The following is a 1,131,588-nucleotide window of genomic DNA, read 5'->3' as shown; positions in this document are numbered from 1 at the left end:
CGGGCGAGACAGGAGAGGTCTTCCACGCCATGTGGGTAGCTCCCTGGCCGGGGATCGAACTCGTGCTGCGGAGGCTGTGGACCGCCCCATAGTGTGGTGCTGAACCTCTTGTGCCACCAGGGAGGCCCAGAATATATGCATTTTCATCTTGGTTAGAGTCCCCATATAATTCCCACCCCCTTGTTTTGATCCTACTCCCTCCTCCCCCCAGTGTAAGGGACCAGGAAAAAGACTAATTATAATAAAGTAAAAGTCAAAATCAACAAGCAACTATTTTTTTATAATTTTTTGTTTTGTGAGTGTAGGGTAAGGTAAAAAATCAGGCTTTTCTGCCCTCCCACCATCAGGATAGATGAGGGAACCCTGTGATCCTGAATGCATTCCTGATGCCATCTGAAGTGGGTACACCTGTGCAAAGACTGTGCTTTTTTTTAAGGGTGGTGTCACGGGGACACCAGTAGAAGCCAAAAGAGAAGAAGCCCGAAGCAGAATCAGAGAAGGCCAGAGAGCCCAGATAGAGTGAGGATTTGCTGGGGGCTGGGAGGACTGCCAACCTCCCAGCCCCCCAGCACTCCTACCTGCCACGTACCCGCTGAACCCCAATAAAAACCTGCAAAACCACTGTGGACTCTGACTCCTCCTTTACCCGGTCTGCATGGGATCAGAAAATCTGCACTGTGTCCTGTCCTGCCTTTACAGTGAGTTAGCACTTTTGGCCTTATCCACAGAATCACAAACCCCTGAGTGCTCGCAGGGGAACTTCCAGCTCTGAAAGTCCTCCCTTCTGTTTGTTTTCTTTGTCCCTTTACTGTTTTTGCTTCAAAACCTCAGAAAACAAAACCAAAAAACAATTCAAAGTATAGATCCTGTCTTTTCACCTCTCTCTGCTTTCTTAAAAACTCTTCTAGCAAGTAAACAAAATCACACACCCTCAACTTTAAATCTCCCCCTTTCTCTCCTGCACACGTTCTCAATTTTGCCTCAGTAGCTTTATTGCACCCCGGAAGCACCTGCTTCCCCCAGACACAGCTGAGTCAATTCGTCCTTCTGTTTCAGGAAGTCTAGTGAGGCTTCTGTGCCACCCCTTATCATATGTCACCTGTTTGTTACTGAAAAGCTTGTATGTGTTGTGATTAATGCTGTTGTTTTAATGCCATTGAGAACTTCCTAATAGGGAGGAACAATGCAGTAAATAAAAATATTATTTAGCTTTTAGTTGAGGAATTTTTTCCTTAGTAGTAAACATTCAAAAATTAAAGGTTTGAAATATTTTGTGTCCCACTTTACTTGAACCTCCATATATATATTCATATATATTTGTTAAGTATATTCATATACATTTCTAAAGTGCCAATAATGTGCTGTGGCCATCCATTCAATATAAGTTGTTTAGTTACTTTGTTTTCTCTAAACAACAAATGGGGTTATGGGGTAAAATTATTAAATACTTTGCAAAAGCAGGAGAAAAATAAACTACCACCGATTTTGTTTTTTTAAGCATGGAGATTTTAAAATTAAATGGACAAAACAATTTTGCAATTTGTGGCACTTTGAATTCATTCCCAAATAATTTCATATAAATATTAGGCCTGCTTCTTTTATAAGAGCCTGGGCTCATGATCAAAAATGTACTTTTCCTTATCATTTATCTTTCTGCAGGTTTTTCTTGTGGTGTTTGCCAGTCAGTGGGTAAACTGTGAGGCCAGATGAAAACCATTTGCAAGTTTCCTCATTTGAACTTGAATTTCTATTAGCCTCGCCAGGTAGAATGATGCAGTAATTGAGGTAAGAGATTTTCTGTGGTAGAAAAAGCCAGATATGTTGTCTTATTTTGGCGAAATCATAGAGAACCTGTTTGGTATGAACAGTTGCTAAATTTCATAATTAAAAAAACCTCCACTTATTTTTATTGAGAATCACTACTTGTACAAACAGACCCTAAGGTAACCAACTAAATGTATTTATAAATCTCACAATAATTTCTAGAGAACTCAGGTGGTCATGAACCTGTTGACTCTGCAAACTCATTCAAACTTCTAGGAAATTAGAAATTTTACTGACAACAGTTAGCTTTGAAAAATAGAAAAATCTTGCTATAACCTCTTCAAACTCCTTTTTTAAAAAAAGATTTATTTATTATATATGCATACAAGAACTGGGGTACAGGCCAGAGGTGTAAGAGGGTGAGCGGATTCACCAGAGACAGAGCGGGGAACAGAACAGGCAGACTGACTGAAATACACTGCTGAGGGGAGCAGCGGCGAGACAGGAGAGGTCTGCTGCACCATGTGGGTAGCTCCCTGGCTGCCCAGGGATGGAACTCGTGCTGCAGTGGTGGTGGATTTCTTCATAGGTTGCGTCTTAACCCTTGTACCACCAGGGAGGCCCACCTCTCCAAACTCTTTCTGACAAATTTGAAAAAAAATAACCAAAAACAAAACTTGTGAAGCAAACTATTATCTTGAGAAGAAAGTTGACCTTTAAGAAGATAAGGTAAATAATTCATACTGGGGCTTCTGTTTTGACCCAACTTTGTGAGCATGTGGTAGTATTATAAAATGGGATCATTCCCCACTTTATTTATAAAGGTCATAGTTTTTTCCTTTAGGTCAGAGACACAGGAAATCCACCCTCTTCAACTATTCAAACCAAAATGAGTTTGACTAACCAGAACTCTGTCGACAAGAGATCACATCTCTGTTTTCCCGTTATCTCTTCTGCTTTTCTAAATTTTAAAATTACTTTTATGATCTCTTGTTTTCTTTAAGGGAGTGGAATCCACGGAGTAGAACCCAGAGTATCATGTCCCAGGAACTAGAGCCAGGTGATATGGCCTATGCCTGAGGACTTTAGTGTGATGTCATGAGAACAGTTCAGCAGCAGTGAATTTTGACATGTTTTCAGAAGTTTTGAAATATGACTACTTATGACAAACATATAAACATATAGAACATGACCAAAAATCTAGAAATCTATATATGTGTATACATTAATGTATTTATTCAATTATTTCAGAAGCTAAGATAATTAAATGAGGAAAGGATAGTATATTCAACAAATGCTGCTCTAACTATGGTATATCTGTTTGGAAAAAGTTGAGCCTTGACCTGATCATGTATCATATAAAAATTGAGCACCAAATGAATCCTAGAACTGAACATAAAAGCTAATACTTCTAGAGTAAAACATGGGAGAAAATATTTGTGACCTTGGTTAAGCAAAGTTTTTTTTTTTTTTATATATGTGATATAAACAGCACAAGTCAAAAAAGAAGTAAATGATTATTTGGATTTCATTAAAGTTAAAAATTTCCACTCTTGGGCCTCCCTGGTAGCCCAAGGGGTTAAACACAGCACTGTGAAACTATCCTTGAGGTATAAGATGAATACTCATCAAACTACTACCCAGTTGTACACACTGAATCCCAAGCCTCCCATCACAGTTATAAAAGGAACCCCCTGGGCCTCCCTGGTGGCACAATGGGTTAAAACGTAATCTATGAAGCTATCGGCAGCCACCGCAGCACCAGTTCAATCCCCGGCCAGGGAGCTTACCCACATGGCACAGCAGACCTCTCCTGCCTCACCCTCTGCTCCCCTCAGCAGTGTATTTCAGACAATCTGCCTGTTCTGCTCCCCATTCTGTCTCTGGCGAATCCTCTTACTACCCCCCTCCCCACACACACACCTCTGGCCTATACCAGTTCTTGTATGCATAAATAAATAAATCTTTAAAAAAAATTTCTGCTCTTTTGTTAATTTTAAGATGAAAACGCAAGTCACAGTTTAGAAGGAAATGTTTGCAATACATATATCTGACAGAATGCTGGTATTCAAAATTTATGAACAATATCTAGAGTGTAATAAAGGGGAAATAAAACAACCAATTACAAATACCAAAAGATTTGAAGGGTTATTCTACAAACGAAGTTATATGAATGGCCAATTAGTACTTGTGAATGTACAATTGCTTAAAAATCTGGGTCCAATTATAAGTTTGTGTGTGTGTGTGTGTGTGTGTGTGTGTGTGTGTGATGCTTCACACCATCTAACTGGGTACTTACAATTCAATTCAGTTCCTACTGTCTACCCCAAGACAGCATCTGATTCCATAAGCCAAGGGCTCAGTCCCATAAGACTCCCCTCACTTGAGATGCTAATCACAGGTACAAGTTGTCACCTGCATTTCTGACCAACTGGTTATAAATTCCATCATTCCTTCCTTGAATTTTAATGATTTGCTTAAAGGGATCACACCACTCAGGAAACTAGGTTACAAGATTGTTACAAAGGATGTTAAGGATACAAATCAATAGCCAGATGAAGAGGTACATAGGACAGGTCCCCAGCTGAAGAACTGCTGTGGTGGTGCTCCAGATCTGGCTCAGGAGCACAAGTAAACCCTCTGCTCCCTCTACCTGCAGCCTCACTGAGCCTCCTCCTTTTGGGTTTTTATGGAGGCTGCATTAATATAAGCATGGTTGGTTAACTCATTGGCCATTGGTGATTAAACTCAACTTATTTTATTTTTTTAAAGATTTGTTTATGCATACAAGAACTGGGGTACAGGCCAGAGATGCAGGGGGTGAGAGGATTCACCAGAGACAGAGTGGGGAGCAGAACAAGCAGATCTACTGAAATACACTGCTGAGGGGAGCAGCAGGCGGGACAGAAGAGGTCTGCGGTGCCATGTATGTTGCTCCCTGGCCAGGGATCAATCTCATGCTGGGGAGACTGTGGATTGCTTCACAGTGCTATGCTTAACCCCTTGCGCCACTCGGGAAGCCCTAAACTCAACTTCTAACCCCTCTTTACCCTATTGTGGTTGGGGTGGGAGGCAGTGGGGCATGTGACTAAAAGTCCCTCTGACCGTGTGGTTTGTCCCCTCAGTAACCCGCCCCCATGCTGAGGTCATCCAGGGCTTACTGAAAGTCACCTCACTAGCATGACAAAATAAACAACTTTGTGGAGGTCTTCACTGAAGAAATTCCAAGGGGGGAGTTTTGTGTGAAACGGGGATAAAGACCAAATGCAGGTGACCCTTGAGTAACACAGTTTTGAACTCTGTTGGGCATACAATCCTTTTCCCATTCTTCAGGGTCTGCATTCATGATTTAGCGAGCTGAGGATGCAGAACATGGGGATATAGGTTGACTATAAGAACTTCAACAGATGTTTATGTCCTGGGGAGTCCTGATCCCAGTCCTCATCCCCCCCAGATACCAAGGGGTGACTGTGGTTAAGTTTTAGGGAGTCAAAATTTATACACTGGTTTTTGACAGTGCGGGGCTTCATGCTCCCAACTCCTGCATTATTCCAGAGTCATCTCTATATACAACTCTCTCTCTATGTGTGTCTCTCTCTGTATATACAACTGTCTCTCTCTCACACATATATACATACATACACATACACTCACATATATGGCTTTATATATATATATATGTAAGAATGCTATATGTTTGTATATATAAATAGTTAATCTTTTAATTTTTTGAAAAAAGTATCCTCAAAATATCACAGGTGGGTTTTTTTTACCCACATACAACAAACCACACAAACATGTGTGATGAAATCAGTGATCAAAGAGCTAAAGTTGAGTTGAGTAAGGGTTATTCCTAGTTCATGGAGCATGGTCTGTATGACCTTGTGGTTGATCACTGACCATGCAGACTTTGGCCTCATCTTCACTGAATGAAACTCCACCATCAGCAACAGCTAGGCTGATGTGTTTGAAAGAGGCCTACAGCTTCTTTAAGTTCCTTCACTTAGCTGCCAGGTACTTTTTTAAAATTGTATGTATTTTTACATCATTTTTCATTTTTGCACAATGTATGCATTTACATCTTGGTTATAGTCCCCATACAATTCCCAACCCCCTTGTTTTGATCCTATTCCCTCCTCCCCCATTGTGTGTCTCTGGTTTGTAATTGATTGTTGATTTTGATTTTTACTTTACTATAGTTAGTCTTTTCCTGGTCCCTTATTTAGGTTTTCTAGATTCCTGCTATGAGTGAGACCATCTGGTATTTTTCTTTTTCTTTCTGGCTTATTTCGCTGAGCATGATCCCTTCCAGCTCCATCCATGTTGCTGCAAATTGCATGAGTTTATCTTTTTTGATTGCTGAGTAATATTCCATTGTGTATATGCATTTAAAGCATCACAAAGTGTGTAAATCCAGGGGGTCCTTTTATATATTTATTTAAAGATTTATTTATTTATGCATACAAGAACTGGGGTACAGACCAGAGGTGTGGGGGGTGAGAGGATTCACCAGAGACAGCGTGGGGTGCAGAACAGGCAGACTGACTGAAATACACTGCTGAGGGAAGCAGCAGGCGAGTCAGGAGAGGTCTGCTGCACCATGTGGGTAGCTCCCTGCCTGGGGATTAAACTCAGTGGCTGTGGACAGCTTCATAGGTCATGTTTTACCCCTTGTGCCACCAGGGAGGCCAGGGGGTTCCTTTTATTATTGTGATGGTAGACTTGGGACAAGGGCATCTGAAATATTCCTTTACTGTTTCTGGAGGCAATCCGAAATTGCTTCATTATATTGTGTTATATGAACAAAAGCCTTCAAGGCTAACTGGAATCTAGTTTCCAAGGAGGTGCTTTTACTGTCAAAGCTCTGCATCTGCATGGGCACAGCCTCAGATTCCTCTGTTCACACAAGACTGTTACTTGAGTGTGGTTGTGGCTGCTGTCCTCAGTAGGATTACTCCACTGATGTTGATCTGCTCAACAACCTCTCCAACAGTTACATCTGGAGAAGCCACTGTCTTTACAAAGGGGTACAAAATCCAAACCACAGCTCTCATAGATTGAAATCAAGTCTGGCCATGTCAGCATTATCTTCTTGGTTATTATGAGTCAGGATTCTAGCATGGATTGCAGGATACGAGGCTTTCACATGCTCCCTAACATTTCAGGAAATTGTCAGCTCAGAGACATCTTTCATGGCCAGACCAGTATCCTTGAGAGCTTTTGTAGTCCCTCCAGAAACTACCAGATTCAAACCCACAGAAGTTAGATTAATGGCAAATTCCCTAAGACCAGTTTTGTCAGAGAAACTAAGGAAGGCAAGTTGGCTCAGCACCATGACTGTAGGCGGGTAGGGTTCCAGGGAGAGTGTGTGTGTGTGGGGGGGCAAAACCATGTAAAGAGGGAGACAAGTGCAGGAAGCTATATTTCTTACTATTAGTCACAAAATCACAATGCTCGACATCATTAGTCGTCAGGGAAATGCAAATGAAAACCTCAGTACGTTATATATCAACTGTACCTCAAAACAAAACAAAGACAAGACCAGTGAAATACCACTGTGCATCCACTGGAATGGACACTCTAAAAAGACCAACAACACCGTGTATTAGCAAGTTGGAACAAGGATGTGGCTATATATGTATGTCACTGGTGGTGAAACTATGCTAGTCGTGATGGTTCCTTCTTGTTTCTGTTTATCTTGCAAGAATAGCATGGCTTGTGAGAATGAAACAGTGGGGCAAAAACACACTAACCTAACTTAAATGAGGAGAAAATAAATTTTTTTATGAGTTGACAAGCAGTGTTTCAAAGCACAGGCTCAAAAGAGTGTTCACTGTCCTCAGGGTGACTGCTCACTCAATGGGAAAAAAAATGCCCCAGGAAAAAGGAACTAAGATGCCCAGTTTATGGTCAAGTTCACAACAGTTAGAAATGGGGGACATTTTTGTTGCAGTTATGGACCCAAAATTTGAGCAACTAATCAGACTCTATCAATTTGCATATTTTTTTGTACTTTGTATATTTCCCAACCCTTAAACATTGCCCAAAGCTCCACATTTACCTGCCTCTACTCTCCTTGCCAGATGACCTTTCAGTGAGCTGTTTTCTTCCTCAAATGTTGGTGGTGTGTTTGTTGGCTTCTGTGCCATTGGACAGTGGGCCCACTCTTGGCAATGGTGGGAAAGTATATCGGCACAACCGTTCTGGAAACAATTTGGTAGTCTCTTACAAAGTTAAATATATACCTACTCAGCAGTCCTACTCCAAGATATGCATTCAAGATAATGACAATGAATGTTCATAACAGCTTTATCAAAATGACATAAATCTGGAAGGAACCCAGATGTCCATCAGCAGATAATTGCATAAACCAAAAGGTGTATATCCATACAATAGAAACTATTAGCAATAAAGAAGGAATGAATGATGCATTCAGCAACATGAAGCATATTAAAAAGAATTTATGCTAAGTTGAAAAAGACAAGTTGAAAACCCTATATACTGTATCATATGACATTCTAGAGAAATCTGAAAGTACATCAATGGTTGTCCAGTGCTGAGGGGGAGGAGGGGAGAAACTAACCAGGAGGTGGGAGGGGCCAGAAGAGAACTTTTTGGGATGGAGCATATGTTGTGTATCTTTTTAAAAAATTTTTATTTATTTTTGCATAGAAGAACTAGGGTGTAGGCCAGAGGTGCAAGGGATGAGAGGATTAATCAGAAACAGAGTGGGGAGCAGAACAGGCAAATTTACTGACATACACTGCTAAGGGAAGCAGGAGGTGAAACAGAAGAGGTCTGCTGCACCATATGTAGGTTAGTTCCCTGGCTGGGAATTGAACTTGGGCCACAGAAGTGATAGTGCTAAGACTTAACTCCTAGGCCATCAGGGAGGCCCATGTTGTGTATCTTGATTGTGGTGGTGGTTACAAAGATGTATGCCTTTGTTAAGACTCACCAAATTCATATATTCTAAATGGAAGCATTTTATTGTACGTAAATTATACCTTGATTAATTTGATTATATAAAAATAAATGCAAATTTGTCAATAATTATCCCATCAGGAAGTGGGGTCTCTATTTCCTTGAATCTGATATTCAAGTCTTCTGACTACTTCAACAATACAGTATGCAAACATGGTTCTATGTTACTTCAAGGTTAGGTCTTCCTGGTTATTTCTGGTTCATGGCTCTGAGGAAAGCTCTGTCTTGTAAAGTCTTTTACATGCTGGAGAGGCCAAGTGCCCACTGTTCCCCTGAGCCCTCCCTTCTAGGCCACAAAGTGCCACACGTTGAAGTCATCCTGAACTTACCCAACCAGTCCAGCCACCCACTGAGTATTACTGAGTTGATCTCTGTTGATGTCACCAGGAGTGAGAGATCGCCATTACTAACCTACAGAATCTGTGAAATATAATAAAGCGGTAGTTGTTTTAAGGCACTAGCTTATGATAGTAATATATATAGTTATCTATCATGATATAACAAATTACCCCAAATTTTGTGATGTAAGATAACAATAATCACTTAATATGGATCAGGATTTTGGAGCAACTTGGCTGGGCAGATCTAACTCAGAGTATCTCATGAAGTCAAATGTTGGATGGATTTTTGTCTCTGATAAGGCTTTCAGTGCCAGGGAAATGAAAGGCAGACAAGTTAGCAGGCAAGAGCAACACAGTAGGGGTAAAGCTCAAATAGGGGTAAAGCAGAATGCTATGGGGAAACCTAACCCAGTTTTGAGTTCCTACTTCCAGTCCACTTCCTAGAGGAAGTGAGGTCTAAGTTGAGACTTGACAATGAGCAGGAGTGGTCAATTAGGAGGTTTGGGTATGAGAGAGGCAGGCACATGTGGATGGTCATGTTCAAAGCGCTGGAAAGAGTGAGTGTCTTGTGGAGCTGAAAGGAATTTTCTGTGGCTAGAAAACAGTGTTCCAGAGAGAAGGGAGGAGTAAGACAAGAGGCTGGAGAAGCAAGTAGGGAAGAACCAGGTTCTTTCAAGATGACAGAAATTCATTCTGGTTGCAGACTGGAGGAGGGCGGGAGGTCAAGGCAGGGACAGATTGCAGGGTGAACACCACTAACTTCAAGTCCAAGCCCTCTGCTGCCTCAGTGTCTCTTACTTAGGTCTGGTTTCTGGTACAAGGAACATGTCTTTGGCTCTGCCCTTTTTGAGATTGCAGTGACTGGCAAAAAAGAATGATCTCATCTCTCTGACTCAAATTATCAGCTTCAGTTTCTAGAAACTTCTATGACTCAGGTGAGAGTCCCACTCCCACTGTCAGGAAGTAGTCTGAAACTCTAACATCAACACAACTCCAACACACAATTTAAAAGAATTAGAACATATGGAGTAACACTACCTCACATCTAGAGAATGAGACAATATAGAGGCTGACTTCCATCTTTTAAGAACTATTTGTACAATTGTTTTCCAGTTGATTTTTAAAATAAACTTTGTGCTTCCCTTAAAACTTCGATTACATTAAAACATTCCTTTTCATATGTAGTATATCTCATTGTAGTGAATACATGATAATATTTATACATGAAAACTTACCAAATTCTTCATTTAAAATTGTGACTTTGATTATTTGTAAGGTATGCCTTAATAAAGATGATTTTTAAAAACTGAATTAAGGGCCTCCCTGGTGGCGCAGGCGGTTGAGCGCCACACTGTGAAGCTGTTCGCAGCCTCTGCAGCACTGGTTCAATATCCACCAGCCAGCGAGAATTCCACATGGTGAAGCAGACCTCTCCTGTCTCGCCCGCTGCTCCCCTCAGCAGTGTATTTCGTCAGTCTGCCTGTTCTGTTCCCACACTGTCTCTGGTGAATCCTCTTACCCTCCCGCGCATCTGGCCTGTACCCCAGTTCTTATATAAATAAATAAATCTTAAAAAAATTGAATTAAGTTCAAAACTATACAGAGATGAATCCAGGCAAATAAGGATACACATATATGACTCCATTTATTAATATATAAGACTCTAGAAAACACAAGAATCATCACAAATTAAGTTAAATAGAAGTGAGAACCCTGGAAGAAAATGTGAACAACATATGTAAGAGATAAAGGATTATTATTATGTCATCAATTTTAACATGTATTTGGTCCTTAATCATACATTTAATTATTTATTCCTTGAAACATATCAAACACATGTGTTTTATATCCTGAATCTGCTAATTCTAATATTTGCAGGCTGTGTAGTTTTGATTTATTGTTTCTTGCTTCTGGTAATTTGCTACCTAGTATTTTGATTGCATGTTCATTGAAACCTTATATAATAGGTCTTCCAACACTCTTGTTTCATTATAATGTTGAAGAGAAAAAAATCCGATTCTTGGACTGTGCCGCTGTCTATGTGGAGTATGCATGTACACCCCTGTCTGTGTGGGTTTTCTCCAGGTTTTCTTCTTTCTTCTCACATCACAAAGACATATGCATGTAGTTCATTAGCATTTCATGGTCGTCCCAGTTGGAATGAGTGTATGTGTGACGCATCCTGTGATCAAAAGCACCCTCTCTAAGGTTGGGTCCCCACCTGTGCCCTGAGCTGCCAGGGTGGTCTCTACCACTGTGAACTGGAATAATTGGGTGGGGAAAGGAATGAACAAATTAATACAAATTATTGTTTAATATTAGAAGGGTCCTGGGTCTTTACCTAAAAGTCTGGTTATGTTTTTGTGACCAGAAATATTCCATAGGAACCAAACGCTTGTTTATGTCAATTAGCCTGTAGTAAAATTGGTTTTGTTATATGTCATTTCACTTACAGTCATAGTTTCCAAGAATCTACCATGACTTTATGTGAGGACTTACTATATGTGATCACTTTTGGAAACTTGGGTTAATAGTTTGCTTTTAGTAACTAAATGCTTGAGATCATTAGCCAATACAGAATCACCTTGAATGATATTTAGGCACAGATTTTCTTGGGCTACAAAGGCTTGTGAATTCTGGTTCCAAATGTGCCTGCAGGTTGAATTTGCAGCTCACACTTCTCAGGCAAGCTCCTCTCCAATCCCCTACATGACCCTTTACTCTGTATAGAGCTTTCCCATAATAAGTCTTGTAAGTCTGATTATGTCACCTCCCCTACTTAAAAAAATTAATGACCCACTCTATTTCTTAGGTCTCAGCTTAAACATTACTTCCTCATGGATACTTCCTCGGACGCTCTGTCTTAACACTAGATCAAGTCTCCAATCTTGTACCTTGTACTTCTCATAGTCTTCATAACAATTATAACCAATTATTTGTGTAGTTGTATTTCAATGAAATGGTAAATATCTTCCCACTAGCTGTAAACTCTATGATTTTGGGAATCATACCATTCATGGATGTATCTCTGACATTTAACTTAGGGTCTGGTGTATATTTATTGAATATATTTAATAATGAATACATTAATAATTTGGGAAATATTCCCATAGTGAAGGAATCTAGTTCCCAGCTTTGTCTAGCTCTGTAAAAGCCTCCAAGTCATGTGGCATCTCTAAGTTTCAAGTACTCACTTGTAAAATAGAACTAATAACAGTTGCTTCCTAGGATTGTTGTGAGAGTTACAAATGATGTATCTAAAGAAATATAAAGAGGACATTGTGATGACAGATGCTCAGTAAGTGGTAACTTTTTATTGTTATTTGCCAGATAAGTTGCTCATAACTTCTGGGGAATTTTGCCAGCCAACTATTTTAAGCATTCCCATATTAGATATTTCAAATATGGAGTAACGTAAAGGAAGCCTATAATGAATCACTGCATAATTATGACAATTCATGATTTAGAAATTGGATTTTATAGACACTTTTCCAAAGAAGACAAACAGATGGCCAACAGACACATCAACAAATGCTCACCATCACTTATCATCCAGGAAATGCAAATTAAAACCACTTACACTCCGTGAAAATGGCCCAAATAAAGAGACTAGAAGTAAGTGTTGGCAAGGGTCTAGAGGAAAGGGAACACTTGTACCCTGTTGGTGAGAATGTAGACTGGTCCAGCCCCTATGGAAAACATGATAAGAGGTTTTGATACAGGGCAGCAGAGGGCTATGACACTGCCCAAACTGGCTATGACACTGCCCAAATAGTTTACCGGTCACTGTCTGAGTTCTTCATCCGTGGGCACAATTGCAAGACTGCTCAGACTCAGGGGACAACAAAGGGATTTATTTAACAAACCAGGGAAAAACAAAGAGTTACTGAAGCCAATAATGACCTTTATCTCACCCAAAGCCGTGTCCAGTGTTTCTCAGCTCTGCACAAAAACAGTTAAAATGGCATCTTCCCACCACTGAGGATGACGAACAATAGGCCCCGTGTCTAAGATGGAGTTTTCCTGCCTGTGCCAACCTGGAGCACACAACAGCCAGACTCTAGGCCAGGATCCAACTCACAAAGACAACAGAAGACACAACAGGAGATGCTCTCAGTGTTGCAGAGATGCCCCAATGTAGCACCAGGCAAGCAACACTCAAAACAGGAGCTACAACAGCTGAACAGTACGACAAATGGCCACACTCACGCAGCTCAGTGAGGCGCCCGACTCCGGATCTTGGCCTTCTCTGCCAGGCTGCAACAGCAACAAAACCAAAATCAGTTTCAGCTGCTCAGCTACTTGCAAAACCACTGAACTTTTCCTCTCTGAGGTTGGCTGTTGCAGACCTCCACCTTCAGAGGCCCGCAGCAGTCTTCTGGAAGATAGGTACAGTGGGGGCCCAAATCTGCTGACCCCAAATGCTAAAGATCTGAAAATGGCTGAAATCCTGAAGACTAAATGAATCTGTGCCCCCTTCTGCAGTCACTTATATTTGTTATCTGTTGCCTCACCCCACATTGCAATACTTTTTAGCATTTTCCCTGGGGCTCTCTCTCCTCACCAGCAACCCCCTCCAGGGGGCACCACCGATAACAGTCTATGACTTTAGCCCCTGGTTACAGTTTCTCAAAAATTTTAAAAATAGATCACCTTGGGCTCAAGCAATCCCACTCTTGGGATTGCTGGGGTAGATTTGCATCCACCTGAAAGATGCAAAACTGTAACCAGTAGCTAAAGCCACAGACTGTTAGGGGTGGTGCCCCCTGGAGGGGGTTGCTGGTGAGGCTAGACAGCCCCAGGGAAAATGCTAAAAAGTATCACATTTTGGGGTGCTGTGATAGATAAAAAATATAAGGGACAGCAGAAGTACCTGCAGATCATTCACTCTCCAGGATTCAACGTTTGAGCATTCAGTCTTCAGGACCCAGTGTTGTGGATGTAGAAGGCTGTTGTGGGCCTATAAAGGTGGAGGCCTCCAGCAGCCAACCTCAGAGAGGAAAAGTTCGGAGGCTTTGCAAGTAGCCAAGCAACTGAAACTGCTCCTGGTTTTGCTGCTATTACATCCTGGCAGGGAAGGTGAAGACCTGGAGCCGGGTGCCTCGCTGAGCTGCGCAAGTGTGGCCGTTTGTCAGGTCATTTGACGGCTGCAGCTGCTGTCTTGAGTGTTGCTTATCTGGTGTTGTGCGGGGGCATCGCAGTAGCTGAGGGAGCATCTCCTGTTGCGTCTTCTGTTGTCTTCGTGAGTTGGAACATGGCCTAGAGTCTGGCTGCCACGTGTCTGCAGTGGCAGGGAGATGCTACCTTGGACACGCGGCTTGTTTTTCGGGGGAGGATCTCCACATCCTCAGTGGCAGGAAGCTGCCATCTTAGCTAATTTTGTTTAGGATTTGAAAACACTGGACACTTGCTTCAGGTGAGGTAAAGGCCATTTTTGGCTTTAGTAACTCTTTGTTTTTCCCTGGTTTGTTAAATAAATCCCACTGTTGTTTTTCTCTGAGCCTGAGTAGTCTTGCAATTGTGTGTGCGGGTGAAGAACTCAGAGAGTGACTGGTAAACTATTTGTACAGTGTACCCACTGAGGGGTTAAAGTCTTAGTGCTATCAAGCTATCACCAGCCAGTGCAAGCATGAGTTTGCTCCCCAGCCAGGGAGCTACCCACATGGCACAGCAGACCTCTCCTGTCTCACTACTGCTCCCCTCAGAAGTGTATTTTGGTAGATCTGCCTGTTGTGCTCCCCACTCTGTCTCTGGTGAATCCTCTCACACACAACCCCCCCCCCCACCCCGCCCCGCATCTCTGGCCTAGATCCCAGTTCTTGTATGCATAAGTAAATAAATAAAATCTTTTTTAAAAAAAGTAAGCCTCTAACAGCGAGTGGAATAACTATTATTTAGGATGAAGTTTAGCTCAATTAATTGTTTTTAACCAAATGGCTTTGTCTCTGTGATTTAACTTAAGTTTGGGGATAATTATTCTTAAGTTCTTTCCCTTTTCACTAAGATTTGCACTGCAGTTTGATGCTAACACTGTTGGAATGCTGCTCCTCAAATGTAAATATTCATTGAAGTTTAATCTTGCTTTAATAGTACAAAAAGAAACTTCTGTCCATTTCAGAATTAACAGATACTTTTTATAATGATGCCCTGAAAAATATGCATAATACCAGTTTTTCAGTCTCACATTCTTTATCTGATTCAGATCTGATACAGATGAACTTGGGCCTTTTTCTGAAGCATGACTACTTAAGTACACAATAAATGAATCAGTATCTGCACATGACTCAACCGTCTGCATATTTGCCACTGTTAAGGCAGCAATAATCCCATATTCTTGTTCATGTTCTTGTTTGCTAACACCCACTGAGTATACACTCTCACTTAGAAGACCTGAGAATAAGAGTCCAACGAATAGAATTGGCAGATGAGAAAAGGCAGAAGGGGTTAGCTAGAAAATGATGCTTCCCTGAATTTGGCTAACAACTTGAGATAGATTGTCTTAGTTTGTGTTGCCCCCAAAACTGACTTTAAACAAGAACTTGGAATATAGGTAGTTTATTTAGGAAGAGATCCCAGAAGCACAACTGAGAGAGTGGGGGGAGTGGAAAGGAAAGGGAGAAACACCAATAAGGGGCACAATAACGAGCAAGTTACTGTGGTAGGAAACTGGGGCTCATTCTCGTTAGGGACTTGAAGGAATCCTCTGGGGAGTCATTTGAAGGCCGACAAGATAGTCCCACAGCACAATAGGGAAGTTGGAGTATTTATGTGTGCACACACTTTCTCATTGTTGGAAGAATGCCCTGGAGAGTGAGGCATTATACACACACACACACACACACACACACTGCCTGTAAGCTGAGAAACTTCTTGTCAGTTGGAGAAAGTCCTCAGATAGAGACACAAGCACTAAGAGATGTTTTGAGCTGTCAACCTGGCCATGTGTATGGAAACTGCCCACTGTGAGCGGAGAGAGACCCAGAAGTTGATTGAGAGGCTATGGGGGTGTGACTGTGCCATCTGCTCCACGGGGAGGTTAGGATCTCCGATGTGACAGAACATCAGGGCTAGTGTTGAGGAATGTGTAGTTGCATTGTAAAAGCAATGGATTTGTCGATTCTGAAGGAAGGATTTTTTTACCCTCTTCCCATAATGATATAAAACCAATGAAATGCACAGTTAGCTGGCCAATTCAGGCCACTTTTTGGTTGTTTTGTGTCCTGTAAAAAAATGGCTCTCAAAATATTGTCTCTGACTCAGCAACATTAGCATCACATGAAATGCAACTTCTCAGTCCTCACATGAGGCCCCTTGCATCGGAACCTGTGCAGGTGGGGCCCAGAAGGCTGTGACAAGCCCTCCAGGGATCCGGATACAGCTGAAGTTGGAGAACTTCAGATGAAGACACGGGAGGGGAGGGATTGGGGTCAGAATGGGGGGGTTGCAATTGTATGGGGAATATAAAAATAAAATTTATTATAAAAAAAAAAACAAAACCCTGTACTAAGAGACTTCATTTTTATTCCCATCACAGAGAGTGGGTATAGAGAAGCATATCAATTCATCTTAGTTGAGTGTGAATATGGATAAATTTGTTTTAAAGATTAATTAATTAATTAATTAATTTATACAAGCACTGGGTACAGTCAGAAGCCGGGAGGGTGAGAGAATTCACCAGAGCCAGAGCGGGGAGCAGAACAGGCAGACTGACAAAGTACACTGCTGAGGGGAGCAGCGGGCATGGCAGGAGAGGTCTGCACGCCATGTGGGACCCTCACCGGTGGCCGGGGATGGAATTGGTGCTGCAGAGGCTGCGGGCAGCTTAGCAGCCCAGCACTCAACCACTGTGCCACCAGGAGAGGCCCTGAATATGGATAAATTTTCTGATCTTTATGGGCCTTTTTCAGTCTGTAAAGTGAGAAGTTTGGAATTGAATGCTGGTCTCATTTTTTTTCTTATAAGAGTGGAATACTTTCTTCCAAAGAAATTTACATGAAACACCAGTATATGAGACATAAAGCAGAGTTCCTTGATCTGGATAGTAGCCCAGAGCCTTGTCTTCTCATCGTCCCTCTGCTGGTTTCCCAAGCCCCTCTATGGCCATTAGGTTCTAAGAAGTATAGTTTAACAACTCCCGTGGCAGGAGACCTTCTGATTCCTCTGCGGTATGATCTAACACACCAAGCACAGCTAACTGTAATTTGCCTGATGCTGATAATTCTGGGATCACGAACTTGGGTTCAAGACTTGGCTGTATCCTGTAGCAGAGTGACGGTGAGCAAGTAATACAGCTTCCATAGCATCAACATCCTCGTTTATAAGATAAAATTAGCTCTAATTCCTGTTACACCTGCCTTTCTGGGCTATTAGGAGGATCAAATGAGATCATATATGTGAATATACTTTAGAAATTGCTAAGCCCTGTCTAATTGGAAGGGATTATTGTGGGAGAAATTATCCTTCCAGGTTGCTTTCCTTTGTAACTGGTGCCAAAGATAGGTAGAGATAGACAGAGCATATAGATAATCTATAGTTTCTGCTTTATCTTCTGTGGGTGCAAATATAATTTTCGTTTTTAATTAAAAACTTGTTGGGCCTCCCTGGTGGTGTAAGGGGCTAAGCACAGCACTGTGAAGTAGTATGCAGCCTTTGCAACACAAGTTCGATCCCCAGACAGGGAGCTACCCACATGGTGCAGCAGACCTCTCCTGCCTCCCTGCTGCTCCCCTCAGGAGTGTATTTCAGTCAATCTGCCTGTTCTGCTCCCCACTCTCTCTGGTGAATCCTCTCACCCCCGCATCTCTGCCTGTACCCCGGCTCTTGTTTGCATAAATAAATAAATCTTTAAAAACAAAAACAAAAAACTTGTTTGCCAGGAAGTGTCACGTTAAATAAAATGATGCTAACCCAGAGACTTGCATTAGCATGCAGAATCATTCTACGGAGCTTGTAAATGTAATGTTGGAGGTGATACTATCTAAAGATTTAATTAGTTTTTCTTAACAATTTACTGCCCACATACTAATAGGAAAAGCCAGTTTTGCAACATGTTGACTTAGCAATTGTATCTACTTGCATATTCAGAAAACTTTAGTATAATATTGAATTCATATTTATTCAAATTTTTTTTCTGTCAGGCGGTCTTCTGGAAGAGATTCATTAACTTACCACAGAGTTACTGAGTATCCTGCATGACTGGATACAGAGTTATCCAGTATGACTGGATTTTGTCATCAGAGAAGTCTTAAAATTTTCTTGTGGAATTTACGATTATCTACTAGGAATGTCAAATAGAATTACTGGAACTAGAAGGTAGTCAGATTTAAGACCTATTAACTTCCAAACCCCCAAAATGTCAGAAGTTCAGAAAGATGTCTTAACACTATCCTCTTAAACAGATACTTGCCAATAACCCTCCATAGCCATTTTGGAGGTAGCTATCATGTGGACATACTAACATTTTCTAAGTGTCTCTCATTTTTGCATTTCCTAAGCAAACTTTCCCCCATTACCTGAGTCTCCAATCTAACACTCATAATCAGTGAGAAGTTGCTGAGAAGAAATCAACACAGACTGGATGAAGATTTACTGACCACCACCCCATATTTGGGTGGAAGGGCTGTCAGCTGTCCTTAACCTCAGAGAGGGCTAGGAGCCAGCAAGACTCCTGTATGTGTGATTGAATAGTCATTAAAAAAATAGATACCGCCCAAATTTAATTAATTAATTAAAAATTAATTAAAAATTAAATACTCAGTACTAACAATTGGTTAGGGTGCTCTGGGCTCCGCAAACAGAATAAATAAGGCTCTGCTGAGATTTGGGGGTGTCCGAGGAATCAGGCAAGCAGGCATGCAGGTAAGAAGACAAGACCTCTCTGAGGCCCCACTCCTGGTCAAGGCCACTACCCCCTTTGTGCCCCTGGATTTGCCCCACACCCAGTAACCCACCCAAGGTGCAATGTTCCCCCATCCCCATCACCATGACACTGCAAGGCAAATGAAGGAGAGCAACAGGTTGAAAGCACCCTGGACTTTCTATGCCTTGGCCTGGGGTGTTCACCGCAGGAGTACTTCTGTCTGGTGCTGGACAGCTTCGTGAGGGACAACAGCATGGAGGACTAATTTCCCCTTGGGGCCACTGGATAAAAATGCTGCTGCTTTACTGCTTTCACTCTAAATCTGGTTGATGCAGACTTACTGGAGATGCTGTGGTTTGAACAGGAATGAATCTGTTTTGGGGGTAGTCTGTCCTGCCTGCGGCAGCCCTGCTGAAGCTAAGTAGTTGTCCTTGGAGGCAGGGGAGGAAGGGATGCTGTGCTGGAATTTATCTCAAAGTGTGACATGGCAAGACCTTGTAAGGTAGCTAGGGAAGGAAGCAGGACCTAAGCTAACTGATGGCCAACATATGCAGCACCACAGGACAAACCTGCGGGGGCCCATCAAAGCAGTACCTGGAGAGCACCTATGAACTACAGGGGAGAATGACTTTCAAATCACCCTGGGGGACACTGCCACTAGATTAACATGGTGATTTTTACACCCCCTCCTGCAGTTGTGCACAGCTGATGACCATGACGGTTCTGCCAACTCTCTAATAGGGCCTGAACTACCCCCTCCAACCCAAAGGTGGAACTTGGACCAGGTGCTGGGGGCAGACTGGGTGGCTCTGGGACCCCGTGTGCCAGGGATTTCTTGCCTTTCAACAGTTCTTTTTTTTTTTTTTTTTTTAAAGATTTGTTTATGCATACAAGAACTGGGGTATAGGCCAGAGGTGTAGGAGGGTGAGAGGCTTCACCAGAGACAGAGCAGGGAACAGAACAGGTGGATCCACTGAAATACACTGCTGAGGGGAGCCGCGGGGAGACAGGAGAGGTTTCTGTGCCATGTGGGTTTCTCCCTGGCCGGGGATCGAACTTGTGCTGCAGTGGCTGTGGACAGTTTCATAGGTTGCATCTTAACCCCTTGCACCACCAGGGAGGCCCCTTTCAGCAGTTCTTCCGTGGACGTTGCCTGCGTGGATGCTGCCTGTATGGAACCCCTCCCGAGTGTATTATGGTGAAATAAATTGCCGTTTTGCTTTGCCTGGATGCGGCTTTGAATTCTTTCCTAACCATGGTCAAGTTCCAGAGACCTCTGAAGCCCGTAACAACCTCTCTGCAGACATTGACCAAGAATAATCAGTCACGGTCAGGCTTGAAGGGAAGGCAAGTGGAAAGGACCATGAAAAGATGGTTTAGTCTCTTGGAATTTTGCTTTAACTGATTTTGGTTGTATTACGATTGTGGGGAAATGTTCCACTGAAGGAGTATTACATTGATTGCTATAATTTGGGGACTTAAAAAAAAACAGCAGCGATACACACACACATATGCAAAGGTATTCACCTTCTGCTCTGGTGTCCTCACTGTGTGATAAACAGAATGCACAGTGTCCTCCTGCAGACGGACAGGACAACTTATTAATTTTTTTAAAAATAAAGTTTGAGTCCTGTGAGCAGTAATTTATATTGCTGCTCATGAAAGTGAAAGTGAAGGGAAACAAAGTGATTGCGCGTGTCTAGATGAGCGGCCTCGGTTCACCTGGGGCCTGGCACATGTTTCTGTTTTTCATTTATTTGCATATATTTATTAAACACTACTTGTGGGCATTGTTGTGCTGCTAAGATCGCTTCTTTGCTTCCAAGGAGCTCACCATCTAATAGAATAAGCATGTTTATTTGAGCCTAAGTACTTTATTTATATTTTTAAAGATTTTATTTATTTTTGCATAGAAGAACTGGGGTATGGAACAAAGGTTGAGTGGGGAGCAGAACAGGCAGATCTACTGAAATACCCTGCTGCGGGGAGCCGCGGGCGAGTCAGGAGAGGTCTGCCCCGCCATGAGGGTCAACCCCGTGGCCAGGAATGAACTCAGGCCATCGTGGTGGTGGCGCTGAGACTTAACCCCAAGGCCACCAGGGAGGCCCTCATTTGAGCCTATGTACTTTATATACCTTAATTCTCAAAACATCACAATAGGGTTATTGTTATTCCATTTTTACCGAGGAAATAGAGCCTTTGAACAGTTAAGGTGCTTGTCAAAGGTTACGCTAAGGGGAAATCACAGCCTCGATGCTTTCTAGGCACCTTTTCCTTAACCTTGTGTTGCCCAAATCCGTACTGTGGGGCTCCTGTCTTGGTTGCCTTGCCTGCTGTCTTGCCTACTATTTTAGTGTCTGTCTTAATCTGGGCCATGCTCCAAACCCCAGAGTCAAGCTTGGTTTGATATCATGCTCCAGCCCTTTCTAGGTCTCCTCAGAGCAGACAGCTCCCCCAGTTTGGGTCCTATTATTAATAGTCCAATTGTCTGGAAACACAAAGCATTGTTCCAAATTGCAAAATAGCTCCTAGAACTACCTAGAGGAATATTCCCTTTCCTCTATAGCCATCCTCACGGGTCTTTGTAATTCCACAGTCAGCATCAGATACTTCAAAACATATATAAGCTACATTAGAGGCACAGTGAAGAAGAAAGTGCCATTAATTTATTCAAACTTCATCCTCAAAATCTCTAAACTCAGGGCTGTACACCTAATAGCCCAGGCACCCTTTCTCTAAGGATAAACAGATGAATATAGCATTTAGTATATATGACTGGTCCCACTGCTACTAGCTCAGCTTTCTGCCCGTCTCTGCCACGGCTTTGGGGAGAGCAGAAAGTGGGGTACAGTCTGGTCTGGCATAGTCATCTGCACGGGATAGGAGGAGCCCTGCTCTGTGGCCATGGCTTTGGGTCCTCATTGTGCTTCCCATTGTGTCCCCCTTCCCCTCCTGGGTAGGGTCTGCTTCTCGAGTAAGCAAGAGATTACTTCCTCTTGCCTCGTTTGTTCTTGTGCAGGGGAGGGGTAATATTTGATCATGCCTCAGATGCTTGATTTTTCTTAGAGTGGTGGAATTCAGCTAGTTAGGAATTGAAGTGCATTATTACCAGTTGTCACTGACAGCTGCAATATTTGCTCTGTCCATTACTTAATTCAAGTATACCAAGCTACTCAGTAAGGCTTAGTGAGAAATCTTTAACAAATTTCTGCAAACCATTTCCCATGCTGAGACTGATACTTTTCATAATCATAAACCACTGTAGACTGTCGCCTGCAGCTCTCATGTCACCCTGCGTGACATCTGCTAATTGTTGAAGTGGCCCTTCCTCTGCCCACATAGCCCACAGATCGTGATACCATCCCAGCCCATGTCCAAGTCTACCTTGGACCTTCTGACCCTGGAGCTGCGTGGAGCTGGATCCTTGATTGAATTTTCCCCCCATCCTTTTCCTCGACATTACTAAGCTGCTTTAACCACACCAAGGGCAACAGCTCCGTAAGTGACTCAAACTCATGGTCAGCAGTGGGTGGGTTGAGGTTTCCTATAATTCAAAGTTAGAGCCCCCTCGAAGTTTACCGTGGTTTCTATGCAAGGCCCATAATCATTATTTTTTACTCTTAACATGAAGGTGACTAATGGCAATTCAGCCTGACTAACCACAGCATCCTGCAGTCAGTGTGGCGTTGATTTGGGGCTTACATAGACTTTAAATGAATCTTGAAAACTTGTCAGTGTTATTTGATATGGTGTTCTAAGGAGTTGTTGCATCTATAATGTATTTTCCTCCTGGGACTCCATTTGAGACTAGACAATGTATGCTCAAACTATAATTTCTGGCAATTTTTGAAACCAGAGACAAATGCTTAGTAATGTTGACAGTATTAACCACAAATTAGTTTTGAAGTTTAAAATGGAAAAAATAAATTATTTCATTTTAGATTTTCTAAAACCTAATTAATTAAAGTATATTTTTACCTTCTCTCAAACCCATGTTATTTCTTGTCTTAGAAAAATTTTAATGCTCTCAACATGGGATGTGTTTGCCTAAAGGCTATGCAAACTGATAGGTACTAGCCTACCCAAGTCTCTAACTTTATTGTTGGCAAATATCAGCAGGCACATGTGCTTGACGCTCTATTTCAGGTTATTGTCACAACTGAGAAAATATTCTCAGACCCAATATATTTTTCAAATTTTCATGAATTATTCATTCATCAACTCTTGTTTATCTAGTGCTTACTCTGCGCCAGAAACTGTTCTCAGCTTTGAGTCTTAACAATAGACAATGTTTCTGTCTGTATGGAGGTTATATTCTAGTGGAGGTTCAACTGTCTGTTAATTGAACAAGCAAATGAATTGAATGAATGAAGGTTTAAGGAGGAAGGAGGCAATGGTTGGCCTGGATCATGGTTAGAACAACTGACAATCCCTGTTAGTGCCTGAGGATTTAGACAGAGCCAGAAGGAGGTCAGTGTCAGGTGTCTACTCAGCCTAGTGACCTTACTCAGTCTCTCTACACTCCTGAACCCTGTAAGACCCCTGTCTCCACATTTCAGTGCTTGGGAAGCTTTTGCTGTTTTTAACTCCATCCTCCTTCTGTACCCACTTGTTTAATGTCGCCTCTGGTTACACTGCTACACCCTCTAGCTCTCTGCCAGGATTGATACTTCATTGGCCTGGCTATTGGTTCTCCTCCTTTGCTTCAACCCTAGATACTCTCTTTCTTACCTTTACATCCCACCGCTATTGCCAGCTCCACTTCTGTTTGAGTCCTGCCCCAGTTTATAGTTTGCACCCATAGGCAACTTCTGATCTAACAAGGGGAAACCACACATCAGGAATTGGGGCTCAGCAGCAGCAGTTTCATAACAGTGGTGGTGCTCAGATCCAGGCAGACAGCAAGGTTAGGGTTGCAGGAGGTTATCTAGTTGGAATAGAACTATGATTTGCAGAGGAGACAGGTGGGAGACATTCAAGGAGTTAGGAATTCAGGGTAGGCTCTACCTGGGAGAGTAAAAAGTACAAAGCACGAAGTCAAGATATCATCCGATTTTAAAATCAGGCATGCTAAAGAAGAATTAGGGGCAAAACTATAATTTGGTGGGTACATGGTTGTAGTAGTACTAATTCCAGGTTCCTGGTCTAGGTGTGTGAACCCACTGCCCTGACTGGCTAGGGTTGAGACTTGCTGAGAGTAGTGGTTCAAAGCATAAAGTTTGAGAGAAGAGAAGAGGATGTGAATCTCTACTCTGCTACTTACCTACTCTGTGACCTTTAGCAAATTCCGTCACCTTTCTAATTCCTAGTCTCCTAACCTGTAAAATAGGGATGGTATCATCCACTTTACATGGAATGTGGTGAGGATTAAATGAATGAACTTGGGATGACCCTGAGGTCTCTTCATAAAGAAAAGGAGATAAACAAATCTGTGAGTATCGAGAGTTCCCATGAAGCCCAAGTAGGGAGAAGACTATTGTTAGGTTTCCAAAGTTGCCATGACTGACTCTGCTTTCAACAGTAGTCTAGCACAGTCATTTAGGTCTGTATACTGGAAGGCAATAACACCCAGAGGATGAGTCTCTCACTGGGCCTGAGGAAGTGGTTTGTGTTGACTCATACTTCTCTGACACTTGCTCCTGTGTATAAAAACTCATATTTGCAAGGCTCTGTTGCGAGCTTATAATCCCCTTGAGTGTACTGACGCAGTGTGTCTCCTTCTTTGAGCTCAAATGATATTGACCAAAAATTGAAAACAGACATAAACACGTGGGCGTGTTGCTGAGAGCATTCCACATACAGGAGTTGAACTTAGCCTTTCATCCTCTTGCTCAGAAGGTTTCAGTTGCTCCTTATTTTTGACTGCATCATTTACTCACTTTCCTAGGACTTTATGATTTCAGCTTATTTGTTCTCAGCTTCCTTTGCTTATTAACACTCCTTCTCTGTCCTGCACCATCCATGTCTCTCAATTACAACTTGTCCCTTCACCTCCAGTTGTCCTTTACATCATCTCTTCAAAATCCACTCTTTCTTCAGCTTGGCTCAGCCTCACCCCTGTTCTTGAAGACCCTTTTGACTACTGGAACTCATTTAGAAACACATACCCCTGAATTCCTATAATACTTAATTTAGAATTGATCAGATTCTTATGACTCTTATGGATGCATATTTTTAAGTTGATATATACCAAACATCAAGAGCACCAATCATTAAGTAAAAAGCCTAACACATCTTTATATATGTATAAATCTGAATTATAAACACTCCAATTAAGATATAGAGCGTTTTCTTATAGTACTGCTCCCAATGCTGAGGAAATAGGTGATATCTATCAATATTAACTCATGCTTACTGATTGATTAAATGATCTTCGGCTACATTTGTATACCTCGGTTTCAGTGGTTGTCAAACTCTAGCCTTCATCAGCTGGAGGGCTTGTAAAACCAGATTACTAGACCCCACCCCCAAAGTTTCTGTTTTAGAAGGTCTGACAGGCCTTAGATTTTTCTATATGGTAATCTGATACTGGGGAGAAGGTCTTCGTAAGGGTAACAAATGCCCCCTAGCTCAGGTGCTTATTGTGGGCAGGTTGCTTCACTTTTTCTTTGCCATGGACAGCTTGGGCAGTGTGGTGAAGCCCATTTACTCAGTCTCAGTATTTCTTAAATAAATGAAATAAAATACAAATTCTAGGGCTACACATAAACCAATTATATTTAAATTAAATTTATTTAAAAATTATAATATCTGCAACAAGTCAATTGTAATGTGATATGAAAAATTTGAGTTTCTAATTGGTGATAAACACACACCTACTGATAATATTATTGTGGTTTGTCACTCACATTTTAAGGGAAGAATTGAGATCTACGTCAGTAAAAATACAAAGCCTCGCTGCAGGGGCGGGAAGACCACAGGGCAGGTTTTCTCACCCAGCGGAACGGGTAAAGGAGGAGTCAGGGTCCTCAGTGGCTTTTGCAGGTCTTTTATTTAGATTCACCAGGCACACGGCAGGCAGGGGTTCTGGCGGGCCGGGAGGCTGGCAGGCCTCCCAGCCCCCAGCACATCCTCACTCTATCTGGGCTCTCTCTGGCCTTCTTCTTCTCTCGGCTTCCATTCGTTCTTGGCTTCTGCTGGCGTCCCCGTGACGCCGCCTTTATAAACGCAGTCTCTCAGCCCAGGTGTACCCACTCCAGGTGCCGCCATCAGGCATGCATTCAGGACCACAGGGTTCCTCATCTATCCTAATGGTGGGAGGGCAGAAAAGCCGGATACTTTTACCTTGCCCTACACTAGCTTAGGAATCTACCTTGGCGTGGTTGTCCTTTACATCATCTACATGTTCTACATTTTGAGTTTGCTGAGGTTGCAGAGAATTCTCAATTTGACTTGGTTCAATGTTATTAATGAAGTGTCTTCTATGTGTAGACACTAGTGCTAGATACTTGGCCTTCAGAGAGGAATAAGGCACTGTCTTTTCCCCTATTCAAGAACCTCCCATTTGGGTGAGAAAAGGTTGCACTACGGATTGATGGCTAAAGTGGTATTTGCAGAAAGAGAAGAATGCATGACATCCCAAAGAAAAGAATGGAATTATTTACTCAGAAACCTGGGCATTCATGGTAGGAAGCTCTGGTACCTGGAACTCCACGGACTGTGGCAGTGGGAGACTACTCCTTTGGCCATCTGCAGTGAAATGTGCCTCCAGGTGTGCAGACTGCTCAGATACTGGCAGTGAATGTGACCTCAGAACTGGTTTTGGCTAAGGGGCCATCAACAAGCATGACACAAATATTTGCACACTGAGGCTTTTCTCTTGTAATACTTGGGCTTTGACCTCATAGATTCGGCATAGATTATTGAATGAGGAGAGGATGTGTGGAGGGTAACTCTGGAGGATGAGAGATCATCTCTATGTTTCAACCTCAGCTGAGCTCTCAGTTGAATGCAGTTGCATCTTAGTAGCAGGAACGCAGCAGAAGAACCACCCAACTCCAGAATCCTGAGGAACAACCAATAATTTTAACCACTGTTTTGGAGTATTTTGCTACATACCAATAGATAACTGAAATAATTGTTTTCAACTTCTTTAATATTTCCCCACTAACACTTGGCTTTTAAAGATACAAAGAGAAAAACGCTTAAGCAGAGATATTTCTGCAAACAAGCATAATTTCCTAGTGAATTTTCACTAGGAAATTTTCTAGTGTTTCATACATTTTAATCCTATAGGATTTACGACTACAAAATTGAGATTATAATTATGACTCTGGTAAATTTAAATACTGATGTTCATAGAATACTTTAAAACCACTAAACCCTTAAAACATAGGATTTTGAGCTAGAAGACATCTTGGAATCTATACAGCCTAAACTTTTAACTTTAGAGAGGACACTGAGGTCTGAGCGGATAAAGTCACACCTTATGTTGTTAGTAGGTGTCTGGAAGGGAAACCAAATTTCCTGCCTTTTAATGCAATATCCTTTAATAAGTAAGAAATAATAATTTGCATATAATTTTTATTATCTTACTTAATTTTCACAATAGACAAAGAAGAATTTTTTCTTTTATCTTTCCCAAATTCTCAATTGAAAAACTTGAGATTTCAACTTGAAGATAACTGTTCACTTCACGTAACTCATAAAACTCGTAGTTTCTGGGCCTTATGACCTCTGATTTGGGACTCCTTTTTATTATATAATGCTGTCTCTAAGTTTCAGTGTAAAAAACAAGGATGTGAACTAATATATTTTTGAAAGGGAATCATCAGCAGACCCTAATCTGGTTCATCTTTAAATTTCTCATAGCAATATACCATGTACATAATGGTCACTCAGTAAATGTTTGTAATATTTGTTAATACATGAATGAATGAATGAGTAACTGAATAAATAAGGGCTGGAACAAGATTGGGTTTCAGTTTTATAGGCATTCCATTCTTGAAGTGTACAGTAATCAAGAACCTCTGTATTTGAAAAGGAATAGGGGATAACTTCCCCTTCAATAAGCAATTATTGTAACATTTTGTTATATTGTGCTTTGAATTCTAAAGCAGAGTCATGACCTCAAAGGTAAGTAAGCTCTTCCAGTGTGTTTCTCTCATCCTGTACATAAAAGCTCAAAAAGCCCCTCTCTGGACAAGGCCCAATGATGGGAAATAGGTGAAGGCAGAGGTTTCCACTGACCAATAAAGAAACAAAGGTCACTACCCTTCTCCAGAAGGGAGAGAAAGGAGGGGGGAGAAAGTGACCCAAGGAGCGTAAGCAGCCTTGTCCACTAGAGATAAAATGAGAGTCACACATTTCATTTAAAAACTGTTAGTAGTCACACTAAAAGAAAAATAAAAAGAAACTGATGAAATTGGTTTTTGCTATTTTTTATTTAATTCTATGTATTTAAAATATTGTATTTCCAATATGTAATCAATACACAAGTTATTAATGTAATATTTGGTCTTTTGGGGTGGGTATTTTACACTTACAGCACATCTCAGTGAGGACTAGCCACATTTCTAGTGCTCAATAGTCACACATTACTAGCTGTTACCATTTTGTTAAGAAGATTTTTTTATTATTATTTTATAGAGGCATGTTTTTATTTATTTATTTATTTATTTATTTGTTTATACAAGCACTGGGTACAGTCAGAAGTGCGGGAGGGTGAGAGAACTCACCAGAGCCAGAGCGGGGAGCAGAGCAGGCAGAAGGACCGAAGTACACTGCTGAGGGGAGCAGAGGGCGGCAGGAGAGGTCTGCGCGCCATGTGGGACCCTCCTCTGGTGGCCGGGGAGCAGCCGGGTATCGAACCGGCGCTGCAGAGGCCGTGGGCAGCTTTGCAACCCAGCGCTCAACCGCTGCGCCACCCGGGAGGCCCTAGCTGTTACCATTTTGAAAAGCACCAGACTAGTCACAGAGAACAGTGATTATGTAAAGAGAATGGGATCATAATGACAGCAGAGTAAGTACAGTATGGTAAAGGATGCTGAGAAAATGAGCTTGTATTATTCCAACTGTGTAACCCAGACCACTGCAGCCTGAAGGGAGATTGTGCTGCTTCCTGGGGAAGTTAGCCTGGCTTCAGCAGCCTTCTGGGAAAATGTTTGGCTGTGTGGTCTTGGGCAAGTAATTCAGCCTTCATATAACTTGGTTTCTCATCTGTTACTATGGAGAGCTGCTCAGGCAATTGCGTGGAATAACTGGTAAAAAAACAAACAAACAAACAAACCACAAAAAAACATTCAGTCAAGTCCCAGACAAGTAGGAACCACTCCATCAGCAGTAGCATTAATACCCTGATAGGATTCACCTTGTCACACAAAGTTCAACCCTGTTTAAAAAAAATATATTAGCAGAAGACAGATCATTGTCTTCTCTTCCACAGGAAGCAAAGAGTGGCTCTTAGGTAAGATGAATTTCAAAAAAAAACCAGCAAAGTAAATTCAACAAAAATGTTGATGAGTTGCATTAAAACTAGCTTTCTTCTACAAGAGGAAATCTCTTATAAATAAAATAAGATGGTCTTCTACTTATTTCTATTGTGGTAAAATGTCTTAACAAAATTTACCCTTTCATTTTTTTTTATATATATTGTTTTATATATTTTTTTACATCATTTTTCATTTTTTTGCACAATGTCTGTATTTTTCATCTTGGTTATATTCCCCATACAATTCCCACCCCCCTTATTTTGACTGTAATCCCTCCCACCTCCCCCCAATTTACCCTTTCAATTTTTTTTCTTGTACAGTAGCATGTTGTTCTGTGGCATTAATTGCCTTCATATTGTTCCGCAACCATCACCATCAAATGTCTCCAGAACTTTTTCAAAATCTCACGATGAAACTCTGTACCCCATAGCTCAGCAGTACCCTCCTCTCCACCAGCCCATGCAACATCCATTCTGCTTGATGTCTCCTTATATTTGACTATGTAGGTTCTCATATAAATGGATGTCTTCTGTTTTTTGAAGTTACATCTGTTCTTTCTTTAAACATTATAATAGGCGTATTTATTCTAATTCTGGTCGTGTAAGCCCAGAGGTTTTTTTAAAAAAGAGTAGTTAAAGTTGGAATTCATGTTGACATGCACAGGCACCTGGCACTGAACTAAAAATAAAGATTATTACACAAGTTTATCTGAGGGAGGTGATCACTATAAAGACTTTTCTTTCCCTTTTAAATTGAACTTGTATAGAAGTATATCCCTGTGAATTTAAATTAAGACATGTCTGCATAAGATCGTTGTTCATAAAGATCTTTAATAATGATACCATTGTCTTCATGTATATCAAAAATCTCCTTGGTAGACTAGATGCTTGGATTCCAATATTGACCACCTCACCAGTTTGCCATTTGGCATGGGCTTAAGGGCTTGGTCCTCTCATGTCCCTTCCTATCTTCATCTGTAAAATGCAGATACTAAGAACTGCCATTCCTACATCAGAGGGTAAACATGAAGATCAAACAAGATAATCAAAGTAAAAGAGCTTTGAAAAATACAAAGCCTTGTAGAAATGCAGGCATTATTAAAGACTGTGCAGAGATTGTTAACACAGTTGGATTCCAAGCCAAGGTTTTGTACTTCCAAAAGTTAGAAAAGCTATTCAGTATTTGCAAATTATTTAGAAAACCAAATTCCTGCTTTGGCAATCCAATACCACAACGGAATTGTGTCCTAAATAGTGTACATTTGATATGTACTGCTGTAAGTCATCCAACCACATTACCACACTAGAGGTAATTGTACAACATTTCAGCAAGATCCACAATTTTTGGTGGGTAAGAAGTTATGAATCCACATAGTTTAAAGACAAAGTAATGTCTTCAAAGGGAAGATTGAAGAAAAAACTTTTCCATGGTGGCAAAAGTGCTGCTCTCTGTGACATGTCTTCTATGAGCTTGCCAGTGCAATTTAACAAAAATTTATTGAGTGCCTTTGGCAGTCAAGTCATCTGAGGTAGAGACTGGGTTGGAAGAAGGACGGAGATGGTGGGAAGAAACATGAAGAGAAATACAAAGGGTTCCCTGAATTGGGTGAAATTTAAAAATAGCAGGGCATGGAATGTTCTGTGACAACCTACTACAAAGGTGGAATGATATCAATGCCAAGACAAGGATTGAGAAAAACACCATGGAATTGGAGTGCTGGGGAAGGTTACTTAATTATCACCAGAATCTGGTGATGATTGTCCAGGGTCTTGATACGGAAGAAGACTTGCTTGGGTCAGACAAAGGAGAGGATATTTTAAGTCTGAGGGAACCACACCTAGCCCATTTCACAAATAAATATTTACCAACCACTAAATGATAGAACTAAGTAACTTGGCAATGTGCCTGTGACTCTACAAAGTCATGACTGTGTGAAGTTAAATCTCAGATCCTTATTCTAAAGCACCGGTCTCCGGGCTCCACTATTTCAGAGGGACAGCTCAGAGAGCATTCATATATGACCCCACAAGTGACACTCCATTTTATTTAGTTCCACGGAGTTGTGAAAATTTTATCTTTGCCCAAACAGAATTTTATCTTTGTTCCAAATTCAACTCCAGAGCACTTCCAGGTCCACCTCCATTTGCACATCTGAATTCTGGGATTACACACTTTTCTTTCAAGACTTTACACTAAGGTTACTCTTCCTGCTCCCAAAACTAGAAGACCTACCTTCTAATCATTATCATTTCATGCTGTTAACTAACATTTATTAAGGTCTTACTTAATAACATCTTAATACATTAAGCAATGTGTAGAAGAGGAATAAAGACCTAGAGAGGTCAAGTGCATTTTAACCTTCACAGTAACTATAGAGAATATTGTTATTATTGCCTCTTTAATAGACGGAAGGAAGTAACTGGCCCAAGGTCCAGTTAGAGAGTGGCAGGACCAGTATTTGAACCTTGGACATTTGACATCAGAGCTCTATCTTTTACCTTCCAAGCCATACAACTCTTGGATGAACTGAGGTCCCCATTAAAACCCTGTCCCTGAACCTGCAGTAAGAAACCTTAGAACCTCCCTAACAGTTAGGCAACGCAGTTCATTTCCTTGCAGTGTGACACTGGGAATCGCGAGTATTGAGTTCCTTTCAAAGCCTTGTGTTAGGTAAAAAGGCACATGAGAAATTCCTCAACATTACTTAGTATCAGGGAAATGCAAATTCAAATCATGGAGTGTGCTGTACAGTGCTGCTACCAAAATGCCGTGAGGCCCATGGAGATACTACCTCACACCTGTGATGATAGTCTATATCAAAAACACCAGTGTTGGTGAGGGCATGGAGAAAAAGAAAACACTGTGGATGGGATTGTAAATTGATGCAGTGTCTGTAGAAAACTGTATGGAGATCCCTTAAAAAACTAAAAATAGAATTACTGTGTGATGCAGCTATTCTATATTCCACTGGCAGGTATTTGAAGAACAAGAAAACACTAATTCAAAAAGATTCACGCACCCTTATTTTCATAACAGTATTATTAACGACCGCCAATACATGGAATCAAGCTGAATGCCCATCAGGGGATGATGGGTCACGAAATTATTGGCTAAGCAATTCCACTCCTAAGTATTTACCCAAATGACACAGAAACATTAATTTCAAAGGGCACCTGCACCCCTATGTTTATAGCAGCACTATTTACAATAGCTAAGCTTTGGAAACAACCCAAATGCCCCAAAACAGATGACTGGATCAAGAAGATGTGGTCCATATACACCATGGAATATTACTCAGCATTCAAAAAAGATAAACTCATGCAATTTGCAGCTACATGGATGGAGCTGGAAGGGATCATGCTCAGCGAAATAAGTCAGAAAGAAAAAGAAAAATACCGGATGGTCTCAGTCATAGCAGGAATTTAGAAAACCTAGACAAGGGACCAGGAAAAAGGCTAATTAATACAAAGTAAGAGTCAAAATCAACAAGCAACTATAAACCAGAGCGGGGTGGAGGGGGAAAGGACTGGGGTCAAAATAAGTGGGGGTGCAATTGTATGGGGAATATAAGCAAAATGAAAATACATACATTGTGCAAAAATGAAAAATTATGTAAGAATTATATAAAATAAAATATAAAACATAAAATAAATAAAATATTGGGGCAAAAAAAGAGAAATTATTGGCTATATACTCAATGGAATACTACTCAGCTTTAAAAAAAATTAAATCTTGCCTTCTACAACAACATGCCTGGAACTTGAGGTGATTATGCTAAGATAAGTCAGAAAATAAAACACAATTAATTGGATGGTTTCACTTATGTGGACTACAAGTAAATAAAGCACTACCAGAACATAACCAAAGCAACCAGACTGTAAAACCTGTGGTGGCCACTCCAGGGGAAGAGGTGGCATGGTGTCTACAGGGAGCTCAAATTGATTGTGACAGCCCTAGAACATTGGTTGTTAGTGCTGAGGTATAACCACAAACGAAGGTGTGAAGTTGCACTTTGCAAACTCATGCGTAGTATTGCAGCCTACGCAGGGCTCACAAAAACAACTGCTGCAGGGGCCTCCCTGGAGGCTCCAGGGATTACGTCTGAGCACTATGAGGCTATTGTCAGCCTCTGCCACGCGAGCTCCAGCCCTGGCCAGGGAGCTACCCCCATGGTGCAGCATACCTCTTCTGTCTCGCCCGCTGCTCCCCTCAGCAGTGTATTTCGTCAGTCTGCCTGTCCTGCTCCCCACTCTGTCTCTGGTAATCCTCTCACCCCCACACCTCCGGCCTTTACCCCCGTTCTTGTATGCGTAAATAAGTCTTTAAAAACAAAAACAAAAAAACAAGTGCTGCATTTTTCTTCTGCACAGTAAAAAAAAAGTTGTTTGGGGCAAGATACACTTGAGGACAGGAAGGGGCCGGCCGCGGGCAGAAGAAAGGCTGTGGTGAGCTGTGGCAGAGGGTGGGGCAGGGGCCTGGGGCCCGCCGTGCAGAGCTGGGGTACGCGGTTGGGGTGGGGCGGGGTGGACGGGGCGGGCGTGGACGGGGCGGGCGCAGCGCCATTGGCCGCACGCCCCGGGCGTGGCCCCGCGGGAGGAGCCCGCACGCGCGGCCCTGACAGCGGCGGCACCTGGACGGCGCGCAGGGGCAGGAGAGGAGCCTGCGGGGCCCGAGAGACGCGCGCGGGAGCAGGGGTGCCGGCGCCCGCGGAGGAAGGTACGACGCGCCGCCAGGGCTGGGACGCGCCCCGGGCGGGCCCATCGGGGAGGAGGACGCGGGCCGGGAGACCGTCCCGCCGCGCCACCCCGCGCGCATCCTGGCCGCCGGTCCCTCGCGGCCGCTCGGCGCAGCTCCGGCCCCCGCCCGGGTGCCTTCTCCGGGCCGGCGCGGCGGGGCTCTCCGGCCGCCCGGGGCCCGCGTGAGTCGTGGCCCCGGCGCGCGCGCTCCTGCCCGTCCACGCGGGGGCGGCTGCGCTGTCGGGGCGCGGGTCCCCTGGAGGCTGAGGCGCGGGACAGCGGGGTTCGGGGGGGGGCAGCCGCGCGTCCTGAGGCTTTCGAGGACTGGCGGGGCCCGGCGCCGGGCGCGGCCGGACCTGGCGGCGGGCAGGTGCCCCCGGCTGCCCAGGTGAGGCGAGTTGGCGGGGCAGGGCCCCCTCGCGGCGAGTGTTGAGGCGAGCGCTCCCGGACGGGTGATTTGTGCTTGGAGAGTAGCATTGGTTTTGGAGTTCCTTCCCTAACCTGTGTTACAAACCACAGTGAGATTTATTTGACGTTCAAAGTGAAATCCAACAGCTTCAGCCCCTAAAGGCGCCACCAGCCTGGGGGAAGCGCGTCTCCCGCACCCATGCGCCCCCCCCCCCACCCCCGTGAGTCTTGCGAGGACCTCCGCCTCCTGCTCCTGTCTCAGTGAAAGTCCTTACTTTCAAAAATGCCTCCCAGTCGGTGGGGTTTCTCTTTGTTTTGGTTATTGTCTGTTTTGCTGTGCAGAAGCTCTTTAATTTGATGTAGTCCCAGCTGTTGATCTTTGCCTTCACTATCACTGCTTTGGGTGATGTGTCTGTAAAGATGTCTTTTATGTGCATGTCACGTAGTGTTTTACCTATATTTCCTTCTATATAATTCCAAAGAGCACCTGCACCCCTATGTTTATAGCAGCACTGTTTACAATAGCTAAGCTTTGGAAACAACCCAAATGCCCAAAAATAGATGACTGGATCAAGAAGATGTGGTACATATACACCACGGAATATTGCTCAGCATTCAAAAAAGATAAGCTCATGCCATTTGTGGCAACATGGATGGAGCTGGAAGGGATCATGCTCAGCGAAATAAGCCAGAAAGAGAAAGAAAAATACCGTATGGTCTCACTCATAGCAGGAATCTAGAAAACATAAATAAGGGACCAGGAAAAAGAATAACTATAAGAAAGAAAAAATCAAAATCAACAAACAACTGTGGACCAGAGACACACCATGGGGGGGGGGGGCGGCGGGGAAAGGAGGGATTGGAGTCAAAATGAGGGGGTTGCAATTGTATGGGGAATATAAAAATAAAATAAAAAAAAGAAAGCCCCTATTTTCATTCAGTGAGGGGCTGTAACCTGCAGCCTTCAGGGGGTGGGCCTTTACTTGAGATACAAGCCTGAATAGCAACACGCTGAATCCAAGTCAACTTTCTGAACTGTGCAGGCTGGCAGGGGTGTACAGAGCAGGTGCAGCGAGGGTTAGACAGACAGACAGACTGGCAAGACAAGACAGGATAGTTTCAAGCTGCTGTCCCCTTTCCTGGCCCCTGGAAGCCGGAGTGCTGTCCCTTGCTGTCAGCTGGATGGAGCAGCCACACGGAGGGCGGCTGAGAAGAGCTTAGGACTTGGGTGGGTTTCCCTGGGAGGTCTCCAGCACTGGCCTCCTGTCCCCTTTTGTAGTTCCTCTACCCCACCTCCCCCTGAGGTGGCATCTTGAGTGAATTCAGATTTCAGGACCCATTAAGAGAGGGGGGTAGGGCTCAGAGCTATAGCACTATTGACTATCTTTTACTAGATACTCACCGGCCAGAAACTCCTCTTTGTGCTCAGTATGTCCTCAGGCCTGACAAGGCCACAGGAGGGGCGGTATACTGTCATGTACCCATTTTACAAATGAGAAGCTGAGGCTCAGACAGATGCTTCCTTTAGACGCAGGGCTAGTAAGTGGTCTCAGTCGGATTCCATTTCAACCTCTCTGATTCTAAAACCTGTGTATTTCCACTTTTCTGGTGTTCCTTGAGTAGGGGCAAACTGAAATAGGAACAAAAATAACCACTATTGAGTTCTCACTTGGTGCCAGACACTGTTCAAGGCCTTTTAGGAGTGTTGTGGCATCGGTGGGGTAGGCTTTTTGGTCCTTTGGTGGGACTCAGTGACTGCCTTAGCCTTTCTTACACAGCGTTCCTGTTCCAGGCCTGCTGGGCCCCACCCATCTGCAGAGGCCCTATTCATCCTAGAGGTGGTTTGAGGACCAATGAAAGATTGATCATCCTCGGCAGATCCGTTAGACCTGACCGTTGGCTTGTGAATGATGCTACTGTCTCCTCCGAGGCCTTTCTCAGGCTTCATTCAATAAACATTTGTGAAATGAATGAATTAGCAGCTTGTGCCGAGTAGACTGCTGGCCTGCAGAAATAGGAACAGCCCAGGGGGAACACAGGACCCACCATCCTCAAACTGGGAAGTTAAGCCAGGCAGTTCCCCCCTTAAGCAAGGGCACTAGGGGCAACTGTGCCCCTGTGGCCTTCTGTATTTTCCTGTCCACATGTTTGCTGCCACCTTGTTTTAATAAAATTTCAAAGATAGAGTGGATAAAGAAAATTGACTTAAAAAAATTTTACAGGATTGACTTAGTGTTAATGAAGTTGATGCACAAAAGGGGTTTTGGTTTTTTTGGTGGGGAGGGGTAAAACAATGCTGTTTGCTTTAGGGCTTCCCAAAATTCTTCATAGAAAAATCCCCAGTAGTGCAGAAGGCCAACAAATGCTTCTGGGGCCTGGGGTATAGCTCAGATTGGCCCCAGCAAACATGAAAATTGCTTTAAGGATTTATGAATTTTTTCACTTGATTTCATATGTTGAATTTGGTTTAAATACATATAAAAGTTTTTTCCCAAAATATTTGCCAAAAAAAAAAAAAATGGTGTTCTGGGCTATTGTTTTTATATTCTTAGGGACTGAGAATATCCAGATGGAGCAGGGCAAAGGTTCTGGTCTGGGGACTTAGAGTGTTGTTTGAATTTTCCTTTTACTTAACTCTCAGTAATAGAGCCCCCAACCCCCAGTGAACATAACCCCTTTTCCTGTTTTGTTTTGTTTTTTTAAGAATGAATGTTTTAAAATTGAAAAAAAGAAAACCTTTACTATTTGTTTTCCACCCCCAACTCCAGCTTTGTGGAGATATGATTCACATATAACATGTAAGTTTAAATTATATAATGATTTGCTATATATATGTATATGTTATATACATGTGCATGTATCCACACGATTACTTAACACATCTATCACCTCACATAAATATTATGGTTTTGTTTTATTTTACTTTTTTATATAGTAAGAAGATTTGAGATTTGTTCTCTAGCAACTCCCAAGCATATAATACTGTATTGTTAACCACAGGCACTTTGCTGTGTATTAGATTCTCAGAACTTACTCATCTATGGAACTTGTACTTGTAATTTGTAACTCATCTATGTACTTCTTGACCAACCTCTTCCCCTCTGTCTCCTGCCCCCAATTCCTAGAAACAAGATTCTACTCCGTTCGTCTGTACATTCGGCTTTTTCAGATTCCTCATATAGGTGAGATCATTATTGTTCTCTTATTACCAAAGTTATACATATTCTTTGCAGAAAAAAGTTAAACAGAGATTAGCATTAATAATAATAAAATCAATACATCTGTAGTCAGAAATAACTAATGATATACTTAGTTAGGATATAGACTTTTCTCTTTGTCTAAGTTCTTAAAAAAAAAAAAACCAGGTTGCTGCGCACCTTACTTTTGATTATTGTTAGTGCTTAGAGCCATGTCAGATTATTTTTAAAAGAATGTAGAGAATAAGTTATGAATAATTGAAAACATCATGCAGGTAAATCCTGTTTGTGTACCCCAAATGTCGTCCCATAGTTCTGTTTCATGTAGTTCTAAGCAGAGAAAAGTCCCTGCCTTGGGCTACTACTGAATTTGCAGAGTCCATATGTGCTGCTTAATACCAACTTAAGTGTTTAATACCTCAAATGCAACAAAAAAGGTAACTTGTCAGTGTTGTTGATGTGCAGGACACGTGAAGGTAGTTTTTGCTTTCATCGGTTTGCTACTGTTCATCTGGAATCTCATATTGTTGGGAGGGAGAACTGCTTTCTGGCAGCTTTGGGGAAGGTAAGTTGACTGAAGTTGACTGAAGGGCAGAAGGTTTCAAAACTCAGTTGCACAAGAAGGAAAAAGGAGACTTAGTTAAGGCCCTCAACTCCAGCATTTTATTTTATTGACTGAGTGCCCTAACAAAACAGGTGGTTTCTGTGGCTCTGCTTTCCCTCCCATTAAATTGGGAGTAATGTCACCTGCTCTACTTTCTCCTATTAGAGTCATTCTGAGGCCCCGCAGGTGTTGTTCCCTGAGTTGCATGCAATGTGTGTGCTTAAGCATAGAAAGATCAGAAGTATTCTTTGTTAAATACTGGACTGTAACTTCTGGGTTTAATGCTTGTGGGCCTTCATTTAGCACATGCTCTGTTGGCTCCCTACTCAATGTTTTCTTCAAGGAATATAGAATTCCTTAAAGGCTGACTTCTCATTAATCTTGATCACAATCTTGAACCGAAGAAAAGATAAAAAATACTCCCATTTCACATGCAGTATGCAGCAACATGGATGGAGCTAGAAGGGATCATGCTCAGTGAAATAAGTCAGAAAGAAAAAGAAAAATACTGGATGGTCTCAGTCATAGCAGGAATTTAGAAAACCTAAATAAGGGACCAGGAAAAAGACTAATCAATACAAAGTAAAAATCAAAATCAGCAACTATAAACCAGAGACACTACTTGGGGGGAGGGGAGGGAGGGACGGGAAGAGGAAGAACTAGAGTCAAAATAAGGGGGGGGGTGCAATTGTATGGGGAATATAACCAAAATGAAAATGCATACATTGTGCAAAGATGAAAAATGATGTAAAAATTATATAAAATAAAATATTTTAAAAAATACCCCCATTTCACAGAATAAAAGCAGGCTTGCCATGCGAGGAAGCTTTTCCTTAGCACCAGGCCTCCCAGAGCTCCTAAGCACTGTCTCTCATTGCTGTAAGCCAGGCCTGCAAGGAGGAAGCTAGGAGAGCAATTGAAAAGCGGTCTACCCAGGGGGCATGGCTCAGTACCAGCAACCACTGCCCCCAGGCTTGCTTCCAGCAGGCACCAGGCTCCCTGCTGCTCTGGGAAAGAGAGGCCCTGCTTAGGGAGGCTGGTGGCTTGGCCCCAAAGACAAGCTGTGCAGTCTGGGTTCAGTCATAACCTCTCCCTGACCCTTGGTTTCTTTATCTATAAAGTAAGGGAGTTGAACCAGTCCTAGTCATAAAAATCTATGATTCTGAGTTATTTTCCGTTCGTATCAGCTCAAGTAGAAGTTTAGTAATTACCCCGCCAGATGAGTCAGGTGTCAGAAAATGTTTCCATTTTATGTGGCTTAGAGTTTCTGGTGCTCCCCAGGAATGTCTGAGGGTCTCCCAGCTGACTTAGGGGGACACATGCAGGACACGTGAGGGTAGTTTTTGCTTTTATCGGTTTGCTACTATTCATCTGGAATCTCATATTGTTGGGAGGGAGAACTGCTTTCTGGCAGCTTTGGGGAAGGTAAAGTTGACTGAAGTGTAAAGAAAGCCTACTAGTAGGAATAAATCTATCCCAAAAGTCTGGGACATTTCTATCACCACAGGGAAAGTAATGATTGCCTTGACATAGTCTTTCAGGGGAAAAAAAAAATAGTTTCTCTCAGCGCACTTGCCTGAGGAGTTAGCGGCCTGCCGCTGCAGTTAAGAAGCAGCACTACCCAGACGAATATAATTGAAACGAAACTCTGGAAAACTGACAAGTCCTCTTTTCTTCTGGCTTTATTTCCAGAAGACACCAAGTATGTTTTGTTTTGGGGTCCTCTATCACAACTTGATGAGTGACGGGTACTATAGTGAAGAGCATGTGTAAAACAAAATTTGTCTTCCTGTTGTGCATGGTGAGCATTTATGAAAAGCAAGGGATTCTTTGTACAAGTTGCCCTTAGCAGACCTCTTAAATGTGGCACTTTTTGTAAAAAACCAAATAGCATTGGTTTATAACATTACATAGGTTTAGGTGTACATACCCCAAATCTACCTCTGCATATCCTGCACTCTGTCTACCACTGCATCTGTTTACTTTGTTTCATAGTATGTGCTCTTGAATCTTTTTGAAATAGCATCATACTGCCTTTCTGCAAATGGAGCGCCTGTGTTCTTGCTAGAATCCTAAGCCACTTTGCTGTCTGAAGCTTAATAGCAGATGGTTATCAGGTGTGGTACTGGTGAAAAGTCGGAAGCCAGAATTCTGTGAAGCGCAGTGACTCCCATGGTGGTGGGGGAGGGCTCTAGCAGGTGGTTCTGGCTGTGTCCACAGGCAAGTGGGAGTCTGAAAGCCCACGTTTCCTATAGAGAGCCGATAACCTGGGCTTTGGCATCAGAGTTTAAACCTTGAATTCACTTGCTAGTTGTGTAATTAAACAAGTAACCTGTCTGTTTCTTTTCTGAAAAAACCTATTCATTATCTCTCCCTCTCACAAAGTGGCTCTAAGGAATAAATAAGATGATGAAATATTTTTTATTTATTTATTTATTTATTTATTTATTTTAAGATTTATTTATTCATACAAGCACTGGGTACAGTCAGAAGCGCGGGAGAGTGAGAGAATTCACCAGAGCCAGAGGGGGAGCAGAACAGGCAGACTGACGAAGTACACTCCTGAGGGGAGCAGCGGGCGGCAGGAGGGGTCTGCGCGCCATGTGGGACCCTCCTCTGGTGGCCTGGGAGCAGCTGGGGATCGAACCGGCGCTGCAGAGGCTGCGGGCAGCTTCGCAACCCAGCGCTCAACCACTGCATATTAAAGTGCCTAACACTGTGTCTTTCACAGAGAAGCAGTTCGATGAAGTCAATTCTTTCTTCCCTCTCCCTTCTCTTTCCTTCTCTCTCCTTCCTCTGTTGGCGCTTGAGAATTTCCACACTACAGCTTTGCCATTTTCCAACCACACTTCATCAAGTCACTTTAATTTTACAGATGCTTTTGTTCCCACCTGTAGAAAACAGGGTTGATGATTCTTGTCCCAGTTTTATTGGATTTTCATCTAATCATTAAGATGACAAACAGATTCTGGGGATTAAAAAAAAAAACAGGAAAATTTAAAGTAATATTTCCAATACAATGTAGTCAATGTTCTAGGAAATAAATACAGCTTATTATGAGATTCACAGCTTGAGATGTTAGTGGATGACAGAGCAGGTAGAACTGCGGCTCAGAGGAGCTGGCTAGGATAGGAAGGGGCTGCGGTTGAGGGATGTTCACGGCCTGGAGGCAGGAAGGGTCTGTTCACTGAATGACCCAGGGAAGACCACTGAGGGGTTACCTAGGGCAGAGAAGGTGACTAGAGGTGGTGTTCGTGTGCTGGCTTGAAGCCCAAAGATGAAATGAGGCTTAAAACTTGCCCTTTACGTAATGGAAGTGTCTCAATATTGTGAAAGAAACAACTACATATTTTCTTTAGGAGAACAGCACTGTCCAAAGTATGAAAGATAGACTTGAGGTTGATTGAAGGCATGCTTGTTCAGGCTTGTGGGTACAGATTTGACACTGTACAGTTTGTTTGTTTTTACAAGAGATACTTATAGGATGGTACTGCTGTTCAAGATTTCTGTAAGAAAGACTGGAAAACGGTGACCCCATGTGCTAATTTATGTTCTAGGCCACAGGGGAGCCAACTTGTTGCAGAGCTAGATATGCCTTGCTTTGGAGTTCAGCATATTTACAAATTTTCAATAAAGGACCCAGCTGTGCTTTGGGTAAAATGATTGCCATTGGAGCCCAGAAAGAATGTTTAGGTCCCTTTTTTATATCTTCAGAATTGAGTCTTTTCTGGGAATAGTTGACACTCAATGCATGCTGAAATTGAGAAGTGCTTTGTAGAATTTATCCTGTGTTTAGCATACACTGCTGTGGTTAACACACTGAGTTTCCTGCGGGGAGGAGGCTTGGGCTGCAAAACTATTATCTTTGGGCAAATTGGAAGAAAATGGGTGGCTCTTTTCCCCAAGCAGCTGGGGTCAGACACAAGTATACAAGTGTGTTGTGTGTTTCTAGGTCTGTGTTTATGTTTTCCTGAGCGTTGTCTGCTCTGTCCAGACCAGAGGGAAAATCTGACATACACTCACGTTTCCTCAGGGACAGCCCCTGGGGAGATTGGTCTTGGTTACTAGAGGTACCTAGTGAAGGGTAGATCGCCTGCTTTCCCAGATGAACTGGGTAGTCCCCAGGAGTCAGGGATATGGAATACAGGTGGCTCCGCTGGCCAGATTCTGCTGGGGACAGATGAGACCAAACACTGGTGTTTGCTGGGTGTGTTGAGAAAGTGAGAATGCGGTAGATGTCTTGCTTTCGTTTTCTCAGATTCTGTTTTCCCCAGACTCCCTCTCTGATCAGGCAGCAGCTGAAGGCAAGTCTTGATTGATCTATGGGGTACAGGGAGCAAGAGGTAGGTTTTAAATTCCTGGAGGCCTTTTACCTGGAACTTGGAATAATAGACTTCTGAACCTGTCCTCCTTCTTGTGCCAAACCTCGGGTCCTTCTCACTGAGATGAATCCTTTCTTAGATTTGGGTTTGGTCTCTTGCCTTTGAGACCGAAGATACCAAGGTAGATAAACTGTGGGTGGGAATGGTCAGGTCATTGAAGGGTGTGTTTGTGTGCAGACGATGACCAAATGTTTAAACTTAGTTTAACTTAGTATAAGGACAGTATGACTAGTTGATCACAGGTGAAATTTGTTGCTACTCTTTAAAATATTATTAAAGATCAACCTTTGTTGATAAAAGGGGCAGCAGGTTCTAGTGAAAAGAATATCAGATTTGAAGACAGGAATTAGTTATTCAATAAATACTCAGTAAGTATTTACTGTTTACTGTGCACCAGAAATTGTTTTAGGTTCAGAGTCCATGGGGAAGACAATGTCTATAATTACCAGGCAGGGAGATGTTAATAGACATGAGCATAGAGGAGGGAGGAGGTAAAGTGGTGAGAGGGAAGGAACATTAGGGGCCAAGGACTTCCTGCAAGAGGTGATGCTTGAAAGGAGATTTGAGGGAGGAATAGGACCCAGATCAAGTTAGCAGGACTGAGGTCAGAGGGCAGAGGCAGCAGGCTGGTCTCAGAAAGCTTTCTGCATCTCATTCAGGAGACGAGGCAAACATTTCTTCTCTGAGCCTCAGTTTCCTCATTGGTGAGATGAAAATAATTACCTGATCTTATCGCATGGTATTGGCTTAAATAAAATAATAATCCCTACAAGTACTGAACACCTTACTATGTGCCAAGCTTGAGTTAAGCTCTTACATGAATTAATTCATTTAATCCTTACCACAACTTTGAGATAGGCATTATTACTAAGCCCATTTTACACATGAGAAAACAGATACAGAGGTTAAGTAACTTCAATCATAATGCTAGTAAGAGGTGGAGTCAGTCAGAATGGTGTCTGACAACATTGTGTGTGTGTGTGTGTGTGTGTGTGTGTGTGTGTGTGTGTGTGTGTATGCGGTGCCTCCTCTCTGCCAAGCTTAAGAGCTGAGTCGCATTTGTTCTAGGCAGAAGTGTATAGCTGTGGACTCCCCAGGTGGTCTTTGATTTCTCCAAAATGCCTCTTACCCATGTTCTGCGTGTCTGGGGAACAAATGTGCCTCCTCCTGGATACCAGGCAGGTAAACTCTGACAATGGAATGGATCTCTTTAAGAGAAATAGCAGTCACCTGGAAAGGACTCATTCTGGAGTGGAATGAAGCATCTGCCTGAGACAGGGAAGTTTTTCTCTTTGCATGACTATTACTGTGAATGGGGGTTTCACTGCTTTGAAATTCATGCGGTATTGGAGAAGCCCCTTTCCATAGTCAGCTCCCCCGTGGCTGGTGGGGGGAGCTAGCAGCCTTGCACAATCATCACTGTCCTTTTGGATTGGGAAGTGCACCCTTGATGTCCCTGAACGTCTCCCCCTCTCTGCCCACCAAGGGAGAAGGGACAGGCATCTGCTCTTAGCACCTGTTAGTTCCACTGTTGTTCAGACACCATCCTGCCCAGCCATCTGTTTTGAGGGATGGGCCTCCTTTTTATTCCACTTTCTCTACCTTCAGCTTCCAGAATTTCATCTAATTTCATCTCACCTTCTTCCTCAGTGATATGAGCCCTTGGCTCACAAACAGTTTTCTGCCCATCCCTCCCTTTGATTGGCAAAGGGTGATGTGTCAGTTACTAAATTTATTCACCTGTCTCTGCCCTGGTCTGCTGGTCTGCCTCCGTTCCTTGTAGCAACCGGCTGCTTCCTTTCCTGAAATTCTTTACCCAGCTTTGTGATATATCACTGTTCTGCTTTTCCAACCTTTCTCTTTTCAGTTGGCAAGTACAGTGCCATCTACTTTATTCTCTGTGCTTCCTCCTTGCATTCTCCTTCTCTCCGACATCAAGCACCCCCACGGCTGGCGCCCAGCCTCTAAGCAGGCCAGTTCCCTAGTTACCGTTCCTGCCACTGCCTCTTTCCTCAGCAACGGGCTTCTCTTGCCATTGGCGTTCCCGACAAAGCCTGAGTTTTCTGCTCTTAGTTTATCCTGTAATCTGGCTGCCTTTCCAGGCACCCCAGTTCAGTTCACTACTCCTCCAGCTAACTCTGTTCAAGAATTCTGAGTCTTTTTTGATTCATGTGTCTCCCCAGGAGCAGTGTTACTATTTCCTCCCCAGTATTCCCAAATGGCACTTATATTTTACCCCTTCCTCTTGTTGCCTTCTTTGGCTTTTGTGTGGTGTGCTAAGAAATACTTGTTCATTCTGCTTGTTAGCATTCCTTTACCTCTTGCTAAAGTACTAAAGTAACATGGTTAAAGAACGAAAACATACGCACACAAACAATACACTATGGTGGTTACCCACCCCCCACTGCTAAAAGACAACTTTTTGGGCCTCCCTGGTGGTGCAAGGGGTTAAGTCACAGTGCTGTGAAGCTGTCTGCAGCCTCTGCAGCGTGAGTTCGATCCCCGGCTGGCCAGGGAGAAACCCACGTGGTGCAGCAGACCTTTCCTGCCTCGCCGCCCACTGCTCCGCTCAGCAGTGTGTTTCAGTCAGTCTGCCTGTTCTGTTCCCCACTCTGTCTCTGGTGAATCCTCTCACCCCCGCACCTCTGGCCTATACCCCAGTTCTTGTATGCATAAATAAATAAAAAAAAGACAACGTTCTTAGTCTGACATTTGAGACCTTTGATGATCTGATTCTGGCCTCTGTTATTAATTTTGGCCTTCTATTATATGCTTCGCAAACCCTATCTTCCAATCAAGCCATATTTCCCTTTCCCTATAGTAGCCTCTGTTTATCTAGCTGGGCATGGAATCCTTTTATTCTCCCTGTCCCTTACCCTGTTCCTTACTCACAAATCCTGCTTGTCCTTAAAACTGTAAATCTGTGATCATTTTTAACCAAATCTTCCTTGTTTATCGCGGCACAGTTTCATCTCCCTTCTCTAACTGGCTCAGTGTTTGGCTTATTCCTCCTTTAATGGCCCTCGTTGCATACCACCTTGTGTTATCACTATTTATATACCTATATTCTCTTCCCTGTTTGTCTGAAAAGACTTGTTACTTCCTTAATGCCTGGGGCTCAGGAGACTGAGACAGTACAAATGTGCTGAATGGATGAATATATTTTGAAGCACTGAGTTGTGTTTGCTATGTTTTAAGAAAGAATGTTAATGCATTGATTGGCTTTAAGAAGTGAGTGATGGATGGGCAGTTATAAATAGAAATTTGGTTTTTGTTCCCATGTCTGCAAAAAAGAATTAACAGAGCAGGTCTGAGACTGCTTATCCTTAGAAGGGCCTGCTGACAAGTTTGGTCCTTGACTAGTGTCTGAGAACTTAGCTTTCAGAAGGGCTCCCAACACTTTAAATGATATGAGTAGTTCAGCAAAGCTAAACTGTTTGTACAAATAACTCAGGTTATACTGAGTACTGGTTTGCCTTCTGGGAGTCTGAAACTTGGGCATGTGCTAGGCAGAGGGTATCTAACCAGTTCCCAATTAGCACTGAGGACCCTTTATAGCTTCCCTAGTGGGTGACATTTCACATATGATGTTACATGTTCTATGTGAATTTTGTTGCATGCCCTATGTGTCCTGTGTGAATCCCCTGGGGGAGAAGTCTTAGGAACTCACTGGTTTTCCCCAAATTTCACCCTATGCAACTTTTTTCTTTGTTGATATTGCTTTGTTTCTATAACTGAATAACCCACAGTTGTGAGGATGAATGTATGCTGTCCTGTGAGTCCCCCTGGTTGAACCATCAGAACGGAGGCCTGGTCTTGGGGAGCCTCTGAATACATCATGAAATGTTGAACCAGTCTTCTTTGTTTTTTAATTAAAATTTCAGAGATACTAATGACTGAAGAGGTTATTGGTCCATACAAAGGAGCCCAGTTCTTGAGACTATGCATATGGGCAATTGAATGAGAACAGTTCTCTGCAGGATAAAGCTGAGCATCTGTGATGGCCCACCATAAAAGTTGGAGAAGGTTTGGTTGGACTTATCATAACATTGCAAGTCCTCACAACATCAGTTATCAGAATGAGGTTACAGACAAACGAGGGACAATATTTGCCTTGAATCCATTCTCACTATCCCTCTAAATCAGGAGTTCAGTTCTTTGGAATATTTTTCTTCCTGAATATGAGGGTGGACAGGTGTCTATTACGCTGAGTTTCTGTTGTGTCAGAGACCAGTGAGGTGATTGACAAGAATTATTTCCTTTAATCATCACAAAGATGCTCAAAGATAGGATTTTTAAGTCATGTAATATAGACAAGAAACATTTAACTTAATGGAGTTAAATATTTGCCCAGAGTCACACTGCTATTAAGTGGTAGCTCTGAAAGTCAAACAAACTCAGGTCTGACTCTGAACGTCATAAAATAATCGATCATGACATCAATTCTTTTACAAAAGTGGGAAAGTCTTACCAGGGCCTCAAAGACAAACAAACAAACAAAAAACATTAAATTTTGAGACTTTCACTTTTGGGACCTTGCTGGCACTGGAAAGTTTTAGCAATAGAAGCTAGCTTACTCCCCGGCTGCTCTGGGTCTCCTATCATGACAGTCTTCTAGCTCTAGTCATCTCTCTTAACACTATGCTGGGAGGAGGGGAGGGTGGGGTTGGTCTGCTCTGTCGTTTTGTCAGCTTCAAAGCACATTAGTGCCTGAGTTCTTCCTTCCTGACAGATTTTGGGCAGACTTATCTGGGAATAATCTGCTTTATTAAGTTTGAAAGTAAATGAAGATTTTTTTAAAAAAACAAAACAAGAAAAAAAGAGAATAGATTTGTTGGGTTCATCCTGGGAAATGTGTTTATAGAACACTTCTTTTAGATGATCAGCACACTTCAGCAAGGAAACAGGCCTTGGGCTCCAGAGAGTGAGCTGGGAAGTGCTGACTGTGGGAAAATAAATCCAGCATCCGGTACAGTGCCCAACACTATTAACATTCATTGAATGAATGTGACGGTGTAAGTATCTTACCTATTTTGCTACCCCCAAAACAGAGTGACCTGGGCTCTACTTCTGTGAATGCTTTGCTCTGGATGAGGAAGGGAAGGTTCTGTTTTTTTAGATCAGATATTAAACCTGGGGATTTCATTCATTTCAGAGAATAAAATGCAAATGGTTTCTCCTTGATGTGATACAATTTTACTCAGGCTGCTGAGAATCAGACTTAGTGGCTGGGTAGTAATAATAATAGCTCAAACATAGTGTTTACTCTGCTGGAGCAGATACTTCACACATACAAACACATATAATCCTCACACTATACTATCTAGTAGACATTTTAACAGTGAGGAAACTGAAATTTAGAGAGGGTGAGTAACTTGCCGAAGGTCACACAGTAGGTGGTAATTCTGACAATATAAAGACATAGGAACATAGGCATTTTTATTCCAATTTTTGAAATTTTGGTTAACACATAACATAAATATGTGTTAACCTAAATCATAAATCATCTTAACTTTTTCTGAGTGTTTAGTAGCATCAGACACAGTCACAATGTTGTGTGATCATCACCACTATCCAACACCATAACTTTTCTTGTAAAACTGAAAATCTATATCCATTAAATAATAATTCCTTCTCCCCCACCCCCTACTATTAGCCCCTGGAAATCACCATCCTACTTTCTTTTTTCACTTAGTTTTTCTTTTTTAATGATGTACATTATTTTACATTTTAATGATGTACATTATTTGACATTTTGACAATATAGGGTTTCTCCCCTCAGATGTGGTCACTGCAGCTCTCCCACCACAGTCCACTGTAGTCTCCCTCCTTCTTTTTATGCCCTTGCTCATCCCCTCCTGGATGTCTCAGATCTTTGGTCAACTTTCAAGGGTTTGTTTTAAACTTTGTCTTTGTCTGATCCTTTGTTGGGTTTCTCTATATTTCACATATGAAACCATATGGTATTTATCTTTCTCCTTCTGGCTTATCTCACTTATCATGGTCCTTTCTAGCTCTGTCCATGTTGCTGCAAATAGCATGAGTTTATCTATTTATTTAGTTAGTCTTTAAAAATTGTTTTCTTAGAATTTGACATTTTTGATTGCTGAGTAGCATTCCATTGTGGATGTACCTCATCTTCTTGATCTGTTTTTGGGCATTTAGGTTGTTTGCATATCTTGGCTATTTAAATAGTGCTGCAGTTAACATAGGATTATACATTTTCTTTTGAATTAGTGTTCTTATATTCTTTGAGTGTATGCCAAGGAGTGAAATTGCTGAGTTATATGGCAGATATACTTTTAGTCTTTTGAGAAACCTCTACAGTGCTTTCCACAGGAGCTAGACCAGTGTGCATTCCCCCAACAGTATAAATGGGTTCCTTTTTTCTTCACACCCTCCCCTGCACCTGTTGTTTCTGTTGTTTATTTTTTTTTCTTTTTCTCAATATGGACCATTCTTAATGGTGTGAAGTGGTATCTTACTGTGGTTTTGATTTGTGTTCCCCTGATGATAAGTGATGATGAACCTTTTTTTATGTGGCTGTTGGCCATCTGCATGTCTGGTTTGGAGAAATGCCTACTTAGTTCTGCCCATTTTTTGATTGGGTAATTTGTTGTGTTTTTTGCTAGTTGTATGAGCTCTTTGTAGATTTTTTTATATCAGTCTCCTCTCATATGTACAGTGTGCATACATATGAAGGCACTACTAAATGGGTAGTGCCTTCATTTTGGTTACTGTCTCTTTCTCTGTACAGAAGGTTTTGAGTCTGATGTGATCCCAGTTGTTTATATTCTCCTTTGTTTTCCTTGTTATGGGGATGAATCCACAAAGAAATTTCTGAAGTTTATATGTCACGGAGTGTTTAGCCTATGTTTTCCTTTATATATTGTATGGTTTCAAGTTTTGCATCCAAGGTTTTTATCCATTTTGAGTTGATGTTTATGTATGGTGTAAGACAGTAGTCCAGTGGCATTTTTTTGCATGTGCACAGGCTTCTTCTTTATGCTGAAGGAGCACACTGACTCAAACAATGTAGAAGAATGATTACTTACAAGAGTCCAACCAAATTCCAATCACAGATTGTCCAACACTTTTGTCAATAGGATTTTTCATTTCTGTAGAACCAAATAATGTGACAGCTGTGAGCCCTTAACCATGAAAGTGCCTTTTGGATCCATTTCTATGACAAAAAGCGTGGGGAGCATGCCCTTGATTTTCAAGGACAGGCTTATAAGGCATCAGTTATAAGGTATATCAGTTTACATTTCATTGGTGTTATTAAAATTTTAGGTGGCTGAAACTTTTCTCCATTTATGTCTCTTAGAGAAAGTTTATAATTCAAAGCCCTAGGAGAGATGAAAGGAAAACTGCTAATCCCTGAAATATAGACTGTGATTAACTACAAATTTCTTCCTTCCTTATAGGCATTTGTATTTTGTAATAATGAAGAAAATTTAATCAAAGCCTTAAAATGAAGACTTAAGGAAGATTTATGAGCACTTTGCTTTTATGATCATTTCTTTTGTGAAATCACTTTTACTCTTTTTCTTATTGTTTTCAAAAGACACTTGTTTGAAAAGGGGAAAAATTCTGGAGACTAAAGGCACTTAGAGTGACATATTATAGGATCTCCATTCAGAGAGGGTTTGCGTTAATGAATTAGAAAGTTAAAAAGAGAAATGAGCATCCCTGACTTGGAATAGAACACGTAACAGCAAAGGGCATTTGACTGACAGTTGCCTCTAATACCCTATCAGAGGGTTGATTCTAAGCTACCCCTGAAGGGTTTGAGGGAGTCCTATAGATAGATCCCAGGGTTACCCCTAATTTGAAAAATCACTAAAGGCAGGTTGGTGTCATAGTTTCCCTGGTGGGTTATGTCTTTCTCTGAGTCAAAGATCTAATTTCCCACAGAGTCAACTAATCTCCCTAGAGCGTATAACCTGATCTGACTTTGTTCATCCAGCTTCCTATGATTCTGACCGGGTACATACTCAAATTTAGAAGATCATAATAATCTGCTGTATCTAATTCACTAATTACGTACTATATGTGTGTCTGATCCTGACTGTCAGAACATCAAGGATATTAATCCCTTCTCTTGTAGTTTGTGTATTTTGATAGCTGCGTCTAGAATTTCCAGGTAATGCGGCTGGGATTTATGGGTCTTCGTCAGTTTCAAGAAGTTGAGAAAGGAAGTATTCACTTCCTTATAAATGAAAAATTTAGACATGCGACCACCCATGTGAGTTACTCCCAACATCTTGCTGGCCACAGTTTCATTTGGGACTTTGATGTAAGCCAGAGGAGAGGGAGTAAAGTGGGCACTCTAAGAGTCCTCAGGTATGTATTTAAAGAACTATAGTAGGTATGCTGGAAATCACCTGTTTGCTGTGTCCACAGTTGTCGGTGAAAAAGGTCACAGAAGACAGATAAGACAGTAAAAATTTATATGATAAAGGCTTGGTCAACCTTTAGAATGAGAAAGGCCTAGAGGTTCATCTATCCTTGTCTTTATTCTGCAGATGAGGAAACTGACAAGTGGAATGATAAGACCAGATTCACAAAGCCAGTGTTGAATCAGTGTCTTTAGGCTTGCCATTTGGGTTTTCCTGTAATCTTCTCTTCCCAATCCTTGATCACCCCAAAGGCTGTGACTAGATGTTAAAGTGCAACTACCCATAAAAGCTGAGGTCTCTTCCTTTCTGGATTTTTCTTTTTTTAATTTAAAAGGCTATATGTGCATCAGAGTGCTTTAATTTAATAGCTGACAGCATTATTTATGAAGGAAAAATACATAAATATGAAGTACTTATGCTGAATGTTATTGTACCGTATTTTTAATGTAACAGTGCAGATCTTGTTAGACACATGAATGTGTATAATCATGTTAAATGCAAATAAAAATAAAACTGGTTCATAGTTTTTAAAAAAAGGCTATATGACTGCCTTCCTGAGGAGGTACAAGTGAAGTCTGGCAAGGAGTGAAATATTTTTGTTGAAGTCAATATGCACCAGAATATTTACTGAAAATTCTGTTTTGGATCATACACATTTGTCTACACAAACCATGTTTCTCTTCTGCTCCACATCATCTCTTCACCTGAAAGTGGTTTCTAGGTCCTATGGGTTTCTCTTCTGCTGTGGAATTGTGATAGGGCAGGAGCTGCCCCAAACTGAGGCACACCTCATTTTCCATAGATGGCAGACGAGCAAGAATCCTCAAGTTTGTTATTTATCTCTAACATGTGGGAGCCCAGGGCTCATAGGGAGATGCTGGAAGGTGTCCTTGAAATTTGTAAATTTAGGATGAAAGAGAAAGTACAGTATTTGGCACATAGTAGGCATGTTGCATTGTAGACAATCAATGATTATTAAACAAATGAATTATGGTACTTTTTCCCCATCTTCCTTTGTAATTATAAAGCCTTAAGGGAACCTAAAGACTATTTCATTTCATCCTCTTTATTTTAGGAAGTGAAGCAAGTGAAGACTAAAACCATAAGTAATTGGCCCAAAGTCATACATCTATTCAGGGCTTGTGCTGGGGCAAGACATATTTTGTGTCAGGATGTTGTGTTAGCCAAGTGAAATGGTCATTTTATGAGTCAAAATGGTTGTATTTTGACATGTTTTTTCTTGCATATGTGTGTACGTAGTCAATCATATATTGGAAGACTCAACATTGTATTCATTCTTATTGCAATACTAGTAGTAATAATCTTGCCTTCTTTCTGAAGCGAGCATGCAAGCAAGCACAAAGTAGCTTAGCTTAGTGTGGGAATCAGGAATGCTGATTCTGACTCAGATGGTTCTGGTTTTATTTTTATTTTTTCAAAGATTTATTTTTTTATTTATACAAGAACCGGGGTACAGGCCAGATGTGCGGGAGGGTGAGAGGATTCACCAGAGACAGAGCGGGGAACAGAACAGGCAGAATGACTGAAATACACTGCTGAGGGGAGCAGCGGGCGAGACAGGAGAGGTCTGCCACACCTGATACTGGTTTTATATCCTTGGTCTTGCTAAGTTGAAATTTCCTCATTTGTAAATTAGGAAAACTATCATATGCATCACTCTTAATATTGCTTTAAAGTAATGGCTTAGTTTAGTGCCCAGTATATAGTAATGGCTTAATAAGTATTAATAGGGAAGAGAATTAAACTCATGAGACCTTAAAAACTTAGGCTTCTGGACAGCTTATTCATCTTTTCTGAAATCTCTAAGATGTGGCATACTTTTGTTATCTATGTGGTCATATCTTTATGTTCTTTCTAGTGCACAGTTTTCTTCTAGTTATAGGTAATATGCTTGGAATGATAGTCTCTCCATTTTGAAGACCTTTACTTTGATAAAATGTGCTGTTGTGCCTTGACAATCATTACAGTAGAAGTAAAACAAAAAGGCATATGTATGCAGAATTAGACCTCGAGCTCCATAAAGGAAGGAGACCATTTCTTTCATAATCTTGGATCATTTCTTCTCAGTATCTAGCAGAAGTCAGATGTAGAGTTAGGGCTCAAAATGCTGTTGACTGACCAACTGACAAAGTCAGTATATTCTTTTAAGACCTGGACCTTGGAACCATATTTGCTGTTTGTCCATCCCTGCTTCGTGGTCAGCAATATCTGCACTGCCTGGGCTTGGAGACGCCCATGTGTAAAGTCTTTCTCAGAGGACTCCTCATGACCCAGTGACACATCAAGAGCAAATATGTTTTCAGACAGCTGCACACTTAGGGGAAAAGTTATCACCCTGTGGATAAGAGTGGACTGAGGCACTCCCAGCCCTGAGAAGGAAGTAGCAGACTTACCCTGAAAACAAACACTTCGTTAGCAGAGAAAATAAACAGAGGCCCTCCCTCCTCCTCTCCATGACCATCAACCCACAATTCCTTGGCATCAGTAGACTTTGGGTATCTTTCCCCGGAGTCTATGCTGCCTTTAGACAGGACCACTGCATGAAACCATTGGGGCGGAGAGCAGATTCAAGTCAAACTTTCCTTCATAGTGATTTTTTTTGAGATTATTTTTTACATCATTTTTCATTTTTGCACAATGTATGCATTTTCATCATGGTTATAGTCCCTCCATAGTGATTTTTCAGGGAAAGGGATTTGCAAAACATTGTTCTAACAACTACCCATAAATTCCTGTATTGTCTTGTATTGCAATAGTAGTAGTAGTAATCTTGTCTTCCATTCAAACTGGCTTCTTCCCTTTTACTCCATCATGTATCTCCATTTATTTTGTTCACATTACTTTTGCCATTGTGAGGCAGTGGAAGCAGAGTTGATCTGTAAAGAAAGGTACTATAACAACAACATGCTGATCATTTATTTAAAAGACAAACTTATTGAGAATTGGCTGCCAATTTGAACTATGAAGGGAGCATTAGTGCCTGGAAGTATCTATGAAAGAATTACAAATATTTATGGTGCATCTACTTTGGTTGGCACTAAGCTAAGCTATTTGTGTGTTCCATGTCTCATTCACATGGCAACCTTGCAGAAACAAGTATTACCCCTCATTTTACATATGGAAAAATGGAATTTTGGAGAAATTAACTGATTCAAGATCGAACTGCGTGTCATTAGTAGAGCTCTCTGACTAAAGCTATGTATGCCCTTGCTACTACTGCAGGCTCAGGTGGGAATGACCTTTAACTCTCTGTCAGCCTATAAGGCTGGTAGACACTGCTATTATTGACCTGTTGAACTTTTAAAATTGACAAAATTGGAGCGAAGGTATTGTGAATTTCTAGTTTATCTATCTCTGCTATGAGGAGTAGTAAATGTACACATTTGTTCATGCAGTTATCCATTTATTAAAAACACATTTATTCATTCTGTACCGTATGTTCACCATCGTGCCAAGCACTGAGAAGTTATAAAAAGTAGAAAACATGAGCTCTGTCTCAGGAGCTTTTATTTTAGACAAGGAATTAAGAATCCTAAAATATTTTTTCTTGAAGTAAGAACAGGAGTTAGATGCATTGTAAAAAACAATCGGTGCCTTTGGAGTTTAGAGTTGGGAGAGAGTATGTAGATGGTTAGGAAAGGAATATGCATTAAATACATACACGCACACTGTCTAAAGTTGGTGGTGCTGATGGTGGCAGAGGAGAGGTTGCTCCAAAATATTTTTTAATTAAACTTTACTTTGAGGTATTGTAGACTCTCGTGCAGAACAGGGAGATCTGTGTACTTATCCAATTTCCTTCACTGGTCAATTCTTATACAACTAGACTACAATTATTATAAGGCTATTGACATTAATGCGGTCCAGGTTTCCCCAGTTTTATATTAACTCCTCTGTGTGTGTGTGTGTGTGTGTGTGTGTATGCGCACCTAAGCCTGTGTCTATTAAGTTTTAGTTCTCCAGTCATCAAGAAACTGATTGGCTCCATTTTCAACAACGGTTCCTCTGAATTTTCTTTCATAAACCTCGCTTCCTTTTTCCTCTTGCCTCCCCTACTGCTATCCCTGTTCCCCAGCAACCACTAGGCTGTTTTCCATTTGTGTTGGTTTGCCATTGGAAAAAATGCCATAAATGTGACCAGACAGTATGTAGCCAGCTGGAACTGCCTTTTTTATTCAGCATAATTCCTTTGAGGTTCTTCCAAGTTATTGTGCAGCTATAGTTCATGCCTTTTTTTTTTTTTAAGATTTATTTATTTTTTATATAAGAGCTGGGGTACAGGCCAGAGGTGTGGAGGGGTGAGAGGATTCACCAGAGACAGAGCAGGGCACAGAACAGGCAGACTGACAAAATACACTGCTGAGGGGAGCAGCGGGCGCAGCAGGAGAGGTCTGTTGCACCATGTGGGACCCTCTCAGGCTGGCTGGGATCGAACCTGTGCTGCAGAGGCTGCGGACAGCTTCACAGCGCTGCGCTCAACTGCCTGCACCACTGGGGAAGCCCTCATTCCTTTTTATTGCTGAGTAATATCCCCTCGTATGGATATACCACAGTTTAACTATTCATCTGTTGAAAGACATCAGGGTTATTTCTAACTTCTGTTTGTTACAAATAAAACTTCTATGAGCAGGATTTTTTTTAGTACATTATTTATGTAGCATAATTGGATCTAACCTTAGGCAGAGCGTGATGTGGGAGTTCATGTCACTCCTTTCTTGGGGGATATTTTTTCTTTCTCTTAGCATTCATTCAACAAGTACTTTTTGATCTAGGTGTTGTAATACCTACATTCTACCAAAAGACAGAGGAATTAAAATTACCTTTGTTGACTTTTGGACTTCAGTGACCTGTGGCTCTCAGTGTATAGCTTCTTTGGAGAAAGATAAACTAGAACTCCAGGTCGTGGACATTTCAGCTCCTATTAGCTCAGCTAGTCCTCAAGAATTAAATCCTTACTCTCTTTAATTCTCTAGGGCCTATTCAGACTTACTGTAATTTTTTGTGATGATTAAAAATCTCATTTAAAATCTTAAAACTCAGTCTTTTGAATTATTTTGGAAATAGAAGTGTAAGAAGCTTCTGTGTAAATTGTTTAAAGATTTTTTTTTAAAGATTTATTTATTTATACAAGCATTGGGTACAGTCAGAAGCGCGGGAGGGTGAGAGAATTCACCAGAGCCAGAGCAGGGAGCAGAGCAGACTGATGAAATGCACTGCTGAGGGGAACAGTGGGTGGCAGGAGAGGTCTGCGCGCCATGTGGGACCCTTGCCGGCGGCTGGGGATTGAACCGGCGCTGCAGAGGCTGCGGACAGCTTCTCAGTCCAGCGCTCAACTGCTGCGCCACCAGGGGAGGCCCTAAAGATAATTTTATAAATTCTTTTCTTTTTTTAAAGATTTATTTATTTATGCATACAAGAGCTGGGGTACAGGCCAGAGATGAGGGGGTGAGAGGATTCACCAGAGACAGAGCGGGGAACAGAACAGGCAGACTGACGAAATACACTGCTGAGGGGAGCAGCGGGCGAGACAGGAGAGGTCTGCTGTGCCATGTGGGTTGCTCCCTGGCTGGCTGGGGACTGAGTTCGTGCTGCAGAGGCTACAAATTGCTTCATAGTGCGGTGCTTAACCCCTTGCGCCACCAGAGAGGCCCCCTATAAATTCTTTTAATAAAAACCGGTAGACAAGGACTTTTACTGCTAGGAAGATATTAGACATTTGCCAGATAATGCCTTCTTAAAGGAAAAGGTGAAATCTCACCTTCTTTTCTCCATCCCTGAAGGGGACTGATTTTCTGTTGCCCTCAAATAAGTAATGTTGTTAACTTGAGCCCATTCTGAAGCTCCGTCCTCTCCATTCGCGTACTTTGTAAATGTCTTTTGTTTCAGTTATGTTGAGAATTATAAAACCTCTATCCTCAGGTGGGACTGAAACCCACAGAGTAGACTTCATTAGTGGTTGACCTTCCAGCTTTTAGATAGGAGGCACTTTAGCAGGGACCATGCATCCTGGTGACTTCAGTGTGGAGTGAGTGGGTGTGGGATTTCTCTAGGCTTAAATTGCCCTTTTTTCATCTCCCACTTTTTCCCTCTCTATTTGGAAACCTCTTCTGATTTTTTCAAATAAAAGGAACCACCCAAGTAAGATACTGCATTAAACACATGTGAATGCTGATGTGCTGCAGGGTCAGGAGCCTGAGTAAGTAGTGATCCCCAGGGCCAACAAAAACTGGTTTATAAATACAAATGATGGGAAGGTTTTTTTCCTTATCAGTTCTATGGAATTGTGGCAAGAAACTGAAAGCTAAGATTGAAGATTATCTACTTTTTTATTTTGTATAATTTGTGTGAATGTTGAAGATTGGTAATTTTCAATGCTTCTGATGTGCATAAAATTTGATAAAAAGAATATGTAATGAAGTCCCATGAAGGTGTTTATTTCCCTTGTATTTCAGCCTGGATAGTAGTAGCATTTGAAAGCCATTATTTTTGGAGGATAATGTATGGGCCCATAACTTGAAATGAAAACACATCGCAGACTGACTAGTTCTCCTTGAAGTGGTGTTTATGTCCTTTTTTTTTCCCCTTTGTCTCTAAAATGCAAAGAAAACACCAATGAGGCAGAGAATATGATATCTTTAAATAAGATTTTCCCCTTTATAACACTGTAAGGTTCACATACTCTTTTTCTTCTTGGTGGCTTTGCCTTCCTGATAAAAGAACAAAGCAGAAGAACTTTGAGGCTTTTTGTGGTTAAGCTGCTTTGAGGCTTTCTGTGGTTAAGCTGCCCTGAAAGACCAGCTCTATTTTCAGATCATTGTGTTGCACCATCTCCACGATTAAGCTTTTGTGAAGGGTAGTCCCAATTTATGTGAGATCATCAAATGCTTTTCCAGAGGAAATATTTCTTTTCTGCTCTAACTGGGTTCCTTGGCTTTGGTTGTGAGTTCTCCCTGGATTTAAGGAAGGTGCATTTTCAGTTATCTCGTGAAGGTTGCTTTTAGGACACTGTGTCAGGTACATCGAGCCAAGAAGGCTTTTGTGGCTGAAGAGTGACCATCAGGCCTTCCGGGACCCCTCTCTTGGGCTGCTTGGGGACGTCTGGTCTGATAAAATCTGTGGGTAGAATTTGCCAGGGGTTGAAAAATGAACCAAGGCAGAGAGTTTTCAGGAAGCCGAGAGAAAGGGGAAAAGCCCCACAGAGCTACAGCCCTGGCCACTGAGAGAATGAACAGACTGTGTGATAGGAGAGGCCGGGCAGGGTGGGGGTCAGGATGTGGATGCTGGGGCTGGGCTGCTACTTACTGGTTAGTCAGTCTCTCTAAGCCCATTTTCTTTTCTTTTCTTTTTTTTTAAGATTGATTGATTGATTGATTGATTTATACAAGCACTGGGTACAGTCAGAAGCGCGGGAGGGTAAGAGAATTCACCAGAGCCAGAGTGGGGAATGGAACAGGCAGAAGGACCGAAGTACACTGCTGAGGGGAGCAGCGGGCGGCAGGAGAGGTCTGCGCGCCATGTGGGACCCTCACCCGGTGGCTGGGGATTGAACCAGCGCTGCAGAGGCTGCGGGCAGCTTCGCAACCCAGCGCTCAACCGCTGCGCCACCTGGGAGGCCCCTCTAAGGCCATTTTCTTATCTGCAAAATGCTTGCTCAGCATGTAGTTGTGAGAAATTGAGTTAAAGATGTCAAGTGCTTGGAACTGTGCCTGGCATATTGTTAAACGCTATGGAAGCCTTCCACATTAATAGTAACGGATAATAACTAATTTTGCCCATTTTACCGTTTACTTCCAAGAATAAGGGATTTGTAATTCACTTGTAAATTATCCCACTCCTGAAAGAATGACTATGTTAATTTGCTGCTGCAAGACGGGGATAATGTTATTTTGGGTCTGGAGTCGGATGAGAGGTGCACTCCTGAGTTGTGGGTCCACATGCCTTTGTAGCCAAATTTTGCTTTTTCACAATTTGAGTCAGACAAAGGTCTATAGGAAGTCATCTTTTTCAGTGTCCTCATTTTGCAAATGAGAATAAACCCTGGAAGTTTCAGGGATTTGTCCATATCGCATAGCTAGGGAGTGACTGAGTGGGAAGTGAAATTAACCTTGTCTAATCTTCAGGACGTGGTTTATCTCCAGTACCCATGAGTTTCTAGAAGCTCTGCCCTCTCTCTGGATTCCTGTAGCTAATGAGTCTCTTCCACACAGTTTGTCCTTTGGAGGTCTTTATTAAACAAATTCTTTGTCTATTAAGAATTCATAAAAAGCATGTTTATCTTTTTCTGCAATCAAGTTATGGATAATATTATTTTACCTAAATATTTTCACTTTTCCATTATAGCTTGACTTTTTAACATCTGTTGCTGCTTGGAGAATAGTGAAATTGTATGAGTATTACTTGGTTTTTGAAGTGAGCATGTGAAACTGTATTATCTCAGTTTGTAGAAAATAACCAGTATCTGTACGATATGCTCATAGATACTTACCTGTGTACAACATAGCAATTAAGACGGCAGACTGGTTAAATGACTATACTTCTTTGAGTCCAGTTTCTCTTCTGTAAAACAGGGGCCATAGTGATACTTTCCTTACAGAGTTGGACTGAGAATTAGTAAAGTAGCTTATGTAAGTGTTCCAATATGGAGGCTCTTTGTAGAAACAAAAATACAGTAAATTTGCATATAATTCTGCTACTGTCCTAATAAACAACTACATCTGAATGAAAATCAGCTATGTTAGGACTTTTTTTTTTTTTTAAATGGGAAAAGGATGTCTGATTTTACCCACTGGTTGGAAACCAGAATCCCAGATCTGTATTCACTTAACAACCACACTGTGTAGTTTTCTCTATGTAATGACAGGGTGCGGAGTTCTCAGAATGTCATATGTTGGATGCACATAACTGAGAACTAAATATGTACATCTATCCATATAAACATAAGCCCTTCTGTAATTAGAATATGTATTTTATATATTTTATTTTATTATTTTTTAAAGATTTATTTATTTATTTATTTGTTTGTTTGTTTGTTTATTTATTTATACAAGCACTGGGTACAGTCAGAAACGCGGGAGGGTGAGAGAATTCACCAGAGCCAGAGCGGGGAGCAGAGCAGGCAGAAGGACCAAAGTACCCTGCTGAGGGGAGCAGCGGGTAGCAGGAGAGGTCTGTGCCCCATGCGGGACTCTCCTCTGGTGGCTGGGGAGCAGCCGGGGAGCAGCCGGGGATCGAACCGGTGCTGCAGAGGCTGCGGGCAGCTTCGCAATCCAGCGCTCAACTGCTGCGCCACTGGGGAGGCCCTATTTTATATATTTTAGATGGGAAGAATGTGTGTCCTGTTCCTTTTAACCAGGCATAGATATTTTTGAGCATTAGCTCAAGGGCAAGTCTTCAAGGCTTCATTAGTGGATGTGTCCATTGGTAGGTCTTGCTGCCTTTTGATGAGCTCTTCAAGATGCCAGAAAGACAGAGAAGATGATGGAAGTGGTTCTGTTCTGTAGCTTGGAAGCTCTGTTTCTCTTTGATCATTCCTTTGCTCTATGAATAGCACTTGGTTCTGATGTGATGGAATAGGAGGTTTAAAATTTCTTTGGTGGGAAGAACCGCTTTTGGCTTCAAGTCTAAACTCAAAATCCACTTCTGGGATACCACCAACAAATAGCCCCTTCCTTTGCCTACTCTCACTGCTTGCAGTTTCTTGTGGTTGGGAGTAAGGGAGGATTGTTTAATCTTATAGAGTATAGTATGTGAATTATACCTATGGATTTCATCTTAGAACTCTTGAAGAAATAGGTATTGTTTGAAATGTTACCTGCTGAAATAAAATTGGAATGACAATTCTGGAGGGTTGACTATCACCTACATCGGCTATCCAATCAGATCTGTAGTTTAACTTCAATCTCACTTGCTATGTCTGAGATTCCTCCTCCCAAGGACCTTCAACCTGATTCCACAGTCTCCCTGATTCCTGTGTTTTGGCTTACATCCCATTCTGTGTGCTCTGCAGAGTCTGGGCCTGTTTTATTAAGCCCATCTGTAATTTTAAGGCTCTATCATCACATTGAAATCTTTCCCAGCCTCTATTCTCCTCATCTTCCTTCCCACCTAATGAGCAGGTCCAGGTTGCTCACTAATTACATTCCTGAAACTTGGTAGCATTGAATGCAGACTGTCAAGGCAGGCTTGCTATACAAGGAGGTGATTCATCATGCCCAGGGAGAAGGATACTTTGAGGTCAGTGAGCACAAGTAATTACAGTAGTGGTCAAGAGTACCAAGGCTAGGGGTTGGCCTCAGTGGAACAGAGGCCCCTAACCCCATGTGGCCCTCTCCCTGACACCTACTGTGAGTGCCAAGCAAAAAGGTTCAGGGTCACCTGTTTTGACTCCTGGGAAAAATACTTAGCATTACACATGCTGATTACTGATGGCGACTAAAGTCGCTTCTGAAATGAAAGACAGTGTGTATCTCTGTGTTTATAAATATAGACATCCTTTAGTTTTTTTCTACTCCACCCGCTCTAAAGTAATACTGTTCCATCTTCTGCATTGAATTCAGGGAGTGTAGGGTATAAATTGTCTAAATGATACCCCATGTGCAAAGCTCAAGTCTCATCTATTCCCAGTTCTTGCCCTGATATCACTTCCTCACTTATCACAAAATTGATGATTAAACACAAACTTTCAGGGCCTCCCTGGTGGTGCAAGGGGTTAAGTGTCTCACTATGAAGCTATCCACAGCCACTGCAGCACGAGTTCAAGCCCCAGCCAGGGAGCTACCCACATGGTGCAGCAGACCTCTCCTGTCTCGCCCGCTGCTCCCCTCAGCAGTGTATTTCGTCAGTCTGCCTGTTCTGTTCCCTGTTCTGTCTCTGGTGAATCCTCTCACATCCCCCCACACCCCCCCACAGCTCTGGCCTGTACCCCAGTACCCCAGTTCTTGTGTGAATAAATAAATAAATTTTTAAAAAAATAAACATAAACCTTCATCTGTAGTCTTTTCCTCCTCTACAGTGTGTTCTCTTCCCAACTTTGTCACTTAGCAGCTGCATGACCCTTTCACCTTGCTAAGCCTCTGTTTTCATATCACTAAAAGGGGGGTTGTGATGACTGATGTTCTTACCTGCCCTCCTGCCTCACAAGGCTCTTATGAAGAGTGCATGTTCCAGAGTGTGGTGTAAACCCCAACACTATGCAATAGAAGCTATTATTGCTATGAGTCCAAATCTTCTTCACAATAGGAACCAGATCTTACTGCTTAATAGCTTGATCCATAATTCCTAGCCCAGTTTCCAACAGGGGACACTCTTGGTGAGAAAGGAAGGAAAGAGGGAAGAGAGAATGGAAGGGGAGAAAACTTTACCATTTTTGTGTCCTCAATTTTTCCTAATTATTGTTCTCTCCTACAATACCGCTACCTGATGAAAAATGTTTTGTTTCTAAAAGGCATTTTGTGGGCCTCCCTGGTGGCTCAGCAGCTGAGCGCTGGGTTGCAAAGCTGCCTGCAACCTCTGCAGCGGCGGTTTGATCCCCGGCTGCTCCCCGGCCACCAGAGGAGGGTCCCACATTGCGCGAAGACCACTCCAGCCGCCTGCTGCTCCCCTCAGCAGTGTACTTCGGTCCTTCTGCCTGCTCTGCTCCCCGCTCTGGCTCTGGTGAATTCTCTCACCCTCCCGCGCTTCTGACTGTACCCAGTGCATGTATAAACAAACAAACAAACAAACAAATAAACAAACAAATAAATAAATAAAGGCATTTTGTGCTATTTTTACAAGTTGACTTTTTCAATAGTCTTTCTCCCTCAATTACCTTACCTTGGTACTGCTCTTGGAATTTATTCTGGCCGTTTGCTTCAGTGCTCATGAGAAAAAAATTATTATACAGTCAGAAGGTATCTGAGAGATCAGAAACCAAATGCTTAATTTTACAGGGGAGGTTACCCCAAGAGGTGAATAAATCCAGGATTCCAGTCATTAGTGGCAGAGCAAAGACCAGATCCTAGGTCTTTGCTTCTGATGTTTGCTCTGAATCAGGCAGCCTGCAGGCTGATAAAGTGTCAGTGATTACTTTGGCCTACCTTTGGAGGGTATTTTACGGATTGACTAGTATGATAAAACTCTTTACCAGGTCAGTGCAGATTTTTGCTTTTATGAGGACTTATGAAAAATAGATTTGCTGATGCTGTAAGATCATACTCCCTTCCTGCTTTCCATACTTTGGGTCTGTCTATATGTGCTGGTAAGTCCAGAACACATAAAGAATAAAAATCCCTTTGTCACTGGTTTCATTACACATCAAGTTTAACGACACCACATGTCAGGGCTCAGTGTTTGGAGTGTGTGGGAGCTTGAGGGAAAACACAGTTCCTCTCTGCATCCTTGGATTCCTTCATAGGACTTGTATGCCTGGCACTTCCTTCCGCCATTACCACTGCTTTTCTTGCCATGGACAGCATTTTGGAGTTAGGCAGGTCCGGGTTCAAACCCCATCTCTGTTGCGTAGAAGCAACACGGGTTTAGGCAAGTCCCTTAATCTCCATGAGCTTCAGGTTCTTCATCTGCACAGGTGTTTTTCTTGCTCTGCTGTTTTGCCTTATAGTATAGAGGTAGTGGGTGTAAAATGGAAAGATTTTGAGGAAGCTCTTCTTGCTATTTTTTATCTGATTTTCCAGGGCTTGGATGAGAATTTTCAGAAAGTTTAGTGTATAACTTAGCCCTTTTGGAGATTTTCCTTCCTCATGGTAAAACACACACAGACACTCACACACCCACATTGTGTATCATTTCTAAATTTGAACCTCCTTTTTAAAAGCTGTGGTTCTGTTGGTTTACAGAGAAGTTTCTCAAGGACACATGTAACATATATTTTAGAAGTCCATAAAGATTGTGTCATAATTCTGAGCAGCAATATACATTTTTTTCCTAATAAGGCAAAGACTTGGAGATAGTTACTTTCTTACTTTTTGATTAGAGAAAACATTCCTTTTTAAAAATAAATTTGCTTCTGGTCTTTTGAAAGAACACTATAAAGTGAACTTGGTCCTTTGGTGGAATTTGGTGTCGCATTAGCAAGCATAAAGTGGCAGCCCCAGGTCAGGAATATAAAGAAGATGGAGCTGGAGCTTTCCCTCAGGAACATCTTATCTGTCTCTGATAAGGGAGAGAGTTGCTATTTAATGCCAAGTCCTGTGAGACCAAAAAGGAGGCAACTCTAACTCAGCTTGTGAAGAAGGGGCTAGACTCACCTTTCCAGAGGAGGTGACACCTGGACCATACTTTGAAGAGGAGGAAGGAGTTTAGTCAACTGAGAGAGGGCATTGTAGGCTGAGACAGCTGTGTGTTCTAAAGGCACAGGTGTGTGAGAAGTAAAATTAAGGAGCCTCAAGATATGATATAGGGAAACTGAAAAGGAAGGCAGGGCCAGATTGTGGAGGGGCCCATGGAACCCTAGGAGGTTGAATTCGATCCTGAAGGCAGTGAGGAACCATTGAATGCACTGCCCCCTTCCTGTGCCCAGGGAGACCTTCACCAGGAGAAGACCTCAGCGAGGTCAGAATCTAGTATTTCATTTTACAGTTTTCCAGGCCAAGGAAGGGAAATAATTTCCTCCTGGTTACACAGGTAATTAGTGGCTAATGGTGTATGTTTTTGTACAGACATGGTGGTGCTTGGGAGTATGGCAAGGGAAGCCTCCAAATGACATTTCAATGTCGACCACGTGAAGGCAGATTCTCAGAGTAACATTTGAGCAAGGATTTATCATGGGGACTGCATGGTTTGAGCTCATGACCCTAGCATGCCTTTCTGCATACTATTTCCTTTAAAGGAAAAGCCATTGCAAGCTAGAAATGCTGCTTGGCTATTTTTAGGCCGTGTGGTAGGGGGGATTAGTGGAATTCTGAAGGTCAGCTCCAGCTGTTTTTCTCCAAAAGACCAGCTGAACTCTTCATGAAATTTCTCACTGGGGCTTTTGCCCTTCTGTGAGCTGTTGTACTGAGTGTGAGTCAGACTGGACTGGGGAATAAGTAAGGGGACAAGAATTCAGGGAAGACAAAACAGGTCAGGTTGCTTGTTGCCCTTTTTACTGTTAAACGCTGTCTTAGATGTTGTAGGTCTTTTCTCATTCCTCAGTCATAGTGACAGTCCTTCTGGATGACATCGACCTTGAAGGAAGTTTGGATTTTGGAGACTCAGAGGTGTCATATATGTGAAGACTCGGGCCTCGTGTCTGGTCAGAGGTGGTACTGACTAGTTACGTGGTAGGTGCGCTGAATGACACCTTTCACTCAGGACTCGCACCTTAGAACACTTTCCAGCTATGAAGTCAGATATTCCTGAAGACTTCTGTGAGAGGAGCTCTTGGTGGTTGTTTGACACCTACAGTCAAGACTACTCCCCGCTGCGTCTCAGGGACTGTATAAGGAGGCTGAGTGGAAGCACTCTCCCTTCTGTGTGTCTACACTGTGACCCTACCTCTTACCCATCAAAGTTGTTCAAGTGCACTGTACTTGAGAGCACTTGGGAGTCTCCTCACATGCTGTGCCCTAGGTCTATCTGAAGGAGCTCTCACTCAGAGGGTGCTATCGATACAGACACAACCTTGTCTTGACCTTTGAGCTACAGGAGGGTGGGGAGCACCAACCCCTTCACAGTCAAAGATCTGCAGAGAACCTATAGTTGGCAGTCCGTAGACACAGGCTCCAAGTTTGGGAACTCAGCCAGCTGATGTCTGTGGCTCTTTAATCTGCGAATGTAGAATCTGCATACAGAAAAAAAAAAAAATCCATGTGTAAGTGGCCCCGCGTGATTCAGACCTGGTGGTCCAGGAGTCAGCTGTGTTTTGTGCTCTGGGCACTGTGCTTGCCTCACCCTGAGGTCCTGGACTTGAGTAGGGCCACAAGGAGGAGTTCCAACATTAGTCCAGTGGTCTCAACACTGGCTGCCCATGGCAACCACCTGAGCAGCTTTCTAGAAGCTATCCCTGGTGGGGAGCCAGTGCTGCTCAGCTAAGTCAGAAGGGCTGGGGGGAGGAGGAGATGAAGGGACTGGGCATGTGTATATGCTGGTTTTGTTTTTGTTTGTTTATTTATTATTTTCTTACATCATTGTTCATTTTTTGTACAGTATTTTGTTGCTCCCCTCACTTAGTCCCTGTGGTTCTCCTACCACGCTGTCGCCTATGAACTATGTGATTTTTTAAATTAACTTTCCAGGTGACATTAATGCACTGCCAGCTTTGGGAGCTCCTGTTTTAGTAAATTTGGACAGAGTCCTTCACTGCCAGGCTGGGTAGGAATGTGCATGATTATACCAAAAGTGGAGCTCTGTGTAGTCCTTTTAAAGGCTGTGCTGGTGATTGCTGCAGTTCAGTTAACTTTATGATCCTGGGTTTAGTCCCAACCTGATTAATAAATCAGCTGGTTTTACTCCCTTCCTCTGAATTTGAAACTTGGAAAATAATTAAATCTCAAATTCATCTGTTGCACATTGCTGTCAGTGTGCTGCTTTCAGTGGTACTATGACCTGCAGCCCTGCCCATGTGCAGCCCTTATCTAGATCAAAAGTGTGTATGTCCTAGATGATAATGGAGGCCTCCTCTGGGTGGCCTGCCTCTTATTAGGTGGCTCCATGACCTTAAGCAGTTGGCTTAAGCCCTTTGCTTCTCAGTTTCCTCAAAGGCACAAAGAACTAGTTATGATTACAAGTCAGCAGTTATTTGTGTTTGCTCCAGCTGGAAAACAATTTATATCAAATGAACATGCTTACCTTTGACTTACGGTTGTGCTCTATAATGTGACATCAGTCATGCCTCACCTAAAGGAATCCTTTATGACTGTGATCCCCAGCCCTGGCCAAACATCTGCATCTGGTGGCAACATTTTAGAAAATGCATGTTCCTAGGCGTCGCCCTTGAAGATTTTGATTCAGTCTTGAGCAATGTCAAGAAATGTGCTGCTGCTTGTTAGTTAGATATGGATACAAGCAATAATGAATGTAACTGAAATGATCCACTCTCAATTTAGATACCAAGTTTACAGTTGGTAGAAATCCTGTTTTTTTCAAGGAAGCCTTCCTGTACACCTTTTCCCCAAATATCTGTCTAAGATTACATTACCCACCCTGGTTAAAAATTCTATAGCATGCTGCTCTTGTGCTTTGTGGTATTTCTCTGACCTTTCTTCCTTTGGGGACATACAAGGTACCCTCTTCCAGAATTGAGATCTGGGACTATGGCAGATGCTGCTCTCCCAAGGTTAGAGGAAATTTCTGTCTGGCATTCTGAACTTGGGCAAGGCTCCTGCTGTAACCAGGAGCCCCCAGCATGCTGGCTTTTCTAGCAGCTCCGTGCACCTTGTTCTACTATGTCTTAAAGATGCTCCTTGATCTGTGTCAAAGGCAAATCATCCCTTTTGCATATTGTCATCTTTTTTTTTTTTTTAGATTTTATTTGCATTTATAGCCCAGGTAAGAAGTTTAAAATGAATTATCAGCTGCCTCTTTCTCCAGTTCCTTTCTTCACCATTTTTATCTTCTGAAATCCTGATATGCCAAGAAAATATAGGTTAAAAGCATGGTTCTGGCTTATTTATGAAGACTAGAAAGTGAAAAATTCATGTTCAAGTCCCCTCCTTTGGCATTTTAAATGCCCTAGGGTCTGACTGTAGCCACAATTTTCTATATATCTTATAAAGAAGTTGTCGATCTTCGTTTTGAACACCCCTTTGCTCAGAATGCCCACTCTACCTCATTTTATCTTTTTCTTCAATCCCTTGATTTTGGTTTGTGCCTCCTATATCAGTACTTAACATAGTACTTGTACAGGTTAGTTATGTATAATACTACTTCACTTGGGTAGGGTATGATTGAACATTTGACTTCTATGGTTACCATAAGTCTGAATTTGTAGCCTAGGAATGGCAGAAGGGTGAGCTTTTCAAAAATCCGAAGATAATATTGTTAGGTTGAGTATGAGATCAAGGAGTAGGGGGAACTGTCACATTTAAATTGTTTTTCCTTCTCCCTACCTCCTACATTGTTAGTTTGAATCAGTCACTAAGTCAGTCTCCGGGAAATATTAATTTCCACCTCCATCAGCCATATAGCTGTGTACTATGGAGCTGGAAGAGGTAAATGAAGTTGAAAAATGGCCTCCATCTTTGGAGGACTCCTCGCTAATCGGAAGCTTGATATATTGAGGGTGACTATTCATTTTGATTTTTTGGTTTCTCCTCTATAAAAAAAAGTTTATTGGATAATTAATTTATTCTTCCTTATCCTATCTATATCATTTTACTTATTCACTTCTCTATAGATTCACTTCATTTGTCATTTTATTTATTCATTCAACTTGTACTTTAAACAGGCTAATCTGAGCCTGTCTCAGAAAATTGTTCTTTCTCTTCAAGAAGCCCAATTTAGACAACACATTAGGTTGGGTAATTTTCATGTTTTAGGTTTTTTATTTTGGTAGAAAACAAATCTTTTCAAAAATAAATATATTCAATAATAGCAAAAGGCATTTAGAAACTGAATAAGTAAACTTGCTTTTATATAAAACATTATTCTTTTTGAAGTTTTCACCTGTGTAAAAGCTCCTTTTATAAAACCATTTTGATGGTTTCAAACACTTTCTTGGTGGTAGATGATGAAAACCTAATTTTCGTGGCTCTTTATAATAGAGCGATAGAAGCTCTGACTGTGTGGCGACAGGGAAATACTCATGTAGTGATGTTTACTAACAGTGTTATACACAAGTTTCTTTTTCATATAAATACATTTCTGTGTAAGCATTTAACTTTCCGATTGAGTTTCAACATAGGAAATAGGTTCTTTTAGCTCTACTTTCTGGTTTCCGGTGTCTCCAGCATTCTAACAGGTGAACGGGCTTGTCTAAACACATGCATGTTGACACAGGTGCTTTATTCCCTCTACCCCATGCTTGTCTTTTCCATTTCTAGGCATAAAACAAACCCAAAGAGCCTAACCATTTTCCTACTCCTAAAAAGTGGCGCATAGGTCCTCCCGTTGGCGCAGCGGGTTGAGCACAGCACTGTGAAGCTGCCCGCAGCCTCTGCAGCACTGGTTCGATTCCTGGCTGGCCAGGGTGATACCCACATGGCGTGGCAGACCTCTCCTGTCTTGCCTGCTGCTCCCCTCAGCAGTGTATTTCAGTCCTTCTGCCAGTTCTGCTCCCCGCTCTCTCTGGTGAATTCTCTTACCCTCTCACACCTCTGGCCTGTACCCCAGTGCTTGTATAAATAAATAAATCTTTTTTAAAAAATGGGGCATAGAAGAGCGTGCCATGCTTTGTGGGTGAATGTTGTTCAGAGGAAATAACAAAGAAGAAAATCCAATGGACTGAAGGAGAAACAGCAGGGTGAAAATAGGCTGGACTAGCAATCAGGAAAACCTGGGGTCTAGTCTCACCTTTCTCCCTAAGTATCTGTGTGATCTCTCTGAGAATAAGGAGGTGCTGATGTGGTGAAAGATTAAAAACAGTAACTTTTGAATCTATTGGATTAATATCAGGTTCTGGTTGAGTGACTATAGGCAGGTTATGCAACTCCTCAAGCCCAATGTGGAGAAAACTTGGCTTCCTGGCTGGTTAGATGATTAACTGAGGCCATACATGTAAAGCGCTTTGCACCACTACTCAGTCTTCATTTCATTCCAGAGAAAAATGACCAAGATTATAGAAAACATCAGCTGGGGGAAGGAGGAAGTTCCTATTCCTTCAACAAAGAACACTCAGGCAGAACACAAATGTTTTCCTTTCAAATTGTCATGTGGAAGGGAGCGGGAGCTGAGGAGGCAGGGCAAAGTGGAGGGGAAGGGTAGGACTTGTGGGCAAGTTCAAGCAGAGTGCAAACTAAACCTGAGAATGGGAGCAGCTTAGCAGGGCAGTTAATTGCTCTGGGCCTGGGCACCCTGGCAGTGTGGCCTGCTGGTCTAGTGACCACTCATTTGGGCAGAGGGTAAGATCTCTCCATTGGGAGGGAAGTGAGCAAAGATTTTCTCATTGCCTCCGCAAGACTTTTTCCTTCCTAGGTTTCTCCGGAACCTTCTGTGGGTTATTTCATTTATCCGATGGTGTCCGTATGATCTGGGAAGTTTCCAAAACATTTGGTTTTACGTATGAAGGTTTGTCACCATAGAAGTGAACCTCTTACTTGATCAGGAATGTTTTTTTTCTAACACTTTTCTCAAGCGTGCCCAACTCAAACATACTTTTTTTCTGCTTTCCTCTACCTTTCAGCTCCCCCCCGCCCACCTCAAATCTACATTTTTGATGTCATGGGACTGTCAGAACAACTTGCTTCTCTTCTGAAAATCTTACATGTGAGAGTTATTATTTACTAGTGTTTTCTTTCCCTTGCTTGAGGCCTTCAGGCTTCATATAACGACAGCCATCTGGGGAAGGAGAAGGTGCCATCTGGGTCCCTCCTTGCAGCAGACTATGTTGGGGTACCCAGGCTCTAGTCTGGATTTGGTCTGGCAAAATTAATTAGGGCTATAAACCTACCTTTTCTCTGTGCTGCAACCTTTAAAAACAAGTGCCCACTGTTTGAGGCCTTGGTTTCTCTCTCTAGCTCAACTTTTATACAATTGATAAGAAGAGTATTGATTTTTATTGCCTATTGACATAGCAGGGATGGCACCTGGAAATTGTGAATTAAGGTCTGTCCGCTGTTGGGACCCTCAAATCTCCCCTTTGTGCTGCTGCTCCTATTGTCGTTCAATTCTTATCTGTCTTTATCAGTGTCCTACATTTTCGCCAGCACCTCACAGTAGTCTCCATAGGAAGGTAAGGCGGGAGTGGATACAACCATCATACAGATGAGAAAACTGGGACTTGGAAAAAGCATGCGACTTATTAAACTACCCAGTCATGTGAGGGACCTAGAAGTGGAATCCAGGGGGTAAAATGGACCCGATTTTTCAATCATGGGCCTTTGAGTCAGGTTCATGGTAGGGGAAGTGGAGACTCAGCCCCCTTCCACTGTGTTCATGTCTTAAATATGTGAGTGCCGAGTAGCTACAAGGCATGCTGGCTGGTGCTGGGAACACAAAGCACTCTGAGGCCTGGCTCGTGAGCTGGTGGGGACAAACATGAATAGGGAGGGATTCGATGCAAGCCCTCACTGAGGAGTTAGTGTGAATGAGCACACTGGAGCACCTGGTCAGCCTTGCCGCTAGTGAAGGTTTCTGTGCAGCAAATGGTATCTTACTTGAGACCCAAAGGGTATTAGCTCAGCCAAGGGAGCTGCAAGAGGAATGACTCATGTATGCAAAAGCCCAAAGGCAAAAGAAACTGAAAAAAGTTGAGTGTGAAAAAAGCTTTAGCCTGGGCCTCCCCGGTGGCGCAGCGGTTGAGCGCTGGGTTGCGAAGCTGCCCGCAGCCTCTGCGGTGCAGGTTCGATCCCCGGCTGCTCCCAGTCCACCAGAGGAGGGTCCCACATGGCGCACAGACCTTTCCTGCCGCCCGCTGCTCCCCTCAGCAGTGTACTTCAGTCTTTCTGCCTTCTCTGCTCCCCGCTCTGGCTCTGGTGAATTCTCTCACCCTCCCGCGCTTCTGACTGTACCCAGTGCTTGTATAAATAAATAAATAAACAAGTAAATAAATAAATCTTTAAAAAAAAAAAAAAGCTTTAGCCTAAGGAGAAGAGCTTAGAGAAGAAAGTGGGTGCTAGTCCACGTGGCCTCTGCGTGTGAAGGGCTTTGACTATTAGCAATGGACAAGGGGAAGCTGGTGATACGAGTTTTAGAAAAATCACTTAGCAGCCTCCAGATGGTGGGTGGGTAGGAGGTAAGACTGAACTTGAGCAGAACCTTTTGCTCCTCCCCAGAGCTGCTCGTTCTGTGAACATGTCAGGATTTCCCTATTTCCAGAATTTATCCCTCTTGTTTTTTTGCACTGAGGTTGCCCTCATGTTGTGGCCAGGGATCCTTTTATGCTTAAGAAGAGAATGTACACCCAGAGCAGACACAAGAGTTTTGTTCTGCACCTTTAGCTGGAGGAATCTATGTGTGTGTGGGGGGCAGGGGGGAGTCAGTGAGACATCACCATCCGGATAACTTCATCTGACAAAGCCTGTGACCATTTTCCCACATGTAAGCATGGTGGCAAACACCTTCCTGAGACTCACTCTCTTCATTTGAAGAGCACAGACAATAAAATATACCTCCCTCAGATCTTTGTGGGGATCCTGTCAATGATACATGTAGGGCATGTCGGAGGTACCCAGTATAATTTTATTCCCTTCTCTTTTTTCTGCCTTCCTCTAATGCTACTCTCTCTCTGAGTAAAAGCCAGAAATCTTCTGGGCCTTCAAAAGCCTAATTCATTCTGACCCATTTCCCTACTGACCCCCTCTGTTCCATCCTGCTGCTCACACATCCTGGAGCTCAACACTGGTGTCCTTGAATGCTTCAGACATGCTCCCACCTCAGAGTACTGCAGTGCCCACATGACTTGTTTCCTCGTCTCTTCTAAGTTTTTGTGCAAATGTCATCCTCATGAGACCTACCCTAATGCTCGCTTTAAAACTCTAGCTCCCCCTCACCCCACCCCATAGCTCTTGTCCTTCCATTAAGTTACATAATTTAATTATATTGTTTTTTAATGTTATTACTATTTAGTTTGATCATTATCTCCTCCAACTAGCAATTAAACTTCACAAGGACAGGAAGTTTTATTTATTTATTTATTTATTTATTTATTTATACAAGCATTGGGTACAGTCAGAAGCGTGGGAGGGTGAGAGGATTCACCAGAGCCAGAGCGGGGAGAATAGGCAGACTGACGAAGTACACTGCTGAGGGGAGCAGCGGGCGGCAGGAGAGGTCTGCGCACCATGTGGGACCCTCGCCGGCAGCCGGGGATTGAACCGGCACTGCAGAGGCTGCGGGCAGCTTCGCAACCCAGCGCTCAACCACTGCGCCACCAGGGGAGGCCCAGGAAGTTTTTTTTTTTTTTTAATTTCTTTTTTTATTATTATTTGATCAGCTTTCATTTTGCAGATTTCTTTTTATTTACTTTTTTACCACCGCCATCTTTTTTTAAATATTTTATTTTATATAATTCTTACATCATTTTTCATTTTTGCACAATGAAGTTTCTTTTATTTATTTATTTTGAGGCAGCATTCATTTGTAACACCCAATAAGATTCAGAGGATAGGTTTACAACTCTTCAGATGTGTGTTACCAGACCACACCCACCACTCAGACACCCACAATCCTCCACCACAGTCCCTTGGGCTCCCTCCACACTTTGCTCCAAGAAGTTTTTTTCTGTCTTATTCATTACCATCTCTTCAGTGCTTAGAACTCAGAGCGCTCACTGGGTGTTTGTAGAATGAATGAATGACATGTTCAGTTCGCTGTCTGATCTCAGGGATGGTCTCATCTACAATATTGGGAGTCGGGCAAGCACCTGGTACTGAAGGGTCTCACTTGCTATCTGAGGACTCTTCTGCAATCTGACTGTGGAGAGAGTCCTGACTATCCAAGCAGGAGTCAAGGGTTCCAGCCTTGTACTCCTTTGTCTGTAAAATGAGAATGTTGCCCTTTGACTCAGTACCAGCCTATTTTTATGAAAATCTTTTAACTCTTAGAAGCTTCTGCACAGAGGTACTGGCTAGCTTGCAGTTCTACTGGAAGGTGTGGAAACCAACTCTTTCCTCTCTCCTTTTCACACCTTCTACTTGAAGGTGTGGAAAACCAACTTTTTCCATTACCACTGTTGGACAGCTTAGTTGTTTTTCTCCTTCTGTCTGCTTCTCATTGACCTTAAAGACCATCTCATACTGAACCATATGGGGTGTAATCCTCATCGGGCACATGGTCCCCTTAACGTGGCCAGCCTTTGAGATCTAAGGAAGCTACTGGGCATGAAAGAACTAGGAGATCTGTCCTCTGAGGTGGTGTATGTTTGAATACATTCATGTATTCAGTCCCTTATTTATTCACACACTGAAACTCATAGTCAAATGAAAGACTAGAGGCAGGCAAGTAATCATAGACGTGAACGTAGGTATATGGAAGAAAAAGTTTTTGTACTAGTCATGTTCCAGAAGTGTTGTACAACCTCAAACCTCAGTGGCTTCCAACAACAAATACCTGATTGTTGCTTCCGTATCTGTAGGTCAGCTTAGGTGGCCCTGCTTAAGGGGGGACAGGCTCTGGTCTGTCCTAGCATCTCTCTGTGTGGAACCCCAACTTGAAAAGGCATTGGGTGCCTGAAGCAGGCACTTTTTTTGGCACACGGCATGAGTCCAGGAATCCAAGCCACTCAAGCACATCCACAGCCTATGTCTGCATCACATTTGAACATCCCATTAGCCAAAGTAAGTCACAGGCCAAGCCCAACATCAGGAAGGCAGGGATGATACTCTGCTAACTCTAGTGGCAACGTGGGGGTATAGTTTTGTTGTTGGGCAATGAAGAGTTAGGAGTGATAAGCTAATCTACAGCATTTAACTCTGGCTGTGGAAGTAAGAAAAGGCCTCCTGGAGGTGGTAACTTTCATCTTGAAGGATAAGTAATTTATGAGACAAAAAAGAAGTTAGTAATGTATACAAGTGCATACACATTAAAAACAAAGGAAATATTGTCTATTGTCTTCATATTTATTTGTATTGTCACTGTGAGCTATGGAAGGAAAAAACAGGGGCCTCCCTGGTGGCACAAGGGGTTAAGACATAGCACTATGAAGCTGTCTGCAGTCACTGCAGCATGAGTTCGATCCCCAGCCAGCAAGGTGACCCACATGGCGCAGCAGACCTCTCCTGTCTCGCGCCCTGCTCCCCTCAGCAGTGTGTTTCAGTCAGTCTGCCTGTTCTGTTCCCCACTCTGTGTCTGGTGAATCCTCTCACCCCCCACATCTCTGACCTGTACCCCAGATCTTGTATGCATAAATAAATAAATCTTTAAAAAAAAGAGAAAGATAAAACCTCACCTATCCATGAAGTCCATACTTTATAGCAGAGATCAGGAAAAAAAAATAATGCAAAAGAAAAAAGGAAAATACATTACCAAGAACAAAAGTATGATTTCAGAAAGGAAGCTAGCATTTATTTTTAGCAGCTATTTTTGATGCAAGGTATGTGCTGTTTAATATTCATTATTTCATTCCTCACAAACTGTGAAGAATGTCCGAATGTTAAGGACAAATGACAAAACTGAGCCTCGGAGTGGTAGATAGCATGTCTGGCGGTTCAGATCAGCAGGTGCTAGTCCAAGGAGTACCTGCTGGTAGTTCTATTTGTGCAAAAGCAAATAATTCATAAAAATTACCACTAATGACTCACTGTGTTTTATTAAGCGGATCTGTTTGAAAATTCACTAAGCCCATGGATTTTAGTCTCTATTGTCTACGCGGTGCTGCTTTTGTTAAAGGGCCCCAGCCCTAGAGCAGATCATGTCTGGGGTGTTTTCCACATCTTACCTTCTCATGGCACATGGGTTTAAGATGCCACAAAGACAGTATGATTCTCACTCTTCTACTCCACAGTGTTCACTTTGGATGGAAGGGTGTTTTGAAATTCTGCTACTTCCTTTCTCTCAGTTTATATACTCCTACCAGTAAGCGTTTGTCCTTGGAAATTAAGGGAGACAAGCATGATGGGTTGTTCCAAGCCTCCAATAAAGGTTAGAGATGCGACTGTGTGAACGATAATAATCCCCACTATTTTCAAATAACTTCTACCTAATCCTCGCTCCCCTGTAACTGTGAACACATATACTCCAGTGGAACATTCCTGCTCATGAGGGAGGGAGCATTTGTGAGCTTTTATTTCTTGTTTTTAACGCATGATCACTTGATAGCGGGAATCCTATTTCTGGGCCCTTACTGACTTTTGCTGTGACTCTTTAACCCAGTATCAGTTCGAGTTTGCAGAGAAAGAGCCAGTTCTTGTAGATAACCATCCCTTCCCTCGGCGGATCGTTAGGCATTGGCAGGCTGTTTGTGTGCCCTCAGTCCTGGTGGCCTGGAAGAATTGCAGGATGGTTCACGACCCATTTGCCATTTGCTCAGGAAGCCAGCAGACCTGGATTGTCTGATCTCAGAGACCGTCTCACTTTGCAGTGCTTTAAATCTTGTAATAATGAGCAATGCTTATAGGAACTGCCTCTCGCTGTCTAATAGTTATTGTCTTATGCTTCCTCAGGTAGGTGGTCGTTTGATGCTGCTATCTGTCATGGACTTGATGATGAAGACGGAAGGAGAAGAAACTGTCTAGACTGGTCCAGAGAGAAACCTGGGCAGGAATGGTGCTGTAGGGACAAGCGACCTGCTTGGAAAGGGCTGCAGCATCCTTCTGAGAGCCTCTACTCCACACCGCCCCATAAAACTCTACTTCCTCACTGGAAAGGGCACCTAGGATTTTGCACTTGGCCACCTAACACCTCTGCTGTGCCAAAATAAGACGTTTGCTGCTGAGCTGAATGAGATATCACTCCATTTTGGTTTTGCAACTTTCAATCATCTGAACTTCACTTACAGTTGTTTTGCTTTAAGAACTTTAAGCCAGATTTGTACTGTTATTTTGTGTACACTTTTCAAAATGATCGACTTAAGCTTCCTGACAGAGGAGGAGCAAGAGGCCATCATGAAGGTTCTGCAGCGAGATGCGGTCCTGAAGAGGACAGAAGAAGAGAGAGTCAGGTAAGGCACCAGAGAAGATCTTGGCTTGGGGGATGGAGAGACAGTCTCTAAGGAGATGAAATGCTTTCTCTTTCTCAACTCTAAGTAGTAGTTCTGACTTGGAGCCTGAACTTGTGGCTTCTAATTTTAGGTTTCCTTCCTGGCTGGAACTCCTCCTTCATGTCTCTTAATTTATCCCATAGGCTCCTGCCAGAAATAGAGTCTTGATTAAAAACCTAACTAAATTCCTTAACTTATTATGCTCTGAGTTAAAAATAAAGTATATACAAACATGTATCTGCAGCTATATTCATGTGCAGCTATATGGATGTAGGTGTATATATATTTTTATCCACTTATTTTAACTGAATCATGAGCCAAATTAGGAACATTTTAAATTTCTATTTTTTTAGAAAAAAAATAAAATCGAGAAGTACCACACATTTCTGAATACTTTCAGAAATGTTTGAATTGGTCTCAGAAGCAATTTAAATGAACGCTGACCGAGCCAAGTTATTTTTTTGCATGTGTGTCCCACAAAAAGGAATGGCAACTTTGACACAGTATTCTCTTTGGAAGGACTCCAAGTGTTCCATGTCAAATTTCTGCCACTTTCACTCACCTGTGAGGTAGAAAGAGAACAAAGCAGGTTGCTGAAAAGTGGGTTTGAGTCTAGGTCCTGCCGCCTATTACTTGTGTAATCTTGAACTTTGAAAGGCTTCCTGTCTAACTGCATTCTAACTGCATGCTCCCCATCCTAGTTGTTATCTAAAAGGAGCATAAGCCAACTTCTTATTTCCTAGGATGCGGCATTTCCCTTATTTTTACCCTACTTGAACATGCATACATCATAAAAGAATATGTTAAAATTATTTGAAGTTCTCCAGATTATCTGATTATGGCTATTAATAATAACCTTGTAATTGGCAATGCTTCACAAATTGCAAAGGGCTTACCCACCCATTGCTGCTGAGCTCACGGCACTCATGTGGGCATGGGGGGATGGCATATAATCATGCCCACATGATGTGTGAGGACATTACTTTGAGACAGGTCAGGTGACTTGACTGAGCTCATAAAACCCATAGATACCAAAGTGAGAATCAGATCCTGGTCTTAGGCATTTAATTCGCTAACTCCACCTCTTTCCCTTGAGGAGACAATAGCATATGGACCATTTGGAGGCTGACACAGAGAGGGAAGTGACTGTCTTTTTTTAAAAAGATTTACTTATTTATTTATACAAGCACTGGGTACAGTCAGAAGTACGGGAGGGTGAGAGAATTCACCAGAGCCAGAGCGGGAGCAGAACAGACAGACTGACGAAACACACTGCTGAGGGGAGCAGCGGGTGGCAGGAGTGCTCTGTCGCATCATGCGGGACCCCCACCAGTGGCCAGGAATCGAATCAGCGCTGCAGAGGCTGCGGGCACCCTCACAGCCCAGTGCACAACCGCTGCACCACCAAGGGAGGCCCAGAAGTGACTGTCATGATGCGATGCAGGACACCGGGTAGTAATGGTGACAGGAAGTGGCTGCAGGTAGTGGCGATGAGAATGGGTTTCCATACTTGGCATGCTCCTCCCACAAGTCAGTCTGTGCAGCTGGCTGGACCACTGCTCCCTGTTCTCAGCAAGCAGGGTACCTTGAGCAGTTTCCCCAAGAAGGGCAGGGAATTTGCCTTTCTTGGCCATCAGGACCTCTTGGTAGCATTAACCCCTTACCTGCTCACAATGTAGAAAGCCCTGTCATTCACGTGGTCCGTTGATGCTTCTCACAACTCTGGGATTTGCCATGGCAGGACCATTAATGCCCATTTTAGAAACAAGGGGAGGGGGAAACACAGAACATATTGCTTTTTTTTTTTTTTTAAAAAAAGATTTATTTATTTATTTATACAAGCACTGGGTACAGTCAGAAGCGCGGGAGGGTGAGAGAATTCACCAGAGCCAGAGCGGGGAGCAGAGCAGGCAGACTGATGAAATACACTGCTGAGGGGAGCAGCGGGCGGCAGGAGAGGTCTGCGCACCATGTGGGACCCTTGCCCGGTGACCAGGGATCGAACCGGCGCTGCTGAGGCTGCGTGCAGCTTTGCAGCCCAGCGCTCAACCGCTGCGCCACCAGGGGAGGCCCAGAACATATTGCTTCTTAAAGGTAGTGGAAAATGGAAATTCCTTTAGCCTCTCACAAGGCAAGGTAGCGGGACTTAGAACGAAAGCAGGATGCTGGCATGGCATTGGTCCCTCCAGCCACCTCAGGTGAAGGTCTGTGAATATTGCAGAGCTATGAGTACCATTGAGTCTTCCACTTACATGGTGTTTTGTAAGGTTTGCAGTTCCACCTCCTCTATCTGACCAGGTTACAGAGGTATCTGTCCTCGCTCCTTCTACCTTTACTTCACTGGCAACTTCCGTGTAGTTTTGTGATTCTGTATGAGTGGAGAGACCTGCGGTAGCTGAAAATGCCAAAAATGCAAAGTTCTGCCTGGAACTAGACCTTGTAAAGGGTGTGAGTGTGAGCCTCTGGGGCCTGCCAGTCTACACCACAGCAGAAATACTGTGCACCCCTTCGTGGTGGCCAGCTTGGTGGCTCCTTCCACCTGCTGTTTCTGAGGTTGCCCCAGCTGCTGCTGTTGGCTCTGTACTTGGTTTTTACTTTTGTAAGTGAATAGGAATAAAGCATGGGAGGTGAGAAGTCTGGTGTGAATCCAGCCCTATCTACCACCACCATTCTGGGGAACTTGCTAGTAGACATCAAGCAGCTCTTACTGACTTGGGCACCGCAGGCCCCAGCCCCTGGGGCCACAGGGGAGTGATGGTGGACAAGGAGGGCAGTGTACCCCATGGCCTGTGAACACTGAAGGAGGCCCCACCGTGGCCTATTCACATAAGAGGAGTCGTGCTCTCTCCTCCTCTTTACTGCAGGACTGAAGGGACGGGATAGTTCTGACACTGTTCTGGACCGGGAGAGCCAGAACTACAGCAGGCCTCTGCTCTCTAAAAATGCTCTTCTGTGGACTTTTATTTTTTAGCCTTTTTTGTCATCTTCCAGCTGTTCCTCTTTGTTTCTCTTGTGACAGAGTCTGACAGCCTGGAAAAGAGATGTTTCTTTCGTATCAGTCCCTTTATAGATAAAGATAAGGCCCAGAGAAGGGCAGTGACTTGCCTGGAATCACAAGGCTAGTCATGACAAGAAAAATTCTTGATCCAGTGCTTTCCCATCTGCCTGCGCTGCTCACTGGTGCTCTGAGAAGAGTAGGGTTCTGTCGTGACATCAGGGAGCTTTTTAATGACCTACGTGAACCTTAGAGTCAAAACTGATATGAGCGTGAATGTGGTTCTCACCGTCGATCAGCTGTGGTTCGTGGGTAAGTGACTTAGTCTCCTGGGCCCCAACTAAGCCCCAGGAATGACCGTGATACTAAACTCAAAGGATTAAAGTCAGGATTAAATAAGGTAATTTTTAATCTTCTTAGTACATAATAGGTGATGACTACATTTTAATTCTCTTATTCAACATTCCACTTGTCTGTAAAAGGATGCGATCTCTGGTGAGTAGACTCATTCCTCAGGGGGAGGTTACTCCTGAAACCCAATTATTTCTGTGAAAAATTTAATTGAGCACCTAATAAGTATTCCTCTAAAGTGCACATCTCTGTGCAATGCTGTGAAGGGAAGTCTGGGGCAATTGAAACATGGTCCCAGGCCTCAAAGAAAGATAAAGCCCTTTTCATTTATTGGGTTATATTTTGCAAATTTAAATCTTCAACTTTGTTTCCCTCATGTAATTGTGCAATGCCGCAGTCCTCCTCAAAGCGGCATGTGGCTGTAGAAAAAATAAACTGTATAATTATATTAACTTAGGCACACTATAATATGGACTTAGGCCACAACTCTGAGATAAACATGAGGAGCTCACTAATGGATATAGCATTGTTGCCTACTAAGAACAAACACCACCCCAGAATCCTTTTCTGTATGATTATAGATATAATTTGGCATTCAAACCTAGATCTCCTTGCCGTTTGTGGTATTAGGGCTTGGATTTATCCATATCCAAGCTCATTTAAGACACTTTGGAGGGCCTTCCCGGTGGTGCAGCAGTTGAGCGCTGGGTTGCAAAGCTGCCCACAGCCTCTGCAGTGCCAGTTCGATCCCCAGCCACTGGGCGAGGGTCCCACATGGTGCGCAGACCTCTTCTGCCACACCCGCTGCTCCCCTCAGTAGTATACTTCGTCCATCTGCCTGTTCTGTTCCCCGCTCTGGCTCTTGTGAATTCTCTCACCCTCCCATACTTCTGACTGTACCCAGTGCTTGTATAAATAAATTAATTAATCTTTTAAAAAAAAAAAAGACACTTTGGAGATGGTTTATCTATAGGTTACTATTGGACCAGGGCTGCAAGCCCAGCAAGTTACTTCCTGGATGCCAGCAAACAGGAGAAGAGGCAGGGAGCCCTGGGCAGGTCTAACAACATCTTTATTGCAGCAGCAGGAAACAACACACACAGATGGCAGCAGCCAGGAAGCGTGGGCTCCGTGGGGAGACGCCTCCTGTCTTTTTATACTGTTCAAGGACAAAGCTGGCTCAGGGCCAGATTTATGCTTAGGTTACAGAAGTATATTTTCACACATGTAAACTATGCATCAAGTTTGCATGTATTTACTAACTTCCATGCATGGAGACTACATATCAAGATTACATGTCATGATGAAACATCAAGGTTGCATGCTGTCTGCTAAGCCACCTGAGTCTGGAGGCCACAGTGAAAACAGCCTGAGAAGCTCTGTTTTGTTACTAGTCCTATAATTACCTTCCGTTCTGATTTCACGGATGAGAAAAATAAGTGTCACACCAGGGAAGTGTCCAGTTCTCAAATCACCCAAACTATTAATGGTATAGGTTGGATTTGAACACAAGGGAATAGCCACTGGTGTTGTCTGGGGTAGGTTAGAGGATAACAGTCCTAGGTCACTATTGCCCCTGCAGCTCTCTCATGTTGGGCCTGGTTATTACCAAGCACACCAGCTTGTCTCTCTACCTACCAGCTGGACACAGTCACCATCTTGTGCAACATGCATCAAGATGGGTTCTTTTTCTATCTCACCTTCTCTCTTTTAAAGCAACACCACTATAGATACAGATGCATAATTTTAGTCTTTTATGGTTTGAAAATTACACAGTCTAGAGATGGTGTTTCCTGTGCTTTGCATCACACTGGCCGCAGAAAATTGTTGCCCATGTGCATCTGTATACCACCTGTACCCCCACACCCACACCCCCCCACAGCACTGGGCATCCACATAGTAGATACCATCTCAACCACAACCACATCTTATGATTCTCAGCTGCTTCCCTAAGGCCTAATTTCTTTTAGATGGAGGCAGTTGTCATTGAAGAACTGCTTTCCAGGACTGGTGGTGGTGTTTTTTGCCAAAGCAAAGGGGAAAGACACCAACCTTTGTTCAGGGAACTAAATTGTACACGGAGCTTTATGCTTATTTACCCCTTTTATCCACAAAAGAGCAGCTGCACCCATTGAACAATGCAGTAGTGGGGTGAAGAGGTTTGTGCCCTGCAGTTTTGAAGCCTCACTTATCAACCAGCCAAAGCTGCGCCTCCCCACGCTGTACTGATGTGGGGATCATGATGTAGTCACACAAGGGCGGCACCTTTCCTCTCGTTTTCCACCTTGTAAGAAAAGTGTGCAATTTAGTTCATTTTCCCATGTGTTGGTTTTCAGATTTTCTGTCAAATATTGAATTCCTCTGTGAAGTGTGATTACCATCTTAGGAACCAGAGTCCTGTGTGGCTGAGACCAGGAGTCAGGCTGGTTTCCTGTCTTGAGCTCAGGCAAACCTCTTAACTTCTCTGAGGCTCAATTGTTTCATCTATAAAGTGAGACCGTTTGTCATTTTTCTTTTCATCTTTGCACAATGTATGCATTTTCATTTTGGTTATATTCCCCATACAATTGCACCCCCCTTATTTTGACCCTAGTCCTTCCTTTCCCCACCCCTCCTCCCCCCTCCCCCGTAGTGTGTTTCTGGTTTATAGTTGCTTGTTGATTTTGATTTTTACTTTATTATAATTAGTCTTTTTCCTGGTCCCTTATTTGGGTTTTCTAAATTCCTGCTATGAGTGAGACCATCCGGTATTTTTCTTTTTCTTTCTGGCTTATTTCGCTGAGCATGATCCCTTCTAGCTCCATCCATGTTGCTGCAAACTGCATGAGTTTATCTTTTTAAGGGCCCTTCCAGCACATTCAAAACAAACATCTAAGCATACTTTCAAATCACATAGTTTAACCATCTTGCCCAGAATATACTGAGAGGTTAAAAAGAGAGAAAAAAATGTCGGGGATTGAACCAATCAACTCTCTGGCCAGTCTGCTGATCTCCTTATCCACAGTGGACTAGATAGTATCAGCTCGGCACTGCCTGTGATATTAGGACTTTGGCTAATCAGGATGAACAGCTGTGAGCTGGGGCACAAGGGGGTTAGGGAGTTTGCGGGAAGAAAAGTGTGGAAGCCAGGATGGAGGGTATCACTGCTCTCTGGCTTTCTCCCTATTCACACTCTGCACCACAGGAGTTGACAGTGGCAGTTAGGGCTGTGGATATAATTATTTTATGCACAATTTCAAACCTATGCCTGATAGATGACAGGGGGTTAATGAATTAGTGAATGACCAAATGAGCAGATGAGACCTTTAACATGTAGAGAAGGCAAGACAGCTATCTTTTGCTTTGTACATCTTGATGAAACTGTAAAGATTCAATGAGGGAATGCATGTGTAAAACGTGGTGTCTGAGGCAGAACGATGCTTTTTATGTGTTAGCCAAAGGAATGGGGAATGACTGTTGTGTGTGCCTGGAGGGCTGCAGGACAGTGGCTTCTCTGGGCTAAGTGCTCTCCTGCCTTCCTGCTGCCCTCCAGCTCTTGGGTGTTTACTGAGCATCTCCTCTGTCCTTAGCATTAAGGTGTGATTAAGATGTGCTGTCTTCTAAGCACATTGCACAGAATAGAGAAGATGGCGAGGGATAAAATGTGTGAATCCCTAGACAATCTCCCTCTTCCTACTTTAACTAAATGTCATAGCAATTAGAGAATTAATTGCTAATTTGATTGGAATGATTAGAGTTGAGGATGAGAGATCAACATGGGCTGATAGAAATTTTAACATCTCATAGGTGGTAGAATTTTTTTTTAATGGTCTTCATTTTTACAAAACTTGTGTTTTCATGTTACACATATATGAATTCATTTGTAAAATATTCCAAATGACTATGATAGAAAAAAATTGATGAAGCTTAGCAGTGATTATTACAGTGGGAAATGCATAAATGACACTTAATGGATTTGAAATCATTTCTTTTTCTTTTCCCACTTTAAAAGAAATGAGCCAGAAACCCAACTTTATGATGTACTCTAATGGCTCCCAGCCTTCCCAGAGGTCATGTGCTCCAGTGAACTGGTCTCACAGCCTGTGCTTGTGGTAAATTGAAAGTGTGAACAGAGGCTTGTGGACAGTCATTTAGGCAGAAACAGATCAAGAATTGCACAAAAACCATTACAAAATGTGCTTCAGTTGAACAACAAAAATAAGTAAATAAATAATCTCTTGAAGAGATATCAAGAATTCTTATGCCATGAGGATTTGTGGTCTTTTTCAAAAAGATGACTAGTTGATCTTGTTTTTACTAGTCTGCCTCTCAGGAGAAGGCACAGGCACTGGGATGGAGTGTAACTCACTTCACCCCAACAGTGACGGGATATCTCTTATCTCTTTACTGACTCAGACTGCATGATGGCTGAGCATTTCTTTGTTCATTGATTTATTCATTCAACAAACAGTTTTTGAGTATCAGCTCTGTGCCAGGCTCTGTGCTAGGTGCTGATATTACAAAGGTGATTAAGATATAATTCTCACCTTGAAGGAGTTTGCAGAGTTCACAGATCAGTGGGTAAGACAGATATGCAGATAGAGTATTGAAAAGTGGTGGGGCAAGGGTTATCATGGAGCTGCTGCCTGCAGCACGGAGCAGAGCAAGCTAAACTGTGCCCCGGGAGTCGGGATGGGCTGTCCTGGTGAGGGGATGCATTCACTGGACCTGAAGGGTGAGGAACAACATGGTATACAGAGAAATGAGGGAAAGCTGTCCTAAGGGACTTCAGATTCCTTGGCTTCTTACCAGGATTCAGATACTATTAGGTACTTTCAGGCAAACACCTCATTGAGTCATCCCAAAAGACCTGCAGAGTTGATCTTATTTCCCCATTTTTACAAACAAGGAGACTGGGTTTAGAAATGTTCGTAACCTGCCCACTGTCACTTCTAGAAAATGCCAGACAGGGATAAGGACCTAATTTAGGGAGACTCCAAAGCCCGGTCTCTGTTTCTAATGTTTACAGAGTTCATGAAAGAGCAATTTGGAGAACAGTAACAAGTCTAGTGTGTCGGCAGGTGGGGGCCAGAGGGTAAGTGCAGGAAAATGAATCCGAAAAGGTGACCTGAAGTCAGGCATCATGGGGCTTCATAGGATACTCCTTCATTCCACAAGTATTGGATCAATTCCAGACCAGAGAGGAAGATGTACAGAGCACAGGCCCTGCCCCGTAAGGCCCATTCTCTAATCTGGGAGAACTGGAAAGACTTCTTTCTTCTGGATTTCACCTCCGACTTGATCCTTTTGGGAAAAGAAAGGCAAAAGCTCCACCAGCAACCCAAGGGGACTGTTTGCCCTGGTTAAACCTTAGGCAAAGGGAGAGCATATGAAATGTTTAATAAGGAACCATGACTCCTCTGATGACTCAGAGCCTTGAGGTGCTGAGACTGTCCCTGACAGGTTTGGTGATGGGCTGTCATTACAGTGTCCAAAGGCTGTGACCAGCCATGTTTGGGAATGGGTCAGTGCTTCCTGGTACCTGGGAGAGGAGGAAAAGTCCCACGGGAGAGCTGGCCTCTGGGTAGAACGATGCCCTTCAGGCACCACTCTTATCTCCTCTGTCCTGAGTCTGCTTGTGTGCAGCCTTACATACTCTCTGGTTAAAATACCTCGATTGGCTACTTTAGAAATCATGCGCACTGGCTTGAATGACCTTCATAAAACTCTCTTGGATTATTGTAGCATGCTATCATCTGAGAGTTCAAAGTGTCCTTAAGGGCTTTTATTCTCTGTAAGAGAAGATAGATTTCGTGATTCTCATGCTATTGAGATGTATTTTTTTCCAGCCAGGGTAAATTAGGGAGGTTTTCAGAGGGCGGCACTTGGTTTATTCTCTAGGTTTAAGTTTCTCGGTGAGCACGAATGATTGTGGAACCCTTAAAACATGATCTGCAGAAATGGGATTTGCTTCTGCTTCTGTTCCCTACCCACCATACATTTGATCTCCTCTAACTCCAGCCTGCCTTTCAGGGTACTCATTTGCCTAATATTAAGCACGAGGGACATCTTGCTTTCTCTCTAACTGGTTACTAAGTCTCTAATAAGCTATTTTCACTGAAATAGTAAGACCTGTTAATTAATTACTCCCCCAGGTTGTCACTGCGTGCTTATGAGGTGCCGGACATGTGCAGAGGGCAGTTTACCTGCAGTACCTTATTTAATCTTCATCACCTCTCCATGAGGTGGGGTATTAGTATTACCCCTCTTCCAGATTAGGAAGCCAAAGCTTACAGAGGCTTCACATGTCATCTCTGCGTGGGATATTTACATTTGGACAGTAGATACAGAAGACTTCAGCCAAAAAGTCAGTCTGCTTTTGAGACATTTTAGGCATCATCTGGAGATTGTGGCTTAAATCTTTGAATTTTCAAAAAATGTTGGTCTTGGTTTCTCTGGCTTTAGTCAAAGCAGAACATATACATGTTAGTTATTGTGGGATCTTCTAAAGCAGCTTCATTTTGGCAGTTTGTTTATAAATTTCTCTATGCAGTTTCACAGTGAACTCATTTATTTACTGTGGTGCTCAGCAAAGTGACGCTCTTTTCCTTTTGTAGACATTTGCCTGAAAAAATTAAGGATGACCAGCAGTTGAAGAATATGAGTGGCCAGTGGTTTTATGAAGCCAAGGCAAAAAGGCACAGAGACAAGATCCACGGGGCAGATATCATCAGGGCATCCATGAGAAAGAAGAGATTACAGGCAGCAGGTGAGTTATTGATTAGTGTGTGGAGTCGACATGTACTTGGGAGAAGGAATCAGGGCAAGGCAGGGTGTTAGAATTGTTGAAGTGAGAGGGAAATCAGTAGAAGGTATGCTTTGCATAATGCGTGCTATTCCTCCAGCTCAAAATCTTAATCTGGATTCACGCTGATGACAGTGGGGGAAGTGACTCAGTGCCACAGGGGGACATAGGAGGTTCTTTATTTTATTTTTTTTTGAAAAGATTTTTTTTTAATATTTTATTCTTTCTTTTTTTTTTTTTTAAGATTTATTTATTTATACAAGCACTGGGTACAGTCAGAAGCACGGGAGGGTGAGAGAATTCACCAGAGCCAGAGCGGGGAGCAGAGCAGGCAGAAGGACTGAAGTACACTGCTGAGGGGAGCAGCGGGCGGCAGGAGAGGTCTGCGAGGTCTGCGCGCCATGTGGGACCCTCCTCCGGTGGCCGGGGAGCAGCCAGGGATCGAACCGGCGCCACAGAGGCCGCGGGCAGCTTCGCAACCCAGCGCTCAACTGCTGCGCCACCGGGGAGGCCCAAGGAGGTTCTTTAGATGCCAGGTTGCATTGTAGTAGATTAAACCATGGGGGTTTCTAAGGGATCTGCCACTTTGTATTTCTTCTGCTCTTTGAAGATTCAGAATCTCCCGAGTAGATCTTTGAAGATTCAGAATCTCCGGAGTAGAATGAAGAGCTTTGACAGAAAGAGATTAGTCTCCTGTTCAGTGACCTTTAACATCTGTTACTTCTTTACATCAGGACTGTAAACAGTGTTTTGAGGGCTTCTTTAGAATTCTTTTGAGTTCATTAAACATTTATAGGATAGCTTCTCTCTAATAACTCTTGATTAGTCATAAGCATTTACCCCAGAGGGCAGCCCCAAGCTAGCGCTAGCCTGTAATCAATAAGGCAAATACCTATCACCATTTGAGCATCTAATATGTAATAGGCATTTACTATCTATTATTTATAATTATACCTTCAAACTTATAAAGTGATAAGATTATAGAGTGATATTGTTATCACTTATAGAATCTTATAGAGTGATATTATTATTCCATTCTATGTATGGGGTATATAAAGTTCAGAGAAGTAAAATAACTTGTCCAAAGTCATAGTGGGCACATGGAAGAGCTGGAATTTCAGTCTTTCTGATTCAGAGCCACACTCATTGCAGATATCAGCTGACTGCTTAGTAGTGCCATGCGCTGCTTGTGGTCCTCTTGACTTTCAAAACCATCCAGACCCTCATAAATGTTAAAGGATACAAGCTAGCACTGTGGACTTCTTTTGCAGTTGAAGAAATTAGACTTATTGTAAAGAGAGCTGTGGGGAACACTACCCAGGAATGTGTGTTTTTAGAAATTAGGAGCCCTTAAATATTGCTTCACCTTCTTACCAGGGATGAAAGTATTCCTGGCTTTTACTGGCTATATAGCCTCAGGCAAGTTTCTTAAATTCTTTGATCCTCAATTTCCAAATCTGTAAACTTGGAAAATAGTCCCTCCCCATAAGACAATGCATGCAAAAATCTCAGCATTGTGCCTGCCACTTAGTTATCACTTAGTTGATGCCAGTTTTCTAAGAGGTGCAGGTAAAGAGACCTGGGTGTTCAGAGACAAAATGGGCTATTTCCTGAAGAGGGAGTACACAGGGGCCCTGGTGCCTAAGCTGGGTGTTGACTCTAGAATTTCAGTTAAAGTGCACAGATTGGGGTGAGGAGGAGGCAGTAAAGAGGGATACTCTAGAACAGAAGCATTTGTTTTCCTTTCTTTGTATCTCAGAGCCCGGACCTGAGTTGAACACATTGTTGATATTTAGTAAATGCTTAGTAATGATGACGCTTCTGTTCCAATGAGCTCTACTGGCCCTGAGCATTCCCTGGCCACACACATTTGATCCTGAATCCCACTTAAGTCCGATTTACCTGCACTTTTAAAGGTACACACAGGTACTCAGGAGACTCTGCCTGGGTGGGAGTCTACTGATTTCTCTTACAAATGTAATTCTGATCCTGAGTATTCAGACTCATTAGAAATTGCCTTGGCACTCAGGAAGGCCTGAACTTCAAGTTTGAACAATCTGTGATAAGGAACAATGTGAGAGTTGTAGTTCATGGAGTTAAGAGATAACCTTCCTATCTTCATTGTTTCCTGTTTCAGCTGAGCAGAACAAGGACAGAGATAATGGGACAAAGGAAAGCTGGGTGAATAATATCAACAAAGATGGTTTCCTTCCCCCGGAGCTAGCTAGTACTGTGGAAGACCCAGAGGAGGATGTGGCACTGGCAAGCCCAAGGTAAGCCAGAGCTCATGGGGAGCACTGCAGCCTTTGGGGTCCACTGCTTGGTGTATGTGGACTGAGTGCAGGTTCCAGGCTGGGCTCATGGACATGGGGAAGGAGCAATGCATGGGAGAAGTCTGGGTCCTGATGTAGACAAAGTTGTAGTATGACTCTTTGCTAGCTTCTAGAATTTCTAACATTTGAATATTAGATAAAATTAAAACACTAAGTGATTTTTTAAATCTACCAATGATAGCTATTATTTATTTATACTAAGGATTTCTCCTTAGAGTAGAATGTTGAGGTACTCCAATGTGAATATCATCATTTCACAGAAGAGATGACTTATGATTAAATTGTAGCGGCCTTGTAGAATGAAAGAAACCCAAGCCTGGAATTAGACACATGAATTCAACACTTGGATATGCCTTTAGCCCTTTGAATGTGGGGAACTCGTGCAACCTCTTTGAATCTATTGTCTTAGCTGCAGATGAGAATTGCAATAAAATCTGGGAGAGGCTAAGGTGAGAATTAGTGATACTGGCTGTAGACTATCTGACACATAGTAGGTACTAAGAAAAAGATTCGTTAAGATGCAGATTGACCTTAATATTTGTCTTGATTTTTGGTGCTTTCCATACATGTTATTATCTAGCCAATCAAAATGTCCATTTGTACACTCTTCCTAAGGAGTAACTGATTATGGGGCTACACTGATATAAACCTTCTGAGTCATGATGATTTCCTTTTAGGTAGTTAAGGGTCTTCCCATTGATATCCATCCCATAGAGAAATGGTGTTACCCTTTGTTGGGAAGGCAATTGCATTTTACCTCTGGCTCCTCCATGAAGACAATTCAATTTTTTTTCCAGCTAGTTGATGCATTTGCTGATGGTATAGCCATTGAGTCAGAGGCTAGTGCTGAGGCACCTGGGGAATAGTGATATTTCAACATAGTTTATAAATGAGGAAGACGGTTTATACTATAGGCACTAATAGACATTTTAGAGCTAACTATGAGTAAAGTTATGCCACATAGATAATGGAATGCTGATTTCTATTAAGGTGCCGTTCTTCATACATTTCCCTGTTGGAGAGCACTTGCTTTGTTTCCTGTGCATGGTAAATTGTACCATTTCCATTCTGGAATGATTTATGACCTTCTGTTATGTCTGTGGAGACCATGTTGGCTAGAGGTTAAAGCAAGTGTAATCACACACTGATTCTGTGACCTTGCATTAGAAGTGACTTAACTCTTTGGGCCTTTGTTTCCTCAGCTGTAAAGTGGGAGTGATAATAGTTCACTAGCAAGATGATTGAAAGTTTAATTTACTGGTGAATGTAGAATTCTTAACACAGACAAAACCACATAACAGGTGCTCAATAAATGGAAAGATGGGCGCTTGTTATCTCTCTCTCTCTCTCTCTCTCTCTCTCTCTCTCTCTCTCTCTCTATCACACACACACACACAGACACATGTCAAGAAACTCAGGAAAGGATGTGTGGAATACCCAACCCCACTTCCTTTGGTGAACCCCCATTTACCTGCCGCGTGCGATCCCCTTACTTGGATGAAAGCATAATTATACCATGGCGGGGAGTATAGCTGACAAGGTAGGAATAAAGGTGTTCATTGTATCCAGCATGCTTGGCTCATTATTGGCATGCATGGCAATCATCCAGAACTTGGAGGGAGCTATGTTCACTTCCTCATTTCCATGCGGAAATGACTGCTTTGCCCTGTATCAGCTTCCTGCCGGTTTCTCACCTCTACTTTAACCTTTGAGAAAGGGGTGTGTGCGTGTATGCTTGGGCCTGTGCTTTCAGAGTAAGTGAGCTTCAGTAGCATGACTCAATGTCAATATTTTCTTAACCAGGAGGCAGATTATGAGGCAACAGTGACTGGATATTGCTGTTTCTGAGGGAGCTTTTCTGCTAAGCTCTGTGATCATCTTCCTTCTTTCTGTTGTGGACACAGCTTTGTGGGGCTGTTCCTGTAGAGAGTTGAAACACTGTGAGTTCCCAGCATATATGCAGGCATTGGGATCTATCTGTGTTCTTTTGGAATGCACCTTTGCACCTGGAGCATGAAGAAGCAGAGAGAGGTTTGATGAACAGAGGAGCAGAGACCAAGGGTCCCGCTACAGCAGTTAAAGGGAAAACTCCCAGCTGCTCACAGTTCTTTTTACTGCCATTCAGGAGGACAGTGTTGGCACAAACTACGGTAATGAACAAGTGGTTCATTTCATTATAATCATAATTATAATTAATTATAATCATCATGGATTGGTACTTTTTATAAAATATATATTAAAAATAGATAAAGTATAATAAAAAATATATTTTTAAAATGAGGAAAACACCAAAGACATGTAAAAGGTAAGCCCACAGGTCATGTGCTGGGAAGTCCCAGCAAGTTGGTATAAATGATTCTAAACACTTACTCAAGTTATATACTTATCTCATTGTGAACCAGTAGTAAACAGTTCACGAACTAGCACTGGTCTACCAACCACAATTGCTAGCCCATCGTGATCCCCCACAAAATTATAGTGGATCATGTGCATGTACACAATAATCCACAGGACATGGCTTAGCCAAGGTGGAGAGTACATAATGAAGATGTGAAACTTCCCATGTGGGTTAGGTACCCAGGACTGGGGTAACGTGTTATGAGCATAAGGGAGGCCTGTGCTGGGATGAGAAGCCCCTCCTTTGTTAGATGATGAGCTTCGTGAAACAGGTTTGGTTGCTCCAGGCAACACTGAGAGTCTAGAAGCCTCTCTGCTAACCAGGGCCTTATATGTCCCTGCTATTGGTTTTTCCTTGGTCTGAAGAAGCCTACATTTGGGCAGACCTTTTAGTTTCTCTTTCTCTATTCTCTTCTTTTAATAGTGCTTCTTGAGGGCTGGTTTTCCTACTCCTGGTATTGTCTTGGCTCTGTGGCTGTCTCAGGTCTCTAAAAATATGATTGTTTTCAAGTGTATTCCAAGCTTCTCCTCCTTTTTCCTTCCTAGTGGCTCCTCCCACACTCCCCCATCCCACATCTTTCATTTGACCGATAGCCTCCTTTCTCCTTTGAAGGGAACTGACTGGCATTCTACCCCAAGAAATATTTGACTTTTCACAACACACCTGTGTGGATGGAAGTTTTTAACTCTTTTCCTTTCTTAATAGTCACCTTACTGAAGTGAGTCTGAAACGTTTGTGTCACCCTACCATATAGTCCAAGTAGTCCTTAGCATCTGATATTTTGCACTTGTGAGTATATTACAGTGAAACAGATCAGAGGTCTGTCATATTCCTGGCCTCATACTAATTCCTGATGATTTCTAAAAGATTAAAGAATTACCCTTACAATGCATCCTTAGAATGCAGAGCCATCAACCAAATGAAACAAGCTCTTAGTGCAAGGAGGGTTATTTTAGAGGTAATAAACATCTCAGTGCCCTGACATCACAGTAAGAAGGTGGTAGCCTTCTCTGACTGTCTATAAATCAGCCCCAGTAATAGATATCATTGGTCAGAGGTCAGTGACTACTTTTGCAGAAGTAGCAGGGGATATTATAATCCAGCTTGGAGCCTAGAAGAATAGCAGTTTAACAGTGAGATATGAATATAAAAAAAAGTGGCAAGAATGAAATTATTAATCCAGGGCCTCCCTGGTGGCCTAGGAGTTAAGTCTTAGCACTATAACCATGATGGCCTGAGTTCGATCCTCAGCCAGGGAGCCAACCTGCTTGGCACAGCAGACCTCTCCTGTCTCTCCCATTGGTCCCCTTAGCAGTGTATTTCAGTAGATCCACTTGTTCTGCTCCCTACTTTATCTCTGGTGAATCCTCTCACCTCCCGCACCTCTGGCCTATACCCCAGTTCTTCTTGCAATAAACAAATCTTTAAAAAAAAGAAATTATTAATCCATAAATTGGCTAGATTTATTTTCAATATATTTATTGAAAATAAAGTGTTTAAATGCCATTGTTTGCAATTTATTGAAAACACTGACTTCATGTTAGCACCCATTAGAAAAATCTGTTTGTTGGGCTGCTAATGCATTCTTCATTCAGTCAGCAGTTATTGAGTACGTATTGTATACACGATGGTGGCAAGGAAATCAAGATGAAGAAGAGATGCTTCCTGTCCTCGAGGAATTCATTGTTTGGAGCAGGGACTGACATGTGTAACCATAAATAGTGATACAGTGTGATAAGTGTACTTTGGGAGCACCAAAATAGCACACTGACCGAGTCCAGAGTGCTTGGGAAGGGTTTCAGGGAAGCATCTAGACATGAGTCATGGTTGATATAGTTCTTAAAGGATTATGTTAGCTAGACGTGGGGAGAGGACAGTCCAGGCAGAGGGGCCTGATAGGGCCTAAACCTACAAACGGTTTAGTTTGGCAGATGTGAGTGGTAGGCAGTGCTGTTGAAATAAAGACTGGGACCAGGCTGTGAAGAGCCCTGGATGTTGGGCAGAAGGCTGAACTTTTCCTTCTAAGTCACAAGGAGTCGCCAAATGACCTTTTGTGTAAGTTTACTTTTTGGAGTGATCATTCTGATGACTGTGTGGAGGGTGAGGTCAGACAGTTCAATTAGGACATTATAGCAAAAGTTTAGGTGAGGGAGAGTGAGGACCTAGTCAAGGAAATAGAGGAAAAAGGAAGCATGACAGTTTAGATATAAGATTAGAGGAAATGTGAGGTACTTACAGTACACGTGAGATATCTAAAAATCGGTGTAGGATGTGTAGCATTCTTGAACTGTGACCTACATATCACAAGTTCCCAAGGAACTTGTAAAAATCCACACTTCTAGGGCTGAGCATCATTACATTGCTTTCTCGGGGTTGAAGACCCGAGTCCTGTTTATCACCTTGTCCCCAGTCTAACAATATATGTGGCACATGGTGCACATAGCAGTCAGCAGCTAGGGAGTAGATGTCTGTATCCTCTCTTATTGACCTCCATCACTTGGCACTGCCTGACATAATATTACAATTTTTTACTCTCCCTCCCCCCCAGATCCATGAGGAAGAGTTCTTTCTGTTTACTGCTAGTTTTTGCCTCATTCACTACCCCATTCTGAATAGTGCCCAGGAAATGTCTTATGAAATGAATGAGTGAATCTACATGGAGAGTGGGAGAGTGACCAGCTCTGTGAGAGTGTTTAATGAGATAATGAAATATAAAATAAAAAATGGTTAATAAGGGGTTAATGAATAAGCAAATGAGTGAATAAATGAATGAGTGAATGAATTAACTTGGGCCCCCCGAGAGAGGAGAAAAAGAGGAGGAGAAAAAAGTGAAAACACAAGGAGCAAACAGCATTGATAGCAACAAGATCCTTTGACTTTGTGCTTCGAAGCATCACCATGGTTTCTGGTGACCATAAATGTTGAGGGGCATTCTCAAATTTGGACAACTGTGAAAGGAACATTCAAGATTAGAAACTGGAAGGTAGCTGGATGGGTGGGAGCTTGACTACTTCAGAGGTTTGTGATGTTCATGAACCAAAAGCATCCTTGACTGTCTCCAAAATGAGTTCAGGGAAGGCAGAATAAAGACTTTCCTGTGGTAATTCTTTCCAGGTTTTTGGTAGGTTTCCTCTGGGCACTTCCCTGTGACATGGTGAGAAAACAATGAGTTTTCTTACAAGCAAAACTATGCCTCCTCACCTCACTTTATTTTTTGTTGAATTAAATAAATTTCATAAACCATTTCATAAATCGTCATAATGAGCAAAAAATGCTCATCTTCAGGCTTTATTGCCTGTGATTCAGTGACACTCAGTCTGACCCCAGCTTCCTTTTCTCAGTCAATTAAATCCCAGTCTTTAGCCCTGGAATACTTTTTCTCTAGTGTTATTTTTTTCCTTGAAGGCTTCCGTTTGTATATATCTCCCTCTCGCAGAAAGACTGGCTTGGCTACTTGCCAGTTTGTCTAGCAGTAAAAGCAGTATGAGGCACCTACATCACTTCCAAAGGCAGGGCAGAGAGGGACTAATCTATGGTCCAATATATTTGATCTTTAGTCCTGGGATTGTAAATCCATTCCTTGGAGACCTGCCACATAGAATCACTTACATCGAGCTCTCAAAAGAATCCTTCTTAATCCTATAGGAGCTTAGATTTGCCCAAATCTGTTGTGGTGAGAAGTTCCAGTGTGACATCAGAATGCCTTGGACTTGCATGGTGATGCTTGTGTTAGCTAATCCTGTGGCATAAAGTGTGATAGCTCTAGAGAACTGTGTGTGCCCGAAGTAGTATTTCACTTAAAAATACTAACTTGAAAGTCTTACAGCATCAATACTGACGTGCCCCCCTCACTATCCCTGAGCCATTTCTCCATGTGTGTGTTCGTGGCTTTAAGCGTCACTGAGTATGATGTGTGCAAGGGCAGTACTGGGCACTGGGGTGGGAAACAACATTAGCTTCCAGGGAATTCACAGTCCAAAGGGAGAGATCAGCAACAACAACACATGAAAAAATTCCCTTGCAGAATTTGCTTTTGGTTCTAATACTGTTCCCTTTTAAGCTGAAAAATACCTCAAAAGAAGGTATAGGATATCTGTTGCTATTTTTAACTGTTTTAGAGAGAAAGGCTGGTTGAGGTTCAAAAGCTTTTTGGAGTTGCTGCATGTGCTCCCGAGCACTTTATGAACATAGAAGCAGGTGCAGTGTGTGGCTGCTGCTGTGTGCTGTAATTTTAAGACTTGCTTTTCCCCAAGTGTCCCTGCCAAAGTATCTAACATTCTTCTTCATCACTAAGGCTTCAATGGCTTGTGTTAAAAATACAGACATTTTTAGGAGGGAACCCCCACTCCCAGTATTATAACTTAAATTTTGATAATCTGCTTAACAAAGTAAACATATTTTGTCGAGTGTTGCTTCTAGTATTGTAGGTAGTTTTAAAAGGTGCCTGAGGCAAGAAATTATAGGTCACAGGATGCAGAATTTGACTTGCTGTATAGTTTATTTTTAAAGATATATTTTTATTTATGCACACAAGAACTGGGGTACAGGCCAGAGGTACAGGGGGTGAGAGGATTCACCAGAGACAGAGCAGGGAGCAGAACAGGCAGATCTACTGAAATATACTGCTGAGGGGATCAGCGGGCGAGTCAGGAGAGGTCTGCTGTGCCAGGTGGGCAGCTCCCTGGCTGGGGATCAAACTCATGTTGCAGTGGCTGGCGATAGCTTCATAGTGCTGAGACTTAACCCCTTGTACCACCAGGAAGACCCTTTCCCTTTCTTTTTAATAGTCTTTGCTCCCCTGTACTTTTTTATTTCTTGAAGTTTTTCAACTATGTATTTCTTTCAATCCACATCCCATCCACACAAGTGTTGCAACATATTATTAGGTGATGCTTGAGGTGTTGCTGATTTACTATTAAAGAATAAACTCTTTGGCGAAATTATTTTTCAAAATTAAACCAAATTAGAGCATGTTGCTAGCTATGTAACACAGTAAATGAGAAAGATGTACACAGAGGTGTCATAGTATGTTGGGTAGGACAAGACAGAAAGACTGGAAAATGAGCTTGCAAATCCTGTTGGAAAATGGACTGGAATTATCTGACATAAATAATATGAGCAAAATGAAAAAGAGAATTATCTTTCGCAAGCCTCTGTGAATTGCTCCTCCCCCAATCTCCAAGCATCCTCCAAGGATTCCCAGGTTCTTAGATTTGCGATGCCTAGAACCGGTGCTCTCTAACAGGGCATAGGTTTGGCCAGTAGCTACAGTCACTTCTTATGCACGAGACAGGCCACCAGAGCAGGACATCTGAGCAGCAGTTTTCCTCTCCCCACTAGGGCCACTGTGACACTCTTGTCCTTCTTTTTTGTTTTTATTATTATTTTCTTTATTTTATAGATTTTTTACATCATTCTTCAGTTTTACACAATATGTGCTTTATCATTTCAGGTCTAGTCCCTGTGGAATTCCCCCCCGCCAGCTCCCCCCTGCACCATCACCATGGTCCCTTGTGTTCTTCCCACCCCCTGTTTTGATCCAAATCCTTCTTCCCCTCTGCTGCAGAGTGTCTCTGGTTCATAGTTTCCTGTTGATTTTGATTTTTACTTTATTATAATTACTTTTTTCCCCCTGATCCCTTATTTGGATCCGCTACATTCCTCCTATAAGTGAAACCATCCACTATTTTTCATTTTCTTTCTGGCTTATTTCACTGAGCATGATCCTTTCCAGCTCCATCCATGTTGCTGCGAATGGCATGAGTGTGTCTTTTTTGAGTGCTGAGTAATATTCTATGGTGCCCTTCTTACCCAATAGCCACTGGAGTGGTTGTCAGGAGGGAGCCTGGTCAACTCACTTCTCCATTCACTCACACTTGTCTCACTATCACCCGGGGACTGCCTTATTTCTGGCTAGGGAGTCATGGTCTAGAGAACCTTCCTCACACCTTACCACCCTCTTCCAGTGCCCTGCATGTTCAAATCCCTCTTGGAGGTGAACAAGAACTTGCCTGGTCTACCTGGAGATGTGGGTTGAAAGTTCCTGGTATGTTGTCCAGGTCCCCACATAGCATCACCTGTTTCTTCTGTTCCTTTACTGAGTCATTGTCTCACCTGAGTCTTTTCTTGAGTTATTTCCTACCTGAGTTTGAGTGTACACTGCTATTCTGGGCTTCTCCTATGGAATCAGGCCCTAAAACTCACTGGGGCTTAATATTAGTCACAACATTCCCTTCTTGATACTGACCACCCACTTTGTAGTCTACAGCTCATGTTAGCCTCTGAATTTGAGACGAGTTTATTCTACAGATTTAAATTGTAAACCTGTGTGCCTGGTACTGTGATTTCTTAACAATTTCAAGACTTCTGATAGATGGCTTGTCTTATCTCATTCTTGTCTTTCATTTCTGTTCTGCCATTGCCTTTGCTTCCTGCTGAACATCCCTAAACCCAACTCCCTCTCCTTTCTTGGCAGTTCAAGTTTACAGATTTCTACTCCACTCCTTCCTTAATAGTTTTTGACTTCATGATTTATGTTTCCTCAAAGGGTGAGGTTTATTCTCTAAATTATTGTTTCTTTTTCAGCTCCAATGTAGTCCATCCAGCTTCAACCATGATTGATGAGTCCCAGGAAAGCACAGGGAAGTCAGCTGGGTCTCCAGCCAAGGTAGATTGAGCTCAGACTTCAAAAATCTCATTTTGGGTGGTGATAACATTTCTCCTATTTTATCAAAGCACCAAGAAATAAATGGTTTGGTGGTTCATGTTTGAACTAAATAGAGAAAATTTTTACTATTAAATAAAGATAATTTTTACTATTTAATGTAAGAAGTCATTCTTACGGTGGAAAAGTTAATTAAAAAAAAAAAAAAAGCCTGTTACAGCATTGCTGAAGACCCAGATTTCTTGCCTTAGAAGACAAAGATCTGAAGCTACTGGGTGCTGCTTTTGTTCAGCATATGGAATAAGGCTTGTTACTTCCACGTCAGTCCTTATTTCTGCTCATGGCTTCCTGAATCTCTGTTCAAGGTCTGCTTGTGGGTGGGAAATGCTGATTTATGAAACTCTAGATAGTAACATTGGTATCCAGTCTTACATTAATTAAAATTAATTTTAACAATTGTAATTAAAAACAGTTCTATTTACTGTACCTTTCTGTCATTAGTTTATCATGATAGTGACTTTGAAGCACTTTAAGATACTTTGATGTGTCTTTTACATCCTTATAGAAAAGATAATTTGTAATTATGTTTAGAACAGCTTTAATCTAGCATAGTGATGGTCTCCTGAGGTGGAAAAGGGACTGTGGGAATCTGCCCTCACTATGGTCTCAGCTTTACCCTGACCTTGATCTACTCTTTGATATATGCAGGCCCAATTTTCTCACCTCTGTAAAGTATGGGACTTCAATCTGCATACATGGTTGTAGTTTAACTTTGTAGGACCGTGGGATGAGTGAGTTTACTTTATACAGTTTTATTTTCATATATGGTAATTCTCTGCTAACCAGACAACCATTTCAACCATTTTTCAAACTTACCAGATAAAGTTTACTAGATAAAACCATCAAATATTGGACATAATAAGCATTTGCAAATACTGAATTACTGTTATAACATTTCAAATGAGTTTTAATAAACAATATTTTTCCCTAGCAAAGGAAGAATCCATTTAATAGCCCAGAGTTGCCAGAAGATTACTTACCGCAACAAACCAAAAATGAGCCTTCGAGAAATGGAAAGACTGGTTTCTTTCAGACTTCAAAAGAAGGTAAATATTATTTTTATGGACTAGATATTTTTAACTTTGTTACCTGTGGGCTAAGGGAAATTCTCAGTGTTCTTTTGACTAAAATATCTTTCAGGAGAAAGTGAAAAGTCCTGCTGGTTTTCTTATTCCATAATATCATTGGTGTCCTGCCTGAAGGAAGGAAACACACATTTTCAAAACTGGAAGTTCTGCTCTTGGTGCTGACATTTATTGTGTGACCATCATACCTTTGGGTCCCTGTCAATGAATTGGAAAATGTTTTTACTAGAGATCATTTAACGACTTTTACTGGGAGTCTACCACGTGCAGACACAGTTCTCTGTTTAAAATTAAAAGAGTTTTCTTCAAGAAAAAAAATATGGTCACTTGACAATGTTATATGATTTTCTTAATCTGTAGTTATCAACTCAGTTCTGCAGGAACATTTGATCAGATTTGTGGCTGCCTCTTATGGAATCTTACCATTCTTCCATACAATTCAGAGAAAATACTAGATGGTTCACTCTCTTCAAAGGCAACTGTAAAAAGATTCCACAAGCATTAAAGGTTGCATAAAGAATAGAGAATTTACAATTAAACAATGTCATTGGGAGTTTCAATTAGCCTGTCTTAATATTAGTGTATTTTCCCTTCTCCATTGGATCTACTTTATGTAGCATAAAATATTTTTCAGACAAAAAGACATTAGAACATGTTACCTGGATTTTGTTTTTGCTTTGTTTTTATTACTTTTTGGCAAAATCAATTTGTGTGAGTGTGTGTGGTAAATTGGTTTACAACACTGTATGTGATTCAGAGGCGTAGGGTCACACATCCACAGTGCAAGTCCCTGCACCACACCCACCACCAAGGTACCCAGAGACCTGGACCATAGTTCATTGTGCCCCCTCTGCTTTGTAAACACAAAGTTCATTGTGCCCCCTCTCTCTCGTAGCTTTAACAATCAGTTTTCTAGGGTTTGTTATTGGATTGGTTTTAACAAAATGAACTTTTGTTTTAGGTATTAATAATTCTTTCTAAAAAGGTGAGTTCCTTTTTGTGGTTTCAGTCTTTGAGTTTTAGAAGTGACTTCTGTGTTTTTTCTTGAGTCTTCTTAAGGATTTTTCTTAAAAAAAAAAAAAAACCCTTTGTATTGAGTATAAAATACCACAAAGCATATACATAAAAGACAATAATCTTAGATGTACAGTTCAATTTTAAGGACTTTTTAATTAGGTCTGCAGTTCTGCTACATATTTCATTGTGTTTAATGTTTTAATATTTTGCTAAATGTAGACTAAGTTTGTGATAGTCATGTTAAATTATAGAATCACTCTTCATTTTTCACATCACTCTTCATTTTTTACATCACTGACAGGTGAATTGTCAGAGTCAAAAGAAAAGTCATCTACTCTGACTATTTCAAGCCAAAAGATAGAGAAACCAAAGCAGACTTTCTCAGGCTCTGAGGATGGGTCCCAAATCAAAACTCCAGTCCCCAAAGCCAGGAAGATGATGTACAAATCAAGTGATCTAAAGCGAGATGAGAGCCAGTCTTTTCCTAGACCAAGAACAGACTCTCTGAATGCAAGAGGAGCACCAAGGGGAATCCTGAAGCGCAACTCCAGCTCCAGCAGCACAGACTCAGAAACAGTGCGTTTGCAGCAGACCTTTGAACCCAAAAGCAAAGCTGTGTCCCCTCGCCTGACCATCCATGAGAGGATTTCTGAGAAGGAGCACTCTTCAGAAGATAACTCCGCAAACTCTTTGGAGCCATTAAAGCATGTGAGATTCTCTGCAGTGAAGGAAGACCTCCCTCAGAGTCCTGACCAAATCCACAGCCGGGAAGTGGGAGAATTTAATGTGTTAGAATCTGACAGGTTGAAGAATGAAGCTGAAGAGGCAGGGAATGTAGGTACAGTTTGGAATGACCATACGCCTCCCCTGGACAGAAAGCCTTTGCCTTTCCATCAGTCACCCTCAAGCCCAAGTGCATCAAAAAATGAAACACATCAGCCAATGACTTTTCCAACTAGTGAGCACCATTCTCCATCAGAAGTGTTAACTACAAGACCACAGTCCATTGAGAGTTCACCTGTCATCAGTGAGCATAAAGTTAAATCACCAGAATCATTAAAGCTTGAGTCAGAAGTACCCAAAAGGCCTGCTGGTAAGAGAATTGTCGCTCTGAGTATATAAAAACTGACCCAGTGAGCTTGGAATGGTCAGGCCAGCCAGCCCTGAAAAAGTTCGGTATTGCTTCTTAGGCTCCCCAGGGAGAGTTCAGGCAGATGCCACTGAGGGGATGCTTATCCTTCCTGATGGATTTGGAGATTTTCCTTAATCACCAAAACTGAATAGAACCAGGATAGCACAGTATCTGGCCTTTTATGCTACATGCTAAATAATGTACCTGTGTCAGTTAGTTAAACAAGAATTTAGTTTTGGGAATTATAGTGTATATACAGAGTTAGAATGAAAGAGATGCAGAATAAAAATACTTCTTACCTAATGCAAACTTAACCAAGTATCATTTAACCAAACTCTGGTTTCTCTTCATGTCAGGAGAGCAATGACAATACTGCTTCAAGCTGCTTTCCCACACCCATGCTTCCCATACTCATAGCTGTACTTGATAATTCTTATGTTTTATAAAACAGAAACAGTGGGGGAAACCAGGCTCTCTCATCTTCAATAAGTCCACATCCAACACTATGACAGTTGCTTTATAATCAGTTTACAATAGCCACAGTCAAGTTTCACTCATTTGCTCTACCCTCCGGTGTTAGTATTAAGTTAACCCTCAGTCACTTTTGCTCAGCCCTAAGGTTTTTGTACTTGTTTAGCTCAGTCCACTTCTTAAAGGACAGAACACTTTCACCACTTTTCCCCCTGGACATTTTAAATCACGTGAACAGAATAAGATAAAAAATTAGCACTTGCTTTTCCAAGATATAAAGGAACTCATATTAAAGGAAAAGATGAAAAATTGTCTTTGGCAATATTTTTCTTTTTTATAATCCATATTAAAAATGTGGTATGCCTTTCCTGTTTCGCAAACTGCACCTGTTTTCCCACAGACTATAATTTTATTTTGAATGTGTATTTATGCTTTCTAATTTTTAAATCCCCACTGACCATGAAATTTGGGAGGACACTATAATCAACTATACCCATTTTGATTGGCAGGACTCCTGGCCTTGGAGCTTATACACAAAGTTCTGCTTATTCTTTAATGCAGTGCTTTTTTCCTTGCTTAGGGAAAAATATATTTATAATCATAGAGCATAAAAAAATAAGGACTACAAAAATGTTGAACTCAGTGTACAAATTATGAGGGTTTGACTTTAGTTCTGAGTTTCAGTATTACATTCATCATTATATGGAAAAAAAAAAACAAAACACAAGAATTTCTCAGGGGAAAGGAGATATTGCCAGGCATCCAACAATTTAAATAACTATTCTTATTTTACAAGTAATGTACTTTCATTGTAAAACATTTGAACAGAAGAAATGTACACAAAATAGAACAAATATCATCTGTGATATCACCCAGCATTAATTATTGCTGGTATTTAAATTGTAGAGTCTTTTGGTAATTATCAGATTATGAATATAATTTTAAATTTATACTGCCAGGATCCTTTTTATACTGCCAGAATCCTTTTTCCACTAACAATAGTTACAAATACTTTTTCCAGAGTTAAGTCGTCTTTCGGTAAATGGACTAACAGAATTCCTAAAGATTTCTCAAAGGAACTTCACTATTATTGACATATATTTTTCAATGTGCGGTTAAGTAAGTGAGCTAGTATCCACTATGTGCTAATTATTATATTAGCTTTTGTTTTTATATTTAGCCAGAGTTGATGATTAAAATTAAAAATAGAACTTTATGAGCTGACATGTTCTGTAGCACATTTATTTTTATTTATTAAATTTATTTTTATATATTTTTTACATCATTGTTCATTTTTAAACAATGTTTGCTTTCCCCCCACCCAGGTGTAGATCCCACAGAAGTTCCTTAACCAGTGCACCTGTGCGCCATCACCTCAGTCCCCTGTGCTCCTCCCTCCCTCCCTCCTTTCCCTCTCCCTCCTTCTCCCCTGCAGGATGTCTCTGATTTATAATTGTCTGTTTGTTTTGTTGTGTTTTGTATTGTTATTTTTCCTCCTGATGTCTTATTTGGTTTCCCTATATTCCTGTTATAAGTGAACCCATCTGATATTTTTCTTTTTCCTTCTGGCTTATTTCACTGAGCATAATTCCTTCTAGCTCCAACCATCTTGCTGTGAATGGCATGAGTTTATCTTTTTTGATTGCTGAATAGTATTCTATTGTGTATATATGCCACATCTTCTTGATCCAGTCATCTATTTTGGGGCATTTGGGTTGTTTCCAGGTTTTACTTATTATAAACAGTGCTGCAATAAACATAGGGGTACAAGTTTTTTTTTTTTTTTTTGAATTGATGTTTTTGTGTCCTTTGGGTAGATGCCTAGGAGTGGAATTGCCGGGTCATATGGTCACTGCATTTTTAGTAGACTGAGGAAGCTCCGGACAGCTTTCCACAGTGGTTGGACCAGTTTGCACTCCCACCAGCAATGTAGGAGAGTTCCTTTTTCACCACATCCTCGCCACCATTTGTTGTTGCTGGGTTGTTTTTTTTTTTTTTTTTTTTGATATGTGCCATTCTTACTGGTGTAAGATGGTATCTCATTGTGGTTTTGATTTGCATTTCCCTGATAATAAGGGATGTTGAACATTTTTTCATATGCCTGTTGGCCATTTGCATTTCCTCTTTGAAGAAATGTTTTTTTTAGTTCTTCTGCCCTTTTCTTGACTGGATTGTTTGCTTTTGTTGAGTCGTGTGAGTTCTTTGTATATCTTTGTGATCAGTCCCTTATCAGTTGTATGGAGTGCAAAGATTTTTTTCCCAATAGTGGGGTGTCTCTTTGTTTTGGTTAATGTCTCTTTTTCTGTACAGAAGCTTTTCATGTTGATGTAACTCCAGGTGTTTATCTTTTCCTTGACTTTCTTTGCTTTGGGTGATGAGTCTTTAAAGATGTAACTGAGATGTATGTTTTGCAGTGTTTTACCTGTATTTTCTTCTATATATTTTATGGTTTCAGGTCTTATGTCCAGATCTTTTATCCATTTTGAGTTGATTTTTTATGTATGGTGAGAGGTAATGGTCTAGTTTCATTCTTTTGCATGTGGAGGTCCAGTTTTCCCAGCACCATTTATTGAACAAACTGTCTTTGCTCCATTGCATATTCTTTGCTCCTTTGTCAAAGATTAGTTGTCCATATATGTTTGGCTTTATTTCTGGGCTTTCTATTCAGTTCCATTGGTCTATGTGTCTGTTTTTGTTTCAATACCATACTGTTTTAACTATTATGGCTTTGTAGTATAGTTTGATATTTGGAAGTGTGATATCTCTATTCTCCTTTGTTTTCATCAGTAGGGCTTTGGCTATTCGCAGTTTTTTGTGGTTCCATATGAATTTCATCAGTATTTGTTCTATTTCTTTGAAGAATGTCATTGAGATTTTTATTGGAATAGCATTGAATCTGTAAATTGCTTTTGGGAGAATGGCCATTTAAACAATGTTAATTCTTCTAATCCACAAGCAGGAGATGTCTTTCCATTTCTTCATGTCTTCTTTGATTTCTTTTAATGGTGTTTTATAATTTTTTTGTATAGGTCTTTCACCTCTTTTGTTTGGTTTATTCCCAAGTATTGGATTTTTTTTTTGTTTCAGTTATAAAAGGGATTTTTTTCTTGATTTCTTCTTCAGATTGATTGTTTGTGTATAGGAAGTCTTCTGTAGCACATTTAAAATGTAGTTCACTTCACAAAAATTCAGCTCATGTAATTTTCAGGAACATGAATTGTGTACTTTAGGTATAAGGAAGAGTTAGAAATGTTTACACATTTGAGCCTTAACTAAAGGAGAAAAATTCTTGAGTCTCCTCATCTAAATGTACCATGAACCCTATAGGTTAAGGTTCTAGTAGGACTCTCTACTTTCTTTTTTTTTTTAGATTTATTTTTTTATTCATACAAGAACTTGGGTGTAGGTCAGAAGAGCAGGGTGAGGGTGGTGGTGAGAGGATTCACCAGAGACAGAGTGGGGAGCAGAACAGGCGGACCTACTGAAATATACTGCTGAGGGGAGCAGCAGGCGAGACAGGAGAGTTCTGCTGCGCCATGTGGATTAACTCCCTGGCCATGGATTGAACTCATGAAGTGGCTGCCAATAGCTTGATAGTGATGAGACTTAACCCATTGTGCCATGGAGGAGGCACCCAGGAATCTCTACTTTCTTTGTAGCTTAGAAAGAACTTAAATATCCTTCTGTAACCTCCACCCTTAACTGACATCTTGGAACGGGTAGAGATCATGTTCTCCATCACTCCTACTAATTATTTTTAATTTCAGTTTATTTTATTTGGCTCACAGAAACTACTTATAACTAACAGACTATAGAAAGGATCTGGGAGATTATGGGGAAGGCATTTGCGATCATGCTCCTCAAGCTGTAGTGTGCAACAGTGACAGGGATAGTTACTACTGAAGAATCTTGGGCCCCATCTTCAGAGATTCTGGTTCAGTATATCAGGAGTGAGACCCCAAAATGTAAATGTCCTCATTGTGACTTTGTTATAGTCTGGAGGAAATACCTTATTTTACTTTCGTGAATGTTGTTTTTCTAACTTCTAGAATCACCTAAGTCCATGTTCCTCAAACTTGGGTAAAAGCCACCTCTAGGGTTTATGAGTGTGCCAGTGGATGGCTGGAGTTATGAAATCAACATGATACATCTTATGGGTGTTGTTTTTGTACAAATATTTGAGAGTAAGAGAGAGTTGTTTAAAATGCAATCTGGAACAGAATACAAAATTCGCACAAAATTTTAAAGTAAATCAGAGATTTCAAGAAATTTCCCAATTCAGTATACACTCCAGGGATCTACATTTACCATCCTTTATTGCCATTTGCTTTCCTTTGGTAGACTATCTCAATAAGGGGGGCTTACTTTATAACCCTTAGCAATGGTGATAGAAACAGCTAGTGTCAGGGTAAATGCAAACACAGTGCCTTTTAAAAATAAAGTGTAATTGAATAATAATTTTTTAGCATTCTTTTTCTTATTTTGAAAAGCATTTCTGTATTGCAGATGAACTGTCTCGTGTTGGACCTGAGTCATGTCAGGTGCCAGGTGGCAGTTCTAGAGACCATCAGCAAGGTAAGCCCCCTCTTCTCACCACCCCAAAAGCTAAGACACCCTTACGCTTTGGTCCATATGCCACTGAGATAAGGAAGACAACTGATGATTCCATATCTAAAGTCCTCGACTGGTTTAACCGAAGTTCTCATTCAGATGACAATAAGTTATCTCTCCATCAACCTGAAGGAATAGACTCCAAAGAAAATGACTCAAAATCACAACTTGCTATTGCCATGGTGACAGATGACACCAGTCTGAAAGAAAATGACTCAAAGGTGCTATCACCCACCACAGTTGAATTGGCACCTGTGGGATCTGATTCAACATTTCAGGCAGAGGGAAATAAGCCACCTTCTGGATGCATCCAAGATAATGTGAACAACAAAACCGAATCTATTCATTTGTCTCAACAAGGCAAGGGAGGTCCAGGCATATTGCAGCCATTTGAAATCTACAGTCCAAATGAAAGGAGTAAAAATATGGACTCGAGCCAAGCTTCCAAATACATAGTAAAAGGAAATAGAGTATTTCCCCCAACCAGTAACCACTCGTATAGAGCTCTCAAAGAAAACCACGTTCCAAGTGAAACTAATGATGTTGGTAGCTTGGGTGAAGAGCCCCAGCTTCATGTCTATGAAAAACATACAGGAAACTCAGAAGTGAATTTTGAGTCTTCAGTTGTCAAAGAACCAAGTTTTAAAGACAATTTAAAGACAAAGAGAACATGCAAAGGAGATACTTGCACCCTGAATGCTTCCTTAGAGCAGGAGAATAATGAATCACCATCTGGGGCTACCAACAACAGCTCTCCTTGGAAGAAATCTGAGGTTCCACTACAGCAAGAAGCTGGTGAGGCTCCCCAGAGCCAAGTGCAAAGAGAGAAATACAAAAGAGTGAGTGACAGAATATCCTTTTGGGAAGGTGAGAAAGCTGCTGCCAAGTTAACTCATAAAGACCTAATAACTTCACATGGCCAGGGACAACCTTCTAAAGGAGATCAGCCTTTGAAGACACAGTGTGTGTCCATGGAGCATTTGTCTATGGACCAGAGTGAAGATGATCAAGTCACTGCCAAACAAGTGGTCCTGGATGAGGATGGTCCAGCAGCCCATCTCTCTGGTCATTACTCCTCAAGTAAACTTAAAGACACCAGGCCTCCTATATTAGGTCCACACAAAAATTATCCTTCATCTGAGCAGCCAGTTAAAGTGCCTCTGTTTCAGAATAAGATAAATGAGCCTATACAAAGATTGCCAGTGGCAGAGAGTTTGCATACTGAAGGGGAAGTTACTTTACCAGAACTCCAGCATCCTTCAAATATTGGGAGTGAAATATATGCTCCTTTGGAGAAAGACAGATCTCTAATTGGTGAATCAAAACCCAGCTTTAAAGTTATGTCCCTGAAGGAAAGAATGGATGAGCCCAATACAGAACAGGTCTATAATCATTCTCAGTTTGAGAATTTGAGAAAGTTTTGGGACTTAGGAGCCAATTTGAACAACAAGGAAAACGTTGAGAAGAATACCACAATAAGTCAAAAAAACTCCAGACCTTTTAATAGCCAGAAGCACAAAGAACTCAGTGACATTAAATCCTCAGAAAGAGACACCCATGAAATAGAGACATGTCTCAGCCAAAAAAAAGTTCTGGCAAAAGAGGAAATGGAGAAATTCAATTCAAAGTGCATACCCCATGTGTTACCAGGTGAAACCACATTTCCATTAAGAACACCCAGAAAGTCTACTCATCAGTTGCCAGGAAATGAGTCATCAAAGGAAAATGTGGAAAAGAATACCAAATGGTTTGAGACTCCAGGGTTCAAGGAAGAAAAGGATTACTCAGACCAAGAGATTCAAGAATCCATAGTGAAAACAAGTGTTTTGTCTAAAGACTATAAAGACACTTTTAATGACAGCTTACAGAAGCTGCTTTTGGAAGTTTCATCATCAGCAATCCAACTTTCCAGTGGAGAAGTTCATGGACAAGTGCTTGCACCTGGTGTTTCTGAATATAGGACAAGGCTGCAAAAGACAGATTTTGCTGATTCTGATGAAGTTGCTAGAGGACCTAAGGAGATCATTGATGAGCATGTAGACAAAACAGTAGCTCCTCCAAAGTTCAAGCCAAACACGTTGACTGCTAGTCTTGACAAACTTCTGAAGGAAGCAACTGGAACATCACCCTCTCCCTTGCAAATCAAGTTGGAACCCCTCACCTCTAGGGCCAATTCTGAGCCTGAAGAGAATAGTGTTTTTGAAAAAGAGGTAGAAGGAAGTCATAGCACATCAGCCTGTCAAAGAGAGATAAGAGCTTCTTTTCCAGAGGGCGAAGAAACTTTGGGACAGACAGCTCTCTCCCAGAAAACTGAAGGTAGTGAGTGCCAGCCAAACAGGGAGAGCTTGTTGCAGATGACTGCAGGAGATGCTTGCCCACTGGAGCCACCTTCCCATCTTCGCAGAAAGGGTTCTCTTGGGGATGTGGCCAACTCTCCCCAAGACACATCTTCCTTCCAGTATACTCATCTTGCTCCCCAGGATAAGTCACTATCTTCTCAAAGAGAAATTTCAGAGACTGTAGAAAAAGTCATTCTTCTACCCAAACCTCCGTTGAAGGATGTAAATGCTGCATTACAAAAGCTGCATAGAGAAGCTTGGTTGACTGGAAGGGAAGTCATTCCTGGAGAAGTAAAAGAAGAATTTCCTGAAATAGTCCAGGCAACAGGTAGCCCCCAAAATTATTTGGGAGATACTGCACCACAGACTACGCAAATGTCTCCATCAGTCCAAACCCTTAGCTCATCTGTTTCCACTGTTGCTCAGTATGGCAAAGCGTTGCCTCAGGAAGTAGCAGAAATTGTGAGAGAAACAGTTATTCAACCTAAATCAGATCTCCTTGAATTCAGTACTGGCTTAGAAAGGCTATTAAAGGAAACAATTGAAACCCCCTCCTCAAAATATGAAAGTTATAGAGAGACCCTTTCTCCATCACAGTTAAAAGGTAGTATTGAGGTGACCAGGCAAGCTGCTTCTGAATTCCATGCTAAGGAAATAAAAGAAACTGTAGAAAAGTCTGAAGCTCCATCAATAACTGAATGTGCTTTTGAAATTGGTTTTGAGAAACTCCTCAAAGAGGTACCTCAAGTTGCTGCTTATCAGCCCCAGGTGCCAGTGAAGGAAGAAACTCCTGAGAAGGAGCCCTCCCAGTCAGAGCAGGCCAGGTTCTTGGGCACAGTGACCCATCCTTACCAGACAACCTTCAAGGCCTCTGACATGAAAGTTGCCAGTAGTGTTTGCAAATCTCAAGCCAACCAACATGATAAAGAGTTGGGAGGAGACAAAACTGTAACTAATTTATTAGTAGATCCCTATGGTTCTGAAAGTGGGATTGAGATCTCTGGAACCCCAGAGATGGACTATGATATAAGGACCACAGAAACCATAAAGCCCCCAGAGAACAGAGATAGTAAAAGTGAGATTGCAGGCGTTCAAGAAAGGGAGCCTGGCTTTGAAGAGGCTCCTGAAGTAATGAGTGTGTCCAGAAGTAAGCAACCCATGCCTCTTCTGATGAACAAAGAAAACCCTCCCAACCCTCTGACATCACTGTATAAGAGACGAGAGAAAGACGAAGATAAAGGCTTCTCTGACTCTGAATTTTCGGATGGGAACACAAGTTCTAACGCAGAAATTTGGAGAAATACCTCCAGTGAGCATATTTTAACTCATTGGTTAATAAGTTAATTTGTGGAATGCTTATGACAAAGATACATTTTTTAATTGGGATTTTTAATTCGGATTTATTTGACACTCCCAAATGGTGCTAAATTCTTTTTATTACTTCAGTTTTCCCTAGCCTTTCTTTAAAAAAAAAAAAAAGCAACCTACATTTCCTTTTATATTCTTTAATCAAATGAGGTAGAGATGGCTTTACCCACAAGACAATATTTTAGAACTGACCTTATTCTCATTAACCTACCAATACAATTTTTACATTTCAAAAATATTTTTAAAGAACTTTTGAGTTCAAAAAGTACCTTTAAAACACTCAAGATAATATTCCTCCTGAAAGTAATCAGAATTTCTTTCTTAATTGGCAGTCTACACAGAAGTCTCTAGTAAGATTTGTGACCAAAAAAGTGCTACAAATTGGCACAAATTTCCCTTTTAGGGGAAATATTTTACCACAATAGTGACTAAATACCAAGAACAAAGTGCAAGGCTGGAACTTCCTTTTCCTCAGAACCCTTGTGCTGTGATATCTTTGTTGCCACTCTCTCCTTCTTGTTTTCAATTAACTGCAGACTCTTCCCCTTCTAGAGTATGACTTTGGTCAGATGACTTCACCTGATTCCACCTAAGGGCATTGCCTGGCCTGTTGCATTTCTTTGCTTCCAGGTTTGGCTATATGGCTGAATATCTTAAATGATTCCCACATTCTTCTTAGTGGACCTGGGTCCTGGTTTCAGTCAAGCTATGAAACAGAGGGCTTGTCTGAGTTGGCTCTTCTGATTGCTATCTGGGCATGAACCTAGAGGCAAAGAACCCAGAGGCAAATAGGAGCGAAAAGTCACCTAATTAAAGTGATGAAATGGTAAAAGATACTCTCTGGCTGGGACATTTTAACCAAAGTTGCACAGCAGCTAGTTTCGATTATTCTAGTATCTTGATAGAATTTGTCATTCTCACTCCCTTCGGTCTCTGTGAGGATAAGTAAGCTTTTACTGAGTGTCCTCTAAGGTTTGGGTTCCTTTGCATGTAACCCTTCTTGAAAGCTGATTAAAGCATCTGTCCTTAATCCTATTTCATCAGAGTGAAGCCATGTTAACAAATGTTGCTGGTAAGAAAAGGATAGTGAAATATTAGTGTTTAGAGTCAAACATATGCCAGCATATAAAACTTGTTGAGATAGACTCTTACTAACCCACCCCATGAGTCACTGGGATAAGTCTTACTAAACCACCCCATGAGTTACCTGAGGAGGAGAGGGCCTCACAAATTTCTTTTACTTTTAGAGACTATTGTCTAATGTGTATAGCCAACATTTTGATTGAACAGCAAAATATACTTTCTAAAAAGGAAATAATAAGTATTATATAACCACCCAGACAGAACTTAAGGAAGATATTTCAAAATTATGAGCCAAGTAAGAGGTGTAAAATGATATATAGTTTTATATATTCTGGCCTAAATTTTTATTTTAAAGCAAACTGTGGGCTGAGTAGGTGGCTAAGCAGGCACAGAACCTGACTACAAGGGCAATATAATTGTGGGGAGCAACCTGATATGCTTGCCTTGTGCTTGAGCTCTTAATCATCTCAGCCAATCAATATATTCCTTTAAAGGGGGAAAGAAGGACAGGTCTCATGGTCACATATTTGTAGAAATGTGGGGCGATTATTCATATAATTATCATATTAATGTTTTTAATAAAGTCTCAGGAAGATCCTTTTTAAAACAGAGCATCCCAAATCTGATTCATTTAAAATCATTTGCTCTGGAATATCTATTAACATTGGGCTGGCGGGGGGGGGGGACTGGGATGCATTTCAGGAAATTATTGTCTAGAGAAGTGGTTTTCAAATCCATTGACTCATTAATGGAATCGTTCATTGATTTAGCAAACATTACTGAAGTGCCCACTGCCAGATGCTATTCTAGGCGCTGGAATACAGGGGTGATGAATAACAGCCAGGGCTTATCCATCATGGAGTCATCACTGTCAAAATGGGTAAACTAAGCACTGTCCAGAGAATTTCTTCTGTTATGTTATATGTACTTAAAGGGTAGTTCTTATTCTGAAACAGAGTTATGCTCTGTTTCTTTAGGTCCTAAAATACCTTTCTTTTTGTAAAATAAAAACAATAGATGATAGAATCATTGAACCCCTTTAAAATGCCTTAGTAAAATGTCACTTCCCAACAATTTGTTGGTAATTTCACTGACACATGAAACCAGACAGCCTGCATCAGTTGCTCTAGAGAGCTCACCCATCTGCGCACCAAATTACACACAGATGTTAAACATCTGAATCTCCCTTCCATGGTTTTCAGCTAATTTTTTTAGTGCCCCTAAAATAATTTCATGGCAGTCCTCAAAAGCTAGAATGTGACACAAAGTCTCACAGAGAACAAATCCTGTGCCCAAAATAGAGGTATAGAAAACTAAGGCTCACATTTCTATTACGTGGAGTCTTATTTCTGTATGATTTATGCTTGCACTTTTTTTTTTGACCAGACAGGTTATTTTTTTAAAGCACATGCTAGCATGGCAATTTTATTTTCTTCCAGGAAATGCTTCATACAGTAAATAAAACTATAGAGGCTTACAGCACAATACCCCCCTTCAGCCTAACATTTCAGTGTCCATTGGTTACTAAGGGGTTAGGTGGTTGTGTTTTGTTTTTTTTTTTATTGCATTGTGCGGTGTTCATCAATTTTGTCTTGTAACAGGTTCAGAAGAAGAACCCAGTCCTGTTTTGAAAACATTGGAAAGGAGAGCTGCTAGGAAAATGCCTTCCAAAAGTTTAGAAGACATATCATCAGATTCCTCAAGTGAGAATAAAATTTGCCCCATCCATTTGTGCTCCCATCTAAGCTTAAACATGCTTATTATGTGCTCTTCTGTGGCCTCACTGCATGCTGTTGTGCACTGGAACCCCTCAAGGGGGGAGGTTAACAGATGAGAATAATCTTTCCCATGTGAACTGAAGAGACGCACTCTAAAGTTGCTGGAACTTTGCTTTAAAAATAGTACATGAGGTTACGAACACTAGGTTTTCTTGAATTCAAGAACCCCAGTTTGAGTGTTTACTCAAGTTTTTAAAGATTGAGGTAGCTAGGAGTACTAGTGGTCCTAGCTGACATTTATAGAGCACTATGTGCCAAGATGTGGCTGAGTGTTTTACTTGAATTACCTCATTTAACTGCGTAAGTATCCTTGAGAGGAACCAATTGTTATCCCATGTACAAATGAGGAAATTGAAGCTCCGAGAGGTTCACAGAGCAGGGCTGGCACTCAAAATCAGCATTAATGAGTGACCATGCTAAGTATTACCATGTTGGATGTCTGAAGAATTTTGCACAGTGTGGAGATGAATTAGTCACTGGTTTCAAGGACTTCCTTTTCTCTTGTATCCTTTCTTTTGTCTTCACTGTAAGCCTGAAGACTCTCTGCCGTGCACTACTTTAGGCACACTGTTCTCCACTGGCTGCCGCTTTAATTGAGGGATTTCTTGAGTATTAATAGAGAGCACAATGTATAGAGGACTTGTAGGCCAGAATAATGAACTTAGAATTCATGATTTCTAGGGCTTTGTTCTTCCTGGTTTTAAGTTGAAATGCACCCATGGGACTAGAGATGATCATGAGAAAATATATTGAGTGCAAGTTAATCACTGCCAAACTCACATAATTTAACACTGACCATTCTCATAGTTAGAATACTTTCTATGCATCCACAGTTGTAACTAAAAATGTCAGAATTTAAAATGGAAAAGAAAAAGCCACTCCACTAAACATGAAAACAGTATTCTCGATTTGGGGTGCACTCCTAACCTTTCCAATTGGAAGGGACTTTGAAGGTCATCCGTTTCAAATCCCACCACCCCCCATGCAGGAATTCCCTCTAAAGCCTCCTCAACAGGTGGCCAGCCCCCACATTAGCCTGAATGCTTCCAGAGAAGGCAAGTTGATCCTTTCATTGTTCAGCCCCAATTGTTCTTCCTGATGTTAGTGAGGGGGGTGAAAAAAAGAATTTGACAATTGGCCTATTTGGCAAACCTCTTGTCTTCTTGAAATGGGGGCTATTTCCATGGTGCAGTTTTAAGTGCTCAGGAATGTGTAGGGTTAAAAAAAAAATCACCATCAGCTGACGGGTATTCCTGCATACTCCCTTCCAAATACCAATACCCACTCTCATACTAGCTTGCCAAGATTCCACTTAGCAGCTGGTCCCCAGTTACATCTCTTCAGTTGACTTCCCAAGCAAGACTCCCAGAGGCATACACAAATGATGATGCATGTACAGAAATATTTGTTAATGACCATGGGCTTGGGAAGGTGTTAGTCATGGCTAGGATCTTATGCTTTCCAAAAAAAAAAGAATAAGGAGGTTTTTCAGCCCCGTGCTGTGCTGTCTCCTGCTGCCAGCCAATTGCTTGCTCTGAGCTAACCCTCTAACTCTTGGGAGTCTGTGTGAAGCAGTGTGCTGATGTAAGCTGCATCGAGGCTGAAATGGGAGCTCCCGCTATGGCACTGGCTCAAGTAGCTAAAGAAAACGTATTTTGGGGGAAGACATCTTGGTTGCACCCCTCACTGCATCTTAACTAATTGCTTCCAACTCCTGGGGCTTCCACAGCAATCTCGTTGTTCTTTCTCAACAAGGGTCATCAGTGTTAACCATTTGTTAATTTCTCCTGAACAGATCAAGCAAAAGTAAATAATCTGCCAGAAGAATTAGTACATAGTGCTGAAGATGGTAAATATCTTTATGTATTTGCATGTCTGTCTGTATTAGCTTCTGGGGTGGTTTGGGCAGTCACCGGGACTGGGACGCAGCTGTTGGATAAATAAAAGAATGTCATTTGCCATTGTACGGTGAATGCTGCTTAAGTTCTGACTTATAGGGCAGTTAATACTAACTGTTTGTATTCTTAAGACTTCTGCGGGTGGTAAAATTGTGAGGATCTTATTAGAGACCTTTGGGAAGTGAGGGTTTCTATAAATAGCAAATTGTATTTTGGGGTATCAGCTGTGTTTTGCTAGTCTGACTTGCAGAAGTTCTCGTGAAGGCAGGAAGAGTGCAGTAGGTTTCTGGGTTATTTCTCTGTTTGATTCTCAGTCTCAGTCAGCAGTTAGATCTTTCTGGGCACAACTGGTAAAGGAAAGGGTCTCAGAACAGGAGTGGGATTCCTGCTTCTGTTCATATAGAGAACTAAATATAGACTGAAGATAGAATTAATTGTTCTGATATTTAGGACCCAGAAGATCTTCAAGCTTGTGAATGAAACAGGTATTAGTTAGTTCGATTATAAAATGCATAGGGTGAATAATATCTTAGTGGGGTAGAGCTGAAAATTAGTCTGATTTTTATAGTTCAGCATTTACTCAAATGTGTAATTTATATTTATGTGGTAGATTTTTCTTTTACTAAATTGCCTTTACCATGATAATGTGTATTCGTGTAAAATGCAGCAACACAACTCCTCAAAGTTCATCGCTTACTTTAATGTGATAATTTTGGTTTTTTATTATGTGTTTAAAACCTCATGGAAGTAGATGGAGCAGGGATTTTTATCTTTACTTCACAGATAAGAAAAGCTCCAAGAAATTAAATGACTTGTATCTGATCCTGTAGCTAGGCAGTCAGAGGGAGGGTAGGGAATAGAATCTCAGCTTCATTACTTCTAGTTCAGTGCTCCTTCATGGTCCATGCTGTGGGTTAGTAATCAGGGGAGAGATACAGAACATCTCCCATGCCTGCTCTTAGAGTTGCAGTTGAGCAGGTGATCTTAAAGAGGCTAATGAAGAGTCACAATGGGGAATGGATGAAAGCGAGCTGAAAACTTGTCAGACATATTCAGCAATCTCAGTTGTGAAACTAACATATGAGTTGTATTTTCATGTCTGTTTAATCTTCTGTTAAAATGGTATTTATTCTCAATGTTGCTCTTCTGAGTAGATAAAAAAGCAGATCAGGAAGCAGATACAAATGAATGCATTCCAGGAAGTGAGTAGCAGGATCTTTCTTATAAATGACTAAATGTTGCCACTCTACATGGTGTTGAATATACTGAAATAACTAACCCCTTAATAACAGTATTTATTATTGGTACTAAATGCCTGTAATTTACAAAACTATTTCATTCTGACAAGGGTTCTATTAAAAATATTTTACTATTGCCTGTCTTAAAAATTTTTATTTTCTATTAGAAAGAGTTATATATTTTCAAATGGTTTTATATTTTCAAATGGTTGTATATTTTCAAATGGTTTCATGGTTCCACTAGCAAGATTTATACATTTTCAAAATTTATATGTATACATATATGTTAAATATATTTGTTATTACCGAGTAGTATTACATTTTGTCAGTCTCTCAGCTCTTTGTGCCTAAAATCAAGTTGGTAACTTCTAATATCACTTGACTTTTATGTCACATTATGGTGTTGAGTATTGTGTTTCTCGTGGCCTGTACAGAAGACTGCAGATGTGAAGCAATTTACAATTTTTTAAGACCAAAGAAACTGTACTTTGATGATTATTATGTGGTATGGCTGTATGTGCCTCTCTACATATCTGTGGAAGCAAATTTTATGATGTCCAGGGTTCTTACAAATATAATATAATATATTTAATAAGCTATGAGTTCAAAGCTGAACTTGAACAGTATATGTTCAATATATAAAGCAAGTCAACATCTGAATTTTAAAAAAATAAATGTGTATTTGTGGTGGCTAATGTCTATCAACTAATTAAATCCAGCAAACAAAGGTGACAATCATTCACTCTTTTCTGTTCCACCTTAAGGGTGATGTGCTTAGCTGTCACTGCTGTCTTGAGGACAGATACACATTTAAAAAAGGTGTCTGTGGGTCCCAGCAGAGCTTTCCAGTTTCATAACCCTAGGCACTTGATGGAGGGATGGGAAGGGGGTGATGATAAAAGTGCCAGCCCTCAGGAGTCAATAGGATTTTTTATAACAATTTTCCCAACAGTCTTTGGATGTGTTAATAGGTGTTAATGAGAAGAGCAGCTAAATGAAGGGACCTGAAGATAGAGAAACAAAGTGCTGATGCTGGCAGGCAGTGATAGCTAGTCTGAAATCTGAACCCTTCCTCATGAGGTCCTCCTGCTTCAGAGATGGAGGTGCTGAGCTTTGGCACCTGATCAACAAATTCTTAAGAACTACTTAGGGAAGAAAACAATACAGGCTCCCGCCTTTGTGGATGTCCTCTGTCTGACTGCTGAGGAAGAATCAAGACTTCTGTCCCTTGAGAGTGTTGGGTAAAGAGGCTTTTCCAGTTGTATTTGAACTGGCAGACACTTAAGTTGCGGCATCTTATTTTATCTTCCTATGTCTTATTCAACATTTAGCCTGAGGAGTGAAAACAAAACATAGTAATAGACCATATGTGCCTATATATCCGTATCTTCATTTACCACCTCCTATTTTGCTGAGTTTTTGGTCAAGGTCATTAAACTAATCATTAATTATTAATTTCTTCTTATCATATTTTCTAAAGTGACTGATAATGTCTAAACCAGGATTATTCTTTTCCTCTAGTGAAGAGTGTATTCTTGCCACAAGACAAAATCAAACACATGATCAGAGCATAAATAACTAAAGCCAAAAAATGCACAGTTGACTACACTGGGGTAGTGTGTATGTACTTTGAAAATGAAACAGAGCAGAGTAACTTGTTTGCATACTCTTTGGGCTAACTGTGTCCTCATGGGACCCATTCTTACTTCCCTGCCAGTGTAAGTCACCCAAATACACACACACATGCACATTATTGTTTAATGGGAAGTGATTAAAGCAGGTATATTGTAAGAAGTCATGTGACTTCCACACATATAACTTACTGGTATCAGAAAGAAAGCATACACTACATTTTCATATTAATGCAGAGTAGCCTAACTTGAATCATTTAAACTTGGTATGGTGACATCACTATTGAAAATTTTCTTGCTTTGACAGGTTTCTGAATAATTTCTACTTTCAAAAAACAGATTTGAAATTGTAGTCTTTCAATAAGTTTGAGTGATAATTGCTATCAGAGAAGTAATCCCACTACTAAGCAAACCTTCTCTTTAGACTCAATAGAAAGACATTTTTGTTATGAGTTGGAAAGATCCTTGCTGTCCAATGAAATAGTTTTTCATCCTATAGCATGTTAAAAATATATCTCAAGGAGATGAACCAGAAAGTTACAGAATTTGTGGTTTGAAACTCTGATGTGAAAAAATAAGTTAAAAATGGTTCACATTGACTGTATTCTTTAATATAATACAAATCCAGCTCCAACTCAATAAGAACGAATAGTTTTCAAATACTCATTTTTCTATTTGGTTCAACTCCTTGCTAGTTCAATTTAATATATGAACACTGCATGTTGCTTACCTATGATCTTCTGCATGTGAATTACTTACTGTACCTTTAACTTGTTTATGAAACAAAGTGTGTTTTCAACTTATGCCTAATGTTGTCTGACAATTGTAAGAATAATTTTGAATGGAAATGCTGCCGTTTAGTTTCCACAGTGCCTTCACAACCTGATAATCAGTTTTCCCACCCTGACAAACTCAAAAGGATGAGCAAGTCTGTTCCAGCATTTCTCCAAGATGAGGCAAGTTTGTCTTTTTTACCTTCAGAAAAAGGGAACCAATGTAGGTTGGATTTGCTATGCCAAGGTTGGTGTGTGCCAAGACAGTGGCAGAGACTAAAGTGTCCCTCCTCCCCTGCTTTCTGGCCACCCTTCTGTCCATTCTTAGACTTTAGATGAACTGACCCTTCCCTGTCATATGAGTAGCGGTAGTGTTGTTGACCCTGGAACAAGGCAAGGCATTTCTCATTGACTCATACTGTAGTTCCTTTTGGTCAATGAAGTCAAATCACATAGATTTGGGAATGTGATTTTTGTTTTAAAGTGGTTACAAAGTAAGAAATACAGGCATAAATATGTTGGCATGAACTAATTATTGGATGTAGTTTAGAGTAGAGTTGATTTGTGAAAGCTTAGTCTAGGTGGTGTAACTAGATTGAAAACATTTGTTAAAATAATGAAGTAGCGATGACATAATTCAGAAGGATCAACTGGGTATAGGTGCTTTGCATACATGATCTCATTTAATCCTCCAACAACCCAGGAGTGGACACCTTCATTATCCCCTAATATTACAGATGAGGAAACTGAGATTAAGAAAGGTGAAGTAAGCTCACTCAGCTAGAAAGGGGTTGAGCCAGGACTGAAGCCCAGATCTGATCCCCATGCTATGAACTACTAACCTACTCTTCCCTGAATATCTAGTATGCACCAATCATTTAATTTTGATTCTGATAATCATTCTCACTAGTTAAACATAGTAGGCAATATGTTCTCCATTTTATAAAAGAAGAAATGCCTCAGAGAGGTTACGTAACTTTCCCCAAATTCAACAGTTACCAAAAAGTAGATAAAAGATTCTATCTCAGATTTCTTGACCGAATTAAGATCCCATGTTTTGTGGCCCTGCTGTGAGGAAAGAACCTGAGCACTTGAGTCAGATAAGCCCAGGCCTGGCAATGCCACTAGTTTGTTGTGTGTTTATGAACAACTCCTTAACTTCCCTGAACCTGGTTTCCTAATAACTATTGTATAAGTAGGTACATGAGGAGTCTGAGAGAATGCAAGGAAAGTACATAACACTGTGCCTGATACATAGGAAGCACCCAGTACATGTAATGTTACTATTTGTGGTTTTGGTCTGATTTTTGATGTTAAAATATAAGACTTCATCCTTAATAGATGGATGTAAAGAAAGCTCTTTACTATGCATAAATTATATCCCTTCTCCCCTGTTTGCTGGCCACCCTTCTGTCTATTTTTAGACCTTAGATGAACTGTATCTGGAATACTCAGCCCCTGGATGTGCTTAAGAATCCATATTATAGCTTCCTTTGGGACAAATCTCTCATTTTTTTTTGTGACTAACTCATAGTGGAAAGCGAACCTTAGGCATCTCATAGAGTTCTTATGCATTCAAAGTTTTATAAATTGCTTTGTTCTTGGTTGGTCATATGAATAAATCATATAATATTTGAGAAGCAAAGAATAACAGTTTTTGCTTTTTACTTTTCTCCTCGCTTCAGTTTTAACACTCTCATTGTGCCACATACAAGAGTCCAATTCCTTTAAATTTGTGCATCAGAGATAGCAAATAAGCGGTATCATTTTACCTTTCGAAGTAAATGGGGATGAACTGAGCATTAAAGAAATAGAGATGAAGTAAGGCCCTTTTCCTTTGTCAGCTGTCCACTGAGGCTTAGCATCAGTCATATTTGTTGAATGCCAGCTATGTGAAAATCGTTGTTCCAGGTCAACAAGACAAGGTTCCACCAGTACTGAATTCCTCCAGTAATTCACTAATGAACTGATATACTAGGCAGATTGTAGTATGTGCTACAACAGAGAGAAGTGGACTTGGTAAGCATTGGGGGAAAGTGTGACAATAGAAACATTAAAAAGGGATGAATTTTTTTTATTCCTTGAGTGGAGAATTCTTATTTATGAATTTATAAATTCTATGTTATAAATTTTGTTTTTCTTTAACTCCTTTCTTAATCTGCATTAGAATTGGCATTCATTATATTGATACATAATTGCATGGCCTGGAATAACTTGGCACGAACTAACTACTCCTCCATAAATGTGTTTCCCTAACCCCAGGAGTCATTGAACTGCATCATAAACTCTAATCCCAAAAGGAACGCATTATGAATCATGAAAATTTTAAGTTACCATATAATAAGCTTTGATCTAAATATAATAAAACTTATTGTTGCCACTTTTCTTTCTTGATCTAGATAAATATTTCCTGGGATATATTTAAAATATCTTACTGATTATTTTTTTTCAAAAGCATGTTAAAATGGCTAGAATATATAGTTGAATGTACTTCCTCACAGCAGCAAAAAGATAAGTACACCAACACCATAGAAATACATAAAAGGTGTTTTAAATCCATACATATATAATGTATTCATGCACATACATGCATGAATGTAAACTCTTAGCTGAAACAGATCACACTAGCATTTCTTTATCCTAATTTAATAGTGTATTAACTGAAAGGTTGGATTTTTAGGGAAATTAAAGCCATGTTAATAATGAGAGGAATTAAGCATGACATTTGATGTCTGACATTCCATCTTAAGGCTTTTATTTTCTGACTTAAGTTAATTTCTCTCATATATCAATAAAATCCTCCAAACACTATAAATATATAATGTTAAGATCATAATAGTGCAGCCTTGTGTAGCACCTTGGGTCCACCTTGTAGGTGTAGGAACATCACATTATTTAGGTGGCTAAACTCTGCCCTCACCCTTAGGTGAGGTCCAAGGCCGACCACCCACCACACCCTGAATCCCACAATCTGGCAGTAAGCACGAGTGTGTCCTCTGACCTTGGGAAATATCATAGGTCAGTGGGAGACCGAGATATATGCTCTTTGCCTAAATAGAGATTCTGATCTTGACTCATTCTGAATTTAAATTTTGTGTATATGATGTTTTTTAGAGTGATGACAGAGAAACAGACACAGCATCAGAAAGCAGTTACCAGCTCAGCAGACACAAGAAGAGCCCCAGCTCTTTAACCAATCTTAGCAGCTATTCTGGCATGACGTCATTGTCTTCTGTATGTAAACAAAAGCTCTGTGTTAATACCTCTGCTTCTGTGACCCTTACCCTGCCATGCTCCCACTACTGTAAAGGGCCTCCTATTGTATTTCTCAGATTCCAAAGGCACCAGCCTTTTTCTCTAACCCACAATTAGCTTCTGGCTAGCTTATCTTCCTCTCTCCTTTTTATTAAGCATGATGAGTTCATTTATATTATTTTTTTTAAGTAAGTACTTTAAAAGTACAACTAAAGTATCAATAAGACAAACCACTACATTTTTCTGTGCAACAGATTGCATAACTTTTATAAAGTCTGTTTATGTCAGATAAGCTTTTGTATGCTTTTTGCAGATATAGAATTATACCTGTATTTTAGCAAGACTGGTGAATAAAATTATAGTTATTCACATTTTAAAAATAGGACTGATTCTTCACTTAAACTAATAGAAGGATTCAGAATAGGATTTTATAAGAAAAATCTCTGAAGTCTAGTTAATCATATTTGATTTTGAAATTTACATAGAACTTTCTTTCACAAAGTGAGCTGGTTATTTGTGCATGCAGTCTGAAGCATGTAAATACGTATGTAAATATATCTGCATTTCTCAAACCTTTTTTGGAGCCTATTTTAATTGAATTTCTGGTAATAAAAATCTAATGTTTGGCTTTGAAACGGCCTTGTAAGTCATCCATTTTCTTCTGTTCCTGACCTCTAAAAGCTGATGACTCAGAGTATGCATTTTTCTTAGATTCGCTGGATAGATAAAAGTAAAATTCCTTTTTATTTATCCATTTTGTAAAAATTGGACTTTTTTTTTAAATTTGCAGTAACAGTGGCTAACAACACTGTATATGATTTCATGGTAAAGGTTCACACTTCGCATGTATGTTACATCATTCCCAGCACTCAAGTACCCAATATCCTTCATCATGGTCCACTGGGCTGCCTCCCTTTAATGCCTGCCCACACCCTCCCATGCTGGTAGCCTCGTTGAGTGCTTGGAGTAATGTGGCACTGTGATTTGTACAACTGGGTTTTCTCATATACTTTTTCTTTAATATTTTAAATACTAAGCATGCCTTAGAATGGCACTCTGACTGCCCCTTAGCATAAAGTCAACCTGCTTTGAAACCAGCATCTAAATGACTTTGCATTTCACTTTTCATCTATCTCTTTTAGAGGCAATTTTTTTTAAAGATTTATTTATCTATTTATTTATTTATTTGTTTGTTTGTTTATTTATTTATTTATTTATACAAGCACTGGGTACAGTCAGAAGCGCGGGAGGGTGAGAGAATTCACCAGAGCCAAATTGGGGAGCAGAGCAGGCAGAAGGACCGAAGTACACTGCTGAGGGGAGCAGCAGGCGGCAGGAGAGGTCTGCGCGCCATGTGGGACCCTCCTCTGGTGGCCAGGGAGCAGCCGGGGATGGAACCGGCGCTGCAGAGGCTGCGGGCAGCTTCACAACCCAGCGCTCAACCGCTGCGCCACCGGGGAGGCCCTAGAGGCAATTTTTTAAAATTCTAGAGTCGTCATGTATATCATGTCAGAGTGTCTGTGTTGATATGTCTTTATGCCATATCAAATTAACTGCTTTTATATGCAAGATGGAGAATTAATGGCAAGCAAGGATAACATCCTTGATCCTGTGTTGAGTTCAAGAATGAGATAGAGACGAACTCTACCTATTTCCAATGTTTTCAGGTGAGTGGCAGTGTGATGAGCGTTTATAGTGGAGACTTTGGCAATCTGGAAGTGAAAGGAAGTATTCAGTTTGCAATTGACTATATGGACCCCCTGAAGGAATTGCATGTCCTTGTGGCCCAGTGTAAAGACTTAGCAGCAGCAGATACTAAAAAACAGCGTTCAGACCCGTAAGTACATTTTGGAGTCACCACTTCACCTTACTTTTCAAATTCTTAATCTTACAGAAATTGGGAAGGAAAGAAAGTAATTGAAAGGAGGGTATGTGTATGACTGTGTTAAAAGGAATGTTTGAAAAATTGGGGGAAATGCTATTTTATTTAATTCATAAATTCATATGCCAAAATTATCAAATAATGAAAATGTTAGATGTTGATTTATAATGATGCACACCTGAAACTTATATCATGTTATCATGCACTGTTATTGCAACAAAAAAGTTCTAAAAAATTAAATGTCAGAGAAGCACAAAATATTTCAAATTAGAAGAGACCGCTGAGGTCATCCTGTGTGTGTGTGTGTGTGTGTGTGTGTTGGGGGTTGGGAGTTGTTACATTTTTTACAGACAAGGAAACAGAGGGCAGCAAAGATAAGCCACCTATTTAGATAAATTCAGATAACAGCAAAATGAGGAATGAAAACTTTTGTTTCCCTCTCCCTCCCCTTGCTTTGCTGTATTCCTCAGATCTATGGTCAGCTTGCTAGTTTTGAATTTTTCTTGACCTTTTGTTTGGCCTTCTCTGTGTTCCCCATATAAGTGAGACTATCTGACATTTATCTTTTTCTTTCTGACTTATTTCAGCCTGCATAATTCCTTCCAGCTCCATCCATGTTGCCACTAATGGCATGTGCTTGTCCTTTTTGATTGCCGATTAATATTCCATTGTGTAAATATACCACAGCTTTTTGATCCATTCATCTATTTGGGGGCATTTAGGTTGTTTCCTTCTCTTAGTTATTGTAAATAATGCTTCAATAAACATAGGAATGCAGGTTTCCTTTTGAATGAGAGCTTTTGTGTCCTTTGGGTATATTCCTAGAAGTGGAATCACTGGATCATATGGTAGATCCATTTTTAGTCATTTCAGGTCCTTCACACAGCTTGCCATAGTGGCTGGATTAGTTTACATTCCCACCAGCAGTGTAACAGGGTTCTTGTATTGCCACATCATCTCTAGCATGTGTTGCTTCTGGTGGTGGTTTTTCATGCAGGCCGTTCTCTCTGGTGTGAGGTGGGATTTCATTGTGGTCATGATCTGCATTTCCCTCATAATTAGTGATGTTAAACATCTTTCCATATGCCTGTTGGCCATTTGCATTTCTTCTTGGGAGAAGTGTCTTTTTAGCCTTTTTTTTTTTTTTTTTTTTTTGTGTCTTGTTTATACATGCACTGGGTACAGTCAGAAGCGCGGGAGGGTGAGAGAATTCACTTGCTTCTGCACGCCATGATCGAACCGGCGCCGCAGAGGCTGCGGGCAGCTTTTGCGTTTAGCCTTTTTGCCCATTTTTTGATTGGGTTTGCTTTGTTTTTCCTTTTCTTTTTTTTAAAGATTTATTTATTTATTTATTTATTTATTTATACAAGCACTGGGTACCGTCAGAAGTGCGGGAGGGTGAGAGAATTAATTCTCCAGAGCGGAGAACAGAATAGGCAGAGTAATGAAATACACTGCTGAGGGGAGCAGCGGGCACGACAGGAGAGGTCTGTCGCGCCATGTGGGACCCTCGCTGATGGCTGGGGATGGAACCGGTGCTGCAGAGGCTGCGGGCAGCTTCGCAGCCCAGCTCTCAACCGCTGTGCCACCAGGGGAGGCCCTGCCTTGTTTTTCTTGAGCTGTGTAAGCTCTTTGTAGATCTTGGCTATCAGTCCCTTGTCAATCATTTGCTGTGCAAATATTTTCCCATTCAGTGGGGTATCTCTTTGTGTTGATTAGTGTCTCCTTTTCTGTACAGAAGCTTTTAGTCTGATATAGACCCAGCTGTTCATCTTCCCCTTTGCTTTCCTTGCTTCTGGAGAAAAATCCTCAAAGAAGTTTCTGAGGTTTATGTCGTGGAGTGTTTTGCCCATGTTTTCTTCTATGTAATTTATGGTATCAGGTCTTACATTCATGCCTCTTATCCATTTGGAGTTGATTTTTGTGTATAGAGTGAGATAGTAGTCTAGTTTCATTCTTTTGCATATTGCAGTCCAGTTTTCCCAGCACCATTTATTGAGGAAGCTTTCCTTGTTCTAGATCCTTTATTGTAGATTAGGTGACCATATATGTGTGGTTTTATTTCTGGGCTTTCAATTCAATTCCATTGGTCTGTTAGTTTGTTTTTGTTCCAATACCATGCTGTTTTTATTATAACGGCTTTGTAGTATTATTTGAAGGCAGAGTGTAATACCTCCAGAATGAGGACTTTTAACTCCAATTTCTTTCTGTGACAGTCTCAGACTTTCTCTGAAATTAGGGACTTGTGGGGCATACTTCATAATGTGCAGTGATGCAGAAATAGTTTAAGATTCTAGAATGAGGCAATTTTCCATATTTAAATTATATCCTACAAAAGAACTTTAGGGGGATTTACCAATTCATCTTTTTAAATCACTGGTTTTAGTTGTATTTCAGGTTATTTGCAAAAGGTGAATACTATTACCCACTGGTCCCTATGCAGAAGTCTGATTCTTAATTATTTTGCTAGCATATGCCCAATCCTTTGCATTTTTATAAAAATAAATGGGTTCAATATCTTTCTTTTACATGGAATATGGTTTGATTAGATATGTTAAGTATTTTTTTCAAGAGACTAACAAAAACCTTTTATAACAAAGTCTGCAAGCACCAAAGCCTTTTCTTAATAGGAAATAAGCCAGGAGAATGATGTTTGTTGGCCCTCCTTCCCCAAAATAGGTGGGGTTAAAGGAAAAAAGGAATTCAGTTAGCATTGTTTTAAGATTTACAAAACAATATAAAATGATCAATTCCACTGAAAATCTAAATGTTTAAGTATAAAGATGTTGGTGAGAAGATTTATTACTTACTGCTTTTCTCAGTGTCCTAAAATACATATTTCTGTCAATTTCCAATGTATTTTTAAAGGTAAGAGATGGAAATATCACCTTAATTTTCTCTGACCTTTTTATCTGTTCAATTCTCTTTTTAGATATGTAAAGAGCTATTTGTTACCAGACAAGGACAAAATGGGCAAGAAGAAAACAGCTGTAGCGAAGAAAACTTTGAATCCTGTGTATAACGAGATCCTACGGGTATCTATGAACTAACTCTCTGGGAAAATCCTACATGTGACCTATGCATTTAAGTAGCTGTCTTAAGAGACTGGGTAGTGTCTCTACGGATGAAATCTTTCACCAAGAGAGAAGGAAGAAATAAATGTTTTCTGAGAATCTGCTTTGTATGAAACTTAACGCTGTGAATGTGGTATACATTATCTCATTCACTCCCTAGCTGCATCTCACAGATGAGGCAAATGAAACTTAGAAAAATAAAGTAACTTGTTCAGTTTACACAGCTGATAAAGTTGAGCATTGCTACCAAGATGAAAAGCACTATTCTGATCATGTTATTTCTCTGCTTAATCTCTTTTAGGATTCCTTTACCTTTAGGGTCAAGTCCATCCTTGTTTCCATCCATCCCTTCACAACTTGAGCTCCAGCTCATGTTTCCATTTCATTGTTTTTGTCCAGTCTGACTCCTTTCTGTTCCTTGGAGGAACTACCTTTTCTCACACTGCTAGGACTTTGTTCCTTGAAGCTGGAACATTCTTCCCCATAGTCTCATTAACATGCTTCTTCCTGTGATAAGTTGTCATAACCTTTTAGTTCCCCTGCCATCTGCAACATCAGTCATCTTATTTCAGCATAGGGTAGATTAGCACTCAGCACTTAACAGGTAGTTTAACTGTCTGCTTTCCCACTAAATTGTAAATTCTGTGAGGGCAAGGGACCAACTCTTATTTATAAGCATTATACCCTTAAGTTAGTGACCTTACCTGTCTGTACTTGAAATCTGCAAAAGAGAGATAATAATAATACCTACCTACCTCAGTACTGTGGACATCAAAGAGTTAATATGTGTGAAGTCATCAGCATATATTAAATACTTAGTAAGTGTTGACACTTGTACAGTGTCTGGCGTGGATTCAAAATAGGAAAGACAGGTAGTTGAACAGCTAAATACAAAGTATGTTTGGCTCAAATACGCATATTATGTCCCAAACTGCATCACGCTGAAAATTTAAAACCAAAAATATAAGAAGTGTTATTCATTCCCTCTTTCTGAAAATTCCATCCAAGTATTTTATTTGATTATCTTTGGAGGAAAGAAGCAACAGTTAAACTAGCTCTCACTCATCGATGGGTAAATTTTCTGTAGCAAGTATTTAATTACAGTTTGACTATGCTATATCCCAGCACCCCAGTTATTACTACTTCAACCCTGTATTCAAGAAATGCCAACTGATTTAAATGGTAAACTCAGAGAAAGGCAAGTCTGCTCTAACCAAAATGGATATTCAAGTAGTACATCAAATAGAGATTATTTTTAGATTAGAAGTATCATTATCCTTTTCATGATTATATGTAATCATGGATTGCCTACATTTAAGATGAAAAATTGTTAGGACGCCAAATATTTTCAACTTTTCCACATGAAGTAGGAAAAAACAAGTATTTTTCTTTGTAAAATACTTGCCCACGCAGGATATTGATAGCGGGAGAGGTTGTATGTGGAGGCAGGTGGTGTATGGAACTCTGTATCTTCCCCTCAATTTTTTATGAAACTAAAATTGCTGTAAAAAGCAAGTCCATTAAAAAACACTTTGTTCTTGGATAGAAAATAGATCATTAGATTAAGCTTCATTTGTATTTTCAAATTAAATTAAATTTGATTTATGTTGTAGATAGGTGTGTTGATAGAATTGACTTACAGTTAAATATAGAACTATTAAAAGCCTACCGAGTAAAAAAGTGAATAATTGGCTTTGTTTTTAGCAATCTATTACTGCTATGATACGATCTATTAGCTATGATATTTGATCCCCAGTTGGCTTCGCACAAGGGAAAAAGAAATCCGTTTTGTGAAAGATGGATTTTAGCTCTTTGAAACAAGATACTTAGAATATGGTGACTTTGCAATATTCCTGAGACTTGAAACCTAACAGATGAGAATATCTCATCCACAAAGATGACTTTTATTTTTTTCACTTTTCATGTCTGTGTCAAAATTTTGACATAAAGTAATATTATTTACCACTTGAATTTCCTTCTTTGACCTGCAGTATAAAATCGAAAAGCAAATTTTAAAGACACAGAAGCTGAATCTCTCCGTTTGGCATCGGGATACTTTTAAGCGCAATACCTTTCTAGGGGAAGTGGAACTTGATTTGGAAACTTGGGACTGGGAGAACAAACAGAACAAACAGTTGACGTGGTACCCCCTGAAGCAAAAGGTGAGTCTGGAGTTTTTTGGTTGGTTGGTTTGGAGTCTCGTAAAGGAAAAAGCTACTATTAAATTGCACTTTAATTCAGAATGCTTATCCATATTGTGGGACTATGTATCTTTTCACTCTGTCCGTGTTTCTCATGTCTTTTTTCCCGTTTCTGTGCTTCAGCTGCTTGTTTTTTGCTAACCCATCTTCAGTTCAGTCATTTTCTCATCTGCTGTGTCTAATCTGTTACACCCATCTATTGGTTCTCAGTAATTATACTTTACAGATCTATATTTTTATTTGATTCTTTTTATAATAAAGGTTCTACTTCTCTGCTAATGTTTTCCATCTTAATATTATCTTTATGAATATATTAATCAGTTATTTAACATGTGTATCTGAAAATTCTAATATCTTAAAGTTTTATAGGTCTCTTGTCTTTTCATATAATTTATATTTTTTAATATACTTGTTATATAATTTACAAAATTATACTAAATTAGAAATGTAATTGGAAATTATGTTTATTCAAGTATTAACCTACAGCACTGTGTGTGACTTAGAGGTATAGTTTCCCACCTCTCTGAATGTCTGGTACCATACCATGCCCACTGCTAATACCTAATAATGTACCATAATCCCTTGGGTGACTTTCCCCTTCTTAGCTATTTTTTTAATCTTAGTTTGGTAATTTTATCCTTTATCCTGATATGCCTGCTCGTTTTATTACATGCTGGACATTTGTCTATGAAAAATTCTAAAGATAGTTTGAGAGGATTTACTGTTTCTTTTGACACACAGAGTCCCTCTCCCGCCTCCTCCCCTGCATGATGTCTCTGATTTATAATTGTCTGTTTTTGCTTTGCTGTGTTTTGTACTGTTATTATTTTTTTACACTGATGTCTTATTTGGTTCCCCTATATTCCTGCTACAAATGAAACCATCTGATATTTTTCTTTTTCCTTCTGATGTATTTCACTGAGCATAATTCTTTCCAGCTCCATCCACGTTGCTGCGAATGGCATGAGTTTATCTTTTTTGATTGCTGAGTAATATTCCATTGTGTATATGTACCACATCTTCTTGATCCAGTCATCTATTTTTGGGCATTTGGGTTGTCTCCAGGTTTTATCTATTGTAAATAGTGCTGCAATAAACATAGGGGTAGAAGAGGCATTTTTAGTAAGTTCCCAGGCATTGCTGATGCTGGCCTAGGTACCATACTTTGAAAACCACTGACTTAGGGTATTTTCTAAGACCATTCTTCCTTACCTGCCCACAATCCTGCCTCATGAGAAAGCCAAAAGTCCTGCTAAACTTCTTATTCTCTTTCTGCTGGGAATTTTTTGCTTTCAGTTTGGGTCTACTGAAAAATCAGCTAGCGCCTCTAAGTAAAAAGCAGAGAAGAATATCAGTCTCCAAGATCTTGCCCATTTGAGTCCTATCATAATAATTATAGGTTTAAAAATTTTTTTTTGATCTAGGTTTTTCGTTCTCAATGTGCGGGTCAGTGTGATCCTAGCTAGTCGATCATAGCTGGAAGTGATAAACACAAACAATTGATAAAAACTTCATTTAAATCTCCATGATCATAATCTTAAGAAATGATTCCCAAATATTGCATCCAAATCATTTGAAGCACTAACACTTCTCAATTACTTGTTGGATAGAATTGCTCAGAGGATGTCCATAGAATCTCATTTTTAGGGCCTCCCCGGTGGCGCATTGGTTGAGCGCTGGGTTGCGAAGCTGCCCGCAGCCTCTGCAGCGTCAGTTCAATCCCCGGCTACCAGGCGAGGGTCCCACATGGCGCGCAGACTCTCCTGCCGCCCACTGCTCCCCTCAGCAGTGTACTTCTTCAGTCTGCCTGTTCTGTTCCCCACTCTGGCTCTGTGAATTCTCTCACCCTCCCATGCTTCTGACTGTACCCAGTGCTTGTATAAATAAATAAATAAATCTTTAAAAAAAAAATCTCATTTTTAACTAGTTTTTCTTGTGCTACTAATGCATAGCAACGTTTTAGATATAAAACTGTAAAGGGGAAGAGTTTGAAAGTAAAACTATCTCTCTTATACTTGAAAATAATAAGTATTTTAAAATAATTGTCCAGCTCTTTTGTGTGTGTTTTGTTTTTAACAGATATTTACCCATTTGTTCTAAAATAATTAGGTTAACACAACTTTGAAAAATGTCACATTTGACTCTCTCGACCCCCATTCCACCCCTCTTTACTTCTTCAGAGAAAGATAAGACAAATAAATTGCTTTTACGCTGGCTGAATGACTAAAAAAAAGAAAATAACATCCCAGGCCACCTCTAATGCCTCCATTATCTTTGAGACTAAAGATTTTTAAATGTTTTCTGAGTTTTCCAAGATGCACACTATAGTTCTGCAAGATATAAAAGCAATGGTCAAGCTCTGATGGGGAGGGAATTAATCCAGGGTGCTCAGGAGTAACTTACAGCCCTAGAAATGGGGAAGGTATGGCCCTTAACAGAGTGCTAGCAAATAGGGTAAATGGTTTATGCCTTATACCTCCTGACAATCCTTTATTTTCCAGACAGCACCCGTTGTCCTTGAAGCAGAAAACAGAGGTGAAATGAAGTTAGCTCTCCAGTACATTCCAGAGCCAAACCCTGGTATGTAATGATTTTCTGTACAGATCTGTGCCCTCTTCTTACCCTTTCCCTCTCCAAAGATTTCTTAAGGTTGATTGATATTTTCAAAGGCAGGAAATTCCTAAACAAGCTTCTTAACCTAGTAATTGTACAGCCCAAATGAGTCAATATTTTTTATTATTTTTTAAAAAATTTATTTATTTATGCATACAAGAGCTGGAGTACAGGCCAGAAATGCGGGGGATGAGAAGATCACCAGAGACAGAGTGGGGAACAGGACAGACAGACTGACTGAAATACACTGCTGAGGGGAGCAGCGGGCGAGACAGGAGAGGTCTGCTGCGTTGTGTGGGTCACTTCCCTGGCCTGGGATCGAACTTGTGCTGCAGTGATTATGGCTAGCTTCGCAATGCTGTGTCTCAACCCCTTGTGCCAACCAGAGAGGCCCAACTCAGTTTTAAACTAGAACATTCACATTATTTTGTGCAGTAAAGAATATAACAAAATGTACTGTATATGATTTAGTGGTAAAGGTGTACTTTTAGTAATGTTAAGTATATTTACCTTTTTGAAGCAGATATTTTCATTTTGCAAATACAAAACTCTATACCATTGAACAATTCCCCTGCTCTCCCTAACCCCAGGTCCTGGAAACCACCATTCTATTATCTATGAGAAAAACTCTCATTTTTTTCCAGTCTACCTTATAGTCCTTATTTGTGTTGTTGTTTGTTTCCCTGTTTTTATTTTTATTTTTTTAATTGAGATAACACTGGTTAACAACACTGTATATAATTTAGGGGAACAGTTTCATATCTCCTTAGATGCATGTTACCATACTACACCCACCCCAAAGCCCCCACAATCCTCCACCATAATCCACTGGACCCTAGGCCCCCTCTCTCCCCTCCTCGTAGTGTCGTTCTGCAGTCAGATTTCTAGGATTTGTTTTGGTTCGACTTTGTCAGTTCCATTGTTTTGTTTCACTATATTTCACATGAGTGAAATCAGCCAGTGTTTGTCTTTCTCCTTCTGTATATTTCTTCTTGTTTTATCTTTCACTTCACTTTCAAAGAGTTTATATCTACACATTGTGAATGACACTTCCTGTATTTAGAATTTGGACCTATACCTGTACCCCTATGTTTATAGCAGCACTATTTAGAATAGGTAAGCTTTGGAAACAACCCAAATGCCCCAAAATAAATGACTGGGTCAAGAACATGTGGTACATATACACCATGGAATATTACTCAGCAAACAAAAAAGACAAACTCATGCAATTTGCAGCAACATGGATGGGCTGGAAGGGATCGTGCTCAGCGAAATAAGCCAGAAAGAAAAAGAAAAATACGGGATGGTTTCACTTGTAGAAGAAATGTAGAGGATCCAAATAAGGGATCAGGAGAAAAAAAGGCATACATGGTGAAAAAAAAAAATGAAGAACGATATACGAAATATATAAAATAAAAATAGAATTTGGACCTATTGGCAGCACCGTGATAAGACTGTTCTTTTCATAGGTGGGAATTGGAAAGTTTCATTTAAAGCTCCTAAAAAATTAGAGCTCATTAGTCCTCCAATCACAAGGTCTCACTGGGAAAGAAAACTTTTCCCTCAAGGTCACTAACTGCATTCTTGATGTTAATACCCCAGGTCTGACTGGAAATGTTCAGTTCTGTGTGCATGACTATTAATCAGGGGAAGGGGAGGGAGAAGGTTCAAAACAGGGGAGGGAAAAACACAAGTTCTATGGTGCTAGGTGATGGTGCACGGGTAAATTAGTATTTGGAATTTTTATGGGGACTATACCTAAGAGGAGAAAGAATGCATTGTACAAAAAAAGGAAGAATGATGTAAAATATATATATATAAAATAGGAAATTTTTTTTAAAAGTAAATAAAAAAAACAAAAAACTGGTTGTGCCAGGCCCATACTGTCCACCCCAGCATTGCTGGTTGGCTTGCTCTGGGCCTTGTCTCTCTAATAAAAGCTTCTTTAATCACCCCTACCCCCCAAAAAAGACTGTATGCATGTAGTGACTGAAGTCTGTTGTTACAAACTTGGTAACTTTCAGTAACTAGGCACTGGAGCTAGTGGGATGTGAGAAATAATGGCTAGTGTGGGTAGTGACTAGAATGGTATTCTAATTCAATTTTTAAAAGTTGCAGGGAAAGCAAAGCAGGTCTTTAGGCCAGGTGGCTGCTAAACAACCATCATGTTACTTCAAGATCTTCCTAAAAGGCAAATTCTTTTAGTACATAACTTGTATTCTATCATTTATAGTAAACATGCATAGAAATTCTTCCACTCTCATTTCCCAGTTTGCCTACTGTCATTTCTTGGTTGTAGGGGCTACGCATAGTGTGTATTGTGATGGGCTCCACCTTGTCTGAGTCAGAGATCATGTATTTTCTACTCCGTAATGGCCGCCTCTTCTCAGCCTATCCAAGTCTTAGATGAAGTGCTTCTACCTTTTCCATAAAGCTTTTCCAGACTGTATTTACCCATTCTGGTCACATCATGTTATAGTAATAACTTGGCAATTCATTTTATATTTTTTTTATTTGAATTACTCTCTCTAGCTTAACTATAAACATTTCCTAAGGACATGAATTTCTTGTATTCCTTATATACTCTGTAACAATCCTGGCATCAGGATTGAGCACATAACTGAGCTCATTAAATAATGGTGGGTGATAGCTGGGTTAACCCATTTTTGAAAAAATGGTAGTATTCCTCTGTTCATATGCACTCAGCCCAGAAAACAGCTTTACACTCTGTCAGCTCAGTAATTTCCTGCCCATAATTTTAGCTATTAAATGTTTAACCACTTTTAACAAGAGCCAGTACCTATTTGCTTATTTTCTGCTTAAATCTTGTCTAAAATGCCTCCCATAATTCATTGAGGTGTTTTGAATATAACTATAAATGGATGATTCACTTAGCTGATATGTATATTTGATTTTGCTGAACTGAGCAAAACCCAAAAAGAATGATGTAATACTCTCTACTTGGAATCAATACATATTATTTTCATAGAGTTATCTGAGTTCAGTACAACCAGACTATGAAACATAAGAATGTGTAGATTTAGCAGTTAGGATCATATATGTTTATGTACTACCTCATATCACAGCACAGGACCATTTTAGGTCGGCACTTCTGGATATAATAGTAAGAGAGGAATGGCAGTGAAAAAATGTACTTTCTCGCTTTTTTTTGTCACAGGTAAAAAGTTTCCTGCAACTGGAGAAGTGCACATCTGGGTGAAGGAATGCCTCGATCTACCACTACTAAGGGGCAGCCATCTAAATTCTTTTGTCAAATGGTAAGACAATTGATAAGCTTGCCTCCCTCATTCGGGAGCAGGCTGGCCTCTGCTGGTTGTTTCAGTTCTCTGTGATACTGAAACTCATCATTCATCGTTTAAATGAAATAATTTGGGGCAATGATAACGTGAATTAGAAAGACCTGTGACATAAACCCCCAAGACTTCATTCAGTTGTAAAACCATAAAGATACAAATGAAAGCAGAGCCTTCATACTTAGATATATAATGCCATATTTTCTAGGCAGTACATCTGCTGATGAGAACCTTATTCAGTATAAGGAGTGGATCAAATTTAATGCTGGACTGCCACGCTCCTCAGTTCCCTAGAGGGGAGGAAGAGAGTTCTTTTTTTTGTTCTTTGTCCCATGTTTATTTTTGACCATTTGCAAGAGGCCTTTTGCACCATCTTGCAAATATATGGAAAATTATTTGCTAAGCAGATCCCTACTAATTATTAGCTCAAAAGAGCTTAAGACAATATCGGATGGTTTCACTTGAAGGAGGAATATAGGGGAACCAAATAAGACATCAGGGGAAAAATAATTACAATACAAAAGAGCTTAAGACAGTTTGGATTTTAAGAGGTAAGGTTTTTTTTTTCCTGTTACGCATATAAATGTCTGGTATCTAGTAAATACTATATAAATAGATATTAGTGTGTAATCCTAACTCCCTCTGAAATATTTTATTTACATAGGATCAGGTTTTTTCCTTATACCGCATACTTCTTTGCAGAAGTCTGCTAATAAGATTTTTCAGCTCAGGTCAATCTCCTGTTCTATGACCCTTGCAGATCTTTTTGCCTCTCTAGATGAAGTATGGCAGGTTAAATTCATTATTATCATAAATATAATGTAATGGTTGCCAATATATAATTTATTCCTAAAGTCAAATTAGCACATTCCAGAGGTTTTCTTTCTCAAGTCTGTACCACACTAATTTCTTAGGCTTTACAGATAGTCAAGAATAGACCATGCTTCCAAATTTTAAAGGAATCCTCAAGAAAGTTCTACCATGGTAAGCACTGAATTAGATGTAAGTATTGAAACAAGTCATTTGCTTAATGTGTAATTATAAAATTAACCTTAGGAGGCAGACATCATTGGCCCCTTTTTGTAGACGAAGAAGCAAGTATTTGAAAGGTTAAGTAACTTTCCCTATAATGCAGCGCCAATAAGTGGCAGAGTCAGGATTCAAAGCAAGCCTGGTCTATTTGCCATACAGAGTTTCTCCCATAGGAGGCCCCCACCACCACCACCAAAGCTCTCTCTTTTTTCTTCCTTTGCCAATCCCCAGGATCTGTGTTGAATTGCACTGAAAGCATAAATGTTCAAATGTCCACTGTCATTAAAATGGTCTCTCCATGATCTTTTCTTTTATAGCACCATCCTTCCTGATACGAGTAGGAAAAGTCGCCAAAAAACAAGAGCTGTAGGGAGAACCACCAACCCTGTCTTCAACCACACCATGGTGTACGATGGGTTCAGGCCTGAAGATCTGATGGAAGCCTGTATAGAGCTTACTGTCTGGGACCATTACAAATTAACTAGCCAGTTTTTGGGAGGTCTTCGGATTGGTTTTGGGACAGGTAACATTTGCTCCACTTTTAACTCTCTATGGGCCAAAGTCTTCTAAAATTTTAGAGGTTTGTTTGTGTGTTGCTCTGCTTCTTCCTAATGAAAACAGATATTCTATTTCTGCTACCTATAATGAAATGAACAGGTAAGAGAATGTCAGGCTGTGTGCTACAAACTCCAAATGTGAAAATTAATAGGATGCTGTGTCAGTCCGCACAGAGCTTAAGGTATTGTAGAGGAAATTGAAAAGCCTTCATTGCTTCTCATTCCTGAAAAAAACAACTTTGGCCCTTGAAGAGTAAAAGACTAAAAGACTAAAAGTATGTTTTCAACCATAGCAATCTTTAAAGTAACTAACATTTATGGAGCACTAGTCACTGTACTGATTGCTTTGTTTGCATTGTTTCAATTAATCCTCACAGCAGCTCTCTCAGTAGTTACTAATGTTATCCCTAGGGGAACTGCTGTTCCATGAAATTAAGTAACAGAACTAATGGTGGCAGAGCCCAGATTCAAATTCGAGTCTGTTAGATACTAAAGACTTAACTGCACTTCCTTAGAGATGATCCAGTGTCACTTCCAAACCAATGGAGGAATCCACCCCACTGCTCCCCTATGCTTGGAACAGATTGTTCTCTAGTTTTTATGTTAACATGAAGAGAAATCATGACTTTGGAAGTAAAGGCAATAATCTCAATTATGGAGCATCCCATTATCAGACATTTCAGATGATTAAACAATTCTGTCTTATGTTGAGTCCTGTATCTGCCCTCCTGTTGATGTTAAAACTCTTCTTAATTGCCTTCTTGAGTGATTATAATCAGGAAATGACTCATTCCCCCTCTTCTCTCCCCCACCCCCAAACTGAGGTATTCCTTTCTAAATGCATAGCTTCCCTTTTTTGCAGGCAAAAGCTATGGTACTGAAGTGGATTGGATGGACTCTACTTCCGAAGAAGTTGCTCTTTGGGAGAAGATGGTAAACTCCCCCAACACTTGGATTGAAGCAACCCTGCCACTCAGAATGCTGCAGATTGCCAAGATTTCCAAGTGAACCCAAAGTCCACTGACTCCTCTACTGGAAACAACTAAATAGGTGGATCTGATATGAAAATCTGACTACAGACAGAGATTCTTCCCTTCTCTCTCTTGCTACAAATGAATGCTACACAGCATGGGAAAGTCAGCCTACATGTGTTTCTCTGGCCATAAGGCATAAGAGATTGAAATAATAACAAAAAGTGTAACTTATTTGGAATTGCAACATTAGAAAGGTTTTTGGGGAAAATAAGAAACTTTAACTGTTGCAGCTGCTTCAAGGAAAAAAGCTGCCAAATGTGGGATGCTGTAAACCAGTAAATTATTGTAGTTTGTGACCATGCATTTACACTACAATCTAGTGCACAGTTAATAGGCTGCCAATTGATCACTGAAAACCCTTGCAGGAACTGAAAATGTATAAGTTGTGGAAAACAGTGACAGAAAGATATTCCTACAAAAGAGGGGTGGGGAGAGGCGACTGTCATTGACAGTAAAGAATTTGACCATAAGAAAACTATTTACTCTCTAATCTATGTTAAAACATGGAATTCCATATTAAGGCAATGAGACTAAATTTACAGCATGCATTTCTGCCTTCAGAAACTGCGTTCTCCCTTTCCCAGTGTTAAACAGAAGTCTTAAATGTGCTTTGGTGCCACCCATTGGCCATAGATGGAATCCAGCTTGTGGCTTAATGTTCTCCTAAAATAGATGTGTCAGCCTGTATTTTATAATAGAGTATATGTGTATATATATATATATGAAAAAAACCACAAAAACCTTGCATATATAAGGCTCTGTATTTCTTAGAACTCTACAAAAGCAGCATGAGAGTTGTCACAGACATGCTTTGCAACAAAGTTTAATTAAAATGCTAATTGTTAAATTTATACTATACTTCCTATGTTATAAGTTTCATATTTTGTAAAAACCCTTAGTCAAAATAAATTACCATGATTTAACTAGGGTGGCAAATTAACCTGACTTCTGATTTTTTAATTTTTTAAAGATTTATTTATTTATGCATACAAGAGCTGGGATACAGGCCAGAGGTCTGGGGGCGTGGAAGGGATTCACCAGAGACAGAGCGGGGAACAGAACAGGCAGACTGACTGAAATACACTGCTGAGGGGAGCAGCGGGCGAGACAGGAGAGGTCTGCTGCACCATGTGGGTAGCTCCCTGGCCGGGGATCGAACTCGTGCTGCAGAGGCTTCGGATTACGTCATAGTGCGGTGTTTAACCCGTTGCACCACCAGGGAGGCCCCTGACTTCTAATTTTAAAAGAAAACTCTACATTAGGAATCCTGAAACCTAAATTCCCTAACAAGGGTAAAGAACTACTACTCGGCTTATATTTTCTCCAGAATCTTTCTTGCAACTCTGAGTATAATTTCCTCTAAGTGGGAAGCTCTAGCTATGCTATTGAGAATAGTACAATGTTTTATTTTTATAATATAATTCAAGGGCTTTGAAGATAAGTCAACAGTTACCTTTGAAAGATTTTTGGGTCATAATACACACAATATTTCTCTCTCTAAGAACCCAACCAGATTGCCTTTCTCAAAACAAGCACTAATCTGATGTAGGTTAGCAGTCTAAATGGTGGGGGAATGGGATCTTATAACAGACAGCTAAACAAATGTCAATGGAAGCAACTAGATGCTTCTTCCTGTAAACAGATGCTACAATCTTCTACGTCTTGCAGGTAAGAGCCCTCAACAAGAAAATGACTCTTCCCATTGTGTTTAGCAGTGTTTCCTCTTACTGCTATTCTTTTATTTTTTTATTGAAGTCACATAATATTTTATAAATTTCAGGTGAGTGTCATTATAAATCAATGCCTGCACCCAACATTAAGTTTACCACTATCCTCAGCCTACTAGCATCCCCCTAGCCTACTCCCATCCCAGACCTCTCACCCTCCACATGCAGGAGTGGATTATAAAACCACCCTCTTTGCATGTGCCCACAGCACACTGCCTCAGGATGTCCAAGGGGGTTTCATGTCACATTTTTTCTAAAAGAGAAAATAAAAATTGTAAATTTAATCTCACTTAACTACAAAAGGAAAATTAAGTGGAACTTCTATGCATTATATAGTATAAACAACCTCAATTCTTTAATGAATTAAAGTTGACAGACATTTTTAAAAAAAGATTTATTTATGCATTCACAAACGGGTCTAGGCCTGAGGGGGTGGGGGGTGAGAGGACTCACCAGAGACAGAGTCGGGAACAGAAGAGGCAGACTGACTGAAATACACTGCTGAGGGGAGCAGCGGGCGAGACAGGAGAGGTCTGCTGCGCCATGTGGGTTGCTCCCTGGCCAGGGATGGAGCTCATGCCACAGTGACTGGTGATAGCTCGATAGCACTGTGACATAATACCTGTGCCACCAGGGAGGCCCCTCAAGTTGACAGACTTGAATCAGGGGGATTTTTAGGCAGTCTCTTAAAATTTTGATACATATTTTCTTACATTGGTACCTTTCCTTGAACTCCATGTTTTAGGGCTTTTTTTCATTGTTTAAGCCAGAAACCCACCTAGAAATAATCAAAAAATGGTAGACATGTTAGAAATATACTGGGTTAACACACAATTAGAGTAGTACCACAAGAACCTAGGTTATGTCAGGGACTTGTAGCCTAAAACCAGGAACTCAATGCTCTGTTCATCAGGGGTAGAAAACAGTACCAGAGGTGGATAGAGAAAAGTCTACAATTGGCCCCATCTGCATTACGTGCCTTCTTTCTGACTGGGAAGAAGTGATGCAGTATCAGAAAAATGCAATTTTTATGTACATATGGACACTGGTGCGATCAAGAGGTGGGAAGTCACTCAGTATGTGTCTCCTTGAAGTGAAAATACTTCAGAATTCACACAATGGAATATTACTCCACAATCAAAAAAGATAAACTCATGCCATTCACAGCAACGTGGATGGAGCGGGAAGGAATTATGCTCAGTGAAATAAGCCAGAAGGAAAAAGAAAAATATCAGATGGTTTCACTTATAGCAGGAATAAAGGAGAACCAAATAAGACATCAGGGGAAAAAATAACAGTACAAAACACAACAAAGCAAAAATAGACAATTATAAATCAGAGACATCCTGCAGGGGAGGAGGCGGGAGAGGGATCAGAGGGAGGAAGGGAGGAGCACAGGGGCCTGAGGTGATGGTGCACGGGTGCCTTGGGGAAGGAAACTCTATGGGGACTACACCTGAGGGGGTGGGGAGAAGCAAATATTGTTTACAAATGAACAATGATATAAAAATTTTTTTAAAAAGTAGTATTTCAAAGAGTCACTCCCAACTATTTCCAAAGAAACCTAAATTTCCCCATCCACCATGACTGTTGCAGCTTCTAAGTGGGTGATAAGAATCTTGGGACCCCATGACCTGCCCAACTGGCCTAGGAGTCCACCAAAGCCTGCTCACTGGTGCCCTGGTCTAACGCCTTCCAGAGAGGCTTAGCTTTGTACACCAGGGAACTTGCTAGGACTTTTCTGCACATCTCTGGCATCCATACACACCAAAAAACACCTGAACATCTTCCTTCTCTGGACCCTTGTGGCTAGTCTGTTTCAGGATTGCTCTTCCATCCCCCATTTTCTTTATCCCTTAGTTTTCATAACATTAAGATGATTCTAAATTTTAAGTTTTTTATCTTGTATTTTTTTTTAGTTGCCTCTAACTAAAGCAATTTCCATGTCATTAAAGTACCTGTGTGAAGATGATAATGTTTAATGGCTGCATATTCTGTTGTATGAAAATATAATTTTCTTAACATTCTTTTTTGGACCTTTACATTTCCAACATTTAGTTGTTATAAACCATACTACGATGAAAAATGTTGAGCAAAACATCTTTTTTTCCAGATTAGTCCTGGAACAAAGATCTCCCCAGAAAGACAATTATTAGTTCAATATTTACAATATATACTATATCCTAAGTTCCCAATACATGCTGTTACTGTGTTTCATCAACACTTTTTCATTATATCCTTCCCGGTCCTGGATATTCTTTTTTTATGTTTAATATATTTTTTTTTTATAAAATTCTTACATCATTTTCATTTTGGTTATATTCCCCATACAATTGCACCCCCCTTATTTTGACCCTAATTCCTCCCCCCTCTTCCTCTCCCCACCCTCCCCATAGTGTGTCTCTGGTTTATAGTTGCTTATTGATTTTGATTTTTGTCTTTATTATCATTAGTCTTTTTCCTGGTCCCTTACTTAGGTTTTCTAGATTCCTGCTGTGAGTGAGACCATCCGGTATTTTTCTTTATCTTTCTGGCTTATTTCACGGTGCATGATCCCTTCCAGTTCCTGATACCTGAGAATTATATCTAAGAAATTTTTCTAATATAAGTAATTTGATAGAAGAAATGTTATCTAAATGACACTTAATTTGAGATGGTCAATGAAGTCAAATTTCTTAAGCTAAGAAGGTCTTTCTTGTTCCAGAGATTTGATGCTTACCTTTAATTTCTTCTAGTTTCCATCTTTACTACTTTGCTTTTATTGCACTTTACATCTAACTCATTTGGAATTGACTTTGGTATATGAGGGTAAGCCTCATTTGGATCGCTTTCTCTTTTAATGTTTATATTATTGTTCATTAAATTTCTGTTATCATTTTTGCTAGTGGGTAAAAACAAGGAGTGCTGAATTTCTAATAAAATATATTCCCAGCTGGGGACAAAGCTGAGAGAAACAAATGACATTTCAGTAGGATTTGCTCTTTTACTGAGCTACGTGGAACACACAGCTACCAACTCAGCTGTTAGGGTCCTGACTCTGAAAGTACAACCACTACTTTGCATACTACAGAAATACAACGTGGTTCTACAAAGCAGCGGTGGTACAGATTGCTACAGTGATGTATTCTCATGGCAGCTGACATGGAGGGAGGAGGAGGAGGAATTTGTCACCATCAGCTTGATTTGTTTACTCCTACCAGACCTTAGGTGGGGCAAGCTTTCTTCCCCTCCTGCTGGCTAGAAACCAAGAAGGGTTGGCATCTTTCCTCTGTACAGTACCGGCCAGACACTGGCTGGTGAGCTAAGGGTTGTGCTTGGCTACAAGGGCAAGCACCACATGACCAGACCGGCTGTGGGCTCCCCGCAGGCCCCTTGTTGTTACTTCACCGCATTCTAAGGGTGGCCCTCCAATCACAGGGCGCCTTACTGGGGAACCCAACTGCGGGGCTGTGCCAGGAGTCCCTAGCAACACCGTGGCTTTTGAGATCTGAGGAGGAAAAGACTGTGGTCAGTGGACAGTGCAGGAGAGTGCCTATGCCCCAGGAAGAGCAGGCGCTCGGGATGGACACTCCACCCATTAAAGAAGCCTTGGAGAAGAAGCAAAATGAAAAGCTAAAACACGAGGAAGAAGAGATGGAGTTTAAGGAACTGGATGGTCTGAAGGAAGCTTTGGCAAACCTCCGGGGACTGTCCCAAGAGGAGAAGAGCGAGAAAGCCATGCTTCGCTCCCGCATCCAGGAGCAGTCCCAGCTCATCTGCATTCTGAAGAGGAGGTCGGATGAGGCCTTAGAGCGCTGTCAGATCCTGGAGCTGCTCAACACAGAGCTCGAGGAGAAGAGGGCGCTGGCGGCTGAGAAGCTGAGGGCCAAGAGCGAGCATGCCCGGAAGCTGGAGGACCGTTTCCTGACCCTGGCAGCCAACCATGAGCTGATGATCCGCTTCAAGGATGAGCACAAGAGTCAGAATGTCAAATTGAGGGAGGAAAATGAGAAACTGAGGCTGGAGAATGACAGCCTCTTCAGCCAGGCTCTGAAGGACCAGGAGGCCAAAGTATTGCAGCTCACCTCCCGGAGTGAAGCTCTGGCCACCGAGCTGGAGACTCTGAAAAAGAGATGTGCTCAGGATGCCTGCCAAGCACTGGCCCGAGAGAAGGAGCTCCTGGAGCTGCAGAGCCAGCAGGCCTGTGCCCACACCAAAGAGACAGAACAGTTGCGCAGCCAGCTGCAGAGCCTCAAGCAGCAGCACCAGCAGGCAGTGGAGCAGATGGCCAAGGCTGAGGAGGCCCACAACAGCCTGAGCCAGGAGCTGCAGGCCAGGCTGCAGGCGGTCACTGGGGAGAAAGAGGAGCTGCTGCAGTTATCCATGGAGAGGGGGAAGGTGCTTCAGAGCAAGCAAGCGGAAATCCGCCAGCTTGAGGAGAAGTTGGAGACTGCAGATATGGCCAGAAGGCATGCCCTAGAGAGGTTTGAGTTAGAGGTAGTGGCAGTAGACAGCAACTTGAGAGTCCGCGAGCTTCAGCGCAGGGTGGATGGCATCCAGAAGGCCTATGATGAACTCAGGCTGCAGTCTGAAGCCTTCAAAAAGCACAGCCTGGATCTTTTAAGCAAGGAGAGAGAACTCAATGCCAAACTCCGCCATCTCTTTCCATAAGATGTTTCTGCTTCCTCTGACCTTTAATTCAAATATTTGTGCTTTAGTATTAATGGTGAGAGTAGAGATGGTATTCCATATATCACACTTTTAAGCACAAAAGGCAACTCAAAACTACTTTATTATACCGTTGTTACTATTGTAAGGCTAATGCTAACTTTCAGCCCTGTCACCTAGAATATACAATATTTACCAGATTTTCTCTGTTCTTGAAATGATCCGAAATTTGCTATCAGGATTTCCACTTCCCCCATAACTTACTCACTTTATCTTCAAATCTATTAAGATTTTAAATGAGCAGCTTCATTGATTTAGTTGAATCTTAAATGTGCAATGAGATGTGCTAATGTGAAAAAAAGAATCAGCACCATTAGCCCTTATGGCTAGGTAGGCTTAGAGTCTTCTGTATTTGAGATTGTAAGCTATGACAGTCAATAGCATAATAGCCTGTAGAACTCACAGGAAAAGGTGATTTTACAACTGACCAAACAATTGTGTGTTTCATCTCTTTTATCCAATATCCTTTTTATTTTATTTACACCAGCTTGGAAAAAAAAAAAAAGATTGAGATAATTAAATTCTTTACTAAAGTGGGAAAACTTCATTTTAGTCATTGTAAGCGTGTGATAAGATTCAAATAAGTGAAATAGCCTGTTTTTCTTTCTCCCACAATCTTAGATCACATTCAATTTTTTTTGTTTTCTCTTTAATAAAAACAAGATTTAGAGGTATTGTCATGCAAAGATCAATAACTCATTTAGTATTTCAAAATATGCCAATAGAGAAAAGCGCCCAATTTGGGGTAACGAGTCATAACAAATTGGGTATGATCCATATCGCAATTCATAGCAAATGTTTGTTTCTGTTAACATATTTTCTTGCAACTAACTTTTCCACCTTTTAAAAAAAATTTATAAACTGTATGTATTTATGTATACTTACAGAATTTTTGTAGGAATAGCTAACTATGTACTTATAAAGACACATAATAGTTATATATAAGTATATATATATTTAGGCAAAGCCCTTGCAGAAGTCATCATAAAAATATACTTTGTTTATTTCTGGTTTTAGTTATTGATATCCCAAAATGTTATAAATACTTGTCAAAATACTGTAATTTGTATATTTCTCACCCATTTGGTACTAAATACGAAGTAACCTAATAATTTGGATTTATTAAAAATATAACTTAGCACCTACTTAATAAACAGCTTTCAAGCAAAAATTGTCACTCAGATAATTTTTAAACCTATTTTCTCACAATTCCGCTAAGATTATGGTATCAAAAGCAAACTTTTCTCATCAAAACAGGAATCACATTTCTGGTTAGAAAAGACTATTTCCTTCTTCTTAGACATTACCAAGAGTCAGAATATTGGAGTTAATTTAATCATTGCTAGCCTTTATCGAATTCCTATTATTTATCATTGTGCTGAAACACTTCAGATAGTTTTATTTAACCTTGGGGCTATTTAAGAAGGTAATGTTCATTTCTATTTCAAAGAGAAATCTGAGATTTGATAATTTTCTCAAGGTCACCAGGTCATTGGCAGAATTAGGATTTGATGATAACACGACACTGAAAGATATGTTGGCTGTCCACTAAGTGCTCTGGAGGTGGCACTGAGAGCTTGTGGAAGCGTGTTTTATGCCCTGGAAGAGCTGTCATACCATCTAGTCTAAGGGCAAAAAGCAATTACATGCAGTGAGATTTGTTTGTACTGGGGGCGTTATGAGATCACAGCAGGTCACATACACACACACTCTAACTGCTGGGGGTAGGGGGTGAGTATTGGGACAGTAGGAAAGCAGCCAGGATAACTGACACAGGATGTAGAAGCTGGTTCTTACATAAGCAGTAGGATTTCATCAGATGGAGTTAGAGTTTGAGATATCATCTTAGAGAAATTCAAGGTTTTAAAAAATATATGTAGCATATGTGGGGAAATCATAAGCTGTTGGGCGGAGGTGCAGAGAACTACACCTACAGCCAGAACTGGAAGAGGAGGTTTTAGACAGACTATAGAGAGCCTCAAGAGCCAGAATAGTCCTTGCGTAGGGGAGTGAGGAGGAGAAGGGAAGAGTATAAACAGGAGACACAGACCAACCCGACTCCCCTTTCCGCACAGGATCAGGATGCTCAGCCAAGGGCTTGCTCCTGGCTGCCAGCACCCCTTCCTTTCCCTCACCTGCTAGCCCATACCACCCCTCCAGCCCTCAGCCTGTCCAATTCCAGCTGTCCTACCCCAAATAGCCAACTGTGGTGGTTTCTTTTCAAAATTTTGCACCCAGCCTGCAAGGAGAAAGCTCCTAGGCAGCGACCAAGTGAGCCCTGGAAGCAGGCCTTTTGGACAGGAATCCTGGGGTCCTGGTACTGCTAGGGCCTATTAAGGGGCTTTGCCCGGGAATTTCCTCCTCAGAAAGGGGGCGAGTGCACCTGGAAGAGCAATGGGATTGGATAATATAGGACAAGTACGCAAGGACTAAGTAAGCAAGGATTTAATAAGTAAGGAATTAATAAGTAAGCAAGGAATTAATAAATTAAGGGGACAAGGCACAGGTCCCCTAAAAAGTGAGTACAAGGGCTAGGTCCCAGTCACCTGGAACTAAGAAAAGTACTGCTCGTTGTAATGCTAAGGAATTTGTGTGAGGTTGAACCCTATGTTTAGTGGGCCCCAAATGCTCAGAGAGGGGTGATTTCACAAGGTTCCCTCTCGTACTCTTGAAAGATATTAAAAGGAACCTGGGTAGTTAAAATAGGACAATGATGGATGCCTAGAGAACAGCTGAGGAAAAGAACCCACAACACAGACTAGGAAAATAAAAGGAATATCCATCTGTCATGTTACCCTCATAGCAAGTACTTGAGACTCAATTGTCAGTGATTTTATTTTTTTTTATCCAGCATTTTATTGTAACAAATTATTGATGTTGAGTTTCTTTCACTGTGTTCATACATACAATTACGCTGGCTCTTGAATAATAATTAAAAATTAAATCTTAGTTTGCCTCATAGAACAATGTAGTATTCATAACAATTTGCCATAGCATTACAATTGTCAGTGATTTTACAGATGAAAAATGTGAGCCTCGGATAGGGTGACTTTGGGATGGAGAAGTGACCTTTGAACCTATGTACCTCTTGATGTGCCATTTGCGCAGGGACCCCAAATTAATCTGATGCTCCTCTGTCATTGCATTGGGGCACTCAGCAGTTGTTCAACTACCCCACATTTCCACTTTGTGCTGGGCACTGCAAATGATGTAGCTGGCCTGATTTCTGACCCTAAAGCCTGTGCTTTTTCCTATTATACAAACTACCTTCTTTTCCTTCCAGGTACAAAAAGGCATTGTTTTTATTTTTTCTTCTGGGTCTATGTTTGATTCCTGGAGGCTTATTCTCTTTCTGAGACTCCATGTTGCAGTCATCTTTTTCGATTCTATTGATTTACCATTCATTTACAAAACAATATAATTGGGGGCTACAGGTTCATACCTGAACGTGTACATGTTTCCCAAAGCTCCAGTGCCACTGCTCTATGACATTTACCCCCACTGTCTTTGCCTTCCTCCCCCGTGGTAACTACCATATTTTTCAGTCTATGAGAGTTATTTTGGTTGTGTTTTGCCAGATTGCTTTCTTTGGTTATCTATATTCCACAAATGCACGAAAACAGTGTAACTGTCTTTCAGTTTCTGAGATATTTAACTTAGCAAACTCACCACAAGTTCCATCTACCTTTTCCAAAGGGCACAATTTCATCTTTTAATAGCTGAGCAGCATTCCATTGGCTATATATACCACTGTTTATTCATCCGGCAATACCATGTCTTGGCAATCATAAATAATGATGCTATGAAAATAAAGTTGCATCTATTTGTTGGTATTTTCATATTCTTTAAATAAATTCCTAAAAGTGGTGTTGCTGGAATCGTCACACAGTTTTCCACATAGACTGACCAATTTACATTCCCACCAACAGTGAGTGAGTGCTCTTTTTTCTCCACACACTGGCAGATGCACTTGTTTCCCTCTTTTTTGATATAGCTCATTCTCACAGGGGTGAGGTAATATCTCATTTGAACATTTCTAGTCACTTGCCCATCTCCCAAAATACTAAAACAACTTATCTAATTTTCTAAATACTGAAAACAACTTACTAAATTTTAGGCCTAGGGCTATACGTATGAGTCTCCATATTTGATGTTGTTCTCTCCCAAACCTTCTGTTTATTCCACCTGGCGAAAACTAATCCAAGAAAATTTTTCCCTTGGACAAATATCTTTGATCATTCATTACACACTGAATTGAGCACAGTGGCCCCAGACCCAAGCCTCTCACTTCCCAGTCCCTTAAGGGATTCATCTTAGTTATTTGCCAGACCACCCTATTTAATGCTCACATTCACTCTTACTTGTGCTACTCTAAATTAATCTCTTCTTTCATGTTTAATATTATTCATGACAACATTTGTAATAGCAAAAGATTGGAAATAGCTTACACCACCAATAAGGAACTGGTTAAATAAACTATGGACCCTTCATAACTTGGAATACTCTGCCAATGTTAAAAAGAAAAAAAGTAAAGGCAAGGTCCTTATATATTAATACAGAAATAGCTTTAAAATATATACAGGGGGATGGGCCTCCCCGGTGGCGCAGCGGTTGAGTGCTGGGTTGCAAAGCTGCCTGCAGCCTCTGCAGTACCGGTTCGATCCCTGGCCGCTGGGCGAGGGTCCCACATGGCGCGCAGCCCTCTCCTGCCACCCGCTGCTCCCCTCAGCAGTGTACTTCGGTCCTTCTGCCTGCTCTGCTCCCCGCTCTGGCTCTGGTGAATCCTCTCACCCTCCCGCGCTTCTGACTGTACCCAGTGCTTGTATAAATAAATAAATAAATCTTTAAAAAAACAAACAAACAAACAAAAAAATAAAATATATACAGGGGGAAAACAGGATGCAGGATAATATCTATAGTATACCACCTTTTGTATAAAGGGGACAAGAGTAGAGAAAAATAAGAATGTAAACATATTTACTCCCATCTGTATAAATAAAATTGGGAAAAATAAAGGCTAATAAAAGTGATTATTAGTGGTGTGGAGGGATGTGGGTGATGGATAGGAATAGGAAAGCTACTTAATTTTATATCATTTTGCTTTTGAACCACAAGATAGTGTTTCAAAAAGGTGATAAAGGAATTATCCACATAGTCACTTTACTTCTCAGTAAGCTCTATTTCTGTGGAGATGACTCAGAATGCCTGCAGATTTTTCTTTCTTCAAGAACTAAGTAGATGAGGCATATTTTACAGAGTCAAATACAGCCTGACAGATTTGGGTCAGGTCATTCAGCTGGAAGTTGCTGCTTTCACAAATGTTCAACAACATACAGATAATGATCATATTTTTTTCTACCTGAAGGCATGCCTCCCCATGATTACTATTTCTCTCCTAAATTTAAAGATTTGAATGATTTTTCTCATGGATTTTTCACATTTATGTGAGACCTAAATTTTAGATTTTAGAAAGTTTTTTTTAATACTTTCAGACTTTGGGTTTGGTTTTTGTTATTTCCCTCATAAACAAAACAAAACAAAACAAAATGGTAGAAGTAGGCCAAATCATTCCAACCTTTTAATTTGAATAACTCATTCATTTAATATACTCATTTACATAATATTTACTGAGAACCTATTATATGAGGAAGACAAAACCCCTCATTCTCACTGCATATGCATCCTAGAGTATGAGAAAAATACTGAAGATCAGGATGACACAGGTGTGCATAGCAGGCTTTTCCAACATAGAGTAAGAGATTAAGGAAAGGTCTCTCTAGAAGTGGCATTTATGCTAAAGCATGTAAATATGTAAGAACTGTCCAAGAGAAAAGATGAGGAAAACATGGGAGTACAGTAGTTGGGAACATTCACACCACCCTTTGTTCTTGGTAAAAAAAAAAAAACCCTACTTTTCCAGTCACCCATCCACAGCTACAGAATAAGTAGTCACAATAGACTGTAATAAGACACTTTGGCCAGATTAATTCCATCATGCTCTCATCCGTATTTACTGCCATCCCTGTCAGAAGTCAGTTTTCATATCTAGTCCAGCCTTCCCCTCTCCCTACTCCCATCCCCATACAAATCCATTCACTAGGTCCTTTGGAAATCCAGATCTGTGGTCAGCAACTAGCCAATGTATTAGTGCAGTGCCTGAGGTGGTGCACTGGCTCCACACTGCCTAGATTCTAATCTTGTCACCTACTGGGTGATAGGTCTTACTGGATATAGAGGAAATCAGAGAGCCCAGACTTTCAGTGAGTGAGAACTATAACTAGGTCATGGCATGAATTGCACATTGGTATAACTATATGGAGAAAAGAATTATTCAAATGAACTATAAGAAACAACATTTTTAATGTCTTTTTTTAAGATTTATTTATTTATTTATACAAGCACTGGGTATATTCACAAGTGCGGGAGGGTGAGAGAATCCACCAGAGCCAGAGCAGGGAGCAGAACAGGCAGACGGACAAAGTACACTGCTGAGGGGAGCAGTGGGCGGCAGGAGAGGTCTGCGCCATGTGGGACCCTTGCCCGGCTGCCAGGGATCGAACCGGCGCTACAAAGGCTGCGGGCAGCTTCGCAGCCGAGCGCTCAACCGCTGTGCCACCAGGGAGGCCCCATTTTTAATGTCTTCAATGGGATATATTACTAGGAGAAATAGATCTGCGAAGATATAGTAAATTGCATTTATTAGTTTTATGGCTACCTATAATATTGGCATTGATTTAAAACTAATATCTACACTAGTAATACAGATATAGTAATATATATAGTATAATTGTGTTATATATATTATAGCTACATAATTATGTATATATAGAAAATCTAAAGAAAAAAAGTTATGCTAATATTCCTAAGGACAAATTTGTATAAATTCAGACATTAAAAAGTTAAAAAACACTTAATGTTAAATCTGATTTAAAATATCAGACTAAATCCATGACAATTTTTCTTTAGAAAAATATATTTTATAGCTCTGTTAACTGAAAGGCCTAAAGGCAATGATAATCCTGTAGCAATGAGCATCTCTAAGACCTCCAGTAAAATGAAGAAGGCCTAATTCCAGGTCCAGAAGAGAAAATGTGTAAGATGAACCTGATACAGTTAGTTGTGTCAGAAAGAAAATAAACTATCAAGGACTAAAGGAGTTTCATTAAAAACAAAACCAAACACCAAAACCAAAAACCCATTAAAGCCAAATTGGAGGGGCTCCCAAAGTCCGAATGGCAATAATAATTCCAATTGAGAGAAATATGTGGAATATTTTAAAATCTATGAGTTCATTTTGGTACACCTAAAAAGGAAAAGGCAAACAATCATAATAACAATAAATACAGAGTCATTCATCACCAGCTCCTTATTCTGAAAAATTACTATGAAAAGGAATTATTTAGGCATGTGTCCTCATTGTCCTCTTCCCTATATTTTAGGGTAACAAAATGTCCCATAAGTGATGAGATACAGTTGTTTTCACAGAATAATTCCAGATAGCAAAAAAAAAAAAAAAAAAAAGGAATGCAAAAATTTAAAACCATCATTTCATGACTCCTAAGGGAAAAAATCCTTCAGGCACTCAACATCATTAGATGAAACCGCAGGAGAGACACAAACTGGGATTTTATGGAGGGATCGTCTTGTCACCATTTGAAAACATCCATCACTACTGGTATCACTAACAGGAAAGTTGGTGCTTCTGATGTGATGCAACATAAAGAACAGTAGTATTTCCTGGGAAGTGTTCTGGATCAAAAAAATTGAACCTGAAGCTAACTAATCTCTAAGAACTAACTTCCCTTATTAAGAAATATGAGGCTAGTTAGAAAAGTAAAACTGCATGGCAAAAAAGCAAGCAGATCTTGTTGAACATGAGACATTCAACAAAACAAATGGCATATTCTTTTCAGAAAAACAAATGCTATTGGGGAAAGAAGGAAGAGTGATGCCATAGATTAAAAGAGAATTAAAAGGCTTAACAGCCAAATGGAATATATAGAATTGTTTGGATCCCAATTCAACCAAGATATCTGTAGATATAAATTTTTGAGACAATTGAATGTGGACTGGGTTTAAATGACACCAAGAAATCCATGACAATTTTACTAGCTACAATCAGTTACAGAAAAAAAGATTATAATTAAAAATACTGACATGTGTAGGGATAAAGTGGCATGAAGTCTAGGATTTACCTATAATACTTCAGCAAAAAAATTCAAGCAGATGAAACAGCTGTGCCACAGCAGTGGCAAATTTTAATAATACTTAAATCTGGATGGGGAGTCTGTAAGGATTCAGTATACCTTTTTCTATACTTCTGTGTATGAGAGCCTATTTTCAATATTTAAATTTTATAATTATAAAGGGCTGAGGTTTCTGAAGGACACAGGTGGACAAATAATTTGGAATTTGGTATTGGGAAGCAAGATCTGCTTAGCCATGTTCTGGTTTTGGTTTGCTTGGACTGAGACATAAGACAACATTCACTTGAAATATAAAGTCCTTCCTACCAAACAATGGAAAGCTTTGCTCCTGTCCTTCCAAATTTCTAATACTCAGCCTCTACCCTTGTTATTCCCCTACCAAAGCAACAATTCTTAACTTCAACGGCAGCAATTGTGGGCTATGATTAGTTGGGAGGCACACCAGTAGATTGTTACTATTTTAGCTGATTGCAAATGTTGGTCATTTTAAAATAAATAAATCAGGATTCCAGGTTAGTCCACAATAGTTATAACTCTCATTCATTTGCATTCAGAAATGCTTTCTTGAAAGAATAAATGGAAATACAAACAATACCCTGACTATTGCACATAGTCCATGTGATTACGTAGTGCTTGTAAATACAACCCTATTGTGCCCTAGACATTGCCAATCCCCTGAGTCATCCATTTTCAGCCAGTCATAAAATCCCCTCATGATCTCACTTCTTCCTCTGTACAGATTATACCTTAAAAGTGAACAGCGAAATTCATTCATACACTCTGGCCTCTGTAGTGCCCCCTCTTATCCTGCTGTATCCTTTCAGCAAAACCCCAACCCTGACTCTACTTCATTGCTTACCTTCTCAGCTACAGAAAATAAAACAAAGGTACTTATTGGTACTAAAGTAACATAAGGTCATCATCTTTGTGGAGCATTTGGTATGTAGGTATTCCGCATGTATTTCAACTCCACTTTTTTTTTTTTTTTGGTAAATATTTATTTATTTATTTATTTATTTATTTATTTATACAAGCACTGGGTACAGTCAGAAGTACGGGAGGGTGAGAGGATTCACCAGAGCCAGAGCTGGGAACAGCACAGGCAGACTGACGAAATATACTGCTGAGGGGAGCAGCGGGCAGCAAGAGAGGTCTGTGCGCCATGTGGGACTGTAGGGTAAGGTAAAAAATCAGGCTTTTCTGCCCTCCCACCAACAGGATAGATGAGGGAACCCTGTGATCCTGAATGCATGCCTGATGGCGGGCACCTGAAATGGGTGCACCTGTGCTAAGACTGTGCTTTTAAGGGCAGTGTCACGGGGACACCAGTAGAAGCCGAAAGAGAAGCCCGAAGCAGAAGCAGAGAATGCCAGAGAGCCCAGATAGAGTGAGGATTTGCGGGGGGCTGGGAGGACTGCCAGCCTCCCGGCCCCCAGCATCCCTGCCTGCCATATGCCTGGTGAACCCCAATAAAAGACCTGCAAAAAACCACTAAGGACTCTGACTCCTCCTTTACCCGGTCTGCATGGGATCAGAAAACCTGCACCTTGTCCATCCTGCCTTATAATTGGCGTAAGTCGGCAAGATGATCCATGCAGACGGGTATGGAGCCCTCCGAAGACCTGGAGGGGCTAAGGAGTAAAAGACTGCCTGTGACGACGCTAGAGGTGTCATGGCGACCCAGGAGATGGACAAGGTCCAGGATCTACAGGGCAAGACCACACCTGGAGGAGGAGACGCCCAAGAGGACCAGCCAACGACGCCTGAGAGGACTAGCCAACCACCCCTGAGGCAGCAAGAATCGTCGGAAGACAGGGCCACAATTTGGAGCTCGCCAGTGCTGATAGCAGGGAGAGGCCTAATGGACTTGGACTAATGAAGTTGGACTGACAATCCCGCCAGAAGGCGGAGGACCTTGCAGGTTGATATGTTTTGGGACCCTGGGGGTGGAACAGTTTTGTTTGTAAACCCCAGGAGATGGAAATCTGGGGGTGGCCAGTGGGCCTAGATGGCCAAAAGCAGCCTGTGTATGCCCAGCAGCCAGGTGGAGGAGAAAAGCCAACTGAAAAGGCAAAAGCTGGTACTGATGCTAAGTTGAGAAGCCCTGAGCGGCTGTTAAGCAGCCTGAGTATGCTGAAGCCCTGTGAGTCTCGTAAAATCACCTGCGGGTGATGCCCTGCTCATTCTTGAGTGAGGGTGAGGAGCTGAGGAGCCCGTCCTTGGGGGACAGGTGGGGAACGTGGCTTGGGGTGGAGCCAAAGCCGCATGTACAGTTTGGATCCCCGACCCATGTGCTTGTGCAGTGGGTTGGCCTGAGTGCTGGGGTCTGCGAGTCGCATGGGTGGCTGTGAAGGCCGAGTGTTGGAGCGACTGCAGACAGAAACCCTGAGGGTTGGCGATTACCCCCAAAAGAATAGAATCGCCAATCCCAGAGCTAGTGCATCCTGGGGGTAGATGCAGTGTGTGGCTTTTAGCCGAGACCACAGCCAGAGAAGGCCAGGAAGCCTGACGGCTCCTGGTGTGTGACAGTAGATGCCGTGAGTGATTCCCCTCCCTTGTATGAGCAGTGCCTTCGGCAGCAGATTTGGTGGCTCATCTGCTGGTACCAATAATTGTCTTTTGCACTAGGTTGGGGCCCTGCCTGGACTTACTTGTGTTCTGTTGTATTTTGTTATATTGCGATGTATTTGCTTTTGTGGGCCATGGCTGCATTGTTTGTGTTTGCTAACAAACAAAGTTGTGTATGTGTGGATTATATGGCAGAAAACCCTGAGGGGGTGGACTGTAGGGTAAGGTAAAAAATCAGGCTTTTCTGCCCTCCCACCATCAGGATAGATGAGGGAACCCTGTGATCCTGAATGCATGCCTGATGGCGGGCACCTGAAATGGGTGCACCTGTGCTAAGACTGTGCTTTTTAAGGGCAGTGTCACGGGGACACCAGTAGAAGCCGAAAGAGAAGCCCGAAGCAGAAGCAGAGAACGCCAGAGAGCCCAGATAGAGTGAGGATTTGCGGGGGGCTGGGAGGACTGCCAGCCTCCCGGCCCCCAGCATCCCTGCCTGCCATATGCCTGGTGAACCCCAATAAAAGACCTGCAAAAAACCACTGACGACTCTGACTCCTCCTTTACCCGGTCTGCATGGGATCAGAAAATCTGCACTGTGGCCATTCCTGCCTTTACAGGGACCCTCGCAGGTAGCCAGGGATTGAACTGGCGCTGCAGAGGCTGCGGGCAGCTTTGCAGCCCAGCGCTCAACCGCTGCGCCACTGGGGAGGCCCTCAACTCCACTTTCTAAGTGCATTCCTGTATTACAATAATGGAAAAGTAAAAACAAAAGCACAAAGCAGACTATACTTGTCAGACTCCATAGTCATGTTTGTAAGATACAAATGAAGCAGGGACACTTTCCTCCTGCTTTGGCTGTCCTTGCTGATAAGCACATTTTTGAAGATATTGGGTTTTTTTTTGTTTTTTGTGTTTTTTTTGGCAATTGCATGCCAGTTTCATTCACTGGTTTTATGGAATATGATATTCAACCCCGACTAATGACTCTTGTCTCCTGGTAGACACATCCTTGGATAGTTTCCCCCAACCCCCCCCCCCCCCCCGCAGTGAGTAAAGTCTGTCTCGTGACTATAGAATACCACAGAAGTATTCCCGTGTGACAGCTGAGGCTAGGCCATTGTGGAGCCAGGAAGGAAAAAATGGTTATTTAGGGTCTTTTGCTGTGACCTGGGGCAAAAGCTGTTATCAACAGCCTGTAGCCATGATGTGCTCTTTGCATGCGTGGTTAAGGTCCTTCTTGTGTAACTGTGAAAACACACACCTGGCGTTGTGCTGGCTTTCTCTATAAATCATGTAAAGGCTAATAGGGCTCCTGCGGGCCACTGCAGCTGCTGTCGCTGCTGCTGTTGCTGTTGCCACCACTGCGGCCATAACAGAAAAGGTCCCAAAGTGGTCCAGAGGAGTCCAAGGGGGCCTTCAGGGGTATATGTGCTGCCGCCCCCTCTTTTGTACCTAGCCTCCTGTTGCAGCAATAAAGCACGTCAAATTTGCCTATGGCTCCTCAAGTCTTCGCCAGTGTGCCGGAATCCAGAACCTGGCATCAAGCAAATGCACAACAGTCATAAATACACAACATAAATACACAACAGTCATAAAGAAACACGTTGCCTCTGCTTGGGCCTCATGAATCATTCACTCTGGGGAAAGCCAATGATCATGAAATGTAGACCATGGTATCACCTGTGGAGAGGCCTAGATAGAGGGCTAACTGCGGACCCCCCAGGACCAACTTGTCAGTCATGTTGGGAGTAGATCCTGTAGTGCTTGTCAGGCCTTCAAATGACTAGAGTCCCAGACAAAATTTAACTGAATTCCATGAAAATTCCAGGGCCAGACCTGCCTAGATAGCCAAAGCACTAATAAATGTCTCACCAACAGAAACCATGAGCGATAACAAATGTTTATTGTTGTTTTAAGCCACAGAAAAAGCAAATATTTAATGTTGTTTTATTGCTGTTTTGAGGTTTGGAGTAACTTGTTAGGCAGCAATAGGTCATTAATGCACAGACTTGAGAGTTTTTGGCAACAGCCCTTTCCTTGAAACCAACATTTCAGATTTCTTATTCTATCATGTTCCCAAAGGGGGCAGAGATAGCTGCTCCCTAACAGGCCTGTTTAGCCACACTGTACTAAGAAGCACTCTTGATCACTGGGCCTAATGCCCACCTTTGCTAATCCGTCCAGTGACTTTGTAAGCATGCACTTCTCTGTATTAAATCTCCTTCTGCTTAAAATAGCAAGATTGGTTTCTGTTTCCTACAGCTGAGCACTGAACAGATGACACAATCTCATCACTCAGCTGGATCCTGAGCATATTTGGTCAGTCCTTCCTCATTTTCTTCAATAATTTTTCCACATCTTCATAATTCTAAGTCTCCCAACTGAAATCCTGTAGTAGTTTTTTAGAGCTGCCATAATAAAGTGCCAAAAACTGGGTGACTTAACAGAAATTTGTCATTCCATGGTTTGGGAGGCTTGAAGTCTGAAATCGAGATGTGAGGCCATATTCTGACCCTTTCAGGGAGAGAAATCTTCCTTTGCCTCTTCTAGCTTCTGGTGTTTTGCTGGCAGTCCTTGGCATGCCTGGGCATATAGATGTAAGTTGCTATTCCTCTCCTGTGATTGGAAAAAATCTATGGTTAAAGAACTTAAGATCTTACCTGGAGAAAAGGGGTTAAAACTGTGTAGTGCCAGGATGGAAAACTAAGGTTTTCTATGATCCGAGCAGACGGGTAAAGGAGAGTCCTGGAGCCCTTGGTGGCTTTCTCAGGCTTTTATTGAGCTTTTACACGGCAGGCAGGGGTGCCAGGCGGCCCGGAGGACGTTAGGCCTCCAAGCCCCTGCCAAGTCTTCACTTTGGGCTTCTTTCTCCCCTTCTCTCTCCTGCCTCTGCCCTGCTTCTTCTGCTTCTCTTGGTGACTCTCTCAATACTCCTCCCATGGCCCACTGAGGTAAACAAGAGAGCTTACAACAATGTAACAACTGCAGATGCCCCATCAGGCAGGGCAGAAAAGCCATCATCTTAATGATGGCAGGGCAGAAAAGCCTGAAAACCATTTACCCTACAACCTGTTGTGAGGAAATTAAGAATACTAGGGCCTCCCTGGTGGTGCAGGGGTTAAAGACAGGGCTATCTGGCTGGCCAGGGAGCAACCCACATGGCACAGCAGACCTCTCCTGTCTCATCTGCTGCTCTCCTCAGCAGTGTATTTCAGTGGATCCTCCTGTTCTGCTCCCCACTCTCCCTGATGAACCTCTCACTCCTGCCCCACCCACTCCGCACCTCTGCTTACACCCCAGTTCTTGTATGCATAAATAAATAAATCTTAAAAAAAAACTAAATACTCAACAAAGACAGTGTCAGTGATGCACTATATGCCTTAGAGTTTTCACTTGTATTACATGCTCACTAGAAACTTTTAAGGATTTTTTCACCTGCGTTTCAATGAAATGTTTGTATACTTATAAATAATTCAATAGCAGATAATCTGTATGCTAAGATATTTGCTATAATTTATTTTTTTGTCCACGCTGCTCCAGTCATTTTGCCTTCTTTTCTGAACATCAAGTTTTGGTTTCAGCTTAAATCTCACCAACTAGGGGAATCTTCCATTGACCATCTACAATGATAGTTTTGTTAATAACTTCTTTTTGTTAATTGTTTTCCTCTACTAAAAAGTAGGGCCCATAAGAACAAGTATCTTATCAACTTTGTTCACATACACCATGCTGTGAACAATACCTAACTCAAGGTGGGCCTAGTGCATGTGTGTGTGTGTATGTTCATGTGGCTCACGTTTTTTTGCCTTTCGAGGCTACATCTTAAAATCTTTCGCCTCTTTCAACTTCCCCTTTTTCTCTTAATCCAACTGAAGAAGCTCTTAAACCATATATATTTGAAAGGAAATTTCATGATTTAAGGAAAGTATAATAAATAAATTCATGACCTTGAATTTTGCTAAGAAGAAAATGTAGTTGAATGGGATCACCAGCCACATGAAACTCTAGTAATTCAAGGCAGATCAGAGTTCATCTTGAACTGTGCACTGTTTTATTTTAGCAAAACTTTAAAGGGAAGATTAAGGATAGGAAGGCCATTTATTTATTCTTCTAGATATCATAAGTTATACTTAACTTTTGTCCCTTGCAGAATTGTTTTCATTTATTGAGTTTTATTGTTTTGACATAGGCAAAACTAGAGACTTTCAATCATTCATTCCACAAATATGTATTGAAGCATCATCAACTGTGCCAGGTACTGCTCTGAGTATTTGGGACTTATCAGTTTCCAGCCATTCTGGAACTTGAGTTTTATTTTATCCCTTTTATCTAGAAACTGACATATAGAAGTAGTTGTTGTTATGGTTACCTGCTACTTATTCATCATCCCACAGAGGTTTCTTTGCAAGAATTGAAAAAGTGGTCAAGGAATTCATAAATACTTTATTCATGAGCAAAATGAAAGTTTGTTTCTCATTTTCGGTTTGGGTTGTTCAGGAAGTTTAGTTTGTTGTTAGTAAAGAGTGCTCATTTCTCAGGATTTTTTTTTTTGAAGATTTATTTATGCATATGAGAACTGGGGTATAGAGATGCAGGAGGGGTGAGAGGATTCACCAGAGACAGAGCAGGGAACAGAACAGGCAGACTGACAAAATACACTGCTGAGGGGAGAAGCAGGCAAGACAGGAGAGATCAGCTGCCCCATGTGGATAGGTCCCTGGCTGGGGATTGAGCTCATGCTGCAGAGGCTGCAGATAGCTTCAGAGTGCTGTGCTTAACCCCCTGCGCCACAAGGGAGGTCCTTCTCAGGATTTTTTTATACCATTATGATCATGGAAGACACTATGGGCTATGGTGGAGGACTACAACTGTTTTGGTGGTGAGTGTTGTGTGGTAACAACATCTGAAGGGGGATGTCCTATACCTCTAAATCATACACAAAGTTGTAAACCAATGTTAGCTCAATTAGAAGACAGAGATCACAGAGCATAATCCTTACTTTTAGAGATGCATACAGGAATATCTTGGGGTTTTGTGTCTTGTCAGCAACTTTGGGAGAATCCAGCAAAAAAATAATATTTTAACATACAGAGTTCTTTCCCATCTTGCAAGATAATGGGTGAAAAAGCTGAGAAGGAAGCCTGTGTGAAGAGAAGAAACCTGAAGCCAAGAAGGCTGATGCTGGCGGCAAGTTTAAGGGCAAGGCTGTAGGGTAAAAGGTTTTTCAGACTTTTCTGCCCTCCCACCATTAGGATTGTCCTGCCTAATGGGGCACCTGCAGTTGTTACATTGTTGTAAACTGTCTTGGTTACTTCTGTGGGCCATGGGAGGAGTATGGAGATAGTCACGGAGAGAAGCAATAGCAGAAGAGAGGCAGGAGAGAGAAGGGGAGAAAAGAAGCCCCAGAAGACCCGAGTGAAGACTTGTGGGGGGGCTTGGAGGTCCCCCTGCACCCCTACCTGCTGTGTACCTGTTTGCCACACTAAATGTAAAGCTCAATAAAAGCCTGAGAAAGCCACCGAGGGCTCCAGGACTCTTCTTTACCCACCTGGTCTGCCCAATCATAGAAAACCTGCTCTGTACCCATCCTGTCCCTACAAAGGCCAAAACCTCTAAGAAGGGGAAGCGATGCTACAGCCAAACTCCTGCTTCAGTCAGAGGATTTAGCAGCTATTCCCAGTCTGCTTCGTACTCCAGAAAAGCCATGCATAACAGTAAATATTCAGCAGCTAAATCCAGGATTGAAAAGTAAAAGCAGTTTCTTGCCACTGTCACAAAATCAGTTGGTGGTAACAAAAATGACAGTACTGAGTAGTTAAATTTTGCAAAATGCCTACATATTATCTGATTGAAGATATGAAACAGGCTGGTGGGGGGTGGTGAGAGCCTCCAAACGACAGTGCTCAATAGAGGGCAGGTCACTGTGGGTTCTTTATCCAGGTGGACAATTTCAAGACCATTCAGGCTCAGGGAACAACAACAATGGGATTTATAACGAACAGGGGAAGCAAAATGTTCTCAAGAAGTTCTCAAGGCCAGAGTGGCTGGCTACCTCACCCCAGTAGTGTCCCATAGTGTCCAAAAGTCCTACACAAAAGGCTGCTCATCCAAGACGGTGTTGTCCCATCAACAAAGGCTTAGAGTGCGTGGCCAGAAGGAGATGCTCTGAGATGACACCGCAGCAGCTTGAAGCAAGTCTGATGTCAGTATGGACAGCACCGAAGGCTGGACCAGACAGCTACAGAAGCGGCAGCACTGGAAGGTGATACTGCCTGACAATCAACAGCTCGCAAAAGGTGACCCGTACACAAAGTGTCAGTCACCCATCAACAGTATGGACAGCATTGGCCAGTAGTGCTGGTCACTACCATTACAGTTCTTTGTGAGATGTTGGCCCACGACAACTTTCTGAGGCCTGGTGCTCCTTTCAGGTGATGTCAAAGGCAGGCCAGAGGCAGATGCAGCCAGCTCAGCTTCTGTGAAACTCTTTGGCCTCTCTGTAAAGCTTTCGGCTTCTCTTATTCCTTCAGAGGTTGGCTGCTGGATGCTTCTGAGAGCATCCAGTCCAAGTGTGCAACTGTCCAGTCCAAGCAAGTAAGTCCAGTAAATGCCAGCGAACTAGTCTCAGAATGCAGGAGTGCAGCTAAGTAAGTCCAGGGCCTGAGAGTCCAGCCAGCACAGGTGTGCCAGCGTTCCAAGCTCGCTTCTCTCCCCTTCTCAGGGTCCCCCACCTATGTTGGGGCTATCCCCATAGGGCTACAGAGGCAGCATGCCCTGGATTGTCATGGTAGGGGAACCACTTCCATCACCCATCACTGTTGGCAAAGGCCAGCAACCTGAACCCCAGTGGGGTCACTGGTGGCAGGTGGTAAAATACCCACCACCTGTTGCCACTTGCACAGCCTGCAAGCAGTGCCTGGAGTCCCAAGGGGAGTCTCAGGTTTCAGATATACCTCAAAGCTGTTGAACCACAGGGAAAATAACCCTTTAATCAGCATGTGAGAGAACTGCAAGGTAGCATTACTCCTGGGACCATTCTGATCACCCTAACAGCAACACAGAGGCAAGAGGATAGTCTTCTTGATTCAGCTGGCAGTGGCTTGCTACTTGTTGTTACGGAGCAATCCCAATATAAAATGGTCTGCCTGACTGTGGGTCTTTACCTGCGCACTTAAAGGGGACTTATTAATGCTAAACTGCAGACACACACAAAAGGTTGATGAAAGGTTTATTTACAAGGGAAGGGGAAATGAGTAACCCAGGGAGAAAAAGAGGGAGATAAGTTCATAAATGCATCCTTCCTGTTCTGCTGACCTGGAATCCCAAAGGCCTGTGGAGCTGGTGAAAAAGCCGAGTGCACCACGAGGCCAAGAGAGTGACACCTCCCAGCCAACATGGCTGGTTAAATACTCAAACAGAGAACATGGCTGCTTTACTCCACCCTGAGGTCCTCGCAACCTTCCCTTTGGTGATCATGGGATTTATAGTTCCCAGTGTCTTGATGGCGTGGGGGTGCAGCCCTCATAGCCTGTATGGAGTTTGCTCAGGACATCCTTTCCTCCTAACATTGTGACTGGCCCTCAGTGGAGTTCCCCCAGGCAGTCCACACCAGAAATTTGTCATCACAACCTCCTCCAAAATTGGTTATCAATGGTGTTACTATCCCCAAACACCTCACTGATGCTTACTTCAAAAAGAAGCTGCATAAGCCCTGACACCAGGAAGGTGAGATCTTTGAAACACAGAAGGCGAAACAGATTACAGAGCAGCTCGGGTGTGATCAGAAAGCTGTGGACTTGGAAATTCTGCCAAAAGTCAAAGCTACTCCTCAGCTCCAGAGCTACCTCTCACAAGTGGAATCCCCTCACAAACTGCTGTTCCACACTGTAGAGCAAATGATTTTCAGGCATTTCTGCCCTTCTGCCTTTAGGATTACACGCCTGATGGTGGGCACCAGCATTTTGCTACATTGCTATTTTCAATGGTGTTATTTATTCTTGTGGCCATGGCTGCGGTATTATGTTCCCTGAGAGAAGCAGAGGCAGGAGAAAGAACAGGAGAAGGGGAGACAGAGCACCAAAGAGTACAGAGTGTACCTGGTTGCTGCACTAAGTGTAAAAGGTCAATAAAAGCCTGAGAAAGGCACCAAGGGCTCCAGGACTCTCCTTTAACCATCTGGTCTGCTCCAATCACAGATGAACCTGCTCTGTCCCTGTCCTGGCACTACATCCATTTACTACAAAGAAATTTTTATTTTATTTTATATATTTTTTACATACTTTTTCATTTTTGCACAATGTATGCATTTTCATTTTGGTTATATTCCCCATACAATTCCCACCACCTTTATTTTGACCCTAATCTCTCCTCCCTCCCCTGTAGTATGTCTCTGGTTTATAGTTGCTTGTTGATTTTGATTTTTACCTTATTATAATTAGTCTTTTTCCTGGGCTTTTATTTAGGTTTTCTAAATTCCTGCTATGAGTGAGAACATCTGGTATTTTCCTTTTTCTTTCTGGCTTATTTTGCTGAGCATGATAATATGGAGCCACCAAGAACCCTGAATAGCCAAAACCCTCTTGAAAAGAAAGAAGGCAATGGAGGCATCATTCTCCCAGATTTCAAACTATACTACGAAGCCATAATAATAAAAACTGCATGGTATTGGAACAAGAACAGACACACAGACCAATGGAACCGAATAGAAAATCCAGAAATAAACCCACAGATTTATGGTCAACTAATCTTTGACAAAGGGGCAAAGAATATGCACTGGAGCAAAGAAAATTTGTTCAATAAATGGTGCTGGGAAAACCGGGTCGCTATATGCAAAAGAATGAAGCTTGACCACTACCTCACTCCATGCACAAAAACCAACTCAAAATGGATTGAAGAAGTAGACATAAGACCTGAAACCATAAAATATATAGAAAGAAATATAGGCGAAACACTCCATGATATGCACCTCAAAGACATCTTTACAGACACATCGCCCAAAGCAGTGATAGTGAAGGCAAAGATAAACAGCTGGGACTACATCAAATTAAAGAGCTTCTGCACAGCAAGAGAGACAGTAACCAAAACAAAGAGAAGCACCACCAACTGGGAGAACATTTTTACTATGAAGAATTTAATTGAGCTATTAAATATTTTTTAAAGACTAAAACCCATGGCAAAATGTTAGTTGTCAAATCGCTCAGTCATCCGGGTACTATGTAGTATTGTTGAATGTAGAATGGATTTTGTAAATTTTTTTCGTATATTTTGGAAATTTTTATAATAAGAACTTGAAAAGAAAACTAAGTCACCCGTGAGCAGCTTGCTCATGTCCTCCTCCTTTCTCTGATGGTCTGTGAATGTTTGCGTGACAAGATCATCAGTTTTATTTTTTAAAAATATTTATTTATGCATACAAGAGCTGGGGTATAGGCCAGAGGTGCAGGGGTGAGAGGAGTCCCCAGAAACAGAGTGGGGAGAAGAACAGGTGAATCTACTGAAATCCACTGCTTAAGGGAGCAGCGGAAGAGACAGGAGAGGTCTGCCGCGCCATGTAGGTAGCTCCCTGGCCGGCCGGGGTCGAACCGGTGCTACAGAGACTGCGGGCAGCTCCACAGCCCAGCGCTCAACCGCCTGCGCCACCAGGGAGGCCCCAAAAAATCACCAGTTTTAAAAACCAAACAGATCAGGGTAACTTCTAAGGTTAGTCAGGCCTTCAGCAGCGAACGACCCACTTCAAGGCAAAGGGCTTCGTAGGCGCGGCGGGCGGGGCAGGGCGAGGGGCGGGGCGAAGAGGAAGGGGCGGGGCGGGGCGAGGAGGCCAACAACTCCCCACTCGCCGGACCTCGCGCTTCCGCCTGGGTCGCCGATTCCCGTCACCGAGCCGCGGAACAAAGCCACGCCCGTTCGCTGAACTCTCGCGATACTAGACCAGGGGGAGCGCGAACGCCGTGGGCGGGGCCGCGGCGAGCCCGACAGACTTCCGGCCCGGCCGTTGTCTGGGCGGCGCGGCCGAGTCGTCTCCGGGCCTCGCGGCGCCGGCCTCGCGTCCCTGCTCCCCCCGCCTTGGCGCGGGGGTCGGCCCGCCGAGCCGGGCGGGAGGCGACGCGGCCCGGGCGCTGCCCTTCGCCCCGGCGGCCGCCCGCCCGCGAGGCCCGGCGTGCGCGGAGCCCGGCGGGCCCTGCGGCTCATGCGGCACAGCCTGACCCAGCTGCTGGCGGCGTCGGGCGGCGGCTCCCCGGCCCGCAGCGAGAGCCCCGCGCCGGCCGCCCCCTGCTCGCGGCGCGCGGCCGCCGCCCCCGCGCCCCCGGGCCGGCCGCCGCCGCGCGGCGCCGAGGGCGAGCGGGAGGCCGGAAGGGGCGGCGCGGCCGCGCGCGCGCCGTCGCCCGGGGCCATGGAGGAGCAGGCGGGCGCGGCGGGCGCGGGCGCCGAGGACATGGACTTCCTGGCGGGGCTGGAGCTGGCGGACCTGCTGGACCCGCGGCAGCCGGACTGGCCGCTGGGGCCCGGGCTCGGCTCGCCCGCGGCCCCGGCGTCGGGCGGCGGCGCGGAGGGCGGCGGCGCGTGGCGCGCGGACGATGACGCCGAGGCCGCGGCCGCCGAGGTGCAGCGCTTCTCCGACCTGCTGCAGCGGCTGCTCTCCGGCGGCGGCGGCGGCGGCGAGCGGCGGCGGCGGAAGGCGCCCGGCGGCGGCGGCGACCCCAGCCCGGCGGCGGCGCGGAGCCCGCGCAAGGCGGCGGCGGCGGCGGCGCGGCTGAACCGGCTGCGGAAGAAGGAGTACGTGTCGGGGCTGGAGGGCCGCGTGCGCGCGCTGGCGGCCGAGAACCAGGACCTGCGGGCCGAGAACCGCGAGCTGGGCCGGCGCGTGCAGGCGCTGCAGGAGGAGCGGCGCTACCTGCGCGCCGTGCTGGCCAACGAGACGGGCCTGGCGCGCCTGCTGAGCCGGCTGAGCGGCGGGGGGCTGCGCCTCGGCACCTCGCTCTTCGGGGACGCGCCCGCCGGCGACCACGACTACGCGCTGCCCGCGGGGAAGCGGCCGGACCCGCCCGAGGACGACGACGCGGCGGGCGGCGTGTGCCTGCACGTGGACAGGGACGCCGTGTCCGTGGAGTTCTGCGCGGCCTGCGCCCGGCGCGCGGCCGCCCTCAAAATGTAGGCGCGGGACCCCACCCCCCGCGCCGCGGCGCCCGGCACCTGCCGCCCCCCGGGCGGGACCCTCGCCGGCCACGGCTCAGAGGAGGAAAAACGTAATATTGCATCTTTACGTCTTTAGCTAAAAGCATGAATGTGACACTGTACCCCGCTCCTGATGATGACATGTGACTATTAAATCTCTCTGACAGTTTCTTTTTTAGGTGATTTCCTTCCTGCCAGGCTCCGTTGTAGGGGTTACAGAACAGTCGTGCCCGCCTCACCTCCTGGTAAGGACCCATCTCTTCACGTAACGCTCATGCTCTGCTGCTTAGTCCACTTTAATGGGCACCATCTCAATATGTGTGTGTGTGTGTGGGGGTTTCTTTTTCGGAAGGCGGGAGGGGAATCTGATTTGGGCCCTGTCCACCCTGGAAACAGACTTGTGCTGGTCGATACTGTATTTCAGATGTTTCTTTGGCTGAAACAGCTGTTACCGTGTCCCCTTGTTCAGACTTGCGTGTGTACCTAGCTCTTCTGTCCCCAGTGTGGACAAGGCCTTGGATGACATCGGTTCCAACTGTACACTGACAGCTGCTAATAGAGATGCAGTTTGGAGACAGTGAAACAGGTGAAGTTGAATGGAAGTTCCGAGTTGTACAAGGTGCAAACTGGAATTCCAATTTCAGAGCAACTTTTCAGAGGTTGACGAGAAGTGTTTGGGGCATGCACAAATGGGATAGTTGTTTTGCTGGAGATGACAGATCTCATTAGGTATTCAACAATGCCTTTTAGTTTTCAGTAGAGACCTAGAAAAATAATCTTCCTAGATGAACATACTTTATTATCTCATTAGTAGAGAAGTTGGAAATTAAAATGCCTGTCAGACTCCTGTGTTAGTTCATTGAAGGAAGAATGAAATGGTTAATGAAATGTTTTTATGGGGACCAGCACAGTGATTATTCTATCACTGAGTATGAATCAATTGTTGAACACCTTTATTTTTGTTGTATTAAAATTCTAGGTTAAATTTTGTATGATTAAATATTGAAGGTTGTGAAATGTGAATGAAAACGTGTAAAGTGAGGCTTCACAAAGAATCTTACTCATATTTCAGAGATATTTGTCCTGTTTCAAACAGAAATGTTAAAATTGAGCGATTCTCACTAACTTAATAACACGATTGACATTCTTCCCAAAGATGGGACATAGTCTTCCCTTGAAAAATTCTTCTCTGTATTTCCCATCATCCGGGTGTATAACTCGAGTTACCGGTGTTCTTCAGTGTTAAGCATGATGAAATTCTTTGTGAAACATCACTGTTTGATAAAGTATATACATATTTAGCATCCTTGTTTTTCTTTGTGCTAAAGTGGATACAGCTGTTGGGGCAGAAGAGACGGGACCAGCTGCTGGCCACATTTCCTGCTTTATTTTAAAAGGTAGTATAAGAAATGAGGAAAAGAGGTAATATCAGGGCTTCTGCTATCTTTTACTTTAAAATGTTCCTAATTAAAAAATATTTCCAGCAGTCCAAAGATGTACATTATCTTACCCGTAACATGTTTTATTTTGTTATTTGCTTATGAAAATGGAATCCTTGTTCTTGAACAACTTGTAACTGTTTTGTTGCCACTTAATCCAATTTGAGACTTAACTTGGTCTCTGGTTTCCAGTGCATCACAGCATATTTTGTAAAATCATCTACTGCACTTGAGCATGAATGGGTAGTAGCCAAACTCAACCAGGAGTGATGAACCTGCTTATACGTGCAGGAGCAAGCCCCTCACAATGCAGCTGCATGGATTTTTAGTGCCTACTGAATTATATATATCTATATATATATAAACCAAAAGTAGTTGGGAAGAATTATTTGAAGCGACTAATTTGTGCTATCTTTATGGAATATGTTAAACGTAGTTTTTGAAGCAAAAGCCTTGAATTGAAATTTAATTAATACTTGAACATTTTGTATATATTTCTTTGTATATAATTTTGTGCAGTACCAATGACAAATTTATGGTGTCATAATAAAACCAGGTTTGTTGATCTTTCAGTTATGGGCTCAAAGAATTTATTCATCTCTAACATGACATTGGAAAATAATGGATGAAAATAGGAAAAATGATTGTTGTTAATGCTGACTGTGGGTCTTAAAAGGTTCTGGAAGCAGTAAGTGTGTTTTTCTAAAAATTATACTATCCCCTTGGAATATTTTCTCCCTAACATCAGTGCTTTTCCTGCATTATTTGAATTTGGGGGTTGGGGAGAAACAGTAGTCAAAGCTTTCTGAATTGGGATGCTTTGAAATTGCAAGTGTAGATTTTTAGGATGTCATTTTATAAATGGCAGTTTGGAGAAATACTTGATTAAGAACTTCTGAGCACGGAGACTAGTTTTGCTTATTTTAAAAGCTCCTTTGTTAGGTTCCTTATGTTTTAAATGTTTTTTCTTAGTTTCCATTTCATTCTTTTTTTTTTTTCCTGATTTCGGTAACTTAATGATTTTGTCATTTTTTTACATCAATTTCATGGTCTTGTTTTTACATGGTATTGCATGTATTTAGGACCTATCTGATAGGGGTTTTAAATAAATTTGGTCACTTATGTGTAAGCACATTTTGCTGTACATGTTTGGGTTTCTGAATTTACAACAGATCTGTTTATTTCATTATGTAGTAAATATCTTAAAATGTCCTATTCACAACTTGTAAATTAAAAAAGATATTAATATGAAACCGTTGTCTTACTATTTTTAGAAAATTGTGTTCTGAGTGATTAGCTGGAGAAAGGAGATTTCTGGACTATAATCCGTATTCTTTTGAAATTGTCAGGCTTGACTCTGCTGTAATTAATGAGAACAATTCAGTATTGGGGGGAACTTGTTTTTTATATATTGTGCCTCTATGGCAGAACTAAAGACGTAGCTTTTAAATATTTGTTTTCTGATGGTGACAGGAATTCATACATTGATAGAACACATCATATTGACCTATTTCTAGCAAAGTATTGACTTAACTGTTTCTGCACTTCGTTGACCAGACATATCTAAAAATTTCACATTTGTTAAAATGTAGTCACACCTGATATCCGACAAAGTGTTCAGAATATTTTAAATATTTGTGCATTTTATAATCACTAAATTAATTTTTCTCTCTTCTCTTTAAACAGCTTAGCAGTGTCTGCAAAAAACGAATCTTTTCCTACAACCTGTTAACTGACTGGACTGATGGTAACAAAGTAATTGTGGGAGCCATGTCGGTCAAAAATTTGGCATCTGCTGAAAAGAGAGTGCCATTTTCAAGTTCCCAAATTACTTCTATACTGATTTCACTTTCCAGAAATGGAGATATGAAAAGATTCTCTGGAATCCTTGAAAGACTTACTAGAAATACATCAGACTTAAGTTAAATTTTGGAGCAAAATTACACTCTTTTTGTCTTTCATGGGAATGATACACAGTTCTTTGCATACCTTTTAAAAGTTGTAACCATTGGAGAAGAGAATTTACAATATTTCATTAAGGAATATGAGATTATTTACATCAAGAACACATTCTGTGGGATTACATTTAGTGAAGTAGAATTAAAACATAAACAGGGTATCAGTAATAAGGCATGAGTTGATATTTTCTGGAACATGAAAGTAATCTGAAGTATAGACAGACCTTGCTGAGTAATCCATGAAAGGTAATGTAAAGCCCTTAATTATATAGGGTAGCCTTTCAAAATAGATGCATTGAATTGTCTGTTTCTCTCTGAAAAAGTTGATTATGATTAAATGTGTGGGCAGTTAATTGCAATTCAGGGTGTGTAGACTGTTAGGTTTTGGCTGCTTTAGCTTTCTCTGACTGCTTGATACTTGAATGGTATCCTAGTTCTATATACATTAAAACTTCTCTAGTGGTGTAAAAGGGCTATAATGGTATTTTGCATGATGGAGGTGGTTTTTCTGTGGAGTATGTTTTACTTAAATTGAAACATTTTCTAGTTTATTACAAGTATTAAACAAAAAACTCTGGATTGTTTTCATTTTTGTTGGATAATGTTAATGCATTCTTTTATCTGGTCTAGATGGACATTGTATCGTACTGACTTCTTTGGGACTGTGTAGATGGTAGAAGTGGAGGGGTATAGGTGATAGGCCCTTTTCGCTCCAGAAAGATTCATCGTATTCACTAAACTGTTTGGTTATTGTGTTGGTATTATACAAAACTTGTTAAATTCATGCAGTTTCTTATAATGTGAATGTATTCAGTGCCTGTGAAGCCAGGCAGCAAAAGATTCCCAATGGCCTATATACTTAAGTGACTGATGGATGCTCCTACAGCATTAACAGTACAGCTGGTTGTAATGGAACAACTAAAAATTAGGCATCAGTATTACGTGGTGACAGTAACTACTGCTTTGATGGGACACAGTGGGTAATTCACTGATAGGAGTTGCCAGCACCATATTAACATATTTGAATTTGGATACCTTGGTACTCTGCCAGACAGTACCCTGACAGTCTTATAATACCATATATGGCCTAGACTGAAAATAGTCATTTACATTGTTTTGAAGTGCAGACTATATCAAATGGAATTTTTGAAGTGCAGACTATATCAAATTTAAATTTCATTCTGAAAGTAAATTATTAGGAACATACATTATATAATATTAGAGAAAAATTGGATTTTTCTTAGATGTACATTAACAGAAAGTTGCTTGTTAGCTTGTTACCTTTGTCATTGGTTATAATAGAATTTTATTTCTAGTTTTTTACCTTTCCCCAGTTTGTACATTCAAGATTTTAGATCCATTTTTCTCCATGTTTTAAAAAGAAACCAGTTTACAACAGATTTTTTGGATTTTGTTGACCCCAATTACTTGTTTTGTTGAAGATACTGTACTCAGTTTTCAGTGAATCTAAAAATCTAGCCAGACTTTGTTTTCAACTATTTGTGTAATTCTGGTAATATGCATGGATGTGAATTTTCCTGGTAGCCCAACTTTTAGAATGTGCCTCCAAATTCTGTACCTTTACTGTGTTCTACTGAGGTCAGTTTCCAAGACCCCTGTGGCTTTTGTAGCCTTCTACAGTTTGGGGCATAGGGGTGGTCTGCAAGTTCTATTAATATATATCCTCTATTTTTTAAAGTTATATCAGTACAAAATAAATTGTAAAAGAGCTAAGTAGTTTTACTTTGCACTGAAATATTAAAAAACTTTTCCCAACTAAGATGGCCTTGTTTAGGTCTTAACTATAAGTAACAAAGTTTCTTTAAATTGTAATCACATCATGGTAGGTTCACATGTCTCATCTGCCCCTTCACCAAAAATATTGGTAGATTTGTAGCAATAGATTTTAAATAACATGTTCTCTGAGAAGATAATACATGGTGGAGGATAGGTATCAAGGGAAAGATCCTTCTTAGTCATACCATTGTAAATTCTTACATCCATTTATAGATCGTATGCTAGGGATTAAATACTGTGGGAGTGTTTAAAATAGGGCAAAGAAACAACTGGTTTTACTAAAGCATTATTTAGTTATGTCAATGGGTTTTGAATTACCTAATTACAACATTTTTTAACATTTTCTATTAAGGCAATAAAAGTCTAGTAATTTGTGGTCTTAAGTGGAGCTAGCCTTAAATAAAAGTGACAGAATGCAGATAAAATGGATTAATTATGGGTCAGAGAACTTTATCTTGCTATTGTAGATTATAGAATTGTTTTTTCTTTCTTTCCCCCAATCATTTGAATTAATGTTTTTTCCTATTTGTAAAAGTAAAGCATGCTCACTTTAGAAAACTGGGGAACTCCAGAAAGGAATCAGGATGAAAAAAAACAGGAAAATACACAGTGTAATATGTAACCAAAAAAAAATACAAAGATAGTACCTGGAAAATACAGTGTAAAACATTGGTTCTTTGTCCTCATCAGGACCATCTCCTTACATAAGTTTGGCTGGGCATACCTTTACTTGCTGAAAAATTGAAAATGTATTTTGATAATTTCATTTAAATTTTAAGTCTTTAGCTGCACAGCTTTACTTTTGTAAAGAGAAATGGAAAGCCTGTTTTACCTGCAAAGCAGTCTTCTGTAGGTGAGAGGAGAAATTCTCCTTTCATGTAATTTTAAATAGCTAAGTAATTAAAAATTTGCACTAGTCACATTTCAGGTACCCCATAGCCAATACATGGCTAGTGACCAACATAACTGACATTCAGCTAGGAAACATTTTCTTCACAGAAAGTTTCTGTTAAACTGCTGGTTTAGATACTGTCACAAAAAAAGTGGTTTAAAGAACTGGGATGAAATGCTTTAGGAAGGAAAACAATAGGTCAATTAAAAGAATGAAAATGATCTATCTTTTGGGGATTAGACTAGGTTGTTTCTATAAACAAAACCAGGAATTATAGAAAGAACATGCTACCACTTGAATGCCTTAAATGTCAGGTGCTGAGTTATGTAACTTGAGATTTTTGCCTCAATAATCTTTTAAGAATATAGCTTTCCAAAGATAGAAATAAGATGACTTGAAGCAGGTAATTATAGCGTTAGAGTAGGCCAAGCCGAGCCTAAATAACCATTTTTCAAAAATACTGGAATCCTGTAAGAAAGGTCATTAAATGTGCTCTAAAATTCTGTGACTTAATACCTATGGAACTGAGTTGGGAAAATGAAGTGTAGCATTTGCTGTTTAATATATATGTACTTTTTTCTGTTAGTTTTCATTCTTGTTGGGCTTCTTTTAAGAGGTCTCCATTGAAGAGTGTTGTATGCTATTGTGTGCGCGCGCGTGTTTGTGTTATAGGCCAAATTGCTTTATGTAAAGGAGTGGAACAGCAAAGTAGAAGAGACAAGGTGAATTAGAGAGATGACACTCTTGTTTAAGAGGTTAGCCCTATTTGTTGCCCTGGGCAGCTTTTTGTCATAGGTCCCAAAACTGTACCTCATGTAATACAAATTACAAGTCTGTGTTTATTCATACATTAGACAGCTTCATTGCACAATTTTATTTTTGCATACACATTTGCTTAACACTCATTGAATTTCTAGACCAGTTTCAGGCAACTGGAGAGCCTTTATAAGTAATTTATACTGTCTAGACCCAAGGTATGCAGTAAACACAGTCTGAAGCAAAATGGGAAACAGCATCTTTCTAAAGACAGGTTTAGAAATTCTAATCCAGTAATTTAAGATGTTTCCTTTCTCTGGTAGCAGAGCTGAGTTATACCTGTAAGAAAACATGGATTCAGTTCACAAGAAAGGAAGTTATTTATCAAGTAGCAAGTTTAATACACTATATATTGGGGCCTCCCGGTGGCGCAGCGGTTGAGCGCTGGGTTGCGAAGCTGCCCGCGGCCTCTGCGGCGCCGGTTCGATCCCCGGCTGCTCCCCGGCCACCGGAGGAGATCCACATGGTGCGCAGACCTCTCCTGCACCCGCTGCTCCCCTCAGCAGTGTACTTCGTCCTTCTGCCTGCTCTGCTCCCCGCTCTGGCTCTGGTGAATTCTCTCACCTCCCGCGCTTCTGACTGTACCCAGTGCATGTATAAACAAAACAAACAAATATAATAAATAAATAAAAAAAAAATACACTATATATTAATTCCAGAAGTCTTAACATGAAACTAGTTTCATGTTAAATAGTAAGGTAATAATACTCTTCAGTGTCTTTTAGTCCCCAAAATTTTTTTTCTCTGTTTTATCTCTAGCGGTTCACGGAGCATAGACTATTTAATGCAAGAGTTCATCTGAGAATAAGATATTTTAGAATAGCAGGCTTTTAGCTACTCATTTTTTGATGGAGTTTTCCTTTAGTGGAAGTGCTCAAACTAAAAATACGGTGTTTATAAAGTAGCTTTCATGCCAGACATCACGTTTGCAGCTTTGTAGCTGGCATTCAAAACACGAAGTTAAGAACCTAAACTACATACCAAGAGACACAGTATAATAAATTTCTAGAACTCTTCAAGTTCTTGAGAAGTAATTTTTGATTATGTATAAAAAAGTTTTATTAGCTCAAAGTTATGACTTTAAAAATAGAAACTCCTTTGAAGTTCAAAGTTATACATTTTCCAGGCAGTCATTTATAAAAGTTTCTCAGTGATTATGAGAAAGAATCCTACCTGGCTGCTAGGCCTCCATTCACAGGAATAGCCAAGAAAACAGGGTAAAGACCACCCAAAGCAAGACCAACCAATCCTCCCCGTGTTACGGTACAAGTTTCACAATTCAAGTCACCTAGAAAATAAGTTGTGGAAATAAGGGTCATGACAGTCAAGCAAACGTGATTTAAACAACGCAAGGTTCCCTTTTATGTATCAAATTTTCAGGCAGTAATAATGGCAAATGCAATTCTACTGTGCATGTTAAAAGGTATAAATAACTGCATGTATACAGAGCCTTAGCCAGCCAGGAATAATATAAAACCATCTTAGGAAAAGTTCTCTTAATATGTTCTACATTTGAATATAATCATATTGATTTGTACTTCTAGCTTTTTGCATTTATACTAGCAAACTAGAGCTAATATTTCTGTTAAGAAACTTTAAAACAATTCCTACGTCATCTTATATTACATAGTTTGATGTCACTTTATTTTTATAAAATTATTCAATTCCAAATTGTTTATTAAAAATGGCTGTTTTCACTCAGCCTGTTCAGTTCATTGGGTAGTAGGTCTCTGGATCCTAAAATTTCTTTTCATACTGAACATGGTCAAGCAAAATACAATACACATACAGTTTACACAGCATTTAATTTGGGATAGCTATGGACTGTCTCCTTCCTCATAATCTCTAGTACTATTTTGAAACCATTAATTAGAATTTTTTTGTGATTAGCTATTCTCAAAGCACTCAGCACACACAATAAGCTGACAAGAAATCAAGAAACCATGTTATGTTTGGTAATTATTAACTACATAAAGAGTGTTAGTAATATAAGGATTTTTTTTTTCCCTTTAAGGAAATTTTTTGTTTTTAAAAACCTAATGCAGTCAGCATTTAAATAAGTATTTCATATATTTTTTACTCTGAGCACTGTGGAAGTGAGATAAAGGAAAATATTTAAAACTGCTGGGTATGCTTTTTTAACTTGTTTCGTAAGTGATGCTAATATGAATAAATTGCCACTTACAAAGAGGCTAGAAATTCTAGTTCAGTCGTACCAAAGTGCTGAGACTATATTATAGCAATGTAGCTATTTGATATATAAAATACTTAAGGATTAGTGTAAGGCATACAGATTACGAAAACAAACTCTGCGATGATAGTGATATAGAACTTACCTGTATTCAAAGGTAAATTTACAAAACCTCTGTAAGATAAATCCGCTGTCAGAAATGGGATCACTGCCATCGGTAAGCCAGATGCTATACGAGCCTGTGTCACATGTAAGACACGCCGGAAAAGACTATTTGCTATTAGTCCACAGAGAGCTGCGTTAATTCCAACATACGTTGACCCATGTTCAAGTAGATTCCTGAGTGGGCGAGGGAAAAAACCAGTAACGTTTTCTTTGGTTTTATGGTGTGTGTGAGCTCTCCAACAATTCTGGCATGTTACAGAATTTATCAGGATTTTTGGAGCAATAGGATAAAACATTTATCCTCTAACATAAAATAGAACCTTTTAAAATCATGTTTTACAAGATTTTTATTTTAAAGATTTGAGAATGTAAACACAATAGTCAGGTCTTACTAAATGTATTTTGTGATTTTGCAAAGGATATTAGTATAAAAAGTTCCCGCAAACTATACAGCAGGGGAGAAGTTCTGAAGAGTGATTTTGATTTGAATGCCTCTCTGGTATCTACAATATCTAATACTTAACCTCTCTAACTCATCATGGTATAAAATGATCCTATTTTATAATTATAGTGATTTACACATCAGGTTTCCCATTAGCCTGTAAACAACTTGAAGGTGAGATAGGATATATTCTTGGCTTCTCTAGCACCTTGACTCATAGAAAGCATTCAATGAGGTGTAGAGTTAATGTTTCTTTTCACACTTCCCTGAAGCTTTGGCATTGGGTTGGAGGTGTGGGTGGGGTTGAAGGAGTACTAACATTTGAGGAATACATATTGTAGGTGCTTTACAGCAACCTATTGAAATGCTGATAACGCAGATAATTTAGTGGTATGTCTGGTTGAGTTTAAAATTCATGTCCTATGCATTCATCAGCTTTGGAAAAAAACAATACCAACAGGTATTTCTGGGTAATGAAAATACTCCAAACTCTTCAGTCTGCCCTTTAGTTTTTTAACCATCTGTCCTGCCATCTGCTACACAAGTATCAACTACTTAAATTTCTCATTACTTTTCATTTGGACACACTAGCCACACCACAACTCCTGTAACTTCTGCGGTAACACCCATCTTAAAGTCATTTTCTATAGAAATTCTAGTTGCGTTTCCTACATTGTGTAAGGTAGTAACCTTTCAAACTTGTCAGGTTTTACTGACAGTCAAAATAGTGTTTGTCATTCAGTCACTGAGTACCCACTATGTGCAGCAAGCTTGGTGTTGAAGACAAATCTACCTTCACTTTTTCCAGTTTGCTACTGGAAGATCAGAGAGATGTAAACTTGAGATGGAACCTCTCAAGTTTACAGTATAGGAGGAAAGGCAGTTTAGAAACAAAGGATTACACAAGATACTATTTAGGGAATGGTGATATTCTAGAGAACCTTTCAAATAACATCAGAAAATGAATATGAAAGATGTGTATTTTTGTGTAGGCTGAGGGAACTGGGAACTTGAGCACTTTCTATAAAATATTAATTTTATCTTCATAATCCTGAGAAATGTTCTACCCACATTTTCATCAAAATGGAACCAATACTCGAGATTTTTGTCCATAAATTTTTCTATATTACATAAACAATTTCTAAATTACAATTACATATGAATGTTAAAGACAGTAAAAAATTGCCAAATACATAAAACAAGCAGTGCAACAGTCTGAATAGCAAATTTGCTGTTAGCATCTATTCTATTCTGGCTCTCCCTACTAGTACGGGCCTGGAAACAGGGCCTGCAATCTTGCTTGAAAGGCTTTTCTGTTCAGGAAAACCATCCAACAGCATGTATATGTGTTGTGGGGCAGTGGGGAGGGTGTGGGATAAACAACCTGTGAAATTTCACCAAGTTCTCACTACTGCCCTTGGTTAATATGTTCTCCTTTGCTGAAATGATTAAGTAGCACTGAGAGTGGAATTTGGCTAAGACAGTAAGATTATACCTCCAAAATGTATTTTAAATCCAGCCTTTTCTTCATCTCAGCCCACCATCCACCACCATCTCTCACCAGGATTACTATACCTGTTATCCTACTGTACTTCCCCATTTCTCCTATCTTAAGCCTAATTTCTAAAAAGCAAGTGGAGTGTTCTTTAGAAAGGTCAGCTGGATCACTACATCCCACGCTTAAAAAACCCGTTCCTCCAATATGTCCACTTCCCTTGAACTTCAGTAACTCTTGGTTCCTCAGAATGACAAAGTGCTGCAGTCCTGTGGCCTAGCATATACCTCTGCCTCTGGATCTGTGGCGCCCCCCCCCCCCCAGCTGGCTCCTTTTCATCCCTTTTAGTCTTAGATTTTTAAGTTGGAGAGGCCTTCTTGCCAGCGAGGTCTAAACATTTCGTAGAAGTAAACTAATTCACTCCATGTTGTCTTAGAAGATCGGTGTGTTTTCTAGATCTCCTTTTTCTGTTTAATGACCCCTTAAAGGTCTTTCAGCAATACCCATTTTGCTAACACTCCTCTTCTAGCTGTGTGGGTAACGGGCCTCTCAGGCTGTAAGCACAGTGATAGAAATGAATTGAGAAGGACGACAAGGGCTATTTTCAAGTTTTGTTATTTGGAGTCCATTTCTTAGTGTGAGTCCATAAATGCTCACATTTGACTATATGCTGAGCCAAATGGGAAACATTTGCACCATCATACAATTAGGAATGTCCAAACGTGAACACTTGCAGTGACTGAGAGCAAAATGATTATTAATCTTTCTGGCCCTTAGTTTTCTCATCAAGGCAAAAGACCATTTCCTTCTGATACTTTGTTTATACTCAAAATAATATGATGTAATAAATTAATGAAAACCCACCTGGCAAATAAAATATTTTTAATAAGGGATCTTACCTGTCTGCTTCTGGAAGTTGGTTAATTTTTCTGGCTATAATGAAAATTAAGTTTTCTTTGGCAGTATCACCTGGTTCATGATTTTCCATGTTGAGTAGTAAATTAATTTTTCAATAATGTGTATCTATAGAAAAAGAGTGTTTATAAAAAGTCTTAAAACCATGACTTTAAAAACAAGTAGTTATAAATTGAATTCATAATCTGAAAAATCAATGCATATACACCACAGCGAAAAAATAATTTCCAAGTGATACAGAAACCAGAACATGAAAGGGACAAAATACAGAGCTAGGAAATAACAGAATATCTTTATAACCTTTAAAAATAATGTAGCTTGAAGGGCCTCCCCTGGTGGCGCAGGCGTTTTAGCGCCGCGCTGTGAGGCTCTCTGCAGCCTCTGCAGCGCTGGTTCAATCCCTGATGGCTGGGGAGCTACCCACATGGCACAGCAGACATCCCCATCTCGCCCGCTGCTCCCCTCAGCAGTGTATTTCGTCAGTCTGTTCTGTTCCCCGCTCTGTCTCTGGTGAATCCTCTCACCTGCGCATCTGGCCTGTACCCCGGTTCTTGTATAAATAAATAAATAAATAAATCTTAAAAAAAATACATAGCTTGGAAATAGCACTAAATGTAAAAGAGAAAACTGATAGTAACGAAAACTGATTTGCATTCATCAATTAGATACTTTAAAGATAAGCTGATCTGAGTATTTGCAATATAACTGGCAAAAGAGTAATTAGTATGCAGATAGAATAACAAGAAAAAAGGCAAACAACACAAGAAAATTTGACAAAGTTTGAACAATCACTTCGCAAAGAGTAAAGTGAAAACTTCTGAAGTATGCTTGACCTATCATAATCAGGGAAACAAAAGGGGAAGATGCTGAAAACTGACAATTGCTGGCAGGAATGCTGGGGGTGCTGCTGGTGGGCGTGTAAACTACCCGACTTGGCCACAACCACGCTGGACAAGAATTCGGTATTTAGTAGAGAAGAGTCACCCCCGGGCCATCTTAGTTCTAGTTCCGTCCTGGAGCAAAGGTCAGCAAACGTCTCTTGGGGCCAGACAGCGGCTACTGTGGCCTCTGCGGGTGCAGGGATGGTTCCTGCCCGAGGCCGCTCCACGGCACCTCAGCGTTCTCCGCGGGGTGCCGCGCGGACGCCCCCTGCGGACGCGGCCCGGGCGGCGGCGCCGATCCCCGCGCTCTGGGGAGAAGGCCCGCGAGGGGGGAGGCCTTGGCCCGACACTTCGTCGAGCAAATTGCCGGGCAGCAGTTGCGAGAAGCCGAAGCTCGGAGCTGACGCTGCGGGGCCCGGGGGCAGGAAACCAGGCGTTTCTGGCCGCGGTTTCCCGCGGGGGTTGGACGGCGGCTGCCGCGCGAGGGGCCTGTGGGGAACGCCGAGGCGCCGGCACCCGCGCCCCTGCCTCGTGCGCACCAGGTGGGTCTGGAAGGGTCTGTCTAGGTTTCCGGGGTTCCAACTTTTGGGGGGCCCGGGTTACAAAGACAGGGTAGGCCGCCCCGCCCCGCAGGAGCTGTCGACGCGCGCGGGGCGGGCGCGGGCCGCGGGCCTGAGGCGAGTCGTTTCCTCAGGAGCGTCCGCGCGGCCGCCGCCGTCCGCGCGCCTCAGAGCGGGGCTCGCCAGAGAGGGGGCCGGGGGCGCGGGGGGCCGGGGGGGAGGGGCGCGGGGCTCGCCGTTGGGGGCGCGCGGGGGAGCCCCGAAGCGCGCCCGCCGCGGTCCCCGACCCCCCCAGGCCAAAACGCTGGTCAATGCCGCGGGGCGTCGGGAGGCGGCCGCGCGGGCTCCCCCGCGCCACCCCCACCGCGGGCCGGAGGGGCCGAGGGCGGGGAGACGAGGCCGGTCGCGGAAACGGCCGCGCGCACGGGGCCCTCGCTCGCGCCCCCTTGGACGGAGGGTCCCGGCGGGGAGGCAGCGGGCGCCTCGGCCAATCCCCCGGCCCGGGCCCCTCCCCGCGCCGCCGAGCCCGACACCGGGGCCGGGCCGCCCCCCGCCCCCAGCCCCCACGCCGGCCCCTTACTCTCGCCCCGCGGCGGGCGCCGCCTCCGAGCTCCTCAGCCGCGCACACGCCCGCGGCAGCCTCCGCTCGGCTCGCAGGGCGCCGCCATGCCGGACACGTGACCGCCGGCGGCACCGCCCTCTGGGGGCTGGGCGAGGGACCCGTGGGGGGCGGGGCGGCTGCTTCCTAGGGGGGCGGGGGGTCGCGCTGGGGGGTGGCCTCCGCAGAGGGCGGCGAGCTGGCGGTGCTAATTATCAGCTACTCCCACCTCCCGCGCCAGGCATTACAGTGATTGTAAAACTTCGGGTGAAAGTTGCGTGACCCCAAACCTGCCCTTCACTGCAAAACCACCTTGTGCGCCTGACTGCTGGGCCAGCACAGCTGCTCTCCAGGTGTTGGCCGGGAGCAGGGGAAAGCTGCCCCGCTGCTGGCATACCCTGGGTGCCCACTACCCCAGTCTCCCAGTCTCCCAGTCTCTGTTCTTGGATCTCAGGCTAGGCCACATTTGAGCCAGTATCTCACTGTGATAGGGCAGGGAGAGGAGCGCCCCAGAACCCCAAACCTGCCTGCTCTAGATAGATTCTGCCATCTGCCGCATCAACACAAAACATGAGACTTTAATGGGAAGGAGCTTTAATACAATTAGGAACCAATACAGGAAAGGCAAAGACTCTAGTTTCTAAATCAAGCACCCAATGTTACCTGTCCCCTCGTGGGTAAAAGTCCATCCAAGCAGGATTGGCCCGGAGCAAGGCCCCAAAGCCTGCCCCAAGTCTAAAGCACCTTCCAGTGGGGACCCACAGAAAAGGGTCAGAAACAACCAGACAAGTCTAGAAGGAAAAGAGCAAAATCAAGACAAAACCCACCACTGTCACCTCCCCACGGGTCTCTCACCCACATCTGTGTCACCCAGTCCAGGACTGAGAGGCAAGTGCAGCTTCTCCACATGTCTCTTGGCTCCATGTGCCTCCTCCAGGCCTCCTCTGGCTCCATCCTGCTTCCTTTCTTCTCAGTCTCTTCTGCAGCTTCTCTTCCCTGCTCAGCCCCTCCCTCCTGTGGGTAGCAAGGAAACCTGAAAACTCCCCCTTTCCTGGGGACCACCCTGTTACATCACTATAATCCATCCACCTCTAGAGCAGGATCTTTTTTTCCCCCCTGAGGATCCCTGGTGCCCTAATGAGTACTGACTGTAACAGGAACGACTGAATGGCAAAGAAAAACTAAAGAGTGAGGGTGTTTGTTGGCTCTATCAGTCTGGACAATTTAAGAACCAAAGTCTTGGATTAGTACTCTGAAGATCTCCAGCTCTTTTTTTATCCTCGCGGCCTCCTTCCTCATCTATAAAACAGAAGAGGAAATAATACTGGAGTTTATTAATTTGTGATGTTATGAGGATCTGATAAAAATGCTGAACGAGGTTGTTTTGAAAATCAGTGGGTTTTATCAAAGACGTAAACTTGATCCATAAGATAAACTGAAGAAGAGCTGCTGCAACTCCTGGGCTGAGAGAGATTTATCTGATGTCAAATCTTCTCCAGTCAATATGCGAGAAAATTAATACAGGTTCTCAGATTCTGAGGCAAAAGTCAACACCAGCCCCAATTGGAAATTTGAAGATAGATGCAGAGAAAGTTGAGGAAAACCAGTTTAGTAATTCGCTAACAATAATGTGTGTGAGTACTTTGTTTCCTAATACCCCACTCCCTTTTATACTTTTATTTCAGGTTCATTTTTAATGTTTTGAAGCTAATTTTGAAACAAATGTTAGTTCGGTTCAGGATCAGTAGCCCATTTTGGAATAATAAAGGTAATTTTAATATATTTGTGAGAGGGCAGGGTGAGGGGCATCCCACAACCCCTAAACCTGCCTGCTCTAAATAGGTTCTGCCATCCACTGCATTAAGAAAAAACATACTCTAGTGTGCAAGGTCATTAATGGAAAAGAACTTTCATACAATTAGTGTGGAATTGTTAACCTCCCAATGTGTCTGTCATCCACATCTGCTTCAACCAGTCCAGGGTCAAGAAGCAAGCACAGTTTCTGTTATAGGGCCGCCCTGATATGAAATAGGTTGCGTGACTGTGGGTCGTCACCCGCGTGCTTAAAAGGGATTTATTAATGCTAAACTGCAGACACACACAAAAGGTAGATGAAAGGTTTTACAAGGGAAGGGGAAATGAGGAAATGAATAACTCAGGGAGCAAAAGAGGGAGATAAATTCATAAATGCGTCCTACCCGTTCCTCTGACCTGGAATCCCAATGACCCACTGAGCTGGCAAAAAATCACGCACCATCAGGCAAAGAGCACGACCCCCCCACTACCCCCTCCCATGGCAGGTTAAATACTCAAACAGAGAACATGGCTGCTTAACTCCACTCTCAGGTCCTCGCAACCTTTCCTTTGGGGATCATGGGATTTGTAGTTCCCAGTGTCTTGATGGAGTGGGGGTGGCATCCACAAAGCCTGCATGGAGTTTGCTCAGGACATCCTTTCCCCCTAACATTTCTTTACGTGTTTCTCAGCTCCGTGTGCCTCCTCCAGGTCTCTTTCTGGCTCCATCCTTCCTCCTTTCTTCCTCCATCCCCTCCTCAGCTCCACCCTCCCTGGGTGGGACAGGGAACCTGGAGCCTCCCATTTTCCTTGGGACCACACTGTTACATATTGAGATTAAAAATATTAAAGGGAATTCTGAACTGGACACAAAGAAATGGTAAAATTTTAAGTAGGTAGAGGACCTTACAGGTAAGAGGCAGTTATCAGAAAGTTTAAGATACTTTAGGAAATGGCTAATATGGCTTGGTTAATGTTTAATATTATGGAAAGAAAATGAAATCATCTACAAAATGAATATGTTCAGTCCCAAGATATAGAGAAAATTAAAAAGTCTGGAGATGAAGCAACAGAAAATGACATTACTGGTCACCATTTACTCTGTGACTTCTAATGAAGTGGTACCTTCAATCCATTCTCCACAAGGACTTTATAGTACTGAATATATTAAATTACATATTAAAATCAGGTTATATTACACCCTACTAAAAACACTTTAATAACTTTAATGACTTTGAATAAGAGAGTTTTTGTGCTGTCTCTCCAATTCAGGGTTGTTTAACCTTTAGGCTCCATAGTGCCAAAGAGGTCATAATTGCAGTTTCTAGATTTGCACAGCTATAAAGATTTATTTTCATAAAAGTGTGACAGAAGGAAAATTCTAGTGTTCCCTTCACACACTTAATCTTCCATTTCAAAGTTTTAAATCAAACTCCCAAATACAGTGTTCTGCTCAGTAGGCTGCTCACCAAGATGAAATTCCACTACAGCTTCTCTACATCTGTCTGTATCTTAGTTATGTAGAACTATGAAACCAACTGATGCAGAATAATGGGAAGCAGGGAAGAGGTAAAAATAAACCAGAATACTATAAATTCAAGGCTAAGGATTTTCTCTCTTTTGTATGCTGTATTTTCAAAGAGACATTCGTTATTGAATATGGGGGTGAAATATTCATGGCTGCACTTTGATAACATTCACTTAGCATTGGAAGAGGAAGCATAGAATCAGTGATACTAGTTAGTGGGTCCACATCAAAAAGGCAAAGACGAAAGGCAAAACTTGTACTCAAAAGTTGAAAGGTCAAATTCCTGTTTATATCTGGACCCCTACTGTTTCAGAAAGGTCGTGGCAACATTATCCATCTCTCTGGTCATGGCAACACTATTTATATTGCTGCACAAGCCAGAAACAACGGTCCTACATCACTGCAATGTAGACTAATCAACCTTCCATTGATAGCCCTCCTACATATCCTTGACACCATTTATCTCTCACACAAGCACTCAGGGTACTCTTTAGTCTCACAGCCTCCACTCTGTCTTCCTGTCAAGTATTCTTCATGTCGCAGTTAGGGGAATTTTAGGTGAGTTTTAGCTGTGCACTGAAGGGAGAAGGGATAGAAGCTATAATGCCCCCGACAAGCATAGCTGTTTCTGGAACTAGCAAATAAAGAACTATTTGTCTCTGTTCATAAAAATGAAAGCATTTGTTTTGACTTCACGGAAGCTTTGAGAAATAATGAAAGACAAGAGATAATTTTACTTTCTCATAGTCTGCCTGAACTTGTTCTAATAATATATTGACACAAAGTAGCTAATTCTTTCAAAATAAATGTAATCTGACTGTTTATCACCACCATTACTATGCTAATTTAAAACCACTATCATCTCACACTTAGATTTATATACAATTATCTGTCATAAAGACAAATTCAAGAGATAGCATCCTGACTTCGATGCTACATGAGTCTCCTGAAAATCGTTGATGCAGGAAGAATTTTTCTTTTCTTTTTTTTTTTTTTAAGATTTATTTATTTATTCATGCAAGCACTGGGTACAGTCAGAAGCAAGGGAGAGTGAGAGAAATTCACCAGAGCCAGAGCCGGGAGCAGAGCAGGTAGACTGATGAAATACACTGCTGCAGAGGCTGCAGGCAGCTTCGCAGCCCAGTGCTCAACCGCTGTGCCACCAGGGGAGACCCAAGAATTTTTATTTTTCAAAGATGATTTTTTTTTTCAAAGAGCAACATCCAGCTTCTGAACATCTCAGGCCCTTCCCATTGCTCATAACATTGTAAAATGCTGAACAAAGTATATAAAAGTGATTTTTTTTGGTAGATACTGGAAAACAATCAACAGTGTACAAACACAGTAGTGATTGTACACAATTCTTGAAGGAAGGGAACATTCTGGGTGAGATCCACATTTACCTAGCTTTTTCCTAAAGTGTGTTACTCTGGCTGTGTGGTACACTGGGGATGAATGCAATATAAAGTAACATTCTTTCCACTCTAAAAATTCAAATCTTGAAGTTTGGAAATGCCTGAACAACTGGATGTTAAAAGGCAAAGACCTGGAAAAGGGAGCCACAGGAAAGAGGTGGGGGGGTTAAAATCTGTGCAGAAAATTCCCTCAAATCTTTGGCTGACACAACTCCACATGCATGGGATAGACCTTAAGGAACCCAATGGACAGCAACAGCAAAAATATGGGAAGCGCTGAGTATTTCAGTAGCTGTCTGATACTTACTGTTTTAATTTAAATATTTCCAAATTATTGCTGGTGGTGCAAGGGGTTAAGACGCAACCTATGAGGCTGACCGCAGCCACTGCAGCACTAGTTCTATCCCCGGTCAGGGAGCTACCCACATGGTGCAGCAGACCTCTCCTGTCTCGCCTGCTGCTCCCCTCAGCAGTGTATTTCAGTCAGTCTGCCTGTTCTTCTCTGCACTCTGTCTCTGGTGAATCCTCTCACCCCCCACATCTCTGGCCTGTAATCCCGTTCTTGTATGCATAAATAAATAAATCTTAAAAAAATAAGTATTTCCAAATTATAGAGACTGAGCGAAAACTTTGGGTATTCTATTGAACACTCTGAAATATCACATCTAAGAAGTACCAAGAACTAAAGCCTATTCCCTAAAACTAAGGTTAAAAAAAAAAACAAAACCTAATCAATTATACTAAAAAAAGAAAAGAAAAATAAAATTAAACAATAAAAAGTAGAAAAATGAAATACTAAAGGCAATAATGGAAATCAATGAAATGGAAATGACAGAAACAATAGAAAAATCAATCACAGCTGTTTGAAAATGTTAATAAAATCCATAAACCCTAGAACTATTATTCAAAGGCAGATAAAACAACTTTATTGTTTCTGTACTGAAAGAGGGAGCATCGGTTCAGATTCTACATGCATTAACAGGATAAAAAGGGATTGTTATGAGCAACTTTAACTCAATGTGTTCAACAACTTAGATGAAATGGACAAATTGTTTTGCTCAGTTGTTATCTGCTTGTAGAGGGTTACACTTTATTTTTACAGTACATCTTATAACTTGTATCCTTGCTAAACCCAGTATGAATAAAGACAATGATTTTCAGATGTTTAACAGTCCTTATGTTCCTGATACAAATCTTATTTGGTCATAGTGTATAATCCTTTTATTGCATATTGATTTTGATCTGCTAAGATTTTGCTTAGGATTTTTGCATTTATGTTCATTGGTCTATAGTTTTCTCTTTGTGTGTTGTCTTTGTCTGGGTTTGATATTAGGGTAATGTTAGCCTTATAAAATGTGTTTGGAAGTATTCCCTCTTTCTCATTTTTTTTTTTTGAAAATTTGAGGACAGATATTAGCTCATCTTTGAAGGTTTGGTAGAACACACTTGTGAAAATGTTTGGTCCTGGACTTTTGTTTTTTGGAGACTTTGGTAACTGTTTCATTTTCCTTGCTTGTAATTGTGTTTTTCAGGTTTTCTCTTTCTTTCCTATTCAGTCTTGGATGTTGTATAATTTTAAGAATCTATCCATCCAATTCTAGATTATTCAGTTTGCTGATATACAAATGCTTGTAGTAATCTCTTATGAACCTCTGAATTTCAGATGTCTGTTGCAATTTTTATTTCTGATGTGAATTTTTTGAGTCTTCTCCCATTTTTATTTTTTTGTGAGCTTATTTAGTTTTTTTGTTTATTAAATTTTGGCTTTGTTAATCTTATCAACTGCCTTTTTGGTTTATTTTCATTTATTCCTGCTCTAAATTTAGTATTTTCTTCCTGCGACTGGATTCTGCTTTTGTTGTTCTTCTTTTTCTGTTCACTACGGTGAGAAATAAAAATATTTATTTGACCTCTTTCAGGTTTCTTGATGTGTTCTGATATTGCTATATGTTTCCCTCTTAGTACTGCTTTTGCTGTGTCCATAAATTCTGGAAGGTTGTGTTCTTAGTATCATTTTTCTTGAGGTATTTTTAGATTTCTCCTTTCATTGCTTCATTAACCAAATAGTCATTCAGTAGTGTGTTGTTCAGTGTGCAAATATTAGTGTTTTTTCCTGCTTCCTTTTTTTGTGAGGGTGATGATTTCTAGTTTGATACTTTATGCTTATTGTGGTTTTGAATTGCGCTTCCCTTATAAGTGATGTTGAGCATTTTTTCCCCCATGTATCTGTGTGTCATCTGTGTGTCTTTTTTGGTGAACTATCTATTTAGGTCTTTTGCCTGTTTTTTAATTTGGTTTTGTTGTTGCTGAGTTGGATGAGCTCTTTATATGTATTGGCAATTAATTTCGTGAGATGTAAATATCTTCTTCCAGCGTAGAGGTTCACGTGTGTGGATGTGTGTGGTTTTTTTTACCATAGAAATGTTGTTTTAGTTTGATGTAGTCTTTTTGTTTATTTTTTGCTTTTGCTTTTCTTGCCATTGAAGTTACAGAACTCAGAGGCTGATGTCCAGGATTGTACTGCCCTTGTTTTCTTCTTTGTATGTTATATTTCAGGTCTTGCATTAAAACTGTAATCCATTTTAAACTGATATTTCACATATAAAGTTAAAATAATAATCTAGTCTGTCCCCCCTCCCTCCCTCCCTACCTCTTCTCCTTTTTTTTTGCATATGATTGTCCAAGTTTCCCAACACCATTTGCTGAAGAGAATTCTATTCTTCATTGTATGGTCTTGACTCCGTTGTCATAGATTAATGGTCCATATTTATGTGGTTTGTTTCTGGTCTTTCTATTCTATTTGAGTGATCTATGTTTCCGTTTTTTTTCTTTTTTAATTCCCCAATAACATACTGCTTTGTAGTAGTGTGAAGTCAGGGAGCACAATACCTTCATTTTTCTTCTTTTCTCTCAGGGTTGCTTTGACTATCTGGTGTCATTTGTGGTTCCATACACTTTTAAGAATTATTTATTCTGCATTTCTCTGCTTACAAGTGATGTTGAACATTTTTTTCATATGCCTGTTGGCCATTTGCATTTCCTCTTCAGGGAAGTTTCTTTTTAGCTCTTTTGTCCATTTTTTGACTACTGGGTTGTTTATTCTGTTTTTGTTGAGTCTCATCAGCTCTTTGTAGATTTTTGTGATCAGTCCTTTATCATTAGTGTTGTGTGAAAAAATGTTCTCCCAGTCGGTGGGGTTTCTCTGTTTTGGTTATTGTCTCTTTTGCTGTGCAGAAGCTCTTTAATTTGGTGTAGTCCCAGCTGTTTATCTTTGCCTTCACTATCACTGCTTTGGGTGATGAGTCTTTGAAGATGTTACTGAGGTGCATGTCATGTAGTGTTTCGCCTATATTTCCTTCTATGTATTTTATGGTTTCAGGTCTTATGTCTAGTTCTTTAATCCATTTTGAGTTGGTTTTTGTGCGTGGTGTGAGGTAGTAGTCAAGCTTGATTCTTTTGCATGTAGCAACCCAGTTTTCCCAGCACCATTTATTGAACAAACTTTCTTTGCTCCAGTGCATATTCTTTGCTCCTTTGTCAAAGATTAGTTGACCATAAATTTGTGGGTTTATTTCTGGATTTTCTATTCAATTCCATTGTCTGTGTGTCTGTTCTTGTTCCAATACCATGCACATATTAAAAAAACTAGCAACAACAAATGTTGGAGAGGTTGTGGAGAAAAAGGAACTCTCCTGCACTGTTGGTGGGAGTGCAAACTGGTCCAAACACTATGGAAAGCTGTGTGGACATTCCTCAACCTGCTAAAGACGGAGCTTGCATATGATCCAGCAATTTCACTCCTAGGTATTTACTGAAAGGACAGAGAAACATTAATTCAGAAGGGCACCTGCACCCCTATGTTATAGCAGCACTATTTACAATAGGTAAGCTATGGAAACAACCCACATGCCCAAAAATAGATGACTGGATCAAGAAGATGTGGTACATATACACAATGGAATATTCCTCAGCAATCAAAAAAGATAAACTCATGCTATTTGCAGCAACATGGATGGAGCTGGAAGGGATCATGCTCAGCGAAATAAGCCAGAAAGAAAAAGAAAAATACTGGGTGGTCTCACTCATAGCAGGAATTTAGAAAACCTAAAATAAGGGACCAGGAAAAGACTAGTTATAATGAAGTAAAAATCCAAACCAACAAGTAACTATAAACCAGAGACACACTATTGGGGGGGGGGGTGATGGCCAGGGGGAGAAGGGAGTAGGATCAAAACAAGCCCAACCTCGGGGGTGGGAATTGTATGGGGACTATAACCAAGGTGAAAATGCATACATTGTGCAAAATGAAAAATGATGTAAAAAATATATAAAATAATAAAAAAAGAATTGTTTGTTCTATTTCCTTGAAAAAATGTCATTGGAATTTTGATAGGCATTGTATTGAATCTGTTCATTGCATTAGTAACATCATTTTACCAATATTCATTCTTCCAATGTATGAATGCAGGATATTTTTTATTTCTTCGTGTCTTTTTAAAAAATTTATTTTGCCACCATTTTAAAGTTTTCAGTGTAAATATCCTTTATCTCCTTTGTTAAATTTGCTCCTAGGTATTTCATCCTTTTAAATGGGATCATAGGACCTTCCCGGTGGCGCAGTGGTTGAGCCCTGGGTTGCGAAGCTGCCCGCAGCCTCTGCAGCGCTGGTTCAATCCCTGGCAGCCGGGCAAGGGTCCCACATGGTGCGCAGACCTCTCCTGCCGCCTGCTGCTCTCCTCAGCAGTGTACTTTCAGTCTGCCTGTTCTGCTCCCCACTCTGGCTCTGGTGAATTCTCTCACCCTCCTGTGCCTCTGACTGTACCCAGTGCGCTTGTATAAATAAATAAATAAATCTTTAAAAAAAAAAAAGTCAAAATAAATAAATAAATAAATGGGATCATAAATGGAATTTTCTTCATTTTTCTTTATTCTAATTCACTGTTAACATATAGAAATGAAACATATTTTTGTGTATTGATTTTGTGCCCTCCAACTTTTTTCATTTATTTTTTTTCTATAATTTTTTTTGGTAGAGTGATTAGTATTGGTTTTCTATGTCTGTGATCTACAAATAATGTTATCTATAAATGTTATCTACAAATAATGATAGTTTTGATTCTGTTCCAATTTGAATTCCTTTTGTCTTCTTCTTGCCTAATTTCTCTAGCTAGAACTTCCAATGCTACATTGAACAGTAGTGCTGATAATGGAAATCCTTGTTTTGTTCCTGATCTTGAGGCTGACATTTTTACTTACACCATTGGGTGATGTTAGCATTGGATTTGTCATTTGTGGTCTTTATTATAAGATATGTTCTTTTGGGCCATTTTTATCATAAATGGGTGTTTAATCCTCTGATACTGACTTTTCAGTATCTATTGATGCAATTATATAATTGCTTTCTTTTTTGTTGATGGGATGAATAATGTTGGTTGACTTCCATGTGTTGAAACTTCCTTGCATCCCTGAAATGAATCCCACTTGGTCATAGTGAATGGTTCTTTGAATATATTGCTGGATTCAATTTTTAAGATTTTGTTGAGAATTTTTGCATCTATATTTTTCAGAGATATTGGGTTGTGGCTTTCTTTTGTTGTACTTATTTTGCCTGATTTCAGGATTAGGGTAATGTAGCCCCTGTAAAATGTGTTTGAGAGCTTTCCGCACTCTTCAGTGCTTTTGAAGTGTTTGGGAAGTTTAGGTATTAGATCTTTGAAAGTTGGGAGAGTTCACCGGTGAAGCCAAGTGGTCCTGGACTTTTGTTCTTAGTGAGACTTGATTATTGTTTCACTTTCTGTGCTTGCAGTGAGTCTGTTCGGACTGTTTTATCAAATTTCACTCTTGGAAGGTTGTATTTCTGAAAGTTTGCCAATTTCTTCCTGGTTGTCCAATTGTTTGAACACAGATGTTCATAGCAGTATTTATGTCCTTTCCGCTTCTGTGGTATCTGTTATTACTTCGCCCTTTCCATCTTGCTTTTTTTTTTTTTTAATCAGGGTTTCTCTTATTTTCTTAGTGAGCCTAGTTAAGAGTTTGTCAACTTTGTCCTTTTAAAAAACAAACTTTTGGGGCCTCCCTGGTGGCGCAGCGGTTGAGCGCTGGGTTGCGAAGCTGCCCGCAGCCCCTGTGGCACCGGTTCGATCCCCGGCTGCTGCTCCCCGGCCAACGGAGGAGGGTCCCACATGGCGCGCAGACCTCTCCTGCCGTCCGCTGCTCCCCTCAGCAGTGTACTTTGGTCCTTCTGCCTGCTCTGCTCCCCACTCTGGCTCTGGTGAATTCTCTCACCTTCCCGCGCTTCTGACTGTACCCAGTGCTTGTATAAATAAATAAATCTTTAAAAAAAAAAAACAAAAAACAAACTTTTGGTTTCATTGATCTTGTAAACGCTCTTTTCAGTTTGTGTTCCACTGTTGTGCTCTAATTTTCATTATTTACTTCCTTCTTCCTCACCAGAGACAGAGCAGGGAGCAGAACAGGCAGACGGAACCAAAGACACTGCTGAGGGGAGCAGCGGGTGAGGCAGGAGAGAGAACGGGAAAGAGAGAGAAAAAGAGAGAGAACACTGGAGAGATCCCAGTAAAGAGGGAAGATTCGCCTGGGGCTGGGAGGCCTGCTGGCGTCTTGGGCCCTGGCTCCCCCTGCCTACTGTGTACCTGTTTACTGCATTACATGTAAAAGCTCAATAAAAGCCCGAGAAAGCCACCAAGGGTTCCAGGACTCTGCTTTACCAGTTTGCTCCCATCATAGAAAACCTGCGCTGTGCCCTTCCTGGCACCACACCTTCCTGGCTTTTTCTATTTTAAGGGCAAGGTGATATTAGGAGTAAGGTACAAATCTTTTCAGCTCTCAGTTGGCAGGGGAGGTGGACACCAGTCAGTCTTGCTGTGTTTTCTAGATTATTGCTTTAGGATAAGAAGAAATATAATACCCAGAACTTAGTTTCTACAAATCAGATGGGCCAAACACATGAACAGAAAATTCACCAAAGAAAATAAGAGATCAATATGTTGAAGTATTGTTGGAATTGTGGCATGAGAATGAATGAATTGGAAGGACAGGATTGGAAAATGGAATTTTAAAACTGATGATGTGGAAAATTTAAATTTATTGACAAGGTTGAAAACAAATAGTACAATGAAAGTATGAGTAATTTAAGATTTCCTAGTAGCTATATTTAAAATGCAGATTAAAGTTTAGTGTATTTATGTGCACCCGTGAAGGCAGTGTAAAAAAATATTTTATTTAGCTTAGTATATCCCAAAGAATCACATTTCAATATGTAACCAATAGATCAATAAGATATTTTATTCTTTTTTTATAGCCACATGTAGCTAGTGGCTACATTGGACAGCATCGGTCTAGAATACATAGAAAACAAGATGTTGGAAAGATCATCTATGTGAATATTAGAGTCACTAAGAATCTTATTCAATCACTAAAAACAATGTGTTAGACCTACGTGTATAATGAGTCCGAGTTTCCAAGGCATGACGATAAGTCAATTTCCAGTATATATAGAATGCCAATTTTTTACTCAATTGTTTTCTTTTTTCATATATTTTTTACATCATTGTCATTTTTAAACAATGTTGGCTTCTCTCCCACCCCAGGTGCAGTCCCCATAGTTTCCTTCCCCAAGGCACCCGTGCACCATCACCTCAGTCCCCTGTGCTCCTCCTTCCCTCCCTCAGATCCCTCTCCGGCCTCCTCCCCCAGGATGTCTCTGGTTTATAATTGTCTGTTTGTTTTTATTTTGTTGTGTTTTGTACTGTTATTATTTTTCCCCCTGATGTCTTATTTAGCGCCCCTATATTCCTCCTGTAAGTGAAACCAACCTATATTTTTCTTTTTCCTTCTGACTTATGAGAATGCCATTTTTTTTTTTTTTAAGATTTATTTATTTATTTATACAAGCACTGGGTACAGTCAGAAGCACGGGAGGGTGAGAGAATTCACCAGAGCCAGAGCGGGGAACAGAACAGGCAGACTGACGAAATACACTGCTGAAGGGAGCGGCTGGGGTGGCAGGAGAGGTCTGTGTGCCATGTGGGACCCTAGCCGGTGGCCGGGGATCGAACCGGTGCTGCAGAGGCTGCGGGCAGCTTCGTAGCCCAGCGCTCAAACACTGCACCACCAGGGAAGGCCCTGAATGCGATCTTTTAAAGAAAACTGTTAAGTTACAAAAGAATATGGTAAGGAAAGAGGTATGCTAACTTGATGGTTACCTCTAGAGAACAGAGTAGAAATAGGATAGCGTGGAAGTGAAGGGAGATTTTCAAGTGTTGCTTTCTGTATTTCGGATTACTTGAATATATCACAATGAGAAGGAATTAATGTATTTGTTATATCATAATTTCTTAACAGTATGGTCTGGTTACATATTTGATTTGATCCTCCCTGTCTACCTCCCCAACCCCATCATCTGCCACCTATCTTTCCTCAGTTTCAAGTATCATGAATTATTCTGAAAGTAAACAGCTGGATGGCTAACTAGACTTGTTTTTCTTTAGAAAAACTGTGTATATATTTTATTTTATTTATTTTTTATTTTTTTTGAGATTTTTTTGCCTGTTTTTTTTTTTTTTTTAAAGATTTTTATTTATTTATTTATACAAGCACTGGGTACAGTCAGAAGCGCGGGAGGGTGAGAGAAATCACCAGAGCCAGAGTGGGGAGCAGAGCAGGCAGAAGGACGAAGTACACTGCTGAGGGGAGCAGCGGGTGGCAGGAGAGGTCTGCGCGCCATGTGGGACCCTCCTCCAGTGGCCGGGGAGCAGCCAGGGATGGAACCGGCGCTGCAGAGGCCGCGGGCAGCTTCGCAACCCAGTGCTCAACCGCTGCGCCACCGGGAAGGCCCTGTGCATATATTTTAGCTTGTTATTCATGATGCTATAAAACACCTTTCTGCTTTCTATTTCTTGGGTGTCTTGGAATCTCAAATGACCAAATCTTTAGTTCAAGAAAATATGGTTGAAATAGGAGAATGAACTGAGCAGTTCCATTTAGTATCTTTTTCATCAGACAATGTTCATTTCCTGAATTAAGAATATTTGTGTAGCTCAAAAATGCTCTAGAGCACTCTGGAAAAAAGCATGCTGTCATCTCTCTCTTTAGATTTTACACTTGAGGGTAGGGAGTCTGATTGTTGTATTGGTGCTGCCTATATGAATGCACAGCAAATAGGTATTCAATAAATTGTTTTTTAAACAGGGCCTCCCTGGTGGTGCAGGTGGTTGCACGCTGCACTGTGAAGCTGTCTGCAGACTCTGCAATATGGGTTCGATCCCGGCTGGCCAGTTGGCCAGCCGGTGAGAATCCCACATGGCACAGCAGACCTCTCCTGTCTCGCCCGCTGCTCCCCTCAGCAGTGTATTTCATCAGTCTGCCTGTTCTGCTCCCGCTCTGTCTCTGGTGAAACCTCTCACCCTCCCACACCTCTGGCCTGTACCCCAGTTCTTGTATAAATAAATAAATCTTTAAAAAAAAATGATTTTAAACAGCACAGTGAAGACAATGTCAATGGTAAGAATTTAGTAAGTATAATGAATCAAAGTTTAGAGTAGAGGAATGGGCTGTAAGTTATTTTCATATTTTGTTTTCTTATGAATGTTCAATTTCTCCTTCAAAATTTAGTCAGAATGTCACTTTTTTTCCTCATGGGTTTCCCTGCTGCCCAAGCATTTATCACCGACATCCTTAATGCGCCCACTTAGTTTTATGTGATACCTCTCAAGCCATATCTTGTTATGTGTTCACATTTTCTATTCCTCTTCAATTGTGACTTCCTTCTGGGTAAAGAGCACTTTTTATTATACATAAAACAGTGCCTCAGATGGAACAGATATTCAACAAATTTTTGATGAATATAAGTGTACAGAAAGCCCCAATGAGGAAAGAAAAACTTATTTACATTTATTGATTAAATTACTAAATATTTATTGAGTACCTTTTATATACCAGAGAAAAGGAACAAGAACAAATTGCCCAGAGTTACTTTTTAACTCTTTCAGCAGTACCTGAGTCCTCATCATAAAAAAAAAATCCATTCCATGGACTTAGCATTCTTTGATTAATCTTCATGTACAGTTTTCTCAAGTGTACTTTCAAATATTGCGTAATGACGCAGCCCAGTAAATATTGCAAAGACTGTTTGAAAGACTAGCGGGATTGCCATTGCCTTTATGTCTGTTTGACAAAGCAATAGCCAGTGAAGTAAAACCCTTCCTTTTGGCGGCAGCGGAACAGTATGATACCTAAAAAGGAAAAAGAAAGTTAGTAATTTCCATTCTAGGCTTTCATGTAAATAGCAGAAAAGGTTAAGAGTTAGCTGCTTGAAACACCAGACTACTATAGTTTGATTAAAATGTGCCAGCAGTAACTTAAGAATAAGAAGTTTACTAACCTAAAAGAAAAAAAAAAGGAAGAAAAGGAACAAACGGATGGACTCACTTGACTGCCAGATGTCCATTTCTAGAAAAAGCCAAAGCACTGGGATATAAAACACCACATACTATGCCAACCAGGGAACTTCTCAGAACACAGTTTTCCTGGCTTATATTACCTGGGAACAAAAAATTTGGTTTTCATCTACAACTCAGGATAAGGACTATTAAGACAGTTTTGTGTCCTCATACAATAACTATATGTATATATGTACTGTCTAGTACCACAGTGAAACAGTAGAAAGAATATTTTAAAAATGTTTTTATTATACTTTATATAGTGAGAATTATGTCTTACATATGTGGTTGCTGCAAAGCAATTTAATAATGAAGAATATTAAACTACAAGCCCAGACATGTGGATTCTTTGTTAATACATTTTTATTATCTCTGTGCTAGGCATGTGCCAGGCCCAAGGGATATAGTGTTGAATAGCAGAGACCCACTCACTCATCTTTTGGCCAGTCTTTGAAAAGAAATACATTAGACAAATATTTAAATAATTAATTTTAAGTGTACACAATGCTTTGAAGGTAAAATAGGGAATGTTTCTAGAAACCTAACTTATCCTGAGGGGATCACAGCTTCTTGGGAAAGATTAATTTATGTAGGTATCTGATAAATGGGGGGTAGAAGTTCCATCAATTACTAGTTGTGAAACTTAAGGTAAGGGGAAGAAGAGGCAGGAAATAACATTAGAAGTCCTGAATATGCCAGATACTGTAAGTACTTGACACATAGTTTCTTTTAATTCTCAAAATAATCATGTGACATAAGTACTATGGTCCTAATTGACAGATAAGACAACTAAATCTCAGAGGGTAATTGATTTGTGCAGTGTCACAAAACATACATGGTGGGAGGCAGAATCTGAAATCATGTGAGTACTGTGCCAAAATCTGCTTTCCCCCAATAATAAATTATGTCACTTCTTAGTCTATTTATACATATCTCAGCTTTGGTTTCTCATATGTAAAAAAGAGACAGATGAGACTTGCCCTGCCTAATTAGAAAGAATCTTAAGGGGATGAAATAGTACCATCTATATAAAGGCACTTTGTAAATGGTAAAGCAATACACACATGTAAAGGATTTTATCAGCAGTAGGGACAGTATATATTAATGAGTAATTTTACTTAGACATACTTTTATATAGAGATAGGTGAATGAAAATTTACCTGAATTCAAAGCATCAGTTACAAAGAGCTTGTAAGCTACTACAGTAGACAAAAATGGAAGTGTGGCTAATGATGTGTATGTCTTCAGAGCATCATGTTGAACCTTAAAGCAATTTCTGAAAATGAAGTTTGCCAACATTCCAGAGAAACTAGCTGTTGTTCCAAAGAACACTGTTCCCTTTATATTTAAAGTCCTAATAGGGATGAGAGAAAAATTAAGTTCAATAAAAATTCTAATAGATATACCTTTCCTATGTAACCATTGGTTACTACATATTTACTCAACATTAAATATAGAAATGTCTAAGGTTAAAAATGAAAATCCTTCCATTTTATTCTTAAGCTCTTTTAATCTAAATGTCAAAATGGATTAAAGACTATATGTACATGGGGGAATTTGTATTCTTTTTTGCCGAACTATCACTGTGGCCGAGGAAATCAATTCTAAACTAAATCTAATTATAACTGACCATCAATTAAATATAAGTAGCTCCTGAAAGAGTGGTCTTCTAATTATGCTTAATTAAAAAATGTATTTATTGCAGAGATAACATTTGAACAACAGTTTTGGATATTTTTTTAAAAGGACATGATTCACATGGGCCTCCCTGGTGGCACAAGGGGTTAAGCACAGCACTGTGAAGCTGTCCACAGCCTCTGCAACATGAGTTCAATCCCCTGCAGGCCAGGGAGCAACCTACATGGCGCAGCAGACCTCTCCTGTCCTGCCTGCTGCTCCCCTCAGCCATGTATTTCAGTCAGTCTGCCTGTTCTGTTCCCCACTCTGTCTCTGGTGAATCCTCTCACCCCCGTACCTCTGGCCTGTACCAGTTCTTGTATACATAAATAAACAATTCTAAAAAAAAAAAGGAAATGACTCACATTCCCAATATTCCAACAAACCACTATTTTCATCTATTCATGTTTCCTTCCAGTTTTTTTCCTAAGCATTTTTCATAACCAACTCAATAAGGTTAAGAGGATCTTAGGTACTCAGAAATACTGACAGATCTAGAAATAAAGTTAATGATTCTATTAAGGTATGTCTCTTACGTTTCTTTTGTAAGATATTCAATTTTTTTTTCTATGATTTCGCTGATCACTGATCTTCTTAGTTTTGCATCTACTAGAAATGGATTGGGTTGACCATATGTGTATGTTGCCACCTTGAGGTCCTGCAAAACAGAAATTCCAGCCCATAGTAGCTAATGATGTTAACATTACATTGTACAAATTCCACAGATTCTGTTTAAAAAACATTGTTTAGTAATACCGCCACATACTTTACATCAATGATCAATCAACATTTAATAAGCTCTTATGTGTTTTCAATTCATATAACAACTTTGAGAAGTTGATAGGATGATCTCTACTTTTACAGATGAGAAAAATGAGGCTCAGAAAGGTAGATATATCTCAAGACCTAGTGTAGAGAGACAGCTTAATCAAAATTTTGTTTTCCCTCAAGGTCCTTTGTAGTTTACCCTTCAGAGAAAAGGAGATAGATGGCAGGTGGAAACAGTACCTACTTGTTGACAACTGACTCTATCCTGACTTCCATGAAAATCTGAGCTCTTTTTGGAGATAATGTTGAGTTTTCCGAAGAGATAAGAGAGAACAGGCCTTCCTTGGAGAACAGTCAGATAGAACAAGAGAGACACTGTTTCAGGCAGGAAGAGACGGTAGAGCTTGGCTCTCTTGGAAAATGTAAGTTACCTATTCAGCAAGCAGCACCTGCAATGGAAGCATGGCCTGTGCTGGAAAGTGCTATGTGGCATACTGAGGAGCCTGGTCCCATGGCACTGAGCTCCAGTGCAAGTTCGATCCCCGGCCAGGGAGATACCCACATGGCGCGGCAGACCTCTCCTGACACGCTCGGTGCTCCCCTCAGCAAGGTACTTTGGTCAATCCACCTGTTCTGTTCCCCACTCTGTCTCTGGTGAATCCTCTCACACCCCCCCACACCTCTGGCCTGTACCCCAGTTCGTGTATGCATAATCTTTAATAAAAAAATCTGAAGAGAACAAAGAAAAACAAAAGCAAATACTTCACAGATTACATTTTCTAAGGGGTAAGATGTAATCTTTTGCTTCTCTCTCACATCCAAATGGAAAATGGAAGAGAAAATTAATACAAAAGAAGATTCTATATCCAAACCATCTCATGCAGTATGAAGGCAGATGTCAGGCACTTGACAATTAACCTGAAACCTTGAATAGATTTTCATTTTGCTGTCATCCTATTCCTTAAAGCACCCAACTCCCCGGAAAGAAAACATCCAGGTAATGGGTGTTCCAAACTCCGCCCCCCACACCCCAAGTACACAGGAAACTGACACCCATATTCGCGTTCCTAAAACACAGAAACAGCAGCAAATGCGGCCTCCTTAGAAGGAACTGCTATTAAATCAGATAAACCGGACAGCCTTTTAACAAGTATTGAAATGTAAAAATTCTACTCTCACCAAGATGTTACCTAGAAATCGGGCTGCCCAACCAGTCACCCCGATTGCCCAGGCGGGCGCGCACAGCACCCGCGTGTAGTCTCTCACTCCCGGAGCTCCTCCGCGCCCCTCCTGCCCCGCCCGGGGCTGCCCGGCCTCACGCGCCAGGCGCTGCCAGCCCCGGGCGAGGAGAGCCGGGGCCTCTCGGGGCCCGCGTCAGGCCAGGCCGGGGAGGAAGGAGGGGTTCACGCTTTGGTGGGGGGCGCCGGCGGGTAACGACGCGGTCATTAGGGGAGCCACGCGGACCCTGCCAGGGGCGCGGGCAGGCTCTCCGGAGGGGGAGACTTCGCGGGGAGCGGGCGAGGGGCGGCTGCCCGGGGCCGGGGGTGTCCAGCTCACGCCTCCTCCCGCCGCGCCTGGGGCTCGGGGGTCCCCTCAGCGCTCCACGCCCCGCCACGGGCGCCGAGCCGCGCCCCCCGCCCGGGCCCGCAATCTGGGGCGCAAGGCGCGACCCCCACCTACCTGGGGCGCAGCCCCGGCTCCCTCGAGCGCCACGCCCGCCGTCCCCGGGCAGCCCCGGCCTCGCGCCCGGGCGCCGCCATCTTTGCGGCTCACGTGACCGGGTGGGCGGGGCCGGCGCGGCGGGCGGGGGGCGCTGGCTCGCGCCTCGGGGCGCCCGGCCCCGCGCCCGGCCGGAGCCGCGCCCCCAGTCTCTGTGGCCGTCCGCTGGCCCCCAAAGTGCAGCCGCGGCGGCCCGCGCTCCCTGCCCCTGGCTGGCCTCCTCCCTCGGCCCGCAGCGACCGCAGGGGCTGGGGCGCAGGCGGCGGCCCCTGCGCCGCGGGCGCCCCGGTAGCGGGGCCCAAGCCCCCCCCCACAAGCCCTGAGGGGCGCGCCCTGCGCCCAGCTGTGTGTTGGGGAGCGGACCCCTGTGGTGCCCCCGCGCCCCCCAGCCCTCCGAGCCCCCAATCCAGCCCCCGTCGTCCAGCCCGGGTCCCGCGCGGGGCGGCCGGGGAGAGGCGCCCCCTCTCCACGGGGCTCCCCCACTCCACGGGGCTCCCCGTCCGCCGGGGCCGGGGCGGGGCGCTGCTCGGGCCGGCGCCCCTCTGTGCGCGCCGAGGGCCGCGGCGTCTCCGGAGCCTCGGAGGAGCGGGCGGCGGGTTATGTAACCCCGCGCCGCGCCGAGCGGGAGACGCGCCGCCGCGGGGGGCGCAGGACGCCGGGGCGCCCTAGGGTCCCGGGCCGGTGCGGGCGGGGGTCCCGGGCTCCCCCGGAGGCAGGCGGCGGCGGGGAGAGGGTCCGCGAGGGGCCAGCGGGGCCGCCGGGCGCGCCCGATCGCAGCCCGGGCCGCCGCAGCCGCGCCCCGAGCGCGCCCCGCGAGCGCTGACCCCTCGGCGTCCGGCGCCCCCCCGGCCAGGGCGGCCCCAACGACGCGTGAGCTACCGGGGAGACCCCGGCCGCCCGAGCATCCGCACCCGGGCCCGCGGGGCGCGCCGCCTCCAGGGTCCCCGTGCCGGAGCGCAGCCCCCCGGCCCCCTCTGGCGCCGCGGGGACCCGGAGGCGCGAGCGCAGGGCCTGCGAGCGCGAGGAGACGCTAAGGGGACGGCACCGGACGCCGCCTCCCGGGCTGAGGTCGGAGCTCGGGGTCCCCCAGACAGACGCGGTCCTTCAGGTCGGCTTCTGCCGCGGAGACCTGGGCGCACCTCCACCTGCGCGGAGACCACGGGCTGAGGAGCGCGCGCGAGTGCTGTTTTTGGAGGGGACTTCGCTGGAAAGCCTGGAGGAGCTTTGTCATCAGTCACCCCATCTTCGAATCCCATGCTGTGTAGAGTAACGAGCCAGCTGTATAAATCTGGGTGGTGCCTTAATTAAGTTAGTCACTGAACTCCAAAATTGCTGCCTGAAGAGGAGTTTTACTAACGTTTTCTATGCTTGCCATACTTTTCTCAGCTTTCAAAAAATAAATATTTTATAAAATTTGAAAAACTTAAAAGTTATTTTTCTCTAAACTGCGGACGAGGTTAATTGTGGACAAGCCACATTACTATTTTCTTTATTCGAAATAGACAGCTGGGATTTCAAAGCTGCACGCTGAAGGGGTTTGCAACAGTTCCCTGGCTTTTGGCCTCAGTCCAGCTGGATCAAGTTGATGTCTGAAAAGAGATCTTGAATCCTGGAATCTGGAGAGACCCAAGCATGCCAGTCAGGAGGAAAGGTGGGCTCTGAGGCTTCCTATATGTTTCTTTCTTTTCTTGGATCTGGTATTTGCCATTTTATTCGTATTCCATTTGAGAGTAAACTTAGGTCTGAGAAAATAATTGTTGTAAAAATCTTTCAGTGGTACATTATTCATCAATATTTTGTGAAAGTAAAATGAAGTAGGACTAGTATTTGATAACAGGCGTTGATGATTTAATAAATCAGGTGGTCTGAATCAACTGGAATCAGAGTAGACTTAGTAGCAAAGATTTGGAATTTTGTAGCTGTTTCCTTAGCTTGTGAAAATTACTTTCAGACCATCTTAAAAAAAAAAGCATCCTGTGGAGCTCTTCATCATTTAATATTTAGCACATATCAAATAGTTACATCGTTGTAAAAGTGATTTTACTTGCACTGAAGAAAATTAAATTATTTTTCTTTTGAATTAAAAATAGATCTCATATTTGGGTTTACTCTAATGTAAATCTTCACTTTTATGGTAACGCACACCTTTGGTAACTGTGGAGCTATTCCAAATGCATGCATTAGCCAGTAATGTGATTGGCAGGTCCCCAAATATGGTGAACACCTGACCCTGACTCCATGACCACCCCCCCCCCCCGCCCCAGTTGCCCTAGATCCAGGGGTTCTTGAAGTGTTGTAGGTCAATCCTTGTGGCATTCACTTTAGCTGCATCTCCTCCACCCCCAACCCCCCCCCCCGTTAATTTTTTTTTTTTAATTTAAAGAACAGGTTTATTAGGGAAAGGGACCAAAGAGATACTTGCATAGAAACAAGCGGGCAGAAAGAGCTGCCCTGAAAAGGACAGGTTTGCTGAGAGGCCTGCATGGCTGCAGGTGGGCGGCCTTCAGGAGAGTGGCCTCCACTGAGGGAGGTGAGTGAAGAGAAGTCCTGGCAGGTTCAGGTCACGGGCAGGCAGGAGGCTGCTGCCCTGCAGAAAGGGACAGAGTTGGTGAAAAGAGGCACCTGCATAGGCACAGGTGGGCAGACAGAGTGCTGCTACTGGGTTAATTTTGTTCCTAAGAATCCTAGTGACAGGGGCCTCCCAGGTGGTGCAAGGGGTTAAGAACCGCACTATGAAGCAATCCGCAGCCTCTGCAGCACAAGTTCCATCACTGGCGGGTCAGGGAGCAACCCACATGGCGCAGCAGACCTCTCCTGCCTTGCCCGCTGCTCCCCTCAGCAGTGTATTTCAGTCAGTCTGCCTGTTCTGTTCCCCACTCTATTTCTGGTGAATCTCTGGCCTGTATCCCAGCTCTTGTATGCGTAAATAAATAAATCTTTAAAAAAAAAAGAATTCTAGTGACAACCAGTTTGTTTTTTTTTCCCCACATGATTTGGAAAAGGGTATCAACTATTGAGAATTTTGAATCAAAATTTATGTGAATACCCTTTAAATCTCCTATCCCAGGTCAGCACAGATCTGAAAGTTAATTGAGTTGAGTTGCTACAATCTGAAGCTCAGAGTGAAGTTTAAAGTGCAACTTGGCTCTGTATGATGTTTAAACCTTTACAGTGGATTTGGAAGTTGCATTGAAGAAACATTAGTAAGATGCTTTATGCAATTGCTATATGTAGGATGACAATGATACATAAAATGTTTGGGATACCTAGAACTGTACCTTTGTACGCTAGGATTTAAGGCTGGGGTGGTTTCCTTCTGCTCCCCCTCATATTATCAGTGAGAGAAATAAACTCTCTATGGCATTTTGGTGCCACACCTGTTCAGACCTGAAACAACTGGCTTATCTGAAACAAGAATGGTGGTTGTTGGGCATGTAGTCAATAAATGATTACACTCTTAGACTTACTTAGCTTGTTGTGTGTTTTTATTCTTTCTACTATTTATCGTTCTCTATACAGTATCCTTTTTGGACTACTTTTATTTTAGACTAATAATTGCATTAAGCATATTTAATTCGTATGTGTGTATGTTTGTGGTGTGTGTGTGGGGGATTGTATCTGGGAGGTAGGACAAGGAAGGGCAATTAATGTTATAGTTATTATTTAACAGGAGTGAATTTAAGGTTTCTAAACCCTATAGATTGAGTTTCTTAAAAGTTCCTACCTTTAAAGAGAATTAGAAAATTGCTGATACATTATTGAAAATCATACTTTACAAGAAAGAGTGTTAATTTTCTTCCCATTCTCCCTCTCTACTCTCCTTCCTTTCTCTTCTTTCCTTTCACAGTTAATTCACTGTAGTAAGTCAACATTTTTAAAGAATGGACAAATCTAATTAACAAAACAAGTATATATTTGCATCATAGTAGGGAATATGCATTATGCAATTTACAAATTAATAAAATGGGAGAAATTGTTGACCTCTTAAAACTATTAGTATGAAGATACATACTTTTGAATATTATAAACAACTAGCCAAGCAAGTTTTGACATGTGCATTACATTTTGAATTGTCTCAGCTTATTTGTACTGTGTCTATACTATAGGTGAAATAAATATTTTGAATTAAAACCTAGACTATTTTGCAGAAATTGTATCCATTATCACCGTGAATCCTTTTTCTTTATTGTTAAGTGTGGTAGATATGGTAGAAGAGTTTAGACTTAATGTTATCTTAAAAAATAACTATCCTCACTTAGCCAAGTGTTTTTTCACTGTTGAATATATATATATATATATAAATAAATTTTCATAAGGCAGATTTTCGTTTGGTATTTATTTTGTATGTTATTGTAAAAATGGAGTTTCTCTAACTGATAACAGTCATGATGGGAATGGGTGTGATACCACTCACTAAATCCATTTTTCGGTGCTATTCTTGACTGTTCTTAGATGAGCTGCACTGTTATACTTCAAACCCATGTATTCACTGCTGATTGCATAATGGCATTACTTCCTACCTCTTTCACCACACTCTCTACACATTTTTATAGATCTTAGTTTTATCAACAGAAGACTTTTCATCCCCCACCCCCAACACTTGCTTTTCATTCAGGATTCTCTTTTCTACAGTAGTACCTTGATTTGTTCTCAAATGTGCCTGAGGAAACTCAGGTTGAATCCAGGATAAGTTGTATTAGCATTCTCTGATATGATGCAAAGATCATAGCGTATTGGAAGGTATATTTCAATAAGACTTTTTTTTTCTTAAGATTTACTTATTTATACAAGAGCTGGGGGACAGGCCAGAGGTGTGGGGGGTGAGAGGACTCACCAGAGACAGAGCGGGGAGCAGAACAGGCAGACTGACGAAATACACTGCTGAGGGGAGCAGGGGGCGAGACAGGAGAGGTCTGCTGCGCCATGTGGGTTGCTCCGCAGCTGGTTGGGATGGAACCCTCACTGCAGAGACTTTGGACAGCTTCACAAGTGCTGCGCTCAACCCACTGCGCCACCAGGGGAGGCCCTATTTCAGTAAGACTTGATGAATTGATCCCATCTGATTTCATTTGGGATGTATGTAAGAAATAAGTTAAATGATAGTTAAGTTCTTCCCGGGATTTTCAGTGGGAAGTTGCTGTTTTAAAGATAAAATGTGCTGCTCAAGCATTTTGTAGTATGTTGTAGTTTCTTTGTTAGCAGTTTTTTGTTCATTGTCATTAAATATGTGAAATCAATGCTTTTAGTTAATACTCATTTCATTTCTGTATTTTAAAAAAATTGTACTGTTCTGACTTTCTTTTAAATTGATATAGACACCTGTCTAACATTATTAATTTACTTTATGACACTTTCAAGTTTGTCAAACCAGTGTAATATTCACGTTTTTTTCCTGTTTTAAAAAACTTCATGGTTTTGTAATTTTCCCAGCCAATAAAACCCAAAATTGAGTTAAGCACTGAATTTTCCAGAGAGGAATGGGAAAACACAGTTTTCAAACTTTTGCAATTTCTATGTATCAAAGTAAAATAATTTGCTAAAGTTTTTTTTTTTTATTATTTTAAATTTCCTCAAAGGGACGTCTTGACCTTATTTGACTAGTTGGAAATCATGAGGCCAGCTGATGTTGGAAAATACTCATCAACCCAGGAGGGATAAAGTGAGACAGCCTTTTGGAAAACCAGGATGCTTTTTGTATTGAGCTACTCATCTGGAGTGTTATGAAGCAAAAACAATTCCTGATTAGGGGAATGCAAACAAAGACATAGTGCTAAAATGATGTTAATTGAATTTATTTTATAGGACTTATTGGGAAATGATTTGATACCATAATATATTTGAACTGTTAGGTTTTTGGGAGACAACCCAACTGCTTCTTTCATGACAGACTATTTAATTTTTCCTTTATATCTATGATTGTTTATGTCTTTGAGTAGTGAGAAGATATACACTAATTATTAGATTTTTAAAACATTGAATTAAAGCATCCGATTTATTCATGCCTTAATCATCAATCTATCCCTTGCTCTTCTAAATCTCACTCTTCTATAATATATTCGCTAAACTACAATGCTTTTTCTTAATTGTTTAATTATATATTTTCTTTTTTGTTCTTTTATTTTCAATATTTATTATGTCATCATTCAGTGGTTATTAATTTTTTCCTTTTTTTTTAGTATAGGCTGAGATGTATATGTGTGCAGATTTTTTTCCTTTTTTTTTTTTTAAACTGGTGCAGAAGGGCCTGTTTCTTAGCTACACTCCTGCTCAGGAATTTGTAGTTGTCAAGGCACGAGGACTCTCCAACCTCAATATATAGGTTGCTTTGTCAGCAAAGGATCATGAGTTTTACCCAGTCTCTTTTGTCCAGTCATTCAGAATTCCAAGTAGTAAGCTTTCTGCATAGGTTCGATTTTTAGTAAGTTTCTCAAAGCTATTTCAAGAAATACAGCCAAATCACCTCCATTATGAAACAGTTCTCACTCTGTTTGTTTTAGGATTTAAGATCAAGGAGAATGATGTAAAGTAGGAATTCCTATTTAAGTGATTATTAAGTTTTAACTTTCAGCAATTATGGATAAGATTAGATGCATCATTTTTTCTGATGATGCCATTTTGCTAGGCACTGGGTCCTAACTTTGTTAGGGTAAGATTCTGATGTTTCTATAGGGAGTATGTCATTTTTGAGAGTTGTGACATCTTTTCATTGAAAGTGTTGTGATGTCTTTATCATTGAAAGTGTGGTAAGACTTGGAATAAGCCTGTTAGGTTCTGTTCCATTTAAAATCCAAGGGACTGTAGTGGAAGATTATGGGTGCCCTGGTGATCAGTAACATACATCTAAGAGTTGTCATCCTGTATCTCTGAATCAGATACAGTGTTATAAACCAGGTCAAAAAAAAAAATCTCTACAGGTAATGATCTATAAACGTGTATATCTTTAAGGCAATAGCTTTATCTCCATTTATTTCTTCCATCACTTATATACTAGAAGATTTATTGAGTGTTATGAGTGAGGCACTGTGCTAGGTACGTGTTTTCAGCAAATTCTATACAGTCTTTAAGATGCTTAAAATTTGTTAAGGTCACAGTTATATAAAGGGGTAATTTTAATGCTGTGGTGAAGTTAAAACACTGCACCATGTTCATTTATTTGAATTATATCACCGCTATATCCTATATCATCAGCATCAGTAAAAATGTCAGAATGGCAGTGATGCTGTGGGAAAACCTAGACCAGTAGTCAGAGGACCTGACTTCTTGGAAAAGGAAAGAGATCAGATAATTATTGAACTGGACTGATAGTCTATATATTTAGGTAAGTAAGGAATATGCATTATTCTCTATAGGTCAACTTTATTTCCAACCACTCCCATCATTTTTGAGGTTTTCCTCACTTATTTGGGACTATAGAGGTGTTCCCTCTGGAATGGGGGAGAACTCTACTCACCAATCATCTGTATTTAATAGTTTACTTCTTACAAATGAAATATTGTGGCTAGATAGTTCTTTCTGGTCTGGCAGTGATTTCATACTTCCAGGACATGGATTTTTATTTTATTTCTGTTTGCTGGATGCACTATGATGTCTTTCCTCACTGGGTCCTTTCTGCCTTCCAGGCAATGCTGCCAGAAAACACAGCCTAGACCCCTTATGCCTTGGGATCCAAAGACTTCTCTTTTTTTCAACCGAGAAAGTCTCTTTCTAGCCTGGGGAGAGATAGGAGATGTCCCTTGTCCCTCTTTCTGCATGTACTCAAGAGTCTCTCTTTTAACTCTGCATTATTATTATTTTTTTTTTTGTTCTGAGGTCTTAGGCTTTTGGAAAGCAAAATTGGAATAACTTAAAAATCCTTTCTGTTTTCTGACTTGGTACATACCTCCCCTGAGGCAGTGAAGTATAAAACCGTTACCTGCTTGACTGAGAAGAATAGAAATGCAAAAATTTAGGGAGAGAAAAATTAATATCCCATGTGTCATTCTTCCACATGCACAATAGAATTTGCTTTCTTATGATCATGCTACCAGATTACCTTGTGAAAATCATGTAATCCTTCTGAACTTTGGTTTCCCTTTCTGAAAGGGGTTTAATATTCCCTCCTCAGCATGTTACTTCTTTCTCCCCATCAAATAAGGTACATAAACTTCACTTTATAAAGTTGGTAACAGAATCAGGATCGGAAGCTCTTCCAGTACTCTTTTTCCTTTTTAAATAATAAATTTTATTTTTATATTCCCCATACAATTGCAACCTCCCCATTCTGACCCCAATCCCTCCCCTCCCGCCCCCCACCCCCCAAAAGTGTCTCTGGTTCATAGTTTTTTGTTGATTTTGATTTTCACTTTTAGTTATTCATTTTCCTGGTCCCTTATTTAAGTTTTCTAGATTCCTGCTATGAGTGAGACCATCCGGTATTTTTCTTTTTCTTTCTGGCTTATTTTGCTGAGCATGATCCCTTCCAGCGCCATCCATGTTGCTGCAAATTGCATGTGTTTAGCTTTTTTGAATGCTGAGTAATATTCCATGGTATATATGTACCACATCTTCTTGATCCAGTCATCTATTTGTGGGCATTTGGGCTGTTTCCAAAGCTTAGCTATTGTAAATAGTGCTGCTATAAACATAGGGGTGCAGGTGTTCTTTGGAATTGATGTTTCTGTGTCCTTTGGGTAAATACCTAGGAGTGGAATTGCTGGATCATATGGAAGCTCTATGTTTAGTAGGTCCAGAAATCTCCACACAGCTCTCCATAGTGGTTGGACCAGTTTGCACTCCCACCAACAGTGCAGGAGAGTTCCTTTTTCTCCACAACCTCGCCAACATTTGTTGTTGTTAGTTTTTTTGATATGTGCCATTCTCACTGGTGTAAGATGGTATCTCATGGTAGTTTTGATTTGCATTTCCCTGATTGCAAGTGATGTTGAACATTTTTTCATATGCCTGTTGGCCATTTGCATTTCCTCTTCAGAGAAGTTTCTTTTTAGCTCTTCTGCCCATTTTTTGACTCTTCCAGTACTCTTTTTGAAACCATGCAAAGCTGGGGGATGTTGTGGTTTGTGGGTCCTCACTCATGTGCTTTACAATGGGAAGATATGACTCATACTTGGGTTGCAATAGCAATAGGGTCTATTAACAAAGGGGAAATAGGATAAATGATGAGTTTATAAGGCCACAAATGGCTGATTGTCATAACCCAGATTGTGTCTTCAGTGTTCTGTAGTTCATAACAAAGGCTGCTTGTGCAAGTTGGTATTGTGCCTTTGGTGAGAGCCTGGAGCTGGTGGCACATTGATAAGGGGTTGACCAAGACCCAGCTTACTGTGACAGCTTGAGGTAATCACAGGTAGTAATGCTGATGCAACACCACAGCAGAAATCTGAAGGCCGGGTTGGATAGTACTGATGCAGTGGCATTAGGAGGTGATGCTGGACATGCTAGAGGCTGGGGCAGTGGTCAAGTGGTGGTTGCAGAGGATCAGAAGTGGTGGAAAGTTATTACAGGCCAGCAATGCTGGTCAGGTCAGCAGTACCAGTCAGTGCTGGTCAGCAGGCAGCCAGATGAAGGATCAGGCACCAGGTACAGGCCAGTGGTGCAGAGCTCTTAGAGATAATGCGCACAGGGCAATGGCAGACAGCTTGTTCAGAGCTGGTGCTAGAGGAACAGGCACCAGCATACAGCTGTTTCAGAGACGCTGGATATAGGCCAGCAGTACCGTCAGCAGATGATATGGAAGCAGAACAGGAGGCAGAAGCAGTGGTCTGGTGGCAGTTCCAAGTAGGGATTAGATGCATAGATCTTGATGGATGAATTTCCAAGAGTCTCCCAATCAAATGAATGAAGTTGGCTACTGCATTGGGTCATATTCCTTTCCAGTGCCCACATTTCTAACCAGATTAATCTATTGTCAAAACTGTTGCTGTTTGCAAGACTCGATTGGCACCTTTGAACATTCAAACTGGAATGGCACCATGCGAGCTGGAATCTGATTGGTCCTTTTGTAAAACTGCACAGGCTTTAAAACCTGCTTGGCATTGATTAGGTTCAAACCTGACCAGCATGTCTCCAAAAGTGCCACAGTTTTTCAAAGCCCAAACCTGGCTTGCACTGGGGTTAGCTGTCAAACTTGACTCACACTGGGTGTTGTAGTGGGCACAGGAGCTCCTCAGCAGAGCTGGTGAAGTGACCTCACAGTGGGGCTGGGTATGAGTTCTGCTGCATCTCCAAACCAGGAGTTGTGGTGGGGAGTGGGGGGTGCACCTTTTGCATTTTCACTGCATGAGTGTGGTGTTCTTTCATCAAGTGAATGGCCTCAAAGGTGCAGGGAACCCAGGGATGGAATTTAGATTGAAGTATCTAAAGAAAAAACAACAGATTAAACTTCAAATTTTTCATTATAAAACATGACTATACTAATGATATTCACTGCAGGGTTACGTTGAGAATCAAATAAAAATACCCAGTCCTTGTAAAAATCATTTGTAAATAGGAAGTGCTACCCAAATGCTTATCAGAAAATTTATTTACGGCCCAAGAAGGAGAAAAGTTGTATTCAGAGTTCTCTTCCATCAATGTTCTGGCTCCAATTTCCTGGTCGTCTTCTGGAGCAAGCCTGCCAAATATGTCAAGGATGTATTTGCTCACAGACAGTAAATGCCAAACTACTTTTTAACATTTTAGATTATGATAATTTCTTTTGCATATTGTTTTTTTCAGTGATGCTAAAACATTTGTAAACCACATAATATTTACAAACTGATTGCAATCTTTAGGTTTGCTTTAAGTCTGTTCAGTCATTTTCTCTACTATTTACATCCCAAGTTTTACCTGTTTTCATTTTCTCTGTCTAGTTTGTTGTAAATGGAACATGCATAATTCAATATTCAGATGAAGATGCAATTTATTCTTTTTTCCTTTCTCTTTATTACTGCTTAAACTTGCACTATCTTCATTCTTCCCTTCAAAAATTCAGTAGAAAATTTTAAAACATGGTTTATGTACAAGGTGATAATATAAATTCACCTTTTAATACAAATAACCTTTTGTTTCAATAAGGAAAATATCCCAATCAACAGGATATTTGTTGAAGAAGGTGAAAAAAAATTATTTTTGGGGGGAGGATATAGAGGGTAAGGTATAAATTATTAAGAATAATTACAGAAATAAGAAACACTGTGATCCTTTTACTGTTTTGTTTTTTTAAAGATTTATTATTCATGCATGCAAGAACCGGGGTACAGGCCAGAGGCGCTGGAGGGGGAGAGGCTTCATCAGAGACAGAGCAGGGAACAGAACAGGCAGGCTTACTGAAATACATTGCTGAGGGGAGCAGCGGGCAAGACAAGAGAGGTCTGCCGCGCCATGTGGGAATCTTGCCGGCTGGTGGGGATCAAACCCGTGCTGTAGAGGCTGCAGACAGTTTCACAGTACTGCGCTCAAACGCCTGCACCACCAGGGGAGGCCCACGATCCTTTTACTGTTAAGTCACTTTCAGTATGGCATAGTTCTTAAAAGTATGGGCTTTGGTGCCAGATAGACCAGGGCTTGAATTTTGGTTTCAGCATATGGATTGTGTAACCTTCCACAAGTTACTTACTTTCTCCCAGTTTAAGTTTACTCATCCCTCATTTGCAAAATGTGTATAATAGTGTTTCTGAGGGTTAAGTAAGGTGATCTTTGCAGACTCCTTAGCATAAATCTACAAATACTACCTATTCTTATTATTAATGAAATGATACCTTTGTTGTAGTACTTTAAACTGTAAACTATAATATTTTTAAAAATTTATTTATTTTATGCTTATAAGAACTGGGGTACAGGCCAGAGGTACTGGGGGTGAGAGGATTCACCAGAGATAGAGTGGAGGACAGAACAGGCAGATTGATTGAAATACACTGCTGAGGGGAGCAGTGGGCCAGACAGGAGAGGTCTGCTGTTCCATGTGGGTTGCTTCCTGGCCAGGGATAAAACTCATGCTACAGAGGCTGTGGATAGGCTGTGCTTAACCCCTTGTGCCACCAGGGAGGCCCCTGTAAATTATAATACTAAAAAACTTCTTTTAAAAGATGATATGAGGGTAATTTCTATTGACATTAATCATTTTATTATTTTCATATGAATATTCTTAATTTACATAGTAGCAACAACAGTAAGAATCAAGCATTTATAAATACTTGCTAACAGAATATTTTATTGGCTTGTCAGTGTCTTAACAGTAATGATCAAACATTGTGACTGTTGAATTTTACATATATACATTTAAAGTGGTATGAGAGAAAGAAAAACGAAATTGTTCTTCCTTGTTTCTATATATTTATACATATGTGTGTGTGTGTGTGTGTGTGTATACACACACACATCTTGCACTGTAATTCAAGTGTCTTTCTAAAACTTTTTTTTTTTAAAGATTTATTTATTTGTTTATACAAGCACTGGGTACAGTCAGACGCGCAGGAGGGTGAGAGAATTCACCAGAGCCAGAGCAGGGAACAGAACAGGCAGACGGATGAAGTACACTGATGAGGGGAGCAGCGGGTAGCAGGAGAGATCCGCGTGCCATGTGGGACCCTCGCCCGGCAGTCGGGGATGGAACCAGCGCTGCAGAGGCTGCAGGCAGCTTCGCAACCCAGCGCTTAACCACTGTGCCACCGGGGCGGCCCTGTTTCTAAAACTTTAAAAAATGTTCATTTATTTAAAAATTTTCCTTGGCTTGTAATTTCTCCTTGGGTTTAAAACCAAACTTAAGATCATCTATATGGGATCAACCTACTTCTCTGCTCCTATGACACCTGGTACCATTATGACACTTTTAATATTTCACTTTATTGGAAGTTCCTATGTAATTAGCTTTACTTTTAGATACAAATTTCTAAGAGGGTGGGATATTGCCTATCTTATTCAGTATTCAGTCTCCAATATCTGGTACATAGTATGATATTCAATATTTGGTTAATGATTGAAAGAACATATTATCTCTATCAGAATTTTAAAGGCAGGATCATTTTAAATTTTATGTCATGAATACAATTTTTATTTTAATAAATGGAAAAATTAATGATTCAACATTTAACCCTAGATAATAATATTCAATGATACAATTTATTGTCTAATTGGTCAATTTTTTTCCCCATAGATATGTACTCAATTCTATTTCTAGATGACTAAGGCTGGTATTTGTGGAGAGAACACTATACTAGAAATCAAAATTGTGAGGAATTATTTAGTACCTCTATAATTTGAGACTATGACCTTCAGTTTCATGTACAATAGACATAATGACTAATCAGTTATGACATTCAGATAAGACAATGCATGCAAAATTCTTTCCAAATAGTAAAAATGATGCATACGTTTATGTAAAGAAATTTCATTCTAAACGCTTTGTTCTCTAAGATTTGTGTGTTAACTTCACCCTTTCTTCTATATAACTTGATCTTAATTTCCTTAACTCTACCACCATATGTTCTGTAATTCATTCTTTCTTTAGTTGTGGCAGATCATTTTTTTCTTCCTCCTTTCTAAAAGTTAATTTGTTAGCACTATTACCACTCAGTATTTCAAAAAAATTAATTTTCTGTCCCAAATTATTTATAACTTTTCAGCAATCCTAGTCTTAAATACAAAGAGTTGAACCTTAATTAGCAGATCTGATTACCTACAATTCCAATTAAATAACATTCACTATGTCCTTTGGATTGCCTATTCTATATGAAAAATTTTTATTTTAAAAAGTGATTTCTTCTGCTTTTTCTCCTGGGCCTGTCTTCAGGCAATCTGGATTTAGTATCATTCTTCCAGTAGATTCAAGAGTTATGAATATAGGTTTCTCTTGACAAAGAAAGTAGGAAAATTGTGGCCATTACTTTGGCAACTCAGATGAAAGATCCTACTTACAGCTGATTATTTAAATGTTGATTAAAATATTTATCCTTACTTAGATAATTCTCTTCATTTTCCATTTTATTCAACTTGTTGATGTTTGGCTGGGTATTTTTGACTTTTTCAATAGTACCCTTATCATCTTGTCCTTTTTTAGGGGCTTATTTTATCAGTTTTACTTAGGCATCTAGTTTTCAGTTTCCTTAAATCTCAGCTTTCATTAATCAGAATTAAGAATTTAAGGGAGAGGGCATATGGTAGAATTGAGACCAGGTGGTGATCTTTATCAAAAATTAAAGGCATAAAAGGGCAGAACAATTACAGCAGTAGGTTCTGGTATGCAAAAGCCTAACTTGTCAGAGAGAAATGAACATATGTGACTACTTCTACACCTTATACTACTTATGTGTCAGATTTTTCTCTTTTATTCTTTTTCTTTTTATATTTTTTATGCCAGATTTTTCTCATGCAGACAAGCTCTTTTGGCTTATAAAACATCTAGATGCTTTGAATCAATACCTTGTCTTCCCTGGGTACTCAGTGAGTATGTGTAGAATGAATTAGGGAAAGTTCCCTTACCTCATAAATTATTTATATATCTGTGGGTGTGATTATGGGAGTTCTACTGGTACATTTTTGAGAAGTGCTGTTCACAAGAAGATCAGGATGAAGGGTCACCTAAAAAAATGCAACAGAAATTAAAAAAGATCTCGGAAGTTATAATTAAAAACAGGGAAACAGGAAGGATGCCTAGTACTTAGTAGATATTCAGAAATTATGTGTTTAACAAATGAAGGAATGAAAAACACTAAAATTTGTGGCATTAGAGAGAATCATAATTGGGGACCACAGATATGTATAATTAGTGAGAAAGTGGAATATAGTATAATTATGATATTGTTGATAACTTACTCTAATAGGAATGGGTTAGAAAGTGGGGTCAGTAAGTCACTATAATTTCAGGAAAACTGCTGATAAATGTTAATGCAAGTGCATGTTAAAAGTATCTTGTGTTTATAGGGCCTCCCTGGTGGCGCAGGCTGTTAAGTGCAGCACTGTGAAGCTGTTCGTGCAGCACTGTGAAGCTGTTCGCAGCCTCTGTAGTGCCAGTTTGATCCCTGCGGGCCTCGGAGCAACCCACGCGGCTAGCAGACCTCTCCCGTCTCTCCTGCTGCTCCCCTCAGCAGTGTATTTCCCCAGTCTGCCTGTTCAGTTCCCCGCTCTGTCTCTGGTGAATCCTCTCACCCTCCTGCGCATCTGGCCTGTTCCTTGGCTCTTGTATAAATAAAATAAATCTTTTTTTAAAAAAAAAGTATTTACAGCTATTACATTATAGTAAGCATAGAGATTGAGGAAATATTTGTTTACCTCAAACATCTAATTCAGCAAGGAAATCATGTAATTGATGAAGGAGTGAGTGAAAATATACTTAATATTTGTTAGTTAATTTCATCTTAATAATGTACAAAAACATCAGCCAATATTCATACTGGAACTACTCATTAAAACCCTGAGTTGGCTATTATTACGTGGATTTTGCAAAAGTAAAAATATTCTTGAGAATCAACTGACTATATTGAATTTGCAATAAAAATTGCATATCATTATTATTTGTTGATTTCACACTACAGAAATTCCTTATATCAATAGTAAAACTTACAATAAATTCATAACAACCTCACAGATACTTGTATGTATATACATAATAAGCTCTTGATGTATTTTGTTTTCAGTATTTTGTTTATTTTTACTAGCATGGCCCTGCTTGGAAGCTGCCTATAGAAAGTAATTCAGGAGTGAAGCAGCATCAAATGCTGATGAGCCATCAAGTGAGATGGATTAGAATTGTTCAGTGGATAAGGTACTATGGAGATGAGAGCTAACTTTGACAAGAAGTATTTTAGTGGAACTATGGGGAAGAAATGTCTGATTAGAGTGGTTTTAAGAGTGAATGAAAAGAGAGGCAATGGAGATAGTATTTCAAGTAATTTTGTTCTATAGGGAAACAGAAGTGTTTGCTGGAGAGGAAATAAGGGTGATGGAAAATTTAAAAAAAATGCTAATTTTGCACTTTACTTATATGCTTATGGGAACGACTGAGGGGAGAGGGAAATTATTGATTATGAAGCCATATCCTTGAGTACGCAAGAGAGAACAGGGATAGGTGTTCAAATAATCAGAGTGGCTTCAGAACCACTAACATTTTATCCATGTAACAGAAGGGAAGGCAGACTATAGGGATTTAGTTACAGATAGGTCAGTATATATATATATATTTTGTTAAGAGCTTGTTGAGACGTTCTTTGATATTCCATGAGATAGGGAGCAAGGTCACAAATTGATAGTGACTATGAGGCAGAGGAGTTGAAATATTCAGAAGGAAGGAAATAAAGTGCTTAATAATTATGAACAATTATAATTGGTTATTGCTCTGTAAAAGTAGTAAATTGGAAGAAAGAGGAGGCTTTTAAAATTTCAAGACAACTGTCTTGTGGTAATGATTTCACAATGTATCTGATATACCAAAACTTCACTTTGTACACTTTAATACATACAGTTTTTGATTTGTTAATCATACCTCATTGAAACTAGAAGAAAGGGAATGAACTTCAAAACAAGGCATTTTTGATGAAGGTCCATTATATGATTTGAAAACTTAAGGAACGGGGAAAATTCTGGTCAGGCAGAGAAGCACCGGGAATATCAAGAGCAACCACTGAAGGACATGAAATTCACTCAAACTAAAATGCTTATTTGTGAAAGAGTGAAAATAAATCTTTAAAAAAAGGATGAATTTATACAAAAAACAATGATAATTCTTGTTGACTTTCTACCCAAGTTGATACCCATAGAAAACCATTTTCGTGTGTCTTGTATATTAATTAAGGTTTTACATAATACTCTCTGTCGAGGAACTCTTCAAACAGAGTGAACAGATAAAAAAAATATGTTATAAAACCAGGAAAATTACTCATGTAATACCTAAGACTGGTCTTGGTAACTGGCTGGCTATTGCCCTTTTTTTCAGAAGCTTTCTAAAAATAGTCTTATAAAACACAAATTTGTGTTTGAAGCAGTTGCTCACTGGTTAAGGCAAGTTTAGCCCTCAGTGCATTTTAGGTCTGAGTAAATCAATGACTGTATTTTATATCTTTGTGTTTCTTAAGTACTGTTTAGTTAAAAATATGTACCTTGAAATTCTCCAAGTAGGTCTTCATGTTGGAACATTAAAGTTGAATCTTCCCACTAGTAAAAAAAAAAAAAAAAAAAAGGTAATTGTCACCTACACACAATGGGACTGTCACTGGTGATTTTTTTCAAGGCTATTTTGCCTTACAGGGCATGAAGACATGTATTTAAGATTCTGTAATATCACAGTATATATTAAGCATGTCTAAGGTTTTGTGTGGGCAATGTGGTTTGGAAAAAGGTGATGAATTTTAACTATCAGAGGTGACATTATGGAAGAGAGAGTCCTCTGGATTAAGAAAGTTAGTTTTCCAGTTCACTTACTGACTGCTTTCTGTGAGCTGGTTATTGTACTCAGTATTTTGTAATTTAATCTTACTACCTGTGAGGAAACTGAAGTTCAGAGAGAGTAACTGTTTAAGACTAGCTTCTTAATCAGCTAGTAAGTAGGTTTCAGACCCAGATCTAGCTGATAACCAACTCATGATCATATAGCAGCATGCTGGCTCTAGGAAGAGAAAGTAGAATGGGGAATGATTTTCTTATACAGGAAGTCGTAGGAATAAAGAAAAGTAGAGGTAAGAAAAAGTAGAGAGGGCCTCCCGGGTGGTGCAGGGGTTAGGACATAACCTATGAAGCAATCTGCAGCCTCTGCAGCATGAGTTTGATCTCCAGCTAGGGAGCTACCCACATGGCACAGCAGACCTCTCTTGACTCGCCCCCGCTGCTCCCCTCAGCAGTGTATTTCAGTCAGTCTGCCTGTTCTGTTCCTTACTCTGTGTCTGGTGAATCCACTCACCCCCTGCACTTCTGGCCTGTACCCCAGCTCTTGTATGCATAAATAAATAAATCTTTAAAAAAAAAAAGAAAAAGTAGAGAAAAGTGTGTGTGTGTGTGTGTGTGTGTGTGTGTGTGTGTGTGTGTAGTGGCAGCGGAGGGGAAAAGTGAGTAATTCAATGTGTGGGTGTCTGTATAGAGGAGGTGGAATATACAGTAGGAAATAAGATTGAAAATATAGAGGAACCAAGTAAGACATCAGTATAAAAAAAATAACAGTACAAAACACAACAAAGCAAAAACGGACAATTATAAATCAGAGACATCCTCAGGGGAGGAGGCGGGAGAGGGATCAGAGGGAGGGAGGGAGGAGCACAGGGGTCTGAGGTGATGGTGCACGGGTGCATTGGGGAAGGAAACTCTATGGGTCTACAACTGAGAGGGTGGGGGGAAGCAAATATTGTTTGAAAATGAACAATGATATAAAAAAATTAATATAACAAACAAATAAATATATAGATTATGAACACTTGATGGGTGTTTAAAAAGTCAGTTGAAGAATCTGTAGATTATTTTGTAGGAAGTCAATTTTAATTTTAAGTTAGTTTTTCTGACAAGAGAGAATCACATTTACTATGTGAACATTTATTGGCTAGCATTACATTCAGGACTCTTTTTTTCATAGGTGTGAATTTTTTCTGAAGATAGGGCTACGGAAAAAATGGTTTCTTAAAGTTAGGATTTGGGTGTAATTATAAATTTCAGATGGTAGTTTATTGAATTTATGTTTATGTTATAAAGTTATTTTGTGTTATGAAGTTAGGAATACAATTATAGAATAGTTTAATGTTAGTTCACAGTTTCTCTAAGACAGTAAGATAACATTTGAAAACCATGTTTTTCAGATACTGACCGAGCATTATCATTACTGGAAGAATACTGCAAAAAGTTAAGGAAACCAGAAGAGCAACAGTTGAAAAATGCTGTTAAGAAGGTGATGTGCATCTTTAAGAGCAGCTTATTCCAAGCTTTGCTAGGTATGTTTAAAAAGTTATTTAATAACTTAGTGGTCATTATCTGGCTTAATAGTTGAATACATCAGAGAAACTGATGTATTCTATTTGGGTCGCTAAATATTGAATTATTTGAGTATTTGAGTGGTATCACTACACATTTTCTTAAGGACACAGAAGAAAAAGCATTTGACCGTATCCATACTAAAGGGGATTCTACTTTTATAAAAAAAATAAGTAGTACATAAATAGGTAGTCATTGACAAAGAGGACATTGTGTATGTTGTATAATTTGTTGTGTGTTTGAACCAAATTCCATCCCTTATTGCTTTGATATTCAGGTAGTCAGTACTTTGAAACAATACTTCGCATGAATCTCAACTGAAGAAATAAAAGGGAATCAAAATGGATAGTAAAGTACAGTAACTATTATTGCAGAATGTGCTGTAATATTTACATGTGACTAGGAAACCAAATCATCTCTTTACAGATTAAAAACCTCATTTTGGAAAGGAAATAGGCTCCTCCTTTTGTAGTGCTTCATAAATGCCTAAAAAAACCACAACAAACCAAAAACCAAACAACCCAAGTACTTATGTGTATTATCTGGTATAATTTTTGAGGACAGAATTCTATCTGCACACCTTTGACTATTATTACAGTGCACAAAAGCATTTTATGAATGGGTCCTGTGATAACAGGGTGGAAGGTGGTAATCGAGGTAATGTTTTTAATTTTTAAAATATAACTTTATGTGATTATAAAAGTAATATATGTTCATTCTGTAAAACAAAAAAAAATGTGAGAGAAGAATATAAAATTCAGTGATAAATTGTTCTTGTGGTAAATATATGTTGCCTATGTAAGAATGTGGAAATGGTGAACTGTTTAGCTTTCTTCCTCTTTGCTTTCTACAGTTCCTGTATGCTTTGTTTTGGTTTTTCATTGACCACTAAATGACATTAGAGAAATATACTTCAATTAAAAGTAATAGTAACATTGTTCATTAACGTAACAGAGAAAGAAAAATGTCTAAAACAGCAATATGCTGGTAGCTGAATATTTACATGTTAGGCTTAGGGTGACATCTTGTGGTAATACTAAGGAAAAAAATTTGCCCTGTGGATTATTACAGTTCTATAATGGTTGTGTGAATTGGAATTCCATGGTACTTTGCAAAGTAATTGTTTCTTTCATTTCATATAGCTAAAACATTCAGATTTTCATGACACTATTAAGTTATTGATCTTTATTTTGGCAGTGAAGGAGCAAGATGGAATGTTTTTATTATTTTTGTACTTTTCTACCAGATCTACTTTGAAAAATTAAAGATCTATGTTACCGCTATAATTATTTTAAAAAACTAGTTTAGTGGTATAATTGTTTCATATATGTATCGTAAATGTTCTCATACAAATGTGAACAGAACTATGTTTATATATTTAATAGGTTTCAACCTCTTCTAAAATTGTGTTTACCTGGTTTATCTAATTTCATTTCCTCTTATTTCACTATAGTGTTTAAAGAAGTGTTTTTGAGAAAGAGAAGTGAAATCACAGTAGAGTAATATTTTCCTTAAAACCCTGCCAGTAGCAACATCCTAGAATACTTACTTTGCTTTTTGGAGGCTTGCATGTCAGATTTTGTGTTAGAGTAGGATATTTTTCATTTCCATAACATTTTGTATTGAACCCTATGGATATTTGAGATTATTAGAAATAGAGGTGACACACTGTAATGTATAATTTTTGCCACGTGATCATAAGAAAGTCAAAGAATTCCTTATAGATTACGTTAGCATGAAGTCCCATATAGTTATATGAATTTGGAACAACTTTGTACTAATTCTCCAAAACAGATATTCTCAAAGAGTGGTTTTGGTACCAGTCGTACCAGCATCATTGAGAACTTACTTGGCAGATAGTGTTTTTATCAGTTTTTATAAGTTTTATAAGGTGATTTTGAGTTATCTTAAAATTTGAGAACGGATTTTCTAAATGGCTAGCTATTTGGCCATTCAAGGAAAATAGTGACTATATTAATAACTGTGGGAAATATAATAGTGAAAAATCTTTATCTTGGGTTTCATAGAGACATGATATGATCTTTAATAAGTATAATGAACCATTATCATTCTGTGATATGTCTTGAGTCCTTTGCAAATCCATAAATAAATGAATAATATTATATTTAAGTTTCTTTTTAAAATTTGATAGTATCATTCTTCCTTTAGATATCTAAAGGTGGTTTCTTTCTATGGGGCAATGGTTTGAGAATAGTAAAGTTACATTGAGATGCGTTGTTGGTATGTGAGAAGCTTACTAACTTGCTGCTGCAACTCACAGCTTCCAAGAATGTGCTCTGGGGAAACAAACAAGATCCTGTTGTGGCTCTTCAAATAAGTCTTGACCAGTAAAAGTGGTGAATGTTAAAATCTTAAGTACTAAGGTCTATTATGTTTTTACATATTTATAATACACATTTAAATAAAAAGAGTGAGTAATAATGAATGAAATATTTATGAAGTGTTTATCTGGTTACATCTAGGAAGATGAGCATTATTAAAGACTAAATCCCTACCCTAAAGGAGCTTAAGAACAATTAGAAGGTGGGCCTCCCCAGTGGCGCAGCGGTTGAGCGCTGGGTTGTGAAGCTGCCCACGGCCTCTGCAGCGCCGGTTCGATCCCCGGCTGCTCCCCAGCCACTGGAGGAGGGTCCCGCATGGCGCGCAGACCTCTCCTGCCGCCCGCTGCTCCCTCAGCAGTGTACTTCGGTCCTTCTGCCTGCTCTGCTCCCTGCTTTGGCTCTGGTGAATTCTCTCACCCTCCCGCACTTCTGACTGTACCCAGTGCTTGTTTAAATAAATAAATCTTAAAAAAAAAAAAAAAAAAGAAAAAAAAAAAAGAACAATTAGAAGGTAATATTAATATGCATACAAACAGGTATAAGACAGCATAAACCAAGGACTAAATTTTGGAGTCTACACCAAAGTGCTATAGGAGTTCAGAGAAGAATGGGATCATTATAGATTGGTGTTACTAGGGAAGCTTTATGTAAAAAGTAAACTTGAGCTGGGTCACTTGTCACTTAGAGGATTTGGGTAAGAAGAAAGAATAGAGAAGGACATTTTATCCATCCATCCATGTATCTCTCCAGGAGACATTTGTTGAATACCGTGCCAAACACAATTACATGCACTGAAGAGATGTGCATTAAGAAATAGTTTATATTTTCAATTTTGATAAATGCTACAAAGGCATGAGAAGTATTATTCTAAGAGTGGAAATAAGGATAACTTTCTTAAAGAAGTGGCATTAGGGTGATTACATTATACAGATTCATAGAGACAGAAAGAGAGCAAGGAAGTAGATGGGACGGGAAGAGTCATTCTTGATAAATATTGAGATGTTCTTGATATTTATGTTTCTAAAACATCCTCTAGACATTGGATGAGGCACCATATTGGACCTGATCTCTTACAGAAATTGTTTAAGCTTGAAGGTAAACTTCAAAAACAAGTAAGCATAAAATGTGGTCCAAACAACACTTATAATTACCTTTGCTAAACTTTCATAAACTAAATATAATTGGTTGTGTGTTTCATGTCTGGCAGGATCAAGTATTTCTTAAGTTAAATTTGACATTTTGGTTTGGATGCCATCAAGAGGGTTGGATACCATTCTTGGCTTTGGACTTTGTATACTTGTTACAGAATTTATGTCACCAGATGGCACCATTTAACTAAATTTATATACTTTGTGTGTTTTATAATGCTGGTGGTTTATATACTTTGTGTGCTTTATGAGACTATATTTTATTGTTGTTACAGCTGAAATAGGAAAAAATACTTATTTCAATGGCATATGAGACTTTTATACAGAGTATGATAATGAAACCCCTAAAATGTGTTGGAGAATAAAAGGTTTTTGTGTAATAAATGAAAATTTCGTGATGATTATTATCACTGATATATGATAGCTGGCAGAAAAGCAGAATAGAATAGTTTCCTCCACTCAAGTTTTCCTACAGTCAGCATAGTAATGTTGTGAATATTTTAGTTATGAATTTAACTTTTAGATGTAGGGAGTTGACATACATAGTAAAAAAAAACAGAGAAAAATTCTAAAAGAATATTTTAGGAATAAAACCATTTAAGATATCTTGAAATATTCTGGTAATAACATTAATTTTTTTTCAGTAGATTATATGTTTTATTGAGCTGTAAAACTAGTAAATTTAATAGGACATGATATAGATGCTCTTTCTTAGCATAAACATTCATCTCAAGGAAATTAATATTTATTGCTTTCTTGGTTAAAGCTTCCTTAATAATCCCTTGCCTACTAACACATAAGCAGAATTAATCCCTTTCTTCCTTGTGTCTCTATAGTATTTGTTCATATTTCTGGTGTAGCACTTATTACATTATTTTATCCTTTAATGATTGTGAGCTTCTTGATTTCAGGGATTGAACACACTATCTGCCTTGAAATACTCTATCATTAAGTGACTTTCATTTGACAAAATATGTATTTTGAAACCCTGTTTTCTAAGAGACACTGTGTTAGGCTTCAGAAATTGGGTGATCATAGCGAAGTTTGCCTGTGGAGTCATGGTCTACTAAGGGAGACAGACATTAAACAAATTAGTAAAATTGTGATAAGTACATCGAAGTAATAATTATTTGGGTGAAATCATGAAATCATAAGGAATTACTTGAACTAGTCTAATGCATATTATTTAATTGTATTTGTTTGAAAATGTTAAGATAATATTTATTAATTTATACCTTCTTGTATTTATTTATTATTCTTGGGATGAAAACACATGTCTTACCTGGTTCCCCATAATATCTGCTGCCCTCTCTCTCCTTATCTCTCAGCATGCCTCCTTGCTCACCATATTCCAGGTACACTGCATTTCTTTCTGTTTCTAAATTCTTCCTAGGACATATTTACTTGTTTTTATTTTGAAATATCTTTCGACCCAGATCTTTGTCTTAATTGCTTATCTTACTAGGTCTCAGTGCCTCTAAAGTGCCTTTCTATCTGACTTCCACCCCATCGTCAAGTCATATGTATCATTTTATTTTCTCACTGTCACTATGAAATTTTGTTTATGTGGTTTTTGGTGTGACTTTCTTAACTAGAATGCAAATTCCATAAGAGCAGTAATCTTGCCTGTCTTACTCATTGTGGTGTCTTTTATATTAGTTTAATGTCTAGAACATAACAGCCACTAAATAAACATTTATTAAATTAATGGATGCATGAGTGGGTGTGGCTTCATGCCTGGTACTGTATTAAGTTCCAGTTTAATTTAGAAATGTAGTCATGGGCCTCCCCGGTGGCGCAGCGGTTGAGCGCTGGGCTGCGAAGCTGCCCGCAGCCTCTGCAGCGCCTATTCGATCCCCGGCCCCAGGCGAGGGTCCCACATGGCGCAGACCTCTCCTGCTGCGCCCGCTGCTCCCCTCAGCAGTGTATTTTGTCAGTCTGCCTGTTCTGTTCCCCGCTCTGGCTCTGGTGAATTCTCTCAACCTCCTGCACATCTGGCCTGTACCCAGTGCTTGTATAAATAAATAAATAAATAAATAAATCTTTACAAATGTAGTCATTTGAAAGGAGTAGAAGCTTCAATACTTAGCATTTTATTTTCACTTACATAAATAGAATTCCAAAGGTAGGCAGTTTCTGACATTGAGTCAGCATCTCAGGGAAGTTCTGGTCCATGTCTCTGAATGGGAATTACAGCATGACCCCAGGGAAGAACGTTGAAATGTGCCAGAAGAACTCAAGGCAGGTGTTGAAAGCCAGGCAGAACACCTGGAGTGTTGCCTCAAACAAAAGAATGGACATCAGTTCCCACTGTATCAGAGAGCAAAAGAATACCCAGTGACTAGGTAGATGGGGACATTGTTCAAGGACTAGAGACACCAATGGATAGCATGTCCAGCCAAAGAACTGAACCTATTTCTGCCTCCAAAACTATTATAGCAAATAAAATGCATGCCCTCCCCTAGAACTTTGTACTCCTATGTAACTGTATGTTATTTTAAAGAGCAAAGCAGAATGAGAGGTAGGCTATATGATGAGCACTTTCAGCAGACAGAGGCTATTAATGTTTCTACTAAATTATTTAATTGAGGCAACATTAGGATCTCTCATCAACTATCGCCACGATAGTGGCAGTCACCTATAGTCCACCACCATAGTCTCTGTGCTTCCCTTTGTCTGTCTACCTAACTGTCCCACTTCTATTCCCCCCTCTGGATGCTTCAATTTATAGTCAGCTTTTAAGAGTTAGATTTTAAGCTAAGACTTTATTGAAGGGTTTTTTCCTCATACAAATATAATTTTAAAAATAACTTTTACTAGAAATGGAAGCCCTGAAGACATGGAAAATTAAACATATTTAACAGTGCTCCTGCAAATACTAAATAAACTTTATTGCAGTATTTACACTAAATAATATTGCAATAAACTTCCATTTCCTGAGTTTGAGTATTTATAATTGTAACATGGACTAGTTGAGCTAATGCAAAGACTATAATATGAATGATTATGAAGAGGAAAAGTGACTTTGAATAAAAGTGAATATTGAATAAAAGATACAGGGAAATGGACAGAAATATTCAATATGATAATTTTACATTTTTGAATTTGAACTGTTGTCATTATTTGGCTTTGTTTGTGGAAAATTCAATTCGTTGAATCAGTTTTTTGATCTCCTTTCTAGTAATAATCTTTAAAAAAAACATTTATTTTTAAAATTCACATTTAATTCAGTTGATACTGATGATAAATTTTTTAATTTCTTAATAAATTTAGCTATAATTGACATTATTTCAGGTACACAGAATGATTAGATGTTTTTATACAATAGGACATTTTCACTACAATAAGTCCAGTTACCCTTTGTCATCATAAAAAGTTACAATTTTTCTTTGTAATGTGATTTTTTTTTTAAATTGAAGAACAGGTTTGCAGCACAGTGTATGATTCAGAAGTACAGGTTCACACCTCCTCAGATGTACAACACCACATCATACCCACTACTAGAATATCTGCGTTCCTTCCCCATACACCATTGGGCCCCAATTTGCCTTTATTCCCAGCTTCCCCCACTAACATTCTTAATTCTGCTGTCAAATTACTAAGCTTTGTTTTGGGTTAGTTTTGTCTGTTTATTTGTTTTATTTCCCTGTATTCAACATCTGCATGAAATTATCTAGCATTTGTCTTTCTCCTGCTGGTTTATTTCACTTAGCATAAACTGCTCTAGTTCTACGCACTTTGCAAGTAGCAAGGTTCATCTTTTTTTTTTTTTTTAATACACATCATGTCTGTGTATCACATCCTGTTAATCCACTCATCTGTTGTGGGGCTTTTAGATTGTTTCCATAACTTGGCTATTGTGAATAGTGTTGCAATGAACATAGAAATACATATATCCCTTTGAATTAGTGTTTTGCATTTTTTTGATAAATGTCATGTTGTGGAATTGCTGGGTCATATGGTAGATCTATTTTTAATGTTTTGAGAAACCTTCGTCTTATTGTATATATATATATATATATATACACACACACACACACAAATATATAATTTTTTGATATGGAACATTTTTTCATGTACCTGTATGTCTTCCTTGAAAAAGCATCTATTTAATTTCTCTGCCCATTTTTTTGGATTGATTTGTTTTCTTTTAGTTGAATTATATGAGTTTTTATATATTTTGTATATCATCCTTTTACCAGATATCTGAAGTGTGAATATTTTTTCCCATTTTTGTGGGATGTCTTTTCATTCTAATGACATTTTCTTTAGATTTACAGAAACTTTTCAGTTTGATTTAGTCCCATTTGTTTATTATTGCTTTTATTTTCCTTTCTTTTGAATTCGAGCACTCAAAGACATCGCCAAAACCAGTGTTATAGAGTGTTTCACTTAAGTTTTCTTTTATATATTTTATGGTTTCTAACCTTTACATCCAAGCATTTAATCTATTTTGATTTAATTTTTTTTGTGGTCTGAGAGTGCAGTCTAGTTTCCTTTTTTGCCTGTGCCTGACCGGTAGTTCTCGCACCGGCTTTCTCCAATGTATACGTTTGATTCCTTTGTCATAGATGAACTATTAATATAAATGTGTTTATTTCTGGGCTTTGAATTCTGTTCCTTTGTTCTGTACATTTTTTTAAAAGTATAGTACCATATTGTTTTTATTAATATGGCCTTATAGTATAGTTTGAAATCTAGGAATGTGATTCTTCCATTTATCTTCTTAGTTTTAGCAATTTTGTAACAAACTGCTGTAGCAATTTGGGATCTTTGATTTCTATCTACATTTCAGTAATGTTTGCTCTATTTGTTTGAAAAAATCTAAAAGAATTTTGATAGAAATGGCATTTAATATGTAAATTGCTTTGGGTGAGATAGAAATTTTGACTATGTTAATTCTTCCAATCCATGAGAATGGTATGTATTTCTTTTAGCAATGTCTTGAGTTTTTGTTGAATTGATTTTTCACCTCTCATGTTACATTTATTACTGGGTATTTCATACTTTTTGATGTCATTGTAAATGGTATTGTTTTCTTTATTTTTTTCTCTTCTAGTTAATTATTATTTCTATTTTCTGCTCATTAATTTAATTTCTCATGTCATTGATATTTTTTATACTTTTTGCCTTTTTTATTATATTATTATTGTTTATATATTTTACATCATTGTTCGTTTTTCTTTCTTCCCATAACTTTTTTAAATTTATATATATTTTACATCATTGTTCTTTTTTTTTTTTAAGATTTATTTATTTATTTATTTATACAAGCACTGGGTACAGTCAGATTGCGGGAGGGTGAGAAAATTCACCAGAGCCAGAGCAGGGAGCAGAACAGGCTGACTGACAAAGAACACTGCTAAGGGGAGCAGCGGGCGACAGGAGAGGTCTGCTCGCCATATGGGACCCTCGCCGGATTGAACCAGCGCTGCAGAGGCTGTGGGCAGCTTCCCAGCCCAGCGCTCAACTGCTGCGCCACAGGGTATGCCCTGTTCATTTTTTTTTAACAATGTTTGCTTTGTTTTCTCAGGTGTAGTTCCCATTGGAATTTCCACCACCAATTCACCCATGCACCATCACCACAGTTCCCTGTGTTCTCTCCCCCTTGTAAGTTTTTTTTTCCTCTGATTAGTTTCTATGCATTTCATTCCATCTTTTGATTATCTTCATTATGGCAATGTTGAACTCTGTATCTGATAGGAATAGAACATTTTCCATATCTTTGTAGATGGATTTGGGAGAGTCGTTCTCACTTTATGATGTCATATTTTCTTGAGGCATCACATTGCCATATATTGAGGGTTTTTTTTTGTCTGCTCATTTTGTTGCTTTAGTTCTCTCTCTTTTTTAAAGGTATATGTACCAGTAATAGATTTGAACTGCTTCTGCCTTCCCTGCTGGTGGCGTTGTGGTGTTTACATGATTTTAGATTTTTGACCTTTCATATCTGTGGCTTGGAGATCTGATCTTTCAACTGGTGAGTCAGATGATGGGCGAGGTAACTGAAGGGTGTCTAGCTTCTGGTGTGAATGCTGGGTAGGAGGGCTAGCTCATTTGGTGGTACCTTCTTCTGCCCTCTGTATTTTCAGTTCCAAGACTGCTGTCTGTGTGCTTCAAGAGGTTTAGTTCCAGTCCTGAGCGGTGAGCCATGGGATAGGCCACCCAGCTCATTGTGCTTGTAAGAGCTGTTTGCTTTTCTTCCCACCATTCAAGACTCCCCTCCCGAGTATTGCTGGCTGACTGGCTGGTAGAGTGACAGCACTGAAATTTGTACTGCAGCCTCCCACTTCTGATCAGTCTAGCGGTGTTTCTCTCCACCCACTTCTTGTTCAGTGAAGCATGAATCTCCTCTGTTCCCTTCTGGTGCTCTCTGCCTGGTCTCTGATGTTCCAGTTTTCACCAAACCACAGGGCTTGAAATGTGCTATTCCACTGGATAACCTAGATGACCCTCTGAGGAGTGAACCTAGGTACCTCTCTGAAGCCATTTTGGTCTGACTTGATTTAACTAACTGTGAATACTTAGTACTACTTAACACTAGGCAATATAGTTGAGACGAATACTGGATCTGATTTGGCTTGTTAGATTGCTGGATTCCCAACTATTTTTATGAGGAAAAATTCTGGATAATCTCTTCAGAAACTGAGGGGGAAATGTGAATGAAGACAACAAAGAACATTGTTTTCAATCCATGGTGTCCTCAGGAGTTTCGTTTTAAAGGTATGAAATTTTGAGATGCCTTCTATTACTAGGCACCCATGTACATGTGATAAATATTCAGCTATACATAGAAATTTATGGTACAAAGGAGATATAAAATAGGTCTAAATTTGGGGGAAGTCAGTGTTGATGTTTTTTAAAACCATGAGACTGGAGAGAGAAGCATGATGTCATGACATGCTCATTATGAAAAATATTCATTAAATTTCTGAAGCTGATAATATGTATAATGGGTGTTAAACTTATTTTCTTGCCAAATTTTATGCAAGAAATTTCCATTAAAATTTCATGCAGAAACCAGGTAATAATTGGATATGGTACAGCTCTTTATTGGCTTTTACATTTTTAAAATTAAAAAATGTGTCGACTAACTTCTGGAAAGTATAAATTTCTAGATAAAAAATTTATTACAACTCACCTGATATTTAATTTCTATAAATAGTAATGTTATGGGGCTCAATTTCCAATTAAAAGAGGTCATGCTTCTTCAAGCATATTACAACTAGCACATGTGAATTTAACTTTAAATTTTCTAGAATTGATTTTTCAAGATCAATTTTAATGTGACAGAGGTTAAGAATAGAAATAGTTGGCCCTTGGATTTAGAGTTCTTGATTGAAAATTACAGACCGGTCTTAGGAAATTTAAATAGAAAGGGATTTAGTGGAAGGATATAAGATATCTTACAGAAACTGCAGGGAGGTTAAAGGTCAGAATCTGAACTAATAAGCTAGAACCAAAAAATACAAAGTGTAGTCAAGATTGTCCCATAGAAAGAATGTTCTAAGGATTGTAACTGCTAGCCACTACACTGTTGGGTTCTGGTTCCTTAGTACTCATCACTGTGCTATCATTCTCAATTCTACCTTAATCTTTATGAATTGTTTTTCACCATTCCAGCATTCCTAAAAAATATGTAAATATGACTGTTACACAATATTTGGCCTCTGCCCCCATCTCCCCTTCTTAGTACACAGTTTCTAAATATGTTGGAATCTCCAAACTGATTTATTTTTTGTATTCAAGTGAAATCACAGGTGATTGGGACTTGTGGCTAGCTTCTGGATGGGGGCTGGTTCCAAGGGAGTCAAACTTTTGGCTACAGAGTTGGAAACTTCAGTCCTACCTCTGACCTTTAGGGAGACAAGAAGGGCTAGAGATAAAGTTCAATCACCAATAGCCATTAATTTAATCTGTCATCCCTGTGTAATTAAGCCTCCATTAAAAAAACCCTAGTGTACTGGGCTTGGAGAGTTCTGAGTGGATAAACATGTGAAGATTCTGGGAGGTTGATGTGCTAGATGGCCAAGGAAGGTCAACACCCCTTTCCCCATACCTTGTCCTATGTATCTGCCCCTGATAATAATAGGAATATTATTCCCATAATCTAATAAATAAGCTTTTTCTGAGTTGTTCCAGCAAATTATTGATACCAAAGAGATCATAGGGGCCTCAAATTTTTGACTGGTTGGTCAGAAGGACAGGTGACAACCTGGATTTCTGGCATCTGAAACGGAGGAGGAACAGTGTTTTGGGATTAAATTCTTAACCTGTGGCATCTGATGCTAACTCCAGGTAATATAGTATCAGAATTAGATTGAATTGTGGGATACACAGTATCAATACAGTCCTGGAGAATTTCTTGGTGTAGGAAACCCCTATACACTTGGATTCCAAAAGAATTTAATGTGTTGAGATAAGACGCTTTAGGGGTTTTTATTTTTCTCACAATGATACTCTACTTTGATATTTGCTTGTGTAAATAGCTGTCATAAAGATTGTAGCTTGTTAATTACTTTGAATTAGTAGAGAGTGAGTTATTTAAAATCAGAAAGAAAGATGTGATATTAAATGTGTGACTCATAATACATGCAGTGAATTAGATGTTTGAATTGTGGGTATATATGTATTCTTGAGTGGCTTGGCAAAATTTGATGCAATTTAGTCCATTCACTTCATATTTCTTGCAGTGAAAAATGTGATGGGTTTCCCAGAATGAAGTCTTCTAATAGGAACTTGAGTGGGATATAACTTCTTGGTTATGCAAAGAAGGGTAGGTTTATTGGTGACCAGGAGGAAAATGTAGAAATTGAGGCAAACAGAAGTTGAGGAAATTGAGGAAACCATAACTGGAAAAAAAAAGATGGACTTTTTTTTTTTTTTTTTTAAGAAATAAAGATTTAAAGCATTTTGAATTCTTGGAGGACAGATTTTTTTCTTTTTTTTTTATTACATTTAGCACAGATCTAAATTCTCTATGCAATAGAAGTAGTCTTCAAAATGTGAAGGCAAAATAAAGATTTGTTTCAGGCAAACAAAAACAGTTTGATAGAGTTGATTGTAAGAAGAATTACAAAATAAGATATGCCAAAGAAAATTCTTTAAAGAGGAAGGCAAGTTAATAAAAGATTAAAGTTTGTCTCTGTGCAAAATACTAAATGAGTCAGTAAATGTTAAAAATTTACTCCTTATTTTAAAATAATTGATTATCTAAAGCGAAAGTAATAACAATAGGGCCTCCCTGGTGGCGCAGCGTTTGAGCGCTGGGTTGCAAAGCTGCCCGCAGCCTCTGCAGCGCCGGTTCGATCCCAGGCCACCGGCGAGGGTCCCACATGGCGCACAGACCTTTCCTGCCGCCCGCTGCTCTCTCAGCAGTGTACTTTGGTCCTTCTGCCTGTTCTGCTCCCCGCTCTGGCTCTGGTGAATTCTCTCACCCTCCCGCACTTCTGACTGTACCCAGTGCTTGTATAAATAAATAAAAAAAAAATAAAAATAATAATAAATCTTAAAAATAAATAAATAAATAAATAAATAAATCTTTAAAAAATATTAAAAAAATAATAACAGTATATTGTGGACATAATACAATAATAATAGGGAAAAACCAAAGGAAGTAAATGAAAGCGTACCATTGTAAGACTTCTTTTATGCTTAAAGTGGCATAATAATACTTGAAGATAAACTGTGATAAAGTAAAAATACATATTGTAAAACTTGAGAAGTTACTAAAAGAATAAATCAAAGAGATATAGCTAGTAAGCCAATTGTTGAAATAAATGTGGTAGCTTCCCTTTGTTGCCTTTAAAACAAAGAGATTAATGAATCAAAAAGATGATATAAAATATGGGCATAAAAGATCAGGGAGCAGAAATAGAGCAAATAGAAAAAATAGCAACAATTTGACTGCCAGAAAGGTTAAAAATGAAAAAAAAATTTATATGCTGTTTGCAAGAAATCCACTTTACACATCGACATTGATGGGTTATAAGTTAAAGCAAACATTGATGGGTTATAAGTTAAAACAATCACCATAAAGAAAGCTAAAGTGGTGGTTTATTAATATCAGTTTAGGGATCTAGATGAAAAATATTACCGGGAACTAACAGAAATATTTCCTAATGATAAAATATTTTCTAATGATAAAAGGACAAATTCATTAAGAAAAATGGTAGCCTTATATATGTAGGTGACTGCTAGCAGAACTTCAAATTTTGTAAGAAAGGAGAAAGAAAACTGCACAAAATGAATAATGATGTAAAAATATATATACATATCAATAAAAATTATTATTATTAATTATTTTATATAATTTTTTTATTTATTTTATTTATTATATTATTATTTTATTTATTTTTATTTATTTATTTTTATTTATTGTAAAACAGTGCTGCTATAAACATAGGGGCTCAGGTGCTCTTTGGAATTGATGTTTCTGTGTCCTTTGGGTAAATACCTAGGAGCAGAATTGCTGGATCATATGGAAGCTCTATGTTTAGTAGGTCCAGAAATCTCCACACAGCTCTCCATAGTGGTTGGACCAGTTTGCACTCCCACCAACAGTGCAGAAGAGTTCCTTTTTCTCCACACCCTCGCCAACATTTGTTGTTGCTAGTTTTTTTAATATGTTCCATTCTCACTGGTGTAAGATGGTATCTCATGGTAGTTTTGATTTGCATTTCCCTGATTACAAGTGATGTTGAACATTTTTCATATGCCTGTTGGCCATTTGCATTTTCTTCAGAGAAATTTCTTTTTAGCTCTTCTGCCCATTTTTTGACTGGATTACAATAAAATAATTTGAATAGAAAAATAATTTGTGAAGCAGAAACTGAAAGGAGAAAGGTAGATGAATATTTAATTTTAGTAAGATACATCTACAATTTAGTAAGATACATCTAAAATTACTTTTAGTAATTGCTAGAACAAATAGAAAATCTATAAATTGTATATATATATAAATATATAATTGGCAAACAGAAGATCAAGATCGAAACTTTAAATAAGAAAATAAAGGAACTAAAGGAAGTTAAAAAGATCCATGGAGGAGGTAAAAAATTCTGGAAAATGCATGGAGCTAAAATAGACAACATGGAAGAATGACTCAATAATCTTGAGGAAACATATATAAAAAGAGACAAGAAAGAAAAAGAGACAAAGGAAAGTGAATAAAAAAACACTACAAAAATTATCTGATTCCATGAGGAAAGGAAATATGAATCCTAAAAATCTGAGAAGAGAGAGACAAGGGAACTAAAAAGTTATACTAGGAAATAATAGAAGAAAACTTTCCAATCGGAAGAAGAAAATGAACACCAGACATATAGGAAGCTAGATGGATGCCAAACTATCACAATGAAAACTATAGTAAGATGTGTAATAGTAAAGCATCCTTCTTTGAATTGGGAAAAAGAAAAAATAATTAAGCTGATGAAGGGGCAAAAACAACTTACAAAGGAAAACTGTTTAGGCTAACATCAAACTTTGCTGAAGAAACACTATGGGCAAGAAGAAAACAGAGTGACAAATTCAAAAGCTCTAAGACAAAAAATGCCAACCAGGAATACTTTTTCCTGAAAAGCTGTTCTTTCTATAAGAGGGAAAAATAAGAAATTTATTAGACAAACAAAATCTTTGGGAACTCACTACAGCTAACCCACCATTCCAAGTAATGTTACAAGAAGCCTTAGGATTTATTTTTATTTTTTAAATAAATTTTATTTTTATATTCCCCATTCAATTGCAACACCCTTATTTTGACCCCAATTCCTCCCCTCCCCGCCCCCCACCCGCCATAGAGTGTCTCTGTTTCATAGTTGTTTGTTGATTTTGATTTTCACTTTCTTATAGTTATTCATTTTCCTGGTCCCTTATTTAGATTTTCTAGATTCCTGCTATGAGTGAGACCATCCGGTATTTTTCTTTTTCTTTCTGGCTTATTTTGCTGAGCATGATCCCTTCCAGCGCCATCCATGTTGCTGCAAATTGCATGTGTTTATCTTTTGAATGCTGAGTAATATTCCATGGTGTATATGTACCACATCATCGTGATCCAGTCATTTATTTTTGGGCATTTGGGTTGTTTCCAAAGCTTAGCTATTGTAAACAGTGCTGAAGAAGCCTTAGGATTTAAACCAACAGAGGAAGGAATATGAAGAACTGAACAAGGAATTAAATAGAACTAAAAAAAAAAAAAAGAGAACAAAATGGCAGTAACTGATGTCCATATGTTAACACCTACCCTAAATGTTTATAGAATAAACCCACCAATTGAAAGACACAGAGTAGCAGGTTGGATTAGAAAACAGGATCCAACCTTCTCTTGCCTCCAGAAAATGCACCTACATTCCAGAGATAAACAGAGATTGAAAGTAAAGGGTTGGAAAATAATTCTACTAGCAAGTGGCCCCCAAAAGAGGACAGGGGTAGTCATACTTATATATTTAAAATAGACTCCCAGCTAAAAATGGTGTCAAGACATGGATGGACACTATAGATAATTATCAAGGGACAACACAACAAGGACATACCACTTATCAATATATACTCACCAAATGAGGGCGCACTAAAATACATTAGACAATTACTATCATCTCTGAAAAGAGACATTAGAGAAAATACATATATTATTGGAGACTTCAATACTCCACTCTCACCAATGAACAGATCAATGAGCAGAAATTAAACAAGAACACAATAGCACTAAACAGAGATTTAGACCACAGGGACTAACAGATATTTATAGGACACTGAACCCCCCTAAAACCAAGGACACATTTTTCTCAAGTTCACACAGATCGTTCTCAATCGACCACATACCGGGCCACAAGACAAACACCAGCAAGTACATGAAGATTGAAATCATACAAAGTATCTTCTGTGGCCCATAATGGTATCAAACTAGAATTTAACAAAAAGAAAGAAAGGAGATTCCCCCATTACGTGAAGACTAAACAGCATGTTACAGAAGGACCACTGGGTTAAGGAAATAAAGGAAGAAATAAAAAAAAAAATACCTTGGGACAACTGATAATGAGCACAAAACCTCCTGGGATGTTTGGGACACAGTAAAAGCAGTATTAAGAAGAAAATATACAGCACTACAGGCCTACATCAAAATATAAGAAAGAACCCAAAGAAACAACCTAATCACATTTTTTTTTTTTAAGATTTATTTATTTATTTATTTATTTATACAAGCACTGGTTACAGTCAGAAGTGCGGGCGGGTGAGAGGATTCACCAGAGCCAGAGCGGGGAACAGAACAGGCAGACTGACGAAATACACTGCTGAGGGGAGCAGCGGGCGAGACAGGAGAGGTCTGCCCGCCATGTGGGACCTCGCCGGTGGCCAGGGATCAGAACTGGCACTGCAGAGGCTGCGGGCAGCTTCACAGCCCAGCGCTCAACTGCTGCGTCACCAGGGGAGGCCCTAATCGCACATGTTGAGGAACAAGAAAAAGAACAAAACACTCAAAACTAATAGAAGCAAGGAAATAATAAAAATTAAAACAGAAATAAATGAACTAGAAGAAGAAAGGTCCAAAAGATGAATGAAACCAAAAGCTGGTTCTTTGAAGAAATTAAAAAAAAAAAATAGATGGGCATATAGCTAGACACACACACACACACACACACACACACACAAACAGGGAGAAAACTCAAATGCATAGCATCATAAATGAAAGAGGAGAAATTACAACAGAAATCCAGAGGTTAATAGAGATTACTATGGACATTTATATGCAAACATGTTCAACAATCTCTGGGAGATGAATAAATTCTTAGAATCATACACCTACCCAAGACTGAACAAAGAAGAAATAGAAAATTTGAGCAAACCAATTATAAGTCAGGAAATTGAAACAGTAATCAAAACCCTACCAAAACACAAAAGCCCAGGACCAGGTGGTTTCACAGAGTTCTAGCAAACATTCAAAGATGAATTAATGCCTGTACTGCTCAAGCTCTTTCAGAAAATTGATAAAGAACAAATACCACAGAATGCATTTTACAAGGCCAACATCACACTAATACCAAAATCAAACAAGACAATACACAAACAAGAAAACTACAGATCAATCTCCCTAATGAACTCTGACACTAAAATCCTCAATAAAATCTTAGCAAACTGAATCTAACAATGAATCACAAGGATTATACACCAGAACAAAGTTGGATTTATTCCAGGGACACAGGGATAGTTCAACACTGAAAATCAAATAACATAATTCACCAGTTCAACAATGATTCATGATAAAGGACCTCAAAAAAGTTGGGGTAAAAGAACATGTCTTAACATAATAACAGACATATGTGATAAACCCATAACTAACCTCATTCTCAATGGTGAAAAATGGAAAACCTTCCCTTTAGACTTTTGTTTGCTTAGAACTTTTTGCTTAGGCAGACCAAGTAAAAATTTGGTATTTTATGATCAGTCAGGCAGCCATAGCTTTGTGCCAGTCTGACTATTCTGATTGCTGCTTTTGACTTTGCTGTTGATAATGAGAGCTGTGCCTACCTTCCTTGCCTGTGTTGGGTCCTGATGCCACTTGGATCACTGTTAACTCAAGATCTGATTACTCCCATTGCATTTAAGTTTCCCAGTTTAGTCACTTCATTTCCCCTTTGAGGTCTAACTTACAGAGAAACACGATCATGGACCAGTACAAGAATGCTGGGCACCCTTCACAAATTTATCCTTCATGGCAATGTTAAAAGATATGTCTTTAGGATACTCCCTATGGGATGAGTAGGTTTTAAATGACACATTTACTCTAACATTCTAATTTTTCTAAGTCTTTGAATACCTTCTTTTTATGTTAAACCAAGACATGTCTGGCGTTTCCAAATTGATTACCTTTTGGTTCATATTTCAGCTATTGTACCCCCAAAACTGTTCTTTCTGTCTGTTATAATATTAAATGCAGAATCTCTGTTTAACAAGCTCATGTTAATCAATCTGGTTTGATCCCACGTTATGTTCCTTCCACCATTATCTGAAACCCTTAGTATCTATTATCACTCATGTTTTGGATTTCTATATAAATGAGAAAATGCAAGTACTTCTTTTGGAGTATAACTAGCATATCTTTTCATGGGTCACACACTGTACTCATCTTTAGAATCCTGCTGGGATTTGAGTCTAATTACAGGTCTAGAAGTGAAAAAAAAATTGAGTCTAATTACAGATAGTATGGTATGGTATGGGAGTCTTTTTTTTAATATTTATATATATTTAAAAATTTTTATTATATATATATATAAATTACATCATTTTTCCTTTTTGTAAAATGTATGCTTTCTCCTCTCAAGTGTAGTCCCCATAACATTGGAATGGGAGCCTTGAGGAGAATCGGCATTATCTTACATGACATTTCCTTTAGGGAAGGCCATTGCAGTTTCTTACACAATACAGGGTTCATCCCCTCAGTCAAAGATATTGGGCCTCCCCAGTGGTGCAGTGGTTGAGCACTGGGCTGCAAAGCTGCCCGCAGCCTCTGCAGCGCCGGTTCAATCCCCAGCCACTGGGCGAGGGTCCCACATCGTGCGCAGACCTTTCCTGCCGCCCGCTGCTCCCCCTCAGCAGTGTATTTTGTCAGTCCGTCTGTTCTGCTCCCCCACTCTGGCTCTGGTGAGTCCTCTCACCCTCCCACGCTTCTGACTGTACCCAGTGCTTGTATAAATAAATAAATAAATCTTAAAAAAAAAAAAAAGAAATACTATATTACTGGGATAGGATGCCACTGCCATTGTAGGAGGAAAGTCTATTTCTGGGAGTGAGGAGGCCTCTTATATTGGGTGTGGGGTGACATTTTCCACTAAAGAGAAGAGTCATCAGAATTTTGAGGTTCAATGTTATTAACTTCCGCAGTGTCTTCTGACACATCCCCTTTACAATTTACGGGATCCCTTTTTCCCAGTTATTTTCCTCACTTTAACAGTACACAGCTTGTTGGACTTGTGTTGCTCAACTTACTTTATAAGTCAGTCAGTTCCAGGAGGAGGTTCTTGCATTTTCCTTTCAGCAACTTCAACCCTGCTGCTATAGGAGATGAGGGTTTCCTTCAGGGTACATAATGGGAACTTTTATTTCTGTTATGCTTAACCTGGGAACCCTGAACTCATACTTTGCTTTCACCAATTTGTCCAGTGACTTTAGGTGTAACCAACCAATATCAGTCTACTCAGTTTTCCAACAATGTTTGATAGTATAAATATATTGTTTCCTGATTCTTTCTTCTTACCCTTGCTTGATTAAAAGTATCCAGAGCAGATCTTTTGCTTATCTCTGTAAACAGTTCACACTTCACACTATAAGAGCTTTCTTTACTAATGAAAATGGAGTCATTAGAGTCTCTAAATCTATATTAGAAAGCCAATTCCAGAAACCACAGAACTAATTGAGAAAATGCATCCTTAAAAGTTTGTGCCTCTAGAACCACTCATGCACTGAATTGTGAAGGACAAGAAGTTCCACACTCTGCTGTCTACAAACTAGAGACTCCGGAAAGCAAGTGGTATAATTCATTCCAAGCTCAAAGGTCTGTGAACCAGGAGAGCTGATGTTATAAATTGTAGTCCAAGTGCAAGACTAGATGAGTTTAGATGTTCCAGTTCAATTAATGGGGCAAATTCCTCCTTCATTTGCCTTTTATTCTATTCAGGACTCAACAGATTCTACCCCCACTAGGAAGGGTAATTTACTTCATTGAGTTCACTGATTCGAATGCTAATTTCATCAAGAAACACTCTCAGACACACTCAGAAATAATAATTGATCTGGATATTCTCAGGCCAGTCAAGGTGACATATACAATTACCCATTCATAGCTATTAAGCATGTGAAAAGATACTTAACATCATCAATCAATAGGGAAGCACAAGTCAAAAGAAAAATGTGTTACCACTTCACACCCACTAGGATAACTGTAATAATAAAAAAAGAAAGAACAATTATTGATGAGGATGTGAAGAAAAGTTAAGCATAGAGCTATCATCTTATTCAGAAATTCTACTTTATGGTATTTACTCAACAGAATTGAAAAGATATATTTACACATAAACTTGCAAATAAATGTTCATAGCAACCATATTCATAGTCACCACAAAGTAGAAGCCACCGAAATGTGCACTAACTAATGAAGGGATAAACAAGATCTGGTAGATCTTTACAATGGAATACTATTTTCAACCATAAAAATAAATTACTGCTATATGCTCCAACATAGATAAACCTTGAAAACATCACTGTAAGGGAAGGAAGTCAGTTACTAAAAGCTACTTATTATGTGATTCCAGTTATATGAAATGTCTAGAGTAGACAAATCTGTAGAGATTAAAAGTGTGTTAGTGTGTGCCAGAGTAAGGGAGACAGGGAGATGGTGGAGACTGCTTAATGAATGCGGGTTTTTTCTCTGGGATGATGAAAATATTTTGGAATTAAAAGTGGTGATATTTGCTCAACATTGTGTATATACTAAGACTTACTGAATTGTATGTTTTATAGTAATAATGATGAATTTATTTCACGTTAATTTCATTTCCAGCCTTGGTCCTCCTTCTCCCAGTTCATATTATGCTTAGTCATGAAATGATTGCTTAGCTGCTTTCTCCACTTCTGTTCGTCATTGTACTGCAGAACTTAGTCATTGTAGTAAGTGAAGAAAAAATATTTAAAGGTTTTATTTCATTTTTAAAAATTGCATCATTTTTTACTGAGGAAATGTTAGGCATGTTGAAGGGCACCCTGGACTCCCCAAACCTGTCTGCTCTAAATAGGTTCTACTATCTGCCATATCAAGCCAAAACAAACTCCACTGCATAGGCCTTTGATGGGAAGGAACTTTAATACAGTTAGTGTGCTATAGAGAGAAGGGCAGGGAAAGAAAGGATAAAAGTTTCCAAATTAAGCACCCAAAGTTACCCATCCCCTCGTGGGTGAATGTCCAGTCAAAGCAGAGCCACAAGGCCCGAAAGTCTGCCACAGGTCTGAGGTACTCCTGGTGGGGACCCATAGGAGAGTGGGAGAGGGACCTACCACAACTGGGACAGACGAGGCAAATAAAAATCAAGCTAAATGCGGGTCTCTCACCCACATCTGTTTCAACCAGTCCAGGACTAAGAAACAAATGCAGCTTCTTCATGTGTCTCCCTGCTCCACGTGCCTCCTCCAGGGCTCCTTCTGGCCCCATCCTCCTCTTTCTTCCCCAGTCCCCTCTTCAGCTTTTTTCTCCACAGCTCCACCCTTCCTGGGGTTGGGCAGGGAACCTGGAGCCTCCCCATTCCTGGGGACCCCCCTGTTACAGTAGCATTGGGTTACAACACTGTATGTGATTTGGGGGTATAAGTTCACATCTCTTCAGATGTGTGTTACAGCATTATGCCAACCACCTATGCGTCCATTATCTTACCATAGTCTATATATTTTTGTTTCTTTACATTCCACATGTGAGTGAGTTATCTATTATTTGTCTTTCTCCTGCTTATTTTGCTTAGCATAATCCCCTCCAGTTGCATTCATTGTGCTGCAAATGGCAAGATTTCATCTTTTAAATAGCTGAATAGTATTCCATTGTTTATATATACTATAATACACCTTCTTTAACAACTCATCTGTCATTGGCTACTAGATTTATTATTTTCATAACTTGACTTTAAATTGTGCTTTAATGAACATAGGAGTGGATATATTTTGCATTCTTTGGACAGATATTTATAAGAGGGACTGCTATATCAAATGGCAGATCTAGTTTTAAAACTTTGAGAAAACTCCATACTGTTTTCCACAGGGGCTGGATAAGTCCACATTCCCACCAACAGTGTGTGGGGTTCATTTTTCCCATACCATTCCAGCACTTTTCTTTCTAGTCTTTTTCATGTTGACCATTCTCACAGGTGTGAGGTGATATCCCACTGTGGTTTTGATTTGCATTTCTGTGATGATAGGTGATGGTGAGCATTTTTTTTTTTTTTCATGTGCCTCTTGGCTATCTGTATATCTTCATTGGAAGAGTGCCTATTTAGGTGAAACACTACATGAATGAACCTCCAAGACATCTTTACAGACATATTACCCAAAGCAGTGATAGTGAAGGCAAAGATAAATAGCTGGGACTACATCAAATTAAAGAGCTTCTGCACAGCAAAAGAGACAATAACCAAAACAGAGAGACACCCCACCAACTGGGAGAAAATTTTTGCACACAACACTAATGATAAAGGACTGATCACAAAAATCTACAAAGTTGATGAGACGCAACAAAAACAAAGAAAATAATCCAGTCAAAAAATGGGCAGAAGAGCTAAAAAGAAACTTCTCCAAAAAGGAAATGCAAATGGCCAATAGGCATATGAAAAAATGTTCAACATCACTTGTAATCAGGGAAATGCAAATCAAAACTACAATGAGATACCATCTTACACCAGGGAGAATGGCACATATTAAAAAAACTAACAACAACAAATGTTGGTGAGGTTGTGGAGAAAAAGGAACTCTCCTGCACCTCTGGTGGGAGTGCAAACTGGTTCAGTCACTATGGAGAGCTGTGTAGAGATTTCTTGGACAACTAAAGATAGAGCTTTTATATGATCCAGCAATTCCACTCCTAGGTATTTACCCAAGGGACACAGAAACAAAGGGCACCTGCACCCCTATGTTTATAGCAGCACTATTCACAATAGCTAAGCTTTGGAAACAACCAAAGTGCCCCAAAATAGATGATTGGATCAAGAAGATGTGGTACATAGACACAATGGAATATTACTCAACAATCAAAAAAGACAAACACATGCAATTTGCAGCAACATGGATGGAGCTGGAAGGGATCATGCTCAGCGAAATAAGTCATAAAGAAAAAGAAAAATACCGGATGGTCTCACTCATAGCAGGAATTTAGAAAACCTAAATAAGGGACCAGGAAAAAGACTAATTATAGCAAAGTAAAAATCAAAATCAACGAGCAACTATAAACCAGAGACACACGATGGGGGGTGGGGGAAAGGAGGGGTGGGGAAAGGAAGGACTAGAGTCAAAATAAGGGGGGGGTGCAATTGTATGGGGAATATAACCAAAATGAAAATGCATACAGTGTGCAAAAATGAAAAATGATGTAAGAATTATATAAAATAAAATTTTGAAGGAAAGAGTGCTTATTTAGCTCTTTTGCCCACTTACTGATTGGGTCATTTGTTTTTCTTTTTGTTGAGTTTTATTAGTTCATCATAGATCTTGGCTACTAGCCCCTTGTCAGATGTTCAGTGTACAAATATTGCTCCTGGTGAGTTTGGTGACTTTTTCTTTAGTGATAGTTTCTTTCACTGTACAGAAAATTTTCAGTTTGATGTAGTCCCATTGGTTTATTTTTGCTTTTGTTGTGTCTCCAAGATGCCCATGAGGTCAATGTAATAGAATGTTTTACTATATTTATTTTATGGTTTTTGGTCTTACATCCATTTTTAAAATCCATTTTGACTTAGTTTTTGTATATGGTATGAGAGGGTGGACTAATTTCATTTTTTCTAAGATTTATTTTTATTTATTTATGCAAGAACTGGGGTGTCATCCAGAGTTGTCTTGGGGTGGAGTGAGAGGATTCATCAGAGACAGAATGGGGAGCAGAACAGGTGAATCTACTGAAATACACTGCTGAGGGGAACAGGATAGGTCTGCTGAGCTCATATTGCAGTGGCTCATATTGTATCAAGCTCATATTGCAGTGGCTGGTTGTAGCTTGATAATGCTGAGACTTTAACCCCTGTGCCACCAGGTAGGACCCAGTTTCATTTTTGTGCACATGGCTGTCTAGTTCTCCCAGCACCATTTGTTGGAAAGATTTTCCTTTCCCCTTGTATACACTTAAAGCTATGTTGTTACAAAGTAGCTGTCTATATAAACGTAGGTTTATTTCAGTGCCTTCATTTCTATTCCATTGGTTTGTTAGTCTATTTTTATTCCAAAGCCATGTTGTTTTGATTACTATAGCCTTATAGTATAGTATAGTTGATGCTTAGAAGTGTAATACCTCATTCTTCTGTTTTTTTTTTTTTTTCTCTTCCAAGATTGCCTTTGCTATTCAGGGACTTTTCTGGGTCCATATAAATTTCAGCATTTATTTTCTATTTCTTTGAAGACTGCCATTAAAAGTTTGATAGAGATTGCTTTGCATCTGTATATTGCATTGGGTAAGATCACTATTTATTTTTTAAGAGTAAGGTTTTATTTAGATTTATTTATTTTTATACAAGAACTGGGGTACAGGTCAGAGGCATGGGAGGGTGAGAGAATTCACCAGAGACAGAGCAGGGAACAGAACAGGCAGAAGGACCGAAACACACTGCTGAGGGGAGCAGTGGGCGAGACAGGAGAGGCCTGCAGCGCCATGTGGATATCTCCCTGGTGGGCAAGGAATTGAACCCATGCTGCAGAGGCTGTGGACAGCTTCAGAGCACTCAACCCGCTGTGCCACCAGGGAGGCCCTGAAGCTTTTATTTTTTTAAATACCCATAACATGGGCTTGATCAATATTTAATTGAAAATAAATGTGAGTGCAATAATTAAATGCCTTTTAGGTGAAGCAAAAGTATATACTTAATTCTGATGATATTATAAGTAGTTAAGAATAGGGGATATAACAAAATACTCCCGTATTTGCTTTGTGTTTTTGGCTTATTTATCACATTTTATTAAACTTATTTTATACATATCTCTTTAGCACTAGACTGCTGTTTCTTTAGAGAAAAGAGCTTTATCTGACATCTTTTATTCCTAGCTCTCACTGTGATATAAAGGATTAACAAATGGAAATAAATGAAATGAGAAGTATATAGTAGAGATTTCGGGAATACTATTTGTTTGATGAAACCTTAACAGGAGACCATTTTGGGATTGGAGGAAAGTAATACTAAAGTAAGTAATAGAAGACTGAAATTTGGGCAGGTATAGTGAAAAAATGTGAATTTTTGGATTAGAGTCTGGTTTAGTCACTTGCTGTATTTTGGAGAGTAAATTACTTTACCTTTAATAGACTTATGGCTTTTATCTGAAAGTTGAAGATAGTAGCATTTATGGAAATGGTTTTGAGGATATATGAAATAAGAAATGTAAGGAGTGCAGCTCATTCTCTCTCTGAAACTGGATGATTGATACAAATGACAAAACATTTCCCTTCTTTCATTTTCTTTTCTTACTGGTATCCAGAAATTCTTACCTCTAAATTGAACTCATCATTAAACCTGTTCCTTTCAGTTTTACAAGAACTCTAGGCTGAAAATAGTTAAAAGTTATTTAAAAATTGTCCAGATCAATATATGGTGACTTTATTTTATATGTGACTTCAAAATTCACAGTAGAATTACACCAGCTACAATGGGCACTTTTACTTGTGAACAGGAGCCTGCAATGTGAAAGTCAATTAAAAATAACGGTTTGCTTTTTTTGAAGATTTAGAAAGCATCGTTCTGTGGTTAAGCAAATGGACCAGTAAATCATCTTGGGTATGTCACTTAATAATCACTAACCTTGAACCTTTACTCAAGTTCTCTGAGCCTGTATCTGTGAACTTCACTTAATACATAAAAAGATTGTTGTAAGGATTAAATGCAATTTTAAATGTGAAATACATAGCAGAGCAACTGGCGTATTGTAAGTGCTCAATAAAAATCACTACTATAAGTGTCTTTATTAAATTAGTTAGGAGAGAAATCACAATGATATTTATAGATCTAAGAGAACTGCACTAGAGACCAATCGAAATATTTGCAAAGTTTGTAGTACAGTAAAGTCTGTATGTAATTCTATCAGAGTAGAACCACCTGTGCTAACAGCTCTATGGAGCTAATTTTAAAAAAGTCAAGAAGATGTGGTACATATATACCATGGAATATTACTCAGCATTCAAAAAAGATAAACACATGCAATTTGCAGCAACATGGATGGAGCTGGAAGGGATCATGCTCAGCAAAATAAGCCAGAAAGAAAAAGAAAAATACCGGATGGTCTCACTCATAGCAGGAATCTAGAAAACCTAAATAAGAGACCAGGAAAAAGAATAACTATAAGAAAGAAAATATCAAAATCAACAATCAACTGTGAACCAGAGACACTCTATGGGGGATGGGGAGCGGGGAAAGGAGAGATTGGGGTCAAAATAAAGGGGCTGTAATTGTATGGGGAATATAAAAATAAAATTTAAATAAAAAAAAGTCTTCCTTTATTTTCTGGTTCTAATAACTACTGAATATGCTCTTGCCTTCATCATGCTTTAGATTACTGATTGTCAAATGTAAGGAAAATCTTGAAAACTGGTAAACTGTAGTTTAAACATTAATTTGAACAGGTATATAGTTTCCCTATTGTAATGTTGGTATGAATTTCAGGATTTCTTAAAGTATACTTGTCATTCACTGTCCGAAAAAATACAAAAAAACCACCAGAAACTTGAACAGCTTAAAAGATTTATGAAGTTAATTTATAAAATATATTTATTACAAATGTACAATTAGCAATTCTTAGTAAATTTATAGAGTTGTGAAACTATCACCACAATCCTGTTTTGGAACATTCCCATCAACATAAAAAATATCTTCATGCTCAGCTCCAGCCCCTAGTCCAGAACTAGTTTTCTTTCTGTGTCTATTAATTTACCTTTCCTGGATATTTCATATAAATTGAATCTTACAATATTTAATCTTTTACATTTAGTGTCTCTCTGTGCATAATATTTTTAAGTTCATCCATGTTACTTGTGTTAATAGTTCATTTGTTTTTTTATTGCCAAATATTATTCCACAGTATGGATATGTAGCACTTTAAAAATAGTCATAGTGTTGTAAATACATCCCTATAACTTATTTATATTTTAATGGGAAATTTGTACCTTTGACTACTTTTTTTTGGGTTTGCTTGTATTAATTGACTGTTTATCCAAATCATTGGCTTGACTTTTCTCAGTATCATGACAGCCTTAAAAACAAATTGTTGATTTCATGTTTGTGTGACACAGTTTAAACAGAAATTAAAAGTTTAAAAATCTCTCACTAGATGGAGATTGGGATAGGTTCCAGTTTGGGGTATTACAAATGATGTTTGTGGGAACATTTTTATAAGTAGCTTGATGTAAATCTATGTATTCATTTTTCTTGGGTATATTCTTAGATATGATGTTGCTAGGCTATACTGTATGTTTACTTATGTATTCTTTCTTTGTCTTAGACTTTTGATAATTTTATTAATATGTATCTTGGTATAGGATTCTTTGTACTGAGATAACCAGGTATTCTGTCAGTTTCTTGACCTTTTGTATTCAGTATCTTTTTCAGATTTTGGGAGTTTTCAGTTATTGTTTCTTTGAATAAGTTTTCTGTTCCCTTATCCTTCTCTTCATATTCTTGGATAATCAGTATTATTATTTTTACTCTCCTAATGGAATCAGATAGCACTTCACTTTTAAAATGTCTTGTATCTCTTTTTCTACCCAGATCATTTCTGCATTTCTGACTTCAATCTCATTGGTCCATTCCTTCATAAGGTCTATTCTGTTTCTGCAATTCTACAATTTAGATTTCAAAGACTTTTCTGTTTCCAAGGAAATCAGTCTTTTACCACCCAAAATATGTTGTTTCTAGGAAATACAGTACAGAAAACAAGAATTACTTGAGCATCTAATTAACAATTACTTTGTTAATTAGTTGGAAAAACTAGTTGCTTATTTTTTTTTAACCTAACAAAACCACAGCATTAACAGGATATTCTGTTTAAGAGTAAAGCAATCTGGACCTTCCTGGTGGCACAAGGGATTAAGACTAAACCTATGAAGCAATCTACAGCCACTGCAGCACGAGTTCGATCCCCGGCCACGGAGGTGACCCACATGGCACAGCAGACCTCTCCTGTCTCACCTGCTACTCCCCTCAGCAGTGTATTTCAGTTAATCCTCCTGTTCTGTTCCCCACTCTGTCTCTGGTGGATCCTCTCCCCACACCTCTGGCCTGTACCCCAGTTCTTGTATGCATAAATAAATACATCTTTAAAAAAAAGAGTAAAGTATACCTATTTATATTTAGTCAAAGGAATAATTTATTTGGAGTTGGGAGCAATATGAGTGTATAAGTATACATACACACATATATATATATATCTTATATATACACACATATCCATCCATTCAACTTGTGACATAATGTGCTACATAAGTGAGATCAGATACATTTATTTTTTGTGGGATCCCCAGCCCTTCTTGTTCTTGGGACTATTGTCTTGCCTCCAGAGTTCTTGCCGATCAGCCAAAATGTACAATCAGGTAGGAGGCCTCTCAGCAAGGACAAAAGTCCTGGTATGAGAAACATGCTGGGAAACCAATATCTGCTAAAAATTGCAGGTAAACATTATGGCCAGATTAGTAAAATCAGCTAAAATACCTTACTTGTAAGGATTAGCAGAAAGTGAGTTGAGAATAGAAATTAGAGATAGTATGTTTTGCCTAGCAGAAACAATGAAGCTCCCCAGGCAATAGCCCCTGGTTCCTCCACCCTAGCTTACATCCCCTATAATGCATCCCCACACACATACACTGTCTATGTGCTTGCCCCACCTTCATACTTGATTCTAAATAAATATGAGACTGCTTTCAGATTGGGGCTTCACATTACTTCCCAGTATAGTCCCTCTAGGCTTCTCGTTGCTCCAACCCACCTGGACTTTGAGTCATCTTTCCCTCTACCCGTGCCACTCCCAAATGCTGCTCTGCGAGAGGCAGTTCTTATATATAGGTTCTCTCTTTATTTGTTACTACTAACTTGTAGTCCCTTATCTATAATTCTGTCCTTTTATTTCTTAAATGTACTTTGGTTCATTCTACTTTTGATATTAGGATTTTTCATTGATAAAAAAGTTATACTCCTTACCATAGCAGGTACTTTTTAAAAAAAGATTTAAGATTTTCATATTTGGAACACCTTGACTTATGTTCGTGTAAGTTCTCTACATACAAGCATAGCATCTTCAGGACTTAAGAACATTTATATGTATCTACCTCTTTTATATAGTTTGCTCAAGTTTTGACTTTCCACCATATGAAATTTACTTTTCAAAGGACAGGTGTGACATCAATTAAATCATCTTATGAATAATATTTCCTTCCTTTCTACATTAAGATGACTACATGAGAGTTTTGTAGCAAAGCTTTGATTGAAATTAATAATTTAAAGAAAAATGCTGAAGGCTCTAATATTGTGAGGGCTTTTCAGTTACTTTGCTGTCATTCCGATTACTTAGTACACCTGGGTGGACTTATAATATTTCCTGAGTTGATAAATCTGATCATCTGTCCACTCATCACATCTGCTACCACATCTGTGCTGTAGATTCCCTTAGGCATTTAGATTTTAGAGAAATGAATCTCCCTTAGTAAGAACATTAGTTATACAAAAGTAACAAACACCTGATTGTCTGAAGAAGTGCTTTAGAATCAAAAATCCTTCTGCTATATTTATAAAATTAATTTGCAAACACTAAGAAGATCACATGCAACATAGTAACCAGCTTGACTTTGAAGATAACAATTTTCAGACTAACATTTTTATGATAGGTTTGGGTATGTCAAGGGAAGTTACAAACCATGAAGAAGGCATGGTAAATTTTATTTAAAAGCTATTTTGCTTAGCTACAGTGGTTTTCAAAATGAATTTTGACAGATTCCTAGAGTCATTGGATGAGTGATTATAGACAGACTTGGGGAGGATGCTCAGCAAGTGAGGGGATAGTTTCTCCATCCAAATTTCAGCTGGACTAGATTTGCTTGATTTTGTTTTTTTTTACATAATGAGATTTCATATAAATGACTGTAAATACATAGTGAAGGTTTACTTTTTGTATCTGACTCCTAGAACGTTGTATTATATATCCATGTAATGCTCATTTCAACAATATTTTAATGTAAATTTTATCATTAAGTCAGTAATAATTTATAAAATTATGTGACAACTTATTGTTAGTTTCAAGAATTGTTTACTGGACATTTGGTAGCTAGCAGTAAATTTTGCAGTGCTTTTGATTTTTGATCCACATACTTGGGAGTATAGGGATTCTCTGATGTACTTTTAAAAATACAACCCCAGGGTTGCTTTGCTAATGTCTTATTTTGAATTTTGGTGCTTATGTTTTTAAATGAGGTTCAATTGTAATTTTCTTGAACAGTTCATGCCCAGTTTTTGTACCATATTTATATTGGCTTAATAAAGAATTAGCAAAGTTCTTTGTCATTTTCTGTTCTCTAGAATATTTTGTACAAGAAAGGGAAAGTCAATTGCCTGAAGGTGTGCGGAAAAGTTTGCCTGTGAAATCATCTGTGAATAATGCTTTTTTGGTAGGTTGATTTTGTGATTTTTGATTCAATGTCTTAAGTAGTTTTAGGTCTGTTGAGGTGGTTTATTTCTCTTTAGTTTGAGTGAATTGTATTTCCCCAAGTGATTATCTATTTTTTCTATGTATTCAAATTTATTGGCTTAAAGTAGTTCATGGTATTCTCTTATTCTTAAATCTATATCACTTAATATTTTGTTTTCTCATTTTTTCATTACCAGTATTTTCAGAAGTTTGGCAACTTTTAGTTATTTTCAAAGACTATTTTTGTTAATTTGTCCTATACTATACTCTGTTTTATATTTTTAAAAATTTGATTCACATTTGTTTGTTATTGTTCGTATGCTTTTTTTTGGGGTTAGTCTGTTGTCCTTTTAAAAACTTAAGTGAAATCATTGTCACCACTTTTCTGTGTGTTTTTTCTCTAATAGATATTTTTGACTTTATTTTTCTCCCTGTTAAGTTCTTTATTTTCATCCCACATATTTTCATATACCATCTTATTTATTTTTCAATATTTAATATACCTATTATGAAATTAAAATTTAAGCAATGTATTATTTAAAAGTATAATTTATGGGTAATATATAATATTTTCTTAATTGATTTTACTTTTAATTTCCAATTTTATTGTGCTATTTGTAAATACTAACTCTTAGTATGGCTACATACAAAATAATGAAACTAGACCATGACCTCATACCATACAGCAAAATCAGCTCAAAATTGATCAAAGACTTGGATATAAATCCTATATGACAAAAACTTGACCAGTGCCTTTAGGGATTCATCCCCAATAGCAAGGAAAACAAAAGATAACATAAACAGCTGGGACTACATCAAACTAAAAAGCTCCCGTCCAGTGAAAGAAACTATATCTAAAATGAAAAGACACCCTACTGGAAGGGAGAAAATCTTTGCATATCATTCTGGGAAAGGACTGATATCAGAAACATACAGAAGAACTCATAAAACTATAAAAGCAAAACAAATAACCCAATGAAAAATGGGCAAAAGAACTAAACAGGCATCTGTCTAAAGAAGACATTGGAGTGGTTAACAGGCATATGAAAAAATGCTCACAATCTCTTATTAGAGAAATGCAAATCAGGACCTCAGCGAGACACCATCTCACACCTACCTGTAACAATGGCCCAGAATGGAAAGATCAGAAACAAGTGCTGAGGGGAGAAGGGAACCCTCCTACACTACTGATGGAAATACAAATTGTTCCAGCCCTTATGAAAAGCAGTATGGAAATGTCTCAAAACATTAAACTTGGATCTTCCGTTCAACCCAGTAATTCCACTCCTAGGCATTTATCCAAAAATTTCAAAAACACTAATTCAATAGGAAACCTGCACGAACATGTTTACTGCACTACTATTTACTATAGCTAAACTATGGAAACAACCTAAATGCTCCAGAACAGATAAATGGATCAAGCAAGTATGGTACACAAATATACAATGGAATACTACTCAGTGGTCCAAAAAGAAAAATTCATGCCATATATAGCAACATGGAGAGAGCTTGAAAGCATAATGCTAAATGAAATAAGTGAGGAGAAAGATCAATACTGGATGATATTGTAAGGTGGCTAAAGCCATACAGTGTTGGGGCCTCTCTGGGGGCGCAGGGGGTTAAGATTCACCTTATGAAGCTGTCTACAGCCACTGCAGCCCCAGTTTGATCCCCAGCCAGGGAGGTGACCCACGTGGTGTAGCAGACCTCTCCTGTCTCACCCACTGCTCCCCTCAGCAGTGTATTTCAGTAGATCTGCCTATTCTGCTCCCCACTCTGTCTCTGGTGAATCCTCTCACTCCCCACACCTCTGGTCTGTACCCAAGTTCTTGTACGAATAAATAATTTTTTTTTTTTTTTTTAAATAAAGCCATACAGTGTTACAGGTGGTGCCCCCTGGAGGGTGTTGCTGGTGAGGCTAGATAGCCCCAGGGAAAATGCTAAAAACTATTGCATTTTGGGGTGGAGCCACAGATAAGAAATATGTGACTGCAGAAGTGGGCGCAGATTCTTGCAGCCTGCGGGATTCAAGGTTTTGGGATCTTGAGCATCTGGGGTCAAGGGATTACGGCCCCCACAGGGCCCATCTTCCAGAAGGCTATTGCTGGCCTCTGAAGGTGGAGGCTTCCAGCAGCCAAACTCAGAGAGGAAAAGTTCAGAGGCTTTGCAATTAGCCGAGTGACTGAAACTGTCCCCGGTGTTGCTGCTTACAGCCTGCCAGAGAGCAGAGACCGGAGCTGGGCGCCTCGCTGAGCTGCGTGAGCGTGGCTGTTTGTTGGGTCATTCGGTTGCTGCAGTTGGTGTCTTGAGTGTCGCTTGTCTGGTGCTGTGCTGGGGCAACCTGGCAGCTCCTAGAGTGTCTCCTGCTGTGTTGTCTGGTGTCTTTGTAAGTCAGAACCTGGCCTGGAGTCTGGCTGCCGCATGCCGCAGGTCAGCAGAGGCGGGGAGACGCCATCTTGGACACGAGGCCTGTTGTTCAGGAGAGGAGCTCCGCGTCCTCAGCGGTGGGAGGACACCATCATAGCTGCTTTTGTTTAGGACTGAAAAACACTGGATACTGCTTCAGGTGAGATAAAGGCCATTTTTGGCCTCAGTAATTCTTTGTTTTTCCCTGGTTGGTTAATTAAATTCTGTTGTTGTTCCCTGAGCCTGAGTAGTCTTGCGATTGTGCGTGTGGGTGAAGAACTCAGACAGTGACCGGTAAACTATTTGGGCAGTGTCCATGGTTTTAGCGCCCCATTACTGCCCTGTATCAGCTCACTAATATGTGTAATAACCAAATAAAGACAAGCTGGAACACTAGCCCTTGATAGTTGACTACAGAACTGAGACACCAAGGGTGGGGATGGGAAAGAGCAGGAGGGAGGGAGGCACGATCTGTGGTGGTGGAATGTGGGTGTGTTGGTAGTGTACTATGGTGGTGATAACTGATGGGGATACCCCAATGTTATTTCAATTAAAAATAAATAAGTAAATTAATTAATTTTAAAAAGAGAGGTGATTGTGACCTATTATCTGGATAATTTTTTGGTTAAGTGTTCAATATGTACAGGAAAAGATTATTTTTCCTCAAAATTGTTTTTTTTTTTTTTTTTGGCCGGGGGATAACATTTTTATTGAGGTAACACTTTTAGGTGATTTAGGGGAATGTTTCACAGCTTTTCAGATGTATGTCACCACATCACACCCGCAACCCAAGGACCCATAAGCGTCCATGAGAGTCCACTGGGCCTCCTCTCTCTCTTTTACCACACTCCCTTCTTGTAGCCTCAGTTCTGCATATTTCTAGGGTTTGTTTTGGTTTAATTTTGTCTGTTCCTTTGTTTTGTTTCCTTGTATTTCATGAGTGAAATCATCCGCTGTTTGTCTTTCTCCTTCTGACTTATTTTACATAGCACAGTCCCCTTCAGTTCCATCCATGTTGTTGCAAATGGCAAGATTTCATCTTTTTTTTTTTATAGCTGAGTAGTTTATATACATCTTAATTCATTCATCTGTCATTGGGCACTCTTTTTCCAGAGTGTGGCTTTTATAAAAAGTTCTAATGAACACAGGAGTGCAGTGATTTCTTCGAATTAGTGTTTTTGCATTCTTTGAATATATGCTTAGCAGTGGAATTGATGGATCATTGGGTAGTTCTATTTTTTTTTCTTTTCCAAGTCTCAGGTATTTTATTTTATTTATTTTATTTGATATAATTTTTACATCATTTTTCATTTTTGTACAATGTATGCATTTTCTGGATCAAGAAGATGTGGTTCATATACACAATGGACTATTACTCAGCAATCAAAAAAGATAAACTCATGCAATTTGCAGCAACATGGATGGAGCTGGAAGGGATCATGCTCAGTGAAATAAGTCAGAAAGAAAAAGAAGAATACCGGATGGTCTCACTCATAGCAGGAATTTAGAAAACTTAAATAAAGGACCAGAAAAAAGACTAATTATAATAAAGTAAAAATTAAAACCAGCAAGCAACTATAAACCAGAGATGCACTATGGGGGGAGGAGGAAGGAAGGAGGGATTAGGGTCAAAATAAGGGGGGTGAGAGTTGTATGGGGAATATAACCGAGATGGTGGGTCTATTTTTCATGTTATGAGGGACTGGACTACACTATACATTCTCAGCAACAGTGTACAAAGATTCCTTTTTTCCCCACTTCCTCCCCAATATTTGTTGTTTGTGTGTCTTTAATATGTGCCATTCTCACAGGTGTGGGATGTGTCCCATTGTGGTTTTGATTTACATTTCCCTGATGAGAAGCAACGTTGACTTTTTTTCATGTGCTTGTTAATTTAATGATGTTTAGTTCTTTTTCCACTTTTTGATTGGGTTACTTGTTTTCTTTTTGCAGAGTTATATGAGTTCTTGGTAGATTTTGGGTATTGGCCCCTATTCATATGTATTATATGTAATTATTTTCTCCCATTCAGTAGGGTGTGTTTTCCCTTTAATGATGGTTTCTTTTGCTGTGCAGAAGCCTTTCATTTGATGTCTTTTTTGCTTAATTTTAATTTTGATTCCTTAGTTATTGGAGTTGAGTCCCCACAGACATCTGTGAAGTCAGTGTATGGAGTGTTTACCTATATTTTCTTCTATGTATTTTATGATTTCCAGTCTTACATTAACATTGCTTTTTCATATTCTATTCCTTTATTTGTATATCATTTCTGTACACATCTTGTAGGATCTTTCAGCAAGTCTATCAGTGTCATTTTTTAAAATATGAAAATATTTTGTTATTTTATACTATTTTATTTTTTAAAATTATATCTCATTTATATACTTATTAATGTATTATACATATACATTATATAATATAATATATATAATTTATATATATACTCTTATATAAATAGTCCTCTGTGCTGTCCCCTCCCTCATTCTTATCTCTACTCCTCTACTTCCCTCTTGCTCTCCTTTCTTGGATATTTCAGATCTATGATCAATTTAAAGGATTGATTTATAGTTTGTCTTTGTTTGGTTTTTCTATATTCCCCATATAAGTGATACCATCTGGTGTTTGTTTTTTTTCATTCTGCCTTATTTCACTTAGCATAATCCTGTCCAGCTCTCTTTTAGGCTATTTTAATGAAATCTTTCAAGTCCTTACTCAAAAATTTTATTATTGAGGTTAAATTTAACCAATTTAAAATTCAACCTACTCTAACTTCAATTCTAACTCTAATTTTCATCTTATTTATCTGTTTTAATTAAAAGAACAATATTTATTACAGTTTAACATGCATGTTTTATATATTTTTATGTTTATGTTTTAAGCGCTCTGATCTAATAAGTTCCATGAAGACAGGGATTTTTGTCCTGATGTTCGTTGACATGTTCTAACACCTAGAATAGCATTTGCTACATAAAAAGCACTTAATGTGGAGGAAAAAAATAATAAAAATTACTATTTTTCTATCTTGACATTTATCTTATTTTGTTTTTTATTGAGGCAACGTTAGTTTGCCTCAATAATGTTATATATGATTTAGGGGTATAGGATCTCCCCTACCACAACATGCCCACCACCAAGACACTAGTAGTACTCCACCATAGTATATTGTACCTCCTCCCCAGTTAGCTCTCCCCCTAAGGATTGTTATTTATCAAAAAGTTTTTCATTATTTTTTACTTATGTCTAATTGAGGTAATCTTGGCTTACTCCGATTAGGTATTGCCCCATAGTGCACCCACCACCAACTGACCCATATTCTACCATCATAGACTGTAGGGTAAAGAAAATGTCAGGCTTTTCTGCCCTTCCGCCAACAGGATAGATGATGGATCCTTGTCCTGAATGCATGCCTGATGGCGGGCACCTGGAATAGGGTGTGGGGCATAGGTAGATGGGATTCAGCTGAGCTAAGACTGTGCTTTTTAAGGGCGGCGTCACGGGGGGATGCCAGCAGCACCAGTAGCAGCAGTAGCAGCAGAAGCCGAAGCCGAAAGAGAAGCCGAGAAGCAGCAGAACGAATGCTAGAGAGCCCAGATAGAGTGAAGACTTGCTGGCCTCCCAGGCCTCCCAGCACCCCTGCCTGCCATATGCCTGGTGAACCCCAAATAAAAGACCTGCAAAAACCACTGAGGACTCTGACTCCTCCTTTACCCGGTCTGCATGGGATCAGAAAACCTGCACTGTGGCCAGTCCTGCCTCTACAATTGGCGTAAGTCGGCAAGATCCACGCAGACGGGTATTGGAGCCCTCCGAAGACCTGGAGGGACTAAGGAGAACAGACTGTGTGTGCCTGTGATGACGCTGGAGGCGCCATGGTGGCACAGAAGGTAGATACGGTCCGGAGCTGTGGGACGAGACCTCGTATGGAGGAGACGCCCGAGAGGACCAGGCAACGACACCGGAAAGGACCAGCCAACGACACCGGATAGGACCAGCCAACGACACCGGAAAGGACCAGCCAATGACCCCTGAGGCAGCAGGCCGCTGCTGACGCAGGGAGAGGCCAATGGACATGGACTGATATAAACTTGGACTGACAATCCTGCCAGAAGGCGGAGGACCTTGGCAGGTTATGTTTTTTTTTTGAGAATCTGGGGGTGGCCAGTGGGCCTAGATGGCCAAAAGCAGCCTGTTATGCCCAGCAGCCAGGTGGAGGAGAAAAGCCAACTAAGAAGGCAAAAGCTGGTACTGATGCTAAGTTGAGAAGCCCTAAGCTGCTGTTAAGCAGCCTGGGTATGCTGAAGAACTGTGAGTCTCGTAAAATCACCTGTGGGTGATGCCCTGCTCATTCTTGAGTGAGGGTGAGGAGCTGAGGAACCTGTCCTTGGGGGATGGGTGGGAACGTGGCTTGGGGTGGAGCCCAAGCTGAATGCAGAGTTTGGATTCCCGACCCAGGTGCTTGTGCAGTGGGTTGGCTTGAGTGCAGGGGTCTGCGAGTCGCATGGGTGGCCGTGAAGGCCGAGTGTTGGAGTGACTGCAGACAGAAACCCTGAGGGTTGGCGATTACCCCCAACAGAATAAAATTGCCAATCCCAGAGCTAGTGCATCCTGGGGGTGGATGCTGTGTATGGCTTGTAGCCGAGACCACAGCCAGAGAAGGCCAGGAAGCCTGACGGCTCCTGGTGTGATATAGTAGATGCCGTGAGTGATTCCCCTCCCTCGTGTGAGCAGTGCCTTCGGCAACAGATTTGGTGGCTTATCTGCTGGTACCAATAATTGTCTTTTGCACTTGGTTGGTGCCCTGCCTGGACTTATTTGTGTTCTGTTGTATTTTGTTATATTGTATTTTGTTATATTTGATGTATTTGCTTTTGTGGGCCATGGCTGCATTGTTTGTTTGCTTAGAAAATTGTATATATATGTATAGACTATATGGCAGAAAACCCTGAGGGGGTGGACTGTAGGGTAAAGAAAATATCAGGCTTTTCTGCCCTTCCGCCATCAGGATAGATGATGGATCCTTGTCCTGAATGCATGCCTGATGGCGGGCACCTGGAATAGGGTGTGGGGCATAGGTAGATGGGATTCAGCTGAGCAAGACTGTGCTTTTTAAGGGCGGCGTCATGGGGGGACGCCAGCAGCACCAGTAGCAGCAGTAGAAGCAGAAGCCGAAGCCGAAAGAGAAGCCGAGAAGCAGCAGAACGAACGCTAGAGAGCCCAGATAGAGTGAAGACTTGCTGGCACCCCAGCCAGCACCCCTGCCTGCCATATGCCTGGTGAACCCCAAATAAAAGACCTGCAAAAACCACTGAGGACTCTGACTCCTCCTTTACCCGGCCTGCATGGGATCAGAAAACCTGCACCGCGTCCAGTCCTGCCTCTACATAGACTATTGTGCTTCCTTCTCTCTGCTCTTTCCCCTCTATCACCCACTTCCCAATTCATGATTCAGGTTGTAGTTAACTACCTAGGGTTAGTTTTTTTAGCTTCTGTTTATCAATTTAGTTATTTTATAGTCCACATATTAGTGACACTTTAGTATTTATCTTTCTCCTTCTGACTTTTTTCACTTAACGTTATACTTCCGAGCTTCATCTGTGTTGCTGCAAATGGCATGCATTTATCTTTTTTGTTCTCTGTGTAGTATTCCATTTTGTATATGTACCACATCGTCTTGATTCACCCATCTGTTCTAGGGCACTTAGGGTGTTTCCATAGTTTAGTTATAGTAAATAGTGCTACAAAAACACAGAAATGCAAATTAAAACTACAATAAGCTAGGGCCTCCCTGATGGTGCAGTGGTTGAGCGCTGGGTTGCGAAACTGCCCGCAGCCTCTGCAGCGCCGTTTCGATCCCCGGCTGCTCCATGGCGCGCAGCCCTCTCCTGCCACCCGCTGCTCCCCTCAGCAGTGTACTTCGGTCCTTCTGCCTGCTCTGCTCCCCGCTCTGGCTCTGGTGAATTCTCTCACCCTCCTGTGCTTCTGACTGTACCCAGTGCTTGTATAAAAAAAAAAAAAAAAAAAAAAAAAACCTGCAATAAGCTACCATTTCACACCTGTAAGAATTATCCATATGGAAAAGACCAGAAGCAACAAGTGTGGGCAAGGATGTGCAGAAAAGGGAATCCTCCTACATTGATGGTGGGAATGCAGACTTGTCCAGCCCTTATGGAAAGCTGTATGGAGTTGTCTCAAAACATTAAACATGGATCTGCCATTAGACCCAGTAATTCCATTCCTAGGCATCTATCAAAAAAATTCAAAAATACTAATTCAAAAGGAAACTTGCACTCCCATGTTTATTGCAGGGTTTGTTTTGATTTGACTTTATCTGACCCTTATTTTGTTTCTCCATTGTCCACATATTTGACACCATCAAATATTTTTTTCCTTGTGATTGCTTAGCACAATCCCCTTGGTTATATCCATGTTGTCACAAATGACAATTGTTTCTCTCTTTTAATATCTGAGTAGTATTCCATTGTGTATATACACCACTTCTTTCAAATCACTCATCTGACTTTGGATACTTGGGTTGTTTCCATAACTTCACTACTGTAAATTGTGTTAATGAAAACAGGAATGCATTCTTTGGATAAATATCAAGAAGTAGACTTACTGGATCATATGGTAGATCCATTTTTAACATTTTGAGAAATTGCCATACTCCATGGGGCTGGACTAATCTACTTTCCTACCAAAGTAACTAAAATTCCTTTTTCTCAACATCCTGGCCAATGCTTGTTGTGTCTGGTCTTTTAGACAGAGGCCGTTCTCACAGGTGTGATGTGGCATCTTATTATAGCCTTGATTTACATTTCCCTGGAGATAAGGGATCATGAGCATTTCCTCATGTGCCCATTGATTGTCTTTATGTCTTCTTTGGAGAAATGCCCAACTCTTCTGCCCATTTTTCATTGGGTTATTTGTTTTGTTTTTGTTGAGTCAAATTAGTGCTTTGTAGATCTTACATATCAACCCCATGTGAGATACATGGTGTAAATATGTATTCTCCTAATGAGGTTTTTGGAGGTAGTACGGGACCTTGGGTTCACCCTGGGAAAAACTTCACTGCAGCTCCTGTTTTGGTGGCATGCGGCGAGTTTCCCCACCAGACAGAGACATTAGTTATATTTAAAGAGCAGGTTTATTAGGGAAAGGGACGGAAGAATGAAAGACACTTGCATAGACACAAGCGGGCAGAAAGAGCTGCCCCGAAAGGGACAGGTTTGCTCAGAGGCCTGCATGGTTGCAGGCGGGCAGCCTTGAGGAGAGCAACCTCTGCTGAGGGAGGTCAATGAAGAGAAGTTCTAACATGGACAGGTCATGGGCAGGCAGGAGGCTGCTGCCCTGGGGAGGGAGAGAGTTGGTGAGAAGAGGCACCTGCATAGTCACAGGTGGGCAGAGGGAATGCTGTCACAGGTGGGCAGTGGGAGTGCTGCCCCAGCCAGTGCAGAGACTGCACTGATATAGTCCTTTTTTCTTTGGGAGGGCTCACTCCTTCATGGAGTGGCTGCTTGTTGCTGATGTTGGGTAACAGGCAAAACTAGAAAGGGACCAGAGACTCCAGGGTGGGCCCAATCTCCATATCTTTCCCCTCAGGTCTGTGCTCCACTCCCTAGAGCATCTGCTCCTGCTTGGGCCTTATGCCTTGTGATAAGGCTCTGGTGCCTGAGGATCACAACCTCTACAGCTGGGTTAATGGTCATATTATTTCCCTCCATCCCCACCTCCTTATGTGAGTCAGGTTTTAGTCTTATAAGGCCTCCTTTCTAGTTTTTTTTCACTCTTGTCCTCCATTACTCCATTCAGTAGGGTGTCTTTTTGTATAGGTGATGTTTTCTCTCACTGTCCAGAAGCTTGATGCTTGTCCCAGTTGTTTATGTTTGCTTTTGTTTTCCTACTCTTGGAGAGGAATCTATAACATTTTGATGGATATGCTTCCTAAAATTTAAATTCACTCATACCCAAGCAAGATATATGTACACTTGTATCTTATATGTGCTAACTCATACATTTGCATATTTTCACTCCTTTTTAAATGTCCTAGAGCTAAACTGACTTTTACTCTTTGAAACATTGATTCACTGTTGAAATTATTTACTTAGACATTTTTGGCTATGAAATGTCATGTCAAATGATTGTGCTGTGATACAGAAAGGTATAAAGAATAATGAATTTGTAGTATAAAAGAGGAGTTTGAAAACTTTAAATCCTACTTTCAAATCCAGAGGTAACCCAGTCAGCCTTCTTTCCAATGTCATGTTGTCATTTATGCAAACTTACAAAAGGAAAAACAAAGCTGATGCTGAGGATAGTACTGTTTCAAGGAGGAAGCCTCCCTCATGAGACAGGGCAAGCTAGGGTTATTAGGCAGTTTTAGGGACAGTTCAGGAGGGGACCTCTGAAGAATTTATCATAATTTTCCTTTTGACATAAAGTAAAATTTCTCATTTTGTTAAATCTTAGCTTCAGAGGACCTTGCACAGTTATTGAGTGGTCAAATACTTAGGTATCATTTCATTTGTTTGCAAGTCAATTTGTACACAATTTTGTGTAGGTCTGTGGGGGTGTCATTCTTCAACATGGTATTTCTAGGAGGTGGCTTAACAATGGAGGTGGTACCCTATTCTTTAGTTGTAATTCCTAGTTAGATTGAATCTAGAAGTAAATTTAGAATTATAACTGGAATCTTGTTGAAGTTACCTGAAATGAGATGAAAAGAAAGGAAAGAGAAATGAAAAGAAAGCACAGCATATCAAAAAGTAGGTGCTGTTTGGAAAAGAATTTATTTCTCTTTCTCTGTAGGCATACATGTGTGGGTGGGTTTTCTCAATTCTCAAGTTGTTGTAAGTAAATTGGCTGTAAAGTAGTCACCAATTTTTTCCTAGTCCTGTAAATTACTTCAGGTATCAAGCTGAGAAGTCTGTGGGGCTTTCAGTAATAGCACATTATTTCATATTATGGCTTTTTAAAAGCAGAGTCAGAAACGACCCAAATAGTTCCATTTACATATGAATTAAATTCCTTGGGCATTTCCTGGATTTTATTAGCAATTCAACAAGAAGCCTAGTATTAGTAGATATGGAATAATTACAAAAGAATGGGAGGGATAGAAGAAAGAGGCACTGAGTTGATAATGTAGAATTTGGCTGAAGTGTTCACTTTTTTTTGTGATTAGAGGGCATGGATCAAATTTTAATCCTTTAAAGCAATTTAACTTTTGTATTTTTTGTATTTTACTAACTGTTCCATTGCAAATGTCTAATCAATAGTTGTTTTGTAAACCATCTTGAGGCATTTAAGTGGCATTTTCTAAATCATGTATTTTCATGGAGCCCATTAGTGTATATTATAATAACATGCTTATAAACAACGATACCCCTTAACTGTATGACAGTAGGCAACTAAGTTACTTTTTGAGACCTAGTTTCCTACCTGTTTAAAAAGGGTCACTAAGGCTTTGTAACAATATGCCCAGACAAGACTCTTCTAAAAAAGTGTCACTTGGTTTGTGGTGACTAAGACCAGTTGAGGTCCTGTGGACTTTGGGAAGTTTGTTTCACTTTGCGAAATGTGTTACCGTTATTTAAAGAACGCATATTGTTGGTTTAAAACACTGTCATTGAATCAAAGCTACAGATGTGTCTTTTCAGGTGTGTGTTGGCATACCACATCCAGCACCAAAGCACCCATAGTAACCGCACTGTGACCCTTCTCCAATTTGTTGCCCTGTGTTCCCCACCCCTGCTTCCCCCTAATCGGGTAGCCTCAGTTTTATAAGATTTCCACGGTTTAGTATGGGTTTGGTTTTGTCTGACACCTTGTTTTGTTTCTCTACGTTGTCGCACATCATCCATTAGTGTCTTTCTCCTTCTGACTGTTGGCCTCAGCATAATACCTTCCAGACCGTTCATGTCACAAATTGCAGGATTTCATCTGCTTTAATAACTGCATAGTATTCTATTGTGCATATATGCCACATCTTCTTTATCCACTCATTTGTTTTCCAGCACTCAAGTTGTTTCCATAACTTGACAATTGCAAATAATGCTACAGTGAACATAGTAGTGCATATATCCCTTCAAATTCATGTTTCTGCATTCTCTGGCTGGAGACATAGTGAATTGGGCTGGGGTCCAGGAGCAGAACCCCAAAATCACAGTCCTTGTGATACCGAAGTTGCAGGTTTTCAGGTCTAGCCTCCCAGCCAGGAGCGGATGGATCCCAGGCTGCAGGGGCAGTGCCGAGTCCCAGCCACCAGACCACCGCGGGTTGGTGTCTCACGAAGCCGCAGCAGGAACTTTGCTCACGCTCAGGCAAACAAGCGAGAAGAGGCAGATCTGTTTAGAGAAAGAAAAAGTTTATTGAGGGAACAAAGGAACAGAAATAAAGTGGGACTCCCAGGCCACGGAAGCAGGCAGGGAAGGCCAAGGAAGCCAGAGTGGAGTCTGCCTCAGGGAATATAGACCTTCTTTCCCTCATTATTCTAAAGGTCCAGCAGGCCCTCCCTCTGTGATTGGTTAGTTCTCGGGGGTCTCACTCACTGCCTAAAGATCTCTGTGCCCAGAACTAAGTCTCAGTGTCCCAGCCCTGATCTTTTTTCTTTATTGTCCTTGTCCAGGAATGTCCTGGTGTCCCCTGTCTTGGGGTGTGTGATTAGTCCCCTTTGGAATTTGTTGCCCTTATCTCTGGAGCCTTCCATAACTCTCCTGAAGTCTTTCCTATTCTGTTCTAACCCCGAGGGCTCTCGCTTGCCTGTGTCTCACTTGATCCTTGTGTCAGTGAGGGAAGAATTCAATGTCAAGAGCAGACTTAGACAGAAAAGCAAGAAGGTGTTGTCATCTAAGGAGAAAGACAGGAAAATCTGTCTGAACAGAGAAGGGCGCCCCTTGGATTCTGACTTACTGCCTGTTTCCAACTAACTTCCTTCTTCAATAGGAGTGGGATTGTGCAATGGTAGATCTCTATTTATTATTTTGAAAAACCTCCTCCATACTCTTCTCCATAGGGGCTGGACCACTCTAAATTCCCTAAAACAGGGAATGATGGTTCCTTTATCTTCACATCCTTGCCAACGCTTGTTGGTTCTAGTCTTTTTGACACAGGCCATTCTCATAGGTGTGAGTGGTATCTCTCAGTGGTTTGGATTTTTGTTTCCCTGGTGATAAGTGGTGGTGAGCCTTTGTCATGTGTCTATTAGTTATCTGTATGTCTTCTTTGGCGATGTACCTATTAAGTTTTGTCTATTTTTTGGTTTGGATTATTTGTTTTCTTTTTGTTGAGTTGTATGTTTTCTTTGAGGATCTTGGATATCAGCTCCTTTGTATTTTTACTTTTAAAATTTACTTAGATTTATTTTTATTAACATTGGTTTACATCGTTGCTTCTATTTTAAAGGTGTAGATCTCTCCCTTCAGGTGTTGTTACTATACCACATCTACCACTGAAGCATCCAGAGTCCGTTGCCATAGTCCATTGTGCTCCCTACCTACATAATTCTTGATCCTCCCCCTTTCTGTCTCCCTCTGTTAGCCTCAGTTCTATAGTCAGGTTACTAGAATTTGTTGATAGTTTGGCTTTATCTGGCCCTTTGTTTTATTTCTCTACCTTCCATATGTAAGTGACAACATATGATAGTTGTCTTTCTCCTTCTGACTTTTTTTTCCCTAGTGTGATTTACTCTAGTTCCATCCATGTTGTTGCAAATGACAAGAGTTAATCTTTTTGATAGTTGAATAGTAGTCCATTGTGTGTGTATGTATGTATGTACGTATGTATGTGTATATATTTATACACACACACACATATATGTATATATCTATATCTCACTTCTTCCTGACCCATTCATTTGTATTTGGCAACTTAGTTGTTTCTGTAACTTAACTATTATAAATAGTGCTGCAATGAACCCCTTTTTTCTAGTTTACCATTGTGACCCAAGAAAATAGTTGATATGATTTCAGTCTTTATGAATGCATTGAAACTAGTGACCCAACTGTGGTCTTTCCTGGGAAATATGCCATGTGCCCTTGATAAGAATGTTTACTCAGCTTTTTTGGGGAGAGTGCAGTGCCCTATAAATGTCATTGAACTCATCTGGTTTAATTACTTATTTATGGCTGTTGTTTTCTTGTGGATTTTTTGTCCAGTTGATCTCTCTATTGATTCTATGGGTGTTAAAGTCTCCAAATACAATTAAAAAGAAAATTAAATCAGAAAATAAGTAAAATCTTGAGACTAATGGTAATGAGCAGGGAAGTTATTAGAATTTATGGGATGCAGCAAAATAAGTTTTAAGAGTGAGTACAATTGCATTATAGTCCCACAGTAAGAAACAAGTCTAATCCCTTGTAAATCATTTAATATTACATCAAAAGAAACTTGAGGGAAAGGAGCAAATAAGACCTAAATTTAGTAGAAGGAAGGAAATAATAAAACTAGGAAATAATAAAACTTAGAGCATAAATCAATGAAATATAAATAAAAAAACATAAAAGATTAGTGAAACTGAGTTGGTTCATTGGGAAGATATATAAAATCAATAAATCCTTAGCTAGCTAAGATGAAGAGAGATACCATTAATAAACAGAATTAGCAATGAAAAAGGAGAAATTATTGCAAATAGCATAGACATGCAAGGATCATTATATAAATCATAATAACAGATCCTTTATAAAAATAAAGGATCATAATAAGTCACTGCACTAACAAATTGTATAAATTGTCAAATTTCTACATTACACTACACTAACAAATTGAAGAAATTGACAAATTTATGAATCAAGACTAATCCAGGAAAATACAGAAGAATTCAATAAGCTGATCACAATCATGGAAACTGAAGCAATAATAAAAATCTCCCCTTAAACAAATGTCCAGAATCAGAAAGATTTACAAGTTAATTCTATGAATCCTTTAAAGAATAAATTAGCTCATTTACTCAAATTATTCCTAAAAATCAAAGCAGAAATGCCTTCTGTTTACATTTTATGGAGTATTACTCTAGTATCTAAAGCAGACAAAAAGCACGAGAAAGTTTAAACATGTTCAAGAAAATGCTAGTAAATTGAATTCAATAATACATTACAAAGATGATATTCTTGGCCATGTGGGACTTATCCATGGGCTGCAAGGATAATTGAATCTATGCAAATTAATAAACATAATTACATCAACAAAGAAAGTATAAAAATAAACACATTGTGTATAGATGCAGAAAAAGTGTTTGACAAGACAGTGCACTGCATACTAACACAAAAATCTGTTACACTTCTATGTACAAATAAGGAGCAAGAGGAAAGATTAATTAGGAATTTAATTCCATTCACCATTATATCAAAAAGAGTCAATGCCTAAACATAACCTAACTAAAGAGGTGAAGAATTTATGCAATAAATACTACAAGACTCTAATAAAGGATATTAAACATAAGACATAGGATATAAGGCATAAAATGATAGAAAGATATTTCATGTTCATGGATGGGGAAAATCAATATAGTCACAGTGACTCTTATTAAAAGCAATATATGATTTACTGTAATTCCCATTAAAATCCCAATGATTTTTTTCAAAGAAAAAAGAAAAATGTACTAGAATTTCAATGAAACCATGAAAGAATAACTATGGCAGTTCTGGGGGAAAAGGGGAGAAATGGAGGCATCATGTTACCTGGTTTTAAACCGTAGTATAAAGCAACAATAATTAGAACAATATGGTATTGGGTATATATTAGATACATGGCTCAGTGGACCAGAATAAAGTCTCCAGAAATAAATCCATGCATATATCAATTCCTAATTTATGACAAAGGAACTGCAGCTATACAATGTGGAAAGGTGTGGGATCCTATGAGCTGACCACACATGGGCAACTGTGACCTATTTGCTATATGTGAATCACAGCAGAGCTGTCCTCGACTACCTTCGGACAATACCCCTTACCACGAGGCAGTTCTGGGGAATGCCTGGGACACCTAGGCTTGATTACATACTAGCTCCAGGGTGGTCTCAGGATAACTCTGCCTGTGATAACATCAGCAGGAGAATTTCTTTAACAAGTGGAGATGGAAAAGTTGGATGACCATATATAAAAGAATGAATTTGGAACACTAACTTTATACACAAAAATGAACTCAAGATTTATTAAAGTCCTAGATGTAAGACCTTCATTAATAACATGCATCAAAGAAATCATTTCATATGTTTCATGATATCATTGCTAGAGATGTTTTTGTAGACTCAACCCTTATTATAAAGGAAATAAAAACACAAACAATTGGGATTAGGTAAAATTGTATAGCTTTTATATGGTGAAAGAGAATAAAAGTAGATTAAAAAGACATCCTACTGAATGAGAGAAAATATCTATACATAATACAACCAACAATGGGTTAATATCCCAGACATAAAAATAACCTCATCCAACTTCACAACAAAACCTACAAAAATGGGCAGCAAACTTGAATAGACGGTTCTCCAAAAAGGTTATACAGCAGTTATATATCCAAAGGATATGTAACAAAATGCTCAACATCACTTTTAAAAAGTAAGATGACCAGATGGGGGTAACATGGGGAATGGGAAGCAAAGCAGAAAGGGGTGCCATGGTCTGTGGCAGAGATTATGTATGCTTTGGTGGGGGGTACATTGTGGTGACACACATCTGAAGAGGTGTGAACCTGTTCCTCTAAGTCATATACAGCGGTGTAAACCAGTGTTCTTCAAAAAAGTATTTTTTCAAAAATGAATATTATTGTGTAACAAGTATTTTTCAGCTCTAGTCTGAATTAATAAAAATTCAGCTGCTTGAATTAATAAAATTTGAACAAGGAAAAATTCACTCATATATATTTTTCCTTTATTTTCCAAGTCACATGAAATCCAGGTCATTTGAATTGCCTTAAAATACTCTTGAATAGAAACCAAAAGAAAAATAAGATAAACACTATGGACTTAAAACAATCAAACCTTTTTTTTTTTTTTTACTTAGGGTGTCAAGTTTGAGATATCAGTTCCTGATCAATCTGTTACAGGGCAGGGAGAGGGGCATCCCAGAACCCCCAAACCTGCCTGCCATCCACTGCATCAACATAAAACATATGAGACTTTAATGGGAAGGAACTTTAACACAATTAGGAAATAACACAGGAAAGGCAAAGAATATAGTTTCTAAATCAAGCACCCAAAGTCACCCAGCCCCTCATGGGTAAAAGTCCACCCAAGCAGGATTGGCCCAGAACAAGGCCCGAAAGCTGCCCCAAGTCTAAAGCATCTTCCAGTGGGAACCCACAGAAAAGGATCAGAAACAACCAGACAAGTCTGGGAGGAAAAGAACAAAAACAAAACCAATATAAAAACCACCATTGTCACCTCCCCACAAGTCTGACCACATCTGTTTCACCCAGTCCACGACCAAAAGGCAAGCGCAGTTTCTTCGCATGTCTCTCTGCTCCACGTGCCTCCTCCAGGTCTCTTTCTGGCTCCATCCTACTTCCTTCCTTCCTCAGTCCCTTCTCCTTCTTCTCTTTAGCTCCACCGTCCCTTGGGTGGGGCAGGGAACCTGGAACTTCCCCTTTTCAGGGAACCACCCTGTTATGAAACCAATAGTTTATCACATGAATATATCAGTAGCAACTTGCAGAAGAGTTAGTTCTGTGAGCTTTTCTGTTAAGGGCATGTCTTTAATGAGTACTCGTCTTTTATTAGTAATGCTTTTGCTCCCTCATCAACTCGCACCATCTCGGAGTATGAGCTCCCCTTTGAGGCTCCTTCCATGTGTGCCCACCACCAGAGAACCTGCAGCCAACCAGAAACCCTTGTTTTCCCCCCTCTTTGCTCTCATCTCTCCCATCCCCACCCCACTGTCCACCTCAGGTTGCCCCCATCCCACAGCCTATTTATATTCCTAAATAGTTGAATTATCTGAATTATCTGAATTATCTGAATTATCATTATCCAACAACCTTCCATATATAATTAGTTACCATGTCCTATCAATTAGTTTCATAAATATCTTTCATGTACATCATATGGTCCCTTTTGAATGATTCCATTATTAGTTGATGTATTTATCTGTTTAATTTAAAATTTTTTAGCCAGAATTTAGTTTTTTTTTTTTTTTAAGATTTATTTATTTATACAAGCACTGGGTACAGTCAGAAGCGCAGGAGGGTGAGAGAATCCACCAGAACCAGAGCGGGGAACAGAACAGGCAGACTGACGAAGTACAGTGCTGAGGGGAGCAGCGGGTTTGGCACGAGAGGTCTGTGCGCCTTGTGGGACCCTGGCCAGCGGCTGGGGATCGAACCGGTGTTGCAGAGGCTGTGGGCAGCTTCGCAGCCCAGCGCTCAACCTCTGCACCACCAAGGAGGCCCCCAGAATTTAGTTTTCTTGTTTTCCCAACAACTACTTTCTTCTTCCTGGTAAAATACACGCCATGCTCCTAAAGAGTACGAAGTATGAACAAACCAGATTTGTTCATGTATTCTGTATTCTTATTCTATAATGATAGGTGCTATTTATTGAGTGCTTTTTTGTGTTAGGCACTGTGCCAGATGCATTATAAACATCATCTTTAATCCTTATACCAAACCTGTAAGATAGGTACAGTCTTCCATGTTAAAAGAATTGATCAAGATTGAAGCTTCCTGGTGGTTGCATAATCTTTCCAAGTTTTGTATATCTGATTAATGGGTGCAAAGTAGGGCTCAGGTATGCCTGTATCTAAGATTGTTTTCTTTTTATGCAGTTCATTCCTATTAGGTAAAAATATTTATTCCTTCACCTATCATATGAAGACTTTCATTATTGAGTGCCTATGTTCCTCTTCTGCTACTTTTGCTGCTGTCTTTATTATCCCATAAAGTAATATTGAGCTTATCATACTTTCAGCTTTTACCGAATACCTAGTTAGATATAGAGCCAGGGACTGTTTTCAGTGATAGATATAACAAGAAGAATAAAGTTACATCTAAAGAGAAGAGATGTAAACTACTAAATACAGTATCATATCATAGATACAATTGGAAGAACATCATATGAGACACAGTGATAGTGCAGAGTAGGAAGTAGAGGCTGGGCTAAGGAAGACTTCACAAAAGAATAAATTTTGATCTGAGTCATGAAGGATAAGTCACAATTTTCCAGCATCTTTTAAAAGATTTTAAGTGGGCAGAGCAGAGGAAAATGAAAATAAGATTTTAGGGAAAGCCCATAGGGTGCCAATAGGCTGGGAGAAGGAGGTGGCATAGGAAACCAGACTGAGAATGGGCATCAGAACAGAGGGATAGTTCTGGTACCATGTTGATACCTACCATGTTGGTAGTGTGTATTCTCTGGTGAGAAAAATACCTGCAAAGCAGCCCTAAGTATACATTCATTTTCTTCAAACCACCAATTTTCCCCCAAAATATTCATGATAATTTTTGGTTTTATATTATACAGAATTTTATATATATATATATATAAAATACGCATAATATTATATAAAAATTTTATTATCTTTCTTTCCTAATATAATTGTTTCTATATTTTACCTGTTTTGTTCATTTTTGTGCACCTAGTATCTAGAATACTGCCTAACATAAAATAGATAAGCACAAACATTTCTTGAATGATATCAAGAGATGTGAACAGGCATTTTAAAGATCTCTTAGTCTCTACACATTGATCATTTATTTTTATTTTGTTTATTTTTAAAAAAACTTTATTTATGCATACAAGAACTGGAGTGCAGACCAGAGGTGTGGGGGTGGGGAGAAGAAGTGAGATGATTCACCAGAGACAGAGTGGGGAGCAGGCAGGCGGATCTACTGAAATACACTGGTGAGGGGAGCAGCAGGCGAGACAGGAAAGGTCTGCTGTGCCATGTGGGATAGAAATCACACTGCAGGGGCTGGCGATAGCTTGTTAACACTGAGACTTTAACCCTTATACCACCAGTGAAGCCCTCCTTTTTTAAAGAACATTGATCATAATTGGAGAACATTGATCATTTAATAGAGATACAATTTAGAGTATATTTTGTATGTAGAAATTATTTAACTCTATGGAATGAGTGGTTGAAAGCATGGGCTCTGGAATTAGCCTTCTTGGGTTCTGATTCTGATTTTACCACTTTCCATGTGTGACCTTATAAAAGTTATTTACTTTCTAAACTGTGTTGTAAAATGGGGAATAGTTATAATATTCATTTTATGGTATTGCTGTGAGGACTGAGATAGTAATGTAAAGTGTTTACAACAGCTTTTGGCACATAATTGGTGTGCAGTACCTGTGAGATACTATTTTGTTACAAATTCCATGAGCACTAGAAATTAGGTAGTCATGTAATATTGTCAACTGACAATACTCCATGAAGGAAATTACATTTGGGAATTTTATTTGTATAAAATAGTGAATCAACTGTTATAAAGTAAATAAATATTTCATCCATGATATAAATAGGATAGTTTAAAAAGAACTTCTCCATTTATAACACCGAGTAAATGTTTGAACAACTATTTTCTAATTTCAATGTCAAATTGAATATAATGTAATTTTAGCCTTTAATTTTAAAAATATTTAAGCTTGTCCAGTGAAGCATTATCAGCAGCGTATTTTGGAAATATTCAGTGTAGAGTCTAAATTAATATCTGACTCTAACTTGCTATGAAAATGAACATCATACTAGATTTGCAAATGTATTTGTCTGATTGGGTTTTTAACATTCCACTTGTATTGAATATAATCATAACCACCTCATATTTATTCTGGCCCAAATATTAATTTATTTAAAATTTTTAACTTTATAATCCTCCTCTCTCCATCATTTAAAGTATTTATTTTGAATAATCTACTGTGCCTGCAGAACCTTGCCAGAATGTTCTTTTTAAAACACATCTGTATATACTAATTCCCCTACTAAGAGGCTTACCATGTTTTACCCTTTCTTCCAAAATAGTATATACAGATTCAATGCAATTCCTATCAGATTTTCAATGGCATTCTTCAAAGAAATAGAACAAATATTACTGAAAATCATATGGAACCTCAAAAGAACCTCAATAACAAATCAATCTTGACAAAAAATATGAAGAATGGCAGAATCACATTCCAGACTTCAAACTACATTATAAAGCTATAAAATTAAAGCAGCATGATATTGGAATAAAAACATACATACAATTTAATGGGATAAAATTGAGACCCATATATAAAGATTTATTTATTTATTTATACAAGCACTGGGTATAGTCAGAAGCATGGGAGGGTGAGAGAATTCACCAGAGCCAGAGCGGGGAGCAGAACAGGCAGAAGGACTGAAGTACACTGCTGGGGGGAGCAGCGGGCGTCAGGAGAGGTCTGTCGCACCATGTGGGACCCTCGCCCGGCAGCCGGGGATCAAACCGGCATGCAGAGGCTGCGGGCAGCTTTGCAGCCCAGCGCTCAACCGCTGTGCCACCAGGGGAGGTCCAGACCCATATATAAACCCACATCTGTTTGGACAGTTAATCTATGACAAAGGAGCCAGGAGTACACACTGGAACAATGAAAGTCTCTTCAATAAATGGTGTTGGGAAAATTGGGCAGCCACATGCCAAAGAATGAAACTAGACCACTATGTCACAACCTACGCAAAAATCAATCAAAATGTATAAAAGACTTGGACAGTAAACTCCAAACCATAAAATACATAGAAGAAAACATAGGTAAGACACTTTGCAACATAAGTTTCAGTGATGTCTTTGAGGATTCATCTCCAACAACAAGGAAGATCAAAGAGAATATTAACAATTGTTAGTACTTCAAACTCAAAGCTTCTGAACAACAAAAGAAACCATAAGTAAACTGTAAAGGTACTCTACTCAATGGGAGAAAATATTCACATACTATACATTTGATAATAGATTAATATTAAAGATCCACAGAGAAATTCATGCGACTCAATAAAAAGGAAACAAATAATCCAATCAAAATGGGCAGAAAATATAGGCCAAAGAAGATATACAGATGGCCAACAGGCACATAAAGGTATATACCCAAAGAATACAAAACACTAATATGGAGATAGCCCTGAGACTTAACCACTAGGCCACTAGGGAGGCTCCAAAAACACTAATTCGAAGGTTCAGTGTTGCTCTGTTTATAATGACCAATGATGGAAACAGCCTAAGTTCTCCAGAGAGGATGAGTGGATCTGGAAGGTGTGGTATATCCACAATGGAATATTATTCAGCAATTAAAAAAAGATAAACTCATACCATTTGTGGCAATATGGATGAAATTGGAAGAGATTATAAGTGAAAAAATTCTTGATATTTTGGGATTATGTGATCTGGTCCTCATCTGCCTCTTGAGTGTGATTTACCAATGGTCTTCATGCATATGTTTTCTTACCTGGTAGTTTCCGAGTTTCATCACTCTTGACCTTTCCTTGGCCTATGTTGATTTATCCATCTGGATGTTCTTTTTTACCTTTGAGTGCCTAGAGTGCTTTCATTTGTTTTTTAATATAATTCAATGTTCATATTTTGAAGGCTTCTCTAAATTTCATTGTGAAAGTACTTTTATTTTTGGGTATTGATGCTTTATATATTCTTCTTAGAACATTTTCTACAACAGATATTCTTTGTATATTTTAAAACTATGCTGTTGTTTTTTTACACATCATTTATTTTATTTTATTTCATTTTTTTAAAGATTTATTTATTTATACAAGCACTGGGTACAGTCAGAAGCACGGGAGGGTGAGAGAATTTACCGAGCCAGAGCGGGGAGCAGAACAGGCAGAAGGACCAAGGTATACTGCTGAGGGGAGCAGCGGGCAGCAGGAGAGGTCTGCGCGCCATGTGGGACCCTCCTCCGGTGGCCGGGGAGCAGCCGGGGATTGAACCGATGCTGCAGAGGTTGCGGGCAGCTTCGCAACCCAGCGCTCAACTGCTGCGCCACTAGGGAGGCCCTATACATCATTTATTTTAAATAGAGTTGATAAATGTTTTAAACTTGGTAGTGTCTCTTTCTGTCTCTGAGTTTTATTTCCTTGTGTAATTGGTTTTTGAGTGGGAATCATTCTATTGATCAGAGGTCCCATATTGGACTAACTTTCTGGACTTGCTACAAAGAATTGGAGATCTCTGTGGAGATGCAACCTGTTAGCCACATTTCCACACTTAAGAATCATATGAGGGCCTCCCTGGTGGCGCAGCGGTTGAGCGCTGGGTTGCAAAGCTGCCCGCAGCCTCTGCAGCACCAGTTCGATCCCCAGCTGCTCCCCGGCCACCGGAGGAGGGTCCCACTTGGCGCACAGACCTCTCCTGCCGCCCGCTGCTCCCCTCAGCAGTGTACTTCGGTCCTTCTGCCTGCTCTGCTCCCCGCTCTGGCTCTGGTGAATTCTCTCACCCTCCCGCGCTTCTGACTTACCCAGTGCATGTATAAACAAAACAAACAAACAAAATATAAATAAATAAAACATGCCTCTATAAAAAAAAAGAAAAGAAAAAAAAGAATCATATGAAAAGATGTAATTTTGTTGTACATTCTTCATTCTTTTTAATTCTTTGATTGGAAATTTTCTTGGAACTGAGGCAAAAAATTGAGCAAGGAGCTATCCTTAGGTACATTTATATTTTTGAATTGCGTAGACTTTTAAGGCAATATTGAAAATAATTTGGTGGGTATGACTATATTCAGATGACTGGAGTTGGTAGAATATATGACTTGATTATTATTGTTAGAATATAGAAGAATATAGAGAAACTAAACATAGAGAAACCAAACAAAGGGTCAGATAAGAGTCAGATAATGTGAAGTCAGATTTTTAGTTTGCTTACATATCTTAATCTGTTCCATCCACAAGAAGACTGTAAGTATAGGTGTTTATAATCTTAGTATGAATTCTCTAACTAAGGAAGATCCTATAGTCAGAGGACCTAGATAGATTTTAGGGTAACAAGGACTTTGTTAGGTGTGATTAATATGTGATCAAGAACTTGGATTCTAGTGTCAGACACTATCCACTAATTAGCAGATGTGTAAATTCACTGATCCCTAAACCATCACCTCTTTTTAGTGAGCTTCTTAAATTCTAAGCCTGATTTCCCCAGCTATCAAATAGTATCTCTCAAATAGTATCTCTCTTAGTGCTTAATTCATAGTGTCTCATACATAGAAAGCATTCAAAATGATAAGGGTTATTATTAGCATTGCATAATATTATATTATGTTTTGGCTTCTCAGTGAGATAAACAAGATATTTTCACTAGCACCAAATAGGTACTTGTCATATGGAAGTGACAAGCTATTTCATTAGTGAAATAATGTAAGAAGACTATCTAAATTCCATATGATCAAGCAATTCCACTCCTAGGTATCTACCCAAAGGACACAAAAACATTAATTCAAAAGGACACCTGCACCCCTATGTTTATTGCAGCACTATTTATAATAGGTAAGCTTTGGGAACAACCCAAATGCCCCAAAATAGATGACTGGATTAAGAAGATGTCATATATATATATATATATATATATATATATACACACACACACAATGAAATATTACTCAGCAATCAAAAAAGATAAACTCATGCCATTCACAGCAAAATGGATGGGGCTGGAAGGGATCATGCTCAGTGAAATAAGCCAGAAAGAAAAAGAAAAATACTGGATGGTTTCACTTATAGGAGGAATGTAGGGGATCCAAATAAGGGATTAGGGGCAAAAAGTTATTATAATAAAGTGAAAATCAAAATCAGAAGCAACTATAAACCAGAGATACTCTGCAGGGAGGGAGAAGAGAGTAGGATCAAAACAGGGGTGGGAAGAGCACAAGGGACTATGGTGATGGTACAAGGGTGAATTGGTGGTGGGCATTTCATGGGGACTATAACTGCAATGAGAAAGCATACGTTGTAAAAAATAAAGAATGATGTAAATATGTATAAAAAAGAATAAAAATTTAAAGAAAAAAAGACTGAAGAAGAAAAAGAAACATAGAAAATTGATGTTTGTGGTTCCTGCTTTACAATGTTGTTACTTTTGTTTTGTGTAATGATGGCTCTGCTATCCTATTTGTTAAATGCTTACCCATGTAGTAAAAGTTTGTGAGGTTTTATAGATCGTCTGTTGACAAATGAACCAAATAATTTAGATATGGCAAGTTTATTGAGACAGAGAACAGATTGGTGCTTGCTACAGTGGAGGTGGGAGTGAATGGGTGAATTGGTGCTGGGGATCAAAAGGTACAAACTTCTAGTATAAAATAAATAAATCATGGGGATGTAATGTGTAGCATGGTTACTATAGCTAATAGCACCTATCCTGCATATTTGAAAGTTGCTAAGAGATTCTATCTTAAAAATTCTCATCACAAGAAAAAAAATTGTACCTATATATGGTAACAGACATTAACTAGATTTATTATTGTGATCATTTTGCAATTTATACAAATATTTATGTTGTATACCTGAAACTAATATAATGTTATGCCAACTATGCCTAAGGAAAAAAAAAAAACAGAAAAGAAAATTTAGGTTTTGGAGATCTGATTTGTGATGAGTTATAGCACCATAATAAGTCATTATGACAATCTAGATATAGATCACATTTAACAGAAGATAACAAGAAATAGAATCAAGTCTTGATTGCACAGTAAGATTGTGTTAGCATTAAAATTTTCTGTAATTTGTTAGGGTGAAGTTCCAATAATTTTGCTGATTGAATTCCTTTTTACATTTAGTTATCCTAATCAAACACATTGATTCTTACTAGTAAATCTTAATATAATTTGTTTTTTTAGAGAACATTACCAAAAATTTTTAATGGAGGCTTAATCAAGGAAGAAAGTCTAAATATGTTATTCTTTTCTGTCCTGCATGGGGAAGAATGTTAATTTATTCTCTCACTGATTTCCTTCCCCTATCCAAATGTACTGTGTTCTTTTTTTTTTTTTTTTATGTTTCTTGAATGTTATAGACCTATTTTACACCAGCTGTCTTTTGGTATTAATTTGAATTTAAAGTAGAGTTTCATTGGACAAAATTTATTACTAGGGTGATGGCACCCTAAGACCCAGGGTTTTTGCTTACTCACCTTTATATTAGTATGTGACTGGTGGATACATTTTCCTAATGGTTGAATGATGTTTTCAGCAATTATGTGTATTTATGTACGGAGTGTGGAGAGATGAATTAAGAACGATGGGCTCTTAAATAGTAGAAAGTAAATTAATAATTATCATTATTGTTTAAAATCTTTTAAAAAGGACAATCCTTAGATCTAACCATGATGGTTCATTTAGAATATCATCACTGAACAATAGCAAAACAGAATTAGACTTTTGTAGAAACTTAAATAGAATTGACATCTATGGCTTAAGTGTTTTGTGTTATCAGTAGACTTTGTAGAAACTTAAATAGATTGTTATGGCTGTTTTGTGTTTCAGTGGTGAAATTTCATTTTATGTAAGAGATAGGAATATACTTCAATGTAATTTATTTGGTTTCAGATGATTTGATTAGATAATCATGGATACTTTATAACTGAAAAAAAAAAAAAAACAACCCGTATGTAAGACAAAGTACTGGCTATTTGCCACATACATCCACCTTTAGTTTCAATTATAAGAAGTTGGGGAGTGTGATTCCTCCATTTTTATTTCTTCCTCTCAGGATTTTTATAGCAATTTGGGAACTTTGGTCCCAAATTTTTAAATTATTTTTCCTATTTCCTTGGAGAATATCATTGGGATTTTGGTAGGTATTACTGTGAATCTGTTAATTGCTTTAAAAAGTATGACCACGTTAGCAGTGTTTTTTCTTCAAATTCATGAACACAGGGTATCTTTCCAGTTCTTTGTATTTTCTTTTATTCATTCCTTTTATTTCTTTTATATCCTTTGTCATATAGTTTTCAGTGTATGAATCCTTTACCTCCCTTGTTAAGTCATTTGAAGTATTTAATCTGTTTAGTGTGATTCTAAATTGGATTGTCTTCTTAATTTCTCTTTCCTTTAATACACTGTTTGCATGTAGAAACAACATATTTTGTGATTTTTATATCCTGAAACTGAACTATAGTCTTTTATCATTTCTAGCAGTTTTTGGTAGTCTTTTGGATTTTTCTCTGTATATTATCATGTCACCTGCAAATACTGGCAGTTTACTTTTCCTACTTGAATTCCTTGTATGTCTTTTTCTTGCCTAATTGCTCAGGCTGGCATTTGCAATAATATGTTGAACAATAGTGGTAAAAGTAGACATCCTTCCCTTGTTCCTGAACATATGGGACCTGCTTTCAGTTTTTTACTATTAAGTATGATGTTGTCTGTTGGTTTGTCATAGATGGCCTTTGTAATGTTGAGATATGTTTATTTGATTCCCATTTTATTGAGAATTTTTATCATAAATTGGTGTTGATCTTGTCACATGCTTTTACATGTTTGTCATATAGCTATTGAAATAATCATTTAACTTTTGTTTTTCATTTTGTTGATGTGAATGGCATTGGTTGATATGTGTATTTTGTTTTTTTAAATTAAATTTTTTGTTTTGAGATAATTATAGATCCACATGCAATTATAAAATAATAATACTGAGAGATTAACATATTCTTTATACTCATTTACCCCTCATGGTAACATCTTGCAAAATAGCTTGGGAAGGGACTCCTTTCCATAGCCCATAGTCCAAAACCACCAAATCTACTGTGTTTCCTTCTCTCTTTGCTCTCACCCCTACCCCAAAGCCCCCCTCCCCCTCATGCTTCAGGTTTGTAGTCAGCTTTCAAGAGTTAGTTTTAGGTTTATTTTTATCTGACCCTTAGTTTTGTTTTTCTGTATTCCAAATATAAGTGATACATTCATTATTAATCTTTCTCCTTCTGACATATTTCACTTTGTAATATCCTTTCCATGTTGCCACAAATGGCATGAGTTCATCTTTTTGATTGCTGAGTAACATTCCATTGTGTATATATACGTCATTTTTTTGGCCTGCTCATCTGTTTTTGGGCAACTTAGGTGTTTCCACAGTTTGGCTATAACGGTTTTAAAGTGTGCTACAAAATTGGGAGTGCAAGTTTCCTTTCCAATTTTATTTTGAATTTTTCAGGTGTTTGCCTAGCCTAGGGGTGTAATTACTAGGTTGTATGGCAGATCCATTTTTAACCTTTTGAGACATATTCATACTGCTTTTCATAAGGACTGAACCAATCTACCTTCCTACCAGTAGAGTAGGAGGGTTACCTTTTTTTCCCGTTTGTGCTAGTGGTGGTTGTTTCTGCTATTTTTGATAAGTGTCATCCTCACAGGTGTGAGGTGGTTTCTCATGTCCTGATTTGCCTTTCCTGATGATAAGTGATTATGAGCATATTTTCATGTACCTGTTTGCCATCTGTATTTCTTCTTTGGAGGAGTTCCCATTTAGTTTAACTGCCCATTTTTTTGATTGGATTTTTTTTTTTTTGTGTGTGTGTGTTGAATTGTATGAGTTCTTTGCAGATCTTTGATATCAGTTTCTTATGAGATATATAGTGTGTGAATATTTTCTCCCATTCATTAGGGTGTCTTTTCATTTTAATTACAGTTTGTTTTGCTTTGCAGAAGTTTTATAGTTTAATGGTGGCCCAGTTGTTTATGTTCACTTTTGTTTCATTTGCTGTTGCAGACAAGTCTATAGATATCACTGAGACTTTTGTCATGTTTTACATATTTTCTTTTGTATGTTTTATGGTTTCAGGTCTAAAAACTTTCTATTGAAGTTTTCTTTGTTCTTAGACCCTTTGTCATAGATTAACTGTCTATATAGGTGTGGGTTTATTTCTGTGCTCTCAATTCTTGTTGATGTGTTTGTGCACCCATTTTATAAGTTTTTTAAATTATTATTTATTTTATATATTTTTTACATCATTTTTCATTTTTGCACAATGTATGCATTTTCATCTTGGTTATAGTCTCCATACAATTCCCACGCCCCCTTGTTTTGATCCTACTCCCTCCTCCCCCCCCCCGTAATGTGTCTCTGGTTTATAGTTGCTTGTTGATTTTGATTTTTACTTTATTATAATTAGTCTTTTTCCCGGTCCCTTATTTAGGTTTTCTAAATTCCTGCTATGAGTGAGACCATTTGGTTTTTTCCTTTTTCTTTCTGGCTTATTTTGCTGAGCATGATCTCTTCCAGCTCCATCCATGTTGCTGAAAATGTCATGAGTTTATTTTTTTTTGATTGCTGAGTAATATTCCATAGTGTATATGAACCACATCTTCTTGATCCAGTCATCTATTTTTGGGCATTTGGGTTGTTTCCACAGCTTAGCAATTATAAATAGTGCTGCTATAAAAATACTTATTATGTGTATTTTTATGACTTTTTTATGATTTTTTATGATTATTTATTTTATATATTTTTTACATTACTTTTCATTTTTGCACACTATATGCATTTTCATCTTGGTTATTGTGCACCATTTTAATGCCAATACAAAAATGTTTTTGTTACTAAAGCTTTGTCATGTATTTTGAATTCCAGAAGTGTGATACATCTATTATTCTCTCTTTTTTTTTTAATCACGATTGCATTGACTCTGTGATCTTTTGTGCTCCCATATCAGTTTCAGTAATGTTTATTTTGTTTTATTTCCTTAAAGAATGCCATTGAATAGGGATTGCATTGAGTGTATTTTGCTTTGGGTAATATCGCCATTTTGACAATGTTAATTCTTCCAGTCCCCAGGCAGGAAATAACTTTCATTTGCATCTTCCTTTTCATTTAATAATATCTTATTAGTTTTCATTATACCAATCATTCACTCCTTTTCTTATGTTTACTCCTAGTTATTTAATTCCTTATGATGTGATTAATAATGGAATTGTTTTCTTTGCTTACTATTTTATTGTTTGTATATAGGAATACTGATTTTTGTTTTTTTAACATTAGTAAATGGTTTATTGACAATATATTACAATGAACAACAAAATATTATTATCTAGATATTCAGACTTAATGACCACCATATAGAAAGCATCTTTGCAATTAAAAAAAAGAACTTGTTTTCCCATAACAGTAAAGTTGTCATACTTGGACTCGGTATAGTTAGTGCAGCATTTCCTTCAAACCCACAGGTTCTAATGCCTTTAACCAGCTGTTTATAACATGCTTGGGTCACTGTCAGGAGTTAAATACTCTCAGCACCAATATTTAGCAGCATTTTCAAAACATTTTCTTGTCTTGAATAAAAATAAAAAAATATTCTTTTAGTTCAGTAATTCCATACAGTCTTTCTTATTACTTCTATGCATAAAATGTGATTGTTTAATATTTATGTAGATGCAGATTTCCCAATTTCCCAAAGACATTGGGAATCTTTTCCTCCTACAATTAAAAAAAGATAAAAAAAGGAGAAGTGCTGATCATGCATTAGACCAGCAGTTAAGGTGTGACCCTTCCACAGAGTTCAGTTCCTTTTGCATGAAGAGATTCCATATAACCCTTAGGTTTCAGTTCCTTTCAGCTATAACTATTTTATTTAATAGCATAGGAGTGGAAAAACAGATGCCAAAAATACAGTTTATAAGTAAATTTTTATTCCAGGATATCTCAAAAGGGATATTCTATGGAGTGTGGATACAGAAAAGAAGGTATCATCCCTAACAAAAACAAATGAATTGTGCACACAGACACTCGGGGCCAGAGAAACAACCACTGAGAGCAACTGGCTTCAATCCCATGGTCACCAGGAGGGTACATACTGGAGAACCTGGGAGAGGCCCAAGCTATAGTATAGCCATAGGACTCTCAGCTTTCTGGAATTGAGATTCAACAGCTTTTGGGGGATGGGGAGAACCAGATACTGCCACCATCACACATAAAAAATGCTACCTTGGCAACATCATGGTGGTTAAAAATCAACTAGAGCTTGGGCTACACCTCATTTTAAATCCAGTTAGTACTCGCTTTCTTGTCCAGGGCTTGGGACATGTGCAGAGAAACCTTGAACATATATAGGTGGTCCTTCTTTTGAAAGACAGAAGAGTCTCTTCCTCAACTCTTTCTACTCATTAATTTTCATGTCAGTTCACCATTTAAATTAGGAAACTACTGTAGCTAGTTTCTAATTGGCACATGGCACCAAGACTGCATGTACAATTAAATCAATGACATTTTCCTGTTTCTTTTGCTGGACAGGCTCAGTATACTTCTTTGGATGGAATAACCTGATCTTGTTTGAGAAAAGTGTGTAAACTTGGGCCAAATTTTGATGGTCTCCATACCAGAAAATTGGTGAAGCACTCCTTAGCTTTTGTAGAATTCAATGACTGTCTGCCACATCCTTGTATTGCCTCAATCTTGCTGCAATTGCTTCAGGTCTTACTCTTCTTTCTTCAGAGGACGAAACAGTGTCTCTCAGCTTCCTCTTACCCTGGTTTATATCCTCTTTGAGGTTGCCCCACGCACAATTCTGGTTGGACTGTTTTTCTGATCCTGTGGCTGGTTGGACCATTTAGCACCTATTGGCTCATAGCTTGCACCTGATTGGTCCATTCTACAATCCAGGAAGTACACGTACCTGAGAGGTTGCTGGGCTTGGAGAAGCCACAGCTAGAACAGGCTCATGTTGGAGCAGCAGGATGAGAGACTGATATTGCTGCTGCCAGCTCCCACTGCTGAGGCAGCTCTCTCTTCAGTTCTACTCTCAGTTTTAGCTGATATCAGCTTTTTTTCTTTTTGCTTTTTCCAGTTTCTGTAGGTACTGAAACATGCTTTCTTTGCTTATACAAAGGAGAGGGAGGGGCCTGCTGGACCTAGCGGCTGATTTGAATGTGCTAGGGCCAGGAGGGCTGACTTATGTTTGTGGCACTGCCAATATCCATCCTTTCTTGGGTTCCAAATTCAAGGATCTATATAGTCTGTGCTGTCGTTTTGCTTCATGAGGTCAGTATCAGTCCTGAGGTTTGGGGGAATGGAACTGCTGTCCACTGCAGCCCAGAACACAGACATTGTTTTCACTGAGTTGCAGCCTGTTGTGTGGGGAGTAATCTAGCACCTCTGTGTATAATTCCCCTAAGTTAAGGGTGTGTCCCTCTATACCATTAGGTTTTCCCCTGGCGGAGCAGTTGTTCCACAATCATTGATGGCTTACCACAGTATGGCCTCCACACATCTTTTCACCCACCTCCTGTTCAGTGATGCATGGATCTCCAATGTCCTTTCTGATACAGTCGTGCTCGTCTCTGAAGCTCAAGCTGTGTTCCAGTTTTTCCCCAGACTCAGGACTCTTTAGTAAAGAGTCCCTGCATTTAACTATAAGATTAATCTCTCAGGAACAGAGTAGGAACCTCTTCTGTTACCATCTTAGTCCCTGTTATTCCTCTGACATGTTCTTCTATTTACTTCTTTGCTGAGGGAGAGATATAATAAAGAAAGTAATGTTTGCTGGTATAATCTTTATTTTTGTTATCTCTTTATCTGATCTCTTCCTGTTTTTTTCCAACAGATTTCTTTGACTTGAGCATTCTTTCCCTTATGCTTACACTCAGCCTCTATATCTTGGCAGTGGACATGGAGAAAGATCCATTCCCTACTGCAGTCCAAACTGAAAATAGATCTCCTGTTGTGTAATGTTATGATCCATCATGAGAAACGCCAGGTAATAGCAGTATAAAATTAATTCTGCATGTTGGCATGACCAACAAATATTCTAATTTTAAACCTCAAGTTTTAGACTGTCTTCTAAAATTTATATTTCATTTTTAAATAATTGAATCATTGAATCATTGGGGTGAAACCGTAGAGCTAACTTTTCAAGGTATACATAAACTTCTCTGTAGCATTCTTGAAAGATGATCATCCAGATTCTACTTGATGACTAGCTATAATGGAACGCTCAATCTTTGAGGCAGTACATTTTACTGTTAGATAACTTTAGTAGTTAAATTTTTATAATATTCTTAGATGTCTTTGAAGTCTTGAAATTAAAGACTCCAGTCTATTGGTTTCTTAGCATTCTTAGATAAAGACAGCTCTTTGTGGTCTGACCCTGTCTGCAATTTCTGCATCACGTTTGTATTATTCTTTTTTTAACCATACAGTTCTAGCCATAGTGGCCTTTTAGGTTTTCTTTTATTTTTCCATAGAGTCAGGTTTGCATGTGAAGTTACTTCAGCATAGAAAACTCTTTTCCAATCTCCTTTCACATTCACCAAATTAATCATTATCTTTACATTCAGTGAATTTTTTTTTTTCAGTTAATTTTTCCATGACCTGTGTGATTAGATCAAACTCCCTTTTATAGGCATGGCATGCACTTTTGATACCCTGCACCATTTTTTGGGTAGCTTATGGTGTGATTGTTATTTTATTTACTCAATGATTAATATTATGTTGTAATTGTTATTTTATTTACTTAATCATTAATAAGGGAATATCTTTTTTTACCCATAACCTCATTGTTTTGGTTCACTATATGTTGCTAACACTAATTGCAGAGTCTGACACATGGCAATTTTGAAGTAAATAATGAATGAAATGGATGAAACAATAGTAAGATTGCTTTTTGGATACAAAGGAAAATTTCACTTCTACATTATAATGCTTCAAACATGTTGCAACAGCTAGAATGTTTGTCTTTTGGAAGAAATGGCTGTGCATATCCTGCCCTTTATGTCTTTCATCGAAAAAGCAGAGCCTTTCACCAATCTGGTTGCTTGCTTTCTGCTGCATGCATCCAGATTGGTCAATATATTTCATGTAATGAGGCGATTTATTTTGAAAATAATACTTCCAAATTGTGAGAATGCCTTTAGGTTTTAGACATTCATGTCAGAATAAGAAATGACATTTGTTTACTGAACTCTCTAGAGTGTGATAGTCTAAGCTTTGGGTTCATCTTACATGCATTAGCTTAATTTTCATTTATGTTATCTTTTGAAGAAAACAAGTGGTTCTTGCTTTCTGTTAGACATGTTTCTTTCCAGGACTCAGGTCTTGTCTGGTATGTGATTCCTTGAACTAGGCGTAAAAATATCCATCTCTGTAATCCTTTTCAATCATTGTGAAGTTTTTCAGGTAAGCAAAACCACAAGCTTCAAAATCAGTAATATAGAGCAAACATTTTCTGGACAGCACTTTACAGTAAAACCCACTTTCAGTCTTTTGTTTTTATAAGAAGGTGCAAAATAAAGATCTTAAGTAAAATACATTACTACGTACACATTTCATCATCACAGATATAGTCAGTATACATATATGGGTAAGTCAATCATTGTTAACCTTCCTCATCTACATTAATTAACAAACTAATAAATGTTTATAACTCTACTATTTGTCAAATGCTAATCCATGCACTATTATGTCTTTCTTAATACAGTAACTTATTTTTTGTGATTATAAAGTTAATACAAATTTAAGGTAGATCATTTGGGACATACAGAAAACACAATGGTATTTAACAGCCACTCAGATCGAAGCATTGTTAAAGCTTTGGTACATTTGTTTTCATTCTAAAGTTAATTCAATATTTTTGAGTGCATTGTTGTAGAAGCTAGAGTATATCATTTCACAAAACAGAACACATTATTACTCTCATAGAACTCAGAGCCTAGTGAGGGGAGATGCAACATAAATACATATTAAATATGTCAGCTGATGCAGCATAGAAAATAAAGCTGAGTAGGGAGCTAAAGAATGCTATATCAATCTCTAGGTAGGAAGAAAAACAATTCTGAAAAAGTGACATTTGAGGAGTGAGAGGAAGGCATCTTTGAGCAAATATCTGGTTCTATAGTGGATCAGCTAGTAGGAATAGCAAGTGCAAAGGCCTTGAGGCAGAGATATGCATGGCGAGTCAAGAAAACAGTAAGCATTGAGGAAACAATGTGATTGCAGCAGCGTATTTGAGCAGGAGAGGGACAATGTCTCAATTTATGTTTTAAAAGACCCTGTATAGATACTTTAGAATAACTGGGTATAGAGGAAGAGAAAAAAGCAAGGAGATCAGTTAGAAGGCTACTACAATGGATCAAGAAAAATGATATATAGGCTTAGATCAAATAGATGAGAAGTGCTTAGATACTGTATATATTGTGATGATAGGGGGTTTAGGATTTACTGATATATTACAGATAAGAGAATGAGAGAAAGAAATCATAAATAAAGCTATATATTTTTCTCTCTTAAAATTTAACTTCAAAGTTTGAAAATGGAAAAAAATCATACAACATAATTGGGAAGTATAATTTTTATGAAGCATATTGCTGTAGAACTGTCATACAGATTAAAAAATAGAATATTAAAACTACCTCCAAAGTTTTAATAGAATATTAAAACTACCTCCAAATTTCTAGCTTTTTTCTTACTCAAAGCATCCTGAGTTTTATAGTTACCACTTCCTTGGTTTTCTTTAAAGCTTTATTATTTCTGTATGCTTCACTAAAATATATAGTTTAGTTAGCTTATTTGTTAATGTATACATTGAATAACATTTTATGTATTCTTTGAAGTCTTTCGTCTTTCATACGGTATTTTGTTTATGAGATGTCTCTATATTGTAGGGAAAAGTGTTTGTTCATTTTTTTGCTGTATAGTATCATAGAATTATCCATTCTTCAACTAATAGATACTATGCATGTTTTTGTGTATTCTAGTGCACATGGGGTTTTCTAGGGTATTTCTAAGTGATGAATTGCTGGATTTCAGAGGCTGTGATTTTTCTTTATATATCTTGTTACAGCCGAACTGTCTACAAAATGGCTATAAAACTTTATACTTCCAATAGCATTTCCTTCCAACATTAGCATTTAAAACAGCATTAGGCTTCTAAATGATTTCACATTGTTCCATATCTTTGCCTGAATTTATAGTTAGTACTTTTGTCAATCTGAGAGGTAGGTACTGCCTCATTATGGTTTAATTTGCTTTTAAAAAATTAGCAATTGAGATTAAGACTGCTTATTGGCTATATGTATATACTTTCAAATAAATTGCTTATTCATCCTCTTGACATTTTTCTACTGGGGTGTCTTTTTCTATTGATTTGTGGTCATTGGTTATTAAATTCAGGAAGAAGCCCTTTGTTGTTATTTATACATAATACAGGTATTCTCTTCCTTGACATGTTTTTCACTATTTTTATGATATCATTTTTACTTTATGTTTGGTATTTTTGTGCCTTGTTAAAAATAACTGCAACCTAAGGTCATAAGTATAATTACCCTACCTAACCTTGAAGAGTTACATAATTTTTTCTTTCACATCCAAACTCAACTTTTCTTCAGCCCAAACTATTTAATGGTTTATTTTGCAAGTGTGCTTTTGAAATAATTTATCATTTTTATGAGCTTCATTAATCTTTGGGCTCTCTAAAGATAAATCACATTGAAGGCATTTTTCAGGAGTATTTTATAAGCTTATATAATAAGAGAAAGTATGTTACTACTTTAATTCAGGACACTGCCTCATTTTTAATATTAAAAAACACTTAAATTCAAGCCTTTCTTGCATTCATTTTTTCCTTTTTGTTTGTGGTTTTTTTTTTTTTTTACTTATATAAATTACATGGATGAAATAAAAGTGGTAGTTCAGTTTTTTCCTAGTGCTCACATTAACCTTGGTTTTAGGTTATTTATTTGACATACTTAAAGTGAGCTATTTCCCCCAGAAAACTATCAATATTAAGAAAAATTAGTTTTCCCCAAGTGTTTGTTTTCCCCCTCATTTGGAGTATGGATAACTTATCAAAAAAGTCAATAAAAGTTATAAAGGAACATGAAACAGGGTAAGATAAAAGAATGGTAGGGTTATTTTGAATGATGTCAAAGAAGGTCCCTCTAAGGCAGTGGCATTTACGTCAAAATTGAGTGAAATGAGAACTAAGGCCTATGGAAGATCTTGGAGGAGAGAATTCCCTTCAGAGGGTGCACAACTTCAAATGCTCTGAGATGGTGGGGCTTGTGGAGTGTGGTTGCAAATGTATAAATTTCTAGTTACACTAGAAAATGTTTTAAAAACTGCTTGTAAATCTACCGGCTTTAGGGCCTCCCCGGTGGCGCAGCGGTTGAGCGCTGGGTTGCGAAGCTGCCCGCAGCCTCTGTGTCTCCGGTTCGATCCCCGGCTGCTCCCGGGCCACCGGAGGAGGGTCCCACATGGTGCGCAGACCTCTCCTGCCGCCCGCTGCTCCCCTCAGCAGTGTACTTCGGTTCTTCTGCCTGCTCTGCTCCCCGCTCTGGCTCTGGTGAATTCTCTCACCCTCCCGCGCTTCTGACTGTACCCAGTGCATGTATAAACAAAACAAACAAACAAACAAATAAATAAGTAAAACATGCCTCTATTAAAAAAAAAAAAAAGAAAAGAAAAAATCTACCGGCTTTAATCTATTGTGATGTACTCTATATATTGCTGTTATATAATCTTTCTCAAATACTTTTACCAATTCACCAATAGCCTGTTCATACACCTCCGTTTACTAGTTGTTTCTAATTATTTATTGATGTCTTTATTTATACTTGACCTGTTATTGTGACTAAGGAAAGTCATTAGCCATGGTAAATTAATTTAATCCCTGATTTTTTTAATTTGGCAGAATATTTAGAAAAGCTACTCCATCAAAAATCTACATCTTCAGTTCATCTGACCTTGGTATTTTTAAATTATGGGTTTATATATTTTTTTCCTTTTTTCACCTTAACAATATAGCATGTTTCTTTCTCTCTTGGTGATTGTTTGAACCACTTATGTCTAGTTGCTTAAAAAAGATGTCAGGGTATCTCAGGACCACTAAGTAAATTTTGGTATGCTACGTGGTCTATATTTTAATACATGTAAGTTTTCATATGACATGGAAAAAGGCAAAAACAAACAGAAACTTCATTATATATATTTACATGTGTATGTATGTATACTGTATTTTTGTTAAAGGAATTTCAGAACTTGAAAAACACAACCAATTTAAATGGAAAATCAGTAGTGAAGGCAAATAGGGATACAAATGAGTGGTGAGTTCTTCACTTATTTTTATTTTTTTAAAATTTTAATTAAAATTTTTTTTACATCATTGGTCATTTTAAAACAATATTTGCTTCCCCCCACCCCCTCAGGTGTAGTCCCCACAGAGTTACCTTCCCCATTGCACCCGTGCACCATCACCTCAGTCCCTGTGCTCCTCCCTCCCTCCCTCTGATCCCTCTCCCTCCTCCTCCCCTGCAGGATGTCTCTGGTTTATGATTGTCTGTTTTTGCTTTGTTGTATTTTGTACTGTTATTTTTTTACACTAATGTCTTGTTGGGTTTCCCTATAGTCCTGTTATAATTGAAACCGTCTGATATTTTTCTTTTTCCTTCTGGCTTATTTCACTGAACATCATTCCTTCTAGTTCCATCCACATTGCTGCAAATGGCATGAGTTTACATTTTTTGATTGCTAAATAATAGTCCATTGTGTATATATGCCACGTCTTCTTGATCCAGTCATCTATTTTTGGGCCTTTGGATTGTTTCCAGGCTCTATGTATTGAAAATACTGCTGCAGTAAACATGGGGGTACAGGTACAGTTCTTCATTCAAAACACCTGATTTGAAAATGTGCACTGCAGTGTGTTTAGACATGTTCATCCATTTGGATGGTTCATTCTCAGTAGGTATACATTAAAAATATGGCAGGCAGCCCAATCAACAATCAAGAGCACTTAGCATCTTGGTTTCTGTTCTATTGATCAGACACCATTCTACAGATACAGGTATACATTATTGAACATCTACTTTGTGCTGGATATCAAACACAAACACAAGCTTTTTCAGAATACAATAGAGTTTTACAAATGAAGAAACAAGTTTATAAAATTTTACAGGTTAATAAAGTAAGATGGACATAGATTAAGTGACTTTCTAAGGTCGTGTAACCAGTGAGGCAAAGTCAGCATTTTAATGCAGATGTGAGTAAATTTAAGTCTTTTTCTACTATAATGTCCTGTTTTGCCTATTTCAAGGAAGTTTTACTTAATGTGCATGTAGCATTTCTAGCATGTATGCAGTATAGTTTAAAAACAATTTAAACCTAACATTAATTTTTATTCCCATGTGCGGTTGAAAAAACACAACTTTAAGGCTTCAAAATAATATACTTTTTATTTAGTTGGCACTACCATTTACAGTTCAGTTGTCTCCTAACCACTTGTGTGTGGCTTTGATATGATCACTTATTCCCTGCACCTAACTAAGAATTTATATAGTTGAATATTTCAGTGGCAAAATATAACATTTGGGATTTTTTTTGTTTATTGTTTGAAAGTACTTAAGTGTACATTATATTCTCATTACACATATATTAATAAACATGGGTTTTATAAAACATATTTTAAGCTCATTTAAGTACAATCACATTTATTTTTTTAAATTTGTCTTTTGCACTTAATATTGTGTCTATGTGATTCATTTTTTTTAAAAAGATTTATTTATTTATTTATTTATTTATACAAGCACTGGGTACAGTCAGAAGTGTGGGAGGGTGAGAGAATTCACCAGAGCCAGAGCAGGGAACAGAACAGGCAGACTGACGAAGTACACTGCTGAGGGGAGCAGCGGGCGTGATGGGAGAGGTCTACCTCGCCATGTGGGACCCTCGCTGGTGGCTGGGGATCGAACCGATGGTGCAGAGGCTGCGGGTAGCTTTGCAGCCCAGCGCTCAACTGCTGCGTCACCAGGGGAGGCCCTATGTGATTCATCTTATGGATACTCACAGTTCCTTTCCATTATATTTTCCTGTGTCATAATATTCCATTATAAGAGCTTTCCAACATTTACTTGTCTGTTCTGTTTTTGATGAACATTGAGGAAATTTCTATTCTTTGTTTATTTCAAGTAAAGGAAGGGAACATCCCTGCACATGTTTTGAGATTCATTAGTGTTTCTCTAGACTAAATACATAGATGTATTCCTAGATTATAGTGTCTATTTTATACAGTGGAATAGATTACCATAATAAGGTTAGTTGACACATCTCTTACCTCACATAATTATGATTTTTTTTTGTTTTTTTGGTGAGAACATTTTTGTTTTTATGGTGAAAACATTTAAAGTTTAATGTTCTTAAAACTTTCAAGTTTCCTACGAATGTTAGCAATAGTGACTATTTTGTATATTAGATGATCAGAATTCTTCTTCTTCTAACAAGAAGTTTGTTCCTGTGGACCAATATGTCTTGATTTCCTTGAGAGTTGCTAAGCTGAGTCAGTCCTTCAGCTTGAAGAACTCCTCCAACAATTTTTATTAGGTAGGTCTAGTGATAAAGATCTCCCTCAGCTTTTGTTTGTTTGGTAAAGTATTTCACTTAATTTCTGAAGGCCAACTTTGATGGATGAAGTATTCTTGGTAATCAGTTTTTCTCTTTTTAACACTTTGAATGTATTATCTCACTGTTTCCAGGTCTGAAAGGTTTCTTCCTTTTCTGAAAAAAATTTATATTTTATTTAGGTAACATCAGTTTATTTAGGTATGTGATCACATTGTATGTGATCTAGATGTATAGGACCATAGACATATAGGATTAGACCCGTCAGGGATATGTTACCACACCACATCGACCACCAAGGTGCGGAAAGTTCCCTACCATAGGTCCTCTTTTCCCTGTGCTCTCCTCCATTTGGTTGTCTCAAATTCTACAGTCATGTTTCCAGTGTTTGTTATTGGTTTGGTTTTATCTGACTCTTTCTCTCGTTTATTTATATTCCTCATATAAGTGACACCATATGATGTTTGTTTTTCTCCATCTGACTTATTTTACTTAATCACCTTGCTTTTATCATGTTTCACAAAAGTCAAAAGCTAGTGATTTTTTTATTTTATTTTATTTTATTTTTTAAAAGATTTATTTATTTATTTATACAAGCACTGGGTACAGTCAGAAGCGCCAGAGGGTGAGAGAATTCACCAGAGCCAGAGCAGGGAGCAGAGCAGGCAGAAGGACCGAAGTACACTGCTGAGGGGAGCAGCGGGCGGCAGGAGAGGTCTGCGCGCCATGTGGGACCCTCCTCCGGGGCCGGGGAGCAGCCGGGGATCGAACAGGCGCTGCAGAGGCTGTGGGCAGCTTCCCAACCCAGCGCTCAACCGCTGTGCCACCGGGGAAGCCCAAAAGCTAGTAATTTTTAATAGTTGAGTAGTATTCCATCATGTATATATATCATGTCTTCCTAATGCACTCATATGTCTTTGGGCACTTAAGTTGTTTCCATAACTGGGCTATTGTAAATAATGCTGCAATGAATGTAGGATAACATATATCCCTTTAAATTAGTGTTCTGGCATTTTTTGGCGTAGATACCTAGGAGTGGAATTGATGGATTATATGTTGTTACATTTTTAATATCTTGAGAAATCTCCATACTGTTCTCTGTCAGTGCCGGACCTGTCCACATTTATACCACCAGTGTACAAAGGTTCCTTTTTCTCCACATCCTCATTAATGCTACTTTTTTCTTTCTGGTCTTTTTTTTATTTTTTAATTTTTTTTATAATAAATTTTATTTTTATATTCCCCATACAATTGCAACCCCCTTATTTTGACCCCAATCCCTCCCCTCCCGCCCCCTGCCCCTCATAGAGTGTCTCTGGCTCATAGTTTTTTGTTGATTTTGATTTTCACTTATAGTTATTCATTTTCCTGGTCCCTTATTTAAGTTTTCTAGATTCCTGCTATGAGTGAGACCATCCGGTATTTTTCTTTTTCTTTTTGGCTTATTTCGCTGAGCATGATCCCTTCCAGCGCCATCCATGTTGCTGCAAATTGCATGTGTTTATCTTTTTTGAATGCTGAGTAATATTCCATGGTATATATGTACCATATCTTCTTGATCCAGTCATCTATTTTTGGGCATTTGGGTTGTTTCCAAAGCTTAGCTATTGTAAATAGTGCTGCTCTAAACATAGGGGTGCCGGTGCTCTTTGGAATTGATGTTTCTGTGTCCTTTGGGTAAATACCTAGGAGTGGAATTGCTGGATCATATGGAAGCTCTATGTTTAGTAGGTCCAGAAATCTCCACACAGATCTCCATAGTGGTTGGACCAGTTTGCACTCCAACCAACAGTGCAGAAAAGTTCCTTTTTCTCCACACCCTCGCCAACATTTGTTGTTGCTAGTTTTTTTTTAATATGTTCCATTCTCACTGGTGTAAGATGGTATCTCATGGTAGTTTTGATTTGCATTTCCCTGATTCCAAGTGATGTTGAACATTTTTTCATATGCCTGTTGGTCATTTGCATTTCCTCTTCAGAAAAGTTTCTTTTTAGCTCTTCTGCCCCTTTCTGGTCTTTTTAATGGGACATTCTCACAGGTGAGAGGTGATATATAAATCTGGTTTTGAGTTGCATTTTCCATAAGTTAATGAGCATTTTTTTCATGTGCCATATGTCTACATTGGAGTGTGTCTGTTCAACTATTCTACCCATTTTTATATTGGGCCATTTGTTTTCTTTTTGTTCAGTTGTCTGTTTAGAACTTAGATATTAGCACCTTTGTCAGATATATAATATGCAAGGGTATCTTTTTGTTTTAATTGTAGTTTCCTTTACTGTGCAGAGTTTTTTAGTGTGATATAGTCACATTTGTTCATTTTTTTTTTGTTTCTCTTGCTGTTCAAGTCAATTCCACAAAGACATAACTGACACTAATGTCAGAACTTCTTTTGCCTAACTTTTAGTCCATGTATTTTGTGGTTCAGGTCTTACATCCAGTGGTTTAATCCATTTTGAGTAAATTTTTGTATATGATGTTATGTAATGATTCAGTTTCATTCTTTTGTATGTGTTGCCCAGTTTTCCCAACACTATTTATTTAAGAAACTCTCCATTCTCCTGTGTATACTTTTAACTCTTTTGCCATAGATTAATATTCATATAAATGTGGGTTTGTTTCTGGACACTTTATTATATTCCATTAGTCTGTATGTCCATTTTTATTCTAGTATACCCATACTGTATTGATTACTATAGCTTTGTAGTATAATTTGAAGTTTGGGATTTAGTACCTTCATTTTCTTCTTTTTTGTAAAGATTGCTTTTGTTATTCAGGATCTTTTAGGGCTGTATAAATATTTCAGCAACTTTGGCTCTTTCTATTTATAGAATGCCATTTAAATTTTGATAGGTATTGAATTGAATGTATATATTGCTTTGAGTAAGTTGGAAATTTTAACATTTAATTCTTCCAATCCATGAGCGGGATATTTCTTTCATTTACTTTGTGTCTTCTATTTCTGTCAATTATTTGTAGTTTCCACTGTACAGGTCTTTCACTTCCTTGTTAGGTTTACTCCTAGATATTTAAATTTTGTTGATGTGATTATGGAGTTTCTCTCTTAATATTTTTCTCTTCTAGCTCATTGTTTACATTTAAGAACACAGATGAATTTTGCAAATTGATTTTGTAACCTGCCATTTTCCAATACTAATTTATTGTTTCATTTAAATTTTTAATGACTTTTATATCATTGCAAATAGTGAGATTTTTGCCCATTTGGATTCCTTTTATATCTTTCTCTGCCTTATTGGTTTTCTCTTTCGTTTCTGTAGCTGTAATGTTAGATTTTTAATTTTATATTTCTTTTTTCTTGATGTAGGCCTGTGTTGCTATACAATTCCCTCTTAGTATTTCATAGGTTAGGTTCTGGTAATTCATGTCTTCATTTTCATTTATTTCCAGATATTTTTTAGTTTCTTCTTTGATCTCTACATATTAGAGGTTTTTCTGGCTTTCTTTTAGTGGTTGATTTCCAATTGTATATCATTGTGATCAGACAAGATTCTTGACATGATTTAAGTCTTCAAGAATTTATTCACATTTGTTTTATGACCCATCATGTGGTTTGTCCTGAAAAATGTCCAATTTTTTTTTTAAAGATTTATTTATTTATTTTTAATACAAGAACTGGGGTATAGGCCAGAGGTGCGGGAGGGTGAGAGGATTCACCAGAGACAGAGTGGGAAGCAGATCAGGCAGATGGACCAAAGACACTGCTGTGGGGAGCAGCAGGCCAGACAGGGGACGTCTGCCACATCATGTGGGCTGTGCCGGCTGGGAATTGAACCCGTGCTGCAGAGGCTGTGGACATTTTCACAGCACTGCACTCAACCTGCTGCACTACCAGGGAGGCCCTCCATCTTGTCTAATTCCTTGTTTAGGGCTGTTTTTTCATGTTGATTTGCTCTGGTTAATTTGTTCATTTGTAAAAGTCAGGTGTTGAATTTCCTTACTGCAGTTGTGTTGTGGTCAATATCTGTTTTCAGATTTAATAAAGGTTGCCTTAAATATATTTTCATGCTCCTTTATTTGGTGCATATAGTGATTGTTATGTTTTCCTGATGTATTGATCCCTTAATCAATATATAATGTCTAAGTCTCCCTCATTTATATATACATTCATAAGATTTTTTGAGTTTTCTTTGATCTCTTTAAAATATATAAATATAAATAAATATTAATACATGTATAAAATATATATGGACCTTTATTTTATCTGATATAAACTTGGCTCTTCCTATTTTTGTTTCCTAGTTGGTTGTACTATTGTTTTCCAACCATTTACTTGTTTTTTATTAATTTTTTTATTTTTATTTTTATATTCCCCATACAATTGTACCCTCCTTATTTTGACCCCAATCCCTCCTTTCCCCCAACCATTTACTTTTAACCTTGTGGAGGAGGTCTAGTATTTGCAAACTCATTCAGCTTCTGTTTATTTAGGAAAGCCTTTATTTCTTCCTCATATCTGATGGACAATCCTGCTGAATATAATATTCTTGGCTTGCAGTTTTTATTGTTTTGTATTTTGAATGGTATGCCATTTTCTCCTTTGCTTGGAGGGTTTCCTCAGAGAATTCTGAGGTAAGCCTGATGGAAATACCTTTATAGGTTACCTACTCCCCCCGCCCCCCCGCTCCCAGTCTTTTTCAATATCCTTTCATTGTGTTGAACTCTTGACAGTCTCACACAATTATGTGTCTTGGTATATATCTTGTTACATGTGGATAGCCATGTGTTCTTTCAGCTTCATGGATTTGTATATTAGTTCCTTCCCAGTTTTGGGAAGTTTTCCTGTATTATTCATTTGAATAAATTTTTTGTCTTCCCTCTATCTTGCCCATATCAGGTACCTATTATCCTTATGCTGCCTAACCTAATGGAGTCTGATAATTCTCAAATTGTTTCTTCATTTTTTTTCTTTGAATTTGTCTTTTTTCTTCTACCTGGGTTCTTTGTTGCATTTTATCTTCAAGGTTACTGTTTCAATACTCCATTTGGTCTAGTCTACTGCCATTGTTTTTGTAGGATTTTTATCTCCTCTATTGATTTTTTATATTCTATAGCTCCCTTATTTTGTTATTTAGATCTTTAAATTTTATAATTTTATTTTCTGTTTATTAGTTGTAGCCTCATGGCACTCATTGCTTTTTATTTTTGTACAGAAGTGTTGGGGCCAGAGGTGTGTGGGGTGAGAGGATTCACTAGAGACAGAGTGGGGAGCAGAACAGGAAGATTTACTGAAATACACTGCTAAGTGGGTAAGATAGGAAAGGCTTGCTGCGCCATATGTGGGTTAGCTCCCTGGTCTGGGATCAAACTCAGGTGGTAGAGGTGATAGCACTGACACTGAGATTTCACCCCTAGGCCACCAGGAAGGCCCGTCATTTCTTTTACTGAATTTTGTTGTATATCTTTGATTAGCTTTTAGGGGCTTCTTATATTACTTTCACTTGCTTTTCTGCAGTTTCTTTAATTTGTTTGAATTTCTTTACATAGGAAAATTGAAGACTCTATTTGATAGCAAGATAATATTTTCCACATCTTTGTGGTTGAATTCTGGAGAGTATTCTTTTCTTGTGGTATCATATGTCCTTGATATCTCAAGTTGCCATGTTTATGTTTTTTTTTGTCTGCCCATAGTAGTGTTTAAGATCATAGAGACTTAAACTACTCTTACTTTTCTAGCAGGTGGTGATGTAGTTTTTACATGATTTCGGATGCTTAGTCTTTCTGGGCTTCCATAGGCATCAGACCTGGTCTTAGAGCTACTAAGTCACTGGGTGCAGGAGGATTTTAGAGGGATGAAGCAACTGATGTGAATCTAGGGTTAGAGTGTAATATCGTGTTTTGTGGCCCTGCTGCTTATTGTCACCCTCTCTTGGTTTCTAGAGACTCTATTGTCTCTGTATTTTCTCAGTGTATCTCATAAGTTCTAGTCTTGGGGTGGGGAGGGTGGGCACTGTCCTTGTTACTCCACCCCAGTTCCTCTGCATGTATTTTCCCTTTATTATATCTGTGTTGTTCATACTATTCAGCTCTCCTCTCCCCAGAACTGCCTCATTCATTTTTTTTAAAGATTTTTTATTTATACAAGAACTGGGGTATAGGCCAGATTCGCAGGAGGGTGAGAAGATTCACCAGGTACAGAGCGGGGAACAAAACAGGCAGGCTGATGAAATAAACTGCTGAGGGGAGCAGCGGGGAGACAGGGGAGGTCTGCTTGGCCATGTGGGATTCTCACCGGCTGGCCGGGATTGAACCTGCACTGCAGAGGCTGCGGACAGCTTCACAGTGCAGTGCTCAACTGCCTGCGCCACCCGGGAGGACCCCAAATACTTAACTTTCTTCATCTCCTATAACAATCTTTTTTTCTTGCATTTTTCTTTTCCCACAAGACTTAGTTTTCCAGGCTGATTTCTACTCTTCTCTATTTTCAAATATTGATGGTTCAAGAGTCTTGGGTCTGTTTTCTTTTCTTTACACTTTTGCAAATTGATTGCATGCTTTCATGAATTTAGATTCTGTTTATAAACTGATTACTACTCTTCTTTGAATTTCACTCATTCAACAATGCATTTCTTAGCTCCTCTTATATGCATAATAATTTGGCATTATTTTAGGAACAGTTAACAACACACACACACGCACAATTCTTATAGAACTTGTATTTGACTGAACAAAGAGGAGAAATAAAACAAATAATTAAACTTCATAAAATGTCAGATGGTGATTAGAACTATAGAGAATAAATCAGGGAAAGGGGAGCATGCCAGGATAAAAGGAACACTGCAGTTTAAAATGGGATGGTTTGGAAAAGACTTGCTGAACAAGTCTTTGTACAATATGTCCAATATGTACAAAGACCTAACAGCAAGCAAGTGACTATCTGGGAGGAGAGTACACAGAGAAAGCCAATGCAAAAGCCTTAAGGTGGGTTGTTATTCTGAGTTATGTCTTTAGCTAATGGGCTTGGATCTGAAAATTGACTGAGGTCCAGAGACTGAATAAAGATTATGACTTTTATTTTGGACAGTCATCGTCAGCATCCTGCTCCTCTCTTCTGACTGACCTTAGCTATAACCACCTGCAAAATTCCCTGTGTATCAGGCACTTTAGCTTTTCCTCTGGCAATGCTGCTCATTGCAGTGGTTGTGGTATCCTGCATTCTGGCAATTAAGTATTACCACTTTGCCAATGCTGTGGCCACCTCTCATCCATCATCCTGACCCATAGAGAAGAGCCATTGCTGAATTTCTTAGTGATGCTGGTGCTTCTCTAGCTTGTCTTGTCTTGCTGAATGACATGTTCTCTGGACCTTTATATGGCTCATAATCTCGTATGCTTTAATCTTTTGAAATATATCCATTCTAGCATGCCTGCTTCCCTTAACTTTTTTTTTTTAATTATTTATTTATTTACACAAGAGCCGGGGTACAGGCCAGATGCAGGGGAGGGTGAGAAGATTCACCAGAGGCAGAGCGGGGAACAGAACAGGCAGACTGGTGAAATACACTGCTGGGAGCAGCGGGCGAGACAGGAGAGGTCTGCCATGTGGGATTCTCGCCAGTCGGCAGGGATTGAACCTGCGCTGCAGAGGCTGCAGACAGCTTCACAGCGCTGCACTCAACTGCCTGCGCCACCAGGGGAGGCCCTTCCCTTAACTTCTTTATTCCTATGAATATTAGTATTTTTCTTAGGCTTCAAAACTTTCTCCTACAGAAAGTTTTTCCCATCCTTGGAGACCATGGGTACAGTAATAAACACCATCTGAGTGTCTCCAAGTTGGCAAATTCTTCCTTATTTACTCTTATTCAAATCCTTTGTTCCTGCTAGTATATGTGAGTTAGTTTTTAACATTCTTTAGATGTATGGTCTCTCTCCTCCCTTACCAGGCTTCCTTGTCAATGGTCATGCAGTGAGGGGGAAAAGGTGGTGTCAGTTTTGAGTGGGGCATTTATTTCCTTGTGGAGGAGAAGCTTAATCCATAATCTGGTGACCACAATTTAGTTTTCCCACTGCATCTAACTCCAAAAAAAGCTTGGTAACAGAACTGTGTGCTGAGAAGACAGAGGTAACAGATTTGTGAACATGAAGCCAATTTTTGCCAAAATGATTCTAGGATTTAAAGGGACATATTATTCTGGGAAAAAAATAGATAATTTTAAGCTTTTTATATGTTGTCTTTTATGCATAGAGTAATTCCCCTAGAATTAATTTTCTTCTTGTGTATCTTTAAGTGCAAATGTTTGGCTAAGTATATCTCCTACCAGTGCTTGTACCCCCATCCCTGTTCACAATTTTAAAGCATTTTTTCCAATTTGTAATTTTAGATTGTTTAAATGTTTTAATTATATTTTATTACATATTTTCATATTTATAAAATATTTTCTATATTGGTAAATTTTAATTGGGATAAAAATTCTCACTTAAAAAACAAATTGAGGTAGTAGGTGAATTAATTAGAACCATTGAACATATTGTACAATGGAAGAAAGATATAGTCTTTTTTTTTTGAAAATTGAAAATCTTTTTAATACAAAATGCAGAATAGAAGATGAAGCATGAGTAAAATTAGCTCTAATAAAATAAATAAATTTATATAATAAGCAAACTTTTTTCTTTTCTTTTTTCTTTTATATATTTTTTACATCATTTTTCATTTTTGCACAATGTATACATTTTCATCTTGGTTATAGTCCCCATACAGTTCCCTCCCCCCTTATTTTGACTCTAAACCCTCCTCCCCTCTGCACCCCCCCCTGTAGTGTTCCTCTGGTTTATAGTTGCTTGTTGATTTTGATTTTTACTTTATTATAATTAGTATTTTTCCTGGTCTCTTATTTAGGTTTTCTAAATTCCTGCTATGAGTGAGACCATCTGGTATTTTTCTTTTTCTTTCTGACTTATTTTGCTGAGCATGATCCCTTCCAGCTCCATCCATGTTGTTGCAAATGGCATGAGTTTATCTTTTTTGATTGCTGAGTAGTATTCCATTGTGTCTATGTACCACATCTTTGTGATCTAGTCATCTATTTTTGGGCATTTGGGTTGTTTCCATAGCTTAGCTATTGTAAATAGTGCTGCTAAAAACACAGGGGTGCAGGTGCCCCTTTGAATTAATGATTCTGTGTCCTTTGGGTAAATACCTAGAAGTGGAATTGCTGGATCATATGGAAGCTCCATCTTTAGCAGGTTGAAGAACCTCCACACAGCTTTCCATAGTAGTTGGACCATTTTGCACTCCCACCAGAAGTGCAGGAGGGTTCGTTTTTCTCCACATCCTCACCAACATTTGTTGTAGCTATTTATTTTAATATGAGCTATTCTCACTGGTGTAAGATGGTATCTCACTATAGTTTTGATTTGCATTTCCCTAATTACAAGTGATGCTGAACATTTTTTCATATGTCTGTTGGCCATTTGCATTTCCTCTTTGGAGAAGTTCCTTTTTAGCTCTTCTGCCCATCTTTTTTTTTTTTTTAAGATTTATTTATTTATATAAACACTCGGTACAGTCAGAAGCGCAGGAGGGTGAGAGAATTCACAAGAGCCAGAGCGGGGAACAGAATAGGCAGACTGATGAAATACACTGCTGAGGGGATCAGCAGGCACAGCAAGATAGGTCAGCACACCATGTGGGACCCTTGCTGGTGGCCGGGGATCAAACCAGTGCTGCAGAGGCTGCGGGCAGCTTCGCAGCCCAGTGCTCAACCACTGTACCACCAGGGGAGGCTCCGTTCTGCCCATTTTTTGACTGGATTATTTACTTTGTTTTTGTTGAGTCTGTTCAGCTCTTTGTAGATTTTTATGATCAGTCCTTTATCATTGGTATGTGCAAAAATTTTCTCCCAGTTGGTGGGGTGTCTCTTCTTTTGGTTATGGTCTCTTTTGCTGTACAGAAGCCCTTTAATTTGATGTAGTCCCAGCTGTTTATCTTTGCCTTTGCTATTACTGCCTTGGGTGATGAGTCTTTAAAGATGTTGCTGAGGTGTATGTCATGTAGTGTTTCATCTATAGAACAAATATTGATGAAATTCATATGGAGCAACCAAAACCCCCTGAATAGCCAAAACTCCCCTGAAAAAAAAAGAAGGGAATGGAGGCATTTCACTCCCAGGTTTCAAACTATACTACAGATCCATAATAATCAAAACTGCATGGTATCGAACAAGAACAGACACATGGACCAACGGAACCAAGTAGAACATCCAGAAATAAACCCACAGATTTATGGTCAACTAATCTTTGACAAAGGAGCAAAGAATATGCAATGGAGCAAAAAAAGTTTTTTCAATAAATGGTGCTGGGAAAACTGGGTCGCTACATGCAAAAGAATGAAGCTTCACTACAACCTCACACCGTGCACAAAACCAACTCAAAATGGATTAAAGAACTAGACATAAGACCTGAAACCAAAAAATATATAGAAGGAAATGTGAGATATAGTCTTGAAAATAGTTTCCAATCAAATGACACTTTGCCACTGGTAAATATTTATAGAATAATATTTGAGATTTTGTGCTATGATAATATGTAGCATAGGCCAGTGAAAGAAATGTGAAGAGCCAGAAAAATTTATAAACTTGTGTTGAATCTTCCAGATACACTCTTGAATGAATACGGCATACTTAGCTGTCCTTATAATGATTCACACACAAAAGAACAGCTTGATAAAAGATGAAACAAAGAGAAATCATTAGTTGTGAACATATCCTTTCAAATTGCAGTATACATAATTTAGCAGGTAACGAACCTCATCTCTTATCACAAATCATTTTAGAAAAAGTTCCTCATTTGTAGAATTTTCTTTACTAATTTGACATTTAAATAGGGTTTGTATCATCAATTTTCTATGAAGTGAAGCAATATTTTAATTTTTATTTCATACAAGAATAAATGAAGGTATTTTACTGTGTAACACATTTAAGAGTCACATAAGGCTGCATTGGAATATAGTCTTCTGGCTCTCAGGTTACTGTCTCGTTTGCTGTTCAGAAGCTTTTAATTTAATGTAGTTCTAGCTGTTCATCTTTTCCTTCACTTTCTTTGCCTTGGGGTATGATTCTTTAAAGATGTTACTGAGGTGTAAGTCATGTAGTGTTTTGCCTTTATTTTCTTCTATATATTTTATGCTTTCAGGTCTTATGTCCAAGTCTTTTAACCATTTTGAGTTGGTTTTTGGGCATTGTGTAAAGTAGTAGTCTAGCTTCATTTTTTGCATATAGCAGTCCATTTTCCCTAGCACCATTTATTGAACAAACTGTCCTTGTTCCATTGCATACTCTTTGTATAATTGTCAAAGATTAGTTGTCCATAAAAATGTGGGTTTATTTCTGGGTTTTCTATTTGACTCCATCGTCTCATAGAGAAATTTTAATCATAGACTATTAAAGCTGAAAGTTATCTTAAAAGATGCCTGCCCTTTATAATTGCAGAAAATGATGCTCAAAGAGACCAAGTACTTTTACTATTATACAGCTTGTTCACGTACCATTTAATACATGGGTATGTTCTATGTAACAGTTACTATCCTCTCATTATTATCTTAAATTCTGAATGAATGACAATGAATCTGGCTTTCAAAAGTCTCATTTTATGATAGAGGAAATTGACATCTTAAAGGGCATTGAGAAGATGTGCTATAGTTGATAAAATTCAGTGATGGAACTTAAGCAGGTGGATTTTCTAATTCAGTTTGTACTGTAAAAGATTGTACTGCCGTATTACAGCAATTCTTCCCCCTCCTTCTGATTTTTTTCCATTCAGGACATTTATGGTCTTTTTTCCTATGGGAAGTCTTCTTTGATACCAGCTTATATTATTTGCTCTTAGAGTACTCTGTGACATTACTGTACTTCACCTAATAGCTCACCTTGCCCGAAAGAAGACTTGATTTTCTAGTTGCGATATCTCAGAAATCTTTGTCTGTGTCTAATTTTTTCATCCCAATTAATGTTTTTGTTGGAGTAAGGAACAACCTTGGAGCCCAGGAGTGACTTCCTGAATGAACTCCTGGAGTCTGTGCACTTTCATCTCTATGCTGAAGAGATCTCAGCTGCAAAGGACTACCACTCCCAACATGTCATGTATCTCACTTCCTCAATGGGGAGGGGACAGGCTACTGGAAACTCTGAGTGGAGTTAGGCAACCAGACTTGGTTTGTAACTAAATACATTAAGGTTTTGCTCTTGCTTTTCCAGTTTTGATGTGCGCCAAGGAACTTGGAGAAGACATGTGGGGGAGAGACATATAGAGACACTTAGAAGAGATACTTGGCAGAGACATGTGGGGGAGACACATAGGAAGGCCTTCCTTATCAGAGACAATGGCAACTGCTATCTTGATTTGTAATTTGATTTGATTTGTGTCTCTCTCCTTTAGCCCCAGCTCTCTGGGACCAGTCTAACCCCTTTCTTGTCATTCCCCACCAGTAAGTACCTTGGACTTGATAATTAAAGGGTCCCTCTTTTAGTGTTGGCACTGCTTAGAAGTTTGGGATCCCTGAGTACCTCTTATATGTGCACTAACAGTTTAAAGTCAGAATGAGAAGGAATCGGTCGTGAAAAGATCCAGAGGCAGAATAACCTGTATCTCATGCCCCAAATTCTGATGAGTCATTTTTGATTTCTCATTCTGCTCATTCCCACATCAGTCTGTCAAGTCTCCCTGTACCTCTAAATATACATTGAATATATTTGCACTTCTTGCACATTTCGTTATTGCAACTCTGGTCCAAGCCATCACTACCTCTTGCTTGGATTGCTCTTGCAGTTGCCTTACTGGTTTACTTACGTCTGCTTTTGCTTCTGGAATACATTTATCACAGGCAGATAGAAATCTTTAAAAATGTAAAATTGAGGGCCTCCCCTGGTGGCACAGCGGTTGAGCGTTGGGCTGTGAAGCTGCCTGCTGCCTTTGCAGAGCCGGTTCTATCCCTGGCCACCTGAGACGGTCCCACATGGCGCGCAGACCTCTCCTGCCGCCTGCAGCTCCCCTCAGCAGTGTATTTCGTCAGTCTGCCTGTTCTGTTCCCCACTCTGGCTCTGGTGAATTCTCTCATCCTCCTGCGCTTCTGACTGTACCCAGTGCTTGTATAAATAAATAAATGAATAAATAAATAAAAATGTAAAATTGATCTTGCCATTTCCTGGGTTTAATCTTTCTAATTATCTTCCATTACATTTATGATAAAATCCAAATCTTCTATCATGTTCTGCAAAGCTATACATGATGGATTCTCTACTGTGCTTTCTGACTTCATCTCCTATTACTTTCTTCCTTGCTCATTGTGCCTCAGCTTTTCTCTTTCTGAGGGCTTTTTCACTGGTTCTTTCTCCTGAATAGGATACTCTGTTTCTCTATCTTTTGTTGGCTATCCCTTCATGTCATTTGTTGGCTGAATGAATAAATGATCAATTAATTGATTGAGACTGGAGTAACAGAGGCCAGTTTGGAGACACGTGCAGTGATTAGTTGAATGATAATGAGGGCCTTAACAAAACCGATGGCAAAAGGGATGAAAAGGAAGTGAGAGATTTAAGAAACACATAGAAGATATACTAGAGAATACTCAAGATTGGTGAAGAAAAGGAAGTGTTCAAATTTTGGTGAAAATGTAGATGATGGTAACTATTTACAAAGATAAGGATAAGTAGAGTGGGATAAGTAGAAGAAGTAAGGTGAGATAAAGGAAGAAAGTGGTGAGTTTAGGTTTAGATTTAAACTTGATACCTGTGGTATAGCCAGCAGAAATTTTAATTACACACAAACATACACACACATGTGTGTATACATATACATATGTATGTATGTATGTATATATTACACACATATAATATTCAGGAGAAATTTCTAAGCTGGTTTTAGAGATTAATTAGTATTTAGGCATTAAAAACTGATATGGCTTTAGAGGCAGGTTATGTTTTTCTTTACTGGTAACTCCCTGCTAAGTCTTATTGAGGGAGGATTAAACTAGGCATGGCCATGTTACTCTCCTTGACCTATGAAGTATGAAATGATGTGTCACTTCTAAGTTTTAAGAACCATCTTGTGTACCATATTTTTCTCTGTCCCTAGACCAGAATATTTCAGAAAGGGGCTGTTCCTTCAGCAACAAGAAGATGTGGAGTAGGTTACTGTTGACCTAAAAAAAATGTAATGCATTTTTTTAATATGTTACTGATGTTTTTGGATTGTATGTTGCTGCAGTATCAACCAGTAGTGGCTGACAGTATAGTATCTGGATTGAAATAGAATGTGATAAAGGACATAATTTCCAGGAGAATTTAAGGGTGAATTCAGAAAAAGGACCTTACAAAGAAGAGTAGTCTTCTGTGTAGGAAGAGAACAAAGGGAGAGGGAGAAATTATAAGAATGAAAACGTAGCTAACAGTAGCAAATGATACAGAAAGGTTTATTAGGAATTTAAATGAGAAGTGTTCATTGCATTAAAACACAATTAAATCCCTCAGTGACTTTATGAGAGCAATTCCAGTTGAGTGGTTCTGCAACTATTTAGTGATAGAGAGAAGGGTAGAATTTATTATTCAGATTGTTGCAAATGCTACTTCACCTTTGATGCCTAATCTGATCCTCCTCTAACCTGATATAAATGACTTTTTTAGTCTCATTGTATTCATTATATTCTGTACTAGTGTTTCCTTCTGATTTCTAAACTATCGAGGAGATTTTCATTTAATCATTTAGATTTTTCAAATGGAAAATGGAAAAAAAAGTATGTTACTAAGTAATCAGATCTTAAAAAATTATAAATAACCATTTCATAATTTAAAAAGTCCTAAGTTTTAGGATGTAAATACTAATTTATCAAAACAAAAGCAAAACTTAGAGAATGGAAAAATTGTGCTTAAAATTACAGAAATCCCTTTCTGAGGCAAGGAGAATAAATATATTTCCTTTCATTTGTGACTCATCTAATAGATGGTGCCCTATCTTTACCTCCTCCTTCTGTTTACCCCTCATTCCATCTCTGAATATCCTCCCATTACTGAGACTTATTCCATCCTTAAATTATGCCTTCACTTAATTTATCTCCATCTTTAAAACAATCTGAATGTTAACTGATTACTTACCTCACCTCCTTTGCCTATCCCATCCTTGACCTTATCTCAGAGGGTTGAGACTTAATACATAGTACACAGTAATCATAAAAGTGGAAAGTTTATTCATTTGCTCTTTGAAGGAGTCAAAATGACCCAGTATCAAAATGTCCTTGAATCAAATCTCCTGAGTAAAACGTACATGTCAGGGTGCCACTGTGCTTCTCAGACAGATCTTGAATCTGTTTGTTTTGAGTTAACAAAATCCTATTAGTTTTGAGTTAACAAAATCAAATTATCCATTTCATATGGTCACCTAGATTCAGTGTTTCATAGACTTTATAATACCAGTGTCTGTAAATTCCTCCAGGATTTCCCATTCTACCTGCTGTGCTTTTATAATCATTTGTAGAAGGTCTATCTCTTCCTAATACTCTTTTAGATGAGATGAGAATATGGCTGGCTATATTTACTTAATTTATTTGACTCCTGAAAAAATAAGTAATTATTATTATAATGTTGCCTGATTTAGGGACCCACATTTTAGAACTCTATTTTCAAAAACAGTTTATATCCACAAATTGAGGATAAATGCACGTTTGTGTTAATATAGTTTGCTTAATCTCCTGCAGTTGAAACTTGTAGCAAATTAAACATCTGTACAAAGGTGTATTATTTGGAGAATGACACATGACAACCTAACTTATTGGAGAAATGAGGTAAGCATTTGTCTCACAACATAGTAAAATAGTTGGTGATTAGGAAAAGAGGGGCATTTTTATATTTTTTTATCTTTTATCATCTCAAATATTTTGTTTTATTTAATCCTTCTCATATAACTAAACTGTTTTGTTCATTTTGTACAGCTAAGACATGGAAACTGTCATGGGATTTGTCCAAGGTCATTCAGCTAATACAGAAAATAAAGTACACATTTAAGGTAGACACCTAAAATTGATAATACTAGACATTTAAAAGTGATAATAATAATCTCTAATAATTATATTGTGGCAGGATGATTCTAATGTATGTATCAATAATTTTAATTTTCATCACATCTTGGTAAAAATAAATAGTAGAATCAAAATTTTTATAGATGAGGTTGTTAAAACACAAAGAGGATAAATAATTTACTCAAGTTGTGCAGTAAGAGATGGAAAAGGAAATCAAATCCACATAATCTGATTTTAGAGTCTAATGCTTTTTACCTACTAAGATAAAATGCCTTTGCCAAACATTATGATCTTATTAAGAAAAGAGCACTAACCTATAGTTGTTATTCTCCTTCCTTTTGGATTCCAGCCCTTTCTTCTTATCTCCAGGCATTTTCTTCCTTCCCTTAAACATTTGTTTATAAAATAAGGCATTTTAATATGCAGTCTTTCTTCTTATAACTTTATTTTATACTCTTTGTTTTTTGTTTTGCTTATACTCTTGTTTCCCCCCACCCCCACATATGTTGTTTCCATTAATCCCATTAACAACTCTGAAAGCTTGATTTGTCCTTGTGTTAAAAACTAGGAAATAAAAGCTTAAACTGATAAAGTAAGTTGCCTAAGTAAATGTGGCCAACATGTGGCAGATCCATAATTCAAAACTAGATTTGGATCATGCATATATTGTTGCTGCAATGCAAAGTGGCACAAATATTATGGGAGAGGGCTTAATGCTGTCACATAAAATTTAACATGCAGTTACCATATGTTCACACAAAATCTAGTACATGAATGTTCACAGCACCCATATTTTACAAATAATAGCCAAAGTACTACTTTTAGCTATTAAAAGAAATATCCAAAATGAAGCCAACCCAGTTATCAGGTGAATATTTAAACAATATAAGGCACATTCATATCATAGAATACTATTCAGCATGAGAAAGCGATGTGCTCTGTTATATACACAATCATTTGGGAATTATACTGAATGAAAATACTCAAAATCAAAAGGTATATAATTACATGATTCCATTTACATAATATTTTTTTGGAATGAAAAAATTTAGAAATGGATGATGGATTGGCAGTTATTAGGGGTTTAGGATGGTAAGGGGATGGGGTGAGGTGAATGGGGTTATAAAAGGGCATCAAGAGAGATCCTTGTGACTGAACTGTTCTGTATTGACTCCGGTGATGGAAAAAGGAATATATATTTATAAAACTGAATAATGTTTACATGTCACAACAGATGAATAAAAGTAAAACTGAGGAAATTTCAATAAAATGATGTCAATGTCAGTATGCTGGTTGTGACATTGCACTGTGTGTGATATTGGACTATAGTTTTGTTGTTAACATTGGGGGAAACTGGGTGTAGTACAGAAGGTAATAACTAAGTTAAAAATATGTTACATAAAATTATTAGTGTTGTATATGCTTATACATTCCTATAAGATAATATGATTAAGTACATCTAAAATGTCCATAATAGTTACATACAGATGAATAATAAAAAGTGCCATTTTCTTCATTATTCCCTTTTTGATTGATTAAGTATATCTTCTGTTTTTAAAAATTATTTTAGGGCCTCCCCGGTGGCGCAGCAGTTGAGCGCTGGGTTGCGAAGCTGCCCGCGGCCTCAGCGGCGCTGGTTCGATCCCCGGCTGCTCCCCGGCCACCGGAGGAGGGTCCCACATGGCGCGCAGACCTCTCCTGCCACCCGCTGCTCCCCTCAGCAGTGTACTTCGGTCCTTCTGCCTGCTCTGCTCCCCGCTCTGGCTCTGGTGAATTCTCTCACCCTTCCGTGCTTCTGACTGTACCCAGTGCATGTATAAACAAACAAAGAAACAAACAAACAAATAAATAAAACATGCCTCTATAAAAAAAATTATTTTATATTGGTTCTATTATTAAAAAAATTAAACATGTCTGTGCTGATTATAAAAAACAAACTAGATTTATCTCATTCTAAAATATGCACTAGTAAGCATTATGTAAAGAAACTAATAACTGGGTTATTGCATAGAGCTTTTAATATATAGGCTTTTTTTTGAGTGGTATATATTTATTTCACTTACCACATCAGTATGGACATGTGCATGGTCTTGTCAGTGGCTCATGCTTAACACTTAGAAAGAGGCTGGGCATAGTAGATGCTCAATGAATAATTGGTTTTGCAGGATGATATTTCCACATAAGCTCAAATGAATTAATGCTTTGATGTCATGTGATGTTTTGGTAGCAAATGTGTGACACATCTTATGTGGTCATTAGAAAATGTAAAGTATATTATTGCTTTGTTCCTACAATAAGTACTAAAAAAGTAGTAATACATAAATAATAGGGGGACGATGGTGTCAGAGTAAAGTCCCTGCATAGCTATAAAGAGAATAAAAAAGTAAGCCCAGATAGTTACTGAATCTGGAAGACTTGTGAAGAGAGATGATGTCATAGTACTTTACGATTACCAGGGATGAACACTGACTGAGTGGAGCAGAAGGGATATTGAGAAAATTCATCTTAAGGGAACAGAGGGTGAATGGAGGGAGAGATGGCTGTTGGGGTGGAAACCTTGGTCCATATCTGTACCCAGGAAGGCAAAGCCTAAGTTAGTGTGGAAGAGATGAGTGTGAATGCTGTGGGGACACGGGAGATGGGAACCCTCAGAAAGGAAAAAGAAAGCTCTTTCCATTTCCCCTAGGATATGGGTAGATAATGGGCTGAGAAGATATAATGAGGCTGAATTGGAGCACAGTGGGCTTGCACAAAGGCCCAGCCCACATACAGCAGAGATGTGGGTCTGAATGCTGAAGAAAAGAACCAGCAGCATGGATATGATTCAGCATCCATTTATAATGAAAACCCTTGAAAAACTGAGGATTAATGGAGCATACCTCAACATAATGAAGACCATATATGACAAATCTGTAGCTAGCATCATTCTCAATGGTGAAAGAACTGAAAGCTTTTCCACTAAGACTTGGTACATAACAAAGATGTCCACTGTCAGCAATTGTATTCAACATAGTATTAGAACTCCTAGCTAGAGTAGTTACACAAGAGGAAGATTTAAAAGAAATCAAAATTGGGAAAAATAAGTAAAGTTATCACTATTTACAGATAATACACACAGAGAACCCTAAATAAGCCACTAAAAACCTAATTGAAACAAAATTAGTTGAAACAAAATTGAAACAAAATATCAGTTTTACAAGGTAGATGACTACAATATCAATAAAGAAAAATCAGTTGACTTCCTGTATGCAAACAATGAGCTAGAAGTGGAAGGAATTAAGAAAACAAGCCCATTTACAATAACACCAAAAAGAATTAAATACCTAGGAATAAATTTAACAAAGGAAGTGAAGGACCCATACAGAAAAATGAGGCATATGAAAAAATGTTCAACATCCCTGATAATCAGGGAATGCAAATTAAAACCACACTGAGATACCACCTTACACCAGTGAGAATGGCACATATCAAAAAAACCAGCAACAACAAATGTTGGTGAAGATGTGGTGAAAAAGGAACTCTCCTACATTGCTGGTGGGAGTGCAAACTGGTTCAACTGCTATGGAAAGCTGTCTGGAAGTTCCTCAGTCTACTAAAAATGGAGCTACCATATGACCCGGCAATTCCACTTCTAGGGACACAAAATATTGATTCAAAAGACCACCTGCACCCCTATGTTTATTGCAGCACTATTTACAATAGGTAAAACCTGGAAACAACCCAAATGCCTCAAAATAGATGACGGATCAAGAAGATGTGGACATATACACAATGGAATATTATCAGCAATCAAAAAAGATAAACTCATGCCATTCGCAGAAATGTGGATGGAGCTAAAAGGAATTATGCTCAGTGAAATAAGCCAGAAGGAAAAAGAAAAATATTGGATGGTTTCACTTATAGCAGGAATATAGGGGAACCCAATAAAAGGACATCAGTGTAAAAAAATAATAATAATATAAAACACAACAAAGCAAACATGGACAATTATAAATCAGAGACATCCTGCAGGGGAGGAAGAGGGAGAGGGATCAGAGGGATGGAGGGAGGAGCACAGGGGACTGAGGTGATGGTGCACAGTTGCATTGGTGAAGGAAATTCTATGGGGACTACACCTGAGGGGATGGCGGGAAGTAAAAAAAAAATGAACAATGGTGTAAAAAAAAATATAAACAAAAGTTGACCACAGTTACATCTACAGAACTGTCCAGAAAACATTTAATGACAGATTTTATAGTTTGACAGTTTGGACCCATTTTTTTTTTTTGTTTTTTTAAAGATTTATTTATTTTACAAGAACTGGGGTAGAGGCCAGATGTGCAGGAGGGTGAAAGGTTTCACCAGAGACAGAGTGGGGACCAGAACAGGCAGACTGGCAAAATACACTGCTGAGGGGAGCAGCGGGCGAGACAGGAGAGGCCTGCCACATCATGTGGGATTCTTGCCAGGCAGCCAGGATCGAACCTGTGCTGCAGAGGCTGTGGACAGCTTCACAGTGCAGTGCTCAACCACCTGTGCCACGAGGAAGGCCAGTTTGGACCCATTTTAAATGAAACCCAATGACATGAGGTCAAATCTGAGCTACCAAGCTACTAATTGGGGAACTCTTTGGATTATACAGAATTGTTATATTTTGATTCTTATAATTTAAAAGATTGCATCACAAACATTTCTCAGCTTTATGAAAGTTTTTAAAATTATATTTTTAATAGATTCAGAATATTATATTTAATAAGTATGTAATGATTTTCAAAACTCAACTGTTAGTGTGGGGTTATAAGATTTTTTCAGTTTTTCTTTAATTTTTAATTTTTCATTGTTTAATATAATTTTTATATCATTGTTCATTTTTAAACAATGTTTGCTTCCCCCCACTCAGTTGTAGTCCCCATAGAATTTCCTTCACCAATGCTGACACCATAGTCAACATTCTGAATCACATAGATTTTTCCCTCTTTTGAGTTATTTTTTTGGGATAAATCCTACAAAGGATATAGATATAGTCATGGTTTTTACAATGTTTTTCTAAATTATACTCTTAATTTTTTTCAATTTGAATGTTACCTGTAATATATGAGTATGCTAATTTTACCTTAACCTCATTAACATTGAGCATTAAGAATCAAAGATGGAGTATTGACAACACTTTTTTGCATTTCTTTTTTTTTTGTTGGTTTTTTTTTTAGATTTATTTATTTATACAAGAGCTGGGGTACAGGCCAGAGGCATGGGAGGGTGAGAGGATTCACCAGAGACAGAGCGGGGAACAGAACAGGCAGACTGACGAAATACACTGCTGAGGGGAGCAGCGGGCGAGACAGAAGAGGTCTGCCACACCATCTGGGCATCTCTCTGGCCTGCCAGGAATCGAACCCGTGCTGCAGAGGCTGCAGACAGCTTCACAGCGCTGCACTCAACCCGCTGTGCCACTGGGGAGGCCCTTTTTACATTTCTTTACAGTAAATTTTCTATGTACGTTATTGTTCATATAACAGGTTGTACCTCAACGGTTTTTCATTTATCTTTGCTAAAAACTGGGTGTTTTGTGTGTCATCAAATTCATATGTTGAAACCCTAATGATAATGTGATGGTATTAGAAGGTGAACCCTTTGGGAGGTAACTAGTTCCTTCACAAATGGAACTAGTGCCCTTCTTGAAGAAACTTGAGAGAAAACTCCCTTGCTCATTCTACTATGTGAAGATACAGTAAGTTGGCAGTCCGCCCAAGAAGAGGGTTCTCACCAGTACCCAACCCTGCTGCATCACTGATCTTGAATTTCTAACCTTTGGAAGTGTGAGAAATACATTTTTACCGTTTAAAAGCAATCCGTTTATGCTGTTCTTTAATAGCAATAGTCTAAGACAGAAGTACTTAAATAAACTTGAAATTAAAGATAATAACAGGGTCTCCCCAGTGGCGCAGTGGGTGAGCGCAGCACTGTGAAGCTGTCCACAGCCTCTGTGGTGTGAGTTCAATTTCCAGCTGGCCATGGAGAAACCCACATGGTGCGGCAGACCTCTCCTGTCTCGCCCGCTGCTCCCCTCAGCAGTGTCTTTGGTCCATCTGCCTATTCTGCTTCCCACTCTGTCTCTGGTGAATTCTCTCACCCTCCCGTGCCTCTGGCCTGTACTGCAATTCTTGTATAAATAAAAATAAATCTTTAAAAAAATAAAAATAAAAAACTATCACATTTTATAGTTTATATTTTCCATCTTTTTCTACAGAGAGGGTGATAACATTGATATTTTTAGAGATGAGCATCACACACTATTTATATCTTACCTAGTAAACTATAAACTGTTTCAAGGTAGAGACTGTGCAATATATAATTTTTCTTTTTTTCTAATTTTATTTTTAACTTTTATTTTGAAAAATTTCCAACTCATAGTAAAGTTGAAAAATAGTATACATGGACTTCCTGTGCATCTTTGTCCCATGTCCCCAAGATATTAACATTTTACCATGCTTACCTCATCATTCTATAATATCTGTATCATTTTTTTCTGGTTTTAATTATACATATAATCCTTATCCCTATATTCTTCAGTGTGTATTTACTAAAAACAAGGCCTTTTTCCACATATTCACATAAGTATCAAAATTAGTAAATAAGCTTTAATATAATGTGATTATCTAATTCATAGATTTTGTTCCAATTTGTTATCATCCCATCAATGTTCTTTATATTAAAGAAGAGAAAATCTTGTATGGAATCCAATCCAAGTTCACATATTGCTATTTAGTTTTTATCTCCCTATTCTTTAATCTAATGATTGTTTTCCACAAACTTGACATTTTTTGAAGACTGCAGGCCATTTATTTTGTAAAATTCTTTTAGTTTTAGCTTGCTTGATCTTTCCTTGTGATTAAATTTAGGTTATGCATTTTGGCAGGAATACAGCTAAAACGATGAATCCATCATATTAAGAGACATATTGTGCCATCTTTGGACATATTAGCATTGATCGCTTGTTTAAAATGATTGCAGATTTCTATAAGGTTACTGGTTTCCCCTATTTGTTGTTCATAGTATTTTGTGAGGATATATTTTGAGACTGTGGAAGTATCCTGGGTTTCTTATCAAACTTTCACCTACCAGTTTTAGCAAATATTAAAAATTTTGCCTGAAACTGGTATTACTACAGTGGTTAAAGAACTTTCAGTTGTTGTCTTTTAGTATTTATATAATTTTTTTTTTACATGTAGAATTTCTGATCCATTTGGGGCTTAATCATTTTTTAAAATTAAAAATTTTTTTTTAAAGATTTATTTATTTACACAAGCACTGGGCAGTCAGAAGTGCGGGAGGGCGAGAGAATCCACGAAAGCCAGAGCGGGGAACAGAACAGGCAGTCTGATGAGGTGCACTGCTGGGGGGAGCAGCGGGCGTCAGGAGAGGTCTGCGCACCATGGGGGACCCTCGCCCGGTGGCCGGGGATTGAACTGGCGCTGCAGAGGCTGCGGGCAGCTTTGCAGCCCAGCGCTCAACCGCTGCGCCTCCAGGGAGGCCCTTCTTATTTGAAACAACTTTGGATTATAACACTAACAGTTTCAGGTGTGCATTATTAAGAGCCAGGTTCAGTTAAAAGTACAATTTATTTTTTGTATGTATAAATATACTTTGTTTTAATAGAATTGATATTTTTTCTGTAACAGTATTCTTAGTTCTCAATTATATTTCTTGAGGTAAAGTTAGATTGCATCATTTTATTTGTTTTAAGTTCAAACTTCAAAAATGAGTTTTCAAACGATGCCCACCATCAAAATCTCAGTTCTCCTCTACCTTGCTCCACTGCGTCTCCTGCCTCTCCTGCTCCTGCCCAGTATCCTCCCCTTCTGGCTCCCTCAGTTTTCCAGTCAGATGTTAGCATTTATCATTGGTATGATTTTTTTCTGAACACGTTTTGTTTCTCTATATTCCACATATAAGTGAAATCATCTGGTATCTGTCTTTCTCCTTCTGACCTAGTCCTTCTGACCTGTTCCATCTTCTTCAGTTCCATTTATATTGTCACAAATGGCAAGAGTTCTATCTTTATTTTTTAGCTGAATAACATTCCATTTTGTGTGTGTGTTTACCAATTTTTTCTTATCTAGTCCTCTTCCTTGGGTACTTAGGTAACTTCCCTATTTTGGCTATGGTAAATAGGGTTGCAATGAATATAGGAGTGCATATATCCCTTCAAATAAGTGTTTTTATATTCTTTGGGCATCCAGTGGCTCCTAATAGCTTCATAGATTGCATCTTAACCCTTGCGCCACCAGAGAGGCCCTCTTCCTTCCTTCCTCTCCTCCCCTCCCCTCCCCTCCCCTCCCCTCTCCCTCCCCTCCCTCCTCTCTCCTTCCCCTCTCCCTTCCCCTCTCCTCCCTCCCCTCTCCCTCCTCCTTCCTTCCCTCCCTCCCCCCCTCCCCTCTCTCCCTTCCCCTCTCCTCCCTTCCCTCTCCCCTCCCCCTTCCCTCCCTCCCTCCCTCCCTCCCTCCCCTCCCTTCCTCCCTCCCCTCCCCTCTCCTCCCTCCCCTCCCCTCCCCTCCCCTCCCCCCCTCTCCCCTCCCCCTCCCCTCCCCTCTCCCCTCCCCTCCCCTTCCACTTCCCTCCCCTCCCTCTCCTCCCTTCCTCCCTCTCCCCCTCCCTCCCCCCTCCCCCCCTCTCCCTCCCCTCCCCTCCCTGTCTTTTAAGCCCATGTGATCTCATTCCTTGTTTAAGGCTATTGTTTCCTCTTTATTTTCTGTCTGGTTGCTCTATCCTTTGGTGAAAGTTGGTTATTAAAGTTCCCAACCACTATTGTGTGACTGCCAATATCTGATTTAAGATTTGATTATAGCTGCCTTCTGAATTTTTATACTCTTTGGTTTGGTGAATATATATTGATATGTGTTATGTCTTCCTGATACTGATCCCTTAATAATTAAATATGATTGCTTTACATCATTGCGTGATATAATCATTACATGCCCATCTCTGTCTCTTGTTACCTTTTTTAGCTAGAAGTCTATTTTTATCTTATATAAGTTTGGTTTCCTCTACCTTTTTTCTGAGTCCCATTTGCTTGTAGGATTGTTTTTCAACTTAAAAGTTCAATTCGGGCCTCCCCTGGTGGTGCAGCGGTTGAGCACTGGCCTGCGAGGCTGCCCGTAGCCTCTGCAGCGCTGGTTCGATACCCAGCCACTGGCGGGGGTCCCATTAAAAAAAAGTTCAATTCTATCCTTTATTATACAATTATCTTATTTCCTGAATAGTTTTACAGTCCAAAAGTTTATGTTTTTAAAATTTAATCTGTTTATTTTCTCTATATTCCACAAATAAGTAAAATCAGACATTATTTGTCATCATTCTCTCTTTGTGATAAGTGAAGCCCAGTTCTCTTTAGGGCTATCCAGTTGTTGGAAATGGCAGGACTTCATCTTTTTAGATAACTAAATACTATTTCATTGTACATATACCACAACTTCTTTACTCATTCATCAGTTGATGGGTACTTTGATTGTTTCCAGTACTTGTTTATTATAAACATGTAGTGAACATGGGATTACACATATCTCTTTGAACTGATATTTTCAAAATTTTCAGGTAAATATCTAGAAGTTGGATAAGTGGTTATATTTAATCCCTATTTTTATTTTTTGGGGATTCCCCATACTGTATTTCCATAATGGGTATGTCTATGTACAATCCCAGCAACAGTGTATAAGGGTTCCCTCCCTCCACATCTTCAACACAAGTTTCTTGTCTTTTTGATCAGAGATAACAATTGTGAGGTGAGATCTCACTGTTTTGATGTATATTTTTCTAGTAAGTTAAGATGAAAATCTTTTCATGATCCCAAATCTGGACATTTGGGAAATGTCTATTCAGATTCTCTGCCCATTTGTTTTTTTTATTGTTGTGCTTTATGAGTTACTTGTATATTTTGGATATTACCCCTTGTTGGAGACACAATGTGCAAATATCTTTGCCCTTGCAGTAGAATATTTTTTTTATTAATGTAAGCTGCTTTTGTAGTGCAGAAACCTATTAGTTTTATTTAATTTCATTTGATTTTTTTTTGTTGTTGTTTCTCTTGACATTGAGTGAACTTCCCAAACACATCTCTATAATAGATGTCAAAGAGCATATGTTTTACATGTTTATTCACAAATTATTTCCCCTCTCCCATTTTGGTTGATTTCTGGTTTCATATTTTCATGATCTGAAAAGATGTTTGATACAATTTTAATCTTCATAAATTTATTGAGATTTGTTTTGTTCCCCAAAATATGATTGTTCCTTGAGAATGTTCCACAAGCGCTTGAAAATAATGTGTATTCTGTTGTTTTGGGATAGAATGTTCTATAACTATCTATTAAATCCATCTTGTTCAATTTGTCATTTAAGTCTATTGTTTCCTGTTTTATTCTGTCTGGAACACCTTTCTATTGCTGTAAGTGGGGTGTTAGAGTCCCCTACTATTATAATGTTGCTGTCAGTGTCTTATTGTAGGTCTGTTTATATTTGACTTCTATGTTTTAGTTTTGCTTCTGGGTACATATGTATTGATAATTATTATGATTTCTTATGTTATTTTATCATTAGATAATGTACATCTTTGTGATTTGCTGTTTCTTTGGAATGGAAGTCTATTTTATATGAAGAAAGTATTGTAGTTATTTATGTCTTTTATATTTTCATTGGTTTGGGAAACAATTTACATCTCTGGAATTTCAGTCTGAGTTTGTCTTGATAACTTGAATGAGTATCTTTTAAGCAGATTTTGTTGATTTCTACTTTTTAATCCACCTGACCAATCTGTGTGTTTTGATTGTTGTGCTCATTCAATGCATTAAGAATTATTGTTATGAGGAATTCATGCTGCCATTTTGTCTTTAGTTTTCTTACTCTTTGTACCTATTTTCTTTATTCAATGTTTACGGACTTTCAACATTTCCTATTGGGAAAGTCAAGTGTTGACAAATTCCTTCAACTTTTGTTTGTCTGTGAGAGCCTTTATTTCTCTATCATATCTGAAAGAAAGACCTGGCTGTACTTTTGGCTAGAAGTTTTTATCTTTGAGTATTTTGAATATGTCATCCTATTCTTTCCCTATATGAAGAGCGTCTGCTGAGAAATTTGATATAACCCTGATGGAATTACTTTTATAAATTACCCATTTTTTTTTCTTTTTAATAGTTGCCTTCTTTCTGTGTCTTGAATTCTTGAGAGTTTTACTATTATGTGTCTTGGTGTAAGTCTCTTTGCATTTTGATTATGAGATATTCCATTAGTTTTATCAATTTATATATTCAGAACCTTTCCAAGTTTTAGAAGTTCCTCTATTTTTTCCTTTGAAAAACTCTCTGTCTTCTTCACAATTCCCCTCCTGGGAAACTCGTTATCCTTATGTTGCCTTTCCTAATGGAGTTGGCTAGTTCTTGAAGTGTTCCTTCATTTTCTTTTTTACTTCACATTTCTCTCTTCTTACATCTGTAATATCCCTTTGTGCATTACATTGTTGGAGATCACTGATATGATACTCCATTTTATCTATTTGTTTCCATAGTTTTCCCTACATTTCTTGTTCTCATTTATTGAGTTCTTTAAATCCTCATTCTTTAAATAACATTTTTCTTATTTAAAGCTTTCTTTTATTTTCTTTAATAAATCTTTTATTTGTTAATCTTATTTCTGATCTCAGTTATTTGATTTTCTGAGTTTTGTTGTATCTCTTTAATGTTATGAATTATTTTGTATAACTTTGACTTGCATTTCAGAATTTTTTCTCTCTCTTTCATTTTATTATAATTTGAACTACCTGTATGAAGGAGAAATATACTTTTCTATGTCTTTGTGGTTTTTGGAAATTTTGGAAAGTTGTTTTCTCCTTGTGATATTATAGTCTCTTTCAGTCTCACATTGCCATATATATTTTTCTTAAATCAGTCCATTTTCTACATAAAATTTCCCTATTGAAAAAAAATTTCTGTTAACTACTTAAAGAGTTGAACTACTTCTACTATTCCAGCAGGTGGCATTGTGGTTTTATTTATTTTTAAATAATTTTGGCTTTTATTGGCTTCCATAACTACTGAAGCATTTGTGTTTTCTATGTCAGCAGGGTGAGTAAGGGGTCCAATTTGAGGGGTCCAATTACTGTGGCAAATAAGCTGGAGAGGCCTGGTTTGTGTTTTTGTACTATCCTTCCTCTCAGGGAAGAGACTGAGACTCTGATCTGAGAGTCTGATTCCCAGATCTGAGACTCTGCTGTTTGTCTAATTTTAGTTCACTTCATGAGGACAGTACAAGTTCTAGGAGCGAAGGAGGGGTATAGTAATCTAGTTTTTCCTTCTCTGCTTTCTTCTTACTAGGTTCTTGGCCTTGTGGAGAGCCCTAGTCCTTCATATGGGTTTTACCTGGATCAAAGTTCTGTGCATTCACACCTTTTAGCTCTCCCTCCATAGTACATCTTGCTGAGCTGGCAGCTCAGTCAACTCTGTTGCCTGCCCAGGAACCCAGCATCTAGGCATTTCCAGTCACTTCCTGTCCACCGTTCCTTCTGGTGCAGTCTGTTGTGATGTCTGAAGTAGAAGGGGTGTTTCAGTCTTGCCCCAAATGATGGGATTCTTCTGGTGTAATGTCCTTCTAGTGAAATGTTAAATGTTCCTTTTGAGAAAGAGCACGAAACTTCTTTATCATCATCTTGGTGATGTCATCTTTTAGAACGCTCTCCCAGTTATTTTTGTATTCATTTACATGTTCTTATTTTATTCTATGGTATGTAATCAGCTCCTAACATTATTCATTTTCAAGTTTAATTTGTCTTAAATTTGCCACTGGGAATCTCCTCAAATGGTCTCAAGTCATTTAGACATACCTTTTTCTGCTATAGCACTTCTTTCTGTTTACCTCAGTAAGAGGTTCCAGGCAGGACTATTTTAAATATATTTGTACTCCTCAGTGTTTTGCAGCTAGTAGATGAATAAATAATTTATGAGTGAAATGAATACATGATTTACATAAACTACACATGTACAAATGGATATACTGTTTTTTCTTTCTTTCTTATTTTATATTTAACTGTAATCACTCTTTCTATAAAAAGTAGGCCAAAAGAAAGTCTCTGTAGAATTTTTCAGAAGAAAATCATTTTTTATTAAGAAGTACAAAGTTAAGGTTTTTTCCTCCTTTTTTCAGTTTTCAAATTCTATGACTGACATCATGGATGCTACAGTGAACAAAATAAAATAGATATGGCCCTTGGCTTTATGGAACTTACAGTCTACAATTAATAAAACCCTTAGAATTAATAAATACTGCAGAAATGCTTAAAAAGTCTGATTTCAACCTTATTTGCTTTTAGTTTTCTTTGTCAGTATTCTGTCAAAGAATATGTAGAATGTTCATGAAAAAATAACAAAATATATTTTGAAAATCTACACTCAAAATTTTTATGCAAGGGCCTAATGTTTTACCAGAATCCCAACGATATAAAAATAATCCCTCTAGCTTCTATAGGAATCAAATCCAGTACTATAACATAATAGAAAGAATATTGGTCTTTGAATCTCATGTCTGCGTCCTTCTTACCTCATCAACTTTGAACAAATTATTTAATCTCTTCTGTGCTAATAATATCTAGAACTACAGGTATATAATACATACCTCTAGGTATATCATATAGGAAATTAATGATGTCTAATTCCTGAGCTTAATTTCAGTCATATATTTTCATCCTCCTAATAAAAATTCCAATGTAAACTGTTTTAAATAACAAAGAAATGTATTTAGTATAGATGTCTGGTGAGGTAGACTTCAGGGTTGTTTTATTCAGTGAATCAAGAATGTCATCTGTAAAGATATCTTTGAGGTGCATGTCATGTAGTGTTTCACCTATATTTCCTTCTATGTATTTTATGGTTTTAGGTCTTATGTCTAGTTCTTTAATCCATTTTGAGATGGTTTTTGTGCATGGTGTGAGGCAGTAGTCAAGCTTCATTCTTTTGCATGTAGTGATCCAGTTTTCCCAGCATCATTTATTGAACAAACTTTCTTTGCTCCAGTACACCAGTAAGAATGGCACATATTAAAAAAACTAGCAACAACAAATGTTGGCGAGGTTGTGGAGAAAAAGGAACTCTCCTGCACTGCTTGTGGGAGTGCAAACTGGTCCAACCACTATGGAGAGCTGTGTGGAGATTTCTAGACCTACTAAACATAGAGCTTCCATATGATTCAGCAATTCCACTCCTAGGTATTTTACCCAAATGACACAGAAACATTAATTCCAAAGGGCACCTGCACCCCTATGTTTATAGCAGCACTATTTTCAATAGCTGAACTATGGAAACAACACAAATGCCCAAAAATAGAAGACTGGATCAAGAAGATGTGGTACATATACACCATGGAATATTACTCAGCAATCAAAAAAGATAAACACATGCAGTTTGCAACAACATGGATGGAGCTAGAAGGGATCATGCTCAGCGAAATAAGTCAGAAAGAAAAAGAAAAATAGCGGATGGTCTCACTCATAGCAGGAATTTAGAAAACCTAAATATTGGGCCAGGAAAAAGACTAATCAATACAAAGTAAAAATCAAAATCAACAAGCAACTGTAAAACAGAGACAAATTATAGGGAGGGGCGTGGAGAGGAAGGACTAGGGTCAAAATAAGGGGGAGGTGCAATTGTATGGGGAATATAACCAAAATGAAAATGCATACATTGTGCAAAAATGAAAAATGATGTAAGAATTATATAAAATAAAATATTAAAATAAAGAATGTCATCTGGTGTCTTTCTGTTTCACCTCCCTATCATGCTATGGGGTATGGTTTTCAGGCTTTTCTGCCCTCTTGCCATTAGTATTGCATGCCTGATGGGGCATCTGCATTTGTTACATTGTTATAGTTGTGTTGTTTACTTCTGTGGGCCATGACTGCAGTATTGAGATATTCCCCAAGAGAAGCAGAGGCAGGAGAGAGAAGGGGAGAGAGAAGGCTAGAGAAGCCCAGAGTGAAGACTTTATCCACCCAGTCTGCTTGGATCATAGATATCCTGCTCTGTGCCTTCCTGCCACTGCACATACCTAGTGATGCCTTATCTCCAGGCTGTCCCTCCTCATGTTCTGTTGGATTACCTGCATGTTTCCTTGTTCCAGCCTAGCTCTTGAGCAAATTTGTGTTGGTGGGGCAAGTTAGATTATACACCATCTCTAATTCCAAAATGTCACCAGGGGAGTGAAACAGTTTGATTTGCTAGGCCTGGGAAAGGGGATTAGATGGCCATTTTTGGTTTAAACTAATCAGAGCTCAAATTGGACCTAAGAGCAATTATCTAAAATATTTTGGTACTACAACACAGGGGAGGATGGAGTAGGTTGGGAGAAAAGCTTTCCATTTAAATCTTAAATGTCAAAATGGCGAATGGAAAAGGACATTTAAGGCAGAAATGTAGAAGAGGGCTTTTTCTTACATATTGCAGTATGGATAAGGAAGGTAAATGCTCTACATTGTTCTTCTTATTTTAGACTGGAAGTAGAGCTGTCTTTTATGTTAGAATTTGCATATTCCTACCTAGAAGCTAAAATTGATGTTTTCCTTAACACCACTTCTCACTTCTCCCAATTGAAAAACATATTTATCTTCTATAATTTTACAGCTCTATCTAGTGACAGCATAATTATCAATTGCCAATGCTCAAAATGTAGATGTATGCATAGAATTGAATGGTACTATCACAATTAGGTCCAATTTGCTGTACCCCTGTATTCTAGATTGTGAACAATAGATATTGCAGCAAAGCAGTATATTGTTGTACCTTAATGAAAAGCTGCAGGCAGAATATTTTAACACATGTGTCACTTGCCAATTCAATATAATAATCTTGAAATCCAAGGTAATTTGAGAATTCAGAATCACAATTTTAGTTGTTTTCTTAAAGTGACGTGAAAAGTCATTCTGAAATTATCGTGATATAATTTGGTAAATGAAGCCTGACTAGAGATGAAAAGTAGATTTTTATATTTCTCAAATTTTCTAAGAGAAAAATTGCTGAGGTTGATACTATTTTTTATTTCTCTTATCTATGTTTTACTTGTAGGAAAAAAGGGCACAGGAAGTCCTAACCAGAGAGAGTTCTGTGCCTTAGAGCAACTGAGTGCAGAGATGGGGTTTCTGGGTTGAATAATTTGTCATGATTTTTGAATTTTAAATAGACAATCAGGCTGTTTCTTGAAAATAACTCAGAATATACAGTATAAATAGAATTCCAGACTTAGCAAATTAAAATATTAATATTTACTTAATTATAGGGCATAAACTTAACTGTATATTTTTATAAGTTCATCATATCTGTCCTGCTAATGTTGGTCCATCATTATTTCCCTTCAGTTTCCCAACTTGTCTTCAGCCTCCCTCCTGGTGCTCTCTTACTGTGTCTCTGTTCCTTTGTATTACAAGAACCACATAGACGTCTTTTGCCGGTGTTTTGGAATCCATCCAAATGCTATTTTCCCATTTTTGTTTCCAAGATTTCTTTCTTTATCATTTTTTGCTTTCCTTATTTTTCCTATTAATTTTCTGTAGTTATATCATGCATGTCATTTCTTCTTGTCCTTTTCACTGTTTATCTCCCTTTGTACTAATCCTCTTATCTTATGCATTCTTGGTTTTTGTTCTAAAAGAATATTTTATCAGCTATCTTCCTATCCATTTCCCTTTTCTCTTTAGAGTGTAATAAATTATCTCTGTCTTCCTAGCAAGTCCACTAACTTTAAGGAGTGAGCCTCTGGAAGCAAGCCTGCTTTGGCTTATTTTTTTCATTTAAAACCTCTCTCACTTGGAGCAACAGTGACATTGTGAACATCAACCTGCTCCAAATGACTGGACTTGCTGTTTCAGTTTTTAAAATCACTGCTGTTGAAGTATGGTTAAATATTCTTCATACTTCTTCAGGCAAGGTTAGGAATCACAGCCATGTGATCTCATTAGTATCCTGTGTTCGTCTCTCACAGAATACTTACTATACTATAGTGTAACCATTAGTTAGACTGTGAGATTTGTGAGAGCTGGAATTATATTTTCTTAAACATTAAACGCGTTTAGCATTTATCACAGTGCATTTTATTATCATTTAGTCATCAAACACGTTAATAGTTACTGATGTACAGTTGTCCATGTTTGCACTACACAAACCTAGGGGACATTGTTCACCTTACAGACATTTTAAACTTATACATGTATTTATTACAGTTTTCTGGAAGATGGTAGTAAAGTGTCTAGCAATAAGAAAATCATTATATTATGACAATTTCCCAACAGATAAAAGTATTTTGTGTGTGTGGGTGTGGGGGGAAGGCACTTTTTTCTAGTTCACTCAGAAGTGACTTATGGACTAGTGGTAGCCTTAATTTATTTTAATTTATATTTATAATTATCCATTTACCGAGGATTGCATCTGGCTTATTTTGCTGAAAGCAAAATAAATATAATTTATTTTAATTTATATTTATAATTATCCATTTACCGAGGATTGCATCTGGCTTTTTTTGCTGAAAGCAGTTCATTCATTTTGAAATGTGTTACAACTTTATTATAAATAATCAGGTGCTAATTTTTATATTGGTAGAAAAATACCTTTTCTATCGCTTTTCTTTTCATATAATTTTTAAAATTTTTCTTTGATTTGCCAACATCTTGTTCCTGTCTTATGTGTCAGTCAATCTGGCAGTTTAGTTTTTTATTTGAGCATATACCTATCAATGTTGCTAAGAATACCAAGCTCTAACACTATTCCATACCATACCCAAACCGATAACCCATCCATATAAACATCCATATAAATATCCCTAGGATCATATTTTGGTTACTGTCATATTCTATTATAGTTCTATTCTTTGATTTAATATGCATTTAATCAAGTAGCACCATATATCCAGTAATAACAATCAACAGCATTTACTAGTTACTTTCTATGTAATAGACCCTATTTTAAATCTTTTAAGATACTTTTGTTGTTCCCATTTTGTAAATGAGAAAACTTTGACACAGATATTTTAAATAATTTGCTGAAAGTTGGGTAGCTATGGCAGAACCAGAGTTCAAGTGTAACAACCTGTATTTTTCTCCAAAAATATATACTGCTTTTCACTGGCATCATTCTTGATAGCAATCAGAACTGTGGAAAACAATTTCATAATTTGTAGTATATAGACTACACTAAAACCTTTTCCTTCCAAGATTCAACTGTCCCCTTACTTGTAAACCATTTCTTTTCTCTGTCCATTTATTTCTTTTCTGTTTTACAATATAATATTTGCCTAATAATAACATACAATTTTATGGCAATTCCAACTGGACTTCTCATATGTTAATTATTTTAGTTTTCATGGTACCCTGATTTAGATATTTTCATAGTTTTCATTTTAAGGAAAAGAAAATATCCAAGGTTATGCAGTTAAAGTGACTCTGAAAGTCTTCAAGCCTATGTAGTGTGGGAACAGATTCCATGTGCTTAAACTTTGTTTAATGTGAGCCAGATTCTAGGTATACCAGAGTGCTGAAGTTCTGGAGTCTTATCTGGCTGTGTGATCTTGGGTTAATTACTTTATACACTACTTTTCTCATTTGAAAGATAAAGAATTTTGGTCTATGGATAGGAAAATGTCATAGTAATAAGCCGCCTGCAGTCCAAAGCCTCTTGATGAATAACTCATGGAACAACGTTGAGCAATCTATTCAATTTCTTTTTTTTTTTTTTTTAAGATTTATTTATTTATTTATTTATACAAGCACTGGGTACAGTCAGAAGCGTGGGAGGATGAGAGAACTCACCAGAGCCAGAGCGGGGAGCAGAGCAGGCAGAAGGACCGAAGTACACTGCTGAGGGGAGCAGCGGGCGGCAGGAGAGGTCTGCGCGCCATGTGGGACCCTCCCCCAGTGGCCGGGGATCGAACCTGCACTTCAGAGGCTGTGGGCAGCTTCGCAACCCAGCGCTCAACCGCTGTGCCACCGGAGAGGCCCTATTCAATTTCTTCAAGACTCAATTTTCTTTGTAAATTCATCTCTGTTTTTACCAAGTTGTAATAAGACCTCAATAAGGGAACAAAAATTCTATTAATGACTTCTATAAATAGTAGATATTGTATGTCAAATATCTTATTATAAAAGTAGCAACATATTTACTGTCAAATTATAAAAATGAGACGTGTACACAAAAGAAAATAACATGACAATTTTTACCATTCTGCAGTAATCATTATTCACATTTTGGGATACATACTGTCTATTTTCCTGTTTTGGATATTTAGCAGTTTCTGTCAGTGACTGTAGTGCCAGGAAGGGCACAGGGCAGGTTTCCTATGATTGGGCAGACAGGTTAAGGAGAGTCCTGCAGCCCTCAGTGCCTTTCTCAGGCTTTTATTGAGCTTTTACATGTAGTGCAGCAACCAGGCACATGGCAGGCAGGGGTGCTGGGGGTGGGAGGGTTGAGGTGGGGGCCAGGAGGCCAGTGGCCTCCAAGCCCCCAGCAAGTCTTCACTCTGGGCTTCTCTCTGGCATTCTTTCTCCCCTTCTCTCTCTTGCACTTTCCCCTGCCTCTCCTTCTCTTGGTGAATCCAATATCTCAATACTGCCGCCATGGCCCACAGAAATAAATAACATGACTTAGAACAGGGTAACAACTGCAGGTACCATCATCAGTCAGGGCAATCCTAATGGTCCGAGGGCAGAAAAGCCTGAAAATCATTAACCCTACAGTGACTCATCCATATCCCTTAGATACGACTGTTGTCCTGTGCTCCAGAAGCCTTCTAATTGCCAGTGTGTGTCTCTCTGTGCCTGAGGGCTTTTTCAAGAACCGTAGAAGGCCAGTCTGCTTGTGAAAGACAGAAAAGGACAGGCTGCAAGTGCCTGGAAATTAATACCTCCTAGGAGAAGCCTTTAAACCATAACTGACCTAATTTGGAATATAAATATTATTCCATATTTTTTGTTCCTTGGATGGGATATTTCTAGTTCTGTATTTCCCAGTATCTCCCAATAATTTTTTAGTGTATTTCCTTGCATCTCCCAGTATGTTCTAGTGTAATTAAGTTCCAGTTTTTCATTGCTGTAGTTTGTTAACATTTTTATAGGTTGCCTTTCCTTGCTTGTCATTTCCATATACTTCTGGTGTTATACTGTACTTCCATAATAAATATATGGCACTCAGTTCTTCTTTCCTGGTCGGCTTCTGAGGGACTCCTAACAGGTGGACATAACAGTCTGATACATAGTGGTTGTTCAACACCAATTTTATGATTTCTTGTTTTTCACAGGAAGAAATCTAGGCATGGGTATATAGTTAAACAAAGATTTGAACCCATAAATTTTACTCTCTAGCTTGAACTTTAATTGAATAAACTTGTAAGAACAGCTTTCTAACTGATCCTCTTCTATTTTTGCTGCTATCACCTTTGAACATATAGATTAGTTATTTCTCTGCTAAAATTTCTGTGAAAGGTTTGCATTTCATTTTATAGGAAAAGCCAGGTTCATGTAATAACCTAAAAGGTCATACATGATTTGGCCTTTCTACCTCTACTACATTTTTTTTCTCTGTAAAATGTTTTGTTTATTTTAATTATTTATTTTTACATCATTGTTCATTTTTAAACAATACTTGCTTCCCCCCACCCCCTCAGGTGTAGTCCCCATAGAGTTTCCTTCCCCAAGGCACCTGTGCACCATCACCTCAGTCCCCTGTACTCCTCCCTCTCTCCCTCTCTCCCTCTGATCCCTCTCCCTCCTCCTCCCCTGCAGTATGTCTCTGATTTATAATTGTTCATTTTTGTTTTGTTTATTTTTGTATTATTTTTTTACACTGATGTCTTATATTCCTGTTATAAGTGAGACCATCTAATATTTTTCTTTATCCTTCTGACTTATTTCACTGAGCATGATTCCTTCTAGCTCCATCCATGTTGCTGCAAATGGCATGAGTTTATCTTTTTTGATTGCTGAGTAGTATTCCATTGTGTATATATGCCACATCATCTTGATCCAGTCATGTATTTTTGAGCATTTGGGTGGTTTTCAGGTTTTACCTATTGTAAATAGTGCTGCAGTAAACATAGGGGTACAGGTGTCCTTTTGAATTAATGTTTTTGTGTCCTTTGGCTACCTCTATTATATTTTGACCTCATTTCCCCTATTTTCCCCTCTCTCATTTTTCTCCAAGCATGTTAGCCTCTTGACTTTTTCTGTAATTTGCAATAATACTCTTGCATCAGGGTCTGCATTGGCTGTTCTGTGTTCTTACACCAATATCTGCATGACTTGTGCCCTGCTTCTTTTAGGTTTCTGTTTAAATGTTAACTGCTTATTGAGGCCTCCTCTCTCAGTTCTGTTTAAAACAGTATCTCAGGCCTCCCTGGTGGCCTAGGGGTTAAGTCTCAGTGCTGTCACCACTATGGCCTGAGTTAAATCCCCAGCCAGGGAGCTAACCCACATATGGCAGTCCTCTCCTGTCAAATCTGAAGCAATAACAAAACATAAGAATGTATCTAAGAGAGGTCCTCTCTAGTGGTTCAAGGGGTTAAGTCTCAGCACTATGAAGCAATCAGCAGCCACTGCAACATGAATTCGATCCTGGGTCAGGAGCTAACACACATGGCTCAGCAGACCTCTCCTTTCTTGCCTGCTGCTCTCCTTATCAGTATATTTCAGTAAATCTGCCTGTTCTGTTCCCCATTCTATCTCTGGTAAATCCTTTCATGCCCCTGCACCTCTGGCCTACACCCCAGTTTTTCTACTCATGAGAAAATAAATAAATCTTTAAAAAAAATTAAAAAAACACTTTATCTCCCCTGTGTATATCTCTTATGCTCTTAATTTCCCTTACTTGTTTTACTTTTCTTCATATCAACTTAGCATCATCTGATATACTATATATATCATTTAAAACTTGTTTATTGGACAAAATACAAGCTATGCAAGAACATTATTGTGCATTATTCCTAGTGCCCAGAACGGTGGCCTCAATAAATATTTGTTGAGCACAGAAGGAATAAGAGTCATGCTCATTAGTGTTACTGTAGAATGCATGAGGAGAAAAGATTCCATACAAAATACATTCTCTGAATCTCAGCATTTTTCTTGTTCTCACTAGTCATAGTGTCTTTATGGTTTAACCGTAAAAGTTGTAATTGGGATTTCTGTCTCAGTGACATGATGACACATCACAGCAGCTGCTTGGACTTAAGAGAATTCAGTTTTGATAGGTTGTCCAATACTGTTGAGTATGCATTCAGTATTCTAATTTGTTTTGGGTTTTAAGAATTCCTTTGAGAATTTCCTCCTCTTTCCTAGAATGCTGACTCTTAGATTCTCTCATGCAGCTTGACTTTCTTTCCTCAGCCATGTTTATCTCAATTTACATAGCGCTTTATTTGACTTCTTTCTTTTTTGTTCTACTGTCTCTGTCAGAGGATTTATTACACTTCAGTCCAGTTTCTCATATGCTAACTGTCATGCTAACTGTCACACGTGTTTGGATATAATTGTCTAATGGTCTCATGAATAAGTTTTTCATTTGAAATCTGAGGGTTGCCACTCATCAGTCTACCCTCTATAAATGCCTAGTATAGCTCTGTAATTGAAGAATTAATTATGTGGAAATTCAGTACTGCCTATGACTATGAAGTATAATTTATTGAATTGATCAGATCCCAATTGTTGACTTAAAATGAATATATTCTATTTAATTTTTGTTTTCATGAAAATGAGACATATTTGGATCAGTTAGATCAATGCTGTTGTAGTGCATCTTGATCATCTAACTTTAAATCACACATTTAGATTTATTTCTTTCATGAACTTTTCTCTGCTTCACTTCACATTATTTTCAATTTGTTGTTACAATTCTTGACTCAGTATTTTCCTTTTATTTTTCTTTTAGTTAAGAGTGTTTATATATTTAGTATTGTAGAGTGGCAAAGGGCATGAACTTGTGGATTCAAGTGAATTGTTTTTGAACCTGTTACTCTAAGTGATTAGCGCTGTCACTTTGAACAAGATATTAAATCTAAGTCTCAGTTTCCATCTCTGTAAAATGAGAATAACTAATAATCATTGAGTTGTCACAGAAATTAGTAACAGTGCACATGAGATATTTAGCATAGTATCTGGTAGATGGTAAAAATTCAATGTGTATCAATTGTTTTAAAATACAGAATACATTACACGCATGTATATATCTACACACAGAATACACATGTAAAATATACGTGTCTACTACTATTAGCCATATAAACTTTACTTTTCCCCCATGTTATTTAGTTGTTTTAGGTCTGTAACTATTGCTATGTGGAATTGTTTTAAGCAAGTAATTCGTAGCAGACAAAATCTTATGCACAAGGACTTCATGTCCATATTTATAAGCTTTTGTATATTATTCCCTATTCTTTAGAGACTGTCTTTTCATTACCTACATCAGTCTCATTGAGCTACCAAATGTTAGGCATTCTATACAGATCACTCATTTTAAGAAAGGAAAAAAATAAAATCCATCATGTAAATGGAGGAGCTAGAAATGAGCACAAGTTTTATGATGCATATGAATGCCAAACTCAGCTACCTGTCTCAGGGAATGCTTAGTGGATGACCAAATGTAATGTGGCGGCTCACTAATAATAATAATAAAAAAAACCCAACTTAATATATTAGTCATTGTTTTCTGTTTTCCAGCACACTGTTCATTTAAGGGAAAATACACACATATTATATATGGAATGAAATTTCAAACAATTTTTAAAAGAAACTCTTACAAGTCTCAATAGTGTTCATTTAGACGTGATTCCTATATAAGAATTGTTTTCCTTTTCACATCATCTTAGATATGTCTCAATTGCTGAGTGATACTCTCAGATGGAACAGAAAGTACGTTGAGGGCTAGGAGTTAGCATGTTATACTGGAAAGACCAACTTGATATAAATTCTAAATAACCAGCATTCACATTTTAATGTTTGAGGTCACCTTTGTCAGTTCTAATGTTCTCTGTTTCTTGAGAATATCTTTTCTTCTTGGTTTCATTGGTACAATTTTTCTTCTTGAGTATTCTCTAAAGTGCCATTCCTGTGAAGTACATTCCTGTGAATTTCTCTATTGTACTTGTGCAACCGTTTTGCAAGCATCTCTATTTGTCTATAAATCCCATTAGACAACATCCTTATGCAGCTACTGCCTCATATTAATATTAATATTTCTACTTCCTAGCACAATGACTGGTCCAAAACAAGTGATCAAAAGTAAAAGAACAATTGGGATAGTGGGAATAAATTCTTGTTCCTTTCAGTCTCTTTTGGTGGCTTTGCTTATAATTCACTCAGTGTTCATGTTTCCAGAGTCTGCATATTTATCTTCTTAGTTCACCTCTGCATACTCTTCTTAAGTCATCATGTTTTCTCCCATTTTATGCCCATATCTGACAACTCCCAAATATTTATCTTTAACATTTGAAGCTGAGCTCAAACTTGTATTTTTATCATCTCTATATCTTTACTACCCTTGTCTCTAATCCAGAATATGTCAAGCAATATAATTCCATTTCTTCCTACTCTGAATGTCTTTAAGCATTCATTAGTACTTTAAACTTGAAATATGCAAATTAGAAGCTTAAAGATTTATATAGTTCTCCCCCACTCACCTACCACGGAACTCTTTAAACCCTGTTACCTTTGCTTTACAAATATCTCTTGCATTATCTCTGACTCCCTCTCATTGCTATCACTGTCTCATTTCAGACTTCCATCTTCTTTTGCCTGCATATCGCAATGGCTTACCACATTTGGTCTTTTTGTCACAAGCTTCTTCCCACTGCATCTGTCTACTACATGTTTACCTGAGGCATCTTCTCCAAAGAAACAGGCTCATGTTATCATCTCGCTAATGACTTTTGCAGTTTCTCACACTATCCTTTTACAGCATGATATTAACCTGCTCCTCCAACTGCATTTCTGACACACCACCAGCACAAGCTCTAGACCCTAGTCATACTAACTGCACTCTTCCCCTGAAGTCAGTTTCTTTCAGGCTCTGTGCCTACACCTGGCAGGCCCTCCCGCTTGCTTGTTTGACAAAATAAGATTAAGGAAGATTAAACAAAATAAGATTAAACTTACTTCTCAGTGTTTTCCACCCACTTAAAACATTACCTTCTTAAATATCCCAGTACTTGGTTGATTATTAGTAACTCTTTTTCATTTATAGTTTTATGTATCTGTCTCATAATGATTGTGAGAATTTAGAACTTGTCTTTTTCTATTTTTGAATGCCTGGACCTTGTTCAGTGACTCATTGCACAATAAATATTTGTTCAATTAATAAAGTAATATCTGAATGTTAACTCACACTTTCTCCTCTTTTCATAATTTTGTAATTATTTTAACCATCTTTAGTGCTAAACCAGAGATTGCCAAACATTTCAGTATGTTTTGGCAAGGTCAAGACTAGACATCTGTTGTGGGTGGCACAGACAACAGCATTGTCTTTTGCTGTCACTCACCTGCTGTGTGTTGCTTTAGCATTCAAAGCTCTACTATTTTCATCTGAAAATGTCTATTGCCATGCTTTCAGGTTTGTAGGCAATTTTAGCTGGGCTGTACCTTTTAACTGACTTCTTTATTTTTAAGCTGTCTTCAGGTATAAGACAGCTTAAAAGTTTTCTAAACTTCTAAGTAGAGGATAAAAGAATATGGATAAAAAAGGATAAAAGAAATGTAAACAATTTGTCTTGTGATAACACTTTTCTAGAATTATTGTTTGAAAACATTAATTTCATATCCATTATCCTCGATTTATTGAATTCAGAATAATATCTTCCCCTTCAAACACTATTGGCTTGGCAGAAAGTAAGAGAATAACATATGATGGGGAGTAATTGTCCAGTATTTATGATTCACTATCTAGTTCATAAAACACTTGGATTCATGACAGACACATAGTTGTACTGTTTACCAACCATAGCCTCCAGTCATAGAATGGACTTGGTTTCTAAAAAACCTGGACTCATAACAGTTGCTCTTCCCTAAATATTACTTTTGAAAACATTATTGAATACAAATTGGGAACTCACTAGTATATTTAAGTAGAAAATATAAAACTAATACTGATTTTTTAGAAAAATTGCCCTAGTTTGAGGCTAGCTAATTCTGAGATAAAATGGACTAAATACTGTTTTATATTTTCTTTACTGGATAGAAATTAGACAAATATATCAAAAGGGTTTTGGAGTGTATTTTATAGTAGTTAACGTATTAATGTGCATTAGAATGTTCTTAACAAAGAGAAATTATATTTTCTGGGGTGCTAACTCAGTCATGGGCCTGAAGCTAAAAAGAACAAACAGAGCAACCAGGTTGATGGGGTCTTCTCCCACATTTTTTACACAAGGAATGAAAAAATAAGAGAGAGAGAGAAAGTGAGAGAGAGAGAGAGAAAGAGAATGAATGAGAATATTTGTATTTATAGGCTGACATGTGGCCAGATGTCTGCCCAGATGAACAGGTGAACAGAGGCAATTTTAGCTGGGCTATACCTTTTAACTGACTATTTATTTATTTTTATTTATTTATTTATTAATCTAAGATTTTTTTTTTTTAAAGATTTATTTATTTATTTATACAAGCACTGGGTACAGTCAGAAGCGCGGGAGGGTGAGAGAATTCACCAGAGCCATAGCGGGGAGCAGAGCTGGCAGAAGGACCTAAGTACACTGCTGAGGGGAGCAGCGGGCGGCAGGAGAGGTCTGTGTGCCATGTGGGACCCTCCTCTGGTGGCCGGGGAGCAGCAGGGGATCGAACCGGCGCTGCAGAGGCTGTGGGCAGCTTCGCAACCCAGCGCTCAACCGCTGTGTCATCAGGGAGCCCCTGACTTCATTATTTTTAAGCTGTCTTCAGGTATAAAATTCTTATACTTTTCTGAACTAAGTAGAGGATATAAGAATACGGATAAAAAAGGATAAAAGAAATGAAAACAATTTGTCTTGTGATAACTCTTTTGATGAACAGAGACTGAGGTCCAAGTCAAAGATGTACATGGCAAGTGACAACTTCTTCACAGACAGTGAAATCCTAGCTATAGAACTTCCAAAACTCTAGCAGCTTAACTACCAAAAGCCCTAGCAATTTAACTTCCAAATGTCCCTGCTCAAGGGGTGGAGTCTCTGAAACTCCACCTTCTATCATGTTGGCTATGAGTGTCACCCTCTGCTCAGAGGTTTCTCCTCCAAATTCCTCTTACAATTTCCCCACTTTCAATTTTTGTCTCTATTTCTATTGGGATGCAAGCTGTAGGCTAAGATGTGGTCTCAGAAGCCAGTTTTCATCAGAGTTTACTTGTATTAAAATGAATTACCAGTCATCCTTAAGTTAGGGATAGCCTATCAATAGCCGGTATGGCAAAATCCTCCATTTCTAGAAAACAGTCAGTCCAAAAGGGAAAACAAATCTCAAAAGTGGTTAAGAGAAGCTACTATTCATTTTCTCTCCACTTTTATCCCATTTCTGTCAAATAGTGCAACAAAATGCTTTTGTAAACTAAATCTAATTCCAATCTATTTGATATATTTTTCCATACACTCATGGAACAGAATATCCAAGAAGAATTTTCTTTTTTTTTTTTTTTTAAGATTCATTTATTTATACAAGCACTGGGTAAGTCAGTCGCGCGGGAGGGTGAGAGAATTCACCAGAGCCAGAGCGGGGAACAGAACAGGCAGACTGACGAAATACACTGCTGAGGGGAGCAGCGGGCATGGCAGAAGAGGTCTGTCGCGCCATGTGGGACCCTTGCCGGTGGCCGGGGATCGAACCGGCACTGCAGAGGCTGCAGGCAGATTCGCAGCCCAGTGCTCAACCGCTGCGCCACCAGGGGAGACCCTCCAAGGAGAATTTTCATTGGCTTTGTTGGAACTTTTGTAAGGTCTCTTGTATCGAGCACTCAGTGTAGACCTCCCTAGGTTTTGGTAGTCATACCATGAGATGATCTCACCAGATTTGACCTGCAATATTTTTACCTTCAGGTAGATTTACTTTTCTGAGGTTCTCAAGACTTGGTTTTTCACCCTGGAGGGACGCTTTCTTATTCTCCTGGGAGGTTTTTGTAACCCTGTGGTCAAGATGGCAGGGAAGTTTCTTCTTGGCTCTGCTCAGTTTCAACTTCCAGAAGGTCTCATTTGTTGTATTCCAATGAGAGCCTGTTTAATATAACCATATTTCTAGTTCTCTATTTAAGAAGAAACAAATTGAAATTATGCAAAGATAGACACATTGCCACAGGTAATAAAAATACTTTCAATCATTTTTCATATGATGATGGCATCAAGATAAGAGAAAATGCAAACACACACAATTAGTGCTGTTCTCAAAAATGCAATTTAGTTTTGCTGCAGATAATGGTCATCTATAGAAAAAAAAATTTACCTTGAATTAAAAAACAAACTGAAAATAACACTAACAGTTCAACAAAAACATACCAAGTTTATTCAGTTCTTGATAGAATATTCAATTTTGATTTCTAACAATTAGCATGAAACTTAAGATATTGTCAAGGTCTTCCTCCTGTCAATTTATCCAGAGACAGTTTCTGCATATGTTAAAACTCTGAAATAACCAAAATTAAAGATTAGATAACATAATAGACAATGAAAATTTTTCATCATTATGATTTACAATATTCTAGGACAACAGTCAGACTTGAAGAAAAACATTATATCAGTATATATCAGACACGTAAAATGTTTCACATGATGATTTTTAGAATACCAATATTAATATTCATGGATATATCAAGGTGAAAGATCTCTCTCAAGCAGCAATGCTTCACATTAAGTTACAGCTTACCAGGTAAATACTAAATAGGTTTAATTTGTCAAATGTCTTTCCCATAATTAAAGAGAAATTTTATGGACTGTCTCAGGAGATCTGCTGAGATTCTATAAAATCTCCTCTGCTTAATCAAGCAAAAGACCACCTATTTTTTCAAATTTAGATTTATAGGAATTTTGTCAAAAGTATTAGTAAAAAACATTTAATTGCCCAATAGTGGCAATTTAAATGTCAAAGCTCTAACTAGATCCTACCAACACAATGTAAAATAAGTTACACCCTGTCCCTCTTTTTTTTTTTTCTTTTTTTTTTTAAATTAATAAATTTTATTTTTATATTCCCCATACAATTGCAATCCCCCATTCTGACCCCAATCCCTCCCTCCCGCCCCCCACCCCCCAAAAAGCGTCTCTGGTTCATAGTTTTTGTTGATTTTGATTTTCACTTTCTTATAGTTATTCATTTTCCTGGTCCTTTATTTAAGTTTTCTAGATCCCTGCTATGAGTGAGACCATCCGGTATTTTTCTTTTTCTTGTTGGCTTATTTCACTGAGCATGATCCCTTCCAGCGTCATCCATGTTGCTGCAAATTGCATGTGTTTATCTTTTTTGAATGCTGAGTAATATTCCATGGTATATATGTACCACATCTTCTTGATCCAGTCATCTATTTTTGGGCATTTGGGCTGTTTCCAAAGCTTAGCTATTGTAAACAGTGCTGCTATAAACATAGGGGTGCAGGTGTTCTTTGGAATTGATGTTTCTGTGTTCTTTGGGTAAATACCTAGGAGTGGAATTGCTGGATCCTGTGGAAGCTCTATGTTTAGTAGGTCCAGAAATCTCCACACAGCTCTCCATAGTGGTTGGACCAGTTTGCACTCCCACCAACAGTGCAGAAGAGTTCCTTTTTCTCCACAAACTCGCCAACATTTGTTGTTGCTAGTTTTTTTAATATGTGCCATTCTCACTGGTGTAAGATGGTATCTCATGGTAGTTTTGATTTGCATTTCCCTGATTGCAAGTGATGTTGAACATTTTTTCATATGCCTGTTGGCCATTCGCATTTCCTCTTCAGAGAAGTTTCTTTTTAGTTCCTCTGTCCATTTTTTGACTGGATTATTTTCTTTGTTGTTGTTGAGTCTCATCAGCTCTTTGCAGATTTTTGTGATCAGTCCTTTATCATTAGTGTTGGGTGCAAAAATTTTCTCCCAGTTGGTGGGGTTTCTCTTTGTTTTTGTTATTGTCTCTTTTGCTGTGCAGAAGCTCTTTAATTTGATGTAGTCCCAGCTGTTGATCTTTGCCTTCACTATCACTGCTTTGGGTGATGTGTCTGTAAAGATGTCTTTGATATGCAAATCACGTAGTGTTTCGCCTATATTTCCTTCTATGTATTTTATGGTTTCAGGTCTTATGTCTAGTTCTTTAATCCATTTTGAGTTGATTTTTGTATATGGTGTGAGGTAGTGGTCAAGCTTCATTCTTTTGCATGTAGCGACCCAGTTTTCCCAGCACCATTTATTGAACAAACTTTCTTTGCTCCAATGCATAGTCTTTGCTCCTTTGTCAAAGATTAGTTGACCATAAATCTGTGGGTTTATTTCTGGATTTTCTATTCGATTCCATTGGTCTGTATGTCTGTTCTTGTTCCAATACCATGCAGTTTTGATGATTATGGCTTTGTAGTAGAGTTTGAAGTCTGGGAGTGTGATGCCTCCATTCCCTTCTTTTTTTTTCAGGAGAGCTTTGGCTATTCGGGGTTTTTTGTGATTCCATATGAATTTCATCAATAATTGTTCTATTTCTTTGAAGAATGACATTGAAATTTTGATTGGAAAGCATTGAATCTGTATATTGCTTTTGGTAGGATGGCCATTTTAATAATGTTTATTCTCCCAATCCATGAGCAGGGGATGTCTTTCCATTTCTTTGTGTCTTCTTCTATTTCTTTTAACAGTGTTTTATAGTTTTCTTTGTATAGGTCCTTTACCTCTTTTGTTAGATTTATTCCCAAATATTTGATTTTTTTTGTTTCAATAATAAAAGGGATGGTTTTTTTGATTTCTTCTTCTTCAGATTTATTGTTTGTGTATAGGAAGGCTACTGACTTTTGCGTGTTGATTTTGTATCCTGCCACTTTACTGAACTGATTGATGAGTTGAATTAGTTTTTCTGTGGAGTTTTTGGGGTTCTCTATGTATATTATCATATCATCTGCAAAGAGTGATAGTTTGACTTCTTCTTTTCCTATTTGGATTCCTTGGATGTCTTTCTCTTGTCTTATTGCTCTGGCTAGGACTTCCAGTATTATATTGAAAAGCAGTGGTGAGAGTGGACATCCTTGTCTTGTTCCAGATCTTAATGGAATTGCTTTCAGCTTTTCACCATTGAGAATGATACTGGCTGTTGGCTTGTCATATACGGCCTTTATGATGTTGAGGTACGTTCCTTGTATCCCAAGAATTTCAAGGGCTTTTATCATGAATGGGTGTTGCACTTTGTCGAAAGCTTTCTCAGCATCTATTGATATTATCATATGGTTTTTATATTTCTTTTGTTGATGTATTGGATAACGTTGATTGATTTTCGGATGTTAAACCATCCTTGTGTCCCTGGAATGAATCCTACTTGGTCGTGGTGAATTACCTTATGGATACACTGTTGGATTCTGATAGCTAAAATTTTATTGAGGATTTTTGCATCAGTGTTCATTAGGGAGATTGGCCTATAGTTTTCTTTTTTTGTGTTGTCCTTGTTCGGTTTTGGTATTAGTGTAATGTTGGCTTCATAGAACGTGTTAGGTATTATACCTTCCTTCTCAATTTTTTGGAAGAGTTTGTGAAGGATAGGTACCAATTCGTCTCTGAATGTTTGGTAGAATTCATTTGTAAATCCATCAGGTCCTGGGCTTTTGTTTTTGGGGAGGTTTTTGATTACCATTTCAATTTCGCTCATTGTAATTGGTCTGTTTAGGTGTTCTATTTCTTCTTTATCTAGCTTTGGGTGATTGTAGAGTTGTAGGAATTTGTCCATCTCCTCTAGATTGTTAAACTTGTTTCCATATAACTGTTCATAGTAGTTATTAATAATTCTTTTGATTTCTGCTGTGTCCGTTGTGATTTCTCCTCTTTCATTTATTATCCTATTTATTTGTGCTTTCTCCCTTTTTGCCCTTGTGAGCCTGGCAAGGGGTTTATCTATTTTATTTATTTTTTCGAAGAACCAGCTCTTGGTTTCATTGATCTTTTGGATTGTTTTTTTAGTTTCGATTTCATTTATTTCTGCTTTGGTTTTTATTATTTCTTTTCTTCTACTGGTTTTGGGGCTTTTTTGTTGTTCTTTTTCTAGATCTTTGAGTTTTGAGATTAGGTTGTTTCTTTGAGTTCTTTCTTGTTTCTTGATGTGAGCATCTATTGCTATATATTTTCCTCTTATTACTGCTTTTGCTGCATCCCATACATTTAGGAAATTGGTGTCCTTGTCATTCAATTCAAAGAATTTTTTAATTTCTTCTTTTATCTCCTCGTTAGTCCAGTGGACTTCCAGTAGTGTGGGTTTCAATCTCCACGAGGTAGGAGAATACCTTGCCTTCTCTTTATGGTTTATTTCTAGTTTGATGCCTTCATGGTCAGAAAAGATGGTTGGTATGATTTCAATCTTGGTGTATCTGTTGATGTTTGTCTTGTGCCCCAGTATATGATCGATCCTAGAGAATGATCCGTGTGCGCTTGAGAAAAATGTATACTCAGATTTTTTTGGGTTTCGTGTTCTATATATGTCTGTTAAGCCCAAGCACTCTAGATCCTTATTTAGAGCTTTAGTGTCTTTACTTATTTTTTGTCTTGTTGATCTATCCATTGTTGATAGTGGTGTGTTGAAGTCTCCCACTACGTATGTGTTTTCTCCGATGTCTGTTTTCAGAGATGCCAATAGTTGTCTGATATATTTTGGTGCTCCTTCGTTTGGTGAATATATGTTAATGAGTGTTATTTCTTCTTGAAGTATTATCCCCTTGATCATAATGTAATGACCACTGGGGTCTCTTTTTATCTTTTTAAGTTTGAAATCTGTTTTATCTGATATGAGTATAGCTGTTCCTGCCTTCTTTTTTGGTCCATTTGCTTGTAGAATTGTTTTCCATCCTTTAACTTTGAGTCTGTTTTTATCTTTTGCAGCTAAATGTGTTTCCTGGAGACAGCAAAAGGTTGGGTTTTGTTTCTTAATCCAGCCTGCAACTCTGTGTCTTTTTATTGGAGAGTTTAGTCCATTTACATGTAGAGTTAGTATTGATATGTTAGCATCTGTATTTGCCATTATGTTTGTCTTTCCTTTGATTTTATTTATTTATTCTTTTAATAACTTTCTTTGGCCTTCTTTTGTTGTTATTCGTCCCTCTGAGGTTCTGGCTTTAGGACTCCTTGTAGTATTTTTTGGAGTGGGGGTTTGGTCGCAATGAAATTCCGGAGTTTCTGTTTGTCTGGGAAGGTCCATATTCTTTCTTCAAAGAGGAAGGAGAGCTTTGCGGGATAGAGTATTCTTGGTTGGCATCTGTTTTCTTGGAGTCTGTTGACTATGTCCCTCCACTCTCTCCTTGCCCGTAGTGTTTCTTCAGAGAAGTCTGATGTCAGTCTGATTGGTTTCCCTTTGAATGTTATCTGTTTCTTCCCTCTTGTTAGTTTCATTATTTTTTCTTTGTCTTGGATTCTTGGGAGCTTTACTATTATGTGTCTTGCTGTATTTTTTCTTTCGTCATGGAAGTTTGGTGTTCTTCTTGCTTCTTGTATATCAATTTTCAGATCCTTCTTAGTGTTTGGGAAGTTCTCTTCAATTATATCCATGAATATTTTCTCTGTTCCTACATCTCTCTCCTCTCCTTCTGGGATTCCTATAACTCTTATATTTCCTTTCCTCATGGAGTCAGATAGTTCCCGAAGTCTTTCTTCGGTCTTTTTCCCTCGTACTTCTCCTTCCTTTTCTGTTTTAGTTCTTTTTATTTCTGTGTCTTCAAGAGTACTTATTCGTTCTTCCATTTCATCTATTCTGCTTTCACTGCTTTTCCCAGAGTTCTTTAGCATCTCCATTAATTCTTTGATCTCCTGCATTTCTTTTACTTCCCTCTTTAGGGACTCAATTTCATTCTTCTGGTCATTAATTATTTTCCCCTTATCATTGTTTTCCTTTATGACTTCTGTCAGTTTTTTAATCACAGCAATTTTAAATTCTCTATCTGGAAGGCTCAGAAGTTCTTCCAAGTTACTGTCGTTGCAATCTGGTAGATGGTTTTCTTTTGTGGTGTGCTATTTTGCTGAGGAGTTGCTGGGTTGCATGTTGTTTTTCTACTCCCTACTGCCTGTTTTCTAATTTGCCGTATTCCTTGTGACACTGTGTTGCTGGTACTGGCCAGCATCTTGGGCGACCTTCCCAGCTCACCACTGGCTCCTCTGGGGAACTTCTGCTGGGTTCACAAGTCTCCAGCAAAGACAGGTCCCTGCTCTGTCTCCTCGGTGAGCCTTCTGCTGGGTTCACACAGTCTCCAGCAAGAACCTGCTCTGCCAGAGCGGGGAAGCGCTCCCCTGCAAGGGCTGGAACTGCAGGCTAGAAGGTGCTGGGCAAACCTCCCAGCTTAACCTCTGTCTCCTCGGTGAGCCTTCTGCTGGGTTCACACAGTCTCCAGCAAGAAGGGTCCCTGCTGCAAAATGCCGGTGCTCCCCTGCACGCCTGGTCTGCCCCAGCGGTGGGTGCTGCTCCCCTCTGGGCTGGAACTGCAGGCTAGAAGGCGCCCAGCATGGGCAAGCCTCCCAGCTTACCTCTGTCTCCTTGGTGAGCCTTCTGCTGGTGCACACAGTCTCCAGCAAGAAAGGTCCCTGCTGCAAAATGGCGATGCGGGAACGAGCTCCCCTGCACGCCCGGTCTGCCCCAGCGGTGGGTGCTGCTCCCCTCTGGGCTGGAACTGCAGGCTAGAAGGTGCCCGGTGTGGGCAAGCCTCCCAGCTTAACCTCTGTCTCCTCGGTGAGCCTTCTGCTGGGTTCACACCGTCTCCAGCAAGAAGGGTCCCTGCTGCAAAATGCCGGTGCCGGCGACGCGCTCCCCTGCACGCCCGGTCTGCCCCAGCGGTGGGTGCTGCTCCCCTCTGGGCTGGAACTGCAGGCTAGAAGGCGCCCAGCATGGGCAAGCCTCCCAGCTTACCTCTGTCTCCTTGGTGAGCCTTCTGCTGGTTCACACAGTCTCCAGCAAGAAAGATCCCTGCTGCAAAATGGCGATGCAGGAACGAGCTCCACCACCCTGTCCCTCTTACACTATCTCATTCCACAAGTAACAATTTTTCTACCACCAAACCTTATTATTTTATTCCACAGTTGGAGATATTAACCTTCAAAGACATTTACTTTCCCAACTACCATTTTACCCAACATTTGAATACTTGAGCAGTTCACTTCTCTGCAGCATATACCCAACACAAATGATACAGAGAAAAAGGAAAAAACTTTAAAGATATACATTTGAAAGATATACATAACTTTAAGATATACATTTCAACCAAAACCACTAAATTTACCATTATATCTCTGAGCTCAAAATCTCTATAAGTACTGTTTAAAACCATTTTTATATCATCATCTGGAGGCTAGAACAATTAAAAATAAATGGGAACACATAGAGACATACGACTATGGACACAGAGAGTTCCCTTAGTTTTTTTCATTTAACCCACATGAAATAGCTTATGTAACTTCAGTTGTACTCATATCTGCAAAGACACAGAGCTTTCTCTCTGTGGACAGTTTTCTGCAGCCTTATTTTTTCATCATTGCCTTGTGGGGAAGCAATTTTATTCACTTTGAAATAGTCAGGTTGTTTGTTCAACTGGAACATATATATACTATAAAACCAGTCTGCAAAGAGATAAAAGGGCAAAATCAGGCACAGGTCCATAAAAAATTCATGAAAGTCAAAATTATAGCAATCAAAAAATAAAAGCAAAAATCAAAATCAAATCTTTTCCTCCATGGAGTCAAAATCAGATTCCCAAAGTGGGGAGTGTTATCAGCAGAGATCATATGGTTTCAGTGCCATCCTACATACTTTAGACTTTGGAAGGAGAAGAAATAGTTTCAGTAGTGCCATTACCAAGGAAAACTCTTAGCCTTATTCTTCAGCCCAGTGTTTCCAGTGTTCACCAGAATTTAATCCTAGAATATCCTGTAACAGAAGAAAAAAAATACATTTTAAATTTTTGTCTTTTTCTTAAACAAAAATCTCAGGTTTTTGACAGATTCATAAGAGCATTGGGTTTGGTTTCCAAGTCATTGTCTTCTGGGAAATTCTTTATTCTGGAGTGTTGTACTTAGGATTTTAAGTCTTCAAGTTTTAAAGAAGTGTGATAATAAGCAAAACATTATTAAGGACCAGACCCTTTTTTTCTGATGGTTGAATTTGGGCATCTCTACTCTGTCAGGTCTTAAATAAGGCCAAACTACCTGATCTGAAAAGATACAGTAGTTCACCTGGAGGCATAGAGATCCGGAAGAGTACAAGTTATCAGTTATAGCTTAAACTTTCTGAATATATTTTACATACTGTTTGGGCCCACATTTTTTTGTTCCATATCTGGTGCAATGTTCAAAATTGAACCTTGGAATGATCTTCTAAAGAGAATTTGAAAGGGGCTTCAACATAGCCCACTTCCAGGAGGCACTCTTATCTGAAGGAGACTGATAGACAATATCTGATCCCAACTCAGCTGGGTTTCTTGGCATAGTTTGCCAAGGTCTTCTTTAGCTTGTGATTCATTTTCTGATTACACAGAAGAGTAGATTGCAGCCTCCAGGCAGCATCTAGCTTCCAAGTTATCTATAAGGCAGCATTTAATTTCTGAGTGATTTCTGAAACAAACTCTGGTCTATTGTTACTCTGAACAGAGATGAGAAATCCAAAGCAAGGAATTATTTCTTTCAGCAATTTTTTTTGTAACCTCTGAAGCTTTTTCTGTCCTGGAAGGGAATGCTTTCACCCATCCCAAGAAGCTATCTGCAAAAACCAAAAGATACTTGTAATTGCCAGTGGTTCTGGGTTAATGTGTGAAACCCACTTGTCACTTCTCAAAATAGCTACGCCCTAATTTTGAACCCTAGCACTTTTAAGAAGGCTAGCACATGGCCAGAGGTATCTCTGCTATCCCAGATAGTGAAAACATGCAAAGATGTGGGGGCAAATGTCATGGTTGGTGGGTCCTCACCCATGTACTCACAATTGCAGCACATGACACAGGTCCAGGGTTCAACAAACAACAGGGCCTATTTATAAAAGGGTGAGCGGGATAAATAAATTGGGGGAAAGGAAAGAATTAGAATCAGGAACCAGTGTTACAATTCTTAGAGAGATGGCAGACTTAGGCCATTGATAGGCAGTTCTTTCAGAAGAGGTACCAGGGGACCAGAAACCCGTACACAGCTCTTTCAGTGATACCAGGTATAGGTTGGTGGCACCAGTCACCAGGTGGTGTTGGAGCCAGAGCTGGAGGCAGGAGCAGCAGTCAGATAGCAGTTTGGAGTGGAGATCAGATGTGAAAGTCTTGAAGGTTTGCAAAGGTCTCAAAGGTTTCTGAAGTTCTTAAAGGTCTGTGAGAGTGTCAAAGGTGTTGGAGGTGTTAACTGTCTTGAAGGTCTCATCAGGAGAGTCTAGACATGTCTATCTGTTCAGGCCAGCTGAAGCATGGCTCATATCCTCTTCATGATACCCATCTTTCAAGCCCGGTTGGTCTATTTTACTTGATTGGCATTGGTGTGAACTTGAAAATGATTGGTGCTGGTGGGTACTCAAACCTGACTGGTCTATTTTCAATAAATATCATGTTGGTTTCAAGACTGAAACTGCACCAGTGCATTCAAGCTCACCAATGCTGAGGTTGGGCCATCACCAGGAGCTGTGAAGGTTGGAGCTCCTCTGACAGTAGTATCTGCTGACAGAGATCATGGTCCATGCTGAAATCATATATGTCAATCTGGTGATTTCTTATACAGACACTCCTCACCAGTGCTTGAACTGTCCAAGCCATAGCAGATTAATTGAAAAAAAAAAAACCAAACAAACACCCAGAAACTTAACTGCCAAAAGTTCCCAGGAGTTTAACTGCAAAATATACCAACTTTTTTAATTGCCCAAAATTCAGCAGTTTAACTGTCCAAAGCCAAACTCCACCATACATCCCAACAGCTTCCACTTGGGGTAAAGTCTGGAAAGGTTCACTTTCACCATTGAGGTGACTATGAGCACTATCCACTGACTTGAAGGTTTTTCCTCATTGCTCCTATCCCCTTAAAGGAGAGAACTAAACAGAGTAGAGATGCACATACTTGGTTGAGGGGAAACATGTGCAGAGGAGATGGGTAGTAGGGGGAACTCCAGAAAATCCAGGTCTCTGTAAAGAACAGAGAAAATAATCTGGAGGTATTCCTTAGCTTTCTCTCCTGAGACTGGTACTTATTGCACATAATGCTGTGTCTCAAATATGGAATCCCTGAAAGGAGAGATACCATTGACATTACATGCATGAACCAGCCCTGTACCCCAGTACATTCTAATCAGCAGCTGGATGACACCAGCCTCTCCACAACCTGATTTAGTAATTTCAAAAATAGGTCTCAGTAACCATGGGAGCCATTAAGGCAAAAGACCTTAAGAACTACCTTCTGGAAAATGGAAAATAGTTCAACTTTCTAAGTACTGCTATATATAATATATATATATATATATATATATATTGAAACATAGAAACAGCAGCAAAAATGGGTAAACAAAAATTATAACACCTGGCACCTTGAGATCTCTAGAGATTATGACATCACAATGAGAGAACAACTCTCCAGAATCCAGCCACAAGGACATGGAAGAGTTTCTCTCTATCTCAGACAGAGGGTTCAAAAATCTACAAAAAGAAAATCAAAGAGATGGAAGAAAACACAGAAGGGCAAGTCAAAGTAATATGAAGGAACATAGAAAAGCTAAGTAAAGAGATACAGAAAAACATAGAAAAACCAGGAATGATGTGAGAAATAAAGTAAATGAAGAAAATAGAAAGTGAAGCTTGAAATAAATAAAAATTCAAGACATAAACATTAACTTATAGAGAGTTTTTGAAGAAGAATGGAGTGTCTAATAAGGGACCTCAAAAGTAATAATGCACAAAATAACCAAGTGGAAGTGAAATAGGGGCAGACAAGGCAACAAGGCAGGAGTCTGTATGGGAGGATAGAACGTCCACCCACCTGCCCAGGCTCTGGGGCAAGAGAGCTGCCAAAAAACCACCAAAGGCCAGGTGGCCAAAAACCAAAACCAAGGGCTATAGCAATACAATACCCACACAGTAGGGGCCTATGGGTTATATCCTAACTAAAGACAATGCCTGATAAGAGGACAGGTCACTCTCTGTGTGTTCTCACCTGCACGCACAATTGCAAGAGACCTCAGTCTCCAGGATCAACAATCATGGGGTTTATTTTACAAACAGTGGAAACAAAGAGCTTACTGTAGCCACATGTGGCTGGTTATCTCACCCAGATAGTATCTGTGATGATTGCCACTGGTCATCAGGAGGGCTGAACAGCACTGACCAGTAGTGATGGTGACTACTGGTCCTCCAGAGGTGATGTCAGAGATACCAGATGTTAACGGCTCTTTCTGAGTTGGGCTACACCAACAACAAACAGCATTTGGGACACCAGGTCCAGGGCCTTTGGTGCTCCTTTCAGGTAGCACCAGAGACAGAACCCCAGGCCCTGTCTCTGACAGAGATTTTTGGTTTCTCTTCTGTCCTCAGAGGTCGGGTGCTGGATGCTTCTTTCCTTCTTTCTTCAGAGCCCAGGAATGGATTCTTCCCTTCTTTCTTCTTCCTTTGGAGACTGGAGTCATCTCTCGTTCAGGCACTGGGGTTGTCTCCCTCTCAGCTCCCTCTGATACTGACTTACATCCTTTTTCAGGGTGCCCCACCCACTAGTCTGATTGGACCATTTTTCAATCCTGCGGCTGGTTGGACCTTTTGGCACTAATCAGCTCATAGCTCACACCTGATTGGTCTATTTCATGAGCCAGGAAATGTGCTGTTACATAAAAGGGCTCTGAGGAGCAACTGCCACAAGTGACAAAAGGGTAGTTACTAGGCTCTGAGGAGCAACTGATACAACTAACTTGTGGAGCAACAGGGTGAAATTATACTAGGTGGCTGGGTTCTGATAACAGAAGTAGTGAGAAAAAGAAAGTAAAAAATAAAAAATAAAAAAAATGAAGACTTCAAAAATTATACAAAACCATTAGAAAAGGCAAATAAGGATAATGGGTGAACCAGAAGGGGAACAGAGAATTTATTTAAAGAAATAATAGAGGAAACTTCCAAACCCTTGGAGAAGAGCAAAATATACATGTCCCTGATTCTAAAAGACTACCTGGTAATCTAAGTCTAATGAGACCTACATTAAGACACATAATAGTGAAATTATCAAGCATTCAAGATATAGAACAGTGATAGTAACTATGGGGGGGAGAAGCAGGTAATTTATGAAGATACTCCCATCAGACTTTCATCATATTTTTCTGAAGCCATGTACCAGAACCCTGCCTCAGTGGTGAGAATGCCTCAGTGGTGGGAACTGCCTCAGTGGTGGGAGCTGGGGTAGCAGGTCTCTCACCCTGCTTCTCCACCACAGACAGGTTGTGGCTCTTTGGAGCTTTTAAATGCAGTGCTGTGATCATGGAATGGACCAGTCAAGTGCGAGCTATGAGCTGATTGATGCCAAATAGTTCAATCAGCCATAGATTGAAAATTGGTCCAATCAACCTGTAGATGGGACACCCTGAAAGAGTATATAAGGCAGGGCTGGAGGGAGCTGAGAGGCTGTTCCAGCTTCTGAAGAAAGAAGGGGAGTCTGTTCCAGCCTCTGATGAAAGGAAAAGATTCTGTTCCTGGCCTCCAAAGAAAGAAGAAAGACCAGCAGTTGACCTCTGAGGAAGGAAGAGAAACTGAAGACCTTTGTCAGAGACTGGGCCTCTTGTCCTGCCTTTGATATTGCCCGAAAGGAGCACCACCAAAGGACCTGAGCCTAGCATCACAAAGAGTTGTATGTTGTTGGTGTAGTTAAAAACTCACAAAGAGCTGTTAATACTTGATGTCTCTCATTCTTTGGGAGAGAGGGGGAAAAGTAAATCAAAATGGGGGGTGGAGAGCACAAGAGACTCTGGTGATGGTGCATGGGTGTATTGGTGGGAATTTTGCAGGGACTATACCTGAGAGGAAGAAGCAAACATTGTACAAAAATGTACAATGATGTAAAAAATATATAAATAAATAAATTAAAATTAAAATAAAAAGTAGATAGAAAAATAAAATACTTGATGTCTCTGACACTGGCTCTGGGTGACCAACAGCGACCATCACTACTGGCCAGTGCTGTTCAGCTTCCTTTAACAAGTGACTGGCACTCTGTTTATATCTGTACTTCTGGTGGACACTCTCTGGGGTGAGACAGCTGTTCATTTGTGGCTATAAAAAGCTCTTTGTTTCCCCTGTTTGTAAAATAAACCCCACTGTTGTTTTTCTTTGATCCTGAGATATATTACAATGGGGCAAATGGGTGAGAACCCATAGACAGTGACCTTCCCTCTGTTAGGCACTGCCCTTTGATTAGCTATAGCCCTCTATTTTATAGGCTTTGCTATACCTCTTGGGTTTGCTCTTGGGTTTTGACTGTTCTTTTGGCTATTCTACCCTGTTTCAGTCACACAACAAACATGACAATAGTGGAGCGACATGTTAAAAATATTCAAAAACTGCCAGCCTAGTGTACTATATCCAACAAGACTTCTAAAAGCATTCCCAGACAAATAGAAGCTGAAGGATACTGCCAACACTAGCCATCTCCTATGAGAAATGCTGAAATAAGCTTGACTACCTAAATTGAAGAAAAGAAAGTCTTAAAAAAAAAACTGAACAAGGAAATAGATACAACCAGGAAACGAAAGACAAATGACATTAGTATATAAAATCACCTAAACTTCCAGCTAAAATGGTAACAAGAAATAGGGATGTATATTATGCAAATGTGTAAGGGAGCTGTATATTAGAAAGATGTAACTTTTGTCAATTATACATGTGCCAAAAGAAGGAACATTAAAATGTATAAAGCAACAGACTTTGCTTTCAACAGGAGACATTGATAGCAACACAATAGCAGTATTGTGGGAGTATTCTTGAGGATAGACCACATGTTGAATCATAAAACTATTGTCAATAAATTTATGAAGCTTTAAACGAAGTATTTTCACAGATCACAATGGTATCTAATGAAAAGTCAACCATAAATAGAAAGTGGGGTGCCTCCCTTGGTGGCGCAGCGGTTGAGTGCTGGGCTGCGAGGCTGCCCACAGCCTCTGCAGCACTGGTTCGTTCCCTGGCTACCTGTGAGGGTCCCACAAAAAAGAAAGTGGGAGGTGGATCAACATGGCGGTGAGGAAACACTGCGAGTAAGATCTCCCATTAAAAACAAAGTTAATAGGGAGGAAAAGCAGCAGGTCCCAGTGAGAACTGGGACATGGAAGATAAACAGACAACTCCAGCAAACTACCCGAAGAAGAAAGTTGCCATAAAAGAGGACTAGAAGGGAAGAAAGCTCAGAACCCTGCTACCCTCCCCCACCCACAAAGTCGGCACTCTCCGACCAACAGAAAGTAGGAAAAAACAAAACAAAACAAAAAAAAACAAAACAACCAACAAGAACAAACTATGCATCAAGCGAGACTGTGAGTGGAAAGGAACTATTTCAGCCACCACACACCATGAACTGGAGCTGTGGAGAACCCTGCAGGAATCTCTGCGGAGGTGAGCGAACGGCTCCAGGCGCCATTAGAGAAAAACAAAGACCCCCGGAGACCTACACACAGCCCCAGGCCAGCCGGTAAGCTTGTGCAGAAAAGCAGTGTGCTTGAAAAGCAAACGCGGATTGCGGCTGCCCAGGTCCCCATGCCTGCGACCTAGGCTTGTGGGGAGACGTGCAGGGGCCCTCACTGAGGTGAAAGTCCCTCACTGAGTAATCAGAAACCAGGTGCCTGGACACAGGAGCGGGGTGCAAAAGGTGCCATTTCTGTGGACACTAAACTGGGCTACAGCCCGCGTCCTGGACCTGAGGGCTTTGGAACTGAGACCCAGGGCACGAAATTCGGGGCGTGGGTTCCTGATGGTGGGGCACAAAGCAGACACAGCACCCCAAAGCTGTAGAGGTTTTCCCCACCATTCCCACTCTGTTCCCCGTCCCAAGGGGTGAAAAAGACAGCTCCCTAAGGACACTAGGAGAGATCTCTGGTGCCACCTAGTGACCAGGAAAAAAATCACCAACACCGCATAGAACAGGGACCTTTCTTCAGTAAAGACTGCTTGAAACCAGCAGAAGGCTCCCGGAGGAGCCAGTGGTGAGCTGGGAAGTTAGCCCCCCCAGGCCCCTTCCAACCAGCAGTCTGAGCCCAGAGGGGGAGCGGGCATCCACGGTTGGGGCAGACTGGGTGCGCAGAAGAGTGTGCCTGAGACCGACACTCAGGGAGTGCGTCCTGCATCGCCATTTTAAAACAGGGACATTTCTTCAGTAAAGACTGCCTGAAACCAGCGGAAGGCTCTCTGAGGATCCAGAGGTGAGCTGGGAAGTTTGCCCATGCCAGGACCCTTCTGGCCTGCAGTCCAAGCCCAGAGGGGGAGTGGGAACCCACCGCCGGGGAGGACCGGGCACGCAGGGAGTGCATCCCGCATCACCATTTTAGAACAGGGACATTTCTTCAGTAAAGACTGCCTGAAACCAGCAGAAGCCTCCCTCAGGAGCCATAGGTGAACTGAGAAGTTTGCCCATGCCAGGCCCCTTCTGACCTGCAGTCCAAGCCCAGAGTGGGAGCGGGAACCCACCACTGGGGCAGACCAGGCGCGCAGGGGAGTGTGTCCCCACATCGGCATTTTAGAACAGGGACCTTTCTTCAGTAAAGACTGCTTGAAACCGACAGATGGTTCCCAGAGGAGACGGGGGTGGGGGGAGAAGTTCACGCAAGATGCCGGCCAGTCCCAGCAACATAGTGTCCCAATGCATATGGCAAATTAGAAAACAGAGAGTAGGGAGTAGAAAAACCACACGCAACCTAGCAACTACTCAGGAAAAAAGCACACCACAAGAAGAAAACCACCCCCCAGATTGCAACAACAGTAACTTGGAAGAACTTCTGAGCCTTGCAGAAAGAGAATTTAAAATTGCCATGATTAAAAAAGTGACAGAACTCATAAAGGAAAACAATAATAAGGGAAAAATAATCAACAATAAGAAGAATGAAATTGAGTCCCTAAAGAGGGAAGTAAAAGAAATACAAGAGACCAAAGAATTAACAGAGGCACTAAAAAACTCTGGGAAAAGCAATGAAAGCAGAATAGAGGAAATGGAAGAACGAATAACTACTCTTGAAGACACAGAAATAAAAAAACCAAAACAGAAAAGGAAAGAGAAGTATGAAGGAAAAAGACTGAAGAAAGACACTGGGAACTATCTGACTCCATGAGTTAAGGAAATATAAGACTTATAGGAATACCAGAAGGAGAGGAGAGAGATGTAGGAACAGAGAAAATATTCCAGGAGATAACTGAAGAGGAATTCCCAAATGTGAAGACGGAGCTGAAAATTGATATACAAGAAGCAAGAAGAACACCAAACTTCCACGACGAAAGGAAAAATACAGCAAGACACACAATAGTAAAGCTCCCAAGAATCCAAGACAAGGAAAAAATAATGAAGCTGACAAGAGGGAAGAAACAGATGACATTCAAAGGAAAACCAATCAGGCTGAAATCAGACTTCTCTGAAGAAACACTACGGGCAAGGAGAGAGTGGAGGGACATAGTCAACAGACTCCAAGAAAACAGATGCCAACCAAGAATACTCTATCCCGCAAAGCTCTCCTTCCTCTATGAAGAAAGAATAAGGACCTTCCCAGACAAACAGAAACTCTGGAATTTCATTATGACTAAACCCCCACTCCAAAAAATACTACAAGGAATCCTAAAGCTAGAACCTCAGAGGGACGAATAAGAATGAAAGAAGGCCACAAAAAAAGTTATTAAAAGAATAAATAAATAAAATCAAAGGAAAGACAAACACAATGGCAAATACAGATGCTAACATATCAAAATTAACTCTAAATGTAAATGGATTAAACTCTTCAATAAAAAGACACAGAGTTGCAGCCTGGATTAAGAAACAAAACCCAACCTTTTCCTGTCTCCAGGAAACACATTTAGCTACAAAAGATAAAAATAGACTCCAAGTCAAAGGATGGAAAACAATCCTACAAGCAAATGGACCAAAAAAGAAAGCAGGAACAGATATACTTATATCAGATAAAACAGATTTCAAATTCAAAAAGATAAAAAGAGACCCCAGCAGTCACTACATTGTGATCAAGGGGACAATACTTCAAGAAGAAATAACACTCATTAACATATATTCACCAAACGAAGGAGCACCAAAATATATCACACAACTGTTGTCATCTCTGAAAACAGAAAGAGAAAACACTTACATAGTGGGAGACTTCAACACACCACTATCAACAATGGATAGATCAACAAGACAAAAAATAAGTAAAGACACTAAAGCTCTAAATAAGGACCTAGAGTGCTTGGGCTTACCAGACATCTATAGAACACTAAACCCCCAAAAAAATGGAGTACACATTTTTCTCAAGTGCACACGGATCATTCTCCAGGATCGATCACATACAGGGGCACAAGACAAACATCAACAGATACACCAAGATTGAAATCATACCACCTATCTTTTCTGACCATGAAGGCATCAAACTAGAAATAAACCATAAAAAGAAGGCAAGGAACTCTCCTACCTCATGGAGATTGCAAACCACACTACTGGAAGACCACTGGACTAATGAGGAGATCAAAGAAGAAATTAAAAAATTATTTGAATTGAATGACAATGAGGACACCAATTACCTAAATGTATGAGATTCAGCAAAAGCAGTAATAAGAGGAAAATATATAGCAATAGAGGCTCATATCAAGAAACAAGAAAGAACTCAAAGAAACAACCTAATCTCGAAGCTCAAAGATCTAGAAACCAGTAGAAGAAAAGAAATAATAAAAACCAAAGCAGAAATAAATGAAATTGAAACTAAAAAAAATCCAAAAGATCAATGAAACCAAGAGCTGGTTCTTTGAAAAAAATCAATAAAATAAACAAACCCCTAGCCAGGCTCACAAAGGAAAAAAGGGAGAAAGCAGAAATAAACAGGATCATGAATTAAAGAGGAGAAATCACAACGGACATAGCAGAAATCAAAAGAATAATCAGTAACTACTATGAACAGTTATATGGAAACAAGTTCAACAATCTAGAGGAGATGGACAAATTCCTACAACTCTCCAATCACCCAAAGCTAGATAAAGAAGAAAAAGAACACCTAAACAGACTAATTACAAGAAGCGAAATTGAAATGGTAATCAAAAACCTCCCCAAAAACAAAAGCCCAGGACCTGATGGATTTACAAATGAATTCTACCAAACATTTAGGGACGAATTAGTGCCTGTCCTTCACAAACTCTTCCAAAAAATTGAGAAGGAGGGACAATACCAAACACATTCTATGAAGCCAACATTACACTAATACCAAAACCAAACAAGGACAACACAAAAAAGGAAAACTACAGGCTAATCTCCCTAATGAACACTGATGCAAAAATCCTCAATAAAATTTTAGCTATCAGAATCCAACAATGTATCCATAAGATAATTCACCACGACCAAGTAGGATTCATTCCAGGGACACAAGGATGGTTCAACATCCGAAAATCAATCAACATTATCCAACACATCAACAAAAAGAAATATAAAAACCATATGATAATATCAATAGATGCTGAGAAAGCTTTTGACAAAGTGCAACACCCATTCATGATAAAAGCCCTTGAAATTCTTGGGATACAAGGAACATACCTCAACATCATAAAGGCCATCTATGACAAGCCAACAGCCAATATCATTTTCAATGGTGAAAAGCTGAAAGCAATTCTATTAAAATCTGGAACAAGACAAGGATGTCCACTCTCACCACTGCTTTTCAATATAATACTGGAAGTCCTAGCCACAGCAATAAGACAAGAGAAAGACATCCAAGGAATCCAAATAGGAAAAGAAGAAGTCAAACTATCACTCTTTGCAGATGATATGATAATATACATAGAGAACCCCAAAAACTCCACAGAAAAACTAATTCAACTCATCAATCAGTTCAGTAAAGTGGCAGGATACAAAATCAACAAGCAAAAGTCAGTAGCCTTCCTATACACAAACAATAAATCTGAAGAAGAAGAAATCAAAAAAACCATCCCTTTTATTATCGAAACAAAAAAAATCAAATACTTGGGAATAAATCTAACAAAAGAGGTAAAGGACCTATACAAAGAAAGCTATAAAACACTGTTAAAAGAAATAGAAGAAGACACAAAGAAATGGAAAGACATCCCCTGCTCATGGATTGGAAGAATAAACATTATTAAAATGGCCATCCTACCAAAAGCAATATACCGATTCAATGCTATTCCAATCAAAATTTCAATGTCATTCTTCAAATAAATAGAACAATTATTAATGAAATTCATATGGAATCACCAAAAACCCCGAATAGCCAAAGCTCTCCTGAAAAAAAAAGAAGGGAATGGAGGCATCACACTCCCAGACTTCAAACTCTACTACAAAGCCATAATCATCAAAACTGCATGGTATTGGAACAAGAACAGACATACAGACCAATGGAATCGAATAGAAAATCCAGAAATAAACCCACAGATTTATGGTCAACTAATCTTTGACAAAGGAGCAAAGACTATGCATTGGAGCAAAGAAAGTTTGTTCAATAAATGGTGCTGGGTTGCTACATGCAAAAGAATGAAGCTTGACTACTACATCACACCATGCACAAAAACCAACTCAAAATGGATTAAGGAACTAGACATAAAGACCTGAAACCATAAAATAAATAGAAGGAAATATAGGCAAAACACTATATGACATGCACCTCAGCAACATCTTTAAAGACTCATCACCTAAAGCAGTGATAGTGAAGGCAAAGATAAACAGCTGGGACTACATCAAATTAAAGAGATTCTGTACAGCAAAAGAGACAGTAACCAAAACAAAAAGACACCCCAACAACTGGGAGAACATTTTTGCACACAACACTAATGATAAAGGACTGATCACAAAAATTTACAAAGAGCTGATGAGACTCAACAAAAAAACAAAGAAAATAATCCAGTCAAAAAATAGGCAGAAGAGCTAAAAAGAAACTTCTCTGAAGAGGAAATGCAAATGGCCACCAGGCATATGAAAAAATGTTCAACATCACTTTTAATCAGGGATATGCAAATCAAAACTACCATGAGATACCATCTTACACCAGTGAGAATGGCACATATTAAAAAAAACTAGCAACAACAAATGTTGGCCAGGATGTGGAGAAAAAGGAACTCTTCTGCACTGTTGGTGGGAGTGCAAACTGGTCCAACCACTATGGAGAGCTGTGTGGAGATTTCTGGACCTACTAAACATAGACCTTCCGTATGATCCAGCAATTCCACTCCTAGGTATTTACCCAAAGGACACAGAAACGTCAATTCCAAAGAGCACCTGCACCCCTATGTGAATAGCAACACTATTTACAATAGCTAAGCTTTGGAAACAACCCAAATGCCCAAAAATAGATGACTGGATCAAGAAGATGTGATACATATATACCATGGAATATTACTCAGCATTCAAAAAAGATAAACACATGCAATTTGTAGCAACATGGATGACGCTGGAAGGGATCATGGTCAGCAAAATAAGCCAGAAAGAAAAAGAAAAATACCGGATGGTCTCACTCATAGCAGGAATCTAGAAAACTTAAATAAGGGACCAGGAAAATGAATAACTAAAAGAAAGTGAGAATCAAAATCAACAAAAAACTATGAACCAGGACACTCAATGGGGTTTAGTGGGCAGAGAGGGGAGGGATTGGGGTCAAAATATGGGGGTTGCAATTGTATGGGGAATATAAAAATAAAATTTATTAAAAAAATTGGGATAAATCTCTAGTTCATAGAGATTGAATATCAAACTATTGAACTATTATTGGGTTAATGAGAAAAAAATCAATAAATTAAAAAATATCTGGCTACAAAGAAAAAAAAAGGTTATAAGCTATGGCACAATAAAAGTAGTACTAAACAGGAAATGTATGTCAATATAGCCTTACATTAAGAAGCAAGACAGCTAACAATCTAAATTTGTACATTAAGGAATTAGATAAAGGACAATTAAACCAAAAGTCAATAAAGGGAAGGAAATAATAAAAATTAGTGTGAAAATTCATAATATAGAAGTCAAAAAGTTAATCCAAATTATCATTGAAACCCAAAACTGGTTCTTTGAAAAATTAAGAAAAAAGGGACAAACTCTAATAAAGAGAATCTGAAATAATGGGAAAAGTTTATTACAGATATATCAGAAATACATGGGCAAAATATGAACATCTTTATACTCCTATTTCAGATAACTAGCAGAAATGGCCAAATATTAGAGCACACAACCTTGACATGAAAAATTTCCCACCATTACTTATCATCAATATTGAAATGCAAGACAAAGCCACAATGAGATACCATCTCACACTTGTGGTAAAGCCCAAATAAAAAAGTTTAGAAAAAATTTTAGAGAGGATGTGGAAAAAACTAACCATCATTCACTTTTGGGGAACGTTTAGACTGGTCTGTTTCTCCAGAAAACAGTGTGGAGACTTCTCAAGCTATTAAAAATAGATCTACCATATCCAGCAATTTCATTCCTAGGTATCTATCTGAAGAATACCAAAACACTAAATCAAGGGATGTATAGAGTTTATGTTCATTACAGCACTATTTATAATAGTCATGCTACAGAAACAACCCAAGTGCCCAACAACAGATGAATGAATGAAGATGTGAATGGAGTATTACTGTGGTATAAAAGAGATGAAATCTTGGGTCTCCCCTGGTGGCGCAGTGGTTGAGCACTGGGCTGTGATGCTGCCCGCAGCCTCTGTAGCGCTGGTTCAATCCCTGGCCACCGGCAAGGGTCCCACATGGCGAGACAGACTTCTCCTGCTGTGCCCGCTGCTCCCCTCAGCAGTGTATCTCATCAGTCTGCCTGTTCTGTTCCCCGCTCTGGCTCTGGTGAATTCTCTCACCCTCCTGAGCTTCTGACTATACCCAGTGCTTGTATAAATAAATAAATGTCTTTAAAAAAAAGAGGAAATCTTAATCATTTGTGAAAACATGTATAGAACTAGAGGGTATTATACAAAGTGAAATAAATCTAGGAGAAAGCCAAATGCCAGATGACTTCTTTCATATGTGAAATATAAAGACACAAAAGAACAGACACAATTAAAGCAAAATAAAATCTACAAAGCTGACTATAGAATTGTAGTTAACAGATGGGGAGGAGACCCAAGAGACTGTGATGAGAATTAATGGGTGCTTTTGTGGTGGATATAGTGTGATCTGTGATCCTATACCATTAAAAAGTTCTGTGATCCTATACCATTAAACTATACAACATTGAAAAGCAACATTACCTTAATAAAAATTAATACAATTTAAAATATAAGTAAATAAATAATGTGTTCAGATGTAAAACTTCCCCAAATTATATATTTCAAACTAGAACAGTTAGTGGAGGGGCTATTTTAACTTAATGTTTATTTTTATTTGTATAAAATGAGGGCAATTTAATTAATTTCAATATAAAATAGAACTTTCTGGAAACTAAACTGTGTATAAGGATGAATAACATGATGAACAAGATTGAAATATGAAAATAAATATTGAAAATTTTAGGCCATGGATACTGTAGAATGTATGTCTACTACAGCCCCTAATTTTGATTAAATGAACCCCTTAATTATTCAACATGTCTTATTTTATGACCGGCCAGTAAGTCAGAAGAATTAAAACTTAAGTTGGTTGTAGTTTGTTAATCTTGTCATATACATAAACTATAGAACAATTGATATTAAAATTCCTCTTAACTTTTTACATTGTCCTGCAAAGTTTCAGAAAATTGTTTATTTTCCAGATATTGATAGGGCCTTGATCTCAATCAGTCTCCTTCTCTCTCTTTCAGAACGTGTATGTCTTTTTCTCTCTGTATGTATATATTTTTTGAATATAGAATATATACAGTTATATGTAGGTATACATGAGTTATATATAATTATACATGCTGGGAGAGACCATGTGCTGCTTCAATTTTAGCATGTGCTATGTTATTATAATAGAATGTACTTATCATGTATCTACTAGTTGCCAGGAATTGTGCTTTACATATATTTTATTTTTTTTATAAATTATTTTATTTTATATAATTCTTACATCATTTTCCTTTTTTTTTTTTTATAATTTATACAAGCCCTGGGTACATCAGAAGCGCAGGAGGGTGAGAGAATTCACCAGAGCCAGAGCGGGGAGCAGAACAGGCAGACAGATGGAGGACACTGCTGAGGGGAGCAGCTGGCGGCAGGAGAGGTCTGCACCATGTGGGACCCTTGCTGCTGGCCGGGGATCAAACCGGTGCTGAGGAGGCTGCGGGCAGCTTCGCAACCCAGCGCTCAACCGCTGTCCAGCGCTCAACCGCTGTGCCACCGAGGAGGCCCCATTTTCCATTTTTGCATAATGTATGCATTTTCATTTTAGTTATATTGCCCATACAATTCCCACCCCCTTTTTCTGACCTCTTCTCCCCCCACTCCCATAGTGTGTCTCTGGTCTATAGTTGCTTGTTGATTTTGATTTTTACTTTATTGCAATTTTTCCTGGTCCCTTATTTAGGTTTTCTAAATTCCTGCTATGAGTGAGACCATCTGGTATTTTTCTTTTTCTTTCTGGCTTATTTCTCTGAGCATGATCCCTTTACATATATTTTCTTATTTAATCTTTACAATGTCCCTCTGAATTGATTCTACTTTACAATAAAGTAGATCTGGAATTAGTTGGTTGTAATTTGTTAATCTGGAACTAGGGCACACATTCAAATCATAGTTCTGTTACTTATTTATTAATTGTGTGTTTTGAACAAGCTTACATCATCTCTCTAAATGTCATTGTTTCATCTATCAAGTTGAATAAATTATAATACCTACATATAGAGCTAGTTAATATGTTAAAGAAGTTAGCATATTAAAGTGGTTAGAAAAACAGATGGTATATACACATTTTTATCACAAGTCTGAAGTTGCACAACTAGAAAACTGTAAAGCACATTTTTCAGATTTCAAAGCCCATGATTCTTGCACAGTTCTACATAATGTCTAGCAATCACATAATTTAAAAAATTGTCAATAATGAACTAAATTTCTGTTTGTTTCCCTAAGAAAAAAAATATATATACTAGGGATTCTCGGTTGAGGTAATGTTTTTACTAGGGGGTGAACTCTTGCATGTCAGAGCTTATTAGTACTAAACAGTGGTGCACTCCTCAGGGACTTTGGGGTGGAGTAAAGAGGAACTATTCTCTTGTGGGTTAGTTACTTGTGCCTCTTCTACAGATTTAAACAATTGCTAGTTCTTAGTAGCAATTGTGAAATATAACCATCTGTGAAATATAACCATCCCAAGGAGTTCAGTTTTCTCTCTCAGCTGTTCAGAACACCTGTTGTTTTTATGACTTTCAAAAATCCCTTCTGGCTTCAGTGTGGGTGATAGGTGTGGGTTAATTTTTTAAGCAATCAACTTCATAGCCTTGGTATAGCTTGCCTGAGTGCAACTTTAGGAATGATAACATGAAGAGTATGCTGATATGAACAAGCTAAACCATTATTGTTCGTTTTCATCTTGGTTGAAACATGTGTGAGAGAATCAGATCACTTTTGGATTCTTGAAGTTCACCTTTAGATTGGAGTTGCTCCATATAGGAATTCACTTGTGTTTTTTGATTCTAATGCTCTTTTCTCTTAATTCTTTCTAGTATAGAGCATTATTAAACTTGAGAGGGAATTGAATACCCCCACTCTTTTATGGATTAAATCAGGAAGCTAAAGAGTTGCAGAACTGCCATAAAGATAATACATCTTGAAGAACAATCGTGGCATCAGGCACAGGCAGAAAGAGTATGGATGGAAGAAAACCTGTTTTTATTGATCTTCGTAATATACTAAGAACTTAACATTTCTTATTTAACTCAGTAATCCAGCCCTGTAAATATTTTAATGTTCATTTTACAAGTGTGGAAATTGGTATAAGCGTCAGTCAGTTATCTCAGCTCAGTATATAAATAAAGGAGTTGAAATTTGAACCAACTTAAATCTGAATATAAAGTCTATGCTCCTCAACAGAAAGGAATAGGCAGAGTACAGAGGGTTTTAGGGCAGGGAGAACAAACTGTATGATATTGTAATGATGAATATAGACATTAAATATTTTTCAAACTTATGGGATGTATACATTCTAGATTTTTTTCAGATTCAGATGATATATAACAGTAGAAGTGAATCCTAAGATAAAACATGGATTTTGGGTGATTATGTAGGTTCAGTGTAATTTATAAATTCATAATAAATTCATAATTTATAAAAATTGTACCATTTTTGTGAGAAGAGTTAAAACATAAGTTGATTATAACTTGTTAATCTTTTGATAGTGGAGGAAGCTATGTGTACGTGAGGGCCAGAGGTATATATGGGAAATCTTGTACCTCCCTCTGAATTTTATTGTCATCCTAAAACTATTCTAAAAATGTAATTTTTTTTTTTTTTTGTGGGACCCTCGCCTGTGGCCGGGGAATGAACCGGTGCTATAGAGGCTGCGGGCAGCTTCACAGCCCAGTGCTCAACTGCTGCGCCACCAGGGGAGGCCCCTAAAAGTGTAATTTTTTAAAAAAAGTGAAGAAATAAAGTCTATGCTCATTACATGACTAATATTTTTGCTGTTAATTCTAATTAATTACCTAATTGATCATCTATGAAATGATTGTATTATGTACAATGATCTATGTTAAACACTTTGGGAAACAGATAGCTCCAAATATGAACAGTGTCACATTTCAGAACTTTCACCTATTGGTAGATATTGAACCAGGGATTTATCTTCTCTAAACTTCAGTTTCCTCATCTGTGAAATATAACTAATAATCTATCTTCCAGGGTTGCTGTGAAGAATAGAATTGATATAACTTGTTACATGTTGGAATTTCCTACATATTTCAATTATGGGACTCATATTGGGGTAGGAGCAAAAGAACACAAGTACACATATAACTGTGAAAGATATCAGTAAGAAGTATCTACAGAGGGAGAAGTACTAAGAGACCTGATCCTGATTGGAAGGGGAGAATTAGGAAGGACTTCAATCAGGAGCTGCTATTTTAAGCATTGCAGAACGTATAAAACTCAGATATGTTTCCATGGGAGAAGGGCCTTCCAAATAGAAGTAAACTGTTTTTAAAAAGTATGAGGTGTTTTTAAGGCATCAAAAGGGTCTAAGTTGACATGTTTGGAGCTTATACAGAATTTATGAGTTGTAAGAGAAGAAAAATTACTTTGTTTTAGATTGTGAATGAAAGGAAATAGACATGTATTCAGAAGATAGGATATACTTCTAGTCTTGAAATATTCTTTTTGTAAATCACATTATTATTACTAAAATTTAAGTGCTTTTGAAAATTCTTTATTTTTATTTATTTATTTATTTATTTATTTTTAAAAATAATAAATTTTATTTTTATATTCCCCCATACAACTGCACATGCCCCATTCTGACCCCAATCCCTCCCCTCCCGGCCCCACCCCCCAAAAAAGTGTCTCTGGTTCATAGTTTTTTGTTGATTCTGATTTTCACTTTCTTATAGTTATTCATTTTCCTGATCCCTTATTTAAGTTTTCTAGATTCCTGCTATGAGTGAGACCATCCGGTATTTTTCTTTTTCTTTTTGGCTTATTTCGCTGAGCATGATCCCTTCCAGCGCCATCCATGTTGCTACAAATTGCATGTGTTTATCTTTTTTGAATGCTGAGTAATATTCCATGGTATATATGTACCACATCTTCTTGATCCAGTCATCTATTTGTGGGCATTTGGGCTGTTTCCAAAGCTTAGCTATTGTAAATAGTGCTGCTATAAACATAGGGGTGCAGGTGTTCTTTGGAATTGATGTTTCTGTGTCCTTTGGGTAAATACCTAGGAGTGGAATTGCTGGATCATATGGAAGCTCTATGTTTAGTAGGTCCAGAAATCTCCACACAGCTCTCCATAGTGGTTGGACCAGATTGCATTCCCACCAACAGTGCAGGAGAGTTCCTTTTTCTCCACAACCTCGCCAACATTTGTTGTTGCTAGTTTTTTTAATATGTGCCATTCTCACTGGTGTAAGATGGTATCTCATGGTAGTTTTGATTTGCATTTCCCTGATTACAGGTGATGTTGAACATTTTTTCATATGTCTGTTGGCCATTTGCATTTCCTCTTCAGAGAAGTTTCTTTTTAGCTCTTCTGCCTATTTTTTGACTGGGTTATTTTCTTTGTTGTTGTTGAGTCTCATCAGCTCTTTGCAGATTTTTGTGATCAGTCCTTTATCATTAGTGTTGGGTGCAAAAATGTTCTCCCAGTTGGTGGGGTTTCTCTTTGTTTTTGTTATTGTCTCTTTTGCTGTGCAGAAGCTCTTTAATTTGATGTAGTCCCAGCTGTTTATCTTTGCCTTCACTATCACTGCTTTGGGTGATGTGTCTGTAAAGATGTCTTTGATATGCAAATCACGTAGTGTTTCACCTATATTTCCTTCTATGTATTTTATGGTTTCAGGTCTTATGTCTAGTTCTTTAATCCATTTTGAGTTGATTTTTGTGTATGGTGTGAGGTAGTGGTCAAGCTTCATTCTTTTGCATGTAGCAACCCAGTTTTCCCAGCACCATTTATTGAACAAACTTTCTTTGCTCCAATGCATAGTCTTTGCTCCTTTGTCAAAGATTAGTTGACCATAAATCTGTGGGTTTATTTCTGGATTTTCTATTCGATTCCATTGGTCTGTATGTCTGTTCTTGTTCCAATACCATGCAGTTTTGATGATTATGGCTTTGTAGTATAGTTTGAAGTCTGGGAGTGTGATGCCTCCATTTCCTTCTTTTTTTTTCAGGAGAGCTTTGGCTATTCGGGGTTTTTGGTGATTCCATATGAATTTCATCAATAATTGTTCTATTTCTTTGAAGAATGACATTGAAATTTTGATTGGAATAGCATTGAATCGGTATATTGCTTTTGGTAGGATGGCCATTTTAATAATGTTTATTCTTCCAATCTATGAGCAGGGGATGTCTTTCCATTTCTTTGTGTCTTCTTCTATTTCTTTTAACAGTGTTTTATAATTTTCTTTGTATAGGTCCTTTACCTCTTTTGTTAGATTTATTCCCAAATATTTGATTTTTTTTTCGATAATAAAAGGGATGGTTTTTTTGATTTCTTCTTCTTCAGATTTATTGTTTGTGTATAGGAAGGCTACTGACTTTTGCGTGTTGATTTTGTATCCTGCCACTTTACTGAATTAATAGGATATGCATGCTGTTTGATTTTAGAAAACTTCACTTATACTGCACTAATTGTTTTAACGATTTATTTATTTATGCATACAAGAGCTGGGGTATAGGCCAGAGATGTGGGGGGTGAGAGGATTCACCAGAGACAGAGTAGGGAGCAGAACAGGCAGACTGACTAAATTACACTGCTGAGGGGAGCAGTGGGTGAGTCAGGAGAGGTCTGCTGCACGGTGTGGGTAGCTCCCTGGCCTGCTGGGGATCAAACTCGTGCTGCAAAGGCTGCAGATTGCTTCATAGTGCGGTTCTTAATCCCCTTGCACCACCAGGGAGGTCCCAATTGTGCCAATTTTTTTTTTTTTTGGAAAGATTTATTTATTTATTTATACAATAACCGGGGTACAGGCCAGATGCGTGGGAGGGTCAGAGGATTCACCAGAGACAGAGCAGGGAACAGAACAGGCAGACTGACTGAAATACATTGCTGAGCGGAGCAGCAGGTGTGACAGGAGAGGTCTGCCGCGCCATGTGGGACCCTCGCCAGCCAGCTGGGATCTAACTGGCACTGCAGAGGCTGTGGACAACTTCACAGAGCTGCACTCAACCACCTGCACCACCAGGGGAGGCCCATGAGCCAATTTTTTAATAAAAATCTTTAGTATTAATAATAGCCATTTTGATTTAGAAGTCCTCTCATGCAAAAGTTGCAAAATGGGTAGATTGTGTCTATTTTTTTAAATAACAGTTTTATTGTGATTCATATACTATAATTCATATAGTATAGGTGGTTTTTAGTTATATTCACAGAGTTTTAGAGGTGTCATTGCTATCTAATGCCACATTTTCATGAACATAAATTCCCCTTCTCCCACCCCAGCACCTTGATAACTACTATTCTATTTTCTATGGATTTGTCTATTCTGGACATTTCAGATAAATGGAATAATAAATGGTCTTTTATGATTGTCTTCTTATATTTAGATCAATGTTTTCAAGGTTCATCCATGCTGTAGCATACATCAGTACTTCAGTCTTCTTATTGCTGAGCTATATTCCATTTTGTATGGCCCTACTAATCCATTCATTTCTCAGTTGATGAACATTTGCTTGTTTTTACTTTTTGACTATTATGAATAATGCCACTAGAACATTTGTGTACAGATATTTTGGTGTGAACATGTGATTTTAATTCCTTTGAAATGTATATCTAGAAGTTGAATTGCTGGTGACTTTAATTTTTTGAAGAACTACCAAATTTATCCAAAGCAACTGCACCATTTTTGTTTACATCAACAATATATTTAATTTCTCCACAATTTAACCAACAGTTGCCATTATTTGTCTTTTATTGTATCCATGGTTTTCTGTTATGAGCTGTAAAAAGTATCTCAAGTCAGTTTTAATTTACGTCTTAATAACAAATGATGCTGAATAACTTTTCATGTGCTTATTGGCTATTTGTATATTTTCTTTGGTGCACTGTCTGCTCAAATCTTTGCCCATTTTTAAATTGGATTGCCTTTTTATTGTTGAGTTATAATAGTTTGTTTCTATTTCACATTAACAATTATCAAATACATCTCTGAGCTGCCTCTTTATTTTCTTAATTTTTCGATTTATTTTCTAATGAAGGACCTTTTTCTCACATTCCTGTTAATTTTTTCACAATAAGGGATTTCTCCCTTGTGGTATAGTCACTGTAGTTCTCCCACCACCAAAGCACCCATAGTTCATCCCCACAGTCCATTGTGCTCTTCCACCATTCTTTCTACCTCTCCCATTTTTCTCCCTCTCTCTTTCCTACTGGATTCCTCATATCGATGGTTATCTTTAAAGGATTCCTTTTGCCCCTTTTTTTGGTTTCTCTATATTCCACACATGAGTGAAACCATCCAATATTTATCTTTCTCCTTCTGATTTATTTCCCTGAATGTAATCCATTCCAGCTCTATCCATGTTGCCACAAATGGCATGATTGCTGAGTCGTATTCAGTTGCGCATGTACACCGCGTGTTCTCAATTCAGTTATCTGTTTTAGGGCATTTAGGTTGTTTTCATAAACATAGTAGTACAAGTTTCCTTTCAAATTAGTGTTTTTTGTGTTCTTTGGGTCGATACCTAGGTATGAAATTGTTGGGTTGTATGGCAGATAAATTTTTAGACTTTATAGGAAACTCCACACTACTTTGTATATGGGCTAGACCACCAACAGTGTGAGAAAGCTATTTTTTTCTCCACATTTTGACCAATACTTTGCTGTTTCTAATATAGGTTGGTCTCACAGGTATGAGATGATATCTCATTGTAGTTTTGATTTGCATTTCCCTGATAATAAGTGATGGTAAACATTTTTTTATATGACCATTGACCATTTGCATGTTTTATTGGAGAAGTGCCTAGTTAGCTCCTCTGCCAATTTTTTTGTTGGGTTGTTTGTTTTGTTTTTGTTGAATTGTATGAACTCTTTGAAGATCTTTGATATCAGTCCCTTGTCAGATATCTGGTGTGCAAGTATTCTCTCCCATTTAATAGGGTGCCATGTCGTTTTTGTTACTTCCTTTTTCACTGTACAGAAGCTTCTTACTATTGAATAGTCCTATTTTATTATATTGTCCTTTGTTTCTGAAGTTTATATCCTGGATTGTTTGCCTGTGTTTTCTTTTAGGTATTTTATGGTTTCAGGTCTTACATCCAAGTCTTTTATCCACTTTGGGTTGATTCTCATGTGTGAAGTAAGATAGTGGTCTAATGTCTTTCTTTGGCATGTGGCAGTCTAATTTTCCAGAAACCATTTATTGAAGAGTCTTTCCTTGTTCCAGTGTATATACCTCACCCTTTTGTTATAAATTAGTTGTCCATAAATGTGTGGATTTATTTCTGAGCTCTCAATTCGGTACCATTGGTCTGTGTGTCTGTTTTTGTTCTAGTACCACACTGTTTCAATTATTATGGCTTTATAGTATAGTTTGAAGTCTGAAAGTGTGATACACCATTTTTAACCATTTTTAGACAGGGGAGGTTTGGCTGTTTGGGTCTTTTGTAGTTCCTTATGAGTTTCACTAATATTTATTCCATTTATTTGATGAATACCACTGGCATTTTTATTGGGATTACATAAAAACTTTAAAATGGATAGGATGGCCATTTTGACAGTGTTGAGCAGGGTATATCCTCCCATTTATCTGTGTCTTCTTTAACATTTTTAATGTTTTATATTTTTCTTTATAGGTCCTTTACCTCTTTTGTTAGATTATTCACAGGCATTTAATTTTTTTGTGAGATTTTAATATGAATGAATTTATTTTATTTTTTGTTCAATCCCATTGTTTGATTATAAGAGGGGAACAGATATTTGTGTGTTGATTTTGTATCCTGTCATTTAGCTGAACTAGTTGTTTTAATATGTTTTTCCATGGAGTCTTTGGGCTTCTCTATATTATTACAACATCTGCAAATAATGATAGATTTAATTCTTTTCCAATTTGGATTATTTTTATATCTTTCTCTTAACCAAATTGTCATGGGTAGGACTTATAATATTATGTTGCATAGTGGTGGTCACAATGAACATCCTTGTCTTATACCAGATCTTTGTGGAAAGCTTTCAGGTTTTCACCTTAGAATAATGCTATCTGAGTTTGTCTACTATGGCTTTTATTATTATGTTAACTAACATATGTTAATTTACTCCATTTTCAAGGGTTTTTAATCATAAATGGATACTGAATCTTATTAAATGCTTTCAGCAGCTATTGATATAATCACATGGATTTTAGCTTATTTTTGTTGAATTATTTCTTGATTTTTGAATGTTAAACTTCCTTGTGTTCCTATCATAAATCCCACTTGGTCACGATGTATAATCCTTTTAATGCATTGTTGGATTCTGTTTGCTAAAATTTTATTGAGAATTTTTATATCTGTGTTTATTAGGGTAATTGGTCAATAGTTTTCTTTTCTTTTTCTTTGTTTGGTTTTGGTATTAGCATAATGTTGTCCTCATTAGTTATGTTTGGAATTATCCCTTCTTTCTCAATTTTTCGAAAATTTCTGACTAGTATACATACTAGTTCATCTTTGAAAGTTTTTCAGTTTGAGCTCACTTGTGGCATCATCTGATTCTTGACTTTGGTATTTTGGGAGAGTTTTAATTACTGTTTCAATTTCCTTACTTGTAATTGGTTTGTTTAAGTTTTATATTCTCTATTCAGTAATGGATGATTGTATAATTCTAAGAATTCTGTCCATCTCATCTAGGTTGTTGAACTTGTTTGCATATAATTGTTGATAGTAATCCCTGTTATCTTCTGAAATTCTGCAGTGTCTGTTAAAACTTCTCTTCATTTTTGACCCTATTAATTTGAGTGTTCTACCTGTTTTTCTTAGTGAGTCTAGCCATAGGTTTGTCTATTTTGTTTATTTTTTCAAGAACCAACTTTTAGTTTCATCGATCTATTTCATTTATTTTGCTCTAATTTTTATTATTTCCTTCCTTCTATTGATTTTTTTTTCTTTTTATAGTTCCTTGAAGTGAGAGACAAGGTTGTTTATTTAGGCTCTTTTTTATTTCTTTAATTTTAATTTTTTTCCTTTTTAAAATTAATGTATTTGTTTGTGTATATTTTGTATCATTGTTCATTTTTGTACAATGTTTGCTTTCTCCTCTCAGGTGTAGTCCCATAAAATTCCCACCACCAATTCATCCTTGCACCATCACCACAGTCCTTTGTGCTCTTCCTTCCCCTATTTTGATCCCTCTCCCTCCCCATACCCTGCAGAATGTCTCTGGTTTATAGTTGGCTGCTAGTTTTGTTTTGTTTATTTATTTATTATTATTATTATTTCCTGATCCCTTTTTCAGTTCCCCTATATTCCTCCATAAGTGAAACCACCCGATATTTTTCTTTTTCCTTCTGGCTTATTTTAATGTGCATAATCCCTTCCAGTTCCATCCATGTTGCTGCAAATGGCATGAATGCATTTATCTTTTTTGAGTGCTGCATAGTATTTCTTTGTGTATTTATGCCACATCTTCTTGATCCAGTCATCTATTTTGGGGCATTTTACTTGTTTTCATATCTTACCTATGTAATTAGTGCTGTAATAAACATAGGGGTGAGAATATCCTTTTGAATTAATGTTTTTGCATTTTTTGGGTAGATTGCTAGGAGTGGAATTTCTAAGTCATATGGTAGCTCCATTTTTAGTAGTTTGAGGGATTTTCACACAGCTTTCCATAGTGATTGGACCAGTTTGCATTCCCACCAGCAATGTACGAGAGAGCTTTTTCTCCACATCTTTGCCACCATTTGTTGTTGCTAGATTTTTTTTTAATATGTGCCATTTTCACTGATGTAAGGTGGCATCTCATTGTGGTTTTGATTTGCATTTCACTGATGATAAGGGATGTTGAACATTTTTTTTGTATACCTGTTGGCCATTTGCATTTGCTCTTTGGAAAAGTGTCTTTTTTTAGCTCTTCTGCCTTTTTTTTTGACTGGATTGTTTACTTTGTTTTTGTTGAGTCATGTAGATGTTTGTAGATCTTTGATATCAGTTCCTTATCAGGTGTATGGAGTGCAAAAATTTTCTCCCAGTCAGAAGGGTGTCTCTTGGTTTTGGTTAATGTCTCTTTTGCTGTACAGAAGCTTTTTAGTTTGATGTAATTGTAGATGTTTATCTTTTCCTTTACTTTCTTTGCTTTGGGAAGTGAGTTTTTAAAGATAGTTCTGAGATGTATGTCATGCAGTATTTTGCCTATATTTTCTTCTATATATTTTATGGTTTCAGATCTTATATTCAATTCTTTTATCCCTTTGAGTTGGTTTTGTACATGGTGGTGGTCCAGTTTTCCCAGCACCATTTATTGAACACACTTTCCTTGTTCCAGTGCATATTCTTTGCTTCTTTGTCAAAGATTAGCTGTCTATATATGTATGGCATTATTTCTGGGTTTTCAATTCTATTCCATTGGTCTGTGTGTTTTATTCTACTACCATACTGTTTTAATTATTATGGCTTTGTAGTATAGTTTGAAATCTGACTCCTTATAGGATCTCTTATACTGTGCAGAGTATATGTTACCTGCATTTACACTCACTAGTCCTCCTTTTCTGGTAGAGAAATACTATTTTTTACCTAACTATTTTCTGGGAAAATAGAAGATAATTAAAGAAAGCAAGGTGAGTTTTCTAACTTTTGGCTTATGTTACTCATTTACCTTTTCTCCTGGATCCTGTCAGAGTTTTCAGTTTGTGGCTGCTGCATTAGGTGATCTATTAGTATTATTAGAAATCCAGAGGACTTATAAGATTAGATCAGTTTAGTAAGAATTCTGGCTTTCATTAAGCCATGTCATTCATAAGGTTATCCTTAGTAGCTTCTGTAGAAATGAACTGACCTTCAATATGCAAATCAAATTTGATGTGTAGTTAAATAGTTGTGATGTTTATCTGTCACTTCTACCATACTCACCTCTATATATGCCTATAATTAGTATAGTTTACCAGTATTTACCTTTATGAAACAAAGCAAGCTCTATATGGAATTCATTTGAATGAAGGGACATCTGAAAAGGAAATATTAATGGAAAATTTCAATGCAGTAACATTATTATATACTACTAGTAGAACCATAGTATATATTATATATATTATACATTTTTCACAGAGAAGCATATCTGAACTTTTTTTGTGTGTCTCTGGAATCAAGCACAGTGGCTGGCACATGGTCGATTCATTAAATTTGTTTTAGGTGAATTTAAGTTATTGGTTATATTTAGATGAGAAATTCATAAGTGCATAAAACTCCTAGGGTCAGTATCTTGTGAAAAATCAGTTGTAGTACTTTGTTTTGATTAATTCAATAATCATAGGGAAAAATTCATCTTCTTTTATCTAACAATTTCACAAATATAATTTTAAGCAATAAGATAATAAGCAAAAGATGATATTTTGTGACATGAAAAGAGGGAGGAGTGATTTTTATGTGATTAAAATTATTTTCTGTGAGTAAAAACTATGACCATAGATCATTAACACCTTAGCGAATTAGGTAAAGTAATTCTTTTTTTGTGTCCTACATGGCACTGCAGAAAAAACAGCAGCCAGGAGGTATCTCTGGAATCCCTTTAATATTTTTAACCACTGACTCCATCATTTTGTGCTTTGGGAGAGCCTGGATGGAAAGTGTTTATTTCCTGGAAGTAATATACCTTGTTGCCCTATTTGCCTTTATAACATTAATGTTTCTTCCTCAGTGACTCCCAAATGACTTCGATATTTGTATTACATCCCACAGTGCTCATCTTCCAGCTCAAAGAAGATAATTGTGTCAGGCACTTTTAATATATTCAATGGAGCTATGGATGTGAAAGTAAATTATATAGTTCAGCTCCCATGTTGTCAGTCTTCTTTTCTGATAGAGCTAGGGAATGATTTTAAAAATATTTTTTTCCCTTGGTGGTTTCAGTACTACATTTTACATATTTTTGAGAATATCTTGTTTAAACTTAAGGACAGGATTAAAAGTCAGCTGTTGTGAAGGAGTGTGTGTGATCATATGTTTGGTAAGGTGGTATGAGCACACAAAGAGCTGGAGATTTTACCAAGTAGTGGCAGACATCTGTGTAAAGAAGTGTAAGTTCACTCCTTGTAAGCATTTTCATGGAGTCAAAGGAAATTCTTGTTAACTGTAAGTTAATTTACTTTCATATTGACCTAATGAAGGTGAATGAGGTATGACTACTCACTTGAAATATTTTCTTAATGATTTGCTCACAAATTATGAATTCTAAAGATTTCATATTGTTTGCTTTGATTGTTTTCTTTACTACTAGTCATTCCTATATTTATGACTAAAATTCAGATATTCAAGTGTTGGCTAAGAACTGCAAAATTGACTGGTAACTTGTAGGGTTACTTAGAAATTATGTGTATTACTCCTCTCAGAGTCCCATATTATAGTGTAGTTTGACTATTAAGCACATGGAAAGAGGTATTTAAACTATTGTATGTATAATATGTACATATTGAGAATTAATATGTAGTATTTGCTGTCATTTTTTGTGTTTGGTTTAAGTACTATTTTGACAGATATTTAATGGATACATTAAATTTCAATATACCTAATTATAAACTTGGAAGAAAATGGTGTCTATTTTTAAAAAATCTTAAGTGATGTTTCCTGTATGATTTAAAATGGAATTAGATGCAAACACTAGCTTCCCTGGTACTAAAATGAATTAGTATTTGTTTATAGTAAAATGGCTTAGTTCATTTTTTTCTTCAAGCATATGTTTTGATTTTTAATAGTGAGGATGAAAATAAGCTTAATGGATTATTCACCTTTAATTAATTATTAGTCATCACATAAAGTGCTATGTAGCAAGCATTTTATGAGCTTTTTCTCAGTAATGTTAGGAAATAATTATTATAACTTTAATTTTATATATGAGAAAATTGAGGATCTAATTGGTTAAAGTCTCCTAGTTTGTGTTAGCAGTAGTATTTATATCTCTCTGTGTTTATATCTGTCTGTCTCTGACACCAAAACCGATGCTACTATTACTGAACTGCATTCCATGACTAATCACATAGCTATGTCATGTCAACAAGAGGTGGGAAACACATTCAAAGTGTGGATATTGGTTCTCAGCTTCTGTATGGATTGTTTAGAATTGTCAACTGAGTTCATCTGAGAGTAAGAGAAGACAACATTTACCACTAAGTTTCTGTAAATCTTGTTGATGGTGCTATTGCAGTGGCTCAGTAGTGGTGTCATGAAATAATCTCCACAGGAAAAAAATATGCCTCACGAAGAGAATGTGGCGACAGCTGGTGGGCAGCTGTAGGTGATGACTACAATGAGACAAGCTTGAAAATTCAGTTTCTTCCTCTTTATGCATACATTCCTTTCACATAGCAAAAGGAAGATATGATATATATATCTATATACATATATGTATATAGAGACACATGAAATTTGCATTTAGCAAAGAAAAGTATTGATTTTTTCAAATTATATTTCAGAATCATAGAATGTTAATGCCAGATAGTGCCTTTTCTTGGGTTTTCATGCAATCATTAAGGACACTGATAAATTTTGAATGAGTTAATTTGCTGTTAAAGCAATAAAGAAAGTCTTCTTTATTATTATATCTCCCGAGTTCTTATAATAGAACCTTATACATATACATGGGTTCAATAAATATTTCTTGATTGATGGATTGATTGATCTATTTCATATGACTAGTAGTAGTTGAAGCTATAATTTGAGTCTCTTGACAAATATTTAAGTCCAGTGCTTTTGTTAACATACTGCCCTGCTTGCTCCCATTCTCATCTAAAAACAATTGCCATGTCCTTTTGAAAGGAGGAAATTAAAGCTCTGAAGGGTTAAATAACTTGCCTAAATTCCACAGGCAGGCCATAGCTGAATAAGTTTTTGAAATCTGGTGTACTTTATGCCAAAGTCTGTGTTTTTAGATGCTGTGTAAGCTGCTGCTTTCTAGAACACAAACTCATATCATATCTAATGTATATAATTTGTACTTGTATCTAAGAGTCCTTTACAAAAAGAGAACATTTAATGTCATATATATATAGAAATAAATACATATATACATATATATTACATAAATATATATGTATTTATATAATACATATATGTATTTTACAAGTGTTTATATATATATATATATATATAGAGAGAGAGAGAGAGAGAGAGAGAGAGAGAAATAAATAAATAAAAAGAAACACTTGTATGGATAAACTTAAAAAAAAGAACCACAAAATAAGAACTGACTGATTTAATATATAACATTTTCATTAGAAATTATGGTCAGATAGGGCCGTTTTAGATTTGGGTATTTGGTAGGAATCTTCATTTCACTTCTTCTTAAGTGGGAAAAGCTTTGTGTTTAGAACTTTTCATAAGGTTTGACATAGTCCCTGGCAGCTACGTAATATATTTTGCCTGTACTATAATATTCTACAGTATAATAAAGTTAGTTTTCCGTGACATTTGATCAGTTGAATCCAATCTTTGGATGTTACTAAGCAGTAGCATTGCAATTAAAGTTTCAATACTTTACTTGCAAATGTAGAAAAATATTCTAGAATACAAAACCTAAAATTAAGAAGGAAGAGTGAAAAAAATATTAGGGAAACATGAAAACAAAGTTAAGAGGAAAATAAGTGAAAAAATGCCTAGATAGATATATTTGTTAACAACACCCTACTGAATGACCGGTGAATAAATGAGGCAATCAAAGAAGAAATTAATAATACCTGGAAGTTAATTAAAATGAAGACACAATCTGTCAGGACCTATGGATGTAACAAAAGTAAGGCTGAGAGGAACATTTAGCAATCCAGTCCCACATCAGGAAACAACAAGGAGCTCAAATAAATAATCTTACCTATCTCTTAATTCTTAGAAAAAGAAAAAATGAAACAAAAAAGTTTTATAAAAGGATGAATTAATAAAAATTAGAGTAGAAACAAATAGAAAAGAAACAGCCCAAAGGATCAGTGAAACCAATAGCTGGTTCTTTGAAAAAATTCAGAAAAATAGTCAGACTTCTAGCTAGACTCACTAAGAACAATTGGAAGAAAAATTTAATAAATTGAATCAAAAATGAAAGAGGAGAAAGTACAATAGACATTTCAGGAATACAAATTAAAAGAGATTACTACAAAAAACTATTTGTATACAAATTGAATAACATAGATGAAATGAAGAAATTTTTTATAATCTACAACCCTCTAAGACTGAGTCAGGAAGAAGTAGAAAATCTGAACAGACCAATCATAAGGAAGGAAATTGAAACAGTAATAAAAGTCTACAGGAGAAAAAAATTCAGGACCCAGGTGGCTTCACTATTGTATTCTACCAATCTTTCAAAGATGAATTAATACCTATCCTACTCAAACTCTTCTAAAAAACACAGTTAAAAACTTCAGAACACATTTTATGAGTGTTTTAGAGTGAAAACTTCAAGACGCATCACTCAATACTAAATCCTGAAAAAGACACAAAAAACAATTACAGACAAATCTTCCTAATGAATATAGATGAAAATAGCCTCAACCAAATATTAGCAAACCAAATCCAATAATACATCAAAAGGATCATACATCATGACCAAGTGGGATTTATTTCAGAAATACAGGGGTGGTTCAATATCTGAATATCAGCCATTGTAATTCACCACATCAACAAAAGGAAAGATAAAAATAATATGATTACATCAATAGCTAAAGGGAAGTAATCTGATAAGATTAAAATTCCATCTATACGAAAAATGCTCAAAAACCCTGGGGATATATGGAACATTCCTCAATATCATACAAGCCAATTATGAGAAATCTACAGCAAATTTCATATTCAATAGTGAAAGTGTGAAAGCTTTTTGTTTAAGGTCTATTACAAGACAAAGATGTCCACTCTCACCACTACTACTAATTATTGTATTGGAAGAAGTAGTTAAGGCAATCAGGCAAGGGAATGATATAAGCTAAATCTAAACTGGGAAAGAAGAAACAAAAATATTATTTGCGCTTGAAATGATAATATACATGGAAACCCTTAAAACTTCCACCAAAGAACTAAATGAAATAATAAATCATTTCAGTATACTGACAGGACACAAAATCAGTCTGCAAAAATCAATTGCATTTCTATATACTAACAATGAGTCAGAGGATAATGAAATCCAGAGACAATCCCATTTACAATTGCAGCAAAAAGAACTAATTACTGTGTAGTAAACTTGTCAAAGTAGGCAAAGGACTTATATATTGAAAACTATAAGAAACTGTTAAAAAGAAATAGAAGACACAAAAAATGGAAAAAGCATTTCATCCTGCTCAAGGATTGTAAGAACATTGTTAAAATGGCTGTTCTACCCAAAGCATGTACTGATATACCATCTCTCTCTCTCTCTCTCTCTCTCTCTCTCTCTCTCTCTCTCTCTCTCTCTCTCTCACACACACACACACACACACACGCACACACACACACACACACACACACACACACACAAGAATGGCCCACATCAAAGAGGCCAGAAACAAAGGAACCCTTGTACATCATTGGTGGTAATATAAAGTTGCCAGTGCCTATGGAAAACAAAATGGAGAATCCTCACTATATTTAAAATAGACCTCCCATGTGACACAGCATTTGCACTCCTAGATATCTACCAGATAAAAAACAAAATCATGATTTCAAAGGGATACATATTCTCCTATGTTCATTGCAGCCATGTTTACAATAGCTAAGCTATAGAAACAACCTAAGTGCCCAAGAACAGAAGAGTGAACCAGAAAAAAAATGTGGTACACACACAGTGGAACACTATTCAGCTGTAAAAGAGATGATCTTCAGCATAATGGAACTGGAAAGGATACTACAATATGAAATAAGGCAGAAGGAGTAAAACAAATACTGGATGTTCTCCCTTGTATGTGGGATATAGAGACGCAACATAAATGACCATTCAAAACCAAATAAATAATAAACTCAACATTTGACGGTGGATCTGGGGCAACCAGAAAAGAAGGGAGGCAAAGTGTGAAATTGGGAGAGAGGCATCCCAAGGAACATGGTGCAGGATTATTGGGACATTGGTGGGGGGTTTGGTGTGACAATATACATTTGTAGAGGTTTAAACCTATACAAATATGTAAAATACTTTACCTCAATAAACATAATTTGAAAACAAAGATATATCAGGTAGCTGGAAAAAACAGTGGAATACACAAAATAAAAACTCTTTTGTGGTGGAACACACACCTGAAGTAGTATGAATCCGTATCTAAATTACAAAGTGTTGTAAAACAGTGTTAGCTCAACAAAATATAGTACAATTAAAAAAATATAAGCGCCCCCCCCATAAGGGTTATAAATGATTGAACGAGATCTTGTTAGCTCAATAGCTAATATAGCATTGAAGTCCTAAAAATATGTAGAAGAGCTTTGGGGTTGTTATTTACTTTTCAGATTCTGTGCATTTGAGTGTGTGTGTAAGAAAGAAAGGTATAACACAACTATGTTTAACAATTGACAGTCATTTGGATTTTCTATAGACTATGCAGTTTTCTGAACATTTGTCTCCTTTTAACCACCTTGAAATTTAGGTGCTATTATATTGTCCATTTTATAGATGAAGAAACACGGAAGTTGAATAACTTTTGCTGAAGTCTCGTAAGTCATTAAGTGTGAAGTGATGAGATGAATCCAGACATTCTGAGTTTTAAACAGATGGCTGTTTATATATTCTTCTTTCTGATAGCAATAAACTTTGATTGCAATTTTCAGTTAGGGTCTACTCACCCTGAAATCTGTCTCTAAATATTCTTGGAGATGTTTAATAATTTAGCATTTATAAAATCAACAAAAAATAACTCTTCTCAATGAAGTGTGAAGCATAAATTGCTTATTATGGAATCTTGTATAATTATATACAGTAAATCCTAAATAATACGTTACTTTCATTACCACTAAGGAATTGGTGAAATTGTTTCATTATGTCTGATTGAAAAAAGTGACTCTGTGCTGGCCTGGTCTAGGGTTCACATTGCATTGTCCACTTTACATTCTATCCTGCTCCCTTATTATTCTGCAGTGACCTGAATGCTTCCGAGTATCAGAGATATCTGTAAAAACACAAAGGGAACATTTTAGCCTCTGTATTTGAGTTCAGATTTCTGCTTCCATTCCTTATGAAAAAATTTAACCTACAGAGAAATTTAAAGAATACTATAGAACACGCCTATAAATTTGACTAATTATTATGCTTGCCTGGCCACCACCCACCTTCCTCTCCATTCTCTCTTCCTTTATTTACCAGTCTCTCTCTCTCTCTTCCTGCTCCCCCTCCTTCCCTCTATAGTCTAAGAGGTGGATTTAGTCTTCACAATTTCTATTATTCTTATAATTAAGTCCTACATCTGACCTTCAATTTCTGCCTGTAGGAGATGAAAGTGTGGTTATATACTTGTAAGGATTTCTGAATTTCACAATTTGCTCTAATTGGTGATTAATCTCCCTTACTTATGCATTATATTTCTCCAAAGCTTTGATCATGCTTAGCAACATCCACTCAAATCTTTTGTCCCTTTAATAATTATTTCCTCTGAACCTGAGATATTATACTTGCCAGTTTTTCATTCTATTGATGGTTCATGTCCATCTGGATTACATTTATAACTTTCTTTGGCCTGCTTGCTCTAGCTAGGACTTCCAATACATTGACTAGTAGTGGTAGAAGTGGACATCCTAGTCTTGTACCCAATCTTAAAGGAAAAGCTTTAAGTTTCTCACCATTGTGTATGATGTTAGCTGTAGGTTTGTCATATGTGGCTTTTTTTTTTTTTTTATTAGATAATAAATTTTATTGTTATATTCCCCATACAATTGCAGCGCCCCCATTCTGACCCCAATCCCTCCCCTCCCGCCCCTGCCCCCTAAAAGTGTCTCTGGTTCATAGTTTTTTGTTGATTTTGATTTTCACTTTCTTATAGTTATTCATTTTCCTGGTCCCTTATTTAAGTTTTCTAGATTCCTGCTATGAGTGAGACCATCTGGTATTTTTCTTTTTCTTTTTGGCTTATTTCGCTGAGCATGATCCCTTCCAGCGCCATCCATGTTGCTGCAAATTGCATGTGTTTATCTTTTTTGAATGCTGAGTAATATTCCATGGTATATATGTACCACATCTTCTTGATCCAGTCATCTATTTTTGGGCATTTGGGTTGTTTCCAAAGCTTAGCTATTGTAAACAGTGCTGCTATAAACATAGGGGTGCAGGTGTTCTTTGGAATTGATGTTTCTGTGTCCTTTGGGTAAATACCTAGGAGTGGAATTGCTGGATCATATGGAAGCTCTATGTTTAGTAGGTCCAGAAATCTCCACACAGCTTTCCACAGTGGTTGGACCAGTTTGCACTCCCACCAACAGTGCAGAAGAGTTCCTTTTTCTCCACACCCATATGTGGCTTTTTTAATGCTGAGGTTTGATCCTTCTTTATCTATTATTTTGATAGTTTTTATCATAAGTGGATGTTGAATCTTATCAAATGCTTTCTGCATCTGTTGATGTGATTACGACTTTTCTCTTTCCTTTTGTTGATATGGTGAATTATATTGATAGACTTTCAGATGGTGAAATGTCTTTGCATTCTTGGAATAATTCCTACTTGCTCCCGAAGTATGATCCTTTTAATGTATTGTTGAATTGAGTTTGCTATGATTTTTGTTGAACATTTTTGCATCTATGTTCATCAGGGATATTGATGTGTAGTTGTTTTTTTTTTTCCTAACGTCCTTGTCTGCTTTTGATACCAGTAGTGTTGGTCTTCTAAAATGTGTTTGGGAGCATTCCTACTTGCTCAAATTTCTGTAAGAGTTTGAGAAGGGGAAAGATAAATATTAAATTTTCTTTGAAGGTTTGCTTGAATTCACTAGTAAAACAATGTGCTCCTGGGCTTTTGTTTATTGGGAGACTTTTGGCTATCGCTGTATTTCAGTTTCCTTTGTAAAAAGTTGGCTTGTTCAGGTTTTGTATTTCTTCCCAGTTCAGGCTCAGAAGGTGGTATGCTTCTTAGAATATCTTATGTCCATTTATTCTAGGTTATCCAACTTATTAGCATATTGATATTGGTAATCACTTGTAATCCTTTGTATTTCTGAGATGTCTCTTGTAATTTCTCTTTTGTGTCTGATTCTATTTATTAGAGTTTTCTTCCTTTAATTCTTCATGAACCTTGCTAGAGGTTTGTCTAGTTTTTTTATTTTTTCAGAGAAATAGCTCTTGGTGCCACTGATATTTTGGAATGTGTTTTTTGTGTCTATATTATTTCTGCTCCAATTATTATTTTTTCCTTCATTCTACTGCCTTTTGGGTTTGTCGTTCTTTTTGTGGTACTTGAAGGTGTAAGATCAGGTTGTTTATTTGAAATCTTTCTTATCTCTTCTTATGGTCCTGTGTTATCATATATTTCCCTTTTAGTACTGCTTTTGCCGAGTCAAATAGGTTCTGGTAACTGATGTACTTCATTTGTCTCCAGGAATTGAAAATTTTCTCCTTTGATTTCCGTGTTAAACCTGTAGTCATTCAGCAGTATATTGCTATGTCTCTGCTATATTAGAGTTTTTTTCCTGTTTAATTTTTGTGGTTGATTTCTAGTTTGATGCCATTAGGATCAAAGAAGATACTTGAAGTTATTTCAGACTTCATGAATTTGTTGACCCTTGTTTTGTGATCCAACATGTGGTATCATTGAGGATGTCCACATACATTTGAGACAAAAGTGTATTCAGCTTTTCTTTTAGTGAGTTCAATGTCTTATAAATATCTACTAGTCACATCTAAGTCATCTTTTAAGGTTATTGTGTCTTTGTTTATTTTCTGTCTAGTGGATCTGTCCATTGATAATAACGGGGTGAAGTCTCCTATTGCTATTGTGGTGCTACCAAACTGTTTTCAATTTTTTTTATTGTTGCATTAAATATTTTGATCCTCCTTCACTTGGTGCATAAGTATTGATGAGTGTTATGTTTTCTTGGTATATTGATCCCTTAATAATTAATGTTTAACCCTTTCTCTTGTAAGCTTTTTTTTTTTTTAAACTGGAAATATATATTATGTGGATATGGTAGAACCTGTCTGTTTTGGGGTCCTGTTTGCTTTTAGCATTGCTTTCCTATTATTTACCTTGGACCTATGTTTGTCTTTGTAGCTCAGAAGGGTCTTAGAAACAACAGAAATTTGAATTATATTCTGATCCAGCTAGTCATTTCTACATCTTTTGAATTTTGAGTTCATTCCATTTATATTAAGGGTGATTATTGATACATGAGTTCTTGCTACTGCCATTTTGTACTGAATTTTCTAGTTCTATCTATTTCCTTTCTACTTTTGTTTCTGAATTTTATTCTCTTTAATTGAGATAGAAGAGCTCCTTTCAAAATTACTTGTAGAGGATGTCTAGCAGATTTTACTTGTAAATAGTGCTGCAATAAATATAGGGGTACAGGTGTCCTTTTGAATCAATGTTCTTGTGTCCTTTGGGTAGATTCCTAGGAGTGGAATTGCTGGGTCATATGGTAGCTGCATTTTTAGTAGACAGAGGAGCCTCCAGACAGCTTTCTATAGCAGGGTTGGGCCAGTTTGCACTCCCACCAGCCATGTAGGAGAGTTCCTTTTTTACCACATCCTCGCCAACATTTGTTGTTGCTAGTTTTTTTGATATGTGCCATTCTTACTGGTGTAAAGTGGTATCTCAGTGTGGTTTTGATTTGCATTTCCCTGATGATAAGGGATGTTGAACATTTTTTCATATGCCTGTTGGCCATTTGCATTTCCTCCTTGGAGAAGTGTCTTTCAAGTTCTTCTACCCATTTCTTGACTGGATTGTTTACTTTGTTTTTGTTGAGTTGTGTGAGTTCTTTTTATATCTCTGTGATCAGTCCCTTAACAGTTGTACGGAGTGCAAAGATTTTTTCCTGATGGGAATAACTTTATAGGATACCTGCTTTCTTCCCCATCCCCACCACTTAATCGCTTTTCAATATCCTTTCTTTATCTTGTACTTTTGGTAATTTTGCTATTATGTATCCTTGTGTAGATTGTGCAGATCTCATGACACATAGATAAGCTAGTATTTATATAGCTTTGTGTATATCCAGTTACTTCTCCAGGTTTTGGAAGTTTTCCTCTATTATTTCTATGAATAAGTTCTCTGTTCCCCCTGCTTTCCTTCTACTTTTGGGGTGCCAATTATCCTTATGTTGCCTTTCCAAATTGAGTTGCATAGTTCTTTAATTTTTTTCTTTGTTTTTCTTGCTTTTATTTCACTTTGGTCATTGTGCATTACCATCTTCAAATTCACTAATTTTTCATCCTTTTTTTCCCCCCCACAGTATAGGATTTCTCCCCTCAGGTGTGGTAACCATAACTCTTCCATAGCTTTCTCCTTAAAATTTTGAATCTCCTCTGTTGAGTATCTTGTATCTCCTTTGTTGAGTATTTTATATTTTTGTAATTTTCTTACTTAATACTTTGGTTTCTATTCTGTTCATTAATTTTATTTCTCAGGTCATTCATTTCCTTTCTGAATTTTGTCATGTCTCCTTGAATAGTTCTTTTGTACTTTCTTGTATGACTTTTCCTTGTGTTGGGAATTTTTTCTGTCTCTTTAATTTTATTATGATAATTTTGAATTATGTATCTGAACAAAAGATAAAAATCTTGATGACTTTGTGGTTGGATTCTGAAAAGAACCTTTTCTTGGATCTTGGGAAATTGCTGTCTTTTTGGTCTCTCCTTTAGTTTTCATGGTACCACTGATACACTTTTCCTTCCCATTTTACTGACTTACATTTACATATTTTTTAAAAAAATATCTATAGCAGTAACTATATATTTCAACTACTTTTCCAGCAGTGATGCTATGATTTTAATTTTATGAACTTTGTCAACTTCTGTGGTCCAGAGATTTGATCGTGGAGCTAATGAATTATGTGTGTGTTATGGCCTATTGTGTCTATCTGCAAGTTTAAATATGCTGGTAGAATTTTTTTTTAAATTTGTATTTGTAGCTCTACTAATATCTCTCTTCTTTGGAATTTCAGATCTGAATCTGCAGTCTGTGTGCTGTCAATGGGCTTCCTGAAGATATTACTATCTTTAGGGCTAGGAGAGCTGGAGAACTATCTAGAGTATTGTTCTTTTACTTTTCATTGGGGGCTCAGCCTTTGGGGACCACCCCAATTCCTCCACATGAATTTCCCTTTGGTCAAGGATGTATGCTTCTACAATATTTGGCTTTCCCTGCTCCAGAATTGGTGACTGCGTTCATTACTGCAGTTTGTACCATAGTCTCTCATCCCAGACTACAGTGTTAGTTATTTCCATTACCCAACCTCTTTTTCAGTGAAGCTTGAATCTCCTCCATGTCCATTGTGGTGCAGTCTAGGCTGTTCTTTTATGTCTAAAAAGTGCTTCAGTTTTGTCCTGTGCCATGGGTCTCTCTGGATGTAGTGACCCTCTGATTAATATTTGGATGATCCTCTATGCAGTGAAGAAAGGAACTTCCTTGATGACAACTTGGTGTGGATCATCTTCAATTTTATTCTTGTCTTCAATATGTCCAAAACTTTAGAATGAGTTACTTTTATACAACAAAATAAATCCATAGTCATTCTTTTATTTTAATTAATTCAATAATTTAATTTATTTACTAACTGGGGTGTTCAATGAAGAAATGTCAGTGGACTAAGAGGGAGAACATCTTGAGGTCTGAGGTTTAGTATGACTATGCACTCAACTAAGCAAGCTACTCAAACTCTCTATGCCTCTGTTTCTTGATCCATAAAAAAGAAGTCTATGACCCTTTTCCACAAAGTTGTGAAGTTGCAATGAGATATTACTGGAATGAAATTTATAGACAATAAGGCTTTCTATCTGTGTAAGGTATCACTAATTACTATTCTACTATTATTTCCCCACAATCATTTGCTATCTGGTGAACTTAACTGAGTTACTTAATCTTTTTAAAAATTTTTAACTTAATTTAATTTTTATTTGTAAGTACTTGTTTTTTCTTACTTTATTGTTAACTTTTATAAAGTATTTTATTTCTCCCCTCAAGTGTAGCCCCTGTAGTTCTTCTACCACCATAGCAACTGTGATCCATCACCGTACTCCTCTGTGCTCTGGCCTCCCCTTCCCTCTCATACCATCTTCCCCCTCTCTTGTATGCCTCAGATCTATGGTCAGCTTACAAGTTTTATCTTTTTCCTGATCCTTTATTTGTTTTCTGTATATCCTGAATATAAGTGAAACCATGTTATGTTATTTTTCCTTCTGACTTACTTTGCTTAGCAAATCCCTTCCAGCTCCATTCATGTTGTCACAAATGTCATGAGTTTATCTTTTTTGATCACTGAGTAGTATTCCATTGTGTATGTATGCCACATCTTTTTGATACGTTCATCTGTTTAATTTTTATTAGCTCCCATTTCTTCTTTTGAGCAAAATCAATTCTGTGTTCAGTTCTACCTTGGCATTAGTAGAGATTTTTGTAAGAAAGGTGTTCTAAAGGAGAATTTTGAAATATGAGTCACTTAGCTAGGAGGAGAGAACATCTTAGGTAGTTAACAATATGAAAAAAGCTTGAAGTGTTCTGGGGTGAGTCATTCAGAATTGTAAGCAACTTGGCAGTGGGATGCAAGTAAATGGGATGGTAACCTTAATGTGCCACTACCAACCAGTTAACATTGCATTTCTCAGTGATATAGCAATCTGAATGATTTTTAGCAAAACTAAGTCTTGTAGGTATAAGGAGAATAGACTAGGTCATGGGAAAATAATAGTGAAGGTAAGACCAAATGAATAAAAGCACTTATTGTGTACTAAATACTAGTGGAACATTGTGCTAAACCATTTGCATGTATTATATCACTCAATCCTAAGGGCATTATTGATTTAGGTCCTAATGTTATCCCCACTTCATTTATGAGGACATAGAAGTGAGACAGCCTAAGTAAAAGAAATTGCAACCTGTTAGGATAAGTTGTCCCAAGTCGTGTTTGAATAGGTGGACTGAATTGTGGACTGAAGAGCCATGTCCAGATAATTTGGTACACTGCACTGATCATGAGGCACCAGAATAGACAAAAAGAGTCTTACTTAATGATTATCTCATAATTTCCTGAAGGAAAAAGGCCAAGAGCTTTCATGCACACTTGGAATGTGTCCCTTCTGCACATTGAATATATCCCAACCAAGAAGCAGCTATGTTGCTGCTCACCTATTCCCTACCATGTGGTCCTAACTTTTCAATATCTCCTAACTCTCTTCAAGGAAACAGGCTAAGTTCTTCTTTCCTACACAAACTTCCCTCATGCTTGAGTCTCTGGTAAAGCCTTGCTTGATTCAACTGCTGCAACTGTCAGTTGCTAAACTATACTGCATATCAGCTGCATAAACTATACTGCATATATTCTAAAGCTCTTGTTTTCTGAATATATTTCAAAAATGCCAAAAATTATGTTAAAGTTATATCACAGGATCTTAAAGTTGGAGGGAACTTTATCCATCTAAGTAAACCCTTCCAGTATAGGTATCCTATATATAATGATTCCCATGAATAGCTTTTGGTTCTGCTTTAGCACACTCTGAAAGTGAGCTCAGTACTGAGAGAATGGGTCTCTGATACTTTCCTCATTTAACTGAAGTATCTTTTCTACTCTTAGCTCCTTCCTCTGGAAAATATCTGTTTGTATTATTAACCTTTACTTCACATGACAGATCTTCAGAAACTATTATGTTTGCAACTCAATCCTATTTTCTTCAATAGATGCATTCTTAGTTCTTTCAATTCTTTCTCACATATTTAGCTTATTCCGTCTCTGCTGTGTATGTACAAGTTAGTAAAATCTTGTGCTCAAAACTGAACTCTCCATGTGATGTAAATTGTGCAAAGTGAAATGATGTACTCTTCATCTGGATACTGTTTTATAAAAGCAACTTCTATTCTTGCTTAGGTAATAATAATTTGTGTTAACAGTGTGGACTCTTGTATCAGACTACTTGCTGTGGATTTTGCCATTTTCTAGAAGATAAACTTGATGTGATTTTTTAATTTTTCTAATTCTCTATTTCATCGTCTATAAAATGAAGTAAATTTAATGTCTTATTCATAACTAAATCATGGAGTATGTAGGGTTTAATGAGATAATTATAGGTAAATCATTTTGTACATTACTGTTTGATGGGTCCCCGTCTGAATAAAGTACAATCTGATGTTTATTATGTTGTATGCTGTCCTCTGTATTGTTTAGCCTCTCTTATCTCTCAAAATTAATCTCCTACAGTTCTCTTCTTTGTTTACTGTGTTCCACACATACTGGGCTCAGTTGCTCCTTGATTCATAATACAAACTTCCCCCTTTACTCTTGGTATTTCTGCATCTGGAATATTCCCCCGGATACCTGCATGGCTCATTTCCCTACCTCCTTTGGTCCTTTGCTCAAGAGTCCCTGTCTCAAGGAGGTTTTCCCTGGCCATTATCCTATTTAAAATTGCTAACTTTCACCCTTCTTACCTTCCCCAATTTTCCCTATCTCCCTTCCTGGCTTGATTTTTATTATTGGTGTGTAGCAATTCTCAACAATATGTTTTAATTATTTGTGTTTATTGTTTGTTTCCTTTCCCCCTGATGTTAGTTTTATGAGGGTAGGGGTTTTATTTGTATTTTTCACTGCTGTGTTCCTTGTACTCAGAACAATGTCTGGTGTATTATTGATACTGCAATAAATCTGTGCCTGTGGTGTCAGGACTATACTTTTAAAAGATTTATTAACAAAGATATATTCACTTACATACGTTCTTTTCCATTGCTTAGATTTAAATGAGTAAAAATCCAATCTCTGTTAGGTGGAGGTTTGGATGTAAGGCTCCTGAGAATCTTTATAGAATAATACCAAAATTTATAGATTTTTCTCAGGACACTTTGATATCGCCTCATGCCTGGAGTACCTGGCACAGGTGGGAATATTTTTAATCTTTAAGCTCAGACTCTTTTCATCTATTGTTGTCATAGTCTTAGTGAATTGAGCTGAACTTCTTTAAGATACTTCTGTCAGGTATTTCATCTCTTCAGTCATTACTTTTTATAGGCAAACAAAAGCATGCTAATATTTCTCCAATACTCTGTGTTCTATTCACTACATATATATAGAAGGAAAGTGAATAGAACACAGAGTATTGGAGAAATATTAGCATGCTTTTGCTCTGTATCACTGTTCCTGTAGTTCCTTGAAATGATTCTTGCTACCATGCAAATTCTATATCATAAGGGTCAATTCTATGCTATATTCCCTCAGAACTTTTTTTATCCAGCACCTCCTATAAGTAATTTCAATTACTTATAATCCCCTATGATGATAATCACTTTACATTTGCATAGTAAGGACACATAACTCAGTAGACTCTTCAAGTTACATGGAATGGAATAATCTGTTTCAGCAACCCTTACTTTAAGCCCCACTCTTATATACCTCATTTCTTACCCTTTTCTGTCTAGCTCACTGCCTTCTAATTACTCTGGCTTTCTTTCCATTCCTTGGACATCCCAATATACTTCCTTCTCAAGGCCTTTAAACTTGCTGTTTTACTCACCTGGAACTATTTTCCTTTAAATATCCTTTTGATTTCCTCCTTCATTTAACTTGGAATCCTCACTAAATGTTCATTATCAGAGAGGTAATCTCTGAAAATCCAATAAAATAGTACCCCCATATAGGGCCTGTGGGAAACATAGAGTTTTTTCGTAGTTTCTAAGAGTGTTTTTTTGTGTGACCTTCCAGCACAGATGACCTTGTAGATAATACTTAGCCTTGAGGTGTCGTCCACAAGTGCAGAAAGCAGGGAATGATATGTTACCTTAATGTGTCGTTCACATGTATGAGACATACTCCTGTAAACTAGGTCTAAACTTGGCCATGAGCTGGCTTTGTCTATAAATCATATAAAATCTAACAGGGCTCCTTTAGGGGGGGACCTCTCACTGGCCACTCAAGGCAAACAGGGTAACTGCTGAGGCTGGAGCCCAGGGGGGTTGCTGCTGCTGGACACTGCTGCTGTTGCTACCTGTATATCTCCTTGCTGCCTCATAATAAAGACTTGTTCTGTACCCCACATACAGGCTTTATGATTTGTTTTCTCATCTGCTGCCATTGAGAACTGAGCAAGCTTGTAGCTGGGGCCCTACACCCCAGTATCACTTTCATATTTTTAACTCTGTTTTATTTATCACTGCCTGATATTGTGCTGTATTTTGAAGCATTTTTTATGTCCATTATGTGTCTCATAAATAGAATTTAAGATCCAAGAAGATCTGGATATTGTTTGTTTTGTTTATGATCTAATTCTTCAATTCTAGCAAAGTACATATGACATCTAGTAGGTATCAGCCAATATTCAGTAATGAATGAATGAACTTATCAGTGCCCTTATTAAATCATATTTTGATTTACAGAAATTGTATATAAAACCAGCACTAGGGAAAAAATTAACATAGAAACTGTGATTTCTTATTCTGTTCAATTCAAATTTTACCCTGTTGGATGTCCTTCTCATACTCAGTAGTTAGTGAGTGTAACAGATATTGTTAATGCCCCTGTCATTGTAATTTAATTTCCAACAGCCATTATCTGTGACTCTGTTGGAGAACAGCCCTCCAGAACAGCTGGAAAGGCCCCACCTCTGCTTCCCCTCCCTCCAGGGATAACTTAACCAATCACCTAATGGTATGGAAATGTAAAATACTCCAGCCCTTGTCCCTCACAGGACCTTCTTACTTGTTTGCAATACTGTTTTCAGAGTCTCCTATGACTTTCAAGCAAAGATGTCTCCATCAGATTATGCTAAATACTGCATCCTTGCTTAAATATTTTCCTTTAAAATCTTTCTATTCTACTACTATTTTTTTCCTAGGAAAACATTTTCTAGTAAATAACTTCCACACGATTGTCTTCTCAGGGCCTGCTTCTGGGAAATCCAAGCTAAAGTGAAGAGAGATAGTGTCTTTTCAAGTTGGCTTTCCTTTTGGCCTGTGCCAGCTAGCACTGAGCTTCAACTCTTATATCTTCCCTCAGAGCTCAAATGTGGGTGGTATTGGTGGTTTTTCTAGGGTCCAGAGGCAACTGGATATATCTTGGTCAATGTACTTACCTCCCAAAATAAGTTTAAAATATGGTTTGCCTACAAATTTAACAGGGAAAGCAAGAAAAAAAAAGGTGTCTGTGTGCAGGGGTTGAATAAAGAGCATCTCTTTTTTGCTCTGTAGTAGACTTCTTTATATTACTTACTCTTCCTCACCTCTACTTCAGTTCAGAAGTCATAGTTTTTTATTCTTCTGTTCACGTTGCTTCTCTCTCCCTCATAATATTTCCTCTGTCATGCCATGTCCGTTAGTAGTAAAGAGCATTGCCTAAGTTGTCAGCACTCTAATTACAGTACAGTATGATTAAAATTATATTAAGCAATTATTTGTGTGCCTGTCAACCATAGTCTAGTTGGTTGTGAGGTGGTTATGGGCAGAGTCCATCTCTTATTGATCCAGTTTTCCCACTGTACTCAACACAGCAACGTGTGCATCTTTGACATGCAATTTAATGTTTCTTGAACAAATTATTATGACCAGATTCATATTGAAAGGTCATACATTTTAGTAAGGTACTCTTTTCTGATGTTACCTTGCTCTCAGCTCCAAAAAGAACAATTGTTTTTCACATTTAAATTAAGGACTTATGATTTGTTTTGTTAATTAATTGTTGAAAAGTAGGTTTAAATTAATCTGCTTATACTTGGGCAATTGGTAAGAGTTTTATAGGGTGAGCACTCATTTATTGAGTGAAGAAGATTCTTTGTTTCTTTAATGCTAATTACCACCCATCATTGAACGATTTAGAGCTTGAAGATTTATTCATTAAAGAAATTCTAAAGTGAATTTCACCCATTGGCACATCAGATTAAAAGCCAAATAATGAAACAATGTGTGATAACAATGCAATTGCAGTTTGAAGAAGAGAAAGGTTTCATCCTCAACTCATTGAATAATTTGCTGAAATTGCATTCCTAGAGGTTGTCAAAATTTTTGATTCATATATGAACAAATGTCAGATAAATTATAGATTTCAGATAAAGTGCAGAGTTCTAAGTTCTGAATCAGAAACTTAGATAAGAATAAGGGTAAGACTCTCCGACCAACAGAATGGAGGAAAAAAAAAAAAAACTAAAACAACCAACAAGAACAAACTACACATCAAGTGGGATTGTGAGTGGAAAGGAACTATTTCAGCCACCACACCCCGTGAACTGGAGCTGTGGAGAACCCTGCAGGATTCACCGCGGAGGTAAGTGAACAGCTCCAGGCGCCATTGGAGAAAAACAAAGACTCCTGGAGACCTACACACAACCCAGGCCAGAGGATAAACTTGTGCAGAAAAGCAGCGTGCTTGAAAAGGATACACGGATTGTGGCTGTCCATGTCCCCACATCTGTGACCTGAGCTTGCGGGGACACATGCGGGGGCCCTCACTGAGGTGAATGTCCCTCACTGAGTAATCAGAAACCAGGCGCCCAGACACGGGAGCGTGGTGCAAAAGGTGCCATTTCTGCAGACACTGAACTGGGCTACAGCCCACGTCCTGGACCTGAGGGCTTTGGAACTGAGACCCCAGGCACGAGATTTGGGGCATGGGTTCCCCACAACAGTGGTGCACAGGGCAGACACAGCACCCCAAAGCCGTTGAGGCTCTCCATGCCACTCCCACTCTGTTCCCCTGTCCCACGGGGTAAAAAAAAACAGCTCCCAAGGATACTAGGAGAGATCTCTGGTGTCACTTAGCCACCAGAAAAAAAACCAACACCGCATAGAATAGGGACCTTTCTTCAGTAAAGACTGCTTGAAACCAGCAGAAGGCTCCTGGAGGAGAGGTGAGCTGGGAAGTTCGCCCAAGCCAGGCCCCTTCTGATCAGCAGTCCGAGCCCAGTGAGGGAGCAGGCACCCATGACCGGGACAGACCGGGCGAGCGGAAGAGTGTGCCTGTCTCCGAATCGCCATTTTAGAACAGGGACCGTTCTTCAATAAAGACTGCTTGAAACTGGCAGAAGGCTCCTGGAGGAGTCAGAGGTGAGCTGGGAAGTTTGCCCATACCAGGCCCCTTCAGGCCAGCAGTCCGAACCTAGACGGGGAGTGGGCACCCACAGCTGGGGTAGACTGGGCACGTGGAAGAGTGTGCCTGTCTCCAAAGCATCATTTTAGAACAGGGACCTTTCTTCAATAAAGACTGCTTGAATCTGGCAGAAGGCTCCCTGTGGAGCCAGAGGGAGAAGGTTCCCTGCGCAGTCAGAAGTGAGCTGAAGGCCCCCACAAGCCCGGTCCCACCTGGCAGGAAGTCAGAGCCCAGAGAAGGATCCAGAGATTTGGAACCCAGAGTGCAATCCAGCTGCCCCACCTCCAGGGAAGGCTGTGGGACTTCAAGACGCACCTTTGTAACTAAACACAGAAGGAGGAGAGATTCTGTGACAGTGACCATTAACATACTCAAAGTACCACTGCCTCACTAGACTTCTAGCATAACAGTTTTTGACTCATTTGGTGATTGCCAGTTTCTGAAACTCCTGAAAGAACACACCAAAAAGATGCCAGCCAGTACCAGCAGCACGGTGTCCCAACGCATAAAGCAAATTAGAAGTCAGGCAGCAGGGAAAAGGAAAACTACAAGCAAAGTAGCAACACCTCAAAAAAAAAGACACACCACACACACACACACACACACAAAAAAAAAAAAACCCACCCACAAGCTTGCAACTACGGTGACTTGGAAGAACTTCTGAGCCTTCCAGAAAAAGAACTTAAAATTGCCATGATGAAAAAACTGATGGAAGTCATTAAGGAAAACAACGCTCAGAAGAATGAAATTGAGTCCCTAAAGGGGGAAGTAAAAGAAATGCAGGAGATCAATAAATTAATGGAGGCACGAAAGAACTCTGGGAAAAGCAATGAAAGCAGAATAGATGAAATGGAAGAACAAATAAGTACTCTTGAAGACACAGAAATAAAAAGAACCAAAACAGAAAAGGAAGGAGAAGTACGAAGGAAAAAGACTAAAGAAAGACTTCGGGAACTATCTGACTCCATGAGGAAAGGAAATATAAGAGTTATAGGACTCTCAGAAGGAGAGGAGAGAGATGTAGGAACAGAGAAAATATTCAAGGAGATAATTGAAGAGAACTTCCCAAATGTGAAGAAGGAGCTGAAAATTTATATTCAAGAAGCAAGAAGAACACCAAACTTACACGACAAAAGGAAAAATACAGCAAGACACATAATAGTAAAGCTCCCAAGAATCCAAGACAAGAAAAAAATAATGAAGCTGACAAGAGGGAAGAAACAGATGACATTCAAAGGAAAACCAATCAGGCTGACATCAGACTTCTCCGAAGAAACACTACAGGCAAGGAAAGAGTGGAGGGACATAGTCAACAGACTCCAAGAAAACAGATGCCAACCAAGAATACTCTATCCCGCAAAGCTCTCCTTCCTCTGTGAAGAAAGAATAAGGATCTTCCCAGACAAACAGAAACTCTGGAATTTCATTATGACTAAACCCCCACTCCAAAAAATACTGCAAGGAGTCCTAAAGCCAGAACCTCAGAGGGTTGAATAACAACAAAAGAAGGCCAAAAAAAAAGTTATTAAAAGAATAAATAAATAAAATCAAAGGAAAGACAAACACAATGGCAAATACAGATGCTAACATCTCAATATTAACTCTAAATGTAAATGGACTAAACTCTTCAGTGAAAAGACACAGAGTCGCAGGCTGGATTAAGAAACAAAACCTAACCTTTTGCTATCTCCAGGAAACACATTTAGCTACAAAAGATAAAAATAGACTCAAAGTTAAAGGATGGAAAACAATCCTACAAGCGAATGGACCAAAAAAGAAAGCAGGAACAGCTATACTTATATCAGATACAACAGATTTCAAACTCAAAAAGATAAAAAGAGACCCCAACAGTCACTACAATGTGATAAAGGGGACAATACTTCAAGAAGAAATAACACTCATTAACATATACTCACCTAAAGAAGGAGCACCAAAATATATCAGACAACTGTTGTCCTCTCTGAAAACAGACATCAGAGAAAACACATACGTAGTGGGAGACTTCAACACACCACATCAACAATGGATAGATCAATGAGACAAAAAATAAGTAAAGACACTAAAGCTCTAAATAAGGATCTAGAGTTCTTGGGCTTAACAGACATCTGTAGAACACTAAACCCAAAAAAATCTGAGTACACATTTTTCTCAAGGGCATACGGATCATTCTCCAGGATTGATCACATACTGGGACCCAAGACAAACATCAACAGATACACCAAGATTGAAATCATACCAACAATCTTTACTGATCATGAAGGCATCAAACTAGAAATAAACCACAAAAAGAAGGCAACGAAGTCTCCTACCTCATGAAGATTGAAACCCACGCTACTGGAAGACCACTGGGCTAATGAGGAGATCAAAGAAGAAATTAAAAAATTCTTTGAATTGAATAACAATGAGGACACCAATTTCCTAAATGTATGGGATACAGCAAAAGCAGTAATAACAGGAAAATATATAGCAATAGAGGCTCACATCAAGAAACAAGAAAGAACTCAAGAAACAACCTAACCTCAAAGCTCAAAGATCTAGAAAAAGAACAACAAAAAAACCCCAAAACCAGTAGAAGAAAAAAAATAATAAAAACCAAAGCAGAAATGAATGAAATTGAAACTAAAAAAACAATCCAAAAGATAAATGAAACCAAGAGCTGGTTCTTTGAAAAAATCAATAAAATAGACAAACCCCTAGCCAGGCTCACTAAGGAAAAAAGGGAGAAAGCACAAATAAACAGGATCATTAATGAAAGAGGAGAAATCACAATGGACACAGCAGAAATCAAAAGAATAATCAGAAACTACTATGAACAGTTATATGGAAACAGGTTTAACAATCTAGATAAGATGGACAAATTCCTACAACTCTACAATCACCCAAAGCTAGATAAAGAAGAAATAGAACACCTAAACAGACCCATTACAAGCAGTGAAATTGAAATGGTAATCAAAAACCTCCCCCAAAAGAAGCCCAAGCCCTGATGGATTTACAAATGAATTCTACCAAACATTCAGAGACGAATTAGTGCCTATCCTTCACAAACTCTTCCTAAAAATTGATAAGGAAGGGATAATACCATTCACGTTCTATGAAGCCAGCATTACACTAATATCAAAACCGAACAAGGACAACACAAAAAAAGAAAACTACAGGCCAGTCCCCCTAATGAACACTGATGCAAAAATCCTCAATAAAATTTTAGCTATCAGAATCCAACAATGTATCCATAAGATAATTCACCACGACCAAGTGGGATTCATTCCAGGGATACAAGGATGGTTCACCATCCGAAAATCAATCAACGTTATCCAACACATCAACAAAAAGAAATATAAAAACCATATGATAATATCAATAGATGCTGAGAAAGCTTTCGACAAAGTGCAACACCCATTCATGATAAAAGGCCTTGAAATTCTTGGGATACAAGGAACATACCTTAACATCATAAAGGCCATCTATGACAAGCCAACAGCCAGTATCATTCTCAATGGTGAAAAGTTGAAAGCATTTCCATTAAGATCTGGAACAAGACAAGGATGTCCACTCTCACACTGCTTTTCAATATAATACTGGAAGTCCTAGCTAGAGTAATAAGACAAGAGAAAGACATCCAAGGAATCCAAATAGGAAAAGAAGAAGTCAAACTATCACTATTTGCAGATGTTATGATAATATACATAGAGAACCCCAAAAACTCCACAGAAAAACTAATTCAACTCATCAATCAGTTCAGTAAAGTGGCAGGATACAAAATCAACATGCAAAAGTCTGTAGCCTTCCTATACACAAACAATAAATCCGAAGAAGAAGAAATAAAAAAAAAAAATCCCTTTTATTATCGAAACAAAAAAAAAACAAATATTTGGGAATAAATCTAACAAAAGAGGTAAAGGACCTATACAAAAAAAACTATAAAACACTGTTAAAAGAAATAGAAGAAGACACAAAGAAATGGAAAGACATCCCCTGCTCATGGATTGGAAGAATAAACATTATTAAAATGGCCATCCTACCAAAAGCAATATACAGATTCAATGCTATTCCAATCAAAATTTCCATATCATTCTTCAAAGAAATAGAACAATTATTGATGAAATTCATATGGAATCACAAAAAACCCTGAATAGTGAAAGCTCTCCTGAAAAAAAAAAGAAGGGAATGGAGGCATCACACTCCCAGACTTCAAACTATACTACAAAGCTATAATCATCAAAACTGCATGGTATTGGAAAAAGAATAGACACACAGACCAATGGAATAGAATAGAAAATCCAGAAATAAACCCACAGATTTATGGTCAACTAATCTTTGACAAAGAAGCAAAGACTATGCATTGGAGCAAAGAAAGTTTGTTCAATAAATGGTGCTGGGAAAACTAGGTCGCTACATGCAAAAGAATGAAGCTTGACTACTACCTAACACCATGCACAAAAACCAACTCAAAATGGATTAAAGAACTGGACATAAGAACTGAAGCCATAAAATACATAGAAGGAAATATAGGTGAAACACTACATGATATGCACAGCAAAGTAATCTTTACAGACACATCACCCAAAGCAGTGATAGTGAAGAAAAAGATCAACAGCTGGGACTACATCAAATTAAAGAGCTTCTGCACAGCAAAAGAGACATAACCAAAACAAAGAGAAACCCCACCAACTGGGAGAACATTTTTGCACACAACACTAATGATAAAGGACTGATCATAAAAATCTACAAAGAGCTGATGAGATTCAACAACAACAAAGAAAATAATCCAGTCAAAAAATGGGCAGAAGAGCTAAAAAGAAACTTCTCTGAAGAGGAAATGCAAATGTCCAAGAGGCATATGAAAAAATGTGCAATATCACTTGTAATCAGGGAAATGCAAATCAAAACTACAAAGAGATACCATCTTACACCAGTGGGAATGGCACATATTAAAAAAGCTAGCAACAACAAATGTTGGCGAGGATGTGGAGAAAAAGGAACTCTTCTGCACCGTTAGTGGGAGTGCGAACTAGTCCAACCACTATGGAGAGCTGTGTGGAGATTTCTTGACCTACTAAACATAGACCTTCCATATGATCCAGCAATTCCACTTCAAGGTATTTACCCAAAGGGCACAGAAACATCAATTCCAAAGAGCACCTGCACCCTTATGTTTATAGCAGCACTATTTAGAATAGTTAAGCTTTGGAAACAAACCAAATGTCCAAAAATAGATGACTGGATCAAGAAGATGTGGTACATATACACCTTGGAATATTACTCAGCATTCAAGAAAGACAAACACATGCAATTTGCAACAACATGGATGGCGCTGGAAGGGATCATGCTCAGCGAAATAAGCCAGAAAGAAAATGAAAAATACTGGATGGTCTCACTCATAGCAGGAATCTAGAAAACTTAAATAAGGGACCAGGAAAAAAGAATAACTATAAGAAAGAAAATATCAAAATCAACAAACAACTATGAACCAGAGACACTCTATGAGGGGTGGGGTGTGGGGACAGGAGGGCTTGTGTTCAAAATAAGGGGGTTGTAATTGTATGGGGAATATAAAAATAAAATTCAAATTAAAAAAAAGAATAAGGGTAAAAGGGAAAAACTTATTTCCAAAATAAGTTCTTAATATTCTACCATTATCTTACATAGAGAAAGACAACTTCTCCTTAGTTGTATCACTAACCACTATTTGTGAAATATCTATTAAGTACCATATATTGCTGTGTTTTAAAGAATTGAAGATCCTGTGCCTGGTTCCTGTTAGAAGTTTATAATCTTGTTGGAAGGCATTACTGATATTCTTGAGGCAATCTTGAACATTCTAAGACAGTACATAGATATGGTGTATTATATTGACTCTGATATTATATATCCTTTCTCATGAAGAATCTGTTCCTTTTATGGCACTAGTTCAGTACTCTTTACCTTTTGCATTTTATATTGCAATTGTATACAGTATGGAGTGTAATTAGTACTCATGTTTTTGTTTTCTGAGTGAATAAGTAAAAAAATGACCCAGAATCTAAGAATTATAGAAAATTAATTAACAGTGGAAACTGATGTAATTATTGAAGACTGGTTATACAAGGTATTAAGTTGAAAACCTCTTGAGAAACCTGGTGGAAAGATGACAAAGGTAAGTTCAGGAGGGAACTGTGGCTGACTATCAAATTTCTCAGAACCAGGTATTATAATAGCAGTCATATTTATTTTGATTGCCAAGCTTCGTTTACAATGTGAAATTTAAATTTATAAATACAATCACTTTATTCAAATGATCTAAAAAATTGTAAGCTGTATGTTAATTTAAAATAGTTTTTGTATGTTTGTTGAACTATTTGTGGTTGATAATCTTTTCAGGTATAAATATTTGGAAAGAATAATTTTTGGATTCCTTTCTATCTCCCTTCTGCTTTAGTTGGAGGCAGCACTGTTGTAAGTGTTCTTATTCTTTTCTATGACAACTCTTCTGATATGGTTTATTGGCATCCTCTTTGCCTGACACTCTTACATATCCAAAATAACTAATTCATTATTCAAAAGACCTATTTCTTATAAGCATTTGAAGGCTTATAGCTACTATTATTGTAGTCCCTAGTTCCAGGCACTATCTTCAGTGTTATGCATACATTATACAATTTATTTCTTACAGCATACCTATGTAGTAGACTATGTTGTTAGTCCCATGTGTATGGAGGAAAGTAACAATTAGTCATATTGGTAATATGTGATGATGCTAGCTAGTATTCACATCAAATGTGTCTAGAAACTCCAAAGAGCAAGATGTTAACTACTATATTATATTGTCTCTTGAAAGGAGATCAATGAAATGTTTAATGGCATCAGGCTAAAATATCTTGCTACATCTGTCATATCATATGAAGACCATCAATCAAAATGAAAGTTGGGGACTGTCATTATTTACTTTTGTGATTCTTTTTGATAAACTACTTGGCTAATGACTTTCATTCTTAAAAAAAATATTTTACAGTCAAGTGTCATGATATCAAATTCCCTCCCTCCCTCTTTTCCTTCTGTCATTCCTTCCTTCTAGGTGATTTTCATCTCTTCTCTGATTCACTAATATCCATATTAGGGTTTAGTCCTTAGATGCTGATGCTTTCCCTTTATTTCTATTTCTTAGAGGAAAACTCTGTGCCTTGATATCTTCATTTGTACATTGGGGGTAGTGATAATAATACTAATCTCCCAGGATTATTGTAAGGATCAAACAAAATCTGTAGAACTGTGCCTAGCATACAGTAGGGATTACAATAATAATAGCTATAAAGTCTTCAAATGCTTATAAGAAAGAGAACCTATAAACATAGGGGTGCAGATGCCCTTTGGAATTAATGTTTCTTTGTCATTTGGTTAAATACCTAGGAGTGGAATTGCTGGATCATATGGAAGCTCTATCTTTAGTCGGTTGAGGAATCTCTACACAGCTCTCCATAGTGGTTGGACCAGTTTGCACTCCCATTTTTTTAATATGTGCCATTCTCACTGGTGTAAGATGGTATCTCATTGTAGTTTTGATTTGCAGTTCTCTGATTACAAGTGATGTTGAACATTTTTTCATATGCCTGTTGGCCATTTGCATTTCCTCTTTGGAGAAGTTTCTTTTTTAGCTCTTCTGCCCATTTTTTTTTTACAATAGCTAAGCTATGGAAACAACCCAAATGCCCCAAAATAGATGACTGGATCAAGAAGATGTGGTACATATACACAATGGAATATTACTCAGCAATCAAAAAAGATAAACACATGCAGTTTGCAGCAACGTGGATGGAAGCTAGAAGGGATCATGCTCAGTGAAATAAGTCAGAAAGAAAAAGAAAAACACCGGATAGTCTCATTCATAGCAGGAATTTAGAAAACCTAAATAAGGGACCAGGAAAAAGACTAATTAATATAAAGTAAAAATCAAAATCAACAAGCAACTATAAGCCAGAGACACACTATGGGGGGGGTGGGGAGAGGATGGACTAGGGTCAAAATAAGAGGAGGTGCAATTGTATGGGGAATATAACTGAAATGAAAATGCATACATTGTGAAAAAATGAAAAATGATGTGAGAATTATATAAAATAAAATATTAAAAAAGACTGATAAACAGATAACTCATTTAACTCAGCAACAATGGATTTTTGAACTTCTGTAAAAAACATAGTTTAGAATATGTGACATTGTCAATCTCCAAATAACTAAGTAGAGAGAAGAAACAAATATCCCGTCTTTAATTGCTGACCCTATCAAGTTAGCTGCCAACACAAGTGATATGATTGTGGTGGTGGTGTAGATATGGAAGCTAGATTCAAAAGCCTGTTGTCATTATTAGAACCATGTGATAAGATTATTTTTTGAGAAGTACTATAGGTATTAAATGAATAGCAATGGCAACAATGTAATAAGCCAAAAAAAAAAAAAAAAAGAGATCCTTTGACTGAATAATGAATGAGTCATTTTGGATATATAAGAGTGTCAGGGAAAGAGGAAGCCAATAAACTAAGTATATCAGAAGAGTCGTCACAGAAAAGAATAAGAACACTTACAACAGTGCTGCCTCCAACTAAAGCAGAGGGGAGATAGAAAGGAATTTAAAATGTTATTCAAAACTCCATTTTTTGAGGGGTATATACAGGGGAAAGAAAACCAGACTGCTCCACAACTTTCCCTAAACTTCCAATCCCAATTAAAATAATCAAATAACATTATTAGTTCCATATTATTGAGTTTTTGGTACCTTTTTCCTGTAGTAGACTCATGCCTAAGTAGATTCTGTAATCTGTCAAATATATATAGAATTTTGAAACTTGTGTTGACTTCAGGATCCAGAACCTTTTCAGTAAAATCCTCTATTTCTTAAGTCCTTTAACTGCATTATAGAAACACACATTGCAGGTATAGAAAAAGTGAGTGAATAAATTCCTAGACATACAAAAAGATATAGATATGGATAAAATATGTATGCTTTCATCTTGTCCCATAAAATTTATCTATTTGTCCTGTTATCTATCTATCTATCTATCTATCTATCTATCTATCTATCTATCTACTATCTGCCTACTGACCTATTTATTGTTTATTGATTATCTATTCTATCATCTACCTTTTGTTGTTAAAAAGATTTCAAGTGCTTCAGTGAATGAATACCTATTCAATAAGCTCATATTTAGGGACTACAATATGCTGCTCTGGATATGTGCTATTCCACTATAAACAAAATAGACATGATTCCTGTCCTTCTGGACCTCATAGATGGGAAACATAAAATGCTATCTCCTTTGTAAATACAAAAAACTTTGAGATGATTGATTACTAGGACATGTGCAAGGAATAAATTGCTCCCAACAAAATCCACATCATTTTTTTCATTAATAAAAACTCTGTGATTCTCTTGTTATGAATGGCTCACTCATGTAGGTCTGTTTCAGACTTACCAAATTGGACCCCTTTCTCATAATAATTCCACAAATATATTTCTTTGTTCTCTGAGAGCTTACATTTTCTTCTTGAATTCCCATCAATCACTTTCAAGTATGATTCCCTTTCTGTATCATGTTAAAAAGAGACAAATTCTATTACTCCTAAGTTTGAAGCAATTCACACTATAAGGTATCATACTGTGTTAGTGACAAAATATCTCTGGAGGGGAAAAATTATTCAGCAAGGACATTGTATAAACAAGAACAAAAAAGAATATGGAATTAAGATGACCCAAAGCAGACTAAGAGGACTCTCTCTATTTACACCATAGTTTGTCAGAGAAAGTAAGTGTGAGTTTGTAGCTCTCCTCCCCCTTTTTCTTGTAACTTGTTGTCTGCAATGTGAAATTGGCTTTGATATGACTAACTGGATAGCTCAGGAAGTTTGTAATGAGATTCAGATTCTTTCATCTCTATGCTTCTGGTTCTAAGGAGTCAAAACCATTATTCTCTGATGGGTGTTTTGTGATGTGTGCAAGATGGGTCACTGCACAGCTTCTCAAAAGGCAGAAAGATAGATCAGTAAAAAACTGGTAAGTGGTAGGAAGGGACAATCTCATTAGCTTGCAACAAAGAAAATAATCCAGTCAAAAAATGGGCAGAAGAGCTAAAAAGAAACTTCTCTGAAGAGGAAATGCAAATGGCCAACAGACATATGAAAAAATGTTCAACATCACTTGTAATCAGGGAAATGCAAATCAAAACTACCATGAGATACCATCTCACACCAGTGAGAATGGCACATATTAAAAAAACTAGCAACAACAAATGTTGGCGAGGATGTGGAGAAAAAGGAACTCTTGTGCACTGTTGGTGGGAGTGCAAACTGGTCCAACCACTATGGAGAGCTGTGTGGAGATTTCTGGACCTACTAAACATAGAGCTTCCATATGATCCAGCAATTCCACTCCTAGGTATTTACCCAAAGGACACAGAAACATCAATTCCAAAGAGCACCTGCACTCCTATGTTTATAGCAGCACTGTTTACAATAGCTAAGCTTTGGAAACAACCCAAATGCCCAAAAATAGATGACTGGATCAAGAAGATGTGGTACATATATACCATGGAATATTACTCAGCATTCAAAAAAGATAAACACATGCAATTTGCAGCAACATGGATGGCACTGGAAGGGATCATGCTCAGCGAAATAAGCCAAAAAGAAAAAGAAAAATACCGGATGGTCTCACTCATAGCAGGAATCTAGAAAACTTAAATAAGGGACCAGGAAAATGAATATAAGAAAGTGAAAATCAAAATCAACAAAAAACTATGAACCAGAGACACTTTTGGGGGGTGGGGGCGGGAGGGGAAGGATTGGGGTCAGAATGGGGCGTTTGCAATTGTATGGGGGAATATAAAAATAAAATTTAATATTTAAAAAAAAAAAAACAATGTCATTTTTAGAGAAATTCAATGGTGACTATACAAGGAAATTCAACTTATTCTTGCCCAGAAAATAGAACCACATTAGCAAGTTACCATGGGAAATTTATATCCTACCACTGCCTGTAATGGGGTGGGATGGGTCAATATAGTATTATATAGAAAAAAAAATTAAAAAATAAAGCTTTTTATCTTTATAACACATGCTTCAAACAGAAGTACAACTTTTCTTTCATAGTCTCACAATCATCTCCCTGGAGAAAACTTATTTTACTGCATCTACTTTTTTTAATGTTCTGAATAGGAACAATGAACTAATAAAATTTAGCAAGAATCTGGATTATTATCCTTTAATATATTAAACTCAAAAAGATTGTATTTAAAGTTTTTAGAAAAAAGAAAGGCAAACTAAAGAAAAATAAAAGGCAAAAATCCAAAATTTCAAAATATTTGAAGTAATTGATCATCCTCCTATCCTCCACATATTGGGTTATAATTTCAACAAAGCAGCAATCAAAATTTATTTTAAGCAAGTATATTTATTTATTTATTTAATTTTTTAAATTGAATTTTCTACATCATCTCCATTTCTGCATAATGCATGTACCTTCATCCCACACAATTCCCACCCCTCCTATCCTCACCCTAATCCCGCCTCCCATCCATACCCCCAAACCCCGTAGTGTGTCCCCGGCCCACAGTTGCTTGTTGGTTTTGATTTTTACTTTATTATATTTAGTATTTTTCTGGTCCCTATTTAGGTTTTCTAAATTCCTGCTATTAGTGAGACCATGCGGTATTTTTCTTTTTCTTTCTGACTTATTTCGCTGAGCATGATCCCTTCTAGCTCCATCTGTGTTGCTGCAAATTGAATGAGTTTTTTTTTTTTTTTGATTGCTGAGCAATATTCCATTGTGTATATGGACCACATCTTCATGATCTAGTCATCTATTTTTGGGCATTTGGGTTGTTTCCACAGCTTAGCTATTGTAAATAGTGCTGCTATAAACATAGGGGTGCAGGTGCCCTTTGGAATCAATGTTTCTATATCCTTTGGGTAAATACCTAGAAGTAGAATTGCTGGATCATGTGGAAGCTCCGTCTTTAGCAGGTTGAGAAATCTCCAGACAGCTTTCCATAGTGGTTGGACCAGTTTTCACTCCCACCAGCAGTGCAGGAGAGTTCCTTTTTATCCACATCCTCGCCAACATTTGTTGTTGCTAGTTTTTTTAATATGGGCCATTCTCACTGATATAAGATGGTATCTCATTGCAGTTTTGATTTGCATTTCCCTGATTACAAGTGATGCTAAACATTTTTTCATATGCCTGCTGGTCATTTGCATTTCTTCTTTGTAGAAGTTCCCTTTTAGCTCTTCTGCCCATAATTTATTTATTTTTTTATTAATTAATTAATTAATTATTTATATTTTTATATTCCCCATAAAATTGCAACCCCGATTTTGACCCCAATTCCTCCTTCCCCCACACCCCAAAGAGTGTCTCTGGCTCATAGTTATTTGTTGATTTTGATTTTTTTCTTTCTTATAGTTAGTCTTTTTTCCTGGTCCATATTTAGGTTTTCTAGATTCCTGTTATGAGTGAGACCATCTGGTATTTTTCTTTTTCTTTGTGGCTTATTTCGCTGAGCATGATCCCTTCCAGCTCCATCCATGTTCTGCAAATTGCATGTGTTTATCTTTTTTGAATGCTGAGTAATATTCCATTGTGTATATGTACCTCATCTTCTTGATCCAGTCACCTATTTTTGGGCATTTGGGTTGTTTCCAAAGCTTAGCTATTGTAAATTGTGCTGCTATAAATGTAGGGGTGCAGGTGCTCTTTGGAATTAATGATTCTGTGTCCTTTGGCTAAATACCTAGGAGTGGAATTGCTGGATCATATGGAAGCTCTGTCTTTAGCAGGTTGAGGAATCTCCACACAGCTTTCCATTGTGGTTGGACCAGTTTGCACTCCCACCAACAGTGCAGGAGGGTTCCTTTTTCTCCACAACCTCGCCAACATTTGTTGTTGCTAGTTTTTTTTTTTTTTAATATGTGCCATTCTAACTGGTGTGAGATGGTATCTTATTGTAGTTTTGATTTGCATTTCCCTGATTACAAGTGATGTTGAACATTTTTTCATATGCTTGGTGGCCATTTGCATTTCCTCTTCAGAGAAGTTTCTTTTTAGCTCTTCTGCCCATTTTTTGACTGGATTATTTTCTTTGTTTTTTTGTTGAGTCTCATTAGCTCTTTGTAAATTTTCGTGATCAGTCCTTTATCATTAGTGTTGTGTGCAAAAATGTTCTCCCAGTTGTTGGGGTGTCTTTTTGTTTTGGTTACTGTCTCTTTAGCTGTGCAGAAGCTCTTTAATTTGATGTAGTCCCAGCTGTTTATCTTTGCCTTCACTATCACTGCTTTAGGTGATGAGTCTTTAAAGATGTTGCTGAGGTGCAGGTCATATAGTGTTTCACCTATATTTCCTTCTATTTATTTTATGGTTTCAGGTCTTTATGTCTAGTTCTTTAATCCATTTTGAGTTGGTTTTTGTGCATGGTGTGATGTAGTAGTCAAGCTTCATTCTTTTGCATGTAGCAACCCAGCACCATTTATTGAACAAACTTTCTTTGCTCCAGTGCATATTTGCCAAAGATTAGTTGACAGTAAATCTGTGTGTTTATTTCTGGATTTTCTATTCGATTTCATTGGTCCATCTGTCTGTTCTGTATGCCTGTAAAAATTACTTTGCACATAATAGAAATTCAATAAATATTCAATCTTTCATTTAGTTATTTTTGAACATCTTCTATGTGCTGGATACTAAAATGTTTGGTATATGTTGCATGGACAGCCCCCAATTTTCATGTGTTCTATTAAAAAATCTTATTTTTTCAATGATGGGTGGTGAGTAGAAAGCATATTGTTGAAATCTTTGTGTAAAACATAAGATATGTAGCATTATGTAGAATATTAAACTGAAAATCCAGAGTCCTGGGTTATAACATTTAGGCAATAAGCTTCATATTTATGTTTAATTTTTCTCTTTGTTAAAGGAAGAAACAGAATTAATTATTATGTTTTCTTGCATCCTCTATTCTAAGATGTGAAATGTGGGAGAGATTAGGTAAAAATATTTGAGAAATGAAAATTCGTAAGCATATGTAAGCATATGTGTGTGTGTGAGAGAGCGCAAGAGAGTATAAGTAAAGGAACTGATGGTGTGTATGTGTTTGTGTGTGTAAACTTAATATACAGTATAAGGTTTATAGTATAATTACTATGTAGTATAATATAATTAGTTTTATATAGTATAATATAATTACTTTTAATATTTGCACTGATTTTTTTTCAACCTAATACTAATTTTTTTTTCATTTCCTTATTTTAATGTACTAATTGCTATTTTATTTCAAACTGTCAATTCAGTTTCATTTCAGTTCATTCAGGCTAATCAGATATTTAGATATTCTACCAATTTTATCTACATGGATTAAATCTCAGTAGTTGTCTAATGCTTTCCAATTTAGACTGCTTGCTATTTATCCCTATTACATGATTATTTCTTCTGTGATCTTCTGTGATTATTTCTTCTTATTTTACTTATTATGTTAAGTTGGAATTCTTACTTTCTGAATATCATATCTTCTCCCTTATTGGGTTATTCTTATTTGTGGTGTGGCACCCAGTAACTTCCTTATTAATGATTTATATATGATACATTTTGTGAAATCTTCCATGTCTGGATGTGACTTTACACTTATTTAATAGTCTGGCTGAATATGGAATTGTAGAGGTTTGAAAATATTTTTTCTTTGAAAATCCTTTGAAAGTTGGAGGTATTACCTAAAGTTTTCTAACTCAAACATTACTACTGATTTCATTGTCATTACAATTCCTGTTCCATTGCATGTGACCTCCATTCAAGTCCTTCATTCCTCCTCTAAGATTCTCCTGGATATTATCTTATCACTACTCTAGAATTTTATGATATTGTTCTTTGATGTGGATATTCATCCATTGGCAGGGTACTTGATGTGCTCTAGTCTGGAAAGAATGCCCTTAAATTGAAAAAAATGTCTGAAATTTTTATTTATTCCTCTGTTTTCTCTGATATATATTTTTATTAATCAGATAATGGATCTGTTGGATTGTTCATCTGATTTTCTCTTTAAATTCCATCTCATTTTTCTCGCTTTCTGTTGTACTAAGCTCTTTAATTCTGTCGTATTTACATTATTATTTTCCTTTATACCAAATTTATAACATCTTATTTTATTCATGTAATATTCTCTTATCTGTTAGAGACTGGTGATGATATTTTAGTTTTCTTCTTCTATTTATGTTTCACTGAAGTTTTCATTGTTTTTTTACTCTATGTTTAAGAACTATTCATCATATGTTTGGTGATTTTTTATCTTTGTCTGCTCATATGTGAATTTAAAGCATTTAAAACTGGGGTAGAGTACTTGAATGGGACCTGCTTTAATCATGGACTTCACAGAAAGGTGATTTGACTGAGTTATTTAATTGGGGAAACTCCAGTGTAAGCATCCTTCTGACCTTGTTTTGGAGTTAATCACATGCTGCAGATAACAACATTCTATTACTTTTCCTAGAAAATGCAAACCTTTCTGGTGACCTTGTAGTTAAGATGGAAAAGAGGGCTCAGGTATAATAATGTTAACATTAATTTCTCTGTTTAGTGACAATATCTCACTCTTGCCGTCTTCTGTGTCCCTTAGTCCAGAAACCGTCCAATTTTTTCCATACAGAGAATAAAGCTTCAATTTTCTGATGGGGGAAGGGACAATCTTCTGGTACACAGAGTAAAGGAGGAGATCTAAGATTCTAAATACTTCTTTTTAATATTTATTTATTTATTTTTTAATATTTTATTTTATATAATTCTTACATCATTTTTCATTTTTGCACAATGTATGCATTTTCATTTTGGTTATATTCCCCATACAATTGCACCCCCCCTTATTTCGACCCTAGTCCTTCCTCTCCCCGCCTCCCTCCCCCCCGTAGTGTGTCTCCAGTTTATAGCTGCTTGTTGATTTTGATTTTTACTTTGTATTAATTAGTCTTTTTCCTGGTCCATTATTTAGGTTTTCTAAATTCCTGCTATGAATGAGACCATCTGGTATTTTTCTTTATCTTTCTGACTTATTTCGCTGAGCATGATCCCTTCCAGCTCCATCTATGTTGCTGCAAACTGCATGTGTTTATCTTTTTTGATTGCTGAGTAATATTCCGTTGTGTATATGTACCACATCTTCTTGATCCAGTCATCTATTTTTGGGCATTTGGGTTGTTTCCATAGCTTAGCTATTGTAAATAGTGCTGCTATAAACATAGGGGTGCAGGTGCTCTTTGGAAATAATGTTTCTGTGTCTTTTGTGTAGGTCCCTAGGAGTGGAATTGCTGGATCAGATGGAAGGTCTATGTTTAGTAGGTCTGAAATCTCCACACAGCTCTCCATAGTGGTTGAACTAGTTTGCACTCACACCAACAGAGCAGGAGAGTTCCTTTTTCTCCATATCCTCGCCAACATTTGTTGTTGCTAGTTTTTTTTAATATGTGCCATTCTCACTGGTATAAGATGGTATCTCATTGTAGTTTTGATTTGCATTTCCCTGATTATAAGTGATGGTAAACATTTTTTTCATATGCCTGTTAGCCATTTGTATTGCCTCTTTGGAGAAGTGACTTTTTAGCTCTTCTGCCCATTTTTTGACTGGATTATTTTCTTTGTTTTTGTTGCATCATCAGCACTTTGTAGATTTTTTTGTGATCAGTCCTTTATCATTAGTGTTGTGTGCAAAAATTTTCTCCCATTTGGTGGGGTTTTTCTTTGTTCTTGTTAGATTTTTAGCAATATTTTCCTGTTTTAGCCCTATATCTACCCAGTACTGGCAATTTTTGATGCTTTTGGAGGTTCTTCAAGGTAAATTAAGTTATTTCATTGATTTCTCCATTCCTTTATTAAATTTTCTAGATTAGTGGGTTAACCCAGTGAGTTGCCTCATTGCCCATTCTTACAGCCTCTGTGAATTTTATGGAAATTGAAAAGCCCAATACCACTGTCTTATCAAATGGGAAGAAAATAAATGCATATATCCTTTTATTTTCTTACAGAAGTACCATTGATTCTTTATACTGGAGTTCAACTTACAAGAAATACAATTAATTTGACAATAGTCCAGTGATCTATGGAGGGAGGGTGTATTTCCCCATACAAATCTTTAAATTCCAACTTCATTGACCTCCCTGAGCACCTTCCTTTGATGTTCTTTCTCTAGAATTCATGTGACACATTGTTACCCTCTTTCCTCTCTCCCTTTATCATTCCATACCCTTGATTCATGACCCCAAACTTCTGAGCCTAGCACTTGAAGCTCACCATCACATATTACTTGGATGTTATTCTCTCTCTAATATAAATCCGTTACTTCAGCTAGTCTTACTTTTCTTCCTTCCCCTTCTTATTTCTTAGTTTATCAACCATCTCTAAAATCCTTGTTATATGCATCTGAATTTTGCGTATTGTAGTCTCCCATTTTACTGTATTCTTTTATTATTTCTAGTAGTTTTTTGTGGAGCCTTGAATTTTCAATATCATCTGCATATAGTGGTAATTTTAGTTCTTTTCCAATTGGAGTCTTTTTCATGCTTAATTGCTTTGGCTACTATTTTAACATTGTGTTGCATGGTAGTGATGAAACTCAACATCATTGTTTTGTTCTTGATATTCAGGGAAATGCTTTCAGTTTTTCACCATTGGTATAATATTAGCTGTGGGTTTTATATATAACCTTTATTATGTTAAGTTTCTTTTATTCCCATTTAGTTGAATTTGTGTTTAATTTTTCAAATGCTTTTTCAGCATTATTATTATATATTAATATAAATATTATATTATGTATGTTATTATTTCAATAGATATTGAAATGATCATGTAATATTTTTCATATTAATTTTTATTGACCTAGTGAATGTCATTGATTAATTCATTTATTGATCCAATCTTATATCCTGGATTAAAACCTACTTGATCACACTTGATTCCCACGAATACATTGCTGGATTTGATTTGCTAAAATTTTGTTGAGGATATTTGCATCTATGTCCACTAGGGATGTTGGCCTATAGCTTTTTTTTCTGTGCTGTCTTTGTTTGGATTTGGGGTCAGGGTAATGTTGGCCTCAGAAAATGGTTAGGGAGGATTTCACCCTCTTCAGTTCTTTTGAAGAGTTTGTATAAGGGAGGTATTAGTCTCTTTTTGAAGGGTTGTTAGAATTTCTAGAAAAACCATCTAGTGATGTAGTGATGTACTTCTGTTCTTAAGAAGATATATATATATATATTCTTAAGAAATATATATATATATATATTTTACATCATTATTCATTTTTAAGCAATGTTTGCTTTTGCCCCACCCCAGTTGTAGTCCCCATAGAATTTGCTATACCAATGCACCCAGGCACCATCACCACAGTTCCCTGTGCTCCTCCCTCCCTTCCTCTGATCTTTCTCCCTCCTCCTCCCCTGCAGGATGTCTCTGATTTATAATTGTTTGTTTTTGTTTTATTTTGTAGTGTTACTGTTTTTTCCCCTGATGTCTTATTTTATTCCCCTATATTCTTGCTATAAGTGAAAACATCTAATATTTTTCTTTTTCCTTCTGGTTTATTTCACTGAGCATAAATCCTTCCAGCTCCATCCTTGCTGTGAATTACATGAGTTTATCTTTTTGGATTGCTGGATAGTATTTGATTGTGTATATATACACATCTTCTTATCCAGTCATCTATTTTTGGGCATTTGGGTTGTTTCCAGATTTTACCTATTGTAAATAGTGCTGCAATACACATAGGGGTACAGGTGTTCTTTTGAATCAATGTTTTTGTGTTCTTTGGGTAGATCCCTAGGAGTGGAATTGCCGGGTCATATGGTAGCTCCATTTTTAGTAGACTGAGGAACCTCTAGACAGCTTTCCATAGTGGTTGGACCAGTTTGCACTCCCACCAGCAGTTTAGGAGAGTTCCTTTTTCACCACATCCTCGCCAACATTTGTTGTTGCTAGTTTTTTTGATATGTGCCATTCTTACTGGTGTAAGGTGGTATCGCAATGTGGTTTTGATTTGCTTTTCCCTGATGATAAGTGATGTTGAACATTTTTTTCATTTGCATTTCCTCTTTGGAGAAGTGTCTTTTAAGTTCTTCTGCCCATTTCTTGACTGGATTGTTTACTTTGTTTTGTTGAGTTGTGTGAGTTCTTTGTATATTTGTGATCAGTCCCTCATCAATTGTATGGAATTCAAAGATTTTTTCCCAATCAGCAGAGTGTCTCTTTGTTTTGGTTAATATCTCTTTTGCTGTATAGAAGCTATTTAGTTTGATGTAACCCCAGGTCTTTATCTTTTCCTTCACTTTATCTGCTTCAGGTGGTGAGTCTTTAAAGATATTACTGACAGTATGTCTCGTAGTGTTTTACCTATATTTTCTTCTATATATTTTATGGCTTCAGGTCTTTTGTCCAGATCTTTAATCCATTTTGAGTTGATTTTGTGCATGCTGAGATGTAGTGGTCTCTTAGGAAGTTTTTATTACTTTTCTATTACTGTACTTGTGATTGGTCTGTTTAAGCTGCCTATTTCATGTTGGTTTAATCTTGGAAGGTTGTATGATTAAAAAATTTTTCTATTCTAATTTGTTTGCATAGACATGGTTATAGCAGGTTCTTCTGATCCTTTGTATTTCTTTACATCTGTTGCAATTTCATTTCCTTGATTTCTGATTCTTTTTTATTTGATATTTTTCTCTTAGTGAGACAGGCTAGGTTCTTATCAATTTTGTTTAGCCTTTCAAAGGGCAAGCTGTTGGTTTCACTGATCTTTTGTATTGTCTTTTGCTTTTCTATTTCATTTAATTACAATCTAATTTTTATGATTTCCTTCCTTCTATTGATTTCTAGTTTTGTTTGTTACTTCCTAGTTCCTTCATTCACTTGAAAGTTAAATGGTTTATTTGATTTCTTTCTTTTTTGTAATATGGACCTATATTGCTATGTGTTACCTTAATAATAACAACACTGTCAGAGCACCCCCTGAGATCTGGTAGTTTGTTTTTTCATTCTTATTAGTCACTAGATATTTTGAAATTTCTGCTTTGACTTCTTCGTTATCCTAGATGTTATTCAAGAGCAATTTGTTTAGTTTCCACATATTTTGTTATATTTCAGGATTCTTTCTGACTTAATTTCTGGCTTTATTTAATAGTCATCTGGGAAGATGCTTGATATAATTTCTATTTCATATAATTTTTAGACATGTTTAATGTCCCAGCATATGATATATCCTTGAGAATACTCCTTGTACATTTGAAAAGAAGAGTGTGTATTCATTTCTTTTTTTTAAGATTTATTTTTATTTATTTATGCATACAAGAACTGGGGTATAGGCCAGAGGTACAGGGGTGGGGAGGTGAGAGGGTTCACCAGAGCAGGTTAGACAGGAGAGGTCTGCTGTTCCATGTGGGTATCTCCTTTGCTGGGGATTGAACTAATGCTACAGTGGCTGCTGATAGCTTCACAGTGGTGAGACTTAACCCCTTGTGCCACCAGGAAGGCCTATGTATTCATTTCTTCTGGGATGGGTGTCTCTGTAAGTATCTATTAAGCCCATCTGGTCCAACACTTCATTTAAGGCCTTTATTTCCTTGTTAGACTTATGTCTGGGTGATCCATCCCTTTTTGTAAGTGGTGTGTTGAAGTTTCCTACTATTAATGTGTTTTTGTCAACGTATTGCTTTAAGACTGTTAATAGTTGTTTTATGTAATTAGGTGTCTCCTGTGTTAGGTATATAAAGGTGACAGTCATATCCTCTTGATAAATTATTTCCTTGATCATTATATAGTGATCACATGTATATATGTATCCCTGATTATACTTTTTAACTGAAAATCTAATTTATCAGATTTAGAATAACAGGTCCTGCTTTTCTGTGTTATTGGCTTGGAGTACTTTTCTCCAGTCTTTTTCTTTACATTTGTTTTTGTCTTTATGTTTTAAATGAATTTCTTGTAGGCAAAATATAGATGGCTGATACTTTTTGACCCAGTTTTTCAATTTGTGCCTTTTTGTTGGCGAATTGAGAACATTCACGTTTAGGGTGGTTATGGATATGTGAGTCTTACTTATTGTCATTCCATCTTCTGATTTTTTTTCTTTTAGTCTTTCAGTTGTTTCATTTTTCATTTGTTTTTCTATGAGTTTTCATTTGGGTATGCTTTCCTTGGTTCTCTTTTTCTTCATTTCTTCTATGTGGCTCACTTCTAGATTTTTCTTTTGTGTTTGTCATGAGGGTTATCTCAAAATTTCTGTGTAAAAATGTCTTATGAGCTGGTGTTGACTTATAATCATATAACTATATAGGTTCTAACCTTTTTTCTCTTCTCCTTTAGTTTTTTATTGTTGTTTCTTACTATTGTTTATTTTTATTAGTCTGTATTCCTGTTGTCATTTTGCTTAAGCTTTTCTGTTTGGTTTTCTCATTTCTTATAGTAGCACTCCTTTCAACTTTTTCTTGTAGGCCATGTCTGGTTTGTTAAACTCCATTAGTTTTTATTTTTCTTGGAAAGCTTTCATTTTGTCATCATATTTGAAGGATAGTTTTGCAGAATAGAGTGTTCTTGGCTGACAGTTTGAGTTTTACAATTGTGAACATTTCATTCCACTCTTATGGCTGAAAAGAACTCTGGTGAGAGCTTATCTGGCTTCCTTTGAATGTTGCATTCTCTTTTTGTCTAGCACCTAAAAATTGTTTTTTTTTCTTTAACTTTGACTTTTGATAATTTAACAATGATGTGCCTTAGTGAGGTTGTTTTGCATTGAGAGATTTGCATGCTCTTTCTGCTTCTTGGAATCCTTAGGTTTGGGAAGTTCTCAGCTAGTATTACTTTGAGTTGGGTCTCTCTCCCTCTGTTTCTCTCTTCTTCACCTTCTGGAATACTCATTATCCTTTTATTTCCTCTTCTTATTGAGTCTATATTTTTCATAGAGTTTCCTTATTTTTCTACATTTGAGTGATTTGTAAATTTATGTTGTCTATTTCTGCAATTCTTTTTCATGTCTATCAGCTTAATTCTATTTAAATTGCTTTTCATATTCCTCTTTATTTCATTTAGCATCTTTTGTTCACTTTTAATGTCTTCAATCTTGATAGAGAACTCTTTATGTTCTTGGATCTCCTTTCTAAGATCCTGTACCTGCCTTTCTGCATTTGAATGTCCTCTCAGTACTTCCGCATTAAAAATATTATTCTAAAATCTTTCTCTTGTAGGCCCCCTGCTTCTATTATATATGTATATAGTCTCTGTACTTCTATATTCTTTCTGGTTTCCTTCTTATCTTCTGTTCAAATGTACTCCTCCTGGACATATATGATGCTTTATTTGCTTTATTGGGGTTGGATCACCTTGGGTTTAGTTTATTTTGTTTGTTTCTCTTAATTTACGTTGGCAATAGGCATGGGGGGAAGGGCGGTAGGGGGAGGCAGGGCTCAAATACAGTCCTGGTGAAGAGAGAAGAGAGGGCAGGTCCAGGCCAATATATCATCTCTGCCTCCTTTACTCTCTCTTCAAAGCATGCTCAATTCAATGCCGTAGGGGTCTAAATTCTCATCCTACCTCCTTGCTGCTCCCATCTGTATTGTGGACTGTTTTCTACCATGTTTGAGTCACCTGGCAAGGAGCTCCAGATGTGATACACAGAATATGAGCATGCAGACACCAGCCACATTGTGCTGCCCAACAAGTTCACCAGGTGTGAACATTGTGTGCTGGATTGCCTGGTAATGACAGGGAGGCTGGAAATTCAGGCATTGTTCACTCATATCTTTTTTTCAGGGAATGGGGAGAAGTTTCTCCAACCTGCTCCACCCACTGCCCAGCTCTCTGCAATTGAGTCCTAAGCAACTCTGCATTGCACTAGTGCCAAATTTCCCTTCATCTGGTTTTTCTGATGGGAAAAGAGGGAGCTTTCCTTTCCCAAACTGCTCACTGCTATTCACCAAATTTCCTGTGACCAAACTTGCAGTCCTGTGCATATGTGTGCCTATTCACACCATTCCCTTTCTGAAAAGTTCCTCTTGTAATATTCACTTTGCCTGGTGGGATCAGAGACTGATCTCCAGCCTGTTCCATGGCCAGGGATGTCTATGCCTTTTCACTGTCCACACAGAAATGCACTAATATCAGTGCAGAACATCTGGGAAATTCCTCCGTCTATGTCAGTGAGCCTCCAAATATTCCTTTGAGCTAATTTTATTTTTCTTTTAGTTGTATTTAGGGACGGGATAAGTCATACCTCTCTCTTCCAACATGTTGTGGGTAGAGTCTTTTGTATGCATTCTTTATATATTTTGGAAATTAGCACTTTTATTGGATGAGTTATCTGCAAATACCTCCTCCCTGTATTACATTGCTAATTCATTTTTGTGGTAGTTTCTTGTGTGTGTGTGTTAGATTGTTTTTAATTTTTTAATTTTATTTTATATAATTCTTACATCATTTTTCATTTTTGCACAATGCATACATTTTCATTTTGGTTATATTCCCAGTACAATTCCTACACCCCCTTATTTTGACCCTAATCCCTCCTCTCCCCTCCATCCTGTTAGTGTGTCTCTGGTTTGTAGTTGCTTGTTGATTTTGATTTTTTCTTTATTATAATTAGTCTTCCTCCTAGTCCCTTATTTAGGTTTTCTAAATTTCTGCTATGTGTGATTTTCTGCTATGTGTGATACTGGTGGTTTCTTTAGTAGAGATTTTCATTTTGAGGTAATCCCATTTGTGTGTTTTTGCTTTTCTTTCCCTTGTTGAAATAGTGTCCCTAAAAACATTTCAGCAGTTGATGTCCAGGAGTGTATCACTTATTTTTTAAATGTATGTTGTGATTTCAGGTTTTATATATGAGTCTTGAATTAATTTTTATGTATGGAGTTAAGTAATGATGTACTTTCATTTTGTTGTTAACATAACTGTGTGTCCTAACACACAAATGTCCCGTTTGTTAAAGAGGCTGTCTTTCTCCATATATGGTGTGGCTCCTTTGTCAAAGATTTACTGTGCATGGTTGTGTGGGTTTATTTCTGAGCTCTTTATTCTTTTCCAGTAGTCTGTGTTTCTGTTTTCATTTTTCCTGTATCATACTGTTTTGATTACTGTTGTTCTTAATGTAGGTTGAAGCCAGGGAGTATAATACCTACACTTTTTTTCTTTTCTCTCAGGATTGCTCTGGCTATTTGGGGTTCTTTTGTGGTTCCACACAAATTTTACAATTTATAATTTTTTTTCTGTTTCTTTGAAAAATATGTCATTGCAATTTTGATAGATGTTGCATTGAATCTTTAAATTATTTTGGGGCAACGTGGCCATTTCAACAATAAGTATTCTTTCATCTTTTAACACAAGTTATCTTCTCATTTCTTTGTGTCTTTTATTTACTTTGATGGGTGTCTTACTGTTTTCAATGTATATATCCTTTACCTTTCAATGCATATGTCCTTTGTTAAATTTACTTTCAGGTACTTCATTCTTTTTGGTGCAATTGTCAATTTTTTTTGAATTCTCTTCTAATTCATTATTTGAATGTAGAAATGCAACAGATTTTTGAGTGCTAATTTTATATCCTGCCACTTTACTATATTCATTTATTATTTCTGGTAGTTTTTAGGTAAGGGTCTTTTGGATTTTCTTTTTTAAAATATTTATTTATTTATGCATACAAGAGCTGGGGTACAGGCCAGAGATGCAGGGGAGTGAGAGGATTCACCAGAGACAGAGTGGGGAGCAGAACACAGGCAAACTGACTGAAATACACTGTTGAGGGGAACAGTGGGAGAGTCAGGAGAGGTCTGCTGTGCCATGTGGGTTTCTCCCTGGCTGGCCGGGGATCGAACTCATGCTGCAGAGGCTGCGGATTACTTCATAGTATGGTGCTTAACCTCTTGAGCCACCAGGGAGGCACCTCTGTTGGATTTTCAATGTATATTATCACCTCCAAATAGTGATAGTTAATCTTGTTTCCCAGTTTGAATTCATTTTATATCTTCTTCTTGCCTAATTGCTCAGGCTAATATTTCCAATACTATTTTGAACAACAGTGATGAAATTATATATACTTGTCTTATTCCTAATGCTTTTCGTTTTTCATCATTGTGATGTTGGCTATGGCCTATTCATTCATATATGACCTTTATTATCGTGAGATAAGTTTCCTTTATTCCCACTTTATTGAGAGTTTTTCTATTAAGTGGGTGTTTAATCTTATCAAATGCTTTTTTTTTAAGCATCTATGGAAATAATTCTTGATTACTTTTGTTGATGTGGTGAATAACATTGAGTGATTTGCATCCTTGCAATCAACTCCACTCGGCCATGTTGAATGCTTTTCTTAAGATATTGGTGGATTCAATTTGTTGAGGGTTTTTGCATTTATGTAAATCAAATATAGTTTTCTATTTATTGTATGTGCTAATGTTGGGGCTATGGTAATATTGGCTTTGTGAAATGTATTTGGGGGCTTTCCTCTCCATAATTTTTTGAAGAGTTTAGGAAGAATATATATTTAAGTCTTCCTGGAGGGTTGGTAAAATTCATTAGTGAAGACATTTGTTCCCACCTCCATTCTTAGAAAGTCATCTGATACCACCTTCATTCTTATGAAGACTTCAATTTCTCTATTTGTAATTGGTCTTGCAAAGCTATGTATATCACGTTGGTTTAGTATTGGAAGGTTGCATGATTCTAAAATCTGTCAGTTTCTTATGGGCTGTCCAATTTATTTGAATTTAAATATCTAAAGTCTCTATAATAATTTTTATTTCTGTGGTACATGCTATGATTTTACCTCTTTTGTTTCTGATTATTTTTGTTTGGTGGTGGTGTGTTCTTAACGAGCCTGGTTTATGTATTTATCAATTTTGTATAACCTTTTACAGAATCAGTTCTTGGTTTCATTGATAATTTGAACTGTCTTTTTGTTTTCTATTTCATTTACTACCACTGTAGTTTTCATTATTTCCTCCCTTCTGGTGATTTTTTTGTTTCAGTTGTTCTTTTTCTGGTTCCTTTAGCTGTAAAGTTAGATTGTTTATTTGAAGTTTTCTTTTGGTGTTGTGGGTCTGTAGCACTATGTACTTCCCTCATGACACTGATTTTAATGCATTTAAATAGCATCTGTTAGCTTGTCTCTTCATTTTTGTTTTTCTCCAAATAATTTGAGTGTTCTTTCTGTTTTCTGAACATTCATTTTTTAATTGTTTTCTGAGGTGTGGAAAGTTCTGTTACTATTTCTTTGAATAGGGCCTCTGCTCCCTTCTTCTCTCTTCCCTTCAGGAATAATCATTATCCTTACGCTTCCTTTTTCGATGGAGTCTGATATTTCTCATAAAGTTTCATTTTTTGTAAATCTTATTTCTCTAAATTCTTCTACTTATTACATTTGTACATTTCTGTCTTAAAATTCTGAAATTCTCTCTTTTCTCAGTTGTGTCTATTGTTTTCCATATTTGTTTTCATTTAATTCAGCACCTCTTTGGGTGGGTGGGAGAGAGATTGAGAGAAAGAGAGAGAGATAGAGACAGTGTTTGATATCTTCAATCTCTTTAGTGATTTTTTTTTTTTTTGGTGAATTATGATCCTGAATCTGCCTTTCTGTGTTTGATTGAAATGCTGAAGTTTCATTGAGCTCTTTAAGATTTTTATTCTAAAATATTTGTATGTTGTATCCTGAAATTCCATGCTCTTTATATAGATCTCTAGACTTCTCTTCATTTTTTTTTTTAATCTTGTGTTCAAATGCCCCTTTTCTTTCTAGGTATATGTGTTACCTTATTAGATTTTCTGGTTAGGGTGCTGTGGCTTTAATTTTATTTATCTTCTTTGTTAACTTGATGTTGGGTGAGGACACAGACGCTGGAGTCCAAAGACAGTCTCAGCCTTAGTGGGAGGAAGGGTACAGAACAAAGCCAGTATTTTTCTCTCCCAGCAGGAAAGGATAATTGGTGTCTTTCACCTAAGCTGCTGGCAGCCTGGTTCTCCAAGATTAAGCCAACACTGCTAGTGTCCATGTGTAGGTAGTTCCGCACTCCCCTCTCATTGAACAAAATTCCCTGTGCATAGTCTTGCATCTTTAAATTCTCAGTCCTCAACTTGTTAGTTTAATTGGTATTACTGTCACCTTACCCCTTTAATTTACCACCCAAACAAGCCACCAACCTCAGAGTAAAATGTCTGTCATTCAGTCTGCCATTGCTGGCAATGAACTGGTGAAATATCAAATTAGCAAAATATTAGTTTATCCTAGTTGTACTTATGGAATTACTTTATAACAACCCCCTTATTCTGCCATGTTGTGGATAAAATCAACAACCTTCTAAAAGAAATTATCAAAACTTCATTTGCTTGTCAAGCTCTGCTTTCTAGGATACCTGAGCTAAGACATGCCATCATTTGAAGTTTTATAAAATTTGGGGATTATATATATAGATACACACACACACTGATTCCCTTCTATTTTTCAAATTGAATCCAACTGAGCTATTATTTGCTCATTAATGTACCAGCTAATCAAATCAATAATTTTTTGATTTCCAAAAGATGTCTTATTGAAGAAGTGAGCTTGGAATTTGCTTTATTTTCCTTTTAGACTTCAGATACTGAAAGAAAAAAAATGTCCTTCTTGAATTTGTTTTTATCTTTTATATTATCCTTCATCAAAAGCCAATTTTTCAACCCTCAAATTGTTTATAAGAGAACCTGCCACATTATATGTTATCAGTAAATGTTTATTGAATGAAGAAATGATAATAACATCAGGCCATTAAAATCTAGAAGCAACCAATTTACCTTAGTTTTCTTTTTTTTCTTCTGGGTTATTTCTAAGTTTTCTATAAGGTTCATCCTTAAAGACAACATTTGCAATTGAAAGTGTTAGCCAGAGGAAGTTGGTTATTTTTTTTTTTTTTCAGGAATTCTACTGACTTCTTGTTATAGATCAGATTAAATTTAAATTACTTTGTAAAGACCCAGTGAGTTTTGCAATTGAGATCATGTATTTAGAGAAAGGTATTATCTCAGTAGAGTCATAGTTTGTCCTTAAGATTTTCCAGTTGCTGATTAAAAAGAAGACACACCAACAGGCCAAAACAAATAGACAACAACAAAGAAGTAAATTCTTTTTTTTCTAATGATATTGTAGTTTGCAGTGATGAGTCAATGGAGTAATTAATATTTTAATGTTAGCTATTTGATGACCTTAGTACAGATTATTTTTTACTTCTGCCCATGTATTACACTGTTGGAATGATTTCATGTGAAAAACACTGTAAACACACTGGTTATTTGAACTAATCTTTGTATATTGTTTTAATTTCTCATTCTACTTAAATTACCATGAGAAATATGGAGTTCTTTTCATTGGATGGGAAATTGTATAAGTTGATCATCTTTACATTAGTTAAAACTAACTGCTGTCATAGTATGCTCCAAAATCTCAGGGGCTTTACATAGAAAACATATATTTCTTGTTTGCATTAAAGCCCACGGTAGATGTATATGGTCATATAGTTTTCCTTTTTTTTTTTTAAGATTTATTTATGTATACAAGAACTGGGGTATAGGCCAGAGGTGTGGAGGGTGAGAGGATTCACCAGAGACAGAGTGGGAAACAGAACAGGCAGATCGACTGAAATACACTGCTGAGGGGAGCAGCAGGCAAGTCAGGAGAGGTCTGCTGTGCCATGTGGGTAGCTCCCTGACTGGGGATCAAACTCATGCTGCAGAGGCTGTGGACAGCTTCATAGGTTGCTTCTTAACCCCTTGCACCACCAGGGAGGCCCCTACTTTTCAATATAGTAATGAACTCAGGAACTTAGAATCTTTTATCTTGTGGGTCTACCCCCTGCCATTTTCAGCAGTGAGGTAGTAGAAGGATTCCACGATTATCTGTTAGATCTTTTCCATTCTAGCCACAAAAATGATAAACGAGGAAGGACCAACCTATGAAAAGTTTTTGTTGCCCAGGTATGATTATGATATGCAAACATTTCTGACCCCATTCCACCAGCCATACCTCAGTTTTAGAGCCTGACTATGTGTCCAAAGGTTTTGATGATGACTGGCAACCTGACATATTTGAATATTTGATCTTAATGAATATTTGATCACAAAGGCCTTGAGGGTAGCTCAGCTATATCAGTTGGTAGACCATGGAATCATTAAGAATTTGAGGGTATTTTTGAAGATTAATTTTTTAGAAACATTCCTAATGTTCTCCTTTCCATATTTTATTCATCAATTCAATGACAAATTTTGCTAGCTCTATGGAAAAAAAAAATGAAGTGAGTATCAAGGTGCATAGGTAGAAAATAGTCTTTAGCAAGTATGTGGATCTTGAATGATTTTTTCTTTTTGGCTATAAAATATCAGATATTTTGTTTTTTAAGGATTATGCTCAGCAAAATGTCAGAAGGAAAAAGAAAAATATCGGATGGTTTCATGTATAGCAGGAATATAGGGGAACAAAATAAGGCATTAGGGAAAAAATAGTAACAATAAAAAAACAAAAATAAACAGACAACTATAAATCAGAGACATTCTGAAGGGGAGGGGGAGGGATAAGGATCAAAATCAGGGAGGGAATTGTACAGGGAATTTTTCATTGTAAAAAATGAAAAATGATGTAAAATATAAATAAATAAATGGAAGAAAAACATCATATTTTATAATTTTTTAAGTGATGCAATTGTTTTTTAAAAATGTGGATGAAGACATTTGTATTTGAATTTTCCCGGTCAGAATTCCATTTGCCACAGTCAAATTGCAACTTTAGGATCTGGGGACTTAGGAACTTGGGAATCTTTTCTTGCTCAGCATGGAAAAATCATATCTCAATAAAAACAATGGCTGGTATAAAATTACTATTAATATCACCTAAAAGAAATTTAAATAGGGCTCCCTGGTGGCGCAGGGGTTAAGACGCAACCTGTGAATCTGTCCAAAGCCACTGAAGCCCCAATTCTATCCCCAGCCAGGGAGCAACCCACATGGTGCAGCAGACCTCTCCTATCTCACCTGCTGCTCACCTCAGCAGTGGATTTCAGTCGGTCTGCCTGTTCTGCTACCCACTCTGTCTCTGGTGAATCCTCTCACCCCCCCACACCTCTGGCCTCTACCCCAGTTCTTGTGTGAATAAATAAATATAAATCTTAAAAAAAAGTAAAAAAAAAGAAAATTAAATATGATAATTGCATAAGTGTAATTTAAAATTTACAAATACATGAGATATTCCCATCTTTAGGATTTTCTTTTAGTTTTGACATTGGCTGCTTAAAAATATGGGCTAGCTTCAGATAGTGTTATCCCTAGATGGGATATTATCCATTTTTTTCTTTAAAGTACAGTTAACATTGAAACTATAAGATATTTAAAATGTACAATATGATTTGAAATATGTAGGCTTTGTGAAAGGATTACCTCCATAGAGTTAGTTAGCAGATCTTTCACCTCATATATTTAAATTTTTTCTGTTGAGAACATTTAAGTTCTACTCTTAGCAAATGTCAACCTATTCATCATATAATTGAAAGTTTGTGGCATTATCTATTCTTGATTCATAAATATATTCATCCATACAAAAATGAATATGGCACAGTCTGTTCTACAAAACCCTAATCTTGTGTGGGGGACAATTTAGAAATACAACTCAGTGTGTATTACAGAAATTAACAGAGTATGGCTAAAACATGGAGATGTTTTAAGTTTTGAAAGATGATTTGCTCATAGAAAAATTTCCCTTATCGCAATAAATAGCATATTCAAGAGTGTAGTGTTATGAAGAGAATGGTAATATTTAGTGAAAGTTAATCAGGTGTGTGTAGCTAGAGAACTATAGAGCTACTAGCTGTTTTATAGTTCTGCAGTAGTGCTCACCTAATAGTGTGACCATGTGGTGAGAAGACCTTGACATTTATTAAGTGAAAAATATAAAGATTATTTGTTGATTTCATAGGGAGATGTGTAAGAGCAAATAAAACTTTAGAAATATATGAGTTATTCTGAAATACTTGATGGGCATGCATAAAGGGTACATATTGTCTGTGTGGTCCAGAGGAAATAAATAAGATTAATGGATAAAAATTTTCTTCAGGTTGCTTCTTAAAATAGAGAAGATTTACAGGTTTAGGGTTGTATAATAATTTACCTCAGTGTGGGTAACCAGAGGCCAGATAATCCTTTGTCAGATTATTGTAAAGGGGATTGTATATTGACTCTAAGATGTTATGATTCTGTTGATTCTGGGAAGTACCATAACGTGTGCACTTTAACCTGACTGGATTTTAATTTGGTATTCACAATTTACTGTATAGATGTGGCCATGGCAAGTTATTTAAACTTTTCACATTTATACATAAAACAAATTATGACATTGACCTCAAAGAGTACTTTTAAAAGTTAACTGAGAATCTGTGCAAAGTGTTTAGCATAGTTCCCAGAAGATGGTAAACATCTTCTAAATATTAATTATCATCATCACCATCATCATCAAGTAACAATAACTCCTTTATGTTTTTTTTTTTTTTTTTTTTCAATATTTTCAAAATTCTTTAATCCAAAGTACTTTGTCTTTATGTTTAATGACTGTGATCTTTAATGGACAACACCGATATAGAGCAAGGATTGGCAAATACTTTTTACAATGGGCCAGATAGCAAATAATTTAGGCTATGTGGGTCACTTATGTTTTTTGTTTCATATTCTTTGGTTTTGTTTGTTTATGTTTTTACAACACAGTAGAAGTGTAGAAACCATTCTTAGTTCATAGATCATGTGAAAACAGAATGTGGGACAGATTTGGCATATGGGATATATCTGCTGACCTCATTAATAGAGAAACCAACATTACATTACATTGATAGAGAAATCAACCAAATAAATAAACAAACAGTATATAATTAAGAACACTCAACTGTGTTCATTAAGAAGTTAAGATAAAAAAGCTGCTATTTACAGAACCTATATCTATGAGTGGGACCTTTCAGGTTCAGAGTTGAAATAAGAAAGGAATACTTGAATATTAGAGCTACTTAGATGGCAGAGGAAGAAAGTAGGATCACAAAAATGCCTATTATAGCATCAGATATAAATGTTATGTAAGAGTCCCAGAATAGCACGATGGCTGTAAACATGTCAGATATAAAAGCCAAGAGCCTAATTACAGTTCCCATCTAGTCTAATCCTGTTACCATTAGCAACAGGGAGGACAGCATCTGGGGTTGCTATCCCACTAGTCTGATTATTCTAGTTTCTCTCTCTACTAGCAGTTGCTACCTCTGTAGCGTACAGTAGAAAGGAGATCTCCAAAGACATTTTCAGGTTGTTTTAGGCCAAGTCTCCTGGGATGAAGGGACAGTCCCTTGGTGGACTTTTTATAGGTCAGGATTTTTCCCTAGCTTTGGATATTCTACAGTAAATTTTTAGTTCATTCAAAAGAGATTAACTTCTGGAAATAGACTCATCTAACCTATTTCTCTAAAGTGTGGTTGACTACAGAATAAAGCATTAGTTGTTTTCACTATTTTTTTCTTCCCTCCTTCCTCCTTTTCTTCTTACCATTTCCCCCTCCACTTGCCAGTATTACTTCCTCTCAGGAAACCAACTTAGACAGCACAGGTTGCTTGGTTAGCAAAGAATTAGACCAAGAGGGTTAGATATTCATGTACGTACACACACACACACACACACACACACACATATATATATAAATAATAGTTAAGGAAACTGACAGATTGTTCTCTGCTCTAGGGATATTTTTGTATCAAGAACTAGGGTCAAAGTACCTTTACTTGTAGATAGTGTTGAATTCAGACTGACAACTCTTACTCCCTAATTCCCCTTTCTATTAGTCATCAGAGCACCATTTCCTCCAATGCAAGCTTATAACTATAAATTTGCGCAGGAAGCTATAGTTTATAGCTTTCTGAAATGATTGTGTGAACATTCTAGAGCCTACTCTATGCCAGTTAGCATGTTATGTAGTGAAAATATGGTGATTAGCAGAAAGCAAACCACTAGCAGTCAGAATTCACAGTTAAAAACACAATACTAAGATGGCTGGGACAGGCAGGCACAGGCAAATGCAGAATACAGAACAAGGCTACCGGACTCGACTTGGTGGAAGCAGGATAAAATGACGTCAGTGTCACCTTAGTCAAACACGACTCATGCTGGTTTCCATAGTTTTAAAACTGTTCCCTGGAATGTAGTATTTCACAAATATGACTCTCATAGGATCTGATGAATCTGATGAGTAGAGTTCCTCCCTACCTCCCTCTTTTCCTTTTCAAAGATTATGTTTGACAAAAAATTCTGATCACAACCTGAACAAAATATTATTTTTGAAAACCCTGAGTAAGCTAGTTTGTATAATGGTTTATTAAATCCTAGAAACTGACCAGTTTATCCTTGAAAGATTTGCCTGTTTCTCTGTGGCCAAGGGGAAGCAACTCATTTTACCTTTTGTTAACAAAAGTGAATAGAAATTAAATAGTTAAGCATAACATCATGGTTCCAAATTGTCTTGGATTTTTTTAAACTACATGCTTTTTTTTCCCTATTGGAGAAATTCTGAGGGATTCTCCAGGGTATGTATGCATGTATGTATGTTTGTATTTCTGTATATTTATTTATTTTCCAATTCACTGGCTCTGAGTTAGGAGCCAGATATTCTAAACAACACTGCCCACCATGATTTCTTGCAGAGTGCAAGACCCAGCCAAGGGTGGGTTAGTTGAGAAAGCCCAGGTGTTTGGGAGATACTTTTCCATGGAAGGACCAGAATCACAAATGTCCCTTCTGTGCTGGAACAGTGGACCATAAGTCCCCACCACTGGAGACATTTATTTATTTATTATTTTTCATTAGCTCCACCAAACTACCCACGACTATATACCATTTGCTTCCTTTCCCGTCCCCTCCACCCATTCCCCATTCTCTCTGATAACCTTTATCTTCTTTTTTTGTTGAGCTGAAATTTTTATTTCTTTTATTGTTTGTATGTAATTTTTTTTTTTGTATTTATATTCCTCAGATGAGTGAAACTGACACCTGTCTTTCATTGTTTGGCTGATTTCACTCAATATAACCACCTCAAGCCCCATTCATTTTGTGCCAAATGCCACCACTTCATCTTTCTTCACAGCTGTATAATATCTTGTTGCTACCACAGGGACTGTACCAACTTCCATTCCCACCAACAGTGGATGAGAGTTTCCTTTTCCCCATGATCTCGCCATCATTTGTTGACTTTTTTTTTTTTAAGATTTTATTTTATTTAATCATGTTTGCAAGAGCTGGGGTGTAGGCCAGAGGTGTGGGAGTGAGAGGAGTCACCAGAGACAGAGTGGGGAACAGAACAGGTGGATCCACTGAAATCCACTTCTGAGGGGAGCAGCGGGGAGACAAGAGAGGTCTGCTGAGCCATGTGGGTAGCTTCCTGGCAGGGGATTGAACTTGTGCTGCAGTGGCTGCCAATAACTTCATAGTGCAGAGACTTAATCCCTTGCGCCACAAGGGGAGCCCCAACTCCATTGTTTCTTATATGGGCCATTCTCACAGGGCTGAAGTGTTACCTGAGTGTGCACTGTGACTATTATATCAATATGGGTAACGCTAAATAAGTTAATAGATGGGGGCACACACAGGTACCCATGTATATCGCTATCACTGAATAAATATTTATTGAATCTCACAGAACAAGATATTTACATGCATGTCCCCATACTCTGATATTCCTCTTTCTTCCTGTTACAATTATCACCATTTCCCTTGGTCAAAATTAAAGAATGATGAGAAAACTGATAACTGATGGAGTGATTAAGACAAATCTTTGAAAGGTTGAAAAGGGAAACATTTGAAAGGTTGAAAAACATAATTCTAGTTCTTGGTACTCCAAAATCAACCCTGAACATACTTTCTTGTCCAGAGCTCCACCCTCTCTGTGTTGTATTCCTTTAGTAATGAGAACTTGCTGTGAAAATTAAGAGCAAGTAAAGAAGGCAGAGACCTCAGATACTTATGAGGAATTTCAACATCAAATAAATTTGGGATAGAATCCTGATTCCATTTGGCAGAAGAGTAACTTTAACTCCTCTCTGCCCCAGTTTTCTCATCTCTGAGTGAAGTTAATAATAGAAGCTACCTCATAGGCAGTTGCAAGGTTTAGGTGGAAAAATGCATGCGAATTTATTATCATGTCCGGAACATAATGAAGACTCAAAAAGTTTTTATTATTGGAGTTGTTTTCTTATTATTAATTACTAGGTTTTCTTGTGATAACCTTGGCAGCAAATGCTTCCAACATTCATCACTACCACTATACTAAATGAAATGCTCTTAGCTCAGCTTCTGTTACTGTGTTAACTGACTTTTCCTGGCCTTTTTAAAATTTCTCAAGGATGTGATTAGTTTAGTCTATCACTACTTTTGTAAGGTAGAACTCTTATATCAGGTCATTTGATAGCCTACTGGCTAATCTCACAATAGTTTGATCTTGGATCAGGTGCTCAGCAATCACCAGACAGGCCGGAATAGCTTTTGGGTAGTAAATCATTTCAGAAAGGGAAGCTGGGCCAGACAGGCATTGGACTGCTTCCCAACAGAGCCTTCTATAGCTTGGATCTACTGTGTTGCTTGACCAGTACAGGGGAATACAGGAAATAAAAGGGACATGTTGTAAAACGTGGATTAACACCACATGATGCCTAAATGAGTGAAATATATGGGTTTGCTTATGTAATAGTATTATTAGTGATTTTGGGCAGCAGAGAAAAAAAGAAGGTTGAAAATAACACAGTAGACCCACAAAGGTCGCTTAGGACAAAACCTGCATTTGCGATGTCTGCATGGAGTCTGTTCAAATTTCTGACAAATGGTAGTTACCTGAAGAAGAACAGAATGTGGAGTCAGCCTTTCAGAATACTATTGACTTTAACCTCCTGTGAATTATGGGCAGTTATTGCAGCTGCTGGGAGAGATTTCTTCCCATGACAGTCTGACCTCAAGTGCTCTCAAGAGCGTTTTGTGCTGAGTGTTTCCAGTATACCATTTACATCAATTGTATTAATCTTTTAAAATAAAGGTAAAAAAGGAAATAGTAACACTGGTTAAAAAAATAAGTAAATCAATTTGGTAACGGGGAAGAATGTGTGTTTTTCTTGTAGCCAAAAGCTAAGTCCTAAAACTCTAACTGGAAAACTGTGGCAGCTGCCAGTTGCTAGGACTCCTTTAGGGAAATGGTTGTCATGTGCTTGGCATCTGCCTTTGCAGTGACTGTTAGAGGCTTATTCTTATGCTTCTAGGTATAGAACAAATCATATTTTTAGTAGGAAGCTTCTTTGGGAATGAGGAGATTCAAGTTCTGATTTAGTCACTACTAGCTTTGTATTTTTGAAGTCACCTTAATTCACCAGTCCCAGTTTGTTCATCGTATGGTGAAGAGTTAATAAGATGTTTTTTTCAGTCTTTTTATTGTTTGAGCAAAACTGCATGATTCAGACTCACAGGCTCATTTTCTTTTTTGTATCAGTCCATTCAATGTTTTGTTTCCGGACTATACCATGCAATTTTATGCCTGTATTTTGCCACGTGTGTACTTTTTTCTCATTTGTGCGTTAAAGCAGGTACCATCTAGTCACTTGTGGATCTCTAATTCCACATTTAGTGATCATATGCTATCTCCCTGGCTCTCTTGATATCAAAATACACTGACATGATCTTTGTTCTCAAAGTCCTGAAAGTCAAGTTCAGAATACTACAGTGTCGATGCCCACCTTCCCAACAACCTCTCATACCATTCTCTCTTAGTTGGATTTCTCTAATATCTTTGCTATGGCTTCCCTTACCTTAAGTTTTTGCTCATTCACTAACCTGCCACTTCCTCATCCCCCAATTCCCATGCCTGAAAATAGCTATTAACTCTTAGGTCCCAGCTGAAAGTTCTCCCTACTTGGGGAAATAAACTGCATAGAATTGGCTTTCTATCACGTGTTCTTATTACACGTTATACTTTTTTAAACCTGGAGATCATGACACTAACGCAACACCTTACAACAACCTTAAATCATTACATGTATCTATAATATATCCGGAAAGAAAATTTTACTTTTGGACAATATGGTTCCCATATAATGTATTTGGATTCCTGAAGGAAGCTGCAAAATCCTTGTTTTCCTTTTCCATTTATGTATGTTTCCTTACATTTATGTTCATATAGATTGCACTGTTGACGGGCAGAGGCTGTCTCTACATTATGGTTTTTCTATCTTTCTCCTTCCATTCTGCCTGTCTGTTTATTTTCTCTTCAGATAGTCCAACTATTTTGCCCTGAAGAACAGGAGGGACAGTGCCATGTTTTCAGGTATACACATCCTTGAAGATTCATTTAGACACCAAATATTTCAGATTAGAAATACTTCTGTGCCTAATCTATTTTTGGAGGAAATCATTGAAAGGCTGTGACTGCCAGTTGACTGTGAGCTGGCCCAGGAAAATTGATGGCTCCTCATTCCCTCCCTGTCCTTGGAATGTGTGTTCAGCTTTCCATCCCTATGTGAGAAGCTTCTTCAAGGACACAGTCTTGAGATAGTAATGCTTTATTGAAAACTCTAGACAGTATATGTGACTCAAACTAGGTAAGGACTCTGTATAAACTTTTCAGATGCCGATAAGCTGGTATAGCCTTGTACTTGTCCGATGGCCACGCAAGATAAGCCTCATAAATAAGTTTCCTTCCTTATTAAAACTCATCTACCAATCTGCATTGTGGTCTGGCTCTTTTTTTGGTCTTTCTTTCTCTCTGTGTATAAGGGACTGTTCCAGATTTCATCCTAAAAGCCTGTGGGTTTTTGATTCAACTCCTATTATAGCATAATATCAGTGTGTTACCTACAATAAGTGTTTTGTTTCTTTTCAGGGAAATTTGTTTTCTTCATGTGGTTAGTATCCTTTTTTTTTTGTTTTTTAAATATCAGTTTTTATCAGACCAGATATCATTCTGTTTTATTTACTATTGTAATTTCCAGTGCCAGAAACATCATACATATTTAATAAATATTTGTTGAATGAATGAGTGAATTAATGAAAGGTGTGAGAGACCACTCAACAAATTGATTGTTTCCATAAATGTGAAATGATCTATAGTATAAATATAATGTATCCTATTTGGGTATATTTATTCAAAGAAGATAATGTATGTATTATAGTTTTGAAATCCTAAAATACTATAGAACTACTTTTCAAGACATTGGTAAATTCTATAAAGCAATGGTTCTCACAATCTGGTCTCTGGATCAGCACCATCAACTTCAAATGGACATTTATTAGAAAAATACATTTTGGTTCCACCCTAGATCTACTGAATCAGAAACTCTGTGGTATGGTCTAGTGACCTGTTTTTGAATCATCTCTTCAGGTGATTTTGATATAAATTGTTGTCAAATTTTATTATATATATTATATATATTTATATATATTATATTTATTATAATTATTATAATATAATTATTATAATTATAATTTATTATAATATATATTATATATAACTGTTGTCAAATTTTATTATATATAAGGAATACAAAGTAGAGTGTTACTTAGCTTTCAACTTTTCAAAGATTACATTTACAGAGATAAAATATATATATCAGGGGCTTCAGTCTATAAGAATCACAAAATAAATATAAAGTGGAAAGGCAATAAAAGGGGGGGGCCTCCCCGGTGGCGCAGTGGTTGAGCGCTGGGTTGCGAAGCTGCCCGCGGCCTCTGCAGCGCCGGTTCGATCCCCGGCTGCTTCCCGGCCACCGAAGGAGGGTCCCGCATGGCGCACAGACCTCTCCTGCCGCCCGCTGCTCCCCTCAGCAGTGTACTTCGGTCCTTCTGCCTGCTCTGCTCCCTGCTCTGGCTCTTGTGAATTCTCTCACCCTCCCGCACTTCTGACTGTACCCAGTGCATGTATAAACAAAACAAACAAATAAATAAACAAATAAATAAAACATGCCTCTATTAAAAAAAAAAAAAAAGAAAAGAGACTTCCCTTTAAAAAAAAAAAGGGGGGGGGGAAGAAATGACTTTTGGTGAAAGATGCTTCAGGGAGAAAGAACCTTTGGGGTGGAACTGCTGAGTCATTTTCTATAAAACATTCTAGATGAAAAGAAAAACAAAACCCCTGCAAACCCAGAGCAAAATCAAGAAAATCCAACAATTACTCTGGATAAAAAGTCAGTTTTCGATAGTTCAGATCAAAGGCTTTGGAGTTAGATACCCTGATTTCAAGAGTTACTATGTAAGCAAACTGGGCAAATATCTAAACTGATCTCTTTTTAAGTTTCCTCTTTTTAAAGTGGGTAAAATGATAGTATCTATCCCATAAGACTGTTGGTAATGATAAATGAGATAATGTACACAGTCGTACTTATGATTGTTAACCAACACAAAAACACATTATTTAACTTGAAAAGTTGAGTAAGGGGAGTCTTCATCTAGACAACCAGTAGGAATTTAGATCTTCCTTTTCCTAGGTCCACTTTATTTTATTTTTTTTAATTTTTAGTATTTTTTAAATTTTATTTTGTATATTTTTTACATCATTTTTCATTTTTGCACAATGTATGCTTTTTCATCTCGGTTATAGTCCCCGTACAATTCCCACCCCCCTTGTTTTGACCTTAATCCCTTCCCTCTCCCCACATAGTGTGTTGTCTCTGGTTTATAGTTGCTTGTTGATTTTCATTTTTACTTTATTATAATTAGTCTTTTTCCTGGTCCCTTATTTAGGTTTTCTAAATTCCTGCTATAAGTAAGACTATCCGGTATTTTTCTTTTTCTTTCTGGTTTATTTCGCTAAGCATGAATGATCCCTTCCAGCTCCATCCATGTTGCTGCAAATGGCATGAGTTTATCTTTTTTGATTGCTGAGTAATATTCCATGGTGTCTATGTACCACATCTTCTTGATCCAGTCACTTATTTTGGGGCATTTGGGTTGTTTCCATAGCTTAGCTATTGTATATAGTGCTGCTATTAACAGAGGGGTTTTTTTAAGGCATGTAGAATTTTTGAAGCAAACTTGAAATTATAGTACAAAATGTTTTTTTCTTTTTTTTTTTTGTTTTTGTTTTTATATAGAGGCATGTTTTCTTTCTTTCTTTGTTTGTTTGTTTTGTTTATACATGCACTGGGTACAGTCAGAAGCGCGGGAGGGTGAGAGAATTCACCAGAGCCAGAGCGGGGAGCAGAGCAGGCAGAAGGACCGAAGTACACTGCTGAGGGGAGCAGCGGGCGGCAGGAGAGGTCTGCGCGCCATGTGGGACCCTCCTCCGGTGGCCGGGGAGCAGCCGGGAATTGGCCGGGGAGCAGCCGGGAATCGAACCGGCGCCGCAGAGGCCACGGGCAGCTTTGCAACCCAGCGCTCTACCGCTGAGCCACCGGGGGAGGCCCCAAAATGTTTTTTTCAAAAAAAAAATTATTCCTTGAATCATTTGGGAGTTAACCAGTTGTTCTCTCTTCTCCTAATACATTAATGTGTATTTCATGGAATCAAAAACACTTCCCCACATAACTGCAATGTATTCATCAAAATCAGGAGATTAAATGCCCCCAAAAAGTGTGTTTTATAGCAAGGAATTCAATTTAGACCACGTTACCTTTTGTTGTCCTGCCATTTTAGTTTTCTTAATTCTGGGATGGTTCATCAGCCTTTACTGTTTCTTTCTGACTTTGAATCTTCTGAAGATATGATTGTCACAAATGTGAGGCTATGTTCTTTTTATCACTTCCCATCAGGTAGCATAAGATTAAACTCTTGTTTTTTTTTTTTTTTTTTTTTTGGTTTTGTTTAGGAAAGAAAAAGCTTATTAAGGAGAAAAGGAACAGCAATAAAATGGGACTCCCGGGCCAGTGGAACCAAGATTAAACTCTAGATTGAGGTTGTTTTTCAGGTTCTAGTGTTCTTTACTCAGAAGTTAGTCTTTTTTTTGTGTGTATCTTTACACGAATACACATTTATAATATATTAATACCTATATTTATCAAAAACCACAAGTTCGCACTGCTATTTCCAACTTTATATGGTTTTCTCTAGTTCCATATTTCAAAATATACCTTGAGACAAATGATAAAGAGGATACAACTTCCCAAAACTTTTGGGATGCAACAAAAGCAGTACTAGGAGGGAAATATATAGCAACGCAGGCTCACATCAAAGGAACAGGAAGAGCGCAAATAAACAACCTTCTTTCTCATCTTGAGGAATTTGAAAAAGAAAAAAACAAGTCCAAAAGTCACTGGAGGAATAGAAATAATAAAAATCAAAGCAAAAATAAATGAAATAAAAATTTAAAAAAAGATAGTAAAAAAGATTATCAAAACCAAAAGCTTCTTCTTTGAAAAAATAAACAAAATATACAAACCTTTACCAAGGCTCACCAAGAAAATAAAAATCTCAAATAAATAGAATAAAAAATGGAAGATCATACAGATGAATTTCTAATCCTATTTACTTATAACAGAACACTCCAGACTTTTCCCCAGTATGTGTCCTCATACTTCACAGACTTTGATCCCAATGCTGAAACAGTATCTAATCTGTTTGGTCCTCTTCAACCTGTTCAAGCTGTTGGGTTTCAACAGCTTGTAACAGGCAGACTCTGTGAGAATTCTTTTCACGTATTGTCAGGCTCTGTAACTCTGCTCAGGATCACTTTCACACATTGATGCTTCCTCACTTTACGTGAATTTTGGCACCCTGCTCTGAGCTTTCAGTGTGCTTTTCCTAAGCTCCTTCTCTGGAATAGGCCTTGTTCTGCTTTCCTGAATGGCTGTGGAATGGAATTGTCCAGAAAGGGAATGAGAGGGAAAATAAAAGGAAGAGGAGAATGGGAAAAGAGATGTGTGAGTTTCCCTTGTCTAGGAACAGGCAGGATGGCTTTCAGGTTTGACTCTATAGTCTGGTGTAGCTTTCCATAAATTCAAGATTATTGCACATTAGGCTGTCTATGAGAGAGAAAAGCACTTGTAGACTGCAGTGATTTGGTTAGTTTCTGTGCCATAAAAAATCAGTCATCTCCTGGTTGGTTTTCCACTTCTACTTAAGAACAAAAGACAGTATTCTTTATTTAATCAATACAATAATAACTTAAATACATAGGGTAACATATTTTCTAATTTGTATTTTTGCATTTGAACATACAATTTTCTCTTAAGTAAATCCTTTAGATATTGGGGAGCATGGAAAAGGAGGTGAAATTTAAAAACCCTATATATTTTATTTTTCTGCATTTTTATTTAAGATGGCTTATCTTAATGGGTTACTTACCACAGGTCATAAACTTAGTATAATGGATATGATTATACCTATGCTATAATGATATGCATATGATAATTATATTTATATAATTAATTTTATACTATGTAATATAATTGTGTCACTTATTTATAATGATATAATAATATATAATGAAAATTATGCCATCATTATAATAAAATGCTACCTTAAACTTTACAAGAATACATTTTTAGTAATTTTAAAATACGAAATTAATTTCTCAGATAATTGGGTATACTGTGCATGAGAACAACATTCTTTTTGAGGTTAGCCATCTGCTGTCACTTCTTGGATCAATTCCAAATGAAGTGATTACAGAATGCCATTTAAATCAATCCTTTGGAGCAGTGGAATGTGACACTTTTCTCAAGTGGTAGTTGACATTAGGTATTTAATCTGTCAAAGAAACAGTATTTAACTTCATATTACATCAGAAAGGATTGGTATTGATGAATAAAAGTCTATATAATCTTGTCTTATGATTTTGAACTCTATGTCAAAAAAATAAGTAAAGAAAAAGTAAAAATCAAAAATTTTCTAAGTTGTTATGAGTCCTTTTATTCTAAGAGGGATTCTTTTTGCATTTTAGAGAGAATTCTGTGTTTCTACTTAGACATGTTTCTATGAATAATTTCTCCCTGTAGAATTAATCCCTCATCTGAATTGGGTTAATTGGATTGATTATGAAATTACATAAAATCACCATTAAACAGAATATGAAGTAAATCTATAGTTATATGACTGACAGTAAAATTTCCCTTGAAATCTGCTTTATTAGTTCATACTTATCTCGCCATTCTTTTCTGCTTCTTATTTTCTGTTATATAGTTAGCTCCAGTTCCACAGGAACAATTATTTGCAATATTATTGTGTAACTTATTTATTGGATAGCCTGTGTTCATGGCATGTGTAAAGTGAAACTGAGAAGTTGTTGATACCAAAAAAGTTGTCTTTAATAACCTCTTTTTAACATTTAATTGTCTCCAAGCTTAACTTTGCTGACAATCTGTAGCTATCTCTATACAGAAGCTTTCTTGCCTCCCCTTGGCAATCTTTTGCTAGGAAGATATGGTCCCTGGAGCCCAAACTCATTCTGTTTGAGTTTTCGCTGATGGAGAGAGAAACAAAATAGCTTCTGCTAAGCACTGTGCAGTTGAGATTAGTTAAAGTATTCTTTGTAACAGGCATTGGAAAGTTTTTGAAAGTGTTCTTTAGATTTGATTTTCCTTCCATCTGGTGATCTGAAGAATTTCCTAAATGATATTCTAGTCTTGGATTTATAATGAGATATCCTTGTTTTAGTGTTGCTATCATTCCATTAATCCCAATTGTTCTACTAGGCATAATGTTGTAACATGTTGTAGAACAAAGAGTATAGATTTTAGTGTTAAATATGGATTGCAATCCTAGCCCTACTGCTACCCAGTCTGGTGACCTTGAGCAAATCTTAGTTTTTCCATTTCCAAAATAGCTGTAATAATGTAAGTGAAATAAGTGAGGAGATAAATACTGTATTCCATAAATTTATATGGAATATAAAGAATCAAACTGGTCAGGTGGTCAGGTAATGACAAGCTTAATTAACCCTTGACTGTGGAAGTGGATTTTCTCAGCAAAATTGCATGTTTAATGTAGCTAGGTACCTAAACAGACAGTTGTTCACTACCAAAAATTGTCTGAGTAGAATGCCTAAGCATTTTTTTGGTCTTAAAAGAAATTTAGAAGCCTCTGTCAGGATCCTCCAAGCAGTTCAATTGTCAATCACACCATCTGAATTCCTGAGTGAATAAAAAGAAAAACCCTGCGGCCCACAGGACAGTCATTCTGTTATAGGACAGGGAGAGGGTCAGCCCAAACCCCGCAAACCTGCCTATTCTAAATGGGTTCTGCCATCCGCCGCATCAACACAAAACATATGAGACTTAAATGGGAAGGAACTTTAATACAATTAGGAAACAATACAGGTAAGGCAAAAAGTCTAGTTTCTAAATGAAGCACCCAAAGTTACCTGTCCCCTCGCGGGTAAAAGTCCATCCATATGGGATTGGCCCAGAACAAGGCCCCAAAGCCTGCCACAAGTCTAAAGTATCTTCCAGTGGGGACCCACAGAAAAGGGCCAGAAACAACCAGACAATCCCGGAAGGAAAAGAGCAAAATCAACATCAAGATAAAAGCTGCCATGGTCACCTCCCCACGGGTCTCACCCACATGTGTCACCCAGTCCACGACCAAAAGACAAGCCCAGTTTCTTCACGTGTCTCTAGGTTCCATATGCCTCCTCCAGGGCTCCTTCTGGCTCCATCCTGCTTCCTTCCTCAGTCTCTTCTCCAGCTTCTTTTCTCTTCCTGCTCAGCTCCACCCTTCCTTGGGTGGGGCAGGGAACCTGGAACCTCCCCCTTTCCTGGGGACCACCCTGTTACAATCCCCCCTTTTAGTTTTTATTCCACCATATCTATGGTGGCACAGATCTCATGGTGTAATCTTAGGAGACAGTCTTTTTTCAGGGTTACAATGTGTGTAAGAGAAGCAACAATTAGTCAGCAGCATTGTCCATGAATGTCCAGTATGACAGTTTCATTACTTAAAAATAGTCCATTATCCAAGCCAAAAGAAAAAAAATTTGGAGCATTGGCTAAAACAAGATAGCAAATATATCAAAATCACAGGGAAAAAATGTTAAAATGGTTCAACTTATGCAAAAACGAATTCTCTCAACCTTGATCCCAAACTTTAACAGCATAGCAAAAGTTTGCAAACTAAATCTACTTTTAAACCATTTTTTCCTATTTTTGCATAAAATCACAGGGCAGAAAATAACTAACAGCAATTTTTAGCTGGCTTTGTTGAAATACTCCATATAGGATCAGAGCGAACCATTGGCATCCGGTCCATGTAGGCTTCAGGTACAAAGTTGGTCTCATCAGACGCCACCTGGGCTTCCTCTTCTCGAGGGTACCAGGGCTTTTTCGTTGGCCGGGTTGTCCAGTCCTGCCAATGGAGTCAAGCTTCCTCACCTTCTTTGGAGGTCTCTGGAACCCTACAAACAAGGCAAACACGTTCTCCTCTTCTTGGTTCAGCTCTTTTTCAACTTTCTGGAAGAACTCCACACAAAGCCACACAATCAAACTCACGTCCAATTTTTTTGTTTAAGCAGACAAAATCCCTATGGAAGTTATGTAAAAACAGACTCTGAGATAAGTAGCAAAAATTACTACCACTATTTGTATGCTGTGTTGGTATCAAGGGGAGAGAAAATGTGACAAGTTAGCTTTGCTGGAAAAAAAATTGCAACCTTGATGCAGATCCTGGTTACTCAAAACAAAACAAAACAAAACAAAACAAAACAAAACAAAACAAAACAAAACAAAACTTTGTGGATTCAGGACAAAATGCATACAAAAATTGCCAGTATTATGTCAAAGAAAACTTGTAAATGTCAGGTGTATTCCCGCAAACCTGCCTATTCTAAATGGGTTCTGCCATCCGCCGCATCAACACAAAACATATGAGACTTAAATGGGAAGGAACTTTAATACAATTAGGAAACAATACAGGTAAGGCAAAAAGTCTAGTTTCTAAATGAAGCACCCAAAGTTACCCGTCCCCTTGCGGGTAAAAGTCCATCCATATGGGATTGGCCCAGAACAAGGCCTCAAAGCCTGCCACAAGTCTAAAGCATCTTCCTGTGGGGACCCACAGAAAAGGGTCAGAAACAACCAGACAATCCCGGAAGGAAAAGAGCAAAATCAACATCAAGATAAAAGCTGCCATGGTCACCTCCCCACGGGTCTCACCCACATCTGTGTCACCCAGTCCACGACCAAAAGACAAGCCCAGTTTCTTCACGTGTCTCTAGGTTCCATATGCCTCCTCCAGGTCTCCTGGCTCCATCCTGCTTCCTTCCTCAGTCTCTTCTCCAGCTTCTTTTCTCTTCCTGCTCAGCTCCACCCTTCCTTGGGTGGGGCAGGGAACCTGGAACCTCCCCCTTTCCTGGGGACCACCCTGTTACAATTCAACTGTAATAAAACAGACGCTTAAACAAGAAAAAAAAAAAAAACTAACCTGTGAAATTTGACTATAGAACTGAAGCATCTAGAGGGAGATGTGGAGGGTTGGGCTCACGGTGGAATTGGTTGGGGGCAGTAGAGAACGTGGTGGTGTGTGCACTTTGCTGACTGTCTCTGAGAGGGGGATCCTGCCTTATACCTTATATGAGGTAGCTGATTTGTATGAACATATCTTGAGTTTACTTTGTGCCTACTTTTGACACTAAAATCTACACCCTTTTTTCTATAACCTGTTGTGGTATTATATCTAATAGAACTTTAGGAGTTAACTGAATGATATAAATGCTCAAACAGGGCTCTCTCATGATAAATACACTCATCAATGAGAGATTTTGAATTAAAGTTTGTTTTAGAGGTTGAAATATTAAAAACATTTTTGAGGTAAAAATGACTCTATATTGCTTTATGCACATCTTATTGCATTCTATTAATTTTGTTTCATTGGTTACTTTTATTTATTCATTTATTTTTATATATCCAAATGGGCATGCTTATTATGAAAATAGGTAGAGAAGAATAAAGGACACTTGCATAGACACAAAGAAACGAAAAGAGCTGCGCTGGAAAGGGACAGGTTTACTAAAAGAGAGGCCTGCGTAGTTCCAGGCAGGAAGCCTTGGGAGGAGAGCTGCCTCTCCCCTTTGCGAAGGGAGAAGGTCAGTGAAGTGAAGCACCCACATAGTCACAGCAGGGAAGGAATGCTGCTGCAAGGCAGAAGGAAGGCAAAGAGGAACACCTGCTTTTAGTTACTTTAAAAAAAAATTTATAAATAACAACTTTCTGACTCCTTCTCCAGGATTAACTCCACTTTATTCTCTTGAATATATGAACTCTAGATCCTTCTGGAAGAAATGATTCCTAGCTAGGCATGTTCTGTGTTCACATTTCCAACATTTAACAGTACCTTCTATGTACATAGCATTGTTCAAAGACAATGTAGTAATCAAAAGACAATAGCTAAAATTCATTGAGTATGTTCAACTGTTTGAAGTTCTTATATATGTAAATTTCTTAGGTGAAGGAACTAAGGCTTAGAGAAGTTAACTTACAATGGTCACACATATAGTAAGTAGCAGAGGCAGACCCTGTCCATCTGACTTTATCTTAGATGCTATTATTACACTTAAAATTATGCTCTACTGACCTTCCATTTCTTCCATCACAGTCTGCACTTTGTTCTTTGTTATTTGCTTAGAGTCGGTTTCCTCTAGATATTTCTTACAAATGTTACTGGATATTTTTCTGTTCCATACTTACCCTAATATCTTAGTCATGTTACTGTTTTTAAAACTTTGTATGTGGGTATAATTTCAAGCTTATGGGAATGTTGCAAGAATAGTCAAAGCACACCTGTCAAGGTATTTCCCCCTTTTTAAAAGTTCCCATTAAGTCACTTTGCTTCTATAAAAACCATCCTTAGTATCTATTTTTGCTAACCAAAAGAAACCCAAGGAGGATTTTTGTTTTTATAACAAAAGGCAAAAAGCAACAATAGGATTCAGTGTTTGTTTTTGTGAGATATTAGAGATTCAGTGTGTGCCCTTAGCAGCCAAATGACCCCACCAAAATCCTTTCCAAGGAGCTACTTTATGCAGATTGTGCATGTTATATAATTCCTGCTCTTAATATATATTTAGTGTTCTTCTAGGTTTTAGGTGCTACTTGCAGTCAAATGTTCTGCACCTGAGCTATACCCCCTTAGGTGATATTTGATATGATTTGGTAGGTTACATCTTTGTGTGTGAGCGTGCCAGAAATATTTCCATATAAATTAATGGCGATGCCTACTTTGCTTTTTGCCATTTTGGTTTACAAAAGATTTCATAGTTAAATTCTTCTTTTTGCTACCAGGATAAAACTGTATTCACCTTACCCAGATTCACCAATTGTTTACATTTTTCTCTTTTGAACTTATCATTCTTTCAATCTCTCTGTCACTCACTTTTTCCTCTCTGTATCTGTATGTACACAGACATCCATATTATAAACACACAGACATAATATATACAGACAAAGGTGCATATTATTAGAGTCCATGTGAGTGTGAGTTGGTAACATCAGACTTCTTTATCACTAAATATGTCAATGTATATTTTCTAAAAACAAGAATAATCTGCTAAAAATAGTAGTTATAAGAATCAGAAATTTACCATTGCTACAATACTATTACCTAATAAACATTCCATGTTCAGTTTTAGCAGTTGTCTCCAAAATATCTTTTAACCTGTATTTCTCCAGTTCAGGATCTTTCTAGGATCACACATTACATTTGCTACACCTCTTTGTGAGACCCCTCCGGCACCCACCCAGACTGACAGAGGTATTGTGACCTCACATAAGACCCCACCAGTGCCCACCTGCTGAGACCTTGTGACCTCCTGTGAGACAAGGCCAGTGCCTGCCCACACCTGCTGAGAACTTGAGAACTCTTGTGGGACCCTACAAGCACCCATATACTGATAAGACTCCAGAACGTTGATGGGGAGGGTGCCAGAGTGACCAGAAGATTTGCCATTTCCCAAGAGACCCTGAAAGCTGCTTGTTCACATAGGTGAGGCCCTGACCAGTGGGAGGAGGAGCTGTGCCCAGAGGAAGCCTGCTGTCCAAGAGGCTGGTTTCCAAGCTGGGCAGAAGGAAAAGCCCAACCAACAGCAACATGAGTCTTGAAGGGAATAGTACAACACAGAACAAACACCCAGAACCCAAATTTATGTGGGCTATGTTTCCCCCATCACATACAGTTTAGAATTGAATGATAAAGAAATTCAAAGACATGGAAGAAGACTCAGGAAAACAAATGAATGTACTTAGAAAAAAAAGATCAAGGTACTGAAGGCAGAAAATGAGGTTCTAAATAAGAAAAGTGGAGTTTCAGGATATAGGAAGAGAAATACAAGAGATGAAAAACTTAAAGGGGGCCTCCCCGGTGGTGCAGCGGTTGAGCGCTGTGTTGCGAAGCTGCCCGCGGCCTCTGTGGCGCTGGTTCGATCCCTGGCTGCTTCCCGGCCACAAGAGGAGGGTCCCACATGGCGCGCAGACCTCTCCTGCCGCCCGCTGCTCCCCTCAGCAGTGTACTTAGGTCCTTCTGCCTGCTATGCTCCCAGCTCTGGCTCTGGTGAATTCTCTCACCCTCCTGCACTTCTGACTGTACCCAGTGCATGTATAAACAAAACAAACAAACAAACAAACAAAACATGCCTCTATAAAAAAAACAAAAAACAAAAACTTAAAAGAATGTCACAGAAGCAGAATAGCTCAAGTGGAACAGTAAGTCAGTGTAAATAAAGATGCAGATATACAAAGACCCCTGGTAGAGAAGAAAAGAGAGAAAACTAAGTTTAAAAAAAAAAATGAAACACTCTAGTAAATATCTGACTCCCCGAGAAAAGGAAGCATAAGAATAACGGGAACCTGAGAGAAGCAAGAGAGAGAAAGGAACACAATGTATATTTAAAGAAATAATGGAGGAAAACTTCCCCAACCTAGAGAAGGAAATAAATGTACAAAATCAGCAATCTAAAAGATCCCCAGCTTGCCTAGATAAAGCAAAACCAACAGTCCAGAACAAAGAGAGAATATTGAAGCTGGCAAAAGGGAAAAGCAGGAAACCTATCAAGGTACCCTGCGCAAGCTTTTCTGTGGAGACACTATGAGCAAGGAGAGCATGGAAAGGTGTGTTCCAGATACTTACAAAACAGGTGGGGAGGGCCGCAGACAGGCAGCAGGGCCCGGCGAGGTGGGAGGGAGGAGCGGTCCCCGCCTGCCCAGGCGCCCAGACCAGACGCTTCCGAAAAGCCCAAAAGCCCAAAAACCAGAACCAACAGCTATGGCCAGACACAGGCCGGTGCCGGGAGGACAGGGTGCTGTCCCGGGTCTCCCCGTGGGGCTGCAGGCGGCCGCGGGCTCCAGGAACCACCACCATGGGGTTTATTTTATAAACAGGGGAGACAAGGAGCACCCACGAGGGGCGGCCTCTCCCCGGAGCTACCATCGTGGTCACCCCGGCCGCAGGGGGTCGGGGCCGTGCGGCCGGTGCTGAGGCCCCCGGGTCCATAGGCGGGTGAGCACCGCGTCCAGGCTCTCCAGGCGGTCGGGCTGTGCCCACACACACCCCTGGAGACGCGGGTGGGGCCTCTGGCTCGCTCAGGCCTGCGGGAGCGTCCTTGGCTCCGTCCCCTCCTCGGGCGGCTGCTGGACGCGGCTTCTCCTCTCCCCAGGGGCTGGTGCCGTCTCTCCCCTCAGTGAGCACTACCCTGGCTTATATCCTCTTTCAGGGGCCCCGCCCACAAGTCTGATTGGACCATTTTTCAATCCTGTGGCTGATTGGGCCATATACCAGTCAGCCCACAGCACCTGATTGGTCCATTCCACAACCTAGGAAATGTGCTTTATATAAAAGGGCTCTGAGGAGCCACTGCCACAACTGACATGTGGTGAGAGGCTGGGTCCTGGTAACAAAAGTCTGATTGGACCATTTAGTGCCAACAGCTCATAGATCGCACCTGATTGGTCCATTCCATGATCCAGGAAGTACACTGTGACATAAAAGGTCTCTGAGGAGCAGCTGCCACAACCAACTTGTGGTGGAGCAGCAGGTGGTTGTTTCCTGCCAGCTCTCTCTGCTGAGGCAGCTGGGTTCCAGTAACAATTAAAGCGGTAAAACTGTCAGCTGTGAATACTCTATCTGCAAGATTCTGCTTCAGATATGAGGGAGGAATAAAGGCCTTTTCAGACATAGAGAAACTCTAGGAGTTTGCAAACACTAAACCACCCCTCCAAGGAATGCTGAAAGGAGCTTGCTTACACACTGAAACTGATGAGAGGAACATACACCAAGAACTGAATAAAGAAATAGTTTGACCCACAAAAATTAAGAATAAAATGGCAACAGACTAATATATATCAATAATCATTTTAAACTTAAATAGACTGTACTCACCAATTAAAAGACAGAGTAGTTAGTTGGATCTGGAAACAGAATCCAAATTTCTACTTTCTCCAGGAGACACACGAAATTCCAAAGAAAGATAAACATAGATTCAAAGTAAAGGGCTGGAAAACAATTCTACAAGCAAGCAGGACTTTAAAAAGACAAGGCCACCCATACTTTTGTCAGATAAAATACATTTCCAGTTTTAAAAGGTGGCAAAATGCAGAGAAGGACACTATGTAATGATTAAGGGAACAACACACCGACAAGACAGGGCACTCATTAATGTATATGCATCAAATGAAGGAGCACCAAAATACGTTATGCAATTACTATCAACTGAAAACAAACATTGGGAAAAACACATTTGTGGTAACCAATAGATATATAAACTGGACAGAAAATTAATAGGCATACAATAACCTTAAATCACCATAAACGTTTATAGGGCACTGCACCCCTAAAAAGTAGAATACACATTTTTCTTATGTGCACACAGGACATGCTCTAGAATAAAACACATTCTGAAACACAAAAGAAATATTAGCAAATTCACAGTGATTGAAATCATCCTAGCCTCTTCCAGACCATAAAGGTATCAAACTAGAAATAAGCTATGAAAGTAAAGCAGGGAAATCAATACATGAAAGTGTTTCCACTAAGATCAGGTATAAGACAAGGATGTATAAGACAAGAGCTTCTACACAGCAAAAAGAAATCATAACTAAAATGAAAAGACACCCTACTGAATTGGAGAAAATATTTGCATACCACACTTGCCTCTGCTATTCAACATATTATTGGAAATTCTAGCTAGAGCAATTAGACAAGAGTAAGATATAAAAGAAATCCAAATTTGTAAAGAAGTAAAGCTATTATTGTTTGAGGATTACATGATAATACACTAGAGAATGCTCAAAATTCCATAGAAAAACTAATCAAAGTAGTAAATCAGCTTGTGGCAGGGTATAAAATCAACAAGTATGAATCAGTCACCTATATACAATGAGATAGAAGAGAAAGACGTTAAGAAAGTGATTCCATATACAATTACACCAAAAAAAAAGATTCCTAGGAGCAAACCTTAATAAAGAGGTAAAAAGTCTATACAAGGAAAACTATAATACATTGCTGAAAGAAATAGAAGTCAAAGAAATGGAAAAATATTCCCTGCTCATATATAGGAAGACTCAATATTTGTTAAATGGCCATCTTACCCAAAGCAATATACACCTTCAAAATAATCCCAATAAAAATATCAATGCCATTTTTTTAAAGAACTGGAGTAAACAGTATTGAAATTTACATGGAACAAAAACAATCTTGAAAAAAAAAGAATGGAGGAGTCACACTTCTACATGTCAAACTATACTGTAGACCCATAATAATTAAAACAACCTCGTATTGGAACAAAAACTAACACACAGGCCAATGGAATAAAATTGAGAACCCAGAAATAAATCCACACAATATGTACAGTTAATACTTGGTGAAGGAATAAAAACATATCCTGGAACAAGGGTATCCTCTTCAATAAATGGTGTTGGGAAAATTGGATAGCTGCATGTAAAAAGAATGAAACTAGATCAGTCACACCATACACAAAATCAGTTCAGCATGGATCAAAGATTGGCTGTAAAGCCTGAAATCATAAAATACATAGCAGGAAACATAAGCAAACTATTTCATGAAATAAGTTTTAGTGATGCCTTTAGGGATTCTTCCCTAACAACAAAGAAAACAAAAAAAGAACAGAAACAGCTGGGTCTACATCAAACTAAAGAGCTTCTATACAGCAAAAGAAATCTTAACTAAAATGAAAAGACACCCTACTGAATTGGAGAAAATATTTGCATACCATACTTCTGACCAGGGACTGATATCGAAGATATATAGACAATTCATAAACCTATACAAAAACAAAACAAATAACCCAATAAAAAATGGACACAAGAACTAAACAGACACTTCTCCAATGAAGAGATTCAAACTGCCAATAGGAACATGAAAAAACATTCACTATCACTTATTATTGAAGAAATGCAAATCAAGACCACAGTGACTAACTATCTAACACCTACGAGAATGGCCCATTCTGAAAACAGCATAAACAACAAGTACTGGCAAGGATATGGAGAAAAGGGAACCCTCCCACACTGCTGTTGAGAATGCAAACTGGTCCAGCCCTTATGAAAAGCAGTCTGGCATTGTCACAAAGCATTAAAAATGGATCTGCCTTTCGATCCATTAATTCAACTCATAGGCATTTATTAAAAACAAATCAAAAACACTAATTCAAAAAGAAACTTTTGCACTCCCATGTTTATTGCTGTGTTATTTACTATAACTACATTATGTACACAACCTATGTGCCCTAGAATGGATGAGTGGATCAAGAAGATGTGGTGTAGATACACAATGAAATTACTTACTTTCAAAAAAGATAAAGTCATGTCATTTGCTGCAACATGGATGGAACTGGGAGGGATAATGCTAAGTGAAATAAGTCAGGGGAAAGATAAATACTGGAAAATAAAGTCACTAAATCAAGAGTCAGATAAGTCATACTTAAAAACTAACTTGCTAGCTGGCTAGAGAGCTGAAGTAGCAAAGGAGAAGGAGCTGGGGGAGGAGTAAAAACAAAGAGGAAGGAAGCACAATGGACTATAAAGTGGCATATGCGTGAGTTGTTGGTGGGCGGACTACAGTTGCAAAACCTGATGAGGGCACCAAAATACAACCTCAATTAAAAAAAAAAAGTCACACCTCTTGTTCGTTTTAATCTGCAGTAGTTTACCAACCTTTCTTGACTTTGCCATCTTTGAAGATGTCATACAATTTGGTTTCTCATGATTAGATTCAGCTTACCCATTTTTGGAAAGATGATAACAGAAATGATGCTACGCCTGTCATGGTAAATGATAGCATTATACTTTCAATCAAAGTTTTACATTCTAAAAACCAAAACAAATAAACCCAAAGTTTTACACACAGGTGGCAGCATCTACTGATGATTTTCTAATTCTAACATTTATTCCATAATTTTTACTGGAATTCTAGTTTAAGGAAGAGAAGAGTCTCTTCCATTGATGACTTGTCTAACTAGGATGGACTCTACATTCTTCTTTTATTCAATAAGATATAATCTATTATTTTTTAAAATTTATTTTACTATTCAAATTGTTCCATGTCTCAGTAGGAACCCCTTCAAGCTGGCTTTCATGCTTTTTGATAGAATTTTCCAGTAATACCTTACTTTTCTGGTGCAAGCAGCTATCCCAGTTTCTTTTTATAATTTCCCTGCTCTAGCACTCAAACAAGTCTTTTCTCCAAACAAGTCTTTTCTTTTTTCCTTTTAGTAGAGGAAATTATTTTGAAAACAAGATCTCCTCTCTCCCTTCCTCTCTCTCTTTCTCCCTAATGCTTTCCTTCCAGTTTGTGATTTCTCAGTACCGGAAGAAGCCCAATCACATCAGAACATTGTGGAAATTTTGTTGACTCCTGTGTGTGTCAGCATTTTCTTTTTTTGTCTTCAGTATTATTTGGCTTGATATTGTATTCATGTTTGGACTTTGCATTTCACACTCATCCCTTCTTTAATTTGGCCTTTTTTGTTCCCTAACTTGGTACTTCATCTACATCTAAGACTGATCTTGCTCTTACTCTATTTTTGAGTGTAAAATTTAATTTACATATTTTTCATCCATGCTTAACTTCTGCCCACACCTCCTATTCAACTTATTCTTCTAGCGCCAGGTGATATCCTTAAATCATATTGTCTGGCAGGATGCCTAAGATTACGGCTTTTACTACACTGATAAGTGTAGGAATGGATCATGGTAATGATCATTTTTTATTTTGTGAAAGAGAACATAGGGCATCTGGCTGCAGTATATGGAAATTGGATATTTATCTGGCTATCCAAACAGAACCAAGTGTTCAGGAAACACTAATGGACCACCAAGATTGTATTTTGCAACATCTTTATAACAAGATCAACTGTGTCATACTGTTATACTGAATTCATAATTAGGTGTGTGGTATGGAAAACCCTGTAAAGAACAAGGGGTGCTAGAAGCACAAGGCATTTGTTTAAAAGCAGTCACATTTTACAAATATTATCTGTCATCTCTTTATTGAGGCTTTAGGGGGAGGCTCTTCACCTTATTTCAGTGAATTCTTGAGATTAAACAGCTTTGGTGAGTTATTGACATATGCGCCAATCTCAAAAATGTGCTAACAATAGCAAACTTCAAAGGAAGTTCTGGTTAGCCAGGAGGGAGAGTCTTTCCCCAGTCACTTTTCTTCCCCAGCCTGTGAGATAATAGATAAAATAGTATGTAAATATGTTACACTTTCTGCATTTTGGTTTCTTTTTTTGGTGTGTTTTACTGTGTTTAGTAGATAATTGCAGAGAAATTTGTGAGTCATAGAAAAAAATGTGATTTGAGTCATATTTTCCTATTTTAATTCAAGTTATATGAAAGGAAATCCATTTCTCTACTATATTCACATCCTTTACAATGATTTTGGCCATGTCAGGAAAGAAATCAAATCTTCAAATGAAAAAGATTGTCCACTATGAGGATATTAAAAATGAGTTCCTCAGATACTTGGTTTATCTAAAAGAAGAACTCTCTGGGACTTTTGTGGAAAAAGAATCATAATTGAAATGACTTTGTCAGGTATAGATTGTCTTCTAGGAAGAATAGTAAATATTTTTAGTATAATGAGTTAAGCGTGCTTGAAAAAGTAATCCCATTAATTATGGATCCCTTGATCATACTGTTTGATAACTGAAGATCTAATTATGCCAGAGTCATTGCAAAGGCCAAATCTCAGCTAAGGTGTGAAGGTTAAAACAAGAGATTGTGCTGACTAGGGACTGTCTCAGACATCATCTGGAAGTTGATATTTTCTATTTTAATATGTCCTATAGGCAGAGTATTAAAATATAACTTCTTTTTTTTAAAAAAAGATTTATTTATTATTTATTTATACAAGCACTGGGTATAGTCAGAAGCACGGGAGGGTGAGAGAATTCACCAGAGACAGAGGGGGGAGCAGAACAGGCAGACTGACGAAATACACTGTTGAGGGGAGCAGCGGGCCCCAGGAGAGGTCTGCACGCCATGTGGGACCCTCGCCAGCGGCCGGGGATCAAACTGGTGCTGCAGAGGCTGCGGGCAGCTTCGCAACCCAGAGTTCAACCGCTGCGCCACCGGGGAGGCCTTAAAATATAACTTCTTTCCATTGGATTTCTATTTAGTTGAATCTGAATCAATTTAGCCAATATTATTCACTAAGTATTTAATGTTTTTCAACCAATGGACAGAGTTTGTCTCTTGCCAGTTTGCTTATTTTAATGAGAATTTATTCTTCCACTATCACTCCAGAGAAGAGGATTGTGGTAACTCAGCAATGAATGTTTGATATGAGGGTCTGAAACCTTAAATTCTAATTCCATAAGTGCCATTTCTTAGGTCCATTGTTGCTGCTTGGACATCACCTGGGAGATAGTTAGAAATGCAGAGATTCAGGCCTTACTCCTGATTTTAGCCATAAATTGCATTTTAACAAGATTCCCTGGTGATTCAGATTTGTGTGTACATTAGAGTTTGAGAAGCACTTATTTGTAAATTTGACAGCAATTTATAAACTATTTCATCACCTAATTGTGAAGGCAAAATGGGTATGTCTTCATATTAGAGGAATTAATATACAAAATAAAAAATGCTAGCTTTTATGATCAAATGAAGTAGTCAAGTCACAAAGAAACAATCCTAATAATGCAAGGTTTTCCACAGTTTTAAGCGTGAAGAGATTTTATTTTACTTAAGTAGAAAGTATATTAAAATTAGCAAGCATTTATTGTGTACTTAGTGAATGTGAGGAATGATGATTGTGGAGAGTTAGCACTGGTCTGGACATCATCTTCATTCCTATGGGGTTTGTTTGGCATTTCAAAATTGCTTATTGAATTGAAATGTTGAATTGAGTGTAAAGTGTGTAAACAACTATTTCTAATATAATATAAAAATAGAAATGACTGTGAAATAGATATCAGTGGGCCTCCCTGGTCATGCAAGGGGTTAAGCACAGCACTATGAAGCAATCCGCAGCCTCTGCAGCACGAGTTCAAGCCCCAGCTGGCCAGGGAGCAACCTACATGGTGCGGCAGACCTCTCCTGTGTCGCCTGCTGCTGTCCTCAGCAGTGTATTGCAGTCAGTCTGCCTGTTCTGGTCCCCACTCTGTCTCTGGTGAATCCTCTCACTCTCCGCACCTCTGGCCTATAACCTAGTTCTTTTATGCATAAATAAATAAATCTTTAAAAAATGAAATAGATATCAGTAATATTTTGTGGGAACAGGAGGAAAGAAACAAACCCCCACAACTCACAGATTTATTTTCTTTTGGATGCTAGCTCTTTGGGTGTTCTTGCTTTCACATAGATCTTACTCAATGTTAGTTTTAGAAAGAATAAAATCTGTGCTGATGATATTTCATAGTTAAAAATTCTGATTTCAAATGTTTAATTTATTATTATTATTATTTTTTGCAAAGGCATAGCTCTGGGACTGAGCAATGAAAGATAAGGAGAATTCTTTTTTTTTTTTTTTTCCAGATTTATTTATCTATACAAGCACTGGGTATAGTCAGAAGCGCGGGAGGGTGAGAGTTCACCAGAGCCAGAGCAGGGAGCAGAGCAGGCAGAAGGACCAAAGTACACTGCTGAGGGGAGCAGCGGGCGGATTCTTAGTGCGAGGAAGGGAATCTATTTGTGGGCGAGGGCAAGGAAGAGGTGGTGAGGGCCTGAACTCTGGCAGAGGGCCTGGCTGGGCAGAAAGTGATGGTGCTTCTTGTGATAGGGACACAAGAGGGCATCACAAAGAAAGGCTTGGAAAGTGACAAATGGTTATGTGTTAGGTATTAAAAAGTAACGCTGACTAATTAGTTTGACATTTATCATAGAATTACCTTAAATTTAAAACATCTGACTTAAGCTTACCATTTTAGTAGTTGCTTGGACACAGTGATAAGTAGACAAAAAAAAGAAAATAAGCTTTGAGCATTTCATCAGGTTTGGGGTATTATAAATTCATTAATATTTGAATATATTATGTTAAAAAGGAATTAGAACAAAACAAAAAAAGCACATGAAAAGATATAATTACCTCAGTGAAAGAGATGGGCAAGACAAATTGTAAGGGAAGAACACATAGATGTAAATTAATTGTGGTTTGGGTGATAATTTCAGAAATCTTTATTTTATTGTTGCTATATAAATTATATAACTTATTAAATATTCATGCATTAAATAAACTTTTACTTCACAAACATTAAAATTTATACAGAAAAGTTATAAATTCTCAAATTTAAAGGTAGCTACAATTTTATTTTCACTAGTAGTAACATAGTTGTAAAATTGAGATTGGAAATGTGTGAGGATACAAACTAAAAGTCATGTAGATAGAAATAACCCACAGATGTTAATACAGTAAAAGTAGGTGGTATGTGTATCCTCGTTGACGAAAGTCAGAGGAACAATGAGTAAAAATTGTAAGATTCAGAAAATAAGATATGTTTACATTATGTGCTCCAAGTGGTAATTAAAACTAATAGCGAAAAACTTCTGTAAAGATTTGAAGTTTATAAAAATATATAACTGAGCTTTATTTTTTCACTAAATATTGTGTTGCTAAGATTTTTCATGTTATTGTATTATAGTTCATTCATTTTCATGGCTAAATAAATTCCATTTTAGAAGATATCAATATTCATCCATTTTCCTTTTGATTGACAGAGTGCTTTTAGTTTTTTGCTATTGTCATCTCTGCTGACATGATTATTTTCGTTTGTTTCCTGTTGTGTATCTGTAATAGTTTAGTATGTTTACCTACCACACTGAGTAGCAGAAATGCTGGGGTATAGGAGAAACAGATGTTCCATTTTGCAAGATAATACAAAATTATTTTCTAGGGTGTTTTTTTTTTATCAGTTCACATTCACTAGCAATAAATAAAATTTGACGTTGATCCATATCTTTTAAAAATCATGTTAGATGTCATTTTTTTGCCTATGTTATTGGTATAGATGTTATTTGACTATAACCTTAGTTTGCATTGCATCACCAGTGAGGTTTAGATTTTTTTCCCAGCTTGTTAGTGATACATGTTTCATTTATAGTGCAATGCCTGTTCATTCTCTACTTATTTTTTCTTCTAGCTTGTATATATTCCCTTTTTAATTTATGGTTCTTGCATATCTCAATACATTTCCTTTGCTTATATGTTATGAAAATATCTTTTCTCAATTTGTGTCTTGTATTTTTCACTTTATTTAGTGAGGTAATTGATATGTAGTAAGTTGCATGTATGTGAATTGCATGGTTTTGAGATAAGTATACACCATCGAACTATTAGCACAATCAGTATTGAACATCTGCATCACTCACAGTTTTCTTTTGTCTCTTTGTGAGTCTTCCCATTGACCCCTTCCTGCCAACAATATCCCCTCCTCACTCATTTCATTCCCAGGTAACCGGTAACCACTGAATTGTGTTCTGACAACTTAGACTGATTTATTTTTCTGGAATAGCCAGTATTATCAAGATGCATTGAAAATCATTCCTCCACTCATAGCTTATTTTGTGATTCATTATATTGTATGTATTTCATTTTATTTATTTAATTTATTCCTTTTTGTTGCTGGGTAATATTTCATTGTGTGATATGCCACAATATGTTTATATATTCATTATGATGGACATTGGGTTGTTTCTAGATTTGACATTTCATATGGAAATACAGATTTACTTTTCTCTTATATAAATACCTAAAACAGGACCGACTTTATCATATTGTAGCTCTATGTTTAAGTTTTTTTTAGATTTATTTATTTATACATACAAGAGCTGGGGTACAGCCCAGAGGTGCAGGGGGCGAGAGGATTCACCAGAGACAGAGTGGGGAGCAGAACAGGCAGACTGACTGAAATACACTGCTGAGGGGAGTAGCGGGCGAGACAGGGGGATCTGCTGTACCATGTGGGTATCTCCCTGGCTGGGAATCGAACTCTTGCTGCAGTGACTGCAGATTGCTTCATAGGTTGTGTCTTAACCCCTGTGCCACCAGGGAGGCCCTCTATGTTTAAATTTTTTAAAGAAACTATCATATTGTTTTTCCAAGTGGTTATACTATTTTCCGTTCTCATCATCAGTGAATAAGAGTTCCAGATCCTTCATATCCCTGTCAGTGCTTGATATGACTAGTCTTTGTAATTTTAGTCATTCTGATAAGCTTGTAGCGGTATCTTATTGAGGTTTTCATTTTTTATTTTTCTAATGATTGATGATGTTGAACATTTTTTCATGTACTTATTTGCCATCTATTATTTTATCTGGTGAAATGCCTGTTCAAATCTTTCCCAGTTTTTCTTTTTTTAAAAAAACCCCTTTTTAAAATATTTATTTTTATACAAGAACTGGGGTACAGGCCAGAGGCATGGGAGGGTGACAGGATTCACCAGAGACAGAGCAGGGAGCAGAACAGGCAGAAGGACCAAAGTACACTGCCAAGGGAAGCAGGAGGGAAGCAGGAGAGGTCTGCTGCACCATGTGGGTATCTCCCTGGCCAGCTGGGAATCAAATCAGTGCTGCAGAGGCTGCAGACAGCTTCACAGCACTGTGCTTAACCCACTGCACCACCAGGGAGGCCCACTTTCCCAGTTTTCTATGAACAGTTTGTTTCTTACTGTGTTTTGAGAATTCTGTATAGATTTTAAACTCAAGGATTTTTCCTTAAATCAAGTATATGATATTGAAGGGAATACTATTCTATGTTAATAGTTATTCTATCTCAAAAATTTGGAAGTCAGGGCCTCCCTGGTGGCACAGTGGTTGAGCACTGGGTTGTGAAGCTGCCTGCAGCCTCTGCAATGCCACTTTGATCCCAGGCCACAGGGTGAGGGTCCCACATGGTGCGCAGACCTCTCCTGCTGCACCCGCTGCTCCCCTCAGCAGTGTACTTCATAGGTCTGCCTGTTCTGTTCCCTGCTCTGGCGCTGGTGAATTCTCTCACCCTCCTGCGCTTCTGACTGTACCCAGTGCTTGTATAAATAAATAAATAAATCTATAAAAAAAAATTTGGAAGTCAAAATAAATAAATAAATCTTTAAAAAAAAAAAAAAGGGCCTCCCCTGGTGGCACAGGCGGTTGATCACAGAGCTGTGAAGCTGTCTGCAGCCTCTGCAGCACCAGTTCGATCCTGGCTGGCCATGTGGGGGTCCCACATGGCACAGCAGACCTCTCCTGCCGTGCCCAGTGCTCCCCTCAGGAGTGTATTTCGTCAGTCTGCCTATTGTGTTTCCCGCTTGTCTCTGGTGAATCCTCTCACCCTCCTGAGCATCTGGCCTGTACCCTGGTTCTTGTATAAAATAAATAAATAAATCTTTAAAAAAATTGGAAGTCATTTATCTACAAGTGGCTGGGTGCTGTTGGTGCTGTTGAGAAGTCTGATTCGCTTTTTCTCTAAAAATTTCATTTTAATTTTTGCCTTTGATATTCTGCAATTTAATTATAATATTGGTTCTAGGCATGACTTTTACTTATTCTCTTTAGGGTAAGCTGTTACATTTAGGATCTTTGAATTCTTATTTTCATAAGTTCTAAAATTCTAAATAAGTTCTAAATAAGTTCTAAATAAGTTCTAAAATGTCTATTATCTCTTTAAATTTTGTTGTAATTTATTCTCTCTATTTGGGGCCATATCTATCATCTATATTTCCTAGTATTACTTTCATATTTTCCATTTTTATTTTCTCTTGTGTTATATTCTGGTTCATTTTCTCTTGTGTTGTATTCTTGTGTTATATTCTGGTTATTTTTTGGGGGGGATATATTTTTTAGTTATGCTTTGATATGCTGTTTAATCCATCCATTGATTTTTTAGCTTTAAATATTTACAAAATTTTCCAACATTTTATTATGAAAATTTTCAAGCATAACAGTGAGAATATTACAGTGAACACCTGTATGCCTATTACAAAGGTTCTGTGATTAGCATTTCATTAAATGTGTTATATGTCATGTCTATCCATTCCTATAGCCAACTATTAATTTATGTTTAAGTAATTGTAATTTTACAAGTTACATTTATTTCTCCTATTCTGCCTGTTATTTTTTCTTCCTTTCTTTCTTGTTGAAGTACCATTGTTCGCCATCTTTGCCAGTGTTTTGATGGTATAGGATCTCCCCATTCAAGATGTAGTCACTGTAGCACTTCCACCACCAAAGTCCACTGTGCTCTCCCCACCAAGGTCTCCCCTTCTTACCCCTCCCCCTTCTCCTCAGAAAGCTGCAGATCTGTGGTCAGATTTCAAGGATTGGTTTTAAAGTTTGTCTTTGACCCTTTGTTTGGTTTTTCTATATTACGCTTCTAAGTGACACCATCTGGTATTTATCTTTCTCTTTCTGGCTTATTTCACTTAGAATAATCCCTCCAGCTACATCCATATTGCTGCAAATGGCTCAAGTTTCTCTTTTTGATTGCTGTGTATTCCACTGTGCATATACTCCTTAGATTCTTGATCCACTCATGTGCTTTTGGACACTTAAGTTGTTTTCCTATCTTTGCTATTGTAAATAGGGCTGCTATAAACTTAGGAGTGAGGTTTCCTTTCAAATTAATGTTTTTATATTTTTTGAATAATTACCTAGAAGTAGAAGGGTTGGGTCACACAGCAGATATATTTTTAGTCTTTTGAGCAAACTCCACACTGGAGTGACTGGCCCAGTCTACATTTCTACCTACAGTGTAAGAGGGTTTCTTTTCCTGCACACCCTCACCAGCACATGTTGTTTCTGTCTTTTCCATGTTATTTTCAAAGGTGTGAGATGTCATGTCATTTTGGTTTTGATTTGCATTTCCCTGATAAGTGACGATGAACAATTTTTCTTGTAGTTATTGGCCACACTTCTTTGGAGAAGTGTCCATTTAGCTCCTCTGCCCATTTTTTAAATTGGGTTATTTGTTTTCTTTGTCTGAGTTATACGAGTTCTTTGTAGCTCTTTGATAGCAGTCCCTTGTCAGATACATGGTATGTACCCCATAAAGTAAGGTCTCTCTTCGTTTTAGTATGGTCTCTTTCCCTACGCAGAATCTTTCTGATCTAATGTATCCCAGTTGTTGATATTCTCTTTTGCTTTCCTTGCTGCTGGTGACAAATCCATAAAGATATCTCTGAAGCCTATGTTATGCAATGTTTGGCCTATGTTTTCTTCTATGTATTTCATGGTTTCAGGTGTTACATCTAAGTTTCTTATCCATTTTGAGTTGATTTTCTCTGTATGGTGTGAGATTCTTACTAGATACTTGTTTGTTAATCTTTATGATTGTGACCATTATTTCTTTAAAATTTTATAGCCCTTCTGTGTCCTATATCAGAAAATTTCAAAACCAACTATCCAGTGGGCACCTTAATCTATTGTTTGTTTTTCCTGCTGAATTTAATCCATAGTGACACGATGCCTTCTTTGTTGGTTTACCATCTTGATTGTGAGCTCATTGCTTGATTCTAAAAACGGGAGTTTCCCACCTTTAAAAGTTCCTCTACATAAGATTTTCTTATGCTGCTGCCAGTAGCCATGTAGGAATCACTGACATAGAATTACTTTGTCCTCTCTTGAGGTGCTTGTCTCTATGATAATGATGAAGTCCCAATGTCATCTTATTTACCTCTCGCCACTGGTTTAATGTACAGCAAGCTGATCGCAATTATGCCATCAATATCTACTCTCAGAACCACCCCATCCTTGTTGTCTGTCCATTACAATTACTCCAAACTTGCAATAATTCTGATCTCAACTCAGCTTGTGTGTGTGCTCTCGTGTGCGTTGCGTGTGTGTGTGTGTGTGCGTGAGAGAGAGAAAGAGAGAGAGAGAGAGAGAGAGAGAGAGAGAGAGAAAGATAGAAAGAGAGAGAGAGAAGTGTCATTCTTAGAGAACTCCATCTGCTGAAATATCAGTAATGCTTCATAGTCTGTTTTCTATACATTGCCTAGTTTATCTGAAGAGCATCTTGTCAGCCATAATATCAGAAGCAGATGTCTTCAAAAACATTATTTCATATATTTAAAACATACAAAATTTAACATTGTGGCACAATTAACCCTATATACCTCCCAAACCCAAATAATTTATGAAAACATTCGTTTTTGGAGTCATTTGGGAAGATTTCTTACAATGATTGATAACTTTTAAAAAGACCATTGAAAATAACATTTTTACTTAGGAGTAGTTTTATGCTTATGGAAAAGTTGCAAAGATGTCACATTCTATTTTTCTCATGATTAGACTTGGTTATGAGTTTGGGAAGGAATTTCATACAGGTAAATTGTCATAATCATCAAATTTACAGGTTACCTACTAGCAACTTTACTTTTGTTTTTTATGTTATTTATATCCATTTGTATAGCTATTAAGTTAAACATGAGTGTATATTGAGATTTGAAATCTAATCCAATTTCTGAAATCTAATTTAAGTCCCCAATTTATTAGGTTGTTGCCTTTACTACAAGTAATCTGACTTATACCACCCACTCTCCATTTATTTAATTGTTCAGTTCTGGTATATGTGCGTCATGATTTCAAACTTATTAACCTGTACCCCATGGGAAATTAGAGTTTTTACAAACTAGAGTATAGAGTAGGATGCTTTCATATAGCTTCTTTGTCTTTGATTTTACAGTCTCTATTCGTTTTAAAAATTATTTAGGTCATCACCTATTTTTCCTACTGCCTTCAGCGAGTTTATATCATATGTTTGTCATACATAGTCAGATTCTTTTGTCACAGTCTGCATTTGTTCCTGGGATTTCCTGACCTCCTTAATGATTTAAAATTTGTACACCTTAAGGCTTACTCTTTGTGTTGTAATCTTAGATATAGGTTTTGGCAAATGTTTCAATGTTATTTATCCAGTACTACAGTAGGATTACAGAATATTTTCATTAGTATGTGCTTTACCTACTCAATCCTCTGCTCCTTTCCCTGAACCTCTAACAATCACTGATCATTCTTACAGTCTCTTTAATCTTGCTTTTTTTCAGATTGTCATATAAATTGAACCACACCATATGTTACATTTTCAGACTGGCTTATCAAACAAAGCAGTCAATAATTTAATATTTATCCATGTTTTTGCATGATTTTGTAGGTCATTCCTTCCTATTGCCAAACAGTATTTAATTACAGGTATGCACCACCTTTTGAAAGTTCAAGTTATGCCACTCATTTTTATGAATGACCTACATTAATGCTTGTTTCTGATAACCAAAAATTCTCAAAAGAGGATTTTTGCTTTTATGACAAAAAGCCAAAACAAAAAATAAGCATTCAGTGTTTGTTTTGTAGCAGCTATTCTACAGGCAGCAGGTACCCCTAGCTGTGAAAATGGTACCACCAAACTCCTTCATGGGAAATATTTGATGCAAGCTGTGTATTTGTCATATTATCCCTTTTCTAACTATATGTTAGCATTATTTTAGGCTTGTTGTGCTATTTGGCATGTGTCAGCGGTTATATTTTTTGTGCTGAGAATACTCAAAAAATTTTTCCATGTAAATTTATCATAATTGCTTATTCACTTCTCACCATTTTGGCTTCTGAAAGAATTCACAGGAAAGCTTAAGGGATACCAGTATATGGATTTACTAGTGTTTTTTTTTTTTAATCCATTTACTTACTAAAATACATGTTGATTGCTTCTAGTATTTGTGACTATGAATAAAGTTACTATAAGAAGTCTCATGCAGGTAACAATTCAATTTTCAGTCTTTCCCCTTTTATTGTTATTTTTCTTTGGAATACATATTTATGCAGTTCTTTCAATAAGCAATTTTTTACACATATGCATTTTTGTAGAAGTTATTTATAAGGTGGTACATGACATTTTGATTCTTTCTTTCACAGATATTCAAGAATTTTATGAGGTGACATTATTAAACTCTCAAAAAAGTTGTGAACAGAAAATAGAAGAAACCAATCAAGTTGCACAGAAATGGGAGAAGACATTCCTTCTCGCTCCATGCCATGATAAGCTTCAAAAATCTGCAGAGGTATATTATTGAAATTTCTGAAAACACTTAACTTCTTACTTAACTTATGACATGGGCCAGTAAAGAAGTAATAGTGACAATGGTAGCAATTATGATCAACAAATGACAACAATGATAGGAATGTAGTTAAATCACACCATGGCCAATTTATATGTGAAAAATCCAGATTTTGCCAAAAGATTAAATAAAATAAGGAGTTGAAGGATATGAGTCTTCCTTTAGACAAGTGAATTCTATCATAAATATTGTCATAGTTTGAGCTGATTTAAGTCTAAGACATTCTGAAATTTCGGAACATGGTACAGTGTGGGGAGAAGGTGGTGAGTGGGAGAGGAGAGTGTGGTCTAATGCTGTGATTTCCACAGCAGGTATATATACAGGGGCATGTTTTAAATGATCCACTAGGGTATAGGAACAAAATAATAGAACTCTCATAATATTTCTTTTAATTACATTCTTTACAATTTTTAATATTTGGATAATTTATATCATGCACTATGTTAACAGTAGCACATAAATACTTAAAATACATATAGAATATTAAAGTTGTATGTTAAAATTGTTTTTATAGCTAGGATTATGGGATCAAAAATTTAAAGATTATTGTTGGAATGATATCAACAGCTATTAAAGAGTAAGGCAAGTTGCTGCATGTCTCAGGTTCATAGCTGAGGGTTAATATGTAAATAGGGGAAGATAAATGATATTTTTAATAAATAGTCATACTCTGAAGGCAGGTAATAATAAACACACACACAAACACACAATCTGGCATGACTGGGTTTTATAGCTGACTTGGAAGCTACATGGAATCCTAATGCTCATCAGTGGCACTTTGCTGATTTTTTGGATTATGATTGAAGTCTGTGATATACTTTCTGTCCTGCTCTGAATTGATTTGGAAACTGGATAAGACTGAGTTTCATGATCACATTAATTAGTTGCTTGATGAACAAGTTAATGATGACAGCGTGCTAATTAATAGATACCAATTATATGGCATTTATTGAATACTAAAAAACATTTAAAAATCTTAATTTTAACATCGAGAAGTTGTTAATGTGACTTTTTAGTCTTTTTTCTAAATGCACATTTTAGGACAATGGATGTGGAGTGTATTTATGACTTTTAAATTTAATTCTATACTAATGTTATTTACATTACAAATTTTCAAAAAGTTTTAATAGATATAAAATATTCTGTCACTTGGAACTTACTTGATAAGCAGTTCTCTATTCAATAGTTAGACTATTTCTAATTTTCTCTTATGAATAATGCTATATTGGACTTTCACACTTGTAAACCATTTTGTCTTTTCCAATTATTTCATTTGTATTGATATTATAAATGAAAGCACTGAGTCAAAGGGTTGGCTTTTTAAAGTTTATTTGATATAAATTGTTGAAGTATCTTGTAGAAAGTTAGTGTGAGCAATGTTTGAAAAAGCATATTTTTCTATATCCTTAGTATCATTAGTCATTTTAAATATCTTCTCAAACTAATAGATAAATTTGGTAATCATTGCTTTAGATTTAAATTATTTATTTATAATTAAGACAACATTTTTAATATTTATTGACTATATTTTTGCAGTGATTCACTCAAGTATTTGTCCATTTTTTCTAAATGGTCCCAAAATTCTTATTGTTTTGCAAAAGAATTTTATTTTTGGAATATGTCATCCTGTTATAATTGTTACACTGTTTCTAGTTTGTCAATTATTATTAATTTCATGTACTGTGTTTTATAACATTCAGATTAGTATGGATATAATCTACTACATTTTTATTTTTTTCTTTACTTCTCTATTGCAGGGTTTTCTAAACTATTCTCATATTTTCTCTAGGCTCTGTTTACTTTGATATTTCCTCTTTTCAAAAATTACTCTTAGTTAAATTTTAGTCATTTATAGGTATGTGATCCTATACAGACGTAGTTTAAAGTGAAATAAAATACTTTATTTTAATGCAACTTAAAAAATCTTTTCCATATTTTGCATATTTCCCCTTTCATTCACTTCCTACCTGTGCCATATCAAATGTAATATATACAAGGTAACCCCTCCTAACAACTTCATATGTTTAATCTTGTTGCTCTTGTACATATTCATATGTAAGCTATAATATGGGCTATATATATTATATAAACACACATTATATACTATACATATATGTACATATATACCATATTATATACATGTATACATATATAATATCCATACTGGAGTCTGGAGAGGATGCACATTCACACACATACACACAAATATTGAAATTTTGGAAAAGTGAGTTTCTCAAGAAGTGTTCATGTTATATGAATTTCTTCAAGTTGTCTGGTAAAACTTTAATTTGTTCTGAGGCATTCATAGTATGGGTACATCATAATTTATACATTCAGTCCTCTCTCAGTGGGAATTTGCTGTTTCTGGTTTTTCTACTGCTATGATAAATGCTACAATTTGATGATTGCATGTATGTCAGAATTCACTGACACTTATATTCTATAGGATAGATTCTCAGGAGTGGCATTATTAGTTCCAAGGATATGCATATCATTGATTTGAATAGGCATTGACAGCCTGATTTCACCATCTATATTTCCATTGATAATTCATATTGTTGTGATTTTATATCACATCCATTCCATGTAATAGGTGTTGCAACTATTTTTAATTTTTTCCAGTTTCATAAGCATAGTGATAACTCATTTTAAGTTTAATTTCAAATTCTAGACAATTAGCGAACTTGAACATTGTTTCCTGAGTGACTATTTAAAAGACAATATTATTAAATCCATACAAATCTGTACTTATAATACCAACAATATAAACATGTATGAAAAAATGTTCCACGTGGATGTTAGACTTAGTTCTTTTTCTTTTTCTTTTTTAAAGATTTATTATTTATTTATGCATACAAGAGCCGAGGCACAGTCCAGAGATGCAGGGGGTGAGAGGATTCACCAAAGACAGAGTGGGAAACAGAACAGGCAGACTGACTGAAATACACTGTTGAGGGGAGCAGCGGACGAGACAGGAGAGGTCTGCTGTGGGTATCTCCCTGGCTGGCCGGGGATCGAACTGGTGCTGCAGAGGCTTCGGATTGCTTCATAGTGCAGTGCTTAACCCCTTGCGCTACCTGGGAGGCCCAGACTTAGTTATTTTTCAGTGTCAAAATAAAAAATGGCAAAACAGTATTGATGTAGTGTTGATTTCCCACCTGCAATTTTGATTTCCCATGCGTGATTTTAGGGTTTCTTTTAATTCTGTTCTATGCACACTATTTTTTTTTTTTTTTTGGTTTAGTACGACCTTAGTCTTACTGGGTCTTATGCTGATTTTAATATTGTCCAATTATATTCAGGAAATCAAAACATGAACACACTCTAAATGTGCTTTAAAATGAATCTAACTGGTCTTCCTTAATGAGATATCTGAGGTAAAGGGACTTGTCTGGCTGGTCTGTCTGAAGATGGTAATGGGCACAGGGAAAATGTATGTCATATTTGGGGTGTCAGTGTACTGGACCAGGACAACTAAGGATCTTGAACTGTGGGTGTTGTCTTTCCAAGGTCAAAGTTTGGAAAGTGAGTCCAATTTAAGCTGTTGTGAAAATAGTCCAAGTGAACAAAAATAATATAGAAATGGGGTAAAAATGAAGTTCATAACCAGAAAACTTGAGGATAAGGGATAAGACTTGCTGTTTTTTTCATGTGCCCACCTCTCACCAGGCCACGCTAGAGCTGGCAGAGTGAATGGCATTCTTAAAATGAATAAAGAAAACATTATTAAAATTTATATGGAACCACAATAAATCCTAAATATCTAAAGCGATCATGACAAAAATGAAAGGGGTACTACACTCCCAGACTTCAACTATATTATAAAGTTATAATAATAAAACTATGTGGTAATTGGAATAAAAATAAGAACACTGACCAATGGAATAGAACTGAGAGACCAGAAATAAACCCACACTTATAGGGTCAGTTAATTTATGAAAAAAGAGCCAAGAGTACAAAATGAAGAAGGGAAAGTTTCTTTAACAAATGGTTTTGGAAAACTAGACAGCCACATGTTAAAGAAACTAGACCACCATCTCCCACCATATACAAAAATTAACTCACAATGAAGTAAAAAAGTTGATGTAAGACTTGAAACCATAAAATACATGTTAGAAAACATAGGCAAACTCCACAGTATTGAAGTTAGTAATTCCTGTGGTGATGTGATATGGGACTATATCAAACTATAACAGCTTCTGCATTTAGTGAATGATACTATCACTGATAGTATCAAAAGAAACTCATTAAAACAAAAGACACACTATGAATATGAGAAAATATTAACATGTTATGTTTATATCAAGGAGCTGATATCCTAAATCTACAAAGAACTTATACAACTCAACAATAAGAAAAAAATGAAAAAATGGACAAAAGAACTAGATACTTCTCCAAAGAAGACATACAGATGTCCAATAAGCATATGAAATAGTGCTTATCATCATTTACTGTAATAGAAGGGCAAGTTGAAACCATGATGTGAAACCATCTCACACCCTTGTGAATGTCCCATATCAAACAAACAAACATACAAAATCCTCAAACAGATATTGATGAGGGTGTGGAGAAAAAAGATATCTTCATACACTTTGAAGTGGAAAGGTAGATTTGTCTCATCCCTATGGAAAGATATATGGAGGTTTCTCAAAATATGAAAAAGACTACCCTGAGAAATGCAAAAACACTAATTTGAAGAGAATTATGCTTTCCTATGTTTATTACAACACAATTTAAAATATTAAAGCTTTGGAAACAATCCAAGTGTCCAAGGACAGATGAGTGGATTAAGAAGATGGAATATTACAAATGGATCATTACTCAGGCATAAAACAGTGAAATCTTGCCATTTGCAATAACCTGGGCAAAAATGGAGGGTATTAGGCTATTTGAAGTAAGTAAGGAAAGAAAAACACTTGATGACTTCACTCATATGTGGAATATGAAGAAACAAGACAAAGGAACGGAAAAATTTAAACCAAAAAACCCTGTAGAAGTATAACCATAAAATTCTGGGTACCAGATGGAGAAAGTGGAGGGTCAGAAGCACAAGGGAAAGGAGACCCAACGGAGTAAGGTGAAGGATTAAGGGTGCAATACCTATATCTCTCTATAGGTAATGATCACATAAATTAGCTAATTGAACAAGTTATTAATTAATAAATACCAGCTATGTGAATTTTATAAAATACTAAAAAACATTTAAAAATTCTTAATTTTTTAATTAAGCTATACCTCTGAATCATATTAAGGTGTTGTAAATCAACATTATCTCAGTAAAAATTATGAAATTAAAAAAAATTAACATCTGTGTACACCACCACTTGGATATTACTTTCTAGTCAGTTATATATATGTTGGTGCATTTATTTTATAACAAGCTTTATTAAAATATCCATTAGTCTTTAAAAATCTTTAATAAAGCAAGAATCAACTACGACTACTAGTATGAAGCAAAAGTGAAGACTAGTGATTGAAATAATGACTGTAATTTATGGTTTCAGGGTTTGGCTTAGTTATATATAAGTGTGTGTGTGTGTGTGTGTGTGTGTGTGTGAGAGAGAGAGAGAGAGAGAGAGAGAGAGAGAGAGAGAGAGGAGAGGTGTCAAGTCAATATTTGAAGTATTTGGCAATGTGAAGACAAAAACATTAGAACAAAACAGCATGAGATCTGGTAATTTAAAGACAGGTAGACATCAAACAATCAAACAAGTTTTGGCTGCAAGATGTCACTGCTATTTTGTTGCCAAAGAGGTGTTGACAACTCTAGTAGAAGGTTCCACACGAAAGGGCACTATTGTACACTCCACGTCCATCACATTGCTTGGCACAGAGTAATCTAAAGAATTATAAGAATGCATAGTGCAGAGAATTTTAAACTTTATTTTTTCTGTAAATCAACATGATCTTAGTATTAAGGTTTGAATCTTCTTAGAGACAGAAAACATCTTAGTCAATTCTGTGTTTTTGCAAAGCATTGCTGCTTTACATATATTCAATAGCACTCATTTTTCACTTCACCATTCTTTTTCTTCTCAGAGGGAACAATTCACTGGTGTATATATTCAGTCAGAGCATCTAAGTAATAGCAGGGATATGGTGTAATACAGTACATTATACTATTGAAAATACTGCCTAAAGATTTGGTTGGGTTGAATGATGTTGATGGGAAAGACATGTAGGGAAGCATGGTCATTAATTAGATATCTCAACTGTGAGATAATACCTAGTGGGAATTTTCCCTTCTAATCTTCTAGAGTCTTCACTTCTTATTTGCAGCAAAGATGCTTGTGTCTCTACCTGATCTCAAACTATGAGGTCCACTCCACCACCTGCTCCTTCTCATACACTAGGGTATGGCATCATGTTTGATATAACTCACATTTAATATAACTTTATGTGACTTTTCTGTTTCCCTATTTTCAAACAGTGTACATGCAATTTAGCAATCTTCCGCAAGGTAGGGCTTTAGTATTTCTAGTGAAACATCAATCAAAACTCCAGTTCCTTAAAAAACATTGTGACTCCAGCTATGTATCTGAGCTACTAAATCCTCTAACCCTCCTTATTCATGCTTGTCCAGCTTTCCTAGCTTCATCACCAGTCTTTAAATACATAGCATCTTAAATCTGTTCTCTCTCTTTTTTTTGAAGATTTGTTTATTTATTTATACAAGAACCGGGGTACAGGCCAGATCCGCGGGAGGGTGAGAGGATTCACCAGAGACAGAGCGGGGAACAGAACAGGCAGACTGATGAAATGCACTGCTGAGGGGAGCAGCGGGTGCGACAGGAGAGGTCTGCCTCACCATATGGGACCCTCTCTGGCCGGCCGGGATCGAACCCACGCTGCAGAGGCTGCGTGCGGACAGCTTCACAGTGCAGTGCTCAATTGCCTGCACCACCAGGGGAGACCCTTAAATCTGTTCTCTTGCATTGTCCCTGTCCTAAAATGCTACTCCTCCAAATATCTGCATTTGTAGGAAAGTGACCCCTTCCTAGTCTCTGCTGTCATCTTTTTAGATATTCTTACCCATGCTATTTAAAATACCTTGTTTTCTTCCTGAACTCTGTTACTATTCCTTCTATTTTGTTCATAGCATTCATCATCAACTATCAGAGAGACATATTATTTAGTTGTTAAAAACAATCACTGTACAATCAAACAAGTTGGCTAGAATCCAAGCTTGTTCATTTATTGACTGTGTGACTTAGAGGAAAATATTTAACCCTTCTATATCTCAGTTTCTTCTTCTAAAATGGAGTTTTCACAAATGTCAGTAAATGTGCATTTTCCCTCACAATGAAATATAAGCTTTATGAGAACAAAAATTTATTACCTTTTCCCTAATGCCTAGAATATTAATCCTATTTTATCAGTCATTTGTTGACAAGTTTAGTTATTTTGGCTTATGCTGTTTTTTTCTTGAGAACAAATAAGCTAAAGTTGGGACTGCTTTTTTAGCTAGGGCCATCTGAATCTTCCACAATAGTTAGCTGTGATTTTAGAATAAATGCAAAGTCCAATGATCATTGAAGGAATGACTCACTTATCCACTAAATCCTTCATTTCAATGTTGTATAAACCACAGTATTTTTAAGCTCTTTACTAGCATGGAAAAATACTGAAATTAAAAAAAAAAATCAATTTGACCTTGAACTCAAGGAACTTACTTTCCAGTTCAATTTTGGTCTTTTAAAGATGATTCCATAGAAATGGTAACTGTAGCACTATCTTCTTAATCAAACAAATCTGGGTTTATTTATCTCACTGCTTCCTCATAAATGATAGGATCTTGAATAATTTAATCAACCACTCTGAACTGTGGTAGCCTAATTAATAAAACAGGGATAATAATTGTATCTATAGGGACTTTGAACTTAAGATCATCTATATAGTGGGCTCAATGTCGTGCCTGGTACATAGTAGATACTCAATAATTCTTAGCTGCTATTATTATTATTGCCTAAAGTGTGCCTTGAAGGAAGTATATATGTAGATATAGGCAAAAAATGCAATCCATGCAGAGACAACAACTTGAGATAAGTCAGAGAAATTATATAGCATGGGCTGTACCAGCTACTTCTCTTTGACCAAGTGTAGAATGCATGAAAGTAGGGCCTCCCCTGGTGGCGCAGTGGTTGAGCGCTGGGTTGTGAAGCTGCCCTCAGCCTCTGCAGCGCCAGTTAGATCCCTGGTCACCGGGTGAGGGTCCCCACATGGTGCGCAGACCTCTCCTGCCACGCCTGCTGCTCCCCTCAGCAGTGTACTTCGTCAGTCTGCCTGTTTTGTACCCACTCTGGCTCTGGTGAATTCTCTCACCCTCCTGTGCTTCTGACTATACCCAGTGCTTGGATAAATAAATAAATAAATCTTTAAAAAAAGAAAAGAATGCAGCGAAATAAGCCAGAAAGAAAAAGAAAAATACCGGATGGTCTCACTCATAGCAGGAATCTAGAAAACCTAAATAAGGGACCAGGAAAATGAATAACTATAAGAAAGTGAAAATCAAAATCAACAAAAAACTATGAACCAGAGACACTCTATGGGGGGTGGGGGGTGGGGAAAGGAGGGATTGGGGTCAAAATAAGGGGGTTGCAATTGTATGGGAAATATAAAAATAAAATTTATTAAAAAAAATAAACAGAAAAAAAGAAATGAACAATGATGTAAAATATATATAAATAAATAAATTATTTTTAAAAAAGAAATGAACAATGATATAAAATATATATAAATAAATAAATTATTTAAAAAATAAAGAAAAGAATGCATGAAAGTAGATAGGAAAATTAGGAAAGAGCTAGGATCAATCATATAATTTTTCACCCTTAAGTAACATTTCACCCTAAAGTAACAGGTAACATTTTGGTATGTTTCTTTCTACTTACTTTTTTATACAATATAAATTTTTGTAAAAGATTGCTTATTATAGCATAGATGTTTGAAATATAGACAATGAGTAAACAAATATATAATGCTACTTGTATACCAATCACTATTCTAAATGTTTTACATATATTAATTGTAATTGTTTCCCTTCTGTCTCTGCCAAATGATCTACTATACTTCTAAAGCAGGTTTTTACAAATAAAAAGAAAAATATGAAAAAGTTATATTGAAATTTCCCCAAGACAGTACCGCTCTCCTTATGTAAGATAATCCTGTTTTACCTACTCCACAGCTGTTCATTTGGCAGTATTTCTGCAGTAGTTTTTGATAATGTGATTATGCCTGAAGAAGACTGCTTCCATTCCCATAATAGGAGTTATTATTGGAGTATTTATTTCTTTGGAATCTTTCTCCTAAATGGGGGAATAAGGGCTGGCTAGACTTTTGCTACAGAGGTATATAGAATGAAGTTTATGTTCTAATTTGCTGTCCCATTGACCTTATTTCATAGTGTGGGCTTACTTTCCATATTACCACTTCCAAAGGAGAGGTCTAAAACTCTTTTTATCATCTCTCTCTCTCTCCCCTTCCCCACACATTCAGGGGAAGTCTCATAAGGCAAAAGGAAGTGACCAACATTAACTTCTCTGGTTAGCCATCTCTGTAATCTATCAAGAAGGAAACTACTCTGGTGATACTAGAATGCCCAGGAGGTGGAGTTAGGGGTAATTATTCAACAGGCAGGACTTAAGGCATAAGGATAAGTTCCATCAGTTCGCTATAGGGGTCTGCTATTTTCAGCCTTACAAAACAATATTTTTCCTTAGATTCCCAGCTAAATATCTTATTATTCAAGCTATCCTTCCTTATTTTCTGATTGTATTTTTCGTAATTATAGTTTATGAAATTTGTCTTTTTCTAGTTGATTCACTGAATTTCAAGTCTTAATAAGAATAACATCAACAATTCATTCTACCAATATTTATTGATTATATATTATATGCCTAGTGTTAGATATATATCAACAAACAGAAGAATTTCATGGACCTTATATTCTAGTGGAAGGAATGGACAAGTCATTGTCAGAGTTAAATAAATTATATAACATACTGACTGCTTGTGGAAAATATATTTATTTTATGGGGACTAGGAATGGTGGTTGTGAGGATTACAGTTTTGATGGAGTGATCATGGTAGGCCTTGATAATGTGATATTTGAACAAAAGCATGAAAAATATAAGGGAACCATTTGGTTAGAGAAATTAGCCAGAATGAAGGTCCTGTAGTGTGAACATACCCTGTATTTTATGGAATAATGGGACAAGTGTGTTGGATTGCAGCTGAGGAAACAAAAGAAGAATGATAAAAGGTGAGGTCAAAAGGGAATGGGTAAGATTATGTGCAGCCTAATAAGATATTAGAAAGATTTTACTCTGAGCAAAGTAGGAAACCATGGGAAGATTTTGAGTATTACTTGATCTGAGCTTCCATAAAGGAATGTATAATCTCCTATTAAAAAATTATAAGTATTGTATTTCTTTCCTGAAATGGCTTGACTTATTATTTCCACAGACATTTTTACTGTATCTACATTTAGCACATACTGAAATGTAGAGCAAGGGCAATTGGGTTTGTTTTAGATCCTGTGCATTCCTGTAGTGTGACTCCCAATGACTGATATCTCCATCGAAACAAAAATTAAATGAATTTTTCAAGTTAAAGGTTTGCTACAGTTTTATAGTATGATGTTTTAAAATTACTAGAGATAAAGGTTTTTGTTTTCTTGAAAGAAATGTTATTTACCTGCTTGAATTCTGGGATAACTTTAAATATAAGTTTTACCTACTTCTTGAAATTTTCATCTCAGGTGCTGAGAGGAAGGTAACAAAAATTAGAAGTTTTTCATTACTAAATTATTCTGCGGTAACAACATTGGACCAGAAAGGAGGCAATTTGTCATAATGGATAAATCAAGAGTCATTTGAGAGCCCTGTGTTTGATTTGTGGACTTATCATTTACTAATGGTTTGGACATGGACAGATTACTTAACATCTCTGAACTTCAAGTCCTTTATTGGTAAAATGTTAAAATAATAACATTTACCTCATAGGGCTGTTGTGAAATATATATAGTATGTAAAGCATATAAAATGCTTAGTACAATTCCTGAACCGAGTGAAAACTCTATATAGTTAATGACTGTATTGATAATGATACTTTGAAAATTCCTTTCACATCTCTGAACTTCACTTTCTTCATCAGTAATGGAGAAAAACAAGTACATGTTAGAGAGAATCAAAATGAAAGGATATCATATAATTGTGTAGAAAGAAATATAAAATTTGTAAAACTGAATTCTATAGAACTATATAATATTAAAAATATGTTAAAATAGGATTTTATTTTACTATTTTATCATCCCTACCTTGGGAATTGAGTTTAGATGAGAAAAATTTTTGCAAAGCAAAACCAGTTTATGGATTTAACACAAATCTCATCATCATTACTATGTGGTGATAAAATATTTTGGTAGTTTCATGAATAAGTGTCTTGGTGTGGGCCTCATTGCATTTAGTTAGCCAGCTATTGTTTTCAGCTCCATGACTTATTTAGTTCAATCTCCAGATTTGGGAAATATCCTTATATTATTTTTTGAATAAGTTCTCCATTCCCTTAGCTCCCTCTCTTCCACCTTCTGGGCTATCCATCATCTTTAGGCTGCCTTTCTTAATGTGTTCAGAGAGATATGTCCATCGCTGTTACTGACATACTTCCCATGGATGTTTTTGTGGGGCTGAAGAAGACAAAGAGTGATAGGAGTTCCTTTTGAAACATACGTGTCCAGTTATCCCACTTCAGTATACTTACCTGAAAACCATAAAACCAAAAGTTCAAAGAGATGCATGCACCACCATATTTATGGTAGCACTATTTACAATGGTTAATAACTGGAAACAACTTAAATGCACATGGATTAACAAAAGAATAAAGAAGATACGAGATAAACACACACGCACACACACATAGGGAATACTATCCAGTTAGAGGATGAAATCCTGCCATCAGCAACAACAGGGATGGAACTACAGGGAATTATGCTTAATTAAATAGCTAGACAAGAGAAAGACAAACACATGTATCAATCTGGCAAGAGGCACAGAAATGTGCCCTTATAAGGGATGATCAAACTGACTTTCTGCTTAGTGCCCCTTTCTTTCCTATTCCCTGTTTCTTCTTGTTCTTTCTCTTCTTCCTTTCACTTTCCCTATCACTGCTCACTACTCAGACAATGAGCCAGAAGTTAAGAAATCATCACATTTAAAATGTCACATACAAAAAATTAGAAGATTTTTGAGAAGGCTAGGTATTAGTTCACCTTTGAAGAGTTGATAGAACTTACTATTGAAAGCATCCACTCCTGGGTTTTTACTGTTTTGAAGACTTTTAATTACTGCTCAATTTCTTTGCCTGCAATTGTTTTGCTCAAAATTGCAAAATGGGAAAGAATCAAAATTGGGATACAAGAAGGAAAACTATCACAATTTACAGATGACATGAAAAGATACATCGAAAGTCCTAAAGACTCCACTGGAATCTATGCTAAAGGTGGAGCTTCCATATGATCCAGCAATTCCACTCCTATATATTTACCCCAAGGACACAGATTCATTAATTCAAAAGGGCACCTGCACCCCTATGTTTATAGCAGCACTATTTACAATAGCTAAGCTACAGAAACAACCCAAATGCCTAAAAATAGATGACTGGATCAAGATGTGGTACATATACACAATGGAATATTACTCAGCAATCAAAAAAGATAAACTCATGCAATCTGCAGCTACATGGATGGAGCTGGAAGGGATCATGCTCAGTGAAATAAGCCAGAAAGAAAAAGAAAAACACCAGATGGTCTCACTCATAGCAGGAAATTAGAAAACCTAAATAAGGGACCAGGAAAAAGACTAATTAATACAAAGTAAAAATAAAAACGAACAAGCAACTATAAACCAGAGGCACACTGAGGGGGGTTGGGGAGGGAACAGGGGGGAGTGATTAGGGTCAAAATAAGGGGGATGGGAATTGTATGGGGCCTATAACCAAGATGAAAATGCATACATTGTGCAAAAATGAAAAATGATATAAAATATATAAAATTAAAATAATAATAATAAAAACATAAAAAGATATTAAAAAAAGACTCACTGGAAATTCTATTAAAAATGGTAAATCAGGGCCTTCCCTGGTGGCACAGGTGGTTGAGTGCAGCACTGTGAAGCTGTCCGCAGCCTCTGCAGTGCCGGTTCCATCCCAGCCAGCCAGGGAGACACTCACATGGCTCAGCAGACCTCTCCTGTCTCACCTGCTGCTCCCCTTAGCAGTGTATTTCAGTCAGTCTGCCTGTTCTGTTCCCCACTCTGTCTCTGGTGAATCCTCTTACCCTCCCATGCATCTGGCCTGTACCCCAGCTCTTGTATAAATAAATAAATAAATCTTTAAAAAATAAAAATAAAAATGGTAAATCAGTATGTGACAGGCTACAAAATCATTCTATAATAATTGGTTGCTTTCCTATATGAAAATTATGAACTGGAAGAGCAAAAAGTCAAGAAAACAATCCCATTTTTATCACATCACTCGGAATTAAATAACTAAGACTAAATAAAGTAGATGGAAGAAAACTGGAAAGGCATTGTTAAAAGAAATAGAAGATACAAAGACATGAAAAGATATTTCTTGTTCGACATGAAAAGATATTTTTTGTTCATGGATTATAAAATCATCATTGTTAAAATGCCCACATTATCTGAAACAGTTTTCAGATTCAGTCCAATTTATTAAAGTTTGAATGGCATTCTTCAAAGAAATAGGTCGAACATTACTGTAATTTTTATAGACCCCCATAAGACTCTAAATAGCCAAAGCAACTGTAGCAAAAAAAGAAAAAGAAGTTACCATACTCCCAAATTTCATACTAAAAAAACTGTGGGTGCTTTTGTGGTGAGTAGGATTTGATAAGAAACATCTGAACAAGTGTGAACCTATTTCCCTAAATCTTATACAGTAATGTGAAACAATGTTGCCTCAATAAAGCAAGCAAGCAAACAAACAGAATCGAAATAGTATGGTATTGGAATACCATATTCCACACTCAATGAAATGGAATTAGTCTAGAAATAAACTCATACTTCAATGGACAGTTAGTTTAGGAAAAGGAGTCAAGAGCATACAATGAAGAAAGGAAAAGCTCTTCAATAAATGTTGTTGGGAAAACTGGATATCCATATGCAGAAGAATGAACCGCCACTACTACCTCACATCATACATAAAATCAACTCAAAATTCATTAATGAGATGGATGTGAGGCTTGAAACAGAAATACAGAGAAAAAAATTTAGGCAAGACACTGACTTCAGGCACGTCTTTGGGGAGTCTGTAAGAATGACGAGAAAGCCAAAAGCAAAAGTAAACAAATGGGACTACATCGAACTGAAAAGCTTCTGTATGGTGAATGAAAAGATCAGTAAAACAAAAAAGCATCTTACCAAGTAGGATAAAGTATCTGCATATCATACATTCAACAAATGTCCAGGATTTGTAAGAACTCATACAACTTAACTACAAGAAAACAGATAATCCAATCAGGATATGGGCAGTAAAACTAAATATGTACCAAGATGAAAATGCATACCTTGTGCAAAAATAAAAAATGATGTAAAAATATATAAAATTAAATTAAATTAAAAACTAGATATGTCCTCAAAGGAGACAAATATACAGATGGTCAACAGGCATATGTAAAAATGCTCATCATCGCTTATTATAAGGAAAATATAAATCAAAACCGCAATGAATTCAGAGGGAAATATGTATAACACACACGCTGGAATTCTACTCCACTATAAACTAAGGTGAACTCTTGCCATTTGCAACATCATGGATGGAAGTGAGTGAGATAATGCTAAGTGAAATAAATCAGAAGGACAAAGACAAATACAGGATGATTTCACTCATGTGCAATATACTGAACAAAAGAAAAGGAATAAACCAAACCAAATATCCTCTAGACACTCTAAATATAGAATTTAGGTTACCAGAATAAGATTGAGTATAGGTTGCAAAAGGGGGGGTTAGAGCCTATGGACTATGGTGGAGAATTACAATTACGTGTGCTTTGCTGGGAAGCGTGTGTGGTCACATACATCCAAAGAGGTATAAACCCTGAATCATATACAGTGTAAAAAATGATACACTTACAAATAAAAAAAATTAAAATATCTTATTCAACATGTTTCAGATAGCCAGCTGTTTGTTTTGATTTTACTTGTCTGATCACTTGGTGAATTGACGATTTTTACCTGGATCTCTGTTGGCTTTTCTGGGAAATATATTTGAGTGAGACCAGATTCTTGCCCTCAAGGAGGTAACAATCTAGAAGGGACAGATATAGCCTGTCTATAGTCAGATAGTAGCACTCAGGCAGGTTTATATCAAGTGCTAAAGTACAGCTGGTTGCAAATTTTTATGGAACTACAGAATAGGTGTACTCAAAATGAGTTCTATAACTGCTGCCAAAGGAAATCATGAAAAACATTGTTATTACCTAGGACTGAAAGTTCCTGCTCTCTTGAGCGTGTAGTATGATGCCACATGACAGGTTCTTAACATTTTACTGATTATTATTTGTGTTAAAATGAGTCCCTGTGAGGTATATATTTCTCCATCAGAATTGATTATATCTGAGTAAAAGAAAGCAAATAGGCATAGGAAATGTTTAAGCAATATTTCTCAACTCTTGCAAACCATTTTTATAGAGTTGCTAATGTTTTACTGAGTATCTACTAAGTAGCATGTATTAGGGATACAAAGATGAATGAGACCACATTGCTGCAGTGAGAGCCAAAGTTCTGGATGGAAGAAACACCTCTCAGTAGGCTGGGGTTGAATTTTGCTTCCCCTGCTTATATTGATGTGGTTTTGCAATGAAAACAAAAACATTTGCCTTGCCACTTGTTTGTTTATAATGTGGAGCTGTATGCATAAAGCACCAAATTTTTGTTGTTTGTTTGTTTTGGCACTTAGTATGTGTTCAATAAATGAAAGCTATGAAAATGGCAGTGCTTTTATTTCAGAAGTATATAGTGTAGTGGGAGCAAACAGTTATGCAATCTGTAATATAGTCCTGTGTTACAGATAATGAATACCTAAGTTTGTTGAAGAGGAATAGAGGGCTTGAGAAAATCTTGAAGAACTTAATGGCAGTAAACAGTTCCAGGAGTTCGTAGGAGGAATAACATTTAAAATGCATACATTGTACAAAGATGAAAAATGACGTAAGAATTATATAAAATAAAATATTAAAATTAAAAAAAATAAAATGGACTAGCATTTGAAAGAGAGCATATCCCTTTTTCCCTACAAACTGCAAATAGCTCTTAGTGGCTAGATCTTAGGGTATCTAGCTAATAGAGTATAGACTTGCTCAGATTGTTAAGAACCTTACATGATCTCTAAGGATTTAGGTGTTGGGAAACCTTGGAAAGATTTGAAGCACAGAAATCAAGCAGAGGCTCAATGGCACTAGTCTGTGGACTGTTGGGAGTCTGTATTTATAAGGTCTAAACGAATGTAACTTTCTGTAAAAGCCCTGAAGCAAAATACAGAATTTGAGAAGGCAAGAAAGCATATTGGATTCAGCAGCTGTATTCTTGAAATCCTCGGCAGATTCCATGGAGATGCAGTGCTAGATCCTTGGTGTGACTTTTGGCTTTCCTTCCTTCCTCCTCTCTTTCACTCCTTTGTTTCTTTATAAGTTAAAATGATGCTCTATCAATAATGGTTAACATCCTTATCTATGTGGTTGGTGAATATAATGTAATAAAACTGTATATTAAATCACTTTCAAACAAAAATGTACCTAAGATAAAATATGCCTGGCATCCTAAACACTTGAGTTGAGCTGTTGATTAGCTCCCTGTTGTGGCAACTGTGGTATCCTTAAAGTTCTTTTGAAGATTCTGATTTGTACCAAGGGCCAGAACAGGCAAATAGACTTTTTTTTTTTTTTGCTAGCTGGATTCTGACCCCAGGCTCCTGTTTCTCTACTGCAGCTAGTATCATGGAGAGTTTAGAAGTCGTCTCCCTTTCTTATAGTTAAACCTAAGTCCTACAAAAAGAATTGTCTAAACCATATTATTTGTGCCTTTTTGTTTTAAGCCTTCATTCTCATTTAGCCTTTGAACTGCTACCAATTAGATGATGAAAATAGGCAGGATTAGACAAAGCTAAGGGAAAATTGCTAAAGAAAGGAAAGTATTTCTCCAAAGGTCCTAGAACATTAAGCTTAGGCTTGATGTTTGTATCCATTTATTATTTTTATTATTATTATTATTTTATGTATTTTTTACATCATTTTTCATTTTTGCACAGTGTACTCATTTTCATCTTGGTTATTAGCCCCATACGATTCCCACCTCCCTTATTTTAACCATAATCGCTTCTGCCTCCCAATCCCCCATAGTGTGTCTCTGGTCTCTGGTTTGTAGTTGCTTGTTGATTTTGAGTTTTACTTTATTAGAATTAGTCTTTTTCCTGGTCCCTTATTTAGGTTGTATCTATTTTCTTTTAAAACATATCTCTGATTTATGCTTGATTTCTATGGGCCAGGGTAAAGAAGGGAATCTTACTCTCAAGAAAATAGAAGTTATACCCTTTTTGTTTATTTTTGCACTGGATATGAGAGACAAGTCATTCCAAACAAGTGAATGCCTCAAAGAAAAATCTCAAGAAACTTTGAATTTTAAAAATCAACCATTTGTGTTGAAAAACTTCTAATCCCTTCTCTTTACATACCACCCCCACTTTGGTCCCTGTGGGCTGGGGTGGGACTATGTCAGAATGAACAGATTGATGTGTTCCAGCCTCCGGCTCGCTCAAGTCTAGAGACTGATGTAACAACAAGGATGTTGCCTTGTTGAGTGGGTTCTTGTGTCCAAGAAATTGTGGAATAATCACCAACACACTGGAGTGAAGATTAGCAAGCTCAGCTTTATTGCCAGAGAGACTCCTGACAGCAGGAGGGGTTCCAAGAGAGGAACCTATTAATGTTGGGGGTAGGTTTACTTTTTTAATCTCTTATGGGGACTTTCCCCATTCTGGTGCTTTTCCACTACCCACCTTTGCCTCATTGTTCCATTTTGCCACCTAGATTTGTAAAGCCACCACAAGCTACTGTGTGCCTCTATATGCCACTTGTGGTTACCAGCCTCTGCCTGTGAGCTCAGTGGCTAGCAGCCTTTGCCAATCAGCTTTCTGCTCCCTCAAGCACCGGCCTCAGTCTTAAAACCAGCCCTTGCCAGTCAGCTTACAGCCAGCTCTTGCAGGCCAGCTCCCTAGCCAGCGACTTCTCTACTCCCTCAATGACAAAATGGACTTGTTTTATTCAGTGATGATCAGAGATTCCACTCTTTATTTGGAACTCTTAGGAGGAATATAGACACACTTGAGGGCATCCAAAGGAGCTAGGCCAAGAGGGCTAAAAGACACAAAATCTTGTCCATCTCCTGCATTAAATGCATGTGGTGAAGCCAGAAATTCCATCTACTCACCTCTGTTATCTAAAAGAGTGCCTGGTACATTGTATGACTTAATACATGGATATATTTTAGCAAATGAATGGATGAATCAGCGAATGAGGGAATGTATAAGTGAATTTAACTTTAAATTATTAGAGCTGCCTAAATAGAAAGTAATGACCACGAGGATATGAGCGTTTTGGCTTTCACATGGAAGAAGATCCTCTAAAGAGAGATCTAGAATTAAAGTTTTAAGGTTATATGAATAGTTAATATAGAGCCAATGGAAGAAATAATTCACAAATGATCAATTTCCTTTTATCATATTCATGGATTTTCTATACAGTAAAAATCAAGAAGGAGAATTCTATTGACGGTAGTCCCATTTTTTAGAGCATAAGTGAAGAATGATATAGCTGAGTGCTAAATGCTGGCCAAGCTTATTAAGGGGTGTCACATAAATTCTCTCATTGAATCCTCATATCTATGATGTATACTGTATCATTGGCCCTCTTTTTACAAATTAGGTGTCTAAGACAAAGAATTTAAGTAACTTGCCAAAGGTCACATAGGATTTAAACCTCAAAATTCTCATTTTGAGGACTGCATTCAGATATAGGCATCAGAAAAAATCAGAGAATCAGTCCTAGGCATCTTAGCTAGTCATAGGCTAGTCAGTCTTAGCCCAGTGTTCACAGATACATTCAGTCCTGTATGCATTCCTTTATTAGTTAAAAAAGAGAACCTGGGGCTTACCTGTACCAGATATTATGTTTGGTACAGGGAATATTACTAATGAATATGAAACAATTTGTACCTTCAGGGAGCTCATTCTTTCAATACCTCTGAATTGTCTGAAATATACCTGAAAAAATAATGAAGGAAAGACTCATGTTTATTTATTTATTGAATAAGCTACCAGCAGTTGCAATGGATTCAAGGAGAGGGTAAGTTAAAGAAAGTATTTGAAGAGAGAGGCTGACATGGTGAGTTAGGTAGTAGCACAGTGAGGGTTTGGACCAGAGTTAAACAAGCTGGGTCATTGGTAGCACCCAAAAAATATGTGCAAGTGTTATGTGAAATCTACATTAGTATCCACACAATCCAGGAATGGCTTCTTGAGAGGATCAGTTGTAATTTCTGTGGTTGACATGGTGGAACAACTCTCAATTTGAGGTGACATAGGGCTGTGACAAAACCTTGAAGGCGGCAAAATAAGCCAACTGATTTTGAATGCCAATGATGCCATATGTTAGGTAAATTATCTTCACTCTCTGTGCTCTTTGGCCTTCTTATCTGTGAAACAGGGATTATAATACTTATATCAAAAGATAGTTGGAAGGATTGAATGAGATTTAATGCAGTTAAAGCGTATCAATACCATATTGCCTGAACAAAATAGGCACTCAATAAATGCTAGTTTCCTTCTCCAGTATTCAGCTTTGAAAGACAGAGCTTAAACCTGTCCTCCTCCTCCCAGCCACCTGTTCCTTCTATTCTAAAGAGCTTCTGCTGCTTTGATAACTTAATTTCTTGTGAGTTTCACAAATTCAGACCTTTGGATACAATACAATTGCCTGTTATGAACATGATTTGGAGAGAATACATTGCTCTTTTCATCTTTTTTTCCCTTAAGAACCTCTTCAGTACTATTGTTATACATGCCTATAAACATCAAAAATAGATAACTTGTTTTTTAAATTTTTATATATTTCCTACTACTTTCAAAATCAGTTGAGTAAAAGGTGTTTTGAAATTCATTGTGGTGCACTAAGATCTTCTGGCGTTTTTCCTTCTCACAGCAAAGTCACATATTCTAAAAATAACATTTCAGTTCTTTGAATTTTGTTCTTTAAGCAGAATGCTAGATCTTATATCTTGACTTGAATATTTTCTTAAAAGCCTATTGAAAATAACTCCTCAACCATGCCTTGATTTAGTGACCCTAGTCACTAAAATATTACTTATCCCAATAATAGGAAGTACACACAAGATTATACTTTTTCAATTATTGTACTAAATGGAGAGGGAATATAGTGAGGGACATGAATCAAAATAATCCATATACAGTATTGCAAAATAATTTGTATGCAGAAAATTTTGCTATGGAAGAAATAAATGCAAGGAGACAAATTATATGTTACTCTAAATGTGGTCCTTTGGGGCATGATTTTTAAAGGAAATGACTTTGCTAATCTGACAGAGAGTGAGATCCTCTCTTAAACTATAAGACCATCACAGTATCAGTTCCTCAGTCCTCAAAGGAAAAAAGGCATACGAAAGTGCTCTTATAGAGTCTGGTTGTAGCTATTTAAAGTCTCAGATCCTGATATAATATTTTGTCTTGAGGTCTTCGGCAAATTTCTTAATCTCTCCCAAATATCAATTTCTTTATTTGTAAAAGTCTTCAAAAGATCAAATGATTTTATATATGTATATATGAATGCAGTTTATAAGCCTAGATCCTCTATAATATTGTCTTGTTTTAATATTTTAAAAGTGTTCTGCTCCTGGGAGGTAAACTCAACCAAACCTATGAACAAATCATTATGTAACATAAGATGGCATTCTCCAGTGGTTCATTCACCACCTCATTATTGTACAAATAGGTTTAACTGAATATTGCCTAAGTGTTTTCGTGATTGTTTCTCAGAATTGCACACACAAAACAGCAAGAAAGCTCATTCATCTATTTCATCTTTATTATTATAAAAAGACTTTGCTGCATTGTTATTTAAAAATTCTAATCATCTTTTTTGTCAATCGGAAAGACTGATGGACTATTGAAAATAAAACTTACCATTCTCTCATTTAATCCTAACAACTATCAATCATGAGGATTTTATCATTATCCCCCTTTTTACAAACCAGGAGTTCTCATTATGTTTACCTCGTTGTAGAAAAATCCTCCAAATATAAAAACCTAACATTTATCCTCAAATGTCTGATATTTTGCTTCTTATAGTTATATCATATATATTTTTTCTTTATACGCTTCTATTTAGAAGACTGCACTTCTACGTCCAACTCATCGACACTTTTTGGATCTGATTTCATCTGACCAAGAAATAGGGTGTCTCCTTTGACTAGATGTGTGCATTTGCATACTAGTAAAAGGAATGTGATTTTTACCTCATGACTGTTTTCATTTTTTTTTGGCTTCTCAGAACTAAGTAAACATGTCTAGATGACCCAGGATCTACTTTCTATATCATTTGGTGTAATAAACTTACTCATTCACTATACATAGCATGGATCTTTATCTTATGTCAGTGCTTTCTTATGTACCTCTCTGTTACTACTCTTTACTTTTCTAAATTTAGCTTGCTATGCATTGCTTGCAAATTTTCCAGTTGGAGTAATTTATTGTCATGTATATTTTTAGTCTGTTTAATTACCTGAGTCATTTTGAATTAATGTTATAGGGCAGGGAGAGGGGCACCCCCAAACCCCCAAACCTGCCTGCTCTAGATAGGTTCTGCCATCTGCTGCATCAAGACTAAACATATAAGACCTTTAATGGAAAGGAATTTTAATACAACTAGTGAACAATATAAAAAAAAGACAAAGAATAATAAATAATAAATCAAGCGCCCAACGTTACCCTTCCCCTCGTGGGTAAAAGTCCATCCAAACAGGACTCGTTCAGAGGAAGGCCTGAATGCTGCCACAAGTCTAAAACACCTTCCAGTGGGGACCCACAAAAAAGAGTTAGAAACAGCTAGACAGTTTGGTAGGAAAAGAGCAATATCAAAATCAAGATAAAAGCGGCCATTGTTAATCTCCCCACGGGTCTCACCCACATCTGTGTCACCCAGTCCACGACAAAAGGCAGGTGCACTTTCTTCACGTGTCTCTCAGCTCCATGTGCCTCCTCCAGGTCTCCTTTTGGCTCCGTCCTGCTTCCTTCCTTCCCCAGTCTCTTCTCCAGCTTCTTCTATCCCTGCTCAGTTCCACCCTCCCTTGGGTGGGGCAGGGAACCTGGAACCTCCCCTTTTCCTGGGCACCACACTTAGGTTGTGTAATAATTCAGATGATTGTAAGTTATTTCATATTACATAGCTCCTTAGAGTAATTTTTCTGATTGTCTTTTGATCTGCTGATTATTTAGCAAATAATAGTATTTAGAGAACTGAAAATCATACACCAGCTTTTTGTGAGGCTTACGTTGTTCTAAAGAACAAAGGCATAAATCACCTTCTTATCCAGTTCATTGTAACTTAAAATGCTGATAATATTCCTGAAAATTCTTTGCCTAAAACTCCTGGTTATCGTTGACAGTAGTTATAGAGAGAGTCTGGCCAGATTTCCAGGTTAGTTGTTACTAAAGATGTCTATTTTATTCTTCTTTTTCAGCTCATTCTCCTTCCTTCCCTTATCCATCCTTCCTTCCTTCCTTCCTTCCTTCCTTCCTTCCTTCCTTCCTTCCTTCCTTCCTTCCTTCCTTCCTTCCTTCCTTCCTTCCTTCCTTCCTTCCTTCCTTCCTTCTTTCCTTCCTCCAGCAATGAACAAATTAGCAGTCAGTTTTGGATTTAGAAATTTAAGAGATATATTTGCACCCTAAGTATTTGATATTGCTCTTCAGATGTACTTAAGATTCTAGTCATTTAAACTGCATTATCAGGGGAATAAGGTAGGGAAGATGTAACTAGACAATTAAGTGGCAGACTCTAAATGCTTCTAAATGAATAATAACTCTCTAAAAAATTCCACTGAATTCTCTGGATTCTTTGGGTTGCATGCACAGCTGGATTTCCCTACCCAAGTCAATTAAGGCTGAGATCTCACTTAATGCCTTTTTTTCATCATCTCTGCTTAGTATTCCTTCACGCTATTGGCTTTGGCCTTAGGGAACCCTTTCATCAATCCTCAGTGACCTTTGCTTTCTTATTACAAAGGAACAGAAAGGAACATTTGGACAAAACAGACAAATATTTTAGCAGATCCAGGTTTTGCATAGCCCAAAGATTTTATAATTTGTGAGTCTCTCTTTAATGTAGGAAATATAAAATTACCATTATAAAATCAGGTAAGTAATTGAATGTTTGAATGAAAATATATATTAAACTAAATCATAAACTTTAAAAATTGGAAAATAACTGTAAATATCACAAAAACCACGAACTATTACATAGTATTTTAATGAATTATGTACTAATACATTTTGTAAAACTTTCCCCCTATTTTTACTGCATAGTCATTAATCTCTTAATAAGACTAAAATTAAAAATTTGTTCTATAGAGATAATAGGAACATATTTTAATCTTTTCTCTGGATGAATGATCATTTTATTTTTTATTGATAGTTTTGAAGAGTCTCAGCTGTTGATATTTATAATTTGATAGTAGTAAAATTTTAGGATATTTTAGGATTTTCAAGTTTGAAAAAACATGTATCAAAATGCCCATACATATATCTTCAGATCTTTACAGCCACCACAGAGATAAAATCTGTGGAGATGCAATATAAAGCCATGTCTGAAGCCCTGCTGGCTGACAACCTGAGCTTCAATGTGAAGAACTTGTTGGTGAAGGAATTTTGGAAAGGGAACATGGCTGGAGATATGAAAAATAAAGGGCCCCTTCCCCCTCCATAGAGGGATTGTCTTGAGCCACTTGGGACATATCCACCTCTACTGTGTCCTGGACTGCCACACTATGTGCCACACTGCCACACCTACAAGTTTGCTGAACTCAGGGAAGAGATCCATTAGCTTACAGGCAAGAAGCTAGAGGCAAAGCCCACGTGCCTGAAAGACAGGTGAAATGGCCTTTGTGCAGATGATTTCTGGCAAGGGCACGTGTGTGGTATCCTCTGAGTGTCTCCATCTGGGCCATTTTGCTCAGAGGGACAATCTGAGCAGTGAGGGTGATCACTATGAAGGAGGTGGGTAGGAAGTCTCCTCTGATAGCAAGGTCAGTAAGAACTTGTTGAATGCCAGAAAGAAATGCAGCATGCCCTTCCAGCCCACAACAATCTATGTATTTATTAAGTTAATAAAAAAATGTTTTTTATATGTGTTCTTAGATATTGTATTTTTCATGTTTTATACTTTTTTAAATTGAGGTAATGCTGTATATCATTATTTGTATTTTGGGAGTATAGCACACACTTACTCCTTTCAAGTGTTATTACCATGGTATACCCACCACCAAAGCACCCCTGGTCTAGCACCTTAGTCTTTTGTGCCTCCTTCCCCATTTTGCTCTACCTCTTCCTTTCCCCTCTCCCTATGTGTTTCTCAGTTCTATAGTCAATTTTCCAGGGTTAGTTTTTATGTTTGGCTTAATCTGTTCCTTTGATTAGTTTCTCTATATTCCAGGGATAAGCGACATTTCCAGTATTTGTCTTTTTTTTTTTAAAAGATTTATTTTATTTATTTTATTTAGACAAGCCCTGGGTACAGTCAGAAGTGCGGGAGGGTGAGATAATTCACCAGAGCCAGAGCAGGGAGCAGAGCAGGCAGAAGGACCGAGGTACACTGCTGAGGGGAGCAGTGGGCGGGCGGCAGGAGAGGTCTGCACGCCATGTGGGACTCTCGCTGGAGGCCGGGGATCGAACAGGTGCTGCAGAGGCTGCCAGCAGCTTTGTAGCCCGGCGCTCAACCGCTGCACCACCGGGGAGGCCCCAGTATTTGTCTTTTTCCTTCTGACTTCATTTGCTTATCATAATTAACCTTTCCAGCGCCATTCATGTTTGCCAGGGATGGCATGTTGGTCTTTTTTGATTGCTGAGTAGTACTCCATTGTCCTAGATACATTCTTTTTTTTAAAAAAGATTTATTTATACATACAAAGAGCTGGGGTGTAGGCCAGAGGTGTGGGGGGGGTGAGAGAAAGAGAGACAGAATGGGGAGCAGAACAGGCAGATTGACTGAAATACACTGCTGAGCAGCAGTCGAAGACAGGAGAGGTCTGCTGAGCCATATTCTGGCCAGGGATTGAACTCATGCTGCAGTGGCTGCAGATTGCTTCATAGTGCTGTGACTTAACCCCTTGCACCACCAGGGAGGCCCTGTCTTAGATACATTCTTATGATTTGTTATTGCTTCAGATTTGTACTGTGTAAGCACAGGAATTCTGATAATGTCCATTTCACTCAATTCCCATAAAAAAGAAAAAAAATATGGAATATTTATAACATTATCAGGTATAATGCTGACAAATTGAAATTTTCATTTGAGTAAGTGTTAATAAAAACTGACTCTTGTACTTATAATATTAAGTCTGATGACTGGAAGAATTTTCCACAGATTAACTTTGGCTCCATATATTGACTCATTTTTTTTTTCCTCCACTTTGCACATATTTCCAATTCCAGACACACAGCTCAAGCTCAGAACACAATTCCAACTCTGATCCTGCCGCATTGAATGGTGTGAATGTACCTAGAAACCATTTTCACATTGAGATGTGTAGCAATCCCACTATTAATGGAGATGACTGTGAATTCTATAATGCAGCACCACAAAACTCAAACTGAATGTATCTACAATAATGCTTTTGGTAAATCTCTAATATGTTTTTAGTTACTCTAAGAATAGTTTGTACATGAAAAATTTAATGGAAAAGGTGGAATGGAAAGACACAAGATATAAATATTTGTGGTTAAACAATCTTATTTTTAAGTAACTATTACAAAAATATATGATCATATGAAGACATTTAGGGCACCTACAAAGGAATTAGAGGGAACTCATCTAAGAGGGAGGTTCTGAAATTTAACATGTATTAACTAGTTGTGATTTTGATTATTGATTTTATCTCAATTAATTATAGTTTGCTTTTTATATTTCTTCTGTACTAATTGTATGCTCCATTTTCTATTTATTTATTTAAAGATTTATTTATTTATACAAGTACTGGGGTACAAGCAGAAGCACAGGAGGGTGAGAGGATTCACCAGAGACAGAGCAGGGAGCAGAACAGGCAGAATGACCGAAATACACTACTGAAGGGAGCAGTGGGCGAGACAGGATAGGTCTGCTGTGCCATGTGGGTATCTCCCTGGCTGGCCAGGAATTGAACCTGCGCTGCATAGGCTGTGGACAGCTTCACAGTGCTGTGTTCAACGTGCTGCGCTACTGGGGAGGACCCATTTTCTATTTTACTTTGTATTCCCCAGTGTCCAATATGCTGAATAACAATATGATAAATACTGGATGGATAATAGTCTTTCAAGAAGAAAATGCAGTCAGCATGACACTCCTTTAAAATTGGGCAGTGAATTACCGCAAGATAAGTGCATGCATAACTTTCCAAAGTGTTAATTTCTCTACCCTTTCATTTTAGATCAGTACATTAAGTGTGTACACATTTTGAGGGAGGTATACTGCTATAAGAAATTATTTAACAGAATAAAAATGTATATTTCAAGATCTCAAGTGTGCATAAAACTAATCCAGTGATTGATATTTAGCAGATAGGTAATAAGTGATTAGTAAGTGAATAAAACTGATACATAATTTATTACTATAACTTGTACATAGCTGATTCATCTGGGTATGTAGAGTGAAAATTGTGAATTTTAAATAGATATTAATTTATAATACATAAGTTTAGGGTTCTTTAACTTAAAACCATCAATGGCATGCTGAGACCATATTCCCTGCTGTGTGAAACTTTTTTCATTCTTTGTTACCCAGCACATATAAACACTCCCTCCTTTGGGTACCATACAAATTTCTGTCTTAACCTTTTAGTATTTCATTATAATTTTTGTTAGCATATTTCTGACTTAATCTAGATTTTTTAAAAAATATTTATTTATTTATTTATACAAGCACTGGGTACAATCAGAAGCGCGGGAGGGTGAGAGAATTCACCAGAGCCAGAGCGGGGAACAGAACAGGCAGACTGACGAAGTACACTGCTGAGGGGAGCAGCGGGCGGCAGGAGAGGTCTGCGTGCCATGTGGGACCCTCCTCCGTTTGCCGGGGAGCAGCTGGGGATCCAACCGGTGCTGCAGAGACTGCAGGCAGCTTCGCAGCCCAGCGCTCAACCACTGCGCCACCAGGGGAGGCCCTTAATCTGGATTTTGTGGGGTGATGTTTCTCTTTTTTATAAATCTGGATGTATATCCTCTATGTGCCTAGCATTCTGCCTATCTTAGCTCAGGCTGACACAGCAACATAGCGTAAATTAGGAGGCTTAAACTATAGCCACATCAACAACTGTGATTTATTTCTTCATAGCTCCTGAGTAGAAAGTCCAAGATCAAGGTTCTGGCTGATTTTGTTCTCCAGTGAGGACTCTCTTCCTCCTCCCTTCTTTTGCAGATGATGACCTTGACCTTTTCCTTCTCCATATGGTTACATTGGGAAGGAGGAACGAGGAGAGAAAGAAGAGAGGAGAGCAGGAGGGGGGAGGAAAAGTAAAGAGAGAGAAAGAAAATGCTATTTAGTGTCTCTTATAAGGGTGCTAATCACATGATGAGAACCCCACTCTCATGACCTCATCTAATCCTAATTATCCCAAAAATACCCTATCTCCAAATAACATCACACAGTGAGACATGCCTTCAACATATGAATTTGGGAGGGAGGCATAATTCTGCCCATGGCACTGCATGAAATAAAAGAGGTTCTCAATCGCTTAAGAAGTAAGACCCTACAATAAGGAAATGTACACATCCATACCACAGCAAAGTGCTTTTGTTTCTTGCTTTGATTCCCGATACATTCTCTCAAGATTTGATTTTAGATTTGTTTCTAGACTCAAGCTTGCATTTTCTCTATAGTGTTGAAAATAATCTACTGGATATTAGTTAAAACAGTAAAGCAGATTTTAATTTTTTTTTCTTTTTTTCATTTTATATATTTTTACATCATTTTTCATTTTTGCACAATGTATGCATTTTCATCTTGGTTAAAAATCAAAATCAACAAACAACTATAAACCAGAGATATACTACAGGGGTAAAACAGATTTTATTGAGGAATTACTCCATAAAGATGTGTAGAGGTGATTGGTTGTTTATAGGGAGAATGAGAATAGGAGGATAGAATGGACTCAACAGTGTCAGAGAACTGAAAAACTTCAAAGGGCTGGTAATGTGATTAGACCAGCTCTACTTGCTACCTGGCAGTCATTGAAGTCAGCTTTCTATCGTTACTCGTAGACTGGGATACAGAGGCCCTTTGCTTTCTTTCAAAGGCATAGTTCTCAGGTCCAGGAGAGGTCTTTTTTAGTTGAGGTAAAATTGGTTTATAAAATTGCAAATCAGGGCCTCCCTGGTGGTGCAAGGGGTTAAGCACAGCACAGTGGAGCTATCCCCAGCCATTGCAGCACTAGCTCGATCCCCAGCTGGCCAGGGAGTAGCCCACATGGCCCAGCAGACCTCTCCTGTCTCACCCGCTGCTCCCCTCGGCAGTGTATTTCATCACTCTGCCTGTTCTGTTCTCCACTCTGTCTTTGGTGAATCCTCTCACCCCCCACACCTCTGGCCTGTACCCAATTCTTGTATGCATAAATAAGTAAATAAATCTTTAGAAAAATAAAATTGCATAGGTTTCAGCTACACAGGTTTATCCCTCAGCATCTGTCTATATTAATTATGATCACCACCAAAACTTTTCTAGCAACTACTATTTACCCTTAGTTTTAATCCATCCTTCTTAATCTCTAGTGACTATCATTCTGTTGTCAGTTAAGAATTTGTTTTTGATTAGTTTGCTTGCTTTGTCTCTATATCTTCTACTGATGAGTGAAATCATATAGTATTTTTATGTTATCCCATCTGATTTCTTTCACTTAGCATATTTCCGTCTAGGTGCATTGATGTTGTCACAAATGGCAGTATTTCCCTCCTTTTCTTCCTTCCATTATTCCATTGTGTATATATACACCATATCTAATTTATTCACTAATCTGTTGATGGGCACTTAGGTTGTTTACATATCTTGGCTATTGTAAATAATTCTGCAGTGTACCTTTAAAAAAAAGATTATTTATTTATGCATACAAGAACTGGGGTACAGTCCAGAGTTGTGGGGGGGTGAGAGGATTCACCAGACACACAGTGGGGGAACAGAACAGGCTGATTAACTGAGACACACTGCTGAGGAGAGCAGCGGGTGAGACAGAAGAGGTCTGCTGCACCATGTATGTAGCTCCCTGGCCAGGGATTGAACTAATGCTACAGAGGCTGCGGACAGCTTCACAGGTTGTGTCTTAACCCCTTGAGCCACCTGAGTGTCCCTGCAGTGTGCTTTTGAATTAGAGTTTTCATATTTTTTGGATAAACACCCAGAAATGGGAGCTGGATCATCTGATAAGTGTATTCTTATTTTTTTAAGGGCCCATCATGCTATTTTCCATAGTGGCTGCACCAATTTATGTTCCCACCGGCAGTACAGAGGGAGGCTCACTGTTCCCTTTCTGCAAACACTTGGGCTTTCTTGTCCTTGGAATAAAAGCCATATTCACTGGCATAAGGTGATATCTAATTTATGGTTTTTATTTGCATTTCCCTATTTATGAGCATCTTTCCATGTACCTGTTGGCCACCCACATAACTTATTTGGTAAATATCTATTTCACTCCTCCGCCTAATTTTTAATTGGGTTGTTTATTTTTATTGTTTAGTTGTATGAATTATTTATATATTTTAGATATTAGCCCCTTGTCAGATTTATGATTTGCCAATATCTACTCTAAATTCAGTAATTATCTTTTCATTTTAATCCAGAAGCAGCTCAGTTTGATGTAGTTCCATTTGTTTATTTTTGCTTTTGTTTCCTGAGAAAGGCACTTCAGAGTTGCTAGAGATACATATTCAAAAGTATGATTCCTTTTTAGTAAATGCTCTAACAGAGGAAGATTACAAGCATGAATGAGGTGTTAGCTAGAACAGCAATCATTTCTCCTGGCAGTGTTGAGTTTCTCTGGCATTTTAATGGAAGATTGGAGTCAGCGTTGGACTAGAGGCATCCCAGGGACATAATATTCTGTTACAAGAAGACATACTAGAGTTTTGTCAAATTTTTTAGTTCATTTGGGTAGAGTTGTTATATCCTGAGAATTATGCAGTTCTCAGAGGGATCTTTGAGTATTTACTAGATAAATGACCTCAGTCTCTCATTGATTCTGCTTTTGACATTCTTACTGCATTCCTTCAGGGCTTCTTTTTTAAGATTTATTTTTTATTTTTTTATTTATTTATGCATACAAGAACTCAGGGGTAGGCCAGATGTGTGTGGCGGGGGTGAGGAGATTCACCAGAGACAGAGTGGGGAGCAGAACAGGCAGATCTACTGAAATACACTGCTGAGGGGAGCAGCAAGCAAGACAGGAGATGTCTGCTATGCCATGTAGGTGAGCAACCTGGCCAGGGATTGAACTCATACCACAGTGGCTGGTGATAGCTTGATAGTGCTGACACTTTAATCCCTGTGAGACCAGGGAAGCCCTCCTTCAGGCCTTTGACCTCTGCTCATTTCTTTTTATTTCTACTAACTTAATGCTGTCAACTTGTAAGGAGCCTACCCTGTTAAGTATGTCAACATAGAGAACTCATAGAACACTTAGCTTACAGGAAAGGTATTCATCTTATTAGACAGTATGTGCATTATCATATATAACTAGTATATGTTTGTGTGTCTGTATGTATATTATACACACAGTGTAAACAGAGAAAGACAAAATTTATGCATAACAATATTTCATTTATTCAGACAACCTTTCTGGATTAGTTTTAGGGTCACAGAAAAAGTGATGGAAAAGTACAGAGGTTTTCCGTATACTTATCCCCCAATGGTGTAACAACCCCCACCTAAATGTAAATTTGTTACAACTGATGAAACTACATAATTGCTCAAAGTATATAGTTTACGAAGGGTTCGCCTTGGTATTGTATGGATTTGGACAAATGTATAATGGCATGTGTCCATCATTATATGTATCCATGTTTCTCTTTATGTACATGATTATTTTCACTAAATATCTTAAATATCTTCTGTGCTCTTCCACCTCCCTGCCACTGATCTTTTTACTCTTTCTATAGTTTTGTCTTTTCCAAAATTGGCTTCCTTCACTTAATAATATACATTTAAATTTCCTCCATATTTTTTCATGGGTTGAAAATCTGTTTCTTTTAATTGATAAATAATGTTCCATTGTCTGATGTCCCACATTTCAAAACAATTTCTTAAGCTGGGGGGGCGGAGCAACATGGCGGCGAGGAGACGCTGCGAGTAAGATCTCCCATTAAAAAAAGTTAACAGGGAGGAAAAGCGGCAGGTCCCAGTGAGAACTGGGACACGGAAGATAAACGGGTGACGCCAGCAAACTACCCTAAGAAGAAAGTGGCCATAAAAGAGGACTAGAAGGGAGGGAAGCGCAGAACCCTGCTCCCCTCCCCCGCCCACAGAGGCGGCACTCTCCAACCGGCAGAGAGGAGGAAAACAACAAACTAAAACGACCCACAAGAACAAACGACGCAGCAAGCGGGACTGTGAGTGGAAAGGAACTATTGCAGCCACCACACCCCGTGAACGGGAGCTGAGGCGAACCCTGCAGGATTCGCCCTGGCGGTGAGCGAACGGCTCCGGGCGCCATTAGAGAAGAACAAAGACCCCGGGAGACTCGCACACAGCCCGGGCTGCCGGTAAGCTTGCGCGGAAAGCGGCGCGCTCAGCGCGCTTGAAAAGCAAGTGCAGACCGGGATCACAGCTGCCCAGGTCGCCGCGCCTGCGACCTAGGCTTGCGGGGAGACGACCTAGGCTTGCGGGGAGACGCGCGGAGGTCCTCACTGAGGTGAAGGTCCCTCCCTGAGTAAGCAGGAACCAGGCACCCAGGCACGGGAGCGGTGCAAAAGGCGCCATTCCTGCGCCACTGAACTGGGCTACAGCCCGCGTCCTAGAACTGAGGGCTTTGAACTGAGACCTGGGGCACGAAAATTCGGGGCGTGGGTTCTCCACGACGGTGGGGCACAAGGCAGACACAGCACCACAAAGCTGTTGAGGTGTACCCTACCATTCCCGCTCTGTTCCCTGTCCCACGGGGTGGGGGGAGGCGAAAAACAGCCCCCCAAGGACAATAGGAGATATCTCTGGCGCCACCTAGCGACCAGGAAAAAAAAGTCACTAACACCCCATAAAACAGGAAATTTCTTAAGACTGCTTGAAAAGGGCAGAAGGCTTCTGGAGGAGCCAGTGGCCAGCCGGGAAGTTATTCCACGCCAGGCCCCTTCCGACCAGCAGTCTGAGCCCACAGAGGGAGCAGGCACCCACGTCCGGGGCAGACCGGGTGCGCAGAAGAGTGTGCATGAAACCGGAGGCGCAGGGACTGCATCCCGCTTCGCTATTTGAGAACAGGGACATTTCTTCAGTAAAAACTGCCTAAAACCAGCAGAAAGCTCCCCCAGAAGACAGAGATGGCTCCTGGAAGAGCCAGAGGGGAGCAGAGAAGTTCACCCAAGATGTCAGTCAGTCCGAGCAACACAGTGTCCCAACGCATACTACAAATTAGAAAACAGACAGTAGGGAGTAGAAGAACCACACGCAACCTAACAACTCCTCAGGAAAGAAGCACACCACAAAAAGAAAACCACTCCCCAGATTGCAACGACAGCAACTTGGAAGAACTTCTGAGCCTTCCAGAAAGAGAATTTAAAATTGCCATGATTAAAAAAGTGATAGATCAGAAGAAGGAAATTGAGTCCCTAAAGAGGGAAAACAATGGTCAGAAGAATGAAATTGAGTCCCTAAAGAGGGAAGTAAAAGAAATGCAGGAGATCAAAGAATTAATGGAGGAACTAAAGAACTCCGGGAAAAGCAAGGAAAGCAGAATAGATGAAATGGAAGAACGAATAAGTACTCTTGAAGACACAGAAATAAAAAGAACCAAAACAGAAAAGGAAAGAGAAGTACGAAGGAAAAAGAATGAAGAAAGACTTCGGGAACTATCTGACTCCATGAGGAAAGGAAATATAAGAGTTATAGGAATTCCAGAAGGAGAGGAGAGAGATGTAGGAACAGAGAAAATATTCCAGGAGATAATTGAAGAGAACTTCCCAAATGCGAAGAAGGAACTGAAAATTGATATACAAGAAGCAAGAAGAACACCAAACTTCCACGACGAAAGGAAAAACACAGCAAGACACATAATAGTAAAGCTCCCAAGAATCCAGGACAAGGAAAAAATAATGAAGCTGACAAGAGGGAAGAAACAGATAACATTCAAAGGAAAACCAATCAGGCTGAAATCAGACTTCTCTGAAGAAACACTACGGGCAAGGAGAGAGTGGAGGGACATAGTCAACAGACTCCAAGAAAACAGATGCCAACCAAGAATACTCTATCCCGCAAAGCTCTCTTTCCTCCATGAAGAAAGAATATGGACCTTCCCAGAAAAGAGAAACTCTGGAATTTCATTACGAATAAACCCCCACTCCAAAAAATACTACAAGGAATCCTAAAGCCAGAACCTCAGAGGGACGAATAACAACGAAAGAAGACCAAAAAAAAAAAAAAGTTATTAAAAGAATATATAAAATCAAAGGAAAGACAAACATAATGGCAAATACAGATGCTAACATATCAATATTAACTCTAAATGTAAATGGACTAAACTCTTCAATAAAAAGACACAGAGTTGCAGACTGGATTAAGAAACAAAAGCCAACCTTTTGCTGTCTCCAGGAAACACATTTAGCTACAAAAGATAAAAATAGGCTCAAAGTCAAAGGATGGAAAACAATCCTACAAGCAAATGGGCCAAAAAAGAAAGCAGGAACAGCTATACTTATATCAGATAAAACAGACTTCAAACTCAAAAAAATAAAGAGACCCCAATGGTCACTACATTATGATTAAGGGGACAATACTTCAAGAAGAAATAACACTCATTAACATATACTCACCAAACGAAAGAGCACCAAAATATATCAGACAACTGTTGTCCTCTCTGAAAACAGACATCAGAGAAAACACATACGTAGTGGGAGACTTCAACACACCACTATCAACAATGGATAGATCAACAAGACAAAAAATAAGTAAAGAAACTAAAGCTCTAAATAAGGACCTAGAGCATTTGGGCTTAACAGACATCTATAGAACACTAAACCCAAAAAAAACGGAGTACACATTTTTCTCAAGCGCACACGGATCATTCTCCAGGATCGATCACATACTGGGGCACAAGACAAACATCAACAGATACACCAAGATTGAAATCATACCAACCATCTTTTCTGACCACGAAGGCATCAAACTAGAAATAAATCATAAAAAGAAGGCAAGGAACTATCCTACCTCATGGAGATTAAAAGCCACACTACTGGAAGACCACTGGACTAACGAGGAGATCAAAGAAGAAATTAAAAAATTCTTTGAATTGAATGACAAGGAGGACACCAATATCCTAAATGTATGGGATGCAGCAAAAGCAGTAATAAGAGGAAAATATATAGCAATAGAAGCTCACATCAAAAAACAAGAAAGAACTCAAAGAAACAACCTAATCTCGAAGCTCAAAGATCTAGAAAAAGAACAACAAAAAAACCCCAAAACCAGTAGAAGAAAAGAAATAATAAAAAGCAAAGCAGAAATAAATGAAATTGAAACTAAAAAAACAATCCAAAAGATCAATGAAACCAAGAGCTGGTTCTTTGAAAAAATAAATAAAATAGACAAACCCCTAGCCAGGCTCACAAAGGAAAAAAGGGAGAAAGCACAAATACACAGGATCATAAATGAAAGAGGAGAAATCACAACGGACACAGCAGAAATCAAAAGAATAATCAGTAACTACTATGAACAGTTATATGGAAACAAGTTCAACAATCTAGAGGAGATGGACAAATTCCTACAACTCTACAATCACCCAAAGCTAGATAAAGAAGAAATAGAACACCTAAACAGACCAATTACAAGCAGCGAAATTGAAATGGTAATCAAAAACCTCCCCAAAAACAAAAGTCCAGGACCTGATGGATTTACAAATGAATTCTACCAAACATTCAGAGACGAATTAGTGCCTATCCTTCACAAACTCTTCCAAAAAATTGAGAAGGAAGGGACAATACCAAACACGTTCTATGAAGCCAATATTACACTAATACCAAAACCGAATAAGGACAACACAAAAAAGGAAAACTATAGGCCAATCTCCCTAATGAACACTGATGCAAAAATCCTCAATAAAATTTTAGCTATCAGAATCCAACAATGTATCCATAAGATAATTCACCACGACCAAGTTGGATTCATTCCAGGGGCACAAGGATGGTTTAACATCCGAAAATCAATCAACGTTATCCAACACATCAACAAAAAGAAATATAAAAACCATATGATAATATCAATAGATGCTGAGAAAGCTTTCGACAAAGTGCAACACCCATTCATGATAAAAGCCCTTGAAATTCTTGGGATACAAGGAACATACCTCAACATCATAAAGGCCATCTATGACAAGCCAACATCCAGTATCATTCTCAATGGTGAAAAGCTGAAAGCAATTCCATTAAGATCTGGAACAAGACAAGGATGTCCACTCTCACCACTGCTTTTCAATATAATACTGGAAGTCCTAGCCAGAGCAATAAGACAAGAGAAAGACATCCAAGGAATCCAAATAGGAAAAGAAGAAGTCAAACAATCACTATTTGCAGATGATATGATAATATACATAGAGAACCCCAAAATCTCCACAGAAAAACTAATTCAACTCATCAATCAATTCAGTAAAGTGGCAGGATACAAAATCAACACGCAAAAGTCAGTAGCCTTCCTATACACAAACAATAAATCTGAAGAAGAAGAAATCAAAAAAACCACCCCTTTTATTATCGAAACAAAAAAAATCAAATATTTGGGAATAAATCTAACAAAAGAGGTAAAGGACCTATACAAAGAAAAGTATAAAACACTGTTAAAAGAAATAGAAGAAGACACAAAGAAATGGAAAGACATCCCCTGCTCATGGATTGGAAGAATAAACATTATTAAAATGGCCATCCTACCAAAAGCAATATACAGATTCAATGCTATTCCAATCAAAATCTCAATGGCATTCTTCAAAGAAATAGAACAATTATTGATGAAATTCATATGGAATCACCAAAAACCCGAATAGCCAAAGCTCTACTGAAAAAAAAAAAGAAGGAAATGGAGGCATCACACTCCCAGACTTCAAACTACTACAAAGCCATAATCATCAAAACTGCATGGTATTGGAACAAGAACAGACATACAGACCAATGGAATCAAATAGAAAATCCAGAAATAAACCCACAGATTTATGGTCAACTAATCTTTGACAAAGGAGCAAAGACTATGCATTGGAGCAAAGAAAGTTTGTTCAATAAATGGTGCTGGGAAAACTGGGTCGCTACATGCAAAAGAATGAAGCTTGACCACTACCTCACACCATACACAAAAATCAACTCAAAATGGATTAAAGAACTAGACATAAGACCTGAAACCATAAAATACATAGAAGGAAATATAGGCGAAACACTACGGGATTTGCACATCAAAGACATCTTTACAGACACATCACCCAAAGCAGTGATAGTGAAGGCAAAGTTAAACAGCTGGGACTACATCAAATTAAAGAGCTTCTGCACAGCAAAAGAGACAATAACAAAAACAAAGAGAAACCCCACGAACTGGGAGAACATTTTTGCACCCAACACTAATGATAAAGGACTGATCACAAAAATCTGCAAAGAGCTGATGAGACTCAGCAACAACAAAGAAAATAATCCAGTCAAAAAATGGGCAGAAGAGCTAAAAAGAAACTTCTCTGAAGAGGAAATGCAAATGGCCAACAGACATATGAAAAAATGTTCAACATCACTTGTCATCAGGGAAATGCAAATCAAAACTACCATGAGATACCATCTCACACCAGTGAGAATGGCACATATTAAAAAAACTAGCAACAACAAATGTTGGCGAGGATGTGGAGAAAAAGGAACTCTTCTGCACTGTTGGTGGGAGTGCAAACTGGTCCAACCACTATGGAGAGCTGTGTGGAGATTTCTGGACCTACTAAACATAGAGCTTCCATATGATCCAGCAATTCCATTCCTAGGTATTTACCCAAAGGACACAGAAACATCAATTCCAAAGAGCACCTGCACCCCTATGTTTATAGCAGCACTGTTTACAATAGCTAACCTTTGGAAACAACCCAAATGCCCAAAAATAGATGACTGGATCAAGAAGATGTGGTACATATATACCATGGAATATTACTCAGCATTCAAAAAAGATAAACACATGCAATTTGCAGCAACATGGATGGCGCTGGAAGGGATCATGCTCAGCAAAATAAGCCAAAAAGAAAAAGAAAAATACCGGATGGTCTCACTCATAGCAGGAATCTACAAAACTTAAATAAGGGACCAGGAAAATGAATATAAGAAAGTGAAAATCAATATCAACAGAAAACTATGAACCAGAGACACTTTTTGGGGGGTGGGGGGCGGGAGGGAAAGATTGGGGTCAGAATGGGGCGTTTGCAATTGTATGGGGGAATATAAAAATAAAATTTAATAAAAAAAAAAACAATTTCTTAAGCTGTATCTACAATCATAGGCAAATATTAGCATCCAAGTTGTAGTTGATTAATATACATTTGTACTTAGTTTTCAGGCTCAGGGTACATGAAGTTACACATCGTCTCCTGGGCATAATACACTAGAAATAAAGCAATATGAACAATAATTCACAAGAGAATTGGGAAGATCTAAGGTTTATTTCCAACATATAAAGAAAGAATTGTTCTTTTTTAAAAAAATAAATACTTGTCATACTTAAAAATCACTAGATCTATATTACCTCTGATAACAAATTAATATCACTGAATACATTTGAAATTTTGAAATATCTTCCAATATCATTGTCAAACATGTATAGTAAAAATTATCTCTAAAATTTTTTCCTTAGCCAAAATATATTCAAGCTAGAATCTAAGGAAACTTGTCTTTGGTTACCAAACTATCCACAAACTTTCCAGAGAGGCAGCAGGACAATGTGAGATGCTGTTGTAGCTGCATATTCTCAGATTGGGTACTTTTCACTGCTTGGCTTTCTGACATTCTCACACAATAGCACATACTCATATCTTTTCCTATTTAGACTTAGTATCCTTTCTCCAGACTGTCTGCTCTTAATTGAATGGTGGTCTCCATTGAATATTTTCAGGGATGAAAGTAGAAATTCTATTATTATAAATGGAGATAGAGGAAAGCAGAATGAACATATCATAAGGAATTTTTTCTTTTCACTCTTACTGCCACCTTCACTCTTGTTTCTTTTTCTTTTCTTTTTCTGTGTGTGATATTTAAATTATGTATCATTATCTGACATCCTTGTTCATTTTTTCATAGTATAGTATTTCTCCTCTCAGGAGTGATCACCATAGTTTTCCCACAACCAGAGCACCCAGAGTCTTTAGCCACAGTCCGTTGTGCTCTAAGCCCGTTTTCTTCTCTCCCTTGCTTCTTCCCCCACTTCATCCCCTGCTGAATGTCTCAGATGTACAGTTTGCTTTCCAGGTTCGGTCTTACAGTTTGTCTTTGATCCTTTGTTTAGTTCCTCGAGATCCAACATGTAAGTGAAACCATCCAGTATTTCTTTCTCCTTCTGCCTCACTTCACTTAGAATCAACCATTCCAGTTCCATCAGTATTGCCACAAATGGCATGACTTTATCTTTTATAATCTCTGAGTAATATTCCATTGTGTATGTATACCACATCTTCTTGATCTACTTATCTGTTCTGGGGAACTTAGGTTGTTTGCATATATTGGCTTTTGTAAATAGTGCTGCAATAAACATAGGCATTCAGGTTTCCTTTAGAATTAGTGTTTTAAAGTGCTTTGGGTAGATACCTAGCAGTGGAATTACTGGGTCATATGAAAGATCCATTTCAATCTTTGAAGAACCTATATGGATGGTACTTTCCATAGGGGCTAGACAGTCTACATGCTCAGCAATGACATAAAAGTCTTTTTCTCCACACCCTTACCGGCATGTGTTTCTTTTGTTTTTGTTTTTTAATACGTGCCATTCTCACTGATATGAGGTGGTATCTCGTTGTGGTTTTCATTTGCATTCCTTGATGATAAGCGATGAGGAATATTATTTCATATACCTATTAGCCATTTGTATGTCTTCTTTGGAGAAGTGCCTATTTAGCTCTTTTGACCATGTTTGATTGGGTTTTTTATTTTCTTTTTGTTGAGTTGTATGAGCTCTTTGTAGGTCTTTGATATCAACCTCTTGTTAGATGTTTGATGTGCAAATATTTTCTTCCATTCAGTAGGGTGTTTCTTTGTTTTGTTTAATGTCTCTTTCTCCTTTGTTTCCTTGCTGCTGGAGATGAGTCTGCAAAGATATTTCTGAAGTTTATGTCATGAAGTGTTTTGTCTGTTTTCTTCCATGAATTTTATGGTTTTAGGTGTTACATCCAAGTATTTTATTCATTTTGAGTTGATTTTCCTGTGTAAGTGTGAGATAAAGTTTCAGTTGCATGCTTTTGCATGTGACAGTTCAATTTTTCTAGCGCCTTTAGTGGAGATAACTTCTTTACTCCAGTGTCTATACTTTGCTCCTTTGTCATAGATTAATTATCCATTCATATGTACTTTTATTCCTGGGCTCTCAATTCTTTTTTTGTTTGTTTGTTTGTTTATTTATTTACTTACTTACTTATTTTATTTATTTATACAAGCACTGGGCACAGTCAGAAGCGCGGGAGGGTGAGAGAATTCACCAGAGCCTGAGCGGGGAGCAGAGCAGGCAGAAGGACCGAAGCACACTGCTGAGGGGAGCAGCGGGCGGCAGGAGAGGTCTGTGCGCCATGTGGGACCCTCCTCCGGTGGCCGGGAGCAGCCTGGGATGGAACTGGCACCGGAGAGGCTGCAGGCAGCTTCGCAACCCAGCGCTCAACCGCGGCGCCACCGGGGTGGGCTCTCAATTCTATTCCATTGGTCTGTGTGCCTGTTTTTGTTTCAGTAAAATGCTATTTTAATTATGGCTTTTTAGTGTAGTTTGAATTCCAGAAGTGTGATACCTCTATTTTTCCTGTTTTTAGTCAGTAGAGCTTTGCCTTTTTGGACTTTTTTTGTAGTTCCATATGAATTTCAGTAAGCTTTGTTCTATTTCTTTGAAGAATGCCATAGGGATTTTTATTAGGATTACATTAAATCTGTACATTGTTTGGGTAGGATGGCCATTTTGACAATGTTAATTCTCTCTATGCATGGGCAGGGAATTTCTTTTCATTTCTTTGTGCATTCAGTTTTTAAAACTGTTTTGTCCTTCTCTTTGTATATGTTATTTATATCCTTTGTTAGGTTTATTCCCAGGTATTTAATTTATTTTGGTGAGATTGTAAATGGGATGGCTTTCTTGATTTCATCTTATTCTAGGAATGCAACTGATTTTTTTGTGTGTTGCTTTTGTATCCTGCACCTTGCTGAACTGTTTTATTTATTGTTCTAATTAGTTTTCCATGGAGTCTTTGTGGTTCTCTATGTATTATATCATATGCAAAAAATGATACTTTACTTCTTTCCCAGCTTGGATTATTGTATTACTTTCTCTTACTTAACTGCTCTGTTTAAGACTTCTTATACTATATTGAACAGTATTGATAAAAGTAGACATCATTTTCTTGTCCCAGATCTTAAAGGAAAAGCTTTCAGACTTTCACCACTGAGAATATTAGTCATAGATTTGTATATATGAATTTTATTGTATTAAGGTATGTTTCACTTCTTAATTTTTCAAGGGTTTTCATCATAAATCAATGCTGAATCTTTTCGAATACTTTCTCAGTATCTATTGAGATGATCAGAAAATTTTTTTTTTTGATGTGGTTAATTACATTGGTTGTTTTTCAGATGTTGAACAATGCTTGTATTCCTGGTATAAATCCCACTGGAGCATCAGAAGGTTAGATCTTTTTCCTAATCCAAATAAATACCCTGTGTCTGTATTGGCAGGTTTGGTTCATTGGCTTTTAGAGGGATTATTGAAATATGAGAAGCTGTAACTTCCATTGTGTGCTTAATTTTGTTGTTCTACTTAATTTCTTATTTAGTTTGTGTGTGTGTGTGTGTGTATTCCTCTCTTTGCTTTAAATATTAAAGCTCCTTTTAATGTTTTTTGAAAGGGCTGTTTAGTGGATGAAAACTACCTGAGATTCTGTTTGTCTGAGAAGGCCATAATTTTCTCCTCATATCTGAAGAAAAGTTTTGCAGACTAGGGTATTCTTTGCTGGCACTGTTTATCCTGAAGTATTTTGAGATTATTTATTTATTCATACAAGCACTCAGTACAGTCAGAAGCACAGGAGGGTGAGAGGATTCACCAGAGCCAGAGCAGGGAACAGAACAGGCAGACCGACGAAGTACACTGCTGAGGGGAGCAGCGGGCACGGCAGGTGAGGTCTGCGCGCCATGCGGGACCCTTGCCAGCGGCCCGGGATGGTACGTGCTGCAGAGGCTGAGGGCAGTTTCTCAACCAAGTGCTCAACTGCTGCGCCACCGGGGAGGCCCAATCCTGAAGTATTTTGAATTATCATCCCATTCTCTTCTTACCCATAGTGTTTTTCAGAGATGTCTGATGTTAGTCTAATTTGGTTTTCTTTATAGGTTATCTTTTTCCCTTCCCTCCACCCATCAGCTTCATTATTTTTTCTTTGTCCTGGACCCTTGGAAGGTTTATTATTTTATGTCTTGCTTAGGTCTCCTTTTGTTTAGGTAGCTTGGTGTCTTTTAGCTTCCTGTATTTGTATGTTTAGTTCCTTCTTCAAGTTTGAGAAATCTTCTTCCACTATTTCTTTAAATATTTTTTCAGTTCCCTTCTCTCTTTTCTCCTAGGATGCCTATGATTCTTATCTTTCCTCATGGTGTCAGATAATTCTCAGTGTTTCTTCATTTTTTTCCCCTTTGCATCTTTCTTTCTTTTTGTATTTTGGTTCTTTCCACATTTATATTTTCAGTTCACTGATTAAATCTTTTTGGTTTATTCTACTTTCTTGACTTTATTCAGAAATTTTCATGTCCTCCACTGATCTTTCTGCATCTTGGAAGTCCATTACTTTCTTAGTTTATGTTCATTTTTAATCTTCTGTTCATTGTTTTCTCTTAATATTCATTTACGTTTTAGAGTTTTCTTTTTCTTGTTACATATCTTTGATATTTTTTGATTATGGCAATTTCAGATTCTTTTTCTGATAAGAGTAAAGGCTCTTCCTCGCATTTTTTTGTTGGGCTCTGTGTTGTATAGTTCCCCTGAGGACTTGCTTGGGCATTTCTATTTTTCTTTCTTCCTATTGTTTTCTATTTGCTCTGCTGTAATTGGAGCTTCTGTTGTGTGATTCCTTCTCTTACACTGCTCTGGGCATTTACCTAATGGTAGGCACAGGTACAGGGGCTTTGTAGGATCTGTGGCTGTGATAATGTTTCCCTCAGACCACTACTAAGTCTGGCTCTGATGGCCAGGAGGGGTAGAAGGGTGCTGGCTCAAGGGAACAAGTTACTGTGGTCTTGCCCCACCTGGAAGCAGTGGCTCCATGCCTGGTTGTAGTCCACACTCATTTCTGCCCCTTCCCAAACCATATTTTCATTTCTTTATAGCACTGGCTACAAATAAATACTGTGTGTATAAACTATGGCTATCATTTATGGTTACAAAATGTTATAACACATATCCATGAGAAATGGCTAACCAGCAAGAAGGTGAGACATTTTCTGTTAAATTTGAAGGATATCTTTAAATCTTCTAAGTTTTAACATATATAAAAATCTTTAACTTCAAAAAATCTGTCATATTGAGAACTTATCTGAATCAAGTAAGAAAAAATAAGCATACTACCACTTTAAAATAATAAGTTTGCAAGAGTTACCTAAATTAAAGGTGAGAATCAGTGTTCAATGATGAGGCAATGCAAACGCTAACAGGGACTTTGGATTACCTTGCAAAACACCTGATCAGTGTAGGTTTCAGTTCCCTTGGTCACAAAATGGCACAGTAACACTTATTTTTGCCATCTTACACCCTTCTGTGAGATGTGAAGAATGAAAAGTGTTTTGGTGTACATTTCTAGGGTGGGATGGCAGGACATAAACCAGTAATAATACATAGTAGGTCAGCATTTTAGTTCAGAGAGCTGAATAAACAAGGCCTTTAACTCTTTTGGGGTGGCAAGTTGTAGGAAATGATAAATGTTGGGAAGACAATTGAATTTGGAAGATAGCCAAAACAATGATTGGAAAATGTAATTCTGAGTTGCTGAGACATTGAAATAGAAGGACCAACAGGAATATATAATATAATTTATAGTCCTGTTATTTAGGAATATGATGAGCTAGTCTCTATCTTATTGTTCATGCTTAGGCTAACAAAAAATGTCTTAATCTCTTTCTTGAATTCAGAAAATGAGTCTTCCAGGGAGAAGGAAAAGTTTGCTTTGTAAATTCCATGAATATTCTTTTTGAACTGAAGGCAACCTCTGGGTATGAGAGGGAAAGATTGCATCCCCTGGAAAATTTTGAAAGTTCTTTTTTTACCTATACTACAGTGAGAAAATTGAATAAGAAAGCATATTATTTATTAATAATAAGAATCAATGAAATAAATGAGGTATGAAGAGAAGAGTCTGTAGAAGTATCTAAATAATTTTGGATAGAATGATCAGGAAAGACTCAGTGCAAATATATATAAATAATGACCTAACGGATATTCTTATGGTCTATACATAAATAATCTACTTCTTCCTATCCTGTTCCTCCAATTCATTGATAAATCCACTGTCCTCAGGTATTGGAGAAGGTAGATGCATAAAGCAGTGGTATAGTTATTATTTAGCCATATATTTAGGATAAATGGGGATAAACTTCTACACAATATTTTTTAAAAAGTGTGTGATGAAAATAGAACTTCTATTATTATAAGTGGAGATAGAATTAAGCAAAATAATCATTACTTGGTTTGAACATTAAATTTCATTATTGCATATTGCTTGTTGTGTTAGTGAGTGATCCACATTAAAAAGTAGAGTTTCAGAATGCTAGTCTAGCTTCCAAATATTTTTTAAGAATACTCTGGAATTCCTTCTAAGGGATCTCCCATCAAAAACAGCATTAAAAAAAAAGATAACAAGAAACCAAAAAAGAAACAGGTAGAAGAGTGACATATTTCTCTAAAGAACATACAGATGACCAATAGGCACATGAAATAATGTTCATTATCACCTATCGTCAGGGCAATGCAAATCAAACCACAATGAGCTGCCACTGCACATCTGTGAGAATGGCCTACATTAAGAAAGTCAGAAACAACATGTACTGGTAAGGATGTGGAGAAAAAGGAACCCTCATATACTGTGAGTGGGAATATAGATTTGTCCAGTCCCTGTGGAAATCATTATGGAGATCTTTTAAAATTCTAGAAATACATCTATTATACAGTCTAGGCAATTCCACTCTTAATATCTACCCCAAAAATGCAAAAACACTAAATTGAAGGGATATATGCACGTCTATGTTCATTGCAACACTATTTACAATAACCAAGTTATGCAAATAACCTAAATGCCCAAGGACAGTATTGTAGCTATACAATGAATACTATTCAGCTGTAAAAAATAGATGAAATCTTATCATTTGCAAGGACATGAATGGAGGGGATTATGCTAAGAAAGTCAGAAGAAGGAAGATACTTGATTTCACATATGTGTGAAATATAGAGAAACAAAACAAAAGAAGAAACAAATAGGGTAAATGTCATAGAGAATGCAAAAATTGACAAGTCTTCAAGCAGGTGAATATATTACTGATGTGGGTATTTAGGGGAAGGACATTACAAGCAGAGGGAATGACAATCTGAAAGTTCTAAGGAATATGCCTTATTATTTTTTTTTTTTTAAGAAAAGCAGAGAAGACAGTGAATGAATGAGAGAGAGAGAGTAGAAGAGTGTAGAAAGTAAAGTCAGAGAGGGAATGGAAAGTCATTTGAGTTTCTTTTGGTTTTTTTTTGTTGTTGTTTGTTTGTTTTTTGTATTTTAATGACTTAGGGTTTGCTATGAGTTAATGAGTATTCATTGCAGAGTGCTGACTAGAAAAGTGATTTGCTGTGCCAGAATTTGAAAGGATTGCTGTGGTTGCTATTTGGAGAATAATTTATACAGACCAAGAGTAAATGCAGGAGACCAGGCAGAAGGACATTACATAACCCAGTAGGAAATGTTAGTGGGTCAGATCAGAATAGTAGTGATGGGGGTGACATTAATGTTAAGATTCTTCATATACTTTGAAGATAAAGCCAAAATATTTCTTAACATACATGAAGAGATCAAGAAATCAAGACTCTTCACCCATTTTTTGACTGGATTATTTATTTTTGTTGAGTTTCGTCAGCTCTTTATAGATCTTTGTGATCAGTCCCTTATCATTAGTATTGTGTGCAAAAATTTTCTCCCGATATGTGGGGTGTCTCTTTGTTTTGGTTAATGTCTCTTTTGCTATACAGAAGCTCTTTAATTTGATGTAGTCCTAGCTGTTTATCCTTTCCTTCATTATCTTTGCTTTGGGCAATGTGTCTTTAAAGATGTTATTGTTGTGTATGTCTTGTTGTGTTTCACCTACATTTTCTTGTATGTATTTTATGGTTTCTGGTCTTATGTCTAGTGCTTTGATCCATTTTGAGTTGGTTTTTGTGCATGGTGAGAGGCAGTAGTCAAACTATAAACCAAAGACATTCTGCGGGGGTCGGGGGGGGGCTTGGGCGGGAGAAGGGAGTAGGATCAAAACGGGTTGGAAGAACACAGGGGACTATGGTGATGGTACATGGGTGAATGGGTGTTGGGAATTTCACAAGGACTCTGAGATGAGAAAGCATACATTATTAAAAAATGAAGAATGATGTAAAAATATATATAAAATAAATAAAATTATTAAGATAAAAAAATCAAGACTGTCTCTAGGGTTTCCATTGTGAGCAATGGAAAGAAGAAATGGAAAACAATGGAAGTGGGGCAGACTATAAGTGGAACAAGTCTGGAGATGGAGAAGATCTAGCACTCAAGTTTATATTTGAGAATGAAAGAATTAAATTCCTATTAGACATCTAAGTGGATGAGTTAAACTATAATTGCATATGCCCAAATTATTATTCAGGTATTATATGAGGTGTCTAAAGTCAGTTTTATTCCATTTTTTTAAAGCTCTGGAATCTTAAATCTTATCCTTATTGTAAGTTGTGAAATTTCATAATGATAAATGAATAAATGAATTTATTAATTTACATTTGTGATTAACAGAAGTAATTTTTTAATGTACTTTTCCTTTTTTTTCCCCTAAAGATTTATTTATTTATTTATTTATACAAGCACTGGGTACAGTCAGAAGCGTGGGAGGGTGAGAGAATTCCCCTGAACCAGAGCGGGGAACAGAATAGGCAGACTGATGAAATACACTGCTGAGGGGAGCAGTGGGCGCAGCAGGAGAGGTATGCATGCCATGTGGGACCCTCCCCTGTGGCTGGGGATCGAACTGGCGCTGCAGAGGCTACGGGCAGCTTTGCAACCCAGCGCTCAACCGCTGAGCCACCAGGGGAGGCCCAACAGAAGTAATTTTTTGAAGCATGATCCCACCTAACTCAAGACTCCCATACCTATCTATGATGTCATGTTGCTGACTTTTCAGGATAAACAACAGAGGTGAATGGATTGGATCTTGTGGGATATTTTTTAATAAAGGTCCCTTGTGATGGATGAGAAATTGTTCTGTAATCAACATTTGGATCACCAACAAGAGTTCTGATTACTCCTATTGTAATTCAGTGCAATGACCATGTTGTAGTGTTTAATTTCATAGAAATTATTGAACCATATCATTTATTTGAGAGCTCTGTTACATAAACAGCTCAGCAGAGACTTCCTGGCACATACTCATTTATCTCTGATCATTGGCACATGTATTAATTTAACTGGAGCTGTTTCCTTAGTGCTGTATTCAAATAAATTTCATTTTAGCATAATTAATAGATATTTATTTTTGCTACCCAAAACAAAATCACCAATAACAATTTTACTATGATTATCATTTCAGTCCTCTGATACAAATTCATTCCACCATAACAATATGGCTGCCCAATCATTTCACAGCTATCAGAAATGATATATACATTTTTTATACAGATGTTCATTTCCATATTGCTGCCCTAACACATAAATGCTTACATAGTATATCATTGGTAGATGAATATTTCACTAGAGCAGTTGCCGATGCTTAAAATACAAATGATATATGCACAACACTTTGCCTTTCCTTTCCTTCTATAAACTTTCACCACCAGCCAGTAATGACTGAATATTTCACACCCAGAAGCACTAAAGTGCACCTATTGAACTTCTAAATCATTTGTGATGGGAAGTTGACATCTAGGAGATATTTTTAACTCAGAACAAGAAATACCAGAACAAGTAATGGTGAGAGGTAGTAGTCAAACTATAAACCAAAGACATTCTGCGGGGAGGAAGGGGAGAAGGGAGATCAAAATGGGTGGGAAGAGCACAAGGGACTATGGTGATGGTACATAGTAGGTAGGTAGGTAGGTATCTTTATTTGATTAGAAAAATAGATACAGTTTTCAATAAATCATCTAGATTAATAACTATATAAAGCTGAAAGAAACCTAAAAAATTTGGGGTGGTTGGAAATAAACAAAAGCTCAATATGTATATGAACGTGTGCACAGTACTTCACATATTTATTTTACTAAAACGTGATAGCAGATCAAAGAAGGAAGTGCCATTAACTTTTCAAGATATGGACACCCTTGCTAAAATGTTTAGGAGATTGATTTAAGTAGTATAGTAAAAGTGGGAGACCTGGGATTCCAACTCAGCTTGTCTTTAATGTCATTTTAGCTCTAAATTCTCTCATTTAAAAATTGAGGAAAATGGGGTCTCCCCTGGTGGCACAGCGGTTGGCGCTGGGCTGAGAAGTTGCCCGCAGCCTCTGCAGTGCCGGTTAGATCCCCGGACACTAGTGAGGGTCCCACATGGCGCACAGACCTCTCCCGCCGCCCGAGGCTCCCCTCAGCAATGTTCTTCGGTCCTTCTGCCTGCTCTGCTCCCCGCTCTGGCTCTGGTGAATCCTCTCACCCTTCCGCACTTCTGACTATACACAGTGCTTGTGTAAATAAATAAATAAATAAATAAATAAATAAATAAATAAATAAATCTTTAAAAAAAATTGAGGAAAATATTTAGAGATATTTAGTGAGTTTTTCAAGGTCAAATAGAAGCTTATTGCAGAGCTGGGCTTAGAACTCAGAGTCTCTCCAACTTTCCTGTCTTCTACCTGATTCTGTATCCCTGGAAAAATCCATAATTCACAGTTTCTTGTCCTTTTTCACAATATTCCTAGCAAATATAGTCAGCACTCAACAAATGCCAGCTTTTATGTATTAATTTTTATTTTTTATTTAATTTTTGCTAGTTTTTTGAGGCTTAAATTAGGATTCCCCCTCCTATATGGCCACCGCGATAAACCCACCACCAAATCACCCACGGCCGAACACCATAGTCTATTGTGCTCTCTTTCCTCTTTGTTCTCACCTCTTTCCCCATCTCCTCTGGATGCCTCAGTTCTAGAATCAGCTTTCAATGGTTTGTTTTTAAGCTTGTCCTTATCTAGATTTGAAGCCAGTGAGCCTGCATTGGAATTCTCTGTGCTTTGGTTTCTTCATTTGAAAAGTAGGATGAATAGTAATATCTCCTATGTAGTTTGTTGGGGAATTAAATGAGTAAATATATTTAAAGATCTTAGAGAAGGATATTTTAGTAAACCACCACCTATCTGCTTGATCCTTCCTTTATCCTGACTATGCAAGTGTTAAAACATGAGCGATAGCTATTTAATATGCTCAGTGCTTTCCTCTACTGACAGTCTCCTGACTTGTGTCTCTACTTTTAGTCAGTCTCATATATTTTGCACACTATCTTGAACCAGGTTTCCGGAAATGCCTGTTTGATTATTTTATTGCCTAACAGCCTTCAGTGACTCATCACTAACTTTGAAATAATTTATTTGAAATGAAATAAATATTCATGAAATAAATTTACTTGTGTGATAATTTTATACATTCTGACATTCAAAACCTTCAAAATACGCATTCTAATTCTCTTTTAAGTCTTATTTCTTGTAACATTTCTCTTGACTGTAAATCCTCTTATTTATATACTTATAAATATTTGTAAATAATCATTAATGCTTAACATTAACTTACTTTTATCATCATCTTCTGCTGAAGACACTCTTTTTTCTGTGATTTGATCCAGACTTTTTCTTCTATTTGTAATTCTTTCTATGATTATCTACACTTAGTAAAACCTTCATTTTTTTTTAAAGATTTATTTATTTATACAGGAACTGGGGTACAGGCCAGAGGCGTGGGGTGTGTGTGAGAGAATTCATCAGAGACAGAGTGGGGAGCAGAACAGGCAGATGGATGGAAGACACTGCTGAGGGGAGCAGCAGGTGAGGCAGGAGAGGTCTGCTGTGCCATGTGGGTAGCTCCCTGGCCAACTGGGAATTGAACCCACACTGCAGAGGCTGTGGACAGCTTTACAGCCCTGCGCTCAACCCGCTGTGCCACCGGGAAGGTCCAAAATCTTACTCATTAGACCATAGTTGGTGATGTGAACTTTTCTTAATAATTTCAATAAAAATGGAGTTTTGTTTGTACTTCTAAACTGGAATTGTAATTTTTAAACTGAAAGGGTGGTTGAATGGATAAGTGCATGAGTATGTGGCTGAACAGATGACTGAAGGATGGATGTAAAGAGTCCCAGGTGCACAATATAAGTATACCTGTATTTCAGTTAACATAACAAGAACATTTTATATGATAGTTGTATTTGAGAAACACTTAAAAATTCACATTGTTTACTAGTAAAATAGATTGCTTTTGAGATGAATTATTAATTGCAGTGAATGACCTTATAACATTTTTGAAAGGTTCTTTTTGTCTCTATTTTCTACCTAAATATACAGGCCAAAATTGATTTTGAAATTATTACATCATTATTACATGCCCTTGTGTAGAGTTGAAATTGAGAATTTATTTAAATGATTGTCTTTATTGAACTACTGAGATGAACATGTTGTTAGGCTTCCCTAATATCTGTGAAATTGAATGAGTAGTTGGATATATGCATATATAGTTAACAGTATAATTTTCTTTTTTGACAGGGACATTGGTAAGGTTATTAGTGTCTGTGATGAAATGACATTATGAAATTAACCCTTTGTATGTTGTGCAAATATTTTCTCCCATTCTGTAGGATGTCTACTCATTTTATGTTATGAAGTATGTTTTCCTCTATCATAGAACTTATTTATCTGCATTATAATCAGTGGTTTATATGCCTTTAATTAGAGGACAAATTCTCGAGGGAAGAGGCCTTGTCTGTCTTGTTCATTTCTGTTTCCTTATTACTTACCATAGTCTTTCCTATGTCACTACTCAATTAATAATATTAAAGAATGAAATTTTGCTAGTCTTCTCATTTATTACACACTACCTCATTGCAATATAAAATGCCAAAGCTATCCCTTTTAGGATTTTTGTAAAAAATGGGTCAGTTAGATAAAGTAGGTCAATTATATGGTGGTGGATGGATGAAAGACTTCTAGTGATGACCGTAGTATATGCTGATGTTGAAGTATAAAACTGTACAACTAAAACCTATGCAATGTTATAAACCAGTGATACAGCAATAAAATATAAAAAGACTGTGGTCCCTGAAGATGAAAAATATGCAAAGTGAGCATTATCTGTATTCTACATTTCTGCTTGGCAGAGAGCAAAAAATATTTTAAAGGGTGGAGGAAACTGATATTGGAGCTTATTGCTGCAGAAGTGACTGGAATTTTCATGCTAAAAATACTAGAAATGAAAAAACTGCCCAGGGATGGAATTTGTATAATCTGAGTCTTTCTAAAACACTAGGATGCACAAATGCAAGGTGAAACTTGGGGATATGTGGCAGAGAAATTAGGAGTTTCACACTTTTGGGTGACAGTAGAGTTTTGATCAGATGGAGTAGAGGAACCTTTCTGAAACCCTTCATACTGGTTTGACAACCCTAAAATCCCCTACCTTAGAGAAAGATGATGCTAGCTTATATAAGACTACTTTAGACACTCCCTAACAAAACCTTTAAAGAAACTGAGAGGATAAAGCTGACATGCTTATAAATTAACTACCTGTCAACACAAAATGCACTCCTATTAAAAGAAAGACAGCAAAATTATGACTGTCAACTATATAGTATCTATACTGTCCAGCTATCTGAAGAAATCTTTAGATATGCCAAAACAACAAGAAAGACAATAGAAAGAGATGACAGAGTTACTGGAATTAGCAAAGAAGGTTTTAAAAATGTTATTCTAATTATGTTTAAAGAAAAAGAGACATAATGTAAGAAGAGATGTATGAAGAGGAAATCTTGCTGAGAAATATATACTATAAAAAGAATCAAGACCAAATAGAAATTCTAGCTCTGAGAGATGTAATATCTAATTGAAACAAGTGACAATGTGACCTTAACAGCAAAAATGAAAGATGAGACAAAAAATGGAGCAAATATTCTTGTATGAAATAATGGTCAATAACCTCCCAGTCGTATTCAAAATGTAAACCCACTTATCTAATAAAGTTTATAAACCCCAGTTATGATCATGGTCAAAGTATTGAAAACAAAAAGTAAAGAGAAATATTAGAAAGCTGGAAGAAAGATCTCATTACATAGGGGGATTATAAGGTAAACTTCTCATAAGTTATGCAAAACAGTAAGTTTGAAGAAATGATACTACTTATTGAAAAGTCTGAAAGAAAAAAAGTCAAGGTAGAATTCTATATTCAGTGAAAATATTATTCAAAAATGAAGGTAAATGACAATCTATTCACACAAGCAGAGGGTGAGAGAATTCAACAACAGCATATCTGAACTTTAGGAAATAGTAAAGAAAGTTCTTCAGCATGACAAGAAATGCCATTGATAGAGAAGCTCAGTTTTCCATAAAGGACTACAGTGTCTAACAGGCAGGTAAATATAAAATACTTTCTCCTCTCAAATTTTAATCTCTTGAAAGGCAATTAACTTTTCAAAACTATGTTGTTGATTTATAAAACATGTAGGAAAATATACAGAAGTGAGCACAACAGCTAACATAATAAATGGAAGTATACTACAGTAAGGTCCTTACATCTTTATGTGACGTGGTACATAAATTCAATGGGAACTGTGATAATTTCATGAATCATATTGTAATTCCTAGAATAACCACTAAAATATAAAAACTGGTATAGTGAAGTAGCCATTAAAGGAGATAAAATAGCATTCGATACATATTTTCTAAATCCAAAATAAGGCAAGAATAATGCTTAGTGAAATAAGACAGAAGGAAAAAGATATACCGGATGGTTTTGCTCACATGTGGAATCCAGAGATACAAAACAATTTGTCAGACAAAACCAGACCAATAACAAACCCTAGAAATCTAACTGTAGAATTGAGGCCGTAGAGGGAGAGAGAGAGGATTGAGAGCAAAGTGTGGGGGTGCTCAGTGGCACTATGGTGGAGCACCCCAGGTGCCTATGGACTATGGTGGAGGACCATGGGTGCCTTGGTGCTGGGTGTGGTGTGGTAACATACATCAGAAGGGATGTGATCCTGTATCTCTAAATCAGTGTTATGAGCCACTGTTAATGAAACAACGACAAAAAGAGAAACAAGAAAGGAGGTTTTTTTTTTTTTTTTTTTTTAAGATATATCAATGGGACAAATAAAAAATAGTAAAACATTGTTCTTAAAACCAGCCATATCAACAATTACTTTAACAAGTTAAGACTCCAATTAAAGTTCAGAATTGTCAGATTGGATGAAAAAAGAAAAAAAGCAACAAGGCTCACATACTGTTTACAAGAGAGAAGTTTAAATGTAACAATAGATAACCATTAGAAAATGAAAAAAAAAAACATGAAATAACCATCCAAAAAAAGTAGTTATATTAATATTACACCAGTAGATTTAAATACCAGGACTATTGCAAGAAGTAGTGAGATACATTTTACAACGACAAAGGGAAATTAAAGTACCTCAAATGTTTTGAATCTTTGATGAAAGTGTCAGTAAAAAAGATAAAAACATCACCTTAAGTGAGAAACATTCTAAAATATACATTTTCCTATATTAAATATTCACAATTTAAAAATATTATTTTACATTGACTTCTATGATTCTTCTCATACAGTTCTTTCATGTAAATTGCTGTTTTTCTTCTGTTTTTCTTGAAACTAATTTATTAACTGGCAGCCTTCCTATTCTTTCCTTCAGAAACAACTTAGGTATAAAAATGACCTCACAAGCCCATCTTGGTTGTCTCAATGTATTTTACCTTTTACGAGTTAGTCATTCAATATTATTTACTTCACTCCTATGTACTAAGGAGTATGTATTCTAGGCCCTTAGTATATAGAAATGAATTCAACTTCTAGAAGATAGGGATTGGGAAACAAAATAAACAAACATGGAACATGCCAAGCAGTGATATATGCAAAGAAAAAATAATAAAAACAGGTATTTAGGAAATGTCATTGCGGGGGGTGGTAATGTAGGGTATCTTTGCAGACCTGGAGAAAATGAGTTATCATTTTCAGGAGCTGGGAAAAGATCATCCCAAATAGAGAGGAGTGCCAAGATGCTAAATCAGGAAGGTACCTGTTAAGGATGTGAAACAGAATCAGAGTGTGGCTAGGGCCAAATAAGAGTGGCAGAGTAGTAGCAGAGGAGGCCAGAGAGGTAGTGGGGAGCTACCATAGGCAGGATTGTGAATACTTTTATATGAAATTGAAATTTTTTGTAATATTTATTTATTTATTTATACAAGCACTGGGTATAGTCAGAAGTGCAGGAGGGTGAGAGAATTCGCCAGAGCCAGTGTGGGGAGCAGAACAGGCAGACAGACGAAGTACACTGCTGAGGGGAGCAGCGGGCAAGGCAGGAGAGGTCTGCGCGCCATGTGGGACCCTCGCTGGCAGCTGGGGATCAAACTGGCGCTGCAGAGGCTGCGGGCAGCTTTGCAACCCAGCGCTCAACCGCTGTGTCACAGGTGAGGCCCTGAAATTGAATTTTTTTTCTGAATGAGATGGGAAGCCATTTGAAGAGGTTGAAGTAGAGAAGTAACATTATTTGACATATTCTGTGGTATCAATGTGCCTTCAGTGTGCACATTAAATTCCTTATCCTTTAAGGTATTTAAGAGAGAATTATGCAAGGCAGAGAGAAAATACACAGATTTATTAGTCTGTCTCAATACTTGATTTATGTCAGTACCTTTTATGTGCCCTGATAATGTTTGTTTGAGCTATGCAGAAATATATTAAACATTCAGCTTCTGAAATACTCGCTTTCAAAAAATCATATATCTTATGAACAATTAAGGAGAAAATCATTGTGTATTTTTTTACAGTAAATGTAAGAATGCAACAAAAACAATTATCTATTACCTTTAATATAAATTCTGAAAACATTTTTTTCTCCATTAGATTATTTTTCTTAACATCAGATTAAAGACAGGTGCTCTTTGTTCATAACTTATATAATTTTGCTTATAATTTGTGTATAACTTGTTTTTATTTCTCTTGATTTCAGGAGTTCTCATAATACCCTCCATGGGTTGATTATCAACAGGCTCACCCAACAAATCTTTCTTCTTTTTGTTTTTTTCTTCATATTGCTACCTCCAACTCTTCTTCATTTCTTTTTTTGAAGATTGCATTATAACATTTTATAAATTTCTGCTGTGCATCAATAAAAATCAGCATGTATATATACTACATCTAGTTCACTACAGAATCCAGTTCTATCTAACATTCAGTTGATTCTGACTTACTCCTCCCCCCTTACCTCCTTCCCATTTGGTAACCACTAATTTGGATTTGTATTCTCAAAGTCTATTTCTGTTTTATTTAGTTCATCTGTTTGTTTTCACTATATACCACATGAGTGAAATCATAATGTTTTAATTTTTCTCAGTATAACTTACTTCACTAGGCATAATAACCTGTAGGTCAACCTTTTCATAGATGCTTTGTCTATTGCATTCCAGTTTCTAGTTTGGCATTTAAACTCTTGTGCTAGGCAGACATTGGAAATTGTTTTAACCTGTAGTAATTCCCGTTCTCACTTTCCTCCTTGACACACTTCTGTCTTTATCCACATCTTGAGAAAGCAGCCAAAATGTCTAAACACAATTTGCATTGATTAAGAGGATTAAACTTTTACTTTGGTAAAAGTTCCCTATTTTTTAACTATCACAATGTCCTTGGTTGATTGATCAGCCCTGGCTCTGAAGTCTTGGGTGAGAGTTTTGTTTGTTTGTTTGTTAAGTAGGAGAGCAGGAATAGAAAGCACCCCAGGAAATTTTCAGAATTTCAGGTCAAGAGATGAGGGTTTTCAGGACCCAAGAGCAACAATGTTCCTTTTTTCTGTTGTGTTAAACTTGAATTCTCTTTAGAGGATCACTTCTTTTCAATACATAAGGCACCCTAATTTGTTATTTTACCAATACCTATAATAGGTCATTCCTTCTCCATGCTTAGAATTGGTTACATATTTATTCAATCTGTGTCTCAACATTTTGTCCTAAAATATTCCAATATGAAACTTAGGTGAATCATTAAATTTGTCACAAGTACACTAATAGTCTGCTTCTTGCTGATTTATTTGTTGTGAATGATTGTGTATAACATGCTGGTTTATCTTTCAGCCTTCCCTTTGTTTTTGGCATTTATCCATCTAGCTGGCCAGTCAGCCAGCCACCTGTCTAACATATGTGTTTTGCAGTTTTACTAAATTTCAGGCACTGAGCTGTAAGATCTGATATAAAAATGAATATAATAGGGCCTCCCGGTGGCGCAGCGGTTGAGCGTTGGGTGCGAAGCTGCCCGCGGCCTCTGAGGCGCCGGTTCGATCCCCGGCTGCTCCCCGGCCACTGGAGGAGGGTCCCACATGGCGCGCAGACCTCTCTGCCGCCCGCTGCTCCCCTCAGCAGTGTACTTCGGTCCTTCTGCCTGTTCTGTTCCCCGCTCTGGCTCTGGTGAATTCTCTCACCCTCCCGCACTTCTGACTGTACCCAGTGCATGTATAAACAAAACAAACAAACAAACAAAAAAAAAAAAAAAATGAATATAATAAATGTTCATTAAATATTTGTGGTGCGGGCCTCCCTAGTGGCATAGGGGTTAAGACTCAGGGCTGTTAAACTATTGGCAGCCACTGCAGCCTGAGTTCGAGCCTCCGCGGCCTGAATTTGATCCTAAGCCAAGGAGCTGATCCACATGATGCAGCAGGCCTCTCCTGTCTCACCCGTTGCTCTCCTCAGCAGTGTATTTCAGTAGATCCACCTGTTCTGCTCCCCACTCTGTCTCTGGTGAATCCTTGCACCTTCTTGCACCTCTGGCCTACACCCTAGCTCTTGCATGCAGAAATAAATAAATCTTTATTTAAAAAATATTTGTGGGGTTGATTATAGTTAAAGAAAGATTTATTAAATATATTGGAATTTAATATCAGTATTCCTATATTATTCACTTATGAATTTATTCAATGAATTTTTAATCAGTATCTACACTATGCCAGAACTTAGGTGATGTATGTGAGAATAAATCAGGGATTGTCTCTGCCTTTCTAAGAATTGTTGTTTAGTGGGAGATAAAGAAATATAACAGATGAGTATGTCACAAAATGAAAGAGCTGTAAGAGAGATTAATGCACTGTTCTTACAGAAGCAGAGGTATAAGTGACTAACTCTGGGAGACATAGACAGCTTCAGTGCAGGTAATATTTAAGGTTAGCCCAGTTCCTGCTACTCAAAATGTGGTTAGTAGACTAGCAGCAGTAGTAACACTCCCAGGAGAAATGCAGTTTCTCCACTCACAGTCCAGGCTTACATAATCAGAGGTGATTTAAAAGAGATACTCAGGTGAATTTTAAGCACATTAAAATTTGAGAAACACTGATTTAGACATGTGAAGAAGGTAGATAAGTCCTTTTGAACAGAGAAAGATAATGCACAAATATAGGATATGCAGGCACATGGCAATTTGTTCTGTTAAATCTAAAAGTGCATCAGGAGAGTCATTTGGTAATACACATGAGGACCAGACTGTGAAGGATTTGTATCTTATTTAAATAAATTGAACTTTTTATGAGTTATAAGGTGCAATGGGAAGTTTGGAAACATAAACAGCATGATGCTTTAGAAAGACAATTTTGGCAGCAATGTGAGGAATGAATTAGAAATGAGTAAGGGAGGGTATTAACTAAAAAAGTTATTTCAAATAAAAGGACCTAAACTAACACAGTGGGGTTGAATTCGAGAAGTATGTTGGAAATTAAAGTTACAGAAATTCATGTCTGATAGAATGATGGTGATGAGGAATGAATCATAGATGACACTGAGGTTTCTACAATGAGTGTCTGGTTAGTGATTACATCACAGAGTTAAGGAATATAGGAGATAAAAACAAATTCCACAGTGCAGGGATGAGTTCAGTAGGATACATTAACTATGAGTATCTATGACCCAGACAGAGATGCTTGAAAATATGGTTTGGGAACTAAGAAGAGAAATTTGATACAAGAAATGGGAGCCAGAAATTTAAAAGAGGGCCCTGTCACCCACCCTCACACTTCTGACATCAATGAGAACAAGGTCACCCCCATTTCTAGCATTTTTGCCAGCAAGGACTTCTAGCAACTGCCTCTGAAAGCAGCAAGAGCTGGTTGCCCCACTCCAGTAACCATTACCAATGCCAGAGCCTTGCCTTAATATGCCAGTTGCCACCAGTGGCAAGAGTCCCTCTACTCCCCAGTCTTTAGGTACCAGCCATAGGAGCTCAGCCTCTGGTGGCCAGCTTCCTGAATGAGAGTAAGGCTGCTCCAGTCCTCTAATTGCCAGCTATGGGTGAGAAAAACCAGCTTTGTGAACTAGATCTGGGCTCTCCCAACCTCCAGTTACCAGCTGCAGAAACCTGGACTCCCACTGGGAGAAGCCTATCACATCTAGCTGATAGCCACCGCTGTGGAAGTCTGATCACCAGCCGGATCCTACTAGTTGTGGCTCATGGAGGAGTGAATAAGAGGGACACAGTTCTGATACACAGTCCGATAGGCAGTAGTTGAATATTATTCTTTGGAGAGCAGAGGCATGTACAGTCTCAAAAGGTTGCACATTGAAGAGTTCCACACAACATATAGAAAAGGATTCAAGAATGCAAGCCCCTGTACTATGAACATTAGTGTCAGACCCAGTAAGTCCCCTAGATGAGTGAGGGTGTGTAGCCATGCCCAGCAGAAGCCCAATGCCAACATTAACACTAGCCTTGAAAGCAAATAATGGAGAAAAAAACACAACAAATGTCGACCTGAGCCTTCAGGGGGATTTACACTAAAGAGAAACAGCAAATCTCCAGAATATAATCACAAAGACATGAAAGATCTGTTTTTCCTATCAGTTACAGAATTCAAAATGCCCTGTTAGAGAAATTAAAGAAATGGGAGAAAACACAGAAAACTGTTTAAAGATATACAAGAATAATCAGAAAAACAAATGAAAATCCTGAGAAATAAAATTAATAAACAGAAGATCCAAACTGAAGCTTTAAATAAGAAAATAATGGAAATTCAGGATGTTAAAATATCAAAGGGGATAAAAATTCTGGAGAAACTATGGAAGTAAAGCTTTAATTATTTGCATATTATATCGATATCATAGTATAAATAGAGAACTCCCAAGACTCTGTTGAAAAACTAATTGAAATAATAAACCAATTCAGCAGAGTGGCAGATACAAAATCAACACAGAAAAATCAGTTATCTTCTTATATAAAAATAATGAACTAGAGGAAGAGGAAATTAAGAAGGCCATCTGATTTACAGTCATATCAAAAAAATTAAAAGCCTAGGAATAAACCTAACAAAGGAGGTAAAGAATATATAAAAGGAAATGTGTAAAAAATAATTTAAAGCAAGAAGAGACAAAGAAATAGAAAGACATTCCCTGCTCTTGGATGGGAAGAATCAAATTGTGATAATGGCCATAGTACCCAAAACAAGTTATAGATTCAATGCAATGCCAATAAAAATCCCAGTGGCACTCTTCAAAAAATAGAAAAAAGATTACCGAAACTTATGAGGAACCACATAAAACCCAGAATGGCCCAAGCTCTTCTGACTGAAAATGGGAAAAATGAAGATATAACACTTCTGGAATTCAACTGTTTTTAAAAGCTGCAGTAATTAAAACAGCATGGTACTGGAACAAAACAGACACACAGATAAATGGAATAGAATTGGGAGCCCAGAAATAAAATCATATGTTTAAGGACAGCTAATATAAGACAAAGGAGCAAAGTATATACACTGAAACAAGGAAAGCCTCTTAACTAAATGGTGATGGAAAAATTGAATTGCCACATGCAAATGAATGAAGCTACACCACTATCTCACACCATACATAAAAACTAATGCAAAATGGATAAAAGACTTGAATGTAAGACATTGAACCATAAATTACATAGAAGAAGACAGGAAAAACACTAAATGATGTGTACTTCAGAAACATCTTTGTGGACTCATCTCCAGCAGCAAGGAAAACAAAGGAGAAAATAAAATAAAAACTGTCCCCAGAACAAAAACCCAGTGCTGATGGTTTCTCCAGTGAATTTTACCAAACCAATAAAAAAGGTCTAATGCCTATCCTACTCAAACTCTTCAGCAAAATTGGAGAGGAAAATCCCCTAATATGAAGCTAACTTTATCCTGAACCCAAAACCAAGCAAAGATAGTACAAAAAAATTTATAGACCAATATCTTTGATGAATGTAGTCATCACAACTAGCTAGAGTACTTTATGAAGAACAATACTTCCCGTTAGTAGATTTTACTTTTACTGTATTACTTGAGTTCTACATCTAGGTCATTATAATACCTGTGTGATTCTGTATAAGTCATTTAGCCTACTGATCCTCCAGACTACATTTTTAAAATATTAGGTTGTAAAAAATGAAGCGCAGTTCTCTTCATGTGAGTAAAATTCTATAGCCTTTAGAACTAAAAAAAAAAAAAAAAGAGCTTTGTTTATTAAAGTCATACACTCATTCCTTTTTTTGGTTGGATTTATAGTTTTTGTAAGGATCTCATTAGAACTTTTTTGCTGGCAGTTTAAATAAACTTTAGCTAATGTGGCTTCATAATTGGATCATGATACATTTGATGGACACTCAAATTTGATTTATTTTCACAGAATAGTGAGGTTTCTAATGTGCTGACTACGAGTGGAATGGAAATATTAGTGTATCATACTATTGTTCTAACGATCTTCACACTTTTGACTTACAACAAAACTGAAAAACATTAAATTAACAAGCTCTTCTTAAATTAGCCTAGAGTCCATAATGATCACTTCTTTTCCTGGAGCTCTTCAGTGGATGCCTTTGAAATTGTTGCCAGTTTATTACAATGGTCTTTATTAAATTGCTCTAGAAGCATATGAAACCAGTGTCCTGCTTTACTTTAAAATTACTTAATATTAATATTTTATATGGAAATTGGGGAGTTATATAAGACCTGCAGATCTTAGAATCATTTTATTTTATTATGCACAGTGGAATGTTGATAGATGGATGGGGAACTAGCTGAAGATTCTTCAGGTCATCATTTTAGGAGGCTGTTAACTTGCAGGCAATATATTGGGGCAAATTCTGCATACATAATATCCCACACTAGCATCTTGCATACAGTTTTTCTCTTGATGCTTCACAAAAGGGCCTATGTAAAAAAAAAAAACTTAGCAAAAAAAGTTATTAGAAACAATAAATTATTAACACAGCAAAGTGGCAGGCTACAAAATCGACATGTAAAAATCCATAGTTTTTTATATACAATGAACAAGAATCAAAAGAAATAGAAAAAACTGAATTTATAATTGCTTCAAAAATAATTAAATACCTTGGAATCAACTTGTTAAAGGAGTTAAAAGACCTATGTTATTAAAGGGCTCAGTGACATAAAGAAATGGAAGAATATTCCATGCTCATGGATGGGCAGAATCAATATAATCAAAATGACTACCTTGCCTAAAGTGACATACAAATTTAATACAGTCCCCATCAAAATATCAGCAATATTTTTCAGTGAACTGAAAAAAAAAAAACAGTTGGAATTTATAAATTTCAAATTTCATTATTAAGCAACACTATTAATAATATGGCAATGGCACAAAAGTAGATACATGGACAAATGGAGCAAGATTAAATGTCCAGAAATAATTCCATATACTAGCATCTAATCCATGATTAAAATATCTATAACCATCAGATTTGGAAAAGACGGTCTCTTTAGCAAATGGTACTGGGAAATTTGGAAAGTCAAACATAAAAGAATTAAGTTGGATCACTCGCTAACACTATTCACAAAAATAAATTCCATAAGGATTAAAACACACATAAATCAATAAAATACACAGAAGAAAATCCCACAATAAAATATGTAGAAAAAGCATTGGTGATAAATTCGACAATATCAATACTAAAGATATTTTTGCTGACTTAATGCCAATAGCAAGAGAATTAAAAACAAAAATAAGCAATTGGGATTACCTCAAGTTAGAAAACTTTCTATTACAGAGAAAGAAAATACATGATTAAATAGAATCCCTTCTGGCTGGGAGAAAATATTTACATAATATATAATTGATAAGGTATTAATAAGATATATAACAAAACTCATACAATCCAAAAAAAAAAAAAAAAACCAAAACCCAAATAACCCAATTAACAAATGGGCAGCAGATGTGAACAAATTCACCAAAGAGAATATTTAGAAGGCCAGGACACGGGCCTCTCCGGTGGCGCAGCGGGTTAAGCACAGAGCTATGAAGCTGGTCACAGCCTCTGCAGCACGGGTTCAATTCCCGGAGGCTGGGGAGAAAACCACATGACGTGGCAGACCTCTCCTGTCTCGCCCGCTGCTCCCCTCAGCAGTGTCTTTGGTCCATTTGCCTGTTCTGTTCCCCGCACAGTCTCTGGTGAATTCTCTCACCCTCCTGCGCCTCTGGCCTGTACTCCAGTTCTTGTATAAATAAATAAATTTTTAAAAAATATAAAATAATATTTAAAAAAATAGAAGGTCATACATGAAAATATGTTCACTATTACTCCTAATAAGAGAGATGCAGATCAAAACTATAATGAGTTGCAACCTCACACAAGTAAGAATGGTATATATTAAAAAGACCACCAACAATTTCCAGAGAGGATAAGGAGAAAAAGGAACCCTATTATATTGTTTATGGGCATGAGAACTGTGAAATCTTTAATGGAAAGCAATGTGGATTTATCTTAAAAATTAAAAATGGGTGGCTACCTACTTGGGACTCTTATCCTTTCAGAGCCTCCCTGTCCTTTCTATCAATAAATTTCTTCCTTTCCTGTACAAAAAAAAATTAAATGGAAATCCACGCAACCTAGTAGTTCTACTTGGGCAGTTATCCACAGAATATTTAGCCATCAGTGAAAAGCTCATATGTTTCATAGCATTCACAGCAGCATTATTTACAATAGCTAGGACATGAAAGCACCTGAAATAATCTCCAATGGGATGAATGAATCAAGAAGATGTGGTGCAAACACACCATGAGGTATTAGATAGCTATAAGAAAGATAGAGTCCAGCCAAAATGGAGAGAATTTGAGAGAATTATGTGTAGCAAAATAAACCACAATGATAAAAACAAATATCATACATTCAAATAACAGACAACTTGATAATGTAAAACAATTGCAAAAACTTTTAGGGGACAGCAACAAACATCCTGAGGGTGCTGAGGTTAAGAGGGAGGAACAGGGCCTCCCCTGGTGGCTCAGCGGTTGAGCACTGGGCTGCTGGCCACCTGTGAGGGTCCCAAAAAAAAAAAAAAAAGGAGGAACGGTGATACCAAGGGATGATGGTGGGAAAAACAAATAAAACAAAAAGAAGAAATTATTTTTGTATAGATGATGGGGGCTATTTTAAATTTATGTTCATGATTCCAAATATATGACATATTATTATACCCATAAATTATTAATTTAACAGGTCATATTGATCTCTTTATTAAAGCTGTCAACTTTCAAGTTAAAAAAATTGATTGAATTTATAGAAAGGAACACTTCTACATGAGATTTCTAATATGTGGACTAGAGAGATACAATGTTTGGGAGAGAAGAGTCAAGAGTCTTTTAGAGAATTAGGATAGAGATTTGAGATAGAAGGACAATGAAGAGGAAGTTAGAATAAAGAAAGAAAAAGTTGAAAAAGGTGAAATTGATGAGAATTGATTTTATGAATTTGAAAATAGTGCATATTTCTTTAAACTTACATCTTAGTAGGGATAAAAAAAGAAAACTACTTTTTTTTATTAAATAATAAATTTTATTTTTATATTCCCCCATACAACTGCACATGCCCCATTCTGACCCCAATCCCTCCCCTCCCGGCCCCCACCCCCCAAAAAGTGTCTCTGGTTCATAGTTTTTTGTTGATTTTGATTTTCACTTTCTTATAGTTATTCATTTTCCTGATCCCTTATTTAAGTTTTCTAGATTCCTGCTATGAGTGAGACCATCCGGTATTTTTCTTTTTCTTTTTGGCTTATTTCGCTGAGCATGATCCCTTCCAGCGCCATCCATGTTGCTGCAAATTGCATGTGTTTATCTTTTTTGAATGCTGAGTAATATTCCATGGTATATATGTACCACATCTTCTTGATCCAGTCATCTATTTTTGGGCATTTGGGCATTTGTGCAGGTGTTCTTTGGAATTGATGTTTCTGTGTCCTTTGGGTAAATACCTAGGAGTGGAATTGCTGGATCATATGGAAGGTCTATGTTTAGTAGGTCCAGAAATCTCCACACAGCTCTCCATAGTGGTTGGACCAGTTTGCACTCCCACCAACAGTGCAGGAGAGTTCCTTTTTCTCCACAACCTCGCCAACATTTGATGTTGCTAGTTTTTTTGATATGTGCCATTCTCACTGGTGTAAGATGGTATCTCATGGTAGTTTTGATTTGCATTTCCCTGATTACAAGTGATGTTGAACATTTTTTCATATGTCTGTTAGCCATTTGCATTTCCTCTTCAGAGAAGTTTCTTTTTAGCTCTTCTGCCCATTTTTTGACTGGGTTATTTTCTTTGTTGTTGTTGAGTCTCATCAGCTCTTTGCAGATTTTTGTGATCAGTCCTTTATCATTAGTGTTGGGTGCAAAAATGTTCTCCCAGTTGGTGGGGTTTCTCTTTGTTTTTGTTATTGTCTCTTTTGCTGTGCAGAAGCTCTTTAATTTGATGTAGCCCCAGCTGTTTATCTTTGCCTTCACTATCACTCCTTTCGGTGATGTGTCTGTAAAGATGTCTTTGATATGCAAATCACGTAGTGTTTCACCTATATTTCCTTCTATGTATTTTATGGTTTCAGGTCTTATGTCTAGTTCTTTAATCCATTTTGAGTTGATTTTTGTGTATGGTGTGAGGTAGTGGTCAAGCTTCATTCTTTTGCATGTAGCAACCCAGTTTTCCCAGCACCATTTATTGAACAAACTTTCTTTGCTCCAATGCATAGTCTTTGCTCCTTTGTCAAAGATTAGTTGACCATAAATCTGTGGGTTTATTTCTGGATTTTCTATTCGATTCCATTGGTCTGTATGTCTGTATGTCTGTTCTTGTTCCAATACCATGCAGTTTTGATGATTATGGCTTTGTAGTATAGTTTGAAGTCTGGGAGTGTGATGCCTCCATTTCCTTCTTTTTTTTCAGTAGAGCTTTGGCTATTCGGGATTTTTGGTGATTCCATATGAATTTCATCAATAATTGTTCTATTTCTTTGAAGAATGACATTGAAATTTTGATTGGAATAGCATTGAATCTGTATATTGCTTTTGGTAGGATGGCCATTTTAATAATGTTTATTCTTCCAATCCATGAGCAGGGGATGTCTTTCCATTTCTTTGTGTCTTCTTCTATTTCTTTTAACAGTGTTTTATAGTTTTCTTTGTATAGGTCCTTTACCTCTTTTGTTAGATTTATTCCCAAATATTTGATTTTTTTTGTTTCGATAATAAAAGGCATGGTTTTTTTTATTTCTTCTTCTTCAGATTTATTGTTTGTGTATAGGAAGGCTACTGACTTTTGCGTGTTGATTTTGTATCCTGCCACTTTACTGAATTGATTGATAAGTTGAATTAGTTTTTCTGTGGAGTTTTTGGGGTTCTCTATGTATATTATCATATCATCTGTAAATAGTGATAGTTTGACTTCTTTTCCTATTTGGATTCCTTGTATATCTTTCTCTTGTCTTATTGCTCTGGCTAGGACTTCCAGTATTATATTGAAAAGCAGTGGTGAAAGTGGACATCCTTGTCTTGTTCCAGATCTTAATGGAATTGCTTTCAGTTTTTCACCATTGAGGATGATACTGGCTGTTGGCTTGTCATAGATGGCCTTTATGATGTTGAGGTATGTTCCTTGTATCCCAAGAATTTCATGGGCTTTTATCATGAATGGGTGTTGCACTTTGTCAAAAGTTTTCTCAGCATCTATTGATATTATCATATGGTTTTTATATTTCTTTTTGTTGATGTGTTGGATAACGTTGATTGACTTTTGGATGTTAAACCATCCTTGTGTCCCTGGAATGAATCCTACTTAGTCGTGGTAAATTATCTTATGGATACATTGTTGGATTCTGATAGCTAAAATTTTATTGAGGATTTTTGCATCAGTGTGCATTACGGAGATTGGCCTGTAGTTTTCATTTTTTGTGTTGTCCTTATTCCGTTTTGGTATTAGTGTAATGTTGGCTTCATAGAACGTGTTTGGTATTATCCCTTCCTTCTCAATTTTTTGGAAGAGTTTGTGAATGATAGGCACTAATTTGTCTCTGAATCTTTGGTAGAAATCATTTGTAAATCCATCAGGTCCTGGGCTTTTGTTTTTGGGAAGTTTTTTGATTACCATTTCAATTTCGCTGCTTGTAATTGGTCTGTTTAGGTGTTCTATTTCTTCTTTATCTAGCTTTGGGTGATTGTAGAGTTGTAGGAATTTGTCCATCTCCTCTAGATTGTTAAACTTGTTTCCATATAACTGTTCATAGCAGTTACTGATTATTCTTTTGATTTCTGCTGTGTCCGTTGTGATTTCTCCTCTTTCATTTATGATCCTGTTTATTTGTGATTTCTCCCTTTTTTCCTTTGTGAGCCTGGCTAGGGGTTTGTCTATTTTATTGATTTTTTCAAAGAACCAGCTCTTGGTTTCATTGATCTTTTGGATTGTTTTTGTAGTTTCAATTTCATTTATTTCTGCTTTGGTTTTTATTATTTATTTTCTTCTACTGGTTTTGGGGTTTTTTTGTTGTTCTTTTTCTAGATCTTTGAGCTTCGAGATTAGGTTGTTTCTTTGAGTTCTTTCTTGTTTTTTGATGTGAGCTTCTATTGCTATATATTTTCCTCTTATTACTGCTTTTGCTGCATCCCATACATTTAGGATATTAGTGTCCTCCTTTTCATTCAATTCAAAGAATTTTTTAATTTCTTCTTTGATCTCTTCGTTAGTCCAGTGGTCTTCCAGTAGTGTGGTTTTTAATCTCCATGAGTTAGGATAGTTCCTTGCCTTCTTTTTATGGTTTATTTCTAGTTTGATGCCTTCATGGTCAGAAAAAATGGTTGGTATGATTTCAATCTTGGTGTATCTCTTGATGTTTTTCTTGTGCCCCAGTATGTGATCGATCTTGGAGAATGATCCATGTGCGCTTGAGAAAAATGTGTACTCCGTTTTTTTTGGGTTTAGTGTTCTATAGATATCTGTTAAGCCCAAATGCTCTAGGTCCTTATTTAGAGCTTTAGTTTCTTTACTTAATTTTTGTCTTGTTGATCTATCCATTGTTGATAGTGGTGTGTTGAAGTCTCCCACTACGTATGTGTTTTCTCTGATGTCTGTTTTCAGAGAGGACAACAGTTGTCTGATATATTTTGGTGCTCCTTCTTTAGGTGAGTATATGTTAATGAGTGTTATTTCTTCTTGAAGTATTGTCCCCTTGATCATAATGTAGTGACCATTGGGGTCTCTTTTTATTTTTTTGAGTTTGAAGGCTGTTTTATCTGATATAAGTATAGCTGTTCCTGCTTTCTTTTTTGGTCCATTTGCTTGTAGGATTGATTTCCATCCTTTAACTTTGAGCCTATTTTTATCTTTTGTAGCTAAATGTGTTTCCTGGAGACAGCAAAAGGTTGGGTTTTGTTTCTTAATCCAGGCTGCAACTCGGTGTCTTTTTATTGAAGAGTTTAGTCCATTTACATTTAGAGTTAATATTGATATGTTAGCATCTGTATTTGCCATTTTGTTTGTCTTTCCTTTGATTTTATTTATTTATTCTTTTAATAACTTTTTTTTTTTTTTTTGGTCTTCTTTCGTTGTTATTTGTCCCTCTGAGGTTCTGGCTTTAGGATTCCTTGTAGTATTTTTTGGAGTGGGGGTTTAGTCATAATGAAATTCCGGAGTTTCTCTTTGTCTGGGAAGGTCCATATTCTTTCTTCATAGAGGAAGGAGAGCTTTGCGGGATAGAGTATTCTTGGTTGGCATCTGTTTTCTTGGAGTCTGTTGACTATGTCCCTCCACTCTCTCCTTGCCCGTAGTGTTTCTTCAGAGAAGTCTGATGTCAGACTGATTGGTTTTCCTTTGAATGTTATCTGTTTCTTCCCTCTTGTCAGCTTCATTATTTTTTCCTTGTCCTGGATTCTTGGGAGCTTTACTATTATGTGTCTTGCTGTGTTTTTCCTTTCGTCGTGGAAGTTTGGTGTTCTTCTTGCTTCTTTTATATCAATTTTCAGCTCCTTCTTCGCGTTTGGGAAGTTCTCTTCAATTATCTCCTGGAATATTTTCTCTGTTCCTACATCTCTCTCCTCTCCTTCTGGAATTCCTATAACTCTTATATTTCCTTTCCTCATGGAGTCAGAGAGTTCCCGAAGTCTTTCTTCATTCTTTTTCCTTCGTACTTCTCTTTCCTTTTCTGTTTTGGTTCTTTTTATTTCTGTGTCTTCAAGAGTACTTATTCGTTCTTCCATTTCATCTATTCTGCTTTCATTGCTTTTCCCAGAGTTCTTTAGTTCCTCCATTAATTCTTTGATCTCTTGCATTTCTTTTACTTCCCTCTTTAGGGACTCAATTTCATTCTTCTGACCATTGTTTTTCCTCTTTAGGGACTCAATTTCCTTCTTCTGATCATTGTTTTCCTTTATGACTTCTGTCACTTTTTTAATCAGGGCAATTTTAAATTCTCTTTCTGGAAGGCTCAGAAGTTCTTCCAAGTTACTGTCGTTGCAATTGGAGGGTGGTTTTCTTTTTGTGGTGTGCTTCTTTCCTGAGGCGTTGTTAGGTTGCTTGTGGTTCTTCTACTCCCTACTGTCTGTTTTCTAACTTGTCGTATACATTGGGACACTGTGTTGCTCGGACTGGCCGTCATCTTGGGTGAACTTCTCCGCTCCCCTCTGGCTCCTCCAGGGACCATCTCTGGCTTCTGGGGGGAGCTTTCTGCTGATTTTAGGCAGTCTTTACTGAAGAAATGTCCCTGTTCTAAACTGGCGAAGCGGGACGCAGTCCCTGTGCCTCCGGTCTCAGGCACACTCTTCTGCGTGCCCGGTCTGCCCCGGACGTGGGTGCCTGCTCCCTCTGTGGGCTCAGACTGCTGGTTGGAAGGGGCCTGGCATGGGCTAACTTCCCAGCTGGCCACTGGGTCCTCCAGAAGCCTTCTGCCCTTTTCAAGCAGTCTTAAGAAATTTCCCTGTTCTATGGGGTGTTAGTGACTTTTTTTCTGGTCACTGGGTGGCACCAGAGATCTCTCCTATTGTCCTTGGGGGGCTGTTTTTTAACCCCCCCCGCCCCCGTGGGACAGGGAACAGAGAGCGAGAATGGTAGGGTAAACCTCAACGGCTTTGGGGTGCTGTGTCTGCCTTGTGCCCCACCGTCGTGGAGAACCCACACCCCGAATTTCGTGCCCCGGGTCTCAGTTCAAAGCCCTCAGGTCCAGGATGCGGGCTGTAGCCCAGTTCAGTGGCGTGGGAATGGCGCCTTTTGCACCCAGCTCCCGTGCCTGGGCGCCTGGTTCCTGCTTACTCAGTGAGGGACTTTCACCCCTGTGAGGGCCTCCGCGCGTCTCCCCGCAAGCCTAGGTCGCAGGCGCGGGGACCTGGGCAGCCGGGATCCCGGTCCGCGTTTGCTTTTCAAGCGCGCCAAGTGCATCGCTTTTCTGCACAAGCTTACTGGCTGGTCCGGGGCTGTGTGCGGGTCTCCCGGGGTCTTTGTTCTTCTCTAATGGCGCCCGGAGCCGTTCGCTCACCGCCGTGGAGAATCCTGCAGGGTTCTCCACAGCTCCTGTTCACGGGGTGTGGTGGCTGCAATAGCCACTCCCAGTCCCGCTTGCTGTGTAGTTTGTTCTTGTTGGTCGTTTTAGTTTGTTGTTTTCCTCCTCTCTGCTGGTCGGAGAGTGCTGACTGTGGGTGGGGGAGGGGAGCAGGGTTCTGCGCTTTCCTCCCTTCTAGTCCTCTTTTATGGCAACTTTCAGTTTGCTGGCATCACCCGTTTATCTTCCGTGTCCCACTTCTCACTGGGACCTGCCGCTTTTCCTCCCTATTAACTTTTTTTAATGGGAGATCTTACTCGCAGAGTCTCCTCCTCGCCGCCATGTTGCTCTGCCCCCCCTGAAGTAGAAAATTACTTCCTAACACTGAATGACTAGTTGATATGATCCTCTATTGTGCTGCTGTCTTTTTTGATTTTTTAAAAAGTATATTGTAACTGCCACTGAACTTACTTCTGTTTTTTAGCTTCCAAATTACTTTGCTATCATAATGATCTGCGTAATTTTCTCACATCAATAGACTCTAGAACCCTTGAGGACAGGCATTAAGATTTACAATCTTGGCACATAGAATGTGATCTTTATATATGGTTGATGAATGAATGAAATGAAAGTATTTGAGAAAAAGAGATTTTTCACAGTATCAACAGACATTTATATTTTAAATTTTGCTTCATCAGATACCATCAATAAATATTAGTTAAGTACCTATATTGCCACTAAAAAGACTGAACTGGTCCATGATTTTTATATAATTGACTGATAACATGAAACATGTCTCCTCACACCCACAAAATATGCAAATTTTTAATAGACTTGTATTATTAGCCAGTGTTTAAAGAAAATTGTGTTTGATTTATTCATTGTTCCTAATACCATCTTGGAATTTTTATTTCAGTTCCTTGAAGAAGTAATCACATTTTAACTCACTCTTCAGGTTGAAAATAGGTTACTGTGATAGGTCTTTCAGAACACAAATATACAGGGAATTAATATTTAGGATCAAGTATTACAGAGCCATTTGTCTTACCCATAAATTTCTCTATTTTTGGTAAGAGGTTGAGCGTTGAGAACAATTAGGCAAGGGAATTTGAAAACCCCTTTTTTTTTAAAAAAATATTTATTTATTCACACAAGAGCTGGGGTTTAGGACACAGGTGTGGGTATGTGTGTGTCAGAGGATTCACCAGAGATAGAGTGGGGAGCAGAACAGACACATCTACTGAAATACACTGCTGAGGGGAGCAGTGGGTGAGACAGGAGAGGTCTGCTGTGCCACATTCATCAGCTCCCTGGCTGGGGATCGAACTCATGCTGTAGCGGCTGTTCATAGCTTCATATTGCTGAGACTTAACCCCTTATGCCACCAGAGAGGCCCGAATTTGAAAAACCTTAACCATAGATCTCTTAGAAACTGAATATTTATTATAGAGTATTTCATAGTCTTTTATAAAAAATAAAACAAAGCAATTTTCCTAATTCATGAAGATATTCAACTAACATTTAAAAGTATTTGTACATGGATCTCCAAAGTGCTGAGCCTAGACTTTTACCTGCAGTTATTAAGTTTTAAGAGACCAAAACACAGGGCATTTTAAGGTCAAAATAAAGATTCAGATGGGAGGAGAAACATCACAAAGACAAGAAGTATGTAATTTGGGAGGGTACTCCAGGCTCAAAGAAAAGTATGGAAGTGCAGGTGAGAAAATATAGCTCAGTTATTTGAATTAAATCATCCACAGTGGAGTGTTTGTTAGATATGTAAAGAGGCATGGAGGTGTAGGAAGAGATGGATAGCATTTCAGCCTCATTCTTTATGTCGTGGGCAAATTTTGAAATGATTATACAGTATGAGGTAGAGATTAGCTAGCTGTCTAGTTTAAGAATGTGCAATTTGAAAATGTGTGATGAAATAATTTCAAAGTTTAAAACTAGAGGAACTAAGAACCAGGAGACTGTCCAAAGAATCAAGACTAGAGCTTAAAAAAAACAGCTGAGCTAGAACTTGGGAGTGGAAATAGGTGCAGATATCAGAGAATGGGAGGATGAGAAATCTTCACATATAGCTCTCATGGTGCTTACAGTGAGGACTGAGAGTGGGGATCAAGGGGTAGGATACTGTTCTTGTTCTAAATTGAAATTTAGCAGATTTTTTAAACAAGCAGAGGTGATAGATTTGGCAAAGGAAATTTGCGGAGTGCAGAACTCATATTCTCTTTTGCAATGGAGGCTGCGGCTAACCAAGTACTTAAGAGGTAATATGCGCTGAAGTCAAGACAATGGGAATTGTTCTCTTCTACTTCCTTCTCCTCCACACTCTTCATAAGTGTGACTCCTTTTATGGGCAGGGCCCTAAATTCTTCCTAGGGCATCAGAAAAGGTATGAATACCTTCACTCTGGGAGGCCTTTTGGAATCATTCTGTCAAATCCTAATATTTCTTTACCATCATTTTCCCCCTTTTCTTCATTTCTGCTTATGAGTTCATTTAAAACATTAGCAAATAATCAGATAACAGTGAGCAAAAGAAGAAAATTAAACAAAAGTATCTACTGTACATAATTACAGTAAAACCTACTCACTCACCTTTTGTAGAGAGGGCACTAAGCAATTATCACCTTACTTGGCACATTCCTAATATCTGGAATTGAAGAGACATGAATAGTTGAGGTAGTCTGGTGAGAAAATTCTTTTTATGTGATCCAAGTTCAATATTCCTCCCACTATAATTGAAAGAACAATTGAGATGCCAATCAATGACCTTGGTATTTAACTTCTAAATGCCTTGGTTACCTAGTCCATAAAAGTAATTGTAAAACAGTCAATTATAAATCATAGACATCCTGCAGGACAGGAGGAGGGAGAGGGATCAGAGGGAGGGAGGGAGGAGCACAGGGGACTGAGGTGATGGCGCACTAGGAAGGAAACTCTATGGGGACTACACATGAGATTGTGGGGGGAAGCAAATATTGTTTAAAAATGACCAATGATGTAAAAATAAACAAACAAACAAAAAAACCCCAGCAGCTATGTAGGATCAATTAAATGGGATTGAATGTTTTTACTTAAAAAAAAAAAAAGAAGTAATTGTAGTAAAGGAAAATAAGGAAATAGATGTGAGAGTTCATTGAAATTTTTTGAGAGCAGATGTAAAAACGCAGAGAATTGGTTTCTGTTACTCATGAAGGCCCCATTACTACAAATTTTCAGACTCACTCAATGTTAGATTTACTTGTCTTCTATCTATACTTTTCTAACATGAGTGTTTATTTTCCTGTAAATCAGTACAGTCTGTCCTCAATGATCAGCAAATCAGTTGTGATGAGAAATAGAAATCAAAATCAGAGATGGCAAAACTTCTGACTCAAAACCAATTCTCTTTCTATCATATATCTGCCCTCAAGACTTATAATTGTGTGTGTGTGTGAGGGAGAGAGAGAGGGAGAGAGAGAGAGGTCCATTCTAAGGGCTTTATAAACTGTATTAAACTGGAAGCTGTAGATACTAAATGCTAGCTAGCAGGTCCTCCTTTCTTCTAGTCTTTCTAAAATATCTTCTCTGTGTTACTCTTCCTTAATCTTTAAATTTTCATTTTTCTGCTTTATATAAGTTGATGATAGCTTTAATAATAATTGCTAACTACCAAGTCTGAAATATTAGCTTTGTGTTCTGTTTGTGTACTCTTTGAAAACATAAAATGAGGGACCTGAACTATTCTTTAGGGAATCAAAAAGTATTCACAGAAAAAACAACATTTGAGCTAGAGCATTTTTAGAGATTTGAACTATAAAAATTTTAAGAATTTTACTGATGCACAGAATGTTTTCCTAGGGCGTAGAACCACAGCCTTTCAAAAACACTCAATTTCATATTCACCTAGACAGTTAGTGTAATTTTGTGAAGTATACTGTCATATAGTCAGGAATAATCTTCATTTTGTATTCCTCAAGAAAATCTCCACAAGAAACATTTGCTTTTGAGAGGGTCTTTTTTTTTTTTTTTTAAATAGAGGCATGTTTATTTATTTATTTATTTGTTTGTTTGTTTTGTTTATACATGCACTGGGTACAGTCAGAAGCGCAGGAGGGTGAGAGAATTCACCAGAGCCAGAGCGGAGAGCAGAGCAGGCAGAAGGACCGAAGTACAAAGCTGAGGGGAGCAGCGGGCGGCAGGAGAGGTCTGCGCGCCATGTGGGACCCTCCTCTGGTGGCCATGGAGCAGCCAGGGATCGAACCGGCGCCGCAGAGGCCGAGGGCAGCTTCGCAATCTAGTGCTCAACCGCTGTGCCACCGGGGAGGCCCCCTGAGAGGGTCCTCAGGACAAAGACAAGGGAACTTACTTATTGAAGTCAAATTACCCTTTATACAATTTATGTGATATTCATAATACTTTGCCTTAAACATGTGGACAATGTAAAATTTTGCATATTGATGCTAAGTTATTTTCACTCCATACTTTGTGAATACTTTTAACAAAGTCTTGACATAGTTTGTTACTTGTTTAGATGTTTATGTTCTCCCTTAGACCCTTGATAAAGCAAGTAGATAGCATACTGCATAAGCAAAATATACTTTCAGTATTTTATTTCTAATAGTAGTACTATTTCTCTCCAAAGGCCATGCTTGCCCTGGGCTGGTCTCCACCAAATATATTTGTTCTTTGCAAGTGTCATTCTCCATGCTGGAGATAATAGTAGTAAATAAAAGACTGTCTTTATGAAGTGAGGGAGGTGGGCAATTAAAAATTTAACAAGTGATTACGTTGTACCATTTGTTGTGTTAGTTCATGTGCTCCAAGAAGATAACACTAAGACAGGTTTAGATGGTGTGAAATTTATTGGTGGAAATGCCTGTGAAGGATAAAGAGGAAACAATGGGAGTAGACAGCGATAAACTTCAGTGCATAATATAGGACAGAAACCTGTGAAATGAAAGGGGTAAGTAAGGTAGAAGATTTGGGGAGGAAGAATCTAAGATTCTTCCGCAGCTCTGAAACTTTCAGCAAGGTCAGTGTGGAGTGCCTGCACTACAGTTGCCAAGCCATGGGCCTTTAGTACTACTACTGCTGTGCTCAATTACTGGCTGGGACCAGCCCAGGAGACGCATGCCCTTAGAGAAAGCAGAGTAGATACAGAAAAATGGAGTTGTAAGTCAATATCCCCTCTAGAGGTTTCCTTTTAAGAAGATCTTAATAGTGTGTTTCTACCATTGTCACAGTCATGAAGGAAAACCAGATAAGAAAAATATTTGAAGAATAAAGTTGCCTTTTTAGATCGTTTGAGCTGAGAAGGCATTTGGACAGCATAATACTTGAATATAAATTTGGGTACAAAGATGAAGAAGACCATGTGAAAATCTTTGGAAAGAGATTCCAAACAGAAGGCCCTGGAAAGGACTATACTTGGATTGTGCTATATAAGGAAGGAGAAAACAGATGTGTCCAGAGTAGAGTGTGTAGTGCCAGGAAGGGCACAGAGCAGGTTTTCTATGATAGGAGCAGAAGGGTTAGGGAGAGTCCTGCAGCTCTCCGTGGCTTTTTCAGGCTTTTATTGAGCTTTGGTATGTAGTATGGCAACCAGGTACACAGGAGGCAGGGGTATGTGGGGTGGGGGGCCAGGAGGCCGGTAGGCCTCCCAGCCCCTGGCAAGTCCTTGCTCCTTCCTCTTTCCAGGCTCTTTGGCTCTCTCTCTCTTTTTTCTTTCTTCTGTTCTCTCTCCTGCCTCTGCTTCTGCTGGTGAATATATCAATACTGCAGCCATGGCCTGCAGAAGTTAATAATACAACTAAATACAACAATGTAACAAACTTCAGGTACCCACCATCAGGCATGCAATCCTAATGGCGGAAGGCTTTAGAAAAGCCTGAAAATCATTTACCCTACAAGTGGCATGTGCGTTTTATTCATTCATTGAACAAATACTTCTTAGGGTCCTACTATGTACGAGGCACTGTTTTATACACTGGAAATATGGAAGTGATTTAAGTACACCAAAAATCATCTGATCTTACTGATTTATTCTCTACTGGGAAAGACAGGTCATCAATAAGATACATAATTAACTTGATTAGTGATCAATTCTGCTAGTCTTTAATGTCTTCTTGTATCATCCTCTTTGCCTGATACAAGAAGAAACAATCCTAGGGTAGGTTGCCAGCATGGATGTTAGCTTGAAAACAGAGAGTGGGAAATTGAACTTAACTGAGTGGGTATTTGCATGCAGTGGTGTTCAATTTGTATTCAGTGTATTCAATAGTTGGACGGATCTTAGGTTGGACTTAATTATTTTGATGAGAAAGCAGGGGCTCTAGGGAAAAGAATAGAGACCAAGGTCACAAAAGTAGTTAGTGGCAGACCCAGGACTAAGAATCCACATTAAAACCCTGAACCACAACTGTTTCTCTCTCTCAGTGTATTAACCCAGTATGCTTGCAGAGAGGTTAAGTGTATAATGTGGGAGGAGAGATGAGGGAGAGCAGTTGAGCTTGTTTTTCACATAAGCCTTTTTCATTAAGAACAAGAACAATTGAAGGACTCCTCCTCACTTCTCCCCGGAGAGCCCTTCTATCCTTCCTTTGTTTGCATTTGCCCATTTAGGTTATAAACCCACTGAGCAGGGAGTGTACTGATTTTGTGGTTCACCTCTCATTAAGGCCTCCTTGGTCTTCTGGTAACAGATCATCTTTGACTGATAATTGCAAATCGTCTATAATGTTAATAATATTAGTCTCCTAAATAAAATTCATTTAACCTGGCTCAGCAGACATTTTACGCATGTTATAGTTCCCTTTGGGGACCACTGGGGTTGATCACCAAAGAAAATGTGATCAGAATGGGCTTAAGTGGAAATAATATATCATGAGGGCAGGTTGACACTCACTAGGGTCTTTAATTTTGAAACTGCAATTTTAAAATACTCCAGTTGCAATAAGAGGTCTTTGTCAGTATTCTGAGAGGATTGCATGCATACCATGGTGTGCTCTTTGCCAAATGCCTTAGCCATCTTAATGGAGTACCTTAACACTCCTATATATAGCAAACTAAATGTGAAAGAGGAATGTGAAACTTGAAATTTATTTATCTTATTCACACATATGCTCATGAGAATACGGGATCCTTTCCCAAGGTCATCATCCATTCAGTCACTTATTGATGTTTGGGAAAAAAATATGTGCTTTAGAGCTAGAGAGTCTAATTTGAATTCTTTTTGGTAGATTACTGCCTGTGTGACTGACCTTCAGTGTGTTACCTAATTCCTTTGAACCTCCATTTTTTTTTTCAAGAATGAAATGCATATGCATTTTACGTGGCTTTACAAGAAAAAAATTAAGTAATTTCTCTAAAGTGTCCAATAGCATGTGTGTACATGTTAGGCACTCTAATACTAATGTGTGTGTGTGTGTGTGTATCTATGTATGTATTATATATATATAATAGTAGTTTAGACAAGGTTGTGAATGTCTGAGAGAATGAGAGAGGATTTTTTTTTTTTTGTGAAGGTGACTTTTGAGATGGGTTTTAAGGAAAAATAGTTTAGATGCAGAGGGTATGAAAGAGCATTTAGGCAGAGGGGATCATTTGGAGTCTGGGCTAAAGATGAGGCTGAAAGATAGGTAAGTACAATAGTTTATTTACAGTTTGATGTTGTAACGGGGTGGTCCCCAGGAAAGGGGGAGGTTCCAAGTTTCCTGCCCCACCCAAAAGGAAGGTGGAGCTGAGCAGGGAGAGAAGAAGCTGGAGAAGAAACTGGGGAAGGAAGGAGCAAGATGAAGCCAGAAGGAGACCTGGAGGAGGCACATGGAGCAAAGAGACATGTGAAGAAGCTGCGCTTGCCTTTTGCTCATGGACTGAGTGACACAGATGTGGGTGAGAGACCCACAGGGAGGTGACAATGGCAGCTTTTGTCTTGATTTTGATTTTGCTCTTTTCCTCCTAGACTTGTCTGCTTGTTTCTGTTCCTTTTCTATGGGTCCCCACTGGAAAATGCTTTAAACTTGGGGCAGCTTTTGTGCCTTGCTCTGGGCCAATCCCATTTGGTTGGACTTTTACACATGAGGGGACAGGTAACTTTGGGTGCTTGATTTAGAAACTGTATTCTTTGCCTTTCCTGTATTGTTTCCTAATTGTATTAAAGTTCCTTCCCATTAAAGTCTCCCATTAAAGTTTTGTGCTGATGCGGTGGATGGCAGAACCTATTTAGAGCAGGCAGGTTTGTGAGGTCTGGGGTGCCCCTCTCCCCGCCCTGTATCAACATGATTTGGGTACTGATAGGAAAGTTATCTATTCCTTTATAATATCTCCTTCATCTAAGAGCAGGATATGCTCCTATATCAAACTTGTATTCTTTGCCTGTTTCAAAGTGCAACAGTTCTTTCTGATTGATTCAATTGATTCAATTTAACTAATACATTTAATGTGTCTGTGCACCACTCATAGTACTAATCACAGTTTTTCAAAGGGCTTGAACTTACTCTTAAATAATTCACAAAATAATGGGAAGACCTAGCCATAAATCAGTAGCTCAAGTTTTATATTGAGGAATGCAAGAGTACATGGCAAGGAGTGCTGTTTGAGCTAGAACTTAAATGGTTAATAAAATTTCCAATTTTTTTTTAAATCATTAATAATTTAGAGGGTATTTGTTGAACATGAGTTGTACAGCATGGATAACCAGGAAGATCTTTGGGAGGTCCCCTAGGGATGTGGGCCTTCTTTTTGACAGTGGAGCCTTTGGTTAGCCGTGTCTTTAGAAAAGGAATGCAATTGTTTGCATGGTCTGAGAAAATATCTGAGAGAGTAAACTCTATTTTCCATGCTCATTAACACAATATATGTTTGGCTGATGTTTGACATATAAAATATGAATTATGCATGAGTAATAGGGATGAGATGTTGTCATGATAAAAATTTAATTATTATACGCTATATTGCTGATGAGAGAGCAAATTGAATATCACTGACAAGTTGTCTCAACAGTGAAAAGTGTTTGATGAAATGTCCAGTCAATGATGAGATAATGAATTATCCCACTAGAACTATGACAACTATAGCTTTGAAAAACAACTGCCCAAAGGAAATTGAATCCTTGAGGATTTTTTGATGACATAGAATACATGTGATACCACTGCATTTAAAATAATGATAATAGTAACAATAATAAAATACTAGAATTTTCTGACCTTTTTGAAGGAATAGAGTATAAATCTATCCCATTTCAAATTCATGTACTTTCCCAGTTTATTATGTTTTATGAAGTCTGAAAATAGCTATTCAACATTTTTTGGGATGAAATAAAGCAAATATTTATTGTTTATGTATTGTAGTATTGGCAGAAAGGGCAGAGCTGGTTCTCTATGATCTGAGCAGACCAGATGGGTAAAGGAGAGTCCTGGAGCCCTCGGTGGCTTTTTCAGGCTTTTATTGAGCTTTTATTTTTTTATTTTTAAAGATTTATTTATTTATAAAAGAACCGGGTACAGGCCAGATGCGCTGGAGGGTGAGAGGATTCACCAGAGACAGAGCGGGGAACAGAACAGGCAGATTGATGAAATACACTGCTGAAGGGAGCAGCAGGGAGACAGGAGAGGTCTGTCATGCCATGTGGGTATCTGTGCGGCCAGCCGGGATAGAACTCGCACTGCAGAGGCTGCAGTCTCACAGCCCTGTGCTCAACTTCCTGCACCACCAGAGAGGCCCAAGTTTTCTGTGTGATTCTAAAGCACTCAGATTGGGACATACCATGTAGCCCACCTGATGAGTGTTTTACTCTTTACCCATCTGTGTCTTTCCATATTTGCAAGTTGCCTAGAGTTATGGCTTAAAGTCTATTTTATTATTGTTTTTTGTTTATTGCTTTGAATAAAGTATAATATTAGGAAAAGGACAAGTTTTAACCCCTCATATTGCTTTTCAAAGAGAATTCAATAAACTATCTATGTCAGAATTACCTTTGATAGTTATTAAAAAGTAGATATAAGAGCAGGAGAATTTTAGAATACCAAGTGAAGCAACAGCTAAGGTATAATTTATACACAATAAGATGCAAATGCATAAATCTTCCATGCTTGGTTCAATGAATTTTGATATTTACATATATTCATATAACCACTACCTAAAATTTCTATCAGCCCAGAAAACTTTCTAATGTCTCAGGCTATTTTATTTTTGTCACTATGTTAGTTGTGCCTCTTCTAGAGCATCACATGAGTGGAATCATACAATAGGTATGCATTTGTGTCAGAGTCCTTTTGCTCAACATAATGTTTTTGAATATTTCTTTGTTGTTGCATGTGTCAATAGTTAGTGCCTCATTATTGCTGAGTAGTATCACTTTATGTTAATATAGCATGTGTTTGTCCATTCACCTTTTGATGAGTTATTTATGGTTTGCTTATTATTAAAAAAACTACTATGAATAATTTCTATGAGTCTTTTTTTTGTAGACAAAGGTTTTCATTTCTCTTGGGTAAATACCTAGAGATGGAATTGCTGAGTCCTCAGAAAGATGTACATTTAATTTGATAAGAAACTGCCAATAGTTCTCCAACATGATGCTACCATTTTACACTCCCACTAGAAAAGCAAGAGCATTTCAGGTTCTCCACATCCTCAATATTTGACATAGTCAATATTTTTTATTTTAGTCTACTTAGTGTCCTTGAGATATATATATATATATTTACTTTGAAAACATATATATAATATATATTTATATATATATATAAATATATATTATATATATCACTTTTTCAAAGTAAAAATTTAAAAACAGTTTACCATCTTACTTGAGACCTCATTTTCATAAAAGAACACTCCATTGAAATGGTGAACATTTGATAACTGATAAATACCAAAGAACAGGATAAAGAAGAACCTGAGCAAAACCGAGACATTTTGATAGCTCTGTAAGTAGGGAAAATTAGTTTCAACTTGATGTTAAATACAATGGTTGAGTTGTTTAACTTGAACCTAAGTGTTTGTATTACTTTAGAACTCCTTATGTATTTAATTTATGTCCTTACATGTAAAAATGTATTAGCTATTTAACATTTTATATACCCTTATTTTAACTAATTTTGAATGAAAGACACATATGCAAAACCAGATAGTTGTAGACTTCATTCTTACAGGTAGTATTTCAAGCTTAGAAAGTGAATAAAATATGCATTCCCTTTTTCTTTAATTTTAAAAATAATTTTTATTTTTGTAACATTACATTATCATATTATATACATTTCAGACATGCATCATAAATCAATATCTGAATATGCATTCTTAATAACACCAGGTGATTCCTAAATAAATTGCAGTGATAAGACAGGTTGTACTGGGCAGTCCTTTCAAATCTAGTATCCACTTTTAAACATCAGAGTCATATAATTGAGACCGCATTGTAGATCAGCTTATCAACATGTTATGCTCTACCTCATGTGTATGTGGTCCTTCCATCAGGCTTGTTTCTTATATGCCCTCATGGCAAAGCACAGCTACTTCTTTGGATTCAGATTGTGTGGACTGGTAGTCACATAACGAGGTTTGATGCAGATGTCATGAGACTGATCTTATCTAATGTAAATAAAATGTGAGTGATATGTATAATTTTAAATTTTCTAATAGCCACACTAAAAGCAGTAAAAAGAAACAGGTTAAATGAGTTTTTTTTTTAAAGATTTATTTATTTATGCATACAACAGCTGGGGTACAGGCCAGAGATGTGGGAGGTGAGAGGATTCACCAGAGACAGAGTGGGAAACAGAACAGGCAGACTGAGTGAAACACACTGCTGAGGGGAGCAGTGGGGAGACAGGAGAGGTCTGCCTGGCCATGTGGGTTGCTCCCTGTCCGGCCGGGGATCGAATTCATACTGCAGAGGCTGCAGATTGCTGCATAGTGTGATGCTTAACCCCTTGTGCCACCAGGGAGGCCCCTAAAATGAATTTTAATAATATATTTTATTTAACTCAATGCATACATCCAAGATCTTATCATTTCAACATGTAATAAATATAAAAATCATTAGTGAGATATTTATATTCATTTTTATTCTAAATCTATTTTATAGATACCTATTTTATATTTCCAGCACAGTTTAATACAGCTTCTCCACCAAACTAACCACATTTCCAGGATGACTAGTGGGCACAATATTGCACAGTACAGTTCCTAGGTATTGGCTGAATAAAAACTGCAAACTAATTTACAGAAGTTTATTGCCTGTTTATTTTTTATTGTCTGTTATTGTCTTTTTTAACAAAAGTTTAAAAAGCATTATCTCCTTTCCACTGGACTTGTAAATAATTTAATCAGAACTCTGTGAGAAAGTATAGATTCCCTGAGTGTGTTGTCATAGCAACATAACCACTTTCACTGAACACCTGCCCTCTGGTAATACTTTATCCACGATCACATTTAAGTCTCACAACAACATTGGGGAATGGGCATTATTCATATTTTTCAGATATGTTATTTATAGCTTAGGATTGTTAATAGGTCAGACATCTATGAATATGGTAAGGAACAAACCCAGGATTTGAATTCAGGTACTACTAATCACTTCTGAAGTTTCTTCCCTTCTCAGTAAGATGCTTATCAGCGCCTGCAGTTCTTTTCCTATTGCATCCCATCCGCGCTTCCTCCCATCTCTTCCACTGACTCACTGCTTAGTATACCAGCCACTGTGCTGTATCCCGGTAATACAGATGCAGTAAGCTATGTCCTTGAGAAATGCTTAGTCTAATAGAAAAGAGGGACATGTAAAAATATAAATTACAATGTAGCAGAGAGGGTTCTGTTACAGAGGTATGAACAATGTTTTGTTGACTGGGAAAAGAGTGGCCACATCCTCGGGGTGTACGGAAAAGTGTTCAAATGTGGGGAAGGAGAAGTCACATTTGAGCTGAACTTGACAATAATGAGGTGAATGAAGAAGCAGGACTCTTAGCAGAGGGATTTCCAGGTGCAAAGCCACGGAGTCCTGTTGGGTGTAGTATGATCTTCTGTTATCTAGTGGCTCCAATAGTAAAGTCCCAGTGGACCTACTGACTGACCAGAAAGAATTTCATTTTTTTTGGTCTTTTGCTATTCAATTATATGAGTTCTTTAAATATTTTGGATATCAATGCCTTATGAGATATATGATTTGCAAATATTTCCCCGATGCTGTGGAATAATTATTATCTTAATTGTTATATGATATTTTAATGTTTTCTATTTTCAAGTATTCTATGGGTTTAATCTTTTAAACAACTTTACATTTTAACTAAGCTTTTAGCTGAGGAAATATCAGAGAAGTTAAATTGTGGCCAATACCATACAGATCATAAATGTGAGGACTTGAATAGAATTCAGGGTTCCTGATGTGTAGTGCTCTATCATTATACAATGTAAAATAAGGGACTCTTGGTGTTTACCCGCTAAAGATCCTTTTAGCGCCTCATACATGGGACTATTGTCATTCACCACAGTAAAACACAGGAAATCTAAATTAAGGTAGTTCCTTTATTTTATAGATAATTGTATTATTTTTAAAAAATTATCATCATGTATTTTTTCTGAATCTTGTGATTTCTGAATATACTTAAAATAGGGGTTCTTCATGTGAGTCCAGAAGCCCATTGTTGGGTTACAGAATGTCTATAATTTCTTTTAACATTTTATGAAAAATTTTCAGCATATGGAAGTATGCAAATTTTCTGAGGATTTATAATTTTCACTAGATTTCCAAAGATGTCTAGTATCAAAAAGGAAAAAAAAATAGATCCGTGGATCTAAAATGTGACTTGACTTTTCACAATGCAGCACACATACACACCATTTTAGTACTATATCAACTGTAAAAATGTAAGGTTCAAATATACCCAAAAAAGACCTACTAAATTATATGGTTCTCTTATTACAAAGATGTCTAGCGATTTAGTACCTGTACTATTTTGCCATAATCATATTTCATAAACCAGTTATCATGTACTTTCATATTTCCTTGATCTTTACAAGGTAGAAAGAGAGAAATATTCAGGCTTTATAACGTCACTATTTTGTTATATCTTATGGGCAGAATATGAGATAACAAAATAAAATAGATACGGTTGAATCCTTTTATGTGAATCTTACAAAAGTTCCTTACACTTGGTTTCTGTTCTCTTACATTGCTTATATCCTGAGGACTGTGTGTTTGTGTGTGTGTGTGTGTGTGTGTGTGAAGACTAAACACTTTTTTAAAAGATGGGTGGGCAAAATTGCAAGTAAAATTTACTTTATGTGTAGTTTAGATAAAGTACTCTAATTTCCTGATGATTATCCATGCTAAGTGTTTGTTTGTTCTTAATGTACTTTAATATATTGTCCCTGAATTCAATATAAAATCCCCTGAAGTCTAAGAAGTAAATGCTCAAGCAGTTTTTGCTCTGGATATAAAAATCACTGGCTCCAGTCCTGTGCTTCAGTCAGTTTGTAATCAACCGGTGAAATTGATTTTTACATTTTCAAGGAATTTGCCACCTGTTGGCATCATGTTGGTAGCATGAAATTGGTGATGATGGGAGTATAATACTAAGTGAAATAAATCAACCAGCCATGGACAAATACTTTATGTTCTCACTTCTATGCATAATCCAAAAATTTGAACTCATAGAGAATAGACTGATAGTTACCAGGGCTTTGGGTGTGGGAGAAATGAGAAGATATTGAGCAAGAGTAGAAACCTTGCTCAAGGGTTCTAGGGATCAGGTAGTGTACAGTAGAGTGATTATAGTTGGTAACACTGTAATATATACTTGGGAGGTGCTGAGAGAGTAGATCTTAGCTGTTCCCACCATAAAAAAGAAAAGGCAGTTATGTGATGTAGGTGTTAGCAATTGCCATGATGGTAATCATTTTGTAAAACACAAATATATCAAACCACACATTGTATACCCTAATTTTACACAGTGCTACATGTAAATTATATTATAATAAACCTGGGGGGAGGGAAACAGAAAAACAAAACAGGCCATCTTCATCCAAATCCTTTTCATTTAGCACATGAATTTTAGGGTAGAAGTAGAGAACAGAGTACATGCTCTGTCCACACCACATCAGGCCTCTGAGTGTGAGGGGCTGATTCTTTGATTCAGGGATATGGTAGAAAAAATTAAAAGAACAATCTGAGACAAATAATCTCAGAAATTTCAAAGGGAAAAATAGTAGAGTTTGATGATATATTGGAGTCTAATGAAAATTTATAAGGAAAAGTTGGGTCTCCTGATTCTAGCTTAAAGAAGATAAAGAATGTAAGGTAGTATAATAGCTCCAAGCATTTAATAAATGCTTATTAAATGTTAATTATCTTCTACTTTCTGCTGCAACAACTCTTCCACTTATTTCCACCTCAAGGGTCTCAGGTCTGTCATTAAATTCCGTGACCGATCAAGCTCCCCTTCTCCGGTTCATCACCCGGGGTCCCTTTGTTTTATGCAGTTGCTCTCCTCTCTCCATTCTTTAACGATAACTAATATGTGTCTCAGTCCCATCTGATGAATTAATTTAACTAAAGTTAATGGTGTCAGATTCAATAATAATGATGATAATACTAACAGCTATTTTCATGAAGTAATTGCTATATATCAAACCCAACACGTGCTTTATCTGTTTTATACGTACAACTGCCTTTTGAAGTAAGTACTATTGTTCTTATTTTACTATTGAGGAAATTAAGGCACAGTTGAAGTAAAATGTACCAAAAATAATAGTACTAGTCAGTGGTTAGGCTGGGATATCATCCCAATTCTTTTTGTCTCTGTAGTATGTATTCTTTATTTCAGTCTATATTTTTCCTCAGCAGTTACATCGATATTCTTTTCTCACCTCTAATTTCACCTTAATAAGCATATAAATTTGTTGTCATATCAAATGGCGTTGTGACTCTGGTTCAATGCCGTATGATTTATGTAACCTTGGCTATGTCACTCTACTTCTCTCGCCTGTAAAATGTCAATATATTCTTCTTAGACTATTTTAAGGTAACTACATTACTTAATGTAGTCAATGACATTATTTAACACCTTTGAGTCTCACAAAGCTCAGGATAATGTGGGAATAATAGCTACCTCTCAAACTTATCTGAGGTGATAAACTTTTAGTGGGTATATAGAAGGTATTTGATATCTATTAGTTCAAATTTAGTTGAAATATATATATATATATATATATATCTATCAGTGATAAGGCTGGCCATTTATTTTTGTCATATCTGTGCATGAGGAAAAAAAACCTAGAAAAAAATCCATATACAGGGTCATATTTGGTATATGAGAAATATCATAGAGGGAGAAAGCTTAAGAAGCATCATTGAAGCAATTTTCTGTGACAATCTCAAGGTTTCTTGCAGAACACTTGAGAAAGCCATTTCCATGCATTGAAAAGTAGTGATAGGATAAAGCTTTTCTTGGTGTGAATTTGTCTGGGATCATGTCAGTAAATTTTTTACCTTAAGTCAGGAGGAGTCTTTCGTTTTTTGAATTTCATATAGATTGAGCTTTGTGGTTAATGGAGCTTGAAGGTGCCTAGTTGGGGGAGTGCTGGGGTGGGAGGGGTGGAGAGGGAGAGGATAAAGCAGAAGGAGGAAGAGAACAGAAAGGGAGAGGAAGATTTAGTGGTGGCAGGTATGACATTGATGGCATAGTCTTATTTTTTTAAAGATTTATTTATTTATTTATTTATTTATTTATGTATTTATTTGTTTGTTTGTTTGTTTGTTTGTTTATACAGGCACTGGGTACAGTCAGAAGCGTGGGAGGGTGAGAGAATTCACCAGAGCCAGAGCAGGGAATAGAATAGGCAGACCGATGAAGTACACTGCTGAGGGGAGCAGCTGGCGCGGCAGGAGAGGTCTGCGTGCCATGTGGGACCCTTGCTGGCGGCCAGGGATTAAACAGGTGCTGCAGAGGCTGCGGGCAGCTTCGCAGCCCAGCGCTCAACTGCTGCGCCACCAGGGGAGGCCCTGATGCCATAGTGTTAGTTAACTTAAGCTTATATACTACTGGACCCACATACCTTTTTGTTTGTTTGTTTGTTATTTTATTTTTTAAAATTTTATTTTATATATTTTTTATATCATTTTTCATTTTTGCACAATGTATGCATTTTCATCTTGGTTATATGCCCCATACAGTTTCCACCCCCCTTATTTTGACCCTAATCCCTCCCCGCATTTATAGTGTCTCTGGTTTACAGTTTCTTGTTGATTTTTACTTTACTATAATTAGTCTTTTTCCTAGTCCCTTATTTAGATTTTCTAAATCCCTGCTATTAGTGAGACCATCTGGTATTTTTCTTTTTCTTTCTGGCTTATTTCACTGAGCATGATCCCTTCCAGCTCCATCCATGTTGCTGCAAATTGCATGAGTTTATCTTTTTGATTGCTGAGTAATATTCCATCGTGTATATGGAAAGCTGTGTGGAGATTCCTCAACCTGCTAAAGATGGAGTTTCCATATGATCCAGCAATTTCACTCCTAGGTATTTACCCAAAGGACACAGAAACATTCATTCAAAAGCACACCTGCACCCCTATGTTTATGGCAGCACTATTTACAATAGCTAAGCTATGGAAACAACCTAGATGCCCAAAAATAGATGACTGGACCCACAAACATTTTAAACGAAAAATACAGAAGGCTATGGCACACAGTTTTGACTCAGGAGATACTTAGACTAAAATGTTTTGATCCCAAGAATGTTTAAACATATAGTTTATGAATGCAAATTTTTTCCCCACCAACATCTTTTATAGCCCTTTGATCCTCTCTCCCTCCTCTCTCCCTCTTAACTCAGAAATGTCATTTCATTTACTAGTGTACACTTTTGTATTTAAAAAAAATATATTTATTTATTTATGCATACAAGAGCTGGGGTGTAGGCCAGAGATGCAGGGAGGTGAGAGGATTCACCAGAAACAGAGTGGGGAGCAGAGCAGGCAGACTGACTGAAAAACACTGCTGAGGGGAACAGCGGGTGAGACAGGAGAGGTCTGCTGTGCCATGTGGGTAGCTCCCTGGTGGGAAATCGAACTTGTACTGCAATGGCTGCCGAAGCTGCATAGTGCTGAGTTTTAACTGCTTGTGCCACCAGGGACACCTGTACGCTGTTTTTTATCAGCATTTTACTTAGTTGAATCCTCAGCTATGTAAACAACTTTGTCAATATTTGTCTTTCTTAGTTGCTTTACTACACATTATTTCCTTAAACTACCTTCATTTTGCTGTAAATGACATTTCATCTTGACTTGTAGCCGAACGAGATTCCATTGTATGGATATACCACATTTTTTTGATACAGTTCTCCACCAGTGAACACTTAGATTGTTTTCATATACTAGCTATTGCAAATAGTTTTGCAATAAATATTATATAGCTTATAATCTTTTGACTTGGATAGTTTCATATTCTTAAGATGGATGCCCAGAAGTGGGACTGATGGGTCATATGATATCTTTATTATTAGTTTTTTAAGGTTAATCCAGATGACTTTCTTTTTTTAAAATTATTTAATATATTTTATTTTATATAATTCTTACATCATTTTTCATTTCTGCACAATGTATACATTTTCATTTTGGTTATATTCCCCATATGGCACCAGGAAAAAAACTAATTATAATAAAGAAAAAGTCAAAATCAACAAGCAACTATTAACCAGAGACACACTACGGGGTGGGGGAGAGGAAATGAGGGCTTAGGGTCAAAATAAGGGGGGGTGGAATTGTATGGGGAATGGTATGGGTAATCCAGATTACTTTCTAAAAACAGTAGTGCTATTTTTCATTCCACTAATAATGTATAGGGCTACTCTTTCTCTGCATCCTCTCCTGCATTTGTTATTAGGGAACATTTTAACATGAGCAGTCTTCATGGTGTGAGATAATACCTTATTGTGGTTTTGACCTGCTTCTCCATTATTAAAAGTGGTGATGAACATTATCCTATGTATTTATTAGCATTCCAGATATCCTTTTTCTTGAATTGTCTTGTTCAGATCTGCAGCCCATTTGTTAATTGGGTTCTTGTTTTATGGTTGTTAAATTAAGTCTTTATATATCTTGGATATTAACCCCTAGTCAGTTGTGTAATGTGTAAGATTGAAAACCATAAAATAAATCAAAGAAAATATGAGCAAAACAGGCCAGAACACTGACTTCAGTGATGCCCATTCAGCGAGGATATGTTTTTAATCTACTTATATTTTGTTTTTGCTGTGCAAAATCTTTCTAATTTGAGGTAATCCCAATTGTTTCTTTTTACTTTTTTATTATTTATTCATTTTTATTGAGGTAACATTGGTTTCCAACATTGTTTTGATTGAGAGATATAGGCTCGCTCCCTTGCCCTGGTGTTACCATGCCACACCCCCAACAAGACACCCATAATCCTCACCATTGTCCACCCTTCCTTCTCTGTGCTCTCCCCAATCCCTTCCTCTGAAAGCGTCAGCGCTACAGTTAGATTTCTAGGGTTTGTTGTTAGTTTACATTTATCTGACCCTTTGTCAACTAAGACCATCTGGTATTTATCTTTCTCCCTTGGCTTATTTGGCTTAGCATAATTTCTTCCAGCTACATTCATGATTATGCACACCTGAGCACAGGAGAATGAGAGTGCGCATGTGTAAGTGCTCACACCTGTGCTTACTGAGGCACAGGGATATAAGGACGGTGTCACTCTGATGAGAGGATCTCTCTGAGATGGGACTACTGCTATGGGAGGGCCACTCTGGGGCGAGATCACGAGATAACAGGAAATACTTTATATATATATATATATATATATATATATATATGTGTGTGTGTGTGTTAGTATTGTATACTATATATTATATATATATTTAAAAATATATAATTTGGTAAAATTTGCAAATATGTGTGGTAACTTACATTGAATAGTTACTGAAGTGATCTAAAGGAGCTTTGAAAACAAAATATATAACAAATTGAAGCTTGGAATACAAGTCCAGAGTGTGCTAACCATGATCTAAAACTGGGAGAATGAGATTGAGTTGATACACTACTATAGATTTCTGTAAAATCAAATGACTAAGAAGGAAATTCTCCATGATCGATTAGGATATGGTAGTAATCCTGGAATTATCAAAACATGGATGCACTATTTATACTCTTAAAAAATAACCACATTTAACTTCCTCACAAACAGACCTTTAAGGATACCATAAAGTTGAATTAAATATTTCCACAAATATAAATCATGAATTGCCTTTTTCATGCATTGCATTATTCAACAAACTTGAGCACTCTTTTAGTGAATATTTATCAGGCCTGGGTTAAATCTGCTCTGTTCAACAGGCAACCACTAACCACCTACTACATGGGACTGTTATTATGCATATAAAACACAGAACAGACTTTGAAGATTTAATACCAAAAATTAAATATTTGAAGACTTACTGCTAAAAAGTAAAATATATCAACAATTATATTAATGACAACATAATTATATATTTGATCATATAAAATGTCATTAAACTGATTTTTATTTTTTAAAATTTCTCTTCTATAAAATTTAAAATTGTATGTATGAGTGGAACTTGTGATTCACAGTAGATCATGGTTTTTACTAGACAGGGCAGGAGACAGTTATAGCACAGGCACAAGAATTTCCAGAGTGTTCTCTGTTTAGCTCAGAAATAAACCTACATATATATTGACTATTAATTCACAACAAAGATGCCAAGAACATTCAATGGAGCAAGGGTGTATTTTCAGTAAATTATATGAAATCTGGATAGTCACATGCAAAAAAGTGAAATTAGACCACTATCTTACACCATGTATGAAAATTAATTAAAAATAGATGAAATACTTGAATATGAGTCTTGAAACCATAAAATACATAGATGAAAACATACGCAGTAAGTTTCTTGACATAGACCTTGGAGATGTTTTTGTGAATTTGATTCAGGTCTACATCAAACTGAAAGCTTCTGAACAGAAAAAGAAACCATCATTAAAATGAAAAGATGACCTACTAAATGCAGAGTAGATACTTATAATTCATATATGTGACAAGGGGTTAATATCCAAATACATAAAATGAAACAACAAAAAGTTTCAAACAACGCAAAAAGTGGGTAAAAGGCCTGAATAGACTTTTTTTTTATAAAGAAGATATACAGATGATGAAAAGATACATGAAAAGAGGTTCAATATTACTAAACAGGACAATGAAATCAAACAGGAACTATGTCGCACGAATTAGTACAACTATAATAAAAAAGACAAGAAATTACAAGTGGTGAGGAGGATGTGGAGAAAAGGGATATGGGAATTCTTGTGCACTGTTCTCAGGAATGTAAATTGGTGAAAGCTCCAAGGAAAGGAAACCAACCAGCATAATAATTTCAAAAAAAATTGAAAATAGAAATAGCACATGATAACACATTCTACTTTGTGGTATTTATCCAATGAAGATGAAAATATTAATTTATATCTTCATCCCTATGTTTACTGCAGTAGTATTTATGATAAGCAAGATATGAAAACATTCTAGCTGTCCATTGAGAGGTTAATGGACAAAGAAGTTATGGACTATATGCACACTGGAATACTATTGAGTATGAAGAAAAATTAAATCTTTCCATTTGTGACAACATGATTGGACCTAGATTGTACTATGCTAACTAAGATAGAAAAGCAAATATTGTATTATTTCACTCATATGTGATGTATAGAGAAACAAACTAAATGAAGAAACAAAACTAGAACAGACTCCTAGATACAGAAAACAGATTGGTTGTTACAAGAGGTAATAGGGGGTGTCGGTGAAATGGGTAAAAGGGGTCAATTGTGTGGTTATACATAGAAACCAGATTCTTGGTAGTGAGTGTCATGGAGGGGTATTGAATAGCAGGTGACCATTTGTTCAATTTTTTTTATAATGTTGATGAGAAAGAAAAAAACTTCTTAAGTTTACTTTTTGTGTTGTTTGTCTTCCTATATCTGCATGGGTCTTCTCCCACATGCCAGTGATATACATGTTAGTTCTTTGGCATGTCTAAATTGTCCCAATCAGATTAAGTGCTGGTATGTGTGTTAGTGCATCCTGTGCTAGAAAGGCATCCTGTCCAGGCTTGGGTCCTATGTTAAGCCCTAAATTTCTGGGAAATGTTCTGGTCAGGAGAGACCCTGAACTGGAATAAGCAGGTTGGAAAATGAATGAATGAATGAATGAATGAATACAGATTATTATTTAATGTTGTTAGAAGTGTTTTGAAGTCCTTATTTAGAAGTTTGGATTTTTTTTTTGGGGGACCAGAAATATGCCTTGGAAATTAACTCTGGTTTATATCAATTGACCTGTGGTAGAATTGGTTTTGTTACACGTCTTTTGCTTAAATTCACAGTTTCCAAGAACCTACTGAGTTTATGTGAGGAATTATTTTATATAGGTATTTAATTATAATGCTGTACAACCAAAATTTATAGAATATTATAAATCAATGTTATCTGCAGAAAAAATTTATCTGCAGAAAAGAGTTCACAGTCTAATGGGGAGAACAATCAGGACAATTTGTCAATGATTAATTAAATGATAAACATAGACTTTGAGGTTTCAGTAACAGATACAAATCCTTTTTCTTTAGCTTCCTTTGCATGTGCTCTAAATCATGTGACTTAAACTGTGAGTCTCAGTTTTTCACACCCGAATAATGTTCATTGCTATTTTACCTTGCAGGGTTGTTTTTAATATTAAATGAAATAATATTTGGGAAGTACTTTGCAGAATCACTGGAACATCAATAATGCTTAATGAGCAATACATTAAGCAATGATAATTGTTGATTTTGATAGAATAATGACACTTAGCTATAAATATGTAGAGGGTGTTATGAAGACAAAGGTGGAGGTATCTGGTTGAAATGATGAGACCACATAAGATTATATTGAAGCTACATCTTAAAGGATGATTAAGAACTAGCTAAGAACACAGAAAAACAGAGCTAAAGGATGAGTGTTGGTGGTAAAAACTTTTACAAAAATCCATTAAGTCATAAGACATTCTTACCTTTACTGCCTTCATAATGAGACACTTTGCAGGAGCACAAAGTGATGTGCAAATTTGAGGAATGACACTCGAAAGTTCAGTCATAAACAGCCAGTTAAACTACTAAAGGAAGTGTATGTATACATAGAATATTAGAAGACTTCCTAAATATTCAAATTTATTACACTAATTTTTCAGCCCACATGCTAAGGGGGAGATCAGCAGCACTATTTACAATAGCTAAGCTATGGAAACCACCCAAATGCACAAAAATAGATGACTGGATCAAGATGTGGTACATATACACCATGGAATATTACTCAGCAATCAAAAAAGATAAACTCATGCAGTTTGCAGCAACATGGATGGAGCTAGAAGGGATCACGCTCAGTGAAATAAGTCAGAAAGAAAAAGAAAAATACCAGATGGTCTCATTCATAGCAGGAATTTGGAAAACCTAAATAAGGGACCAGGAAAAAGACTAATTATAATAAAGTAAAAATGAAAATCAACAAGCAACTATAAACTAGAGACACACAACGGGGCAAGAAGGGGAGGGATTAGGGATAAAACAAGGAAGGTGGGAATTGTATGGGGACTATAATCAAGATGAAAATGCATACATTGTGCAAAAATGAAAAATGATTTAAAATATATAAAATAAAATAAAAAAATATAAATAGAAAGTCAGGTAATGAGAACATAATGACTTTTATTCATCAAGTAAAGGAAGGGCTGCTTCCCTAAGAATGTAATTTGTTAGAATATTAAAAGAGTAAAAGACACCTAAACATGATTGAGAATGTTCGTTTGAAATTGGCTTTTGCACTGTTTTCTGCAAACCAAATTGCATCTTGGTGTATCCATTGCCAAAATGCAAGCTGAAATGAAAGTACAAATGTGCACAATTTAAAATCATCCACTTGAAATAAATAAAAAATCAGGCAAAATAATGCACACAACTTTAATGCTTATAGATAAGTACTATTTTGGGGATATTTTAATAAACAAATGTTTATTTTAGTTGCTTAGAATAGTCTCTTGAATTCAAGATACATAAATTTCAACCCACGTTCCCTAGTTGCCATAACAACTCAATGCATTTGTTCTCTAGTGTCATTTTTTATCACATCAGGTTTTTTTTTTTTTTTAACTTTGGTTGCTAGGATAACTCAGTATAGTTGTTAAATTTATTCTATTCACATTTTGTTCTACTGGAAACTGGTAATTTGCTTTTACTTTTCTCCAAAGAAGCTCATATTACAGAAGTGTAATAAGGAAAATAGTGGTCTATAAGTTTATATTAAAATTTTAATTACGTTATTACTTTATGTTCAAATGGTGTTACCCCCGTGAAATGGGACACTGACATCACTGAAGTCCTACAGGGACAAAATGTCATGGATTCTCACCTTGCCCTTTCAACTGCAGTGGCAGGACACCACTCAGGCTCAGGGTGCAGCAACAAGGCTTGTTTACAAAGGATGGAGGAAGGAAAGACAGGCAGGGACAGTGTTATCACTCTCAGAGATGCTGGCCATAAAGCCAGAAGTAAACAGTTTTTTTTAGACACCTAGCACAGGGCCAGTCATTCAGCAGGTGTCACCACTGGCAGAGTTGTTGGTTAGGTCTGTGAAGGAACGATGCCAGTGGACAGGGACCTGTGATAAAGCTCTAAGAAGTGGGCCTCCCAGGTGGTGCAGCAGGTTGAGTGCAGCGCTGTGAAGCTGTCTGCAGCGTTTGCAGTGTGGTTTCGATCCCAGCCAGCCAGGGAGATAACCACATGGTGCAGCAGACCTCTCCTGTCTCACCCGCTGCTCCCCTCAGCAGTGTATTTTGTCAGTCTGCCTGTTCTGTTCCCCGCTCTGTCTCTGGTGAATCCTCTCACCCTCCTGCACATCTGTATAAATTTTTAGACAGTTCTTGTATAAATAAAATCCTTAAAAAAAGTTTTCTTATCTAGAATTAAGTTTTAGGAGGATATAGAGGTACAAATATACATATACATGCATACATATATATATATATATTTATTTTCTTATTTAACCAGCTAACTCTTACAGTTCCCTCTATTTTTATTGCATCTGATGGTGGTTTCATAAAGACAACTAATTACACTACTTAAAATCAATGCTATTCTTGTCTCTTCTAGTGTTAAATATTGTTATAATTTGTATGGGCTGTGTTGAGAAGCATGCCAGGGTAAAAGGGGAGAAAGGAAAGAAAGGGTCAAAGAGACTTGGTTAGACTAATAATTATTGTGAAACTCTGGGAAATTATTTATCTGCTGATTCTTAGTTGTCAGATCTACAAAGTAGGGATGAAAATAGACCTTTGATTTTGGGGGGAGAAAATCAGTGACATAATATCTTTATAATGCCTAGTACCCAGCACATGACAGATGTTCAAAAACATCTTAGTTGTCTCATCTTCCTCTAATTCTTCCTCTAATTCTCTTCCACTGAGGGCCAGCCAGAGAGAGTGAGAAGACACAAAACAGTGCATTTCCATTAAAGTGATGAGCCTGGATTTAAAGCAGTCTCCTTTCTCAACCAGTAATATGTTCAGAGATAAAGAGAGCATGGCTAATTTAGATTTAATTTGGAAGGACTTGCTGATCCTGCTATCACTGCCCACCCAGTGCAATAAATAAATGTATGACCGCAAGAGCCTTTAGGAAGTCACAGTATTCAATGCCTTGTGTTTCTCCGGGGGTGCTTGTGTTAGAACATGGAAATGTGTATGGTAATGAAAAAAAATACACATTCAACATATGAGTGCAACCAAAATGGATTTCAGTTCTTCAGATACTTTTTGCCACTTGGTTAGATGTGAAAGAACCAGAATTTGTTTATAATGTCTCTTGCAGGTCTCTGGAGTCAAACTTTGACTTTGTTTTGGGTCTTTGGAAAAGTTCACATTTTTGAGCCTCAGTTTCTCCTATGTGTGTAACATTTTAATCAAGCCCCTAGAGATACATGTACTATGGAGGTGGCTATTAGTATTAGAATTAACAAATGTGAAGGACTTTCAGTACTGTGTGTTATTTATACTAGACTGTTGTGCCTGATAGTGGTGTTAATGATGCCATTGATTGACAAGATCTAATTAGAGTTTTAGGACCCTGGTTAAGTTGCCTGGGGATCAGAGCAGACGTCTATCCTGGCAGGTAAACAGTGAGGGATTTAGAACACATGAGCACTCAGAACTGATTCCAGGCAACTGGATCTTTGATTAAGACTGTAGAGTAAATGCCAGCTAGCTATCCTCAATCACAAGTGAATATGAGAATGCTACTATTCTTCCAGGTTTGGTCCAGATTGACTCTGGAAATGATGTGCTGTGTCTCCAGTTTGAAGAAACAAGTGTCTTTGCTTGAGAAGGACTGGGGAGGCTGGAACTGACAGTTGCAGTGATCCTCCTCCTTCTCAGTGCCTAAAGCACTCTCCAGTAATAAACCAGCACATTCAGAGAGATGCATTGGCGCTGTCAGGCCACTAGTGTGTCATTTAGAACCTCTCTGCTGGAACAATGGAGAGGTATAAATTTCAACCCACATTCTTTGGTTACCATGGTAACTTGACGCACTTGCTTTGAAGTGTCTTTTGTGTTTTCATTTCCCCCTCCTCTTTCTTTCTTTCTTTTTTAGTCATCAGGATTTCTACTTTGCCAATAATTCCTTAAATGTGGTGGTTCTTGAAGCTTCCTACCTTTCTATCTGCCAATTAAATTTCTGAATTGGTTGCTGGGAAGTGATTTGTACCTAAGAATGATAGCTGAATATGCATGTTCACACAGACTTGCCTGTGTGCATGTAAGTTAGCCTCGCCCTCCCTCCTGCTCTACTGTTCTCCCTCCTATTCTTTCTCTTCCTTACACACCCATATGCTCACACACACAGGCAGATAATTAGTTTGAAAATGGAAAAAAAAATTCTAAAGACTTTCAGAGCTTTTAGAAACACAGTTTACATGTCTTAAACACAATTGTACAGAAAATGGTTAAGTTCTAGAACTAGCTGATTTAATATTTCCTTAGCAACTGCAACATAGCAGGCAGGCAAATAAAGAGTATAATTCCAACTGCAATATGGCAGGCAGGCTGAATAAAGAGTATAATTCTCATTGTATGTTTTCCCCACTTGATTACTTAACATACTTAGATTGCCATGAGAAGTGTTCTACAGTGTCAAGGACACAAGGTAGACTTGGGTTTGCAGTCAGACTCCATGATCTCTTAGCTTTGTTACCCTGGACAAATCGTAACCACTCTGAACTTCATTTTAAAAAGGATTGATCATTGCCTTATAAGATATTTGTAAGGACTGAATTGTACTGTTAGAGGTTGAGACCAGCAATAAGCCCTAGGACATTATAAACAAATTCTGGTTCCTTCACAGCTAACCAAGTGGCAAAAAGTATTTGAAGAACTGAAATCCATTTTGGTTTCACTCATTTGTCGAATGTGTATTTTTTTTTATTACCATACACATTTCCACATCACAAAAATGGGGCAAGTATGCAAATGTAGAAGTAGAATGGAATGTAATCTCCTTGCCAGCATGTTTACAATATTCTCAACTGAGTGAGAAAACCATTTCCTGGCAGCCTCCAAGGAAAGACAATCTCTTGTTACATTCAGTTAGGATCTTTCATCCAGGACCAACACTTGTTGAAAACATCAAGATAATAGCAAGGAGATTTACAAATTATTGTATCACTGACAACAATACCACTGCAACAAAATCCCTCTTTTATGTGGGAAGTGGTTGTGCTCCAAGTACATTCTAAATATAAAAGTATATATAATCCAGAGCAACATTGGCAGGAAAACATTAGGTAGGTAGGTGAAAGGCTAATGCCGGGTTGGGAGTGCTGCTTTTGCTATGGATTTACATGTAGTATTGACAGGAGCACAGGCAAAGGGGTGGAAAGTTAAATTTTAAAAGGAGAACTACAATAATATGACATGATACTTGCTTTTTAAAATATTGGACCTTTCAAAAAGTGAGTAGCAAAAATTAAACAACAAAAAAGGAGATCATGGAAACATTTTAAAGGGATAATATCCAAATGGAAATAATTTAAAAATATGCTTTCAATAAGAAAAATCCAGCATAAAAAAGGAATAATGGATTACTTTTTTAGCACTGTAAAATAGAAGTGCTGGGAGAATAAAATTTATTGAATAAATACTCCACAGATTTATCAACCAACTACTGTTTCATTGAACAAGTAAATAACTGTTTACTTATAATTCAGAAAAAGGTTGGATTTTAAATCTGATTAAATTATAATATAACTCTACCATTTGGTAGCTGAATAATTTAGGTCAAGTAATTCAAATAGTAAGGTCAACTTTTTTATCTGAGATAGAAAAATTAAATTCAGTCTAAGTCTGCTATGAAACTTTGTCTAGGGCCTCCCCGGTGGCGAGCAATGGGCTGTAAAGCTGCCTGCAGCCTCTGCAGTGCTGGTTCAATCCCCGGCTGCCGGCAAGGGCTCAACATGGCGCGACAGACCTTTCCTGCCGTGCCCGCTGCTCCCCTCAGCAGTGTACTTCATTAGTCTGCCTGTTCTGCTGCCTGCTCTGGCTCTGGTGGATTCTCTCACCCTCCAGTGTTTCTGACTGTACCCAGTGTTTGCATAAATAATAATTAAAAAAAAGAATCTTTGTCTAACACTTGATATTCTTTGGCTTTTTCCTCTGATGTATAAAAGTGAGGGAGTTTGTCCTTAGACAGTGAACCCCATGAGTACATTTGCAGCTCTGACATTCCTGGATTCTGTGTATTATTTAGTGCTCGTATTTATTACACTTTCATGGCTAAGGTCACTAGGCTTTTATTTTCAGACTTCTTCTGAAGTGACAGTTTAGGTTGTTTTCAGATCCTCAAAGTAACACAAGAGGGCAGCTTGTTGGGAATTCAGTTCTTTGGGGTGCATTCCTACATCTTCTAGAAAATTTAGGGTTCATCTGTCCCAATTATCTGAATGTTGATAGATAATATGACACCCCCAGTTCTGAGAGTACTTTGTGGCTTTGCTTCTTTTCCTTGAACATTAACGAAATATGTCCTTTGTGCTGGGCATTATCAAAGACTCATTAAAAAAAGATTTAATAAAAACAACACACAGTGTTATTCATTGTAAAAACTAGCAATATACAACAAAATATATGTCAACTACTCTGACAATATTGTTACATTTTGGTGGATTTCCCCCCTCAGTTGTGTGTGTGTCTCTTTATTTTCTTTTAAATGAAATTTAGATATTGTTACTATATATTCTTTCAGAGCACGCTTTTTTATTTAAAATAACACCATTGTCATTTTATATCCATAAGTATTCTTTTATTGTATAATCTTTAACACATATGTAACATTGATCATATTACTACACTGACTCACTATAGAATAGAAAGGTTGCTGAGAATATGCACTCTGGATTAAGACCATATGCATGGAAAACACAGCCCCACTTCCTACTACCTCTGTGCTCCTAGGCAATTTACTTTATTCCTCTAAGTTTCAATTTGCTTATCTGTAAGATGGATGGAATGATAGTACAAACCTCATAGACTATTGTGATGATTCAGTTAGTCAACCCTCACAAAGCACGTAAAAAGTAGGCAGGCAGTAAATATTAACTATCGGTACAAATGTCTATGTTGTACAGTCTGATGTTTGTTTCAAATTGTTTTGTTCATATACATATATTTTGAGTCCCAAATATTTCAACCTATTCTATCCTTTTAACACATTTTTTTTTTTGCTGACTATTCTTTTTCTTTCTACCTTATCCACCCATTTCTCTCTCCTATTTTACAGAAAATATTTTATATTTGATATTTGTATTTCATTTTATCCTCTGCTGGTTTGGAAACTTCTGATTGAATGTCTTTTCTTTTATTGGTTATTTTTGGCATACATAATAATCTACAAATTATTCTAACAAATCTAAAGACATTAAGTATCACTCTTTCTCAAATATGATGAAGAGCTTTATGTACCTTATCTTATTGAACCCTTCTAATTCCCAACTTGTTATCCTTATTAATTTTTATTTAGAATCAATAATTTGTTAAATGTAAGTTATATTTTAATAAATATCTTTGCTTGCAAGTGTCTTATTATTAAATAATCTTAGTATGTATATGTTTCTACCCATAATTTTGCGTGATGATTTAATTTGGTCTAATCTTTTAGGTTAATTTCTCTTCAAAGTATGAACAAATATTCTGTTGTCTCTTGGTTTATTTAATCTTGGCAAATTTTAGCCATACTTATTCAAATATTGTTTCTCTATTATTCTCTCTATCTTCTTTTCATTACTTTCCAAGAAGATATATATTAGATCTCCTTAATCTGTCCTTTATGTCTTTGTACTAATCTTTCACAATTATTATCTTTTCACTGCTACATTCTGAGGAATTTTTTGTGCTGTCTTTTCCATATGTGTTTAGACTGCGACTTATGATGTTAATTAATATTTTTAATGAATATATTTCTTTCATTTTTAATGAGATTTGTTATTTCATTTTAATTTTATTTTTATAAATAAATTTATTTATTTCATTTGACTGTTATGTCTGCCTTTTTTCACTTTTTTCCTGTTTTATAATATAATTTGTTATCTGGCTTTTAAATGATTAACCTTAAATTATTTCATTTTCTTGAGCATTCTGTGTTTTTCATACTCTTTCCATATTCTGGTTACTGATTTTTTTCACAAGCTAACATAGCACTTTTCCACATAGTCTAGATTTTTTTTTTTTAGTCTCCTTTTAAAGTCTATTTATTTTGAAATAGTTAAAAATAATCAAATTGAAAAATAACATCCCGAAGTTTACACCTTACCACAGTTATAGTAATCTAAGTTTAAGTCTATGCACTACATTTTAAATAAGCAAATTACAAATATAATGCCCCTTTGCCCTTAGATATTTCAGTGTGTAGTTTCTAAAACCAAGGACATTATTTTTGTAACCAAGGAATAATTATCAAAATAGAACAGAAGGAATGTGACACAAATTCAATGGGGCATCTTGACAGAAAACATAATGGTTATTATTTGCCCCTTATTTTAGGACTTATAGGTTATTTTATTATGATTTATGAAACTATAATAAACATTTTTATAATATATTTTATATAAAGCTCTAATTACTTGTTTAGAATATATTTCTGTAAGCAAAATTATGGGGTAAGTAGATAACTGTATTTTCTTTTATTTAATTTTTTTTTAAATTTTTTTAAAAGATTTATTTTTATTTATTTATACAAGCACTGGGTACAGTCAGAAGCGTGGGAGGGTGAGAGAATTCACCAGAGCCAGAGCGGGGAGCAGAGCAGGCAGAAGGACCGAAGTACACTGCTGAGGGGAGCAGCGGGCATGGCAGGAGAGGTCTGCGCGCCGTGTGGGACCCTCCTCCGGTGGCCGGGGAGGAGCCAGGGATCGAACCCGTGCTGCAGAGGCTGCGGGCAGCTTCGCAACCCAGCGCTCAACCGCTGCGCCACCGGGGAGGCCCGATAACTGTATTTTCAAGATCTTTGAAAGATATTTTTCACTGTCCAGAATTATATCAATTTATTTTCAAACCTACTATGAGGAGTAGTACCTCTCATAACTTTGCTAATGCTGCTTTGGAATTTGTGTGTGTGTGTGTGTGTGTGTGTGTGTGTGTGTGTGAGCTGGTAAGTATAGAGTATTATTTTGGGCATTTCATTAAACTTTCTAGGTATGTTTTAATAAGAGACTTTTTTATTCTCTTGACAGTTGTCTTATCTCAGCAGAATTATTCATGGCTTTTTTTTCCTTAGACTTCTATAGTCAGATGTTTAATATCTGTCTTCTCAACTAGATGATCTGTTTGGCACAAAGTAAGGGGTCCATATATAATAGTCATATTGACAAAGTCACAAATCAAATGAGGGAATAATTCCTAGATTCTAAGTCCTAATTAGTTCTCTCATTCATTATTTTCCTCTCTGGCTTATCATCTCATGGCTCATTTTTTCTTCCTTTATTCTAGTCACAGGTAGAGTGACTACTAACTGGCTTCTGCTTACTTTTTCTATTTTATGTTTTAATATTCCTTGCCTCATATTTTAGCAACTTATATTCTTTTATTTTCCTATGAGTCTGTTAATACTCCAAACTTTTCTTCCCCATTTTCATATTTTCTAATACTTCAAACTTGAATTCACATTGTAAGTTAATATAATTTTCTTGCTTTCTTCAACTAAGTTCCTTAAATTTATGGTATAACAATCACTATTTAAATGTCTATTTAGCTGATCCTCTTATGAATTTTTAAGGCATTTTATCTGAACTTTTTCTTGGCACTCAAATCACTCCACATGATTTTATAGTTATATTTGTATATATCTTATTTATGTTCTTGCATTAAATTTGTTTATAGAACACATTATTTGTGCTTTCTCTATAATACTAGTTTAATGTCTTATATGCAATAGAATTTAATAAATATTTGTTGAATCAACAGTAGCCTGAGGAACTTTCTTGGAAATTGTCTTTTCTCGAGCTCTTAGATAGTGCCTACCTTGGTTTCTTCCTGTTCAGCTTTTCAAGGAATCCTTAGGCCTTTATTTTTCAGGACCATAATAATGGAGCTTACTCTTCCCTTGGTAAAAGAAAACAATTTAGTTTAAATTTTCAGTTGTTTGTAATGCTGAAGTAAGTCTATCAGGCAGCAGCATGTTTTTTTCCTATGACATTTTCTGTAGTTTGCAGTGTTTCTTACATGTGAGGAGCATATTAGAAAATGAAGTAAAACTCGATGCTCTATAGATGTAAAGGACAAAAAATATTAATAGAATTTGACTATTCCAGAGCATAACTAGAATATGCCTGAGGTTAGTCTGTGTAGTTCACATTCCTACAAAATGAGAAGGGACAGTTTCCTAGGGACTTTTTATCACAGAGCTTATTTAACTTACTTTTTGGAGGTTATAAAGCTTTTGGTTCTTATAAGGACCATGCTGTTCATCAGGACTAATATTCATTTTCAAAGAGAAAACTCTAGGTATGAATAAAATAATATAAATATGTAAACAAACAATTCTATAAAACAGTTAATCCGTATGAGTACTTATTTATAGAAGACTTCTACATTTACAATATAAATCAATGTTTGTAAGCTCATTTGGGTAATGCAAGTACACCAGTATAAACATTGTTTAGCTGAATAATTCAATAAATATCTATACACTTTAATTTTGTTCAAGTACACGAAAGCTACAGATAGAGTAGTAAGTTCACTGATTTTAAGGAGTTTAAAATCTATTTGAGTGGATAAGACATATAAATAAAACTTCATTTTCCCTTTTGTTCATACCCTTAGTTTTTGAAAGATTGGAAATAGAGTAATCTTTATTAAAAATGTAAGAAAAAGTATATATCCTGAGGGTGTCATAGAATGATAGTGGTCCCTCTTGGGGCAAAAGGGAGAGGATCAGCACAGGCTTTATGAATGAGGGGGTAAAGAGTTGTCCTTAAAAAATTAGAAAGTTGGGCCTCCCTGCTATTTATGAAGCTATGTGCACCCACTGCAGCACAAGTTCAATCCCAGGCCAGGGAGGTGACCCACATGGCATAGCAGACCTCTCCTATCTTGCCCGCTGCTCCCCTCAGCAGTGTATTTCAATCAGTCTGCCTGTTCTGTTCCCCACTCTGTCTCTGGTGGATCCTCTCACCCTCCCACACCTCTGGCCTATATCCCATTTCTTATATGCATAAATAAAAAAAATCTTTAAAAAACAAAACAAAACAAAACAATTGGAAAGTTGCTTTACCAGAAATGAGATACCTAGGAGAGGAACTGGAATCTGAAAAGAAAATGATCACATTTAGATGGCACATATTTGAAGTCAGAATATTATTTTTAGAGAAAATACTGGCAAACAATTGAGAATGTAGAACAAGAATTTGGGAAAATGGTTCTCTGTGGCCTACACTTAAGTCATATGGGAGTCACTATTGAGAGAAGATATGGAAAAAAGCAAATTTGGAGTAACAGCTGAGTTCAGGAGCCTTTAATAAGGGGAAGAGGAAAAGAAAGAGAGAAACAATCAGAAAAATATGGTATTACCTAAAATAAGGATGTATTTTTTAATATAGTGATAGCACTTGCAAGAAGGAGGGAGTAGTTAATGTCTGAAATGCCGCAGAAAGTGGAAAACAATAAGGATGAGGAGGTCCTCCCAATTTTAAGGGTGTAATTTTCAGGGAGAAAATGGTGGCATTCAGGAGTTAAAGTATTAGCATGAAACAGAGAGGCACCCAGGGATGCCAAACTGTTAAAGGGTACAGTGTTAAAAGGGATTTGACCTTCTGTGTACACAAAGGCAAAAGAAGCAGATTCTAATTGTGAAAGGTCTTTGATAGAATTGTGTGCACAGAGAGATAAGAGAGAAAAGGACATTTCTAATAATAGTTTCCCAGTCAAACTCCAAAATGACCCATCCCCTTATGGGCAAATGCCCAGCCTAATAGGGTCAGGCTGAAGTTGGACCACTGAGGCTTAAAAGCCTGCTGCAAGTCTAAGGCAAGGAGCTACAAGAAAGAGATAAGGCAGGTCCCAGAAATCTGGTGCAGTAGGAAGGAGAGAGACTTCAAAATATTGCACATAATACAACATAAAGCCAGGATAACAACTGCCATTGTCTCTTCACGGACCGGAGGCAGTCTCCTACATGCCTCTCACCCAGGTGTCTCCTCCAGTGTCTCTCTATGTCTCTCCTCAATGTGTTTCCTTCCGTGGCGCCTCCAAGTCCCCTTTTTACATTTGTCACTTCCTTTTATTATATATCTCACTCATTTCTTCCCACCTGTCCCCCATTGAGGAAGTCCAGTTCAGGGTATGTCGGGACTTGTAATACTTAGCACCTGAGATCTCTTCAGCCTGGAGCTGGGGATTGGAGTTTGAGAAAATATCAGGGATGAAGTATTCCTCTAACAAAACAGAAGTCACAAACTGACTGTCCTTACGCAGATTCCAACACAAATTTACATTTTATTTGGTAAATTTTGTGTTAATCCCCATGATATTTTAAGAATATATGATTTTTGTCAACATTTAAAAATAATGATATTTTACATAAAATTTCAGAGTTCCAAGTTCTCTTGAAAATTATAAACATCTAACAGTACTGTGTCTAGGTTTCCTTACTATACCAAAAAGGCTTGGACATGATTAGAAACTTCATCTAACTAGCATGAGTGCTTCATTTTACCTAAATGAACATTCATCTTTACCTAAATTTTTCTTACACTGACCTTACTTATTTATTTTAAGCACTTAAAGTCATTATATTTTGACATCTAGACAAAAGTAGAATGTATCAAAATCATTCAACAAACACAAACTGAAGGATAACAATGCAACAATTTCTGATTTAGTAGGACTGGGGTGAGGCCTGAATTTTTCTTTATGAAATATCTCCATGTGATGCTGATGCTGTTAGTCTAGGGACCACATTTGAAAAGTTAAAAAAGTGGTGGTAAAAAAGTAGTTCAGGACTTCACTGTAGAGGTTAATTACATAGACTTTGTGTTCAGACAAAACTAAGTTCTGTTCCTCCTCACCCTAGGAATTATTGATGTTAGTGCTTACCTCACAGTAAATCTCAAAGAGATAACTGATGTCATTAAACCATGAATAAGGAAGCATCTCATCCATAAAGTAAAAAAGGCACTGCAAAAAGCTATGGAAGGTTTTTAACAGACGATCAAAAATTAAGCATTAAATAAGAACAGAGTGGAGATGCAGGTTATAAAAAGAGCAATAGAGAATATGATAAGCTATGAAAGTAGAATAGACGAAGTAGAAGAACAAATAGTGTACTAGAAGACACAAATGAGCAAAGAATCTTGGTAGAAAAGGAGAGAAATGAAGTAAAAAAAATGAAGAAACACTGAAAATTGTCCAACACCATGAGGAAAGTCAATACAACAATATTGGGCATGTTAGAGAGGAAGAAAGAGAGAAGGGTATAGAAAAATCTATCTACAGAAATAACAGAGGATAGGATAGGTCCACCCTGGACATAGGATAGTACTCAAATACATGAAAGTCAAAAAAACACCAGGTTCCTAAAGAAAATGAGACCTACACCAGACACATAGTAGTGAAACAATCAAGAGTTCAAGACAAAAGCAGAAAATTGAAGTGGGCAAAGGAGAAGAAGGTGACCTATAAAGTTACCCTGGTCAGACTAACATAGTATTTCTCTGAAGAAGCACTATGGGCAAGGAAAGAATGGGATGACGTGATTCAAATACTTAAAGATAAAATCTGCCAGCCAAGAATACTCTATCCTGCAAGGCTTTCCTTCAGCTATGATGGAGAAATAAAGACCTTCTTAGACAAAGAAGGACTGAATGAGAATGCAAATACTAGACCATCCCACTGAGGAATATTAAAAGGAAGCTCTCACATCTAAGTTGAAAAGAGGCATGTATACAAAAAACTGAAAAGGAAATAGATTGAACCACAAAAATTAAGGACAAAATGGCAGCAACAGACTCTCATATATCAATAATCACTAAGTGTAAATGAACTGAATTTACCACTTAAAGAGATTGAGGGTCTGGTTGGATTAGGAAAGAAAAACCATCCATTTACTGCCTCTAGCAAAAGCATATGAGCTTTTGAACATAGACTTAGATTAAAGGACTGGAAAGCAAAACTACAAACTACAAACAAATGGGGCCCAAAGGAAAGCAGAGAGAGCCATACCTGTATCGGATTTCCAGTTTAAAAAGTTAACAAGAGATAGCAATACTATATCATGATTAAAAGACTAATTATAATAAAGTGAAAATCAAAATCAACAAGCAACTATAAACCAGAGACTCACTATGGGGGTAGGGGGAGGAGGGATTAGGGTCAAAATAAGGGGGGTGGGAATTGTATGGGGACTATAACCAAAATGAAAATGCATACACTGTACAAAAATGCAAAAAGATATAAAAATTATATAAAATAAAATTTTAAAAAATTGAAAAAAGGAATAATACATGAGGAAAACATAGCATTCATCAAGGTGTACTTGCGGAGTAAAGGACCACCAAAGGTATATTAGGTGATTACTATCAACTCTGAAAACTGACCTTAGAAAAATACATCTGTGGTAGATATCTTCAGCATTCCACTCTCACCAACGGACATATAAACTAGACAGAAAACAAATAATTAGACAACATAGGCCTATTAGATATTTATAGAGTACTACACCCCAAAAAAATCTGAATATTTTTTTTCTTAATTTCACATAGAACTTTCTACAGAATTGACCACATATTGGGTAGATTGAAATCATACCAAACATCTTCCCTTACCATAGTAAGTTAGAAATAATGTCAAATGACAAATATTGAATGGTGTCACTTGTGTGTGAAATATAGAGAAACCAAACAAAGCGACAGATAGAGCCAAAGTGAAATACTAACCTTTGAAATTAGATGATAGAATTGAGACATTCAGTGTGGGAGAGGAAAAGGAAGGGCAAATTCAAAGTGGGGAGGGAGCACAAGGTACTATGGGGGTTGACTACAGGTGATTTGGTGGTGGGAGTGCTGTGATAATCTCACTGTAAGGGGATATCCTATACTTGGAAAATACAAAGAACTACATAAACGAATGCTACCTCAATTAAAAAATAAACCCTAGAATATTCACCTAAAATATAGACTATTTTTATAGTTAGAGGGTGGGGCAAGGTTATTTGGAAAAACAAACAATAACAACAACAAAAAAACTAAACTTCAAAACCACTTTCCATTAGGAGGATAATGAAGTTCTTATCATATGACTTACCTCATTAATGCTGACCAGAAAACCCTAGATTGAATGGTTTAAAATTCCACTTTCGGGAGAGGATGAAACTGAAATTGTGTTAGTTATTAAGACTTGGTGGGTCCAACATGAGTTGCTCCACTTTGAGTGAGTCTGTTGTTCTTTTTTTTAACAATTTATGTTTTAATCTAAATTATATAATGCATATAAAGTAAGTATTAATATGCTTCAAGCAGGACCCAGGTTATTGTAACTTTCAACAATGTTTTGTTTTATTGTTGGTATTACTACTTTTATGGGTTATTTTTTAACGAATATTGATTCTTGGGATTAATTCAGAGATAGATTGCAAATTATGGAGATTGAGTGGGTTTTTTTTAAGACTTAAATATACAAGAAAATTATTATTTTCAAGAAATTGAAGTTACCAATGGAAGTAGTGATGTGGGTAATAAAAGCAAAGAAAGCCAGTCAAGCCATTGAAATTCAGAAAGTATATATGGCACACCAGCTAATATGAGGTAGGAAAGAGGTAGATACATTGCATTCAACCCTGATGTGGGACGATTGAAAGGAGGAAGCATAGGCTATGCAATGGCTGACATTATCTCTATATTGTAGATGACAAAAGTAAGATTAATAGAATTTAAATGTTATCTCACTCCAGACAGCTAATAGGTGATGTAAAAGGATACTAATTCATTTCTTCTTTACTGACTCTAAAAACTCAACTGTTAGGTTAAATGTTCTTACTTCTCCAGAAAACTTCCCGTTGTCTTCAGAATTATTTAAATGTCATAGCTTTCAGGCAGTCGCCTTTGATTCCACAGACTGGTGTAGATGATCCTCCCCTACTCTATATCTATTATTGTGATTGATGCATTTTATTATAAATGCCATGTTCATATATCTATTTGTCTCATTAGAGCTCCTTGGAGGATATTGTTTTTTTTGAATTTTCAATAAATGTTTAAGAGATGAAACATTTCTTAGGATGAAACATTTAGGATAAACATTTTCAATAAATATTTAATAGATGAAACATTTAGATTGATCAATAAATGTTTAATAGAAAAAGAAAAGATTAAATTAGATGAATAGAAGGATGCCCCCAAGAAAAACAAACAAGTCAGTAACAGTGGTTCTGATCTCAGAAGAGGAATGCCAAGCTCAACTATTTGTATATATCCAGGTAGTGTCTGCAACAGACACAGAGTCCTTTCTTTGTGTTCAATCTGAGATGGTGGATGTGCTGCCATGTTTGGTACTAAAATAGATGCAGGCAGTGATGACAGCAGTTCAGGCTCAATCAGCAGCTTGATTTGGTTGGTATCATCTGTCCCTTACTGAGGCCACCTGCGTGGGGGTGCATATTTGTACAGGTGTGTAAAAGTTGCTAGTTTGTAATGTTCTTGTGAGCAAACCAAACATCTACAGTATTGACAACATACCAATAGTCAATAAAATACAGCAGGATTTATCAGGAAACATTGACCGGAGCTATAAGAGAAAACTTGAATTCTGCCTTCTGAGTCAATGAACCAGAGCTATTTTCAGTTCTTCATAGCTGAAACTGAAAACAAAAGCATTAGCACCCCAGGGAGGGGATACCCCGGGTTTCATGTTAGCTAAGCCATTAGTAACTCAGGTGCAGGCATTCAGTAAAAGCCTCCATAAATTGATAACCCCATTGAGCCAGTGACTTTGCTTCTGGGGTTTTAGGTGGACTGCATTCTTTGTCAGAGCTTCCAATTAACCTCTCTCACGACAGAGTATAGCTCATAGGAGTCATTAATGTGGAGATACAAAGAGCTTGTCACAGTTTGCAGAGAGTTTACAGAATTTCTTGTTGATTGGGCCTTCCTTTAAGGATGCCAATTTGTGAGTCAGTTGATAGTAAAGACTGAGTAAAAAGTAACTACTTAAAAATCCAGAATGTAAAGCCATTCATGCTTAATCTTATGACAAATGGTTGAAAGTATAAGTGTAGAGGAAGAATTACAGACATGTTGAGGGTCTTGGCATAGGACTAAGAATTGGTTTGGACCTTAAGTGCCAGTGTGATAGGGAAAACAACAACAACAACAACAACAGATGGAAAGCTAGCACACCAAGAACCATAAGTACAATAGAATGAGCTACTGTTACAATGTTTGAAATAGCTGAGACATTAGGATCAAAAAACTGAACTCACTTAATAATAATCTTCTGTAAACATCTAGTTCCCATTAGCCTTTTTGCTAGCCATATTTGGCTGTAGTTTTAAGATTTTGTTCTATCCCTGCTGGCAAGTCCATAAGGCTGTGATTTCACTTTTTCCTCCTGGGGTTCTCCATTGTTTCTGCAGGACTACTTAAGAGAAAATAGAGGAGAAAACTGGGAAGTAATTTACTTAGTCTGTTATCAGTTCTCTTACACTTACCCCTTTCTGATGAAGAAAATACCCTCTGGACTTCATGAGAATTATAATGCACATTGATATTAATTATACATACATTCAGCAGTAAAATCCACACAAACAGTACCTTCAGTCCTCTCAAAGAGTCCCATACACACGGCTTTCTTTTCCTGCAATGAACCCTGCCTAAACCCAATTAGTTGAATCCTGGTGCCCTCTCCCACCACTTTATGGTAGGCAACAGATTGTGATGTGGATTTCTTTTTTTTTTTTTTAAGATTTCTTTATTTTTATTTATTTATACAAGAGCTGGGTATAGTCAGAAGCGCAGGAGGGTGAGAGAATTCACCAGAGCCGAGTGGGGAACAGAACAGGCAGAGTGACGAAATACACTGCTGAGGGGAGTAGCCGGTGCGGCAGGAGAGGTCTGCTGAGCCATGTGGGACCCTCGCCCGGTGGCCAGGGATCGAACCAGCGATGCAGAGCCTGCAGGCAGCTTCGCAGCCCAGGGCTCAACCACTGCGCCACCAGGGGAGGCCCTGTGATGTGGATTTCTGTATTGTATTGATCAGGTCTGAGATATTTAGCCGCTAACATCAGAGAAGCAGGAAGATTTTGCTCAGGGCCCAAGTCAAATGCATATAACCACAATGTGAATTGATTGAGGGTCATCCACATCACGATAATAAAAACATATACTTGGCAGTGAAAATAGGGAAAGAGACTGGCCAGGGAGCGGTGGCCTGGCCTAGTCTGGAGAGCTCCAACATTAATCTATCTCTGAAGAGGAAGGGATGCCACTTCAGCAGCTATTGCCAAACTCTGGAGAAGGTCTTGCAATCACAGGTGCGGAGACCATGAACATCTCAATTTGCCTCAACTTTGGTGCTAATGCCACTTCTAGAAGACATCTTATTAGCACCACCTATTAATTCTGATTTAATAGACCTCTCTACACAGTCAACATTTTATCTGTACTTGCCTTTCACATGGTCTTGTTGTCAGTGGCCTCGTGAATGTGTTGTAGTTTTTTATTGATTACTAAAGTCAGCCTATCAATAGTAGCCCTCCTTTCCATCAGCCAGTTTCATTATGTTACAAAGAATGACCACAAAGGAGGGAGATTCCGTGTTCCCTGGCCTTCCTCATGAAGGCTGGAGCTGACAGTAAGGAGAAGCCAGAGACTTGGGGGAGACACTTGGAAGAGAAAAGACATGCTTGCTTTTCAACTTTGACTTGCACCAGGATTTGGGAAACATGGAAGGAGACACATGGGATCGAGACAGGCAGAGACACTTGGAAGAGATGTGGGTGACAGACATGCGGGGACCCTGAGAATGGTAGCCCTTATCTTGATTTCTACTTTGATTTTGCTTCTTTTGTTCCAAACTTGCCCAACAACTTCTGCTCCTTTCCCATGATTCCCTGACCGAAGGTGCTTTAAATATGTGGCAAGTTTTCAGGCTCCAGCAGCCCCACTCTGGGCAGACCCTATTTGGCTAGGCGTTACTGAGAGGGGATAGATTACTGGTTTTACTGGAAACGATTATCCGTTCTTCTCTTCTCTGTCTATGCACACGAATCCTAGTAAAATTCTTTCATACTAAGAGTGTGCTTTGTCTTTATGTGATGAATAACAGAGCCCCATTTACAACTTGCAAGTTTGGGAGTCTCAGAGTACTCCTCAGTCTGTACACAAACAATTATATTGTCAACACATGTGACGCTGTGTAAAGCAGAATTATAAGCATTTGAGTCCTTGCCCTGGCAGAAGTTCTCCAGCATATTTGGATTGGTATTTATGACCTTTACTTTCTCTTGGGAACAGAACAGCTTTAGCTCCAGTTTTAATTATCTTTTTTCATTAAAGCATCTGAGGTCAGTCTAAAGGGGAAGGAGAGGTCATGAATCACAATAGTGAGAGAAACTCTGAAGCAGTTAGCAAGGGACATTTACTGGAGATGACTTGCAGTTCAATGAAATAAGCTTCTAATGTTTTTGGTCCACCCATAAGATCAGCAGCATTGCCATCAAAACTGACAGTCTACAGACAGGCAGACGGAACATATGTCTCCTGGGGGGCATTTACTAAACAAAGGTGCATCACCCACAGTCGATGACCACAGTAAGGGGGAGAAACCAACTGAATCAAGGTGCTAATTGAGCCAGCACTGCTACAGCCACTGCCTGTATCAATTTTCTTATCAAACTTGGCACACATCTGCCATCCCCGACTGAACACAAAGTAAAGGACTGATATGGAAGCTACCTGGATGTCCTCAGGCAGCTGAGCTTGACATTCATCTTAGCAAACATTTTTTTATTGGTAAAAAAAATCTAAAAAAACAATACGCTATTCTGCCTATCCCAGGTATGCTAATGGGATAACGATATACAAATGTGATTTATAATGCAATGGTTGTCATAAGGACAGATATAAACTATGGCATCAGAGAACAGGAACACTGCACAGACTGGAATCACAAAGTCTTTGTTTCTTCATAGTGTGCTTGCAAATTTCTCTCTTGTAACAATTAGTGCAGGTACATTTCTCTGAAAGACAACAGTAACTTCTGCTCACCTAGGAGGCATCTAAGGACCTGAATATGAAGTTGGCTAGAAGACCAGTAAAGAAGTTGCCCCACTCAGATGAGAGTAAATAACAACTGGGGCATGATGAGGGAACTGTCCTTGACTTTATTTTCTGGTACTTAGTCTATAATCACTTCATAAATTCCTTCTCATTAACAGATCTTAAAGTGAAAGACCATTGCTATGCAGTTGAACATATAATTTGATCAAGCTTTTTGTACCAATTCCCAAAGGTGTCCTAGAAATCACTTTCATTATTCTTCAGGTCCTATAAAACTGTGACTGTTAGCATTTTATCCTTGTCATCACCACTCTCAAGAACTTCAGGGTCTAAGATTTTACCATACTTTAAAAGCAAACAAGCATCATCCCACAGTCCCATGGATACTGTCATAGACTCTTAGGATAAAGACAAAGGACTCTATAACTTGTAACAACAGCTCTAGCTAGGAGTTTTCTTGAACTGGTTCTTCAAGCCCCAGTTCCTACAGGGCAGCACAAACACGATGAAGTGATACATCACATGCAGTGGATTGCATTACAGGAAAATAACCCTCAGTCTAAGGAACAGCAGTCTTAGAAGGGTTGTAAGCAAACCTATTCTTTTCTCTGTGAGTGGACATCATTTCTATTATCCAAAGCGGTGGTTAGACAGTATCTCTTCAAAAAATAGTTCTGAACGATGACCAGCAGAGCCTTTGCTTTTTCTGAAGGCTTATTGTAAGCTCTCATATCCAACAGATAACAGAGAGCAGAGATTCCTGCAAGTGTGAGAACTTACGTAAGGTGAGTCAACCCTCTCTCTTATTTTCCCATTAACCATGTTCATCTTTTACTAGATCATCAATTTACATTTGAACATGTACTCCCTGGTGAAAAGCTTTGAAATTTATAAACTTGCCTTTGAATAGCTGTCCCATTTAATGTTTTCTCTTTGGGAGCAATAGAAAAATGGGTTAGGCAGTGTATTCATATTCTACACTGACATAAGCAATGCTAATAATATTTATTCAGGTCTTAGACATTTTAATGTGTATGTTAAAAGTCTGGAAAATGTTGAATTCATAGTGAAGAATACAAATAAGGATTACTGATTTTTTTTTACTTTTTTTTCTTAGTTTACAGGTTACTGTGAACCAAAGGAAAATGAGTCACATATTGAGCAAGACAAAGACAAACAGTGTTTTGAAAATGACACTGGTGAGGAGACAAGTGTAAGTATTTCACCATTTTCTTTGTTTCTATAGTTACCGGTGTAGGGTAAGGTAAAAAAGTATCAGGCTTTTCTGCCCTCCCGCCATTAGGATTGATGGTGGATCCCTGCAGTCCTGAATGCATGCCTGATGGCGGGCACCTGGAGTGGGGTGTGGGCATGCGTAAGTAGGTATATCTGGGCTAAGAGGCTGGGCTTATAAGGGCAGTGTCATGGAGCCGTCAGAAAAACCATGAGAGAACCAGAGAGAACCAGAGAGTGCTGGAGAGCTCAGAAAGAGTGAAGACTTGCTGGGGGCTGGGAAACCTGCCAGCCTCCTGGCCCCCCGCACTCCTGCCTGCCGTATACCTGGTAAATCCCCATAAAAGCCTGCAAAAGCCACGGAGGGCTCCAGAACTTTCTCCTCCTTTACCCCATCTTCTAGGGTCATAGAGATCCTGCCCCGTGCCCATCCTGCCCCTACACTGGGTAAGACATGTCCTGTTCCCTGTGGAGGGCAACCTAATTTCTGACTTTGGACTGCTTGGCATACTGGATTCTCCTGCTACTGAACTGACTTGACTGCATTGTTGGAGTAGTTTCATGTTTTCATTTTGAGAATTTTCTTTTCTGTGTTTAAGTGGATAGTCCTAAATTGTTGGTAATCACACAAACATTTAGAAGTTACTTCCCATCTCTCTTCTCCTATGTGGTCCAGGCCTTCTAGAAATACCTTTCCATTAGTCTTTCTTAGTGGTTTTCAGATCCTATGGAGTTTTGGGGTGTCAGTAGCTTCCCCTAGGCTATCCAATCATACCTTTTTGTGATTGTCATTTGTGTATTTATTAAAGACAGGGACTCAAAATCAATCATCTGTGGGGTAATATTAAAGAGATCATTGTGCTACACAGGTGAAAACAAGAACTTAAATTCAAGAAAGGTATGTACATTCCCAAGTACAAATATTATATTAATCTGTAGCTTCAGGTTTAATTTATTTATGATCAAGCATCACAGGTGATCTTTATTTCTTGTGGCCTTTATTTAACACAGTCCAATGATATGAAAAGGTGTTTGGGTCTCCATTTTATTCATAATTGGTTTAGTTTTATTCACACCAACATAATTATTAAAACACTGAAAATAAATAACAAATGTTATTAAGTAATTAAAACACACATAAAATTCTTTTTTGTAGATTATTTCATAGGAATTGCATTTATTGTGGCTTCTTGAAATATACCTTCAGTAATGTTTCATCTTATCTTTTCTCTAAATCTGTTAGAAAGAAGAGACAGTCTATTATGGCTCCATATTTCAGATAACTTTCAAATAAAGGGTGCTATATCCACTGATATTCAAAGAGTGGCAAATATTACTAGAAGAAAAGTTTTTTTTTGTGGATTATCACTTGTGATGTGTGCTGATTTCTAATTGATTCTGTCTACAAGTGTTGATTTGGTCTGAGGATTTGGACAGAGTTCTGAGTTGGCCCCAACTATGAATTTTTATCATTACTTGAGGAATTTAGATAAAATAAGGAAGATTGTATGGTAAATTGTCCTTTCCTATATAAGGAAACCATGCACTTAGAGAAAATTTAATTAGTGATGACTTTTACGGAATCTCTCTATCAGAGACCATTGTTTCCTCTACTGTTTGAGACGGTTACAATACACTAAATGTGGGCCTCCCCGGTGGCGCAGTGGTTGAGCGCTGGGTTGCAAAGCTGCCTGCAGCCTCTGCAGTGCCGGTTCGATCCCCGGCTGCTCCCCAGCCACTGGAGGAAGATCCCACATGGCGCGCAGACCTCTCCTGCCGCCCGCTGCTCCCCTCAGCAGTGTACTTCGGTCCTTCTGCCTGCTCTGCTCCCCGCTCTGGCTCTGGTGAATTCTCTCACCCTCCCGCACTTCTGACTGTACCCAGTGCATGTATAAACAAACAAACAAATAAAATAAATAAAAAACATGTCTCTAAAAAAAAAAAAAAAAAAAAAAAAACAATACACTAAATGTGATTTCAGGAAAGGAAGTCATCTGTTTTGGTACTAGCACTATTTTTTCTCCAAAAGAGGAAAGGGAGGGTGGATGTACATACTGGACTCATGAATACTTTGAAAGCAAATAATTAGACTTCCTGGCTGTGCAAGAGGATATTTGTATTTTTACTTCCTGAAAATGAAGTCATCAAGTATTAAAAGGATTCAAATGTGCCAGCTTGTCATGAATCTTAATTAAATAAATGCTGGTAAATATGTTAGGGAAATTTTTGTGTTTTTATCATGAGAAAGTATATTGCTATTTATGCTATTTAAATTCTAAAAGCTTATGCTAGTTAAATTCTAAAAGCTTCAATTTCTTTATTTTACAGGGTAGTTATGAGATGTTAATAAGTTCCTGCATATAAATATGTTTAGTACTGCCCTGCAAATAGATTTTCACTCTTTTGAGATGAATTCCAAATCTTACATTTACTTTATTGATGAGGTATACTCTGTTATGAATAGTTCTTAGAGTTTCCTTGGATTTATGCTTGTATTACATAACATAAAAATCTATAACATTTTTTGCTTGGAAACCACTTGGCCAAAAAGAGGCTCCTGCCCTGCTAATTTGGTCTTGTCACTGACCAAAATAAGTTCTGATTCAATTAAAATAATACCAGAGAGGGCCTCCCCTGGTGGCGCAGCGGTTGAGCACTGGGCTGCGAGGCTGCCTGTAGCCTCTGCAGCGCTGGTTCATTCCCTGGCCGATGGCGAGGGTCCCACCAAAAAATAATAATAATTTTAATAATAATAATAATAATACCAGAGAGAATTTCTTAGTTATCTTAAGAAAAAAATAATCATATGACAAACAAAAGGATAGTCATAATTACTGTCAGGACATAATATTATAGTATCTCTTTGGTTCATAGACCACTCTTCAAAGGTTTTGACTGCTAAGCATAAGTTGGAAATCATAGTTGTAAAGATTTATTAAGTATGCCATTGGACTTTGGTTTCTTTATTTTCAGAATGAGGATACTAGATCAGATTTCTCTTGAGGATTCTTGGAGTAGTAAAGTCTAATTAGTCGCTGACAGTCAATAGCAAACAATATATTGTATTGTATAAATAGAGGACCCACTGAGAATATAATTAAGGGTTTTTAGTTAGCAATAGCTGATGAGCACCACAAGAATTTAGACTTATGTGATAGATATGTATCTAGAGCAATAAACAGGAAATTCATTAGGCCAAATTAATTTCAGAAAACTTCAGCAACCCAATTCATAGGTAAGCAGTTCTTAAAGTGTGATCCCCAGCTAGCAACATTAGCATCTTCTAGGGACTTCTTAGGAAAGTTAAAGCTTAGATTCCACCCCAGACCAACTATATCAGAAATGTTGGGTATGTGGCCCAAACATATTTGTTTTAAGAAGGCCCCCAAGTGATTCTTAAATAGGCTACAGTTTCAGAACCACTGCACTGAGGAATATAACTTTGGACTCTCCTGTGGGGTTATTCACCATCTCTCCTGTCACATGCTTTAAATGAACCAGAATTTTTTAAGACAGTTAGGATAGAAGCTATGGCATCATCCATACTCATGCTGTCAGATTTCTTGTTTGCCTTTCTCATTTTTTCAGTGCTCTTCCCCCAAAAAATCATTTGGGACTGATTTTCTGATCTTCAAAAACATGCATTAGTCCTTTATTCCTCTCTACTGTCAGTTGTCCGTGTTTAACTATAGCTTAATTCATGATAGTTTTCCATAAGGTATTTTGTCAGATGGGCGATATCTTGCACAAAGATCCATAGAAATCAAAATCAGAAATAACTTTCCATTGCATTCCTTATCTGTGTCCAGCATAATTCCTTTCCTACTTTTGATATACATTTAGTTGAATTTCTCTCTCTCTCTCTATATATATATATATTTGGACATGCTTTTCCCATATTTAAGACTTAGACAGCTATTTGTGTCACTACAGTGCTCTGTTTTCAGTTGTAGGCTTCATCTTGTTCTGGTTTAAGGACTTCAGGGAATCATGGTGTAGTCACTTACCATATGACATAGAAAATCCTGAAGTTACAAGGCCAATACAACTTGCAATATTTATTGTAGCTATGCTTTCTAAAACTGGTGGAATCATGTAAATCCAAAGGGAACAATTAAAATTTGGAAAATGAAAATGAAGACATCATTGAGAATTTGTCTGTTGATTAAGAAATAATACATATTTAATGTAGTTTCTCTTTTAATTTTATTGCTATTATTTCCTTTGGATACTTTTAAATAATTAGAAGTATTTTTTTAGGGATATTGTAGGGTAAATGATTTCCAGGCTTTGCTGCCATCCTGCCATTATGATTGCATGCCTGATGGTGGGCACCTGCAGTTTGTCACATTGTTATCTTCAGTTGTATTGTTTACTTCTGTGGGCCATGGCTGTGGTATTTGTATTAGCCAAGAGCAGCAGAGAAAAGAGAGCGCCAGAGAGCTGGGAAAGAGGAAAAAGCAAAAACTTGCCTGGGGCTGAGAGGCCTACCGGCCTCCCGGCACCCCTGCCTGCCATGTACCTGGTATATGCAAAAGCTCAATAAAAGCCTGAAAAGGCCACTGAGGGCTCCAGGACACTCTTTTACCCGTCCACCTGATCATAGAGATCCTCCTCTGTGCCCTTCCTGGCACTACAGGTATGTTCTACATTTAAATAAATCTACAATAAAAAGACAAAGTTTGGAACTTTAGTCTTCCTGAGTCCTAGGGAGAAACAATGAGTACTTTATTTCATTTTTTTATTTTTATATATTTCTTACATCATTTTTCATTATTGAACAATGTATGCATTTTCATCTTGGTTATAGTCCCCATACAATTCCCACTCCCCTTATTTTGAACCTACTCCCTTCTTCCTCCCCCCGCATCCCCCCCCCCACCAGTGTCTCTGGTTTATAGTTGCTTATTGATTTTGATTTTTACTTTATTATAATTAGTCTTTTTCCTGGTCCCTTATTTAGGTTTTCTAAATTCCTGCTATGAGTGAGACCACCCGGTATTTTTCTTTTTCTTTCTGGCTTATTTCGCTGAGCATTATCCCTTCCAGCACCATCTATGTTGCTGCAAATTGCATGTGTTTATCTTTTTTGGTGGCTGAGTAATATTCCATGGTGTATATGTACCATATCTTCTTCATCCAATCATCTATTTTTGGGCATTTGTGTGTTTCCATAGCTTAGCTATTGTAAATAGTGCTGCTATAAACATAGGGGTGTAGGTGCCCTTTTGAAATAATGTTTCTGTGTCCTTTGGGTAAATCCCTAGGAGTGGAATTGCTGGGTCACATGGAAGCTCCATCTTTAGCAGGTTGAGGAATCTCCACACAGCTCTCCATAGTGGTTGGACCAGTTTGCACTCCCACCAACAGTGCAGGAGAGTTCCTTTTTCTCCACATGCACACAAACATTTGTTGTTGTTAGTTTTTTTAATATGTGCCATTCTCACTGGTGTAAGATGGTATCTCATTGTAATTTTGATTTGCATTTCCCTGATGACAAGTGATGGTGAACATTTTTTCATATGCCTGTTGGCCATTTGCATTTCCTCTTCAGAGAAGTTTCTTTTTAGCTATTCTGCCCATTTTTTGACTGGGTTACTCACTTTGTTTTTGTTGATTTTCGTCAGCTCTTCGTAGAATTTTGTGATCAGTCCTTTATCATTAGTGATATGTGCAAAAATTTTCTCCCAGTCGGTAGGGTGTCTCTTTGTTTTGGTTACTGTCTCATTTGCTGTATAGAAGCACTTTAATTCAAATTTCTTAAGTGAAGAACAGAGTCTAGCCAATCTTATTTTGTAGTGAATGCTGTGGAAATACAAAATGGATGGGGGTAAAAAGTTAGAAAACATTTAATAAAAACAGAAATGTAACCAGGTAGAGAGAAACTTGACTGTAGGAAACAAATTAGACTAGAAAGGATGAATGATGTAGGGGTTAGTCATGATTGGAAGCCAGAGAACTAGGATTAGTGTCTTTGAGCTCTTATTATCTAAGTGATCTTGTGAAAATCTCTTAGCCTACCTGTGCCTCAGTTTCCTAATGAAAAGCAAAGGGTTTTGTTTAGATAATTTATATTTTTTAAGTTATACTACATTTAAAACACATGACAGACTATAGAAATTATTTGAGAGAATCACAACACTGTCCTTAGTTCTGTAGTGAATATATCTGTTTAGAAAATGCATACATTGTGCAAAGATGAAAAAAGATGTAATAATTATATAAAATAAAATATTTAAATTAAAAAAATTAATAAAAATAAATAAATACTGCACCTTCTGGTTAGGAATAATTTTGCAGCTCAACTCTATTTATTTATTGTCTGATTAAATTTGTATGGAAACTTCTTTTTTTGAAAAAGATTTATTTATTGGGCCTCCCCGGTGGTGCAGCAGTTGAGCGCTGGGTTGCGAGGCTGCCCGCAGCCTCTGCAGCACCGGTTCGATCCCCGGCCACCGGGCAAGAGTCCCACATGGCGCGCAGATCTCTCCTGCAGCCTGCTGCTCCCCTCAGCAGTGTATCATCAGTCTGCCTGTTCTGTTCCCTGCTCTGGCTCTGGTGAATTCTCTCACCCTCCCGCGCTTCTGACTGTACCCAGTGCTTGTATAAATAAATAAATAAATCTTTAAAAAATTTTTATTTATTTACGCATACAAGAGCTGGGGTAAAGTCCAGAGGTGTGTGTGTAGGGGGGGTGTGGGTGGGTGGGTGAGAGGAATCACCAGAGACAGAGTGGGGAACAAAACAGGCAGATTGATTGAAATACACTGCTGAGGGGAGCAGCAGGTGTCAGGAGAGGTCTGCTGCACCATGTGTGTTGCTCTTTGCCAAGGATTGAACTAGTGCTACAGTGGCTGCGGATAACTTCATAGGTTGTGTCTTAACCCCTTGTGCCACCAGGGAGGGCTTATACGGAAAATTCTTTTCCTTAATGCCATTCAACCATGGGAAATAATTGTTTTTTAAATTAATGTAACATTGGTTTCAACACTGTATATGATTTAGAGGTATAGGATCACACCCTTCAGGTGTATGTTACCACACGATACCTACCACCAGTGCATCCATAGTGTTTTTCCTTAGTCCACTGCATGGCATCCCCCCTCCCCCACCCAGTATTTATGTTTGTTTTAAAGAAGAAGGAGAATTCCTTTGCTTTTTTACATTAGATGTCCTCCATGATCCATACATTAAAATGATGGCTCTGAGTTGCTCTTGCTTGAGAACTAAATTAAAATATACCACAGAACCAAAGGATTAGAATTAATTTTTAATAGTAATCTAGGGTAATGACTCTCCTTAGTCTTAAGTTTCCTCTATTACTGCCCCGATAAAGGGGAATCTATCATCTGCTGGAAAATCTGGTTATAGGAGATTCAACCCAACCCAACACAGCTCATTTCATCAAAGTAAATTTAAATGTTATATGGTTATTATTTTTATTAAATTCATGACATTCAAATTATTTTAGTATTGAGTATATTTTGTGTTTTCTAATGTCAGTAAAAATAAAGAGGAAAATTTCTAAGTACTGAAATTAGTGGTGGAGTACTCTTTTATTTATTTATTTTTTTAAGATTTATTGATTGATTGATTTATACATATATGCATACAAGCACTGGGTACAGTCAGAAGCGTGGGAGGGTGAGAGAATTCACCAGAGCCAGAGCGGAGAACAGAGCAGGCAGAGGGACGGAGGTACACTGCTGAGGGGAGCAGCGGGCAGCAGGAGAGGTCTGCGCGCCATGTGGGACCCTCCTCCGGTGGCCGGGGAGCAGCCGGGGATCGAACCGGCACCGCAGAGGCCGCGGGCAGCTTCGCAACCCAGCGCTCAACCGCTGCGCCACCTGGGAGGCCCCTCTTTTCTTTTAAATGGAATACTGTGGTTAACTTTGGCTAGCTTGGTGTACTAATTTATAACATGAAATGTAATTACTTTTCATTTCCATGTTGATGAAGATGTTGTACTATACCTTTTAGCATCTTGTAGTGCCTAAGGGTCAATGTTATGCCTCCTAAAGATTAATGACAGAATGTCAGTACTAACATTACAGTGATTACCAACTCTGGCTTGTTCATAAAGGCAATTTTTTCTAGTCAGTGCAAATATTAATTTATTTATGAGTGAGTTACATCTGAAGCAACACAAGTATTATAGAAATGAGACTCTAATCTTGATAATCTATATTAAGGAATAGAGTTTTTACATATGTTTGAAAATTGTGATGTATGCTCTGTTTAGATATAGAACATTTAAAAAATCAAAAATTCTTATTTTATGTTACTATCTCAATCAATGAGTTTAATAATATTGAAAGTATAGCTCATCACCATTTTAACAAAGATGGAATGTATCCTGCATGTAGATAATCAAGGTTCACAGCCTCATTCAGCTTAGCCAGTGTGGTGTCCTTTGTGCACTGTTTAACCTATTAGTAATTGTAAAAATTGGGACAGGTCAATTCTTCTGAACTTCACTTTCTTCTCTTGTAAATTATACTTAATTCATTGGTTAAGAATCCTTAATGACAATGTGTACTTAAATGTGGCCAATCACATCCTGTTCAATCAAAATTTAATGTTGAATCTGAAATTTCTTCCTTATTTTCTATATTTATAAATACTATGGTTAGTATAAATCACATTTTTAGAAAACTATATTAAAAGTGGTAGACTTCAAAATTCATGTTGGATGCTTTATTTTAACCCTATTAAAGAGTTTCCCTGTGATGCATCTTAGTCATTCATTCAAAAAAAAAATTCTTTATTTAGCATTTGCTGTATGCCAGGCACTGTTATAAACACTGATGATACAGCCATAGACAAAACAGACAAGCCTCTTACTCTCAGAATAAATCTTAAACAGAGACTATAGTAAGGATGAGTAGAAGATAATTTCAGACTGTGATAACTCCCATGAAGGAAATATATAGAATTATGTAATAGAGAATGATGCAAAGGAATCTAATTTAATTAACGAGGTCAGTTGGGGAAGGTGCTACCGAGGTGGTATATTTATTTATTTTTAGAATGTTTTATTAATTTTTTTTAATTTTACATCATTGTTCATTTTTAAACAAATTTGCTTCCCCCACCCCCTCATCTATAGTCCCCATACAGTTTCCTTCCCCAATGTACCGGTGCCCCATTATGAGGTGGTACATTTAAAGAGAGACCTGCACAATGAGAAAAGAAGCTGGTTCTTCTAGAGGGAGAGAGTTTCTGGCAGAGGGAACAAAAATTAAAGGCCCTGAGGAAGAATTAGAGTGATATCCTGTATTTGAGGAATAGCTAGCTAGGGTGTAGGAAGATGGCTTGTGGAGAGTTGGCATTTAACAACACTACTAAGGTTATTTAAATTAAACTTGAGAGCAAATTTACATTTCATATCATGTAATATTTTAGATTTGTGGCCTGTGTACAATTATTTAGATTTCTGGACCTCATTCAACTCTTGGCATTGAATTTCACAAAGTTTATATGAACTTTGATTTGATTGGAAAACAGATTTTTTTAATCAAATGTTTCCATAATTTATAGTTTACTACTTAAAATTACCTAAATTTTAAGTTGTTTATATTCTGATGTTACAAATAGGGTTGTGGGAGGTGCATAATTTTCAATTAGCTATGTTCCAATTCATTTATAAAAGCAAAAGTGACTTGCAATGCTTGTCTCTACATGAATAGCCATCATGAGGGCCTCCCCGGTGGTGCAGCAGTTGAGCGCTGGGTTGCGAAGCTGCCCGCAGCCTCTGCAGCGCAGGTTTGATCCCCGGCTGCTGGGCGAAGGTCCCACATGGCACGCAGACCTCTCCTGCCGTCCACTGCTCCCCTCAGCAGTGTATTTCGTCATTCTGCCTGCTCTGCTCTCCCCTCTGGCTCTGGTGAATTCTCTCACCCTCCCGCGCTTCTGACTGTACCCAGTGCTTGTATAAATAAATAAATAAATCTTTTTTTTTTTTTAAAAGCCATCATAAGAGAGAAGGCAAAAGGTGAACATTTCTTGATTTCCATCGCAATTTTTGATCCACTATTTATTTCTTTTGTCTTTTTTTATGTTTTTCTTACAATGAGACATACACATTTAACATGCACATAGACTCCTACTTTCCATGAGTTATATTCAGGATCTAGTGCTATCTAGATTATTTTTTCATCATGAAAACTCTCTGGAAAAAAAAAGTCCTTTACAAGTTGTTCTTAATTTCCTATTTGCCTCTAGAGAGCTTGGAAATGAGGGCAGGCATTTTGCCATGACCTGCCTACAGTCTATTTATTTTACTAAGCGAACAAGCTTTCCAGATGTCATTCATGTGCCTGCTGTCTTGGGTATATGGGGACAAACGGGGATGAGAGTCCATGTGGGTGGATTTCTTCAGTTATTTCTCTTGAAGCTTATCTTTCTAATGTGGAGTCCACTTTTTTCTGGGTTGCTCTCAAGGCCCTTATAACTAAGAACACCACAGTGTGGCAGCCCAGATATATGCCTGTCTTTTTTAGGGGGAGCCAAGCGCCTTGTAATTAGTGTGCATAGGGTTGAGGCTACCTTCAACCTGAGAGAGGCTTATGGATCTGTTTATCCTCTGCTCTCAAATTTGACCTAGGGGGGCAGAAAATGCCTCAGAATTTGAGAGATGATGAAATAGAAAATACATAGACATTACACTCAAGTTTGGTGTGACGCTAAGGATAGTGTTACCTAAGGCAAATTGTATAATCCCAAGAATTTCACTTTCTTCACATATAAAATGGGGACCATATTTTCTCCCTGAAGGGTGTTGTCACCAGGAGAGATAATATGTATAAACGATGAGCCACTTCAGATCATAGTCACCTGATCTATCACTGCTATGATTAATAAAAATGCTTATATTTTTTACAGTTTCTCTAGCACAAAGGCAAATGCCTAGTTTTATCAGCACGCTGTGGTTGTTGCAGCACGTCAGCCGGAGACTGCCCTTCTCCATGATAGGTCAGGTTGTTCCAAACAACCTTCTAACATCAGACTGGATTTGCCGGTAACAGCATTTTTATTTGCAAAAATCTTCAGCTCGGGGCACCAATCCATTTATTTGTTACATATGTATCACATATATTCTTTTTGAAATATATGTGTACATATATGTAATAGTTACTCTATGCATATATGATTCTCATGTGGACAAAAGACACATAGTTTAGGCTTTTAAAGAAACTCTCCTATGGAGAAAAATAAATGGCACAACTGAAGCTGCCATCGTTCTTTCATTCCAAAGATACTTATTTTTGTTCATTTTATTTGCAGGTACCATGTCAGTGTTAGCGATATATGAGCCCTCAAGGGGATTAGATTCTAGGAGAATAAACACAGGATCTATTTTGCTGCTAGTTAGATTGTTTTCCCCGTTAGAAACAAAATAAAAGTAATGCATTTAAATGGTTAAGGTACAAACTTAATGAAAGTAATTTACAATAGTAATTTCTTATATCAAGCTTCCGATGGTAGATTTTACTAAGAATCAATATGTTCCTGGCTTGATATCATTAAATTTAAGGAATATCAAGTAAAGGAGTTTGCAGGCTGTGACTTTATATCTTGCCAAGCACATCTTGTGAAATCACAGGCCCAATTGAGCTCTATGTTTCTAAAAAGTGCTTCAAGCCAATGCCTTGTTAATTTAAAAAATAAAACAATATTTCCCTTGAGCAAACGAGTGGATTATCTTCTATCATCTTTATCTCTGCAGGAAATCAATGGAAGGCAAGGTATACACAAAGTAGAAAGCTACATTATAAGTGGAACTAAACTTTAAAATGTTAACTATTTTTATTTAAATATACAAACATTATCCAATTAATCACATGTGGTAGAAACAATTTATTGACTATAAAGTATGTATATTCTATACGCTTTTACAGTGCATTGTACTCACTTGCCATTACATAAATGATGCCTTTTCGCACCCCCTGCAGACATCTCACGTTCAGATTGTGAAATGCCTGGTCTTAAAGTACTTTCATTTGATGACAACCCTTTGGATATGTTCATGTAAGCTGATTGTAAAAAGATGAAAGATATTATTGACTCATCTCTTTCTTCAAATATAACAGAAGGTGTAGAGTTCATTGTCACAACTTCTACTTAGATACTATGTGTCTTTCTCAACTTCATGTTTCCACTCCGGAAAGCTTTTCTTTTTCTTTTTTTTTAATTTTATTTTTATATTCCCCATACAATTGCAACCCCCTTATTTTGACCCCAATTCCTCCATTCCCCGCCCCCACCCCCCATAGTGTGTCTCTAGTTCATAGTTGTTTGTTGATTTTGATTTTTTTCTTTCTTATAGTTATTCTTTTTCCTGGTCCCTTATTTAGGTTTTCTCGATTCCTGCTATGAGTGAGACCATCTAGTATTTTTCTTTTTCTTTCTGGCTTATTTCGCTGAGCATGATCCCTTCCAGCTCCATCCATGTTGCTGCAAATTGCAAGTGTTTATCTTTTTTGAATGCTGAGTAATATTCCATTGTGTATATGTACCACATCTTCTGATCCAGTCATCTGTTTTTGGGCATTTGGGTTGTTTCCAAAGCTTAGCTATTGTAAATTGTGCTGCTATAAACATAGGGGTGCAGGTGCTCTTTGGAATTAATGTTTCTGTGTCCTTTGGGTACATACCTAGAAGTGGAATTGCTGGATCATATGGAAGCTCTATCTTTAGTAGGTTGAGGAATCTCCACACAGCAGAAAGCTTTTCTTGACTATAGTTGACCCTTGAACAACACCCATTGGACTGTGAAGGTCCACTTAGGTGTTGATTGTCTTGCAAACAGAAGATACAACTTATAGTATTAATAAATAGAGTACAGTACTATAAAAATTATGTTCTCTTCTCTAATATTTTCTTAATAACATTTTTCCTTTAGCTTATTTTATTGTGATAATACACTATAGTACATATAAAAGCAAAATGTGTGTTCATTGATTATGTTATCGATCAGGCTTCCTGTCAACAGCAGGCTTTTAGTAGTTAAGTTTTTGAAGAGTCAAAAATTAATCTTGGATTTTCTACTGTGCAGGGTCAGCTACACAAACCCATGGCTTGATCAAGATTCAGCATATGGCATTATGTGTTAAATGCCTCTACTTGGTGATTCCCAAACATCACAAGTGCATATTGTGTTGTATCGTACTTTTTGATTCACTTGTGGGCAGGAATTCTGGCAACTTTTGTTTACTCTTATGCTTCCAAATATTCTGAAGTATATTTGTTGGAATGAGCTACCAGACAATGGGAATGTGGACTCAAAGCTCCCTTTAAGGTTCATAGTCTAGTAAGTGTTAAAAACATTCATCAAAAAATCATTTAATGAACTGTCAAGAAATGTGTTGGATGAATGACTTTGGGGGGCGTATGTGGTATGCCAGGAGCTATTCTAGGTAAGTTTTCTTTTATTTCTTCAGGTCTTTATACAATAGTTTATAAAGTGTTTTTTATCTGTAATCAGTCATGGTCAGAAGACTGCTGGTTCTCCCTCTGCCAGTTTGACCATATCTTAACTTCCTTAATTCTAGGAAAATGAAATTTAGTTACAAAGGTAACTTTCTTCCAATGTTACCCATCTTATTCTGCTAACCAGTTTACTTCCTCTTTCTATTCCCTGACTGTAATCTGACCATGACTAACAAAGTCCTGGACTGGCAATAAGTTACTATGTATCTGTCCTTGCAAAGTCTTTTAAACTTCTAAGCTGGTGAGAATGTCACAAGTGCTTGGTCAGCTGCAAGGAGCTGTGGAAACAGAAAGCCTATTTAGTTTGACAATGAATAGATCACTGTCCATTACATATCCGATGCTTTGGTTAGTTAGGGAAGCACTTTGATGCCTGGGATTGCTCAAGGACATGATGTTCTATAAATTGAGACAAACTTAGAAAGTGTTGAATTAAATTATCACAGAAGTGTAATATGTGAGCAGGTGAATAGGTGGGGTGATGCTTTCCTTACCATGTTCATATTACTGAACCATGAGCCAGCTACCTAACTGAAGGACCAGATAATGGGCTGCATTTGTACTTTTTTTTTAAAGATTTATTTATTTATCTATCTATTTATTTATTTATTTATACAAGCACTGGGTACAGTCAGAAGCACGGGAGGGTGAGAGAATTTACCAGAGCCAGAAAAGGCAAACTGATGATACACACTGCTGAGGGGAGCGGCAGGGGTGGCAGGAGAGGTCTGCGTGCCATGTGGGACCCTTGCTGGCAGCCGGGGATCAAACCGGCGCTGCAGAACCTGCGGGCAGCTTCGCAACCCAGCGCTCAACCGCTGCACCACCAGGGAGGCCCATGTATTTGTATTATTTAACTTAAAAATTACCTGAAGTTTGTTATGCCAGTGGGATGATTGTTCAGAGGAAATTAGCTTTCAACTATAATAAATTTTGAGGCACTTATATATTTTTTGCTTTTCTCCTCTGAAGCCATATCTGATTTGCTGTGAAAGTTGATGTTTTTATGGCTTTAGAAACATTGTTCTCATTTTAGTAAAATAATGACATGTCACTTCTGAGACACTCATTTATTTAGCAATCAAGAAGATATTGAGGTTAGAACTTGAATAATTCATGAAAGGTAGAAAGTACATGTCTACCCCCCCCAAATTATTAGAGAAAAATTGCTTTTTATAAATAAAAGAGAGGTTGGTAGTGGAAAAGTGAATAGGGAATGCTTCAACTGGTATATGGGTCTCTGGATATTTCTTCTTGATGGTGCCAGTGGTCCACTTCACTTTCTGTTTGCTTCAAGTGCAAAGGAGGCATTGATTTCCATTTTATTGATCAGCTAGTGTTACCAATTCCATCAGTCACTTTCTCTCTCATTCCCCCATTCTCTCTGTGTCCTTCTTGCTTTCTGTCTTGTTTTAGTCTCTCTCTGCCTATGTATCCAAGACTAGGGAAAAAAAATGTTTTTCTAGAAAAGAAAAAATATGTTTCTCCTAGAGTGATGCTTGTCAAGCAACTCACAGGCAGTCCTGTATAGCATTTTCACTGGAAGAAAGGGAGGATTTGGGGAGAGGGGGAACTAATCATTTGTTAAAATGCTGCTGAAAACATAAAGTCCTGCCCACGCACTAAGTGTCTGCCAGCAGCGAGAAGGAAAAAGTTTGGGAAATAACTCCTATTTTGTCTCTGAGAAGGTAGAACTTTTGTAAACACTTTGGAACGTCCTTTTACCCAAATTTTATCACATACAATTTTAAAAATAATTCAGGCTGTTTGTGTATTTGCATACATCACAGATCACACAAAAAGGCACACAAAGAAGAAATCTAACGTTTTCTAAGTCAAACCTCCAAATTTGCAGTTTTTAAAATGTCCTTGGCCCGATTTTCCTCATCCAGCTGTTAGTCATTAGTAAAAAGCTGCCCTTGTAATTACAACTGGGATGAGACGTGATGTATGCAGCTCCGCATGCACCTTAGCTTTTCAGTCATATCTTTCCAGTCATTTGGACTCCGGGGAATCATGCTCATAATAAATAGCTTTTTATTACCCAAAGCTGCTGTTCTGGCAGCCGCACGACAGCCCTTTGATAGCTGGGTCGGGTAGTTTTTTTCTGTTGTGCTTACTCAGAGTTAGTAGCAAAGAGAAGGCATATGGGTGTACTGAAGCAGCAGATCAGAATCCAGAAACAAGAACAAGAGCTGAAATGTGATTCTCTGGTGCTCTTGTAACAGCCCTCTTCACGGTAGAGCGTGTGAGGCATTCACAGGAGCCCTGTTCGATCGCGGCATCTGCTCAAGGACCATGCAGCCGAGGAGCCCCGAGAGCTGTCAGGAAGTTTTGCCGGAGCTGATTTCTAGGGGATTTTCTGGCGCCTAGGAGACTCCTGCTTGCCTTGAGCTGCATGGAGGAGGGCTCGAGTTTCCCATGAGGGGCCCCCCGGGAAAAGCCGTCTATGCAGAATCCAGGCTCTGCTTCTCTCTGTGTGCTATTTACCAAAAGGCTTTTCTCACCTTTGCTGATTTGCTGGTGTGATTTCCATGTACTGAGTGCTGTGTAGGGATCCAGGATGGATTGCCTGTGCATTGTCACCACAAAGGTAGGATAGGAAGCAGGGCTGTTGTTGTGTGCAGCATTTTTCTATTATTATTCTAGTCCTATAATTAAACAGCTCTGGTAGGTGCTGCCAATTCATGAGGTTAAAATGATCAGTGTAATTTACTTTGCTGGGCATTTTGTTCCCCACGAGGGTCTGAGGGTCCTGTCTTTATGTGATTTCAACTTCCTAAAGTGATTTGTGTGTTTGTGCAAATGAAAAGGGAATTTTCCTGTGTGTGTGTGTGTTTTTTTTTAATGGCAGGATATTTTGCATCTATTTTTAGATCAATATTAAAATATCTATAGTAGTAGTGCAGCTTACAAATCATTTTAACATAACATATCAGGATAGTCTTTCTGAGTGTAATAATTAGCTTTTCATTAAAAAACCATGTCTTCTTTGCTGCAAGAAGCCAATCAGCTTCACTGTGGCTTGACATATTGTTTCTGATTGGAGAATTCTGATATCTGTAGTTTAGTGATTTTTTTTTAAGGGAAAATATCTTTAAGTCCTGATTTGAAACAAGCACAATATTTGATGTTGAACTGACTGTTTTGATTTGAAGCAAATTATATGATTGCATTATTAGAAATAGAAGTAAAAGTGGGGGGTGGAATAAGGTCAGTGCTTTTCTGTACCTAAAAATTTCAAATGCATTTTATTTTATTGTCATCGGTTCTAAATAATTTATTTGAATTTCATAAACACTGGTTATTTGATTAGAAATTACTATTACCTTTAGAAAAACTAATTAAAACACATTGATTCATTAGCTTCCTTTTCATTTTGTATGTAAGTATACCACGAGTTAATTTGAGCTATAATTTTTATTATCTCACATTGATTGGAGACTGATTATTCTGACAAAATCAATAACTAAGGGCATGAGACTCATTAAGTGTAGATTTCTCATTGTTTTCTCCTTTCCCTAGTAAAGGAAAGATTGTTTAATTTTGAGGACACACACCAAGTTTCCATAGTATGACCTTAATTTTTTGCTTTCTAGATCATATTCCAGAGACTCTCACAGGATATCTTCCCCTGGTGCCTAGTATCACATGGCAGTTCCAGGTGGTGTTAATGGATTTGAAGCTTAAAAACTTCTGTTTGAGGTAGTTGACCAGGCTTCTAAATAAGATGAAACTTAGTTTTACCATTAAAAATTGCCAAGTGTCTAATGCAACTTTTGTAGCTAAGTTAGTAAAAATAAACTAAAATAAGTTGAAAACAAGCTTAGTGAGAAATTGTGTTTCCTTATGTAATCTAGGAAAGGAAATATTCTCTTGAATGTTTCACTCTTCTGGGGTGTTATACTTGGTGTGACTTTTATTGAGGGAATACTATCAAATCTGATCTACATGAGTTTCATAAGTATTTATTTCCTAATAATGATAATAAGCAGATACTGTGAAAAACAATTAATATGGTAAAAATCAGTTTAAAAGTTAATTAGAACTCAAAACTGAAAATCTATTCTACTAGACATGTTCAGTCAACTCTGAAATCTAAGTTCCTTCTACTTAGAAAACAATCTAATTTCAAAAAGTCATGTGCTTTGTATTTACTTACCAAATTAATGACTACAGGTACAAAGATAAGAGAGATTCTGCTTTAAAGGGTATAGAGATAGCTGCCATCTTCCAGTGTTTTGATTTATTGTATAAATTATACAATTTAACAGGACAAAGACACCTATGATATTTCATTAATTTTCTGAATTAATTTTATGCATGAATATTACTAGGGTAGCATTTAGGTCATCTTTATAAAAACAAGTGTAAAGTTTACAGCAAAGTTATATTACAATGTTTATAAAGTAAATGATGCTTAATTGGTTCAAAACCTATATATAGGTATAAAAATTTTCTAGAGGAACTCTCTTTTCCCAAGTGACCATGCACTTGAAATGTTCTTGCTTCACTTTTCTGGAACTCTTTGACCAAAACTTGTAAGCAATTTGGAAATTTTAATTCTATCTCAGTTCAACTCCCATCTCTTTACCCTTCAAGAGTGAGTCCGCCCTGGAGCAGCTCTGACTGATATGCCTTCTTCATGTCTTGCTTTATGTGAGTCTGGGTCTGCTGACTACCCTGACCTGTCCTAGGCGCCACTATATCCATGGTACATATCAATGTCTCAGTTGCTACCACCTGATCAAAATTTTCAGTGGCAGAAAAATAGAAGTACTTTCACTGTTTCTCTTCTTTCCTTCCTATCTTGGCATGGAAAGCACCTACTGTCCCCTTGGATGATTCTGTGCTCTCTGTGTCTGCTTTGCACTCCCACTTCCTTCTGTTACTCAAATTGTAGAAACAAATTCCTTTTCATGTCTTTGTTCCACTTTCTTAAGAATGAATATTAGAAAATATATGAGTGGAGAGCTTGTGATAGAGACATATTGCTACATAATGACAATATGAAATTACCTATTAGACAACCAAAGAAGTGTTTTTATTTTTGCTTTTACTGCATATAAAAGGTAGTAAATGATTGTGGCACACTTCATAATAATCTGAACCCTTTGATAAAATAATCTTACACTACGTCTGATCCATAGGTTTCAAATTGCTTAAGGTATTAAGGGTCCCAATATAGTAAGACTGATTTGTACAACCCTTATGATTTGGAGTCAGATGTTTTAGGCCAGGAGACCATCAGAGCAAGCAAAAAACAGAGTTTTTGCTTTCTGGATTCCCAAGGTCTTTACAGATGGTCAAAGAACTCTCTTTCATAGTAAGATTGAGTCATCTCTTTTATTTGAAGTTCCTGTCCAGTTTCAATTTCAACTCTTTTGTCACAGATGTCACTACTGAGAAAAAGAAGTAACATGAGTTTGTGTGAAGAATAAGACTCTAGAGCAGGACTTAGATTGAAACTGTTGTCCTGATGATTACTAACTTTAGGACTTGGAAAAGTAATTTAACCTCTCTGAGTCTTTACTTGCTCATCTGTGAAAAAGGTTTGCTATTTTATCTATGTGTAAGTGATGTTGCGGTAAAAGTATAGAAAGTCCCTAGACAGTTTCTGGCTATGGAATGAACTCAATATAGTGTAGTTTATTAAGCAACTCACAATTTATACCTTAAATAATTCCCTGTGTTTTGTTAATGGTCATTGAGAAAAATGAGATCATCCCAATAATGCTAATTAAATACAATTTAGGAAGGAATGTAATACATTTTATAGAATGAACATTTTTTAAATATGTTTTGAATAATTGAGAGATAATGATCCCAATAATTTTGATATTAGACTATATTAAGCAGAGGCATGTTAGATTGTTGGCCTGTAGGACAACAGTTCTAAGTTGCAAGCAGAATATTCTGTGTTAAACTTAATGAAAGACAAGCAGACAGTAGAATTTTTCTTTTGCTCTAGAGGAAGTCTCAGGTATTATATATAATAGCATATGGGGTATGATTCAAGAGCAAAAGAAATGTGGAACTGAACAATCAAAGTAAACCTGCAATTTGTGATTTTAGGCACCCAGAGGCCTTGTCTGCAAAATGATTATATGCTATTGTGTCAGAGGTTCTTCTTTTTCTATTTCTTGCCTAACGTTATTCTAAAATATTTTATCCCCCCAAAATAAAATTATTCGTGTACACTAAATATCTTAAAGCGCATAGTATTAGGTGAATCATATATTGGTATTCTTTAAGTTGTCCATTAACCAGACTTACAGACAGAAGTTTCTAAAAAATAATCTACAATGACAACTGCAATACGTTATTTTAAGTTGTTGCTATAATATTTTAATAAAGGCATGATGGGGCTATTAATTTTCAATATGTTTAACAGGTTAATGTGCACAATAAAATGCAAATAGTGGAATGAAAAGTAGACCTGGCAGCATAAAAAAGCTTTTATTGATGTCGTTAATACTACACCTTTTCTGTGAGTGAGATATTACTCTTTGCCTTTGTCAATATGCCATATTTTACAAGAATTAAAGTCATTAAGAATTTATAAAAGGAAATGAAAGTTGCTTCTGGGCATTTAAAAGAGATTTTTATCAAGGCTACTAAGTATATTACTTATTGCGATCTTAACAAAAAAAAAGTGGCATGTTGTACTCTTATAAATGGATTCATCATAGAAATTAACAACTACCTGAGGGAGGGTGGTAAAATAATTTTTATTTTATATAGAGCTTTATAAAAATAGATGAAACATATCACCAAGGCAATAAATGGCTTTCCCGAGTGGCCTTGCCTTCAAAGACAAAGCTATTTATTCATGCAGGTGTATCGTTACATCTGCTCTCATAGTAGAAGCAGAACACTCATCCATTCACTGTGTTCATCTAACAAGTGTTTTTTGAATGTGTAACTGACATATTAAAAGTAATGAGTATAAAATGAACAATCTGTTCTCATGAAACTTTTAGTCTAATGGGGTAAACATTCAATTATAAAATTAATAGTGACGTGTGATAAGAGAATGAATAGAAGGTGCTATGGAAATGAACACAGGGATACCCAAAGAATCTGGTCGACTTGGTTGTAGGACAGGTGAGGCTTTATATAAGGGAAGGGTTTTCTGAGAAAGTCACAAAAAAGCGGTGATGCGGAATGGAGGGTGCAATGAGGTGGGAAGAGTGTTTTAGGCAAAGTGCCAAATGTGGCAGAACAGGCAGAATGACTGAAATACACTGCTGAGGGGAGCAATGGGCGGCAGGAGAGGTCTGCTGCGCCATGTGGGTAGCTCCCTGGCCAGGGATGGAACTCGTGCTGCAGTGGCTGCGGACAGCTTCATAGGTTGCGTCTTAATCCCTTGTGCCACCAGGGAGGCCCACGTTGAGATATTTTCTTATAAGAGGTCGTGTTTGCTCTATCATTGACGTTGGTTGGTCCCAAACACTAATTTGACCTGTCCCCTCTCCCATTTTATTTCCCTGATTTCAGCTCTCTCTTCTTTTTTGGTCACAACCCCTTGCCCAGCATTATGTTTGTTTAGTAAAAAGTAATGGTTTTGCCTTTCACTAGCTGGATAACCTTCTCTTAAATGTATTTTTCTCTTCCATAATAAAGTCTCTCTCTCACAGAGGTATTTTGAGGGTTCAGAGATATAAGAAATAAAAGTGTCCAACGTATTACCTTAGCATACAGATTAGTGTACCACCTTTTTGTTGGGGCTTTCAGCTCCCCAATCTTTCTTTGAGGCTCTTCTCATACTTATTCTTCCAGTGATACTAATCAGGTGTCTACAAGGTGAAAAGGCAACCGGAGTTTGGACCAGGGGAATCTCCTAGGTGGCAGAGAGGGGCAGATATACAGCTGAAAGTATGGAAAATTTAATACAATCTGTCCTTTTTGCTTGGAAAAAAAGGAAAAGAGATTCCATGACTATCTTAGTAACCTGGGATTAACCATTTTCTAGCATAAAGCATTTTGATATATTTTCTACATTAATGTAACTTTCCTTTATTAATTGTTTTGTGCAGCTGCCAGAATAATCTAATACACAAATCTAGTGGTGTTATTTTCACATGGAAGTCCTGCAGTAGCATCCTATCAAACTCAAAATGATCACCCCAGTACTTTCATTTGTATACAAATCTCCCTTGACCCAGTGTTCTCTTTCTCACCTGTCCTATATTTCATTCTTCTGTCTTGTATTTTATATTTCAAAAATCTTAAAAATTTATGGCCCAGACCATGTCTTATTTATGTGGTACATTTCTTGTTCTTCATTGAGCTAATTGATGCTTTGGCCTTGCTGACTTCTCTGTATTCTTTTGTTTTCCCTCAATGCAATGTATAAAATTTACTTCCACTCATGCTCCTGCTTTGGAAACTTGCACTCACCACCTTCTGTGTCGGTGACTCTTTTGTTTGTCTAAATCCTATATCATCCAGATCTGACTGTACACACCACTATCTTTCCTCGGATTTCTATTTGGATTATATGTTCTTGGTATATACTCACATTATCTCATCTCTGCATCTCACTGTCTATATTTATATATTGATTTGTGTGATTATTTTCTCAGTATCTTAGTCTTGATTAGACAGAAACCTCATGAAGGAAGAAACTATGGCTTTTTTCTCCTGTTTTTATGCAGGTGTCTGGGACATTTTCTGGAACATTAAAGGAACTTAAAGTGGAATTCAGAACTTAATGATGAATTTAATTAACTTATTTACCATTCAGACCATTCCAATGAAGTAAAATCCTCCACATTGTAGAGATGTGGCATGCTCACTCAACTAACAGTTTCATAGAGAGGATTCAAACTCAGGTCTTTGTGACCCAATATCTGTGCTTCAATTCACTATTATCATTTTCCGGTTGAATTACATCAAGGTTATTGTTTAGTTAAAACATACAGTTGATACTTTATTTTGGCTTTTTCTGTCTTTCTCAGCCCAGATACCTAATTTAATAAAATTAATGCACTTGCATAATTATTAAGTTAAAAGTACTTGAGATTGCCTGTAGATTTTTACTTTGGGGACACATCCTTAACTTGTAAAAGTAAACTTTCAGAAATGAAATAAAATCTTATTATACGAATCATCCCCGTCATCTGTTAATACATCTGTAGTAAGTGGTCTTTGCTGCCAAATCTGATTACCAGGATTTTATTCACAATATTAACTTTTTGACACTGCATTTAAAAGCTGTGAAGAACTATGAGTATGGGAGGATTGTTCTTTATAAAACCTTTAGGTAAATCTTATGAGATCAATGTGGGTTTGCAAAGGAAACAAGTACAAATCAAATTTTGCAAGTCAGATGATATTTAATACATTTATTGCACTTGAGATTTAAATCAATCACATAAGTGTATATAAAGTGCAAAATGTTTTATTACTTCCCTTTGTTATTTACCCATCACTTAATCTGGATGTTTATAGACAATATTTTCCTCAAAGCGATTGTCCGTGAACTGCAGGGGAGACCTGGCTCCTTGCGTATATGCCCGTCTCACCAAAGGCAGTGGGACTGTACATTGCACCAAAGTTCAGAAAATAGAGTTACAGTCTTGTGTTCGCCAGTTTTTATATTAGTAATCTTTGTTAATTCAGTTTACCCTCCCTGAATCTTATTTTCTCAATTATAAAATGGGGATATAATATAGGTTTATTGGTATAATATAGGTTTCATAGGATGATTGTTTAGAATCAAATATGTGTATGTATTTGAAAAGTAGAAAATACTGAATGTCTAATTATTGAAAGAAGGAAATTTTAGAGTTAACTGGGAACTTTTATTACCATTAGTATCATTGTATGGTGGAGAAAATGAAAGCTGTGTCCATATATGTGTTAGAACTAATTCAGTCTAATTACAGTGACCCTGGCAAATTGGCCTGACATGGCTTAGATAATTGAGTATTGGGCAGTTGGACAAGCACTTGGCATTTACTACTGAATTTGGCTTAGAGTGGGAGCATAGCGTAGTGTCTGAAAATGCAGACTTTGGAGTGAGATTCTTGAGAGTCTTATCTGCAGCTATTAGTTCTTAATCTACTAATTGCTGTTTCCTTATATATAAATTGAGATAAAATAAGCTCTTCCAAGGTTTTTGTGAGAATAAAATGCAATATTACCTCCACAAGTATCTACTGAGCACATACTTTGTGTAGACAATATTATAAGTAGAGATGTCACAACATGAATTGGACAGTGTCTCAGCTTTCACAGAACTGACGGTATAGAGAGGAGACTGATCATCAATAGACACACAAATAATAAAATTAATTTCTGGTAGCTGAACTTTTATAATTAAAAAAGCACAGAAACAATGTAGAAAGGTGGATAAGTATAGATAAGGTGGGCAGATGTGTCCTCTTTGAAAAAATTTTGGGAGCTTGAAAGTACAAGCTTTGTGAAAATCTTGGGGAATAAATTTTTAGACAAAGAAAACAACTAATGCAAGTATAGATGTAGAGGTTATTATATTAGCTATAAATATCATTAAATAAATAATTGGCTGTGGATGTCTGTTCCTTCTCACGTTCCTCTTTTTCTGGAAAATCTGATACAGATAGATTTCATATTGGGGGGCCTCCCTGGCGGCGCAAGGGGTTAAGACGCAACCTGTGAAGCAATCCACAGCCATGGTACCTCAAGTTCAATCCCCGGCCAGCAAGCTACCCACATGGCACAGCAGACCTCTCCTGACTCACCCGCTGCTCCCCTCAGCAGTGTATTTCCATCAATCTGCCTGTTCTGTCCCCCACTCTGTCTCTGGTGAATCCTCTCACCCCCCTCATCTCTGGCCTGTACCCCAGCTCTTGTATGCATAAATAAATAAATCTTTAAAAAATTTCATATTAGGATCATTCACTCAATTAGCCAGCTACTGTTCAAATGGCTAAATTCTATTGTGTAGTCATGGTGATGGGTATTTCTTATGTATGACTTTAGTTAACATTTCCCAGATTTATAGATATTTTTTAATGAGAGAAGACAAAACATTTTAGCCATTTCTCCTAGTGTGTATCCAAAAATAGTCCAGAGTTGAAACTCCATGAAAATAACTACCCCCATACACCTCTATTTTAATTTAGTGTCCATTTATTTGCATCTCAGTAAATCAGTCTTGTACTAAATTTTCAAAAGACAAAATTTTTGTGAAAAATTTGTTCAACATTAAATTAATAAATTCTTGAATTTACTTACTGGGTAAATAGAATTCTAAGTAAAGAGTTGTAGGAAAACTTCCGCTCTAATGGTTTCCTGAGCTTAAACCAATCTACTGCTCTTTTCTACACATTGGATAGTATGCTACGCTCTCGGTTTATGGTTAGGAAATTAGAGATTGCTTTAGCCTACTTCAGTGTCATTCCCAAGTGATGGTTTTGAAAGTGCAGTTGATTTTGATTTTTTTTTTTTTTATAGAGGCATGCTTATTTATTTATTTGTTTGCTTGTTTGTTTGTTTGTTTGTTTATACATGCACTGGGTACAGTCAGAAGCGTGGGAGGGTGAGAGAATTCACCAGAGCGGGAAGCAGAGCAGACAGAAGGACCGAAGTACACTGCTGAGGGGAGCAGCGGGCGGCAGGAGAGGTCTGCGCGCCATGTGGGACCCTCCTCCAGTGGCCGGGGAGCAGCCAGGGATCGAACCGGCGCCACAGAGGCTGCGGGCAGCTTTGCAACCCAGCGCTCAACCACTGCGCCACCGGGAGGCCCTGATTTTGATTTTTATTGCTTCCTTAATCCCAATCTATCCCTACTCATTCTTCTTATCTTTCCATTCTGTTACCTCTATACATTTCCTACACTACTGACCTTCCTTCAAAATCCATGCATGCACACACATTTGTGTGTGTATACACATTTATGTGTTTGTGTTACATACACAATGTTTGTAATTCATATGTATTTTGTAATATTGGTTAAAAGCATTCACCTGAATAATAGCGTTCCCTGTCGCCATTATTCAAAGTATAGTCTGCTGACTACTTGCACTGGCATACCTTCAGACTTGTTACAAATGCAGAAACTCATACCCCAGATGAGAACTACTGAATCTACATTTTAGCAGATTCCTCATTGATTTATATCCTAAGTTGCTTTCACATATGAAGGTCTGAGAAACAGTCTGAAGGATCAAATTTGCATTGATTTAATGTCATATACAACACAATTCTCTAATTTTCTGGACCTTGTTTAAACTCTTATCTCAGATCCCACCACCATTCATACCTTAGCTTGTATTATAATCAATTTTTGTTAGTTCCCCAAACAATATGATTTTTTTTTTCATTTCTATATATCTGCTTTTCTTTATGCCTAGAATGCATCTCAGCTCTCTGGTCTGATGCCTTCTAACATTTAAGACTCAGCTCAAATGTAGAGTAGTCTGTCAATACTTCCCTTGATATAGCCCTACCTGATTGAAATAGCCACTCTTCATGTTCTTAGTACAATGCATCTGTGTAATACATGTCATCAAGTTGTATAATTGATTTTATGTATTTATTTATTTTTAAATATTTATTTATTTATGCATACAAGAACTGGGGTACAGGCCAGATGTGCGGGAGGGTGAGAGGATTCACCAGAGACAGAGCAGGGAGCAGAAAAGACAGATGACTGAAATACACTGCTGAGGGGAACAGTGGGCGAGACAGGAGAGGTCTGCTATACCATGTGGGAATCGCCCTGGCCGGCCGGGAATCGAACCTGTGCTGTAGAGGCTGTGGACAGCTTCACAACTGTCAACCCGCTGCACCACCAGGGGAGGCCTGTGTAACTGATTTTAACGTGTGCCTATCTCTTACTAAATGTGAACTATTTGAAGACATAGAAACTATTCTTAATCATATTTATAGCCAATGATGTGTATTGTTTGACAAGTATTGTGTAAATGTAGATTGACTCTTTTAAAAGATATTTCAATAGATTCTAGATTATTGAAAGTAAATGATTGAGTAGATAGAATGCATCATTCTTGCAACTTACATGCATATACATACATGTATGTATATACACACATATATACACATAAGTGCTTGTGTGTATAATGTGTTCTTCACAATGAATATTTATCAAATATATATAAAATATATGAAAGTATATATTTATATACAAAATATATAAAATGTATTTCATGTATAGACAATCCAGTTGGCAGACAGGCAATTGGTATACTTAACTTTGAATAGTTGCTAGACCTGAAGTGACTCTTGAAATGTCATTTTAATGTAAGAGAAATGGTCCTAAAAAAAGATAAAAGTCTTCATACATGCCAAGAAAATTAGCAACTATCATATCTATGATAACCCAATTTGTAAAGATTATCATATAAACATCTAAAATTCAAATATAAAAACACTTATAAGTCAATTGTATATTTTTATGTTACAAAATCCAAAGCAATTAGATTGAGTTTTCAGTTTGAAAAGAGAATGCCCGCTCATGTTTGTTTAACTTCTCAGAGATTTTCTATAGTTATAATGGTAAACCTCATTTTAAGGGGAAATTTTTTGACTTTATAATGTGAATATGCTTATCATAATATACTATTAGGTTACAGTAATTTTTTACTACATACTACATACTATCTTAAAAACATTAAAAAATTTAAAAGTGACTTTTTTGTTTTGTTTTCCTAAGCAGGATGCATTATGTTACATTTAGCTTTGAGAATACAAACTTGTTTGGTAAGGGTATGTAAGTTCATAGCACTTTACTTCTTTTTTATATTGCTTTACATTTTATTTTTTAAAATATTTATGCATACAAGAACTGGGGTACAGGCCAGAGGTTTAGGGGGTGAGAGGATTCAACAGAGACAGAGTGGGGAACAGAACTGGCTGCTTTACTGAAATACACTGCTGAGGGGAGTATCAGGCGAGACAGGAGAGGTCTGCTGCACCTTGTGGGTCACCTCCCTGGCCAGGGATGGAACTCATGCTGCAGTAGTTGCGGATTGCTTCATAGTGCTGATTCTTAACCCCTTGTGCCACCAGGGAGGCCCCTTGCTTTGCATTTTAGAGAACAACGTGTATTAGAACCATTGAGTAGTTTTACCACAAGTAACCTATGAAAGGAACTTACAGAAAAACTATAATGAAGATTATTACTTGGAATTTGTTCAACTAGCCACAGATGACACTAATGTTATGCCAAAGGACCCTGAATGGATGTTTTGTATTCTATCATTGAAATCTGAGTTAAAATTTTTAGGCACTTTCAAATGTTTCCTTACAATTATTCTGAGAACCCTAGACAGAAATGCCTCAGAATAATCAACTATACCATTCATTCAAGTGGCAATGTAGTCAGAATTGTGATTCTCTCTGAAGACTATTTATTCATATTTCAAAAAAACTTATCTAAAGGACAAATTTTCAGATATGAATCATAGTATTTATTATCTGTACCAGCAGGAATTTAGGTTGTTACATGAAACACAATTCAAAAAATATATTTTTTAAAAAAGAATTTGTCTACTTTATATTTCATGTTTTTACAAAAAAGATGTGTAATTTATCATGCTGTATTTATGATAGTCCACACAAATAAATTACTCATTTTCAATTTTTAATTAGAAAATGTGGAGAGGAATTCTAGATATTCTTGCTGATAAAAAGTATTTGAAAATCATTCGTTCAACAAACCATAAATTACAATGTATATTTTTAGCAAAATCTCTCTCCTTGGTCTTTGTTGTGAATCTCTTAGACTTTTAAGCAACAGTGCTTTTTTGCTAGTCCTTTAAAATAAAACTGTCCTGAATTAATGTACATATAATTTACTCAGCAATCTGAAGTGCTATTTAAATCGAGGACAGGTTTAATTGCTAGTTCTTCCTGGCTGACTGTTTGATGTAGGCTATGGCACCTGATCTACAAATGCCTGCACATTTTTTCATTGATTAACATTTGTCCAAAAATATGCATTCTGAGATGCCAGGAAGACAAAGCATATATGAAAATAATATCAATTCACCTCCTCCTTTATTGTATAAGTTTTCTCAGAATCTTAAGCATCGAAGAAAAACCTCTGATAAGCGAGAACTCTATATATTTAAACTGATGGCATTTCCGTGTGTACTATTTTACAAAACACTGTCCAATGTATATGTATTTTTTGGAATTCAAAAAGGTTATTATAGGAACAAATTGATATGAACTGCATGTTTAATAGGTTATAATTATGTCTTACCAAAAGTTCAACTTTAAAAATACTTTATTCTTTGGAAATATGGTAATTGTCCCCTTTCTCATGTAGTTAATTATAAATTTCAGGAAAATTAAGTTGGCTAAAACTCTTTACTTTTTTTCCCTTTGTCTCTATGGTAACAGTGAGAAGAGATGTGAATTTGTTTTAATCTGGTTTCTGAATGGCATTTATTTCCTTAAAGGGTGGACTTTATTTTGCAGACCTGAAATTTTAGATATTTTTTATTTACTGTTAATTTGTTAATCCAAGATGATTTTTTTTACAGAGGAATTTTAGAATATGTCAGAAAGAAAAACAGTAGATTTTTTTTTTTTTAGAAATTGTGTACTTGTATCTTTCTATGAGATTGTAGTTTATAATAGATAAGATCTACCAATGAAGATTATTCATTCATTGACAGCATAGTAGATACTATCCAACATTTCTTCCTAGCAAGGAGGAAAGTAGAATTGTGGTCTATCTTGTCTCATTCTGTTAAGTCAGTATGTAAATATTAATAATATTTAAAGTAATTTATGAGATTGTGTATTTTGTTTGTTTTTTATTTTGTGTTTTCAGGCTTTAATTACTATATTGTATCTAACACTGCACAGTAATAATTTAATTTTGTGGGTTTCTGGAGCGTCAAGGATTTTTGGAACTTGTTTCCATAAAAAAACGAAAATACCATCGTATATTTCTTGGAAATATTTATTAGAACAAATATTTAAAATATGCGATCCTAGATTGTAGAGTCAACTATAACTCCCAAACTTAGTCATCTTAAAGCTGTATTAGTTCTTTACTTTTGTGCATCATGGACAGATCCAATAAATTTCTCATAGTATTAAACACTTTCCGCTATAACCTGTCGCGGTTAATATGATGATATAATTAGTTAATAGTCTGATAGGTACTCAATACATATTATTTCATTACTCATTTATAAAAGTCCCTCTGTGTTCAAGTCCAGGATGCTTCTCACCATGAAATGACAAGTTACAATAGTGTTCTCACATCTAACATATTTTTAAATGTGGGTGGTCTGAGAATTCAGAGCCTCCCCCACTTATAATAATGAATTAATCCAGGTAACCAGATGGTTAGGATATGATTTCAACTAGAGTATTTAATCCATTAGTGCACAAGTCAGTTACAGATTGCAGTTGCTAACCTGGGCAAAATCCTGCCTGAAGTCACAAGAAATTTCTGAAAACATGAGCATGACTCAGTACTACTATCACTGCCTACTGAAAAAAAAAAAAATCACTCTATGAAAAATGGGTAAGCAGTACTTTCCTTATTATGGAGTAGCCAAATGTAAGACTATCCAGGATGGCTACCTCCTTACTAAGGATTTCTTCAGAAATGAATTAGGTCAATTTATTTTAAACACCTTTGAAAACTGAGAAAATACAAAGAGACAAGAAGGATAAACCCAGGAAGAGAGTAAATCATATATTGAGAAATATGAGGCATTATGTTCAATGTAGAATGAAAATAGTTAATACTAGCTTTGAGTATGTTTTGCATCTGTGATTGATGCTTTGAACATGTAGGGCACATTGGCTGTAATAACATACACAGGGTGTCTTAGCAGTTATTACAATGGCTCCAGGATGGCTCTTTTGCCTTGGCATACTCTGAAAGTGCAAACTGGCCTGAGGTAAGCGCCTCAGTAATTTGTGTATAAATTATTTATTTGAGTAAATACAAGGGTTGGCAATTTTGCCATGCTATTTCATTTGTGAAAGTTTTGGGTGGGAATCAAATCCCAGTGTACTGGCCTCCAAGATCTAAAGAAGTTATCCCAGGCTCTTGTTCATTAAAGTCGGGTGAAAAGTGAGACCCACCTCCCCTTAAGTCCCTCTCCAGGAAAATCCCTCCCTTTTATAAATCTCTATCAGACCTTGTATAGCCTTATTATAGATAAGGATTCAGAGATCTGAAAGTGGTTTTGGCAATTTTAAGATTATAGAACCCCTGGTGGGATTTCATTGTTATCATATGTTGGTATTTTACACCGTCTTTCCAACATAGCATCTTGTGCGTGTAGCTCTGCCTATGCTATTCTTTTACAAGTGTCACTTTACCATATTTTCTTATTATGTGTCACTTTACCATGTTTTCTTATTATGTGTCACTTTACCATATTTTCTTATTATTGATTATAGTCTACAAGCCACATGTCTTTCACTTATTTATTTTGTGATGGAAAGTGACCTCTTGATTCCCTTCACTCATTTTGCCAACCTTCCCCCAGCTCTCTTCCACTCTGGTTTCTGTCTCTTTGGATTTTATTTTAGTTTAGTGTTTTTTTTATTTTTTTTAAGATTTGTTTATTTATGCATATGAGAGCTGGGTGCAGGTCAGAGGTGTGGGGGGTGAGAGGATTCACCAGAGACAGAGTGGGGAGCAGAACAGGCAGATTGACTGAAAACACTACTGAGGGAAGCAGCGGGCGAGACAGGAGAGGTCTGCTGTGCCATGTGGTTAGCAATGCGAAGAAAATATTTTTAACTCTTTCATAAAATATCACAAAAGTGATCCCCTGGGCGGGGATCAAACTTGTGCTGCAGTGGATGGCGATAGCTTGATGCCCTGTCTTTAACTCCTGTGCCACCAGGGAGTCACCTTATATTTTTTTTTAGATATAAACAAAATCATGAAATATTTGTCTCTGTGTCTGACTAATTTTATTTAGCACATTGCCTTCAGGTTCTACCCATGTGGTTGCAATGGTCAGATTTCATTCTTTTCCTTGTCTGAGTTATATTCCTGTGTGTGTGTGTGTGTGTGTGTGTGTGTGTGTGAATTTACATAGGGATAAATATACACACACACACAGCACACCATATATGTATATGCATAACATTTTTCAATTCTTAAAACATTACTTAACTCTTTGTGTATTGGACTATATATATTGTAGTAGATATAAAGTGGGTGTTTTCTAATATTTTGAACAGCAAGAATTAAATCAAATATTAGTGTTTCTAATATTAATACATTAAATATAAATACTAATTAAATTATAAAATACTTTACAGACCATATGTTATTTGCATACATATTACATTATAGTGCTGCCATATAAAAAGCCACTTACTTTCACCCCTCTGTTTCTTCATCTGTCAAACATCTGGGTTTCAGATGGGATAAGAAAGACACCTTAAGTGCTTTTACAGGGACTAAACTCAGGAGTGATTTTACAGGATTGGGACTGAATGCCTCCAGATATGCTATCTATTAGGACTCATTTTTCCAATACCTTGTTGTTTATTCATCTGACAAATAGAGGGGAAAGGCTGCAGTCAGCTCTTTGTGTACATAGATAATTTTCCCTCCACAATCTTTAGATTTCTGAGGTCCAGAATCTAAAAGTTTCCCAACCAAAGCCAAGAAACATCTGATTCAGAATATCAAATGGAAAGGGTGAGAGCTCAGTGGACTATGGTGGAGGACTATGGGTACTTTGTTGGTGGGAGAGCTACAGTGACCACACCTGAGGAAAAAGAAATCCTATACTGTCAAAAGAAATATATAAAACAATGATGCTTCATTACCAAAAGAATATCAAATGGTGGTGCGTGGTATCCCATTAGCCTTGGAGTCTCCTTTCATATCCTTTCCCTGCCTGACTGCTTTACTGGAACACTGAAGTATCAGCTCTGTAAAGCTCTTCCTCATTAACCCAGTCAGTGATCTCTTACTTTGCCTTTGACCTCTGCATAATTTTCCGTGATCTTTCATCATCTCATACTCTTACCCTAAGGGGTTAGATGAATTTTATTTTATCTTCTCACATCACATTTTATTTCTACCATATAATAATGTTGCCTTATAATTGCATATCTTTTTCTTTATAGTTAGAATTTCTTTAGAAAGAGACTGAATCTTGATTATATCTCCATTACTAATAAAATAGCAGACCCATAGTAATTTCTCAGTGGATGTTTTAGACCCCTAAATGAATGAATCGTGTTAGTATTTTTTTAAACTATATTTATTTGTATTACGTTTACTGAGGTAACATTGCTTTACCACACGGTATGTAAGTTTTAGGGCCTAGATACACATACTAGAAGAGACAAGGTCAAAGGAGTGCAATTTAAGGGCCTATTCTCACAAGATTTTTTTTTTTTAGTTGGTTAAAAATTTTTTTTAAATTTTCTTACATTGTTGTTCATTTTTGTACAATATTTCATTTCTCCCCTCAGGTGTAGTCTCCATAAATCTCCCACCACCTCATCGCCCCAGAACCATCACCACTGTCCCTTGTGATCTTGTACCTCCCCTCTTTTGACCTTGTCCGTCCTGCTCCCTTCCCTTGCTGTTTGTCTCAAATCTATGGTCAGCTTGCAAGGTTTGTCTCTTTTTTTGACCCTTTGAAGAATATGCTATTTTGAATGAAACATTTAGGTCAGTGTTTTATTTGGGTAAGTCAGTTCTTGCACTGCCACACACAAATTTGTTCTGCAGATTAAAACTCTAAATGTCTATTTAAGTACTTTATAAGCTCTAAAACACTCTAAGAGATACAAACCTCTGATACACACAAAATATTTCTACTGTTTCTGGTGATGGGATGGGTCAAGAAGAAAATCTTTAGAGTTTTCTTTGTCAAATATTTATCATCACTTGTTCAAATACTTTAAAGTTACATGGTTACATAAGCATATGGTACAATTTTCCAGCATATTTGGGTCAGTTGCTCAGGATATTCTGGAATAAAATATATCAAGATGTTAAAATCAGAAAAATACAACCTGGGAAATAAGAGATTTAGAAACATGAATCTGTCTAAACACCCTATTTTTAAAACACCAGAACCCACTGATGGCTTGTCTTTGTAGATAACCCATGTTTTCCAGGGTTAGCATTGCAGATCTCTGAATCCTGATTATGTCATATATTAATAATCTACATCTTAGATAACCAGGATGGAAGGATTTCTACACTGATCACCTGGTGTAGCTACCTTGTTATCCCTGAGAGAGAGAAAAGGGAAGGGAAAACTGTCTTTAAAGAAATTTGTCACCAAATTATATCTTAAATCTTACTTTCTTGGAGAATAATGCTGACCTTATGAAAATTCTAAAGTTCTTCCCTAATTTTGGGTTTAAAAATTAACCTAAAGGAAGACTTGAACGTGTCCTTTCCCCTAATATTCATACTGGTTCTAGCGGGCCTTCTAAGGGCTGGATATATGACAAATAGGGAGCACCCCCAAATTCTATCACACAAATAATGCTCACTTTAACTTTTAGAATGAAAAAATACTTACGAAGAATGAAAATTTGGGGAAAAATCAGAGTTTTTAATTCCTTTGTACCACCTCTGTTGCAGTTCCCTTGGCCCATGTTAAGTCTGATCTTCTTTGGAAGTGAGTGAAGGGGTAGGTAAAACCTGCGGTTAGGGTTTTCAATAACCACACTTGAGTTGAAGACTCTAGAGAGACCAGCTGGTCCAGAGTTCTCATCCTGTGCTACCAGCCAAGCTCACAGAAGAATAACCATATCTTATGGTAATTGTTGATCAGAATGATAGGTCCTCTCAACTGAAGGTACACCCCCATGGAAGAGGGAGCTATATTAAATTATTGGGAGAAATATGAGATTTGGGAAAAGATTCAAATCTCTATGAATTTGGCATCCCTTCTCCCTACATTGAATGGTGTATCTAAACAACCCTTTCATTTACACATGAGAACTGAGGTTTAGAATGTTACGTCACTGTCCTCAAATTACATTGAAATCCAAAATCCTAATTTCTATTGCAATATAATTTTTTCTATTCTCACACTATGGGTTAAAAATAATTTATGTGCATATGGTATCTATCTTCAGTGGACCTTTTTGTTTGTCTGCTTCTGTGTAATCATATTGTTAATCTGCTTTATCAGAACTCTAGTGGGAAGACCTTAGTATCTAAAACTAAGAAAATAATGGGGTAAGATAAAGCCTCACACAGATTTCCAGTTTTCCTTACCGTTTGCTATGTCTCGATATAAGCCCAAACACCCCCTATTTATGACCTCCATCACTTTTATGGTATTTATATTCTTCCACTCAAGCACATCTCATTTGTTAGATTTTTGCCTCTTTACCATGTGTTCCATAAGGATATACAATATCTAGGTATAAACGAACTTTTATTACTATCAGTAATAATATGAATTGTAACGAAGGAGAAATTTCTGACTGTTAAAATTAGTATTTTTATGAATTATAATTAGAAAAACAATAATGCTGTCACATTTTAAAAGGCCTAGCCTCACAAGTAGATAAATTATATTTATTGGTCTTAAGCTACCAGTAAGAGGCTATTATAATGTTACTTTTTGTGTCTCATTGGTAGCAGCCTTGCAAATTATGATAGAGATCTAAGGTGAATCTGTATCGCCTGTTTGATAACATTCCTATGACTCAGGCAACATACTGATTCTGTTTTGACAGATGTAGGATAGACACCTCAACAAATATAATAAAACTATTAGTGTGTCCATTCTAAAGGAGAGAAAACAGACACTTAGGTGGTTAAACAACTTGCCTAAAAGTCACTGTATAAAAAAGCAGAATATGTGGGATTGCAGCAAGAAAATCCTCATCTGTCAAAACAGAATTAGTTTTATCAAGATTCAGGATTTCTCATGGCAGCAAACATGTGGCTGAGCGTAACTTAAAATTGTAGTTGTATGCCACCAGGCCAGGGTACACTATGTACCTTGTTGGTACTTTATATCATATTTTAATTTACACAAAAAACCTGTGCATGGAGATTGATGGCCTACGTTTATTTTTATGGTGACCATTGATCACTCAATTAACAGTTCAGAATTTAGTCATAATTTAAAAATAGATCACCTAGGTGAAGTTGCTCTAAAAAGTTTACAGATCACAAATGAGAATTTTAAACATATTACATGTACTGTATTCATTATTATGAGTCAAGTCAAGTCAACAATGTTAGGTTCATTGGTAAGATGGTATCATATTAGTTGATATTCCTTAATCCTAATTGATAGAGATCTATAACAAAATGGAAACAACAGGAAGCTTCTCATTGAAGGAGCAGGCATGGGTAGCAGAGTCAGACAGGTTCTTGCTGCAATCCCACATATTCTGCTTTTTTATAGAGTGACATTTAGGCAAGTTGTTTAACCGCCTGAGTCTCTGTTTCCTCTCCTCTAGAATGGACAAACTAATACTTTTATTATATTTGTTGAGATGCCTAGTGATAATGTAATGGGTGCAGAACAATGTCTGGCATGTTTTGCAATCCAGTAAATCACAGCTGTGGTTTTCATGATTATGCACATTTTAGTTTATCTATATTATAACTGAATTGAATAATAACAAAAAAAATTGGTGTTTTATTACGATCACCTTCACTTTCACTACTAATCTGCTTTCCTTATAGGTATGGAGCAGACTTGTTCATTAAAGGGGAACTCTTTATTCTTTCTAAAAGGCCAATTAGGAGTGAAAGTGTAAGAGTTACAACAACAACAAAAATATAGGTTAGCTGGAGGTAAATTTCTTATGTAAAAAGGAGTTCCTTGAAAATAGTTTAGAATATCAAATCACCGGCTTCTTGGGCAAATAATTCCATTTCTTTGCACTTCAGTTCTGATGTGACAAGAAAAGCCTCTAAGATCTTTCCCAGTACAATTCTACATTCTGGGTGCTATGAAATGCCCTAGAGAGAATCATTACCACTAATTTAAAATCTGGAAAAGGGAACAAGTAAATACATTTTTTGCTTGACTCAAGTAATCTCATGGGGGTTCAACATGTGTTGGTGGTGTCTGCAAATCTGGAGGAGAGGAGGTCAGTGCTGAGTCTGGATTGGGAGAATTCTCAGATCATCCCTGCTGGGATTTGAAAGACCAGCTGCTGAAGATCTCTGATGCCAAAAACCTAACATTTCGGGTAAAACAAAAAGCAAAGAATAATTTCATTAAATACCTAGAAATTGAATGCCTAGTTTTCTGAGGTACCGCACCAAGAAAGAAAAGAAATTCTCATTGGCATCTCCTATACCTGTAAATATGTAATAAACACATTGATGATAAACATGTCAACTGGTATATATTGCTGTACATAAAATATAGAATATAACATCATATTTACTTATTTGCAGCAAAACCAAGGCAAATGTCCAGCTCAGAATTGTTCGGTGGAAGCCCCTGCTTGGATGCCTGTCCATCACTGTACTGTAAGTTTAATTATTCCATGATTGGTCAGATTAAAGAAAAATTATTTCTATATTTGGAGATAACCTTGTTGGCATGGCCTAGAACACTCTGAAATTCTGGAACAGAGTAAACCTTTTGAAAGAAGATAGAATGTCTCTTCAGAATGCTTTGCGTTGCAATAAATATCTGTGATTAGCAATTCCATGCAGTTTTTGGAATTCGCATAATTTGCAAAGGATTTTTCTAAGTGGATTTTGATGATTTATATTTGAATAGATATTAAAACGGATCTATTTGTACATAAATTTTTCTCACCAGCTGTGTATTCGGCAGTACTTGATTTTAGATGCTTCAGAAAAGAGTGGCTTCTTTTGTGATTGTTTTGTTCACTGTATAATAGTGATGCATACCCAGAACTTGTATTTCTCAAGTTTTTCTGGTTTAAATAATAGTCTCTATATATTGGTGTCATTATTCCTGTGTTATAAATGGAAGACTTAAATGCAAAGAGAGTGAGAGTAATGCATCAGTTCTAAACCTGAACTAGAATAGATCCTAGATATCCAAACTTTCTACTCCACTGTACTCTGAAGTTAGTAAGCAAAATGACTGATTTGTATGATATTCTGTCATGTAACTATTGCCTGGTGGAAATGGCAATGTTTCCTCTGGTTGCTCTGTGGCCTGCAGCTGATAGTTCGTCATGAAATAATTTGAGTATAATGGGGACAAGAACTTCGAAATTTACTTTTTAGTCATTCTTCTCATTTGACCTACCTTACAGGCAATGTACAGGCAATGTATAGGCCATGCATGTAGAATGACTTAAATGTTCTCATTTATTGCTGTTGAAAGATGCAGAGGGACTGTTTTAACATGACATGACTGTGTCGTAGGGTACTAGATCGGGGGAGTCCACTTTTTACTCAGATCCTGGAAGAGAGTCCTTGTTTGTCTGTGGAAAGATAGGTAGGCTCACCTTCAGTGAAGGAGAGATGATGATGTTAAATTTTGAAGACATTCCTGCAGTGCAGAGGCTGCCTAGGCTTGCCAGAGACTTGGAGATTAAAAATGTCACACTTTTGTGAGCAGATGGTCAGAGGGGAGTACATGCTTAGGGACTCTGCTGATGCCAGAGAAAGAATGAGTTTTAATAATTCTATTTCTTTATCCATCACTTCTTTTAGTGTCTCCCTGATGACACCATCTCACGATTACAAATTGGTGTCTATTTCTCCCAGAAGATCATGTGCTTTTCAGGGTCCTAATATACCCATACCTGATAAATTCCTGGTACATGCTGGGAACTCAGAATGCAGGTTCAATGAATGACACTTCAATCTGTTAATTTCCTCTTTAGTAACTTGCTTAACATCTCTTATATATGTTGGTAAAGAGCAATATTTATAATAATGTTACCTTCTTCAATGATAGATTTCTATCTATCACCTTCAAGGATTTTTTTTGTATGTTCTCTCTTCTGGAGTACCAACGATGATATTTTGGGGACTTTTGTTTTCAAACTAGAAAAAATTTAGTATTTCAACTCAATCAAGTAATGTTCCAGTTTCTAGATATACAGACATGAATAAGATTGTGTTCCCATTTCATCAAGCACCTCCATGTACAACACCAATAAAAAATTTGATTAGGGACTGATTTTCTACCACACTGATAATTTCAGGCCAAAACAAAAGAAATTTGACATTTTGTGCAATCTTATTGCAAGTAAATCCATTATTAGAATTCTGTCTTTTGTATTATTAAAAATATCAATCCTGCATTTTTATCTTTGAGTTGGGCCCCTTAGGATATAGGAATCCCAGGTTTGGTCTCCCTTTTGCAGCATATTCAAAACTAAATAGATGACTGTGTAGAACATCCTTCCTGAATATCACAGGTCAGAAATGCCAACATTAAAGTCTGATTCTCTGCTCTTGTAGTCAAGTGAAAGCTTCAGAAAATAGATATTTCTTCTTGCATTTATCACAGAAGTGAGATCAGCTTGCTTCATGGATTTTCTTTGTCATTTACTTTAAAAATAATTACATCTTCCAGAGAAGCAGAAACTTTCTAGAGGAGTTGTACAACCCATAATGATTCTGCTTTCTTTGAGAGTAACCCTCACATACAAAGCTACCCCAGTGCCACGCTTCAGCTCTGTGAGTCTGCCTCTGGCCTTACTGACTGATCCAGGGCTAGTGTTCTCATCCTAGCTGGGTCATCTGAATTCTCTTTCCTGGGAGTATAGAATTTGTACTGGAGCATTGTTAATCAGGCAGTCATCAGTAATGGATCTTCAAATGACAATACTCTGAGCAAAATTCCATGAATCTTAGTTGCTGTAATTCCTAGAGCTGTTGTGTATCTACGCTTCTGAGGTTTTTACCGACTCAAATTTCCTTTTGCTTCTGTAAAATTATCTCAAAAACGTAATAACCAATATATCACTTTTTCTGTTATTTATTTTTTTTTGTGGAGTTTAATGTTATTTGAGTTATTTGAAACCAAAAAGAAAAGAAATAAAGCCTGATCAGCAACATTTATGGAACTCCCACTAGAGCTAATGGAATGGGTAGAAGTATCATACTATGTACTCAGAATACTGGGAATTTGATAATCTGTAATAGTCTATTGATTCCAAAAATATCATTAAATAGAACAATTAAGTTCATCAAAATTACCAAAATAATTTATACTAACTAAATGTACATTAAAGCATGAGAAACATGGATAGTTTACATAATTAGCATAAACACATTTATATAACAAAAACTACATATAATATGTAAGGTAGTTCTGGTATTAATTTTCCATTTTCTCCTCCCTCAGGAAATAGAGAAAATATTAATTTGATGCGCTTGAGAATGTCCTGTCTGTCTCCATCCTTCATGGACTGAAGCTAGTTATAAATAAATAGTTTTATTCATAAGAAATGGATAGTCTTATCTTGGTACACTTTTCCAATTCAAATTTTTCTTCATACCTCTCCTGATTACCCCATACTTTTTCCTTGATGTTATGCTCTGGATGATTGTATCCTTATAATTGGCCTTTATTACTTTATTCAAAAAAGTCTTGTTATGTGTGTGTGCATTTGTCTCAGGTTCAAGTATAGAACTTTTATCCTTGACTTTCCTAAGAAAGTTGCTTTCTCTTTTTAAATTGCTTTCCAAATACCTGTCACCTGTTACATATTGCTTTGAAAGTCACTTTTCTTACTGTTTGCTCAGTCTCTTCCTGGATGCTCTTATTTATTTGGCACTCCATGCTTCTGTAATAATGTGAAGTGTTTCTCAAAAGATTTTTCTTCTTAGAACTATAATGTACAGATTGAAGTTCAAGCTGAATAGAGCTGTTACCGCAGCAATTATATAAGAAACAGGAACATGATTATATTTTCTGAACAGCTATAAGTGAAGTATCTTCCCTTGTGAGAAGTGTGTCAACTTTATTGTTTATTTATCTCCCATCGTAGACATACATTAAGCACTGGAATGATACCCTTCTCACCTCGCTTCAAACTTAATTGGGTTATTTTTTTGTTTTGTTTTGTTTTTAAGATTTATTTATTTATTTTTTGTTTATTTATACAAGCATTGGTACAGTCAGAAGCGCGGGAGGGTGAAAGAATTCACCAGAGCCAGAGCGGGGAGCAAAGCAGGCAGAAGGACCGAAGTACACTGCTGAGGGGAGCAGCGGGTGGCAGGAGAGGTCTGCACGCCATGTGGGATCCTCCTCCGGTGACCAGGGAGCAACCAGGGATCGAACCAGCACTGCAGAGGCTGTGGGCAGCTTTGCAACCCAGCGCTCAACCACTGTGCCACTGGGGAGGCCCTAATTGGGTTATTTGACTCTTTGGTTTGCAAGATCACAACTATGAACACAATGGTTACCTCTCCCCCTCCCACTTGTAAACAAATGATAAGATACCCACAGGTTCTGGGTCTCAAGTGGAAACAGGCAGGTTTCTGAATGTGAAGTGAACTAGTCTAAGAATAAATTCTTGATAGTTGAAAATAAAGAAAATTAGCCTTGACCATGTATAGAGGCTTAAGAGGATGATACATTTCAATGCATGTCTTTGGAGCAATTAGTGTGGCAATGGCCTATGCAGGGATTTGATCACATTAAGGAATGTCCTCAAACACAACCCCTAGCTATTAGACATTATTGGAAATAGCTGTAATTTGAGATTTTTATTGATTAGACATTGGATACATAAATACACATGGTTTGTTTTAGAATAATTGCTCTGCATGTTTGCACACACTTAGTTGCTATAAATTAAAAAATAATGCAATGACAGGAGCTTATAAAAGCTAAGCTTAAAGTCAAGCCCCTGCCATTATGGAGTTTATTATGAATATTGTTGTATCTGCATACACATTTTATAATATTCATTTATAAGTAAATATGTGGAATATTTTCAAAAATCACATAAGCATTTGCAAATTAGAACACTGCACTGTGAATATATCAACTTTCACTGACTCATTCGAGAGTATTTACAGAGCACATTTTATTAGTTGTAACTGACCTGCAGATTATTCAAGAGGTAGCAGTAAAAAATACATATATAAATAAGAATTATAACGGGTGATACATGCTATAATAATGTTCTATCAAAATGCCTGAATTTTCAGAATGCAGCGCCTTAAGGTAGATTTTCAAAGATAGAAGCTGCACTGTTTTGTAATAGTTATGTATACAAGATTTAGAATCAAGTAAGATTTATATTAAAATATGAACTGCCACTGACCAGCTATGTGGCTCTAGTAGTTTGCTTAATCTCTGTAAGTTTATGCATGTAATAGGATGTATTGAGATTTACATGAGATGATGTATAGCAAATGTTAACATGTCACTTGGTAATTAGTAATTGTATGATAAATGGAAAGAGGAAAGAAAAGGATAGGCCCTTCAAGAAAGAAGTGATGAATTGATGAGGAAGAACATTAAAAACAGTCAAGAAGTTTAGCTATTTTCTTTGTTAGGGTTCTTTCTCCATAAGAGTGTGCGGAGTGGAATTGGAATGTTTCTAGGATGTCAGATACAACTATTTTTAAATTGAATTAATTAATTTTTTTGAATTGAAGTTATATATTGGATACCTCCATCAACTACTGCACTCTTAAAGGCTCTATAAGCAGATATCCTGAAGCTCTTTAAAAGAGACATTTTGCTCTCTGACTGCAGGAACTGCTGCTCTAGGAATGTTATATTAACAAGATATGTTTATATTCTTATTAACATAAGGCCATTTTTTTAAGGAGTGGGAACTACACACACCTTTTAATTTAAAAACATTTAAATGTTTTCTTGGGCCTCCCCTGGTGGTGCAGCGGATGAGCGCTGGTTGTGAGGCTGCCCGCAGCCTCTGCAGCGCCAGTTCGATCCCCGGCCACCAGCGAGGGTCCCACAAAAAATAAATAAATACATAAATAAATGTTTTCTTATATGGCTCTCTAGATTTTGAAAGTGATTTTTCGCTTTTATGGGAAATCAATAAATGCAGACATTCCTCAAAGCAGAGGAGATACTCTTTTAAAGTGTTGTTTTAGCATGTTCTCCCAGGCTGCTTCATATTACCCATAGTTGGAATCATTTGGTATAATTGAAAATTGAAATCAATTAATACAATATGCATTAAGTCACTCTTTAATAGCCCTATAAATCTCCTCCCCTTTAATCTTGAAGCTATTTCATCCCTTATTTTTTACTCCACAATTCATTGTCTGACCTCATTTTTATGCAGACCACCTAAATATCCAGAACATGCGCTTAGAAATATCCAACCCAGTCATACAATTTTTGTTGTGTCTGTTCTCTCAGTATTTCCAGAGTTCCCATGAGCCTGCCAGCCACAGGGCTAACCTATTGCTGGGGAATGACACTCAGGATGACTTTGAGAATTATTGTCATTCTGAAGACTGGGTACAATTTTTATTTGTTCCATCAAGATTTTCATACCATCCTCCGTGTTCCCTTGTAGAATGAAAAGTCAGGACATTAGCAGACAATAGAGATTTAGGAAAATTATGAAAAATTACATAGTGTAGGGTCTTAAATTGTATCTAGAATTAGAGAACTATTTTTTTTTTTAATTTATTTTATTTATACAATAGCTGGGGTGCAGGTCAGATGTGCAGGAGGGTGAGAGGATTCACCAGAGACAGAGCGGGAAACAGAACAGGTAGACTGATGAGATACACTGCTGAGGGGAGGGGTGGCAGGAGAGGTCTGCGCACCATGTGGGACCCTCCTCTGGTGGCTGGGGAGCAACAGGGGATCGAACTGCACTGCAGAGGCTGCAGGCAGCTTCGCAACCCATCTCTCAACCTTTGCGCCACCGGGGAGGCCCTCCTTTACCTTTTTTAATTTTTTTAAATTTTTAAATTTTTGATTGTGAGAGTTCTTTATATAATTTGATACTAATAGCTTATTAAATATTTGATTTGCAAATATTTTGTACTATTCTGTGGATTGTCTATTTTTTAATAGTGTCATTGAAGCACATTGTAATTTGTTTTAAAGATTTATTTTTTTTATTTATACAATAGCTGGGGTACAGGCCAGAGGCACAGGAGGGTAAGAGGATTCACCAGAGTCAGAGTGGGGAAGAGAGACCAAAAGGAAGAGAACAGGAAGAGAGACCAAAAGCACTGCTGAGGGGAGCAGCGGGCGAGGCAGGAGAGGCCTGTGCACCATGTGGGTATCTTCCTGGCTGGCCAGGAATCAAACCCGGGCTGCAAGGGCTGTGGACAGCTTCACAGCTCTGCATTGCACTCAACCCACTGCGCCACCAGTGAGGCACCCGCATTTTAAGTTTTGATGAAGTCTAATTCATCTTTTTGTTGTCACTACTGCTGTTGGTATTAGATCTAAGAAGAATGCATGTAACACAGATTCACAAAACTTTACTCCTATTCTAACCCTTTTATCGTTTTAGCTCTTACATTTATGTCTACAAGCCATTTTGAGGCAATTTTTGTCTATAGTGTATATGGATGTCCAAGTGTCTGTTATAAAGTGCTGTGTATTCTTATTTAATTGCCATTTACCATCAATAAAATACAACTGAATTTAAATGTACAGGATTATATTGGACTTCAGTTCGTTTCCATTGATCTATATGGCAATCCTTAATGCTAGTGCCTCACTGTCTCAACTACTGTAGTTTTATAGTTAGTTTGAAATTGAGAAGTATGAATCTTAAAATTTGTTTTTCTTTTTCAAGATTGTTTTGGGTGTTATTGTCCCTTTTTTTTTCATATTATATATATATTTTCATTGAGGGATCGTTGGTTGACAACACTGTACATGATTCACAGGTATAGGAGCACCCCTTCAGGTGTGTGTTACCACATCCACTAAAGGCACACACATAGTTCCCCCTTAGTCTACTTGTTCTCTCCACATCCTGCTTTCCACCCTTGCCTTCCCCTTTTAGCACCTTCAGTTCTTTAATCACACTTGTAGGATTTGTTTATGATTTTGTTCTATCTGACCCTTTGTTTTGTTTCTCCATATTCCATATGAAAGTACAAGCATCTGGTATTTGTCTTAGGGACCTCCATTTTTTTTTTAAATAATAAATTTTATTGTTATATTCCCCATACAATTGCAGCCCCCCCATTCTGACCCCAATCCCTCCCCTCCCGCCCCCGCCCCACTAAAAGTGTCTCTGGTTCATAGTTTTTTGTTGATTTTGATTTTCACTTTCTTATAGTTATTCATTTTCCTGGTCCCTTATTTAAGTTTTCTAGATTCCTGCTATGAGTGAGACCATCCGGTATTTTTCCTTTTCTTTTTGGCTTATTTCGCTGAGCATGATCCCTTCCAGTGCCATCCATGTTGCTGCAAATTGCATGTGTTTAGCTTTTTTGAATGCTGAGTAATATTCCATGGTATATATGTACCACATCTTCTTGATCCAGTCATCTATTTTTGGGCATTTGGGTTGTTTCCAAAGCTTAGCTATTGTAAACAGTGCTGCTATAAACATAGGGGTGCAGGTGTTCTTTGGAATTGATGTTTCTGTGTCCTTTGGGTAAATACCTAGGAGTGGAATTGCTGGATCATATGGAAGCTCTATGTTTAGTAGGTCCAGAAATCTCCACACAGCTTTCCACAGTGGTTGGATCAGTTTGCACTCCCACCAACAGTGCAGAAGAGTTCCTTTTTCTCCACACCCTCGCCAACATTTGTTGTTGCTAGTTTTTTTAATATGTGCCATTCTCACTGGTGTAAGATGGTATCTCATGGTAGTTTTGATTTGCATTTCCCTGATGACAAGTGATGTTGAACATTTTTTCATATGTCTGTTGGCCATTTGCATTTCCTCTTCAGAGAAGTTTCTTTTTAGCTCTTCTGCCCATTTTTTGACTGGATTATTTTCTTTGTTGTTGTTGAGTCTCATCAGCTCTTTGCATATTTTTGTGATCAGTCCTTTATCATTAATGTTGGGTGCAAAAATGTTCTCCCAGTTGGTGGGGTTTCTCTTTGTTTTTGTTATTGTCTCTTTTGCTGTGCAGAAGCTCTTTAATTTGATGTAGTCCCAGCTGTTTATCTTTGCCTTCACTATCACTGCTTTGGGCGATGTGTCTATAAAGATGTCTTTGATATGCAAATCACGTAGTGTTTCACCTATATTTCCTTCTATGTATTTTATGGTTTCAGGTCTTATGTCTAGTTCTTTAATCCATTTTGAGTTGATTTTTGTGTATGGTGTGAGGTAGTGGTCAAGCTTCTGGGCTGCTACATGCAAAAGGGACCTCCATTTTTACATAACTTTTAGGATCAGTTTATCAATTTCCACAAAAGAACCACTTGGTATTTTGAATCTATAGATTAATTTTTGGGAATATTTCCATCTTAACAATATTGAGTTCTGATTCCACAGATATTTTTTTCTTTTTTTTTAACATTTATTTATTTATTTATATAAGCACTGGGTACAGTCAGAAGCGTGGGAGCGTGAGAGAATTCACCAGAGCAGGGAGCAGAACAGGCAGACTGATGAAATACACTGCTGAGGGGAGCAGCAGGCGCGACAGGAGAGGTCTGTGTGCCGATATTTTTTCTTTCAGTTAGCTCTTCATAATTTCTTTCCACAGTATTTTATGGTTTCCAGAGTACAAGTTGTACACTTGTTTTGTTAAATTTATTCCCAACTGTTTTCTTATTTATGACACTATTATGAATTGTAATGTTTTCTTAATTTCATTTTTGCATTGATTATTGGTAATGTATGAAAATATTATAAATTTTTATTCATTGATTTTGTACTCTGAAGTCTTGCTGAACATATAATAACTTTGTAGTGTCTTGTTACTATTTTCTATAAACAAGATCATTCCATTTGTAGAGAGTTTTAATTCTTCCTCTCAAATCTGGATGCATTTTGTTTCATTTTCTTGCCCATTTGTCTAGACTAGAATATTCAGTGTAATGTTGAATATAGGTGACAAGAGCAGACATTCTTGTCTTGCTCTGGTATTTAGGGAAAATAATTTATAAATATGTTAGCTGTGGGTACTTTATAGATGTTCTTTATCATACTGAAGAAATTCATTTCTATTCCTTGTTTATATAATAATTTTATTAAAGTGGGGTTTTTTTATGTTTTTTTTGTTATTTACTATCTGGCTTTTTATTTTTAGTTTTTTTTTAAATTTTGAATGAATATTCAATGAATAAATTACTACAACAGATAGTTCAGCATATAGCTTCAACATTAATAGATGACAAATAATTTATGATATTATATGCAAATGACCAGCCAAAACATTAGTTGTAAGGGTAATCCAAATGAAACCACAATGAAAATCTGCTGCACGTCCACCAGTATGTTTAAAATTGAAATTACCTATACTACCAAATGTGCACCAGCATATGGAATATTCAGAACCTTGTACATTGTTGGTTGGCATGTTGTTTGGTATTTGTTTTTGACACCTAAAATGTTCATCTCCTGAAAGAATTCCTTGACCTTTTTATCACAATATTAAGAAGAACTTTCCTAAGATTTTGAAAGCATAAACTACTTATTTTTAATCCACACTTGACTTTGCTGAAAGGTATTACCTCTTTTGCTTGATAGATGAGAAAACTGAAGCTCAGAGAAGTGAAGTATCTTTCTTGGCATCAAACAACCAAAACATACTAGAGCCAAATGAGTCATTTGGGTACCAAATCATGTCCTTTCTCTGAAATTGTTCACTATTTCTTCTGATGCTCTTGATTTTGCTGTGGAAAATAATGAATTCAGAAATGACTGGTTTTAGTTGCTATGCCTTATGTTATGGTGTTAAAAGGAGCCTATGCAATTCAGTGTTAGACAACCATTGTGGCAGCCATGGTGGCACATTCGAAGGTCTTCCTTTACAGCACTGTCAGCATGTCAGATCTTGTCTTTATTTGCAGAAGTCCATGTAGATAACTACAATATAAAGAGATTTTTTTTTTGAAAAATTTTATTTTATTTTATTTCATTTATTTATTTATACAAGCACTGGGTATAGTCAGAAGCGCGGGTGGGTGAGAGAATTCACCAGAGCCAGAGCGGGGAGCAGAGCAGGCAGAAGGACTGAAGTACACTGCTGAGGGGAGCAGCGGGCGGCAGAAGAGGTCTGCGCGCCATGTGGGACCCTCCCTCTGGTGGCCGGGGAGCAGCCGGGGATCGAACCGGCACTGCAGAGGCTGCAGGCAGCTTCACAGCCCAGTGCTCAACCGCTGCGCCACCAGGGGAGGCACTATAAAGAGAATTTTAAACCCAACAGTTTAGAAATCTAATGCTGTCCTTACGTTCAGAGCTAAAGGATTTTTAATAATGGGTTTTCTTTGAGCTTGATAAACTCTATCTTCCTACTTGGGTTTATTATTTGCTTCAGGAATTTGATATGAAGTGTTTTCTCAGGGCTTGTTCCATGACATAGCTGTAAGTACAGCATTTTTTCATAGGTTTGTAGAAGAATGCTAGTTTAGAATATGGTAATTTAATAATGTATAATTATTGAGAATTCAAAATACTATATATAGGTTGATAAATTTTCCAAGTCAAGTGATTGTTTCTGTGTTCAGAAACATCCCTCAAAGAATTGAGTGTTTGGTTTCTCTAATGTAGAGAAAGAGTTTCAGCTCTATTGACTGAATAACGTTTTACTTAATATTCAGCCACCTTAATTATGTAACATTAACAGAAAATAATCTAGAATAAACCAAATGGTTTTGAGGTAGGCTAAATTAGTATTTTAATGCTTACAATTCATAGACTCAATACCTACTGTGGTGGCAGGATGGCCAAGGAGCAGGTTATCTATGATTGGGCAGACTGGAGTAAAGGAGAGTCCTGGTGCCCTTGGTGGGTTTCTCAGGCTTTTATTGAGCTTTACATGTAGTGTGGCAACCAGGTACATGGCAGGTAGGGGTGCCAGGGATGTCAGGAGGCTGGTAGGCCTCCAAGCCCCCAGCAAGTCTTCACTCTGGGGTTCTCTGGCTTCTTTCTCCACTTCTCCCTGTTGCTGCTTCTGCTTTTCTCCCTGACTATTTCAATACCTCTCCCATGACCCTCAGAAGTAAATAAGACAGCTTGCAACAATGTAACAACTGCAGGTGCCCCATCAGGCAGGTCAATCTCAAAGGAGGCAGGACAGAAAAACCTGAAAACCACTTACCCTACATCTACCTATTCTATGGACCCTCTGGGTTAGCTTTTCTCAGACACATGTATTTGAATTTTTTTTTAATTTTTTTTTAATAGAGGCATGTTTTATTTATTTATTTTTTGTTTGTTTGTTTGCTTGTTTATACATGTACTGGGTACAGTCAGAAGCGCGGGAGGGTGAGAGAATTCACCAGATCCAGAGCGGGGAGCAGAGCAGGCAGAAGGACCAAAGTACACTGCTGAGGGGAGCAGCGGGTGGCAGGAGAGGTCTGCGCGCCATGTGGGACCCTCCCCCGGTGGCCGGGGAGCAGCCGGGGATCGAACCGGCGCCGCGGAGGCTGCGGGCAGCTTCGCAACCCAGCACTCAACCGCTGCGCCACCGGGGAGGCCCCAGACACATGTATCTGAACATGAGAGAACTATGATACTTTTTATCTTCCTTTATAATAGGGGGTATATGATCATATTTAGATGTTTCTTATGATCCTGCCTACTCATTACCTTTCCATTAGAAGATTCAAATACTTAGAGCAAGTTTATAAAAATTCAGAAGAGGGAATTATTAAAGCATGATGTATTAACAGCTATTCGGAAGTGGCAGCTGAAATGATGAAAGAAACAAACTTTAGAAGCCATCAAAAACCCTGAAAATCTATGGGGTACCTGAAAGTGGAGCATCAGCACTTTCCAACTTCATATTTTAACTGACATTCATAAATGTTGGCCATGAATCAGCACATAATAAAACTAAAATTATGCTCAAGTATTTTTAAGAGAAAAATTACCTTTTTGACTTGTAACTGTGACTACTAATACAAAAAAAATAACACTTCAAAGAGTAAATGTTAAATCTCTGATAGATTCATGTTTGTGAACACCTCTTCTTTGATGCTCCTAATGAGCAGATAAGTGGTATGTTTCAATTTGTACAAAGTCTCGGAGTAATGGGATTCTCTCTTCTCCAGCTTGAGTATCTGAGATACTGACTTGGAGTTGTTTTTTTTTTTTTAATATTTATTTATTCATGCAAGCACTGGATACAGTCAGAAGCGTGGGAGGGTGAGAGAATTCACCAGAGCCAGAGCGGGGAACAGAACAGGCAGGCAGACAAAATATACTGCTGAGGGGAGCAGCAGGCATGGCAGGAGAGGTCTGCTCGCCATGTGGGACCCTTGATCGAACCAGTGCTGCAGAGGCTGCAGGCAGCTTCGCAGCCCAGCACTCAACCCCTGTGCCACTAGGGGAGGCCCTGACTTGAGTTTTTGATGGAGAAATAAGCGGTATTGAAGTGGGGAGAGAAACTGATAGTAGAACAGAAACTCTGGTGACATGTAAAAGGAGATTTGTCTCAGTTGTTGCACTGCCATGGATCATTAGCTGTGTGAGGTATGTATTGGTACAGCATGCAATTTCCAGGGCAGATAAACATTCTTTTATCCAAAATTCTATTTTCATTTTCATTTTAATGTTGGGTTTCAATTTTGCTCTTTGATATGTGTGCATGTTTCACTCACCCTCTACTAAATAGCCCATGCCAATACCCCTCTCTTTTCCCTCCCCAGCCCCAAGTTTTTCACTGACAAGTTAAGAAGGTAGTGGTGGTATGGGCATGAGCTTGGGACTTCCTGAGATCTCCTTCATCACACAAGCCATATGAAATGATGAAATGAAATATGCATTTTAGCATCTCTTTTCTCTTTTGTGAAATAAGAATAATAATAGATAGCTACCTTGCAAGATTATTTTCAGAATTAGAGACAGTGTATGCAATATTCCTAAATCAGTGTCTGGCATATAGTCAATCCATGTTAATTTTGTTATTATTATTGGCACTGGATAGCTCTGAAAATAGTTTAATATCAGTATTTGTCCAACAAAGGGACTGGAGCAGTGAACTCTAACAAGAAGTCCTACTTTTTTTTAAATTTATTTATGTATACAAGAACTGGGGTACAAACCAGGGGTGCGGGGGATGAGAAGATTCACCAGAAACAGAGTGAGGAACAGAACAGGTGGATTGACTGAAATACACTGCTGAGGGGAGCAGCGGGAGAGATAGGAGAGGTCTGCTGCGCCATGTAGGGAGCTCCCTGGCTGGGGATCAGACTCGTGCTTCAGTAGCTGCAGATTGCTTCATAGTGCTGAGACTTAACCACTTGTGCCACCAGGGAGGCCTCTGGGTAGTCATACTTTTAACTTACAGTTTGTCGTACTTTTAACTTGCCTCAGATGGTATAAGATATAGTCAAAAGATATGGAGTTCAAATATTTTAGTGAGTTTATTTTCTTTTAAAAAGCATCAAGTTTTGACTTCTTACAACAGTGGATTTATTAGAATTTCTACATCTTTAGGAGTAATTTCTGAGTTCAGACCCACTGCTGCATTTTTTTTTTTTTTTTTTTTTGTGGAACTAGAGTTTCTGAAAAGTATTATGGGACCATGGGCTACAGCCCTGAGTGGTGGAAGGGCCTCTGGAAACATGAGGTTTTTTTTTTTTTTTTAAAGATTTTTCTATTTATATAAGAACCAGGGTACAGGCCAGAGGGCAGGAGTCTGAGAGAATTCACCAGAGACAGAGTGGGGAATAGAATAGGCACTGCTGAGGAGAGCAGCGGACGAAATAGAAGAGGTCTGCTGCACCATGTGGGTCTTGCCCTGACCGGCCAGGAATCGAACCTGCACTGCAGAGGCTGCAGACAGCTTCACAGCACTGTGCTCAACACTCTGCACCACCGGGGAGGCCTTGGAAACATGAGATTTGATTGGCTTATGGAGTGCCATGTCCAGTGTTACTATGCTAGACTCACCTTTCCTATTCTAGAAACAAAGTAAATGCATGTCTTACTAACTCTCTTGGCACCAATCTCTGAGTATCATATTCTCCTTTATCTGATATCTTAGATAATGTGGAAACATAGACACAAGTGAGTGCTGTTGATTTGGATGTTGGTGTCTATTCATAGATGAGCGAGCTATAGATATGAGTTGTGAATGACAGCTGTCACCTTCGAAACCTCCTGTCACACACATATCCTAAATAAGGACCTTTTTCTACAACAATATTGAGGAATTGAGTATGTTGTACAACATTCGTATTTTTTTTTTGTTTAGTGAAATACCGTTGTTTTACATCCTTATTAATATTTTGACAATATAGGATTTCTCTCATCAGGTTTGACCACTGTAGCTCTTCCTCCATCAAAGCACCCAGAGCCCTCCACCATATTCCATTGTGCTCTCTCCATCACTATGCTCATTCCTCCCCTTCCCTTTCCCGCTCCCCTCTTGGATGCCTCGGATCTATTGTCAGCTTTCAAGGGATGTTTGTCTGTCTGAGCCTTTCTCTGTTTTCTCTATATTCAACATATCAATGACACCATCCAATATTTATCTTTTTCCTTCTGGCTTATTTCACTTAGCATAATGTCTTCCAGATCCATTCATGTTGCCTCAAATGATATGAGTTTACCTTTTTTGATTGCAGGGTAGTATTCCATTGTGCATATATACCACATCTTCATATGAATTGCTGGATTGTATTATAAATCCAATTTTTAGTGTTTTTGGGAAATGGTGCACTTCCATAGGAGCTGACCCAGTCTATAGTCCTGCCAGTGGTGTAAGAGGATTCCTTTTTCTCTGCAACCTCGCCAGCATTTGTTGTTACTGTTTTGTTTTTTTAAACATGGAGTATTCTCACAGGTGTGAGATGGTATCCCAATGTAGTTTTGATTTACATTTCCCTGATGATAAAGGGTACTGAATGCTTTTTTTTGTGTGCCTATTTGCCATCTGTGTATCCTTTGGAGAAGTGACTATTTAGTTCTTCTCTCTATTTTTTGATGAGTTTTTTTTTTCTTTTTGCTGCGTTGTATGAGTTGTTTGAAGATCTTCAATATCAGTCACTTGTCAGATGTAGAGTGTGCAAATACTTTCTCCCATTCAGTAGGGTGCCTCTTTTTTTTAGATTACTGTCTCTTTCATTTTACAGAAGCTTCTCAGTTTGATGTAGTTCCAGTTGTTTACATTCTCTGTCTTCTTAGCTGCTAGGGACAAATCCATGAAAATCTTTACGAAGTTTATGTCATGGAGTGTTTTGCCTGTTTTCTTCCATGTGCTTTATGATTTTAGGTCCTACACTCATATCTTTTATTCATTTATGTTGATTTTTGTGTATGGGATGAGATAACTGGTCTAGTTTCATTTTTTAATATGTCTATACTATTTTCCCAGTACCATTTATTGAAGAGGTTTTCCTTGTTCCCTTGTAAAATCTTTGCTCCTTTGTCATAGATTAGTTGTCCATGTATGTGTGGATTTCCCCCCCCCCCAAGCTCTCAATTCTATTATATTTGTCTCTGGTTTGTTTTTGTTCCAGTACAATACCATTTTAGTTATTATGGCTTTATAGTATAGCTCGGAGTATGAAAGTGTAATACCACCATTTTCCCCTTTTTAGTCAGGATAGCTTTTTGACTATTTGGGATCTTTTGTGATTCTATATGAATTTCAGTAATATTTATTCAATTTTATTGACAAATGCCATTAAGATTTTTATTGGGACAACCTTAGCATATAAATGAAGGTCATACCACAGATGAATAAGTATGTACTTTAAGTGGTACTCATTAACCTTCTTCAAAATATTTCTTCTTTATACCTTTGTGTACATTAAAATTATTACTTTTTATATTTTTGTATGTTAACATTGTTATTAATAAAGATATCCATGGAAATAGCAACAAAGCAATGTTTTTTAAATGCTTGGATTATACAAAAAACGATATGGAAGTGTTCATGTCAAAGACTTCCTTGTACTTGCTTACTAGTCAGACTTTCTGTGACACTCTTGTCATTGTTCTCATCCCTTCTTTAGGCTTGCCTCATTAGATTTAGCCTCAGGGAGTCTAAACAGGAAAAGTTATTACTCAAATCTACAAAAGTCAGTTACCTATGACCAATAAAGAGAAGTTAGCATGCCAGACCTATGGAAACAGCCTCTAGGTGCTCCAGATCTCTGTAGGATTACATAAAATGTTTGGGAAAACTTTGGCCTGATGGAAATTTTTAACACTTGACACAGAAATGAAACATTAGTTGCTGCAGCTCCTTATGGAGGTCTTCTGGCAAAAGGCAACATAATCCCATGACCGTTTCCAAAAAATTGCCTTTCCAAAAAGCTTGGATTAAAGTCTTGACTTCAGGAACAAAACACATAGCAAGGGCATCTATTCAAAACCCCAAACCTGAGCATATTTGCAGTGGTGGAGAAAAGGTTTTACAGCCACTCTTTCATTATAGCAATGAGCAAAAATGTCTACAAACATTTAAGTATTTTATTTATTGATCCTTATATTTTCAACTAACTCAGAAAAAAACAACTCATTTAAAAATTATTATCATTCAAGTCTAGATTGACTAAATCCCTCAATTTACTGAAAAAAAATGCTAATTGATCTTGATGGATACTTTAGATTACATTTTGGTAAGGTAAAAATTGCAAAATTTAATAGCCACAATGTAATTAAATACATTTTATAAGTATCCTGTCTCTAAAGGTGCTAGTACTTTCCCTATTGAAATAATCTGTTTCTGCAATGGATTTGGTCATACACCATTGTTCTTTAGGTTATGTCAGCATTTTCATTAAAAATGTGTACTCTATTTATATCTTGGAAGCAAAAGTGAATTCTGAGCTAAAACTTATGTCCAAAGTCTTTTTCCCAAAAGCAGTTTTCTCAAAGGAACAGTTACAACTAAACCAGGACAAACTCTGAAATCATGACTGCAGAACTGAGGCTACTAGAGGGGAGGGTGAGAATGAGGATGGGGATGAAGGAAGTAGGGGCCCAAAGGTTTATGATGGAGGATTTTGGGTACTTTCGTGGTGGGAGAGGTGTGGTAGCATAGGTCTGAAGAGGTGTGAACCAGTTTCCCTAATATACTGTACTGTAAACCAATTATGCCTCAATATAAAATTTATAAATCAACTAAAACTAAAAAAAGAGAAGTTTTCTAACATTTACATGGAATAGCAATTTTCTGACTCCCTTAAAACTTCAAGTCTATAGAAGATAAAAGAAATCAACAAAGAGGGCCTTCCTTGGTGGTGCAGGAGGTTGAGCGCTGTGCCGTGAAGCTGTCCACAGCCTCTGCAGTGCCAGCTTGATCCCGGCCGGCCAGCGAGGGTGCCACATGGCACAGCAGACCTCTCTTGCCACGCCCGCTGCTCCCCTCAGCAGTGTATTTCTTCGGTCTGCCTGTTCTGTTTCCCACTCTGTCTCTGGTGAATCCTCTCACCCTCCCACGCATCTGGCCTGTACCCTGGTTCTTGTATAAAATAAATAAATTTTTTTTTTAAAAGAAATCAACAAAAGAATCTCATCTATTTCAGTCCCTTGTGCATCAGTATAGCCCCTAGACTCTGGGTAGGAAGTTGAATGTAGTAGGAAATATAATCTCTGACACTGTGATGGAGAATAGGGGTACCTCGGGTTTTATTCTTGGGAGCACTACTTGAAAGTAGTATACTGGCTAGGGCATGTACCTTAGAGCTGTCTGTACCTCTTCTGCTTACTTAATTTTGGAACTTTGTTACATTTTCTCTATTGAAAGAACCATTTTATCATAGAATGGGTCATATACCAAATGGTGGGAATTTTGTGAAGGCACTGATGTGCTTTTCTTCCATTGTTTATTTATTTTTAAAGATTTAATTATTTATACAAGCAGTGGGGTACAGGCCAGATGCGCAGGAGGGTGAGAGGATTCACCAGAGACAGAGCTGGGAACAGAACAGGCAGACTGACAAAATACACTGCTGAGGAGCAGTGGGCGAGACAGGAGAGGTCTGCTGCGCTATGTGGGTAGCTCCCTGGCCAGCTGGGAATTGACCCTGCACTGCAGAGTCTGCAGACAGCTTCACAGAGCTGCACTCAACCTGTTGCACCACCAGGGAGACCCTCTTCCATTGTTTAGAGTAGTTTTATCCTGAGAACTGATGAGTGTTATTTCTTAGTATTTATGTTGCTCAAGCAAATACTAAACTCTGAAGATGTTAGAACTAATTTGCAAGACCATCCAAATGAGGGCAAAATAATGTATACATTTGTAGGGTAAATGATTTTCAGGCTTTTCTACCCTCCTCTATTAGGATTGTAAATCTGATGTGGGCACCTGCATTTTGTTACATTGTTATTTTCAGTGGTATTCTTTACTTCTGTGGGCCATGGCTGCAGTATTGATACATTCACCAAGAGAAAGGTTGGGGGGGGCAGAGAGAGAGAGAGAGAGAGAGAGAGAGAGAGAGAGAGAGAGAGAGAGAGAGAGAGAGAGAGAAGAGAGAGAAGAGAGAGAAGAGTAAAAATTTGCCAGGGGCTGGGAGGCCTGCCAGCCTCCTGACCCCCAGCACACCTGCCTGCTGTGTACCTGTTGCTGCACTACATGTGAAAGTTCAATAAAAGCCTGAGAAAGCCAGAGAGGGCTCATGGACTCTCCTTTACCCATCTACGTAGAATCAGAGAGAACCAGCTCAGTGCCCATCCCGCCACTACAAGAATGTATGGATATCTCAGACAATGTTAGAGTAGATTCTTCCTATGCCCTACCTCCAAATTCCAGTCTTGGAGACTTTTCGTTGTTTTCTGTCTTCCTACACAATGTAGAGAGAATAAGCCCAAGGTGCCCACTGAGTCAACATGGTCAGACATCCAGTGAACTGTAGCAGAAGACTGCCCTTGGCAGCAGAATTTTTGGCTTTTGGTGGATGAAGGGAAATGTTCTCATTACAACTGTCTGCTTGAAGATAAAGCAATTTCCCATTGTCAAAATTTTTATCTTGCCTATAGCTATTTTTTTTAAAGATTGATTGATTGATTGATTGATTGACTTATACATACAAGCACTGTGTACAGTCAGAAGAACGGGAGGGTGAGAAAATTCACCAGAGCCAGAGCAGGGAGCAGAGCAGGCAGAAGGACAGAATTACACTGCTGAGGGGAGCAGCGGACGGCAGGAGAGGTCTGCGCGCCATGTGGGACCCTCCTCCAGTGGCCGGGGAGCAGCCGGGGATCGAACTGGCGCTGCAGAGGCTGCGGGCAGCTTCGCAACCCAGCGCTCAACCGCTGCGCCACCGGGGAGGCCCCTGCCTATAGCTATTTTATTATCTAAGGTGTATTAAAATCAGCCTGAGTCTTCTGTAGCACATCACCCTCGTTCTTTCTACTCATCCAAAATCCATTTATCCATTTATCTCTACTCACCTTTTCCTTCATTAATTTGTCCACTATATTTGAAGCAATGTTTTAGGCCCTATGGATCCATAGGGAGAAAACATACATACAGAGAGTCAAGAAACTACGTGTGTTAAGAATTACACTAATGAGAAGACTCCCTTAAGGGAATGCAAATTAAGCTTAAATTTGGAAAGGAATATCAGCTTGGGAAAAGGAGAAAAAATATTTATTTAGGTAGAGGGAACTGTGTACACAAAAGTCCTATCACAGGAGGTAAACTGATATTTCTGAGGAGATGTAAAGATAATGTAGTTGGAATACAGAGAATATATTAGGAGGAGATGATAGGAGAAGGAACTGAGGAGGAAAACACAAGCCAGATAATGTTTAAGATGGGACACAGGTGCATTGGTGGAGGAAACTCTATGGTGACTGCACCTGAGGGGAGGGGGGAAGCAAATATTGTTTAAAAATGAACAATGATGTAAAAAAATATGTCAATTTAAAAAAAAAAGATTCATTCCTAAAAAAATTGATTAGCATATTTTAAGTAAATTGCAAAGAGGCAAAAGAATCAGTTAACATGGTCATAGTTGTATTTTGGAACAATTATTCTGGAAGCAATGTGGAGAACAGGCAGGAAAGTGTTTGTGGTTGAGATGTGGTTAAAAACAAACTAACAAAAAACCCATACAGCTACTTATAAAACTTTTGTAAAAGTCCAGGCAAATGATAATGTCAGGGTAATTTAGAGTAATGGTGGAGATCGAGAAAGATGAACAGATAAGACCATGTAGAAGAAAACATTCTGGCACGTAGAGATGACTGTATATGGGAGTGGTAAAGGAAAGATGAATGACAGAAGCGACTCCTTTACTAAATTTGGATATTCTGAAAAAGGTTCATTTTAGGTGTGATAGTAGGAGGATCATGAAATCTATTCTGGATAAGTAAAGTTTGAATAGTCTTTAAGATGCAAGTGGAGCTGCTGGTTGGCCTATGAAGATGAGCAGGAAATTGGTAACTGGTAAGCAATAAGGTCAAGGAAGGGTTTGTGCTTTCTTGAGTGAAAACCGAAAATATTTAAAAGCTGATGGACTCAAGAAACCACCTAAGTTAAGAACTGAGAAGTGTTGGTCAACAAGGAAGTCACTGATAGAGTGCTTCAATCTAGTGAGAGGCTTGAAGACAAAGAGTGTTTACAACGTATGTTTTAAACTAATACAATCTTATCCTTCTTTGGAAAAGTGTTGATAGGTGGTATCATTCCAAGCAGAGGCTAGATATGGAAGAAAGAGGTCTAATAAATGTTTCCTGAGAAGATGGAAATAAATGAGACCCAAAGACTGGTCACGGTTAGTCTCTATGTGAGTCTAGATGAGTGAAGATACAAACTTGTTTATATGTCTATGGTGGAAAATTGAGAGAAATATGAAGTTTTCTAGCTTGAGTCACCTGCTGAAAGTGAGGAGAAAGTTGGGAGAAGCGGGTCTCCTCTGTTGGAAATATACAGAATAGGAGAATGAGATGAACAGGAAAAGGAAAAGAGACGACATAGAAATCCTGTGGAATACAAGTCACTTCCCCTAGGGAAAGTGTTTCTGACCTAACCCTCTCCACAGTGTGATCTTTCTGTTTTAAATGCTCTCAGTTTTTATACAGACGCAGCCTCTGTTGCATTATACCAACGTGCATGTCTCTATGAACATGATTCTGTGGCTCTATTATATGTGAATGCTTAATATCTGACTCCATAGACTAGAATACTGTGCCCATGTCAGGGATAACCTTAATAAGGCTTAAGAAACTTAAGTGGTTTATGGATCATGTGTTAAATATGGGGCATTCTATACTGGGAGCTCAGGACAATGACATAATTCTCTGGTTTAATGTACTAAAATATAAGAGTGACTGTTCCTACCTTATTCAATAAAAAGGAGATTTTCTTTTTATCCTTGAAGAATTGGCCTAGGTGTTGTCTTTTTGAAGTCTCACCTGACCTGTGGTCCCTCTATTGAGTACTAAACATGGAAGAACATTTGAATTTTTTTTTTTTTTGAAGTTGGGGGAGAGATTCCTTGTGAAAAGTGACTGAGTGTTATATATCTTTTGTTTCTCAGAATCATTCTAGTAGCTTCTACTAGAATGAAGATGCTCAATAGAGGTTCTTGAAATTGACGTGCATGACATTCAAAAGAAGAACATGACAGAAATCAATACTGATTCTCTCGATTATCTTTTCTTCTAGGAAGACATGTTTCTCTCTCAGTTCTCATTTTCTCACCATTTTCCAAGTTGCTTCAACCAGAAACAGAATTTTTGTTAATTTTTCTCTTTTCTTACATTTTGTATTTAGTCAATCATCATTCCTATTATTCGTAGAATTCCTTTATCTCTATCTTCACTAACACCACCAGTGTAAACCACAATCATCTCTTACCTAGACTATAAGACAGTTTTCTATTGATTATTAATTTTCATCTGCCCCCTCCCCGACAAGTGACTGTTCACACATCAATTCAAGTAATCTGACAAAGAAAAAATGTATCAGTTCACTTCCCTCCTTCACTTGAAAAGTTTTGGTGACTCTCCCTTACACTGAGGATGTGCTTCAAACTCCTTGACACAGTGAATTCCAGCTCTTGCATGCCCCAACCTGTGCCTGTATCCTCCAGTTCGTGGCATGAAAGCCTTTCTGTCAGTTATCAGCTCTAGCCACAAATGATTTTCTTTCAGTTCTAGAAGGTTGGTTCCAAGACCTTCCTGCCTCAGTACTCAAATACTCAGAATATTTTTCTCCACACACTGAACAACTGAGTCATTTTTCTCTTTACTTGTGAACGTAAATGTTATCTTTTTGGAGATGTCTTCCCTGTCCAGGTTCTCCAGGTTACTCCTGGGGGATTTTTTCTTTTTCTGTCTCTACTTCTAATTACCTATTGTTTTCCTTTATTATTCCATCACAATTTATAATTGTTTATTATTTGCTTATTTTATCATATTATATATCAGTAACCTATTTAATGGCCAGAAATTTGTCTATTGTGTTTACCGTAGCATACCCAGTAGCTAGAAGAATGCCTGTGGCAATGAATTCATTAAATATTTGTTCATCAGGGTCTCACTGGTGGCACACAGGGTTAAGCACCACACTATGAAGCAATCTACAGCCTCTGCAGCATGAGTTCGATCCCTGGCCCACATGGTGCAGCAGACCTCTCCCGTCTCACCCGCTGCTCCCCTCAGCAGTGTATTTCATCAGTCTGCCTGTTCTGTTCCCCGCTCTGTCTCTGGTGAGTCCTCTCACCCCTCATCTCTGGCCTGTACCCCAGCTCTTGTATGCATAAATAAATCTTTTAAAATATTTGTTCATCAAATAGTGATTGAATATCAATGGATTAGTACAAATACATTAATCAGTTAATAGAGCAGAAAGTTTGAGATAGTTTGATCTCATAGAGATACTGAGGGATAACACATGGAAATGAACACAAAGATGTCCTTCCTTCCTTCCTTCCTTCTTTCCTTCCTTCCTCCCTCCCTCTCTCTCTGTGTGTGTGTGTGTGTGTGTGTGTGTGTGTGTATTTTACATCATTGTTCATTTTTGTACAGTGTTCAGTATCTCCTCTCAGGGGTTGTCCTCATAAAATTCCCACCACCAAGAAACCTGTGAACCATCACAGGTTCTTGTGCTCTTCCCTCCCATGTTGGTCCCTTTCCCTCCCCGTCCCTGATGAATGTCTCCAATTTATAGTTTGATTGCTACTTTTGTCTTTCCCCTGCCCTGATCCCTTATATGGCTTCCCTGTGTTCCTCCTATAAGTGAAACCATCAGATATATATTTTTTTCCTTCTGACTTATTTCACTGAGCATCATCCCTTCAAGCTCCATCCATCTTGTTGTGAATGGCATAACTTTATCTTTTGGGGGGTATTGAGATTGTTTCCATATTTTAGCTATTATAAATAGTGCTGTGATGAACATAGGAGTGCAAATATCCTTTTGAATTAATGTTTTTGTGTCATTTGGGTAGATTCCTAGGAGTGGAATTTCTGGGTCATATGGTAGATCCATTTTTAGTAATTTGAGAGTCCTCCACATGGCTTTCCATAGTAGTTGGACCAGTTTGCATTCTCACCAGCCAAGTAAGAGGCTTCCTTTTTCTCCATATCATTGCCAGCATTTATTGTTGTTAGTTTTTTTAATGTGGCCTATTCTTACTGTTGTGAGGTGATTTTGTGATTTTGATTTGTGTTTCTCTGATTATAAGGGATGTTGAACATTTTTTCATGTGCATGTTGGCCATCTGCATTTCCTCTTTGGTGAAGTGTCTTTTTAGCTCTTCTGCCCACTTTATGACTGGTTTCTTTATTTTGTTTTTGTTGAGTTGTGTAAGCTATTTGTAGATCTTTGATATCAGTCCCTTATCAATTTTGTGGAGTACAAATATTTTCTCCCAATCTATGGGGTGTCTCTTCATCTTGGGTATTATTTCTTTTGCTGTACAGAAGCTTTTTAGTTTGATGTAGTTCCAGCTGTTAATCTTTTCATTCATTTTCTTACACAAAGATATTTAAAAAGGAAAAGACATACATATATTAAGTATTTATATTATGCAAAACTAGCTTAATCCTGCATTGTTCTGTTGCTTCGTATTTCAGTTTGCTCATTCAACAACAACAACAAAAAAAGATTTAGAGCCATTTGCAATTTAGATTTTCTTGCCAATCTTGTTAAGAAGCAATTGATATGCAATGATTAATTAAAACAAATTTCTTCAAAAAGGGGAAATCTGATGATCTTTGGATGATATATGTATTTCTGTGTGAGTTTACTTAGTAATGCACACTAGTAAGATGCACAGGGCTTAAAGAATTGTGTCTTTTAATCTGATCTGTGGAGTGCTGCTTTAGTTTAATTGAAATGTATATTTGTAGACACTGAATCAAATTTTGAAAGCTACTAGGTCTTCTTGTCAAGCAATGTTTCATATCATTATTGGTTCTTCTGATTTCTGTCTCTCTTCCTCCAATTATTCATTTCTTTTTTGATCTAGGTTTTCTTTTTATTATATTTTATTTTTTATTGAAGTAAACATTGCATTATAGCATCACATAACTTTCCGGTGTGCATCATTGAAAATCAGCAAGTGTATATGCTGTGTTAAGTTCACCACTAAATCTTCAGTTCTATCCTTCCCTCTAGCATCATCCCCTTGCCCCAACTTCTTTTAGTTTTGAATTTTTATTATCACAGACCAGCTAGTACAGAGCTCATGCCAGGCAGTTAAGAGCAATTCAATTTTCTCACTCTTCTGCAGCTATTATTTCTCCTTATTATAAGTTCCATAAACTTCGGATTCTTGAGAATAGATTACTTGACTAGTACAATTTTATATATGGTGTCAGAAGTGGGGGAGAAATAGTTAACAAAAGTGGATAATTAGCTTCAATTCCATTACACAAAAATTGGCTCAAATTATTATGATTGATGAATTCCAGGTTCTTAATACTACTGGTGCACACTGTAGCCTACATTAGACTTCAACTATGAGAATCATGTAAGGATTATGGAAATCCAGACAGTTAGATAAATAGGCCTGTGAGTGATTTAAAATATACAGCTAGAGAGTGTATCTCCTAGTATTGTAAGGGTACTTAAAGTCAACTGCATGTGAGATGGTTTGAGAAAAGCTAAACTAGAAAATATTAATTTGTTTTAGCTATAAATTTTCTCTCTATAACCAAACCCTCTGAATTTACAATAGTTCCACGAAGACTATTCACTCATCCACAGACGTATATGAATTATCTGTCTGTTATAAAGCACTTTTCTAGGAAGGCAGGACAGTGATGTGTTTAAGAACATTGACTATGGTGTCAGAATTCAAGGGTCTCTTAGTTGAATGACCTTGGACAAGTTCTTACTCTGCAATTTATTTACTCACCAATGTGATATTTTATGAAAGGGTTAAAAATATTTTCTTCACATTGCTATAATTAAATTATATAAAACTCTTAACATGGATCCTGGCACAAAATAAGTAGTTGATAAATGAAAGTCATTCTTATTCTATTTCCTTTTGTTACTTCTATTTTTAAAATAAATGATTGTTATCAGAAGGTTGTATTTTATATTAAGATAAGATTTGTAAAATTTTCATTATTATTTTGGTGTATATGTAGATAAGAAGATGTGTTGAAAGATGAATGAGGCATAGTACTTGGTTGTGATCACTCTACACAACTGATACACTAAATACAAGGCAGCTATTTTGTTGTTGGCTGCAATATTGAACCCAAACCTGCCACTCAAATAATTGCCCTCATTTTTTTAACACAATAGCATGGTGTGATCATGGAGCTGCATGTTGTATAAGTAGCCAGAGCAAAGGTCACAAGGTGTCGAAACTGCCGAGAAGGGACAAATAGGACCCAGATTGTGGATAGTTTTGTATGACCAACATGTCTCTACTATAAATGGCACAAACTACATAAGAGAAAAATGCATTAAAGTAACCGTGGAAACTCATATATTGATATGTCATCTGATATGTCATACTGGGCAGCTGTGGGATCACTGCCCAGCTTTAATTATTGTACCTGATGTTGATATAATCTTTATGTTATAGCAGATGCAGAATAAATGCTGGGAATTTTCCTCTCAGCAAACATTACTTTACATGTATGTCTTTAAAAACTTGTGGGAATAGGCCCTTAAATTGCACTCATTTGTCCTTGTCAATACACACCCACAGAAAGATAATGGACAATTACAGACAAGAAATGTTAAATTACAAAGGAAGGACACTGACACTTTTTCTTCAGATTTTCAGAGGAGGAAAGAAGAGTTTCCAGCATCATTAAATCCTATTTATATGTTAGGAGTTTCTATATTCCTAAGACTAATTTTAGAAGTCCATAACTGGAAAGACTTGTATAAAATGATGGACTGTTTTGTTGAGTTAGGATGACATTGTATATTGATGGGCAGTTCACGTAAGGTGCAATATAACACCAGCGTTAAACCTGCAAGTGCCACTGTATATCTTTTAGTGATACAGAGGACCGTGTGTCATAATCATCTTGCTCTCTTTTTCACTGCAGTTGTTAACATTACCTATGAGCAGGACTGAGAAAAAAGTAAACATCAAAATGCAGAGTCAAAAGTTCTATTGGAGGCAAATAGCATGAAAAGTAGGTAGCATCATGCTTCAAACTACCAGTTCACCTGGAACACACTATTTCAGCAACTCTAGGGCTATTTGTGTAGTTTTGAATGGCTACTTGGAACATTCCAGATGATATTTTTTTGAGGAGTCTGTGTTGTTTGTAATCAAAATGCTCCCTCATCAATTCAATTTAAGATATTATTGGGTGTGCTAAGAATGGTGATGTGCTAAGCATTGCTCTGGTATCCTTATTTGAAGTAATTCTAATAGTATTTTTCCCATCAGAAGTGGAATGATACGTTGTGTCTGTCTATTGTTGAAGGGTAACAGAAAGAAATTGGGATTTATCCTGATAAGCGTTACAACCCAACAATAGTCATCAGTTTAGTGTTAGCTGATAACTTCCTCGTCCCTCAAAATCATGCTGAATCTCACTTATATCCATGTTACTTACATGAAGGGAGCTGTGAAGGCCACTCTTAATCCTGTTGTATCGCCCAAGTTCACTCACTCTCCTCAATGATTATCCCATTTCTTCATTTTCCACAAAACTCCATTCTCACAGTAACAGTTTCTGTTTTCTCTTTCACTGAGAAAGTAGGAAAACCAGAAAAGAACATTCATAAGCTCTTATCCCCACAATTTTCAGTCTGCCTGCATCTGAAGCCACATACTCTAATTTCCCTTCTAGCACCTACTTGAGGTCACCTCCTACCCTAAATGACATAGATATCTCCTTGTTCTCATCAAAGGATATTTTTTCAGACATTTTCTCTTTTATGCTTATCAATTTTTCCTTCCTATGGATAATGATCTTTAGATACTTTTCATAGTGTCATTTTTTAAATAATACTTTATCCTGCTTGTGCTTCCAGCCAGACCTCCATTTCTTTGCTCCTTTTTATAGCAAAATCTACAAGAAGTATTCATACTATAATCTATATCTTTAAGTCCTGTCTTCTGGTTCTTATTTGAACTCATTTTATCGAGGGATATATTTCTAATACACTGCCAAATGACTTTTAACAGAGGCACCAAGGACTTCCATGATGACAAATCCAATGGATGAATTCTCAGTCTGAAATTTAGCTTACCACTGCTCAATATTCTTTTCTTTTAGAAAATGTTCTTCAGTTGGTTTTGATGTTATTCTCCCCCTACCCTCCTGTTCTACTCCTGCTGAAGGAGGAGTGACTATGATTCTCTCATTTTCAGTGGTTCTATCTCATATGCTTATCTCTAGATTTCAGAACTTGCAAGAGTTGGGTCCTAGACCTCTTTTTTTATTTATGTATGATCACCCCCTAGATAATTTTCACTTGGAATCCAATTCCACCTATATATGGTAAGACCCAAGTTTATGTCTGTATCTAGACTGTTCCCTTCATCTCCAGATTTACCCATTCAGCCCAATGGACATATCTACTATCAAAAATGACTATCATAGGCATTTTAACTTATCCAAAATTGAACTCTTCTGTTTCTTACCAAATCTGTTTTTCTCACAGCTTTCCTAAACTTAATAAATTACAACTCTGTCTTTCTTGTGGATTGTGGAATTGCTTAGGTCAAAAATATTGAAGACATCCCTGACTTCTTTCTCTTAGTCTGTATTTCAACAAATCCTACTGACTTCCCTGAGAAATGTATCTAAAATGTGAGCATTTCTTATCAACTGCACTGCTTGGTAAGCTATCAACTTTTAGATTACTCCAACTGCCTTCTAGTTAATTTTCCTGCTTTTGGTCTTATCCCTAATTATCTACTCTCCTGTAAAAATTCAGTCCAGATTATATGACTGCTCTGTAAATCTTCTCATGGACTCCCATATCACCGAAAGCTAAAGCTGAAGTCTTTGATTATTTATAGAGTGCAATGTGTATCCTCATCTCTTACATTTAATTTTCCTTCACCCTACTCTAGCCACACTGTCCTCCTTGAACACTTCAGGTTTGGTCCTGTCTTGAAGCATTTGCACTTGTTTTTTCTCCACTTGGAATATTCAACCTCCATTTATTCACTGGCCTCCTTTATATAAAATTATACCTCTTAGAAAGGTCTTCCTTAATGATCTTGTATTGCACTCTGCCACACATACAAGCATACATACATACTATAATTTTTTGCTTGTTTTAATTTTCTTTCATGACAATTTTTAGTATCTTGTGAATTTTATTTATTTCCTATAACACAATAACGCATACTCTAAGAGGGCAGGGCCTTGATTTAACATTTTCCAAATTGTTTTAACCCTGGTCATAGAATTGTAATTGAGTTATACTAAGTGTTCAATAGATGTTTGTTGAATGATGACTATGTAACATGAAGATAATACCTATATCAAAATGAAAGTGAGGATAAAACATACTATATATTAAACCCACTTAACCTACAGTATTATAATGTGTTTACTTTTATTTCTTCTTAGGTCTACATGATTGTAGAATCTATTAAATCATTCATATAGACAGCTTTGTGTAGAACAGACATGGCATGTCTCAGTCATACAAAATGGATGATATTCCTCTAAATAGAAACTGAAACTGTAAGCCAAGAACTTGTCTACATATATAAGGCAGGAAAAAAGAACTGTTAGATTTTCCTTTTTATAACATATTTCCCACACAGAGATAAAAATAGTGTCAGCTTTGAACTTGAAGGATGACATTATATGTGCAGTAGCACATTTCTCTTCTTATGTGTAATTTTTGACAATTATGATGTTAGATGTATTTTTAACCTATAGATTTGCATGAATATTGAATAAGGCTTTATTTTTCCATTAAGTGGCATTTAAATTTTATACTGCTAACTTTGTATATCATTTGCTTCAAGTTCCAGCAGAGAGGATGGAAAGAAAACAACAACTACTAGAAAATAGACATTTGAAGATTTTATTGCTGAATGGCTCCAGTAATATATGCTTTTTATAGCAATATCTTGCTTCATATTTCTTCCTAGCTCTCCTTTTAGTTCCTTCATGGACCTCTTGAATAGAAATCATGTCTCAGATGAGGCATTACTATTCTATAAGGAGTCATTCTTGTCATCCTGACCCTTAGGTCCAGGAGCTGTTGCCCAAACCCTAAACCTAAACTACAGTACATTCTTTTTTTTGCTTTTGTGATTTTATCAAAGACACAATTTTTCATGTTGATATATTTATACAGTCAACAAATTTTAATTGTTGTTGAACCTGTGCTAACTACTATCCTGGGGTTATTGGTACAAAGGTGCATGAGATATAGTCTTGGCAATTTTGTCTCCTCTTCAGATTCTTAGCTCTTTGAGTTTGATTAACTGATGTACTTCTCTTTCTATGCCTGGTGATTAGTACAACACTAAATAAATACATGTAGGATGAATGGGTGGGATGACTGTTTAGAGGCAGTGTTCTGAAGACAAGGTCATTTCTGTGTTAATGCAATGCCTGGCACATAATGACAGCTCAGCAGATATTAAATGGAAGGTAAATAACGAGCAGTCAAGGGGAATCTTCTACCCTGGTTTGTGGGACGGACAAACATTAAGGCTTAAATTAGGTCTTTAATCAGTGCTTCTGTGGAGGTGCTTCTCTTATCATGTATTCTGTCTAGAAACTCGAAGAACACTACAGGTTGATTTACTATGTATTCCAAGACGTGACTAGTCACACAGAGAATACTGACCTTCACAGAGAAAAGGCCTTATCTGTGGCTGATGCCTTAAAGGCAATTTTCTGACAGACCTTTGTTACATACCCATGACACAGGAAATTATTCTTGAGATTTGGGAACAGGTTTGGACTTATTAGAATATTTCAGGGATGTCATCTCCAGGCGAATGAAGAAAGTTTGGAATGGTAATTGGCTGTTTCCTGACAAAAGCCTGAATACTGAAATCCTCAGGAAGTGCTTCCCAGCATGTACCATTTTCAGCTAAAAGAATTCATAATTAAAATGGTATTGATCTCAACAGTACATTCAATCAACAATTTCCTGACAATTTAGCCCAGGCAAACCCGTGTTCCCTCCTACCAGAGTGAGGAAAATACTGTGATGTCTTATATCTTGAATAGAATCCCTAAATCTTTATAAGACTGCTGTGTTCTTTGAGATATAAGGTTTAACTTACTCATCTATGTATCTCTGGCTATAACATCCTTTCTCACATACAATAGTTATTAATCACATACAAAAGTTATTAATGCTTTGATGAAATATAAAACAGGTCAAATAAGTGAATAAATAAATTTCACTTACCTGAACACTTGGGATCTCAGAGGAGGGGTGTTTTAAATACAATCGCTAAGTAAAATGACAGGGAGTCATTCTATTACTGTTTATCCCTGTTATAATGTTTATTTTGCAGTGACAAGTGCATATGGACTTTTTATTTTATAAAGCAATTCTTATATTAAGAATTGAAACTAGGGCCTCCGGTGGCACAGCAGGTCAAGCACAGCACTGTGAAGCTGTCCGCAGCCTCTGCAGAGTGGGTTCAATTCCCAGCCGGCCATGGAGATTCCCACATGGTGCAACAGACTTCTCCTGCCTTACCTGCTGCTCCCCTTAGCAGTGCATTTCAGTCAGTCTGCCTGTTCTGTTCCCTGCTCTGTCTCTGGTGAATCCTCCCAGCCTCCTGCACCTCTGGCCTATACCCCAGCTTTGTATAAACAAACAAACAAAAAATATCTTAAAAAAAAAGAGTTGAAACTAGACATAATTTTAATGTTTTTATTTGCTCACTTGAATTATTTTGAATAGAAGAACTGAGGAGGGGATTGGAAGTCAACAAGCTTTTATGCATATGGGGAATTCTCAGAGAAATATGTGCTCTCCACGTGTTTCAGTGGACTATTTGACTAGGTCTCATGTCCCTTATTCTAAACTCCAAATTGGCCATGTAAGTGAATCATTCTCCATGAAAGTCAGGTTTGACTGAGTTAAACCTGTTTTCTTTCCACTCTGTTGTCATATCTAAGCAAAATGTACAAAAAAAGGATTATACCAAACTAACATCCTCATAACACTATAGAATTTAGGTAACCAGGTAAGTATAAGACCTCTACAAATGTTAATTAATGTAAAGCCAGTATTTCCTGCCATGGAGGTTAATGCCCCCCCAAATAATAATTAATGCATTAAAGGTTTGATCTTCTTGACCAGAACACATAGTTTTTTTCATTCCTAGAGATTACACATACTATCATTTTGGAAATAAACAGAAATAATACAGAAAAATACAGATCTAAGGTTTTTGCACAGTGAGGGGGGAGTGGGAGAGAGAGAGAAGCATGAGGAGGAGTGGGGGGGGTGGGAAAGATTCAGCTAATTTGTTTAAATATATTCTGTTTATTTTTGGAAATTTTCCTTCTTCATTCAATAATATGTTTTGAGATATTTCTGTGTGCACAGTTGGTTTACTACATTATTTTTGACTACATACATGCTCTTCTAAGTAATATAGTCCTATCACACTTATTACCTATTTAAAATTTAGATTGCTTTTAAATTTTCAAAGATTGAAGGAATAAGACAATGAACATTCTTAGACACCTATCCTTATGTATGTGGGTGGTTCTTTTAATACCTAGAACTAGAATTGTTAGGTTGCTGAGCATGCAAATTTAAAGTTTTAAGAGATAATACAAGTTAACCTTCCAAAGTGGCTTTGCCAATTTACATTGTCACTAACAGTGGGGAAAATATCTATTTCTTCATACTCTTGCACTATTTTTTATATTATAGAACTTGTTTTTTTTTTTTTACCAATATGACCAAGGAAAATGATATCCTATGTTAATTTTATTACTTCTTTTTTTAATATTTTATTTTATATAATTCTTACATCATTTTTCATCTTTGCACAATGTATGCATTTTCATTTTGGTTATATTCCCCATACAATTGCACCCCCCCCCCTTATTTTGACTCTAGTCCTTCCTCTCCCCGCTCCTCCCTCCTCCCCAACCCCACCCCATAGTGTGTCTCTGGTTTATAGTTGATTGTTGATTTTGATTTTTACTTTGTATTGATTAGTATTATTACTTCTTGATTGCAGGCATATCTTGGGTCACCCTTTTTTGTGCAAGGTAAAAGCCCTTCCTGTGTTTATTGCCTAAGTCTGTTTTCTCTTCCTCAGATTGCCTTCTTATCCAATTTTAACCTAATTAACACTGAAAAGGAGTGTGTGGTAGCCTCAAATCCTCATATTAGGTTTAATCTAGCCTTGGTTGGGGCCTACTTTCATAGAGCACTTCTCTCTACATTTATTTGTTCACTTTTCCTTCATTGATTAATCTAATTCAAAGTGAGCACATACTATGTTTGGGTTATAGGTCACCCAAAAGCATTAGGCCTCCCCTCCCGTTAACTGCCCCCACCCCCCAGACAGAGCCACAGTAATTGTCAAGCATATAGTAAGATTGGAAATTTGGTGCAAGCAGTTATGGTCCCTCACAAAACTTGAAGTTATAGGGAAACATCTCCCACACTGCCTAGTGACTTAACCCCCTTTCTGTATTCCCAATAGGACCTCTTCTAGGAAACCTATTGACATGTTTGTACTTTTTTCCAAAAGAGCCTATGCCCAATATTCTTCTACCATTAACAGAAATGAAATTCTGTTGTTTGTGCCCAAGATCGGTCAGCTATCTGTACACAGGGATGAAACCTTTGATAGAAAGTTTGTTCCCAGCTATTGTGAATCCACAAAATTAAAGAAGAGTAGATAATTATCTAAGCATGCCAGCCTGTGTCCTTATGGGATCGATTTCTTTCCTGCTAGTCATACAAAGGCAAGTTATTGCTTCTTGATTGTAGACACATGCTGATTCACTGGCAAAGTGTAGTTGAAACGGGAGCTGTGTAAGGCTTAAAAGTGGTGAAAGCATGGTTGACAATCTTCAGAGAAACGACTTAACTTCAAGGGCATCCGAAAATCCTACTTCCTAAAACTTCAGAAGGAATACGCTGTACCAGAAAATCTTAATTTAGTCTAGTTCCACTGATGTCTATTGAGTGCCATCTTGTATGTCAGAACATGGCAAGAAACTATAATTCCAACCAGATTTACAAATGGTGCTAATGAGAAGCTGAAAGTACAGATCTAAATGGATATGATGATGAGAACAAAATATCCACTGCCATGATTCATTATAGGAACTCTGATAAGAATTCTGTTTGCATGTACTTCTTTAAATCTCATGGCAAACTTGTAGGAATATATTGCTATTCCAATATTATAAATGAGGAGAATGAAATCAAGGAAAGTTGAGAAGTGGCTAAAAGATAAAAAGTTACTAAGTGACTAAGATGGATATCTTAAGCAGGTCTGTATAGGTCCATTGCTTGCTTTCTTCCTCTGAACAATTGCCAGTAAATTGAAAATCCACTGTTGGTGCCACCATCCAAGAGGAGAATGGGGCCTTCGAGGAGAATGGGGCCTTCTTGGAGGGACCTGACAGTGAATTTCCTTTTTCTTTCCTAGCACTGGGTTGACAAAAAAGTATGGATAAAATGATTTCATAGTTTTTTTTCTAAAGTCTTCATGAATATATCAGTTCTCAATCTCTCCCATGCTAATACTGCAAAGGGAAAAACATATCACTTTTTTAAATTTAGAAACAATTATATTTACTTGATACAGCTATGATACAATTTGTTCCTTTGCCACATTCACTTCTCATTTTTTAGTCAACTGTATATGAGTATTGCATGAGTATTAGTATTACTGTCATTCCAAGAGAAAGAAAAAGCTCTAAGTTTTAACACTGATCTAAAATGGATGTTCTCATTTTGCATGGACTACATTGTTGTCTGTTTTGTGCACTGACATGTGACACCTTTTGTGAACTGTCATTCAGAATATCTGCAGATGCTTTCAAATGAGGGAATGTCATGTCAGTGAATGATTATTCAATTTTCTTGGCCAAATTTGTGGATGATTTACTGATATGTAAGAAGAACCACTGCAATTATACTTTGATTTCTGCAAGAGTATGTTTGTTAAAGGCATGAATTTTGGAATCACATAGACTTGGGGTGTGTATTCTCTCTCTTTCATGAGTTCTGTGACCTAGAACAAGTTACTTCTCCAAGTCCTGACTTCCTCTTTCTGTACTGAAAATGATTATAGTAAAGTCTATTCCATAGGTTACCATAAGGACTAAGTGAAGTAAGGTATGTAGAACCCTTGGCTTAGCACATATTAGCTATTATTATCATAACTTAAGAAATTAAAATGTTATGTTTTTTTTCAAAATATAGTTGCTGAAATACCTGCATCAGGATCACCTAAAATTTTTGTTTAAAATGTTAGATTCATTGGTGCTAGTCAGCCTTCTTGATTTAGAACCTCTTTGAGGGGGAAAACATAGGATTTGTACAGTAGAACTATTCATGGAACTGACTGCACAAAGTTTGAGAGCCACAGCCACAGGAAGAGTGAGAAAACTGGTGAAGCTTTGTTCTCTTATTCAGTCACATTTACGAGTTACTTCCATATGCTAGGGCACAAAGGAACTGAATAAGATGGTCCATTTTCAGAATCTGAGTGCAAGAGAATGATAGATCTCATTTCTGTAGCAGATACAATTACCATACTGAAGATAATGAACAGAAAAGGAATGGAGACAATTCTATATTCAAATTTTATTGGGAATTTGCAAATGCTTGCATATCTATCTTTGAGTAATATAGGGATGCTAAGGTTAATATTTTCCAATTCCATTTTTATTCTTGTATGGACAGAGGTGTATGGAAAGGAATTTTCATCTGCTTTTTCATGAAAACAGGGTAGGATGATTTTTGATTTTTAGAAATACATTTTTAAAGAAGTGTTTTCCAATTCTGTATAAAGGAAAGACATATAAAGATATAGCTAGGTATCAATTCCTTGGATTCAAAGCTTAGTCCAGTTTATTCCAGTCAGAGGATTCTCTAGAGTTTAAATTGGTTTTGAAATTGGACTTTGAGTCATATTTCTTCCTTAAAATGCCTGATTTTTTCAAGTTACAAAGTTTGTTTGAAATTTTGCTTTTTATTTTAGACAGTAAATGGTAGGGGGAGTTGACTTTCACGTCATATATAAAAGGTATTTGGCTACTGATGTCTATGGATGTCATCTATGACACATTTGCACATTTTCAGAGAAGGTTCAGAGAGATTCAGGGACCATGTGACCAGGATGTGTCCAATTATTGAGGTGTCTATGATCTTGTCTCTTTAAAGTAATGGTTATGAACAGGGGAGGGAAGAGCACAAGGGACTATGGTGACAGTTCACAGGACAAATGGTGGTGGGAATTTTCCAGGAATATACAGTGACATAAAAGATATAAAAAAAAAATTGTTTAAAAAAAGATTCAGGGGCCTCCCCTGGTGGCACAGTGGTTGAGCACTGGGCTGCAAAGCTGCCTGCAGCTTCTGCAGTGCCGGTTTGATCCCCAGCCACCGGCGAGGATCCCACATGGCGTGCAGACCTCTCCAGCCATGCCTGCTGCTCTCCTCAGCAGTGTATTTCATCAGTCTGCCTGTTCTGCTCCCGCTCTGGCTTGGTGAATCCTCTCATCCTCCCGTGCTTCTGACTGTACCCAGTGCTTGTATAAATCAATCAATCAATCAAACAATCAATCAATTAATTAATAATAAACAAATAAATAGATAAATAAATAAATCTTTAAAAATAAAAATAAATAAATAAAAATCAGGGCCTCCTGGTGGTGCAGGCGGTTGAACGCAGCGCTGTGAAGCTGTCTGTAGCCTCTGCAGTGCCGGTTCGATCCTGGCTGGCCCTGGAGCAACCCACATGGCACAGCAGACCTCTCCTGTCTCCCTGATGCTCCCCTTAGCAGTGTATTTCAGTCAGTCTGCCTGTTCTGTTCCCCACTCTGCCTCCGGTCAATCCTCTCACCATCCCACACATCTGGCCTGTACTCTGGTTCTTGTATGCATTAATAAATAAATCTTTTTAAAAAAATAAAAAAATGAATCTAATTCCTCATAAAAAATTGAATAATGGAGTACTGCTGGGAAGGAGACATGGAATAGAGATGCAAGGAACAGACAGCCTTAGAAATCCAATGCAAAGGGGGCGCGGAGCAACATGGCGGCGGCAGGTCCCAGTGAGAACTGGGACACGGAAGATAAACGGACGACTCCAGCAAACTACCCGAAGAAGAAAGTGGCCATAAAAGAGGACCAGAAGGGAGGGAAGCACAGAACCCTGCTCCCCTCCCCCGCCCACAGAGGCGGCACTCTCCGACCAGCAGAGAGGAGGAAAACAACAAACTAAAACGGCCAACAAGAACAAAGGACGCAGCAAGCGGGACTGTGAGTGGAAAGGAACTATTTCAGCCACCACACCCCGTGAACGGGAGCTGTGGAGAACCCCGCAGGATCCGCCGCGGAGGTGAGCTCCGGGCGCCATTAAAGAGAGACCCCGCCCAGGAGGAGACCAGCACCAGCACACAGCCCCGGCTGCCCGGTAAGCTTGCGCGGAAAGCAGCGCTCTGGAAAAGCAGACGCGGAGCGGGATTGCGCAGAAAAGCGGCGCGGATCGCGCTGAAAAGCAGTGCGGTTGAAAAGCAAACGCGGATCCAGATCTTATCGCAGCTGCCCAGGTCCCCGCGCCTGCAACCTAGGCTTGCAGGGAGACGCGCGGAGGCCCTCCCGGAGTGAGCAGGAACCAGGCGCCCAGGCACGGGAGCGGGATTCAAAAGGCGCCATTCCCGCGCCACTGATCTGGGCTACAGCCTGCGTCCTGGAACTGAGGGCTTTGGAACTGAGACCCGGGGGAAGAAATTAGGGGCGTGGGTTCCCCACGACGGTGGGGCACAAGGCAGACACAGCACCCCAAAGTCGTTGAGGTGTACCCTACCATCCACGCTCTGCTCCCTGTCCCACGGGGTGGAAAATCAGCTCCCCAAGGGCTCTAGGAGAGATCTCTGGCGCCACCTAGCGACTTGAAGCCAGCACAGGCTCCTGAAGGAGCTAGTGGCCAGCTGGGGAGTTAGCCCACGCCGGGCCCCTTCCGAACAAGTAGTCTGAGCCCACAGGGAGAGTGAGCACCCACAGCCGGGGCAGACCAAGCGCGCAGGAGAGAGTGCCTGAGACCGGATGCGCAGGGAGTGTGTCCCACATCACCATTATAGAAGAGGGACATTTCTTCAGTAAAGACTACCTGCAGAAGGCTTCCTCAGGAGCCAGAGGTGAGCGGGGGAAGTTCGCCCACGCCAGACCCCCTCTGGCCTGCAATCCAAGCCCAGAGTGGGAGCAGGAACCCACCGCCGGGGCAGACCAGGCGCACAGGGGAGTGTGTCCCCCACATTGGCATTTTAGAACAGGGACCTTTCTCCAGTAAAGACTGCTTGAAACTGACAGATGACTCCTGGAGGAACCAGAGGGGAGCAGAGAAGCCCACCCAAGATGCCGGCCAGTCCCAACAACACAGTGTCCCAACGCATACGGCAAATTAGAAAACAGACAGTAGGGAGGAGAAGAACCACACGCAACCTAGTAACTCTCCAGAGAGAAAGCACACCACAAAAAGAAAACCAGCCCCCAGATTGCAACGACAGTAACTTGGAAGAACTTCTGAGCCTTCCAGAAAGAGAATTTAAAATTGTCGTGATTAAAAAACTGACAGAAGTCATAAAGGAAAACAATGATAAGGGAAAAATAATCAACGATCAGAAGAATGAAATTGAGTCCCTAAAGAGGGAAGTAAAAGAAATGCAGGAGATCAAAGAATTAATGGAAAAACTAAAGAATTCTGGGAAAAGCAATGAAAGCAGAATTGATGAAATGGAAGAACGAATAAGTACTCTTGAAGACACAGAAATAAAAAGAACCAAAACAGAAAAGGAAAGAGAAGTACGAAGGAAAAAGAATGAAGAAAGACTTCGGGAACTATCTGACTCCATGAGGAAAGGAAATATAAGAGTTATAGGAATACCAGAAGGAGAGGAGAGAGAAGTAGGAACAGAGAAAATATTCAAAGACATAATTGAAGAGAACTTCCCAAATGTGAAGGAGGAGCTGAAAATTGATATACAAGAAGCAAGAAGAACACCAAACTTCCACGACGAAAGGAAAAATACAGCAAGACACATAATAGTAAAGCTCCCAAGAATCCAGGACAAGGAAAAAATAATGAAGCTGGCAAGAGGGAAGAAACAGATAACATTCAAAGGAAAGCCAATCAGGCTGACATCAGACTTCTCCGAAGAAACACTACGGGCAAGGAGAGAGTGGAGGGACATAGTCAACAGACTCCAAGAAAACAGATGCCAACCAAGAATACTCTATCCCGCAAAGCTCTCCTTCCTCTTTGAAGAAAGAATATGGACTTTCCCAGACAAACAGAAACTCCGGAATTTCATTGCAACTAAACCCCCACTCCAAAAAATACTACAAGGAGTCCTAAAGCCAGAACCTCAGAGGGATGAATAACAATGAAAGAAGGCCAAAAAAAAAAAGTTATTAAAAGAATAAATAAATAAAATCAAAGGAAAGACAAACACAATGGCAAATACAGATGTTAACATATCAATATTAACTCTAAATGTAAATGGACTAAACTCTTCAATAAAAAGACACAGAGTTGCAGCCTGGATTAAGAAACAAAACCCAACCTTTTGCTGTCTCCAGGAAACACATTTAGCTACAAAAGATAAAAATAGGCTCAAAGTTAAAGGATGGAAAACAATCCTACAAGCAAATGGGCCAAAAAAGAAAGCAGGAACAGCTATACTTATATCAGATAAAACAGATTTCAAACTCAAAAAGATAAAAAGAGACCCCAATGGTCACTACATTATGATCAAGGGGACAATACTTCAAGAAGAAATAACACTCATTAACATATACTCACCAAACGAAGGAGCACCAAAATATTTCAGACAACTGTTGTCCTCTCTGAAAACAGACATCAGAGAAAACACATACGTAGTGGGAGACTTCAACACACCACTATCAAAAATGGATAGATCAACAAGACAAAAATAAGTAAAGAAACCAAAGCTCTAAATAAGGACCTAGAGCAATTGGGCTTAACAGACATCTATAGAACACTAAACCCCAAAAAAACGGAGTACACATTTTTCTCAAGCGCACACGGATCATTCTCCAGGATCGATCACATACTGGGGCACAAGACAAACATCAACAGATACACCAAGATTGAAATCATATCAACCATCTTTTCTGACCATGAAGGCATCAAACTAGAAATAAACCATAAAAAGAAGGCAAGGAAATTTCCTACCTCATGGAGATTAAAAACCACACTACTGGAAGATCACTGGACTAATGAGGAGATGAAAGAAGAAATTAAAAAATTTTTGAATTGAACGACAAGGAGGACACCAATATACTAAATGTATGGGATGCAGCAAAAGCAGTAATAAGAGGAAAATATATAGCAATAGAAGCTCACATCAAGAAACAAGAAAGAACTCAAAGAAACAACCTAATCTCGAAGCTCAAAGATCTAGAAAAAGAACAACAAAAAAACCCCAAAACCAGTAGAAGAAAAGAAATAATAAAAACCAAAGCAGAAATAAATGAAATTGTAACTAAAAAAACAATCCAAAAGATCAATGAAACCAAGAGCTGGTTCTTTGAAAAAATCAATAAAATAGACAAACCCCTAGCCAGGCTCACAAAGGAAAAAAGGGAGAAAGCACAAATAAACAGGATCATCAATGAAAGAGAAGAAATCACAACGGACACAGCAGAAATCAAAAGAATAATCAGTAACTACTATGAACAGTTATATGGAAACAAGTTTAACAATCTAGAGGAGATGGACAAATTCCTACAACTCTACAATCACCCAAAGCTAGATAAAGAAGAAATAGAACACCTAAACAGACCAATTACAAGCAGCGAAATTGAAATGGTAATCAAAAACCTCCCCAAAAACAAAAGCCCAGGACCTGATGGATTTACAAATGAATTCTACCAAACATTCAGAGACGAATTAGTGCCTATCCTTCACAAACTCTTCCAAAAAATTGAGAAGGAAGGGACAATACCAAACACATTCTATGAAGCCAACATTACACTAATACCAAAACCGAACAAGGACAACACAAAAAAGGAAAACTACAGGCCAATCTCCCTAATGAACACTGATGCAGAAATCCTCAATAAAATTTTAGCCATCAGAATCCAACAATGTATCCATAAGATAATTCACCACGACCAAGTAGGATTCATTCCAGGGACACAAGGATGGTTTAACATCCGAAAATCAATCAACATTATCCAACACATCAACAAAAAGAAATATAAAAACCATATGATAATATCAATAGATGCTGAGAAAGCTTTCGACAAAGTGCAACACCCATTCATGATAAAAGCCCTTGAAATTCTTGGGATACAAGGAACATACCTTAACATCATAAAGGCCATCTATGACAAGCCAACAGCCAGTATCATTCTCAATGGTGAAAAGCTGAAAGCAATTCCATTAAGATCTGGAACAAGACAAGGATGTCCACTCTCACCACTGCTTTTCAATATAATAATGGAAGTCCTAGCCAGGGCAATAAGACAAGAGAAAGACATCCAAGGAATCCAAATAGGAAAAGAAGAAGTCAAACTATCACTATTTGCAGACGATATGATATTATACATAGAGAACCCCAAAAACTCCACAGAAAAGCTAATTCAACTCATCAATCAGTTCAGTAAAGTGGCAGGATACAAAATCAATATGCAAAAGTCAGTAGCCTTCCTATACACAAACAATAAATCTGAAGAAGAAGAAATCAAAAAAACCATCCCTTTCATTATTGAAACAAAAAAAAATCAAATATTTGGGAATAAACCTAACAAAAGAGGTAAAGGACCTATACAAAGAAAACTATAAAACACTGTTAAAAGAAATAGAAGAAGACACAAAGAAATGGAGAGATATCCCCTGCTCATGGATTGGAAGAATAAACATTATTAAAATGGCCATCCTTCCGAAAGCAATATACAGATTCAATGCTATTCCAATCAAAATTTCAATGTCATTCTTCAAAGAAATAGAACAATTATTGATGCAATTCATATGGAATCACAAAAAACCCCAAATAGCCAAAGCTCTCCTGAAAAAAAAAGAAGGGAATGGAGGCATCACACTCCCAGACTTCAAACTCTACTACAAAGCCATAATCATCAAAACTGCATGGTATTGGAACAAGAACAGACATACAGACCAATGGAATCGAATAGAAAATCCAGAAATAAACCACAGATTTATGGTCAACTAATCTTTGACAAAGGAGCAAAGACTATGCATTGGAGCAAAGAAAGTTTGTTCAATAAATGGTGCTGGGAAAACTGGGTCGCTACATGCAAAAGAATGAAGCTTGACCACTACCTCACACCATACACAAAAATCAACTCAAAATGGATTAAAGAATTAGACATAAGACCTGAAACCATAAATATATAGAAGGAAATATAGGCGAAACACTACGGGATTTGCACATCAAAGACATCTTTACAGACACATCACCCAAAGCAGTGAAAGTGAAGGCAAAGATAAACAGCTGGGACTACATCAAATTAAAGAGCTTCTGCACAGCAAAAGAGACAATAACAAAAACAAAGAGAAACCCCACCAACTGGGAGAACATTTTTGCACCCAACATTAATGATAAAGGACTGATCACAAAAATCTGCAAAGAGCTGATGAGACTCAACAACAACAAAGAAAATAATCCAGTCAAAAAATGGGCAGAAGAGCTAAAAAGAAACTTCTCTGAAGAGGAAATGCAAATGGCCAACAGGCATATGAAAAAATGTTCAACATCACTTGTCATCAGGGAAATGCAAATCAAAACTACCATGAGATACCATCTTACACCAGTGAGAATGGCACATATTAAAAAAACTAGCAACAACAAATGTTGGCGAGGGTGTGGAGAAAAAGGAACTCTTCTGCACTGTTGGTGGGAGTGCAAACTGGTCCAACCACTGTGGAAAGCTGTGTGAAGATTTCTGGACCTACTAAACATAGAGCTTCCATATGATCCAGCAATTCCACTCCTAGGTATTTACCCAAAGGACACAGAAACATCAATTCCAAAGAACACCTGCACCCCTATGTTTATAGCAGCACTGTTTACAATAGCTAAGCTTTGGAAACAACCCAAATGCCCAAAAATAGATGACTGGATCAAGAAGATGTGGTACATATATACCATGGAATATTACTCAGCATTCAAAAAAGATAAACACATGCAATTTGCAGCAACATGGATGGCGCTGGAAGGGATCATGCTCAGCGAAATAAGCCAAAAAGAAAAAGAAAAATACCGGATGGTCTCACTCATAGCAGGAATCTAGAAAACTTAAATAAGGGACCAGGAAAATGAATAACTATAAGAAAGTGAAAATCAAAATCAACAAAAAACTATGAACCAGAGACACTTTTAGGGGGGCAGGGGCGGGAGGGGAGGGATTGGGGTCAGAATGGGGTCTGCAATTGTATGGGGAATATAACAATAAAATTTATTATCTAATAAAAAAATAAATAAAAAAAATTGAATAATGTTTAACATTCACTTGCCATATACAATTTCTAAACTGATTTTTTTCTACACACTATTTAATCATCATAATATGTATTTTAATTGATTCAGAATCAAATTTGCTTTACCTCTGGGATCGTTTCCCTATCTTTGGTTGGAGTCAACCTGTGAAAACAGGGAACCCCCCTCCATCCCAGTACCTGTGTCATTCTGATCAGCTGTCCTTTGTATACTCACCTTGGGTTGTCATGGACTATCCACTAAAGTTTAGTTTTCAAGTCTGAAAATTTGGTAGTAGAAGATACTAAGGTAAGTACAGAACAGAAGCATGCCCTCAATGTGACTAATGTGTGAAGCAGTGTTCTGAGAGTTGTATATAGATCATTTAATCCTTAAAACTCTATGCCTCTATGCATTAGTCACTGTTTTTTTTAAAGATTTATTTTATTTATTTATGCATACAAGAGCTGTGAGGCAGGCCAGAGGTGCGGGCCTGAGTGAGAGGATTTACCAGAGACAGAGTCGGGAGCTGAACAGGTGGATTGACTGAAACACACTGCTGAGGGGAGCAGTGGGCAAGAAAGGAGAGGTCTGCTGCTCCGTGTGGGTTAGCTCCCTGGTTGGGGATCGAACTTGTGCTACAGTGGCTGCTGATAGCTTCATAGTGCTGAGACATTATCCTTGTGCCACCAGGGAGGCCCCTGCAGTAGTCACTATCAAGGCCACTTTTAAAATAAGGAAACTGAGGCACCAAGAGAGCAGGTCATTTCCTGAAGATCACACAGCAAAAAAGTAGTAGTGCCAAGATATGATCACAGGCAGACTGGTTCTAGGGGTCAAATCCTAACTGTTAATCTGTAGTTCTCTCCTCCCTGTTTCTTAAGAGGAAGACAACTTTATAAGAACCTAAATACCATAATGGATATTTGAAATTTCAAAAATTCAAAAAGCCATAGTACTTTTAGAACAGGAGAAATAGCTTGGGCTAGACCATTTACAGTAAAGGGGGAGGATTTGTTCCCTGGAGGGTGAATAGTGGATGATCATACATAGCATATAGTGTGTAGTGAAGAAACAAAGTCTTTCAGTAAAACAAAAAAGAGGCTATGGGCCCTTTTGAAAATATGAGTATTTTCATCTATATAATAGTAATAATAGTAAATATAAATAGATTATATTTTTACATAGAAATATGAAAAATGGAAACATAGAGGGTGATATGCTAGACACACTAATTGGGGAAAAAGTGAAATTGCATATAGAATAATAATTGAATGATTAAATCATCTGTTCCTATGGAAGAGATAGAATCTATGTGGAAATAATGAGAGAATGATTTAAAAACAGTTTGGAATCACAGAGTTGGAGAAGTTTTTTCAATGATGTATTGCTTGTGGACCTAGGATTTGGCAAATATTCTTGGTTCAACCTCTTACTACCTGGATAATTTGGGCATATTATGTAACCTCTCTATGCCCCAGTTTTCTCATCTATTAAACATGAATAGGAGAATTGAGTGATTTGCAAGATCCCTGTGAACCTGAATGAAGCAGTTCTATAATTAGGTTGGTTTTTAGATTTATGGCATAGAAAAAAAGTGAGGGGGGGGGAATATTACTAAAGTAACTAAATGGTTTGTGAAAGAGGTAAAAAAGGAGAAATTGGGAAAATCAATTTTCATTTTTAGTTGAGACACAATGTCTGCAGTGAATTCATTGCACTAGTGCAACATAGCCTATACATGGATTTTAAATGAAGGAGAGATATAGTCAATTTGCATGTTATATAAATCTGGTAGAAAACATGGAGGAATTATTTCATAAAGAAAAAGAAAAAGGAATGGTTGGGAAGAGGCCTGTCTCATAAATATAACTTTGTGATACTTTAGCCCACTTTGATTGTTGTCCAGTGACAACATAAATAGGAGTTAAGGTACGGTACTTTGGCATGAAGCTAGAAATGGAGGGAAAATCCCAGCTAATTTTTTTTAAATATTTATTTATGCATACAAGAGCTGGGTTGTAGGCCAGAGGTGCAGGGAGTGAGAGGAGTCCCCAGAGACATAGTGGGGAACAAAACAGGTGGATCAACTGAAATACACTGCTGAAGGGAGCAGCAGGTGAGACGAGAGGTCTGCCAGGCCATGTGGGTAGCTCCCTGGCTGGGGGATGGAACTCGTGCTTCAGAAGCTGTGGACAGCTTCATAGTGCTGACATTTAACCCCTTGAGCCACCAGGAAGGTCCCCAGCTAAATTTTGTGATAGTTTCCCACTGTTCTTGGAGAGTTCCTGAGGAAGAAGTAATATAGCAAAGAACTCTCACCCTGCCCATATATTCAGTAAATACCTAAATACCAAGCATTATATATGAGGTAGGTACCCTCTTTTTTTCTGTATGCATGCACGTGTATGTATACACACAAGTATATATTCACATGTATGTATACAGTATGTATATATGTGTGCATATGTATTCACACATGTCTGTATATGCATATATACGCATATGTATGTATAGCTGTGTGTTTTAGTTTATTTAAACAATGGAAATCTTAAGAAGAGGGTGTTCCCTGCATTTTACAGATTAGGAAGCTAAAGTAGTCATTTGCTGAGATTCTCATAAGCTAAGTAAGTAGATGCTGATGGTATCCAGATGTTGCAGTGTTTAATGCCAAAAGAGCATGTTCTTTTAAGAAAACTAGATGCAGGAGAAACCTACTTTAAAATCCTGACTTTGCTCCTGCATGTTTTGCAACTTTGGGCAAGTCATAAACTAACTGGATCTCAGTGCCTACCCTCCTTCATGAAATGATGAAAGAAATATTTGCCCTGCGTATTGGTTCCTATAGAAGCAGAGGTGAAAGGATCCTGAGCCTGGGGCCTTAGAGGGGTTTTGAATGAGGAAGAGATGTAGTCAAATTTGAATTTTAGATAAGTTTGGTTGATAATGTGGAAGAAGTTTGTGATGTGACTAATATATTCCCAGAGAACCAGTAAGACGCTGATTTTTTTTGTTTTTTTTTTTTTAATTTTTTTTTTTTTTTTTTTATAGAGGCATGTTATTTATTTATTTATTTATTTATTTGTTTGTTTGTTTTGTTTATACATGTACTGGGTACAGTCAGAAGCGCGGGAGGGTGAGAGAATTCACCAGAGCCAGAGCGGGGAGCAGAGCAGGCAGAAGGACCGAAGTACACTGCTGAGGGGAGCAGCGGGCGGCAGGAGAGGTCTGCGCGCCATGTGGGACCCTCCTCTGGTGGCCGGGGAGCAGCCGGGGATCAAACCGGCACTGCAGAGGCCGCGGGCAGCTTCGCAACCCAGCGCTCAACCACTGCGCCACCGGGGAGGCCCAAGAAGCTGTTTTTGATAATAAGTAGTACACTATCCTGGAGTAGTAGTATAAGAGATATAGAGGACACACCAGAAATAGTATTTAGTGTTTCATCACAATTTTCTTACCAACTCCTTACACAAACACACACAAACAAACACACACAAGATCAGGAAACTTTTTTAGGCATTTTTTGTCCTTATTGACCATGTCTGCCTGGTAAAATTTTATTTATTTTATTTATTTTTTTAAATAATAAATTTTATTTTTATATTCCCCATACAATTGCAATCCCCCATTCTGACCCCAATCCCTCCCCTCCTGCCCCCCCACCCCCCAAAAAGTGTCTCTGGTTCATAGTTTTTTGTTGATTTTGATTTTCACTTTCTTATAGTTATTCATTTTCCTGGTCCCTTATTTAAGTTTTCTAGATTCCTGTTATGAGTGAGACCATCCGGTATTTTTCTTTTTCTTTCTGGCTTATTTTGCTGAGCAAGACTGGTAAAATTTTAATACCGATACATGGCATATATATTTATCTACAGTATGTACATCCGTGTTTTTTACATAAACTTTTTCACTAGTTGTGTTAGCTAAAGAGGGAGATAGAGAATGAGAGAGGGAGAAGGAAAGCGAGAGGAAGAGATTTTAAGTAATTGACAAGATTGTGGAGTTGGCATGTCTGTAATTTGTAGAGCAAGCCAGCAGAATACAAATGCAGGCGGACTTTTAATGTCACAGGCTTTAAAATTTTTTTGACCGTCTTCTATTTCTATCAATTTAATTAAATTATTTATTTTAATTAAGGTAATACTGGGATTCCCCCTTCAAGTATTACCACCATCGTGCACCCAGGACCAACTCACCCATATCCCAACACCATAGGCTGTGTGCTTCCTCCCCCATTAACATTTCCCACTTGGGCTTCAGTTCTGTAATCAATTATCACTGGTTAAAATTTAAGCTTGTTGTTATTGCTTTGGTTATATTTCACATATTAGTGACACCATTCAGTATTTATCTTTCTTTTTCTGACTTATTCACTTAGCATTATCCTTTTAAGAACTCTCCATGGCAAATGACATGAGTTTATCTTTTTTGATCACTGAGAAGTATTCCATTGTGTATATATCCCACATCTTCTTGATCCAGTCATCTCTTCCAGGGCACTTTTATTTTTCCCGAAGTTTAACAATAGTAAATAGTGAGTGTAAATTTCCTTTCCAATCAGTGTTTTTGAATTTTTTGGTTAGATGCCTAGAAGAGGAAGTACGGGGTCCAATGGCAGATACATTTTTAATATTTTGTTATGTTCAGATACATTCTGTTTGTCCCCAGTTTTTCAACATAAATGGATGCTGAATCTCATCAAATGCTTTCTCGGCATTTATTGGCATCGTCATGTGTTTTTTCCTCCTTTTTGCAGATGTGATGCATTACATTGATTGATATTCACATGTTGAACCATCCTTATGTTCCTGTATGAATCCCACTTGGTCATGGTGTATGATTCTTTAAATACATTGTTAGATTGTATTTGCTAGAATTTTATTAATCACTTTTGAGTCTGTGTTCATTAGGGAGATTGGTCTGTAATTATTTTTTTTAGTGTGTTGTCTTCATTTGGTTCTGGTTTAGAGTAATGTTGGCCCCATAAAAAGTATTTGGAAGTGTTTCTTCTTTTTCAATGTTTTGGAAGAGTTGGAACAAGATAGGTATTGGTTCATCTTTGAACATTGATAGAAATCACTGTGAAACCATGTGGTCCTGGGTTCTTGTGGTTTGGGAAGAGTTTTGATTACTGTTTTAATTTCTTTGTGTGTGAATGCTGTGTTCAGGGTTTCTATTTCTTCCATATTCAGCCTCAGATGATTGTATATATCCAAAAATTGATCCATCTCTTTTAAGTTATTGAATTTGTTTGCATTAGATGATCATAGTAGGCTTGAATTATCCTCTGAATTTCTGCAGCATCTGCTGTGATATTTTCCTCTTTGGATTTTTATTCTATGTATTTGAGATTTCTCCCTTATTTGTAAGTCTTGCTTTTGTAAGCTTTGTCAATTTTGTTTATTTTTTTTCAGAGAACCAACTTTTGTTTTTGTTGATCTTTTGGATGGCATTTTTAATTTCTATTTCATTTACTTTTGCTTTGCTTTTTATTATTTCTATCTTCTACTGACTTTGGATTTGTTTGTTCTTTCTCTAATTCCTCAAGTTAAGAGAGAAGTTTATTTATGAGCAACTTCTTGTTTCTTGATGTAGGCCTATATTGCTATGCATTTCCCTCTTAGTACTGCTTTCACTGTGCCTTTTCTCATGGAGTTGGATAGTTCTTGGAGTGTTTCTTCATATTTCTTATTTCTTTTTTTCTCTTTCCTTCTCCATTTGTGTGCTTTGTACATCTGTGTATTCAATTACAGCAACCTTTTTTCTGTTTCATCTATTCTACTTACATGACTTTCTCTTCATTTTTTTACCTCATGTTATTTCTTTTTAGAAATTCAGATACTCCATTATTATTTTATTTAGAGCTTCATTTTTGGTCTCTAGTTCCTTAATTTTATTTCTAAGAACATTCATTTTTTCCCTGAATTTTCTTCATACTTTGAATTTATTTATCATTGCCTTCCAACTATTTGTATCTCATAGGGAAAACATAGCTTCCTTGTCTATTTTTTAAAATTTAAATTGTTTTTTAATTTTTTAAATTTTATTTTATATTTTTTACATCATTTTTCATTTTTGCACAATCTATGCATTTTCATCTTGGTTCTATTCCCTATACAATTCCCATCCCCCCTTGCTTTGATCCTAATCCCTTCTCTCCCCCCAGTATAGTGTGTCTCTGGTTTATAGTTGCTTGTTGATTTTGATTTTTACTTTAATTCATCTTTTTCCTGGTCCCTTAGTTAGGCTTTCTAAATTCCTGCTATGAGTGAGACCATCCGGTATTTTTCTTTTTCTTTTTCTTTCTGGCTTATTTTGCTGAGCATGATCCCTTCGAGCTCCATTCATTTTGCATGAGTTTATCTTTTTTGATTGCTGAGTAATATTCCATTGTGTATATGTACCACATCTTCTTGATCCAGTCATCTGTTTTTGGGTATTTGGGTTGTTTCCATAGCTTACCTATTGCAAATAGTGCTTCTATAAACATAGGGGTGCAGGTATCCTTTTGAATTACTCTTTCTGTTTCCTTTGGGTAAATACCTAGGAGTGGAATTGCTGGATTATATGGAAGCTCCATCTTTAGCAGATTGAGGAATCTCTACACAGCTCTTCATAGTGGTTGGACCAGTTTGGACTCCCACCAGCAGTGTAGGGGAGTTCCTTTTTCTCTACATCTTCACCAGCATTTGTTGTTGCTAGTTTTTTTTAATATGTGCCATTCTCACTGGTATAAGATAGTATCTCATTGTTGTTTTGAGTTTCATTTCCCTGATTACAAGTGATGTTGAACATTTTTTCATATGTCTGTTGGCCATTTGCATTTCCTCTTTGGAGAAGTTTCTTTTTAGCTCTTCTGCCCATAGCAACATTTATATTAATGTTAAACAAACAATGGGCACCATAGCCTAGTCAAGTTGACACATAAAATTAACTTCACTTTCCCTCTCCCAAGAGTCAATTTTCACTCTCCTAGGGTTGATATCACCCCTATGGAGAACACATCATTTAGGAAATAAAATAGCAGGATATACTGTATTTTTGATAGGTGTATTGGTTGGATATATGAGGCAAGGATAGAGAGGCATCAAGGTTGATTTCCAGATTTCTAACTTGAGCAACTGAAAATACTGTTACACATCTGAAGAAATGTGGACATATTCCCTTAAACCATATACAGTGTTATAAGCCAACATTACCTTAATTAAAAAAAGTAGATACCTTTAAATTTATATAAAAAATAAACATCTGGTGCTATTGATTTCACCTGATGTTACAAGGAACATATATTTTGTATTGTTATTTTTGCTTTTGTTAACTTGTAGTTATACTATGAAGGAAATAAAAGTAAGATCATAGTTTAAGAGTCACAAAGGCTATTAAAATAAGAAATATTTTATGTAGAATTTTATAATTAGAGTGCAGTTTTTCATTTGTTTCATTGATATAGAATTTTATGCATAAATAATAAAATGTACCTTTTGCTATTACCCATAGGAGCCTCATTTTATTTTCTGAATTGCTGAGATATCACTGAAACTGCATAGAGCTTTACCTCTATTCAGTTTCAGCTCATCAGAGTGGAAAAGGCACAGCTTCAGGTTTTATTAGTTCAATAATGACAAAACCCACCCTATTTACTGTACTGTAACCTCTAAAGTGACCCCTGTTTTTTCAAATTATGCACATCTTCAATCAACTCCTGTAGTTTAGTCATCCATGTTGTGGGCATGCTGAAATGGATGGGAGAAAATATCCATTGTCACATGACACTTTAGAAGCAAAGTGACTGAAGAATAGGAGCACTTGTCTGAAGAAGCAATTAGAAGACAGAATGGATGGAAATAACGTTCAGAGAGCAAGATTGTTGGGAAATTTAATGGGATCCACTTTCTAATAGTTTTATAATTTAGAGATGGTAACATTTTTATCCATTAAAAATGAGAAAAATACAATTTAGAAATGTGAGGTAACAGCCATAGGTTTTATAGCTCACAGTTGTTCAGGATTTGATCAAAATGAATGAGATTTTACCAATTTATTGAAGTTTGAAATTTTGTATGTTCCTACAGAAGACAAAAACAAAATATTTACCTCTTAATCACCATTTTTTTCTTTTGTTAGGAAATATTAAATTTCCTCATCTTTTTCTGTCTTCCTCTTTTGAGGTTTGAGTGACCTGGCACCCTTCAACAATATGACACTTGCCTCCGAAAGAGACTTATTCTTAGAAGCAGGACATTGGTTGCTGAATTCAAGAAATAAGTTACTAATTTCGTTTTTGGAGCAAATCTAGTTGAAGAAATATATCAGCAAAAAAATCACAGCAAAATAATTCACATTTTGTGTATTTGGTCTTCAAAATAATTGTAGGAAAATGATGCCATCCTAGAAAGTGGTGTCACAATGACCCAGAGAGAAAATTCAATTTAAAAAATTGTATGTGGTACATAAAGAAATAAATAAAAATGAATGAACTAACATAAACTTTTTGACTCTAAGACCAAATCAGTGGTTTCCAGAAGGGAAGTGGGAAAGGAGGATCATTTGGGTAAAAGGGGTGAATTGTATGGTGAAGGAAAGAATTTGACTTTTAGCAGTAAACTTTTTTGGTGTATAAGGATGTGGGTTTAAAATAATTAACATTCCAGAACTGGGCTAAGCATATAGGAATTTAGCTTCATGCCTCAGACACATAAACATTTCAGAAGGTCCCGTTACCTGTCTCACCTGCCTGGCAAGGTCTGGCTCCAGGTCAGTGTTTGCTTCCCACTGCTCCAGGTTCCCTCCCAGGGGAAGCACCAGTTGTGGGGTACTACTCAGTTTCTCTCTTCTCTCCAGCTGACTGAACATTTTTTCTGCACCAGTTAATTTTTCCTACTACTCATAGAATAAAGACCGTTTTCTAAAATGAGTAACACCTGAAACTTATATAATGTTATAATACAATGTAACTTCAACCTTTTTTTTTTTTAATTGAGACTACTGAAGCAAAATAAACAAGTGGGACTACATCAAAAGAGACTACTTTAAAAGCTTCTACATAGCAAATGAAACACAGGGTATAAAAGCAACTCCTGGGTCTCCAGGAGTTGAGCAGTGGGCTGCAAAGATGCCCACAGCCTCTGCAGCACTGGTTCAATCCCTGGCCGCAGGCGAGGGTACCACATGGTGCACAGACCTCTCCTCCTGTGCCCACTTCTCCCTTCAGCAGTGTATTTCGTCAGTCTGCCTGTTCTGGTCCCCGCTCTGGCTCTGGTGAATCCTCTCACCCTCCCGCACTTCTGACTGTACCCAGTGCCTGTATAAATAAATAAATCTTTTTAAAAAAAAAAAAGCAACTCCTATTGAAATAGGAGAAAATATTTATAAACCACATACCTGAAAAGGGATTCTAAAACATATAAGGAACTCCTATCATTCAACTTGCAACCACATTTTAAAATGGGCAAACAGCTTAATAGATCTTTCTCCAAAACAACAAACAAACAAACAAACAAACAGTTGGCCAATAAGAAAAGATGCTCAGGTTATCACTGTGACAACCCTCCTCCACAGCCTGAGTTAGAGCCCCAGCCAGGGAGCTAACCCACATATGGCCAGCAGACCTCTTCTGTCTCAACCGCTGGTCCCCTCAGCAGTGCCTTTCAGTAAATCTGCCTATTCTGCTCCCTACTTTCTCTCTGGTGAATCCTCTCACCTCCCTCACCTCACACATCTGGGGTATACCCCAGTTCTTCTATGCAAAAATTTTAAAAAATGTAATAGCTACTTAGTGCCATTAATCACCAGGGAAATGCAAATCAAAGCCACAATGAGCTATCACATCACACTTGTTAGGATGGTCATTATGAAGAAAAGAAAAACACCTCAGAAAAAGCAAGTGTGCACAAGTATGTGGAGAAATAGGAGCCCTTGAGCACCATTGGTAGAAATGTAAAATGGGGCAGTCAATATGGAAACAGCATGGCATTCCTCAAATAATTAAAAATAAAACTGCCATATAATAGAACAACTCCATTTCTGGGTATTTTTACAAACAAATATTGAAATCATTATCTAAAAGTGACCTGCATTCTCATGTTCATTGCAGCATTATTCATAGTAGCCCACAGATGAAACAACCTATCTGTCAATGGATGAATGAAGATTATATGATATATTTATGCAATGGAATAATCTGCCATAAAAGGAGGAAATCCTGTCACATGGATGAAATTTGAGGATGTTATGCTAAATGAAATAAGCCAAAGGAGGATAAATATCCCCTGATTTCACTTATATGAGAGCTATGGTAGACCCATTCATTAAAGCAGATTGTAGTTGCCAGGGGGTAGGAGTAGAGAAGTGGAGATTTGATGTTTAGTGGGAATAAAGTTTCAATCCTGTAAGTTGAAAAAGTTCTAGAAAATTAATGCACATTTTTATGTTTCTACAATGCAGTATAGTTATAGGAATACTATATTGCATTCCTAGCCCTTAGTACAGCAGACAGGGGTTGGCACACAATTGTACCTGCATACAGTTTGTAGAATGAGTGAATTAGTAAATTAATAGATGAACTTACATTTTTAAGTTACTATAGTTCCTTTTATGGGAGAATATATATGTGTGTACACACATGCACAAACAAATTTGGGTAATTTGATAAGTTATAGAGTGGATTCCTTGAGAATGACAGCAGTCTACTTTCTTGCAGTTAGTGATTGCTATCCTTGCCTTTAATGCAAATATATATTTCTTCCAGTACAGTTAAGTCAGTATTGCTGTCCTGAAACAGGTAACAATGTGATGATTATCTGTCACTGTGTCCTAACTTCTAGTTAAAGTTCTGATACATTATTGACAGATCAGAAGCAAACCCTCTTCATTTGCCCACAAAATGTGGTAATAATAGAAACTTAGTACATTTTCCCTTGTTGAAGAAGTATGGCAATGCTTCAGACTTGATGACTTTGAAATCTCCTATTGTTCTTCATGGTGCACTGGTGCTTGACTGTCTCACTTAATCATCCTGGTATTAATGATGCCATTAGTAGCTTGAGGCTTTAACTGGGTACTTGGACCCAGCTACATAATAAGAGGAAGACTTTTAAGCCTTACAATATTAATACTGTGTAAAAAGAGGCCAAAGACCACAAAATTGTTGAGATAAATAGAAAAAAAAAAGCATGAGTAAGTCTTAAGACATTTAAATGTGTTTGAAAGAAACTCATTTTGAAATCCAGATGAAAAGTTAGAAATGATCAAGTTTGACATAAAAAAATTAGGGACATACTAAATAACATTTTATGTAAGTCTATTGTTTGTTAAGTATGTTTGATTCCTTATTATCTTAGACCAACTTTGAAAGTAGGGCTCACGAAACACATTGCTGACAAATTCTGGGGTCCAACATGGAACAAAGCTCCAACACCTGCTACAGGGAATGGAAGGTTTGGTGAGAGGAATAGGACACTGGAAATGCTATCTTCTTGGATTTTTTTTTCTCTATATATATTTTTGGTAGTAAAACTTGGAGTTAGGTTAATATTTTCTTTCTTTTTTTTTTTTTTTTTTTTTTGGTGGTACTTTTGAAGGTGTAGGTAAGGTCTATGAAAGGAAAGATAAAGACTGCTTTGGACCTAATGCTGTTTTCTGCTTACTCAAAAGAGAAGCTTTGATATTTTCTTTTGTGTGATTCAGTTTAGGTGGCTAGAATAAGAAGGTAGACAGGGAGTTAAAACTGTCTTGAAGGGCCTCCCCTGGTGCCGCAGGCAGTTGAGCGCAGCACTGTGAAGCTGTCCGCAGCCTCTGCAGCGCCAGTTCGATCCCTGCCAGCCAGCGAGGGTCCCACGGGCGTGGCAGACCTCTCCTGTCTCTCCTGCTGCTCCCGTCAGCAGTGTATTTCATCAGTCTGCCTGTTCTGTTCCCCACTCTGTCTCTGGTGAATCCTCTCACCGTCCTGTGCCTCTGGCTTGTACCCCAGTTCTTGTATAAATAAATAAATCTTTAAAAAAAAAAGTATCCTCATTCAAAAAAAGAAAACTGTCTTCAAATTGAATTTTTCATTCCTTCTTTGCTCTAAGTAAAAACTTCATGAACCTCTTTATCTTAAATCTAAACGATTTATGTGTATGTGGAGTGACATAGTTCTGTCTGGGAAGGATGGAGTTGATGAAATGTCCTCTTTTTCTTCTAAAATGTAAGCTCTGTGGGCATCGATAATTGGAAAAACTGTACATACAACCAGGGTGAGAAAGGGCTTATAAAATTCATTAACAGATACAGGTTCCTAACAGGTGTTCAGGCTCACACTAGGTGAATTATTAGAAAAGTGTGGAGAAATCTGGCAATATATGATATTAGTCCACTCTTGGTGTTTTTGCCTTAATATTAATAGCTTTATTATATTTAGATGATTCCCCTGAAGTTCTTGGTTACAAATCTTGCATCTATTTATGTACTCTTTAAACTTTAGATATGTGATGGACACAAACTAATGATAATTCTTGTTTAAGAATTCCACCTTATCAAAAACAAAGAAAATAATCCAGTCAAAAATGGGCAGAAGAGCTAAAAAGAAACTTCTCCAAAGAGGAAATACAAATGGCCACCAGGCATATGAAAAAATGTTCAACATCACTTGCAATCAGGGAAATGCAAATCAAAACTACAATGAGATACCACCTTACACCAGTGAGAATGGCACATATTAAAAAAAAACAAGTAACAACAAATGTTGTCGAGGATATGTAGAGAAAGGAACGCTCCTGCACTGTTGGTGGGAGTGCAAACTGCTCCAACCACTATGGAGAGCTGTGTGGAGATTCCTCAACCTACAAAAGATAGAGCTTCCATATGATCCAGCAATTCCACTCCTAGATCTTTACCCAAAGGACACAGAAACATCAATTCCAAAGAGCACCTGTACCCCTATGTTTATAGCAGCACTATTTACAACCCAAATGCCCAAAAATAGATGACTGGATCAAGAAGATGTGGTGCATATACACCATGGAATGTTACTCAGCAATCAAAAATGATAAACACACACAATTTGAGGCAATATGGATGGAGCTGGAAGGGATCATGGTCAGCAAAATAAGCCAGAAAGAAAAAGAAAAATACCAGATGGTCTCACTCATAACAGGAATCTAGAAAACCTAAATATGGAGCAGGAAAAAGAATAACTATAAGAAAGAAAAAAACAAAAATCAACAAACAACTATGAACCAGAGACACTCTTTGGTGGGGGAGGAGAGATTGGGGTCAAAATCGGGGTTGCAATTTTATGGGGAATATAAAAATAAAAAAAAAGAATAAAAAAATAGTTACAAAAAAAAAAAAGAATTCCAGCTTACTTTTCTGCTTTTATCATCTAACACTTCTTATCATGAGAAAAGTACTGATAGCACTTCAGCTACTAGTAATTTACCACAACTAGATGCTATTTTCAAGTGTATTTTGAGAACCTAATGGCATATACAAAGTAGATACTAGCGATGTTGCTAAACATCCCACAATGCACAGACTCCAAAACAAAATATCAAAATAACAAAGAATCAGCATAAGAATCAAGTAGTGCCCAGGTTCATAATTTGATCTAATCATACAGTAAATATTTGTTTCCAGTTTCCAATATCACAGACATAGTACTAGGTGCTAAGAATAGTGTAATCAACATAGCAGATATATTGCTATCCTCGTGGAAGTATGGTCCCTTTAGGAAAGCACACATTAATAAGCAGTACTGCTTAAATTTACTAATTCCTTTACTAATACTGTAGCGGCAGGAAGGCATAGAGCAGGTTCTCTATGAGCCTATGCAGATGGGTGAAGGAGAGAGTCTTGGAGCCCTCTGTGGCTTTTTCAGGCTTTTTCTGAGATTCTGTCAGGTACATGGCAGGCAGGAGGCCAGGGAGCCACGAGGCTGGCAGGCCTCCCAGCCTCAGCAAGGCTTCACTCTTTCTGGGCTCTCTGGTGTTCTTGTGGTCTTGTTCTCTCTTCTCTGCTTCTTCTTTCATTCTTCCGGTCCTCCTTCTGCTCTTGGCTCCATTCTGCGATGCCACCCTTATAAACCCAGTCTCAGCCCAGATGAATCCCATCTACGCATGCCCACACCCTACTCCAGGTGCCTACCATCAGGCATGCATTCAGGACCGCAGGGATCCATCATTATCCTAATGGTGTGAGGGCAGAAAAGCCTGACAATCATTTACCCTACAAATTATATATATATATATATATATGAGATTTTATATATAAAACATATCATTGTTCATTTTTGTACAATGTATGCTTGTATGCTTTCTCCTTTCAAGTATATTCCTCATAAATTTCCCACCACCAATGCACCCATGAATCATCACCATAGTCCCTTGTGCTCTTCAAGTACCTTTTCTTAAAGAGGTTTATTGGTTGATTCTGGGATGATATAATTGGCAGCAGGGAACTAACTGGGCACCAGTAATTAACTGATTATAGTGTGCTGCAAATACTGAAGTCCTAAATCTATTAGCTTTCCCACCTGTGCTCAGTCCTCAGCAATTCGTGTTGTGAGTGAATGAAAGGGAATAAAACAAATGGATCTCTTATCTAGGAATGTCACAATATATTCATAAGACCAATGTACATGAAATACTTAAAGAGCAAAGCAACTATGTGTGTGTGTGTGTGTGTGTATAATTGTAGTATAGGGTCATGGAATTTTAACCCTACTTATAGTAGCTTCACTACTTTAATTCTACTGCATAGGAGAAAAAAATTCATTTCTCCCTTTCTATAGATTGTTTTCCATGTTTATGAACATTATTCATAATTCTAATTTTAATGCTCAAGGAGTTTATTTTATTCCAATTTGCTCCCACAAAATTCTAATTTCCATTTTGTTGATGTATTCACATTAATCACTTTTAATGACTCCATACAATTTTATTGTATTGGTCAACCCAAATTTACATAAACTTTTTACCTATTGAAAACTTTTATAATCTTTTCATTATAATAAATAACAAAACTGAAACCCAGAGATGTAAAATGACAAATAATTGCTGAGTAACAGTGTATAGTGGCTTAAAAATTGATATGCATTAAATTAATATAGAAAAGTAAGTAGAAGGGAAGGGTTTAAGGTGAAAGGGGTGAGGAGGAGGAGGAGGTGAGGAGGTGAAAGGGGTCCATTTGATAGTGGTGATAACACTAGAATATTGGTAGTGGGTGACGGATGGTATGACTGCAGGTTGAGGTATGAAACCATACTCCTGAAACATATATTTTCTAAACCAATGGCAAATCAATACAATTTTATTACAAAAAGAAAAGTCCTATTTAATTTATTTCTGCTCTAATTTTAATTATTTCCTTCCTTCTAATGGCTTTTGCTTTCATTTGTTCTTATTTTTCTAGTACCTGAAGGAATGATGTTGATTATTTATTTGAAATCTTTCTTGTTTCTTGATATGAGCCTATATTGCTATATACTTTCATCTTACTACTGCTTTTGCTATGTCTCATAGGTCTAGTATGTCATGTCTTTTTATTTCTTTTGCCTCCATGTATTTTTAAATTTCTTATATGATTTCTTAATTAACATAATAATCATTTTGGTAATATGTTATTCATTTTTCACATAGGAGAGACTTTGCTCGATTTTGTTTTGTGGTAGATTTTGAGCTTGATACCATTGTGATCAGAGAAGATATTTGATACAATTTCAACTGGGAGAACATTTTTTCACACAACACTAATGATAAAGGACTGATCACAAAAATCTACAAGGAACTGATGAGACTCAACAAAAACAAAGAAAATAATCCAGTCAAAAAATGGGCAGAAGAGCTAAAAAGAAACTTCTCTGAAGAGAAAATGCAAATGGCCAAGAGGCATATGAAAAAATATTCAACATCACTTGTAATCAGGGAAATGCAAATCAAAACTACAATGAGATACCATCTTACACCAGTGAGATTGGCACATATTAAAAAAAAACTAGCAACAACAAATATTGGTGAGGTTGTGGAGAAAAAGGATCTCTCCTGCACTGTTGGTGGGAGTGCAAACTGGTCCAACCACTATGGAGAGCTGTGTGGAGATTTCTTGACCTACTAAACATAGAGCTTCCATATGATCCAGCAATTCCACTCCTAGGTATTTAACCAAAGGACACAGAAACAACAATTCCAAAGAGCACCTGCACCCCTATGTTTATAGCAGCACTATTTACAATAGCTAAGCTTTGGAAACAACCCAAATGCCTAAAATAGATGACTGGATCAAGAAAATGTAGTACATATACACCATGGAATATTACTCAGCATTCAAAAAAGATAAACACACACAATTTGCAGCAACATGGATGGAGCTGGAAGGGATCATGCTCAGCGAAATAAGCCAGAAAGAAAAAGAAAAATACCGGGTGGCCTCACTCATAGCAGGAATCTAGAAAACCTAAATATGGACCAGGAAAAAGAATAACTGTAAGAAAGAAAATATCAAAATCAACAAACAACTATGATCCAGAGACACTCTATGGGGGGTTGGGGGGCAGGAAAAGGAGGGATCGGGGTCAAAATAAGGGGGTTGTAATTGTATGGGGAATATAAAAATAAATTGAAATAAAATAAAAAATAAAAAAAAATAAAAGTTAAATCTTAACTATAAAATGACTTCACAGAAACATCCAGACTGGCATTTGACCAAATGTTTGGGCACCCTGGCCTAACCCAGTGGATATGTAAAATTAATTATACTTATACTTAATATTAAAATAAAGTAGACTTATGAATAACTTAAAAAAAGTCATAAAGAGAGTTTGAAAGAACAAGAAAGCAAAATATGGTTCTTTAAAAATTAAACAAAATGGGGACCTCCCTGGTGGTGCAGCGGGTTGAGCACTAAGCTATGAAGCTGTCCGCAGCCTCTGAAGCACAAGTTTGATCCTCACCCAGGGATAGTCTCACATGGTTAGACAGACCTCTCCTGTCGCACCCATTGCTCCCCTCAGCAGTGTATTTCGTCATTTTGCCTCTTCTGTCCCCCGCTCTTTCTCTGGTGAGTTCTCTCACCCTCCTGTGCCTGTGACTCTATACCAGCTATTGTATAAGTAAAAAAAAAAAATAATAAGCGTAAAAAATAATTAAACAAAATAGAAATATCTCTAGCTATACACAATGAAAAAAGGGAGAAAACTAAAACAAATAGAATCTGAAAAGAGAAGTTGCTACAGAGCCTTATAAATACAGAGGGTGATAAAATATTATTATGAATGTATTGATGACAAAATATTGGGAACCCTGAAAAAAAGTGACAAATTCTTAAAAGCATAAAACCTTCCCATGCTTAATCAGGAAGAAATAGAAAACCTGGAGAATGTGATTACAAGCAAGGAAATTGAAATATAATCCAATTCCCAAAAACAAAAACAAAAGCGCATGGCCAGATGATTTTACTAGTGTGTTCTACCAAAGTTTCAAAGACAAACTAACAGCTATCATTCTTAAACTCTTCAAAAAAAACTGAGGAAAGGGAAATGCTTCCAAAAACATTTTATGAGGCCAACGTTACTCTGATACTAAAACCAGCCCAGATGTCACAAAAAGAAAAAAAAAAAAAAATCACAGATCAGTATCCCTGATGAACACATGTGCAAATATCCTCAAAAAAATCTAGCAAACTGAATTCAACAATATATTAAAAGGGTCACACATCATGACCAAGTGGGATTTATTCCAAGGATGCAAAGATGGTTCAACACATGGAAATCAATCAATGTAATTCATCATATCAATAAAAGGAAATACAAAAATCATTTGATCATATCAAATGCAAAGATGGAATTTGTTAAGATTCTGCATACATTTATGATAAAAACTCTTAGTAAAATAGGGGTAGAAGAAACATAACATAAAACTTTATATGCCAAGCCTACAACTAACATTATGTTCAATGGCAAGAAGCTGAAAGCTTTTCCTCTAAGATCACACATAAACTACACAGATATTCACTATCATAATATAGTGCAAAATAATATTGGATGCTCTAGCTGAAGCAATTAGGTTATAGAATGAAATAAAATGACTCCAAATTGGAAGAAAGAAGTGAAACTATCTCCATTGGCCAATGATATGATAATATGCAAAGAAAACTCTAAAGATGCCACTAAAAGTGTAGTAGAAGCAATAAATCTTATAGCAGAGTGGCAGTTTACAAACAATATACAAAAGTCTGTTGCAATCCTATATGTAAATAATGAACTAGAAAGAAAGAAAGTTTGAGCATTCCATTTACAGTAGCATCAAAAATTATAAAATGTCTAGGAATAAAACTAGCAAATAATGTGAAAGACCTACTCAATGAAAACTATAAGACATTTTTTAAAGAAATAGAGGACACAGGGAAACAGAAATATTTTCCAAGCTCATGGATTGGAAAAATTAACATTGTTAAAATGTCCATTTTACCCAAAGCAGCACATAGATTCAGTGCAATCCTTATTAAAGTTTCAATGGATTTCTTTCAAGAAAAAGAACAAGATTACTGAAAATTATATGGAACCAAAAAAGACCCCAAATAGCCAAATCACTTCTGACAAAAAAATGGGAAGATTAGTGGTATCAGACACCCAGACTTCAAACTATACTACAAAGCTATAGTACTCAAAACACTATGGTTTTTGGAATAAGAAAACACAATCCAATGGAACTGAATTGAGATACCAGAAAAAAACCTGCCTTTATATGGAAAATTAATCTATGGCAATAGAGCTGAGAACACACCATGGAGAAAGGGAAGAAGTCTCTTTAGCAAATGGTCCTGGAAAAACTCAATAGCTGCATGAGGAAAAATGAAGCTATACCACTCTTCCAAACCACACACAAAAATTAACTCAAAATAGATTAATTACTTGGTTGTGTAATCATGCATATCCTAAAGTACATAGAAGAAAACAGGAAAAACACTCCACAACTTTGGATTCAGTGATGAATTTGAGGACTCACCTTCAATGACAAGGAAAACAAAATTGAAAATAAACAAATAGTACTTCTTCATACAGAAAATATCTGTAATGGAAAATAACGTGGAATAAAGACACTGTACTGAATGGGAGAAGATACTTGCACATCATACATCTGACAAGGGGTGAATATCCAAGGTCTACACAGAACTCATTTAACTCAATGGCAAGAAAACAATGAACTGAATCAAAAATATGGGCAGTGGACCTCCCCTGGTGGTGCAAGGTGTTAAGGACAGTACTGTGAAGCTGTCCACAGCCTCTGTAGCAAGAGTTCTATCCCCAGCCATCCAGGGAGCTACCCGCATGGTGCAGCGGACCTTTCCTGTGTCGCCCGCTGCTCCTCTCGGCAGTTTATTTTGGTCAGTCTGCCTGTTCTGTTCCCCACTCTGTATCTGGTGAATCCTCTCACTTCCTGCACCTCTGGCCTGTACGCTAGTTCTTGTATGCATAAACAAATCTTTAAAAAATAAAAAAATAATAATAATGGGCAGAAAAGCTAAGTAGACACTTCTCCAAAGACATACAGATAACCAAACAGGCACATGAAAAAATGTTCAACATCACTTGTCATCAGGGGACTGTGAATCAAAATAACTGTCAGACACCACCTTTTCCCATGAGGATGGTACATGTCAAATACACAGCAACAACAAATAATGACAAAGGTATGGATTAAAAAAAGATACCTTTTTACACTGTTAGTAGGAATGCAGATTGGTCCATATGGAAAAAATACGAAGGTTCCTCAAAATATTAAGAATAGATCTACCATATAACCCATCAGTTTCACTCCTAGGTATCTATCTAAGAATGAAAATACTAATTAGAAGGGAAATATGTACTCCTATCTTTTTTGTAGCACAACTTACAATTGCCAAGTTATGGAAACAACCTAAGTACCTAACACGGAGGGTTGGATTAAAAATATTTGGTATAGATATGTGATGTAATGCTACTCAGCTATATAAACAATGAAGTCTTGCTACTTGTAACAACAGGGATGTAAATGGAGGGGATGATGCTAGATGAAATAAATTGGAATGAGAAAAACCAATAATGCTCTTCCTCCTATATGGAATATAGAGACACAAAACAAAGGAACTAGCCCAGCTAAACCAAAACAAACACTAGAAATATGACTGCAGAATTGAGATTACTAGAAGGGGAGGTAGGAGGCCGGAATGAAGTGGGAAGGGAGCTCAATGGTCTGTGGTAGACTCTGGTGCTTCGGTGATATTTGTTGTGGTGAGATACATTTGAGGAGGTGTGGACCTATGACTTTAAGTCATGTACTGTGCTGTAAAGCAATGTCACCTGATTTTAAAAAAAAAAAAAATGTAGCAAAAATTTAATAAAGGAAGAGAGGGAAGAAAGAAAGAAGGGAGAGAGGGAGATTTATTTTTCACAATTTTTGAGAATCTACAGAGCAAAAAAGACATTGTGTGATTGAGGATCCCCAAAGGGATACGTGAGTATTGTTAAGATCTCTCTTGCCTATTTGTTATAACTGAAGAATGTCTTGATAGTAAATAATCTTTTTTCCTCCATCCCTACTTTATGCATTGAAATTTCCAGGGTACTTTCTGTGTCACGTACAAAAAAAAATACGTTTAATTTTAGAGATTCACACTCATGGCTTAGCATGTTATGAGAGGGGCTAGTATTTCAGAGTATAATTAATAGGAGGGGGACTGCTAGTTTTCTAATTAACATTCATTAATCTTGGAATCAAATCATTTTTGATTTGAAAGCTTGACAGTAGGTCTTTTGCATTGACAAAGCAAAAACTAATTGCTTTGTGTTGTTTATTGAAGTTTGTAAAAAAATAGATATTGCTTTTTAAAAACTGCAAAACACTATCAAAACTGAGTAAACTATCATAAAACTTCAGTAAAATAAATTAGCAGACTATTAACAAGGCGACTTTCACACATTTACTTAATATGAAAGAAAGCCAGAAGAGGGATCTCTAAGGCAACCAGGGTGGAATGCTTATGGAGATAATAGGCTAAAATCCCATTTAGAGAGAACTGCATTTTCTCCTACTAATAATCATGTCCTTCAGTTAGAACATAAGTTGTCTGATGTTAACTGGTGATTTTTTTAATTTTGCAAGACTATTCTCAGGACATGTAGTGAAGACATGAAAGCATTGCAATGGCATATTCTTATTTCTTAATATAACCTTCTTTGCCTAAAATTGAAAAGAGAGGATTTTATTTCTCACAAAATAATTTCTGTACAATTTTATACTTCCATCTGCTAACTTTTTTCATAGAGATTTATTCCATTTAGTTCTTTCAATACACCCAAGGAATAAGTAATCTTGTTCCCATTTTGCAGATGGGAGGATAAAACCCCCCAGGATATTATACACTACTTTGTTTTCTAGATCATGTACTAAAATGGATTCCAGGTATTCATTGAGGCTAAACTTCTCACTCCAAAAATTATGAAGTTGAAATTAGATCACTTCATCTTGGAAAGGTTGACTGGATCATTCTTTGGTATAATGACTCTATCTGTACACCCTTGGATTTGAATTTTTAAAGGAGTCTTAAAATCAAGATGTCATACCTTTCTTAGCATTTCATTATTTCATTATACTCAGATATCATGTTTACCATGAGAAGTGATATGCAAATGATATGTGTTTTGTACTGAAGAAAAGTGGAAGGTAAAGAATATGGAAACTAAGATGCAAAAATATAGGAACAAAGATCTAAGGAGAAGAGAACAAACACTTGGAAAATATAATCTTACTGTCAATAAACTATTCTCTTTTAAAAAATAATGAGTTCTCTCATTGTAAAAATATGTACATCTTGTTTTAGGGGAAATTATAAAAAAGGTAAAAGCAATTCACCTATAAACTGAAAAATAATGGATATATTGATGTCTGTCTTACGAGGTAAGCACTGCACAAATCTTCCTTAAAACAGTTTCTAGGGCAAACCTCAATCTAGAAATGTTATCCCCTTATCTTATTTTATTTATTTATTTTTTAAAGATTTATTTATTTATTTATTTATACAAGCACTGGGTACAGTCAGAAGTGGGGGAGGGTGAGAGAATTCACCAGAGCCAGAGCGGGGAGCAGAGCAGGCAGAAGGACCGAAGTACACTGCTGAGGGGAGCAGCGGGCAGCAGGAGAGGTTTGCCTGCCATGTGGGACCCTCCTCGGGTGGCTGGGGAGTGGCCGGGGATCCAACCAGCACTGCAGAGGCCGTGGGCAGCTTCGCAACCCTGCGCTCAACTGCTGCGCCACCAGGGAGGCCCTATCCCCTTGTCTTAGATGGTAAAACTTGTGCATGCAGTTAAAATGTCCTCATTGATGGATCACATTAAAGTATCAGATTAATGGAGCAAAAATATTAAAATATAAAATTCAAAAATCAGTATATGGCATATTTTCATAATAAATTATTTTTTCTTCACTGGTCAGGAATTCTGGTCATTTGCTACATCTGGAAGATTTCTAGCCTGTCTCATAACTCCATTTCTATGCACAAATTTATCTAATTGTATTTCTTCTTGAATCATATTACAACGTAAATTTGTTGTAATTTAGTATGTAAGGATCACTGTACAGTAGCTATCAATTACTACAAAGAGAACTCTGCCGAAAGCCCCTTCCCTGTGTCAGATATACAGCTTTTGAATATGATTTTTTTAAATCATAGAGCAAATTAGTTTTCACTTTTGTAATTCTCCTTGAGATGGGTTGAGAAGGATCTCAAACTTTCAGGAAGCAGAAAAGAGAACTTGTATAATGGAAGAAGCAGGTTAAGAAATTTGGGGTGGAATCCTGACTTTTCCTATCAGAACTGAGCTTTAAGGAAGCCAAATTGCAGGTCTAGATTTCTGCTATACCTTTCTTGCTGTCATTTCAGAACATATTTCCCAGTGATATATTGGATCCTGTGACAACTAGCAATAATGATATTCAAAACTTGGTAGACGTTCTTCAAAGAAATATAACAAATATCGATGGAGTTCAAATGGAGCCACAAAAACAAAACAAAACAAAACAAAAAAAAAAACCCAAAAAACCTTCAAATGGCCAAAGCTCTCCTGACCAAAAAGAAGGAGAATAGAGGTACCATACTCCCAGATTTCAACCTATACCACAAAGCCATAATAATTAAAACAGTGTGTTACTGGAACAAAAACAGACACACAGACCAGTGGAATCAAATTGAAAACCCAGTAATAAACCCACATATTTATGGACAGCTAATCTTTGAAAAAGAAGCAACGAATATGCAATGGAACAAGGACAATTTATTTAACGAATCGTGCTTGGAAAACTAGACTGCTACATGCAAAAGAATGAAGCTAGACTACTGCCTCACATCATGCACAATAACCAACTCAAAAGGGATAAAAAAATTGAACATAAAACTTGAAATCATAAAATATATCAAAGAAAATATAGGCAAAACTCTACATGACGTACATCTCAGTACATCTTTAGAGACAAATACCCTGAAGCAAAGAAAGGAAAGGGAAAGATGAACAGCTGGAATTACATTAAATTAAAATGATTCTGTACAGCAAAAGAGACATTACCCAAAACAAAGAGACATCCTACTGATTGGTAGAAAATTTTTTGCACACAATACAACAGATAGGGGACTGATCACAAAGCTCTACAAAGAGCTCACACAAATCAACAAAAACAAAGTAAACAATCCAGTCAAAAAAAAAATGGGCAGAAGTGCTAAAAAGACACTTCTCCAAAGAGGAAATGCAAATGAACAACAAGTATATGAAAAAATGTTACACATTACTTATAATCATGGAAATACAAATCAAAACCACAATGAGATATCACCTTATGCTAGTGAGAATGACACATTGAAAAAACAGAAAACAAGCATTGATGAGGATGTGGAGAAAAAGGAACTCTCTTACATGGCTGGTGAAAATAGAAACTGATCCAACCACTATGGAAAACTGTGTGGAGGTTCCTCCAATTACTAAAAATGGAGCTACCATATGACCCATCGATTCCACTCCTAGGAATCTACCCAAAAGAGACAAAAACGTTAATTCAAGAGGATACCTCACTCCATTGTTTATTACAGCACTATTTACAATAGGCAAGATACAAAAACAACCCAAATGCCCAAAAATAGATTACTGGATCAAGAAGATGTGGTATAGGGCCTCCCTAGTGGCGCAGCGGTTGAGCGCTGGGTTGCAAAGCTGCCCGCAGCCTCTGCAGCGGCGGTTCGATCCCCCGCTGCTCCCCGGCCACCGGAGGAGGGTCCCACATGGCGCGCAGACTTCTCCTGCCGCCCACTGCTCCCCTCAGCAGTGTACTTCGGTCCTTCTGCCTGCTCTGCTCCCCGCTCTGGCTCTGGTGAATTCTCTCACCGTCCCGCGCTTCTGACTGTACCCAGTGCTTATATAAATAAATAAATAAACAAATAAATAAACAAACAAATAAATAAATAAATAAAAATTTAAAAAAAAGATGTGGTATATACACAATATATACACACAGAATACTACTCAGCAATCAAAAAGATAAACTCATGCCATTTGCAGCAACATGGATGGAGCTGGAAGTAATTATGCTCAGTGAAATAAGCCAGAAGAAAAAAGAAAAATATCAGATGGCTTCACTTACAAGAGGGATAGAGAGGAACCAAATAAGGAGTCAGGAAAAAATAATTATAATAAATAAAAAATTAACAGGCAACTATAAATCAGATGCATTCTGCAGGGGAGTAGGAGGGGAGGTATCAAAACCGGGAGGGAAGAGCACAAGGGACTGTGGTGATTGTGCACAGGTGAATGAGTGGTGAGAATTTCACAGGGACTCTAACTGAGATGAGAAAGCATACGTTGTACAGAAATGAAGAATGATGTAAAATATATATATTAATCAATTAAATATAAAAACCAAAAAACTGGTCGAGAATAATAGACATTTCTGAAGAAGACCTTTCCTTTCAAAATGTCTTCCTTCTTGTTACAAAGTGTCATCATATTTTATCATCACTTCTGAAAAATGGAAACTGTTATAGTAAGTCCATGCCCTTTGAACATTAAAAGTTGGCATGTTTTTTGCATTGAAAAGTAGACAATTCTTTCAAATTGAGACCTTGTTTTTTTCTGATATATTGTTTTACTTTTAAAATTCAACTCAATTAATTTCAAATAGTGATCGTAAAAGATTAAGTTAATGTTTTTCTTATTCTCTACCCTAAATACAACCCCTCTTAAAAATATATTATGGTACAATAATGAAATTTTTGGAAAGTAGAAGAGAATATCACTTAGTTTTACTACTGTAACAGTAAAACTATTTTCAGTTTTGCACATTCCAATCTGTTGGCCTTTGCAGGCAGACTATAAATGTCACTTCCTTTCCAGGCATGGGCTTTGAATAATTTGAGAAATAAAACAAGAGTGGCAGATGGAGCTAAAATATTACTTTTACTATTCATTAAGCCCAGGTTGGAACATAGAACTTATTGTGAAAGCCATATGTGTCTGCTAACTAAACCTGACTTCAGGTGTGAAAAAGATCCTCTCCTTGGAGAACAGATGCTCTCTATGGCCTGTTTGCTCCTGAGATGACGAAGGGTGAAGGTAGACAGCACATGCCAGTTTTCTCTTTTCACATACAACCATGACTATGCCACTCCGGGTAGTAGGTTAATGGGCAGAGAAAAGTCATGTGTTGAATCAATTAGGACACTACCACAGGAGGAAAAATTTTGTGTGGAAAGACATCACTTCCCATTTGAAGCTTTATCTACTTTTTTAAGAGATAATAATACTACCAGTATTTTTTTAATATATAAATTTTACATCATTGTTCATTTCTGTACAGTTTTTTCTTTTCTCAGTGTACCCCCCATTAAATTCCCACCACCAAGTCACCTGTGAACCATCACCACAGTCTCTTGTGTTCTTCCCGACCCTATGTTAATCGCTCTCCCTCTCCCTTCCCAAATGAATGACTCTGATTTATAATGCCTGATAGTTTTGTCTTTTTTTCCCCTTGACTCCTTATTTGGTTCCCCTATATTCCTCCTGTAAGTGAAGCCATCCAATATTTTTCTATTTCTTTATGACTTATTTCACTGAGCATAATGCCCTCCATCTTCATCCATGTAGATGCAAATGGCATGAGATTATCTTTTTTGCTTGCTGAATAGTATTTCATTGTGTATATACACCACATCCTGAGCCATTCATCTCTTTGGGGGCTTGTTTAGCCCCCAAAGGTTGTTTAAGGTTGTTTCCATACCTTAGCTACTATAAATAGTGCTGCAATAAACATAGGACTGCAGGTTTCCTTTCAAATTAATGTTTTTGTGTCATTTGGGTATAATCCAGGGAGTGAAATTGATTGCTGGGTCATTTGGTAGCTTCATTTTTAATAATCTGAGGAAACTCCACACAGCTTTCCCTAGTGGTTGGACCAAAAACTGTCAATATTTTTCCTGAAAATAAGTAATCTTTAATTTTTAGATGATTTTTTTAGGAGAGATTCTGATAAATGGAATTCCTGAATATGGATATATTTTTCTTCTAGAAAAATGTTAAGAAATTGCTTTTTGATGGGCTATCTAATTTACCTCACATCAAATTCCTGGTTCATAGAGAAGCATTTGAGCTAGGTTCAATGGTGCTTATTTCTGTTGTAACCATTAATAATTATCTAATGAGTGTTCTTTCTCCTAGAACTCTTGAGTTTACAGAAGTAGGTTAAGACAAAACCCTAACCCAGGAGCTTTCCATTTGTTTAGAGGAATGCATATAAAACATAGAAATCTGTAGAGACAATTATTGTAAATTTATGCCATATATATATCAAGTCTCAAGACAGTTAAGTCAGATGTATGTAAGTACTACATACATGAGTGTCCATTAATAAAGATAAATTGAATACTCTTAATTTATAGGAAAGGTAAATCATCTATCCTCTAGGCAGTTGTTATCGAGAGGAGGAGACACAAAATATTTTACAAATAATTATTATACCATATGATAGGAATAAATACAGGGATTGAAGTAGCACAACACAAGGGACATCTAATACATTCTTGGAGTGAAAGGGGAAGATTTATAGAGAAGCCTATATCTAATCAAAACTTGAAATAACACAAGGGACATCTAATACATTCTTGGAGTGAAAGGGGAAGATTTATAGAGAAGTTTATATCTAATCAAAACTTGAAATAAAAGAAAATTAGGAGTTAAGCAGTTAAATTTTTCTCAACATAATATCCTCTAGATCCATCTGTGCTGTTGTGAATGTAAGGATTTCATATATATGTGTGTGTATGTATGTATATATATGTATACATGTATATATACATATACTTTAATGGCATTTCATAGTGTATCTACCATATCTTTATGCATTCAGTAGTTGATGGACACTTAGGTTGTTTTTTAGTTCTTGGCTATTGTAAATGGTACTACAATGAACATGAGGGTGCATATATCACATATATCTCTCCAAATTGCTTAGGTAGCTGAAACATATGGACTATTTTTAATTTTGAAAAGAATCTCTACACTGTTTCTTTTAATAGTTATCAATTTACATTTCCAGCAGAAGTGTATAAGAGCTCTCTTCTCTCCAGTTCCTCTCCAATCCTAGTTGCTTCTTATCTTTTTTGATAATAACCATTCTCACATTTGTGGGGAGATATCTCATTGTTTTGATTGTATTTTTTATATGATCATCATATTTTTTCTGTATCAATTGACCATTTATATATCTTTTTAGAAGTGTGTTCAGATCTTCTGCCCAATTTTTAATAGGATTGATTTTTGTTGTTGAGTTTTATAAATTCTTCATGTATATGAAGAATTTGCAATCTACACTCTGTTCTCCCCACTGACATGCATCATTCAAATCACCAAGATATAAAATGACCAATGTATTTCTGGATGAAAAATAACAGGAAGATTAAAAACTCACTCTAATGGCTCTCTCTACAGTATTTCTTTTTGGCTTTTAGAAATCATCCTTTCCTTAGTTTCTTACTGTACCAACTCCCCAGAAATACCTAATCTGCACTTTGGCTTAATTTCATTTTGATTTACTACCTTCTTGAATTAGAATTTGGTTACCTCCGAGCTTCCTGTGTTAGTTTCTCTTTTTATTACATTTATTTATTGTATTGATGTCAATTTTTGAGTCATATACTGATATTTAATTGATAGTTTAGCTGGGTATAGGATTGCTGAGTATATTAAATTTTGTATGTATACCACATATTCTTGATACACTCATGTGTTCTGGGCACTTTGGTTGTTTCCATAATTTAGCAATAGTCAATAGTGCTGGAATAAACATGGGAATGCAAGTTTCTTTTCAAATTAGTGTTTTTGAATATCTTGGGGTTGATACATAGGAGTGGAATTACTGGATCAAATGGCAAATCAATTTTCAATGTTTTGGGACATGTCCATACTGCTTTCCATAGGGACTGGACTAGTTTGCATTTCCAAGAACAGTGTAGGAGATTTTTCTGTTCTCCACATCCTCACCAATACTTATTGTTTCTAGTCTTTGCAATATGAGCCGTTATTACAGGTATGAGATCATATCTCATTGTGGTCTTGATTTGCATTTCTCTAATAATAAGTGATAGTGAACATTTTTTCATATGCTTCTTGGCCATTTGAATGTCTTATGTGGAAGAGAGTCTGTCTAGTTCTTTTGTCCATTTTTTAAATTGAGTTTTATGAGTTCTTTGTATATTTCTATTTATCAGTCCTTTGCCGGAAATGTGGTATGCAAATATTTACTCTAATTCAGTTGGACATATTTTTATTTTAGGCATGTTTTTTTCACAATACAGAAGCTTTTTACTTTGACCTAGTCTCAGCTGTTTACTTTCTTTTTTGTTTCCCTTGCTGTAGGAGATGAATCCCTAAAAGCATTACTCATAACTGTTGTCATGAAATATTTTGCCTATGTTTTCTTCTATGCATTTTATGTTTTTATTTTTTATTTCCAAGTCTTTGCTCCATTTTTGATTTGATTTTGGCGTATGGTGTGAGCTTGTGGTTTATTTTAAAACTTTTGCTTGCAATTGTCCAGTTTTCCCAACACCATTTATTTAAAAAAGCTATGGCTCCTTTGTCAGATTAACAGTCCATATCATTTTGGGTTTGTTTTTGGGCTCTAAATTCAATTCCATTGGTCTGTATTTCTGTTTTTGTTCCAGTACCAAGCTATTTTAATTATTATGGCTTTAAAGTATAGCTTGAGATCTGAAATTCTTTTTCTTCTGTGTCAAGATTGCTTCTACTATTCAGGGTCTCTTATGATTTGACATGAATTTCAGTAATATTTACTCAGGTTCAGACACTTTTTAGTTTGATGTAATTCCATTTTATTTTGATTTTGTTCCCACGCTGTAGAAGGTGAGTCAAGGAGCTTATCGCCTAAGTTTCCTCCTGTATATTTTATGGTTTTAGGTCTTAGACACAAGTCTTTAATCCATATTGAATTCGTATTTGTATATGGTGTAAGGTGGTTGTCTAGTTTCATCTTTGGATATGACTATCTAATTTTTCTAACACCATTTAATGAAGAGACTTTCCTTGCTCAGTTGAAAAATTTTACCTCTTTTGTCATAGAGTAACTATCTATATAGCTATGGGTTTATTTGTGGGCTCTGAAATCTGATCTGTTGATCTGTGTGTCTGATTTTATTTCAACATTTAAGCTGTTTTAAAGTTTGGGAGTATGATACCTCTAGTTTTGTTCTTTGTTCTCATGGGTATTTGTGCTACTCAGGGTTTTTTTTGTCGTGCCAATAATTTCAGAATTTTTCATTTCTTTTTCTGTGAAGAATGACACATATGCATTTTTAATTGACTTTGAATCTATCTTTCAACTGCTCAGCATTCTAACTAAGGGTAATAAGCCATTTACACACTGATCAGTAGTACTTCACATTTGCCAAAAACTCTTTTTAGAAATGAATGTGCTTTTATAAGTACTTTGTCAGTAATTTCTTATGTTAGACAAAGTCATTTGTCAGAAAGCAAATTTCTGCTCTTTTTTTTATTTGCTATGTGACCTTAAATGGATCATTGAACTAAATTTAAAGTATTAGTTTCCACTAAAATAGAAAATTAGATTGTTGTGGAGATTGATTAACTCAGATAATCTGTATAAAGCACTTCCATAATGTCTAGTGCAAAGTAAATGCTGAATAACTATTATTACCTTTTAAAACAATAATATTTGAAGTTCCCATGTTTTGGTTCCATTTTCTCTTTTTAACCTATGCCTTCTCCATGAAATTTAATTTATTTTCATTTTATTAGATGCTACTAATGTGCCAATAATCCCAAACATATGCATCTAGCTGAGGTTTATCTCTCTTTTGAAATTCAAATCCATTTACCCTACTTGATATCATCCCTGTGTGATGTTTCAAACCTAACATATCCCAGCTGCATTCTTAATCTGACTCTTGCCCTTTACCTCTGCCCATAAAAACTGTTCTTGCTTCTGATTCTCAATGTTAGTAACTATGTTACTATGTTACTATGTTTACTCAAATGCTAATGTCAGAAACTGAGAGTTCTTCCTTTCTTTTCTTTATCCCAAACCACCTATATCTAAGTAATCTGTAATTGTTATTGATTATACATACAAATATCCTACTGAATAACCACTTACCTGCTGTCCCCCACACCCACACATTTGTCAGTAGTGTACTACAAATCAGTATCATCTTTCTCTGAGACTATCTCTGAATCTAGGTCTCCATTTCCTGTATCATTCCTCTCTATTACATTCTCTTTGTGCCAGCTCAGAATGATCTTTTAAAATGCAAAGCTAGTCATGTCATTTCTCTGCTTAAAATTCTCTAGTGCCTTATTTAATCCTCACTACCCTCAAAATTGACATTTTTTCAGATATGTAAAATAAGGCTAAGAGTCAAAGAGCCATGCTCAGTGTCTTGCATTAGTGACAGTGAGTCAGATAGACTGGTGGAGCAGAAACTTAGATTTATAAAATTCAACAATCAAGAACCCTCATTTCCATAATAAGTATCTTTTCCTTACTAGGGTCATGGAAATCTAATCAATTGCCATATCTCAAAGGAGTCTGCCATTCTACATTTTATATTTCTGTAACTCTTCCACTGTGAAGAAAAAAAAAGGCTATTTAAACCTTCCAAGTTCTACATAAAGATATATTTAAGTTTAGCATGATAATATTAATTAGCAGTAATGAAGACATACTAACGTTTAGAAAAATAAAATTGAAGTTATAGAACTATGCTTATAAAAATGATGCCCCCAATGTGTCATAAAGTTGAAATGAAATTTAATATGCTGGTTAAGAACTCAGATCATCTCTGCCAGTTACTATTTGGAAAATTGTGGATTTTGAAAAAATCTTTTCTCTCTCTTTTTCCCTTATCTTGACATTTGAATAATAGTAGTGTTAGTGCCTACTTTATTGTATTAACTAGATTTTAAGCACTGTTCTTAGAATTTAATACTATCCTATTAGCTAGTTTGTATGCTGAAGGGAACAATATACTAGAGATTGAAAATGTGTATTAAATTAGTCATTGTATGTTAAAGCACTTGGAATATTTCAGGCACTAGTACTTTTATACTGGTAGGGGACAGACTATATATCAATTATTAGATTCATGTTACCAGTTAATAAGATTCATGGTGTCCAGAACACAGTAAGGTTATGAAAGTTCAGAAGACAGCAGTGATGTGGGATATGTTGAATAAACCTTATAGTTACAAGTATCTGTCAGTTGTTACTCATACTATATTTTCCAACAAAGAAAGCATCACTCTTTGGCCACCCTCTGAAATGCCCTTTTGTACAAATCTGTCTTGCAAAATTATCACGCATGCCGTAAAAAGATATCCTGGTTTGAACTATGCCAAAGTCAGACATAACTTGTACATTAGTCTTCTAGTGAGGATAATACGATGTTACATGGTGCAGTGGGCAATGAAATGAATATTTGCATTTTGTTTGAGTAATGTAAATTTGTTTGTATTGCTTCACTGTATTTTGAATTGAATATAAAGAAGTGGATTAAAGATACTTTGACGATTTTAGAGAAATTTAACAACTCTTCATTCCTTGTAGATTTTATTTATTTTTATTTTTTTTAATAATAATTTTTTTTATATTCCCCATACAATTGCAGTCCCCCCATTCTGACCCCAATCCCTCCCTCCCACACCTCACCCCCCAAAAAGTGTCTCTGGTTCATAGTTTTTTGTTGATTTTGATTTTCACTTTCTTATAGTTATTCATTTTCCTGGTCCCTTATTTAAGTTTTCTAGATTCCTGCTATGAGTGAGACCATCCGGTATTTTTCTTTTACTTTTTGGCTTATTTCGCTGAGCATGATCCCTTCCAGCGCCATCCATGTTGCTGCAAATTGCATGTGTTTATCTTTTTTGAATGCTGAGTAATATTCCATGGTATATATGTACCACATCTTCTTGATCCAGTCATCTATTTTTGGGCATTTGGGCTGTTTCCAAAGCTTAGCTATTGTAAATAGTGCTGCTATAAACATAGGGGTGCAGGTGTTCTTTGGAATGGATGTTTCTGTGTCCTTTGGGTAAAGACCTAGGAGTGGAATTGCTGGATCATATGGAAGCTCTATGTTTAGTAGGTCCAGAAATCTCCACACAGCTCTCCATAGTGGTTGGACCAATTTGCACTCCCACCAGCAGTGCAGAAGAGTTCCTTTTTCTCCACACATTCGCCAACATTTGTTGTTGCTAGTTTTTTTAATATGTGCCATTCTCACTGGTGTGAGATGGTATCTCATGGTAGTTTTGATTTGCATTTCCCTGATTACAAGTGATGTTGAACATTTTTTCATATGTCTGTTGGCCATTTGCATTTCCTCTTCAGAGAAGTTTCTTTTTAGCTCTTCTGCCCATTTTTTGACTGCGTTATTTTCTTTGTTGTTGCTCAGTCTCATCAGCTCTTTGCAGATTTTTGTGATCAGTCCTTTATCATTAGTGTTGCGTGCAAAAATGTTCTCCCAGTTGGTGGGGTTTCTCTTTGTTTTTGTTATTGTCTCTTTTGCTGTACAGAAGCTCTTTAATTTGATGTAGTCCCAGCTGTTTATCTTTGCCTTCACTATCACTGCTTTGGGTGATGTGTCTGTAAAGATGTCTTTGATGTGCAAATCACGTATTGTTTCGCCTATATTTCCTTCTATATATTTTATGGTTTCAGGTCTTATGCCTAGTTCTTTAATCCATTTTGAGTTGATTTTTGTGTATGGTGTGAGGTAGTGCTCAAGCTTCATTCTTTTGCATGTAGCGACCCAGTTTTCCCAGCACCTTTTATTGAACAAACTTTCTTTGCTCCAATGCATAGTCTTTGCTCCTTTGTCAAAGATTAGTTGACCATAAATCTGTGGGTTTATTTCTGGATTTTCTATTCGATTCCATTGGTCTGTATGTCTGTTCTTGTTCCAATACCATGCAGTTTTGATGATTATGGCTTTGTAGTAGAGTTTGAAGTCTGGGAGTGTGATGCCTCCATTCCCTTCTCTTTTTTTCAGGAGAGCTTTGGCTATTCGGGGTTTTTTGTGATTCCATATGAATTTCATCAATAATTTTTCTATTTCTTTGAAGAATGACATTGAAATTTTGATTGGAATAGCATTGAATCTGTATATTGCTTTTGGTAGGATGGCCATTTTAATAATGTTTATTCTTCCAATCCATGAGCAGGGGATGTCTTTCCATTTCTTTGTGTCTTCTTCTATTTCTTTTAACAGTGTTTTATAGTTTTCTTTGTATAGGTCCTTTACCTCTTTTGTTAGATTTATTCCCAAATATTTGATTTTTTTTGTTTCAATAATAAAAGGGATGTTTTTTTTTATTTCTTCTTCAGATTTATTGTTTGTGTATAGGAAGGCTACTGACTTTTGCGTGTTGATTTTGTATCCTGCCACTTTACTGAACTGATTGATGAGTTGAATTAGTTTTTCTGTGGAGTTTTTGGGGTTCTCTATGTATATTATCATATCATCTGCAAATAGTGATAGTTTGACTTCTTCTTTTCCTATTTGGATTCCTTGGATGTCTTTCTCTTGTCTTATTGCTCTGGCTAGGACTTCCAGTATTATATTGAAAAGCAGTGGTGAGAGTGGACATCCTTGTTTTGTTCCAGATCTTAATGGAATTGCTTTCAGCTTTTCACCATTGAGAATGATACTGGCTGTTGGCTTGTCATAGATGGCCTTTATGATGTTGAGGTATGTTCCTTGTATCCCAAGAATTTCAAGGGCTTTTATCATGAATGCATGTTGCACTTTGTCAAAAGCTTTCTCAGCATCTATTGATATTATCGTATGTTTTTTATATTTCGTTTTGTTGATATGTTGGATAAAGTTGATTGATTTTCGGATGTTGAACCATCCTTGTGTCCCTGGAATGAATCCTACTTGGTCGTGGTGAATTATCTTATGGATACATTGTTGGATTCTGATAGCTAAAATTTTATTGAGGATTTTTGCATCAGTGTTCATTAGGGAGCTTGGCCTGTAGTTTTCCTTTTTTGTGTTGTCCTTGTTCGGTTTTGGTATTAGTGTAATTTTGGCTTCATATAATGTGTTTGGTATTGTCCCTTCCTTCTCAATTTTTTGAAAGAGTTTGTGAAGGATAGGCACTAATTCATCTCTGAATGTTTGGCAGAATTCATTTGGAAACCCATCAGGTCCTGGGCTTTTGTTTTTGGGGAGGTTTTTGATTACCATTTCAATTTTGCTGCTTGTAATTGGTCTGTTTAGGTGTTCTATTTCTTTTTTATCTAGCTTTGGGTGATTGTAGAGTTGTAGGAATTTGTCCATCTCCTCTAGATTGTTGAACTTGTTTCCATACAACTGTTCATAGTAGTTACTGATTATTCTTTTGATTTCTGCTGTGTCTGTTGTGATTTCTCCTCTTTCATTTGTGATCCTGTTTATTTGTGCTTTCTCCCTTTTTTCCTTTGTGAGCCTGGCTGGGGGTTTGTCTATTTTATTGATTTTTTCAAAGAACCAGCTCTTGGTTTCATTGATCTTTTGGATTGTTTTTTTAGTTTCAATTTCATTTATTTCTGCTTTGGTTTTTATTATTTCTTTTCTTCTACTGGTTTTGGGGTTTTTTTGTTGTTCTTTTTCCAGATCTTTGAGCTTTGAGATTAGGTTGTTTCTTTGAGTTCTTTCTTGTTTCTTGATGTGAGTTTCTATTGCTATATATTTTCCTCTTATTACTGCTTTTGCTGCATCCCATACATTTAGGATATTGGTGTCCTCCTTGTCGTTCAATTCAAAGAATTTTTTAATTTCTTCTTTGATCTCCTCATTAGTTCAGTGGTCTTCCAGTAGTGTGGTTTTTAATCTCCATGAGGTAGGAAAGTTCCTTGCCTTCTTTTTATGGTTTATTTCTAGTTTGATACCTTCATGGTCAGAAAAGATGGTTGATATGATTTCAATCTTGGTATATCTGTTGATGTTTGTCTTGTGCCCCAGTATGTGATCGATCCTGGAGAATGATCCATGTGCGCTTGAGAAAAATGTGTACTCTGTTTTTTTGGGGTTTAGTGTTCTATAGATGTCTGTTAAGCCCAAATGCTCTAAGTCCTTATTTAGAGCTTTAGTTTCTTTACTTATTTTGTGTCTTGTTGATCTATCCATTGTTGATAGTGGTGTGTTGAAGTCTCCCACTACGTATGTGTTTTCTCTGATGTCTGTTTTCAGAGAGGACAACAGTTGTCTGATATATTTTGATGCTCCTTCGTTTGGTGAGTATATGTTAATGAGTGTTATTTCTTCTTGAAGTATTGTCTCCTTGATCATAATGTAGTGACCATTGGGGTCTCTTTTTATTTTTTTGAGTTTGAAGTCTGTTTTATCTGATATAAGTATAGCTGTTCCTGCTTTCTTTTTTGGTCCATTTGCTTGTAGGATTGTTTTCCATCCTTTAACTTTGAGCCTATTTTTATCTTTTGTAGCTAAATGTGTTTCCTGGAGACAGCAAAAGGTTGGGTTTTGTTTCTTAATCCAGGCTGCAACTCAGTGTCTTTTTATTGAAGAGTTTAGTCTATTTACATTTAGAGTTAATGTTGATATGTTAGCATTTGTATTTGCCATTGTGTTTGTCTTTCCTTTGATTTTATTTATTTATTCTTTTAATAACTTTTTTTTGGCCTTCTTTCGTTGTTATTCGTCCCTCTGAGGTTCTGGCTTTAGGATTCCTTGTAGTATTTTTTGGAGTAGGGGTTTAGTCGTAATGAAATTCCAGAGTTTCTCTTTGTCTGGGAAGGTCCTTATTCTTTCTTCATAGAGGAAGGAGAGCTTTGCGGGATAGAGTATTCTTGGTTGGCATCTGTTTTCTTGGAGTCTGTTGACTATGTCCCTCCACTCTCTCCTTGCCTGTAGTGTTTCTTCAGAGAAGTCTGATGTCAGCCTGATTGGTTTTCCTTTGAATGTTATCTGTTTCTTCCCTCTTGCCAGCTTCATTATTTATTCCTTGTCCTGGATTCTTGGGAGCTTTACTATTATGTGTCTTGCTGTATTTTTCCTTTCGTCGTGGAAGTTTGGTGTTCTTCTTGCTTCTTGTATATCCATTTTCAGCTCCTTCTTCGTGTTTGGGAAGTTCTCTTCAATTATCTCCTGGAATATTTTCTCTGTTCCTACATCTCTCTCCTCTCCTTCTGGAATTCCTATAACTCATATTTCCTTTCCTCATGGAGTCAGATAGTTCCCGAAGTCTTTCTTCGTTCTTTTTCCTTCGTACTTCTCTTTCCTTTTCTGTTTTGGTTCTTTTTATTTCTGTGTCTTCAAGAGTACTTACTCGTTCTTCCATTTCATCTATTCTGCTTTCATTGCTTTTCCCAGAGTTCTTTAGTTCCTCCATTAATTCTTTGATCTCCTGCGTTTCTTTTGCTTCCCTCTTTAGGAACTCAATTTCCTTCTTCTGATCATTGTTTTCCTTTATGAGTTCTGTCATTTTTTTAATCACGGCAATTTTAACTTCTCTTTCTGGAAGGCTCAGAAGTTCTTCCAAGTTACTGTCGTTGCAATCTGGGGGGTGGTTTTCTTTTTGTGGTGTGCTTTTTTCCTGAGGAGTTGCTAGGTTGTGTGTGGTTCTTCTACTCCCTATTGTCTGTTTTTTAATTTTTCGTATGCATTGTGACACTGTGTTGCTCGGACTGGCCGGCATCTTGGGTGAACTTCTCCGTTCGCCTCTGGCTCCTGCAGGAGCCATCTCTGGCTTCTGAGGGAGCTTTCTGCTGGTTTTAGGCAGTTTTTACTGAAGAAATGTCCCTGTTCTAAAATGGCGACGTGGGACTCAGTCCCTGAGCATGTGGTCTCAGGCACACTCTTCTGTGCGCCCGGTCTGCCCCGGCCGTGGGTGCCTGTTCCCTCTGTGGGCTCATACTGCTGGTCGGAAGGGGCCTGGCATGGGCTAACTTCCCAGCTGGCCACTGTCTCCTCCAGGAGCCTTCTGCCCTTTTCAAGCAGTCTTAAGAAATTTCCCTGTTCTATGGGGTGTTAGTGACTTTTTTTTCCGGTCGCTAGGTGGCGCCAGAGATCTCTCCTATTGTCCTTGGGGGGCTGTTTTTCGCCCCCCCCACCCCGTGGGACAGAGTGGGAATGGTAGGGTAAACCTCAACGGCTTTGGGGTGCTGTGTCTGCCTTGTGCCCCACCGTCGTGGAGAACCCACACCCCGAACTTTGTGCCCCGGGTCTCAGTTCCAAAGCCCTCAGGTCCAGGACGCGGGCTGTAGCCCAGTTCAGTGGCGCGGGAATGGCGCCTTTTGCACCCGCTCCCGTGCCTGGGCGCCTGGTTCCTGCTCACTCAGTGAGGGACTTTCACCTCAGTGAGGGCCTCCGCGCGTCTCCCCACAAGCCTAGGTCGCAGGCGCGGGGACTTGGGCAGCCGCGATCCCGATCCGCGTTTGCTTTTCAAGCGCGCCGCTTTTCCGCGCAAGCTTACTGGCCGGCCCTGGGCTGTGTGCGGGTCTCCTCCAGAGTCTCTTTGTTCTCTAATGGCGCCGGGAGCGGTTCGCTCACCGCCACGGCGAATCCTGCAGGGTTCTCCACAGCTCTCGTTCACGGGGTGTGGTGGCTGCAATAGTTCCTTTCCACTCACAGTCCCGCTTGCTGCATCGTTTGTTCTTGTTGGTTGTTTTAGTTTGTTGTTTTCCTCCTCTCTGCCGGTCGGAGAGTGCCGACTCTGTGGGTGGGGATGGGGAGCAGGGTTCTGCGCTTTCCTCCCTTCTAGTCCTCTTTTATGGCCACTTTCTTCTTCGGGTAGTTTGCTGGAGTCGTCCGTTTATCTTCCGTGTCCCAGTTCTCACTGGGACCTGCCGCTTTTCTTCCCTATTAACTTTTTTTTTAATGGGAGATCTTACTCGCAGCGTCTCCTCGCCACCATGTTGCTCCGCCCCTCCTCCTTGTAGATTTTAAAGGGAAAATTCTATCTAGGTTTTTTTTTTTTTTTGATAATTGATCTACCATCAAATTATTATATTTGTTTTGTTTTGTTTTGATGTAAAATGGCTGGTGGAACTTCTGAGAAACATCGATATGGTGAGATTTTAGAACAAAATGTGCAATTTGAAATGAAATGAAGATTTGGGATAAATAATAAAAATTTGCCATGGAACCCTGATATTGCTATTTATCATATTACCAATTTCCTTTCCAAGTTCTTACCATCTTTCAAAGGAAGGTATTCACAGAATAATGGTTGTTATTCTTTGAATAACTAAGAATTGCCAAATTGAATTAGACAACATTTATGAGAATTAATTCATTCAACCAATATTTACTGATTGCCATCTAAGTATTGTTCTAAATGTTAGTGATACAAAGTCCAAGAAGTGTCACATATCTTCAAGGAGCTTATAGTGTATTGATAAAATGAGACATGTTAAAATAAAAGGAGGCCCACATGTTTATATGTTTTCCCATTTTCTGGCATTCTTGTGTGTACCATCTGTTTTATGTTAATTTAAACATTATCATTACCATTATAGTTATCATTAATTTAGTACTTACTTTGTTGCTGACATCATACTTAGAGCTTTATTATGTAATTTATTTCATCTTCATTACATCTCCTTGATGTGGGTGTATTAATAGTCTCTTACTTCTGTTTTATTTTTAATTTGATTAACATTGCACTATAACATTCTATAAGTTTCAGGTGTGCAATGTTTAGAATCAACACATGTATACACTATTAATTTCACTGCTAGAAGTCCAAACCTATCCTCCACCATATATATATTCCTTTTATATTGATGAGATAATCAAGGGTCACAAATGCCAAGTAACCTATATAATTATAGACTATTATGGATGGTGGAAAATGCATAGAAATCCGTAATAGAAGATTTCTGTTGCCTCAAATTTATATATAAGTACTAAAGTACTATTTCATCTCTTGACTGGTATGGATCAATACCCTGTACAAAATATTAGCTATTACAGGTGAATTCAGGGAAATGACAACCTTTTGGGAATCAAGTCATCTGGGTGGAACTTGCTTAAAGATACTTCTATGTCTTTGGTTGTGTTTACTAAATATTTCTAAATCTGGAGGGAAGGAACCAATCCCTGGGGAGAAAATCTCCTTGCTAAGATATCTTGCTCTGAATAAATCCAAAAACATGACAGACAGTTAACAAGCAGTTAAATAAAAATTTCAACAACATGGGACAAACAATATCTGACTATTACTGGAATGTGAAATGCTTATTTTAAGAGTTATGAAGGAGACAAAAGAGAGAAAAGTGTTATACAAATAGATATCTAAACTTATTCTTTTAAAGTAATATTGTGGAACTAGCAAGTATTAATTGTTCAACTCCATACATTCCCTAGGTGTTCCAGAGTATGCATAACAATGCAAATGCTATTTTTTAATAGTATCATTGCAGTACTTTGATGATTTAACCCAAATGACTGGATGCTGTTTTGATTCCCTAACTATATAGCAAGTTAGACATCATCCAAGAAGGTTCCATAACCTTTATTCAGAACAAGTGCCTACTTTATGGACATTCTTACCATGCTTCTCTTGCTAGTTAATTTCAGCAATATTTTAGCTCATTCACACATTCCTCTTGGTATATTAGAAAACTAATTAAAGTTGTACTTAAAGGGGTAAGATAGTGTCAGAGTGAAGATGCTGGGCTCAACTCTTCAGTGTACTCACAGTTAGGTTGCAGCAGAGCAAAGTCAGTAATTCCTGAAGGAAAAATAGATTATAATATATGGTAGGAATAATATCTGGAAAGGGACCTCAGACATGTAGGTGACCCACTTGAGTGGGAGAGGTGAGCCTGGCAGCCCAGTGGGCCCTGAAAACAACTGGATGAAATTGGCAAGGACCTTACATGGTAACCCTTGGTAGACCTCAGGGAACCCCAAGCCCCAGGGCAAGTTCTGGAAGCAGACTTGCCACAGTAAGCCTCCATAGACCTCCACATATAACTCAAAAATCTCCAGGGAACATCCTGAAAGCAGCAACCCCATTGGTTGTAAACAGCAGCAGGATGTTTATTAATCCCAGGATGAGACCTGGAAGCAGATAACAAGGTAGACCCTGTGCAGACCTCACTGAGTTCTCAGGAGTGTCCAGGTGGCATGCCCAATACAGCAGGCCTTCATAGAGCCATGGAATATCCTGGAAGCAGCTACACCTTGGTAGGTCCTGGAAGACCTCAGTGAGTTCTAGGATGAGTTCAGGAAGCTTGCCTTCCATAGTAGGCCCCTTATAGACCCAGGGAATCCTGAGGAGGGTCCTGAAGAAATCCAGAAGTAGTAGGTCCTGATAAGCAGTAGAACAAACCCTGACAGAAGGAAAAGATATGGCAGGACCAAACAGAAGCAACAGAAGGGCTTGGTTCCATGGGCTATGGCTCTTGAAGCAGTTGTCCAGAAGGACACTGTTTAGACAGACAATCTCTCAGATAGGCATGAAATTGATCAACCCTTGGTCAGTGGAGTCCAGTGCATATGTTAACAGGATTGACACTGAGGATTTTCATGCTACACTGAACAGGAGGATATGGAGATTTGAATTTGTGGGTTGTGGTCTAGGGTAGAAGTCACTAGTAGCAGGGTGGTAAGCTCAGCTAGTGGCCTTGGGAAGAGGTGAGCAGAGGTTATGTGGAGACATACTCTCATGAAAGAGAGCATGCCTTCTGGAAGAATTGAGGTGTTCCCGAAAGACTGGGTCCCTTGTAAAGATAATTAGCAGAGCAAGAATTTTGATCTGTACTCACCCTAGGACTGGTACTTACTTTGTCAGGCAGAGGGGCTGCTAACTACCTTATCCTAAACACTAGAGAGTAGGGTTATCAGGGGTGCCACAGTTCATTCTACCCAATTCATTCACGATAGCATCTAGATGCCTCCAAGTCCCTCCCTACCCTGCAACTAAACAACTATAAAACAGATCTGAGTATATACTGAAGTCAGCAAAAACATGAATGAATGAATTAATAAAAATGATAAAATACAGAAACTCTAAGTAGCAAAATGGGCAGACCAAAAAAAAAAAAAAAAGAAAAACACATGGAAATATAGGATCTCAAAATAATTTTAAGTTGAGAACAACTCAAGAATGCCCCAGAATCCAAACACAAAAAGATGGAAGATTACATCTCCTATCAGATAGAAATTTCAAAGTTGCTATAGTAAAGACTCAAAGAGATAGAAGAAAGGCAAAGGCAAGTCAAAGTAATATAAAAAAAAAAAAACTCAGAAAGGCAGGTGAAAAAAATAAAGATAACTCAAGGAGTTTAATTAAAGAGATACAACAAAATTCAGGGAAAAAAATAATGGACTCAGAAACAAAATAAATGAACAGAAGATAGAAATTGAAGCTTTAAATAAGAAAATTACAGAAGTGCAGGATCTAGAGAGCTCAATAAATGAGATTAAGAACTCCAGTGAAAGCTATAAAAGTACAGTAGATCAAATGGAGGATCAGATCAGTGAAATTGAAGATACCAGTGTACTAAGGATCCATGCATTAGAAGAGACAGAAATGAGATGCAATAAAAAGAAAGTGGTGATTGAAAAGCTATCTGACACCATTAAGGATTAGGAATAATGGGTATCTCAGAAGGGGAAGATATTATTCCCACATATAGGAATAATGGGTATCCCAGAAGGGGAAGATAGTGAGATGGGGAAACAGTGACCCTTAACAGGGAAATCATAAAGGAAAACTTTCCATACCTATGGAAGGTATTAGATATACCAGTATGAAGTTGAAAAAAATACCTGGTCACCTAAATGCAATGAAACCTAAACCAAGAATCATAGTGAAACTAGCAAAAGTTCTCAACAAAGAATATTGAAAGCAGCTAAGGGTAAAAAATAAGAAATATATAAAGGTATTCCCATCAGGTTTAAATCAGATTTCTCAGTAGAAACTCCATTGGCAAAGAGAAATGGAATGATGTAGTCAGAATGCTCTAAGATTAAAAATGCCAGTCAAGAATACTGTATCTATACTTATATGCTGTAAAACTGTCACTTATAAAGAAGAAATAAAAACCTTCCCAGGCAAACAAAATCTGAAGGAATTTTCAAACACTAGGCCTCCCCTACAAGAACTGTTGACAGGAACAATCCTATCTTAATCAAAGAGAATAAAACCCACATACACACACAAGTAAACACTCTTTGATATATGTACACCTAATGAGGGAGTACCAAAATATATGAGAACTATAAAAAAGCAAAAACAAATATTGGTCACAACACAATAATGGTAGGGAATTTCAGCACCCCACTTACATCGGTGGGCACATTAACCAGACAGAAAATCAACAAGGCAACGATACCCTTAAATAAGATATTAGACCACAGATATCAAATAGACATTTAGAAGGCACTACACTCAAATAGCTAAGTACACTTTCTTCTCAAGTGCATTTGGAACATTTTCCATGAGAGATCATATGTTGGATCACAAAATAAAGAGTCAATAAATTAATAAAGATTGAAATCATATGAAGTATCTTTGATCACAATATCAAACTTGAAATCAACAACAAAAAAGCAAGAAAAATCTCTAATATGGAGAATGAATAACACAGTATTGGATTGCTATTGGTTAAGTCAAATAAAAAATTAAAAAAATACCTAAATACATGATAATGAAGATATAACTTTGCAAGAACCTATAGGACAAAACAAAAGTTGTGCTAACTATGATGTATAAAGCAATATAGGCTCACATGAAGAAATAAGGAAGAGCACAAATAATCTAATATTAGACCTTAAGTGACTAGAAGAACAAATGAAACATAGGTCTGTAAAGGAAGGAAATAAAATATAAATATATGGAAATAAATGAAATAAATTTAAAAGATGGTTAAAAGGAACAATGAATCAGAAAGTTGATATTTTGGAAAAAAATAAAAACAATAAACTTCTAGTTAGTCTCATTAAAAAAAAGGAGATGATTTGAATTAATAGAATCAGAAATGAAAAAGAACTTACTATAATAACCTCAGAAATACAGAGATTCATAAGATGCTACTGAGTGTTTTTCTGCCAACAATTTGGAAAACCCGGAAGAAGTGAAAAAAGTTCTTAGAAGCATACAATCTTTTAAGAATGAATATGGATAAATACTATACTTTGACAGACCAATTACAAGCAAAGAAATTGAAATAGTAATCTAAGTCTCTGAAGAAACAAAAGCCCAGAACTAGATGATTGTGCTAGTGTGTTCTACCATACTTTCAAAGAAACTAATAAATATCCTTCATATTCTTCCCCAAAATGGAGGAAGAAGGTATGCTCCCAAACACATTTTATGAAGTCAAATTTACTGATACCAAAAGCAGACAAGGACATTAAACAAAGAACACTACTGATGAACACAGATGCATAAATGCGTAACAAAATCTTAGCAAACTGAATTCAACAGTATATTAAAAGGATCATACATCATGACCAAGTAGGATTTATTCCAGGAAGCAAGGTTGGTTTAATCTCTGCAAAATAATCAGTATAATTCACTATGCATATCAGTAAAAGGAAAGGCAGAAATCATATGACCGTCATAATAGTTGTAGAGAAGACATTTGGCAAGACTCACCATCCATTTATGATCAAAACTCAGTAAAACAGGTTATAAAGAATAGAACTCCACAAAATATAGGTCATGTATTCCAAGCCCAAAGCTAGTATCATACTCAATGTTGAGAAAATGTAAGCTTTTCCTCTAAGATTAAGTACACAAGGAGGTCTACTTTCACCACTATTGTTCAACATAGTATTTAAAGTCCTAGCTAGAGCAATTAGGCAAGAGACAGATATAAAATATATTCAAAATGTAAAAGAAGCAAAATTATCTCTATTTGTATATGATATGGTAATATACATTGAAAACTCTAAAGACTTCACTAAAATTTATTAGAAACAATAAGTCAGCTTAATAGTGTTATACATACAAAATTCTGGTGAATTTCTACTTGCAAACAATTAATTAAAAGAGAATAAAATTAAGGAAACAATCCCATATAAAGTAACATCAAAAAGTGTAAAATACTGAGGAAAAAACTAACGAAAATGGTGAAAATCTGTTCAATGAACAGTAGGATCAAGTATTAAATGCTTAGGAATAAACCTAACAAAGGAAGTGAAAGACCTTTTCAATAAAAACAAGACTCTGTATAGTTAAATAGAAGTCACAAGGAAATGGAAAGATATTCCATGCTTAAGGATTGGAAGAATTAACATTGTTCAAATATCCATCTTACCCAAAGCAATATATAAATTAATGCAATCCATATGAAAGTTTAAATGGGCTTTTTCAAAGAAATAGAGCACGCATTACAGAAATTTATATGGAACCACAAAAGACACTGAATAGTCAAAGCAATGTTGACAAAAAAGAGGAATGGAGACATCACAATCCCAGAATTCAAACTGTACTCCAAGATTATAGTAATAAAAAGAATATGATATTGGAATAAAAATAGACACACAGAAAAATGGAATAGAATTGGAAGCTCAGAAATAAACCCACACCTTTATGGACAGATAATACAAAACAGAAGATCCAAGAGTATACAATGGAAAAAGAAAAGTCTCTTTTAACAAATACACTGGATAAACTGGATAGCCACATGCAGAAAAAGGAAACTAAACCACTCTTTCATACCATAAACAAAAGAAAATCTCAAAATAGACATATGTGGGATGGCTACCATAAGATACAGAGAAGATTACTTTTCAAACATGCCATGAAATTCACTTCAGGAATGTTTTAGGGACTTGATTCCAATGGCGAGGGCGAAACAAAAAAGTAATGGAACTACATCACCTTAAAAACCTTTTTACAGTGAAAGAAACTGTCATAAAAAAATACCCTATTGAATGGAAGAAAATATGGTCAACAGCCAAATGAAAATGTTCAAGATTGCAGATGTGAGGTGGTATTTTTATTTTCATTTCCCTGATAAGTGATTTGAACTAATGTTGACAAGAGTATGGAGAAAAAGGAACCCTCATACACCGTTGGTGGAAATGTTAACTTAGTCTAGTACCTATGGAAAACATAATGGATATTCTTTAAAATATTAAAAATATTTCAACCCCATGATCCAGAAATCCCACGCCTAGGTATCTAAATGAACAATACAATAATGTATAATGTAATCAGAAACATAATATGGAGAAAGACACAAGTATGTATAAGTGTGTATGAATATTTTTTCTTTTTTTTTCAATATTATTTATGCATACAATAGCTGAGGTTTAGGCCAGAGGTGTGGGGGGTGTGTGTGAGAGGATTCACCAGAGACAGAGTGGGGAGCAAAACAAGCAGATTGACTGAAATACACTGATGAAGGGAGCAGCGGGCGAGACAAGAGAGGTCGGCTGCACAAATGTGTGTATGAATCTTGATTCTTCTATTTAGGGCCTCCCCGGTGGCGCAGCGGTTGAGCGCTGGGTTGCGAAGCTGCCCGCGGCCTCTGCGGCGCTGGTTCGATCCCCGGCTGCTCCCCGGCCACCGGAGGAGGATCCCACATGGTGCGCAGACCTCTCCTGCCACCCGCTGCTCCCCTCAGCAGTGTACTTCGGTCCTTCTGCCTGCTCTGCTCCCCGCTCTGGCTCTGGTGAATTCTCTCACCCTCCCGCGCTTCTGACTGTACCCAGTGCTTGTATAAACAAAACAAACAAACAAATATAATAAATAAATAAATAAACATGCCTCTATTTAAAAAAAAAAATAAATAAATAAATGTCTCAGAACCACAGTTGCCTCATCTGTAAACTAAATATAATACCTTTCTCACGTTGTTGTCATGAAATTTGAATGATATTATCTGTGTGAATATATGTACATACTTCAGAAATGATAGTCAGCAAGTATTATTATTCTATTTAAGTATAATACTTTTCTTTTAAAATGTTGTATTACTTCTATGACAGAAATTGGATTAAGTAATTTCATACAAATTATCTCAAAATTTTTTAAAAGTAAAAGATCAATTATTTCTATAGCTCTCTCCATGATAAGTTGATATTATTATTTTTTTTTTGTGAAAAGTGATCTTTATTGTCCTCTAAGATGTAACTGACAACTAGCTTGGTTTCCCAAATATAAACTGAACCATGAGGTCTGGAATCATCACACCCTTGAAAAATCCTGTCCTTGTGTTTGCTTCTTTGTCATTAATATGCATGCCATACACAGATATATTTACCTGTCTTGACATGGTCTTTCACAGGCAAGTAAGGGGAGTCAGATTCCTTTTATGAGGAATCAGAGCCTGGATGGATTGCTTCATTCATGTTCGCTGTTTGAGAAGTTGGTTTTTATATATAATATACCACATGTTCAGACATGACCCATATTATTGTTTGACATTTTCACACCTATTACGTATTTAGACAGAAATAATCAGCTATCTTAATGAAGAAGGCTAACATGTCTACTTATTTTAGAGATTCCCCTCCCTTGCCCCTATATTTAGGTTAATTTTCAAATTCTCATACATTTTAAACTAGGTTAAAATCATTTTTTTTCCAGACTGCTTTTGTCAGGAATGAACAAACTTCTTTAAGCAAATAGAACATTTTAATTTTAGCTATAAAGTGTGTTTCATTTTAAGGTACTACCCAGATTAGTTTTTCCTTGATGTATGGTCCAAACACTATTTGTATGAATAAGACCTAACACTCATAATACTCTGCTTTCTTTACACTCTTCTGACACCATTACTATGTAGATGAATCTTTTCCTGAAGCAATGCCAAAGCATCTCATTAAAGTCAGTCATCATATCACTTAATACTTACAGTCCTTTTTGTTACCTGCTATAATTCTTCATTTACAGAGAAGAAAAAGAGCTCTCAGGTTAAGTTCTCTCAGGAATTTAAATGGGTAGAAGTGTGCTGAAATCCAGATCTGCCCAACAACAAAACCTGATTATTTTCTACAACACCAAGATACTGAAAGTCCTGGAAAGTTATATTTTGGGAAATATAATTGCTTATTCATTGAATGCAGGACAACAAAGACCAGAAGTTGATGGTATATGGATGCATTCTAAAATTATTTTTCAGGTGGATTGGAATGGTTGATAATAGCAGAAATCTTTTCTCCTGCCAAAAAGGGATGCTAACAGCTTCTAGAGTACCTGGCAGGAATGCCAACTTTGCTTTCAATCTTTCATTTATTAAGAAATTGAGTGCTTGCCACATGCCAGGTATTAGTCTGAGTCCTAGAGGTACTTACATGAACAAACAGCAAAGAACCCTTGTGGAATTTACATAATTATTATCTTTCTCTTCTGTCCTGTCTTATATCAGTAGTTTATGGATGATCAACACTCCCTTCTCCCCTGAAAATTAAGTGGTTTTTGTACATTCTTGTAATAAATTGTTGATCCCTATTGAGGACAATCAGAACAGAATATGAGGCCAAAGTCTAACATTTATTTTATATAATCCATTTAAAGACTAAAGTATGCTATTTCAACAAATTCTTAGCTGGAAAAGAAAGATAAAGTTCTTTATACAGAGTAGGCATAACATACTCTGAATACATGCATATATGAATGATAAATGCATGATATTATACAGAATTTATTTTATGTAATAACTATGCATTTGTACTTTGTTTCTGAAATTATTATAAGCTGTTTTTCTCAATTTATGCTATATAATATAATTTCAGAGAAATATTTTATTTCTGCATATCTCTTTCTTGATGAAATAATTATTATGAATAGCTTATATTGTGTTCTTGACACTATTTCATGTTTCTCTTATACTAGCTCATCTAATTTATTAATTCAGTTATCATCTATTTATGCAGATCATATAATGTACACAGTCTTTTGATAGTAAACAGATAGATGTAATTCCTGCTTATATTATGGTTGCATGGAGTGGAAAGACAGAAAACAAATGAAATATACAGTATGACTGCTAAAAAGAAAAATAAAACTGGGAAGAGGTTAGGAGGCACTTGGAGATATAATTTTAAGTGGGATGATTGAGTCCTTGTTTTGAAGGTAATATTTGAACAAAGACCTGAAGAGATGAGAGAGTAACTCTCTCTCTGAGAGATCCTGGTAAAAGAACATTCCAAGCAAAGGAATAGCATTTGAGGTATGCACTATATTTCTCTTCCAAATTCTAGAAAAAGAAGCTGAGTCTAAGGCAATTTACTTGAGTCATACAACTAGAAAATGGTGGGAAGTGCTTAAAGATTGCCGGCCATATTTGGAAAGCAAATATGTTTGGAGGGAAGGGTAGCTTAGCACAATTCAAGGCGAGCCTATTGCTTTTAGCTTAATTTAAGTCATAGAGTTAATAGCAGTCTGGTCAGGTTCATCCAAACAGTTTTTATGATCATGATGACCATTTTGAGGTTTGCAGGTGCTGATTGATTTTCTGGGAACAGTGTCTGCAAACTGCTAAAGATAATGTTTGGTTGAACTAGTTAGTTGATACTATTTGTGAATAAATGTTATTATTTCAAAAGGCTAGTGGTAGGTTTCTCATCTCTAATATTTGCTGTCCCTATCTGAACCTATTTGTAAGAGTCCAGGCAGATAGAAACAAGAGTATTCAGACTGGCCAAGTGTTCTAGATAAGTTATGTTTAGCTGCCTGTTACTGAAACTGAGACACCAGACAAAACCAGGATTATAGAAAAAAAAACAATAGAGATGCCACTATAATGAAACAGTCTTTGTATTTTGTCAAAAACTAAAATTATATATATATATATAAAAAGCCTTCTGTTAGTATTTATCTAGTAGCTGGTACACTGAAGTAGAGATTTTGGTTGGGGACCCAGATTTTTTTCTTCATTAGATGTTCTAATATAAGTAGAATTCCAATAACAAGAAAGAAATTCATGGATAACACAGGAAAATGAATGTATAATCAAAGTTGAGAAGTCCTTTTCAAGAATACCTCAAGGGTATTTCTGCCTTAGTGAAAGAATAGGCATATGTTAATTATGTCTACATACATGAACATTATCACAAGATATCCCTGATGTTAGAGTCTCAGCAAAGGGAAACCACAGATGCAGATCATAAGGAGGCTGAGAAAAGGAAAGAATATGTTCCAACCAACCATCTTAATTTCTCTCCAGATACTGATCTCCTCAGTGTTTAAGCCCAGACTCAGATTTTCAGAAATACAAACAAACAGAAAAACACCCTAGTAGTTAAACTGGAGAATAAACTCTTTATCATTCTTTCTGCCTACAAAATACCTCTTTCTACTTTGACTTCCTTTTCAATAATTATCTTGATATTTTATCTTCCTTTACTTTTCACATTTTATGTTTCCACAATGCTTACATTAGTAAAAGGAACTGACAATACTATTTTACCCATGTTTAGCATTATGTCTAAAATATCCTTGTATTCCAGTAAAGTAATATATAGTCTAAGCATTAGATACTAGTTGAGGGTTGCTTTAAACTTTAATCTTATTTGCTATATATTCATCCTTTAAGTAAAACATGTCAAATGATTTTCTTCTCAATTTTTATTGCTATATATACCATACTCAGGAACTGAGACCCAGAATGATTCAGTGACTTTTCCAAGGTCAAACAGATATAATTCTGAGTGAAGCTCACTGGAAAACTTTCCCACTTTACTATCCTTGAAATACCTTAAAAACTGAGTCTCCACTTGCCACTGGGTTTGGAACTGTAACCACATGAAACAAACAATACAGTTGTCAACTGGCAAAGACATGATGCTCAAAATGTTTTGTTTGAATAGAGTAAAATGTTTTAGAAATTTTTTTAAACATTTTTTATGCATACAAGAATTGGGGTACAGGCCAGAGATGTGGGGGTGAGAGGATTCACCAGATACAGAAAAGGGAACAGAACAGGCACACTGAGTGAAATACACTGCTAAAGGGAGCAGTGGGTGAGTCAGGAGAGGTCTGCTGCACCATGTGGGCAGCTTCCTGGCCAGTTGGGGATCAAACTCATGCTGCAGAGGCTGTGGATTGCTTCATAGAGTGGTGCTTAACCCCTTGAGCCACCAGGGAGGCCCCATTTTAGAAATTAACATCAGCTTTATATAATTATTTTTATGCTTTACCATTATCAGTTATGTCCAAGAAATTTTTGCTTGGATACTTCATTTGCGATACAGTAGCGATATATACTAGCCTTTATTTTCCTGGGTTCATGTCCTTATTATGGATGTTTTCCAATACATTCTCTGTAATGTGAATACTTTCTTTATCTGAACATTTTAAATTAAGAAATTTGTCTCCCTTATTTGAAAGAATATAATTTAAAGAGGCTGCACTTCTTTACAGTAATAGAAAAAACTAACCACATTAAAAAAATACAATTTTATGTACAATAAAGTTATTGTTTATTGAGTAATTTGTACACTGAAAACAATAAATAGTATGTAATTCTTTTTATTGTTTTTGCACTTTGCACTTGGTATGCAATGTATTCAATCTAGCCCTCAAGGGAATATTTTACCAGAGAGAGAGCAATTATCCAGAAGCCAACCTCAAATGACATGGAGGATCTTTTCTTCATACCAGATGTAGAGTTCAAAATTGTCATGATAAAGAAATTTAAAGAAATGTAAGAAAACAGAAACGCTAATCAAAGACATACAAGAAAAATCAGAAACAAAATACAAATGAATGTCCTTAGAAATAAAATTAATGAACAAAAGATAATCATTGCAGCTTTATGTAAGAAAATAATGTAGAGCCAAGATGTAAAAAGATCAATAGAGTAAATAAAAAATTCTGGAGAAAGCTATGGAAGTAGAATAAACCAAAATGGAAAATTGAATCAGTGGCCTTGAAGATAGTAATGTACAAAGAATCAAGGTAGAAGAAGAAAAAGAAATACAAACTAAAAAATGAAGAAACACTTCAAGAATTATTCCACTCCATAAAGTAAGATTGGTGGGAGAAGACAAAGTAAAGGGAACAGATAATTTCAAAGAAATTCTGTCCAGAATAAAACTGTCCAGACCTGGGGAAGGAACTAAATATACAAGTCCATGAAGGCCAAAGCACAACTGGTTACCTAAATTTAATGAAACCTACACCATGGCACATAGTTGTGAGACTTCCAAGTGTTTAAGATAAGATTACCCTAAATCATATACAGTGTTATAAACCAATGGTAACTCAAAGAAAAAATGAGAGTGGGAGAGGGGAAGAAGGAAGGAAGAAAGGGGACATATGATAAATTCTGTGCTGCTTATATGTGACATTGAATGGACACTGATTTTTACATTTTCAAATCATCTGTAATTTTGATAGACATTAAATGGGTCCTAACTTTAACCATGGCACTACACAGAGGGTATTTCCTCCAGTAAGTTTGTTGAAAAATTGTCTTGGACTTCTTAATGTGAGTGGTTACTTGGTGACTTCTTGAGATTCCAAGCTTTTTGTCCTAGTAAACTTTTATTTCTCTAACAAATTAAAACCTATTGTAATTTTTTTGGACTTCCATATACTGATCTTCCCCAGCCATTTAAAATATTTTAGTGTGTAATAAAGCATATGTGTATCCTTTTAAGATAGAAAGGTAAATATCAATAACTTCATATTATGTATTACATTATAGTATACTGCTTCTGATAAACAGTAAAGAAAAATAAATATATGTCAAATAACCCAATACTCGGACATTACTGGTGTTAAGGTATTAACAAAATTATTTTCTGAAATATGTATTTATCACATGTATTCAAATTCTAGCATCCAGATTCTTTATTAAATATACTCTTGGCAAAAAAAAAAAAAGAATGTAAGATCACACTATATGTATTTTAACTTTCTGTTCATATGTTTGGCACTTCTTTCTGAGTCAATATTTCTACAGCTTTCTTTTAATGATTACTACTTGTTATTTTATACTATGGGTAAAATGTAATTTATTTGTCCATATCACTGTTAACAATAAATATTAATATTATTTTAAATATTAATATAATTTACAATGCCTTACTATAAGAATCAAGATTGTATTGAACAGTCGTAATTACAGCTGTGTGATCATAGACAATGGTTTCATAAAGCAGCTCTCTAGGGTTAAAATTGTTAACTCAGAGTGTGCTTATTTTGAATATTAAGATGCTGACATATCTTTCACTAAGGCTTAAACAATATTCCCACCAAACATCTATGAAAGTTTTCATATATATATATTTCTCAAAATGCAAGGTATTATTAAAATGTTTTTAACATGTTGAATAGGTGTGAAACTTATCACAGTATTTTTGTTCACACTTTTTGCTTATAATTGAGTTTGGAATTTTCCAACTCTTTAATTTCTGTTTATATGTTTTGCCTACTTTTTCTAAACTGTCCTCAAATTTTTCCTTTTTTAGTAATAGACTTTTCCTATTTTATAAGTTATTGGCTACTGTAAGTTTGATAAATATTTTCTCCCAGTTAATTATATATAGTTTGATTTATTCACTATATTTCATTTATAACAGAAAATATTAACTTTCATAGATATACATGCATACATACATATATGTGTATATAAAACTTAATTTAATTTTTCCTTTTGGCATCTTGTTCTTAAATTGTGTTTTAAAAACCTTCTGGGGCCTCCCTGGTGCAGCAAGGGGTTAAGCTCAGCACTGTGAAGCTATCCGCAGCCTCTGCAACACAAGTTCTATCCCCTGCCTGCAAGTGAGCTACCCACATGGCACAGCAGACCTCCTGTCTTGCCCGCTGCTCCCCTCAGCAGTGTATTTTAGTCAGTCTGCCTATTCTCTTCCCCCCTCTGTCTCTGGTGAATCCTCTCACTCCTCCACACCTCTGGCCTGTACCCTAGTTCTTGTATGCATAAATAAATATTTTTCAAAAATCTTGTGTTACTAATATTATAGAAATATTTTTCAGTATGTATTTCAAAGTCTTTGTTATCTTATTATCACTGAGCCACCAGAAAGTGATTTTGAGTATAATGTGAAATGGCAATCTAACATTATCTAATAGCAAATAGATAGCCATTTGTCTTTAAAACATTTATTGAATAATTCATCCTCTCCCCTCTAAAGTAAAATATTAAATTTTAGTTTAGTTCTGGTAGCTTTTGAGTAATATTTAATGTCTGAATGGGCAAAGTTCTATTCCTAATCTACTTTTATAGAATTCTTTAGCAATTACCTTCCACTGATTTTAGAATGATTTTGTCTAACAATTTTTGTGATTCTAATTGGAAATGCACTCACATAATATATTGGAGATGATGACATTTTAATTATATTAAGTGATCTTATACAAGAACATGGTATATTTCAACTTCACACGTACTTCACTACTTCAGTGCTTTCATAGTTTTTCATTTAGAAGAGCTAAATTTCTTTAATTATTTTGTATCATTGGCACTCAATTACAACAATTACTATCTATTGTTTTATCAAGCCTCACTAGGCTTTTATAAGTCTAGCATTTCACTAGCAAAGCCAAACCCCGATAAAACTTTTCTATAGTAACAGTCTTGTCAGAATCTGAGGCCAGGTGTTAACCGCTAATGTACATTCAGAATTGAAGTATAGATGGGATTGTTACAGGGCAACCCCAAAGGGAAATGAGATGGCCTGGTTGTGAGTCCTTACCGGGTGATTAAAAAAAACTCAGAACAAGTTCCAAGGGCAGTCACACATAGAAAAGTTAATAAAAGGTTTATTTACATGGACAGTGAAAAGAGGGCAATTATAAGAGAGAGAGAGAGAGAGGAGAGAGAGAGAGATAGAGAGAGAGAGAGAGAGAGAGAGAGAGAGAGAGAGAGAGATTTATTGCTTAATAGGTCCTACAGGTAACACTGCCTGAGCTGGAACCCCAGGTGCATGCTGAAAGCAGGCAAAACCAAGTCCCTCCAGCCCATATGTCCTCCCCTTTTTTATCAAGCATGGCTGCTTAACTCCACTCTTCCTTCCCAACAATCCCCTTCAAGAGGTCAAGAGTTGTGGCAGATCCATGGTATGATGGGAGTTGTACCCCTAGGGGCCTGAGAGCTCTTTGTCATGGAGGTGGGGTTGGAGTCCATAAAACATTTGTGGGCGGAGTTCATAGGGCATATTGTTTCCCCAATAGGAAAAAAATTGTGGATTTTCCCATGTGTAAAATATATTTGCTAGTACTCTCTGTGTACTCAAACATACTAAACTTAATGGAACTGTTATGGCATGTGTGTGTATAAGTGTTTTTGCTATATACTGGAAAATCTCTCTATAATTACAGAGTACATTTAATTAGATTTTTGTCTCAATAGTCATTAATTTTCAACTAAATATAAATTAAATCTGTCTAGGATAGAATAGCATTGTTTGTTGCATGTGAGTACAGTGGTGATGTTCAAAATAATAAATTGATGGTGCTGAATGAGGATTTTTTTTCCAATCTATGGAATATTTGCTATTTTTTCTTATTTGTCTAGTTTCTGATTTATGGTGTTCTTGACAAAATGTTTTTGCCTCATAGAAAGAAAAAATCCAGATCCTTTTGTGGAAATTTAAGAGACATGTATTGACAAAACTATATTAGGGAAGCCTAAAGAAAAAGGTTTGTAGAGAACACTGTGTAAACCCAGAAGAACAGGTTCAGGGAACTTAAACCAGTATATCGAGAGGCAAAATTAACATGTAGATCAAAAAACTTTCAAATACTACTAAAAGTCTAGTCTTTCTGCATGTTTAATGGCAGATGGTGGCTGATAGAAAAAATCCAGTAAGGAGTCAAGGCAATTACTCATCTTTGGGGCTTGAGGAATGTCTGTAATGGAAAAGTTGCTTTTGGGGCCTGAGTTATGCAAATTCCTTGTCTTTGCTGATGTAATTCTGAGAAAAAATTGTATGGTTTTCTTGTTGGCTTGTGTTTTGTTACGCTGGCAGTAATCAGATAGAAAAACAGTTTCCATGCTATTTACCTTGAGGCTGTTTAGAAAAGCTATAATGTTTAAAATGTTTTAAATACATAAAGTTATTTCAAATACATTTTCTTCACTGTACTAATTCCTGGGGTTTTTTTTGTTTGCTTTGCCAGAATTCTAATGTTTTATCTGTGTAATCCTGTATTTTATTTTATAAATGGCTTACTTTGTTTACTTTTCAATAACTTTTGCATAAATTATCATATTTGATTTTCTTATCAACTCAATAAAATTTATAGAGCCGGGACTCTCTGGTGGCACAAGGGGTTAAATCTCAGCACTATCAAGCTATCACCAGCCACTGCAGCATAAGTTTGATCTTCAGTTAGGGAGCTACCATCATGGCGCAGCAGACCTCTCCTGTCTCCCCGCTGCTCCCCTCAGCAGTGTACTTCAGTCAATCTGCCTGTTCTGTTCCCCACTCTGTCTCTGGTGAATCCTCTCACCCCCTGCAACTCTGGCCTACACCCCAGTTCTTGTATGCATAAATAAATATACATCTTTAAAAAAATTAATAGTCAATGTAATTACTTAAAACTTTCAGTGAGAAAGCTACGGCATGGTAAATTCCAAAGTCTTAGACTGGTACAATTTTTTTGTTCTTTTCATGAGTTGACAACTTCTCAGTTCAATTTAACAAAATTATGTGGTGTAGCTAAGAGTGAACTTTGGAGTCACACAGATTTATATTTATGATGGTTTCATCAGCTAAGCAACCTAAATTCTATAAGCTTCAATTCTCTGCCTATATAATGGACACTTTAATTCTTAACACGCAAGGGTTTAACATAATAGCATGTGAAATAATATTGATAAAGTACCTATTAGGCTACATCAATACTCAACAAGTTACTAGTATTATCAATATATCTCTTTCATAAATATAGAATGGGTTTAATATATAAAATATTATGTGTGTATACATAAATATATGTACATTTTGGTTGTGAATTTAATTTCTATGTCATTTTGTGCTCTATCATGTTGCTATTGAATTTAAATAAGTCCAGTTTTAATTATTTTGATTTGAAAAGATAAGTAGACATACCAGTTTTATTTAAGAAAAAAGCTTAGTGCAGTTTTTTTTAATTGAGGTAATATTGGTTTATAACATAGTTTGTGTTTTAGAGGTACAGTCTCTCCCCCTTCAGATGTTGTTACCACACCACAGCCCATTTTTTTGTGGGTTTTTGCTTTAATTTTGGCATTTTGTAGTAATATACTAAAATGACTTGCTTTAGCTGTGGATGGATTGCATTACACAAATTTTCTTTCTTTTTTAATATTTATTAATTTATTTTTTATTTTCTTACATCATTGCTCATATTGGGTTTTGATTTCTCCCCTCAGGTGTAATCCCCATAATTCTCCACCACCACCACACCCGTGAAGCATCACCATAGCCCATTGCGCTCCACCTTCCCTGTGTTGACCCCTCTCCCTCCTTATCTCCTGCTGTATGCCTTAGCTCTCTGCTTGGCCTGCAAGTTTTTGTTTTTTTCTGATCCTTTGTTAAGTTTCCCTGTATGCCCTCTATAAGTGAGTCCACCATCAGATGTTTCTCTTTTTAATTTTCACTTATTTCTCTGAGCATAATCCCTTCCAGCCCCATCCATGTGAATACCAATATCACAGCTATTTTTATTGATCACTGAGTAGTAGTCCATTGTGTATATATACCACATTTTCTTGATCCATTCATCTGTTTGGGGCATTTAGGTTATTTCCATATCTTAGCTATTGTAAGTAGTGCTGCAAGGAATATAGGAGTGCAGGTTTCCCTTTGAATTAGTGTTTTTGTGTCCTTCGGGTATATTCCAAGGAGTGGAATCCCTGGATCATATGGTAGATCCATTTTCAGTGTTTTAAGGATCCTCCACACAGCTTTCCATAGTTGCTGGACCAGTTTGCATTCCCACCAGCAGCCACTACACAAATTTTAAATTAGTAATTGTTATTTTAGTCTAAAATAAGAGAATATCAGAGGCAGCAAATTTACTTTTACATTTTTTATATTTTATTCATTTATACTCATTTTTTTCATTTAATTTAACTGATAATAACCTACATTAAAACGCTAAGGAAGAGTCTAAGAAAATACAAAGTTGAGAATCCAGTTTTAATGGTTTCCTTTGATTATTCTAAATTTTTGTGCACTTAGAATATAGCATTTTTCCTGTTTTCAGTAACTTATATTGGCTTATATTAAGCCTTCATGTTTGTGAGAAGAATTCCTGACATTTTTTTCCATCAGGTTTGCTTAGCTCATTTGGGAGACAACAAAATGTAATAACAAAGAGATATTCTGGTTTGTGATTAGCATAGAGATGGAAACCTATAGAGATGATCCTGGTAAGTACTCTGTGAATAGGATTAAGATATTAAGGGAAGATAGCCCTAAAGATGAGTCAACTACATAGTCAAAGATCAACATTTTCCTTTAAACTTTACAGATCATTATTAATTTTGTGGGATTAATTTCAACAAGATAGTAGGGCTAAAACTCAGATAACAGGATAAGAGGAATGATAAAAAAAGAAAGAAAGAAATTATAGCAAACTTCATGAAAATGTTATAGCAAGAAGGGAAGAGAAATATTGGTATTTAGCTTTGAAGTTTGAGGGGGAAAAGACAGGAAACCTTTTTACTAGAAAAGAGATGACCATGTTTTTTCACTAAAGAAAAATACCAGGACAGAGGAAAAAGATGACAATATAGATCACAGAGGAGCAAATGTTTTCTGTAAAGAGCTAGAAAGTAAATATTTTAGGATATAATCTATGTAGTCTCTGTAGCAACTATCCAGCTCTTCTATTGTATCATAAATGTAGCCATAGACAAAACATAAATAAATGCACATTTTTTTCCAGTAAGATTTTGTCAAAACAGACAACAAGCAGACAGACTTGACTCATAAATCATAGTTTGTCAACATTTGATATATATAATAGAGGAGAACTAAAAAGATTAGGGAAGGCCATGGAGTAAGGTGGTATGGAAGTAGGAAAGCTTTCCAAGCTTGTTTGTGGTATGGATATTCAGGGAAAACATAACTAATGACATCAAGTTTTCTTTTTTTAATATTTTATGTTATTTTATTTTTTTTCATCATTTTTCATTTTTGCACAATGTATGCATTTTCATCTTGGTTATATTCCCCATACAATGCCCACCCCTCTCTAATCCCTCTGTACACCCCCATCCTGTCTCTGGATTATAATTGTTTGTTGATTTTGATTTTTACTTTATTATAGTCTTTTTCCTGATCCCTTATTTAGGTTTTCTAAATTCCTGCTATGAGCAATTCCACTCCTAGGTATTTACCCAAAGGACACAGAAACACTAATTCAAAAGGGCACCTGCACCCCTATGTTTATAGCAGCACTATTTCCAATAGCTAAGCTATGGAAACAACCCAAATGCCCAAAAATAGATGACTGGATCAAGAAGATGTGGTACATGTACACAGTGGAATATTACTCAGCAATCAAAAAAGATAAACTCATGACCTCAAATTTTCTAAAGGAGAGAACAAACAAGCTTATTAAAATGAGTAAATGTGCATGATTAAGGAATTGAAGGAAGATCAAAATGATTTAGCTCTTTTTTTTTTTTTTTTTTTGAGGGAGATGACTGAGGAAACTGATAAAAGATTGTGCCCAACAGAATGTGGAAACGGACACTATGTAAAAGTTACTATTAGCATGAGTGTGTGACTTCCTTTCCCATGATGCATTCCCTCAGTAGAAATACCAACTGAGTATTGATCTGGGAGTATGGGCTTTGCTGAATGGGCAAAACAATTTGAATCATCTTTAAATGATACCAATTTTTTTTTTTCTGAATTACAGACATATGTAAAGTATAAAGGTGACTTAAAAGCAACTAAAATATTAGGCCCCAAGTATCTACTATGCTGCATGCTAAGAATATTATGTGTCTTATTTTACTTACTCTTTACAACAACCCACACATTAAAGATATTATTTCATTCCTTTAAGGCTGAGAAAATTTAAGCAACTTGCCCTAATGTACACAGTGGGATAGAGTGAAGCCATATATTAAAATTAAGTTTAATTTTCTATGTTTATAATTTGTAGTACATCTCCCAATCTATCTTTATTGTTTATGTTCTTCTTGTTTGTTTGTTTGTTGTATTGCAATAGGTTTTTAGATAGTAAAGTTCTTTGTTTTGGGAATGGGATTTGGTTCATAAATTAAGACTTAAGTGCTAACATTGCAAATAAAAGATACCTAATGTATTCTCCACCAAAAATGTTTTTGAGAGAAAATCACCCACTGTAGTATTTTAAGCTTTTTTTTTTAAGATTTATTTTATTTATTTATGCATACAAGAGCTGGGGTGCAGGCCAGAGGTGCCGGAGGGTGAGAGAATTCACCAGAGACAAAGTGGGGAACAGAATAGGCAGACTGACTGAAATACACTACTGAGGGGAGCAGTGGGAGAGATAGGAGAGGTCAGCTGCACCATGTGGGTAGCTCCCTAGCAGAACTCATGCTTCAGTGGCTGGTGACAGCTTGATGGTGCTGAGACTTTAACCCCTGCACCACTGGGGAAGCCAAGTCTTTGAAGCTTTTAATAACATAGTAACATTGGGGATTGCCTGGGGTTGAAATGGGTTAAGATGCAGCACTATGAAGCTATCCACAGCCACTGCAGCAGAAGTTCAATCCCTTGCCAGGGAGGTTTCCCACATGGCGCAGCAGATCTTTCCTGTCTCGCCCCCTGCTCTCCTCAGCAGTGTATTTCAGTCAGTCTGCCTGTTCTGTTCCCCGCTCTGTCTCTGGTGAATCATCTCTACCCCCAAACCTCTGGCCTGTAACCTAGTTCTTTTATGCATAAATAAATAAATCTTAAAAAAATAACATAGTAACATGTTCTTTTAAAAAGCTTTTACTATATTCCCTAAACTTTGCTTGAGTGAATGTTATCTCTTGGCATTTCACATTAGTTTATATCTTTATTTAATTTCTAAAAGAACCCTGAATGCTACTTGACAAACTTAGGGGTACAAAACTTACAATTCAGTTTCAAAACTTTTTATTCCCTTGTAAGCTATGTTTGAATAATTTGATTTGTTTAGGTTTTAGTTGTACTTATATTTATTATTTAAAACACTAATATTTTTGTAACCATTTGGTTAATTCTTGTTGTTTTATATATTATGAATTAGAATGATAATATTAAAATTTTGAATATACTTTTCCAAGAGTCAGAAAATAGTCGTGCAATTTTTTTTTTTCCCAGCTGAAGCTCTGTTGTCCTTTCTATCTTTATTTATATTCTCCCTGCAATCTCTGTATCATAGCTACTTCAGGGCAAATAAAATTCTTAGATTTTTCTGTTAGAGTCCAAAGATGCAAATTCAAAAAAATGGAGAAAAATGGGTAGTGAAGTCTCCTTTCAGTCTATATAATAGAAGGAAAGTAGCATTGTATCTACCATACTAAGTTGAAGCAAGTCATAAATGGTTGTGCAAGTTCAAACGAAGAGAATCAGACTTAATTTCTTAGTAAGCATTAGGTTCTACAAGAGTAGGTGGAATAAGAAATGTTGCATTTACATTTTGGAAAATATAGTCTCCCACAAAAATGCCATGTGTAAAGGCAAATAAAATATATATCTTTTCACACTGAAAGAGGGAAGATGTTTAAATGCATTTATAGATTTATAAAATACCATTTATGAACCTGTCTTTTGTAACAATGACCCAAATTATTATTTCTTAACAATTTTTCCTCAGTTTATAAATAATGAAATAGGCTCAGTGAGTTTATGGAATTTTTCTAAGTGGTCTTAGAAAATTCTAAGGCCACTTAACATCTAAATGGCAAAAACAGAATGCAAATCTAGTTTTCTCTGACTCCAAAAATCCATTCTTTCCCCCTCTCACTTCAGTGAACAATAGTCATATAGAAAAATACACAGTTGATGTTTGAGTTCTTATTAATCAGATTATCTTCCTTTTGGTATTTTAATATTTCAATATGATATATCTGATGTATTTGTTAAGTCAACAAAGAAAAAAAATCAAAACCATTTTTCCACAAAAAAAAATTCAATACCACTTTACTCATGTGTACAATTTATTATTATATTCATTTATAAATGATTTATTATTATAATACCAATTATATTGCATTGAAGTAATCTGTTTATATACCTACCCACCTCATTGACCAGTCTGTGGTTTCCTTGAAATCAGGAAAGTGACTAATTAAAGTAAGAGTGCCATAACCTAAGTGACAAAGTATACTCATAGTAATGAATGTTCAGAGATAAAACAATCGGAAATATTCATGTATTCTTCTGTTTGCCAGATTATTTGATTAAAAAGAAAACCCTGTCACAGTAGATTTTTTCCTTTAATGGAGATGCCTAATAAGGATATGGAATCTAATGAGTATATGGAATCTATCTTTGCATAGTATAAAACAGAATTAACTATAGTAGGGGCCTCCCTGGTGGTACAAGGGGTTAAGACCTAGCACTATGAAGCAATCTGCAGCCACTGCAGCACAAGTTGGATCCCCAGCCAGGGAGGTGACCCACATGGCCCACAGACCTCTCCTGTCTCACCTGCTGGCCCCTCGGTACTGTGTTTCAGTAGATCCACCTGTTCTGCTCCCCAATCTGTCTTTGGTGAATCCTCTCACTTCTCCACTTCTCTGGCCTGCATCCCAGCTCTTGTATGCATAAATAAATAAATCTTAAAAAAAGAAATTAACTGCAGTAAATGAGATTTATTTGGTTAAAAAAATAAAGGCAAAGGTTTTTCATTGTTGGTGGGAATGTAGACTTAGCCTTTAAAATTTCTTAAGATTTTTAAAATATATATAATTTGTAATCTAAGAAGTCAACTCCTAGGTATCTACTCAAAACATACAAAAACAATAATCCAAATGCCATCTGTGTTCATTGCTGCACTATTTACAATAAAAAGCTATGGAAACAATAAGTGCCTAATAAACAGATGACTGGGTTAAGATGCAGTATATATGCACAATCTGATACTGCTCAGGTATGAATACCACTTTGAGGAAAACTTGAGTGGATTATGCTAAATGAAATAAGTAAGAAAGCAAAGGATGAACATGGGATCACTCATATATGGAATATCAAAGGCATATGAAAGGCCATAAAAAACAAACCCTATATAATCTGACTTTAGAATTTAGACTACCAGAGAGGGGGTTTGGTAGTGGGAGGATATTATAATGGAAGATTATGGGTACTTTGGTAGTGAGTGTGGTTTGGTGACATATATCTGAAGAGCTGTGCTCCTTTACCTGTCAATCATATACATACATTTAAACTGATATTTCCTCAGCAAAAAAATAAATAAATAAATAAATAAATAAAAGTAAAGAAAAAGGTATGCTATAAATCAGCAATGTCATTTTACATATGGAGAAACTAGAATGATATTAGTACTAGTATCATTTAAGGTCACAGAGCTAAAGTTCAAGAAAGTGTTCTCATGTAGATGAGATTTGCTCTTTTATTCCTTCCAATTTATTCCTGATTGAATGTTAAATACGGTACTAAGAAGAGTCAAAATTTTTTGACATTTAAATATTTCATATTTAAATGATGTCTTTGCATAAACAACTTAGTTGGAATCTTGAGCTATCATGCAACTTATATATTTGATGACTTTGTGGAATAGCTTTCCTTGGAGAAAAATAAATAGAGCACTATGTGGAAAGTCAAAATTTAAGCACTTACTCTGTTTTGCTTAACAAAGAATTAAATGCTTTCTTGCAGAATAAAGTAATGTTACTGATTTTCACCTGAAGATTAGAAGGCTATGTGTTTGTTTTGAAATGTGTATGTTTAAGTTGGGGAGGATTTTGTTTTTCTGTTGTCACAATGACTAGCAATGATACTGACAATTAGTAATTAAATCCAGAGATGAAAATATCCTCAAATATATGTGACTGATTCACACAGAGAAATATATTATTGACAAAATGCCATTAGCACATATATTGAGAATCAATAGAATCTTTTCCTAATTCTAAAACTAATCTTTCAGATTATAAAATTTCTTAATACATCAAACTCCTTGAAAAAATCTGCTTGAAATAGAAATCAAAAAGATATTCCAAAAAATCAATGATACCAAAAGCTGATTCTTTGGAAAAAATACACAATATATATAAGCCTTTAGTTAGGATCACTTAAAAAAAAAAATAGTGGGGGCAGTACTCAAATATATAGAATCCAAAATGAAAGAGGAGGGCCTCCCCGGTGGCGCAGCGGTTGAGCACTGGGCTGCGAAGCTGCCCACAGCCTCTGCAATGCCAGTTCCATCTCCAGCTGCCAGCAAGGATCCCATGTGGTGTGCAGACCTCTCCTGCTGCCCACTGCTCCCCTCAGTTCCCCTCAGCAGTGTATTTCGTCAGTCTGCCTATTCTGCCCACGCTCTGGCTCTGGTGAATTCTCTCACCCTCCCGCACTTCTGACTGTACCCAGTGCTTGTATAAATAAATAAATAAATAAATCTTTTTTAAAAAATGCAAGAGGAGGTGTTATTAGAGACACTTTAGAAATCTATAATATAATATTACTGCGAACATTTATATGCAGCCATGTTCTAAAACATAGTTGAGAGGGACAAATTTTTAGAATTATAAAATCATCAAAGACTGAATAGGGAAGAAAGAGTTCCCTGAACGAACCAGTCACAAGCAAAAATAGATAAAGTCATCAGAAGTCTTCCCAAAAAGCAAAAGTCCAGAACCAGGTGACTTCACATGTGAATTCATAGATAAATTCATACCTACCCTGTTCCAACTCTTTCAAAAAATTGAGAGGGAAGAAATGCTCCCAAACACGTTTTATGAGGCAAACATCTCTTTTAAGACCAAAATCCTACAAAAACAAACCAAACAAATAAAATTACAGACCAATCTCTCAAATACAGTTCCAAAAATTCTCGATAAAATATTAGCAAACTGAATCCTGTGATGTATTATAAAAATCATACGTTATAACCAACATACAAAAATCAATCAATATAATATAATTCACCACATCAACAGCAACAAAAATACAAAAATATATGATCGTATCAAAAGATGCCAAGAAAATATTTGATAAGATTCAATATCCTCATGACAAATACCCTTGAAAAACTGGGAATCAGTAGAATATATCTTAACATTATAAAAGCCATATATAACAAACACACATTAGCATCTTTCTCAATGGTGAGAAACTGAAAGGTTTTCCTCTAAGATCTGATACAAGACAAAATCCACTCTCACGATTACTACTCAACAAAGTATTAAGCAAGGAAAGGAAGTAAATGAATCCAAATTGGGAACAAAGTGAAGCTATCATTATTTGCAGATAACATGATAATATGCATTGAGAACCTTAAAGACGCCATGAATAAATGAATGTAAACGATAAACCAGCTCAGCGATGTGGCATGTTACAAAATTAATACAGAAAAATCAATTGTCTTCCTATAAACAAATAATGAGCTAGACTAGGAAGAAATTAAGAAAAAAATTCATTTATAGTATCATGAAGAAATATTAAATACCTAGGAGTGAGCCTACCAAAGGAGGTCAAGGAAATATAAGACATTGTTAAATGAAATAGAAAGATACAAACAAATGGAAAGACATACCTGCTTTTGTATTGGAAGAATCATTATCAAAATATCCATCCTACCCAAAGCAATTTACAGATTCAATGCAATCCTGATAAAAATTACAATGGCATTCTGCAAAGAAATGGATAAAAAACATTACTGAATAGCCAAAACTATCTGACAAAAAAAAGGAGAGAAATGGTGGGGTTATACTTATAGACTTCAAAATATATTATAAAATCATAATAAACATAGCAGCATGGTACTGGAACAAAAGTAGACACACAGAGTCCAGTGTAATAGAATTGAGGACCCAGATATACACCCATATATAGATAATCATTGCCACAGGAGCAAAGAATATACAATGGAAAAGTAAAAGTCTCATTAACAAATGGTGCTAGGTAAACTGGGCAGCCATATGCAGAAAAACAAAACTGAATGACTATCTTCAAGCATACACAAAATCATTTCAAATGCACCTAGATGTAAGACCTGAAACTATAAGATAAACAGAAAAATAGGCAAGCACTCCATGACATAAACTTCAGCGGTATCTTTGCAGATTCATCCCCAGCAACAAGAGAAATAAAAGAAAGTATAAACAGTTGAGACTGCATCAAACTTAAAAGCTTCTGCACAGAAAAAAGACACCATAATAAAATGAAGAGACATCTTACTGAATAGGAGAAAATACTTGCTCTATACATCTGACAAGGTACTGATATCAAAGATCTACAAAGAACATATAATTCAACAAAAAGAAAACAAATAACCAAATCAAAAATTGGGAAGAGCAGCTATATAGGAATTTCTGAAATAAGACATACAGATGGCCAATAGGCACATGAAAAAATGTTCACCATCACTTACCACCAAGAAATGCAAATCGAAATCAGAATGAATTATCACCTCCACCTGTGAGGATAGCCCATCTCAAAAGGACCAGAAACAATAGGTGCTGGTGAGGATGCAGGGAAAGGAACTCTCTTACACTGTTGGGAGAATGTAGATTGTTCAAGGCCCACTAAACAATGTGGAGTTTTCTCAAAAAACAAAAAAGTGGATCTGCCATCCAACCCAGATATTTCACTCCTACGTATCTATCCAAAGAGCACAGAAACAATAATTTAACAGGAAACCTGCACTCCTGTGTTTATTACAGTACTATTTACAATAGCAAGATATGGAAATAACCTAAGTGCCCCAAACAGATGAGTGGATCAAGATGTGGTATATATAAAACAAGGCAATATTACTCAGCAAGTAAAAAAAGATAAATTCATCCATTTGCATCAACATGTAAAGCTGGAAGAGATTATGCTAAGCACAAAAAGTCAAAAGGAGACACACCTGATGTTGTCACTAATATGTGGAATATAAAGAAACCCGACAAAGTGTCAAAGACAAAAATTAAAGCCAACCTTTGAATGCTGACCATAGATCTGCAACTTTGAGTGGGAGAGGAAGATGAAAAGAAGGAAAACGGGGGAGGGGAGCACAATGGATTATGGTGGACGGCTATGAGTGCTTTGGTGGTGGAGTGTTATGGTGTCTATACCTTATGGGGGAAACCCTATACTGTCAGAACACTAGGAAGGATGTAAAACAATCATACTTTAATTAATAATAAAGTAAAATTAAATGAAAACAAGTTTCTTGAAAAAAAAGATTACCGGAATATGCTTTTTTGCCTTGGAAAAAAATAATATGTTTTTTGTTGGTCTTCTTTGTTAATATGTTTTGTTAATTAGTATGTTTTAATATGTTTTTGTTTGTCTTCTTTCAATGTGATTTCAAATTATCTTGCAAGAGTTTAAATTTCAAGGGACTTCATAAGTGAACTTAGAAACAAAAATCAGTGTCAAGTTCTAGGGTGAATTTTGAAGCAATCTACTTCAGTTAGCAGTGGATGTTCTAAGAGCTCACTATTGATGCAACTGAAGTTGCTCTTTTTAGACATTGAAAGTTAAAGAAGGAGGAAAAATAATGACAAAAGTTTTAAAAGTTTGAGTGGGGAGGACCTTCCAGATCACCTGGGTGTTTTGAAGATGGTACAATCCAAGGGCATGTATTTCCTAATCATAGATGAATTGAGTTGGCACATGGGTTAATGGAATTGGGTTTGGACTCTGAGAACATCTTTAAGGAGACTGAATATGTTTTGCTATTTATGGTCTTTAGGTGGTAAAGATGATGATACATCCTTTTATAACTCTAACTAAAATTAAGTATATCAGTAGGATGTCATTATCCTACTGGTACAAGTTGGAAAGATTATTTTTATTACACATTTGTAAGAAAGAAGCACATTAATTTATTGTGTTAAACAAAGACATATGACAATTTCATCAGTTGCTATGATAGCATAGAAGTGGAATCTAAGTGTTTTTTTTTTTTTAAGATTTATTTATTTATGTAAACAAGAACTGGGGTAAAGGCCAGAGGTGCAGCAGAGGTGGGGGATGAGAGGATTCATCAGAGCAGAGTGGGAAACAGAACAGGCAGATCTACTGAAATCCATTGCTGAGGGGAGCAGTCAGTGGGTGAGACAGGAGAGGTCTGCTGCACCATGTGGGTAACTCCCTGGCCAGGCATAGAATTCATGCTACAGAGGCTATGGATAGTTTCACAGTGCTGTGCTTAACCCCTTGCACCACCAGGAATGCCCCCTAAGTGGTTATTTTAATGACAATCTCATTTCTAAGCATTCAAATATATATTCAAAATGCATTAATCTTTTTTCTATATGTTTAGCTTTGTTTCCTCAAAGGCTAAACCTATTGAGAACAATAGGTTTATGATCACAGTCTTTTGAGTTCAATTCATATAAGAAATCACAAGAATTCTTGGGAAGCTTATCTTTATATAGGGTATGCCTCAGGCAGATCAGAAATGAACTTGAATTTGCTGGTTTGGTCTCTTATTAGCTATGTGACGTTATGGAAGTTATGATCTTGCAGGCAGTCTGTTCTGCTTTATCAGCTTCGCTTCAAAGTTGAGTGAAATCTAATTACTGCATTTGTAGAAAATAATAATGGTAGCCATCTTTTGAGTTCTGTCCACTTAAAAATGTATTTTACTTTTAAAATGAATTTGTTAGAACTTGTATGGGTAGATTTTATATACATACAAAAAATACTAGTAATAGCAATAAAATGATGAAAAGGAACCAAAAAATTTTTGCCATTAAAAGCAGAAGTAAAATTGTCTTTATTAAATTTGAGATATACTGTCAGATGTTTAAAATCCAGGTATTTCCAGTTTACATAGTTACCTGCTTCCTGTATTTTTCTGAATCCTGCACTTGGCCTATACTACATTATAATGTACTTCTGGAGAATTATTTTAATACTGTTGCTGAAAAAAAATATTTACAGCTTATTTCTGTACAAAGGTCCTAGACACTGTTGGAAGCAATTTACTTTGGCACTCCAATCAGTAAACAATTTATTCAGTTGATTTGATTTCTTAGGGGTTTTTTATTTAAATTTTCATTTGACATCATTCTATCTTATTTTCATTTTTATTTTTTACTTTATAGATTTTTACAAAACTTTTCATTTTTGCACAATGTATGCATTTTCATCTTGGTTATAGTCCCCATACAATTCCTACTGCCCTTGTTTTGATCCTACTCCCTCACCCCCCACCCTGTAGTGTGTCTCTGGTTTATAGTTGCTTATTGATTTTGAGTTTTTCTTTATTATAATTAGTCTTTTTCCTGGTCCCTTATTTAGGTTTCCTAAATTCCTGCTATGAGTGAGACCATCCAGTATTTTCTTTTTCTTTCTGGCTTATTTCACTGAGCATGATCCCTTCCAGCTCCATCCATGTTGCTGCAAACTGCATGAGTTCATCTTTTTTGATTGCTGAGTAATATTATTCCATTGTGTCTATGTACCACATCTTCTTGATCCAGTCATCTATCTTGGGGCATTTGGGTTGTTTCCATAGCTTAGCTATTATAAATAGTGCTGCTATAAACATAGGGGTGCAGGTGCTCTTTTGAATTAATGTTTCTGTGTCCTTTGGGTAAATACCTAGGAGTGGAATTGCTGGATCATATGGAAGCTCCGTCTTTAGAGGGTTTAGTAAGCGCCACACAGTTCTCCACAGTGGCTGGACCAGCTTAAACTCCCACCAGCAGTTCAGGAGAGTTCCCTTTTCTCCACAGTGGTGCTGGGGAAACTGGGTCTCTACATGCAAAAGAATGAAGCTTGACTACTACCTCACACCATGCACAAAACCCAACTCATAATGGATTAAAGAACTAGACATAAGACCTGAAACCATAAAATATATAGAAGGAAATATAGGTGAAATACTACATGACATACACCTCAGTAACATCTTTAAAGACACATCACCCAAAGCAGTGATAGCGAAGGCAAAGATAAACAGCTGGGACTTCATCAAATTAAAGATGTACAGAAAAAGAGACAGTAGCCAAAATAAAGAGACACCCCACAGATTGGGAGAAAATTTTTGCACACAACACTAATGATAAAGGGATGATCACAAAAAATCTAGCTGATGAGACTCAATAAAAACATCTTGTTTTCATTTTAACATTTCCTTGAGACAGAATAGTTTTCTCGGGGGCCTCTCTGGTGGCCTAGGGAATAAGTCTCAGCACTACCACCATGATGGCCTGAGTTTGATCCCCCATTCCTGGCCAGGGAGCTAACCCGCATGGTGCAGCAGACTTCTGTCTCACCCACTGCTCTCCTAGCATTGTATTTCAGTAGATCTGCTCATTCTGCTCCCCACTCTGTCTCTGGTGAATCCACTTACCCCCTGCACATCTGGCCTGTACCCCAGTTATTCTGTACAGAAATAAATAAGTAAAAATCTTTTAAAAAATAATAGGTTTCTTTCCATGCTATTCATGAAAGATCTCTAGAAACCAATAGGTTTCATATAAATATTGTTAAGACAAATGGTTAGTTTCCCACATATGTAGTAGGAGACTTCAACACACCACTATTAACAATGGATAGATCAATGAGACAAAAAATAATAAGGACACTAATGCTCTAAATAAGTATCTAAAGCTTGTGGGTTTAACAGACATCTATAGAACACTAAACCCCCAAAAATCTGAGTACACATTTTTCTCAAGCGCACATGGATCATGCTCCAGGATTGATCACATATTGGGACACAAGACAAACATCACAGATACACCAAGATTGAAATCATACCAACCATCTTCTCTGACCATGAAGCCATCAAACTAGAAATAAACCATAAAAAGAAGGCAAGGAACTCTCCTACATCATGGAGATTGAAACCCACACTACTGGAAGACCACTGGACTAATGAGGAGATCGATGAAGAAATTAAAAAAAAAATACTTTGATTTGAATTACAAGGAGGACACCAATATCCTGAATGTATGGGATACAGCTAAAGTAGTAATAAGAGGAAAATATATAGCAATACAGGCTCACTTCACGAAACAAGAAAGAACTCAAAGAAACAACCTAATCTCACAGTTCAAAGAACTAGAAAAAGAACAACAAAAAAACCCCAAAACCAGTAGAAGAAAAGAAATAATAAAAATCAAAAGCAGAAATAAACAAAATAGAAACTAAAAAAAAAAAATCCAAAAGATCAATGAAACCAAAAGTTTGTTCTTCGAAAAAATAAATAAAATAGACAAACCCCTAGCCAGTTTCACAAAGGAAAAATGGGAGAAAGCACAAATAAATAGGATCACAAATGAAAGAGGAGAAATCACAACAGATACAGCAGAAATCAAAAGAATAATCAGAAACCACTATGAACAGTTATATGCCAACAAGCTCAACAATCTAAAAGAGATGGACAAATTCCTACAACTCTACAATCACCCAAAGCTAGATAAAGAAGAAATAGAACACCTAAACAGACCAATTATAGGAAATTGAAATGGTAATCAAAACCCTCCCCAAAAATAAAAGCCCAGGATCAGATGGATTTACAAATGAATTCTACCAAACATTCAGAAACTAATTAGTACCTATCCTTCACAAACTTTTTCAAAAAATTGGAAAGGAAGAGATTATACCAAACACTTTCTGTGAAGCCAACATTACACTAATACTAATACCGAACAAAGACAACACACACAAAAAAGAAAACTACAGGCCAATCTCTCTAATGAACACGGATGCAAAAATCCTCAATAAAATTTTAGTTGTCAGAATCCAACAATGTATCCATAAGATAATTCACCACGACCAAGTAGGATTTATTCCAGGGACACAAAGATGGCTCAACATCTGAAAATCAATCAGTGTAATCCAACACATCAACAAAAGAAATATAAAAACCATACAATAATGTCAATAGATGCTGAGAAAACTTTCGACAAAGTACAACACCCATTTATTATAAAGGCCCTTGAAATTCTCGGGATACAAGGAACATACCTCAACATCATAAAGGCCATATATGACAAGTCCATGGCTAATATCATTCTCAAAGGTGAAAACCGGAAAGCATTTCCATTAAGATCTGGAACAAGACAAGGATGTCCACTCTCACCACTGCTTTTCAGTATAATACTGGAAGTCCTAGCCAGAGCAATAAGACAAGAGAAAGGCATACAAGGAATCCAAATGGGCAAGGAAGAAGTCAAACTATCACTATTCACAGATGATGTGATAATATACATAGAGAACCCTAAAAACTCCACAGAAAAGCTAATTAAACTAATCAGTTTAGTAAAGTGTCAGGATACACAATCAACACACAAAAATCAGTAGCCTTCCTATACACAATCAATCTGAAGAAGAAGAAATCAAGAAAACCATTGCTTTTATTATTGAAACAAAAAAAAATCAAATAGGAACAGAGCTAACAAAAGAGGTAAATGACCTATACAAAGAAAGCTATAAAACACTGTTAAAATAAATAGAAGAAGACTCAAAGAAATGGAAAGACATCCCCTGCTCATGGATTGGAAAAAATAACGTTATCAAAATGGCCATCCTACCAAAAGCAATTTACAGATTTAATGCTATTCCAATAAAAATTTCAATGACATTCTTCAAAGAAATAGAAAAATATTGATGAAATTCATATGGAGCCACCAAAAACCCCAAATAGCCAAAGCTCTCCTGAAAAAAAGAAAAAAAAAAAAAAAAAAAAAGAAGGGAATGGAGGCATCACATGCCCAGACTTCAAACTATACTACAAAGCCATAGTCATCAAAACTCCATGGTATTGGAACAAGAACAGACACATGGACCAATGGAACCAAATAGAAATTCCAGAAATAAACCCACATATTGACAGTCAACTAATCTTTGACAAAGGAGCAAAGAATATGCAATGGAGCAAATAAAGTTTGTTCAATAAATCGTGCTGGGAAAACTGGGTCACCACATACAAAAGAATGAAGCTGGACTACTACCTCACACCATGCACAAAACCAGCTCAAAATGGATTAAAGAACTAGACATATGACTTGAAACCATAAAATATACAGAAGGAAACACAGGCAAAACACTATGTGACATGCACCTCAGCAACATCTTTACAGACACACCATCCAAAGCAGTGATGGTGAAGGCAAAGATAAACAGCTGGGACTACATCAAATTAAAGAGCTTCTGCACAGCAAAAGAGATAGTTACCAAAACAAAGAGACACCTCACTGACTGGGAGAAAATTTTTGCACCCAACGGTAATGATAAAGGACTGATCACAAAAATCTACAAAGAGCTGAAGAGACTGAATAAAAACAAAGTAAATAATCCAATCAAAAAATGGACAGGGCCTCCCCTCGTGGCACAGGCAGTTGATCGCTGCACTGTGAGGCTGTTTGCAGCCTCTGCAGTGCCAGTTCGATCCTTTCCGGCTGGCTGGCCAGCGTGGGTCCCACATGGCACAGCAGACCTCTCCTGTCTTGCCCGCTGCTCCCCTCAGTAGTGTATTTCTTTGGTCTGCCTGTTCTGTTCCCCACTCTGTCTCTGGTGAATCCTTTCACCCTCCTGTGCATCTGGTCTGTACCCCAGTTCTTGTATAAAAATAAATAAATAAATCTTTAAAAAAGAAAAATGAGCAGAAGAGCTAAAAAGAAATTTCTCCAAAGAGGAAATGCAAATGGCCAACAGGCATATGAAAAAATGTTCAACATCACTTGTAATCAGGGAAATGCAAAATCAAAACTACAGTGACATACCATTTTACACCAGTGAGAATGGCACATTTTAAAACAAAACTAGCCCAAATGTTGGTGAGAATGTGGAGAAAAAGAAACTCTGTACTGCTGGTGGGAGTGTAAGCTGGTCCAGCCACTGTGGAGAACTGTGTGGAGCTTCCTCAACCTACTGAAGATAGAGCTTCCATATGATCCAGCAATTCCAATCCTAGGTATTTACCCAAAGGACACAGAAACATTAATTCAAAAGAGCACCTGCACCCCTATGTTTATAGCAGCACTATTTACAATAGCTAAGCTATGGAAACAACCCAAATGCCCCAAGATAGATGACTGGATCAAGAAGATGTGGTACATAGACACAATGGAATAATATTACTCAGCAATCAAAAAAGATGAACTCATGCAGTTTGCAGCAACATGGATGGAGCTGGAAGGGAACATGCTCAGTGAAATAAGCCAGAATGAAAAAGAAAAATATTAGATGGTCTCACTCATAGCAGGAATTTAGAAAACCTAAATAAGAGCCCAGGAAAAAGACTAACTATAATAAAGAAAAAATCAAAATCAACAAGCAACTGTAGACCAGAAACACACTACTGGGGTGGGGGCGGAGAGGAGGGATTAGGGTCAAAATAAGGGGGTTGGGAATTGTATGGGGAAAATAACCAAGATGAAAATGCATACATTGTGCAAAAATGGAAAATGATGTAAGAATTACATAGAATTACATAAAATAAAAATAAAAATAAAAAATAAACAATGATGTAAAAAAATATAAATTATTTAATTTTTTAAAGTTAAAAAAAAAAGACAAAAGCTTAATTTCCCTCATTTCTTTTTTACCATAACCAGCACAACCCAGCTTAATCTTGCTCCTAACTTTTCCTCTAGCTTCAGTTGCTACTTTCCTCCTAGATTCTAATATTTCAGTTCCAGAGACTATTTCTCATCCTTGGGCTTTTGTATTTATCTCTTCTTTTTGGAATGTTCTCATTTAGATTTTCATAGAACTTACTGCTTCTTATACGTCATATCCTTTACATCCCAAATGTCACCTCTACAAAAGAGGTTTTTCCTAGCTGCTAAACTAGAAATAAACTCTCCCACCAATCACTCTATCATACTATCCTCTTTTATTTCATTGTAGTGTTAGCCATATTAGGAATGTTCTTGTTTGCTTGTTTATGTCATTGTTGTTTTTGTAAATGTGATTTGTCAGTCTGCATTCCTCCAAGAAGATAGAATCAATGACATGAAAGTTTTTCATCAAAGATTCCATAGAAAAGTGCTGGTTAAATAAACCTTATTCATAGAATGGACAAGTTAGGATATATTGTGGTAAAAACTATTAATGTTCATAGTTTCCTTGATTTAAAATGAATAGAATATTATTCTAAGAATGAAATTTAAATGACATCTTATACTAACTTTGATTTTACAAATATAGAAAGTGAGGCTCCAAAAGGCAGAGTTACTTGATTTCATAAAGCTGGAAAGTGAAAATAAAGATGAACTCAAAGTTTCTTGAATACTTATCTATAACTCTAAAATCTAAAACTTCTGAAAAATCAAATGTTTTGTGTAAACTTGGCATCATAACTCATTTGGTGACAAAAACCCAATGTAAACTAATATGAGGTTATTTATAGTTTTAATGTATTCTGCTTAGAGTGACTATTATTTATATAATTGTAGAAACATTAATACATTTAATTACAGACTGTGTAACAGATCCTGCTGGGGACTATTATGTAATACTTGGTACATATACTGTGTAACCTTTCTAAAATGCAAACATTTTGAATTCCTAAACACAACAAACTCTAAGGATTTAAGATAAGATAGGGCAGATTTATATTTCAATCTTTTGCCCTTTCTCATTGATAAATCAGGAGATTAAGAGCAATTTCAACACAGAAGAGAGTAAAGAAATCGCTTGTCTAACAATCATATTGCAGATGAGAAAGCTGGAAAATTAAGCCAGTTACATAAAGATAGATAGTTAGAAAGCAACAGAACAAAAAACCTCACTCCAAGTCTAGAAAACTTTCTATCAAAGTATCTACAGAAAAAAAGGACATTATAAGTCACCATATTTAACTCTTATCTCTGGATCATTCCACTTGGTTCATGCTGTAATGTTCTCAACAACTGCCTAAAGTAGTTAACAGTTGAAATTCATGTTTGAGTGAGGTTCTTTAAGAAGATATGTAAGTTGTCCATGTTTACCCAGGCATAAGTAGCACATTAGGAATTTAGACTTAGGGCAGTCTGACTGTAAAACTCTGGTTGTCACCATTGTTTCTAAGATTTGAGACTTTCATAAGAATAAAATCATTGTATTTTTCCTTGAATTGCTTAGATAATATAAAGTGTTTTATAACTGTTGAAAATAAATCTAGTTAATGTCTTAGAAAATAGAGATTTCAGATTCTATACATGTGGACTGCTGTCTTGTATTAGGATGCGAGGGTTTTAAGACTATTTTCTGAGCTGCCATATTTGTTATGTTAGAGTGAATTAAGAATATTTAGGCATTTCAAATATGCTAATTTTCCACCTGCTCTGTAAGTTCAGAGGTTACTAATAGCAAAAAATCAATTACTGAACAAAAGAAGATAGCACTGTTTCTCAAACTGAAGTACTGTACCATTCACAGAGCAAAATAATTTTCCTAGAACCCCCTAATTTCAGCTAAATTATTTTGTATTACTTAATATGCATAAGATTAAACTAAGTTTCATTTGCTAATAATTTAATAAAACTCTTAAACCAAAGTATTAATAGATTTACAATTTAATATAATCAAATTCATTGATTTGTATTCCCCTGATGATAAGTGATGATGAGCATTTTTGGGTGTGCCTGGTGGCCATCTGGATGTCATCTTCGGAGAAGTGCCTAGTTAGCAACCCTGCCCCTTTTTGTTTGGTTTGTTTGCCTTTTTTCCAGTTATGAGTTCTTTGGAGATCTTTGATATTAGCCCCTTTCCAGATGTATGGTGCGTAGCTATTTTCTCCCATACAGTAGAAAGTGTCTTGATTTTAGTTATCATCTCATTTTCTGTGCAGATGTTTTTTAGTTTGATGTAGCCCTAATTGTCATATTCTTTTTGTGTTCCTTGCTGCCAGGGATGAATCTGTAAAGACAAATGGTCCAGTTTCATTATTTTGTTATGTGGCATTACAACTTCCCCAACACTATGTATTCAAGTGACTTTCTTTGTTCCAGTGTATATTCTTCACTCCTTTGTAAGGAGAATGTTGAAATGGGGACATGGGGGAGGAAAACACAGGGACTATTGCAGAGAACGCTGGGTGTTTCCCGGGGGAAAGTGCTATGGTGACTCTACCTGGTGCAGAAAATCCTACACTGTCAAAACATTAACAATTATATATGTAATTGTATATACACACACTCTATTTATATAGTATAGACTATAAAAGCCTTTAATTGATCTCAGATGATATATATATATATATATATAGAGAGAGAGAGAGAGAGAGAGAGAGAGAGAGAGAGAGAGAGAGAGAGGAATCCAATGAAAATCATTTGGTAAGACAAATGATACTTGCTGAAATTAAGTCACTATTTTCCAACAGCCATATGATAACTCCTTTCACATGTCTTCTCTTTTTAATTCTGTATAGTATATCACTGTGTACTATGTAGGGTCTTAATTCTTCTGGAATTTTTGTTGTTGCTTTATTTGTATTATAGTCAAACAACTATGAAATATAAGTTATCCATGTACTCTCTGAGGTCCTTTGGTTTTCATTTCATTATGTATTAAGGCCTTCTCTGCCCTTTTTCTTATTAACTCAGGTCAACTAAAGTAGTACTATTTGTCATCTATATGGTTGCAAACACAAGCACCGATGTGTTCGCTTTACTATCACAGTTGAAAGAAATTATCCAGGTGAACAAGCATCACTTTTTAATCTATACTTTCAAATTATTATCAAAAAACTGTTCTTTCAAAACTTAGTTTATGATTTCTCCTTTTTTTTTTTTTAAGGAAGTGGATTTTTTTTTTTTTTTTTTAGATTGGGGAGCAGCCGGGGATCAAACCGGCGCTGCAGAGGCCGCGGGCAGCTTCGCAACCCAGCGCTCAACCGCTGCGCCACTGGGGAAGCCCTATGATTTCTCCTTAATAGGAGACTCTGCTGTAGGATTTGCCTTTTTCGTGGTATCTTGGGTATATTTCTTTAAGGCAATTCCAAGTTTGCTTTCCAAAGACCAAAATTTTTTTTAGATTATGCAGCCAAACCAGAACATTGTTTCATGAATAATTTATTAGGAGTAGAAAGTTACAGCTTTTCAAAAAGACACTGTAGCTATTTGGAGGTTTAAGTGGGAAAAAAACATAAATATCCCAAGATGAAAGAAGTAGTATAAACAAAGCAAAGACTGATCAAGCTCAATAGTTTTCAATCATGGTTAACCGTTAAAATGACACTGTAGACGTCCTGGTGCCTGGGCTACACACAGCTTATTATTTAATCGATCTTGGGTAAGTTAAAGGACATAAGTATTTGCTAAAAGCTCTCTAGATAATGCTGATGTCTTATTCAGGGTGGGAATTCACTGGTAACTGAAGAAAACCACCAGCCTCACTCCTCACACAAAATTAGACTTAATTTTCTAATGGTATCTACCATCTAAGGGTTAAATCTAAATCCACAGTATGGTTTATAAAAGCCTCTAAATTTTATTTTATTTTTTTGGTGGTACCTTCACCGTTGGCGGGGGAATGAACCGGCGCTGCAGCCTCGCAGCCCAGCGCTCAATCGCTGCGCCACCAGAGGAGGCTCTAAAAGCCTCTAAATCTTAACCATTGCCAATGTCATGATTATCATATTCTTCTGCTGGGTTGCATCTGTAAACTGAATGTATCTGTAAATGGAGTTTGTTTAAGCGCTTAAAAGTTCTTTGTGTCATTCACAGTTTATTATGAGTGAGACAAGATGGGTTTCTCTCCTCCTGTGCCTATGGCAATTTTTGATATGACACATGGAAATTTTTTTTCTATTGAATGAGTTTGCCCTTGAAATTATTCTCGATATAGTGCTCCCAATAGACAATAGTAACTGAGAAAAATTGATTATGAAATGCTTCTCTTTACATCATGACTATTTATTTCCTTGTAATAATGATGATGTCATGTTTTCAGATGAGATTAGAATCCACATTCATGGTTCATCCCTCCATATATTACACACTTCTTGGAGCCACATTGGTGAAATCATAAATCCTTGCCCTCTAGGAAGGATAATATAACTAAGATAGTCAGATATTCATGTTGTTAATTATCAAATGTGTAGAAGAAATTTGAAAACCATTCATGTTCACATTAGGTAACATTTTGGTGCCTAACTTCCCTGAGCAAAATGTTCAAACTTCCTATAGTGCACAGGTACGTGAGTCATGTAGTGGGACTCCATAGTGACCCCCTGGCCTAGGCCAACTCCTCATGCAAAATGTTGCAAACAATCTCATGCCAGTCTCAACCTATGAGCTGTGGCTAAGCAATAACACCAGATCTAAATTATAGTTGAGAGTGGGTCACATGCTGAAAATGTTCTCTTTTACTTTCTACTGAGGCTTTCCCTGGGGCACTTGCTCCTGTTGTTAAGATCTAGGTATTTCAAACTCTGCTTGTACTGGCCCAGTATGACTCCAAACACACTTTAATTACAGTTTTTCCTACCCCTTTTCTCCATGTCATTTCTCTTGATGCATGTAGTTGTCATCCATTTGTCTTTCTGGGGGGTCACTGCCTTTGTTCATGTGTAATTTGTTTGTGAATATGTGCAGGAAGTAAACCTGGGGTTTTCATTATGGAACTATTTTGCCAGACTCCAAAAATCTCACTTAACTGAAGCTAAATCTGAAATAGTTTCAACTCTCAGGCATGCTTAGATACAGATTTAATTATTCCATAAAAATGTATTAAAGAAATACCCTGTGTAAGATCCTGTAAGTGTAATCCTATAATATAATTGTCATTGCCACCCCTTAGTTCATAAAGCCATACAAGAAACAAATGATTTAAGTATCATTATTGTATATTATAAATGAAGTAATTGATTCAGAAATATTAATGGACTTTCCCAGTATTGCTCTATTAAACTGGTGGACCAGGATTCAAATAAGTCCCTCAGTCCCCAACTAGTATTTCTACTGTTGCATTAATACAACAAATATTTATCAGGAAATTACATTACTGGATTAAAAACCAGAAATATTGTTAAACTTATGAGACCTAAGGATAAAATTTAGCCCTCATCATTTTTCCACGAGGACCAAAAAAGAGCAAACATGTTTTGAAAAAAATATAAGCACTCTACAAATGTTAGTTATTGGCAGGATTATAATTAACATTCACTTTGATGTATATTATTGATATATTTAAATTTCTAACAGTACATTCCTCTAATTACACAGGAAGGTGAACAGACAGATCTGACTGGATAATGTTAAAGGAATCTAGAGACTGTTTAGACAAAGAAGACATGATACTCATTTCTTAGGAATAAGATCTCAAGAGTTAGATCTAAAATTTGTTTGAATGATAGAAAATTTAGTAAGAGCCAACCATCGTGTGTAGACTCAGGAGTGCCACTCAGAAATAAGAACTGTCCTGCTTCCCAAGGCATCTCGTTAACTCTGTATTGCTCTGTTAATTAAATATTTGGGCAAACACTCATTTTTCATCTCCAGGTATAAGTTTCCTTTTTATTGACATGGGAATATTCAGTCATATAAACTCTGGAATGTTAAATGGAAACCATATTCTTGTCAATAACCGGTTTGATGGTGAGAATATTTGACAGTGTGAAGACTTTAATTCTTCTGGTAACTAGTCACTCAGGCTATTTTGAAACTTTTAGTAATAACAAAATAAAACAAATTTACTAAGAGAAATATTTCCTATATTGTTATTTCCATACTTTTAAATTATGTGATAAAAATAGAAACCTATTGCTTATTCTTTGTGTGTGTGTGCATATGTGTGTATAACTAAGTCTTGCATCAATATATGGCTGTTTTCCTCATTTTGCAAATAATGTTTAATGGGCACCTCCCTGGGGTTTAAGCATCAGCACTATGAAGCTATCCACTGCCTCTGCAGCATAAGTTCGATCCCTGGCCAGCCAGGGAGCAACCCACATGGTGCAGCAGACCTCTCCTGATTCACCCGCTGCTCCCCTCAGCAGTGTGTTTCAGTCAATCTGACTGTTCTGCTCTCCACTCTGTCTCTGGTGAATCCTCTCACCCCCCATGTCTTTGGCCTGTACCCCAGTTCTTGTATGCGTAAATAAATATATCTTAAAAAAGAATGTTTAACATTTATAGAAGGACATACATATATGTCTATTTGAAAATAATGCAAGTCAGATTTAGAACATGTGAAAGAATTTCCCAACTTGCTATTTTTAAGTGAAGAAATTTAAGCAGAGAATAAACGTAAACAAAATCCTTTCTTCAATTTTATATGATAAATTGCACATGGGAAACCTTGCAGCAACAATATCAGGAGGGTTGCCCTCATGCCTGCAGAGATGACAGACACATTTCTACTCTAAGACATGGCAGCACCATAATTGATTTGTCTGAGACGACCGGAAAGAATCTGAGTGAATCAGTCTCTTTCTGATATTTGGTATTAGGACCAACGGATAGTCAATGAAAGCTTCTGATGCAAAAATTCTGCATTCTCATTCTGAAAATGCAGAAATTTTAGAATAATATTAAAGTATTCTATTACTGCTATGGCTGCTGCTGCTACAACAACTTAATAATAATAATAATAACAAGCTTAATGAAATAAATGTAATTTATTCAAAAGGCAAAATTAGAATACAACTGTGCACACGAAATGAAATTGGAATAACAAATCTGATATATATTTCAAGGCCTGGAACTTAGTGTCTGACAGAGATACTTGAGCCAAAGACCCATATATAATACATCCTCTAACTGGACTTTTTGTATAAAGAAGAGAACATTCCACTTATGATCAAAGGAGACACCATGAAACTAGGCTGCTAATTCCAGTCTTGGAGAGTATAAAATGACATACCAAGATTCTCTTGGTACAATTGTTTTGGATTCTCAGCAACCATGATACACAATTAAGGCATGCAGAGTCTTAGAACATATTTCTAAATATAAATTCAGAGCAAAAACCATGAAGTAGAAATATGCAACTACATGAGACAGATATTATTTATTTTTTGTCTTGAATTTACATGTCTGTATAATTTGGGGAGTACAGTTTGACATCTGCATATGTGTACGTTCTTCACTTGCCCTCCACCAAATCTCCAGTGCCACAACTCTATCACCTTCCCACCTTTATGCCTCGACCTCTGGTAATGGGGATATTTATTCAAAGTCTAAGAATTATTCTAACTGCTTTCCTCCCACGCTTCTGACTGTACCCAGTGCTTATATAAATAAATAAATCTTAAAAAAAAAAGAATCTATAAGCTGTTTTCCAGGGCCTCCAACAAATGACGTTCCCATTAGCAGTAGATGAATGTTCCATTATCTCCACATCCTCACCAACATTTTTGTTTCTAGTCTTTTTCATATAAGCTGTTCTCATAAGGGTAATGTAAAATCCCATTGTGGTTATAATTTCCATTTTCCTTATAGTAAGGGATGTTAAACAATTTTTTCATGTGCCTCTAGGCCATTTATATGTCTTCTTAGAAAAGTATCTGTTTAGATCTTTTGTGCATGTTTGATTGGTTTGTTTGAATTTTTGTTATCGAATGGTATGAGATTGTTAAGTATTTTGGATATTAACTCCTTGTTGGATGTGTGATATGCAAATATCTTCTCCTAATCTATAAGTTGCTTTTTTGTTTTTGTGGTGGTTTCTTTAGCTGTAAAAAAGCTCTGTAGTTCCATTTCTTTATTTTCCATTTTGTTTCCCTTGCCGTTGGAGTTACAATTCCAAAAAGTCTCTATGATTGATGTCCAGGTGGGTCTCTCTTATGTTTTCTTTTATGCATTTTATGGTTTCAGATCTTATATATAATTTCTTAATCCATTTTGAATTAAGGGTTGATTTTTTTTTTTGTTTGTTTGTTTGCTTGTTTCTTTGGAGTTAATCTAGTAAGTTAGATTTGCATGTGGCTGCCCAAATTTCCCAAGACTATTTGTTAAATGGGATGTTCTTTCTGCATTGTACAGTGGTTCACTCCTTTGTGAAAGATAACTGTCTATATATATTCCTGTGTGTTTATTTCAGAACTGATTTCTATTCTATTGTTCTGAGCTTCTGTTTTTGTTCCAATATTATACTTTTTTTTCAAGATTTATTTATGCATACAAGAACTGGGGTACAGGCCAGAGGTGCAGGGATGAGAGGATTTACCAGAGACAGAGTGGGGAGCAGAACAGGCAAATTGCCTAAAATACACTGCTGAGGGGAGCAGCGGGCGAGTCAGGAGAGGTCTGCTGTACCATGTGTGTAGTTTCCTGGCCAGGGATTGAACTTGTGCTGCAGAGGCTGCGGACAGTTTCATAGGTTGTGTATTAACCACTTGGGCTGCCAGGGAGGTCCCCTCCAATGTCATACTGTTTTGATTGCAGTTCCAGTGTTGTGTAGTTTGAAGTCAAGCAGTATGGATACCTCCATTTTTCTTCTTATATCTCAGGATTGCTTTGACTATTTGAGATCTTTGAAAGTTTGATAGAATTTACTAGTGAAGCATTCTGGTCCTGGACTTTTGTTCATGGGGACATTTTTGGTTACTCTTTCAATTTCTCTGCTTGTGATTTGGAAGTTTGTAAAATTCTAAAAATTTTTTCTTATCCATTTTTTCTAGGTTGTTCAGTTTGTTACATATGTTTGTAATAGTCTCTTATGGTCCTTTGATTTCTGCTTTATCTGTTATGATTTTACCTTTTTCATTTCTTGTTCATTTAGGCATTCTCTCTTCTTATTTTAGTGAGCCAATAAAAAGGGGTTATCAGTTTTCTTCTAGCATCACAAAAATCAGCACTTGGCTTCACTGATCTTATAAACTGTCTTTCTGCTTTCTATTTCACCTATATCTTACACAGTTCACATTACTTACTTCCTTCAGCTGATTTTTGCTTTCATTTGTCCTTGGTTTTTTTGGTTCTTTCATCTATAGAGTTAATCTGAGATTTTTCTTCTGTATTGTTATGGGCCTGCATTGCTATGTATTTCTCTCTTAACATCACTTTCAGAGCTTACCATAGGCTCTGGTAGATTTTATCTTTTATTTTACTTTTTCTCCAGTTAAGTTTTTAGTACCATTTGGTTTCTTCATTAACCTAGGAGTTAATTAAAAACATTTTGTTTAGTCTCCACATGGTTGGAGTTTCTTCCAGATTTCTATTTGTGGTTGCTTTCTCACTATATGCCATTGTGATCAGAGGAGATACTGGATATAATTTCAATTTTGATATGTATTTTTGAGATATATTTTGTATTCCAGTACATAGTTTTTCCTTGAGAAAACTCCATGTACACTTGAGATGAATGTGTATTCAGTAGAGGTGAAGGCATTTACCTATGTCTATTAAGTCTTTGTGATCCATAATTTTTTTTTAGATTTATTTATTTATGTATACAAGCACGGGGTACAGTCAGAAGCACAGAGGGTGAGAGAATTCACCAGAGCCAGAGTGGGGAACAGAACAGGCAGACCAACGAAATAAACTGCTGAGGGGAGCAGTGGGTGCGGCAGGAGAGGTCTGCGCGCCATGTGGGACCCTCCCCTGGTGTCCAGGGATCGAACCAGTGCTGCAGAGACTGCGGGCAGTTTCGCAGCCCAGCGCTGAACCGCTGCGCCATCAGGGGAGGCCCTGTGATCCATAATTTTAAGGCCATTTTTTTTCTTGTTTCTTTTTGTCTCAATTATCTATACATTGATGTTAATGGTGTGTTGAAAAGTCCGACTATAATTGTGTTGCTGTAAGTGGGTTGTCTTTGATATATTAATGGTCGTTTTCCATATATTTTGTGTACCTGTGTTGGGTAAGTATTGATGACAGTTATATCTTGATGAACTTTGTTCCCTTGGTCATTATGTAGTGCCTACCTTGTCTCCAGTTACCTTTTATGGGTGAAAGTCTAATTTGTCAGCAATGAAAATGGCAGCTCCTGCTTTTTTTTCTGTGATTGGCTTGAAATAACTTTTCTCCAAACTTTTGCTATATATGTCTTCAGAGCTAAGGTTAGTTTCTTGTATGCCTAGTATGTGCAGGTAATGCTTTATTTATTCAATCCGTCATTCTGTTTCTTTTCATTGGTCTGCGAGTTCACCTCATTCATATTTTAGATGATTATTAATATATTAGGTGTAATTACTTCTTTCTTTTGCTTTGTGTTGTTTTTCTTTCTATTGTTTCTAATTCCAGGTGTTTCTGTCTGCCTTTTCATTTGGATAGCTGTACCTGATGGTTCTCTCAGCATCTTCATTTCAATTTCTCTTTTCTGGTTTTTGTGTTGTAATTACTGTAGTGGGCTATATTAAAATCTGTATCTAAAATAGTCCTTTTTTTGTGCTGGTATTGATTCATCATCATTTAACTCTACAGATTCTGCCCTTTTCAGTTTCCTCTTCAATATTTTGTTGTTGTGTCATATTGCTCTTGTTTATATTACTGATTCCACTTGCTGCTTATTACCTTTCTTAAGGTTCTGTGGTGATTCATTTTTTAATTCATGTAGAAGAAATCTCAACATTTCTTATAGGGCAGATCTGGTGGAGGTAAACTTTATTAGCTTTTGTTTGTCTGGGAAAGCCTTTATTTCTCCACCATATTTGAATTATATTTTTTGTGTGATATTCTTGGCTGCAGTTTGTATCTCTTAGAATTGTAAATGTGGCATTTCGTTCTCTTCCAGCTCTGAATGTTTCTTCTGAGAACTGTCATGATAGTGTAATTGAGGTGCCTTTGTAAAATTCTTTTTCCCTAGCAGGCTTTAATATATCCATTTTGTCACTGAAACTTTTCATAATTCACAATGACATATCTTGGTGAAAGCTGTTTTGCGTTTAGAAATTTGGGTGTTCTAGGCCTCCCTGGTGGCACCAGGATTATAGTCTCAGCACTATCAAGCTATCACCAGCCACTGCAGCATGAGTTCGATCCCCAGCTATGGAGCAGCAGATTTCTCTTGTCTCGCCCGCTGCTCCCCTCAGTGGTGTATTTCAGTAGATCCACCTGTTCGGCCCCCCACTCTGTCTCTGGTGAACCCTCTCACCCTCTGCACCTCTGGCCTATACCCCAGTTCTTGTATGCATAAATAAATAAAAAATATTTTTTTTTGGAAAAGAACTAAATTTGGGTGTTCTTTTGGCTTGCTGGACATACATATTGAATAATTTCATTACTTTTATGAAATATTCAGCTATTACAGGGTCACTTTGAAAAACATCTTTGAATAGGGAATCTCTTCTCTCCCCTCTTCTCTCCTCACCTCGCTTCACCTTGCCTTACTTCTGCTCTATTCTCCACCTCCTCCTTCTCCCATCTCTCTCTCTCTCTCCCCCTACACTTCCTGGCTTACCCATTGTCTTTATGCTTACTCTTCTCATGGATTCTGACATTACTCTGAAGTTTCTTCAATTTTACTAAACCATGTTTCTCTTCTTCCACTTAGGTCATTTGTACATCTCTGTCTTCAATTTCTGAGATTCTCCCTTCTGACAGCTTAAGTCTCATTAATGTGTTTCCATCTTTGTCCTCATTTCATTCGGCACTATTTTTTTGCCTTTTTAAAATACTTTATATCACTTTAGTGAAGAATTCTTTTTGTTTTTGAATCTCTTTTTTAAGATCCTGCATCTGCTTTTCTTTGTTTGCTTCCCATTCCAGGAATTCATTGAATTTTGTTTTATTTTTTCATTTGGTTTAATTTATTTTTATATATATATATATATATTACATCATTCTTCATTTATATAGAATGTTTGCTTTCTCTTCTCAGGTGTAGGCCCTGTAAAATTCCCATCACGAATTCACCTGTGCCCCATCAGCACAAGAGTCCCTTGTGCTCTTCCCTCCCCTGTTTTGATCCCCCTCCCTCCCCTTCCCTGTCAGATGTCTCTGATTTTATAGTTGCCTGTTAATTATATTTTTATTTATTATAAAACTCCCTGTCCTGATCTCTTATTTGGTTCCCCTATATTCCTCTTATAAGTGAAACAATCTGATATTATTCTTTTTCTTCTGGCTGAATTTTGTTTTATATGCTATTGCATAATCTCTGCCTGTTGGGTCCTCAAATTCTGTCTTTGGACTTCTGTTTCTCTCATTCAACTTTCCACTTGTGTTCAGATGTTCCTTCTCTCCTAATATGTTGCCTCATTTGCTTTTCCCAGCTTTCGTTCCCTGTCTTTAATTTTGTTTGTTTAATTCTTTGTTTAATTTGGCAGCAGATGAAAAAGGGAGAGATATAAGATCCAAAGACTCAGTTTCAGTCTAGTGTACAGGGAGGGTTATTTCAGCCAAAGACATTTGTACTGCTTCTTCCTTCGCTCTACAAAGCAAATATTGCTCCTTGATTTATGTATCTCAAGTTCCAGGGCCCTGCCTTCTTTTTTTCCCTCTCCACAGTGTAAGCCTGATGCTCATGCTCATAGGACATTTCTCTCAGGTCTCCCAACATGGTCAATAGAGGGCGCTCTGCTATCCATGCTGCCAGTAGCCAGATTTCCCGCATGAAACCAACAATCTCAGTTCAGGCTGTATGGGTCTGAACTCCCGACGACTCACTGAGGAAATTTCTCCCCACATGGGCTGTGCACCACACAGTTTGTGTGTGTGGTACTCAGTTTGTTCTGATAAATGGTAGGGCCGCTGCCCTTGTCACGACTCTCTGGGCCTCTTCCTACTCCGGCCAAACAGGGTCTTTCCAAGATTGAGGCAAGGTATCTTTTTTTTTTTCTTTCAATTTCCTGTAACTGCTGATGAACTAATGATATATTCTGAGAGCAAAATTTAATTTTTCTATAGGGGTGAGGCTTACCAGAACACCACTTTTTGCCATACTGTGGGGTAAGTTTGAAAGTGATTTTCAAAAAATGTCTTTATTTGGAGGTACTTCCCAAATAAAGATATTGCCACAAATGCCTGTAAATTCATGATTGGCAGAGCATGATTAGACTCAGGAGGTGCTAAGTACCTACTGTCTGAGAAGGTTAATGTACTCTGTAGTTCTCTTCTAACCAAGTGGCCCTATGTCACAATGCCAATTGAAAGATGTCGGTGGCCCTCATGATTGTGTCCAAAACAAGATCATAGTCGGACTCATAGTCTTAACATGGAAAGCACCATGACAACCACATGGCCATCATTAAAATGAAGGGACAACATGCAACATTAGCATTATGAAGACACGACTGGGCAGGAAGGTCATTACTAGCTGAGGCTCTTTCCAACCCAGACACTTATGAGATATTAATGTGTGTCTTCATCAATAACTTTAGTAGTATAGAAATATAAAGGAATCTGCATTTCTATCCTAAGGTGTACCTCATTCTGGTTGGGAGCCAGAAGTATCTTTTGATGGAGGAGTACATGAAGCAGAAGCTAGCCAAGATGAAAGAAGAGCCAATAAAAGCTTATTAAGTGTCTGGAGATATGACAAACCAAATCAGTACTTCTGAGATTCCATGGAGTGTTCAGCAATGTCAAAAAAAGAATGAGAGCATTTCTAAAAGATGTCCATAAGGGGCTTCCCTGGTGGCATAAGGGGTTAAGCTACAACATATGAAGCTATCCGCAGCTGCTGCACAGCAAGTTTGATCCCCGGCCAGGGAGCTACCCACAGGGTGCAGCAGACCTCTCCTGACTCACCTGCTTCTCCCCTCAGCAGTGTATTTCAGTCAGTCTGCCTGTTCTGTTCCCCACTCTGTCTCTGGTGAATCCTCTCACCTCCCACACCTCTGGCCTGTGCCCCAACTCTTGTATTCATGCATAAATAAATCTTTAAAAAATATATTTTTTAAAAAAGATGTCCATAAGGGTATTTTTGCAAATCATGTAAATTTTTACATACTATTTATTAATCTTGCTATATGATTACTGACCTTTTTCACGTATCTATAATATGCCTAAGATTACAAATCAGAAGTCATCTTGCTACCTATTTAGAATCAAACCTTGATTATTAATTACTTCTATAACCAGTCCATCTGTTCCACCAGCATCCCTAAATACCCACTCAAATACCTATTCTCAGCAATGTCATTTTACAAGTTAATTTCAAGGAATTTAATTTCTTGTTCTTAGAAAGATGGAATGCTGGTTAGACTATAACTACTTCACAAAGAACATGGGCAGCCTTATCAACTGTGAAGCAGTTTGGTGAATTAGGATTTCAGAATTTTCCTCATAATCATATTTCAGTGGTCACCTAACATTTGAATATGAACAGCCTTAAGGTCCAACAGTGTCCATGTCCCTGTAAGAAAGGTACAGATGTAGTTTCTTACCATTGTTTTACATTTACTGTGTAATAGTGTCCCTTAATGTATGCTACCAATGGTAAATGTTTCTACCCTGATTAGATATAGCAGTTTTATAATTAATGTAGATATTTGTCATGTCTTTAAGAAATTTTATGACTAATGGATCAATTTGTTCTAGCAATAAAAAAATCAGTCATCAAAAACAAAGAAGCAATGAAAGAAATATGGCCTGCAGCTGGTTAAATAGTAGAGAGAGTCTAATATTTGTAAGTTGAAAGATAGATGTGAATTATCATAATTTAGAACAAGCATTTAAGATATAAAATGTAATGGAGAAGTTAAGGGACATGGGTCATAGAAGGAGAAATGGTGACGGGAATACAAATAAGACAAAGAGGAGGTAATAGAGAGAAGAGGAAAAGGAAGTGACAGTTTTTGAGGAAATAGTGTAGATAATTTCCCAAAAGAAAGACATGATTTTATGCATAGATTAAAAATGTGCACCAAAAGACTTTACCCACCTCTTGGTCAAATAGACATGTTAGGATCACATTCTCCCTAAAAACAAATATAAAAAATATTCAGTTACTAGAAGGCTTAGTTAGAATTTCTCAAATAAAGCCCCAGGACTCTGATGGAAGTCTTACACTAAGGTTGGTGACTTTCTGTAGGGAAAGAGGCGAGGAGATGAGATGAAGCATGGCCAGGAAAGTAGATATCCTAGTCAGCAAAACAGGCAGGTGTTCATCTTTCCATGACTCTCTGGGGTACTCCAGGGCATGGTGAATATCTGCAGAGAGAATTTTCAGAAAGAGAGTGCAATTATGTGTGGGCATGTGTCTGCCAGTTCCATGACCAACAAGGGCAAAGAAAACTCTCCTCCCATCCCCCTCCAAGAAATAAGAGATAAAGAAGTTTTCAGATGGAACCAGTCTGATATTCCCTTGGAAAGTATCAAGTATATGCTCAGCACTGGTAGCCTGAGTCCCTCTGCAGGACAGCAGCTATGATGGCTGTGGTGATAGCATTGCTTGTGGCCATAGCTGGGCAGTGAGGCACATAGCCTACTTGGGCAGCTCCAGCTTGCCAGGCCCAACTGAATACTGGAGCATGAACCTTGTGGATAAGATCTAACCCCCCAATCAGGAGAGTCAAGATTTGTAGATCATGATCCATGGCAAAATCAAGTACCACAAAGGCAGTGGGATTAGGTCAAATTAAGCACCAACTGAAGCTTACTGTGGAAAAGAAGAACAGGAGATGGAGGTGGCAAACCTATTACTCAACAAAAATGAGACTTAGTATTTAATTACCCAGTCTGCTCTCTTAACACCACCTCATAACAAGTTAAAGTAAGAAGAGAAACAAAATTGAACGTGTAGCACCTCAACCACAGAAAAAGCAAATAAGGCAGCATGCATGTAAAATAAGCACAGATTATCTGAACACAGATGGAAAAGAAGGCAATCCTGGGTCATAAATAAAGGATACAGAATTAGAGGATCTACTAGGCAAATACTTTAAACAATATATTAAAAATGCTAAACGAGCTACTGAAAATTCAATCCTAGGTAGATAGGCAGGTGCAATGTCACAGAAAGAAAATCTAGGAATGAAGAGAGTTCTTCATCAAAGATATTGAAAATGTTAAAGAAAACAAAAAGTGATTATGAGTGAAATGAAGCAATATTTAAAATAATATTTTATGTCTAGCAATTTAAGCAGGCTAAACTGGCAAGAGAAAGAATTTCAGAAATATAAGACTAAAATGTGCAAATCACCCAATTATAAAAAGATAGAGAAATAAAATATAGGAAAAATGAGGAAACCTAATGAAAAAGATCAGACTAAAGTAGAAGAGGAAACATAAGAATAATGGATGTTCGGTAAGGTGGGGAGAGAAAGAGTGACAGAGGAAGACAGAAATAGAGACTCTTCAAAGAAGTAACACCTGAGAATTTTCCAAAGTTAACAAATGAAATGAGCATGAGTGTCCAGCAAACAGAGAGAACAACCAAGTATCTAATTGTAAAATGACCTACACCAAAATACATTACTGTTATGTTTTCAAAAATTTGAGGTAAAGAAAAAAAATGTACATGAATTCAGGATAAAGAAGATATTTGCAAAGGCGTTTGGATAGGCTTTTCCTCAAATTTCAATCCAGTCAAGGTAAGAATAGAATGGAATGAAGTATTCAGAAACCTAAAGGATAAGAACTTCTAGTCAAGAATACTCTATCCTGCAAAAACTAACACTAGAATTTGAAGGTGAAATAAAGGATTTCCCAGACAAACAGAAGCTAGTGGAGTTTATCACCATGAAACCTGCCCTACAAGAAAGGATGATAGGAATTCTACATGAAAAGGAAAAAAACAAAACAAAACAAAACACAATATCCTGAGCAAAAATGGCAATAGGATATAAACCCCGAAGCATGAGCAGGAATAGTGTTGGCAACAAAACACTAAAAGGAAGGAAGAAATGGCAACATATAGTGAAATGTTGGAGAGAGGCAACCGGTTCATAAAGGACATTTTTATACATAATTATGTATAAATTTTGTGGACAGTAACAGCCAAAAAATCAACAATAGAGGTGCATGGAAAAAGAAATGAAGAAACTGAGAAAATCAACAGGAAAAGACATCAAAATGAAAGAGCAGAGTTAAACAAATGGAAAAGAATCAAAAGACAGATAAGCCAACCAATAAAACCTGATGGTAAACTATATATATAAAAAAATCACACTAAGTGTGAATGACCTCAACTCACCAGTTAAAAGGAACAGAATGAAAAATTGGTTTAAAAAGTTTCAGCCATTTGTACTTCATCTGCAAGAAACCCATTTAAAAACAAAAGCTGGGTTGCAAAGCTGCCCGCAGCCTCTGCAGCGCCGGTTCCATCCCCGGCTGTTCCCCGGCCACTGGAGGAGGGTCCCACATGGCGCACAGACCTCTCCTGCCGCCCGCTGCTCCCCTCAGCAGTGTACTTTGGTCCTTCTGCCTGCTCTGCTCCCCGCTCTGGCTCTGGTGAATTCTCTCACCCTCCTGCGCTTCTGGCTGTACCCAGTGCTTGTATAAATAAATAAAAAACAAATCTTTAAAAAAAAAACAAAAAAATTAAGATCAAAGGTCACAGCAAGGTGTGATAAGCTAATAATGCAGAGAGAAAAACAGGAATTGCTATTATCATATCTGATAAACTAGATTTTGAGCCACAAATGGCAATTATGGACAAAGGTGGACGCTACCTAATGATCAAGGGAATATAACTCTCATTAATATTTTTGTACCTAACACAGGTTTACCTAGTGATGGAAAACAACTATTAACATATCTGAAAAAACATAAGAACAAAAATACAATTAGAGTTAGAAACCTCAACTCACTGCTTACATGAAGGGATAGATCATCCAGACATAAAATTCTCAAGGAGGGCCTCCCTGGTGGCGCAGCAGTTGAGCCCTGGGCTGCGAAGCTGCTGCAGCCTCTGCAGTGCCAATTCGATCCTGGCCACCAGCGAGGGTCCCACACGGCGCGCAGACCTCTCCTGCGTGCCCCCTGCTCCCCTCAGCAGTACACTTCGTCCTATTATGCTCCCCGCTCTGGCTCTGGTGAATTTTCTCACCCTCCCTCTCTTCTAACTGTACCCAGTGCTTTTATAAATAAATAAATTTTTAAAAAAAAATAAAATTCTCAACGAAATAAAGGCATCGAATGAAGTGTTGGAACAGATAGATTTAATGGACATTTACAGAACTTTCAATTCCAAAAGAAAGGAATACACTTTCTTCTCAAGTATACATGGAACAGTAGTCTCAAAAAATGAACCATATACTGGGAAACAAAACATGTCTGAGAAAATATACAAAAATAGAGATTATATCAAGCATCTTCTCATATTACAATGGCTTGAAGCCAGAAATCAACCATAAAGAGAATTCTGGAATAACCCAAAACATGTGGAAACTAAACAAAATGCTTATGAACAACTTCTATGTCAATGAAGAAATCAAAGCGAAAAAAAATGGAGACTGTGAAAATGGAGAAACAAGCTTCCAGATTTTTTGGATTCTCTAAATGCAGTACTATGAGGGAAATTCCTGAAAATACAGGCCCACATAAAAATTCAAGGAAATTCTAACATAAACAATCTATCATAACTCTACAACTGAAAATAATTGAAAAAAGAACAAAAAATCAGAAAATCAATTGAAGGGAATAAACAATAAAAACTTGAGTAGAAATAAATGAAATAGAAACAAAAAGATAGTCCAAAATTTTAGTGAAACCAAGAGTTTATTTTTTGAATAAATAAACATAATAGACAAGTTCTTACTAACAAAAAAAGAGAAAAAAATGAAATCATAAATGAAAGAGGTGAAATTACAACAGATGCAGCAGAAATATAATACATAGATTCATAGGAATCTATAAATGTCTCTATGCATAAAAAAAAAAAAAAACAACTGGACAACCTGGAAGAAATGGACAAAATTTTAGATTTATACAACTGTCAAAGGATGAACTAGGATGAAATTGATAGCTTAAATGGTCCAATGACAAGCAAAAGATTGAAAGAGTAATAAAGCCTCCATAAAAACAAAAGCCCTGAAACAGATGAGTTCTCTGGTGAATTCTGCCAAACCTTCAAAGAAGACCTAACACCCATTCTATTCAAGCTCTTCAAAAAATCAAAGAGGATGGAAAGTTCTGCAACACCTCTGTGAGGTCAGTATTACCATGATCACAAATCCAAACAAGGAGAGTATAAAAGAAGAAACCTATAGACCAGTGGCCTTGATGAACATGTAAAAGTCATCAACAAATCCAAACAAATTGACTACAACAATGTATTAAGAGAATCATCCACCACAATCAAGTCGGATACAAGGCTGGTTCAACAGATACAAATCAATGTCAGTCACCAGATCAACAAAAAGGAAGATTTAAATGAATATGACAATTTTAATAGACAATGAAAAAGCACTGACAAGATTAAATGTCCATATACTTTAAAAAACCCCAAAAAACCTCAATAAATTTGGAACAAATGGCGACCCAGCAACATGGCATCTTCCGCATGGTTGCACCACTGCTCCCAGCTGCTGGCCCAGGCTAGGCCCCGAGTTTTCCTCATCAAACCGCATAATGAAGATGTTTTAGAATATAAAAGAAGGACTGCATTGGAATAAACTTTTGGAATACTAACACAGTATTCTTCATAGAGTGATAAAACAGTTCCTCTGGATCCCCCAGTCTGTTGAGTTGTTACTGTGAGATGTTGTATGTGAATATTTGTCAAGTCAACATTTGTGTTTTACATCATTACATGAAAAAAATAAAAATCCTTCCATAGTCAAAAAAAAAAATTGGAACAAATGGAACTTATCTGAACATTGTAAAATTGTAAAATCCATATATGACAAACACACAGCCAACATCATACTCAGTGGTGGAAAACTTGAATACATTTCAACTAAGATCAGGGATAAGACAGGGATATTTAGTGTCAACATAATCATTCAATAGAGCATTGGAAGCCTTAGCCAGCCCTAGCCATGTCACAAACCTAATAAAGTGCTAATCTCCAAATTTTATAAAGTTCTTATGTAATCCAATAACAAAAAAATCACCCAATCAAAAAATAAGCAAAGCCCCTAAATAGATATATTTATAAGGAAGACATTCAGATGGCCTACACTATATGAAAAATTTTTTCAATGTCACTTATTATAAGGGAAGTCAAACTCACAATTAGATATCACTTCATCCCCTGTGAGAAAAGCCATATAAAAAGAATGAATTGACAAAAATCAGTGAGGTGTGGTGAAAAGGTAATTCTTACCCACTGTTGGTGGGAATGCAACTTAGTGCAGCTTCTGTGGAAAATGGGATGGAGGTTTCTTAAGAAAATAAAAATGGGGCCTCTCTGTCGGCACAAGGGGTTAAGCACTGCACTATGAAACAATCCAAAGCCTCTGCAGCATGAGTTGGAATCCCTGGCCCACCAGGGAGCAACAAAAATGGCGCAGCAGACCTCTCCTGTCTCGCCCGCTATGCCCCTCAGCAGTGTGTTTCATTCAGTCTTCCTTTTCTGCTCCCCACTCTGTCTCTGGTGAATCCTCTCACCCCCTGCATCTTTGGCCTGTGTCCCAGCTCTTGTATGCATAAATAAATCTTTTTTTTTTAAAAAAGAAAAATGGGGCCTCCCTGTTGGCAAGGAGTTGAGACACAACATATGAAGCTGTCCACAGCCTCTGGAGCACAAGGTCGATCCCCAGCCCACCAGGGAGCTACCCACATAGCACAGCAGACCTCTCCTTACTCACCTGCTGCTCCCCTTAGTAGTGTACTTTGGTCAGTCTGCCTGTTCTGTTCCCTGCTCTGTCTCTGGTGAATCCTCTCCCACCCCCATATCTCTGTCCTGTACCCCAGCTCTTGTATGCATAAATACATAAATCTTTAAAAAAAAGAAAAGTTGAAAGTCCATACAATCCAACAATTTATAATATAAAAACTATAATATGGGGCCTCCCTGGTGGCACTGGGGGTTGAAACACAACCTGTGAAGCTGTCTGCAGCCACTACAGCATGAGTTCAATCCCCCAGCTGGCCAGGGAGCTACCCATATGGCACAGTAGACCTCTCCTGACTCGCCCACTGCTCCCCTCAGCTGTGTCCTTCGATCAATCTGCCTGTTCTGCCCCCTGCTCTGTCTCTGGTGAATCCTTTCACCCCCCCACACCTCTGGCCTGTAGCCCAGTTCTTGTGTGCATAAATGAGTAAATCTTAAAAAAAAAAAAAAACTAATATGAAAAGATTTATCTATGTGTATGATCAAAGCAGCACTGTGCAATTGCCAAGTTATGGAATGAAACTATTCTTCAACAGAGGAGTAGATAAAGAAACTGTAAAATATATCCTCGATGGAATACTACATAGTCATGAAGAGATGAAATAGTGGCATTATGAAACTATTAAGCCCCTTGTTCATGAAATTTGTGTATTATTAGTGTCAGGTAAGATGTCTGTGCAGTTCAGAGTGAGACATGTGTTAAAATCTCAATTCTACCATTTACTAACCTGTAGGATCTTTGAGAAATCACTTCTCCAATTCTTAGCTATTGCTATGAGAAATGACCTATCATTAACAGAGTTCAGCACAATTCTTATCAAAGTTTTATCTGTCAAGCATTAATATCTACATATTAGACTCTCCATTTGCTTGTAAACTACATAAATATTGTATCTTCACGTATCTTCTTCAGGCCACTTCAACTCCATCACAACTCCCACCACTAACGCAACCTTGAAATACAGAGACTTGAGTACAGATACTCAATACCATATGAATTTGAATTTTTATTTTAATTCCTGGAGACTTTGAGAGATTATCTTAGTTATTATTCCAGTTAGAAATAACAGAGCCCAATGTAAAGTAACTTATGTCAAATCTTTTTTTTTTAAGGAATTAATTTTATTGGAAATTTACTAATTATTTTATGACAGTCAAGGGCAGGTAGATTCTGGAAAAATCACTGGGAATAAAAACTATTGTGTCTCCCATCTGTCCTTTCTGCTTTTCTGTGGAGATACTTATTTCACTTTTTTTTTTTCCTGTTGAGAAGCTGGTTCTTTTTCTCTATGCACTTAACAAAAAAGAAGATAAATTTGCTTTTACTCTAAGGCTTAATATCCTTACTATTGACCAGCTGAGCCTGACTAGTCAAATCTTAGTATGTATTGTTCCTGCCAGATAACCTGATTGCTATTCTTGTATGATTTTTTTTCTTTAAACTTTTAATATCCGACAATGTCTTTTATTAAAAATATGGGTAAATTTTTATTATACCCTTTAAACTTTCTGTTTTGTAACTTCATTATGATGTACCTTGATGGGTACATACATATGGGATTTGACATACTTTTATTATTATTGCTAGTTATTATTATTATTATTATTATTAATTTCCTCTATGTATCTATGTGTTCCACTCAACCCTATACCAAACCACCCATGCCAATGCCTAATGTACTTTTCTTCTCGCCTGCTACCTCCCCCTTTTCCCTCTAATCAGTACTATTTTTTGCTAAGTTCAAGATTTGTTTTTGCCTTATTTTGTCAGTGTATGTTTTTGGTTAATTGCATTCTGATAGCTGATTTTCCACTTTCTAATTTATTTCACTTAGCACAATCACCTTGAGGTCCATCCATTTTGTCCCAAAAGGCCTTACTTATTCATCTTATTTTTATTAGATGAATAATATTCTATTGAGTATTTTCCACAATCTCAATATCCACTCATCTGTTGATAGGCATCTAGGTTGGTTCCATGGCTTGGCAATGTGGACAGGGGTGCTATGAACATAGAAATATACAAGTTCATATTAGAATTCTCATGTTATTTTGGTAAATAACTAGCAGAGGTATTGTTGGATTATATGAGATTTCCATTTTTATTTTCTTAAGATATCCATATCATATTCCAGAGAGGATGCGACAACTTTCATTCCCGTGAGCAATGGATGAGAGTTCCTTTTCTCCACATTCACACCAACATTTATTGTTTCTCTTATTTTTAATAGTAGTGAGTTGATATCTCATTATGATTTTGATTGGCATTTACATCATTATATTTTATGTTGACTATTTTTTTTCATGTGTCTGTAGGGCACCTGAATGTTTTCTTTAGAAAACTGTCTCTCTAGGTTTTTTGCCCACTTTTGATTGGGTTGCCTTTTTTTATTATTGGATTGTATAATTTGTATATTTTGGAAACTTGCCACTTGTTGTCATGTGTACATATGTAAATATATTCTCCCCTCTGTACGCTTTTGTTTCATTTTTGTTATGGTTTATTTTGAGGACAGAAGCATTTTTAGTTTGATGTAGCCCCACTTGTTTTTTTTTTTTTTTGCTTCTGTTTCTCTTACCATTGGAATTGTGCTCCCAAATATACCTTTTCAGTAGATACATAGTATCTATTTTTTCATTTTTTTAAAGTTAATTTTATATATTTTTTGCATCATTTTTCATTTTTGTACAATGTATGAATTTTCCTCTTGGTTATCATCCCAGTAAAATTCCCACCCCCCTTGTTTTGATCCTACTCCCTTCTCCCCCCACTGTAGTGTGTCTCTGGTTTATAGTTGCCTGTTGATTTTAATTATTACTTTATTATAATTAGTCTTTTTCCTTGTCCCTTATTTAGGTTTTCTAAATTCCTGCTATGAGTGAGACCATCGGGTATTTTTCTTTTTCTTTCTGGCTTGTTTTCACTGACACATAGTATCTATTAATTAATTTATGTTTTCTGTTCTTATATCCAGATATTTTATTCATTTCAAATTAATTTTTGTGTATGTAGCTAAGTATTGATCTAATTTTTTCTTTTCTTTTCTTTTCTTTTTCTTTTTTTGCGTGAGACTATCCATGTTTTACAACATCATTTGTTAAAGAGAATTTTCTTTCTCCATCGTCTGTCTGTGGTTCCCTTGTCAAAGACTAATGGTCTGTATTTGTGTGGGTTTACCTCTGGGTTTTCTGTTCAATTACATTGGTCTGAGTTTCTCTTTTTGTTCCAATAGTATACTGTTTTGATTACTCTTCCTGGGTAGTGTAGCTTGAATTCAGGGGATGTGAAATGGATGTTGAATCTTGTCAAATGCTTTTCCAGCATGTATTGTATGATTAATTTTTACATCTACATGTTCATAGTATATGGGATCAAATCGATTTTTGTATGTTTTTCTTTTCTCTTATGGCTTTGCTGAATTTGTTTATTCATTCTAGGAATTTATTTTTTAAATAAAATCCTTGGGATATTCTTTGCAGAAAATGATATCATCTACAAATAGATACTTCTATCTTTCTGATTTATACTATTTTAATTTATTTTTCTTGCCTTGTTGTATAGGTAAGAACTCCTAGCTCTCTACTGAATATGTGTTATGAGTGTGAATATTCTTGTCGTATTCTAAAAATTAGGGGGAAAAGCATTCCGTCATTTACCACTAAATATTCTCTCATCTGCAACTTTTCTATAGTTTATCTTTATTAAATCAAAGAAGTTTGATTTTCCCATTTTTTAGACTTTTTTTTAAAGATTTATTTATTTATTTATACAAGCACTGGGTACAGTCAGAAGGTTGGGAGGGTGAGAGAATTCACCAGAGCCAGAGCGGGGAACAGAACAGGCAGACTGACGAAGTACACTGCTGAGGGGAGCAGCGGGCATGGCAGGAGAGGTCTGCACACCATGTGGGACCCTAGCTGGGGGCAGGGGATTGAACCAGCGCTGCAGAGGCTGCGGGCAGCTTCGCAACCCAGTGCTCAACCACTGCGCCACCAGGTGAGGCCCTTTTAGAGTTTTGTCATGAAAGGGTGTTGAGTTTTGTCCGGTGCCTTTCTGCATTAATTGATATGATCATGTGTTCAACCTGCTAATGTGAAAGATTACATTAACTTATATTTTGAATATTTAATCAAATATTAATTGCATTCTGGAATAAGTGTTACTTGATCATGGTGTACAATTACATCTATAAAATAAAAAAATTGCCATACATACATTTCATACACACACGTTGTTTAATTCCATTTGCAAATGCTTTGTCAAGGATTTTTGCTTCTATCCAGGTTAAAATTGTGAAAAAAATCTTCTACTGGTGAGTTCCAGCTTGCATGTAAGATCCTGGTATAAGATTATTATGGTAGTTCATGTGGGATATTATGTTAGTGTGGATTAAATATGGGACATCAACAAGGAGATGAATAAAAGTTGAGCAATACAGTGAATACAAAGGACAGTTGATGGATTGAATATGGGGTCTGAAGTATAAGAACACATTAAGATGACTCATAGGCTTTTAGTTCATTACCGAAAGAGTGGAGATATTCATTGTATTAGAGAACATTAGAGAAGTATATTCTGACAGAGCGAATGGACATCTCTGCATATGTAGAGATGTCCAGAGGCATTTCTATTTCTGAGTTGGGAGCTCAGAACAGAAGCCACTGTTGTGTGTCATTTTGAAGTAACAATTAAAGCTACATGGATGGTGAAATTCCTTGGGAACAATTACAGGATCAGAAGAGGTAAGGACCTATAGTTAATGAGTGGTTAGAGGAGGAAGAGCCTGTAAAATATACTGAGATATTAGTGGCCAGAGACCTAAGCATAAAACCAAGACTGTTTGGCATTATGAAAGACAAGGGTAGAACTGTAGGAAGTAGTACCAAAAAGAAAAGGAACTGTCAACAATATACAACAATGCTTAGCGAAGAGGGAAGAAGAGGACTGAAACTTCCATTGCATTTGGTGACAGTGAGGCCAGTAATGAATTTAATGAGCGTTCTTTGGGTGGAGAGAGGGGGTGGAAGCCTGAATGGAGTGAAAGGTGAGTGGGAGCTGAGGAAGTAGAAACAGTGAATATTGAAAGCCCTTTCAAAGTTTTGGCTGTGAAGGGGTGGGAAGAGGCAGAGCAGATACTGGGTAAGGATGTAGGAGTCAAGGGAACATCTTTTCATTTAAGGTGGAAAACTCTTACATATAATTGTTGCTGTCTGTGCTTCTTTATTGGTTTTCATTTGTGGAGGTAGTATAGGAATTTTTTTAAAAAGCCATCCACGATTTTACAGGCAAAACAGAAAATGTGAGTCATTCCACAGAACTTAGGATATTGGAATCTATAGAATTCCTAGTAGAGTTTAAAACATGAGAATGGGCTCTTCTAAGTTGGAATTTGATGCAGCAGCTGTCATTTTTACCCAGCAGCAAAAGCAGATCTGTTTAAGGTTACTTGGCACTGCTTCCTAGGGTCCTCATCTTGTTTGGTTTGTCTGGCCTGCATGGCTTGCCCTCACAGCTCTCCATCTCAAGGGGGTGTATCTAGTCTTTTACAAGATTTTTAGAGATTTGCTACATAAATTCTGTTTCTTCCTGCACAGTGAGTAGAATTTAAAATGACAATTTTTTTTTCTCAAAATACATATATTCTAAAGACAAATGATAATACATTTCAAAGTTCTTTGCTTGGTTCATTCTCACAGTAATTCAGTGAAGCATAACTTACTAATTCATAACTCACTAATTCAGCGAACATGTTAAAATACATGTGTGCTATTGCTATACTAGACGCTGGTAATAGATTTGCATTTGGCTTAAGGCAAAGCTTATACTTTCCATAAACTCATATTTCAGAAGAGAAAATCCTATGTGCTGTGTGCTATGGAAGGACTATGCTTCTGTCTACGTGTACTTGTGTGTAGAGTGTTTATACATGATAGATAATAAATCCACTATTTTTGCCATTATTATTTTGCTGAATATTAATGAAAGGTCAACTGTCTATGGGTTGATAAATGTTCCTTATCTCTTCCTTAGTTTTCTACTTCTACCCTTTCGTGCTTTGTAAATCAGGATTCCATTTCTATCTAAAGGGATAGATATTTGTAAAATTAGTGTAATTAAAAATGTGGTTCTAAAAAAAATCATAAATCTAAAAATTCAATTATCCTTCACAAAACACAATGTAGAACACAATTCTAATTATAATATATCACACCCACAATGCTATTAGAATATATATATATTAGAACATATACATATATTTATACACACATACATACAGATATAATTGAGGAAGCATTGGCTTACTGTATATGATTTAGAGGGGTAAGTTCATATCTCTGTGCTTGTATATTACCCCATCACACTCAGCACTAAGGCTAATGGTATTTTGAAAATGCCAGTACTCTTCAAAAAAAGATATCTGTATATTTCTTGCATCACTTGCCTCATTCAGTACACAAATGCATTGTAAAAGCCCATATATGAAGTTCCCTAGGGATATGGTTTATTATCAAAAATACATTAAAGTTTCTGTGGTATAATGGTCCATTTCTCGACCCAGAACTGATAGTCACTGGTACAGCATATCCGCTGACCACTGTTTTGATTAGTTTGGTTATTTGAACCCTGTGGCTTCTGATTTCATCTTATGGCTCAGGACTATATCATAACCCACATGTGCAGGGGACCTTGAAAACATATATTATTAATAAACTATTTTTTTCTTTTTTTACTCAAATTTGTGTTGCGTTTGTTAGTGCAGAATATTGAGAGTGGATAGAGAGCTAGGAGTCTGCTATATAAGTTACTGAGGACAATACCCCTGTCAAGGAATCCCTAGTTTCCCCCTGTCCCTTTATTACTTACACCTTATCACTCTTGGTTTCAGGTAAAATCAAAAGTGCACAGAATTAGAATGTGGGAAATGGCCTTTCCCTTGGCCTCTACTGAGTGACGGTGTCCTTATATAAATTTGGGAACAGTAATCTGTGACAAACTTCTCATAAGTCTTGTAAGAATAAACTCAAAATTATACCCATGTATAACTTTAAGAATGTCCTTGTTTAACCAAATTCCACTTGGAATATTTTAAAATTTAATTTTAGCTCATTGTTATTAAGGATGAGCAATAATAATAAGAAAATAAGGCGATATTGTGAGATATTTACCTTTGGATTTTGTTTTGTTTTGTTTTTATTTTTTATTGAGGTAATGGTTTAAAACACTATATATAATTTAGGGGTATAGATGCACACATCTTCAGACACATGCTACCACACCACAACTACCACCAAGGCACATGTAATATTCCATCAGTCTATTGGGCTCCCTACCCTCTTTACTCCTCACTCCCATTCTGCCCCTCTACAGAGAATTTTGCCTCAATTGTATAGTCATATTTCTAATGTTCATTTGGTTTAGTTTCTTTTCTATTTATTCCCTTATATTTCACATAAGAATGAAATTATCCAGTGTTTTTCTTCTGACTTATTGCACTCATAATCCCCTCCACTTCTATCCATGTTGTCACAAGTTGCGAGATTTCATCTTTTTTTATACCCAAGTAGTATTCTACTTTGTACATATGCCATATTTTAATCTACTCATCTGTGATTGGGTATTTAGGTTGTTTCCATAACTTGGCTTTTGCAAATAAACATAGGGTTGCATATGTCCTTTTGAAATAGTGTTTTATTTTTTTATCTGCATTCTTTAGGTGGATAACTAGGAGTAGAATAGCAGAACTGTTGGGTCATATGGTAGATCTATTTTTAATATTTTGAGAAATCCCCATACTGTTGTCATAGGGGTTGGACGAGTCTAGATTCCCACCAACAATGTATGGGGATTCTTTTTTTTTCCCTCATCCTCATCAACGCTTGCTGTTTCTGGTCTTTTTTTTTTTTAATTAACTGTCCCTTCTTAGTTATTTTTATTTTATTATTATTTTTTAAAGTTTTATTTATTTATTTATACAAGCACTGGGTACAGTCAGAAGCACAGGAGGGTGAGAGAATTCACCAGAGCCAGAGCAGGGAACAGAACAGGCAGACGAAGGAATACACTGCTGAGGGGAGCAGCGGGCGCAGCAGGAGAGGTCTACACGCCATGTGGGACTCTCTCGGGGGCCGGGGATCGAACTGGCGTTGCAGAGGCTGCGGGCAGCTTCGCAGCCCAGCGCTCAACTGCTGCACCACCGGGGAGGCCCTCTGGTCATTTTTATATGGGCCATTCTCCTAGAAGTGAAATGGTGTCTCATTGAGTTAGCATTTCCCTGATGCTGGGTGATGATGAGAATTTTTTTCATGTGTCTGCTGACCATTTGTATGTCTGCTTTGTAGAAGTGTATATTTAGCTCACCTGCTTATTTTTTTGATTGGGTTATTTACTTATTTGGTTTATTTGTTGATTAGTATGAGTTATTTATCTTTTATAAAAGCCCATTGTTGGATATATGGTGTGCAAATATACAGGGGAGAAAAGGAACTTTCCCAATCACTACTCAATTAAAAAATAATACAATTAAAAATGTTACAAACAGATGGTAAATGGTATATGGACAGTAAAACTTGTATTAATACTGAAAAAAAAAACAAAGAGTGAACATTGTCCTCAAGAAACTTAAGTTATGCATTTCCATCTCTTAAGTTTCTTGAGGACAATGTTCACTCTTTGTTTTTTTTAATGCAAAAATGAAAAATGACGTAAAATATATAAAATAAAATAAAATAAATAAAAAAATGTACATTCAAATCACGATTAAAAAAAAAAAAAAAACTTAACCAGCTGGGAGAAATGAAGAATTAAGAAGGTACATGAGTGTTCTTTTTAAATGTTGGAGAGTATGTTATAAGGAAAAGTGAGTGATGCATTTTGAACAAATCTGAAGGATGAACGTAATCAAAAAGCAGGTTTTAATTGAATGTAATGAAGAACATCCAGAAGGTGGTAGTTGGGAAACAAATTAGTGAGCCCTGGGTTCTTTATGGTGGCTGTGCTGTACACACACCTGCATAGGTGGGATCCTACACCCCTGATAAATACACCTGCATAGGTGGGATCCTACACCCCTGATAAATACACAGTATTGTAAATTAGTGTTCCTGAGCAAAAAATAAAGCAATTTTAATAAATAAAATTAAAACTCAAGTATGTAAACAAGTAAATAAATGGAGTAAATTATCTTCTGAGGCTGGTAGCGCCTCCTGTTAATGTAGGTATTCAAGTCAAGAGTAAATATCAAATATGCCATTTTGGGCTTAGAAATTGGACCATATTACTTTAAAAACTTCTCTTTTAAGTCACCAGATAAAGATTTTTAGCTGTCTGGTGAATTATTATATAATAGCACGGGACACTACAAAGAATTCATCAGGTAAAAGAAACTTAGAGACAAATAGTATAGCAATAGTTCCCTTCAAAATGGGCTTTAAAATATATTGGCATTTCATCTCAACTTCTAGATAGCTATCTTTACAGAAAATTAGGAAAAGATTGTTAAAAGACAGCTTTATGTTGGAAAGACTATCATACTATAAAAATATAAATCATTCTCTTCAGAATCTGCTATAAACACACCCTAAGTGACCTCAGAAATCTTGTCGTTTTCAATAAACATGTATTCTACTAATTTTATAATGTACTGACTTATTTTATAATTAACAGTTAAAGAGATTTTATGAGGTGGTAGGTTAAGGGGTGACAAGGATTTAAGCCATTTTTGTGTATATATTGTCACCTAAAGTGTTTGTGCTTTTCCCTACTCTGAGTCTTTGGAACCAGAATTCATTTTTTGATCATTAGTACTGTGCAAGAAATACATTTCTCCCCCATCATAGGTTTATTTTTAGTATTTGTCTGAGCTACTACATATTAAGGCACTAAGTGTCTTAGAAATATTCATTCTCTCTTGGCTCTTTGGGGATTTTATTTTCTCTCTTTAGTAGACAGTCCCTCCTACACTCTTCCTTTAAGTGTCTCGCCTACATTTTCTCACAAAACCAAAGCTTTCAAAACTTCCTTTAATTTATTCAGTACCAGAGAAAAAAGTCAACAGTAGAAATTATAATAGTAATGTATATGTATAGCGAGTATTGGACTGATTTTGAAGTTTTTCTCTGGGTCATTTAACATGACTACAGAGCCTTCCAAACCATCTATTAGTCTTTAAACTAATTAACACATTGGAAAAAAATTCAGGAATTATTCTAATTTTTATTTCTCTCTGTACACCAATAAATCTGTTTTGATATTTGAAAATTCCGGTAGTTATTCTTAAGTGAAAAGCTCATCTGACATTGAAATTGAGGAGAAAAGGGCCAATTTTCTCTTGTCTTCTATAAACATCCTATTTTTATGATTCTCCTTTCTCCAGAATACATTTTATCTTAACAACATAATATCTAATCTCAACTTTTATTAGCATAACTCACAATGGGTTCATGAATGTTATGCAAATTTTACAGCAGATTTTCAATGCATCACATGACATATCTAATTCAACTCCTTACTCTTTGTTAAGCATACTCCAAGTTCCTTAGCTCTTTGCTTTTGTTGATTTCCTTTTTCCTCTTTAAAGCCCCTGAAGGACAGTTTCACTATATGTTTTATTGTTTATGTGAAAAGTGGAAATGCCTTCACCTCTCATGAGGCTGTGATGCCTTCATTTCAAATTAGCTGACTTTCCAGGTCCTTGGTCCCTGGGAAAGTCAGGTATTCTTGCGGTCAGTCCCTAAAAGTCAGCCTTCTTCTTAGCCAAGGAGTTAAAATAAATCTTTTATATTTGATAAATGTTGACAGTGATTTACTTCATGGCAGAGCAGAAATGTGTCTATTCATTATCCATCCTCAAATAAATGCAATGCCTATGGTTGGTACCACCCATGATAATTATTATTTTGCCAAATTGCCTCATAAAGCATTTATTTAATATACAAATGTGCAAATTTAGAGAAAAATATTTAGAAGTCAGATGTTTTCTTATCTCAGTACTGACACAGAGGAAGCATTAACGAATTTTGTTGAATGAATGAAAGATTGAACCTTTAGGGTGGGGAGAAAAGATAAAGAGTAGAGGGAGTGTCTATATCAGATGGAGAAAGCTCTGTAGAAGAACTAGTGAGATTTATTTTTTATTACTTTATAGTTATACTTAATGTTGGCCAGAGGGAAAGGAAACAGGACATATTTCTTATTGGTACATCTGAATCTAATTAAATATAATTTTTTTAGTGTGGCATAGAATGTATTCTTCTACAGACAACTGATTTGTCTAGACTCTCATGGAAAAATAAAAAAGATATTTTCTGAGTTGACAGTTTCCTCTGTGTTCCTCAGAAAACAAATTCAAATACAGTAAACATTCTCCATGGAGTCTCAAATTCTTGAGACTTGTAATTGAAGGAGATTTTCTAAAGGACATCTTTCTGTGAATTTTCTCATGGTACATTCTTTTGTAAACTTTGAGAAGATACAAAGAAGAGAATGAGAGTGTCTCAGGTTTTGGTGAGGAGATAAGCCAGAAATTGATAGTAGGAAGCAGAAACAAACAGTGATCTCAGGAACAGCACTTACAGTCTCTTACCTGAGACTTCCCGGGTTTGGCTGGCCTTTAGCAATGAACACTTTAGTTACACTCACCTTAGATATAGGAGCAGAGGATGAGGCAGCAAGGGCAAGTGAATCTGATTTTCTTTTTTCTTGATATTATTTAAATGCCTTAAATAATATTTATTCATGAACCAAGATCCTATTAAGGCATTTTGGGTAATCTAAGTCATTCTAAATTGAAACAAAGAAGAAAAGATAATTCTGCACTTTTTTTGCCACTATAGAATAAAGTTTTCTTTGAACTTTTGATTTCTAGACTTTCAATTAAAGCAATTCTTGTATGTATACTGCTCTACTCATATTACACTCTTGCTCCAGCAAAGAACTATTTTTCCAAAGAACTAAAGATTTAAGGTAAAACAATGTTTTTGGAAATGTTGAAATTACAGTTAAAATTAAAATATTGTTTATTTATCACAATCCTGTAGTCTGATCAGAGCCTAGAAAGCAAGGTGTTGCCATCTCAATTCTGCTGGGAACATGTTGGGTGCCCTTTATAATTATAAAATTACATTCTGTCCTAATTGTCCTGTATATGTGTAAAACAAGAGTTGCATTAACCTGCTACTTTCATTGAGAAATAGCAGGGGAAATTATTTATAAGAATTGTAACTTTTGTAAAATGTTATTGTAGCATTCCTAAAGAAGCATTTTTGGTTGATTTCTGATAACAAAACAACACATTCCAACTAATTGTATTTAATATAGACAAGTATAGATGCTAAAAAAAAAATCTTCATAACTATCAATATTACCCCTGAAGGCTCAGGCTGGAATTCATATATTGATTTCAGAGGATCCATAAAACCTTGACTCTTCAGGCAGATTTTAGGTAAATCATCCTTGCAAACATTCCAACTTTTATCTTACTCTTAAAGAAGAACCAGACCCACAAAGTTAACAACTCCTTACCTCACAGAAATGACCTAATCTGCTATTATTTTGGTATATGTTCTTCCATTCCCCTTTATAAACATATACACAAATTTACAAGTATATACAGATATATTTATTACAAATATGCATTATGTCAAGTTAAATAGTAAAACCATTAGATATTAAGAATATTGTTGTATATTATTTTATTCTAAAATATGATTTTAATGAGTGTATTGTACTTGACTACATGATATTGTTAGCAGAGTGGATGCTGTGGGTCCAGGTGTGTGCACCAGTTGAAGAGTAATAGCCGCCACACTGAACATGAGAGCAAGCAAGTATGAATTTATCAAAGCAAGAGGAAAGAACTCCAGACAGCAGGAGGGAGTCCAAGGACGGATGCCCGATTACTCCAGCCTGTCTATTACTATGCACTGTCAGCTTCCTGGTGCCCAAAGGCCTGGACTATTGATTAGGCACCTGGTGGCCGGGTAGTGTCCTGGTGGTTGTTTTTCTGCTCCCTAATTATCCTGGAACCGGATCTTACTCTGGGTGGTGGCTGGCTCAGCAACATTTCAGTAAAACACTTCAATTTTTTCTGGGTGCTATTTTGTTCTTTTTGTTTAATCATGGTCCCATGCCCTCAAGTTCTCCTGGTCTCAGTTCCTCTCTATATGACTGTTTTCATTGTTCTCATATTTACATTTTGCTGTTATAAGCACGGCTTCTATGGACTTTTATTTATATAAATTATTGTATATGCTTTTCTTAATTCCTTAGTGAACGGTTTGGCGCGGTAAAGAGAAGGAGAGCCAGGCCATTTTCTAACAGGCAGAAACTTTATTGTGCCCCGGGGCAAGGTTCGTGGACCCAAAGTGGGGGTCAGTGAAGTTGCGCCTGTTGTCAGGGGGAGGGTTGTTCTTATAGGGTTAGGAGAGGTTAGGTGGGAGAACTGGGTTGACAGGGCTGGAAACAGGTTTAGGTGGAACAAAGTTGTTTTCCATGGAGCCAAGTTGTTTTTCTCCTGTTTATTGCTTCAGTTTTGGTTTGATGGTATCAATGGTCCTGGTGTCAGGGTCATCTTGTTTTTGTCTATGTGGGCTTCCTCATTCCTGGCCCCTGTATGGACCTTTCAGACCGGCCTTTTTGTTGATAGGAAAAGGGGCTGCTGTTCTTTGGCTACTTCCTGCTGGAAGGGGGTGAAGACCAGGGGTGGGGGCTCAGGCCTGGTTATGAGGGTCTTCTGCAGGGACGCGAGAATATGGGTGGAGGAGAAGTTGGTTAAAGGTGGTATGGGACATTTCCTGAATGCGGGCCTGTATAAACTTTAGGAGGCAAGGAGCAAAAAGAAAAAAAAAATAAGGTTATCATTAGTATTGGCACCAAGAGTCCGGGGAGCCATGAGACTACAGGATTTTGAAACAACGTTAGCGGAGAGTTGGAGCCCCCTCTTTCCCTTTCCATGTCTTTGTGTAGTTTTACTTAGTATGATTTTCTAAAAGTTGCTTATTTGATAATTGTATAATACTTATGTGCTTATGTATTTACTTTTTTGATTATTCTACTGGAATACAGATTGTTCACTTGGAAGAATAAAATAGCACCTTGTAAAATTTTGTTTTCTTAGAATAGATTTGAATTTAATATGGCTATTTTTATGTTATCTGCTGGAACAAGGAGTTTGATGATTGTAGAAATGAACTTACTATGTAGTTTTTTCAAATTATTCAATTTTCAGTCTGTTGGGATTGCCTTGGGGATTTTCCAATTATGAAAATTTGACTGGAGGAAGCCAAAATGATCTTACGCCTCAATTTTAGGTCTTAACTATCTGCAGATATAGACATTCTTCATATTAAAATGAAAAGGATCACATGTCATATCAAGAAGTAGAAGAGAAATATTGAAATAAAGATATAATTTTGTCACTCTCTTCTATAAAATAAAATTAAATTAAGCCACATTTCTGTAACACATCTTTCTCAGGGATATACTCTTGCTGTAAAGAGTTTTTATCTTTTGATGACTTTCCTGCTTGAATATATTTGTCAGCATTTGCCCTGGAGAGCAACTTCTATTCATTTTATGTTTATTTTTTAGTCTATCCTACCAGGACTACTTTGGCAGTCGTTTTGACCTTTTGAGGATGGTCCATTCCTTAGTAATTTTTCTCTCGCTACCAGCATATTTCATTTATGAAGTGACCTTTCCATTCTTTTTTTTTTTTTTTCAGCAATTTATTCCCAATGGTTACCTTATTCATTATAAAGTGAGGTACACTTCAGGATTTTGCAATTTCCATATCACAGTAAAAAAGGTGTTCCTACTTTCTTAGAGATACTGAGATGAAATTACTAGCAATTTCCTTATGATCTGTTGATTCCTTGGTAGTTACTTAAAAGGATGTTCATATTCTTTTTCTCTACTTTTTACTTACAGTTGCCTATGGTTTTTTGCTTTGTAGTCCCTGCCATCACCTCAAATTCATCATTCCAAGACTGAGCAAGGAAGACTGAGCAAGCAGTCCATTACCCTTTTCTACTTCTCTGTTTCTCTTAGTTGAAGTACTGTGCTGCCAGTCTTCCAGACTAGATAACCTAGTCTATTTTTTTATTATTTATATCTTTGATAAACCTCTGCCTTAGATTTTCAGAATGTTTAAGATCCTGTCCTGTTTTCCTGCATATCATAAAAAGTCTCAGAAATGTGATACCCTTTCCAGTTTTCAACTTTGTGTCCTTCATTGATATGTGGCAGAGAAATATTTAGAAAGAGCATACGTGATCCCAGTTTTTCATAATAAAATTGTAAGTAACTCTATATAGTGTTGATCACCAAAATCTGCCTCTTGAAAAAACTTCCAATTTAAATTCTTAATGCGATCCCTCTTCAGATGCCAGGAGTATCACTTAACCTCAGATATTCCTTGCTATCAACAGATTCATCTTCCATTCCCCCTTATATAATACTTCCCAAGTAATCATTTCAAAGGACCACTTAAGTCATGGTTTTCCTTCCTCAGAAATAACTATTGCTTTCTCCATGACCTCATGAGTCTTAGTGTCCTGCCTTTCATTCTCCAGGAATCATATTATATGAGAAAGACTACAAGGAGATTAAGCTGTCGACCAACCTTTGCAGCAGTCCGAATGGTGTCATGTTTATTGGAATTATGTGCCAGGGCTTATTGCTAATGCACAAACTTATAGTTAGTTTTAAAGTTACTATTTAGTAAGCCAGAAGGAAAAAGAAAAATATTGGATGGTTTCACTTATAGGAGGAATAAAGGGGAATCAAGTAAGGAATCAGGAAAAAAATAACAATAACAGTAATAATAAATTTAAAAAATAGCATTTTGCAAAGGGGATGGGAGGAAACAGGATCAAAACGGGAGGGAAGAGCACAAGGGACTGTGGTGATGGTTCACAGGTGAATGGGTGGTGGGGATTTTACAGGGAATACACAGTGATGTAAAAGATATAAATAAAATAATTAATGAAAAATAAAGTTACTATTTCAGTTTTAAGGTAATTATTATAATGAAATAAAAGTGCATAGTATTACTGCTACCAGGTAGAAGGTAACATATACTGAGTAGACAAATATTGTTTCTTTTTAATCCTGCAAAGAAGATAGTAATCCTATTTTACTAGTGTGGAAACTTATTAAGTAAATTTGAGATGAGATCTGCCTTAACCACAAGACTTGTGTCTTTCTGGGGCAGATTTAATGGGGATAGAAGAGAGACTAGGCAATCTCTCAAGTTTCTTTCCAATTTTTAGACAAAGCGCCTCTCCTAGACAATGACCTCCTCATACACTGTGATTTTCTACTGCCGTAGCTCCAAGACTGCCCATATGTTTTCCTCACCTTTAATCGCTGGAGAGAAAGACCACCTTAAATATTTGAAATGTATCCTCTCACAGCCCTAGCTAAGGAATGGAATTGATGTAGTTTGGGCGTTGATGTGTTTGGAAAGTGGGGGTTCTTGGGTTTGCTCTAGGAGAGGTTTCCCCGAGCTCCACTTTTGGCATCACATGGCGAGTTTCCCAAGCCAGTTTCTCCATGAGCAGGTTTATTAGGGAAAGGGGACAGAAGAATAAAAGACATTGCACAGATACAAGAGGGCAGGAAGAGCTGCCCCTTGTGGGGCAGCCTTAGGTTGTATCCTCTTCTTTTGGTAGAGAGGGGCCCATCTTTGAGAGTGGTTAGATTGTTGCTGATTTTGGACAACTATGCGGAATCACAAAGAGACCAGAGATTCTAGAATGGGCCCAATCTCCATAACTTTACCCTCAAATCTGTGCTCCAGACACTCCCTGCAGCATCTGATAACTGCTGGGGTCTTATGCCTCCTGATAAGGCACTGGTGCCTGAGGATCTTGATTTTTATACCTGGGTTAATGGTTATGTTAGTTCCCTCTACCCCCACCTCCTCCTGTGAGTCAGGTTTTAGTCCTGTGAAGCTTCATTTTGGTTTTCTCTTGTTTCCTCCATCAGAATCACATTCAAGGCTTCTCACTTACCAAAGGCTCTTTTCCTTTCAAAAATTTGTCACTGTGGTAAAACCAAAGAAGTTAACAGATGAAGAAAATAGAAACATTACAAATTAAATTATAGAATCTTATAAATTCCTTCAGTCCTGACAACCCTTTATCCATATCACTTGAATAACTCTGAACCAGGTGATTTAAAGCCAGTACAGGTATCTTTTTCTGTTTTAGTTGATGTTCACCAAGGCTCTATTTCTTCTTTACTTTAGTAAAGATGTTATATCCCTTCCTTTGTGATGACATCTCTTACCAAGTTGAAGGTGCAATCGTGATATAACACTTCTGTCCCTTTATGTAGCTTAAGCAGTTCACATAGCTGATAACCTTAAATAAATAAAACAAATCTCTCTGGTTCATAGTTTTTTGTTGATTTTGATTTTCAAACTATATCTCTTGTCTACCTAGAATTTCAACCTTTAACTAATTCATCAAACACTTTTTTTTTTAAAGATTTTTTTTTTTATTCAAGAACCGGGGTACAGGCCAGATGCATGGGAGGGTGAGAGGATTCACTGGAGACAGAGCAGGGAGCAGAACAGACAGACTGACAAAGTACACTGCTGAGGGGAGCAGCGTGCAAGACAGGAGAGGTCTGATGCGCCATGTGGGATTCTCACTGGCCCACCAGGATCAAACCCGCGCTGCAGAGGCTGCAGACAGCTTCACAGTGTGGCGCTCAACCGCCTGCACCACCAGGGAGGCCCCAGCAAATACTTTTTTTGATAATTATTTTTTGTCAATAATTGAGGGTCATTGTAGAATCTCTGGTCCTTTTCAAATTCTACATAGCTATTCAAAATCAACAAAAACAGGGCCTCCCTGGTGGTGTAAGGAGTTAATGCACAACCTATGAAACGATCTGCAGCCTCTGCAGCACAAGTTCGATTCCTGGCTGGCCAGGGAGCAACACACATGGCGCAGCAGACCTCTCCTGTCTCACCCGCTGCTCCTCTCAGCAGTGTATTTCAGTCAGTCTATTCTGTTCCCTGCTCTGTCTCTGGTGAATCCTCTCACCCCCTGCACCTCTGGCCTGTACCCCAGCTCTTGTGTGCTTAAATAAATACATCTTTAAAAAAAAAATCAACAAAAACAAATTGTAACAGGGTGGTGCCCAGGAAAAGGGGAAGTTCCAGGTTCCCTGCCCCACCCAAAGGAGGGTGGAGCTGATCAGGGAGGAGAAGCTGGAGAGGATACTGTCAAAGGAAGGAAGCAGGATGGAGCCAGGAGACCTGGAGGAGGCATGTGGAGCCGAGAGATGTGAAGAAACTGCACTTGTCTTTTGGTTGTGGACTGGGTGACACAGATGTGGGTGAGACCCTTGGGGAGGTGACAATGGCGGTCTTTGTCTTGATTTTGATTTTGCTCTTTTCCATCCAGACTTGTCTGGTTGTTTCTAATCCTTTTCTGTGGGTCCCCACTGGAAGGTGCTTTAGATTTGGGGCAGGCTTTGGGGCCTTGCTCTGGGCCAATCCTGCTTGGGTGGACTTTTACCCACAAGGGGACGGGTAACTGGGTGTTTGATTTAGAAACTATATTCTTTGTATTTTCTCTATTGTTTACTAATTGCATTCAAGTTACTTTCCATTAAAGGTCTTATATGTTTTGTGTTGATGCAGCAGACGGCAGAACCTATTTAGAGCAGGCAGGTTTGGGGGTTCTAAGGTACCCGTCTCCCTGCCCTGTAATAAAACCACCCCACAAAGGGATGAGCCCCTCCCAAAGAGAAGAAAACTGTATCAGTGCTATTTCTGTGCTGGCGAGGGATGGCACCCCTCCTGCCCACCTGTGACCATGCGGGTGCTTCACTTCACTGACCTCCCTGAGCAGAGGCAACTTCCTCCCAAGGCTGCCCGCCTGTGACCATGCAGGCTTCTCCTTCAGCAAACCTGTCCCTTCTGGGGCAGCCCTTTCTGCCTGCTTATTTTTATCCAAGTGCCCTTTATTCTTTTCTTCCTTTTACAAAAAAAGTACCCTTTTGAACACAACTAAAGTCTCAGCCTCGTGGAGAAACTCCCTGGGAAACTTGCCAGTGCCACAGAAAGGGGAGCTGGAGTGAAACTTCCCACAGTTAACCCAAGGAGCCCCCTCTCCAAACCCAAAATCTCCAAAAACGACTTCATCACCTCACATGAAATATGAAATGTGCCAGGGCAATAAGCCACAATAAAACAGGGCCCACACATTTAATTTTAAATCAATAACTATGGAATGAAAGAAAAAACAACTAACAAATGTACTGTGGCATAAGAGATGGTGTCCTTTCCTGTGCTGACACATAGTCGAGCAAACTACAGTAGTTGGAAATGACTGTTTTGAGGACATGGTATGGAGAACATGGATTTGGGCCCACTGATACTGCTACACTAAATTACATGACTTTTCATCATTGCCAGTATATTAAAAAATGAAAATTTAGTGATGGCAATGAATATTGTTTAAGAATAGAACTGAAATCAAACTTAAAATGTTCGTTAACTTAAATACGAATAATCCTTAGCAGAAGGAATTCAATAAAAATGTCAAGATTCAGATGTAACTTAGAACATGTCCTGAACACTATATATGGATTTTTTTATTATTATTTCTTTTTTATTTTATTTATTTTTTTGTGTGTGTGTGGGACCCTAGCCGCAGCCAGGGAATGAACCGGCGCTGCAGAGGCTGCGGGCAGCCTCGCCACCCAGTGCTCAATGGCTGCGCCACCGGGGGAGGCCCCCCCACCTTTTTTTTGGTGGGACCCTCACCGGTGGCCAGGGAACGATTTTTTTTAAAGTGGACAAGTCAAGAGGTCTTTTTATTTATTTTTTAGATATTTAATTGGCTTCATTATGATGTATGAATTGGGCAACATCACATCTGGAGCTGCAAGGCTCACACAAAATTAAGAGTATTTATGGATAGAAAGAGGATGGCACAAGGTTTTTAGCAAAAGGAAAGATTGTTTCAGGTTAAGCCACCTTCCCTCAGGAGAAGGCCAGGTGCTATTATCAATGCAGATTGCCTCCCTGGTGCTGATTAGTGAATTCCAGATTGCTTGGTTTAGGATTACACTTTGAAGAGAGGTTGAAAGTGCAATATGTATTAAATTGGTTGTCCGAGCCTGGCATAAAGAACTCCTTAGGTTTGTTTTCTCTACATTTATTTTTTTAAAGATTTATTTTTTATTTATACAAGAACTGAGGTACAGGCCAGAGGCATGGGAGGGTGAGAGAATTCACCAGAGACAGAGTGGGGAGCAGAACAGGTTGATTGAATGGAATACGCTGCTGAGGGGAGCAGAAGGCAAGACAGGAGAGGTCTGCTGCGCCATATGGGAATCTCCCTGGCCGGCTGGGGAATTGAACCTGCGCTGCAGAGGCTGCGGACAGCTTCACAGTGCTGTGTTCAACCCGCTGCGTCACTGGGGAGGCCACGTTTTCTCTACTTATAAAAAAAAAATTAAATCACGACTTCACCATCATATTAGAAATTTTAGTTATTTAGACAGCATTGGTTTGCAATACTATATATGATTTAGGGAACTATATTCACAGTTTTTCAGATATTTATCACCATTCCAAACCCACCACCAAAGCATCCATAATCTGTTACTATATCACCCCTTGTTCCTCACCATCACTTTCCCTCTAATAGCCTCAGTTCTACAAACATATTTCTAAGATTAGTTTTGGTTTACTTTTTTTTTTTTTTTAAGATTTATTTATTTTTTTATACAAGAGCTGGGATACAGGCCAGAGGCGCGGGAGGGTGAGAGGATTCACCAGAGACAGAGTGGGGAACAGAACAGGCAGACTGATGAAATACACAGCTGAGGGGAGCAGTGGGTGAGAAAGGAGAGGTCTGCTGTGCCATGTGGGATTCTTGCCGGCCGGCCAGAAATCGAACCTGCGCTATAGAGGCTGCATACAGCTTCACAGTGCTGCGCTCAACCTGCTGCGCCATCTGCGAGGCCCCTAGTTCTGGTTCAGTTTGGTCAATTTCTTTGTTGTGTTTATAATCCACATATGAATGAAAGCATCTGGCACTTGTCTTTCTCCTTCTGACTTACTTAATCACTAATGGGAAGATGCTATCTTTCTTTATAGCTGGGCATTATTCAATTGTGTATGTGTCTGTCTACATCTATATCTATCTATCTATCTATCTATCTATCTATCTATCTATCTATCTATCTATCTATCTATCTATCTATCACATTTTAATCCACTCCTCTGTCATTAGGCACTTAAGTTGTTTCCATGACTTGGTTATTGTAAATAGTACTGCAATAAACATAGGAGTACATATTATCCCTTCGAATTAGTGTTTCTGCATTCTCTGCATAAATACTAAGCAATGGAATTGCTGGATCATATGGTATCTCTAATTGAACTATTTTGAGGAACTCCCACAATATTTTCCATAGGCCTGGACCAGTCTGCATTCGCAACAACAGTGTTTGGAGGGTTCCTTTTTCTCCACACCATGACCAACATTTGTTGTAATGGTTTTGTATTGTTTTATTTTTTAAATGAGTTATTTTCATGGGCGTGAAGTGATATATCAAAGTGTTTTTGACCTTCTTTTCCCTGGTAATAAGTGATGCTGAGCATTTTTTCATGTGCTTGTTGGCCATTTGCATTTCCTATTTGGAGAAGTTCCATTTTAGCTCTTCTGCCCATTTTTTGATTGGGCTCTTTGTTTTTCTTTTTATTATATCATATGAGTTCTTTGTAGATCTTGGGTTATAGCCCTTTGTTGGATATATGATGTACAGATATTTTCTCAGTGACTGTCATTTCATTTTAATGATAGTTTCCTTTGCTGTTCAGAAGTATTTTAGTTTGCTGTAACCCAATTGTGTATTTTTCCTTTTATATCCTTGAAATTGGATTCAAGTCCCCAAAGACATCACTGAAACCAATATCATGGAGTGTTCTGAGTTTTCTCCTATGTATTTGATGATTTCTGTTTATACATCAAATCTTTAATCCATTTTGAGTTAATTTTATGTATGATAAAAAAGAATGGTCTCATTTCATTTTTCTGCATGTGGTTTTCCAGTTTTCCCAATATCATTTGTGGAGAAGACTTTCTTTTCTCCTTTTTTATACTCTCAGTTCCTTGTAAATAAACTGTCTCTATAAATGAGGGTTTATTTTTGGGCTCTAGGTTCTATTTCGTATATCTATGTTTATTCCAATTTTTTTAAAGTATTTATTTTATTTATTTATTTATTTATTTATTTATTTATTTATACAAGAACCGGGGTACAGGCCAGATACACGGGGGAGTGAGAGGATTCACCAGAGACAGAGTGGGGAACAGAACAGGCAGACTGACGAAATACGCTGCTGAGGGGAGCAGCGGGCGAGACAGGAGAGGTCTGTCACACCATGTAAGATCCTCACTGGCTGGCCAGGATCGAACTGGTGCTGCAGAGGCTGCGGGCAGCTTCACAGTGCTGCGCTCAACCACCTGCACCACCAGGGGAGGCCCTATGTTTATTCCAATTTCATACTGTTCTGATTGCTATAGTCTTTATTATTGATAAAGAAATATTACTAAAGGTAATATTTAGAAAGTAAGTTATAAATTCTTATGGGTTATATATTCTTATGGGTTTACTCTAAAAATAAGAACTTGATATGGCAAATTTAGTTGAAACAAGTCATTTGTACTTCCTTGCATTTTGTAGAAAATAAGTTAGTACAGTTTGAAGTCTGGGAGTATCATCACTCCTTCCTTTACATTTTTTTTTTTTCTTCAACATTGCTCTAACTATACAGTCTTTGTGGTTCCATATGAATTTCAGTAATGTTTGCACTAATATTTTAAGAATTCCATTGAAGTTTTAATAGCACTCAATCAATATATTGTTTAAAGTAAAATGGACATTTTAACTGTGGTGGTTATCCCCATCTGTGAGCCTGACATTCTGTTTCCTTATGTCTTATTTCTTTTAACAATGTCTTAAAAAGGTTTTCATTTAATAGGACTTTCATTTCCTTTGTTAGGTCTATTCCTATTTAATACTTTGGGGTGCTATTTTAAAAGGGATTGTTTTCTTGATTTCCTTCGATTCTATTTTGTTATTTGAATGTAGGAATGTAATAGCTTTTTTGTATGTTTATTTTGTAGCTGCATTTCTACAGATTTATTATTTCTAATAGCTTTTTAGTTGTGTCTCTATGGTTTTCCATGTATTTAATCATGTCATCTGCAAATAGTAATAGTTTTACTTCCTTAAATTCCAATTTGGGGGCCTCCCCGGTGGCGCAGTGGTTGAGCGCTGCGTTGCGAGGCTGCCCGCGGCCTCTGCGGCGCCGGTTCGATCCCCAGCTGCTCCCCGTCCACTGGAGGAAGGTCCTGCATGGCGCGCAGACCTCTCCTGCCGCCCGCTGCTCCCCTCAGCGGTGTACTTTGGTCCTTCTGCCTGCTCTGCTCCCCGCTCTGGCTCTGGTGAATTCTCTCACCCTCCCGTGCTTCTGACTGTACCCAGTGCATGTATAAACAAAAACAAACAAACAAATAAATAAATAAATAAATAAAACATGCCTCAAAAAAAAAAAAAATTCCAATTTGGATGTCTTTTATGTTTTTCTCTTGCTTAATTGTTCTAGCTAGAATTTCCAAATCTATGTTAAGTAGTAGTGGTGAGTATGGTCATCTTTGTTGTATGTACCTGATCTTAGAGGGAAAGCTTTTACTTTCTCACCATTAAGTATGTTGCTAGTTTGGGTTTGAAATATGTGATCTTTATTATGTTGAGTTATAGCCCTTCTGTTTCCATTTTACTAAGAGTTTTTAATTTTAAATGAGTGCTGAATCTTGTCAAATGCCTTCTCTGCATATATTGATGTAAGAGGTTTTAAAGATGATTTCAACTGTAATTTTCTGTTATTTCTAATATGCACCAATAAGGAAGGGAATAAACATATACATTATGAACTTTTTTTTTAATTTAAATAGATAAATAAATTCAGGCTTGCTTATTTTTTTCTCAGTTTCATAGCTAAGTTTTCTATTAAAATTGTACCAGAAATCTTTGAATGCCAATAGTTATCTTGATTTAGTGAAAAAAATATGTTTGCAAACATGATGTATTTTATATTTTATTTAATTTTTAATTTTTAATTTTTATTTATTTATACAAGAACTGGGGTACAGGGCAGATGCGCCAGAGGTTGAGAGGATTCACCAGAGACAGAGCGGGAAGCAGAACAGGCAGACTGACTGAAATACACTGCTGAGGGGAGCAGCGGGTGAGACAGGTGAGGTCTGCTGCACCATGTGGGATTCTTGCCGGCTGGCCGGGAATCAAACCTGCACTGCAGAGGCTACGGAGAGCTTCACAGTGCAGTGTTCAACCGCCTGCACCACCAGGGAGGCCTACATGATATATTTTAAATAATGAAGCTTAAAGATATGAGAAGAACAGAGATCCTGTTCCTTAAAGTTTCCATTAACTTACTGGTTAACCTTCACCAAGACATCCTCTTGTTTCCCCTCTATAAAGATAGAACCTTAGACCAGGTAACCTTCAAGATTCCTTCCAGTTCAGATAATCTCTGATGCTAAGTTATCCTACAGGTCAGCTGTTTAGATGCAGGAAAATAGTGATCATGAGAATGATGATGCCTTTGACTAAGCATTTGCTATGTGCTATAAACTGTATTAAGTGTAGACCTTTATGCTATGTACCATCCCCTGGGTCATCTGAATTTATATCTCCTAGGTGATTCTGAAGTTAAGTTGTTCATTCTCCTGTCTTTTTAAGAATTTACATTTTCTATTTTTACTAGAAATGTGCTTTTAATGTGATTCAAAGTGGATTATTTTAATAATTTAAGTTGTCTCTAAGTTAATGAATAATGATTCCCAAGTTTCTCTGCAGATGCCCGACAGAAGCAGTGGGTAAATGGTTTGAGTCCTTTATCTATTTATTGTGTGTGTGTGTAATTATGACTCTCATGTGACTTTGGTCAAAATACATCACGTGGATGGCAGATCTGTTTATCTTTGGTCTGAATTCTCAATATGGTATAGATATTTTCCCCTCCAGTTTAATACTTGAATGCTCAGAAAATAATGTGGGTATTAGAAGTTTCCAATAATAACCATGTGTTACCATAGACACATCCTTTAAATATGTCAGTGGTTCATTATTGCACAGCAATACTTAATACTTTCAAAAGTTGTATTTTATGAAATCCTGAATTTATTTTGGTTGTGAAAAATAGAGATTTGATTTTCAGTTGTGAAGTGGTCCTGAAACACTCCTTTTGAGTCTTATGGCACATTATTATAGTAATCATGCATTTTACTAAAGGTAATATTTAGAAAGTAAGTTATAAAAAATGAGTCTAACTACATCAAGACATTCTTATGGGTTTACTAAAAATAAGAACTTGATATTGCAAATTTAATTGAAACAAGTCATTTGTCCTTCCTTGCATTTTGTAGAAAATAAGTTATCAACTGTTAGATTATTTTGTTTTGAAAAACAAACATTTAAGAAAGAAATAGCCATCTTTACCACATTCTTTACCACATTCTTTTATCTTGTTATCACTGTTGCTATTATCTCTCTTACTATATTATAAAAAATATTAAATAAGTGACTTTAAAATATATTCCTGTGAGGAAAGTTCTATGGATGAGAAGAGAGAATATTTAGTGAACATAGCCATATCATTTGCATTATGCTAAGTAGTGTATATTTCTTTTTTTTGTTTTTGTTTTGTTTTGTTTTTAACATTTGGTCTGTATTGTTGCAATACATTCTTTGTCACTTGTGGGTTTGAACAAGCTACGATCAATAAATCAGCTTATTCCACTTTTTATTTAACCAAATATTTTACTTATTGGAAAAGCATGAAGGACTCTGTGCTTCTTTTTGAATATTTATTGCAATGGTTGCCTGGTATCATGCTAGGAATGTTAGAAATATCAGGATTAAAGGACAGGGCTCCTGTAATCAGTAAGCCTTGCATGTCTTAGCTGGGGATTCCTCATAGAGAACATGTAAAGTCAGTATTTTAGTCTTTTAATTTAACATTAGGAAACTGTGTCAAGAAAGTGAAATAATTTGCCCAAAATGACCTATTTGGTAACAGAGGTGGAGTAGGAACAGCCATTAAGATCTGTCTGATGATTTTTCAGTATGTCTCCTTCAGTCATGCTATCTCCATGATGATTACATAGGAATCATAGAGAACAGGCTAATAATTTCAAGGTTCAAGTTCTTCCTCCAGCTCTATAACTTGTGTAACTTGAAGCAAGTTATTCTATCTTGTGGAGTATCAATTTTCTCACTTATAACACTCCCCCCCCAAAAAAAAATGCTGACTTCAAAGAGACAGTAGATTAGAATTTATGAGGGATAGTCACTAATCATGCATAAGAAATTAATAGTGAGTTACTTTGAAAACAGACATTGGGAAAAGGAAATTTGTGGCAGGGATTTTAGCACCCCATTTTCACAAATAGATCAACTAGGAAGAAAATAAACAAGAGCAAAATAGCTTTAAACAAAGTGTTAGACTTCATGGACCTTATAGATATTGAGGGGGCACTGCACCCTCCAAAATGGAATATACATTTTTCTCAAGTGTACAAGGAACATTCTCAAGAATAGATGAAGTTCTGGGCCACAAAATAAATATCAAGAAATTCATAATGACCGAAATAATACCTAGCATCTTTTTGAATAATGAAGTCACGAAATTAGAAATTATCAAAAGAAAGCAGGGGTATCTCTTAATACATGGAGACTGAACAACACCCTACTAGAGGACCTCTGAGTTAATAAAGAAATTAAAAAAAAACTCAAGAAAATTATAATGAGGAAATAATTTCCCAAAACTTATGGGATGAAGCAAAGGCAGTACTAAGAGAAATATAAGGAGATGCAGATGCACATCAGGAAATAAGAAAAAGCTCGAATAAATAACCTTCTTTCTTGTCTCAAGGAATTAGAGAAAAAAAGAATAAACACATCTAAAATCACTAGAACAGAAATAATAAAAATCAAAGCAAAAATAAATGAAATAAAAATAAAAATCCAGAAGATTAATGAAACCAAAAGCCAGTTCCTTGAAAAATATAAACAAAATATGGATGGAGCTAGAAGGGATCATTCTCAGTGAAATAAGCCAACAGGAAAAAGAAAAATATCAGATGGTTTCACTTATAGGAGGAATAGAGGGAAACCAAATAATAGATCAGGAAAAACAACAACAACAACAACAATAATAATAAAACAAAATTAGCTTACAACCATAAATCAGAGACATTCTGCAAGGGAGGTGGAGATAAAAGGATCAAAACAGGGGAGAGAAGAGCACAAGGGACTATGGTGATGGTTCACAGGTGAATTGTTGGTGGGAATTTAATGGGCAATACACCTAAAAGGAGAAAGCATATAAGCCAACATAGTGCAAAAATGAACAATGATGTAAAAGGTATAAGTTAAAAAAAAAAAACAAAATAATAAGACTCACTAAGAAAAATGAGAAAATCTCAACGAATAGAATCAAAAATGAAAGAGGAAAATTACAACTGATGCTGCAGAAAGCCAGAGGATAATTAAGACTACTACGAACATTTTTATGCTAAGAAATTCAATACGGTGTAACAGATGGACAACTTCTTAGAAATATATACTCATCTGAGACCAAATATAGAAAAAACAGAAAACCTGAACAAACCAAATACCAGCAAGGCAGTTCAAACAGTAATCAAAATTCTCCCAAAACACAAAAGTCCAGGACCAGATGGCTTCACAAGTGAACTCTACCAAACATTCAAAGATGAACTAGTAGCTATTGTGCTCAAACTCTTCCAAATTTGGTAAAAGAAGGAACACTGCCAAACACATTTTATCTAGTCAACATTAAACTAATTCCAAACCATTCAAAGACAACACACACGAAAAGAAAACAACAGACCAATTTCCCTAGTGAGCGCGACTTCAAAAATCCTCAATAAAATGCTAGTAAACCAAATCAAATAATGCATTAAAAATATGATACACCATAACCAAGTGGGATTAATACCATGGACACAAGGTGGTTCAATATCTGAAAATCAAAAAATGTAATTCAATGCATCAGCAAAAAGAAAGAAAAACTCATATGAACACATCAATAGATGCTGATAAATCATTTCAGAAGATTCATTTATGATGAAAACCCTTGGAAAACATGGCATTAGAGGAACATACCTTAACATAATAAAAGCTATTGACAATAAACCCATTGCTAATACTATTTTATTTGTAAAAAGCTGAAGGTCTTTCCACTAAGATCTGATAGAAGGATGACCACTCTCACAAATACCATTCAACATAGTATTGGAAGTCCCAGCTAGAACAATTAACAAGCGAAGGACATACAAGGAATCCAAATTGGGAAAGAAGAAATAAAGCTATCATTATTTGCAGATGACATGAGAGCCCTCCATACATGGCTACATAGAAAACCCTCAAGACACCACAGGAAAATTGATTGAAACAATCAGTTGAACAAGTGGCAGGGTATAACATCAATACACAAAAATAAATTATTTGTTGTATATACAAACAATGAGATGAATGAAGAAGAAATTAAGAAAGTGATCCCACTTACAATCACACCAAAATAAATAAATAAACAAACAAATAAATAAATACCTAGGAGTAAACCTAACAAAGGAAGTGAAAGAACTACACAAAAAAAACTATAAGACATTGTTAAAAGAAATAGAAGATGATACAAAGAAGTGGAATGATACTTCCTACTCCTACATTGGAAGAATCAACATTGTCAAACTGGTCATCCTACCCAAAGCAATACAGGTTCACTGTGATCCCAGTAAAAATAGCAATGGTGTTTTTCAAAGAACTGTAAAAAACACAACTGAAATTCATTTGGAATAATCAAAGACCCCGAATAGCCAAAGCAATTCTGGCAAATAAGAAAGTGATTGGAGATATCACACTTCCAGGTTTCAAACCATATTATAAAGCCATAATAATTAGACAGTCTGGTACTGGAACAAAAACAGACTCATAGACTAATGGAATAGAATTGAGAGCCCAGAAATAAACCCACATTTATATGGACAGTTAATCTATGACAAAGGGGCTAAGAACATATACTGGAACAAGGAAATCCTCTACAAAAAATGATGTTGGAAAAATTGGACAGCCACGCACAAAAGAATGAAACTAGATCGTACCTCACACCACATACAAAAACCAATTCAATGGCTAAAAGGTACCTCTGGCCTACACCCAAGTTCTTCTATGCAAAAATTAAAGAAAAATGTTCATTGCCACCTATCATCAGGGAAATGCAAATGAAGACCAAAGTAAGAGACCATCACACACCTGTGAGAATGCCTTATCCCAAAATGACCTAAAACAGCAAGTGCTGGTGAGGATGTTGAGAATCACTTCTACACTGCTCATGGGAATTCACAGTGCTCCAGCCCTTATGGAAAGCAGTGTGGAGGTGTCTCAAAACATTAAAAATGGATCTACTCTATGACCCAGCAACTCTACTTTTAGGCATTTACCCCAAAATTCAAAAACACTAATTCTAAAGGAAATCTGCACTTCCATGTTTTTTATGACATTATTTACAATATGGAAACAACCTAAATGCCCAAAAGCATATGAGTGGATCAGAAAATGTTTTATATGTGTGTGTGTACATACATATGTATACACACAAAATGGAATATTATTCAGCAGTCAAAATAAACTCAATTTGCAGCTATATTGATAGAGCTGAAAGGGATAATGCTAAGTGACATGTCAGAAAAGGAAAGATAAATACCAGATGGTGTCACTTATATGTGGAATGTAGAGAAAGCAAACTAAGGGTCAGATAAAGACAAGCGTAAAATTCAACTCTTGAAAGATGACTATAGAACTGAAGCATCCAGAGTGAGAAGGGGGTGAGGAAACTTTAAGAACAAAGAGGGAAGCAAGCACAATGGACGGTAGTGGGGGCCTGTGGTGGTGGGTGCACTATGGTGGAGATAGTGGGGACCTTTGGTGGTGGGTGCACTATGGTGGTAATACCTGATGGGGCTATCCTAATAGTACCTCAATTTAAAATATTAAATTAATATAAAAGAGTGAGTTGAATCATGTTAAGGGTTGAAACTATGGGCTCATGTATGGATGCTAGGAGCCAGACATTGGGTTGGGCTGATCACTCTGCCTTGCATTTATACAATATAGTTTTGGTACAGTTTTTACAATAGGCTGGTGAAATGGGTAGGGCAGGCATGAAACACATTGGTATGAGACCCTAGCTGTTGGAAAATTCCTGTTGGAATTTTTATCCACCTGTGTTATCAACATTCTATTCAAATACCCAGGCTGACTATGCTCTTCCTCTGAGATTGTGCAGATTGTGTGACAGATACCTGCAAGCTGAGCACCTCACTTCTAGCCAGTTCTGGAGGCCTGAAAACTGAACTTCCTCTTCTGACTGCTACCCAAAGTCCCATTTTAATGTATCTTTCAACAAAGTAACAGCAAATTCTTGACAAGGGAATTACTATTTCATAAATAAAGAATAGTGCTAGTTTTATCAGATCTAAGAGAAACCTCTTGATAGTGGACTGTATCCATCAATCCTTAGCTCCAGAATAACATACATCTGGAACTCTGCAAGATTTATGAATAATAGGAAACTTGAAAACATTGTTATTATCTGGTTATCATCTTCATCATCAAAATTCAGAATTTACTATAGGTAGCCTTCATTTCACTTCTTGAAATGACAAAAAGCAATGATGGATAAACAGTTGAAAGTTACACTCTTTGAAGAGATGTTAAGAAAACTGACATTTGGTTAGACAAAAGAAATGAGAGTATTATATTTAAATGTAGAGAGAATTGGAACTTAGAGAAAATTCTATTATGTCTGTATGAAAATGGGGGAGAACCAACATTAAAAATACCCTATTTCTTTTTTGGGAGGATACAGGGTTTGGAGATGAGAGGGGGTTTTCATAATTGTGCGGGACCTGAAGTTAAACATGTCAGCTTTGTAAGAGTATAGAGGACATTGTGGGAAAATAAAGAACATGGAGTCAAATAGAATTATTTTCAAGTCCCCAAATTGACATTCACTCACTGAGCCCTTAGACAAGCTATTCGCCTTCTTTAAGATTGTTGTCGTCATCTTAAAGTGTGGACAATAAACTTTCCTTAAAAATAGAATGAAGTATGCAAAGTGCCTTGTAAATACCTAGCACATAATAATATCCAGGAAATGTTAAATCTTCTTTTCTTTTGCAAACATTTTATTATTTATTTTTAAAAGATTTATTTATTTATACAAGAACTGAGGTACAGGCCAGAAGCGGAAGGGTAAGAGGATTCACCAGAGACAGAGCAGGGAACAGAACAGGCAGAAGGACTGAAAACACTGCTGGGGGAAGCAGCGGGCGAGACAGGAGAGGTCTATGGCGCCATGTGGGTATCTCCCTGGCTGGGTATCGAACTTGTGCTGCAGGGGCTGCAGACAGCTTCACAGTGCTGTGCTCAACCCGCTGTGCCACCAGGGAGGCCATCCTAGATAGCCACTGATTTATAAGTCTTTACACAACCACTCTCTTCTTCATTGTGTATATCCTTTCCACCTTTCTTTTTCTGCTACTTCTATACTGAAGACTTCATCTTCTCCAATATCTCTATATACACTATGATTTCTTCCATGTGTTAAGTTTTCCTTTTTCTAAGATGTGTCCTGGAATACTATGTAATGTTATTACCTCCCTGCTCTGAACATCTATAAGATATATAATTGTTGGGCCTCCCTGGTGTTGCAGCGGGTGAGCGCTGGGCTGCAAGGCTGCCCGCAGCCTCTGCAGTGCCAGTTCGATCCCCAGCAGCCGGGCGAGGGTCCCACATGATGCACAGACCTCTCCTGCGGCCCACTGCTCCCCTCAGCAGTGTACTTTGTCAGTCTGCCTGTTCTGTTCCCCACACTGTCTCTGGTGAATCCTCTCACCCTCCCATGCTTCTGACTGTACCCAATGCTTGTATAAATAAATAAATAAATCTTAGGAAAAAAAAAAGATATATTATTGTTGCCTCTCATTTATACAATATTAATACAGATCCATAGTAACAATTTATTCCTTTTTGTAACAAATATGGCACCAGGCATTATACTAAGCACTCTAAAATTCATATTTTCAAAAGACACAGGTGTGTTCTCAGTAAGTCATAGATATATCTTGATATATATCCTTAATTTACCTAGATTCTATATTTTACACTTGAAAAGTCAAAGTTTTATGAATTTAAGCAAAGTCTATAGCAAAGTCAAAGCAGCTATTTAATCTTGTTTTTGGTGGGGGAGTGGCTTTGTGACAAACTAGCCTCATAAGAAGGAACCAGCATGGTTAATTTGGAGCCTCTTACCGTAGTGCTGGCAAAAGAACCAGAGACCACATATCCAAAGCATGCCTCAGGGGGCATATTATGCTTAAATTGAGACTGAATCTAGGTTTTGTTGTCAATGTTGTTTTGAAGACCTGTATTTGGAGCTTGGGTTTGTGTTCAGTTATGGAGGATCATGGAGATTTATGGGAAATTGTCAAGGGTTATAGTGGGTGAACAGAATAATAATTCTGTAGCTAAGAATAATGAGCGTTATAAAAACTAGATACCCGGAATTTTGACTACAGGAATTTTGCAGGCTAGTCAGCACCATTTAAAGACACATGAAACAGCCAGTCAGAGCTTATAAAAGAGAACTTTTACTGGCATTCAATTCCATGTTACATCACGCTGGTGTTCTATTGACATGGAATTCCTACTTCCTCTTAGACACATCTGTTTCTCTGGCTGCATATTGAGCTAACTTTGGGGACTGGAAATAATGGTGATTGAAAGATCACAGCTTATTAGCTTAATGTTTGCTTAGCCTTTTATTGGAGCCAAACACAAACAACCCAGAGGCAAATTTGGAAACCCTAAGTTCCAGGAAAGAGTTTTTGACCAAGGAAGCTAAACAAATGCTGTGGGTTCATATGGGACTCTACAGATAGATAGTGTTACTATATGATCACACAACTGGTCTTCCACATAAATATTTTTCCCCTAAGATGCAATTTGAGGACTCTAACTACCACACCTCTCTAAAATTTGTTCCCATGAGTTCTTTGATTGATTAGTAAACATGCTCTTGGGAAAGGTGAATTGGAATTTGCAGGGATAGGGCAAGGGAAATGTGTAAAAATGCAGTGAAAAGGATGTGAAAAGATATACAAAACACTTTTGTTCTTAAAGAGGAGTCCTAATATTAGTAATCATTAATAAATATAATGAGTGCATTCTGTACTTTAAACACAACATTAAATAAATAATACTTGTGATTTTTCACTTAGTTTTTACAACACTGCAATTAATAAGGGTTCTACTAGTATTTACTAGGAACCAATTGGGACTAAAGCCTAGCTCTGTCTCATTATAAAGCCTGCTATACTGTACCGCCTCCCTGTGTGCAAACATGCTCTCTGGAGGTCATGGCTCAGCTTAGGATATTGAGGCCCTAAAATCCAGGGAGTATAGTTTCTTGCTGAGATATGACTTTCTAGAAATGCACACAGGAGTCAAATCAGGACATCAGTGAGAGGCATGACATACAGGTATTCACTGCAGATCTTTACACATTTTATAACTGAACAAATGTACATTCAGTTACTGAAGTAATGGACATCAACTTTCTGCCAGTCCAGATACTACATCAAAGGTCTAAGACCCTTTTTTGATGAGAGGGGATACATTTGTAAACAATTCAGTGAAATGAAAGATGACAATTAATTACCTAGAAGTACAGAGAAGAGAATGACCCATTTTGTCTGTGAGGGTGAGGAAAATTTCAAAGAAGAGGTGGCCTTTATAGTTCGCCTTCAAAAGAGTTGGCCTATACCTTCGAAGGCTAAGAAAATCAGCTCAGAATAAAGCTGAGAGTTGCCCTTTACAAATACTGAAAAGCGGACCCTGAAAGCACTTTGATTTTTCAAAGCATAACTTTATTTTTATCTTCATTTATTTGTGTAATTATTTATATTGAATTAACATTGGTTTATATCATTATTTGTGTTTTAGAAGTACAGCATCTCCCCCTTTAAAAGTTGTTAGTATACCACATCCACTACCAAAGCATCAAACCTTCTCCCCATAGTCCTTTGTGCTTCCTCCCCATTTTGTTATCACCCCTTTCTCTCCCCCACCTCCTTTGGTAGTCACAGTTCCATAATCAACTTTCTAGAATTTGTTGTCATCTTGTTTTTTTTTCAGATTCTTTGTTTGATATCTCTATATTCCACATATAAGTGACACCATCCAGTACAATTCTTGTTGCCACAAATAGCAAGAGTTTATCATTTTTAATAACTGAATAGATATAGCATCTTACTGATTTACTTGTCTGAATTTGGGCACTTACGATGTTGCCATAGTTTGGCTATTGTAAATAGCCAAAAAAAAAAAAAATGCTGCAATAAACATAGGGGTGACTGTTTTCCTTTGATTCAGTGTTTTGCTGTTCTGGTGGATATTTAGAAGTGGAAATGCTGGGTGGAATGGGAAATCTACCATTAATATTTTGAGAAACCTCCATACTGTTTTTCATAGGGACCAGACCAGTCTACATTTCCATCAACAGATAAGAGGATACCTTTTCCTATATACTTGACTGCACTTATTTCTGGTCTTTTTTTTTTTTTTAAGTTTAATTTATATAAGAACCAGGGTACAGGCCAGATGTGCGGGAGGGTGAGAGGATTCACCAGAGACAGAGCGGGGACAGATGAGACAGACTGACTGAGATACACTGCTGAGGGGAGCGGGTGAGACAGGAGAGGTCTGCCGCGCCATGTGGGTTGCTCTGCGGCCTGCAAGGATGGAACCGGCACTGCAGAGGCTGCGGACATCTTCACAGCACTGTGCTCAACCACCTGTGCCACCAGGGAGTCCCTGTTTCTGGACTTTTTGATATGGGCCAGTCAGACAGGTGTTTGGTGGTATCTCGATGTAGTTTTTATTTGCATTTCCCTGACATTAAGTGATGATGAGCATTTTTTTGTGTGTGCCTGTAAGCCATCTGTATGTCTTCTTTGAAGAAGTGTCTATTTTGTTCTTTGGTCCATTTTTTGATTGGGTTATTTGTTTTCTTTCTGTAGAGTTGTTTGATTTCTTTGTAGATTTTGGATAATAGCCCCTTGTCAGAGATATAGTGAGCAAGTATTTTTTCTAACTTAGTAAGGTATCATTTGTTGACAGTTTTTTTTGCTGTACAGAAGCTTTTTAGCTTAATGTAGGCCCAGTAGTTTATATTTCCTTTTGTTTTCCTTACTATTTATAATATGAATCCAGGAAGATCTCTTTGAAACTTATGTTGTGTAGTGTTTTGTCTATGTTTTCTTTTATGTGCTTTATGACTTCAAGTCTTATATCCAAATCTTTTATCTATTTTAAGTTGAATTTTGTGTATGATAAGAGGTAGTGGTCTTGTTTCATTATTTTGTATGCAACTGTCCAGTTTTCCCAGCTCCATTTATTGAAGAAGTTTTCATTGTTCTAGTGTCTGTTCTTGACTCCCTTATTTTTAGATATCATGTATAACATAGACAAGATATAGAGAGGGTAATAAATTTAATGAGGTAAGAAAATGAGTGCAATTTACAAGCAGGAAGTTATGATTAACGTTCATGTAATGATTTAGAAAAATATACTGAGACTCTGTAGTATAGTATTGAGGTAATTCTCTGTAATGGTTAAGAGTACACATTGGAAACTAGGAAGATAAGGCTTGAATCTTGTCTTGTCTGAACCTGAACAAGTGCTTAATCTTTTTGTCTTCACGTTCTTCATCTGTAAATTGGAAATCATATCTCTCCCTGTTGTGATAAGATTGTTTAATTAATATTTATAAGAGCTTTTGATGATGCTTGACATGTAATAGTCATCTGACATATGTTATGTTGATTGTTATTGTATTTGCAATAGTAAAATAAATATCTGAAATTCAACATAAGCATACATCTAGAAATCCCTTATTTTCTTTAGCCACTGACTTAAAATGCAACTGATTTTAGGCCTTGCTTTTCTAAGACAATTACCTTTTAAGTTTGAAGGAAAATAAAAAGCAATTTTATTTTTACTATTTTAGAATCATATATTCTGCATGGTAGCAGGTTTTCTGTTACCTTGGGTCAATTATGTAACCTCATTTTCTTATCTATTGTTTGTATAAATTGTTTTAGAATGTCTCTTTTAGAGTGAGGATTTATGATTCTCTGAGCTGTTTCTTCCTTTGGTATATATATATATAGTGCCTCAAGTAGCAAAGGGCCAAGGTTACTATGACTATCTTAGAAACAAAGAGAGACACAGAAAAGTTAAATTGTGCTGTAGAAAGCTGAGACAAATGCAAGATTATGACATAGGATTTGCTTGTAAAGCTGGTCAACATTCTTTTTGATAGAGATAAAAGATAAAGGATGTTGGTGGCTACTAGACTTAAATTCAAATATTACCCATATTCATAGGTGAGCTGTTTTGTTTCCCAGTGGCAGAACGTGAATAATTCCTACTCTCTTCTGTATAAATAAGACTGAAATACCACCACAATGCTTGGGATAGATTCTCCCAAAGTGTGTGTTTTCTTCTTCTTTTTTTTTTTTTTTTATTCCATTTGGAATTGCCTCCCTTTAGAAAATGTTGCTATTTAAGTTGTCTATACAAACATCCACCTATGTTAATTTTGGGGAACATTGTTCAGCTTTTTGCTCTGGTTGGGATTATTACCAGGGTGAAATAGACCTCAAGTAAAATGTCTTAGATTTTAAAATAATTACCAAGCATCAAGGGCATAACCATAAATGGTGACAAGTGGTATACAGAGTATCCTGTAGCCCTCAATCACAGGCAGATGCCTGACTGTGGGTGGTGGGGTTCTTCCTCACAAGCCTCTCACCTCCCCTGGGAACATGTAGTGCCTCCTATTCCCTGTTAAACATTTTGCTGTGTATTTTCAGAACCTCAGAATTTAATTACAGTTTTCCGATTGTGCATTCCCAGCAAGCTAAAATAATGTCCTCACCAACTGGGAAACCAAAGATGACTTAATGTATACACTGTATTTTTTTATGAATTTTTATTTTATTAATATTTCTTAGCTCTTTGGTTTGTGATACTTCTGTGAGATAGTGGAGTGCTGGCAGATGACCGAACAAATATAAAAGTAGAAAAGATTCACACACTCCAGAAACAATCAAGTTCAGTTTGGCAGCTTTATTTGTAGGAAGAACAAGGGATATTTGTATCTGTGATTCTTTTTGCTCATATATATTACAGCCTTCTCTCTGTTGGTAATGTTGTTGAATTTCATTTATAAAATATACCAATAGTTTTAGTTCTGAATGTTCTGCTCCCTAACCAACTTTGAGACATACTGCTCCATTGCATAAAGTCTAAAATCTTCTAATTAAGGCTGTCAAATTAATTCATGCTAATTTAAAGAGAGTTTTCATAGAGTATTGTGATTGAGTAGAGACTCTGGCATCCAGCTGTTAGAATTCCAGCTCTCCCACTTACCAACCATGTAACCTTGGGCCATTATTTAACCTACCTGGGCAAAGTTTTCTCATCTGTAAAATAAGAATAATAATGCTAAGAATTGTTATCAAGATTAAATGTGTTAGTATATGTGTAGTGTAGTATTTCAAACAATAACTGGCACCGAGTAAGCATTGAAAGATATTGTTATTGAGCACTTATTATATGCCAGGCATTGGGAAAGATACTGCAACGCAGAATGAGTAATTCTATTCCAACAGGAATGGTCAGCAAACTATGGCCCATAAGCAAAATCTAACCTGTCACTTGTTTTTTAAATACACTTTTATTGAAATATAAAAAAAACCATATCAAAAAGACCCAAAACAACAAGTGCTGGCAAAGATGTGGAGAAAGAGGAACTCTTGTTCTCTATTGTTGGGAATGTAGACTGGTCAGCCCCATAAGAAGCAATATGGAGTTTTCTCCAAAGAATAAAAATGGATCTACCATACTATCCAGCAAATTTATTCCTAGGTATTTACCCAAAAGAAAACAAATACACTAATTCAAAGGCAATATGCACTCCTATGCTCATCATCCAAAACTATGGAAATAACCTAAGTGCTCCAAAACAGCTTAGTGCCTCAAGAAGATATAGTGTATTTATAAACACAATGACATATTACTCAGCAATCAAAAAAGATAACCCATGCCATTTGTGGCAATATGAATGGAGCTGGAAGGGATTATGCTAAGCAAAATAAATTAGAAGGAGAAAGACAAATACCAGATGTTCTCACTTACATGTGCAATATAGAGAAATTCGATAAAGAGTCAGATAGCACCAAACTCAAAAACTAGTCTTTGAAACAAGACTGTAAAATTGAGACATTGTGTGGGTGAACAGAAGGTCAGGAGGGAGCACAATGAACTATGGTGGTGGACCATGGTAGGCATGCTACCATGCCTGCGTACCATGCTACCATACCAGCACTGGAAGAAGGCAATCTTGTATTTCCAAAATATAAAGAACAATGTAAACCTACATTACCTCAATGAAAAACATAAGTAATTAAAAATGTTTAATTTCAATGAAATAAAGACATGATCATTATTTACATATTATCTATGACTCTTGTAGTCCCAGTGAATATAACAGAACAATAACAACAACAAAAATTATAAAAAACAAAACACACCTCAATTCACATGGAACTAAGAGTCTAATGGGAAAACAGTAAATGAGATAAATGAATGAAACATAGCAAAGGTCAAGTTTGAAGTAGAACCAGGGCTTGAAGTAGAATTACACTAATATATGATGGATATATGGCTACCTGTAATCAGGGTCCATCAAACCTGTTCAATTTTAATTCTTGCCCATAAACTTGCCAATTAATTTTATCAATTCTCCAACTCTAGTGTATGGTATGTTGTTGTTTTACACAAAATAGATACTTTCTAAAGATTTGTTGAATGAATAAAGGAATCATAATTCTTTGTCCTGAAAATTCTTCTCTGCTCTCCTGATTTTACTCATTCTTGAATGTCCACATTAGTTTTTTCTCCTCTAAGAGGCCTCCCCTGTCTATTGTTCCTTGCTCTCCCTATTATTTTAATTCATATTACAGTTTAATCATGAGAAACAATTTGTTGTGGCCCAGTTGGTGAAAACACCTAGAAAATAGAAAAGGTAGATGTGAGCAGGGTGGGAGAACAGGCTTGAGAAAGTTCTCATAAAAGGGGTCAGAATAGAGTGTGCAGATTTGAATAGAGCTTTGTAGGGCAATGGAGATTCACAATGAGTAAAGCTAATATGTATCCTAGCCCTCACAGCAAGAGAAAAACAATAAAATCAAGCAGAAAGGGCAAGTGTATTTTTATAGTTAATACAGGATACATACGAAAAAGAGGCAGATTGGATGAAAGTGTTTATGGAAGAGGAAACAGCAAAGTCCCAGAGGTAAGAGAGATGTTGGTAGAGTTGGTAGAGTTCAGGCACTTGAAGCACTTCAATTGGCTGAAGCATGGCTTTGAAGGAAAACAGTAGTGAGAAATAAGGCTGTATTGGAAAATAAGGAGGTTCTTGTAAGCTATAAAAATAGACCCATCAAAAACTTAAATAAAAGGAGTGATATGATTAGTTATATATTCTGGACACATCATAATGTGGAAAATAAATAAGAGTGGGGCATGATTAAAGAAATAATGCCTATCACATGCCAGCTGTTAAATTTTTATTATCCCATTTATTCACAACTGCCCCACTAATTAGGCCATTATTTCGATTTTATTGATGAAGGGAATAAGATTCAAAGAGATTAAATAAATTGTCTATGGTCTCAAAGCTAAAATGTGGATAAATTGGGGTTAAAATTGGGTTTTTCAACAGAAATAGCCTATGTTTCTAGCTAACCTCCAAAATATTTCCCAGCATTGCAGGGTGGGGAAAGACTGAAAAGGAGTTGTCTAGCTTAAAAAAGGGAGAGAAGCAGCCCTCCTGCCCACCTGTGACTTTGCAGCTGTTTCTTTTCATAAAACTTTTCATTTTATATAGCAGTAGCAGCAGCTCTTTCTGCCACTTATGTCTGTGCAAACATTCTCTTTGCTTTTCGTAATAAACCTATCCTTTAAAAGTGTAAAAAAAGAAAGAAAAGGAAGGAATTATATTATAGATAGAGATACAAATGGCAAACTATAGAATAAGTGTGACATCATGTACTTAGCAGAAGATTGGCTAGAAAAATAATGGGCCTGAAGAGGAATAATCAGAACTAGAAAGCATTTAGCTCCTATCCATCAGATGACAGGAAACTATCGAATCCCCTCAAATATCATCTCAGAAAATAATGTGAACAGATTTGTTTCTTTGAAGAAATAATTGTAGTCAATATAAAGATGTAGAAAGCAATGTGAGACTGCAGCCAGAAAGAGCAATGTGATGTTACTATAATGGCTCAAGTAAGGAATGATGATTGAAGCTAAGAAAGGAACATTGGGATGAAAAGGTGGGAAAAGTTTCAGGAAACCCAGTTTACAAGCTGAATGAATAAAGTGAGGAGATTAGTCTCCTAGAACTGAAAGCACTTTGAGACACTGGTGGGAAATAAAGTTAGAGATGGTAAGAAGGCTCAATTCCTGGAGGGCCTTGGAGAATATTGACTTAAAAATAGATTGCAAAAGCAAGTGAGAAAATTACCTTTAGTTCTTAATTGGTTTTAGGTTGCAGGGACAGATTATATAAGCCATGTGACTCTGGGACTATTAATACATAAACATAAATCTTGTGTTTGATAAAGACCTTAAAAATTATCTTGTCTATTTTTCATCTTCACTCCATGACCTCCATTATTTATTTTACATCTGAGCAAATTGAAGATAGAAGCTTAGTCACAAATCTCTGACTTTGTGTGCAGTCCTGTTTACATTACACTCTAGCACTTAATTCTTGGTGAAATTTAGAATTAAATGAAGTTCTGAATTTAGTCTTGAGGACCAAGAAAAAGGTCATGCTAATGGGTCCATTAGAGATGGTGATGCATTTTACCTCTTAGATTTTTCTAGATACTTAATGGTTGATAAAAAGTACGTTGGGGAAGAAGTAAACATAATTGGACTGCTACCCTGAGAGAAGAGTAAAAGCATTTAATTGTTAAATTGTTTATTCCAAAAGGACACATTGCAAGCTTTTTTAGGTTACCACCTAAGGGCAAGGAACACTCAAGAGAAAATTTATAATTATTCATTTTCCTAAATTCATGCCTTCAATGACCAGTTTCCCAGTAAGCGAAGCTCAGTCAAGTATTTTCCAAAGACAGGGCAGTAATACTTAATTCATGAAGTTTAAATAAAGGGGAAAGAAAAGTGGATTTCTGTATATTTAGTGGGTACATACATTTCAGAATGACCTGCAAATGTTCATGTAGTCTTTCAAATAAGTAACATATTTTGCACATCTTTTATTTGGTCTTATCTATGCAAACGAAAAGATTACAGACCACTATAAATATTATATTTATATACAATATCTTTCAAAGCCATTATTCCATATGATTCCATGAATAATGACTCCTGGTCAGTATTTAAAACACAGAAAAATAATGAAAAAATCAAATATTTGATTTCTGTTTATGCTTCTGATCTTAAAATTAGAGCCTGTCTTACTTAAAGGCATATACTATCTGTTTACAAAAATACCGATTGACAAAAATACTATAAATGTAGAGACCAGTATGATAATGCAGCCTGGAAGATGAGTATGTTAGTACTATAATAGTTTCATTTATAGTGTTTCACAAAAATACTATTAACCATAAAAATATTATGTTTAATGTAAGCATGCAATTTGAATTGTGAAGTTCAAATCCTTAAGGTTGTTTGTATGAGTTTGAGATCATGCAGTCTTCATTTCTCATATTTAAGGAGATAACTCTTATAACAAGTTGTTTTAATGGTTAGAGGTAATGTTTAAAAATCTCAACATAGTTCCTAGTTTCCTTTAAACTTAAATAGTAATAGAAGCTTGCAGAATAACTAGAAGCATAGTTTTTAAAGTATAAGTTGTTTACAGATAGTGCATGCAAACTGTAATACAGATGTATTTCTGACAACGATAAGCTGGCCAGAGAGCCGTATTCATGACTGAGCTGTCCTTCAGGCCTCCTCTGACCAAACAGGAGTGGAAAGCTCATTGTCATCTGGTAGAGTCTACCTTAAATACTACCTGGAATAAGGTAAGATAAAAATAGAATTAAATAATTAAATATGTAAGGAAATAATACTCTCTGGTTACTAAACTCTACCTTTCTTTTTCAATAACAGGCAATTGTGTTTTTTTTAACCTCAAAACTTTTCTAAGAATTCATGTTGTTGCATCAGCCTAGATCTGGGGGTATATTTGTAAGTATTCTCTACACACAGGCATACACATATACATACCATGTATATATACAAATGCACACACACATATAGACATATGACTGTAGGCCGTGTTTGTGTGTGTTTAAAGATTTATTTATTTATGCATTCAAGAACTGGGGTGTAAGCCAGAGTGTGGTGGGTGAAAGGATTCACCAGAGAAAGTGGGGAGCAAAACAGGCAGATCTACTGAAATACACTGCTGAAGGGAGCATCAAGCAAGGCAGGAGGGTTCTGCTGCGCCATGTGGGTTGTTCGCTGGCAGGCCCAGGGAATCAAGCTTGTGCTGCAGTGGCTGGTGATTGCTTGATAGCGTTGTCTTTAACCCCTGTGCCACCAGGCAGGCCCGTGTGTGTGTGTGTGTGTGTGTGTGTGTGTGTGTGTGTGTGTATTGTATACAGATAAGGGAGCGAGAAAAACAAAGAGACTTACTCCATAAGGGAAGGATGTTGTGTGTTTTTTTTTTCCTTCTGTATACTTAGCCTACTATAATGTTTAGAACAAATAGCACTTAGTAGGTGCTACGTCAGTCTTTGCTAACGAGAGCATACAAGTTTATAGGTATTAATAATGCATCTGCATATGTGCATGAATATATTAAAATAGCCTCCTTTCAGGAAGTCTGTTTGTCATTCACGATTTTAGTCACTGTATAAGTTGACAAGAACAGAAGATTTGTGTTATATCTATTTTCAAAAGATCCTTATTTTAATTTTCTAGTAATGAGACTGAAATAGCCATATTTGTTCTGACTAGGGTTTGGAATCTGGCAACACCCACGACAGCCAAAAGATTTTATGTTTTAATCTTCTCATAATGTGGAGTTGTTAGAACATTGAAAAAGGAATCTAACAGAGATCAAGTATATTCTTAGCACAGTGCAGATGCTCCAAGCTTTAAAAATGCATAAATGTGAGTGACAGTTAATCAGGTTGTAGTCTAATTTGAGATTCAACCTAGTGTAAATTATTATCTATATTGTTGGAAGCATTTGTTGCTTGCTCAGAGATCTGTTCAGCATGGCCACTTTAAACATGATCTCTTGAGCAACCACAACAGAAATAAGAATAATAGCACTAGCTATCAAGTATGTTCTGCATGTCTTGTACCTGCCAAGTTTCAGACTTGGTTTAGAGGGGTAGGTGAAATACAAATTATCACCACCATAGTGGACCTTACAGATTTAAGCCTAGGTGCTTCTGACTTTGAAATACTTGAACCTACATTATTTGGCCCCCAATGAATGTGCCATTCTTTAGGGAAAAGCTACCTATTTTTACAAGCTGGGCAGGTAGTTTTCAAAGATTCATATTTTTACTTGAAAGCAGATTTTTTGAGAATAACAAATTGAAGAACACTTACTTACAACTGTTTAATTGCAGACTAGCCCTTGCTTTCTTTGACATATCTCCTGTCTACCACATTTTTCAATATCCCTGCCACCAGGGTTCATCTCTGGACTGTACAGTAGGTTGCAGAAAAGCTATCAGACAGGAAATTACTTTAAAGGAAAAGAAGATAAAATGAAAGTTATACTCTGAAATCCAGACTTGATGTGACTTACTATGTTGCACAGAGAACAGGGAAAATGGAAACAGAGCAGAACAGAAGTTAGTCTGCCATGGGAAGGCCTTGCGGCAGCGTGGGAGAAGTTTTTGCCATGGCAACGCTTGCATCATGCCTCCAGGGGAAAAGAGGACACCTCTTAAAATCCTATCTCCTGTTTACTAAAGCTGGAACTCCCATCAAATAAAAGCAGATACAGTAAGTAGGACAGTAATCTCCCCCTAATTTCACAGTGGATTTTATAATAACAAAGTTAGTTAACTAACAGCTCAGTTCAAATTTTGTCACCCACCATTGCCCTAGGTCCAGTTACTTTGCACCAGTTTGTCTGTAAATTCCTTTGTCTAATGAATAATTTGCCTAAATTCAGGGTATCCATGTAATTTTGCCTTCAAATAAGGACATTCCTGAGAATAAAAGAGGGTGTTATTAATTGCACTGTGACAAAGAGTTTTGTCCATTGCTGACACTGGTAAACTGGGACAACTGGTCATCCTACATAAAACTAATCCCAACTTTCAGCAAATAATTATGGAAATAAATAGTGACCATCCAAATGATAATAAGTATTTATTCAGTACTTTCTATATAGCAAGAGAATCAGTCTCCATCGTTTGGGTTTTGCAGAAACTCAGAAGTAGGTGCAGATGGAGAAATGTTTCATAGTGGACCTATGGCTTCAGCTTGCCCAATTCTTGATGGTGGCAGCAGAAAACAGGTCATGAGGCCCATATGTGGGGAGTAGGAACAGTCTTTATTATGAGGCAGCAGGAGATACACAGGTAGCAACAATGGCGGCAGCAGCAACCCCCGTGCTCTGGCCACAGCAGTGGCTCTGTGCCCTGTGGCTGGTCAGTGAGAGTCCTCAAATCCCCCAAGAGCCCTATTAGTTTTTGTATGATTCATAGACAAAGCTAGTTTTTGTCTAGTTTACAGAGGTATGTTTTGTGCACGGGAAATGTACATCAAGTTTACATGATTATTTACTGCTTTCCCAACATGCTGATTACATCTCAAGGCTACACTGTCATCTGTTAGCCCACCTGTGCTGGAAGGTCATGGGGAAAAACAGTCTGAGAAACTGAGAGAACTCTATGTTTGGAGCTCTACAATGGAACCCAGGGGAGGTTTCAGATCTGCTGATTAGAGAATCTTGGCACAGAGAAACGGGAGGTAGATGAGCTAGAAGCGATTACTAGCTGTGTGATCAGTTTCAGATGAATAGTTGACTTTCTCTGTCTCTGAGTTGGAAGCTGGTGGAGGGTCAGGGGGGCAAAAATTAGGGAAGCTAGCAGTAATTGACAATTTTGGAAATTTGGGTAGGTTGTTTCAGTTGTGGGTCAGAGATCTTATTTTCATATAGGGTCTGATCATTGTCCATTTGTTTATTCAGTCTCATATTGAATTGTTTACATATTATGGAATCTTTGGGTGAGTTTTATGGATATTTTGTCTGAGTTATTTAAGAGCATTTCCAATTTTATTTTGTTTTTTAATAAGTATTTATTAAATTTGCATCATTTATAATAATTTTTTTTTATCTTGTGTGTCTTCCTAATTCATCTCTCTGAACACAAAGGATATTTTAGTCTGTCTACAGACCTTCCAACCAACAATTATTTTAAATATGTTTATTTTTCAGGTCCTTCAGGAGATGCAAAAACTCATGTACACAAAAAAACTTGTATTTTAATAAATTGCTCCTTAGATGATTTTTTTAACATAAGATAAAGCATTATCTTTAATAACCTTGTTGCTTTAATTTCCTGCCTACTCACACTTAGACATCCCTTGACCAAATTAGTAAGAATGATTGACTAGTTTGAGAGGAAGATAGCAGCTTAAGATGTGGCTGCCTTTGAATTCTTCCATGTACAATTTGTTAGACAAAGAAGATCAACACATTAATGAACTTTAGCCCAATCATGTTTTAGTTTTTAAGTCTATTTAGTAGGGCTTCCCCGGTGGCGCAGCGGTTGAGCGCTGGGTTGCGAAGCTGCGCGCGGCCTCTGCCGCGCCGGTTCGATCCTCGGCTGCTCCCCGGCCACCGGAGGAGGGTCCCGCATGGCGAGCAGACCTCTCCTGCCGCCCACTGCTCCCCTCAGCAGTGTACTTCGGTCCTTCTGCCTGCTCTGCTCCCTGCTCTGGCTCTGGTGAATTCTCTCACTCTCCCGCGCTTCTGACTGTACCCAGTGCATGTATAAACAAACAAACAAACAAATAAATAAATAAAACATGCCTCTATTAAAAAAAAAAAATAGTCTATTTAGTAGTTTATGTCAACATGTATGTCTTGACATAGAGATTTGTTATCTAAATTTGTATCTTTGGTGTGAAATACAGGACTTTCATATACATAAATACAAACTGAATCTAGAGGGTTCAGTATATTAATGGCAGCTGGTATTTTGTAATCAAGATAAAACTCTTAGAAAAATCATACCATATTTAGAATCAGCATATAATGAAGTTATTATTTTTTATTGTTCTTATTTTCCCTGCTATATTCCTTCAGTGTTCTGTCTCCATAAAATATGGGTGTATGTACACATGATATTTATCAAGAAAAGTAAATAATAGCTGATATTTGATCAACTGATGCCAGGTAGCTGTGGATCTCTGAGTATTTTACTAGATTCTGTGGACACATAGCAGACTGAGGCAGTAGTTCTTTTCATAAGAAGGTCATGGATTCTTTAATGATAAATCTTTTGGTCTATAATTTTGTGTTATCTGCTTAATTTCTTAGTTACCTCAGTAAGTACTGGTGTAAAACTGTGATTATAATAAAAACTTTATGGAGCTGTTATAGAGTCTTTTCTTGGCACAGAACATAGAACTAGGACTCAAGCCCTAGATTCTAATCAAGATTTCAGAATTTGGGAAAGTGGTTACCTTTATCTGGACCAGACTTTAGTCATTTATAAAATGTAAGAATCCTAACAGATGTTTTCCTAGACATCTCTAATCCTAAGTTATTCTGTTATTCTGTTTCCACGAACACAAACATAGCAAAATCATATTTCTCATATGTCATGATATTATTGATTTTTTAGTATTATAACCTCACTTTTGTTTCTGTTGCTCTCCAAGTCCTAGTAAATCAATTTCAAGTATTTAAGTACTTTCACTGATTAAACAAATTCATATCTCTAAACTAACCTAGCCAAACCGGTATGTCTGTCAATCCCCAAATTACCTCTCACTTTTGTTCACAGTATTACCTTAGCAAGAAACGCTTTCCCTCATTTCTGTCTCCTTCCTTTTAATTATTAAAGTCCTAGTCATCCTCCCAAGTAGCTGAAATATTAACTTCTGTATATATGTTTCTTTCCCACTGTCAAGTAACTACCCCTTACTTGGTTACCCACTTGACTCAATGAATCTTTCATAAGTACCTAAGCTTCAAAACTAGAAAGACTTTGACACAGATTTGATTTCTAAATGACAGCAGTATTGAGGCTACTAGAGGAAGAGCATTTAGGTAGAGAACAAAGGGAGAAGAAGGCATAATGGTCTGTGGTATAGGAATTCGGGTGCCTTGGTGATGACCATGGCAGTGTAAACACTCTGAAGAGGACTGAACTTATTCCCCTAAATTATACAGTGTTGTGAATCAATGGTACCTCACTTAATAAAAATTACAGAAAAGAATTTTTTAAATGTTTATTTCTATACTTTTTTCGTATACCACTTGGCAATTTGTTTCTCCCCAAGATGTTTCATCCCCAAGATGTTTCATTCACTAAATCAGCATTTCTTACCAACCACCAATGGGGTTGTTTTGAAAATTTCATAAATTAATTTATGGAAAGTGTGAGATATTAAAGGCTCATTAAATGATCATTATCTACTTTGCTCTTTTTTTTCCTCACAGTTATATAGATATTTTATATTTGTAATTAACTGAAAGCTTTTTTTAAAAGAAGGAATATATCTTATTTATTTTTATACAACAATTTCTTACGATCCACTTACAGCTAAGGAGTACTTTGTCTCATTTATTTTTTTAATCTCCAAAGTCATTATTTTCTACTTGTTTTTTACATTGCCAATATAGAAAATTTAGAAAATACAGAAACTTCAAAAGAAGAAAATTAAAAGTAGTATAATTACATATTTTAAGTTAGCTACTGCCTGTTTTTTAAAATTACTTTTCTATATATCTGTGTGTATATATGTATACATGTAAGTATGTATAAAATATGTATACATACATATTTTGCATACATATATACATATATATATCTGTGATATATATATATCTGTGATATATATATAGATATCTATATCTATATCTATATATCTATATATCTATATATCTATATCTATATCTATATCTATATCTATCTATCTATCTATCTATCTATCTATCTATCTATATATATATATATATATATATATAGGGCCTCCCCGGTGGTGCAGTGGGTTGAGCGCAGTGCTGTGAAGTTGTTTACAGCCTCTGCAGTTCAGGTTCAATCCCGGCCGGCCAGGGAGATACCCACATGGAACGGTAGACCTCTTCTGTCTCACCCACTGCTCCCCTCAGCAGTGTATTTCCGTCTGTCTGCCTGCTCTGCTCCCTGCTCTGTCTTTGGTAAATCCTCTCACCCTCTGGCACATCTGGCCTATACCCCAGTTCATGTATGAAAGTAAATAAATCTTTAAAAAAAGTATATAAAATATGTACTAATTTTATAAATTATGTGTTACACATGCTACAAATTACTCCATTATCAAATATGTATCATTTACATTGATTTGTCCAACTAATTATGGAAAACTGCATAATTAAAATTTATTTAACTGGTCATAAATTCTTATAAATGAAATTTTAAGTAGAAATATATGTATATTTAAGTATTTTGTTTCATATTATTCCCTATTACTTATTTGTATTAATTCCCTCTCCAATCTATATTTAATAGTGCTGCAAAATATTTCAAAATATTTCAAATCTTCCTAAAAATATTTGTAGTAGGAATTACCATTTCTACATATTTTATATATTTCAAAATGAGACCAAATGAAAGGTTAAAGGAGCTACTAAGGGATACGTCTGATTTATGGCATAACTAGAAATTCCTCTATAGTGTTCTCAGCCTAACATTTTTTTCTATATATAATAGCTTTATTCATTCACCAATTAAATTAGTCATTTAATAAATACTTTTAATTTCTACCTCAGTGTTGAGAATATTGTGTTGAACATAGTTCCTAACTTTAGGGAATTTCAAACCTGACAAGGGATAAAATGTATAAATAGCTAGTTTTAAATTATAGTAAGTTTACAAAAAAAAAAAAGGTGGCAAGCATATGTAGAAGATCAATCTGACATATGGCAAAAGTCAGGGAATTATCAGAAGGTGGACCATGTAAGTTGAGACAGGATAGATAAGTATGTTTCAGCTAGCCATGTGAATAATATGGGGTAAAGTATAAGTGAAAGACTTCCAAGACAGTGTTTCTCAGTCTTAGCATTGTTGACATATAGGGCTTTATATTTCTTTGTAATGTGAAACCCTTATGTATATTGTGGAAAGTTTTGCAATATTGCTGACCTCTTCCCATTAGATGCTATAATACTCCTCTACTCAGCTTGGGGTGGTGAAAGATCACCCCTGATAGAGAAACATTATTCTAGACTGACAGAATAGCATAGCACTTATAGGGGCAATTGTATTTTCTTGAATTGAAGCAAGTTCAGTGTGACTAAAGCATAGACTATTAGGTGAAATTTTGTTATAAATCAAGCAAAGTTCTTAAAATTCAGGGCCTTGAGGAGCCTTTTAATTATTATAGACTGTATTTAAACATTACTGGGAAGTCATCAGAGCTTGTGGATGACAGAGTGTGGTATGATTCAGGTCTATGTTTAGAACAGATAACTTTTAGAGTTCTAGGTAAAAAAAAAATATATGAGTTAGAGTGGATCAAGAATATATGTGAGGAACATTAGGCAGTCCCTGCAGTTACCTATGTAAGAATATAAGTAATCACTACAGATTTTAGAAATACTTGAGAGATTTAGTGGTACTTGATGATTGACAGCTATTGGAAGTATTGAAAAGATATTGCCAAAGAGGATCACTACCTTTCTGACTTTAGAAACTATAGATGGAAGTGCCATTCAGTAAAAGAAAAAATGGAGGAAAATGACATTTCAAGCAGAAATCCTAACTTTTGTTGTGACCATAATGAGTTTGAAGTACTGGCAACATATTCAAGTACTCAGCAAGCAAGCCTGTGTATTTGGAAAGGATTGGGAACTGATCATCATGTGGATGGTAATAAATACATGGAATGAGCAAGAAAACCTAAGAAAAGGTATAGAATGAAAATATAGGAGGATCCGGGTATGAATCTTGAGAAAACAAGCATATAAAAGTTTCATATTAAAGGAAGAGCTAGTGAGGAAAATGAAGTGAGGCAACAAGTTAAGCAGACAGAAGGAAATGGAGTATTCCAGGAGGAGAGCTCAGCTATTTGGAATTTGCTAAGAAGATCGGTGGGGTAAGGCTTGAGAAGAAATCATTAGATATATTGATTGTGATGCCAATTTTCATGGAATGGTATGGGCATGAATGCGTATGTTGAGGAGTCAAAAACCGGTGTGCAAAGTCAAGAAGTAGAAGTAGACCCATTTCCTAAGGAGATATGTGTGAGGTTAGGCGAGAAGACAATGACTTGCTAAAGACTTATGTTATGGGGAAGTATTCCCTATATGCATTTTTTAAGAATAGATTTTAAAATATTTGAATTGTCATTAGAAGATCAAATCAAACAGAGAGTAGGGCTCATAACTGAACAGAGAGGAACATTTGCTGATGTACCTGAAAAACTGGAAAGGTTAGGACATGGATGTACATTAAGCCAATAACCTAAGGTAACAGGAGAGAGTGAGGGTGAAGGCAGTCACCCAAATTTTATTTTTGATTTATTTTGTGGCAAGAGTTGAGAAATTCCTGTGTGATGGTTTTTATTTTCCTTGTCATATAGATGGTAGTCATCTAGTAAGAAGAATAGAGATGGAGAAAGATAAGAGGTTTGAGAAGTGGAGGAAGTTAATCTCTTTGCAAAGAGTAGAGAGGAAGTTATTCAAAGGAAAGAACTAGTATTTGATGGCATCAAGAAAGAACAGTAGGAGATACCAGCCTATAACCCTACACAAAATATAATGAGATATTCTAATTTGAATTAGATATTTATGAATATCTAATAAATATGAGAGGGCTCAAGAATCTAATTGAGAACAAGCAACAACACACTATCATCTTCTCAAACCCTAAACGTGCCCTGGAATCCAGAGTTAGGGGCCACTCCATGTACATCTGTATTCAAATACTGCCTCTATGACTTCTCCGTATGCTTGCATGTCAGTGCAAAGTTACTGCCACAAGAGGATTACCTGTGATCCAGACCTCAGAGCTGCTATTGCTGCATGTGTTCCTGTACTCTGGACCTTGGATCATGATTGTTCCATTAGTGCACACATTGCAGAAACAGGTGTGATTGCGCTAGATGCTATGTCTACACATTGGATCCAAGAGATGTAGTTGTTTGACACATGCCTGCTCTCCAGAAAAAGGCTCCATGACTGTTCTGTGAGTACCCATGTGTAGGACATGAAAGCCACTGCCTCAGTAGGTGCACCTGTGCCTTGCCCTTAGAGCTGCCATAGCTTGACTTGTGGCTTCACTTTGGATTTTGACTCCAAGGTTGTTGCACCAGTACCCATGCCTCATGCAACATTACCAACAATGTAATGAGGGTGCCTGTCCCTCATTACTATAGCCAAACTGGACTGAGAGTTATTGTCCCTCAATGCATGCCTATGTGCCAAACCCTGGCCCCATACCTACATATCAGACACCAGTGTCACTCCCATAGCAAGTATGCATGTGAGCTACACTTGGTATGAAAATGAGTTTCCTAAGGGAGAACAAGAATTCCAATGACCTTAGCAGTCTGAACCACTAAAACCCCACCATCTTGCACCACTGCATATACTCACAGTCTTAGTCACTGAGGGCACCTGCAATCTTCAATGATAGTGACCCTAATGGATAGAGATTGCACCAATGAACCCTCCCCAGAGTCAGAACTGGTGCCTTCATATTCATCATCTGGTGAATTTCTTTCCTCATAAAAACCAACATGTTAATTAGAGAAGAAATATCAACACAATACTATAAGAAACATGAAGAAAAATCCAGAAATGTGACACTACCAAAGTAATACAATCATTTTCCTGTAACTGACCCCAAAAATGGATACATAAGAATTGCTGGACAAAAAATACAATTGTTTTAAGTAACTCAGTGAGCTACAAGAGAACACAACTCATGAAAATAAAGAAAACAATACAAGAAAAAAGTGAGTTTAATGAAAAGAAATCATAACAAAGACCAAATTATCTAGAATTGTATAATATAGTACAGTAAATGAAAAATTCAATGGGAAGTATCATGGTCAATAATGATCAGACATGGTAAGTCAAAAGAATGAATCTGAAAAATTCAAAGACTTGTCAGCTAGAGAATAAAAAGGAAACAAAAAAGGAATGGAAAAGAGAAAAAGTATATTAAATACTAAAACATAAGACCTGAAATTCTAAAACTTTTAGGAGAAAGTACAGAAAAAAACATGACATTGATATTGGCAATTGTGTTTTGAATATGACACCAAAGCACAGGAAACAGAAGCAAAAATAAACAAATGGAGCTGCATCAAACTAGAGTTTCCAGAGTAAAGGAAACAATCAGCAAAGCGAAATGACAGCCGATGGAATGAGAGAAAGTATTTACAAACTATAGATAGATATAGATATAGATATGGAGATAGATATAGAGACATAGAGATAGATATAGATATATATCTGGTAAAGAGTTAGTATCCAAAATACACAAGCATCCCATACAGCTCAGTGACAAAAAAAAAAAAATCCTAATTTTAAAATGTATGGACTGAGAGGGGATAATGCTAAATGAAATAAGTCTGAAGGAAATAAGACAAATAATGGGTGGATTAAGTAATCTGTGGCATATATAGAAAAAAAAGGGAAAGACAAAACTAAACCAAAATAAAGCCTAGAAATATGACTACAGAATTGAAGCTACTGGAGGGGAAACGAATATAGGGGTGGGAGCAAAGGGGGCTGGTGGCCAGAGGTCTATGGTGAAGGACTATGGCTTCTTTAGCAGTGGGTGTGGTATGGTGACAGCTGAGGACATATGAAATGATTCCACTATATCATATTCTGGGATGTAAGTCAACATTGCTTCAATAAAAATAAGAAATAGTAATGGGAAAAATAGATGAAAGACATGAAAATGTGCAATAGGTATATGAAAATATGTTCTATATCACTAATCATCAGGGAAATTCAAATCAAAAGCAAAATGAAATGACACCTCACTGTACTTGAAAAGAATGTCAAGAATAGGAAAATGTGTTTCTGTACTCTGGACCTTGGATCATGATTGTTCCATTAGTGCACATGTTGCAGAAACTGGCATGATTGTGCTACACTGTACACCGTTTATGGGTATAAAAATCAGTAGAGCCAGTATGGAAAATAAATTAAGGAGGTCTTCAAAAGGTACAATTAGAACTACAAATGATCCAGAAATTTCACTTCTAGGTAATATATCAAGGGAAATGAAATCAGTATTTTGAAGTGCTGTCTCACAGCAATAACAATATAGAAATAAGTTCCATCATTGGGTAAATATATAAGGAAAATGTGATATACACACATGCATATATATACACATACACATCTATGTATGTAGTGCTCTTTATATATGTATTTATATATACAATGGAATATTATTCAGCCTTTAAAAAGAAGAAAATCCTGTCATATACTACAACATGGATGAATCTGGAGGACATTACTTAATGAGAAATAAACCAGACTGCATGATCTCACATGTAGAACGTAAAAAAAATGATCTCTTAGTAACAAACTGTCGAGTGATATTTAACAGGGGGTTGTATATCCAGAAAGAGGAAATGTTAGTCAAAGGTACAGAATTTCAGTTATAAGATAAATGTTTCAATGATACCATGGTGACTATAGTTATAATAAAGTATTGTACACTTAAAATTTGCAAAGAGAGTAAATCGAGTAAATCTCAAATGTGAAAAGTAATATGTGATATTATGAATATATTCATAAGTTGATTGCAGTAATCACTTTATAATATATGCATGTATCAAAACATCATGTTATAGATACCTTAAATACATATAGATTTTATTTGTTGATCATATATAAATAAAGATGGAAAAATAATATTGTTATAATAAATCCCTTTACATAGTTTTAGAAAAAGCAGAGGTGGGATTATCAAGTAATGTTAGGGACTGGTTGTGACTTCTATGTTTTCAACTGCTGATTAATTTATCAGTTCAAGAAAGATAATTAAGCAGCAATTCAGCGTGTCCGAGGGAACTATTTTTCAGGATGCATGTGTCCTTTGCTTTGAAAAGATTAAAATGGGGTTAAGGAGATGAATCTCAGGCACAAAAAAAACAATGTGAGAACAATACAAGACAGTGTATAATCAAGTACTAAATTGGGCAGTGCAGACAATACATGTTATAGGCATTCAGAAAAGGGAGTCTGTGTGGGTTGAAGTAGTTGGGGAAGATCTCCCAAAAACCATGGGTTCTGATATGATCTTTAGGGGGATAACAGGGTTTTGAGATGGTGCATTTGGTACCTTGCTTTTTGTCCTTAGTATCAGATATGTTTATTCCACTCTTTTTTTTTTAAGATTTATTTTTTCATGCATACAAGAACTTGGGTACAGGCCAGACATGTGGGGGGTGAGAGGATTCACCAGAGACAGAGTGGGGAGCAGAACAGCAGATTGACTGAAATACACCGCTGAGGGGAGCAGCGGGTGAGTCAGGAGAGGTCTGCTGCGTCATGTGGGTAGCTCCCTGGCTGGGGATCGAACTCGTGCTGCAGTGGTGGTGGAAGATTTATAGGTTGCTTCTAAGCCCCTTGTGTCACCAGGGAGGCCCACATTCCACTCTTTCTAATTCTATTAATAAGAATCTGTAATTATCTGGAAGGTTATCACTCTTAGATTTTTTTCTCTTTGTCCAGAACTCCATAGATATAAACTTTTGAAACTATAAATGTATTAGAAGTAGAAGCTTTTTAGGACTTTGTAGGGTACTGAGTATTTGGGGAGAATTTAAAGAGATCTTTGTTACTATGTTTTTCTAAATCCACATTTACTCTCAGACTGTGTTCAAGTATTTCTTCATAGGCCAGTACAACATCTTTTGAGGTTGCTCAGCTGACAAAAATTTTTGAGAGTAATTTTTGTTATACCAGCAATGTAGGGTGTGTTCTTCTGGCTATTAAGAGACAGGAGCTAGAAGGTAGGTAAGTTCTGTATGAGACACTCCCACACAACAAATAATTGTCCTTCACCATCTGCTGTTCAGCATCTCACTGGATATTCTTCTATATTAGAAACCTAAATAATATTCCCTGACCTAACTCCATTATATATATTTAACACAAAACATTTCTTACATGATGTTACAGTGAAATTTTCAAGAATACAAATTTTCTCATATGAAATTGTCCATTATTTTCCTCCAAACTTTTACTATGACTTTTCAGCAGTCCAAAATATTATGTCATTGACAGTGATACTGCCTGAGATGTCTGAATAAACAACTCTATATGCCTGTGTCTGTTTATGTGTTGCTGTTGATGGAGTTCTGCATATTTCCACTGCAATGCACTTAAAAAATTTCAACTTACACTTATTTCTTCTTTACATTATGTTGTTTTGATTTTTAAAAACCTATGTAAAAGCATGTGTGTTACTTTTTCATTATGATAGTAAATGGGACATTTAAAATATTTGTATGTGAATGAATTATGTCTCAAATGGTTAAAGCACTGTCTAGGCACTGGGATCTTGAAACATTTGCTATGGGCTTTGAAAAATAGAAGATTTAATATTAGAGTCCCACCTATAGCTTCTGCACAAATCTGAATAATTCATTTAATCACTGTGCCATTTTCCTCATTGGCTACAAGGGAGTGAGGGCAATGTCTTTAAAGGTGATGTGAGGGCTCAAGCATCAGAAGGAATTTATTTCGACTTCATGAACTGAGCAAGAGTAATTGTAGACATGAACAGCGGTATGTATGTCAGAGGATGCTCAAATCCATGGCATGAACACTGCACAGTCTTACTGGCTTATTAAGTTTAGTGCGGAGTAAGTAAGATAGAACATTATTTTAAAAAATAGAGACATTGTTGACTGAATTTATTTTTATATGAATTTTTAAAGATAATAAGACATTAAAAAAATTCAATTTTGTTCCTGTATCTCCAAGAATAGTAAATGCATATTCTTCTGTCTTTGGGGATATGTTGATAGAAAATCCTGAGGTCTGAAATGCTTTATAATTTGTAAATCAGTTATCATTAGTTCAGGAAAACTCCAAGGAAGATGCAAAAAAATCTCTATAATATTAAATCAATTCAAGCATTAAAATGAGATGACCAAAATCCTTCGATTCCCTTCCAAGGCTGACTGGAAATCCCAGGGAAGTCCTAGAGTCTCAGTAAGCCCCTGAGGAGAATCTTCCTCATTTAGAAGTGAGGCAAAAGAAATGACCTCATCTTCCTGTCTCTCTCCTTGCTTCTATCATTTCAGTTCACACAACACACTCGCATTGATTAAATTTGCTATGTACGAGGCACTAAGCTAAGCAGTTTATACATTTTATTCATTTGTGTCCTAACAACATCTCTGTGAAGTAGGTTTGTTATCTTTATTTTAGAGAAGAATGAGCTGTAGTGGAGAGAGGTTATGTAACTTGCCCAAAATCACACAGCTGGCAAGTGACAGAAGAAAGGATTTAAACCCAAGTTGTTGCTGCTATATATTTTTTTCTTTCTCTTTTTCACTCTAAGAGTTACTAAGAGGAAAAGGATTTTAAGTTCTAAGATGTCATATGGTCCCTTGCTCAACTGGCATCTATTCTAGTCTTGAGCCACCACTCCGTCATGATCTCATTTGCTCCTGTAGTTATTGTATCTATATCTTCTCTATGCTTTCCCCTCTGAAGTGAATTCTTCTACCTGTACCTTGGAGTTCATTTATATAAATTTTGTGGAAGTCTTAGCTGCCAGTATCCTCCTTCTTATAGGGCAGTGAGTCCAAAACTTCAACAGTTAACACAAAGCACGCAAACATACCAAAGTTACTCTATCAAACTTACACTATATAGAACAAACTTATTTTTTAAATGTATAGCAGTTTTATTTATTTATTTATTTAATTGAAGTAACACTGCTATACCTTACTATATGTGGCTTAGGCAAGCAGGTTAGTGTATCTTACCACATACACCCACCACCAAAGCACACATAGTCCTACACCATTAGACCTGCTTTTTCCCCACTTCACCTCCCCCTCTAGAAGTCTCAATTCTGCAATAATATTTCTAGGGTGCATTTTGGTTTAGTTTTATCTGTTCCTTTATTTTGTTTCTCTATCATCCACATATAAGTGAAATCACCTGTATTTGCCTTTTTCCTTCTAACTTATTTCACCTATATAATCCCTTCCTGGTCCATAAATGGCAAGATTTCATCTCTTTTTGCAGGTAAGTAGTATTTCACTGTGTATATACACTACTCATCTATTGTTGGGCACTTAGATTGTTTCTATAACTTGCTATTATAAATAGTGTTGCAATGAACATAGGAGTTCATGTAGCCCTTTGAATTAGTTTCTGCATTCTCTCAATAAATACCAAGGAGTAGAATTGCTGGATCATATGATGTATCTATTTTACGTATTTTTAGATACCCCCCTACTATTTTCCATAGTGTTTTTTTTTTTCTCCATACCCTCACAAACACTTGTTGTTTCTGTTTGTTGTGATACAGGATGATCTCATGGGAGTGAGGGAGTTTTGCACGTAAGAGTATATTGTCCAAAATTTGAATCATCTGCCCATATTAACAGCTATCTGCCCTTATTATTTTTAAATGTTGGAATTGCATATTGCTTCAACATTTTTAAAACATTTTACAAAAACTAGGTTATATTGTAAAAAGTACATTTGGGCTGCTGTAATGATGTGTGGCTTATAAAGAACATAATTTTATTGCTCATGGTTATGGAGCCAGAAGTACAAGATCAAGGTGCTAGCAGATTCAGCATCTGTTGAGGACCCAGGGATTAATGCCAGATATATAGATGTCCCCATTCATACATGCTCATCTTGTCACTTTGTCCTCACCAGGACATGCAACTTCTTGTATAAAGGCAATTTAGTCACCTCCTGAAGGTCTCTCCTCCAACTACAATTACATTAGGGATTAAGTTTCATATATCAGTTGTGGGTACTCAAACATTCAGCCTATAGCTATACTCATTGTGAAGTAGAAAAGAAAAACCTACAAACCAGGCTCTAAATTCAGTGCATAGGTGAAAGTCAACAAATCAAGTTTGATAGTTAATTTTTCATTTGAATAGCAAAGTAGTTGACTGTGTACTTAAGGCCTTAAGAAGAAGATATTATTCATTAAGATTATATGCATTACAGAGAGATGTTAATAGTGCAAGAAGCACTCAGGAATTGAATCAAATCTGGGATCCTCAGATTCTGTCTTTCATGTCCTGATCCTCCCCCTGACCTGTGCTCTCTGAATGTAATAATGGACAAACCCCTCACAAGGCTCAAGTATTTCCTACCTGCTTGTGTCATTTTTCTCTCATTTATTGAGAGAATAAAGTTGGATGAAGAGTTAATTGTGGGTGAAGACACTGTAGTATATAGAAGGTTTTAAAGAAAGATGAAAGGGAATATTTTACTTTCCTCCCAAAGTCAAGTCCCAATCTTCAATGACCGACACTATTCAAAATTTTACACACACTCACAATTATATATAAAAAATATACCCAAAGATATAGACTCATAATATATAAACTTTTTAGCAATCTTATTCTTTTTTAAATTTTTTAAAAGATTTATTTATTTATACAAGAACAGGGTACAGTCAGAAGCGCGGGAGGGTGAGAGAATTCACCAGAGCCAGATTGGGGAGCAGAACAGGCAGAAGGACCGAAGTACACTGCTGAGGGGAGCAGCGGGCAGCAGGAGAGGTCTGCGCGCCATGTGAGACCCTCGCCAGCGGCAGGGACCAACCGGCGCTGCAGAGGCTGCGGGGAGCTTCACAACCCAGTGCTCAACTGCTGCACCACCGGGGAGGCCCGCCACTTTATATTCTTTGCCTAATTTTTTGATTCAGCTTTAATATTTTTCTCATAGTGACCTATGAAAGTTCTTTGACATTTAAGGGAACTTCCCATTGAATAGGTTGCGAATATTTTCCCAGTTTGTTATTTGTCATTGTGTATATTTAGCCACATAGAAGGTTTTTTGTTTTCATGTAGTCAAAATTGTTTATATTTTTTTATATGGCTTCAGACTTCTGCACTCTGATATTACGTAAAACCGAAACCAAATCTATATTTTCTTCTAATATTTTTGGGTTCAACTTTTATATTTAAATCTTTAATTCAGTTAGACTTTTTGATGACAGAATTCATCTTTAATCTTCTCAATGACACGTGAATTAAATATTAACCCCCTTTTTAAATCTTTAAACCCCCTTTAAATCTCCATTTTCCCTGTGAGAAAGCAAAGAAAGGACCTGACACGGAAGTTATTTTCTATGATTACTTGCTTCTGAACTTATAAGTGTGTGTGTGTATATATAGAGGGGGGGGGCTATATTTATTATCCTGCTTCCAAAAAACACAACCTGTTATACTTTCCTTCTACAATAGCAAATGTTATTCTTTTAGCAGGTACACTATCCTGTTGAAACATTACCTAAAAATAGAAACTACTTTTTACTGGGAAGTTGTCAATGTAGCTAATGTCTCATTTACTGAGTCTATAAAACAAGAATATTAATGCAGCTAGCCTTTCATAGCACACTCAGGAAAATTGAGCTGAATGTCTGCAGGTATTGCTGACACCTGTACTGGGAAGTTGTGGGATTTTATGTGAGCCTGAATGTCTAACAGCCTTTCTTTAGAATGTGCACACATCCACACTATATCTGAAGTCCAGTCAGACTCCTCCATGATTGCTTTCCATGTGCTTTATCACCTGTAAAATCATTTTTGTTTAATCCATGCCAGTAAACTTTTCTGAGTTTGCAACATTTACTAGCTGTTTGTCTCTGTCTCTGCTGGGTCATTCCAATACCCTAGTGTCTATTAAAATAATAATAATAAAGTTAAGGTTTTTTTCCCCCCAATTCCTAGTGGAAAAAATACCAGTTGAAAAAAAAAAATAAATCCCCCAAGCCCCCAGTGAAGAAAAGCATTTTAAAATTCTCATGTATTTTTCTGTGGCATTGAGTTGCTATGTTTAGATTAATTTATTGGAAAGAGCTGAGGGAAATGTGACCTGCCATGACCTCAGGAGAAGAAAATGTTATTGACTGAAATACTAGGTTCTGCATTTAAAGTCATTAATGAAAGTTGTGGAATGGTGAAAGTTGAGGATTTGTATCAATTTTTAATGTCCTGGAAGTCACTAGTTGTGTTGCCAGTGCTTGCAGTGTGTAATCAGCCAGACTTATATGACAGAAGGAACTGGGAATCAAATTAAGAGGCTGCCTTCTTTTACATAGCTGAAGAATCTCCAGCTTAAGACAAGATTGCCTTTTTCCTTCTAAAAAAAAGGCACAAACAATGACATCCCAAAATAGCTATTTAGTCAGAACTGACGACACTTTCTGAACGCTTGTCATTAAAAGGGAAATAGAAAATCCTGCGTTGCTTCCTCCTTTATTTTCTCTCTTAAATACCTTGCTTTCTCCTGAAGCTGCCTCACCTCATTGCCCAGAAGAAATGTCCAGTGGCTCTGACAGTGCCTCAGCACCACTGCAGGCTTGAGAGGGGAGGTGGCTTATGCAAAACGTATTAAAGAAAAATCCTAAAAGTCAATGCAGCTTTTCTAGTGAGTTTATGCTGATCTTCCCTGTTGCTGTAAGCTGATGAGGAATGTCGTGGCAAAGATATAACCACTCTTTTTCCTCCCACTATTTTTGCTGCAGTGAGTGAGAACTGTTCGTTTCTGCTTGCATTTTGCCAGATAGTTTTAGAATTCTAGCTGAGCATTAAGGCTTCCTAAGGCTGGAAATGAGTTTCGAACCTTAAATTGGACTTTGTCCTTTTGGCTACCTAAAAACTGCATTCATTTGCAGCATCCCGTACCTGGCAAGAATGACAACAGACAGTAGGTCTGATAGTGATTTTGAATTATTTTTTTCCTCTTTTGGATTCATGAAAACAGAAGCTTTATTTTTCTCTCTTGCTCTCCCCCTTCCAGAGCCAGCTGAACATATTACATTCAGCAGCAGTAGCTACTGAATCTGGAGTGATCTTATCCCCGGGAATTTTCTGTCTTTATTCCAATCCCATCCTCTATTATTGATTGTCATTTAGCAATAAAGCTTACTTTTGGAAAATGGAATGCGCTGCTTTGTTAACGAGCCTAGCAACTTTAGATATCCTTGGAAGATGAAACTGATGTTACAGGACAGGGAAGTAAGAGGTAGCGAGATTTCTCAGTCATGTAACTGCAGATCACCCCAGAAGAACCCAGTTTACATTTTAGGGGACTTTATGAGAGAGAGTGATCCTTTGGTTGGTCCTTTTCCACCCAGAAAAGCAGAACGAGACATGTTTGCAGTGATTGGTAGTATATGCCAAACAGGGTGCTGCATCAGAATAGCCTGGAATAGTGCAGAGCCCATATTAAAGCTCCAAAGGGAAAATGTTTCCTCTTCATTTACAGTCTGTCCAATGCAATCCCATTGTAAAGTATCTAATAGGATAACATCAGGGCTCTCCAGAAATATAAGTAACTCATTGGTTAAATTTCAATTCTTCACCTCCCGCCCCCCTTTTCCTGGGTGAGCTCATTCCCCCTCCCGTTCTTTTTTTTTTTTTTTTTTAACCCAGTGATTTAAAATGCTAGAAGGAAAAGCAACTGAAGTCTTAACTTTCAGATGCTGAATTCTCTGCTAATTGAAATTACTGGGCACAATGCTATATATAGCCAATGAAGAGATTTTGAGCTCTCACTCAGTGCCTTCAAGACATGTCGTTTTGTAGTCAGAGAAAACAGAGATCAATGCATTTTCAAACTGACAGAGGGAACGGATGCTCCTTAGTAGCACATGCCCAGGATCGTGTGTGTGGGGCTTGCGCTGTGCTGAAAAGCTGAATACCGGTCCATATGCTCCTTATTTACTGCAATGTTCTTTGCATGTTACTGTGCACTCCGGACTAACGTGAAGGTAAGAGGAGGCGAGCCGCCAACTGGGCACAATATACATGTTAAAACAGCTGCAGAAAATGTCTACCTTGTGTAGCTTCAGGACTTTTCGGATTGCTGGCTGAGCAGGCAGATTATTACAGGTGGTTGCAAGGGCTTTGTTTTATTGTTGCCGAGCAGCCTCGCTGGGGGAGCATGTTGGAACGCTGCTGTGAAGTGACCTTCAGGTTTAACTGTTTGTAATTCAGGTTTAAGCTCACTCTTGGGGGCTGGGGAGGGGGGAGGAAAAGATGAAAATTATTTAGGTAGGCCAGAACCAAGAAATTAGAAAAGATATAAAGCTGTACAGCATGCTTTCGATTAGGATTTAAAGTCTTTCTTTTAAAAAGTGCTATGAGCTCCCTGTGTTCCTGCAGCTTAATTGTTTTAGAGCTGGGATTCAAAATTAGTGGCTCTTATGGTATTAGGATGTGATCTGTGGGATACCTGGACATCCTCTTCGTATAAACAAATTATTATAAGTGGAATTTGATGATATTGATCATGCAAATTCTCACTTCTAGGTGGGTTGCTCGCTTCAGTTTTGTGGGCACCTCTGCCCTGGCATTGTCGCCCAACTGACATTCACTTGCTGTAGAGCTAATGAGTCTCTGAAGTTGAGCCTAAGTTTGGGAGATTTAAGGCTTCTTAAGGAAAAACTGCAGGTTTTCTGACACCGTGTTCATTCAGCACTGAGCCTGACAGACAGGCCAGCTGTGGGATTCCAGTTGCATAATTTAAGTGAATTACATCCTCTGTTTGCATTTTTTACTTTGAAGGAAGTTCAAAAAAAGTGAATGCCATTCAGAAAAAAATTGTAAAAGGCTGTTAAGACTTAGTACCTGAAATAGGGATCTTAAAAAATAAAGTCAAGGTAATATGTTTCTCTTTTTATTTTACTGGGGAATATTTTAATGTGGGTACTAAAGTTTCATCTGTGTTTATGAGTTTTATTAAAGAATTCCCTACTCTACCACTTTTCAAAACCCTTTTGTTTTCTATTTGAAATTCAAATAGGCAGCATTTATGTTTTGATGGCCAGTTCTTTTACAACTACAGCCTGAAAGTATTCTGTAAACGTTTTGCAGAGTTCTACAGATTTTAGTTTTAACTACCTTTGAAATTAACTTCAGCATCATTTTCCCCCGTGAATATGATGAATTTAGTAAGTGACATAATAAAGATATTTTGAAACATTTAGAGTGTTCCCAAATTATCAACTTGGATTTCTCCATCACCATCTCCTCTTCCAAATTATGGGTATGACATGCATTGTTTTGTTTGCTCAGTAAATTGTAAATGTGTTTTGCTCCTCATCTTTTTTGAAAGAGAAAAGTGTTCTTTATTTTTTTTTTCATACTAAGTGCCATACATAATTTAATGAAGAGATAACAATTGTTTTGACATTTCATTGTTATATTTGATAAATCAAGAAAACCCCAGCCCAAAGTTCCTTTTATATGAGTTTTGGGGAATCCCTTTTTTCACTTTGAGCTACTAAGAGTTGTCTCTTGGGTTTAGTTTATTTTTTTTCCACTTAAATTCATAAGTAAAGGAATAAAAAGACTTTTAACAGCAATAACTAAAATAAATTCAAATGACACTTGATAATTAATTTTTAGTACTTTGACCAAATTATAATGAGATACAGACACTTCTGATAGATTAATCCATAGAAACTCAGGTCATGTATGTTGTTAAAAATAGCATATATAATCTTGCTTTGAGTAGTTTGACTTTAATTTTTTAAATGCATATCACCTTTCAATAATTAACTCTTGCACTTTCTTGCATATGTTAAAATTTTCTTTTAGGGTTATCTTTGCCTTTTGTGATAGCAAGATTTGCAAACTAGTTTGCAATTCACTTGTGGTCTGATAGTTTACCCAGTTGGAGCAATAAAATCTTACTTGATATATTTAATTTCACTTTTTATTATATTAAATTTTAAAGGTCTTTGATTTTATTTCTACTATGCCCAGAATTAATTGTTTGCTTGGTTCTTGTTAAGTCTCCTTTGTAGTGTATATCTTCTCCTCTGTCATGCTTTAACATGATTGGTGTAGTGATCCAAAATTATTCAGGTGGTTAAAATTCAAAGGCAAGAAACATATCTTGTCTGTTTCTTTTCTGCAATATATAGACCATTAAGGGCACACTCTTTCATTCTAGATTTTGGTTGTTGTTAATTGCACCTATGTAATTCAGTATAGTCATAAAGATTTTTTGAGAGAGGTATGCTTTAATGTAGCTCTTTTTTATGTAATAAGTCATTAAAACTGGGATACAAACATATACACACAGTCACATTCAGAAAGAGTCCCATGGGTCACAATTGATTCAAAATGTTGTCTTTTAAGCATTTTTGAAGATAATTATAATTTAAACACTAAGCTAGAATCTAGGAAACTTAGATCAATAGGAAACAATTCTTGCTTTCAAGAAGCTTCCAATCTCAGAAAGGACAGAGACATATAGAGAAGTGGTTTGCAGTGTTACAGGGACATTGTGGGGCAACCCTGACCAATTTTAATGGATTGGTCAAGAAAAATTTCACTGTGAAATCACCTCTGAGTGAATCTTGACAGCTAATGGAGTTTTACAAAGCAGCCTGGTGTGAGGAAGGCATAGCTTGCAGAGTGAACAAAAGGCATGAAGTTAAGAAGTACAGCACTTTGAAGAATGAGCTATAAATAGTTTAAAATAAATGGAGTATGGGGTTTTACAAGGCTTCATAGTGAAATAATAAGGTAAGCAAAAATAAGTAAATGGGAGCTAAAATCTATGTTATAAGAAATGACTACATAATCAACACAATCTAAATGTTTAGAAATTATTACTTTGCCACCTATTTCTAGAAAGACATCTTCTGACAGAGTAAAAAGAAATTAAAAGTTCTCATGCTCAGCGAAATAAGCCAAAAAGAAAAAGAAAAATACCGGATGGTCTCACTCATAGCAGGAATCTAGAAAACTTAAATAAGGGACCAGGAAAATGAATAACTATAAGAAAGTGAAAATCAAAATCAACAAAAAACTATGAACCAGAGACACTTTTAGGGGGGTGGGAGGGGAGGGATTGGGGTCAGAATGGGGGGGCTGCAATTGTATGGGGAATATAACAATAAAATTTATTAAAAAAAAAAAAAAGAAATTAAAAGTTCTAACCAAGGATTGTTATTTATGGTCTGTGTTTTCTTGTTAGTTTTAAGTTGTTTGAGTTTGTTAAACATATCACACTGGTTGGGTTTATCTTTTAACTTTATAAAAAAATATGATTAGAACAACTTAATCTGAGACTGTTCACACAAAAAGGATCAAGTTGATCACCCTGTTTGATAATAGGTTTATAGGAAGTTTGTTGTACCAAATGAGTTGCCTGTGTCATTTAGTATGTGGGATTGGCTCTATTTTTTTTTTTTTTAAGTAACATTGGATTATAACAATATATACCTTTCAGGTGTGCATAAATGAGACACAACATGTATATTTACTACATTAAGTTCATTGCTAAATGTCCAATTTTAACTTTTACCATACCATGTCTCCATTTGCCTAATTTACCTATTTATTTCACCCCCCCCTTTTCTGGTAACCGCTAATTGGTCTTAAAGTCCCAAAATTTATTTTTGTTATGTTTAACTCATCTCTCTGTTTTCTCTGTATATCACATCTAAATGGCATCATCCAGTATTGGTCTTTCTCTGACTTATTTCAATAAGTATAATCCCCTTCATTCTATCCATGTTATGGCAAATAGCAAGATCTTATCTTTTTTTTTTTTGTGGAACTGGAAGGGGTTATTTTAAGTGAAATAAACCAGAAGGAAAAAGATAAATACTGGATGGTGTCACTTATATATGGAATTTAGAGAAACCAAACAAAGGATCAGTCAAAGACAAACTGTAAGACTGACCCTTGAAAGCAGACCGTAGTTCTAAGACATTCAGGAGGGGAGGGGGTGAATATGTCTCTTTGAATTAGTATTTTAATATTTTTCAGGTAAATTCCCAAAAGTGGGATAACTAGATCACATGGAAACTGTGTTTTTTTTTTTTTTTTTTTTGGGGGGAGGGGTATCTCCATGCTGCTTTCCGTAATGGCACACCACTTTACAATCCCACTAACAGTGGATACATGTCCCGTTCTAGGCACACTGTAGTTTCTTGCCTTTTGAGTAATAGGAAACAGCTCTATTTTAAAGAGAAACCTTTTGCTAAATAATTTTGTGTTCCTCATCTCATTATTTCCTTCTTTTTATCCTTCTTCTATATGTTTACGCACAAACCACAATTGGTTCTTGTTAACTGAAATGAAAATCTTAGTGATAGACAAAGAGTTTATTAGATATTCGAAATGAGGATTTGAACTGGAAATAGTTGAGCAGTTTTTACTCAATGAGAACTGCTTTTACAATTGTAAGTTTGATTTTAGTTTTTATATACTTTGTATACATGTGTACGGGGAGAAAAGGAGTAGTGAGTCATTGGTTGTAAAATGCAATCACTCTTTACCTGGGACTTCTGATTTTAATTTATAGGTTTAGATCTGTTGATTTCCTAAGTTATTATGAACTGTGGAAATGTCGATGCTGTCTGTGTGCCGAGGATGGCAAATGATGGGCTTTCATCATTTTCATTATCTTCCTGTCTGATAAAGGATGCATAGGTACCATTGTTAAAATTTTCTTGAACTGGCCCTTTGGTCATTGATAGAGCCTGAAAAGTTGTCTTACTTGCAGGCATCAGATTCCTGAATGGCTGGTACACAAGAAAGACACTTATTCTGACATTACGCCTATGTAGATGGCTTTATCCTCTTGTCTGCTAGACCGTAGAGGGGCAGTGGGTGCCAGAATGTTCAATGAGTCTGCAATCTGAAGTATAAATGGAAAACATTAGACCCATTTTACAGATAACTAAGGTAGAGAGAGAGTATGACCAGTTATTCTCCTCCATAATGTGTCAAAGCAAATATTATATAGATCAGGTTCCTTGACCCTGGTATACTATTCATTCTAGTAAATTGATTATAACAATACCCCATAAAGCAGGAATTCTACTCTTTTATTTTTTAAATTCCTTGAGTTTAAATATAAGAATATTTTAGAAAGAGTATAGCGAAATGTTTTTAAAGTATGGTCTTATAGGATTCAAAAAGATTTATGTTTGGTTCTGTCTTCCCACTTATTGCATGGGAACATTTTTTGTACAAGAAATCTTTTTTTTTTTTTTTTTTTAAAAAGAAACCTTTTTAACTACCTGAAATATCATTTTGTTCCATCTATAAGATTGGGATAATAATTATCCTTATCCTTTATAAGGATTATGTGATATAAGGCTTATGGATACTATAAAAACGTTCTTCACTATAGTAAATTAACTAATAATTAAATAAGGTAGAGGCCACCAAATAGGAGTCAGACTTCTGAATTTCCTTCAATAAGAAACATGTTAAGAAGTTCTAGGAATCGAGCCTAATTGATAAATATCTATAATTAATGAGAAACATTCATATATAATATAACCTTTTCCAACCGTATTGCCATTATTAACCACACATGCTCATTGGCTAACATATAATGCCTCAGAAGCAAGACTTTCAGTTTGTTTTGTTTCCCTCTGGATCATCAACATCAAGAATAATGTCTCATATGTAATAGGTGCTCAGTAAATACTTGTTAAATAATTGCATTAATAGAGTCCTAAATTTCTCTTTATTACTCATTCAACTCCTTCCTAGATTTATTTTAACTCAATTATTTCGAAGGAAAGAAAAAAGTCATAGATTTTAAAGTAAGACAGGCTTGGATTGAATACTGGGTTTGGTAATCACAAAGCAGTCACACTCTCTCACATACATTTTTGGACTGCACAGCTAGGATGTAGAGTTAGGTTGGAAGGGATCAGTAATTCAAACTAAGACAATCTATTGGATGCCTAAACACTCTAGAATTCAGACATTCATAATTCTCATTTATATTGGGCCTATTCTGTGAAGTTTCTCCTTTCCAAACACCCCACTCTTTTCTGCCTCTGAGCATTTACCTGAATTATTGCTTGCAATGAGAACTTCTCTGCATGGCCATACTTGTTTAAGTTCCATTCTTTTGTTTAAGAAATAGAAGTTATTCCTAGCCACACTAACTCCCTTACTTTACCCTCATTTAATTGAATAAGTGTAATTTCTCCATCATCCCTAATATAACTTTTACATTATTTTCTATTTTTGTGTTATATTGCTAGTTCATTTTTGTTGTTTAAGTATTGCCCTCATCCCAATTAGATTTTAAGTACTTTGAGGACAGTAACTATACATTAGCTTTTAAATGTTCTTCCTTGTATTCTGTTTATATTTTAGAATTCAAAAAAATAATTGATGGACTGATTGAAAAGGAAACTTGCAGAAACTCTGTCTCCTTATGTTTCTGATGCCTACTCTTTGCTAGATTCCCTGTTAAATCCCACACAATGATACTTTTAATAAATATATTATTTATTGTAGGCAGGGCTTGGAGTCATGAATCACAATGTGTGGATAGTTTGTGTAACACTTATGGCTCATCCAAATCAGGGGTGGTTCCTCTCATGGTTCCAAATGAATACTTACCTATTTCAGAATGCCAATACTGTTTTGTTCCCTAATTAGGTCCTTCTATCATGGTCTCCACATGGTTCTAAGCCTACTTAATATATTTGACTTAAAATACCTAAGTTACTTAATACATTGGCTTTGTAGTTTCTATTGAGGCTCTTTAATTTAAAGCTTTTAAAAATAATGTAAGAAGTTAAAAAAAATATATCAATACTAGTTACCTTTTGTCAATCTCTTATTACAAACCATGAACTCCATCAATGATTTTGCACATATTCTCTCAAAATTCTTCCAGTGACCTCTAATGTAAGCATTATTATCATCATTATTTTATAGATGAAGGAAATTGAAGTTTAGGAACAAAAATAACTTGCATAATATTATATAGCTCTTAGATGCTTACTAAGCCAGTTTTAAAATCAGGTATGTTTCATGCTAACCTTTTAATTGCCTTCCTAAATAGAAAATATAGATATGTGATTATACTACTATGTCACAGATGCATAATCAAAAAATCGGAAATTAAATAAACAATAAAATTACATATATTTTATAGAGTATGACTTTACCATTCCTTTTCTTGGCTCTTTTCTAATAAATGATGGTTAGAGTCAGAGGATGAGGCTTTCTTCTATATTTACATTTATTTATTCTCCAAATATTTAATGAGCATTTATTATGTGTCAGGCACTGGCTTAATTGCCATAAAACAGACAATATTCCTTACCCTTAGAGAATTTAAGTTCTAGTAAAGTAGGTGTACAATAAAAAAAAATACTTACGAAAAATGCATACATAGTAAGTACTGATTAATACTAAGGAAAAACAAGCAGGTAAAGAATGCTGGAAATGTGAATATGGAGAGGGTTTGAGGTTATGAGGTTATAAGGGGTTGAGGATTTGATACAGAGGATCTCACTAGGAAGATTATTTTTGAGTAAGGAAAGGGATTAATCATCTAAGAAAAGGTAACAAAAAATGCAAAGACCCTGAGGTGGGAGCCTGCGTGGAATGTTAAGAAATGTCTCAGAAGCCAGCGTGGCTGGCAAAAGGAAGGACAAGAGAATGTCAAAGAGAGTAGGTCATTTAGAGCTTTATAGGTTAGGCATCTTCTCTCAATGAAATGGGAAGTCAGGAGGGTTTTGAGCAGAGGAGTCAGCATGATTTGGGTAATGGTTTAATGGGGTCACTAGGGCTGCTGTGTCAAAAAGAGACTTTAAGTGGTCAAGTCCTGGAGCAGGGAGACCAGTTAGAAATTCCTGAAATAATCCAGGTGAGAATGTTAATAGCATAGATCGGACTGGCTTAGATCAGAGAGACTGGGGACGCATTATTCTGTTTTCTATAAAATTTTACCTTGGATATCTATCCTCTTTGTTTTTCTTGCCCTGATACTTAGTTCTTCTCAGCTGTGAGTTGTCTTCTGTATTTGATCATTATTAATTCCATGAAAATGTTTTCATGTATGGTTGTATGGTTTTCATGTATGGCCATTGACGTTTTACTGCTTTTTAATCCACTGAACATTTTGTAGGGTAGTTTACCCAAGACCTGTGCATTTAAGGCTCTACTTTCCTTTTGGATTCAGACATTTTGATCCTAAGGATACACCCCACCTCAGTTCTTTCTGTTTTTTTGTTTTTTGTTTTAAATGAGCAGTCTTATTTATTTATTTATACAAGCACTGGGCTGGGTACAGTCAGAAGCGCGGGAGGGTGAGAGAATTCACCAGAGCCAGAGCGGGGAGCAGAGCAGGCAGAAGGACCAAAGTACACGGCGCGCCATGTGGGACCCTCCTCCGGTGGCCGGGGAGCAGCCAGGGATCGAACCGGCGGTGCAGAGGCTGTGGGCAGCCTCGCAACCCAGCGCTCAACCGCTGCGTCACAGGGGAGGCCCATTAGTTCTTTTTTTTTTTTTAAAGGATTTATTTATTTTTATACAAGAACTGGGGTACAGGTCAGAGGCGCAGGAGGGTGAGAGGATTCACCAGAGACAGAGTGGGGACCAGAACAGGCAGACTGATGAAATACACTGCTGAGGGGAGCAGCAGGCGCGACAGGAGAGGTCTGCTGCGCCATGTGGGATTCTTGTCAGCCGGCAGGGAACGAACCGGCACTGAGAGGCTATGGACAGCTTCGCAGCGCGGCGCTCAACTCCCTGCGCCACTGGGGAGGCCCCCCACCTTAGTTCTATGCTGAAAATCTGTATTAATATTTGAGGCCAGGGCCATGTCATTTGCATGCATATCTTTAATTGCCTTGCAAGTGATCAATACATTTTTGCTGAGTGACTAAATGAATGAATGTTAACCTCTCAAATAACTGAGCATATTTTATAGATTGGGTATGAATCCAACAAATAAGAACAGACACACAGTAAGAAAAAGAGATTCTGACTTCTCATATTTTCTCTCTAGTGGCAACTTATTGCTTCTTTTATGACAATATTTCTCTAACATCAGAATCTCTAGAAAACAGTTTGGGAATCTAGAGGTGACCCAAGGTAATCTTACTAGAAGACAAGTTTGGGAAATGCTGTCTTATTAGCTATGTTTGGAATAAAGTCAATATGCATGTTGAGAAACATCTATGTGTTAATATTTGCCTAAGTGATATATATGCCCAAAATATTTCAAGCTTTTCAGACTACAATTCATAGTAAAAATATAAACAAAAGGTGACAACTCAGTCCAAGGTTCTCAAAACAATATTTGGTCAAGGGTTACTATGTGTACTACAATCAGATAAATATTAGAGAAAATGCAATTCTTACTGATCAGTTAAAACTGATTCTTTAATTAACTTTTAATAATGAGTTTGAAGGGTATAGACAGAATGGGTCATAATTCACAGTATGAAAATAACTAACATCTAAGTTGTTTTAAAATACATGCAGCCTCAATTAGGATTATGCAAATGAAAAGATGATGAATTTTCATAGTCAGGCAACACCAAGCAGGAAATGTGTGAAAGTCTTGCACTGAACTCAGACAGAGTAGCTGTCCTTGTAGCCTGTTCCATTTACCAGATAGGAATTCAGCTACAGCACGCACTTCCCTGTCCTGGACCGGTGAGAATTAGGCCATCTACTTACATACCTCAGCATGACCAATAGCAATAGCTAATGTTTATGGGATATTTGTGTTGTGTCGGGTTCTGCTCGAAGTACTTCCTTTATTGCATTTTCATAATTACAATGCGATTATCATCCTTAAGAAGGATTCCTAACTTATTTTTACATTGAATATCGATTTATAACCTTATGTAGATTTCAGGTCATCACACTTTTGTATCAACCTCTTTTTTATTACTACAGTATGCTCATTACCAAAACTCTAGTTTCTATCCATCACCGTAAAACTCAGTCCTTTTACCCAGTTTACCCATCCTTTTCCTTCTTTCCTGGTAACCACATTTTTGTTCTTGCAGTCTGTTTATTTATGTTTTGTTCATTCATGTGTGTCTTTATCTACCATATATGAGTGAAATCATATATCAGTGATATCAATAAATCACAAGTTCTTTTGACTTATTTCACTTAGTATAATATCCCTTAGGACATCCAATTTGGTGTAAATGCAGGTTTTCATTTTTTTTAAAATATAATTAAGTAGTATTCCATTATGTGTGTATACCACACCTTCATCCATTTCTCTGTCGGGAGGTACTTATGTTCTTTTAATCTCCTGGCTGGGAGATTAAATCCTGGGACAAATCAAGGGGTGTGTGTATCTCTTTAAATTAGTGTTTTCACATTTTTTAAAATAAATGCCCAGCAGCAGGGTAACTGGAAAATATGGTATTTCTAGTCTTAATTTTTTAAAGAAATCACCTTACTGTTTTTCATGAAGGCCACACTGATCTACATTTTTAACAACATGTATGAATGAGGGTTAATTTTTCTCTGCATACGCACCTGATGTTTATTTCTTTTTAATAAAAGCCATTCTCACAGTTGTGAGGTGATATCTCAATGTGGTTTTGATATTTATTCCTCTAATGATATGGGATTCTGAGCATCTTTTCATGTGTCTGTTAGCCATCTATCTGTCAGTCTTTTTTAACAAGTGTCTATCAGATAATCTGTCCATTTTTTAATCAGGTTGTTTTGTTGTTGAGTTTCCTGAATTCCTTACAAATTTGGGGTTTTAAGTTGTCTGATATGTGATTTACAAATATCTTTTTCCATTCATTAAGTTGTCTTTTTGTTTCACCAATGACTTATTTCATGGTTCAACAGCACTTTAATTTGATGAAGTCAGTTTCTTTACTTTTGCTTTTTGTTTTCTTAGTCATTGAAGATGTGGCCACAAAGATATCAAGGAGACCAGTACCTAAAGGCTTGCCATCTAATTTTCTTCCATATATTTTATGGCTTCAGATTTTATATTCAAGTACATAGTCCATTTTGAATTAATTTGTGTGTATAGTGTATGATAATGCTTCATTATTTTGTGGTTTTTCCATTTTCCTAATATCATTTATTGAGAGACTTTCTTTACTCCATTTTGTGCTCTCTGCTTTCTTGTCATAAATTAGAAATTATTATCACAGAGGTTTAATTGTAAAGGTGGTATCACCATAAATACCAGGCACCGGATCTATTTCCTTGTACTGACCAGACCCTGGAGGGACACCTCTCTTACTCTTGACCCTAGATTTGGTGCTTGTTACTCTGACTTTTGATTCCCATTCCCAAATGAGCTGCTTTATAGCTCTAATTTCGACAATGTTGGACTATTTTCTGGCATTATAGACTTAATAGAAGATCCCAGTCTCCCCTGTTTGCGTCATAGTTTCTTCCATTAACTAGCACCCAGAAGATTAACCATAGACATGATAACCTCTACCCTCCCATGAATCTGAGTGTGCTTATGCTTCAGAGACATTCATTACCAAGTGTAGAATCAGCACCCTTTGCAAGAGCCTAGTGAGCTGTACACTTATTATTCATGTAGAAAATAAGTTAACACAACTTCCTAGGAGGAATTGGTATTTTTTGAGAACATAACCCTTGATAATTGAAAAAGGAAGATTAGCAATACAACAAAGAAACATTTGATTCTGGGAAGTTTTGGCTCTAAATAGGTCTCAAATTTAAGCTAGACCCTTCCTTTTTTGTTTGGATCTTTAAAAGATGTTGGCACTTTCAAAATAGAATTTAATTAAAAGAAACTAAGGAGATGTCTTTCCTCAAAATGAAATTTAGAGGAATGGTAGGAGACAAATTTTGAGTTTAAAATTTACTGTTATTTTTAATGTGTGTATTTAGATTTATATATCTTTAAAAGTTATACATAGATTTGTTAATTTGTAAATCCATCTGGATTTACTTATTATTTTTTTAAGATTTATTTATTTATTTATACAAGCACTGGGTACAGTCAGAAGCGCGGGAGGGTGAGAGAATTCACCAGAGCCAGAGCAGGGAGCAGAGCAGGCAGAAGGACCGAAGTACACTGCTGAGGGGAGCAGCGGGCGGCAGGAGAGGTCTGCGAGCCATGTGGGACCCTCCTCTGGTGGCTGGGGAGCAGCCAGGGATCAAACCAGCGCTGCAGAGGCTGCGGGCAGCTTCGCAACCCAGTGCTCAACCGCTGCGCCATCGGGGAGGCCCTGGATTTACTTATTTTTCAAGTATGTGCCTAGATTCAAAAAGAAAAAGAAGGGAAAATGGGACAATTTGATATACAGTGAGTCTGGAAGGGAAGGACTCAAGCAGACTTCAAAAGTGAGCCCCTGAATCTTGTTAAAATAACTAAAAGTTCCCTTTGCATTCATTATGGATGTTTAGTCAATTTATAATTTAAATTCTCAAACTTTATGGAAATTAAACTAAGTAATCAAGTCTAGGTGGGCCAGTAGGAATGTTATTTTTCAACTCTTTTTAATATTACAAAAGTAATATGTGCTTACTACAGAAATTATGCAAGTACAGAAAAAGAAGAAAAAATTTATGCTTGGTCACAATCTGGTCATTCATAAATAAAATTTCTGTATATTTTTCATTTCTATGTATGTTGTGTCTCTTAATTGTGTCTGCATTATGTCTATAACATACATTTCAGGGACAAGGCATATTAATTAAATCCTGTGTTTTTGCTCAATATCACAGCACAAAACATTCTTTCTCATGAATAATTCTTCAGAAGCATCATTTAGTGGTTGCATAATATTTAAATTTTTTTAAAGAAGTAAATAAGTAAAGATAGGCTGAAAGCATTGTTTTTCTAAGACCTTTACTTTTCTGCCAAGGATCAAAGCTTTCTTTTTTTTAAAAGATCTATTTATTTATGCATACAAGAACTGGGGTACAGGCCAGATTGTGGTGGGGGTGAGAGGATTCACCAAGACAGAGTGGGAAACAGAACAGGCAGACTGACTGAAAGTACACTATTAAGGGGAGCAGCAGGCGAGTCAGGAGAGGTCTGCTGTGTCATGTGGGTAGCTCCCTGCCCGGGAATCGAACTTGTGCTGCAGAGGCTGCAGATAGCTTCATAGGTTGCATCTTAACCCCTTGGCTACCAGGGAGGCCCACTTTAATTTTTTTTTAATAATCTTTTCAAAAGAAGCTAATTGAATAATTTTCTTAGTATCCTGATCCTCCTAGCATATAGAATGGAGAGACTGGAGATATAATCAGTCCACAAATCTTGCAGATCCTACCTCTGAATGATTTCTTTACCTCATCTGTGTATGTCTTTCTTCCTCAGTGGAGGCTCTTGTTATCTTTCATTGTATAGGAACAACCATCTCCTCTAATTTCCCTCTAAACTTATTCTCTCCATTCTCTCCATGGTGACACTGAACTTGCTTTTCAAAAGCATGGATGAAGAACTGGCTATGCATTTGTCTGTTCAAGAACTTACCTTATACTCCACGTCCATCAAAATTCTTTATTCTTGTGGTAGGGCTTCTTCCTTCTTTCATTGTTTCCTCCTGCCAGACCCCACTTACACATAAAGTAGGCTCAGTATCCACTGAAGCTGGGTATCCATTCACTGCTCATGAGAGAGGGGAGCTGTGGGGAAAATGTAACATGGTAGAAAACTTGGATTTGAAATCTATCATCTCTGGTAACAAAAAAATCTGCAACATTTCTAGGTGAGTCAATCAGTTTTTCTAATGTTTAATTTCTAGACGCCCCAGTAGAGATGCCTTTAGATAGACAAAGCCTCAGGGATATGCAGGCTCTATTCAGAAGATGTTAAGGTATTTTAAGAAAACTAATGAAATGCCAAGTGAAACAGTGAAAAAGGTTAACTTTAAACTTGTTGGTTGTGAATTTGCTTGTATAGCTGGAGATTCCATTAGGACATACTCTGAGTCCAGGATATATGGAAAGGACCTACTTCTTTCTAAAATTTCAGAATTCGTGAGGTCATGACTCAACACAATGTTTTATTCTTATAGTTGAGGCGTTCAGGAAAAACACCCCATATCTATAGCTAAATATCTTCCTGCCAAGATCTCTACATAATATGAAACCTCAGTCAGCTAAACATGAAACCCTCAAAATTTCTTGGTAAATCAATCACAAAATTTACATAATTACATCCTTGGTGGCTAGAAGCTTTCAATCCTCAAAAGATTTAGATTAATTATAGGATAATGAAGGAAATTAAACATTTTATTGATATTTTTATGTTGTATAATGATTGTATAGATTTGATAGTGCATACATTTGAATATTTTGTTATTGAGAGCACCTGAGTCTTGTTTGCTAAACTGCCCTCTGGTTCCTGTTCCTCAGCCCATCCTCTTCTTGTTTGCTAAATTGCCTTTCCAGTTACTGATATCCAATTGAGATTTTCATTTCTTAATTTTTATTTTTTGAATTATTTTCTTATATCATTGTTAAACTTTGAAGAGTATTTGATTCCTCCCTAAGGTGTAGTCCCCATAGTTCTCCCCATAGTTCTCCCTCAGCATAGCACCCATAATCCATCACCCTTGTCCCTTGTGCTGCCCCCTCCAGTTTTGACCTCTCTCCCTCTTCCTTCCTTGTTATATGCCTGTAGAGGCAGGATTGGACACAGTGCAGGTTTTCTGATCCCATGCAGACCGGGTGAAGGAGGAGTCAGAGTCCTCAATGGTTTTTTGCAGGTCTTTTATTGGGATTACCAGGTACACAGCAGGCAGGGGTGCTGGGGGGCCGGGAGGCTGGCAGGCCTCCCAGCCCCCAGCAAATCTTCACTCTATCTGGGCTCTCCGACCTTCTCTGCTTCTCTCTCGGCTTCTGCTACTTCTTTCTCGGCTTCTCTTTCGGCTTCTTCTGGCGTCCCCGTGATGCTGCCCTTAAAAGCCCAGTCTCAGCCCAGGTGAATCCCATCTACCTATGCCCACACCCCACTCCAGGTGCCGCCATCAGGCATGCATTCAGGACCGCAAGGATCCATCATCTATCCTGATGGCGGGAGGGCAGAAAAGCCTGACATTTTTTCCTTACCCTACAATGTCTCAGATCTATGGTGAGCTAGCAAGTTTTGTCTTTTCCTGACTCTTTGTTTGGTTTCTCTATATTCCACATGTAAGTGAAATCTTCTGATATTTACCTTTATCCTTGTGACTTATTTTCTTAGCATAATCCTTTCTATTTCCATTCATGTTGCAGCAAATGGCATGAGTTTATCTTTTTTTTTTATTGCTGAGTAGTATACCATTGTGTATATATAAAATATCTTCTTGATCCACTCATATTTTGGTGGCATTTAGGTTGTTTCCATGTCTTAGCTATTGTAAATAGTGCTGCAATAAAAAATGGAGTGCAGGTTTCCTTTCTGATTGATATTTTTATGTCCTTTGAGTAGACTCCTTGGAGTGGAATTGCTGGATCATATGGTAGATCCAATTTTTGTGTTTTGAGGAAACTCCATACAGCTTTCCATAGTGACTGGACCAGTTTACATTCCCACCAGCAGTGTAAGAGGGTTCATTTTTCACCACATCCTCGCTAGCATTTATTGTTTGTTTGGTTTTTTTAATAACCATCGTTATTGGTGTGAGATGGTAACTCATTGTGATTTTGATTTGCATTTCCCTGATAATAAGTGATCTTGAACATGTTTTCATATGCCTGTTGGCCATTTGCATTTCTTCTTTAGAGAACTATCTGTTTAGTTCTCATGCCCATTTTTGATTGTGTTGTTTGCTTTGTTGATGTTAAGTTGTGTAAGCTCTTTGTAGATCTTTGATATCAGTCCCTTATCAAACGTATGGCGTGCAAATATTTTTCCCCATTCAGTAAGGTGTCTTTTTGTTTTGGTTTCTCTCTCTGTTGCTGTACAGAAACTTTTCAGTTTGATGTGGTCTTGGCTACTTATTGTCTCCTTTGTTTTCCTTATAGCTGGAGATGAGTCCTCAAAGGTGTTTCTAAGGTTTGTATCATGGAGTGTTTTGCCTACATTTTCTTCTCTATATCTTATGGTTTCAGGTCTTACATCTAAGTCTTTAGTCCATTTTTAGTTGATTTTTGTGTATGTTGTCAGCTAGTAGTCTAGTTTCATTCTTTGCATGTGGCTGTCCATTTTCCAGCACCATTTATTGAAGAGACTTTCCTTGTTTCTGAGTGTATTCTTTGCTCTTTTTTCATAGATTAGTTCACTATATATGTGGAGTTTTATTTATGGGCTTTCAATTCAATTCCTTGGTCTGTGTTTGTTTTTGCTTCAATATTATGCTGTTTTTAGTTATTATGTCTTTGTAACAGAGTTTGAAGTCTGGGAATGCAATACCTCTGTTCTTCCCCTTTTTAGTCAGGAGAGCTTAGGCTATTGGGATTTTTTAAAAAATTTTTTTGATTCCATATGAACTTAAGCAACATTTGCCCTATTTCTTTGAAGCATGTCATTGAAATTTGTGTTATAATTGCACTGAATCTGTAAATTGCTTTGGATAGGATGGTCATTTTGATAATTTTTTTGATCCATGAGCAGGAATATCTTTCTTTTTTGTTGAGTCTTCCATTTCTTTTACCAATGTTTTATAATTACCCTTGTATAGATCTTTCAACTTCTTTGTTAGATTTATTCTCAGGTATTTAACTTTTTTTTTTTTTTGGTACAATTATAATTGGAATGGTTTTCTTGGTTGCTTCCCCTACAGACCAGTTGTTTGCATATAGGAGGGCTACTTATTTCTGTGTATTGATTTTGTAACCTCCTACTTTACTGAACTGGTTTATTATTTCAAATTAGTTTTTCCATGGAATTTTAGTGTTCTCTATATATGTAATCATATCATCTTCCAATAATGATAGTTTTACTTCTTATTTCCCAATTTGGACTCCTTTTATGTATTTATCTTGTATAATTGCTCAATCTAGGACTTCCAGGATATTTTTTAAAGATTTATTTATGCATACAAGATCTGGGGTATAGGCCAGAGATGTGGGGGGTGGTGAGAGGATTCACCAGAGACAGAGAGGGTAACAGAACAGACAGACTGACCGAAGCACACTGCTGAGGAGAGCAGCGGGCGAGTCAGGAGAGCTTTGCTGCACCATGTGGGTCACTCCCTGGCTGGGGATCGAATTCATGCTGAAGAGGCTGTGGATTGCTTCATAGTGTGGTGCTTAACCCCTTGTGCCACCAGGGAGGCCCCTGGTTTTCTTTCATTTTCATGCGTTATTGTTTGGTTTTGGTATAATTAGTGTTATTAATATTTATGTTGGCTTCATAAAATGTATCCGGTAATATTCTTTCTCAATTTTCTTTTTCTTTTTTGTATAGAAGAACTGAGGTGTAGGCCAGAGGTATGTGTGGGGTGAGAGGATTCACCAGAGACCGACTGGAGAGCAGAACAGGCAGATTTTGCTGAAATGTACTGCTAAAGGGAATGGTAAGCGAGGCAAAAGAGGTCGCCTCAACCATGTGTGGGTTAGCTCCCTAGCGGGATCAAACTCAGGCCTTGGCATTGATAGTGCTGAGACAACCCTTAGGCCATCAGGGAGGTCCAATTTATCAATTTATTGAAATATTTTTAGCAGGATAGGCATTGGTTCATCTTTAAATGTTGGTAGAACTTCCTTGTGTAACTGTGGTCTGGGGCCTTTGTTTCTTCCTTGCTTGTAATTGGTTTACTCAAATTTTCATTTCTTCTTTGTTTAGTCTTTGGTGATTGTATAATGCTAAGAATTTGTCCCTAGATTGTTGAATTTGTTTACATATATCAATAAACATACATGGAAATATCTAATTATCCTCTGGATTTCTGTCATGTCTGTGGTAATTGATCCTCTCCTGTTTGTGAATGTATTTACTTGAGTTCCTTCCCCCCCCCCCTTTTTTTTTGTGAGACTAGCTATAAGTTTTTCTATTTTGTTTATGTTGTCAGAGAACCTGCTTTTGGTTTCATTGATCATTTGGACTGCCTTTTTCAAAAAATTTCTGTTTCATTTATTTCTGCTTTGTTATTTTCTTTTGCTGCCTTTTGATTTTGTTATTCTGTTGTTGTTGTTCTTCCCTTTCTAGTTCCTCCAGATGGGAGATTAGGTTGTTTGTTTGTTTGGGTGCTTTCTTGTTGATGTAGGCCAGTACTGCTATATAATTTCCTCTTAATACTGCTGTTTCTGGGCTTCCCTGGTGGCATAGGGGTTAAGTCTCAGTGCTATCATGCTATCACTGCTGCAACCTGAGTTCAATCCCTAGCCAGGGAGCTAACCCCCATATGGTACAGCAGACCTGACTTCTCCTGTCTCGCCCACTGCTCCCCTCAGCAGTGTATTTCAGTCAGTCTGCCTGTTCTGCTCTCCACCTGTCTCTGGTGAATCCTTTCGCACCACCACCCCACATCTCTGGCTTACACCCCAGTTCTGTGCATAAATAAATAACCTTGAAAAATACTGTTATTGCTATGTCCCTTATATTCAGGATGATGTTATGTCCTCATCATTTATCTCTAGGAGTTTTTTAATTTCTCCTTTGATTTCCTCATTAGCTTGGTGGTTTTGCAGTAGCATGTTGTTCAGTCTCCACATAACGGGATCGCCTTTCTTTTTATAGTTGATTTCTAGTGTGATACCTTTATGATCAGAGAAGTTACTTGGTATAATTTCAATCTTCTTGTACTTGTTGATGTTTGTCTTGTGACCTAATATGTGGTTGATCCTGAAGAATAATCTGTGCGCCCTTGAGAAAAAAGTGCTTTCAGTTTTGGGGAGGCTTCTTGTCCTTTAAATGTCTGTTAGGCCCCTTTGGTCTAGATCTTCATTCAGGACTATTTTGTCCTTGTTTAATTTCGGTATTTTGATCTGTCTATTGGTGAGAGTGCGGTGCCCACATATGTATTTTCTCCAATGTCTGTTTTCAGAGATGATAGTAATTGTCTAATGTATTTTGGTGCTCCCTCAGTTGATGCATATATACTGATGTATGTTATATCTTTCAGGTGTATTGTACCCTTGATTATTATATAGTGTCCTTTTGTCATCTTTTTCAGTTTGAAGTCTGATATAAGTTTGGCTGCCCCTGCCTTCTTTTGGGAGCCATTTACTAGTAGAATTGTTTTCTAACACTTTATTTGCAATCTATGTTTATCTTTGGAACTTTGGTATATTTCCTGGAGGCAGCATGAGGTTGGATTCTGTTTCCTAACCCAAAATACTACTCTGTCTTTTTATCAGTGAATTTAGTCCATTAATATTTAGGGTGATTATTGATGCATGGAAATCTGATGCTACCATTCTGTTCATTATTTTGTGGTTCTATTTCATTACTTGTTCAGGTCTTCATGTTCATTCCTGTATTTGTTTAGATATGAAGATGTATCTATATTTTTCTTGTACTGGAGTTTTGTAATAGCAAATTCCTGATTTTTTTTTTTTTTTGTCTGAGAAGATCCTTATATTTCACTCATATAGGATGTAAAGCTTTGAAAGATAAAATATTCTTGGCTGGTATTTTTTTTGTCTTGGAGTTTTTTGGATATGTCACACTTCTCTTCTTCCCCATATTTTCTTCAGAGAAGTGTCATGTCAGCCTAAGAAGTATGATGTTAGGTTATCTTTTTCTTCCCCATCATCAGCTCCATTATTTTCCTTTGTCTTAGACTCTTGGAAGCTTTACTACTATGTGTCTTGCTATAGATTTCCTTTAATTTAGGTAGTTTGGGGTTCTTTTATCTTCCTTCAAATTTTAAAAGAATTATATTAGAATATTAACAGATTCCTTTCAGAATATCATGGAATCAATTTTTACTTACGGTTTTAAGATGAAAGATAAAGTTATAAAAAAACTTACTATTTTAGAATGTATTGAAATATATAAGGAGCTTAAACTTCGTACCTTTAACTTTTATTTGTTAGATAAAACAATTATTAGATAAAAACAATTATTTAAATACTTGGGAGGGTAACAAGCAGTGCTTGTTACTTACAAAAATATTTTAAAAGGAAATAATAGATTGTATTTATAAATGTAGGTTATGATGTCAGTGGGGAATTTAAAATAGTCATAAAAACTCCTCTAATGTTGAGTTTGATGGAAAAATCTTGCTAAATTTTTAAATAGAGCAGTGTGGTTATAAATTGAACATAAAAAGTTAAGTGAAATACAGGCTTTTAAATTTTATACCTTTAAAAATTAAATATTAATTTTGCAAACATGGAGTACCAAACAATCTTCTCTGTACACAAAACATTCCTAAAAACAACACCAACACACACGCATTGCACCTTACATGATTGTTACAAAGCATACATCAAATAAATGTGTATAAAAACACTTTGCAAATTTAGAATATTGTGAAAATATTTTCCATTGTCTTTCCTTCTAGTTGTTATTTCTCAGGCTGTTGCTTCAGTTTAGAAAAATATTCACTTTTTCTCTCTTTTACATAGTAACTGTATCTCACTCTATCAAGACTGCCCATTAGTATCTCCAAGACAGAGCTTATCTGTTTCTTATCCTTTTATTATCTTATATTATTATTATAATTCTTGTTATAATTTGTGTTACTAACATAACATTTTGTATTACTAATGTAACATATATATCCTTTGCAATGGAGATATTTATTCATGTTTGTTTTCTTCTTTAAAATATGAATTCCATATCCCATTCATTTTTTTTAAAATAATAAATTTTATTTTTATATCCCCCCATACAATTGCACATGCCCCATTCTGACCCCAATCCCTCCCTTCCCGGCCCCCACCCCCCAAAAAGTGTCTCTGGTTCATAGTTTTTTATTGATTTTGATTTTCACTTTCTTATAGTTATTCATTTTCCTGATCCCTTATTTAAGTTTTCTAGATTCCTGCTATGAGTGAGACCATCCGGTATTTTTCTTTTTCTTTTTGGCTTATTTCGCTGAGCATGAGCCCCTGCACCCCTATGTTTATAGCTATTTACAATAGCTAAGCTTTGGAAACAGCCCAAATGCCCAAAAATAGATGACTGGATCAAGAAGATGTGGTACATATATACCATGGAATATTACTCAGTATCCCATTCATTTTTAAAGAAAATATTGAGTTTCCCTTACATGCTAAACACTGTAGACTGTGTAAGGAACAGAGCTATTATTAAGAAATGGTATGTATGACTGTGTATAGTAGGTAATGAATTGATGGAGTTATTTTGATTTGAAATAAACATCATTCTATTTAAAGAAAATTCTACAACCAATTTATAGAAAAGAAGTTGATTAGCTCAAAAAATGTAGTTAACTCAAATAACAGATAAGAATGATTCAAGATACATTAAAGAAAAATTGAAACTTCATTAATATATTGAAAAGCACTCACATTCCCCCTTAGGTCTAAAACATTTTAATTCAGATAAACAAGCTAGAAGACAATTTTCCAAAATAATTGGTGCAGTAGAAACTAAAGTGCGAGGGGGTGGTGAGAGAGAATGTCGATATATAATGAGAACCTCTCAGTCAGGGAAGGTGTTCATTCTCATTATGTAGACTCTGCTACCCAGCTCCCGTTCCTTCCAGTCCGCCACAGTCAACAAAACTCTTTTCCTCTTCCTTTAGTCCAGTAGTCAATAACATTGATTTTTTTAGCACCAGGTGATTCTCACCTCTTCCCTCATTATCCACTCTTTCAGGGCTAATTCCCTGGTGTACACCACTGTCTGCATAGCCTGTAAGACAGAAATGGCTAGAGGCAGGATGTAGAGTTTTTGCTGGGTGGTCAGTGGCATTAAATTCCTTAGGAGAATCCTGGGAAAAATAACATTGACCACTCTTAACTTAAGGGTAATGTATCCTCCAGAAGAAAAGAGGACATAAAATGTTTATATTCTTCATTGCAGCTCTCTTGAATACTGTGATGGGGTTGGGGTGGGGGAAACACAGAGACCCTATTCCATGCTCCATTCTTACTGAACTTATTCAATTAGACAGATACACTCCTGGAGAAGAGGCCAACTATTGGCAATGATGCACATGGCAATAATACTTAACAGGACCATCAATGACCCGTTTATTACAAAAGAAAATAATAAATTTACTCACTGAGTGCTTCTTATTTGCTGTAGTTTTATAATCTTTGTTTTAACCCTTTTAACAATCAGGTCAAGGGAGTATTACTGCAACCGCTTAACAATTCTAGAACAAAAACTTTAAGAGGTACATCAGTTTGTCCAAAGTCACAAAGTAAGATGATGACAGAGCCATTCTTTCCCATATACACAGTATTGCCTTTCTAGAATCACTGACTTTTCTTCTTGAGAGCCCATGCAAAAAAACTTTGATTAATAGAAAGAATGGAAATATTACCCTTTTGTTTAATGATAAAGGGGAAAGTGCCAGAATCCATTCTGATTCATTTTGAAAGTTTTATTGCTCAGCCAAGGGGCAAAGGACTGAGAGAGCAACTTCACATACGTTTTAGGAAAGATTGTGAAAAAGTGCCTAGATGCATGGTCTTGAAAGTCAGAAGAGGCCTTTCTAATTTCTGGACTATTCAGGCTATAATATTCTATAACTTTATGTGCGTGAGTAGCTCGGTTCACACTGCCCCTTCAATATCACATTCCTACCTTTGAAATTCTGAGCTCTTTACTAAGCCGCTTTTATCCTTGGTTTCCTCATCTGTAAAGTGGGATGCTAATGTCTACCACATAGGCATAACTTTTATTGTCTGACTTACATGTGCTAATAGTCAGAAGAACACTTCAATGCATCTATAGAGAAGGAAAATTGAGTCAGTGGTAGATTTCTTCCTTCTTTAGTGATACCCATTCCCTGCCCCCAATACAATGTTGAAGGTAACTGCCAGTTTTTCTCACTGTTGAGGTGTAAATAAGACAAATGTTATTACTCCTGGGGGAAAGACCTAAGAATTCAAAGCCTTCACAGTGTACATGAAATTCTTCTATATAATAGCAAACTCCAAGCCTAATGTCTCATGTGGTGGAGGAACGCGGATGTCTCTAGGACTGTATAGCAGTTTCAGAAGATACACCCTAGAATTATACTGTCTAATAGAGTAACATCTAGTCTGAATTGAGATGTATATGAGTGTGAAATGCCTATCAAATTTTGAAGACGTTGTATGGGAGATTAAAGTATCTCAATAAGTTTTTCTTGGTTATATGTTGAAACTATTTAAAAGTCATATAAAGGATATATAGGATTTAAAATAATATAGTATTGCATTTTTTACAGATTTCATTTATGCATACAAGAACTGGGGTATAGGCCAGGGGTGTGTTTGTGGGGGGTGAGAGATTTCACCAGAGACAGAGTGGGGAGCAGAAGAGGCAGATTGACTGAAATACACTGCTGAGGGGAGCAGCGGGCAAGACAGAAGTCTACTGTGCCATGTGGGTAGCTCCCTGGCCCGGGATTGAACTCATAATGCAGTAGCTGATGATAGCTTGATAGTGGCCAAGACTTAACCCCTTGTGCCACCAGGGAGAACCCGATGGTTAAATTCTTTTTTTTTTTTTAATAAAGATTTATTTATTTATGCATACAAGAGCTGGGGTACAGACCAGAGATGTGGGGGGTGAGAAGATTCACCAGAGACAGAGTGGGGAACAAAACAGGCAGATAGAAATACACTGCTGAGGGGAGCAGCGGGTGAGACAGGAGAGGTCTGCCTCACCATGTGGGTTTCTCCCTGGATGGCCAGGGATAGAACTCCTGCTGCAGAGGCTGCAGATTGCTTTCAGTGTGGTGCTTAACCCCTTGTGCCACCAGGGAGAACTCGATGGTTAAATTCTTGACCAAGATATTCTGAAGGGATTCTTAAAATCATTGTGGCTAGCAGTCTTTTCCTTATCCAGGCTTTGAAAAGTATGGCTAGGACTCCTTTTATCCTGTGTTTCTGATATCTTACTATGATCATTGAATGTTCAACTTAATAAGGGTACTTATAAGTCCACATTCTAACTTTAAACTGAGACCCAAAGAGGTGAGGAGACTTGTACAGACCTTTCCCATTAAAATGCATTGACTCTGGGCCTCCCTGGTGGTGCAAGGGGTTAAATCTCAGTGATATCACCTCTGCACCTCAGTTCAATTCCCGGCCAGGGAGCTAACACACATGGCGTAGCAGACCTCTCCTGTCTCACCCGCTGCTCCCCTCAGCAGTGTATTTCAGTAGATGCACATGTTCTGCTCCCGACTCTGTCTCTGGCAAATGCTCTCACCATCCCACCCCACACACACACCTCTGGGCTACATCCCAGTCCTTGCATGCATAAATAAATAAAAATAAATCTTTAAAATACACTGACTCTTAGATACATAACCTCCCTTCTCAATGAACTTAAATGTCTGTACCATCTTGAGAGAAAACAAACCCTATCATGCGGGCACAGGTCAATTTCCCTGGAATGGAAAACTTTCTTCTATTCCAATGTGGTCCCAATGTAGAACTATTTGACAATCAAAATTTTATTCTAGTTTAACTTGCTGGGTGAATCCTTGCCACTTAAAGCAAAAATAGCCACTTTATTTTTTCCTTATCTACTTTAACTCAAAATACCATGAGTGGTATTGACTTTCTTTCACATAAATCCTCAAGGCAATGTGCTTGTCATTGGGTGCATGGTGAGCTTATAGTAAATATTGGTTGAATCGAACTGTTTTTGAACATGTTAGCCAAATCCCCTTTTAATACTAATTCTTGTTATTTTATAGGCTCCATATAAAAAATTGAAAATGAAAAAACAAAAACTTAAGCCCTCCAACTGGAGATCAATCTATGTTTCCATGTATCTATCTATACATATGTGTATGCATGTATTTGTAAATCACCTAAACTTGCAAAATGCTACCATGTGTGGAAGTATCATTCCTTAGCACTTTTCAAAATCTCCTCATTAGTCATGGTGAATTTCTTCATCAGAGACCTTCTCTGTATAGCTGCAATTGGACCTGTCACTCAGGACTGGATTGAGTAGGCCTAAAGAGGCCATGATTCATACAATCTCATTTCCATGGTGTATGCCTTAAATGCCACATCTTTAGTCAGCAGTTTCTGTCTCCCACATAAACAAAATTGAGGTTTGCATTTTTTTCTGGATTTAAAAATGTACTTTCGAAGTTTGTGCTAGGAAGTACATATATGTAACCATAGGAGTGATGCATTTCTGTTGACCCTTTGGCTTCCTCAATATAAGATTTAGATTTGGCTCCATTTCCAACAAAATTGATTTTAATTTTCTGTAAATTCTGTCTGTTGATACCCTCTGCTTAGCATCAAAGGCTGTGATAATTTCAAGAAATAGGCAATGTTGTTGTTGTGTTGTTTTTAGCTTGCTATGTCAGATTCCATTTTCAGATTTCCATGTCACTACGTATAATAGTGACATCCCCTCAGATGTAGTCCCCTGAATTTTCCTTCCACCACAATACCCATAAACCATCACCATAGTTCTTTGTCCTCTTCCATCCTGTTTTGACCCCTTTCTCTCCCTGTCCCCTGCTGCATGCTTCAGATTTATGGTAAGCTTGCAAGACTTGCCTTTTTCCTGGCCCTTTGTTAGGTTTCTCTATATTCCAAATATAAGTGAAACCATATGTTATCTTTTTCCTTTAGCTATTGTAAGCAGTACTACAATAAAGATAAGAGTGCAAGATTCCTTTTGAGTTAGTGTTATTGTGTCTTCCAGGTAGGTTCCTAGAAGTGGAATTGTTGTTTCATGTGGTAGATCCATTTTAGTGTTTTGAGGAACCCTCATACAGCTTTCCATAGTGACTGAACCAGTTTACTTTCCCACCAACATTGTAAGAAGGTTCCTTTTTTCTCTACATCCTCTCCAGCATTTGTTGTTTCCAGTTTTTTTTTTTTTTTTTTTTTAATTTGGCCCATTTTCGCCACAGTGAGGTGGTAACTCATTGTGTTTTGTATTCGCATTTCCCTGATAGTAAGTGATGTCGGACATTTTTTCATATGCCTGTTGGCCATTTGCATTTCCTCTTTGGAGAAGTGACTTTTCATTCTCCTGCCCATTTTTTTTTGTTGTTGTTGTTTGGGTTGTTTGTTTTGTTTATGTTGCGTGTCTAAGCTCTTTGTAGATCTTTGATATCAGTTCCTTATCAAATGCATGGTGTGTAAATATTTTCTGCCATTCAGTAAGGTGTCTCTTCATTTAGTTGTTGTCCCTTTGGCCATGCAGAACCTTTTTAGTGTGATGTAACCCCCGGTGTTTTTCTCCTTGATTTTCTTTGCTTCTGGAGATGAGTCCTTCAAAACATTTTGCCTATCTTTTCTTCCATATATCTTATGGTTTTACATTGAAGTCTTATCCATTTTGAATGTTTTTTTGGTGCATGGTGTGGTAGTAGTCTAGTTTCATTCTTTTGCTTGTGGTGGCCCAGTTTTCCTAACACTATTTATTGAAGAGACCTTCCTTGTTTCAGTATATATTCTTTGCTCATTTGTCATTGATTAGTTCACCATATATGTGCAGTTTTATTTCTGGGTTTTCAATCCAATTCCATTGGTCTGGGTGTCTCTTTTTGTTCCAGTGCCATGCTGTTTTTATTATTATGGCTTTGTAATAGAGTTTGAAGTCTGGGAGTGTAAAACCTCCATTCTTTCTCATTTTAGCATGAGAGTTTTGGCTATTAGAGGATTTTTATGATTCTATATGAATTTCATCAGTATTTGTTGCATTTCTTTGAAGAATGCCATTGAGATTTTTATTGGAATTGCATTGAATCTGTAAATTGCTTTTGGTAGGATGGCCATTGTTTTAAATCAGTTTTTCCATGATTTTTTAGAGTTCTCTATATATATCATCATATCATCTGCAGATAATGATAGTTTTACTTCTTTCCCTATTTGGATTCCTTTAAGTCTTTTCCTTGCCTTATTGCTCTCTCTAGGACTTCCAGTTCTATATTGAAAAGAGTAGGCATCTTTGCCTTATTGCAGATCTTAAAAGAAAGGCCTGAATTTTTTCACCATTAAGGATGATGGTCACTGTGGTTTTGTCATATTTGCCTTTTATTATGTTAAGGTATGTTCCTTTTTTCTCAAGTTTTTCAAGGTTTTTATCATAAATTGTTGTAGAACTTTATCAAATGCTTTCTCAGCTTCTATTCATATAAGAATAAATCCTTTTTGGTCTTGGTGGATTATCCTTTGGGTGCATTGTTGGATTAGGTTTGCTAAGATTTAGATGATTTTTACATATGTCTTCATTAGGAGGATTGGCCTGTAGTTTTCTTGTGTTATCTTTGTTTGGTTTTGGTATTAGTGTGATGTTGACTTCATAAAATATATTTGGTATATGCTTTCTTTTTGAATTTTAGAAGAATTTTTGTAAGATAGGCATTAGTTCATATTTGAACTTTTGATAGAACTTGTTTGTGAAATCATCTGGCCCTGGGGCATTTGTTTTTAGGGAGGATTTTGATTACTGTCTCAATTTCCTTGCTTATAATTGGTTTGTTCAGGATTTCTATTACTTTATTGAACGCTGGATAATTGTATGGTTTTAGGAATTTGTCCATCTCATCTAGATTGTTGAGCTTGTGTTCAATAATTGTTCATAGTAATCTCTGATTATCCTCTGGATTTCTACTGTGTTTGTTATAATTACTTCTCTTTCAGTTATAATTCTATGTGTGAGTGTTCTCCCCCCCTTTTTTTTTCTTTGTTAGCCTGGCTACATTTTGTTTATTTTTTCAAAGAGTCAAAGTTTTGGTTCATTGATCTTTTGGATTGTCTTTTTCTATTTCTATTTCACTTATTTCTGCTTGAATTTTTATTATTTTCTTTTACCTATTTCCTTTTGGGGGGGTTGTTGTTGTTCCTTTTGTAGTTCTTCAAGATAGGAGATTAGATTATTTCTTTGTGGTCTTTCTTGTTTCTTGATGTGAACCTGTATTGCCATATATTTTCTTCTTGTTCTTTGTGTTCTGTCCCATATATTTTGGAAGACTTAGTCCTTATTATCATTTCTCTCAAGGTATTTTTTAATTTCTTTTTTGATTTACTCATGAATCCAGTGGTTTTTCAGTAGCATGTAATGGGGAGGGGTGTTCCTTGTTTTCTTTTTGTTGTTGATTTCTTGTTTGATGCCTTTATGGTCAGAGAAGATACTTGGTATGATCTTCATGTACTTGTTGATTGTTGATGTTTGTCTAGTGACCTAATACGTGGCTGATTCTGGAGAATGATCTACTTAGAAAGCTGTGTATTCAATATTTTGGGGGTACAGTGTCCTATAGTTGTCTTTTAGGCCCATGTGATCTAGATGTTTGTTTAGGGCTATTGTGTCCTTGCTTACTTTTTATCTCATTGATCTGTCTGTTGGTGAGAATGGAGTGTTGAATCTTCTACCACATATGTGATTTTTCCAATGTCTATTTTCAGATTCAAAAGTAAGTGTCTAATATACTTTGTTCCTCTCTCATTTGGTGATTGTATATTAATGAGTATTATGTCTTACTGGTGTACTATCTTCTTGATCATTATATAATGTCCATCTATGTCTTTAGTCACCTATTTTAGCTTAAAGTCTATTGTCTCTGATATAAGTATGGCTACCCCTAATTTTTTTAGGGGCCATTTGCTTGTAGAATAGTTTCCAATCCTTTACTGTCAATCTACATTTATGTTTATCACTTAAGTGTGTTTCCTAGAGACAGCAGAAGGTTGAATTCTGTTCTCTAGTTCAGAATTCTACTCTGTGTCTTTTTATTGGTGAGTATTGGTGAGTTGGTCCATTTACATTTAGGATGATTATCGATACATGGAAGTCTGTTATTGCATTTTGTTCATCATTTTGTGGTTCTATTCAGTACTTTATTTAGTTCTTCCTTTTCATAATCTGCTGGTTTAGATTTTAAGGCTTCTTATAATGTTTCTTGGAATGATGGTAGTAGTAGCAAGTTAGTAGTAGCAAATATCTCAATATTTTGTCTGTCTGAGTAGGTCCTTATCTTTCCCTCATAGAGGAAAAAGACCTTTGAAAAATAAAGTATATTTGCTTGGAATTTTTATGCCTTGGAATTTTTTGAATATGTTACCCCATTCTCTTCTTGCCTGTAATGTTTCTTCAGAGAAATCTGATGTTAGCCTAATTGGTTTTCCTTTATAGGTTATCTGTTTTTTCCTCTTCTCAGTTTCATTGTTTTTTCTTTGTCTGGAACTCTTGGAAGCTTTACTACATTTGTGTCTTGCTATTGTTTTTCTTTCATTATGATAGTTTGGTGTCCTTCTAGCTTTCTGTATGTGTATTTTCATTTACCTCTTCAAGTTTGGGAATTTTCCTTCAGTTATTTCATTAAATAGTTTTTCAGTTCCCTTGTCTCTCCCTTCTGCTTCTGGGATTCCTATCACTCTTATATTTTCTTTCCTCATGATATCTGATAACTCCCACTGCCTACCACTCTTAGGAATTCTAGAAGTCTACTCTGATACCTGAGTCTTTCAACAAACTTCTATTCCATCCTCAGCTAAGAACTGCCACTTCTCTGTTTTTGCCAAAACCTACATACAGCCTTACAGGCTGAGAAAAAAAAGAATCCCCCCGCCCTGCGCCCAGTGCCACCACTAAGCTCTTTTCAGCTTACCTTTAGTAACTTGATCTGTCAATGAGCATACTTTTAAAGACTTCAGAAGTAGTTTGATGCTTCTGTGACATTGTTTTGCCTACAAAAAAGTTCACCTGTTATCCACAACCTTTTTTTTTTTTAAAGATTTATTTATTTATACAAGAACTGGGGTATAGGCCAAATGTGTGGGAGGGTGAGAGGTTTCACCAGAGAGAGAGTGGGGAACAGAACAGGCAGATGGACAAAATGCACTGCTGAGGGGAGCAGCAGGCGAGACAGGAGAGGTCTGCCGTGCCATGTGGGTATCTCCCTGCCCGGCCAGGATTGAACCCACGCTGCAGAGACTGCAGACAGCTTCACAGTGCTGCGCTCAACCGCTTGCACCACCAGGGAGGCCCTCCACAACCCTTTTTAAAATGTGTTTTTAAAATTTGTTGATGGGACACTGTAATACTTTCCTAATTGGAATTAAATCTAGTCTTGATTCACTCCAGCCTGCTTTCCATTTACAGTCAAGGAGAGATTTTTTTAGATGTGAACTTAATCATGTCACTCACTTGCTTAAGATGCTTAAAATTTTTCCCTCACTTTGAGTATGTTTTAAAAGGCCTTATAAAATATAGTTCCATGCTTCCCTGTGGTGCAGCAGGTTGAGTGCAGTGCTGTGAATCTGTGTGCAGCCTCTGCAGTGTGGTTTCAATTCCCAGCTGGCCAGGGAGATACCCACATGGCATGGCAGACCTCTCCTGCCTCACCCGCTCCTCCCCTCAGCAGTGTATTTCAGTCAGTCTGCCTTTTGTGCTCCTCACTCTGTCACAGGTGAATTCTCTCACCCTCCCACACCTCTGGCCTGTACCTCAGTTCTTGTATAAATGAAGACAAATCTTAAAATATATATATATATATAGTTCCAGTATGCCTCTCCAGTTTCACTCTCTACCATACCTGGTCTTCTCCACTCTGTGTTACAATCTCCTCACTTAATTTCCTCAAATCATCAGACTTTCCAATGTAGTCTTCACAATATTGCCACCCTAGAATCTAGTCTCCCACCAAGTCTTCATCTAAGTTCTGCTTATCTTTTAGCTCTTATCTCAAATCTCCTTCCATGAAAGCCTTCCCTGCTCTTCTATTCTAAATCTAGTCCCCTGTATAAACTCTCATATTACTGAACTCATCCTTTATAATATTTACCACACTTTGCCAAATGTATGTATTTTTTAGATTATTTAATTTCTATTTGCATCCCAACTAGATTTCGAATTTCATCATAGCAGGAACCATTTGAGTTTTATCTCCATTATATCCTCAAACTTTAAACATAATGCCTGATACATAGTATGCCCTACGTAAGCATACATTATGTATTGAATGAGTAAATAACCTTTGTATTGTACCCCATAGTAGATAAAGCACACAGATATCGTCTGAGTTCCCTGCTCTCTAATAGCCTATCGCCTTGAATCTGCAAAGGAACTCTCATTCCACTCTTTGTGTGTATCAATCCTGGTGAGTAAAAATGGTATCTATTTGCTTCTCCCAAGATTATGAATGTCATCATATAACTAGATTTATTGGTGGCTCAAAGGAGCAATGATTATACAATTAATGTCTATTTTCTGCTGGATATTATCTTCTTTATTGTGTTTTTTAATTGAAATTATGTTGATTTACATCACTGCATATGTCCTTTATGTATATATCCTCAGAACTCTATAAGTTCTCATTTAAGCTCAGGTTTTTTTTATTCTAAAATTCTTGACCTTTTTAAAATATTTTTTTTTATTTTATACACTTTTTACATCATTTTTCATTTTTGCACAATGTATGCATTTTCATCTTGGTTATAGTCCCCATACAATTCCCACCCCCCTTGTTTTGATCCTACTCCCTTCCCCTCACCCCACCCCGGTAGTGTGTCCCTGGTTTATAGTTGCTTGTTGATTTTGATTTTTGCTTTATTGTAATTAGTTTTTTTCTACATCATTGTTTATCAAAATTCACTATGATGAGGAAGCATCTGAATAGTTCATTACAATACAGATTTCTGGGTTCTGTTCTCATAGAGTTCTATTGTTCAATTTAGGAAGGAACCAGAAATGTCTGTGATCACACATTTAATAGCTCTATACTCTACCTCAATACCTCCAGGAATTCCAGATATCCTAAACTCTGACTTATTCTGAGTCAATTTATTTAACCTCTCAGTTTTCTATTTTCCCCTTTTTAAAGTGGATGCAGTGATAGTTTACTTAGTATCATATTGCTATTTTAAAAATGACCTGTGAGGACTTGATATGCAGAGAACTTTAAAAACTTAACATTGATATTAATTGTTTAATATTTCATACCTTGGTCATAAGGAGTTATGAGTATGATAAATGACAGAAGGAGACAAACATGTTTTATAAGCTGGCAGCTTATTTTCTTCAAATTATCATGGCTACTACCCCAGATAATAAATTTTTTGAATTTATATATACCTGTCACCCCTCTCTCTAAACTGGAGCACACTAATTATTTCTACCACTGGCTCTGTGTGTTAGCTTTGCTGTGGGACAATGGACAACAGATGTGTCGAATCATCATGTGGTTATTCAGGTCACAAGTTGCTATATTTTGCTGTATGTTGAAGGTTTTTTTTTTTTTTTTTAAAGATTTATTTATTTATTTATACAAGCACTGGGTATAGTCAGAAGCACGGGAGGGCGAGAGAATTCACCAGAGCCAGAGCAGAGAGCAGAACAGGCAGACTGACGAAATACACTGCTGAGCGGAGCAGTGGGTGGTAGGAGAGGTCTGCCATGTCATGTGGGACCCTTGCCCAGCGGCTGGGGATCAAACCGGTGCTGTGGAGGTTGCAGGCAGCTTCACAGCCCAGCACTCAACCGCTGTGCCACCAGGGAGGACCCTGTTGAAGGTTTTTTTTTTTTTTTAAGATTTCTTTATTTATTTATACAATCACTGGGTACAGTCAGAAGCGTGGGAGGGTGAGAGAATTCACCAGAGCCAGAGCGAGGAACAGAACAGGCAGACTGAGGAAGTACACTGCTGAGGGGAGCAGCTGGCGGCAGGAGAGGTCTGCGTGCCATGTGGGATCCTCGCTGGTGGCCGGGGGTTGAACCGGCCCTGCAGAGGCTGCAGGCAGCTTCGCAGCCCAGCGCTCAACTGTTGTACCACCGGAGAGACCCCTGTTGAAGGGTTTTTCTGAAGTTCTTTTGAAGTTCTTTTGAAGTTCTTTTGTTGTATGATGAAGTTCCCATCCATCCATTTCTCATGGATGGATGAGAAAAAAAATCCTTATTATTAGTTAAGATAAAATTAAAGAAGAGAAATGAGAGAAATTTAGATATTACTAAAGAAAACAAAACCTCCGCAGTGTATTCCTAAGCCAAATATTTGAAATATAATATTTGAGCGATGAAATAATTTAGAATCCCATATGAATCCATTAGCACAATTGTTTGTGCTGAATTTGTAAAGCTAGTATTAGGCAAGATAGATTTTAATTTCCAAATGAGAATTTTTCAAGACATTTTCAGTTTTTGCAGGAATCTGATTCAGTGAATTTTTGTTATTGGAAGTGGTTTTAAATACAAGATTGTTTCACTTATGTGTGGGTTATAGAGAAACCAAACAAAGGATCAGACAAAGACAAGCTTTAAAACTGGTCCTTGAAAGCTCAGGATAGGTCTGAGGCATCCAGGAGGTACAGGGGAGGAAGAATTGGGGCAGGTGGGCAAGAGAGACAATGGACTATGGGAGGGGACAATGAGGTCTGGTGGTGGGAAAACTATGGTGACCACAACTGAGGGGAAAACTATGGTGACCACAACTGGTTTCTCTTTGTTACTTGTGAAAAAACAAATAAGGATGTAAAATATGGTACATCATTAATTAATAAAAATTAAGACAAAATAAAAATTAATATCAATTTTAAAGACTTTTTAAACTATACCATGAGATTATAATCAGCAAAATCCAGGCTGTGGGAAACTAATGGTTAAATGACTCAGGATTTTCCCACAGATTAATCATAAGGAAAAATATATAGGGATGGAGTAGAAACCTATAAAGTGTAAGAGAAATAAAACTAACTTTTAGTTTACAAGATTGTATACTTGGGTGACTAGACTATGAAGATATATAGGAAAGGTATTACTATAAAGTCAGGATGGATTCACTTCTAAGGGAAAGAAGCGTGTTGTGACTGGCCAAGGAATGTGAAGATTTCTGTGGTGGCTGACAGAGTTCTCTATCTTTTTTTTTTTTTTTGAAGATTTCTTTATTTATTTATACAAGCACTGGGTACAGTCAGAAGCGCAGGAGGGTGAGAGGATTCACCAGAGCCAGAGCGGGGAGCAGAACAGGCAGACTGACGAAATACACTGCTGAGGGGAGCAGCGGGCGGCAGGAGAGGTCTGCGCACCATGTGGGACCCTCGCAGTTGCCTGGGATCCAACCAGCACTGCAGAGGCTGCGGGCAGCTTCGCAGCCCAGCGCTCAACTGCTGCGCCACCAGGGGAGGCCCCAAAGTTCTCTATCTTGACATGAAAGGTGGTTAGAGGGTTTTGCCTTATAGAATTCATCTAATTATAGATTTTGTGTGATTGTATGTATTCCTGCTTTGTTTTACAGTAAGATAGCTTATGGTGAAATACCTTATGGGTATATCCCAATGTTACCTCAGTTAAAAATTAATTCATTAAAAAACACAGAATATGAGGGGAAATAATTTTGTTTTTCATTTATCTTTCATTTTCTCTATTTAAATTGGTTTCTTTTTAAATGAAGTCTTTTTTTTTTTCCCCCTTACAGTGTTAATTTTACATTGTTATGTTGTCAATTTTGGACATTCTGTGATTTCTCCCTTCGGATGTGGTCACCATAGCTCTCCCACCACCAGAGCTCCTGTACTCTGGCACCATAGTCCTTTGTGCTGGTCCCTGCTGTTCTCACCCCTCCCCACTCCTGGCTCCTCAGATCTGTGGTGAGCTTTCAAGGTTTGTCTTTGATCCTTTGTTTGGTTTCTCTTTGTTACTTATATGCATTTCACATATAAGTAAACCAGCTGATATTTATCTTTCTCCTTCTAACTTATTTCGTGGAGCATATCCCTTCAGCTCCATTCATATTGCTGCAAATGGCATGAGTTTATCTTCCTTTTTTTAATTGTTGACAGTATTCCATTATGCATATATACCATGCTTTTTTTGTTTGTTTGTTTGTTTGTTTTCCCACATTTTTTTGGAACAACTCATCTGTTCAGGTCATTTAGTTTGTTTCCATTTCTTGCTTATTGTGAATAGTGCTGCAATGAACATAGGAGTGCAGATTTCCTTTCAAATTAGTAGTTTTGTGTTCTTTGGGTAGATTACCAGGAGTAGAATAACTGAGTCACACGGCAGATTCATTTCTAGTATTTTGAGGAAACTCTCTACTGTTTTCCATAGGGCGGGGCCAGTCTGCATTCCCAACAGTGGCAGAGTGTATTTTTTCTACAGACCTTTATTAGCACTTGTTCCAGGTGTTGGTTGTTGTTCTGGTTGCTTTAAATATGGGCCATTTTTACAGGTGTGAAGTGGTATCTCGTTGTGGTTTTGTATTTGCATTACCCTGATAATAAGTTATGATGAACTTTTTTTTTTGTTTTATATATTTTTTACATCATTTTTCATTTTTGCACAATGTATGCATTTTCACCTTGGTTGTAGTCCTCGTACAATTCCCACCACCCTTGTTTTGATCCTACTCCCCCCGCCCCCACCCATAGTGTGTCTCTGGTTTATAGTTGCTTGTTGATTTTGATTTTTACTTTATTATAATTAGTCTTTTTCCTGATCCCTTATTTAGGTTTTCTAAATTCCTGCTATGAGTGAGACCATCCAGTACTTTCCTGTTTCTTTCTGGCTTATTTCGCTGAGCATGATCCCTTCCAGCTCCAACCATGTTGCTGCAAATGGCATGAGTTTATCTTTTTTGATTTCTGAGTAATATTCCATTGTATATATGTACCACATCTTCTTGATCCAGTCATTTATTTTTGGGCATTTGGGTTGTTTCCATAGCTTAGCTATTGTAAATAGTGCTGCTATAAGCATAGGGGTGCAGGTGCCCTTTTGAATTAATGATTCTGTGTCCTTTGGGTAAATACCTAGGAGTGGAATTGCTGGATCACATGGAAGCTCCATTTTATGATGAGCATGTTTCACATACCTATTAGAAAATCAATTTTGTCACCAGTCTTATGGTATTTGAAATTAAGTTATTGTGTTAACAAAATAGGTACTGCTGGTGCCCATGTTTTTCAGTGACACAGAGAGAAAGCTTTGGGTTTGTAATTTGGGCATAAGGTTTGCAAAATTCTTTTAGTGTAGAACAGTGTTTCTCATTAGAGGTGGGACAGAAACGGTAGAAGTGAGGTCCCAGGCTGTGGGGCACCAGCAAACTACAAGCATATGTGAAACCATATAGTATAATCTTGCAGAAAATGATCAGAAAACATAAATTGGGCCATAGTTTTATTTATATAGGTGAGAAGTTATTACTTAACTTCATCAATTATGGAAAATTTATTGAAGATTTTTGACTGGAAAAATTAAAAGTTTTTTGAATATTACTTTGTTCATGGTATATTTTACAATATAACTAGATAAGCACAACATGTAATTACAACTAAAGTGTTAGATAAAGGTGATCTGGAAATAAGGATAAGAAAGTGCTCTGGTAGAATATATTTGTAATAATTTGCACCATTATACACAAGGGGAAATAGTGTAACATTTTAAGATTTGTGTATGTGTTATCTAGTTACTGGTTAGAAGAGTTTTTTTAGTTTTACACTTTCATCAAGAGTGCATAATAGGTCACATTTCAAAGAATCATTTTTAAACTAGACAATTTTAATATTGTTTTCTAATATTTATCAATTTTGTCAAAAGTTTTGCCTGTGTTGGTTCATTTCTTATATTTCCCAGTAATGCACATTTGAGTCATTTGTGAATTCATTTGTGAATTACCTTTCATATCACATTGTTGAAAAGAAAAGAACAACTTTTTGTTGTTAATAAAATCTAATATTAATGATATGAATGATTTTATAATAACCACATATATAATTAGTAATTTATTGAAAATATTTTGTATAACTTATGTTGAATTTTTATTGACTATATATTTTGACATTCACATAGAAAATTTCTATCTACTAGGAGCTATTTTACTTTTAACACCTTACAAATTTGATTCTCATTAAAATAATTTGTAGATGAAATTCAGTAACTAATTCTTGTTTACTTGTACAATTATATATGTGTTTTCCATGTAGACAGCTATTTCTGTTTGTCTTAAGACATGAACACCACTTGGTTTAGATTTCCATAGCTTAGCTATTGTAAATAGTGCTGCTATAAAAATAGGGGTACAGGTACCCTTTTTTTATAAATTTTATTTTTATATTCCCCATACAATTGCAACCCCCCATTCTGACCCCAATCCCTCCCCTCCCGCCCCTCACCCCCCAAAAAGTGTCTCTGGTTCATAGATTTTTGTTGATTTTGATTTTCGCTTTCTTATAGTTATTCATTTTTCTGGTCCCTTATTTAAGTTTTCTAGATTCCTGCTATGAGTGAGAACATCCAGTATTTTTCTTTTTCTTTTTGGCTTATTTCGCTGAGCATGATCCCTTCCAGCGCCATCCATATTGCTGCAAATTGCATGTGTTTATCTTTTTTGAATGCTGAGTAATATTCCATGGTATATATGTACCACATCTTCTTAATCCAGTCATCTATTTTTGGGCGTTTGGGCTGTTTCCAAAGCTTAGCTATTGTAAATAGTGCTGCTATAAACATAGGGGTGCAGGTGTTCTTTGGAATGGATGTTTCTGTGTCCTTTGGGTAAATACCTAGGAGTGGAATTGCTGGATCATATGGAAGCTCTATGTTTAGTAGGTCCAGAAATCTCCACACAGCTCTCCATAGTGGTTGGACCAGTTTGCACTCCCACCAACAGTGCAGAAGAGTTCCTTTTTCTCCACACCTCGCCAACACTTGTTATTGCTAGTTTTTTTAATATGTGCCATTCTCACTGGTGTAAGATGGTATCTCATGGTAGTTTTGATTTGCATTTCCCTGATGACAAGTGATGTTGAACATTTTTTCATATGCCTGTTGGCTATTTGCATTTCCTCTTCAGAGAAGTTTCTTTTTAGCTCTTCTGCCCATTTTTTGACGGGATTATTTTCTTTGTTGTTGAGTCTCATCAGCTCTTTGCAGATTTTTGTGATCAGTCCTTTATCATTAGTGTTGTGTGCAAAAATGTTCTCCCAGTTGGTGGGGTTTCTCTTTGTTTTTGTTATTGTCTCTTTTGCTGTACAGAAGCTCTTTAATTTGATGTAGTCCCAGCTGTTTATCTTTGCCTTCACTATCACTGCTTTGGGTGATGTGTCTGTAAAGATGTCTTTGATGTGCAAATCACGTAGTGTTTCGCCTATATTTATAGGTACCCTTTTGAATTAGTGATTCTGTGTCCTTTGGGTAAATACCTAGGAGTGGAATTGCTGGATCACATGGAAGCTCCATTTTATGATGAGCATGTTTCACATATCTATTAGAAAATCAATTTTATCAGCAATCTTATGGTATTTGAAATTGTATTGTGTTAACAAAATAGGTACATTAAAAGATGATGTTCATTGGCAACCAACAGACATACAAAGCTGAATAAGAGAGGTTTCTGCTATTGAGGCATTTGTATTTTAGTTTTTACTATTGACTTATCTACACATACAGTAGTAGGATGATATAGAGCAAAATCTGGGAACAGAGGAATTTGGGTAACTATGCCTAGTGAAATTGAAGTTTTTTAGTAGGGAGTATCCTGACCAGGTCTGTGTTTTTAGGAAGGTCATTTTTGTAGGAGAATTGGAAGATTAGCTTCTATGTGGTGTTGGCTAGGAAACAGGGAAAATAGTTAAGGAGCTTTTATAACTATTCAGAAAAGGGAAAGGTAAGGGCATAGACTATGAAAATAACTTGGGGAAAGAGAAGGGGCACCCTAATGAAGAGGTACTTAGGGTATAGATAATAAAACTTAATAACTGTGTATAGGAATGAGTGAAGGAGAAGCGGAGATTTTTGTATTTTCAGTTTGGTTAATTGATAGACTACAGTTTATTAGCTATTCCAGAGAAGTTGAATGGAACAATTTAGAAAAGAAAATCTGTTTCTATATAATGAGTACTAGTTACTGATTATAAAACCTTGGGACTTTTCTCAGCAGGCAATGATATGTGCCTGTCTCAATCTCCAGTATGAAAATTAAGCTGAAAATAGAAATTTGGACATGATCACCCATGGGTGGTGGTTGAAGTCACAGGTATGAAATACATTTCCTAGAGAGAGTGAAGAGTGAAAAGAGATAAAGCTATTGACAGAACTTTAGGAGAGAGCAGCATTGTAGGGAGAGATGTTATTGTGAAGAACAAATCAGATGCTGTATGTGAAAGCATTTTGTGAATGTAATGTACTTTTCAGGCACAAGAAATTATCAAGATTTTCATCTTCTATAAGAAAAGGGAAATAAACAAAACCATGGGAAACACTGAAGCAGATAAACAGTAAACTTGGATACATTGTGAAAATCTACCAGCATTTCTTTTTTTTAAAGAACATTTCAAGTGTTTAGGTAAAAGAAGCCTTTGTCAAGACAAAGTAGGAGCCAGAGTTCCTAGTTTTGTTTGTTCCAACTGCAGCCACAGATTTGCCATCTGGGAATTTGTAGTAATTATAAGCAAGTATTTTACACTGAGTCATCCCCCATGAAGCTGGGGAGATAAAGCCTGAGTCTAGATTTCCATTCAAGAATTTTACAAGGCTGTCATTCTAAGAAAGCCCAGAAAATTTTCATGAACCATTTTGTTTTAAAATCTGTACATGGCTTGTACTTTAATTATCAATATTGAAGATATTTTTATTAAGACTACAGAAAAAATAAAATAATTCCTTATTATCACCCATATGCTCATATCCCAAATATTTAAAAATCACGTTTTGTAATTTGTGTTGCAGATTCAACCTTCCTTTTTATTTCTTATGAATTTGAAACAAAAAAAAAATTCTTGTTCAGAAAACTGTGTGCTATATTAGAAATAATGATAAAACTTGAATCAGAATACATGAGGAATTTATATTTCACCTTTGATATCTGTTGATGTGGAATTTAATTTCCATGATCTTCAGTAGTTAACTTCCTCTGAAAAGTGGGAGTAATAACAGCTAACTTGCAGACTACTGTATAAATACAGTGACCCTCTAACAACTGTAACACTGTAAATTATAAAACACTTTATAAATATTAGACTATCTAAATATGAAATTATCATTAACTCTGTCATAACTCTGAAAAAAGGGGTTCATTTTTAAATTTTTATGTGGGTTGTTGAAGTAACTCTGACTAAATGTTGGACCTGGAAAAACTCCATTTTGCTATGTCTCAAGCAGAGAGTGAAAAAAATCCATGACTGGACATTGACTATCTGGTATCAAAGCTCAAAGCCAACATCATCTCTTCAGTAAAGGATGTGGGTGACTTGGCTATTACCTCTCCCATTCTATTGTCAGCAAAGATTGCAGAGAAAACTCAGTTACATTATCCACATCCTCCCTCTTTTCAGGTCTGTGACCCCTGTGCATTCTTGGGCTTATTAGAAGATACTCAGTTCTCCTACATACTCTGGTCGTACCCGCTAAAAATTGTTGTAATTTTCCATAACATTTATTATATAAAATTACATGTTACAGTGTTCTGTTTTCTCTTAAGCTGAAAATATGGGGACTCAACATATCTTCATTTTAATTATCTTAATGTTTGTTATTTTTTCTCTTTATATTAACAGCATTTACACCACATTTTTATTTAATTACCTGTTTCACATAGGAACTAAGTAAGTATTTGAGGGAGGGAAAGAGGAAGGAAAAAAAAAGGAAAATATGAGCCTCAGGGAATTAACTTTTATAATGAAACACAGTGACCTTGAGTACTGTGTGTTACAAACTTATCCTGAGGTTGACGATTTGATACCAAGGGTTTAAAATAAAATATCTCTTAAAATCTTAAATAGCCTGTTTAGATCAGATGTTGAATGCATAAATTAAGGAGAAAAATTCCCAGGAAATGGATTTCCATGTCTATTGCACAAGATTATTTTTGAATGTGTGAAAACTGAATTGAAGAGCTAAATTCATTTAGTTTTATCTTTAGTGATCCAGTTATGCATGATGATTATGCTATTTCACATTATGAAAATGACAACCAAGAATAATATTGTGAATATATACAATGCTATATCTATGATTGATTTCATCATATTTAACTACTAAGTTTTATTATATTAATAAAAGAATTGACTGATAGAGATTTTTAAATTGTTAAAGTATAAAGAATAGATTTCTTTTATATACCAAAGTTAATTCTCCAGTTACTAGTCTCTTTCCCTACTGGAGTAAAAGTGTCTTGAAGACAGAGATTCTTTTACTTATTATTGTATTCCCAGTGCTTAGTACAGAGTTGAGCATACAATAAACCACAGAATATTTGTAGATTGAATTGATGTATATATTTAATTTATTTGCATAGTATAAGGATGGTTTTGACTTTTGAGTTAGACTTTATATACAATTCTATATTTTTAAATGCATATTTATATCCTTGATGACTGAAATGACTTGAGAAAGAGAAATTTTAGGTATGTGCCTAGCTATAGAAGAAGTTTCAGTAATATATTTAATATTATTTCTAATAAAATATACTAATAATTAGTTCTGTACTAATAATTAGTTCTGTAAAATAAGTAAGAACATTTATTATTGTGGGAAACCAAAGGCCAGATGAAATGTTCTTAATGATCTAGGCCAGATTCTTAACGTCTAAAAATAATGCCGGAGGAGTTAGTCATGTATCACTAGATGCTGCATTAACTCTTTCAGGCCACTAGGGTACAATTGAGTGCACTGAGGCTGCAGTTAACCAAATGCTGCCCCAGAGGTCTCACTCAGTTATTGAAGCTTCCAGAAGGGCCTATGTCTTTCCAGAGAACAGTTTAAACATTGGAAAAATCTGATCCAGTGTATATTTTCCCACGGTGATATTTAAAGGAAATAGCTAGTGCAAAGCTTTATCCTGTCGTATACAGTCAATTCTTTGTTTAAATGTACCTCTGAATAATGAAGACCCTTCCTGCTTCTCTTTTGCTTGCTAGCATTTCCAGGGGAGTTAAAATAGATTACGACGTAGCTTTATTTATAAAATGAAATTTACATAATAAATGACTTATACGATCCAATAATATTGGTTCTTTGGAAATTATCTTAAGGCAGAAGAGGATACTAAGAGTGGCAGGAGAAAGGGAAGTTATAAAAGATAAATGTCAGATGTATCTTAGATGTTACCACTATTTGTTCTACAGTGAAGTCCCTTGAGCCCCAGTAATTGCTAGATACAAGTGAGATTAGAAATAATTTTAGTTCTTTGTCTTTTAATTTAGTCATGTGGGCTAGCTGGAAGGCGACATTGTTGAAATAATTGTGGTGGTGACTCAGATTTAACATTTGCTACACAATTAGATTTTCTTTAGGTCAACCATAGCAGATAAAACTGCTTTCAGTGAACTTTTCTCAGATCTATTGTAATTTCATCAAAGTGTGGTGAACATAATACTGGATGGAGTTTCGTGTTTGAAGAACCATCTTATATTCACTTTTACATTTTTCGTAGGTTTTAATGTTTTCTCTGTTCAGCATCAGCTTTATTCATTTAATTCTCAGATTATCTAGTGTTTCATTCTGTAGGCCAGAGTTGAAGTCCATTATTAATACTTCATTTTAATGCTCATTCATTCACTTACTCTCTCACTCCTAAAACTTTTAATGAGTTCCCTTGTGTCACGTCTGAACTAGAGCTAAGGATACAAAAATGATATAATTCAGTTGTAGCTCTCAAGGAATTTTATAGTTTAGTAGAGAGAGGCAGGTATATGAATGAATAATTCATGTGAAATGTAATAATAGCTATACTACTGTACTATAAGTACACATAGAATGCTATAGAAACATAAAAGAGCAAGTGACTAAATTCAACCTAAGCCTTCTGGGTTTGGGAGAGACATACAGAGGAGGTGACATTTCAATTGGGCCATAGAATTTAAGTAAAGATGTTTTTAGAAGAAAATACAGAGTAAGGTGAGAAAAATTCTAAGAGAGAGTGCCAGATAGAGTAAAACAGAAGAGGAGGGAAGTAAATTTGTTATACCTGGGAAAGCTTTATCCTGTAGCATACAGTCAATTCTTTGTTTAAATTTACCCCTGAATAATGAAGACCCTCCTTCCCTACTTCTCTTTTGCTAGCCCTCATTTCCAGGGGAGTTAAAATAGATTATGATGTGGCTTTATTTATAAGCTGGGATTTACATAATAAGTGACTTATATGATCCAATAATGTTGGTACTTTGGAAATTATCTTAAGGCAGAAGAGGATACCGAGAGTGGCAGAAGAAAGGGAAGTGAAAGCCAAGGAACGGTTTCCAGGAAAGGATAATCAACGATTTCAAGTTCTCTACTCTACGAGAATAATTATTAAGAAGTTTTTCTGAATTTGGCATTTAGGAGTTTTCTAATATGGAAGAACATTTTCAGTGGAAGCATGGGGACAGAAGATATTTATCTGATTTATCTAATTAGATGTCTGTTTACTTCTCTCTTCTCACTTCTGTGCTGAACCCTACAGCGTTTTTTCTTTAACAAAGTTGATCATGTACAAATTGGGGAAGAAACAAAGTAGGTTTTAATTATGTGTAATGATCATTTGTATTGTTATATGTATGCAACCAGAAGCCCATAACTATTTTTATTTTAATAACAATAGTACATAAGAAGGAGAAGAAAATATATAGCATGATTCTATTTACTTTATCTATCTATCTACATAAGAAGGTTTAAATAATTTATCCAAAATCATAGTTACATGATGAAACCAATTTTCAAATCCAATCTGATCTTTGATTTCAAAGCCTGTGCTCTTTCTAAATTGCTTGTCATTGATAACCTATTATTTGCAAGACACCTCTTCTATGCATTAAGGATTCAAGAAGAAACAAAACAGTCACTTCCTATGGAGCCCTTTTCCTTGGGAGGACTGAGTAATACAGGACAAAGCTAAAACAGAGAAGGCATGGAACTCAAGTTTGCAAGGGACCTCAGTTGCTGTGGTGTGGTGAAATATTGGCATAAGTTGTAGACAGCATTCATACTGACTCACAGGCAGATTACTCCAGTATGTGATTTAAGCAGTGAACCATCTACCTCCACCTCAAGACACACAAGTCAAAGAGTCATCCTTACCTGATCCATGTGATGCAGGGGATAGTTGGACCTAGCTCCTAGCAGTGGTTTCCTCCTGCTCCTTCCAACAATATGACTACTCTCCTCTTCAAAATCTTCTCTACTTCAGAATTTCATATTTACTCAGACAATTCTCACATCTGATTAGCCTCTTTGTTGGGACAAGAATGTGGACTTCTTTTTCTTGTGTGCTGTTTCTTAGGAGCCATTCTTTACTAAGTACTCCACTAAATGTAGACTTGGAAGTTTGAGTACATGTGCATGGGTGTATGCTTGCTAAAGTGCATGCTGAACAGATCACTTTACAAGAATAACGGAGGGACAGATTAATTTCCACAGTGTGACTATGGATAAGAAGTATGGGGAGAAGATTGGGTAGATCTGAAGAAAAGGGAAAATTATAGAAAATTAAAGATGTGAAATGCAAGACAAGATTTCTGCTTCTGTAAAACTGTCTCCATAGGAACACAGACCAATTAACATGAAACACTTAAAAAATAATTAGAAGCAAAAGTTTTGCTGATGACCTTGATTATATTAGCTCAGAGAAGAGAAATGGAGGGTGGAAGAGAGAAGTCAAGAGACTTTACCCAGGAGATTAGACTTGAGAGCCTTTAAGAGATGAGAAAATCTAATCAAGCAAAGAAAGGATGACATCATGTACATGGATTTATAGAACACCAGCGAGTATAATTCAATTGAGATTGTTTTCTATGATCCTTGAAGAAAATTGATTTCATAAAATTCTGTACCCTTCAGAGATTATTCTTAAATTTCTTATGCATATAATTTATAGTATCCAATCAGGTCAGAAGCACCTAGAAGTATATGCTTTTTCTTCTATTTCATTTTTATCACCCACATATGCCTAGGATAGTGTTCTGAACTAAGAGTTTCCAACAAATGCTTATTAATTAGCCATACAATAAACTTCTGGACAATAATTATAAGAATATCTACTTGTTTGCAGCTATTCTGTCCCAGGCACATCTACTCATAACATTTGTAGGACTTGAAACAAAAGTACAAACCAAGGCCATGTATTAAATGTTTTAAAGAATTAAATCATGCTAACAAGCTATTACTGAATGCATTTAATCTTCCCAGTTCAACAAATACTCTTTCAAAATGAACATGGAAAATCAAACTCAGAGTAAAACTAGCTGAATGATTTCTCGGGCTCTCTGGAGCTCCATTTATAAGGAAGTAATGCTGGGAGAATGTACTCCCCTCCAGGCTTTCCCAGCACTAATTCAGGGTTCACTGTTTGGATTATGACAGCACAGCACATGCTTATGAGACACTCTCTGAGACTCACTCCCAGTCGTGGAGGTGAGCACATCAAAGCCATGGTCTAGAATCAGGGAAGGGAAGTGAAGGGAAGGTTAGGTTAGGTTGCTGGGCAGGACCAGTTGAGCTGGTGATTCAGGGTCCAGTTTATGGTGGGGTGGCACGTGGGCCCCACTTAGGCATGACCCTTGGTTTCATAAACACCTCATGGGAAAGAGTTTCTGCTAGAATGAGATCTTCTGAAGTATGTGCCTTTCTCAAGCCTTTTGCCAGGTATTGTCCTAAGTGCTTGAATATTTTATTGATAAGAATTCTAGACATCAAAGTTCTTTAACTGTCCGACTTGAGTTCTGACATGTAGTATAGAAATGAATGGTGGAGTTAGGATTTGTAACTGGTTTCTGTGACCCTAGAGCCTCTTTTTGTTACTTGGGTGATTTGGGGACAATAAAAAAAAACTATTTTATTTTCATTTAGACCAAAAACAGTGGGTTTCTTCCTTCAACAAGCTTAAAGTCTATTACAAGTCAGTGTGAGAGAGAAAGGCAATTAAAAAAAAAAAATGCTGTATTTTTCAATCGAGTTTGTATGGTTGTTTTCCCACTGATCTTGGAATTCACTACAATATATTTATAGTTTCTCTTTTCTTCTACCTTAAGTTATGAGGGTGGGGTAAAGGAAGAAACCAGAATTGACAGGTGTAGGAAAAGAAAGAGTGAGCATGGGCAAGGACATGTTGATAATTTTGAACTTCAAATCACATGAACCAAAAGCAGAAGGGGAAGAATCAAGTAAGTGACATCAAAGAGAAAGGAGTTAGGATTAAAACCATGGCCTTAAATAACTGGCCATACTTTTTAAAAATGTAATCTCTTAAAGGATAAATATTTTTGCAAGTCCCCTGCTATAGGATCCTGTTTAAACATTTATTAACATAAAAAGGTATAACTTTTATTTAACAATAAAGGAATATAAATTTAGAAAATGAATATGAACTAAAACTACTCCATCCTTTCATTCATTCATTCACTTATCCATTCAACAAATGCTTAATTGACATTTATTATGAGCCAAGCACTAAGTATATAGCAGCAAATAAGACAAAATCCCTTCTCCCATAGAATTGCTTTCTAGTGGGTTGAAATTAATATTAGTAATATTTATTGAATATGAAGGAATGATATTTTGCTAAAACTAAGTCTTTACTCACAACATGGATCTAATTCTAACAGCTTTTGAGTTTGTCATGACCACAACATACTGCACATTCAAGGATGACTCAATTCTCTGACAATTTGTCACTAATCATATTACTGCTAAATATCTCATTATAGCCATTGACTTCCACAGGGCACAAACACAGCATTTATATTTAAATTCATTTCTCCTTAGCCATGACAATTAAATAGTACATGATAGCTATTATAATCACAAACATAAACAAAGACTGAAGATTTTGTACTCAGCTATAGGGTATTGTTACAATGATCCTGAAAAACTTGCTTTTATTAAATAGATTATCACAGAAATAAAATAAATATTAGAAAATACATTGTAGATGACTCTAAGATCCATGGGAAATCATGGTTTCCATCATTCTGATTGAAAAGGGTTTTTGTTATTAGTTTTTATCAACCTGGCTTTGAATCATCTCTGACCTCCCTGAAACCAGGAACACAGTGACGCATCTTTGTATGTACAATGCTTTTCATGTATCTAGTATTAAGTAGCTACACAGACAGATTTTTTGAATAAATGGACAGAGGGATAACTCAATAAACTCGGTGCTCAAAATATATTTTGTACAGAAATCTGTTTATTTGACATTTGTTAGCAAGCTAGAGATAATTCTGTCTGCCTTTTTGAATATATGCCTGTAAGTATGCCAACACTGTATTATTTTCCTTTAGGATTAGTTATTGTAAAATCAAAAGTATCACATTTGAGAAATAAATCTCTTCATTCTACTGATAGCTTTTTATACATTGATAATTTCCTTCCATTTTTAATCCTCATGCATAGATCTAAAATTGTATGTGTGCGTGCATTTTTTTCCTTTGCCATTACCTTATTTATACATTAATGTTGAGTAACACATATATTATATATGACATTATATATCACATATAATATTATTCTATTTATATATATTACATATTGCATAACATATATATTATGGTAAGATTTATGCTTATTGCAAAATTGAAATTTATTATAGATCATTTTAAAATGTAGAAAAGCAAAATTTAAAACATGATAGCACTACCATGAAGAAAGTCTGCTATTTTATTTTCCATTATAATCTTTCATGTGTGTATAAGTGTGTGTGTCCAAAAATGAAAGCCTACAGTCTATATTCTTTTAGAAATAGCATATTTAATACTACTAGGGAAGTATTGGTATGTAAAATATATAGTTAAGATGCAAAAAGAAATCTAAGATGTACATTGACACCACATCGCTAAAATAACCATACCATACAGATCTTTGAGGTGCCTGTATTTTCTGAAAAACTTGGTGAGGAATGTCAACAAAATATCTAGGATCAGAAGTAAGTAAGCAGAAGCCCTGAGAACTAAAGGTAGGAGAGAAGCAGGATCTTGTTGCTAGGCAATCCACATTCCAGGAGGAGACTTCCAAATAGCACCCCCCACTGATCTACCATCCCACATGGCACATGCTGAGTGTTTATAAGGATGGCTGGGCTCCAGATGTAGACTGACCTCTGAAGTTCAGTTTGTGGCCTGCATGTGGATATATCCCTGATCTTAGCTCAGTCTGCAGCCCAGATGGAAAACTTTAGGACAGACCTTCAGTAAAACTCCTGTGGATTTACAGTAAAACTGTCTGGTGCGATCTATTGAAAGGTGTCTGTCACTGGTTTCCCTATCATAGGTATGGTTAGAATGTGGGGAGTCTAGAATCAGAGCAGAAAAAACCACACTGTCAAGTCTTTTCAGGGATATTCAAGATAGGAGGGAAATTTGGGGGGTAGAAGAAGGGTAAGTGAACAAAGTCTGTTCCATTTCCTCTGGCAAGAGAACACATTTATGATTGCTGTAAAACAGACAGTGTGACTTTCTTAATCAAATTACTAAAAATGGCAAACTTTGGGTCTTATAAGAAATGACTAATTGGTATCCCCAAAATGCTGTTTTCTGGAGGACCTGATCTTCTGAAAGTACTATTACCATTTTCTTGATTCTTGAGAGATAATCTGAATCTTCTGTACTTTTTTTAGAGCACGGGGAAATGAAACTATCAGTTAGTGAACTCATATATGTCTACAATCTCTTAACCACATTTCAAGATCCTCAAAAGTACTGAAAGTATAGTTTGTTATTGCTTTTTAAAAAAATAAACAAGCATAGAGAAAAAATGCAATATTCAAGTGGTCCTACATACCCTTCAATTAAATCCATTAACTATTAGCATTTTGCCATATGTATCTAGAAAATAAACTGGGCATCACTAGTTTCAGCAAACTAAGTTAGCAACAAAACTTGACCCGAAATAGCAGGTAACTCTGAAAGGTGTTTAGTCACTCTGATATGGTGTCGTTATCCATATATTTCATTGTAGAACTTTTGAAAATTTGATTATGGCATACCATCTCAGACTCTTTTGGGATGTTAGGTATTTATGCTATGTGAATTTTTGAACTTCCTAAAATCCATATAATTTCTGAATTTCAAAATGCATCTGGTTATAAGAATTATAGATGAGGGATCATGGACTATGCGCTAAGTGCTAAATGTTATGCTGGGCAACTGTTCTTTTTCTTCTCTAATCTATAGCAACTCCGCAGAGAAGTCAATCTCCACTTTATAACACTGTCACTTGTTTTGTAAATGGTAGATCCGGGTTTTAAACATTTGTACATCAAGATTTATATCTTAGCTGTTTTCACTAAACAATATTGATTTATTACACTATCCTGGCACCTTGAGGAAACAAAGGTTTTAAAATAGCCCAGAGTTGTGATGGTAGATGTAGGACCAAATTAGAATCTACCAATTGAGAGAACCACAGTTGTCTGTTGCTTCCTTCATCATATTTGTGTCTTTGAAAGGTGGAAATCACCTGTAGCTATCCAGATCTATCCCCAGTAACAAAGGATATACAGAAATATATATATATATATATATATGTAGACTTATCTATCTATCTATCATCTATCATCTTCAAGCATCTCAGCTAACCTCTGTTTTTGATTATAAGAAAGGTTTTGCTGTAGAAGACCTCCACTTCATAGACTTTCAGTCTCACCTTCAGTTTCTCCCAGCTGAGTGTCCTGAACAATTCATCTACACTCTCAAAGGCAAGATAGAGATAATTCTGCCTGCCTTTTCAAACACATTATTTCTAAAATGAGATAATAATTTTTCTTAAATTATGGAGTTGTAAAAAATTAAATTAGATAACACAGTGTCTATCATCTAGTCAGCAATAATTACTGTGAGAAATTATTGTTATCATCCTCTGCTCAGCTATGTTCCAAGAGTGCTGATGGAGGATGACTTTCATCAAAATCTGAATTTCATTCCCTCTAGTTCCTTTCTTTGTATATGGTAATGTCTATTTTTTGTAGGAGTGATTGTTAATTATAATAATGATCAATTAATCTTTCCAATATACCACTTATTCTGCTGAAGCTCCATCCTGCAACCACCATTGCCTTTTTGCTTATTCAAATACTGCAAATAGCTTAAGGCCCGATTCAAGTCTTACCCTTACCACAAAGCCTTTTATAGCCCCCAGAGCTTCATGTCCCTCAGTCATATTGCCATCTCATGTGCTCAAATAGTGTTTATTCTTTCTGCTACTGCCTGACACTTCAACTCCATGACATCTTAGTTATCACCTTATTCTTTTTTTAAAGATTTATTAATTTATTTTATACAAGAACAGGGGTACAGGTCAGAAGTGTGGGAGGGTGAGAGAATTCACCAGAGTCAGAGCGGGGAGCAGAACAGGCAGACTGATGAAATACACTGCTGAGGGGAGCAGCGGGTGTGGCAGGAGAGGTCTGCACGCCATGTGGACCCTTGCCGGTAACCAGGGATCAAACCAGAGCTGCAGAGGCTGCAGGCAGCTTCGCAGAGCAGCACTCAACTGCTGTGCCACTGGGGAGGCCCTCACCTATTCTTTTAAGTAACTATGAAGGTTAGGAGCCATGTCTTTATTTTGCACCTTTATCAGGTGATAAGCCATTATAGCTAGACCTTAAGAAAGAGTCTAAATAAACGTTTGTGAACTGAACATAAGAATTTCTAATGTGTCTGGGGAATTTCTTTTGTAAACATTTGAGATTGATTTGTGACTTTTGAGACTTTAAGTCAAGGATAGAAAATATTAGACATATGACCCACCCACCTTCACTCTCCCGTGGAAGACTCCAATGTTCACTGTCTCACACTAAATCCAAATGAAACTAAGAAGTTTTCCAGCTGTGGTCAAGGCAAGCTTAAAGGGTTGATCAAAACCCAAGCTCTAGATCATACAAACTAGCTACTCATCAATATATTACTATATTCAGTGCTTCCCTAGTCAATTTAGTAAGGGCCAAAGAATTTAAGCCAAGATTAGTTGATGTTCACAGGAAGAGTGAAGGAATTTGTTATTCATTTGACTGTGAACCCAAGGCTAACAGAAGGGAGGGGAAGAGAAGATAGCAAAGTGGGAGGGAGCACAATGGGTTAGGGTAGAGAACTATGGGGGTTTTTGGTGGTAGGTGTAGGATGGTTAACAACACTTGAAGAGGGGAGATCCTATATCTCTAAAACCAACACAATTTTGTAAACCCAAAAGAATTGGTAGGGATAATTCTAAGCAAAATAAGCCAAGGAGAGAGAAATACCAATGTTGTTACTTTTATGTGGAATATAGAGAAACTTAACAAAGGTCAGACAAGCACAAACATGAAAACCAACCCTTGAAAGCTCACCATGGACCTCAGGCATCCAAAAGGCTAGAGGGAGAGAGGAGTGAGAAGAGTGATGAGGAGGGAAGGGCAGGATTGCTACTGATCTTCCCTGGAGATAAAGAAATGTAAAAGAGGGCCTCCCCTGGTAGTGCAGTAGTTGAGCACTGGGCTGCGAGGCTGCCCGCAGCCTCTGCAGTGCCTATTCATTCCCTGGCCACCTGCAAGGGTCCCACACACCAAAAAAAAAAAAAAAAAAAGAAAAGAAAAGAAATGTAAAAAATATACAAAAGAAAAAGAAGAAGAAATGGAGGATGGAAGCTAAAATTAAAAAGAAAATAATTCTTCCGGGAATTACAAAACAAATGCAAAAGAGAAACTTCTGACTGAAAATCAACATGAAATGGGCTATCACAGGCTTGGCTGGGAGGTGGGATGCCACTGGGGGATGAGAGGAGATTAAATAAAAATAGAACAAATTAAGAGCAGCAAACTATTAATCTTTTGTTGTTATTCATATTGTTTTCCAAGACATTATTTTGGGGTTTTGGAGAAACCTTCTCAAACTCTTAGAAATTGTCTTTGAAATACTGGATTGTTATGAGGAACTTTGGTTTATTTTATTTTATTTTTCATTAATGAAGTGCCATTGTTTCACATCCTTGTTAATATTTTGAAAATATAGTTTCTCCCCTATCTCCCTCCATCACAACGCCCAGAGTTCTTCACCACATCCCATTACGCTTTATTCCCCTTCCTCTCACCCCCACCCTCTTGGATGACATAGATCTGTGGTAGCCTTTCAGGGTTTGGTTTTAAGGCTTATCTTTGTCTAACCCTTTGTTTGATTTCTGTATATTCCACATAAAAGTGATACCATCTAGTATTTATCTTTCTCTATTTTTCTTATTTTGCTTAGCATAAAGTTTATCTTTGACACTTTGTTTGATTTCTCTATATTCCACATGAAAGTGATACCATCTAGTATTTATCTTTTTTTTTCTTATTTTGCTTAGCATAATCCCTATCCAGTTGGGTGATTATGACTAGTTGCAGCAGTTGTTGTGGTCACTCTGAGAAAACTGAGAGAAACAAACATCCCATTAGGTATCCTAGGACATAATCTGTTTCAATGAAAAAACATAAGAAAGAGAGGCCGATAGACCTAGTTTTGAACTCTTGCTCTGTAGATCTCTAGAAATGTGACAGTGGACAAGTAATTTAGCTGTTTGATGTTCAGTTTTCCCAAATTTAGTAATCAAAAGGTGAAATGTGGAAAGTTATTATCTTTCTCCCACCTGATGGAAAAATGCTTTTTTTTTTAAAAAAAGACTTATTTATTTATTCATACAAGAACTGGGGTGTAAGCCAGAGCTGTGGGGAGTGAGAGGATTCACCAGAGACAGAGTGGGGAGCAGAACAGGCATAATGACTGAAATCACTGCTGAGGGGAGCAACGGGTGAGTCAGGAGAGGTCTCCTGTGCCATATGGATCGCTTCCTGGCCAGGGATCGAACTCGTGCTGCAGTGGCTGTGGATAGCTTGATAGTGCTGTCTTTAACCCCTGCAACACCAGGGAGGCCCCCCAAAATGCTTTTTTAATGCTTATTTTCTGGTTCCTATCTTGCTCCTATGTGGACTAGACTAGATTAAGTGCATGCGTCCCCAAACTTGTGCATTAATGTGCATGTTTCCAATGGAAACAGATAAAATTCACATCAGAAGAACATACAGAATTAATTGAGGCATCCTAGTTGTAATGAACTCTTTTAGGCCTTTAGTGATTTTTTGCTATTTAATTTTTTTTCTTTATGTTTGAATATAACCAGATGCTCAGTGATAAATTCCAAATCCCAAGATTTTCCCAATATCTATAAATGCCAGCATTCTCACTTTTAAAATCAGCCATCAAGTAAGTTTGAATTGAAAGTTTCATTTCTTTTAAGAGAGGATGTTTTGCTTTCATTTTTAATTATAACCCCACACCCGGATGTTTCCAGTAGACTTCTTTGGAGAGCAAATTTTATGATTAGCAAGTTATTTTTTTATTCAATATGAACAGATGGTGCTTTTCAGTGTCTTTTAAAAAGAGCTCGGTATCTCTTGCATAGCAGAACCTAAAATATGAATTGGACGTTGTATAACTGAAAATACATTGAACATAAAAAATGACTATATTGTATAGAGTCTACACCAACTAATCCTTCATTAAGGAAATTTCTTCTCTCCATTTTATATCTCTTCTTTTTGGGATTGTTTGACATTGAAATCTGAGTTAGAATCTGAGCTATGGACGTCTTAGATAGATAGAAGTTTTACATCAAATAAAGATGAATAATTTAACCAAATTTAATAGTATATAATCTATATGTTAGAGAAAATATCCAAAAACTCTTCCTTATTATGCTTAATTTTTTGCATTGGCTATCTAACCAGGTTTAACAAGTCTTTATGCAAAGATTTATGAATACAAATATATTCCATTAAACATTCTTTATTATCCTCCCCTAATAATAAATTATTGCTTCCCAACCAAGTGATCTGGTTCATTAAGGTGATGACAAATACCAGACAAATGAAGTAGCTTGACTTCTTCTATGTTAATACTGTTTTTATATACTTTCAAATATTATACAGAATATACACAAAATAATTTGATGACTTGAGACTGTGGTCAATATCCAAATCATTTCTGACAATGGAAACCACAGATGATTGAAAATTAGCATGGACATTGTTCTCTGTGCTTCCCAAAGCAGGCACAGGTCTGGAATTTATCTTAAAAAAAAATTCTAACCATGTTCTTTCTTTTTCATTCACACTCACAAGTCAGAATAGATTGGTAGGAAATACATTGACAGAAATGGAAAGGATTGATTGTTTTGTTTCTCCTTCAATTTTGATAGTCAATGTCTACATATTTTCCCTGTATTATAAAAATGCAAGCCCCCAGGAGACATGAGACATTTGAAAGTAGCCCTAGGGGGTATCTGGGGTATGAGGCAGGAGAAGAGATAATTTACAAAAATTAATGATTAAAACCTTTTTGTACACTATCAGCTAACCCCAGCTTGTATTTCAGTGTCACCCATTCTTGAAATTCTTCCTTGACCTTCCCAGATGAAGCTGATGTTTCCTGGCCTTTGAAACGCCTCTAAAGGATTTATATGTTTTTGAGTCTCTATATTATAAGCCCTATGGGAAGAAGACCCTTGTTTTGCAAAGCTTTAAATCTCCTGAACCCACACAGTATACCTTGTGAATAGTAGGTGCTCAATCAATTCTTGAGGAGTTGATTTAATTGAATTTCTAAGAGGACTGTCTTTCCTTATATTTATTGTATATCATTGAGTCATTCTACCAGTGCGTAAGTTTTCTCCCTGGTAATGGCTCGAAATCCATTTAGTCCTTAGGATGAATAGACCATTAAATCTCTGTAACACTGATCCAAAAGGATTGATGTGATGGTGATGGTTTTCATTGCTAATAACAGGAGCTGCATGAAATGAATATCTATGTCCTGTGTGTCAGGCAGTGTTTTACACAGTCATTCTGACATGGGTATTGTATTATGTCCATTTTACAATTAGGGAGGGAACTTGAAACTTTAAGGAACTAACCAATTTTCTCTGCCTCACAGAGAGAGTCAGATGCAAAACCAAGAATTAAAATCAATTTTACCTGATTCTGACTTTCATGACCTTTTGCATTATTCTGTATTGTCTTCACATTGTGTCTACTTTTTTACATGCAGGAAAGTCATTGGATGCTTACAAAAAAATGTGGTTAATTAAATTGTTTTCTGAGTAGTTGTGTAACTTTTCGAAGTCATTTCAGGTAAAATCTCTTCCTTTTAGTATGCAAACTATTTTTGCCAGAGTGCTGGTCTCTGTGAGGTTAATAGTATGCTTTCCATTTTGCCATCTCAACTTGCTAATGAAAATAGCAAATAAAAGTGGTTGGGATCAGAACAAAAACTTCTTGAAACAGTACTTGCTTCATCTTCCACCTTGTATGGATCAATTTAAAAAGTATTACTGGAAATGATTCTGAAGTTAGTATACAATCAGTTAAAAGTTGTTGATCAAGGTTACATGAATGACTACCCATTGCTAACATTACATTTGAATTTCCTTAGGATTTCAAAACAGAAAATGCTTAAAAATTTCCACAGACACTTTTGCATAATTTTATATTTTCACATTTAGCCCTTTTTATTTCATATAAATATCTCACTCATTTTTACCTTCTATTTATATTATCTAGTTTTTAAATAGAAGGTAAAAAAATGATTGTGATAAACAATGATTTTTATTCCCATTTCGACAAATCCATCACTCTAAGATCTAAATAACATAAATGTCCCAATCTTAACCAGAAAATGCTTAACTGAGATGACTTTCTAATACCAGACTTGAAGAGTTTTATAATCAAGATTCTTGTGTCCAAAAAAGACAAACCCAATAGACTATGGTTGGGAACTTTCAATGTCTTAGTGGTAGGTGTGGTTTGGTAACATACACCTGAAGTGTATGAACCTACCCTTCTAAATCATTTTTCCTCTAGAATTGTCTATAACGATATAACTGTTTCTTAGATTTGTAAGAAAGTGAATATTTATCCTGGTTTGTGCTTTGATATTGAGGAAAACTACTCTAAAATGCACACATCATATGTGTGAAGAGCTTAGCATTTGCCATTTGCCATTATTCTCAGCATGATACTGGGGATGAATTAGTTAAACATTCCTCTTTGGGCTTGGAGGTATAAGGTAATGCATAATGTTTTTCCAGGAGAACTCTCACAGTACCCATGTTTCTGCAAAATTTTCAATTTCCTGCCAAAAGAAATTAGACTACCACCGAACACAGATTCTCCAAAGCAAATGCAGATCCAGACACTGAGCATTCAGGTTAGAAACACAGCAGTGAGCATCCCTCAGTTGTTTCTACATCCTGCTGAGAGTAATGGATGAAATAAATTCTCAGAAGAAATGTACTGACAATGGGGTGGGGGCACAATGGACTGTGGTGGGGGACTTTCCATGGCTTAGTGGTGGGCGTGGTTTGGTAACACACACCTGAAGGGTGTGATCCTGTACGTCTAAATCACATATAATGTAAACCAGTGTTACCTCAATCAAAATAAGAACTCAGGGCCTCCCTGGTAGCGTGGAGGGTTGAGCACAGCACTGTGAAGCTGTCTGCAGCCTCTGCAGCACAGGTTCGATCCCAGCCAGCCAGGGAGATTACCACATGGTGCGGCAGACCTCTCCTGACTCGCCCGCTGCTCCCCTCAGCAGTGTATTTCAGTCAGTCTGCCTGTTCTGCTCCCTGCTCTGTCTCTGGTGAATCCTCTCACCCTCCTGCGCCTCTGGCCTGTACCCCAGCTATTGTATAAAAAAAAATCTTAAAAAAATAAAAAACTCAGTATTTAAGTGAATAACATTTTGAGTAAGACTGTAATTTAAATATGTTCTTTGAAGTAAGAAGTTAACATCTTAGCTTTGATTGCTGTAGGTCAAGGATTTGAACTGCCAGTATTTTTCATCTAATGATAAAAGTTTAGGGGTATCAACAGTAGTTAGTGAGGAGAAATGGAAAAATGGAGATTGGTATGTGAGCAGTAAATGCTCTTTAAAATTTCTGACATACTTTTCCTTTAGGTCTGTGAATTTAGTCATCTTCAACAAAACTTTTTGTCACCTAAGGATGTATTGTAAATTCTAGTAAAGAAATATACCTTCACTAAGTTGACTCAGCTGAGTTTTACAATCAAGATTTTTTTTTTTTAATTTTCATTAGTTAAGTAGAAAATGTTTATTTAATGAACAATCAAGATTCTCTGCCCAAAAGGGACAAATTCAAGCACACAGAATGTTCTCTCCCTGCCACCCCCCCAATATTATGGTGTGATTAAAGATATTCTTTAAAGTGTCTGCAAAATTCAAAGTTCAACCTAAAAGCATGAGCAGGGATTTCTTCATACTTGGGCCAACTCCAGTTCTTCAGTTCTTCTCTCTGCTTTTGGTGAATGCCCATGCCAGAGTCTTCTTTCCTAACCTGCCTTATTCTCCGAGTGTAAATTCTCACATCACTTTCTCACTCATAGGAGAAAATTTCATTCTTCCTGCTCAAGTTCTCTGCTCCCAGAAGAGAACGTAGTCTCCGCAGGCATTATTTTCCTTTCTGCCTTTCATTCAGTCCGATATACCCTTACCCATAGAGCCTTTTTTCCTGAGTGCTTGGTGTTGGCATGTTTTAGAAGTATGCATGTAATTCAGGAAATTTGGTGTAGACACAACCTTTATTTTTTGTTTCCTTTGGAGACCTTTCCACTTAAGAAAGTTTCATTATCTTGTTTAAGGACAGAGAGATAAGAGTAGTAGCAGTTTCATTTAATGTTGAGGGTAGAATAATTCTTTAGAGGCAATGAGAAATTCCGTAAAGCAACCAAATATGAAAACAGAAGCATGCATTAATTAATGTGGAAGTTTAAAAATGTATGTTTAAAAAAGGGGATGTTTTGAAAATGTACCCCATTTTGGAAAACTTAAGCGATCTTAGATAGCATTTTGAGTTACCCTGTATTAAAAACCTTCAGTCTTTTCCCCATCTATTGCTAACTTTATCACTTCTTATCATTTCTCTTCCTGATTTCTCTACCAGACATCATTATTGCTGTATCTTGCGTGGTGGGGTCCCAGGAGAAGTGCCATCCTCCAGGCACTTTTTAGAACTGTCTGGTCACATTTTTGTTGGTTTCCCCATGACTGGAAAAAGCTAATGGAATTTAGTGGGAGGAGGCCAGGGATGTTAAGTACCCAGTAAAGTATGAGACAACATTCACAATTGTATGCCCAGACTGTCAATAGCACCCCCCATTAAGAAACAGTGGTCCTATTCATTGGCATCCCAGTTTTGCATTGACTCTTGGCTTTGGGACGGATTATTTGTACTGGATTCTTAGAGTCTGCTCCAGAACCACCTCAGTGATTGGGCTATGAGCTCCTTCATTTGGATGCAACTTGGTAGAGAGTAGTATTTATTTGGCAAAGAGAATTTTAGGATATGTGCTTGTCTTAGAATACCCCATATTCGTCCACTGGGAAGCTGACATTGAATACTCAGCTGTAGGAAGGTTTACAAATAACTATTTTCCCAGATGCTTCCAGTTACAAAAGTGACAATTCATGCCTGGTAAGAAAAATGATGTTAGTGGCATTTCTTTTTATTGCTGTTGCACTGTTTTCAGGCAGAAGTGAATGCAAAACATCATGGTTGGCTGCTGTTGTGGGTTGTGTTGCCAAAGGTACTCAGAATGCACTGTTTATAGAAAGAAAGGTGTGAAAAGAAGATTCCCTCACTGATATATGATGGGCATTTTACTTGTTCTTCATAAAAGTTTAAATCACTTGTAGGAGGTGAGGAGGATTGTTTATAATGCATCCAAGTGATGGTTTCACAGGGAACAATATACAAAATGTAATATATACTAATAATATACAAAAGAATTATATTCAAAAGAAACTTATGAAGCCATGGGACATGGGAGAGGTAAGAAACAGAGAAGTTGACAGAAATAACAAACACATTTACACGTACTAGTTAATTCAGGATTTGAGATTATTCTCATCTTGAATCCTGCTTTGGGATCTGCTTTGGTTATCATTTGTCTCACTTTAGGTGAAAAAGAAAAGAAAGAGAAACCAAAAATAATACTCAATTTTTATCCACTCCAAAATGAAAAATACAGAGTTTTTGATATAGTTAATAACTGCATACAAAAATCTCTGAGATCCATGTTCTTTCAAATTAATTAAAAGTTTTTAATGTGAGTGATTATGTTTGACATAAAGCTATTACCAACCTAGCATCACACCTTATCACCTAGATTTTTATTTAAACAATACCTATAAACAAGAACCTCCAGCACCAGACCTGCCATTTATCTGAAATCATATCTATAGTTACCTGCAGGAATGATTTGATGCAATAAAATACAGGAAAAGAAAATCTGATTTTCTTTTAACCTCCTCAAATGTATTTTTAAAAGATGAAGTGTGGAAGGTCATATAAGTGAGTAACAAGTTATTCTGAGTTTTAAAAGATGAATATTGCAATGTTTTTAAAACCAAACCTTGTAACCAATTGTCAGATAGAGAAATGGGAGTCTTTGTAAATGTCAAGGCAAAGGTCACATTTGGCACCGTTAGGTCAGATCAGCAGGCAGGCGCCTTCTAACTTTTGTTGTCCCTATTTACTTATGCCTTTGCAATTTTAGGGTAGTTTGAGGATATGATGACAAATTGTATATTTTAATTGGTTGCATTATGCTGCAGTTTTATTTTTGATGTGTTCTCACATTCCTCATACTGTTGTTTACAATTACATCTGACCTGCCAAATGTAAGCTCCATTAGTTTTCATCTCTGGTAACTATTATCTAGAATTGTGCCTTGCCTGATAATAGGTGCCAAATAGATACTTACTGAATGAATAAGTGAATGATTCCTTTTCTTAATTGATTACTTTATATTGTGAGTCTAGAGATAATTTTTTAAAAGAATTTGAGCCACACTGAGTTTTTATGTGTACTCTCCTCAAAGTCAACCAATGTCAGTGCATCAAACATTCTGAACATTCTTGAAAACTATGGGGGAAAGGTTAAACTTTAAAATTTTAACTATGAGCATGACCTTTGTTGCTTAGAGTTCTTAGAGGAATGTCATACTTACAATACTTATTACATGAGATATAGGGGTCTGTATCCTAACACTGATTTGTTCAATAAATCTTTACGATAAACAACTGATAGATGATACACTTATCCTTTAATAGGTTTATGTTTATGCAAACTGGAAAGGTAGAAATAACACCTTTCAAAAAAATTCAGGGCAAAGCAACCATGCCTCACAGTTTTAACCCTAAACTTGTGTGTCATTTAATTTTCTGTGCAGAAGGTTGATTGACGTGTAAAAGGGGCTCTTAAATAAGTCACCAGGACTACTGGACATTTTAATATCTATGTGTTTCCAAAGGGACTCCCAGGCAGAAGTGATTGATGTTTTAAGTGAGTTCTCAGTTCCACCAGCGGCTGCCATTGTCATAGGCAGGGGTGAGCCATTTCTGCCTTCTGCCAAGCTCTTCCTGCTTATTTCCTAATGAGACTTGGGATTCTCCCCATGTAGTCTTAGTGACTTTTTCCCTCTGGTGAGCCATTTCCTCTCCACTGATTCTCACCCACTATGACTATTGCATTATCTCTTTGTCCCTAGTGATTCATAGTATTATTCTTATGCTGTTTTAAGAAGTCACTTCATAGTACTCTTTATTTTCAGTCTGCTTGTTAAAATCCTTTGAAGTTGGCTATTTTCCTAGATGGTAACTGATTTGGAATTTTTCTAGAAACATCTGTGAATATAAATTATGCTAGACTGGATTTTTTTTTAATATTTGAGTATCAGAATTCACTGTTATAAGAAAGAAGTTGGGATTAGAAGGAACTTGATGTCATTCAACATGAATTGATATCCAAAGCTGTTTTGTAATTTTAACCAAAATGTATTTTGAAGTAGATTTAACACTGTAATAAAAGGTAGGGGTGGTCACATATATTTGGTAAATAATATACAAAATAGTGTGAAGCATAGTGATAGAAACATAGGGATCATTAATAAATAATGATATTGACTATTTAGTCTCCCATCATTTTTTAAAAACATTTATTTGTGCATACAAGAACTGGGGCACTGGCCAGAGGTGTGGGAGTGGGGTGGTGGTGAGAGGATTCACCAGAGTGGGGATAGAACAGGTGGACTGACTGAAATACACTGCTGAGGGGAGCAGCAGGGAGACAGGAGAGGTCTGCTGCACCATGTGGGTATCTCCCTGGCTGGTCAGGGATCGAACTCATGCTGCAGAGGCTGCGGACAGCTTCACAGTGCTGTGCTCAACCCCTTCCACCACCAGGGAGGCCCAAAATTATGACTTTTAAAAACTAAGAATTATCTTATGCTTCATGATAGCCCAAAATGTTAAATGCTTCATGGATTTTTTTTGACGCCTGGTCAATATTTGGTGGTTTTAAAACATCTAATTGATACAAAAATGCCATACTGTCTGCAAGGCAGTAGGTGTTCCATGGAGTCTTTCAAAGAGCAACCTACTATTCATTGACCAGTGACCATTGGTAGTGACCAAAAGAGACCCAGAGCAGCCCTTGGCTGTCACAAATAGATGCTTAAAAACCAGAGAAACAAGTTATATAGCTTCCAGGGGCATGAACACTTCACAGCTATAATTCTGTGCAAGGTTATTGTTGTTTTGTGTGAAGTTTCATATTCATGCTGATTAGTAAAAAAGAACTCGATAGTCATATTTTACAGTGTAACCTAACTCAAAACAGCACACTGATTTTACTTCATCTCTGGGCAAACTAGGTGCCTAGTCCTTGTGCTCCTGAGGGGCAAACATCAGGCTTCAGCAGGGGGAACCCGTCTCTCAACAAGTAGAAAGTCAGTAGAAAAATAAGAACATCACTGTCTCACTCCAATTCACTAGGGGAAATCTTGGTCTAGAGATAATTTGTTATATTTTTCCTTTAGAAAAGATTTTTCATTTCCAGGATGGCTTACTATATATTTTTTTCTGTATTAGCCAACATATTGAGCTGGCAGCTTTCTCTGCTATAAAGAGCTACTTTTATTAGCTGTGTATTCTTGGACAAATTGTTTAACTTCTCTCATTTTCAGGAACTGCATTCAAAATAAAGAGTTTCCAAAAATGTCAAGGAACAAGAAGGATGAATTATCCGTGAAAAGGAGAGGAAATTATGACTTTTATTCTACTTTCATAGACGTTCACTTTTTCCCCTTTTAATATTTGTTCTATGAGAACAACATGAGAGAAAGTAGATAATGTCTGTCCATCTGATTCACATGCATGTTAACTGGTCTCCGCACATCATTTGTCCCATACCATCCATATCCCACATAGAAACCTGAGTGAGATTTGTAATAGACAAATCCGATTAGTTTTCCCCTCTTTAAAATGGGTTGATATCATCCACTATTTTATTTATTTATTTTTAATTTTTTAAAGATTTATTTATTTATGCATACAAAAACTGGGGTATAGGCCAGAGGTGTGGGAGGTGAGAGGATTCACCAGAGACAGAGTGGGGAACAAACAGGCAGACTGACTGAAATACACTGCTGAGGGGAGCAGCGGGCGAGACAGGAGAGGTCTGCTATGCCATGTGGGTAGCTCTCTGGCTGGCAGGGATTGAGCTCGTGCTGCAGAGGCTTTGGATAGCTTCACAGGCTGTGCTTAATGCCTTATGCCACCAGGGTGGCCCCTCATGCATTATTTTTAGTTATACTGTATAATCTTTAGTGATTGCCCACAAAATTGCTGGTTGATATTCTCCTGGCAGCCTGAGCTTATGCAAATTCCTCTCTCCCTCCTTGTACAACAGCCTCATTGCCCTTTCTTTCAGTTTCTTAAATATATCAACTCCTTGTCATATTAGAACCTTTGCACATGTTCTTCCTTTCTCTGGAATATTCTTCTAGAGATTTTCTACTTTTGGTCCTCTGTGATGTCCTAGGGGTTAAGTCTCGGCACTATCCCCGCTATGACCTGAGTTCAATCCCCAGCCAAGTTGCTGACCCACATATGGTGCAGCAGACCTCTCCAGTCTCTTACTGCTCCCCTCAGCAGTGTACTTCAGTAGATCCACCTGTTCTGCTCCCCACTGTCTCTGATGAATTCTCTCACTGCTCCCCAACCTCTCACCTACACTCCAACTCTTCTATGCAAAAATTAAAAAAAAAGGATTTTCTACTTTATTCTGTTAGCATCTTAATTCACACATCTTCAAAGGAAACCTTCATTGATGCTATGGGTTGAGTTGTGTGACCACACAAGTCACATATGAAGCCCTAACCCCCCCCCCCACTGAGATGGCATTTGGAGACAGGGCCTTCGGGAGACAATTATATTTAGATGAAGTCATATGATAGAGCCCTTATAATGGAATTAATGTCCTTATAACAAGAGACACCAAGAGTCCTTCTTTGCTCAGTTGCCCTCCTCCAGACGCCCTCTTCCCCCCATGTAAGAACTTAGCAAGCGGTTTACTAGCTGCCAATCAGGCATCAAATCCTTACCCCAATCAACCACATTAGCCATGATTTTGAATTTCCAGCCTCTAAAATGTGAGATAATAAATGTGTATGTGCAAGCCACCCAGTCTATAGTATTTCGTTTTGGTAGCCCTAGTTGAATTATGGAATTGACTGGTGACAAACTAGTTAGGATTCCCTTTTCTACAGTCTCTGAGTCCTCTGCACTTTGCTCTGTTTTCCTTGATAAATTTTAAGTTTAGCAAAGACAGGGACCAGGTATGCCTGCCTGCCTGCCTGCCTGCCTGCCTGCCTGCCTCCCTGCTTCCTTTCTTCCTTTCTCTTTTTCATCTTTTCTTTTACCACTTTAATGGCAAGTTCAAAGAACCCTAGTAGGAGTAGTAGGAGAAGATAACTCATGAAATAGTCACATTTCTCCCTCATTTCTCAATTACCACTAAATTACCGCTCCACATAACTACATTTTTTTTTTTACCTTTTCATCACTATTCCCCAAAGTAAAGGATAAGGTAGTTTTCCTTAATGATGGAAAATTTACCGTCAGTGTATGCCAAGGACCTACTTTTGGTTCAATACTATTTTTTTCTGTCCCAAATACTCATAATATTTTTTGCTCACTAGAATGCCTATAGCTTGAGTCCACCAATAATCAAAATACTGTAGAGTTGATCAAAATATAACCATTTCTTAAGAATAAAGTCAACAATTTAGCCAGTTAATAAACATTTAAGTTTTTGTTTTTCTGGTTCAGCTATACATTATTTATGGTATGAGGCAGACAAATATTAAATGTAAGGAAACCAACATAAACTTAACTAGCATTAGGAAGTTAGCTCTTTTATTGAGATATAATTGGCATATAACTTGATATTAGTTCAATAGTTTTAGGTATACAACATTATGATTAGATACTTTTATATATTGTGAAATGATCAACAGAATGTCTAACTAACTTTCATCACCACACAGTTAGAAGTTTTTTCTTTGATGACAACTCTTTTTACTACTCTCTTAGCAACTTTCAAATATACAAAATATTACTATTCACTTCTGTCACCGTGCTGTACATAATGTCTGCAGGACTTATTTTATATCTGTCAGGCATGTCATGCACTGGGTACAGTCATTGCACTGCTGAGGGGAGCAGCGGGCGGCAGGAGAGGTCTGCGCGCCATGTGGGACCCTCCTCTGGTGGCCGGGGAGCAGCCGGGGATCGAACCGGCGCCGCAGAGGCCGCGGGCAGCTTCGCAACCCAGCGCTCAACCGCTGTGCCACCGGGGAGGCCCATGGATGTTGTTATATTTTAACCACCTTCACCCAGTTTAAGAATTGGTATTTCTTAAACACTTTTCTATTTCTAGTTCCCAGTAAAGTGTCTGAAATATAATGAAATGTAAAAATGTTAAATGCTATTTTAATGAAATATACAGTCACTGGACTTCCAACAGTCCTTCCAGATGAATATGACCTCCTTGGTTCATATATTATCTATAAAATCCTATCACATAGAAGTATCCCCTCCTATAACCTTTTGATTTTTTTCTTTCTTTCTTTCTTTTTTTTTTTTTTATTTGATGGCCTCATGTGCTAAAACCAAATTTTTCTGGCAAACCAATTAAGAAACATGGCAATGGTGGTTGGATTGTTAAAATTAAAAAAAAAAAATGTTAGGACTCTGTTCCTAGGAAAATTGGCATAAGATGCCAAGGTTTAGTTTTCTCTAGGGCTTTTATCTGTGTTCTACTTGTGTTTTGACATTTTCTTTGAGTCACATATATAAGTTCATTAGGTGAAGGGTGATATCTTTGGAATTTGGCAATCAAGTTAATAATATCCAGTATCAAGTCTTATGAGATGTCCTTATACCATTGCCCATCCTTCCATTGTTATTTGATCTAATAACATCTCTTACTTATTAGGAACAGTTAGGTTACTTACAATCTGGTTGAGATTCAAGTTATTCTCCTAAAGACTAAGGAGTTATTTCAGTGGACTTTAGTGTGTTTTTGAAAGTTCTGCGGAAAAGAGCAGGATGTTATCACTACTGAGGACGATAATATTCCTGAGTAAATGACCAGGAGTGAGTAACCTTTCCCTCCAGTCTCCTTAGGAATTTTTATCCCCTCATGTAGAAAAGGTATAAGTAATGAAGCATTATATGGCTTTTCATGCTTACATAAAATTGTAAGCAGTTTGGATGTCCTGTCAAGGGTTTGGTAAGTATATTAATTTACCAGTGCTGCTTTCATGAGATAGGACAAATATAGTCTTGTAAAAGAACACAAACTTCTTATCTTAAATTTCTTAAGTTCAAAAGCAAAAATAAATTTTGCAGGGATAAAACTCAAGGTGTTAACACAGCTGTATCTCTGTGGAAAATCGAGCAAAGAATGTATTTCCAGCTTCTGGAGGTCACTTGAATTCCATCGTTTATAGCTGCTTCATCTACCTTCAAAACAGAGCAGTCTGACTTCTGCTTCCCCCATGAAAGCTGCTTTCCTGACCCTGACTCTCCCATCTCCCCTTTATGAGCAGTTTCGTGATTACTTTGGGTTCATGTAGATAATCCAAGTTAATAATAACTTTCCAGCTTTGTTAACCACATCTGCAAAGTTACTTTTGCCATGTAAGGCATCATATTCAAAGGTTCCTGGGATTAATACGGTGGTATATTTGTGAATGACAGGGGACATTATTTTACTTAGCTCAGAAATAGAGCTAACAATACCATATTTCTAAAAATGTCATTGAGACAAGATTTAAGTCTAGAAACAAAAGTTATAGCATGTCTTTTTCTCTTGGTGTCTTACTTAAGGTCTTAATTTCCCCCACTAAAATGCCATCTATATATTGCAGCTGCTAATTTTCAGTCTCCCTAATTAAGTTCCTATGTTTGCTCCAATGTGAAGAATAATCATTTGTTGGCTTAAGTGAGATCTCTGATCTAATGGTAGTTACTTTGTAGTGCTGTAAACGCAGTAAGGCTGTTTAAAAATTTGAGACTATGCATTTCATACTTACATATGAGATTCTGCCTTTTTATAGTTGACTAAAAAGCAATAACAATTAGAAGGAAATAAATATAATACAACTCAGCCTTCAGCATACAACCTAAATGTTACTTCTTTACTGAATCATTTCTGGTTCTTCTATGTAGCTTCCATTGCTGAGATAACCTCATGTGCATAATTCTATGATGACATTTACTACTTTGACATACTGATTTGTTTACATGTTGCTCAACCTACCTGTAAAATCTTTTTTTTTTTTAAACTCTATAGACACCTTTATTTATTTTTAAAGATTTATTTATTTATTTATACAAGCACTGGGTACAGTCAGAAGTGCGGGACGGTGAGAGAATTCACCAGAGCCAGAGCAGGGAGCAGAGCAGGCAGAAGGACCGAAGTACACTGCTGAGGGGAGCAGCGGGCGGCAGGAGAGGTCTGCGCGCCATATGGGACCCTCGCCCGGTGGCCGGGGATCGAACCGGCGCTGCAGAGGCTGTGGACAGCTTCGCAACCCAGTGCTCAACCGCTGCGCCACCGGGGAGGCCCCACCTGTAAAATCTTTAAGGGGAAGAACTCTGTTCTGTGTTTTTTGTTTCGTTTTGCTTTTGTTTTTTAGCACTATTGCTGCCAAAAATGGTGTCTAACGTTATCTATGTTTTATTGATTTTTTTTTAAGTGAATGGATTTCTTTGCATTCCTGTTTAACACCTCTTTCTTAGCTAACTTGTAACATTGAGGAACAGCGGGGACACTGGTTAAAATGAACCAATAGAAATTTACTTCCATCCCTGGGAAAGGAAATTTAAGCACATACCCATATTAATGTTGGGCAGTAGCATTTTTTACAAGTACAAAAGATAGTCTAACACATTATCAGGATGGGCACAAAGACATAAATTCAAGAGGGCTGGATTCAAATTTGAAAAGTTAAATAGGATATAAATATTTGGGTGAAAATTTAAAATACTGAATTAACTGAGTAGAAATTAGATCCAATGATTAGAAATATATAGTTCTATATCAAGATTTAAGGCATGTGAGCATAATAAACCTCTCTATCCCACCAGGCATGTTTTAACTCAATCATATTCCTTCTCAACTTGCTTTCATGCAGATTAAAATCACATTTTTAATTTCTTTTTTATATAATAAATTCTTTTTTTAATTTTATACATTTTTACATAATTTTTCTTTTTTGCACAATGTATGCATTTTCATCTTGGTTATAGTTCCCATACAATTCCCACCCCCCTTGTTGTGATCCTACTCCTTTCTCTCCCCCTTACCCCCACCCCATGTGTCTCTGGTTTATAGATTTTTGTTGATTTTGATTTTTACTTTATTATAATTAGTCTTTTTCCTGGTCCCTTATTTAGGTTTTCTAAATTCCTGCTATGACTTAGACCATTTGGTATTTTTCTTTTTCCTTCTGGCTTATTTCACTGGGCATGATCTCTCCAGCTCCATCCATGTTGCTGCAAATAGCATGAGTTTATCTTTTTTGATTGCTGAGTAATATTCCATTGTGTGCATGTACTACATCTTCTTGATCCAGTCATCAGTTATTGCACTAAAGATGGCGCTTCCCTATGATCCAGCAATTTCACTTCTAGATATTTACCCAAAGGAAACAGAAACATTAATTCAAAAGGGCGCCTACACCCCTATGTTTATAGCAGCACTGTTTATAATAGCTAAGCTATGGAAACAACCCAAATGCACAAAAATAGATGACTGGATCAAGAAGATGTGGTACATATACACCATGGAATATTACTCAGCAATCAAAAAAGATAAACTCATGCCATTTGCATCAACATGGATGGAGTTGGAAGGGATCATGCTCAGTGAAATAAGCCAGAAAGAAAAAGAAAAATACCAGATGGTCTCATTCATAGCAGGAATTTAGAAAACCTACATAAGGGACCAGGAGAAAGACTAATTATAATAAAGTAAAAAGCAAAATCAACAAGCAATATAAGCCAGAGACACATTACAGGGGGAAGGGGGTAGGAGGGATTACAGTCAAAATAAAGAGAAAGGGAGTGGGAATTGTATGGGGACTATAACCAAAATGAAAAAACATATATTGTGCAAAAATGAAAATGATGTAAAAAATACATAAAATAAAATATAAAAAAAACACACAACAGTGGCATTCCTAGGTCTTAAAGCATTTTTTCTCCCAGGATGATATAATTCATTCAAATTTTGCTTAAAATAATGCTAGTGATTCACAAACATATGTCCCTTTGATGACATTAATGTACCCCAAACTTTCCATGTATACAATTGACATTAATATATGTCTGTGAAAATTGGCTCTATTTGCTGTATTCCCTAACACTGTATGTTACACTTTTGTGTCTTAAGTTGCTCAATCAAACATCAGAACTTCCTATTCTCCTTCTGCTCCACATCTCTCACACCTGAGTCATATGTTCCACTTACTTAATTTAAGAAATCAAAACTATTCCCTTCTGTCCATGTCTTGGTTTACACTCATAGCATCTCACATGGAAATTCAGCATTTTTTTTTTTTGAAACACCACAATTTTTAACCCTTCCCACTGCCTTTTCCTGTTGTAGATCTATCTTCTTCTTGCTATGTATGATAATCCTGTAATATAAATCTAATCATGAGACTCTCCTGGACTCTCCTAAAATAATTTACTTTCCATTGCCTATGTAATGAAATTTCAAACTCCTTAATTTGGAATATGAAACCCTACAAATTTTGGTTTCCTTCTTAATATCCCTCTATATTTTTATCTTTCCTCAGTTCTCAATGAAACTAAAACTCTAGACATTCTGAGCCCTAAACACCCTCCAATATCGGAGGCTGCTTTATATTCTCACACATTGTGTGTCACTCTGTTCCCTTAGCCTGTAAGCCTGCCCTGCCTCTCCCTGACCGCATTAAACTGTGGGCACATTGGCTTATGTACTTTTCATCTTCTTGAATTTCTACTCAGTCATCTTCTCCATGAAACCTTTTTAAGATCCCATCCTCCATCAGAATTGAGTTCTTCCATCTTTGTGCTGACACTAGTGCTACATTTTTCCCCCAAAAGTAAGGGACCATATGGTTGTGGAAATGCTGTATGCAATCAAGACTTGATTTTCTGATTAGGTACACAATTCTCTCTTCTTTAATATTCCAATCTGGAACTATGCATCTCTACTGGCTTTTTTAAAAAACATATTTTCTACAAAGCTACAGGGAATGTTCCAAAAATCTAAGTACTTCTGCTTAAGGAAAAACCTGAAATATCAAACTCAAACTCACACAATAGATAAAACAGTGGCTGCTTATTTAGGTTTATTACTGAACACTGAATGTCAACTTGACACATATCATGCTAAGTATGGTGTTGGATTTTGGAGCTGAAAACATGGGAAGATACAGTCCCCTTTCTTTTTAGACAGTATACCTTAGAAGGAAAACGTGGAGACATTTGTTATACAAAATGATTAATTACAGTGTTTCTCATAGCAGCAATTTCATCAAGAGTTTTTCACATATTGTGATTTATACAGCATATTTTCTGTATGTTTTTGGTTGCATGTTAGATTCATAAAACATGTCCCACATGCCGCTTATAGGTTCCATAGAAGAAGCACTATTTCAAATTGAGGAAGGAGGTTTTTTTTTCCTCCCCACATTTTGATTATATAAGTTTCAACTTTTAGAGATGGCAGAGCCACAGTGATTTTAAAAATGGCATTTAAATACACTATCTTAACTCTGCTTTGTCAACCTTCCTGTGACACATGAAGGCACTGAAAGTCTCAGTCATATCCAGCTATCTGTTAGGTGCTGCTCACTGCTTCTGAAATCCTAAAATTAGGGCAGTCCTCTTACTGAGCAGGAGACAACACTGTGGGCACCCCGGGTTAAGGACTAGCTACCAACAATGGCTATTTCCAGTCCATGAAACCTAGAAGAGATATAAGAATGCTATCTGTGACTGGCAGGTTCACCTTTGTAGAACATGCACTATGGACAGGTTGGAAGAAACAATATGCAGAGAAACAGTAACCTCATATCAGCTATAGCTAACAGGAAAGTGCAAACTTAAATGTATAGTGTTGTTCTTCCATGCTCTCCCTTGATAACATGTCCCTTAAACGTGAAGTTTTTCACCCCTCTTCATTTAATGCATATTAACAAAATGCTGACAGCACTTCAGCTCAGTTGCTTTCACCAGGACCTAGTCCTCAGGTCTAGAATCTGAAAGCTCTTTGTATTGCCATATATTACCATATTTAGTTACTCAATGATCATTTACTTCCATTATATGCCAGACACTTTACTAGTAAAAGTCTTTGCATCCATTTGTTCTCTGAAATATTTGATCATTTTCCTGAGCTGTAGCTCTCTTCTTTAGGGATTCCTTCAGTTATTTGCATGACTGAATCATACAAGTCTAAGTGGGAAGTCTTTATCTTTCCAACCCCTCAATGTGCTGTGTCTAAGTTCCTGTTTTTTCAAGTGGCAAATTCTGATTTCCATACAAAGTCCCTTCTCCTAGCCTGGTGGAATGCTAGTTGTGGAAGTGGCTGGTTTTGGCATTTCTTATACTGTTTTCCCCCAATTCTACTGGGAGGTCTTTCTGTTTCTCCAGCTGAGAGATAGACTTTTAAGACTTAAATACCCAAAATCTAATCTAATCTTTATTTGTTTTAGTGTCAATCCTTACTTGAGGCAATAAATGCAAAGGCCCTGGCTGACAAGCCACGAAATATAGGAAAGTGCCTATGTTCAGGAAGTCTTCTTCACTTATTAAAAATATCCTTCTATTCTGAAAACTGCCTGATGATCCTGAAATTTGAACAAGAGGAGATCTGATAATCTTATTGGATATTCTATCTGGCTTGGGAGGAGACCTAGTAAAACATCCATATTCTGTAAGCTTAGCAAATTGTTAGCAACCATAATAATCACATGCTTGCTTTCCATAATCCTACATAATCCTAATTGTACAAGGCACTCAACTTTTTCTGCATGCATTTTTTTTTATTCTTTAGAAAAGTTTTGCATTATAAATATCCATCAATGCCAGAGTATCCTTGCTGCCCATGTTAGTCCTATAGACACCTACCTCACTTCCTATTAAGTAACAATGTCATTACTACTCTGTGTATGGCGGGTTTATCTAATTCCCTGCATTTTGAGTTTTTATAAATTTTGACTTTGTTCAGACCCCTTCTCTGTTTTAATAATGTTGGTGGTTTTTAACCTCAGCAAACCAGAGACAGAAAATATGGCTTTAAAGTACTGGCAAATATTTGGTTCTACACACTTTCTAAAACTTGGAACTTGTGGCTCGATTCTAAAGTAGTGAGTGAAAACAGCTCTCCCTACTCGCCATGGCTCATACACTGCTACAAAACAAAGGAATCCCTACTCCCACTTTTGGATAAGTTTCAAAGGCTAGTTGTAGAGAAATAACTTCAGAGACTTCCAGCATATGTTCAAAAAAGGAGGCCACAAGTTCACTAAAACTGCAGAAGATGGAACTAAATGTGGATTTTGGTGGGAGATGGATTTTGTTTCTATGTGTCTGTCTCTGTTACTATGCTGTGATTCCCAGGAGGGCAAAAAGTGAATATTACTCATCTTTGAATCATTTGCACCTTCTAGAAACAAGTCATCTGACAATAGGGTATGCTCAATCAATGTTTACTTAGCTAGGTTGTGCTCAATTTACAAATGATCATCTAATAATTACTGAGTACCTACTATGTAATAAATGTGTTAGGTATTGGGGCAGGGTACAAAGAGAGCTCATCAAATGACTGCCTTAGAGAAACTTATAGATTATAGAGGCAAATACAGCACAGAGTGAAAAGAACATTTACTTTTGAGTCAAGACTTGAGCTCTGCTTCTACCATTTGTCAGCTAGGTGGGTCACATCGAACATGTCATTTTAACTCTCTGAGTCCCAGTTTTTTCACTTAAAAGTAAAATGGTGTAATTACTACTTTATACACTAGTGGTGAAGATTAAATAAAGCCATAAAGGATACATTTTATCTTCAATTGTTATAATCTGCCTTTCCTCCTGTTCCTTCATTACTGGCCTATAAATGACAGATTTCACTTGCCCAGATGAAAATAATGTGGTTCAGTGATGCTGAATGATGCTTTCAGGCTCAAAGAAGTAAGCGGCAAGACAGGACTCCAACCAGCATCTGCAGAATCGGAGCAATTTCCTTTATGTATTTCCTGCCTTCTTTGACTTTGATTAAATGAAGTGTCAGTCATCTTCCCTCAATGTAGTCCTTTTATTTGTTGTTTTCTTCCTTCTTTTTAAAAAAAAATACTATTTTTACATTGCATTTTTATTGAGGTTAGCATTGCATTATAACACTGTATGTGCTTTAGGGATATAACTTCACACCTCTTCTGCCAAACCCACCACCAAAGCACCCACAGTCCTCCACCATAGTCCATTGGGTCCCCGATCCCTTACCTCCCTTTCTACCCACCCCTTTGATAGCCTTGACTCTGCAGTTAGATTTCAAGGTTTTGGTTTTGTCTGTTCTTTGTTTTGTTTCTTTATATTTCACACATGAATGAAATCATCCAGTATTTGCCTTCCTCTTTATCACTTATTTCACTTAGCATTAATACCCTGCAATTCCATCCATATTGTTGCAAATGGCAAGATTTCTTCTGCTAAATAACTGAGTAGTATTGGTCCTCCCCTGGTGGCACAGTGGTTGAGCACTGGTCTGCGAAGCTACCCCCAGCCTCTGTGGCACTGGTTTGATCCCCTACCCCTACCGCCGGCGAGGGTCCCACATGTGTGACAGACCTCTCCTGCTGCGCCCGCTGCTCCCCTCAGCAGTGCATTTTGTCAGTCTGCCTGTTCTGGTCCCTGCTTGGCTCTGGTGAATCCTCTCACACTCCCGTGCTTCTGACTGTACCCAGTGCTTGTATAAATAAATAAATAAATCTTAAAAAAAAATAGCTGAGTAGTATTCATTGTATCTATGCCATATCTTCTTTATCGAGTTATCTGTCCTTCGGTAATTAGGTTGTTTCCATAAATTGGCTATTGTGCATCATACTGCAATTAGGTAGAAGGGCATGTAACCCTTCACATTAGTGTTTTTATATTTTCCCAGTAGATACCTAAGATAGAGATGCTGGGTCCTATGGCAGACCTAGTTTTATTATTTTGAGAAATCTGCATACTGTTTTTCATAGAAGTTGGACCAGGCTACATTTCTGCCAGTAGACGAGGGTTCATTTTTCGCCACACTTTGGCCAACACCTGCTGTTTCTTGTCTTCTTCATATGGGTCATTGTCACAGATATGAGGTGATATCTCATTATGTCTCTTAACTTGCATTTTTTAATATATTTATTTATTTATTTATACAAGCACTGGGTACAGTCAGAAGCACAGGAGGGTGAGAGAGTTCACCAAAGCCAGAGCTGGGAGAACAGGCAGACTGATGAAGTACACTGCTGAGGGGAGCAGCAGGTGGCAGGAGAGGTCTACTGTACCATGCGGGACCCTCACTGGTGGCCGGGGATCGAACCGACGCTGCAGAGGCTGCAGGCAGCTTTGCAACCCAGCGCTCAACCGCTGCACCACTGGAGAGGCCCTTAACTTGCATTTTCCTTATGATAACTGGCATTTTTCCATGTGCTATACACTGTCTATACATCTTCTTTGAAGAAGAGGCTATCTTTTCTGCCCTTTTTTAGATTGGGTTATTTATTTTCTTTTTGTTGAGTTATATGATTTTATAGATTTGGATATTAGCCCTTTAGCAGATGTATGATGTACTATTTTTTTTCCCATTTGGTAGATGTTCTTTTGGTTTTAATAATAGTTTTTCTCTATGCACAAGATTTTTACTTGCTATAACCAACTAGTGTATTTTTAAAAATTTTTCCCCTTGCTTTTGCTGCCAAATCCCCAAAAATATCCCTGGAGCCAATATCTTGGATTGTTTCCTCTTGTATATTTTATGGTTTTAGGTTTTACATTCAAGTCTTTAATCCATTTTGAGTTAATTGTGTGTAGGGTGAGCGATAGTTGTCTAGTTTCATTCATGTATATGTAGCTGCCCCATTTTCCCAACCATTTGTAGAGACTCTTCTTTCTCCGTTGTATGTTCTTGGCTCCTTTGTGCTAAGTTAACAGTGCATATCAGTGTAGGTTTATTGCTGAACTCTCAATTCTAGTCCATTGAACTGTGTGTATATTTTTATTTTAGTACTCTACTATTTTGGTTACTATAGCTGAGATCTTTTTCATGACCGTGTTTGGTCTATTTTTCATGATCGTTTGTGGGCTTTTTTATGGTTTGGAAAAGACAGACATATACTTGGCCAGGTTCATGTTATAGCACCAAATCACCTTTACTTACATGGTTTGCCTGTTTTCAGTCTACACAGGAGACTAGAACAATGGGAGCCCCAGAAAAGGAGCACAGGATAATAGATGCTTTCACAGGTTGAAATCTGAGATTACCCAGAATTCCATCATTCAAGACCTCTACAGAAAACTGATCATTAGAAGGAATGGTATCTCTCTTAATAATTCCCTCAACCTTTTGATCCTCTTCCCTGTTGATAATCACTGCCTAGCATATTTCTTGCTGCTGAGAAAGTGGGCAGACAGCTGTTACAGCCTGTAGCAGATTCTAAGGTTGCTCCATGGGGGGTTGGCAAAAGATTCCTTGTGAAACAGGATTTTTAAAAAATGTGTTTGTTTTCTCCATTCTGGAGAACCTGAGCAATCAGTCCTGGGTTTCTCTTCTCCAAACTGTTTAAGCTCAGAAAGGAAACAATTTAATCAATGTGTGATAGTAGATTTTCCATGTATTGTTATTTTTAGCATTAAAGGCTAATATATATATATATACATACATACATATATATTATAGGACAATTGCAAATTGAGGAAGTACAGCTATTTTGCTACATTTAGAATTTTTGATGATTAAAATTTGCCATTTTTCTCCAGATATTTTGTGTCCCCCAAGAAGCCTGCTCCAAGTTGCCCACACAGTCTAAATGAGATCTGGCAGACATATTCAAGGGCTTTGCATGTCCAAATGGGGAAGGTAGTAAAAGGATTTCTTCTTGGTTTATAAATATGTCTTTTAGGGATACTCTTTGCTTACAATTCCTACCCTAGAAAAGAGAGGAAATTAGGTTTCATTTCAAGGGCCAACTCTGACTGATGGATAGTAAACTTTATAGAAATTTCGAATGGGAAGGAGCCTGTCTGTTTCTAGACTTAGAGTCAGAATTAATCATCCCCTGGGGCCTCCCTGATGGTGTAGGGGTTAAGTCTCAGTACTATCACTTCTGTGACCTGAGTTTGATCTTGGCTAGGGAACTAACCCACATATGGTGCAGCAGACCTCTCTTGTCTCACTGAATAGCAGTGTATTTCAGTAAATCTGCTTGTTCTGCTCTCTACTTGTCTCTGGTGAATCCTCTACGCCCCCCTCCAACCCCACACTTCTGACCTATACTTCAGTTCTTCTATGCATAAATAATTCTTTTTAAAAAAAGAAGTTATCATACCTTAACCATCATCTGTGTTGGACCAGAATGTGTTATATGCAACTGTTACATTGCAATAGTAGGTAATAGACTATTATATATCTGTTATGGATAAAACATTAAGCAAGATACATTTTCACCCTGTCAAGTCCTTTTTAAAGAGCTTTTGGCAACTTTTCTTTAGAGTAGTTTTAATGTATTTTATTAACCTGTCCTGGCAGATTACTTCTGTGTATAAATAATTAACTCCATAATATATTGAATTTCGACTTCTCCATATATTTGCTTAATATGTCTCCTACCTAATATGACTGCCCTTTATTTCTTTCTTTTTTTTTGTTTGAGGTAATTCTCACTGCTCATGGACTGCATCCTCTATAAAGCTTACTCTGAACTTATCAGGCAGAATGACTCTTTATCCCTCCCAAGCAATCAGTTGAATCTCTATTACCATACCTGCCACAATGCTCTGTAATTACTTGTTCACATGCCAGAATCCAGCCCAGAATCTTAGACATATGTTTGTAGACTTGCAGTGGATTAAGCATTGTTCAGGAAACCTGACAGTACATTACTTAAAGCTTTTGAACTTCTGGAGTGTATTTATAGAAAATACAGTGGGTGCAAATATGATGGCTGGGAGGGTAGGAGGAGGAAGATAGTAAAGAGACAGCATAATTGATACAGATTCAGTACAGAAGACAGTAAAAGGATGATCAAGGAGAACATTTGCAAGGGAAAAGGGGGAAAATGGAGGCCAGTCCATGTGTGTGTTATGTCTTCCCTCAAAGTGATAGGGCTGCATTGCCCCTGCCCTAGCTGAGCATATTCAGTAGACTCAAGGCATCTTTTCAGGTACCTGACTACAGTAATAAATTCTTGCCTGGTAAATAATTAAAAACAGTGAGAGACACAGGTGAGCTTGAAAGCATATACTCCTTACAAAGGCTTTTAAATTCTTTTAAAACATATTGTGCATACTGAAGCAAACATGTGCCTTCAGAGTTGAGCTACAACCTTTGGAACATTTCTGCTTGTCAGTCCTCAATGGTTTGTATAGAGTGACTACTTTGCCCTGTGTGTTGTTCTTCAGTGTCATGAAGAATGCACCTTCCCCAGCTAGTGGTTGGTTCCCTTAAAATTACCTGAAACTTTATAGTTTATTAAAAAAGTCATGTTTTTATTTCATAGATGTTTACCCCAAAAGATTGAAAAATGAAACAAAATTTTAGGAACATAGAACTGCCTGCATTAAAAACAAATGCTTTTTAGTTGAAGAAAAAATAAAATAAAATTAAGCCTCATAAATCTTTTTTTTTTTTTTTTAACTGAGGTAAGCTAGTTTAGGGGTACTAGTTCACATGTATTCAAACCTATGTAATCACAACATGTTCACAACCAAACCCCAGTGACTTCCACCACAGGCCGCTGGACCCCCTCCACTCTTGGCTCCCACCTGATAATCTGTTTCTCAGTCAGAATCCAAGGATTTACTTTGGTTTGGTTTTGAATGTTCCTTTGTCTTGTTCTTTATATTCTACATAAGAGTGGATCATCCATTTTATGTCTTTTTCCTCCTGACTAATTTTGTCATTGCAAATGGCAAGATCTCATTTTTTTTTGATAGCTGTATTCCATTGTGTATAAGTACCAAATCTTTTTAATCCATTCATCTGTCATTAGGAACTAGTTGTTTCTATAACTTGGCTGTCTATAAATAATGATCCAGTTAAATAGGAGTACAGAAATCCCTTTAAATTAGTGTTTTTGCATTCTTTGGGTAGAGACCTAAGAGTGAAATTGTTAAAAAAACTTCAAAACTATTTTTCAAAAGGACTGGGCCCCTCCATATTCCCACAACAGTGTACGAGGGTTACTTTTTCTCCACACTATGGTCAACAATTCTTGTTTCTGGTCTTTATTATATTGGACATTCGCAACTCTGTGAGGTAATATCACACTGTAGTTTTGATTTGCATTTCCCTAAAAAAAAAGTAATGGTGAATATCTTTTCATGTGCTTGCTGACCATCTGTGTATCTCCTTTTGAGAAGTGACTTCTGATATTTTGCCCATTTTGTGACTGTGTTGATTTTTTTTTTGTTTTTGTGCTATGTGAGTTCTATTTCTTGGATATGATTTGAAAATATTTTCCCCTATAGTAGCATGTCTTTCTCTTTAATAATGTGTTGGTTCACTGTGCTAAAGCCTTTTAATTTGATGTAGTCCCATTTGTTTACTTTTACTTTTGTTTCCCTTGACCTTGTTAAGTCCTCAAAGACATTTCTAAAGACAATGTCATAGACTGTATAGCCAATGTTTTCTGCTTTGTATTTTATGGTTTTCGGTCTCACATCTATGTTGCTAGTCTATTTTAAGTTAATTATTGTGTATGGTGTGATATGGTGCTCTAGTTTCGTTTTTTTTAAAGGTTTATTTATTTATGCATACAAGAACTGGGGTACAGGCCAGAGGTGCGGGGGGGTGAGAGGATTCACCAGAGACAGTGTGGGGAGCAAAACAGGCAGACTGACTGAAATACACTGCTGAGGGGAGCAGCAGGAGAGAGGAGAAGTCTGCTGCACCTTGTGGGTAGCTCCCTGGCCAGCCAGGGATTGAACTCGTGCTGCAGAGGCTGCGGACAGCTTCACAGTGCTGAGCTCAACTGCTTGCGCCACCAGGGAGGCCACAATTGCTTTTGTCTAATGATAATTGATTATGTCCTCCTTTCATAAGCGTGTTGACTGTGCATCTACCTTGGTAAAATATTCATTTAGGTCTTCTACAATTCATTTATTTATTTATTTATTAATTTTTTTTTACAGCACTGTTCATTTTTTAAAATATTTGCTTCCCCCCACCCCCTCAGGTGTAGTCCCCATAGAGTTTCCTTCCCCATTGCACCCGTGCACCATCACCTCAGTCCCCTGTGCTCCCCATCTCTCCCTCTCATCCCTCTCCAGCCTCCTCCCCTGCAGGATGTCTCTGATTTATAATTCTCTGTTTTTGCTTTGTTGTGTTTTGTACTGTTACTTTTTTATTATTATTTTTTAAGATTTATTTATTTTTAAATACAAGAACCTGGGTACAGGCCAGATACAGGGGAGGGTGAGAGGATTCAACGGAGACAGAGCAGGGAACAGAACAGGCAGACTGACAAAATATACTGCTGAGGGGAGCAGTGGGTGAGACAGGAGAGGTCTGCTTTGCCATGTGGGATTCTTGCCGACCGGCCAGGATCGAACCCACACTGCAGAAGCTGCGGACAGCTTCACAGTGCAGCGCTCAACCGCCTGAGCCACCAGGGAGACCCTTATTATTTTTTTAAAAGTTTTTTTATTTATTTATACAAGCACGGGGGTATGGGCCAGAGGCATGGGAGGGTGAGAGGATTCACCACAGACAGAGCAGGGAGCAGAACAGGCAGAAGGACCGACATACACTGCTGAGGGGAGAGGCGGGTGAGACAGGAGAGGTCTCCTGCTCCAGGTGGGAATCTCCCTAACCAGCTGGGAATCGAATTGGCACTACAGAGGCTGCAGACAGCTTCACAGTGCTGTGCTTAACCTGCTAGGCCACTTGGGGGGGGTATGTTATTATTTTTTTACACTGATGTCTTATTTGGTTTCCCTATATTCCTGCTATAAGTTAAATCATCCAATATTTTTCTTTTTACTTCTGTGTTATTTCACTGAGCATTATTCCTTCTAGCTCTGTCCACACGGCTGCCAATGGCATGGGTTTATCTTTTTTGATTGCTGAATAATATTCCATTGTATATATATACCACATCTTCTTGATCTAGTCACCTGTTTTGGGGCATTTGGGTTGTTTCCAGGTTTTACCTATTGTAAATAGTGCTGCAATAAGCATAGGGATACAGGTAGTCTTTTGGATCAATGTTTTTTGTGTCCTTTGGGTAGATCCCTAGTAGTGGAATTGCTGGTAGCTCCATTTTTAGTAGATTGAGGAACCTCCACACAGCTTTCCATAGTAGTTGGGCCAGTTTGCACTCCCACCAGCAATGCAGGATAGTTCCTTTTTTACTACATCCTTGCCAACATTTTTTGTTGCTTTTTTTTTTTTTTTTGATATTTGTCATTCTCACTGGTGCAAGGTGGTATCTTAATGTGGTTTTAATTTGCATTTCCCTGATGATAAGGGATGTTGAACATTTTTTCATATGCCTGTTGGCCATTTTCATTTCCTCTTTGGAGAAATATCTTTTAAGTTCTCTGCCCATTTCTTGACTGGATTGTTTATTTTATTTTTGTTGAGTCCTGTGAGTTCTTTGTATATCAGTTGTGATCAGTCGTGATCAGTTGTGATCAGTCCCTTATCAGTTGAGTACAGTGCAAAGATTATTTCCCAATCAGTGGGGTGTCTCTCTGTTTTGGTTAATGTCTCTTTTGCTGTGTAGAAGCTTTTCAGTTTCAGGTAATCCCAGGTGTTTATCTTTTCCTTGACTTTCTTTGCTTTGGGTGAAGAGTCTTTAAAGATGTTATTGCGATGTATGTTTTGCAGTGTTTTACCTATATTTTCTTCTACATATTTTATAGTTTCAGGTCTTATATCCAATTCTCTTATCCATTTTGAGTTGACTTTTGTGCACAGTGAGAGGTAGTGGTCTAATTTCATTTTTTTGCATGTGGTGGTCCAGTTTTCCCAGCACCATTTATTGAACAAACTGTCCATGTTCCATTGCATATTCTTTGCTCCTTTGTCAAAGATCAGTTGTCCATATAAGTGTGGCTTTATTCCTGGGCTCTCTATTCGGTTCCATTGGTCTGTGTGTCTGTTTTTGTTCCATTACCAAACTGTTTTAATTATTATGGCTTTGTGTAGTATAGCATGAAGTTTGGAAGTGTGATACCTCATTTCTCTTTTGTTTTCATCAGTAGGGCTTTGGCTGCTCATGGTTTTTGGTAGTTCTTTATGAATTTCAGTAAGAAAGAACTCAAAGAAACAATCTAATCTCACATCTCGAAGAGCTAGAAAAAGAATAACAAAAAAACCTTAAAGCCAATAGAAGAAAGGAAATAATAAAAATCAAAGCAGAAATAAATAAATTAGAAATTTAAAAAAATCCAAAAAAAAAAAATCAATGAAACCTAAAGTTGGTTCTTTGAAAAAATAAACAAAATAGACAAACCTCTTGCCAGGCTCACAAGAAAAAAAGGGAGAAAACACATATAAATAGGATTATAAATGAAAGAGGAATAATCACAACAGACTCAGTAGAAATCAAAAGAATAATCAGAGAATACTATGAACACTTATTTGAAAACAAATTCAACAACCTAGAAGAGATGGACAAATTCCTGGAATGATGTAATCATCCAAAGCTGGACAAAGAAGAAATAGAACACCTAAACAGACCAATTACAAGCAGCGAAATTGAGGCCGTAATCAAAGCACTCCCCAAAAACAAAAGCCCGGGGCCAGATGGCTTCACAAATGAATTCTACCAAACGTTCAGCAGTGAATTAGTGCCTATCCTACACAAACTCTTTCAAAAAAATTGAAAAAGACGGAATACTACCAAATACGTTCTCCGAAGACAACATTGTACTAATATCAAAACCAAACAAAGAGAGCACAAAAAAAGAAAATTACAGGCCAATCTCCCTAATGAACACTGATGCAAAAATCCTCAACAAAATCCTTGCCAACAGAATCCAACAATGCATCAAAGGGATAATACACCATGACCAAGTGGGGTTCATCCCAGGGGCACAAGGATGGTTCAACATACGAAAATCGATCAGTGTAATCCAACACATCGACAAAAAGAAAAATAAAAACCATACAATCATATCAATAGATGCTGAGAAAGCATTCATCATCCATTTATGATGAAGGCCCTTGAAATTCTCGGGATAGAAGGAACATACCTTAACATGATAAAAGCCATAGACGACAAACCCACTGCCAATGGGTTTGTCAATGGCAAAAAGCTGAAGGCCTTTCCTTTAAGATCAGGAACAAGACAAGGATGTCTTCTCTCACCACTGCTCTTCAATATAATACTGGAGGTCCTAGCCAGGGCAATAAGACAAGAGAAAGACATACAAGGAATCCAAACAGGGAAAGAAGAAGTAAAACTATCACTATTTGCAGACGATACGATAATATATATAGAGAACACTAAAAACTCCACAGAAAAACTACTCAAAATAATCAGCCAGTTCAGAAAGTAGCAGGATACAAAATCAACACACAAAAATCAGTAACCTCCCTATACACAAATAGTCAATCTGAAGAATAAGAAATGAAGAAAACCATCCCTTTTATAATTGAAACAAAAAAAATTAAATACTTGGGAGTAAACTTAACAAAAGAGGTGAAAGACTATACAAAGAAAAATATAAAACAATGTTAAAAGAAATAGAAGACCTGGGCCTCCCTGGTGGCGCAGCGGTTGAGTGCTGGGTTGCAAAGCTGCCCGCGGTCTCTGTGGCACCAGTTCGATCCCCAGCTGCTCCCCGGCCACCAGAGGAGGGTCCCACATGGCGCGCAGACCTCTCCTGCCGCCCGCTGCTCCCCTCAGCAGTGTACTTCGGTCCTTCTGCCTGCTCTGCTCCCCGCTCTGGCTCTGGTGAATTCTCTCACCCTCCCACGCTTCTGACTGTACCCAGTGCATGTATAAACAAAACAAACAAACAAACAAATACATAAATAAATTTAAAAAAAGCCTCTATTAAAAAAAAAAAAAAAGAAATAGAAGACCCAAAGAAATGGAAAGCATCCCTTGCACATGGATTAGAAGAATTAACATTATTAAAATGTCCATCCTACCAAAAGCAATATACAGATTCAATGCTATTTCAATAAAAATCGCAATGACATTCTTCCTAGTTACATTCTTTTTCTTGTGATCATTCAATTATCCCAACACCATTTGTTGGAGACTTACTGTTCTCCCTTGTATGTTCTTGGTCCTTTGTGAAAAATTGACTGTCCATATTAGTGTGGGCTTATTTCTAGACTCTTAATTCTATTCTGGTGATTGGTATATGTATTTTTATTCCAGTAAAAAGCTGTTTTGATTATTATCATTTTATCTTATAGCTTGAATGTGGGGGGATGTGATACCTCCATTCTTTTTCATTTTTTGACTACTTAGGGCCTGTTGTTGTCCCTTATAAATATTAGTAATGAATTGCATTTTATCTGTATATTGCTTTGAAAAAACTGGATATTTCAACAATGTTAATTCTTTCAACTCAAAAGCATGATGTCTTTCCATTTCTTTTTAACTTCTTTGATTTCTCTTAAGAATATTATAGTGTATAGTATAGTGTATAGGCCTTCTACATCCTTTGTTGATTTTATTTGTATCTACTTAATTCATTTTGATGTGATTATAAAATGAATCATGTACTTAATGTCTTTCTTTTCATTATTTCTTTCTCTTCTATTTCATTGTGTATAGAAATACAACTACATCACATGGAAATGATGATCGCTTTACATCTTCTTTTCTAGTCTGTATTCCTTTTATTCTCTTCTTTTTTAATTGTAACATCTAGAACTCCCAATATTATGTTAAATAACAATGGTGAGAGTCAATATTCCTGTCTTGTGCCTGATATTTGAGGAAAGACTTTGTTTTTCCATCATTGAGAATGAGGTTAGTTGTGGGTTTGTCATAGATGGCCTTTACTATGTTGAAGTTTATTCAGCTCATAGAGTTGTCTACATTTTAAGTATTGGCTAACTCAGAGAGGTTAAGCAACTCATTTGAGATTATAGTGAAACAGTACTGCTAACCTGTAAACTTAAATCTTCAGTGTACTACAAGTCCCGTGCACTTTTACTTGAACTAACATATGCATTCCCTTTGCCAAATCTATTTTACTATATTCATAATTTTCTTTGTTTAATTAACAGCATATGTCCCTGTTATATCTCTTTCATTAGACCATAAGTTCCTTGAGCTTTTTGACAGTTTATTTCTTCCACAGAATCCCTGGTGGTGTTACAATAATGTTTTATTCTTTGCAGGTACATGATTCAAATGCTAGTTTATTGAGTAAGTAATAACTTTTAATCTATAAGAGGTATAGATTAAAAAATAAGACACATATTAAAGTCAAAAGCTACATAATGAATCTGAGTTAGATGGGTTTCAATGTCTAGAACTTGTGAACATATGTGAAAATGTAAGAAAAAACCCACATGAAATCCTCAATTAACTGAGGGGACATTGTGAAGGAAGACCTGAAAATCTAAAGGTCACCTTTTAAACTTTGACAAGAGAACCTACATGAAAAAGTCACACCTACATCAAATAAACCAATGTTAATGCAATTTTTTAAAAAGACACATATATTGAAATGGTCATGTGAATCTGAGCCAATGTGAATTGGCTAAAATGTGCCTCAGGGAGGGCAAGAATAGGCAGCAGGGATTGGGGTTAAGGGTTGTCTCTTTTCACATGACTGGAAAGGAAGGAGGCAGATAGGAACTAAAATTTGTAAGCTCCCTCTAGATGCCAGTTACTTTGACAATCATATGAGTGTGAAGTTTCAAATGATAGGAAACCAAGACTGAACAGCTTAGTGATATTAGAAGTGACACAGCTAGTGGCAGATCTGGGATATAAATCTAGCCATGCTGAACTTTTCTGAGGCTCATAAACAAACATCTAACACCCACTCAATTTCATTTCCAGTATTCTTCTGAGTATGCTGATCCCCTTTCTCTTTTCTTACCTCTCTTTATCAAGTCACTTTGTGTATCTTTTATCTCTTGCTTATATTACTACTTCTGCAAATAATTCTCTGACCCTGGTTCCCATGACAGCCTCTGTTGCTACCAATGCCACTTTTTGGCATTTCTCACACTGAATCGTGGTTGTTTACCTTTTTTGTTCCTCTTATTGATGTCATATATTTTTTTTTTTTGAGAGAGAGAGAGATGTTGGGTTAAGAGAACAAGGTCCTTGCATTACCTCTGAGAAAATTTCACCAGAGTTCCCCTTTCAGCAGCACACAGAGTGTTTCTCCATGAGGCAGAGACTTGGTTATATCCAAAGGGGCAGGCGTATCATGTAGGAAAAAGAAAGGGAAAGAAGACTCTTGCTCAAACACAAGAGGGCGGGAGTCGCTGCCTCTGAAAGGGACAGGTTTGTTAAAAGAGGCACGGCACCTGCATAGACACAGACAGGCAGTCTAGGGAGGAGAGCTGCATTTGCAAGTGCAGAAATTGTGCTGATGTGGTTTTCTTTTTGGGAGAGGCTCATTCCTTTAAGGAATTTTTATCTGTTGCTAAATGAATTACTTCTAGGGTGTGACTAGTTTGATTTGTAAGGACTGGTGATTCTCTGCAATGACTATCTTCAAATCCCCACCTCTGGTGTAAACCTCCACCTCTGGTTACTTTCTAGAGCAGTTGGGACCTAAGGATTTTTCATTTCTATAGCTGGTTTAGCCGTGCCGTTAATCACTTCTACCCTCACTTCCAGTTTCTGGTCTTGTGATGCCTCCACTCAAAATTCTCTACTCTTGGCCTCCAGCATTATTAATTTTGAGCTCCTTAAAGGAAAGGAATGCATTTAGTTTACATTCTGTCTCTATCACATAGCACCGTGTAACACAGGGCACAGAATAGCTGTTCGGTAAATACTTAATGGACGGATAAAGAATTGAATGTTCTTTCTAACAGTGTGTATGCCTTTTCCACTTTTTTTTTTATTTAAATCTCACTCTGTTCTTCCCTTCTTGACTAAGTCAATTCCTATTTGTCAGGTATTCTCTTCTTCAACGTTTTCTTTTTTTCTGGACTCTTTGTATTTCATGTTAAGTGTTTTGGATTAGATGCTCAAGCACAATATTAGGATATAAGCTTCTGTGCCAATCTGCCAGCAGACTGGCAATTGAAAGGTAGGGTTTGGTTGCTCTTGTTGCTAATACAGGTGTCCTTTATAGACACTATTAGATGATTCATCAGATGAATTTCTTTTCCACTCAAGCTGAGAATATAGTAGGCACATGGGATGCTTTCTGACAGGGGTGTAGGAGAATGTGATTAGTGGTATGAATGAAAGTACCATTAAGAGGCTTTTTATTTTAAACAATAGAAAATCCTAGTCTGTACACATAAAATATATTCTACCTACAAATGAAGCCCTTGCTTCAGTTGTCAGAAAATTGCTCAGAAAGCACTTACTGAGCTTTCTCGGTTATTGTGCTGGACCCTACTGGGAGTGAGGTCGGACTGGTGACAGAAACAAAGAAACATAGATTGTAGGTTATGCACCATATTTACTATTTATTGTAGGGGTATTATTCACATATGTGAAACACTGGAAAAGCAAAGGGACATATTGTCTAATGTTACCTCATGAGTCGATATAATAAATGTAAAAGGACTTCAAAGAACATTGAAATTTATTCATTTGCTCACTTAGCAAATGTTTATTGATTGCTGGTTGTATGTGAACTATTGTGTGAAGCCCTGGGAATGCCAAGATTAACATAACTGGTCTCTGCTACCAAGGAACTGCCAGTATCTTGAGATCTTAGGTACGGCTATTATGACAGTAACTAGGGACAGGAATGCTAAGAAGCACAAAGACAACCCTGAGAGTCAGGGCCCCTGCCTGGAGGAGGTGACTTTGACCCAAGTCTTAAGTGACTTATATTTAAATTACTTATATTTATATTTATATTACTCCTTGAGAATTTGCTATGTACCAAATACTGTGCTAGGTGTTTTGTATAATCTTGCTTTGCCTTGATCTCACCGTATCTCCCAGGAATTGTGTTTCATCAGTTAAATACTTTCCTGTATCTTAACCTCTCTTATTTTAGTTGAAACTTTCAAAAGGAAGCATTTTTTTTTAATCTTGATTTTGCTTCTCCTTCTAGCCTCTTCCTACCTTCCTCAGTCTCCTTCCTTTCTCCAATGTCCTCCTTACCTTACTGAAGCCTCTGTGCCTTTGATATTTTTACTTGGGCACTTGTGTTTTTTGGAGTTACCAATGGCTTCGTACGTGCCGCATCTCATCTTACTTTGACCTTCTTATAGTACTTTAATTCCTTGAACTTCTTCCTCTGTAGAATTTTTCTCTTCTCTTGACTTGTGATAATTATTTTTGCTTTTCCTATTTCTTCTCTGACTGTTCCTTTTTCCCTTTTCAGTCTCTTCAGATTAATTTTTTCCAACTTTCCTTTATGTAGAAAGAACTTCAGGAAGACCAAAATGGAGAAGGGAAGGAAGCTGAAAGGAAACAGTTGCTGGAAGAGGCAGCGCCTTGAAGGATGTTAGAGATATTCACCTCCATTCTGAGAGCCACAGGGAAGCTTTGAGGGGGCTGCAGTGTAATATGATTTGCAATTTAGACTTGCGGCAGGCCAGCATGGAAGTGGAGTGACAAGTCACAGGCAGGATCAGTTTAGATAAAGAAGTATCATAACTTCATCTTGCACAGTAGCAGTAAAAATGAAAATAAGTGAATATATTCAAGGTACATTTAGAATATAAGTGATGGGTGTATGTGAAAGGAAGTGGAAAATAGTTTATAGCTTGAGTGCCTTGATAAATAGCTGTGAATATAGGGCCATCTGCTGAGACAGGAGGAAGTTGAGATACATCAATAGAAAGGAAGTAGTGAAGCTAGTGCTTAAAAAGTACCCTACTAATTCTACTTATATCTCTTTCTCTTCCTTGCTAATAACACCCAATTGTCATGGTTTCCTAAAAGCTTTCCCAATGTAGAAGTGCCTTGACCTTTTCACAGCCCTCATTCTCCTTGACATTTTTGTACATGTTTCACAGGATGAAATATTTGACAGCCCTTTAAATATTGAGAGGACTATTATTTGGAAGAAAGAATAGAATGATCTTGTGTGACCCTAATGAGGAAAATGATGACCCATAGGAAGATTTTAGCTAAGCAAAAATAAATAATTTATAATGATTAATGGAAAGGAATGTGTGAGGAGTTGGTAACAATGTTCATTTAATCAGAATTGTCTGTGCCATCCTCTGTGCCCATTTCACGAGCATTTTCCAAGAGGACTTTTCATACATTGGATGGGAGAGGATTGGGGAGGAGTGTCCAGATGGTTGGGAAGGAGTGTCCAGATGATCACAAGGCTCTACTCTAACTGTGAGATTCTGTACAGTTTCCATGTTCTTCCTCCCATTCTGACAAATACAGGAAGTTCTGAATAACTATGGTCTGAAGAGCCTCTGCTGTGTGCTGACTGCTTATTCATTCAGAATTTTGTCATTTCTTTTAGTGCATGCATGAGAGCACAATTTATTCAGAACAGTCACTCGGCAGTAAGACACCATGAATGCATTAATGAAGCTACAGTAATTGAGGATTTTACCCAAGTGTAACTACCGGCCCAAACTCATGCATAATTTTTCTTCAGTATAGATTGTGCCTTCCTCAGCACAGACTGACTGCCTTGGAAGAGATGCATGTTTTAATTATACGAGAAGATGTTTCTTGTTTTGATGATCTAAACAAGGGAATTGTCTGCTTCTGGAAATATAAATGGGTTTTGAATACCAGAATGCACTGGGAAACAGAGGGGAAGGTATATCCCTCTCCTCAGATATTTTACTAATGATGCAACTACAGTGTCTCGGGACTATCACTAAGGAATAAGGCATCCCTTTTTTTTTTAAACTATTGTTCACATTAAGCCATTAGTCACATTAAAATAACACTTCTATCAATGAACATAGTGAGAAGCTGCATTCAAAATCCACAGCTATCACACTGAATCTGTTCATGAAGCAAAATGGGCGGATTCCTGTGATCTCTGGAAAGTGGTTAGAGTTTCAAGGGTGAGAGAGCATTGCTGTTTTGAACTTAGGATGATAAAAATAGAGCAGGAAGTATGAATTTCTCTAAATGCAATTTTAGTTCTAGTCACTCTCTGATATTGTTCAAAGTGTCATGATTGCTACTGATTTTTAGTCTTGGATGCATTGTAAGTTTGTGAGAACAGGATCTGTGAGTGTTATGTTTGTCACTATCTCATGGATCTGGCAAGGCATCTGGCATAGTAGTTACGGAGGAAGTGAGGGAGGGAGGGGGAGAGGAAGGGAGGATGCAGGGTTATGGTCTAATTTCAAGAAAGCAAGCATAAGATGGATATCCCAATCTTGTTCAGGATAGGAAATATAAGCTACATTCCTGACTCATGAATAAGCCTCTCAAATTATTTAAAAGGTTAGCCCTCTGAGACCATGAATTGACACAACTATGGAAGTTCAAAGAATTGTTCCAGGTTGATTCTTGGAAATATTTACAAATAAAGTAGACAATTTAGCTGCTGCCCTCACAGAACTTAATCTTTTTCAGTGAGAGAAATCTTTTAGATAAAAAATATAATAAAAAGAAAAATATGATTGTTGCAGTGAGTGATATTTCACAATAAAGGGATCACGGAGTCATGCAGAGAACAATCCAGAATTCATGCACAGGGAGAATTTATATCAGTAATTAAAATATGTGATTTGGACTTGCCTCAGTGAGGAATGGAGAAATCTTGTAGACAGTAGTCTAAAGGCAGTAGGGATGCTTAAATCATGCATGGAGTCCATATGTCTAAATTTTAAGATAGCTCACATTAGAATTTCCCTTGAATATGAATGATTTCTTTTCTGAACCAAGATTTAGTCTCATTGGAAAATGGTTTGCCATGTGAACAAAGGAGATTGGGGATTTCAGTAGTGATATTTTCTGTAGTAATATGATGTTGAGCTTGAGTCCAGCTGTTGCCCAAAGGGTACAACTGATGGTGGGGGTCACATCCACTGTCACTAGTCAATACTTGTGTTTTTTTTAATATCACTAGTGTTACCTTATAACACTAGTCATCACTTGTGTTATTTAATCATCCAAGAATTCCAGAGGTAAGTACTCATTAATATCACTCCAATCTTACGGATGAGGTAATTGTAGCTTAGAGAGGTTGAGGGCTAGAAAGCAACTGCTTATAGCAGAGGGATTTTATTTAGGATTAATAAGAGACTGGAAGAGAGTCAGTGATTTGATGTCAAAAGTTAGATTAAGCTGTCTGGATTGTTCTTGTGGGTTGTTGAAGACATTTTGGTCTTTAATGCTCTGTGGGAACTAGACTGGAACCTAATTCACCTCTTCCTATCAACATGTAAGCAAAAGCTAGGTTAATCCTCAGTACTATGAGTCTGTAGCAAAGTAGGTCAATGGGATTCCCCCATCCCGTGTGGCTGGTAGGACCGATCATAGGCCTCTAGCGCCTTCGCACTGTAGTTTAGTTGTTCTCTCACTGATTCTATAAGGAATCTTAAAATGAAAGAGATCATCTAACTCCCACTCAAATCAAATTATATATTAGTATTCAGTCAACTTGCTTTAATTCCCTGTCTGCTAAAAATTAAGAGGTGACTAAATTTCAAGATGGCTCATATTGGAATTTCCCTTGAGTTCTAATGATTCAGTTTTTGAACAGAGATTTAGCTTAATTGGAGACTGATTTTCCAGAGACCTTAAGACATAGCACCATGCTTGATGCATATGAAGACACTCAATAAATACTTCTTTAATAAATGAGAGCATATATAAATTGGAATTAATGCTTTGTATCTGAGTCTAACTTTTCTGATTTAAGGGAAATTTTATAGGCTATAGAATAAGTTTGAACAAAATAAATAAATCATCCACCTGCTTTTCACCAATTCTTCAGTAATAGTTTTTAAAGATTTATTTACGCATACAAGAACTGGGGTACTCCCTATGTTTATAGCAGCACTATTTACAATAGCTAAGCTTTGGAAACAGCCCAAATGCCCAAAAATAGATGACTGGATCAAGAAGATGTGGTACATATATACCATGGAATATTACTCAGCATTCAAAAAAGATAAACACATGCAATTTGCAGCAACATGGATGGCGCTGGACGGAATCATGCTCAGCGAAATAAGCCAGAAAGAAAAAGAAAAATACTGGATGGTCTCACTCATAGCAGGAATCTAGAAAACTTAAATAAGGGACCAGGAAAATGAATAACTATAAGAAAGTGAAAATCAAAATCAACAAAATTCTATGAACCAGAGACACTTTTGGGGGGGGGAGTGGAGGGAGGGGAGGGATTGGGGTCAAAATGGGGGGGTTGAAATTGTATGGGGAATATAAAAATAAAATTTATTATAAAAAAAAAAAGAACTGGGGTACTGGCCAGAGGCGCTGGAGGGTGAGGGTATTCACCCGAGACAGAGTGGGGAACAGAGCAGGCAGACTGACTGAAATACACTGCTGAGGGGAGCAGCTGGTGAGGCAGGAGAGGTCTGCTGCCCCATATATTGCAGCTCCCTGGCCGGGGATCAAACTCATGCTGCAGTGGCTGCCAATAGCCAATAGGTTGTGTCTTAACCCCTTGTGCCACCAGGGAGGCCCTCTTCAGTAATATTTTTGATAAAGAAATATTATTTTCCTTTTTTCACTTCACATTTTCTCTTCAGTGTGAAAGGCCCTCATGTTGAATGGATAATGCTTGCCTTTCAAAATAGCAATAGTGTCTTTCTGTAGTGTCCAGAAAAACAGTGTGCTTCAGTGAAAAAGCATGTAGGTTCATTCACAGTCACTTATTTTTTTTTTAAAAGATTTATTTATTTATGCATATAAGACCTGGGGTACAGGTCAGAGGTGTGGGGCAGTGAGAGGATTCACCAGAGACAGAGTGGGGAACAGAACAGGCAGACTGACTGAAATACACTGCTGAGGGGAGCAGCGGTCGAGGCCGGAGAGGTCTGCTTTGTCATGTGGGTCAGCTCCCTGGGTGACCTGGGATCCAACTCATGCCCTGCTGCAGTGGCTGCGGATAGCTTCATAGTGCTGCAGGAGACAGATGCTCAGAATCTTATTTATCCAATGACATTGTGAGGTAAGGCAAGTAAATGGGCTCTCTAATGCTTCATCTGTAAAACTAAAAATTATGTCTCCTTTGCTGGATTCTTATGATGATTAATGAAGAAATTATATAAAGCATCAGGCACATAGTAGGTGCAAATTAAATCTCACTTCATTCTCTTTTCTTTTGTTAAGTGAATGGTTTGTGCAATTAAACAATAAGTATAGCTCTGCTAAATTTGGTCTGTGTGGATGTTCTAGCACTCAGTTACTATGACAACTTATTTTTTTTTTCTTTTAAAGACTTTTTCCTCTAGCATTGGTAATTTAAAAAATTTAAATGACTCAATTAAAATGCTACAAAATATCTGCCAAACCTTTTTTTTGTACTCCATCCCTAATAACCAATTTTCTTCAAATATTTTCATTTTATTTTACTGTAAACTGGGAGTTGTTTTTTCCTAACAAAATACATAGGGTACATAAATCTTTCCTTATTAAATTAATTTAAAAATAATTCAGATGGACAGATAGCAACTTATACTGAAGCTGTCCAGTCAGGGATTCATGTTCAGATATGTGAGATCATTGGTCAGGACTAATGATAGCTGTCTAGATCAAGGATGGCAAACAGACACACGTCACATTTTAGCACTTCCTATATTCATGTTCATGGCACTCTTTCCTAATAATATTCCAGAGTTTTCCTCAAAATCCTTGTCAATGAAGCTTTGCATAAAGAAATAATCTGTAAGTTGCTACTAGCACATAAATTGTTACCTATATTCTTTCATGGATTAAATCATGAATGAGGTTCAGATGCCCATCAAGGTTTCTTGATATTCTGTCTGACATTATATCACTTTTTTATATGTCCCATAGATTAATATTGCCTTCCCTCCACAGATCTCTTTGAAAATGTTTTTACCCCATGGAATTGGTAACACACTGTTCTTATAAGATTACCTCCAGTTTGTCAGCCCTTACTGTATATAGAAAGGAGTGATGTTCAAGAAGCAGCAGCTAGGACCTCCCTGGTGGTGCAGGAGTTAAAGTTTCAATGCTATCAGTCTATTGCCAGCCGCTGTGGCTGAGCTCCATCTCCAGCCAGGGAGCTACCCACATGGTGCAGCAGACCTCTCCTGTCTTGCCCGCTGCTCCCCTCAGCAGTGTATTTTAGTCAATAAACCTGTTCTGCTCTCCACTTTGTCTCTGATGTTCCCCTCACCCCCCGCACCTCTGGTCAACACCTCAGTTCTGTATGCATAAATAAATGAAATAAATCTTTAAAAAAAAAAAGCCGCAGCAGCTACACCTACAGTTTGATGCACCCTAGACCCAAAAGGTGAATATAGACCTGAAAAATGATGTAAAAAATATATACAATTTAAAAACAAGTTAAAATAAATTTAGGAAAAAATGTAATTGAGCTACCAAGTGTATTCATCCAGTGTTTCTCAAATTTAAATAATTTACTTACCACCGTCATGATTTTTGCCATATTCATTTACCGTCTGAACAAATATTTAATTAATATTTTACTTATTGTGGCTCAATTTTTTTTTTGAAGGATACAGTGACATGATCCCTTTAATTCAACTGATTGAATTCACAAGGATGTCTAAGCCAGATTCAAGAAGGGGAAAGACAAAAGCTCCCCTCCCCTTTTCTGATGAATAACCATACAAGTTGACAGGGACAACAAATCTTCCTCTGTGGGTCAGCTGGGAGTTTAGACACGCACTTGAATTTCAAAAGAAGGACTAATTCCAATGGCGCTTTTTGGGCTAGTTTGTTGAAATAATATGTGTAGGGTAAGGTAAAAGTATCAGGCTTTTCTGCCCTCCCACCATTAGGACAGATGACGGAACCCTGTGGTCCTGAATGTATGCCTGATGGCGGGCAACTGGAGTAGGGTGTGAGCATAGGTAGATGGGATTCAACTGGGCTTTTAAGGGCGGCATCATGGGGATGCCAGCAGAAGCTGAGAGAGAAGCAAGAGAAGCAGAAGCTGAGAGAAGGCCGGAGAGCCCAGAGTGAAGACCTGCCAGCCTCCCAGCCCCCCAGCACCCCTGCCTGCCGTGTACCTGGTAATCTAAATAAAAAACCTGCAAAAAACCACTGAGGACTCTGACCCTTCCTTTACCCTGTCTGCATGGGACCCGAGAAAACCTGCCCTGTGTCCATTCCTGCCCTTACATATGAATTTAGTAATGTGGGAGAATTCTTTTGATTGTCATTTCAAGGCTTCACTTTAACCTAGAAAAAACACATGTAGCTTCATTTTCCTGGAAAGGGAATGTGGCACATGTGATTGTGGCTCAAGTTTAACTGACGTTTAAATACATTTTTTTCACTATCATGGTACACAGCCACATTATTTAATATCATAGAATGTAACTTTAAATATAAATACTTCAAAAATTAGACTTTATCATTAAATTCTTACCTGAATCCTTGTCCATATGTATGTGTTTATTTATATAATGTATGTGTGTTAGAGATGTACAAATAGAAAATGAGGCTTTTATCATGATAAAATCAGGAAAGTTATGCCCACTGTCCCTAAATACTACCACATAAAAAGAATAGTGATTACCAACCCATCAACAAGTTGGTACTATGAGTTTACAGCTTACTTCTCTAAACTCATGATCATATTAGGTAAAGGGGAAAAATATATATATATATATATATAATTCAAAAGACTAATAAATATCTTCTGTGATCCAGAAATGGAACAGAAACAACTCTCATGGGGCTGAAGTTACAAATCCTCCTGGGCTCCAAGTTGTGCAGGAATTTGATTCCATTGAGTTAATAGGAACTGAGAAAATCACATACATCAAGAGACTAGAGTCAAGCAAACCATATTACAAGTCATATATTTATATAATGGAACACCGTTGTAACAATGAATGAACTATTTACAAATCCACACTACAGTATGCATGGAACACTCAAACATATATTGTGAAAGAAGACAAAAGAATGCATACTATATATGCATTAGAAATTAATCCATGTTATTAGAAGTTTTTATAATAGTTATCCATGAGGGAATGAATGCATGATGGCCTTAGGAAGGATTCTGCAATGAAGGTAATGTTCTGTTTGTTGCTCTGGATGTTGGTTATATGAAGTGTTATGTTTTTGGATATTCATCCACTTATGCACTATTAGTATGCACCTTCTCCTATAAGTATATTGAAAAAGACTCTAAATTCCTTAGAGTACAAAAGTTTATTGAAAATTAAAAACTAAAAATAATTTCACATGGTATGCTATGGTGAAATTATAGAACATCAGATTAAAACCACCAGAGAGAGGAGAATGAGAACCCTCAGAGGAATTATAATTTGATAGCTAGAAAATTTCTATCAACTATAATAGATGTCCAAAAGTCAGCGATCTTATATCTTCAAAGTAGTGAGGGAAAATAACTGTCATTATAGAAATCTATATCTAACTTAGCCATCATTCAAGATTGGGGGATGAAAAAGAAAAACCCAGATGTTTTCAGGCATTTGTCTCTGCCGCCCATAGACCCTTGCTAGAAAGAGCCACTTGAGCAAAAATAGTGATGAATTCTTATGAAACAAATTATTAAGATATATTTATATTCACATTAAATATTGACTGTGAAACATAACTTGTTTAGATGTGGTAAACAAAAAGTGGAACTATTTTTAGATAATATTTAGATAAAATCATGGAAAGAGGGAGATGGGAAAGTTCACAGGTAGGTAAAATGCTGTGATCTTGAATTTTCAAGAAAGAATAGTCATATTGAATAATTTTAGATTTTATTAAAGTATTAAAATTTATATGCATATGAAATAGACATATGAAAATTCAAGGAGTTGATGTTATAGCAATTTCATAGGTAGGTAATATTTTGAGAAAACTTGTCACATTTCTGCCCAAAAACACACACAAAAGATATTATTTGTAATAGCGAAAAGCTGAAAACAACTCAGAATCAACAGGGGAATACATTAATTGTAATTGTGTACAATGGAATATTACAGTAGAATTAAATTAAAGAAAACACATATATATCTATGAAAGCATACAAATATTTTTAAATGTTTGATAAAGGGTCTCCTTTATCAAGGGGTTAAGACTCAAGGGGTTAAGACGCAACCTATGAAGCTGTCTGCAGCCTCCACTTCACGAGTTTGATCCCCAGCCAGCCAGGGAGCAACCCGCATGGCTCAGCACACCTCTCCTGACTCACCCGCTGTTCCCTGTTCCCGCTGTTCCCCTCAGCAGTGTATTTCAATCAGTCTGACTGCTCTGCTCCCACTCTGGTGAATCCTCTCACCCCCCACACCTTTGGCCTGTGCCCCAGTTCTTGGATGCATACATAAATCTTTTTAAAAAGGTTTTAATTATTTTGATATCCAATCTACCTATCTTTTTTTCTTTCGTTGCTTTAGTTTTAGTATTACATCTAAGAAACCAATTCCTAATCCAAGGTCACAAAGGTTTACACGTGTGTTTTGTTTGTTTTGAGAATTAAATTTTATACTTATAGATCTTTTATTTAGATCTTTTTTTGAGTTGTTTTTGGACTCTACTATGAGATAGACATCCAATTTCACTTTTTGCTTATGATATCTAGTTGTCCCAGCATTATTTGTTGAAATACCTCTCTTTCTCTATTACATTGTCTTGGCAAACTTATTGAAAATCAATTGACTGTAAATGTTAGGATTTATTTATTTTATTCCATTGATTTCTATGTCTTCCCTTAGGCCAGTAAAACACTATCTTGTTGGTGATTCAGGTTTCCTTAACCCAAAGAATTGGAATTTACCAGGCCTTCTTCAGGCATAGTCCGGGAACTGCCACAGTGTTACTCAGTTGCATTATGATGGTTAAAAGTCAGTGCAGCGACATTGCTGGAGCAGATTACACAAGGCATAAACATTTGTAGTATTGGTTTGGTGCCTGCCATTTTTGAGTGTGACTAATGTAGTGTGTCCTCTCACCCCAAATAATCCATGTTTCTCCTACATGTAAAGGATCATTTCCTCCAACCAAAAGCCTCGATTCTAATTCTATTAATGTAGCAGGTTCAGGCTGAAAGTTTAGGCTCTCATCAGCTGAGAGTATACAATAGATATAGATGCTCTCCACAAAATACAAAGACCCATGAACAAGGACACAGTTTATATGTCCCCCACATATAAATGGTGATCTTTTTATTTAGCCAACATAAAATGGTGAACCAGGATAGCAGTACAATAGAAACATTAAAACAAACAAACAAACAAGCAAGCTAGGGTAGAGAGGAACATAGCATTCACTTGCTTCCAGTAATTCTGAAATCTATTAATAACTAGGCACGATCACAGGTTACCTATTCACTATTCTAGGGGCAGGAAATGTGTTTGGGGAGAGATTAATTGGGCTTCCTGGAAGTAGTTCTCTCCAGTTTTTATTTCTACTTACTGGGGTCTTGGAACTGTCCTCTGAGTCATCTTTTCTCTCCTTAAAAAATGACCCATGTTTATAATTAGAGTACCTTTCTCATCCTCTTCATACCTGTAGAAGTTGGGGATCCAGAGCTCTCTTTTCTTTGGTTTTGTCTCTGTTCCTTTCAGTTGAAGCTGATATATATTTAAAAAAAAAAAAAAAAAAACTGTGTTGGCTTCCATGTATCAGGTTATAATGCATTTCATGAAGCAGAACCAAGGTCTTCTGAAATAGGCACTTTTCAGACTTGGACTCAGTATCTGAATTCCATGGGGCAGACAACGTTCTTGTGAGTCTTAGAAGCTGTCTTTTCTTGCCAAGAGCGTTTATCCAGGCAGTGCTTCAATTTTTTCTGAAGTTTAATAACTGATTTAATCTCTGTCTTCAGGCCATGTTATTGGCATTGCTCTGGATTTGTTTATTGGTCAAAAGTCATTTCTCACTTTGAGAGTCTTGTTGGCTGGCAAACTAGAAATGAGAAATGGTTATATTTTTCCATGTAGAAAGCAAAATCTGTTAGATTTTGAACAGTCCCTCTTTTGGTTCATTTCTATTAGTACTTATCATACAAAGCTAAAAAATACAACAAAACAAATAATTGGCGCTTTCAGACTTTTTTTTCTGGAAATCTCCCCAAATAGACATGGTAATTCATTCTGTTTGCTCTTTGCAGTGTTAACTAAGAGATGATGTCAAACTTTCTACTGCAATATAATATACAAACAGCCTTTTCTCTAGCCTCTAATGATAATGTTGCCATTCCTTCCAGATTTTATTAACAATCTACTATAGGTCTTTAGCCTCTGCTTGTCACCCAATTCCAAAGTCAATGCTATATATTTTAGGGTTTTTTTTTTTCTTTTATGGCAGGATCCACTTCCAGATATCAAATTCTGTTTTTCATTACTATGTAACACTCCAAACTTAGCACCTTCATACAACAATTTACTGTTTGGGTTTTTTTTTTGCATAGAACTGGAGTGTATGTGGGGTAAGAGGATTCATCAGGGACTGAGTGGGGAGCTGAACAGGAAGATCTACTGAAATACACTGCTGAGGGGAGCAGCGGGCCAGACAGGAGAGGTCTGCTGCACTATGTGGGTAACTCCCTGGCTGGGGATCAAACTCAGGCCATAGAGGTGACAGCACTGAGACTTAACCACTAGGCCACCAGTGAGGCCCAACTATTTACCATTATATCTCATGTTTTTGTTGGTTAGATGACCCATACAGAAAATTTTTCTGTGGTGTGCTTTGGAGTTTCTCAAGTGAGTATATTCAGATGGCCACCGTAGCTGAACTCCTCTAAAAGTTTGAGTGCGTGTAAGGCCAATGAAGATTGCTCAGGCTTTTGTGGCTTTGGCCTCTGTGGCTATCACCTGAGGCCTAGAATGCAGGAGCTACTTGGGAGCACGGGTTTGGGGTATGGATGCCTGATGGTGGACACCTGGAATGTGGTGTGGGCATGCATAAGTAGGCATACGGAGCCTGGAGTCGGAGCATAAGAGGGTGCAGCAGAAGATGGTTCATTTTGAACCATAGAGCATTGGAGAGCAGTGGAGAATGGCTATGAAAGGAAAGAGCATATAGAGATTCGCAGGGGGGCCCAAGATGCTGTCTTCCTGTTGGCTTGTTTCCCCTGCATACTATTAGGAAGCCTGTGGGATGATGCCAAGGGCTCCAAATTTCTCTTTTTTTGAAAGATTTATTTTATTTATTTATGCATACAAGACCTGGGGTGTAGGCCAGAGGTGCCGGGCGGGCGTGAGGGGATACACCAGAGACAGAATGAGGAACGGAACAGGCAGATCTACTGACATACACTGCTGAGGGGAGCAGAAGGCAAGGCAGGAGAGGTCTGCTGCGCCATGTGGGTCACCTCCCTGGCTGGGAATAGAATTGAACTCGTGCTGCAGTGGCTGCTGATAGCTTCATAATGTCATAGTGCTGAGACTTAACCTCTTGTACCACCAGGGAGGGCCACCAATGTTCTTTTTTAAGCTGCCTGAACCAATGGTGAACCTACCCAGCCTGGGATGTTTGCAGAGCACTGAGATTATGGGAAATTACCCCCAAACAACCATTTCTCCTTGTTTAGTCTCAGGGTTTATCATATAACCTCTCCAAGTCTAGACATGGACATATAGTCAGGATTCCTCTATGGATACAAAAATGACTCCCCAAAAAAGAAGATGCCAAGTCTTTTTGGCATATATTTGATTGATTGACTGCTTATCTTTGTCCTCCATTAGAGTAGAGGCCACAAAAGTCTAAGGAGTTTGCCTGTTTATAGTTGTACCTTAGCACCTAAAATTATTCCTGCAACAGAATATGTGCCACTTCATTTTGTCACTGAACAATCCTAGGAAATTAATATAGTTCTCTGTTGACAGAAAACTTGAAGATCAGAAATGTCTGATTCACATAGGAAATAAATTGGATAGTGTAGGGTAAGTGAAAAAGTATCAGCCTTTTCTGCCCTCCCGCCATTAGCATTAATGATGGATCCCTGAGGTCCTGCATGCATGTCTGATGGCGGCACCTGGAGTGGGGTGTGGGCATGCATAGGTGGGCACACCTGGGCTCAGACTGGGCTTATAAGGGCGGCATCATGGGGACGCCAGCAGAAGGAAGTAGAACAAGGATGAGAACAATAAGAAGAACAAGAGAACCCCAGAGAGCCCAGAAAGAGTGAAGATTTGCCGGGGGCCAGGAGGCCTGACAGCCTCCTGAGTGCTCTCCCCCCACACCCCTACCTGCGGTATACCCAGTAAAGCCTCAATAAAAGCCTGAAAAAGCCACTCATGGCTCAAGGACTCTCCTTTACCCATCTGCTCTGATCACAGAGATCCTGCTCCGGGCCTCCCTGGCCACAGATAGTCATGTTTCAAATCTGGGTATCTAAATCTGAAGTCGCCTTTTTTATTTTTTTTTCCCAGAAAACTTCATCATCCACTAGGAATGTTCTTTCACATGATCATAGGTTAACTAGAAATATATTAGTGGTTAAACTTTAGGTACATTTTAAAAATGCATCATAATAGTAATTGCTGTTTGATTAAATCTGTGATTGGAATAATAAAATCTGCATTGCTTCTGTGGAAGTTCTGTCTTAAAATACAACTGTCCTTCAAAACAACATTAATATGCATAGCTGTTTAATTTGCATCTGATTTACATATTGATCAATTCATTTTGTGCTTGAGTAATAGGGAAAATGTTCACTTACTAGATAAACAATTTAACCAAAACAGATTTTAAACACATGCATTGCAATCTAACAAATGATTTAACCTTATATATGTATCCTTTTAAATACATGATTTTTTTTCAATGTCCGTACACACAGCATGCAAGAGATTTTAATTAAAATGACCGTACATGGTACTTGAATTACTTGGTTTTCATTGACTTCCAATGTTAATTTATCCTGTCTGGAGACCTAGAGATAGGATAGCAGGTGAGGGAAGACAATTACTAGAGAATGACATGAGTCATTGGAAAAGGAGTCTTTTCCTAGTCAAACATAAGGCCTCAAGCAGCGAGCTTCTAATAAGCAATGGAGAGCACTTTGAGGGAGGCTCATTATTGACACTAATTTCATTGGAGGCTCATGCCATGGTAATTTGAGGTATGTGGATGTATTAATATGTAGCTAATGAGGCTATGGATATTAAATGAAATGTTAGGTGTCTAATTCATAATAGGTGCTTAGTTAATGTTGCTTCCTTTTCTTTCTCAATTAAAACGTACTCAAGGTATGAAACAAATAGATTTCTCTTGTGCTCCAAATAGTTTTAGATCTATGGTCTCCAACTTTGGTATGCATCAGCATTATCTGGAAGGTTTGTTAAGGCACAAGTTGCTAATTTAGTTTCTGATGCAGTAGAGCTGGTGGGGTGAGTCTAAGAATTTGCATTTCTTATAAGTTCCCATGTGATATTGTTCTTACTACTGGTATAGAGACCATTCTTTGAAAACCACTGTTCTGTATGTATCAGCAAGAATGTTTTCTTGGGCCTCCCTGGTGGCACAGGGGTTAAGATGCAACCTATGAAGCTGTCTGCAGCCACTGCAGCATGAGTTCGATCCTCAGCCCGGGAGCTACCCACATGGTGCAGCAGACCTCTCCTGACTCGCCCGCTGCTCCCCTCAGCAGTGTATTTCAGTCAATCTGCCTGTTCTGCTCCCCGCTCTGGCTCTGGTGAATCCTCTCACCACTCACACCTCTGGCCTGTACCCCAGATCGTGTATGCATAGGTGGATAAATCTTTAAAAAAAAAAGAATGTTTTGTCACTGCTGTGTGGGGGCTGGAGTATGAGTGTTGTCATGCTTCCACTGATTATTCTACTGACAATTCACTAATATTCGCTCTGTTTAGTATGTGAGCTCCCTTGAATGTCCCCATGCAATTCTTGTAGCAGTGGAACAGTCAGTGTTCTACCTTCTTTCATTCATCATTTTTGTCTGGTGATTCATGAAATCACAAAAGGACTAAACTTTTTTTTGCTTCTTTCTGTCTTCTGATTCTGATTACAAATGAGTTAGGGCAGTTTTACTTAATAGGGAACTTCTTGGCATGGGGAGCCACCTAGGGGAGTGCAGAGGTGTTGCAAGGTATTTTCATTTTAGGTGAAGGTCATCCCCCTAGCACCCTTTACCACTATTTTACTTTCCCATCAAAGTCTTCAAACTCAGATACTCAGTGATCTTGCTTGTTTGTACCCTGGTGTGGAATTATTATATGTTTATATTCAGGAGCTGTAAGACTATGTCCAAAGATAGCTAGATGCAATTCTGGGAGCTGTTCATTTTGAGCAGGTACAGATTTTTGACCATGTCTTCCTTTGCCTTGTATTTAAACAATGTTTTTATGTATAAAATATAACTTTATGTATAAAATATATATTAGTGTATTCATAAAATATACTCATAAGTACATACTTGCCACAAAGCATGTTTTTATCACCACTAGGCATAAGTTATTAATTTGGGAGCATTGTGTAGGGCACACTACCAATGAAATATTGCAATTTTTAATAAATAAAATTAGTGTCCTGCCATGGCATACATGTCAAAATAGAAGATGTAATAGAAGCTATTTTTACATCTCAAACTTCACTGTGTAAAGAGGAGATGGAGTTCTGTATATTTTGCCTGTAAGAGACCTGAGGATAAAGGCTGTATTCCTTTTTTTTTTTTTTTCCAATTTTACTGAGACATACTGACATATAGGTTTGTTAGTTTAAGGATCCATGTGACCATATCAGTTTAAGGTACACAATACAATTATTTGAAATATGTACATATAACAGAATGATTACCACAATAAATCTAATTAACATTTTTCACCTGACACAGTTACACTTTTTTCCTTGTGAGAATTTTTAAGACCTACTCTTAGTAACTTTCAAATATACAATATAGTATTGTTAAGTATAGTCACTGTGCTGTATATTATACCTCTAGAATATATTTATCTCATAACTGGGAATGTGTACCTTTTGACAGCCTTCACCCATATCCTCCATTTTCTACCTCCTGCTTCTGGCGACCACCAATCTGTTCACACTTTCTATGAATTTCTTTTTTTATATGTTTCAGATATAAGTGAGATTATAGACTATTCGTCTTCTCTGTCTGACTTATTTCACTTTTCATAATTCCCTCAATGTTCATTCATGCTTTTTCAAATGGCAGGGTTTTCTTCTTTTTTATGTCTAAATAATATTCCATTATATATTTTTATATAGAATCCATTCATCTGTTAATGGATACTGGACACTAAAGTTATTTTTTTATCTTGGCTATAGTAAATAATGCTGCTATAAATATGGGGATGCAGTATCTCTTAAAGACAGTGACTTTATTTTCTTTGTATATATTTCCAGATGTCAAATTGCTAATTCATGTTTTCAGTTTTTGAGAAAAATCAGTACTGCTTTTCATATTAACTGTACCGATTTCCATTCCTACTATAATGGACAGCATTTCCTTTCCTTCACATCTTCACCAACACATGTTATTTCTTGTCTTTTTGATGACAGTCACTTTAACGAGTATGAGGTAATATCTAATTGTGGTTTTGATTTTTGATGTTTTATTTTTTGACTCCAAATAAAGATAATCACTGGCATAGAACAAGAGTTAAATAAATGAATAAAATATAACCAGGAATGTTAGAGAAACACAATGAGGAGACAGGTACTTTGAAAGCACCAAGTATTGCTTTAAATCCCGTTTTTATTTACATGGGTGTATTTATGCAACTTTCTTGATGTACCTGAACCCTAGCTTCTAGTTTAAAGAATAAAGTCTGGATCTTATTCCTTGTCTGAGACTATTTTAGTGGGAATTACAGCACATTGACTAGTATATTGGCATCCAAATGCTCTTGGTTTTCCCATTCCAGCCCCATCAGTTTCCTAAACAAAAATACAGTATTGCAGTTATTGGTAGATCCATGACTGAATAATGGCTTATATTTTTTAGACTCCTAGTACAATCAATCACCAATTCCCTTATTGTAATCCTGTAAAAAAAAAACAAACACCATATTTTAGAGAGATAATGAGAAAGCTGAGGCTGTAGCTACCAGGTAACTGCCTTGGGATAAATCAGTGAAGCAAAAACCAAGAATTGGATTCCTGAGTTCAGAGTTCCTTCTCTTATCTTTTTTCTTCTCAGGCAGTGCAGCTAAATTGTATTTCTTGGTTTTATTTTTTAGCAATGGTGATCTTAGGACCTAGAGAACTTAAGGTCATTTTAAGTTTTTATTATGAAATTTTATATTATTTTTAAGCATAAAAAACCAGACATAAACATAAATTATTCTTTACTATGACTAATCTGATAACCTTAGCATCATAGCTGAATTTAGTAGTTAGATAGCATCAAAATATATTTACTATATAACCTTTGAAACAGATGAATGCTTCCCAAACTTTGGTGATGAAAAACTATGTACCAGCACACATCATTACATAATAATAACAAGAATAATAAAGATAGGATTTATTACAGAATTTTCACTTGCAGGTTATTGTGCTAAGCTCTCTGTATACATCATATAAATGTATTCCCTAAATTTATATCAACCCTATAAAGAAAATATTATTAATAGTACTATTTCATAGATGAGGAACTAGAGCCTTAGAAAGTTTAAATAAGTTACCTAAATTCACACCCTCAAAAAACCCTTTCAGAAAGATTAGCAATTAACCTATCAACCTCCAGAGTTGATGTTTTAAAAATTGACCCTGAAAATATTTATTGGATGTCAAATAAATGTTAGAGTCCAAGAATAGAGAATTTAACCAAAACAGGAAAAAAAAAAATCCCTGCTCTCTTGGAGTTGAAATACAGAATGAGTACCTCGCAGTAGATACAGGACATAATATCTTAAATAAACTTCTATGGAACAAAAGTGTCTTCAGTTTTTGTTTTTAAAATTGCAAAGAATGCAAGCTCTAAGCAGCAATCTTAGGAAGCTCTGCACGCTGCTTCCCTGTCTTGGAGATGTACATTACATATTAGCTTATTAAAGTCAATGAAAAGTACTTTTATTTAAAAATTAGCATTTTCCAAACTTGTTTGAAAACAAACTTTTTCCTCCGAATTATTTCTGTTAGTACCCTTCCAGGCACCAGTATCCCAGGGGATATAGTTTAGGAAATGCTGTTCCAGAGAAATTCTTTAATATTTAATCCCTTTTTTATCATCTAAAATAAGACTACAAACCTTTGCATTCAGATTTCCTAGCATTTCAAATATCAGTGTATATAGAGCAGCTCACCTAAGACGTTAGTCTCCCTTTGTCTGAAAATGTTTGTCATTCACCTTATGATTCATAAGGCTTCACAAGCATTCCTAATACTCTGCCTTTCCCCCTTCACAGCTTTCTTTCTTTTCTTTTCTTTTTTAGATTTATTTATTTATTTATTTATACAAGCACTGGGTACAGTCAGAAGCACAGGAGGGTGAGAGAATTCACCAGAACCAGGGTGGGGAGCAGAACAGGCAGACTGATGAAGTACACTGCTGAGAGGAGCAGCGGGTGCAGCAGGAGAGGTCTGCGCGCCATGTGGGACCCTCACTGGCGGCTGCAGAGGCTGCGGGCAGCTTTGCAGCCCAGAGCTCAACCGCTGTGCCACCAGGGGAGGCCCCACAGCTTTCTTTCTTGAAAGTGCAGTTTTCTCCATTGGTTCATCATCCATTTTTTCTCTAATGTGCTCACTTCTGTCTTGTAATAGGTAGGTCTAGCTCTGTGGTAGGGATTAAAGAGGAAGAAATTCTGGCGGTTTACACAGTTTATCCAACAAAAAGGAAAATTTCAAGGTATTTACAGCATCTGGGAAAAGAATAGGAAAGAGAAGATGTTTACCTTGAAGGGAGAAAAGGCAAAAAATGTACCTAGTTAGGAGAAGATCTGTCTGAGGGGATGGAGTTGGGAAGTGGGCTGTGGTGGACATTTTGCCTTTTGCTTCGCTTTGTGAATCTTTCAGTAGATTCACAAATGATTGGTCCTCTTTATCATATCTAATCATTTAATCAAACATTATCTGTCAGTCTGTTATTTTCAAAGTAAAAACTGATATTTAACATGGTTATTTAATTATGTAAGAAATATTTCCACTGTCCTCTGTGAAGTTTTATCCAAAATGATAGATGTTAGAAGTATATAAGGCTATTCTTTCAAGAGAAATGTACTTATTATTTTCTGTGAGATGTGCCCCTCAACCCCTGCACATTCGACTTTAAAAAGAATATAAAAGTTCTATTAGCACAGGGAGGAGCTGGAGGCAATACCTGCCCCATTCCCTTTACATATTGTTTCACAAATAAGTACATAATTCTGTGCACATTGTTGTTGAGAAGGCCACAGTCATTTGGAAGTCCAGAAACATTCACTTGACTTCAGGAAGAATTTGAAATTTGTTCTGTGAGAAAATCAGTTGTTTCTATTGCCTTTTTTTGCTACTTCTATACCATAGTCAACCTTCCATTGTCATAGTTTGATTCTATAACAAATCTCTAAAGCAAGGGTACTTAGTCCCATTTTAAAGATGAGATAAATGAATCTCAGAGAAGCAACACAGCTGACCGAGGATGTGACACTATTATTTTTTGAACCCAACATGGTATAAGTCACTACCTTTTGGATGTATGTGAGATTCTTAGAGCAATGCCTGGAATGTCAGAAGGGTGAGATAAATGTTGGTAAATGAAACCCTGCTGCCATCAAGCTCAGATGTTGAATTGGTTCAAGGTTTCAGCTGCTTCTATCCACTGATGTGAATTCAATAGCCCAGTAGCTTCACTTACTGGGAAAAAGCAGTAGGGCCAGGAGGTAGTCTGTGGCAAAGAGAAAAATCTATCAGAAATTATTTTTTCCACTTTAAAATTACTAGAGAAGGCTTTCAGTTACCTTCTCTCATGGTGGGGGCTCAATGAGAGCAAATTTATAAAATCTTTCTATAGTTTGTTTTGAAAAGTATGAAAAACACAAACCAACATTCCAACTGAGCAAAATATATGCCTTCTAGTCACCTGTAGTACGTCTGCTTCATCTTTAGGTGATCCACCCTGGCACAGGTGAGACTTTGGGCTCTAGACAACAAAAGCTGGTGGAAGTTGCTGAGCAAAATTGCTATGAACAGTTGAATCACATGTGTGAGGTGCCATGAATATAATCCAAGTGGGGGAAATTGCTTTCTTGCATGCTCGACTTCAGCAGTTTTGTAAGCTAAAAACAATTTTCCCTCGATAGAGTATTTATGCTGTTGTCTTCATTCTGAAATAACAAATGGATAATACACCCAAGTGCCGTGATTCATAAGTAGAATCAGGCAATATATATCTCTGATCCCTCAGTGTATGATTATTTATTTTTTATGTTGATTTTCAGGTCTAAGAATTATTGAATGAGCCAGTAGAATAAAAAAATAGCTTTATTATGTTTGCTGGTCTGCCTTATTTTGCTAAAATTGTAGACCACTGTCCTCTGTCACCTGTTTTACTTTGTCTCTGGAGTTGTTCCTGTGTCATGTTAAGTTCATAATCATTTGGAAGAACAGAAAAGCTACTCATAGACTTCTGGAAGGACCAAGCATTTGTTTGTTCTACCTCAAGAATATTTCTTTACATTACCTGTAAAATGATCTTTAACTGAAATTATCAAAAGGGTTTGCTACTTTCGAATTTAAATCAGTCTTACAGAACCAAAGCGTCTCTATTAACTCAGCACTTGGCATTGGACTGGTGCTGAGCAGAAGGTATGTTTTCCATACAAACACATTTAGTTTCACTACTCCTGCTGAGTTGTGCCTGTAGTTTTTGTTTTTATTAAAGTTTCTAACTGTGAGCTTGAAAGGACAAAAAAGTGGTGAGATGTGAGGGAGGAAGCATCCTGATGTTGTCTTTATGCCTGAGATAGGATCAGAATGGCAAACACCACACGCATTGCTGCTACTTCTCCTGTGCATGTGGCAGATATTGTTGCATCAACACTTTTGTTCTAGCTGTTCTTGGACGTTTTGGACAGTCCCTGGTTTTAAGAGGTCCCTAACAAATTACTGAGTGAGTTTATGCTCTGTTTCCTGAACTTAATTACAAACTCTCTGAGAGCAGGCCTGAAACTATCTTCTTTATTAGATGCATATATCCTATGAAACTGCATTTTAAAAGAGTTAGGATTTGCCTTAGAGCAAATTTAATGGCATATGGGTGTTCTCTATTTGTCTTGCATTTAGATACCAGAAGGGGTGGATATTAAACAAGGTGGTAAAGCCTGATAGAAATACAGACTGTAGATCTTTATTTGTTGAGTTAGTAAAAATAATAAACTGTCAAAGACCCAATGCATAGGCAGGCAGAAGGGTCATTTTTTCACTCTCTCATTTTCATTTCTCCTTGAATTCTTCTTTGTAAAGCAGAGACGAGAGACTTTGGATTCCACTTTAAGAATTTTTTTTTTCATTTATTTTCTGTGTGATATTGGATGAGGTTTTAAATTAACATACCTCCCTTACTCAGTTTGCAGAGATATAAAGTAGCAATGAAAATTATCTCACTTTATTTTTGAGAAAAATACAGTGGTATAATGTAGGTAACACATTCCTGTCTGTTTTTCTCAATTTAGTAAAAACCTTGGAGGAGGGGGTGAGTAAATAACAGTAGCTATTAGAAATATAGGTAAAATGACATAAAAGAGAAACACATCTATGCTCCAAACTTGTCTAATCTCCGCTTTGCCCTTCTTAAATGATTTAAGCTGCCTTTATTCTGCTTGTTGTGTAAGTCTTCATAGAAAGCAAATGTGGACAGCTATGTCACTTTGGTTTCAGAGGCATCAGAATTCTGCATCTGCACAACTGTCAGAAACACCTTCTCAAAGAAAGAACAGGTTTCTCAAGAGATGTGTTGTCAATGGTTCCTCTTCCGATCTTTAAAATGAACTACAAAGCACTTGCTATTCAATATGGGTTCCACAGTGAGGGCATAGGGAGGATGAGACAGGGAGAGACAAAGACAGAAATTGCTTCTTTTGATTAACAACATGAATTTCAAAGCTTGAGGGCTCTCAAATTTTTATTTTTGGAGATCAGGGAATGCTGAAAGTTTATATTCATAACTGTATTGCTACTTGTTGCAAATTTTGTTGTATTTTATCAAGAGGAAATTTTTTTAAAGATTTATTTATGCATACAAGAACTGGGGTACAGGCCCCAGGTGTGGGGGGGTGAGAGGATTCACCAGAGACAGAGTGGGGAGCAGAACAGGCAGATGTACTGAAACACACTGCTGAGGGGAGCAGCAGGTGAATCAGGAGAGGTCTGCTGCGCCATGTGGGCAGCTTCCTGGCCAGGGATTGAACCCGTGCTGCAGAAGCTGCCGACAGCTTCATAGGTTGCATCTTAATCCCATGCGCCACCAGGCAGTCCCCTCGAGAGGAAATTTTTGAAGGGAGCCAGGCTAAATATTATCTTATAAAATGAAAAACAAAGTTGTTCTAAAGGAAAGTTCAGTTGGTTTTCAACAAGAATCTAAATACAAGCTAATTAATGTTTTCTTACTACCAAGTTCTCAATTTTGCTGTAGCCATAGAATCCCCACATTGAATCAGACCTGATTTTCCTCCTGACCCAGCTTAATGATACAAGTATGAAAGGTGATGGTGAGGACTTTGCAGAGTGAAGTCACTTGGGGCTTGTGTGGAAAAGTTTTTGTTTTCCCTCATTTCTCAAGTGACAAGAGTTCACTTCTCAGATGGAAGAGTGACTTAGATAAATTAACTGCACAACATGTTTCACTGTTTCTCATCTCACCACTAGAACTTTTCCCATTTAGATTGGCTTCTGTCTGTTCCTTTGAGTTCCTCTACATGCCAAACACAAAGTCGATGAGACCTGCAGTTGAAATTCCATTCAGGCCGAGTGGGAGTGCCATACTCTTGAAAAGAGAGAGCCCCTGCATTTTCACTCCTTAAAGGAGATATGATCTCCTACAGAGCGGTCAGATGGCATTAATCTTTGTCTCCCCTCAGCTGGGCCGGGAATGGTGCAATTAATAAAGGCAAGCAGTGGTAAGGACTCTGGGGGGAAGAGAGAGACCTGGGTTCCAGTGCAATTTCTGCTACTTCTTACTTATGTGGGCTTGGACTTACTTCTCTGAGCCCTAGTGCCTGTCCGTAAGGAAGAGATAGGAAAGTGTGTGTGTATAATGTGCATGCATATTCATATACGTGAGAAACACCAACAGAAATATTCACACAATGCAAGATCATGAGACCTGATACATTAAGTACTCCACATGTGGTAGTACTGTTTTATATTTACACATTATATAAAATGTCATATGTTTTTCACTAATGCTTCCTGTTGCTCAACTTTATTGCAGTTTTCTAAAACATAATATTGATACTTGACATCAAATCCTTTTTGTTTTTGTTTTTTTGGACTTACATCATAAATGTAAGAACCACACTTCTTCCTGACCTACAAATTTATATTTGTTTTTTAGAAATTAATCTTTTTACTCTTGACTATTTTTTTTAGAAAGGAATTGTTTTTAGTTGATTTTTTTTAAAGATTTATTTATTTTTATACAAGAACCAGGGTATAGGCTAGATGCGCGTGAGGGTGAGAGGATTCACTGGAGACAGAGCAGGGAACAGAACAAGCAGACTGACGAAATACACTGCTGAGGGGAGAAGCAGGCAAGACAGGAGAGGTCTACTTTGCCATGTGTGATTCTCACAGCCCGCCAGGATTGAACCCACGCAGCAGAGGCTGCAGACAGCTTCACAGTGCGTCACTCAACTGCCTGCGCCACCAGGAATTTTTTAGTTGTGATAATGTTTGTTCTTTGGTTTACAATGCTGTGTATGATATAAGAGTATAAGTTCACACCTTTTCATATGTATATTACCACAACACACCACCACCAAGCACCAATAATCCTCCATCATAGTTCTTTGGACTCTTTCTCCCCCACCTTACCCCTTTGGTAGCCTCAATTCTATAGTCAGATTTCTAGGCTTTGTTTTGATTTAATTTTGGTTATGCCTTTATTTTGTTTCATTCATTCATTTATTTAGTTAGGTAATATTGGTTTACATGCTGTATATAACTTAGAGATATAAGGCCCTTCCTTCAAGTGTTGTTACCATACCACTGTCACCACCAAAACAACTCTAGTCTTTAACCATAGTCCATTGTGGTCTCCCCCCACTTTCTTCTCTCATCTTTCTCTCCCCTTTTGGTACACTCAGGTCTGTAGTCAAATTTTAGGGTATGTTGTTGGCTTGGCTCTATCTAACCCTTTGTGTGTGTGTGTGTGTTTCTCTATTTTCCACATAAGTGACTATCCAGTATTTGTCTTTCTCCTTATGACTTATTTTGTTCCGAAGAACACATTCTGATTCTTAATACCTGAGTTATGACATTCTATGCTACTTATTTGTAAGCTTATGTCCCAAACTTTAGTATAAAAATGTGATCTCTTTTAGATAATACAGTAATAAAGACATACAGCATCATATACAGTCATTGACTTAACTACCAGTTATTATGCAACCTGTGCTAAATGCATTACATGTGATACTTCTTTTTCAACAGCTCTGTGAAAGGAAATATCATCAATAACTTTGGGACTGAAGCAGAAACTAGGGTTCAAGTAGACTTGAGGTCAGCTGGACTTAAGCAGCTAAAATATGATGAAAATAGGTATGTTTAGCTGCTAAACGTATGTCCTTTCCACTACATCATGCTGTCTCCCCATATCTATGAGCAATGAGGATGTGACCTTACAATTTATAGTTGTTTCTGTTATCACAGACAAGAAAAATCATAACTTGTAAACTGTAATCGCTTTTGACAACAAAGTATAGTTCTCATTTATGTTATGTTATTTATACTGGTTAATTATTCTGGAACTCAGGTTGAAGGAAGTGACACTCTGGAATGATACACATGTCTTAAAGCAGATAAAAAAATAACAAAAGGAGACTCTATGATGAGTGTTAAAGCTTCTAGTAAAAAGTATGTATCACTTTTGCTCACATTTATTGATGAAAACAAATAATATGTCAAGTCCATGATGAGTAATGCAAGAAAGGTGTATTTCCCATACAGGGAGGGCAACAATTTCTTGGGAATAGTAGTAAATAACTGTATATTAAATGTGACTTATTTATTTATTTATTTATTTATTTATTTTACTCAGACTTATATAGAAATATGTTTATATTGTCTGAAGCACATGCCACTGATGGTAGTGTGAGTCAATCCAAGTAGGGAAGCGAATCAGTTAGAGACTCACCATTTATTTGGCATGTCTAATGCACTGAGGTAATATCGGGAATTGATACTGTGGCATTTATGTTGACAGCTTCAGTACACAGGGACTCTGCAACTATTTGTCAAGTTCATTTATTTCACTGTACTAAGCCATCTTTTAGCACACCAATACATAGCAGTTCAATAAATGCATGTTCATTCGCATTTTTGCAGTAACCAGTGGAGCTGAAATTGTGTTTCTGAAATGATATACTATACTAGAATTGCATTTTCATTTTCAACAAAACTAACGATATAGCAGCAATTTCACTGTGTTTTAAATTTGGCACCTCCATGCCTGCATTCCTCTTCATTGCCCCCATCATATAATTCCTTTGGTTTCATTGACAGATGAAAAATGAGAAGATTCAATACCAGAAAGATAAGTGGAGGAATTAACTGGAGAGTAAAATTGAAGAAAAACGTTGGATGAGACTTTTCTACACATGCTGTTTTCTTTCATCATTACTTGCTTCTTTCTCCCTTTAAATGGAAACTCCAGCTCATTTATTTCCACTGTCTTATCACCTATTTTAGTCCTGATCTTTACACCTTAAGCCTCAGATAAGATAAAAGCCTCCTAGCCTCTCTCCCTGCCTCTAGTTTCTTCCATTTTTTTGGCTCATGTATAGTATCAGTAACAACTGGATACTTTGTTCACAAAATATATGCATAGAAAGTCTTGGCAGTTCCACTGAGAACCCCACCCCCATCTGTCTTATCTGATGACATCTCTCTGCTGCTACCTATATCCTGACATGACAGCTGGATGTTCAATTTTGTAAACTTGTCCCACCTCTACATCAAATTTGTCTCAGTCCTTGTAAAGTCTTATTTAAAATTCTGAAGGTTTTTAAGACAATGAGAGCATATGCATGACATATATCTGGGTTATGAAGAATGATAGTAAAATAACCCATAAACTAAAAGAAGAAATTGGCTCTCAGCACAAGATTTCCAAGGTTTCTAAGTTTGTCCATCTGACCTAACCCTTTTTTGACAATTTTCAGTCATTTAGCCTGAGTTATTCTACAATTCACCCCTGGTGCTCTTTGTCAACTTGTCCTCTTTCCTATGCTTTATCCTTGGGCTCTTGTCCTGGTGCACTTCTCAACCCCAGGGATAGGGATTGTATATACAAAATTCAGATAACTCTTGAAAAAATTCTCCTTCAGTCAGTTAACGCCACCCTCCTACATTCAAAACCTTATATTGTTTCTCTATTTCCTATTCAGTCAAATCTGAATGTTTCTCTGGATTTTAAACTCCTCATGAAATCACACCTGTCATACATAATAAGGCACCTGGCATACATAAATATTTTTAGTATTTTTTCTAAGCTGCTTTCTTAGCTGGTTTTCACATTGAGGTAAAATTTTGTTGCTTTCTATTTATAAGTTTAACCTATCCCTTCTAATCTGGTGCAGTAAGAGAAGCAGAAACCTTAACATAAATAAAATTTGGGTTTGGCTTTTGGCTCCATCAAATTTCTTTGAGCAATATGTAAGATCAAAGCATGATCACTTCCACCTCCCTCATCTGTCAAGAAGGTTAGTGATATACCACAGGATTATTGAGAGAGTAAGCAGGTGGTTTCTCTAAATATTGGAGATAGTCAACATATCCATGTTTGTGAATGCTCTTTATTCTAGTCTCCCTCTGTCTTATAGAAAAGTTTTGTTAGCAAGTCCATTTCCATTCTTTATTGAATATTCAGGTTTGTACTTTATTATATAGAGAAGGGGCAATGGAAGGGTTATGAACAGGGAACTGGAAATATAATAGTTTACTTTGGAAAGGGCACTCTGAGTGCTATATGGAGGAAGGACCAAAGGAAATTGAGAGCAAAGGCAGTGTTGTAGGTGACAGGACGTGCTCCTTGCACCACAGCCATGGCAGTGACAGTGTGCTTCTGCAGTCCTTGTCTGAACCATGTGATGCACAGCTGAATAAAGCACTATCCCTGGGTTCCTACCCAGGCTCAGAATTGAACTGGATGGACTAACTCAAGCATAAATGTGAGAGTTAGTAAAGGAAACAAGAACATAGCTCAGGAGAGAACATTTTTCTCAAACTGAAATATTATAAAGCAATTTCAAGGATAAATTACAGTTTATTGGGAATGGCAGTATTGGGGTGCAAGTCATGTGATAGGGACAGTATTTTGGTTTTGCTTTTTTTTTTTTTTTTGCTACCAAGGCTCTCCTTCCTAGTCTATGTTGGAAACACCCCTCTAAAAAGTCCCTTTGAAACACTGAAACTAAACACTGAAGATGTGTGCTGTATATCCAGTCATTAAATATTTTCATTAAAGAGAGGAGAAGCGAAGGGATAGGAGAAGGATAGAGCTAAAAGTGAGCAGAGTGATATATGCCAAGGCAAAGACAAAGCAACATTTAGAGGGGAATGAAAGAAAGGAAAGAAATAATCAAAGATTGATGAGGAAGGGAACGGAGTGAGGCAGATGATGTCTATGGAAAAGGCTGCAGTTGAAATGCTGTATCAACCAATATAATTTTGCATCCTGCTGATTTATAATATGATTTGAAATAATAATGATGTTGTACAGAAGTTGCAGAAATCATCTAGTAACCCAAACAAATAAAACTTTAAGGATATCCTTGGGGGAGATGGTTGCCCTCCACAATTATAGGAGTCTGAAATTTGTCTGACAGGCACAAGAAAAATAACAATATAACACCAGCAAGAGTCAGTGAACACACTTTATCAGAAGTTACTGAATTCTTGAATTGCTTTTGTTGCTGTTTGGTGGCTTTTTAAACAGTACATATTTCTTTTTTCTTTTTTTTTTTAATAGAGGCATGTTTTATTTATTTATTTATTTGTTTGTTTGTTTGTTTTGTTTGTTTATACATGCACTGGGTACAGTCAGAAGCGCAGGAGGGTAAGAGAATTCACCAGAGCCAGAGCGGGAGGCAGAGCAGGCAGAAGGACCGAAGTACACTGCTGAGGGGAGCAGTGGGCGGCAGGAGAGGTCTGCGCGCCATGTGGGACCCTCCTCCAGTGGCCGGGGAGCAGCTGGGGATCGAACTGGCGCCGCAGAGGCCGCGGGCAGCTTCGCAACCCAGAGCTCAACCGCTGCGTCACCGGAGAGGCCCTAAACAGTACATATTTCTAAGATGGTGACCTTCAATTTACTTGAAAAAGGTTTCATCAAGTCAAGAGTGAAGAAGGTTATCCCTTCAAAGTCCTATGACATCCAGAAACTCTCATGAGACTGTTTAGTTCATCACAGATTTTCTGAGATATGTATCAAGCTTTATTCAAAATCATGTCACCTGAAAATCCAGTGGACTTTATGCTACATTACTCTGCCCCTTTGTAGATGTACAAAGAGCCTACAGTTGTATTCGCAGAGCTTGAGCATGTGACTCCCCCCTCCCCAGATTGTTATTGGATACTATCTCTCAAAAGATTAAACCACAGTGAACAAGTGATTGTTAATTTATAGGTCTTAAAGAGTGTATCTCATGCCCATATCAATTTCTCCTTGCAGTTTTAAATGCTCCAAATGTCATGAGCCCACAATCAAGGTCAGTTGATACAGAGGCAACATGTCTGGTGGGGAAAAAAATGCCAGATTTCCTATAAAATGGGAGGTGTGGTTGAGGGGGAGGCCACTTGCTGACAAGAGCACCTCGTCGGCTGCCACACATGTACTGTGGGTGTCTGGTGATTGTTCATGCTGAATGTTGCAACGCTAAGATTCAGCCACTCTGTTTTATCCAAAACCACACAGTCCTGGGTGGTCTTCAAAAAATGCCCACTGGTACCAGGCTACTCTGGAGCACCTTTGGCAAGCACTGTGATATCTCTGAGGCTTAGATTTTTCCATAAAAATGAAAACCATATGACCCACTGTATCAAAGGATCATATAAAAACTTAGCTATCTTGATGTCTAAACACTTGATAGTGGTAGATAAACATTCATTTTATTTCATCTAATTTTCATAGAAGCTAGCTTTTTAAGAACAGAACATATATCATCTATAATATTACTCCTAAAAAAATAATATTACTCCTGAATTTCTGCCCGTAAGTCATCCCAGATGAGATTTCTCGCCTATTCCTTATAAATCCCATCGTACTTGCTGCTTGGAATCAAGTATTTCACAGTTACTGTGAATGTTTCTGTTGGTTGGTTGTTCCCTTTTATATGGAATTCCATTGCTGTTCCTCAAATCCTCTGAATCCCTCAGCACCTAACATAAATCTATGAACTTGTAGGCTCTCATTAAATGTTTATCAGCTGCCTGAATTCCTGAAAATTGTGCACAGGAGATAAGAGCACAGTTTGAAGTTAGTTTTTCTCTTGCTAGACTATAGTTCTGCCTGTAGGGTGTTTGGCTGTTTGAATTGCTGGGATTGCTAGGTGTTTGTATTTTTTCTTTTAACCATCTTTTTTTTTAATTATTCTTAGATGTTTTTAGATAGGTTTTAGCTTCTCTTTTGTCTGTTGCAAATGATTTCACTATAATTTTCTACCAGTGAGAGGGGCACAGTGTAGCACCTGAGTTTTGGTCAAGAAGGAAAAGTTTCCATAATACCAGGTTATTAGTGGCATATTTTTTACAGAGATTGTCTGACTCATCTTTGTAATTCTCTCAAATGATTTTCGCAAGTCCTGCAATATAGTGATAACTCATTAATATTTCTGAAATTCTGAGCAATTTTTATATTAAAATTATAGTTTTGTGTGGTTCGTTCATACATTTAGCAAGTATCATTGAGTACCAGGCATTGTTGTAAGGGCTTATATTCTAAAGCAGTGAACAAAGCTGACAAAACCCCCAGATACAATGGAATTTATATTCCAAATAAAAATAAATAAGGAATGCATTTTGTTATGCCAAGTACATATGGGTTATGCAGCGTCGAACAGAGTAGGGTTGGGGAAATAGGATGCTGCACATGCTCGAGTGTGCATGTGTTTGTGTGTGTGTGTGTGTATTTAGGGTGCAATTTTAAATAAGATGGTTCAGAAAGAACACTCTGAAAAGACATTTAAGTAAATACCTTCAGAAGGTGAGAGAAGAAACCACGGAAGAAAGCATAGGTCATAACAAATGAAAGGCTTAGAGACAGGAACATTTTCAAGGAGCAAACTGGCGCTGGTCAGACAGGTGTGGCTGGAGTGGAGTGACAGATGAATGTAATAGGAGATGAACCCTAGCCCTCTGGTAGCTCATCTTAAGGACTTGATGGCATTCTGTAACAGATTCCTTAGAGTTGGATAAAATTCACAAACTCTAGCAAATCATCTATTCTTTCTTCATTAATTATTTTTTCAACAGACATTCATTAAGCACCATTAATTAGATCTTATTTAAATAGAAAACTTGCAATATACTACTAAATATGTTTTACATGTATTTTTATTTTGATTTATTTATATTTTATTGAAGTGAAAAAGGCAACTGAGAAAAAGAAAACTCCAGACCAATTTCCCTAATGAACACAGATGTAAAAATCTTAGCAAATCAAATCCAGCAATACATTAAAAGGATTATACATCATGACCAAGTGGATTTATACCAGGAGCACAGAGTGGTTCAATATCTGAAAATCACTCCATATAATTCACTACAGCAAAAAAAAAAAAAAAAAAAAAAAAAAACATATGATCATAGGGCCTCCCCGGTGGCGCAGCGGTTGAGCACTGGGTTGCGAAGCTGCCCTGAGCCTCTGCAGCGCTGGTTCGATCCCCGGCTGCTCCCCGGCCACCAGAGGAGGGTCCCACATGGCGCGCAGACCTCTCCTGCCACCCGCTGCTCCCCTCAGCAGTGTACTTTGGTCCTTCTGCCTGCTCTGCTCCCCGCTCTGGCTCTGGTGAATTCTCTCACCCTCCCGCGCTTCTGACTGCACCCAGTACTTGTATAAATAAATAAAAAATAAATAAATTAAAAAAAAAAAAAAGAAAATCTTTAAAAAAAAAAAAAAACATATGATCATATCAACAGTTGCCAAAAAAGCATTTGATAAGATTTATCATCTGTGTATGATGAAAACCCTCAAAAATAGGATACATGGAACATACCTCTACAAATTGAAGGCCATGTGTGACAAACCTACAGTTAACATCATGATTCTCAAAGTTGGAAAACTGAGTTTTTCCATTAAGATCTGGTCCAAAGATGTCCATTCTCATCGCTACTACTCAGCCTAGTTTTAGAAGTCCTAACTAGAGCAATTAGTCAAGAAAAAGATGTAAAAGGAACCCAAATTTGGAAAGAAGTAAAGCTATCATTACCATATGACATGGTCATATGCATAGAGAACCCTAAAAACTCCACTGTAAAGCTAATTCAAACAATAAATCAGTTCAGTAAAGTGGCAGATTACAAAATCAATACACAGAAATGCATTGTTCTCTGTGCAAACAATGAACTAGAAGCTGAAGAAAATAAGGAAACTATCCCATTTGCAATTACACCAAATAAAATCAAATACCTAGGAGTAAATGTAACAAAGGAGGTAAAGGACTTATAAAAACAACATTATATAACATTGTTAAAAGAGATAGAAGATACAAAAAAAAATATAAAGATGTTCCCTGCTCATGGATCGGAAATAAAACACATCTTCTAAGTTCACTCATCTGTCCTTGGGCACTTAGGCTGTCACCATAGCTTGACTATTGTGAATAGTGCAGAAATGAATGTAGCCATGCCTATAACCCAGTGCTTCATCACAATTGAAGCAATTTCGAAATCCCTATCTAATTAAGTATTTATTTATATTCCCTATCCATTAGTCTGTTGTAAAAAATGGCCTTGCTTCTTCTTCCCATTATCATTTACTAATCATATCAGTCATCTTCTATAAATAATACAATTTTTGATTTCACCATTTATAAAATGCTTTCTCAACATCACTGGGAGTAGGAGGAGGAGCTAGTGATTTTAATTAACTAATAAATAATTGAAAAACACTTTGTCAAATAAAGTGTTTTGGACATTTTAAGCAGAGGCTCTGTTCTGGCTCCTGCACAGAGCTGAACTACAGCAATACACTTGCTGGCAGTGGGCTACCTTTTTGGGGGATGCGGGAGAGGGAGAACTGGACATTAGTCTCCAAAATGACTCTCATAATTTTATTTTGAGAGTAAAGTATTGTGTTATCATTATGAGGCACATCTCACCAAAAAGGTTCAGTGACATTTGGCAATGAATTTTTTTATGAGACATTTTGAAATTTTCATCAAATAGTTACACAATAAATATAGGCTGATTATGAGAAGTAAATTGGCATAATATTCTGCTGGGTGCTTTTCAACCTTTTTGTTTGAGAAGGAAAAAAGAAAAGTTAGCATCATTTTGTCATCCTGAAATGTGCAGACAGACAGATGAACTGCTTTGGGCCTGTATATTTAATGTGGCAAATCATTTATCTTGTTTTTTTTATTATTATTGAAAAGAACTCCATTAAACATTAACAAATCCTTGAACATGTCCCTTTAAAAAAAAAAAAAAAGTATCAACCATAGTTCAGCAATGTGTGGCTCATGGGCCAAACCTATTTTTGTACACCTGCCTTTGTATTTTTTTTTAAATTTTAAATGGTTGAACCAGAATCAAGAACAATATTTTGTGAAACATGAAAATGATTTAACAATCAAATGTAAGTGCTCATAAAGATTTGTCATGTCCATTCATTAATGTATTGTTTATGGCTTTCTCTAGCCTATAATGTAAAGTTGAGTAGTTATGACACAGACCACACTGTCTGCAGAGCCTAAAATATTTATTATTTGCCCTTCATAGAAACAATTAGCTGACCCATAGTATAAGTATAGACTGTCATTAGCATTTGATATATTAATGAATCATGAGCTTGTGCTAAGTAAAATTATCTGTCTTTGGAGGAAAAATAGTTGTTTACCCACCATCTTTCTTTCTACGGAAAATAAATATGATTTCATACTTGAATTTATTTTGGAAAATAATTGTCATTAGGTAATTTTTTTAAAGTATGCTACTAATTTATACCATATCATACCCTTGATGTTTTTCATGCTTATGTCTATTGATTTGTCCCTTCATTCATTAATTCATTTCATAATGATAAACTACCTACTTTTGTAGTCTTTCTACTTCATGCCAAATGCCTAGATTAATACAAAACAGCAGGGTGCCTCCCTGGTGGCACAAGGGGTTAAGACACAGCCTGTGAAACTATCCACAGCCACTGCAGCACGAATTTGATCCCTGGCCAGGGAGCTACCCCCACATGGCACGGCAGACCTTTCCTTACTCACCCACTGCTCCCCTCAGCAGTGTATTTCAGTTAATCAGCCTGTTCTGTTCCCCACTCTGTCTCTGGTGAATTCTCTCATCCCTTCCCCACATACCTCTAGCCTGTATCCCAGTTATTGTATACATAAATAAATCTTTGAAAAATAATAAACATTTATTTTTATGTAGAAGAACTGGGGTACAGGCCAGAGGCGTGTGTGTGGGGGGTGAGAGGATTCACCAGAGCAAATCTACTGAACAGGCAGATCTATTGAAATACACTGCTGAGAGGAGCAGTGAGTGTGACAGGAGAGGTCTGCTGCATCATGAGGGTAGCTCCGTGGCCAGAGATCGAACGTGTGCTGCAGTGGCTGCCCATAGCTTCATAGTGCTGAGACTTAACCCCTTGCACCACCAGGCCACACACCTCTGGCTTGTACCCTAGTTCTTGTATGCATAAATAAATCTTTAAAAAAATACAAAAGTGCATATGACAAAACTCAGCCCTTGATAAGTTCAAAGTTGATTGGAGAAGATACCCATTTGAACAAGTCATTGCAATGCAGTGTGATAAATCTTTCCATAGTTTTATGCACAAATCCTATGGGATTCCAATGAAGGGAATGATTCATTATAGGGAAATGTGACACAGCCTATCGAAAAATTTATTTGAATTGGGTCTGAAGGATGATTAGTAACCATCCATGTTTAAAATTAGAGACTCTAGGGTCCACTGGACAGAGATATAAAACAATATGGTGTGTCCTAGAAACACCATGTATTAATATATTTGATGTCTATTAACTATGCATATTATATATATTAATTCTATATATTAAGTATTCATATTCATTATGTGGCTGGTGTATCAGGTACCTCAGGGAACAGGTTACAAAGTGCATCTGGATGTTAGACAAGATTATAAAATCATTGATCATGAGGCCAGGGCATCTATGTTAGTCCTTCAGGTAGTATAGAGCCAACAGGGATTCCAAGCAGGGCAATATATGGTTACCTGTGTACTTTAGAAAAATACTCTGGCAGTAAGGTAGAAAATGGACTGGAGATGGAGGAGAAACTGGAGAGACTAATTGTGAGGCTGAATCAATGTTCCCCTTGAGAGGTGAGGGTCACCGTGTACCAGGTTGTCATGAGGAAGCCACCAAAAAGGAATAGATTATATTGCTTCCTGTTTTTATATTAAAAAATCAGCTTGAGTCCTGCTAATGGTTCTGAACATTTCAGATTTTATTCTTGGGGGGAGGGGAGAGGTAGGGCAGAGGGGAGTCCTGCTGGTATTTTCAGTGTTTGGTGGAATAGTTTTAATTGCAGGTGTGTTTAATATTTGTTCTGAAACACATGTGTAACACTGTGATCTATGCGCTTTTAACCCCACAATGGACACTTGATCTTTTACCCAAACTGAGGGACTACTGTGCTCTGGTTCTGGATTTCCTGGGAAGGCTTTTTCTCTGGAAGGGCCCCAGAAGCTAGCTACCCTTATAGCTGATATCTAAACTCCAAGGAAGATTCTGCAGCTTTCTTCCTAGAGGGATACCCAGATGTGTTGGCACCTGGTGAAGAAGGGGCTCTCCACCACACAGTATGGTGCTGCAGCCTTGTTCTGCTTTCCTCCTGTGCTTTGGGGGTACGTGCTATGCAATTGCTTGTAAGGTGTGAATTCAGCAGCTTTCACAGTCAGTTCCTGGACTGCAAAGTCATTTGGCTGAATCTGGACATGTGCTGCCATCATCCAGCATCACCAGTGAGACTCTAATTTGTCTATCCAAGATTTCCTGTTAAATTGATGTCTCTTTTTTGACAACGGGCAGGTTAGATGGTTTAATCTTGTCTGGGTTGTGAGGAGTGAGTCGGCCATGGATTTCAGGGGGAGATTTTTTATAGGATCATACCCCTTGTTAAGAGAACATGACTGTACTCAAGCTACGAGCATGTAAAGGTTGCTTTGTCAGTAGATGGACTGTTAGAGTGAAGTCAGACAACTGAAATACTTACCTGTGATACTTGAATCTGAAGAGGACCGAGGAATCTTTCTTCTCAATGTCACTGAAGAAAAACTATTGACATGCACTGAAATTCTGGCAGTCTTCTGATACCTAGGAGAGGGGAATGCTTCTGTAAGGTGACCACCTTGCCCAGATTTGGCACAGGAAGGAGAAGCAGCTTTATATAATAGAAAAAAAATCACATGTTTCAGTAGTAATTCAAGCAATTCACTTTCTATTTATGAGATTTCTAGCAAGTTACCACTTTGAAACCTTGTTTTTCTTGTATGTGTACCTTACTAGTTGTTTTGAGAATCAGAATAAATTGCATATGGGGTGTGTGTGTGTGTGTGTGCACATGCAAAGCATCTGAGAGAGTGCTTGGTGAATAACGGACTCCCATTAAATGTGTTTGTTTCTGACCATCTTTAAGAGAGATGGTTGAGGGGCCTCCCTGGTGGTGCAGGGGCTAAGTCTCAGTGCTATCAGTCTCAGTGGCTACTGGCCACTGCAACATGAGTTCAATTCCCGGCCAGGGAGCTGACCCATATAGCGCAGCAGACCTCTCCTTTCTCTTCTGTTTCTCCACTAGCAGTGTATTTCAGTATATCTGTGTGTTCTGTCCCCCACTCTGTCTTGAGTGAATCCTCTCCCTGCACCTCTGACCTACACCCCAGTTATTGTATGCATAAATAAATTTATTTTTTTTAAAGAGAGATGGTTGACCTCAATGCTAAAACTGGGCTACCTGAAGAACATAAACATGTGGCAAAGTTAAACAAAAATTCCTGGATTGAAATGCACAATACTTCAGTGTGATCCAGGGTGAAAATTTGGTCATTTACGCTATAATTTTCAGGACCCATGTCTATAAAACATATACCTTACAGGCAGGACTAAAATATATTATGAAGTTCCTATAAAAACAGATCTAATTTTTGTGGGCCCAGGTCATCTATAATTTGGCTGGGAGAACTTCAAGAAGATGAACACGTAATAATAATAATAATAATATTAGATAGGGGGGCTCTCCTGATGGTACAAGGGGTTAAGATGCAGCACTATGAAGCTATCCGCAGCCTCTGCAGCACAAGTTCGATCCCCAGCCAGGGAGGTGACCCACATGGCTCAGCAGACCTCTCCTGACTCACCTGCTGCTCTCCTCAGCAGTGTATTTCAGTCAGTCTGCCTGTTCTGCTCCCTGCTCTGTCTCTGGTGGGTCCTTTCAACCCCCACACCTCTGACCTGTACCCCAGTTCTTGAATACATAAATAAATCTTTTAAAAATAATAATAATATTAGATAGCATTTTGGAAGGATCTTATAAGTGAGGGGCCCTCGTTATCTTTATGGAAAAACTGCCCCTGACTTTCTAGTACTTAATAATATTTATAATAACACATGTGGCATAATAAATATTTAATGGACATTGGTAAAACTGAATATAAATGTGTTGACGAGACATGTCTACGGCTAAGAAATAATAAATGGAAAATCACTAGGAAGGAAAGGGAAAGAACTTATTGTGGGGCTTTGTTTCTTTAAAAGCCTAAAACTTTCCTCTGGTTTTAATAGGTTACATCCACTGCAAAACAATAAACTTTTACTGAGTATATAAGTGTGAGGCACTGCACTCGGGAAACTGGAGAGCAAATTATTACTTGAACAAATAATAAATAGAATTTCTTGGGGACATAATTCCTGGCAGTCATTGTCTTCCACATGGAAGTTTGTTTTTGTTTTTGTTTTGAATTCTGTGTGTAGTGAGGTTCTCCTGAGTCATAGAGAACAATTATGAAATAGTATAGAAGTATTTCAGAGCTCAAAAATTGTGAGGGATCACTTTATATTATTAGAAATATTTTTCCACATATAAGCATTTGCTGGGCATGTGCTAGTGCTTGGGAATAATGGAGGGTTGGAGATTTATTAGTAGAAATGGTAGATTTAGAATATTATTTTATTTTATTTTATTTTTATGATTTTTTAAAGATTTATTTATGCATAAAAGAACTTGGGTACAGGCCAGAGCTGTGTGTGTGTGTGTGGTGGGGGGAGGATTCACCAGAGACAGAGTGGGGGACAGAACAGGCACTGACTGAAATACACTGCTGAGGGGAGCAGCGGGCAAGTCCGGAAAGGTCTGCTGCGCCATGTGGGTAGCTCCCTGGCCAGGGATCAAACGTGTGCTGCAGTGGGTGCAAATGGCTTCATAGGTTACATCTTAACCCCTTGTGCCACGAGGAAGGCCCTTGTCTGATTGTTTTAAAAAATCATCAGATTATGTGTCCTATCAGCATCTTAATTATTTGCTCACAGATTTACCTGCACTAGCATCAACCCGATCTCCTTTACCTCTGGTTTCAAAAATATCTTGTTCAAGGCAACTTCCTCCCATCTGATCAATAGATGATGTTTCTTTCACATTTAAGCTGAGGATGACTCCTTGCTCAAGTTGTTCTTAATGTGTTGTCAGTGGAAAGAATCCCTACTCTTTCACTAGGAAATCATTGTAGAAAACAATTCATAGGTATTAACCTAAGTTCAACTGTATATCAATGAATCATACATAATGTTGTAAAACAATATTTCATCAATAAACACACGCATGCACGCACGCACACACACACACACAAAGGAAAATACCACAAATCTTTAAAGCATCCTGAATAAAAAAGCTCCTTGAGCTACATGGCCATTCTCTGCATTCGAGCCACAGGTTTTCATAGGTGACTGAGACAGAGGTCATTTTTGTCAAGCTGAAACTTAAAATTAGCTAGAGTTCAGGGAATTTTTGTTGATTTTTCTCATAAAATGTTTTCCAAATCTGAGATGCAAACGTAGGAATATGTATCATTAGTTATGTTTCATGTTGAGCACATCCAGCCCTCTCTTTGGATGAAGAAATGGAATGTCAGTCCCTACTGCATCCTAAAGGGGTGCTCCCCTCAGAACCTAGATCTTTGGTGAACGAGAAGCTTTTCCCCTCCCCATCCTCAGGAGGACACTTTACCTTTGTAAGATAAAAAACTAGCACTGGTATTAATTTTTTTTAAAGACTTATTTATACAAGAACCAGGGTACAGGCCAGATGTGAGGGAGAGTGAGAGGATTAACCAGAGACAGAGTGGGGAACAGAACAGGCAAACTGACTGAAACACACTGCAGAGGGGAGCAGCGGACGAGACAGGAGAGGTCTGCTGCGCAGTGTAGGTTTCTCCCTGGCCTGCAGGGAATCGACCCTGCGCTGCAGAGGCTGCAGACAGTTTCACAGCACAACACTCACCGTGCGCTCTGCCACCAGGAAGACCCCACTGGTATTAAAAAGGCAGCGCCCCGGCAAAGTGCTTTGGGGCACTCAAATAATGCGACTGAAATTTACAAAGTAGGCAGTAGATGAGACACAAGTCACAAGGGATTTTGTCTTATTTTAAGGCCTAAATTGTCCTGAGTGCCCTAATTTATGATCTCTTACATCATAAAGAGCTCTTCTTGTTTGCACAGTGCTTTAAAGTTTCCAAATCTCTTTAACATTCATTATCTAATATGCTCTTAGAACCAGTTTGCAGGTGAGTAGAACAGAAAAGGAAGCAGGTAATTCGTAGGTAGCATTCTATTTTGCAGATGTAGAAACTGAAGCTGAGGAGGGTTAGGTGAAATGACAAAATGTCTGACAAATCATTGAAGTCCAAAATAACCCTGTTCATTATATTTTTGCTTTTGATATACAGCACACAAAGAGCTTTCATGTATATGATTTTGCTTAATTGAGGCAATTGGCTGTAGTAGTTGAAAACATCAGTTAGATCTCTATTCCATTTCTGGCATCATTATTTAATAGCTATGCAATCTGAAAGAAGAAACTTAGCTTCACTGAACTCAGTTTCCTCTATTTGAAGTGGGAATAAGAGCAGCTTTCTTGCTCGGCTATTGTGTGAATTACAGATCTTGCGTAGAATGTGCCTAGTACAGATCTGGCACCAATAAATGTTCAAAAATGGCAGCTACCACTTTTTTATTACCCATTTTCTGAATAAAAACATACTTTGAAAAACATAGAAATGAAGAAACTGAGAACATGCCGAAAGGCAGAAGAAAATTCATTAGATTTTTAAAGGCCCTTCAGAGAAAAAGTCTCCGTGCATGGTAGCGACTTGTGACTTGTAGGAATCTGGTGTCCTAGTTGGGCCAAGATGAAGGTATCTAACAACAACTCAGGGTCTAAGGATTTTCAGTGACCTGATAAATGTTTACATGAATGTGAGTAGCAATAACAAAGCTGTACCAGGCGTTCCCTGCCTCTTCTCCTCTGGAGGCAGCCCTGCTCTGTCTCCACCTGCCACCAGTTGAAGTCATTCTACTATCAAATCCAGTCCTCTGTGTCCCAAGTGCCAGAGCATGTGCAAATCAGATCAAAAGGGTGTTATGTTTGTTTTCTAAAACAAGTTAGCGATCACCATGGTGTCAGTCTTTACCACAGAGAGGTTAGGAGGGTGTATAATTACGATGAGAGGTTTTACCTCATCCATTTACATTTACCACCGACAGTTGCAACCTGACAGGACAGAGAAAAAACTGCCTGCAGCAAACCCAAGGTGTAACAGGCAATATGAGGGTCATCCCTGTTGAGACGATTGCTTAGTGGAGGCTGATACATGAAATATACCAAGAATACACTTTCAGCTCCAGGAGAGAGGGGGAGTCAGCTTGACTCCCCACCTGGGGACACCACAGTGTGTTTTACAGCTTTGATCCCATATGCGGGAGGCATCTCATAACTCATTCTCTACATTTCTTCCAGCTAATAGATGTGAGCACTGGGGCAGATAATCCAAGACTCATTTATATAAAGCTTCAAAAATTCTTAAATGAATTTTTCAGCAAATTGACCTTCTTAATTTAGTTTTGCTTAGGCTCTTAATTTGCAACCCACATTCCTCTTAATGAACAGGGTACCTCTAGCTATCTCTAAGATCCAGGAAAAATTCCCAAGATACTGAGTCCCAGGACAAGTTAGGGTTAAGTAGACAAGCTGCAGGGACAGTACAGGCAGGGGCTTTGGGAGAGTTGAATATACTCCAGGGATGAGGTCAAAAAGTCCAGAAGGACCACACAAAGCCAGTAAAACTCAAAAAGAATAAGACCTTGGACAGGGGAGGTAAATTAAATAAGAGCTAAAAAAAAAAATGGGCACATCTGCCCAAAGGAGTATGGCCACTTAAAAAAAGAGCCGATTACAAAATAAAATAATGAGATTTTAAAATAGGGGGAAAAAGTTTACCCCGAGACAGGAGCCCACAATGACTTCCTTGCCCCTCCCAAGTACAGATACTTGGGAGTACTTACTTTTTTTCTTTAAATATTTAAACTTTCTTTTCTTTTTTTGGTTTGTTTTTTAATTATTTATTTATTTTATATATTTTTACATCATTTTTCATTTTTGCACAATGTATGCATTTTCATCTTGGTTATAGTCCCCATACAATTCCCACCCCCCTTGTTTTGACCCCAGTCCCTCCTCCCTTCCCCCACTCCTGTAGTGTGTCTCTGGTTTATAGTTGCTTGTTGATTTTGATTTTTACTTTATTATAATACCAGATGGTCTCACTCATAGCAGGAATTTAGAAGACCTAATAAGGGACCAGGAAAAAGACTAATTATAACTTGACTTTCTTAAACAAAATTTATCTCTCTGCCTACTTATCTAAACATCTACAAATCCCTTTCTAAGTCTTCATGAGACACCAACTCCTGGTGATCTAGTGGCTGGGACTCAGCTCTGCTGCTGCAACCTGGGGTCCGTTCCTGGCTGGGAGACTAAGTCTAAAAACCTAAAATTACAGTATCAATATGATTATGGTACATGTACTTTTTTTTTTTAATAGAGGCATGTTTTATTTATTTATTTGTTTGTTTGTTTTGTTTATACATGCACTGGGTATAGTCAGAAGCGTGGGAGGGTGAGAGAATTCACCAGAGCCAGAGCGGGGAGCAGAGCAGGCAGAAGGACCGAAGTACACTGCTGAGGGGAGCAGCGGGTGGCAGGAGAGGTCTGCGCGCCATGCGGGACCCTCCTCTGGTGGCCGGGGAGCAGCCGGGGATTGAACTGTCGCTGCAGAGGCCGCGGGCAGCTTCGCAACCCAGCGCTCAACTGCTGCGCCACCGGGGAGGCCCCTGGTACATTTACTTTAAACCACCAATTCCTATGTAATATTAATAATATTGACGTACCTAAAACCTGTTGAACACCTGCAATATTCCAGGAACTGGGCTTTCCCACACTGGAAAGGAAGTAGAAGGAAGTAGAGATATTTTATGCAATTGTATGAGCCACACATTATTGAGGCTCTCATAACCCTAGAGAATCAAACCTTAACTGAACCACAGTTCCACAGCCTAGCACAGTCCAAACCTGTCCTTACACTTTCTACAAATTTCTATAAATTTCTATTTCTCCCTATCTTCAGAGCTCTGGGACTTTTGTGTCTGCACAGATTTTTTCTAGATTCTCTTCTCTCCCAAATAGTGAAAACAAAAAGCAAACCTCTTTTCCAATTTAACCTCTCAATTTTATTTCCTATAAATAATTTGAGAGTTGAGTAACTTTGCTGATGGACTGGGTTGTCTTATTGCAAGAAGGTGTCATACACTTCAGATAATGAAGTGACCTACTATATTGCAGGTTTCTTTTCAACCTCTGCCTCTAGTGCAGGCTCCTTTATGTTCATCTTTCCCCTTCCAAAGTCTTCTCCCCATTTTTTATTCTGTGTGTATCCCCCTTCTCTGCTTGTCTCCCAGGAAACAGCCCCACCAAGCCAGGCATCTATACAGGAAGTGAGCTCATCAAAGCATTTCTCTCTCTTTTCAATAAACCCATATTTTTTGCTGTTAGGGACATTCCTAAGGAAATACCCTCTTTCCATATTGTTAGAATGATAACATGATAGTGCGAATCTAATAATAGTAAGATACGATTATCATGAAGCACATAGATCAGTATGTAAAGTAGCCTGGAGGGAGTAGTGATCCCAACTAATGATTGAAGCAGTCAGAAACATGTGGTGGGTGGAGGAAGGGTGGGGTTGTACTGAGCAGAGGGACGGATTTGAGCAGATGTTCAGAGATGAGAAGCAGTGAGCTGTGTGCAGGAAATTGCAACTAATGCAGTATTTCCAGTGCATGATGTGGTTGGAGAGAGTGGCACCAGTTGAGATGGAGAAGGAAGAAGGGCTGGGTCAGAGAGAGCCTAATCTCTCATTAGGGAGATTAGACCCAACACATAACAGTAAGGAGTAGCCAGTGGCAGATTGAAGCATGGGAGAGACACAGTGAGATTTTGATTTTGGTTGGGTCCTTAGGGTGTCTGTAATCCTGAGATATAGATCAGTGAAAACTAGATTACCATCTTGTCCATAACCAGTTCATATTTAAAAGGGGTGATCTGAGGTCCCAAGAGTGATGTCCTCTATGGCACAACAATCACCAGTCAACCCATCACTGCCTAATACACAGAGGTATGCGCCCTGGGTCTGGGGCATCATCTCTAACAGACCCATATGGATGCCACAGAAAGTAAGAACATGGCCTTCCACTCAGCTGGGCTGTCCACTACGGACTTTCTTTGAAGGGAGTCTTGCAATACAAGAAGCAAATGGAAAATTATACAAGCTGATTTTGCTAAAGCAAAAGCAGTAGAATTTTAAGGGACTGCTTTTCATAGTAATATTTTGGGGGTCAAGTAGACAATTTCTCCCAAGGGTTATATCTGCCGGAAATAATTCAGGAATAAGTAAATTATGCTTTTTCTAAATCTTTCTTTTGCAGCTTCTACTCTGAAATGACCATTTCCAATGATAGAAAATCAAGGAAAGTTCAGAGCCTTTAAAAAGGGAGAGGTCGTGTGCATGTGTCTGTTGGGGCAGGAGCAGGGAATGGAGTACTGAAAAACCTAAGTAAGAGCAAGATTGTTTTACTAGGTTTGTGGTCCACATTAGAGACCTTGTGTTTCTTCACAAAGGTTTAAATATGAGATTCAGTCAGAGTCCAGGAGAACCATGGATAGAGCTTGTGATTAACTGAGGACCAGCTCAGAAGTCCTATTCCATATCATTCTGCAATCAGCTCGGATTGTCATTTCCTCTTCCCTGACATTCTCAGTCACTCTGGACCGTGGCTTTCAGTCCCACGCTGGACTCTTCCTTCTGAACCTTGACTCTTTTCTCTCTTATTCCCACCTGCAAGATACTGCAGAGTATAATGGAAAACACTTTGTCCTTAGAGTACATAACACTGGCTTTGTCCTTAGAGTACGCAACGCTCCTATCGTTTCCCAGCAGAGCCAGGTAGCTTTGGGGGAGGGGTAATTACCTTTTCTGTGCTTCTGTTTCTTCTTCTAAGAAATGCAGGCAGTCTGCTGTTTCTCACAAAGATTCATTATAATGGACCTAAAGGACTGGCACATAAACCATCCAACTGGAGGGTAATGTGACCCTCCAGTAAATGTAGCCCACATTATCCAGACTGCTGTTCTGGCCTAACTTGTGTGTGTGTATGTTTGACTTTGTATATGGATTAAGTCTAAGTAAGTGAATGAATAACCTGGGGATTCTCTTTCTTATGTCAACATTCCTTCTCTCTCCATATATGCTGATGGGTCTGTAGGCCTTTTAAGGATAAATAGTCCTGTTAAATGTTAAAGATGAGGTTAATAAAAATGGCTGTCTAACTGTTCTCGAAGGACCAACAGGATGAGAGCAAATTTCAGCTTAGTTTGATACCAGCTTTGTAGTCCAAGGCAGGAAGTTGTAAAAACACAGAGAGCCAATGAAAACACCAAAGGCATCACACCACCACATGGACCTTTGATTTGCAGATTGCATTCAGACAGCACCTCTCAGTCTCCTTAACCCCTTGTTGTCATTTTCCTGCACTGTAGATGGAGCTAAATTCACCCACTCATGAACCCGGAGAAGAATTTCCCTTTATGTCTTCAAATCATAAATGTTATCTGTTCTCAAAGAGGTCAGCATTTCCAACAGGAAATTGTTGCTGATATAATAGAAAAGAACCACCCAGAGGCTGTGCCATTTAAAAGTCAATGCTAAGTGATGTAGTTTTAAAGAAAGATTCAGAGAATATTGCCAACATTTGTATTTCATATTCCTTGTGAAATTGCTTTCAATCCTGTCTCACTTAGGTCTCTGTACAGTAAAGATTTCTGGGTTGCTATGGAAAATATGCACTGAAACTGACTGCTATGGAAACTAGTCACATATGGTGGAGAGGCATAATATGGTACAGGATTTGCATAGCTAATTTGAGCATGTTAGTGAACAGCACAATCTGTGCATAGGAGACTAAGTATTCTGAAGCTTTTTTATTTTATTGTGCACACAAAAGCATTAAGTACTAGTCTCTGTTTTTATTTTGTAGATTGTTGAATCCTCTCTGATTTCAGTTATCAGTCCATTCAATATGTGACCATAAATGTGTGAAATTGTTTGTGTTTGTGGACTTAACACAGTTGAATCAATTTCATTATTTCATAGTTTACTTTATTTGGGATTGCAAGTCTCAAGATTTTTTTTTTTTTTCACAACATGAGAAAATAGGGGGTAAGCTTCCATTAGCTTCTCATCACTTAATACAACTCAACTGAACGAGTTTTTATTTGAGGTGCTCCTTGTCTGATGATGCTACTCCTGTCATCATTGCCCGCAATGCTTTTGTCTGTATCTGAACCTTGAAGAGGGACTGATGGCTTGAAGACAGGGAATAACTGGGAATGGAAACAGACTCAGTTCTGGTGCTTTCTTGAGCCTGTCATGACTTTTTGTTCCCCATTTTAGCTTCCCAATATACTGTCCCTAGCTCAATTAAAACGTATCCATAGTGTTCTGAAATTGACAGTTTAAAAAAATGTCTCTCCTGTGGATTGTGAGTTCCATTAAAAGAGGACTCTGTCAATTTTATGTCTTCCTCGTCTGGCATAGTTCCTACCAGAGAGTAGATGTGCAGCACATATTTTTTAAATGAATAAATGCAGGAGAAAATATAATGTATATCAGTGATATATCTACAAATAATCTTTAGAGGTAAAATGCTTTTCAGAAGCACTCCTATTTTTCACTTTTTAATAGTCTTCCTTGTAAAATTATCTGAGAATTGATAAACGGCCTAATTGTCTTTGTTGCTCCACTCTCATCCTGATGTTATTTTCCATAGCCTTTTACATCATAGGAGAAAAGGAATATAGGCTGAATAAAATTACACTTGCTTCCCTTCCCTTCTTTAGCACCCTGTGTCCAAAGGTTGTTATCACCTTGGTGAAGACAAGATGCACCTGCATTCACATGCGGTCCTCACCACACTTTCCCATTTCCCTCGCTGAGCATAGCACGGGTAGGTGAAGCCATTCACCTACCATTCACCTCATGCAGAGGGAGGGGCCAGGTGTCCATTCACTCCTCTCTCATTCACTCCCTTGAGCACACATACACACCCCTCCCACACAGGCACATATATGTACCGCACACATCAGCTGGTTGAATCATCTGCAAGATAGAGGATGGGGTAGAATTTGGGGGGGTTGGAGCTGACAGGAAGAGAACATATTTTAAAACTGTGACCTCAGCAAACTAAACTTGTTCTTAGGTAATTGTACACTCACATGCAGTTGTGGTAAGTATCACAGAGCAGACGTATCCAGAGGGGGAGGGCTGACAACAAAGAGGGAGGGAAGCACAATAGTTGACCACAGTGGTAGTGGGCTAAGCAGAAATTGGTGGTAAGTTGCGTAAGTTGATGGCAACTGAGGCAGGGAATCCTATTTTTCCAAATTACCAACAATAATGTAAGCCAATGTTACTTCAATTAAAACAAACAAAAAAAAAAAAAAAGGAAAAATAAACAACACAGAGAGATCTGGTATACTCTTTGTCCAGTTTCCCCCTAATGGCAAGATCTTGCAAAACTTCAGCATATCACAACAAAATACTGATGTTGAAAAAGGATAAGAACACCTCTATCCCATAAGTGTCCCAGATTGTTACCCTTTCAGAGTCACATCCATTTCCCTACCCCAATCTCTCCTTCATCCCTGGCAACTGCTAATCTGTTCTCCATTTCTGTAATTTTTTCATTTTAAAATATCATGTCATACATTTACATTTTTTTAACTAGGCATATTATACTGAGTGAGTAGCATTTCATGGTATGGACTTACTATGGGTTGTTTATTCATGCATGGGCTATTTTCACCTTTTCATTTGGGGCTTTTATGAATAAAACTATTTGAGGATGAGTTTTTATTTCTCTAAGAAAAAAGTCTAAGTGAGCAACTGCCAGGTTGAGTGATAGTCACATTTTAGTTTAAGAAACTGCCAAATTGTTTTCCAAGATGGTGCCATTTTACGTTCCCAACAGTCATGTGCATCTGCCTGTTTCTTGTTTCTGTATCCTAATAAGTATTTGGTGTTGTCACTATTTTTTACTTTAACTGTTTGGTGTATTGTGATATCTCATTGTCATTTTAATTTGCATTTCCATAATTCCTTGTAATATTCATTAACTTTTCATGTGGTTATTTTGCGATCTATACATCCTCTTTGGTGAAGTGTCCCTTCATAATTTTTGAAATTCACATTTTTGTCTCTGGATTGTTCAGATGCTACAGCATTATTTGTCACAGGGGCTATCTTTCCCCTTGGAATCACCTTTATAACTTTATAAAAAGTCAGTTGGCCAGTTCTTGTCCCATTGGTCTGTGAGTCTGTCCTTCCTCAAATCCCTCATATTTAGTAATTGTAGTTACATAATGTCTTATAATCAAATAGACTGTTTTCTTCTAATTTGCTATTTTCTAAAACTGTTCTAATTATTTCAGTTATTTTGTCTTTTATATAAATTTTAGAATAAACTTGTCTATAAGTAGCAAAATTCTTACTGGAAAATTAATAGGAATTATGTTAAATATATGTACACATCCATATATATATATATATATATATATATGTGTATCTATATAATTTAGGGATAAAAAGTTAACATTTAGGGATAATTACTATTTGAGTTTGCCAATCCATGGACATAGTATGTCTACATATTTGGAACTTCTTTGATTTAACTTCATCAATGTTTTATAGTTTCAGGCATATAAGTAACACATTTTATTAAATTTACACCCAAGTTTACCTTTTTAAGAATTGTAAATTGTGTTGTATTTTTACTTTTAGTGTCCCATGTTTTATTGCTTTTGTTAAATTCTATTTTCTAATATTTTTAAAGTACTTTTTTTCTGGTCTAAATACATGAGGGATATTGATCAGTAGTTTTCTCTTTTGTTTTGTCTAGAGTGTGGTATTTGAGTAGTATTGAACATAATTGGGAAATGTTCTCTCTTCTATTTTCTGTAAGATAATATATTATTTCTTTTTGAGCATTTGATAGAATACTTCTATGAAACCATCTGGACCTGGAGATTTCTTTATTGGAAATTTTTTAAATTATAAGTTTACATTCCTTAATAGTTATATAGCTATTCAAATGATCTATTTCACATCTTCTGTAGATCATAAATGTTATGATTAAATGTCCACACCATTGTGTGAGATGTGTCTCCCTCAAGTCTTATTACAGTTAGCACACTACCTGTTTGATGAGGATAAATGGGGTGGGATAAAGGAAAGAAATGTTTCTTTGATATTGGGTTGGTTATGATAATTTGTGTCACTTTCTAGGAATTGGCTCATTTCCATTGTTTTCAAATGTATGTGTGTTTGTTTTATTCATTTATCATAACTTTTGGTGTCTGTAGTATCTATAATAATAAGACATTTAATTTCTAATATTATGTACACTTTTTTCCTTTGTTAGTATTGCTAGAAGTTTTTCAGTTGTTTTATTTTTTTTTTATTAAGGTAACATCAGTTTATGACACTGTGTGTGATTTGAAATAGAGGATCTCATCTCTGTGGATATATACTACACTACCACAACCACCACCAAAGCAACCGTAGTCCTCTACCATAGTCCATTGTGCCCCTAGCTCTCCTCCTTACACCCTCTCTCTGGTAGCCTCAGATTTACAATCATATTTCTAATATTTGGTTTGGTTTTATCTGACTCTTTGATTTATTTCTCTATATTCCACATATGAGTGAAACTGAGTTTTGTTCGTTTTATTAATATTTTCAAAGTCTGTTGTTTCATTGATTTAATCTATTAATTATCAATTTTAAATTACATTGACTTGTTTTCCTATCTTTATTATGTCTTTCCTTTTGCTTGCTTTGATCTCATACTTTGGTTAGACTGAATAAAGTTTAAAAATTTCATCTACAATGATATACTTTTATTCTTCCCTAGTTATAATTTTCTTAAATATGTCCTTTACATTCATTTAAAATCACATCTGATACATAGTTGTTTTCCATCATCAAATATAATTTATGATACACCAAAGAAAAAGGAAAATCAACTGTATTCGCCCCACACATTTTTCTTCCCATTTTATTTCTTCTTTATTGGTGTTCAAAATTTCCTTTTTCTATCACCTTATTTCCATTTAAACATCTTTCTTTGGATTTTTTTTTTTTTTAGGGTAAGTCTGCAGGTGAGAACTCTTAGTTTTCCTTTATCTGAGAATGTATTGATGTTCTCTTAGTTCTAGGAGAATTTCCACTGGGTTTAGTGTTATGAATTTCCATTGGGATTAGTATATTGACAGTTTTCTTTCAACACTTGTGAGCTGTTGTGTTTCTTCTCTTACAACCTCCAGATGGATTTCTGATGAGAATTGCTTAGTTATTCACATAGATTGTCTCCTGCAGATGAAATGTCATTTCCCTCTTGCTGATTTTACAAATATTTTTGTGTCTGTAGTTTTCATCAGATTGACTATGACACATCTTAGTGTAGATTCTTTTATCTTGTTTGGGTTTTGCTCAGCATCTTGAATCTGCAGGTTTATATGTGTTTGTGTTTATCAAATCTGGGGAGTTTTCAGTCACTGTTTCTTTTCAAAACTGTACTTTTCAGAGCTACTCACTTTCTCCTTTCCTTCTGGAACTGTGATGACTCAAAATTTAGATCTTTTGTGATAGTCCCACATATCCCCGGGGTTCTTTTCAATTGGGGGATCATTTATCTCTTCTGTATTTTACATAATTTTATTTTCTACCTCACTGATTCCTTCCTTAATCCCCTCCATTCTCTCATTAAACCTATCCATTAAGATTTTTAGTTCAATTACTGTATTTTTTCTCATATGAAATTCTTGTTTTGTTCTTGCTTTATTTACTTATTGATACTTTCTATTTAACCATTCGTTTCAGGTATGTTCATAACTGCTCACTAAGGGATTTTTACGATCTCTGCTTTAAAATCATTGTAGAATTATTTTAACATTTCTGTCATATTGGTGTTGGGATCCATTGTCTTTTTTCTTTCGGCTTTATATCTTCCTAGTTTTCAGCATGATGAATGGTCTTCTATTGTGTCTTAACATTTGAGGCGGGAGAAGTGGAGGGGATAGTGCCACTGGGGCATTATTGCCAAATGGGGACAAAAGTTCAGGTTTCCTACTCAGTCTCTATTGATACTAAGAAGGCAAGGTTTCTCATTATTGTTTGGTGGAAGTGGAGACTTCAGCTCCCCTCTAGGTGCACCTCCCTGACTTGAAGAAGTTGGAGTAGATTTTCTCTGATGCCATCCCAAGAGTGGGTTGGGAAATTCATTATAGACTAATGCTGGTAGAAGTCTAGGCTCACCACTTGATCTTTGCTGGCTTGAGTAGATTTAGTGTCATAGTGTTGTGTGAGTATGTGGGCATGTGTGTTTGACAGGAGAGTGATTATAATCTAAGAATTTTCTGTCTTTCTAGGCTGTCTTCATGACTAATTGAATAGAGAGGGCAGACATTTTGTTTTCTTGCAAGTGTTCCTGATGTTTTCTGGCTTCTTTAGCTCCAGCTAAAGAAAATATAGAGAACTGGTTGTTCCTTGAGTTTCTAGCTCTTTAGCTGGTCTGCTTTCTTTACTCCACATTTAACTAGAGTGTTCTTATTGTATATATTACTCTCAAGGTTTCTAGTTGTTTTTAGTGGGAGTTGAAAATGCACTCTTATTTCATCATCCCAGAAGTAGAAATATGGGTTTACCTTTTATTATTTGCTTAGCTCATGGCATTTGGAAACAGGCATTTTCCTGTAATCTGGGACATTATTGTCACTACTATTTGAGAGATATCATTACAAACTACAAAATTTGATTGGCAATGTCACTATAAACATAAAATTGGCAGCAGTCACAGGCTGAATACCATGGCTGGCAGTCTTGCCCTAAGTACAGGCATGTGTGACAAAGACTTAGTCACTGGGAAATAATAATCTGTCTCATCATAATAATATTTACCCTGTTTATACCAGTTTATTATTATTCTTACTAATAGCAATAACTGAAAAAATAATAATTGTTACCATAGTTGAGTGCCTGTTTCAATCTGCTTAGAGTACTTCATGTAATCTTCACATATCAATCACTTTTATATGCTGGTGTGTGTGTGTATGTGAACTTATTTAGTATACACTATTAGTCTCTGTTCCAGGAACTACTTTATAAAGGAGAACAAGGTAACCTAAGTCCATGCTCTTATGGAGAAATAAACAACATATAAGAAAATAGAGTAAACAAGATATCAGAGAAAGAAATACCTAAAGGATTGAATAAAATCTGAAGGTATGGCAGAGAGTGCCTGGGGTGCTGGGGATAATTTAGGGGGTGGCAGGAAAGACCTGCTCTATGCTAGTGTTTTGCCAGAGCAGCAGAACATTGCCGAGGTAGTGCCCTTAATGCTTACTTAAAATATTAAATGTAAAGACTAAAAGCATAGACATATCCTCAAAAAGGCAGCCTCTTGCTTTTTTATTAGAATCATTGTTTCATTTCAGATGTTTCATAGGTTAGTGGTGAAGTCTAAGGTACAAAATGTTTAGAACCCTGAATTTCCATCATTGCCTGCTCATGTGCTCTCTGGGTGGGATCACGCTGGTCAAACATGTAGCTGTTTTGCCAAGACCCTCATATCAAAACCCAAGTAAGTATATGATTCATAGCATTAGAGAATTTATTTTCTAGTGCTTTCATCTATCTGTTCATGATCTCTCTCTTCTGTAAAGAAAAAAAAATGAAACAGTTTCTGTGAAGAAGAAATAAAATAAGCTTGAGTGGTAAGCTTATGGAATGGTTTTTGCTATATCCTCATCTTCACAATGATTAGTTACTACTAAAAATAAAATAAATTAACTGTTCTTTATTATGGATTGGCTATGTGCTATACATGAATTATGCATTTTGTGTGTATTTCATTTACTCACTACAACTTTATTAGGCCAGGCTTTGTTCAAAGCTCTGCTTATAAATGTAGGGGTACAGGACTTAGAATAAAATGTTTCCCTGTTTGCTTTTACTCAGCCCAGAACAATGATGTGTTCCCTGCCCATTTCAGTGTCTGAGGTCTGACCATTATTGTCTGCCCCACCTATGGCTTCTTCGCTGACTTGATTCCAGTTGGTTTTGGTCCGGGTATAGCCCCAGCAAGGAATCAAAAGGAAAAACAAGAAAAAGATTAGGATTTTTTTTTTCTCTCTTCTTGCTGTAGTTTGATTGTGTTTGGTCATGTCATGATTGTGGCTCCTGCCAGGCAACGCTTCTGTGAAGACTTTCCTGTCCTCGGGCTCTGATTGCCTTTCCCCTCTGCCCTAAGACCCAGGGGTAATGAATGAAGACTTTTTGCTCCTGCTCTGAGTGCTGTGTGCCTTGTTTATTTCATGTTGGTTCTCTTAACTCTGCCCATATCTCCCTTCATTATCTTCAGAATCCCATCTAATTGAATTTTATTTTCTTGAGAGTCCTAGAGACCCAGAACAATCATGCAGTCATGCTGCACAGTTACTTCATGGTAAACCAGGACTTCCCAAGATTCAAATTTTGGTCTTCCTGATTCCATAGTTTATGCTTTTTCCACTAAAATTAAGGTCTGCTCCCCATTCTCAAAATATTAAACTAAAGTTATGGAAAGAGTTAATAATTTACCTAAAATGACTAATATTAACTCAATATTTGTTTATAATAACTGTTTTTTTTAGAAATGTGTACTCTACAGATGCAGAAAATCTCTATGTACAGATGTTACAAACTATATGCAGAAAGCTTGCATATACAGCTGGAAAATCTTTTGGTGTATTCTCTGCCAAATTTGTCTATAATTAGGAAGTTTCTGAGTGTTGTGGCTGCTCAATGTGGTAGTTTCAATTTAATTACATTTTATGGGGTCTGTGATCACTGTATTATAGTGAATATTTTAAAATTTAAGTATTTTATAGTTATGTCTTATAATAATCACAATACCTCTTTTCACTGTGGGCATTAATATAAGATAATTGACCTTGGCTCCCATAATTTGCTTTTAGCTTAGGGATTCAGTTTCCATCATGGACAATTATCTCCAGTAATTCCAACAACAAAAGCCACTATTGCTTAATTAAGCAATTTTCTAATCACCTTCTTGTACTGGAGAATGTAGCATGGCACATACTAACACAGCTACTTTTAGTGGAATTGCTGCCCTACCAAGGTATACACATTAAAATGTGAAATATTTTCTGAGTGAGTAATTTAAGCATATTAATATCAATAATTTCATATTGGAGAAATTCTGAGGATGAATTAAGACTTCACTGCCATCCCCTGGGTCTTGTGTGCAGTGCAGATAAGACAAACTGCTTTGTCTTCGCAAATAAAATCCAGGTCTCCCAGCCACTCCCTTGGCTTGCTTATCAGAGCTTCTCAGGATTCCTGCAAAGTGCATGTTATGAATACCATGTTATGGCACCACCAAGTGGTGGTAAAGATATTCCTAGGAAGCCATGTATGATCTACAGAGGATTTCCTCTGATTTATGTTTTCTAATGTCTCTAAACATATCATGTTTAGAGTTTACTTAAATTAGAAATGTCTTGTAAATTTATGAAAATAGCTTTTAAAAGTACTGTTTTTACAAAAAATAAACAGACAACTATAAATCAGAGACATTCTGCAGGGGCGGGGGAGCAAAAGGGATCAAAATGAGGGAGGGAAGAGCACAAAAGACTGTGGTGATGGTGCACGGGTAAATTGGTGTTGGAAACTCTATGGGGACTACACCTGAGAAAAGAAAGCAGAAACTGTAAAAAAAAAAAAAAAAAAAAAAAAAGCAGAAATGTAATATATATAAATAAATTAATTAATTATATATAAAAAATAAAAGTACTGCTTTTTACAAAATTGTTAAAATCTATTTGGGAAATAAAACTTTCTTTCTTGGCTTAGTGCAGTAAGAAAAAGGAGACTGAACTCATAAATTAAGCAAACAACAAAATTAGACAAACAACAGGTGTCAACGTATTCTCTCATTTTTTAAAAGATTTATTTATTTATACAAGAACCGGGGTACAGGCCAGATGCGCGGGAGGGGGAAAGGATTCACCAGAGAGAGAGGGGAACAGAACAGGCAGACTGATGAAACACACTGCTGAGGGAAGCAGCGGGGGAGACAGGAGAGGTCTGCCGGGCCATTTGGGATTCTCACCCACTGGCCGGGATCGAACCGGCGCTGCAGAGGCTGCGGCCAGCTTCATAGCGTGGTGCTCAACCGCTTGCACCACCAGGGGAGGCCCAATGTGTTCTCTGTTTTAGCAACTATTGTCATAGTCTATTATCATGGGTGATGTAAAAAATGTTAGGCTGTGAATCAAATGAGATGCTGGAGATCTAAACCTTCCACTTGCCATTTCTGTTGCCTTCTTCTCAGCCTCAACTTCCTTCTGTTCCAAACAAGGTGGTGAATTCGGTCTTATTTGTCAATTTAAAAAGTGTCAAGTAGGGCCTCCCCGGTGGTGCAGCGGTTGAGCGCTGGGTTGCGAAGCTGCCCACGGCCCCTCTGCGGCGCCAGTTCGATCCCCGGCTGCTCCCCGGCCACCGGAGGAGGGTCCCACATGGCGCGCAGACCTCTCCTGCCGCCCGCTGCTCCCCTCAGCAGTGTACTTCTGTCCTTCTGCCTGCTCTGCTCCCCGCCTTGGCTCTGGTGAGTTCTCTCACCCTCCTGTGCTTCTGACTGTACCCAGTGCACGTATAAACAAAACAAACAAACAAACAAATAAATAAATAAAACATGCCTCTATAAAAAAAAAGTGTCAACCCTTTCAATTGTACCATATAATTTCTAGCTAAACAGTCTTATGTTGTGTAAATAACTGATCGGAAATGTCAAAGTAATGAATGCTGCATTTTGAAATACTATATTTTTTATTTAATTTAATTTGTTCATGAGACATTGCAGTATAATTGCATGTGAGTTTAGGTATGCATAAGTGAGAACCAACGTGTGTATACTACATTAAGATCACCACTAAAAATCTAGTTCCATCCTGCAATGTACCATTTTCTATTTTTACTTAATACACCCACCATTTCTTCCCCCTTCCCATACATCTTCAGTCTGGATTCTTTCACTAAGCGTAATAACCTTTAGGTCTGCCCACATTGTTCCAAATGCCAGGATTTCATCATTTATTAAATAGTGGAATAGTATTCCATGGTGTGTCTATATGACATCTTTATCCATTCATCAGTAAATAGGCAATTTGGTTGTTCCCAGTTAGTTCTTGGCTATTGTAAGTAATGCTGCTATAAAGATGGAGGTACACATTTTTCTTTTCATTTTCTTTTCAATGTTTTTGTAAAATCCAAAGGTGGGATAACTGGGTTATATTGAATTTCTATTTTATGAAGAATTTTCATACCACTTCCCATAACAGCTGCACCAATTTACATCCTACTCATATAGTATAAGGGTGCCCTTATCTCCACTTCTCCAATACTTGTGTCCTGTCTTCTAGATAGATCATAGTGATTCTGAACAGATATGAGGTGATAGCTTAACGTTGCTTTGATTTGCATTTCTTTAATATATAGATAGCATCTTTACATGCGCCTATTGGACATCTGTATGTATGTCTTTTTGTGAGAAGTACTATTATGAAGATGCTCTATCCATTTATTAGTGTGGTTGTTTGTATTTTTATTGTTGAGTTTTATAAAATACTTCTTTGAAAATGATTTTCTAGGGGCTCCCGGGTGGCACAGCAGGTTGAGCCTGCACTGTGAGACTGTCCTCAGCCTTTGTAGTGCAAGTTCCATACCCGGCCGACCAGGGAGTTACCCACATGGTGCAGCAGACCTCTCCTGTCTCGCCTGCTGCTGCTCCCCTCAGCAGTGTATTTCATTCCTTCTGTCTGTTCTGCTCCCCGCTCTGTCTCTGGTGAATCCTCTCACCCTCCTGCGTCCCTGGCCTGTATCCTCGTGCTTGTATAAATAAATAAATCTTAAAAAAAAAAGAAAAGAAAATGATTTTCTCATGTATATTTTGTATTGTAGTATTATAAAACTAAAATGAATGCACACACCTACAAATCTATATTTACAGTGATTATGAGTAGAGGAGAGTTATTGAACCAGACATGTTTCTCTTCTAAAATATCTATAACTGTCTTTTATGTTGTCATGTGTTGGTTCTTATTCTCTTTCAGCTCTGTGTATGTGCAGCATTATACAATTCCAGTCTCCCCTTAATGTAGGGTAAAACCTGCTTCCCTAGAGACAGTAATGCATTCATCTCATTAGGCTAGATGGTGCAGGACTGATTGGCTCTCCATTTTATGCCCTATTTATCATGTAGAATTACTTTATGATTCAGACAAAATGTGTGAAGGACTTTTTATAAAGCATTATGTAAATGGAAAGTATTATTTTTATCCGATGCTCTTCTAGATTCCAGTTCTGGAATATTATTTATTACTGTTATTGTTTTAAAATAGAAAGAAAAATGAAAAAAGAGACCAAAATTAGAAGGCAGGAGAATGTAAATAGGACAAAGAAACCTAGACAGGAAAAAAAACTACCTCTTGAATGTTTCTTGGAAATCTGTGGATTTAACATGTTGCAATATGATTTGATGGGTAAAACTGAGTAGGGGAAATGTATAAGCTAAAAAGTACATTTCCTCTGGATTTGAGAAATTAATGCAAAATTGATTAAAAGTTGTCCTAAAACACTTAGTAAAACATAGCCTTCATGCATTTTAACAGCCTTTGAAAAAGAGTAGATAAAGCTTACACTACGTTTTTGAGTACTTTGCATAACTTTGTGGGAGGAAAGACCACTGCATCTGCTGTAAGAAATACTCTGCATTGAGTGATACCTAAGGCTAGATATTTATTAGCTGTCTTGTCAGGAGATTCCCAGAAAGCAAGTGTCAGAATATGCCTGTCCAGTAATCACAGTGAAGAGGCTGCAGTTTCTTGATCTTCACCATTAGAGAATTCAGGAACAAGGGAATAGAGACTTGATATGCAGAGTGTTATACTTGTGTCATCTTCTGAGTCATTCCATGCAGAAGTATAAGACTGAGTTCATTTTGTACTTAGAAAACTATATTTTATAGCACTATTTTTCAATTTTTATCTCAATAAGCAAAACGGAGTTTTTTGATACACCATGAGGTCTGTCAATAATAATGCTAGAAAAGGAACACCGAATGAGGAAACCCAGGGGGTTCCAATATGAGAACTTTGATGCATCTATTATATACTGACTTAACCCATTTTGTTGTGGGATGACCATGCCTCTGGGACTCTGTTGGGAGGTTGGAAGATGCAAATTTTGAGGAAAACAATGACTATTTTTTCCTTCTTCTGGAACTTTCACAGTAGGAGGGGAGATAGTTAGTCATATATTATTTAATATGTAATATACATAAATCTATAGTTACAGTGAAATGCATATGAAATGGAGGGAAACATTCTATTAATGTGATAAAATATATATGGAAAAGGAAATGAATTAAGATACATGAAAGTGTATATGGGGAATAACCCTGTATTGACCCCATGATGACCCTGGTTGGTTTTATGTTCCATGGACAGAGGCATTTCTAAAAATGCTACACAGCTACATGACTTATTCCATGCACACATTTACTTAGTAAATAGCTTCTGGCCATTTATTATGTTCCAAGTAATGTGTTGGAGGCTGAACATAAACTGTTGGTTGGATGGGATGATTATTTCTTACTGGATGTTCTTTAGCAAAGAAGGTGATGTCTGATTTTTTTTGGGGGGTGCTCTTTACCAGCTGGCCAACTCATCTGGGTGACCTGAAATCTGGAAATTAATCAGCTGTGTGTTGTGTCTTGGATGGTGTTTTCCTTCATTCTTTATATTTCCAAAAATCTTTGAAAGAACTCATGTATGGGATAAAGTACAAACAGAGGTTTAGAACAACTTTGTAGAGGAGTTATGGCAACTTAGAAGGAAAAACATTTTTTTTAAAGATTTATTTTATTTATACATGAACCAGGGTACAGGTGGGAGGGTGAGAGGATTCACCAGAGACAGAGTGGGGAACAGAACAGTCAGACTGACTGAAATACACTGCTGAGGGGAGCAGCGGGTGAGGCAGGAGAGGTCTGCTGCACCATGTGGGCATCTCCGCTGCCGGTGGGGATCGAACCAGTGCTGTAGAGGCTGCGGACAGCTTCACTGTACTGCGCTCAACTGCCTGCGCCTCCAGGAGGCCCAGGAAAAACATTTTTAAAATTGATTTACCTTTGGTTTACAAACTATGTAAGCTTCCAATATAGCTTCACACCTCAAGAAATATATATGTGGGCCTTCCCGGTAGCGCAGTAGGTTGAGCGCAGCGCTGTAAAGCTATCCATAGCCTCCACAGTGCCGGTTCAATTCCAGGCCGACCAGGCAGATACCCACATGGCTCGGCAGACCTCTCCTGCCTCGCCCGCTGCTCCCCTCAGCAGTATTTCATCAGTCTGCCTGTTCTGTTCCCTGTTCTGGCACTGGTGAATCCTCTCACCCTCCCATGCATCTGGCCTATACCCCAGTTCTTGCATAAAATAAATAAATCCTTAAAAAAAAAAGAAATATATATGCCACACTATACTCATCACCAAAGTTCTAACACATCTCACCACTACCCCACTGTACCCATTCTTCTTACCTCTTCTTCTTCCTCTCTGGTAACTGTTAATTTGGTGTCAATGTCTGAATTATTTTTGTTAAGTTTTGTTAGTTTGCTTTGCTTCTTTGTTTTCCACATGCAAGAAATGATTCAGTTTTATCTCTTTCCGACTTATTTTCTTAGCATAATCACCTCAGGTTCTATCTATGTTGTTGCACAAGATAGATTTTATCTTTTTGTCTATAGCTGAGTAATATTATATTAAGTTTATATACCACATCTTTATCTAGTCATCTGTCTGGGTATTTAGTTTGTTTCTATTTATGTCTTGGCTACTACGAATAATGCTGCAATGAATGCAGGAGTGCATATACTTTTATAATTAGTGTTTTCATATTCTTCAGATAAGTATCTTCAAAAAATTTCTAGGAGTAGAATTGCTGAATCATATGGTTATTCTATTCTAATTTTTTTTTTTTTTAGAATCTCCAAGGTGTTTTCCATGTTGACTGCACCAATTTACATTCCCACCAACAGAGAATTCCTGTTTCTCCATAAAATTTGCTGTCTCTAGTATTTTTTGATACAGCCTATTTTCAGAGGTGTGATGTAATAACCCATCTTGGTTTTGATTAGTTTTTTCCTAATAATAACTGAAGATGGACTTTTTTTTTTCATTTTCTGTTGTCTATCTGTATTTCTTTTTTGGAGATGTGTCTATTATGATCTGGGCATTTTTTCATTTTGTTTTTTTTTCTTTTTTCATTGTTGAGTTGCATTAGTTCTTTATATATTTTGGGTATTAACCCCTTCTTAAATGTATGATATGCAGATATCTTCTTCCTGTCAGTAGGTTTTCTTTTCATTTTATAATGCTTTATTTCATTGCATATCAGCTCTCTAGTTTGATGTACTCCCATTTGTTTATTTTTACCTTTTGTTTCCTATGTCATTGAAGTTGAGTCACTAAATCTCTGAGGCTGATATCATGGAACCTATCATTTGTGTTTTCTTCTGTGGGTTTTATGGTTTCAATTCTACATCCAAGTGTTTAATCCATTTTTAAATCATTTCTGTTAGTGGTGTTAATGGGGATCTTGCTTCATACTTTTGTATGAAACTGTTCAATTTTCAAAGCACCATTTTTGCAGAGAAATTCCTTGCTTGGTTATACGTCATAAATTAGAGAAAGAAATGATTTTGATGCAGAAGGGAATGGCATGGGCAAATTCATAGAAATATAAAATAAGCATTGGATTTAGCTATAGCAGGACAAATGTAAAGAAAAAAAATCAATCAAACCATGGGGATATATAGCAACCTAGGTGAGCAAGTGAGTAATGGAAAAGAGAGTAGAAACTAATGGAGAAGCACCAGGAAGTTTAAGAACCACCCCCACCAAAAAAAATAAATAACTCACCAAAGAGAGTTGCAGAAAGATGGGTCTGTTCCTGGGGTCCTAGGCACAAGTGAGTGAGGACCACATTTAAGGAAGCCTCACATCACCTAAGAAAAAAAATTATTGTTTCTCCTGTTTTGGTTCCTTTACTTTCATTAGTGAATCTCTAAATGCTCAGCCACTCTTATTAAGTTGGTTTGGATTCCTAGTTAAGACACCTGGATTTCTAAAACATCAATTCCCCACCAAAACCATTACTCTTCAAAAGCAGAGCAGTGTGAACATTTACTTCAGAGAATTTTTTAGGCCCCCAGAGTCCTAATTAAGGGAAGATCTGTACAAAGAGGAGAACTTTGCCTTTGAACAAAGGAAGGTGGTGTCCTAGAGATATTTATAACACTACTTAACTCTGTGGCTGCAGTGGTTCTTTTGAGGATTTTCTGCTGTGCTGCCTTATCACTATTGCAATGAAAATATTTAACTGAGGCTGCTCAAATCAAGGAGAGGAACACTTTCAGAGAGGACTGTCGGTGACTCAGATTCCACATGCAGAGGACCCAGCAATGGAATTGATGTTTTATTTGGGAAGACAGTGTTTATGTGACTGGAAGGAAAACACAGAGAGTAAGAAAACTCAGAACTCTAACTTTGAAGCCTGAGATAAAACCAGCAATCATTCTATAATTTCCAGTAGATTTTTCTAACTATAGCTAATTTACAAGAGACTTGGTGATAGTTCATGGGTGTCTTGGTAGTGGTAATTTTATGAGGATTACATCTCGAGAGGAGAAATCAAAGAAGTACAAAAATGAACAACATAAAAATATATAAATAATAATTTTAAAAAATAGCTAAAGAATACTCCTAGAGCCTTGGGTGTGGTTTCAAAATACCATATCCATGGTATTCAAGAATAATGGCTTCTTAAAAAATATCTAGTATTTCAAGAAAAAAGCTAAGCCTGAGGTTGAGAAAATATAATATGATCTTAGACTATCTTATGTCATAAAACAATTTAGCTATCTATTAAGATATTCATTTACCATGTTACAATAACCCAGAGGACTACATGTAAGAATTCATGGACCAAAAATGAGGGTATCTCAGCATTGTTAAGGATAATAACTTTATGAATTAAAACACATCAAATATGTTTGAAGCCATGATTTCCAGATTACACTATCAATTTTTAGGATGATAGGGAATCTATTCATTACTTTGAAAAGTGGTAAATAAATGGCAAATATTAAACAATTATTCTGTTGTCTTTGTACAATCTGAAATTTAGGGTAAACAAACAATTGAAAGGAAATGTCTCTTGATAACAATATTCTATCTTATAAGTTAAGGAGAAATTATGGAATATCACAATTTCAAATTAATAGTCTAGAAAAATATTTGCCATTACCTACAGCGTCACAAAGAAGAAAGACACTCAGACATCATGTGACTTCTGGTGGAAATACACCTTACTGTGCATGTATGAAGAGGTCTTGACAAGAGTATAGAGCTTGAATGTGACTAAGTTTCTAGATAGTATCACCACTTCATAGGGAGCTGTGGAACTATAGAATGAGACAATCCAATCAGAAAAACAATGCAGACTCTGGAAAACGTCATAGGACAAGTGGGTGTTTTTTTCCTTGTTTGTTTTCAACAAATAAATTGCAAAGGGGAGTGGGAGCAGAGAGAGAGAGAGAGAGAGAGAGAGAGAGAGAGAGAGAGAGGCAGATTAAGACACCTAAGAGGGCCTCCCTGGTGGTTATGTTTCAGTGCTGCCACTGTGATTGCCTGAGTTTGATCCCCTGCGGGGAGCTAAACCACATGGCGCAGCAGACCTCTCCTGTCTCCCCTACAGCTCCCCTCAGCAGTGTATTTCAGTCAATCTGCGTGTTCTGTTCCCCACTCTCTCTCTGGGTGTAGTCACTCTGGTGAATCCTCTCATCCCTTCACCTCTACCGTGTACTCCCTGTTCTTCTATGCAAAATAAATGAAATAAATAAAATTAACATACTTAAGAGACATGCAAGCGATATATGGACTTGTTTTGAATACTGATTTGAATAAATTTTTAAAAAATAATCAGGAAAATGTGAATCATGATTATTTGATGATATTAAGGGATTTTGTTGGTATGTTAAAATTAAAGAGTCCTTATATTTAGATTTTTTTAATCAAAATGTTTACGGGGAAGTGAATTATGCCTGATTTTATTTAAAAATAATATGAGGGATTGATTTTATTTAAAAATAATATGAGTTGATGATTGTTGAAGCTGGGTGAGGGTGTTAATATTATGCTTTCTTCTAATATATTTAAATTTTTTAGTAACAAAAAATAAAGGAGAGGGAAGGAGGGAGTAAGGAAGGGATAAAGGAGAACTTAGCATGATGCCACAATGATGGCTCTTTTTCCCTATGTAATGCAATATCTATATGTGCATCGTTAGTGCTTGCCAGGAAACAATTTATAACAGCCTATAGTAGGAAACTCCACTTCCCCTCCCCCACATTAGCCAAAGCTTTTATCAAAACTGGTCCTCCAAAGTGGGGCTTCCTACATTTTAATTGAATTAAATCATGTCTGTGTATGTGGAACAATCAGATACAGAAAATTACCTTACATGTTGAATGTGTGTGGCTATTTTGAAATAGAAATTGGGTGTCAATTTTGGCCCTAGGTCGCTTGTCTTAGACCTGAGGAGTTTTATACTGGTCACTTAGCTTCTTCTGGCAAAAGAGCTGCAGAAAGAGCAATGTAGCATCAAGGATTCAGAGTGGCATGAATATAACATTAAAGGGTCACAGTGTCATGGAGCCAGATGATATCAGAACTGGAAGGGATATTAGAAATTACTTAGTCCAACTACTTCATTTTATCTTTTATTTATTTATGTTTTAAGATTTTTTTTATTTATTTATACATACAAGAACTGGGGTGTAGTCCAGAGTTGCAGCGGGAGAGGGCAGGTAAGAGGATTCATCAGAAATAGTGGCCAGCAGAACAGGTGGATTGACTGAAGCACACTGCTAAAGGGAGCAGTAGGTGAGACAGGAGTGGTCTGCTGTGCCATGTGGGTCACCTCCCTGGCTGGGGATGAGCACAGGCCATAGCTGTGATCATGCTGAGACCTAACCCCTGGGGAAGCCCCGACTACTTCATTTTAGAGACAAAAAACTCTAAGACTCGTAAAACAAATACTTCCCAACTTGAAAACAGCTTGTAACTGACTGGTCCAGGCCAGGTACTCCAATCACTATTTTTCCCTCTCTGAGAGCTTCCTCTTGGTGATAATAATGAGCTGACTGTATCAGAGGAAGTTAGATTAATTAAGCAAGATAAGATGAATTGATGAAAAAAATTATGTTGGCAGTTAGGTTTTAAATTGGTTGTTTATGTAACTGAGAGGATTAGTAAAGTTTTAAGGAGGAAATTTAAAGGAAGAAGCAGTGGGTTGAATTTGGCCTATTGTGTACACAGGGAGTGAGGACTGAAATAAGAAAATAACAGAATATTACCTGCAGTTCCAAGGATCACACTGGACTAGAAGTAGATTTATATTTTCAGACTTTGCAAAAAGAATGCGTAGAAGACAATTAAAACAATACATTCTTATCACACCCTTCCTTCCATTTAATAGCCTTTCAACAAAGCCTTTCAACAAACTCAGTGAGGAGTCTTAAATTCAGAGAGAGAAGTTTTGTATTCAAAGTCACACACATGACAAGGGTTAGAGGCAAATTGCAAGTGTAAACTGTTTTTACCACTAAGATTTCCTAACCTGGGATCCATAGATCCTCAGTTTATTGATGACTGAGCCTCAGTTACGGCAATCGGAACCGAGTGGAAGTGAGTGACCATAACTTTTAACAAATCCTCAAAATCACTTTTGACTCCCCAAATACGAAGAATGGAAATGTGTGTGGTAGTATTTTTAAAAGAATTTGGTTTGGGACAAATATTAAATCAAATTCTATTTCCTCTCAAAAGTTTTTTTCTTTCCCCCCCCTTCTTTCTCTCCTAATCCTCCGAAGAATGTGTCTGGGGGTGGGGCAGTTTGCATGTCTTCATGATGATGGGAATGAGCACCTGGATGACATGTGAGTGTCTGTGATCTCTGGGCTTTTTGTAGTATGGAAGGAATCCTTTCTTAGTTTCTAGGAATCATGTTGGTATCTGCAGCTGGAGAGTATGGCTAGAGACTTGTCTTCCATCTTCTTTTGACATGGATGAAACTGGATGACAAATATTCCTCTGGTACCTCAGGTCTGCCTCTGTCCTCCATCCATTCTCTGACTTTGACCCTGCTCTCAGCCACATTAGCATTGTCATCACCGTAGAAGTTGTAAAGGTACACGTGAAGGCTCTCAGCTCCCAAATGTTGTTTAACACTGAAAGTATGGCAATATTTGGTTTGCTTCCATGCCCAATGGCTGAAAAGGGTAACTATCAAATTATATTTCCAGCCCACTCTTAACTTAAATGCCTTTGAATGATGTTCACCTCCACCATAGTTACTCCAATTGGAACAGAACCTGGATCTCCACATCTGTAATATTGGGACCATCAAATTTCAAAAGCTCGTGGTCATAAGGGTTAAGTAGGATAATATTTGTAAACATCTTAAAACAAGTTCTGGCATTTAGAGTACAATTGCTGTGAGCGGCTGCAGCATGAATTAGTTTTTTTTACTCCTTAGTGTTACTAACGCTCAGCAAAAAGTTTGGTACATAATAGAAACTTAATAAATATTTGATCAATGGATAAAATGAGTTCAGAGAACTGGCTATACTGCAAAAGTAATAGAACAAACAGATATAAACTGTCACTAACTTCTAAGTTTACTAACAGCTTTTCTAGAAAGTATTTTAATTTGGTATCTCAAAACATAAATATCCGCATTTTGAAATATATTCTTGAAAAATAAATACTACCTAAAGAAATTATACTAAGTTTCTGCATGATGTTTGCTGCAAGGTATTTGCTTACCATATTTCATTGATTTATATTCAAAATACACTTTGTATTTTATATGTTCAGCTCCATCTACACTTGGTAGTTCCAAACTTAGACTGAAATGGTTTAGAAAGCAAACACATTAAGTTACGATGAGCTCTAACTTGGCAGTCAATGAAGTGTTGTTACTTTTTTTTTTAATCACGGAGTAAAGCACTTCATAATTCATAGCCTGACTCTATTCTTTCATTACACAACAGTGATTTGCTTTTTTTTTTTTTTTTTTTTTTTTAAAGCTATTTGGCAGTTCCAGACAATTGAGTAGTTGCCATCTCGTGGACAAAAGCTGTAATGACATAAGGAAGCTGAACTCAAAACCATGGAGCTAGGAAAATGTGATGCATTAATACATACCAGGAAGAAGGAACTTAGAAAATCCGTTCACAATTTTTGAAACAATGATATTGTTTGATTCAGTTCAGACATTGGAGATATAGATTAATAGCAGAAAATGTGCAATATATTGGGCGAAAAGTAAAAGAAAATTAAAATTAAAAATAGAGAAGATATTCCCACAGAGGACTATGGTATGCAAATATTCACACTAACATCTGTACTCCAATATCTACATCAGTTCGATCCATAATCATCAGAAACTGGACACAACCCAAATGTCTATCAGCTAAATAAGAGAAAAGTTGTGTTGTATCCATACAATGGCATATTTCTGTGTAATATTAACAAATAAACACACCTGGCAACATGGATGAATCTCAAATGCATTTTGCTAACTGAAAGAATCCTGACTCAAAAGACTACATATATAATTTTTTTAACATTACGGAAAAGGGAAAACCTTAGGACAGCTGTCATATCAGTGATTGTCAGGGGCAGGATTTTGGGGCAGTGGAATCACTAAGAAATATGAGAGAATATTTAGACTAAGATAAATATTCTGTATCTTGATTGACATAGAGCCATACACCTAAGTAGGTGTAGTCCAATTAAAAATTAAAATCAAATACTTTAAGACAATATATTAAACAATCAGGCAGATTTGGTCATCAATCACTGAAAATCATGGGTATGATTATCAGTTACCAGATACTACAAGATCATCAGTAAGAAATTCATACAAACAGAAGAAAACAAGCTCTTCACACATACAAAGCCTGTATGTTTTAAACTGACTTACCCCATTTCTACAATTTCTGTGGCAAATTTTCCCACAAATTTTCATTTGTTTACAATCTTGCTTTCATTATAGATATGTCTAATTTTTAGGTTTAGGTTGCATTTTTGTTTCCTCTATAACTATGAATGTGTCTAGTGCTATTTTTTTGTTGTAGTCATACACCAGTTTATAAACTTTTGGCTATATTTTATATTTCACTGAACATTTCACCTATATATTTTACTAACATAGGCAAGTCAGAACCGAGCATAAATCAGAAAACATAAGAGATTAGGAGAGAGTGATTGGCCACTGAATAGATGGATGAACTAATTAATTTATTTAATAGACCAATCTTTCATCTAGTTTCAATGCATTCAGTACTCAATACTCAATTCTATTCGATCATAAATCACTTTATTGAATCCCTCCAAAGTAAGCACTCTGTTAAATTGTTTATGGTAATTACAGGGAAGGGGAAGGGCGCGCTTCTGACTGTACCCAGTGCTTGTATAAATAAATAAAGCTTAAAAAATTTTAAAAAAGATAAGAATTGTCATTAATACAATTAAAATTTAAAAAAAATAAAGGGAAGGGGAAAGAGATGGATGGAAAGTTATGCAAAAAATGATATATGCCCTCAAGATGCTGATAGTCTTCACAAATATTCACAGAGCAAAGTAGCATTTGTAACAATGGGACAGCTGAAGCTCAAAACTTAATCTGTTGAATTTCAAAAGCCACATGTTCCTGTGTGAAATACGACTTTGAAATTCTATAGACCTGAATATAAATCTCATACAAATTTACTTTTCACCAATGATGGCAAAAATTTTATCACTGCTTTATGGAAATAGTAGTCTTCTATAGATATAATTATTCAACTGTTCATCTCCGCAGTGTTCTTTCATCCTAAATGGATTGGTCAATATTAGAGAGCTGAGTCTCTGCAGAAGGAATATTGTGCTTCATTACAAGTCAAAGTGAATGTGGAAATATCTTGCTAATGCCCTCCTAAGCAGAGTGCAGATTCTTTATGAATGCATGCAATCACTAGGGAATCAAACATCAAGCAAAGATAATATTTGATATAATAAGATGAGCTTATTTCACTAGTGAATGAAGTAGAAAAGGTAGAATTCCTTCAGAGTTCTCCTGAATGCTATAAGGAAACAAACTTTTAGTGATATGGAGTGATCTAGGAGACAGAATACTTTATTTCTAAGAGTTATTCTTGTGTTTCTTAATGTAGATCATTTTTCAGTGGTGGGATAAAGAGAGAATTGTCTAAGCAGGTTGAAAACTAATTATAACAAAGTTATTTCATACTTTACTGCGATAACAGTAAGACAGTTATATATATTTTCTGGTTCAAATAAGGCATCTCATATTTTCCTCAAAGACCTTAAACCTTAGACTTATTCAACAGGAGATCTTGAATTTTTTATTTTTTATTTTTCAACTTTTGGTGCATTTCTTGCGTGACAGGGAAGGTTCTAGACTTTGGAGAAAGCAGAGGTTCTATGAGGGGAGAAGATGCTCTATTGAAATAGTCTAAAGGCTGGATCAGTACCGTCAGATAGCACATTATCCAGGAAATGTAGCTTAACCTACTGCAAATAGAGAACATCCCTGTGTTATTTTTTGGTGCCTGTGCCCAGCCTGCCGAAGCAAGAGGAGATGGGGAGGTTGCTGGGAGAAGCCTGATTCAGGTGTTAGAATAGACTCTATTTCACTTCAACAAGAATTTACTGGAAAAAAAAAAATGAGTAAAATGTACAGTCTTTGTTGTGCATTATTGAAGATCCAAAAGCTCCACAATCATGTTTATTACCTACTAGAAGCTTATAATCCTAGAGGTATAAAAATAACACGAAAGATATAAAATACCGTGGAAGCGTAGAAAAGAAGAGAATACTTCCTGACATTAGATGCACAGAGGTAATCTCATTTTCTTTTAAAGTTATAGTTTTCCACAGAATTATTGGATCCAGTCTAAGCTGCTTAGCAGTGCATATCAGCTCCTCCGCAAACTCACCCTGCCGATATGTCCACTTTAGTTCAACAGACAATAATAATAAATTGCTTCTAGTACTGTTTTCTTCCCTTGCTACTCAGTACTCCCAGAACTCCAAACTTGCACATAGCCAGTGTTAAAAAAATATTTAAAAAGATAAAATAATGAGTATACATGCCATTCTGTTTTTTGTCTTCATGTCTATGTATGTTTTTCTTTTTGAGTAAATGCTACTCTTCATTTGATTTGCACCTCTGAACTCATATTTCTACTTACCTGTCCTAACTTCTAAGCTTACTCTTGGCGCTCCTTCTCTGTGCCTCCCTAGCAGCCCCTAAATACCTCCCTCGACATTGCATATTGAAACGATATATTTGTGCGTTTACCTATGAACCATAAAAATTAACCTCATTCATGCCAGGAGCATCTGCTCTCTGTCTGGCTACTAATGCCTGAATGTAAACAAGCAAATATCTGAGAGTGAAGTGTAATAAATAAGTGACATATAGAGAGTGTAGAGTTAGATTGTTTGTATTTAATCCTGATTCTTCCTCCTTTCAAACTGGACGATCCTTGGATAAACTCCTTAACCTCGCTGTGCCTCCTTTACCTTGCCTATAAAATGGAGGTCCCAATCATCTCTACCGCTACCAGATAGTATTACTATATAGATTAAGTTAACTATTATAAATAAAATTCCTAGAATGGCACCAGACACTAAATGAGCTTTATACAAGTGTGAATTATTATTGCTAAGTGCCTCAATATATTGACTTGAAGTCTTGGTATAAGTGAAAACTTTCTTTTTAAATGAGGTAACATTGCTTCAGAGCACTCTATGTGATTCAGAAGTATAGGTTTCCAGCTGTTCAGATGTATGTTGCCACGCCACGCCACCCCCCACCAAAACACCTGTAATTCTCTACCACATCCCAAGGGACTCTCTCCCCTCTTTGCCTCTATCCCCACCATTCCACTCTGGTCACCTCAATTCCACTGCCATGTTAACAGGGTTGTTTGTTGTTGTTTTTGGTCTAGTTATAGGAAGCTTTTTATTAAGTAGATGTGGAGAGAAACTGTGGCAAGGCAGTCCCTGCAGGATGAAGTTAGAGTTAGTCAGAGTACAGTCCTAGAATATTTAGCTACCCACAAACCCCCCATCCTATGCACACTGTCAACAAAGAGACAGGAACTAAAATATATTTTGGAAAGCATTCCTCCTGAAGGTTTACTTTCCTTCCTTTTTACTTCCTTTCCCTTCTCCTGTTGGAACCAATAAAAGCATGAATAAAAAGGAGTTTTAGGATTATAGTGTTGACTGAAAATGGTATATATTACAAAATCTATATATATTCTTCACTAATTTTAAGGCAGGGTCATTTTATAATAAATGCATCTAAGTGAATATCCAGAGTAGAATACTATGGAATAAAATAAAAATAAGCTAGATACTGCTCCAGATATACTAGACATAGTGATAAACAAAACAGACGATACTCCTCACATTTATAAAAATTCTGATTTACATTGGTTGAATGTTGGGGCATGTTCTCACCATGTAGTAGAAATAAAGAACAGGAGGAATGCGAAGAGGTTGAGATTAACTTCTTACCTGGGAGAAGCTAACTTTGAATCGTTAATTGTCTTATATTTTAAGGGTTGCTCTGGATGTTAATTCAGATTTTTAAATTTTTTTTTTTATTTATTAATGCATACAAGAGCTAGGCTGCAGGCCAGAAGTGGTGGGGGTGAGAGGATTCACCTGAGACGGAGTGGGGAGCAGAACAGGCAGATCTACTGAGATACACTGCTGAGGGGAGCAGCAGGTGAGACAAGCGAGATCCGCAGGAGAGGTCTGCTGCGCCATATGTGGGCTAGCTCCTTGTCTAGCTGCAGCGGTAAATGCACTGAAACCTAACTCCTACATCACCAGGGAGGCCTTCTGGATGTTAATTCTAACTAGATCTGGTGCTGATTTCAATGAGAACCATGGAGGCTATGTTTTCATTATAACTGTGTAGAAGCTGTGGGATTTGTTTGTTCGTTGGTTGCTTATTTTTGTGTGTGTTGTTTTTTGAGGTGACAGACTTTCTAGATGAATGGGATGCATTTATGCTTTTACATGGAGCTAGGGGAAAAAAGAGTGCTCAAAGAATCATAAAATAATACTAGCTGGTGAGAATTGTATATATGTAAGGGACTTGTGGATCATCAATCTTAAAATATATCATTTTAAATGCTTTTCTGCTAGCTCTCTTTCAAGCTACTAAATATTCCAACTTACATTCTTCTAGCTTCCCTGGAAGAATATAATCTTAGTTTGACCTCTAATAGCTTCTTAGAGCATATGTTTTATTTTATTTTATTTTTTAAAGATTTATTTATTTATGCATACAAGAACTGGGGTACAGGCCAGATGTGCAGGGGGTGAGAGGACTGACCAGAGACAGAACGGGGAACAGAACAGGCAAATTGACTGAATTACACTGCTAAGGGGAGCAGTGGGAGAGACAGGAGAGGTCTCTGCGCCATGTGGGTTGCTCCCTGGCCGGGGATCAAACTTGTGCTGCAGTGGCTGCGGACAGTTTCATAAGTTGTGTCCTTACCCCTTGCGCCAGCAGGGAGGCCCTACAGCATATATTTTAGAGACAAGAACACTGAATTAACAGAGAATCCAACATATAGAGATTTATAATAGAGAGATTACTTAAACTGTCTATAAGCCTTTGCTTATACTGATGTTATTATTCAGAAATAAGGGATTGAAATCTGGAAGGGTATAGACAAACATATTAATAAATAATTGAATATATGTTAATCTCACTTTTTTATTCTTGATTACACATAATAATGACTCAGTAAAATCTATTCAACAAATAAATGTACAAATGCATGTTCATCTCTCAGCAAAAAAGTATACAAAATTTTGTAGTGTTATGCAAATGAAAATATTAATTATCACCTTACTGTTCTCAATTTCAAGGTGTACATGCTTTATTGAACATAAGCATGTGACTGCTAAGCTACCTAAGTGAGATACCAACCTTTGCCAGCCTTTTGACACCTATCATTTAGAAAATTCAGTGAGTGCTATTTGGCTTGTTGGGAGTCACAGCAGAAGTTGGAAGGTAATAGTCGGTAAGATTTCTAAAATCACCTGGTCTCTAAACAAGAGAGTAGTTTCTTTCACACTTCACTTTCCATCTTGGGATCCAAATGGGAGAGCCCTGCAGCTGCACAGCCTGAGAACAGATGTTTCCCTGCCAGGTGTCTTCTGTTCTACTTGAGAAACCACAGGAAGCTGGTTGCAGACAAATCATCAGCACTGTAGGAATGGAGAATGGCAGCTTTCATTGTGTGTTCACAGAGGAGCCGTGGCACTTGGCCACACAGAGGGGAAAGCAGCTGGGGCTAGTCTAGAAGTGCAAGTAAGTGGTGCCTGACTGTTGTTTATTTCTGCTTTGCTACAGAATGCTTTCCACTCTGATTTGTAGTAGAATCAATGAGACATTTATTTCCCTTTTGCAATTAAAAACCTCTTAAGACAAGGATCACATTCTAGCCATTTAACATAATCCACTTGCTAAATTATTGCTTATAACAAATGTGTGCCATAAGATATTTTTAGATTCAATTATTTGAAAGAGCCTTATATCTGGGGATATTAGGGATGAGGGAGGAAAGAGTAACCAGTGAGATCTGAACTAATATTAATTGAGGCATGTTTTATTTATTTATTTGTTTCATTTATACATGCACTGGGTACAGTCAGAAGCGCGGGAGGGTGAGAGAATTCACCAGAGCCAGAGAGGGGAGCAGAGCAGGCAGAAGGACCGAAGTACACTGCTGAGGGGAGCAGCGGGCGGCAGGAGAGGTCTGCGCGCCATGTGGGACCCTCCTCCGGTGGCCGGGGAGCAGCCAGGGATCGAACCGGCGCCGCAGAGGCTGCGGGCAGCTTCGCAACCCAGCGCTCAACCGCTGCGCCACCGGGGAGGCCCTGAACTAATATTAATTGAATACCATAGTCAAGGAAGTATATTTTCATATTATGAAATTCACTTTTATAATATATATCTTTTATATATATATAAAAAATATATATATTATATATATCTATTGGTAGATGATATCATTCCCATTGTATTGTGCCTAAGTTCGCATATCTAGTGTTTATAGCACTGGAATTCAAATCCATGTTTTTCTGACAACAAATTCATGCTTTTACTTCTGCCTCAAAATTGCTATATTGTTTAGTTCTATCATGGTACAATCATATGTACAATAATTCTCAAACCTGTACAATATACAGGTTGTGTGAATAACCTGTATATATATTTGGATAAATATTATATACAACTTAAAATTTATGTCACTGTTTTTCATGCTTCATACCCCACACTGGATTCCAAATGGGAGATTCTTCTGATGAAACTTAGTTTTCTAATAAGGAAGATAATTGCATTTTTCATTATTGATTTTAGGAACGCTTTTGGTTTATCCAGTATTCATTTGCTGCCTCTGTTCTTCCTCGTAAAATTTTATTCAAGTATTTGTATTTGTTTCTCCAGCACAAAACTCATGTGCCTCGGGAGAAACATGATTTGTACAAGCTCTACAGGTTGATCTGACTTGTCTAAGGTCAATCCTATCCCAGTGGAACTTGTCTAAGATTAATCCTTAGCCAGTATTTTCCTCTTGGTTGGCTGTGTGATCTATTTGGAATCCATAAAATGTGAGGAGAAATTTCCATGGCATTTCTGGGGAAAGTTATTTTTGATCTCCTGACAGACTTTTTGGATGCCTGTCTCTTTTCTTCTATACATTGAAGTTCATGGAACTAAAATTCAGAACCGTTTCATTCATCTCGTTACTTGCCAGAGAATACCTCTCCATACAGAGAAAGACCAGGTCAAGATTGGTGAGGAAGTGGATCTGAACACTTTGGATTGCATTGACCTTAATGCTGTGGCCAACAAATGTTGTTATGTGTTAAGCATATATGAGTTGTATGTTCTATAACTTGCATCCAAAAGATAAAATATCCTCCATTCCCAGACAAAGAAATAAGTAAGAAATTTGAAGCCTTTTGCTAGGTTATATCATCATTTTCATATATTATCTATGACTAACAACACTACCTTTTTCTATCAGATCCTTTACATTAACCTTATTTTTAAGATATAGAAATTGAGTCTCAGAATTAAGTGATTTGTCTGGGCCTCCAGTTCAAGTAAATGAGTTGAATTTTGGATTTCTCACTTCCAAATTAAAATCTCATGCTTTTTATGTAGTCTGAACCTAGCTATAATGATGAAAAGTAGGGGCAGAGTAAAGTTCATCGCTAATTTCTAATGTAAACAAATAGTTCCTTAATTGTTACCATTACTCGATAATAAAGAATTATGTCAAACCCAAAGCATGGTTTTCTGGATCTGATAAATAATTTGAATGGATGTGTTCATCTGGTCTTTTATTTTTTTACTTTTTTAAAAGATTTATTTATTTATTTATACAAGCACTGAGTACAATTAGAAGCGCGGGAGGGTGAGAGAATTCACCAGAGCCAGAGCAGAGAGCAGAACAGGCAGACTGACGAAGTACACTGCTGGGGGGAGCAGTAGGCATGGCAGGAGAGGTCTATGTGCCATGTGGGACCCTCGCCACTGGTGGCCAGGGATTGAACCAGCACTGCAGAGGCTGCAGGCACCTTCGCAGACCAGCGCTCAACCGCTGCGCCACCAGGGGAGGCCCTATTTTATTTCATTTTTAAAATTTTTTTACAGTATTTGCTTTGTTTTCTCAGGTGTAGTCCCCATAGATTTTCCACCACCAGGTCACCCCAGCACCATCACCATAGACCCTTGTGCTCCTCCTCCCCCTTTCTCAATCCTTGTCCTCCCCCTCCCCTGCAGAATATCTCTGATTTATAGTTGTCTGTTTTATTTTTGTTGTGTTGTGTTTTTGTTAAAATTGTTATTATTTTTTCCTGATCCTTTACTTAGTTTCCCTATATTCCTCTTATAAGTGAAACCATCCATGTCATTGTTGCCGAGTTCTGGTGGCTGATTTTCTTTTTGTAGCGTATCCTTCCCATGAAGGCCTGCTTGGTTATTTGTATTTTTTCTTCTCCCTGTTGTTTGTTTTCTAATTTGTTCTATGGGTTGGGACACTTTGCCTCCGCTACTGCTAGGCGTCTCTGCGGGGTGCTCCTTCTGGGATGGTGGGGACTGGTAGACTGAGTCCAGCACTATCGGGAGTCATGCTGTGGGCATGTTGATGGGCACTGTCCTTGAGGCCCCCTCCCTCTGCATTTCCTCTGTTCCGGTGGGGGATGGTGGGGTCCCTAGCTTCCCACAGTGTGCAGGGCCTGCACACTCAGGGCCATGGGTCCCGCCCCTGCCCAGCCCGGTTCCAAATTGCTGGCTTGGGGCCTGCTGAAGCCCCATTCTGACCCAAGCACATTATCCTACTGAACTTTGTTATTTTTATGGCACACGCCCTCTCTCAGTTCCAAGGGGGATGGTGCAATCCCCAGCTTCCCACAGTGGTGCAGGGGGGTCTGCCCCTCCCCAGCCTGCCAGTTGTCAGCTCAGCTCCAAATTGCAGCTTTGGGACCTGCCAGAGCCTTGCTCCCCTCTGCACATGTTATCTGCTGACCTTTGTTCTGGAGTTCTTAGATGACTCAGTATGTTCCCATTGCTTCCAAACTTTATCTCCTCCTTTTCTTTTTCTGGGCCAGGTATTCTGGTTTGCAGGCTGGGAATGCAGCCATCTTGTCCTTTTTGAGCTTTCCCATTTCTTCCCTTCCCTTGCCCTTACACTTCCCCTTAGAATCACCTTCACCTTTGAACTCTGAGCACTTTGGACTCGGAACACTCCTCTACAGAATACCCAGTGGCCCTGCGCCATAACTATGAACCCACCAAACACATATTTGTCTGCTTTCCTGTCTCTCTCACCCATCATGTAAGCTACCCTTGAGCAGTAACAGGATCTCATTTTCATTCATATACCCACTTCTGACACATAACATCCATCAGTCCATACTTATTGAACCTGAAATATGCCTCAGCAACCCAGCTGAAATTTGGAGGAAGAAGCCACATAGTTTAGTTTTGTGGAAAACGAAAGGTTAGATATGTTGACTACACAGACTTTAATAGGTAATTCATTTCTAAACAAGAATCTATGAAATTCAGCACATCATTTTCTGTTTCTTGAAGCTGAGAGGATCTAGTTTAGCCATTTCATATAATGATGTCTTCAGATATAACTTAATAATTGACAAGCATATAGCTATCATTCACATATTTCTTCACCCTTCAACATTCTCTTTATACTAACTTTCAAAGGACCTTACCCATTTTATTTATGTAGTTACTTATAGTAAATATTTTAATTTTTACAATATAAAATGGACTTACACTTATTATTTTGGGAACTTTCTGATAAGAATGCATTTTTGAGTACAGAATTAAGAGTGCCTCATTTTTTACAAATTTGAATAGTGTGAACCCAATGTGAACTTTGGATATGTACATTTGAATGTTTAGAAAATATTTTTCTTTATTCCTAGTTTTTAGTGTTGGGAATAAATAATATTTCTAGAGATCTTATTTCTCAAAATATAAGAAGGTGGCTTGTCTATTTTATTTGCTGATGTTTGTTTTTCTTTTAACTTCAGGGTTTAGAGAACAAAAACTTTTGTGGTTTAAAGCAATGTCATGTTTAGTAACTCCCTTTCCTGAAAATGCAAGTGAGTTTTACAGTTTGCCTCCCTCAGGTTTATTGATTTGACTTTTCAATTTGTTTTCCATTTTTATCTGGCTGTGAAAAAAGCTTTCTGAGAAATTCCATATGCTTTAAAAAAATGTGAAGAATAATATGCAAACACTAGCTTAGGTGGTAACTTGACTTTGTTCCTGCCTGCCTCATTTTAGCTTAGCATTTCAATTTAAATATGTTTAGCATTTTTGTAGAAAGGTGCTACCCATTCCTTTTAGAACACAGAACTCTAAATTCTATAATTAGTACAGTCAGAAGTGAAGAGCACTTCTGAAAAGCTGTATTCACACAGAAGAAGTTTGCATAAAGCATTTTTCAGTTAAATTTTTAAAATGTGTTTTAAAATGTTGAAATTTGCCACAGCATGATACATAAGAAAGAGCATTTAAGAAGGAGTCACAAAGCCTACATTTTCCAAGCCCAGCTGCACCTCAAATACATTGTTCAAGAGTTAAAAGATTTCTCCAATCTTAGCCATTTCTATATGCAGAAATTATATATTATCAGAAATACAGAGAATGTCATTCAACTCATTTTCTTTTAAATCCTATAGTTAGTAGCTTATTGAGGACACACAATCTGTTTTTGCTGTTGTTCAGAATTCTTCTATGTATCCATAGACAAAGAGATGAATTCTGAACTCCTAGCCTAGTGAAAATCTACCCAACCAAACTCTTAGCCTATCACTTCCTACCCAGAACCAGTGATTCAACCACATGAAACTTGTTTCCATTGCTTGAACAAATTGGACTTGCATGGCACATGCTAATCCCTCCACATGGAGCTCTTTACAACTTGTCTATTTGGAAAATGCTTTATACTTCTCAAGACCTCAATCTAACATCATCTTACTAAAAGACTCTTTGACCTTCCACAGGTGAAACTGTCACTCCTTTGGTTTTTCCATAGCATGCATACATAGGCTGTCAACCCTTTTCTCACATTGTCATTTAAGTTGCCAATTTACATGAATATTTGTCTTCTTTGGTATTTTAAATCTTTAAGGGAAAGAAGGTGCTTTATTCATCTTTGCATCCTTAATTTCTAGCCCAGTATCTGAAAAATAACAGATCTCAATGTCTATTGAATAGATGGATTAATAACTAAATCAGAATATAAGTGAATAGAATTATTGTAAGAAAGTTAATTATTCCGGCTAAGGATAGTAGACAGAAGAAATAACCTCTTAGCCCTAGCTAGAACAATTAGGCAGGAAAAAGATACAAAAGAAATCCAAAGTGAGAAAGAGTAGTAAAGCTACTCTTGTAGATGACATGATAATATACATAGTAAACCCTAAAGTCTCCATTAAACAAACAAACAAATAAACAAACACAGTTAGAAACTATAAATAGGTGGAGTGAAGTGTCAGGTTACAAAATCAATACACAAAAATATGTTGCATTCTTATGTGCAAACAGTGAATTAAAAGAAAATAGCCCATTTAAAATCTCAGCAAAATAGGGCCTCCCTGGTGGCACGAGGGGTTACGCACCACACTGTGAAGCAATCTGCAGCCTCTGCAGCAGGAGTTCTGGTTGGCCAGAGAGCAACCCACAAGGTGAGGTAGACCTCTCCTGTCTCGTCTGCTGCTCCTCTCCACAGTGCATTTTGGTCAATCTGCCTGTTCTGCTCCCCACTCTGTGTCTGGTGAATCCTCTCCCCCCCCCCCCCCGCGCCCCCGCACCTCTGGTCTGTACCTTAGCTCTTGTATGCATAAATAAATAAATCTTTAAAAAATTACAAAAATAAAATCTTGGTAAAATAAATAAATAGAAATTACATTAACAAAGAGGTGAAATACATGTACAATGAAAACTATAAGACACTATTAAAGGAAATAAAAGAAAGCATAAGGAAATAGAAAGATATTCCCTGCTCATAGATTGTAGGAATTAACAATGTTAAAATGGCCATCTTAGCCAAAGCAATATATAGATTCAGTACAAACTTTCAATAGCATTCTTCAAATAAATAAACACAATTGAAATTTATTAGCAATCACAAAATATCCCAGATAACCAAAGCACTACTGATAAAAATAATAGCGGAATTATAAGACTCCCATGCTTCAAACCATACTAACCAGCAGTAGATATCAAAACAGTGTAAGAACAAAAATAGACACATAGATCAATGGAATATAATTGAGAGCCCAGAAATAAGCCCACACATATGGATGGTATGTCTACAACAAAGTAACCAAGAGTATGCAATTAAGAAGGAGATTTTGGGGGGGTTAGTGTTCTATAGATGTCAGTTAAGCCCAAGAGGTCTAGATCCTTATTTAGAGCTTTAATGTCCTTACTTATTTTTTGTGTCGTTGATCTATCCATTGTCCATAGTGGTGTGTTAAAGTCCCCTACTACATATGTATTTTCTCTGAGGTCTATTTTCAGAGATGATAATAGTTGTCTGATATATTTTGGTGCTCCTTCATTTGGTGAGGAGGAGGGACTAGAGTCAAAATAGAGGGGGTGGGAATTGTATGGGGATTATAACCAAGATGAAAATGCATATATTATGCAAAATGAAAAATCATGTAAAATATATATAAAATCTAAAAAATAAATAAATAAATAAATAAACTCAAAAAAAAAGTGGGCTGAAGAATTGAAGAATGAAACATTTCTGCAGAGAAGACATACCAATTGCTAAAAGTCACATTTAAAATGTTCATCAACACAGGACATGTAAATTAGGGAAATCAGGGAAATGTAAATCAAAACCACAATTTGTGAAGTTGATTTATAACACTCTGTATTATTTGTGGTTATATATTCACAACTCTTCAGGTGTATATTACCACACATCCCCACTACCAAGGCACCATAATCCTGCCCCATAATCCATTCACCACCCCTCCTTTGCTTCCTGCTCCATAACCAGCATCTCCATCTGGAAGTTGCAATTCTACAGTCAGATTTCCAGGGTTTGTTTTGGTTTAGTTTTGTGGTTCCTTTATGTTCCATGCGTGTTTCTTTATTCCATGTATGAAAGAAACCATCTGGTAATTGTCATTTACTCCTGACTTATTGGGTATGGCATAGTCATCTCAAGTTCCATGCATATTGACACAAAAGGCAGTATTTCATCATTTTTTAACTGAGTATTTTCAATTGGGTGGATATATAGCACAATCATCCCGAAGTGGACATTCACAATTCATTACTGTGAGTAATGTTGCAATGAACAGATGAGTGATGTATCTTTTCTAATTAGTAATGTTTACTTATTTTATTTATTTATTTATTGAGCTCTGTATAAATACCTAGGACTGGAATTACTGAGTCATATGGCATTTCTTCTTTTAATGTTTTGAGAAATCTCCATATTGTTTGCCATAGAATTGACACCAATTTGCTATCCCACTAACAGTGACAGTATCTTATTTTATTTCACCACATCCTTGACAACACATGCTGTTTCTAGGAGATATATATATATATATATATATATATATATATATATATATATCCCCCACTCTCACAGGTGTGAGGAACTAGTTCATGGTTTTGATTTGCATTGAGTGAAGATGATTATTTTCCTTTCTCTTTATTTTTTGGTATGCCCATTATGTTTACTCTTCTAATGGAGTATGATAATTCTTCTAGGGTCTCTTCCTATTTCCTAAATCTTATTTCTCTCTCTTCCATTTGAGTCACTGTTGAAATTGTGTTGTCAATTTTGCTGAATATTTTCTGAAAGATTCACCCTGCTTGCTATGCTTTCCATGTATATTTTTATTTCATTTATTATGTTTAACATATTCAGCATTTCTGTTTGAATTTTATTTTATAGCTCTAACTTTTTTTGTGAATAGCTTCTGCTCCTGCATTTCCTTTTTTTTATTTCATTAATGTGTCATTCTGTTTTAGAGTACATTTGATGTATCACGTTGATTTTCTTCATGATAGTTAAATTATATTCACCGTTAGTTTCCCCATCTGCATCATTAAGATTGATAACTTAAGCTTTATCTTTTTCCTTCATAAGACTGCACCTTTTTTTTAAAAGATTTGTTTATTTATGCATACAAGAGCTGGGGTACAGGCCAGAGATGCAGGGGGTGAGAGGATTCACCAGAGACAGATTGGGGAACAGAACAGGCAGATTGACCGAAGTATACTGCTGAGGGGAGCAGCAGGTGAGGCAGGTGAGGTCTGCTGCACCATGTGGGTTGCTCCTTGGTGGGGGATCGAACTCTTGCTGCAGTGACTGCCGTTAGCTTCATAGGTTGCGTCTTAGCCCCTTGTGCCACCAGGGAGGCCCAGACTTCAACTTTTGAGACATTTGCTTTGTCTTTCCAGTAGGAAGTTCTGTGTTTCTTCTTTTTTTTTTTAGGACCTTGGGTTTGTAGGAAGAAAGGCACTAATATTTTGCACTTTCCTTCAGTCACCATCTTGGGGGGTGGAGGAAGGCTAACCCTAGTTAAAAAAAAATCTTTTGCTGTCCCCTCTACCTTTGTGATCCAAGAATGAAGGCCATGCCCCCAAATCCCTCTTCCAGACTAACTTGCAGATGTCTGCCACCAATGATAGCTTACTCTGAAGACAGTGAGACAGTCTTCCCTAGATTTCCAGGAGTAGTGGAAGGGACTCAACCTGATAAACTATGCCTGCTAAATTCACCAGGATTCAGTTTGGTTTCAGCACCCTTCTTCCAGCTTCCAGAGGCTGTGTGCATCTCCGCTCCTCTGTGAAGCTCACGAAGTCCTGGAGGCATGGCTGTCCCCATTAGGTCCAAATGGGAAACAAGTTTCCAGCCTCTTACCCTGCTTGGTCCACAAACTGTAGAGTTGTGACTCTCCCCACTGCTGGGCGCAAACTGCATGACTGGTTTCTGCTGCTGCTGAGGCAGCAGCAGCTTAGTTCAGAAAGCAAATTTCCCTCACCACAGAGTCAGGTGATAGACTCTGGCTGCACTCTGCCTGCTTTAGCTGCTGGTATCCAGGGTTGGTCCACCACACCCAGCCTTGGGAGGCCACGTGAATCTTTCCCTCTTCTGGGCAGGAGATCACTGAAGTCCTAGTGATTTACGTCTCCTGGTTTGAGTCTTCAAAAATGCTGGTTCTCCCCTGCTACTTCACTTTGCTGCAGTTGTGACAGCAGCTCTGACCTTCTGGTTCCTACTTTGCCAATACCATAGGTTTTGGGTCGCCTTTCTTCAAAAATACAGGTGTGTGGATTGACCAAGTATTCTCAGTGATAAGCTGATGCAGTTGCATGAGCTCTTTAGTAAGTTCATAGTTGTGCTTGCAACAGTGTTTTTCTGACATAGCTTATTCTACCACATTTTCTGCAAATAGGCACTTTCTTAACCCTATTTTTATAAATAAGAAAACTGAGACTTAAAAGAAATTTGACCAAGAGTCCTTGACCAGAAGGTAGATCCTGGATTTAAATATAGCAGGACAGGTGGGGGCGGAGCAACATGGCAGCGAGGAGACGCTCCGAGTAAGATCTCCCATTAAAAAAAGTGAATAGGGAGGAAAAGCGGCAGGTCCCAGTGAGAACTGGGACACGGAAGATAAACGGGTGACGCCAGCAAACTACCCGAAGAAGAAACTGGCCATAAAAGAGGACTAGAAGGGAGGGAAGCGCAGAACCCTGCTCCCCTCCCCCGCCCACAGAGGCGGCACTCTCCGACCCCGCAGAGAGGAAGAAACAACAAACCAAAACAACCAACAAGAACAAACGACGCAGCAAGCGGGACTGTGAGCGGAAAGGAACTATTGCAGCCACCACACCCCGTGAACAGGAGCTGAGGCGAACCCTGCAGGATTCGCCGCGGCGGTGAGCGAACGGCTCCGGGCGCCATTAGAGAAGAACAAAGACCCCGGGAGACACGCACACAGCCCGGGCTGCCGGTAAGCCTGCGCGGGAAACGCGGCGCGCCTGGCGCGCTTGAAAAGCAAGTGCAGACCGGGATCGCGGCTGCCCAGGTCCCCACGCCTGCGACCTAGGCTTGCGGGGAGACGACCTAGGCTTGCGGGGAGACGCACGGAGGTCCTCACTGAGGTGAAGGTCCCTCCCTGAGTAAGCAGGAACCAGGCGCCCAGGCACGGGAGCCGGGTGCAAAAGGCGCCATTCCCGCGCCACTGAACTGGGCTACAGCCCGCGTCCTGGAACTGAGGGCTTTGAACTGAGACCCGGGGCACGAAAATTCGGGGCGTGGTTTCTCCACGACGGTGGGGCACAAGGCAGACACAGCACCCCAAAGCTGTTGAGGTGTACCCTACCATTCCCGCTCTGTTCTCTGTCCCACGGGGTGGGGGGAGGCGAAAAACAGCCCCCCAAGGACACTAGGAGAGATCTCTGGCGCCACCTAGCGACCAGGAAAAAAAAAGTCACTAACACCCTATAAAACAGGACATCTCTTAAGTCTGCTTGAAAAGGGCAGAAGGTTTCTGGAGGACCCAGTGGCCAGCCGGGAAGTTATTCCACGCCAGGCCCCTTCCGACCAGCAGTCTGAGCCCACAGAGGGAGCAGGCACCCACGTCCGGGGCAGACCGGGTGCGCAGAAGAGTGTGCCTGAAACCGGAGGCGCAGGGACTGCATCCCGCTTCGCCATTTGAGAACAGGGACATTTCTTCAGTAAAAACTGCCTAAAACCAGCAGAAAGCTCCCCCAGAAGACAGAGATGGCTCCTGGAAAAGCCAGAGGGGAGCGGAGAAGTTCACCCAAGATGTCAGTCAGTCCGAGCAACACAGTGTCCCAACGCATACGACAAATTAGAAAACAGACAGTAGGGAGTAGAAGAACCACACGCAACCTAAAAACTCCTCAGGAAAGAAGCACACCACAAAAAGAAAACCACTCCCCAGATTGCAACGACAGCAACTTGGAAGAACTTCTGAGCCTTCCAGAAAGAGAATTTAAAATTGCCATGATTAAAAAAGTGATAGATCAGAAGAAGGAAATTGAGTCCCTAAAGAGGGAAGTAAGAGAAATGCAGGAGATCAAAGAATTAATGGAGGAACTAAAGAACTCTGGGAAAAGCAATGAAAGCAGAATAGATGAAATGGAAGAACGAATAAGTAATCTTGAAGACACAGAAATAAAAAGAACCAAAACAGAAAAGGAAAGAGAAGTACGAAGGAAAAAGAATGAAGAAAGACTTCGGGAACTATCTGACTCCATGAGGAAAGGAAATATAAGAGTTATAGGAATTCCAGAAGGAGAGGAGAGAGATGTAGGAACAGAGAAAATATTCATGGATATAATTGAAGAGAACTTCCCAAATGAGAAGAAGGAGCTGAAAATTGATATACAAGAAGCAAGAAGAACACCAAACTTCCACGACGAAAGGAAAAACACAGCAAGACACATAATAGTAAAGCTCCCAAGAATCCAGGACAAGGAAAAAATAATGAAGCTGACAAGAGGGAAGAAACAGATAACATTCAAAGGAAAACCAATCAGGCTGACATCAGACTTCTCTGAAGAAACACTACGGGCAAGGAGAGAGTGGAGGGACATAGTCAACAGACTCCAAGAAAACAGATGCCAACCAAGAATACTCTATCCCGCAAAGCTCTCTTTCCTCCATGAAGAAAGAATATGGACCTTCCCAGACAAAGAGAAACTCCGGAATTTCATTGCGACTAAACCCCCACTCCAAAAAATACTACAAGGAATCCTAAAGCCAGAACCTCAGAGGGACGAATAACAACGAAAGAAGACCAAAAAAAAAAAAAGTTATTAAAAGAATAAATAAATAAAATCAAAGGAAAGACAAACATAATGGCAAATACAGATGCTAACATATCAATATTAACTCTAAATGTAAATGGACTAAACTCTTCAATAAAAAGACACCGAGTTGCAGCCTGGATTAAGAAACAAAACCCAACCTTTTGCTGTCTCCAGGAAACACATTTAGCTACAAAAGATAAAAATAGGCTCAAAGTCAAAGGATGGAAAACAATCCTACAAGCAAATGGGCCAAAAAAGAAAGCAGGAACAGCTATACTTATATCAGATAAAACAGACTTCAAACTCAAAAAAATAAAAAGAGACCCCAATGGTCACTACATTATGATTAAGGGGACAATACTTCAAGAAGAAATAACACTCATTAACATATACTCACCAAACGAAAGAGCACCAAAATATATCAGACAACTGTTGTCCTCTCTGAAAACAGACATCAGAGAAAACACATATATAGTGGGAGACTTCAACACACCACTATCAACAATGGATAGATCAACAAGACAAAAAATAAGTAAAGAAACTAAAGCTCTAAATAAGGACGTAGAGCATTTGGGCTTAACAGACATCTATAGAACACTAAACCCAAAAAAAACGGAGTACACATTTTTCTCAAGCGCACACGGATCATTCTCCAGGATCGATCACATACTGGGGCACAAGACAAACATCAACAGATACACCAAGATTGAAATCATACCAACCATCTTTTCTGACCACGAAGGCATCAAACTAGAAATAAATCATAAAAAGAAGGCAAGGAACTATCCTACCTCATGGAGATTAAAAGCCACACTACTGGAAGACCACTGGACTAACGAGGAGATCAAAGAAGAAATTAAAAAATTCTTTGAATTGAATGACAAGGAGGACACCAATATCCTAAATGTATGGGATGCAGCAAAAGCAGTAATAAGAGGAAAATATATAGCAATAGAAGCTCACATCAAAAAACAAGAAAGAACTCAAAGAAACAACCTAATCTCGAAGCTCAAAGATCTAGAAAAAGAACAACAAAAAACCCCAGAACCAGTAGAAGAAAAGAAATAATAAAAACCAAAGCAGAAATAAATGAAATTGAAACTAAAAAAACAATCCAAAAGATCAATGAAACCAAGAGCTGGTTCTTTGAAAAAATAAATAAAATAGACAAACCCCTAGCCAGGCTCACAAAGGAAAAAAGGGAGAAAGCACAAATACACAGAATCATAAATGAAAGAGGAGAAATCACAACGGACACAGCAGAAATCAAAAGAATAATCAGTAACTACTATGAACAGTTATATGGAAACAAGTTCAACAATCTAGAGGAGATGGACAAATTCCTACAACTCTACAATCACCCAAAGCTAGATAAAGAAGAAATAGAACACCTAAACAGACCAATTACAAGCAGCGAAATTGAAATGGTAATTAAAAACCTCCCCAAAAACAAAAGCCCAGGACCTGATGGATTTACAAATGAATTCTACCAAACATTCAGAGACGAATTAGTGCCTATCCTTCACAAACTCTTCCAAAAAATTGAGAAGGAAGGGACAATACCAAACACGTTCTATGAAGCCAATATTACACTAATACCAAAACCGAATAAGGACAACACAAAAAAGGAAAACTATAGGCCAATCTCCCTAATGAACACTGATGCAAAAATCCTCAATAAAATTTTAGCTATCAGAATCCAACAATGTATCCATAAGATAATTCACCACGACCAAGTTGGATTCATTCCAGGGGCACAAGGATGGTTTAACATCCGAAAATCAATCAACGTTATCCAACACATCAACAAAAAGAAATATAAAAACCATATGATAATATCAATAGATGCTGAGAAAGCTTTCGACAAAGTGCAACACCCATTCATGATAAAAGCCCTTGAAATTCTTGGGATACAAGGAACATACCTCAACATCATAAAGGCCATCTATGACAAGCCAACAGCCAGTATCATTCTCAATGGTGAAAAGCTGAAAGCAATTCCATTAAGATCTGGAACAAGACAAGGATGTCCACTCTCACCACTGCTTTTCAATATAATACTGGAAGTCCTAGCCAGAGCAATAAGACAAGAGAAAGACATCCAAGGAATCCAAATAGGAAAAGAAGAAGTCAAACTATCACTATTTGCAGATGATATGATAATATACATAGAGAACCCCAAAATCTCCACAGAAAAACTAATTCAACTCATCAATCAATTCAGTAAAGTGGCAGGATACAAAATCAACACGCAAAAGTCAGTAGCCTTCCTATACACAAACAATAAATCTGAAGAAGAAGAAATCAAAAAAACCACCCCTTTTATTATCGAAACAAAAAAAATCAAATATTTGGGAATAAATCTAACAAAAGAGGTAAAGGACCTATACAAAGAAAACTATAAAACACTGTTAAAAGAAATAGAAGAAGACACAAAGAAATGGAAAGACATCCCCTGCTCATGGATTGGAAGAATAAACATTATTAAAATGGCCATCCTACCAAAAGCAATATACAGATTCAATGCTATTCCAATCAAAATCTCAATGGCATTCTTCAAAGAAATAGAACAATTATTGATGAAATTCATATGGAATCACCAAAAACCCCGAATAGCCAAAGCTCTACTGAAAAAAAAAGAAGGAAATGGAGGCATCACACTCCCAGACTTCAAACTATACTACAAAGCCATAATCATCAAAACTGCATGGTATTGGAACAAGAACAGACATACAGACCAATGGAATCGAATAGAAAATCCAGAAATAAACCCACAGATTTATGGTCAACTAATCTTTGACAAAGGAGCAAAGACTATGCATTGGAGCAAAGAAAGTTTGTTCAATAAATGGTGCTGGGAAAACTGGGTCGCTACATGCAAAAGAATGAAGCTTGACCACTACCTCACACCATACACAAAAATCAACTCAAAATGGATTAAAGAACTAGACATAAGACCTGAAACCATAAAATACATAGAAGGAAATATAGGCGAAACACTACGGGATTTGCACATCAAAGACATCTTTACAGACACATCACCCAAAGCAGTGATAGTGAAGAGAAAGATAAACAGCTGGGACTACATCAAATTAAAGAGCTTCTGCACAGCAAAAGAGACAATAACAAAAACAAAGAGAAACCCCACCAACTGGGAGAACATTTTTGCACCCAACACTAATGATAAAGGACTGATCACAAAAATCTGCAAAGAGCTGATGAGACTCAGCAACAACAAAGAAAATAATCCAGTCAAAAAATGGGCAGAAGAGCTAAAAAGAAACTTCTCTGAAGAGGAAATGAAAATGGCCAACAGACATATGAAAAAATGTTCAACATCACTTGTAATCAGGGAAATGCAAATCAAAACTACCATGAGATACCATCTCACACCAGTGAGAATGGCACATATTAAAAAAACTAGCAACAACAAATGTTGGCGAGGATGTGGAGAAAAAGGAACTCTTGTGCACTGTTGGTGGGAGTGCAAACTGGTCCAACCACTATGGAGAGCTGTGTGGAGATTTCTGGACCTACTAAACATAGAGCTTCCATATGATCCAGCAATTCCACTCCTAGGTATTTACCCAAAGGACACAGAAACATCAATTCCAAAGAGCACCTGCACTCCTATGTTTATAGCAGCACTGTTTACAATAGCTAAGCTTTGGAAACAACCCAAATGCCCAAAAATAGATGACTGGATCAAGAAGATGTGGTACATATATACCATGGAATATTACTCAGCATTCAAAAAAGATAAACACATGCAATTTGCAGCAACATGGATGGCACTGGAAGGGATCATGCTCAGCGAAATAAGCCAAAAAGAAAAAGAAAAATACCGGATGGTCTCACTCATAGCAGGAATCTAGAAAACTTAAATAAGGGACCAGGAAAATGAATATAAGAAAGTGAAAATCAAAATCAACAAAAAAACTATGAACCAGAGACACTTTTTGGGGGTGGGGGGCGGGAGGGGAAGGATTGGGGTCAGAATGGGGCGTTTGCAATTGTATGGGGGAATATAAAAATAAAATTTAATATTTAAAAAAAAATAAATAAATAAATATAGCAGGACAATTGCTGAGTCTTGTTGTCAACTATTAGTAAAAAAAGGAGTAGTTTTCCCTCTCTTTTTTAGTGGATGTTTTAGAAAACATCCATGATGATATTCCAATTCATACATTTGATATGGGGTAAAAACAGAATGGATCCAGGCCTTATGAAGCCAAGAGTTGGACCATCATCCAGCCAGACAATAAATTCTAGGGTTGCAGCACAAGGAACACCCCATAGTATTCTGTAAAAGGTCCTCGGAGGGAGGGCTTAAATTAGTCTTTAGAATAACAGAGTGGTATGTGACTCCAATAAAGTATTATTCAAATTAATATCATCAGTGAAACAGGTGAGATCATTTGTGTATTACTATGTGGGTTTGATACTATTCTATATTAAAAGATTAGGTCAACCGTCTAGTTTTTCTTCTTCTGATCTGCTCTGATATATTAGGAGCAGAAATCTTATCAACACACCCAGCCCCAGTTCCCTTAAGCAGGGTATTCTCATTCTTTAATCACGTCTTGTACATCAATGTTTGTCAATTTTCAGCTGCAAATTTGGAAGCATTTTTGAACTTTAATTACTAGAAACTTTTCATTTTTAATGATATGTCTCTAATAATAAAAGTATTTTTTTTTAACTGAGGTGAAATGTGCATAAGAGTAAACAAAGTAATTGTGTGAGTGGTCTGGGAAAATTTTTAATACTTCTGGGAACCCGAGACTTATGTGGAATTCTATGTTCTAATAAAATAGGGATTCACCAGTACTTATGATGAAAAGAAATTAATTTGTAAGTTATTTTGGCTAAAACCTGTACCAATGGTGTTTAATTTGATAATTCAGCTTGGAAATTAATATTTTTTTTACCTTAAGTCCAAATCCAACAAAATAGATTAATAAATATCATTGAAATATGATTTCCATATAATAAAGTGCATCTAGTTAAAATTTGCAATTTGTTGAGCTTTGACATGTATATACACCTATGAAATCACTGCTGCAAGAGATAGATAATTTCCATCACCCCTGAAAGATTTATGTTCTTTTGCAATCCTTCCTTTTCTCAACTACCAGGTCTAGGCAATAATGGATATACTTTCTAAATCAGCACAGTAATTTTAATTTTAGCACTTCATAGAAGCGAATTTGTATAATATGTATACTTTTGTACCTGTCTTCTTTCAGTTGGAGTAATAACTATAAAGCTGTTTGTGTCTTGTTTATCAGTTTATCTGTTGATGTATATGTGAGTTGTTTCCACTGTGGGGCTATTATGAAAAAAAGCTTCATGAACACTTGTGTATAAGTATATATGGATTATTTTTTTTCATTCCTCTTGAGTACCTTGAAATAGTATGGTACATTTGTGTTTAATTTTTTAAGAAATGTCAAACTATTTTCTAAAATAGCCAGACCATTTTATATTCTTAGCAGTAGCATTTGAAAGTTTCAGTTCCTCCACATCCTCATCAGGGCTTGGAAATATCATCTATTTAAAATTTTAGTCATACTAATGGGTATGTATTGGTATCCCATTATGATTTTAATTCCCCTTGATAATGTATAATATTGGTATTTTTCTGTAGTTTTTAGTTCTTCAATTTTTTCATTAGTTTTTAAGTTCATAAATATGTCAGGAGGTAACATTAAAACATCTTTTTTAAATTCATATTTAAACAAGTATTTGGAACATGCTTTTCCATAGGAAAGCAAACAAAAGAGAAATCCTAATAGACTTTAATCAAGAAGGTGGCTCTCCATAAGCACTTTAGATATTGCTGTTTTTTTGCTCATACATTTTTTCAGACTGTGATATTTATTTGATCACACCATTGTGCTGCCTCCCTTGCACCAAATAAGGTCCCAAGCTAGATGGTTTCTACTCTGTTGGGGAAAAAATGATATCATGTCAGAATCAAGCACTCAATGGTATGCCTACTAAGAAAAATAGAGGCCCTGTAGATATAAAAGGAAAAAAAAATACTAAAATATTAGAATCTGTAAAACCTGGTCAAGAACTTTCTGTTCTCATCTTTTTTTTTTTTTTTAAGATTTATTTGTTTATACATACAAGAACTGGGGTACAGGCCAGAAGTGTGGGGATTGAGAGGATTCACCAGAGACAGAGTGGGGAACAGAACAGGCAGACTGACTGAAGACTGACTGAAATACACTGCTGAGGGGAGCAGCAGGCAAGACATGTGGGTGGCATGTGGCATGTGGGTAGCTCCCTAGCCGGGGATTGAACTCATGCTGCAGTGACTACGGACAGCTTCACAGGTTGTGTCTTAACCCCTTGCATCACCAGGGAGACCCTGGTCTCATCCCTTGGGGAAAGACTGTGTGCCTTGTCCTTAAGAGCAGCAACAAGGGAGAAAGGTATATTCATGTTCACTACTCTTATGCACATTGTAGCAGATAGTCTATGAGGCACCTTAAGTCAAGAAAATGAAAGGAAGGAAACTGTAAATCTTTTTATTAGCAGATGATACAATAGGATCTGATGGAATCTACTACAAAAGTTTCCAGACAATGTGGCAAGTTTAGCGAGGTAACAGAGTAAAAGTTTAACATACAAAATTCCATTGTATTTCTACATACAAAGAATGAGCAGTCAGAAATTTAAATTAATAAAGCAATTCCATTTACCATGGCCTAAAACATGGGCTACTTAGGGTTAAATATGATGAAAAATGTTAAGGAGCTAAACATTGAAAATTACAAAATTTTGTGGAGGAAAAATTAATTATGACTTAAAAAACTGAAAAAAAAAAAAAAAACTTTCCCCTGAGTTTAAAGACAATATTGTTAAAGTGTTTATTCTCTCCAAATTGGGAATGTAAAATGGTACAACCACTCTGAAAAATAATTTGATAGTTGCTTAAAAATATAAATATATATCTGCCACCTGATTAATCCACTCCAAAAGAACAGAAAAGGAACTAAATAGCTCACAAAGACTTGCACAGAAATATTCATGATAGCTATGTGGTGAAACACTGGAGACAATTTAAATGTCCATCAATAGATGAATGGATAAACAAATTACAGTATATCTTACAATGGAATATTACAAACTATAGAAAGGACATGAATTGTTGACACATTTCACCAGTCTTTGTTTTAAGCAAACAAGAAATGAAAATATGGCTAGACTTCACTTAAACCTTGGTGCCATCAAAGACTTTAACCAGCATGCTTTAGGCTTATTAAGAGAAAAAGAGATAATTGTGTTGCAATATTGTATATAACTGGAAACTGAAAGAGAAATCTGATGTCCTCACAACTTCAGGTGAGCAGTTATTTCATTGAGTAATCCTTTCACTGAGTTAGAGTCTGATTAGCTGAGGGTCCCAACAAATACAGTAGTGTTCTTCAGCTTAGTTCTTGTACCTAGAAGAGCCATCTATTGTTAAGATGAAAGGAAGTTGATAACATGTTTGTAAACATATTTGTACTACAAATGTGTATTGAAGACATATTTGTAATAGAGAAGCACAGAGGCAACATAAAGCCATTTAAAATGAGCCATGAGGGCCTCCCCTGGTGGCGCAGCGGTTGAGCACTGGGCTGCGAAGCTGCCCGCGGCCTCTGCAGCGCCGGTTCCATCCCTGGCCACCCGGCGAGGGTCCCACATGGCGTGCAGGCCTCTCCTGCCGCCCGCAGCTCCCCTCAGCAGTGTACTTTGTCACTCTGCCTGTTCTGCTCTCGCTCTGGCTCTGGTGAATTCTCTCACCCTCTTGCGCTTCTGACTGTACCCAGAATAAAATAAAATAAATAAATAAATCTTAAAAATAAATAAATAAAATGAGCCATGAGTTAGTCATAGCTTTCCTATAAATTTCTGCTCTCAAATTTGAACTCTCATTTTTAGTGTATATATAGTTTTTGACAATGAAAATTTTGCCTTTGTTTCACAGATGAGTAAACACAATAAATAGAATTAGTGATTTCACACATATTTTAATGTTTGGCATGTATTAGAAATAAGTCTATTGGCTAGTTTTGGTGTATAATGAATGGATAAAAGAATGAATGAATGAGCAAGTAAATATTACTGTTAATCATTTATTAATCTGTGCTAGATCAGCAAAAGAAACAATCAACAAAATTAAAAGGCTGCACACAGAATGGGAGGAATATTTGCAAATCTTGTATCTGATAAGGTGCTAGTATCCAAAAATATAAAGAATTCATACAACTTAATGGCAAAATAAGTAAACAACATGCTTGAAAACTGGGCAAAGAATCTAAACAGATACTTTTACAAAGAAGTTATATAGATGGCCAACAGGTCCATAAAAATTTACTCCATATCACTTATCATCAGGGTAATAAAAATCAAAACCACAATAAAACATCACCTCATACCTGTTAGAATCATACACACACACACAAACAAAAACCACGACACTCTACCATATGATTCAATATTTCCATTTTTGGGTATTTAGCCAAATAAATCAAAACCAGAACATTTCAAGAGCTATCTACACTCTCAAGTTCATTACAGCATATTCACAATAAGCAAGGCATAGAAACAATCTAAGTGTCTACCAACAAATGAATGGATAAAAAAGATGTGGGATGTTAATTAGCCTTAAGAAAGAAAGAAATCCTTCCATTTGATACAGCAAGAATGGACCTTGAGTACATGATAAAATGAAATAAATCGGAGACAAATTATATCACTTACATGGAATTATATCACTTATTTGTGAAATTTAAAAAAACAAACAAACAAACAAAAAAACCACCAGAACTCAGAGAAACAGAAAGTAGAATGGTGGTTAGCAGGGACAGAGGGGTGGGGAAATGTGGAAATATTAAGAGTACAGACTTCAATTATAAAATGAATAATTTTGGAGCTCTAATGTACAGCAGAGTTAACAATGGTGAGTTATTTATTTTAAAGTTGCTGAGAGAGTGTATCATAAATGCTCTTACTACAAAAAAAGTAATGGTCATTACAAGAAGTGATGGAGATATTAGCTAATGCAATGATGGTAATTACTTGGCATTATATAAATGTATCAAATCAACACAGTATATCTTAAAATTATACAATTTAATATTTTAATTATATCTCAATAAAATGATAGAACTTTGGGAACCAAAAAGTATAATAATAAAAATTAAAAACACAATAAATGTTTATAAAGAATTGAATGCAGTATTCCTAAGTGGAAAGATATGTGAAGAAATTACCCACTGTGAAGCAGCTAAAAAGTTATATACAAAGGGAAAGCAAATATTGATATCTATAAACACTTGGCAGTTTATATATGCATTTATAGTATATATAATTATAGCTTAATGGAAAAAGAATAAACAAAAGGAAAAGAAAAATGCAAAGTGTTATGTCTTCACATTTTTTTAAAGATTTATTTTATTTATTTATGCATGCAAGAACTGGGGTGTAGGTCAGCAGTGGAGGGGTAGAGGGGGTAGTGAGAGGATTCACTGGAGACAGAGTGGGGAGCTCATGCCACAGTGGCTGGCTCTAACTTGATAGCACTGAGACTTTAATCCCTGCACCACCAGGGAGGCCCCTGTCCTCACATTTTTTTTATAATTAACTGAAGACATGAATTCTTAGATGAAACTATCAAAGGAACACTTAAGCAAGATAAAGGAAGTGAACCCCTATTTAATCACCTTGTAGCAACTCTCCAGACCACCAAAACGAGTAAAACTGATCAGAAAGAAATATGGACACTTTTTCAGAGAAAAGATAACTGAAATGACTCATTAAAATACTTGGAGAAAACTGCTGGAAACCTTGAATTTATATTCAGGTAATCTATTGTGTAAAATTCAAATAAATAAAAATATAAAAATAACTTCTTCAGATAAATCAAAATACACCTAAAGAGTTTTGCCAAAGATACTTTTGGAGAGTAAAATTGAATCCCATGAAGTTATTTAATGTAAATTTAAATTAATGAAAACATAAAGTGTCTATTATTCATTAATTTTTAAATGTTCATGTCTTTTGAACTAAGATTACTTACAACTTTTATTCTAATAGTTTTACTATAGATATATATGCAAATCTTACCTACTATTCCATTTCAATATTCTCATAACATGGAAGGCAGAAATATTTTTGAATCCCAATAATGAATTTATGAAGTATGCCATAAAATATTTAAATATTATGCCATTACCTAATGGTGTTTTGTAGAAAAACATCTGTCCGAAAGCATGGAATGGTATCAGAGGCATATTATATTCAAAAGTAGCCTTTACTATTACATAGAGTTTAAATACATTTTTGTTGAAATACTACCAGAGATGTGTTCTCCCAAATATTTAGATTAGTTATCACAGGCAATGGAATTGTGAATATTTTCAAAATGTTCATTTGTGCATGATAACATTTAAAAATTGTGAATATTTTCAAAATGTTCATTTGTGCATGATAACATTTAAAATTAAGTCTACATTACTTTTGTTTCTGTTATTAGAAAAAAAATAATAAAAGCTATCTTTGGACATGAAAAAATATAATATGTTAGGCACTTTATTTTTTAAAGATTTATTTATTTACACAAAAACTGGGGCACAGGCCAGATGCATGGGAGGGTGAGAGGATCCACCAGAGACAGAGCGGGGAACAGAACAGGCAGACTGACAGAATACACTGCTGAGGGGAGCAGCGGGCGAGACAGGAGAGGTCTGCCACACCATGTGGGATCCTCGCCCACAGGCTGGGATGGAACCGGCGCTGCAGAAGCTGCGGACAGCTTCACAGCACGGTGCTCAACTGCCTGCACCACCAGGGGAGGCCCTATCAGGCACTTTAATATGTATTTCACATATGGTATTCTAGCTTATGCTCATAGCAGTCCTGTCGTATAGGCATTACATAGCAACTTCTCTCTTTTTTGTAATGGATGAGGAAATTGTCAAAAAAAGTTTAATTGACTAACTCAGAATTACATGTTAAGTGTCAAAGCTAGGACTGGAACTTAAGATCCACATCTCATTCTTTCAACACAAATCAAAATTGGTTAAGAAGAAGACCTAAGAAGAAATCTTTTTTCATTTGATTTTCCTACAGAAAAAATTCTCACAGTAAAAAGGGGTGTTTTGAGGTTGCTTTTTTCAAAAATGGCCATAAGGGAGAAAATGAATAACTTGTCTGAGATGCAGAATTTTGCCTTGCCTTATTGAAGCTGAGGTCAGTTATTAATTCAAAACACCTGCTGTTAAAACAAAATGTCAGAATTCTGAATCAATGACTGGGCATTTCCTCAATAACTGGTGTGCTCCTTCTAACAAGGTGGTGGAGGGGTGGGGGCTGGATTAGGAGACAGACCTACACTAGTTTACCTAGGACTATGGGGGGGCTTAGTGGAAAGCCTGGCTTAACCAACATACTCATTTAATCTTTATCAATTCAGTCATTCTAAACTATGAGTAAACAAAATTATTTCAAACAAAGGTCAGGCATACATGCCAAATATAATTCAGATAAAGGTCAACACAATTAGTGTGAGTGCCCCAAGAGAGGTGGCTGGTGAGTAGAAATGGAAGACTCAGACATGGCAGAGAACATGAGGAATTAGAAATCATGGTGAAGACAAGAAGGCTGTTAGAATCTATTATATGGGACCAGACTCTAATACAAACCCTTGCTGTACTTGTGTGTTTCTCAGAAAAAGGACATCAAAGAACTGAGAAAAGGTATGAGGAGTCTTTGGGAGAGTAGAACTTGTGAAGAAAGAATAAAGACTTAGAATTGCTCAGTATAAAGAAATTTTATATATTGGGTCTACTACATTTATTCTTTAAGTAAACTTTCACCAAAAAAAAAAGTCAGGAAATTAGCATAAAGCTCTTCCAAATTACTGATTGCCTAGCACAAACAGAATAAGAGTTACAGGCCTCCCCGGTGGCGCAGCGGTTGAGCGCTGGGTTTCGAAGCTGCCCGCGTCCTCTGTGGCACCAGTTCGATCCCCAGCTGCTCCCCGGCCACCGGAGGAGGGTCCCACGTGGCGCGCAGACCTCTCCTGCCGCCCGCTGCTCCCCTCAGCAGTGTACTTCGGTCCTTCTGCCTGCTCTGCTCCCCGCTCTGGCTCTGGTGAATTCTCTCGCCCTCCCGTGCTTCTGACTGTACCCAGTGCATGTATAAACAAAACAAACAGACAAATAAATAAATAAATAAATAGCATGCCTCTATTTAAAAAAAAAAAAAAAAAAAGAATAAGAGTTACAGATGTTTTTAAATACATTATCTCATTTGCCCTTATAGCAATCCTAACCACTATTTCACAAAACAGAAAATGGTAGTTCAGAGCACTTAACTAGATTAGTCAAGCATTTTTATGCCTAAAGTAAACATATTAGTACTTAATTATACATACTTTACTATTGTTAGGAAGAGTTGCCATCAGCTTTTATTTCATGACAATCTCTTTAGTAAGTTTATAAACTTGCTGATAGCAGAAAGCATATTCATATGTCTCTTTGCCTTATGTATTTGAGGAAGCTCAGTGATAAAAACAGTCTGTGTTCCATAGATTATTATTTTTTAAAGATTTGTTTATTTATGCACACGAGAGCTGGGGTACAGGCCAGAGGTGTGGGGGGTGAGGATTCACCAGAGACAGAGCGGGGAACAGAACTGGCAGGCTGACTGAAGTACACTGCTGAGGGGAGCAGCAGGCATGTCAGGAGAGGTCTGCTGCACCATGTGGGCCACCTCCCTGGCTGGGGATCGAACCCTCGCTGCAGAGGCTGTGGGCAGCTTCACAGGTTGCGTTCTAACCCCTTGTGCCACCAGAGAGGCTCATTCCATAGATTATTGATGCATTAATTGCATGAAAAGACCTCTACTACAATTGAATGAGAATAAATGGACTTCAATGATCAGTGAAAGGGAAGACAGGCAAACGCATAAAGATTGAAATCATACTACAAAACCTAGTCCGTCTGATTAATCCAAAAGTTCTTATGTTTTCTAAATCTACCGTGTTTTTATCACAGGAGTCACAGGGGAAAATTCCCTAAAAGAATTGCTAAATAACAAACCCTACTGTGGAAAAAAAAGTTGAAAATTTGTGGTTTTAACTTTAATTAATAGGCTGAGTGACCTACTTGTTAAGAATGTGGCTCCTTAAGTGAGATTACTTGGCTGCAAATTGTGTTACCCAACTTAGCAGTTGCCTATTACTTTATTATTCCCAATATTTTCCCCTTTCATTTTGTGAAAGGATTACCTTCCTTATCTGACTGACCTTAAGTTTGGCCACCTGTCATGCCTTGGCTAGTAAGATTTGAATAGGGAGATATTTTTAATGACCGAACAGAAATGTTAAGAGCCACTGCATTCAGTCATTGATCATCTTTCTTTCTTCATGAGAAGATCTTATCCCTGATAGAGGGCACTCTTCTTATGGAATAATGCGGACTAAGATCACAGACAGGGAGAATATCTAAGCATGAGGAAGAAATAAGCATTTCTGATTGAAAGTTATCAAGATGTTTCTGTTCCTTAATTCAATTAGCTAACTAATATACAAGTTTTGTTAGCCTGGGCAAGTTGCTTAATCTTTCTGTGATTCAGTTTCCTTTTTTTTTTTTTTGCAACATTGAATAGTTATGGTGATAAAATATATTGATATAAAGTACTTAGACTAGTGCTATGATGGTTATTGTTTCTCTGAAGAAAAAACTCTTGATTCATAATGTTTGCCAATTTATGTGGTGTAAATACTTCTTCCATGACTGATTCCAAACTACCAGTAGGTGTCACTGAATGGAGAGTTGGAAAGAGATACACACCTTTGGCTCTGGAGAATAGGACCTAGCTCTGCACACTGCTGAGTTTAAAACAGTGCACATAACAAATAGTAATTAACATATATCAGAGGAGAGAGCACTATAGAAAAGTTTATTTTCTGAATACAGATGACTGAATGAAACTAGTTCTTAAATTTCCACTATATTAATATATTAATATCCTATATATGGAAGACAACTCAAATAACATCTGTACTGGAAGAAAACTAGAGGTGCATTAGCATACCCATTTCTTAACAAACAAGGGAATTGAGGCTCAGAGAGGTTGAGTAGCTTGTTTAAAGTCACGCAATCAGTAGAAACATCATATTTCTTAGTGCCCAATATACTCTTTTCCCTTGTAACATAAACCACCTCTTAAAAATGTTATGAAAGCCATTGCCAGAGAAAGATAAAAGAATGAGTAAATGATTACTGTCCTAACTTGTCCCAATTTCTGAGTAGGAATAATGATGATACAATAAATAAAAAAGGACAGTACAATCCTGGTCCTCATTTATTGGTAATCCTGATTTTTCTGACTATTAGTTCACTTTGAAGAAGCCTTTCATTAGGAAAATGTTTACTGGTATGCAGTGTCATGTATCATTTTGCAAAAGTGATAAGTAGTATGAAGTGCTATAAATGTTACCATTCATTGAACTGTCTAATTAAGGTGGTTATTTTGATTATTAAAATGAAAGCATCATCTCCTGGTATTTTCTTTTCTTTTCTTTTTTTTTTAAAGATTTATTTATTTATTTATTTATTTATTTATTTATACAAGCACTGGGTTTAGTCAGAAGTGCAAGAGGGTGAGAGAATTCACTAGAGCCAGAGTGGGGAGCAGAACAGGCAGACCGATGAAGGACACTGCTGAGGGGAGCAGCGGGTGGCAGGAGAGGTCTATGCGCTATGTGGGACCCTCGCCAGCGGCCGGGGATCCAAGGGGCGCTGCAGAGGCTGTGGGCAGCTTCGCAACTCAGCGCTCAACTGCTATGCCACCAGGGGAGGCCCATCTCCTGGTATTTTCTGGCAATATCTCCTCCTAAAAATATTGCAGCACACCCCCTCCAAGCAATATATTCCCAAATTAGAGTTTTTCAGTCAATTATGCAGTCTGCTCATATCTTTAGGTAACAGTGATTCATATATATATGTGTATATATATATATGAATATATATATATATAGTCACAGTAGTTACTGACTTTATGGAATGCATTGTCATGGAAACCACATTTTTTGCCTCAGTTTCCCCTGTTCAACACCATACAGCTATTATTGAGAGATAAGATATAAAGGAAAATATTTGTCATCAAATGTATACAAATAGATCACTGACACATGGACACACGTGTGTAAGATAGGGCATAGAGAGAGAGAGAGAGGAGAGAAAGGGAAAGAAATATTAAAGTAAAACTATAAAAGATAATGGGAATGAAACTTACATCTTAATATATTTTGTCATGTGGCCTTATCAGTGTAAACGAGTACAAACTGTGAAATGGAAATGAGTTGAACATAGCAGCCTTTAATGTTGCCCTAGATTAGGAGGTCAGCTGTGGCTTGGGTAATTCATTAGGGAAAGACCGTGTTAGATATTATTGGAACATCACAATATAGAGCATACAATACTTTTGGGGTGTTTGAAATCCAAATTATAGGCTAATGAATAAGGAAAATATTGTACAACATTTTTAGAATCTGTTCTCCTTTGGAAAAAACAGCCATAATTATAGACCCTCTGTAGGTGGAAGTGCTCACACAATCACATACTTTGTGGTAACATAAAGGGATAAAATGCTAAGGGATACAATTAATCTGTGACTGTGACTTCAAGATTCCGCAGAAAGCCCGGGATCAAAAGCACACATACACAAGACTTCCTGAGCCCCAGCTGCTCCTAGATACCCACTAGATTTAGTCAATCCTAATTCTTAATAGAGAAATGGACTAGATGAGGACTTCTGTACTTAGTATAAGAATCTTAAAACATGGGGGGATAGCTGCCCCTTTCAGTAGTACCAGATTTGTCTCAATTCAGACTGCCTTTCCATGCTGACTTGTTCATATTTTGTTCCATATTGATTGCTCTTCCAAGAGACCTTAATTTTGCAAGCAAGACTCATATTTCTTCTACCAGGGGACTGATTAAGAAGAGTATAGATTCCTTGATACCTCATGGCCTATGGAATGAGAATATAGGGTTAAGACTGAGACTTATATTTAACAAGCACTCCCAGAAAATTCTGACATAATCAGGCTTTATTTCCATTAACTTGGGATAGGGACATAGGATAGTTTGGATATAGGCGAATGAAAGAACATTTATAGGGCATTGCCTTTGAATTGACAATTTGAATTTTTTTGTGCTTTTCTGGTTTTTGAAACTTTATAAGGCTGAAGCAATAATGCATTAGGGCTAATATTTGGAGTACAGTTGCTTTTGTGTTCTGGTGAGACTATATCTGGAGGGCATATTTCTGGCAGTTTTCTATGGATTTAGGGCTATTGTTGCTATTTGTCTAATGGGATCTCATTTCAGTGCTTATTCAGAAAGAGACTTTGAAACTATCACATTCAAATAAATCTGGAAAGTTTGAACCACACTTTTGGCAAAGTGGGTGCTATCTCCTGTGACATTGCTTTTTAACCTATCTCCCAGTGGTTTCCTTTGAACTTCACATTTATGGATTAGTGATTGGGCAACTTAGGCAAGTGATATCACCCTCAGAGTCTCAGATTCCTCTTTTAGAAATGTGGCCAAGTACATCACTGATTCTAGTGTCATATTTTGTGTATTTTCTTCTATGTATTATATGGTTTCACATCTTACACCCTGTATCTATTTTGAGTTAACTTTTGTGCATAATATGAGATAATGGTCTAATTTCATTATATTGGCCATGGCTGTCTAATTTTCCCAACACAATTTGTTAGGCTTTCCATTCTCTATTGGACACTCTTGGCTCTTTCATTGTAGATTAACTGCCCATATATGTGTGGGTTTATTTCTGAGCTCTCAATTTAATTCCATTACAGTTTATTTTTATTCCAATGCCATGCTGTGGCTGGACTCCAATAGAAGGGAAACAAAAAACAAATATAAACAAATACGACTACTTCAGACTGAAGTTTCTGCACAGCAAAAGAAACTATCATTAAACTGCAAAGACACCAGAACAAATGAAAGTAGATATGTGTTCACAATACATACAATAATGGGCTAATATCCAAGATCTACAAAAACTCGTAAAACTAATCAAAAAAGAAAAAAAATAATAACCAATCAAAAGTTGGGCAGCAGAGACAGACAATTCTCCAAAGACAGATGGCCAGCATGTACATGAGGAAAAATGCTCATCGCCCCTTATTTTCAAGAAAAGGCAAATGAAAAACACAATGAGATATCACTGCACACCTGTGTAAATGGCCCACCTCAAACAGCGCAGAAACAAGTGCTGTCAAGGATGTGGAGAAAAAGGGAGTCTTACACTATTGGTAGGGATGCAGACCAGTTCAGCTGCTATGGAAAACATTATGGAGGCTTTTCTCAAAACATTAAAAATAGATCTACCATATGGTTTGGCAATTACACTCCTAGATATGTAGCCAGCGATTGGAAAAGCACTAATTCCAAGGGATGTATGCACACCTATGTTCCCTGCAGCGCTGTTGGCAATAGCCAAGTTATGGGAATAAATTAACTGACTAATGACAGATAAGTGGATTAAAAATGTGGTGTATATACACAATGGAATATTACTCAGATTTTTTTTTTTAGGAACTGGATGGTATTATGCTAAGTGAAGTCACTGATTTCATTACAAGATGATTTGATTTCACTCATATGTGTAATATAAAGAAAAAAAAAGCAAAGAGACAAAGCTAAATTGAAACAAAACTTAGAAATATGATTGTAGAATTGAGGGTACCAGAGGGAGAAGAACGGCGAGAGAAGTGTGATGAGGCTCAATGGGCTATGGTGGAGGATTGTGGGTCCCTTGGCAGTAGGTATGGTTTCTGGTTAAGGATTAGATATGGTTAAGGTATAGGTGTGAACCTATGCCCTGAATCATCTATAATGTTGTGAACCACTGTTACCTCAATAAAAAAGCAATAAAATAAAAGGACAGAAAAAGAAAAATGTGTCCATAACATCTACCTCTCAGGCTGAAATATAAGATAAGCTTTGTACTAAGAGTAGCTGTCCTGTTCCATCACGGTTCAGGTAGGAATGTGTTTTTACCATCTCTAGTCTTCCTGACAACTCTGCAAGCTGGGACTCAATGCCCCTCCTGTACAGAAAAGCAAACAGAGTCTCAGACACAAGAAGTGACTTACTCAAAGCTATACTTGGCACCAGAGCCAGAATCTGATTCCCAACACAAAAGTCTTGCTCTCTTTTTACTAACCTTTTGTGAGGCATTCTGCCGGCCACTCAGGTGGCATTCAGAGAGCACTAGCTCTACCCCAGTCCTACCTTTCCCACCCCATCATTATTATTGTTGTTGTTATTTCCCACCCCATCATTATTATTGTTGTTACTTGTCTCTAATGAACAATTTTGCAGCTGGGCATCCCTGTGCTGACATTATACATTTAATATAGGTGTGTGTATCATTTATTATCATATATAGCAATATATGTAGGTCTCTATCTCTACAGATACTTAATCATTATAAAAGGACAAGAAAAGACAAAACAAAAACTAATAAAGCATCCAACAATCTTGTCATTCATACCTGTGGAACAACAAACACTTCTGGGATTTCTTGGAGCCTCCAAGACATCAAGGTGGGGAGGAGGCGGGCTCTTCCTTTTACGACTTTGAAAAAATGTTTCAGATAAAGTCTTGGCTTTGAGGCCAGTTCTGCCACGCAGGGCGTGAGTAGGCCGGCTGACCTGGAAGCCCAAGGCCGCTGGGCTGTATAGGGTCCATGGACACTGTTCCCAGCCCGCGTCTACCCCGGTCCCTCTGCCGCCATCCACCTGGGCAGCCCGTGCCAGGGCGCAGGCAGGTTCTCCCCGCGGGGTTCGCAAGGGCCTCCCCTCCCCTGCTAGGAAACCTGACCTGGGGGGTCTGCTACACTTGGCAGGGGTGGGGGGGCTCCGGGTCGCGCAGCCGGGGCCGGGGAGGCCCCCGAGGGGCTGGGCAGCAGCGAGAGCCGCGCTCCCTCCGCCCTCGCGGGCGCCGCCTCCCGCCGCGCGCCTGGCCCGCGCGCCCCGCGGCGCCTCCGGATTGCAGCAGCCACTGGCTTTCTACCAAATCGGGAGCTGCAGTATTTTTTTTTTTTCCTTTTCTTCTTCTTCTTCTTCTTCCTCTTCAGAGAGAATAATTCCAGCCCCTCCAGCTCGCACGACAGTCTTGCGTGGCCGGGGCGAGTAGGCGGGCTCAGGCTTTGCATGCGAACACTGTCCCACCTCCTTTGAACTCTCCTCCAAGCGCCTGCTCTTATTTCCGTTTTTTCATTTTTTAAAAAAAATTGCCTCCCTCAAATTCACCATAGGGGGGGATCCTTCTTGGCTCTGCCCCTCCCCCGCGCCGCGTTCCCCCGGGGAGGGGCCCCCCAGAAGCTCGCTACTTGCCCGCGGCATCGCTTCCCCCGGGCGCCGGGATGGCCACGCGGGGCGCAGGGGGCAGCGGGCGGAGCGGCGGCCGGGTCTAGGCTGGCGCCCCATGTGCCCGGCGAGGATCGCTCTGGGCCCCCCGGCGAGCTCCCTGCCGCAGCCCGCAAGGAATGTCCCCCGTTGTTAAGGACCCTGACTGTTTTACACCAATGATTTGCCACTGCAAAGTTGCTTGCACCAACAACACTTTGTCGTTGATGTTTGGATGCAAGGTAGGATGAGGTTCATGTCTTTTTAATGCATGCTGCCTCCCTGGGGTGCAAACACTCCCTTGTGCTGCTTGTTGGTGTGTCTGACTGCCGGGAGAGTGACAGAAGCTGGGACTTGCTCTGGGAACTGTCTGGGCTTGGGGGCCCGGAGAGCACACGGGTTTTCTGGTCCCCAGTGTTCGGTGGATAAATGGGCAGTGACAGGACCCTGGTCTCTTGGATGCAGAGACTCCAAGGGCAGATATGCCACGGAAAGGGGGCGCCTTCGGTGCCTTTTTCCTTGGGATCTCATTGTACTTTGAGCGAGCAAGCGGTTGGGGTGCTGGTCCCCCATCTGCCAGCTGAACTGATCCCAGGTTATCAGTGCCTGGAGCCCCGACCCACATGGTCCCCAGTAAGGGTGTGTTGGGGTGGGGTAGATGTACTGGAGATGGAACAGAACATAGCAATTGGCAATTTGGCACCTTTAAAGCTAAAGCTCGTGTTTTTATTTTAGACAGAAAATCTGGAACTGGCCTCATGTTGCCCCCAATAGTGTATTTTTCCCATAGCTTATACAATCCACTTGAAATCAACACTCAGAAATTATATCAAAAGGTGGCGCAGTTACTCAGTGAAGTTTCTAGTGAATAACTGTCTCACCCCAGATTTTTGTAAATGTGATTGGTGTTCCCAAGGAAATGAGGTTTGAAGGTTTTTGAAGCAGGTTACTCTTCGTTGTTCCTTATCTGAATGCTCCTTTTCTGGTGCACTCAATGATGCACCCCTTGAAAAAAGAGGTGTAGAACTTGGTATTTGAACAGGCTTAGTTCATGAATTGCCTGTGGACATGGCCCCTTACTCCTAGTTACATGACTTTCCTACTTTGCATGGTGGAATTGGTGGGTTTATCTAGCCTGTTTATATAAAAACACTTTTGTGGCCGCTATGCCAGCTCACTAAGGAGCAGGGGCTTCATCTGAAATAACTGAATATTCACTTTCATAACTCAACAAGAGTCACATAGATCCTGTTGTTCTGAAAGGAAATGCCAGTGACTGGACTGGATGGCTGGCCAGCACTTTAAGAAGTCGAGTTCGTGAGACATACTTATTCAGCTTCACAGACAGTGCTCAAGGGAGGTGTGAGTTTAATGGAAAAATTGGGAGTCAGGATTGTGAGTCTTATTTTGGCTATGTCTCAGAATCTGTGTTCTCGAGACTCTGATGTGCTATAAAATGAGAGGTGTAGATGAGATGGCCCTCTAAAACTCTAACATTCTCCAAGGACACTTTTTACAAAATCTTCTAATTGTAAAGTCACTGCCAGAGATTTATGTCTTTTACTTACTGTGATAGGTGCATCTTTAGCACTGCTTAAGACAATATTGATTCTACTAAGCAGTGTTTCTCTTGATGTCCCTGAAAAGGCCTTAGACTTGCTAATATTTTGTGTGCTCGCTGCTGTCAGGGAGATGCATGTGAATGAACTGCACCCATAACTAACATGTGAGCTCTCTCCCCACCCAACCTGCCACCCTTCCCCCATGCGTCTACCTACTCTCCTAATTGTATTTACAGCAATATCTTAGCAATGGCTACTGCTTAAAATCCATTCCCATGAACTTATGAGAATTGCTTTGCAGTGCTAAATGATTATTAACTAAAGTGACTTATCTGTCAAGGGAAATTAAACACAAGCTAATAATCAAATAAGATTCGCTATTAGCTATTAGTTTGGAGAATGTTGTTGAAAATGGATTCAACGCTTGAAGATAATTTTGGGAAGTTTCCTTTATACTGTAAAGTTTTCCTTTGTTTTTCAGACCACAGTGGAGGAAATTGGTATAATTACAGCTTTTTTTTTGAAGTTGGGGAATTATATTACTCTAACTTCCTTTAAGTTCTTTTCCCTTTGGTGTTCAGGCTTAAGAAATTCACTTTGTGGGAGAGAGAACCATGTCAATAGAGGTAAACACCTAATTCACATATGGTGGTGGACATTGTTCTTTGAAAAGAAATCAAGTCAGTCTCTGTGAAAATAAAATAATGCCTGTAGAGCATCTGTCCCACTTCATTTTGCCAAGTATTTGAAGAAGAAAATTCTTAACAGTCCTATATAATAGAATCAATAATTATATTAAAACCATACTTAGGATTTGTTTAATTATAGACTGGTTTATGTAACCACCATCTCACCCGTTAGAATATTAGCTATGAAAAGAATAGTAATCGTTGTTCTTGTCTTTCTCTAGTGAACTTCAACACTATCTGACTGACAATAACAGAACATAATATGAAGCTGAATTATAAAACTTTGCACCGATTGCTAGATATATGATTTCTCTAAATTTCAGGGGTCTTTTAGGTAAATAGCCAAAGTAATAAATACTGTATTCCATACTAGTACTTATATGTCACTGCAAAAAAAGGGCAATTTATTTTTTTTATTTTTGTTTTTATTTACTGAAGTTTTTAATATTTTTACATCTTTGTTCATTTTTGTAAATATTTGATTTCTCCCTTCGAGTGTAGTCTCCATAGTTCTCCCACCTCCATAGCATCCATGAATCATCACCATAGGCCCTTCTGCTTTTCCCTCCCCACTTTTGACCACTTTCCCCATACCCCTCTGCTATATGCCTCAAATCTATGATCAGCTTGCAAGTTTTGTCTTTTTCCTATGTTCCACCGATAGTACAATTTAAATGTGATATTTGTATTACTTCATATGTATGCATTATCAAATTATTGAAACTTTTATATGACTGATTATTTTCATAGCTCAGTGAGGGGCATTTGTCATGTCTAGAAGGAAACTCTTTAGCTATTAGGGTGGTTCTTTTGATAAATTATACATCTTTGCTATGAGATTGGTCATTACTCTCCTAAAGTTAACTTTCTTTATAACAAAAGTTTATATACATTGTTGGGGCCATTTATATATTCAAAAAATATTTACAAAACATTTATGAAACAAAGTATATTGATGAAAACCAATGAAAAACTGATACCATCATTTAATTCATTCAATACATATTCATTGAGCATTCAATAAATGCTAGACACTGGCGAGCTGACAATAAATCTTGTCCCCCATGATTCCAATATTAAATGGTGTGGTAGATGACTATAGTAATGGACATTCTTGGTTTAAGGGAATATATATATATTAAGGGTTTCAGCTGAATCTTTGAACAGTGAAAGTAGAATTTAAATAACAGTTGAATAAAAAACTCATGGAGATATAGATATCAACATGGACCCTTCAAAATGCATTTATTGCAGTGTTACCAAGTAAGTTAGACAATACAGTTTTTGGGGTAGACACTTATTTTCTTTCTGGAAGACATTTAGCATGGCAAAGTAAAAACTCAATGCTAATATATAGGCCAGATTTTTGTCAACTTTCTAAAATACTTAAACTCTTCGTTCCTATCACCCTCAAACCTAGTAAAGACTGGAAGTGTGCTGAGTAACTAGAAATTTCAGGACAGAAATCCAAAATAATTGTACTTTGTCATTTGGCCATCTCCAGGGCCCCCCTTATTCATACTGACAGTCATTCTGTTTAGTTAGCTGTCTTGTGACTATTAGTGGAGAGTGTTTTTCAGTTCAGTTCTAGCCCAGGCATTGTGATAGGCATGGGAGATACAAATGTGGGTATGCCCCATTATTTTCCTTCAGGAAGTCTAAATCCATTGAAGACAGACAACCCACCATCCCACCTGACTCCTAAGTTTCATAAGATCAAAAAACTCTTGTTTAATAAAGAACTATTCTATTATATCAATACTCTTCTCTTTGGTCCAGTCTGTATGGTATTATCATAAAACTTGGCCTAAGAGAATGGACTTTCCATTGAGAAGGGGGGGGGTCTCCTAAAAGGTTTTTTTTTTTTAATGGTAATTTCTGTATTGTTATCTGAAAATAGACACAGCTTTACCTTACCTTAACTTTGTTTTCCTCACATGCAGAGATCCCAGTTCTGCATATTATTCCATGGTCCAGCCTATGCAGTTTCCTTTATCTTCCCTATATTTGCATTGCAAGGACTGGAAGTCCCTGTGTGTGCCCTGCCTGCCCTTCCTCCTTTAGCAACCACCAATATTTATAAGGCAAACGAGCAAACAAAAAAGGACAAACTATTATTTTCCTAATACTATAAAAGTATTTTATAAATTATAATGAATGTTCTCTACAATGGTCCCTTTGCTTTTTAAAAAGTAAAGATTTTGAAATAGTACTCATACCTTAGGGAAGCTTTGCTCCCCCCCCCCCCACACACACCCATCCCCATAGCTACTTGTTAACATAACAATTCAACTGAATCAAACCATTGATTGCCTAGGCCACACCAGTTGCCTTTAAAATCCTTTCTGATGGATTAGGATAGAAAATGTTTTGGAAAATGTTATAGAGTCCTATAATATGTTTTTCCAGTAAATGTTTAGCCAGGAATCATTTGGTAGAAGGAAACAAAGTAGAACAAGGTGATGGGAAGGGAAAGAGATTCAGGAAAGTCAGGAAAAGCAATATGGAATTGAACTATGTTTTCCGAAGGCCAGAGAGTACTTTTAAAACCGGTCCAGATCAGAGTGCCTGTCAGCACCTCCTGGGTGGACAGTTCCCTGGAACCTTGGACAGTCCCCAAGCTCCCTTACCAAGCTTCCCTTTCCTCCCTAGAAACTGTCTATGGCAGAAAAGTGGTTTTCTTTGCTGACAGCCCATTCAAACACTGCCAACTTTGATACGAAAGAGTGGTAAATCCAGAAGATTCACTAATTGATCTATCACTATATAGCACCATTTTTATTGTTAGTAAACCAATTACTCTGTATGTCAACATTGTGGATATTTTTGTCTGTTATTTTTTTTATTTTAAAGTAATATAGTAAATTAGAAATGAAACAAAATAAAAAAGAAAATTAATTTTAAAAATATTGTCTAGAAGGCTGGAGATAAGAAATTGTCAATATTTTATTGTATATTTTTCTAGTTTCCAGTATATTTTGTTGTCATTGTCTACATACAGCTTAATGTAGTTTTAATTAAATGTAGTTTTAATCATATGGAATTTACTTTAGATTTTTTTAATTTGCATTAGGATCCTTGTATATATTTTGATAGTTAAAAAAGTTAACCATCCTTATAATTAGATATTTAGTTCCCTCCTTCAATAATTTACTACTACAAATAAAATAAATGCATATTTGGGGGAATAAGCCTTTTTTTATTTGGAAGCATTCCCTTTGTATAGTCTACATTAAGTAAAACTATTATGACATATGTTAAATATTTTAGGACTTTTGATGATTGATATTGCTACATTTATTTTAAAGAGGCTGTATACAATTGCACTGCTATAATACTCTAGATACATCATAATATATTCAGCTTTGAATATTTTTTCTCTACCTTGTGAATTTATAAATAAGAAGTATTTAGATTATTTTATTGTAAGGAAGTTTAAACTTAATAGTTTTGTGAATGGAGTCAATAGGAGTTCCACTTATATTTGTGTGTTCTGCGATAAAAACGTATAATATACAAACAATGTAGGTGTTCAAAATGGGTACATTCAGATAACAGCTATTTATACTCTCCAGGCCTTAGTCCCTGTATCCATGTGCCTGACAGTGTCTTGCAAATATTATTCATTTATAAATGTCAACTCATTTAATCTTCATAATAATCTTTAGTAATATATATAATAGTTATCCCACTGGTAAAGGTGGCGAAACTGAGGTATACAGAATTGACATAGCTCACCTTAAAGTCACATAGCTCTTAAGTAGCAATGTCAAAATTTGAACCCAACCAGTTATGTCTATAACATATACTCATTTCCAGAATTAACTGGAGGGCTCTTTCACAAAACAAATTCCTATAAGTCCCTTTCTTCCTTTTAAAAAATTATTTATTTATGCATACAAGAACTAGGTTACAGGCCAGAGGTGTGGGGAGGTGAGAGGATTCACCAGAGACAGAGCAGGGAGAAGAACAGGCAGATTGACTGAAATACACTGCTAAGGGGAGCAGCGGGCGAGTCAGGAGAGGTCTGCTGCACCATATGGGTAGCTCCCTGGCCAAAGATCGAACTCATGCTGCAGTGGCTGCCATTAGCTTCATAGTGCTGTGTCTTAACGCCTTGTGCCACCTGGGAGGACATGTACACATCTTTCTAAGATTAATCCAGAAATTGAATGCAAGGCACACTTGTCAGCACACTCAGTCTTACTGCATCAATATTCTTGGTTGAGAACAGTGTGATTCATTGCACCATTTCTTATAGTATTCATATTCTCAGTTCTGATATTAAGTCAATAAACCATATAGACAGGATCATATGGCAAGTCACAAATTCCTACATAGAAACACATCTCCTACTTTCTAATTCAGTGCTATTCTTTGTATGCCCTGCTCTCTATGAACTAGATTATCTGAGAGTCAAAGTTGAGAGAAAAGTAACTGTCATATTGTAGTTATAAAAAAGAAGGAAAAATAATACCTTACTTATAGGATTGTTGTAAGGATTAAGTGATATATCATATCTGAAAACAAATAACAAAATACCTGACATGTGGTAAATATTCACACCGTTTTTTGTCTTCTATTTTATTAAGCCACTTTGGGAACTATTATGTATATTGGATATTATTGAAGAAGAGTCAGCTGAACAATGTTATGCAATCAAATACATTATAATTCATCCATCGATTAATGAGGTGTACTTTAACTTACCAACATGTCATCAAAGTGTTTGAATGCAGTAAAAAACATAATCTAGACATTTAAGTAATTCACACCACATACAAGAAACAATCTTAGGTTAAACCTGACCCAGAAAAAGAAAAATAAAAATGAGCAGATGAGTGAAACAGGTGCTTGCTGTTCCAAACAAGCAGACTGTGTAGGCCCTGAGTCCCATTTGACAGTGTATATTTGCCAGTTCATGGTCTATTCCAAATGTTATTTTTAATTGTATATTATTTTGAGAATAAAACCTGAATATCAAATGGTAAAGGGGGTTGATTTTTAAAGTCAGTAAGATATGTTGACTTTAAGGAGTGTTGAGAGAGAGAACTTAGGATCTTGTAAAACCTCAGACTTAAATTATATTTGTTATGATAACCTTTGCCTTTTATTCATTTTGTGATGATTTATGTATTTATGCATACAAGAACTGGTATGTAGACCAGAGGTGTGGGGAGTGAGAGGATTCACCAGAGACAGAGTGAGGAGCAGAACAGGCAGACTGAGTGAAATACACTGCTGAGGGGAGCAGTGGGTGAGACAGGAGAGGTCTGCTGCACCATGTGGGTTAGCTCCTTGGCCTGCTGAGGATACACTCCTGATGCAATGGCTGGCAATAGCTTAATAGTGCTGTGTTTTAAAACCTGTGCCACCAGGGAAGCCACACTTTTTATTCATTTATGGAAGTCCAAGTGAAATTCTATAGGCCGCATGATCAATTCACCTCCAATCTTTCTGGGTTAAATTACCTCTGAATTATTATGGCATGCAATACTTCAAGCTTGCATTCATCAGATCTAAATAGAACAAAAGATTGAAATAGAAGGAATTCCTTCTGTCTTACTTGACCAGGGGTGTCAGTCATCTCTGACTTTACCTTTGAAGTAAAATATCAACTCTCCTTGGGTCTTAAGCCAGCTGACCTTCAGACTGAAACTTAAGCCATCAGCTTTCCTGGTTTTCAGAACTTTGGTCTCACTAGAATGACACATCTGTTCATCTGGATTGGTTTCCAGCTTGCTGATGCAGGTCTTGGGACTTCTCAACCTCCCGAGTCCCATGAGAAGCTCCTTACAACCTCTCTCTCTCTCTCTCTCTCTCTCTCTCTCTCTCTCTCTCTGGAGAACCCTTATTAATACAGTGGTATTTGGACATACCATCACTATTAAGTTGTTCTAATCTAGTAAGTTATAAAGGAACTGAGAGATTATAAATACAGTTGAATCTCTGCGCCATAGGCATCTCATTGCAGTTAAACTTGTTTTCTTAGAAAGCCATGCATTTACCTCATTATAAGTCACATATTATATCCCTAGATATAGCACAGTAGAAATTATTTGATGCTACTGTAGAGACTTTTCCATCTACATGTACATATGTGAATGGTCTGTCAGTCTTATAAGCACAGCATACATTACAGGGATGATTAGGTATTCAACAATAATTTTTATTATGAATGGTTAAATTATTAGTTCAAACAAAATAAGAACATTGTCCTAAATTATGACTTTTGGAAGCCCCATGCAATAACATCAATTTTGTGTTGCGTAATTCCTAGCATAAAATACATTATGCTTTGATGGTGTTCCATTGCATTATCTTTATTAAAATTTTGTCCAAGCTCCTGAGGTGACTTAAATAATTTTATTTATTGAATGGGCACTTTGAAAAAAGTCATAGTCTCTAAAATGCTGGTCTGATATATTCTTCTTTTTTAAAGATTTATTTATTTATGCATACAAGAACTGGGATATAGGTCAGAGGTGTGGGGGTGAGAGGATTCACCAGAGACAGAGTGAGGAACAGAACAGGCAGATTGACCAAAATACACTGCTGAGGGGAGCAGTGGGTGAGTCAGGAGAGGTCTGCTGTGACATGTGGGCAACTCCCTGGCTGGGGATCGAACTCCTGCTGCAGTGGCTGCCAATAGTTTCATAGTACTGCGTCTTAACCCCTTGGGTCACCAGGGAGGCCCCTGGTCTGATATATTCTAACTGCCTTAACATCCACATTATACTATTAACCAGGGATTAATATTGCTTTATATTTAAAATTAATGATAGAATCCAATAATGATTAATATTTTTATCAAAACCACTTTTATTATATCTCAAGCAGTATGGTAGCCACGAATATGTCAATTGTCTGGTTATCTAAGATTATGAGGCTTTGATTTTTTCTTGGGAGCTACGCCTCCAGCTATCCTCATTGTGTTTGACACTCCACTTGCAGGAAGGTTGATACACTTATTTATTCATCAATATCTAGCTCTCTTTTAATCATATATTTCATTTACTGTTTTAGTAGACATCTCATGGAAATACTCAAAACTAATACAGCACAGTTTCTGCCTTGAGGTTCTTTCAGTTCAGCTAGTAAGGCAGCACCAAGAAACATACATGAAAGAAATTACCAAAAGGGAACGTTGGATCAATTCTACTGAAGGCTTAACATGCACATGTGTTTTTTTTTTCCCTCTAAAGGCTTTACATGCATGAACCTGCATGTTTCTCAATATAGTCCATGAAGGTATCCACTAACCTCTTGTGACACCACCTCTAAATATCTAATAATATGATACATAAACTAATATCAAGTGAAGTTTCACGATATAGTTCAGGTTTTAAAAATAATTCCATACCCTTCTATGTTAGGAAGCCCCATTTTAGACAATGAGAAGACAATCAGAGTCAGTGGTTGCTTTTAGTAGAATTAGGGAAGATTTTTGAAGACAAAGATTTTATTCTAGGATTTGAAGACAAGATTTTACTCTAGGTTTTCTGACTAGATCAGAAAGAAAAAAAAAATAAGTATGGCCTTGAATTCAAATCTATTGATCCATCTTGACGGTCCTACACTTCTTTGCTAGTATTGTAAGAAAAAGATATCCGAAGTATCAATGTGATGTTAAAGACATTCCTTGAATGAAAGGGAGAAGGAAGGAAGAAGGAACAGAAGGAGAAAGGGCTAGTCTGTATTTCATCCTGCAGTGTGAATGATGCAGAGAGATACCCTGGGCGAATCTTAAATCGGAGTGTGCCTTTGGTTCAGTAAACACAGAAGTAGGAAGCAAGTCCTCAGGGTAAGAGGTTGGGGTTAACAGGAGCCATGTAATTGGATCATGTGATCATGGGCAAAGTCTTTCACCTCTTTGGGTTAAATGTCATCTATACAATGTCGTACGTAGATTTAATAATTTTGTTATGCCAGACAAATAAGAAAATAATGAATACTCTGGCATGTAGAAGTGATTTTTTTAAGTAATTTTTTTAAGATTTTATTTATTTATACAAGAACTGGGGTACAGGCCAGAGGTGCAGGGGGATGAGAGAATTCACCAGAGACAGAGCAGGGAGCAGAACAGGCAGACAGATCAAAGACATTGTTGAGGGGAGCTGTGGGCGAGACAAAAGAGGTCTGCCATGCCATGTGGGTATCTCCCTGGCTGGCCAGAATTAACCTGCACCACAGAGGCTGCGGACAGCTTCACAGCATGGTGCTCAACCTGCTGCACCACCGGGGAGGCCTTAGAAGTGATTAAATAAATATGTTTTTCTTCCTCTCACTCCCTCAGATGCATTCCCTTCCCATCTCACTTTTGTTTATATTAGCATAGTATGAATAGCCTAAAAATTGGCCTTTTCATTTTCATATCTAAGATTCAGGAGTGGGAATGCAAAGAGCTTACCTTTTGAACCACATCAGGTATTAATTATATTCAACCCACCTTTGCTGAGTATTCAGTGTGTCATCTCTTTGCTAGGGAAACTTATCATCCCTAAATATTATTAATATATCCCATTTTCTCCTATTTTCAGTAATGCAAGCACAGTCCTTCCCCCATGATTTCATCTCAGAGAATCTGAGAGAGGATGTTCCAGTCCCAAAACACATTCCTGTGAGCACAAATTCAGTTATGTGTAAGTTATTATAGCTGTCGTTACGGAGGTAGTGGTGCCTGAAGGTATTAAAATAGATAACCCATTTCCTCACATCTGCTGCCTGAGAAGAATTTTGTTTTACATATCAGTGAACCTTATTTTCATTATTTAAAAGGCCAAATGACCATCCAAAAGAAATGTTCCTCAGGATTCTGTAGTCAGCCTAATTCCCAAATAAACCTTTCTGAGTCTGTGAAATGAAAACATTTTCTCTCTGTGCTTGAGCCTTGTGCACTGCCCTTTGCTGGAGCTATTTCCCCAGCAAATTGCTATGGTTGGTCTCTCAAGCCAGAGGGTAGAAAAAGGTTTTATAATGAAAATGCTGACAGGTTCTTATCTATAGCAGTATGATGAGGGATGCTATGATCTCATTTATTGTAGAAATCGGATGCCTGTTCTGCTGATGGGAAAGCAGACGTCCTCCAGAGCTCTGTTTTTTTTTTTTTTTTTAATTTATCTTGAAAAGTTTGCAAGGAAAAAAAATAACTCTAGGAAAATAGGAAACCAGGACTATACAAAATGCACTTTTGTTCTTCTGGTAAAGTGGTAAATTGATTTTCAACAAGGTTCTCAGATGAAGTGGTCAGATGTTTTAAGAGAATGGAGATGGGACTCTGTCTACTGAATTCAGGACTTAACTCACTGTAATGTTTTTATCTATTTAGAAGGAACCTTTAATCTTGATCTTAGATTTTTAAATAAATGATCATTGTTTTTACATGCAAGGCACTCTGCAATTAGTTATCTTTGCCCCTCAACTCAAAAGCTCAATAAAGTATATTTTTTTATAGTTGAGGAAACTAAAGCACACTGAGTTTAAAATTCTTTTCACTAATGGTGTTCAAGCATCAGCCCTATGACCAATTTTCTGTGATATTATTCAGTTGGTGAAAAAGCTAATGGGAGCTAAACTGCATATCCTTGATTTTTTTTTTTCCTTTCAAATACGTACTTTCTAAAGATGCTACACTTTGCCCACGTTCACAACACATATGGTGGTGCGCTGGGTTTTAAGTCCAGCTTTCTGACTCCAAGCCAGGAAAAATCTCTCCTTTTCCTTGTTTGCTCTTTCATAAGCATTTTTAAGGCACTACCAAGATATTCAAAGCATTGAGATATTTCTGGGAACCTGCTAAGGACATTATGTAGAACTGTTACTTACTTAAGAACAATCTTTTATGTGATCAAGATGAGTATGCGCTACCCATATTGAATCATTTTTTTTTTTTTAAGATTATTTATTTATACAAGCACTGGGTACAGTCAGAAGCGCGGGAGGGTGAGAGAATTCACCAGAGCCAGAGCAGGGAGCAGAGCAGGCAGACTGACGAAGTACACTGCTGAGGGGAGCAGCGGGCAGCAGGAGAGGTCTGAGCGCCATGTGGGACCCTTGCCCAGCGGCAGGGGATCAAACGGGCGCTGCAGAGGCTGCGGGCAGCTTCGTAGCCGAGTGCTCAACCACTGTACCACCAGGGAGGCCCTTGTTTTGTTTTGTTTTGTTTTGTTTTGTTTTGTTTTGTTTTGTTTTTAAAAGATTTATTTATTTATTTATGCATACAAGAACTGGGGTACAGGCCAGAGGTGTGGGGGGTGAGAGGATTCACCAGAGACAGAGTGGGGAACCGAACAGTCAGCCAGAAGTGTGGGGGGGGTGAGAGGATTCACCAGAGACAGAGTGGGGAACAGAACAGAACAGGCATATTGACTGAAATACACTGCTGAGGGGAGCAGCGGGTGAGTCAGGAGAGGTCTGCTGTGCCATGTGGGTAGCTCCCTGGCTGGCCGAGGAATTGAACTCGTGCTGCAGAGGCTGCTGATTGCTTCATAGGTTGCATCTTAACCCCTTGAGCCACAGGAAGGGCCCTGTTCTGCAATTTTGAATGAACATTTTGCATTGGTGTTTAAGGTTTTTTTTAACTATATCTTTTGAAAAGAGCTCTATCTTGATGATAGAGCTAGGCTCTATCATCTTGATGGACCCTAGGCTCCTTTTGCAGTTGTTGGTTAATTTGTCCATATTTTTAATTTCTTATGTTTTATTTCACTTAATTTCTCTTTGAAAGAATTTAGGGGAACTGTGCAGCAACTTTAACTTCACTGCAACTGTATTTTTAGCAAATTAAGAGATAGGTAATAGTCTTAAATAGCTTTAGAGTTTCAACTTTTTTTTTCAAACTATGTTTTTTTTTTTTTTTAAACCATATCAAGATGACTTTCTGTCTGTAGCAGATTTGCTAAAATGAGTTTCATCAGTCCTAGAATGTTAACCTTAAGAGCTCCATGTTGTGTGTTACATCTTGACCCTTTACTACCTATCATAAACTCAGTTTCATGTATCGTATTAATGTTAAATTGTAGTGAATCTATCAAGTTGTTCCAAATGGCATTGAGAAAATATTAATGAGGTAGTTCACATGATGTGCTTACAGTTTCTTACTTTCAAATGAATAATCCTATGTTGAATGGTTTGAAATATTTATCTTGAATAAAACTTGGCTATTTTGAGTCCCCAAGGCATTCTCTCTATAGAGAGGCTTCTGGCAATGAGTCATCTAGCACCTATCCTGTTATTTAATTATTACATATAAACATTCTACTTGCCCACCCAGCAAGGATTTATTATTATTATTTTTTTTAGCAAGTAGTTGATTTAGCAAGGAAAATTAAGCATTGATACTATTTTACTTGCTTAGTGCTTTACAATGGTATGGGCTCTTTCTAAGGAAGGAGGAGATTAAAGATATTTTAATTGTTTGACTAATCCCTATTCATCCTTCAGTACTTTGTGAGTACTCACCATGGAAGATATTCCTGGTGATCCTATCCCCTTTCTTTCCCTGTGGAGTGTGGGCTTCTTCCTATCATACTGAGCTAAAGTGCCATGACATTAAATAATATGAGGTATCAGTCTGGCATTTAATGCTCTGAACACCTACGTATTAATACAGTGATTGCAGTGTACAAAATGCTCAATATGTATTTATTGAATGAATGGTTATGTGATCTTTGTGTTTAATTATTTAGGCAAGTAAAACCTAGTGTTAATTTCAAAGAAGGACCTCTTACTTTTCTTAATGCTTTCCATGCCTCTCCCATAATGAACCCATTATACTTTATTTTTAGGCTATTTTTAGCTGCATATAATTTTACTCAAATTCACTTCTTAAGAGAGAATTTCATTTCAAGAGAGAAAGTTGGGTATTCATTAAGTATATTTTGAATGAACAAGTAAATAAATCCCTCATTCTTCAGCACTGATAATTACAAGTTTGTTAATGTGTATATGGTGAAGGGATGAATAAGTAAATGAATGATTATAAACATAATTTTAACATTAGCTTATATTTTGTGAGTTAGTTTAGCTTTATCTTAAAACAATTCCTAACAGCTGGAAGGGATTTGTTTTGCTTTTATTACTCATAAATTCACATCAGTGTTCATTTTTCTGATGGCCTCAGAATTCAGATAGTGTCCAGTGTCTTCAATAAAATTGAATGAGTTATAACAGAACTGTCAAGAAGAGCTGGTTATGTACTTTTATAGGTCGAGGTTCAGCGTAGTGCTACCGTGAGAATTTCACAGTCTTGGTGATCTGGGAAAGGAGATCACTGGAAAATTCCTCCTTATGTGTCAGGCTCATAGGCACCCTATTTCTTCCATCACGACTAAATTGGAGTTATTAATTCCCATGTAAGTCCTTGTGAATTAAGTCCAGTGAAAACTAGTTTATTTTCCATATGTTAGCTAAACTACTTTGAATGCTTCATTAAGCATGGCAATTTAAGAAATTTTTCTGGCCAACTAGGCAGAAATGCTGAAAATTGTTGCTAAGAACAACCAGCTAGGAGTTCTTAAATTAACTTACAGGCAGCCTCAAAACCTTCCTACAAGTGAATGTGTGCCTGTGGGTGTCTGCTCACATGCCTTTATTTGTTATTTAAGTAATTAAATAACATGCATATTTGCAATGAATGAACCAAATGATACCTGTAAACCCAGGTTAAGTTTGCTTCTATGTAGAAAAACCAGCCAAGAAGTGGAAAATTAGAATATTTTGTAAATGTTGTAAAATTAAGTAATGGACTACTAAGAAGAGCCCTGGTCAATGGAGGTTAAGCTGTTTGAACATCAAAATGCTCCTTAATTTTAAAATCATTTAAAATCATTATCACAGTATGGATTATGACATGTATGTAGAAAATCTAGCTTGTGTACTCCGTGAAAGCCAGGGCTTCTCTGATTTGTGAATCCTTCTACTGCTTGCCCAGCATGGCACCTGGAGCATAGCATGTGCTAATTAATATTTTCTGTATAAATGAGTAATGCCCAGATAGTAGTTCCATTTTATCAACAAGTAGTTGGAGGGACATAAGTTACATACCATGGGTTTATTATAGAGAGAGGGTTAAGCTAGTCTTCAAACGCAGAACTAACTTTGAAGACTGTACTCTGAAGTCAAATGTTTCTTACAAGTGCCTTGCAGTGTCAAGGTCTATACTCCGTATGACTTAATAGCCTGTACATGTGAAGACAGTATACAGTAGAGATAGAGATGTGAATTTGTATATTTGACAGATCTGGATTGAAAATTTAGCTCCTAAAATATAATAGGTATGGGTGAATGGGCAAGATATTTAATATTCCTGAAGACCAATATGCAAATGCAAAATGTAAATTTTAGTTAGTTATAAAACACATATTGTAGTAATTATACAATAAATTAAGTATATAATAATTTGATATTTTATATGCAAAGTAATATTGACTGCTATTATTACCATTATTTAAAGCAAAGGAAAAACCAAGTAGGATTGTGCAATGTGTTATTCTGGGGGATAGATACAAATAAATGAATACACACATACTTACATATGTACATGCATACATACATACATACTCTATTGCCCCAGAGAAATGATTATGAGTTGTAACTGTTTATGGATCTTTTTATACCAAAAAGCTATATTTATTCTCTTATTTAGCACTGCAGCTGATAATATCTTCAAAGTTGAAGACTTGACTATCTTGGTTATGTAAATTATCATTTATATGTCCAGATCATTTTTCCACTAGCCCAAGCTCTTGAGACCCAAGTGTGTAGATATATTAATGTTTTGACAAATGTAGAAGTTAGGGTTGAGTATTTTGCAGAATTTAGCTTTATATGTTTACCTCAGAGGAAACACATTTGACCCATGCAAATATGAATGGTAAATATTTGCTTTCTTCATTTCCTGAACCACTAGCCTTAGCATTAAGAGCCTATGTGGATGGAGATCACCCTCTTCAACTTCTTGTGGTTTTGTTCAGATCTCATCTGAAGGAATAAAGATCAATGACTTAGAACAAGTCAAGGGTCTCAGTATTTTCTTCAGAGAAATCAAGTAGGTCCTACTACAGTACATACAATTGAAACTGTGATTCATGTGAATTGTGGAAATTTATAATTTTTCTTGTAGTGACATTCATGTTTAAAAGGATGACTCAATTAATCTAAGCACAGGAAGATCTCATTCATCTGACATAATAAGGAAATTGCAGGTTCTGCTTAAGCACATTATTGTCAAATAAAGTGAGCCCCCCTTAAGTGTATAATATATTTGTAAGCATTCTTGGTGAAACTCTTTAGAGGTACAGTGTAAACTTCCTTGTTTCAATGGTACTATAATATGAAAATAGGTATGAATTCTATTTGGGAAAATTATCTCAATAAATAATGATTGATTTCCTATTTCACATGTATATGTAGGTCTTTCCATTTGCCAGATGTTGTTTCAGTCTCTGAGAAGGCAATGAGGTAGGAAATACAGATGGCTTCTTCTTTATAAAGTTTACATGTTTATAGTCAGAAAACAACATATATATCATATTTATGGCATGTGTGTGTATTAAGTATGAAAAATCAGGAAAAAAGACATGCTAGGAAATTACACAAGATCTGATTTAAACTGAGAGGGCATGAAAGATTTTTCTGAGGAAGTAATATTTGGGAAGAATGGGTTCAAATTACAAAGTTCAAGAAGAATAGCTGTGGATGGTAGTGTGGAGTGTGCTGTGAGGGAGAGGAAAAGAAAGTATTTGAAGGGATCATCAACACTTAGTTTCTGATTAATGGGGATGGGAATCAAAAAAAAAGAAAAGAGTCAATAGACATTTCAAAGTGTTAAGCCTGGAGTTCTTGGAGAATGATGTGACTGTCAATAGAACAGAAGGGAAATTAGGAGTGGGAGAAGAGGACTTTTATTTGCACTTATACATTATGTTGGGGTGAGCGTGAGTCATCCACCTGGTAAATGATGACCAACCAGTTGGGATGTAGCACTGAGGAAGTGAGAGTTGAGCTGCAGCTACAGATTTGACAGTCACCCACTGTCATGAGAATGCCATGGGCATCAGGATCCTGCAGAGAAAACCAGAGTGTTGAAAATCCTTGCTGTGAAAGGTGGAGGGTAATAGTAATCTAGTGAAGACCAAAAGATTTAGTGCCATAGTAATAAAGGTGAGACTTCCAACAATATGGGAGCTGATGACTCTGATGATTTATTTATTCCTTCTATCAACAAATATGATATACATTGAATACTATAATTTTACATTGTGCTAGACATGTGGGGCATCAATATGAACAAAGCAAGTATTTAGACTAGAAGAAAATGATTGAAAAGTATGGAATTAGTCATTGCACTAAATTGATAACTAAACTGTGGGTACTTTAGGGCAAGGAGAATGGGAGATAAAGCCGACCAATGTGTGTTGCTTATTTAAATGTTCAGAAAAAGAAGGGAGGAAATGATGTGTAATTGGGATAGGTCTGTGAGGCTATGAAGTTTCTGCTCAGGCCTTTTAGCTGAGCCACAGCAGAGAGAAAACAGGAGTGTAAAGGAATCTGTCTGATATTAGGAATCGTAGCTCTTCCGTTTCAGAGCCAGCTTTGCTGTGAATACTCTCCATTCTATTTTCTGGCTTTCATTTTTATTATTAGTAAAAAGAATAAACAGGTGGGAGGCTTCCCCTGGTGGTGCAGCGCCGGTTTGATCCCCGGCCTCTGGCTAGGGTCCCACATGATGTGCAGACCTCTCCTGCTGCGCCCGCTGCTCCCCTCAGCAGTGTATTTCATCAGTCAGCCTGTTCTGTTCCCCTCTCTGGCGCTGGTGGATTCTCTCACCCTCCCGCCTTCTGACTGTACCCAGTGCTTGTATAAATAAATAAATAAATAAATAAATAAATCTTAAAAAAAAAAAAAAAGAATAAACAGGTGGGGAGTGGTTCAAAGACTTCTGAAATCCCTCCCAGTTCTAGCACTCTGGGAGGCCAAGAAGGTAGCATTAACAGGGGTGATCAGGGTGAGAGTAAAGGCACAGGACTTATCATGTTATGACGGCTATATTAGTAATTAATAATGATGGCAATACCTATTTTGAACAACGTACTATGCTAGATACATTTTCTTCACAATAGCATGGAAGCAAATGTCATAATTCTCATGCTACCAATAAAATCCTAAGATTAGAAAGATTGATGACTGACTGAAGTCATCAGTCAGTAAGTAGAACTGAGATTCAAATTCAGATAAACATGAACATGACAGGGGGTGGAGTCTTCCAGTGGAGTTCTGCATCTTTAAGAAAATAGAGCACAATATGTTGGGAAAATAAGAAGGGGTTTGGGAGCAGTGTCCTGTGAGGAGAGGAAAATGTCTAGAACTGGATCCAGAGGCAGGGAAGACAGCCCCGCCCAAGTGACCTTGCCTAGGCCTGTGGTGTTCTCGCAGCCCTGAAGCTGGTCTTGTTTACAGCATTCTGCTCTACAGCTTGAGAGCCAGGGTGGAGAAGCAGGAACTGGAGGCAATCCAGGATCCAGGACTGACACATATGTCTTGGCGGAAGTTTAAGTGGGAGGCCAGGGAGTGAGGCAGGCTGTGCTGCCATCACTGACTACATGCAGGCTCCAGGCTGGGCTACAAGGCAGGGGAGTCAGGTAGCAAGAAGGCGGCTATGATATGACTTATAAATAATAATGTTACTTTACCATATGGTTATTGACAATATGTTTAAATGAGATCTGGTTTTAGAGAAAATCTTATTCTCCTGAGATTTCTTTTAGCCACATTTGATCAGTTCTTTATTTCTCATAGATTAATTGTATTCTCTTTAGATTTTCACTTTATGGAAGGAAATTTCAAAATATCTAAGCAAAAATTTTATATAATGCTCAGGATAATAAAGATAATTTTTTTCTTGTCATCTTTGCTTTTTACACTTGCATTTATGTGTTCTGAGACAAACTTCAGTGGATACTGTGACTTTAGTTTATCTCAAAGTTATCATCAATAATTATTTTTTCTTGAAACAGTAACACATATGATAAATACCATTAATTTATACTGTATAGTATCACTACATTCTAAAATTTAATTTCAAAGTATTATCTTTAATAAGCATTGTGAAGTTTTAACAACTTCAAATTCCTCTTGCTGGATTCTGAATTTTAATTATGAGCATATAAATTAAATGAATAAAAGTTATATTTATTATATACCTACTATATATGAGGAACTATCCCACATATTTCACATAGCTTATGTGTTTAATATTCTAAATGAACATATGAGGTAGTTACTAGCCTATTTTAAAAATGGGGAACCTGATGGCTTAAACTAAGCTCCTCAGGTCATCATTCTCAAAAGTGACTCAGCCCACATTTAATCCCAAATTGTTCAGACTTAAGGCCATGCATATGTTTATAGCCCATTCACCAATGTTAGGAGTGTATGCGACTTGCCTTCTTGAACTCCAGAAATCCTCTATATGCAGTCCTTTTTCTAGTTACCTCAAAACAAAACTCATTAGAAAGGAAGAATTCCTTTTAGAACCGTACATCCCAAACAAAAAAGAAGGCAGGGAGGCAGTGCCCATCCCATTAGGGGAATCAGCAGGAGATAAGGATAGAGGAGCAAATCAGTTGTATTTGGAGCAAGTTCCCTGATAAGACTGTAAGATAGGACCAGGATTCTAGACCAGGCTCAGATGAGGGGAGACATCTTTAAGAATATTTGGACTTGAAAAATCCCAGAAATCATTCCTTATTTCACTTGACTTTAGGATTAGTTGCTGTTTAACCTTTAATAAAGACTTAGGATGACAGAAAGTTTTTCTTCTTTCCAGACAACTCGTCATGTTGTTAAGTCTTATTATTAATGAATAATAATTTAATTAATTTAAATCAGTAATCAAACCACCAGTTATTACATTTCCCCTGTGCATCAGACATTTTATTAGTTTCATTTTTAAGCCTTCCCTAGACCTTTAAGTATGTGCCTACATCATAAAAATTTGTAGAATGTTGGACGTGTCCAAGACCTGACATGACAGTTGATAAGAACTAAACACATGTTCTCTTTATTCTTTATTACACCAAACTGCCCCCCTACAATTTCAATCTTTTGACTCTTTTCCAAGAAATAATCCAGGATGTAGAGACACAAGTGAGTTCTGTAAGGACATAGGGATTCTGGAAGCTGAGCAGTGCCATGAAAGTTGCTTCAATTTAATGCATATAAAGACATGACACTTTATTTTTAATGTTAGAATAACAAGGTATTTTCAGAACAACCTAAAATAATATATAGGAATTCAAAAGTGATGAATTCTGGCAGATGACAACCAAAAGCACAGTATTTTCAGTGGATTTTAGGAAATTAGCTATGTTATTGTTCTCATTTTGAAACAATGTATGTTCAAAAGGTACTCTTATTCAAGTAATTATCTAATTGATTGCTTTAAAAGAATATTTAATTCTTTAAGATTTGCCTTTTGTATTATGTTATAGAAGAACAATTAAACTTAGAATGGAGTCTAAATTTCTATGACATGAGAAAGTAGATTCTAAAATCAAATTAGATTACATAGACTGCCATTTATAATTACTTACCATCAAAAAACCTATGTATTTTGTCATCTGTCCAAGACTTGAATCTTTGCTCTGCCACTTATTCTTGAGTAGCTCTGAATAGTTTCATGTTTCATCTCTTTAAACCTTGTTTTCCTCATTTGTGGATTCAGTTTAAAATCTACTGCATTGTTTTTGCTTTGAGGGTTAAATAAAATAATACTTGTGAAATTTCTAGCACAATGTCAGAAATAAAGAAATCAGAGATAGAGTCAATCAATTTTAAAAGTGAAAAAAATATGAATTTTAGAGTTTGGATTTGATTACCATCACTCACAATTTGACTGTCTGCCTTTATAACACCTTTGTATCATCTCCTAGTGAGTATGCTTTTTTTTTTTTTTTTTTTTTGAGGTAACACTGGTTTACAATACTATATATAGTTTAGGAGTATAGGTTCACACTTCTTCAGATGTCTGTTAGTTACCACACCACACCCACCAACGATTGGGCCCCCTTCACATTTTGTCCCCACCCCCAACCTTACCTTCAAGTGGTCTTCAATCATGGTCACATTTCTATGGCTTACTTTTTATTTTTTATGTTTCTTTCTTTTGTTTCTTTATATTCCACACTGAGTGATTGAATATCATGTAATGCATGTTTTACTCTTTCTGACTTCTTTCATTTAGCATAATCCCCTCCAGTTCCATCTGTGTTGTTGCAAATGACAAGATATTTGATCTCTTTTTATAGCTGATTAGTATTCCATTATGTATATAGATCCCATTTTTTTACAAAGTCTTCTTATTGTTACTTTATATTTTTATTGAGGTAATGTTGGTGTACATTATTGTTGTATTTTCAAAGGATAATACCCTCCTTCACATATAGATAGTGGGTCGTCTGCCTGCCACCAAAGGACCCTAGTTCACACTCCTGGTCCATTGATAGCACATTTTCCTGATTGACTCATTTGTTTTGGGGCACTTGGGTTGTTTTCAGAACTTGGCTATTATATATGGTGCTGCAATCAGCATATGAGTGCATACTCCCTTTAATTTAGGGATGTAATTGCCTAATTGAATGTAAAATGAATTTTTACATTTTTGGATAAATATTAAGCCATAGAATTGCTAGATCACATAGTATATCTATTTTTAATATTTTGAAGAACCTCCATAATGTTTGCTATCTGTCATGTCTGAACCAGTTTACATTCCCACCAACAGTGTATGAATGTTCCTTTTTCTGCACAACCTTGCCAATATGTTGTTTCTTGGTTTTTTGAAATGGGCCAATCTCCACAGTTATTAGGTAGTGTCTCACTTTTATTGCATTTCCTTGATGATAAGTGATGACGAACATTCTGTCAGGCGATTATTGTCCTTCTGTACATCTTCTTTGGAAAACTGTCCCTTTGGTTCTTCTGCTCATTTTTTAAATTTGTTTTTGTTGACTTACATGTGTTCTTTGTCGAGCTTGGGTATTAGTCCCTTTTCAGAAGTTTGATGTGTAAATATTTTCTCACATTCAGTGGGGTGTCTTTTAATTATAATGATTGTTTCTTTCACTGCACAGAAGCTTTTAGATTGATGTAGTCCTATTTGTTTATTTTTGCTTTTGTTACCCTTGTTGTTGTTGGAGTCAAGTCCCTAAAAACATCCCTGGAGCTTATGTCTTGGAGTGCCTTGTTTATATTTTCTTCCATGTATTTTTTTGTTTCAGATCTTATTTACAAATCTTTCATACATTGTGAGTTCATTTTGTGTGTGGTGTGATGTAGCGCCCAGTTTTTCCAACATTTTTTTAAGATTTATTTATTTATGTTTACAAGAACTGGGGTGCAGGCCAGAGGTGTGGGGAGGTGAAAGGATTCACTAGAGATGGAGTGGGAAACAGAACAGGCCGACTGACTGAAATACACTGCTGAGGGGAACAGTGGGCGAGACAGGAGAGGTCCACTGCACCATGTGAGTATCTCACTGGTCGGCCAGGGATTGAACTCCTGCAGAGGCTGCAGATAGCTTCACAGTGTTTTGCTTAACCCCTTGTGCTACCAGGAAGGCCCAGTTTTCCCAACAGCATTTGTTAAAGAAACTTTCCTAGCTCTATTATTTACTCTTGGCTCCTTTGTGATGAATTACCTGTCCATATAGGTGTAGATTTAATTCTGGATTCTTAGTTCTAGTCCGTTTTTTGTTTATCTATTTTTATTCTAATACCATACTGCTTTGATTACTATAGCCTTGTAGTTTAAAGTCTGGGAGCATGATACCTCCATTCCTCTTCATTTTTTCAAGATTGTTTTGGGTATTTGGGAAATTTATGGTTCCATATAAATTTCAGTTATGTTTGCTCAGTTTCTCTGAAGAATTCCATTGAAACTTTGATAGGGATTGCATTAATCTCTATTTCATTTTGAGTATGATGTCCACATTAATTTGTTAATTCTTTCAAACCAGGAGCAGGGAACATTTTTCCATTTCTTTGTGTCTTTTATTTGTTTCTACAATACCTTATCAACTTCATTGAATATGTCTTTCACCTACTTTGTTAGGTTTATTTCTACATATTTAATACTTTTTGTTGCTACTATAAATGTGAATGTTTTCTTGATTTATTTCTTCTAGTTCTTTGTCTACATAGAAAAAATGCAATAGACTTCTGTTATTGATTTTGTAGCCTATCACTTTACTGAGCTGTTGTTTTTTTTAATAGCTTTTTAGTGGAATCTTTAGAGTTTTCTGTGTATATTATCATGTCATCTACAGCTAGTGATAGTTTACTTCTTTTCCAATTTGGATTCCTTTTATATTTTTATATCTCCCTTTTACCTACTTACTCTAGCAAGGACTTCTGATGCTATAGTGAATAGTAGTGGTGGGCATCACCATCCTTGTCTTATGCCTGGTCTTAGAGGAAAAAACCTTAAAATTTCCACCATTGAGTATGTGGTTTTGGCATATATGGCCTTCATTATGCTGAAGTATGTTAATTCTATCCCTGTTTTATTAAAAGTTTTTATCATAAATGGCTGTTGAATCTTGTCTATTACCTTGTCTATATCTATTGATATGATCATACGATTCTTATATTTTCCTTTTGTTGATGTGGTGAATTACTTTGATTTATACTCAGGGATAAATTTCATTTGGTCGTGATGCATGATCCTTTTAATGTACTGTTGAATTTAGTTTGCTAAGATTTTGTTGAGTATTTTGCATCTGTTTCATTGAAGATATTGGGATATTTAGCGGTAAGTTTTTTTTTTTTTCTTTTGTGATGTCCTTGTCTACTTTTTGTATCAGAGTAATGTTTGCCTTCTAAAACATGTTAGAGAACATTCCTTCTTTCTAAATCTTTGAAAGAGTTTGAGAAGGATAGGTATTATTGCATCTGAATTTTTGGTAGAATTCAATAGTTTATATTTCATAAAGTAGATAGAATTCCCTGACATATTTAGAGTAATTAAGAATGTCAGGTGGGATGTTTTTGTTATATATTTATGCATGCTTTTTTAAAAAATTATATATTTATGCATATAAGAGCTGTGGTGTAGGCCAGAGGTATGGGGAGGGTGAGAGGATTCAACAGAGACAGAGTGGGAAGCAGAACAAGGAGATCTACTGAAATACACTGCTAAGGAGAGCAGTGGATGAGACAGGAGAGGTGTGCTGCACCATGTAGGTTAGTTCCCTTGCTGGGGATTGAACTTGTGCTGCAGTGGCTGCAGATAGCTTCATAGTGCTGAGACTTAACCCCTTGCGCCACCAGGGAGGCCCTTATGCATGTTTCTTTGATGACAGACATTAATAGAGCTGAAATAATGAAATTACAAAGCAATTAAGTGGTAGAAATTAGAAGTGCAAAAGGTGTCTAGAAAAGTGTCTAAAAAAGCTTTTTTTTTTTTTTAAACGAGTTCATCCCTACTTTTTTTTTTTTTTTTTTTTTTTTTTAGATTTTATTTTTATTTATTTATTTATACAAGCACTGGGTACAGTCAGAAGCGCAGGAGGGTGAGAGAATTCACCAGAGCCAGAGCGGGGAGCAGAGCAGGCAGAAGGACTGAAGTACACTGCTGAGGGGAGCAGCGGGCGGCAGGAGAGGTCTGCGCGCCATGTGGGACCCGCCTCCGGTGGCCGGGGAGCAGCCAGGGATTGAACCGGCGCCGCAGAGGCCACGGGCAGTTTTGCAACCCAGCGCTCAACCGCTGCGCCACCGGAGAGGCCCTAAAAAAGCTTTTTGTGATAGAAAACAATACATCTTAAATTTCTGAACCATGCTAGTCTACTTAACTGTACCATAATCAATGTGTACTAGATTAATTTGTATTCTAACTTATTATGAAAATATTTTTAAAAGTTAGCTAAGTTAGCTTGTGAAATAATGTGTGTGTGTATATATATATACATATATATATATATATATATAATTAAAGTAACATTGCATTATAACACTACATAAGCATCAGGTGGGCATTATTGAAAATCAGTAAGTGTATATAGCCTACATTTATCTTCATCACTTAAAGTCAGATGGTTTAATTTTGAATATTCTCTCTCCTTCAGAAATGATTTTGGGTAAATATGTGTTCTAGGCCTTTGTTACTTTATTATTAAATGGGAGGTAATAACAGTTCCATCTCATGAAATTGTAATAATTCAGTAGGAATTGTCTTGCACACTGTATGTATGTCTCAATGTGTAATATAAGTATGTTATATTTCAAATCCATATAATTGCACTAGAAAAGCTATAGAAAGATAATTTTATTGTGCTTTTTCTCAAAAGATTTGCTTTAAAGAAGTAAACAATCATTGCTTGATTGTGTTTTATAATCTTAATTATAGCCAACTATGATTAAAAACACATTCACCTGCATTAAATTGTTTTGTATTCAAAATATGCCTATACTTAGGTAGAGATTGGGATACTAATTAGGCTAGGAATGAAGATTCTTATTCTGTGAGATGTTGGCTTGTCATATTAGATTTTTTGTGATTATTTTGCCTCAGGGATTCTAGCTGCAGTCACACAATCATGGGAAAACAGTGCCATGTTACATTCCAGCAATGGTCCCTGAAGATTTTTGAAATAAAACTTAATAACTGATTAGTTTTCCTGGTCTTACCTGCTGTTTCTCTGATACTCTTCTTTGTCCTATAAACATAGGCAGGGGAAAACTAATTTTTATCTCTGCAGTTGCTCAAACTAAAAATTTGGAAGTATTTTCAACTCTTCTATTTTCCTTACCCGCAAAGTTAACTCAGGTAACTTGTTTTGATCTCCTTATGTTTTGAATCTTTCTTTTCTCCCACTTATCTGCATAGACATTGACCCAGTTTAGACTCTCACCTTCTTTTTTCCTAGCTGGATTTACCTTTTTGACTAATCTCTTTCCTGAAATTTTATCTTTTCCCTCCATACTGTAACCAGAGGGAATTTTCTAAAATAGAAATCTGTTAATAATACTTTTCTGCTCCACATTGCCCAAAGGAAAAAAAAAATCTGAAATTCTTGGTGATAGAGCTAAATGCCTTCATGTTCTGGTACTTCTCACTTTAAAATTAAGAAGCTAGGGCCTCCCTGGTGGTGCAATGTTTGAGCTCTGGCCCGCAGCCTCTGCTGCGCCGGTTCAATCCCCGGCAGCCAGACGAGGGTTCTGCATGGCGCACAGACCTCTCCTGCCGCCCGCTGCTCCCCTCAGCAGTGTATTTCGTCAGTCTGCCTGTTCTGCTCCCCGCTCTGGCTCTGGTGAATTCTCTCACCCTCCCATGCTTCTGACTGTACTCAGTGCTTGTATAAACAAACAAACAAATAAATAAATAAATAAATAAATCTTTAAATTTAAGAAGTTAAACCCTGAAGTCGACATACCAGGTTACAAATATTAGCTCTATTATATATTTGAGGCAGTTACTCATATTAATCTCATATGCAAAATTTGAATGATAATAGTTAATTCATCATTGATTGTTTTAAGAACTAAATAAGCAAAAATTTATTTACTTATCTATGTGACACATGGTAAGAAGTCCCAAATTTAGGACCCTTGATATTATTTCTCACTTCTTCCTCCATATGTATACTTTACACAAGATGTAACAAAGGCCTTCTGTTCCATCAGCAAGTGACTTGCTCTTTTGTTTTTGTTCCCATGACTCGCTATCTTAATGTCACCATCTACCTCCTTCTTCCTCAACCCCCTTGTCTGCTTGATGTCTGCTGCTCACCTTTCAGACATACTTAAAGGGGCCTTTCTTGTTGGAAGACCTCTGAGCTTCCCACTGACAATTGAAAACTGTTCTTTACACTCCATTTGCAGACCAATGTCCAGAGAGTGCTTTCTGGCATCTGATCACTGAAGTAAAATTCTTATTGTTGGATAATCTACTTAATTTTCTTAAGCCTCAATTTTATCTTTAAATTTGTGTGACAAATAAAGCATACCTAATGGGATTATGTGGAGTTTAAATGAGACTTATACGTAAGTGCTACATGTCAGTGCATGAAACATAGTAGAGGGTCAAGAACCATATCAGTACTGTACCAAGTGCTTGTATAAATAAATAAATAAAGAGATAAATAAATAGATAGATAGATAGATAGATAGATAGATAAAAACCACATCAGTAACTATAGGGTTCATTGTTCTGACAGAGCATACATCACCTCCTCTTATCACAGAGTCACTTATTTCCATGACTTTTTATTTAGCATAGTACAAATTCTCCCTCAACTTTCTCATTCCTTTTTGTGTTCTCTGCACATGGCTTGGAAATTGGCTCATACTAAATCATTGATGCATTTTTTTTTAAAGGAAAAATGGGTAAATACATCCATCAATGGTTATCTCATTTGAAACAGGTAGAATTTCTTTTAACTTTTAGCAGTATTTATGGAGCAGACAGCTTGGTCTAAGGAAGGACACTACATTATGATTTAAAAAAATAAAACAAAACACTAAGCTACATTTTCCTTGAGGATGAAGTGTCTTATCAGTCTGTATTTCCCAAACTCCCACATGTATTGTTCAACATATGTTAAATATTGAATAAGTAATCTTTGCTGACTTCCCTTATAAAATCATGTGTAAATGATAGAGATGCATTACTCCTATCCAATACTATCATTTGCAATGTTGCTAAGAACCACACCATGAAAAATGTTGAAATCTCATTCTGTGTTCCCTGACAAAGCTCTTTCGATTTTCTGTATTGCCAATTATTTTAGTAACTTTATTTCTTTATTTCTTCTGTAATTCTGGCCATAGTTTTTTTAAAATATATATATATATATATATATATATATATTTATGCATATAAGAGCTGGGGTACAGGCCAGAGTTGTGGGGGGTGAGAGGATTCACTAGAGACAGAGCAGGGAATAGAACAGGCAGACTGAAATACACTGCTGAGGGGAGCAGCAGGCGAGTCAGGAGAGGTCTGCTGCACCATGTGGATAGCTCCCTGGTGTGCCGGGGATCCAACTCATGCTGCAGAGGCTGCGGACAGCTTCATAGGTTGCGTCTTAATGCCTTGTACCACCAGGGAAGCCCTGTCTATAGTTTTTTTAAAAGTATACTTTACCTTTAATTTTGCAGCCATATGTTAAATAATCTTAACATGATTTTCCTAGAGTAAAGAATTTAGGATTATCATGATTCAGAGATGTCCCCAACATTTTGTTTGCAGTCACAATACAGTCTACGTTCAACATGGAGTGGGTTGAAGCTAAAGAGCTCAAGGTTCAAATCTTACCTCTGCCAGCTATATAGTGCTGAACTCAGTTTTCTCCTTGGTAAGATTGATCTAATTGGGCTTCCTGTGCAGGACAAAGAAAATGATTTGGAAATTAATAGAAAGCAGTTCAGCAAAGATCTCCAATGTGACTGTAAAGAAGCAAAGAAGAACCATTTTACTGAAGCTTAATCATGTTACCTTGTAGAACGTTTTCTGTCAGAAAAAAAAAATATATATATATATACATAAGCATCAATGTGCTAGAAGCTACCTCAAAGTCCAGGAACAATGGGGTGAATAATTTAACTATTTTCTGGATGTTAATTGTTGAAAAATTGATTATAAGGGAAGATTTGAGACATACAAAATGTACTTGAAACCATTGCTAATGTAATAATAGTTAAATACATCTGCATTCATCGAGTTTCATTTATGTTACCCCCACTCTGTATTAAAAAGTCATATTTGGATACAATTGATTCTGTGTTAATAGATGATATAGTGCCTAAAAATAGAAATAGAAGGGGATCTAATCAGAAAATTAAAATCAGGTTACCAGACCTCTGGAATTCACTCCCTCCTTTTCTTCTCATCAACATTTTAGAACAAAGATTTTAAAATTACGGTTTATTCTCTGATAAAGTGGGTCAAGTAAACAATTTATTGAATTCATGTCATAGATCCACATAGGGAAAGAATGAGGCTAGTTTTGTTACTTTTATTATATGCTTTATTTTCTCAATCACAAATGATACAATATGAATGCCTCCAGACTGCCGGTTTATTACAGAATTCACTGAGAAGGATAATGTTGACATTCTTAGGAAATACAAATACCACATGTCTAACATGCACATTTCACGTAAATATTTCATAGCCATCTCTCAGATTCGTAAAACCGTAAAATTGATTCATTCAAATGCTCGTGTGAGTGTTTTCTATTGCACGTGCAGTGATGGACTTCCATGGTATTTTGTGTCCTCACGTCACAGCATAACCACAGAGCACTTAGAAGATGTTCCTTGAAGAAAAACTCTCATCAATGGCTATGGTGACCTCAGTTTTGAGAATCAGATCAGCTTTCCTTCCCTTCTTCCTTCCTTTTATTTTATCTCCCTTCCTTTCTCCAATATTTGTTTGTTTGTCTGCTCCTTTGTGATTAACATTGTGACAATTATTAATGACATACTGCAGAGATGAGGAGGGATGGTTCTTCCCTTCATTGGCCTGCAGTCTATAGAAACTGTCAACTTTAAGCAATTACATAGGGCATGGCAAGAGCATCAATCTTAATGCCAGAATAAAGAGGTCACATGAATAGAAAAGAGTTCTCATGACTCTAGTTTGGAACGTCATGGAGGAAAAGGCCTAATTTTTGAAAAATAAGTCCAAGTTTTCTAGATGAGTCATCATGAGGAATATTTCCAGTAGAAGGATTAGCATAAGAGAAACAGAATTCTGAAGCTACATGGACTCACTGGAGAATACAAAGGTCCACATGGCAGCAGTGCAGTGCTCTTACCAGAGACTAATGACAAAGGGACCCAAAGGGTGGGGAGGCCAGGCCATTCCAGGTCATTTGAGGGATTTGGGCTTTATCCTATAGGCAGTATTAGCCTGTGAATTCTTTTACCATGAGAGCACCTAAATATTTTTAGAAATAATATGAATACTGGTGGGAGATGGCTTGGTTTTTAGAGAGATAATGGCTATAGAAGATGAGCTACAATTAAGTTATTAAGATTTGGCAGGTAAAATAATAGCTCAGAGTAAATTTCAGGTTATAGAATTCTTCCATGGGCCTCAATTTTAGCCAGAGTGGCTCAAGTTTGGCCTGTGTGTCTCATTATTACATGACAGCACTTCAGGGAGTCCTGCAGGGCTGAATCAGCAACAAAATGAAGCCAGCTACTAGTGTGGTTCTATCTAAATATTGATCACAGAGTCAACCAAGAAAAAAAAGTCCTTGTGATACGCTATGGAAACACACTATTTAGAGGTTTTAAGTGAAAACTCATGTGATTATGTTTGTCTTCCTTTCTATATTAATTAATAAAGAGAGAAACAAAACCTAATGAGATATTTTGAGGATTGATTATTTTGCTGATTGAAAACTTGCAAGACTTTCTTAGAAATTGTGACTCAGATCATCTGAGAAACCAATAAAACTTATGACCATTTTCCCAGAAAATGGAGTAACTGACAATAGTGGGTAGAAGCAGAGCCTCTGCATCCAAGAGACCTGAGTCACTGTCCCAGTTTAGGCACTAATTAAGTGTGTGGCAGGTTATGTGATTTCCTTAAGTATCAATTTTTTCAATGAGTTTTAGTGAATATTAAATGAGATAATAAATGTAGACTGCTCAGCCTAGTAAATGGAAATTGTTTTCAATAAGTGTTAACTAGTATTATAATCACTCCCATATACCATATCACAAAATATTGTATAAAATGTCAGGTGATCTTAGACACTGCATGCAATGGAGTGACTGCTGAAAGCTACTTAAGAACCCAAATGACTGAATGTTCTCAGCAAAGTATTTTATACTTCGATGTCTCTAAATAAATATTTCATTTGAATTTAAGTTATCCATAATGAATCCCTCATTAATCTGTTTAATTTTTTGTTTATTTAATCATAGTTAACCTGAGGTTAGAAACTGTTTTTAAGTTTCAGATGAACATATTTCCAAATAGATCCTGTGTATATCTATAAATCCTCAGAACAGCATGAACAGATTTAGATATTGCAGAATTGACAAAAATACTTTAGTGAGTGAAAAAATATGACTAATTATGGAGATAGTTATAGTTATATATACACACATATATAATTTTATACCTTTATGAAAAGGTAATAGATATAACATTCTAAAGCTAAAGTCTATTTAAAAGAGCAGAATATAGGAAAAGGAAAATGGTTTGCTCTCTTTAATACCTGTGTTCTGTGTCTTGAAAATTTTTAGTGGGCTCACGGTTATGAATTCTCCTGTGAGCACCCACACATATCCTAGTGAGCTGAATATGATGCAAATAGTGAAAGCTAAAAGAAAGGCTTGTGGTCTGGCGGTAGAGATAAACATGTGCCAATCATATCAATAGAAGTCTATAAACGGTATTGTATTAAAGAGAGGAAGCCAGGAAAGGGAAGTGAAAAACAGATGTGGAGAGAATGGCATGTTTATAGAATGTAAATTTTTTCTTTGGATCATGGGATGCTGGGGAAGGAGGAAGTTATGGAAACTGTCTAGAAAGAAAGACATTATTGAAGTACTGGATGATATTTTGTCCCATATGAAGTTGATTGAATTTCCAAATACAATATCTATTGTATCTAAAGATTCAATATCTTTGGAATGTGGTGATATTTCAAAATAACTATCTGAACGGAATTCTCAAAACTCCCTAAACGATAGATATATACACATGAGTATATGACAAATACACGCATAGGAAAAACTTTATGCTTATTTTGTAGAAGTTACATATGTTTGGTAACCAATAAGAACAGAAGTTTAAAACACATGAAAGTGACTTATGTATATATGTAATTCTAATGTTATTGGTTGCCAATATAGTCAGCATATCTATTCAAACTAGGAGGGAAAGCTAAAATAAATAAATGAAAATACGGAATAGATTATTTTCTTGTGTCTAAATTGTTCTACAGAAGAAAACTGTTTTTGGTAAATAATGATATGCAAGACTGCTTCAATGAACATGTGACAATGATTTATAGCTAATGAACAATGTAAATAAATATATATAAATGCTTTAAAATGATTGGGTTTTGATTATTAAATAATTTTGACCATTTTTGTATATTTGTTTAATATATTTGTATTTCTAATAGTCATAATTTCATAGGTAAATAAAGGTTACATGGGTATATACCTTATCTGAGTTTTTGCCAGTTTTTAACACTTTTGAATATTTCATGAACACAAAGACCCAATTTTAATTTGAACACAAATCACAATCTCATGAAGCTTACAGTCTAGTGGAGGAGATAATATGTTTGGATTAAAGATAATAAAGGCAACAAGTGGTATTATGAAACAAAATTTGGAGAAAATACTTTCCACTGGAAAATATCATGGAGAATTTAATAAAGAAAGTGACATTTGGGGTGGACCCATGAGATGAATGGGATTTATACATTTATACATTTGGAAAGGTTTGAAAGATGAAAGAGCAGATATGATAACAAAACAAAATAGAAAGACCAGAGATAAGGACAGAGGTAAGGACAACTATCCTGTAGAACATTAGTTACATTTTATTATAAAGTTGAAAATCAGGCCTCCCTGGTGGCTCAAGGGGTAAGACACAACCTATGAAGCTGTCCGCAGCCACTGCAGCAAGAGTTCGATTCCCGGCCAGCCAGGGAGCTACCCACATGGCGCAACAGACCTCTCCTGACTCACCCGCTGCTCCCCTTAGCAGTGTACTTTGGTCAATCTGCCAGTTCTGTTCCCCACTGTGTCTCTGGTGAATCCTCTCACCCGCCCGCGCCTCTGACCTATACCCCAGCTCTTGTATGCATAACTAAATCAATCTTTAAAAAACTATACAGTTGAGGGCCTCCCTGGTGGCACAGGTGGTTGAGTGCTGCACTGCGAAGCTGTCCGCAGCCTCTGCAGCATATGTTTGATCCCAGCTGTTCGATCCTGGCAGGCCAGCGAGAATCCCACAGGGCACAGCAGGCCTCTCCTGTCTTGCTCGCTGCTCCCCTCAGCAGTGTATTCAGTCGTTTGCCTGTTCTGTTCCCCACTCTATCTCTGATGAATCCTCTCACCCTCCTGCACATCTGGTCTGTACTCAGATAAATAAATAAATCTTGTATAAATAAATCAATAAATCTTAATATATATATATATAGTTGAAAGTCATTTCTTCATGTCATAAAATATATAAATTATCATATGAAGTGAACATATTGTATGAACCACAGTTATAATGACATCTAACAATTTCTTGTATTACCACTTTTTTTTTTTGAATACTGAATATCAGTGTATTACCACTTTCAATGAATAAATGTGTGGGCCTTGGAATCAGACAAAGCTTCATGGGAATCACCAGCTCTCTCTCTTACAGGATGTGTGGATTGGGATAAATGATGTACCCTCTCTGAAACAGTGCCATTATATCAAAATGATAGAAATGATAATAGTCAACTCACAGAACCAGTAAAATGATAAAGTGAAATAATGAATAACCTAGTGCTGTTGTAATAAACATTGAATTATTCAAGAAACAGTTGCCAATAAATGGTATGAAGGCTTGGAAAAATTAGGTTTTTTTACTTCTTTTGTATGCTTTACATTACTTTCAATGAGAGAGGAGATGGCAAGGTCATAACGCGCTTTCTCGATGATTGATGTAAGAGGAGAATGGTGGAAGGAATACATGCACTCGCAAGTCAATTCTTTGTTTTCTTTTCATTCTCTGTAATATGATTGCATTGTCCCACCTAATCTATGCAATAACTCACTTGAGTGTTACTTCCAGAACCTTATTTAAAGTTTGGAATTATCTGTTTCTTCTTAACTTACTTATGTGTATAGCGTGTGCAACATTCCTGCATGTGTGAATGCCTACCACTAGGCTATTCATTTCTGCTGCCTTCTATTGAATGAGGTATAATCATGGTAGCAGCAAAATTTTGTAGATGTAATTCTCATTTTTGTGCTTATGGATATAGTGATGAGACAAATGACACAAACAACTGTACTTAGATAATTGTCAAACCTCTTTTTAATTTTTACAGTGTGAGTGGGGAAGAAAGGGAAAATAAAATGAATTAAGAAAGGTGATGTCAGTCGTGCTCACAAGGCTTGAAGTGCTTAAATATTTAAACGCACAACAATAACCTGCTAACTCACTTTTGTGCTTCTATTTAATACTAGTAAAATGAGTCATGTCTTCTTCCTTTGAATCAATAGCTTCAGAAGTTAAATGTCCTATTAAGGAGGAAGGATGATTTTACAGTTTGTCTAGTATGCTATTTCTTTTTTAAATGTTTCTGGATGGACACATTCATTAATGAATTCAAAAGATCCAAAATGGAGTCTTGTTTTTACATTTTTACATATCATTCTGGATGTTGGCCCTGCCTTAGAAAAATGGATGAGAGAACAAAATCTCGGTAGTCCAGATATATACCAGTAACGATTTTATACTTGTTGGAAATTTACATGTAGAGTTTGTTATGATGGAACACTCTTTTCATTCCATATCAATATTCACACACCTATATACCTATGCATCATTATTACAAGTTTTAAAAGATAACAGATTCATCTAATAAGTACTAACATTTGTTGAGTGACTGCTACAAGTCAGCCACCACATTAACATTTTACATACATAATCTCCAATCTGCCAAACAGCATAGAAAGGGGATTTTATCTTGTGTTCTACAGATTAATAACTGCAAGCCAAGATTCATTTGATGTGGTGCAGTAACTAAGTATATGCAGAAATTGTTCAGTGATAATAAACTTTAGGTTTGTTTTTGAGGGTCTCACCATCCAAAGGGAGGGTGTGACACCAAGAGACTTGTGTTGCTAGAAATATGCAATAAGTACGCTCAGATGGAGATGTGGGGGCACGGGAGAGGCGAGGGTCACATCTGAGCTGATCTTACCCGAGGGGCTTTTTCCCAGTGGAATGGAGCAGGATGGGCATTCTAGGCAGAGATAACAGGGTGTGTGGTTACAAATGAATTTGCATTATTCTTGTTCATTGTGCATCCAAAGAACCTAGGTGTATGTATCCCTTTGAGGGATGGTAGTGTGTTATTGGTATTGATTTTTATATGCAGATATGGCTAGCTGTGAAACAATTAAAAGAAGTGTTTCTGTTAAACATTTTGTAAAGTGAGTACTAGGACAGGGACTGGCCAGACAACTAGGTATTTTTTGGAGTAGATTTGAAGACTTGTAACCACTGGAATGGTACATTATCTACAAAAGTAATCTGATAACTTTAGTTATCAGTGTTCCTGATAACTTCTAGTTGTAAGAGGCGAACAAATATAATGTTTGTAAAATATAGGAAGTTGTATTTCCACCTCAGGGTTTATGTGTAGATTGGAACTGGCCCATTTTAAAACACAAACTATTAGAAATAGAAGTAAATTTAGAGATACTGAAGTAGCCTCACACTCAAGAGCGATTCATTCAGAGGAAACAGAGGCCCAGGGTCTTTCCCAGACTGATACTGCCACCCAAGGTTTGATTCCCTGTGCTTTTTCTTCTATTCAATATAACATTCTATCTTCACTTTAAGAAAACAAAGATGAAATATAGACTTACTTCACCTGATGTTATGAACTGAATTACATCCTCCTAAAATTCATACATACATACATTGCCAGGAAATGCCTGTCTTACGATATACATTCTTCATTTTAATATAGTGATTTATTTTATATATATTTTAGCTATGGAAGTTATAGGCCATGTTGAGACACAACACTTTTGTATGATAAAGTTCAAGAGTCTATTATATATCTGTGTAAATATGTGTGTATGTGTATGTGTGTGTATATGAGAAGTTATATATTTATCTCTCAATAATTAGCATGTTTGTCCCTTTTTTTGAATTTTCTTGAACTGCATTTAATGTATGAGTCAGGGAAAATTAATAGTGACTATAGTTCTGATTATCAAGAGATTTACTCAAAATGAAACCTGCTATGTAGGAAACAAGGTGATGTTAGTCATTAAAAATTGTTTCAGAAATGCAGAAGGACCTGCCATATTTTGAATACCTGGAGGCTATAGTGTGAATGAATCATTGCAGTGAAATAGAGTTTATTTTAAAATACAATAAAGTTTGCAGAAGGTTATACCTTAGATTGGAGAGAAGAGGGGAAGGAGTTTTAAAACATTAAAGGATACTAATTGAATTACCCAGGTTAGGAATTAAAAAGTTTTACATCAGAAAATAAATTGACAGTTGAGTGACTGCTAAGTTTGTGTCTTCTAACAAGGGTACAAGGAACTGAGTTTGGAGAAAGAACAGCTAGCACTTATTGAACTTTGTGTACTAGGGATATATACTCATTCATGTTCTCATTTAATCCCCAAAACAATCCTGTAAAATAATGATATTACTATAGTTTGTGCATCAGGAAACTGAAGATGAGTCTCAGGTTCTATTATTCTAGTTATTCTAACAGAAGTAGTTAAAATTTAGAGCACATATGTCTGGGTATAATTTTCATTTTCACATAAATTTTTTTGTAGAAGGCAATAGACTTAGAATGAAATGTGTATCGGGGCCAATGAGGAAGATAAGAAAATTTCCAAGTATTTGAAATAGAAGGGATATGTTAAAATGAATAAATTAATTTTGAATTTAAATTCATTGAAAGCTAAGAAACAAACAAGCAATGTCACGGCAACCTAGATATTAACCACAGCAAGAAGATACTTCTACCCCCAGACTTGAAGATGGAAGGGAGGGATCCAGAGGGCAAGTTTCAACACAGGAATCTGGAAACCGCTGCAGATCTGGTCAGCAAAGCTGGAGCCAATGAGGAGATGCCACTGCTTCTGGCGATTCAGAGGTGGCAAAGACTCAGACAAATGCAAAGATTTTCCTCTTTCTCCCTTCCCTGCTTCCGGCCCATGTCCCTTTCTTAGATGCAAAAAAAGTAAGGAATGCATTGTTATTGTGGGTGGTAGGGATTCACTACCAACTCCCAGACTTCTTATGTGAGAAGGTTTTTCTAGCTCTCACACATTTAAAATGGTCCAGAATAGAATAAGAACTGCTGGGCCAATTATTAATTAGATCCAGAGGGAAGAGATAAATATGAGATAAAATAAAATCAGTTTCGGCCTTCCTGGTGGCACAGGGATTAAAGAGACAGCGCTATCAAGCTATCAGCAGCTGCTGCACCACGAGTTCAATCCCTGGCCAGGGAGCTGAGCCACATGGTGCAGCAGACCTCTCCTGTCTCCCCCAACTGCTGCTCCCTTCAGCAGTATATCTCACTATAACCACCTGTTCTGTTCCGCATTCTGTCTCTGATGAATGCTCTCCTCCTCGCACCTCTGGCCTACACCCCGATTATTGTAAGCATAAATAAATCTTTAAAAAAAAACACAGTTTCGGGCTTCCCTGGTGGCGCAGCGATTAAGCGCTGGGTTGCAAAGCTGCCCGCAGCCTCTGCAGCACTGGTTCGATCCCCAGCCGCCTGCGAGGGTCCCACATGGCATGCAGACCTCTCCTGCCGCCCGCTGCTCGCCTCAGCAGTGTCTTCAGTCCTTCTGCCTGTTCTGCTCCCAGCTCTGGCTCTGGTGAATTCTCTCACCCTCCCGTGCTTCTGACTATATCCAGTGCTTGTATAAATAAATAAATAAATAAATCTTTAAAAAAAAAAAAAAAACACAGTTTCATCATAGGATTTTCAGTGTTTTTTTAATACCATATATCATGCAAGAGTCATGTGATATCAGGAAGTTGAGTATTACTTCATGTAAGAATAGACTACTTTAGAAAGCCCTAGAATGTGGCAAACAGAAACAACTCCAAGGCTTTTTTTTTTTAAGATTCTGGGCAATTTGTTAGTTGTGATCTCCAGGCAGGGAACATGGCAGGAAGGTTGCTTGCTGCATGCTACAAATTGATGTTAACAAGCAGCTGGGTATTCAAAAAATGATTCCAAAAGAATCATGCTGTGCTTTGGATGAAGACTTTTCCCTCAAGAGGTACAGATTTGACAGTCTCTTCTGGAAAAGTGTGTTCGCAAGCCTCATGTCATGTCTGACCTCGGGCAAACAGGCAGGGCTGGAGTCAGGAGGCTGACTGAGTGTCTGCCCAAATGTTTCTGGTGTGAGCCAAATTTCTTGTTCATGAAAATGACTGACAGACCCATTAGGCACTGCTCCTAAACGAAAGATCTCTCTTCAATGCCACATCTTGAAAATGAGTGAGAAGACTCCCCGGGTCAAGGGAATTGCTGCTGGCCCCAAGAATACAGAGAATTTTGAGTGATAGATGAACTTGAAATGTTTTCATTTTCAGAAATCTTGCCCTTTTTCTGATGTTCCTTCTCTGATAGCAGGTGTGAGGTTCAGGGACGGAAGGGTAGCCTATGTGTGAGCGAAACAGAAGAAATGGATTATCAGTTGGATCTGGGATATGCCTTACTATGCTAGGTTCGGCTTCTCTTCTTGTGCAAGTCTAATTGGGTAGCCATGAAACTTTGGAAAGAATAATACAAGACTAATCTCTAGGGCTTGTATATAGGGCTTACTGTTCATTATTAAATTTTTCAGAAGGCATATGTATTCAAATCTAAAGTTTGTTGACCATCTCCTATGTTCCGGGAACATGGCTAGACAATGAAACCACAGACATGAGTGGGCCAAGTGCTGCTTTCTCACAGTGTATTGGCACTCCTAAGACTGAGATATGGTAGACAGGGTTTCAGAAACCTGGGGTACCAGCCCTTGTTCTGCTGCAAATCAGCTGTGTTACCTTGAACGAGATATTTCCCCTTCCTGGGACTGTTTTTGTATCTTTCAAATGGGATGACAGTGGATGCTTACCAATCCTTCAAGGGATTATTGCAGATACAAGAGAAAATATCTGGGTAAGACTCATAAAGAGGGCCTCCTTGGTGGTGCAGGGGTTAAAGACAGCGCTATCAAGCTATCGCCAGCCACTGAAGCACGGGTTCAATCCCTGGCCCACATGGTGCAGCAGACCTCTCCTCTCTTGTCTGCTGCTCCCCTCAGCAGTGTGTTTCAGTGGATCTGCTTATTATGCTCCGCACTCTTTCTGGTGAATCCTCTCACCCCTATACTCCTGGCTTACACCCCAGTTCTTGTATGCATAAATAAATAAATATTTTTTAAAAAAGACTCATAAAGAAATGCAATGTTAAACAAACCAAAGCAGTCTTAACAGCATAATACAAATACATAGCAAAATTACCTTAACAACACAAAAATCTTACATATTCTTTCTCTGGAAACGTCATCCTTTGAAATTCTCAAAGCCAAACACTTCACTGAGTGGGAAGGAAGAAAAAGAAAATAAGAGTTATCACATTGCAATAATAACCTAAAGTTAATAAACGTGATTATACACCAGGTCTGGTACATGATGTTTCATTTATATGGTATTGTGGAAGTATGACAACAATCCTGTGAGCTGAAAATTATTGTTTTACTGATGACAAAACAGTCATAGAGACATTCGAGAGCTTGTCAAAGGTCATTTAACTTCTGAGTGACTGAGTTGGGATTTGAAACAAAGTATGACTCATTCATTCAAGTTACCTTCAGTGCCTCTCATATAAAACAGACCCTAGAGGAGTGTCCATGGCTAGAGCAGTGCCAATGGCTCTTTTGTGATGTGGGCAACAAACTTTCCCAAGACATACTGTGTAATGCATTGAGCACTCTGTGGTGAGTGAGTTAGAGAAGTTTAAAAATCCTGGAAACTTGGGCCTCCCTGGTGGTGCAAGGGGTTAAGACGCAACCTATGAAGCTACCTCCAGTCACTGCAACACGAGTTCGATCCCCGGGCAGGGAGCTACCCCCATGGCTCAGCAGACCTCTCCTGACTCACCTGCTGCTCCCCTCAGCAGTGTATTTCAGTCAGTCTGCCTGTTCTGCTCCCCACTCTGTCTCTGATGAATCCTCTCACCCCCCACACCTCTGGCCTGTACCCCAGTTCTTGTATGCATAAATAAATCTTTAAAAAAAGTTAAAATCCTGGAAACTTGAGATATCTGGACAGGGAACATGAACAAGAAGTAGTACAGGGCCTCCTTGGTGGCGCACAGGGTTAAAATGCAACCTATGAAGCTGTCTGCAGCACTGCAGCATGGAGTTCAATCCCCAGCCAGGGAGCTGTCCACATGGCACAGCAGACCTCTCTTGAATTGCCCTCTTCTCCTCCTTGGTGGTGTGTTTTAGTTAGTCTGCCTGTTCTGTTCCCCACTCTGTCTCTGATGAATCCTCTCACCGCCCATGCCTCTGGCCTGTACCCCAATTCTTATATGCATAAATAAATAAATCTTTAAAAAAAAAAAAAGTAGTATAATGGAAATCAAGAGCCTGGCACCAAAGTCTCGTGTGAGAGGAGGAAGCTGGATACAGCTGAACAGCCAGGCCAGACCAAGAATAAAATTAACACTCAAGAAAGATTAAAAAGAATACATAGGCTAAATGCCACTGGGGGATTATCCTCAGCTTGTCATTCAGATCTACAAATATATATTTTTGAGTCCTTGATATTGTAGCTAAAGTAGAAAATAAATCCACATTACACTGATCTCTTCCTGATGCCTGATTAAATATGTGAGACACAATAAAACCATAGTTTCCAGAACACTTTTTGTTCACAAAGCAATCTCAATATGAAGAAAATTGCTTGGAGACTGACAGACTGTATTCACACAGGCTAAATCAGCTACTTTCTATTTGAAATGTGTAAATTCTTTGGTTCTGTCGGTATGGATGTTTTCCGAAACCTGCCTCTCATATGTCAACATGTTTAGGTGAAATATTTTGTTCTGGGGAAAACAGAATCAAGAGCTTGCTTATTCACCTCAAGGGCCTTCTCCATTTTTTCTGGGTTCAGCAATAGGATGTCGCAGAGCTTGGTTTCACAATGAAATTGTTTCTAATTGTTTCTCAAAACCCTTCCTCTGTCCTTAAATCCCCGTCTAGCTGACTTGATTGATGTCCTCAGTGCACCTGCAGATAATGGCATGGCTGAGACTTCAGCCCATTTCCTACCAGCTGCGGCTGCTCAGCTGAGAGCCCCGGAACCCTCCAATAGGTGGGTCATCTGGAGACTGATAAACTCTGTGCAGAAAGCTCTTAGTTAATCCCTGCTCCTTGACTTCTGGTATTTTCAGCAGTTCATGTAACCAGGGTAGTTGTTTCTTCTAAATACAGTATTTGGTTTTTCAATTGTTTTGTTGAATTCGGATATTTAGCCTGTGATTCTTAAATTTTTCTTCCAGTGCTTGTCCCTAATGTGGGAAGAATTTATAGGGGCACATAGAGAAAATTGAGCTTAACATGGCAACAGCTCATGAATACGGGTTTAAATATCACCACCGCAAAGGCATGGGGAGAAGTCTGGGAGAAATGGGGTAGTGGTCCTCTCCCCCTGAACCCCCACACCCCACCACCAAAAAAAATAAACAATATTAAAAAAAAACAAGGAGAACCTATCATTCATTTGCGTTCTCCTAGTTAGTTTATCATAGCAGTCAAATTCAAAATTGATTTCTTGACATGTTTTCTTCCTGCTCAGTCGCCACACCATGTGGAATCCTCTCCTTCTTGGGCTCACATGCTTTCTTCTGCCAACATGTTTTTTGTTTTCTTCCTCCTGGATAACTTACACTCATCCTTCAGACTTCAGCTTAAATGTCACTTAACAATCTTCTCAGACCCCACTGTGAGTCCCTCAAAAGAATGTGTTCTTCAACAACTATTTGATCTTCATTGTAGTAGAGAGGAAAGAGGGACGAGAAAGTTGACACTTCATCGAAACCAGCCCAAGGCATCTCGTATCAGAATCTAGGTTTCTCAGGTTCTAAAGCTCATCCCTTCTGCTCTTTACAACTCAGGCCTTCTACAAGGAGGACCTGAGATGCAAGCAATAGAGCCGCTTGCGCTTTAACTGCTGTGCTGCTGAGTTCTGCAGTAAGGGATCTCTACAGCGCTCTGAATAACATCAGGCCAGTCCCAGGCCAGAGCTGGAGTTGAGGCTGAAGGAGTTGTCCTAGACCCCCAAGCTATGGAGACTGGATGATCTGTGTAGCAGGGAGGTTGGTGTCTTTGTCCAATGGCAGAACTGTCATGGGCCTTGTCCCAGAGCTGTTGGTCTCCAGCTCTCATCATCAACACGTCTTTAAAAAAAGATGAATATTGACTACAGGAGGTAAGGCAAGAAGCAGCACTGAATCCCGCCTTTGCTAGGGCCTTTCCCAGACTTTTGAGTTGGCAGACGCCTGATGGAATCCCTATTGAGAGAGAATCAACGTATTCCTTATATCGGTGTCTTGTATGAGAGTGTTCAAAACCCTGTGCCACAATCATTTCATTTTGCACTCACGACAGCTCTCTGGAGTCAGCAGACCAAATACGGTTATCGTCATTGTTCTTACAGCTTTCAAGCAGAGTCACCTAGAGGTCAAATGATTTACTCAATGTCACACAGCCAGCAAGTGACTGCACTGAGAATGGAACTCCTGTCTCTTGATTTATGCTTTGGTGCATTCTTAGCTGCATCAAACTATCTTGAAAGCAGCATGGCAGTGACCTTGTTCCATCTTTCTCTGATTGTTCTCAGTGGGGTGGATAGACGCACCTTCTCCGCATAGGTTACTCTGGCAGTGATCACAACAGAATCCTAGTCTAGACCTGCTTTAATCAAACTTTAATCAAAATGCTTGGCTTCAGATATCAGTGACTCCATTTACTGGCTGTGTGATCCGGGGCATGTCCCTTAATTTCTCATGTCTCAGTTTCATAGCAGTGATGTTAAGGGAATATTGGTAATTCTTACCACATAGGACTGCAGCAAGCATCAAAGGAGTTGAGTTAATTCAATGCACTACATAAAGTAAAAAGCAGTCAATAAATATCAGTAGGGATAAAACAGGTTTTTTTTAAGATTTATTTTTTATTTATACAATAGCTGGGGTACAGGCCAGAGGTGCGGGAGGGTGAGAGAATTCACCAGAGATAGAGCGGGGAACAGAACAGGCAGACTGATGAAATACACTGCTGAGGGGAGCAGTGGGCGAGGCAGGAGAGGTCTGCCATGCCATGTGGGTATCTCCCTGTCTGGCCGGGAATTGGACCTGTGCTGCAGAGGCTGCGGACAGCTTCACAGCATGGTGCTGAACCCGCTACGCCACCACGGGGACCCTAAAGCAGGTTTATTACTTCCCTTATTTTTTACATTGCCTCATGCAAAATAAAATTAAGTTAATTAAATAAAAATTTCTGGCATCTTAAGATTTCTATATTGTAAAAGGAGATTATCCTGTCTTTCTGTTGGGCTTTTTCCCTTATCCTCAGTTTCTGGTTTAAATTCATTTGTTGACCAGAGACAACTGACATGCCACAGTCTAGGGAATTATCAAGATTTATCCTGTTGGAGAAACCAGCCCCACTCACTGCCCCAGCTTCCTCTGGTAATCAAGTCTACTGTTTCCCCAACTCTATTCAATTCATGGACATTGTCTCTCAGTAGGTTCATTTTATGTTTTATATGTAAAATATTTTCTATATAGTTTTTTAATGTTTACAAATTGTCATATATAAAATATGGTTTAGGGCCGCCCCAGTGGTGCAGCAGGTTGAGCATGGCACTGTGAAGCTGTTCGCAGCCTCTGTAGCACAGGTTCCATTCCTGGCCGGCCAGGGAGAAACCCGCATGGCGTGGCAGACCTCTCCTGCCTTGCCTGCTGCTCCCCTCAGCAGTGTCTTTGGTCCATCTGCCTGTTCTGTTCCCCTCTCTGTCTGGTGAATTCTCTCACCCTCCCGTGACTCTGACCTGTACCCCAGTTCTTGTATAAATAAATTTTTAAAAAAATAATAAAATAAAATACAGCTTATGTAAGATATAAAACTATTGACCTATATTATATAGGTTAATATTCCCTGAATACAATAAGTTCACATCTAATAGTCAGCAAGGGAAAGAGAAGGACTTTTCTATGTGTATTATTTTTCCACATGGGTCTCTGCTTTACCCTGCATGTGAGCAGTAAGAGTCACTGAGAGTGAATCCCAGCGGGGGCCTTCCTTTAATTGCCCCAACTAGCTAGGAGTCCAGAACAGTGAAGTGAAATGATCACTGACTACAGATGGATCGTTTCATCTGCAGATTCCCGCCTACAGAGACCCCAGGCATTAATTGAAAGCATTTAAAGATGATGGTTGGAAGAGCCTCTATCTCCTTTTTTCCATGACCTAAGTTTTATTCTGCCATTAAGAGAACTTAGAAGCAGTCGTTGTGAGCATAAAACCACATGTTCAACCAGTAGCGCCTACCCCTTAAAGTGTCCCAAGATATAGTCTACATTTTGAAATCACAAACCAACACTGCCCAGGACCCACAATTATCTGGCTTAGTAGTTTGGTGGCCTTTGTCAAGTAGCCTAACATTTCAAAACTTCAGTTTGCCCATCTATAAATTTTCTACTTCATGGATTTTCCAAGAAATAAAAATGAACCAAGGTAAACAACTGAACATAGAGAGGGGCACACATTCTCTGGTATCCCCTATTCCCTCACATCAAGGGAAGAAAGAATTATCAGGGAAGTGGTCATTTGAAATGATCCTCAGGATTGTTGGTCACTAATTTCCAATATCATTATTGTATACATTTCTCAAATTAGCTTTTACATTAAAGAAAAAGTGAGGTTCTAGCAACTATGTAAATTAAATGAAATAGAAGTGAACTCATTGCAATGAATCATATACTCTGAGATGCAGTGTGGCCCTAATAGATATTTATGGATTTTGTTGGCCACTGCATCCCAAAGCTTGGCACACAACAGATACTTAATATGTTTGTTGAATACATAACCGAGCAATATGGAGTTTTAATGATTCATGGCATCCACTGGAAGTACTTAAATATAACAGAATGGCCGTCTCCTTTACTCTGTGTACCCAACTTGGATTCCATCATTTAAAGATTAAAAATTCACAGACTGAGAATCAAATTTACAACCACTAAAAGACAATTGACCTGAAAAAGAGAGCAGTACATGCAAACATGGTTTAGTCATCATTTCCTTAATTCTCACACTAGCAGTGCAATCTGTTGTGTTTGCACTGCTTTATGGAGAGGTTAATTTTGTCCAAAACCACATAGTTAGGCATTAGAAAAGCAGAAATTTGAATCTAAGTATTTCTGGCTCCAAAAACATTGTTTATTTTACCACATCAGATTAGATACATATTTTGGAAGAAATGCTAACCTTTCCAACCCCTCAGTTAAAATGAGTTCCTGAATTCCAAGATCATTATGAACAATACAAGAATGTCCTTTCTAAGAAGACCAATGCTTTATTGACAGGTAGATTCAATGACAGGTAGATGATGGTTAACCTTAAAATCATTAAATAAAATAAAATTATAACCTTTATAATGATGAATGAAATAGGCCAATTGTCGTACTCCCTTTGTGACCTAAAGTTTTGACAAAAGCTAAACTGTTAGAAGGTCAAGATGAGAGGTGGGACTGATAGAAACTGCTTTGATGATGATTGAGTTGTTCTGCCTAAAGAAAGTCTGTTGAGGAGGCGGGAAGTTGACCATAGCTGGAACAGAGGCTGCGATGTTACGTCGAGATAGAGAAATTAGGTAACACAGTGAAAAGAAAAGAAGTGAAGAGTTGGAAATGGCTTGGACTGCTTGTCTGGACAGCTGATGACACTGGGCCTTCATCTAGTGTAAGTGGACAACCAAGTCATGTCCTCGCACAGTGCCACCTGTTGGCTCAAAAAGGCAGCTCAGCTGTAAATTCCATTAAGGCAAAGAATGTCATCTTTACCGGTATAAATTGTTTATGTCAAATATTTTACATGAATAAAGAGCCCCAAGCCCAAAATGTATGTGTTTTCATAAGAACATATACTCTGGTTTCAGGATGTTTCATTCAAATATTTGTTTTGCAACAAATATTTGAATACATCTATAAATACATCTATAAATGGGGTCAATTTCCTCATCTATAAAATAAGGATAACACTCATGCTACCTCTTAGGCTAAGCATGATGAATAAATGACTTTGATACTTGTAAATTATTTAGAACAGGCCTTGAAATTTAGTAAGTTATCAATAAGTGTTAACAGTTATAGTTTTTTGGGTTTTTTTTTCCCTTTATTTTTCCATTATCTTCCAATCCTCACACTGATCAAAATTCAGGGCATTCTTCCTGTGGTAACCCTCTCTCAGAGGTGCATCCATATTCTTTTTTGTCTTTCTTTCTTTCTTTCTTTCTTTCTTTCTTTCTTTCTTTCTTTCTTTCTTTCTTTCTTTCTTTCTTTCTTTCTATTATTATTTTAATTTTATATATTTTATATCATTTTTCATTTTTTGCACAATATATGCATAAAGTAAATAATCCAGTCAAAAAAAAAAATGGGCAGAAGAGCTAAAAAGAAACTTCTCCAAAGAAGAAATGCAAATGGCCAACAGCCATATGAAAAAATGTTCCACATCACTTGTAATCAGGGAAATGCAAATTAAAACCACATTGAGGGCCTCCCTGGTGGCATAGCGGTTGAGCGCTGGCCTGTGAAGCTGCTCGCAGCCTCTGCAGCACTGGTTCGATCCCTGGCTGCTCCGGGCCGCCGGAGGAGGGTCCCACATGGCGCGCAGACCTCTCCTGCCGCCCGCTGCTCCCCTCAGCAGTGTACTTCGGTCCTTCTGCCTGCTCTGCTCCCCGCTCTGGCTCTGGTGAATTCTCTCACCCTCCCGCGCTTCTGACTGTACCCAGTGCTTGTATAAATAAATAAATCAATCTTTAATAAGTAAATAAATAAATCTTCAAAAAAAAAAAAAACCAACACATTGAGATACCATCTTACCCCAGTGAGAATGGCACATATTAAAAAAAATAGCATCAATATTCTTTATTTCCCTCCTGTTTCTGTCTATCTCTCTATACCAAAACATTGAGAAAGAGAAAGTAGTTATGCATACTGGCCTGAAGAAGTCAGCTGGATTCAGCCCAATCTCCATATACTGTGAAAATACTCATGTTGACATTACAACTTCCATACCTCTCTGAGCTTCTGCAGACACTTCTCATATTTCCTTTCCTACCAACACTAGTAATAAAAAGTTATTCCTATCCAACTGCATTTTACTTTTTATTCTATTTTATTTACTTATTCTTATGGGAGTCATTGATATTAGTTTGGAATATTTTTTCCATTTCAAATCCATGGTGTTTAAGCTAAGCTTGAGGTGAATATATTGCTGTGGGCTAGCCTGTAAACTTATGAGTCATTTGTAAGATCATATTTATGAAAATACACATACTTTATCTTAAGCAACTGGCTTCAATAGGAACTTTCTTACAGGGAGATTCATATTTTATATAGCCACATTAACTTCTTAAACTCTCCAAAATTACCTATGCAATAATTATTATCATTACCATATTAGAAATAATAAATATGAGATTTAGAAATTTGCATAAGTTACTGAATTTATCTAGCAGGATAGGAGAAGAAACTAGAGTCCATTTTTGTACAACGAGCTTCCCACTACACTAAGCCCTCCCATCATACATACACCATGTTACATCAAAATATAAACATTTATTTGCAAATTCCATTGAGTAATAACAGTGGTGATGATAGAAGTTATACATTTTTTCAGGAATCAGAATGTGTCAGGCCTCATCTTAAGTGTTTGAATTTAATAAAGCCTCAAGGTTGTCATGAGAAGGTCTTTTGATCTGTATGTACCTATGCAATAAGTATTATTATTCCATGTTAGAAATAATAAATATGATATTGTAGGAAATGAGAAAATGTAGAAAATGAGGCTCTTAGAAGTGAGAATTTAACAAAGGCCATACCATTAATAGTGACCTAGTTGGGGGCCTCCTTGGTGGCACAAGGGGCTAAGATGCAACCTATGATGCTTTCCGCAGCCACTGCAGCACGAGTTTGGTCCCCAGCCAGGAAGCTACCCACGTGGTGCAGCAGACCTCTCCTGTCTCACCCATTGCTCCCCTCAGCAGTTTGTTTCAGTCAATCTGCCTGTTCTGCTCCCCACTGTCTCTGGTGAATCCTCTCACCCCCCACACCTCTGGCCTGTACTCCAGCTCTTGTATGCATAAATAAATAAATCTTTAAAAAAAAATAGTGACAGAGTTGGAATTAAATCAGGCCTGTTTCACTCCAAACTCCACTTTTTTTTTATTCCTTCCACATACTGTTTCCTCTATGGTTGGGAGAGATGGTGGCTCTTTTCCTGGCATGCCAAGTTAAATCATGGATGTATTCATTATGCAGAAAACAGGAGGGGATGCTATTGCTCTCATTGATGACCAAGACATCACCCAGAGAGAAATGATAAACAGAAAGGTACATGTGTCATTAGTTTACAAGTGATTCACAACCCCCTGGGAATAGATTACATTGTCCAGAGTCTAAGACAAAGGAATAGAAAAGCTGCAATGGAGACCTGGGATGACATGTACCATCTGTATCTGGAAGAACTGGTTAGATAACGGAGAAGAAAACTCTTTAATGAATCCTCAGGGAGACAATCGTTTACAAGTGAGCTTTTGCAACTGATTAATTGCCTTAAAACTTAATGGCCTTCTACAGATTTAGAATTCCTCTTACAGTCTGTGAAGATTTTTTCTTTTTATGAATGTTAGAGTAATACTGCTTTGTATAAAATGTGCATTTGCACTGGGTTTTTAAGGTAGGTATGAAATCAGTTTTCATAGGAATTTGAAAGATCTATAGCAGATTATCATGGTTATAGGAAATATATAAAGTTAAAAGAAACATTATCATAAGAAATGTTTGGTAAGTATAGTCAGTTCTTTGTAGTCACAAGTTCCACATCCAGAGTCAACCATGGATTGAAAATACATACAGTGTATTATGCAGTTAGGCCAAATCACTGAATATGTATTAAACATTGTTGTGCCAATGGGCCTCCCTGGTGGCACAGAGGGTTAAGTCTCAGCACTATGAAGCTATCAGCAGCCACTGCGGCACAAGTTCGATCCCTGGCCACAGAGGTGACCCACATGGTGCAGCAGACCTCTCCTGTCTCGCCGATTGCTCCCCTCAGCAGTGTATTTCAGTCAATCTGCCTGTTCTGCTCCCCACTCTGTCTCTGGTGAATCCTCTCACTGCCCCTCCCCTGCACCTGTGGCCTACATCCCCAGCTCTTGGATGCATACATAAATCTTTTTTAAAAATTTGTGCCCAGCCTGCACAGGGCAGTTTCACTATGGATTCGGGCAGCTGGATATGATAGGCCCAGAGCCCAGAGCCGTGTAAGGTCAGGTACAGGACACAGTGCAGGTTTTCTGATCCAGCAGACTGGGTAAAGGAGCAGTCAGAGTCCACAGTGGTTTTTTACAGGTCTTTTATTGGGGCTCACCAGGCATATGGCAGGCAGGGGTGCCTGCCAGCCTCCCAGCCCCCAGCAAGTCTTTTCTCTGTCTGGGCTCTCTGGCGTTTGTTCTGCTGCTTCTCGGCTTCTCTTTCGGCTTCTGCTTCGGCTTCTGCTTCGGCTTCTCCTGGCGTCCCCATGACGCCGCCCTTAAAAGCACAGTCTTAGCCCAGGTGTACCCACTCCAGGTGCCCGCCATCAGGCATGCATTCAGGATCACAGGGTTCCCTCATCTATCCTGATGGCAGGAGGGCAGAAAAGCCTGATATTTTTCCTTATCCTACAAGCCTTCAGTGGGTTTTTCAGGCTTTGATGCTCCTCAGGGAACCAAGTATGCAGGCACATCAGGTAGGGAGGCTGGCATGCAAGGAGGTAGGCTCAGGCCAAGCATGGGGGAGGGGCTTGGGAGGCAGGCAGGCAACTGAGCCTCCCAGGCCCCCATGAATCCACTCTTTCTCTGGGTTCTCTCTGGTGTTCTCTTGTGGCCTCACTTCTTCTATAGTTAATCCTCCTCTTGTAGTCATCCTCCCAGTATCTGGCCTTGCTGAGTGATGCCACCCTTATAGCACAGCTCTAGGCTCAGGTGTGCCCACTTATGCATGACCCCACGCATGCTCCAGGTGTCCACCATCAGGCACGTGTGCCCTGCGCTCATGCTCACAAGCTCTTTCTGCATCAGCATGATCAAGGCAACAGGTGATAGCCACAGAGGCTAGTGGCATAAAAATCCTGCCAATTCACTTACCCTACAAATATGTAGGGAATGTTTGCTGTCATTCTTCCCTAAACAACATAGTATGGTGACTATTTGCATACCATTTTGTCCTATTAGGTATGTGTGAGCAGTACTGGAGAGGATTTAAAGTACACAGGACAATGTGCACAAGTTCCATGCAAATACTCTGTCATTTATGTAAAGACTTGAGTCTCCTTGCAGGGCTGCTGGGACCAGTTCTGCATGGATGCCAGGGGACAGCTGTCATTCTCATTTCTAGGGAATAAGAGATTTTTATCCAGTCTAATCACTGGAGAAATATTACCTTGTTTTTTTTTGTTGTTCTCTCCTATAAGGATGCCTTTACTGACTTGAGAGGAACCTACCAATTTATTTAATGGCTTCCCAAGTAATTTGTAATCAGCAGGAGAGTTCGAGACTGTGAAGTCTTAAACTTCTATCATAAACTAACTGAATGTCCTGAAACGCACTCTTGAGGGTGTCTAAACTGACTAAATACAATTCAAAAAGAAATTATAGCAGAATATTTCACAATTTTGTACTATCTCCTTTAATGAATACCTTAACTAAAATCATTGTGCTTCCTACCCTGTGACTATTCTGTCACTCATGTCTGCATTTGCAACATGAGTACAGAATCGTTGCAACACATAGTAGATGCTGATAAGAGGGTTTTGAACTGTGACATATGGCCTTACATTCCGCTTGTGGCTCTGCTATGGGATTTTTGGAAAGTCACCTAATTTTTCCAGGCTTCTATTTTCTTACTCTTAAGGGCTTTTCTTAAGAACTTCTGTTTTTAAGTAGACTCCTTTAAACTCCTTTAAACATAGCAAGTAAATGGGAAAGAGAAAGATCTGGCTAATTATGAAATGGATGTTTTCCTTCAGATTTCCAGTCTTTCTATATCTAGGGTGACCCTTCATCCCTTTAACACAAAGAGCTAACCAATTATCAAATTATTCTTTTTTAAAAAGATATATTTGTTTTTGCATACAAGAACTGGGGTGTAAGCCAGAGGTGCGGGGTGGGGGAAGTGAGAGGATTCACCAGAGACAGGGGAGCAGAACAGGCAGACTGAAATACCCTGCTGAGGGGAGCAGTGGGCAAGGCAGGAGAGATCTGCTGTGCCATGTGGGTAGCTTCCTGGTTGAACTCACTCGTGCTGCAGTGACTGGCAATAGCTTGATAGCACTGTCTTTAACCCCTGCGTCACCAGGGAAATCCAATCAAATTATTCTTACTAGAAAGAATCTTATATATTTCTATCAATAAATGGCTCTCAACTTCCCTCTCTAGGTTTTGAATCAATTGAGAAAATAGTCAGCAGGCAGAGAACTGTAATACCATTTTTGCTCCTGATATAGTCCAGATTGGAGGAATTAACCTTTTTATGAGAGGCAGAGAGACCTGCTGTCCCTCTCCAAGTAACTAGGTAGTGGAAACCTACTCATGGGACATCGAGTCTTCAGAGGAGACACACTGATCTGGGTGGAGATGGGAGGCAAACGAGACTAAGTTCTTTGTGCATAACTCCTTGATCATCAATTCTATGCAGTCAGAAAAACTGGACCAATAACCATCATCCAAATTCCAATAACTCAGTCTTCCCTTACGAAAAGGAGTCAGAGGTGAACAATGATCTGGGACTGACTACCACAAAAGGGGCAATTTGCTGTTAATTTAAATGTCGTTTTCAAGTGAATTTCAATTAGGGATTAGGCTGTTTCTAGAAATGAGCAAAATGAACCTGTACTTGTACAGATAGCTGTTACTATGGAAACTTGAAAATGCTTTTTTTTCTGGTAAACTGAAGCAAAAAATAATCAACCAAAACATAACACAGGACTTACCAGAATTTATAGACTATTAGCAAGAAATCTAGACTTTCCCTGGGGCATTTTTATTTTGAAACTGATTTCCCCTTGTGTTATGTCAGGTCTTGTTTTATTCAAGGGCACCGCAGAATGCTGTGGAGGAATTTGGTGTGGAAATCATCCCCAGAGTTCTTGACATTATTGCCTAAATATAATGCCACCTCTTTAGAAAACAAAGCTTGCTGCTTGGAGCCAATGCCATATTTATATCTTCTCTTTCCTAATTTCTTTTAAGTTTTTATCCCATGAGGTTTATTTTCATATCTAGTATCATTAGGCCAGAGAATCTAGGTGGTGTTTTCTGAAGCATTTATCATAATACTGGAAGTATTTTGATAGTCAGTATCCATGTATTGGTGTGTCTTTGTATTTACATATGCATATATTCATATTGAAGCTATTAGGGTACATACACATATAGTAACATCTATGTATATCTTAAGGAGATTTAGCCAGCAGGAGATTTAGTCTTCCTCATTACTGGCAGAGGAGAGGAAGATAATGGTGACAGAGACTAAGGCAGATGTAGGGTTACTTTGCAAAGAGAAGATTAGACTTGCAATTGTCAATTTCAAAGGGCACATTAATTTGGCATTGTTTTCTGAGGAGGTCTAATTTAGGAGACAGAAGTTATTCCAGAATTTCAGTTGGCCATGATGTTGAAATTCATGTAGTTATTTCATTCATTCATCTGTTAAGAATAAGAACTCATGTAGGGGGTAGAAATCTAAACAACAAGATCACATACCAGAAAAAAGGGAAACGCAGCGGTACACTGGATTAGAGAGTTTCTACCTAGCAGATCAAGTTTATTCCTGATCTCCAGCTATAGCTTTGTACAAATGAGGAAAGAGGGACAGAAGAACAGATTCTGGTTGGCGTCAAAGGAAGATTGCATCTTGGGGAGATCAGTAAGTCCAAGAGTTTTCCAGAATACTAAGTTGAGAACAATACAACTTACTTTTCCCCCATACCAACACAATACACAATATGTATTATATAAGGTTATATAGATAACTATTCATGCTTGTCTCAGGAACTAGATGAAATCACAGAATTTATAGATGAATTTATATAATCAAAGTGAAGATCCATATGTTTGCACACACATGCATGTAGTGTGTTCACTTTTAGTGGACACATAATCATTTATCACAGCAGTGCAGCTTAACTCATGATTGGTTTCTTTTTTTTTTTTTAATAGAGGCATGCTTTATTTATTTGTTTGCTGGTTTGTTTGTTTGTTTTGTTTATACATGCACTGGGTACAGTCAGAAGTCCGGGAGGGAGGGTGAGAGAATTCACCAGAGCCAGAGCGGGGAGCAGAGCAGGCAGAAGGACTGAAGTACACTGCTGAGGGGAGCAGCGGGCGGCAGGAGAGGTCTGCACGCCATGTGGGACCCTCCTCCGGTGGCCGGGGAGCAGCCGGGGATCGAACCGGCGCTGCAGAGGCCGCGCGCAGTTTCGCAACCCAGCGCTCAACCGCTGCGCCACCGGGGAGGCCCCTCATGATTGGTTTCTGCCCTTACAGTCAAAGACTGAGAGGAGGTGAATGAGGAATTGCAAATGAATTTTCGATATTCTTGAAAGATCCTTCATATCACATTTAAAGTAATACAGAATGTCATAGTAGTCAACAGGAACAATCATGCTAGAAGTCCACTTATGTCTTGTATAAAATATTGCCCATGGTTATCTGGAGCTACTGCATAATGAGAAAATGAAGTCTAAATAGAATATGGAAGAAATCCATGGGTCTGCATTTATCAGGAGAGAAGATCATCAATTTAGAAGACAGGATGAACTACCACAGTGCTTGTTACTTAGTAAGACTCAATAAATATTTATTGAATGAATAATAGTCTGTCCAGCCATGTAACATCACAATCATAAGTCATGCTGGAGGCAAAAAGTTTCACAGTGGTTTGCAATGTTAGCTTTTTTTTAATATTTATTTTATTTCAATTTAAGCTTTTTAATCAAGTAAAGTGTGTATATGGAACCATTACCAATCAGAAAGTGATCTGGGATCACACATACTTCCCCAACAGAGTTTGGTACTGAATATAGTAACAACACGAACAAATAGTCTGGTCTTCAAAAAAAAAGAATTCAGAAAGATGGACACACTTAAGATACTTGTCACTGAACCACTGTCACTATTGTGCACAATTCTGTTTTTAGCTTTTACTTCTCAAAAGTCTGCCTAAGAAAATCCCACAGCCTGTGTGTCTTATAGCCATCGTTCTGCACCTCTGCAGCCCATTGGCAAGCTATTGAGCAGAAGAAATGATGATTCAGGGTCTGGGCCGAAGGCCAAAGCTAATTACTTCTGAAAAGTAAATGAAAGCTGTTACCCATGTTCCTTAGTGCAAACCAACATTTGTATTTTTTTGCTGTTTCCAGGCTCACAGTTGGTTCTCTGGATATGGTGAATAAATTGCAAGTAGTATCACTTTCAATATAGATTGACAAGTGTAGAATAATGGGTGAAAATATCCCTATAAGTTATTTCATTTAATATTTTTCATAGACTACTATATTGTTTACTTACAATACTGCTTATTGTTTACTTACATTTACTTGGAAACGTACCTAATTCAGTAACTATTCTAATCTCAGTTCAATTTTTCCCCTTGTTTTCAGAAGTTTTCCTATTCCTAAATGTCAGAGTCTTCCCTGTATTAAGGGGGATGTTTTATTTAGGAGTTAGGGAAATTGGTATATCTTGTTCATAGGTTTAAAAAAAAAACAAAAAAATATTCAACTTAATCCAGATAATGCCATATCTAAATGATCACTTGCTATATGCTAAGCACTAATTTATAATATGTATTATCCAACCCTTAAATTAGTTCTCAGTTTGATAGAGGGAAATGCATGTTGTATTTGGCAGAGTCAGAATTTGAATCCAGATCTGGCTCCAAAGTCCTTATTCTTTATTATTCTACAATATACAAACCCTTTAAATTAGTTACAATTAGGTTCAATTGCATTTAATGTAAACTGCAGTAATAGTAATTAAACAATATTATTTCTCTCTTATCTAAAATTTCACAGTAGCTCCATGATTGTTAGACTCATTAGACTCTTTCTTCACTCCTGTTCTACTATCCTCGCTCCTGCTAGGATCATTCTAACTGCTGCTAGATTTTCATTCTCAAAATTATTAGCTGGCCCAAAATGACTACTGAGTCTTCGCTATAAGATATCGCAGATGTCTGGGAGAAATTTGAGAGAGGGCTCAGTGGGAACTCAGATGCCCATCTCAATTTTAAGGGGCTTTGCTATAAGTCCTGTCTGTCAATTTCCACCTACTTATCTTATGACTTACTCTTATTTCTAATTCAAATACCTAGAATACAACACCTAGAATTTCTGGCATATGAATGACTACATCTAATCATTCATGAATATGTGAGTATGTGACTTAGATACTGATTCCAGTACATCCTTAACCTCAGATTTGTTGATTTTTTGTTTATCTTTGTTTTTAATCAATCAGCTATCTCTCTCTCTCTCTCTGTCTACCTCTTTCTCTTTCTCTCTTTTGGCTACTGTCCTTTCTCAATGAATAGACACATCATCTGGCTTTTACCAATTCATTGTTCATATTTGGACTGACATAGGAGCTTTCTCTATCTGAGAACTGTGACTCAACTAGGTACCCCACTGGGTCTAACATGGCCTGGCATCCTCACTTGGAGCAAAGCGGTTAATGCATTATGATAGCTGTGTTTCAGTGAACTGCTGCAGGTAAGGACCTTGATTTGTTCATCGTTATGTCATCAATCAACACTTGGAATCAGGTCTAGAATATAGTTAGTGGGCAATAAAATTTTCTGAAAGGATGAGAGGTGTTCAGATGAGGTTCTGGATGATTAACAAAACATGTCTGAAATCACAGAACTTGATTTAGATCTAAGTCTCCGCCTTTGCAGTCTACCTGCCAAAAAGATACAAAGATACAAATGCAGGAGGACAAACATAAAAACAAAACAAAACATCTAATTTCACATATTTGTTTGAAGTCAGCTGCTCTCTTCCCCTCACTTGGGATGAAATCATTTTTGAGTCTGTTCTCAGAGTAGAGATGAACTCAAATGAATTTTCAGAAACCACCCTTAGACCAGCAGGAGAAACTCACCACAGTCTTTGAAAATGTGCTGTACTATGCCTTTATAAGAATCTCTAATTATTCCAGAGTTTTCTATACAGGCTACTTTTTTTATCTTTTTAAATTTTCTGCGGAGGATACGAGAACATGAACAATAATCAAAACAAAAGTCATCTCTGTGGCAGAGGCAGGGATTTTCAATCCCTGATCATCTGATAACAGGTCCCCAGATTAGAAGTCTGTATAGTTAATAGCCTCCCCAGATCTGTCATTTTGCTCTTTCAGCTGTAGGGCATTTATATACTTGTAAAGTCTTCAGAGGCTCTTCTGTTTGTGGGTCAAAAAATGACATTGTCTAAGGTATATCTCTGAAGTGTGGAATGAGATGACCTCCTGATGAATTGCCTCCTGATGCAAAGGTTGACTTAACCCTTGGGGCATGCGTATGTGGATGTGTGCCCTTAGGCCAGGAGTGTAAGACTCAGAACAATGATGGAAAGTCACTGTTATTAAAGACTTGCTAGGAGATTATAGATTCATAATAGATTTTCATTCATTAATTCAAAACATGAAAATAATGTTTTTTTTTAAATTAGGTCTCCCATTAAGATGAAGACTAAGTTTATGAAATTTTTTATTATAAATTTTATTTTTATATTCCCCATACAATTGCGACCCCCTTATTTTGACCCCAATCCCTCCCCTCCCCACCCCCTACCCCCCATAGAGTGTCTCTGGTTCATAGTTGTTTGTTGATTTTGATTTTTACTTTCTTATAGTTATTCTTTTTCCTAGTCCCTTATTAAAGTTTTCTAGGTTCCTGTTATGAGTGAGACGATCCGGTATTTTCCTTTATCTTTCTGGCTTATTTCACTGAGCATGATCCCTTCCAGTGCCATCCATGTTGCTGCAAATTACACGTGTTTATCTTTTTTGAATGCTGAGTAAAATTTTTAAGATAAAGTGCAAGTCTCAAAACAAATTGAGTTTTGGACTATGAACCCCCATAATCAGTGGGATCAAACTTAAGTTCCTGTAATGTTAGGGAGTGATATGGTGGAAAAAACATGCTTTGGCTCAGGCAGCATTGACTTCAAATCTCCACCCACTCAAGTGTTGTGAAATTTTAACTCTTCCAAGCTGTTTCCTTGTCTGTACAATGGAGAGGACACTGGACTTGCAGCTGTTTTATGATTAGTGGCAATATGTGTCAAATGCATTTTGCATGTTTAATTAAAAGTAGTTTATGTAATTTTTGAACTGTGTTATGCTACCAGAGACAGCAGAAACAAAATCAAAAATTGCAGGTGATCCAGTGACAAAATGGCCTCCACTTTTGGATTTTGTAGCTTGTGGAGGACATCCTGGTATCCCATCACATGCACTTGACTCTAGGACTCCCCATGGTCCTGGGCAGAGCAACCCCATGATTTATACTACTGGGCTTACTTTTTCTCCTCATGGTTTACTTATACATCAAACCCATTTGTGTTTAATGAGTGATTTCATGATTTAAATATAATGAATAATTTAAATATGTATTTTATGCCTGAAAGCCACATTAGAGAGAGAGTCTCTGTGCTCTGAGAGCTCACAACCCTCATTGAGAACATGTATCTAGCAGATAAAGTGAATGATGAAGAAACACAGAAGGTGAGAACAGTGAGAGCAGGAGGAAGGTTGGAATTGAGCTTCTCCATATTATTTCTCTTTCTATCTTACTGAAGAGAAAAGCTGAACTCCTTGGAATAGTTGGATGGTGGTCAGGGCTTCCACATTGTGATCTTATCTGTGCTTCCTGCCACCACTGCATTCACGATCCATACATACAGCATACACCAGAGAACTTTTTATATTCCCCACGACAGGCCTTTTTGTATTGCCTCATTGCCATTGCAGACACTGGTCTCCCTCCAAGGAATATCTTTGTCTTACCTTTTTCAGCAAGGTCAATGTGATTTTTTCAAATACTGGCACAAGCTTCAAGTCTTTTCAGAAATTTCCCCCAACCCTCCAACGTGTGAATTAGAAGCCCTGCATCCTAAATCCAGGGGACTGTACATGTCATCACAGCATTTATCACTTATTATGTATTTTTTCTCACTAGAAGTAAAGTTCCTTCTAATAATCAATGCAAACTGAATAAGTTTCAGTGGTTTAACACAATAGGTTTGCTTCTTCCTTAACAGTTCAGATCTGTGTGGTGAATGGAGAAGGAGAGTTTGTTCCATGTAGATGTTCGAGGGCCTTGGATCTGGATCCTTCCTTTCATATGGCCCCAGCCATTCCCAGAGTCTCAGATTCTCAGCATCTGTCCAGCAGACAAGGGAAGAGAGAGATCATGGAGAACCTACAGGGAGACATTTAAGAAGTAGGGGGTAAGGACAAAAAATGGAGCATATTCTTATTTCTGACATTCCAACTTGTCAGAACTTTGTCAAGTGGTCCTTCCTGCGAAGGAACCTGGGAAATGTATTCAAGCCTCATGTTCAGATGGGGCTGTGGTGGTGGTGGTAAGAAATATGTTTTGGTGAAACTTTACCATAATATTTGAGGGTATATTGTTCATCTCTATGTCATAGCAACTACTTATATTATAAATGCTAACTAATAGCTTACCAAACTAAGTAAAGGTTCTAAGAATGAATTAGTAAATAGATGGATAATGATCAGAATATCAGAAGGGATGGAAGTTAATTAACTCTTAGGTGCCAATAAATGCTAACAAAATGTAAACGACCTGTTATTTGGAGAAAATAACCAATAATGGTCCTTCCCCTGCCTTGGACACAAGACTTACATCCCTGGCAAATGTTTTGCTTAGGATCTGGACACCTACAATGATCTTTCCATCTTCATCCCATTTTTTTCAGTTTCCATGCCATTTCTCAAGCACAGCAAACATGATCCCGCCTCAGGCTATTGTTTCTCCCCTGGTCTGAAATGCCCTCTGTCAATCCCTCAACCATCTCTGTCTCTCACCTTACTTAGATTTAACCTCCAATGAGCCCTGCCTTGGTCACCAGACTTCCTATTCCTCTCCCTGCATTATTTTCTCCACTGTATTTATTAAAAACACATGTACTAGGGACCTCCCTGGTGGTGGAAACACTATGAAGCTATCCGCAGCCACTGCCACACAAGTTCAATCTCTGGCCAGGGAGCTACCCACATGGTGCAGCAGACCTCTCCTGCTGTCAGGAGAGGTCTGCTGCTCTCCTCAGCACTGTATTTCAGTAGATCTGCCTGTTCTGCTCCCCACTCTGTCTCTGGTGAATCCTCTCAACCCCAGTTCTTGTAGGTATAAATAAATAAATCTTTTTTTAAAAAGCACATGTGTTATACAAAATATTTATTCATTCTATCTTCCCACTTGGATATACACCTATAGGTCAGGAAATTGGGTCTATTTTGTTTGCTTTGTTCTATGCCCAGCATCGAGAACAGCACCTGACATGCTGTAAATGCCCAACTATTCTAAAGTGGATGCCCATTATTGTTTTTTGCAGTATTTTGGGTTTTCATGACATGGAAGTCAAAGATAATAATTTAACAATTAAATATAGAAATATTGTCAAAATATCAGAAAATTAAGTATAGAAATGGAGGGAGGAAGAAGAAGATAATTATTACTAAATGGTGATGATGGCTTGCTTTACAAGCTTGGGGATAAGGACACTCTTTATCCTGCTCTGAAAACATGCACCTAAACCACTAGGTTATGTTTTGAAAGTGTTGCAATGTTTCTTCCCAGAATGCTGATTTTGATGCAATTAAAACATTCAGTGGATGCAGCTTAAGGAATCAACTGTGGAGCTAAGTAAATCTATAATGAATACTTAAACTATTTTGATTTAAACTTATCAAAAGGGTCATTCAGTGAAGGGTGCATTTTGATCACAGCTATTCTATGCATGGAAATGGTATCTGAAAAGCTGGTCTCTTTCTATTTGATTATTCAAGAATACATTTGGGTTGCAGAGAACATTTGCCAAAACCTATCTTTAAAACTCAGCTGCTTACAGAAGAAACAAAAGCACTAAGGAATAGAAATTGTTAGAAGAATCCATTTAGCAACTTCTTTAGTAAAGTCAGCCTAGCGTGTTTGACTCAGGATAATGGCACTATAGAAATACAGACCTGGGAGGGATCTACAGGTGAGGAAAATGAGGTCTGTAGACAAGTGCATGAATACTTATGGTGAGTTCTGTCTGTTGAATATTCTGAGTTTTGCACTCTGCAAAACACTTTATGCAAAACAGGCATTGCTATCTTCATCTGGTGCTGTATTCAGACTGGTAAACTAGCACCCTGTCATACAGCAGACGTGCTGGGCCCACAGTGTGATCTGTTTGACTCAGAGTCCCTGTTATTTCTATATTGACTTCTCAGGGGTAAAAAAAAAAATATTCCTCAAAATTGCTCCACTGTGGGCCTCCCTGGTTGTACAGGGGTTAAAGTCAGTGCTATCAAGCTGTCACCAGCCACTGTGGCATGAGTTCGATCCCCAGCCAGGGAGCAACCCACAGGGTGCAGCAGACCTCTTTTGTCTCATCTGCTGCTCCCCTCAGCAGTGTGTCTCAGTTAATCTGCCTGTTTTTCTCCCCACTATGTCTCTGGTGAATCCTCTTAACCCCCACACCTCTGATCTACTCCCCAGTTCTTATATGCATAAATAAATGAAAATAAATCTTTAAAAAATATTGGTCCACTGATAAATAATATATCCATAATAAAAGTTCAAGTCTTTGACTCCAAGTTTAGTGCTCTTTACACCAGAGTTTGAGTTTTTTTGTGTGTAAGAATACAAAAATAAATTTTGTGCAATAATATCTACTTATTAAATATTAGCTGATGTCTTATCTTCTCATATTTCTTCTCAGTATTGATGTTAAATAATTTGTCTAAGAAAAGGATATTAATTTATATTACACAAAATACTATGATTTTATATTTATAATTATATTATTAATATTTTCATGTCACCCATATTTATATCTGCATAATAATGGCAATTTCCTCTTTTTTAATAGATCAGTTAGCCTCGCTGTTGTATGGAATATCTTGAAAGCCTAACATTTCTATTTTATAATGGTAATTACTTATCTGCCAGTTGAGAATGGTGTCAGATTTAGAAAGCTTGTGTTTCCTTTTCAAGTTGTCTCATAGGCTGCAAGTAAGAATGTGAGTTTATTTATATACATATATACAGAGAGAGAGAAATAAGGGGGATAGAGAGAAGGAAAAGGTATGGATATAAGGAATGACTAACATCATTATAAATGTTGATAAATTTGAAATCTGAAGAGCCAATATCCCACTTTGAGTCTAAAGACCAGAAGCTACTGTCTAAACAGAAAGGCCAGTGTCCCAATTTGAAGAACATCAGACAGGAGAATTCTCCCTTGTTTGGGTGAGTGTCTGGCTTTTTTTTTTTTTTTCCCCTATTCAGATCTTCAAATAATTGGTTGAGGTTTTCCCATTATGGAAGCGACCTGCTTTACTCAGATCTATTTATTTAAATGTTAATCTCATTCAACAACACACTCAGAAACACCCAGAAATAATGTTCAACTAAATATCTGGGCACCCTAGAGTCTAACCAAGACAAGTTGACACTTACAGTTAACAATCATAATTCCTGTTGGTTTGTGGTGACACATCTACCTCTTCCATGAAAAAACGCGTCCATTCATTTGGGTCCAATTTTTTCCCTAGGTGAAAGGCAAAGAAAGATACATTGGAAGAAAAGCATTTGGATAACAATGTGTAAACCTAATATCTGGTTATACACTATAGGAATACTTAGGGATGGTGGGAGGATTTTACACCCATGCTGGGGAAATCATACCACATCAGGACTTCATGTACAAATCCTATGAGTATCTTATGATTTAGAATGTGAATTCAGTCACAAAAATAAAACTATGCACTAGTAGAATGTTCATTCATTTCCGTGTTCCTTTGTTTGGCTTCAAAAGCAAATTGGTCACTGAAAGTCTAGCATTCAGTCATTAAACTTCTTCTGGCCAATTTTCTTTTGCAATCAAAATTGACTATCAGAATTGAGCTTTTTATTCCCAAAGCAAAGTTATAGTCAGAATAACAGAAGCTCTTTTATTCCTTAGGCGCTCTCTTTCTTCTGACTGAAGAAAAGTGGCAGTGACATTTCTATGAAATACTTTCTTAGCAATTTTCAAATGATCTGCTTTTATTCCATGGATAACCAACCACACATAATCATAATTTAGAGCCAGTTATTAACTATGAAGGACGTTTGTATACATACAGTCCCCTTTAAAAGGAGTTTCAGTTTCAAGCCTTCTCACATCTATCAAAAACAGAGAACAGGTCCTGAAATTATTTACTGAATACAATTGCAAATCCCGTCTATTTAAAATGGCTTAATTACAAAGTCATGCAGCATAATGAAAATGACAACTGACTCTATGTTAGCAAGTACAATTATAATTAGCAGGAGACTTTGGCACTTGTTTGTCGTGCTTTCACAACCAAAGGTCAAGACATCAATTAAACAGGTAAATAAACTCTTTTTATTTCCAGTTTATAATTCAAATCTAAGTTACCTCATATTATTACATGTGTCAAAGGCCCCAGATTTTCAGACTTATGCTTAGAGTTCAGGTGATTGGCTCATAGAATGAAGAGCAGAAAGACAGGCAGGAGAGATGGGAGGCAGGGCATGTTGGGCCAAAAAACTTGGTTTATGTCCAGAAAATCAAGATTAACTTCCAGATGTGCATTTCTTTCCAAACTACTTTCCACTCTATTTTCCCCTTCCCCACCCACATCCTATATAAGATAATATAAAAATGCTCATATTTGATGATTATGGTATGCAATATTTTAATTATTAGTAGTCGTTCATTGACCTTTTCCTTAGGAGATTGTACAATGCTATTACCGTGACTGAAGTCTGGCCATATTATATGCTTTGGCCACTGTGGTAGGATTAAAGGGAACATATGTATACAAATAAAAACCTCAATTCTCAATAGTCAGTTTTGATAGGTAGCAAAAAACACTTAGGACTTCAAAACATGAGCCCTGCAGTTATGGTTGGCCACCTGGGACACCAGATCTGGAGGGAAGACATTTGTAAGCCCCTTTGCATTGACTATGGAAGGGAAGGGAAAATAAGAGGAAATCAAACCTTCTAAGGCAAAAAACACTCACCCCAGGCCAGCACGTGCTTTAGAACTAGCGATTGGGGTCAAAATAAGGGGGTTGCAATTGTACGGGGAATATAAAAATAAAATTAAAAAAAAGAAAAAAATAGAACTGGAAGGATTCAGGACATTCTAAGCACCTCAGGGTCCAGAGAGAGGGGACTACACAAAAGTTCTGGAATAAATAGGGCACTGTTAGGATACTAAAAACATTGAACTGTACACATTAAAAAGTGTAAATTTTATGTCATATAAATTATATATTATTTAAAAATTTTAATATCAAAAATGAAAGCAAGATTGTACTTAGCCTTCCTTCAATGTTAAAATCAGTCAATATAAAGCTAGTTCTGACTTCTAGATTAAATACGTTCACTCATCACTAGATATGAATGTTTATGTTTGTGTTATTTACCATTTCTAATAACTGGGTTCTAATAATGACACCTTGATATTGTACATTTAGCAAGATCTGTTCTTCCAGATAGGATGGAGAAAGTTTTGAGACATCTTTTTGTGTGTTAGAAAGCTGATTTAAGAAATAAAAAGAAGAAAGAGATGGAATGGCTATCTAATTTTTCATCCAAACCAGTAAATTTTGAGAAGTAAAAGGTAACCTTGAAGTGTGCTGGGTCATAAATCAGGACAGTCCTAGACAAATAAGACATAGAGAGATGGAGACAGTAAGAACAACAGCAAGTACATGCCAACCTATATTCTTCTTCTATTCACTTATCTATTTATTCAACAAATATTTGCTGTGCTCTTGAGACTACTTTAGAGAAGCACAGATGCATGAGACTTAGCACATGCCTTCCAAGCTATCCCGTTAATACACCATTAGCAGAGATTCTCAATTGTTTGGGCAAGCCAGTTTGCTTTCCAAGCTCAGTGCAGCAAACTCTGAGCCAATCTTGGGTGATGAATGGAGAGAGCGTGATGGAGCGGTGAGGTTACCTAGAATGGGTGACCTCCGAGTGATTTTCAAAAGGGAGAATGTTAGGAGGGGGGCATGCCATACACAGGGGAGGACGCCTCCCAATAAAAAACAGGAAACACAACTTGTTCTTATTAGCAAAGAAGTTGGGAGCTGAGGGTGCCATCAGACCTGATAACTTGTTCCACCTCAGGACTTCATCTAGGCTGACAGACCTCAGGGAGCATATCAATTGTGCAAAGTAAAACTCACGGCTTCACATGTTCTTAGTTCTCAGGCTAAATCCATGACTGAAGGGAGCAGACCATGATCCTTCCTGGGAAAAATCCTGCCTTTTCAAAAGGAGCTGCTCTTAAAAAGTGATTTATGGAAGAATGAATTCTAAGACTGATGATCTGATGCTGACATCTGTATGAAGGGCTGCAGAAATGCTTCTAAATCCATGTTATCATATCACATATGTCTCCATTTGTGATCACCTAGCACATTCTGACCCTTGTCTAAATTAGAGAAAATTGTAGAACAAAAAAAAGTTAATCCCCCAAAATAAAAAGTGTGATGAAGTAGGATTTTGTCAAGGTGAGATTGTACTGTTTCTCATAGACCTTGATTCATTATGTCTTTTTCTTTAAGTAAACTTGAGTTGAGAAATTTCTGAATTTACGTTAAATGATCAATATATTTACACTTATAATGAATACCTTCAATGATCGAAGATGATACTAAGTGACTTCTAGATCCTACTAACTTTACTTCTGCTTTCCCACCTCGGTTCCCCTCTCCAATGCCTTCCCCCCTACCCCCAAACACACATATACAAGCACCCAAATTATGAGGACCTGCAGGGAGGGAGCAGGTCTAATAAACTTTTGTATCCCAAGTTTCTACCTCGGGTCTAGGCTCACAATGGACACTAGATTAAGTGCTGAAAATTTTCCCTTGAGAAACACACATAATAGAAATTAACATTTTATGTTTATGCTATATATTTTTTAAAGATTTATTTATTTGTTTGTTTGTTTGTTTGTTTGTTTATACAAGCACTGGGTCCAGTCAGAAGCAAGGGAGGGTGAGAGAATTCACCAGAGCTAGAGCGGGGAACAGAGCAGGCAGACTGATGAAATATACTGCTGAGGAGAGCAGCGGGTGCAGCAGGAGAGGTCAGCGCGCCATGTGGGACCCTCACTGGCAGCTGGGGATCCAATCGGTGCTGCAGAGGCTGTGGGCAGCTTCACATCCCAGTGCTCAACTGCTGCACCACCGGGGAGGCCCTGTATAATTTTTTAAGTCTTTATTTATTTATTTATTTATTTATTTATTTTATATAATTGACTTTTTTTTTGATGTGCCAATGTGTCATTTTATTTTATTTTATTTAAGTATTTTATTTTATATAATTCTTACATATTTTTTCATCTTTGCACAATGTATGCATTTTCATTTTGGTTATATTCCCCATACAATTGCTTAAGTCTTTTTTTAAATTTTTATTTTATTTTATTTTTTTAAGATTGATTTATTTATACAAGAACTGGGGCACAGGCCAGAGATGTGGGAAAGTGAGAGGATTCACCAGAGACAGAGTGGGGACCAGAACAGGTGGATCTACTGACATACACTGCTGAGGGGAGCAGCGGGTGAGACAGGAGAGGTCTGCTGCACCATGTGTGTATCTCCCTGGCCAGCTGGGAATCGAACCCATGCCGCAGAAGCTGCTGACACTCAAGCTTCACAATGCTCCACTCAACCTGCTGCGCCACCGGGGAGGCCCCTATTTTATTTGTTTTTACATAGAACTGGGGTGCAGTCCAGAGCTGCAGATTGTGGGAGGTTTCACCAGAGACAAAGTGGGGAGCAGGACAGGCAGATCTACTGAAATACACTGCTAAGGTGAGCAGAAGGTGAAACAGGAGAGGTCTGCTGCACCATATGGGTTAGCTCCCTGGCCAGGCATAGAACTCAGGCTGTCATAGTGATGGTGCTGAGACTTAACCCCTAGGGCACCAGGGAGGCATGGTACCCTAATTTTGACACATTTTGCAAATGTATCATATTTACAGTCTTTAATGGGGTGGGCATTAGTTCTATTTCAATTTTCTGCTAGCAAAAACTGAATGAGGTCTCAGGAGGAAGGATGAGAGAATGACAGGGTCCCCATGTCATATGCAGTTGAAGTCAGAGGTGGACCCTGGTTTTCTGGTTTTGAGTCTGGTCCTTTCTCTATATTGCTGCATGTGAATGTAGCCTATTTTGCACCACCCCACAAAGTGAATGCCACTGATGCTCTCAGAAGAGAGAATAAAAGCATTTATTGTTATTCAAAAACCCTCAAACCATTTCATAACATCTAGTAATAAAAATATACCACTTGCATGCACATAAGTACCAACATGCACTGGAGGTTGGTATTGTTTTCTGTACAGACAATATCTAAGAGGCTTTACCTGTATTATGTTGAATGGGGACTATATATGGTAACAGAGTCATGAAACTTCATTTTATGATCCATCTGCACACCCTGGGAAATGTTGCAGACAAACTTTAATTAATCATCGTTGCTTGAATTGATTTAGATCCTCCCACGCCCACATTAAACTGTAATGCATTCTTTATAAAAATGTACAACTTGAAGTTAATTTGAGTCCTTCAGGCCAAAGAATGTATTTATAACATGTGGTGAAACATTTTATAGCTCCACTTTCAATTAAATCATAAATTCAGGAAGTTAGAGAAAGAAACAAGCCTACTCAGTCACCTTGCCCTTGTCAGAAGGAGTAGGGTCTGTGTCCCTGGTGTATTTCCTATTGCTTAGGTCAATGTGTATATTTATATATTTCTTCATATTCAATACTGCTGATGAAAACGACTTTCATGTGAAAAACCATAGATCAAAAGAGTGGTGTGGGATGTAGCTTTTGCTTTGCTTACAGCATGTTCCATCACAGTTTAGTTTAAAGCTAAGAATATTTTCTTTAGGCCTTTGCAAAAGCAGCCCTCTGCCTCCTTGACTACCAATAAACTTGCTGCAGAGCTTGCCGCAGATCATGCTCTTTCTCTTCTGGGTCAGGTTAGTCTGGCCATCATGTTGTATTTCTATACTTCCTTGTACTATAGCGTGTTATCAGACCAGGTCTCAGGAAATGAGACTGACCAATATGATGATAAAAATGCTGAAATCAGCACAGACCACACCATAATGGAAGCTTAGATAAAGCAGATAGGGGTGTCAGGGTGCCCAGTGAAATTTTGAAGGTATCTGTGTTAAATCTTGGACCCTGGGGATGAGACGGATGCTGTAACAAAAAAACAATCTTATATAAAGTCCCTTGGCCTCAGTTCCTGGGAGCGCATCTCTAGGCCCTTGGAATGTTCATGCCTGATGGGAATGTGTGTGTTTGCCTAGTGGCTTTGGCCGCTGCACAGTTTAACAGTGTGATTTATGATGAGGGCAAGGGCCTGTGGGTATCAGTTCCACCTGGGGAAGAACTATAGAATAAAGGCCTCTCTGTGATCCGTCCCCAAACATAGTTATGAGCACTGAATTTCAGCTGAACTTTGTGGCTGGCAATGCTGCACATATATGTTACACATCAATTCCAGGAGAATAGCATGTGCATGACTCAATGCGGGGAACACAATAGAAGCTTTTGTTGATAACTTTTTTGAACTCTGTCCAGTATACTTCTTTCCTTGGTCATTTTATTCTCTATCTTTCCCTGTCATGAACCAAAATTGTGAATGTAACATCTTTTAGTGAGTTCTATGAGTCTATCAATAAATTGTCTGAACTGAGAGTGAACATACAAACATACAATTTGTATCTGAAAAGAGGGTGGTCTTCTGTAGTCTGCATGCCCACTAGACCTTCATAGCTAGACTAATGGTCTTCCAGATACATTGTAAAAATCAGTCCTCCAGAGGAGAATTCCAAGGACCAGAAACTGAGTCTGGGACAGTCATAAGCTAATTTAGTTGATTTCACAGAGTTTATTCCTGGGCTCTGTGAGATCTTTGTGTATGTGTCAATATGTTCTTGCTCCACACATGGAACCACTATTCAGTGCTTCTGTGGTAGAGCTTGTGATAGAATTTGTTTGAGATTCTAGGAATGGGCAAATCTAGTGTCAAAAAAAAATTAACAGCTACTGTATCCAAAAGTTTATTGGTAGTCAAAAGGTACTGTAAGAGGATGACGTGCCATTGCAGACCTAAAGCAAACTAAAAGAGGCGAGGGGATTTTATAGGAGACACAATGGAGATTTTAGGGTAGCAGATTACAGAGTTCATCCCTATGCCCAAGGTCCAGGAACAGGGAGAACAAAACAGAGCAGGCAGTGCAAGACAAAGTTCTACCCTGACAATATAAGATTAGACTGAAGCTACTCATAATGTCAGCTTGTATCAGTTAGAATTAAATGTGTGTGAACAACAGAAAAGTTGAAATAAAAGAATATTTCTCTGGGGTACAGGCCAGAGATGCAGTGGGTGAGAGGATTCATCAGAGACAGAGCGGGCAACAGAACAGGCAGACTGACGAAATACACTGCTGAGGGGAGCAGCGGGCAAGAACGGAGAAGTCTGCTGCGCCATGTGGGTTGCTCCCTGGGCAGCCAGGGATTGAATTGGTGCTGCAGAGGCTGCAGATTTCTTCATAGTGCGGTGCTTAACCCCTTGCGCCACCAGGGAGGCCCTCAATATCTTTTATTTTATTGTTCAAACAACATCAAGCAATGAAATTCATCTCCCGCTTAAGAGGCTGCCCTCGGTTCTTCCTAATATGATAAAGAGTTTCTGTTTTTCTGAACTTTCAATGTTTTCTATTAGTTTACTGAGTCATAATTTTTGTGTATAGATTGAATAGTGAGCAAAATGACCTCTGATTTTTGGTGATAGTTCTCCATTTTGGCTTGAATGAGTCTAATGGATGCACTTTCAGAGAATGAAACAGATATTATATCTGTTTCCCAATACTTTAGCAGGATTGAACTGGTTATACATATGGAAGAATTTCTTTGCTACTGACAGATGAATTGGAACTGAATGTATGATGATTCTAACCCACTACTGCTAGCCACACAGAACGATCCTCTCTCTGTAGGGTTTCCATTCAAAGGTTGTATGACAGAGTGAGATTTTTTGTTAACAATGTCTGTATGTATGGTCTCCTTGCCTTTCTTGTGCATCGTGAAAATTGACCTGAGGTAACAAGTTTTGTCTTTGTCTGTTACCAAGTCATGAATAAATTGCTTTCCACTCTGAGGCCCAGATAAATTTTCTGCTGAAATGCTGATTGTTTTAATGAATGGAAATGAACTGGCAATATGCCATCCAGAAGAGTTGAGCACTGGGAAATGAAACATTTGCATGGGGGCGGTGAAAAGCCCCTTCATAGACATTAAGAGGAGCATTTGCATAATTTCTTGCCATTTTAAATATTTGCATATACATCTTATTCTTATAACTACCTATAAGAAAGACAAAATAGGTATTTGTCATCATTTCACAGATGAGGATAAAAAAGCAGACAGAGTGTGACTTGCCCAAGGTTACAGAATGAAGTGATAAAATCACATTTAACAACCAAATATTCTGGCTTAAAACTCTTCTGTCTTCAGGGCATCTCTAACTGTCCAAAACTCAGCCCTTTCCTCTAAATACTCCCTTTCCCTGCGGCTTAGTGTTTTTTGCTTAAGAAATAACCTGAAGTGGACCATGCACTTTATTTTCTGTTCTGTTTCCTTGTAAAACATTCAAGATAACATAGAATTTCAACTCTTGGCTCTAAGGAGTTTGAGTATTACTTGTGCTGCTGGCTTAATAGTCTTATCCTCACACAGAACCCCCTAGAAGGTACTCAGCATTAATACACTTGGAGTCTAAGCATGTTTGTGTTCTCCTGAGGCTTGTGCCACACTTCTAGAGATTGAGTAAGCCTGGAACATAAGTCAAATGTTTCTCTTTATTGTTTTTTGTAGGATATGAATTGAGATGAGATGCAATGGCATGTGAGGGAATAGAAAGGGAAAAGTTAGCCTGAAAATCTCTCAATAGCAGGTATAATACACAAGACACATTAAAACCTTTCTTATATTAAAGATAGATTGCTAGCCAGCATTTCAGTTTTTCCGAGGAACAAGTCATTTACCATGCATTCTTTAACACAGATAGAAGTTCCATTAAGATAAACAGAAGTTCAGAAAGACTGACATTTTAGATACATTTCTGCCTAAAGGATGCTCCTTTTTAAAAGAATCAGAACAGAAAAAAAAATGTTGAGCTTTTTCAAAGTTCTATTGGTAAAGAGATGGGTAAACTGCTAAAGACAAGGAGAATGACAGTGCTAAGAAGCCTGCTGAGCTAGAGCTATTTGTAAGTCTCAAGAGAAGGGAGGCAACAAATTTCTCCCCTAAAGTTCATGCTGGCAGACACTGGTGTGATAAGGGAACAAATGTGATGAAGCAAAAGGTAGATGCCAAGTAGTTTTTGATCCAGCAAACATTCCTTTTGTACCAAATACAAAAATAAATACAATCAGTGAACTCTAACCTTGGAATCATCAGCCAGTAAGAAAGAAATGCAAATAAACAACATCATAAAATAAACAAGTCCTTTCATCAAAGTAAGAATGATGGTGTGAACTAGAGGACATATAAAGTGGTGACTCTTATATATTGTTTGACTGGATCCTTATATTGTTTGACTGGATCTGCCTAATGACCCCAAGAGGCAGATACTGCTTAACTACCAATTACATGTGTGGAACTAAGGGTCAGAGAGGTTAAGTGGCTGATAAAGGCTGCACATCTAGTAAGTGACATATAGCCCTCTGTGGAAGTGATTTAGGACAAACTCTTTAATCAATTGTTTTTTTAAAGATTTATTTATTTATACATACAAGAGCTGGGGTACAGGCCAGAGGTGTGGGGGTGAAAGGATTCACGAGAGTCAAAGTGGGGAACAGAACAGGTAGGCAGACTGAAATGCACTGCTAAGGAGAGCAGCGGGCCAGACAGGAGAGGTCTGCTGTGCCTTGTGGGTATCTCCCTGGCCAGGGATCAAACTTGTGCTGCAGTGGCTGTGGACAGCTTCATAGGTCGTGTGTTAACTCCTTGCACCACCAGGAAGGTCCTCAAATAATTATTTATGAATATCTAGTGATTTTTTAGTTGCTATATGGGATAGAGAGATAAGTGGTTCATAGTCACTGCCCTTGAGGAGTTCATAGTAAATAAGGAGTAATTAAATATGATAGTACCTGAGATTAAGCATAAAGTGAGGGTCACACAGAAAATCTCACTTAAGGGCTGTGAGGATAAAAAGAAGTCCATTGAACTTGGGGTGACAGTGATAGGGGAGAAAACTTATGGAACTCCAGAAAATATTGTCTGCAGGTTCATGTTACGGCTTGTGGATGCAGTACAGTATGTTCCTGTTGTTGGAAGACACAGCATCAAATTCTATGAAGAAATCATCCAGGTTTATACAATAGCCCTCTGCAGCCAGAGCAGCCAGTTATAATTAGTACTGGATGTGCATCAGGAGCCTAAATCCAGAGATGTGTCCGTGGGGATGTGAGTCCTATAATGTGATTCAGGTACCCAAAAAATGGGTCTCCTAAGAAAGGTCCAGAGAGGCAATAAACTACCAATCCCCCCCTCACTCATTCTATCCCTCAACTGTGCCCCACCTTATTATTGCCTAAAGAATGCCTAACTCAGAAGTAGCAGACATTTTCCTATGGAAACATAGGAGGATTTAAAAATATCCTCGTGGACTTATAACTAAGGAGTACGATAGTCTCCCTTGCATGCGTAATGTGTTTGCTTCTGGCACGATCACATACGAGGAGAACCCACACGTCGGAGCTGGCTGAAGTGAGCAGTCAGGCTGAGCATGGAAGAGGCAATCAAGGAAGTAAGCATTTTTACCTAAGGGAGAGAAGATGGTGAGGCAATAGGGGAGATACGACTAGAAGTGAAAATTAGGAGACTGATTCCTGGTCTCACATAACTGACCTTAAGGAGACTTTGGCCTTGTTTTTTTGATTGTACAAATTTAAAGGTGGACAGTGAAAGTTATCAAGAGGCTCATTTCAATTTAAGATATATTTTTTAAAATTACTTAATTTGTTTTCTTACATTGGTGTTAATTTTTGGATAGTATTTTATTTCTCCCCTCAGATGTAAACTCCATAGTTCTCCCACCACCACAGCACCCGTGACCCATCACCATAGTCCCTTGTGCTCTTTCCTCCCCATTTTAGCACCCTTCCCCCTACCTCCCTGCTGAATGCCGCAGATCTATGACCAGCTTGCAAGTTTTGTCTTTTTCCCGACCCTTTATTCGGTTTCTCTATATTTCACATATAAATGAAACCGTCTGATATTTATCTTTACCCTTCTGACTTATTTCAGTAAGTGTAATCCCTTCTAGCTCTATCCATTTTGAATGGGATTTCAGCAAGGATTGAAACTCTTTTGGATTTCCTCTTATCTGTTACAGGTCTGGAACTATATTGACTTTGGTTATTAAAAATCTAAAGTTGGATTATTTATATTATATATATGTGTGTGTGTGTGTGTGTGTATACATATATATATATACACATATATATACATATATATATATATATATATATATATATATAATATCATAGCTTATCACTGTTCTACATGCTCTGGTAAAGCAAACTGACTCTTGATGCAGATGGCCTCAATTTGCATTCGGCTTCTTCATCTTGCTAATGCTATGATTTTCAGTGGTCAATCTATTAAACTTCAGTTTACATATAAAATGGGGTTAATTGGGCCTCCCTGGTTACACAGGAGTTAAGTCTCAGGGCTATCCTGCTATCGGCAGCCACTGCAGCAAGAGTTTGATCTCTGGCCAGGGAGCTAACTCACATGGTGCAGCAGTCCTCTCCCATCTCCCCTACTGCTCCCCTCAGCAGTGTATTTCAGTGCATCCCCTATTCTTCTCCCCAATCTGTCTCTGGGGAATCCTCTTACCCCCCAACACCTCTGGCCTACACCCCAGTTCTTGCATGCATAAATAAATAAAGTAAATCTTTAAAATAATTAAATACACTGGGGTTAATTATTCTCCTATGACAGTTAAAAAGGGTTTAAATGAAATAATGCCTGCAGGAGTTGAAACTGGTCTCTCACATTGGCAAGTACTCAAAAAGTGATTAGTGTTGTTATTTTTATTGGCATGTCTATTAAAAAGAACCACAACTCTTTTTTTTAAAATTTATTTTATTTATTTTTTGCATAGAAGAACTGCTGTGTAGGCCAGAGGTGTGGGGGGTGAGAGGACTCACCATAGACAGAGTGGGGACCAAAACAAGCAGATATACTGAAATACACTGCTGAGGGGCCAGCAGATGAGACAGGAGAGGTCTGCTGCACCATATGTGTGTTAGCTCTATGGCTGGAGATTGAACTCAGGCCATAGCGATAGCTGAGACTTAGCCCTTAGGCTACCAAGGAGGCCCAAGAACCACAACTCTTAAATTATACTCCAAATTGTCTTAGAAAGCCTTCACTTTCTCCTGTTGCTAAGTAGTATTTATTTAATTCTGGATGTACTAGTTCTGTTAATGTGGGAGGACTCGGTGACACTCTCGATGCCAAGATGTTTAGTAAAGTACAGCTCACAAAGCTTTCCATTCCACATGGGAAGTAGTGTGTGGTGCTAAGCAACAAAGGAAAACCTCCAAGCCATGCTGAGGACAAAGCTGACTCCTTTTCTGTCTCCTGGTGAAATTCTTACCACTTGAGATGGGTATACAGTGGTTGGAACCTGGAATCTGATGGAGATGTGGGTGACATGTAGGTTCTTGTACTAATAAGATGGAATCTGTTACTGAGAAGCCATGGGGATTTTTAGTGGGCAAAATGATTTTTGTGGGTCACAAAAGCTATAGGAGGATATAGTCTTGTGAACTGTCCTCAGGACCTCTATAGCCTTGTTCTGGCAATCTTGAAAATAACCATGGGGAAAGCTGAATACTCTGTGAGTCAGTCCATCCTCTAACTTTTTCATGTATTTTGAGGCCCCAAAGAATTACAAGCAAAAGTAAATGGTTTTAATGCCAATAACAAGGTAGCATTGAGGATTATTTGAAGGTGGAGGAAATACATTGAGAAGTCATGTATATCCCTGTAAATAGATGAGCAGAGACTGAGTTGATATATGGCAGGAGAGTTTTAGAGGGAAGACAGGGAACAGGTGGGTTAGCCAAAGAATGATGGCCAGATGATTATGAAAGAAGTAATAACACACATGAAGAAGACTAAAATGTTTGAATAAATGACTAAATAATCCATGTTCCTGAAGGAATAACTATTATAAACATGTCACTTGTTCCCAAAGCGAGTCATAGGTTTAATGAGACATTTATATATCCATATTTTCTGTTTCTTTTCTTTCTTTTTTAAAAAAAATTGAGGTGTAATTAGTTGATTTAGAGATATAGGGTCATACTTCATCATATATATGTTACCATACCTCACCTAGCACCCATAGTGCTTCACCATAGACCATTACCCCCCACCTTGATCACCATCCTTCCCCTTCCTATCTGGTAATCTCAGTTTTGCAGTCAGATTTACAGGGTTAGGTTTTATGTGCCCTTTGTTTTGTTCTCCATATTTCATTTATAAGAGATAATGGCTGGCCCAATGACTATGGTATGCAGCTTATATACCAAGTTGTAAACCATTGCTACCTCAAGAAAAAATAATACAATATAAAAGATGGTGACAGAGGAATGAGAGATATATGGCATTAATTGAAGGAATAGATTCCACAATTATTGGCTATTGACTGTGAGACATAAGGGAGATAATCTAGAATAATGTAGAGGTTTCTGCCTCAGGAGACTCGATAGATCATTGCACTTTCAGTGTCACAGGTGAAAATAGGAGAGAGAACATGTTGGGAGAGGAAGGTGATGAAATCAGTTTATGATATTTGAAATCAAATTATCGTTGAAATGTCTCAGGGAAGATATATTAGAAAGCCATGGGGTATTAAGCTCTAGGGCAAAGAAGATAAGTCTGGACTAAATTTATTAGATAACATCAGTATATAAAAGCCATAGTGGAAACAATAGATGTGCATGAGATTACTTGGCTGTAGATATAGACTAAGAGAAAGGACTGAGTCCTGTGAATAGCAATTAAGGGCAGGATGGAGGAAGAAGATGCCCTAAAGGATAAAGAGAAACAGCAGAGAGGTAGATAAGCAACTGGAAGGAAATGTATTTCATGAAGGCATTGAGAAGGAGGAAGTCAACAAAATCAAATAGCTCTGAAAATTCAAGTAACATCATATTTACTTTGATGTAAATTGGCATAAAGTGTAGGAAACATCATTTTTTCATATGAATTCATTGACTCAGTAATTTCATTTCTAGGAATTTATCATGCAAATATACTTCCACAGTACACAAAATTTACACATGTAATAAAGTTTATTGAAGTGATTTTTATAGCAAAAACTGAAAACAACTTAAATGCCCATCATTTCATTACTGATTAAGTTATTATAATATATCTATACCATAGAATACAATGCAACTATTAAACACTGAGATCAGCCTCTGAATACATTATTAAAAAAATACCAAACATTGTAAATGGTATTTTACTGAGAGGTTAAGTGAGGAATCCAGGTCTGCCACTTACTTGTTTTAGAATATTGGATAGTTTCTTAATCTCTCTTTGCCTCTACTCCTATCCTTTGCTTTGGATGAATTCTCCATTTAGCCCATGCTTTTTCTGAAACTTCCTTTTTTTAAGATTTATTTTTTATTTATATTAGAGCTGGGGTACAGGCCAGAGGTGTGGGAGGGTGAGAAGATTCACCAGAGACAGAGTGGGGAACAGAACAGGCAGACTGACTGAAATACACTGCTGAGGGGAGCAGCCGGAGAGACAGGAGAGGTCTGCTGCACCATGTGGGAATCTCCCTGGTGGGCTGGGAATCGAACTCATGCTGCAGAGGCTGCAGGCAGCTTCACAGCACTGTGCTCAACCTGCTGTGCCACCAGTGAGGCCCTTTTTTTGAAACTTCTACCTCTAAATAGTAGTCTCAGTTCAGCTATTACAATGTCTAGCCTCCTGCCAGAACTCTCACATCCCTAATACCTACGACAAAAGGGAGAGAGAACGTTCTCGTGCATCTGATAATTAGGTAATCACTGACAACCTCCACTGGGTGTGTTCAATGGAGAAGGAAGGATGAGCCCAACAGCAGTGGGAGAAAGAGGATGTGAAAGCGTGGAAGAGATTGAGAGCATTTATGCAGGTACGAGACAAAGTTAAAATATAGGGAGAGCGTGTATTTATAGAGTGAGGTTGCTGACAAGGGAGTTGGGAAAAGACTGATGGTTCTCAGAGGTTGCATTGATTTTGGAATAATGACGACTCAAATATACACACCTAGAGTCACCGCATAGAGAAAATCAATTGGAAAGTCGAAGGATTCTCACTTGATAATGTCAGTTTGCTCCTGCAGGAGAGAGGAGTTAATGTTAGGAACTCAAAGAATATGTTGGTGGTTGGGACAGTCTCTGAAGTAAGATGGGAAAGAGAAATGGGGAGCTTTCGAGAACCAACCTCTAGGATTTCTGAGTGGCAGCTTTAAGAGCAGATCTGAGTTTGGAGATCAAAGATATCTGGATGCACAGAATCTGTATGGTTCTGTGATTTTTTCCCTCCCACCCTCAGAACCAGTGTGGCAGATGTACCACATGCCTTAGGGGTCACGTTGTGGGCTGTCTCTAAGGAACCCCAACATCAAATTGGCAAAAGACAAAATCTTCCCCTCCTTATTATTTTGCTGTAGGCTAGTTCCAGTAGCAGCACCGACTAGCAAATAAAGAGAATATTTTGTATAACATCCATCTGGAAAAAGCAATACCTTGATTTCCCTGTTTAAGAACAAAATATAAAATACTGATAGCTCAACAAATCACAGCCCGTGTGGATGGTTTTATGCATTAGAGTCTAACTCATCAATACTCTGAATTCAAACATGTCTGTTTCTTTACTATAAGAACTTTTCACTCTATACATTACCCTGACTTTGTAGGGTAATCAAACTAGCCTGTTTGATAGGATGTGGACTTGGCCCATTATCAAAAATGAATATTTTCTTTTGAGTATCATGATCCACTTTTGCTACTTTTCATAAACTTTTTTGAAAGTGGGATTTTTGTATATAGTGACACTATTTAAAAAAAAAATACCAGATAATTAATAGAATGTTCTTTTCATCAGAGGAACATTCTTCTTAGTTGTCAAATTCAAGAGCTCAACACTTATTGGAACTTTCTTCAGGGAAGAAACAAAAATAAAACACGCACACACACACACAAAATGGTCCAGATCCAAGCCTTTTATAATTTGAGTTTTCTGAAGCTCCAAGCCTGAATAATTTGAGAAGAAATCAAACAAAATCCTAAGGGTCTCTGTGAAAATGTGCACTTTATTAACTTTGGTTGCTTTAGAAAATATAATAATTTATTCATGGGAAATCAGAATTACCTAGAAATGGGGTAGTGCAGTACAATAGAGAGAGAAGTTAGAGCCTTGCACTTAGATTTCAGTTCCTCAGAGGAATTTCATCTACTTGTATGGGGAGAACTGATATTTATTCTGAATCCATTCACCTATGGTGCAAACATTCTGAAATACATGAGCCCTTGGCAATAACAACAGAAATAAGCCCTTGGTAACCAAGGTAACAGAACCACCTAGCTTCTTCCTCTGTGAAGTAAAGAGTGTGAATAATCCATCTCTAAGGACCATTTATGTTCTAATAGGCATATCACTCTATGTGGCCTCTATTCTCAACTTGGTTACAATCAAAAGGGCCAATAAGATAACCAAAGCAGATAGCGCAGGTTTTGGAAACACTAAGATCTTGTTCATAAGCTAGTCATATTTTTATAAACTGTGTTACCTTGGTGAGCTACCTAAGCTCTCCGGCCTCATTTTCTTCATTTATAAAAGAGGCTCATAATTCTTATTTTGTAGAATTGTTGTGAGGATGAAATGAAATAATGCATGTCAAGGAGTGAGCACTGCAGCTATCACATAGCAGAGGCCCAATAAATAGTATTAATATTAATTTATTATATATACACATACATATATACAGCTGGAAAGGTACAAAGATTCATCTAATATTTGCTGCACATGGATGTCATTTCAATATATATATTCACACCTAATTTAGATAACACAACCTAGCAGTCTGGTAGTTGGTCTTTATTTGTCCCCCAAATACTGTTCATACCACTGCAACAGGGTTTATCATACTGAACTGATGAACTATTTGTCTTTGTGAGTGACTAGATGTGAATTCTTACCTGCAGATCATGGAAGACAATTTAAATAGCATACAATGGGTCCTCAAGAGAGTGTTAAAAATGGTTGCTTTATAAAGACTTTTTAAATAAAAGTACATCAATGGATGAGTAGATAAGTAGAATTAGTCTTGGAAATTTTATCTTTATACATTATAAAATTCTGACTACCAAACTTAATTTTTAAAACATTGCTGCCCCACTGATCTGTTGCAAATGTCTGGAAAAGAATATTTGCAATCTGACATTCTTAGCATTTGATTAATGCTTGTCTTTTTCATCATATATGTCTTTGAATAAATTAGAGCCAAATATGTTTTTTATGTATTTCATAAGAAGTATTAATTTGGTTATGATTGTATCTGAAGATTTAGAAGCATACCATTGTCATCATTCATTTTAGTATATGTATACAAATAATTCTTTTGAACAAAACATTCTCTTATGCTCTTTCTTCAGCTGGCAAAATTGTACACGAAAAAAACATTTGAATCCAGTACCTCCTATGTGAACCCTTTTTTCACCCAGGCAGAAATAATTGTTTTATTTATGCTTTTATAGCTCTTTTTGTGTCATTAATATATAAAACATTATTTATGCACATTATATATAGTAGATATAAATTATATATCCATATTACCATACTAAATGCTGTGTCTCTAGAATTTATAAAGTTTGTACTATGTTTAATATGTCGCATTCTCTCAATACCTACTCAAAGATCACACATAATGCCAGAGACTGTGCCTTAGATAGAACTTGTTCTGCTAATGTGTAAAGAAAGGATTTTGTTTCACTAAATGTCTTCCTGATTAAATATTGCATCTCAGGGCCCAAGAGAGCACTTATTACATATACATGCAATACAAGTATGATGATTTTAATTACACCAAACCCTCAGTATATAGTACTCACCAGGGATCAACTAACAGTTTTATTTTAGTACTTTCTCTTTTTTTAGTGTAAAAAATTCTGTACACTGAGTCTTTTGGGTTTTATCGTTTCTAAACCAAAACTGACCTTCTGAGCCATTGATTTCCACAATAGAGTTTTATATCTTTTAAAGCGTTGGATTCTGGTTGTTTCTGTCAAACCTAAGTATACAAATGGCTCAAGCTGCACCTGTCTCCTGGGTGGTGAGATGTCTTCATAAATTATTCTGGCCTCCTGCCTGGTCCTGACAAAGATATTAAGAAAACTGCAAAGAATTGTTATCTTAGGAAGTTATCAAGAAGTCTCTTTCTTTGTTTATCCACAGATACTTCATTAATCGCCAGCCTCTGTTAACAACTGGCCCTTTTTACTGGTGCTGGTTTCAAATGTTTCTGACAAGTTCCTTTTTCAGATTTTTTCACAGAGATTGGTAAAACCCTATAGTGTCACATGATCTATACTCAGTTACTTGCATTGAGAGAACCTGATTTTCAGGGGGAGGGGTTATTTTTCCCATTTATGATGTGCATAGATTATCTAAAACCACACAGGTTTTTGCAAGCACTGCATGTCTGTAATGCTTGAAGAATAGTATCCCCTATCCTGTCATCATCCTGGGGGTTTTTAAGGACAAACCACAGCTTTGTTCTCCACAGAAAACAAAAAAACAAAGTCTTAGAAATGTCGGAGCTGACACTCTTCTTGGAAATGTTCATGAAGATGTCTCACACCAATGTCTTTGTGAAAAGATTATGGTGAATTGTCACAGCATGTATTTTTCACTGAGGTGAGCTGAATGCTGGAATCTAGATTACCTGTGTCTGCCCCCGGGGTGGAGATGAAGCCCTGGAATCATGACCCCCTGAAGGACATGCATCAATAAAATAAAGAATGGGAAACATTCCCCTGTGCATCAACACTTGATGCAAAAGATGGCACTAAAGAGAATTGTAGATACTCACTTTATGACTTACCCTAGTTAAAGGTTAGAGCCCTTTTCAGACTTGCAGAAGGGAGGTATGCCTGCTCCTGAAGCTTTGGGCAACAAGAGCCAGTATTCCTTTAACCTCCAAAATGGAGCAGGTGTTTTGATAGTTATTTTACATGTATTATTTCATGTAGCCCTTGGAAAGCTACTAGGCGGAAGATATTAAGGTCTCCATTTTTATTGGTCATTTTATGAACTTCAGAGAAGTACAAAAGTTTGCCTGACAATATGTAGTAATAGGGGAACAGGGATGTGGATTAAGCCTGTATGTCTCCAAAGTCAGTTCCATCTTTCTTAATTCTGCTTCCTTTTTATCCAGTTTTGAGAGTAGAAGTGCCTGGAGGGTAAGCTCAGGGTTTATTATTTTTTTAAAGATTTATTTATACATGCAAGAACTGGGGTACAGGTCAGAGGTGTGGGGGGGAGAGGATTCACCAGAGACAGAGTGGGGAACAGAACAGGCAGACTGACTGAAATACACTGCTTAGGGGAGCAGCGGGTGAGTCAGGAGCAGTTTGCTGTGCCATGTGGGTATTTCCCTGGCTGGGGATCGAACTCGTGTTGCAGTGGCTGCGGATAGCTTGATAGGTTGTGTCTTAACACCTTGCGCCACCAAGGAGACCCAAGCTCAGGGTTTAGAAGCTGGTGGGTAAACTTTGCATGCTAGGATATTAACTGTCCTAATGCAACTCTGTAGGGGTTCAAGATAATCAAGAATTTTGCTGCCATATGCTTTTCCAAAAAGGAAAGTTATATGTTTCCTTAACACAGCAGGTTCCAACTGTAAGAGAAATTCTTGAAACGGTGGCAAATTACGAGAGGAAGCTTTTTAGATCAATGATCCACATCTCCTACTTTACCCACACCTTTCTCAGGCATCCACATCACCCTGATTGTTTTGTACCTAGAAAAAGGATACTTTTTCTTTTCTCCCCATTTTTTTTCTTGGTCTAAATAAAAATAAATCATTCCAATAAGGTGTCTCTGCCTATATTTTTGGTGCTTTACACCTTCCATTTTCAAGACAATCTTCTGAAAGAAAACTTTGCCAGACAGGGGAGTAAAGGTAGTCTCTCTTATTGCTGGAGGACATCAAGGTACATCTTTCACTCAGAGAGGTTATCACGCCGAAGTTATCTTCCTTCTAAGTCAGGTTCATTGTGATTCTAAGTGAAGCGGTGGGATTGTTTCAGTGTGTATGGGCAGGGTATATTATAACCCCCCCCCCCCACCACCACCACCGGTTCAGCGGCTCCCAGGAACACTCAGGAATTGTTCTGTGAACTTAATATAACTGTACATTTCGTTGTAGTATGTCAGTTAGTGAGAAAATGAACACTAGCCTTTAGAAACAGGCAGATTTTGGTTCAAATTGCCAATCTAGCTAAAGATTTCTGGCCAACACGCTTTGAGCTTATTCGGGCAGCTCAAGTATTATAGGAACATATAACACTACAGGCACCTAGCACAATGCCTCAAAACATGACAGGACTTGTAACATGTTGCTCTTGTTCTTATAATTTGTCATATTTAAGGACCAACTGATATTGCCTTATAAGAAGTAGCTTTCTCTGACCATTGGATCTAATGACATTTTTGTTGCTGTTGTACCAAATGGTGAGAGAAAATTGAGAACTCTGTAAGATTATTCTGTAGAGAAATCTTGGCCTTAAAACAAGCAAGCTCCACAAAAAAGTGAACCAATGGTCTGAAATAGTTCTCAGAGTATGTTGTGAGATCTCTCTTTTATAAGACATAAAAGTCTCCAGTTTGATAAAAACATCCTTCCAGATTTGGGGGAATAATGGTTATATAAAGTATTTTACAGTATACAATGTGAGTCCGCCTAACCTGTGTTGTGATTGTCCTGCAAGCAAAGTCTCTTTGGCCCCTTAACACTGTAGATGACAAAATTATTTAACACAACTGGGAAGTATAGAGTCAGGTCATCAGTCTCTGCATCCTCTGCTGAAGATGCTTATATAATAACTACAAATACTCCCTGTGTTTCTGAGAGAAGAATTTACAGGAGCTGCATGGGTTGCTTTTGATCTGCAGAGTTTTCATGTAGAACAACAGCTTCAGTGAATTCATTTAAAAGTCTCTACTCATGAGCAAGATTTCCTGGAAGTTTTTCCTGCAGTCTAGCCACCTTACATCTGGCCCTCAAGTAAGTAGCTCAGATTCACAAGCGCCTACTGTGTAACCAGCCACGTGCTGAGGATCTATCTTAAAAACAAAAAGTTAACAGAAGTATATGTGGTTATGGAAAAGAAATAGATTTAAATGTGACCAGAACTTTAATAGAGTGGAATTAAATTTAGAATGTAGGAAATTTCACTCTCTTTAACCACCAGCCTAGACTGACTTCCTGGCAAGAAAAACACTGTGGCATTCTATTAAGCACTCTTTGTCTTTTGATTTTTCTTAAATTGCCAAATCAATCTGCATGTGCTTTTGGGTTTTCTTGATAGACAAAGGCCTTGTCTTCAGTTTTCTTTCTATCATTTCTCAGGGTGATTACAAAGTTGCACACATTTACCTGTAGCTCAATGCTATTGAAAACTATCTATATGCCTGAAAAAGTAAAGCACTGATTATCTCCCTCTCCTTTACATGACAAGGGAGGAATGACTCTACGGGTAGAGTGGCTTCCAGTGAGGTCCAAGCTGTGGGTTCAGGTGGCGTGCAGGCAGGTGCTTGTCCCTCTCCTACTTTTTTTTTTTTAAAGATTTATTTATTTATTTATACAAGCACTGGGTACAGTCAGAAGCACCGGAAGGTGAGAGAATTCACCAGAGCCAGAGCGGGGAGCAGAACAGGCAGGCTGATGAAATACACTGCTGAGGGGAGCAGCAGGCGCGGCAGGAGAGGTCTGCGCACCATGTGGGACCCTAGCCGGTGGCCGGGGATCAAACCGGCACTGCATAGGCTGTGGGCAGCGTCTCAGCCCAGCGCTGAACCACTGTACCACCAGGGGAGGCCCTCTAGCACTTTTTTAAAGATGTATTTATTTATGCATACAAGAACTGGGGTACTGGCCAGAGATGTGGGGGGTGAGAGGATTCACCAGAGACAGAGTGGGGAGCAGAACAGGCAAACTGACTGAAACACACTGCTGAGGGGAGCAATGGGTGAGACTGGAGAGGTTTGCTGTGCCATGTGGGTAGCTCCCTAGCCGGGATTGAACTCATACTGCAGTGGCTGCAGAGAGTGTCATAGGTTGTGTCTTAACTCCTTGAGCCACCAGGGAGGCCCATAATACTTTTTATTCCTATCTGCTTGCCCTCTTGATTGTAAACCACAGAAAGGCAGGAGTTCACTACTACTTCCCATTGTACACCCAGCGCTTACCACAGTGCTTCATACATAACAGGTACTCAGAACAAAACTTTTTGAATCTACCAATGATTGTAGAAATGTGCATAAAGTAAATCTATTCTTATAACCTTACAGACAGCCTTAGTATATTGAAACATACTTACTGTGACTTGGTTTTATAAATTTATTCCCATGCAATTTAGGAACATTTTCCATATGCAAGGTTGAAGGAGTTAGATTTAATTTACTACAAAAATTATTTTCTTCAGGATCTTATCATATTATTTACTTGAGTGACTATTGATTACTCTAAATTTGAGAGTCATTAATGGAAGTTTAATAATAATTTAGAAATAAATTTTTGTAGTTCATTTTCTTATATGAACTAAAAAAGGAATCAGTCTTTCTTCACACACACTCAAACACATCAAATTCATTCTCTGACAAAAATTGACATTTCTACTTTACCTAATTTAAGTAGTATTTATTTAACCAACTCATATTGAATTTATAATGTGCAAGTAATGGTCTAAGAATTTTACAAATATTGAAGTAATATAATCTTCATAGCAACACTATAAGTTAGGTATTAATAGTATGCATATCAAATTAAGTCTTTGCCCAAGGTCACCCAAGATCATTCAACTTGGAAGACGCATATAGAATGGAGCCAGAGCTTCCAAGTAGATAGTCTGGCTCAACACCTTTTAAAATGATACTTTCTCACTGAAGAAGCACTCAGCAGGGTGTAGGGTAAGGTAAAAAGTATCAGGCTTTTCTGCCCTCCCGCCATCAGGATAGATGATGGAACCCTGTGGCCCTGAATGCATGCTTGATGGCGGCACCTGGAGTAGGGTGTGGGCATAGGTAGATGGGCTTCACCTGGGCTGACTGGGCTTTTTAGGGTGGCGTCACAGGACGCCAGCAGAAGCCAAGAAAGAAGCAGAGAAGCAGAACAGAAGCCGAGAGAGAGAGAACACCGGAGGGCCCAGAAAGAGTGAAGACTTGCTGGGACTGGGAGGACTGCCAGCCTCCGGCCCCCCAGTACCCCTGACTGCCGTGTACCCGGTAAATCCCAATAAAAGCCTGAAAGGCCACTGAGGGCTCCAGGACTCTCTCCTCCCTTACCCCGTCTGCATGGGATCGTAGAAAACCTCCTCAGTGGCCCGTCCTGCCCCTTCACAGGGCAAAGTCAAGACAAGGCTAGTGTGCAGGGGAACACTAAGTAAGAAGCACTCCAGAGTTGCTGACTCGTGCAGAAAAATGAAGAGCTTATTTCATAATTAAGCTTTGAACTGGTTTGAGGATAGATTCAACAGCCCATGACCAAATATCAAAGTGAAGGACAGCTGAGAAGGGCATCTCAGAGAGGAATCAATAGTAGCTAATGATAGTTAACATTTATTGAGTGCTTACTATGGGATTAGGCTCTGCTGTAAGTATGTCAATTAATGTACTACATTTCAACATAACACCTAAAATGTGTATTATTATTATTTTCATTTTACAACGATGAATCTGAGAAAGGCTGAATAATTTGTGGAATAATGGGCAGCTGAGACTTGGAATGTGGGATTCAAATCTAGGGAGCCTGGATTTGAGACCTGTCCTCTTATCTACCACACAAGATGATCTCAACAAGACAAGCCTGTGAACTGTGGCCCAAAGACCTGCCACTGCAGTCTGTTATTTTGATGTCCCTCTACCTGGGTCCTCACAGAAGAAGGTGATCATGAGAAAAAAATCTTAGATTGAAAGCGCTTATAGCTTTATATTCAGAAAAATGATAAACAGGGATGATGGGGTGATTCCACTTTCAAGTTGGAACAAAGAAGAAACTGACATAGAAAAGGCATAGTGAACTCCCAGGAAGAGGGACTCTTGCTGTCCCAGAGAGGGATCGAGTGTATTCAGATTAAGAGAGATCAGGAAGCAGGTCTAGTCTGGAATGGGCACTGATATTCACCAGCAAGGCCCACCTAGAACCCTCAGTAGCAGAAAGCCATGTACCCCAAGTCCAGGTGCATGGGTTTTAGTGTATGATTAGCTCTATGACTTCACCTGCACCCTGAAAGCATTTGGTGAAAGGCTTCTACAAAGGATGTAAAACTTTGAGGATAAGCAAACCTTTAGAACACATATACATAACATATAATAATTAAAACTGTCAATGTTGTAAGTTGACAAGAGCTTGCATTTGCTTTATAGAAATCTTAATGATTCCTTCATTTTATAAAATAAAAAAAGGTCACAAGTCAATCTGGAATATGCTACAAACATATTGTCATTTTCAAAACAAGAGAAAATATGTTCCATCAAAAATCAGTGACATAAAAATCTGGCTAGTTGAACAATTTCAAAAAATGTACTTTCTTAGAATATATTAGTATAAAGTATCAAAAATTAACAACTTTTCCCAAAGTTAGGGGCATTAAAATGTTAGTTTATTAAAGGAGTAGTTAAAAAAAATAAAAAGAAACTCACAACATGCTTGATATATAAATAAATTAAAAGATCAAAGAGGACTAAAACCCTAAAGCTGATCATATTCATGCAATTTTGATCTGATATCATACTGAATGACCTCAGATATTATTAGTGCTCCTAAAGTAATATATCCCTGACATAGTAATGGAAGTCCTTCAATATTCCAATATAAATTTATTGATTATGACATCAGTCTATCTAATGAAGATATTAAGTATTTATTTGGAAAATTTTAAGTATTTAAGTAATATAATTTTAAGTATTTTTTTGAAGTAACAGGGACCTCCCTGGTGGCGCAGGGGTTAAAGTCTCAGCACTATCAAGCTATGGCCAGCCACTTTGGCATGACTTTGATCCTCACCAGGAAGCTAACCCACATGGCACAGCAGATCTCTCCTGTCTCACCGGCTGCTTCCCTCAGCAGTGTATTTCAGTAGATCCTCCTGTTCTGCTCCCCACTTTGTCCCTGGTGAATCCTCTCACCTACCCCTTGCACCTCTGGCTGTACCCCAGTTCTTGTATGCATAAATAAAAATAAAATAAATCTACTGAGGTAACATTGGTTTGCTACATTTTATATGTTTTAGGGGTATAGGCTCATTATATTTTATCTTGAAATTCCATCATGTTGAACCAATAGCATGCTATTGAGAAATTCTAAGTTGCTGAAAACACACATGCACATACAAGCATATATGTGCAAATATGAAAACATATATTTCTCAAGGTAATAAAACAAGCCCAATGTTGTGCTAAATTATGGAACCCTTGAATTAACTGATTTCTTCTGTATCTTCTAGTTCATACTGTAATTCTATCATAAAATCTGAGTTAAATTATTATAGTAAAAATATGTATGAACATTAGAGCCAAATAGACAAAAGGGTTTATATGCCAGTCCCATCATTTTGTTGTCTTTCACCTTAAGTGGTTGCACATCTTAAATGCTTTGCTTAACTTCCTTCCTTGCAAAAATGAGGGTAATGCTTATTTTGTCAGTTTGCCATGCAGTATGAGTGAGATAACATATGGGATAATACATGCCACATAGTAAATGGACAGTCGTGTTGATTTAATTTCCCATTCCCATCCTGGAAACTAATAAAATTCAAGATCACTGATATTTTGTGAAACTAAAATCATCTATTTATATTTTCTATATTTTCATCTATTTATGTTTTGATTGAGACCAAGCAAATATTTCAGCCATAAAGGAAGTTAAACAAAGGTCACAACCAATGTTCTTTATTATGTTCTGGTCCTTTTTATTACTCTTGTTGAAATTGCTAATTTGTAATCCAGTGTGATTTCAAGACAATGGATTGAATAAGTGCATCTAATATTGAATTAAAATGAAAGGTTAAAGCCATTAAATCGAAGATGAAATCAACCAACTAGGCAAAGACATTTCCATTCCTGCTCCTTAAGGCAAGCATAAGGTTAGGAAAGCAGATAGAATGTAATGTAGTGAAGGAAATCACTAATTTCATTACCAGAGGCTAAAACTATTTCTCATTGGCATATCTTGAATGTTTAACCTTTTTCTAAGCCTCACAAATTTAGTAGTTTAAGAAGTCCTACAGGAACAAAATTGTACCTCTTATTTATGCCATTACTATATTTAGAGAAGTTTGCATTGTAAAACCAAAAACTCATTACTAAAATATTGTTAGGCCCCAAGCTTCAAATTTTAAGCTAGATTAAATCACAACAAGAGGTGAAGTATCTGAAGAGTAGTGGCTGGCACTTTTGTCCTTGCTAGTTTTTGCTCTGAATCCAAACTTCCATCAAAAAGAACAAAGTCTCATAGCTAAAGCAACATACAAATTCAACACAATCCCTATTAAGATCTCAACGGCATTCTTCACAGAGAGAGAACCAAAAAAAGTCAAAAAATTTGTATGGGGCCTCCCTGGTGGCGCAGCGGTTGAGCGTTGGGTTGCGAAGCTGCCTGAGACCTCTGCGGCTCCGGTTCGATCCCCGGCTTCTCCCCTGCCACCGGAGGAGGGTCCCACATGGCGCGCAGACCTCTCCTGCCGCCCGCTGCTCCCCTCAGCAGTGTACTTCAGTCCTTCTGCCTGCTCTGCTCCTCGCTCTGGCTTGGTGAATTCTCTCACCCTCCCGCGCTTCTGACTGTACACAGTGCTTGTATAAACAAAACAAACAAACAAACAAACAAACAAATAAATAAAACATGCCTCTATTAAAAAAAAAAAGTCAAAAAATTTGTATGAACCCCCAAAGGCCTTTAATAACCAAAACAATATTGAGAAAGAACAAGACTGTAAGTACCATATTCCTTGACTTCAAACTATACTTAAAAGTTACAGTAATTAAAAGAGTATGGTATAATAGAATCAGGCACACAGACAATTGGTTTCAAATTACGAGCTCAGAAGTAAAGCCATGTATATATGGTCAATTGATTTATGATAAGTGAGGCAAAAGCATAAAATGAAGAAAAGAAAGACTCTTCAACAAATGGTATTGGAAAAATGGGAATGTCACATGCAAAAGAACAAAATTAGACCACTGTCTTACAGCATGTACTGAAATTATTCAAAATGGGTCAAAGACTTGAGTAGAAGACTTGGAACCAAGAATTCCATAGTATAAAACACTAGTAATAAACTGTTTTAACAGTGACCATAGTGATGTATTTGTGGATTCATCTCCAACCACAGAAAAACATTTGAAAATATAAACAAAATAGGATATCATCAAACTGACACCCATAATCAAAATAAAATGGCAGCATACTGAATGGAAGAAGATACTTATAAACCACACATTGCACGCACAGGATTAATCTAGAAAATATAAACAAGCTATCAACTCAACAGCAACAACAAAATACAACCCAATTTAGAGATGGACAGAGGACCTACATAGACCATTCACCAAAAAAGATATACAGACACATCTACAGATACATATGATGTTCCACATCTCTTAACACAGTGAAACTTCACCTCACCCCAGTTAGAATGGCTATTATAAAAATATTGAGTAATAATAAGTGTTGGCAAAGATGTGGAGAAAAGGAATCAACATGTACTGTTGGTGGGAATGTAAATTGGTGCAGCCATTATGGCAAACAAGAAAGTTTCTCCAAAAAATTAAAAATAGAACTACCGTATAATTTAGCAACCCCAATTGTGGGTATTTACCCCCCAAATGTGAAACCACTAATTAAAAAAGATGCATGAGCCCCTGTGTTCATTGCAGCACTATTCACAATAGCCAAGATATGAAAATAACCCAAATGCCTGATGATGAGTAAATGTATAACAAATATATGGTGTACATATATTTATACACCCATGATGCAATACTACTGAGCCATAAAAAAAAAGAGGAAACCTTGCCATTTTTGACTACATGGATGGACCTAGAAGGGATTATGCCATGTGAAATAAGTCAGATGGAGAAAGAAATGAAAAAAACAAACAAACCAACCAAAAAAACCAAATGCTTAGACTCTGACGACAGGTGGTGACCAGTGAAGAAAGAGGGGAGAGAGGTTAGGTTGAGGGAGCCCATTGTTTGCTGCTGCATCTTTATGGCACAATTGGTAGTGGGCGTAGCATGATATATATACAGTTGCTGAGGTGAGAAAGCTATACAGTATTGTAAACTGATGTTATCTCAATAATAAAATAAGGACAGATTAAGTCCTTTTTCTCTGCCTTTTGTCTCCTTTAGATCCCTAGTTGCTGACCTACCTCTGACCCTGCAATGCTGGCTTTTAGATTTTCATGCTTTTAATTATCTGCCTTTTCAGAGGTTCATGTTAATTCAGTTCAGTTTCGATGAATATTTATCAAGCCTCTTCTCTGTGTTCGACCCTACGGGGATAAGGAAAATTCATCTTTGTCAAAGTCATGAATTTCCTAATTGCTCACTGTCTACCAACAGAGCTAGTATTTAAAGTAATTCAGTTCTATGCGAACCATGCTATGCTAGTGATATAAACAGCATGTGGAATTCATGGGAGGGAGTGATCATCTAACCTGTAAGCTGGGAAGGATCTGTGATCTCCCTTCATAATCTTTGTAACCTTCTCTATCTGGTCTTTGACCTCCCCTTCAGCAAGTCCTCTGGTTGTCAAAGCCCACAAGAGTGTTCTCCATTTGAACAGTTACCAGCTTCCTCGAACCTCTCTATTCAAGTAGGTACCCCTTGAGGTTAGGAACTGTGCTCTTAATTTCTTACCCCTTTCTATTGTAAATGGCATATAGCAGTTTCTTAATAAACATTCATTGCATGAGTAAATAATTTTTATTTGGACCATTTTTGCATTTAGACTTCCATAAGTGTAATTGTGTGAACAGGTAATTGCATAGAACAGGTATTCCAAAACAGTAAAATGTTTCCTCTAGAATAAAAAATATTTCCATTTTTGAAAGTTTACTTTGTGCCTTGAGCTATAATAAAAATCTTATAAACATTATCACTAAACATTACAACAGCTCTGCAAGGTAGTTGTTATTTTCCACAATTCACAACCCACACTTCTAGAGGTTAATAATTAATTTGGCCACGAAGGTAGAGTTGATAGCTAGCAGAATCACAGTTTAAACCTTAGGATTCTCAACTCAAATGTCAGACTATTGGTCAACCCTTCTTAAACTTGTGTACATTGCATATAAATTTCCAGAGATTATGATGAATTCTATGTTTGCATGAAATGGGAATAATCAATATTGATATAAGTCTCAAAGAGACTGTAGATATCTCTATGTTGGGAACATAAAAAGAAGGCTGTCTCGTGTGTGTGTGTGTGTGTTTGTGTGCCTGTGCGCATGCCTGTCTAAAATGTGATTTGGAGTCTAGTTTTGCTAATCCTACTGGTTGTAATTATTTCTATGCTACTTTTCCTAAACACTCAAAAGGCATATCTGAAAGTTTATTTCAGATACATTAACACACATACATTAACACAGGCAACCCACTTAATCATTCACACAGTGACAACATAGTTCCTCCCATTCCTTTAACCCAAGAACTATAGCTCAACTTTTCTTAGTGAAGTACAGATTTCCTTGTTTTGTCGCTGGCTTCTCACTGCTTCTTATTTACTCTTTAATTAAGGAAGTAGCCTTGTGCTGTTAACTGTCTTTATACACATTCCTGTGTGTGAAGAAAAGTTGACGGGATAATGCGTGGCTGGCAGTACAGATGTTAGAGCCAGATGTACCTGACTTAATTTCATGGTTCCACCACATTTTCAATATGTGATCTTGCAGGAGCTTACTTAACCCTCTCAGCTTTGTTTCCTCTTCTGTAAAATGAGCAAGTTGACAGAATTCCATTAAGTACAGCAATGGTGGAGAAAGCATAGGTTAGTGCTTGGAACATAGTAAGTTCTTTGTTTTTATCTTTGTTTTCATTTTCACATTTGAGGTTCTAATCAAAATGGAGAAATATGTAGTTAGCAGGAGAGAAGAGAAAATTTTCTTTACTTGTATCATTCAAATAATCTATTAACTAACAAATATGCATTATTAATTGTGAAAAAGGGTCCTCAAAGTTCTAAATGTTTCAGCATTCTTTATATATTTTTCACATTCTTCTTTAAGCATTTGCTAGGTGAGAAGACCATAGTGAGTGTGAAGTTTTTTAGGGTAAAGGTCAAAGGTGACAAAGACATCAGTATTGATCCCAATTGGAGGATGGATGGACAATGAAGACGGCCTCTTTCTGGAGCCCTCGTCAGAAAGGTAGCATTGGAATTCCTGCTGACGGCTGCCCAGCTATCCTTATCACATTGACTGCATCCAGGATGAGGGTTTTGAAGCTGAATATGCTGATCTTGTGTCTTTAATATTTGCTGTCTGGGAAGAGCTAGAGAAAAGTTGTTTTTATTTTTCTCAGAAAAACTTCTCAAGAAAACTAAGACTTTATTTTCTTCAAAACATCAGCTTCTTTTTTTTAAAGATTTATTTATTTATGCATACAAGAGCTGGGGTACAGGCCAGAGATGCAGGGGGTGAGAGGATTCACCAGAGACAGCGGGGAACAGAACAGGCAGACTGACTGAAATACACTGCTGAGGGGAGCAGCAGGCAAGTCAGGAGAGGTCTGCTGTGCCATGTGGGTTGCTCTCTGGCCGGCTGGGGATCAAACTCGTGCTGCAGAGGCTGCACATTGCTTCATAGTGCGGTGCTTAACACCTTGCGCCACCAGGGAAGCCCAAAACATCAGCTTCTTACTCTTTGCAGAAGCCCCTGTTTACAGCCTCTCCCCCTGCAGCCCCTTGAATTACTGTGTCTCTCATGTGAGTCTCTGAATTGCTCCTGTAATCCACATCTATCACCTTTCCATTTTCTTACTGGTTTTGAAGTCTTTTAGAATTTCTCCATTTCCTATTCTGATGCCATTTCATTGAAGGACCTGTATAAGAGAAGAATGGGTTCCACTGAAACTCAATGCTTAGAGGACAAATATCTCAAATGGGCTATCTCAGGATGACTCATACTGCAACCCCCCCAAAAGCAACCAGGAAAGGAGAATTCATTTGACACATATTTTGAAATACTTTTTGTGTATTAGATGCTCTACCAGCACACAATGTCAAAATTGCGAATATTTTTGCACTGTAAAGGGCCTTCGAGATCATCAGGGGGAGAAGAGACAGAAAATCAGGGAAATGAACTGGTCCAGAACCATACAACTGAGGAGAGGCAAAGCTGTGTCTCCTATCTGGGCTTCTGAACTGCAATCTCCTGATATTCTCTGCATATATGGTTTAATGCCTAAGCTGCAGATACCTTAAGTACAAATATGACAATTTTACACAGAGTTTTTATTTTAATTTTTAAAATATATGTATTGTTTTAGTTGAAGTTAAGTGTCAGTCATCACAGTAGTGGACCCACCACTACTGGGCACTACCAATTCATGGTGTTCCCTTCCCTCTTGAATTTCTGTTTCATCTATTGATCTATGCCTGTTATTTATCCATCATGGCTTTTAAGAGACTGTGGCTAAATGTGATAATGACATAGGCTTCCTCACTATACTGTTGTTTTTTTGTTTGTTTTTGTTTTTATTGAATTGAGACAACAAGCTACCCTGTGCTGACTTGCTTTTTACTTCTTTTATTTATTTATTATTGCCTTTCTTTTATCCTACGAGTTCATTTTTACTAGAACTTCACCACCATTGTTAACTTATCTATAGGTATTTATTTTTGATGAGATTGTAAGTGGGATTTAATTTTTTCTAGTTCATTGTTTGTGCATAGAAACACAACTGATTTTTTTTGTATCAGTTTTATAGCTTGCCACTTAGTACTGATTTATTATTTCTAATAGATTTTTATTTATTTATTTACTTACTGGCATCTTTAGGATTTTCTATGTACATTATTCATGTCATTTGCAAATAGTGATAGTTGTACTCCTTTGCCAACTTGTATTTCTTTTATATATTTTTCTTGCTTAAATGCTGTAAATAGGAATTCCAATAATATGTTCAATAATTGTGAAAATTTACAGCCTGTCTTGTACTAGATCATAGAGGAAAATCTTTCAGTTTTTCACCATTGCAATGACATTAGCTGTGAATTTGTTACATATGGTCTTTATTATGTTGAGGTATATTTTACTTTTTTTCATAAATGGATGATGAATCTTGTCAAATGAACTCTGCATCAATTGGTATGATATATGATTTTTATCTTTCCTTTTGTTGATGTAGTGAATTATATTGATCAATTTGCAGATGTTGAACCATCCTTTCCTGACTTCAAACAATCCTACAATTCTAGGCTAATCAAATCAATATGGTGCTATAATAAAAATAGGCATACAGGGCAAAGGAAATAGAATTGAAACTGAAATGTGAATAGTTAAATGTGTGTAGTTAATCCAGAACAAAGAATCTTAGATTATACAATGGAAAAAGAAAAGTGTCTTCAACAAGCAACCATATGCATAATGATGACAGTACACCATAACCTCACACTATGTACACAAAATAACTCAAAATGGATTAAAGACTTGTATGTTACACCTGAAGCCACACAATACATATAACAAAATAGGAACAGCACTCTAGGGCATTGGTTTCAGTGATGTCTTTGGCATTCATCTCCAGTGCAAGGGATACAACAGCAAAAGTAAATAAACAGGACTACATCAATCTTAACAGTTTCTGCATAGCAAAAGAAACTACCATTAAAATTAAGACACTTGCTAATTAGGAGAAATTATTTGCATACCATGCATTTAACAAGAACCGAGCATCTAAAATCTGCAAAGAATACATAGAGCTCAACAAAATGAAAACAACAATTTATTACCAACATAATTAAGACCATATGTAACAAATTCACAGCTAATGTCATTCTCAATGGTGAAAAACTGAAAGATTTTCCTCTATAAACTAGTACAAGACAGGCTGTAAATTTTCACAATTATTGAACATACTATTGGAATTCCTATTTACAGCATTTATGCAAGAAAAAAAGATATAAAAGAAATACAAGTTGGGAAAGGAGTAAAACTATCACTATTTGCAGATGACATGATAATAATGTACATAGAAAATCCTAAAGATGCCAGTAAGTAAGTAAATAAATAAATAAATAGACACTTTCCCAAAGAAGATATACATATTGCCAACAGGCACATGAAGAAATGTTCATCTTCACTTATTGACAGAAAAATGTTAATCAAAATCACAAAAAGATACCACCTCACACCTGTTAAAATGGCCCATATCTAAAAGGGAGAAACAGGAAGTATTGGGAAGCATATGGAAGAAAAAGTACCTTCATATACTGTTGGGGGGAATGAGACTGGTTTAGTCCTTGTGGAAAACAATATGGATTTTCTCAAAATACTAAAAATGAATCTACCATATGATCAGCAATTCTATGCCTAGATATCTATCTGAAGGATGCGAAAACACTAATTCAAAATGATGTATGCACTCTTATGTTCATTGCTGTACTATGTAGCCAAGTTATGGTAACAGCCTAAGTGCTCTAGAACACATGAGTGGACTATGTGGAATACACAGAAATCAAATAAAGGGTCAGAAAAATACAAACATTAAAACCAACCCCTGAAAATATAACATAGAACTGAGGCATCCAAACAAAGAGGGGTGAAAAAAGGGTGGGAAACTGTGGTGACTATACCTAAGGGGAGGGGGGGTCCTGTATTTCCAAAATACTGACAAGGATGTAAACCAATAATAATTTCCTAAAATAATAATACTAGTAATAACAACAACTAAAAAAAGAAGACATGGTATATATACCAAATGGAATACTACTCGGCTATAAAAAATTAACTCTTGTCATTCATGACTACATGGGTGGTACTGGAGGGGATTATTATGAAGTATAGATAAAAAAAAATATTAGAACAGACCAAACTATGCCAGAAAAATAAAACCTAGAAATATTAATGACTGTAGAATGTAGGTTACCAAAGAGGGGGATATGGGATAAGGAGTAAAGAGAGAAAGGGGCCCAACAGATTGTGGTAGAACATTGGTTACCTTTGTGGAGGGTATAGTATGGTAACATACATCTGAGCTGATGTGAACCCACATCACTATATCATATAGTATTAAGAAACAAACTTACCTTGGAAAAAAATCAATATGATAAAAATGAATGAATGCATGAATGAATGAATGGATATAAACAAAGAAGATATATTGAAGGATTTTAAACAGGGTGCAGTTCAGTAAATTATACATTTTAGAAGAAAATATTCAATATGGGGAATTCAAATATTGCAATATGGGAAAATTATTGGAAGGAATCCAAAATGATTATTGGTAAATAGCCCCAGATTATCTTTAAGTGGTTAGACTGATCATGTGTATGGATCAAATGACACTATGTTATTTGAATTCAGTATAGGCAGTCTTTCTCTCTATCTCAAGAGCAGAATGGAAAGCTGTAGAAGTTCTCAAAATTATTTCATAATTAATAATTCATGGAGCAACTATATATTTAGTTTATTCTTTTATTTGTGATTTTGAGGAGTCTATATTATCAGATAGAAACTTGCTTGCGAAAAACTAAGGGTTGGAAATTTGGAAGTGCTAATTTCCCTAAACTAGAAGGAGCTTTAACTTATGACAAGATAGTAGCACCTAAAGGATTAAGGGAAGATTCCAAGCCACAAAGCCTGAAGATTCTTTATTAAATAATGTCAACATTTACCATCAAGAATGACCTGAAATTTGCTTAGATGAACTGTTTTCAATACTAGTCATGATTCATTTATTAGATGCTGGAGGACTTCAAACTTCTTATCTTTACTGAAGTTGTCACTTTGCTATGATAAATATACCTCTCATATCCACTTGTAAAATGGTATTGAATCTAGACATTCTATGTTCTCTACCTTTTTTCAGAGCTTCACTCTACTATAAAAAAAAAAAATCCTCTCTTCTATTTCTAAGTCAACTGACCCCCAAACTGGAAGATCCAATAGTGGTCCTTTTTTCCAGAACTTTTCCTTCAAGCATTATAAAATAACCTGTAATTTTAACGATATTGTTTTGGAGAATTAGAGCAATCTCTGTGGAATGACCAATGAGGATTTTTCTGGTTCCTCTTGGACAAGAAGCAACATTGGCAAGATTTGAGTCTCTGTAGTTCTGTGTGAGAAGTGCTAATCTATTGAATGAATGAACTCTAAATTCCTATGTGAAGCGTGGTATAAATATTTCAACACAGACAACTTCTGCTTGACAGTTTGGCATTTAAGCCTGATGGTGGGAAAGATCTTTGGCAAAATTGTTGAATTGAATAATGTACTCCTCTCACTAGTTCAGAAAGTAGCTGAAGTGGGGGCAGAAAACAAGAGGAAGTGAAATAACATTTATTGAAAACTTGATGTGTCAGGAACTTTACCCTTTTATTTAATTCTTATAAAAATACTGTGGAACATGAATTATCATAAGAATTCTAAGAAAAAATCTGTTATTGAAAAACAGCTTGTCTAAAATTATGTAGCTAGAAGTAGCAGAATTTCTATGGACCAAACTCATCATCTTTCTATTAATTATTTCATGCAGCCTGAAATAATACTGGTTGGCTCATTTCCCTGGCATCCATTTAAAATGTTCTTTTCAGTAGAGTTATTTACTTTGTTTTATTGTCATTTTTTGCCTCTTCATGTGTAGATGTTGGGAAAGAAAAGACTTGGTAATGAAGCATGGCTTATTGTAAAATAAATTTTGAACTTGCAATTGGTGTAATGCCTCCCAAGACCCTAGGACACATTGAATTCCAGGTTCCCCTTAATTTCTACCCTATCATCTCATCTGATCACTGTCACAGGTCTATAAGGACCCGTTGTTATCATGACTGTTTAACAAATATGAATGGAAGGTTAGCAAAGCTAATCTAAGCTTAAAACTAATTGAAAGTGTGTTTCTAACTAAATGCATCATGGTTTTCTGTATAGCATGCTTCATCCAACTAATTTAAGAGGGTCAAAACATTTGATTATACTATCACAGTTGATTTATCTGACTTTTTTGTTCTTTACTTATTCTTTCATTAATTCATTTATTCATTTGACAGGTATTGACTGATGAATATCTTTTCTGAACCAATCATGGGTCTAGGTCTGAGAGAAATAACAATTGCAAAGACAGAGTTCCTATACCCAATCAATTGAATTATTTGCAATGCACAGCCTGTCATGACATTTGGTAGCTTTGTTTCCCATTAAAATGTCCCTATTATTCCCTGATATGCCACAGAATAGCTTATAGGAGGAACAAAACATATTTTTATGTGAGGAAGACATTTGAGAATCACCCATACTGAGTTCATAGAATTGACATCATATTTCCTAAAACAAACAGACAAGTCAAACAAATAAGACTGCAGGCCTCCCCGGTGGCAAAGCAGGTTGAGCCCAGTGCTGTGAAGCTGTCCGCAGCCTCTGCATCACGGGTTTGATTCCTGGCCAGCCAGGGAGATACCCATATGGCACAGCAGACTCTCCTTTCTCACCTGCTGCTCCCCTCAGCAGTGTATTTCAGTGGACCCAACTGTTCTACTCCCCACTCTGTCTCTGGTGAATCCTCTCACCCCCCCCACACACCTCTGGCCTGTACCCCAGCTCTTGTGTTCATAAATAAATAAATCTTAAAATGAAGAAAAGAAAATTGGAATGAAGAGGAAGCAATAATCATAGTAACAGCAGAACTACCCAAAACCTAATCTCTGGGCTTCCGAAGGGGATGGAAAAGCTCCTCCCGACAGTTTTACCTTTAAAATCCTTGTACCCCAGTTGCACCTCCCGAGTTAGTTGCTCAGATTCCGGTACTTTCAGTCCTTCCCCTGAGCTTCTGGACTGTTAGGAGTTACCGGTGCTGCGAGACTGCAATGGCGCAGGACATGCCATGGGGCAGGGGATTGTTGTGCTCACAGGACGCGCTCAGTGTTTCGTGAGGGGTCAGTAGAGAAAGGGGTGCGAGAGATCACGCAACACTGTGACCGTTTCTGTAGCTAAGCAGAGGGAGGGCCAGACACAACTAACCTCAGGCATTTTAAAAGAGTCTCGCTTTACACTATCCCAGTTGCCTTAGGGACCAACAACTGTCTGAAGAAGGAAATGTGTAGTCACGGTAAATACGAGGAGCTTGGAGTTGTTCTGTTTCATTTTAATTTTAGGTTTTACTTAGTCTCATTTTTTTAAAAAGATTTATTTATTTATGCATACAAGAACAACTGGGGTACAGGCCAGAGGTGCGAGGGGGGGGGTGAGAGGATTCACCAGAGACAGAGTGGGGAACAGAACAGGCAGACTGACTGAAACACACTGCTGAGGGGAGCAGCGGGCGAGACAGGAGAGGTCTGCTGTGCCATGTGGGTATCTCCCTGGCCAGGGATCAAACTCCTGCTGCAGTGGCTGTGGATAGCTTCATAGTGCTGAGACTCGACCCCTTGCACCACCAGGGACCCTCATTGAGACAAAGATGTAAGAAATTTGCTCTTTTCTTTTTCTCTTTCCCTCCTTCCCTTTTCTTTAAAAAGCTCTTCCTTCCCCCCGCAGCAGCCATCCTTGTAGCCTCCCCAGCCTCTCTTTGTTCGTCCTCCTTTTCCTTTCTTCCTGTCTCAGACATACACATACGTGTATGTGTCAGGTTTTTGTAGGCACCTGGCATCCAGATGAGTAAGACAGGGCCAGTTTCTCTGCAAAAAACAGAATGAAACTAAGATTGTCAGAACACTTGCTAAATATTAGAACCTGAGAATGAACTTGAAATCTTTGAAATTTTTGCACAAAGGCAGAAACTTTTCTTAGGCACTTTTGAACAAAGTGATCAGATGAACTCAGCAGTGGAATCTCTCAGTTGGCTTCTAGAAGCTGTCAGCTTCAAGGGCTTGAAGTTACTTCTTGTCCCAGTGACAGCCCCCGGTGTTCCCAGAGCTGCACCTCAAAGCAGGCAGGTTTTTACTATTACAGGTAAATAAGGAAGACAGAAAAAAATGAGCTTTTTTTTTTTCACTCTCAAATAATATCTTAATGATCTTATACGTTTAAATTCTGATTTTCCTTATGGTTCTTACAAAAGCATGATGGGTAGAAGGATTTACTTTTAAAGGTCAGAAAACTGGTTATTGTGTTTCAGGGAGTGAGAGGTTTAGGGAAAGACAGTGCAAAGATGACACTGTAATTAACAGGCAATGGCAGGAGAGGAAATATTCATGCTGTGGTGTATGTGATTTGGAAAGCAAATATTCTCAGAGAAACCTGGTCTTGGGCAGAAAACTGCAGCCCATCCCTAGACAAATAAACTAACAAAACCTACTCTCTGTGCTGGAGAAACCCATTCACCTCTTGTCTCTTTCTGTCTTGCCCATACCCAGGTCATCCGTTGCTTCATTCAATTATTCATTTAACAATTATCAATCACCAGTTATTCAGCAAGCATTTTGCTAAGTATAGAAACACAGAGAGGAATAATAAAACAATCCTTGCCTTCAAGTGAGCCACTATTTTATGGAAGAGACAGACAAGTAAATGGAAATCCTCCTCCACTGCCCACTAAATGACTTCTGAGACAAACTTTTATAGTTAACCACAGCAGGGAGGTAGACTTCTTCAAGTTGCCCAAGAGTTTGGAGTTCTTCTTCTGAGAAAAACTTGAAATATATCCAGGAAGATTTCCCCAGGTGGATCTAGAGAGGAGAAATATTGGATCTGGATGGAGAGGAACAGATGATGTAGCATGTGCAAAGACACATAGGTGAGCAAAAACTCATCAAGTTCAAAGAACTTACCACACTTCTTACAATAAGAGTGCACAATAGAGCCAAGATTGGTAGAAGATGCAGATAGAGATATTCTAGGATAAATTGGAATACAACCAACTTAATTATGTTTTTTACTAAAATAATATCAAATCACCAATTTATTCACTGGCCAGTTTTGTTAGAACTTACAAAAATGTCTAACTCCCTTTACAAGAAAGTCTAAATTCCTAGGATGGAGATTAAGCCATGTAATTTTTGAATTGCTAGCATATACTATGGTACTTAACATATAGTTGCAAAATAAATGTGGACCTTGGGATAATTAGAGAATATTTACTTGGCTATGTTCAATCACTGATTATGGTGGAGAGAAAGCAGAAAGCATCAGGCCTGGGGCTAGGAGAGTTGCACATATTATACTAATTATTAGTCACAATAGCTTCATGTGGATTTATACAAATCTCCCAATTTCGTATTTGGTGCTTTGAGAGGTCATGTGATTAACCTTCAGAAAGACACACAGCAAAAATGTGGCCGGAAGAAGGAGTCAAATCCATGTCTGCCTTTCCCCACTGTCTATATTACTACTTTTTAGGAGCAAACCTTTGCTGAAATTTCCGCTCCAGGACTCTGGTGAGAAAGCTACAAAATGTGTTCATTTATAATAATAGAATAATCTGGAATTATACAATGAGGTACTAATTGAATTTCTATAACAGATGTAAATTCTGTAAAAATTTAGAAAAATGGAATTGAAAATAAATTCTTTTTACCCTGTCTTTTGTGGGTTTGAGAAGTTTTACATTAAAATTACTGCTGGTAAATGCCACACAAAGCAAAATAAATGAATAGCAAATGAGACTATTGAATAAGTGATTATGAATAGCCTTGTGTTTAAAGCAAATATTTCGGAAGCCTCCAGTGTTAGATTGCTGATATGCTGTATTCTGGATATTTTAGATGTGTAGTTGATGACTCACTTGGCCTCTGAAGAGAGCGAGAGTATAAATATAACCAGTGTGGAGAAGAGATGCTTCCACAGCACTGTCTGTGTAGGAGTGTAGGCTCACTGCCCCACCTGCCCCTCTTACAGAGCCTGTTCTTGCTGTACAGCCCTGGCCTGGAGTTCTTTACGCTGAGCCTTGTGACTGGTTTTCTTTTCTTTTTTTTTTTTTTTGAGATTTATTTATTTATGCATACAAGAATGACTGGGGTACAGGCCAGAGGTGCAGTGGGTGAGAGGACTCACCAGAGACAGAGTGGGGAACAAAGCAGGCAGACTGACTGAAATAAACTGCTGAGGGGAGCAGCGGGCGAGTCAGGAGAGGTCTGCTGCGCCATGTGGGTAGCTCCCTGGCTGGGGATGGAACTCGTGCTGCAGAGGCTGTGAATAGCTTCATAGGTTGCGCCTTAACCCCTTGTGCCACCAGGGAGGCCAGTGGCTGGTTTTCTAGGACAGATCTTTTTTTCATTTTTTAGGGTTTCTAAGGATTGATCTTTTTCTTATATTTTCTTTCAGTTTCAGGTCAACCTATATTTTTCCTCTCATATGTCAAGAAGTTCTGCTGCCTCCAGACCTCTGAGTCATGGGCAGTGAATGTTTCCACCATCTTTCTGCTTCAGGTCCTACATGCTTCCAAATATGCACATTTGATGGATGAATCAATATTGTGGAGGAGGATTCAAGATAGAATGGTCCTTCCCACTGTCTGTGCGGGCTGCCTGTGGTTCCTCCCACCCCAGGCTTAAGGACCAGAGTGGTGTGTCCTGAAGTGAAGAGGAATTCTGCCCAGGACCTGTTGCTAGAGTGGCAAGGATAGGGCTCCCCACTGAAAATGGTCTGCCTCCTACTGCCCACCATGGAAAATTGGAAATCACTGCTGAGTTACTTGTACCTCCCATGTACATAGATACTTTTAAAGGATCCTGGCACAGTTGAAAGCGAGCCACATTATTTAACAGGGAAGCAAAACACCTAACTTACATAGTCAGAGTAGTAAAAGATAATGCATCTAAATCACCCCAACTAGCCTCACAATAGCCAGCCCTCAAGAAGTAATAACACTTCCCTTTGTAAGGAATATAAGGGCGACAAAAGCAAACAAAAGATAGTCTATGTTTGACACCTAATTCTTTATCAACAACCTGAAAGTTCTACTAAATTTCACATTTAGAATGTAAAGGTAAAGAGAAACTAATTCTATGTTGATGGACCGCAGCTATGATTATTCTCTTCTGACTGACTACCTAGCCTTTCCAAATTACATAACTTTTTCCATATGTTAGGCTAATTCTTGTCCATCATGGGAAAAGCATAGGGTTTGATGAATCAAAAAAAAAACACAGTCAAAATTTACTATAAACTCAGAATTTGGATTTTCTACCTACTGATATTTTTAGGAAAACAACCTCCATTTGGGTCTTGAATGAAAGTAATTCATTCAATTCATGTGTTTCCACATGAATTTTTAGTATTTATCTTAATTTTAATGTTCCTTCAATTTAAATGAGGCCTGGTTTGTAGTACGGAGATCTATTTTGTGGATCATAAGATTGTGTTCTCAGAGTACTTGGATGTTACAGGCACATACTACCAGAAGAAACCCCAGACTTCATTTCATTTCTAGGTGATACTTATAGAATGACCTTGAATAGGGAACCTACATAATTAACCCAGTCTTGATGGGAACTACTTGTAAGTGATACACAAGCAACTTGTACAGAAAAATTGGAGCAGGCAGTTTTGTGTTTCAACCCAATTGCTGCTCCCAGTTTCTAGTGCAGTTGCCAGGAATGATAAAGTAGACACAAGAAAAGAGTGACCTGTATACAATCATGTCTTGGGGACATGAACTGGCTGGGGAAGGGGAAGTGATAGCAAACCTTAGATTTAAATTCTTCAAATGTTAAGGACTTTGGTTTAGACAAAGGGCAAGTCCTTTCTAGTGGGTACTGAAGTGTTTGAGAATTTTATTATATTCTTAAGTTGAAGGTTGAAGGAGTAGTGAGTCAGAGGGGAGAACCTGTATTATTATTATTATTATTATTATTATTATTTTAAAGAGTTATTTATTTTTATACAAGAGCTGGGGTACAGGCCAGAGGCGCGGGATGGTGAAAAGATTCACCAGAGACAGAGCGGGGAGCAGAACAGGCAGACAGCCAAAATACACTGCTGAGGGGAAGAGTGGGCGAGACAGGAGAGGTCTGCTGTGCCATGTGGGGTTCTCCCTGGCTGGCCTAGATCGAACCCGCACTGCAGAAGCTGTGGACAGCTTCACAGTGCTGTGCTCAATGCGCTGTGCCACCAGGGAGGCCCAACTTGTATTATTTGAACTGTAATAGTCCCTGAAAATGCTAATAAGGGATAAGTCAGGAAGCCATAGAGAAGATTTTGTGAGTAAACCTCTAGGACTTCCTTCTGTCTCCGTTAATAGGGAATGACAATGCAGACTTTGCAGGATTAATATGAGGAGTAACAATTATGTATGTCATAGACCTCATATTGCACCTGAATAATATATGCTCGGCATTGTGCAAATTCATAGTAGAGTGGCTACAGTGGTAATTCTGATAGCTATTCTAGTGGTGGTGATAATAGAAATAAACTAATAGAAACCATTGGTTATACATTTATTAAGTTCCAGACAGAGCGTTAAAACTTATATGCATCATTTTATTTATGTAAATGATCCTTTGAAGTAAGATACTACATCACTCCATTTTAGAATTAGTTGTACATATTGTGTTGATGGGACTGGCTGTGATAATACTAGTAGGGACATAGGCAAGTATAAATTACAGAATTATAAAGCATAGTGAACTTTTCTGAGCTCTTATAAAAGACAACACAGTTCTTAGAATCTGCATGTCATCTCATCTCTTTTCCTAGTCTTTGACTCAAGCAGAACGAGCAAATATATAAATATCTGGCATAGCAACCATTGTTAAAAAAATATCTGTCAGAATTAATTTTTCTAGACACTCTAAGCAAGCATTCAGCTAGACACTGAGGATGCAAAGATGAATGCATTGCCTTGATTGGACTATTTTTTAAAACTAGCAAGGAATGGTTGGTAACTAAATTAATTATAATACAATATGCACTCACTGAAATGGTAAGGTGTGCAAAACATGAAAAAATATTCCCACTCTAATGGGAAGGGCATGTTTGTGTGTGTGTGTGTGTGCGTGTGTGTTATGATGGTTGGAAAGAAGTCAGCTATTATATATTATGAGGATTGGGAAGAAGTCAGAGTTTATTTCAGATTGGTCTAATCATTTAACTAAAGTACATTAGCACAGCATTCATTTCTTTATTAATATGTCTATGCATTGTACTGGAAACAGATAATGAAGATTAATTATCAAGAAAATAATTTAAGGAACACTCCTTAAGAATTAAAATGGGTAAGTGTGATAAATGGGATTTAGAATATGCAATTTGGAGTTATAAATCCATGATTAACACTAAGTCACTAAACCTCTCACTTTCCTCCTATGTCAAACAAAATATGATCATAATATTTCTTATCCACCTAGGCCACACTTTTGGTGATTTCAGTTCTACATTATCTGTAAAATGCTATACAAGCTTAAAAGTACTGTATAAGCACTGGTTGTTTTATTATATACAGCTGGAAAGATCAGGCATGATTTCATGGAAACATTCCTTAAATTAGGCTTTAACCAATAAGATGTGGATATGGAAGGAAGAGTTTGCGTTAGGAGATCACAAAACCTTCATTTCCCTCTCTGGTGAATCGATAAAGGTGCTCACAGTGACCATCCTCCACATGGCAGGAGGGACGAACATAACTTGATACATGTAAGTAGGAAAGCTTAGGGCAAAGTTAATTGGAATATATCTCATCATCAGTAAGAAGCCATTCAACAGTATGTGGAACATAATTAAAAAGTTGTGTTTGGGAGAATATTCTGCTGCAGTTGATACGATGCTCTAGAAAACAGGGACTGAATGCAGAGTGAGTTAGAAGGCTAAAGCTGGTAAGAACCAGAACTAGCTTAGAGATTGTAGGACTAGAAAAGAAAAAGTGGAAGATGCAGAATTAATTTATATTTTAACCTCCTCTAATACAACGAGGGTCAACATGGATTTTTATTTTTTTATATTTTTTTAAGATTTATTTTATTTAAACAAGAAGCAGGGTACAGACCAAATGTGCAGGAGGGCGAGAGGATTCACCAGAGACGGGGCGGGGAACAGAACAGGCGGACTGACAAAATACACTGCTGAGGGGAGCAGCGGGCGCGGCAGGAGAGGTCTGCTCACCATGTGGGTTGCTCCGAGGCCGGTGGGGATCGAACCGGCACTGCAGAGGCTGCGGACAGCTTCACGACGCTGTGCTCAATCACCTGCACCACCAGGAAGGCCCTCAGCATGGATTTTTAAAGAGCTTTGAGAAAGTGTCATAGTGATTGTTACCCTCTATTTCCTGATCGAACTATTTCCTCTATTTCCAAGATCGAACATTTGAAGAAGTCCATGTTCAGACCTTGACCTGACATTTTGATCTTTCAATTCGTTTATGCTACAATCATAGAGTATACCATCCCATACCCTCTGTCCATGCCAAAATATTTTTCTGATGTTATTTCCTCTTCGTGGAATACCAGTTCCACTACACATAAAGTGTGTTCATATTTCATTTGAAAGCTAAATAGTCACCTTTGCTGTGACTTGCCCCCTGGAACATGTTCCCCCTTCACCAGCAAGACTTACAATGACTGTTTCCTTCCATGAAGCAATGAACATACGTTGCTGGTAGGTGGTTAGTCGAAATGAAATGAACAGAAATTGAAATTTACTCAGTAATCAAATTGATGTGTGAAGTTTTCAGTCCACTGTGGCATCAGAAGGTATCAGACAGCCTTTGGATTATCCACTAGAACCCCACAATCAGCCTGCTTTCCCTCTGGATACAGGGTCTGTAAACCTGGGCAGCTGTCAGAACATGCTGTGCAGTCACACGCTTCTGTCAAGAAACACTATTTCTGGTGACAAAGTGGAAATTACACCAATTTATCTATCAAAGTTTTTAGGGAAAAAAAAGGCATTCAGTATAAAGGTACCTCCAAAAGATAAATGTTTTTCTCTGACACCAAGGAAGACACTTCAGTGCCCTCAATCGCACTCACCTTCTGAAAGGTTTCGTTTGTGGCAAAATCCCTAAGTACAAAGCAGTCCATTCTCTGCAGATAAACTATTAAAGTGGTAAATTTGTCAAACAATGTCTGTTGACAATGGAAAGTGGGATTGAGGAGTTCTTACTGTTTCACTTACTTGTTTGCCTTTGAAGAGTCTAATAACAGCTTCCCAAATTGTTCTATTAATGTGCTATTTCAACAAGCAGCTTCCTATTTATAGGTCCCCCATGCTTCCTAGGAAGTAGGGGGAATTGCTTTCTGCACTATATGTGGATAGTTTTCACCTCGGCAGTATTCTAAGAGAACTACCCTCTGCCTTCCAAATCCTCCGTCCCCCCCAGTATCCTACATACACTCACGCTCACTCCCACACTTCCTGGGACACAGTTGTTAGACGATGATCTACAGCTGCCCGTTTGGATTGACCATCTTTGCCCAGATAATTGCAAATTCTTTCTAACAGGAAATGACCAACCAGTCAATCAGTGAAAACCCCTGCTTTAATGGTCTTCTAAATTCTTGTGTACTGATTTCTCTCTGAATATTTATTGGTGACATCTTAAATAGTTTCACCATGTCCCTAAATTAATTTTGACTCCTCATTGATCACAATTCAGTGAGTGAACAAATGAGTTAACTTGGAACACCATAGATGCCTTATTTAATTTTCAAGCCAATGGGTATAAATTGATTCTACCTTCATTTTATTTTATTTTTTTAAAGATTGATTTATTTATGCATAGACTAACTGGGGTGTAGGCCAAAGGTGCAGGGGGGAGAACAGTGAGAAGATTCACCAGACACAGAGTAGGGAGCTAACAGGTGGATCTACTGAAATACACTGCTGAGGGGAGCAGCGGGCAAGACAGGAGAGGTCTGCTCGCCATGTGGGTTAGCAAACTGGCTGGGGATCCAACTCAGGCCTTAGTGGCTATAGTGCTGAGACTTAACCCCTATGCCACCAAGGAGGACCCTAATTCCACCTTTCGAGGAAAACAAAGCCATCTCTTCATCCTAATAGCCAGCGTTCAGGCAAATACCATCTTTGGTTTGATAAGAGCCTCCCAATCAAGCCCTTGCTTCAAGTCATCCTCCACTCTAATTCATTCTTCCACAGCTATTAGTGATTTTTTTTCTGTTGAATTTTTCTATAAAGAAAGGTTCGTACTTTTAAGTATGTAATATTTGATACAATTTTAAAATATTGTAAACAAATAATGAAGTATGATAATAAAACAAACACCACAAGCCCTTTTCTCCTAGTAGGGACTTACTATCTTTGAACACTTTTATCTTTGAAGGAACTTGTATGCTATACCCAAAATCTACTTCCTACCTTTTTAATGTAATTTGTTTTTCTCATTCTATAGTATGTTTTGACGTTACTCCCATGTTGTGTTCAACAGTAGGTTGCTTATTTTTATTGCTGTATAATATTTCATTATTTGGACTGCTATTTATTCATACTATTTATTCATTCTTCCATCCCCCTGCCAGTGGGTATTTGGATTGTTTCCAAACTTTTTTATTACTAACAACACATTAATAGCCATTCTTGCACCTACTTCTTGGTATCTGTACAGAAAAATTTTCCTGAGATTGAAATCACTGGCTCCTGTTATTTCACATCTGTTCAGCTTTACAAGATAATGTCAAATTGTTTTCTACTTGCCTATCAGAAAGGTTTTGAGTTTATGTTACTTATGTGCTCATAAACACAAAATTTGTCAGACTATATTCATTTTTGCCCAGTTAGCAGATAGAAAATGTCATTGAGTATTTTATTTTCCTTGCTTTGCATTTCCTGGATGAAGAGAAATATTAGGATGTTTTAAGATTTGTTCAGCATTCATGTTTCTGCTTCTGTGAAGTGGCAGTTCAGTGCCGCTTGCCAATATACCTATATACACAGATATATATATATATATATATATATATATATATATATATATATATATATATATATATATATGGCTTATTTTTCTTATTGCTGTCTAAGTTTTTATATTTTCTAGGTACTAATCCAATCTTCATTTTAGGTGTTGAAGATACCTTCTCCCACTTTGTATATTATAATCTTAATTTGAATGGAATCAAATATATCTGTTCCTTCTTTAGCAGAATATATCTTTTCCTTTGGCACTTTCCTTTTTTAAGAAATATTTTCCGGGCCTCCCTGGTGGTGCAGAGGTTGAGCGCTGGGTTGTGAAGCTGCCCGCAGCCTCTGCAGCGCCGGTTCGATCCCTGGCTGCTCCCCGGCCACCAGAGGATGGTCCCACATGGCGCGCAGACCTCTCCTGCCGCCCGCTGCTCCCCTCAGCAGTGTACTTCGGTCATTCTGCCTGCTCTGCTCTCCCTCCGCTCTGGCTCTGGTGAATTCTCTCACCCTCCCACGCTTCTGACTGTACCCAGTGCTTGTATAAATAAATAAATAAATCTTTAAAAAAAAAAAAAGAAATATTTTCCAATATTATAAGTAAATGCCACTATAACTTAAGTACTTCATTAATTAGGCATTGATTGTTGTGGATTCTATTTTTTTCTTTGATAAATAACAGTGCTATTTATAAACTTGTCCTTCTTCCTCCTCCCCCTAGTTATTTTCTCTGCTCACATTGACCTAAATTTTGTTTCCATGCTTTGCAGACTATTCTAAGTGCTTTATTCTGCTTCATTGTTTATCCCTGAACCAAATACATACTCTCTTAATTAAAATCATGATGTCTAATCAATCTTCCACATTGTATAACTTCAGCAGAGTTTTGACTATGTTTAGGTTTTATGCTTTTATGTTCATTTTGGAGTGAACTTAGAGAATTTCATACAATTTCCTGTTAAGGTTATGGAATTGCTTGAATCCATAAATTAATTTAGGAAGAGTTATCTTTTCTGATATTGACTTTTCCTTTCTATAACTTGAATATTTTCTACTTAGATATTTAGTTAATATAAATCAATACAGTCTTATAGTTTCTCCATAAGTATTTCATATTTTAAAAGTCACTAAATTTGAATTTTTTGTGTGAAATTTTTCATCAGGTTGTTGACAGTATGCTTTTATTCTCTGTATCTATTGATAGGATTTGTCATTTTCTTTCCTTATTCTCTTAATGTGATTAATTAAAAGTGAGAGCTAAACCACTTTGTATATCTTTGATCTTTTCCCCTCTTTTCTCTCTTCTCTTTTTTTTCTCTTTCACTATTTTTTTAAATCTTTTTTAGGGGTGTTTAATCTTTTTTTATTTTTGAAATGCTTAAGCTGGTTGATTAGCTTAGTGACTAAGCACTTTTTTTTTTTTTTGTATTAGCTTTAAATACAATGTATTTATCTCAAAAAATGTTTTAGGTACATTGGTATCACAACATTTTATATGCAGTTTGTTTTATTAACATTCAAATAAAACATTTACATGGTTTGTAATCTGTTAAAGATTTCTTATTTATGAAATAATATCCAGGAAACATTGCATGGTACAGATTCTTTTAAATTTATTTTAGCTTAGAATATTTTACTGATATTTGACTGAGGAATTCATTTTCACATAGCTTCCATGTTTTCCTAAGAAAGAAAAATATTCTTTAATTTTTAGACATAAGTTTCTAACTATATTCAGTAGGTTGTTAATTAAGTTCTTAAAATCTTATAAACATTTACTAAATTTTTACCTACTTAACCAATCAATACAGCAAATAAACGTGTATAATTTTCATCTTAGTGGTGGTATTGATATTTATTAATATCTTCCTGTGTTTCTTACTGTATTGATTTAAACTTTTTACTTTTCAACTGTCATTCTAAATTACATATTTCATAATCTTAATGTCTGAAGTTTTTGTAAATCTATAACCATTGTTCAGATATGTTTCATTACATCTTGAGTCAAAACTGGAAATGTTTTCTCCTAAAGTGGATTCTATTTTGCTTTTGATTGGAGCCAAAAATTCTTAGGAATTGGGATGACTGCTTTGGGCCTTTTTGAGGGTCTTACATAATTTTAGATTCTCACATTGTCTGAGCTCAAACCTATAAAATAAAAAACATTTTTCCTCATCTCATCCCTGGATTTCATTTTCCTATAGCCCATCCTTTGTGTTGTTTTCTGTTTTTTTAAGATTTATTTATTTATACAAGAGCTGGGGTACCGGTCAGATGCGCGGGAGGGCAAGAGGCCTCACCAGAGACAGAGTGGGGAGCAGAACAGGCAGACTGACGAAATACACTGCTGAGGGGAGCAGTGGGTGAGGCATGAGAGGTCTGTCGCGCCATGTGGGACCCTTGCCGGCGGGGCCGGGATCAAACCTGCGCTGCAGAGGTCATGGACAGCTTCACAGCGTGGCGCTCAACCACCTGTGCCACCAGGGGAGGCCTAGCCCATCCTTTGTTTTTACTTGACATGATTTTGTTTGCTGGTTTATTGTTTGTTTCTGGTCTTGTTAATTTTTCTTACATTCTCCTCATGCCTATGATTCCTTAGAAGTCTGATGGTTTGGACTTATTAAGACACGGATATTTTGCAGCAGGAAGGCCCACTAAAGTGAGTGCCTTGTACATTATACTGATGAAAGCAGGAACATACAGATTTAATACAGATTTTGATCATGTGGATTCCCTGCTAAAAATCTTCCAGTAGCCCCCAGGATTATGAACAATTTCATTACAAAATGTTAAGCTCCCTTTAAGGCTCATGTATCTTTTCACCTCGCTAATCTTTGTATCAAAATATTTACAATTCCCTAAATACGATACACATTTATAAAAACTCTCAGATACTTTCTACTATTTCCATCTTTAAGTTTAAGTGCCCAGATCACTTTCTTCTTTTTCCATCTCCCCTACTGCCCCTACTTCAAATAATCACAAATTACACATGCCTTTAGTGTAGCTTTTGCAAAACTGTTACTTTATCACTTGTTTTTGTCTACATTTTCCATCACACTCTGAGAGAAAACGCTGTTTTTTATTCATCCTCTATTTCTAGTGCATCATAATTAAGGTGATCAAATATGTTAATCTCTTATTCCATCCATGCTGCTATAATACTATACCTTAGAATGGGTAACTTAAAAACAGCAAAATTTTATTTCTCACAGCTCTGGAATCTGGAAAGTCCAAGATCAAGGTGCCAACAGATTGTATCTGCCGAAAGTCTGTTCTGATTTATACACAGCCATGTTTTTGCTGTGTTCTTACGTGGCAAAAGAATAAGGGAAATCTTTGGGCTCTTTCATGAGGACATTAACTCTCTTAAATAAGAACCACCCTGGTGACCTAATTGCCCCCAAAAGCCAGGCCTCCAAATGCCATTACATGGGCATTAGGTATTAACATAGAATTTGGGAGGGCACAAATATTCAATCTATGGCAACTAAGTTTCCAAAGAAAGTGTTGGTTTTATCTACTCTTTATCCAGTATAATGATGAATATTATTCACTTTTATTTTCCAAAGTTCTAACATAACATGAGATTTAATATTTTAATGTTTTATGAAGATATTAAAAAGTGGGAAGTAAGGAAGAAGGAATACTCTCAACTGGATAATGAGGTGACACATCTTTCTAGCAATATTTCTTTGTAAAGATTTATTTGATTCCTCTGTGCCTTAGAGTACTCATCTGCAGAAAGGGAAAGTATGCCTGTCACCTTCAAAATGAAGCAAACAGGGCCTCCCTGATGGCCAGCGGTTGAGCGCTGGGCTGCAAAGCTGCCCGCAGCCTCTGCAGCGCCAGTTCGATCCCCAGGCAGCCAGGGAGAACCCACATAGCGCAGCAGACCCCTCCTGCCATGCCCGCTGCTCCCCTCAGCAGTGTACTTCGTCAGTCTGCCTGTTCTGTTCCCCGCTCTGGCTCTGGTGAATTCTCTCACCCTCCCGTGCTTCTGACTATACCCAGTGCTTGTATAAATAAATAAATAAGTCTTTTAAAAAAAAATGAAGCAAACAATAATAAAACTCCAATATCTTAGACTTATGTAATGATATATTTAAAATGCATTACTCATCTTCACAAATATAATTATTTCATTTATTTTCATAATGACACTGTTGGGTAGTGAACATTTCCATCCTTTTTTTTTAAACTAGCATTTAAGTTATCAAAAGCATTAATTATTGGGTTTTAAATGGCTCTGGTGAGTCCTTTTACTCCCATGTCTGTATCTATTGAGAGTCTACTGTGTGTACAGTATCTATACTGGATCAATTCCACTTTTTCAAATTGAAATTGTTATATTTAATGTAACTATTGAGCTCATCTCAGGAAACTAAAGCTAAATTTAGTTTTCATTGGTTTCCCCACCTCAGACTTATAATCATGACACCTAATACCTTTCCTTGGAACTCATACAACTCTCACCCAAAGCAATTAAAAGTGACAGAACACATCAATAGGGAGATATCCCACTGAATGCATCACCCTTATAAATCAGATGCTTGTTTGATTACTTCCCTGAGAAATTAAGTGTGACTTTTACTTAAAAGTTCTATCAGTAATGTTTATTTCCTTCTTATTGGATTAACTCATACAAATGAAAAACCATGGTGAGGCTCATATGGCTACTTTGAAAGTCCTGTAATAGCAGATAGAGCTTACAACATGATTGACTTAACCCCTATAGCTGAATTGTCAAAATCCAGACAGTCAAAAAAATAGAATGACAATGACAATGATCATTATATAACTTGCATTCTACAATGTTCTTCATTTTATAAAACTCTTCCTTCCACATACTTTCAAAATGATCTTGTTCATCATCACAGTCTTGTGAAGTAGACAGGGAGGTATTTTATTTTATTTTGTGTGTGTGCATTTTATTCATTCATTCATTCATTCATTCATTCATTTATTTTTTGTGGGGCCCTCGCCGGCGGCCGGGGATCGAACTGGCGCTGCAGAGGCTGCGGGCAGCCTCGCAGCCCAGCGCTCAACCACTGCGCCACCAGGGGAGGCCCAGGGAGGTATTTTAAAGATAAGGAAACAAACAAACAAGACCACATTTATATCTCTATCTATATATTGTCACTTGTTAACACTTGTCTGACTCCATACCAATAGTCTCCTTGACTATAGTTTCTCTAGTGATAAGAGTTTGTTCTCTACCTAGGCATGAGTTAAAATTGATGCCATTTCAGTTGCCATTGGTACCTCATGACATCACTCCTTGCCTCACCAACCTTAATTTTAATCATTTTCCTTTTACCCCTTATTCCTTTCATAAGTTAGGCTTTCACATTTCTTTTATCATACTGCTCCTTCCGTTTATGTGACAGTATCAGCTCAGATATTGCCTCTTTCCTAAAACCCTCGCTGAACTTTCTTCAATATCCCCAAAGAACTGGGTTTCCTCCAATTTCCCCACCACTCTCCATCAAACATAGAACTTGCTTGTTTGTAAATTTGCTTCTCTTTCTGGATTCATTGTTGTTTCTGTTTCCCTGGTATCTGGCAGAGTTCTAGACACAAAATCAGCACTCAAAACATATTTCCTGAAATATTTATAGATGAGTGAACAATATAATGTGTTATTTATTTTACCTCACTTTATCTAAAACCATTGTTACACGTGCACAGTACTTTACAGTTCATCAAATATGTTCTTATCTTTCATTCTATCTAGATACCGAAATAACATAGACAGACAAGGGCCTTTTTTACAATAAGGAGGATAAGAAGGATCAGGAAAAATAAATAATTGCCTCCACTTACTGACAATGTGATGTCACTTCAACTTGAGATTGTGTGCTCTTGTCCTGAGTGTTCTTAGTGTGATCATTAGCCATTTCTGGACAAAGAATTTCCACTATTGATTTAAATTGCTTGAGATAGGATAGCTTAGAGTAGCAAGTTCAAAGAAAGCTTAAAGAGTTCTAAAAATGGACTTAGAGCTTTTATTCTCTACTCTTTTCAACTCATCATTGGGATTGGCAATCAGACATCAAGTCTATGGTATTTATTTATAAAAAGCAGCACAAACAAATGCAGCAATAGTAACTGTAGTTCATATTTATTTAATACTTGCTATTTGAGGCTTCATATTTATTTCTGTATGTTTTTTTCTCAATTAACCCTTAAAAGCAATTTTTAATAAGCTGATTTCCTTCATTTTACAGTTGAAGAAGCTGAATCACAGAATTTGATACCTTGCCTAAGCTAAATAATGAGTGCATAAAGTCAGTAATTCTCCCTCTGAAGAAATCTGACTAGAATTATTGTTTTCATCTGAAATTTTAGAGGGTACCTGCCATGAACTGAGCCTCTCTTTGATGACTCAGATCACAAAGACTCTTTTCCTAGCATGATTTTGATAAGCTGCTACCTGGTGTTTGTAAACTGCCTCATGATACATAATGGATACAAAACACCAATATTTCCTTAGTGATTTGGTTATCCTGGACATTGTGTGAAGTCTTGGTGCCTCGAGAGAGATCAGTTGTCCTGAAATATTTGGATGGAGAAATTCAAATTAGATCAAGCCAGTCCCTAGCGTGTTGCACTGTTCTTGTTCAGCTTGGCTGCTCACAGAGAGCTGCAGTGCAAGCTTGTGCAATGGAATCTTGATTCCTTGTGCTTGCATTCAGGAATTCATAATTGCAACCTCTGTGCACTCTGTTGCATAAAAGTATGTAATCTAATATTCATGACTATGGGTCCACATAATGGTAAGAGTAAGATTTTGAGTTGGATGGTCATATCACAACCATACTAGCAGCCCTCTGCCTCAAACTACCTTAATTTAGTGTATTTTTTTTTTTGTTTTCATTTTTTTTGTATAACTATGCTTCAATCCTGTCTTTTCACTTATGATTGCATTATAAGCACTTTCAATAGCATTAAATAGCCATCATAAATATCTTGCAATTGAGATAAAGCAACTCAGTCGATTCCTACGTGTTTACTCAAGATAAATGAAGACATATGCCTATATAAGTCCACAAAATATTCTACTCAAATATTTATAATACTTTATTTATAGTAGCAAAATTATGGAAACACCCAAATACCTATCAACAGGAGAAGGGATAAAGATATTATATCCCTGCAATGGAATACTACTCAAACAGAAAGTGATAAACTAGATAAATTAGTAGTAAATGATGAACATGCAGCAGCATGCCTAAATATCAAAACAAGTATTCGGACTGAAACAACAACAAAAGAAAAAAACAATAGTACTTACTATATAAACTCACATATATACAATAATAGAAAGCTCAATATAGCCTATAATGATCAAAGCATAAAAGGAGTTGCTAGGGATGGAAGACGTGGGACAGAACTATTACAGACACTCAAGGAAAAATTTTGGTGTGATGAATTTGTTCATTATCTTAATCCAGCTATGATTTCCTAGGAACTTACAAAGCTCAAAGCTTAGCAAGTTGTACACTTTAAATATGTGTAGTTTATCTGTAAAAAATTTAAAATGGCATATCTAGGAAAAATGCCTCATTATACTACTCCCATTGTACCATTATTCATTTAACTATTCCCACTGTTGCGTGGTTAGATGCAACCAATATCTTGCTAGTAAACAATGTTGCAATATCTTTGTCATAAGCTATTATATATATTTTTGCTTTCTCTTTAGAATCTGCTAATGGTAAAATCATCTTTCATTGGGCAAAAATGGCACAGAAAAATCGTTGAAGCTAACTTCTTGTTACTGCAAGTGTTCTTATGAGAGAGTTACATGTAAAGCCAATTCATAGCTACTAATTTTTTTAATGATTGTAATCACTGGTTTCCAGACACCACCATTTGGACCACTGATAAAAATTAGCAGCAGAGAGGCACATTTGTAACAACTATATTCACAAAGCCAAGAGCTTTAGACAGGAGACCAGTAGTGACAGAATTTTAAACTTATTCAAGTGTTTGACCCCATCAATATTATAGGGCCCTCATGCACTATCCCTGTTGACCTGTATGTCATCTGTTCAATAGTCAACCACAGTGATCCTCCAGTTGCTTGTAGTTGCTCCCTCTGCTTCTTAGACAATGGTGTTTTCTTCATTGGGAATGTATGAAGGTGCCATAAGGACTTTTTACTTCAACACTCACCATTCATTTATTCATACAATAAAAAAAAAATTGTTGAGCTTGAGTTATAAGCCAATCATTAGATTGTACTAAGAATAAAGTTCCAAATAGAACAGTAACACTGAAGTCCCTGGTTTCAAAATCTTATATTGTTTGAGAAACAAGTAGTAAATCACAAATTAGAAAAGGGAGTGATAAACAAAACCAGAGGCATAAGCTAATGGAAAACATGTAACAGCTACATGATCCCAGTCTAAAAGTTAAGGTAGACTTTATAGAAAGCATTTCAACTGAAACTGGGAAAAAAGGAAGAATCTGAGCCTCCCTGGTGGCACAGCGGGTTGAGCGCAGCGCTGTGAAGCTGTCTGCAGCCTCAGCAGTGCGGGTTCGATTCCCGGCTGGCCAGGGAGATACCCACATGGCGCAGCAGGCCTCTCCTGTCTCGCCCGCTTCTTCCCTCAGCAGTGTAGTTCAGTCAGTCTGCCTGTTCTGCTCCCCACTCTGTCTCTGATGAGTCCTCTCACCCTTCTGCACATCTGGCCTGTACACCGGTCCTTGTATAAATAAAATAAATCTTTAAAACAAAAGAAAAGGAAGAATCGGGTAAGAATAAGAAGAAAAGGGAGGAGAATGTCCAGGTAGAGTAAACAACATGTACCGGATGCCAAAGGGAACAGTGTGGTGAGCTTGTGGCGACCTCTGTGGGTTTGTTAATGACTGTGATGCAGGTCTAGGAGTGAGTGGCTAGGGGTTAGAGGCAGTCCTTGGCATAGGTTACCTTTTTCAATAGAGCTGGACAGGTGGAGGCTATAAAGGCAGTATTGGCAAGACTGGGAAGGTAAAAATAAGGGTGATGAGGGCATTGTCAGTAGGCCTGGGACTAACCAGGGGAAGAGTTTTCAGTTAACCTGGTATCTCAGTACCCCCACAATTGACTTACCCATTGGTGACTGGTAGAGTAGACTTCATGTTTTTCAATGAAGAGCCTGACAACTCACCCGACTTCTAAGATAGTTCTAGTTTGAGTCAATATCAGGGGCCTCCCTGGTGGCGCAGCGGTTGAGCGCTGGGTTGCAAAGCTGCCCGCAGCCTCTGCGGCGCCGGTTCGATCCCCGGCTGCTCCCCGGCCACCAGAGGAGGGTCCCACATGGCGTGCAGACCTCTCCTGCCGCCCGCTGCTCCCTTCAGCAGTGTACTTCGGTCCTTCTGCCTGTTCTGCTCCCCGCTCTGGCTCTGGTGAATTCTCTTACCCTCCCACGCTTCTGACTGTACCCAGTGCATGTACAAACAAAACAAACAAATAAATAAATAAATAAAGCATGCCTCTATTAAAAAAAAAAAAAAAGAAACGTTTGAGTCAATATCGGGGACTTTTGATAATATAGTGTTGGCCATGGTGATGAAAAGTTCTATTTTTAATGTGTTCTTCACATGAGAATTCATAAAATGTATTAGGAGTTTAAAATACTGTTAAAATATTCTTAAAATATTAGTTTTCTGCTTACAAAGGAAATATATATTCATAAATTTATTATCATATTGTAATGTTTATTATAAAAAACTGGAAATACAAAGCATAAGAAGAAAAAAAAACTATTAGTGGTAATATTCAGAGTCAGAAAAGGTAAAAATGTTTCCTTTCAGGATGGTCAAGATATCTCAGAGTTATATCTAAACCCTTAGGTACTTAACCAATGCCCTTTCTACATAACAGATCATGTCCAGCTATTTCCTTTTGCTAATATGCTAATATTACTATAGTGATAATTCTTACATATATATATATATATATATATATCTTAGCATGCAAAATTTAGCTTGTCAAAAATAAATTTTCAAAGGTGTGATTGTTAGGTTAAAAGGGAAAAGTCATAATTTAAAGGAATTGCACAAAATGTCATATATACCAATGTGTTTAGCCACACCCTCCTATGGCTGGGTATTTAGATAATTTCCAAATTTTATCTTATAAGTAGCTATAAGATATTTTCTAACCCTAGAATGTCTTTGGACCTGTCAGTTAAACTCTACCAGTCACTGAGTTATTTCAGATGGGCAAAAGATGTTAGCCTGGTAAAAAATCACTCAACAAATATTCTATCATATAGAAAAAAAAGATAGAAAATCTGTCCATCTTGTTTGAGTATTGACCAGGATCTGGTTTCCATATTTTTATGTCCATTATCTCATTTAATTCTTACCTGACCTTTGCCAGAGTCATGCTAAGCCATTCTAGAATTGAAGAAATTAAGGCTCGCATTGGTTAAGTGACTCTGCCAAGGGTGCCTTCGCCCGAGTTGGAGGTAAAATCTTTACCTGTCTATAAAATGCCAAAAGTCCCATTTAGGTAAGGATTATGATGGTACTTTTTTTTCTCAGAGACAAAATAAAAATTTATTTTTCATAAATATTATAGTTAGCAAGTATTGACTATTACGATGCATCCAGTACGGTTCTGATTACTCCATAGTTGTTAACTCATTTAATCCTCCAACTCAATCATGTAGGGTCTGTTATTATGCCTAGCATTCAGATGAGGAACTAAAGATCAGAGAAATAAGTTAAATTATCCATTAACAGAGTCACAGGCACAGAATGCAGGATTAATGTCCTGGAGTTATCATCCGAGGCCAGTCTGCTGCATTGGTTGAGACAATTTTCATTTTGTGTCAGAAACCAAAAGGTAGACATTATCTTACTGAGTGTGGCAACATAACATAACATTGAAAGGCTGTGTAGGGATGGAGAGCACAGATTCTGGAACCAAACTACCTCTATTCGAATCCAGGCTCTGCCACTTACTAACTGTGTAGCCTTCTGACAAGAGACTCAATCTATTTCTGAGTTCTCCATCCATAAAATGGAGATGATAATAATAGCAAGCATCTTAAAGGACTGTTATGGAAATAAACATTTGCATAGTACTTAAACAGTGTTTGTCACATGCTTATCACTATTTCGGTTTCTTGAAATAGTCTGTAGTTTACAAGTTTCCCTCTTCTGATTTTTCCCTCACAAACCACACCCTTGGAAACTGCTATGAGCGGCAACTGAGGTGACCAGAACCACCTACAATGTCTGTCTCTTTTAAAGGGCCCCAGTTACTACTATCAAGGCCCCAGCAAAGCTCTAGACCTGGGGGCATCATAGTATCTTTTGTTTCTGTGAGATCTGTTTTAAAGGGAAGAGTCAACCTTGCCAACTTTCCAAATTTATCCATAACTGGGTCACCTAAAAAAGTAGCGCACCATTCCCTTAAGTAACCTTTTGCTTATGTTAATTTTGTATGAAGCATTTCTCACCAAATCTTAGTCCATTGTGAATTTCTAGAGTCACTGCTCTGGCAGATAAGTGTGTGAATTGTCCCTTTTCAGAAGTGTTACCAGACACTTGCTTCTGCCCTTGGTCAACTCTGTATCTCTAGAAAATGGTATGCAGAATAAAAACAGGGCAGGTATAAGTATTTTTGTTTTCATCTTTCATATTCTAAAACTCTTAAGGAGTGTTGCTTTTAATGAGTGGGGTCACATTTCTAATAATGCTCACAGCTCAGTGCCAGGCTCTGTGGTTAATGTTCCAGATACAGACAGGAATTTGATCTTGATCCTGCCATTTAAGACAGCACAGACTCGGGTTGATCACAGCGCCAGTACAAATGTTTCTGAGGAACTGTGTTCATTTTGGAGCCAGAGATTGATTTTTCTCAGGCCCATCTGGTCAAGTCACTTAGTCATTATCTGACAGATGACCTTCTCCTTACAGCTACCATATTAGAGATCAGATTATCCAACTGAAACCTCACATCAACCCTGTGGGGTGATTGTCTCTTTTAGTAGATGTGGAAACTGATGCTTATTAATAATCTTAAATGATAAAACCTTGATTAAGTTCAGAATGAGGGAGAGAGAGAGCCCAGAATTAGAACTTAAATTGCCCTGGTCTTATAAAGTCCAGGTACTTTCCGCTGCAGAAATTATCTTCTTAGAGGGATCATGTTAAAGAAAAGTAATTTAAAATATTAGATATTCTGACCAGAAACTTTCTTTAATAGATTCAGGAGTGACTTTTAAGGTCTACAGGCATCATTTTTCCTGAAGAAATGGCTCTTCTTCTGTCAGCAAATAGTTTTAGACCTTTCCTTATGAGCACATCATTTTGCCTGTTCTATTTCATCTTAAGCAAGGTTGTCAAGAAATCGACTTTGATTTGCCACTTGAAAGAAGACAACAACATTTGAGACTCATAAGAACTGAATTCTAGCTGTATATCTGTCACTGACTCTCAAGTGGAGAGAATAATACCTTGTTTGTGGGGTTGGCATGAAATATGAAATTTTGTTGTTAGTCATTTGGGTTACAGTTGTGCCTCAATAAATGATACTCCTCTCCCCTTCAGAGCGAGAGGTCTGACTGATTTAGTAGGTGGGTGAAAGGAGCTTATTCAAAGATATTACTGAACACACAGGTGTGATAATGTTTTTCTTGATTAAAAAACACCTAAGGATTAACAGCCAGGCACCTTATCCTTTAATGCCCTTCAGTCCTGGATATGAAGAACAGGTTATAAAGTAGAAATAATTTAGAAACAAATTCAATATTTTACCATATGGCATTTGCAGTGAATAAAATGGAAATCAGAGAAAGTTGAGGCTGGTACAGGTGAGGATTCAGGGAATCTTTTCTAGGTAGGAAAGGTCTCAAACATATTTTGGGTGTTAGGAACAGAATCTCCACCAGGCAACAAGAACGTGCCCCATCAGTTTCTTCAATGACTTCTCTCTCCCCTTTTATTTTTTTGTTTCTATGGCAAGAGCATAGAGGTCATTTTCTTTTTCCTCCCTGCTCCTCATCCATTGTACTACTTTCACTGCTTTTACTTGATTATAGAAACAGGTAACATTTATTATCTTGTCAGTCTTTCAAGAGGAGTTTAGAGCCCTTTGTTTGTCACTATTGTCATTTAACTTATCATTTAATGTATTTTTATTGCAATTTCATAATATTTTCATTTATAAAGAAACATGGAAGTAAAGCTATTTGAAAAAAATCATACTTAGTGGAGAAAATTTGGAAATCACAGGAGGATATATAGAAAAATATTTAGCATGTGTATACCATATAAAGAAAATTGTAATTTATATTTTAAAGTGTTTCCTATCAGCTTTTTAAATTTGCATTATATTTTGTTTATTTTTATAATCGTGATCACATATTATATTCATTTTCATGGTCTTTGTCTTTACATTGTTAGGAGACATAAAATCATTTTTCTGTCTTTTTTTTGTATACTTCTTTCAATGGTATTCTGGTACATGGAATACATAGATTTTTTTTTAATGAATTATTTTTTATAGAGGTACTTGAGCAGCTGCTGTCTTCCAGGTACCGTAACAAAGGTGATTAGAATAACTAAATTCCAGTAGGAAAATTAAGACAAAACTATTAAGTCTTTTAAGATAAGAACAAGAAAAGTACTAAAGAGATTCAGAGAATTCATAACTCCTGTGATGAGAGAAGTTTTGTGAAAAGAGGCAGAATGGCATTTGGACTGGAATGTTGTTATAAGTACTTCTAGGGCCTCCTCTGGTGGCACAGGCAGTTGAGCACAGTGCTCTGAAGTTGTCCGCAGCCTCTGCAGCGCCGATTCAATCCTGGCTGGCCAGCAAGGGTCCCACATGGCACTGCAGACCTCTCCTGTCGCACCAACTGCTCCCCTCAGCAGTGTATTTTGTCAGTCTGCCTGTTCCGTTCCCTGCTCTGTCTCTGGTGAATCCACTCACCCTCCTGCACATCTGGCCTGTATCCTGGTACTGATATGGATAAATTAATAAATCTTAAAAAAAAAAGTACTTCTGTAACATGGCACAAGTGCAGAAATGGGGAAAAAAAAAAACATACAATCAAAAATCACTGAGTGGACCTACTTGCAGGTAACACAGAGGCCATGCAAGACAACTGTACAACTGAAGCACAAATGTCTTAGTAAAAATCTCAAATGTCTTTTTAATTGACAGTGAAGAGTTCTGACTTTTTTTTTCATATGTTTCTATACAACATTAGACATTGATCCTCATTAAGAGGTGCTTTGTGCTCACTATCACTAACAACAAAGCAATGCAAATTAAAAACAAAGCAAGATCATTTTCAACTATCAGAATTAGCAAACATTTTAGAAGATTAGTAATGGTTATTATTGACAAGTATAGGTACTATCATCACTGATGTAAATTGGAAAAACGTATGGTAGAATATGTCACTATTCGATGCATGATATCCTTAGATCCGGCAGTTCTACTTCCCCAAAGAAAATATTTGCAAATGTTGCAATTCGACAAGACTCAAAATTGATAATGCTCAATAGTTATAGTAGTATATTTTCTAATCTTTAATACTGTTAAGTACCAAAATGTCCATTGATTGGAGTAGTTTAAATAAATTATTGCATAAGCCCTGAAAAAATGCTTATAATTATGATTTTCCAAAAGGATGATAGAGATATTTATGTGTTAACTTGGAATAATTATCATCATATAATAAAAAGCAAATCAGAATACATGCCAAGTAGTAACTTTGATTTCATTTTTGTGAAAGCAAGAACTTCACATGAAATTCATTAAAAAAGTGAGATGCCAAATATCTAATCTCACGTGATTTGCCATTTGAGAGTAGAAATAAAAAGGAATTTCACTTTTACTTTAAGTTCCTCTACTTTTTTATAAGTCAGTATATAATTCATACACTTTTTAGTAAGTTGAAAAACCTTTAAGATTATAAGGAACATTGCTTTGTTTACAGGTTTGAGCAAAAATAGAATGAATATAAAGGCAAAGGTGAAAGCGTGTTCTCTGAAACACTTTGATATCATCTGATATTCACCTCATTTCCCATCAATTATCCATATTTCACTCTCCTATTGCATTTATCAAAATGTCTTACTTTCTTTTTAAAACATAGATATTTTACTGAAAGTAAGGGCCTGTTTGTCTTCTTCCATGGTGTACCTCCAGCACTTACAACATTACCTGAATGATAGTAGTCTCACATGAGTTGAATAAAATATATGCCAATTGGATAACTATTGAAATTGTTGCTTTTAAAATAGTCTAAACACCTTTATTGGATTTATATGAAGTCCTGCATAATTTAGTTCTTGCCAAGCTTTCTAAGGCTTTAATTTTTTACCATTCTTTCCCCCATTCCTAGAGTACTTGTGCACATAGAACTTTTTCCGTTTATCTTAACATACTTCACTTTTCTTTCTAGACCTTTGTACATATTATTCTTACTTCTTGGAATGTGCACCAAGTTCTTTATTTTTCCTTACTCCTGCTTATCCCTTTGATGTCAGCGGCTTAATCAGTACTGCCACATAAGATCACATGATCCATAGTTAAATATCAGATTAATTATGCAAGTTGTTATTTTTGCTTAAATATCATTAGCTGTAAAGTAGGAGTAATAGTACATCTTTCATAAGGTTGTTATAAGAATAAATGAATTGATACATGAAAAGCACTAAGAATAGTTCCTGATGCACAGTCGCAGTGTGTCACAAGTTAGGATGATGATAAAGGAGGAGGAGGAGACAACAGAGCTTGTCATTGAGCAAGAGTGAGAGTCAACAATGATTCAAATTAGGCCTGGGGCACTAAAATCCTGAGGAAGCCATTGGGGGAGTGGAATAAAGATGAGTGAAATCCTGGCTTTTATTGAAAATCTTTTCATATTTCTGTTTTCAAATCTTTCCTAAAGAGTCTCAGATTTATTACTCCTTTGCCATTTAAAACTTTATGTCGTTAAGCAGTACAGGTGAACTAATTGAGGGTCAGAGGTACATGGCTTGCTTTAAGTCATGTTTGAGTAGATTGAAAATCATTTCAAGTAGAAAGAGATGTAATTTTTTGTAATTATTTGTTTACTTAGAAACATATAAGGAAGGTCTGGGCATTTAGGGATGTATATGACCTGGCAACTGCTCTTAACATTTATTGGTAGAAACAGTTATATACACAGAATCCAAGGTAGTTTGATAAGCCTTGTTAAGGATTCAGAAAATATCCTCTAGTAGTACTCTGAATAGAGTAATTAGTTCTCTGAAATGGCTTAAAGAAATGCCATTGGATGATGTTACCTTTGACCTAGGCTTTTATGCTATATATTTTTTAGTAATTCACTCTAACATATTTCTTTCAAAGGTAAGTTAGACTTTGATTCTAATTAGAATTTACTACTTTTCCAAAAAGCCCATAAGAGTATTATCTAATGCATGTCTATCATTTAAGCTTTGGGATTTAGTTTTCTGTAAATTGTTTTGTACTTTTTCATTCTTCTCATTTAACCCATCAACAGTATTTCTCATGTTGTGAGAAGACACTGAATGAATTAATTGGTTGAGGTGACAATTGTCAGCATACTTTTAACATTGTCTAGTTGATAATATGTTAAGGAAGCTGACTTTTTCAAGCAAAAAAAAAAGATAGAATCCAAATGAGAATATTCCAGATCCCCAGATGATCACTCTTTTTCATATTGCGTTCTTAGCGGGGCATGAAAATAAAATAAAATTACACATGAACTTGGTAGGAAAATGAATTACTTTAATATATGAAGAGGTGTACCCAATCTATGATCTAAAGAACTAACTTTGAGAATAGAATCATAAGGTTATGATTTTAAAGGGGAATTTAATGGCAATTGAGCACAATTTTAGTCTCTGTCTTATGTTGGAACCTATAGAAAAATTGAATTTAATTGCTTAGTATCACAGGGTTTCCATTACTTGATGTCTTTTCATTACTTAATACCTTTATAAAATTGGAAAAATTATTTAAGATAAGTGTCTCTCCTTTCTTTAACCAATAGAATGGGAAAATGGAGAAAAAGGCAGATACCTGAGTTGTTAAAAGAATGAAATAAGGGCCTCTGTGGTAGCGCAGCAGGTTGAGCGCTACGCTATGAAGCAATCCACAGCCTCTGCAGTGCGGGTTCGATTCCTGGCTGGCCAGGAATGCCCACATGGCGTGGCAGACCTCTCTTGTCTCGCCCACTGCTCCCCTCAGCAGTGCTTTCAGTCTGTCTGCCTGTTCTGTTCCCAGCTCTGTCTCTGATGAATTCTCTTACCTTCCCATGCCTCTGGCCTGTACCCCAGTACTTGTATAAAAATAAATAATAAATCTTTTTAAAAAATAGAAGAATGAAATAAGATAATGCATGTGAAATGTTGGTCTGGCTATTCTGTTGTGATCCACCAACTTACCCACCTCTGGGAAAGGGTTAAAATTGATTTGGCCGCAATACAAGCCACTGACCACATGCATTTCTCCCACCACTGTGTTCCCAGTGTCCTGCACAGTGCTTGATATCTGCTAATGATGATGAACTCCTGAATGTGTTTCCATTCTAAACCTCTGAAATTTTAGCCACTCTTTTTAACAAAAGTTTATTTAAGACCCTACGTATTAAAGAATTGGGTTACAGTCATAAAGATAAACCCAAAACTGGCACATCCATTTGGACTCAAGTGTTCTAAACTCTGGTTCAACCTATTTTCTACCATTGACTTAAAAAATAATTAATAATGTGCTGTCCCAACATTTTAAGTACTTCAAGTCAAGAGAATTTGCAAAAGATAATTGTGTAAAAACCAAAATGTTATTTTTTATTTACCTATAAATACTGTCAAAATTAGGCCATATGTTCTTTGATACTTTCATTTAACTTTACCATGAGAAATGGTTTTGTCACTAGTTTTTAAAAACACAAGGGGGCCCTCCCTGGTGGTACAGGGGTTAAAGTCTTAGTACTATCAAGCTATTGCCAGCCACTGCTGCATGAGTTTAATCCCCTGGCAGGGAGCTGACCCACATGGCACAACAGACTTCTTTGTCTCACCTGCTGCTCCCTTCAACAGTGTATTTCAGTAGATCCTCCTGATCTGTTTCCCATTCTGTCTCTGGAGAATCTTCTCACCCCCCACACATTTGGCCTACACCCCAGTTCTTTTTTTTTTTTTTTAAAGATTTATTCATTTATTTATACAAGCACTGGGTACAGTCAGAAGCGCGGGAGGGTGAGATAATTCACCAAAGCCAGAGCGGGGAGCAGAACAGGCAGACCGATGAAATACACTGCTGAGGGGAGCAGCAGGCGCAGCAGGAGAGGTCTGCGTGCCTAGTGGGACCCTCGCCAGTGGCCTGGGATTGAACTGGTGCTACAGAGGCTGTGGGCAGCTTTGCAGACCAGCGCTCAACTACTGCACCACCAAGGAAGGCCCTACACCTCAGTTCTTATATGCATAAATAAATAAAAATAAATCTTTAAAAACAATGTTTAATTAGTGTTCAATTGTACAGAGCTACCAAATCTTGTCATTTCTTTTTTTTTTTTTTTTTTTTTTAAGATTTATTTATTTATTTATACAAGCACTGGGTACAGTCAGAAGCGTGGGAGGGTGAGAGAATTCACCAGAGCCAGAGCGGGGAGCAGAGCAGGCAGAAGGACCGAAGTACACTGCTGAGGGGAGCAGCGGGCGGCAGGAGAGGTCTGCGCGCCATGTGGGACCCTCCTCCAGTGGCCGGGGAGCAGCCGGGGATCGAACTGGCTCTGCAGAGGCTGCGGCAGCTTCGCAACCCAGCGCTCAACCGCTGCGCCACCGGGGAGGCCCAAATCTTGTCATTTCTTATTGTTGGATATTTAATTCTAGTTTTTCACAAGCATAAATAATGTCCTCATATATCCTTATGCAAAATTGTCTTGTCTTCTGATTACTAATTTAAAACAAATTAATGGATAAGAATAATTCTGGGTCAAAGGCTAGGTTCATTTTTAAAGTTCTTGAATGATAAATTGTGACACTATATATTTTTCCAAAGGACCTTTGCCACTCTCTGTTCCAAAAAGCAATGCCTGTGGGTATTTTTCTTGATACCTATATTACCACAAAAAAAAATTGTGTCAATATTAAAGGACAATTTCCTTTCTGTTTTTCAAAATAATTCTTTTGGTAGCACGTGCATCACTATGGCTTCTAGAGAAACATATCAGTGCCAAACATTCCTCATTATCTTTGCTTGATAATAATGCTGATTGAGTATCATCTCTGTAAAAATAACAGAACAATATGTCTGATTTATAGTTGCTATTAATTTTGTTTTTGTTGTTGTTGTTATTTTTCCTCCTGATCCCTTATTTTGTTCCCCTATATTCCTCCTATAAATGAAACCATTGATATTTTTCTTTGTCCTTCTGACTTATTTCACTGAGCATTTTGCAGGGGAGGGGTAGCAGAGGGATCAAAACAGGGCAGGGAATAGCATAAGGGACTGTGGTGATGGTACGTGGGTGAATTGGTGGTGGGAATTCTATGGGGACTACATCTGAGAGGAGAAAGAAAACATTGTACAAAAATGAACAATGTTGTTAAATATGTATAAATAAATAAATTATAATAAAAAATAATAGAACAGAGAGAGCTTCAGCATAGCTTAATCATTACCTTTATATATGCAATCCAGTCATAATGAAGTAAACAAAGGTCAAGTTTTAAATTGTCAAATATAGTTTCTCTATCAAAAATATTTGCCTTTCATAAAGGCAATTTCTTTGGACATTAGAGCTTTTATGGCAATTATCTAAACATATTTTGAACATTTACTATATAGTAAGTTTTGGGGATATATGATAAAGGGCAATGCTTTCCTCTTTTTTCTCTTATCCTTTATGGTTAAATTAAACCAAGGCTTACATCATTATACATATTATAATATACATATATATTCCTGTTGTTATTTGAGAAACACTTAAGAATGCTAGGGTAGACCTTGATTAAAAATACTTAAAATTCCTGCTATGAGTGAGACCATCTGGTATTTTTCTTTTTCTTTCTGGCTCATTTCACTGACATGATCCCTTCTAGCTCCATCCATGTTGCTGCAAATGGCATGTGTTCATCTTTTTTGATTGCTGAGTAATATTCCATTGTGTATGTGTACCACATCTTCTTGATCCAGTCATCTATTTTTGGGCATTTGGGTTGTGGGGACCAGGTTAAAAGACTAATTATAATAAAGTAAAAATCAAAATCAACAAGCAACTGTAAACAAGAGACACACTAGGAGTGGGGGAGAGGAGAGGAGGGATTAGGGTCAAAATAAGGGGTGGTGGGAATTGTATGGGGAATATAACCAAGATGAAAATGCATACATTGTGCAAAAATGAAAAAATGATGTAAAAATGTATAAAATAAAATAAAAAAATTTAAAAAATGTTCCATAAATAATTTGTGAATAAATAAGTCAATAAATGATTGATATTATTTTACATTAAAAATACTTAAAAGTTATGATTTACATTTATCAACTCTGAGGTTTTAACTTTAAACACTTACTATTATATTTTTACATGATAAATTCCCTTTTTACCTTTCTGAAGAATGGTTTTCACAAAATAGCAAGAAAGGTGTTTGTTCTAGCACTGTCTCATCGTCAACTGGGTTACAGGACATGTTGTTTCACCTCAATTATTTATCCTTAAAATTTATTTTTGTCACATTTGAATAATACCGAATTTACTAACCTACAGAAATTAACAGGTCTGCTGACCCCATAGGATTGTAGAGAATTTTTTTTATTTTTTTTTTTTTCATCTTAAAAAGACAGTTTTATTAAGGAAAGAAAAAAGGAAAAAGAGACACCTGCATAGTCAGAGGCAGGCAGGGAGGAGAGCTGCCAGATTACTGTTTTTTTTTTTTTTTTTTAAAGAAGGATTCTGCCAACTAATTTATTTTTAAAATGCATAAATATGAGCTGATAATAATAATTCCTTAGAGTTTAAATTAAACTTTATTTACTTTTTATTGCAGTAACATCAGTTTACAACATTTTTTTTAAGATTTATTTATTTATGAATACAAGAACTGGGGTACAGGCAAGAGGTGTGGAGGGTGAGAGGATTCATCAGAGACAGAGTGGGGAGCAGAACAGGCAGACTGACTGAAACACTCTGCTGAGGGGAGCAGCGGGCAGCAGGAGAGGTCTGCACACCATGTGGGTCACCTCTCTGGCTGGGGATTGAACTCAGGCCATAGCCATGATATCACTGAATATTTAGCCCAAGAATATTTTATATCCTATTAAATACCAATAAATAGATATTTCCTATTGTTTCATAATGGGAGACACTTGATGTCTTGTTCTTACTTAACTGATGTTGTGATTGATGAATGGGTTCAATGGTGGCAGCCTAATCTACCCATTACAAAGCTCAAAAGCAAGGTTTTCGAAATAGGTGTTCTTTATTTACACCACAACAGCTCTGACTGTTGCTCTCATGAGCACAGCTTATGGTTAGATGATGCCGCTGGCGTGTCAGCTAGCCCCCCTCTTTACCATTTTTTTACTGCACTTTAGAAATCAATTGATATACACCAGAAAACAGAAGATTACATACGTCCTTTAATTTCTTTTCCTCACTAACCCAATACTGAATCAGGCCTCGAGGGGCTGAGGATCTTGGGGGCTCCTCTCAGTTCTTGTCTTCAGTGAGGAAATAATTCAACGTCGAGATTAGAGTTAGTCAGCAAAGAGAGTTGTGGATACATAAGAGGAAGGTCAGGAAAGCTCTCTGAGCAGAAAAGGGTCCCAAGTTGGTAGCCACTGAGGGGGCAAGAAGTAGAAGCTTATAAGTTCAATTCCCAGTCAGGGACCCACATGGCACAGTAGACCTCTCCTGACTCTCCTGCTGCTCCCCTCAGCAGTGTATTTCAGTAGATCTGCCTGTTCTGTTCCCCACTCTGTCTCTGGAGAATCCTCTCACACCCTTGCATCTCTGGCCTGTACCCCAGCTCTTGTATGCATAAATAAATAAATCATTTTTAAGAAAAGAAGCAGGTGCTTATATGGGTACAGTGGACAGGGAGTGGGAGTTTGGCCATTGGGTGTCACTGTACTGTGTCTCTGTACTATGTCACTGTACTGTGTCATTGGGTGTCACTGTACTGAGGCCTATGGGTCTTTGGCTTTTCCACATTACCGGTCTGCCTTCCTGAAACTAGCTTTGGCCCTTGCTTTGACACTGTCTTATTGTGTTGTTGTCTGAACATTCCATTTTCCATTGGCTTGGGGGCACCCTCCTATTTCCAACAGATTGTTCCTCAAATCAGACTGGTAAATGGAGTTAGGGTACCTGGGCTTGGGGAGGTACCCTTCCAGCTTCCACTGATTGCTGAGATTGATAAATGGGCTCAGAGCACCCTGTTCCTAAATGACTGCCTGTACCCATTTCATAGCTTTCTCATTCACCACCATTGACCCAATTGTTCTCAGTAGAAAAGATACATTTTGTGTGGTGAATGTGGTGACATGCAAACTAATGTCATAGCAAAAAAAAAAAATAAAAAATTAAAATAAAGGGAAAAAAGGAAAAAAATAAGGAGATATAATTTTTGGTCTCTATCAGGGCCTCCCTGGTGGCACAAGGAATTAAGATGCAACCTGTGAAGCTATCCATAGCCACTGCAGCACAAGTTCGATCCCCGGCCAGGGAGGTGACCCACATGGTGCAGCAGACCTCTCCTGACTTGCCCACTGCCCCCCTCAGCAGTGTATTTCATTCAGTGTGTCTGATCTGTTCCCCACTCTGTCTCTGGTGAATCCTTTCACCCTCTGCACCTCTGGCCTGTTCTTCCGTTCTTGTATAAATGAAAAAATTAAAAAAAAATTAAAAAAATAAATTTAATTTTTGGTCTCTATCACTGAGAGAGCCCAGTTGGAGAAAAATGGAATGCTTTGAAAATAGCATCAATTTTTCAGGAAGAAAAAGATGTTTGTCTAATAATAGTGGTTGCAAGGAAGAGAAATTCAGTTACCCTTCTCATCATCATCCTTATGCTCAGTGTTCAAGCATCTGTCTTCCGGTCAGGGTCTGATCTCCATCTGCAAAGAGTTTCATCTCTCTGCCGCTTAGCAGGGATAAAAGTAAGCTATACTTTCAAGAAAAGCTTGAGACCCAAAAATAAATCACAAATGAGTATCATTATAAATTCCCAATTTACAAAGAACTACTGTGATTTTTTTTGAACAACCTACATTTTTTAATCTACTTTTTGCATAAAAGGTCATCTCCATGACCCAAAGAACTTACATAGCAGCAATTGATCTAAATGTTGAGTTTATATTTTGTAAACATGCCCATGAGTCCTCAAGCAGGAGGTTTACTTTAGGCCAGGAATGATCACATGATGTTCCATGCTCTGTTGCTAAATAATTCCCCATGTCTAGTTGTATCCATGGAAACCTGCAAGGTCCCATAATTGCATTAGGCTCTGAACTATTCTTTCTGTAGCTTGTCTGTCAGAATGTTTTTTTCTGTAAGACAAAATATTATATCATCCTCTATCTCATACCTGAAATACCCAAAAATATGCCATGCATACCTTTTGAAGCTGTAATATAGGGGCCATTCTAATTTTTCAGACCCATACCCAATAAGTCTATTAGACTATGCCCCAGATGCCACAATTTTCTTTATATTCCTAGCATGATCTTTCATGTTCATTTCTTTTTTTTTTTAAAGATTTTATTTATGTTTATACAAGAACTGGGGTAGAGGTCAGAGACACAGGAGGGTGAGAGGATGCACCAGAGACAGGGTGGGGAACAGAACAGGCAGATTACTGAAAACACTGCAGAGGGGAGCAGTGGGCAAGACAGGAGAGGTCTGCCACACCAGGTGGGTATCTCCCTGACTGGCCAGGAATCGAACCTGCACTGCAGAGGCTGAGGACAGCTTCACAGCACTGCACTCAACCTGCCATGCCACTGGCGAGGCCCTCATGTTCATTTCTTGATCCTGTTTGTGTCTGTATCTTCTCTTTCTTCTTCCAAGAAGGCTTTCACTGGTCTCTGAACAAAACAGTAAATATCTCCTCTTTGCTAGCACCCCAAATGGAGCAGTGCCCTCTTTTTGTCTATCCCTTTAGTACAGAGACCAGGTACATAGAAGATGACAAATAAGTAGAGAGACAAGAATGAGTGAATGTTACTTTGGGATGCAAGTGGAGGTTTCCTCACTGTCTTTTCAATGCTCTGAGGTCAGCAGTGGAGAAGAGAGTTCTGAAAAAAAGAAAACCCACCCACAGGTAAAATGTGTGTTTTTTTTCCAGGGTTGAAGAAATAGTATCATTCCCTGTTTTTCTCCATATTTAAGATGTGCATTATGAAGATTTAATATATATTAGAAAAATATATATATATTAGCACAGTGATTATCACCATCAAGCTAATTCACAATCCATTATACACATAGTTGTCACGTGTGTGTGTGTATATGCTGAGAATAGGTCACTTTCTTAGCAGATTTCAAGTACAAAATATAGGGCCTCCCCGGTGGCGCAGCGGTTGAGCGCTGGGTTGCGAAGCTGCCCGCAGCCTCTGTGGCGCCGGTTCGATCCCCGGCTGCTCCCCGGCCACTGGAGGAGGGTCCCACATGGCGCGCAGACCTCTCCTGCCGCCCGCTGCTCCCCTCAGCAGTGTACTTCGGTCCTTCTGCCTGCTCTGCTCCCTGCTCTGGCTCTGGTGAATTCTCTCACCCTCCCACGCTTCTGACTGTACCCAGTGCTTGTATAAACAAAACAAACAAACAAATAAATAA

At 37.6% G+C, this 1,131,588-nt stretch overlaps 6 protein-coding genes and 1 non-coding gene across 19 annotated transcripts; 5 read left to right on the top strand and 2 right to left on the bottom strand.

Annotated features, from left to right (window-relative positions):
- Positions 1-34,032: 34,032 nt before the first annotated feature.
- SYTL2 (synaptotagmin like 2) lies at positions 34,033-138,732 on the top strand. Of its 12 annotated transcripts, XM_054699577.1 has the most exons (21): positions 34,033-34,094; positions 37,648-37,704; positions 76,298-76,794; positions 86,776-86,927; positions 89,101-89,236; positions 98,280-98,361; positions 99,350-99,464; positions 100,822-101,613; positions 106,630-110,382; positions 113,126-113,227; positions 115,098-115,151; positions 116,352-116,402; positions 118,931-119,025; positions 121,957-122,076; positions 123,765-123,934; positions 126,912-127,014; positions 129,045-129,215; positions 131,756-131,834; positions 135,046-135,145; positions 136,531-136,736; positions 137,633-138,732. In XM_054699577.1, exons 3-21 carry the CDS (start codon positions 76,694-76,696, stop codon positions 137,776-137,778), a joined length of 6,528 nt encoding a protein of 2,175 aa, XP_054555552.1. In that variant the 5' UTR covers positions 34,033-34,094; positions 37,648-37,704; positions 76,298-76,693; the 3' UTR covers positions 137,779-138,732. The 12 variants fall into 12 exon arrangements, with proteins under 12 accessions (XP_054555552.1, XP_037378969.1, XP_054555554.1 ...); XM_037523072.2 differs by lacking the exon at positions 37,648-37,704 and having other exon boundaries at positions 106,630-106,698; positions 116,355-116,402; XM_054699579.1 differs by lacking the exon at positions 37,648-37,704 and having other exon boundaries at positions 106,630-106,698.
- Positions 138,733-142,963: 4,231 nt separating this feature from the next.
- Positions 142,964-145,432, top strand: CCDC89 (coiled-coil domain containing 89). The gene has a single exon (XM_037521805.2). It carries the CDS (start codon positions 143,066-143,068, stop codon positions 144,179-144,181), a length of 1,116 nt encoding a protein of 371 aa, XP_037377702.1. The 5' UTR covers positions 142,964-143,065; the 3' UTR covers positions 144,182-145,432.
- A 19,764-nt stretch (positions 145,433-165,196) lies between these two features.
- CREBZF (CREB/ATF bZIP transcription factor) lies at positions 165,197-166,162 on the top strand. The gene has a single exon (XM_037523065.1). It carries the CDS (start codon positions 165,197-165,199, stop codon positions 166,160-166,162), a length of 966 nt encoding a protein of 321 aa, XP_037378962.1.
- A 4,693-nt stretch (positions 166,163-170,855) lies between these two features.
- Positions 170,856-180,385, bottom strand: TMEM126A (transmembrane protein 126A). 2 transcript variants are annotated; one of them, XM_054699575.1, is made up of 5 exons: positions 179,171-179,412; positions 178,277-178,400; positions 175,421-175,614; positions 174,258-174,372; positions 170,856-173,363 (listed from the first exon to the last, which is right to left on the bottom strand). In XM_054699575.1, the coding sequence occupies exons 2-5, from the start codon at positions 178,363-178,365 to the stop codon at positions 173,171-173,173; spliced, it is 591 nt and encodes a 196-aa protein (XP_054555550.1). In that variant the 5' UTR covers positions 178,366-178,400; positions 179,171-179,412; the 3' UTR covers positions 170,856-173,170. The 2 variants fall into 2 exon arrangements, with proteins under 2 accessions (XP_054555550.1, XP_037378963.1); XM_037523066.2 differs by lacking the exon at positions 179,171-179,412 and adding an exon at positions 180,314-180,385 and having other exon boundaries at positions 170,857-173,363.
- A 14,187-nt stretch (positions 180,386-194,572) lies between these two features.
- Positions 194,573-200,960, bottom strand: TMEM126B (transmembrane protein 126B). The gene is made up of 5 exons (XM_037523064.2): positions 200,832-200,960; positions 197,742-197,863; positions 196,689-196,882; positions 195,518-195,629; positions 194,573-195,321 (listed from the first exon to the last, which is right to left on the bottom strand). The coding sequence occupies exons 1-5, from the start codon at positions 200,946-200,948 to the stop codon at positions 195,138-195,140; spliced, it is 729 nt and encodes a 242-aa protein (XP_037378961.1). The 5' UTR covers positions 200,949-200,960; the 3' UTR covers positions 194,573-195,137.
- On the top strand, positions 200,760-853,458 carry LOC129146611 (disks large 1 tumor suppressor protein-like). The gene is made up of 6 exons (XM_054699574.1): positions 200,760-201,343; positions 218,439-218,570; positions 455,651-455,796; positions 569,758-569,853; positions 606,727-606,801; positions 851,021-853,458. The coding sequence occupies exons 1-6, from the start codon at positions 201,325-201,327 to the stop codon at positions 851,090-851,092; spliced, it is 540 nt and encodes a 179-aa protein (XP_054555549.1). The 5' UTR covers positions 200,760-201,324; the 3' UTR covers positions 851,093-853,458.
- Positions 853,459-942,809: 89,351 nt separating this feature from the next.
- Positions 942,810-942,910, top strand: LOC119256466 (small nucleolar RNA U13). Its single transcript, XR_005127796.1, has one exon. It is a non-coding gene; the product is annotated as a small nucleolar RNA U13 (small nucleolar RNA).
- Positions 942,911-1,131,588: the final 188,678 nt, after the last annotated feature.

Source organism: Talpa occidentalis, unplaced genomic scaffold, assembly GCF_014898055.3.
Source record: "Talpa occidentalis isolate TD23 unplaced genomic scaffold, MPIMG_talOcc4v2.1 talOcc4.3, whole genome shotgun sequence".
In the NCBI taxonomy this organism is placed as follows: Eukaryota; Metazoa; Chordata; class Mammalia; order Eulipotyphla; family Talpidae; genus Talpa; species Talpa occidentalis.
Note: the sequence above shows the minus strand (reverse complement) of the source record. Positions and strands in the feature narration are given on the sequence as shown.

Excerpts from the sequence above, each read along its gene's own strand:
- SYTL2 (XM_054699576.1), top strand. The coding sequence starts at position 76,694 with ATGATCGACTTAAGCTTCCTGACAGAGGAGGAGCAAGAGGCCATCATG. Across the intron at positions 76,795-86,775 it reads ACAGAAGAAGAGAGAGTCAG|ACATTTGCCTGAAAAAATTA; the intron begins GTAAGGCACCAG and ends TTCCTTTTGTAG. Across the intron at positions 86,928-89,100 it reads GAAGAGATTACAGGCAGCAG|CTGAGCAGAACAAGGACAGA; the intron begins GTGAGTTATTGA and ends TTCCTGTTTCAG.
- CCDC89 (XM_037521805.2), top strand. The coding sequence starts at position 143,066 with ATGCCCCAGGAAGAGCAGGCGCTCGGGATGGACACTCCACCCATTAAA.
- CREBZF (XM_037523065.1), top strand. The coding sequence starts at position 165,197 with ATGCGGCACAGCCTGACCCAGCTGCTGGCGGCGTCGGGCGGCGGCTCC.
- TMEM126A (XM_037523066.2), bottom strand. The coding sequence starts at position 178,365 with ATGGAAAATCATGAACCAGGTGATACTGCCAAAGAAAACTTAATTTTC. Across the intron at positions 175,615-178,276 it reads CAACTTCCAGAAGCAGACAG|GAATCTACTTGAACATGGGT; the intron begins GTAAGATCCCTT and ends TCGCCCACTCAG. Across the intron at positions 174,373-175,420 it reads AAATTTACCTTTGAATACAG|GTGACTTGAATTGTGAAACT; the intron begins GTAAGTTCTATA and ends CTTATTTTCTAG.
- TMEM126B (XM_037523064.2), bottom strand. The coding sequence starts at position 200,948 with ATGGGATTCGAAGATGGGGTGACTGATGACAAAGCTCCTCCAGGCTTT. Across the intron at positions 195,630-196,688 it reads AACTGATGCTTTGAATTCAG|GTAATATAAGCCAGGAAAAC; the intron begins GTAAATTTTCAT and ends TTTTGTTCCCAG. Across the intron at positions 195,322-195,517 it reads AATGGACATCTGGCAGTCAA|GTATCATACTGTTCCGCTGC; the intron begins GTGAGTCCATCC and ends TTTCCTTTTTAG.
- LOC129146611 (XM_054699574.1), top strand. Across the intron at positions 569,854-606,726 it reads ACACTGGTGAGGAGACAAGT|CAAAACCAAGGCAAATGTCC; the intron begins GTAAGTATTTCA and ends ACTTATTTGCAG. Across the intron at positions 606,802-851,020 it reads TGCCTGTCCATCACTGTACT|GCAGAAGAGGATACCGAGAG; the intron begins GTAAGTTTAATT and ends AATTATCTTAAG.